A 1,115,655-nucleotide genomic window follows, 5' to 3' on the forward strand; every position below is an offset into this window, starting at 1 on the left:
GCCTACATTGTATCCAGTGTTGGAGTTGAGCTAGCAGGAGGTCTATTCAGGATAAGGAAACATTTGTTCCCTCACCCCATGTTGATCCCAAGCCTGCTCAATCTACACCAGCTATTTAGCTGGCGCAGAATTAAGTAGTCCCATGTTAGGCTATGAGGCCTAAGGGATTAGGATGCTAGGGATTAGAATGCCACAGAGGCCTGCTACGCCGTCACTTCCCCCTCCGGGGCCTGAACTGCCTCCTCCCTACCCTCCCCCTGCCCTAAAACTCCCTCCTGCCACCATCACCTGCCTGGCACAACACTTGCCCTACTGGCTGTTGGGTGGGATGCAGCACCTGCAGAACAGCACAGGCCTTTCCACCAGCACAGCTTATTCACTGAGTACCGAAAAGTGCTTTATGATGCTTTTACTACACCCAGTTCTGGCACTCCAGTCCCAGTGTTGGTGTTCCCCAACCATAAGATTAGGCTGTCAGGTTTTGAAGCACCTTGAATTGGAACTAAAGTTTTCTAAAAGCCAGTGCAGACTGAACAAAATCAGTGATATAATCTCCAAATAGAGCTCTCAGTAGCAGCCTAGCAGCAGCATTCGACACCAACTACACTGAACACTCTCCAAAGGCAGCCTTACCTAGAGGACTTTGCAGTATTCAAGCCAGGATGTGACCAAAGCATGTATTATTGCAATAAGACTTGATTTCACCAGAAAGGAACTATGTCTAATTTTAACCAAGATCCAAACTGCAGGGAGCTGGTACAAGACTACTGACATCAAGAGAACTTTGTGGATCTGCATCAAGCATAGATTTGACCTTAGTTACATAAAAGAGTACACTTGCCTTTTTATTTTTTTAAATCTGTTTTCACTTTCATGCTGCTATTTTCCTGTAAGTTGTTTGAGCTCTTGGAATATTCTATACCATAAGGGAACATTTATACAAAGAACTAATTATACAAAGAACTATTGATTCTTTCCAGTACTGTATATATCTTGGAGCAGTTGTCCTTAAATGATACATTAATATTGTACTCTCCATCTTGGTTCTTATGAAGTACCATCATTTTTTCTTTTTATTATTTCAGCATTTCTGTAGACTGCTAAGGACGCAATCCTAACCCCACTATCCAGTGCCAACATAAGGATAATGCAACTTCGAGGTAAGGGAACAAACATTGCCATACCTTGAGGAGGCCTCTGTGACTGCCCCCCAACTGCAGGATGCAGCACATGTGCCACTGGCACAGCTATGCCAGTGCTGGAAAGTGGGTTAGGATTGTGCCCTAAATGTATAAACTTGAAAAATAATTCAGCAAGAAATAATACAGAAGTGACTAGCAAGCTTTTATCTTTGAGGAATAAAAACATCATTTTTTGATGGAATGCAAGTGAACCTAGGAAATATATACAGAAAACAGGGCAAATATCACAACGTTGTGCATCTTCTAATGTTTAATCAGAGAAGTAGAAGGAATAAAAAGTATCATTATTCATTCTAAAATTAAAATTAGATTTCAACCAAGCCTGTGACCCAGCCCCAGTAATGTGCTGCTTTCAAAAGACATGTCAACCTTCAAAGAAAACTTTATGCCTTTGGTCCCTATTTATCCTGTTCTTACACAGCTGCTCTATACAACTGTCTTTGGGACTACTAAATTTCCTGAACAAGCATACACAGGACTGAGTAGCAAGCCGGAATACTTGGGCATAACCAGATGCACAGCCCCATTCTATACAACGCTTGGAATATTTGTTTATTATAAATATGCACATCTCACCTTTCCATTTTTGATAAATGCCTAACAGCCCAATCCTATCCACACTTTCCTGTGAGTAAGCCCCATTGATTCTAATGGGACTTACTTCTGAGTAGACATGCATAGGATTGGGCTGTAAGGTGACTAACCATTTATTTAAGAAAACCTAACAAATATTGAAAATATGATAAAAACAAATACCAATGAAACAAAAAAGCACAGATGAAAACTTATCTAGCAGTACTAAAATCATGAACATAACATAAGAACATATGAAGAGCCCCACTGGATCAGAATGCTATCACTAAATGCTAGAGGAAAGAATCCTCAGTGAAATCCACAAGTTCCATGAGTACCAGTAAATTCAGCCAAATTAGACCCCTCCCCCTAAGTACTGGTCAATGTTCACTTGCAAGAAAGGCTCCACTGAATTCAGAGCAGCTTCTGTAAGTGTGTATAGGAATGAGCTTAGATTAATTTTCACTGAAATAAATGAGAGATTCTTCCAGACAAATGTGTTTAGTACTGGTATAAGCAGAATATTATTTTAAGGCTCATTAAATTGCTGTGATTTCTTCCATGTTCTGCCCTCAAAGATCAATGACACAGAAGTGAAACTCAGAAGACTCGAATTGAAATTTGCTATCATAACCATGACAGGGTATGATGTGTACAGGAGGAAATTCTGTACACTGAATTTCAAGGGAAATTGCTTCAAGTGTGTTCAGAAACTAAGCTAATGCTGCTGACTTGAGAGACCAATCCTATTCATGACAACTCAGAAGCAAGTCCCATTGTAATCAGTTAGCCTTACTTCCAGGAAAGTGTGTATAGCAGTGTTTCTCAAACTGTGGGTTGGGACCCACTAGGTGAGTCATGAGCCAATTTTAGGTGGGTCTCCATTCATTTACACTTTTTATTTTTAATATATTAGACTTGATGCTACCATGGGATGTGACTGCATTTGGGAAAATGTTACAGGTCTGTACTTTAACAAGCTACTATGTATTGTCTTTTAACAATGATAGTAAATGGGGCTTACTCCTGGGTAAGTGTGGGTAGGATTGCAGCCTAGGATTTTTAAAAACATTCCTGCTTGATGTCACTTCTGGTCATGACATCACTTCCGGTGGGTCCTGACAGATTCTCATTCTAAAAAGTGGGTCCTGGTGCTAAATGTGTGAGAACCACTGGTGCACAGGATTGCAGCCTCAGAACCCCATAAGAACAGCCCCACTGGATCAGGCCATAGGCCCATCTAGTCCAGCTTCCTGTATCTCACAGCAGCCCACCAAATGCCCCAGGGAACACACCAGATAACAGGTGTTATCAGAGACCTGCATCCTGGTGCCCTCCCTTGCATCTAGCATTCTGACATAGCCCATTTCTAAAATCAGGAGGTTGCACATACACATCATGGCTTGTAACCCGTAATGGATTTTGTTCTCTGTTTTGTTGGATTTTGTTCTCTCAGTAAAGTGAATACAGGCTCTCTTCCATGGAGATGTGGCGACCAGAACTGGACTCCATGCTATGCATGTCTACTCAGAAGTAAGCCCCATTGTGATCAGTTAGGCTTACTCCCAAGAAAGTGCGTATAGAATCGCAGCCTCAGCACCCCATGTTATGCATGTCTCCTCAGAAGTAGGTCCCATTCTAGTCAGTGGGTCTCACTCCCAGGGAAGTGTGGAGAAGGCTGCAGCCTTGACAACAGCCCCAGGCAAGCAGAGAAGACAAGCGGCCCGCTCAGCCATTCGAGGCGGGTCTGCAGTGGAACGAGCGGAGGGGAGCCGGAGCACTCCCCGCCTGCCCAGCAGTTTCTGCAGCGCACGTGTCCCCGGTGACCCGCACAGCGCAGCAGAACGCGGCTGTTGTCAGCAAACGGGTGCGCGGAGGGTCAGCGCTGCTATGCGTGTCTCCTCAGAAGTAAGTCCCACTGCAGCCAGCGGGGCTTGCTCCCGGGAAAGCGCGCGCAGGAGCGGAGCCTCGACATCGACTCTGAGGAAAGGGATTCCGAGGGGGGTTCGCTGCGCCCGCGGGAAGCTCATCCGAAGGGCTGCGGGGCATACAAAGGGAGCCGGGAGGAGCGGTCGCGCGCGCGGCCAGGAGGTCCCGGCAGGGGTCGCCGCTGAGCCCTCCCCGTGGCGGCTTCCACCGCAGTTGGCGGAGGACCCCCTCCCCTCCCCCGCGCTACAACCCGCATGGAATGCAAAGGGAATGCAGACCAGGCGGTGGGCGCGGCTTGCTCCGCCCCGCCCTCGGCGTCCCCCTGCGTGCCTGCCGCGCCGCGCCCCCTCCCTCAGCGAGCCGGCGTCTCGAGCGAGCGGCTCGCGCTCCGCTCTCCGTGTTCCCGACCCCCCTTGTCGTCCTCCTCGCGGCGCCTCGAGTGGCGGTTGGCTCCTCCCCCCGGGCTAGCCCCTCTCCCCCCGGTTTCCCGCTGCGGTCGGGCTGGGCCGGGCAGCCGAGGGGCGAGTCAGTCAGTCGGAGGGTTGCCAAGGCAGGGACTGGCTGGCGCCCTGAAGGGACAAACGCCCCCTCTGGAGTCCTCCCCGCTCGCCGCCTCCTGAGAAACCCGACCGGCTTCTGAGGAGAGAAGAGCGCGCGGGGGGGAGGAGAGAATCGCCCCCCCCGGCCGTTGGGCAGCAAGATGAGGTGAGGAAGACCCGGCCCGAGGGGCTTTCACGGCTCCGCGTTGGAGGAGGGGGACGTGAGCGGGGCGCGCGCTGGGGGGCCTTGCCCGAGGTATGGGGCGGCTGGCGTCGGAAGGTGGGCGCGGAGGGAGGGGCTGGGTGTACAAAGGAGCCCTCAGGACAAGGGGAAGCCCCGAGGGGGTCCCTCCCGGGGAAAGTCTCTGCAGGCGGTTGCTGGAAGTGTCTGCTGATTTGGAGGGAAGAGCTGCGGCGAAAGGCGGGGGGCTTCTTCCACCTCCCCCCACGCGCCTGTTCTTTCTCCCCCCCCTTCTTGCGTTGAGTCCTCCGTGTCTTCTGGGGCATTCTCCTTCCACCCATCTTCAGTCGAAGTGGGGAAGTCCGTATCACCCCCCCCCCCCACACACACACAGGGGAGAGGAAAAGGGATTGCGCTGGTGGTGTGTCCGTGGGGATCGTAGCGTCTGATCTGGTGTGCAGTGCTTTTGTTGCAGGCGAGGTGTCGGTAAGGGGTTTTGGAGTCGGGTGTCCAGAAGGGGAGGGAGCTGGAATCACTTTGTTCCAAGGGGGCGTAAGTCACCGTAGTGTGGGGAGGAGAGAAGGTCATGGCCAGTCCACCTCTTGGGGCCAGTGGGCCCCCAAACCAGGCAGCACTTGGATGTGTGTGTGTGTGCAACCCCTTGGTGTTCAGTGCCGGTGTTTCGTCTGCCACCACTGCTGCCCTCTGAATGAGCTGGCAAGCCCCATTCCTTTGCCTTGAAAACAATAGCAGGGTGAGGGGACTGGCAAAAAGGAAGTGAGGTGGAGGACCTCCTCTCACTTCCCTTTTGCTGGTCTTCTTGCCATGGAAAGCTGGCTGGCCCCCTCCTCATTTCCTTTTTGCTGGTCTGTTTACCCTGTCACTCTTCAGATTGCCACAGGCTGACCAGGGCTGGCCTGCTTGTTGAGGGGAAATAGGTTGTAGAAGGTGGAAGTACTACTGCCAAAGGTTGGGGGGATGTCTCTGAAACAGATTGAGGAGGTAATGGTGCTTTATCATGAAGCATTGCCGCCAAGAGGGACTCTGGGTTAGAGAAAGGAGGCAGTAGTGGCAGATAAAACTTTACTGGGAAAATAGGATGGGGGGGCCTTTGGGCCAAAGCATGCTTTGCACATCTCGTGCTCCGCTCTCCGTGTTCCCAGAGTATTTTAAGAACATAAAAACAGCCCCACTGGATCAGGCCATAGGCCCATCTAGTCCAGCTTCCTGTAACTCACAGCGGCCCAACAAATGCCCCAGGGAGCACACCAGATAACAGGAGACCTGCATCCTGGTGCCCTCCCTTGCATCTGGCATTCTGACATAGCCCATTTCTAAAATCAGGAGGTTCCAAATACATATCATGGCTTGTAACCCATAATGGATTTTTCCTCCAGAAACTTGGTCCAAACCCCTTTTAAAGGCATCCAGGCCAGATGTCGTCACCACATCCTGTGGCAAGGAGTTCCACAGACTGACCACACGCTGAGTAAAGAAATATTTTCTTTTGTCTGAACTAACCCTCCCAACACTCAATTTTAGTGGATGTCCCTTGGTTCTGCTGTAATGTGAGAGTGTAAAGAGCATCTCTCTATCCACTTTATCCTTCCCATGCATAATTTTGTATGTCTCAATCATGTCCCCTCTCAGGCGTCTCTTTTCTAGACTGAAGAGGTCAAAATGCCGTAGCCTTTCCTCATAAGGAAGGTGCCCCAGCCCAGTAATCATCTTAGTTGCTCTCTTTTGCACCTTTTCCATTTTCACTATGTCCTTTTTGAGATGTGGTGACCAGAACTGGACACAATACTCCAGATGTGGCCTTACCATAGGTTTGTACAACGGCATTATAATATTAGTTGTTTTGTTCTCAATACCTTTTCTAATGATCCCAAGCATAGAACTGGCCTTCTTTACTGCCGCCGCACATTTGGTCGACACTTTCATCGACCTGTCCACCACCACCCCAAGATCTCTCTCCTGATCTGTCACAGACAGCTCAGAACCCATTAGCCTATATGTGAAGTTTGACTTTTTGCCGCAGTGTGCATGACTTTACACGTACTTACATTGAAACGCATCTGCCATTTTGTTGCCCATTCTGCCAGTCTGGAGAGATCCTTCTGGAGCTCCTCACAATCACGTCTGGTCTTCACCACTCAGAAAAGTTTGGTGTTGTCTGAAAACTTTGCCACCTCACTGCTCTCCCCTGTCTCCAGGTCATTTATGAAGAGGTTGAAGAGCACCAGTCCCAGGACAGATCCTTGGGGCACACCGCTTTTTACCTCTCTCCATTGGGAAAATTGCCCATTGACACTCTCTGTTTCCTGGTTTTCAGGAAACCAGGTCTCAATCCAGGAGAGGACCTGCCCTCTAACTCCCTGACTGTGGAGTTTTTTTCAGTAGCCTCTGTTGAGGGACCGTGTGGAACGCCTTCTGAAAGTCCAGATATATAATGTCCATGGGCTCTCCCACATCCACATGCCTGTTGACCTTTTCAAAGAATTCTAAAAGATTTGTGAAGCAAGACTTACCCTTACAGAAGCCATGCTGATTCTCCCTCAGCAAGGCCTGTTAGTCTATGTGTTTTGAGATTCTATCTTTGATGAGGCGTTCCACCACTTTACCCAGTATAGATGTTAGGTTGACCAGCCTATAGTTTCCCGAGTCCCCCTTCTTTCCCTTTTTAAAGATTGGTATGACATTTGCTATTCTCCAATCCCCTGGTACTGTGGCTGTTTTGAGGGACAAGTTGCATATTTTAGTCAAGAGATCAGCAACTTCATTCTTTAATTGCTTAATAACTCTTGGGTGGATGCCATCCGGGCCCGGAGACTTATTGAACTTTAATTTATCAATTAGTTCTGGAACAACTTAGGGGCCGTTCGGGCAGCAGTATCTGCCCGAGGTCTTCTGCCGTGAAGACAGATGCAAAGAACTCATTTAATTTCTCTGCCATCTCTAAGTCTCCTTTTATCTCCCCTTTCCCTCCCTCGCCATCCGTAGGGCCAACCGCTTCTCTGGAGGGTTTCCTGCTTCTAACATATTTGAAGAAGCTTTTATTATTCCCCTTAATGTTGCTGGCCATGCGTTCTTCATAGTCTCGCTTGGCCTCCCGTATCACCTTCTTACATTTCTTTTGCCACAGTTTATGTTCCTTTTTATTCTCTTCATTAGGGCAAGACTTCCATTTACGGAAGGAAGCTTCCTTGCCCTTTATGGCCTCTCTAACTTGGCTGGTTAGCCCTGCGGTCACCCTCCTGGACTTAGTGGAGCCCTTCTTCCTTTGCGTTATAGACTTCCGCTGGGCCTCTTTTACTGTTGTTTTAAGCAGCCTCCATGCACTCTGGAGAGATTGGACTCTTTTTACCTTCCCTTTCAACCTCCTTCTAACCAGCCTCCGCATTTGAGGGAAGTTGGCTCGTTGGAAGTCAAGCGTTTTTGTGAAAGATTTGACTGGTTTTCTTCCCCCAACGTGCATGTCAAATCGGGTCGCAGCATGATCACTGTTCCCCAACGGCTTCGTAACATTGACATCTCTAACCAGGTCCTGAGTACCGCACAATATTAAATCCAGAGTCACGTGGGCTCCATGACTAGCTGCTCTAAGGCACAGTCATTTAACATGTCAAGGAATCCGGTCTCCTTTTTGTGACCAGAACACAAATTGACCCAGTCTATATGAGGATAATTGAAGTCCCCCATGATTACAACCCTGTCCTTCCTTGTCACCTCCCTGATCTGTTTCCTCATTTCAAGGTCCCCTTCCGGTTTCTGATCTGGAGGACGATAGTACGCCCCCAGTATTACATCGCTCCTGAGGTCTGGTAATTTAACCCTCAGAGATTCTGTGGTGGAGTCGGACCTGCCTCCAATCTCTACTTTGCTGGATTCTATCCCTTCCTTAACGTAAACGTTCACCCCATCTCCAACACACCCCTCCCTGTCCCTCTTGTAGCGTTTATAGCCCTGGATTGTGGTATCCCACTGATTTTCCGCATTCCACCAGGTTTCCGTTATGCCCAGTATGTCAATGTTCTCCCTTATCACCAGACATTCCAGTTCTCCCATCTTTGCTCGGAGACTTTGGGTATTTGTATAAAAGCATTTGTACATGGAATGCCCCAGGATGGGCTGCTTATTAGCTCCTTTGTTTCTGTATCCGCTCACTGTGCCAAACCGTCTGTCACATCCCATCATGCTACCATTCCCAATTTTTTCTCCTATTCTGCCTTTACCTTGTTGTTCTCTAACCTCCCCATCTTCGTCCCATAGGGATGAGGAGTTCCGAACTGGATGCCCCTCGGCTCCTGTCGGCCTTCCCCCAGGGATCAGTTTAAGAGCTGCTCTGCCACCTTTTTAATGTTATGCGCCAGCAGTCTGGTTCCATTCTGGTTCAAGTGAAGCCCGTCCCTCTTGTACAGGCCCCGCTTGTCCCAAAACGTTCCCCAGTGCCTAACGAATCCAAACCCCTCCTCCCTACGCCACTGTCTCATCCATGCATTGAGAACCCTGATCTCCGCCTGCCTAGCTGGCTCTACGTGTAGAACAGGTAGCACTTCAGAGAACGCTACCTTTGAGGTCCTGGCTTTCAGCCTCCTACCTAATAGCCTAAATTTGGCCTCCAGGACCTCCCGGCTACACTTGCCCATGTCATTGGTGCCGACATGCACCACAACTGCTACCTCCTCCCCAGCACTGTCTACTAGCCTGTCTAGACGAGAAGTGATGTCCGCAACCATGCGGTGCTCACATCTGTCGCAAACCCCCCTCTCTGTTTCTAATAATCGATTCCCCCACTACAAGAAGCCCCTGACCACCTTCCCACCGAGGTGTATCCTGAGTGCATTCGGATAAGGGCCTGTCCCCTGGAGAAGGGGTCCCCTTTAGGGATTGTTTCCTTCTGCTCCAGGATGACATCCTCCTGCCCCAAGACTTTCCACCCGGGCAGCTGAGGAGCTGCATGCCTTAGATTGGGACGAAGCCTGATCATCTCCGGAAGTCTCCCCACTGTCCTTCTCTGCCTGCCTCTGCTTCTCCAGGTCGGCCACCAAGGCTTCAAGGGAGCAGATGCGTTCCCTGGGTCCCTGGAGCTCCTTGCACCAAGGACGCACCCATGACTTATGCCCCAGAGGCATATAGTCATATATGTTGCACTCGATGCAAAACACTGGATAGCCCCCACTGGATGGCCCCCACTGGATAGCCTCCTCATTTTAAGTTTGAGGGGAACTGTGGGGTGGCACCTTAGGCTTAGTCCTAGGCAACTAAAGGGCTTGGATCTGACCTGAGGAAGGGGGTTGGGAGGACTAGGCTATTTTGGGAGTCCTCCGTTTGTGTTTGAAAACAAGACATGGAATCACCTAGGTGTTTGTCACAGTTTCAGAATTCAAGCCAGAGAAGTGAAAAACCCTTTCTCTCTTTCTTCCCATCAAATCAGCTTGTGTTGCATTGTAGCCACCCCTGCTGGGTTTTTGTTTATGTAATTGATAAATAAGAAATCTTACACATAACAGCATAAAATGTTTATGTTTTTTAAAGGGGTTTCTTGTTTTGATGTCAGTATTGAAGAAGATATCCTCTCTCCTCCTCTGTGGCTAAACATTGAAGAAGGATACCTTTCATTTCAAAGCATTTTCTTTGTTATTTCTAAATTTTGTAGTCTGTCTCCGACTCTCTGCTTTGATGCAACATTTGGAAATGGGATTTAGTAGACTGAAAGCTGTTCATCAGACTTTAGGGAAGCCTATCCTTTGAGATTAAACTACAGGGTTGGGATCTATGGTATATACATTTCCCCTTCTCTTCCAAATATGTTGTGTGTGTTTTTCCTGTTTGTTAAAGATTAACAGTCGCCAAGCTCTTTAGAATATAATATAGAAGATTCACATTATATGGCCCACAAAAGAGTGACAAAATGTCAAGTGACTTGACTTCACCAAGAATTCAAATACTGTACTTTCTTTACTGAACTCCTTTCCACAGGAATATATTTTCAGTAGTAGGCTTTAGTATACAGCCTTAAAACTTCATCAGCTAAGTGTTCAAGAGCCATGAATGCTCTTGTGGTGCTTGCTTATAAATCTGGTTTTGTTTATAGAGTCATTCACTACGTGCACACTCATTCTCCCTGGTTTATTCCTCAAGTCTCCTGTCAATATTTTTTCCTTTAATGGAACCAGTTATGTGCCAGTATTGAGTGGGAGAATGGGAGAGTAGAGCCTATCCCATATCTTAACCTGAAAAGATTTGACAACCTTGAGATATGGATTGCATCCTAAGAGAAATCCTAAATCACATTAAAATTAATCATTAAAATTGAAATTAGTCATTACTAACTTTCTTAGGATGCCACATTTGCATCTTCTAAATAAATTGGAAATTAGTGTCCTGTTAGTTTCTCTGAAATTCTGTACATTTTAACCAAACTTTGCCATCATCTCATTCTTTGTCAAAACGTACTCAAAAGTGCATTTAAAATCTTATACTTAAGTTCAAGTACTGTGTGTTTGGTTGTGCATATTTCTTTGTGTTTAAAAGAGCCTACTGTTAATAGTGTAGTCTAGTGGTTCTCACACATTTAGCACTGGGACCCACTTTTTAGAATAAGAATCTGTCAGGTCCCACCGGAAGTGATGTCATGATGGTAAGTGACATGATCAAGCAGGAAATTTTTAACAATCCTAGGCTGCAATCCTACCCACTCTTACCCAAGAGTAAGTCCCATTTACTATCATTGTTAAAAGAATATACACAGCAGCTTTTTAAAAGTACAGACCTGTAACATTTTCCCAAATGCAGTCACATACCATGGTAGCATTGTCTAATATATTAAAAATAAAATTAATAAAATCTTTTCAATTTTATTGAAATGAATGGGGACCCACCTGAAATTAGTTTGTGACCCACTTAGTAGGTCCTGACCCACAGTTTGAGAAACATTGGTATAGTCTATTTAATTATTATTATTATTTATTGTTTTATTAATTTATACCCCGCCTTTTTGCCCAGTGGGCACACAAGGCAGCTTACACAGACTTTAAAAATACAACATTAAAAACAATCATTAAAAACAATTTACAATAATTAAAAAACCTAAGAACAAACAAACCCCATGGATTTTCATATAAAAAGCAAGAAGCAGAACGCCAGCCAGCCTGTCAACAATTAAAAGCTTTTTGAAATAAAAAGGTCTTCAGTCCACGCCGAAACGTTAGCAACGAGGGAGCAGTTCTCAGTTCTAAGGGGAGGGTATTCCACAGTTCGGGGGCCACCACTGAGAAGGCCCTCTTCCTGGCCGCCGCCCCTCTCACATCTCTTAGTGGCGGCACAGTCAAAAGGGCCCCCCCCCCCAGATTATCTAAGAGCACGGGCCGGATTGTAGGGAAGGAGGCGGTCCCTCAAATACCCCGGACCCGAGCCGTAAAGGGCTTTAAACGTCAAAACTAGCACCTTGAATTGGGCCCGGAACAGAACCAGCAGCCAGTGTAGCTGCTGGAGCAACGGCTCGACAGAGTCAAACCGACGTGCCCCAGCAACCACATGAGCAGCCGCATTCTGTACTAGTTGTAATTTCCGGACCGTCTTCAAAGGCAGCCCCACGTAGAGCACATTGCAATAATCTAATCTAGATGTCACTAGGGCGTGGGTTACTGTGGCGAATCAGTCGAAGCTGAGCAAAGGCTTCCCTGGCCACCGCCGCCACCTGGGACTCCAGGAGCAGCTGTGGATCCAGGAGAACCCCCAAGCTGCGGACCTGCTCCTTCAGAGGGAGTGCAACCCCATTCAGAGCAGGACGATAGTTTTATCTGTTTAATAGTCTATTTAATATATTTGTTTAATGAGCTGTATGAACACGTGGCAAAAATGTATGAACATGTGTCTAATGCTAATGTTGATAGGCTGCCATGTTTTTAACGTACAGCTTACTGTAGGGAGTGGCAACAGCAGGATCCGGTATCTTGTCTTGTGTGCCACTGAGATGCCAGAAGCTGGACTAGATGGGCCTTTGACCTGATCCAGCAAGACTCTTATGTTCATTGAGCCAGTCTCTGGCAAATTAACTCTAAAATTGCTATCTTATGGTGTTCATTTAAGCAGTTGCTTTAACATTTTTTTTTCTGGAGTTCATTGTAGATGCTGATAGAGATTTGCAACAATATATGCCATTATTGCTGCCTGTCTGGAGCAGATATTGCTTGAGATGTAACTTAAATGTTTCATGACATATCACAGATAGTATGAACATCTGTTTAAACCCTAATTAGTTATTGGTCTTCGTATGAATGTCTTCACTTAAAGTTGTCAAATATTCTTGGAAACTGCAACTTACAAGTGAAACGGCTTATAATGAAACCAATTTTACCGTAGACTGATTGATATATGTAAACAAGAGTTACATTCCTACTGCATTTTTCTGGTCACAAAGGCACCACCAAACTTCTAAATACGGATCCCAAACACTTTTAAATATTGAAATAAATGTGAGCTTCCAGGCCAGAGAAAGCTCATTCAGGCATGGGGAGAACATCCATACTCCACACAAGACAGTGACCCCAGCCAGGAATTGGTTTTTTCCCCTCATCAATTTTATAATGAAATAACTTTGAATAAAGCGACTTTAAATGATGACTTGTGTATGCATCTATTAAACTGTATCATGCAGCATAGGTGGCCTGTTTTTCCTGAAAGTAATGGAATTCTCACTTCTGTGCTCTGTTCAGTACAAATGCAGCTATTTCCAGTTCTCTGTTAAGATTGTGAGGGGTCAGTCTCACCCCAAGAAAAAGGGGTCAGAAGGATGTCTTTTTCAGTCTCCTCTCCTTGGTCTTCAATGGAAGGATTATGGAGATGACAGGCAAGTGGGAGAAAAGAGCATATAACCTCTTCCTTTCTTCTGGTCCTGAACAAGTGAAAAGAAGCCAAGTAGATGCTATGTACTTCCCAGGTTCCTCCTGCTAGGTTTGCTGTGCAATGGACTAGGGAGTGTGGTAATCTTTTCTTGATGAATGCTAAATGAAGTAATCTTGGGAAGGCCTTGCCTTCTTGTGTGGTAAACCATGAATCTAACACTTGAGTAGGGTTTACCAGAGGCATGAATATTTACAAACAATTAGGTGTGTTAGGTATGCAATCCATATGTTACTGGTGTGTTCTGTTGGAGCAATTATTGTTATTGCTTCATAATGACTAGATCTATCATTGATGGTATTCAGTCTTGATAATTTGGCTCTTGAATAGGAACAGGTGCTGCAAAGATGTGCGATACGTTTGTCATAAGTTTGTCAGATCTGAAGTGGGATAAGTTTATGTCAAATTTGAAGTAGGTGTAGACCAGTTTGTATGAATGACTGCTTTCTTACCTTTACAGTGCAATCCTGTCTTGTGCTAGAACAGGCAGGCCAGGAAGCCTGCACTATATCCAGTGCAAGACTGGAGCCAGAATTGGCTCAACTGAAGGCAAGGGGAAACTCTTCCCCTTACCCCCGGGTAAGCCACCACAGCGCTAATGGGTCTCCTTGGACCTGCGCCACCTCAGGATGTGGCACAAGTCAGAGGAGAACAGAGTGGCTTGGAGCAGCTCCGCGCTACTCGGGGAATGGGGTTGGGATCCAGCATAACTGCTGGGTTCTATCCCTGCTGCCTGCTCCCCACCTGCCCCTGGAACGCCCTGTGCTTGCCCTCTTGCTGCCCCAGAACGTGTCCCTCCCGTTTCTACCTGCATCTTCCCCACCTTCTCCAGATCCCTGCATCAGCCGAACTCAGCCGCAACCTTCCTTGTGCAAGCTGCCACGGAGGCTGCATCCAGCCTCTGTGCTCCAGCACACCTCTGTGCTGGCGCAGCCTGGTCCCAAGGAGGTGCAAACGTGCTTTACAGTATGTTTGTAACCCTCCTGAGCTGGTGCAAGGGATTTGCGCAGACCTAACACTAGGTTAGGATTGCCCCCGTAGTGAACAAATGGTGTGTAGAGGAGGGTTATTGCTAACTTCTCTGTAAGCTAAAATATTAGGAATAATTTAATTGAAGCAACACTGAGAAAATATAAGATCTTTACAGCAGCGCTTCATAAGGATATCTAGTTGCTGTATGTGAGAGAAATTGTGGTGTGGGTGTGCATGTGTGTGCGTGCATGCTTCTATTGTTCACTAAGTGGATTGCTTGAATATAGTAGGCCATCCAGAAATAGTTATACGTGGTGACCAGGGATTGTCATACCATTACCAGATTGAAGCACAGTGAACCTTCTCACATTTGAGCTGTGATTGTTTATGAAACTAATAAGACGTTTTACTCTTCTTCATTCTCTTGGTACTATATCCTGCTTCTTCTGTGAAATGAAGAGTTTTGGGGTGAAGTTTCTTTGCAATACTGTGGAAGTTTCATAGAATGGTAACTTAAAGTCTTTCCATGTTTCTTTTGGAAATAACAGACATCACTTGCACTATCACTTGCATAAGGTTTCTGAGATACGTTTTGAAGTATTCAGTACCTTATGTTAGTTTCAAGTGAAAATCTACACTTTACTACCTTGTGAATATGAACTCATTTATTGTGTCAATAGTGGAACATATCAAATTAAATCAAATCTTAGTGATGATTTGAATTTATTTTGTATATAAAAACATTAACAAATTTACCCCAGCAATAAGGGACACTTAATTTGTCAGTTTATGGGACAACTATACAGGTCACACCAATAGTGAGTGCCAGTAAACAAAGTACATGGCTGTATTGGCTTGCTTTGTTGCAATTTTTCTTTTTTTGCTTTATTAAATCAAAACTGCATTAAAGTTAGGTGGAAACATATAGATACAGGTTCTACATGACAATTTTAAAAAATTCTACAGAACTTCTGGGATTTTTGTTGTCCCAAACATTAGATTGTTCAGAACAAAGTTAAAAGATTCACTTTAAAAAAATCACAAAAAGCCCATTTTTGCTAATGTGCTCAACACAGCCACAAAACGATACCCCAAGTTTCTATTCAGGAGATATAGACTGTATTTAATGTAACTCAAAAAAGCCAAGTTTTTATACACAAAATAAATTTAAATCATCACTAAGATTTGATTTAATTTGATATGTTTCACTATTGGCACTATAAATGAGTTCATATTCACAAGGAAGTAAAGTGTGGATTTTTCACTCGCGGTTTTATCTCAGTGTGATGAGAAGGGCCTTTAATTTAAAGCAGAGGTGCCCAAACCCCAGCCCTGGGTCCACTGGCCTTCGAGGACTCCTAATCCGGCCCTCTGAGAGCCCCCAGTCTCCAATGAGCACTGGCCCTCTGGAGATGGACACAACTGATCTCAGCATGACGGCCAACTGTTCGACCTCTTGTGTAAGCTGTGGGACAAGGGTTCCCTCCACTGCTTGCGGTTTCACATCTGTGATGCAGCAGTGGCAGCAAAGGCCGACCTTGTTTTGTGCAAGGTCTTTTATAGGCCGTGAGCTGTTGCAAGACCATCATTCATTCATATAAGTTCCATCTCTAATGTACTCATTTATGTAAATTTATTCAAATTTGAAATGTAAATTAACTTTTCTTCCCCCTCGGTCCCAACACAGTGTCAGAGAGATGGTTTGGCCCTCATGCTAAAAATTTTGGACACCCCTGATTTAAAGAAAAAAGTCATTTAACATTAGCCTCATTAGTTTAGACTCTCTGTCAATTATTCTCTCTCCAGGCACTTAGAACAGCTTCACTCCGAAGCAAGTGTTTCCTCCCTCCCCCCCCCCCCCCGGCACATAAAGTAATGCAAGTGATTATCACCTCCTCTGCATTCTTTCTCTGTGCTGTGCTCCTGGTGAAGGGAGGGGTCCGCTGCCTTGGAATGAAGTCTTTCTAAGTGTTTGGAGAGAGAATGATTGATTGCCTGAGAATGATTGATTGCCTGTTGTGCATTACAAAGGTTAGCAAAGCTGTTTTTAAATAGTTGAACAAAGGGACATTGTTTTTTAAATGGATTTCCTTTTTTTAATAAAAATGTTTATTTATTTATTACAGATACAGGGCTGGAAAATGGGCTAGACTTAGGGATGGGTCTGCACAGGTTACACATCAGGATATTGGTCTTGGATTACAACATGCCTTCTTAAAAAAACGACTAGAAAGAGAGAAATTATTGATGCAAATTGTACCATATTTGTCATTATAATATTTACTAATTGGTCTAAACAGTCAATATTATTTATCTAAAATTATCTATCCAGTCATAAAAAGGTTTCCAATATATATTTATTTTACCTAGATCTCTCTCTTTCATTCTTTCTGTCAAGACATCCATTTTTGCTATTTCATAAATTTTATCTATTAATTTTTCTCTAATTGGAACATCTATATAAATGGATTTCCTTTAATGTGATTTTTGGTATCCACATGGGTGCTGGGAATGGGGACCCTCGTGGATACCTAGACTCCATGTGTAGTTTCTGTTATTTCAAATTTATCTGTTGCAAATGTAAATAAATGGCCCAATAGTTGGATTAAAAAAAACTATGGAATAATAAAGTGATTATTTCAACTTGTTGTTAGACATATCCTGAGAAATTTTTAGTGATTGAGCAGCTTTTTTATTGTGCTTGTTTTCAGTCACTGATCCATATCTGGCACTACATGATTGATGACAAAAAACTAGAGCAGTGTTTCTCAAACTGTGGGTCGGGACCCACTAGGTGGGTCACGAGCCAATTTCAGGTTGGTCCCCATTCATTTCAATAATGTATTTTCAATATATTAGACTTGATGCTACCATGGTCTGTGACGGTGTTTGGGGAAGTATTACAGAGCTATACTATTAACAGGCTACTATGTATATGCCTTTAACAATGACAGTCAATGGGACTTACTCCTGAGTAAGTGTGGGTAGGATAGCAGCCTAGGATTGTTAAAAGTTTTCCTGCTTGATGATGCCACTTCTGGTTATGCCATCACTTCCGGTGGGTCCTGACAGATTCTCAATCTAAAAAGTGGGTCACAGTGCTAAATGTGTGAGAACCACTGAACTAGAGCAATTAAACATGCCAGTGACTGCTCAGGGTGGGGTCCAGAAGGATTGTCAACAGTTTTGTGTGTTTTCAAAGCCCTTCGTGCCTGCTACCCCTCTCTCCTCAGAGCATTTTACTGTTGCAGCTGCTGCTTCTGCTCCATTCTCAGCACATCCTCCTGCTGCGCCAAGTCATCTCTTCTTTCAGTCTGCCTGTCTCAAAGCCGGAAGTAAATGCACAGCAGCAACCTCCAGCCCAGCATGGAGAACAAAAGAGGCAGGGAAGAAGGGAATTTACTGTTCCACTCACCTATGTCTTTCCCTGTGATGGGAAATGGCTGTAGTGGCAGTGGAAGCTGCTGCTAGCACCTCAAGATTAGATGCCAACATTTGTAAACTAGGATGTGAAACTATTCAACTCCAGTTTGTTTCTAATTTAGTTTGTGGTTAATAAACCACAGGTAAATAGTTTTGGTCTTGGATGAGTCATGTCATTGTAGATTAACAAACAGTTATTTTAATCTTGGAGCCTCCACACCAGAGGTGAATGAATTGTATGAATGGCTTTTAAGGCTCTAGTTTCTTTTGCCATGTGAGCTTGTTTATCAACTACTCAGGTGCATGTTGATTCATTTACATTTACTCTCCTGCATAAAGTGACATTTACTATCCAGTAAGTGTGTTTAGGATTGCACCGTAAGTGAATGAACTTCAAAATCAAATCCAAGTTTGCAGTTGTTGTTGGCAGGGAAAGTAATTTATCAGTTCAGGTATAATAGAAAGCATGGTTTGCTACACACAAGAACATGGTTGAGTGGAGGAAGAAGACACTGGCTTTGGGCTCATGCATGTGTCAAACAATGGTTTGGTGTGGTGTCTGAAATGTACCTGAGACAAAACTGTGGTAAAGGAAGCTTATTTGTGGTTTAATGTGGTGTCTGAATTTGTAGTTCTCCAGCTCTTCCCAATTGATGTAGATTCGCAAATATGGATTATGCCAACTGTGGATTAGCATGATATCTGAATTGACAAACCATAATTAGATCCAGGCTTCCTCCCTTGAAGGCTGTTGGGTAGTGGAGATTGGAGAACAGAAAAGGTATATAAACATATTAAATTGTGGTGTTAACATTGCTCCAAGCGCAAACCATAGTTTGGGTTCTGAACCAATTAGCAGAAATCATTGTTTGCTCTTATGTCTGAATTGACATAGCACTTGTTTGTAAGGTAATATAACAGATGAATACTATAGACCAGACACTTCTACATACATTAAACAGAAGGAAATGATGCACAAAATAGTATCCAAAAGTGGTTTTGGTATTGGGAAGATGCACTGTTTAGTTGAATCATTACCAGCTTTGCTTTCTAGGAGGTTCTCACCACTTGGTGCGCAATCCATAATATCAAACTGTATACCGCAGTGTTTCTCAAACTGTAGGTCAGGACCCACTAGGTGGGTCATGAGCCAATATCAGGTGGGTCCCCATTCATTTCAGTATTTTATTTTTAATATATTAGACTTGATGCTGCCATGATATGTGACTGCATTTGGGGAAATGTTACAGATCTGTACTTTTAACAAGCTACTTTGTATATTCTTTTAACAATGGTAGTAAATGGGATTTACTCCTGTGTGAGTAGGATTGTAGTTTAGGATTGTTCAAAATTTTCCTACTTGTTGATGTCACTTCCAGTGGGTCCTGGCAGATTCTCATTCTAAAAAGTGGGTCCCGGTGCTAAATGTGTGAGAACCACTGGTATACAGGATTGTGTCTGTTTTTTTAACAGACAAAGCAGTCTTAGGGCCCAATCCTGTCCAACTTTTCAGTGCTGATGCAGCCATGCCAACAGGGTGTGTGCTGCATCCTGCGGTGAGGGTGCAGTCATGGAGGCCTCCTTAGGTTAAGGCAGTGATTTTCAACCTTTTTTGTCTCACAGCACACTGACAAGGTACTAGAACTGTCAAGGCACACCATCAGTCTTTTGACAATTGACAAGGCATACCATGCTGTTGGTGGGGGGGACTCACATCCCCCAATGACCCTACTAATAAATGATCCTCCCCCAAACTCCCACTGCACACTTGCAGACCATTTGTGGCACACCAGTGTGCCATGTCAGAGTGGCTGAAAATGGCTGGGTTAAGGGAACAAATGTTCCCTTACCTTGGGGCTACACTGAGGCTGCATCAGCACTGGAAAGTTGGATAGGATTGGGTCCTTAGTGTCTTTACAACAGAAATCTGCTACCCTCAAAGTTGCCTGCTTTGCAACTTTATATAAGTTATATGAGTTATATAAGCAAATATAACTCATGCAAGCAACATAAGGTCTGTATGACGAGATTAGGGATTGTGTTCCTAATTAGTATAAAGCAGGGTTCAACAACTTTGCTCTGCATCTAGGAACAAGAAGTAGTTTAACTGGCTGCATATGGCTGTTCACTGGTGAGACAAGAGAAATCCCCCTCCTTCAGCCAGCCTCTTCAATGTGAAATGTTCCTGTTCTTGCCACTTCTGCTTGTCTTCTTGTGCAGTGTGGAACTCCTTGCCACAGGATGTGGTGACGGCATCTGGCCTGGACGCCTTTAAAAGGGGATTGGACACGTTTCTGGAGGAAAAATCCATTACGGGGTACAAGCCATGATAAGAACATAAGAACATAAGAACAGCCCCACTGGATCAGGCCATAGGCCCATCTAGTCCAGCTTCCTGTATCTCACAGCGGCCCACCAAATGCCCCAGGGAGCACACCAGATAACAAGACACCTCATCCTGGTGCTCTCCCCTACATCTGGCATTCTGACTTAACCCATTCCTAAAATCAGGAGGTTGCGCATACACATCGTGGCTTGTACCCCATAATGGATTTTTCCTCCAGAAACTTGTCCAATCCCCTTTTAAAGGCGTCTAGGCTAGACGCCAGCACCACATCCTGTGGCAAGGAGTTCCACAGACCGACCACGCGCTGAGTAAAGAAATATTTTCTTTTGTCTGTCCTAACCTGCCCAACACTCAATTTTAGTGGATGTCCCCTGGTTCTGGTATTATGTGAGAGTGTAAAGAGCATCTCCCTATCCACTCTGTCCATCCCCTGCATAATTTTGTATGTCTCAATCATGTCCCCCCTCAAGCGTCTCTTTTCTAGGCTGAAGAGGCCCAAACGCCGTAGCCTTTCCTCGTAAGGAAGGTGCCCCAGCCCCGTAATCATCTTAGTCGCTCTCTTTTGCACCTTTTCCATTTCCACTATGTCTTTTTTGAGATGCGGCGACCAGAACTGGACACAGTACTCCAGGTGTGGCCTTACCATCGATTTGTACAACGGCATTATAATACTAACCGTTTTGTTCTCAATACCCTTCCTAATGATCCCAAGCATAGAATTGGCCTTCTTCACTGCCACCGCACATTGGGTCGACACTTTCATCGACCTGTCCACCACCACCCCAAGATCTCTCTCCTGATCTGTCACAGACAGCTCAGAACCCATCAGCCTATATCTAAAGTTTTGATTTTTTGCCCCAATGTGCATGACTTTACACTTACTGACATTGAAGCGCATCTGCCATTTTGCTGCCCATTCTGCCAGTCTGGAGAGATCCTTCTGGAGCTCCTCACAATCACTTCTGGTCTTTACCACTCGGAAAAGTTTGGTGTCGTCTGCAAACTTAGCCACTTCACTGCTCAACCCTGTCTCCAGGTCATTTATGAAGAGGTTGAAAAGCACCGGTCCCAGGACAGATCCTTGGGGCACACCGCTTTTCACCTCTCTCCATTGTGAAAATTGCCCATTGACACCCACTCTCTGCTTCCTGGCCTCCAACCAGTTCTCAATCCACGAGAGGACCTGTCCTCTAATTCCCTGACTGTGGAGTTTTTTCAGTAGCCTTTGGTGAGGGACCGTGTCAAACGCCTTCTGAAAGTCCAGATATATAATGTCCACGGGTTCTCCCGCATCCACATGCCTGTTGACCTTTTCAAAGAATTCTATAAGGTTCGTGAGGCAAGACTTACCCTTACAGAAGCCATGCTGACTCTCCCTCAGCAAGGCCTGTTCGTCTATGTGTTTTGAGATCCTATCTTTGATGAGGCATTCCACCATCTTACCCGGTATGGATGTTAGGCTGACCGGCCTATAGTTTCCCGGGTCCCCCCTCTTTCCCTTTTTAAAAATAGGCGTGACATTTGCTATCCTCCAATCTTCTGGCACTGTGGCCGTTTTGAGGGACAAGTTGCATACCTTAGTCAAGAGATCTGCAACTTCATTCTTCAATTCCTTAATAACCCTTGGGTGTATGCCATCAGGGCCCGGTGACTTATTGATCTTTAATTTATCAATGAGGTCTGAAACATCTTCTCTTTTAACCTCTATCTGACTTAACTCCTCGGTTAGGAGGGGCCGTTCGGGCAGCGGTATCTGCCCGAGGTCTTCTGCCGTGAAGACAGATGCAAAGAACTCATTTAATTTCTCTGCCATCTCTAAGTCTCCTTTTATCTCCCCTTTCCCTCCCTCACCATCCAGAGGGCCAACCGCTTCTCTGGCGGGTTTCCTGCTTCTAACATATTTGAAGAAGCTTTTATTATTCCCCTTAATGTTGCTGGCCATGCGTTCCTCATAGTCTCGCTTGGCCTCCCCTATCACCTTCTTACATTTCTTTTGCCACAGTTTATGTTCCTTTTTATTCTCTTCATTAGGGCAAGACTTCTATTTACGGAAGGAAGCTTCCTTGCCCTTGCATGTCCTTGCACATGCACATGATGTGCATGTGCAACCTCTTGATTTTAGAAATGGGCTATGTCAGAAGGCCAGATGCAAGGGAGGGCACCAGGATGAGGTCTCTTGTTATCTGGTGTGTTCCCTGGGGCATTTGGTGGGCTGCTGTGAGATACAGGAAGCTGGACTAGATGGGCCTATGGCCTGATCCAGTGGGGCTGTTCTTATGTTCTTATGTTCAGTGGTCCCATGCAAGACTGCAGTGTTTTGTTTGAAAGCACCAACAACTGGAAGTTAAAGAGCATGCAAAATGTAACTCCTCACTACTGGTCCTGGACAGATTAGCAGCAAATCTGAAAAGTATCCTTGGCGCACAACACTTTGCTCAACACAACCTGGCAGACCTGGCTTCTCAGGTGCTCAGTTCCTCTGCCTGTGTCCTTGATAGCTACTGACTACCTGCTGTTGGTCTAAAGCAGTGTTTTCAAAACTGTGGGTCAGGACTCACTAGTGCAGTGGTTCTCAAACTTTTAGGGAGCTTTACTCCCTAAGTAAGTCTTTGCAGGGGAAGGGTGAGGGCAGCGAAACCATCTCCAGGATTGCATTGCTAAGGGGGGGTGAGAGGGCTGCTTTCACTTACTTTCACTTACTGCGGGCTGCTGCAGGCTCCAGGAAGTGTGGGGACCCCTGTGCAGCCCTCTGCAGAACTCTTCAAGGCTTAGAATCTTCAAATAATGTGATCACAAAGCACTTCCGGTTTCTAGCACCCTCTTCTTCCTCCCCTTAGTGATGTGATCCTGGGGATTGCATCACTGCTCTCACCTCTTCCCCCGCCCTGTAAAGGGGCTGGGGGACCTTTACACAAACTGGTGGGTCGTGACCCACCAGTTTGAGAAACATTGCACTAGTGGGTCGCAAACCAATCTCTGGTGGATTACAAAAGGTTTTTGAAATATTTTTTTTAAAAACTTTGCAAGCATCCTTGCCCAGTTTGCAGAAGAGAATCATTAGCTGTAATGCTAACTTGCGGTAAGAGGGTAATCTTCAGCCCCCCCCAATTAAAATGTCACATTTTCTTATTTTCTCTAGAGTGCTACAGATCATGTATGAACTCAGTTTCAGCCTTTTGTCTAGCCTGAAATCCCTAATGTCTTGCACTCTCTTAGGGAAAGTCTGGCAAATGTCCACACACACTATACATAAGTTCTCTAAAAGCCTCAGAAGCACAGGACCCCCCCCCCTTATTAGATAATAATTTATGTATTTAGTATTAATGAATAAAGTATTTCTTTCTAGATCTCCTTTTTAATCTAGTCAGTTGCAATAGATTTTCATTTTAAAAAGTGGGTCCCAATGCTAAAAAGTTTGGAATGCACTGGTCTAAAGACTTGAACTGAGGTAAAAGTATCTTGTTCTGCCAAACAAGAGTTGGACATGGTGGCCATCATTTGAGAGGAGTCAGGAACTGACAGTGGACAGGATGGACAGCATAGAAAGGAGTCCTGCAAAGCAAACATACACAGGTCTCTCCAGATTCCCCTGGTCCTTTTGAAGAGGCCAAGTACTGAAGTCAGAGAAGAATGATGGAGAGGGGTTTCAGAATGAATGGCTAGCACATTTAATCCCTTTTAATGTTGCAGGTAGTGACTCCACGCATGCACGCTGTCTGTAGGTTGTATGTTCGTGCTGGGGTGTTTATCTCCAAGTTTCAGGAAGTTCAATTGCACCTCAGGGAAGTTTTGCAAAATGGCATGGAGGCAAGAGGATGAGACAGTAGAGTGGATCTTGCAACTTCAGTCTGCTGCCTGAGGCAACTGATTCACCATGCCTTACAGAGAGGCCAAAATACAGACACTACTATGAAATTTCTAGGCGCCATGGCAACCTGGTGCCTAGGATTTGTTGAGCCCTGGAATAAAGGCTTTATTTAGTTGAAAACCAGCATGTTTAATTATTTTAGCAAGCAACTGATTAGTACATGTTTGTTCAGGAAATACATGGATTACAAAATGGGAGTTTGATTTAAATTCATTTTTCTTTTTAAATCAAGGAAGTTTTAATTACAGATTTAAAATCAGTCCACCCTGCAAGTAACTAACCATAGTAATCACAATGTTAATATTCACTTAACAGGTACTAAAATAGACAAAAGCTCCTGAGAGTAAACTTTTTAAATAATGATTCAAGGATTTATTAATAAATACCTACAGTTAGGGGTAGTTTGAAAACATAGTATGGGTGCAATCCAGTCAGTGGGATGTGCTGGCGCAAAGTGTAAAGCATTTTTGCGCCACCGTTCAAGGAGGGAGACTGGTGCATGGATGTGCTCTGGTCTCAGGAGGCTGATGCAAGCCCCACTCAGCCAGTGGAAGGGTAAGGCTGCACTAGTCGAGGCAGGTTGGCGTGGAGGCTTGGGGAGGGCAGGGTGGCCGGGCCACTGCCAAACACTTATGCTGGATCCAAACCCTGGTCCCGGTTGAGCTGGAACAACCCTGGGTTGCATGTATCTGAGCCACCTCCTGAGGTGGCGCAGATCTGCGTAGCCCTTTAGGGATGCTGTGGTTTTACACAGGTTAAGGGGAATGAATTCCCCTTGCCCTGGGCTGAACCACAGGCAGCCCCAAATCTGCATTGGATATGGGGCAGGCCATTCAGCCTCCCCGTTCCAGCATGGGTTAGGATTGGGCTGTAATTATTTTTATAGTATGGAATATGTTTTCAAGTTTTGTAGTACAGATTAAAATTTCATTCCAAAGTGCAGCTCCTGTGGAAAGGCTCTAATCTCTTGAAGTATCTTTGCAATATTTCTGAAAGTGATTTGAATATAATACCAGAGATTTAGAACGCTGAATTTGGAGGAAGGAAAATTGGTGTAGACTAGGAGCATAGGTGAGCAGCAGAGAAATTGTTCTGGGAGAAGAACAAAAGCAGTTAGTCAATGAATCCCTTTGAGCTCCATAAGAAAGAACTATGAGCACTTGTTTTGCATGCAGAAGGTCTTGAATTCACTCCCTGGCATTTAGTCCCTTTAAAAGAATCTTTGGTTGCACAACTGGGAAAGATCTCTGTCTTGAGTCTCTGGAGAGCTGCTTTTAATTGGGATTGATAAATTTGAGCTATGTGGGCCAAATATGTGGAGTTAGGAAGCAGTTTCTAATGCCCCTATTGTATATGTATATGTAAGATTGTTAGTTCTGAGATTGACAGGTGAACCCCTTTTTCTCTGTGCCCTGAGGATAACAGATGAGCCTATGTTTGGAATAAAAGTTGAAACACTCTGGGCAGTGGATCAAGAATGTTCCATTAATGTTTCTGATCTTAGTAGAATGCTCTTATTTTACCAAACTGTGCCCTTTCCTATCACATTTGTCCTAATGCCTCTTCATTACCAATCTAAGGTCTTCAAACAAGGAGGATATTTTTTAGGAATGAACACATCTATCTACATACCAGAATGGTCTGTACATAATGAGCCCTGGTCTTTGTTTTACTGAAAAAACTTGCAAAATAGTTTATACCAAGGTTTCTCATATAGTTGGTTGTGACCTGATTGTTGGTGGGTCCTGAAACTGACAAGCAGATAACTGAGAAGGAAAATGCATGGAGGTCTATGGAAAGTGAAAATGAGCCACATTGCGCTTTTACTTGCAAGCAGGCAACCATGCCATGGTCCATTGCAAAGGGCAGTCCGAGAGGAATCCAACACCCCCAGAATGATCCCAATCTGAATGAATGCAGCCCCCCAAAAGACTGGAGAAGGAAGTCCCTCCCACCAAGCTAAGAAATGTATTGAACCCTATGGAAAGCAAAATTAAACTGCAGTTACATTTACTTGTGAGTAAGCAAATGTGACTTGGCTTGTGCTGAGGTCAGGCGAAAGGGAATGCAAGGCCACTCAAATGGTCCTTATCTGGTAAACAAATACTCCAGAAGGCAACCTCTCCCCCCCCCCCCCCATAAGAAAGATAAAAACAAAGACTTGAACTGGTAAGGTTATTTTTTTTGGCTTGTGAAGAACAGTGAGTTCTGGTGCTAATAGATCTGGGAACCACTGTTTTATTGGAAAGGGTTGTTGTCTTTTCTAAACTCCTCTCCCCCCACCCCACCGACTGATTTCTCTCCTCATCACTTTGGGGTTTTAATGCTGTTTAGAGGAAAGCTTTGAATCTCAGTCTAGCCCAAACAAAAAGCATGTTGGATTTAAAGCTGATTTCATCCCAAATCACACTGAACTGGTTTAAATATAAGAACTTAAACTGAACTGGGCACTGGTAGGGTTGAAAATCTTACTGATTTTTTTGGGGTGGTGGTGGTCGTTTAAGGTTATTGTATGTAAGCTACAGAGAGAATTCATGTAGTGAAACAGGGCTGGCTTCCCCTCTCATTTGTTTTACTTTAATTATTTTAATTTGCTTGGTGATGTCACTTTCTGACATGGCTTCCAGTGGGTCCCAGACAGATTGTCATTCTAAAAAGTGGCTCCTGGTACTAAAACGTTTGAGAACATGGTGCTAAAAAGTTTGAGAATAAAGTTTGTATAAACTTTATACAAAAATAGAGGATATTTATTCCATTGTGTTTGGGAAGGGATCGCAGTTCAGCAATAGAGCATATGCTTTGAATGGGCAGGATCCCACGTTCTTTTCCTGGCTTCTTGTTAAAAATCTACTCTGGTAGCAGGTGCTGGTTAGGATCTCTGGCTGTGTATGAAACAGTTTTCACATGATTCAACAATTCTGAGGAAATTTGTTTTGGCCTCTTGACCCCCAGGAGCAGCTTTTCAGAGGGCTGTAGAAGGTTTCCTAGGAGGGAGAAGGCAAGGAAGGTGAAAGCTATGACTGCTGTTTGCATTACTTGGGATATAACCTTATAGTTGAAATCTTAAAAATCTGATTTTTAAATAACAGATTTGTTAGATTTTTAAGAAAACAAGTTTTATTCATTCCAATAGTATTGAGAAATAAAGCTGCTGCTATTGAAACGCCTGTTTGGGGGAGAGATGGTCCTTTCAGTAGCATCAGGTGCTTTGGTCAGAGTTTGCTTCTGGAATGATGACTTAGTACAGCAATCTGTACTTTATTAGCAAACACTGGTATCTACAAATGCCAACTACTGTGTGGTATCTGTATCAAATGTATCAGTACAAGGTAAAATCAAGCAAATCTGATGTGGATTAACTCTCAAATGCTATTTTTATCTGCTGTAGCCTGTGAATAAACAGTTTTCTCTTGTGTCTGATATATATGATGTATATGTTCTTATTTTAATTTCTTTAAGCTTGTTTAAAAGATGTGCTCAGAAATGAAGACTTTCTCAATGTATTTGAGTTAAGTTCAGAAGTGTTGATATAAAGTTGGACAGTAAATCTTGAATTATAGCCATCTGCTATCAACTTTTCAGACCAAGTCAGCAAGGAATGTACTAGTTTTCCACTTTTGATAATGTATTGACTAAAGCTGCAGTTCTATACACACTTGTGTCAACGGAACTTCTCAGTATATGTAGCAGGCTGGCAATGTACCCCTTTGACCTGAAAAATACTGGAATTATGATGACCCATTATTGTCTCATTTTAATTATTAAAACTTCCTTTTGTTACATCTAGTTTTGGAGATACAGCATAGCTTTGTCAATGGTTCAAGCAACTTTCTCATAAGGAGGTACGTGAGCAATGCCAACCATCTGTAACAGCTGCTTGTATTTATATCCTACCTTGTATTTATATCCCATCCCTCACCATGTGAATTCAGAGCTGCAGCTCCTATCATAGCTAACCGGCTGCTTTTGGCAAATGGGCACCTGTTAGTCCCACTTCTAAGCAGCACAAGTGTCAAGGAGTTAGTAGCTCCTACAGGTGGGTGTTGCACATGTCTCCTGCTGTCTCTAACTGGTGCACATCTGCCCAGGGCAAGAACCTCCCGTAGCAGGCTGCATGAGACAGGAGGCTGTCTGCTGGCACCTTGTGTGGCCTTGCCACATCCCGTAATGAACAGCCCATTGCTGAGAAGAGGAGATTCCCCTTGCAGCCAGGGCCATCCCACCTTTACCTTGCACCCCTAAAGGCCACAATTGCCACATCCTACCTCACCCCCACCCTGCCAGGCCCTGTAAAAGTGAAACAGATTGAGATCAGTCCTGCACATGGAAACAACATTCATAAATACTGTACAAAAAATTATGCTGAAGATAAAAAAATTCAATTTGAAAAGTCAGATTCTGCTGTTTTCTCTTGATTATGCATATTTGTTCTGATCCAATCATCGTCCCCCACAAAATTATTGTGTATAATTTCAGATAAGTATGAACTAACTTTGATATTTTTTTCCAAATTTTAAATACAGTAGAACCTCCAAAGTTGACCACCTCTCTATAATGACCACCTCCTTAAGTTGACCTGATTTTTACAGTATGGACAGACACTGCATGTACAATATTGACCACCTCCCTAAGTTGTACCTTGACCACTTCAACCATCTCACAGAGTATTAATTTACCCTCCTTAGGTTGCCCACTGTAGGCCTGTGTTTTGTCTGGTTTGTCCCATCTTGGAAAAGCAAGAAGCCACATGACAATCCCTCCCCTATGCCTGCTAGCACGTGTGCGAAAGGGTTTTTATAGGTAGGCATACTGCACATAGCCGACAGACCTGCGCCGGCTGTCGATTGTACCTGGACATGTACCAAGTTGTGAGGGACATGAGGCTGCTTGTGCATAGTGAAGCCACTGTCCTTTCACTTTGATTCCCATCACTAGTGCATTACTTTACACTTATATTGAAACACAACTGCTATTTTGCTGCCTATTCTCCCGGTTTGGAGAGATCCTTCTGGAGCACCTCACAATCCCTTCTGGTCTTCACCACTCAAAAAAGTTTAGTGTCATCCACAAACTTGTCCACCTCCCTGCTTATCCCTGTTTTCCAGGTCATTTATGAAGATGTTGAAAAGCACCAGTCCCAGGACAGATCCTTGAGGCACTCCACTTTCCACCTCTCTCCACTTTTTTTGTCAATTGCCCATTGACACCCACTCTCTGTTTCCTGGTCCTCAACCAGTTCCCAGTCCATGAGAGGACCTGACCTCTTATTCCTTGACTGTGGAGTTTTCTCAAGAGCTTTTAGTGAGGGACCGTATCAAACACCTTCTGGCAGTTAGTGAATCTGAGGAGACCCAGTGGAGGCCAGGCAGCCTAAGTAAAAAAGTGTTGTTGTTTTTTAGCTGTTGGTGCTATGTAACATGCTACATGCTATGGGCTGGCAAGGGATAGCATTGGTTTGCCTGTCTGCTATGAAACCAAGTATTTTTTTTACTTACAATTTTTTTTAAGCTTATGAATTTTCAGGGTTTTTTTTTAAACACTGATTGTGGGCTATTTATTCTCTGTCTCTTGATATAGATATACATGATGTAAATAGTAAGCATCACAAGAGGATCAATTCTCATTGATATTTGCAATAAAACTTTTAAAAAATCCAATCTAAATAATAACTTGGCCTTGCACTTGTTGTTCTGGGAGCTAAACATGATAATATTTAAATGCCTTTTTTCTCTTATGTTGACCACCTCCCTATGTTGACCAATTTCCTCCAGTCCCTTGGGTGGTAAACTTTAAGAGATTCTACTGTATGTCCATTTGTGAGGAAATTGATTTTAAATTGTATTTAAATTTTTTTAGAAATTGTTTAACCAGTTGTGTTGAATGTCATATGAAGGCCCATTAAAAGAGCTTTAAAATGAGACCCATCTCTGTATCTCAACTGGTATCTGATTTATAGTGAGTTAAGGTGTTGCTAGCACACTAAGTAAAATTTTGAAGCCCCTCCATCGTCAAGCGAGGCTTGATGCAGTGCGAAGCCTCCGCAGGCGAGGGGATACTCTGCTCCCCTCACCTCCGAAGGCTCATCTGAGCTTCCCAGAGGCAGTGCGTGCCTGCTCGCCGCCTTTGCAAAGCTCATACTGCCAGAATTGCACAAGAGATGCAACTTCCAGTTTCATGGAGGAAACCAGAATTGTATCTCTTGGGCGATTGGGGCATTCTGAGCCTCACAGAGGCAGCGAGCAGGCACGCTCTGCCTCTGGGAAGCTCAGTTGAGCATCTGGGGAGCTCTCCTTGCCCTCGGAGATTTGGGGCGTGCACCCTGTGACACCCACATGATTAATGGTGGTCGTTGGCATATGCAATGCAATATGCAATTGGCCAGAACATTGCTAAGGAACGCACAGCTGTACAAATAGTGTTTTGTATGCTTAAAGTCATAATTTAGATTTGATAATGAAATTATTGCATATGTTTCTTCTAATGCTTCCATTTTTTCTAAAAATTTCTAAAAACTGTATAAACTTGTGTGTGTCTTGGGGATAGCTATATCTTAAAACAGCGGTTCTCAAGGGTGAAATCCTAGCCTGAGAAAAAAGGTCACTACCCCCTTAAGGGATGTCACGACTTCATGATGACAGCAGTCCTGCTCTTGCTATTTTACTGCAAAAAAGTTTTTTAAAAAACTTACTGTGGGTTGCACTGCCCTCTGGAGGCCTGGTGTGACCTGTGGTAAGTTTTTTTTTTTTTTTAAAAAGCCCTTTTTGCACAGTATTATCACGGGAGTGCTGTTACTGCCCCTCCTCCTCCCATCAAGAACTTATGAGGTCCCAAACTTTCCCAGAGAGTTTGGGAACCTCTGCCTTAGAACCATTTGACATCAATATGTTTCACATAGGTTGTGAAATTATAGAAAAGGTGGTAGTTTGGGGTGAATGAGGGACATCAAAGAGCAGGCTGAGTTAACTACTGGCAGTGTATCACCAACTGCTTAGTGAGCTGCCGACTTTATCAAGGTTTATAAGTCCTAGTCAACATAACTGTTGTCTTCTATTGAACTGTAATATGGCAAATCAAAGAGGTTTCTATTTGCTGCAATAGACTGTTGCCATGCAACAATGTTACTTGGTGCACAATTTATTGGTTTCCCCCCCCTGCATGTTCATTTTATTATTCTAGAATCTAGATACAGTATTGTTGTATGCTTTACTTAAAGATAAATACTACCATTGGCTCTGTGTAAATGGTGGCATAGATTGTCTTTATTTTAACCGTACCTATAAAACCTAACCCAGTTCTAGGCACAACCTGTGCTCCTTGTAGTAATGCATATGTATTCTAGATTGTGGACTGGATTCTAATAACTACAGATGGAGTTCCACTAATGGAATGAGGCTTTCTTGTTCCCTTCTCTCCTCTGCTGTTTGCAATGTCCTCTGAAAAGCTGTTCCTGAAGGGCAGAGAACTCTCGGGAGCAGCATGTGATATGGTGAGAGTAGAGTTGGTAGAAATCACAAGTGTCCCTTGTGCAAGAGCCTTCCATTCATTCTGGAGTCCTTTTGTATCCAACCATCTAGCCTCCATCTAGATCAGGGGTGTCAAACATAAGGCCCAGGGGCCAGATGTGGCCCACAGGAGCTTTTCATCCGACCCTCAGGCACTTGGCTGCTGAATAGTTCTGAGGTGTTACTGCTGAAAGGGCAACCTGCATGAAAAGTGGGCTCTCCAATATTTGTTTATTTATTTTTGAGATTTATATCCCACCTTTCTATCCAATGAAGGCAGCTTGAAATATGACCAAGATTTACATTTTTTCTCTTCTGTCATTTGCAGCTATTGAGTTCCTAAGAGAGAAAAAGTGTTTATTTTTGGTTATGACCTGTTTAATGACATCACTTCCTGCCTAATGACATCACTTCTGGCCCTTAGCAGGCATCATGAATGCTCTTCAGCCCTCAGTATGAAACAAGTTTGATACCTCTGATTTAGATGTTTCCTCTAAAACAGGGGTCCACAAACTTTTTGGCCAGAGGGCCATATCAAATATCTGGCACGGTGTTGAGGGCCAAAAAAAAAATTAAATAAAATTTAAATAAATTGTGGTCTCATTCATTCAACCTCTCTGGCCCTCAGAACACCCTCCAGATGCAACCCGAGCACAGCTCTGGCTGTGTTTGGTCAAGTGGGCCAGAGGCTTTCAGGGAACAAGAGGCTGACTATGGGCCGGGTTGAGGCTTGCCACAGGCCACATCTGGCCCCTGGGCCGGGGTTTGGAGACCCCTGCTCTAAAACAGTGGTTCCCAACCTTTAGTTGCCTGAGGACCACTGAGACAAAAATCGGAATTGGCGTAGACCTTATGCAACCAGGGCCTCCAAGAGGAATTTTATCAGGGGGTACAATGTATGTTTTGTTCCCTTTCCTGGAGGGGAGGGGTGAAGAGTGGGATTGGCTGCAGGGTTGACAGAACAGGGGTGGAGAGAAACAGGGCAGGGGGAGAGTGGCAACAGCAGGAAGAGTCTTTGGTGCTCAGGTCTACCAACTTTCTCAGTGTAGAGCCCAGGTGTGCCTGCCCACATAGTGTCAGCAGCTAGATACGAAAAAGCAGACACACTCCTAAGTCCCTAAAATTTTTTAAATATAGAAAATCATTGCAGAAAATTAGATCATCATATTTAAGCTCACGCTAGAAAAGTGTCCTCTGTGTACCAAAATGTACTTCTAGAGCAGCTGTAGTCCCACAGCTGTGTCCTTGATACACTTCATGGTAAGCAGATCCATAAACCAAAACAACTACTGTAGTTTCCTCCCAGCTTTAACAGTGTTCAGGAGTGTCATGTATGCATTCCTTGACGCAGCGCACATGATACCAGCATATGACACAGACAGCAAGTCTAGGTGAGATTGGAAAAGATCCCTGAAAATTTCTGGGGGCCTTCCTTTGGCTACTGGGCCCCCTTTTTGATGCTGGGCCTGGGTACAAATTACCCCCTGTACCCCTACTTATGGGCCCTGCATGGAATCATCATCCCTTCACACAAAAAAAGAAATTGGTAATAGAGTAAATTTATTAGATTTATTATAGAGATTTGTGGGTTTCTGCTTTTGTTTCCAATGTCCCTCCTCCAGCAGATCCTCGGCACATCTCCTGATTCTTCTAGTTGGGGGAGGGGGTCTTCAAGCTTGGGCAGCCTGGGGAAGTCCAGGCTGCCCCTCCCCCTCAGGAAGTTCTGAACTCTGGCCTGCCTACCTGAGAGGGAGCAGCTACCCAGTCGGACTGACCCAGGCATGGAGACCACTGAGAAGGGGGATTCACAGTAAGTACAGATCTCCCCATTCTTTGCTCTCTGGTGGTCCATGAGGGAGCACGCTGGAAGTAATCAAAGATAGTCTTTTTTTCCCCCCCTTTGCTGCCACTTCTCAGGTCTCACGGACCACCTGTGGTCCCTGGACCACAGGTTGGGATCCAGTGCTCTAAAACCAGATGTTTTGCATCCCACATTGTACTTGGCACAATTTATAACCATGGAAAATGAACCATCCCAGAGAAACAAGATAGAGATCGAATTGCTGGGGGAGTGACTGCTGGATTGCTGGACATCTGAATGACTGGAGGTAGTATTTCTAGAAGGTTACAGACTGCCTCTCCTTTCCCTTATGTATGTCCATGCATGCTGCATTCTACATCTGAGGCGCTGCTCCAAATGCTGTTTCCTGGTGAAGTGAAACAGCCATCAACTAAGAGAGTGGTGTACTCTCTGTCACTGGTACCCAATTGAAGGTCTGCATAACAGTTTCTAAGAGTTGTGGGAAGCAACATTTTCTGTAAGCTACACAGCCAGAATTGGGGCCCTGCTGAACTTTCCTCTTGGTATTGTGAAGCCATCATCATCATATACCAACTCCCATGGTTTGATGGACAGAAAGAAAAGAAGTACCGTATATACTCACATATAAGTAAAAAAATTTAAGCCTAAAAATCATCCCCTAAAACCTTGCTTGACATATTAATCGGTTAACACCCATTTCTTACTGCAGATGCGTTTGTTCATCATTTAAAAAGTTGCATTTTTGCAACATTTTCAGGGAACCTCCAAACACGCAACTAGCATCAAAAAAGTGAAATCATAAGGTACATTTTCAGTCATTGACTTTATTTATTTTAGTCTTTATTTAACTCTCAGATACTATTATGAATTCACACTTGCCACCCATAGTGGGTGTTAGTACCAATTTGTAATAGTTTTGGTGTACCTTGTGATTTCACTTTTTTTACTCTTAAGTAAATTCATCTGTAGAGTTCTTAGGTAACAAATACCAGTAAGTTATTTGGTGTGTGAGAATGACTGCCACGTTTTCCAGGATCTAGCCTTGGGTAAGATTAGACAAAATTATCTAATTCAAAGAATTTCATAAATCATTTAAGTTTTTACACTTGTCATTGCAGGTCATTGCAGATTCCATGATTTTGGGCTCAAAACATGCCCTCAACTTGTAAGCAACATTGTATGCAAGTATATATGACATTTAGGGTTGGAGTCAAATGGTTTGGGGCATGTGGTGTGATGTGGAGGAAGAGTTGCCTGAAGTCTATCAGAAGCTAAGCAGGCACAGTCTGGGTTTTGTCTGGAGGAGAGACCAAGAAAGTCACTGATATTCTGATGTGGCCCTGTTGCTGTTTGCTGCAGTGGCAGAGTGGTCTGGAATGTTGAGAATGTTGGTGATAAGAACAATAACAGCTGGAAAATCCCCTGCCTGATAGTGGTTTGTTAGCTTGCCTGTGGAAAGCTTGGAGTGTTCCTAAGAGGAAGTTGGCTACACCATTGAAGGATAACGGCTGGCCTCTTGAAGGGATCTATATATAAAAACAACATTGTAAAGACCTTTATCGGGTCAAGGAAGTCTGCCTATGTAAACCACCTTAAGCAATATACAGAGTGTTCTGAGGAACTGGTTGAGGACCAGAAAACAGAGTGGGTGTCAATGGACGGTTTTCACAGCGTAGTGAGGTGAAAAGTGGTGTGCCCCAAGGATCTGTCCTGGGAGTGGTACTTTTCAACATATTTATAAATGACCTGGAGATAGGGTTAAGCAGTGAGGTGGCCAAGTTTGAGGACAACACCAAACTTTTTCAAGTGGTGAAGACCAGAAGAGATTGTGAGGAGCTCCAGAAGAATCTCTCCAAATTGGGAGAATGGGCAGCAAAATGGTAGATGCATAAGTAAGTGTAAAGTAATGCAGCTTGGGGCAAAGAATCAAACACATATAGGCTAATGGGGCGTGTGACAGATCAGGAGAGAGATCTTGGGGTGGTGGAGAACAGCTCAATGAAACTATCAACCCAATGTGCAGCAGCGAAGAAGGCCAATTCTACGCTTCGTATCATTTGAAAAGGTATTGAGATTAAGACAAGTACTATTATAATGCCATTGTACAAATTGATGGTAAGGCCACATCTGGAATATTGCATCCAGTTCTGCTTGCCTCATCTCAAAAAGGATATCATGGAAATGGAAAAGGGGCAAATGAGAGCAACCAAAATGATTACTGGGCTGGGGCACCTCCCTTATGAGGAAAGGCTACAGCGTTTGGGGCTCTTTAGAAAAAAGGCACCTGAGGGGGAACATGATTGTGACATACAAAATTATGCAGGGGATGGATAGAGTGGATAGATTCTCTTTTGCCTCTCACATAACACCAGAACCAGGGGACATCCACTAAAATGGAGTGTTGGGAGAATTAGGACAGACAAAAGAAAATATTTCTTTCTTCATCATGTAGTTGGTTTGTGGAATGCCACAGAATGTGGTGATGGCATCTGGCTTAGATGCCTTTAAAGGGGGTTGCACAAATTTCTGGAGGAAAAGTCCATCATAAGTTATAAACCATGATGTGTAATGTGCAGCCTCCTGATTTTAGAAGGCTACATCAGAATACCAGATGCAAGGATGCAGGTCTCTTGCTGTCTTGTGTACTCACTGAAGCATTTTGCAGGCCACTGTGAGACATAGGAAGCTGGACTAGATTTATTTATTTATTTATACATACATACATACATACAGGTATTTATATACCGCCTTTCTTTGGTCGTCAGATTTCTCCTCAGACTTTAATCCAAGGCAGTTTACATAGGCAGGCTGTTATAAACCCCCGTAGGGATTTTTACAATTGAATAGTTCTAGTCTTTCATAGAACTCCTCATTCCAGCTGGGTTCCTTCCCGGTCTGGCCTCTCTCTGGTACTTCACCTCCCACGCTCCACTTGACGGCAACTCCTCTCTGCCACTGAGGGTCAGCTCATCAGTATATCAGCGTGTCGTCAGTTCTCGGGTACTTCCGGTTGTTTCGAACTGGCAGCCTCAGATCTTCAGGCATACAAGGCGGCAGCTCTACCAACTGAGCCAGACCTCCTGTCTATGTCCTCCTGTCTATGCCATAGATGGGCCTATGGCCAATCCAGTGGGGCTGTTCTTATGAAGGAGGAGGAAAGTTTGAGTATAGATACAATAATAAACACTACTCTGTGTGATGACTCTGATAATCTGAAATTCTGACCTGTAGAAAACACAGTTGGCCCTCACTCTTTTTTCTGTGAATAGCTTTTGGAGATCTAGTTCTTTTTCAGGGCTTATGGGTGAGGGTTGCTGCTGCTGGATATTGTTGGTGTGAACATGCTTCTCTGCTGCTATTATAGTTCTGTTAGCTTTGGTTTTTTTGTATATATTGGTTCTCTTAGTCTTTGTATGATTTATTTTAAGAACCGCAAGATACTTCCTGCCATAGTTCGTGGTAAAAGCATGATATATGTTTTGTTTTTTTGAGGCAGGCTTGTAAGTGACTGTAAGCACTTGAAAGATGAAGGATGATACAGTTGAAGGATGACTCAGTTTATGTCTGTATGACCCATTAGGACTTCTTTGAATAGCAAGAGTATGTTTTGGCTCTTTACCTTTGTAATACCCCATTGGTTCCCAACCTTTAGGACCACTGAGGCATACACTGAAATTGTTGTGGACCACATGCAACTCCCTCCAACCCCACCACACAAAAAATACAATTCAGTTTGGTAGCCCATGGGGGAGTGCTCTGTGAGACACTGGAAATGTCAACTGCAGGGGGGTCCATTGACTGCCCTCTCTTGTGGCTCATGGGGAAGCATCTCAGAGAGTGAGCACTCCTCTACAGACTACCAGAAAGGGTGGAGAATGGACCCTCTCTCAGCTGGTACTTCAGCAAGTGCTGGACCACTAGAGGGGTTGGAGAATGGATTACCTACAGCCACATCCAATACTTCAGTGATCCATGAAGGAGCACTCACTTGGCAAGACACTGGAAATGGTCAAAGGTGATCATCTTTTTTTCCTGAGACCCTGCGGACCACTTCTCAGGGTCTCAAGGACCACAGGTTGGGAACCACTGTACATCCTGAGTGTATTTTTGGCCCATTTAACAGTCTTCTTGCTGTGCCTCAGGGATACTCAACCCTTTCTGAAGTGGACAGCACAGGGGAACATTAAAATAGTAACCATTCTGCAAAACTGTGAATGGAAATTTAGATATATTATTGAGCTTCAGCTACTGTAGTAATGTCATCTTTCCAAAGATGTTCAGATGACATTGGAATCTTTAACAACATGTTTTTAATTGATTATTGACCTTGTACTGAAGGGAAGGAATTGAAATGTCCTAATTCCTGTTTGAAGCAACCAAGGTAACAACATAGAAAACTGCTTTTTATTGTTCGCTTAAAACTACTTCGATTGCATAACTTCAGAACAGCTCAAGCTTACAGCTTGACTAGCTTACTTTTCACAACATGCCTTGCTTTGTAACAGGTTTAACTCACACTTTTGTAAATGTGGTGATCTGAGAATTTGTGAAGCATATTTCTATAAATCAACAATAACCCCCAAAAAGTTAAGACTTGAGCCCTAATACTTGGTTTACTTGTGGAGGAATTGATGAGTCTGACAATCTTAGTTTAAAGATAGAACTTTGTTTAAAAGCATGGAAAAAAACTGAAGGGGCAAGATAAGTTAAGCAAATCTCATTGGCTCCCCCTTTCCATCCTCCACGTTATCTTTACTATTTGCTTTTAAATACTTGCATGCTAATACATGATAAAACATGAGCTAAAAGAAAGTTAGCTGAAGTGAAATAGCTACACCACCTTTTAATTAAACTCTGCTTTTACGTCTGGAAGATCACAAGGCAGTACTAGTCTGTCTCTAATAAACTTTCTTTGATGTTAAATGCCAATCTTGGAGCATAGTTTTCAATTTCTAGGTGGAGACTTCATAATACTACTTGAACAAGTGATTTAGCAGCTTCTCAAAAACAATGGCAGCATTTCGCTTGAGGAGTTCCATTTTGTGAGTTCTGCTCTTTGAAGTAAATGTAACACTAGTTTAAAAGATGCATGTCAAGGAAGGCTGTAGAATCTGTTCTGGAGTTCATATCAATATATTTGAGAAAAGTGCAAATACTCCAGTTCTAGCACTATATTTTGGCTTACCTTCCAACAAAGATGTACTCTTGAGAGTTATTCTGTGTCTGTCAGTAGTAATCCAAGAAGGGATGTTTTGTTTCAGTTACCAGGAGTTGGAAAAGAAGTCCTTAACCTGGAGTGCACTCCTGTAATCGCAATGCTACGCACATAGGAGCTTGTACTTTCTGGTCTTTGTTCATATTGTAAAGAATCTTTTTGCTGATTCTAGAATTACATACTACTTTTACATTCTACTGTCCGTACAAAGCCTAGGACTGGCTGTCTGTGCAGTTCAAACACAAACTTCCACCAGTAAGTACATGAAGTGTTAAGGAAACGGTTCCTTTCAAACATCAAGTCTACATGGACCTCATCAGGTTTGGCAGTCTCTCTTGCATATTTAAAACTTGAGGTACGTCTCAGACTACGTATGTTTTGAAATTTTTACCAGTTCCCCTATTTGTATAAGAGACTGGATCAGCCCAAGGGCTCATCTAGTCCAGCTTCCTAAATCTCACAGTGGCCTACCAGATGCCTCAGGGAGCACAAGACAACATGATACCCATACCCATTCTGTTGCCACTCCCTTGCATCGGCATTTGGAGAAAGGCTACCTCTAAAACCCAGAGGTTGCATGTAGTAACCATGGTTTGTAACCTGTGGTGGATTTTTCCACCATAAATTTGTCCAGTTCCCTTTTAAAGGCATCTAAGCCATTACAATGTCCTGTGGCAAGTAGTTCCATGTATTAATTGCACACTGGGTAAAGAAATATTTTCTTTTGTCTGTTCCAATTCTCCTGCTTGACAATTTTAGTGAATGTCTCCTGGTTCTGATATTCTGCGAGAGGGAAAAGAACTTCCATCTATCCACTTGATCTACCCTATGCATAAAAGTCAATGCTCGGCATCTGTAGGTGTTCAGTTCCAAGAACCCTCACATATGCCAAAAACTGAATTCTGCACTCCCAACCTGTTTTCTGAGGCGTGGAGAGGTTGCATGCAGCCTTCCCATACCTCAGAATGCCTGCCGGGGCAGGCACTTCCAGTTTTTGTGAAAACTGAAAGTTCTGCTAGAGGGCTCCAGGGTCCTCCAGCTGCAATTTTGGAACCTGCGATGGGTCAAATCAGTGGGCTTGGAATCCGCAGATAAAGAGGACCCACTGTGATTTTATATATCTCAATCATGTTCCCCCTAAGGCACCTTCTTTCTGTATTATACTGCCCCAAATGTAGTAGCCATTACTTATTAGGGAGGTGCCCCAGCTCACTAATCATTTTTGTTGCTCTCTCCTGCACTTTTTCCAGTTTCACTATGTCCCTTTTGATATGTGGCAACGAGGATTCAACACAGTATTCCAGTTGTGGTCTTAGCATTGATTTGTACAGTGGCATGATATTGGCTGTTATATTCTCAATCACTTTTAATATTATCCCGAGCATGGAACTGGCCTTCTTCACTGCCACTGCACATTGGGTCGACGCTTTCACCAAGCTGCCCACCAGCACCTCAAGATCTCTGTCACAGACAGCTCAGAACCCATTAGTGCATATGTGAAATTTCAATTTTATTGCTTCAATTTGCATCACTTTACACTTAAAATGGAGTACTTCTGCTGTTTTGCTGCCCATTACCTCAAGTTAGAGGTACCCTTTTTTGCTCTTCACAATCCCATATGGACTTTGCTCCCTGGAAAAGTTGAGTGCTATCCGCTAACTTGTTCGACTCACTGCCTGTCTCCAAGTCCAGGTCATTTATTTACAAGTTGAAAAGGACGGATTCTAAGACCGATCCTTGGGGAGCACCATTTTCCACCTCTCTTCATTGTGAAAATTGCCCATTTACACTCCCCTTTCCCTCCTGTTTCTTGTTCTTCAACCAGTTCTTCAACCAGTTCCTTGGCTATGGAGTTATCTCAGGAGCCTTTGGTGAGGGACTGTGTCAAATGCCTTCTGAAAGTCCAAATATGCAATATTAACAGTTTCGTCTACATGCCTCTTGATCATTTCAAAGGATTCTAAAACTGTGGCTCTCAAACTGGTGGATCGCAACCCAATGGCCAGGGAAGCACTTATCCCTGTCTCTTTAAGGGGAAGGGAAAGGCAGCAACGTGATCCCCAGGATTGAGCTGCTGCCGAGTGGAGAAAGGGGATAAAAACACTTGCCTGAGGGAGTGCTGGCCTCTGTGGGGAGCCCTACAGAGGCCTCTGCAGGGCTCTCCAAGCCTCTGTAATAGTAAAATCCACAATAAAAAAAATCACTTGTGTTTTTTCAATCAGAAACAAAGTGGTTTTCAATTTTTTTTTTTACTGTTATAGAGGCTTGGGGAGCCCTGCAGAGGCATGTGCAGGGCTCCCCACACCTCCCAGAAGCCAGCACTCCCTCAGGTAAGTGTAAACCGCCCCTCCCCCTTGCAGCAGCATGATCCTGAATAACACGTTGCTGTCATATTCCCTCCCCCACAGGCACTTACCAATGCTCCCGACTCCATTGTAGGAGTTTGGAAAGCACTATTCTAAAAGATTCATGAGGCAAGATTTATGCTTAATGAAGCTGTGCTGACTCTCCTTCAGCAAATTTGTTCATATGTATCAAGATTTCATCCTTGATTTCATCCATTTTCATATAGACTGGGTCAATTTGTGTTCTGGTCACAAAAAGGAGACCAGATTTCTTGACATGTTAAATGACTGTGCCTTAGAGCAGCTAGTCATGGAGCCCACCAGAGGACAGGTGACTCTGGATTTAATATTGTGCGGTACTCAGGACGTGGTTAGAGATGTCAGTGTTATGGAGCCGTTGAGGAAGAGTGATCATGCTGTGATCCGTTTCGACATGCACGTCGGGGGAAGATTACTGGGCAAATCTCACAAAAACCCTTGACTTCCGACGAGCGGACTTCCCTCAAATGCGGAAGCTGGTTAAAAGGAGGTTGAAAGGGAAGGTAAAAAGAGTCCAATCTCTCCAGAGTGCATGGAGGCTGCTTAAAACAGTAATAGAGGCCCAGCGGAAGTGTATAACGCGAAGAAAAAAGGGCTCCACTAAGTCTAGGAGGGTGCCCGCAGGGCTAACCAGCCAAGTTAGAGAGGCCGTAAAGGGCAAGGAAGCTTCCTTCCGTAAATGAAAGTCTTGCCCTAATGAGGAGAATAAAAAGGAACATAAACTGTGGCAAAAGAAATGTAAGAAGGTGATACAGGAGGCCAAGAGGAGACTATGAAGAACGCATGGCCAGCAACATTAAGGAGAATAATAAAAGCTTCTTCAAATATGTTAGAAGCAGGAAACCCTCCAGAGAAGCGGTTGGCCCTCTGGATGGTGAGGGAGGGAAAAGGGAGATAAAAGGAGACTTAGAGATGGCAGAGAAATTAAATGAGTTCTTTGCATCTGTCTTCATGGCAGAAGACCTCGGGCAGATACTGCTGCCCGAACGGCCCCTCCTGACCAAGGAATTAAGTCAGATAGAGGTTGAAAGAGAAGATGTTTCAGACCTCATTGATAAATTAAAGTTCAATAAGTCACCGGGCCTGGATGGCATCCACCCAAGAGTTATTAAGCAATTAAAGAATGAAGTTGCTGATCTCTTGACTAAAATATGCAACTTGTTCCTCAAAACAGCGCCAGAGGATTGGAGACAGTGCCAGAGGATTGGAGGACAGCAAATGTCATACCAATCTTTAAAAAGGGGAAGGGGGACGGACGGAGCTGGGAAACTCTAGGCCGGTCAACCCAACATCTATACCAGGTAAGATGGTGGAATGCCTCATCAAAGATAGAATCTCAAAACACATGAAACTTTTAGAATTCTTTGTAAAGGTCAACAGGCATATAGATGCGGGAGAACCTGTGGACATTATATATCTGGACTTTCAGAAGGCGTTCCACACGGTCCCTCATCAAAGGTTACTGAAAAAACTCCACAGTCAGGGAATTAGAAAGCAGGTCCTCTCCTGGATTGAGACCTGGTTTCCTGAAGACCAGGAAACAGAGAGTGGGTGTCAATGGGCAATTTTCACAATGGAGAGAAGTGAAAAGCGGTGTGCCCCAAGAATCTGTCCTGGGACCAGTGCTTTTCAACCTCCTCATAAATGACCTGGAGACAGGGGTGAGCAGTGAGGTGGCAAAGTTTGCAGACAACACCAAACTTTTCTGAGTGGTGAAGACCAGACGTGATTGTGAGGAGCTCCAGAAGGATCTCTCCAAACTGGCAGAATGGGCAGCAAAATGGCAGATGCGTTTCAGTGTCAGTAAGTGTAAAGTCATGCACATTGGGGCAAAAAATCAAAACTTCACATATAGGCTAATAGGTTCTGAGCTGTCTGTGACAGATCAGGAGAGAGATCTTGGGGTGGTGGTAGACAGGTCGATGAAAGTGTCAACCCAATGTGCGGCGGCAGTAAAGAAGGCCAGTTCTATGCTTCGGATCATTAGAAAAGGTATTGAGAACAAAACAACTAATATTATAATGCCATTGTACAAACCTATGGTAAGGCCACATCTGGAGTATTGTGTCCTGTTCTGGTCACCACATCTCAGAGACATAGTGGAAATGGAAAAGGTGCAAAAGAGAGTGACTAAGATGATTACTGGGCTGGGGCACCTTCGTTATGAGGAAAAGCTATGGCGTTTAGGCCTCTTCAGCCTAGGAAAGAGATGCCTGAGGGGGGATATGATTGAGACATACAAAATTATTCATGGGAAGGATATAGTGGATAGAGAGGAGAGATGCTCTTTACAGTCTTGCATAACACCAGAACCAAGGGACATCCACTATAATTGAGTGTTGGCAGGTTAGGACAGACAAAAGAAAATATTTCTTTACTCAGCGTGTGGTCGGTCTGTGGAACTCCTTGCCGCAGGTTGTGGTGATGGCATCTGGCCTAGATGGACAAGTTTCTGGAGGAAAAATCCATTATGGGTTACAAGCCATGATGTGTATTTGCAGCCTCCTGATTTTAGAATTGGGCTGTCAGAATGCCAGATGCAAGGGAGGGCACCAGGATGCAGGTCTCTTGTTATCTGGTGTGCTCCCTGGGGCATTTGGTGAGCCGCTGTGAGATACAGGAAGCTGGACTAGATGGGCCTATGGCCTGATCCAGTGGGGCTGTTCTTATGTTCTTAAGATTAGACCATGGTACCTGGAACAGATGTTAGACTGACGAACCTGTAATTTCTTGGGTCCCTTCTCCCTCCTTTTTCTTAAAGATTGGTGTAATATTAGCTATCTTCCAGTCCTTTGGTACATTGGCTGTTTTAAGGTACAGATTGCATGTTTTAGTCAGAAGATCAGCTATTTCGTACTTAAATAACTTTGGATGGGTGCTGCCTGGATCTGGTGATGTACTAACCTCTATATAAATTATGAAATGTCTTCTCCTTTAACTTCTATTTCACTTATATCAGATTGTGTTTTTTCTTTTCCATTGCCACTTAATTTCTGAATTGCAGTGTAATTCTTCTTTAATTACTACTTCATTCTCATTTTTTGTTGAATGATGTTTTTCTCTCAACAAGGAAAAATGTGCATTGTAGGCTCAGATGTCTGCATCTAAGCATGATTGAACGCATTGGAAAAGGTACCTGGATGAGCTGAAGATGGCTTATATAAACGTGTATATATAAGTTAACTGAACTCATTGCTACTACTGAGATTTATGGTTTTTACTGTGCTTTAAATGCTGTTTCAGATTTGTACAATTTTAGCACAATTTTAGTTCCTCTTTGAATCTCACTGAAAGACAGTGCGTGCGCACGCGCGCACACACACACACAACTGAAAAAGAATAATCAATATCATACACAAGTATGTATGATTACTTTCCTGAGGCTATAGATAATGCTTTTGAATAGGAATGCAGTGTTACATAATTTCTGTACTTTAAACATAAACACGTTACAGAAAAAGGGCAGTTTCATTCTGTTTGCCTTATTCAGTCATTTCCTTAAGTATTTTATTCTAGGCAACATTTACACATGAACCCTGTTGAGTGCATATCTGATAATGGTGAAGATCAACTATCATGAAGTCATTGTGACAAAGTATTTTTCCTTTAACTTTATTTGTTCTTGGAGCTTAAAATTTAACAGTTGAATTGCATACTATAAGGTCTTCCTGGAACTACATTTCATGCAGAACTGCATACACTGATCCAATGGTATGGTTGTTCTCAGAGTTGCCATCTTTACCACTTCTTTTTCATGCTAGTCACAGGAATAGAAAGATCTAAGTCTGCTATGTGACTAATCTGCTGTCCTTTGTTTTAATTAGTGTGCCACTAAAATTGCTTCACTTTGCATAAACTTTCTGACAGAACTACTGAACATTTGTATTCTGAGTTCTTATATGATGATACAGTAATTGAGGAGCAGCAGTCATTTAGCAATTTCATGGTTGAAGTTTTTTCAACATAGACAATAGTCCATAATTACATGTAGATGTTTATATATTGTAGTGCTGGATATCAGTAAACCCACTTTCAGTGCAAAACATCTTGGTTAAGAAGTATTTTAGAATTAAAGTGCCTTTTGTTTAAGGAATAACTTTGAATATGTTGTTAATTTTTGCCGAGATGTAATTAGCAGTATTTATGTCTCTAATCTTGCAGCTGTACCACATGTACCACTTTCTGCCTGTTCAAGACATACTTTAGTATTCTGAACTCTTGTTCCTGTTATTTTATTGGTACTATTTGGTTCACATAATTGTTTGATAGTAAATCTGTAGCTTTCCTGACAGTTCTGAATTTTGTTAATGAGAATTTGCTTTATCTGTCTAGCAATTAGACAAGTAATACCGGTCACTTCTTTAAAACGTTCTTTCACATGGAGATAGGTACACATCATGTATGTTGTCTCAAATGAAAAATTTCGAAGACATGGAGGAACTAGACTATGGTTTTTGGAGAAGAGTGTGCTAGATCCAGAGCATTGCTTGTCAAGCCTGGCACCATTTCCTCTGTTGCCATTACCCATTTGTAACTTATTGAGCAGCATAATATGGCAAGAGTTTCTCAACATTTTTCTTCCCTTGTACCACTTCACATGGTCCACCTATTGGAAGTACCACCAGAAGTAGCATCATGACATCATTGCCATTTACTTCCAGGTTAGGAGACCAGACACAATGCAACAAACACTGTTGAGTGGCTCGGGGCAGACGGGAGGGCTTTTTCAAGTGTGCAAAAAAAGCACAGATCGGAGCTCTGCTTGCTGAACCAAGCCTCCTATTACTGCTTGTTGCATTGCATTGCATTGCTACTCTTTCTGCCAGGTGGTGGTGGCTTGGGGGTTCTGCGTGTACTGCTAGACATCACCTCAAGTACAACTGGTGGTATATCACTAGTTGAGAAATGCTGATATAAGCTGGTTTGTTTGTTTTTTTGCAACTTTTACCTTACCAGCTACTCAAGCCTCTGTTTCTACTCTTTTTACAATGGTGGGAGGACACCTTCTAGTGCAGTGGTTCTCAGATGTTTAGCACTGGGACCCACTTTTTTAGAATGAGAATCTGTCAGGACCCACTGGAAGTGACATCATCAAGCAGGAAAATTTTGAACAATCCTAGGCTGCAATCCTGCCCACATTTACCCAGGAGTAAGTCCCTTTTACTATCGTTGTTAAAAGCATGTTACTATCATGCATAGTAGCCTGTTAAAAGTACAGAGCTGTAACATTTCGCCAGATGCAGTCACATACCATGGTAGCATCAAGTCTAATATATTAAAATAAAATATTGAAATGAATGGGGACCCACCTGAAATTGGCTCGCGACCCACCTAATGAGTCCTGACCCACAGTTTGAGAAACACTATTCTAGTGATTTTGTTGAGCTCCATGTTCATTGTATCAGGACCATTCTGTTGGCCTTGCGCTCCTCTTCTCCTTGCCTTCAATAGGAGCTGAGGCATGCTTGCCTGTTCACAAGTAAATGTGCAATTGTGGTTTAGTTTTTCTTTCCATAGAGCTCAATACATTTCCTTTTCAGGTTGGGGGGGATTTTTTCTTGAGTGTTTTTGGAGGCCTATGTTCATGGGATCAGGATCATTCTGGTGGTGTTGCGTTCCTCTTGGCCTGTCCTTCGAAGTGGATGGAGGCATACTTGCCTGCTCATGAGTTGCCTACACTCCTGCAGCTCAGTTTTACTTTCCATAGGGCTCAATACATTTTCCTTCTCAGCCATCAGCTTGTCCGTTTCCATATCACAGCCCACCAACAATCAGGTTGTGACCCATAGTTTGGGAAACACTGAACTTGAGTGTTTGGAACATGAATTCCTTTATGGAAATCTTTGTATTTCTATGGTATTGCTGCCTCAGCAACCAAATCTGCAATATTTCATCTAATAGCTTGAAGTATATGCCCTGCAGCACTGGAGAAGTAAAGCACCTAGTCACCAAAATAGAGATTTGGGAGGCATAAGCGCCTACATAAAACTATTTCTTGCTTTGGGCTAAATCTTATGTTGTTTTCTCCAAGAACACCCTCTTAAATATGAAAGGCTTATCTTCACTCTGGATTTACTATAATATGTCAAATTTCTTATAGTGATAATGCTTATAACAAGCAATTCTTTTTCAGAGTGCTGCAGAGATTAATCAAAGCCTTAAAACTCTAGAAACTGCCCACTTGTGCTGTCACAGCCAACAAAGTACAGGTGTGCCCCCGTATCTGTGGGGCTTCCATTCCAGAACTCCACAGTGGTTAACTGAAACTGCGGATATGGGCAAACGGCACTCCTCCACCTTCCAGAGCCAAGGGGAACTCTGCTCCCCTCACCTCCAGAGGGTCATCTAAGCTCAGCAGAGGCTGTGAATGTCTGTCTGCAGTCTCTACCAGGCTCACACTGAGCCTGAGAGCAAAAAGTGACTTCTGATTTTTTTGGAAAACTGGAGGTGTCGTTTGTAATGTCTTTTAAAGCTTGTAAGATGGATGTCCATAGCTTCTGCTGGGCTCAGACGAGGCGAAGGGAGTGGAGTTCCCCTCGGCTCTGGAAAGGACATGTGTAGGGGCTACAAACCCGATCCATGGGTATGGGATCTGCAGATGCGGGGGGGGGGGGCTGTATTTTGTCCTCCATCTTTGCTATCAAATTTTCAAACTTCTGGTTGGAGTTTTCATTGTTAACCTCTGTAGCAGTATTTGCAGGATGATTGATAATGAATAGATTTAATGTTAGCAACGTATTACAATATATTCCGTTAAGATTAGCCCTTAATATGTACATGCAGGTTTAGCACAGGAATGTAGAAAGGTGCCTTATACTGAGTCAGACCAGTGGTCCATCAAATTCAGTATTGTTGATACTGACTGGCAGCAGCCATCTTAAGGTTTCAGTTGGGAGTTTTTCTCTGCCCTGTGTAAGGAATGGAATCTTCTGCATGCAAAGGTGATGCTCTTTTACTAAGCTGTGACCTCTCCCACATGATTATGTGCTTAAAAAAGCAAATGCAAACTTTAGATATAGGCTGATGGGTTCTGAGCTGTCTGTGACAGATCAGGAGAGAGATCTTGGGGTGGTGGTGGACAGGTCGATGAAAGTGTCGACCCAATGTGCGGCGGCAGTGAAGAAGGCCAATTCTATGCTTGGGATCATTAGGAAGGGTATTGAGAACAAAACGGCTAGTATTATAATGCTGTTGTACAAATCTATGGTAAGGCCACACCTGGAGTATTGTGTCCAGTTCTGGTCGCCGCATCTCAAAAAAGACATAGTGGAAATGGAAAAGGTGCAAAAGAGAGCGACTAAGATGATTACGGGGCTGGGGCACCTTCCTTATGAGGAAAGGCTACGGCGTTTGGGCCTCTTCAGCCTAGAAAAGAGGCGCCTGAGGAAGGACATGATTGAGACATACAAAATTATGCAGGGGATGGACAGAGTGGATAGGGAGATGCTCTTTACACTCTCACATAATACCAGAACCAGGGGACATCCACTAAAATTGAGTGTTGGGCGGGTTAGGACAGACTGTGGAACTCCTTACCACAGGATGTGGTGCTGGCGTCTAGCCTAGACGCCTTTAAAAGGGAATTGGACAAGTTTCTGGAGGAAAAATCCATTATGGGGTACAAGCCATGATGTGTATGTGCAACCTCCTGATTTTAGAAATGGGCTATGTCAGAATGCCAGATACAAGGGAGGGCACCAGGATGAGGTCTCTTGTTATCTGGTGTGCTCCCTGGGGCATTTGGTGGGCCGCTGTGAGATACAGGAAGCTGGACTAGATGGGCCTATGGCCTGATCCAGTGGGGCTGTTCTTATGTTCTTAATGTAGCCCCACAATAGGGCTACTCAGGTAAAAGTGTTCATGTTGGGTGCTGAGCCCGGCACGAACACTCCGGATGGACCCGCCTCCTTCCCTCTCCCTGGCATGCCTCCTCCCTGCCCTCTCCCTGCCTTCGCCTCCCCATCAAGCTTCCTCCCCGCCCTCTCTTCGCCCTCTGCCCGCCTCCCCCCTCCCTGGAACTCCTCCCCCCACCCTACATTCCTCACCACGGCTTGGCAGTCCGTTCGACCGCTGAGCAGCAGAGGCTGGGCGCCTGCCCGGCACTAACCCAGTGCCAGCTAGTGCTGGTCTAGCACTGCCCTGGTGTTAGGCTTTGGAAACATGCCATAATGTCAGCTGTGTATGTTGATCTTTTAATAATTGGTAAAGTTTCTCTGAATCTTAGATGTGCTTACTGTTATTGCCAACATTTATAGAATGGGTTCAGGGAGGAAAAGAATTGCAGCATAAGGCTAAGCTTTCAGCTGTATGTTTATTTTAGGGAACAGATACATTCTTTCAAGACTACTCTCTGACTTATTTAGAAATTAGGGCATTGCTTTCAAGCTTTGAAGGTCTTGAGAAATTTGTGTGAAATACCCGTTGCAGAATTACACATTTAATATGAAGATTTTAAGAATGTCAGACAGTGAACAGCAAATGATTAAAGTGTGGAATATTCCCTTGGCTGTGCTCCAGCTGCCTATAGCATGCATCATAGTTCATGTTTGAGACAAAGTGTATAGAAATTCTGCTCCTAAGAGATCACTGTAAACAATTTTTAGAGTGTGTTTATAGCAAGTTAGTGGAAATTCATTATGATAGCCATTTTTGTTTGTAGTGACTTCAGGATTCTGCCCAACATTAACAAGGTATACTTTAAAGATATGTTCAGAAGATACAGTCTATATGTGGTTTTTAAAATTTGTGTAAAACAAAGATGCATGAGTATACTATGATGCTTTTCTTTCCTGTCCCAGATGAATCCTTTGCTGGAGGCACTATTTTAAGGCAATTATATTTATTCTAACTTCTAATGAAGTCAGAGAGTAAGCTTTTGAACTATTATGTTAAAGGTATATATGTAAGTTTCTGATTTCTTTTTTTCATGCTGAATCGTCTGAAGTGGTAGAGAAGTTCATTTTTGATTTAACAAGTCTATATGCTTTTTTGCTAAAATGAGACTTTGAAGTAAAAATGTATTTACATATTGCTTTGTCATAATCTTGTAAAAAGAGAATAATGCAAATCTACATCAATATTTTGCATGGTAGATAACTGAGAACACTGGTTCAATTTTATGTCACTTTTATAGCTAAATCCAAATTAGTCTGATGTTTGACTAGCATAATAAATTATTATAAGTCCACAAAGCTTCAGTTCATATATTGTATTGTATTGGCTACCTTCAGTCTCGAAAGACTATGGTATCGCGCTCTGAAAGGTGGTTCTGGCACAGCGTCTAGTGTGGCTGAAAAGGCCAATCCGGGAGTGACAATCCCTTCCACACCAGGAGCAAGTGCAGTCTGTCCCTGGTCTGTCTCCCTGGCTATGGGCCTTCCTTCTTTGCCTCTTAGCCTCAGACTGTTGGCAAAGTGTCTCTTCAAACTGGGAAAGGCCATGCTGCACAGCCTGCCTCCAAGCGGGCCGCTCAGAGGCCAGGGTTTCCCACTTGTTGAGGTCCATCCCTAAGGCCTTCAGATCCCTCTTGCAGATGTCCTTGTATCGCAGCTGTGGTCTACCTGTAGGGCGCTTTCCTTGCACGAGTTCTCCATAGAGGAGATCCTTTGGGATCCGGCCATCATCCATTCTCACGACATGACCAAGCCAACGCAGGCGTCTCTGTTTCAGCAGTGAATACATGCTAGGGATTCCAGCACGTTCCTGGACTGTGTTGTTTGGAACTTTGTCCTGCCAGGTGATGCCAAGGATGCGTCGGAGGCAGCGCATGTGGAAAGCGCTCAGTTTCCTCTCCTGTTGTGAGCGAAGAGTCCATGACTCGCTGCAGTACAGAAGTGTACTCAGGACGCAAGCTCTGTAGACCTGGATCTTGGTATGTTCCGTCAGCTTCTTGTTGGACCAGACTCTCTTTGTGAGTCTGGAAAACGTGGTAGCTGCTTTACCGATGCGCTTGTTTAGCTCGGTATCGAGAGAATGAGTGTCGGAGATCGTTGAGCCAAGGTACACAAAGTCATGGACAACCTCCAGTTCATGCTCAGAGATTGTAATGCAGGGAGGTGAGTCCACATCCTGAACCATGACCTGTGTTTTCTTCAGGCTGATTGTCAGTCCAAAATCTTGGCAGGCCTTGCTAAAACGATCCATGAGCTGCTGGAGATCTTTGGCAGAGTGGGTAGTGACAGCTGCATCGTCGGCAAAGAGGAAGTCACGCAGACATTTCAGCTGGACTTTGGATTTTGCTCTCAGTCTGGAGAGGTTGAAGAGCTTTCCGTCTGATCTGGTCCGGAGATAGATGCCTTCTGTTGCAGTTCCAAAGGCCTGCTTCAGCAGGACAGCGAAGAAAATCCCAAACAAGGTTGGTGCAAGAACACAGCCCTGCTTCACTCCGCTTCGGATGTCAAAAGGGTCTGATGTGGAGCCATCGAAGACAACAGTGCCCTTCATGTCCTTGTGGAAAGATCTGATGATGCTGAGGAGCCTGGGTGGACATCCAATCTTGGGGAGAATCTTGAAGAGGCCGTCTCTGCTGACCAGGTCGAAAGCCTTTGTGAGATCTATGAAGGCTATAAAGAGTGGCTGTCGTTGTTCCCTGCATTTCTCCTGCAGTTGTCTAAGGGAGAATACCATATCAGTGGTGGACCTGTTGGCTCGGAATCCACACTGCGATTCTGGATAGGCGCTCTCTGCAAGTACCTGGAGCCTCTTTAGTACAACTCGGGCAAACAGCTTTCCTACAACGCTAAGGAGAGAGATGCCGCGGTAGTTGTTGCAGTTCATATAACAGTAGCATTAACTAAAGTGGTTGTTCACAAACTTTATACCATTGGGACCCATCTTTAAAAAGTGTTTCACTTTATCAGCCACTTAAGCCCGGGGGAGCCCTGCAGAAGGTCCCGCAGGGCTCCCCGCATCCCCAACAGGTTGCTGCAGGAACAGCTCCCTTAGCCCCTACCCCTGTCCCTTAAGGGGAAAGTGGCATGGGCTCTTTTTTCATTAAAAAGTGAATGTGGAGCGATCACGCTCCACTTCTGCAAAATCAGAAGTGGAGTGTGATCTCTGTGCTTTCACTTTTTAAGCTGTGGGGAACCCTGCAGACACTCATGTAGGGCTCCCTTCCCCCCCCAACAGGCTGCTGCAGGGACTGGTTAGTGCTCCCAGTCCTTGCAGCTCCCTTAGCAATGCTGCCTCCCCCCTGCCCCTGCAAGAACTTACTGCAGTTCATACTCTCCCTGAGAGTTTGAAAACTGCTGTCTTAAGGTAACATTAAAGGGAGAAATGGATGCTAAGTAATGAAATACACAGAAAATTAAACTTTTTGCTGTTAAATTCCAGAGTGTGTTAAAAGGATTTTTAGCAGAAGTTTTGTGTTTTGGATTTTCTAACAGACAAATTCAAACCTGTGCTTGTCGATTCAAATAATAAATTTTTCCGGATACCTTAGAGAGGTTTATTGTATTTATGCAAAATTAGTTAGATTCAATCTGCCATTTCCTACTGCCCAAAACTTTGCTATGTATCTCAACTTTAAATAACAATTGAACTAACTATGGTAAAGTAACTAATATTCTTTTCTGATCTAGATAGATTTCATGCTGTGTATTACCAGCAGGATTAACTTTGTGGGGTTATTGATTTTAATGTTTCCATTTATAGTATGCATCTTCTGAATAACCTCTAAGTGCCTTTGGATTAAATAACATAGCTGGCATATGTTTGTGGTCTCTAAAATCAGCCTGAACTAAAATAAGTTCCACTTCATACAAAGTATACTTGGGGACAAAAAATATAAGTAAACAGGTACAGTAATCTGTATTTTTGACATCAAAATTGATAATGGAACTGTAATGAAGGGGTATCTCTAATAAATCCCTACACTGCTGCATTTGATTGTGTTACTAATACCTTGGAGAAATTCTATGGTGGCCTACTGCAGTAAACCAATCAGTAACAAAGAAATGAACAGCTTGCTGCAAGGCTGCTTTTCATAACAAGGTTACAACTTGGAACATCTGAGTTACTACAGAGAAGCTTTCAGAAATCCAGGACACCCTATGACTTGTTTGAGTAATAAGACAGTGCCTTGTTTCTGTTCTACTTTTTAATATTTGCAAGTAATGCTGCTCTCAAGTTCTATGTAACATTTTAAAGGCAATACTTCATTATTTTTAAGTTCAAGTTCTCATGTACACAAACCTTTTTTGTTTCAATGCCTGCGTTAAAAGTTTTGTGTTTTGTGTTCCTAAATTTCTAAACTTTTATTTAATGCTCACAATTTTGCTGCAGATTGTTTTAGAGGTACAGTTAAATCAGGTGTGTTCAAATGGCCTGCATTTCAGTGTCCTTTTAAGAAGGGCATCAAATGACTGACATTATTCTCTTGTACATTAAACATTTCTTGAGGTAGAATTGAAAGGATTGTTGAATCTTAAAAAAAAAAAAAAAAAAAGCTAACCAAACAACTGGGAATCAAACACCACACACAGCCTAGTTTTTCTCAATAATGACATGTTTTTGCAGTTTCTTTAAGTGTAAATATACAGATACTATGTTTAATTTTTCCAGTCTTACTCATTTTTTTAATTCTTTTTCTTGGGTCCCATTTCAGTCACATTGTACTATGTGTGCTCTAGAAGGAGAGGGATAGAAATTCAAGTGATACTTGATCCCAAGTACTGTATATTGCATTCCAGTATTCATTTTTTTAAATACTATTGCTGGAATGCTGGAAAGCAATGTATTTACAAAACTGGTGATGAAAATAATATAGGGAGGTTGTCATTCTTTAATGATTTCTCAAAAGGAAAAGGCAAAAGAAAGTGCTTTTTCACAGTGAGCAGGCATGTTAAATATGTTATATTTGCAGTAGATGTTATGAAATAAAAATGAGGATTTTTGCCATAAAATATTGGGTATAAGCTAAGGGAAAATAACTATGAATTTAAATAGATTTAATGGTTTCATCAGCACACTAGCAGTCTTTAAAAGAATCTGGCTGAATCCAAGTGGAAATTTGTATATCATTCGGATTTGTCTTTATGGAATAAGTTCCAATACCTAAACCAGAATTTCTCAATCCACCTGGTGGGTCATGGCCCTGGTGTCCTTTGGGGCCTGGGTTGGGATCTCCCACCTGCCCTTGGGTCTGATTAGCTCCACATTGGAGCCTTCTGGATGCAATTGGAGGCCACACTGGGCCTCTTCAGGCTTTCAGGAACAGCTGAAAAGTCACTTCTGGTTTACTTCCGGGTTTGTAAAAGTCACTTCCAGTTTCTTCCAAAGGCCTGCGGAGGCCTGGGACCAGAGTAGGTGGGTCTCTGCATCCTCCACTTCAGAACAGGTGAGTTGCAGTGGGTGGAAGTTTGAGAACCCCTGATCTAAACCTTTCAGTCATGGATGTAGGTATTCTACCAACTGGCAGCTAGCTAGTGGTTCATAATAACACATGTGTGCATGTGGTCTCAGTTGTATATAAAGAGAACTGCATTTTGCATATTATTATATCACTTTTCAACAGAAAGGTTTGTTTGCCACCACAGAATTGGTGGTGGTTGTGGTATTTGGACCAGCTTTAATAACAAACTAACACAAATTTTGCTGTCTTAAAAGTTAGACCTATTCTTGGATATATTTTGGGATCATTAGGAAGCTGCTTGAACCATTCGCTAAAGAGGCTATGCTGTGTTTTAAACAACTAGACATGATAGGGCAAAATGCTGCATTTTTTTGGAATCAGCACCCCAAATTCAAATAAAACCACCATAAATGTTGAAATAAGTTTTTTTCTGACCCTCAGTTTTGCAAGTTTGTGTAATCCAAACCTGTGTGCATAAAGTTCATCAGAATCTATCGCCACATAGTAACCACCACCAATAATTGTCTTAAACCAGAAGGGCTTGCAGGCACCATTAAGATTACTGGTAAAGGCAAGGTTGGAGTTGAAGGCAGTTTAAAGTTGCAGATTCTTTCTAAACAACTGTAGACTGCCCTTGACCTCTGGACCCTGTATCTGTGGGTTTCCCTTATCTCTGTAACAGAGCAATTTGGCAAATTCAAGTTTTTGAGGCTTCATGGCTGCCCTTTTATATACAGTAACAGGAGCAAATCCCACTGAACAGAGTGGGACTTACTTCTGAGTAAAATGCTTTGGCTTACTCTGCAGCCAACAAGTTTTTGTTTTACTACTTTTCATGAGATCATGGATTCTCTGATTATATCAGTGGCACAGTAGAATATCCCCTCTTACCTTCAGTTCATTTCTCCCACACTCCCTTCTTGTTCTGTTGAATTGTTCTGTTCATAAATTTTTCTTTCCCATTTGTTTTTCTGAACTCAGTTAATGTCATTTCTTTCCTTCCACTTTTTGTTCCAGTTTGTCTGTTAGTCATTTCTTCTCTCTCTGACAAATGTTATCTCTTGGCACCTCTTTCTGAATTGTTTCTAATAATTGATAGAATGCATTATTTAAATCTCTTTTCTGCAATCATACTAAAATGAATTTAAATATTGTTCTGGCAGTGAAGCCAACCTCCCATTCCTCCCAGGAATGTTTGGGTTTAAATAAATAAAATAATGGTTGCTGCTATTATGGATCCGACATGAATAAAGTTGCCAATCATTGGCATTCTTTGAAGTGACTCATGAAAGAGACTGTAGAAGTTCACTGAATTTGGGGACATCCTCCAAATTAAGGGCAAAGAGACTGATTAAGAACAATGGGTTGAAGCAGCTTGGAAAGCAGCAGTTTTGTTAATGAACAGTTCAGCTTGCTCTTTTGAACCATTTGCTTGGTTCACAGCTTATTGGGGTGGGATAAAAGAAGAATAGAAGACAAATAACATAGGCTCAACTGAAGGTATTTTCAGGCTTGCTCATAGGTAGTAATGTGCAACTGCCTTTAACCTCATCCAAGCTGGCTAAATGAGAGGGGGAATGTATTTAAAGGCTGGCTCAGGTAAAGATGCTATAAATCTTTTAAAAAATAATTCTAAGAAGTAGGGGTGCTGCAAACCTTTTAAATTTAATGAGGAGTTGCCAGTGGTATAAACATGTATACAGATGCAGCAGTACTCCAACTCTCCCTTTGAATGAATGACCCTGCAGAGTGGATTTCAGACGGTACAGAGGGCTGCTCTATGGAGAAGGGAATGTGAGGGAGTGTGCTGTGGCACAGCAGGTTTGCTATAAATGGTCTGCAGGTGTGCTGCAAGAGTTTGGGAGAGGGTCATTTATTAGTAGGGCCATTGTGGGATGTGAGCCCCTTACCAGTAGCATTGTGTGTCTTTACAATTTTAGCACCTAGTCAGTGTGTCATGAGATGAAAAATGCTGATCTAGAGACTCTCTTTAGGTATCTAGAACTTCAGTTCATAATTGGAAAGGATTTCTTGTGGAAGTGTAGCCTCCTGCACATTGTTGGCTGAAAGAAAACTATCTCCTACTATGTAGTATTATCGTTGATCTCTCGTTCCTTTCAAGCTCATGTTTTGCTTGTTTTGCTCATGTTTTCAAGCTCATGGTAAACATTGCAACTGCTGATTGTCTGGAGACTTGATTAAATGGGTTCCCCTGTTTGTCGGGTTTAGGGACTGGAAGCTTGAACTTATAGCAAAATGATTTATAAAAAACTCGTAGGAAAAGTTGGAAAAGGTGAAACGTAGATTTGCTCATAGTTTGCAGCTGAAGCGTGAAGTGCTGAATGTGGTGAAAGACAAAAAGGCATCTCTTTTTTAGGTTTATCGAAATCCGCAGTGAACACAGTCTATGTATTGAACAAATTAAAGCAAGAGATCAAAACTTGGTTGACGATGATAAGCTTACAAAAGTTATATGTGGCAAACATAAAATTTTTGAAACATAAAATTTTTGAAAAACTTTTAGTGCAGTGGTTAGACCTGCATGGTAATTTTCAGTCTTTGTCTATCTATGATATTAACTCAGGAGAAGGCCCAAACACTTTTTGGGAATCTTAAGAATAAAACTGTTACCCTGCACGTGCCTGATCTTGTCTGATCTTGGAAGCTAAGCAGGGTCAGGCCTGGTTAGTACTTGGATGGGAGACCGCCTGGGAATACCGGGTGCTGTAGGCTTATACCATAGTCTTTCGAGACTGAAGGTTGACAACCAAGAATAAGACATTGGATGAGGGAGATGAGACTGAGTGTGATGCAGAGTGCAAAAGCAGTTATGGGTGATTTGAAGAATTGTTGATTTTACTGTTTTTAATGTTTTATTGTTATTTGTTAATTATGTTGTTACTGCTTTTAAATGTTGTAAGCCTCCTTCAGTGCTCTCATGGGGAGAAAGGCGGGTAAAAATTCATTAAATAAAGGGGATATTTTCCCCATAAGAAATAATATAAATAAAGGTTGGACTTTGAAGGAAATCTCCATCTGCTATTGGAGATAGACAGCAATACTGGATACAGAGGAGGGATGTGTTGCCAATACAGGTGTGCATCTCTTAACAGCCGTCTGCTTAATGATGGACCGCATATATGGCAGTGGTCAAAGCACAACAAAGAGGCTCTTAATGAAGCAGTCAGGTCTCCCATAGCCTGCAGCAGTGTTTGTTTACACAACAAAGAGGCTCTTAATGCAAAGAGACAATCCAGTAGCCTGTGCAGCCAGCTAGTGTCTGGCAGGGAGTGTCTGTTTACACAACAAAGACACTAGATTGGGCTGAATGTTTGCTTAACAACCTGATTACATAACAATAGGGATTTGATAATGTATCCCTGTCATTACGTAGCACACCTGTACTGTCATTGTATCTTCCAGTACACATGCCTACACACAATATTTCTGACCTGGTTCTGGCTGGCCCAGAATTTAACTAATTTCACTGTTGGCAACCAGCCAGGGGTGTCAAACCTGTTTTATACTGAGGGGTGAACAGCATTCATGATGCCTGCTGAGTGCTGGAAGTGATGTCATTAGGCAGGAAGTGATGTTGTTAAACACGTCATAACCAAAAATAAACACTTTTTCTCAGTTAGGAACTCATTAGCTGCAAATAACAGAAGAGAAAATACACAAATGTTGATCATTTTTCAAGATTTTGGAGAGAACAGTATGCAGACTTGATAGTTTGAAGCAGCATGGCACAGTGTGCTGCTACTTCTTAGCTTTGCTCGGAACGGTATTTTCTTCACTGAAGTCAGAAGTGGTGTCATGACCCCAGCATCGCAATCCCTTGTGCACCACTGGGCAATATCTCATGTACCACCATGGTATCACTTGTATACCACTGGTTGAAAAACGCTGCCTTATTCCTTAATATCATTTATTTGAATTATTGTTTTTAAAAGAGATTATTCTTTTTTTTGATAACAATGTGTGAACTAATAGGATGGACTGTGTGCATAAGTGTAAACATAACACTTCAATTTGCTTTTGTCTTAGAGTAGTTTTTACGTATTGCTAGAGGTGTTCTTAAACGTTTTACTTTATCACAGGTTTTGTTTTTTCCCCCAGGGAGGAAAAGTGCAATTATAAATTATAATTATAAATTATAATCACTTTGAAAGTGTATTATGTAGTGATATAGATGGTATAGTGTCAGCAGATGCAGCCACAGTCATTACCCATATAATCTCCCAGTCCAGCCCATTATTTTTTTTCATAGTTTTCCTAGTTTATTTTTTTCTCAGATTTTGGATTTTTCTTTTTTACAAAAATGAGAAGTTCTGAAAGTGTTGTTACGTGTTTTTATTTCGTTATCACTGAAAAAAATTACATATAGCATCTATTTTTAACATTTTGTTTTCCTTTTATTTACAGCGAACAGAGCATCTGTCAGGCACGAGCTGCCGTAATGGTTTATGATGATGCTAATAAGAAATGGGTATCAGCTGGTGGATCTACAGGATTCAGCAGAGTCCATATATATCATCATACAGGCAACAATACGTTTAGAGTAGTTGGCAGGAAGATTCAGGATCATCAGGTAAGTGACTTCTCAAAACAAAAGCAGTTAAAATTGTTCTTCGGCTACTTGTTAACAGAGTTTTGTTTCTCCATTTTTTAAAAACCCAGATGTGTAACATAGTGGCTGAGGATCTCAAGTCCTGCAAATCAGGACTTTTTGCACTTCATATCTCTGCCATGCTACCTCTCAGTATCAACTCTCCAACTGCAATATGGGATAGTACTTCATTTTACACCAGTGGTTCCCAAAGTTTTAAGCACTGGAACCCTCTTTTTAAAGTGACACACTTTTGGGACCCACTTTGCTTTGTGACAGTAAAAAATAAAGTTTCACCTTACTAGCTGCTCAAGCTTCTGTTTTTATCCTTTTTACTATGGTGGCGGGCTGCCTTCTGGAGAGTTTCAGTTCCATTGTTCATTGGATCTGGACCAGTCTGGTGGCCTTGCATTACCCTTCACCTAACATTTGATATGAGCCAAGGCATGTTTGCCTACTTGTAAGTAGACATGCATGTGTGGCTCAGTTTTCCCGTCCATAGGGCTCAATACATTTTCCTTTCAGTCATCAGCTTGTCAGTTTCATGACTCACCAACTATTGAGTTGCCATCCACAGTTTGGGAAACATTGCTTTACAGGATCGTCATAAGGTTTGCAACAGGACAATACATGCAAAGCACTTTACATACTCAAATCATTGTTCAAATTCTAAGAGGTATTCTCATAACAAGAAATGTAGTTCTAAATTTGGTCCTGTGGTGTTATCTGTTCCCAAATCCCTGACACTCTTAGAGGTACTTATTAAATCAATGCAGAAAAGAAGCCTGTGAAATTTGTTTATAAGTAGATGATGCAATTTACTGAATATGATATTGAAAGCCTTGGAGAGGTATAGAAAACAGATTTGGGTTGCCTTATGTCAGTGTTTCTTCAGTTGTGGGTCAGGACCCATTAGGTGGGTTGCCAGCCAATTTCAGGTGGTTCCCCATTCATTTCAATATTTTATTTTTAATCTATCAGACTTGATGTTATCATGGTATGTGACTGCATCTGGGCAAAAGTTACAGATCTATAGGTTTAACAGGCTACTATATATATGCTTTTAACAGTGATAGTAAATGGGACTAACACCTGGGTAAGTGTGGGTAGGATTGCAGCCTAGGATTGTTAATTTTCCTGCTTGATGATGTCATTTCTGGTCATGACATCACTTCCAGAGGGTCCTGACAGATTCTCATTCTAAAATGTGGGTTCCGGTGCTAAAAGTTTGAAAACCATTGCCTTATGTTATATAATCAATGCAAACAGAGTTAACTGCAATTGTAGTTTGAGATCCACGATTAAGTCAACAAAAATTATTTTCAGAGTCTACTGGACACCGCAACACTTGCATATGCTTGCATATGCTTGCATACGCAACAATCATATGCTTAAATGGTGCTCCAGACACATTACAAGGCCAATAGATTCTTTAATCAATCCCTTAGTATAAAAGGGATTAATTAAAGAATCTGTTGGCCTTGTAATGTGTCTGGAGCACCATTTAAGCATATGATGTGGTCTTGTACAGTGATTACAGGTGGGGCCTTGTTATCTGCAGAAGATCCGTTCTTGGCCCTTGGGAAACCTGAAGTACCTTTTTTTTTTTTTTTTTTTTTGCTGAAAAGGCCATTCTGAACACTGCAGAGGCCACACGGTTTGGTCTCCTGGAGAGCTCAGGGTGGGCCAAGTCTGGCTCAATGCAGGTCCAAGGGACCCATGTTGAGCCAGATCCGTGGATATGGAGGCCCCACCTGTAGTTCTTTTAGAGAAGGCATTATTAGTTGTATTTACTTCATATTACAACATACATTTATATTTGTTGATACCTGTGTTCTTTTGAACTGTCTATTTTTGTATAGATCAATCCAAAGATATTAATATTCTTTGTAATACTTATGCATGTCATTTATATTCTTTGTATGTCATTTATATTATGTATTTTTCCTTTTTTCTTTCCTTGCCTTTTCTTTTTTTTTGGTGTATGTGTAGATTTTTGTATTTTAGATTTTGTTTCTGTACACCTATTCACTAATAATGAAGGGGGAGGGGAAGAATTTTTTTTGGTAGCAGTCAAGCATTTATGGGTTTCTTAAATATTCTTACCACAGAGTTAATAACATCTAATATGCAGGAAGCTGTGAGGCCATCATCTCCTCCTTTACCTTCGCTAAAAATAACAAAACTTTAGTGTAAAGTAGATGCACCAGATTCATCTAGAAACCTGAGACTTCTTAGGTGGCTGCCTGATGATGTTGCAGGTTCTATGAAAAGGAGGGAAAAGATCTGATATTTGATCAGAATCCAACAATAAAAGTGTGAATTCAAAATATGAAGGTCCAAGAAAAGAGGAGAAAAATAAGCAGAAAAGAAAAGAGGAGAAAAATGAGCAACTTTTTTCTCTTCCTTTGAGGGGAGACACTTTAATTGTGTGGTGTTTCCGGTTAGTTGGAACATGTTCTTTTCTGTTACAGCCCCTGCCACACTGATTTAACTCCCTCTTAAGATAATTGTGGTCTGTTTGTACTGACACTGTGAAAAAGTTCTTTTCTAGGCCATTATTTGACTAGGATCATTTTTGCTATCAGGATTAATTAGCAAATGGGTGGAGATTTTTCTAGTTGGAAATATTAAAACAATATTATGCAACTGAGGGACTAATCCTAACCGTGTTTTCAGCACCGATGCAACAGCATTGGAGCCCCAAGGTAAGGGAACAAATGTGCTCTTACCATGAGGAGGCTGCAGGATGCAGTGCACACCCCATTGGCCTGACTGCATCACAACTGGAAGGTTGGATAGGATTGTACCCTAAGTTGGTTGTAGTTGGCAACTTTGCAGATATCATCAGGGAGTATATTACAAAATATTAGGTTCCCTGAAAAGGACTGCCGAAAGAAATTTCTTGAATTCTGTGGGAATAAGAGAGTGTATATGCCCACAAATGAAAATTCATATTGACTGACATCAATAACAAAGCATGCTTAGGTCATAACTCTATTTTTATCATTTGTTAGGTGGTAATAAATTGCGCCATTCCAAAAGGATTAAAGTACAATCAAGCAACGCAGACTTTTCATCAGTGGCGGGATGCTAGACAAGTGTATGGTCTCAACTTTGGCAGCAAAGAAGATGCCAATGTCTTTGCAAGTGCCATGATGCATGCCTTAGAAGTGTTAAATTCACAGGAGTCTGGTAAGAATTCTACCAATTTCCTGATTTATAGGTTGTTTCTGTTTTAACTTCAGTTTGTTTGTCTTTTCAAGTAGAAATAACAAATCTGTATTTTAACTTATGCTACTTCATTTTTTGATAGCAGTGAATCAGAATTATGTGATTATTTGAATCCTGGAAATGTACTTTAAAAATGAGATGTTCTTTGTGATCTCTTTGCAGTCAAACAGAAAGGTTTGCACATGCACAGACCCAACTAGAAACTTTTCAAGGCACCTGCTATTTTTGGTGCTCAGAAATACCAGAATTTTAAAATTCAATATAGAGCAAAGTGAAATAGCAGGTGTCTTTAAGAAGAAAGGAAGTGAACAAGTGGATGGAACAGGTGGGTGATGAGGTGATTAGGGATGGGTCCAGATCAGTTAGGGAGCTGATTAGCTGTGATTTCTTGGATCAGAAAAGCCTGGCTATAAATACCCTTGACTTGTCCTGACACTCAGATGGGAATGGGCTTTGCAGAAGTCAGATTACAATTGTCCAGGCTTAGGGTTCTATTGAACTTCTGCCAGGGATATTGTTTCAGTTGTTTGTCTGCACTTAGTTGAGCTTTAACATCCGTGCTCCTAGTTAGTTTTAGTATTTCTTAGTTCTCAAACTCTCAGGGAGAGTTTGAGACCCTGTAAGTTCTGGCAGTGGGGGAAGGCATGATCATGATCCTCAGGATCACATTGCTAAGGGGGCTGCAGGAACTGGAATGTATTCCAACAGTCCCTGCAGCAGCCTCCCAGGGCTGCAGGGAGCCCTGCGCGAGCATCTGCAGGGTTCCCCAGCCTGCTAAAAGTGAAAGCACAGCAATCATGCCCTGCCTCTGCAAAACCAGAAGTGGAGCTTGATCACTGTGCTTTCAATTTTAGAAGGCTTGGGGAGCCCTGCAGATGTTAACGCAGTGCTCCCCATACCCTCGGAGGCTGCTGCAGGGGACTGGTTAAGTACATCCCAGTCCCTGCAGCCCCCTTAGTGACGTGATCCTGGGGATCGCATCGCTGCCCCCGCCCCTTAAGTGGGCAGAGTCCAGGGCTCTCAGGCTGGGATGTCATGACGCCCCAGTTTGAAAAGCCCAATCTTAGGTGTTGGCTTAGTTTGACAATGCTCTACAGCAGTGGTTCTCAAACTTTTAGCACCAGGACCTACTTTTTAGAATAAGAATCTGTCAGGATCCACTGGAAGTGGAAGTCATGACCCAAAGTGACATCATCAACTGGAAGAGTTTTAACAATCCTAGGCTACAAACCTACCCACACTTACACAGGAGTAAGTCCCATTTACTATCATTGTTAGAAGCATATATACAGTAGCCTGTTAAAAGTACAGATTTGTTGTATTGGCAACCTTCAGTCTCGAAAGACTATGGTATCGCGCTCTGAAAGGTGGTTCTGGCACAGCATCTAGTGTGGCTGAAAAGGCCAATCCAGGAGTGACAATCCCTTCCACACTGGGAGCAAGTGCAGTCTGTCCCTGGTCTGTCTCCCTGGCTATGGGCCTTCCTTCTTTGCCTCTTAGCCTCAGACTCTTGGCAAAGTGTCTCTTCAAACTGGGAAAGGCCATGCTGCACAGCCTGCCTCCAAGCGGGCCGCTCAGAGGCCAGGGTTTCCCACTTGTTGAGGTCCATCCCTAAGGCCTTCAGATCCCTCTTGCAGATGTCCTTGTATCGCAGCAGTGGTCTACCTGTAGGGCGCTTTCCTTGCACGAGTTCTCCATAGAGGAGATCCTTTGGGATCCGGCCATCATCCATTCTCACAACATGACCGAGCCAACGCAGGCGTCTCTGTTTCAGCAGTGAATACATGCTAGGGATTCCAGCACGTTCCAGGACTGTGTTGTTTGGAACTTTGTCCTGCCAGGTGATGCCGAGGATGCGTCGGAGGCAGCGCATGTGGAAAGCGCTCAGTTTCCTCTCCTGTTGTGAGCGAAGAGTCCATGACTCGCTGCAGTACAGAAGTGTACTCAGGACGCAAGCTCTGTAGACCTGGATCTTGGTATGTTCCGTCAGCTTCTTGTTGGACCAGACTCTCTTTGTGAGTCTGGAAAACGTGGTAGCTGCTTTACCGATGCGCTTGTTTAGCTCGGTATCGAGAGAATGAGTGTCGGAGATCGTTGAGCCAAGGTACACAAAGTCATGGACAACCTCCAGTTCATGCTCAGAGATTGTAATGCAGGAAGGTGAGTCCACATCCTGAACCATGACCTGTGTTTTCTTCAGGCTGATTGTCAGTCCAAAATCTTGGCAGGCCTTGCTAAAACGATCCATGAGCTGCTGGAGATCTTTGGCAGAGTGGGTAGTGACAGCTGCATCGTCGGCAAAGAGGAAGTCACGCAGACATTTCAGCTGGACTTTGGATTTTGCTCTCAGTCTGGAGAGGTTGAAGAGCTTTCCGTCTGATCTGGTCCGGAGATAGATGCCTTCTGTTGCAGTTCCAAAGGCCTGCTTCAGCAGGACAGCGAAGAAAATCCCAAACAAGGTTGGTGCAAGAACACAGCCCTGCTTCACTCCGCTTCGGATGTCAAAAGGGTCTGATGTGGAGCCATCGAAGACAACAGTGCCTTTCATGTCCTTGTGGAAAGATCTGATGATGCTGAGGAGCCTGGGTGGACATCCAATCTTGGGGAGAATCTTGAAGAGGCCGTCTCTGCTGACCAGGTCGAAAGCCTTTGTGAGATCTATGAAGGCTATAAAGAGTGGCTGTCGTTGTTCCCTGCATTTCTCCTGCAGTTGTCTAAGGGAGAATACCATATCAGTGGTGGACCTGTTGGCTCGGAATCCACACTGCGATTCTGGATAGACGCTCTCTGCAAGTACCTGGAGCCTCTTTAGTACAACTCGGGCAAACAGCTTTCCTACAACGCTAAGGAGAGAGATGCCGCGGTAGTTGTTGCAGTCACCCCTGTCACCTTTGTTCTTGTACAGCGTGATGATGTTTGCATCCCTCATGTCTTGAGGTACTCCACCTTCTCTCCAGCAGAGACAAAGGATTTCATGCAGCTCAGTGACGATGATCTCTTTGCAGCATTTTAGGACTTCAGCAGGGATGCTGTCTTTTCCAGGTGCCTTGCCAAAGGCAAGGGAGTCCAGGGCCACGTGAAGTTCTTCTAGGGTTGGTTCACTGTCAAGCTCTTCCAGCACAGGCAGGCACTCAATGTTGTTCAGTGCTTCTTCGGTGACTACATTTTCTCTGGAATATAGCTCAGAGTAGTGCTGCACCCAGCGTTCCATCTGCTGCGCCCGATCCTGGATGACCTCGCCTGTGGCAGACTTCAGAGGGGCAATTTTCCTCTGTGTTGGACCTAGGGCCTGCTTGATACCATCATACATCCCCTTGATGTTGCCCGTGTCAGCTGCTATCTGTATCTCGGAACAGAACTGGAGCCAGTAGTCGTTAGCACATCTCCTGGCAGTCTGTTGGACTTTGCTGCGAGCAGTTCGGAGGACCTGCAGGTTGCGCTCACTGGGACAGGCCTTGTATGCTGCTTGAGCTCTCCTCTTTTCCTCAATGACTGGTGTCAACTCCTCAGAGTGGGCTTCAAACCAGTCTGCCGCCTTGTTGGTCTTCTTGCCGAATATGGACAAGGCGGTGTTGTAAACGGTATTCTTGAAATGTTCCCATCTGTTGGATGCGTTTGCGTCGGCCGGGCCTGGAAGAGATTCCTCAAGCGCTTGTGCAAATTCCTCCACTTTTCTCTGATCCCGGGTCTTGCTGGTATCAATGCGAGGTCTTCCTTCCTTTTTCGTGTGATACAGCCGCTTTGTTTGCAGTTTCACTCTGCTGCACACCAGGGAGTGGTCAGTGTCGCAGGCAGCACCATGATAACTGCGTGTGATCTTGATGCTGGGAAGGCTGGAGCGTCTGGTGAGGATCAGGTCGAGCTGGTGCCAGTGCTTTGATCTTGGATGTCTCCAAGAGACTCTATGTTGGGGCTTTGTGTTGAAGAATGTGTTGCTGACACAGAGACCGTGATGACAGCAAAACTCTAGCAGGCGTTGGCCATTTTCGTTCATCCTCCCAGTGCCAAACTGACCTAAGCAAGTGGGCCATGAACTGTTATCAGCACCAACTCTAGCATTGAAATCGCCGAGGATGAACAATGGCTCTTTTACAGGGATTTTCTTGACAGTGGTGGCCAGGTCATCATAGAATTTGTCTTTGGCTTCTGCTGGAGACGACAGAGTCGGTGCATAAGCACTGATGAGAGTGATAGGTCCTGCTGATGACTGGAGCTGCAGGGACAAAATTCTTTCACTTCCCACAGTAGGTGGGATGATGGATTTCAGCAGGGTATTTCTGACCGCAAAGCCAACGCCATGTTCCCTGGTTTCGTTTGGTGGTTTTCCCTGCCAGAAAAATGAGAAATGTAGATGGGACAGATTTGTAACATCTCCCCAAACGCAGTCACATACCTTGGTAGCATTAAGTGTAGTACATTAAAAATAAAATATTAAAATGATTGGAGACCCACCTGAAATTGGCTGGCATCCCACTTAGTGGGTCTTGACCCATAATAGAGAAACACTGTTCTACAGAGTATAGGTCGAAACCACACTATAGGTCGTTGGGTTAAAATTTAGACTTGGTGAATGTGTCTTTGAAACCCGAGAAATAAACCTCTCACTGCTCTTACTTCAATTTTCATCTTTATTCTCAATTTTAGTGTTAGTAATATGTTTTGTTTTTATTTTTTTTACAGTTATTTAGTGATTAGTGGGTTAGTGAGCTCTACTTTATGTGGCAAACAGGGATGCTTTTAAAAAGTGTTGTACTTATGGGCAATACTCTCAGCTGATGGTCCACAGCATTTGTCTCCTCTGTTTATGAACAAGATTCATTATGGATACCTGCATCCACTGTTAAAAAAATGTCTAAGCAAACAGAGAAGAGCAGGGAACTTTGCCTTAAGTCAGCATACTGGGAGTTTCTTCCACTGCAGCAATGTCTGTATTTTCTGCAAACGTGTCTCTTTCCCCACTATTGGCAGGGCTTTCTCAAGGTAGGAGAATCAGGTGGCATATAAAACTGTCTTCAGAAGGCTGTCTGGACTGAGGTAGTGCCTGCAGGGGTAATAAATCCACCTGGCACCAGGGAGCCTCTAAAAAAACACAAAATGTCATTCAGAGTCTGTCGAAAAGCCCTGATATTGACCCCTTCTACTTCTGTTCATGTTGACACATCATCCATAAAGGCTGTGGTCTCGGTGGTTTCCTCTGTCAGTAACCAGGCCCTGGACTGATCTTGCTTCCCTATAGAAATTGATTTCGATGGCACCATTGCTGAACTTTGCCCCTGGATTGGACATTATCATGGTTTGTACTATGTTTGAAGGGAAGATTGTTGAAACGTTGCAACATTCATCTTCTCTCATTGGCTGCAGGCTGATGATCCTCATGCTGATCTAGCATCATTACTGATCTCAAGGTAGAAACCCAGTTCACCACTAGGCTGTGGTTCTGATGACTGTACTGTTACCCAAGAGCCTCAATTCACTGATAGGTAGAGGTGGGAGGAAATGGTTTTATTAACAGTTTTCAGCATTTTCCAAAATTAGAAGATTAGAAAGTGGTGTTATGTGTTTTTATTTCATTATCACTGTTTTCTCCTCCCTCTACTGATAGAAATTTGGTTTTAGGATTTTCAGAGTATCTCCATTCCCCTTACCTGTAGCATCTAAGGTTATCACTGTGGAGTAGCCCTAGCCTAGCTTGATATGGCGACACATGTAATTATTGCTGTGGCTCCAGTCATTGTGTTCATCTGGCAGCATGTGGGCCAAGAGAACCACCATTGGCTACAGTATTTGTTCTCCATATTGGGATAACAGCAACAGTTCAGTCTCACACTATCCCCACTTTGACAATGACTCAATAGTGAGCATAGCTTTGGATTGCTGTTGGGACTGACAGTTAGCTCCAGTTCTGATCCTGCCTCACTAGAGTGAGGACGTTGTCTGGGGTTATTCTGCCTTACTGAGATCAAGTGGAAGTTTTTGAGTGGCAGGAATCTCTGGGCATAGACTCCTTCCCTATGGTCTTTAATCAAGGTTTGGGCCCTTAGCAGGGAGGAAGTCTTTGGTGCAGGCTCTGAGGGCAAATTGCTTCTGCGATTGGAGCTGCGCTGTGTTGTTGCATTGCCCAAGTCTGTCCGATAGGCAGCAAGGAGGTTGGGCCATTTTTAAGGCGTGAGAGCTTATCATGGTTGCTGATCTCCATTAAAGCTACAACTATCTGCAATGTCAACAGCAAAGGTAGCTCTACCAACATTGTCATTGCTGGTCTTTTTGGTATTGATGGTGATATCTACTATTCCTTCACCACTCCCCTTTCCTTCCTCTGAGTTGGCCATAGAGCCAGCTTTGTAGTCAGAAACATCTACCACTTATCATGCCTTGGCCACTGGATTATCAGGTGGAGAGCAGAAAGTTGGTTTCCCCGATTCTGAGAAAGTTGAATGCTCTGGTATGAGAGTTCAATACCATGTACCATTCTGCCATGAGTATTAAAATCATTCTTGCCTAGTGAGGTATCAGACTGTCCGAAAATGATTGCAAATTGTTAATTCCTTCCTGTTTTGAGGTTCCTAAAATGGAGAAATGAATCAGCACAGTGAAGCATCTCATAGAATGTTAATCTAAAATAGCCATTTTCAGTATTTTTACTTACAGCACACTGTCTATGGTTGTCATCTCTTGTGATGTCATTTGTGTTTCTAGGGCAGTTGTAGTAATAAATTGTCTAGCTCAGTGTTTCTCAAATGGTGGGTTGCGACCCACCAAGTGGGTCGCGATTCAATGTCCGATGGGTCACAAGAAGCAGCGTGCCGCCATCTTGGAAGATGGCAACTGTGTGAGCACTGCCATCTTGGAAGCTGGCAGAACCTTCCCACAGGCTCCAGAGTGGCTTGCGGGTGGAGGGAGTGAGAGCGGCAGGGGTGGGGTGATTGCTGCCTCAAGGTGCCAGGAGCCACAAGAGGGAAGGATCTGGAGCAACTAATGGGGAGGGAGAAGAGCAGCAGGCAGAAGGCAGGGGGAAGTAGGGAGCTGCACCCCCCAGCTCCAGGAGCTGCCGCCTGAACGGGAGGCTCCAGAATGGCTTGCGGGCAGGTGAGCAAGAGGACGGGAGAGTAGCAGAGGCAGGGGGCTGCTGACCCAAAGTGCTGGGAGCTTCTTCCAACTTCTGAGAGAAGAAGGCTCTGAAGCAGTTTGGGGGAGAAACAGAGAGCCATCACCACTGCCCCCAAGTGCCTGGAGCTGTGTGGCTGGGAGCTCCGATGAATTTGGGGTTAGCTTCACTCATTGCTTCCCACCCTGCTCAGTAGCTGCTCTTTTGGGGGGGAGGGGAGGTGAGAATTTAGAAAGGGATGAGTTGGGCTACAATCCTATCTACACTTTCCTGGGAGTAAGCCCCATTACCTATAAGGGGACTTACTTCTGAGTAGACATGCATAGGCTTGGACTCTCAGGCTGGAATCCTGTTCACACTTTCCTGGGAGTAAGCCCCATTGACTATAAGGGGACTTACTTCTGAGTAAACATGCATAGACTTGGGCTCTCAGGCTGGAATCCTATCCATGCTTTCCTGGGAGTAAGCTCCATTGACTATAATAGGACTTATTTCTGAGTAGACATGCTTAGGATTTGGCTCTTGATTCATTACAGCAGCCAGTAGTGTGGGATGCATGCAGCTCTGAGCTAGGCAGCAGCAGGTATGTGGAGGCAATCTTCCTGCCAACAATTAAGTAAGCACACAGATATTCATGAATGATGCATTAAAATGCACCCCCCCCCTTAAAAATAAAAGGAAGAAAGGAAGAAAATAAAACGTAAGATACTACTTCCTTGCCTCCGTCTTTTTCTCTTTCTGTCATTCCTCACCACAAATTGGGAAAGCTCATGTAATGGGAATAGGGACTTGGAATAGGAGGAGGGGTTGGAGGTTCCCTCCAGCCCTTTCCATCCCAGTTCCCACACCCTACATTTCAACAACACCTCTCCCTCACCCCATGCTCTCTACCTGTCATGTCAGAGGTACTGTGGTCTCTGGAAGAGTCCCCTGCACACATGGCTGTCCTCCATAGATTCTGAGCACGTGCTTATGCAACCACATAAGGGTACATGGGAGAACTACTGTTGTTCTCTGTGTGCACTTTTTTAAGGACTCTTTCAAGTTTGAATTAAATTAACCATCCTGGTCCTCTTAGTTGGAATATTTTCTCTTGTCACCTGCAGTTTATGAGTTCCTAGGTGAGAACAGTGATGTCACTTCCTGCTTGATGAGATCACTTCTGGCACTACCATCACAATGGTGTCACCTCCTGCTTGATGATGTCACTTCCAGCCATGACAATCACTTGCAGGTTAATGACATCACTTCCGGTGGGTCCCGGACAGATTGTCATTTTAAAAAATGGGTCCCATGCTGAAAAGCCTGAGAACCACTGGTCTAGCTGTTTAGAGGGACTGGCAATTTGTTAACTACAGGCAATTGCCCTGTAACAATTGAAACAGAGCTTCAGAATCCAGAAGAGTTTTTTTAGCAATTTTCAACTGCTGTGGTCTTAGCCATGGGTGACTAAATAGCAATCAGAAGGTATGTGTGGCTATATTCTGCCTCTCTTATCCCAGAAACTGACAAGGCTTGCCTGTTGTGTAATGTTTGAAGAAGTCCAAGGTAACATCAAGGGCATTCAGACTCCTTTCTGTGAAGACAAAGTTAAGATGAGGCCAACTCTATGAGCCCTACTCTGAAGGGTCATATAGTAGGCAATTTTCTTCAGGTCAGGGAACTGGACACAATCTTCTACTTCCAAAACTACTTCTGCTTCCAAAAACAACTTCTGAAGAATTGTGGGATTAACAAGCAGAGTCTGTGACTTCGTTCCTCCGCAGCCCCTCCATAATGTCTGCAACACCAGCCTCATTACCATTCCATTACCAGCTTCATCAGATGTCACTTTGAGAAAGTGGTGTTGAGACCAGATTTTTTTACTTAACCTGGTCTCAACACTCTGCACTGATTAAAACTTAAAGCTATCAATTTTCTTTCAGTACCCAATTTCAGGGGCAGAAAGAGCTCTGCACAAGTTGGACATTAAGCGAGCTGTTTTTCCTTCTGCATTCATAGAACTGTATCGTTCTGGGTAAACAGTCTGTTCTTTTGCTGCTGGAACTCTCAAGGGCAAAAATGTTCCTAGAGTGTCTGATCTCCTTGGCTTACCAGTTAACCAAAAAGAAGCCTCCGGTCTTCTTGAGAGCTTGCTCCACCAGACCAGTTTCATCCTCTGTCATGAGCCTGCAAGGTGGTCTTCTTCCAGAGCACTGTTGAGTAGCGATATGGTATACGCCATCTCTTTTTCAAGGATATAAGGTTGAGAGCTTCAGGTCAGATGACAGCATTCTGCATCTATTTTCAAGTCAGGGGGAAGCTACCTAGTCCCAATTACACATGATTGTACAGAGACCATGATAAAGGAATACAGGTTGTTTACGTGTATAGTTCTTCAAAAGGGCATCTGTGGAGGCACAAGACCTGTATGGCCACCCCGTCTGGTGGTCTGACTCCAACTGTAGGATGTTTCTTCAAATGCTACAGTTTGAACTTTGGGAGGTGGTCCTCAAAGTAACTGAGGGATTGGACATTCTTTCTGCCCTCAAGGCACATGGTATACATGGAGTTTCCCTTACTCAAAAACAGTAGCAGAACATTCAGCAAAGCTCTGGAAGCTTTGGCTATCAGCGCTGCATATGCAGAGAACTCCACTGTGAGAGCTCTTGAATAACTATAATTACGGTAAATGAGCTATCTTTTCTTTCTGCCTTGTTTCATACACATGAAGAGCTAACAAATCTGTTTTGTGGAGTTCAGTTAGCTTTATGCAGATTCTAAAATGAATAATTGATTTTATTAGGAACAGACTGCAGCAAGAACCCAAGCAGCATTTCCAGAATTTGTTGCTAATAAGCTACCAAGTGGAATGAAGTTGGAAACTGCTTAAGAAAAACAGTTATATTCAAGAATACATAGATGAAATTGCAGTTCCTCTTTAGGAGGAACCTGATCCTTGCTCATTAAAAATAATGGTAGTTTACTAGAATTCTAATAGTTCTCTGAAGGGTTTGTCAAGCTCCTGTTTCCAGAATAGTAGGATGTTGCTTGGCTTGCCAAAAGCTGAACAGTATCTCCATTTTAGTTTGTAGGTCTTTTGCTTTACTTTGTGTATTTTGGAAGATGAACAAAATGGAAATACTTACTCTGGTTACCATTTTTTATAGTTCATTAAGTCATTTTTACTTTATTATGGGCTAAGCTTTTGTAGTACACTCACTAGCCTTGTCACAATAAATTAATTAGCCTTTAAAATGCCATAACAGTGTGGTGTGCATTTGCAGCAGCAGAGGAACATAGCTATCTTCCTGAAATGTCCATGTGTCTAATTTCTGATTTTAAAAGGTGGGGATTTAAAAGTGTAAATGTATCTTTAAAAATGTATTGCTATATTCTTTATATTGTAATTCTACCTCACCTGTTTGGTAGAGCTTTGATTTGTGAAAAAATTTGGAATTTGTTTACCATAGTGCTTATTTGACACAATTAATACTTTTGTTTGGAGATAATTTTAAAAATAACAAATGTGAAAATTAGTGTTGCCTAAAGAGCAATCTTTGGATGAATTTAAAGTTTCTGTCTAGCTTGATGTCGACTGTAAAAGCAGCTTTCATTTGTGGGTAAAAAGTGTTGTACTCAGTCTGGGCATCTTGCTTTACTTACGTTGTGTTTTCCCCTCTAGTGGAATTATAATCTGTAGCTTTTCTTGAATGAATGTATTCACCGCAGTCACCCAAGTATAAGTCTATCTCACAGATAAGTTGAGGGCAGATTTTGTATGGAATTTTCTATGACCCACAAATAAGTCGGGGGTTAAACTTAGGGGGGTTGTCTGACTATAGTTTTGTCTGCTTTTATCCAAGGCCACATTTTGATAAATAATCTACCAGTAATTGCTACCTAAGAACTTACAGTCTCTCATTTATAAAAAAATATAGTAAAAGATCATAAGATACATTTTTATTCATTAACTTTTTAAATTCTAGTCTTCACAACCTTTTTGTAAACACTTTCAGAGTAAGTGCACTGTGAACATACCAGTAGAACCATTAATCATATTCTTCTTTAAGGTGTCTGGGAATGGTAGCATGATGGGATGTGATAGACGGTTTGGCACAGTGAGAGGATGCGGGGACAAAGGAGCTAATAAGCACCCCATCCTGGGGCATTCCATGCACAAATGCTTTTATGCAAATGCCTGAAGTCACCAAGCAAAGATGGGAGAACTGGAATGTCTGGTGACTAGGGAAAACTTTGACATACTGGGCATAACGGAAACCTGGTGGAATGCGGAGAATCAGTGGGATACCGCAATCCCGGGCTATAAACTCTACAGGAGGGACAGGGAGGGGCGTATTGGAGGTGGGGTGAACGTTTATGTTAAGGAAGGGATAGAATCCAGTAAAGTAGAGATTAAAGGCAGGTCCAACTCCACCATAGAATCTCCATGGGTTAAATTGCCAGGCCTGAGGAGCGATGTAATACCAGGGGCATACTATCGTCCTCCAGACCAGAAACCGGAAGGGGACCTTGAAATGAGGATCAGCGAGGTGGCATGGAAGGACAGGGTTGTAATCATGGGGGACTTCAGTTATCCTCATATAGACTGGGTCAATTTGTGTACTGGTCACGAAAAGGAGACCGGATTCCTTGACATTTTAAATGACTGTGCCTTAGAGCAGCTAGTCATGGAGCCCACCAGAGGACACGTGACTCTGGATTTAATATTGTGCGGTACTCAGGACCTGGTTAGAGATGTCAATGTTACGAAGCCGTTGGGGAACAGTGATCATGCTGCGACCCGATTTGACATGCACGTTGGGGGAAGAAAACCAGTCAAATCTTTCACAAAAACGCTTGACTTCCAACGAGCCAACTTCCCTCAAATGCGGAGGCTGGTTAGAAGGAGGTTGAAAGGGAAGGTAAAAAGAGTCCAATCTCTCCAGAGTGCATGGAGGCTGCTTAAAACAACAGTAAAAGAGGCCCAGCGGAAGTGTTTAACGCAAAGGAAGAAGGGCTCCACTAAGTCCAGGAGGGTGACCGCAGGGCTAACCAGTCAAGTTAGAAAGGCCATAAAGGGCGCTTCCTTCCGTAAATGGAAGCCTTGCCCTAATGAAGAGAATAAAAAGGAACAGAAACTGTGGCAAAAGAAATGTAAGAAGGTGATATGGGAGGCCAAGAGAGACTATGAGGAACACATGGCCAGCAGCATTAAGGGGAATAATAAAGGTTTCTTCAAATATGTTAGAAGCCGAAAACCCGCCAGAGAAGCGGTTTGCCCTCTGGATGGTGAGGGAGGGAAAAGGGAGATAAAAGGAGACTTAGAGATGGCAGAGAAATTAAATGAGTTCTTTGCATCTGTCTTGACGGCAGAAGACCTTAGGCAGATACTGCTGCCCGAACGGCCCCTCCTGACCAAGGAATTAAGTCTGATAGAGGTTGAAAGAGAAGATGTTTCAGACGTCATTGATAAATTAAAGATCAATAAGTCACCGGGCCCGGATGGCATCCACCCAAGAGTTATTAAGCAATTAAAGAATGAAGTTGCTGATCTCTTGACTAAAATATGCAAATTGTCCCTCAAAATGGCCACAGTGCCAGAGGATTGGAGGATAGCAAATGTCATACCAATCTTTAAAAAGGGAAAGGGGGGGACCCGGCAAACTCTAGGCCAGTCAACCTAACATCTAAGAACATAAGAACATAAGATGGTGGAATGCCTCATCAAAGACAGAATCTCAAAACACATGGACGAACAGGTCTTGCTGAGGGAGAATCAGCATGGCTTCTGTAAGGGTAAGTCTTGCCTCACAAACCTTTTAGAATTCTTTGTAAAGGTCAACAGGCATATGGATGCGGGAGAGCCCATGGACATTATATATCTGGACTTTCAGAAGGCGTTCGACAAGGTCCCTCACCAGAGGTTACTGAAAAAAACTCCACAGTCAGGGAATTAGAGGGCAGGTCCTCCCCTGGATTGAGACCTGGTTTCCTGAAAACCAGGAAACAGAGAGTGGGTGTCAATGGGCAATTTTCACAATGGAGAGCGGTGAAAAGCGGTGTGCCCCAAGGATCTGTCCTGGGACCGGTGCTTTTCAACCTCCTCATAAATGACCTGGTGACAGGGGTGAGCAGTGAGGTGGCAAAGTTTGCAGACGACACCAAACTTTTCTGAGTGGTGAAGACCAGACGTGATTGTGAGGAGCTCCAGAAGGATCTCTCCAGACTGGCAGAATGGGCAGCAAAATGGCAGATGCGTTTCAATGTAAGTAAGTGTAAAGTCATGCACATTGGGGCAAAAAATCAAAACTTCACATATAGGCTAATGGGTTCTGAGCTGTCTGTGACAGATCAGGAGAGAGATCTTGGGGTGGTGGTGGACAGGTCGATGAAAGTGTCGACCAAATGTGCGGCGGCAGTAAAGAAGGCCAGTTCTATGCTTGGGATCATTAGAAAAGGTATTGAGAACAAAACAGCTAATATTATAATGCCATTGTACAAATTGATGGTAAGGCCACACCTGGAGTATTGTGTCCAGTTCTGGTTGCCACATCTCAAAAAGGACATAGTGGAAATGGAAAAGGTGCAAAAGAGAGTGACTAAGATGATTACTGGGCTGGGGCACCTTCCTTATGAGGAAAGGCTACGGCATTTAGGCCTCTTCAGCCTAGAAAAGAGACACCTGAGGGGGGGACATGATTGAGACATACAAAATTATGCATGGGAAGGATAAAGTGGATAGGGAGATGCTCTTTACACTCTCACATAACACCAGAACCAGGGGACATCCACTAAAATTGAGTGTTGGCAGGTTAGGACAGACAAAAGAAAATATTTCTTTACTCAGCGTGTGGTCAGTCTGTGGAACTCCTTGCCACAGGTTGTGGTGACGGCATCTGGCCTGGATGCCTTTAAAAGGGGATTGGACAAGTTTCTGGAGGAAAAATCCATTATGGGTTACAAGCCATGATGTGTATGTGCAACCTCCTGGTTTTAGAAATGGGCTATGTCAGAATGCCAATGCAAGGGAGGGCACCAGGTTGCAGGTCTCTTGTTATTTAGTGTGATCCCTGGGGCATTTGTTGGGTCGCTGTGAGATACAGGAAGCTGGACTAGATGGGCCTATGGCTTGATCCAGTGGGGCTGTTCTTATGTTCTAATGTCTGTTGTGAAGTCAGAGACTCAACATACAACATATAACACATAGCTTGGACTGTGCAATTTAATTCACATTAGAGAGACAAGTGACAAGGAATTAACATGTGCAGGTACACATAATTGTAACCCTTTTTACGAATACCAAATTTCTCAGCCTTGGGGTGGGGGAAGGAGGGAGCCCAGATCAGTGCCAGGTGCCTATAAACCATCCCCTCCCCAAGGCTGGCACGTCTAGGTAAAAAATGTCTCTAAGCAATGCTGGGCATGATTGCAAAGGAGGCAGTGCTGGGACTTTTCAACAGTTGAAAGAGTCCAAGCCTATGCATGTCTATTTAGAACAGCACTTTTCAGCCAGTGTGATGTGGCACAATGGTTTGCCATGAGTGGTCCACATGTGTGCCATGGAATTGCATCCCCCTGCTGCACTTTGCCAGCAAGTTCAGGTGCCTACTGCTGCTGTGCAGCGCCAGCGATCTGCTCTTCCATCACCCTGATGTAATAGAAGGAAGGAAGGAGCTCAGAAGCAGCCTCAGCCAGCTCTGTCTGATGGAACAAGCGAGCAGCATGTGCCAGCGCAAATACATCTTTTGGCTGGGAAAGCAGGCCAACTTTGGAAGTTGTGTGACGTTTAAAAGCGACATGAAAGACCCAGAAGCAGGAATTGGTCAGATTGGCAGCAGGACCGTGGAAGTGGAGGCTGTGCTTGGTGCTCTGCCTTGCACCTTGGCAATTCTGAGCATAGATTTTGCCACATAAAAAACAATTGATAAGATGTTTGATACAATGCTTGTGTTCCAAAATCCAAAAGTTTCTGTCCATCCTGTAACTAGATTCAGTGACTTCAAGAGCAGATGCTGAACAAGAGAGAGGTGGCAAGAAATAGAGATGAATGACTTAAGAAATCTAGTTTAAAGCCAGTGACCTTATGCTGAATCAGACAATTGGTCCATCTACATCAGTCCTGCCTACATTGATCAGAAGTGGTTCTCTAGGATTTCAAACAGGAGTCTTTCCTAGTTCTACCTAGAGATGCCATGTATTGTATTTCAGTTAGTGCATCTATGGATTGTACCAAAAAAAGCAGTTTTTAATCTGAAGCATACAAAAGAATTGTGCCATATTACGGTGGGATGGTGATTAAAATGGTGCTAAATTCTGGCAAATGTGGTAGAGCTTCCACCATTTACAACTTATATAGACTTGAAGCTGGGGCTTCCTTTTCTAGTTTAGGAATTAAGATAATTATGACCCAACTTCTGGATTGTCACTGTTCTCCATACACTACATACTGACCAGAACAATTCAACCCCCTCATGAATCACCAGAATTTATAATAAAACTGGCATTACATAGCAGTAAAGATTTCATTGGTGTATAGCATATGTATACCTAGGAGTTCATTATTCGAGGTGCAGGAGCAGTCTTCATTGATAAATTGACCTCATTGATAAATTGATAAATTAAAGATCAATAAGTCACCGGGCCCTGATGGCATCCACCCAAGGGTTATTAAGGAATTGAAGAATGAAGTTGCAGATCTCTTGACTAAGGTATGCAACTTGTCCCTCAAAACGGCCACGGTGCCAGAAGATTGGAGGATAGCAAATGTCACGCCTATTTTTAAAAAGGGAAAGAGGGGGGACCCGGGAAACTATAGGCCGGTCAGCTTAACATCTATACCAGGTAAGATGGTGGAATGCCTCATCAAAGATAGGATCTCAAAACACATAGACGAACAGGCCTTGCTGAGGGAGAGTCAGCATGGCTTCTGTAAGGGTAAGTCTTGCCTCACGAACCTTATAGAATTCTTTGAAAAGGTCAACAGGCATGTGGATGCGGGAGAACCCGTGGACATTATATATCTGGACTTTCAGAAGGCGTTTGACACGGTCCCTCACCAAAGGCTACTGAAAAAACTCCACAATCAGGGAATTAGAGGACAGGTCCTCTCGTGGATTGAGAACTGGTTGGAGGCCAGGAAGCAGAGAGTGGGTGTCAATGGGCAATTTTCACAATGGAGAGAGGTGAAAAGCAGTGTGCCCCAAGGATCTGTCCTGGTACCGGTGCTTTTCAACCTCTTCATAAATGACCTGGAGACAGGGTTGAGCAGTGAAGTGGCTAAGTTTGCAGACGACACCAAACTTTTCCGAGTGATAAAGACCAGAAGTGATTGTGAGGAGCTCCAGAAGGATCTCTCCAGACTGGCAGAATGGGCAGCAAAATGGCAGATGCGCTTCAATGTCAGTAAGTGTAAAGTCATGCACATTGGGACAAAAAATCAAAACTTTAGATATAGGCTGATGGGTTCTGAGCTGTCTGTGACAGATCAGGAGAGAGATCTTGGGGTGGTGGTGGACAGGTTGATGAAAGTGTCGACCCAATGTGCGGCGGCAGTGAAGAAGGCCAATTCTATGCTTGGGATCATTAGGAAGGCTACTGAGAACAAAACGGCTAGTATTATAATGCCGTTGTACAAATCGATGGTAAGGCCACACCTGGAGTATTGTGTCCAGTTCTGGTTGCCGCCTCTCAAAAAAGACATAGTGGAAATGAAAAAGGTGCAAAAGAGAGCGACTAAGATGATTACGGGGCTGGGGCACCTTCCTTACGAGGAAAGGCTACAGCGTTTGGGCCTCTTCAGCCTAGAAAAGAGACGCTTGAGGGGGGACATGATTGAGACATACAAAATTATGCAGGGAATGGACAGAGTGGATAGGGAGATGCTCTTTACACTCTCACATAATACCAGAACCAGGGGACATCCACTAAAATTGAGTGTTGGGCGGGTTAGGACAGACAAAAGAAAATATTTCTTTACTCAGCGTGTGGTCGGTCTGTGGAACTCCTTGCCACAGGATGTGGTGCTGGCGTCTAGCCTAGACGCCTTTAAAAGGGGATTGGACGAGTTTCTGGAGGAAAAATCCATTATGGGGTACAAGCCATGATGTGTATGCGCAACCTCCTGCTTTTAGAAATGGGTTAAGTCAGAATGCCAGATGCAAGGGAGGGCACCAGGATGAGGTCCCTTGTTATCTGGTGTGCTCCCTGGGGCATTTGGTGGGCCGCTGTGAGATACAGGAAGCTGGGCTAGATGGGCCTATGGCCTGATCCAGTGGGGCTGTTCTTATGTTCCATCTCAAGCAATTTAGGGATCTAAACAAAGGAAACATAAGTCTATAAGAACAAACAAAAGAAAAATTGCTGAACATTTAAGATTTTTCAAATACAAAATTGCTTCAGCTGAGCAGCTTGTAAAATGAGTTGAAAATAAAGGGGACTATGTATCCCTTATTCTCAGTAAGAGCAAAAAATCTCCGTCTTTGAGAGTAAATTCCATTGAATCCAGTGTCATTTATTTCTGAAAGCATGCATGCGAATGAGCAGTAATGGACTTTATAATGCAGGATCTGACATTTTGCAACTGATGATCCATTTTGAACCGTTTTGAGTATATGCTAGAAAACAATTTTTCTGTAGTGTCTTTAACCAAAGATTGGTCATTTTTTTTGCTTTTACGTTGATGCACGTGAGACTATTTCAGAATAAAAACATGCAACCAGGAGATCAGGGCTTTCAACTGTGTGTAGTAGTGTATTTGAGGAAGGGATGACCACTAAGGGGTGGCTGCTTAGTGTGAGAAGAGTGTTACAAATATACATAACTACATGAATTTAGAATTTTATCAGAAAATTTTGGTTCATTTTGTATTGTACCAGTGATAGTTTTATGTTTCACTATATTGCTAAATTGTTCAGCCAAAAAGACTATACGTTATCATATGCATCCCATGTATTTGGCTTCACATAGGAATAATTGCATCTCTTACATTCTGTGCTTAGTCCCTTTATTCACAGATTTGGACCATCCTATGTAGAGTGCAATAGAAAATCATTTTTTTTTCTGCTGAATATAGCATACTCAGTGTTGATGGACTACTATACAAAGAATATTGTGCTTTGTTTTCTGTTGAATTCACCTGTGCTGAATCTTGAAAAAAATCTAAAGCAACATTAGTTGCAGTGCTTTTACGTGCTGCATAAGCCTTTGGTGTTAATTTAAGTAAATGATTATAAGTTGATTAGTTGCCTCTGATTTCACATGGCTTTTTTGTACAAAAGCTGAGTATAATTTTCATGTTTACCTAGGTCCAACATTACCTCGACAAAATGCACAACTTCCCCCACAAGTGCAAAATGGCCCATCACAAGAAGACTTGGAGATCCAGAGAAGGTAAGTATAATTTTATATAAAATAAAACCATTATGGTGGTGGTGGCGGCGACCATCATGTCTTAGAAATATTTTTATAATATACTTTTTTTTAAAAGTCACAAAGTGGTTTATATACCGTATTTTTCGCTCTATAAGACGCACTTTTTCCCCCCCAAAAAGTGGGGGGAAAAGTGTGTGCGTCTTATGGAGCGAAGACTGCAAAAAAAAAAAAAAAAAAAAAAAACTCCGCCCCTGGCCCCGCCCCTGGCCCGCTCTGCTTGGCTCGGCTTCCCAGGAAAGCGGGGGTGGGGTGGCAGTCTTGCTGAGCAAGCCCGCGTGTCTACTCAGAAGTAAGTCTCAGAGTCACTGGGGCTCACTCCCAGGAAAGCGGGGGTGGGATGGCAGACTCGCTTGGCAAGCCCAGGTGTCTACTCAGAAGTAAGTCTCAGACTCACTGGGGCTCACTCCCAGGAAAGCAAGGGTGGGGTGGCAGTCTTGCTGAGCAAGCCCCTAGAGCAGGGGTGCTCATTATGTCGATCCTCGAGCTACCAGTCCATCTCCAGGCGAAATGAGTCAATCGCGGGCTTCTCTCCTGTCCACGCATCCCTAGGAGTGAGCCCCTGGCAGGCTTGTGAGCCCAGGGAGCGAGCCTAGGGAGTGAGTCCAGGGAGCCCAGGGACTCTCCTCCCTGGGAGAGGAGGCGCTGGCAGGCTTTTCTCCCGTCCACTCATCCCTGGGAGTGAGCCCCATTGGCTCTACTGGGGCTGACTTACCTTTCCCCTGCTTTTGCACTGGTATGTATGGAGATCTGCACCCCCCCCCCACTTCCATCTGTTGGTTCTGTATGCAAGGGGTTTTGCAATGGTCTTGCTGTGATGCCTATACAGAGATCTTACCTGCCCCACACTTTTCCCCTGCTTTTGCACTGGTATGTATGGAGATCTGCCCCCCCCCCCACTTCCATCTGTTGGTTCTGTGTGCAAGGGGTTTTGCAATGGTCTTGCTGTGATGCCTATACAGAGATCTTACCTGCCCCACACTTTTCCCCTGCTTTTGCACTGCTATGTATGGAGATCTGCACCCCCCCCCCCACTTCCATCTGTTGGTTCTGTGTGCAAGGGGTTTTGCACTGGTCTTGCTGTGATGCCTATACAAAGATCTTACCTCCCCCACACCTTTCCCCTGTTTTTGCACTGGTCTGTATAGAGATCTGCTCCCCCCCCTTGTATTGGAATCCAGGAAGATCTGGTGGGGAGGTAGATGTGGTGTCAGCAGTGGCCCCTTTAAAGGTAAGGCCTGGGCATCCAGCAGAGAGTGCTGCACAGCTGCAGCCACTGGAAGGCAATAGGGCCCTCAGGGATATAAGGAATACCAGAGGCAGAAAGGGTTTGTGGGTTTTGAAGGAGTGCAGGTTGGAGGTAGGGGAGGAGACTGACTGGGTTTATTGAATTTGGAATCTGACTGTGGATTGTGACTGGACTTGGATACCCTGATGGATTTAACTGACCTACCTGGAACCTGACCTTGGACTGTAATTTGGCTTATTGGCTTTGGACTCTGATTTGGTAACTCTGAATGATGGGACTGATTTACTTGGCATCTGTGGACTGGAACTGGACTCATTTTTGCTTGCTGCACTGGTGAGTTGCCCAAGGGGGACTGATCAGCCTTAAGCGGGCACGAGGCCCAGTGGATTGGAATTTGGCAGAACATCATGGTAGCAGAAAGATAATGTGATCCCCTATTTGTGTGCACCTGCTTTTGTCAGCTTCATAAATTCTGACTCTAGCGATGATGAGTTCTTGGTGTTTCCAGAAAACTAGAGTGCTCAAACCTTTAAGTCTCTCCATTTGTTAATGACAGTGATAATGGTTCTTAATGCCACTGTTGACTGCTGTTCACTTTACATGGTTCAAATGTTGTTCTGTTATAGTTTTAAATATTTTATTACACTATTTGGTTCAGAATATTTTTTTTCCTTGTTTTTCTCCTCTAAAAACTAGGTGCGTCTTATGGTCAGGTGCGTCTTATGGAGCGAAAAATACGGTAGTTGGTTCCCTGTTCAAAAGGGCTCATAAACTAAAAGATGGAGAAGAAACTCGAGCAGATAACCTGTAGAAAAGATGCTGTGCTGAGTTGAATAGGAACAGTTGCTTTCTCCTTCCAAATTTGAGAGCCGTTGCTTTAAATGCTTCTTCGTCCATTTAGCAGGGATCCTCGTATGAAGTGCATACTTGGTTTTGTTGAAATATGAGACTTTCCATTGTGCATCAGGAGCTGCAGCATGTATTAGAATCTAGATCATTTGTGAGTTGTTCTCACACCTTTTAGAAGCCCTAGAGGCTGCTGCCTGATTTATAAATGTCAAGGGGTGTGGCTGTGATGATTAGGCAGCAGTGCTGCCACCAAGTAGCAGCTTGTTTAATCTTGCTTTCTTCTCGTTTCTTTTCTTGTTTCTTTTAAACAAGAAAGCTTGTTTAAAAAGCTTTCTTCTCGAGGCTTTTGGAATTGTTCCTTAAATTTTAAATATAATTTGACAAATTAACGGGGTGTCCAAACATTTTGGCAGGAGGGCCACATAATCTCTCTGTTGGGGGCTGGGGAAAAAATTAATTTACATTTCAAATTTGAATAAATTTAAATGTGAGTATATTAGAACTGGAACTTACATGAATGAATGAAGGTTTTGCAATAGCTCAAGGCATATAAAAGGCCTTGCACAAAGCAAGGCTGGCCTTTTCCTTTGCTGTCGCTGCTGCATCACAGACCTGAAACAACAAGCGGTGGAAGGAGCCTTCGTCCTGCAGCTCATGCAAGAGGTCAAAACAGTCACCCTCATGCTGAGAGCAGTTGCGCCAGGCCATTGCAGGCTCCAACAAGACTCTGAAGGGCCAGAGGCTTATTGGAGACTGAGAGCTCTCCACAGGCCGGATTTGGAGTCCTTGAGGACCACAAGTGGCCCCCAGGCTGGGCTTTGGGCACCCCTGATCTAGAATGTTAGTGAGGAAGAAATCGATACAGCAAGACTGAGGAATTTACACCCTGCCTTTCCAGTTAAAAATTAGACATATTTGAAATTAAAACACAACAAACTGGCTGTGATAGACCAACAGGCAACAAAATCTCAACTAAATACCAGGAGCAATGGCTTTAAAAAATGCAATTGTAAGACAGCAGTGAGGCAGCCCTCCTAACCTCAAAAGCTAATTGAAATAGAAATGTTTTTAAGCCTCATTAGAATTGCTCCACTGTTTGTTGGGGCTGATTGTAGATCCTCTGGAAGCATATGCCAGAGATGCGGTGCCACAACAGAAAAGGCCTATCTCTTGCCACCTTTCTTTTACTTCATGTTGCAGTGGGACTTTTAATAGAGCTCTATGAGGCATAAGGCTGTTGAGGCAGGGAGAGCTGAATTAAATCTGTTTCTGTTCCATCTTTAATTCTGAAACTTAAGCTTAAACTAGAGTAGCTATGGCAGTGATTGTTAAACTTTTTCACCTCATGGCACACTGAGAAGACACTAAAATTGTCAAGGCACACCATCAGTTTTTTGACAATTGACAAGGCACACCACATTGACAGCAGGGGCTCACATCCCCCAGTGGCCCTACAAATGATCCTCCCGAACTCTCGCAACACAACTGCAGACCATCCATGGCACATCAGTGTGCCACAGCATTTGAAAGCAAGGAATCATATTGCTCGTATTTGCAGTCTTTTCTGCTCTCAAATGTTATGAATACATAACACCCCACTTAGATTTGGAGTGAGTTTTTGTCACATGTTTATCTCCTGCTATTTCTGCTAATGCATTTTAGGAAAGGAAGGAATGACATGAAAATTAAAAGTGTAAAAGAAATCATTGACTTTTTTAGTTCTGATTAAGTTTGTGTAGTGTATTGAATTTTAATTCTGAGAATATTGTAACTGCATTAAAGTAGAGCATTAGTTCATACTATATTACTGAACAATTCATGATGTTAATATAGTATCGTAGCTAGAACTGATTCAAATGTTGTGAATGTCATTCAGTTGCTATATCTTACATCTGATGGTAAAACTCATTGAGTTAATGTCTATAAATAAAGTAGCTACTGCATGCATGTGCTTATAAAGAGGAGAACTCTAAGAATAAGTATACAGACTGCAGAGAAGATGAAAGTGTATAGGCCTCCCCTTGTCCTTCAGAGATATAATGGACCAAAAGTTGATCGGATTCTGTTGTAAGTACTTGATTTTATTTTCAAGGAAACAAATGACTATTAATCTGTTTCCACACAAGCGTCCTGGAAAGTTAGTGAATAGTCCTAAAATATCCAAACTGACTTTGAAAATAACTTCAGGGATTATTTGACCCTTTGTCTGAAGCATGTTAATTACTGGTGTCCTAACCAAAGCAAACTCCCTGGAAACATCAACAGCATCATTCTTCTTTCCTATTTTTCACAATGAGCTAACTTTCTATGTACTTGATATAGTAGGGGGTAATGTAAAAATATATATCTAGAGAGATGTTACTAATCCATGTTTTCTGAATTCTGAAAGTAAAGTTATGACTACTATGAACTTCTAATCTTCTACCCTTTCTGCAGTGAAGTTTGCTTTATAGAACTTGAGTGACATGATCTACTTTTAGTATTTGAATAACTTTAGATATAGGAAATTGACTTAATTCTTTATATTTTGAAGAGACTGATAAAGCTCAATAATTTATACTGTTAAACATCAATGTAAACCAAATGTGTAAGGAAAGGGCAAGGACACTTAAACAAAGTCAGTCTTGTAAATAGCTTAGGCTGTGATATGTAAAAATGCTTCCATGTGACCAAGCAAGGACACTTGTTTGTTAGAAGAGCAGTACTTTCAGGTCATTGTGACAAAAATGAGTTAAATGGTGGTTGAATCAACTTAAAAACTGTATGCTAACAACTTTTGTGGGCTTGTTTGCAAGGCTATCTTATTTTGAATGACTGTGATGTAGGCAATAGCAGGTACTATAGTAGTTCGTGTAGCTTCAGGTTTTAGAATGGTGTTCTCCTTTATTCCAGTAGGTAGGCAAGATTTATCCAGTATCTTGTGTCTTGTACAGTTACAGACCAATTTAAGGAAAAATTGGGAAAAAAATTTGCATTCTCAGTTTTGCTAGTAAGAAAAGATTAAGGATGTGAACCTCAAAGGCAGAGTGAAAGCAAATTAAAATGTCAGAGCTTTGAGACAATAAATGCTTTTGTTCTGTACTAAGATTTAGGTCACTTGGCTTTTGAGTTAGCTACATCAAGTTATTAAGCCAGCTTTCAATGTCCTGGGCTTTTGCATTATAGTGTGCATTGCCCCAGACTGCTACAGGTAGTCAACTTGGAGGCTGAGACAGTGGGTAGCATCTGGAATATTTTGCTCTGGAGCAGGGGTGCCCAAACCCCGGTCCGGGGCCGCTTGCGGAGACTTGCTGAAGCCCATGCTGGTCCGACTCAATTGCTCTTAGTGTGAAGGTGACTGTTCGACCTCTTTCATGAGCTGTGGGACGAGGGCTCCCTCCACTGCTTGCTGTTTCACATGTGTGATGCAGCAGTGGCAGTGAAGGAAAGGCCGGCTTTGCTTTGTACAAGGCCTTTTATAGGCCTTGAGGTATTGCAAGACCTACATTCATTCATATAAGTTCCATCTCTAATATATTCACTTATTTAAATTTATTCAAATTTGAAATGTAAATTCTTTTTTTCCCCACCACCCCCAACCTGACACAGTGTCAGAGAGATGATTTGGCCGTCCTACCAAAAAGTTTGGACACCCCTGCTCTGGAGGATCAGTATTACTGGAACACACCCAATACCTCTGCATTAACCAGAACTGTCTTGGAAATCTGTACTGTTTGTGGTACTTTACTAGGCCACTAAGTCATGCTTGAAAGTACAGATTGATTATTCCTGAGATTCCATTCCCAGAACTCACATGGATGGCAAAAAAAGGAATAAAGCAAATCAATTTAAAAAACAAAGTCCCTTTTTGCTCCTGTGATTTAAAAACAGCCTTGCTGACCTTTTGAAATGCATACAGAGGCAATCAGTCTCTCTCTAGGCACTTAGGCTTCACTAGGAGGCAGCAATCCCTCCCTTCACCAGGAGCCACAGTGAGGGGGAAAGAATGGGGGTGATAATCACTAGCATTTAGCCATCTTTCACGTGCTCAGGGGGAAGGGAGGGGTTTGCTTTGTGCCTGGAGAGAGAATGATTAGATGGATTGTCAGCTGGCTGTCCTCTCTCACATTCATGGCTTTTTTGGCTTGTTGGCAACCTTCAGTCTCTGAGAAACTATGGTATCGCACTCTGAATGGTGGTTCTGGAACAGCGTCTAGTGTGGCTGAAAAGGTCAATTCGGGAGTGACAATCCCTTCCACACCGGGAGCAAGTGCAGTCTGTCCCTGGTCTGTCTCCCTGGCTACAGGCCTTCCTTCTTTGCCTCTTTGCCTCAGTCTGTTGGCCAAGTGTCTCTTCAAACTGGGAAAGGCCATGCTGCACAGTCTGCCTCCAAGCAGGCCACTCAGAGGCCAGAGTTTCCCACCTGTTGAGGTTCACTCCTAAGGCCTTCAGATCCCTCTTGCAGATGTCCTTGTATCGCAGCTGTGGTCTACGCTTTCCTTGCACAAGTTCTCCATAGAGGAGATCCTTTGGGATCCGGCCATCATCCATTCTCACGACATGACCGAGCCAACGCAGGCGTCTCTGTTTCAGCAGTGCATACATGCTAGGGATTCCAGCTCATTCCAGGACTGTGTTTGGAACTTTGTCCTGCCAGATGATGTCGAGGATGCATCGGAGGAAGCGCATGTGGAAAGCGTTCAGTTTCCTCTCCTGTTGTGAGCGAAGAGTCCATGACTCGCTGCAGTACAGAAGTGTACTCAGGACGCAAGCTCTGTAGACCTGGATCTTGGTATGTTCCGTCAGCTTCTTGTTGGACCAGACTCTCTTTGTTAAAGGACTGTTTTCCTTTAATTTAAAGGATACTTCTCATCATGTTTAAATAGAAAAATCTGTGGATAATTAGGTTTTATCTGTAATCACTTGCATGACTGTCTCTCTACAACAATAAAAAGCAGATTTTTAAACTGTGATTTTAAAGCGATGCATTTTTCCCCTTCTCCAGGGATCAGCACATTCCTTCTCATTCCTTCTCATCACATTCCGATTTGATACATTCCTTGTCATCCTTCTCCTTTGAGTCCTAGTGATTCCAACAAGTCCAAAATCTTTGTTTTCTGGCTGAGAAGAAAACTTGCATCTTCCTCTCTGTCCAGTTGAATACCCAAGTAATAAGTGACATCTCCTAGCTCCTTAATTTCCACCTCTTTATTCAGGTGATTTACTATGTCCCTGTAGTCTTGTTCCCTCTCATAAAAACACAGCAAGTCATCTACATAAACCAAGAGCTATGTCCATTTTCTATCCTTTTGTTTTGTGTACAGACTCTGGTCTGCTGCACCTTGTGTGAAGTGTTGTTGTGTTAACAACTGGTCCAGTTTTTCATTCCAAACTTTGGCTGATTGCTTTAAGCCATACAGCCCCTTCTGAAGCTTGCATACAAGGTGAGCTTTCTCGCTGTCTGAAACCTGGTGGTTGTTTCATATAAAGCTCCTCTTTAATTTCTCCATGGAGAAATGCAGTTTTAACATTCAAATGGCGTACACACATTTTCCTTGAAGCAGCTATGCTCAGGAGCAGTCTTATAGTAGTGTGATTCACTATGGGTGCGAGAACCTCATCAAAATCTTCTCCATATATCTGGGAGTAACCTTTGGCTACTAGTCTTGCTTTGTAGCACTCTATTTGCCCTTTTGCATTTGTTTTTACCTTAAGGACCCATTTGCATTCTATCCCCTTTTTACTTGGTGGTAACTTGGTTAATTTCCATGTTCTGTTTTTGTGTAGTGCATCTTGTGCAGCTCTTTTCCACTTACTTGATTCATCTGCAGGCATTGCTTCCACTTCTTTCCAGGATTCTGGTTCATGTTCTGGCAACGACCTTGCGAGGTAGGTCAGTCTGAATCGTGAAGGTGGTATGCCTTTGTTCTCTCGGGATGAACATCTGGGTTCTGCTGGAACCTGCTCTGCTCCTGTGGTAACTTCTGGCTCCGACAATTCCTCTTCCCTAATAGTCTCCCCTTCTGCTGCTACACTGGTCTCAGACTCTGGCGATGAGGGTCATGGTATGCTGTTATGGTAAACTGGTACATACATGAGTTCCCCATCTGTCTGTGATAGACCACCAATGAACTTTTTACCCTTGTCAACTCTCTCATTCTCAGCAAAGTATAGACCATGCCTAGTGGTCACCTTCCCGGTGTACATGTCCATAACTTTGTAACCTTTTGTGCCTAGAGCATATCCTATGAAGAGACCTTCTTCAGCTCTGAGGTCTAGCTTGGACCCTTTCTCCTTTGGGACATGTATAGACTTTGCAGCCAAACACCCGAAGATGCTTCATGTCTGGTGCTCTGCCATGCCACAGCTCAAAAGGAGTTTTGCTGTCTAAAACACCCTTAGTGAGTAGTCTGTTTTGCAAATAGTTGGCTGTGACTGTTGCTTCACTCCAAAAAATTTTGGGTAGCTCTGCGTCAGTTAGCATGCATCTAGCCATTTCCAAGAGGCTTCTGTTTTTGCGTTCTGCAATGGCATTTTGTTGTGGAGTGTATGGGACAGTCAATTTATGTTTGATTCCTTGGCTTTCTGAAAGTGACTTTGTGTGCTGTGAGGTGTACTCACCACCATTATCCGTCTGTAACACGCCAGAATTCCTTCCAAATCTGTTCTTCACCATAGCTAGGTATTTTCTGAGCATCTCAGGAACTTCACTCTTCTCTCTTAGTAGATAAAGCACTGTATATCTCAAAAAATCATCCACAAATGTTAGCACATATCTATAGTTCCCTAGTGGGCATTGGACCAATTAAATCACTGTGTACAATATCCAAGACTTTGGCGCTGCGCTGTTCAGACCTCTTTGGAAAGGATGCACTGACTACCTTGGCTTTGATGCAGCATACACACCTGTCTGGATGGTTTTCACAGTGTTTTACCTTAATTCCCTTTGCAAGGTCCTTGTTTTGCAAGTCTAGGGCTGCGGTTGTGTCCCAGCCTGCGGTGCCACAAGTTCAGACAATCATTAGTACAAGTTTGTTTGGCATACATCAGCTGTTCTTCCTCCTGGTGCAAATCTAGAAAATAAACTCCAGCTTGCTCAAAGCCTTGAGCCATTAAAGAACCATCACTGTTTCTTGTTATGGTACAGCTGTCCTGCTGAAAGTCCTAAAGTGCTGCAAAGACATCATCGTCACTGAGCTGCATGAAATCCTCTGTCTCTGCTGGAGAGAAGGTGGAGTACCTCAAGACATGAGGGATGCAAACATCATCACGCTGTACAAGAACAAAGGTGACAGGGGTGACTGCAACAACTACCGTGGCGTCTCTCTCCTTAGCGTTATAGGAAAGTTGTTTGCCCGAGTTGCACTAAAGAGGCTCTAGGTACTTGCAGAGAGCGTTTATCCAGAATCACAGTGCGGATTCCGAGCCAACAGGTCCACCACTGATATGGTATTCTCCCTTAGACAACTGCAGGAGAAATGCAGGGAACAACAACAGCCACTCTTTATAGCCTTCATAGATCTCACGAAGGCTTTCGACCTGGTTAGCAGGGACGGCCTCCAAGATTCTCCCCAAGATTGGATGTCCACCCAGGCTCCTCAGCATCATCAGATCTTTCCACAAGGACATGAAGGGCACTGTTGTCTTCGATGGCTCCACATCAGACCCCTTTGACATCCGAAGCGGCGTGAAGCAGGGCTGTGCTCTTGCACCAACCTTGTTTGGGATCTTCTTCGCTGTCCTGCTGAAGCAGGCCTTTGGAACTACAACAGAAGGCATCTATCTCCGGACCAGATCAGATGGAAAGCTCTTCAACCTCTCCAGACTGAGAGCAAAGTCCAAAGTCCAGCTGAAATGTCTTCGTGACTTCCTCTTTGCCGACGATGCAGCTGTCACTACCTCTAGCATGTAAGGCAACTGAAGCTCAGTTAGTGATCTTAGAATGAGGCACTTAGCCTTCCCATCTGCCTGATCCCATTTTTCAATTGCAGCCCCTCCACTAGTTGGGCGCTCTTTGTTTAGAGCAGGTAAGGCTCCATATATTTGTATTTCTGCCTTCATTCTACAATACCAGTTGTGGAAAGTTTTGGGTTCAGCCTGACCATTGATTGGATAGCTAAGGCTTCCACATCTGATCCTTCTGCCATCTTTTACTTAGCAAGTAAGTTCAGCCTTACACAAATGAGTGGGGAGAGATCCCAAAAATCAAAAAGCAAAAAAAATATTCTTCCAAGGTATCTGGGCTTCTTAGTACACAGTCCTCTGGGTTTCTTAGTGCACGGTCCCTGGGTTTCTTAGTGCATGGTCCCTGGGTTTCTTAGTGCACAGTCCCTGGCCCATAACCTGTTGGAGGAAATTAAAAATAGTTTAATTTTTACTCTGGGGGAAGCAGAGTAGCTTAAGCAGCAAACCCCCCCTTTTGGGTATCACCCCAGGGAACCTTCCTCACCCGGCTGACTGCTAATCAATAAAAAAAGACAGAGGCAATGGCTTGTTAAAGTTGCCAAAAAGAAGTTATTTACTTACAGTTCCATTGAGTGTATATTTACAGCATCTGATTAGGATCAGAGGTTCAGCTATTACTAAGAGATAGCAAGGCCCTAGAGCTGCCTCGCCCTGCATGCCTTGTACTCAAGATGGCCTGGGCATCAGAGCCCTGGTGTGCACATCTTAACAGGTCAGAGGACAAGTGCAAGTGCTCAGAGGAGAAGGGAAGGATAAAGGGTTAGGGCAACACCCCACAAGGATCACTGAGAAAACAGGTTGAAAGGTAGAGAGGTGAAAAGCGGTGTGCCCCAAGGATCTGTCCTGGGACCGTGCTTTTCAACCTCTTCATAAATGACCTGGAGACAGGGGTCTGCAGTGAGGTGGCAAAGTTTGCAGACAACATCAAACTTTTCCGAGTGGTGAAGACCAGAAGTGATTGTGAGGAGCTCCAGAAGGATCTCTCCAAACTGGCAGAATGGGCAGCAAAATGGCAGATGCGTTTCAGTGTAAGTAAGTGTAAAGTCATGCACATTGGGGCAAAAAAAAAATCAAAACTTCACATATAAGCTAATGGGTTCTGAGCTGTTTGTGACAGATCAGAAGAGAGATCTTGGGGTGGTGGTGGACAGGTCGATGAAAGTGTCAATCCAATGTGCTGCGGCAGTAAAGAAGGCCAGTTCTATGCTTGGGATCATTAGAAAAGGTATTGAGAACAAAACAACTAATATTATAATGCCATTGTACAAACCTATGGTAAGGCCACACCTGGAGTATTGTGTCCAGTTCTGGTCACCACATCTCAAAAAGGACATGGTGGAAATGGAAAAGGTGCAAAAGAGAGTGACTAAGATGATTACTGGGCTGGGGCACCTTCCTTATGAGGAAAGGCTACGGCGTTTAGGCCTCTTCAGCCTAGAAAAGAGATGCCTGATGGGGGGGACATGACTGAGACTTACAAAATTATGCATGGGAAGGATAAAGTGGATAGAGAGATGCTCTTTACACTCTCACACAACACCAGAACCAGGGGACATCCACTATAATTGAGTGTTGGGAGGGTTAGGACAGACAAAAGAAAATATTTCTTTACTCAGTGTGTGGTCGGTCTGTGGAACTCCTTGCTGCAGGATGTGGTGATGACATCTGGATGCCTTTAAAAGGGGATTGGACAAGTTTCTGAAGGAAAAATCCATTATGGGTTACAAGCCATGATATGTATTTGCACCCTCCTGATGTTAGAAATGGGCTACGTCCGAATGCCAGATGCAAGTGAGGGCACCAGAATGCAGGTCTCTTGTTATCTGGTGTGCTCCCTAGGGCATTTGTTGGGCCGCTGTGAGATACAGGAAGCTGGACTAGATGGGCCTATGGCTTGATCCGGTGGGGCTGTTCTTATGTTCTTATGTCAGATTCACTGGGTCATAGCTTGACCCCTTCTGGACAGCATCCTGACCCCTCTGGATAGCAGACGGAGTTGCACCAACTCCAACATCACTGACTTTAAAATAAGCTGGGTGGCTGAAAAAGAGGGAGGCAGTGGTGTTGCTAGGTGGTGCAGGCCACACCGGGTGACGCACACGGGGTGGTGGTGGTGCTGTGCACTGGGGGGGTGACATGCTAAAATAGCGGTGGTTAGGAATAATACCATCATGTTACATACTGTTGAATATGGAATTTCCAGCAGACTGCAATGCAGAAAACCAGAGTGAAATATTTTCTTTCTATCAAAAGTTATGGCCAAAAAACCGGAGAACAAAAAATGCATGGAGCTCTATGGAAAGTGAAACGGAGCTGTATCATGCATTTACTTGCGAGTAGGTGAATGTGCCTTAGTCTGTCGGAAAGGGCAGGCTGAGAGGAATCCAAAGACACCAGAATAGTCCTGATCCAATGAATGCAGCTCCCAAAAACACCTGAGAAGGAAATTTCTCCCTCCAAGCAGATGAATGTATTGAGTCCTATGGAAAACTAAACTAAGCCTCATGGTTGCGTTTACTCGCAAGTAAGCAAATGTGCTTTGGCTGGTGGTCAGACCAAGCAAAGGGGAATGTGAAGCCACCAGAATGGTCCCAATCTGATGGAACTGGAGCTTTACAAATGCTCCAGAAGGGAGCCCCCCCCCCATTAAAAAGGATCAAAACAGAGGCTTCAGCTGATAAGGTGAACTTTTTGGAGACTTGCAAAGCCAGGTGGATCCTGACAGTGATCTGGTTTAAACAAGTTCTTAAATTGAAGTGGGCACTGGGTAGGGCTGAAAACCTTACTGATTTTGGAGGGGGTGCGTGTTATTGCAGGCAGGCTACAAAGGAAATTCACTTGGTGGAACAGGGCTGGCTTCTGTTTATTTAATTATTTGTTTTACTTTAGTTATTTATACTTATTATATAAATACTTATACTAATTTGCCTGATTATGTCAATTCCACCATGACATCACTTCTGGTGGGTCTTGGACAGGTTGTCATTCTAAAAAGTGGGTCCCACTGCTAAAAGTTTGCTGCAATACTGCTGCATTAAGGTGTTAGTAAGCTGACACCCTGGAGGGTGTGTGTGAAACCACTAGTGACTAAAATCACAGTTTGGAGGAATAATACCATCATGTTATATATCAATCAATGCGTCTTTTCATGCAGAATGTGTTCTGTCTTTGTTCTATCAGAAGGTACAACCAAAAAACCAGTGGGGACGGAGTGATGGTACATCACCATACCCACCACCTGTGGTGTTGGCCCGCACACTGCATGGCGGGTGACGCACTGGCAATCCCGCATTGAATGAGGTGAACCCTAGTGATGCCACTGGAGGGAGGTCATGAGCAAGCAGCTGCAGAAAGAGGAGAGCTACTGCTGCAAGTAGAGGAAGGGGTTATTGAAAATAGGAGAGGTGTATTAAAATGTTATCTGCCCTAGGTGTGAACTACAGTAGCTATGCCACTGCGCCTTGGGCATTTGCCTTATCAAGGAAAGGCAAGATATAATCTCTTTTATAAATAAATGCACAAGTGGATGATAGGCAACAACCTACATGATCTCTTCTGAATGTTTTTGCTGGAACCTAGAATCTTTTTTTTAGAAGCACCACTGAAAACATATTTACAGTTAATAGTATGAAGTGTAATGACCCAAGTCTTTGCCCCTGTTTCTTTCTTGAAGTGGAAGAAAATAACTGATCAGGAATCCTTCATTTTCTCTGGTTAGTGATGAACTCAAACTCTGACAATGGGTTGTATCCAAAGGTGTTTGTGCAAGGGAAATTTTTTTGCTGATTTCCTGTTCTGCTTCGGCTCCTTTATTACATGCCATCCTGTTCTAGAGAGTCTCCCAACCCTTGGGATCAGGAGGCTGCAGAGAGAAGGCTAGATATGTGATTTCCATTCTTGACCCCTACCTTGTGTGAACAAAACCTCTTCTGTATGCTTGACAATAGTAGGTTGTATCCTAAGATGTTATACATTCCATTTAAATAGAAACTATTGGTCCAGATTAATCTTCTGAGAATCCCTGTAAATTTTGCTCATTGCAAAGAATGTTAGGACATTTTGTAAGGTGGTTCAAGGAGGTGCGAGTCAGGCCACCTGAGCCTCACCTTTGTAAACTTAAGGGCCCAATCCTAACCTACTTTCCAGCACTGACGTAAGGGCAGTGTAGCTCCGAGGTAAGGGAACAAGCATTCTCTTAGTTTGAGGAGGCCTCCGTGAATGCCACCCAACTGCAGGGTTCAGCATATATCCCATATATGCCAGTGCTGGAAAGTTCGTTAGGGTTTGGGCCTAAGAGTCCAGTCCTGAGCATGTCTACTCAGATGTAAATTCTGCTATAGTCAGTGGGGCCTACTCCTGGGTAAGTGTGGATAAGATTGCAGCCTAAGGCTGCAGTCCAGTTCCCACTTTCTTATGAGTAAGCCCATTGACTATAATGGAATTGCACTTGACATGCATAGGATTGCACTGTAAATCCAGCACTTCCCTGAAGATGTATAATGCAGTGGAAAGTCAGTGTCAGTCAAGCCACATTTAAGGAAGGGTTCACCATTACTTGATTATTCAGAAACCTCCAGTAAGGTTCTAAAAAACAATTATCTAGAGCTCTTTTCCTTAGACTTCTGAGGGTTCATTGATCCTTTTGTTTATGCTTAGTAAATGTACCTTTCTATGTTTATAACATATTTTTGTATAAAGCATGGTGCTCAGAATATCATCAATTATATCTTTAATATAAATACAGTGCTTGTGATAATTACCTTGGTTAACTTTTAAATTTCGCTAGAGCGTATCAAGAGAATACTATTTAAATAACCCTAACTAGCTATTTTAATCCAGAAAACTAATTAAGATGTTAAATAAGTATTTTTTGGGGTGGGGGAATATTGTATCCTTTTTGCCCAGAAATCAGGCCAGGAATTCATTTTTATATTTTAAAAGAGAAAAATAGGTTACGATCCCAGAAATAGCCAAAGTGACTTGGGGGTGGAGGATTGAAAGGAAATGTAGCTTTAGCTTTAATTCCTTTTCTAGACTGCTTATCTTCAGAAAGGTCAGGCATTTTAATAGTATTGTATATATTCTGCTTGGTCAACTTTAACTCTGTGTTTCAACAAGACATTGAATGTAGGGCAGCCCAATTCTAACCTTCACTGGCACAGCTAGACTGCATGGCCTGTGCTGTATTCAGCTCAGGTTAGGAGGCAACTGAAGGTCTTCTCGGGGTAAGGGAATATTTTTCCCCTTACCCCATGCTGTGCTCCAGCTGGTCCTGTGGGGCTTCTTGGATCTTTGCTAAATCTGGGAAGCCTAGTGTAATGCTGGGTGGCCCAGGAAGGAGGCTAGGATATGGTGGAGGAGGTCTCCACCAATCCTGATCCCTCCCAGGCCTGGTCCACCCCTGTTCTTCCTTCCCCCACCTAGAAATTTCCTCTCCCTACCATCCTCTGCATGCGCCTGTACTGTTTGGCACCTGGCTTCTGCTGCAAGGAGGTAAGGGCTCTAGAATAAAAAAATCTTGTTCTGATGTACCTGGGGGTATAAAGCTACTATAAGTTCAAGTTAACGTTGATAGTTAACTTGTTGTTAGTATTCACAACCAAACTCCCCAGAAGCTCCTGTGCAAGTTCAAGTGATAACCTGCATTTGCCACTGGACATCCAAACCTTTCTGTCCAGATACAGAGGTGGAATGGAAAAGTCAGTTGGATCCCACTCCAGATCACCATCTTCACCAAAGAACTCTGTAAAGAACAGGTAGTGTTTTAGGTTAATGAGACCCCTAACCTCTGCAGGAGTAGAACATCAGTTAAAATGTTGACCCTCAAGAAAGTAGTAGTGGATGGTTTACTGGTGGAGTAGAGAATTCCCTATTGTCCTGTCTGTTATTCTGACCTCTAGAACTGGGAAATAGCCCAGGTTCTATTCTTGAAGCAATTGCTCCTGAGCATTCTCTCTCACTTAGAATAGAATAGAAAATTTGTCATTGTATCCATGTACACAAGTACAACGAAATTAGGTGCTTTTGCAAGGTAAAACAAGACAAGACCCACACAAAACAGCAATACAACAAAGTCAGGCAGACTACATATACAATCACCACATTGCTAAAACTCTATTGAACGTATCACTGTACCTCCGCATTTAATCTAGACACTGCACTGGGATAAAAACTGTTCTTTAATCTACTCGTTCTTGTTCTTATCACCCTATATCTTCTTCCTGATGGCAATAGTTCAAAAAACTGATAACCAGAATGCGAGGGATCTCTCAGAATTTTTAAGGTTTTTGACATACACCTTGTACTGTAAAGCTCCTCCAAAGAAGGGAGGGAACAGCCAGTAATCCTCTGAGCAGTGTTGATAACCCTCTGGAGTGCTTTTCTCTCCACCACTGCACAACTCACAAACCAAACACAGAGACAATAAGATAGAATGCTCTCTATGTAGCTGCGATAAAGAATTACCAACAATGTCTCAGACAGTTTTTGTCTGCTGAGGAGTCTCAGAAAGAACAATAGTTGTTGGGCCTTTTTGACAAGAGCCATGGTGTTTGCACTCCATGTCAAATCCTTCTTCATGATGATCCCCAGGAACTTAACCTCGTCCACCTGCTCTACACAAACGCCCTCTATGCACAAGGGCTGAATGTCAGATTTTCTTTTCCGATAGTCCACAATAAACTCCTTAGTCTTATTGATGTTAAAAATAAGGTTATTGTTTTTGCACCATAAAGATAACCGTTGTACCTCTTCACGATATGCAGACTCATCATTTTCAGGGATGAGCCCCACTAACGTGGTGTCATCCGCAAATTTAATGATCTTATTGCTGGGATAAATATTGGTGCAATCTGAACTTCGCAGTTCACTCTCTGGTTTTCTTGGGAAGTGGGGGCAAATGAAAGCAAGGGGACAATTTCCCCTCATTAGAGGGGAAAACCTTGTGTGAATCCTAGAGCCCATTGTAGTGCCTCCCCTGTAGCTGGCAAATTGTATCTGTTCATCACTGTTGTGGCTACATACCATAGATACTTGCCTACAGGGCAACAAATTTTTGCCAAGTAATCAAGCTGAAATTATCAACTCACCTTATCTCTGAGGTCCGATCAGAGGACAGAGCTTTTCAACTCTTTCCTGTCCTGAGTTTCCTTTCAAGCAGTTGCATTTCAAGTGGCAGGCACCACTTGATCATTAGAAACAATTCAGAGATCATTAGAGGGCTCTTTATTTCTGTGGTAACTTCCCTGGGAAATTCCAGCCAAAGTTAACCTTTTATTCTCCTCCAGAGAAAGAGCTCTCAAACTCTTTCCATTTCACAAATGCTGCTGCAGCCTGGTTCCTTTTTGCAAATGCTTGCATTTGGCAGAGGTCTGTTTTTTTTCAACACCAGGGTGTCATGTTCCTTTTCATTTGAAACAGAGTTCCAGACTACAATTCAGTGCACCATTACTTAAGAATAACACCCACGGAAAGCAGTTGGTCTACTTCTGAGTAAAAAGGGTTGCAACTATATGCGGCTGCACTTGATCATCTCTCTACTGTGAATTGCACACTCCCAGTTATGTATTATATGTTGTATATGTTGAGCTTCTGGCTTAGCACACCAGCCACCTTAAAGGTGGAATTGATTCATGGTTCTCCTGTAGTGGTTCTCAACCTTTTACACTTGCATATCCCTTGGCAGCCCATTTCCATAAATTGTACCCTTCATATTAGCAAAATGTTTGTAATTAATAATATAAGCCCTCATCTCCTCTATGAATGAATGAATGAATAAACCTTTATTAGGCATAGATAAATAAACCATAAAAACAAACATAATCAGTTCTAATCCCGTTTATCAAAAATTGAGTTATGTTACTAAATTACTAATAGTACATTTATAGTTCAACATAAAATATCAATTTTTTTGACAGATTACATTAAGAAGGCTTAGAAATCGCTAAAAGTAAAAATTTAGCACACTCCCTCTAGCACATCTGGTGAGCAGTCATTTAGGAGACGTTTCAGTTTTGCCTCATCCGAAAGACCATTCATTTTGCCAAGAAGTGCAGGCATGTGGCGGGATCTAGTGCGCCGAGGACATTAAAAAAGAATGTGTATGATTGATTCAATATTTCCCAAATTACAAGGGCAGAGTATCTTTATATGGTATTTGCCTATATCTGCCTTCTGTGACCTTGGATGGAAACACATTGAATCTTGCCAAGGAGATTGCACGACGTTCAGAAGTGTTGATCAAAATACTCAGATAAGGAGCCATTTTCCCATACTTACCTGTTGCAAGATCTTTACTTTAAAAACCAAAACCACCACCACCAAAAACTCTCCTGGATCTTACCCTGCTGCTTAGTTTCTAATACAGTGGTGCCTTGCAAGACGAAATTAATTCGTTCCGCAAGTCGTTTCGTATTGCGAAAATTTCATCTTGCGAAGCGCGGTTTCCCATAGGAATGCATTGAAATTTAATTAATGCGTTCCTATGGGCAAAAAAAGTCAGAACAAAGTCAAATTTGGTTTACAAAGTGTTTATTAAGTGTTCTTTAAAGGCATACATACTGTACAGAGGATTTCAAAAATTTCAAGCACAAAACTTTTTAATTTTAAAAATCCGTCCTGCGAAGCACGGCCATAGAAAAAATTCGTCTTGCAAAGCACAGCATAGAAAAATTCATCTTGCGAGTCACCAGAAAAAATCGCAAAAACGCTTTCGTTTTTGCTACTCTCTGTAGAAAAGAAACTTAAAATTGGCTGTCTGCTTAGATAAAATCTAGAAGAAGGTTCATGAGATAAGGGGGGAGAGCACATGTTACCTTGGAAAGAAAGCTACTGCTGCAAAGAAAAGAGAGGATCAGGGCAAAAACTGGAAGAGAAGCTGAACTGAAAATCTGAATTGCATATGAATTGCAAATTGTTTTAATTTGGAAACTGGGAACACGTTTTGGTTAGCTTTACTTAGATGCATTTATCCTTGGTTGTTTTCTATCCCTGTATGCTCTTGCAATTGTTTTGATGCAACTGTAAATCTGTGTCTTAGGTATAGACTTGCTCATTTCTAGTAGAAATTGTTTCCTGTTCATTTGCCTTGGTTTATTCCCTTCACCTTATAGCCAATCCCACTCTACCCCATACAGGTGAAGCAGCTGAGTTTTAAAGCAGTGTTCTTCAACCTTGGGATTGGACCTAATGGGGTTGCAAAGCCTCAGTTGTGGGTTTGTCATGGGAATGAAAAAGGTTGAAGACCACTGTGCTAGAATACTGTGCTAGATTACCCAGGCTAATACTGGTCCTGCTGGACCTCTCGGCGGCTTTTGATACCATCGACCATGGTATCCTTCTGGGCCGATTGGCCGAGTTGGGAGTTGGAGGCACTGTTTTGCGGTGGTTCCGCTCCTACTTGGAGGGTCGGTCCCAGATGGTGGTGCTGGGGGATGCCTGTTCGACACCCTGGCCCTTGAGGTGCGGGGTGCCGCAGGGTTCAATTCTGTCCCCCATGCTATTTAATATCTACATGAAACCGCTGGGAGAGGTCATCCGGGGGTTTGGAGTGAGGTGTCATCAATATGCTGATGACACCCAGCTCTATCTCTCCTTTCCTCCAGACTCCAGGGTGGCGGTTGAGGGCCTGGAGCGCTGTCTGGAAGCAGTGAGGATCTGGATGGGGGCTAACAAGCTGAAATTAAATCCGGATAAGACAGAGGCTCTCCTGGTTCGGAAATCCTCGATGCAGGTGCTGGATTATCGACTTGCTCTGAATGGGGTTGCACTCCCCCTGAAGGAGCAGGTTCGCAGCTTGGGGGTCCTCCTGGACTCGCAGCTGCTCCTGGATTCCCAGGTGGCGGCTGTGGCTAGGGGGGCCTTTGCTCAGCTTCGGCTGGTGCGCCAGCTGCGACCGTACTTGGATCGTGCAGACCTGGCCACGGTGATCCATGCCACGGTGACATCAAGGTTAGATTACTGTAACGCGCTCTATGTGGGGCTGCCCCTGAAGATGGTTCGGAAACTACAATTAGTACAGAATGCGGAGGCCCGTGTGGTCACCGGAGCCAGGCGGTTTGACTCTGTCAGCCCGCTTCTCCGGGGGCTACATTGGCTGCCCATTCGTTTCTGGGCCCAATTCAAGGTGCTGGTTTTGACCTTTAAAGCCCTATACTGCTCTGGGCCAGGATATCTTAGAGACCGCCTACTCCTGTACAATCCGGCTCGTCCTCTCAGGTCATCAGAGAAGGCCTTTTTGCAAGTGCCGCCACCCAAGGAGGTCCGGGGGGCGGCTGCAAGAAATAGGGCCTTCTCGGTAGTGGCACCAACATTATGGAACTCCCTTCCCCTTGACTTGAGAATGGCTCCCTCTCTTGAGAGTTTTCGGCGAGGCCTGAAAACACTGTTGTTTAAACAAGCCTTCTGATTTCTGGCCTTCTTAACTTTTTTATACATCTTTTAGTTTTACAGGATTGATTCCTCAGTGATCTGCTCTTTTACTCTTTTAATCTGACTACTGTTTTTATGGCCTCTGTAGTGTGTTTTTAAATGTTTTTATCTGCTATGTATTAATGTTTTTAAAATTTGTTTTTTTAATATGTTGTTAGCCGCCCTGGGTCCCGTTAGGGAGAAGGGCGGGATAAAAATAAAGTTTTATTATTATTATTATTATTAGAAGAAGACCACTAGGTAAAAGGGGTGGCATCTGGTAAACCCCTTCAGGTACCCGGCGATTGTGTCCCAGTCCTGCTCAGGTTCTTAGCAATTGTGCTAAAATAGCTTTCACTAGTGTCAGGCTTCATGGCAGCTTTTTTGTTCTTTCTAATAAGAATATTTCATTAAAATTCTGCTGGGAGGACATTACGGAGGTGGGTGGATAGGATTCTGGGAGGGGGGTAAGATCAACAGTGGGGCCCCCCAGTCTCATTATTTATTTATATATTGGGGTTGTAGCATGAAAAAGGTTGACGACCACTGTCTTAAAGTAGTGATTTTTCAAGGTTGCAAGCTGCTTGAATGAAAGCAGCCTTATAAAGATCTTCTGCTTGGTAGCAGTGTTGAAGATCTCATTAGGAAGAAGTCCAGAAGGGTACTAAGCGTGATTTTGCTCACTTTTCCTCTCACTCATAATGCAGGTTTTTGCTGGACTCTGATATTATCTTGCAGTGTTGCCCAAACTGTGGGTTGGGAGCCACCTGTGGGTCACAAGCCAATTTTGGGTAGGTTGCAAAAAGTTTTTGAAATATATTTTTTAAAATATCTTGTCCGGTTTTCAGAAAAAATTGTTAACTGGAATGCTAACATGTGGTATGAGGTAATCTTACCCCCAAGTTAAAATGTCACATTTTCTGATTTTCTCTAGAGTGCTTTAGATCACATGTAAACCCAGTTTCAGCCTCTTTTCTTGCCTGGAAATCCCTAACTGCACATCTTGCTCTCCAGTTCAACCTTCTGGGTACCCTAGAATGACTGTAAAGGTTTGGGGGAACAGTTCGTAGGGAGTTTCTAAGGATTCCATTTCTAGATAAAGTCTAGCAAATGTACACAAGCACACGTGCACTCTCTCTACATTAAGGTCTCTATAAGCTTTGGAAGCACAGGGTTCCAATTATTATTAATTAATAATACAGGCGTGCTCCAATATCTTCAGAGGTTTCGTTCTTGAACCCCCTGCGATTAACTGAAACTGTGAATACCATAGAATGCCCCTCTCCTGAGGTAAGGGGAGCTCAAACTGAACCTGACAGTTTAAAAAAATAAAAAGCTACTTCCAGTTTCTCCGGAAGTTTTGTTTAAAAGTGATATGTAAATATTCTTAATATATGGTTTGCTTTGTTGTCTGCACCTGGTTTCTATATAGACTGTGTTTTGTACAGATTGAAGTGTTTTGTCAAATGCCTTGTACATCTGTCAAAAATGGGGAGGTGAGATAAATTCTTAATACATAATCATAAAATAAAAAACAGACATTGTTAGTGTGATCCAGTAACCTGCAAATAGATTTCCACTAACAGGACAGCTTTCCTGCGTCTCATCCCCCACTCCCAGCGAAAACTATTCTTCGGGCACAGGGAACTCTCTGAAATGGTGATGCTAAATGGGGCTGCCCCAGAATATCTATGTCAGTCCATTGTACAAGTGTGGGTGCCTTCCGCCCACACTGAACTGTGAATTCAAGCCTATGTATTTTGTCACTTTTAGCATATGATTGATTTGTATGTTGTCCTTCAAATGAACTATGAATAGTAAACATAAGGGATTGGTTCATTTTATGTTAACAACTCTGTAAGAGAGGTTTAGGCTACATGACATAATCTGTAGCCCCATGAGGTTCACAACTGTGTAAGGATTCAAGTTCCTGTGTCTCTACTCTGAAGTCCAACATTCCTTGTTACTGGGTGCACGTTTTAGAAGCTAAATAATTTACTATATGGAACATTCACAGAGAGTTATTAACTTTAAAATAATAACTTTAAATAATAACTTTAAATAATTTAATAATAATTTTAAATAATTATTTAAACTAATAATTTTAATAACTTTATTTTAAAGTTATTAAAAATTTATTGTGAAACAGATCTGAATAATTCCCACCATTTAAAAAAGCAGAGAGAGTGAATGCACAGAAGCTGCACTATCAGAGTTTTCAGTTCATATTCCACCCACACTTTCTATTTTATTGGAGAAAGAATTTTATTGCATAAAGAAGCAGACAAGCAAAATCACATGTCCAATCATAGGAATGCTGTTCTCAAAACAAACTTTTGGAAAAGGCAGTGCTTTTATGTGCATGTATACACATGCACAGCTGTCTTTCAAATACACTTGCATTTTTTTTCTCCAGGAAAGAATTGTTATGCTCACCTGCTCCAAGAATCTGTCCATGCAGCAGGTGCACAGTTTATCATGGAGGTGGGGAGGATGGAGAGAGAAGCTAGGTGGGAGGGAGGATATACTTGCATGTGAGCTGTGCCTCCCTGACTGCTTGGGGGCAGAAATGCTGCTGGAAACTGCTTTTGGAGGAGGAAAAAGCCAAGTCGAGTTCAGGCACACACTCAGCAAGCATATGCTTCTCCAGCAGCCTTTCTCCCACTCTGCTTTTTTCCCTCCAAAGTTCAGCTGACTTGTCCAGGCATGCACAGAGCTGCCAGTACAGCACATAGGCTCTGTGGACAGTGGCAGTGTTTGCAGCATGAGAGTATCTGCTGCAGAGAAGCTGGTCAGTAGGAAGGTTCAGTTTGCCGACTCACTAACTGTGCCACTCAATGCAATAGTGTTAACTTCCGTCATCATATCATGATGATTGTGGCTCCGAGTAAGTTGAGGGTCATACTGTATTTGAATAACAGAAAATTAAGACTGTTGGGGGAATTAGAATCAAGATCACACAGATTAATAGGAAAACAAGATAAACTAGCCACTTGATATGAACCAGTGAAGAATGATGCTATAAATGAATAATGGTGTAAGCCTATGCTGCCCTCTGTCGATTTGTTATGAGACCAGAGAATCAGAGTTTGCTTCTCAAAGCTCTGTGCTTCAGTGAAACAGGGAGCATGTGAGTCATTACTGTGAGGTAACCAGTGATTCAAAGAGTATGTTACAATAAGTTTAATTTTCAATGGCTTGGAGTTAGGACTTGCTGTATCAGCAAGTAAGTGTGCGTGGTGGTGTATAACTATTTCTTCACTTTTGGTAACAACACAAAACTGTGCATTAACATTGCAGAAATGTTAAACCAGCATCTGACATATGTACCAAGGCAGAGAGCTTGGTATTAGTTGGTATTGGTATTACAACAAACTATGGATTAGTTTGTTCAGAAGTGGTAATTGCAACTTGTCACTCTAAACGGCCACGGTGTCAGTGGATTGGAGGATAGCAAATGTCACACGATTTTTTAAAAAAGGAAAGAGGGGAGACCCAGGAAACTATAGGCCGGTCAGCCTAACATCTATATCTGGCAAGATGGTGGAATGCCTCATCAAAGAGAGATCTTGGGGTGGTGGTGGACAGGTCGATGAAAGTATCGACCCAATATGTGGCGGCAGTGAAGAAGGCCAATTCCATGCTTGGGATCATTAGAAAAGATATTGAGAACAAAACAGCTAATATTATAATGCCGTTGTACAAATTGATGGTAAGGCCACACCTGGAGTATTGTGTCCAGTTCTGGTCACCACATCTCAAAAAGGACATGGTGGAAACGGAAAAGGTGCAAAAGAGAGTGACTAAGATGATGACTGGGCTGGAGCACCTCCTTATGAGGAAAGGCTATGGCGTTTGGGCCTCTTCAGCCTAGAAAAAAAACGCCTGAGGGGGGACATGATTGAGACATACAAAATTATGCATGGGAAGGATAGAGTAAATAGAGAGATGCTCTTTACGCTCTCACATAACACCAGAACCAGGGGACATCCACTAAAATTGAGTGTTTGGAGAGTTAGGACAGACAAAAGAAAATATTCCTTTACTCAGCGTGTGGTTGGTCTGTGGAACTCCTTGCCGCAGGATGTGGTGATGGCATCTGGCCTGGATGCCTTTAAAAGGGGATTTGACAAATTTCTGGAGGAAAAATCCCTTACAGGTTACAAGACATGATGTGTATGTGAACCTCCTGATTTTAGAAATAGGCTATGCCAGTTGCAAGGGAGGGCACCAGGATGCAGGTCTCTTGTCATCTGGTGTGCTCCCTGGGGCATTTGGTGGGCCGCTGTGAGATACAGGAAGCTGGACTAGATGGGCCTATGGCCTGATCCAGCAGGGCTGTTCTTATTAATTGGTGTAGAATGCCGCAGCCAGGATGGTTACTGGAGCTAGGCAGTGTGATTCTGTTGGACTGCTGCTTCAGAGATTACATTGCCTGCCCATTCTTTTCTGGAACCAATTCAGTATGCTGGTATTGACCTTTAAAGCCCTCCATGGTTTGGGTCCTGGTTGACTGTAGGACCACCTTCTCCTATACATTCCAGCCTGCCCTCTTAGGTCATCTGGGGAGACTTTCCTAAAAATGCCACCTTTGTCCCAAGTTAGAAGGATGGTGGGATGAGGACAAGCCTTTTCAGTAGCGATGCCATAATTATGAAAATTAATAAGAATTGAGAACTCCTATATTAATGAGAATTAAGAATTACCACTTCCTTCATGGCTTTTCAGCAAGGGCTTAAAAAGTTTCTGCTTTGTCTGGCACTTGATTGATAGGCTGGTGCCTGCCCTCTGTACCTCTGTAATATTGTGTGTTCTACTACTTCATTCTGGTCTAAGCAGGTGAATTCTAATGGTTTTGTCGTTATTTATTTTATTATTGTTTTTATATATTATATATTTTATTAATGGAACTTTCTTAACTGCTTTGAACATATGCTCTAGCATGAGAAAGGCTATAAATAAATTAGGAACTGATTGAAAACAAGAAAACAGAGGGTTGGTGTAAATGAGCCATTTTCACAATGGAGAGAGATGTAAAGTGATGTATCCCAAGGATCTGCCTTGGAATCTGTACTTTTCAATTTGTTCATAAATGATCTGGAGTTGGGGATAAGCAGCAAGGTTGCCATGTTTGCAGATACTAAACTTTTCCTAGTAATAAGACCAGAAAGGATTGGGAAGAGCTCCAGAAAGGCTCTCTAAACTGGTGGAATGGGCAGCAAAATGGCAGAATTGCTTCCCTGTAAATGTGATGCTCATTGGGGCAAGAAATTAAAATTTTACATATTCACTAATGCAGTGCTTTGCAAACATTTTAGAGGCCTTAGCTGCTGCCTGATTTATAAATACCAAGAGGTTTGGCTATAATAGTAATTGGACAGCAGTGCTCCCTCCAGGTACCAGCTTGTTTGATCCTTAATGCACATAGCCTAGTCTGCTATGTTTCATGAACCACCAAAAATTGGGTCATGACCCTACTGATGGGTTCCTGACTCACAGTTTGGGAACCACTGGGCTCTGAGCTGTCTGACAGATCAGGAAAGAGATCTTGGGTTGCTGGTGGACAGCTCAAGGGTGTTAACACAATGTGTGGTGGCTGTGAAGAAGGCCAATTCCATGCTCAGACTCATTAAAAACGAATTGAGTATAAAATGTGGCCTTTGTATTCTCAAAGTAGGAGATACATTTAAGGTGGTGATTTTCAGTCAGTGTGCCTTGGCACACTGGTGTGCTGCAAATAATCTGCAGGTGTGCCACAGGATTTGCAGGAGTGTCTTTTATTAGTAGGACCATTGGGGGATGCGAGCCCCCCCCACCAGCAGTGAAGAGCCCCAAATGCAGGGACAGTATCCAGCTGAGGAATCCTGCTCTTTGCGCTCGTGGCGCTGTCTGGCCAGGCAGAGCAGGAGGCAGAGGCAGGAGTGAGGAGCTGCAACTCCCTGGCTAACTGGGCTGCTCTCTTCTGGCAAGTGGGCAACATGCAGAAACCAAGTGCTTTCCTGGACTGAGGTAGCACCTCCTCCTTCCCCTCCCACCCCCCACTTTGGGAAACGTTTAAGCCCCAATGAATCAAAGTGGTGGTGGTAGCTGCTGTGTTTGCAGGTGTTTTCTGTTGCTCAGCAACAAATAGGCTTGGGGTGTTGCTCCTTCTCCTCCAAGGGTAGCTTGCCTGTTTCTCAGCCCTCACACTTAAGCTCTGCCCCGTAGCAACTTACTCCTCCCCCCGCATGTTTATGATTGTATGATCTAGCAAAAGGGGAGAAGCATGCCTGGATGCTTGTGTTTTTGAACAGGCGCTGCAGACAGTGGGAGGGTTGTATGAGAAGCTGCAGTTGAGGAAAGGACAGGAGGTAAAGAAAACTTGGTGTGGAGCCAGCAGCTTGCACTGTGCCCAAACCCTTGCAAGGCGGCTGTGGCTTGACTCCTCCACTGTGGAGGAGTGAACAAAATCTTCTTGGAACCAGACCCCAGTTTCAAAATGTGCACTAAACTGTTCCCATGAGAAATGGGTCCAAAACAATAACCTCAGCAGCTGCAACTGCCTGGTGTTTTGAGAATGGAATAAGAAAGATGCCATTCCTGAGTTTTCACCTCAAGTGCTCAAGGCTATGTTTACATTGTTCTTTACATGCATCGACTTAGCTTAATCTTTTTGACAGCTCTTTTCACAAGTGCCTTGGGAATATGCCTTGTTGTATCACTATATATGCCCATATGTTCAGCCATTGCTTTGCTCCCGAACCTTGTCTAGGACACAAGCAGGCTGCTTTAGCCCAGTGAATTGCCTGGAAATGCTTCTGTTAAGTTTCACATCTGGAAATGTTCCTGTAAGACCTTAGAAGCAAATGGAAATGTTCTTTAGGTTCTGTGCTCTTAGACCTTAGACCAGGGGTGTCCAAAGTTTTTGGCAGGAGGGCCACATCATCCCTCTGACACTGTGTCAGGGGCCGGGGGGAAATTTTTTTGATTTACATTTAAAATTTGAATAAATTTACATAAGTTTACATAAATGAATATATTAAAGATGAACTTATATGAATGAATGAATGTCTTGCAATAGCTCAAGGCCTATAAAAGGCCTTGCACAAAGCAAGACTGGCCTTTCCTTTGCTGCCGCTACTGCATCACAGACATGAAACAGCAAGCAGCGGAGGAAGCCCTCATTCCACAGCTCACGCGAAAGGTCAAACAGTTGCCCTCACACTGAGAGAAGTTGCATCGGGCCAGTGCGGGCACCAACAAATCTCCGGAGGGCCAGAGGTTCATTGGAGACTGGGGACTCTTTGAGGGCCGCATTGAGAGGCCTTGAGGGCCGCAAGTGGCCCCAGGGCCGGGGTTTGGGCATCCCTGCCTTAGACAAATAAAACTCCTTTATTGCAACCTTGGACTGGCTTACTGCTTCCTCGGAATCCAGAAGAACCTCCTCAAGCCCCTGGCCAGAGCTGGTTCAACCTGGGTCAAGCTGGTTTCTGGCTGGCTCCCTTCTGTGGTTCAAGAAATTTCTTCATATCCTGTCCTCTTCAAAACTTAGCTGCTGAATAAGCTGCCAAGGCCAGCCAGCAGTTGATAGCAGGCTGACTGGTTTATCATCTGGTGCTCTCTTAGCACTCTCTTAGCTCCTTCAGTTTACTAATGGTACTTATTACTGTTGTATAAATTATTTGCGTTATTTACTATTTAGAAATTATATTAATTTGATATATCCAATATATCTATTGGAGGCACTTGCTGTGTGGAATGAATCAGTTTTGTATCTCAACTAGAAATATGGCGACAAACAAAAAGCTTACATACTTTGGATTTAGGTTGTATTTGTGTTAATCAGTTTTGCAGAATATAATACACAGTTGAGTTATATGGATAAACTAGTATTGTAGGGTTTTTAACTGGGACAGGGTCGCATATTGACTCACTGTTTTAAATCCTAAAGGCCACGTTGGGGTTATGATTTCAATTCTTCATTTTAACACTTTTCTTGTTGTTTTAGGCAACTGCAGGAGCAGCAGCGACAAAAGGAGCTGGAAAGGGAGCGACTGGAACGGGAAAGACTGGAGCGGGAAAGACTAGAACAAGAGAGGCTGGAGAGAGAGAGACTAGAAAAGGAACGATTGGAACGAGAGCGACTAGAACAGGAGCAACTGGAGAGGGAGAGGCAAGAAAGAGAGCGGCAAGAGCGGCTAGAAAGAGAGAGGCAAGAGCGGGAAAGACAAGAGCGTGAAAGATTGGAATGGGAAAGGCAGGAAAGAGAGCACCAAGAACAGCTAGAAAGAGAACAATTGGAATGGGAAAGAGAGAGAAAACTGTCAAGTGCCGGTAAGAATTTCAGTACACTATTTCAAAATACTGGGCTTATTTGATGAGGTGATAAAAAGTAATAAAAAATTAAAATTACTTTTAATGTTGGTAAAATTGCTAGCAGATTTCCCAGGCACAGAAAGGTATTTGAGTTAGTGGTAAAACGTTATATAGCTCTGAAATATGACTTTGAGGGTGGTGGTGGTTATTGATGGTGGTGCATTGACCTTAAATATCTGCATTGTTTTACCATCTCAAGGAATGGTACATTTAAAAAACTATTGAGAAACAATAGGATAAATTACAGTTATATATGTTATAATTTAATAAGGTGATTTAGAGTTCTGTGCTAAACAATTGCTGATTCCAAGCTGAAGTCCTGCAGTGAGAGTCATCAGTATTTATAGGGGGATAAGAGGTCAAGGAAAATTGATTATACTCTATTGCCCTGCTTCTTTTCATTCTGGACTTCCAGCATGTGGGTGTGCCATCTTGGGATGGAATTGCTGTGCAGGCGCAATTCTGGCCACTGTGGTGGCTGGGGCACACCTAGAGGTAGTGCCCACATGCCTGCTTCCTCACCCCGCCTCCTGTGCACATCCTTCCCAGCCCTTAGAAGGCCTCTAGAGGGCCTTTAAATGTCACTTCCAGTTTTCGACCAAAAACTGGAAGTGACATTTAAAGGCTCTTCTGAGGCCTTAGATGGCCTCCTGAAGGCTGTGAAGACCATACATGGCCTCTCCTGCCCTCAGAATGCCTCCAAGGGGAGGCAGTAGGCGTGGGCGGCCCTTGGGTTGGCGTGGCTGGCATGATGATGGTGGTACTCCCAGTCATACCGCCCAGTATCAGTTGTGCCCATGGACCCCCCAGTTACGCCACTGCTCTTGTGACCTCTTGGCTAGGAGCGATATAGTTTTATGTTTGGTTCCACAGAAAGCCACATATCTGAGCTATGCCAATGAATTTTGTGTGGAAAATTCTGGGAATGCTATACTTTTTTTATTACAGAATCCATCTTAGTATTTTTCTCTTGGTATTTTTATCAGAATCTGGATAACCAATTGGGATTCATGGGATGTCAGGCTAGAAACTACAGTAATGATAACAAATTGCCCATTATCACTGAAGTCCAACTTGAATGTTTCTAAGCCTCTTGCAGGAGTGCTCGCTAAGCTTTATTTCCTGCCACCTCTTCTGATTGGCTAGAAATAATGGTCTCTGAAGTAGAAACCTCCTGGAGAATGTTCTGTTATCCAATCCATGTTGCACAGTTCCAGCCATACAGACTGTAAACCCTTTGCAAAGGAAATAAGCATATTAGATATATTTGACACTGAATTATGTCCCAAGAGAAGGTAGGGTGTGTGTGTGTACACACTGTCGCCTTGCAGTTTGGATACAAAATATTAACACATTCCAAAAAATCTGGTGGTTCAGTTTTGAAATGAGTTGGTTTCCACTATTCAATATTCCTGTTGCACTAATTCCAGTGCCAAAACTTGGATCTTCCTCTTATCCAACCTCTGTTTCTGATGTAGTGCTTAATTTCCCACACTTAGCTTCCTATCTTGCCCTCTTATGCTTATGTATCCCTCTTTTTTTGACTTTTCCCACTTCTTAGCCTCTTCCATCCTGTCCTGTAACCTAAGCAGCCACTTTTGTTTTGTATCTTGGACATTGTGTCTCCCTTTCCTTCAGGGGTTGGAAGATTGGGGTGTGGTATTTTATGCTATTTTCCCTTAAATTGGCTGCATTTGAAAAATGTTGCTTAGATCAAACAGTGTAAGTTCTTTATGAGTTCAGTCGTAAATATAAGTGCTAGGAATTTGAAAGCCACAGTCTCTTGCAATTCTGCTAGCTAACTTGGTAATTGAGAGAAAACTTTGACATTCACAGCAGCAAGTTGTCTGGGTAATTGCATGTCTGGCATGAGAATTTAATAATGCTACCAGGCAGACCTTGTTTGAAGAGCCTTGCTGAAACCTTTTAGCAGGCTGTGTGGACAATATTTTTGATGAGTCACTATGAAACTCCTTAAATACAAGATTGTACTTCCCCAGTCCAATATTTTAGTATTTATTTAAAAGCAGAGCTGTGAATTTTTTGAGAAGACCATAGCATAAATTGTAAATGTAATGAATTTGCATATTATGTTATTATATGTATGTGACCATTGTAGCAGGTACAATGTGGTAGAGCACCTGGCCAAAAGGTCTATAATACCAAACCCTTGGGATGCCAGATTATTTGTTTTCTTGTCTCAAGGATATGTGAGGGAAAAGCTGTGTCATCTCTATCTTGGGAGTGTGGTGGTGTCTGTTTTTTGTGTTCTTTCTGTTACCTGCTTCAGAGAAGCATATGGGATTTGCACTGAATGGGGTGTGGATGTTTTGGGGGTGAATGGCTCAGGAATGTGCACCCTTCTGTCTGTGAAATCTAGACCTTCAGCAATGATAGCAGGCATGCTGCAACATAATATAATGGAATATGTTGGCATTATCTTGTAGCTGTTTAAAAAGCTATTGTGTTGCACTATAGTAAAAATAAGCTTGCCTTGAAAAATAAGTTCTTGCAAGTTACTAGCCTGCCTGCTCTAGCGTGCCTATGTGAGTTGTATGTCTGGCATGAGCAGACTAAAAATCAAATTATCTGTTTGGTGGCAATTCTTCACATAGGCAGCCAAGCAAATAGCTTCGTTACAAGGTTAAAGTTGCTACTTGTCCATTGCTTTGCAGAATTCCTGTGTTTAATTAAAGAAGTAGAAGTAGAAAAAAAATCAAAATATAGAATGACTTGTTGCACAAATGAGCGAGTTAATTGTGCAACAATTTTCTAAATTCTCATGTTTCACATAGAATTCCAACTTGGGAATGTGGTGTCTACTTAATATGAAGAGTCAGTTTCATATAGTGAGGTTCACTAGTGCAAGAGAAATGTTAATATTGCGACAGTTGATTCCAATCAATCAATTGTTCTATTACCACTGAGAGCTTATTCTGTGGTTGATTTTTTTTTTTTTGCATTTCCAGTATGTGCTTGTAAATTCAGATATTGGTGCGCGTGCGCACGCACACACACACATGTGTGTGTATATATGTATGTGTGTGTGTGTGTGTGTGTATATATATTTATATATTTATATATTTATATATTTATATATTTATATATATAAAAAAATTGGAAGCATCTGTTGATACTATATAAATTCTCCTAACAGTAATTTACTTGTACCTAATCCTCTGGTACTAACTATAGTCTACATTTATAAATTTTATTTGAATGCTGGTTTTGTTGCTTCATTAGCTCCCTTTTTCTCTCTCCTCTTTTATCCTGCCTTTGCTGCTGCTTTCAATCTTCTGTCCAGCTCCATCTTACGACAACTCCCCATATAGCACTTCAATTCCTGAATACTCCAGTTGCCAGCCTCCTTCAGCACCTCTTCCTTCTTATGCTAAAACAATGTCAGACTCTACTCCGGATTATGCTATAGTCACTTCTGCCCAACCAGTTTCCTCTCCTCCTACACCACCACTAAGGCACTCAGCATCACGTTTTGCTACATCATTGGGCTCAGCCTTCCACCCTGTTCTTCCCCATTATGCCACAGTTCCTAGACCTGTGAACAAAAATTCTCGACCACCTTCACCAATGAACTCCCCAGCCCCTCTGCCTCCAAGTACCAAGACCACTACTTGGTCTGCTTCTAGTTTTGCACCTCTTCCCCCTTCTCCTCCTGTAATGATTAGTAGTCCCCCAGGCAAAGCCACAGGCCCAAAACCTGTTCTCCCAATTCCTGTTACTGCTCAATTATCCCAAATGTCACCATCCCCTACTGCACCTAATGGGCTTCCAGAACTGGCAAATTATCCAGCTCCTTCACCGCCTACCTCGGGTCCAACACCGCCACTACCACCTTCCTTCCAGCCTCTCTCACTCTGTGGACCTCAAACTTCCTCTCCAAGCTCCCCTAATGCCTCAACTCCCTCATCCAAGCCTAGTGTTCTCCCTTCTCCCTCTGCAGCTCCCCTTGCCTCTGTTGAGAACTCTCTAAACTCTGTGCTGGGAGACTCCTCTGCTTCTGAGCCAGTCTTGCAGGCAGCCTCTCAGCTGATTGAACCTCCGTCCCAGCAGGGTAAGGCTTTCTGTTATTGCTACTAATTAACTAATTAGGAATGCACTCAGAACTAACTTGCATCAGAAACTTGATTTATCCTGAAGAATTAACACTTTTGAAAGCTGCAATGATCTTAATACCCCCATCCACCCACCCCCAACAAAAGTTTGGCAAGTATGTTATGAAAGATTGTAGAACACTTAGCATGTTTCAGAGAATTTTGTCAATTGAGCATTTTCAGTTCAGTATTACTCAATAACTACCCCAGAACTCCTGCTGATATTTGATGGTTGTGATTCAATGTTTCTGCTATTCAGTGTACTTGAATTTAGTGTGTACGTGTGTCCAAATAGCTATGAATTGTTAAACTAAGGCTGCAATCCTAACCACAGTTTCCTGAGAGTAAGCTCCATTGAACAAAATAGGACTTACTTTTGAGTAGACCTGGTTAGGATTGTGCCCTAAGTCTAAAACCAGTTCAGTTAATCATTGCCAACTTCAGTAATATTTCTCTAAGCCTGAGATCCATTAAACGTAGCTGTTCCTCCAATCAACATTCACAGCTCAAGAGTGAGCAATCCCTCATTGACATGGTGTTCCACCAGTTTTGAGACAGATAGAAACCAGTTAAATTCACAGAGAAGGGTTGTTTCTCTGATGAGAAACGCTTATTCTGTGGTATCTTTAATCCATCAAATATATTAAAACACTTTTTAATCCAGACTTAGGTGAAAAACTACACCATCAACATACAAAAATCTTCTAACTCACTAACATATGCTTTATCAGTTCTGAAAAATATGCAGGCTTGAGATTTAGCTACATAAATACAGGTCTGTTCTAGGTGTGTCATGTTTATAATTTGCTTAAATTGGTTGAACTAAAGGACTTGAAAAATGAAGGTGGTATTTAGGTTTAAACTGAAGCACAGGTCATTTTGATGTTATGGTTCAGTTTGTGTACATAGATTTTGCGTGCATTTTTCACTTTGAACATTGTATCTGTCTTTGAGCAAAATAAGATTTTTTTTACATAGTGCAGAGACTGGCTACTATTGCACATGTTATCTTTAGCAGCAGTGCTTAATCTTAAATTGTGAGGATAGTTTCTTCAGGCTGAGTTTTTTTTGTGCTTTACTCTTGTATTATGACTAGGATGTATCTTTCTGTTATATGGGATAAATTTTCTATTGAAATAGAAATCTTATGGCATGTAGAATTTTTTCTTTAATGTAGTGTAAAATTGACTGCCTGCCAGTATTCACTTGTCACAATTTTTGTATTTTGATTTTGTGTGTGTTTTTATTAGGTGTTAACCAAGGACCACCTGCACCTCCACCCCCACCACCTCTCCCACCTGGCCCTATCCAGTCCCCGCCAGCAGTTCCACCTCCCCCAGGGCCACCTCCCCCACCCCCTCTTCCACCATCAGGGCCACCACCGCCGCCGCCACCTCCACCTCCTCCCCTTCCTAACCAAGTTCCTCCGCCACCTCCTGCCCCTCCACTTCCTGTCACTGGTTTTTCCATGGGGTCAGTGTATGAAGACTACCGCCCTTTAACGGGACTAGCAGCTGCCCTTGCTGGAGCCAAACTCAGAAAAGTATCACAAGTAAGTGTAATTTCCATTTTTTTAAAAAATTGTTTGTGTGTATGTGTGTGTATGTTTAAAGCTTTCATTTGTTTGCTAGAATATAGTCAGCTGGAAACTTCAATGATCAAAAGTATCTCTACAATGCTTATACAGCATTTTATCAGAATTAACTGGAATGTAAAATTCAAATGTAGCCCAATATCTGACTATGGTTTGTTGTCACCCAGATTAGTTCATATTTTACCTATTTTCTAGACCAGGGTGTCAAACCCATTTAATACAGAAGGCCAAAGTTAGCATACATGATGCCTACTGAGTCTGGAAGTGACCTGATTAAGCAGGCAGTGACATCATTAAGTAGATGATCGCCAGAAATAAGCACTTGTTCTTATATAGAAACTCATTAGGTGTAAATGACAGAAGAGAAAATGTTTCAAATCCTGTTCATGAGAAAGCCCAATTATCACACTGGGAGATCCCAGTTATAACGGGGGGGGGGGGGGAGGGAGATAAATTGCTTCTGAGAGCCGCATTTGGCCCACAGGCCTTATGTTTGCCATCCCTGTTCTAGATGAGTGCTTCTCAAAATTTTTAGCTTCAGGACACATCTAAAAAAAATTCACTTTACCAACCAACTGCTCAAGCCTCCATGGCTATAATGATATGACATAAAAAATAAACTCCTCTGACAGTTTAATTTCTACATGGTTCTGCTGTTGTACATTGTCAATTTTAGAATGAAGAGTCTCCTAATCCAAGTGGAGGAACAAGTTCTTCTTCACCTAAAACAGATACTGGCCGGGGAAACGGGCCCCTTCCCCTTGGTGGAAGTGGCTTAATGGAAGAAATGAGTGCACTGTTGGCCAGACGGTAATCCAGTAATTTGATTTTTACATAACCTTTTTTGTTTCAGTAAAAGTTTTAATGTTATTGATCCAAGGTGAATTGGCATATTGTGTACGACAAATGTTCATTTTCTTCAGTGTGAGGTATTTGGTGGGAAACTGCAGACATCTCAGCCCCCGGCATTTGTATCTGCATGCTGTGTTGTGTAAACAAGCTTGTAAATGTTACAGAAAAATGTATGAGACCCTTCTGTCAACTGGACTTGGTGTATCTTGATTACTGTAAACTTCCACTAACATAACAACAATTTAGGGCGCAGTCCTAACTTTCCAGCACCCAGGTAAGGGCAGTTCAGCTCTGAGGTAAGGGAACTAACATTCCCTTACCTTGAGGAGGCCTCCGTAATTGCCACCCAACTGCAGGATACAGCACATGTCCCATTGGCACAGCTGTGTCAGTGCTGGAAAGATGGTTAGGATTTGGGCCTTAATAATTTAATTCCATTTGTTTTTCATGGCCATCCAAGTATACTGCCAAGTACATGGCAATCCAAGTACATTTTTTTAAAGATTGGAATGAGTGTTAGCAAAGTCATTTATTGACAAGAGGTAAGCTTTATTAGTTGGAGTGACTGAGTGTATTTTTGTCCCCACCTGAAGGAGAAGAATTGCTGAGAAGGGATCATCTGAAGTGGAACAGAAAGAAGAGAAAAATGTAAGTTGATTGTGCATTGTGCGCAGTCTTACTTACATTGTGCAGTATAACAGCATTAAGGGTAAACTGTTCTAATTCTTGACATTAAGGTTTATAATTTGCCTTAAAAATATGATTTCAATGTTTGAAAGGATGTATACTTTGAAACACTCTGTATTTGATACGGTAGCTTGAAATATTAGGTCTTTGCTTCCATTTTGTTTCAGAAATTCCTGTGTAGCCCTCTTGACTGTCTTTAAATTTGTTAGCTTATAGTTGTAGCCAGAATTGCATGATCTATTGTGTATTTAATCTTGTTTAAATAGGAAGAATCAGAACCTTCTACTACGAAGCCTTCCTCAACGAGCACACCTGGTAAGTTTTATAAATTGTGATGGGGATGGCATTTTGTCATTCCTTTTAAATGCATGTTTAGTGTCCTAATGTAGTGATAATTACAGAGATTTTTCTCCAATGAAGTGTGGGATATTCCTTAAGATTCAATTTCCCCAAGATTTTATATAGTGATAATTTTAGCTCTATGCCTGGAGGAAAAAAATCATTTTTTCCAGGCATTTTAATTTGTGTACTTTGCGTGTGTGCTGCTGTTCTTGAATTCTAGAAAAGATTAAAAGTTACATTTAATTAAAACTTGACTTGGATTGTTTGTGACCTGCTGCTACATTATATTCATTGCTGCTTTTAGAAGTTTTTCTTTTACTTAATTTTCAGTTTATTATGTATGTATGAATTGAGTTTTCTGTAAACCACCTTCAACAGTTTTCAAGAGGTGAGATGTGAAGTGGTTAAATAAACCTTTGATGAGAACAACATTTTTCAATAAGCAACCTGAAAAATTTAAAATTTTAGCAAAGGTCTTGGGATTCAATTTTTTACATGCTAAACCAAGAGTAAGTACCACAAAAATAAATAAGACTTATTTCTAGACATGAATATAGTTGTATTGTCCTGTTCATTTCAGATTTCAGGTTGTTTCACATTTCAGGAAAGTACTACAGGTCCAGCCTATTTATACACGGATTTTATATACACGGATTTGACTCAACACGAATGGCCCCTGCAAATGAGAAGGAATGTGCTGATCCTTGGAGAAGGGGAAAAATGCATCCCTTTAAAATAAGTTTTAAAAACTGAATAGTCCTTTAACAATAGCCTTGTTAATGAGGGGGGGGGGCAACTGGCTGCAATCCATCAATCCTTCTCTCCCCAGTGGACCCCTCCCTTCCCCCTGAGCATGTGAAAGAAAGGTGATCACTTTGGGTAGGTGAAGGGAGGGGCTAGTTTAGAGGATGACTGATTGATGGATTGTCTTCTTAATAGCTCTTATCTTGGATCATAAAGGTCAGCAAAGCTGTTTTTAAAAGAAACTTTGTTTTTTAAATTGATTTGCTATAGTGCATTTTTTGCCATCCCATGAGGCTCAACCTGTATAGCTCAATGGAATTGCTTCTGCTTTGTATACCTGATTGCCAGGTTCAATACTCAGCAGCTTCAGAAACGTAGAGAAAATTCCTGCTTGAATCCATGGGGAGCCTCTGCCAACCTGAGTCAACAATACTGATCTGATGGACCAATGATCTGAGTTTACATAAGATAGCTTCCTGTATTCTTATTTCAGAAACATTGGAATCTAAATGGCAGGGTCTCACCTGAAAATTCTAGGACAGGGGTGCCCAAAACCCGACCCGGGGACCATTTGTGGCCCTCGGGGACTCCCAATCTGACCCACAGGGAGCCCCCAGTCTCCCATGAGCCTCTGGCCCTCCGGAGACTTGCTGGAGCCCGTGCTGGCCTGACGCAACTGCTCTCAGCATGAGGGTGACTGTTCGACCTCTCGTGTAAGCTGTGGGACAAGGACTTCCTCCATACCTTTTATATGGCTTGAGCTATTGCAGGACCTTTATTCATTCATACAAGTTCCATCTCTGATATATTCATTTATGTAAATTTATTCAAATTTGAAATGTGAATTAATTCTTTCTTCCTAGTCCCAGATGCATGGGCAGAGAGATGATGTGACCCTCCTGCCAAAATATTTGGACACCCCTGTTCTAGGGTATAGTAGGCCACTCACGGAAAAATGTCATCTCAGTATGTTGCGATGGTGCGAAAGGCAATTTAGGGTATAATTACCAATTAAACAGCAATATTTAAACATCATTTATTTAAATTTTTGGTGCATCTATCCTTGGATTACTATGTACAATTCTAGACGATCTTTAAATGATATTCTAGAGAGCCATAGAGCCCAAAGCCAAACCCCTGAGCCAAAACAGTCAGGGGATTAGATTATCTTCTTGATGAAGAAGGCTAACACTGGTTGAGAGAAGAGATGACTGAGGGGAAGCATAATAGAAATGTGTGATATTAATACTATGGAGAGAGAACAGGAGACAGTTCTCTCTCTTCTACAATACTAGTCTCTGGGACCATCTAAAACCCTGCTCACACTATCGACCTATCCCAGAACACCTTCTCAGGGCTTTCGCAGAGATCTTCCATATACTTGTGCATTCTGATACTAGTCTGCAAAGCGTCAATCTGCTCATGGTAGAAATTAGTGTTTCTTTCTGTTTCCATGAGTTTTTGTAGCATCTGAAATGGTGCTGGTCATAGAAAATACACCCCTCTGTATCTCAGAAATATTTAGTCATTCAGGTTAAGTAAATATTAACAGCCAGTGATTGTATCTCCTACAGAACTAACAAGAAAGCCTTGGGAAAGAACAAATGCAGTGAATGGAAGCAAGTCACCCATTATCTCAAGGTATTTGTCTCTTCTTGGCAATGGATAAACATGTTCTAGTTATTTATAGGTATCATGAAAATGCAAAAGGTTTTTATTTATAAAATTTATATTCTGTCTTTCTCAAAGTGGTTCACATTCAAAATACTGTGTCACATTCAAAATCAATACATGTTAAGTTGCCGAAACACAAAATTCAAGATTAATTTTAAAGGCAGTAAAAATTTAGGCACAAAACTAAAGGCAGTAAAACAAGTTAAATGCAATGAAAAGGCTGAAAAGCAAGAGAAACAAAGCAGTAGTAATTAAAGAAAGCCAGCTGAGATTTTATTTTAAGTCTTCAACCTTGTGAGGAGCTTTTGTAGGAAGAGGGCCAACTGCCACCACAGAGAAATTCTTTTTCACATTTTCACAAATCCCACCTCAGATAGCAAAGGGACCTGCAAAAGAGCATACATTAAGGGGGGGGGGCACAGGATCCAAGGATAACCAAATGTGCGGATAACAGATGTGCAGATACAGGGACCCACCTGTACTTATGATTAGGTTACACAAATCGTTCTCAAACATTTTAGCACCGGGACCCACATTTCAAAATGATATTCTATCAGGCCCCACCTAACTTTACAAAACTAAAAAAAGAAAAAAAATTCACTTTACTGTCTGCTCAAGCCTCTATTTTTATCCGTTTTACTATTGTGGGGGCACATTCTGGAGTGTATGTTAAGCTCCATGTTCATCGGATCAGAACCATTCTGGTGACCTTGCATTCCCCTTCGTCTGAGCTTTGATAGGAGCTGAGGCACGTTTGCCCACTCATAAGTAAATGTACATATGTGGCTCAGTATCACTTTCCAAAGGACTCCATACATTTTCCTAGTCAGCTTGGGGCGGGGGGATTTCCTTCTTGAGTGTTTTTGAGGACCTGCATTTATCAGATTGAGACCATTCTGGTGCTGTTGCATTCCATAGAACTCAATCCATTCTTCTTGTCAGCTATCAGCTTATCAGTTTCACTACCCAGCAGCAATCAGGTCATGACCCACTTGGTGGGTCACAACCCACAGTTTGGGAAAAACTGGGTTAAACTGAAAAATAACAAATGTTTGAATAAAATTCTTGAGAGCTGTATAAGAGGGAAAGACCAATTGCTGTTGAAGGATGTTTGAGAGGATGGCATAAAATAAGTAATGGCATAAAACAGCGTTTCTCAATGTTTGTCCCCTGCTGCACCACTTTGCATATTCCACCTATTGGAAGTATGAGTGGAAGCAACTGGTGATGATGTTACCAGTTACTTCTGGATTTGGAGGCCGGATGCGTTGCAACGAATACTGGTAAGAGGCTCAGAGTGAACTGGAGGGCTTTTTTGAGTGTGCATAAAGTGCATGCTGGAGCTTTTCCTATTGAGCCTCCTACTGCTGCTTGTCACATTGTGTTGCGGGTCTTGCTGCCAGATGGTGGGCGTCTGGGGGTTCCATGTGTATCACCAGACACCATTTCAGTTACTACTAATGGTAGGAGTATCACTGAAATGCTGCTGTAAAATGAAGTTATTAGCTAATTAGCTATCTGTTAACAGGAAAAATAAGAGACTTTAGAAACTCAGATAATACATATTACATCCTTTTTTGAGTATGTTGTAGCAGTGAGTGCAACACCAAATTGAGTCTTTGACACAAGAGTAATTGTGTTTGCATTTGTATGGTTGTGCACTTGATCAAAATTAAGCCAGTTGATAGCATTAAGCACAATGATTTTAGAGCACCTTTCTTTAATGTCATAACTTAAAATGTAAGTATATGTGTTGATCTTTAGAAAGAGAAAAAAGTACAATATGTACCTCTCATAAGAAGATAAGAACAGCCCCACTGGATCAGGCCATAGGCCCATCTAGTCCAGCTTCCTGTATCTCACAGCGGCCCACCAAATGCCCCAGGGAGCACACCAGATAACAAGAGACCTGCATCCTGGTGCCCTCCCTTGCATTGGCATTCTGACATAGCCCATTTCTAAAATCAGGAGGTTCACATACACATCATGCCTTGTACCCCATAATGGATTTTTCCTCCAGAAACTTGTCCAATCCCCTTTTAAAGGCGTCTAGGCTAGACGCCAGCACCACATCCTGCGGCAAGGAGTTCCACAGACCGACCACACGTTGAGTAAAGAAATATTTTCTTTTGTCTGTTGTAACCCTCCCAACACTCAATTCTAGTGGATGTCCCCTGGTTCTGGTGTTATGTGAGAGTGTAAAGAGCATCTCTCTATACACTTTATTCTACCCATGCATAATTTTGTATGTCTCAATCATGTCCCCCCTCAGGCGTCTCTCTTCTAGGCTGAAGAGGCCCAAAAGCCGTAGCCTTTCCTCATAAGGAAGGTGCCCCAGCCCAGTAATCATCTTAGTCGCTCTCTTTTGCACCTTTTCCATTTCCACTATGTCCTTTTTGAGATGTGGCGACCAGAACTGGACACAATACTCCAGGTGTGGCCTTACCATCGATTTTTATAATGGCATTGTAATATTAGCTGTTTTGTTGTCTCAGTAAAGTGAATACAGGCTCTCTTCCATGGAGCCTGTATTTCTTACTGCATGTTGAACCCCATGTAATAATTATGGGATCCTGGAGCAAAGGAAGCAGATGCAGAAATATTTCATCAAAACAGTAAATGAGTAACATGTATTCTTATTCCAAGTACTGTATGTCAGAAAACTAAACAAATTAGATGCATGTGCCATTTTGAGAAAAACGCCTTACTAGTCTTGTGTATAGCAACTTTGACATCGGCTTAAAACATGATTTTAGGGAAATATATAAACAGCTTATTATTATTCAAGTTGTGCTCTACTGAAGTTTGTGATAATCTGAATAGTATCTTTTGCCATAATTCACTTATGTCTGTGTACCCTGGGAAACAGATGTTAATACATTACTTGTATTTCCTGTGTAGGAGAATTCCAGAGATGCATTATCTTGGATACTGTAACCATTGATTGGTTATCCTTATTAAGATTTTACGTTAATTGTACACTAATGTAACATGTTATATAATGTAACAGTACTTTAATTACATCTATACACAAGAAGCCTCAAAATTCTTTGATATGATCATGTATTGCCTAAACCAGTAGCGTAGCTAAGGGGGTGCAGGGGGTAGCAGTTGCACTGGGCATCAAGCTTTAGGGGGGCAACAAGCTGAGCTTGACACTAATGACCAAAATTGTGAAAATCTTGGTATGTATGAATAATACCATCATGTTATATGTCATTGGAAAGGTGGTTTAATGCAGAATGCAATGAAACAAACTACATTGGAATATCTGTATTTTATCAAAAGTTATGGCTAACTAACCAGAAAATGAAAACACAATTGCCTTATGGAACAAAAACTGGATTTTCTTAACTCAAAACCAACCTGTGAGACTGATTGTTCTAAGAGCCAGTGACATATTATCTTGTTATTGACAGGTTGCAATGACGTTATCATGATACAGCATGAAACCAATAAGGTGTTAATATGAGTTAGTTCTGATTTCCATGTATCATAATACAGTTACCCCTGCTAGCTGGGTAAAAGGCACTTTTTCAAGTGGTGCTCCTCTTATATTTAGCAAGGAGAGAATAACCGTCCCTCTTCACCCCAACACAGTGTCTTGAACCTATCAGGGGCACACTTTTTATTTATTTTCTTTGATTTTGTCTGGGGGGGGGGGTGGCTACAAATCTTTGACCCCAGATAGCACATAGATGCCTTAGCTATGCCATTGAGTGGGGGGAGGCAGCAGAGCAATTAGGTGGCAAGCTGCTGGGGTGAGGAGGTGGGTTCCTCCCAATTTTCACTTTCTGAAAAACCCGGGCGTGACATCACTTCCGGGGCAACATTTTGAGCTTGGCACCAGGCTACATGATCATTAGCTACGCCACTGGCCTAAACTATGAATAATAACTTTACCAAATAACCAAATTCTACAATGAAAGAAAAACTGTTCCAAATGTTTAAAGATCATGCTTCCGTTTTTCATGATTTGACTGTCAAGCAAGGGTCTCCAAACTTTTCAGTACAAAAGCCACATCATATATTTTACAGATTTTTGCAGGCTAATAATAATAATATAATAATATACAGTATTTATATACCGCCTTTCTTGGTCTTTATTCAAGACTTTATTCAAGGCGGTTTACACAGGCAGGCTTATTAAATCCACGCAGGGATTTTTACAAATTGAAAGAAGGTTCTCTCTTTCAAGAACCACCACATTCAAGATGTTACGCTCCGATCTGGTTTAACATTCTGGCCTCCATCCTCCCACGCTCCGAGCAGATGGAACAGCTCAGCTGCAGCTTGCCAGCTGCTTCAAGGTCGCACGGTGCCGGTGGCCTCGAACTGCCGACCTTGTGGATGTTAATCTTCAGGCAAATGGAGGCTCTACCCTCTAGACCAGACCTCCTGCCTAAAAAAGTCAGTTTTATAAATGAATGAATGAAATTTAAATGAATACGTTTTACATGGATCTTTTTTGTAATCTGCATGATTTGGTTCAGATCAAAAGAGAAATGTGACAATTACAAAGAAACAGCACCATGCTTAAACTGAGAAGTTATATATAATGAGTAAAAATGTCAAACATTCGCAAATACTCTGTCAAAAAAACCTAGCTTCTGCAGTGTGGATAAGATCTTGTGGCAAGTCAGATGTGGTGTGGCCTTTGTGCCATAATTTGGAGACCCCTACTGTACAGGATAATCTCCTTGTATTCTGGATCATGCACAAGAATGCACTTAGGTGCACTTCAAAGTAGTCTGTGATTAGAGGAGGAAAATATTATGGGTTACATGTACCCTGATCACTAATGTAGGCATCCCTGGCCACAGACACCATATATTTCTAGGTGCAAGGCAAGGTCCAGAAGGACTCCTAGACACTGAATCTGTTATGATACAGTGAGAGGTAACCTTTGACAACAGAGAAGTTTATTATTCCCAAGAAACTGGAACTTTGTATTGTCGTCACTTTGTGGTAGTTGTACAGTATTGACAGGCAATAGTTGTATTAAAAGTTCCACTAATTGTGAAAAATACATAGGAATTAAAGCATACTAATTTATGTTCTTCTTTATAGACCAAAATCTGCATCCTCTGGGCAACCAAGCACCAATGGAGTACAGTCTGAAGGGCTAGACTATGACAGATTGAAACAGGTATATATTGAATTCTGCTCTGGTATTAATGGTTGGTTATTTTACATATGTGAATAATTCTAGTGAATAGAACTGTATTTTATTATTTACATACCATGTTCTTGCCAACCTAAGCAACATCAGAAATGATGTACAGCTTGATAAAGCCCATATAAAACTACAGGACAGCTCAAGAAAATATACACACACTTTATAGTGTCAAATTTATTAGGCTATAATTCACGCACATACTGTAATACTATAATTGACGCACTTACTGTTTATGGTGTACACAGAAGCAGTTGCTTGACCAGGGTAAGTAAGTAAGTAATACATTGGTCAATGAATTAGACCAAGTGCTCAAAATGTTCCCCACTCGTATCTATACACTGCTGACATAGATGATTAAGGGATCTGTAGACATCCAACAGTGCATGTGCTGACATAGTTCCATATATCTCCTCAGTTGCTTTCTTTAGATACTTGAGTGTTGCAGGATTTCTGTAGTGAAGTATGTATGAATTAGAGTTCATTAAAATGTGTGTACATTTTTGAGACATTCTGTATTTTAAAAAAATAAACTCACAGGTATACTTGGAATGCATCTTAAGTGCTTCTTTCCTCCAAGGTCTGGAGCCATCTGCAGCTGACTTGACTGCATTGGAGGGGGTGGTCAGACATAAAGGCCCCCTCCATAGGCCTGGTTGGGCCAAATCCTATTTGACTCCTTCCCTTCAAAAATTGCCTCATTCTCTGATCATGGATTTGTACCCATATTGAAAGGTCATAGAAATTCAACCAATAAACCTGCTAAAATGTTGCACTTTATCACACTGACAGGTTTTTTGTACACTCTCATCACCCTTGCGTGGTGTGTTGGTACTCATCAACTGGGAACAGACTTGCCAGATGTCTGTTGACACAATCCTGATAACAAACTTTCGTTCAGAGATGTTAATAGATGAAGACAGAAGTACATATTCACATGTTATTGATTCTTGTTTTATAAGCCCCTTTCAGAGTTTTTTAGTCAAAGCAGAGTAAAAGTCCTTTAACTGGTTTCCAGAAAGCATCAGCAGGAAAGGTATATTCCCCTTCCCCTTGGCTACCACCCCATGCCTTCACCAACAGTGGTCAAAATGACAACAGAAGTAGCTACATATGTTTTCCAAAGAGTGGATGCCACGACAGAGAAGGCAAGGTTCTGAGCCCTCACAGTCTTTAATTCTGTACAAGCCAGATCATGAAATGTTCCTCTCCTGTGAATCTAGGTTGCAGGGAAGGAGGTACTTTCTTAGATAGGCAGTTGACCCTAGATCTGAACAATAATGCTTCCTGTAGGCTGTCTTTTGGAAAGTAAGCTACAGCATTCTTCAGTTGGTAAAGCTTTTGAATGGTGTTCAAAATCAATAATCAGTATATGAGGTTACCAAAGTGTGTGTGATTGAAACTGGATCCTTATCAGAGAGAACCAGACATAGTTGGCTTAGGTGTATTAGATTTTAGGCATATACTTTTCCTTACCTTAGAATAGGATATATTCTTCATTGAAATTAAATTAAATTCTTTTAAATTAAAGATGTTTCAGAATGAATAGATGATATGCATGAAATCCCCTTACACAACAATGTTTGTTCTGATACCATAGGATATTTTAGATGAAATGAGAAAGGAATTAACAAAACTAAAAGAAGAACTAATTGATGGTAAGTATTTGAACATGTAATCTACTTTTGTGTTTTTAAGTATGGAATTGTAGGCATAAACTAGCATTTGGGAAAAATAAAATGTTCAGCTCTATCCTGCTTATCTTTAATCTTTCCCTATACCTCACACCTGTCCAACCCCAATTTCAAGAGATTAATGTGATCAAATAGATCAAAAGCATGACCTTAGAATCAGAAAGACTTTTTCATGTTCTACCACTGCTGTAGATTAGTTGCCTTGTCTTGGGCATTTCCCTACATTTTACAAATGGTAGTAAATATAAACAGCTGTGAAATTGACCAACCTCAAAAAGATAAGATTTAACTTTGAGATACCAGAGCTCCAAAACCAGCAATTCAGTTTGCCTTCAGTGCCTCTAGTAACATTGGTGTGGCATATGCATTGAATATACCGTTATTAGTTGATGAAAATTAGACAGTTATCCTTATGGACACAAGCAACACAAAATCCGCTATCAGTGCCTTTCCAAAGCATGACAAGATTCGCTTTTTGCTTTTAATTTCCATTACTGCAGTGTTTCCCAGGCTGTGGGTCAGGACCCACCAGTGGGTCGTAAGCTGATTTACATGGCTTCTGAAAAAATTTTTAAACAAAACATTTGCAAGTACCCCTGCCTGATTTGCAGAAGAAAATTGTTAACTGGAATTCTAATTTGTGGTGTGAAGTAATCTTCATACCCCCAAATTAAAATGTCACACTTTCCAATTTCCTTAGTAATTGGCTTGCTATAGATTACCTGTGAACCCAATCTCAACCTTTTGTCTGGTCTGAAAGTTTCTAACTGCACATCTTGCTGTCCAGTTCAACCTTCTGAGTACTTTGGAATGACTGTAAAGGTTTGGGGGAACAGTCCTTGAATTCCATTTCTAGGGAGAGTCTAGCAAATATCTATACATACACACTGTATGTAAGGTCTCTAGCAGCTTCGGGAGCAGAGTACTCCAATTATTAATAAATGTATTTTCCACAATAAATAAAACTATTTCTTTCTAGATCTTTTTTTTGTCTAGTACAGTGGTTCCCAATTGGTAGGTCGCAATCCACCAGGGAACCAGAGGGAAGCCATTCCCCCTTAAGGGGAGTGGTCAAGAAATGACTGTGGTGACAGCACCACACTGATTGCACCACTGCCACGATCAATGGGCTTTTTAACTCAGTTGGGGGTAGCTTAAGTCATTGTGAGGATACAAGGGGCTTGCAGCCCCCTCCAAGGGCCTCCCCCATGGCTCTCTTTTGCTATGATATCCCGCTTTGGTTTTGCAACCTGGGTCGCAATCACCAAAAAGACCCGTTTGGAGCAGCAGGGAGAGCCCCAGAGGGGGCTGCAAGCCCCCACACCCTCCTGATGGCTGGCGCTACTCCCAGCTAAGTTAAAAAAAAACAAAAAACACCTTTGACTACAGCGGTGGTGCAGTGCTGGCGCCTACACCCCCAGGACTTACCTGCATCCAAACTCCCCTGTGGGAGTTTGGGAACCACTGATCTACTGAGTCGTGATAGATTACTATTTTTAAAAGTGGGTCCGGGTGCTGAGAAGTTTGGGAAGCACTGCAATAATGAAAACCGCTCTGTAGTTTCTCTTGACTTGAGCTTTTCATAAGTTGTTAGAGGGAACATGGGTTTTAAAGCACATGGTAAATTTTAAAGCATTACATAAATAGTAATTCTTGAAAGATCCACCCTGCCCCAACTTATGTTCCCTGTTAAAGATCCATGCTGGTGCATGAATCCCTTCTTTTATTGCATGACATCATGACACCATCTCTGGATGCGATGATATTGCACATCATCATTTAATTCTAGGTTACCAAGCTCTATGTTGCATGGAGCAGAGCTTGGAGCTGTGTAGCCACACAGTTTAGCAGGAACAGTGGCCTTAATCTGTTTGCATACACTCTTTAGTTGCAACTCTACAGCTTTGTGCAGCATAGCCCAGCTACATTTTCACAGCCACCCCTTGCTCTTCCCCTGTCCTCCTTGTAAGTGCTAAGTACTCTATACTGTCCCTAAGGTGAGCAACCCAAAGCAATTTTGCTGAAGCAGCAGCTTTGGTCCTACGTGTCTTGTTAAAACTCTGGTCAGTATGTTCCCAAGAATGTGTTGCTCTCTTCCCAGAATTTTAGGAAGCATATTCCACAGTATGACATTTCATTTTTCGGTTTACTTTGTAATATTGTAATAATTGTGAGTCTCACTGTAATGTGATAGTATAGTTCAGTGGTTCCCAAACTGTGAGACTGCTCCAGGGGGCGGCATGAGGAACCTCCAGAGGTGTCACAGGATGCTTGCTGCCCCCAGAGCCACTTAGCAGCAGGAACACTAAGACCACAGAGGACCAAAAAGAATGGTGGTAAGAGGCTCCAGTGGGCAGAGTTCTGCGAGTACTATTTTCTGTACTTTTCCACTATCCTGAGCTGCTTACCACTGCTTTTCAGTTGCTCCACATACTTGAACCCAGAAGTAATGACAGTTGCAGGATAGTGTCATTGACATCACTTCTGGGTCTGAAGCGCCATGTTGGTTGCTGTGAGGGTGGTGAGGGCAGTGAGCAGCCAAAAATATTTGGGGACTGCTGGTATAGTGACTAAGCTACTGTTTCTAGACCAATTTTCTCAGAAGAGCAAACTACAGTTAGAATAATCTACTGTTTCCTGGTATTGTGGGTTTAACTTTTTCCCCCCTTTCAAATCAGCAATCAGGCAAGAACTGAACAAGTCGAATACAGCATAGAAAAACTAGGACTAAACCGTTGTGACCAGTGGTCTTGGTACAAAATCAACATTTTGTGAGCTGTTAGAAGAAAATGGAACACCCACTTCAAAGAAGGGGAGAGCAAGATTCTGAACTTTGCAGACATCACTGCTGTTGTCTGACTTTTGATCAGGGTGGAAAATAGTCTTAAGTTGAAGAAACGATTTATGCAGAAAATCCTATACCTGTCAGCCAAGATCACAGTGCATTGAAATGTTTTCATATCAAGATGAAGCTGCACATATTTCACAGTTCATTAAGACAAAAAGGAAGATAAAATTGGGAAGGCTTTTCAGAGAGGTTTTCGTAATGGAGGGTTTAGTACGTTATACTGTTGTATTGCAAATGTATCTCAGGTTAGTCTTCCTATCATATTTGGTATTTTTATGAGTAAAAGATCAAACATGACTTCGGTTCACAAAATGAAAAACAGATAGGAGTATTTGTTGTAAAACAATATTGGTTAATGAGAGATTTAGGATGTGATGGTATATTGAGTTGTGGAATCTTGTGATAGGAAGCCTCTCTCTAGTTAGCCTTCATGCAGTTTTGTAGAAAAAAATGCAAATGCTGTTCAGAATATAAAGATGTAGATGCCTTCCTAAATTGTAACGCTTTACCAAATCTAAAATTTCTCCAGAATACAAATCAATGGTCAAATGTAAATTGTTAGATTGTTATAGACTTACCATAGTTTTTTGAGCTTTTTAAGATTATGCATGTAGACATTTTTGTAATATAACACAACCATGGAGTTGGCTTTTTAATTTAAACATCCTTGCATGCCACAAATATTAAGTAGCCTTTTTACAGTAAGGCCTAGTTATTGCCCAGGCAAAACTTGGGAGGTGTAGGGTTGGGAATTAGGGGTGACTTTTTTATTTTAAAAAAATTTGTATTAATTAGTGCACTATTTTTCCTTATATTGCATGCATGTGTAATAATAAGGAAAATGTTGTGACTTATCAGTAACCATGTTAAATAGAACCAGGTACTTAATACTTTTTTGTATCACTTCTTTATTTGTATTTCAAACTTAGTAATGCTTCAGTAACTGTTCTGGAAACACCAGTCAGTTTCTTTCTTAGCTTTTTTAATGTGATCTAAAGGTTAAGCATCAAAATTATACTTAAAGTTGATTTTAAAAAGGCGAATGAAAGTAATGCAGAGTGTTATTTCCACAACAGTTACTTATACCTGTGTACTGAGGCAGGTTTTGTTTGCAGGGAGGGAGCAAAATAATGTTGGGGCTTGTGCAATTATGAGTTATGCTCTCAATCCTTTAAATGTGGGTTAAAGGATTAGGAGCAGGCTACAAGATCACTGGCTCATTTCCCTTAATCTCTCCCCAGGAGTTCCTCCTGCCGTTCCCCTGCTTGTCTTTTTAACTATCTTTAAGGTGTACTTAATTACCAGATCCAGAGTTAACTAGTATCTGAAACCAACTGCAAGTGCTATTAAAACCAGATCCCTGACTAGTTAAGCCTGGTACTGACCATTTGAGGTGAGGGAATATGACTTTACAGTCATGCTCCCATTTCCTTAATCCTGCCTTGGATCTTGGTCGGTACCAATCCAACATTGACAGATGGTCACAAGAGGGGAATAGCTTCAGTATAGTGGTGGCAGTAGTATACTTAGGAAGGTGGAATTCATTTGCTCAGATATTTTCATCTCCTACCCCCATCTAACAGCCCAGACCTATCAACACTCTCCTGGGAGTAAGCCCCATTGACTGTAATGGGATTTACTTCTGAGTAGACATGCATAGGATTGGGTTATAAGTGTCTAAACATTATTAAAATACCCCCATACTGACTTCTACAAGAGGTCAAGGATGAAATGCTACAGTTTGGCAATAGGTGACAAAATCTATACGATCTGTTGCATCTCAGATTCTCCAAGCTGCAAATAGCAACAGATTTACTTTATGAGCTGTGCTAACTTGAAAAAAAACGTGTGGCTTTGGACATGCATAATCAGTGCTGTAGTTAAATTACTCACCTCATCCAGTTTAGTTCACATGAAAGCTTTAACTAGCAGATTTTTCCAAGTGTTGGACCACCAAAGCAAATGTACAGCACTTATTGCTGCTTAGAGGTGTAAATGAGATCTTGTCTTTCCCCTCTTTCTGTAAGATTGAAGTATGGATTATAAAATATAACCCCAAGTCAGTAGTAACTTTTTAAAAAAGTGTTATCTACATCCATTAGTTTGAAGGCATTCAAATCTCAAGGTAAGCAAATAGAGTTGCTATTAAATTGAGGAGGCATTTTCATTTTTAAAAGGAATTTCTATTTAAACAGTGTAACCTTAAATGCTTACTCTTGCCAGAAATCATGTTTGATTTTGTTTGTAAAGAAAATTCAGAGATAGTTTAGCAGAATGTTATAGCGATAAGTGGTCCAAAGGTAAGAAAGTTAAATTACTAGATTGTGAACAAAGCTGGTTAATGCACTAAACATTTTGTGCCTTGGTCTAAAATTAACATGATTTCTGTGTAAAGGGAAAAAGAAACAGAGGTCTTTGTACTCTTTCTACATGCATAGTTATGTCATCCTGAATCGGACTGTACCAGAAAATTCTGCTTGAGTTAAACTGTAAATTCATGCTGTTGTTCTTGACAGCCATGCCATTTAATTGCCAGATATTCCTGTAATTAAAATGAGCTACGAGGGAGCATAGATTATTTTAATTACTGTTCTTAAAAAAAAAAAAAAAAGTTACGATGGTTCCTGTGCTTTTTGTACAGCGGATGCCTTAAGCTGAATATTGTTTAGGGGATCACTTTTAATTCCAGGAAGGTATTGCTTTCCTCAACACTGTGATCTGATCTGTGATAAATCTGTCCTATTCATACACAAGTGGCTAACAAGTCAATTGTAAACAAACTGAATGTACAAATCTTAGTGCTGGTGCTGAAATCTCTTCAGAGAGTTGTCATGAAACAAAGTTCATTGTTCAAGAAGTTTGCAAGCATCAAGTGTCAATCAAAACTGAAGATGAAACACTAATGAATGTTGAATTTTCATGCATTTAGTTTTACCTCCTTTTGAGTTTTTCAGTTTATTCTCTATTTTTACCATAATGTGTCATTTTAAAATTTCTTAAATGCTAACTTTGTTTTGTTTTGAGCAGATGAAATAAAATTGCAATATATACTTGCTGCTGCTATTGTTTGTGAAACTTGACTTGCTATTGAGTCGAAGCAAGTTTTAATGTCATTTGGAAAAAAAGTGATTCCTTTATTTGGTGTAATTGCTACTGCCCTTTTAGAAGATTATGAATTTAAAATGCTACCTCCATAGAGAATGTAACAGAGTATGTCCATCAGTGCTGAATTTTAAGAAAACGGTACTGCTTTTAATCTTGAAGTTGCTTTTGAGCTTTGATTTCTTGCTATACGGTTCCCCCATATCTTAGAATGTCTGTGAAGCTGTATAACCAAAGTTTCAGCTGAACACTGTAGTTTGTCCTGTTTTCTTTGTTAGAATCTTCACAATGACTTCCCTACTTTTACTCCATTATCTCCCCCTCCTTTTTCACTGACATTTCGTGGTGTTTAAAACAAGGCTAGTTCACTATGCTTGCTTTATCAAGCTTCACTGCAATCAGAACAATTTTGGAAACAGGGTTTTAGTTGGATTGCTTCCCATTTTCTAGATAAAAACCACAGAAATACAAAGTGTTTTATATGATTAGATACAATGGGTTATTTAACATCTGGGGAGAGAGCAAGTTGCAGACAACGGACTTGGAGGTGGAAGAGAGTGGCACTGGTTATTACAACATAGAGTAGTGGTATTCAAACTGGGGCGTCGCAACAGCCCAGCCTCTGGGTCCTGGCCTCTGCCCCCTTAAGGGGCGGGGGCAGACAGGGTGAAGGCAGTGGTGTGATCTTGCCCAAGCCTCCTGCAGCCTCCCAGGGTGCGGGAAGCCCTGCACCACCTTCGGCAGGGCTCCCCAGGTCAGGAAAAGTGAGAGCAGAGCGATTGCGCCCCACTCCGCAAAACCGGAAGCGGAGCACGTTCGCTCCACTTTCCCTTCTGACAGGGCTGCAGGGACTGGGCTGCACTCAACAGTCCCTGCAGCAGCCGTCCCTGTGTGTGGGGAGCCCTGCGTGAGCGGCTGCAGGGCGCCCCAGGTCAGGGAAAGGGAGAGTGGGGCAATTGCGTTCCGCTTTTGCGGAGGCAGAGCAGATCGCTCCACTCTCCCTTTCCCTGACCTGGGGTGTCCTGCAGGCGCTCACACAGGGCTCCCTGCACACAGGGATGGCTGCTGCAGGGACTGGTGAGTGCATCCCAGTCCCTGCAGCCCCCTGAGTGACACGATCCTGGGGATCGCGTTGCTGCCTTCCCCCTGCCCCCACTGCCGCCGCTGCCCCCCCCTGCCCCTGCAAAGACTTACTGCGGGTTTCAAACTCCCAGAGAGTTTGAAAACCGCAGACAGAGTATATAAGCAGAAGTCTCTGGGAAAGATAGCATTTGGACTTTGAATCATGCAGCCTAAGCTCCCTCTGGTGGGTTCAACTGGAATTTATGTGTTGGGAAACTAACACACACTTTGAAAACAGCTGTTTAAAATATTTTTGTACACATAAAGGAAGAAATAAAGAAGTAACTTGAAAGGGACATTTAAAATAACTGCACCCTAATTAAAGTTTGCCAGATATAAGGTATACATCTCCTTTGAGAGAGAATTCTTGTTACCAGAAGAGGGGGACAGAAAATCATCTTTTATAACTTAGAGCACTGCATATGAACTGCAACCATTCATTAGTATGTCATTTTGGAGAAAAATATGTGCCAAGGTGGCCAGTTTTCTCAAGACCAAATTCATTAACAAGCAAGCAGTTCCTGCTACTTTCTCCATCAGAAATTCTGCATACTTCTTCGTCACTGCCATTAGTTAACAGGAGTCCTTCCACAGTCATTACTGGCTTATTATCCCTTCCTCCCGGTATCTCCATCCAGGTTTCAACCAACTGCATTGCCTTGATGAGTGAGTTGTCCCATTCCTGCTACTGCCACACTCTTAGCTCAGTTCATGTGGTGGTGTGATGCAGGTTAGTGGTGGTAAGCATACTGTTGCGGACATCTGCTGACCCTAACATGGTTACAGTGGTTTGATACTTTTGGCAACTGTAAGGCTACCAGTGGTGCTTGTGCTGTAGCTGTTGTGCTATGCAGACCAAGTAGATCTTAAATATTTGCCTACAGCACATAGGGCAAAGTCCAACATTGCCATGACACTTTCAAGGGTAATGGTATAGCTGTTGGCAGCTGTGAACAAAGTGAATACCTTAATTTTATCCTCATCACTTGATGTCGCGCTTCATCTCATAAGGCAGAGGTAAATGCCTTGCTCTTTTAAATATTGTTTGTTTTTTCACGTAAGTGGAATCTTGTTGAAGTGTTCCACAAACCAACTCTTCATTGCATCAGGAAAGTATCTTCTGCCTAGGCAGTACAACCAAAATTGAGTTTAGTTTTTTTTTTAAGCCAGCATCATTGTGGTTGAGCTCTATACATTGTGGAGACAACATCTGATTTACAAAATAGGGGTTCAAAAAAGGGTACGGACCAACAGATTAGGAGGGTAGGATGGAGAATTGGACTTCAGAGTTGGGCTTGTTGCCCTGAGGCAAGAATTGATAGAGTTGATTGGGCTGTAAACCTTTTGACAGCGAAATTGAGAATTTGGAAAATTAAACCAAAAACCAAATATCCCATCACTTTTAAAGGAGTCCATATAGCACCACAGTTGTTTCTTAAACAACTTAATGGCCTGATATGCTAGACAGTCATGGTTTAAGAGATGGTGCAGTCCTATGCATGTCTACTCCAAAGTAAATGGGGCTTACTTCCAGGAATGTGTGTGTAGGATTGCAGCCTTGCCTGCTGCCATTAGTAAAGTTTGAAGAGTGTGTGAATGAAAACATTACTGTTTAAATGTATAGTGACCTTGTGCCATACAGCAGGCTGGCCATGCGAATATGAAAATACCTTTTCATGTGTGTTTCCAGATCCTCCACAGTTATACATTTTAAGTTCCATGACTAGTTCTTAAACATTCCTATATTAAGCAGTGAAATTCTTACTTTTATTTTGTGAATATTTATTTCGCAACAATGTGTTGTGTTCCAGGAAGATTGACTTGCTGCTCAGCTTTCCATTTGTAACACAAGCCGACCTAAGACTACAGCTATAAAAAACATGATACAATGGCTCACTGCATCTCATTATGTTGCTTAATAACATGAATTCTAGGCCTGCATGCATTTTCTTCTACAGCAACTGTGCACTATTATAAGTAATAATACATTAACATTTGTATAGCACTTTCTAAGTGTGTAAAGTGCTTCACATGTATTAACTTGATGTTCTTACAACAATCCTGTTAAGATGAATAAGTATTTTGCCCCCATATTGCAGCTGAGGAGTTGAGAATGAGGTGGCTTGCCTAAGGTCATGTAGTAAGAATTCATGGCAGAGGCAAGATTCAAACTGTGGACCTCCTGGTTCACAACTCAGTCTCCTAGTTACTGCACTGTACCGACTCTCTGGCTTAGTCTCTCTTAAAGTTACAAGCCATTAAGATAGGCCACTAACATATCCAAGTGAGGCTAAGCATAAACTCTTCATTAACTTTTATATTAAGTACCCAACTCAAGATTTAGATTTGATTAAAATGTTGTACGTAAAAATAGTTTTTGTAAAAACCAATTCCTGCTCCCCTTGCTGTATTCTTGTGTGTGTATGTGACATATATAGGCTGTTTCACTGAACTGTAGAATGTTCATCGATGATTCAAGTGCAGCTTTAATAGAAATTAAGTTCCCACCGTAGCATTAACTGGGGCATGTCTTTTGCCAAATTACAATACCACAGCCACAAAACAGAATGGAGGAAAGACTACAAACACAAGAGTGTGCTCTCTACAAAAAGTGCCTTAATCTGATTTAAACTGTATGAAATGCATGCTAACTTTCTGTAATCACTTCTAAACCTAATGTGCATGGCACTAATGTGTAAGTCTGCATAAATAATTATCACTGAAACTGGACTAGTTCTGTCTCTTGTTTCTTCATCGTGTTAATGATATTTTCTTTGCTGGTTTTTTAGATGGTTTCTTACTATGCCTCTTGGTATCCAGTTTCCTTATGAAATAAAGGTTAGTCTTATGTAAAGAATGAAGGTTGCTGTTATTGTTTACCTAACTGTGATGAACCATGTGTTTTGGTACATTGTAAAAAGGAACACAAGGACTTGGGAAAAACCTGGGGTTAATTGTAGATGCTAATTGTAGATGCTAGCTAAAGTCAGCTTCAGTTTACCGCTGATCCACAAATCAAATTTAGAAAAACACTGTGTGTATGTGTGTGTGTGGGGGGGGGGGGTATTCTAAACTGGTCCTGCAAAACTTGTGAGCTGCCAAGCACACCCCACCAGTGTAGCTATGGATGGTAATCCAGGCTTTTTAATGCCTAATTTGAACTACAAAAATAGGGAGGTCATCAAACAGCTGGCAGACCACAACACATGGCTGTGGGTCTACATTTGGATGGCCACAATGTTTGCCAGCCTGCTCAAAACCAAAACTTATCTCAGATGCTAGAATAAGCAGCACAACAGTTCCAAAGTACACTTAAATTGTTCACAAACATTTTGGAATTAAACAGTACATATAGGATCCTTCTTAAAGTTATTACATTGCTGCTGACCAGTCTCATGGTGGATGTTTACCATGTGTGTTAAACTTATTTACCAGGCACCCTGAATCCTTTGGGTCACTTCACACGCATGAAACATCCTATGTGTACACCTAAAAATAAAAAACTGAACATTCTTGTCACAAAACCTTTCCAGAGTCATTTCTAGAAGGAAAATGTCCTGAGGATCTGATGTGTAATCATCCTGTTTGAAAGAGTTAGACCCCCAATCATTAATCTGAATGGTTACTTTCTTCTTATTTTGAGCTAGCCAAAATTGCATTGCCAAAAAAGGGCTTTGTATTGCCTCATGGTGTGCTGTATTAAAAGAACTTAAATACAGCTAGACCAAGGAGTATTCAGAGTTCTGAAGCTTGGATGATTATTTTCCCCATTGGCACAAAGGAGCTGTGGCTTTTGACACCGAACAGCATTTCTCTTGAGAGAAATGTATCAGACTCTGTGCGTCTCTGTGAGACTCTGTATCAGGCACCCTACTGGATTAGGTAATTTGTATTTTTCAACATCTAAATAATAAACAGAATAAGCTTTGTTTAAAATATATCAGAGGAATCTTGGCAATTTTGCTTATTTATATTTTGAGACAAGACTGCAGAAACAACAGCAAGGGACTGGTATATGGTTATGTGGGTACATTTTGTCATCTCTGCAGCTTCAGATCTGTACATGAGTAACTGGAGGAACTATCACCAAATGCAAGATCTACACAGCTCTTAAAAGTAGGGGCAGTTTACTGAAAATCATTAGGTGGAAACAGAAGCCCATTTTCAAAATACGTTTGATTAGCTGCTGCTATTAGTGTTGGGAGATGGGGATGCAATAATTATGTCTTCTGGGAAAGCATAATTGCTCTATCCTTCATACAACCTCTCTGCACACAGCAGAACCAAACACTGATAAAACAGGTTAATTCACACCCTTTTGTATAACACTTCAGCTGCCTGCTCCACTGTCTTATGTGTTCCTCCAATGATTCTTGGGAGAAGGTTCTAACTCTTGGAAGAATGCCATTTATTGGGAGTGACAGGCCGCCCCCTATTTTTGAGATCCCATCCTATTCTTCAGGTCAGTAGTTCCTATAACCTGGACAGCTCAGAAGTTCTACACACATTCTTAGTACAGAGATGGCCATCTCTGTACTAGATTCACTTAATAGTTTCCTGTTATGTGTTATGCAAGTTTTTACAGCTAGGAATATCTTAATGACTGGCAAAAGGTGTGTGAATGGTGCCGTTTTTTTTTTAGAAATTTTAACCTTTAATTTATCTGAGAGCAAGTATTGGACCTTGCTGAATCACTTCCCCACTATCGATGCAAACCAACACGCATACTGAGAGCCCAGTCGTGGGCTCGGCACACTGGCTCACTGCTGGCGCGTACTGTTGCAAATGTACCATAAGGCACATTTGTGGACCCTGCCACCAGTGAAGCACCAGTGGTAGCCCAGCACTAGCTGGCACTGGGCTACCACTGGGCGGGCACCCAACCTCCACCACTCGGCAGGCGCACAGACCGCAATTTACACGCACTGTGAAATTCTTCATGAGTTTTGCTGGTAGTGATCAGGTGGCCATATCCTAATCACAGGCATCCTTGGGGTGGTTCCTGTGCCTATTTAGAAATTAGATAGTTGTTCATTATATAATTTTGTTGTTTATAATATTGAGAGGTAATAATATAATATAGAGAGGTGTTCTCTAAAGCAGGGGTATCAAGCATAAGGCCCGGGGGCCGGATGTGGCCCCAAAAAGCTTTTTATCCAGCCCTCAGGCTCTCAGCTGCTGAGGTGTTACAGATGAAATTGCAGCCCACATGAAAATTGGGCTTTCCCAAATCTTGAAGTATGATCAAGATTTGTGTACTTTCTTTTCTGTAGTCTGCAGTTAATGAGATTCTATATGAGAACAGGGTCTGATTTCTGGCCATTAGCTTCTTAATGATGTCACTTTCTGCTTAATGATATCACTTCTGGCCCTCAGCTGGAGCCCTGAATGCTAACTTTGGAGCTCTCTATGAAACAAGTTTGACACCCCTGCTCTAAAGAGAGGTGCTTTAGTTCTATGCAGCACAACAGCGACATCTAGTGGCCATTTAGGCAGGTTCTGTTTGTATTTTTCACTGCGTTAAGAGCCTGCATCTAGGAAACACTTTTTGTTTGCTAACTTGAAAGCTTTCACACTCCTTCCTTTTTAAACCAGGCGTACTTTCAAATATATTGAAGGATGACTGAGCAACAAAATATTTAATAGCCTTAATTTGTTGTGTTGTATAAATCTCACAGCATAATATACAAAGAGTTTGCAAGCCTGGACAGAAGATCTCCAGGGAAGGAGGATTTGTGAGAGATTTGTTGGCCATTCAATTGTGAATTAAAATTAACAATTATTTTAACTATAGACAGTTGTATGAAATAGCTGAAGGTAGTATCTCAGCTTGATTTTTTTTGCATTTAGTTTACAAATTGTTTGTTATGATTGAATTTTGAGAGGTCTGACTTCTATTCTTCAAGGCTAATCAGTCTTAAAATAGAAAGAAATAGAAGAACCTAAATACAGTACAAATTTAGGGCTAAGAGGATTGACTTGGAAGCAGAGAATGTAAATAGCCTAGCAGTTCTGATCTTTAAAGAGACATGATGGCAAAATGTGTATTGTTATCTGGTGTGCTCCCTGGGGCATTTGGTGGGCCGCTGTGAGATACAGGAAGCTGGACTAGATGGGCCTATGGCCTGATCCAGTGGGGCTGTTCTTATGTTCTTATGTAAGAAAGGAAACACATCCTATTCATATGGTTTGGTGTACAGAAATTAAAGCAATTTCTCCAAAGCCTCACAGTCCTTTAGATTAGAATAATGCCTGACCCTCCTGAGTCAGCAGGTCAACATGGCATTTCCCTCCCCCGACTTACTTCTATAGCAACAGCCATCCCTGAGTAGGCCTGATCTTAATTCAGGCCTCCTACTGTAAGCAAAAGGGACCAGTGAGAGTTACCTTAATGTTAATGGTAAGAGTCTCCTCTTAATGTTACTATGGGTGCTTGTTCCCCCTCTGCCCTGTCGCAGGACAGTTCCATATTGTAAGGGGATGGGAAGGACATACTCAAGGAGAAGAGGATATATCTATGAAGATGGAGGCAATAGTTGCTGCTGATTAAGATTTATTGGGGGGCTACACAAAGGGAAGCGGAAGGGGTGGTGTCATAGTGACTTACCAACAGTCTGGAGTACCTCCTGTCCTACAGTGCCTTAGATCTACCCCCACCTGGGGCCAAGATATGAACTTGTCCTTTGAGAGTAAGTGCTACCTGCTCAGGCAGGCAGGCATCCCAGTGGGGTTTGGTTCCGGGATGGAAGAGCTTGGTACAGGTCCCAGTTCCTAGAGTTTGATTGAGATTCCCTGGGTTTTCCTCTTGCTTCTCTGTCCACCCTCAGCCTCCTCTTTCCAATGCCCTTCCCTTCAAGCCTGCTCTACTTTCCCCTCACTTCTTTCTGGTCTCTGCTTCTTGGTCTCACCCAACTGCTGTGCTCCACTTCTCTTTTCCCCTTGCCCTTGTCTCTCCACTGCTCCTTTATTCCTGATGTGTCTTCACCTTCTCTTCTTCTGATCTCCTTGGACTCACTGTCTTACCTCCAGTAGCTCTGCCATTTTTTCCTTCTTTGCCCCCCCCCCCGTCCTCTCTCCCTCATGAAGTTCCCATTCCCCTGCTGCTGAAGGCTTGGAGCAGGACTGCCCTGCCAACCTGTTCCTGAGAGACATTCAGATTTGGCAGACATGTCAGCACTGAGTGGAAGCCTGAAGCCCCGTTCCACTGCTGCTGTGTCTCTGGAGCCCATGGCTTTCTCAAATGGTAGGTGTGATGTGTCCATTTAATTCAGGTATGGGCAGGATTGGCAGTTTTGTATCTTATTGTCACATTTGCAGACTCAAGCCACTACACTTTGTTCCTGCACACTTCAGCAGTCCTTTGTTTACACGTTGCCTGTATTGTGTTTTAATGTTGTCTTCAGTTAAGGACCCAAATTCCTACTTAATGGCCAGGATGCAAAGAATGATGTAACACATTCTCTACCCCAGTGATTTCTGTTTGTATTTTTCTTGAATCAGTAGCCCCTCCTGCCCGCCATATGGCAAACCATTTTCAAAACAGATGGGAGTAATAAAAAGCGGTTTGCAGTATAGTATGGAGGTTTGTTGTTAATGTTGTCTGTGCCCAAGTCCTTGGATGCACCCAGAGTAGCTCTTTGTAGCTGAAACAGTGGCATTGCTAGGGGGGTGCAGTTCCCACTGGATGACGTGCACAAGGGGAGTGAGTGACACCACTACTGGCCAAAATTTTTAAAATTTGCATTTTTGAATAATACCATCATGTTATATATCAATCAATGTGTAATTCCATGCAGAATGCAATGAAACAAACCACATTGAAATATCTGTGTTCTATCAAATGTTACAGCAGAAAATGAGTGGGAGTGGGGAGGAAGTCCTTCATGGGGGTGAAACACTGGCCTCCCGCACTGGGTGATGCAAACCCTAGTGATGTCACTGAGCTGAAATGCCTATGTAAACTGTGATTATCCAAAACCGTATTATGGATTATGGGAAACTGCATTTTTTTAACAGCAAGGTGGGGCAGAAAATGTTAAATTCTCTCCCCCACTCCAGTATTTATCACCCAACAAATTAGGTCATTTATATTGGAGTTACTGAAATCTGTGTGGGAAAAACTGTGACCAAATTCACTCATGTCTTAACATATAATAGTCTTGTCCAAAACTGCAGCCTTTCTAGGAGGAAGAATTTGGTTTATATTAAAAGTATTAAGAATATACCATCTTTCTGTAGCCAAAGATGGTACATTTTAAGTGGCATAACCAGGAGGGCAAGGGGTGCAAAGCCACAGGTGCTGCACTGAGGGGGCGGTGCTGTGACCCTCTGGGGTACACCAAGAAGCATGCTGAGAGTGGCTGCAGGAGTACGCCTTCCTCCTCTTTCTTTAAAGGAGAGGAGAGGGGGTGGCCCTCTGATCAGCGGGGAACCACACTGAGAGTGGCTGCGCTCCTGCAGCCACTCTCAGCGCAGTTCCCGGCCACATCTGAGGCTGCCCCCTCTCCTCCCCTTTAAAGAAAGAGGAGAAGGGGTGGCTCTCATAGTGGTGGGAAGTAGTGCATGCCTCCTCCGATTTCAGAAGGGATGTGCGCTGCTTTTCTGGCTCCAATGGAGCCTTTTGCTCCACTTCTAAGTGGTGCAAAAGACTCCATTGGAGTGCTTTGGGGCCACTGAAAGTGGCATCCAGGAGGCATGCACCTCCTGGAAGTGGTGCTTGCCTCTGTTCAGGGCACCACTTCCAGCTGCCCCAAAGTGCCCAATGGTGCCTTTCGTCCTGCTTAGAAAAGGTGAAAAAGGTTCCTTTGGAGCCTGGGCTGCCTCCTTCATTCCCCCTTTGTTTCCAAGGGGGAACAGAGGAGGCAGCTGCACTGAAGTAATTGCGGTGATTATGACATTACTGCAATTACTCCTGTGTCAGGGGTGGGGAGGCAGCAAAGGCAGAGGTGGCCCTGGGCAGGGAAAAGCCCAGAACCGCAAATGTGTGATTTGGACTCAGAAGCTATCACCACACTTACAGCCTTACAGCCCAATCCTGAGCTGCCCGGGGCACGGAGCTGCCAAAAATAGCTGCCTCCACATCCTTTGCATTCCGGACAGCTGCCGGCAGCTCCTTGGAGAAGGGGACGTTTGTCCAGGTAAAGAAAGTAGCCCTGCAATGGGGTTACTTGATTCACCACCAACCCAAAGGTCGGCGGTGAATCAAGAACCTCTGTGTTGTATGGTAAGCCCAACATGGAGGCTCTGGATCCAGTGGAGGTCCCGCCTCCCCTCTCCTCAGGACGCCTCCTCTCCGCCCTCTCCCTGCCTCCCCCCTCCCCAGAATGCCTTCTCCCCACCTTCCCTTACCTCTCTGCTGCTTGGTGGAGCCCTGGTGGCCGCCTGGTGGTAGGGCCCGCAGACGTGCCTTACGGCATGTTTGCGACAGTGCATGCCGGCGGTAAGCCAGCGTGCACTGTTCAGGATTGGGCCCTTAGTAGGGAACTAATATCTCAGGCATTGTCTGCTGCTGATCTCTATATAGCAAAGGTATAGGAGTGCACCATAATTTTTGTGATGAATGCCCTGTTTTTTTGCCTATTTTTCCTTATTTATGGACACTTCTAACTTCTCATAAATCCTGTGCAGGTTCAGCAGCTAAAAGCAGCTGGAACATCCTCCCACAACTGTATTTTGTGACAGTCAAGGGACTGTCTTTTGTTCCTTGTTTGAAATTCCATTACCAGCAAGCCATGTATATGTTTGTGGCTTTAGAAACATTCTTCCTTGTCTGGAATAGCCAGAGTGCTCAGAGCATATGACATCATCAAACCAAAGTTATTTAAGTTCAGGTAAAGAGTTACTTGAGTGAGTTCTGCCATGATATCTGATGCTGGTTCACAGAAGGCACACCCGTTCCAGTAAGTGTCAGAACCAGGATTCCTTGAACAATGTGAGTAGCTAGTGGTGGAGACTGTAATCTCAGCTAGATGTGTTAAGGAATTTCTTTTGCTTTTGTCTGCTTTCTTTCACTGCATGCCAAGCTATAATACATAATACATAATGTATTGTACATAATGTACATAATGTACATTATGTAATGTATAATATAATACATATAATACATAATGTATTGACTGGGACTGACATAATGTATTGACTGGGACTGACTGACTGTATTGACTAAGCCCCAACATAGAGTCTCTTGGAGACATCCAAGATCAAAGCACTGGCACCAGCTCGACCTGATCCTCACCAGACGCTCCAGCCTTCCCAGCATCAAGATCACACGCAGTTATCATGGTGCTGCCTGCGACACTGACCACTCCCTGGTGTGCAGCAGAGTGAAACTGCAAACAAAGCGACTGTATCACACTAAAAAGGAAGGAAGACCTCGCATTGATACCAGCAAGACCCGGGATCAGAGAAATGTGGAGGAATTTGCACAAGCGCTTGAGGAATCTCTTCCAGGCCCGGCCGACGCAAACGCATCCAACAGATGGGAACATTTCAAGAATACCGTTTACAACACCGCCTTGTCCATATTCGGCAAGAAGACCAACAAGGCGGCAGACTGGTTTGAAGCCCACTCTGAGGAGTTGACACCAGTCATTGAGGAAAAGAGGAGAGCTCAAGCAGCATACAAGGCCTGTCCCAGTGAGCGCAACCTGCAGGTCCTCCGAACTGCTCGCAGCAAAGTCCAACAGACTGCCAGGAGATGTGCTAGCGACTACTGGCTCCAGCTCTGTTCCGAGATACAGATAGCAGCTGACACGGGCAACATCAAGGGGATGTATGACGGTATCAAGCAGGCCCTAGGTCCAACACAGTGGAAAATTGCCCCTCCGAAGTCTGCCACAGGCGAAGTCATCCAGGATCGGGCGCAGCAGATGGAACGCTGGGTGCAGCACTACTCTGAGCTATATTCCAGAGAAAATGTAGTCACCGAAGAAGCACTGAACAACATTGAGTGCCTGCCTGTGCTGGAAGAGCTTGACAGTGAACCAACCCTAGAAGAACTTCACGTGGCCCTGGACTCCCTTGCCTTTGGCAAGGCACCTGGAAAAGACAGCATCCCTGCTGAAGTCCTAAAATGTTGCAAAGAGATCATCGTCACTGAGCTGCATGAAATCCTCTGTCGCTGCTGGAGAGAAGGTGGAGTACCTCAAGACATGAGGGATGCAAACATCATCACGCTGTACAAGAACAAAGGTGACTGCAACAACTACCGCGGCATCTCTCTCCTTAGCATTGTAGGAAAGCTGTTTGCCCGAGTTGTACTAAAGAGGCTCCAGGTACTTGCAGAGAGCGTCTATCCAGAATCGCAGTGTGGATTCCGAGCCAACAGGTCCATCACTGATATGGTATTCTCCCTTAGACAACTGCAGGAGAAATGCAGGGAACAACGACAGCCACTCTTTATAGCCTTCATAGATCTCACAAAGGCTTTCGACCTGGTCAGCAGAGACGGCCTCTTCAAGATTCTCCCCAAGATCAGATGTCCACCCAGGCTCCTCAGCATCATCAGATCTTTCCACAAGGACATGAAGGGCACTGTTGTCTTCGATGGCTCCACATCAGACCCTTTTGACATCCGAAGCGGAGTGAAGCAGGGCTGTGTTCTTGCACCAACCTTGTTTGGGATTTTCTTCGCTGTCCTGCTAAAGCAGGCCTTTGAAACTGCAACAGAAGGCATCTATCTCCAGACCAGATCAGACGGAAAGCTCTTCAACCTCTCCAGACTGAGAGCAAAATCCAAAGTCCAGCTGAAATGTCTGCGTGACTTCCTCTTTGCCGACGATGCAGCTGTCACTACCCACTCTGCCAAAGATCTCCAGCAGCTCATGGATCGTTTTAGCAAGGCCTGCCAAGATTTTGGACTGACAATCAGCCTGAAGAAAACACAGGTCATGGTTCAGGATGTGGACTCACCTCCCTGCATTACAATCTCTGCACATGAACTGGAGGTTGTCCATGACTTTGTGTACCTTGGCTCAACGATCTCCGACACTCTTTCTCTCGATACCGAGCTAAACAAGCGCATCGGTAAAGCAGCTACCACGTTTTCCAGACTCACAAAGAGAGTCTGGTCCAACAAGAAGCTGATGGAACATACCAAGATCCAGGTCTACAGAGCTTGCATCCTGAGTACACTTCTGTACTGCAGCGAGTCATGGACTCTTCGATCACAACAGGAGAGGAAACTGAGCGCTTTCCACATGCGCTGCCTCTGACGCATCCTCGGCATCACCTGGCAGGACAAAGTTCCAAACAACACAGTCCTGGAACGTGCTGGAATCCCTAGCATGTTTTCACTGCTGAAACAGAGACGCCTGCGTTGGCTTGGTCATGTTGTGAGAATGGATGATGGCCGGATCCCAAAGGATCTCCTCTATGGAGAACTCGTGCAAGGAAAGCGCCCTACAGGTAGACCACAGCTGCGATACAAGGACATCTGCAAGAGGGATCTGAAGGCCTTAGGGATGGACCTCAACAAGTGGGAAACCCTGGCCTCTGAGCGGCCCGCTTGGAGGCAGGCTGTGCAGCATGGCCTTTCCCAGTTTGAAGAGACACTTTGCCAACAGTCTGAGGCTAAGAGGCAAAGAAGGAAGGCCCATAGCCAGGGAGACAGACCAGGGACAGACTGCACTTGCTCCCGGTGTGGAAGGGATTGTCACTCCCGGATTGGCCTTTTCAGCCACACTAGACGCTGTGCCAGAACCACCTTTCAGAGCGCGATACTATAGTCTTTCGAGACTGAAGATTGCCAATACAATGACTGGGACTGAGGGCTATATTGTATTCATTTGATCAGACTTTTTCTTTGTGTCTATCCAGGCATTTCCTAACAGGCTACTTGTGCTTTTTCTACCCCCATTTTTTCCTGTGTGCTTTAATCCTTTCTTTTGTGTTTCTAATAAACTAGTTACCTTTTGACTATTTGCATGCGTAGTTCATGTTAATGGTAATTACTTGGTGGACATTAATGTGATTAATATGAATTCCCTGGGGTTTTACCCCAATTGTTCCTCTCTGCCTGGTCTCTGTAGGCTGGGATGGAGGCTGCATATAGAAACTACCTATTTCTCCCCTGTCCACGTGCTGCTCCTTTAAAGGGGAAGTGGAAAGCAGGAAGGGGTGCATGCATGCTAATCGCTACACACTACTCCTCTCAGTTAACCTGCCTTTTCCTGGTGCTTCTCTGACAATCCCAAAGATCAGGAAACAGCATGAATAAAGATGAAATATTTCTCTTGGCTTGGCAGCATGGAAAGTCTGTGTTAAATATATATTCTTGGAAAAATGAATCCTCAGAGGGTCCTCTTGAGTATTTTGTCAAAAGACTAGCAAGACTGTACCTTATTACTGTGCACTGTATATGGACAAACTCACTGCCTCTGAAGGGGGGAACTGAAATCATTAAAATGACTTTCTTTCTTTCTTTCTTTCTTTCTTTCTTTCTTTCTTTCTTTCTTTCTTTCTTTCTTTCTTTCTTTCTTAATATCTCTTGGCATTTGGAGCTCTTTCCTAGTTTTTTTTCTTCTGTTACTTTTGTCATCTATCATTGCAACAAACCAAAATGTTAAAAAAAATTAAGATAGTACCATTATTTCAGATGCTTTATAGTCTTAACATGATTAACATATCACTGTAGACAGTTATATTTTTCTTGTTTAAATTTATTTGTATTGCTTATAACATGCTCACTCTTACTAGACACTAATTAGACGAGTGGAGCCAAACTGTTGCTTTGTGAGAATGAGAATGTGCTTGAGAACACAACTCACACACCCCTGTGGCTGCCCATTGGAGGGGAGGAAAGTGGGTAGTGGTGGGTAGGCTGCCTCCAGGGAAGCTTGAACTCATTACTGATCTTCTCATTGAAGAATTCCTGACAAGCTTCCAAGGAACCACAGAATCCCCCAGAACACAGCCTCAAGCCATTGTTCTTGAAAATAATCTCTTTCCATATGGAGTTTGAATGGGAAATAATGCAGAAGCTCTGGAACACATTGCAGCTGGCTACCTAAGCATACAGATAACATGCCAGGTAACCTATGATTACAATGTGAAGTTATTTTCCAGATGTGGCTTAACTTCACTCTAGAATTGTTACCTTCTTTTTTTTCTTCTTTTAACAATGCATGTATATCCTATTTACTGGGTTCAGGTTTAAGTTCAGCTATTCTGATTGCTCTTAGAGTTATGGATGTTGCTGTATTAGCCTTATTTAAGAACAGGATATGTTGACACCAGCCATTCTCCGCATGATATTGAAAAAAGAATAAAGAGAAAAAACCAGATTCATGTATTGTGCCTCAAAGTAATCTCAATCTATCTTGAACCCTACCAGAGATGGAAGTGATGTTTCTGCAGACAAAACTGGGAAATCTAGTAAACTGGAAACTGCTCTGTTAGGGCCCAATCCAATTTTCCAGTGCATGTGCAGCCATGTCAATGAAGTGTGGTAGGGAGGCAGTCACAGAGGCCTCCTCAAGATATGGGTACATTTGTTCCCTTACCTTGGGGTTGCATTGCAGCTGCACTGGTGCTGGAAAGTTGAACAAGATTGGGCCCTTAGCCTCTGCAGCTTAGTGTGATGTCATGGAACATAATGTGAGAGCTATTACTGTTGAAGACCACCTGCCTGTTTAGGACTCTTGTTCCAGGCTTTGTGGCTAAAAGTAAGTATTAACCTCTGCATAGTATCCCTTGTGATTATAACTAGAGGAGATGCCACAGATGGAACCTGGTGGGAAACGAGCCAGGGGTCCATGCCAGAGATTACACCTATGCCTGGCCAACTCCTGAGTGGTGTCGGGGCAGTCCAGGTCAGGCACTAACCAAAGGCTTGTATCTATCAGAGGCCCCCCTACAGTAGCAGCAATGGTAGTGTTCAATGAGGCAGAAGGGGAAGCTCCTGTTCAGGGTTTTGCTCTGGGGCCTTCAACAAACGTGTCCTGGCAGTAACTGTAACCATCATCCACTTCAAGAAATTAAATCTGCACAACTGCACGAATCACCAGTTAAATCTGCATGACATTGCACATGAATAAAAACAAAACACATAAGAAAAAAATGTGTTTTGCTTTAATTTTGTGTATACCTATCACATCAGCAGGCAGGCACCACCTTGTGTTGGAAAGGAGGAATGTCTCCTCTGGGTAGTGCCTACCAATAACAGTTTAAAACCTGCTGCCCAATCTAGTGGCACCTTTTTAACCAATCCAAAATTTTGAATTACACTGACTGCGTATTGACTATACATTGCAGTCCTACTTGTCCTGTTAGACAAACCCCCAGATGATGTCTACACTTCAGAAAACATAGGACTAATAGGCACCTTATACTCTAGTCCAGTGTTTCTCAAACTGTGGGTCAGGACAAACCAGGTGGGTCATGAGCCAATTTCAGGTGGGTCCCCATTCATTTCAATATTTTGTTTTTTATATATTTGACTTGATGCTACCATGGTCTGTGACTGCATCTGGGGAAATATGACAAATCTGTACTATGAACAGGCTACTATGTATATGTTTTTAACAATGATTATAAATGGGACTTATTCCTGGGTAAGTGTGGGTAGGAATGCAGCCTAGGATTTTTAAAAATTTTCCTGCTTGATGATGTTACTTCCAGTCATGACATCACTTCCGGTGGGTCTTGACAGATTCTCATTCTAAAAAGTGGGTCCCTGTGCTAAAAATTTGAGAACCACTGCTCTAGCCTCATGGAACATTAGCTTCATGACCTCTTTTTCCACTCCACAGCATCCTTCCTAGAAGCAGATTTGCAAATGGATGGGGAAATTGGCAGGGAGGGGGAGTTTCTGCAACTTCCCCCTGAAACTCCATCATTTTCCAGAAACATGGAACTTCATGGTGGGGAAAGTGGCTGGTAATGGCTTCAGGAGAAAACATTCAGGAATCAGAGTAAGCACCCCTTTCCCCTGCTTCTCTACTGCAAATCACACCCTCTTGAGCATGCTTTGGGATGGAGGCAGAGCCATCAGGCGAACTTTATTCACGGCTTGAGTGAAACACATATCATAGTTTAACCTGTTAGTTAGAAATAAATAAGGCACGTCTGTATATTAGAACAAAGATAAGCATACTGCAATCATCTGCAGCACATTCCCTTTCCCAAATACACAAAGTACGTATTGGAAATCTGTGATGGTACTTCGGGGGTGGGGTGGGGGCATATCTATAGTCCAGGTGACATTGGTCAGAGGCAAGCAGTGGGAATGGGCAAGAAAGAGACTTGGGCGCAGTTGAATGAGATCATTGTATACACAATGATCTCCAGAGTGTGGGTGCTTTAAAAAAAGGAACTGTGAGAATATGCCAGTATTGTTAGAAGGAAAATCTGCCATAACCATTGCCTAATTCACAGCAGTATATTCCCTTACACTATATGTCTGATAGATTCCAGGTGGCTAGACACTGGGCTCTCTAAACTTCACCAGCTGCTTTCCATATTGCATTTTGGTCACCATCAGTTTTAAAAGCTGATTTTTGGACATTATCCAGAGCTTTTTCTGTCTAAGTCTGTATCTCTGCTGCAAGATCTTGATGCAGTTTTGTTCACTCTGTTTGCAGAGCTTTTGCTCTCATTATTTGCTCCTATTTCTGTTGTCCAGTATGGGGTCAGGAGCTGATAACTGGGCTCTGTCCATTTGATGCCTGGATCAGAGTTAGGTGTGATCTTCAGCCTCTTAGACTAAATTTTTAAAAAGTAACAGGTGGTGTGTTGCACACATTTATATTTGATGATTAAAACAACCTCTAGATTCCATGGCAAAATGCTTCTGAGTTACAGAAGAGCAATGATGGGAGAGAAGTATGCCTTTTTCTCCTACATGTAGGCTTCCTAAAGGTAGCTAGTGGGTCACAGGATGCTAAACTAGTAGGGCCTTTGGTCGGATTCCACAGGATTTCGTTAAATCCCAACAACTTTCTGCAAGTGTGCAATTGCTTCATAATCCAGCAAGAACAAATGAACCGGGGGGGGGGGGAAACTGTGTATATCATACCCCTTTTGGAGTACCGGTTGAGTCTCATTATTCACGAGGGTTCCATTCTCAGATCCAGGGCCTAGGAGAGGGGGATAAAGGGGGTAATTTGTACCCAGGCCTAGGTTCAAAAAGGGGGCCCAGGAGCCAAAGGAGGGGGCCCAGAAATTTCCTGGGAACTTACATTTTCCTATTCCACCCAAACTCACTGACTGCATGGAATGCTGTGCATGCAGTGACAGCTGCTGCCACAAGCCATATCTGCTGGGCCGAGGAATGCATACATGACATTCCTTAATACAGTATCAAATCTGGGAAGAAATTGTCCTGCTACAATAGTCCTTTGGCTAACCATGAAGGAGTGTATGGGAGCTCAGGGACACAGCTGTGGGACCACAGCTGCTGCAGAAGTAAATTTTGGTACACACAGGGAGGGCACCAGGATGCAGGTCTCTTGTTACCTGGTGTGCTCCCTGGGCATTTGGTGAGCCGCTGTGAGATACAGAAAGCTGGACTAGATGGGCCTATGGCCTGAACCAGTGGGGCTGTTCTTATGTTCTTAAGTGCGTGGAGAAAGAATGATTGATGGACTGTCAGTTGGCTGCCCTCTCATTAACAAGGCTCTTGTTACTGTTTTCCTTTAATTTAAGGGGCCCTTCTCATTGCATTGAGATAGAAAAATCTCACATGTGAAAAATCCATAGATAATTAGGTTATACTTGTAATCGCTTGCATGACTGTCTCTCTACAACAGTAAGAAAAGCAGTTTTTCAAACTGTGGTTTTAAAGGGATGCATTTTTTCCCTTCTCCAGGGATCAGCACATTCCTTCTCATTTGCAGTGGCAAATGCAGTTAATGTTGAGTCAAATCCATGTATAAAAAATCGGTGTATAACAAGGTTGGACCTGTATTGCAAACAAAGGGCAAGAGGAAGGAACAGATGGGAGTAGATCTACCCACAAAATACTTAATGGGTAAATATGAGACAACAGATCTGTGATGTACACATGTTGTTTTATAAGCTGAAAATTAGTTGAGCTAGACCAAGGGTGGCCACCCTTTCAACTTTAGGGCTCCTGGACTTTTATTTGTGTAGAAGAGGGAATTTCAGCAGGTGCAGCTTGTTATCTCACAGATGACTAGTTGCACCTGCTGAAATTCCCTCCTAAAGGAATGTCCAGGAGCCCTAAAGTTGAAAGGTCAGCACCTCTAAGCTAGAGTGAAAAACTGTACCAGCGGATCACTTCAGTTCCCAGCTGCGCATTGTACAGATAAAGCCAGTGAATGTGAACCTAACTTTAAAACTGCACCAAATGAAATGAATATAGATCAAAGTCCTGCATAAGAAGAAAAAGACTGCTGTTGTTGACTGTAAACATCCCAGAAGGGGTCTTTTATTCTGAAGCAAAGGGAGACTAAGGGCGCAATCCTATCCTGCGCTGGAACAGGCAAACTAAGAGGCTTGCACTTTATCCAGCACAGGACAGGGCCCAAGGTGGCTCAGCCAGAGGCAAGGGGAAGCTTTTCCCCTTACCCCTGGGTAAGGCACCTATGTCCCAATGGGTCTCCTTGGACTTGCGCCACCTCCTCAGGTGGCACAAGTCCGAGGACAGTGGAGTGGTTTGAAACTGCTCACTGGGAATCGGGGTTGGAATCTGACATAACTGCCAGAACCCCGCCCCACCTCCCACTCCCTACCTGCCCAACACAGGGTCTGCTCTCCCCCATGCTCCCCCCACCTAGGAACACAGGGGCAGGGGGGAGGCGGCAGGGGGAAGGCAGTGGTGCGATCGCCAGGATCACACCGCTCAGGGGGGCTGCAGGGGCTTGGGTACACTTACCAGAGCCTCCTGCAGCCTCCAGGGGGTGTGGGGAGCCCTGTACAGCTGTCCACAGGGCTCCCTGAAGCTTCACAAGTGGAAGTAGTGCAATTGCCACCTGAGGATCACACTGCTGCCTCCTGACTGCCCCCACCCCCTAAGGGGAAACAGGCCAGGGCCCACATGCTAGGGCATCGTGACACCCCAGTCTGAAAAGCCCTGTGCTATGTGGAAGCTGTGGTTGAAATGGCTAGGCTTGGGTGATACACACATACACATAGAGATTTAGGGTACAATACTATCCTCACTTACCTGGGAGTAAGCCCCTTGGATTGTAATGGGGCTTACTTCTGAGTAGACCTGGCTAGGTTTTGGCTTATAAAATGTGAAGGTGACTTATCTCCTTTTGGGTTGAACCACAAAACATACAGATACTCATGTAGATACTCATGTATAGTACATGAAATTTTTGCCAGTAATCAAGCTCCAATTATCACTTTGCCTTATCTCTGGGTCAACCAGAGGGCAGAGCCATTCAACTCTGAAAAGTTTTGTTTCTTGATAAGCTCAGGCAGGCACCTCATTAGTTGCTATAGTAACTTTCCTGTGAAATTCCAGCCAAAGCTAACCTTTTATTCTCCCCTTTTGCAAATGCTGCTGCAACCTGGTTCCTTTTTGCAAATGCTTGCATTGGGTAGAGGTCTGTTTTTTGAAACACCAGGGTGGGATCTTCCTTTCCATTTGAAGCAAAATCAATTGCTACAATTCAATGCACTATTACTTAAGAATAACACCCATGGAAAACAGTGGGTCTACTTCTGCCATTATTCCATTCTTTTTCAAGTACCCATAAAGGTCCTGTTGAGTGTCCCTGGGAGTATATGAACCACTGTTTTACTGGCGTGTTGTTTATAGTGCACTTACTCTGATAGTGTTTACAAAAAGGTGGTGAAGACCAGAATTTAAAAAGAATAAAAATGTATCTTAAGATCGTTTACTATGTTTTTAATAAATTAGAGACTACCGTTCTTAGGTAACAATTAGTGGTAGGTTATTTTTCAGAATCTGGACTCTGGTAAAATCAGACAAAACTATAGTCAGACACCCCCTAAGTTTAAACCCTGACTTATCCGAGGGTCATAGAAAATTCCATGATTTTTGGCTCAAAACCTGCCTTCGACTTACCTGTGGGGTTGACTTATAGGCGAGTATCTGCAGTATTTTGCTTTGAGAGCTGTTGAAAAAGGCATATGAAGTATGAATTGGGTAAGAGGCACTTCATATGAAGTATGAATTGGCATATGAATTGGGTAAGAGGCATTTTTTCAAGTGGGTGCTCCTTTTTTTAGCAGAGGGAGAGTAACTGGCCCACCTCACCCCAGCACTGTCTGTTCTAGTGGCTGTCTGCTGGTATTCATTTGCATCTTTTTAGATTGTGAGCCCTTTTGGGACAGGGAGCCATTAGTTGTTTGATTTTTCTCTGTAAACCGCTTTGTGAACTTTTAGTTGAAAAGCGGTATATAAATACTGTTAATAATAATAATAATAATAATATGAAGTATAGCTTTGGGGACAGCGTGGTGGCAAACCTGATGAGGCCCCAACCTGCTGCTGTTCCTTCTCTCACAGTTGTTGCTTGTTCCCTCAGTCACTCTTTTGGCTTGGAGGGGGTAAGGAAAAGAGCAGAGATGGCAGTTAGAAAGAAGATTGGCTAAAGCTGCTTCCTGCTGATCCACCACTACCTCTCTCCTGGCGAGAGGGTCACCAGGGACAGCTGAGGGCCAACAGAGCATGTGGCTCATACTGAGGGCCTGATAACCTCAAAGCATGACTGCCCAGGCAGACGCACAAACTCCACGCCATGGAACTGGATATCTGAATTTTCTTAAGGACATTTCATCTGTTAACAATGGCAATTTTCAATCACGGTTCCATAGCACATTGGTGTGCTATGAATGTCCAAAGGTGTGCAGCGGGAATTTGGGGTAGGGTCATTTATTAGTAGGTATATTGTGAACTTTCCATTGAAAAGCAGTATATAAATACTGTTAATAATAATAATATATTCATATTCTGTGACCTTTCCTAGAAAAAGAACACGCACAAGTTTTGACCTGTACCACTTTTTTGCCTCACCATCTAATTTCCAAGCCCAGGTGAAACTCTGGGTGGCTCAGCAGCACCAAGCTTCCTATCCAAACAGGGAGAGGTGGGGCTATTTAATATACACCAACCAAAATCTGGAAATGCATGAGTGGAAGACAAGCAGACCAATCAAAACCCCAAAAGAGGCATGGTTGTGGCTTTTTGGAAGCCATTAGTTACATTGGGATACTGAACAAAAATTGATTTAATTCTCTAAAGTTTGTCACTGATGAGTAAAAACATTGAATAGTATTTTCAACATTGACAAGTATTTCCTGTCACTTGATGTAGCTTCCTTGGACTGGGTGAGAGATCCATTAGAATTCAGTGCATACAAGTCATCAAAATTAACTGTTGCAGAAAAAGATGAGCTGACAGAAATCAGAAATAATACGGGACTGAAACTGAAATACTTATCAACACAATGATTAACATTTTTGGCTGCAATCCTAACCACACTTTCCTGAGAGTTAGCCCCATAGGACTTACTTCTGAGTAGACCTAGTTAGGATTGTGCCCTTAGTAATTGAACTTCAAACACAAGCCATTTCTGCCCAACACTGCATATATGCAACAGGGATCAAATGTGTACACAAGTGGGCTGGGGAGAAATAGGTTAATACTTGTTTTTAAAATGATAAAATATATCCTTTAAAAAACTGATGATGTGCCTTGACAATTTTAGTGCCTTGTCAGTGTACCATGAAGGCTGGAAAAGATTGAAAATTGATGTTATAAACCAGTGGTACCCAAACTGTGTGTTGGGACCCACTAGTGGGCCACAACCCAATTTTGGTTGAGTCATGAAACTGACAAGGAAAATGTATTGACTCCTATGGAAACCGAAATAGGGAAGTATGTGTTCATTTACTCATAAGTAGGTAACTTTGCCCTGGTCCACTTTGAAGGGCAGGTTGAGGAGAACACAACACCACCAAAATGGTCCTGATCTGATAAATGCAGGCTCCAACAAACTCTCAAGAAGGAAGTTTTACCCCTCCAAAGTGACAAAAAAATTGAGCCCTATAGAAAGTGAGCCACACATGCATGTTTACTCATGAACAGGCAGCCATGACTTGGCTGTTATCAAAGGCCAGGTGAAGAGGAATGCAAAGCCACCAGAATGGTCCTTATCTAATGAATGTGGAGCTCAACAAATACTCCAGAAAGTGGTCCCCCACCATAGTAAAAAGGATGAAAACCTGAGGCCTGAGTGGCTGGTAAAGTGAAACTTTTTAAAAAGTCCCATAAAGGTGAGGTGAATCCTGACAAAGTGATGTTTTAAAAAGTGGATCCAGGTCCTAAAATGTTGGGAACCACTGTTTTAAGCAGATATGCTGCAACTATGCCATGTATTCATATGTGTGAGAATACCTTGTTTTGACTGTATGTACACAGTGAGAGTAGTGAATGCTTCTGACTCCTCAATGTGTACCCATAATTTTATTTTTAAATACATTTATTGTTTTTGCTTATTATTTTGTGTGTGTGTGTGTGTGGTAATTTCACAATGTCTTCAGAATCCAATGTTTAAAAAAAACATGTTTTAGCTATTAGAGTGTGATCAAATGTTGTCGGGCACATGAGGATACGCCGTCTCCACCAGTTGCTTTTTGGTTTGGGAAAGAGATCAACCCTCCTGTTTCTGCTTTTGTTGCTTCTCTACCAGTGTGTGGTTAATTACTATGCAACAGTGTCCTTTCAACCGCTACCACTCACCATTCTTATGGGCATTTTGTGGCAACTTTTTCTTCGGTCTTCCTACAGTGGTAAGTTCCATCAGTTACAGTAACAATCAGATTAAGCAGCAGCTAAGAATATGCACTTCCTGTGCCACTATAGACCCTAAAGGAGGGTAGGCACAGCCTTGAGGCTATTGTTTGGTGGGTGAAACTAATGCTTCCTTCTTCTCAACAATGTGGTTTGTGTTAAGCTCATTCCGGATGTGAGCTAACGTGTATGATATAGATGTTGCATCCTAGTTTCTAGCATAAATGCAATTATGCTTACAGATGGCAGAACTCTGAAGAATGTATTCAGAAATGCAACAAAATACTGATTTTCTCTCATAAAGAAAATTTTTCTTTGGCAAATTGCAACATGTGCTAAGTAGTTGCTTATTGATGATATCCGTGATCTGTGTGAAAACAGATTTCTATCTGGGTATTCAAGCGAGGGTACGTTTTGCTGCACCAGTTTAGCAGCATCTTACTTTTTTGCTCTAGAAATTAAGTGACAGCACCGGAAACAGTTTTGAATGCCAGAACATTGCTGTGGAACCCGTGAAGAAATACTGAAGATAGAACTTCAGGGCATATGCAAACTGACTGTCCTTGGAAAAAAACATTACAAAGCCATACATCCTCTGAACTGGGGGAGAGGTTCCAGGGAGGCTGAGTTCCAATGTCTGTCTTTAAAAATGAAGCATTGGAAGTGTTTCTTATTAAGTATATAACCTCATGTCCGGCCTAAGTAACAACACCTCGTCTAAAGTATACTAAAAATGCAAATATACAAATAAACTAATGACATATTTGACCCTGGCTCTTGCCTCCTTGGGTGCAGGGTCAAAGCATGGATGCATGAGAAGGGGGAGACTTTCTCTAGGTCCAGAGGCCAAGTGTGGCCCAGTCTATGCTTCAAATCCACTGAGGAAAAAACAGAATTACAGGATCCCCCCTGTATCCGCAGGGATCCGTTCCAGGCACATCCCACGGATATGGAAACAGATGTGGGGGAACCCTATAGGTGCAATGCAATGCTCCTTCCCCTGTGCCCCCCATACCCTTTATCTTCCATTTTCTTCATTAACAAGCAGTCATGTTTCTTGCTTTTACAGACACTACAAGAGGAATGTGACATGCAGGCTGGCAATGTGCGTGCTAGGGGAGGAGACTAAGGGCAGAATCCTAACCAAGTTTCCAGCACTGGCATAGCTGTGCCATTGGGGCATGTGCTGCATCCTGCAGTTGGAGGGCAGTCACAGAGGGCTCCTCAAGGTAAGGCAAAGTTTGTTCCCTTACCTCGGAGTTGCACTGTCCTTATGTCAGTGCTGGAAAGTTGGTTAGGATTGTTAACAGGAAGCAAGACAGTTCATTCCTGCTTTTTGTTAGCATTCTAATTGTGACCCCCTAACATGCAGGTGGCCTACCTGCTTATTGTATTCCTCTTGTAGTATCTGTTAAAGTAAGAAACATTACTGCCTTTTAACTAAGAAAATAGAAGGTATTGGTCCTGGATTGGCTTATTAGTGGTCATCACTTGCTTAATGATATCACTTCTAGCCCTGAGCAGGCACCATAAATGCTATCCGGCACATTTGATTTCTGGAAGACAATAATGAGATTGTGAGATTGTGACAGGACTTTGGAGAGGAAGTGGTCCCTAAGTAAGGTTTAAAGCAAAGGTAGCAACTCATTTACAACTGGAATTTGGCCCAAAAGTTCAATTAAATCAGAGGGATGTTCTGGCAGGAGCTGAGATTGGGAAATGTTTTGTTTAGGTTTTGAATTCTTCAGTTCTGGGTGGTGTGCATTTGTGCAGTGCAAACAACTCTGTGATATTTTGGCAAACAAAAAACAACAATATGGAAGAACTGAACCTTTTAGCTTGAATAGGTTGTAAGAGCAATTTCAGTTAGTGGCTTGTGTCAGAAGAGGATATACATTTTGGGATCCATTCTGCTTGCTCCACTTGACAAACACCCCTGCAAAAGTCCTTTGTAGTCTTGCTGCTGCTTTTAGCAATGCTGCCAAGAGACCAAGAAGCAGAACCGACTGATCAGGAAATGATCTAAACCACAGCTCTGAAACAGATGTGTTCATGCCACATGAGAACAAGAGCTTAAATGAGAGCTTTCCTCTCATTTAGTACAGCTACAAAACACAAACACCCTCTCACTGATTTGTCAGACAGTAAAATGTTGACAAGAAAACAACTGGGTGGAAGATGCCATTTCTGATCATTGACGCAAGAACTATGCATCCTACCGTTTGGCTAATCAATACATGTGAAAGCCCACCTGTAAACTTTGACAAGCATTTAGTGCAATGTCCTGCCTTCTTGAGTGCTGAAATGTATCCAACAGTGCTGCTTTTGTCTCACAGGATTAAAGCTGCAATTCCGAACACGCTTACCTGGGTGTAAGCCCCTGTGGGACTTACTTCTGATTTACACATGCATAGGATTAGGTTATATTCATATGTATGCTATTCATATGTGCCTGAAATTTGGTTGCCCTGATTTATGCATGAAAGTTGATGATTTCAGGACAAAGTTATGAATATGTGAAAATGCAGATAGTGAATTCTGAGTTACCCAAATATTTTGTCAGCATTCACTGCGATATGCCTGGAAAGTGGAGAAGATCTCTCTCTTTTTGCACATTCGTGAATTTCATCTGGTATTGTCAACATTCACCTCCAGTTTGGACATTTGATGTAACTTATTTATGCTTGAAGGAGAGCAAATCAATGAGTGAGCCTCCTTTCATGAATGCAGCTCAGACACTAAGTTGACTTTGAGGTAACTGTAATATTAGTATGCATAATTTCTCCACTAGGCCAGTGGTTCTCGAACTTTTCCGGCTCAAGCCTCCCCTGATCCTTGCAGCCATTGGCCACGGCCCCCCATTACAACACCTCACCTCAGTTACCCCCAAAATGGGGATGAAGGTGTTATAATTATACACTAGAAACAAGGCTGCCAGCACTCTGAGGCTGCAATCCTAACTACACTTACCTGAGAGTAAGACCCATTGAACAAAATAGGACTTACTTCTGAGTAGACCTGGTTAGGATTGTGCCCTGAGTTTGTTAGCAGCACACCTGGAGGGTTTGGGAAAGGGGAGGGGGAGAGAAGTGATGAATTTTCTGGGGGAGGGGAAGACTTTGTTTTGTGTGTATCTGCTAATTGCAAACTGATGCAAACTGAGACCTAGAGACTGTTTGGCTGGAATCCTAACCCCACTTTCCTGGGAGTAAGTCTCATTGAACACAATAGGACTTACTTCTGAGTAGACCTAGCTAGGATTGTGCCTTTTGTCTTACAATAGCAGCCAACAGAGTAACCCTCCCCCCAAAAGGAGGCAGGAGGAAAGGGGGCATGGCTAAAAAGGAATGGGGATTTTTATTTTTAATCAATTTTTGGAGACAAAGCCATCAAGAGTGGCTTTTTTTTCCTTTTTGAAGGGGGAGGAAAAAGAGAAAGGTGAGGATTCTTGGTTAAACTGACACAGACCCCACGCCTATGTAGGTCTACTCAGAAGTAAGCCCCATTTGAGTCAATGGGGCTTACTCCCAGGAAAGTGTGGAAAGGATTGCAGCCACATACAGCAAGATTACAACTCACCCCAAAGTAGGTGGGGGCTGCTCACGCACATACACCCAACATGCAGATGCCACCCCCGTTCCCCCCAGGCAAGACGGAGGGATGCAGACTGGGGCATTTGGACACAGTCCCCCCCCACTAGGAGCAGGCTGGCTCCTTCCTTCCCAAGCAGCCTTGACCAATCCCAGGATGCCCAGGGTGTGGGACACACTGGGAAATGTAGTCTTTGGGGTGAGGTTGTACATGGAGAGAGATGCGGCACCTCTGCCTACCCAGCCAGCCTTCTCTCCCACCTCCCCCCACCATGTTTCACACGCCCTCCCAGCCTCAGGCTGCCCTACCCACCTCGTTCACAGCTGCAGAAAAGCAGCAAGTCAGGAGGCAGCAGAGCAGAGCAGCTGGTGGCCACCTCTCTCCCCCAGATGCTCTTTCGACGCCCCTGGAGGCTAGCCAAGCCTCCCTAGGGAGGCGGGACATATAGATTGAATACCTCAGCACTAGGCTAATGGATATTGGTTCTGTTGTCATCTATAGGCAGTGCCCTGCTGGAGTTGGCCTTAACTGCATTTTATTTAACAGACAGTACAGGAAGAGGGCAGAGATGGAAAGTGCAATTCAAGTCAGTGAAATCTGAAAGCTGCTTCTTAGACATTGCCAGCACGCTGGGTTTCTCTCCAGGCTCGTTCAGAACATACATGCTGTTTACCTGGTCTCACATGGTAAATGACATGCACACTCATGGAGCATGCACATCCTCCCCTCCTTTTCAAGAGAATTCAGACGTATTTGGGGCATTTTGTTTGTGTGAAGATTCAGCAGAGGAGCAGTTAAGGCAAACTCCCTCCCCCCACCCTGGGCATTCAAAGAAAATGCCATGATTTCTGCTAAATGCGAGAGAAGGGGCCAGGATATAAGTGGCTGTCAATTTTATTTATTCACCTGTCTCCCAAGTGTATGTGGAGGAATTAAAGGAAGAAATTCTGACTCAGGCTGCAGCTGTGGCAATTTTTGGACATTGCCCACATTTTGTGGCACCCCCTTCTTGCTATACTATCCACCACTTGCTATACTACTCAGTGGTGTCACTAGGATTCGCGTCACCCGGTGTGGGAGGCCTGCGCATCACCCCATGCAGTGGGAGGGGCAATGCCTCAGGTGGTGGGCGTGGTGATGTGCCATTGCCCCGCCCCAATGGTTTTTTGGCTGTACCTTTTGTTAGAACACAGATATTTCAATGTGGTGTGCTTCATTGCATTCTGCATGAAATTACGCATTGAATGATATATAACATGATGGTATTATTCCTCCAAATTCTGACTTTAGTGATTTTGAAAACATGTAGAGTCTCTCTCTCTCACACACACACCCCATGTCAACTTACTAACACCTTATTTCAGCAGTTCTCAAACTTTTAGCACTGGGACCCACTTTTTAGAATAACAGTCTGTCCAGGACCCATTGGAAGTGATGTCATGGCCAGAAGTGACATCATCAAGCAAATTTAAAATAAATAATTATAAAAAATTAAAATAAAAGAAATAATTAAATAAGGGGGAGCCGGTCCTGTTCAACCAAGTGAATCTACTCTGAAGTAAGTTCCATAGTGGTCAATGGGGCTTACTCTCAGGAAAGTGTGGGTAGGATTGCAGCCTGTGAGCCCAATCCTATGCATGAAGTAAGTCCCATAGTGGTCAATGGCGCTTACTCTGTAGTCTGCCTGCAATAACAAAACCCCCCCCCCCAAAAAAAAAGAATCAGTAAGATTTCCAGCCCTCTCAGTGCCCAGTTTAAAGTTCTTCTATTCAGGCATATCCATATAAAGACCCACCTGGCTTTGCAAGTGCAAAATAGAAAACATTTACCAGTTCAAGCCTTACCAGTTCAAGCCTCTTTCTTACCAGTTCAAGCCTCTTTTTTTGTCCTTTTTAGTGGGGGAGAGAGGCTGCCTTCTGGAACATATGTTGAGCTTCAGTTCCATCGGATTGGGAACATTCTGGTGTCCTCACTTTCCCCTTTGCCTGGCCTGACCACCAGCCAAGACTCGTCTGCCTACTCGTGAGTAAACACGACTGTGAGGCTGCTTTGCTTTCCATAGGACTGGGAGGGAGAGACCTCCTTCTGACCATTCTGATGTCCTTGGAGTCCTCTCAGCCTGCTCTGAGTCCTCTCAGTCATTGCCTGAACTAAGACAAGTTCTCCTACTCACGAGTAAACGCAGCCATGTGGCTTCTTTCTGGCTCAATAGACGCAGCTGGGAGGGAGGCAGGGACCTCCTTCTCGTGTTTTTGGGGGCCGTATTCATTGGATCGGGACCATTCTGGCATCATTGGATTCCTCTCAGCCTGCCCTTTCCGATGGACTATGGCAGTACACCTACTCGCGAGTAAATGCACGATACGGCTCACTTTCACTTTCCATAGGACTCCATGCATTTTTTCTTTCTGGTTTTTTGGTCATAACTTTTGAAGGAAATGAGCTATTTCAATTCTGTTTTTTGCATTGCATTCTGCTGGGAATTCCACATCCAACGGTGTATGGTACGATGGGGTAGCTCTGAAAGCCGTGAAGTTAGCATGTCCTCCCCCGGGTGCATCACCCCCGGTGCAACACCCGGTGCGGCCTGCACACCCCGCACCCCCCTAGCGATGCCAGTGATACTACTGGTTCCTGGGCAACAACTGGTCCCTGGGCAGCAACAAGACATCAGAGAGGGTGACAAGGGAGAAGGGAATGAAGATCTTTAAGTAAGATCCCCCAATCCCTCTTCCAAATGTCATTCTCAGATCTTCTTTTGCCTCTGGATAGGGCTGGTATAACTGATAGTCCAGTAAAATTCTTTTAGGCTGAATTTAACTCAGGGGCCGACAGTTGCTATCTTTATATAACTAAGGGCACAATCCTAACCCCTTATGTCAGTGCTTTCCAGCACTGACATAAGGACAATTCAGCTCCAAGGTAAGGGAACAAGCATTCCCTTACTTTAAGGTGGCCTTCATGAATGACACCCAACTGCAGGATGCAGCACATGTCCCATTGGCACCACTATGCCAGTGCTGGGAAGTACTGACATAAGGGGTTAGGATTGTGTCCTTTATGAGTGATAACTGCACATTTATAATAGAGAGAAATTGTCTAGAGAGACCCAAAGTCAATGTCATGCCCAAGATATTCTGAGGATTAACAGTTTCTGAAATCTTGCTCGCTGAAAGAAGCATTTCCTCATATCCTGGCTCAGGATACATAATTGATGTAATAATCTGAGGCTTGCTTCCTGAATGTAGGATGGTGTCTAACAACACAGTTCCTCTACTTTGTAATGGAGAAAGTTTTTGATTTGGCCGCATTGCAAGTTATGCTAAAATTACAGAAGATTTCAAGAATATTTGAGTTTGTTCTGCTTGCTGATATCAAGACAGTTTTTGGTTCTATTATATTTAGTGGTCAAAATGTTGTACTCTTTATTTTTTGTGACTAGTTCCGTTTTGTATAACTGATTTTGAGTAGCTGATGCTCTTTTTACTAGAGCAGTGCTTCTCAATCTTTTTGCCACTGCAACCCACTTTGTCAGCTGTGGTGGCTGTGTTGCACCCCAGAATACTTTCCAGCTTCTGGGTAGCACCTGCACTCAACCCACTTCATTGGCCATGTGATGTCTCAGAATGCCTCATAGCTTCTAGGTAGCACCAGTGCACGACCCACCAAAAATCGAGTTGCAACCCACTGTTTTAGAATCACTGTACTAGAACATTAGGTGATTGGATTTTCTTTCTTCCAATTACTGTTTATAAAAAAAGTATTATTCAGAATAGTGGTTTGCACAACCCACTCAGGAAGATAATAAAACTCAAAATAGTAACAATTAATTGCAGTTATTCAAAATCTAATTAAAACTTCTAAGTTTAATTTAGTCAACAAAATTGATGAACTTGATACAGAGATACTGCCTTTCAAAATCTGATAGTCATTTAGCAAAAATCTTGGATATCACATTTAAGGCGCAATCTTAACCACTTATGTCAGTGCTGGAAAGCACTGACATAAGGGCAACATAGCTCTGCGGTAAGGGAACAAACATTCCCTTACTTTGAGGAGGCCTCCATGAGTGACACCCAACTGCAGGATGCAGCACACATCCCATTGGCACTGCTATGTCAGTGCTGGAAAGCACTGACATAAGGGGTTTGGATTGCGCCCTTAGTCACTGTCCAGTAAATTCTTAATGTGATGGATGGGCTTGATGAAGTGCTTCCAGTTTCTCAGCGTCCAGGAAGTCAATTTGAAGTCACTTAGCTTGAGTCTTAAATCACCACGTTCAGTAATCTGGAGATGATTTTTTTTTTAATTTGAAGAGGAGTTGAATGATCACACTAAATTTGAGTGGTCCACCAAATATCTACAGCTCCTGCTGCTGTCTGGAGTGCAGGAATGTAGCAAAGATCATCTTGCAGCATCAATGTCTGAGGTTCAAATAGTGAACTTGAAGATGCAGAGCTACCAAAAAATGCTGACATCAGACCACAAAAACAGAGTGTACCAACTGCGTGCTGTTTTATTGTGACTTGCTCATATGAGCTGAGCAAAGGAGGCTACCACTCTCGATGCCTGTGAGGTCACATTGTTGTGTAATAATCCTGCTCAAATAAAAATCTTTTGTCTTGGTCATGTGGGCTAAATGTTTGATATCCCTGATGTAAGCAGATAGAAGCTTCTATCAGTGAGCTGCAGGATGCCTGACTTCCAAGCATCACTTTTATCAGCAATCTATCACACATGCCTGAGTTCTCTGCCTGGTGGCCTAACAGGCACCAGGCCAGTGTTCTAGCTTACAGGGGATGGTGCCATAATCCCGACACCTCCAGCAACCCTGTCACCCCCTTGTCTCTTAGTGCCCCCTTGCTGCACCCCCTCTTAGTACCTCGTAGGTAATCCCACCACCCCAGGGGAGGTGGCACCACCCACTTTGGGAACCGCTGTGTTACATGAACTGAAGATCAGTGGCGTTGCTAGTGGTGTGCGGCCCGCACTGGGTGATGCGCACAAGAGGTGGTGCACACTGGGAGAGGTGACACCACTAGTGACCAAAATCGCTAAAATCATGGTTTGTAGGAATAATACCATCATGTTATATACCATTTGATGTGTAATTTACAGTAGAATGCAATGAAATCAACTGCTTTGAAATATCTCTATTCTATCAAAAGGTATGACCAAAGAAAACCAGTGGGGTGGAATGATGGTACATCACCACACTCACCACCTGGGTTGTTGCCCCACCCACTGCATGGGAGGCGGTCCATCATGGGGGTGACGTGCTGGCCTCCTGCACTAGGTGATGCAAACCCTAATGACGCCATTGCCGAAGACACTATATACATGCAGAAGAGGACTGTTGGATTTAACCCCCAAATGTCTAGTTAAGATGATGAAATTTAAATGAAAAATATGGATAAGCAAGTGAGTATGAATGATAAAATAGAGAACAGTCTATTAATACGTTACTAGAAGGTGTAGAGGAGTCAGATGATAAAGCCAGGAAAAACAATCTGATTGTGCAGATGAGGCAAGGCCATGAAAGCCATAAGCCATTATGTTTATGGATGTTTATAGTTAAATTAGTTTAAAACAAACTGTTATGTTTATATGTTTAGCATTTCACAAACAAATATTAAGAAATAAGAAAAGTGTTTATATGTATAGCAATGCTTATATGTTTGGAAAAAAACATTTTTCTGGTCTTTGTCTGCAAAATTGCAAGTAGGCAGTTAATCAGTCTCAAGGAATGCCAAGGACAAGATAATGGTTCAGGCTTCAGAGCACTGTTTGTGAAAAGAAGCTGGATTTTCCATCTGTCAGGCTAATTGGTAGTATGATAAATGAACACTAAACTGAACAGATGAAAACACATAGGAAAAGGCTTTTTCCAGATTTAAACCTTTTGTTCCATTTTAAACCAAAATACAGTCTTAAATAAAGACTGGGAAGAGTTATAAACACCATAGCATCACAGAAGTGCCAAATAAACATGCCTGCATGCCAGTAGTTCTTTAATGCCTCAATAATTGTAGAGATTGTTTTTTTAAAAATGTAATCAACATATATAAAGGCACAGTAATGAGTTTTAGCTGTTAGAATAGTTTAATCAAAGCATGAAATACACAGAAAGAGGAAAGTTATTAAGTTTTACTTAAAAGCCACAAGTTTGAAAATGTAATTCAAATCTAACTTGAGAAGGCAGAAGTCTGGCAGAAGTTAATTAACAAGGAAACACTAGAACTCTTAAGAAAAGCATTCCAACTCTATAGACTCAAGGCCCCACCTGTCACTCTAATTGGAACTAGAGAAATATACAACTTAAAGTGAGATTAGATACAACATACAGAGAACTAAGGGGAGGCAGGAAGCAGGATGTACCTGCACCAATTAATCAAGAAGCTGATATCTCTTGGCATTTGCAATAATAAATTATTGCCAGAAGCGAGAAAACTAGAGGTTATACACAGGTTATACACAGGTTAGAGGCATTTTAATGGGGAAGAAGGCCTTGGCAGAGACAGTAAATCTGTTGCTAATTAAAATAGAGTTTTCCAAGATACAGACATCAGCAGAAACAGCTGGACAGGAACAAGATAATATGAGAAAGCCCCTAATTAGCAAACATTCCTGAGAACCTCTGTCAGAGCTAAAAGCTGACAGGAGAGGCTAGATTTAATTGAAATAAAGAAAGGTCTCTTAAAATCCTTATTTACAATAAGAAGTTAGTTTGTCTTGTATTAAATATCATTATACCTCTATGCATCACAATAACAAAGTCATATAAAGGGAATTAATAAAGGAAAGACCAAAAGGCTTAGTTTAACTCTGTCAAGGTCAGAAATAAGCAAAAAAATATCAAAAATCCAGTTCTGTAATAAATGAGTAAACAGTGTCACCTAGTGTTTGTTGGAAACAGTGTTTTTTATATGTCTCAATGAAAATTTTGACCATATTTAGAGTCTGTAACTTGAAACTAACCAATCAAATGCTTGTAAAGTGATCTCTAGCCAATTCTGAGAAAGCCCCATCTCTGATGTCACACATCTCTGATGTCACACATCAGCCAATGAAATGTAAGACTCCTCAAACAAAGGAGCCAGAATCCAATATAAGGGAGAGGCACACACTGGAAAATTGCTTTTCTCTGAGAGCTCTGAGAGTTCCCACATAGCTCTCATTGCTCTCTTCATTTTGGACAGGAGTCCCTGAGAAGCCCGTTGCTGGCAAAGAAATAAAGCTTGCAGATGATCACCACTCTCGCCTACTGAGTTTGCTTTTGAACTTTGCTTTGACCTTGCAACACAGAGAATATCTGAATATCCGTTTAGCCTGGAAAAGAAAGGGTCAGAGTGGATATGAGAGCGCTCTTCAAATACCGGAAGGGATGTCATATGTAAGAAGGAACACAACTGTTCTCCACTGCCTCTGAGTGCAGAACAATGTACAACAATGGGTACAAACTGCAAGAGAAGAGATTCTGCTTGGACATCAGGAAGAAATTATTGATGCTAAGGGTAGTTTGGTAGTGGAACAGATTGGTGGATTCTCCCTCACTGGAGATCTTCAAGCAGAAGCATGGCAGGCATTTACTAGAGATACTCTAGGAAGATTTCCTGCTACAGGCAGGGGGTTGGACTAGATGACCTTGTGGGTGCCTTCCAACTCTATGATTCTATGAAAATACTCTTTTTAGAGAAAGTTGGATAGAGAATGCTGGATTTTTTTTTAAACACTGAATATAGCAGATGCAAGGCTGTGTCTTGGCTTTATGGTTTGGGCTGCTGAAGTATATATTCTGGTTCAACTAAGCATCCATTTGATACATTAATTAAATCATATGATGATGGCTTTTTGTTGTTTTTTTTAGAATACAGGTAACACCTGCTGAAAATACCTGATCAAATTGTACATACAGTAATTCTTCTGTTCAGTTATCTAATCTTTCTTCTGAAGCCCTAAATAAAAGGAGGCAGTCAGAGTCTATTACCCTAACATTACAAGAGAAGTCAATTATCTATAGGTGGAGATTTGTTTGTTTGTTTGTTTGTTTGTTTGTTTCAAGAACCAAACCTGTTCTTTAGCAGGATTAGTGCTTGATCAGCTTGATGCTGAAGGAAAAAAGAGCTTGAAAGTGATGTTGCTTTGATTTCTTGATTATAAGTAAGTAGCATTAGAGTTGTGGGAATGCTTCACAAAACCTTTGAAATCATCTGTAATGTGAATGGGGACTTTTAATTGGTATTATGAATGTTAGCCCAAGATTAGCCATGTTCCTTAGCTTTAGTTTGCTGTGTCCTTTTTTATATACTGATAAAAAAAATCTGTTCTTTCAGTTCTTCATATAATGATGATTGCTACATCTGGCTTCTTTTAAAGGCTGTACCCGAATGAAGAAACAGCTCCATAAAAACACTTGTCCCAGATAGTGCCATTCAACAGAGTCTCTCACCTTTGAAAGTTTGATCTGACTGAAATGCCACAATGTTTAACTGCAGGCAAAATTGAGTTTCAGTGGAGAAAACATTAACATCTGTAGCTTGTAATACATATTTAATTAAAGGAGAAACTACTTTCCTTGGCTTCCTTCTAATTAAATTGAGACAGAGTGTAGTAATTATGGTAACTTGTCTACACAGAAAACACTCCTATTTCAACACAGCCAGAGGCTTCTGTGGAAGTTATGTGACAGTGGAGCATCTTAGGTAACCCCCACATCTTGTTGTATGAGTAAAACGATTTTACTCCTAGCTGCTGGTTCCTGGCATCCCTTGACCCCTGAGAGGCCTCCTATATGTGCATTTTCCTGATAGGACAAGATTGTGCACATGTTGCCCTATGTTCTCCATGGGATGGACAAGACATGACCTTTAGTTTACTAATTGCTTCACTATACATCCTACAACAAAACAAACATGTAAATCTAATGCAGGAGTTGAAGGGTGCATTTTCAGGGGAAAACTGACAGGCATGGGAAGAATTATGCACCTCTCTGCCCCTCATTCACAGTATTTCTGGCAATGACTGTTTGGGTATGCTCTGGAACTACTGCACATAACTGAATGGTAGAGCATATGCTTAGCGTGCAGAAGGTTCCATGTTTAATCTCTGGCATCTCCAATTATAAAGGGATTGTATGTATCAAGACAATTAAATATTTCTGCCTCAGTCTTTGAGTAAACTATAGGGCTAGATGCACCAATGGTCTGACTTTCTGGCAGTTGCATATGTGCTATCATCAACATAACCAGCTATAAATTGCTTATCTCTTCTGCCCAACGTTGCATATATGCAACAGAGACCAAATGTGTACACTTGTGGGGCAGGCATATTAATTGCAAAGGTATGCCCCTTTTGTATGTTTTTCTTTTTAAAAGCCAACATAACTTTTAAGGAAATCTGTAGACGTTTTACTGAACTTAGTTTACTTGCATTCATGCCTTTTACTTACTCTAAAGTATGTCCCACAGTATTTTCAGAAGTACCCCAATATAAGTACTATGTATGCATAGTACCGCAGTACACTAGCACTTGACATGAAATTCCTCTGAACGAAATAGGAATTATTTTCTTTGAATTTCTGCCTGCCACATCATTGTTAAAAGGCTTAGCAGAGTCTTGTTCAGTTGTTATACTGTATAAACGGGTTGGTCTGTCCTGACAAATGCTGTCCTGGGGAGACTGTCTCCTCATTTGATTTAATCTATGATAAACTTTGTTCCACACCTAGCTAACAGTGGATAATATTTATGTTTTTATTTAGAAATATTATATTCCACCTTTCCAGGTTTTTTTTAGAACTGCACAAGGTAGCTAACAATCTACAACAATTATAAAAATAGCATAAATTAAAACTCAATATAAAACCCAGCATATTTAAAGTGACGAATAAAAGAGCCATACAAAATAACATGAAAGCAGATTTTTAAAACGCATTAAAACGTAAAGGCAGACAGACCAATAGCAGTAATAAAACAACGGCAACCAAAGGAGGCCAAAGTGCCAAAAAATCATAAACTTCGTATACCTCAAATGACTAATAAAGAGAATAAAAAGACCACCTGGACACCAATGAATGATTTTCAGATCATGAGTGTGTATATGGAAGGAAAGGAGTAGAACTGTGCCTGCTGTCCCTGGCAGTATATATACCTACAGGACCTGTACACACATTTTATAATGTCAAATTTATTATGCTATAATTCATACATATACTGAACATGGTGTATACTGAACTTGCTGTAACATGGCAGTTGCTTGTCCCAGTTAAGTAATTAATAAATTAGTTAATGAATTAGACCAAGTGCTTGACATATTCCCCAGTGGCATCTATACACCACTAACATCATTGACTAAGGACACAATCCTAACCAACTTTCCAGCACTAACATAGCTGTGTCAATGTGGCATGCTCTGCATCCTGCAGTGGGGAGGCAGTCAAGGGGGCTTCCTTAAGGTAAGGTAAGGCCTCCTTAAGGCATGTTTGTTACCTTAACTTGGGGCTGCATTGCAGCTAGGTCAGTACTGGAAAGTTGGTTAGAATTGCGCCCTTAAGGAATCTGCAGATATCCACCAACATATGTGCTGGAATTGTTCTACACATCTCTTCAATTATTTCCCTTGAAGTTCGAGTGTTGCAGGTTTTCTGCCATGAAGTATGTATGAATCAGAGCTCATTAAAATATGTGTACTTTTCTGGAGATGCTCTGTATATGTAAAAAATCAGCCACACAGATTAATCCTTTGGTATGCTTTCAGATATCACCTAAGTAGGGGATTAGTGTCAGGGTTAGAGCTGGACAGCCAATTTCCTTTATGATCTGCTTTTGAAGTTATGCTTGTCTTGTGCCTGAAAGTAATAACTCTGCAAGGGCACCCAGTCTCTGTGATACATAGCTTCCTATCAGAAGGACCCATGTAACATGGCTTTTCTAACATGTAAAGCATTTGTACTGTTCTGAGTTGCAAGCTGAGCAGTGATGCATTTTAAGTTCCAGGAAAAATGAACAAAGATTCCATTTGTTGGGCCACTTCCTGCCCCATTCCACTCCCTTCATATTTTTTTTCCGTTGCTGACTAGATTTGGCCTTGATCACATTTTCATTGCTTATCTGATTAGTGAGGGTCACTGATTGACTCAACCTCTGGGAAGGCCCTCCCTTACCTGGAGAAGACCCCCAGCACATAGTCTGGCAGTGCATCTCAATCAGCAGGAGAGAGAAAGGATAGGATTGGACCATTAGACATGCTCAATATACATATAACAAATGCCCCTATAGAAAATATCAACAACAGAAGTCCAAGAAAAGTTTTATAAACTTGACAAATCATCATGGGTGTGTGTATCACAAATAACATAATCCCTACCAAAGAGAGAGAAATATACTGAATGTGGAGTGGGAAAAGGAAGAGATGTGAGATGGGGATGATTTTTATAAGATGTGACCTGAGCTGCTTCCACAACTAGAGTGAGCTTGAGCCATGTATTTTAAGAGAGAAGGACTGTGATACAGGCTCCACCAGGAGAAACAAATCAAGCAAGGGTACAGGTTGAGTCTAATTATTCCCGTGGGTTCCATTCCAAGCACTCACGTGGATGGCAAAAAATGCACTATAGCAAATCAATTTAAAAAACAAAGTTTCTTTGCTCTGGTGTTTGAAAAACAGCCTTGCTGACCTTCTGACTCTAAGATAAGAGTAATTAAGAAGACAATCCATTAATCAGTCCTCCTCCAACCGCTTCACTCAGCCGCTCCCTTCACCAATGCAAACAGAGGGAAGGGAGGGGCTGCTGGAGAGAGAAGGATTGATGGATTGTCAGCCAGCTGTCCTATTAAGGAGGCTGTTGTTAAAGGACTGTTCAGTTTTTTAAACTGATTTTAAAGGGATGCATTTTTCCCCTTCTCCAGGGATCAGCACATTCCTTCTCATTTGCAGGGGCCATTCCTGTTGAATCAAATCCGTGTATAAAAAATCTGTGTATAAACCTGTATTTTGAAGAGAGGAATCTGATCTAGACAGAAGGAAGAGCTATATGTGACCTTGGCTTCTTTTAGCTCCCATGTCTGCTGCATAAACTCTGTGTTTTGCACAGCTTTCCTAGCTCCTAATTTTTTTGGAAAGAGATGCATTGCTTGCTTCTAGTAATCTATTTCTTACACAATATCTTCCGTGTAAGGAAAAAAAAACAGGATTAGGGTTTAAAACATAATATACTATACTGTACACACTTCATAAAGAGTGGAGTGTATCATTTTGTGACATAAACATAATATTTTATGACTACAACATAATACTCCTTGGTCATTCTTATTTGAAAATACTGGGTTAAAAATCTCTAATTCACAGCAGAAAAATGTATTTGCTCAACACTTGCTGGACTGGAGCCAAGGTGAAGTTTTTTTATTGTTTTGGCTCACTGGCGGAAGGTGCGGCCTTCTTGATTTTGGCGAGAAGAAGCATTTTACACATATTTAATACTAAATATTTACTTTCCTTTCAGAAATATGATGGCTAACCTGGAAAGCAGGAGACTAATTGTTAAAAAAGACCACATGCAAACTTGATATAGAGAAGTTATTCTAAAATTTTAAAAAATGTTTTAAAGCTTTAGAATAGATTGTTGTGATTTAAAGTGTGCTTTGTGCTTGCCTTAGGGAGGGAATCAGGAAACACCTTAGCTTTATAGGCTAGGCCAGTTGAAGGAACAAAGCAAGTGTTTCATATTAACTGTTAGCATGCAATATTCTAATGTCTCTGAGCTTTTCCTTTGGCTTGGGCTCTAGAATGAGCCTTGCATACCGGAAATAATTTCTTTAGTTCATAAAAATGCTAATTCTGCTGTGCTTTGTGAGACGCTAATGATTTTGCATGCTTCCACAGAAAAATCATATCTGAAAGGTTAACAGGAAATCAATTGTATATGTTCACCCCAACTCAATGATTTAAAGCAGTGGTTCCCAAACTTTTTAGAGTCCCTAGAGCAGGGGTAGGCAACCTTAAACACTCAAAGAGCTATTTGGACCCGTTTTCCGGAGAAAAGAAAACCTTGGGAGCCACAAAACCCTTTTGACATCTAAAATGAAGATAACACTGCATATATAGTTTTTTTTTACCTTTATGCTATGTATAAAAAAAACTATAGTGTGTTGCATTTTTGAAATGAATGAACTGCTACAGAGTTCACTTGGTGCACTTCAGGCGCCATTTACCTTTAGCCCAAACCTTTTTATTGGGTGGCTTAAAGTTGAAAGCAACTGAGGCTGCAGTCCTATCCACAATTTCATGGGAGTAAGCCCCATTGGCTATAATGGGACTTACGTCTGAGCAGGCAGGCATAGGATTAGGCTCTTAGGCTACAATGAGAGCCACACTTTTCTGGGAGTGAGACCCATTGACTCCAATGGGGCTTACTTATGAGTGGGCATGCACAGGATTGGGCTCTGAGGTTTCAATCCTAGGCACACTTTCCTGGGAGTAAGCCCCACTGACTCCAATGGGACCAACTTCTGAGTAGGCATGCATAGGACTGGGCTCCAACCGAGCCTGCCAGGGGGCTTCTTGGTGGTGAGGGCAATCCCGTCCTCCTCCGCCCTTCTGCCAGGCCAGGCTGGAGGCATCTGTGGAGGCACAGAAGCCATTTTATGGTGGAACCAGCGAGGGGCAGAGAGGAGGCCCAGCGGGCGCCCACGCAGGGCCGGCCTCAGCAGCAGCGGTGGGCGGGCCTGGGTGGGGCGGGCAAGTGGCGCACCCCTAGGGGCATCGTGAGAACGTGTGCCGGGCCTGCTGGGTGTCTGAGCGGCGGAAGGGGCTGGCTGGCTGGCTGGCTGGCGGTGCCACTTCTGCCTCGGCTGGGCCACTCCATGCAAGGCCACTCACGGCTGATGAGTGTCCTGGGTGCACAGCGAGGGGTGGCAGGAGCGGGGCCATGAGGTAGTGCAACCACACCCGCCTCTGCCGCCATGAAGAGGCCGCCGCCCGCAAGCCGCCCCACCATACTGTCCACACTGCTGCCGCCCAAGGAGAGAGAGGCGCCAGGGAGGCGCTCTATCACCCCCTTTGCCACTTTCACCCAGCCTTCGGAGCCACAGCAGATGGCTGAAAGAGCCGCATGCTGCTCCGGAGCCGCGGGTTGCCGACCCTAGCCCTAGACTCCTAGAGGCTGCTGTCTGTGACTTATAAATGCTAAGGGATGTGGCTATAATGGTGATTGGGCAGCAGTGCTCCCCCTAAAGTAGAAGCTTTAACCTTTGATGCACATAACCTAATCTGCCCTGTCAGTTTTGCAAACCAACAAAAATTGGGTCATGATTCGCTGGTGGGCTGCGGACCCACAGTTTGGGAACAGTAGATTTAAAGTGATTGTGTAGTAATTATTAGCATACTACCATAGATACTTGCCTATAAGGCAAGAAATTTCTACCAATAAATCAAGCGTAGATTGACACCTTGTCTTATCTGTGGACCACTCAGGGGCCAGGGCTGTTCAGACATCTTGCCACAGCCAAGAGAAGACCAGACAAGCTTCAAAAGTACCTACGGAGGGTCTGTGAGGTGTCTGAGGAACATTTTGAGTGATTGCGGACAACTTACAAACATGCAGGTTTGTTTACATTTGTTGAAGCCCCGTTTTAGAGTCTTTTGATACTGCTTCTTAACTCCAAACCCAGGAGTGTCTCTTAAAGACAACTGTGAACAATATAAAAAGTTGTCTGGAAGTGACTGAAGCAGGGTGTTGTGCTGAGGTAAGCTGTTTCTGTTGCTTTATATTGGTGATGCATTCTGATATATTGGTGATTCTGATATATATATTGGTGATGTTCTGGATGGTTTTTAAAGCTGCAGATGCTTTTCTGCAGTTTCAAACCTGGATTTTTGTAAGCAATTCAATGCGATGTTCAATTCTGTTGCTTGGGGGAGGGGGAAATGGCACACAGTACTACATAAGCACCTTATTAATGTCTTCAGAAACAGTGGTGTGGCTCAGATTCCCCTCCCTTTTCAATCAGGCTCCAGGGCAAGCTGCAGCTCATCCTCACAAGCACCATTCCCCAAATTCTACTCCCAGCTTAACCAAGGTCATTCCATGATTTTTGGCTGAAAACCTGCCCTCAACTTATCTGTGAGATGTCTTATAGGCGAGTGTCTACGGTACTTAAAACTGAATTCTGTACACTAATATATCCAAAATATTGCATGACATTTTGTGTTCTATTGAAAACCTCTTTCACTCATCTATGAAAATTGAGAGGAGATATTCTGCATACTGACTGCCTCAGAATATTCTTTTAGATGAATACCGTAATCCTATGTATGTCTACTCAGATGTTAGTTCTCTTGAGTATCATGGCCCTTACTGCCAGGTAAGTGTGCATAGGATTCCACCCTAACAGAGTAATATAATATAATATACAGTATTTATATACCGCCTTTCTTGGTCTTTATTCAAGACTTTATTCAAGGCGGTTTACATAGGCAGGCTTATTAAATCCATGTAGGGATTTTTACAAATTGAAAGAAGGTTCTTTCTTTCAAGAACCACTACATTCAAGGTGTTACACTCCGATCTGGTTTAACATTCTGGCCTCCATCCTCCCACGCTCCGAGCAGATGGAACAGCTCAGCTGCAGCTTGTCAGCTGCTTCAAGGTTGCACGGTGCCGGTGGCCTCGAACTGGCGACCTTGTGGATGTTAATCTTCAGGCAAATGAAGGCTCTACCCTTTAGACCAGACCTCCTGCCCAATCAGGGCAGGGCAGAGTAATCAGGTCTACTGAGAATGGATGAGTCTCGATTGGGCTTACTCACAGGAAAATGTTAATCCTGATGTGGAAGGGATTGTCACTCCCGTATCAGCCTTTTCAACCACACTAGACGCTGTTCCAGAACCACCATTCAGAGCGCGATACCATAGTCTTTCGAGACTGAAGGTTGCCAACATGTAGCAACTGAGATTGAAAAGCTCAGTGAAACATATGTTGTTGTTCATCCATGAAGTGAGGAAAATATGAATGCTAAATTTCTCCGATGCTAAAAGAAATAAGGAAGAAATATGAGAACAAGTAGGAAAACTTAGAAAAATAAAATGATTTTTTAAAACCCTTAAATTTATTGAGAATCATTGAGGCAATAAAAAGGCAAAAAAGTTTTTTAGGAGGAAATGCAGACGCTGAGTCAAAAGGCACTTGGAGCTCAAGAATAATAATAATAATAATAATAATAATAAACAACTTTATTTCTATCCCACCCTTCTCCCTAAAGGGACCCAGGGTGGCTTACAACATATTAAAAACAGATTAAAACATAATTTAACAAACAGATAAAAACAAATTAAAAACACAATTAACAGAAACCATAAAAACAGTAGTCAGATAAAAGTCAGAATAAAAAAGAGCATAAAACAGCAGTTCATGGAGGAATCAGGCCTGTAAAAAGCAACTAAAAGATGTATAAAAGATGTTAAAAAGGCCATGAAGTCAGAAGGCTTGTTTAAACAGCAAGGTCTTCAGGCCTCGCCGAAAAGTCTCAAGAGAGGGAGCCATTCTCAAGTAAAGGGGAAGGGAGTTCCATAATGTTGGTGCCACTACTGAGAAGGCCCTGTTTCTTGCCGCCACCCCACATACCTCCCTAGGCGGCAGCACTTGTAAAAAGGCCTTCTCTGATGACCTGAGAGGATGAGCTGGATTGTACCGGAGTAGGTGAACATTCAAAGCCTTGCTGGCAGCTGTGCACAGGAAGGCAAACAAGAAGTGTTCCACTTCAAAGCGACACCCATTTTCAGCCCATCTCACATTTAGGTCTGCACCCTTAGTTATATTTCATGGCAAAGTATACAAGTACCTTACCATCAAACTCCACAGGTACCCAACTGTATAGACTAGTCTTCCTGATGTATCAAAATTTAGAATCCCCTAATCCAAACTTCTGCTGATTTCATAGTTTCATGAACTCAATATAGACTAACTCAGTGATGTAGCAAGTGGAGGGGCAGCCCTAGGTGCCAGGCCACAGGGGGTGCCACAAGAGGTTCCCCAAGATGGTGGCAGCAGGTGAACAATGTTTGTGGCCTATGACATAGGGTGCAATCTTGTGTGCAATTCCACCACTGCTGCCTCTAAGTTTTTCAGACATTTAGTGCCCCCCCTTTCTGTCTAAAAAAGAAGGGGTGGCAGCAGCTAGATCACATGCATGACTGTAATTGTGTTAATTAAAAATGAATACATACATTGATGGTCTATCCTCATTGGTGATCTTTCCAATGTGGCCCACACTCGCTCCATGTTTTTTGGTCTAGTGCGACTGTTGTCCAGTGCAGCAGTCCCTGATGTTTAAATGACCTGGAAAAGGTGTCTGACCAGCGCGTAGCCGGTCGGCCGCGGGTTCTTTTGACATGATATGGGATCCAGTGCGTGATTCTGGTGCTCCATCGGTCGTCTGTTCATCGGATGACATGTCCTGCCCATCTGTGCTTTGCAGAAGCCATGTACTTGAGCGGGTCATGGATCTTGAATTCTTGCCAGAGGTCTTGAATTCTGAGACCATGTTGCCATTACTTTTGGTGGTTCGTCCCGAGGAGGCATCTTTCAAGTGCCCGGTAGGCAGTTCACATGGCAGTAGCTATGGTCTTGTTATCGGCCCATGTTTCTGTGGCATAGCAAAAAGCCGGAAGCACTATGGAGTCAAACAGGTGGGCTCTCAGCTGCGGATCCTGGATCTGACTGGTGACTGGTAAAAATGAATACATTTAAAAAATAAAGAAATTGTTGTTAAGGAAACAAATAGTTAAAGGTTTGATTGATAAATCATATTTAAATAATTAATAAAAGTTTGGGTATCAGGAAAGCTGCAGCAAAGAGGTACCTTTTAAAGTGGAGCCCTCTTATTTTTAGCAGGGGGAGAGCAACTGTCCCTATGTACCCCGGCATGGCGTCTTTTCCAGTGGCTGTTGCCTTCTGTATTTTTTTTTTTTTTTAAAGATTGTGAGCCCTTTGGGACAGGGACAGGACAGGGAACAATTTTATTTATTTTACTATGTAGACCGCTTTGCAAACTACTCTTGTTGAAAAGTGGTACATAAATATACTTGACAATAATAGTAATAGTAGTAGATGACAAAGGGCACACCCATTCTGATTAAGGGCTGTATTTGCATTTGAAGTACAGGGGCTTATTAACACTCAGTACAATCCAAATCAGTGGTAAGTTTGTTGATCCATTCAATAGCTGTCTTGCCGACTTGAAAACATCTGGAAAATTATGTATGTGTCAGTGTGAATGGAACTTGTTTATTAGCACATATTAAACTACTTGGAACAATGTTTTTTTTTTAATTTCCAGTTAAACTTCACAAAGTACAAAATTATGAGTGAAGATTCAAGCTAAATCTATGTTTTCTAGCATAATGGTGCTAAGCTAGAACGTCCTTATGCCACCCCTTGCCATTTTCCACTTTATGTATTCTTCTGTGTAAATGTTTAATTATTTATCAGATTAAAATGAATAAAAATACTGATCAGATAAACAGTACATTCAATCTGCTGGTGAAGGGGGTTCATTTCAGAATGCAGCTTTCCTTATGTACATGGAAACTCCTTCTAGTAATGAAGCAAAAACTTGGATCTAACCTGATATCTATCTAAAAAGCATGGGAGCAGAAAATCATACTGGCAACGTTCAGGAGCTGGTGCAATTCCAGAAAGTAGCACAATGGAGCCATTGCTTGGGCCTTCAGAATTGGTAAAGGGCCAACCCACCATCATTACAGGACCTCCATTCCTACTTTGCTTTGGGGCATTCAAGTAGGGGCAATGTGAAAGAATTTTTAGTTGTATGCCTTTCCTCTTCCAGGTTAGGGGAAGCAACTGAAAGCACCTTCCCCGAGGATCCTCCAAAATAATAGAATACATCCAGGAAAAACCTTTTGGTGGAGCATTGCCAGAGGTTATTATGTAAACACCAAAGTGGAAGCACCACAAAACAGAAAGAAATGAAAAATCCGGAAAACTTTTATTATGATCTAGATTACAGAAACTTCGGTCCCAATGCATTCTGAGCTCTGGACTCAAGCCTTCCATTACCGAAGTCAGTAGTCACTTCTAGAAATATATTTCTCTAGAAATTATCATGCCTGTCTGGTTTTCCTTGTCCCTTGCTAAAGAGCTCAGTTCTCAAAATATGCCAGGATTTTTATTATCTGGATTAATAAATCAGGTTTTTGTATCCATTGGATTCTTCATATATCTGTCATGGTCATCCTGCCCCCTCCCACCTTGCTGAACTTGGAATCCCCCCCGTCCCTTTTGGTCCATGTCCTGGCATGCTTGACACTGGCGTGCCTGACCCAAAAGACACTGACTTGAGTCAAAATGGCTTGAGAATTTGGGGGGGGGGGGTGTTAGCAAAGGGCACCCATTAAGACTCAGGCACGAGTCAAGTTGTGGGGGGCAGAGACTTAGGACTTGAGTTTTGCTGCAGTGCCAAGTTCCCATCCCTGTCTGTAGATAAGCTCAGGTTAGTTGATAGTAAACACAGAAGCAGCTCTTCTATTGTTCTGCAGAGTTTTTTGGTCCCTGGTTGTTCAACCATAATCCGGAAACATCTTTCCTTTCATGCAAGGCTGCTTAGCTGTGATGCCACTATCAGATCAACTTCTTTTTTTGTAAAGCAAAGAAAACCTCAGAAATTCCATAGCCAGTGTTGCATCATTACTGTTGCATGTACAGTAATCTCTCAGGGTGGGGATGTGGTGTTTGAAAGTCACTGGTCTGCATTGTTCCATGGTGCTCAAGAAGAAATGATTACCAAATGCCTCACATGTATTGTGACCAAAATATGCAGTTATGCTATGTATTACATTAGTATCCAGCCCTTTCACAAGTCATGAAAAAGATCTTAATGAGTACTATCAAATATGTCTCGGGTTGTTTTTCACAGGAATTGAATTTAGCCTGCACAACTGATAATAATTTTTTGTTTCAGTAACAAATATGAAAGCACCAAGTATTATATTTCTAAAATAATACTATAATTTATTTTTTCATCCACAATATTACTGGGGTAATATTGGTAATATTGGGGTAATTACTGGAATGCATGTATACATTGTTTATTGCCTGCTGTGGCTCTTCTTTAATTCATAGCTCAGTTCTATGCTGGATACATACACTTTTTCAGAAACTGAAAAGTGGTATCCAATAGCTATTATTGACTGTGGTACACAGATACATGTTATCTATTCTATTGTAATCTCTATATTAGTGATTCCCAAATATTTTAGCATTACAACGCACACTGTATTGGAACCCACCTAGCTCTTTGTCGGCTATCAGCGTGTCAGTTTTGTGACCTACCAAAAATCAGGTTGTAACCCACTGGTGGGTCCCAACCCACAATTTGGGAACCACCACTATATAAATATGTTTTGCAGTGCTACAAAGACCTGCACAAACTGTTTGATCACAATGTAATGTGGGGAGATACTTCCCCAATAAATGTGTGCCATGGGCAACTTTATAGTTTCTGAAAATGATTGTCTATAGCAGATTTACCCATCCCTTGTGCGGCTTTTTAAAAGTGGGTTATGTGCTTTCCCCAATTGTATCCCTTACCAGCTTACATGATGTAGTGGCACCAACAGATCACATATTGCATCCTATAGTGGGTAGCTGACCAGACAGCTATGGAGAAGTAAGTAATTTTTTACTTACTTTACTTATCTCCCTGACAGCTTCCTGACTGCCAATGGGCTTCCTTGAACCTATGCCAGCTATTTACCTGGTATAAGTTCAAGGAGCCTCTGGAGGCAAGCTGGGCAGGGAAAAGGGGGTTAGTATCCCAACATGAGTGATTGCTGCCAAGATCCACCCCTCCTACTCTCAATCCATCCCTGCTCCTCTGCTGAACCATCCATAAATCCTCCCCCCACCCCAAACCATCCATAAACTTTACTTGCTCCAGTGTGGCCTGAGTGAATCATTGGTGCATACACAGGGCTTCCAGCTGTTTGCTGGAAGGCTTCTAGCTGTTTGTCCCACAGAGCACAACATTGCCACGCTTACCTACCTGTGTGGCCTTTTGCAGTGCAACCCCAGGACTTGTGGCAGCAGATTGCAAGATCACCACTGGACTGTAGATACTTGCCTGTAAGATGAGAAATTTCTGCCAATAAATCAATAAATCATCTCCTTGCCTCATCTGTGAGTCAGGGCTATTAAGGCACATCTCAGAAGCCAGAAGCCCACAGCAGAGGAAAAGGACAAAGCAGAGATCATTACAGGGCTGTTAGTCTCCAGGGCAATGAGGCTGCATGCTGCAGCCAAAGTTAACCTTTTCACTCCTCCTGGGAAAAAAGTAAACCAGGGCTCAAGGCTTCCTTTTAAATCAAGCAAGCCTCCTTCTCTTTGGCAGGATCACACCCAACCCTTCTGCACCCTCAGTCCGTTTGGCAGAGGTCTGGTTTTTAAAACACCAGGATGTAATCCTCATTTCCATCTGAAAGTCTAAGGCAGGGCTTTTCAAACTGGGGCGTCATGACGCCCCAGCCTGTGAGCCCTGGCCTCTGCCCCCTTAAGGGGCGGGGGTAGCCTGGAGGCAGGGAGGAGACAGTGCGTGATTCCCAGGATCGCGCAGCCCAGGGGGGCCGCAGGGGCTTGGGTGCACTTACCCAAGCCTCCTGCAGCCTCCCCAGGCTGCGGGGAGCCTGGCGCGACCTGCAGCAGGGCTCCCCGTAGCAGTGAAAGTAAATGCGGAGTGATTAGAGGAGGCGGGGTGCAATCGCTCTGCATTTACTTTCACTGCTGCGGGGAGCCCTGCTGCAGGTCGCGCCAGGCTCCCCGCAGCCTGGGGAGGCTGCAGGAGGCTTGGGTAAGTGCACCCAAGCCCCTGCAGCCCCCCTGGGGCTCCCCCCCATGCTGCCTCCCTCCCTGCCCACACAAGTACTTAGTGGCTCTCAAACTCTCCCAGAGAGTTTGAGAACCACTGGTCTAAGGTTACAGCTCAGTGCACCATAACTTAAGAATAACACAAATGGAAAGCAATGGGACTACTTCTAAGTAAATTGGATTGCAACTAAGTGTAGCTGCACTTGCTCATGCTTATTCCTTGTCTCTCTGCTGTGAATTGAATTGCACTCTCCCAGTTATGTGTTATATGTTGAGCCTCTGGTTTAACACACCAGGCACCTTAAAGAAGGATTTGATTAATCGTTTGATGTTGTTTACTGTGCACTTACTCTGAAAGTGTTTACAAAAAGGTTGTGAAGACCACAATTTAAAAAGCTAATGAATAAAAATGTATCTTATGATCTTTTACTGTATTTTTGATAAATTAGAGATTGTACAGTTCTCTGGTAACAATTACTGGTAGGTTATTTTGCAGGATCTGGCCTTGGGTAAAATCAGACAAAATTATAGTCACTCACCTAAGTTTAACCTGATCCGGCTTATCCAATGGTCATAGAAAATTCCATGATTTTTGCAGGAAAACCTGCCCTCAACTTATTTGTGAGCTTGACTTATACTTGAGTATCTGTGATAAGCCTAAAATAGGATTGAACTGTAAGAAGTTGCTTTTGGACACTATACCTTCTACTGTATCCCAAATATTGTTTAATAAACAGTGTCTGCCAAGCTTGATTTGATAATGTGCAAAGAAAGTTTTATGTCCCTTCCAGTTCATTCACTTGTCTACGTGTCAAAAATTTATCACCAACTATTTTCTATGTATTAAAAAAATCTGGGAATTTTGAGTAATTTCTTCAGATTAATGACCCCAACAATGTTCAGAAACAAGGATTCATATTCACATCAAAATGGTTGCCATTTTTATTGTAATTCATTTTAAGAGACACATTTGTTCCTTTGGATATGACTGCCCCAGCTGTGGCAAATTAGTAGTATTGTATATTAATTACATATATAGAACCAAATGGTACATGAGATTAGAAAATGGGTGCAGAAACTTCACTTTCCAGATGACTGAAGAGAATGTAGGCCAAGTGAGAAGCTAATCATCAAGTGACAGCATCTTACATTGCTTACCATGTGAATAAGAGTAAATGGCTTTAGTCCAACTCTTAAAAGATCAGTATTACACAAGTCCTTTCAGGTCATGACTAAAGACAGTGTGATAACAGTAAGTCTTGTTCATACCTCTTAAGTTATTACCAGTACTGTATATATTTTATATGCATATACACTACTAAAGTGCAAAGAACACCTCCTGGAATGTAACAGCAAATTAACCATTGGTTAAGATGGTAAAAACACTGTCAAAGCTTTAGTACTGTGTCAGTATTAAGAGAGACATGCCAGAGGAACCCTCTCAGGTGCAAGGTTTAGACTGTTTAATCTTTCTTCATTGTGCCTTTTAAGATGGTTAAAGTACATTGTGAATGAATATTTCAGTATTGGTTTGGTCATTCTGCCTTGTAAATAGGTGGGAGGAGATGGAGATTTTTTTTTTCTCAAGATCATATGTGGTTCTGTTTTGTATTGTGTGTCTCAGGTGTTAGGTTACTACGAGTTTCCAATACCTCTGGACACTAGATACTTGCCTAACCTCCTTTAAAGGCTCTCAGAGTTCAGTTTGTTGATACAATTTCTGAGTCACTCTATCCAGTCTGAAATGGATGCTCAAAGTAGTGCGCACAGTACAATATAATCAATCAGATCTACATTTAAAATTAAAAATGTACACAAAACAAAACAATGCAGGGACTAAAACAGCAGCAGCAGAGATCTTGTTTTCTGCCTACACAAGCACAGGCTGTGATCTGAGAAAACAAAACATTTTCAGTTGCCATCTCAAGGCACTTAAAGAGAAGGCTGATGGAATCCATTAACATGCAGTGAGGTCCAAGACTGGAGAGGCACAATGCGCAGAGCTCCTGGGTGACATCACGCTGCAATGCATTCTGGGGGCTATCTAGAAGCCTCATGACTATACAAGCACAGCAGAGACTGAGCTCTCAGTGCTGCAGTTTTAGTCTCTTGGAGAGACTACTAAAGCTTGCAGCAGCAACAGGTCAGCCTCCCCAGTAATTGCACAACCATTCAGAAACTGGGTGGAACATGTGCACAATCACAGGGGAGACTGACCTGAAAGGATAGTAACTATCAACACCTCTACTTCATCAGGATTCAGTTTTAGTTTGTTGGCTCTCATCCAGCTCATAATGGTGCCTAAACACCCATTCATTGAAGAAATTCAGCACTACTTTGTAGAAGAATACTTATGACGCCACTCATCAAAATTCAGTTTGCAAGTAGATCCTGAACTTCCTTCTCTACCTATAACAAAGCTATCTTTCAGTTATTCACCATAACAAATCTGGTGAAACATCAATGTCAAGAGATTGAGAACAAAATCCTATCCAACTTTCCATCCCTGGTATAGCCATGCCAATGGGGTGTGCACTGCATCCTGTGATGGGAGGGTAGTTATGGAGGCCTCCACAAAATAAGGGAACATTTGTTACCTCACCTAGGGGTGCACTGCAGCTGCACTGATGCTGGAAAGTAGGATAGGATTGAGCCCCAAGGGCCCAATCCTATCCAACCTTTCAGCACTAATGCCAATAGGGTGCATGCTGCATTTTGTGGTGGGAGGACAGTCGTGGAGGACTCCTCGAGGTAAGGGGACATTTGTTCCCTTACTTCAGGGCTGCACTGTAGCTGCATCAGTGGGCTGGGGCTTGACACATGGTAAGGGGAAAAATATCTCCTTACCCCGAGGTGACCTCCACCTTGCACCTAACGTGCGGTGGATACAGCAGAAGCCACTGTGGCATAGCTGTTCCAAAACAGGTTAGGATTGTCCAGTTAGGACTTCTCCATTTTGGATCTCACCTCTACCATTTCTCGCTAGATGGCCTTAGGCAAGCTACTTCCTCACAGCCTCAGCTGCAATAGGAGGATCATAATTCCAATTTGACATGTTGCGAGGACAACATCAAGAAAATGTACATAACATACTTTGCACACTCAAGAAACGCCATATAAATGCTATTATCCTCACCAGTTGCAAGCCTTGCCCTTCCTCTCTCTATAATTATGGAGAGCTTGGAACATTGCAGCAGGAATATTTTATTCCAGTAACGCTTGAGAAGGAAGCAGCATGGCAGTCCAGGAAAGGACCTCTTGAGAAACAACCTTGCAAACCTCTTGTTCTACTGTTGTATTCAGTTGCCCAGGAGTGCTGGTGTGCTTTTGCAGAGTTGAAAACATTAATCAAGCATTACAGGTAGTGGGATGGAGAAAACTTGCTTTTCATAAATTTTTCAACAGACAGCTGAGACCCAAGTACCCTTGGGCTTAGAAAACAACAATGGCAGCCTAAACACTAAATAGTTTTCAATAAATTATATTTAAAAAGAACACTGACTCAGATGAGTCTTGAGAACATAGTTTAGACTTTCCAAATTAATAACTACTGTTTTTGTTTGCTTTTTTCAAAGGTCTTTCTTCCATATTAAAATGTATGGAACTTCTAATGGACTTTAGCATGCATCTAAATACTCCATAAGTATCCTTCAGGGATCCAGAAAAAGTCAGAGAAGTATTGAAAGTAAAAGTGTGATTTTATTGAACTTCAGTAGCAACAAGAATTTTGAGTTAGGCCAACAGGATACTTTTTTTCTTTCATTGCTGCCAGAAGAAGTCTAGCTTGAATCCTGCATAGAACCTGGGTTGGAACTGCTCCAGATTCTGGCATTTTATACCTACTTGGCACAAGGTGGAATGGATGGAGAGTGGCCACTACTTGGCAATGGAGCACACATGCTTCGTATGTAGGAGTTCCCAGGTTCAGTCTCCAAGGAGGGCTAGGAAACACTTTGTTTGACACCCTGGAGAGCTCCTACAAGTCCTTCTAAACAACTCTGAGCAGAAAGGAACAATTGCCTAGCTCAGTAAAAGGCAGCTTTGTATGCTCTCAGAAAGATATCATAGCAAATAACCTTATCATGCTATGCAGGAATGGAAGGGTTGCACCAGTTTCCCTTTTGCAGCAATAAGCCATTATACAACCTGAAGTCTGTATAGTTACAGTGGAGAGAGGAAGTGTCACATGCAGCTCGAGATGATAGCTTGGATAGTGATTGGCTGTTTTCTTGTCACTTGTTTCCATATTATCTTGCATTCATGTTATGGATTTCAAGGCACAACCCTTCCCCACAAAACACACTGTGTCTATGTAAATGTTGCTTTGGCCACTAGTTTACAACTGTTTCTGTAGATAACAAATTGACAAGTTCAAAGAAAGCCAGAGCATATAAGCCCTCAGCAACAGCGGTTGTGTTTGATGCCTCTCTCAAACAGGTGGGGATTTCATGTCCCATTTACTATGTAAACCACTTTGTGAACTATATATGGTTGAAAAGCAGTATATCATCATCATCATAACATCATTATTATTAAAAAATATTTATATACCACTACAATAATAAACATTATTATTAACCTACATATTGCTGCTGAATGTTATTTTAATAGCTATATTAATATAAATTCATTATATAAATCATGAAAAAATTATGTTTTTTTCTTCTCACTATGTGCATTGCTTGCTTGTTACCTGTGGATGCCTATTTCTTAACTGCATCTGTTCTAGAAAGCACAGCACCATTTGCTTTTCTCAGAAACTAGATAGACTGCTTATACTAAGCAAAGTTTGAAAATAGTTAGGCCTAATATCCAACTAGACATAATTAATTCATAGCCCTTAAGTATACTGATTTGGGAATAAGGCCCACTGAAATTGATGCATACTGAATTGATGCATACTGAAATTGATGCACTGAATACTTCTGAGCAGGTGTGCATTGGCTTGTGCTGCATGTCCCACTGACAGCAATCAGATAGTTGAAACCACTTGCAGTTTCAATGGGCTTTAGCTATATTAGGGCACAATCCTAACCAGGTCTACTCAGAAGTAAGTCCTAGTTTGTTCAATGGGGCTTACTCTCAGGAAAGTGTGGTTAGGATTGCAGCCTAATTCATCTTTTGGAGTAGACTCTAGTCCACGAAGCTCATCCTACAATAAAATGTGTCAGTCTTTAATGTACTGCAACATACATTCTAACTTCTGGAAGCTGGATTAGGGTATTTCTAATTTGATATGATAATCTCTGTGGCAAAATGTGCAAATTCTTAACATCAAAGATCATGTAGGTAATGTCTCTAATGTATAATGTGATGTGTTTCAAACAGTAGCAGCTCATAATATGATCATGAGGTTTGGCTTACTTGCTTTCTTTTGCTTAATTTTTGTTTGTTTCTTCAAAGGCTGTGCATTCCTTTTTCTATCACTATAGTACCTACCTGTGAGGGTAAGTGTGTGGAAAATGCTGAACAACAGAAGCAGGGTGACCAGATGTCATAACTGCAAAAGAGGAGAAGGCACCCCAAAATGTAGGACATTCAAGAAATATGTAGGACATGACAAAAGAAAAGCTAAAAGCACTCATATATTGCCGTAACTCATATATTGATTTCATGTGGTTAATTTATACATTATATTACTTATTATTAAATTTAAAACTATACTACATATAATTTATTAATTAATTACAAGAAGGTTATGCAGTTCTTGCAGGGATCTGCTCACAGGGAACTGGAGGGCCTTTAAGTTATTTTCCAGGACATGAGGCTAAAAAAGAGGACATGTCCTGGAAAAAGAAGATGTCTGGTCATTCTGAACAGAGGGTTACTCCCTGTGGCCTGGCCTTGTAACAAAGCCTACCCCATGTTCATGACACAGAGATGGAATATTGTACTACAGTACTTGTGAAGCATCAGAATGAAATCTGGAAAGTTCAAATTCTACAATAAAATAAAGAATTTCAGAGTAGTTTGTACTGTATACTGTTTGCTATTGAACAAGATTTTTATGTCAAAGTCATGTGTTTGAATTGGAAAGATACTTATATGCTAGAAAAGTTATTAATTGGTAGATGCATATGTGCCTATGAACATATCTGATATTACAGAAAATAAACCATGTGCCTAACTCCAAGAACAGCCTAATAAGGTGCATGTGGGAAATGGGTTAAGTATAACATGATGCTGTCAAGGATTGAACCAACTCAGAATGGACATATTTGGACAATACTGCACTTCTGCGACCAAACCAACCCCACGTGTTTTAAAAGTTCACTCAGAGTATGTGCATGACCTGGCTCTTTCCCTTGCTTCCCAGGGAGTTTCCTTAATCACAAGGACAAGTATTATTATCTCTGCATGTAGAAGGCAATTCACACAAAATGCCCCCCCACACACACAATTGAAAAAAGTCTGTAAGAACTGAGGAAAGGGGCCAGAACAATGCATGCATGCCATAAAGACATCTGTCTTTAAATGCATGCAGCTGGTTTGGCAACAAAAGTATTTTCCAAAGCGGCTGAGTGTTTAAGAATTGCACAAAAGTAATAAACTGTACACAGTCTGTACTCTTACTTGGAACTAATGTAAATTGAAAACAGTGGAATGTACTTAATATATTTAGGATTGGGATGTAGTGCAAAATTCACAACCTCACTTTGCTTTTTCAGAATTGTGCCCTAAGCCTTTTATACACTACTGCAGCAGAACAAGACAGAACAGTTTTTTATGTCTCATTGCGTGTTTAATGATTTTGTGCAGTGCTCTGATTTTTTTTTTAATGAAAAATGGTTTAGAAATCAGGTAAGTAAGTGGAAAACCTGCAGCGTTGGTACAGCTTTCCTCATACTGTATTTGATATTCAACCAAGGGTGACTCTAGAAAAATTGATTTAAAGAAGCAGAAAACTGGCAAAGATCATTGTTGAGGAATCACAGATTTTGCTATAAATGCTGAGTTCTTTCTGTAGATATAATAAACAGTTGCTTTGCTGTCATAAATGCTGACATGGTAATGAAGCTGCAGTAATTAGTTTTCAGGTTTGGGGAAAGAAGTGGTTTGGTTTTAGGAAACCAAGTGGTGTGTTTTAAACTGCATGCAGCCAGGTGCAAGTGCTCCCCAACAAGAGGTTTTCTGTTTTTGGCGATAGATTACAGAAGGCCACAGGTGGCTTCCCAGGACCTCAAAAAGCCTCTACATGTTTCTTCTCTGACCACTGCTGACAGAAGCACAAGGGGATTATTTTACATTTCCATTCACTCCTAGCTGGATCCAAACTTTGTTGTGCCAATAAAGAGTGAAGTCAGAATTTCAGTGTTTCTGTGTTTCTTCTGCCAGTGTTTCTTCTAAGAGGTCCATGCAGTTGTGCAGACCCCTTCCATGGTTGCACGCTGCATCTCTGGATGTTCCATGAGTACATCATTGCTAGGCTTCCAGGAAAGGTGAGCTCCGAGCTGCATGAAGCTTGGTTTAGAGCTGTACAGGAGGAACACTGATCACTAGTTATATTTAATTTTAAAGACTAAACTTATTTAAGAATGATGGCTTTGTTTGCTACAACAAACTGGAGCTGAAACTACATTACTTACTCTCACTTATCTGAGAGTAACACCCCAATCTTGAAGAATGCGCACTACAGCATCGTCCCCTTCCCCTGAGTAAGGTAAGCAATGTAAGTTAAGCAATGGTCTACCCGACTCTGTACCAGCTATTTAGCTGGCGTAAAGATGCATGGGACTATGGATCTGGCAGAGCTTGCCCCCTCCCTTCCCCTGCCCTGAAACGCCTCTGTCCACACCCCCAATCACCTCTCCGCTGCCTGGTGCTCCATGCAAGCACCAGTCTGCTGGCCTCAGACCAGTGCTGGCCCAGCACAGGCTCACGCTGGGCTAACTCTGGTGCTGGGCTGGCACTAACAGTCATTTAATATAGTCCAGAGAACATGGTATCTATGATTGCTTTTATCACCAATAAAACTTGAGTTGAATGATTATTTTACCTGGCCAAGTTTAGCTCGGATGTCTGCAATTTTCTCTTTCCGTAAGCATGCCGTAAGCATGTCTTACGGCATGCTTTCAACAGTGTGCACTGGCAGTGAGCCGCTGTGCATTCTTCAAAATTGGGCCCTGAGTCCTGTTGAACACAGTGGGACTTACTTCTGAGTAAACAGGTGTGAGCTGTCAATGATGAACCAGGAACAAGATCTCCGGTTGTAGTAGATGGCTAAAAAAACAACACAACAACATAGCAGTGAAGAAAGCAAACTCCATCTTCCTAAGGATTATTAGGAAAAGAATTAAGAATGAGGGCCAAGTTCTTTCCCCTGCCAGCCCATAGCATGCAGCACCAGTATGAGAGAGCGCATGCATACTATGGCAGAGTTGTATGTTACCAGATGGCTCAGGAGAGGTAAATAAAATCATTTACTTACCTTCCTGTAGGCCACCTGGTCTCCAATGGGTCTTCATGGACCTACGCCAGCTATTTAGCTGTCATAAGTCCAAGGAGGGAGGGTGGTGTTTCAGGGCAGGGATAGGGGGATAGGATCTCGGTACATGCAGCTGCCCTGAAATCCCCTGGCCTGCTCCCTGCCCTAAACTGCCACAATCCTGCCCCAGGCTGCCCTGCCACTTACCTACCTGCTCTGGCAGGGCTTCTGCAAACTGCTTTCATGCATATGGGGCCACCATAAGCCCTGGATAGGCTTGGGCTGTAAGACTGCTGATGTTATAATGCCTGCTGACAAATCTATGGCGGGTCCACATTTGGAAAACTTGTTTAAAGTTTTGGTTGACACCTCAGGAACAATATTGTAAAGGTACCACTAGTTTAGATGGCTTTATACAAGGACTGGGCCAATTCAAGATGTATCAGTGGCTAGGTCATTATGGCTCTGTGCTATTCTCCAAGTTTAGTACTTGTTTAGTGGGGAGGCAGGTGAGGCAGAGCCTCCCCGCTGGAGTCCTTTGAAAAGCACCACTGCTGTGTGAGGTGCCCAAGCACCCACAACCCACGCGCAGAGCTTGGGCACTTCACATGGCGGTGGCGCTTTTCAAAGGACTCCAGCGGGGAGGCTCTGCCTCCCCCCCCACCGCACGTCCCTGGTGGATAAGTACCTCACAGGGTACCCACCTCACTGGGTGACAGCAGTGTTTTCAGAAGGCCTCCAGCGGGGAGGCTCTGCCTCACCTGCCTCCCCAGCCACCACACAGCCCTGCTGGTGGGCCACTGTGGGAAGCCTGAGCACGCACTGGGTTTAACGGCCAAGAAACACAGGAGTCTGGCAGTTGTGCAACCTTCCAACGACAGCAGCGGTGCCCATTCACGAGACCAGCCACTGTGCGGGCACCACAGCCTCCCTGGCCTTGCCCGTGCCTGGCCGCAGTGGAGAGGAGACCGTTATCTGCTAGGCCGCTCAACCAGGCACAGACTGGGCTGGGCTCCCCTCTCCGTCCCGGGCCAGCACAGACAGGGCGCTTTGGCGCGATCGGGTTCCCTCCGCGTCCCTCAGGCAAACTATGCGACCGGCTGAGGGGGAGGCCAACCTTGAGCGGAACTCTGGGCGCGAGGGGAGGAACGCACCACCACGTCGCAGCCAATCAGGGGCCGCCGGGAGGGATTCAAAAGCGGCGGTTTGGCCAATGGCGGCGGTTGGCGCCTTGCCGCTCGCCCCTCCCCCCCAGTGGGGGGAGGGGTCTGGCAACGCCGCTCGCCCTCCCTCCGAGTAGTAACCGTCGCTCGGGGCGATTGCTTCGTGCTGCCGCTTCGTTCTTACTCGCCCGGCCAAGGCTTGTCGCTACTCGGCGGAGACGACTCGTGCCGAGCCACGCGGGGGCGGCCGCGGCCAGGTGAGGCGCGTCGTGTGCGGGCTGGGACACACCCCTTGGGCGCCTTTCCCGGGAGGGAGGGCACGGGCAGTCGCGCCCTCCTCTTCCTCCCCCTCAGGCCCGGGCGCGGTTCACCGGCCTCTTCCTCCTGCCGTGGCTGGCCCGCTTCTCCTCGGGCTTCCCTCAGCCCCGTCGCGAGCCCCTCGGCGTCTCTCCCGCCCTGGACGGCCGCCTGAGTTTCCCCCTCGAGACCCTTTAACAGCCGGCCCTGAAAACCCCGCGCCGGCTGAGGGCGCTGCGGAGCCTGCGAGCTCGCCTTCTCCCTGCCTTCGGGAGGCGCTGCGGAGCCCACGAGGGGAGCGAAGCGCCTCCACTAGCAGCGGGACAATGTATAGCGGGACGGGCGGTGGGTGGGGAGGCAGACTCAGAGCCTCCCCGCTGGAGTCCCTCGAAAGGCGCTGCCATCCTGGGAGGCACCCGAGCACTCAACCCACGCGGGGAGCGTGCAGCGGGTGGGGAGGCAGGTGAGGCAGAGCCTCCCCACTGAAGTCTCTCGGAAAGCTCTGCCCCTTTCCGCGCGGGGGTTGTGGGTGCTTGGGTGGCTCACACGGCGGCGGCGCTTTTCAAAGGACTCCAGTGGGGAGGCTCTGCCCACCACCCGTCGCTGCCATACACAGGTTGGGAACTTCATAAGCATCCCTGTGGACGGCAGGAGTGGAGTGGGTCCCACTGAATTAAGTGGAGCTCACTTTTGAGCGAACATGTGCAGGAGCTGACTGGTGTCACGCACAGTTTACCTACCAGGTTTCATGTCCTACTTCATGGTCCTTGAAGATTTTCCAGAGGCATTTCTTTTCTTTCTTGTTTCTCAACTAATCAAAAGTGTTAAGTAGTTTTTAAGCAGTTACTTGAAAGATTAAAGCTATCTTGTATTTTTAAATAGTTGTTGCTAGAATTGTCTTAAGGCTGAGATGAATTTTTTAATTAAAATATTGCTTTTAATCAAAGGGATTTGTTTTGACATTTCTCCCTAGCTATTACATTGCTGAGGAATTATTTGATGTATTTAATAAGCTTGTGGGCTTCTCAGAGACAATTGGTGTGCGCTGGTGTGAAGCAGAATGCTGGACTTGATCATGCCTTTGGCCTGATCCTGCAAGGCTTTTCTGATCTTATAAGCAGGATGTGTATTTTGAGGATCAGTAACTGCCATTTCCTTTCGTGTATTCCTTCAGATAGCACTGTACAGTGGAGATGCAGAACAAGTCCATCTGACTTAAGACCTTTTTAGGTGTTACCCCTCCTGTGCAGAGGAAAGGCTTGAGAGACTTTTCAAGAATGCATGATAGCCCTGCTGATGTCAAACCACTTAGCCATGTTCTAACAGTGTTCAGTGTTTGCAGAGGGAAACTGATAAATGTGGGGGAAACTCTTGAGCATCATTGGTGAGATGAAGATTTAACTCATCTGTTCTGAAGAGCCTTTTATGCTCTTCCTTTGCATGGGGGAGGGAATACCAAATAAGATTCTTGTTAACAAGGACCAGTGTAGCATAAACTCCATTGTGACTTGATGGTATGTGTATTTCCAGTTTATAGTTACAGGGTGAAACTGGTATGAGAAGTTTATACCCATTATTTAAATCTTCAAAAGAACATCAGAATTAGATCTACTTTTGTATTGTTTTTTGCTGTGAATAACTGAAATTGTTCAAATGATTACTAAGTTCAGTACAAAAGTATTGTTTCACTTGCAAACTGTTTTTCTTCAGTAGTAAGAATTCTGAATCTGTAACATGGGGTTGATGAAACAGTCTTTTAAATAACGAGCTTAATAAAAACAGTTACACTCTTCACTTTGTGGTTGTTTTTTAACCAGTTGCAAAATTATGGGATGCTGTCCAAAGTAACAGAAGAATTACTCTGGATATCACCCCATAGCTTCTCCTGCTAAAACTGACTGATAGTATTTTGGAAGTACAGCAGAGATTTTTCTTAGTCTAAGACTAACAAATTTATGAATTGATTTTTTTTTGTAAGAAAGAACCTGTAAGTTCATCAGAACTTGATGTATTTTCTACAATAACTGATGTTACCATAAATTGATGGAATTACACTCAACTGTTGTTTTTAGATGCAGGAGACTAGGGGTTCAATCCTATGCAGTGTGGGCTGACTCACTGCTGGTGCACACTGTTGCAATTGTGCTGTAAGGCACGTTTGTGGCCCTCAGCGGCAGTGGAGCACTGGTGTTCCATTGATTGTGTGGACCGCTGAGCAGTGGAGTGGGGGGTGGCGGGGAGGAGGTGTTTTGGGACAGGGGAGGCAGATGGAGAGTGGGAAGGAGGCGTGCCGGGGGAGGCTCTTGATTCTATGGCGACCAAGGGTCGCCATTTTGGTCACCAAGGGTTGACCAAAAGCCCCATTGTGGTGCTACTTGCCTTACCCAGGGGAAGGGGACAAAAGTCCTCTTCTCCTGTGAAGCTGGCAGCGCTGCCTGTGGAATGTGCAGGGTGCAGCAGCAGCCATTTTCAGTGATGCTGCAGCCCTGGGCTCTGGGCAGCTTAGAATTGGGCTGTAGCACAGCTGCACCAGAAATTATTGGAGAAATTGGTTACTTAGTTGATTGGTGTAAGTTGAGTCATTCTTCATGTCTAAAACATGTGTTTTAAACCAACGCTGTGGAAGAGTGTACATTTGCTGTGGGTAGGCTGATACTGATCTTAATTTGGTAGTATGTTTAGGTAAAATGCTAAAGAAATAATTTGTGATAATAGTATATAAGAACATAAGAACAGCCCCACTGGATCAGGCCATAGGCCCATCTAGTTCAGCTTCCTGTATCTCACAGAGGCCCACCAAATACCCCAGGGAGCACACCAGATAACAAGAGACCTGCATCCTGGTGCCCTGCCTTGCATCTGGCATTCTGATACGTAGCCCATTTCTAAAATCAGGAGGTTTATCCTGAAATCAGGAGGTTGCACATACACATCATGGGTTGTAACCCGTAATGAATTTTTTCTCCAGAAACTTGTCGAATCCAAAGAGCATCTCTCTATCCACTTTATCCTTCCTGTGCATAATTTTGTATGTCTCAATCATGTCCCCCCCTCAGGCGCCACTTTTCTAGACTGAAGAGGCCCAAACGTCGTAGCCTTTCCTCATAAGGAAGGTGCCCCAGCCCAGTCGTCATCTTAGTCGCTCTCTTTTGCACCTTTTTTCTGTTTCCACTATGTGTTTTTTGAGATGTGGTGACCAGAACTGGACACAATACTCCAGGTGTGGCCTTACCATCAATTTGTACCACGGCATTATAATATTAGCCATTTTGTTCTCGATACCTTTTATAATGATCCCAAGCATAGAATTGGCTTTCTTCACCGCCGCCTCACATTGGGTCGACACTTTCATCGACCTGTCCACCACCACCCCAAGATCTCTCTCCTGATCTGTCACAGACAGCTCAGAACCCGTCAGTCTATATGTGAAGTTTTGATTTTTTGCCCCAAAAGTCATGTGCATGACTTTACACTTACTTACATTGAAACGCATCTACCATTTTGCTGCCCATTCTGCCAGTCTGGAGAGATCCTTCTGGAGCTCCTCACAATCCCTTCTGTTCTTCACCACTCAGAAAAGTTTGGTGTCTGCAAACTTACTAATTTGTTTAAAGAAATGCTTTATCTGTACTAGATGGATACATATCAAAATATTGCTTGTATTAAATACTGGTATAATGACATTTAGTTAAATGTCTTTCTGATTATCCACTCTTATTTAAATTACTGCTGAATCCATTCATTGGTCCATACATTCTTTCTGACAAAATCCTGTACATATTTATTCAACAGAAAGTCCCACTGAGTTCAATAGGCAGTATTCCTAGTTAAGAATAGATAGGATTGCAACATCACGTCTATTACTAATAAACATTTTTATACCGCTTTTCAAGAAAAATGTTCATAAAATGGTTTCTGTAGTAAAATAAATAAAAACATGGTTCCCTATCTTGAAGGGGTTACAAGATGCGAAGAGGAACAAGCAAACAGGAAAACAGGCTATACTGGGGTCAGTGAGTTGCTGTCCCCTGCTAAATACTATAAGATAGCATCCATTTTTAAAATACGAGTTCTTTGCGAATTCTTTGTGAAAGCATGAGTAAAAGTAAAGAATGTGTAGAATTGTAAAATACCTGGAAATTTTCAAGTCATGGAAATTTTAGGGAAAATTGAAATATATGCAATACTTATTTTTCAAGCAAGCCTACACTTATTTTGATGCTTCAGCAGCCTAAAATGCATTATTTATAATTCAAGTTAGCATATCAAGTTGTACTGTTTGATATATACAGTATAAGAAATGTAAATATAGAAAAATATGTATTTTATCTATACATAATTGCAAATATACCCTCAAGAGAGAAGCAAACCACTGCACCCTATGCTACCTATGTATTGGTTTGTGCCGGGACCACAGCACTGAGTCTCAAGTTGAGTCCTGAGTCTCCACCCCGTTGTATCAAGTTGCCCACAAATCATAATGGCAGCTGTCATGACTCATTCAGAACTGTTTATCAAGTCATTTTGACTTAAGTCCAAGTCTTTTTGAAAAGTAAGTCTAGCTGTGGAAGTGGCAAAACACACACGCATACACACACACACAAGTGAGCCTTGACTTGAGTCTTTTCAAGTCTTTTCATTGTTGGGGTAAAACTCCCGAGTTTTTGACACACTGCATGCGTCTGTATGAGTTGTGAAAAAAGTGTTTTTGTGACATGACTCTGAGTTGCGGCCCAGCCCTAACTTGTACTATATGAGAAGCAGGAAAAATAGAAAATTGAAACCACAGAGGTAATAGAAAGTGTATCATTTGGACAGAAATTGTTTCATATTGTTACAATCTTAAGGACTCAGCTAGCAGTTTGAATGCTCAGGTCCTGCCTCCTTACCCGTGGATTGGGGACCTGTGGTTTTAACTAACCTGTGGGGTCTGGGTAGAGGCCAGATCTATAGCCACTGAATGCAACTGGAGCTATGCTCTGGTTATATTTGGAGGGCCTTCTGTGGGCCTTACTTCTTACATACACATTTTCATATAATACAGTTCCTGACATTTATAGTGAGTAAAACCTTGTCTTAAAATGGTTTCTCATAGCAAATACTTTATCAGAATTGTTTTCAGTGTTCCCTAAAATTTCCCATTTTTCCATTGGAAGAACTGAAAATTGCTATGGGGTGGTGGTGGGAAAGAACAGGTTCTCCTCCCCCCCAGAATTTATTTCCAGTTCTTCCCACCACCTGGAAATTAGACTTTGTACGTTTGTCATTGAAATACAGGCGTGCCCCCGTATCCACAGAGGTTCTTTTTTGGAACACCCTGTGGTAAATGAAACCACAGATATGCGGGAATGCCCCCCCCACTCTCCTTAGGCTAAGGGAGCTGAGCTCACCTCCGGAAGGTCTTCTGAGCCCAGCAGAGGCTGCACCTGCCCACCTGTGGTTTCTGCTGGGCTAAGAATGATTACAGGCCAAAAGATGGCTGGTTTTCAGCCAAAACCTAAAGTAGTGTTTTTATGCCTTTAGAAGGCATTTGGTAGGCTGAGGAAGTCCCAGAGGGCATAAAAACGTCACTTCTGGTTTTTGACTGAAAACCAGAAGTAGCGTTTTTCAGCCTATAATTGTCATTCTGAGCCCAGCAAGGGCTGTGTGCAGACATGCACAGCCCCTGCTAGGCTCAGAAGACCTTCTGGAAGCGAGGGGAGAAGAGCTCCCCTCACTTCCAGAGAGCATTTGGGGGGGGCCCGCAGGCACAATCCACAGATAAATGAAACTGTAGATACAGTGCCCCCCCATAATCTACTTTGTTGGAAACTGTTACTTGATTTTTTCACATGATAATTTTTAATGTTTTATTTAAAGCACTTATTGGATATTATCCAGTTTTTCTTCCTTCAGAGCAAGAAATTTTAGATTTTATTAATTGATTTTTTTTATATTTTCAGAAGTATTTGTGGAGTGCAGTTCTCTGTGGAATTCTTTGCCACAAGATGTGGTAATGGTACCTGACCTAGATGCCTTTAAAAGAGGATTGGACAGATTTATGGAGGAAAAATCAGTCACAGGCATACAATCCATAATGGGTGTATGCAACCTCCTGGTTCTAGAAGTAGGCTATCACTGAATGCCAGATTCAAGGGAATACAGGATACAGGTATCTTGTCTTGTGTGTTGCCTGAGGCACCTGCTGGGCCACTGTGAGGTACTGGAAGCTGAACTAGATGGGCCTTTAGCCTGATCCAGCAGGGCTTTTCTTATGCTCTAATCTTTCTGTTTGTAGTTTGGAAAATTGGGAATGGAAAACTTGTAATCATGTTCCTAGTCTTCTACACCCCATGTGGTGTAAAGTGGGTGGAACTAGGAACAGGTATTCTTTTTCTCCCAGTGTGTTAACCTTTTATTGTCCTTCCATTTTCTTCATCCATGCAAACCAGTGAAGCAAATGTGCTCCATTTATTTGCATAGGGTAAGTGAAAAAGCTGGTGTTTGAGAAGTCCCTGATGGCCACATTTAAGAGAACTTTACTATGTAGATAAGGGATGCACAGGAACCTTGAGAAATGTAACCTGTCTTATAGAATCAGTTTTGCTTCCCTTAGTTCTCAGATGTCTTGCCCTATGAGAATCTTTAAATTGCTTTGCTTTGAAGGGGACATGGTAAAATTCTCAGAGAGAGAGAGAGAGAGGGAAATAATGTGTCTTGTTTAGAAAGGAATACAGTAACACAATGTAACTGACCAGGGGAGCAGGTATATGGTAGATTGGAATCTGATTGCAATGCAACACTCAAAACAGCACACTTAAATCCACAGATTTCTTTAGGATAACTGCATGAGTCTGTATTAACCCATTTCTGCCCAGCTCACAGGTGTACACATTTGATCCCTGTTGCATATATGCAACATTGGGTAGATATGGCTTAAGGTGTGTTTTGTCTTTTTCTTCTATTTTAGAGTTAGAATGTTCCAGAATCCATGGTGAGCATATGTCCTCCAGTTATAATAACATAATTTCCCAAAATTATGTCCCAAAGAGTTCCAAAGAGCTTTTGTTCATGTGGGCTTTACCTATCAATGTCTATCTTACTGTAATTTAACCCCCAGCTTAGGCATTAAAATTTTATTGGATTGGGGCTTACAGAACAAATGTTTTGGGAAGAGCAGGGTTACCTGTAAGCAGCGCTTACCTGTAAGGTACTTGCTTCCAAGTAAGCACAACTCAGCTTTTCATGAAGATCGCTCAGACCTCAAAGGATCCCTTTCACAGAACCAAGGCATTGAAGGAGGACAGGATTCTAGCAGTAGTGGGCTAGGGTCTGTAGATACTTGTGAGTGAAATAGTTGTTTTAATTGGTTCCTGCTCCATGAGGTAAGACCACACTAGTCTCGTTGCTGGGAAGTTTGTTTTCTTCTTGCGTTACTCATATAACTGGTGGTAGCTCCTGCCTGCTCTCTTTTTCAGTGCTCTTTCCGCAGCCACATGGACCTAGGGAAGAAGGCAAGAGCAGGAAACACAAAGCTAGTTCTTGCAAATATACTGCTTTCCACCCTACCCCTCGGCTGTACTCAAATGTAAGAGCTACTGGCAGGGCTTTTAGTTCTGTGTTTGTGGAGCCCCTGAAGGGGCCTTGTGGAGCCACATGGCTCTGCAGAGCACAATTTGAAAAATGCTCTTCTAGAGAATTGAATGCACTGCTTGCACATACCTTTCATTTTCACATATAGCTGGTAAGAGATTTGACTTGATTTCTGTTAATTAAGGCTGGAAAAACAGTCTCAGTTATGACTTGAATCTTCATACCTTCTAGACCAGGGGTCTTCCAATTTTTCAGTACGAGAGCCACATCATGTATCTGACACATTGTTCAGGGCCAGAAAATGATGAGTACAAGGAAAAATGATTTGCTGAGAGTTTGATTCACTGGTGTTCCTGGAAGGGGGTGGGAAATGCTAAGTTTCGTCAGGTGCCTGGCTGCTTCTGTAAAGCAGCCCCTCACCTTCAGTATCAGTCGCAGCTGCAAAAGCATTTTGCTAAGCAAAACTTAGCGTTTTTTGTCGTCCCCCAGAACTCCAGTGGCTTGACTATAGTAGGGGGTGGGGGTGGAAGGAGAAGGGGTGTCGAAGGCAAAATTGATTTGTACAGAAAGGTGGGGGAAATTGATTTTGAGAAAGAATTGAAAAAGCATGGATATATACTGTATTCAGCACCCAGAGATGCTGAATAGAATGGAATAATCTCATTCCGTTCCATTGAATTAGCACCTAAATGAGCTATACACCAACGCTAGGAGACCTGGAATATTTATTTATCTATTTACTTACAAGATTTTTATCCTGCTTTCTCTCCTCACCAAGGACTCAAAGCAGAATATACTTACTCAGCCACTAGAGGTGTTGAATGTAAAGCAATGTAATCAAATAATTTCATTCCATTGCATTACATTTTGCAACTATAGTGGCTGAATTTGGTATATACCCAAGCTGGGAGACCTTGAAGTGCATCTTTTGAACTATCTTTAGCCCTGAGAGGCTGGGGAAACTGCATGGGCCGGATAAAATCCCCCAGAGGGCTGGATGTGACCCACAGGGGTTTGGAGACCCCCTACTCTTGACCAGTGTTCTTCATCTTTGATATCAGGACCCTAGTGGGGTCACGAAGCCAGTTGTGGGGTTGCAGCAATTTAAGGGAATGATAAAGGTTGAAGACCTCTGAATGAGGGCACCACCATGTAAAGGGGAGGTACCTAATGTACCCCTTCAGGTACCAGGTGATTGTGTCCCAGTCTTGCTCACATTCTTAGCAATTGCGCTAAAATAGATTTCACTAGTACCAGGCTTCATGGTAATTTTTTCTGTTAAGAATATTTGGTCACAGTGAACAGTGCCCACAGTGAAGAAGGCACTGCAGGGGCGTGGAGTATGTGGAGACTTGGGTGGGGGTGGGCGAGTATGTTCTGAGAGGGGACGGGATCAACAGTGGGGTCCCCAGTCTCATTTTATTTTTATATTTATATATTGAGGTTGTAGCATGAAAAAGGTTTATGACGACTCCTGTAGACTGTGACCAACTTACTACAATATAATTTTCTGTTTTTCTTTTGAAGGTTGAAAAATGCCGAGCAGGAAATTTGCAGATGAAGAAGTAGTAATGGGCCGATGGCCTGGAAGTGTCCTGTATTATGAAGTGCAAGTAATTAATTATGATGACCGCACTCATCATTACACAGTAAAGTACAAAGATGGAACTGAACTTGAACTGAAAGAAAGTGATATGAGGGTAAGCAGTCTCAAAAGTGAGTAATTTTATTTGGAAGCGTTATTTAGCTTGCTTCTGAAGCATGTGGTCATTTCAATCATATACACTTGCTTTCATGTATGTTCAGGCAGTAGTAGGATCATGTGAGAGTTTGCAATGCTTCATGGATACAGCTAGAATATTCTTTTCAAAAAGTTTGTTGTGTGGGACACTCCCAACCATGGGAGAAAGCAGCTCTTAATCAGCTGAGGGGGGGAAGCCAGAGCCAGTGTGATGTGCCAATGTGATGTCCATGCCAAGCGAGAAAGCAGCTGATAACTGTCAGCTGAGAGAGGGAAGATAGGCAAGGGCCAGCATTTGAAGCTGAACTTCAGGCTGGAGGGAGATAGAATGGGAGTGGAAGGTCGATTGAGAAGGAGGATGGAAGACTGGTCAGGAAAGTAGGAGGAAGATGAACAGAAGGAACTAAGAGGAAGCTGGAGAAAACAGAAAGGTGATTTGGAGTGACTGAAGTGCAGACACAGATTGGTGGGAGGACTGGGACTGACTTAAGGGAGAACAGGCAGAGGGCATGACCAGTGCTATCTTACATAAGAACAGGGGTGTTCTTTGGAAGGAGGGCCACACCATCTCTCCAACACTGTGTTGGGGGCTGGGGAAAAAGAATTAATTTACATTTCAAATTTGAATAAGTTTACATAAATGAATATATTAGAGTTGGAACTTACATGAATGAATGAAGGTCTTGCAATAACTCAAGGCCCATAAAAGGCCTTGCACAAAGCACGGCCAGGCTTTCCTTTGCTGCACCGACTGCATCACAGATGTGAAACAACAAGCAGTGGAGGGAGCCCTTGTCCCACAGCTCACACGAGAGGTCGAACAGTTGGCTGTCACAATGAGACCAGTTGTGTAGGCTCCAGCAAGTCTCTGGAGGGCCAGAGGCTCTTTGGAGACCAGGGGTTCCCTGCAGGTCGGATTGGGAGTCCTCGAGGGCCGCAAGTGGCCCCAGGACCGGGGTTTGGGCACCCCTGCATAAGAACATAAGAACACTGGATCAATCAATAGGCCCATCTAGTCCAGCTTCCTGTATCTCACAGCGGCCCACCAAATGCCCCAGGGAGCACACCAGATAACAAGAGACCTGCATCCTGGTGCCAGCGGCCCACCAAATGCCCCAGGGAGCACACCAGATAACAAGAGACCTGCATCCTGGTGTCCTCCCTTGCATTGGCATTCTGACATAGCTCATTTCTAAAATCAGGAGGTTGCACATGGCTTGAAACCATAATGGATTTTTCCTCCAGAAACATGTCCAAATTCCCTTTTACCCTGCCAATTGGGTAAGAGGCACTTTTTCAAGTGGGTACTCCTTTTTTTAGCAGGGGGAGAGTAACTGGCCCACCTCACCCTAGCACTGTCTGTTTTAGTGGCTGTCTGCTGGTATTCTTTTTGCATCTTTTTAGATTGTGAGCCCTTTTGGGACAGGGAGCCATTTGGTTGTTTGATTTTTCTCTGTAAACCGCTTTGTGAACATTTAGTTGAAAAGCGGTATATAAATACTGTTAATATTATTGTTATTGTTATTGGCATCCAGGCCAGATGCCGTCACCACATCCTGTGGCAAGGAGTTCCACAGACTGACCACACGCTGAGTAAAGAAATATTTTCTTTTGTCTGTCCTAACCCTCCCAACACTCAATTTTAGTGGATGTCCCCTGGTTCTGGTGTTATGTGAGAGTGTAAAGAGCATCTCTCTATCCACTTTATCCTTCCCATGCATAATTTTGTAAGTCTCAGTCATGTCCCCCCCAGGCATCTCTTTTCTAGGCTGAAGAGGCCCAAACGCTGTAGCCTTTCCTCATAAGGAAGGTGCCCCAGCCCAGTAATCATCTTAGTTGCTCTCTTTTGCACCTTTTTTCCATTTCCACTATGTCCTTTTTGAGATGTGGTGACCAGAACTGGATAATACTCCAGGTGTGGCCTTACCATCAATTTGTACCATCTTGAACTCTTTAAAGGTCTTATGCTGGACTATTCCCTTGGCCAGTGGTTCTCAAACTCTCTGGTAGAGTTTGAGAGCCTGTAAGTCCTTGCTTGGGTGGGAGGAAGATAGCGGGGGTGGGGGGAAGGCAGCAATGTGATGCCCACTCATCCTCACCTGCAGCAGCCTCCCAGGGATTGGAGGAGCCCAGCACAAGGCTCTTCATACAGTGCAGACCCCTGCAGAATGTGATCGCGGCCATTTCCTGTTTCTTGATCGCATCTGTGCATTCCCCACCTCCCCACCCTTAAGGAGCAGAGCCCAGGGCGCTCAGGCTGGGGTTTTGCAATACTCCAGTTTGAGAACCACTGCCCTAGGCACTTGACTATTCCCAGAGCTTCCACCTGACTCTTTTCCTCAAGGCTATTGCAAGAGAGGGTGAAAAATACCAGCAGATAATTTGGAGGGCCTGCCTTTTTCTGTTGTACATCGTACAATAAATCTTAAATTGATTTTACCAGGAGTGATTTCTTGTTGTGACCCCACTCCACCCTGACCTCCCAGGAAACCTGGAAGTAGAGCCACCGCTCTAGGTGGAGGATGCAGAGATGACAGCATGCATGTAAACATTTTACTGTATTAATATCTGTATTAATATTAACTGTATTAATATAATGTGTTATCCTTTTTGAGAGATAAATTGCTGATATTTAGAAATACATGTATTTATTTTATAGGTACTTGACCTTTCTGATAGTTTTCTGAGATGATTTAAAGCTGTCCTTCAGTATCTGCAGAGGATTTGTTCCTAGACCCCCCACATTTACAGAAACCTGCAGATCAATCAATCAATCAATCAACAGTATTTATATACCGCTTTTCAACTAAAAGTTCACAAAGCGGTTTACAGAGAAAAATCACATAACTAAATCGCTTCCTGTCCCAAAAGGGCTCACAATCTAAAAAGATGCAAATGAATACCAGCAGACAGCCACTAGAACAGACAGTGCTGGGGTGAGGTGGGCCAGTTACTCTCCCCCTGCTAAAAAGAGGAGCACCCACTTGAAAAAGTGCCTCTTACCCAATTAGCAGATAATCAAAGGGCCATCAGAGGACCTTTAGATGCGACCAAAAGTGCCTTCTGGTCACGTCCAGAGGTGTTCTGGGGTGTGGGGAGGCCATGTGTGAGGAGTCCGATCTGAGAAACGCAGACCCACAGATGATGATAGACCTTTATAAGTTTACTATTTGAGTATGTTGTCAGACTAGCCAAGGTGAAGATAAATTGCACTAAGCTGCAATTTAATATACATTTACCTGTGAAAAAGCCCCATTGAATATAGTGGGATTTAACTTCTGAGTAATGTGTGTAGGATTGCATTGTAAGGCTCTTTGAAAGCTTGTTTTGATTCTTTTTCAACCACTGAAATTGGAGCCTGTCAATGCGTTCTTTGGGGACTGTCCTACCAGTCAGGAAACCTTGGATCATGTAACCTTGTATAGATTCCACTGATGCATTCTTGCTCACTGACAGTAAGTTCTGTCCTTAAATCAGCTAGGAATGGTTCTGTTAATGTGCAATCACTGGGACAATGAGACATGAGGTGGGTCAACTTAAATTTTTGGTTTCTTAGGAAAAAAAAAAATCAGTAAGAGTGCCAACAGCAAGCAATATGAAATGTTTATTTCATCCTAAAATGATGAAAAGTGATACAAATCACAGTAGAAATAGGTTTGATGGTTCCAGAGTACTCTTTCCTCACTTTTTGAAATCTGCAATCCTCTGTACATATCCTTGGGAGTAAGTTGCACTGAATTCAGTGCGAATTATTGCAGTGTAATGAATTTTGGCTTGGATTGCAAAGTATTTCTATAAGAATGCACCGCCATTTCTTCCAACATTGCATGAATGCAACATTAATTTTTCACATTAATTGGGTTTAACTCAAATAATTAGGGACATTTGTTGATCTGATCGCTGGCTTGTGCAGTTCATAGGGTCTACTTTTTACTTGATTTTTTTTAACTTTTAAAACTATTCTTTCAAATTAAAAAATTTAGGCAGAAGTTACTGTGTGTTTTTTTTTTTCCTTGCCTGGTTCTACACTCCCCCACTGCCCCATCAATAAAATTATAGTTGAAAATTGGGCATAGTTTTACCCTTTGTATGTTGGTTGTTTTGAAAACTTTCAGAGAAAGATAAATATCTGTAATCAGCTGTCAGTGATGGATACACATTAACAATGTTGGTTAACAGGAGTAGCCCAGCAAATCAAGATAAGGGTTTTTCCTATGGTTTTGTGTCTGCGCCTTTTGTGTTCTTGTGGTCCTAAAACATTCACAAGAGCAGTGCAGGCTCATTGCCACTGAATTGAACAGAAATAGTGCCTGGGCTTTTTTTTGTTTTGTTTTTGTGTCTTCCTTCAGGTAATGGCAGTTGCTGGAAGGATGAAATAACTAATTGCTTCAAGCCCTGAGGCTGTTCAGAACTCAGAGAACTGCTAATTGCCCGGCTATTATTATTATTATTAGTAGTAGTAGTAGTAGTATTTATATACTGCTTTTCAACAAAGTTCACAAAGCAGTTTTCAGAGAAAAATCAAATAACTAATAGCTCGAAATCTAAAAAAATGCAAGAGAATACCATCAGACAGCCACTAGAAAAGACACTACTGGGGTGAGGAGGGGTAATTACTCTCCCCCTGCTAAATAAGAGGGAGTACCTACTTGAAAAAAGTACCTCTTCGCATATACAGAGATAACTGCTTGAGTGTCTGTTCTTCTGGTGAATTCCCCCTCCCAAGTCAGTCATGGGCAGGTAAAGGCTGGATAACGTAACTAAGAGCACAATCCTGACTGTGCCGGCCCAGGAGGTTTGCAAATATGCCATAAAGCACATTTGCGCTGGGCTAACAGAGATGTTCGCCGGCCCGCAGAGGCCGAATCCCACTTCCGCATCAGCTTGGGCAGGGAGGGTTGTGTTGGCCTCATTCGGCCAATTTAAGGGTCTGGGAGGGTGGGGAGGAGGCGGAAGGGAGGCATTCTGGGGCTGGGTGGGTTGGCGGGAAGAGGGGAATCCCAGGGGAAGGTGGGAGATGGGGCTGAGACCCGGCTGTTATGCCAAATCCTAACCCCATTCCCAGAGCAGTGTGGAATGCCTGCAAGCCACTCCGCTCTCCTTGGACGCATGCCACCTCCGGAGGTGGCGCAAGTCTGAGGAGACACATTGTGTCTGTGGTGGCTTTTCTGGATGTAAGGGGAAGAGCTTCCCATTGCCTCCGGCTGAGCCACTTCAGGCTCCAGTCTTACGCTAGGTACAGCACAGGCCTCCTGGCATGTCTGTTCCAGTGCAAGATAGGATTGCGCTTCACGCCCCTCAATCTATTCACAAATTAGATAGCTGCCAATTGTTCTGCAAAGAGCTCCTGCTGTTTGGTAGGCTTCTAAAGGTTGTGGGTCTTAGGGTGCAATCCTAACTAACTTTCCAGCACTGACTTAGCTGCAGTGCAGCCCCAAAGGTAAGGTAACAAGCATGCCCTAACCTTGAGGAGGCCCCCTTGACTGCCTCCCCACTGCAGGATGCAGCGCATGCCACATTGGCACAGCTGTGTCAGTGCTGGAAAGTTGGTTAGGATTGCACCCTTAGTCTTTCAGTAAGCTAACAGCCCAATTCTGATATCCTATTTTCACATCCTTGTACAAATGGAACACTTTGTTCCAGATGCTCTGATGTCACTGAAATTTTTTTGGAAGGGATACATCTCATGGTTTATGCCCTGATACAGATACCAAAAGAAAACAATATGTTACATTATTTTCACACTGAGAGAGGGCAATGGGTTAAATATAATCTATTCGTTTTCATTACAAGACAGGTTTTTTAAAGGAATATGAAGATTTTGCTTCATATACACTTGCTTTCATGTATGTTCAGGCAGTAGTAGGATCATGTGAGAGTTTGCAGTGCTTCATGGATACAGCTAGAATATTCTTTTCAAAAAGTTTGTTGTGTGGGACACTCCCAACCATGGGAGAAAGCAGCTCTTAATCAGCTGAGGGGGGGGGGAAGCCAGAGCCAGTGTGATGTGCCAATGTGATGTCCATGCCAAGCGAGAAAGCAGCTGATAACTGTCAGCTGAGAGAGGGAAGATAGGCAAGGGCCAGCATTTGAAGCTGAACTTCAGGCTGGAGGGAGATAGAATGGGAGTGGAAGGTCGATTGAGAAGGAGGATGGAAGACTGGTCAGGAAAGTAGGAGGAAGATGAACAGAAGGAACTAAGAGGAAGCTGGAGAAAACAGAAAGGTGATTTGGAGTGACTGAAGTGCAGACACAGATTGGTGGGAGGACTGGGACTGACTTAAGGGAGAACAGACAGAGGGCATGACCAGTGCTATCTTACATAAGAACAGTTTTGATTTTTTGCCCCAAAAGTCATGTGCATGACTTTACACTTACTTACATTGAAACGCATCTACCATTTTGCTGCCCATTCTGCCAGTCTGGAGAGATCCTTCTGGAGCTCCTCACAATCCCTTCTGTTCTTCACCACTCAGAAAAGTTTGGTGTCTGCAAACTTACTAATTTGTTTAAAGAAATGTTTTATCTGTACTAGATGGATACATATCAAAATATTGCTTGTATTAAATACTGGTATAATGACATTTAGTTAAATGTCTTTCTGATTATCCACTCTTATTTAAATTACTGCTGAATCCATTCATTGGTCCATACATTCTTTCTGACAAAATCCTGTACATATTTATTCAACAGAAAGTCCCACTGAGTTCAATAGGCAGTATTCCTAGTTAAGAATAGATAGGATTGCAACATCACGTCTGTTACTAATAAACATTTTTATACCGCTTTTCAAGAAAAATGTTCATAAAATGGTTTCCGTAGTAAAATAAATAAAAACATGGTTCCCTATCTTGAAGGGGTTACAAGATGCGAAGAGGAACAAGCAAACAGGAAAACAGGCTATACTGGGGTCAGTGAGTTGCTGTCCCCTGCTAAATACTATAAGATAGCATCCATTTTTAAAATACGAGTTCTTTGCGAATTCTTTGTGAAAGCATGAGTAAAAGTAAAGAATGTGTAGAATTGTAAAATACCTGGAAATTTTCACTGACTTAGCTGCAGTGCAGCCCCAAAGGTAAGGTAACAAGCATGCCCTAACCTTGAGGAGGCCCCCTTGACTGCCTCCCCACTGCAGGATTCAGCGCATGCCACATTGGCACAACTGTGTCAGTGCTGGAAAGTTGGTTAGGATTGCACCCTTAGTCTTTCAGTAAGCTAACAGCCCAATTCTGATATCCTATTTTCACATCCTTGTACAAATGGAACACTTTGTTCCAGATGCTCTGATGTCACTGAAATTTTTTTGGAAGGGATACATCTCATGGTTTATGCCCTGATACAGATACCAAAAGAAAACAATATGTTACATTATTTTCACACTGAGAGAGGGCAATGGGTTAAATATAATCTATTCGTTTTCATTACAAGACAGGTTTTTTAAAGGAATATGAAGATTTTGCTTTGTAGAAATGAAACTAGTAAAAAATTGGGAGGAAGATAATGTGAAGCTTTAGAGGGATAGAGAAATTAGTAACTAGGTGGTAGTTATGAAATTTCACTCATAACTTATTTTATTTTATGCTTTCAGTCTGTATCATCCTTTCGATTTAGAAAAAGCAGCTCTTCCTCAGGTTCCCCATCAAGACGCAGTGGTAGCAGATCTAGATCAGGCTCTAGATCCCGTTCACCTGGACGACCAGCAAAACACAAGCGTCGTTCTTCCTCACAAAGCAGAGAGCCCAAAAATGATAAGAAAAATATGAGTGGAGAACCTTATTTGATTCCTTTGGTACTTATTTATTAAAAGTTTTTTAAAAATCTCTTCTATTTCATTTCTTATTCATGTTCTGGTTGGACATATGTCTAAACTCATGGAATACATTATTGGAATGAGAATGTCAATCTTTGTTTTATTGGTATAGTTCTATATATGCTTAATGCAGGTTGACATTATGGGAGCACAATTCCACAAATGTTGCGTGGGGGGGGGGGTTAATCCTATTTATCTTTAACCACTTACCCACAGGAATTGCCTTCTGCTGTTCTTTGCCCTTGAAAGTGGCCATTTGCTGTGAAGTTCAATGGATATTTTTATTTAGAAGTTTACGTCCACCCCCCTCCCCAATCTATAAAACCTTGTTCCTTTGTATGTCTGTGCCAGAGCTTCAGTTAATCATGCATCAAATTAGTGTACAGGTGTGTGCTGCTTAACAGCTGTTCGTTTAACTACAGACTGCATATATGACGGTGATCAAAGCACAAGGTGCTTTTAATGAGGCAATCGTGTCTCTCAGAGCCTTCAGCAGAGTGTCTGTTTACGCACCAGAGAGGCTCTTAATGCAAGAAGAGGCAATCTATTTCCAGCAGCCTGTGTAACCAGCTAATGTCTGGCAGGGAGTGTCTGTTTACACAATAAAGGCAATAGATTGGACCGAATGTTGAACTTATTGACCTAATCGCATAACAGGGATAGGAGAATGTATCCCCGTTGTTGAGTGGTGCACACCTGTATTTGTTGCAGAAAGTACAGCCTTGCCAGCTTATGGATGTCTTGTCTTGAGTTGTGGGTGGGTGCATCAATACTTCTCTGGTGGGCTATCCCTGGCAGATTCAGTCCTTGACATGTGGGTAGTGCCTCACTCTCAGACAGGCAGGTCAGTCTGAAAATCTTCCTGAGGGGAGTGGCTCTGCGGATTCCCCAAACTGACCTTGCCTCTAGGAGAGACAGGTTGGGTTTTTCAGTGCTGCTGGCCAGGTAGCCTTACCAGCTCTCATCAGTTCTTCAGCGGGGCAAACAGCCCCGGTCTTCTTTGCTGGAGTTTCCAGCATCTCATCCTTAGCAGCACTTAGCATAGTGCCGAGGTTTTGAAATTTGTACACTGACTTCTAGACATCTGGAACAGAACTGGTGCATTATGTTGGGGATTTAGTGTATTTGAACAGCTTTTTAAAAAAATCCCATCCCAATGGAAACATTCCATTGTTTTTTCCTCTGTTTAGAAACTGCATGAAAACAATACCAGCCAGTATAATGGGGAGCCAGATATCACAGAAGTGAACTATTCTTCTCACAACATTTTAGAGGTATGGAATGTGAAGAAAATATTGACAGAAATAAATGTCCTTGCTCAAAGTTAGGTTTTAAGAGAAGCAGCTCTGTGCTGCAGTTACTGTGTGATGTTGGATATAGATTTTTAAAGGATTTTTGTTATTTTGGCATTGAATGGGTAGATATTTATATCATTCTTGTACAAAATAACATTCTTTACAAAGTGCTTTACAAATAAAAACATAACGTGCTTTTGTTTGAAACATGTTTCAAAAATACTTGAAACATCAGAAATAAGACGCAAAAGCTGTGAGTGCTTAGTATTAAAACTTTTCATGTAAATAAGGCATATGTACTTGTATTATAAAGACACCAAAAAAGAGTTGCGATGCTTTTATTAATAAATGGGAAATGAATTCATACATTAAGAAATGGGTATAAACTGTTGTAAATGGGAATGCTGCAAGACTGATGAGTATTAGTTGAATTGAGGGATATATTAATTGCTGTTGCTATAAGGTTGTAAATTGCTCTTTCCTTCTCCCCTTAACTATTTGTGTTTAGCAACAAAGAATTGAGTCAGAGCTAGAGAAAGAGCGCATGTCAGAACAGTACGTCTTGCATCCAAGAAAGGAGGAGAAGAAAACGGAACAGATGACGGAACAGATGTATTCAGAAGAGAAAATTGTACTTATCCATATGTACTGTATTATAAGATACCAAAAAAGAGTTATGATGCTTCTTTTGTTCACGAAGAAAAGGTTGGAATGTATAATTAAGAAATGAGTATATACTGCCATATATGGGAATGACTGCAGGATTGACAGGGAGTAATAGTTGAATTTAGAGAGATATTGTCAGTTGCTGTTATAAGGTTGTAAATTGCTGCTCCCTTCTCCCCTTAACTATTTGTATTTAGCAACAAAGAATTGAGTCAGAGCTAGAGAAAGAGCGCATGTTGGAGTATGTCTTGCATCCAAGAAAGGAGAAGAAAACAGAACAGATGACAAAACAGATGTATTCAGAAGAGAGAATTTTTGAGACACCAAAACCTGTTGGAAAAATATGCATGAAGACAAAGGAACTAGAGTTTGGAGGAAAGATTGGTATGATAGTCTTCAAAATCATTAAGTGCTGTTGTACTTTGATCTAGTGTCTCTTATCCAGTGTGGTGCTCATAGTTTTACAAGAAGTTCTGTGTAGTCACTATTCGCCATTCATGTCTGTGGAGGTGAAAGCTCAGTACATATATTTGTTTGTGTGTACCAAGTTGCCATCTCCATGAAAGTCAGAGGCAGGTGGAAGGTTTCCTTTTGAGCAGTCAAATGTCAGCATACCAGAACAGTAATTTTTATGGGGCTTTAATAGCATCATCTTTTTTATAAAACCATGTTTTGGTTGTGTAGAGCCAGCTGCTAGATGTGCATGTCACCATTGTTTGGGCAAGCAGTTAATTATAGGCTAGTTTTGCTTTCTTCCAGTTATGTCAAAACCTGATGTTTTAGTCAGATAACCTTTTTTTTTCTACTGGTGCTATAATTGTATATGTATTCCTTGTGTTGCTCATTCAAATTGCATTTTTATAAAAATGAGCATAGAAATTTTAAATTTTTAAAATAATTGTGCATATATTATGAGGGTTATGAAGGAAAACAATTTAATACTCCTCAAAAGTTGCATACCATGCCAGTACTTCACTTCCCTGTAACCTCCACATGAATTGAGGCAATTGTATCCTGGAACAAGCTTTTGCCTCCCCTTCTCAAGAAAGTTGTCACCAGGGAGCTCAGCCAGCTTGAGTTTGTGTAAACAAAAGGCATGAGTCTTCTCCATCACAATGCACCTGCTCACACAGCAGCAAAGTTCTTGAGGAGGGGAGACCAAAGGTTGTCTCAGGGCACAAAAATTGCCTCAATTCAGATGGAGATTATGTGGAAGTGTAGTGTTTTACATACCATGCCAACACTACACTTCCACATAATCTCCACCTGAATTGAGGCAATTTTTGTACCCTGAGACAACCTTTGGTCTCCCCTCCTCAAGAACTTTGCTGCTGTGTGAGCAGGTGCATTGTGATGGAGAAGAATCATGTCTTTTGTTGGCATAATCATACATGGTATGTAACTTTTGAGCAGATCAGTTATAACATAATTATTCACAGATTTTTCTTATGGGGTTTTATCTCAAAGCAATGAGAAGGACCTTTAATTTAAAGGAAAAAAGTATTTTAACAATAACCTTGTTAGTGCGTTAGAGGACAACTGACAGACAATCCATCAGTCATTCTGTCTCCAGGCACATAGAACAGTCGCTCCCTTCCCCCTGAACACATGAAAGAATGCAAGTGATTATTATTACCTCCTCCAGTGAAGGGAGGTACCTGCCTTCCAGTGAAGCTCTTCTAAGCATCTGGAGAGAGAATGACTCTGCCTGAGGGTCTGCCTGATGCTACTGCATTACAAAGGTCAGCAAAACTACTTTTAAATTGCTAAGCAAAGGAACATTGTTTTTAAATGAATTTCCTGTAACACAATTTTTGGTATACACAATTGGTATACCAGTTGGAATATTTTTGGTATATATATTTGGTATACACAATTGGTATAACAATTGGAATACCAATTGGAACATTGTTTTTAAATAAATTTCCTGTAACACAATTATTGGTATACACAGTTTTTGGGTGCTGGGAATGGAACCCTCAACCTGTATTAAATTGTTTTCCTTCATTCTTTGTTTTTTTAAAATTGGAGGTAATTTTCCAAATAACCCTCATATAATAAAAGGCATAGTCCTCAGTTGTAGAAAATGGGTTTAAATGTTCACATATTAGGATTGTTAATTTGAGACTTTGTAACAAAATAATAACTTGAGAACCACTTTTCCATTTGAGTAACACTTGTTTTCTGTTTAGTTTTAACTTTTCAATTGTGTGTTTGTTTTCAGGTACCACCTTCTTCATATTTTTCCTGCCTGCAACTGTATTTTACTTGTTGTTAATGGGCAAACAGAAAGATCCCAGTCTTCTGAATTTCCCTCCACCACTCCCATCTTTTGAAAGTTTGTGGGAGATGAGAGTATTTGGTGTCTTCCTTCTTTGGTTCTTTCTCCAGGTCCTGTTTAATTTACTGCCTATAGGAAAGGTAAAACTTTTAGCAAGTAGAAATGTACATTTGTATGATGAATTTGCAAAAATACTTTCTCATTTTGAGTTTTGAATTTATATGCTTTCTTATTGACATGCTTCAAGGTAGTGAACATAAACTATGTTTTAAATAGTTAAAAATACATTAAAACAGAAGAACAGAGAGAAAAAAACATAATCATAAAACCAGCATAGCAACCATATTAACCTAATATCATCCCCCATGAGTAACCATTGACCCACCAAAAGCTACCTAGTCTACTGCATGTAAACAAGACATGCTGCAGTGGCTAAATTGCATATCTAATGATTGTAGGAAGATGCATAATCTCAGACTGCTTCACATGGGAGAAAACATGCAAATCAGGGAATTTGTTGAGATTAAAGAGTTTTCCCTCTTGATTCCCAGAAATGTAGAAACATGATTTTTAACTTTGCTGTTTTACTTTTAATTATCTGTCTTCTCCTGTATCAGTTTAAGAAGAGAGAATATTTTTGTTGTTGTTGTTATTAAGAATATTTGTATATCACATCAATAGTAGTTCACGAAGTGGCTTACATAGCAAAATAAATCAGTGATTCCCAAGGGGCTAAGTTATGCAGAAAATAATATATCTATTTCTTTAAGGTCGTATATGGAACACCCCTTGTGGATGGAACTAGACTGCAATACAGGATGAATGGTAACTTTTTAAAGTTTGGTTTTCCCTGGTAACCTGCTGATGGCCATGATATATTACAATAAAATATTATGATTTTAAGCATACAGATACCATGGCTCACTTCAGAAATCATGTAAAATTATGGCTGCAGTGATAACTTCAATCTTGGTTTTCACAAAAGCCAAACTGTGTTTGAGGTCTTTTTTTTTTCCTGTCTGCTTAAAATATTGTAGATGCTGTGGCCTCTGGATTTTCAGTTTAGACATCACACTAAAATATAGTTAAACTTCTTTAACTGTCCTTTGGCATTGTCTAAATTGAACTTTTAGCATAGGGAATGTATATGTTGTACGGACATGTTCTTAACTATGAACACGTGCCTGTATATTTGGAGCATACATTTAAGCATAACATTATGTCCATTTTTATTTTCACAGTTTAAACATCTGGGTTCAGCTTTCACTATTGCAGTAGTAGCCAAACTTGCTTAATTCCAAACTTACTTACTTAGAAATGGGCTATGTCAGAATGCCAGATACAAGGGAGAGCACCAGGATGCATGTCTCTTGTTGTCTTGTGTGCTCCCTGGGGCATTTGGTGGGCCACTGTGAGATACAGGAAGCTGGACTTGACAGGTCTGTGGTCTGATCCAGCAGGGCTGTTCTTATGTTCTTAATGCAAGAGCCACATACAACAAACTTCAGATGTTTAGGTGCTGCAATATTTAAGGATTTAAATTCTTAAATATATTTACACACTGTGAACTTACATTTTAATTTAGTGGACTTACTTAATCTAGTGGACTTACTTAAATGTAATTAAAATTACATTTTAATCTAGTGGACTCTCAGTTTATACCTGGTGAATATATCTGGTAAAGATTGAAAATTTTTTATTTACCTTTTATATTAACTGTGATGCAAAAGAAGGTCAGTCAGCATATTTCTGTGAGCTGCACATCATATGTCAAAGAGCAGCATGTGACTCATGAACTGCAGTTTGGCCACCCCTGTGTATTGTATCTATTTAATGTCTGAACCTCTAGCTTACTCAGATGCTCTAGCATCTTTCATATAGCTACTGTTGTTTGAATTCAAAACTTTGGAAGAGTATAAAACAGCTTCTGGTCTAAAAGACAGCAGAATGAGCTTAAATCTATATTATAGATATCTTTCTGTTCCCTTAGCCATACAATTTCCCATCTAGTGGTTTTAGTATTTTGCATTAATGTTGTCTCATGAGTACCTTTGATGCATATTCATTAAATTGCTAATTTCATGAGATTTTTCATTAAATAGTCCTGCGTCGTTGTGTGTCAAATCATCACACTTAATATTTTTCTATTTCACGTTCTTAGATTTTGATAAAACTTGTTGTACTTAATGATCTTATGTAATTATTGAGGAAATGCATTTTTAAAATTTTTGAACTCACAGAGGAAAAAAACATATTTATCAAAAAATGACATGGTAGTGAAACCTGATATTTTTTAAATTTTGAAAAAGAATCTCAAAATTAGTTCATGCTTAGGTATCCCCCCCAAAAAATTTTGGGATGGTGATTCAACCATAAGATATGAGAGTTAACACATATGTGTGATCAAGATAAAATAGTGGAATTGGAATTTTTGAGTTGAACTCAACAATCCACAAATTGAACTTAGTAATTTTTAAGTTCATCCTCCTAAAAAAGTTTTTGGGACAGTTACCCACAAGTATGAATTTTGAGATTTTTTTTTTCAAAATTTTAAGATTAAGGTTTTTGATAAAACTATTTTTAAAATATAAATTGAATTTTTTTAAAAGTTAAAAATTATTAAACACATTGCATTGTATATCATATGAAAGCTCATTAAAGGAGCTGTAAAATGAGACCACCCCACCTCTATATTGCAACCAGTATGTGTCCAAATTTCTGCTAATTAAAATATCACTAGCACACCATTTTTTGATAAAAATTTTGAAAATTTACATAGTGAACAAAGGCCGCTAAAAACTAGTATTTTTGCATTACGCCATAGGACAAATAAGCAAATTTTCATAAAAATTTAAGGGGGTCAGTCGGAAACAGTGTGCTGATTTGACATGGAATTAATTTCTTACATATTCACATTGTTGTGCATCTCCTGCACAGAAGATTGGCAGCCCAATCCTTAAAGGCAGCAGTGCCACTGGGTGCAGCGGAGACAAAGTGGCTACCGTGGGAGCAGCTAGAGGTCTCTTCAGGAGAAGAGGACTTTTGTCCCCTTTCCCAGGGAAAGCCCCAAGTCCCACAGTGGGGCTTCTCAAGACTGCGCCAGCTATTTTGCTGGTGCGGGCTTGATGAACTCTGTGTTGGCCTTCTGCCCAACACAGAGTTCAGGATCCAGTGGAGCAGAGCACCGTCTGTTCCTACCCCACCCCATTCCCTGCCTCCCACTGCCCCGATACTACTTACGATCGGGAGGTGCTAATGGAATGCTGCCTGGCCTTCCAAGTGGCACCAGCTGGTACTGGCCCAGCGCTGGTAGCCTCTCTTTTCTGCTGCACTTTTGCGACACCTTACAGCACTTTTCTGCACCTTAACATAAGAACATAACATAAGAACATAAGAACAGCCCCACTGGATCAGGCCATAGGCCCATCTAGTCCAGCTTCCTGTATCTCACAGCGGCCCACCAAATGCCCCAGGGAGCACACCAGATAACAAGAGACCTCATCCTGGTGCTCTCCCCTACATCTGGCATTCTGACTTAACCCATTCCTAAAATCAGGAGGTTGCGCATACACATCATGGCTTGTACCCCATAATGGATTTTTCCTCCAGAAACTCGTCCAATCCCCTTTTAAAGGCGTCTAGGCTAGACGCCAGCACCACATCCTGTGGCAAGGAGTTCCACAGACCGACCACGCGCTGAGTAAAGAAATATTTTCTTTTGTCTGTCCTAACCCGCCCAACACTCAATTTTAGTGGATGTCCCCTGGTTCTGGTATTATGTGAGAGTGTAAAGAGCATCTCCCTATCCACTCTGTCCATCCCCTGCATAATTTTGTATGTCTCAATCATGTCCCCCCTCAAGCGTCTCTTTTCTAGGCTGAAGAGGCCCAAACGCCGTAGCCTTTCCTCATAAGGAAGGTGCCCCAGCCCCGTAATCATCTTAGTCGCTCTCTTTTGCACCTTTTCCATTTCCACTATGTCTTTTTTGAGATGCGGCGACCAGAACTGGACACAATACTCCAGGTGTGGCCTTACCATCGATTTGTACAACGGCATTATAATGCTAACCGTTTTGTTCTCAATACCCTTCCTAATGATCCCAAGCATAGAATTGGCCTTCTTCACTGCCGCCGCACATTGGGTCGACACTTTCATCGACCTGTCCACCACCACCCCAAGATCTCTCTCCTGATCTGTCACAGACAGCTCAGAACCCATCAGCCTATATGTGAAGTTTTGATTTTTTGCCCCAATGTGCATGACTTTACACTTACTGACATTGAAGCGCATCTGCCATTTTGCTGCCCATTCTGCCAGTCTGGAGAGATCCTTCTGGAGCTCCTCACAATCACTTCTGGTCTTTACCACTCGGAAAAGTTTGGTGTCATCTGCAAACTTAGCCACTTCACTGCTCAACCCTGTCTCCAGGTCATTTATGAAGAGGTTGAAAAGCACCGGTCCCAGGACAGATCCTTGGGGCACACCGCTTTTCACCTCTCTCCATTGTGAAAATTGCCCATTGACACCCACTCTCTGCTTCCTGGCCTCCAACCAGTTCTCAATCCAGGAGAGGACCTGTCCTCTAATTCCCTGACTGTGGAGTTTTTTCAGTAACCTTTGGTGAGGGACCGTGTCAAACGCCTTCTGAAAGTCCAGATATATAATGTCCACGGGTTCTCCCACATCCACATGCCTGTTGACCTTTTCAAAGAATTCTATAAGGTATTCTATAAGTACCTTACAGCACTTTTGCGACACCCAGCGCTAGAGCTCACTGCAGGCGTGCTACTGTTTAGGATTGGGCTCAGTTTGTTCCTGAACTTTGATATGCATTGTTGTTGGCTGACACAACTTTGAACAAGTTCTTTTTATGGCAACTTTTGATAAGAACTCTATTTTTCTTGTCATGAACCTTGTGTTAATTTTTCTTTTCTTTTTTCTTTGAAGGATTCTATGCTTTTCTCTTAACAGCAGCAGCTGTAGGAATATCTCTGTATTTGGAAATAGAGCTTTGTTATTTGTATGACCATTTTCTGCAGTTTGCAGTTTGCGCTACCGTGTTCTCTGTGGTCTTCAGTATTTATCTTTATGCTCGTTCCCTAAAAGCACCTACACAGGAATTGTCTCTGGGGGGAAATTCTGGTAAGTTAATTGTTGTGGAAACATTTCCTACTTCTTGATTTTTGTCCTTTAATTAAAGCACTTTTATGTGTGGAAAAATACTGTCATTACAAACTATAGTATCTTCCCCCCATCACTTTCTTGGGTCTTTTGTTGGAATATTTTAAATGGGGTCATACCTCCTAATTTTTTTATTATTTGCCTTCATCATCCATGCCATTTACATAATTACAGATTAAATTAATATATGCCTTGGTGAAATGTTTTCCCACTAATGATGTGCTTCTGTAAGTTGCCAGTGATGAATATTTATAATGTAATGGAATTTATGCCTATTTGTCTAGTTCTAATTTTCATGCTGGCATGTTAAGAACCTGGGAGAACTTTGGTGCAAATCTGTCTGGCAGGAACTTATAAGAAATTATTTTCATGTTGCTTCTTTGGAACAGTCTGTAGAAATATTTATGTAGACTTAGATTTCAACATGGGGAACATTTCTCAGGAATAAAGTATTCTGAAATCTGCAGTTTTAGTATGGAACAAATACTTCTGCAGTTTTCAGCAGCAGGTAAAATTGTATCTGGAAAAGTAAATGACAAGGACAGATACAAAGGATTGCAATTATGGGGGCCCCATATCTGTGGATCCCATATCCACAGTTTCCATTATCTGCGGATGAGGGGCCATTATTTTACACATTGTTCTTGCTTTACTTATAGATCCTGAACAGAACGTGGTGATCAGACTTCCAGGAGACACGATAAAAGGAGAAATTTCCAGAACATTCACAGGAAGCAGCTTCCTGTTGACGTTCTGACAGTCTCTTCCTCTACCGTGCCTCTGAGTGCCATGAATATGGGAATTTGACAGTTGTGTGTCTGCTTAAATTTGGTGAACAGATGGCAAGTGCAAGCAGTAAATGTCCACTTACCTTCATAATTGTGCAAACAAGTTAGGTCTTACTTTAACTAACAGACAAAAAAATCACACTTAATTGTGACTTGAATAATATGGGAAATTGCTGTACAACAGGGGTGCTCAATAGGTGGATCGCGATCTACCGGTAGATCGCCAGGCAAAATGAGTAGATCGCGGAGTGCCGACTCCCCCCTTCAGGTGCCTCTGGGAGGAAACGCCGGGAGTAAGGCCCATTGTACTCAATGGGGCTTACTCCCAGATAAGTGTGGCTAGGATTGCAGCCTCACAGCCTAATCCAAGGCATGTCTACTCAGGAGTAAGTCCTGTTATACTCAGTGGGGCTCAAGGTACACCAACATACATTGTACACATAAATGTTATATGTTATGATGGCGCGAACATTGTAAAAAAAACTCTGGTAGATCTCCGGGCCTTGCTGGGTTTCAAAGTAGCTCTCGAGCCAAAAAAGTGTGAGCACCCCTGCTGTACAACCTATTTATGGTGACGGTTCCCCATTGTTATGTGTGCTGTCATTTTTTGCACTAGCTGAAATTTCCATATAGATCAGCTCCCTCCAAACCCTGACCCACGGGCCGGATCCAGGGTTTGCGTGAATCCCCGCCCCCGTGATCGGCACTTACTGCTCTGGCGTGCCGCAGCTTTTCATGTCTCCAGATTGGGATGACACAACACTCTGGGCGGTCATCTGTATTGTGCAATGCCCCAGCAGACATTGTGCCTGGAATTTTGGACAGACACGACTGCCCAGAGAGTCACGCTGTCCTGATCTGGGGGCATGAAGAGCTGCAGAACACTGGAACGGAACAGTTTGGAGATGGCTGATATAGATCACAACATGATGTATTTCAATATTACAGCAGAAGAAGTTTGTTAAAGGTGCACAGGTAATTAATTTTTGTAATGAAATTGTAAAAGTGCATAATTGTGCAAAAGGCAAAATTGTTGTTGGAGGCTAACTGTTTTTATTGTAGGAAACATCATTTATGACTTCTTTATGGGGCGTGAATTAAATCCTCGCATTGGTAATTTTGACCTAAAATACTTCTGTGAGTTACGACCAGGGCTAATTGGCTGGGTAAGTAAGAGTATATATCTGTTGTTCTACTTTCTTTAATTTTACTTGTTAAAGTGAACAACATGTTTCAGGCAACTTTGCAAAATATTTGTATACTGAAAGTGTTACTACTATTGTTCCAGCATTTGTAAATACATTGTTGAGATATTTAAAGTTCTCTGCTTATACATGTTTGAAACACTTTCTATGAGCTTGGAATCAGAGTGAAACACAAATGCCACATGAAAATGGAAGTGTAGTAGTTATTACTGTGTTGGGTCACTGTAGAATTGGAAGAATAAAAACTGACATTAATGTGCAATTTTAATTTTCTTAAAGGTGGTTGTTAACTTGGTAATGCTCTTGACTGAGATGAAAGTGCAACATCGGAATATGCCCTCTTTGGCCATGATTCTAGTGAATAGTTTCCAGCTCCTCTATGTGGTTGATGGTCTTTGGCTTGAGGTAATTCATACATCAGGATATTTATTGAAGTATACCATTCTTTAGATTAATAGACCATGTTTTATAGATTTACATGCAGTGTTTTACATGAATGTCCAAGCCCCTGTTGATCTCCTGTTTGTTTAACTAGATCAGTGGTCTTCAATTTTTTTGTGCCATGACCCCAATAAATAAAGTATGAGGCTGGGGACCTGCTATTGATTCTGCAGTCTCCTGGAACCTTATCCACTTGCCCTAGCCACCACCCATTCCCCACCCCCACAGGCCACAGTGGAGAAGGCTCTTTTTGAACTTAGCACAACCATTGTTGCTTGTCAAGATAATATATCATATTGATTTATCAGTGCTGGTTGCCTCAGAGTAACTAGAATGGTATGCAGCAAACAAAGTAACAGTGGAGCAAGGCTCAGCGACAATCCTATGTATGTAAGCAGTGTGTAAATGTACTCATATGTAAAATGTACTCATGTACAACCCCACCCATACTGCACCATGCCAACTCAACAGTATGACTTGGCATGATGCGGGGAACCAAAGTGGCCAACAACTTGCCACGACCCCACAAATTTAGCTTTGTGACTCCATTGGGGTCAAGACCCAAAGGCTGAAGAACACAACTAGATCATCCAAAGAGAGACCTGGAAAAAATTGGTTGGCATCAAAGCACCTATCTATAATTAGTCATTTATGAGTTCCGGAATTCAACATTTTCTGAGCTCTTAGCAGCTATGACATTGAAGCTAAGAAATTGAAATAAATGTAGCATTTCAGGGGTGGAAGTTATTATTTTATTACTAAAATGGTTTCCATGAAATGGTGCAATATTAGAGGTTTATTACATAATGAACATTCCAAGATGTCTAGTAATGTAGGTGTTACATTGTTGGGGGGAAGCAGCCTCTGACCTTGAAATGACACTATCCTAAGTTCTTAACACCCTTTAATTGCTGTGCTGTTTACATTGAGAGAGGAGTCGAAGTAAGAAAAGACAAAAGCACATATTCATTAGAGAAATAAGGCCCCTTTCTCTTCCTACATTCTGCATTCACCATGTGCAGTGATGCTGTGGGAAGCAGAACCACAAGCCTGGTGGATTTCACTGAACTATAACTCTCAAGCATGAGGAAAAAGTGTGTTTATGTTCTTGCTTTTTAGGCATCTGAGCAGGTCAGGGAGGGGAAAAAAGCTTTCTAAATAGCCTATGAAAATTACTGCCAAGCGCACCCTTCAGTTGAGACTAGGCAAGCTGAGGATATGGTCCTTTCCATCTGAATTGGATGATACACTGAGATTGTTCACTAGACTAGATTATTCTGTGTGACAGTTTTATATGGTAAAATCTAACTTATACACAGCATACGCATGCCCTGTCATAGCATGATTTCAGGGCCAGTATGTTGAAAGCACGTGTGCATATACACACAACTAGCAGTAAGCTGATGTGTCTGGAGATCAGCATTTGCCAGACCAGGGGTGTCAAACTTGTGTCATACTGAGGGGCCAGTTAGCACACATGCTGCGCTCTGAGGGCCAGAAGTAGCATCATTAAGCAGATGATGGTCAGAAAGAAGCACTTTGTTCTCACATAGAAATGCATTAGCTGCAAATGATGAAGAGAAAAAGTGCCAATCTTGTTCATATTTTGAAGATATGAGAAAGTCCAATTATCATGCTAAGAGAACCCAATTATAATGCGGGCCTGATTTGGCTTACAGGCCTTAGATTTGACACTCCTGGGCTAGACAGTTTCTCATATTGTTACAAACGGAAATAGTTGTTTAAACTGTTTCCTTTGTTGGGGTGGGGAGCGGGTTGCAAGTTACCCTACAGAGTTCAGTCATGCTGAACAATATGTGTTCCTATTATATCCTGACTAAAAAAAGTAATGTTGTGTTTACAGTGGGCCCTCTTTATCCATGGGGGTTTCATTTTGGAAACCCCTACAGATAACTAATTCTGTGGATGCTGGAGTTCCAGTGGGGGCAAGGTTGCAGCACTGCAATAACTTTGCTCAAGTTTCCACCAGGCCTGCAGCCAATGCCATGGGCCTTCCTGCCTCCTCGGAAGGCAGGAGTGACTTCCAGTTGCATCCTGGAGGTGTTTTGAGGGGCAGGGAGGCCTTGGGCCTCACTGAGGCTCAGAACACCTCCTGGACGCAACTGGAAGTCATGGGCTGGATGTTGCTTCTAGTTGTATCCCGTGGACCCTCTGAGGTGTGGGGAGGCATGGATGCTGAGCTCACTGATAAAGAGGATCCACTGTATATGCTTTGCTCTATCTCAGTGGTTCCCAAAGTCCTCCTTAGGGGGAGGGAACCACGTGAGTATTTGCTCAGGCAGGGGGATTGCAGCAGTGTGATCCCCAGGGGTTTTTTCCCCTTACATTCAGCCAGTGCAGGAGTCTGGGGGTCAGAGGAGCCATCTACTGGGCTCCTCAAGCCTTGGTAAACCTGAAAAATAGGAAAAAATGGGTACTTCCCGTTTCAAAACTGGAAGTGCCTGTTTTTTCCCCTTTTTTATAGACTTGCAGAGACTGGAGGAGCCCTGTGGAGGGCTCCCCGGACTCCAACACTGGGTAGAGGTAAGTGAAAACCTCGCTTTTTGGCAGTAGTGCAAACTTGGGGTTCATGTTTCTGCCTCCCCCCCCCTGCCCCTTAAAGGGACATAGGCCAGTGTTTCCCTGGCTGGTGGATCACAACCCACCATTTTGGGAACCACTGCTCTATCTTTTTAGTCCATTTTATCTTTGGAAAGTTTACAGTGGAGTGAAGGAAGGTGTCAGACTGCTCAGCACAATGGGTGATCAAGTCTATAGTCCAGAGTGAAAGAACCACCTAAGGATATACTTCGCTGGCACAAAATCACCAACACAGTTGTCCATAGCTCAGGGTCTATACAAAGTTGTCCATACAATGAAAATTTATTTTAGCTATTTATAGAATTTCTGTGTAAATATTAATTAAATAGATCTTTTTACTTTTTTTAGGAAACTATTTTGACAATTATGGACATCACCTATGAAGGGTTTGGATTCATGCTAGTGTTTGGAGACTTGGTGTGGGTTCCATTTCTCTATAGCTTACAAGCCTTGTATTTAGTGAATCATCCTAATGAGATTTCCTGGCCTACAGCTTCTGCAATTGTGGCTCTGAAAAGTAAGTGATGAGTTCTTAAATATAGGGCATATACTGGTCCAACCTTGCTATATACTGATTTTTTATACACCGATTTGACTCAACAGGAATGGTCAATGCAAATGAGAAAGAATGTGGTGATCCCTGGAGAAGGGGAAAAATGCACCCCTTTAAAATGCTTTTCTTTCTGTAGAGATTTTTATCTCAACATGATGAGAAGGGCCCTTTAAGTGAAAGGAAAACAGGCCTTTACAATAGTTGGAGAGGGCAGCCAGCTGACAATCCATCAGTCATTTTCTCTCCAAGAGAGAGGACCCCCTCCCTTCCCCCTGAATATGTGAAAGAAAGATAATCCTTTCTAAGTGCCTGGAGAGAGACAGATTGTTGGATTGTCCTCTTAATGACTATCTTAACATCACAAAGGTCAGCAAAGCTGTTTTTCAATCACTGGAGCAAGGGGTCTTTGTTTTTTAAATTGATTTGCTATAGTGTGATTTTTGCCATTCACATGAGTTCTGAGAATGGAACCCTCAGGAATAATGAGACTCAACCTGTATATGTTTATACATTATAACATTCTGGACATTCAGAGAGTGTATTTAATCAATGGAGTATTTTATTAGTTAAGAAAGCCCTTTCCTGCCTCAAATAAAACAAGTTAAAAATAAACCATTTAGTTACTGAGGGCCCAATCCTATCCAACTTTCCAGCACCAGTGCAGCTGCAATGCAATCCCAAGGTAAGGGAACAAATGTTTCCATATGTTGAGGAGGCCTCTTTGACTGCATCCCCAATACAGGAAGCAGTGCATACCCCATAGGAACAGCAGCACCAACAGTGGAAAAGTGGACAGGATTGGGCCCTCAATCAAGTAACGTATTTATAAGGGATGTTAATACAACATTCAGAAGGGATGATATAAACTGTGTGAGCACTAGTAAAACTTTTTTGGTTATTAAAAAAAATTATTTTAAAAAGTACAGATAATTCTAGAGCTCATTCCATTTCATGTTATGGTGTAGTGGTTTGGAAGTTGGACTTGGAAGACCCAGGTTCAAATTCCTGCATGACCTTGGGCCAGTCACACACACTCAGCCTCACCTACCTCACAGGGTTGTTGTGAGGACAAAAGGAAACTGTGTACACTACCCTGAGCTCCTTAGGAGAAGGGCAGTAGGAAAATGTAAGTAAATAAAGTGCTTGCCGTAACATACTCTTGGCCCTAATTGTGTACCAGTGTAATTGAGATAATTTTTATTCAGAATATGTATATACAGCTTTTTAAAACAAAAAATAGTTCTCAAAGCAGTTTAACATAGCAAAAAGAATTAGGAGCTGTTTGTCCCCAAAAGGCCTCACAGTCTAAAAAAAACCAGAAGGTGGAGGCAACAGAGATTCAACTCTTCTGCATTAAATAGGGATGTTTTCTTCCCTGCTTCATGAGAGCCACCACTGCAAAGATATATCTCTTTGTTCAGTTAGCAGAGATCAAATCATTTTAGGTTATTCTTAGTGGTACCATTATTTTGTGAGTCTATAGTGAGAGCATATGCAAAATGATGCACATGCAGAGTTTCTCTGCCCATTTTTCTTTCAGTGGTTGATTTCCCCCTTCTTTTTACTGCCTTCCATTTGAGGGAATAAAAAGGGAGAAAGAAAAACATTCTTGCAGCCCTAAGGATTGTGACTAGTGGTATCATGGGGAACTCTGACCTGCTGATAACCAAACTTTACAGTATTTTGTTCTATTACACCAGTGACTATAGAGCTAAAAAGCAGATTTGTCTATGAGAATGATTTTGTCCGTGTCATTTTTAATAAAGAAGATATTGGTATTTTCTACATGTGGTTAACATTTTCTTCTTTCTTTTATGAAGTGCTTGGATATTACATTTTCCGTAGCGCAAATTTGCAGAAACATGCATTTCGAAGGAATCCAAAAGATCCAAAATTAGCTCGTAAGTTCTATATAAACAGAGTAGCCTTATTTCAGTCATTTCTGTCCTTAAACATTGCAGATACTGTGTTCTAAGCACTGTAATATATATTTATGATTATCACAATACAGATTTGAAGGTCATACCCACTGCAACTGGAAAAAATCTCTTGGTCTCTGGCTGGTGGGGCTTGGTGCGTCATCCAAACTATTTAGGAGATCTCATCATGGCTTTGGCTTGGTCCCTTCCTTGTGGTAAGATCACAAAGCTTTCTATTACCTCTACTGTTCATTGTCTGTGTAGTGGTGGTTGCTGATTTGAGATAATAGACATAATTAAGATGGATTAGAATTCATGTGTAATAATGTGACACAGGACAGTGTCCTGCCTGTGCAAAATGATCAGGGGCCCAATCCTATCACATTTTCCACTTGCTGGTGCTGCTGTGCCAGTTGGGCGTGTGCTGCATCCTGCAGTGGAGGGGCAGTCATTGAAGCCTTCTCAAGGTATGGGAGCATGTGTTCCCTTACCTTGGGGGTGCGTTGCAGCTGCACCGGTGCTGGAAAGTAAGATAGGATTAGGCCCTAAATTATTTACCTTCCACAGGGCATGATGACAAGTCTTAAGTCATGCTTTGAAAATTCAAAGGGGGAAAAGCAGTTTAATTAACCCAGTTTAATTAAGCCATTTCTGTCCAGCCCACAAGTGTACACATTTGATCCCTATTGCATATATGCAACGTTGGGCAGAAATGGTTTAAAAAGTGAAGTTAAACAGGAGGAGAAAAGAGTTGATGCGAAATTGAGTTCTGTTGGAGCTGTGTGTAAGTGGAGTCGGGGTGGGGGGGCTCAGAGATTGTGTCTCAGAGAAGTCTCTAATTGTGTATTAGAGCAGGCTAGAGCAGGAATGCTTTTTAGTGAAGAAAATAATATCCTGTAATTCAGTTCTGGGTGATAGTACTCAAAAGGACAGACTGGGGTCCTGTCAAGTGCATACCCCTTGAGTGATAACACCAGCTACAACTGATTGCTTTAATAAAATAGAAAATTTAGTGGAATAAGTAAAAGTATACACTCTGAAATGCACATTCTGAATCAGTAGCTGTCTCGCAGCAGTTAGATGATAACAAGATGCTTTTGATACCATCGACTATGGTGTCCTTCTGGGCTGATTGGTCGAGTTGGGAGTTGGTGGCACCGTTTTGCTGTGGTTCTGCTCCTACTTGGATTTGCAGAGAACATACATCTAAGGAAAACACTATTGTAAGGTGAAGACCAAAGAGTGTATACTACATCGGTGTATTAATTCTGACTTGATAATATCTTTTGGTGTTATTACATTGCAAGCCATTGTTTCAGGATAGGTGGGAAAATAATGTTTTCTGTATTTTTACAGGTTTTAATCACATTTTACCACATTTCTATATCATATATTTTGTTATTTTACTTATTCATCGAGAAGCCCGTGATGAACACCAGTGTAAGAAAAAATATGGCTTAGCATGGGAAAAATACTGTCAACGTGTACCATATCGCATATTTCCATATATCTACTGAGCCCTCTTCAAAACTGGTAATGATACAAAGCTTCTGTCAAGTCTCCTTTGCAATAAGCCACATACCTCATACAATTGCACTTGGTATATATGTGAATTCTGCTGGATTGTCTTTTAAAAATTGTTCATAAAGTAGCCAACATCTTTACCACTAAGCGTTATTAGACAGTTTTTGTCATTTGTTTAACCATTTACTCGAGTTACATTGTGAGCCATTATTTGTTTCAATTTAGACAATTTTAAGTTAGACATAAGAAGCAGTAAACTAATTATATATAAAAAGCTTTTCAAGCAGTATGAATGCTTTGTGTTAACTTTCTGATTGATAACTTTCACTGTTTCCTCTGGAAGGCAGGAAAGATATGCCAGTTGCAGAGTTTAAGGCTCAAGATATAGTGAAGGATTACTTTTCAACATACTGCACTTCCCGAAACAGGGTAGTATTCACTCAGGTCTCTCATTCATGACTGGCTTTCTCAGGCTGATTGTCTTGTGCCTTTGGCACAAAGGGGTGAAGCTTCCAGGGGGCCAACGTATGTCTCTTTTCTACCCCTTTCTTCTTGGATACAAATGGGGTCTCATTTTAAGATGGATCAGTGGCTGTAGCATGCCTATTAGACCCTGTGTTTTTTAGTAATAGTATGTTGCATTTTGCAATGTGCTGTAAACAGTATAATGTTGTAAGAGGATTTTTTAAAAATCCTATGTAGCTCACCATTTTCTGAAAAGACCTCAGAAAACAAAGTGGTAAACAATGTAGTGCTTCATCCAATGAAATAGAAAGGTGTGACTTACTGTAGAAACTATGAAGCAAAATGGGTGGTTAGCTATTTTCAGTTGTTACAAAGCATTGCTTTGTACGATAGTACGTGTGTGTGTATGCACGCATATATGCATGCTATCGCTTTATATAATATAACCTTTAAAGATTTTGTTGTACAGTGTTTGAGTGTAAGATGCAATAGTTATTTTTTTTGAGGACTGGATGATTTTTTCCCCTACTAAAACCATTTCCAGTATTTTTGAAATGTTTTGTAAATTGATGTATGCTATAAAATTGATTTCAACAATTGAAGTATTCATTGAAATATTGTAATGATAAATGCACTATGAAAGTGTAGAAAAATTTTTCAACATTTTATGAATTGGCATTGCTACCTCTGTGTAGGTTACCTGCCTTTTTTATACTGTTGCAAATAGAAAAAAATGCTAATTTTCAAATTTTTATTTAAAGCAACTTTTAAACATAAATTTGTAATAAATTTGTAATGAAGTCAACCACTTTTGAACTAATGTATTTTTGTATATTTGAGTGTGTCATAGCTATTTACTACGGCTATGGAGCTTTACACTAATAGGCTTTAGCATCTATGAGTTGTATTTCTATAGTTTTTACCTAATTGTTTATGATTGAAAGTGGGATAATTGCTATTTTAATATATGAAATTAGGAGACAGATGTGTTTGAAATAATTTTGTATAGATTCAAACGAAAACCAATTTTTATAGCTAATGAATTATTCATGAAAAAGTACCTGCTTTAATTTGAATTCCTGTATGTTGCTTCTATGAATTTATTATCTTGTTAAAATGGTAATATTTTCAGTTTAATATGGATAAAATATTTCTAAAATCAATAGGGCACAGTTTGTGTGGAGAAATTCCCATAAGGAATAAGAGTCATGCTTGCCCAATTTTGTTGTGGGTGCATGTTCGAACACATCAGACCATTTTTGCTGAATAAAAGACCTTTTTAAATCTCCCAAATGCTTTCCCAGCCTGTTTGCTTGGTCCAATCAAGGCATATTACAAGGGCTATTCAGAAAGTAACCTTCATTTGGCTTTTGAAGAAACAAGAAAGAAGGAAAATGATTTTAAAGTGCATAAAAGTTACATACCATGCCAACACTACTTTTCCACATAATCTGCACCTGAACTGAGGCATTGGTAGTATAGTGGGACGAACTTCTGTATCCTCAAGCTTCTGTTCCTACCTGGGAGCTCAGCCAGCTTTCATTTATGTAAACAAAAGGGGTGATTCTTCTTCTTTACAATGCACATGCTCACACAGTTGCAGTGTTCTTTGAGGCGGGGATACAGAAGCTTGTCCCACAATACGACCAGTGACTCAATTCAGGTGCAGATTATGTGGAAAAGTGGTATTCGCTTGGTATGTAACTTTTGTGCACTATAAAATTGTTTTTCTTTATTCTTGTTTCTTTAAAAGCTAAACTGAGGTTATCATCTGAGTAGCCCTTGAATTTCATAACAACTTGGTATACTAAAAGGCAGGAAGGAAATGCTGGGTTCTGTTGTGCATTATAGTGTACTCAACACTTTATCTGAGCTGTTTTTAGTTACTGTTATACAGAATTATTTCTTGTGTAGTTAATAGTTGAATTGTGCAAGTGTGTGTGTGCCATAGCTGTTCCAGAAATGATTGATAACTTTTTCAGATTGCGTAATGCTTTTCTAAAACTTCCATACAGAGCTTCAAAATATCTTCGTAAATACTAAAGCAAAGAAAATATTCTGCTACATAACCAGTTTCAACATACTACTATTTTCAAATGATTTTTCAAAAAATCTCCTAAAATAAGTAAACTTAAGCATGTTCCCCTTGAACTATAGTTTCCAATATAAAGTGCGATTTGTCATGCATAGTTTTTTACATCTAGAATATATTCCTTAGATTGAACTCATAAAAATAACTTGTGTAATTAAAACTTTGTTTTAAAATGGTTTTGTACAGACTCTGTTATTTAATAGTAGCATTGTAGCCCTCTTTGAAAGATTTCTGACTTGTCAGTTGTCTTTCTTACAGCCATTTGTTACTGTCTTATGCAAGTAGCTCTGGTAGAGAATGCATCTGTGCCAGTAGTGGGTTAGGTAATTAAGGGTCCAATCCTGTACAGGATACAGGATCCTGCTGGCATACCGCTGGCGTACACTGTTGCACATGGGCCATAAGGCAGGTCTGCAGTCTTCAGCACTGGTCCAGTGCTGGTGGACCGCAGTTATGTAGACTGCCAGGCGGTGGAGAGGTAATTGGGGGTTTGGGGGGAGGCAGAGGGTGGGGAGGAGGCATGGTGGGGAGGGAGAGGGGCAGCAGGGAGACAGGACTGGTGGAGCTTTGCTCTGCCAGATCCTAAGCTGCCCACTGGCCCAACACAGAGGCTCTTAATTCTACACTGACCCTTGAGTTGCCATAGAACAAGTAGCCCCATTGCAGGGCTACTTGCCTTACCCAGGGGAAAGGGATGAAAGTCCCCTTCTTCAGAGGAGCCACCGGTGCTGCCTATGTTGCGTGTTGGATACAGTGGTAGCCATTTCTCAGGATTGGGCTATAAGGGCAGAATCCTAACTTGAGCTGGAACAGGCAGCCTCTGTCCAGCACAGGATAAGTGCTGACTAGAGGGCAAATTGGGGTAAGGGGTTATTTTTCACCTTGCCTTGTGTTGCACCTCAGTCACCTCTATGGGGCTACTCGGACCTGCACCCATGATTTCACAGGCGCAAATCCAAGCAACCTACGTAAGGCTGCATGCGCCAGGGAGGGGGATTGAGATTCAGGCCATGGCCAATCCCATCCTCTCCTGGGCCTGGTCTGCCTCCCAGTCTGCAGTGCCCCTGCTCCCAAAAGCCCCTCTGCACCTCTGTTCCATTTTCTCACCCCTTGCACTGGCCTACCTCGGCTGGCACAAACTCACTGGAGCAGGGTCTGGATTTGGCCTTTGGGAGCTGCACAGGCCCGCACTAGCTTCCCCAAATCACAGGGTGGCACAAATGTGCCTCATGGCATGTTTGTGATAGTCTGAGGCTGGTGTAGGGACCTGGGTCCGGATTATTCTGCCAGTAATCTAGTCCTGTTTGGAGGGTGACCCATTCCTGGGAGTCATCTAGACCTTCCTTCCATATGCTGAAAATGAAATCTACTCAGTTTTGACTTTAAAAATATATGGTTCTCTCACATATGTGACAAATATATCATTGTATCATAACCATAAAAGGGGAAATGCACCAGGCTAGTTTTCAGTTGGAAGCCTGTTGTATTTTCTCATAGGTTGGCTCTTACTCCAGAAGCAAACTAGAGAAAAGAGTTTTAGTAACATTGGGCATGTAGTAGTTGGAGAATAGAGCATTCATTAAGTCTTGGGAATTTCTACATAATGGGATATTGTGTATAGATTATGTTCACCCATGCCATAAAACGTTTTCATGTCTGCCCTTATCTTTTTTTCTAAGCCGGGGTGGGCAAACTTTTAACTTTAGGGTTCCTGGACCTTTAACAATTGCATAGGAGAATTTCAGCAGGTGTAACTTGTCATCTGTGTTCTAAGCTAAAGTTCATAAAATTATGAATGGAGGTAGAAAGGTTCTATAGAATTTGAAATTACTCAAATTGGTTTGGGCAGCAGATTCAGCAAATCCAAAATGTGTTGCTTTTCACAACACAATGGGCATTACCAGGAAGGTGGAGGCCTTGAAGCACGGGAGAAAGAAGAAGAATACACTGGGATTATATGCATAATACAATCATGGTTTATTGATGTATTGTCTTCCAAGGAAGTAAGTTGCTCATATCATCTGTGTGCAAAAAGGCGGGTACAAATTAATAAAATAATAATAATAATAATCTGAAACAGAAACAAACTGGATATCATTTGAAACAGAATGCTGCAGTAGACGGATCAGAAATACCTATTAAATGTTAAATTGGGTTGTGTCTGATATTATTTCATAGCACAGTGAAATACCTCACAGACTTCTGGTTTGGTTCTTTTAATTTCTCAGTCATCTGCTTGGCAGAGCAGTGCAACTCCTCTTGTTATCCAGTGGCTGGGAGGTATCAGAGTAGGTAGGTTGACTGTTGTTACAAAGTTAGTTGATAGTCCTGTAGAGGACAGTATGCCGGATCTTTCAGGTGTCCTATATAATGGACATTCATAAAGGAACTGGATTGTGTCCTCCTCTAGATTATCTTCACCCAAATACCTAATCTTTAATTGAAAAAAAAGTATTCTGTTGAATTAACACTTGTTATAATAGGGCCTACATTTTAAATATATGTTATACAGAATTAGTAAAGTGCACAGCCATTATTTACATAGGCAGCCACCATATATTCAGCTTCCTTTATTTTGCCATGGAGCAGGCTGGGATAGGGCAACTACAAAGATCAGGTCAGTTCTGTGCTCATTACTCCATGAAGCAAGTTGCAACAACATTTTGCCAAGTGTCTGACCTGAGTTATAGCCGTTTCCAGCAAATAAATAAAGTAGACATACTGCCCTTATTAGGCACAATATACACCATACACTAGACCAGGGGTGTCCAAGCATTTTGGCAGGAGGCCCACATCATCTCTTCGACACTGTTGGGGGCCAGGGAGGAAAAGAATTAATTTACATTTAAAATTTAAATAAATTTACATAAATGAATTTAGAGATGGACTATATGAATGAATGAAGGTCGTGCAGTAGCTCAAGGCTTTTCCTTCACTGACACATCACAAAAGTGAAACAGCAACTAGTGGAGTGAGCCCTCGTCCAACAGCTTATGTGAGAGGCAACTGTTTGACCCTCATGCTGAGAGCAGTTGCTTTGGGCCAGTGTGGGCTCCAGCAAGTCTCTGGAGGGCCAGAGGCTCATTGGAGATTGGGGGCTTTCTGTGGGCCGGATTGAGCGTTGCCAAGGGCTGCAAGTGGCCTCCAGGCTGGGGTTTGGGTGCCCCTGCATTAGACCAATGTTTCCAAAACAGTGGGTCTGGTTCCATTAGTGGGTCATGACCTGATTGTCTGTGGGCTCTGAAACTGAAGCTGAAAGCAGAAGAGGAAAAACAGCCTTTTCCCCACAGGTAGGACTGTTGCTTTACACTTTTTTGGTTGTCTCCTGCAATTGTTAAAGGGCAACTGAGAGCACAAGATTCTATGTGTGCAAGAGTTTTGTCTCATCTATGTACATAGCAGTTTGGCAGGTGCTGTCTAGTGCACCTAGCAGTTTCCAAACTTTAGCACCAGGACCCACTTTTAAAAACACTCTATCAGGACCCACCTAGCTTTATGAGGCTAAAAAAAGTCACTTTACCAACTTCTCAAGCCTGTTTTCATCCTTTTTACTATGGTGTTTGTTGAGCTCCATGTACATGCGATCAGGACCATTCTGGTGGCCTTACATTCCCCTTTGCCTTGCCTTCAATAAGAGCCAAGGCTTGTTTGCCTGCTCACAAGTAAATGGGCATGTGCTGCTCAATTTCACTTTCCATAGGGCTTAAGACATTTTTCAGAGCTTGTAATGCCCTATCTGCCTAGAAGTTAAAGCTGTATCTAGGAGGGTCATTTATCTCCTAGAACAGGGGTCTCCAAACCCCGTTTGGGGGCCAGATGCAGCCCGCAGAAACCTTCTATCTGGCCTGTGGCCAGCCTCTTGTCCCCTAAAAGCCTCTGGCCCACTCGACTGAACATGACCAGAGCTATGCTTCGATTGCATCTGGAGGGTGTTCTGAGGGCTGGAGAGGCTGAGTGAATGAGTCCACTCATTCATTCATCTAAGTTCCATCTCTAATTCATTTATTTAAATTTTATATTTAAATTTTTTTCCAGCCCTCAGCACTGCGCCAAATATTTCATGTGGCCCTCTGGTCAAAAAGTTTGGAGACCACTGTCCTAGAACAAAGTAAAGATCTGGATACTGGATGTAAAGCTCTTCAGTTGTCAGATGAGGAGTTAACCTTTAACTTCTGCTTAGCTACCCTTGAACAAGAAGTCTGTCATTAATCCAAAACTTTCTTTACAGAAGAAGTTATCTAATAATTGTTAATATCTGACAAATTAAGAACTAAGTAGTTTCACTGACTTGTGCATTTTCTGTTGCACACTGTCTTTTAACTACAGTATGTCCAAATATCTGCCATTGCTATAACAACCCAATAACAATGCATAAGACGCCAACATGACTTGCAATCTACATGTGTCACAATGGAAAGGGGTAATGTAGTGCACAAAGTAGCAAAATTATATCTTGAAGATCTAAATATCTCGTTTCAGATTTAAATTCAAGAGGATACAACCACAAGCGGCTTGTATAATTCCCATCATTATCTGCTATTCATCTTTCTGTGCATGTTACTTATTACCAACCCTAAACTCTTCTATATAATGAGGAATATAAAACTTCACCTCCTGTGGTAAAAAATGTATGTCTGGTAGTAGGCAAAATCTCCTTTGCAAATCTGGTTCTTCTAAAGCTTCTGTAGCAGAATTCCAGCATGCACCATCTAGGTATAAACCAAAGACTATAATCCCAGTTTGGACCAAAGAGGAGGCCTAAAAACAAGAAAAATGTAAATTAGCTTTGCTGAGCTTTTTATCCATACAGTTGTCTCTCAGCATCCATGGGAGTTTGGTTCCAGCGCCCACTGTATGGATACTGATATCGGAAGGTACTGAAGTCTGCTTTTAAAACTGCTTTGAAGTATTGAAATAAGTCAAAATGTCTCCACATTCGGGCTGCAAAATTGTTCTTTTTATAGGGCTGCAGGGCAGTCTTCTGCATTCCCAGAAGCAACTCCCACATCACACAACTACCTCCTGTGCCTGTGGCTTACCTCAGAATGGTACATTCTGGGTGAAGCAAGGGCTGGGGTCGTACAACCCGGAAATGGCTTCCAGAAGTTGGCTGCCCTTCCAAGTGGCTGCCCTGCAACCCAGAAAATGAAGAAATTTTGCAGCATGAAGATGAGAAAACTTATTTTGACACTTTTAAGCATTTTGAAAAGCAGCCTGTGCTATCCACAGTCATGCAAATCTGCAGATGCTGGATTCGCAGGTACCTGGGCAGACTGTAAATACATTTGTAGGCTGCCTGCTTCTACAAACCTTCAGAAACGTGTTTGGCAAGTTCATGTAATGATTGTTGGGGGGGGGATGGACTTTGACATGTCATAGTAATGGTGTAAGAAGACACTGGCTTTGAATTGGTAAAGAAAGGTAGGTCAACACTATGACTGGTAAACTCACATCATCAGAAAAGGTACTGTGACATAGCAATATTAGTTTGATATCAGCAATTGGTGAAGGAATGCAGAGCTGGGGTACCATCTATAAAGCCAAATATGTTGCCATAAACATGCAACTATTGTGGAGAGGGTAGCCTTTTAGAATGAAGCATTAACAAACTGGCAGTACAACATAATGGACTTGCCTCACATGTAAAGCATAGGCCACCGCTGAAGCAATATCAACATGTGCCCTTCCTAGTACCTGTGGAGTTAGACCTAGTTGAACACTAAAAGGTCTCAGAGTTATAAATTATAAAATTTATACTGCATGCACCTCATTCCTTAAGGGAAGGCTGCTAGTACAGGGGTGCAAGCTAGCTCTGATGATATTGTGAACTGGTAAGGACATGTAAAAGTCTTAGAGCTGAGATGCACATTATACGACCCCATCGTATGTAATGGTGTATAACCATCGCAGCTATTTCTAAGCAGATGTGCTCCAAAAGGGTCCCACCTGTACCTCAGAAGAAGCAGGGTGTGCTCTTCTCCATTTAATTTCAGACATGTGTTTCAGAGTCTAGCTACACTTTACATTAAATGCATATTTTGGCCTTGAAGGTTTTTCAGTGTAAATAAGTGGGTGGTGGGCTGAGACTATGGTATGGAATTGTGGTGAGTTAGAGTTCGCCTGCACCTGATGGCTAGTTGACCCAGAAGGAAAGGCCCATTGGCATTCAGAAGCTGTTCTCCCTGGGTAAATAGCAGCCAGAAGAGGGGCTCAGATCAGGATCACAGCAGAGAGGAAGAGTTTAATTCCCCCTCCCCCATGCCACAGCCCTAATCAATTCCTCTCACCTGCTAAAGAAAAACCCAAGCATCCCAGAATCAAATTATATATTTAATGTAATGTGGTCAGGCCCTCAGACACTTCAATTGTACAGGCAGCTCTCAATTTACCCAGGGGTTATGTTCCTGAAAAAAATCACACCTTATTTAGTGCTTTTCTCAGTAGACAAGGTAGTTTAAATAGACAGGCTGAACATAAATCTATTTTTCAATAGTCTTGGGATTGGTGAGAAAAATCTATGAAATTTTTACAAGTATTATTCCATGAGACAATCTCATAGAATGACTTTTCCCCTAATACAGTGATTCTAAACTGGGTTGGGACCCACTGGTGGGTCTTATAGCAGTCTATTCAAAAAACACATAACTGCTAATTGCCCTGCAAAGTGCTCAGGTCCTTGCAAACCGATCTCCGGCAGTTTGCAAGCATGTGAAAATATAGGGAGCTAAATATTTTAGCATCTTTTGGGGGTTATTATTACTTTTAAATAAATGATTCTTTTTAGATCTTTTTTTTAAGGTCTCATAAACCTAGGTGAGTCCTGATAGAGTGTCATTTAAAAAGTGGGTCCTAATGCTAAAAAGTTTGGGAATCACTGCCCTAACCTATACCAACCCCATTGTTTCCATTGGGAAAAGTTTCAATTAATATGTTTTAAATATAGGCAGGAAGGATGAGTTGTTGCCTGGGAAAGCTAAGAAGGATCAGGACTTGAGGACTTCTGGGTACAACACATGTGGACAGCCCACACCTTCAACAATAACTCTTATTTTCTTACCTTGAATGCTTTGTTTAATATGTTTTCTTTTCCTGTGACACCTCTAAAATCTTGTTCCTCAGTGCATGGAAGAACTTTGTGGACAAAAGTAAGTGAATCCACTGGTACATTATTCTGCCGAGCATAATTCTGAAGAATGGCGGTAAGGAATCCTATAGGAGCAACATATACATGTGCCATAGCACATGTTGAAATGAGTTGTGGAATTAGAAAGTGCAGAGCTCTTGGCACTGGGAACAGGTCCTCTAGTCTCTGGCATAGTTTAAAAACCACCTCTTTTGAAAATTTAACTAAACTTGGCCTTTAATTAGGTGGGGATGAGTTTAATCACCACAATGAAGAAATTGGCAGGCCTGAGGAGACAGGGATGGGGAAGGGCAAAATCCTCAGGGCCCAGGCTTCCAAGAGGTTCGAACCATGACAAACTGTACAGTACAAAACAAATTTATCACAAAATAAATTTGGGTACCTCAATCTCAGCCTATCCAGGGCTATGTCTCCACTACAGCTTTCAATGCACTTCTGTTACCCCAGTGCATTCTAGAGACTGTAGGAAGGGGGGGGGCAGTCCCAATCAGGCATTGTGCCCTGGGCCCAATGTCAGCTTTCAGTGGTCCTGGAAATTGGTAATACTTCCCACATCTGGCATCATTAGCCATTAACCCATTTTTGCCTGGCCCACAAGTGTATACATTTGATCCCTGTTGCAAATATGCAATGTTGATCGGAAATTAAAACAGTGAATTATAAAATATGCTGCATTAAAGGGTGGAACTAAACATTACATGAGACACATGGTGGTCACTGAAAACAAGACCTCCTGCACTTTTCTCCTACGTAATGTCTAGTAAGTAAAAGCATGACATGAAATTGTGTCTCCAAGTTCTCCCCTTCTTTCTAAACAGGAGAAGGGCTAATTGAAATGCCAGGCATAATTGTGCTGTATCATGCCTATTCTATATCAACCTCTCAGCTGCTCCTTCCTCTGTGGGCTTCAGATTAACAGTGTATCACATGTAGTTAGCCCCTTAGCAAAGGTATTTTCCTACCCTAGTACTGAAGATATTTTTAATAGGACGAACCATGGAATGAACCTGAGCAGGTCTGCAGGCAGAGCTTGTGCTCTACTACTGAGCTTGCAGGCTGACAAGGGGCTTTTGACAGTTGATAAAACAGCAGTCCCTCGTCCTGCATCACCTGCTGCTTTTGAATCCCCTCTGAGGCACACTAGCTATATTTTTCTCTCCACAGGCTAGGGTTATTATATTTAAACAAATGCAACTTTCAATACCTATTCATTTTTCTTCCAATATTCGGTATTAAAATAGTATTAGCCATTGGATTAATGGCTAATTAATCACTAGCCATTAACCCATTTTTGCCTGGCCCACAGGTGTATACATTTGATCCCTGTTGCAAATATGCAACGTTGATCGGAAATGGCTTATTAAACTAGTAATAATGAAACACAAAATAAATCTACTAACCTTTTAAAACCTGATAAAGTACAAATTAAGGAAAATTAAAACTAAATGGATCGTAGCCAACTGTTCATGAACTTCTGTACCTTGTGGAAAAAAGAAAACTGGAAGCCAAAAGCAATTGGGATGTCCTTTATTGTTGTCACGGAAAAACTCAGCATCTTCACTTGGTTTGGTATTCCTTGAAAGTGCCACCAAATAGTTAAATCTATTTCAAACACAGTGAACCTTTCAGAATACAGATTTTCTGAATAGCCAACTAACTCTGAAATGTGTTTTATCATCCTTAATGGCCAAATTAACTAATGAATAATATAAATCATTTTTACTGTCCAAAGTCTCAATTACTACAATAATATAACCATAAACAACTCCTTAACACAACAAGAATAACTCAGTTGAGGTTAACCTTTTTGTGTTCTCCTTCTGGGAGCACCTAGGTAGGTTTAAAGGGGCTCAGCTGAGCTATACTGGGCCTTCTGCCAATAAGCATGGCTGGTCTTTCTTAGGTCTTGTGTTTTGTTCAACTTCACCAGGCAATAGCCCAACTGGCAAGGCTGGAGATCAAATAGAGGTTCAGGTGTGTCTTGACCGCTCCAATGAGAAAGGCAAATGACCACCCTTAAACAATGTTAAGGCAGAGTATCAGGTAGCTCTAGGCTGTTATTCTGAGGCTAACAGAGTCAACCCGTGTATTGCACAGTACAACCCCACACTAGGGAGATGCTGAAAGTGAAGAGAAAACTGCAACATAAGTGTTTCTAGACAGGAAAATGTCAAGCTAGTCACGTCAGGATTGTCTGATTTTTGTATATTGTATGGAGTACAATATAATTTTGCACTCACCAATGAACATTAATGTTAAAAACACAAAATTTCTTACATTTAGTTCCAATTCTATGGAAGGGAAGGGTATTCTTGATCCTTCAAGTTTGGGAGATATAGTATAGCCTCATTGGTGAATGGTTCAAGCAGCTTCCTCATGAGGAAGCCATGGTGTAAGCTTCCTCATGAGGAAGCCGCTTGAACCATTCACTAAAGAGGCTATGCCATGTCTCCAAAACTAGACGTGATAGGGCAAAACGGAGGCCATTTTTGGAATCAGCACCCCAAATATACCCAGGATTTGGTGTAACATTTAAGGAAGCAAAATGTGTGTTGGCCTGTGTAATCAAGGCATAAGTGTTGGGACGTACTCCTGGGTAAGTGTGGGTAGGATTGCAGCCTAGGGTTGTTAAAAATTTTCCTACTTGATGATGTCACTACTGGTCATGACATCACTTCCGGTAGGTCCTGACAGATTCTCATTCTAGAAAGTGGGTCCCAGTGCTAAATGTGTGAGAACTACTGGCCTGTCCTATTACATTTTAGTCAATTTCACTTCATTACACTTCATAGATGCCATCTAGTGACGCATTCAGTCAGTAGATAGCATTCAACCAATAGACGCTATACTGCACTTAGTCACTAGATTACATTTCATTACACTCAGTCTCATCTACTGACTGAGGGCCTGATCCTATTCAACTTTCTAGTGCTGATCCAATTGTGCCAATTGGGTGTTTGCTGCATTGTGTAGTGGAGGAGAAGTCACGGAGGCCTCCTCAAGGTAAGGTAACATTTATTCCCTTATATTGGGGCTGCATTGCGGCTGGATTGGTAGGGGAAAGTTAGATAGGATTGGGCCATGAATACAGTATAATGTATATAAAATGTTATGGAGTGAAATGGACTAAAATGTAATACAGTATGCTGAATGTCCACATATCAGAATTGCTTAATGATGGGGATTGGAGAATGTATCCAATCATTAAGTGATGCACACCTGTATACACATGTACTTGGTGCTGGATGCTTGCCAAGAGAGCATGGACTAGGCCAGTAATGTGGCTATTTACTGAACCAGGCCTTCTCAAACTAAGGGGTGGGGCAAGGGGAAGTAGCGACGCAATCCCCAGGATCATGTCGCTAAGGGGGCTGAAGGGACTGGCATGCATTTACCAGTCCCCGCAGCAGCCTCCCAGGGGTGCAGGGAGCCCTGCGTGACCCTCCGTAGGACTCCCCAGCCTTCAAAAAGTGAAAGTGGAGTGATCGCGCTCCACTTCCGATTTTGCAGAGGCAGGGCACGATCATTCTTCTTTCACTTTCTGGAGGCTGAGAAGCCCTGTGGACGCTTGTGCAGGGCCCCTGCACTCCCAGGAGGCTGCTGCAGGTACTGGTAAGCAAATGTCAGTCCCTGCAGCCCCCTTAGCGACGTGATCCTGGGGGTCGTGTCGCTGCCTTCCCCCCGACCCCGCTGCCGTCCCTGCTCCCAGGCAATAACTTACTGTGGTCCTCAAACTCCCTGAGAGCTTGAGAACTGCAGTACTGGACTGATGGCAAGAGGTTTCAGTTACACAGGCCAAGAAGAGCACGCTTTTGGTGACCTGAGTAATCATCCCCAACCCCTTTCTATCACATTGTATCAAATGGAGCTCTGCTGGCTCCAGCATCCAAATATCCTGTTGTACCAGCAGATTGTTGACCTGTAATTACAACTACCTCCTCAAAGCTCCTGATATGGGGGAAAAAAAAACATGGCAAAACAAAAGAATGATTCCCCAAATCTAACAGTCCTCAGGAACTCCATGGTTAAACTCAATGGAGGCATGTTAACAAGACAATGGACATCCTGTTCCACCCATTGCATCCTCAACTTGGTGTGAAATACAAAGGCAGAAATAATCAAATTAAACCCCTTAATTAGCTCATCCCACAAAGGATCTCATAGGATTCTATGAAGGGAAAGTCTACAGAAACTCTGGGTACCAGCTTCCCTACCTCAAGTGGGTGAGGTAATTTTGCGGCCCTTGCCTGTAGCCCTTGGTTCAGGCTATAGACATCCATGCTCTATCCACAGCCTTTTGCCATGGTCTGAACTTCAGGAATGTTTCTCCTTCCATTTCTACTAATTTCCCCTTTTTCTCCCTTCCCTTTCCTTATACCCTAAAACCCTCTTCTTAATCCTAGGTTTCTCTGGGAAGCCCGTCTAATTTCCCTGCACCCCTTCTCACTATGCCCCCTTTCTCCTTCTAAGGACTTCTCTTTCTCCTCTTCTTTCCTTTCCTTTCCCAACAACTGCTTACACATAAGTTACAGTTACACATGAACCAAGTTATTTTTTCCCCCTGTAGAGCTACAGTGACTGACTGAGCAAGTTCACCTGGGCACTACATATTTGTGATTCCTCCTTTTCATCTGTTAAGTCAACACAACAACAACCCCCCTTTTTTTGCACATCCATGTCTCCTTCTTCCTTTTCCCACTGCATAGCATAGCTGTACCATTGGCCACTATACAGGATCCCTGCACACTAATTTGTTTTCCCTCATGGTACACAAATTTAAAAGCAGGCTGGTAACGAACTGGCCTAGAAAGATCCCCTAATCTAAACTGATGAGCAGAAGGAAAAAAATGCTAATGAGGCTAAAAAATGTGATAGCAAAAAGCATTTAAAAAGGAAAATGAAAAAATGACTCATAGTGTCAGGAGAAAAAGAAAAGTATGCTCTCCCTCTGTTCTCTACAAAGGTGCTATTACTCTCAATGTGTTGGTGGGGAGAGAGGAAACAAATAAACAAAATGAGCTCCAAAGATTAAGCTCAGCTCCTGCTGCTGTCACTAAATATAGCCAGTGTGAAAGGTAAGAAATCCCTCCTCAGTGGAGAAGTTAGTATGATGGCCCAAACTTCCATTCTGATGGGAGGGACAATCCCTAAAGGTTCAAGAATGTTCTCCTGCTTCCAAAGGAGAGCCATCAATTCAAATAAGAAATTATATTTTAAAAAATCTACCATGCTCAAACAACATACATGGCATGCCACATACATAGTCTTCAAATGGATTTCCATAGTAGCAACGAAAAACATTGCCATACAAAATGACTGCATTAGACTTTGCATTTGAAGGCTACTCTTTCTAAAGCAAGTTCCTAATATTTATACACCTTGCTATAATTTTATGTTACCTTGACTTCATACAGGTGACAACACGATTTGCCCAAATGGAAAAGAAATTCACTCGTATAATGAGGTCATCAATCCAGGATCCCAGAGATTTACAAGATTTATAAGAATGTTTCTGTTGCATAAAGGTGGACAAAGCACAATCTCACGTTAAAAAAAAATTTTAAGAATAAAGTATCTCTTCTGTTCTGCAGACTGCAGGAAGGCAGTTGTGTGCCAACATTGCAATGGCATATCCAGCTGGTTGGCAAAAAGAAAGCAGCTCTGATAGTATGGACGTATGTTAGACCGTGGGCACTTTTCACACAACTGCATTACACACAGGTCATTTGCTCAGAAGAGGTCTGAGTGCAAGCACTTATCCTGCAAACACTTGGGATAAAGGGGATTACACTTTTTGGGATCTTAAGGAGGACTTGTCCATAATTGTCTACTCTGTGCTAATCCCTCCTGTGACAAGAAGAGCTGAATTTTGTGACTTGTATAAATTAAGCAAATGTAATTCTACAATAGTTACTATTGACTGCCTAAATTCATTCTGCTTCTGCCTAGTCATGTGAAGAGACAAGAATCTATACAGGATATTGAAGCCCCACTTCATAAATATTATTCACCTTCTGACATCACTCTTAAATGAGGAAACTATCTCTTCTTAACATATCATATGCACTTTAAATTCTTCAATACTTAACCAACTAAGACTTTAGAATGCGCTAAATTACATAAAACCAAAATCTGTGCCTGAAAATTCTATATTTGGACAGACAACCTGATTTTGCATATTCAAAAGGGATTTCAGTATGAACTGAGGTCTTCTTAAAACAAATAACTGTTCTTTAGGATGTTTGAAATGTTACAGGATTCTACAGAAACAATTTACGTGCAACTCCAGTAATCTGGCATCTGATTGCCCAGCACTCCTACTTGTCTGGCACCAAAATATGCCAGCTGGCACAATTGCACTTGTCAGGCTACAGAAATTGCTTGGGAATGACCAAGCAGCTTAATTGTAAAGTAAATGCAATAAGTACTGTAGTGACTTTACATTCAAGCTGCTCAAGTTGCTGAGCAACTTGTATAGCCTGGCATAGCGGGGCCATTGCCAAGCGAGGTTACATAAGTTGCTCAAGGAACACCCAAGTGGCTTGTATGTAAAGTAAATGCAGTACACACAGTAGCTACACTATCACAATAGCAACAGGCAGACCAGATTAGGGATCAGGGAGGTCTGTACTGTATCACCCGATGGTCTGGCATTTTTGATAATCTGGCACCATCTAGAGCACTTTGCCCCCACCAGTGTGCCAGTTCACATATTGGAAGTACCACCAAAAGTAACTGGCAATGATGTCATTGTCAGTTACCACTGGATTGGGAGGCCAGATGCAACACAACAGACACAGTAAGAGGCTCAGGGTGGGTAGCAGGGCTTTTTCAAGTGTGTAAAAACCATGCAATGAAGCTTTGCCCACCGAGTCAAGCCTCCTACTGATGCTGTGGTCTCATTGCTTAGTGGCACGTGTCCGGGGTACCGCTTGTACCACCAGACTCCACCTCGTGTACCACCAAGTAGGACGCATACCGCTGGTTGAAAAATGCTGATCTAGAGCCCAATGGTGCCAGGTTATCAGAAGTCTCCAGTACATGTAACTGTTATGACAAGAGCTAAACATTAAAATAACTCCTCTTTAATTCTTCCCAAAGGTGAATTGCCTTTTCTCCCATTCTTTTCTAATAAAAAAATCTTCAATAAAAGTATATACTTTGAATCATGACCATAACATCAAAACAAATCACCAGCCTTGAAACATAGAAAATAAATATTTATTTCATGTTTTAAAGAAGTTTTGTGGCAGACAGTTCACCTACCTGCCACTGGTCGGGCACTTTGGCTTCCAATATTGAATTATAAAGCTCTTCCATTCCAGTGGTAAAGATAATCATACCTTTGGTGCCTTGTTGAAGTTCATGTAATGACTGAATTATTATGGACAATAAATGATTATACCGGTCAATTTCCTGATGCAAGATAGTTAGCAAAGTTGATTTGATAAAAGAATCAGGACCTAAGATGGAAAAAAAAAATCCACTGGTATCAATTTCTAGAGTTTTTAACCTTTATACTGAGGATGGCCCTACTGTTAAGCCATGTGAAGTGGCAGATTTTGGGTACTAGTAAAAGAGAAAAAGCTGCCAATTATTTATTATTATAGTTTTAGTTGAAGAAACAATATTTGAATCTTCTGCTTAGGCAGAAGATTGTCTTGGGTCACCCTGACTTAAGCAGAGACATTAATTCTCCTGATATTTTGCTAATATTCCTTTGAAATGACTCAAGACAAAATGTTTTGTATAAAAGTGAGTGGAGCAGTTGGTGTTTAGTTTGTATAGATGAATCATGCTAGAAGTACTAATTCAACAGAAATACAGTACCACATTTACACAAGTTTGTACAGCATCCTTATTCTCTTTTGAACTTTGATCTGCCTCCAATATACATGGTGGGAGGGGATATGCTCCTTGCTTGGTTCCATCCCCACACATATGATTGGACCATGGGATGGTGAAAGAGCAGTTGGGAGGATCCCTGAGGACTGCTAGGCAGCAGGACAGCCTCCCTTCATCCTTCTTGTTTGCACCAATTAGGCCATGTCTGGCAGGATAGCATGAGAGGAGGATTAGGGATCCAGTCTGCCCTCAAACAAGCAAAAGCGGTAGGTGGAGCAGTGATGCCTGTTCACATGGGTTGGCAGTGATGATGCTGGCTGAGCTACAAGGTGAGCTTGGGTTTGAAGCAAGGGTGGTTTCACCCAAAGAAGGACTTTGGCAGCATAGCTGTCTCCTTCAAGTTAAGTGCCTGCACTGGGGGTGGAGTCTTACAGACAGGAGCTGCTGCTTTTACCAATTACTATCTGGCAATCAATAAACATAGCTCTGATTTCTACCAAAATTTTTGTACCACATGGGTTTGCATTGGGGGGGGGGATACCCAGGCAAGTGCTCTTCTCAGGAGCCCAAATTCTCTGAGCTGACTCATAGCTTGCAATACTACACACACTTATCTGGGAGTAAACCATATTAAATATAGTGGAGCTTACTTCCATGTAAGCATATACACAATTTCATGGTTAGGTTTTTCTGTTCAAGTTATTCCAGCAATAGTAGATAACACACGTATTGCTGTACCACTAGTGACTGTTTTTTCACATACATGGAGATCATCTAACAGCATAACCCTTTGGAAAACTTTTTTTATTACTTTATTATTGAATTTATTCCACATTACATAACTATAATAATAATAATTAATGCACACAAACCAGTTGTATAGTTTGAAATTTCTTCGTACTGGATAACATAAAATTAGGATGAATCTTATGTAAAACACAGCCCTCACCTTTTGCAGTGTTCTCAAGAGCTGCCCAAACAGGTCCTGACCTCAAGCCTGCAAGTGTCTCTTTTTCACTGGTTGCCATTCTATCTCTAGGCATAAGTTCCATATCCTCAACTGTCAGTGGAAGCTTCATTAGAATGTCAGATATTATTTCCAGTACTATTGCATCTTGATCCTTCTCACCACTAGGGAAGAAAAGCAAGTATTGTAGAGCGAAAATTATCAATATAGCTGAAACAAGTTAATGGTTACCATTTCATATTTTGTTGCTCTTTATTTCTTGTGAAATAAATATCTTTTGATTATCTGAGTGGGGTTTTCTATACACGTGTGATGAAAGGAGGAAATGACGTAAATTTAAAAGCCAAATTGCATTATTCTCTCCTCCCACCTCTTTGACATTGATCTTCCAAATATGTGTGTGTATGCATGTGTGTCTTTTGGTAATAGGGCCATGGGGAGGCCTCAGCATTAATGTATAAAAAGCATTTTATTAAAAAACAAAATTCATGGATAGGGAAAGAGGGGGACTTATGACAAAATACAATCACCTCAAGGTCAAAAAGGCAAACAAATGCAAATGAAATACTTAATGCATCTAGCAGCCAGAAGCGTAATGCCCATGTGGAAAACGTAGCTTGTATCATGGGGGGGGGGGACTTGTGGGTGGGTGTAAGAGCGTGTGCTCCAATTGCTGCCCCACTCGAGATGCAATTGGAGTGCATGTGCCATCTCAGCAGCCGGTCAGATAAAATTGCCCGGCCAACTGCTGAGCGCGCCCTCATACTCCAACTGCTTCCTGACTGGGGAAGCAGTAGCAGCACATGGGGCCTCTCAGCAGCCAGTTGGGCTATTTCACCTGGCTGGTTGTGGAGTGAGTGCTTGCGCTCCAACTGCTTCCTCCTAATGATGTCATGACACTGCATGGTGTCATGATGTTACAACGTTGCCATGCGTGCCAAAAGCCCTCGGAACGCCTCTGCTAACAGTATATCCTTAACTAAAACTTAATTGAGGTAGGTTCCTCGTAATCCTTCACCTTCCAACAAAGGGACATTACTCCTTCAATCTCTGGCAAAAGAGCCTTCCCCAGCTATACTCAGCATGCTCCCTGTGACAGCCACAGCAAAGACACTAGAGCATCTTCAGTGAGTTGAATAAGCATTCATAGTGATGAAGGCCAGAAGTAAAGCAAGAAGTGACATCTTGCTCCATGTATGTGGAAACAGTGATGGTCAGAAATAAGCAATTTGTTCTCACGTAGGAACTCAGTTGCAAATGACAGAAAATATAAAAATCTTTTCTTTTCTTAGGACAGCCCAATTATCACGCTGGCTGCCCTTTCAGCTGTGCTGCTTCTGCCAAAGCTGCCAAAGCTGCTTTGCAGCTTCAGTGCTCTATGAAGTGATGCCTCGGCAGAGGCAGAGCTGCTGAAAGGACAGTCTGTGTATTAATTAGGCTCTCCCAGTACCTTGACAATGTCTCCCTCTCTCACACCTCTTGGTCTGTCCCTTTCCCCCAAAAGTTCCTTGCCTTCCAAGGCCTCTTTCCATCTCTCCTTCCCAGATCCTCAGCAGAAGTGGCACCACTGAAAGGGTGAGCCCAATTCCCAGCTGGGCTGGGAGAGCCCAATTATTGCGTGGGCCACATAAAGAATTTCTGCAGGCCTTAGGTTTGACATTTCTGGACTACATAATGCTTCATGTGTTTACATTGTCAAAGATAAGAATGTGGCCAGTTCAAGAGCAAGAATGGATGGTGGTGAAAAAACCATAAGAGACAAGTAGAAGAGCTGAGACATCACCTTGGAGAAAGGAGAGGGAGTATCCTTTATGAAATACTTTGGCTTAAGCATGCTTAACTCAGTGCTCAGTCCTAATAGTGTATTTGGACTATAATACAACAGAATAAGAAAACTCCAGTGACCTGGTGACAAGGGTGCTTGTGCTGATCCTTGGCTGGGTACTGATAATTGAATCAATAAATCTCTGTGCTTGAGATCTTAAGAATGCACTTGCTGCAGATTGATGCATTCCAAAGAGTTCTGGAGAATCAGTGTCTGGGAGAGATCGCAGATATGCTCTACAGTCCTGTAAGGTATTTTCTTCAGAGATAGGCCTATAAACCTACAAAACAATTACAGTACTAATTGTTTTCTCTGCTTAATAACAATAACAATAACAATAACAATAACAATAACAATAACAATAACAATAACAATAACAATAACAATAATACAGGTATTTCTATACAGCCTTTCTTGGTCCTCAGATTTCTCCTTAGACTTTATTCAAGGCGGTTTACATAGGCAGGCAAATTTCAATCCCCGTAGGGATTTTTATAATTTGAAAGAAGGTTTCTATCTTTCAAGAAATCACAACATTCAGATGTTTCTTTCTTGATCTGGTCGCACACTGAAGTGATGTTATAACAAAGTGGTGCTCAATCTGCCATCTTTTCTTTAGAGGTTGCTCAGTTTTCCGTGCCACGACCCACCTTGTCCTGATGCTCTTGGTGGTGCCAGCGGGGAGCCTGGAAGCCTTTTCTGGATCACACTGGGCAGGCAACACTCTATTGGCCAATGCGGGTCTCACATTGACCTACAGAAGCATCTGGAAGTAACTTCCAGTTTTCAGAGGCAAACCAAAAGTTCCCCCCCAAAACCCGAAGTTGCTTCTGAATTTAAAGGTAGACCAGAAATCACTTTCACAAATAGACCAAGGCAAGTTAAATAATCTCAAAGTCTGCTTTAAAGCTATCAAATATCCATAATTAAGATCTGAATGAGAAGAGTCTTTTCCTGAATGCTATTTATTCATTCATCAATTACAGGTCTGTGAAGGGCGCAGGTGTTTGGAAAGTGGAAAATTTCAGTGGATCATCTGATGCAAGCACCTATTAAGGCTGTCAGAAGTTCCAGATGACCATCTAAACCAGAGGTGTCAAACTTATTTCATACAGTGGGCTGAATAGCATTCATTACGCCTGCTGAGGGCCAAAAGTGATGTTATAAAGCAGGAAATGACATCATTTAGCAGGTCATGACCAGAAATAAGCTTAGGAACTCATTAACTAAGGGCGCAATCCTGGATACAGCACAGGAGGCTTGTGCTGTATCCAGTGCAGGATTGTGGCCAGAAGCGGTTCAGCCAGAGGTAAGGGAAAACTTTTCCCCTTACCCCTGGGTGAGAGCTGCTGGCCACAATGGGTCTCCTCGGACTTGCGCCACCTCTGGAGGTGGCACAAGTCTGAGACGAGCAGAGCGACTTGAAGCCACTCTGTTCTCCCCAGGAATGGGGGTTGTGATCCAGCATAACTGCCAGATCCCAGCCCAGTTGGCACAGGTGGGCCGACACAAGTGGGGAAGCCGGTGTGGAGGCTTATGTCAGTCTCTGCAGGCCGGCGCTCCTCCTGGCTTCCCCTTGAGGAGGCGCAGACATGCTTTGCGGCATGTTTGTAACCCTCCTAGGCTGGCCCAAGGGACTTAGGCCGGCATAGGGCGTAGTTTGGATTGTGCCCCAAATGACAGAAGAGAAAAAAAATGCAAATCTTGATTATATTTTCAAGATATGGGAGAGCCCTATTACCATGGGGGGCAGCACTTTTAGCAGTGACACCTCAACACAGCTCAGCGGCTTAGAGTAGCTGATGGTGGTTCTGGGAGAGCTCGAGGGTCAAATAAAGAGCTTCCAGGGGCCGTATCTGGCCAATGGGCCTTATGTTTGACATCCCTGATCTAAACCATTGCAGTTGTTATACGAAGTAGCAGAAGTAGCCTAGAGAAGTAGGAGAAGGTGGATAAGACACCTCTGACCACATATGGTCCTCAGTACTGATCCAAGAGAAACATGAGCAGAGAGGGAGAAAGGTGGTCTAGTGCACAGCATTGGCAAGAAGCATCTTACATCTCTGGCTTGCCTGAAATGCCACACTGAGGCAAGAACAAGTGGTGAAAGAAGAAGCACAAACTGTGTGAGATTGTGTACTCTGGTAAAATGTACCCATGCATTATCAACCTTTCTGCACTGTCTTGCCTTTTGACAGCACAGAGGGCAATGAACACTGTGTACCCCCTTTCCCTCTTCCAGTGCTGCCAAAGCCTCTCCCATGCCTGAGACAGCACATCAGTTTGCCACTCTTTTTTCTTCTGCATGTGCCAGTGTGTATAACCCCACAGATCTGGTTACCGTCATCCTTTGCTTTCTCCTTCATTACTGCCAGCCCATCCCACTCAGTCCTCAGCTTGGGGAGTGAGCACAGAGGAAGAATGTGTAGGGCAACAGAGAGAGTGACCTAGAGCATCTCATGAGAGATGGGAAAATTTCTTAGGAGATGGGCATCTCATATTCATACATCATGGAGTCTGAGTCAAGCCTCACTTCATGTTACATCAGAGATTTAAAATGTTCCTTTTTCAGGCATTAGTAGAAACTGGGGTAACAAACAACACAATGTGACAAAGAGCCCAATCCTTTAAGCCCATAGCGCTGGTGCTGATCTCCAGCACCAGTGTTATGCGTCATAACGCCATAAAGAATGAAGCACATTTATGGCACCCCAGGAGGAGGGCGCACAGGCACTCAGCCGGCACCAGTTGTCACTGGGCCCAGCACCAGAAGGATGCTGGCTGGCAGTGACACCGTTGGATGGCAGTGCGGCTATTCAGGGCAGGGGGAGGTGGGGGGAGGAACCAGCCCAGAAGGGGTAGTGGGACCGGCAGAGGTCTCGTCCACTGGATCCTATCCTTTGTGTTGGGATGAAAAACCTGACATGGAGGTTCTCAAGTCTGTGCTAACAAATAGCTGGCATAGTCAGGTAGCTCCATTGCAGGGCCTGCACCCTTTTTCGGGGGAAGGTGACAAATGTCCCCTTCCCTCAAGGAGATATCCAGGAGCCTCCATGGGGCCGTTTGATACAGCGGTCACCATTTTGGTGCTGCTACACTGGAGGAGCTGACGGACATAGGATTGGGCTGTAAATTTCAGTGGGTTATCTGATGAGGAAGCACTTTAAAAATCTTTTATACACAGATGTTCCAGAACCCTGTTCCGGAACCCTACACATTTACGTGAAACTTCAGATACAGGCAAATGCCTCCCCCCACCCTCTGGAGCCAAGGGGAGCTCTGTCCACAGGACTTATGTCTGTGGCCTGTCCAGTCTCAGAATGAGCCTGGCAGTAAAAAAAGTAACTTCCAGTTTCTCTGTGAAACCATGACTTTTTAGTGCCTTATAAGGCAGTCTTTCTCAAACTGTGGGTCAGGACCCACTAGGTGGGTCATGAGACAATTTCAGGTGGGTCTCCATTCATTTCAATATTTTCTTTTTAATATACTAGACTTGATGCTCTCATGGTATGTGACTGCATTTGGGGAAATGTTACAGACCTGTACTTTCAACAAGCTACTATGTAAATTCTTTTAACAATGATAGTCAATAGGACTTACTCCTGGGTAAATGAGGGTAGGATTTCATCCTAGGATGGTTAAAACTTTTCCTGCTTGATGACGTCACTTCCGGTCACGACCACTTCCGGTGAATCCTGACAGATTCTCATTCTAAAAAGTGGGTCCCGGTGTTAAATGGTTGAGAAATACTGTTATAAGGTATTAGGAGGTCCAGAGAAGCCATTATATATAATTATACAATTATATATAATACAATAATACAACTATATATAATACAAGTGTATAATACACTTGTATAATACAAGTGTATAATACAAACTATATATATATATATATATATATAAAATATAAGTGATTGAAAAGTATTGGAAAATAATGAAGAAATAATTGCTTTCCCTACCCCATCACTAGAATAAGCAAAATCCTCTTCAAGTACAGAAGGGTTGTAAAAATTGTTCAGAATGCAAAGCAAGCACCGTCGGTCCCAATTATCAGTAACACGACCTCCATATACTACTTCTCCAGTTAAATAACGTAGTGCTGTCCAAGGAATCTCCTCTTGATACTCAAGGAGCATCATCAGCATCTGAATGGAAATCTTACAAAGGAAAGGCTAAAATAAGGAAAGGTTCTGGCTACTTTAATATTCCTCCTGTGAAAAAGATTGGCTTGAGGTAAGAAATATTATACATATTTTTAAAAGTGTTAAATCCCTTACTGTTTTTATTAAGTTTTGTTAAAAATGTTGTGAAAGACCTGAACAAAGTGTTATTGCATTTGAGGCTCAAATTGGTTATGCAAATCTTAAACTATAACGAGGACCAGTTGACCTCACTGGGCAGTAAGCAAGGGCTTAAACCCCTCAGAAGGGCCCACTGCCAGCTCCCAATACCATCACTATGTCCACAGATTTCATGTGGTGCTGGCAGAGTGACTTACTTGGGGCCCACCCAAGTAGGAGAGTGTCATCTGGGGCAGTTTGTTTGAGGGCCCTCTAAAGCTACTTCTGACTAAAGAATGCATTGGGGAAAAAGTGTCGGAATAGGTAGTAATGTCAAAAAGATATTACATGAAAATTAGAGAAAGCAGAGAACATACAGATAAGTTTGTAGTCAATGTGTAAATTTGTGGAAAAATTATTTGCAGTCGTTGGCTGTAAGCTTTTCCATTAGTATGTAGCAACAAATGAATAAACTACAATCAGAGTTTCCTTTTTGGAAGTAAATTTTTTGGTTATATTGCAATGGATATTTTTATATAGGAAAGTATTACAAAAAATACTCCTGTACTATAGTTATGTCATCACAGTCACTTTTTATATGAACAGCTGGGATCCAATCAACTGCACAACCATGTTATGGCTTATATGACGTACATCCTTGATTTTATGTGAGCCAAGGCCAGGACCCCAAAGTATGACCCCTCCCCCCGGCTGGTGTCCATCCCCCCAAGACCGATGCCCTCTTTGCTTATCTGGGCACTCCAGAGCTTTGCATGGCATCCTGGAGCAATTGGAAAGTCTTCTGAGTCTCTGAAAGGCCCTTAAACAGTACTTCTGGAAAACCAGAAGTACTGTTTAAAGGACCCTCTGGAGGCTCAGAAGGCTTTCCGAGCGTTCCAAGACACCGTGCAACGCCTCATCATCTGGAACCACATGGCCCCCAGGCTCTAATGCCAGGGCCGCCACTGCCTAAGTTAGTTTAATTTTTTTTTTTCTGAGCCTGAATGAAGAATTTCTATGTGCAAATGCTGTGCCCACCAGCAAGGGCTGGCTTTAAGCCAAATGAACCAGTTGCTCCCAATTGGACTTCACGCTGGGGTAATCTACCCTAGTCTTGTATACCATTTTATATTAAAATGTGCTTAGATCCATTTGGTCCTTTAACTCACATGCACTTTTAAAGAACACATTTTGACTGCTTTCCATTCTACCATAGAAATATGAAGTTTTTAACACATTTTATTTGTATCTCTAAGATTCTACAGACCTTGGCTGTGAACCTGGGACCCCACAAAAAAAATGTTTCCAAATGGGCCCCACAGCTCCTAAGGCCAGTCCTGCCACCAGCTGTTCTGCTGGAGCTGCATATCAGAAATGTTTTAACTTTTCTTTGGTGGCAGAGTCTTACAAAATCCAACACAGCTCCAACTTTCATACCTATGGCATTATGGGGGGGGGGTATCACTATTAATAATCATGTTTAAACCAATGCTTCCCAAACAATTCTGGTCCAGTTTTAGCACTGGAACCCACTTAAAAAAACAAAACAATTTATCGCAATCCGCTGGCCCCAAAGAAAAGATATCTAGAAAGACTTTATTTATTAATAATAATAATTAATACATTATTAATAAATAATACAGAGGGTCCTGTGCTCCCAAGGCTGCTAGAGAACTTACTTAAAGTATGTGTGTGTAGACATTTGCTAGACTTTCCCCTAGAAATGCAGTTCAAGGACTGTTCCCCCAAACCTTTACAGTTATTCCAGGGTATCCAGAAGGCTGAAATGAAGAGCAAGATGCGCAGTTAGGGATCTGCAGGCCAGACAAAAGGCTGAAATTGGGTTCACATGTTATCTATTGAATACCAATTATTAGAGAAAATCAGAAAATGTGACATTTTAATTTGGGGGGGAGGTATGAAGATTACTGCATACCACAGGTTAGCATTCCAGTTAACAATTTTCTTCTGCAAACTGGACAAGGGTGCTGGCAACGTTTGTTTGTTTGTTTGTTTGTTTGTTTCAAAAACATTTCGCGACCAACCAAAAATGACCCACAGTTTGGAAAACATTGGTTTAAAACACCCCAAATTCCTTGTGATTCCCTCCCATAATAGTTAAGTTAAACAAAACACAGTCACTGTTCACAGGCTTCCACTTGAAAGTTAAAGACAAGACACAGTCAAGAGAAAAGGGAATGAAGTTCAGTAAAGAAAGGTGAAGATATATGCCTGAAGGAGATTGAATGTAATAACTGAGAGCCCAATCCTGAGCTGCCTGGGGTGCGCGGCTGTCGCAGTGCAGAAAATGGCTGCTGCAGCATTCTGCGTGCTTCGGACAGCTGATGGCTGCTCCTTTCGTCCCCTTCTCCCGGGTAAAGAGTGTAGCCCCCAAATGGGGCTACTCAATTCACTGCCAATGAAAAGGCCGGCAGTAAATCAAGAGCCTCCGTGTAGGGTGGCGAGCTCAACACGGAGGCTCTGGATCCAGTGAAGCATCGCTCCACTGGTCACGCCTCCCTCCCTCCCCTGACACGTCTTCCTCCGCCTCCCACTTCCCCATAACGTCTCCTCTCCACCCTCTCCCCGCCCTCTACCTGCCTCCCCCTCTCTGGCACGCCGAGCCCAAGATTGGGCTCTAAGATAGCCACATGTTAAATTGAAGGGCATTCCACTGTGGAGCTGCCAAGGGAATAGAGAGTGTCTTATCGCTGCCTTATTCTTGCAAATGCTGATTATATAGAGCAACAGGAACTCTGCCAGGCCACTCTTTTAAAAATGAGCATTATAAACATACATTATTTTAAGTTTCAATCAACATTTTATTTAAATTGCAAGACTTCCTCTTACCTCCAGATCAGAAGAGTTAAATTCATATGGAATGTTCCATCCTAAAGCTCTATATTTCTTTCTCTCATGGGCTACTGCATTGAAGAAGCACAGGCTAAACAGCAGTTTTTTCCATGATGGCCCACAGGTAGTCTTGTTGAAAATAGCTTCTGTTACTTCTCCAGTACCACTTAAGCCAAATGTTTGAAGCAATTTCCCCTTTATTCCTTGGGGAGGTTCTACTACGATCTTTAGAAAATAAGCAGATAATTTATGAAAAATAAATGTAGACTTTAGCAATAAATATATAACTTCTGTTGAATCACCAAGCTTATAAATATATTTCATATATGAAAGTTTCATTAAGACCATTGGGATTTACTTCCATAAGAACAGCCCTGCTGGATCAGGCCATAGGCCCATCTAGTCCAGCTTCCTGTATCTCACAGCGGCCCACCAAATGCCTCAGGGAGCACACAAGACAACAAGAGACCTGCATCCTGGTGCCTTCCCTTGCATCTAGCATTCTGACATAGCCCATTTCTAAAATCAGGAGGTTTCACATACACATCATGGCTTGTAACCCGTAATGGATTTTTCCTTCAGAAACATGTCCAATCCCCTCTTAAAGGCATCCAGGCCAGATGCCTTCACCACATCCTGTGGCAAGGAGTTCCACAGACCAACCACACGCTAAGTAAAGAAATATTTTTTTGTCTGTTCTAACTCTCTCAACACTCAATTTTAGTGGATGTCCCCTGGTTCTGGTGTTGTGTGAGAGGGTAAAGAGCATCTCTAGCCACTCTGTCCATCCCCTGCATAATTTTGTATGTCTCAATCATGTCCCCTCTTTTCTAGGCTGAAGAGGCCCAAACGCCGTAGCCTTTCCTCGTAAGGAAGGTGCCCCAGCCCAGTAATAATTTTAGTCGCTCTCTTTTGCACCTTTTCCATTTCCACTATATCCTTTTTGAGATGTGGTGACCAGAACTGGACACAATACTCCAGGTGTGGCCTTACCATCGATTTGTACAACAGCATTATAATATTAGCCGTTTTGTTCTCAATACCTTTTCTAATGATCCCAAGCATAGAATTGGCCTTCTTTACTGCCACCGCACATTGGGTTGACACTTTCATCGACCTGTCCACCATCATCCCAAGATCCCTCTCCTGATTTATTCTTCCAATAAATACAGAGGAAGTCAAGCATGCTCATGTCCCACTAAAATTAACAGGCAATATTGCAACTGCATGCTTTATTTATTTCATTTGTTGTTAGGATGCCCTTCTCATAAGTGCAAATCTGCTCAGGGTAACTGCTATTTCTTTATCAGAAGTCAGTGGGTGGGTCTAAATTATTCACATAAGCAGATTCTAGTATTGTGCATACATCATGAAATTTCAAAATATGGGACAAGCAGGATCAGCAGCCTTGTGCTTTGTGATCTGTGTTCTAGAGGATAAATTTTTATAAGTGGATGGACATTAATGTGCAAGAATAACAGGGAAATGTAGGATAAAATACATAAGGAATCCTGTGTATTAAATGAGAAAATTCCAGAAACCATCTCTGGATTGGAGAAGGTACATAAGGAAATTTTCACTCAGAAAAAAAAAAAGAAATACTATAAATAATTTTCTATTGCCTTTTCTAAGAGTGAAGAATGTGAAAGTAATTGAGCTAATTGCAATGCAAATAATTTATTAAAAATATCTGCTTTATTATAGAAACATTGATTTTATATTTTAAAACATAAGAACATAAGAACATAAGAACAGCCCCACTGGATCAGGCCATAGGCCCATCTAGTCCAGCTTCCTGTATCTCACAGTGGCCCACCAAATGGCCCAGGGAGCACACCAGATAACAAGAGACCTCATCCTGGTGCCCTCCCTTGCATCTGGCATTCTGACATAACCCATTTCTAAAATCAGGAGGTTGCGCATACACATCATGGCTTGTACCCCATAATGGATTTTTACTCCAGAAACTTGTCCAATCCCCTTTTAAAGGCGTCTAGGCTAGACGCCAGCACCACATCCTGTGGCAAGGAGTTCCACAGACCAACCACACGCTGAGTAAAGAAATATTTTCTTTTGTCTGTCCTAACCTGCCCAACACTCAATTTTAGTGGATGTCCCCTGGTTCTGGTATTATGTGAGAATGTAAAGAGCATCTCCCTATCCACTCTGTCCATCCCCTGCATAATTTTGTATGTCTCAATCATGTCCCCCCTCAGGCGTCTCTTTTCGAGGCTGAAGAGGCCCAAACGCCGTAGCCTTTCCTCATAAGGAAGGTGCCCCAGCCCCGTAATCATCTTAGTCGCTCTCTTTTGCACCTTTTCCATTTCCACTATGTCTTTTTTGAGATGCGGTGACCAGAACTGGACACAATACTCCAGGTGTGGCCTTACCATAGATTTGTACAACGGCATTATAATACTAGCCATTTTGTTCTCAATACCCTTCCTAATGATCCCAAGCATAGAATTGGCCTTCTTCACTGCCGCCGCACATTGGGTCGACACTTTCATCGACCTGTCCACCACCACCCCAAGATCTCTCTCCTGATCTGTCACAGACAGCTCAGAACCCATCAGCCTATATCTAAAGTTTTGATTTTTTGCCCCAATGTGCATGACTTTACACTTACTGACATTGAAGCGCATCTGCCATTTTGCTGCCCATTCTGCCAGTCTGGAGAGATCCTTCTGGAGCTCCTCACAATCACTTCTGGTCTTCACCACTTGGAAAAGTTTGGTGTCATCTGCAAACTTAGCCACTTCACTGCTCAACCCTGTCTCCGGGTCATTTATGAAGAGGTTGAAAAGCACCGGTCCCAGGACAGATCCTTGGGGCACACCGCTTTTCACCTCTCTCCATTGTGAAAATTGCCCATTGACACCCACTCTCTGCTTCCTGGCCTCCAACCAGTTCTCAATCCACGAGAGGACCTGTCCTCTAATTCCCTGACTGTGGAGTTTTTTCAGTAGTCTTTGGTGAGGGACCGTGTCAAACGCCTTCTGAAAGTCCAGATATATAATGTCCACGGGTTGTCCCGCATCCACATGCCTGTTGACCTTTTCAGAGAATTCTATAAGGTTCGTGAGGCAAGACTTACCCTTTCAGAAGCCATGCTGACTCTCCCTCAGCAAGGCCTGTTCGTCTATGTGTTTTGAGATCCTATCTTTGATGAGGCATTCCACCATCTTACCCGATATGGATGTTAGGCTGACCGGCCTATAGTTTCCCGGGTCCCCCCTCTTTCCCTTTTTAAAAATAGGCGTGACATTTGCTATCCTCCAATCTTCTGGCACCATGGCCGTTTTGAGGGACAAGTTGCATACCTTAGTCAAGAGGTCTGCAACTTCATTCTTCAATTCCTTAATAACTCTTGGGTGGATGCCATCAGGGCCCGGTGACTTATTGATCTTTAATTTATCAATGAGGTCTGAAACATCTTCTCTTTTAACCTCTATCTGACTTAACTCCTCGGTCAGGAGGGGCCGTTCGGGCAGCGGTATCTGCCCGAGGTCTTCTGCCATGAAGACAGATGCAAAGAACTCATTTAATTTCTCTGCCATCTCTAAGTCTCCTTTTATCTTCCCTTTCCCTCCCTCACCATCCAGAGGGCCAACCGCTTCTCTGGCGGGTTTCCTGCTTCTAACATATTTGAAGAAGCTTTTATTATTCCCCTTAATGTTGCTGGCCATGCGTTCCTCATAGTCTTGCTTGGCCTCCAGTATTACCTTCTTACATTTCTTTTGCCGCAGTTTATGTTCCTTTTTATTCTCCTCATTAGGGCAAGACTTCCATTTATGGAAGGAAGCTTCCTTGCCCTTCACAGCCTCTCTAACTTGGCTGGTTAGCCATGCGGGCACCCTCCTGGATTTAGTGGAACCCTTCTTTCTTTGCGGTATACACATCTGCTGGGCCTCTATTACTGTTGTTTTAAGCAGCCTCCATGCACTCTGGAGAGATTGGACTCTTTTTACCCTCCCTTTCAACCTCCTTCTAACCAGCCTCCTCATTTGAGGGAAGTCCGCCCATCGGAAGTCAAGGGTTTTTGTTAGAGATTTGCCTGGTATTCTTCCCCCAACGTGCATGTCAAAACGGATCGCAGCATGATCACTGTTCCCCAATGGCTCAGTAACATTTACATCTCTAACCAGGTCCTGCGTACCACACAATATTAAATCCAGAGTCACCTGTCCTCTGGTGGGCTCCGTGACTAGCTGATCTAAGCCACAGTCATTTAGCACATCAAGAAATCCGGTTTCCTTATCGTGACCAGAACACAAATTGACCCAGTCAATATGAGGATAATTGAAGTCCCCCATGATTACAACCCTGTCCCTCCTTGTCACCTCCCTGATCTGTTTCCTCATTTCAAGGTCCCCATCCGATTTCTGGTTTGGAGGACGATAGCACACCCCCAGTATTACATCGCTGCACAAGCCTGGTAATTTAACCCACAGAGATTCTACGGTGGAGTCGGACCCACCTTCAATCTCTACTTTGCTGAATTCTATCCCTTCCTTAACATAAACGGCCACCCCACCTCCAACATGCCCCTGCCTGTCCCTCCTGTAGAGTTTATAGCCCGGGATTGCGGTATCCCACTGATTCTCCGCATTCCACCAGGTTTCCGTTATGCCCACTATGTCAATATTTTCCCTTGTCACCAGACATTCCAGTTCTCCCACCTTTGCTCGTAGACTTCGGGCATTCTCATAAAAGCATTTGTACACGGAATGCCCCAGGATGCGCTGCTTATTCGCTCCTTTGTCCCCGCATCCTCTCATTGTGCCAAACCATCTATCACATCCCATCACACTACCTTTCCCAATTTCTTCTCCTACTCTGCCTTTGTCTTGTTGTTCTCTAACCTCCCCATCCTCATCCCATAGGGATGAGGAGTCCCGAACCGGATGCCCCTCAGCTCCTGTCGGCCTTCCCCCAGGGATCAGTTTAAAAGCTGCTCTGCCACCTTTTTAATGTTATGCGCCAGCAGTCTGGTTCCATTCTGGTTCAAGTGGAGCCCGTCCCTCTTGTACAGGCCCCGCTTGTCCCAAAAAGTTCCCCAGTGCCTAACGAATCTAAACCCCTCCTCCCTACACCACCGTCTCATCCACGCATTGAGACCCCTGATCTCCGCCTGCCTAGCTGGCCCTGCGCGTGGAACAGGTAGCACTTCAGAGAACGCTACCTTTGAGGTCCTGGCTTTCAGCTTCCTGCCTAAAAGCCTAAATTTGGCCTCCAGGACCTCCCAGCTACACTTGCCCACATCGTTGGTGCCGACATGCACCACAGCCGTGGTGGTTGAAAAGAGCTGGAGGTGTAAAATTTTGAATGAGGATGAACTCTGTACAACAAACTGAAATAATGTATAATGACATTATACTTTATATTATACAGGGTTTCTCAAACTGTGGCTTGGGACCCATTTGGTGGATTGCAACCCAATGTCCAGTGGGTCCTGGGTTGGGCTCTCCCACCCACCCACCCTCTTATCCAGTGGACTCCAACTTGGAGCCCTCTGGACACAACTGGAAGCTGCACTAGGCTTCTGCAAGCCTCAGAAGTCATCTGCAGACCTCCAGAAGCAGCCAGAAAAATATTTTTGGTTTACTTCTGGGCAAGTGAAAGTGAGTTCCAGTTGCTTCCAGTGGCCTGTGGAGCCCTGGTGCTGGAGAAGGAGGTGAGTCACAGTGCCCTCTGCCACAGAATAGGCAGGTTGTGGTGGGGAAAGTTTGAGAACCTGTGAAAAACAAAACATTCAAACTGAATAGGTTAGATGAATGTGCAGCAACTGCCTGGGATGAGCCAAATGTGATGACAAGTTATGGTTTAGTGTAACATTCTGAAACATGATCTTGTGCAGTTTGATTCTGCTTTCCTAAACAGGGCAACCAATAGTTTGCTAGTTTGGACAAAATGGCAAACTATAATTTATTTCAAACCAGGAAACAAGGGAGGGAAGCACTGGGAAGTCTGGAGGATGATGAGGAAGCATATAAAGTTTCTAGCAGATTCATTTTACATCTGATCCATTTCTCTGATTCTAGGCATTCTTCATATCTTACCTTCAGGCCATTCCGCAAGATAGGTACAGGAAAAGAAGGATCTGGTAGTGAACTTAACCACAGTCTAAACGTAGGGTCTGTATGTGTATCTGAGTGGGAAAATCTGTGGATAGAATCAGTTTTGGAACACCATTATAATCTGAAAACAGGATGCAAAATTGCAATGCACAAAGTTTAACATCACTTAGCCAGTGGTTCCCAAATGTTTTAGCATCAGGACTCACCTAAAAAAAATGTTTCACTTTACCAGTGAAACACTCAAGCCTCTGTAGCTATAATAGTGATTGGGCAGCAGTGCTCCCCGCAAGCAGCAGCTTGTTTAACCCTTGATGTGCATAGCTTAATCTACCTTGTCAGTTTTGTGAACCATCCAAAATTGGGTTATGACCCACTGGTTATGGCCATTGGGTTATGGCCCACTGGTGGGCCATGGACCCACAGTTTGGGAACCACTGATAGCCCAAGATTCATCTGAAAAAGAAATGTTTGATTCTTAGACCTTCCCCCACCATCTCTACAGGGAAAGTGAGATGTTAGCCTGTTGTCTTTAAAACTCAGAGAACAAGATGAGTGCAGCTGAGGAGGTCAGCAGAGCTTCCAGTATGGAAAGCAGAGCAAGCATCTAGATGAAACATTATCCCTGCTGGAGTACTGATGTTGCCACATGGGAGAATGTGACAGCAAAGACCAGTTTATGAAGATGGTGGTCAGGGTGGGTTTAAGTTGCCTCACAAAGATAGGCTATACCATTTTCTCCTCAAGGAGGAGGGAAATGGAATGGACAAATGGAATGGGCATGAAGTTTGTCTGTGCACCACCCAATGAACACTCGAGACAATAGATATGGGAGAATGGGCCACTTCACTTCACTTTCACTTAACAAAGTTACAGCAAAATGAGAAAGAGACACTGAGACCTGCAGCTCACATGGCAGCGAAGCACCTGTAGTGCGGGGGCTGGAACATCGAGAGGCACCAGAAACGCTTCTGTCCTTCAGGCCGGGCATCCACCGGATTCAAGCCTTGCCCCTATTCAGGTGGTGCAGCTTATCCTTGTCAACCTCATCAACCTTGTCAACCTCCTGTCAGTAGTTTTTGTACATCCATGTGCAAAGAGTGTGCCTGGCTCGGGTCCCCTTAAGGGCACTCAGGTCCTGCCCCGCTCTGGCTTCCCACCAATCTCCCGCACTGGGAGTGAGAAGGCGCAAGTGTCCCTGGGCTGGCCAGAAAAACCCGGATCCTGGGCTTGGCAGCTCATGATTGGCAGACTCACCATCCCTAAGTGTTCCTCCAAAGTGACAGAAATTCTGTCAGGGATTGAACTGGCTATGGTCAGCATCTCTACTCTAAAGAGTAGGTGAAGAAGAGGCAGCAGCCATGCTTACAGCTAGAGAGTTTCTCTGTGCCAAAACTGGCAGAAAAAGGAGTACAGGAAAACTCCACCTTGCAGAAGATGGGAAAGGAGGAGGACTCTCTTCGTGCTGTGTGGGAACATGCCTGAGACAACTCCCTAGGGCTTCCCAGAGGCCTAGCACAGGGGTGTAATGCAAGGCAAGAAAAATTGTTCTGCTAACTCCTGATCCAGAATACAGGCAAAACATCTTCCCAGGAGGCAAGAACTCCCTCCAATACCCAGTGTGTTGTCTTCTCTAGGATAAAAGAAAAAAGAATGTTAAACAAGAACATACTTTTTCTTTTTATTTATTTTAACAGAGTCTCTGAAGAGCTTCAAGAAACCCTGTCCTAGAGAAGATCACAGGCTGAATATTGGTAGGAGTTTTTGCCTACTGGAAAGATGCTTTCCCTGTCTTGTGGATCCAACCAGCAGGACCAAACTGAAAGCTGACTGCCCTACTTTCAAGGGGAGAACGATTTTTATAAAAATCCAGCAATATCTTGATAATACATAGCCAATTCAGGGCCCAGTCCTATCCAAGTTTCCAGCACCGGTGTAACTGCAATGCAGCCCCAAGGTAAGAAACAAATGCTCCCTTACCTTGAGGAGGCCTTTATGACTGCCTCCTCACCAGAGGATGCAGTGCACGCCCCATTGGCATAGCAGCACCGGCACTGGAAAATTGGATAGGATTGGGCCCTCAATAAAGAGCTGCATATGTGGATTTCTAAACATCAGATCAGGTATCTTTGAGGGACTATCAATATATTTTAAAGAGAGGATCACATGCACATTTTGTTCTCATAACATAATACATTAAAGTCAGCCAGCTCAGTATCTTACCCATCTGAAAACAAAACTCAGTAAATTAAACCACTTACGAATCAACAATTCTGCAAAGCCTGGGCATAAATGATGCTGCAAGGTGACAATTCTGGAGGAAAGCCCATTGTCCACTCAGTATCTGTGCTGAATAGATCAGATCTTCCGCTTTATTCCCTTGCCCACGGCCCAAAGAGATCATTCTAACATGCTGGGTATTTCCTTTTATTTCCTGGGCAAAGCGTAGGAGGAGAGCTGCAACATCCACTCCTGTATAAAAATGCAGGTTTATTTACCCATCCAGAAGCTTTTAATCATCAGATTTATTTAGAAATATTTTAACAAGTTGGGCCAATGAAACTTTGGGATCACATAATATTTTATATATAATGTATGTTACATTGCAAAAGAATTAACAAAGAGGCCTAACATCATGTGCTGTATTGCAGAATTAATGCCAGGGCAGGTCCATTCATGAGGCCAGCTGATGTGGGTTGCATTAGTAGCAGATTGTGAAGGGTCCAAGGGGGTAGTGGATTCAGGGTGCCTTTCACCTCAAGTCTGCTGCCACCACTATCTCCCTCCAATCTACCATTGATGTAAATCTGATTTTGGCTACAATCCTAACCACACTTTCCTGAGAGTAAGCCCCATTGAACAAATTAGGACTTACTTCTGAGTAGACCTGGTTAGGCTTGTGCCCATAATCTGTTTCCCACTCACTTGAGAGAGAAGGAGATCATTCTTTCTTGTGTTCAGCTGTCAAATCTGGAAGTGTGGAACTTCTGGTTTTGTTTTTAGAGACAATATCAACAAAGTGCATGAGGAACATGGAAAGGGTTTGGTATTTTTTTGAAGCACAGAGGTGGTGGACTGAAGGTGGCGCCAGTCAGCATTCGAGGTTATGCTACCCTGATTACCACAAAGATATAAAAACGGATTAATTTAACAGCCCAAATCTATCCCCCACAAAGGTCCAGCTGCACTGATGGAGTACATACTGTATCCAACAGTAGAGAGTCTGATAGAAGACCAACCAGAGGTAAGCAAAAACCATTTTTACCTCTGGGTAGGCCTCCTGGTGCTTATTCTTCTCAGACCTATGCCAACTATGCAGCTGGCATAAGTCTGAGAAGAGACAAGGGGTAGGGAGGGTTCAAAAACAAGGGACAGGTTCCTGCTGCCAGGATTCATCACTTCCAATCCGTTTTCTGCCCCTATGCCCTCCTCCCTCCAGGCCCTGAAATGTCCCTCCCCACCACTCTTACTTAGGTCAATGCAGTCTGGAGTCTGCAGCAGTGGAAGTGAGCAGCTGCAGCCTCTTTGCACTGTCAGCTCCAAATGGCCTGGCACTCATAAGAACATAAGAACAGCCCCACTGGATCAGGCCATAGGCCCATCTAGTCCAGCTTCCTGTATCTCACAGCGGCCCACCAAATGCCCCAGGGAGCACACCAGATAACAAGAGACCTCAACCTGGTGCCCTCCCTTGCATCTGGCATTCTGACATAACCCATTTCTAAAATCAGGAGGTTGCGCATACACATCATGGCTTGTACCCCGTAATGGATTTTCCCTCCAGAAACTTGTCCAATCCCCTTTTAAAGGCGTCCAGGCCAGACGCCATCACCACATCCTGTGGCAAGGAGTTCCACAGACCAACCACACGCTGAGTGAAGAAATATTTTCTCTTGTCTGTTCTAACTCTTCCAACACTCAATTTTAGTGGATGTCCCCTGGTTCTGGTATTATGTGAGAGTGTAAAGAGCGTCTCCCTATCCACTCTGTCCATCCCTTGCATAATTTTGTATGTCTCAATCATGTCCCCCCTCAGGCATCTCTTTTCTAGGCTGAAGAGGCCCAAACGCTGTAGCCTTTCCTCGTAAGGAAGGTGCCCCAGCCCCGTAATCATCTTAGTCGATTAAAAAAGATTTAATCATCTTTTAAAGATAGACGTGACATTTGCTATCCTCCAGTCTTCTGGCACCGTGGCCGTTTTGAGGGACAAGTTGCATATCTTAGTCAAGAGATCTGCAACTTCATTCTTCAATTCCTTAATAACTCTTGGGTGGATGCCATCAGGGCCCGGTGACTTATTGATCTTTAATTTATCAATGAGGTCTGAAACATCTTCTCTTTTAACCTCTATCTGACTTAACTCCGCGGTCAGGAGGGGCCGTTCGGGCAGTGGTATCTGCCCGAGGTCTTCTGCCGTGAAGATAGATGCAAGAACTCATTTAATTTCTCTGCCATCTCTAGGTCTCCTTTTATCTCCCCTTTCCCTCCCTCACCATCCAGAGGGCCAACCGCTTCTCTGGCAGGTTTCCTGCTTCTAACATATTTGAAGCAGCTTTTATTATTCCCCTTAATGCAGTTGGCCATGTGTTCCTCATAGTCTCGCTTGGCCTTCCATATCACCTTCTTACTTTTCTTTTGCCACAGTTTGTGTTCCTTTTTATTCTCCTCATTAGGGCAAGACTTCCATTTACGGAAGGAAGCTTCCTTGCCCTTCACAGCCTCTCTAACTTGGCTGGTTAGCCATGCGGGCACCCTCCTGGATTTAGTGAAACCCTTCTTTCTTTGTGGTATACACATCTGCTGGGCCTCTATTACTGTTGTTTTAAGCAGCCTCCATGCACTCTGGAGAGATTGGACTCTTTTTACCCTCCCTTTCAACCTCCTTCCAACCAGCCTCCTCATTTGAGGGAAGTCCGCCCATCGGAAGTCAAGGGTTTTTGTTAGAGATTTGCCTGGTATTCTTCCCCCAACGTGCATGTCAAAACGGATCGCAGCATGATCACTGTTCCCCAATGGCTTAGTAACATTTACATCTCTAACCAGGTCCTGTGTACCGCACAATATTAAATCCATCACTCACATGATGTTTGTGCCATTGCTGGGTCTTTTATAACAGTGTATTGTAAGATATGCTGTTGTAAAAGGCCCATAATATTGGGCTGTAAATGGTTTTGGGCGAAAGGGTAATTGGGCTCTCTTTTCTGTATTCCTTTGCTACAAGTTTCACACTGTTGTTCACAAGTAATAAATAATTAAGTATTAATATGGAAGTAACTGAGCAGAAGCATGGCATATCTGCAGTACAAAAAACTTATTCAAAATAGTATAGCCATTTAAGCTATTTAAGTTCTGCTGGCACAACACACTTTGCGACAGTTGCAAATGCAACACTGTCAGTGTGTGTGGCCTAGCTACCACAGCAAGTGGCAAGTGGACAGGTCCTTGCAAAGATGGACCACAAATGCCCATCAGAGCAGATAAGGCTGTTCAGAGGAAGGAGGCAGGGAGGAGTGAAATGTAGTCTGAGTGGGTGGAAGGGGGACGAGAGAGGGCGAGTTGGAAAAAGAAAGGGGATGGGTTCGGCAGCAGCGGTGCCCACCAAATTCTAATCCCCTTCCCCAGCCCAATCCGCCTTCACTGGTATCAATGTGGATTTGTGCCAGTGATATCACCGACACAGGTGCAAGTTAATCTACAGCGGCACTGGGGGCTTACCCTGGAGGAAAGGAACAAATGTTCCCTTCCCCCGAAGGGACCGCAACATGCCAAAACTACCTTGCAGGATACAGCAGACATCACATTGGCACCACGGCATCACTGAACAGGGAGTTGTGGTGGCCTGGACTGCCAGTAACTTTAGCTGTATCTGGGATCACATTGTTTATACCAATAGCAAGAAAAACATTAATGTAAAGAATAAGTCACAGATCAATTTTCACATACTTCACATCGATTTACCCATTGCTCACCTTGAGTATGGATGAGGATTAGTGGCGTTGTAGAATCCGATTCTTCATACACTTGTTTCAGATTATTTCCACCAGATGGGAGGTATTTGATTCCTAATTTCTCACTTACAAATTCTCGTATTGCATTGATTAAACTTCCTGATCGAAGAATTTTAATCTACCAAAAATGTAACAAGAAAGACATGATCCAGCAAAGTTAAGCATGCTTAATTCCCAGATTTCAATTTAAATATTAAACATATAAATCAGAGTCAGCCCAAAACCATCTGAGGCAACATGCCAAATGTTGTCCTCCCCACCTCATGATGTGCCAGCTTCTGCTTCTTCCACTCTCCAGTGTTCTAGGTCAGGGATCTCCAAACTTTTCAGTATGGGACACATCATATATTTTAAACATTTTTGTGGGATGAAAAAAATCAGTTTTATGAATTAATAAGTAAGTTTTACTTTACTTGGATCTTTTTTGTAATCAGTATTTAAAACAAAAAGATTCAGAACAAAAGAGAAATGTGACAACTACAAAGAAACAATACCATGCTTAAACTGAGAAATGATATATAATGAGTAAAAATGTCAAATTAGCAAAAGCTCTGACCAAAAAAATAAGTTGCTGGGAGCCAGATTAAATGTTGTGGTGGACCAGATGTGGCCCGCGGACCATAGAGCCCTGTTCTAGGTTAACATGCTCCTTCCCCCCTCCTTTTCTTCTCTGCCTCCCTTTATCTTTTCTATCAAGGGAACAGGAGAAGAGAAGCAGCAAAGGTAAGTAGACATACAGAGACAAGTGTCCCCCCATCCGTTGCCTGAGGTGACTGCTTCAGTTGGTCTCATGGATGGGCTCCAGCCTGATGCTAGCCATGCAGGGGCCTGAGTCAGAGCCCAATCCTGAGCTCTGCATGCCGGCTTACTGCCAGTGCACACTCTTGCAAACGGGCGAGCACTGGTGCTAGCACAGCGCTGGCCGGCACTGGGCTAGCACTAGGCACACGCCCAGCATCTACCGCTCAGCGGTCGCACGGACTGCCAAACAGTGGAGAGGTAAGTGGGGGTGGGGGGGAGGAGGCATGCCAGGGAAGTGAGAGGTGGGTGTGGAGGAAATGTTCCGGGGAGGTGGGAGGTGGAGAGAGGGTGGGGAGAGGCGTGTTGGTGGGGAGGGAGTCTCTGTGTTGGGCTCGTTGCCCAAAACGGAGGCTTTTACCTCACTGCTGACCTTTTGATCAGCAGTGAATTGAGCAGCCCCATTGCAAGGCTACTTTCTTTACCGGGGGAAGGGGAGGAAAGTCCCTTCTCCTGAGGTGCTTCCCACAGTTGCCTTGGGTGCATAGGATGCAGCGGCAACCATTTTCGGTGCCACTGCAGCCACGCGCCCTGGGCAGCTCAGGATTGGGCTCTCAGACTGGTGATCCCCACTTCAGACCCCCTGGCATGCAAACTGTACCTGAACTGCACCCCATGGGTTTTTTTCTTTGCCAGGTGAACAGAGCATCCCTGTATCCATCCTGCTTCTTTATCGCAGCAGTCAGGCAGTGAGCCCGACACAGAGACTCTGGATCTGGTGGAGCAAAGCTCCACCGGTCCTGCCTCCCTCCTGCTCCGCTCCCTCTCCTGGAGCGCCTCCTCCCCACACCCCCTCTGCCTCCCACCCAGAACACCTCCTTCCCCTTCCCCCCATGCCTCCACCTACCTCATTGCTGCTTGGCAGTCCACACAACCGAACGCTCGCCTGGCAGAAGCTCAGTGGTAGTCCAGTGCCAACTGATGCTGGGCTACTACCGGCAGAGCACCGGTGGTAGGCCTCGCAAATGTGCCTTAGGCACATTGGCGACAGTGTGTGCTGGCAGTGAACCGGCACACAGAGCTCAGGATTGGGCTCTAATTTCTCCCCATCACCATTTCAAGATGCTTTAATTTGCATGTAGCTTGGCACCCTTCACAGTTTTAAGAGTCCTTTGAAAGAGGGTTTGTTAAGATTAGAGACAGCATTTTCCCTCTGATTCTTCCTCCCCCAGTTTATTTATTTGGTTTGGAAAAGGTCACAGCCTTAAAAGTGTATAGCATCCTGGACAGAGGCAGGGCAATAGGTATATGTCTAATGGCACAACATTTTATTGCCACATGGCAGATATTGATAGGATTGTTTGTAAAACTAAATTTATATATACGGTTACTTCTGATTTTTGACCTTCTTTAAAATCACAAGCTGTCAGGTATTTTCAATTCATCTGCAAGCATGATGTTCCTCTAACAGTCTTTAATTTTGAACAAAAATACCCTTCAGTAAAAATGCTAAGATACTTTATTGAACTAACCAATATAAGCCTTTCAAATGAAGAAAGATTCTCCCATGGAAAATTTAAAGGTGCACAACTGTCATCATCACTCTCATCGTCTTTCAGCTCTTCAGATTGTGGCTCTATAGCAATATAAACAAAAACTCACAATGTTATTGCACAAAACAACAATACAAATATTGAAGTAAGTGTAACATTTATACAGCACAGATAAACTACATGGATTATTATAAATAGAGGCATAGGTTATTTAATGGTTTAAAGCTTTACGTTTTAGCACTTACTTGGCTCTGATAATGATACTGGGCTATAACTAGTACTAATCAGATAATATACATTCCGACTGCTTAGAAAAGCTTTCCATTGCTGAAAATTTGATGAGAGGGAATCACACAACAGACTGAATGCTGGAATGTGAGTACTCAAGTACTGGCATTGCTTCCACATCGTGTCAGTAATCCAGGGTTGAGGAGGAGTTTTCATAGATGCACTTGAACCTAATCAAATAATAATGTAATTTGTTTAATCAGGGCACACTGAAGGCTTGATTACACCCAATATTAAATATGTCCAACTGAATAAATATAACCATGTTCTATTTGGAGTTAAAACTGAAATGGTTTTATTTATCTCTAAATATTTACACCCCATATTTCCACTTCCCAAGAGACCCACAGTGCAGCTCACATTTAGTTTTAAACATACTTCCTCCCACTTCCACAACAGAGGAAGATGGTAGATTGCTGTGAAGGGCTAGGGGCACAGCCAGTTTTTAAAAGCAGTAGTAGTGATAGTAAGTTCTGTTGGTCACTTTTTATTCAGGTATTTAGACTATTAAATTAAGGGCACACTCCTAACCCTGAGGTTAGGCTGGCACAAATCACTTGTGTCACAGGGTGTCGCAAACGTGCCATAAGTGACTCAGGATGAGGGGAGGCCAGCGTAAGGAGTTGTGCTGGCCTCATCGCACTGGATCCGGGCCCAGTGGGGTAAGTTTGTGTTGGCTGAGCTTGGCCGATACAGGTGTCGGGGGGGGGGGAGACGTGAGGAGAATGAGAAGGCAGGGAGGAGGCATTTTGGGGAGGGAGAGAGTGGGTGGCGAGCGTTCCTGGGGGCAGGCGGGTGGAAGGCAGGAAGTGGGGCCAGGATCTGGTGGTTATGCCGGATCCTGACCCTGTTCCTGGGCAGCACAGAGTGGCCCCTGTTCACTCCATTCTTCTCGGGTCTGTGCCACCTCATCAGGTGGCGCAGAACTGAGTTCTCATTGGTGCCACACAAGGTAAGGAGAACAATTTCCCCTTGCCTCGGGTTGTGCCACTTCTGGCCCACTGGCTTGCCTGCTCCAGTGCAAGTTAGGATTTCGTTGCACAATTTTTAACAATTTTTAATTTTAAGTACAAGAGTACTTATTCTACTGTGTTTAATGTATGTCAAAGACATAACCCCACATCATCATGCAGAAGATCCAGAGCACAATCTTATCCTCGGCCAGTTCCTAGTGTGTAGCATCACTGGTGTGGCCTACTCTGCATACTATGACCTGGTAGGAGACCATGCCCTGGCAGAGAGGTAAATAAAAAATATTTTTACCTCCTCTGCCATGCCATGATCTCCAATGAGTCTACTCCAATCTGAGCCAGCCCTTTGCTTGGCACAAGTCCAAGCAGGCATGTTGAGGTCAGGAAGGGAGCATAGGATATTGGCAGTGCTGTTGCCCACGATATCTTTCCCCTTCCCAACTCCTTTCCACCCGCAACTGGCCCAGATTCCAACTCAATTCTTACCCTCCCAGCTCCAAGATTAACAAATATATATCTAAGGGCGCAATCCTACCCTGTGCTGGAACAGGCAAGCCACGAAGCTTGCGCTGTATCCAGCACGGGATAGGGGCCCAAATTGGCTCAGCCAGAAGCAAGGGGAAACTTTTCCGGGTAAGTCACCCTTGCCCCATGGGTCTCCTCAGATTTGCGCCACCTCCTGCGGTAACGCAAGTTTGAGGAGAGCAGAGTGGCTTGAAGCTCCTGCTCGCCAAACTGCTAGCCCCCCCGCCCACCCTCCCAGGGGCCACCCACTGCCCACCCACTGCCCACCCTCCCGCACCCAGGAATGCCTCACTCCCACCTCCTCCCTGTCCACCCCTGAACCTTGTGTCGGCCCACCTGGGCCAATGCAAGGCTCACTGCACAAGCTGCCACAGAGGCTGGATTCAGCCCCCATGGATCGGCATGGCTTACTCCTGAGGACGCGCAAATGTGCTTTAGGACACATTTGCGACCCTCCTGGGCCGGTGCAAGGGACTTGCACCAGCCAAAGTCCTCCTTTGAATTGCACACTAATTCATACAAAATTATAACAATTAACTGAAAAATGAATTAGCTTTTCTCACATTATTCTAATTTTTGGTTCCATGTCAAATTCTATTCTGAATTGTAATATTTAAAGGAAAAAAGAAGAAAGAAAGCTTACTTAGCAGTCAGGAGTTTATTTTTGTTGTTCTTTGTTTTGATAAAAATAAATAAAACTTAAATAAAAAAGAAAGTATTTTGTTTCAAAACCTATTTATTTTTAATTTCCATCTGTGTTAGTGAAAACTTAGTGAGTGTTGTGAAACATTCTGTGACAAATTCTCTGAATTTTATGCACGGCACTCATTCATTTGATAATGTCCATATATCTTTAAAAGAGTGACAAATAAATTTATTTATTTTATTTGAATGTGGCTTTGTTTACCAATATTCTCTTTTGTGTCCATAATTTGTTCCACCTTGCTTGAGTAGAGGAAGAATTTCCATTGATTCTCTGATATAAATCCAAGTTTGTTAGTAAGTTGATCATTGCCACAATTATTTTTCATGATTGCTGTACACAACAAGAAACCAAAGCACAGCTGATCTTCACTGAATAAGGCTGAAGTTACTGTCTGGAGAACAAGAACAACAGTAGTAGTAGTAGTAGTAGTAGTAACAACAACAACAACAACAACAACAACAAAATTACAAAAGGTTGCCTTACTAGGAACAGTGCATATACTCCGGTAATATCTGTAATGCAACATCATGAAGACAAAAAATAGCTACCTATCCTAGGTCCTTGGGAAGGACTCAGTAGGTGGACACAAACAAAATAATAATAATAATAATAATAATAATAATAATAATAATAATAATAATAATAATAATAATGAATTAGAAGTGCTAGACAGGAAGACCAGGAAGATAATGATGATAAATCATGCCCTATATCCATGCAGTGATGTAGGTAGACTTTATTTACCCAGGAGCATAGGTGGATAAGGGATGTACAAATTGTACAAGAAGAGAAAATGGCATTGCAAGAATATGTAAAGGATAGTGAAGAAGATGTCTTGAAGTTAGTTATTAAGAAAATATGCTAAGTACTGGGGACGCTGATACAATAAAAACAAAGCTGCAGATGAGTACAAGCACTATCAGTCAATTACAAAAGGCCGCCTTACTAGGAACAACACATATACTACAGCAATATTTGTTACGTAACAATATAAAAACAAATATAGCTGCCTATCCTAGGCCCTTGGGAAGGACTCGATAGGTGGATATATACAAAATCCAGTCAAAAGCAACATAACTGTGCGAAAATTGAAATAATAAGAATAAGAATATTTTTATAAGTACTGGGAACAATGATACAGTAACAACAAAGCTGGCTTATAAAAAGATCAAATGAACATCAGAAAAGAAAAATGGCAAAGTAAAGCGCTGTATAAAAAATACACAAATACATTGCAGGAAAGGCTGACAACAGCAAATCCTGGCACTGGCTAAGAACAGGTAGATTAAAGAAGGAGACAGAGGGATTAATTTTGGCTGTCCAAAACCAGGCACTAAGGATGAGTGTATAAAGAGCCAAAATTGAGAAAACATCTATGGATAGCAAATGTCCCTTGTGTAAATATGCTGATAAAACTGTGACCACCTAGTCAGCTGCTGCAAGAAGATCATGCGGACTGACTACAAAGAAAGACATGACAAGGTTGCAACAACAATTCACTGGAACTTGTGTAAAAAGTATAAACTGCCTGCAAGTAACAACTGGTGGAACCATAAAATTAAAGAAGTGGTAGAGAATGAAAAAGTCAAAGTGCTCTGGGATTTTAGAATATAGGTGGAGCCTATTTATTCATGTGAGTTCCGTTCCGTGACCTGGCGCAATTAAGAAAAAACGAGTTGTGCTAAATTGCATAGAGTTACGCAAATACGCTGCTGCCTCATGCTTGGGGCTGGAAGGAAACTAAGGCAGCTGTTATCAATCCCCTCCCCTCCTTCGCGTCCCCCTCCTGAGCTCCCTACTCAGTCCTCCCAGTTGCCAGCTGACCCCGCTTCTTTCACAGGTGGGATGCTGAGCTTTTAAGAGTCCAGTCCTATGCATTTCTACTCAGTAGTAAGACCCATTCTAGTCAATGGGGCTTACTCCCAGGAAAGTGTGGATCAGATTGTAGCCTAAATCTCTTGCTTTGGCTTGCTGGGAAGACTTGCTTGCTGGGCAGTTTTGTTTCCATAGGCTGGAGCATGGGGAGCCTGCACCATTTGTATTGGCAACCTTCAGTCTCAAAAGACTATGGTATCGCGCTCTGAAAGGTGGTTCTGGAACAGCGTCTAGTGTGGCTGAAAAGGCCAATCCGGGAGTGACAATCCCTTCCACACCGGGAGCAAGTGCAGTCTGTCCCTGGTCTGTCTCCCTGGCTATGGGCCTTCCTTCTTTGCCTCTTTGCCTCAGACTATTGGCCAAGTGTCTCTTCAAACTGGGAAAGGCCATGCTGCACAACCTGCCTCCAAGCGGGCCGCTCAGAGGCCAGGGTTTCCCACTTGTTGAGGTCCATCCCTAAGGCCTTCAGATCCCTCTTGCAGATGTCCTTGTATCACAGCTGTGGTCTACCTGTAGGGTGCTTTCCTTGCACGAGTTCTCCATAGAGGAGATCCTTTGGGATCCGGCCATCATCCATTCTCACGACATGACCGAGCCAACGCAGGCGTCTCTGTTTCAGCAGTGCATACATGCTAGGGATTCCAGCACGTTCCAGGACTGTGTTGTTGGGAGCCTTCACCATCTCAGTCTGAAGGGGGGGAATTGGGAAACACTCCCTGGGTTTTTTAAAGCAGTCCCCTCTGTTACTACCACACCTGTCCGTGTGTGTGTGTGTGTGTGTGTGTGTGGGTGTGGGTGTGTGTGTGTGAGTGAGCGTGCGCGCACTCCACCTTGCTGCATGTGTTCTGGTTACACAAGGTTTTCCACCCTCCCTTCCCCTCTTCAGCCTCTTTGCTGGCTCAGGCAGAGGCGTAGCTAAGTCATTTGACATTCAGGACCCATAAATTTTTGTCACCCCATATGACTTAATTAATTAATTAATTAATTAATTAATTAATTAATTAATTAATTAATTAATTAATTATCTTGTTTATTTAATTCACTTTTTATACCACCCTTCCTCTAAGCAGCTCAGGGTGGTGTGCATGGTGCCTCCCCTTATTTTGTCCTCACAACAACCCTGTGAGGTAGGTGAGACAGAGATAGTAATAGTCATGACATGGAATGAATAATAATAATGGCCAGAAAAATAAATGCAGTGTATATTTCCCCACAAGCAATGGATGAAATTCTGCATCAAATGGTAGATAACATGATGGTATTATTCCTAAAAGCCACGATTTCCAGAATTTTGGTCAATAGGGTGTCACCCCCCCTCGGATGTCTCATTGGCCTGTTTTGAGTTAAGGCAGTGGTTCTTGAACTTTTAACATTGGGACCTACTTTTTAGAATGACAATCTGTCCAGGACCCACCAGACGTGATGTCATGAGTGGAAGTGACATCATCAAGCAAAATAAAATAATTATAAATAATTAAATTAAAAAAAAACATAAATAAGGGGAAGCCAGCCCTGTTTCACCAAGTGAATTTTCTCTGTAGCCTGCCTGCAAGAAACCCCCCCCCCCAAATAAATCAATGACATTTTCAGCCCTCCCCAGTGCCCACCTTACCAGCTCAAGCCTCTGGTTTATTCTTTTGGGAGGGGGGTGTTGCTGCCTGCCACACACAAATAAATCAGTGAGATTTTCAGCCCTCCCCAGTGCCCACCTTACGAGCTCAAGCCTCTGGTTTATTCTGGGGGGGGGGTCTGCCTTATGGAGCATTTGTTGAGCTCCACTTTCATTAGATGGGGACCATGCAGCTGGCATTGCATTCCTCTTTGCCTGACTTGACCAGGAGCCAAGCCACATTTGCTTACTCACGAGTAAATGCGACCTTGTGGCTTACTTTCACTTTCCATAGGGCTCAATATACTCATCTGCTTGAAGGGAGGGACTTCGTTCTTGGGTGTTTTTTGGGGGCTGTTCATTGGATAGGAACCGTTCTGGTGTCATTGGATTCTTCTTGGCCTGCCCTTTCCAATGAACTATGGCAAGTTTGCCTACTTGCAAGTAAACGCACAATATGGCTCAGTTTCATTTTCCATAGGGTTCCATGCATTTTTTGGTTTCCGGTATAACTTTTGATGGAATGGAGATATTTCAATCCGGTTTTTTGTTACCTATCCTAGGTCCTTGGGAAGGACTCGATAGCTGGATACAGACAAAATCCAGTCAAAAACAAAGAGTTAGCAAAAATATAGATGCATTTATACAGAAGGCCATGAAACTGATAGTCGAAAATGAAAACTATAGTACAGTCAATATCAAGTACAGTCAATATCAAGTACAGTCAATATCAAGCAAGATTTTTTTCTGGTGATTCACTTCCACCATTATTGTTCGCCATTGCCATGATTCCACTATCAGTCATATTAAACAAAACAACGCTGGGTTATCAAATGGCCAACAAAATGCCGATATGTGGAAACTCACCAAAAATTAACCATTTGCTGTATATGGATGACTTACAGCCCAAACACAGGGCTGTGTTCTTGCACCAACCTTGTTTGGGATCTTCTTCGCTGTCCTGCTGAAGCAGGCCTTTGGAACTACAACAGAAGGCATCTATCTCTGGACCAGATCAGATGGAAAGCTCTTCAACCTCTCCAGACTGAGAGCAAAGTCCAAAGTCCAGCTGAAATGTCTGCGTGACTTCCTCTTTGCCGACGATGCAGCTATCACTACCCACTCTGCCAAAAATCTCCAGCAGCTCATGGATCGTTTTAGCAAGGCCTGCCAAGATTTTGGACTGACAATCAGCCTGAAGAAAACACAGGTCATGGTTCAGGATGTGGACTCACCTCCCTGCATTACAATCTCTGCACATGAACTGGAGGTTGTCCATGACTTTGTGTACCTTGGCTCAACGATCTCCGACACTCTTTCTCTCGATACCAAGCTAAACAAACGCATCGGTAAAGCAGCTACCACGTTTTCCAGACTCACAAAGAGAGTCTGGTCCAACAAGAAGCTGACGGAACATACCAAGATCCAGGTCTACAGAGCTTGCGTCCTGAGTACACTTCTGTATTGCAGCGAGTCATGGACTCTTCGCTCACAACAGGAGAGGAAACTGAATGCTTTCCACATGTGCTGCCTCCAACATATTCTCGGCATCACCTGGCAGGACAAAGTTCCAAACAACACAGTCCTGGAACGTGCTGGAATCCCTAGCATGTATGCACTACTGAAACAGAGACACCCGCGTTGGCTCAGTCATGTCGTGAGAATGGATGATGGCCGGATCCCAAAGGATCTCCTCTATGGAGAACTTGTGCAAGGAAAGCGCCCTACAGGTAGACCACAGCTGCGATACAAGGACATCTGCAAGAGGGATCTGAAGGCCTTAGGAGTGGACCTCAACAAGTGGGAAACCCTGGCCTCTGAGCGGCCCGCTTGGAGGCAGGCTGTGCAGCATGGCCTTTCCCAGTTTGAAGAGACACTTTGCCAACAGTCTGAGGCAAAGAGGCAAAGAAGGAAGGCCCATAGCCAGGGAGACAGACCAGGGACAGAGTGCACTTGCTCCCAGTGTGGAAGGGATTGTCATTCCCGAATCGGCCTTTTCAGCCACACTAGACGCTGTTCCAGAACCACCTTTCAGAGTGCGATACCATAGTCTTTCAAGACTGAAGGTTGCCAACTACTGCCCAATCCTGAGCTGCCGAGGGCACGCTGTTGGGGTGACGCCGAAAATGGCTGTCACTGCATCCTGTGTACTTTGGGCAGCCACCGGTGGCTCCTTGGGAGAAGGGGATTTTTGTCCCCTTCCCCTGGGTAAAGAGAGTAGCCCCACAATGGGGCTGCTCAATTCATCGCCAACCAAAAGGTTGGCAGTGAATCAAGAGCTTCTGGGTAGGACAGTGAGCCCAACATTAAGGCTCTGGATCTGGTGGAGGCTCCACTGGTCCCGCCTTCCTCCGTCCCTGCTCCCTCCCCCGGCACACCTCCCCAGCGCACCTTTCCGCAATGCCTCCTCCCCACCCTCTCCCTGCCTCCCCCTACACCCCCGCTTACCTATCCACTGCTCAGCGGTCCACGTGACCACTGAGCAGTGGAGGTCGGGCACCCGCCTGCACTGGGCTACCACCGGTGTTCACCCAGTGGTAGGGCCCGCAAACGTGCTTTATGGCAGATTTGCGATAGTGTGTGCCAGTGGTGAGCCGGTGCGCCGAGCCCAGGATTGGGCTCTTAAAGCTCTGTGGTAAGTCAGAAATAGAAATTCAGTCATTGACAGATTTGCGATAGTGTGTGCCAGTGGTGAGCCGGTGCGCGGAGCCCAGGATTGGGCTCTTAAAGCTCTGTGGTAAGTCAGAAATTGAAATTCAGTCATGTTCAAATATTTAGTACAGATATTTCAATGGAATTTGGTCTAGAAAAATGTGCCACACTAGCTATGAAGAAAGGTAAAATCACAGAAAGAGATGGCATTGCAATGCCAAATGATAAAGTTTAAGCAGAAAGAAGCCTATAAATATCTTGGCATTTTACAACTGGGTAACATCAAGCATGAAGTGAAAACCATTGTCAAAAAGGAATATACCCAGAGAATTAGAAAAATTTTGAAATTCAAAGTAAATGGTGGGAACACAGGGCCATCAACAGCTGGGCCATACCAGTTATAAGATATACTGCTAGAATAATTAATTGGACTCAAGTTGATTTGGATACTCTGGATTGGAAAACTCAGAAGCTTATGACAATATACTATGCTCATCCATGTAGCGATACAGACAGATTGTATTTGCCTTGAAAATCTGGCATCAGAGGGCTTTTGCAAGTAAAACAAACAGTGGAGGAAGAGAAATATGCATTGGCTGATTATGTAAAAGAGAATCAGGAACAAGCACTGGTTGAAGTAAAGAATACAGTGGCTCAAATGATCCATTGGAATTTATGTGGAAATTACAATATCAAAACAGTCAAGAATTGGCAAGAGCCTAAAACAGAAAAAGTTACAGAAAATGAGTGAAGATCTTGTGTGATTTTCAAATATAAACCGATAAAGTTTGATACACAATACACCAGACACCTCAGTAACAGACAAAAATAAAGTGACCATCATCGATATAGCAATACCTGGTGAAGGTAGAATTGTCAAAAAGGAACATAAAAAAATTAGTAAATATCAGGATTTAAAAAGAAATCCAAAGATTATGGCACAAACCAGCAGTGGTTATCCCAGTAGTAATTGGTACATTGGGTGCAGTTCCAAAAACGCTTGAACTGCATTTAAAACATCTGAATGTTGACAAAATTACTATTGGTCAATTTCAAAAAGCTACCCTGCTTGGTTTAGTACACATCATTTGCAAATATATTACGACGTCCTAGGCCCCTGGGTAGGGCCCGGCTAGTAATTAATACCAAGTCCAGCTAAAGAATAGGTAGCTGTGATATGAGAAATAATAATAATAATAATAATAATAATAATAATAATAATAATAATAAACAATAAACTAAACTTTGCAAAAGCTTACCAAAATGTTTTAAAAGTTACATTACATAGTAACCAAAAATAATTTCTGTAGTATTTTCAGATATAGGTACCTTATAAACATTGCTTGTTAATTTCTCTATTATAATATTAAGATGTTGTTTGAAGATGTCTGTTTCACTCCCAGTTTCTTTGCTGCTTTCTATGGCAGAAACGCTCTTCAACCTCCTAAGGGCTCGAACACCTCCAGTTATTGGAATAGTTGAAGCACTCCAAGATAAGTGTCTTCGTTTGTTCACATAGTCGATGGAATCTACAAACTTCTTTTGAAACCACTCCAGAGAAAACTGATATATATAGTTGATGTGAACAAGATCTGATAATACAAAGTAGAGCACCGCACCTCGAGTTGCAACAGGCAGATAGCTTTCCCGCATTTTTTTAATTGTAGCTTCTGTTAATGCTGATGCTTCAACACGTTTGAAAATCTCTACTGAGGTGATTTTTGTTTTCTGCAAATTGTCAATGAGATCTTTGTCATCTAGAATGTGTCCTAGAATTTAAAGAAGGTCTATTTCATTGGTAGCATTGGATAAGCTGTATAATCCACTATACATTTATGGAAAATTACTTGTAGCAACTGTTACCCTGCACATGCCCGATCTCGTCTGATCTCAGAAGCTAAACAGGGTCAGGCCTGGTTAGTACTTGGATGGGAGACCGCCTGGGAATACCAGGTGCTGTAGGCTTATACCATAGTCTTTCAAGACTGAAGGTTGCCAACTACTTGGTAACACAGCCTTGTTATTACAGGTGTGCATGAGCACCTGAGGTCTTATTCCACATATCAGCATTTAAACATGCAACTGTTATGATTTTGCTAAATATGAGGAGGAATTTATGGCTACTGCTGATCTACTTCTCTCCTGTGCTTGACCCTAGTAACATCTAGCAAAGGAATGTGTTATATGAGGTACCTGCATTCAGTGTTTTTCTGCCAATGGCTCTAAATCATTGGTTGCCACTTGGAGAGGGCAAAGAAACTCTGAATATGACTTTATATCACATATTTATTTAATCAGACATTACCAAGGAGAGATGTGGGCAAAATGTGAGTCATAAGTGTTCCCTCCAATTGAACCAAATATGAGATAATGAATACCAGGCCAGCCTTAGGCTAACTGGGCTGACTGGACCTAATTAGGCCCTGTGTCTGAGCAGGCTCCATGCTGAAGGGGCAGAGAACAGATTGCCCACAGCCACAGCTGGCATCTCACACTTCAGCAGGTAAGCCTCCATTTAGGCTGTTGTCATGAGGCCAGTTGTCATGAGGCCAGTGTGGCAAGTGGAGCTCTGTGGCTGGGGGGCCCTTCTGCCTGTCCCTACCTCTGATTGGTCCAAAATTGGAGCACTCTGAAAGCAGTTAGTGATGATGAAATGACATCATCATGCCACCACTCATCTACTTCCAGGAGTTGTGCCACTTGTCATGGTGAGCAGGAGGCTATGCAGTGGTGGAGGTGGAGTTCCACTCTCCACACCAGCCTCATGATACCTCTGCATGGAGGCTTACCTGCTGAAATGTGAGATGCAAACTGCCTGTCCCCTAGGGCCCTGCAGCTCCTAAGGCCAGTCCTGGTGAATACTTGCCTATGCTTTTTTAGTAGTATGGAAGACTTCAGAGACATATACCTACGTACATATGGTTCCCAGTACCCAGGATGGTTTAGTTGTTTGGGAGTTAGACCTGCAAGATCCAGGTTGAAATCCCCACTCAACCATGAAGCTTGACCTTGGAGGAAGGGTGGTATAAAAATGTGAAAAAATAATAAAATTGCCTACAGCTTATTTGGACAGAAACTGGAAATGGCTCCTCATGGTAGATGCCTATAGGCAGTTCCTGGTCAAAACCTGGGCTTTGAAAACAGCAAACATCCTCTAATAGTCCAGGGTGTTTCCTTGATGAGAGAGTTTCATGGATGGTGATGGAGCCTTCAAAAGTTGGCTCATTCTCCCCCCCCCCCGACAACCCTGCCAAGGATGTGTGGGGTCAGTGAAAAAGTCCAAAAACTTATTGTATGGAATGCAGCCCACTGTTTTAAGTTTTAAAGAAACAATAGTGCTGGGAGGCATCAGAAATAGGGTGAAAGAAGGGGACAGTGAATTTTCCCCATTGGGGTTCTAATCCTGATTGTACTTGCTCCCCCTCCGAACACTATTTTTTAAGCTGCTTCTGGCTTTCAACTATATTTGAATTAAGCATTAGGGGATTTGAACCCAGCTTTCTAATGTCCAAACACAGTACTCTAACTCTTGTGGCACACACTGAATGCACCATATTATAGCTGAGTAAACATTATCCTTGTTAGTTCATGAAAATAATACAATTCTTTGTATCTCATTGGGTAACACAGCTCTATTATTGGTTCAAACAAACTGATATCATTTCAAAGATTTCTATAACTGTTTATTTACCATCTGTTTTCTGCAAAAGACTAAGTGATTTTTGTTCTAGTTCACGAAGTGTTACCAGGTCAGCAGACATGCTTTCTAGCAACTCACAACGCTGTTGCTCAAGCTCAGGTTTTTCTTTATTTACAATAGCAGACAAAAGTTGATCTTGCAAACCTTGGAATGTCACAGTGAAATTTATCATTGTCACAATATTGCATATTGCTGGTAGAAAATGGGGGTTAGCTTTCTGTGTTGTCATGTATAGCCTGAGAGAAAAAAGAAACCACACTTCTATAAATAGTATAAAAAGGTATTAATGAAGCATATCATCATGAAATATTTATTAAACATATGGATATTTGTCATACAGGTTGAGCCTGTTTATCCACAGAGTTTTCATCCGCAGATCTGGCTCAACGCGGATCTGGCTCCCCCACACCCAGACATGGCTTAACCTCGACCCTCCAGAGGTGAGGGGAGCTGTGTTTTGAGCACTGGGGAAGCCATATGTGGCCTCCCCGATGCTCAGAATCCCTTCCAAGGTCTCTGGGAGGCCTTAGATGTTCATTGAGGTTTTGTGTCAAAGCCAGAAGTGACTTTTAAGGCCTTTAAAGGTCTTTGGAGGGCCGTGGAAACCTTCCCCAGCACTCCAAAGGCGCCTCAGGAGTGTTAAAGGTGCCTTAAACTGAGGGTTTTTCATTACCCGTGGGTTTTGGGTTTCGGTTTCTGGGAATGGAACCCTCATGGATAATGAGGGTCCACCTATATTTTGTCAAAGACAATGAAGAAAGTACTTCACTGCCACCATTGTAGAACTGACCAGTGTTCCCTCTAAGGCAGCCATTTTCAACCACTGTGCTGCCGGGGCACACTGGCATGCCGGGGATGATCTACAGGTGTGCCATGGGAGTTTGGGGAAAGATCATTTGTTAGTAGGGCCACTGGAGGATGCAAGCCCCTGCTGTCAGTGCGGTGTGCCTTGTCAACAGTAAAAAAACTGACGGTGTGCCTTAACAATTGTAGTGCCTTGTCAGTATGTCATGAGATGAAAAAGGTTTAAAAATAGTTGCTCTAAGGTATGTAATCCCCCAGAAAAGTTCCACACAACTTAGAGCCTGGCAACATGGATGTTTGGTGATGACATGATGACATCATTGCCAAACCTCTGGAGGCAGTCTAGTTATGAGTCTCAACCATTTTGAAGAGCAGGCCAAGAGAAATGCAACACCATTAGAATGGTCCCAATCCAAAGAATGCAGACTCCAAAAAACTCTTGAGAAGTCTCCCCACTAAGCTGACAAGGAAAATATATTTAACCCTATGGAAATTGAGCCACATATGTACATTTACTTGCAAATAGGTGAATGTGCCTCCGCCCTTATCAAGGCCAGGCGAAGGGAATGAAACACCACTATAATGGTCCCAATCCAATGAAAGTGGAACTCAACAAATGCACCAGAAGGGAGGGCCCCCCCACCATAGTGGAAAGGATAAAAACAGAAGCTTAAGCCACTGGTAAAGTGAAACTATTTTTTTTTTTAGTCTTGTAAAGCTAGGTAGGTTGCAATAGACTATCATTTTAAAAAGTGGGTCCTGGTGCTAAAACATTTGGGAACCACTGTTTTAGATCATTATTGGCCAAGTTTAAATTTATTATTCTTGGGCAAGGTGATGCAGCATGTAATGACATCACAACCTCAGTGATTCCTGGATGAAATTGATTGTTATGATCTTTTTCAACCTGGCCAGGTTCTGAGAGTCTTGGAACACAATCTTAATGTTGTGTTCAGCAGGCTAAGAGCCCAGTCCTGTGCTCGGCGACATGGCTAGCGCTGGGCTAGTGCGGGGCAGGCGCCCAGCCTCCGTGGCTCGGCAGTCTCCTGGACTGCTGAGCCATGGCACAGTAAGCGGGATGGGGAGGAGGCGTTCTAGGGAGGGGGGAGGCCAGCGGGGGTGGAGAGAGGGCGGGTTGAGGCGTGAGGCAGAGGCATGACGTGGGGAGGGGGGGCGGACGGGAGGCATGCCGGGAGGAGGGAGGGAGGTGGGTCCGTGGAGCTCTGCTCCACAGGATCCAAGGTACTTGTGGAGGGCTTGGTGCCCTACACGAGCACCTTTACTTTACCGCTGACAGTAAAGTGAGTAGCCCCATTGCGGGGCTGCTTACCTTACCCAGGAGAAGGGGATGAGAATCCCCTTCTCCTGAGATGCCTTCAGTGGTAGCCCGGGGTGTGCAGGATCTGGCGGCAGCCATTCTCTGTGCTGCCGAGGCTGGGCGCTCTGGGTAGCTCAGGATTGGGCTGTAAGTCACTTATGGTAGCTTGCGAGCGTTGTAAACGTGCCATAGGTCTGTGGAACTCCTTGCCACAGGATGTGATGATGGCGTCTGGCCTGGGCGCCTTTAAAAGGGGATTGGACAAGTTTCTGGAGGAAAAATCCATTACGGGTTACAAGCCATGATGTGTATGTGCAACCTCCTGATTTTAGAAATGGGCTATGACAGAATGCCAGATGCAAAGGAGGGCACCAGGATGAGGTCTCTTGTTATCTGGTGTGCTCCCTGGGGCATTTGGTGGGCCGCTGTGAGATACAGGAAGCTGGACTAGATGGGCCTATGGCCTGATCCAGTGGGGCTGTTCTTATGTTTGTGACAACTCCCGAATTTGGGAGGCTGGCGCAAAGCTGCATGCTGGCCTCCCTGTGCCATATCCAGGCCAGTGACAAGTGAGTATGAGTTGGCCTGAGGAGGCCAGTGCAGGGGGGGGGGTTGGGGAGAGTGGTAGGAAATGGGGGCTTTTCAGGGTGGGGGAGGGCGGACCTGGGAGGGGGGTGGGACCAGCCTCCTGTACTTAGGTTGAATCCTAACCCTCCTCTCAAGCAGCCCAATATTACACTGGGCTACTCAGATTTGCGTCAGTGATTTAGCTGGCGCAGATCCAAGTAACCCCATTGGGGTGGCTGGGGCATTACTTGGGGTAAGGGGATAAATATCCCCTTACTCCAAGTTGCACTTCAGCCACCTCCAACCCTGCACTGGATATGGCATAGGCCAGTTGGTCGGCCTATTCCAGAGCAGGATAGGTTTGGGCTGTTGGTGAATTACACGCTCTAGGAACTGGACAATGGGAGTGCATCTCTCTTGGACCGTTCAACAGTTTTTGATACCATGAATGATGGTACCATTCTGGACCATCTCACTGGGTTGTGGGGTACTATATTATGTGGATCTGACAGATTCTCAAATGGTAGGTTCCAAAAAAGTGACTTGTGAGATTCCTGTTCAGTATCTTGACCATTGGCTTATGGAATTCCTCAGAGTTCTGTTCTATCCTCCATGCTTTTTAACATGTACAAGAAGACACTGGGGGGGGGGGGAGGTCATCTGGAGATTTGGGATTGAATGTTATCAATATGCAGATGACATTTAGCTCTATCGTTTCATCTTTACCTGAGGAGGCTGTAGAGATCCTATATCAGTGTATGGAGTCAGTGTTGGCTTGGATTAAGGCTAATAAGCTAAAATTAAATCTGCATAAGACAAAGGTATTAGTGCAGAGAACTATGACTGAGAAATTGGGTTATAAACCTGTTCTGGATGGGGTTGTACTCCCCCTTGACGTACCAGGTTTGCAGTTTGGGAATGCTCTCAGATTCAGCCTTGCACCTGGATGTTCACATCTTGAATGTGACCAAGAACATCCTTTAACTGTGCCAGCTATGTTCTTTCTTGTTTCAATCAGGCCAGACTATGGCTACCCATATATTGGTGATGTCAATGTATGAATTACTGCAATGTATTCTACGTGGAGTTGGGTATCAAGACTGCTTGGAAAGTTCAATTAGTGTACAATGCAGCCACTAGCTGGTGTGAGGAGTCATGACTGTTATACTCCTATTATAACTTTTATCATCCGCGTTGACTTCCTGTATGTTGCTAAGCACAATTCAAAGTGCTGATGATGAAGCCCGTTCTGAACCTGGAGAACTGAAGGACAGTTTCTCTCTGCAAGAATCTGCCCATCCTGTGAGAATATCTTAGCAGGTTCTGGTGTGGTTGCACCTCCAGTATGTTAGCTTTGTGTTCTGAGGGAAGCAGAACCACAGCTTACAAGTTGGTTCAGGAAGCAGGTGTAGATTGCTGAGTCAGCAGAATCAGCAGGCACCTGGGACTGACACACCCTGGGTGTGACCAAGCCAGCACTGATTGGCTAAGCTGACTACATAAGGTTAGTCTGCTGGAGCTTCCAGTGCAGCAGTAAGGGAGTTGTTGGAGATAATTGAGGAACTGCTGCCAGTGACTAAGGAGGCTGGATACTGTATGTATATGTTATAACTTATGGACTGAACCTTTGACTGTGTATTGTTGGAAACTGATTTGGATTTGTTATACTTGGACTGACTGCTCTTCGTGTTGACTCTTGGACTGTTTACTGACAACTCTACTTGTGATATCCCTTGCTCAAATACATCTGCTGAAAGTATTCTGCTGCATTTGCTGTTTTTCTTGCAACCTGCTCACATTGGGACAAAGCAGGGACCAACACCAACCATCCCAAATTTACAAATTTAACCTTAACGCAGTAGAAATGCAACTGGCAGTTACCCATAAGAAAACTTCTTGGTATTTATACTGTACCTGGTCTCTGAAATACCCTGCTGTTGGAGTTAACATTTCCTGTCTTGCTGGCATTTCAGAGAGGGTGTGTGTGTGAAGACTTTTTTTGTTTAGCTTGGTCTTGTTTGATTTTGTTTTTTAATTATTGATGGTTTTAAGTCAATCAATTTGAGCTTTTCTGGGATTGGAAGGCAGGACATTAAATAGCTTAAATAAAGAAATTAAAGTAGTTACCTAAAGTCTTGGTTGTATTCATTTTCAGAATCTCCTAATTTGATGAATTCTTGTCCTCCTCTGCTGTAGATTTCCTTTCTTAAGATTGGTTTCATAATTGAATCCAATGTTTCCGTAACATCCTAAAAAGCATCAAACCAAATTTAATGCTACAATGACACTGGACAATACTCCCTGCTTCCCTGCATAGTTCCAACTGTAATGAGAGCTCTTTAGTAACTGCAATTAAACATTTTCATTGCACAGGCAATATGTTTGTCTGGTTCAGAGCACGAATGTCAAGATACTGATACTGTATCAATATAATCTACAGATACTGTGCTGCCTTTACACATTCCACTCTTTCTTGCAATTAATCTATCTTCCTTCTCTACTGTGGCCATCAAGAACTCATAGGAGAATAAGAAAGAACATGGATGAAAGGATCAATTAAAGAACACGGTAGAAGGTGTAGTAGCTGCCGCCATAATTTGGCACATAAGTGAATGTAAAAGGGTAGACAGGTGATGGCACCCTAGGCAACTAGAGCTGGTCGTGGCAGCAGAAGTAAGGGATCAGTATCAGATGACAATACTTCAATTGAATGAAAATGACTAGCAAAATTTATATGTATTCATATGATTGGCTGGTAGGAATTAAATACATTGGCTATCCTTTCCAGTCTAAAGTGTATTGCAGCTTATGGAAAAAAATAACACCATAACCAGTATATAAATAAATGCATCAAATGCATAAATGATAAGGCATTTCATTTGCAAACAAATGCATAAAAGATAAATGCAAACAAAGTTGATCATGACTAACATCTTCTAAATTCTAGTTGTGCTTAAAAAAAACCAGTCAAAAAGAGAACCAATCTGTCTCCCTAAATAAAACATAAAATTAATTACAAAGGTTTAAAAAGAATAAAGAAACTACATTATGCTAACAAATTAGCATATTAAATATTTAAATGATGTACATACTAAGTATATTTCAATGTACTGTTCAATGTACAGAAGAGGGAAATCAGCTTTAGAACTTTAAGCTGACACATATTAAGAAGATAAAATAGAATTAAACATTTTCAAAACTACCATACTCCTCTCTGGTTACATAGGGCAGGGGTGCCAAACATAATGCCTGCAGGCCAGATGTGGCCCATGCAAGCTCTTTAACCAGTTTGCAGGCTCTCTCAGCACCACCACTGCTCTCAGTTGCTGAGGTGGACTGAGGTGTCATAGCAAAAGTGCAGCCTGTATGATAATTGACCTGTCCCATATCTTGGAAACATGATCAAGATTTGGGTATTTTCTCTTTTGTCATTTGCAGCTGAGTTTCTAAATGACAAAGAAGTGCTTATTTCTGGTCATGACCTGCTTAATGACATCACCTTCTGCTTAATGACATCACTTCCAGCCCTCAGCAGGCATCATGAATGCTATTTGGCCCATTGCATGAAATGAGTCTGACACCCTTGACAGAGGCAAACAAAATTTATATTTACTCTTCCATGTTTCTCTGTTACTAAGTTGACAATAGCTAAGTGAGCAGAGTGAAAGCAAGGTAAAATACCTGCAACAGGACTGTTTCACCAACACGCATAGCATTTTCAAGTGTTCTTAAATAATTCAGATCTGTAACACGAATTTTTCGTAATTTGTCACCTGACATTTTACATAGCCATTTGTAAGCTTGTCTTTCTGGATCAATTAATAAAGGCCATCGTTGTCCATACTTAAAATGTATAGCATTTTCTGTGGAGTACTGATCAAGTGGCAAACTTGCACTTTGCCATTTACGGACCTATAAAACATTAATTTTTAATAAGCATAATAATACTATATACTACAAAACATAGTAATATATAAATACAGGCAAGCCCCAATATCTGTGGGGGTTCATTCTGGAACCCCCCCCTCCATAGTTAATTGAAACTGCAGATACCTGGGGACATCCCCCCCGCTCTCCAGAGGTGAGGGGACCTGAGCTTTCCTTGACACCAGAGGCTTTCTGAGGCCTACAGAGGCCATATGCAACCACCCACAGCGAAAATAATAATAATAATAAAAATAAAACCCACAACTTCCAGTTTTATGATAAAACTGGAAGTAATGTTTTTAATGCCATATAAGCCATTAGGAGGCCCGGAGAAGCCCCTTCAGGCTTATAAGGCATTTAAAACATCACTTCCTGTTTTACTGTAAAACTGGAAGCTCTTTTTGCCCCCCTTTCTGGCTATTCTGAGGCTCACAAAGGCCTCTGCAGGCCTCAGAAGTCCCTTTTGAGGCGAGGGGAATCCCTTGCAGGGGTGTGCAGGGGGTGTGGAAGGCCTACAGACTGGATCTGTGGTTAAGTGAATATGAAATATGCAGATAAGTGAATGTGAAATATGTTTAAGGGGCCTCCCTGTAAACATAAAAAGCACAAAAAGCATAAAAAGTGGTTAAGTGAATATGAAATATGTTTAAGGGGCCTCCCTGTAAACATAAAAAGCACAAGTCTTCATCTCTGAAAATTGTTCCAAAAAATAATACAATTGGCCTTTACCCAACAAACAAGCTAAATGTGTCGTGTAGGAACTAGAGACATAAGAAAAAAAAAAGGCTTTCTGAAAAGTCCATAATTTAAATTATTAAAAATGATGAGTCTCAGAGCCCAATCCTGAGCTTGTACCGCCAGTGCTCCGCTGGTGGTTAGTGAGGCTGTAAAGCACATTTGTGGTCCTCAACACCAGCCCAGCACCAGAGGAAGCTAATGCTGGTGGATTGCTGGTGCTCTGCTGCTCAACAGTCGCCTGAACCACGGGGCAGCAGAGAGGTAGGTGGGGGCGTGGGTGGAGGTGGGGGACGGAGTGGGTTGGGAGGGAGGCAGGACCAGTGGAGCTCCACATTGCCACACCCAGTGCCTCTGTGTTGGGCCATGGGCCCAACACAGAGACTCTTGATTCTGTGCCAGCCCAAGGGCTGCTGCAGAACTGAGTAGCCCCATTGCAGGGCTGCTTCCCTTACCCGGGAAGTCCCCTTCTCCCAAGGAGCCGGTGGCTGCTGCCCTGTTGCGCAGAGGATGCTATGGCAGCTGCTTCGGCACTATAGCAGTCCCAGCATAACGGGCAGCTCAAGACTGGGTGGTCATTCCCCCCACATGTATTACTACCTCATTTTGTTCTGTCATGCAGTTTATAAGTGAATAATTTGGCGATACTGGAATATTGCTTTCATTACAGAGTTTCAGACACTCAGTCACTAGCTGCTGACGATATCCTGCTGACAACATTCCACTGTAGGCAATACAAGCAGCTGAAATAAGGGTATCACCCACAATTCCTTGCAGTCTTTCATCAAATTTATTGAGAGATACTTTCCAACGTTCCTAGGATATCAAAATAATAGAAGCTATTCATTTACCTGGGGAAAGTGCAAGAGACAGATATACTCAGAGACATGAGTGGAGTCTGGGTTAAGCCTGCCCTTTTTGCCCTGGCGATCCAAGTGTCTAAGCCAGGGGGTGGGTGTTCCTTCAGCTACATTCCAAATGGCAGCCCATTTATTTTGTACCATACAAGTCAATGGGAGTATTTGAATATTGAACTAGTTTCTCCAACCCTATCCTTCAACTGCACTCCTAGGTCAGGGTTCCTTGACTACACTGTAGCATGTAGCAAAATGATAGGAATTGGTTTTCAGACAAATTATGTGTCAGGCCTTTGGCACCCCAGGCTCTGAATTGTTATAAGCCAGGATGTGGCAGGAGGGGCCTTGATGTCCAGGCCTGGTATAAAATGTACGTAAAGGAACAGCAGCTCTGTATGCTGATCAGCAATCAGCTGCACCTGTTACAGGTGGGAGTCATGTGACTTGGGAAGAGATGTGTGCAGAGTCAGGTAGGCTATGGTGGAGTGCTGCAATGCACCACTAGACAGCCAATCAGAGTGAGTCACAAGACTGTCTTGTGACTATGAGGTCGCCCTACTCTGATTGGCTGACCTCGGTATATATAGGGGCAAGAGCAGACTCAAATGTGGGTTGCTGTGGTGGAGTTTCTGTGTGACGCGCTGCTGGTTTGTGTACTGATTTTGGACTGCCTTCTGGTGACTGTGACCTGCTATATCCCTGACTTCTAGACCGTTTGACTGACTACTCTTCTGCCTGCTCCTTTTACCAATACATGCTTTTGCAATAAACAAGCCTGTGTCTGCTTCTTTGGCTCTGTTTGGGATCACCTGCTTCTTGTGCTGTCTTCCTACACTCCCAAGCCACTCTGCTATCTGGAAAGCAAGGGCTATCCTCTCCTGCTGACCTGTTAGTGGCAAGATAAGGGGTAGCAAGATGAGGGATAGCATGGCTGGGGCCACTATCCCAGTTCCATAATTGACAACTCTACCACAGTGTGGTGAGGCAAAACGTTTCTTATGATGCTTTGTTGTACTGGGAAGGAATGGACTTCCAGGTTTATATAAAGAGACCTTGCAAACAAATGGAAATTCTTTCCTTTTATGTCTGCAAAAACTGCATGGTTGAGTATGGGTAGGAAGTGGCTTATCTGCTTTAGCTCACTTTTAGTGAGTGGAAAGTAGATCAATGTGGTTCATGTCCATGATGGGCTGGAGGAAGGCCATGGCAGACTTGGGGCAAACTGCACCTAAAATCTGCCTCCCCCTCAACCCCCACCATGTCAACCTTCCACCTACAGCTATTGATGCAAACCACATCAAGTCTTGTCATGGCTGAGCTGACCATTGGCATGATAGGTATAGATATTTACCTAAAAAGATTGTTGGCATTGCTAAATTAATATGTTAGTTCTTAGTAGTTTTCACAAGAATATCCAAGGTGTAGGTGCTTAGAACACTATGAAGATTTTTAGAATTATGTAGTGCTTACTAGATGCAAATAACTGAAGTTGTACTTGAATAATTATTTGGCCTTACTGAGGTATCACAGGGAAAATGCACAGCTCCTTAAAGAACTATCCAGAAATCTTCAGTGAAAATTGTATTTGTGTATGAAAAATAGTATAACAGAAGTGTAGACTACATGCTATGATAAAGTCCTCCAAACAAAAAAGAAAGTTTAAAAATGTAATCAAAGAAGTCTAATATTAACTGACTCAAATACTACAGTAGAATAATAAAAATAAAAGGCAATACCATCTCATCCTTCAGAGCAGTGCTTAATACTGATGCACTATGTAAACGGCGTGTTGTCTGCTGTTGTCGAGCTGCTAGTACTTCTTGCTCAGCAATACTTTTACCGTACATGTCTTCTAGATTTTGCTGATGTTGTTCAATCTGAAAAGTTAGGCATTTGAAACATCTAATAAAAAAACCACATAGTAGCATTAAGCATAGCTATTATGTTTTCTTTAGAAAACATAGGGTCAAATTAGGGCCAAATAAGATATTATTGTGAACATGTAACATGGCCCTTTGCTTTTTGTTCTCGAAATAGTCTGCTGATGAGGGTCTAAACCACTGTGAATGGGAGGCTCTAGGTCAGTTATGATGAACCTTTTGGGCTCAGAATTTCAAAAATTCAGAAAATGCCTAACATGACCCTGCTGGTGTGACAGCCCTCCCCCCAAACAAAATAGAAACAATTCTTTACATATTCATTTATTTTAAAAATACAGTCCAATTATGTGTGGCGTTATGTATTATATAAAGAAATGTCAAATAATTACAAAAATGAAATACAAGTAAAACAAATTCAGTTGTTGTCAAGTGTTGGTGAACGCTGGTGTGTCACCTAAAACGACATGATGTGCCATCTTTGACACGCATGTCACAGGTTCGCCATCACTACTCTAGGTCTTCACTTCCACTACGGTGCCCTCCTGTGCACAATGTTTTTTTGCAAAATACCCTTCCATTGGCTGATAATGGAGGAATTTTTAAATTAAAAAGTAGTGCATGGAGAACTATGATTAGGGTGGGAACTAGGGTGGGGGCAAAGAGCAAAAGCCCCACAACTGAAGTTGTTGCTTCAATTGACTTGTGACATGCTGAAGTTGCCTTTAGACATGATTGTAAATGCACATTTAAGAGGTGTGCTTAAAACCAGAAGTAGAGAGTTAGAAAAAAGAGCTGCAGGGACAAAACCTTGATGGGGACTGTGGTGAGCAGAGATGAAGATGTTAATCTTTTGACCTTGTGCCATTTGGAGGAATTTTGGCGGTAAAATGGTACAAGAAGAAAGAGTTCACCACGTCCTTCTCACAGTCCTGATCTGGATTAATTTCCCCAATTGGTAATTTTTGTTTGTTTGTTATGTAAGAGGAACTTTCAATTGTCAACATGCCTCTTATAAGTACAGGTTGAGCCTCATTTTTTGCGTGGGTTCTGTTCCAAGCACTCAGGATGGCAAAAAATGCACTATAGCAAATCAATTTAAAAAACAAAGTTTCTTTGCTCCAGTGATTGAAAAACAGCCTTGCTGACCTTTGTGATGTAAGAGTCATTAAGAAGATAATCCATCAATCTGTCCTCCTCCAAGAGCTTACAAAAAGCTGAGAGCTTACGCTCAGCCCCTCCCTTCACCAATGCAAAGTAATCACCTTTCTTTCACTTGCTCAGGGGGAAGGAAGGGGTCGCCTGGAGAGAGGATTGATGGATTATCAGCCAGCAGCTGCCCCCCCATTAAGGAGGCTATTGTTAAAGGACTGTTCAGTTTTTTAAACTGATTTTAAAGGGATGCATTTTTCTTCTTCCCCAGGGATCAGCACATTCCTTCTCATTTGCAGTGCCCATTTGTGTTGCGTCAAATCTGTGTATAAAAAATCAATGTATAACCAGGCTGGACCTGTACATGTACATGATAATCAAATCTGATCCTTATAATTATATTACATGAGGCCCCTAGTGAGTACAGGACAGGAACATACTCACTTGACTTTAATACTACATGGTCCCAGACCATTCACTGGATCTACTCATAACAAACATAACTTTGTTTTACACTATATTTGTCTGCCATTTATTTTTTTATTTAAAATATGCACACACATATTCTCTGTCCTTCCCCTCCCACAGGGAACTTACAGCATCTTAAAAACCAAAATTGATAACATAATAAAAACATCAAAATACAAATCCAAAAAACTAGAAGAACAATAAACACAACATCAGAAAAACATCAGAAAATTTCCAGAGTTGGTAATTCGTTAGCAGCCTAATCCTATGTATGTCTACTCAGAAGTAAGTCCCTTTAGAGTCATTGGGTCTTACCCCCAGGAAAGTGTGGATATACTATATTATATCATTCCCTTTCTCTAAAAATTACAGTATCTTTACTGAGAAAAATAATTACAATTTTAAAATGAATATAAAGTGAAAATGATATGTTTAATTTACTACTCAAAGATGTGAATATTTTTTGGGAAAATACGTATGTTGGATCCTAGGAAATCCTCCTTTTTACACAGACCCAATTCCCAAGTTACCACACTTATTTCACATTCTGCAGGAGAAAGAGAACTTCTTCATTCTATTTCATTTGCAGTACATTCTATTTCAAAGAGTTCATTCTATTTCATTTGCAGGTCCCTGACATGATATTTTTAGGATGAAATCCTTTTCCTTGTCACTCCCTTCATTCCTGCTGAACCACTTTGTGAGGTCAGAGGATGGAAGGAGAACTTGCCCCCAAGCCTAGGACCAGACAGATTAATGGAAGAAAATATCACAATCAGAGGAGAGAATTTGCTATAGCTTAGCAGATAAAACAGAGAACTCTGCAGTAAAACAACACAAATTTAGCCAGATGTAGATTGTAAACAACTCTGTAAAAAAATGACAATCAGAATATTCTTACCAGGGCTAAACTTCTTTGTTTTTCAGCCAATTTTTTATGTGCACGTTTAAGTAATTCCTCAGCTTCTACTACTTTGGCTTGTTTTGGATCTACAAACTAGATAACAAGATATATTTACCATTGAAATGAATAAGGAAGGCTTACCTATTAATATTATTAATGAGGAGCCATTCTGAGCTCCTTAGGATAAAGGGATGTAATAAACATTATCTGTTTGTATGACGCTGAAAAAAACTCATGGATGTACACAGATATTTGTCTGTATATCCATTATGCAGATTCACATAAAGCACACAGTACTAAATATTTTCAGAGGGTTACGGTTGTGGCAGAAAAATCAATAAAGAACCTTATAACACCTTAAAGATGAACACACTTAGAGATACAAGATTCAAGAAACCTTTATTGGCATATTTAAAATCCAAGCAGTATAAAGACGAACACGCTTATTTCAGCATAGGTTTTCATGAACCTATGCATTCATGCATCAGATGCATAAAGTGTTATCTTCAGTTCCATATATACACATTGGGACAGATAAAGACAAGAGAGTTGTAGAAGGTGGAGGTATGGGACAGCACAGTCAATGGCCATTATGTAAAAGGTAAGTACAGTGATGTTTCACAATAGGCATAACAGACAGATGAAGCAATCTTTATAGTTATGCTATGTTAAATAACAGCCCAATCCTATTTGAATGCCATGCACAAGTGCAATGACCACCATATCCTAAGCCTACCCAGGCAACACAGGCATAACTAGAAACCTGGCACTTGGAGCACTGATATCACAATGTCACATGACATTGCAATGTCCAGGGATGGGAACCCGAGTCAGGTGACTCAAGTTTGAGTAGCGAAAATAAGTGTTTTTTGCTGATTTACGTACACTCAAGTCACGCACATAGAAGACTTGGCCAAACATTGGAGTCAAGGCACTTGGTCCCCATGCATGCAGACTCAAGTCTGTATGTGTCTGGCTGTGCTGTTTTCGCGATGTGAAAAACCTAATGGAGCCATCATTCAGACTGGGCAGTAGGGAAGTTCCAGCTAGGAGGCAGGGAAGGTTTAATATTTTCCTTTAGTATCAAGTAGGGAGTGAGCTCTCTTGCCCATTTCTAAATAACTGATGGTCACTGGACAAAGGATGGGGGTCTGATTTGTTTCTTTAGATGAGAGAGGGGAGGAGGAGCAGCCAAAGGGGTTCTTGCCTTAGGATTGGCTGGACAAGCCCAGGGAAAAAGGAGGTGGGGAAGCGGGCGGGGGGGGGGAGGTTAGTAGAGATCATACTTTACAATCACATGGCTGCTGTGAGCTCACTTGTTACTTGGTAGGAGAAAGCCCCACTGAATGACCATCTGCTGAGGGACTACTTCTGAGTACAGCTGCAAAGGATTGGGTCATTCTGGTAAGCCTTGCAGCTGCTGTGCGTGACCCTCCTCCCTTTCTGCTGCTTCTGCCCCCACTCTCTGGCAGTCTGTCCCACCCCTTCCTGCCCTGTTTACAGATGGGTTGGGGCAGCAGGGGAGTGTTTAAAGAGAACCCCCCCCACACACAAACACACCGGCAACAGTTCTTTTTCCCCTTGTCTGACATGTGTATCAAAAAGACTCACGACTCAAGTCTTTTCAAGTCACAAAATGCTCCAGATGTACTTGGAAAGTGCTCCCATTATGACTTGTTTTTTAGTTGAGTCGCGGGGGGGGGCAGCGACTCGTGATTCAACTCGAGTCAAGCCACATTGTATTTGCCCATCCCTGGTAATGTCACTTCCGGATTCTCCCTGGAGTAGGATGTGCTGGCAGCTTCATGTACCCATTCCTTCTCCTGTGGAGGAAAAGTAATGGGGGCATGGAGCCACCAGTGCCTCCTCCTCCAGGGAGAACCCAAAAGTGATTGCCTTATACATTGTTCCCCCGGGAATAGTGCCTGGGGCAAGTGCCCTTCAGGCTCCACTTACACCTCTGCATGCAATATCACACTAGTACAGCCCTCCCCAGTAACGCCAACAGTGTCCACAGACCCCAACACAGTATCAGTCACACATGTTCTCTGGATTGAGATATATATTCAGTGTTTTTGAGGGAGAGTGGCACCAACATGTTAAGAGACTGCTGGGAGATATGCATACACACAAACCTTACTGTGCTCCTTTTTACAAATGTGGAAGTGCAGGGCTTCCTATTTTTATTAAAGGTACCAAGTGAATTAAGAAGCCATGTGTGGAGCAAGCTAAGGAGGCAGATGATCTGTTTTTTACTTATTTTTAGCAGGTAGCAACCAAATCAATGTTGCTTATGTCTACAGTGGGATGAAGGGAGGTGGTGGTTGCCACAGATTCAAGGTGAAGGGCATCCTAAATTCACCAAGGCAGCTTACACCTTCAGTAGACAGACACAATGTAATAGTCAAATAAAACATTGCAACAAGCAGGTCAAATACAGCATAATAAATAGAAACCAACAGACAACATGAACAAAAACAAAAGTGACCAAAGCACAGAAGAGGAACTCATAGTCAAAGGAAAGCCAGACACCACAAAAAAGTCTTTACAGCCTGCTTAAAAGCAGACAGTGTAGGTGCCAGCTGGGGAGCTGCCAAGGAAAAGGCCCTGCCCTGTTTTCCCAACAGTCACATTGCAGTAGGTGATAGAGTGGGAAACAGAATGTCAGATGGTATATATAGTGTACGGGCCGCCTCAGAAGAGAAAATTGGTCTTTTGGGTATCAAACCATGCAGGGCTCTAAAGGCAATAACCAGCAGGCTGAATTGCATTCAAAAACATAGTGGAAGCCAGTGCAGCTGACAGAGCGTAAGGGTCATTTCCCACTCTCCCTGCATGCATTTCCCTCCCATTCCTCTGTTGTATCAATTGTAGAGTTGGAGTCTTTGGGGCAGGAATTTTTCATTCTATGTACCATGCCACATATATGATGGTGCTACAAAAAACAACAATATCCAAGACAATACAATGGTAGTGGTGTTTTCAAATTCTTCTAATAATGATAGGTGAAATACATTTGCAATACTGAACTGGAAGTGATGTCAACAGGAAGTGACATCACATTGGGCTTTTAAAAAAGTTGGGGAAAGTTGGGAAAACCTGCCTCTCTCCCCAGAAGCTCACCATGCAGTTGCTCTGCTGCTTCCCCCAGCCAGTGGCATAGCTAAGGCATCTATCTGTTACCTCAGGTCAAAGAAGATTTGTAGCTCCCCCTCCATGACAAAATCAATTTAATTAAGTAAATAAATAAAAAGTGTGCCCCTCATTGGTTTGAGACACTGTGCTGGAATGAAGTGGGATGGTTATTCTCCCCCTGCTCAATAAAAGAAGAGCACCACTTGAAGATTTGCATCTTTACCCAGTTAGCAGGGGTAACTGTATTATGATATATGGAAATGAGTGCTGACTCATATTAATACCTTATTGCAGTGGTTTTCACCCTTTCTAGCCTGGGACCCACTTCTGAGAATGACAATCTGCCTGGGGCCCACCGGAAGTGATGTCAGCAACCTTGAAGTGATGTCATAGCCAGAAACGACATCATCAAACAGGAAGTGACATCACTGTGATGTCAGAGCCAGAAGTGATGTAATCAAGCAGGAAGTTCCTGCCTAGAAACTCAAACTGTAAATGACAAGAGACAGTATTCCAGCTCAGAAGCTTCTTCCAATTCTCTCTGCCCTCGCTACCATTGCTATAAAGCAAAAAATAAAACATCTGGAACAAAATATTTGTGTATTTACTTACTACTGTTTTTATTTCTGTCTTTATTTACAAAATCTCAAGCTACTTCTTGTATTGCACTTGAAACTAACAAACATTGATGTGGCTATTGATACTGTGCACAGCATTAGCCACAAACAAGTGCACCCTACTCATGCACCTCAGTACAAGAAGTAGCTTGAGTTTTTGTAAATAAAGGAAATAAAAAAGTAGTATCCCCCTCAGAAGGAAGATAAGCAGGGACGCTTCCCCTCATCTCCCCCAAGTCCAAGTACATCTACTCAGAATTGACTCCCATTATTGGCAATGGGGCTTACTCCCAGTTAAGAGTAGACAATTGCAGCCTAAGAGAGAAGTAAGAAGAGGAGAAGGATGCACATCAGAGAAGCGGCTGGGGAAGCAGCACTCTCCCTGGGTGCTCCCCCCCCCCACATGCCAGGCTTGCCCTCCCTCCTTCACCCCCTCCTGGCTGCTATCTTGGCAGCCAGGCAACCAGGGATCCCCCCTCACCCCAGCAAAGATATAAAGAGAGGACATGCTAGTCAGGGCAGGAAAGGATCGCGGCTTCCAGACGATTTAAGAGAGGGAGAGAGGTCGTGATGCAGAGGATGAGAACGGCAGTGGGGTGATGGTGGCGGTGTTGCTGCTTTCAAGGCAGGGTCACAAGAGGGGAGATCACGCATGTCTGCCTCTACTCACCCAAGCCCTGTGTTCAGGTCTCCGCCTACACTCTCCAGTCCAGTCCAGCTGCGGGGGGGGGGGGGGGAGCTGCTCTGTCTTGCAACCCCAAGGCAGCCCATCCTGTAAAGGCAGCCAAGCTGACAAAGGTTGGTGGGGAGGAGCCTGGCTGGCTCGTCCACGTCTATCCCAGTCCTTCTTTACCTGCAATCCAAGCCTGCACTCCACGATTGGCCCCCCTGAGGGATGCCGCCAAGTACAGAGGGAGATCCAACTTGAAGGCAGAGGAACACTTTCTGGGGAAAAGTGACATGCTGCTTTCTTTGCACATGTGCAAGCCACTCTTAGTTACGTCTCAATGCCAGGAAGCTTAAGGCTTTGTCCACTTCCAAAATGGTGCCGCCTAGGTCTTTTGCCATCTTCCAAGATGGCTGCCGTCAGCTTCACACGACCCACCAGAAATTGGATCCCGACCCACAGTTTGAGAACCACTGCCTTATTGGTTCCATGCTGGATCATAATTACATGTCACTGCAACATGTCAATAACATAATAACATGTCAGTGCTCTCAGAACAATCAGTTTCATAGGTCAGTTTTGAGTTAAGAAAATCCACTTTTTGTTCCATAAGGTGTTTTCATTTTCTGGTTAACTGGCCATAACTTTAGGTAGAATCCAGATATTCCAATGCAGTTTGTTTCATTGCATTCTGCATTAAATTACCTTTCCAATGATATAGGATGATATTATTCATCATATCATCAATTTTCATATTCATCAATTTTCATATTCATCATATTCATCAATTTTCACAATTTTGGTCACTAGTGTCAAGCTCAGCTTATTGCCCCCCTAAAGCTTGATGCCCAATGCAACTGCTACCCCCTGCACCCCCTTAGCTATGCCACTGATTCCAGAACATCCTATGATCAAACACATTCCTTCAAAAACTTTTATTTTTGAGAAAAACAGTTTTAAAGTCATTAGCAAAAAATAGATTTTAACATACCTTTTTTACATTATGGTAGTGATCTAAAGCTAAAATCCACTGGCACATGGAACAACAGGCAACAGACACAAGCCCCACTTTTACTGGGTTAAAGTCAGGTGACCTCATGAATTTTTTCAATTGTACAAACACCTAAAATGAATAAAAATCCATATATAAAACAATTTACAAAAATTACCTATGTCTGATGGATTACTGTAGGTTTGTATTAACTCTTCAATGGACAATAAAGTCCTATTTGTAACAGTGGTGTTTTGAGGTATCCTTACCAACACAATGGCTTTTCTTTGGTTTAGTAAAGCCTATAGTAGACAGGTCCAATGAATGACCTAGGAACATGAGATACTGCAGCACTGCTGAAATTAAGTTAAATGTAGACCAGATGAGCCACTTGGATGGGGCTCATTGGGAACTTCATGTGCTAGAAGGATAAGAGTATAATATATTTGTTTTAAGCCATTTCTACCCAATGTTGCATATATGCAACAGGGACCAAATGTGTACACCTGTGGGTTGGGCAAAAATTAAGTACAGTAGACAACTGTTACTTATTGAGATACTATAATTCACGCATCCTTTCCCACCAAACAACCTTACATTTGGCTGCTGCAATCCCCACAATGGTGACTACAATTCAAGACTAGTTTGGTTTCAAACTGGGTGCAAAAACCTTTCCCTTTCCTGAATAGTGCTCATAAAGGGGGTTAGGAAGGAAATAATAAATGCTTGGTGAATGAGGAAGTCCATTCTGTGTATGATTTGAAGAAAGGGGATTCTTATGTTCCAATTCTATTCTTGCAATATGATTGCAGATCTCGTTATCATGCATGGAATGCCACTACATCACAGATGGCTTGCTGCCAATAGAGCAGTAGCTAGTAAGCCCCAAGCTGGCAGCTGTGGGCAGCAGACTGGCAATACAAGACTGGCCATGCTGGATAAACAAATATTTTTGTTTGTTCTAACTCTCCAGACACTCAGTTTTAGTGGACGTACTAAAGAACATCCCTCTAGCTACCCTCTGCATAATTTTGTATGTGTCAATCATGCCCCCCCCCCACTTAGGTGCCATTTATCTAAGAGCCGCAAACACTGTAGCTTTTCCTCATTCAGGAAGTGCCCCGGCCCAATAATCATTTTGGTCGCTCTCCTCTGCACCTCAGCGATCATATAACCCATTTCCAGACTGGTGGAGAACAATATAGATCCAAAGTGTACTGTGAAATCTGGGATAGGTTCATAATTGGTAGCTATATTGAAGGCTTCCAATATTACCAGATGGGTAACATCAGATCTAAAATAACCTTATCAACTGAGTCTGTTGAGTAATGAGGTAGCTGGAACAACAAAATAATCTCTAGAATCATTGTAATATCCAATCCTAGGTGCATACACTCAAACAACTGAATGTATTCAGGACCAGATACCTAGGAAACCCTAGTATATCCTATTAACACTATGCTATAATAAACTTGAGATGGGGTTACTATCAGTGTGCCCCTGTGAGTACAGGAAGAGTATGACATTCAGGCTACAAAAATAGGAGGTCCCTATAATTTGTAGCACAGAAGTCTCTGGTTGTTTAATTCAAAGATGTTTCTCAAAGATTATTTTAAAAACAAAACCAGCTATTCTCATATTCTGAGAAAATATTCAACTACCTTGGACAGTCAACCATTTTTACATGTGCTTTACTTTTCTAGTGAAGAAGCAGCAGCCTGATATAACTTGCATCAAAATTATGCTATGACCAATCGTATTGCTTAAGATTATCCATTGGAAGATTTCTAGGTGAAGAAACCATCCGCCATGCAGTGCACTCTTCCTTTACCTTTTCTGGCAGATTATCTTTGTCGAGATTTATTAACTTCTTAAGAAATCCAGGGTCAGCAAGAAGCAATTTTGCTGTTGCCCAGTTAGGCTTCTTTTGAAGGAGAACACAAACTGCATTCATGACAGTTAGGACAAGTGAAGGAGGGCGACTATACACTCTGCGTAATTCAGAAGAAAAAGTGTTTGGAAAATGAACTGTACAATACTTGTTACATTCAAAATCGCTTTTGCCAGGGAAGTGCAGCATAATTTTTTCCGCAAGCCTGTAACTGGACTTTTATCAGTCCAGATACACTTACATTACATTATTCAGTTGTTCAGGCCCCAAACCTAACCCCAACCACCAGCACCAATACAGTTGAGCCAAAAAAGCATGCTGTCTATGCTATGGTGGTGGTGAGGGGACCCAAAGGCAAACAGCAATATATCTAGCATAAGTCTGCATTGGCCTGCGTTGGCATGGGGGGGATAGGATATGGCGCGCACCGATGCCACTAACCCTGCACCCCTCCCAGGCCCAATCTGTCCACCCCTGCTTCTATCACCTGCTCTGTTCCACCCTCTCCCTGCCCTCTCCCCTCCTTTTTTCACCCTTGCACCGGACTCACCTGCTCTAGCAGGTGTCTCTAGCTGCGGGCGTCAGCGGGGTGTGCACTGGCAGAGTGCGCACACTGCTGGTGTAAGGTAAGCATAGGATTGGTTACCATGATGGTTGCCACTTCATTACAAAAGTGTACTGTGAGAAAATCAGAGATACATACAACCCTATTTATAGAAATAAAATGATCTTGGACTCTGGTGAAAGTATTTACCTCTTTTCCCTAGAAAATCTTTTAAAGTAAAAATTGAAAAATACCTCCATTAAAGTTGCCATAACCATTGTGAAAAATGTTTTCCCCAACATTTACAGATTATATATGAAAGGAAAAGATGCATGGAAAATTGCTTGAAACTATAGACTTTGGAAGATGTTGGAAGATGGGGCCAGTTTATTTGCTTTGCTATTTGCCCAAAACTATTTGATAATTGCAGAACAATCTTAATCAAAATCTTGATAAAGCTACTACAAACAGCAATAAATCACTGATGTGTAGTCAGAGGAGGCAGAGCCTCACCAGACCCAACAAGTAAAAAAACAAAGACTAAGGACCCAACAAGTAAAAAAGAAAAAGTTCTTTGCCTTTCTGCAGTCATAGCTCGCTTCCAGTGAAAAACAGGCAGGATACCAATGTCATCAGTCTCAGGGGAGGCAGCAAGCAGCATTGCCTCCAGCAGATTAGGCCTCCAAATTAAAAAAAAAAAAGCAGGGCAACTAACTTCCAAGAAAAAAACATTTAGGATACCTGCATCAGCAAGCTCTGGGGAGGCAGCAGGAAGAGTTGCCACCATTCTGTTAAAAAAAAAAAAAGGAATGAAAAAAGCAGGGAAACCAGCTCTCTAAAGCACAAGGACAGATAGCTTTTCAGTTTGCCTCAGAGGGTGTTGCTGAGCTCTCCCTTGTTCTGAGTGGGGGAAGGTGAGCTTTTTTTTATTTATGGGGAGGGGGAGAGAGTGAGTGTGTGTGTGTGTGTTTTTCAAGGAAGGTACTGAGAGAGACTGAGCATAAGGGAGGAGGGGGAGAATGTATGTATTCATGTTGCTGTGCCTCCTTAAGCCTGGACCTAACTGCATGTCACTCCAGTAAACTTACCTAAGTTCTGCAATGTGGTTTTTATCAAGTGCATCAAGAGCAGCAAGGGCTTTCTCTAAACTTGGCAATACAGCATCAAGCTCTTCTGTTGCTTGCTAAATAAAAAAAAAAAAAGATGAAGAGAATGCGATGCTTTCTTTATCAATATAAACCACAAATAAAGTTTTCTGGAATGCTTTTTTCCATATAACATGCCTTTTTGTTTGTATGGTGTGCAAAACTTTCTGCATTGTAGTGGTGATGGGGATGTACCAATATTTAGGATATTTGTGTTCCAAGTTATCTGCAGTTGAAACACACAAGCTGCAGGCAAAGGTCTTAATTTGGGATGGAATCTGAAACGATACTGGCTTCCACATTTATTTTACATAAGAAGTAATTTGTTTACTGTCTGACCTTAAAGAAGTATTTACTTTAGATGGAGTTTTCAGTGCACCTACCATTTTGCCAACAAGCTGCAAGTATCTAGTATGGTGCAATTAAAATGGAAGAACAACAAAAATAAGATGTACCTGGGCATAGTCTTCCACAATGTGTGTTTCTACAGCCATGTTTTCTTCATCCTCTTTAACAATAGTTCTAACTTGTTCTACTACTAATGAGTCTTTATGAAGCTTTTCCACAAGTTCCTGTATTTCCTGGAGGGGAAATATTTTATTAGTTAGAACATATTTATTGTAATGTCCATGATGCAATAATGGACAGTATTTTAGAAAGAGAATACATCTTCCATAAGCATGCTGTTGTGGGGACAGCCATTGGTACCAGAACATATCATATTTGAATCTAGGATGCATTTTTAGCCACTATGGTCATTAGTATGTCCATTGTCATGAATCTGTCTAAACCCCTTGAAACCCCTTGAAACCCCTAGCTGTCATCACCACTTGTTCCAATAAATGTTATGAGTTAGTCAGCATTCTGTGAAAAAATACTTTTTAAAAATATGTTGTTAATAAATGTCCTGTTTCAGCAAGACTCTGAGACTGTGAAGTACTAAGCATATCAACTAAATCCAGGAGCAGTTACCCCAGGTTCCAGAGAGCCAAGGCTGGTTTGGAGGAAAGTTGCATTAACAAGGGTCTGAGCAAAACTGAACATCAAATAACTGGTTCCCAAACTGTAGTCCACAAGTTGAGAAGTGATCCATGACGTTTCAGGAAAAAAAAAAGGAAAAAAAAAGATTGCCTTCTATCGCTTCCAGTGTCTTGCCAAGCAAGTGCTTGCCCACAAACTACCAAAGAGAGTGGAGAACGGACCGCCACAGCTGGCAACAAAAGTAGAAACCCACAAATCTTCTCTATAATAATAAATCTAATAAGTCTTCTTATTCTTATAAATCTAATTATTACACATTTAATTGCATTTTTTGTGTGCAAGGGTGGGGGTTGCATTTGGTCCATGAGGACTCCAGTTGTTGCCTCAGTGGCCTTTCCCATGCTAAAGCAAATGCCCAAGGAGGCTTACAAAGCTTTATAATGAAGTACAAAGTATCACAACATGTAAAAAGAAAAGCATCAAATAAAGCATTAAAACATTAATTTTAACACGATATAGTGAAATGTAAACCAAAATAGAACAAAATCTAACAAACATAATTGGGCCATTGGGGAACAAACCAGGAAAGCTGTCAAGTCACAGCTGTATTTCAAAGGCACAGAGGGAAATATCCACTCAGCAACCAAATGCCAGACGAAACAGGTATGTTTTGATCCCTTGCTGAAAAGCAGTGAGGGAGGGGTAGTTTTCACTTCCCCTGGAAGGGAATTCCATAGTTGTGGTACCACTACAGAGAAGGTTTGTCCCTGAGCTGCCACCCCCTCATTTGGGACAGAGGCAGCACTTGTAGAAGAGCCCCATTCAGATGACCTAAGAGGGTAGGCTGGAATGTATGGCAGTCTTTCAAATAGCTTGGACCCAGATTGTGTAGGACCTTAAAGGTTAGAACCTTGAATTGGGACCAAAAGCAAATGGGCAGCCAGTGTAGCTGCAGAAGCAGTGGTCCAGCTGAGTCATATCATCTAGCACCTGTAACCACTCAAGCCGCTACATTCTGAAGTAATTAAATAATTAATTTTATTATTAAATTTTCTTCCTATGGGAGGTCTGAAAGTTGTCATGTGGTAAATATTTTATTTCTGCTTAATTGAAAATGTGCAAGAGACACACCTAAACATGCATACTTCATGCTAGATCCTTGCCTGGATTACAAATGGCCAGACCAGTAACACAGCTAATGTAGGAACTAAGGCTTCTGTGGCCGGAGATGTCATCTAATGAGAAATTCATTTTCCAGGTTTCAAGGCCATGTTCACCTAGTCTAGATAGTAACCCGAAGCTTTGCCCTAAACTCTGTAGAAAACTATCAAGGGAATAAAGAAAAATACTACTATGGGTGCAATCCTAACCCCTTATGTCAGTGCTTTCCAGCACTGGCATAGCAGTGCCAACGGGACATGTGCTCCATCCTGCAGTTGGGTGTCACTCACAGAGGCCTCCTCAAAGTAAGGGAATGTTTGTTCCCTTACTTCAGAGCTGCATTGCCCTTATGTCAGTGCTGGGAAGCACTGACATAAGGGGTTAGGATTGCACCCTAAGTTAATACCTGAAAATCCTGAAACCTACTAAGAATATCATGCTCTACTGCATAAGACAAAAAACTAAGGCAAATATCCCTGCCAAAAGCTCAAAGGAACCCTAAGCATAGACAGTTGCAACCTGACTCCAGCAGAACCTACTCGCATCTAAATGACAGGACAAGAACAAGATTGTTTACAGTTAGGTTTTTCTTTATTCCCTTGATAATGCTCTAGAGCAGTAGTTCTCACACATTTAGCAACGGAACCCACTTTTTAGAATGAGCATCTGTCAGGACCCACCAAAAGTAATGTCATGACTGGAAGTGACATCATCAAGCAGGAAAAATTTTTAACAATCCTAGGCTGCGATCCTACCCACACTTACCAGGAGTAAGTTCTATTTACTGTCATTGTTAAAAGCATATACGTAGTAGCCTGTTAAAAGTACAGGTCTGTAACATTTCCCCAAATGCAGTCACATACCAAGGTAGCATCAAGTCTAATAGATTAAAAATAAAATATTGAAATTAATGGGGACCCACCTAGTGGGTCCTGACCCACAGTTTGAGAAACACTGCTCTAGAGTTTAGGATGAAACATCCTAACTCTATCACAGACCTCAGTGGTTTTCAAACCTTTTAGAGGTCCCAGAGGCTGCTGCCTGATTTATAATTGTCAAGGGGTGTGGTTATAATGGAGACTGGGTAGCAAAGCTGCTCCTCTCCAAGTAGCAGCTTGTTTAAACCTTGATGCATATAGCATAATCTGCCCTGTCATTTTTGCAAACCACCAAAAATTGGGTCACAACCCACTGGCCCTAGCCCCACCCCCAGACCAAATCCCACAACATGGGTCCATGTGGATGTATGCCAGCGAATTTGCTGGCATAGGTTGAGTAGACCGCTCTGCGCCGTAGAGGCCTAGCCCCTTACAAATGTTCCCTTGCTCAGGGAAGAACTGCACAACTGCCCCCTCCCCACACAGGGTGCATTAGTAGCCATTTTGGTGTTGTTGCATTGTCAGGGAGGAAAGCATAGGATTTGGCAGTTAATCTATTCACGGTTAATCTGTTCACAGGGAATCCTATAGCCAACTTTCACAAAACAATTAAGCCCTGAGGGAAGTATTTAGAAGGAAGAGAGGGGAGGAGACAGGAACTCTGTAGAAGGATAAAAGACAAAGCAAAGTCAGGGGAAACATGTAAAGAGAAGGGATGTAGGAAGATTAGATGTATGGATCCTTCATATGAGAAAAAAGGTAGGAATTTTTGTTCTAACATTCATCACATTGTAAACTTTTATTGTGCTAAACTGTTAGCAGGCACCACATAAGTCTCAATAAAATTTAGTTTATATGCTCTAAATTCTGACATGGAGCAGATGGGAGATTACCAAATATTCTGAAAACACAAAAGCAATTCTGAATTAAGATGTACCTTTGATTTTTTCTCTATTTGAGGACCAAGGTTAAGTAATTCTTCTTGCATGTCTGTAATGTGTGAGGTTGCTTCCAAGATTTTGGTCAGACCAGAATTATAGCAAGTCCTAAAATTATGATTAGGTCATGGTTAAAATCCAATTATAACATTGATGTTTCTGTTATATTTAATTAGTCTATGCCTCCTCGGCAAACTTCCTTCTATTAACTGCTAGCTACACACAAAGATCTTATAGAAAAAATACATATTCAGTGCAGATTATATCCACAGTGGGCTGGAGGGAGGGAGGTGGAAGGGAGAGCATTGCAATAGTTCAGAAGTTACATGTATATTTCTTACCTGTTGATCAGAATATTCTCCTCTGTTGATGTCAGGATGGTTGAAAAAGTGTTTATGAATTGCAAGTAACTGCTGGGAGTAATATAGTAGTGCCTTTTTGTTTCCTTCAAATACTTCTCAGTTATGATACATACATTTCTGTGGATGTTAACGCAGACATGAACTAACCTGTTTTTGAAATTCTGAAAAGAAATACAACAAAAGTGTTAGAGACTACATTCGTACCTTGTATATTTCTGTACCCATGTTTGTGATGAAACAGTTATTTTTCATATTCACTATTTTCCTCCTTGTAAGTTTTATCTGCTTTTACATTGAGTCCTGAATGTGTTTCATTGTGACTCATTGTGGGAGGATGCTCCCCACACTTGCTCCTGGCTAGAGAGCATTTCAAAGCGTCTGGTGTGGAGAAAGACCCAGTTATCAATCACTCTCAGGAATGTCTGAGCTAGGGAGAAGGGACAGATCAGGTATCAAGGTTTCTAAGCAACCAGTAGCCAATCTGATTCTGCACAGGGCAGATCAGAGTGATAGTGACAAAGGCAGAAACTGTGCAATGTGACTGCACATTAAAATGTTAATTACAGTTTACAATGTGATAATATGTAACAATACATTACCTCATTCACAAATGTGCATTGGTTGGTAAAATAGCTTTTTGCAACATGGCAAAGGGCTTCTTCAGGCCAGTCGTCATACCAGTCAACTGTACAGCAATTAATAATGGCAGGATATTTCCGGCAACGTTGACGAAAAACATGTCCTGCAGGACTTGTTGTGAAAACTATATGAAGATTTCTACGTACCCTCTGAAATAAAGATTTAATCCTGAATGAAAAGTTCACCAGTATGTGTCACTTAAAACAACAACAACCCAGCAATGAAATCTAGCCCTTCATTGCTTACTTTGAGATTTGGCAGAGGGAGGATGGTCTTCAGCCAGCGACATGCTATATTCGGAAGGGACTGATATAATCAGGCAGCTGTATCCAGGCTGCTGTAACTGTCTAACCAGAGACCCTCAAGTGGGTGTGATAAGGGAGGCAGCTGATCTCGCTAGTGTGATGGCAGGTAAGACCCTAGCAAGACACTCAGAGAGTCAAAGGAAGCTGAATGCCAAGCCCCCTCCTCATCTTATGCTAGAACATGTTCCTCTTTATTTCTGAAGAAAGGTGTGTGTGTGTGCCTCCACCTGTAATCGTCAGTCATCAACTTGAGTGTTTGCTGACTTTCCCCTAACCCATACTAATCCCACTGTTTTCTTTATGAAAGCTGGCTTTAATTTATGCATTTTCAATATTCATTAAATATGTGTGAACTTTCCAGGACTGTAACCCCACCATAAATTGAGAGCTGCCTGTACAGATGCTGTTACTTGTGTTATTCTATAAATCTTATCACTGTAAATCACCTTGAATATCTTATACAAATGTGGGTAATAATAAAAAGGCATTTAACTTCCCTATAAAATATATGCACATAGTTCTTAATTTATACAGTGTACTCATTTCCTATTTATCATTTAAAGTTTAAAAAGCAGGTCTGCTGTATATACTGAAAGCTTGAAAAAGAATTTCTGGTCATATAACAACAAATCATAGAATTAAAGAATGATATTCAAAAAAGCTATGCAGTCAGACAGCCAGCAGCAGGGTGGGGGCTATCCAGTGTTCTGCATCGAGTGCCACATGTATGATTATATGCCTCTGGGGCATAAGTCATGGGTGTGTCCTCGATGCAAGGAGCTCCAGGCTCTCAGGGAACGCGTCTGCTCCCTTGAAGCCTTGGTGGCCGACCTGGAGAAGCGCAGGCAGCCAGAGGAGGACCGTGGGGAGACTTCTGGGGACGATCAGGCTTCGTCCCAACCTCAGGCGTGCAGCTCCTCGGCTGCCCGGGTGGGAAGTCTCGGGACTGGAGGACGTCATCCTGGAGAGGAGGGAAACAATCCCCTAGGGGGGATCCCTTCTCCAGGGGATGGGCCCGTATCCGAGCGCACTCGGGATACTCCTCGGCGGGAGGGGGGTCGGGGGCTTCTTGTAGTGGGGGATTCGATTATTAGAAACATAGAGAGGGGGGTTTGCGACGGATGTGAGGACCGCATGGTGACTTGCCTGCCTGGTGCGAAGGTTGCGGACATCACTTCTCGTCTAGACAGGCTGGTAGACAGTGCTGGGGGAGAGGTAGCGGCTGTGGTGCATGTCGGTACCAACGATGTGGGCAAGTGTAGCTGGGAGGTCCTGGAGGCCAAATTTAGGCTTTTAGGCAGGAAGCTGAAAGCCAGGACCTCAAAGGTAGCGTTCTCTGAAGTGCTACCTGTTCCACGCGCAGGGCCAGCTAGGCAGGCGGAGATCAGGGGTCTCAATGCGTGGATGAGACGGTGGTGTAGGGAGGAGGGGTTTAGATTCGTTAGGCACTGGGGAACGTTTTGGGACAAGCGGGGCCTGTACAAGAGGGACGGGCTCCATTTGAACCAGAATGGAACCAGACTGCTGGCGCATAACATTAAAAAGGTGGCAGAGCAGCTTTTAAACTGATCCCTGGGGGAAGGCCAACAGGAGCCGAGGGGCATCCGGTTCGGGACTCCTCATGCCTATGGGATGAGGATGGGGAGGTTAGAGAACAACAAGACAAAGGCAGGGTAGGAGAAGAAATTGGGAAAGGTAGGGTGATGGGATGTGATAGACGGTTTGGCACAATGAGAGGATGCGGGGACAAAGGAGCGAATAAGCAGCCCATCCTGGGGCATTCCGTGTATAAATGCTTTTATGCGAATGCCCGAAGTCTACGAGCAAAGGTGGGAGAACTGGAATGTCTGGTGACAAGGGAAAATATTGACATAGTGGGCATAACGGAAACCTGGTGGAATGCGGAGAATCAGTGGGATACCGCAATCCCGGGCTATAAACTCTACAGGAGGGACAGGCAGGGGCGTGTTGGAGGTGGGGTGGCCCTTTATGTTAAGGAAGGGATAGAATCCAGCAAAGTAGAGATTGAAGGTGGGTCCGACTCCACCGTAGAATCTCTGTGGGTTAAATTACCAGGCTTGTGCAGCGATGTAATACTGGGGGCGTGCTATCGTCCTCCAGACCAGAAATCTGATGGGGACCTTGAAATGAGGAAACAGATCAGGGAGGTGACAAGGAGGGACAGGGTTGTAATCATGGGGGACTTCAATTATCCTCATATTGACTGGGTCAATTTGTGTTCTGGTCACGATAAGGAAACCGGATTTCTTGACGTGCTAAATGACTGTGGCTTAGATCAGCTAGTCACGGAGCCCACCAGAGGACAGGTGACTCTGGATTTAATTTTGTGCGGTACGCAGGACCTGGTTAGAGATGTAAACGTTACTGAGCCATTGGGGAACAGTGATCATGCTGCGATCCGTTTTGACGTGCACGTTGGGGGAAGAATACCAGGCAAATCTCTAACAAAAACCCTTGACTTCCGACGGGCGGACTTCCCTCAAATGAGGAGGCTGGTTAGAAGGAGGATGAAAGGGAGGGTAAAAAGAGTCCAGTCTCTCCAGAGTGCATGGAGGCTGCTTAAAACAACAGTAATAGAGGCCCAGCAGAGGTGTATACCGCAAAGAAAGAAGGGTTCCACTAAATCCAGGAGAGTGCCCGCATGGCTAACCAGCCAAGTTAGAGAGGCTGTGAAGGGCAAGGAAGCTTCCTTCCGTAAATGGAAGTCTTGCCCTAATGAAGAGAATAAAAAGGAACATAAACTGTGGCAAAAGAAATGTAAGAAGGTGATAGGGGAGGCCAAGCGAGACTATGAGGAACGCATGGCCAGCAACATTAAGGGGAATAATAAAAGCTTCTTCAAATATGTTAGAAGCAGGAAACCCGCCAGAGAAGCGGTTGGCCCTCTGGATGGTGAGGGAGGGAAAGGGGAGATAAAAGGAGACTTAGAGATGGCAGAGAAATTAAATGAGTTCTTTGCATCTGTCTTCACGGCTGAAGACCTCGGGCAGATACCGCTGCCCGAACGGCCCCTCCTAACCAAGGAGTTAAGTCAGATAGAGGTTAAAAGAGAAGATGTTTCAGACCTCATTGATAAATTAAAGATCAATAAGTCACCAGGCCCTGATGGCATCCACCCAAGGGTTATTAAGGAATTGAAGAATGAAGTTGCAGATCTCTTGACTAAGGTATGCAACTTGTCCCTCAAAACGGCCACGGTACCAGAAGATTGGAGGATAGCAAATGTCACGCCTATATTTAAAAAGGGAAAGAGGGGGGACCCGGGAAACTATAGGCCGGTCAGCCTAACATCCATACCGGGTAAGATGGTGGAATGCCTCATCAAAGATAGGATCTCAAAACACATAGACGAACAGGCCTTGCTGAGGGAGAGTCAGCATGGCTTCTGTAAGGGTAAGTCTTGCCTCACAAACCTTATAGAATTCTTTGAAAAGGTCAACAGGCATGTGGATGCGGGAGAACCCGTGGACATTATATATCTGGACTTTCAGAAGGCGTTTGACACGGTCCCTCACCAAAGGCTACTGAAAAAACTCCACAGTCAGGGAATTAGAGGACAGGTCCTCTCGTGGATTGAGAACTGGTTGGAGGCCAGGAAGCAGAGAGTGGGTGTCAATGGGCAATTTTCACAATGGAGAGAGGTGAAAAGCGGTGTGCCCCAAGGATCTGTCCTGGGACCGGTGCTTTTCAACCTCTTCATAAATGACCTGGAGACAGGGTTGAGCAGTGAAGTGGCTAAGTTTGCAGACGACACCAAACTTTTCAGAGTGGTAAAGACCAGAAGTGATTGTGAGGAACTCCAGAAGGATCTCTCCAGACTGGCAGAATGGGCAGCAAAATGGCAGATGCGCTTCAATGTCAGTAAGTGTAAAGTCATGCACATTGGGGCAAAAAATCAAAACTTTATATAGGCTGATGGGTTCTGAGCTGTCTGTGACAGATCAGGAGAAAGATCTTGGGGTGGTGGTGGACAGGTCGATGAAGGTGTCGACCCAATGTGCGGCGGCAGTGAAGAAGGCCAATTCTATGCTTGGGATCATTAGGAAGGGTATTGAGAACAAAACGGTTAGTATTATAATGCCGTTGTACAAATCGATGGTAAGGCCACACCTGGAGTATTGTGTCCAGTTCTGGTCGCCGCATCTCAAAAAAGACATAGTGGAAATGGAAAAGGTGCAAAAGAGAGCGACTAAGATGATTACGGGGCTGGGGCACCTTTCTTATGAGGAAAGGCTACGGCGTTTGGGCCTCTTCAGCCTAGAAAAGAGACGCTTGAGGGGGGACATGATTGAGACATACAAAATTATGCAGGGGATGGACAGAGTGGATAGAGAGATGCTCTTTACACTCTCACATAATACCAGAACCAGGGGACATCCACTAAAATTGAGTGTTGGGCGGGTTAGGACAGACAAAAGAAAATATTTCTTTACTCAGCGCGTGGTCGGTCTGTGGAACTCCTTGCCACAGGATGTGGTGCTGGTGTCTAGCCTAGATGCCTTTAAAAGGGGATTGGACAAGTTTCTGGAGGAAAAATCCATTATGGGGTACAAGCCATGATGTGTATGCGCAACCTCCTGATTTTAGGAATGGGTTAAGTCAGAATGCCAGATGTAGGGGAGAGCACCAGGATGAGGTCTCTTGTTATCTGGTGTGCTCCCTGGGGCATTTGGTGGGCCGCTGTGAGATACAGGAAGCTGGACTAGATGGGCCTATGGCCTGATCCAGTGGGGCTGTTCTTATGTTCTTATGTAGAGTTTTGAAGGAATCTTGGGGAACATCTCTTCCAACCCCCTGAACAGTAGAGATGACTACAGCATCCCTGGCAGGTAGCCTTGAAAACTGCCAATGAGGGAGAGCCAACAACTGCATAGACTATTCCAGTTAGGAAATTCTTCCTCATATTTAACCTAAAACGACTAACCTGAAGATTCAAACCATTGGTTCTAGCCTTGCCCTCAAGAACCACAAAATTACAGTTCATATTGGGTCTACCAAATTCAAGATCAAAAACATAGCTCAGAAAACTCTAGATCAGTGATGTTCAACTTTTTTTTATCTCATGACACATTGACAAGGTTCTAAAATTGTCAATGTAAGTGGTTCTCAAACTTTTTAGCACCAGGACCCACTTTTTATAATGACAATCTGTCGAGACCCACTAGAAGTGATGTCATTAGACTGGAAGGGATGTTATGGCTGGAAGGGACATCATCAAGCAGGAAAATTTTTAACATCTCCCACAAGACAAAATCAAATCAAATCGATTAAGTAAATAAAAAATTTACAATAAATGTTTAAAAATTTGTTCAAAGTAAAGAAGAACACTGCTAACCCTCTCAAGCAGTTGCTGATCTGTTTTTTTTTAATTCCCCAAATATTCCAAGGCTACAATCCTATTCACACTTACCAGTAAGCCACATTGACTATCTTTGTACAGTATATACATAATAGTCTATGAAAAAAACAGATCTGTAACATTTCCCCAAATGCAGTCACTTACCATGGTAACATCAAGACTAATATATTAAAATAAAATACACATTGAAATGAATGGGGACCCACTTGAAATTGCTTGTGACCCATCTGGTGGGTCCCAACCCACAGTTTGAGAAACGCTGGTCAAGCACACCATCAACTTTTAAAAGGTATATTTTATCATTTTAAAAATTATTAAGACTGTAGTTCAATAACTACAATTATAATCATTGTGTTGATGAGTGTTTCAGTCCTCTGCTGCTTCTGATTTCTGTCGGCTCATCTTCTTCTGCAACAGCTAATTCTGCTGACTTGCATGCATTGAACACAAATGGATCTCTCACCCAGTCCAAGGAAGATACACCAAGTGAAAGGAAATACTAATTAATGTTGAAAATACTTTCCAGTGTTTTTACTCAGTGGTGACAAACTTTGTAGAATTAGATTAACAAGATTTTTGTCCAGTCTTCCAATACAGCTGATTCCAGAAAGCCATAACCAGACCTTTTTTGAGTTTTGGATTGGTCTACTTGGCTGCCACTCATGCATTACCTGACTTTGGTTGTTGTGCAGTGGACCCTCATTATCTGTGGATTTGGGACCTATGCATTTGATTATCTGTGGGCCCTGAACCTGCTGGGTCGGCCCAACATGGAACCTCTGATGGTGATGGGAGCTGTGCTCCCATTGCCTCCAGAAGGTGTTCTGAGGTCTGTGGAGGCAGCGTGCCTCAGAACACATTCTAAGGCTTTTGGGACACCTTAGAAGGTCATTTCTGGTTTTAGGGGGGTAACCTGAAGTGATGCTTTAGGCCTTCAAAAGGCCTTTTGAGGTTTTTCCCCACATACCAGAAGGAATCTTCTAAGGCCTCCCGAAGATTAAATGAAGGACAGTTAAAGGTGCCAAGACCCACAGATTTCATTATGCATGAATTTCGGCATTCATGGGAGTTCCTGGAACAGAACCCCCAAGGATAACATGGAACAACTGTAACCCATTTCTGCCCAGCCCACAGGTGCACACATTTGATCCCGTTTGTATATATGCAACGCTGGGCAGAATTGGCTTAAATAGCTCCATCTCTCCTTGTTTGGGCAAGAAGGTAAGCATTGCTGAAACTGAAACCCAGTTTCACATGGAATCGGAAATAACATAGCAAGGCAAAAAAGTCACATGGGTCTAAACCTGTATGTGCTTCTCTGAGAGGTCACAGATGCCTACTAATATGCCTTCTAATAAATGACTCCCCAGACCATTCATGTGCCATGGTGTAACAGTTGAAAATCACTGCTCTTCTAGATCCTTGAAAAAAAGAAGTTAAGCATGCTTTAAAATGATCTCAAATATATTTAAAATTTTACCTGCAAGAAAAATGAGTGGATATCTTCTGCACTATTGGTGAACTTATTCTTTTCAGAAACTGAGGCTAGTGTTACAATAATGTTATCCAGTTCTTCCTTTTCAAATAAGTCGGGCACTTGTCCTGATTTCAGAATGCAACACAGGTCTTCTAAAAATAATTCCTAAGAAAAATGATACTGATTATAGCCATAATAAGGGCTAGCAAGTTTTTCAAACAACTAAGAATATATTTGCTATGAACCAACACAAAGTAAAGCATGGCTAAGCCTTGCTCTGCTGTATCCTATCCTCTGCGACGGGCTTCGCAGCCCTATACGGAAGCTCTCCAGTCTGTTTTGGTACCACTGTTTTGGTGCTGTTGCACCCAGTGGCGCGGTCGCCATTAGGCTTGGCCCGTATTAGTTCTGATACATGGAAAAGTGTCTTATTAGCTCTGATACATGGAAATGAGAAATGATTCATACTAACACCTTTTTGGTTCCCAGCTGTGTCATAATAATACCTCATCGGATCTCGAAACAATCAGTCTCATTGGCCAGTTTTGAGTTAAAGAAATCCTCCTTATGTTATGTAAGGCAGTTGTGTTTTCCTTTTCTAGTTATTTGGCTATAACTTTTGATACAATACTTTAAGCCAATAAAGGTTTTTGATTTGATTTGTTAGAATACAGGTATTTCAGTGTGGTTTGTTTTATTGCATTCTGCATTAAATCACCCATAGAATGATATATAACATGATGGTATTATTCAAAAATACTAAGATTTTCACAGCTTTGGCCAGTAGCGGTGTCACCCAGTGTGGTCTGCACCCCTGCACCCCCTAGTGACACCACTGGACAAAGTTCTTCACCAAGTCTCCTAAGTAAACATAGCAGCCATGAGATAAGAGGTCAGCTTCCCAAGATTAAAGAAGAGGAACTAGAAAATACAGTATTCATAAGGGAGAAAAATGGGGTCCTCAAAGATCTGTATTGGGAGAGCTGATGGCTCTTAACTTGTTCACATATGACTTGGAAGTTAGGGGTGAACAATGAAAAAGCCATTTTGCAGTTGGCACCAAATTATTCAACATTGAAAAAAATCAGAGCGACTGCAAAGAGTTCCAAATGAATAAACAAACAGCAAATGAGGTAGATATGCTGATGAAGTTATCTGAGCTTGGGTTCAGAGAAGGATTCTTGAAGCTTATAAAAACCCTCCCTAAAAAGGACTGGAAAATTTCCTGAGTTCTGAAAATCTTTCTGCACTGGAGACATTATCTATCCCCTCCCACTACATATGTCAACCCTCTCTACATATGTCTTGGAAGCTGCAGGAAATACAGCAGCAACAGCCGAATCCTTCATGCAGGATGGCGGGAAGGTTTTTTTTCCCCCCATACTTCCTGCCTGGTGCCATGGTATGCTCCTACATGCAGGAGAAGAGCGGTTGATCATGGTGTAATGGAGGTTTTTTCCTCCCCTCCACTCTGTTCTTCATTGTAGCTCTTGTTAAAGTAAAGACATGGTGGCCTTGGAATCTGGAGTCTTCTCAAGAGTTATTGCAATGCAGAGAGGAAAAAGGTATGTTTTAGCCTCTACTTGGCAGCATCACTATCTCTTTTCTCTTTTAGCATGGAGCAGGAGAAGCAAGACAGAAAAATAAAACTTTTCCTCTTCCCCCCATGTACAACTCTGCTGTTTCTGTTTTTTTCCTTTTGCCCTTCCAACACCACCACCACAGTTAAGGAAAGAGGGGACAGGGGAAAGATTTATTTGATCACCTTGAGTGGCTGGAACAGTTTCTCCCTCTCTGATTACTAGAACTTGGGGTCATTCAATTAAATTGATCAGCACTAGATTCAGAACAAACAAAAGGAAATGCTTCTTCATACAATGCATATATTGATGTATTAAATGCACTACCATGAGATTTGGTGATCACTATGAGCTTATGTGGCTTTAAAGTGGGGATAGACAAATGCATGAAATGTAGGCCCATCGGTGGCAATTAGCCATGATCGCTGTATGGAACTTCCATCTGCAAAGACAGCATGTCACTACATATCAATTACTGGGAAGAAACACAAGAAAGAGAGGCTAGTTTTGGGTTTTGACTTTTTAGAATCAAGAGTGTTGGTAATCTCACTAGCTGATATGTATCATGTTAGTGAACAACGAAAGGTTATCCTAAGCTTAGCACTGTCTAGTTTCTGCAATACAAACACAGTGAAGACTGCAATATCAGTGTCAACAGAATGTATTGTCACCTTCCTACACACTTCATGTTGTTGCATCCAACACATGCACAAAAATTCTAATAACACAGACAACAATGATTGTTAACACTCTTGATCCTGAAAAATCAAAATCACTTCCTGAATTATATGCATTCACTGGTTGTGATATTGCATCCAATATTAAAGGAAAAGGTTAAAGCAGCAGTTTTCAAAGTCTTGGGGAGAGTTTGAGCCACTCTAAGTTCTGGCGGGGGCAGGGGGGAGACAGCGGGGGTTGGGCAAGGCAGCAGCGTGATCCCCAGGATCGTGCCGCTCAGGGGGGCTGCAGGGGTTTGGCTGCATGTACCTGAGCCTCCTGCAGCCTCCCACAGGTGTGAGGAGTCCTGTGCGACCTTCTGCAGGGCTCCCTGCAGCTTCAGAAGTGAAAGTGGAGCAATCACACTCCACTTCTGCTTTAGCAGAGGCGGGGTGCAATTCCTCCGCTTTTGCTTCTAAAGCTGTGGGGAGCCCTGCAGAAGGTTGTGCAGGGCTCCCCGCACCCCTGGGAGGCTGCAGGAGGCTCAGGTATGTGCAGCCAAGCCCCTGCAGCCCCCCTGAGCAGCGCGATCCTGGGGATCACGCCGCTGCCTCCTCCCTGCCTCCAGGCTGCCCCCACCCCTTAAGGTGAAAGTGGCCAGGGCCCACAGGCTAGGGAGTTGTCACGCCCCAGTTTGGAAAGCCCTGGGTTAAAGGATGGTTTGGAATACTTGGCATATATTTTCTTATGTTATGTCTGTGTTTATATTTTCACCAATGAATTCCAAAAACTGGGCTGGCCTTAGGCGCTGCAGGGCCCAATGAAAAACATTTTTGTGGGGACCCCACTCCTACAGTCCCCCCTACTCACCAGGATGAGTGGCAGCAGCAAGGTACCCAACAGCAGTGTCACCGCCAGCTGCTGGATGGCCAATTTCAAGCCAATCAGGCACAAGGGCAAGAGGGCCATCAAGCAGCAATACCGCACTTGCCATGCTGTCCTTGTGATGCTTTGGCATGGAAAATTACATGCCAGAGCATCAAATACAGAATGAGGTGTTGGCTATGGCTACAGGTGCTCTGCGTGCCACCCCATTCCAGGACCTTCCAGGCATGGGGTTCAATCTGTCATATTGCCTTAAGGCTGGCCCAGCCCACAGACAGCTTTGCCAAATTAATGAAATATATGATTTTAAGATTTGACTGTTGTCCTGTTGGCACCAGGGTGGAGACTTCTGTAATAGAGGGAGTGATGAAAGAGTTCCACACCTAAAACATATAATAGATAGCTTACTTGAATTATGTCTGAATCTGTGATGAGAAGAACAGTCTTCTTGCCTTCCACACCTGCCTGCTTAAACACTTTTTTAAGGTCTTCTCTAAAATTTACATAGCTATAATTGCGTGAAATAGTCAACTTGAAGAGGTTGCATGCAGATAAATAGCAGGCTAAAGATGCACATGTTACTTTTCCATTTCCATCAAGACCAACCTGCAGAAGAAAATTCATCTAATTTGAGACCACAAATGTAAAGGACAACTAAATCAACAGGTTTTCAGGACATAGTGAATGTAGAGCAAAAACACATTAACGTTAAATAATTACAAATCAAGAAATGATAAGAACAAGCCAATAGATAGCCTGCCACTATGCTTTAGTCATCAGCCTATAGCCCTAAAACACAGCACCAATTTACCGTATTTTTCGCACCATAAGACGCACCTAACCATAAGACGCACCTAGTTTTTAGAGGAGGAAAACAGGAAAAAAAATATTCTGAACCAAATAGTGTAATAAAATATTTAATAAATTATAACAGAATAACATTTGAACCATGTAAAGTGAACAGCAGTCAACAGTGGCATTAAGAACCATTATCACTGTCATTAACAAATGGAGAGAGTACTCTAGGTCTGAGTACTCTAGTTTTCTGGAAACCCCAAGAACTCATCATCGCTAGAGTCAGAATTTATGAAGCTCATTTGCTCACAATCACTGATATCACTTTCTTCGCTGTCTTCATATAAGATACAGTCTTCACTTCCATCTAAGGCATTGCTAATGCCACATTTTTTGAATGATTGTACAACGATCTCCTCCTTTACTGAGTCCCATGATGTTTTCACCCATTCACAAACTTGAGTGATGGTGGGCCTCTTCATTCGTCCAGTAGATGTCAGATCATGATTATCAGCAGCCATCCATTTGTTCCACTCTTCTCTCATTAAGACCTTAAATGGCTTGTTGATGGAAACATCAAGAGGTTGCAACTGGCTGGTAAGACCTCCGGGAATTACAGCTAAATGAGTCTTTGAAGCATTTTTTTGTTGGTTCGCTAATATGTGCTCTAAACTGGTCAAGCACTAATAAGGCAGGTTTTTTCAGAAGTCTTCCAGGACGTTTGGACCACACCTTTTCAACCCATATTCTCATTCCATTTTCATCCATCCATCCTTTCTCATGTACATGTACAACAACTCCTCGCGGAATCACTTCTTTTGGAAATGTTTTCCTTTTGAAAATCAACATGGGTGGCAATTTGGTGCCATCGGCACAGCTGGACAACACAGCTGTGTAATGGGTCTTCTCATGCCCTGAAGTTTTCACAGTGATGGTTTTGGCACCCTTCAGATCTACAGTCCTATTAGATGGCACATCAAAGGTTAGCGGGACTTCATCCATATTCCCATTCTGGCCAATTTCAAAGCCATTTTTCTTCCTAGCATCAATAACAAATTTATGAAAGGACAGAATCTTAGATTCATATTCTTTTGGCATCTTTTGCGCAATTCTAGTTTTGGTCCGCATAGCAAGACCACATCGCCTCATAAATCTGTAGCACCATGATGGTGATCCTGTAAAATCCTGAATGCCTTTCTCTATAGAAATGCGTTTCACTTCAAATATGATCATTTTTGTCGAGACAGAGAAGCCATTATTCCGGTGACGTATGATCCATTCTTTCATGTCCACCTCCAACTGTGGCCACTTTGCAGCATGCCCACGGAAAGTGTGCTTACTGGTACTTTTATCTGCTTTTTGCAGCTGATCCTCCTGTTTCCTCCACTCTCTAATCATTTTTTCAGTTGGAGGAGGCCCAAAATGTCTCTCCGCTGCTCTGTTTCCATGCTCCTTAGCATATTTTACTACCGCTAGTTTAAAAGGAATTTTATACGCTAGCCTTTTCTGCTTTATCATCCTTGCACTGATAGAATGAGGTACTGTAGTATTTTTCTGCAAGAAATGACGGAACTGTCAGTATCATTTCTTCAATGTTTACCATTGAGCACTAACCATTTGCTTTAACTTTTTTGCTGCAGTCCTATACACAACTTTCCTAGGAGTAAAGCCCATTACACACAACGGGGCTTACTTCTGAGTAGACATGCACAAACTTGTGCTGTTCTGACGTGTGCCTGGGCTCCTGCAGGTGTAGGACACTCCCAGGAACATCCACTTCTCAGTGGGTTCGTGGGACTGGCCCCCAAGCACCGGGACCCCCAAGACCGCAGCCTTGATCGCTTCGGCCAAGTGGGATATCGCATCGTCCCCGCCCCATGAAAGAGCATCCGCACGCCACTAGAAGGATAATCCCCTTGATTCTTTCTAATTGGGTTGCAGGAGGGACAGGGCTCCATTTCAAAACAGGGATCTGAGTTCAGATTCTGCAGAGGCCCCTCCTGAGCCACCCTCCTTGAGTTCTGGACAGTCTCACGGTTTATCCCAGTTTGGGATGAGGCGATCACATTCAGAAGGGGCTTCCACAACATGGCCCCAATCCTGCACGAAGTGAGGATTGCTGATGTAGTGCCTGAAGAGCTTCCTCCTTCAACAGAAAACCTCATTGGAAGCAAATTTACATGGAGGTAAATTCCATACAAAGAAACCGAGACAATGTGTTTAGGACCAGGGCCTTAGTTCCAAGCAAGGTCTGAGTTAGCATCTGGCAACTGTGCCCTCGACACCTATACTTGGAAGTAAGTCTGTCTCCCCCCCCCTTCGATGGAAAGTGCTTCCCAATGAAGGCTCCTCTCCCATGTACACTTACTAGCAGTGAAGTCCTATCCCAGTCATTCAGATTTACTTCCGAGTAAGCGTTCTTAGGATCGCGTCTCGCGCCATCCTGCAATCCTATCCACACTCACCTATTGTAAGTCCTGTTGACTATAGTGGGGCCTGCTTCTGAGTAGACATACGTAGGATTGGGCTGTAAGACCGCTGCCATCACACACTCCGCGTTGGAATCCTATAGGAATGTTTACTCAGGAGTAAATTCCACTGTGTTCAGTGGGGCTTACTCCCTAGTAAGTGTTTCAGGCATCCAACATTAGGGTGTGATCCTATGCACCCTTTTGAGGGGGGGGAGTAAAGTCTATTGAATTTGGGAGAGGGTTTACTTTGGAGTAATAGTGCTTAGGTCAGACAACAGGCTGGACAAAGACCTGCCACTGGTTTCACCGACTCTCCCCCTTTCTCTCGAATAGGTTTTTTTTTCACAATTTCCTTTTGTCAGCTGCTTCGGCTCGGATCCCAAGCAGTGTCTACTCGCAAGTCAGTTCCCCAGAGATCCCTGAAGCCTTTGAGCACAATCCTCTGCTTGTCAGAAGCCCAACTTCAATGGGGCTTACTCTCAGGAAAGCGTGCACAGGATTGCAGCCTTGCCAACCAGCTCCTGTTCTTAGAATGACACCGTTGGTTGGCCTGTGGATCGGGACCATTGAACAACAGAGAAGGCTCCAGATCTCCGGCTCTACAGTTATTATTATTATTAAAGTCTGTGTGATCCACAGACTTGATGCCACACCAAGAAATGCAGTGTCACACTGTTTATCCCCCCACCTGGTTTATCCCCCCCAACAGTGTCACACTGTTTATCCCCCCCCCCCCAGTTTAGGAATGTCACTGTCAAAACTGCCAGGGTCCAGCTACACAACACCTAACGGATTCAGCCCAATATTATGCCTATCAACTCTGGCATAAGTCCCATTATAGTCAATGGGACTTACTCCCAGGTCAGCGTGGATAGGATTGCAACCTCCGGCTACAATCACATGCACACTTTCCTGGGAGCAAGCCCCACTGAACATAATGGGACTTCCTTTTGAGTAGACCTGCTGAGGATTGGGCTGTCAGGCTGCAATCCTACACCAGGGAGTAGGTCCCGTTTCACACAAGAGGACTTACTTCTGAGTAGCTGTGCACAGGCTCGAGCTTTTAGGCCATGGCCCCCGAGCGCCAGAAGGGCTCTGCACAGGAGAACGAGGGATCCCAGGGCAGTCGGGGAGGGGGCGGCCAACCCCCCTGAGGCTGCTGCCGTCCACCCCTCCCCACATACACCCACACACGTATAGCAAACTGGATGTGCGGAGAGCGCTTGGGAGGGCGCAAGCGAGGGAAATTTGAATCAGAAAGCGTGCAGGCAACGAGCGCAGCGCAGCGAGAGGCCCGCCTGTTCTGATGCCAGCGGAGGCGGACCTTCTGCTGGGTCGGCTGGTTCTGGAAGCGGCTTGCCCGCCAGCTCCACGCAGCTCCCAGGGAAGGAAGCGCTTTCCCGACAGCAGCAACCCGAGCGGGCGCGCACCTTCCTCGGAGCACAGCCCCGCCCTCGCGCTTTGCAACAAGCCCGGCCTGAGAGGCGCCCGAGCGAGCAGAACAGGGGCAGCTACGGAGGCGGCATCGCCTCCTCATGCTCCCACAGCTCGACGCCTCCACTCCCCGGTGGCGGGAGCGAGCAACAAACAGGAGCCTGGCTGGGCGCACGGAGCCGGGCTCGGAGCGGAGACACGCGAGCTGCCACCCCCGGGGAGTGGAGGCGTCGAGCTGTGGGAGCATGAGGAGGCCACGATCCCAGCTGCGCTTACCCGGGAGTAAGCCCCGCTGACGAGAACGGGGCTTACTTCCGAGTAGACGTGCCCAGGATGCGGCTGTGTCCCTGCTGAGACACGCGAGCCACCATCCCCGGGGACCAGCCGGTGCCCGACTGAGAGCCCAGTCTGCACCTCGGCCAGTCTTCTCGGAAGAAAGGTGCTCCTGGGACAGTGTGGGCAGGGCTGCAGCTGGAGGCGCTGGAGAGGACCCTGAGTGCCGCCTGGAGCCGCTTCCTCCCCAGTGGCGGCTGAGGGAGGCGCACTCCGTTCCCGCAACGGCGGAGGCCACGATCCCAGCTGCGCTTCCCGGGAGTAAGCCCTGCTGACGAGAACGGGTCTTACTTCCGAGTAGACGTGCCCAGGACGAGGCTCTGTCCCTGCTGAAGTGCGCCGAGGCGCCTACCTGGCCAGCAGCTCCTCTGCCCGCCCAGCTTCCTACCGTCTCTGGTCTCCTCGCTGCGCCATGCGCCGCAGTATTCGCTCCATAAGATGCACACACTTTTCCCGCCACTTTTTTGGGGGGGAAGTGCATCTTATGGAGCGAAAAATACGGTATGTGGTATCTATCAGGTGGTTCTAATTTTACTATGGAACCATTTTTCAAATTTTTCCCTTCTCTTTTATTTGTTAATGAACATTAAAAAATCAGAATAAAAAAGGGGAGGAAGAAAAGTGGGAAATACACATATGAGTAAAATACAAATGGATTACAAAACTTATTAATAAGCAACCTATAAACAATAATATGTAATATAGGCATAAGGCTACAATCCTATCCACACTTTCCTGGTGTAAGCCCCATTGATTATAATGGAACTTACTTCTGAGCAGACATGAATAGGATTGGGCTCTAAATCTCTAAGAAATGCATCCAAATTTCCAAAAATATATCCAAATATAGTTGCCTTCTATAAGCTAGAGCCTATAGGTTCAAATGTTCACAAAGTTAAAAGGTCCTCAGTCCACTGAAGAATAGTAAGGAGACATTTATCTTTCCATTGTTTCAATGTAAGTCCTTTGACTACAGTAAGGGCACAAAGAGCCCATTTCTGCTGACTGTGGATCCACTTGTGCGGATGTGGTTGTAGTTCAGTAGTAGAACACATGTTTTGCATAGAAAAAGTCCCAGATCGAATTCTTCTCATCCCCAGTTACTGCAAAGTAAGAACATTGTCTGAAACCCTACACTACCAGTCATCATAAACAATACGGAGCTAGCAAGAATGGTGGGGCAGTTGCCTGCCCTGAATTGCTCACCATCTAGCTATCAACGTAAGGAAGGCAAAATGGAAGTAGGGATAAATGGGAGCAAATATCACAGTATCATGTCATATCAGTTATATCAGTTACAGCACAATCCTAAGTGCCCTGAGAACATGCTGGTGCATGATATTGCAAACATGCCATAAAGCATGTTGCAACAGCACAGAAGATCAGTGCGCCGGCAGGAAGGCTTGCGCCAGCCCACTAACACCTGCGCAAGCAGAATATGCACTGGAGTACATAAGAGCTGCTCTGAGCAGTGTAGGGGTGAGGGGTGGTTGGGGGAGGGTGGGAGAGGAGGTGTAACAAGGAAGGGGACAGGGATGGGTGGAGTGGGTTCTGGGAGAGGGGCAGGATTGGCAGAAGCCATGTGCACCATATCCTATCACTCAGACTAGCATCAGTGATTTAGCTGGCACAGGTCTGAGTAAACCCATTGTGCAGGTTGGGGCTTTCTCCAGGACAAGGAGACAAATGTCCACTTACCTTGAGGAGACCTCCAGTCCGATCACTACCAGCAAATGATCACTATACAGCATGGCCATGGTGCTGGTTAGGACTGAGCTGCCCATCTTAGAACAAAATACAGGAATTAAGAGAGCTGCTAAATGTTGGGAACCTGGTGCAAAGTCCTGTACTGGCCCCTGTGGATGGGATTCCTCTGGATAATTTATTGGGTGCTACTACTCTTGCCAGTACTGAGGATTCAGGTACTGACGGAATCTTCAGGGACTGACCCAGTACTGAGGATCCAGCGACTGATCCCGATGGGCATGTGCCCTCAGCCAGTGCTTGACCTGGCTGACCCTATTGACAGCCCTTATGGTGGCTCTGGCCTTTGCTTTATGAAGCAAGAATGATAAGAAGATATTAGCAAGTGCTTAAATAATTTGATTTAAAATAAATGCAAATTTTGAACCTAACTCCAACTTGGATCTTATGTATCACAGAAAAATGAAAAGCAGATTTTTCTTACCATTGTCATGTGACCACCTGCTTGTCGAAAAATTCTAGCAGCCCTTGTTATATGCTGTATAGCCTCCTTAAAAAACACTATCGTACCCTAAAGAAATAAGGAACATAAATCCTGAATACATCTTTATAACACTAAAAACCTTATACTGTACATTTAGGTGCTAAACTATACTACCATTATTAATTATTCAAAAACAAAATTTGACTTTACTGATGAATGAAGAAATTACTGAAAATGGATGTACATTTAGAAGAACTTGTATCTCATGAAACTAGAAAGATCAAAGGAGTTTTGATCTATACATACAGAGTTAATTGTTCTTCTGCTTTAGCTTTTAATGCTTAAAACCAAAACTGTCTCTGGACAAGAAGTAACAACACATTACAAGACTATGTATGCACTATCATCACTCCTATTGTTTTGTAGAAGTGCAGCACAATCCTAATGCCCTGGAACAGGCAGGTCAGAGGGCCTGTGCTGTATCCAGCACAAAGTTCGGGTGCTTATTGGTTCAACCTGGGCCAAGAGGAATCGCTTCCTCCCACCCCAGGTAAAGCAGCAGCAGCCCCAATGGGGCTACTCAGATCTGCGCCACCTCCGGAGGTGGCACAAATCTGAGCATCCTAGGGCTGGCCCTGGTTTCTTCTCTTCCCCACCTCTGGAGTCTGTGTCCTTTTTTCCTTCTAGCAGGGTGCCTCTGGAAGGTGGGGGGAGTTCTTTAGTATCCATGTAAGATAAGCAGATGTCAAAACCGCCATAAGTATTGGAATCATGGAAGATCTGGTGAGGAGGTAGATGTGGTGTCAGCAGTGGCCCCTTTAAGGGTAAGGCCTGGGCATCCAGCAGAGTGTGCTGCACAGCTGCAGCCACTTGAAGGCAATAGGGCCCTCAGGGATATAACCTGAGGCAGGAAGGGGGTGTGGGTTGTAGAAGGAGTGCAGGTTGGATGAGACGAGACACCTGACCTGACTGACTGACTGGGCTTATTGACTTTGATTTGGATACTCTGACTGATTTGACTGACTTACTTTGGAATCTGACCTTGGACTGTGACTTGGCTTATTGACTTTGGACTCTGCCCTGGATACTCTGACTGATTTTGTGACTAATGGACTGCTGGAGACACTGCAGTTTGAAGTGTGGCTGCTGTGCCCAAGACCTGCTGATGACCCAGGGTCTGCTGTAGTGGTGGGAGGCTGCTGGCAGGAGAGAGGACCTCTGCAGGTTGAGCAGGCAAGCTACCTTGGAGGCGGGGTCCAGCAGGAGTGCAGGGCAGAACCAGGGTCATTTGTTGGGGGAAAGAAGGGGAGCTAACTTGCTTAAAGTGGGCATAATTCTCCAGGCAGAGAATGGCCTTGGAATCAGGCAAAACACCATAGAGGACCAGGCATCTGAAAACACAGGACAAGAATGTATGACAAAACTAACTAAAAGCTACAAGAGGGGGGCTACAATATAAAAATGGGACCTATAAGAGCATAAAGGTAAAAAAAAAACTATATATGCAGTGTTATCTTCATTTTAGATGTCAAAAGGATTTTGTGGCTCCCGAGGTTTTTTTTCCTCCAGAAAACGGGTCCAAATGGCTCTTTGAGTGTTTAAGGTTGCCGACCCCTGTAACCAGTAAGATCCTAACTACCTCCTTATAATCTGTCAATAACTTCTGAATTCTTAACTGATTGCTGACACTCTAAGGCAGCCATTTTCAACCACTGTTCTGTGGCACACTGGTGTGCTGTGAATCGTCCCCAGGTGTGCCGCGGGAATTTGGGAGAGGGTTATTTATCAATAGGACCATTAGGGTATGTGAGCCCCCATTGACAGCACAGTGTGCCTTGTCAATTGTCAAAAAGCTGATGGTGTGTCTTGACCATTTTAGTGCCTTGCTAGTGTGCCGCGAGATGAAAAATTTTGAAAATCACTTCTCTAAGCCAGGGGTGCCCAAACCCTGGCCCTGGGGCCACTTGTGGCACTTGAGGACTCCCAATGCAGCCCTCAGGGAACCCCCAGTCTCCATTGAGCCTCTGGCCCTCCAGAGATCTGCTGGAGCCCACACTGGCCCGACGCAACTGCTCTTAGCGTGAGGGTGACTGTTTGACCTCTTGCATGAGCTGTGGAATGAGGGCTTCCTCCACTGCTTGCTGTTTCACATCTGTGATGCAGTAGTGGCAGCAAAGAAAAGGCCAGCCTTGCTTTGTGCAAGGCCTTTTATAGACCTTGAGCTATTGCAAGACCTTCATTCATTCATATAAGTTCATCTTTAATATATAAATTTATGTAAACGTATGTAAATTTATTCAAATTTTAAATGTAAATTAATTTTTTCCCCCAGCCCCCAAACACAGTGTCAGAGAGATGATGTGGCCCTCCGGCCAAAAACTTTGGACACCCTGCTCTAAGGTGAAATCAAAATGAAACTAGTTTATCAAAAATCCAAAGGAAAAGGAATTAAAAAGAAAGGGGTAGAAAGTACAAGAAGCAGACAAGGAGCAGACTAAGGGAAAATGCCTATTTCAAATGCGTATTTCAGAAGCACACCCCCCCCCCAAATCCCTAATCAGATGAAGTTTGCAGGCTGCTTTGGAGTAAAAAAAGAGAAGAAATTAAATCTCTAAGGGCGCAATCCTAAATATTAGTTAGGACTGCTCAAGTCCCTAGCCTTGGAGGCAGGTAGGCTGGTGCAAGGGACTTGCACTGGCCTAACTGCGCCATTGCGGGCTCTGGGGAAGGTGAGTTTGCTCCAGCTGAGCTTGGCTGGCGCAGGGGTCTGGGGGGGTCATGGGGAGGACTGGCAGGGAGGAGACGTTTCAGGGTGGGGGAGTGGGGGCAGTGGGCAGGGAGTGGGAGGCGGGGCCAGGATCCGGCTGTTATGCCAGATCCTAACCCCATTCCCAGGCAGAATGGGCTGCTTGGATTTGTGCTACCTCAGAGGTGGCACAGATCTGAGTATTCCAATTGGGGCTTCAGTGGCTCTCCCCGGGATAAGGGGAAGTGATTCCACTTGCCCTGGGCTGATCCACTAAGCGCCCGAAACTTGCGCTGGATACAGCACGGCCCTGCTAACCTGCCTGTTTCCAGCACAAGTTAGGATTGTGCTGCACATGTGCCTAGCTAGAGATAGAGTCCTTTTGCTAACTAAATGGGTATGCAAATTGGCCTTCTGCAAATTGGCATTAGATTGTAGGGCAGACATGGCATTAGATTGTAGGGCAGACATGGCAGACATGGCAGCTGAGCATTCCTGAGCTTGAACTTCAGAAGCCTAGATTTTATGATGTCATAGATTTCTCTAACTGGATGAATGGAGCCCATCAAGCCAATTCATCCCACCCTTTACCTGACAGACAGGTTTGGCTGCACTGGTAAGTACGTGACAACATTAGTAGAAGACTTGGCTCTTCCAGACATGGAGAACTCTAATCTACATCCAGCACATAGCTGTCTGAGAATGTCAAACAAAGGGCAAAGACTGCATGTCCCAGCAGCTTTTGGGGTGCTGAATTGGCACAGAAACTTTGGAGGACAGAAATGTTCAAAAATACTGAAAAACAGGTAAGAAATAGGGGAGGGGGAAAATCGGCCATTTATCACAGGAGTACGCACTTCTTTTTAATGGAAGAATAAAAATAACTGAATTAATAAAACACAGTTCCTGTCTAACTGTTAGACATTTCAAACCGCTGTTAAGTTACCTGAGAATATATTGTCTGCATCTTAATGTAGCATTCTTCCAGGACGAAAAGAAGACGCTTTTGGTTAGTGACATTTTTATAGATTCTGTTTTCTGCAAGTACACTTGATTCCAGAAAATCCACGAATATGGGTGAATCCTCCAACAATTTCTCCTTTGTCCAAGAAATCTACAAAAATTCCATCACAAAATAACCACAGTATTTTACATACTAACAGAAGCAATCATTTCCTCTTCTATACAATTTTCTAAGGTCATCAGAGGGGGCTCTTCTGAGTGTGCTGTCACAAGGAATGGGAAATGGAATCACGCAACTCAAGTCTGAGTCACGAAAATCAGTGTTTTTAGCTCATGGGGACTTGAGTCACCTGCTCTGATGACCTGGGTATTGACTCAAGTCTGAGGCCACTTGACTTGGCACTGATTCCCCACACATGTGCACTGGAATCTGTCTGGGTGTGCTTGCTTACATTTTTGTGGCGTGAAAGACCTCATGAAGCCATCATTCAGACCGAGCGAGCAGCAGGGAAGTTCCAGCCAGGAGGCAGGGAAGGGTTAATGTTTTGCTTTTGCATTGGGCAGGAGGCTTGGCCATCTCTAAAGGAACCAATGATCATTGGATGAAGGATGGGCAATCTGGTTTTTTCTTTGGATGAGATAGGGCAGAAGGAGGAGCCCAAGGGGGTTCTTGCCTTGGAATTGAATGGGAAAGCCCAGGAAGGGGGAGGAAGTGGTTTGTAGTGATCACACTTACCAACAGGCTGGCTCCTGTGGGCTCCAGTAGCATAGCTTGAGGGGGCATAAAGCACTGAGTTTTGCATGGAGCCTCATGGCTAGCTGACCGGAATGGCTCTGAAGCGGGGACATGCAGTGCAGGGGTGGCAGGTGAGGCACCTATTATAGTTTATGGAAAAGCACCACAGCTGCCCCACCTGCTTACACCCAAAGAGGCTCTCCTTATACCCAGGAAAACAGGTGTAAGGAGAGCCTCCTTGGGTATAAGCAGGTGCGGCAACTGGTTGCAGTGTTTTTCCAAGCACAACAGAGTAGTTCTGCCTCACCTGCTGCCCCACACTGCATGACCCTGCTCTGAAGGGGAGGGGGCCGCTTGCACCCCTGTGGTGACATTCCATGCAACACATAGTGCTTTGCACCCCCTCTTGCTAAGCTACTAATGGGCTCCGTTGTTACTTGGGAGAAGGAAGCCTCATGGAATGACTGATGCAAATGGGATTACTTCTGAGTAGAGCTGCAAAGGATTGGGTCATCCTGGTAAGCCTCACAGCTGCTGTGTGTGACCTTCCTCCATCTTGCTGCTTCAGTCTCTGCTCTCATGTAGTTTCTCCCACCCCCTCCCATTTTGCTTACAGATAGGATGGGGATAGCAGGGGAGTGTTTAAAGAGAACACCGACATGTATATACACCCCAAGAGCAGCCCATTTTTTCCCATGGCTGGTTTTTTAAAGGGAACAATTTGAGACTTGAATCTTTTTAACTCGTGAAAACGCTCCAGGCAACTCGGAAAATCTGCCCATTATGACTGGTTTTTGAGTTGAGTTGCAGGTGGGGCGGAAACTCGTGACTCGACTCAAGTCAAGCCATGCCTGACTTGTCCCTCCCTGGCTGTCACTGGCTGAGGTGAGGTTGGCAGCTAAACAGGGTAAGGCCTTCTCTGTGGAAGTATCACAACTTTGGGACTCTTCCACATAGTTAAGATCTATGCCTCCTGACAAAGGCTTAAGGGCCCAGTCCTATAGTGGACCAGTGCTGGCACTGGGTGTCACAAACATGCTGTAAGGCATGTCTGTGACACCCAGAGAAGAATGAGCACCTGTGAGCCCAGCACTGAGCCCAGCGCTGAACAAATGACGCCTGGAGCAGTGGTGCGGGCCTTGGGGGCAGGGGGAAGACAGGGTGGAGGAGGGCAGGGGGAGGAACTGGGTGGGAGGGGGTGCGAATGGTGGAGCTCTGTGCTGTAAAATTCTCTGTGTTGAGCTGCAAAGACCGACATGGAGGTTCTCAAGTCTGTGCTGGCAAAATAGCCCACATAGACTTGAGAAGCCCCATTGTGGGGCTTGGGCTTTTCCCCAGGGGAAGGGGACAAAAGTCCTCTTTGCCTGAGGAGACCTCCGGCGGCCCCGGTGGTGCCACTGGATGCAGCAGTAATTTTTGTGCGACTGCAACGGACAGCATCACCAGGGATAGGATTGGGCTGCCTGAACGTTCTTTTTTGTTTAGCTTTCCTGTCTTAAATTTTTGGTTGTCTTTAGTTCCTGCTTAGCTTTTTGGGCTTTTCTATTATGAGATTGAACATTTGTCTGTCTGTCTGTCTGCCTGCCTGCTTCCCCAAAGCTCAAGGTGGCTTACAAAACTTAATACATAAAGCAGATCATAAAATTATAAAATAAACAGTTAAAATCTAGATCATTTAAAACCAGCGAAGCAAGTAACAAAACGCTAAAAACCCCATAGGTGGTGACAAGTAAAAAAGCAATATACAACAAGCTAAAAACATGTGAATACACTATAAAAACAGCACACACAAAAACCAACCAGGAGTATTCCATCCTTACCCACCCCCAAAACCTAAAGCTAAAATAAAATTGATTTTAGGCTTCACCAGAAACTCTCTATTGAAGATTTTAAATTTTCTGGTATCGAGTTTCATAAAAGTGATGCCACGCTTGAGAAGGCCCTGTTCCTTCCAGCTGCACCCCTCACTTTTCCCAGCAGCAGAACTCTCAACAGGACCCTCTCTGATGACCTAAGAGAGTGGGCAGGATATGAGAGTAGTCGGTCCCTCAGATACTGTGGTTCCAGGCCATATAGGACCTTAAAGGTAAGTACCAGCACCCTGAATTGGGCCCAGAAATGAATGGGCAGCCGGTGTAGCTGCTGAAGCAGCAGCTCAACTGAGTCAAGCCTTTGAGTCCCTGTGACCACATGGGCTGTCACATTCTGTACTAGCTACAATTTAGCTGGCTACAGACCATCTTCAAGGGCAACCCCACATAAAGTGTGTTATAGTAGTCTAAATGGGATATCACTAAGGCATGGATCCAGAAGCACTCCAAAGCTGCACACCTATTCTTTCAGTAGGAGTGCAACCCCATCCAAAACAGGTCGATAGTCACTCTATGTGCATCACAGGTTTCTGAACCAAGAGAACCTCTGTCTTGTCTGGATTTAATTTCAGTTTATTGGCCCTCATCCAGACCCCAACCACCTCCAGGCAGTGCTCCAAGTCCTCAACAGCTCCCCCTGGGATGCAATGAAAAAAACATATAGAGCTGAGTATCATCAGCATACTGATGACACCCTACTTCAAATCCCCTGATGACCTCTCCCACTACCTTTCTGCTGTCAGTTCCCAAGGAGGCTTAAAACAATGAACCTACAGTAACAATAAAATATAAAATAAAATAAAGAAGTGGTGAACGCATTTAGAACATGGAAAGCTCTGGTTCCATTTTACAGGTAAGGAACACTAAGGAAGTACAATAATTGATTAGCCCAAGATTAATCAATGAATTCACAAAGTACAGTATTCATTTTAAAATACCCAAATAAAACAAAATGATTTCCTTACATATACACTTACTTTAAAATAGTTCATGAGTTCATTTGAAAGGAATTGATAGAAAATCTCTCGTTCTAGAGGATCAACCAGACGATCGTGGAAAACCCGGGTTGATTCATGCACAAAGAATAATCCTGTAGTCTCCTTTGAGATAACAACAGACCTGTGGGCTTGAAGCAATCCTTGGAGTACCTGTTAACATTTTCATGAAAAACTGTAAGTTGAGTTCATGTGAATACTTTTCCATTTTCCAACTACAGGGAGACCATTTGAAGGAAATTTTAGACACACAGGTGACAGCTAAAGTGTTATCAGCTAAAGAGTTATCTTTAGCAAAAAATATTTTGTGCTGAAAGCATAGCTATACAAAAAACAAATATTCAGAATCATCTGGGTGTAAAGGAGTGGGCACCAACCATTGATGTCAACAGGGACCCCTTTCCACTCAACAATCATGTATTTGCATGGTGCTGACTGTCACTTCTTCTATCATCTAAGAACAGCCCCACTGGACCAGGCCATAGGCCCATCTAGTCCAGCCTCTTGTATCTCACGGTGGCCCACCAAATGCCTCAGGAATCTGAATGTAAGGGTGGAGATTCCTCTTTCACCTTTTGCCCCATTTATAGTTGCAAATGGAGTGGATAACAGGACTGGGGGTGGAATGAGCAGCTGATACAGAAATTTACTTTCACTGCAAAAGGAGTGTTAAAGATAACTGCCTTTCTCTGGCTGTGATCTGACAACCCTATGGGACATCAGCCTACATTGCCCCTTTCTCATATCTATAGAGCTTAGAACAGGCAAATGGGAATTCTTTTTTTCCTTTTTTTTTACTGGAATTTTGTTGAAAAGGCACTTTACATAAAAGGGAGCACTTTTGCTCAAGCAATAAACAGCCAGGGCTAAAAACAAAGTATGAATCCCAAACCTAGGTAATGTCTAACTATGTATTACACAGCAATGAGAAACCAACCATTTAAACTAGCAGTAATCAAATTTTTTTGATCCACAGTTCCCTTGATCTACTGGATGTTGGCTGTGGCTTATTAAGTTACTTTTTTGGAGGGGAGGTAGAGTAAACTTGGCCTCAGTAGTACTTCCATTTTCTATGAAAATAATTGAGATGAAGGGAGCTAGGCATGTTTGCTTGCTGTGCTAGAATGTGACACATGGCAGCAAGGCCACAGAATTTCCATCCTGGTAGTGTCTTGCTGACAAAGTCATCAAACTGCTGCTTCTGTTAGAGAGCAAGAGAGAGAAACGTACACTGTGGTTTCACTACAAAGGAAGGAGGGGAGGCATGCATGCAAAAATCATGTGCAAGCCTACAGTTAGAGGAAGAAGAAGCGCTTTGCTCCAGTTTGGGAATCATTGATTTATACTTGGTCATTTTTCTTGCAGGGGTGGAGCTAGATCAAGGAAAAGACTACACTATGAGTGAGAGATCAGGGCAACTCTACATGGAACTGAAAACTATCTTAATGACCACATTAATTACCAGGTTACTAGATCAATTTTTTATGTGTTCTAAGCAACCAAAAAAATGCTTAAGATAACTTTAAACATATAGTAAATCAAACACACCTTAAAAAGATCTTGCAGATTAAATGTGTAATGACATTTAGCTGGAGTTGGAAGCATTTTGTGATACATTCTATAGTACAGAGCAATAGAGGCACATGTTAAAAGGTCAGTGCACTTTTGAACTTCAACCAAGAATCTTTTGTTATAGAAGTATGTTCCCAGACACACCTATAAGAAAGAAAATGCATAACTTTTAAACACTTTCCACAAAATACTTTATTTAAATAACCAAATATATGCTAAATTATACAATACAGGTGGGCTCCATATCTGCGGATTATTCATCCGCAGGTCAGGCTCAACGCAGGTCCCTTTGGGCCTGTGCGGAGCCAGACTTGGCCCCACTTGAGCCTTCCAGAGGGGACTGGATCAAGCCTCATAATGCCTTATATGGTATAAAAATATCACTTCCGGTTTCCTTTGGGAAACTGGAAGTAGCATTTTTCAGCCAGAAACAGATTCTGAAACCTGCAGAGACAGTGGGCGTACATGTGCTGCCTCTGCAGGCTTCAGAAAGCCCTCTGGAAGTGACTGGAGTTGTGCTCCAGTTGCCTCCAGAGGGCTCAGATGGATCCGATCGTGGATTTAATTATCTGCAAAATTTGGCATCCACAGGGGGTCTGAGAACGGATCTTCCATGGATATTGAGGCCCCACCTGCACATTTATATTTTACGACTAAGGGCCCAGTCCTATCCAGCTTTCTAGTGCTGATTCAGCTGTGCCAATGGGGCATGTGCTAAATCCTGCAGTGGGGAGGCAGTCACAGAGACCTCCTCAAGGTAAAATAACAATTGTTCCCTTAACTTAGGACTGTATTGTGGCTGCATCAGCACTGTAAAGTTGGATGTGATTGGGCCCTAAGCCCACAATGATGTTTAAAACCTTTTTATGATAGGAGAATTTCTCACTATGAATTCCTATTCTTAGTGTATACTGGAGACAGGGTTGGCCCAAGACATTCTGCTGCCTGAGACAAAGGGTGAGATGGCACCTCGCATTACACAAAACTTGCAACATAAAAGTCAACTGTTTTTTCAACAACTCCTACTCAGGATTTTGCATTTTCTTCCTAGTTCTGAAGCACAAAGATAAACTGTCAACAAATGGGGTTTTTTTGTGATCTATCTTAAGACTTTTATTTCAAGGAAGAGTTGTAAAAGTCATTAACAGGCAAGAACTGAAGAATAGCTAGAACAAAATCAGCAACAATATTCTGAATTGTCATATAAATTGAGGATATTCTTGAGAGCTTCTTCTACATCCATAACCATTAATTTTGTCTTCACTGCAAACCAATGCATTATGGAAGTAATAATAGCATTTTGCAAGTGTCAGAGTCCAGAGTAGAACTGAATAGATCTTTGAAACTTCCATACCTAACATAATGTCTAAAATATGTTAGGTATGGATAAAGACATAATCATGGGAACTCTGTGATTGAAATGTGTGATTGACCCTCACCTCTATTAATTTATAGATAGGCTTCCCTCCTGAATAAACTAGAGTGACCCACCATTTGAGAAGCCATGGTGTGATTGGCCCCTTGGACCGGTCTCTGGAACTCCAGTCACCAGTTCAAGGATGAATGAAAATTCCTGGACAGCGGCAGGTTCAGATGTATTAACAGATGTACTGTTAATAATAATAATTCACCTGACAAAAAGCTCCTGGAGGACAACAACTTTTGCTATTGAATTCTGGAGTGGAAGGGACAAAGGGACCGCTATTGCCACTTATTTCTTTTCATTACTATCCTTTGTTTCAATGAGCACTGCCTCCAAGTATTAGCACTGGTAAAGACCTGGCCAACCTTACTTAGATTCTGGATCCACCTCCTAAGTCCTCAGCCAGATATTTCTTTTGGGCACATTTTAACACCATGGTCCTGGATTCCAGATGTGCAACATGAAAGTAGGAAACCACTAAAAAGGCCACTTTTTGTTGCAAACTTCTGGAGGCCATCCTTCACCAGCTTGGGAGTGGAGTCCATGTCTGACAGTTCTTAAATACACAGGTAGATGGCCCATATGAAAATGGAGTTGGTAACAGAAAATCTGAAGTCTGAAGCCAATCTCAAATGCTCTGCATAGAGCCCCTTCTGCACACAAATCATAGTCTATGATATGTAGGGAACAAGTGCGGTGGTTAATAGCACAACTCAATGGAACAGCATAAAGAAAGGGGGAGATGACATTAAAAGTGAAGCAAGATAACATATCTTGGGGGATAATAATACATCAGGGAGTGGGAATTAATAATAAAATGCAATATATTCAGCAATCGCTCACACAACTAAACCCTAAACATAGATTAAGGTTGAAATCCTATACACAGTTACCTGGGAGTAAGCTCCAATGAAATCAGTAGGGCTTACATTTGAGCAGGTATGCATAGGATTTTCAGATCTAGACTCATTCATATGTACATACAGCACTCACACAAAGGAGATGTCAGGAAAAGAGGTGTCCCAGAGAAGGCAGGCTGAGCAAGAGAAGCACCTGTTCCTTCTCTGCACTTCCCCTTTACTTGATCATTAGCTGAATGGGGGAGAACCTCTGTAGTTTGTATTCACGGTCACCATCCCAGGCTACAGGGACCAGGCAGGGAACATAAGAACAGCCCCACTGAATCAGCCCATAGGCCCATCTAGTTCAGCTTCCTGTATCTCACAGCGGCCCACCAAATGCCCCAGGGAGCACACCAGATAACAAGAGACCTCATCCTGGTGCCCTCCCTTGCATCTGGCATTCTGACATAACCCATTTCTAAAATCAGGAGGTTGCGCATACACATCACGGCTTGTACCCCGTAATGGATTTTCCAATCCCCTTTTAAAGGCATCTAGGCTAGATGCCATCACCACATCCTGTGGCAAGGAGTTCCACAGACCAACCACACGCTGAGTAAAGAAATATTTTCTTTTGTCTGTTCTAACTCTCCCAACACTCAATTTTAGTGGATGTCCCCTGGTTCTGGTGTTATGTGAGAGTGTAAAGAGCATCTCTCTATCCACTCTGTCCATCCCCTGCATAATTTTGTATGTCTCAATCATGTCCCCCCCCAGGCGTCTCTTTTCTAGGCTGAAGAGGCCCAAACGCTGTAGCTTTTTCTCATAAGGAAGGTGCCCCAGCCCCGTAATCATCTTAGTCGCTGTCTTTTGCACCTTTTCCATTTCCACTATGTCTTTTTTGAGATGCGGCAACCAGAACTGGACATAATACTCCAGGTGTGGCCTTACCATAGATTTGTACAACGGCATTATAATATTAGCTGTTTTGTTCTCCATACCCTTCCTAATGATCCCAAGCATAGAATTGGCCTTCTTCACTGCTGCCGCACATTGGGTCGACACTTTCATTGACCTGTCCACCACCACCCCAAGATCTCTCTCCTGATCTGTCACAGACAGCTCAGAACCCATCAGCCTATATCGAAAGTTTTGATTTTTTGCCCCAATGTGTATGACCTTACACTTACTGACATTGAAGCGCATCTGCCATTTTGTTGCCCATTCTGCCAGTTTGGAGAGATCCTTCTGGAGCTCCTCACAATCACTTCTGTTCTTCACCACTCGGAAAGGTTTGGTGTTGTCTGCAAACTTTGCAACTTCACTGCTCAACCCTGTCTCCAGGTCATTTATGAAGAGGTTGAAAAGCACCGGTCCCAGGACAGATCCTTGGGGCACACCGCTTTTCACTTCTCTCCATTGTGAAAATTGCCCATTAACACCCACTCTCTGTTTCCTGGCGTTCAACCAGTTCTCAATCCATGAGAGGACCTGTCCTCTAATTCCCTGACTGTGGAGTTTTTTCAGTAGCCTTTGGTGAGGGACCGTGTCGAACGCCTTCTGAAAGTCCAGATATATAATGTCTACAGGTTCTCCCGCATCAACATGCCTGTTGACCTTTTCAAAGAATTCTATAAGGTTCGTGAGGCAAGACGTACCCTTACAGAAGCCATGCTGATTCTCCCTCAGCAAGGCCTGTTCATCTGTGTGTTTTGAGATCCTATCTTTGATGAGGCATTCCACCATCTTACCCGGTATAGATGTTAGGCTGACCGGCTTATAGTTTCCCGGGTCCCCCCTCTTTCCCTTTTTAAAGATAGGCATGACATTTGCTATCCTCCAATCTTCTGGCACCGTGGCCGTTTTGAGGGACAAGTTGCATATCTTAGTCAAGAGATCAGCAACTTCATTCTTCAATTCCTTAATAACTCTTGGGTGGATGCCATCAGGGCCCGGTGACTTATTGATCTTTAATTTATCAATGAGGTCTGAAACATCTTCTCTTTTAACCTCTATCTGACTTAAGTCCTCGGTCAGGAGGGGCGGTTCGGGCAGCAGTATCTGCCCGAGGTCTTTTGCCGTGAAGACAGATGCAAAGAACTCATTTCTCTGCCATCTCTAAGTCTCCTTTTATCTCCCCTCCCTCACCATCCAGAGGGCCAATGGCTTCTCTGGCGGGTTTCCTGCTTCTAACATATTTGAAGAGGGGGCCATCTTGGAAAAAGCCCCTTCAAAGCACTGAACCCCTGGGATCCTTATTAAAAATTAGATCCACACCAGCCACAGCAGGGCAGCAAGATGTGACAACTACTGAATTACCCATAAGCATGGACTAGGCAGACAAAGGGTAAAAGTTTATTAAAAGTCCAAAAGAAATAGAATTAAATAAAATGGGGAAAATTTAAAATCCCCTTGCTCCCAGCAGCAGCACCACAATTGCTGCAACATCATCAGGGCCTACCTCTACCCCCACAAATACTTACCATGGTCCCAAAGCCTGAGTAGGACTATGGGAAATGCTGGTCTAGAACAACCTGAAGCTCAGCTGCCTGTGCTGATGCACTGTTGTGACAATGTTGTTTTGTAGATCATGCCCTTAAACTACAAAGTAGTCACTGAAGTAAAGTCTTTTTACTAACTGTGAAATCTGATCTGTTGGACCAATGCAACTATATATGAGGGTCGCCCAGAAAGTAATGCACCACATTTTTTTTCTTCAACAATTATTTATTGAACATAATGAAACTTACACACAAGAAAGAATGATGTTTCTTCTACACTCCCTATTTTTCCACGTAATCTCCGTCCAGTTCTATGGCCTTCCTCCAGCGAGACACAAGGGCATGTATGCCCTGTCGGTACCACTCCTTGTTCTGGTCACAAAGCCATTTCTGCACTGTGCGAATCACCTCTTCGTCATCCTCAAAATGTCTTCCGCGAATGGCATCCTTTAATGGCCCAAACAAGTGGAAGTCTGAGTGAGCTAGGTCAGGGCTGTAGGGTGGATGGGGTAACACAGTCCAACCCTGTTTAGTGATGTGTTCCGAAGTCCTCAAACTTGTGTGAGGCCGAGCATTATCATGTTGAATCAAACATTCACCTGGGTTGTTATGGCACTGAAGTCGCTGGAAGCGCTTCTTGAGTTTGGTTAATGTCTTCACATAAGCTTCAGAATTAATGGTGCTGCCTCTTGGCATCACATCAATGAGTATGACGCCCTCACAGTCCCAAAACACAGTGATCATGACCTTACCGGTGGAAGCAGTTGCTTTGAATTTTTTCTTCTGTGGAGACTGAGGATGACGCCATTCCATCGACTGTCGTTTTGTTTCGGGCTCAAAATGGTGAACCCAGGTTTCATCACCTGTCACAATCCTGGACAAGAATGCTTCCCCCTCATCTTCAAAACGTTTCAGCAACTCAGAAGAAATGTTTTTTCTGAGAGATTTGTGGTCCACCCTAAGACAGCGCGGAACCCATCGTGCACACACTTTTGAGTAATCAAGAGCACGGATGATTGCATCCACACTTCCTTTGCTGATTGACAGCTTCAGCGCCAACTGCCTAGTCGTTATGCGTCGGTCCTCGTGAATGAGCACATCAGCAAGCTGCGTCTTGTCAAGTGTGACAGCCGTGGATGGCCGCCCCGAACGCTGCAAATCTTGGAGCTCTGCCGAACTGCCTTCTAATGGCCTCGCCCTCTGTGCCCAGCGACTAACCGTACTTCTGTCGACTGCAGATTCTCCATAAACTGTACACAAACGTTTGTGAATGTTCCCAACAGTTTCTTTCTCCGCAGTGAGAAATTCAATGACGACACGCTGCTTGTAACGTACATCACTTACAGACGCCATTTCAAAACACTACTGCAGCTACGCTATCTGTCTAAAGAAACCAAAAATTTGTGTGCGCACTCCTGAGAATTCAAATAATGTATATCTAAAGTTTCGCATTCGTACCATTACTGTAGGCTGAGAAAAAAAATGTGGTGCATTACTTTCTGGGCGACCCTCGTATAAATGGCTTCTGATGCAGAATAGTCTGAAAGGGAAAAGCATTTAACTTCAATGCAGTGGTTCCCAAACTTGAGCTGTGGCTCCCTGGGGAAACCAGGCAGGAGAGCCACAGAATCCTCACAAAAAACCTACAATGTATAGGATTATGGCTCTAATGGGGAGCAATGGCCAATGGCCCAGTAAGTCAGGGGAGCTGCCTGAAAATGTTTGGGAACCACTGCTTTAATGCATAATTTTAAGTGTTAGTTTTTTATTAAAAATTATTCAGTGATTTCTGACATATCTATTACCTGGAAAACACGTTGCAAAGATTGTAAAGAAGCTGCAGGCAAAACTAGTGTGCAGAACTGTGTCAGAAGGCGGGGACTAATTTCATTTGCTCCGTCACTGAGAGGAGCACAAGTTGCAACCACAGCAATGTCCTGAATATGCTGTGAGGAAAACAAAAGGGAGAAAGTGTAAAAGTTGGAATCAAAATATTTAAAATATTGTTTTACTAGTCCAGGGGCAGTAAGCATATACGACAAATTCTATACATTTGGCTTATGTTCTCAATATTTGAAAATCCAACTTTTCAGATTAATGAAAAAAAGAACACATCTCCATGTTCCTATGTCAAATAATGTAACTTTGCTACAATCAAAATCAAACTGGAAACAGAATGGAGATTAATGGAAGAGCCAGATATAGATATAATATAGCATTTTCATAAACTTCCAATGAGGCACTCACAGAAATTTTGGAGGTCTGAGGGCTAACCTAGACGTGACAATAATATTTGTTTGACAACCCATTTGTTTAAACCCAAGCCTGCCCCAGTCACATATACAATGAGAAGAGGATGGAAAGGCTGATTTTTAAACAGGCTGTGTGGGGCAGGGGGGCTGAACTTCCCATGTGCACATCACTTATATTCCTGTATATATTTAACTATACAAAACTGATTTAACTATATTAAATAAAAGGAAATAGAAGAACAATTACACGAAATAAACAAGGTGTAGTGCAAATTGCACAAAGAAATAAACTGAAAACACAAATTAGATATATCAAGTTACATCCTAGCATCCTAAGCCAAAGATGCAGTTCCTTAACCAATAAGAACATAAGAACAACCCCACTGGATCAGGCCATAGGCCCATCTAGTCCAGCTTCCTGTATCTCACAGCGGCCCACCAAATGCCCCAGGGAGCACACCAGATAACAAGAGACCTCATCCTGGTGCTCTCCCTTGCATCTGGCATTCTGACAGCCCATTTCTAAAATCAGGAGGTTGCACATTTACATCATGGCTTGTAACCCATAATGGATTTTCCCTCCAGGAACTTGTCCACTCCCCTTTTCAAGGCATTCAGGCCAGATGCCATCACCACATCCTGTGGCAAGGAGTTCCACAGACCAACCACACGCTGAGTAAAGAAATATTTTTTTTTGTCTGTTCTAACTCTCCCAACACTCAATTTTACTGGATGTCCCCTGGTTCTGGTGTTGTGTGAGAGTGTAAAGAGCATCTCTCTATCCACTCTGTCTATCCTCTGCATAATTTTGTATGTCTCAATCATGTCCCCCCTCTGGTGCCTCTTTTCTAGGCTGAAGAGGCCCAAGCGCCATAGCCTTTTCTCATAAGGAAGGTGCCCCAGCCCAGTAATCGTTTTAGTCGCTCTCTTTTGCACCTTTTCCATTTACACTTTGTCTTTTTTGAGATGCGGCGACCAAAACTGGACACAATACTCCAGGTGTGGCCTTACCATCGATTTGTACAACGGCATTATAATATTAGCCGTTTTGTTCTCAATACCTTTTCTAATGATCCCAAGCATAGAATTGGCCTTCTTCACTGCCACTGCACAATGGGTCGACACTTTCATCGACCTGTCCACCACCACCCCAAAATCTCTCTCCTGATCTGTCACAGACAGCTCAAAACCCATCAGCCTATATCTAAAGTTTTTTTTTGCCCCAATGTGCATGACTTTACACTTACTGACACTGAAGCGCATCTGCCACTTTGTTGCCCATTCTGCCAGTCTGGAGAGATCCTTCTGGAGCTCCTAGCAATCACTTCTGGTTTTCACCACTCTGAAAAGTTTGGTGTCATCTGCAAACTTAGCCACCTCACTGCTCAACCCTGTCTCCAGGTCATTTATGAAGAGGTTGAAAAGCACCGGTCCCAGGACAGATCCTTGGGGCACACCGCTTTTCACTTCTCTCCATTGTGAAAAGTGCCCATTGACACCCACTCTCTGTTTCCTGGTCTTCAACCAGGTCTCAATCTAGGAGAGGACCTGTCCTCTAATTCCCTGACACTGGAGTTTTTTTAGTGGTGAGGGACCGTGTCGAACGCCTTCTGAAAGTCCAGATATATAATGTCTATGGGTTCTCCCGCATCCACATGCTTGTTGACCTTTTCAAAGAATTCTATAAGGTTTGTGAGGCAAGACTTACCCTTTAAAAAGCCATGCTGATTCTCCCTCAGCAAGACCTATTAGTCTATGTGTTTTGAGATTCTATCTTTGATGAGGCATTTCACCATCTTACCCGGTATAGATGTTAGGCTGACCGGCCTATAGTTTCCCGAGTCCCCCCTTTCCCTTTTTAAAAATCGGTGTGACATTTGCTATCCTCCAATCTTCTGGCACCGTGGCCGTTTTGAGGGACAAGTTGCATATCTTAGTCAAGAGATCAGCAACTTCATTCTTCTATTCCTTAATAACTCTTGGGTGGATGCCATCAGGGCCCGGTGACTTATTGATCTTTAATTTATCAATGAGGTCTGAAACATCTCTTTTAACCTCTATCTGACTTAATTCCTTTGCCAGGAGGGGCTGTTCGGGCAGCGGTATCTGCCTTAGGTCTTCTGCCATGAAGACAGATGCAAAGAACTCATTTAATTTCTCTGCCATCTCTAAGTCTCCTTTTATCTCCCCCTTCCCTCCCTTACCATCCAGAGGGCCAACTGCTTCTCTGGCAGACTTCCTGCTTCTAACATATTTGAAGAAGCTTTTATGATTCCCATTAATGCTGCTGGCCATGTGTTCCTCATAGTCTCGCTTGGCCTCCCATATCACCTTCTTACATTTCTTTTGCCACAGTTTATGTTCCTTTTTATTCTCCTCATTAGGGCAAGACTTCCATTTACGTAAGGAAGCCTTCTTGCCCTTTGTGGCCTCTCTAACTTGGCTCGTTAGCTGTGCGGGCACCCTCCTGGACTTAGTCGAGCCCTTTTTCCTTTGCGGTATACACTTCCGCTGGGGCTCTATTACTGTTGATTTGAGCAACCTCCATGCTCTCTGTAGAGACTGGACTCTTTTTACCTTCCCTTTCAACCTCCTTCTAACCAGCCTCCTCATTTGAGGGAAGTCTGCCCATTGGAAGTCAAGGGTTTTTGTGAGAGATTTGCCCGGTATTCTTTCCCCGACATGCATGTCAAAACGGATCACAGCATGATCACTGTTCCCCAATGGCTCAGTAACATTGACATCTCTAACCAGGTCCTGAGTACTGCACAATATTAAATCCAGAGTCACCTGTCCTCTGGTGGGCTCCATGACTAGCTGCTCTAAGGCACAGTCATTTAGCACGTCAAGGAATCCGGTCTCCTTTTCGTGATCAGAACACAAATTGACGCAGTCAATATGAGGATAATTGAAGTCCCCCATGATTACAACCCTGTCCCTCCTTGTCACCTCCCTGATCTGTTTCCTCATTTCAAGGTCCCCATCAGATTTCTGGTCTGGAGGACGATAGTACGCCACCAGTATTACATTGCTCCTCAGGCCTGGTAATTTAACCCACAGAGATTCTACGGTGGAGTCGGACCCGCCTTCAATCTCTACTTTGCTGGATTCTATCCCTTCCTTAACATAAACAGCCACCCCACCTCCAACATGCCCCTCCCTGTCTCTTGCGGTATCAGTGGGATACCGCAATCCCGGGCTATAAACTCTACAGAAGAGAGTTTATAGCCCGGGATTGCGGTATCCCACTGATTCTCTGCATTCCACCAGGTTTCCGTTATGCCCACTATATCAATGTTTTCCGTTGTCACCAGACATTCCAGTTCTCCCATCCTTGCTCATAGACTTCGGGCATTTGCATAAAAGCATTTGTACATGGAATGCCCCAGGATGGACTGCTTATTTGCTCCTTCATCCCTGAATCCTCTCATTGTGCCAAACCATCTATCACATTCCATCACGCTACCATTCCCAATTTCTTTTCCTACTCTGCCTTCGTCTTGTTGTTCTCTAACCTTCCTATCCTCGCCCCATAGGGATGAGGAGTCCCAAACCAGATGCCCCTTGGCTCAGTTTAAAAGCTGCTCTGCCACCTTTTTAATGTTATCTGCCAGCAGTCTGGTTCCATTCTGGTTCAAGTGAAGCCCGTCCCTCTTGTACAGGCCCCGCTTGTCCCAAAATGTTCCCCAGTGCCTAACAAATCTAAACCCCTCCTCCCTACAGCACCATCTCATCCATGCATTGAGACCCCTGATCTCCACCTGCCTAGCTGGCCCTGCGCGTGGAACAGGTAGCACTTCAGAGAACACTACCTTTGAGGCCCTGGCTTTCAGCTTCCTATCTAATAGCCTAAATTTGGCCTCCAGGACCTCCCAGCTACACTTGCCCATGTCGTTGGTGCCAACATGCACCACAACCACTACCTCCTCCCCAGCACTGTCTACCAGCCTGCATAGACAAGAAGTGATGTCCGCAACCTTCGCACAAGGCAGGCAAGTCGCCATGCGGTCCTCACATCCATCACAAACACCCCTCTCTATGTTTCTAATAATCGAATCCCCCACTACAAGAAGCCCCCGACCCCCCTCCCGCCGAGGAGTATCCTGAGTGCGTTTAGATACAGGCCCGTCCAATCTTGAATTCCCAGTACCTGCCTCATATTGAACCTCTGAACAAAAGCCCACGACATCATTAAAATCTATTGGTTTTATCAAACATGAAGATTTTTTTATTTTCATCATCCTCTTCTGCGTTGTTCCTTGAGGTCCCTTTGTTCCTCCTACCAAGTCCAGCACAAGCTGAACTGTCAGTTGAATCAGGGTTTAAATTTTCTGCCCTCCCTTTCCTTTTTATTCAAGTATATGTCAGCATGATCGCCATTATCATCATCATTGCCATCTCCACCTTCTTCCACACCTGCCTCATCTTCAAAACAAACTACATAAAAATAGTCTTGGAGAAAAATAAAGTCTCCTCCTCTCCCACTCATCCTGCCCAGCCTATTCTGAAAAAGCAGCAGGTGGCAGTGGTGACAAAGATGCCATGAATCTGTTCCCTATGGAACAGGGTCACAGCGGACCTCTATCTCCTCCTCTACCACTGTGAATTTTGGCAGTGGTACTGGAAGGGGTGCTGGAAGAGAAGAAGGTAACCTGCTGCTGCCCTGATCAAGATGGCAGCAGGGTGAAGCAGCCAGATGGCAGGTTAATAGTGGTAGGAAGAAAGCACAGGCTTAGCCCACCATTTGAAGCAGTCAATTTCCCCCAGCTTCATGAGTGGGCCAGCTGTGCTTTCTACCAGTAAATGTCAATCTCATTGCAACAATCTTCCTACACTTTTGCTCCAGTACTTGCTTAGGTCCTCAGAAGAGTAAAACCAGACATGTTAGTGTAATTTTTGAATATGCAGGCTTGCACAATTAGGCATGGCGTTCTTTGAGGGAGGATCTAGTTTCGCCTAAGAAGGAGAGCAGAGATTACCCCCTTGACAGCTATGTTTTAACAGATACCAGACAGTTCCTCAAAGTATGAAACCAAGATCAAACAAGAAATACTGGGAAAAAAAATTTCTATGGCACAAATGCATGAATATCGCAAGAGACTCTAAGTGATAAGGCCTATAATCACTTTGCAAAGACATCAACAAGAGAGTGTGCTATAGGTGAACAAAGGACTTGAGTTCTGAGCATGATGTGCGGGGTGTGCATGTGTGCACAAGTCATCGAGAGGAAAGCTTAAATCAAATGAATATCTCCAGTGGTGTTGCTAGGATTCGCGTTACCTGGTACAGGAGGCCAACACATCATTCCAATGATGGACCTCCTCCCATGCAGTGGGCAGGGCAACACCCTGGACCATGGATGTAGTGATGTACCATTCTCCTGCCCACCCCCGCTGAGGTTTTTGGCTATAACTTTTCATAGAATAAAGATACTTCAATGTGATTTGTTTCATTGCTTTCTGCATGAAATTACACATCAAACGATCTATAACATGATGATATTACTCCCACTCTGTTCAGTGATGGTGTTTGTTCCTGGCAAAGGAAAGGGCAGCAGCATCCTGAGCACGCCTACTCAGAAGTAAGTCCCATGGAAATCACTGAGCTTTACTTCCAGGTAAGACTTGGAGGCTGCCATCCTATAGTACACACTCAGCTGCTGGAAGTGAGTCTCATTCAACAGAATGGGGCTGACTTCTGGGAATGCTTGCAGGGCACTGCATGGTTGTGTTCCTGAATGCTCAGCTCCTTGCCGAAGTGACCCCCAGTCTCTGGAGGGAAAAGCTTCCTCCCGCTGGAAGGCTTTGGGGGGAGACACGCACACCCCTCCATGAGTGATGTAGTGGAAGGACAGTGAGCAGTGCGCACTGCAGTCCTGCCTGCAATCCTATCCACACTTACCTAGGAGTAAGCCCCATTCCCTATAATGGGACTTATTTCAGACATGCATAGGATTGGACTGTGTCTTGCCCAGAGCCACAAAGGCCCCCCTCATGTCCTTCCACCTCCTTCGGCCTCCAACCCCAAGCCTGCCAGAGAGCTGCAGTGCCCAGCACCATTCAGCCAGCCCCACCTCCAGGAAGAGCAACTGCCATTACCTGCCTGCCTGACTGCTGTGCCAACAGGGATGAGTGGGTGGTTGCTGTGCCGGTGGGGATGTACACATGGCTGGGTGGCCTGGTTGGAGATCCCCAGGCATATAAGCTCCTGCCAGGGAATGTGGTGGGCCAGTGCATGGTTCCAGCCAGGGTGAAGTGTCCAGAGCCACTGAGGGTTGGAGGGCTAGGATGGGGACTCCTGCCTCACTGCCTCTGCTGTGGTGGTCCTTCCCACCTTCCAGGCAGAACAATCACCCCTCTTTCCAGTGATAGGGAGGCGTGGTGAGGATGGGGGAAGAGGGAGGAAGGGGCTTCAGGGGGGCACTGTGAGGAACCCACGTGAAGGAGCAGCATGCCTGGGAGAAGGCGATTCCAGTTGGCCTAAGTGACTCTGGAGCTCATCACCTTGCGGCCAGTTGTGTTTCCTCCCATGTGCAGCAGGTGGGTGGCGTGTCACCCCATCCCAGTGCGTCACCTGGTGCGAGCCACACCACATGCACCACCCTAGTGATGTCACTGAACATCTCCCCAGGATGTAAACATATGAAAGAGGAAGAAAACGAAAGGCTTAAACTAAAAATACCCTGTTAACTGTGCAAAGAAGTATTTCTTTGAATTGTGCTCCTTGTATACTTAGCAGAGGAAATGTAACTGCCCTCTTCACCCCAGCACAATGTCTTTTAGTGGTTGATTGCTGGTATTCTTCTGCATCTTTTAGGTTGTAAGCCCTTTTGGGACAGGGAGTCATTTAATTATTTGATTTGGTCTGTGAATCACTTTGTGAACTTCTTTGTTGAAAATTTGTATATGCATATTCTTAAAAATATTTCCAAATAAATTTTTAAGTTTCCCATATAAATAGTGTATACTAACATATGATAAAAATCCTGGCCATATGTCTATGAAAACTATTTTGAACAAGGATCCTGTGCTCTAATATAAACGTATGTTGACAATTGAATCAAAATACTGTGTTCATATAACATAGGCCGCAATCCTAACCAACTTTCCAGCACTGACATAAGGGCAATGCAACTCCGAAGTAAGGGAACAAACATTCCCTGAACTTGAGGAGGTCTCCATGACTGCCCCCCTACTGCAGGATGCAGCACATGCCCCACTGGTGCAGCTATGCCAGTGCTGGAATGTTGGTTAGGACTGCGCCCACAGTAACATTAAGATTGCATTTTAAATATTCTACAAAGTAATAAAAATAATGAAGATAATCTGAAATCCATAGAGTACAGTACCTTCCAAGCAAGCTGTTTAGTATCATAAAATCCCCCCAAATCCAGAAACTGTCGAATTAGTTCTAGTGGTGGTTGAGCCCCATACTCCTCTGGTATTGGCATATTCAGGTCATCAATAAACAGTAACACCTTAGAATAAAAATATAACAAACCACATATGAAGTATATCATCACAAGGAATTAACAAAAATTATGGAATTTAAAACTACCACCCGTAGTACTTTTCTTATGGCACAATCCTGAGCAACATGTACACTGGCACAACATGTGCTGCACCAGTGCTTGCCATCACAAAAGTACTATAAAGCAGATTACAACGCCCTAGCAGTTGCCAGCACTTCAGCAAAGGACCACATACACCAGCAGAAGGAGCAGCGTGCACTGGAGAAAGTGAGTTCAGCACTGAGCAGCGCGGAGGCAGAACGGGGCAGAGAGAAGAGCAGTTTGGGCGCAGGATAGGGTGGGAACAGAGGCACTGGAATGCATTATGCATACATACATTTATGAACTTACAAATCATGACAACATATTCTAAGAATTTTTTTTATAGTTTTACCATCTCAAACATTATCATTTGTATATATAAAATATACAAATTTATTCACATGCCTTGTATTTCTTAGGGTGCAATCCTAACCCCTTATGTCAGTGCTTTCAAGCACCGACATAAGGGCAATGCAGCTCCCAGGTAAGGGAACAAACATACCCTTCTTTGAGGAGGCCTCCGTGAGTGACACCCAACTATAGGATGCAGCACATGTTCCATTGGCACCGCTATGCTAGTGCTGGAAAGCACTGACATAAGGGGTTAGGACTGAGCCCTTAGTCTCTTGGTTATTTACACAAGAATCTATTTTGCAACGGAATGAAATTTCTGCATATTTGGAAGACTTTGACATGGCACAGTCCTGGCTCAGCAACTGCTGCACCAGCCTAGGCTGAAGCAAACATGACATAAAGCACATTGCAACAGTATAGGAGTTAGTTGCACCAGCGGGAAGGCCTGTGCTGGCCCACCTGTGCCAGTGTAAGGAGGAACATGTGCCAGAGCAGGTAAGACCTGCTTTGAATAGCACAGGTGCAGGAGAAAGGCAGAGAAGAATGTAATAGGTGGAGGCAGGAGGGGATGGGTGGACTGGGTCCCAAGAGTGGGGTGGGATGGCGGTGGCCATGCATGCTGTACCCTCCCTGGGCTTGGAATCCCAACATAGCTCCACTTGAAATTGCATCAGCGATTTAGCGGGCGCAGGTCCCAGCAGACTCATTGCCATTGGTGTAGCAAGGGGGTCAGGGGCGCAACTGACCCTGGGGCACAACTAGGCAGGGTGCCTCTATAACCCTCCCCTGCTGCTGCCTTTTTTCCCCCTTTAGGCCCTTTTACCAGACCTTAGAAGGCCTTCTCAGGCCTCCTGAAGGCCTCAGAAAGCCTACTGGGGGGGGAGGGGAGGGAGACAGCACACAGCCTCTATAACTCTCTGAAGGTCTAAAAATGTCACTTACAATTTCAGGAGAAAACAGGAAGTGAAGTTTTCAGGCAGGGGGTGGCATTTTGCTGTCCTGGCCCTGGGTGACACAAGGGCCAGGATCACAACTGCTTATTGAACAGGCTGAGGCTTTCCCTGAGGCAAGGGGACAAATGTCCTCTTACCTCAAGAAAATCTCTAGCCTGTTCACTACCAGCATATGATGCAATGCAGACTTGCTGGCCCCACTGTATTGACACTGATTAGGATTGGGCTGTTATGCAAGTACACTTTTTACTTCCTCTACTTTCCAGAAACCTGCCTGCTTCCATTATATAGCAATTAAGTGTTCTGTTTTGGGGCTGGCAGTTAGCTGAGAATCTAAGTCTTTCAGTTCTATCACAGCAGAGGAAGGTTTCAAGAAAGTGGGGAAGAAAAAATTATTGCCCCTCTTCAGAAAACACCTATGCCCTGAGAGCCCCAAACAATGCTATAAATTTTCTGTTGCCTGTAATCCTAAACAGGAGTGTTCATTTCAGGGGCAAGAGCAGCAGTTCCCAAACTGTGTGCCATGACACCCCAGTGAAGAACAGGGGCACTGCCAGATTTTTCTGGAAGTTCTGGCTGCTTGCAGTACCTACAGTGTTGGAAATGTAGGGACACCCTAAAAGAATGAATGCGACTCTAAGGGCATCATAACCAGGATACGTTTGGGAACCACTGGGCTGGGGATACATCACATTTTGTTGTGGACTCTCCATTTGTCATACTTTATAACCAGTGGTTCATGGTACATTTCCCATTATATCCCCCCAAAAAGCTTCACCTGCTTAGATTGTGGAGCACCCAGGATATCTTTGCTTTTCAATATTAATTTCTGAAGTATCCAAGTCTGGGCTTTAGCAGCAGTTGTATGTGCACCAAACTGTAGTACAGAAACTATAGCACCTTTTGTGCCTTCTGAAGATGGCTCATCGAGATCAGATGCTGAACTTGGAGAGCTCATAGCTGAGACTTATACAAAATTAACAGTTAGAATTCTATAAAATCAATAAATATATCTCTCTTCATCTACTACTTGTGTGACACTACTGACACCATTGTCAATTTTATTTTAACTGTTCACTAATTAAAAGTATCAAGAGGTAAAATATGTGACTTTTTCATTTTCTTAACAAAGACAAGTTGCTTATTGGTGGCTGTTCATTATCTGAGTGATTATCTGGGTAGACACATAGGTGCTGTTTTGGATTAATCAAGTTAATAAATACTAATAGCATCTTCTTAATAGTAAGTGTACAACAGACATCTCTACTATATGGAGCATAGTCAAATAGCAAAGAACCCTATAATAGTTGTGTGACTGGTCACTCAAGAAGCAGTGTGTCACTACCGATCTACTTGTCTTGAATGTTCTTAGCCGTCCTGTGACTAATGATTAGTGTGTCCTCACAACCAGCTATTTCCTTGGTCAAATATCAGTGGCAATGGATACTCTTTTTAAGGCTAAAGTGATGTGACCAAATGAGAGATTGCAAACAAGTCTCTAACAGACAAACTTACAGCCCAGTCCTGAGCTGTCTGGCACATGGGGCTGCAGCAGCATTGAAAATGACTGCCACTGCATCCAGCGTGCCCCAGACAGCCAATGCCGCCTCCTTGGGAAAAGGGGATGAAAATCCCCTTCCCTCGGTAAAGCGAGTAGCCCCGCAATGGGGTTACTCAATTCTACGATGACCCAAGGATTGGCACTGAATTCAGAGCCTCCATGTCAGGCAGACATCCCAACATGGAGGTGCACGATCTCTCCTGCCCTGCTTCCTCCTCCCCGGCACGCCTTCTCCCTGCCCTCTCTCCACCTCCCCCCACCCTGGAACACCTCCTCCCCGCACCTACCTCTCTGCTGCCCTCTCTGGTTCACATGACCACCAAGTGGTGGAGCTCCGGTGCTCCACCGGTGCTAGAGCCCGCAAACATGCCTTATGGCACGTGTGCAACAATGCATGCTGGTGGTGAGCCGGCATGCACTGAATAGGATTGGGCCCTTAATCTATAACAAATTATTTAGGTTTTGTGCCAATGCTCTTTTCTCTGACTGATTTAATGTTTCTTTTTGGATAAGGATAATTGCTTATCTACAACTATATTTTGTTGCATAGTCACCTGTGCACACTCATAGTGGAGTTTTGCACATGTGCAGTGCTAACCTTAGAAGATTTCAGAGATTTCTTGAATATTCTGCCCCTGCTCTACAGTAGGAAAACCTGGGGCCCTCAGCTCAGGAAGAGCATCCAATCCTCAGTTCCTTTTCTCAGTCCCTCGGAGATAAATCATTCAAAGAGAGATCTAACAGTTGGAGCCAGGTGCGCAGATAGGTGTTTATGCAGATGACCATTAAAAGAACCATAGTTACAGGAAAACAATCTACCTTCCTTCTTTGTGCTTGTTGTAGTATGTGCCCCATACAGTAAGGCAATTCAGTGGCTGGATAAGGCAGGACTACCAGACTGCTGTTGTGTGTGCTAAATGTCAGACAATACCTGTCAGACAATGGGGCAAGGGCCAATCAAGGCAAAGTGCTGAGTCATTGCACAGAACAAGGAGAGATGGGAAAAGCTGATGCGATTCCTGCCCAGGATGATGCAATGACATTCCTCAGTGAGGAGATCATGGTGTTTCCCATTGGCTGACAGGAGTATAAACGTCCAACAAGCACACTCCACAGGTGTGGGTTGTAGGAGTGAGTTGCTGCACGAATCTCTGCTAGACTGACACCTGATTTGCTGACTACTTGGACTGTTTGCTGGACTGCCTCTGATTGCAGATTTCTGGAACTGCCTTCTACTTGTAAATACTGCCTGTAAATAGACTCTGGTGCTGGGACTTCCCTGGGTCTTGCCTCCTTTTTTTGGCATTCTCCCCTGTGCTCTGAGCACCACACGCTGCAGCTGCAGGTTTGCACTTCTGCTATCTCTCTGTTTTGTCCATTATCTCTAACAGAGAGATCTAACAGTTGGAGCCAGGTGTGCAGATAGGTGTTTATGCAGATGACCATTAAAAGAACCATAGTTACAGGAAAACAATCTACCTTCCTTCTTTGTGCTCTCTATACAGACACATGCAGTGGAATCAGTTAGCTTCCCCCCTTATCTGGAAGTGGGTACAGGACAAGCAGAAGTTGCTCTGCAGGACAGCAAACTCAAATGACAAACATGGAGACATGTCCAGGGCATAGTGCTTGATAATGGCTGATAATGTAGAACACATTGCTGCTCTAAGGCCTGACTTGCATTAGCCTCAAAGGGGGACAGAGAGGAGGCAATGCCCAAGTCGATACTTTCTCCTCCCTCACTGCCCCAGAGACCAACTGGGTGATCCTATGTGTTAAAAACCCTGGTCCCTGGAAACATCCCTGGTGCACTGGCCTCTGGTTTGAAAGCAGAAGGACAAAGTACTTCCAGGAGGAAACAGGTACTTCCTACTTCCTCCCTCTTTTTCTCCCCAAAGGCCAATTGAAATCTAGAGTTGGATTTTGACTCTAGATTTTTGATGCAGAAATCAAAAAGACAAAAATTGTTTGCTTAACAACAGAGATACGTTCTCCAAAACCGTTATATTGTTGTTATGTGAACCTAATTCTTCCTTTCTCTTGATGGAATGTCCCACTGGGAGGCTCTGGAAGCCTATTCTGGGTTGTGCCAGGCCTCTGACCCACTGTATTGGCTTCTGCAGGGCTCAGAATGGCCCGCAGAAGCTACTTCCAGTTTTGGGGAGCAAACTGGAAGTTGCTTCAGGAAATTGGAAGTAGCTTCCAAAAGCATCTGCAGCCATTCTGAGGCTGTAGGCAACCAAACAGTACAGAAATATAATAATTACAGTGCTATTTTATCTGAACCTCTATAGATTCACTTGAATTATTTGAATTGTGGTTTCAAATTGTGAAATTTGATTATTTGAAATGGCTCTCTCTTAGAGAGAGCCATTCTCTCTAGGAACAATTAAAAGTGTAACATTGTGCCTGAAAAGGCAACGTTTATAGTAGAAAATCGAATCCTAAAACTTTTCCATAATTTTATAAAAATCAGTAACATACGGAAGTCTTTAGCTGAAGGAGGAGTTCTCTGGTGGCTACGAATCATATCCGATTTGAGATACGTAAAATTCTTCAACAAACTAGAGAAGAGTACACACACAAATTAAAATCTAAAAGGTGTAACAAAGAATGAAAATAATTGCAGAATTACAGGCAGGCCCCTGTATCCGTGGATCCGGTATCCATGGTTTCAATTATCTGCAGATACAGGGGCTCTCACGCTTCCTGCGCAGCCATTCATATTATTTAAGGCTTACCTGAGCAAAAATGTTCTTGCTTTACTGGGTTGCTATAAGCCTAGAGGCTTATAGTGACATTCACACTATCTCCTGGCAGCCTAAATGCTGGAATAGATGTGATCAAAGGCTAACAGGAAGTGGAAGTTAATTCCTGTTAACCTCTGAGCACATCTTTTCAAGAATTCAGGCTGCTAGGAGATAACCTGCACTTTTCTATAAGCCTCTAGGCTTATAGCCTCTATAAAGCCTCTAGCCTCTAGGCTAGCCTCTAGCCTCCTGTAAAACAAGAACAGTATGAAAGGGCAAGCCTTTAAATAAAATTAACGGGTGTGCAGAAAGGCATGGGAGCGCAGAGATGGGGTTCCATTTATCTGTGGTTTCCACATCCACGGGGGTCTGTGGAACTGATCCACTACAGATATGGGAGCACACCTGTACTAAACAAAACTTTTAGCAGATTAATTATAATACTTATGACAAATATAAGCATAGTACATTGCTGTTTGTAGTTCACTAACACTGACAGCTAGTACAGGAAAAAATATATGCAGAGGCTCTGGATCCAGTGGAGCTAAGCTCCACCAGTCCTGCCTCCCTCCCCCCAACACGCCTTCTCCCTGCCCTTTCTCCACCTCCCTGTAATGCCTCCTCCCCACCTCCCCCACTTACCTCTTCACTGCTCAGTGGTCCCTGCGACCGCTGAGCGGTGGAGCTCTAGCGCCTGGACAGCACTGGGCTACCACCGGCACTTGCTTGGCAGTAGGGCCTGCAAACGTACCTTACAGCATGTTTGTGACAGTACACACCAGCAGTAGGCCGGCGCTCACTGTTCTGGATTGGGCCCTAAATCTCCCATGGTAAATTCTGAAGCAGATTCTCAAGCTCCTCTACTTTGGATGCATGGCATAGGTCACAGTGGTTCTCAGATGTTTAGTACCGGGACCTGCTTTTTTAGAATGAGAATCCGTCAGGACCCACCGGAAGTGATGTCATGAACGGAAGTGACATCATCAAGCAGGAAAATTTTTAACAATCCTAGGCTGCAATCCTGTCCACACTTACCCAGGAGTAAGTCCCATTGACTATCATTGTTAAAAGCATATACATAGTAGCCTGTTAGAAGTACAGGTCTGTAACATTTCCCCAGATGCAGTCACCTACCATGGTAGCATCAAGTCTAATATATTAAAATAAAATATTGAAATGAGTGGGGACCCACCTGAAATTGGCTTGCAACCCACCTAGTGGGTCCCGACCCACAGTTTGAGAAACACTGGACAGAAGAACAATAAGACCACAAACCAAAATAAGAATACTCATTTTCATGATCAGTCCTAAACTGGGTGGAACAAAAACTGGAAGCATATGATGAGAATAATTCTAAAAGCAATTTTACTGCTCAAATTCCCTCATTACTGCACCATCTATTTGCATTCAATGTAGAATTAACCAGCGATGTTTACCTATTTTTTTTAGTTGCACTGTAAAAAAAGACTTCTCCTAAAATTGTTCCAATTTTTATTTGTAATCCTCCTGGTTTCTGAAGTCTTCCAAGCATGTTCTGAATCATAGCTGTCTTGCCACTTCCAGAATCCGCTAAGAATTAACAAAACATAGAACACTAAAACAGAAGAAAAGGATTTGAACCAGTTACAATACTTTACAACAGTTCTAGTTGGCAACCTTCAGTCTCGAGAGACTATGGTATTGCGCTCTGAGTGGTGGTTCTGGAACAGTGTCTAGTGTAGCTGAAAAGGCCGATTTGGGAGTGACAATCCCTTCCACACTGGGAGCAAGTGCAGTCTGTCCCTGGTCTGTCTCCCTGGCTATGGGCCTTCCTTCTTTGCCTCTTTGTGGATGCCAACCTATATTCCCTCACAAAGTAATTCCATAGGTTTCTACAGCTGACAAAATTGTGCTGCATGCTCACTTTAGTGTTCAAAGTAAGGGAGGCAGCTCCGCCAAAGGGCACAGCTAAAGTAAAGGCGCTCATTTAAGTCACGCAGCCTCCACGAGCGCCAAGGATCCTGCGGAGCAGAGCTCCGCGGTTCCTCCTCCTGCCCGCCCCAGGCACACCTCTGGCACCCCCCCTCCCTGTGTCACGCTGGCCTCCCTGCCCCCTTCCCACATCATGGTGGACTCCCCCCTCCCCAGAACGCCCCTGTCCCCGCCCCGTTTGCCGTTCCGCAGCCCGGCGGTGGCAGGCACCACCAAGCTGCGGAATGCGCGCACCCACCAGGCAATGGCTCAGCGCCGGCCAGAGCTGAGCCACCTCCAGCAGGAGCCCAGTGGTAAGCCCCGCAAATGCGCCTTATGGCACATTTGCGACTGTGGTCCGTGCTGCGGAGGCGCAGTGCTGAGGGAGATTTTTAAGGTTTACCTGTATTGATATATCTTCTTATGTAAACCAATGTATCTGTTTAACTCAAGTAATGTGTATTGATCTCTAAGATTGGTTCTCGGGCCTACAACTATGGATACAGACTTTGGTTGTGCAGTTCTCTGCTTACGCAGATAAGAAGGAATATGTTTTTCAGCTTTTAGACTGTGGCTGGTAGCCAGGGACTTTTGCAAGGGAACATTCAGGATCATGTCAGACAGGACTAGGGCACAATGAGCCAAGTTTATGAGTTCTGGAAGTTTGGAAAGTCCCGAGAAGCCAAACTGCGTCATGGTTGTTATGGACAGTTGTTTTCCTACTGTTATAAAAATGATCACAAAAGGGGGAGGTACAAGGGGGTATGTTCTTGTCCTTGACAAGTCTGTTCAAGCCTGTTAGAAAATAAACCATCTGAAAGAGAGCAACTCTTGATTTTTTATTTCGGCTCCTAATTGGAAACAAAGAAATCCAAATTCTTTCTATCAGTTGGCACCCCAGATGGGACAACGCAGTGACAGTTGGCTTGGTGGGTGCCTCGCCTCTTGCTGGGTGCGCTTTGCGCGCACCTTCCCTTTTTTTTTTGGGAGGAGAAGCATGCCTAGAGGAGGCTGGGGCTATTCTGCTGAGACAGCTGTCGTGCAGTGACCTTCCCCTGGCTTAGGACGGACAGACTGTCTGATTTGGCTCCAAATTGCAAGATTCGGCATATGGAAGGGTGAGATGGTTGTGTCCTTTCTGTTGTTTGTTCTATGCTTTATGTTCTGTGTACTATCCTGTGTCCTGTGTGATGTGTCTATGCTGTCTTGTGGCTGTCTTTTGTTCTGATCCATGTGCTTATTCCTTGTGCCTTGTCTTAGGAGTGCCTGTCTGTCTAAATGGTTCGTGCAGGTCTAAATGGTTCTGTCTGTGTGCTTTTGCATTGATTTGACTAGTTGGCTTGAATAGCTGACTTGAATAGTTGACTGAAAGATCTTTGTCAGCTAGGGTGTTTAACAGGCTGTGAGGAAGGGAACTCACAGAGTCTATTTCAAGGGATTCTGGCAGAGTGCTGGCACTCTGGAATAGCCTGGCCGGGCAGGGAAAGTCTAGTTTTCCCAGGTATATAAATGAATGTTCCCGTGTGTTGATTTTCTGGACTTTTGTCCTGGTTTTCAACTGAAATGCTGTGAAATCTCCAGCCTGAGTTTGAAAAAAATAGGGAGTGGTTCAGCAAAGCTGAATAGTGCTAAGAATCTGGGCATTCGGCCAGTGCTTGGCGCTCTTCCCGGACTGCTTGTGCAGCAGAGTTTAAACTAGGGCTGCTTAGTGTCATTTTTGCGCATCCTGTCAGCTAACCGTGATTTTTAAATCTGTGTGGTGTGCTTGAGAATGAGAGAGAGAGACTGTGTGAATGAATGAAACTGAGTAAAAAGGGATTGTTCACCCCTACATTTTGGGCTTCTTACTTGTTGGTGAATCAGCTTGTTTTAAAATGGGCCAAACACCTAGCTGTGCCTCTGATGCTCCTCTTTCCCTGATTTTGAGGGACTGGGATAGTATCCCAGGAACAGTGGGGCTGTCTAAAAAATGCATGGTTACCCTATGCACGGTCACCTGGCCAAGTTTTACCTCTTCATTGCCAGAATCTGATCAGTGGCCAAGCTGTGGAACGTTCTCTGAGGAAAGGATGTATCGTTTACGGGACATATTGTTTTCTCAGAGGCCTGGCCAGGCAGATTATTTATTTGTATGGTTTAACTATAAACCTCCCGATGGGCAACGAGCCATACAGGCCATGTGTGTGGGAAAAAATAAATGTGAGGTATCCTCAAACAGTCCACCCCCTTATAAAGTTGATCCCACTTCCCAAGAGGATGATCAATATAACCCAGCCCTGTATCCATTTCATTTGTTGACTCCTAGGGGTCGAGCTGGAGCTGCTCCAGCGCCTCAGGTAGTGGCAACTGGAACTGGAGAAATAGGAGGGCAACCTCTAACCACATTGAGGGCTACAGTTTCTCAGGATCAATTGGCTAGTCCTGTCTTGTGTAGCCAGGGAAGGGAACAAGTTTTCCCTGGGTCACCTGATTTATCCTGGGGAACTGAGTCTAGTAATATTTGTCAGGCTTTGAACCTAGAGATCCCTTCTACTACCCATAGTAGGCAAAGCTGTGATCCTACTGTGCTTGAGACAAATCCAATTACTGATCATGATTTGTCTGTGGCTAGATCAGTCAATAAAATGGCAAAGATCTATGCTAGAGCACAAATTGAAGGTAAAGTGCCTTCAGGTGTAGAGTGGTCTTTCTCTCCAACAAGTACAACCAATAGACTTGACAGATTTCGGCCGCAAACATCCACCCCGGGGAACTTTATGGCTCCGCTGAGAGCCTATCCAGTTCCTACGGCTGATGGTCATGTGCTGGTATTTACCCATACACCTTTCACTACCTCTGACTTACTGAATTGGCAGCAGACAATACCACGTCTACGAGATAATCCAGATGTTGTGTATCAGAAGTTTAAAACCATTTTTGCTACTCATTCCCCGGTCTAGGCTGATGTTATGCAATTAATGGACCATCTTTTAACGGAAGATGAGAGACAAAGGGTTAAACTGAAAGCCATAGAATATATAAGGAGAAAGCCTGCTTCTCCTACTTGGATTTTGTTGGATTGGCCGCAGTACAATCCTGAATGGGATGTAAATAGTCCAGATGGAAAGTTGGCTTTGTCTAATTTTGTGGAAGCTGTTTTGGAAGGAATTAAAGCTGCAGGAGAAGTTACTCCAAACTGGAGTAAGATTACTGCCTGTGTGCAATGTTTTGATGAGCATCCTTCTGATTTTTGTACACAATTGACATGTGAGTTTAGGAAGCATGGAGCTCTGGATCCAGAATCAGAGCAAGGGCAGGAAGTATTAAAAACTGTGTATATGGCTCAATGTTCAGAAGATATTGCACGTCGCTTTAGGGAACATCCTGATGGCATGCAAGGAAAAAATCTACCTGAGATTGTAAGCATTGCCACCAGAGTGTTCAATGCAAGGGGGGATCTGAAGGATAAGCAGAAAAAAAAGGAAAAACAGGCTGAAATGAAAGAGCAGGTCTCTCTTCTTGCAGCTATGGTTGCAGCTGCCAGAGAAGGGGCAAAGGATTTTCAAAGTAGGAGATTTCAAGATGTTCCTTTCCAGAACAGAGGGGGAACTGGGAGAGGTCGTGGAAGGGGAAGGACCATAGGATTGGGCCCTCAGTCTGTCCTTATGAAAACTCGCAGGAGATTTGAGGATTGTCCCCAAATTTGGGACCTGGTGGCTCAGAGGATGGTGGGTGGACCAGATGTAAACCCACACTTTGCCAGCAAGGCACCAGTTGCTGCTCCCCACTGGGATTGTGATTGGGCATCTGGACAGGCATCTGGACTCTCTGAAATGGCGAGTCCAGAAGTATACAGTGAGGATAAATATACATTAAAAAAGGAAGGCGAATAAAAAAGATACGCAATGCAAAATGTACAGAGCTAAGCTCTAAATCAGGGGTGTCCAAACCCCGGCCCTGGAGCCACTCCCTTAGGGAGCCCCCAGTCTCCAATGAGCCTCTGGCCCTCTGGAGACTTGCTGGAGCCCGCGCTGGCCTGATGCAACTGCTCTCAGCTCTCAGTCAACTGTTCAACTTCTCACATGAGCTGTGTAACGAGGGCTCCCTCCACTGCTTGCTGTTTCACATCTGTGGTGCAGCAGCAACAGCAAAGGAAAGACTGGCCTTGCTTTGTGCAAGGCCTTTTATAGGCCTTGAGCTATGGCAAGACCTTCATTCATTCATGTAAGTTCATCTCTAATATATTCATTTATGTAAATTTATTCAAATTTGAAATGTAAATTAATTCTTTTTTTCCCGACCAGTACACAGTGTCAAAGATGTGGCCCTCCTGCCAAAAGGTTTGGACACCCCTGCTCTAAATGAAAGTGGTTGCTAGGTAGGTTAAGAGAAAATGATGAAATTCTCACAAAGAGGAGTGTGTTAACATGTAAATTGAACAAGGAAAAGAGGAGGAGTAAGTGTCTATGGGAAATAAGGAAAATTATGCACTTTTGCAACACTCTTGGGCTGTAAGAGACTTGCACTGGCCCAAGTCCCTGTTAGGATTGTGCCCTGAGTTGGGCCACTGGCCACTGCACAGGGTTGTAGCACACCAAGTAGATTTTCTCCATGTGTGCATGTTTAAAAGTACGCATACATGTGTGCATAAATATATCAGCAACCCCATCTTTTCCCAACACCACCATTTAGTGTATCCAAAATCTGCACGTGGACTCTGAACTAAAAAAAAAGCATAAATTGGTCAGTGTGTGGTATTATTTCCAGTATATCTTCCCGATACAATAAAAAGAAAAAAGGAATCCATCGCATGTTTCTGTCTTTTGGCAATTCTTCCAATCACCTTAATGTTACAACCGTCTTATACAGTGCAAAGTGATGCTGACCTAAATGACATTAATGAAATAGCAGGCATTATATTTGTATTTAAATGATGCCTAAAAGTAATATGGTTTTAAAAATGTAAACTGAATCCTAAACTATGATGTTTGGATTATTAAAGGATTAGTATTGAAGGATGATTTGGTGACAACTACCATAGAAATTTGCCTATAAGAAATTTCTGCCAATAAATCAAGTGTACATGATCTCCTCGTCTTATCTGTGGGTCACTCAGGGTCAGGGCTATTCAGGCAGCCAGGAGAAGTCCAGAGGAGAGCAAGAGGACAATGCAGAGATAATTAGAGAGCAATCAATCTCCATGGCAACAAGGTTGCAAGCTGCAGCCAAAGTTAACCTTTTCACTCCTCCTGAGAAAACAGGAAACCAGGGTTCAAGACTTCCATTTAAATCAGGGGTGTCCAAAGTTTTTGGCAGGAGGGCCACATTGTCTCTCTGACACTGTGTCGGCGGCCGGGGGGAAAAAAGAATTAATTTACATTTAAAATTTGAATAAATTTACATAAGTTTACATAAATGAATATATTAAAGATGAACTTATATGAACGAATGAAGGTCTTGCAATAGCTCAAGGCCTATAAAAGGCCTTGCACAAAGCAAGGCTGGCCTTTATTTTGCTGCTGCTACTGCATCACAGAGTGAAACAGCAAGCAGTGGAGGGAGCCCTCGTTACACAGCTCATGTGAGAAGTTGACAGTTGACTGAGAGCTGAGAGCAGTTGCATCAGGCCAGTGTGGGCTCCAGCAAGTCTCCAGAGGGCCAGAGGCTCATTGGAGACTGGGGGCTCCCTAAGGGCCACATTGAGAGGCCTCGAGGGCTGCGAGTGGCCCCAGGGCCGGGGTTTGGGCACCCCTGATTTAAATCAAGCAAGCCTCTTTCTCTTTGGCAGACCCTTCTGCAGCCTCATTCCATTTTGCAAATATATGACAGAAGTCTGGTTCTTTAAACACCAGGATGTAATCCTCTTTTCCATCTGAAACCAAGTCTGAGGTTTCAATTCAGTGTACCATTACTTAAGAATAACACCCACGGAAAGCAATGGGTCCACTTCCGAGTAAATTAAGTTGCAACTATGCATAGCAGCGCTTGCTCAAGGTCATTCTTTGTTGCTTGTCTCTCTGCTGTGAATTGAATTGCACACTCCCAGTTGTGTGTTATAAATTGTATCCTATATGTTGAGCCCAGGCACCTTAAAAAATAATTTGATTAATGGTTGTACTGGTATGTTATTTACAGTGCACTTACTCTGATAAAGTCTACAAAAAGTGTTCAAAGACCAAAATTTTAAAAGTTAATGAATAAAAATGTATCTTATGATCTTTTACTATATTTTTAATAAATCAGAGATTGTACAGATCTTGGTAACAATTACTGGTAGGTTATTTTTCAGGATCTTGCATCGGATTAAATCAGACAAAATTATAGTCTGAACCACCCTAAATTTAACCCCTGACTTGTCCAAGGGTCATAGGAAATTTAATGATTTTTTGGTCAAAGCCTGCCCTTGGCTTATCTGTGTGTTCAACTTATAGGCGGGTGCCTACGGTGCTTATACATTGACAATTGCAAGAACAATAATTGCTATCTTTTGAAATGAGTATGGCCTCCTGATAGTGACTGCAACTTGGAACTTCCTTTTTACAAGAATGGAAAGGTGAGGTATTAAATCTTTAAAACGAATAAATAAAATGGTTACTGAAAACATTGTATATCACATAGAGACAATTATAGAAACTCACCTATTATAGAAGAAGCCATTTGTGACAGATACATTTGTAGAATATCTGGTTTTATCTATCACATTCTGGAATGATAACTTTCAAGATAAAGTTTATTTTCTTTATTGTGATCTAACTATATGTTTAATTTGACAATTAGATTTGCATGATTTGTTATATGGTAATGTTATATATTTTATACAAATATATACCTTTCTATAAAAACCTGGAATCTGAATTCCATGCATGATCATTCATGCATGTATGACCATTCTGAGAAGATCTGCTCACAATAAGGTCTATTTATGAACTGGTTTCTGAATAGCACATTCAGAATAAGAATACTACAAAAATAACAAAATGTGCTTGTATGTTGCTTCAGCAATTAAATGAACATTATTCTTCAGCAGACAATGTTATTCTATTTTATGGTATCTAAGAATGAACTTACCTATCATTAGTACTGGATGTTTATTCAGCATGAGAAGACTTGTTAGAAAAGTGTATCGAACTGTATCAATATTAGGAATAAATGCAGAGATCTCTGTATTCTTTTCTTGTTTTCCTGTCATTTTATTATTAGAGATGGGTGAATCTGAAAGGTCAGAGGTCTCTAAATGTAAAATAAAAAATTAAATTATTTCATATTTGGGATATTTTGTTATCTCAAACTGTATAAGTATTACTTCTATAGTCTAAACAGGTAATCACAAAATTACATTATCTTAAATGTCATTGTGTCATTCCTGTTTCCTTATATTGGATATATCTATTATGTGTAAAATATTATGCATTTCCTTCCCAATTAAGGAAACAAACTGCTGTGCTATAGTTGCTCCCACACATACACATATGTATCTCCTACAACACATACAAATACAGGTGGGGCCTCGGTATCCATGGGGATCTGTTCTTGGACTCCTCGTAGACACTGAAAATTATGGATAATCAAATCCATGATTTTTGGCCCCATAAGCCCACTGAAGGGGACTGGGACTGTGCTCCAGTCCCCCTGGAGGGTTTTCTGAAGACCCAGAGGCAGTATGCATCTGTCCGCTGCCTCTACAGGCTTCAGAATGGCTTTTTCAACCAAAAAAATGCTACTTCCTGAGGGGAAGCCTGAGCCTCAGAATGCTTTATATGGTATAAAAAGGACACTTCCTGATTTTCTCAGGAAACTGGGTAGCATTTTTTTTCACTACTTGCCTAAACATCAAAATGCCTTATATGGAATAAAAATGGCACTTTCAGATTCTCTCGGGAAACTGGAAGTAACTTTTTTCACTACTTTCCCAGGCCTCAGAATGCCTTATATGGCACATAAAAGGTCACTTCCGATTTCCTTCGGGAAACTGGAAGTAGCATTTTTTCAGCCAAAATGACCATTGTGAAGCCAGCAGAGGAAGTGGGTGGAAAACCTTCTTGGGTGCTTGAGTGGAAGGCTGCCAGAAGAATGCTAAGCAGGAGCGGTCCTGGTTAAATTTTGGATAAAGCTGTTATCAGACAGCAGAGCCAGGAGGAGTTGCTGTTTACAGCTTGTCCTACCTGAAACTGCTCCTGCTGGAAGCTTGGAAGGCATACCTAGATGCCAGATGTGATGACCATGCCATGATGAATTCCATTTGGAAGAGAAGGGTTCTACAAGCTGCCCATAGAACAATTACTGTAAAAACTCATTTGTACTCTACTATGGAGCTTTGTAAGCTGCCTTAGGCATTTGCTTTGGCATGGGAAAGGCGGAATATAAATTTCTCAAATAAAATAAATAAGTAAGTAAATAAATAAAATGGAGAGAGACTACTAAAATGGGCAGAATGGATGTTTTCAACAGGGAAGAAAATGACATAGTTCTGCCTTCAGAGAAGGGGTAGTTATAGGGATCTAAACAAACACATTTCTGGACAAATAATAGTATCTGGAATGTATGCAGCCAGGAATTTCCTAGGTTTCATTGGTTAAGGTGTATCCTTCCAGAAGGGCACAAGATTTGACTGCACCCCAATCAAGATAGTTCCTGAAGGGATAAAGGCATGGCAGGGAATGTGCAGCACCCCTGATTGGGTCATTGGTGGGAGAAACACTGCAGGGAGGAAGTTTGAAAGAATGTCCAGCTGGTCTGACCACTGGGCAGTTAGGCAATTTATTACTCAGGAAGACAGGTGCTTGCAAATGGAATTATGCTAAAGAGAGGAGCCCAAATTTAGAGAAGTGTGAACACAGATACTAAGCAGTGATAAACCTTTTGATCAATGGACCTTAGCTAGCATGATTTTGATTAGGAAAAGTCATGCCTTATCCTTGGGTGGGTGGGGGGAGACCTGGCTTGGAATAGTTGCCAAGGAACTAAGATAGAGTTAGGAGAGACTGTGCACATTTGAAAAAAGGAGGTAATAATTGATTATACTGTGGTGGCAGAAGGAATATGGTAGATGACATTTGCTACACAAAACCTCCTGTGCAATTCCCATTGATATGGATAATTCTTTTCCTGTTTCGCATCAACTAAACATGCATTACTGAGAAGTCAAACTGATGACTGAACTGCATTGGCATAGCAACCACTCTTCCAGACTGAACTCTTGTACTAACCTCTTTTTAAACTAAAGATGAGTGATATAACCCCTGCTAACTGAGAAAGAGGCACTTTTAAAGTGGGTGCTCTTCTTTTATTTAGCGGGGGGAGAGTAACTGGTCCTCCTCACCCCAGCACTGTCTTTTCTAGTGGCTGTCTGCTGGTGCTCTTTTGCATCCTTTTAGATTGCGAGCCCTTTTGGGACAGGGAGCCATTAGTTGTTTGTTTTTCTCTGTAAACCGCTTTGTGAACTTTCTGTTGGAAAGCGGTATATAAATACTGTTAATAACAACAACAACAACAACTAAAGATGAGTGATACATGTGTTTTAGGACATTCAGGGCCCAATCCTATCTAACTTTCTTGCACCAATGCAGCTGCAATGCAGCTCTGAGGTAAGGGAACAAATGTTCCCTTACCTTGCGGAGGCCTCTGTGACTGCCCCCACACTGCAGAATGCAGCACACACCCTGTTGGCAGAGCTGCATCCATGTTGGAAGGTTGGATAGGATAGGGTCCTCTGTTGCTTATATTGTGTTTTCTGTTTATTTTAATGTTTTTGTCTCTGTTCTCTTGGTGCTCCTACCAGACCCTCTGCATTACCATACAACATTCACATTTTCAGCATGAACATTAGTTCATTAAATGAAGGGTTCACTGTAAATGTATCAACTCTTATTTATAAACACATTAAGAACTTCACAGCTAGTGGAAGAACATTGAAGATTCACAGCCCAATCCTGCACTCCCGTGGCATGCAGCTGCGGTGGCACAGAAAACGGCTGCTGCTGCATCCAGCATACCCACAGCAGCCGTGGGCAGCACTTGGGAGAAGGGGACTTTTGTCCCCTTCTCCCAAGTAAGGGAAGTAGCAGCATAATGGGGTTATGAACGCTCTGGAACCCCATAATAGGGTTACCTGCATCCCTTCCTTCCTGCTCCCTCTCCCTAGCACACCTCCTCCCTGCCCTATCCCCACCTCCCCCCTCCCTGGAATGCCTCCCCCCCTGCTTACCTTACCGTGCCATTACGGTCCGTGCGACCACTGAACGGTGGAGGCCAGGCACCAGCCCAGTGCTAGCCCAGCGCCAGGCTAGCACGGGCGCTTGTCCGGCAGTAAGCCTCGCAAACATGCCTTTTGGCACATTTGTGACAGTGTACGCTGGCAGTATGCTGGCGCACCGAGCCCAGGATTGGACTTTCACAGAGGTAACATCAAAAAGTAAAGAGTCCTTTGAAATGTGCTGGTCTGGTCTACTGCTACTCTACTAAGTAGTCTAAGAATATTACATAAAAGTTTGGTTGACTTGTTTATTTAAAAATTTTATATATTTATGCCTCTGAGTGTGCTCAAAGTTATAATTTTTATAATATGTTTATATTTTTATAATATAAAAAATTTTTTATAATATTTTATAATAACTTATAATTAAAAAAACCCAAATCATAAGAAAATATAAACTTTAGTACAGGTCGAACCTTGTTATACACAAATTTTTTATACCCGGATTTGACTCAACATGAATGGCCAATGCAAATGAGAAGGAATGTGCTGATTCTTGGAAAAGGGGAAAAATCTATCCCTTTAAAATCACAGTTTAAAAATTGCTTTTTACTGTTGTAGAGAGATAATCATGCAAGTGATTACAGGTATAACTTAATTATCCACAGATTTTTCTATCTCAACACAATGAGAAGTATCCTTTAAATTAAAGGAAAACAGTCATTTAACAATAGCCTCAGTAATGCAAGAGAGGGCAGCTGGTTGACAATCCATCAATCATTCTCTCTCCAGGCTTCACTCCTCCCTCCCCCCTTAGCACGTGAAAGAAGGCTAAATGGCAGTGATGATCACCTTCTCCATTCTTTCCCCCTAACTGCAGCTCCTGGTGAAGAGAGGGATTGCCGCCTCCTAGTGAAGCCTAAGCGCCTGGAGACAGACGGATTGCCTCTGTGTGCATTTCAAAAGTTCAGCAAGGCTGTTTTTAAATCACTGGAGAAAAAGGACTTTGTTCTTTAAATTGATTTGCTTTAGTGTGTTTTTTGCCATCCATGTGAGTTCTGGGAACGGAACTCTCACGAATAATGAGACACAATCTGTATATTGCTATTTAGTATATGCATTCAAGTCTTAAATTTATTAACCAAGTTCCATGAAAGTTAAAGTAGAAATACAACAGAATAGATTCTCAGTGGCTATTCTTACCCTTCTGAATAAGTCGTTGTGTACTAGGAACTAAGTCTTCCCATGGAACAAAATCTCCTGTTTGTAAATCCACAAAGTAATCAAAAACAGTTTTGTCTCCAGATGGAAACTGAATATCTGAAGATAAGAAAGCAGGAAATTTGTTCTATTATGTGTACACAATTTTTTTTAAAATCTAAATTCTGGTATAATGCACATATCTACTATGCAACAGATATTTTGACATATTTCTGTCAAAACCCACAGTAAAGCCCACAGAGTAACATATTAAAGTAAGGAAAACATTTTATGAGGTAAATTGCTTCAACTGTTAAGAGTGTATATGTATTCAAGTTTCAAGATCTTGTTCCATTGGTCAAAAGGGGTAATCTTATCAAGATATTAGTGGATTCACTTTTGAAATTTTGAAAATAGCCTTTTGGTGGCATCACACTCCCTCTTTGAGGGAAGAAGTTTCATATTCAGTAGGCTATTACAAGGTTTTGCTCTGCCCTACATACATACATGTCTATTGGATGGTACATAAAGCAGAGCCTCCCCTGGAGATTTCAACAGATGAGCAGATTTATATGGCAGAAGTTGGCCCTTAAGGTACTAAGGAAACAAACTATATGGTTTTAAACATAATTATTAGCACCTTGAATTGAACCTGAAAACAGATGGAAAGCCAGTGTAGTTCCTGCAAGATGGGAGTAATATGCTCCCCTTGTATTGCTTCCATTAGCAATCCCGCTGAAGCACTTTGCACCAGTTTCAGTTTCTAAGTACTTTTCAAGTACAATACATTGCAGTATGCTACAAATCAGGATGCTACCAGAGCTTGGATAACTATGGCCAGATCTGCTTTCCTGAAGAAAGAGTGCAGCTGGTGCATGAGCTGAAGTTGGGCCATGGTGCCCCTAGCCATGGTTGCCATATGGGTCTGTAGCAAAAACACTGGCGCCAAGAGGACCTCCAAGCTATATACTGAAACCAGCACATTACCATGAGCTATAAACTTGAAAGACAGTTCAGAAGGATACCATCACTGATGGTACTGAACACTGCTGAAAAGTCTAGAAGAACCAAAAGCCCAGAAGACACATTCCACCTGTCTAATTGCCAGTATAGGTTTTCAACCAAGGGGACCTAGGTAGAAACTGTCCTGAAATCAGGCCAGAAACAAAACCAAAATAAACAGTTTCATTCAAGATCTTTGGAGCTGAGTCACTACCATACACTCAATCACTTTGCCCAAAAAGAGGAGCCTGGAAATTGGTTAGTAGTTGCCAAGAGTGATCCAGAGAGCTTTTTGAGAAGAGGTTTGGCCACTGCTTTCTTCAAAACAGATGGAGCTTTGGCCTCTGTGAGAGATTTGTTCACAAAGCACCAAGGGATTTCTCTTCTGGAAGCTTTTATCAAGAGGGGGTGAGGACTGCAGGTAGTTAAACTATCACCCCCAAGGATTTTGTCCACATCCTCAGAATTCATAAAAGGAAAGGTAATCAACACAACAAGTCAGTGCTTGGGTCACATCTCCCAACACTATAAATAACTTGATGCTAAGAAAGTAGGTGCTAAGGAAGTAGGTCACATAAGATCACCAAGAGCTCCTCATTGGCCTCCCAGAGGGCAGTACGAAGTAAAACCTTGTTAGATGGATAGCATACCATGTGTATATTTGTGAAAAGAGTAAAGGCTTGAAACTTACTTGCAGGGGGTAGTTTTTCAAATAGCTCACGAACGAGGTAATTGAAATCACGTGTGAGATTGGCAAGGTCGTTCTGGGTGGTGTTTATACCAATTAATGTTTCACCCTCATGTTCATCTTCACGTTTTAAAACTCCTCCAACGGCCCAGGTAAATGCAAATATGAAAAGTTTCCCTAATAATGGAAGTAGTTTATTAGGGAACTTCTGCCAAAACCATGCCAGATCTTCACTGAAAATAATGAAAAAAAATATATTTAGTAACTAGCAACACTGTGTGTTCCTTTGCAGGTGGTCAGGATGCACATGTGATAACAAGATAATGTGCAGCTGTATTGGATCACTTGAAAAAGAGTTAATTGGTAGATGAATTCGTAGAATGATTTTAAAAGTTAGTCACAAGGTCTAGTAGTCAAATGACAATACATAGCATAACCCCAAACATTCCAAATGCTAATAAAACAAGAATTTGTTCTAACTTTCTGAAACTTGGTATGGACTATCAGCAACACAAACCAATATAGTAAGCCTGAGGTATTCAATCTGTGAGTCCTGCCTCCCTAAAGAGAAGACTGGCTGGGCAGGCAGGCAGAGGTGCTGCATCTCATCATGGAGCTCTCTCCTTGTGCAACCTCACCCCAAGGACTACATTTCCCAGTGTGACCCTCACCCTGGGATTGGTCAAGTCTGCTTGGGAAGGAAGGAACCAGAATGCTCCTAGTGGGGGGGGTGTCCAAATGCCCCAGCCTGTATCCCTCCATCTTGCCTGGGGGGAACAGGGGTGGCATCTGCATGTTGGGTGTGTGTGTGTATATGTGAGCAGCCCCCATCAACTTTCGGGTGAGTTGTAATCTTGTTGGTTGTGGCTACAATCCTTTCCACACTTTCCTGGGACTCAAATGGGGCTTACTTCTGAGTAGACCTACATAAGCATGGTGTCTGTGTCAGCTTAACTCAGGATCCTCACCTTTCTTTTTCCTCCCCCTTCAAAAAAGAAAAAAGTCACTCTTGATGGCTTTGTCTCCAAAAATTGATTAAAAATAAAAAATCCCTATTCCTTTTCAGCCATCCCTTTTTCCTCCTGCCTCCTTTTGGGGGGGGGGGGAGTACTCTGTTGGCTGCTATTGTAAGACAAAAAGCACAATCCTAGCTAGGTCTACTCAGAAGTAAGTCCTATTGTGTTCAATGGAACTCACTCCCAGGAAAGTGGGGTTAGGATTCCAGCCAAACAGTCTCTAGGTCTCAGTTTGCATCAGTTTGCAATTAGCAGATACACACAAAACAAAGTCTTCTCCTCCTGCAAATTCATCCTACCAAGCTGGTAATGGAAGCTGAGTCCCCCTCCCACTGTCTGAGCCAGATATCGTGTCTGGCAATTCAGGCAGTTCTCCTTCAGGCAATTCTTTGCCTTCTTGGGAAGCTTGTGCTCAGAAGCAGCTGGTTCTTCTGCCCCTACAAAAGTAGCACATGCCATGATGGAATTAGCTGCTGCTGCCCTGAGGGCCTGTGCAGACGCCTCAAAGTTTCTTTTAAGGGAGGTGACCACCCTCCAATCACAGGAGTCCTTAGGTCCCCCTCCCCCTCAGATGACAGGACCACCGCAGAAGAGATGGTTGTGATGGGACATCGACTGAGGGGACCCTGACATGCTGCACAGTCTTATAAGGCGGGGTGTATAACCTGTCAAAAATACTGGAGGTGTGCTTGGGGTGTATGGGATGATTATCCAAGCCACTGATTATCCAAGCCATGCTGGAAGGCCTCAGGGAAGGGTACCATCTCTGGCTTGGCTGGCCTCTGAGGAAAAAACAAAAATAGTTATGCCCAGCATGCAGCTCCACAAGCAGAGGGTTGCTGAACTGAGCCTGCTTAGAGGGCTTAGGCTCAAGGGCCTGGGAGGGTTTGGCCACAGCCTGGGAAAGATCTCTATGAGGAACAGTCTGGCCAACTATGAGACTCAGATTCCTCTTCATCTGCCCCTTCCCCAGACAACTCCCCTTCCTCCAGCTGGAGGGTGAAGGAGTGGAGCTAAGTTCCAGAGGCCATTCCTTCTTTTTGGACTTTGTATGCAAAGCCTCAGGTTTAGGCTTGGTTTTCCCCATTTACCCCTTGGGGAGTTTAGGGGGGAAGGGGATGAATCTGCTTCATCAGAGGAGAAAGAAGCCTATGTGTTTGCTGGAGTGTCTGCAGGGTCCCACAGGCCTCCTGCTGCAGTTGGGAAGCTATTGAGGCCTGTAGGCCTGAATTAAGGCCCATAGGTCCCAAATCCCCCAAATGGGCAGGAGGTCTGGTTTAGAGGGTAGAGCCTCTGTTTGCCTGAAGATAACATCCGCAGGTTGCCAGTTCGGGTCCACTGGCACCGTGAATGGTGAGACCTTGAAGCAGCTGATAAGCTGAGTCGAGTTATTCCACCTGCTCTTTGGTGTGAATGAAGAAGCGTCTTGGCTGCCCTCCATGTGAGAGATGAAGGAGCTGCTTGTCAGCTTGTGTGGGAGGAAACCAGAGGCCAGAATGTGATACCAGATCGAAAAGATCCATCTGAAATGTTGTGGTTCTTGAAAGATAGAACCTTTCTTCGATTGTAAAAATCCCTACGGGGATTTAGAACAACCTGCCCATGTAAACCACCTTGAATAAAGTCTGAGGAGAAATCTGACGACCAAGAAAGGCGGTATATAAATACATGTATTATTATTATTATTGTTATTATTATTATCATCCTCTGTGCCAAGCCCGTTCCTGGCTAAGGAGGGAGAAGAGTGGCCAAGGCAAGAGGGATGGTGAAAATGCCTGGCGGTGAGGGGGGGCAGGCGCTGCTTGGCATGCTTTAGTGATGTCCTGTAAACGCAATTCTAAAGCCCCCTCCACTGCCTCTTTGACCAATTTTGCCAGCTTAGGCGGCTTGTCCTTACTGCTTCTGGGTCTCAGCCCAGGTGGGGGAGTTAGACCCTGCCCCACTCCCTCTGCTGCTGACCCACTCTGTACCTGCATCCGTTATTATTATTATTATTATTATTATTATTATTATTATTATTATTATTATTAACAGTATTTATATACCGCTTTTCAACTAAAAGTTCACAAATCGGTTTACAGAGAAAAATCAAATAACTAAATGGCTCCCTGTCCCAAAAGGGGTCACAATCTAAAAAGATGCAAAATGAATACCAGCAGGCAGCCACTAGAACAGACAGTGCTGGGGTGAGGTGGGCCAGTTACTCTCCCCCTGCTGAAAAAAGGAGCACCCACTTGAAAAAGTGCCTCTTACCCAATTAGCAGGGGTTATCTTCCGTTAGGGGTGTCTTCCGTAATGACTGGAAGACACTGCGTAGGAACTGTGCTGGGCAGGAACTCTTCCACAGTGCTACACCTGTTGCGCCAAAATGGTGGGCCGCTCCGCTGCCACAGGAGGTGCGGTCGCAACCAGGTCCGGGGCTGACTGCTGCACCGGACCCTCGGGAGGCTCTGAGCAGTGGTGGCGTGCCCTTGGGGAAGTGCTTGACTGCACTCTCCTGGTAAGGCCACTCTGCCAAGAACTGCTGCTGCCAGTTTGTGGAACTGTGCTGGAGCGTCTACAGGGTCCCACAGGCCTCCTGCTTCAGTTGGGAAGCTATTGAGTCCAGGGCTGACCGCCGCTCCAGACCCTCAGGAGCCTCTGAGCCACAGCAGCATGCCCTTGGGGAAGTGCTTGACTGAACTCTCCAGGTAAGGCCTCACTCTGCCAACAATTGCTGCTGCTGGAGCTATTGAGGCCTGTAGGCCTAAACTGAGGTCTGTAGGCCCCAACCCTCCATGTAAGCCTATTCCTGGCTAAGGAGAGAGAGGAGTGGCGGAGGCAAGAGGTAAAGCAAAAATGCTGAAGAATTCTGAAGAATTCCAGAGGAGACTGCGGAGCTGGAAGAGCTCAGCTTCCACACAACCTGCTCTGTGCAAGGCAGAGCCAAGACTGGGGACTGGGAAGCCCTCCCCCTGGGAGAAGACCAAATCCATTTCGGCCCTGCTTCTTGCAATGGGTGGGACTACTCATAAGTGATGAATGCCGCCCTTCCCTCTTACAGAGAAATATGGCTTTGGCTGCAGTCCTAACCACACTTTCCTGAAAGTAAGCCCCATTGAACAAAATAGGACTTACTTCTGAGTAGACCTAGTTAGGATTGTGCTTATCAGGTTAAGTTGAGCAGAACATTCAGACAACTTCCATCTCAGACAGCAACAAAAAATAGTGAATTTTCCATCTACTTAAAAAAATTATGGTGCACCATACATAAAAGACTAGATAACAAATGGCCAAATTTTATCAAACCTTCCAGCACTGATAAAGCTGTGTCAATGATGTATCCACTGCATTCTGTGGGGGTGGGACAGTCAACAAGGCTTCCTCAAGCTCAGGGAACATTTGTTGGCTTATCTCAGGATGAGGCAAGGGCATAAAAGCCAGCCATTTATGTATATGTTTAAAATTAAACTTAGCAAACCTAACAAAACCTTTTCAGTTGTATGTGGATGAGAGACATGGAACTGCAGCTGGAGTCCTAACCCAAGAGATTGGTACATGGAAGAGGCCAGTAGCCTATCTGTTGAAGCAATTGGACAAACCATCAAGGGGATGGCCCCCTTGCTTGAGGGCAGTGGTAGCCACAGCTATGATTCTAGAAGAAGCTCAGAAATTGGCTCTTAGGCATCACATCACCATCTATGGACCCCACTGCATTGTTCCTGTCTAAAGGAAATGTATAACTTGTGCAAAAACAAACCCCAGATGTGTAAGAACAGGAACTCCTGGGAAATGGAAAGTAGGCTTTCACCAATGGACATCCTGTAAGTAGACTTTACTGAACCACCCCAAGTCCAAGGTTATAAGTACATGCTTGTGTGTGTAGACACCATAACAGGATGGCCCAAAGTCTGGCCTACTAAGACTGAAAAAGCCACAGAGGTTGTGAAGATGCTCCTGAGAGAAATCATACCACACTATGGCCTCCCAAGTGAAATCAACTCAGATAATGGACCTGCATTTGTGAGCAAAATAGTGGAAGCAGTGGCTAAAACACTAGGAATGTAGTGGAAATTACATGCAGCTTTCCATCCACAAAGTTCTGGAAAAGTGGAGAGAATGAATCAAACATTGAAAGCCAGTCTTACTAAGATGAAGCAGGAAACTGGGTTATCCTGGATCACTCTGTTGCCTATGGCCCTTGTCAAAGTACGTAACTCCCCCACACATAGTACTAAACTGACTCCTTTTGAAATGATGTATGGGAGACCACCTCCCATATAGAAAGGGATGGGTGAGAACACAATCCTTGGGAAAAGACAAATAGAAATAGCTCAGGGAACCATAGAAATGGGGAAACTCCTTAATGCCACCCACAGACACCTAGGGAGAATAGACCCCATTCCCCTCGTAGAGCCTGTGCACAGCTTCCAGGTTTGGGTTTGGGTCAAGGATTGGAGGGAGGAAGCTCTGAAACCTCAATGGATTGAACCCCACACTGTCTTGTTAACTTCTCCAACTGCACTGAAATGTTCAGGTGTTTGCCCCTGGGTACACCATATGCAAGCAAAACCAGTTGCAGCTGCAAGTACCTGGACTGTCAGTTGAGACAAAGACAACCCTGACGCTGAAAAGACATAAGACTCTGGCACACTTACAGCTGCTGACAAGCCCTGAACTGTTGCCCAGAAAAGACAAGATGCTGGAAAAGATGCCCAGCATCTGTTCCACTTGATGCTGAAAGAGAGACGCCAGAAGCAGAGATTATCAGTACCCTGCTCTGACCTCACCGGAAGCAGGTCAGTCTACACACGGTAGAAGCTTGAGGATCGTCTGGAGACTACACCCTATGCTTCAGTCATACCCGGAAGCTGACTGATCTATGCACGGGCTACATATGACATCCTTCAAGGGACCTTATCAACAACATTGGTCACCCTACCTTTGCTTTCAGAACTTTGTGACTCCTTTTACAGGAATAGCGCAACTTCAAGGAGAAGCCAGATTTTGTGAACATTACACAGGTCAGGTAATAAAGCATCCCACTCGGGATCATTTTCTAATCTGCAAAGGGTTGCAAATAGGACCTTGGGGACCCAAGGTACCTAAACCCTGGTGGTTCATCCGAATTTTGGGACCATTGGTGTATGAAGTCTATCACATAGACACTCATGCTAAAAAGGCTTTTTACGACCCATATTTGAGTGAAGACAAGGAGTGGAGTGAAGCTTTAGTAGGGCTCGAGCCAGATATTATGTTCCTTGCCATAGAGTGTGAGAAATGTGCAGGATTGCATGACGGGTCAAGTGAAGAGGAGGATTAATAGGAGGATTTAAACTGAGTACAAATTTTCATCCTGAATCAAATTAAGGGAAAGGAGTTTGTTAGTCTTAATAGCACCTCCTTACCATAAATGTTATATTGGCAATATATAATATTGGTTTTAGTAGGATTAAGTTTGCTTAGTATTCTATTGTACTTTCTTCACCACAAATTGATGGGATATAAAAGGCTAAATGAATCTTAAACACCAACAATTGTATGAAAAAGTTGCAGCCCCACTATTTGATATATCGATAGGGCATTGTTCCTTTGAACTTCGTTGGGAGGACTACATTTGCCCCTTTTAGCACATCAAAGTGTATGAAGATTTTGAAGGAAATTACTTGGTTTGTAAACAATTAGAAGGAAAAACGAAGTGGGTAAAGAAAATACTCATAGCTTCACCAAGTACAGGAGTCAAAGTTTACACAGTCTATCCTCCTTGTCTCAAAGAAGGAAGACAAGGAGCTTTGATTCCAGCTGACATTAGTCTTCTTGTCCTAATAAGAGAAGTTCTTGAAAAGGAGGACACTCTAATCCATTACCTAGTGTGCAACAGGTGTGAAAATGAGGGCGATGGAGCAGATAGCGATAAGGACGAGGACAATGCAGTCTTTACCTGGGAAGCTGACCATTCTTAATTGGCTATTATGTTGGATATTGTATAACCAGGCAGAGGCAGCAGGCCCCTCTTGTTCCCGGTGTCTGGTGTACCACACATTTGCGGACGACAGGTGCCTACAAGAACCAGTGCAAATCTGCTACGAGTTTGGGAGACAGTTTAGGATGGCCAAAAACAATTGGCCGTATGGGAGAAATTATGGATGCCCAAAAGGGGAATGGATTTGCGTCACCTACATAAATCAGTGGGGAACCAGCGATCAAAACATTAGGGACCTGGAAAGATTTAGGCCCCTAATGATGGAAGCCATAGTAAAAGCCCTAAGACCCAAAGAAAAGCCTAAGCCTAAATAACCCAAGGTCACTCCATATGTCTCCCTGTATCAAGAAGTAAAGAAGCAAGTGCTGCTTCCCCCTCCAGGGGAAAATGCTTTTGTTACCCTCACTGAGCAGATAGCCAAAGCCTTTAACATCACCAACTGTTTAGTGTGTGGAGGAACCCTTATGTCAGAGCAGTGGCCCTGGGATGGGGTAGCCATGAGCCCGGGAATGTTGTCCTCTTGGAATCACAAAGTCCAGAATCCAGAAGACAAGAAAGAGCGGTCCCCGTTGTGGAGATTGCGTACCACTGTAAAAGGGTTCGTATGCATCTCCAGAAAGCCCTATGCCCCAGAGTTCACTGAGCCCATAGGAAACATAGAGTGCAGATCCACACTAGTGGTTAATTCCACCTATGGTGTTCCCTACTGGGTTCCAGAAAGGAACCAATCAGACCCATGGGAAAACTTCACAGCCCTAGCCTATCTTTGGGACAACCCTGATAACATGTCCATCAAATGGGTAGCGCCAGAGGGGCTGTTCTGGTTGTGTGGAGAGACCGCTTACCTCCCTTACAAATGGACAGGTACCTGCACTGTAGGAACTATTAAGCCAGCTTTCTTCCTGCTGCCTAGAAACATGGAAGGAAAGCTAGAGGTGCCTGTCTACGAAGAGCAAGGAAGAGAAAAAAGAGACTTAGACCTGGGAGGAAAGCAAACATGGCTAGGAGATGAGTGGCCACCAGCCAGAATTATTGCCACTTATGGCCCTGCCACATGGGCAGCAGTTGGAACATGGCGATATCAAACTCCCACTTACATGATAAACAGAATCATCTGCCTGCAGGCTGTGGTGGAGCTCATAACCAACCAAACCGCCACCACCTTAGAACTCCTGGCCAAACAACAGACCCAAATTCGGACCGCAGTTTATCAAAACCACCTGGGTCTAGATTTTTTGCTTTCCCAAGAAGGAGGATTGTGCAAAAAGTTCAATTTGACCAACTGTTGCTTGGCCATCAAGGACTCTGGTCAGGCAGTCCTAGATATTGCCTCCAATATCCGGAAAGTAGCTCATGTCCCCATTCAAACATGGAAAGGAATAGGAGATGGGTGGTTTGGCTCTTGGTTCTCAAACCTTGGAGGGTTCCGAACCCTAATAATAAGTGTAGTAGTCAAGGAGTCATATTATTATTATTATTATTATTATTATTATTATTATTATTATTATTATTATTAATAAACTTTATTTATATGCCGCCCTTCTCCCCAAAGGGACCCAGGGCGGCTCACAACATATTAAAAACAGATTAAAAACATAATTTCACCACAAATAAAAACATATTAAAAACACATTAACATATACCCATAAAAACCATGGTCAGATAAAAAGTCAGATAAAAAGAGCAAAACGTAGCAAATCAGAGGAATCAGGCCTGTAAAAATACTAAAAAGATACAGAAAAGATGTTTAAAAAGGCCATGTACTCAGAAGGCTTCTTTAAACAAAAATGTCTTCAGGCCTCGCCGAAAAGTCTCAAGAGAGGGAGCCATTCTCAAGTCAAGGGGAAGGGAATTCCATAATGTTGGTGCCACTACTGAGAAGGCCCTATTTCTTGCCACCGCCCCACGTACCTCCTTAGGCGGCGGCACTTATAAAAGGCCTTCTCTGATGACCTAAGAGGACGAGCCGGATTGTACGGAAGTAGGCGATCTCTGAGATATCCTGGCCCAGAGCAGTATAGGGCTTTAAAGGTCAAAACCAGCACCTTGAATTGGGCCCGGAAACGAATGGGCAGCCAATGCAGCCCCCGGAGAAGTGGGCTGACAGAGTCAAACCGCCTAGCTCCAGTGACCACACGGGCCGCCGCATTCTGCACTAATTGCAGTTTCCGAACCGTCTTCAGGGGCAGCCCCACATAAAGCGCGTTACAATAACCTAACCTCGATGTCACCGTGGCATGGATCACGGTGGCCAGGTCTGCCCGATCCAAGTACGGCCACAGCTGGCGCACCAGCCGAAGCTGAGCGAAGGCCCCCCTAGCCACAGCCGCCACCTGGGAATCCAGGAGCAGCTGCGAATCCAGGTGGACCCCCAAGCTGCGGACCTGCTCCTTCAGAGGGAGTGCAACCCCATTCAGAGCAAGCCGATAGTCCCGTACCTGCATCGAGGATTTCCGAACCAGGAGAGCCTCTGTCTTATCCGGATTTAATTTCAGCTTATTAGCCCCCATCCAGATACTCACTGCTTCCAGACAGCGCTCCAGGCCCTCAACCGCCACCCTAGAGTCTGGAGGAAAGGAGAGATAGAGCTGGGTGTCATCAGCATATTGATGACACCCCACTCCAAACCCCCAAACTCATACTGGTCATCATACTTGTTTTGCCATGCCTATTGCCCATATGTATCCACTCGGTCCGTAATGCAATTGAAGCCGCTGTAGAAAAAAGAGCTACAGCCCAAATCATGGCCATATGGGAATATCGAAAACTAGCCCAGAATAAACTGAACTCACACAGAACAACAGGGACTGTGACACTTGGAATTGAGTAACAACATGACTCCCAAATATGAGATGGTTGAAACAAGTCTTTGTTATAATATTTTGCTTTATAGCTATAAGTATAATATGCTGTTGTTGTATTCAATGCTTGCCTGATTGTATTCAAGCTTATGCTCATGCTCAAACTGTAGTTCCACGGCAAAAGTATGAACTGATTAGATAAGATAGAAATGCAAGTCAGACTAGATTTCTCAAACCTTTGAATTCAGTCTGAAAGGGGGGATGAGGCAAGGCCATAAAAGCCAGCCATTTATGTGTATGTTTAAAATTAAATTTAGCAAGTGATTATGCTATGCAATTAAAATATATTATTAGTTTAGCAGTTAATGGGAAAATGTTTACTTATGCTAACAAACCAAATGTATACGAGCTTAATAGTGCTTAGCATGAACAAATATTGGCAATAAGGCAATTAAACAACTTATGCTTACATGTTTAAATTTAAAGCCAAGAGGCATTTCTCTGGTCTCAGTCTGATGTAGGAAGTGCTAACTGCTAACTGGCAGTTTTACTGAGATGGTAAAGGAATGTCTCTTTGGCGGCCTTCCAAGCAGATAACAACAAGGGAGTTTGGGAGTGACACACACTCCCTCCTGCTTGCTTTTACTAATCATTTATGCAAAAGTTAATGAACCAAATGTTTATGCTTTGTTTATGGATGTTTATAGTTAAATTAGTTTAAAACAAAATGTTATGTTTATATGTTATGGGCAGGAGGTCTGGTCTAGAGGGTAGAGCCTCCATTTGCCTGAAGATTAACATCCACAAGGTCGCCAGTTCGAGGCCACCGGCACCGTGCGACCTTGAAGCAGCTGGCAAGCTGCAGCTGAGCTGTTCCATCTGCTCGGAGCGTGGGAGGATGGAGGCCAGAATGTTAAACCAGATCGGAGTGTAACATCTTGAATGTGGTGGTTCTTGAAAGAGAGAACCTTCTTTCAATTTGTAAAAATCCCTGCGTGGATTTAATAAGCCTGCCTGTGTAAACCGCCTTGAATAAAGTCTTGAATAAAGACCAAGAAAGGCGGTATATAAATACTGTATATTATATATTATTATTATGTTTAGCATTTCACAAACAAATATTAAGAAATAAGAAAAGTGTTTATACGTATAGCAGTGCTTATATGTTTGGAAAATTTTTTCTGGTCTTTGTCTGCAAAATTGCAAGCAGGCAGTAAATCAGTCTCAAGGAATGTCAAGGACTAGATAAGGGTTCAGGCTTCAAAGCACTGTTTGTGAAAAGAAGCTGGATTTTCCATCTGTCAGGTTAACTGGTAGTATGAGAGATGATTTAAGCTTCTCTTGGAATCTAATTTACAGCTTGTATATTCATTATATCAAAGCATCAGATAAAGCATTGTCTCTGAATAGAGAGGCAAATTCCACCTTCAAGTTTGCTTTAACCAGAGAATTGAAACAGGGAGAAAAGCATTATTGCATTTTAAAACATTCAGGCTTTCCTTTTTAAACCAAAATACAGTCTTAAATAAAGACTGGGAAGAGTTATAAACACCATAGCAGCACAGAAGTGCCAAATAAATTACTAAATTAACATGCTTGCATGCCAATAGTTCTTTAATGCCTCAATAATTGTAGAGATTGTTTTTTAAAAATGTAATCAATATATATAAAGGCACAGTAATGAGTTTTAGCTGTTAAAATAGTTTGATTAAAGCATAAATACACAGAATAAGTGGAAATCATTAAATTAGGAAAAGCAAATGTCTGGCAGAAGTTAATTAACAAGGAGACACTAGAACTCTTATTTTAAGAAAAGCATTCCAACTCTGTAGACTCAAAGTGACAGATTTACAACTCAGAGACAGATTTACAACATACAGAGAACTAGGGAGGAGGCAGGAAGCAGGATACCTTGCACCAATTAATCAGGAAGCCGATTTCTCTTGGCACCAAGAAACATAAAATTAAGGGTTATACACAGGTTAGAAGCAGTTTTAATGAGAAGACAGTTTATTTTGTTTGACAGACAGAAGATAACAGAAATAACATCTATGAGAAAGCCCCTAATTAGCAAAACATTCCTGAGAGCCTCTTTCAGATCTAAAAGCTGGCAGGAGGGGCTAGATTTAATTGAAAAAAGAAAGGTCTCTTAAAATCCTTATTTACACTAAGGAGTTAGTTTGTATTAAATAGCATTATACCACTATGCATCACAATAACAAAGTCATATAAAGGGAATTAATAAAGGAAAGACCAAAAGGCTTAGTTTAACTCTGTCAAGGTCAGAAATAAGCACAAAACATACCAAAGCCAATAAATGAGTAAACAGTGCCATCTAGTGGTTGTTGGAAACAATGTCTCAAATGTACATTTTGACCATATTTAGAGTCTGTAACTTGAAACTAACCAATCAAATGTTTGTAAATTTATCTGTGACCAATCCTGAGAAAGCCCCCATCTCTGATATCACACATCAGCCAATGAAATGTAAGACTCCTCAAACAAAGGAGCCAGAATTGAATATAAGGGAGAGGCACACACTGGAAAATTGCTTTTCTCTGAGAGTTCCCACATAGCTCTCATTGCTCTCTTCATTTTGGACAGGAGTCCCTGAGAAGCCTGGCAATGAAATAAAGCTTGCAGACGATCACCACTCTTGCCTACTGAGTTTGCTTATGAACTTTACTCTTGACCTTGCAACAAGGGCTGCACCGTGGCTACATCAGTGCTGGAAAATTGGATAGCGTTGGGCTCAAAGTTAGGTATTTTGGCCTGTAAATATAGCTGTGTTAGCTTTCTTTTGGGGAAAAATAACTTTTAAATGACACAAGACTGGAAATCCAGTATTCTGGCTCACCTTTCCTCCATTATTGGTGGGAGCATTCCAGAGATTACAGTGGTAATGTATGAAAAATGACGAGGCTTGCTCCTGGTTGCTATTGATAAACTCAGTGAGCTTTGTAGCAGTCCATCATCTTGAGAAAAGCAAGCAGATCATAAAATAAGTCAAACTGGAGTTGAAATTCAGAAATGACTTACCGTTAATCATCAGTTTCTGAGACTCCCAGAGGGAAAACCAGAAGTTTTGGCATTGTGCCTTCCTTTAGTGAGTAGTTAGGGTCAAGTCACAAAGTTTTCTTCTTCAGGAGGAGGACCACCTTGCTCTCCCAGACCAAACTGAAAAAACAGAAGCTACCCCTCCACTCCATAATAACTGGGAAAGGGACACCTAATCACAACAAGCATCACAAACAAGTTAACTAAATCCATGCTGGCTAGACAAGAGGAGGAAAAGAAGAGAAGAACAGGATAGAGACAACCCCTCAGGTGTCCCCAACATCCTCCTTGATGTGTATGGTGAAGACACAGGTTTGAGCAGAAAATGTTTCTCATTAGATCCACTGGTGGAATTCTCAGAGCACAGGAAGTTATGGAAAGAAATATCCACTTCTCAGGAGACTCCCAAATCAGAATCTTGAGAATGTATAAAGAAGAATTCCATCCTGGGGTGGGAATCCAACACAAATCAGCTACATTGGGGAATAACTTTCTCAGAACCTGCCTACCAAAAGCTGCAACAACAGAAGAGAAAATACATCTTATAATGTCTGTTGAAAGAATGTGCAGAAGCCCAAGCAGCTGTTTTATAAATATCATCCAGGTGAAAACTGCACTTAATGCTGCCAGCATAATTACTCTTCTTGGAGAAGGGGCCATGATAAAAGCCAGTTGCTGGCTTCTTCCCGAGACTCTAAGCAAGCCAAAATTGTACACTCCAGAGATTGTGGCTATAGAGACCTTTATTCCTAAGGAACTGTCATGGAAAGACACAGGGATGGGCACTCGAGTTCTGACAACTCAACTTGAGTTGTGAAAAATATGCATGCATATTCATGTAGGAACTTGAGTCACTTGTGTCATTGACTTGGACCCTGACATGTGACAAGTCATATAGACACAAGTAACAAAGACTTGTGCTTTTTGTGCCTGCAACTCAGTTTTATGTCTGTGCGTGCTTACTATTTTTTCAATGCTTCAAGGTTGTGTGAAAGACCTGGTGGGGCAACCCGGAAGCTGGCATTCAAACCAACATGAGCAGCAGGTAGGAGGGTAGGTTGGTTCCAGGAAGTGGGGGCTGGGGGGTGGAAGAAGGTTGAACAAGGCTGGTGGGGGGGCAACCAGAAGAAGGTAGAGAGGCAGCCTGGGGGAGGGAGCTCTTGCCCATCTAGGAACAGACAATTGAACCAATGGGTGGCCTGATTTTATTTTCTGGACAAGGGAAGGGAGAAAGAGGAGCCTAGTGGAAGGGATTCTTGTGATAGGAATTAGTGGCTGGATACAAGCTCAGGGAGGGGACAAAGGAGGTGGGAAAACCAGGGTGAGGCACTTCCTTGAGATAGAGGAACACCTTCAGAATGGCAGGGGGTTGTTGCTAGGGCTTGTACGGAAGCCCCAGGTTTTTCTGCACTGCTACACTCACTCGAATAGCACCACAGATTTTGTTTACATAAATGAAATTAAAATGGTGGTTAAAGTGAAGGACTTCGACACATTATAGACTGTAGATGGGATGGGAACATCAGGGCAGTGTTAAATGAGAACCCCGACACGCACACACGCCCCACCAGCACCTGTGTTTTCTGCAGAGCAGCACCTGACTCATGCCTTGACTTGACCAAGCCTCTGGCTCCACAGACCTGCAGTTTAGCCATTGAGCCACCAGAGCTCTTAGGTTAAAAGTGTTTGGAACTAACACTTGATGCACTGATGGCCACCAGCTGGGCTCAAGACCTTATATATTTGTTCTGAACACTTTAACTACTGTATAGGCTTTCCTATAGCCCAATGGAGAGAGTTTCCTATAGCCCAATGGAGCACCTCCCCACCTAAAAAAAATGGGATGTTTCACTCCAGCTGTGGCAGGAGTGCTTTTGCTATCAGGGAGCTCACACGGGATGGACATGTGTGTGTGTGTGTGTGTGTGTGTGTGTGTGTGTGCGCGCGCGCGCGCGCGCGCGTGTATAAAAATGGTTTAAAAATAAATAAATAAATAAATAAATATTATTATTATTATTATTATTAACAGTATTTATATACCGCTTTTCAACTAAAAGTTCACAAAGCGGTTTACAGAGAAAAATCAAATAACTAATGGCTCCCTGTCCCAAAAGGGCTCACAATCTAAAAAGATGCAAAAAGAACACCAGCAGACAGCCACTCGAATAGACACTGCTGGGGTGAGGTGGGCCAGTTACTCTCCCCCTGCTAAATAAAAGAGGAGCACCCACTTGAAAAAGTGCCTCTTACCCAATTAGCAGGGGACTAATAAATAAATAAATAAATAAATAAATAAATAAATAAATAAATAAATAAATAAATAAATAAATAAATAAAAAGTTGTGAGTTCCTGCACCTATTTTTTTTACAAAAAAAGCACTGGACCCACCTAATCCTCTGCAGTGGGTAACATCACAATGCTTCCTATAGTGCCACAATACCTTCTTGGGAGCCCCCAGAGGGATGTTGAAAATAAGGATTATCAGAAGCCACACAGAAGCTGTATTCAATTCAATCTCTCTTACACATATATCACACAACATAAATAAGTGAACATTATTGTTAGACTGTATTTACTTACTGGGTTTTGATATGTCATTTTGATTCATCATGCGAATAAATGAACCAAGAATTCGGCAGAGATTCATTACAATTCCTATTTGATGTACAGGAAATGGTAGCAGTTTCTTATGTTCATTCAAAAAGTCTAGCCCTCTTTTTATACTTGATTGAAATAAACTTTGAAGGTACTCAACATCATTACTTGGTACTATTTCAGAAATGCCTTCTAACCATGTGTTGACATATGGCTCCCATCCAAGATCAACTGGATCCTACAAATAAAATAAGAACATAAGAACATAAGAACAGCCCCACTGGATCAGGCCATAGGCCCATCTAGTCCAGCTTCCTGTATCTCACAGCGGCCCACCAAATGCCCCAGGGAGCACACCAGATAATGAATTAACAGATGCTTAGAAGTTTATCCATTCCACATGTTGTGAGGGCACAGGAGAGGAATGGCTGGAGTGTGAGACTTGGGCAGAGCCAGGGCAAGCCCCGAGAGGGTTCCAGAACTTATAAGCCCTCAGGTCAGTGATGACAGGCTGGTCAGTGGTCTGTGAACCAAAATTAGGGGAGAGCTGGAAGAAGAAGCTGGATTTATTGCCCTAAGCTGGAGGTCAGACCCGCCCAAAAAGGCAAAGACCAACTGAAGACCAGGATAATATCTCAATCCCCTTCCTGGCCTTACTCTGTGGTCTTTCTAGGGTGCTCTTATAACTGAAGGCCAGAGGCAAGAAGGGTAGAGCCCCAATCCAATCTCACCATTGCCTGGGGCACTTCACCTCTATTGCTCTTGAAATTAATTACCTAATCACAAAGGTGCTATTACATATGTGCCCAGAAATTATTTGGGTCCCAAAAGCACTATGTTTAGCTTGCACAGTGTTGTGCGAGATCCGTCTACATATTGGCAAGTAGCTTCACAGTCTAATCCTACCCTGGGCTGGCCCAGAGTGCTGGCACACCCTCAGCTGCATACTAAGGGGTGGCTGGGACCAGGCAATTATGGAGAGCTAAGTAAAAAACGTTTTTACTTACCTACTCTGCTGCCTTTCCCTAAAGAGGCCTACTTGGATCTGTGCTACTTCTTTAGCTGGCATAAGCCTGAGTGGGTACAAGGGGGCATGGCAAACCCAGGCTGGGGGGCATGGGATATTGGTGGCACCACAGCCACTAGTATCTACACCTGGCCTGCCCTCAACATACCCCCAACCAATCCTGATCCCTGCCCCGATTCTTCTGGAAACACCCCTTCATTGGACTTACCTGTTCCAATGGGGGCTCAAGAGGAAATTGGCATGTGCCCAGGACCACCATCTAATTGTGCTGATGGCCCTGTAGTATGTGTGTGAAAGGGTGTCTTAGTTACAAGTTTGTACTGGACCACCAAAAAGGATAAATGTCTACCCTTTAAAAAAAAAAGGAACCTACCACATAAACCATTGCACATCTACTGACAGTAGCAGGACTGGCCTGAGAGAGGCTGTCCACTTCAAATATCATTCTGATTCCTGGTGATAAGAGAATTCTTTCACTGTTAGCAAGGCACAAAGTTCTAGTGTCATCTAGCACAGAATTCAAATTTTCTATCCAAACTGGGTCTACAGGCCCATCTAAAACAATCCATTGCCAGTCATTAATAACTCCATCTATTGGGGGGGAAAAGCATTAACTTTAGAATTTGCTAGTAACATGTGTAAAAAGAAAATGACAGTTTAATACATATTTAAAAACAACATTTTGTAGAAGATCAAACAATTCATTTCTTAATTCTAGAAAATACTTCCTAAAACCTCTTCTCTGGTTGTCTTTTTGGTAGTAATCAAGCCTGAGCTGCCCGGTGTGAGCACACCCCAGGCAGCCGCCACTGCCTCCTCGGGAAAAGGGAACTTTTGTCCCCTTCCCCTGGGTAAGGCAAGTAGCCCCGCAATGGGGCTACAGGTTGAGCCTCATTATTCACGTGGGTTCCATTCCAAGCACTCATGTGGATGGCAAAAAACAAACTATGGCAAATCAATTTTAAAAAAAGTTTCTTTGCTCCAGTGATTGAAAAACAGCCTTGCTGAAAGGCTGAAAAACAACCTTGCTGACCTTTTGACTCTTATCTTAGAGTCAATAAGAAGACAATCCATCAACCAGTCCTCCTCCAAGAGCTTAGAAAGCTTCACTCAGCCCCTCCCTTCACCAATGCAAAGCGATCAATTTAGCGATGCAAAGCGATTAAAGATCAATAAGTCACCGGGCCCTGATGGCATCCACCCTAGAGTTATTAAGGAATTGAAGAATGAAGTTGCTGATCTCTTGACTAAAATATGAAATTTGTCCCTCAAAATGGCCACAGTGCAAAAGGATTGGAGGATAGCAAATGTCATATCAATCTTTAAAAAGGGAAAGAGGGGGGACCCAGGAAACTATAGGCCGGTCAGCCTAACATCTATACTGGGTAAGATGGTGGAATGCCTCATCAAAGATAGAATCTCAAAACACAGACGAACAAGCCTTGCTAAGGGAGAATCAGCATGGCTTCTGTAAGGGTAAGTCTTGCCTCACGAACCTTTTAGAATTCTTTGAAAAGGTCAACAGGCATTTGGATGCGGGAGAACCTGTAGACATTATATATCTGGACTTTCAGAAGGCGTTCAATACAGTCCCTCACCAAAGGCTACTGAAAAAACTCCAGTGTCAGGGAATTAGAGGGCAGGTCCTCTCCTGGATTGAGATCTGGTTGAAGACCAGGAAACAGAGAGTGGGTGTCAATGGGCAATTTTCACAATGGAAAGAGGTGAAAAGCGGTGTGCCCCAAGGATCTGTCCTGAGACCGGTGCTCTTCAACCTCTTCATAAATGACCTGGAGACAGGGTTGAGCAGTGAGGTGGCTAAGTTTGCAGACGACACCAAACTCTTCTGAGTGGTGAAGACCAGAAGTGATTGTGAGGAGCTCCAGAAGGATTTCTCCAAACTGGCAGAATGGGCAGCAAAATGGCAGATGCGTTTTAATGTAAGTAAGTGTAAGGTCATGCACATTGGGGCAAAAATCAAAACTTCACATATAGGCTGATGGGTTCTGAGCTGTCTGTGACAGATCAGGAGAGAGATCTTGGGGTGGTGGTGGACAGGTCTATGGAAGTGTCGACTCAATGTGCGGCAGCAGTAAAGAAGGCCAATTCTATGCTTGGGATCTTTAGAAAAGGTATTGAGAACAAAACAACTAATATTATAATGCCGTTGTACAAATCGATGGTAAAGCCACACCTGGAGTATTGTGTCCAGTTCTGGTTGCCGCATCTCAAAAAGGATATAGTGGAAATTGAAAAGGTGCAAAAGAGGGCAACTAAGATGATTGCTGGGCTGGAGTACCTTCCTTATGAAGAGAGGCTATGGCATTTGGGCCTATTCAGCCTAGAAAAGACACGCCTGAGGGGGGACATGATTGAGACATACAAAATTATGCATGGGAAGGATAAAGTGGATAGAGAGACGCTCTTTACACTCTCACATAACACCAGAACCAGGGGACATTCACTAAAATTGACTGTTGGGAGGGTTAGGACAGACAAAAGAAAATATTTCTTTACTCAGCGTGTAGTCGGTCTGTGGAACTCCTTGCCACAGGATGTGGTGACGGCATCTGGTCTGGACGCCTTTAAAAGGGGATTGGACAAGTTTCTGGAGGAAAAATCCATTACGGGTTACAAGCCATGATATGTATGTGCAACCTCCTGATTTTAGAAATGGACTATGTCAGATGCAAGGGAGGGCACCAGGATGCAGGTCTCTTGTTATCAGGTGTGCTCCCTGGGGCATCTGGTGGGCTGCTGTGAGATACAGGAAGCTGGACTAGATGGGCCTATGGCCTGATCCAGTGGGGCTGTTCTTATTATCACCTTTCTTTCATGTGCTTAGGGGGAAGGGAGGGGTCTGCTGGAGACAGATTGATGGATTGTCAGCCAGCTGTCCTCTCTCTTTCTCTCATTAAGGAGGCTATTGTTAAAGGACTGTTCAGTTTTTTAAACTGATATTAAAGGGGTGCAATTTTTCCCCTTCTTCAGGGATTAACACATTCCTTCTCATTTGCAGTGGCCATTAGTGTTGAGTCAAATTCGTGTATAAAAATCCGTGTATAAATAGGCTGGACCTGTATAGCAAATCAATTTAAAAAACAAAGTTTCTTTGCTCCCATGATTTAAAAACATCACAGAGGTCAGTAAGGCTGTTAAGATAGAGTCATTAAGACGACAATCCAACAATCAGTCACTCTCAAGTTGCTTAGAAAGGCTTCACTCTGACCCCTCCCTTCACCAATGCAAAGTATCTTTCTTTCCCTGCTCAGGGGGAAGGGAGGGGTTGCCTGGAAAGAGAAGGATTGATGGATTGTCAGTCAGCTTTCCCCCCCCCCTCATTTAGGAGGTTGTTCAGTTTTTTAAACTGATTTTAAAGGGATGCATTTTTTCCCTTTCCAGGGATCAGTACATTCCTTCTCGTTTTCAGGGGCCATTCATGTTGGGTCAAATCTGTGTATAAAAAGTCTGTGTATAAATAGGCTGGACCTGTACTTGATTCTACAGCGACCCAAGGGTCGGCATAGAATTAAGAGCCTCCATGTTGGATGGGCAGCCTGACACGGAAGCTCAGGATCCGGTGAAGTGAAGCTCCACCAGTCCTGCCTCCTTCCCACCCACTCCCTCCCCCACCCGGCATGCCTGCTCCCTGCTCTCTCCTCACCCTCCCTCCGCCTCCCCTCACCCTGGAATGCCTCCTCTCCCCCTGCCCCCACCTACCTCTCTGTTGCCTGATGGTCTGCACAACTGACAAGCAGTGGAGCTCAGGAGCTCCACTGGCACTAGCCCAGTGCCAAACAGCACTGGGCTAGCACTGGCACTCCATTGGCACCAGGGCCTGCAAACATGCCATGCGGCAGTGTGAGCTGGTGCACACTACATAGAATTGGGCCCTAAGAAATTAAATTGTTGAAGAGCAGGTGGGTGAGTTAACATGGCAGGCTGAACTTTCCAGCTTGGGAAAGCACCAAGAGACCTAAACCCGGCTGCTGTTGACAGCTTGCAGCTGAGGACTTCCCTGGATGAAAGGGATAACAAGACATTCTACAACTCTTCGGAGGTTGCTCGTTTTGGAGGATGTCTCTAGCAAAGGATGGGCAACCCCTCTTTAGTTTGAGTGACAGAAGAGAAGGAGAGACATCTAGCTCGGGTCTTCAGTGGTGAGATAAAGCCTGACCCCTCGAAATTTATTACTTTCACTTTTGGCAACTTGTGGAGAAATACTGTAAGATTTATTAAAGTTGTTTAGACATTCAAGATAAGACTGCGAATTAAAGGAACATAAAACAATTTTAATGAGATTAGAAAGTTTTACTTATCGGTCAGAAGGAATGGAATGGAATGTGCAGCAAACATACTGACAAATAGATATGTTTTGAAAGTTTCTAATGCCCGAATGGTGTTCAAGTGTTTTATTAGGATGTTTTTCTACTGATTAATGACTTTTTATTGACTTTAACAATTTCGATATCTATGACATTTATATTTTACTTTTATGTGATACATCATAGCATATGAAATTCGAGCAAATGAACTTTAGAACGGAAGATCTTTATTTATTTTTTTAACCATAGAGTTTTTGAATTGTTTGAATTAGAAGTGACATCTGCTGGTGAAAACTAGAACGAAGAGACAATACTATGGAGTAAGTAAAAGAATAAACCAAACAGCCAAGATTACCAATACAGACTCCGAAGAGAGAACTTAGTGTGGAATTTCTGGAACACCTGTTTCAGCAGTTTCAGGTTAAAATTGAATTAAAAATAGACTCAGTTCAAAGCTTCAAAGTTCAAAGACTAAGCTCTTGTTCAAAGATTTGAAATTGGAATTGAGACAAGATATGGCTCAGCTAGAAGAATCAGTCAAACATATTAAACAAGAGACACAGGAGATCCAGAACAGAGACAATATCATGGATTGTAGAATGGAAATCTTGAGTTCAGAACAAGAGAAAATGTTGGATATCATATCTCGTTTGCATATCTCTGATGGAACAAGCAAATAAAGAAAAAATATTGAGATTAAGAAACGTATCAGAGAATTTCAGAGAAGCTGCAGAAGATTTGAGACAGCAAATGGAACAGGTCCTAGCTTGGTATTTACAAACAGATGAACAAATCAATGGCTCAGAAGTTGACCAGGTTTACAGACAACAAAGAACCTATTGGCTGGATACAGTTCAAAAGGCAAGAGACTTTATGCAGAAATTTAAAGAAGAACAGGAGGACTTAGGAGGACAAGAGGGAATATTAGAAGATGTACAACAGGACCAGTGTCAGGAGGAAGAGGTTTTGATGGATAATGAATAAACTTATAATTTTTATTAAAGACAAGTCAGAAAAAACTTTTATGGACAATTGGAAACCATTCATGGACTGCCTGCGCACTGAGGGGAAAATGGGCCAAATAATCTATGGATTTGATGAGTAGATAGAGGAATTAATTTTCATGTTTTTCTCATTTTTCTTTTTGTGCGGAAAATGTACTTTTTAATAAGTTACTCTAGACTGTTTAAGATTTGATAATTATTTGTATTATTTTGTAGTAGAATAAAGAAATGCAGTTCGATATATTAGGCCAAATAATCTATGGATTTGATGAGTAGATGGGGACTTCACCTTTATGTTTCTCTCATTTTTGCGTGTGTTAAAACATATTTTTTATTAAGTGTAGATTGTTTAAGATTGATAACTAATCTTTTGTATGATTTTGTAGTAGAACAAAGAAATGTAGTTTGAGATTTCCACACTTGCCACACAACTTGTAATGTCTTTTTTTATTTTTTTGTATTTGTATTTAATAAAATAAAAACATAAAAAAGAAATTAAATTGTTATAGTACCATTTTTCAAAGTTTTCCTATAATCCTTTCATCACAATATTTGGATTACTTATTTCATTGAATCATTCTTTAAATCAGCAACAGAAAATATTATGAATATTTATGACTAGCAATATATGTCTACTATATGCATTTGTACTTCTATGGCATACTTCAGATCCATACCAAGATCCAAGATCTTTGGAATTGATCCATACCAAGATGGTATGGATCTTGGTATGGATCTTGGTATGGATCCATAATTTCCTGGATCTTGGTATGAGCTGCTGGAGATTTCTATGGCATACCAAGACCTGGATCTTGGTATGTTCCGTCAGCTTCTTGTTGGACCAGACTCTCTTTGTGAGTCTGGAAAACGTGGTAGCTGCTTTACCGATGCGCTTGTTTAGCTCGGTATCGAGAGAAAGAGTGTCGGAGATTGTTGAGCCAAGGTACACAAAGTCATGGACAACCTCCAGTTCATGCTCAGAGATTGTAATGCAGGGAGGTGAGTCCACATCCTGAACCATGACCTGTGTTTTCTTCAGGCTGATTGTCAGTCCAAAATCTTGGCAGGCCTTGCTAAAACGATCCATGAGCTGCTGGAGATCTTTGGCAGAGTGGGTAGTGACAGCTGCATCGTCGGCAAAGAGGAAGTCACGCAGACATTTCAGCTGGACTTTGGACTTTGCTCTCAGTCTGGAGAGGTTGAAGAGCTTTCCGTCTGATCTGGTCCGGAGATAGATGCCTTCTGTTGCAGTTCCAAAGGCCTGCTTCAGCAGGACAGCGAAGAAAATCCCAAACAAGGTTGGTGCAAGAACACAGCCCTGCTTCACTCCGCTTCGGATGTCAAAAGGGTCTGATGTGGAGCCATCGAAGACAACAGTGCCCTTCATGTCCTTGTGGAAAGATCTGATGATGCTGAGGAGCCTGGGTGGACATCCAATCTTGGGGAGAATCTTGAAGAGGCCGTCTCTGCTGACCAGGTCGAAAGCCTTTGTGAGATCTTGGTATGGATCTTGGTATGGATCTTGGTATGGCAATCTTGGTATGGATCCATATCAAGATCCATACCAAGATCCAGGAAATTATGGAATTGGAAAGTGGATCTTGGCCAGTCTGGCCTCCTAGTTTCTGAGCCTTTAGCACTTTGCACTATAGCACATTTTCAACCAATGTGTCATGGCTGTGAATGGTCCGCAGGTGTGCCGTGGGAGTTTGGGGGGGGGTTCATTTATTTGTAGGGCCATTGGGGGATGTGAGCCCCCTACCAGCAGTATGGTGTGCCTTGACAGTTCTCAGTGTGCCATGAGATGGAAAAGGTTGAAAATTGCTGCTTTAGCGCATCTTGCAGTTGTGTGTTCTCTTCCTCATGCCTGCCTAGAACCACATCTTAATAAAATGACAAGGGTGTGTGATGCATGTAGTGTCTTGTGGAAAATGCCATTCTGATACTTTTCAGACCTAAATTTTCTGTAAAAAAAAATATTGTTCCAACAAGATGTAAAGGCATAACATTTTAAAAGTTTCATCTTTGAATACATCTATAAATGTATAAATTGTGGTACCTCTATTTATATTGAAGATAAGATTTTTTTATGTTCTTCTCACAGGAGACAAATAAGAAGAGTCCATTAAACAGGTGAAAGTTCTATCTAGTCTAGCTTCCTGTATCTCACTGGCCCATCAGATACCTCTGGGAGCACACAAGACAACAAGATAACTGTATTCTGTTGTCGCTTCCTTGCATCTGGCATTCAAGATATGCAACTTACGAGTTTCAGAGGTAGCCTATAGTCATGGTTTGTAACCTGTGATGGACTTTTCCTCCATAAATCTGCCCAATCCCCTTTTAAAGGTATCTAGACTTCTAGGTGCCACTACTACATCTGTGGTAAGGAGTTCCACAGATTTATTACTGTACATGCTGATCAAGACAGGTGTAGTTCAGAGGTGGAAGGGAACTCATTCTCTAGTTATATGAGTGCTGAGAAAACACTTTGCATGCTGTACTAGATTGTTGAACATAGTTATAGGCTTGGCTGATTTGTAAGAGACTAGTTTTGTGTCTAGTGGTTAGAGCAGAGAGTAAGAGAGAGAGAGAAATTTCATGCTGGCTATGAATTAATAGCCAGAGAGAGAGAGAGAGAGAGAGAGAGAGAGAGAGAGAGAGAGAGAGAGAGAGAGAGAAATCTCATGCTGGCTGGGGAAATAATTATTTTGGGAGGCCTTGGCCTCCCTACCTATAATGTGGGAATAAGAGTATTTGCCTGTTTTTCAAGTGCTGCTTTTCAGGATGGTTAAGGTAATGCATATAATGTTCTTGGAGCATTTTAAGAGAGCACCACACAAATATGAACAGTTATTGTTTTGTTTGAGGTGTGTTTGTGTTCCCACCACACAGAAAGGCTGAAATGATTTTTGGATTGTACATTAGATACAGAGTACTATTTGGGAAGTTGGGTTATAGATGTTGGGTGCAGAGATTGTGGAAGTAGGGTTGCTGAGCGTTTTGGTCTTGGGGTTATTGGCAAGGTCTTAGGCAATTATTGGCAAGGTATATTTGTGGTTGGGGAGAGGATGGTGCTAACATTGCTATAGCAGGGTTAGGTGGTGATATATACACATTTTAGTGTAGGTAGAACAATTTACAAGATGTAAAAGGCAGCACTCTCTGACTCAAAACTGAGATCTTTGCTGGAGTATTAGGTTTGTAGTAAAGTAACCTGGAAAGGATACAGAAAAGGTCTATAAAGATAATGAAGGATCCACTAAACAAATTGAGTGAAGAAGTAGGAACTGTTGGGCGGGAGGAAGATTATTGTTGGCCTTTAAAAATGTAGGAGAGGTGGGCAGGGGAAGCCAGGAAACAATTTGCTCACTTTCTCCACCTGAGAAGAAACCATGAATCTAAGCAGCAGAACTTAACCATACGAAAAATTCCCGTTACAAGAGCAATTGAGTAGACGATGGAATGGTTTTCTTTTCCGTGGAGGACTTTGAGGAAAGATTGAACAGGATCTATCAGAAATGCTTTAGATACTAATTATACAAGTTGGTGAATTTGGAGAAGAAGAAGAAGAATGTGCCAGAAGAAGGAGCACTTCGGCACGCTAGTGCGCACCGGCCCGTCGGCGCCCAAGCTCGGCGCCTTCGTGGCCCAGCTGCACCAGCACTTCAACTGGAGCACGCGCGCCGCCCTGCTCTACGTGGACCGCAAGACCGACGACCGGCCCTTCTACTTCACCATCGAGGGCGTCTACGAGGAGCTGCGCGAGGCCAACCTCACGGTGGAGTACCACATCTACGCGCCGCGCGGCGGCCCCGACGGGGAGGACGGCGACGGCCAGGACTCCGCCGTCCCCTTCATCAAGGCCAACGGGCGAGGTAACTACCCATCCGGGTAAATGGGACTCGTCAGCCTAGGAAGGCAGCTCATCTAAGAGAAGGAAACTCTGACCTCAAACCTCCACTGCCTTGTGGCTACATCCAGTTGTGGAAAAGGCTTCAGGAGTCAACCTCGAGGCAAAATCAGGAGCCGGAGTCCCTTAGGCAGTTCATGGCTGAACACAGTCACGTTCTGGCAACTCCTGCGACGCCGCTGGAACCAACCGTATTGGCTTCTGCCTTTCCATTGGACCATTCCAGCGACGTGGAGAGGGGGGATTTGCTGCATGGGTAATAGCCTATCCTCCATACCTTCTTTACCCAGGCTTCGCGCACTGGAGAGGACACTCCAACTTCGCCATACGGCGTCGGCACAACACGGGAAGCAGCAGTTTACCGGTTATAAGTCTTTGCTCGATTGGCGTAGAGCATGAGGCCAGGGGCTGCTTCCGACGGTGGGAGAGATCATTGCATCTCATTGGGCAGCTACCGCCCGCCTTAAGCTGGGCAGTCCCCAGCCAGTAAGGTGTTGCCTCGCCACGGTCCGTTAACCTCATGGGGTGCGTGGGGTTTAGGGTGAAAACCGACAAGCAGATCGACAACTCTGCACCATGCAACAGAAAACAAAAAGCTACTGCCCTAAAGCTGGGCACCTGGAACGTTAGGACAATGACACCTGGCTTCTCTGATGACCTGCAAGAAATAGACGACGCACGCAAAACAGCTGTCATCGACATGGAGCTGAGCAGACTGCAGATGGACATCGTCGCCCTTCAAGAGGCTAGGCTGCCAGATTCCGGATCCATCAAGTAGAGAAATTTCTCATTTTTCTGGCAGGGAAAACCACCAAACGAAACCAGGGAACATGGCGTTGGCTTTGTGGTCAGAAATACCCTGCTGAAATCCATCATCCCACCTACTGTGGGAAGTGAAAGAATTTTGTCCCTGCAGCTCCAGTCATCAGCAGGACCTGTCACTCTCATCAGTGCTTATGCACCGACTCTGTCGTCTCCAGCAGAAGCCAAAGACAAATTCTATGATGACCTGGCCACCACTGTCAAGAAAATCCCTGTAAAAGAGCCATTGTTCATCCTCGGTGATTTCAATGCTAGAGTTGGTGCTGATAACAGTTCATGGCCCACTTGCTTAGGTCAGTTTGGCACTGGGAGGATGAACGAAAATGGCCAACGCCTGCTAGAGTTTTGCTGTCATCACGGTCTCTGTGTCAGCAACACGTTCTTCAACACAAAGCCCCAACATAGAGTCTCTTGGAGACATCCAAGATCAAAGCACTGGCACCAGCTCGACCTGATCCTCACCAGACGCTCCAGCCTTCCCAGCATCAAGATCACACGCAGTTATCATGGTGCTGCCTGCGACACTGACCACTCCCTGGTGTGCACCAGAGTGAAACTGCAAACAAAGCGACTGTATCACACGAAAAAGGAAGGAAGACCTCGCATTGATACCAGCAAGACCCGGGATCAGAGAAAAGTGGAGGAATTTGCACAAGCGCTTGAGGAATCTCTTCCAGGCCCGGCCGACACAAACGCATCCAACAGATGGGAACATTTCAAGAATACCATTTACAACACCGCCTTGTCCATATTCGGCAAGAAGACCAACAAGGCGGCAGACTGGTTTGAAGCCCACTCTGAGGAGTTGACACCAGTCATTGAGGAAAAGAGGAGAGCTCAAGCAGCATACAAGGCCTGTCCCAGTGAGCGCAACCTGCAGGTCCTCCGAACTGCTCGCAGCAAAGTCCAACAGACTGCCAGGAGATGTGCTAACGACTACTGGCTCCAGCTCTGTTCCGAGATACAGATAGCAGCTGACACGGGCAACATCAAGGGGATGTATGATGGTATCAAGCAGGCCCTAGGTCCAACACAGAGGAAAATTGCCCCTCTGAAGTCTGCCACAGGCGAGGTCATCCAGGATCGGGCGCAGCAGATGGAACGCTGGGTGCAGCACTACTCTGAGCTATATTCCAGAGAAAATGTAGTCACCGAAGAAGCACTGAACAACATTGAGTGCCTGCCTGTGCTGGAAGAGCTTGACAGTGAACCAACCCTAGAAGAACTTCACGTGGCCCTGGACTCCCTTGTCTTTGGCAAGGCACCTGGAAAAGACAGCATCCCTGCTGAAGTCCTAAAATGCTGCAAAGAGATCATCGTCACTGAGCTGCATGAAATCCTCTGTCTCTGCTGGAGAGAAGGTGGAGTACCTCAAGACATGAGGGATGCAAACATCATCACGCTGTACAAGAACAAAGGTGACAGGGGTGACTGCAACAACTACCGCGGCATCTCTCTCCTTAGCGTTGTAGGAAAGCTGTTTGCCCGTGTTGTACTAAAGAGGCTCCAGGTACTTGCAGAGAGCGTCTATCCAGAATCGCAGTGTGGATTCCGAGCCAACAGGTCCACCACTGATATGGTATTCTCCCTTAGACAACTGCAGGAGAAATGCAGGGAACAACGACAGCCACTCTTTATAGTCTTCATAGATCTCACAAAGGCTTTCGACCTGGTCAGCAGAGACGGCCTCTTCAAGATTCTCCCCAAGATTGGATGTCCACCCAGGCTCCTCAGCATCATCAGATCTTTCCACAAGGACATGAAGGGCACTGTTGTCTTCGATGGCTCCACATCAGACCCTTTTGACATCCGAAGCGGAGTGAAGCAGGGCTGTGTTCTTGCACCAACCTTGTTTGGGATTTTCTTCGCTGTCCTGCTGAAGCAGGCCTTTGGAACTGCAACAGAAGGCATCTATCTCCGGACCAGATCAGACGGAAAGCTCTTCAACCTCTCCAGACTGAGAGCAAAGTCCAAAGTCCAGCTGAAATGTCTGCGTGACTTCCTCTTTGCCGACGATGCAGCTGTCACTACCCACTCTGCCATAGATCTCCAGCAGCTCATGGATCGTTTTAGCAAGGCCTGCCAAGATTTTGGACTGACAATCAGCCTGAAGAAAACACAGGTCATGGTTCAGGATGTGGACTCACCTCCCTGCATTACAATCTCTGAGCATGAACTGGAGGTTGTCCATGACTTTGTGTACCTTGGCTCAACAATCTCCGACACTCTTTCTCTCGATACCGAGCTAAACAAGCGCATCGGTAAAGCAGCTACCACGTTTTCCAGACTCACAAAGAGAGTCTGGTCCAACAAGAAGCTGACGGAACATACCAAGATCCAGGTCTACAGAGCTTGCGTCCTGAGTACACTTCTGTACTGCAGCGAGTCATGGACTCTTCGCTCACAACAGGAGAGGAAACTGAGCGCTTTCCACATGCGCTGCCTCCGACGCATCCTCGGCATCACCTGGCAGGACAAAGTTACAAACAACACAGTCCTGGAACGTGCTGGAATCCCTAGCATGTATTCACTGCTGAAACAGAGACGCCTGCGTTGGCTTGGTCATGTCGTGAGAATGGATGATGGCCGGATCCCAAAGGATCTCCTCTATGGAGAACTCGTGCAAGGAAAGCGCCCTACAGGTAGACCACAGCTGCGATACAAGGACATCTGCAAGAGGGATCTGAAGGCCTTAGCGATGGACCTCAACAAGTGGGAAACCCTGGCCTCTGAGCGGCCCGCTTGGAGGCAGGCTGTGCAGCATGGCCTTTCCCAGTTTGAAGAGACACTTTGCCAACAGTCTGAGGCTAAGAGGCAAAGAAGGAAGGCCCATAGCCAGGGAGACAGACCAGGGACAGACTGCACTTGCTCCCGGTGTGGAAGGGATTGTCACTCCCGGATTGGCCTTTTCAGCCACACTAGACACTGTGCCAGAACCACCTTTCAGAGCGCGATACCATAGTCTTTCGAGACTGATGGTTGCCAATACAAGGCATACTTCAATGGTAGGGGCCTGCATTGCTTATTGTTCCTGGCACTGTTCTGCAGCATTTTCTACTTCTGAATGCTGCTAACCTGAATGCTGCTAACCTTGAAGCTTGGTCCCAGATGGTGGTACTGGGGGACTCCTGCTTGGCACCCTGGCCTTTGAGGTATGGGGTGCCGCAGGGTTCTATATTGTCCCCCATGTTGTTTAATATCTACATGAAACCGCTGGGAGAGGTCATCCAGGGATTTGGAGTTGGGTGCCATCAGTATGCAGATGACACTCAGCTCTATCTCTCCTTTCCACCGGATTCCAGGGTGGCTGACTCTGTCCTGGAATGTTGCCTGGAGGCAGTTGGGATCTGGATGAGGCTGAACAAGCTGAGGTTAAATCATGACAAGACAGAGGTCCTCTTGGTTCAGAAATCCACAATGCGGGTGCTGAACTATCGCCCTGCTCTGAAGGGAGCAGGGAGGTCACACTCCCTCTGAAAGAGCAAGTTTGCAGCATGGGGGTTCTTCTGGACTCGCAGCTGCTCCTGGATGTCCAGGAGTCGGCTGTGGCCAGGAGCACTTTTGCCCAGCTTTGGCTGGTGCGCCAGCTGCAGCCTTTCCTGTCTCAAGCAGATCTGTGACCTTATAATGGCTGCTTTTACTAATCTATGTTTTTACTGTGCATTTTTATTGCTGACTGCTGTGTATTTTATATTGTTTTTTATTGTTTTTAAAATGTTTTTATCTGTATTTTATATTGTATTTTAATATACGGATTATTAGCTGCCTTGGGTGCCCATCAGGGAGAAAGGCGGAGCATAAATCAAGTAAATAAAATAATAAATAAATAAATAAGGGTGAATACCTCTCCCCCCACCCTCCAGAGGCAAGGGGAGCTCTGCTCCCCTTGACTTCCAAGGGTCCTGAGCCCAGCAGTGAAAAAGTCACTTCCAGTTTCCTCTGGGAAATACAATGTTTTTTCCACTGTTGGGCTCAGAGGACCCTCTGAGGAGAGGGAACCCTTGTCTCTGGAAGGGGTTCACGCAGGGCTGACCCAATCTGTAGATAAGTGGATCAGCAGAATACAGGATCCACAGATACAGCGCCCCCCCTGTAATACTACATAACTAGTAGTGTCACTAATTTAAAAACCTGTTGGCTGTCTAGTCATACATGCTATAAATTACTACTTTTATTCATGCTGAACAGTATCCATGCTGAACAATGTATAAACTCTCTGAAATCAATACAGTTATGGAATACAGTATTATATATTACGAATAAGGATATCAAAGCACTGATTTAAACAGTACAGGTCCAGCCTTCTAATACACTGATATTTATCCACGGATTAGATTCAACACTGATGCCCACTGCAGATAAGAAGGACCCTGCTGATCCCTGGAGAAGGGGTAAAAACGTCCCTTTACAATCCCCATTATAAAAACTACTTTTCTAGAGTCAGACTATTAGAGCTGCTATCTTGAGACTCACACTGAGAAAAGTGACCCTTTCCCCTTGCCCTAGCTCACGGAAAAATGGAATGAGGAAGTGTTTAATCTCTAGTCATGAGCCAGGGTGAAGGGAGGGGGTCACTTTTCTCAGAGTGAGTTCTCACTGACTCTTGTTTGTTTTGTTCAACATGTTTTTTCCCCAGAACCAAACCCCAGAGGATACTGAGGTCCCACCTGTCTGCTCAAATTTAAAAATAAAATATAATATTCAAATATTGCATAATTTGGACCTATCACTCTGAGATGAGATAGGAAAATATTTGCTAAATTTAGCATTAGGAGTATTTGTACTTACAAAAAGAATGTTCTGCTGATTGCTGGTTTTCATCAGTTATTATCAAAGTATCATTTAAGTTCACTGTGTTCATCTAAAAACAGAAATGAGATTAATTATAATGAAATCAGTCAACAAAGTAAATTATAGCTGCAATCCTGAACACATTATTAGAGTATGCCCCACTGAATTTAGAGCATGTACTTCTGAGCAAGCATCTTTAAAATTTTGCTGTAAGTTAATCACAGAATTTATGATTACTTAAAACAAATATGAAGCTTGTCCTTTTGTGTAGGAACAGGGTATCAGTAGAAAAAAATTTCCTCCTCACAGTGCCACAACAAAATACATTTAATTTTGTGATATATTCCAAGCAGGTTCCTGGCCATCACAGATACAGTGGAGATGGAAAAGGTGCAAAAGAGAGCAACCAAAATGATTACTGGGCTGGGACACCTTCCCTATGTGGATAGGCTACAGAGTTTGGGCCTCTTCAGTCTAGAAAAGAGGCGCCTGAGGGGGGACATGATTGAGACATACAAAACCATGCAGGGGATGGACAAAGTGGATAGAGAGACATTCTTTTCCCTTTGCCCCCCTGCCCATTCCAGAGAATATTTCTTTACCCAGCGTGTAATTAGTTTGTAGAACTCTTTGCCACAAGAAGTAGTGATGGCATCTTGCCTGGATACCTTTAAGAAGGGATTGGACAAATTTCTGGCGGAAAAGTTCATTACGGGTTACAAGTCATACTATGTATGTGCAAGCTCTTGGTTTTAGAGGCAGGCTGCCTTTGATTGCCAGATGCAGGGGAGGGCACCGGGATGCAGGTTCTGCCTGCTGTCTTTGTGTGCTCCCTGGGGCATTTGGTGGACCACTGTGAGATACAGGAAGGTGGACTAGATGGGCCTTTGGCCTGGTTCAGCAAGGCTCTTCTTATGTTCTTAGGCAGTCTCAAATTGTGTGCATGTGCAGTTCACAGAATCCTACAGCAATTTATATCAAGCACAGAAATGTTTCTTTAAAAAGAATGGGGGATGACGTGGAGATTCACTGCCAAGGATATCAGAGGAGGCTGCTAGGCCACTCTTGTGGAGTGTTTTTTTTCTTCTGATCTTGAAATATTTTGCTGTATTTTTTCCTCCACTGAAACCTTTCAGCCCTGCCTTTGCTGCTTAGAAATGACTTTGTACCCAACCCCTGCCCAAAAAACTAGGATTGGTAATCTCTTCTCCATTTTGATCTTCATAACAGTTCCTTCTCTCTGTCTCTCCTACAAGCATTCCTTTCCCTTGCAACCATCTAAAGCTCTGTACATGAATTCTTAATCTGAAAGTAAATGTGCCTTTTATTTATTAACTATATTTCTTTTTAAAAACTCAATCTTGTGATTACTAGACTGTTGAGAGACTTTGAGCTTGTTCTGTACTGCTCATCCATGTCAACAATCCAAAACTGTTAGACACTGCTAAAGTGAACCTCTCACTCTACAAGTACTGCTAATTCCCTCTAATTGGTTCAACACATGGACTCCTCTATACCCAAAACATTTCCCTGCACTCCTTTTCCTTGGACTCACCAAATTCTCCTGAGAAAAAAGCAAGACATTGAAATCAAGCAAGTCTTGTTCTCTTTAGAAGATCCTGCTGCACCTTAAAGAAGGATTTGATTCATGGTTTTCCTGCAGTGGTTCCCAACCTTTTTTCACTTGCATACCCTTGGCAGCCTATTTCCATAAATTGTATCCTTCATATTAGCAAAATGTTTGTAATTAATATGAATAATATAAACCCTCAACTCCTCTATATGAAAACCCATCCTTCATGTATTTATCAAATATCTTCTCTTTTTCTCTGTTTGAAGAACAGGACTATGCGTTTGTGCTGTTTTGCACCAGAAGTGTCCTGAGAAATTCTTGATTGATCACTTTCTATATTATGTTTTAGCTTTTTTATTGTGCTGGTTTTCAATCAATGATTCATACATGAATTGATGACCAAAAACTAGCTACTAGTGGGGCTTTCATAGCCAACTAGCTACCTCCCTTCCTGCCTTGCTGGCCCTACAAGGCATTCTGAAGCACTATCTGCCTTTTTCTGCCATTATTCCACTCTTTTTCAAGTACTCCTAAAGGTTCTGCTGAGTGCCCCTGGGGTACATGTATGTTGTTTCCAGTGCACTTACTCTGAAAATGTTCACAAAAAGGTTGTGAAGACCAGAATTTAAAAAGTTAAAGAATAAAAATTATCTTATGGTCTTTTACTAGTTGGCAACCTTCAGTCTTGAAAGACTATGGTATCGCGCTCTGAATGGTGGTTCTGGAACAGCGTCTAGTGTGGCTGAAAAGGCCGATTCGGGAGTGACAATCCCTTCCACACTGGGAGCAAGTGCAGTCTGTCCCTGGTCTGTCTCCCTGGCTATGGGCCTTCCTTCTTTGCCTCTTTGCCTCAGCCTGTTAGCCAAGTGTCTCTTCAAACTGGGAAAGGCCATGCTGCACAGCCTGCCTCCAAGCAGAATGCTCAGAGGCCAGGGTTTCCCACCTGTTGAGGTCCACTCCTAAGGCCTTTAGATCCCTCTTGCAGATGTCCTTGTATCGCAGCTGTGGTCTACCTGTAGGGCGCTTTCCTTGCACGAGTTCTCCATAGAGGAGATCCTCTGGGATCCGGCCATCATCCATTCTCACGACATGACCGAGCCAAAACAGGCGTCTGTTTCAGCAGTGCATACATGCTAGGGATTCCAGCTCATTCCAGGACTGTGTTGTTTGGAACTTTGTCCTGCCAGGTGATGCCGAGGATGCGTCGGAGGCAGCGCATGTGGAAAGTGTTCAGTTTCCCCTCCTGTTGTGAGCGAAGAGTCCATGACTCACTACATTACAGAAGTGTACTCAGGACGCAAGATCTGTAGACCTGGATCTTTTAATATATCTACTAAATTAGATACTGTACAGTCCTTAGGTAACAATTACTGATAGGTTATTTTTCAGAATCTGGCCTCAGGTAAAATCAGTCAAAACTATAGTCAGACACCCCCTAAGTTTAACCCTCAACTTATCCAAGGGTCATAGCAAATGCCATTTTCCCTCAAAGCCCACTCTCAACTTATCTGTGAGGCTGACTTGTGCTTGTCTGTGGTATTTTGTATATTTTTTAATAAACCTATAATCTTTTACTGGACATTATTTCTCCAGTCTCTTCTTTGAGGGAAGTTTCTGCGTTATGCTGCATTTAGTGGAACCAAGGCTTGCTCACCACCTTTGCCAGAGGATGTCAGCTTGTTCACCACAGTATGGGTGGAGACTGAAACTGCAGTTGCTTGGACAAGGTAGTGGTTTCTATATACTTGGTGGACGACTTAAGTACAAGAAGTAGATATGTTTATAAACTGAAAAGAAAAAGGAAAAAACCTCACAAAAACATATGGACTGAGCACGCTTAGTGACTCCTCGAGCACAGAATCTTGAGGTGTCCAATAGAAGAAACAACTAGGGTAGACGGTAGGAGTAGAGGAAATTGGTTAGCTTGAGTTGTTAACAGCTAATTCTATATCCTGGAGGTAGAGCATTTGGGTTGAGAGATGTTACATTTTGTTGCAGATCCTTCTTGCATAAACTAATAGCAAATGTAAAGTTGCTGAATGACTACTACACTGCAAGCAAAACGAGGCTCCCCCCCACCCAGAAAAGGTAGGGATTTCTACATATTCTGAGGACTGCCTAGGCACACAGAAGTATGTATATTTGTAAATTAAATGAAAACAAAAAGTAAAGGTGACCCTCGCTGAAACAACCTCATGCAGACTGATCATGCTCAATGGCCCTCGAAACCATAGATTGCTGAAGTAGTATTTTGAAGAATAGCAGCAGCAGAACGCAGGAGGTGGTGACGGCAATTGAACTACATGAGTCTTTAACTGTTGGTAGTGGGTCTTAGGGTTTGGGTCATGCAACATTGTTTCAGGATCTAGTTGTAATTATTGAAATACTGAACTCACAACATACAAGTCTTGCAATTCAGAATCCACACCAGTGCTGTGATCTTTCTTTTTGGGTTTTTTAGCAAAAATTTTGGCAAATGATCGAACTGCTGAGGCTAACAGACCATCTGACCACTCCATTGTACTAGGATCTGTCTGTCCAAAAAGTTCACCAAGAGTGACACACTTTGGGTTTATAACAAAGGTATCTACTTTGCCTCTTTTTGCAGAATTCTGAGAAGAAAAGAGAATTTTAAAATTAACATTTCAATAACATTTCAAGTTTCTTTTATAGCTGAACAAACATAAAAGGAAAAGCAATCAATTTTGACAGTGCTACTCTTTTTTAATTGCTTTGCTCTACTTATCAGAGACTGACCACCATTTACTAATAAATTTAAGATACAGCTATATTGTAAATTGTGAGGAGTCTAAAACCAACTACCCTGGCAAGACATTTTACTTTCCATGGCACAGGAAGCCCAATCCTAAATTTCCTGGCATCACATGGCACAGCGGCGCCAGGGAAGCAACCAGAGGTCTTCTCAGGGGAATGGGACAATCGACTGTGAATAAAGCTCCAGCCCCTGCAATGGGCTTCTTGATTCTGTGCCAGCTAAATCACTGGCGCAGACTTGAGAAACCCCATATTGTGGTGCTGAGCCCAATACAGGGAATAGGATCCAGTGGAGGAAGCCTCTGCCAATCCCACACCCCTCCTGGGCCAGATTTCCACCACCTAGCTATGTGACACCCTCATACAGTCCTGGATCAACAGACCTGGGGCATGGGTGTGCAGGGCCTGAATGAGAACTTTATCTGACGCATTCCTGGATCATTAGTAGAGAGCCTGACCCAGGCACTGACTATTATTGTTCTTTCCTTTTCTGGGTTAGATGTCTTTGAAGGACCAAAGAAACCTGTAGAGCTGAAAAGAGCCAAGGATAGCAAGTACCATCACAACTGCTGCAGGGGACACCTGAAGGCAATGCCAGAGAAGCTGAAATTGTGAACAAGGTTTTGGTCAGGGTACCCTCTCAGGTGACTGCAGACAGGGCTAATGCTGTGGAGATTTGTTCCAAGGAAAGGGTGCATAACATTACATTTTTTAAAAAGGAATGAGAACATGGGAATGGCATTGCTGGTTCATGCCAAAGGCCCATGTAGTTCAGCATTCTGTTTTCACACTCACCACTGGCGGCCCCGGGGGCGGGAGGTGGGGCTGGGATCCAAACCGCTCTGCTCTCCTCAAACTTGCACCACCTCAAGAGGTGGCACAAGTCTAAGGAGACCCATATGGGTCAGTAGCCCTTACCCAGGGGTAAGGGGAAAAGTTTCCCCTTGCCTCTGGCTGAGCCGCTTATGGCCACAATCTTGCGCTGGATACAGCACAAGCCTCCTGGCTTGCCTGTTCCAGTGCAGGATAGGATTGTGCCCTAAGTCATATCCTCCTCCTTCATACAACACCTCCCAAAAACGTGGGGAGTATGGAACAACTCTTATGCTTCTTCTCAGGGGCGCACTTCAAGAAAGGAGATACATTCTCAGGATAGAACACAAACTTTAAATAAAGATGCTCAAGTCCCAGTATGTCTAGTCTTCTTAGTACTACCAGGATTGGGTACTGCTCAATGTGGGGCAAGTCTGAAACACACTGAAGCTAAACTTCCCCTCTAGCAAAGACAATGGTGAGAGCTTGATCCTTCTATTTTGAATTTCACAGGCTACCATTTAAGGTTGCATAGACTGAAGTAGTTGAAACAATGGTTTAATTTATATAAATGGACGGTTTCATGCACATATCTCCCACCTCCTGCAAGATGAGGCTTAGCATGCTTTCAAATGCACTGCCTAACCTTCTTCACTTGACTGTTTACATCACAAGTACGCTTAAACAGGCATCCCCCTTCCCCCAGCCAACAAAGGTTTGCAGAGACTGTGGTCAGTAGCTAGTAGCTCAGACATAGAGCACATGCTGGGTATGCATAAAGTCCTAGATTCAAGGGCAAAGAAAAATTTCTGTCTGAAAGCCCAGAGAGCCACTGCCAGCCAATATCAACAAAACTGACCCAGGCATTTTCGTATACAAACAGCCAGGAATGTGCCAGAGGCACTTCCTGGATTCTCAAGTCAAGTCTCTTGTCCCGACCCCCTTGACTCAAGTTGCAAATGAGTTGAAATGGAGGGGTCTTTGCAACTTGTTCAGAGCTCTTTTTAGAATCACTCTGACTCGAGTTAGAGACTTTTCAAAAAGCAAGCCGAGCTGTGAGGCAGCCGTGGCTCTGCAAAAAACATGGAAGTGCTGGTGTGTGTGTGTGTGTGTGTGTGTGTGTGTGTGTGTGTGTGTGTGTGTGTGTGTGTGTGTGAGAGAGAGAGAGAGAGAGAGAGAGTTCTCACTCCCTGGATGTTCCCATCCCATCTGTAACATGGTGATATTCCTTCACTTCAACCACCCTTTTCATTTTATTGATGTAATAGCTCGGCTGTCATTTGAGTGTGCGCAGCAGTGAAGAAAGCAATTGGTTCCCTACGAAACCCCAACAATGACACCCCCCCCCCATTCACATCACGGCTCCCAACTCCACCCTCAGAGGGACTGCCAAGCATAGACTGACTTACAGGAAGGCGTCCAAGCTCAGCAAGGAGGGGATGGGTAGCGTGAGTGAGGGGTCAGAAGTGGCAGGAGGGAAAGAGGAAGAGTTGCCTGCAGCAGCTGGGAGGCTGACATTATGACCCAATCCTTTGTAGCTCTACTCAGAAGTCTGAGTCTCATTGTGGTCAATGGGGCTTCTTCCTGGGTAACTGTGGAGCTTACTAGTGAGTGGCCTGCACATTCATTCATTGCAGCCTAGCCTAGGGTGCATACGGGCACAGGCAGGGTGAAGAACTGGCATGGAATGGAGGCACACAGGCAGCCTGGGTGCAGGCAGACAGGAAGTGGACTGACCTAATCAGTGAAAATGGTAGACCCCACCTCAATGAGGTGGTAGTGAGTTGGTCAAAGTATTGGCAACAGCAACACAAGGAGACACCCGGTGTTCCCTCACATAACAATTTCCCCTTCACCCACACCTGCTGGAATGGTGGCATGCTGGCTCCCTGGGCTATCCAGGCATTTTGATATCACTGGAAGCATCTCCCCCTCTATTGGGCTTCTCCTCCCATTTCTCATTCAGAGAAAAAAAATCAAGCTAGACATTTGGCCAATTGATCATCCGTCCCTTCCAAGATGGGCAGGAGAGCTCGCTCTCCCCTTCTCTGTGTTGTCCCAGCCTTCTTTCGGTTCCTCCCCTCAACCTTGTGCAGCCGTCCTCCTTCCTCACCTCCACCCCCCCCCCCACCCAGCCCCTGCCTCCTGGAGAAAACCCACCCTCCTCTCAACAACTGTTGTTTTTGCGCTTTGAATGCAACTTCTGGATCACCCACAAGGTCTTTTTGGTTGCTATGGCAAAAAACAAGCAAGCAAGCACACAGAGACACACACAGCAGGGTGGGGTGAAACACTCAAGAAACTCGAGTGAACAAATGTTGACTCATTTTGGAGAAAAAGACATGGGTCAAGAATCACTTCCGGGTAAAAAACCACATGTAAATCAATTGAACACAAGTTGTGAAAAATGCGATTTTTCACAACTTGAGTCAGTCATCTGAATCTCAGCCCATCCCCACAAATAGCGGTCTTAAGAAAATAATTAACATGAAAACTCCTTACCTGAATAATACTTTCAAGTGTTGAACTACTTTCAAATTCCACTATTGGTAAGATCACCAAAGCTTTTTCTAAAATTGTTCGAATTGTAGTCTTCCCTCCACCTGTAGGGCCTACTAACATTATACCAACACGATTCTAAAAAAAGAAAAACCTAAGATCAGGCCTGGAATGTGAAGATTTCTTAAAACATTAACAGACCAATCTTAACTTATGCTCGAGCAGGTAGGCCAGCGGGCCTGAGCTGCACCTAGAGCAAGTTTGGGGTCAAAAGCAGTGCAACCCAAGGCAAGGGGGAAATTTTCTCCTTACCCCGTGTTGCACTGCAGCAGCCCCAATGAGTTTACTCAGATCTGAGCCACCTAATCAGGTGGTGCAGATTCGAGCAGAATAGTGCGGCCAGGGGCCACACCATGCTGCCCAGGATCAGGATTCAGCATAACCCAGGATTCAGCTCCCCACCCACCTCTGGGAACGCCAGCCACCCACCATCCCACGACCTGAAACGCCTCCTTTCCGCCCTCCCCAAGCCCCCCCCGACCCTTGTGTTGGCCAAGCTAGGCCAACACAAACTTACCCCGCCAGGCCTGAATCCGGCACAGGAAGGCAGCACAACACCTTGCACTGGCCTCCCCGACTCCTAAGTTGGTACAAATGTGCCTTATGGCACGTTTGCAATGCCTCCAGGTCAGCACAAGTGACTTGCGCTAGCCTGACCCAGGGGTTAGGATTGTTCCCTGTGTCTTTCTCAGAAAACACATATTAAAGCTCTTACAAAGTATTTTTTGTCAGATGAGCAGTCCAATACCATGGTGAAAGGCACTTTATGGCTGTTGCAAGAGCAACCTGCCATCAGGAGCAGCTGGGCCAAAGGACTAAGGTCCCACCTCCATAGGTCTTCAGCACCTGCACCAGGTGTCGTAAATGTAACATAAGGCACACTTATGGCACTGGGGGAGGAGGGAGCGCTGGGCCAATATCAGTAGGCACTGTGTCTCAGCGTTATGCGGATGGCCAGCCAGCGCTCTTCCAGGACTGGTCAATGGTTAGTATTTTCAGGGTAGGGAGAGGTGGGGAGTGGATGGAAGCGGGAAGACAGGCAGAAGGGAGGATTGGGCCGAGGAGGGGGGCAGAGATGGCAGCAGACTCTGCTGCCATACCCTATCCTCCCTCCTGGCCCAGGCAGCCCAACATGTGTCTACGCGGCTCTGAGCCCACTCAAATATGGGTGCAGAGCTAAGGAGACTCACTGCTGCCAGCTGCTGTCTACCCATGGTAAGGAAGCAAATACTCTCTTCCCCTGAGGAGGAGCTCTCCGGTGGTATCCTGATGCCCACAGGATCCCGTGGTTGCCATTTGGCACCACTGGAGCTGTGGGCATCGGGAACCATAGGACTGGGCTGTTAATTAGCAACAGGTGGGGAGAGCAGGAAAAAGTAGGAGACAGGGATACCACCTATATCCTATCCTCCTTCTGGGCTTCAGCATCTTCCTGGGTCCCTCAGACCTGGGCCTGCAATTTTGCTGGGGCAGGTTCAAGTAGGCTGGGTCCAAAACATGAGGCTTACCCCTGGGTAAGGGAACAAATGTTCCTTTTCCTGTAGACTCCAGGACTCCCCCCCCCCATGCAGTGTGCTTTCTCGTAACATGGCTGCATTGGGGGGGGAGGATAGATTATGGGCGTAAAAGTACCAATTTGCTTTTTTTCTTAATTCTTTTTATGCAACATCCACAATATCTCAATTGTACATGGAAATAATGGCTGTACTGTATAGTCTCTACAACATTTTATATCTAAACTCCATGCATTTCTAAACTCCAGAACACTTTTCTTGCAAGTTAATGCTTTGTCATACTTACCAGCATCTGATTGTAAAATTGTATAACTTTCTCTGTCTGACTTTCCCAGGGCTGCAAACATAAATGCTGTACTGCAAGAGATATTGCCTTCTAAGATTTAAAAAAAAAATAAATCCTATAGTTAGAATCACACTTTAAGAATGGGAAGTTAACATTACAGCTCATGCTCTATTGTCATTCCCTCTTAAAAAAGAAAATCTGGTATTCAGATTGCCTAAACTAAACATCATGACAAAGAAACAATGAGCTTTGTGGTTTTGCCCCACACAAACTAGCCAAATTAGTTAGATACTTAGGATGCCAAAAAAAAATCCCACAAAATTTAATTTGTAATTATTTCTGTTAAAATACAAGAATCCACAGTACTACAAAAATTCACATGAAATTTTGAAAACAAAAACATAGATGGTAAAATAAAATGCAACCCATAGGAAATTGAAATAGCCCTTTCTGTGCATCTGTCCCCCAAATACCATTCTCATTAGATAGGTGTTATATCTGTTTCATACTTGTGTAGAATTGTATTTATAAAGGACTGTTTTACTCAGATGTTGCTGCAAAGAAAAAACTTATATAAGAAGATTTACCATTGGTATTGTACATAATCAAGAAAATAAAAAAATGGAACAATTCAGGCATTACCCAAGCACCTCCCAGAAATCACATGACAGACACTTGGGTTAAAGGTCAATTATGCTGACTCCTGATGCTGACTCTAGTACCTATTATTTGTAGGTACTTTTAAATGAAACTACATTAACAAGGTTTTGTTTTATGGGTTTGTACTTTTAAATCTATAACTTTAAACATAACACTTGGGGCTACCATAATAATGAACTTGCAATTATGCTGAGAATAATATTCAACCTGTTGGTATAGAGATTCCAACTCCCCTCTCCTCCCTAACTACACACTATAGTTAGTTTATAGCTAGCTAGACACTACAGTAAGCTTATAATATGCTTATTGATGTATTCCCTAATCCCAAGTTTTGAGTCAAGTCTTAAGTTTCTACCCTCAAGTCAATTCTCAAGTCCTTGCTCAAATTCTTGAGTCAAGTCTAGACTCTCAAGTCACAAGTGTGTGCGTGCACATATGCATGCGCGTAAACACCCCCTGATGGTTAGCACCTCCAGGTGCCTGTTTCCCACCACCCAGCTGATTGGCAGCAATCAAAGTGCTGCAGGCAACCTGGAGCTATTGGCAGCATTATCACCTGGGCAAAGAGGGCAGGCACTTCCCACCTTTCCCAGGTGATTGTGCTTGTTTCCGGATCACCAGGTTGTCTTACAGTGCTATGTGGAAGCCCTGGTAAAGTCAGTCAACAAGAACACACACACACATACAGTGACTCAGATGTGAAAATGTCCAAGACCTGATTGGACCATTAAGTTCAACTTGGGGGCAAGTCACTTGACTTGAGTGATTTATCATTAACATAGTTAATATAAAATATTGTTCTATTATAATAGAAAAAGTATGCATACTTCTTTACCTCTATCTGTCTGGGCTTTACTTTAGGAACTTGTATTTCTGGGAACAGATCTGTCATAATGTCCTCAAATAGTGAAACATCGTCAGCAAGTAACTTTGGTAAATTAACTTCTTTCAACACACTGATTATGATGAAAGTTTCCTTCATTGCAGAAATTATTTCCTTTTTTTTGCTATACAAATTATAACAGAAATCTAATTATCTTCAACATTAGATGACTTACAAGTACTGTCATATTGTTGGCTTATTTAACATATATAGACACTAATCATTGTCTTTATTAATGCACTAAGTGCACAATCCAAGTCACCTTGAAGACAGGATGCTGCAGTCTTCGCAGCATCTCCTCCTGGCTTTGGGAAAGGCTCTGAACCTTCCCCCATGCTGGGCAGAGGCACTACAAAACCCACCCTCAGGGAGAACATTGTGACATTCTCTTCGAGGGTGGGACACTGCAAGCTGCCTAGCATCTATTCCCAGCTTCAAGAAAGGCTCCGAACCTTCCCCAAAGTCAGGAGAAGGCACACAAAGCTCTGCCCCAGGGAGAAGCTGGGGCAGACTTAATGACATTGTGAGATGTCATGACATCAATGCCCAGGTGCTTATGAAAGGCATGATGCCTCTGGGCATTCCTACTCACTGAGAGAGGGCAGGAATCAACTCTCAAACAGTGTGGGTAAGAAAGAATAGGAAAAATTTCTCAGTTATTTGTGTCAGGTACTTGCCTTATTTGTTGCTGGTAATTTAATTTCCATGCCATTCTTTTACACCCCCTCTTTTCCATTCAGGACAATTTGTTTTTTATGTGACACACTCTGACCCATTGTGAAAATATAACCATAAAAATATAAAACAAAATCCCTTTCTGTTTCTATTTTCCTTCAGTCCTTAAAATAAACTCCATCAATTTTTACTGATTAGCAGTCAGGGCTCAGTCCATTAGGGAGACAGTGGTGGTGTCAAATCTAGTTTTGCTATTGTTTGGTTTCAAAGGTGACTCCTTAGATTTTAGGAGTTCCTGAGTTATCCTGAGAGACAGACTTTTCCAAGGTGATATCGTTCTCTCTAGTAAATGTGGGAAATACTAACAATTCTCCATTAAACCCAGTCTGATAAATTACAGCGCAATCCTGAGCTCTCTGGGGAGCCCAGGCTTGGCGGCACCGAGGAGGGCTGCCGCCAAATCCAGTGCCTCCTGCACTACCGTGGGAGGCGCCTCGAGAGAAGGTGACGTTTGTCGCCTTCCCCCGAGTAAGGTAAGCTGCCCCACAGTGGGGCTACTCACTTTATCACCGCCCTTACCACGCAGCCCTACACAAGCGCCCTGGATCCTACTGAGCGCAGCTCCACAGATCCTCCCTCCCCCCAGCACACCTCCTGCCCACCCCCTGGCACACCTCCCTCCACCCTCTCTCCGGCCCCCCCACTGGCCTCCCCCTTCCCCGGAACGCTTCCTCCCCACCCCTGTCCCCATCTACTGTGCACCTGCTCAGTGGTCCAGGAGACCGCCAAACCACAGGAGCTGGACAACTGCCCAGTGCTAGCCCAGCACCGGCCGGCGCTGGGCTAGCACGGGCAGGAGCCCCACAAATGTGCCTTACGTCACGTTTGCAACTGTGCTTGGAGGCACAGAGCCATGCCGCCAAGCACAGGATTGGGCTCTTAGACTCTAAAGGTTAGAGCAATGTTTCTCAACCAGTGGTTGAGGTGGTGAAGTGAAACTTGAGGTGGTGTCGGGTGGTACACATGGGACCCTCAGACCCCTGCCACCTGGCAGCGAGACCAGCATTGCAATGCAACAAGCAGCATTGGGAGTTTCGGCTCAGTGGCAGAGCTCCAGCATGCACTTTTCACATGCTTGAAAAAGCCCTCCCAACTGCCCTGAGCCTCTTACCAGTGTTGGCTGCATGGCGTCTGGCCTCCCAATCCTGAAGTAACCGGCAATGACATCATTGCCAGTTACTTCCAGTGATATTTCCAGTAGGTAGACTGTGCAAAGTGGTATGGCAGGAGGCAAATGTTGAGAAACTCTGAGTTAGAGGGAGTGGGAAGTGGAGGGCAAAGGACAAAGGGTCATTGCTAGCCACTAGATATGTGCCCATCTGACACTCTGCATTTTCTTTCCTCCACCACTCATCAAATATAAAACAAATGGAATTGTCCTCAGATCTGTATTGGTGAACTTTTTGGAGCGCCACAGTAATGTATTGAAACAAATGTGCAACAAACATTGCTCCCTAAAATAGTACAAATGAAGACCACAAGATGAAATGTTGGGAGTTCCACGAGAAGATGTCATTGACTGCAAAGTGCACAGAAGTAATAACACTCATAATGCAATCCCTAATTAGTTGGAATCACATGGTTAAGAAGCCCTCTCAAGTTTGAAAAAAGAAATGGTGGTGGAGCAGTGGCTATAAGCAGATAAGGGCCCTTTCATCATCACTCCTGAAACAGAAACTTTCACATTAAAAAAATCAAAACTGACAAAAGTTTGAAGCAGCATTGCTTCTAAACTCTCCACAATATTTTTATACCTATACATTTAAACTGTCTTCAGATCTTACTTACTCTTTTTTTAACTCCTGCCTCTTCTGGCCGGCCCTTATTAATACAGTTTTTATGGCTCTCATGCCAAAATCATAGTGATCCTAAAGACATAAAAAAGGTTTTTCCTTGGATCTTCTTGCAAGTGTCCCTTTCTCCAGACAGCAGATCTGAAAAGCTTGGCTAAAAGGATTATCTTTCCTATTATTACCAGTTCATTACTTCCAGACTCGCTTTTTAAAAATTAACCCACAGCAAGTAAATATAAGCCAATCCTCTGTACATTCTACATATTAACTCTTCATCCCCTGAAAGCCAGTCTCAATGTGCTTTTCCTACGTAGTAATATCTTACAATTGTAGTTTTTTTTTCCTTACAATAAATGATCGCATTACCAGCAACTTTCCTTTTTGCTGCTTTTATTCTCTGTTAATACTCTTTTTCTCCCTGTGCTCTGATAAAGGTGCAAGAACACTCCCTGTGTGCTACACTTCTTATTCATGATCATATTCTGCAAATGGAGACTGAGGCATATCAGCAACCAACCTTGGATGTCACTGCTGTGTCTCAGACTAATTCCTAGAGAATAGCAACATTGCCATATAAAGCAGAACTGATAGCCTCACCTAACATCTTTCCCTAGTCTGAGATTAACTAGTTAACTTAAGCATCCCTTAGTGGAGCAGTTCCCAAACTTGTGCCTTGATGCCCTGGAGGGATCAAAACAGCTCAGAGAAGATGATGGCAGTGTGAACAAAACAAGAATTCCTCTTCTCAGTGGTTATGTGGCAGGGTCAGTGCTGGTCATATGGGGAAGCTCCTCCTCTCAAGCAGGTAGGTCAGCTGATCTTTATGAGGGACTCCCTAGATTCTGAAAGCCTCAATGGCCCTTCCCTGTATTCTAGCTGTGTTCAACCAATATCCATGGTTGCTGTATTGCCATGTTGCAGTATGCCACATCTGGGATGCTTCATGCACAGTGATAAGCATCTGTTAAGAACTGAGGGGGTTCTAGGGCCCTAAGGAGACCCAAGACAGGAGCCTAAACTCCCCTTTAGGTGACATGCCTGTCTGTCCATCCATCTGTCCTAAGGGTAGGAACACTGAATCTGCCATGGAATCACTGAGAATTCATGATAAGTCAAATCTTCCAGTTCTCCAGTGGTCCGTTGGTGCCTAAGCCGAACCTCTCAAAGGCAGGACTGCCTGAAGCAACAGGAACCAAACTTTGGAGGATGCGCCTGGTGAAGACAGTGTTCCTCATAGTGTAGGTATCTGTAGTGTTTGATGAAAATATGAAGGGAGCTCCAGGTAGCTGCCCTGTATACTGTCCATGTGGATGGGAAAGCCTGAATGCCAAAGTAGTAGTGGTACCTCTGAGTGAATGGGCAACGACTCCCTGTGGAGGATCAACCCTGTGTGTCCAGTATGCCTCTACCTCTCATATCCATCTAGAAATGGTGGAAAGAGATACCTTGTTGCCCTGTATAGGTGATCTGAAGGAGACAAATATGGCCTCATGTCATAAGGAGTGGGCCCAGGCACCCAATGCTTAATGAGTTGTTCTACTCCTGGTCCCAGTCCAAGAGCTTATGTGCCCAATTTAAGTCTTAGGTAGACTAGGCACTTAAGGGATCCATTTTCAGTTTAAATGTCAGGTCTACAGTTCTTACTTGCAGTTGTTCCATTCCTTGCAATCTCAAGGGGGCACAATATAACTCAAGACCACAAGGCACAGTTCCTAGCCAATTAAACTAAATTACAGAGTACCAAATTACATCTAAGGTGTGCCAGTCTCTCTCCAGAGTGAGTGGGGTTTGGACAGAAAGACAGAAGCATCCCCTCTGTGATGATCTGTGAATCATCAAGTTGACTTTGGATATGAATGAGGAACTTGGTAAAACTTCACAAGTGGTTTCACCTCTCCCTGCCATCCTGCAAATCAGCGCCAGAGCCCTACAAACTTCTTGGCTTTGAGATTAACACAACCACCTGGGCTCACAAAAGAGAGTGCCTCTGGCACAGGCTTTCTTCCTATATTTGAGGAACACAACCATCTGTGAGGTCTCCTCTCTTGAGCACAGAACATAAGAACAGCCCCACTGGATCAGCCCATAGGCCCATCTAGTCCAGCTTCCTGTATCTCACAGCGGCCCACCAAATGCCCCAGGGAGCACACCAGATAACAAGAGACCTCATCCTGGTGCCCTCCCTTGCATCTAGCATTCTGACATAACCCATTTCTAAAATCAGGAGGTTGCACATACACATAATGGCTTGTACCCGGTAATGGATTTTTCCTCCAGAAACTTGTTCAATCCCCTTTTAAAGGCGTCCAACCTAAATGCCATCACATCCTGTGGCAAGGAGTTCCACAGACCGACCACACGCTGAGTAAAGAAATATTTTCTTTTGTCTGTTCTAACTCTCCCAACACTCAGAACGAGAAAGTTTGGAAAGCTCCCAAGTTGGCTCTGTGCATACCCAGGGCTCCACTATGTGCAACAGCACATATATAATGAAGAATTAAAGTTTAATTACCTAGGAATGAGGATTCAGAGGATAAACCAAAGGCTAAATGAAAATGTTTATGAGGAGCATTCTTCTTCCTCCACATTACTCTGTTCGCTGTCTCTACTGTAGCTTCTTCTCCTGCTCCAGGTTCTTACCTTTCTCTAACCCAGGTGGTCTCCCTACTACCTTCTGCTGCTTCCCCCTCCTCCACTAAACAGGGTGGGAGAGGGAAAAGGCTATGGGCACAATCCTAACCAACTTTCCAGCACCGAGGTAAGGGCAATGCAAACTCTGAGGTAAGGGAACAAGCATTGCCTTACCTTGAGGAGGCCTCCAACTGCAGGATGCAGCACATGTCCCACTAGCACAGCTATGCCAGTGCTGGAAAGTTGGTTAGATTGTGCCCTATGCCTCATTAGGTTAGAAAGCAGCTTATTATAGCATAACCTTCCTGCATATGTGGCCACACTCAACCCAAAGCACTATGTTCCACAGTCAGCTTCCCCATCAATTATCTGGCTTCAAAAACTTAGTGCATGTTTTGCCAGATTCCACCTAGAGAATTATGCCCACTTAATGCTAATTAGCTTCCCTTCTTCCCCTAAGAATGACCCTAGTTCTGCCCTGCAGTACTGCTGGACCCCACTGCCACCTCACCTGTACAACCTGCAGAGGTCCTCCTTCCTCCCTTCTCCTGCCAGCAGCTCGTCCCACCACTACAGCAGCACATTGGTCCTCCACAGGTCTTGGGTGTGGCAGCCAAACACCAATCTCAGTGTCTCTAGCAATTTCTGCTCCAGTAGCCTCCAAAGTCCATTCACACATCAGTAGTTCCAATAGTCCATTAACCATTAGTTCCTCAATATGGTCTCATACTTTCCTCCTGCTACTACCCACACCAAACTCTCCCTTCATCAGGTGCTTTTATGCCTGAAGGCCCTTTTATCTTCAAGTGGCTGCCGCTGTGGAGCACACTACCTGCTGAATGCCCAGGCCTTAACCCTTAAAGGTGCCAGTGTTGACACCACATCCTATTTCCTCGAGGTATCTTGCGCATTTCCATTACAGTGCGTTCTTCATCACCTTCTCAAAGCCATTCCCCACCTACCCAGAGTGTAATATATTTGTTAAATTCTACCTGCCGAGACAGCTGCTTGCTGGAAAGTTCATAAAGATTGACAATCTTTCCTGAGAGTGATTTTGCTGATTTGAAACCTTCTGAATACAATGTTATTTCTGTAATTCGTTCATAGTCTGGTATCATCATTGAAACAGGACGAAACAATGATTTTACATTGTCTGGGAGTTCAACACGACCTTTGTACCTTAAAAGGAAAGAGAAAAGTCACTTAAGCTTCTTCTTGTGATTTGAAAGTAAGAACACAAGCAGTGAAATCTTATGTGTTTACTTGAGAGTAAATCCCATTGAATTAAGTGTTGTTTACTCCCAAATTAAGGGTGCAGCCTTAGAAGTGTTAATTTTAAAAGTGTTCTCTAACACTTAAAAGAGCTAACACTTCCAACAAATAAAAAAATTTACAACAAAGACACAATACTACACATGAAGAAAGGAAAACTGTCCTGCAGTACAGCTGTGGGAAATAATTATGGGAGTAACTACCATTATAGAAAATTGATGGGAAGCAAAAATTAAAAATAAGTACAAGTGAGAATGTATCTGTCCAATTTCCATAAACAATTCCTTTTGGCCCAGTTCTATCCTCCATTGCTGCTGCCAGAGGAACATGGTGGAATGTGCATTGCAAATGGTGATTCAGAAGTGTGTATAGTCGCACACTTCCAGACTGCTGCCAGAGACTACATGAGAGCCCCACATAGTGGTGCAATGAAGAAGGCCTGCTGATGGAGGGGAGTCAGTGGGGTGGCAAACAGGGGGAAGGTAGTAGGCGTGTTAGAGGTGGAAGGCTTTGGAACCCAGCACAGGTGACTTGCGCCAGATGCTATCTTCTCCAGTGACAGCTGACATACATTACACTCCTTGGACTTGGACCAGCATTTGGCAATTGGATTATGAGGGGTAAGGGAAAATATTTTCCCTTACCTCTTCCAAGTCTCCTGATTCCCACCACCACCACCACACCTTGTAGTGCAGCCAGTTTTTAAATTAGCTGCAAGTTATGGTGGGGAAAACCATAGGATTTGGATGTTAGGTAGAGAAGAAAAATTAATGCAAAATGCAGTTTATTACTGTGTCGAAGTGCTTTTGCTAATTCATGTTGTCTTATGCTGGGCAATAACAGCTACTGTTGTCACTCACCCAGGATTAAGGGTCAGAAAGATTGCGCAGAATTGTTTCAAACGAATTTCTTTCCCTTCTAGTAGAAATCTATGCCAAACAGATTACACAAAATGGACAGGATTATTATTAATGCATAATATAATATGTTAGTAGTTTTAATAACATATGACTAATATAAACAAATATACATTTTTATCACGATGTTAAAAACAAATTACCCTCCCCCCCCAGAAAACCCCTATCAAATAAAGTCTTGAAAACTTCAAGATATTGCCCCTAATGACTGTATAGCTGTAGTATGTACATACAAAGTATGTTTGGCAGGATGTGCTCTTACCTTCCCTATTTAACATAGGATATCTTGTAGTGGGGAACCCATCTACATACCTTAGAAGGAGGAACTTTCCATCAGATGTGATTTTAACTGTTATGTGATCCACTGGGATTTGTTTTGTATTTATTTTTTAATATTTTAGTATTGTTTTTAATAGTGTAAGCCATCTTGATTGCCCACTTCGGGAGAAAGGAGGGATATAAATTCTTTAAACTAACAAATAAAACAAACAAGAGTCTTCCACTTATGAAGTGGTTTTTTGTTTTTTACAAAACGAACACATCAGGCAAAGTTACACACATTTGCCAGTGACAGGTAGCCTGGCCCTAAATTATAACTACTTACAAAAGATCTGAATAATTTTAAAGAAATACCTGACACGAAGACTATCTTTAGCAGCTTTGATGGTCTGAATCTGTGAAGCGATTGCAGAGAGAACTTCTATATCAATTCGGTTGAATTCATCAAAACAACACCACGATCCAGACTGAACTATTCCATAGAAAAATTTTCCTATCACCTTAAAAAAAATATAGATATTTTTGTTAGACATTGACTTACTCAAACAGCCTAATTCATGAAAAATAGCAGTGATTTTGAAAATGAACCAATTTCATCAGATGCCAGGCAGGAAACAAAATATATTTTTCAGAGGATGCAATTCATTTATTGTTGAAATAAAACAGTGTCTGTTCCCCATGTTCTGTAAGCTTGATTCTCCATTTTATATATTTTAACTTGGCAAGTACAGTACACAGTAGGAAGATCTTTTGTCAGAGTTAAGCTGATACAGCAAAAAAGAAAACAGCTTGCTTCTGCTTTAGCTTTAAACTTGTTGTAGTATAGTCTATAATAGTGGTTCCCAAATTTCTCCTTGGAAATTTGGGAGCCACTAAGGGCGCAATCCTAACCCCTTATGTCAGTACTTTCCAGCACCGGCATAGCGGTGCCAATGGGACGTGTGCTACATCCTGCAGTTGGGTGTCACTCACAGAGGCCTCCTCTGTTTGTTCCCTTACCTCAGAGCTGCATTGCCCTTAAGTCAGTGCTGGAAAGCACTGACATAGGGGGTTAGGATTGCGCCCTAAGTCTTTGCGGGGGCAGGGAGAAAACAGCAACATGATCCCCAGAATGATACCACTGTCAGGGACAGTTTTATTTACCTCCGCCTGTGCTGTCCTCCAGGAAGTTCAGGGAGAAAAATGAAAAATAGCCATTTCCAGTTTTTGATTGTGAAACTGGAAGTAGTTTCTGATTGCTATTTTTAATTTTTCTAGGGCTTGGGGAGCCCTGCAGAGGTATCTGCAGGGCTCCCTGCATCCTCAGAGGCCAGCACAGGTGGAGTTGAAACAACCCCTCTGTCCCGGGCACAGATGTGTTCCTGGAGATCATGTCCCTGCCTTCCCCCCTCCTGTCCCTTAAGGGGCCAGGGACCAGTGCTTCCCAGGCTGGTGGGTCATGACCCACCAGTTTGGGAATCACTGGTCCATAAGGGTAAAGTCTATAAAGGCTGAAGGTTTCCTGGGGTAATTTGATGAATGTTATCTGTGTCAGCTTGACTTTATAGTTTTTCCTGCTTACTGATTTACTGAGCAATTTTCTGCTTTTACTAGAAAGCCTTGAGTTTTCTAGTGTGTAGTCAGAGAGATACTGAATCTTCTTCTTTGCTCTCCCTCCTGTGCACAGTATATTGGAAATGAAACCTCTTTAAATATGCATACTGGAAACAGTTTGTTACTTTTTCTTCATTGCTATCAATGTTCACATTCACTGATTTTATTTTTTAGGTTTTATTTTTATAAATCGATTTTAATACACTTTGCGGTGCTCTTATAGTTCCTGTCATTAGATCCCAAGACATCAACACTGACTTGACTGGTCATTCTTCCTGACCCTAGCTTGGCATGGCGTCACTCTCTGCAAGGCCTTGAGGAAATAGGGACACTCCCTTCCAGAGTCTTATTGAACACAATGGAACATACTTCTAAGGAAACATGCATAGGATGACGCTGCAAGTTCCTTTAATTTTATTTGGACTTGGTCACAACTATTTGGACTTCATGCCATTGAAATAAGGGAGAAAAAGAAAATATAATCTATATATCCAGCTGATTTTCACAATGAATACTCTTATTGAAAATATAGCAGCTCAATCATATCCTTCCCCGCTTGCTGGTGCAGCCATACTGAAAAGACACATATTGTATCCGGTGAAGTGGGAGGCTTCAGAAGGGGATTTAAATCCTTGTTACCCTCCATAAGCTACCCAATCCACAATCTGTCTCCTCTGACCTGTGCCAGCAATATCTCTGGCTCAAGTCTGAGGAGAGAAAGTGGCGGAGAGGCTGTTGCCAGAGGGAATAGGATCCAGTGTGCATTGGATCCTCCTGTCAGTGTAGTACTAAAGCTCTTTAGAACTGGGCAGAGAGCGAGGAAGTATGGTTGGTGGAAAGGCTGTGGGGGGGGGGCTGTGGCAGCGATGGCATACACTGGATTCTATCCTCTCCAGCTGCAGCCTTCCCACCCCAAATTCATTCCCTTTCCCCACCCAGGCTTTAGTACTACACTGACTAGAGTGGGAGAAATGCAGAAAAGATAGGACTATTAATGGCAGTGAAGCTCTATATTTTAGAGCCAAACTAGACATGTACATTGTCATGGATCGCCTCTGGTTGTTGGGCTTAGCTTTTGCTTTTTTAAGTAGGAAGCAGGATAAGAATTTTGGTGAAACTGTGCTGGAGGGTAGGGGGCCATCAGCACTTTTCTCTGCTGCCATTTTAATCCTTACTTGCAGCCTACTTTTAGTTTTTTTCATTGAAACCAAGTTTTTTAAACCTAAAAATAACATGCATAGGGGCTGCTATCAGGATCAGAACTGGGGCAGGGGAAAAAACTCTCCCATCCTGTTGCTGCTGCAGTTTCATCAAGATTCATAAGTTCTTCTTGCTATTTAAGCTATGAAAGCAATGAACAGAGGACACTGGGAAACCTTCTAGGTCCAAATTGAAGCTGCCAAATGTTCTACTGATCTGTCCTGGGGGAATATCTCAGAGATGGAGACAAAGATACAGTTGCCAGAGAAAGACTTTTATGTGCACCATTGTAAAGTCACTGACAGAATCACTGCAGATGAAGTGTACCCAGAAAACCATACTTCTCAACAATGACAATAAGCATAGGGAGTGCTGTTGGTGAACTGTATTTCAAAGATAAGTTTAGTTGCACTGCTAAAAATGCATAGACATTCGAAATACACTGTACCAAATAAAATTATATATCATACCTTATCATCCAAACCTTCTGAACAGTTGAAGACCAAACAGAGTTTTCCAAGAGCCTAATGATGAAAACAAAGCAGGTTTAGAGCAGAAGTTGCTAATAAATCTAAAACCTATAAATCTTGGTACAAAAAGGAAAGGGGAGAGAGAATTTAATATGAATATTTGTGATATAATACACAGAAAACTGGGAAGTAATTAATAAATATCAGCTTAAGAACATAAGAACAGCCCCACTGGATCAGGCCATAGGCCCATCTAGTCCAGCTTCCTGTATCTCACAGCAGCCCACCAAATGCCCCAGGGAGCACACCAGATAACAAGAGACCTGCATCCTGGTGCCCTCCCTTGCATCTGGCATTCTGACATAGCCCATTTCTAAAAATGGGCTCAAAAGAAAAAGAAAATAAAAGCTCAAAGAAAATTGGTATAAGATGTACAATGGTATTACACACCAATGAGGCTAAGAAAGATGTGTAGCACAGTTTCAGATGTGTATTGGTGATGCAACAAAGACAGGGAACCTGTGCGCACACCTAATGAAAATGTGAAAAGTACAATCTGTTGGAAGGAAACACTGGAGTTAAAGTGATTCTAAGAGATGAGATCCCAAAAAAACCTGAGCCAGTCTTTTTGCATTAATTCAATCAAATAATTGGGTCAGAGTGTAGATTAGTGCAGCGCAATCCTATCTTGCTCTGGCAGGCCAGGAGGCCTGCGCTGTATCCAGTGCATGATAGGGGCCCAAAGTGGCTCAGTTGGAGGTAAAGGGAAACTCTTCCCCTTACTCCCAGGTAAGCCAGCGCAGCCCCAATGGGTCTCCTTGGACTTGTGCCACGTCCGGAGGTGGCATAAGTTTGAAGAGAGTGGAATGGCTTGCAGCAGCTCCACACTGCTCGGGGAATGGGTTGGGATCTGGCATAACAGACAGTCCCAGCCCTGCCTCCTGCTCCCCACTCGACTGCCCCTGGGACTGCCCTCCTCCTGTCCTCCCTCCACCCCAGAAGGCCTCCCTTCCGCCTCCTCCCCACCCACCCCAGACCCTTCCATCGGTCAAGCTTGGCTGACACTACTGTTCCTGTCAAAGTCAGCGTGGAGACTGGATTCAGCCTCTGTGGGCCAGCATGTGTCCCTGCCAGCTGACTCTAGAGGAGGTGTAAACGTGCTTAACAGTACATTTGCGACCCTCCTGGGCCAGTGCAAGAGACTTGCGCTGCCCCAAGTTGCACTTAGGATTGTGCCCTTAGAATGTTAACTACTCCAAGGAAACTGGCTGCTATGGTGTGGAAAACAAATCAGCTTCAAGTAGTTGACATATGATTTGACGTTGTAGAACACACTGATGGAAGGTCAACACATTGAATCAGGTTTGCGATGGGAGATACTCTGCATCAGATTGCTTCAGAAGCGACTGGAATGCATTTGTTCAGTATTGGAATTGTGTTAACTCCAAATGAGAATTATAGGTTCCAAATGGAACCTATAATTTAAGAAATATCTTTCATCAAAGGACAGTAGATGATGAACACATAAGATTCTGAGATAATAGGAGATAATGACTTTTTAAAAATTTGGTTTCCATGGACTTTTCTTGATAGTTATTTGAATCTAGCTTCATTTACTTTTCTACATGTATCTTTTTCTATAATTTTTGTGTTAGTCTTCTTTTCTTCCTTGGGAGTAGCAACATTGTACAATACTGAATATGGACTGGGATGTTTTTCTATTTGCAGTTTCTTTTAAAAAAGAGCAGAAGCAGTTATTTAACCAGGAGCAATTTTAGTAAATTTTAAATGTGGCAGTAATTTCATATAATTTCAGTTCAGATTTTCTCTTTAAACTTTGACATTTTATGTAGATGGAACCTTCAAACTGAGCTGCTTCCTAACTCTTCTCTCTAGCTTCCTCTTTTGATCTCCAGCTTTGAACAGACTATGTCACACTCTTTTGATATTGCCTTCACCAAGAACTGTAATGAATTTCACTAGGCTACTATTGCAAACTTTTCTCTGGAATAAAATAGGTCAATGATAAATTGGCATTTGGAAATTATTGCTTACATTCTGATAGGCTATGAATAATTGTAAAAGCAAACAACCTTTCTGTTTAGAGTCTTAGGGCGCAATCCTAACCGCTTATGTCAGTGCTTTCAAGCACTGACATAAGGGCAATGCAACCTAACTGCAGGATGCAGCACACGTTCCATTGGCACCGCTATGCCAGTGTTGGAAACCACTGACATAAGGGGTTAGGATTGTGCCTTTAAGCAGGTTACCATTGCTGTGAATGGAAGGAGGCCTTGCAAAAGCTTCTGATGATGGAGCTACACTCAGACCAAACAGTATATGATCTGCTATATGTAACATATTCTAACACGGAGATAATCCAATATGTGTGAATCTGATAATATGTGATCCTGACCCAGCAAAATCCAAGAGGGGTAAATGATAATGAACTATCAGTCATTTGTGTACTGGAGTCTATGCACAAACATAGCAGTTTACAAGTTTTGTCCAATGCACAGGGGTGAGAGCAATCTCACTGCCACCCCAGGCCGTTCTAACAAATGTGAAAAGGTACTATTGCTATTTATACTACAACAGAATAATTTCAATTGGTTCCCTGTGCAGCCACAGCTAGTAGTTGGCAACCTTCCATCTCGAAAGACTATGGTATCGCGCTCTGAATGGTGGTTCTGGAACAGCATCTAGTGTGGCTGAAAAGGCCGATTCGGGAGTGACAATCCCTTCCACACTGGGAGCAAGTGCAGTCTGTCCCTGGTCTGTCTCCCTGGCTATGGGCCTTCCTTCTTTGCCTCTTTGCCTCAGTCTGTTGGCCAAGTGTCTCTTCAAACTAGGAAAGGCCATGCTGCACAGCCTGCTTCCAAGCGGGCCGCTCAGAGGCCAGGGTTTCCCACCTGTTGAGGTCCACTCCTAAGGCCTTTAGATCCCTCTTGCAGATGTCCTTGTATCGCAGCTGTGGTCTACCTGTAGGGCGCTTTCCTTACACGAGTTCTCCATAGAGGAGATCCTTTGGGATCCGGCCATCATCCATTCTCACTTCATGACCGAGCCAACGCAGGTGTCTCTGTTTCAGCAGTGCATACATGCTAGGGATTCCAGTTTGTTTCAGGACTGTGTTGTTTGGAACTTTGTCCTGCCAGGTGATGCCGAGGATGCGTCGGAGGCAGAGCATGTGGAAAGCGTTCAGTTTCCTCTCCTGTTGTGAGCGAAGAGTCCATGACTCATTGTAGTACAGAAGTCTACAGAAGCTGATAGCCACAGCCACAGCTATCAGGAAAGCAAGTCTGCTGATTTCATCATATAGCTGGTCAATAGTTTCAGGCGTCCCCCTGTATCCACAGGGGATCCATTCCAGCCCCCTGCCTGATACAGAAAGCATGGATGTGGGGGAATGCTATCTCCACACACACCCCACACCCAGGAAGTAAACATATTCCTTTTGACCTTCGATCGAGCATCTTCAAGCATTCAGGCTGCCTGTGTGTCGCTATAAGCTTGTATGCTTATAGTGACCTGTAAAAAGAAAAACATTTTCTTAACTGTTGTACTGAAAACCACAAGATCCCTTGAGGAGATAGGGTGTTGTGTCAACAGTTGTCCTTTGCTCTGGTAGGCAAGCATGAAGTTAACACCAGGGCCTTAGATTGCAGTGAGTGTGCTGCACAGCTGCAGCCAATTGGAAGCAATAAGGCCTTCGGGTATAAAAGCAGCACCTGGAGGAAGGAAAGGGGATGTGCAGAAGGAAGGAGATTGGAGAGACTGAGAGAGTAGAAGGAAGGAGCTTGGAAAAGAAGCCTGACTGATGAACTTGCTGACTGGCAGACTGATTAACAGACTGGCTGACGAACTACAGGACCTGCTGACTGACCAATGGACTAACTAATGGACTGGTGGATGGATGAACTGGTGAATGGACTTCTGAGGATTGCTGGAATGGTGACTGCTAGAGATGCTGGAGACTGGTGTGTGGCTGCCATGCCCAAGGTGGCAACCAAGGGCATGGTGCCACCTTGGCACCAAAGGCAAGGGCATGTTGCTGCAGTGGCTGGAGAAGCTGCTGGCAGGAGAAGGGAGGAAGGAGGACCTCTCCAGTTTGAACAGGTAAGCTACCCTAGTGATGGGGTCCAGCAGTGCAGATCTAGGACCATTGTGGGGGGAAAAAGGGGAACTAATTAACTTAAAGTGGACATAAGTTCTCTAGGTGAAGCTTGATCTGGGAATCTGGCAAAACAGCAGTAAGCCTTTAAACAATTAATGGGTATGGGGTTGGAGGGGGGCTGGATCTGCAGAGAAGTGAAACTGTGGATACTGGATCCATGGATACAGGGGTCTACCTGTAATTTAGTGATAATGAAATGGTAAAAATGTGTATAATATACACATAATTAACAATCCAAACATGGGCACCCTTAACTCACTGACATAAACTCAACTCTGAACTGGGTGGTGGGCAAAAACTTTATCTTATTCATTTTAACATGTTTCTACATGTATCAAATACGTCTGGTGTTCAATATACCAGACATTATAAACCATAAATATAACTCTGTCTTGTTCTCTATAAATGTATTAAAATACATGCTGTTAGATCTATACAGAATATTATTATATAAAAGTATGCAGAATATACTTTTCATTACAATTCAGATACAGAACTTACTTTTGATAAATCTTTGACAGTTTCTGTTTTTCCTGTACCTGCTGGACCAGCAAGACAGGCTCCCAGGTTCAATTGCAGAGCTCCAGTGATTGTTAACCAACATCTATCTGTGAGAGGGGTAATAACCAATCGTGGAGAGCAGCCCAAATATTCAAAACCATAATCAAAGGTAGCATAACCTTGAACAACCTTACAAACGCCAAGATCATGCCATCTGTAACGTAATTGCCTAAAATAAAAACATTTTTGTAAACAACATAATCCTTTAAGCAAGATAATTCCTATCATAGTTATTATATACTCGAATTTGTCAATATTAATAACATTCAATGAGGTGGGACTCAGAGTGTTCTTCTGGTACAACATGTGCCAGAGTAACAACCTGATGCTGTGCTGGCTTACCTGCCGGTGCTGCACCCCCAGTGCCAGTGGTGGATGTCACAAATGTGCCTTAAAGCACTTTTACACCACCAGATGAGTAAGCAAAGCTGGTGGGGTGGATTGTGCTGAGCCGTCAATGCTGCTTTAGGAGCCCCAGCTGTCGGTGGTAAGGAGGTAAGCGCTGAGCGGCATGAGGGCTTGGAGAGGGTGGAGGGAGGGAATGGGGGAGGCATTCAGGGGCAGAGGGAGGATGAAGGGAGGGCAGAATAGGGAAAGGGATGGCCTGGGAGGGGGTGGAACCAGTGGAGTCTTCTTCTGATGATTCATATAATCCCTCCCAGGTTCGGAAGCACAACAGGGGGCTTGTTGAGTCTGTGCCTGCTAGACAGAAGACCCAATGAGCAGGCTGGAGATTTACTCAGGGTAAGGGGATGAATGTCTCCTTCCCCTGGGGAGATCTTCAGTCTGCTTGTATCCCACACAGGATACAGTGGTGAGTGTTTAGTGCCCACTGCTCCTGTGTGGATAGGATTGGGCTCTAGGCCACCTTCCCCACCCTTTCCTCCCTAATGAAACTCCCTCAGTCACTGCTAAGGTTCAAGAGATCTTCTTTAATGGCATGGGATGCAATGCAGGAAACTGCAAAGGAAGGAGTGATACCCAGAAGACACAGGGGAATTGTTAGCAGAGGCACTGCATTACTCACACTTTCCAGCTGTACCCACCCCACTCCCCCACCCTGCCAAATTCTATGAGATTAATTGCAGGAGTTACATGAGGCAGAAAGGTGCTGGGTGTCCCATGAAATCACCCAATGAAGCTAATCAGTATGAGTACAGATCTCTTCTGCACTCCATCTTAAAAACAGTAATAAAATTCAACTTTGGTGGCTATTGTGCTATGACTAGCTCCTTCCTCCACATTTTTGCACAGCGTAATATCCAACCTGATGAAGAGTTCTAGAGAATTCAAAAGCTTCTTGGTCCTTAATAAAGTATTGCCAAATTTTGGCTACGTATTAAAGGTTGTTTCCAATTTACGTCCTGGTTTCATTCTGGACCTCTGTCTGGAAGTTAGAACCTATATAAGTTGGAATAGCACTACTGCATCTGTACAAAAACACAGGGCTGAATGGAACATACCTAAACAAAAGCGCCATAAATTGGAGTGTCCATAAATCATGTCTTACCTGTATTTATTTAGGTTTACCTAACATTGTCATTATCATCATAATCTTTTCTTGGTTTAATAGTTATTTCTTTTAGAAATAAGAAATTAAACAACATAATTTTAGACATTAACACTGGGATTATGGGTTAAAGTCACGCACCTTATCCATTCAAAATCTTCAAGTTTATAGATCTCATTGTCTATGAGTGTAGTTAGTATATCCCTGCAGTGAATGAACAAAGTAACTAATGCCTCCAATGTACTTTGCTTGTGATAGCGAAGAATATCTGATGCAATCTCTGCAAGTTGTTCTAGAAGGTTAATTAGTTGATCACGGTCTTTAATCATCTTCTTCCTTGGATTATTACTTAGAAAACTTGTTTCACATTCCACAGTAAACTTTAACTGACTCTACGAAAGAAAACACTGAATTAGCAGCATTAGCAACAATTTGCTTACTTGGAATCAAACTTAAATATTACACAGTAATATTTCTTAAATCCCTTACAACAGGTTGGAATTTTTATCAGCGGGATTTGGTACCCCTAGATTTAATTATCCATGGGTACCTAATCTGACATTTTTATGCCCTTATAAGGTATTCTGAGACCTGGGGAAGCCCTGCATTGCACATTGTTCAATTGCCTTTTCGGTAGGAAACTGCATATTATGAACAGATTTTTAATAAAGTATTGCTTACCACAAGTAGTACTGCTTGCCCTGGATGTGTGAAAAACCATTCCTTAAATTCCATTTGATTCCACTCTAAGATTCCAACTGCTATAAATCTACAAACATATTGTACTCTTAGAATAAAATAATGCAATCAAAACAAAATGATTATTACTGAGTTACTAAGCAGTTTTTACTATATTTGGAAATTCTTCAGGAGAAATTAAAGTTTACAAAAGACATGGAGCTATAGTTGTTCCTTGTATCATTTGCCCAAAACATCTTCCCCAAAACATCTAATTTAATATAACATGTCATATGACATTATTTTACTGTACTTTGCAAATTATTTTACTGTATTTTACTGTACATTGCCTTGAATTGGTCACCAATGATTCTAGGAAAAAAGTGCACAGGGAAAATGCCCTCACAGAAAAATTCCCACACTATCCCCCATTTAATGAGAATGAATAGGTGTTACCTATATTTGATATTACTGATATGAGTGAAATATTTCATATTAATAGGCAACAATGTGTGTTGTGATTTTATCAGGTATGAAGAAGTTATGCCAGATACCAGAGTAGAGACAGGACAAGAAAACTCACAAATAAAAAGAAGATACAATGTCTCATCTTCTTTTGATAGATGTTGACTGTAATTAAGGCAGGGGGAAAAGACTACAGTTCAATCATTGCACTCATACTGACTAGGAGAACTACGGGCCTGATCCGAGCAGATGTCAGCATCGGTACTGCAGCCTAGCATTGGAGCTGTGTCGTAAATGTGCTGTAAAGCATATTTGCAGCACAAAGTGGCATTTGTGGACAGGCCTGCACTGCCTTTCAGCACCATTGAAGGAGACCTTGTTGCAGGCAGCAAAAAGGTGAGTGCTGGGATGTGTGCAGGTACAGGAAAGATGGCAGGATGGCATGGGGAGGGAGGAAAGTGAGGAGGAACCAGCCTGGCAGGGAAAGGGAGGAGGAACCGGCCAGCAGAGGCCTCCTTCACCAGATCCTATGCCCCATGTCAGGCTTGGAAGCCCGACATGGGGTTTCTCAAGTCTTCACCAGCTACTTAAGTTGGCACAGACTCAAGCCATTTTGGAGGCTGGGATTTTACTCAGGGGAACAAATGTCCCCTTCCACTGAGAAGACCTACGGTGGCTCCCTGGCCCTGAAGGATACAGTGGTGGCCATTTTGGAGTTGGTGTAGCCTGCAAAGATAGGAAAGATAGGATTGGTATGAGGACTAGACATTTGCTTTTTTTGAAGTGAGATTCTGAGGTTTCTATACTTTTCATCCAAATCACATCCTGTAAATTGTTAGATTTTTTTCCCCCATTCTTGCATAAGATCAGAGGAAAAGCTCTTGACATAAGGCACAAAGGTCTTTTGCATTTTAAGTGATAAATTATTTATGGCATGATCCACTCAACTCATAGGCAAGTGCAGAGTGGATTCTCATAGGCTGTTTTCCTCACCATAGTATTTTGCTATAATGTATAGCAAAATTATTATTTAATTATACTGAATAAAATCACAACACACATTGTTGCATATGAATATCAAATCTGTTACTCATAAGATATCAATAATAATATAAAATACAGGTAATATCTATTCATTGTCATAAATGGGAGATGGTGTGGGCATTTTTCCATTTTCCACACTTTCCGTGTGGGCATTTTTACATGTGGGTAATTTTCCTGTGCGCATTTATGACAGTGGGGCTTTTTCTGTGAGTAATTTTCCTGTGAGCTTTCTTCCTATGTGCTTTTTTCCAGTTACCATCACCAACAGCTGATAGTGCAAGATGAAGGCAGTGCAAGACACAACAATGATTTGAAAAAAGGAGGTCAAAAGTTATTTCGTCTCTTGTAATGTCTATCTCCACTCTGATTTAATATAATTATATACAACCCATCAATATGGAATGTCCTTCCTCCACCAGGAAAACAGTTCAAAATTAAGAGTAATCAGTCATTTCAGAATACATGGGCAATCCAATTCTGTGCTGCCCAGCATTGGTGCTGCACTTGAGGAGGCACTTTCCTGCTGGTGGAAGAGACCCGGCGCCGGTAGAGAGGCCAGCACCAGTTGGTGCTGGGTCTCAGCAATGGAAGGATGCCCAGGAAGACCATCAAGTGGTATCCCTGCCAAGAAGTAAGGAGGCTTTTCAGGGCGCAAGGAGGGTGAGAGGAAGGCAGGGATGGGGTGAAACTGGGTGGTGGGAGAGAGGGCCGGAGGGCATATTGGGCCGGGAGGCGGGCCAGAACAGCAGCAGAGGCTTCTGCCGGATCCTGTCCCCCTTCTGCAGCCACAGAACCTGACATGCGTCCCCTCAACTCAAGGGCTGGCAGAAGAAAATATTTCTTTACCCAGCATGTAATTAGTTTGTGGAACTCCTTGCTACAGGATGTAGTGATGGCATCTTGCTTGGATGCCTTTAAGAGGGGATTGGACAAATTCCTGGAGGAAAAGTTCATTACAGGTTACAAGTCATAGTAGGTATGTGTAAGCTCTTGGTTTTAGAGGCAAGCTGCCTCTGATTGCCAGATGCAGGGGAGGGCACCAGGACGCAGGTTATGTTTGTTGTCTTGTGCTTCCTTGAGCATTTGGTGGGCCACTGTGAGATTCAGGAAGCTGGACTAGATGGGCCCTTGGCCTGATCCAGTAGGGCTCTTCTTATGTTCTTATGGCCAGCTACACTCAACACAAGGTAAGGGAACCAATGTTCCCTTACTCCAAGGAGGACCTTCAGCAGCTTCCCTGGCCCCACAGGATACAGTAGCAGCCATTTCAGTGCCACTGTACTGCTGGGTGCTGGGGAAGCTTAGGATTGGGCTGTAAATTCCCTACATAAGTATTGGTCCAGAACTCAAAATGTACATAGCTCACAACATCCAGCTCTTACTGGGCCAGCACTACCATGCCTCCTCAAAATCACCACTAATGGACATACTGCTCCTATGCAGAAGCACTAATGCAACTGTCCATAACTCAGACTTCTACAACCCAGGGAGCCAGTGTAATATAATTTTGTGGGAGAGACATTTGTGCAATGGGACTATAATTCAGTAGTATCCAGTTGGCATTTTCTAAGAAGAATGGTCTAAAGCTCCAGTTTGCAATCCTGACATCATGTCCACTGTTTCCTGATGCAGCAGTTCAAGATTTTTAGCTCAACAGAAGGTAAGGAGGTTTCTATAAAAGCCTGATCCATCATTAACTCATATAGCCTGCATCACCCTAAACTAGTGCTGGGCTGAACTAACTTCATACCAGCACTTTCACCAAAGTTTCAGTCTTTGGGATGAAGAGTTAACAGAATTTGAAACCTTGTCACTTTCATCTAGGGACCCATCAAAGTTGCAATAATTGTTGGGGCTCGAGTAGGCCGCTTGCCCATGGCAGTAGGAGCAGGGTTAATCATCCTTCAAACCAAAAGGTGCAGATTCTATGGGTGAGAGTAGAACCAGAAAATGCCTCCTTGCCATTTGCCTTCTGAAATTTCATTAGAAAAATAGCATTATTCCCTAGTGTATTTCTGGAAATAATGTTGCCCCTTCCCGTTCTCATAAGATCTTGCAGTTTTTCCCCAGGAATGCACTACGGCAGTGGTTGTCAAACTTTTTAGAGGTCCTAGAGGTCACTGCCTCATTTATAAATGCCAAGGGGTGTGGCTGTAATGGTGAATGGGCAGCAGTGCTCCACCCCCCAGGAGCAGCTTGTCTATCCCTTGATGCACATGGCCTTATCTACACTGTCAGTTTCACAAACCACCAAAAATTGGGTCACAACCTACTGGTGGGTCCTGGACCCACAAATTGAGAACTAATGTGCTAGGGGGTCCTGCTGCATTGCGACACAGTATAAATTCCCAGTGCATTCTGGGAAAGAAAATAGTAGCCAGCAGCAGTCAACTGCCAGGGAGATAGAAGGTGCATTTAGTTGGTGCTGCTGTTGTCTTTAATGTTCAATGAAAAATACTGATGCAGCCATCACAGAACAGTTTCCCAACCCAACTCCCAAAATTATCAACACTTTTGTGTGTCCTTTCCCCAAAAGTGATGAAACTCCACTCCAACTTTTGCAGTCCATAAAGTAGTGGCAGACATGCAGGGGGGTAGGGAGAGTTCCATCCCAGCACTATGATAAACAATGCTAACATTTAATTAGCAATAGTGAGACTATTTAAATTTAAGACAATATTGTGCTATTTCCTGTAGTAGACTGTGCCCGTTTTGTGTTCTAAATAAAATTAATTTTGGGGAAATTAGCTGTTGATTTTTTAAGAACTTAAGAGAGGTTGTATAGCATAGTGACTAAGAGATTGAACTACAAATCAGGAAGTTTCCAAGTCAAATCTCATTTCTGCAATGAACTCATTAGGTAGCCTTAGGGCCCAGTCCTATCCAACTTTCCAGCTCCAGTGCAGCTACACCAAGGGGGCGTTTGCTGAGGTTATTCTTGGCACCAATTCCCTCTGGGTTCCTACTCTCCTGACGTATTGGGATCCTCTGGGGCTGCTTCTGCCTACTGCTCATTCCCTTTGATTGGACATTCTCCCACACTGATAACCCGAGCACACCCCCATTCCCTCTCTGAATGGTCATTGCTGTTCCCTGCTGTTTACAAGCACATCGATAAATACTGAGTAAACAACTTTGTGGACTAGCACTAACATAATTAAATTCATCAAGAGTTATCCTAAATGGGCAGCCCAATCCTGAACTGCCCAGAGCTCCGGGACCTGGCGGCCCCATGGAGGGCTCCCACCGGATCCAACGCCTCCCGCGCTACTGTGGGAGGCTCCTCGGGAGAAGGAGACGTCTGTCCCCTTCCCCCGGGTAAGGGAAGCAGCCCCGCAATGGGGCTACTCACTTTAGCGGTCACTTCTAAAGTAAAGGCGCTCATGTAGGGCGCGCAGCCCTACCCGAGCGCCTTGGATCCTGCGGAGCTCAGCTCCGTGGACCCGCCTCTCTCCCTCCCCCTGACACACCTCCCCCACGCCCTCGGCCATGCCTCCCCCCCTCCCCGGAACACCTCCCCAATGCCCCCCGACCACACCCCCATCTCCCGTTCTGCAGCCTGGCGGTCATGGAGACCGCCGAGCCACAGAACCCAGGTGCCCACCGTGCACTGGCTCAGCACCGGCCGAAGCTGAGCTATCTCTGGCAGGAGCCTGGCGGTAAGCCCCGCAAATGTGCCTTACAGCATGTTTGCAACTGTGGTCCGCGCTGCGGAGGCGTGGCACGGAGCACAGGATCGGGTTCTTAATCAGTTAAGAAATTCATTGGCACCTTGTAGGTTCTCTACTACCTCCAAATTAATATTATTGGAATTAACTAAGCATAGATATTTGTTACAATGAACTTCCAAGTCATGCCCTGCACTATTTCATACAAAGAGAACTTGTCCAAAAGAAACAGGAAAAGTTGCTGCCCCCAATGCCAGTTTATATGAAAAATGAAGCAGGATTGTGTTAGAACTGAACAGATGATAACTCATAATAGAGTTATAATATAATAACTCTAAATCCTTATTCAAACCTATAAATGCAGTAAGATGATGAAGATTCCTCTTTTTAACTAAAAAAAACTATTAGAGACCATTTTAAAAAACCAATTTTGTAATAATGTCTTATGATGATACAGGTACTTACTTTCGTACTATATCACACATGGTGTTTTCAACATTTCCTAGCCACTGTTCAACAGGTCCTCGAATACGAACAGGCCTACAATATAGTATTTAAAATTCAGAACTTAAAAGAATAAGAGTATGTATCAATTTCCTTTTTAAAATACTGATATAATCATTCTGTCACTCCTTTTTCCAATCCAGCCTTCAAGGTTTCAAAAGATACTACTTACCCTTTTAACATTAAAAGCCCTCATCCAGTCTTTAACTTAAGGGGTGGGGGTATTCCACAGAGTTCTCACTCCAGAAACTTGTTCCTCCAGAGAGAGCTCCTAGCAGATGGTTCTCACAGTAATAATGAATCTGAAACATCCTTATCTGTTCTTATCAAAACACCCAATTATTCTAGGAATGCCTAGATGTGTCTCTGGCCAAGGGCAAATACCAGGATGGTATGGTGTTTGGGTCAGATTCAAAATCACTTTATCAAAATCTGAGGTTCTCAAACCAGACTCAAAAGGACAGGTTTTTTCTTGTCCAGCCCCTCCCCATCTACTTACATGGATAACGTACATGGACATTTCTAGTTGGTTGCACCTTGTCTGAAATAATCCTATCTGCCTGCAGAACACTGGCATAAGATGCTCTTAAGATAAAAACAGACTTCTGAGTTTCTAACTTCAGACACAGATCCTTCAAATTCAAAGCCCAGTCATATGCTAATTTGTTGTCCAAGCTCTCTTGTCCAACAGAATGCAAGAGTCAAACCTTCCCCCTTCTCCTGTCTACCAATCTACCACCATTCCCTACAGGCAAAGGCAAAGAAAGATATCCATTATCTGAGGACCAGGGTGGGTGATAGAAACCAATCTATTTTAGGACAAAAGAATGGTCTGGGATGAGGTCATCCCACAGAAGACTATGGGCCCAATCCTATCCAATTTTCCTGTGCTGGTGCAGCTGGGCCAATGGAGCATGCACTGCGTCTTGTGGTGGGGCAATAGTCACAGAGTCCTCCTTAAGATATGGGAACTTTTGTTCTCTTACCTTGGGGCTGTATTGTAGCTGCGCCGGTGCTGGAAAATTGGATAGGATTGGGCCCTATGTTAGTTTATGGTCAAGAACACTGTATGAGGTCTGGATAAAAACTTTCAAAGCACCACACCCCACTGGCACATTAATGCACCATTAATCAGAATGTAAAAAAAGATACTCAGGCTGCAATCCTAACCACACTTTCCTGAGAATAAGCTCCACTGAACAAAATAGGACTTACTTCTGAATCGACCTGGTTAGGATTGTGCCCTTAGAATCATTGTATTGACCTGAATTTTTTTTTTTTACTGTGGCCAGTAGAGAACTGGAACTTGTTCCCTTGGGTTGTTTTTTTCTAGACTTTTAGAATCACTCCATTTTGAGCACCAGGGATGCAAAGTTGACTGTTTCAGGGCTCCGGCACTAGTGCAACTTTAACCCTTCAGTGTCCTGTCCCCGTCCCTGTCCCCCCCATCCCCCCCCCAAATGAGAAATCCAATTTTGGCATGTTTTGAAGGGCCAGGGACTAGACTTTGTAATTCACTTTTACTTGAACTTCTCAACAACAGGTGAAACCTGTAATCAGCAATGCAACATAATTGCTAGTCCCCCGTCCCCCCCGAAATGAGAAATCCAATTTTGGCATGTTTTGAAGGGCCAGGGACTAGACTTTGTAATTCACTTTTACTTGAACTTCTCAACAACAGGTGAAACCTGTAATCAGCAATGCAACATAATGGCACACCTTTGGGAGTTAAGGTTATCAATTTCCTGAAATTTTGAAGCTTGGAAAAAACCAGTTTTTTTTCCTATTTTTCAGAAAAAAACAGAAATTTTTGAAAAAATTGAAAAATGCTACATTTGCACTTTTTTTTTCTTTTCCAGATTGAAAGTCATTCTGTTACTTTAGGAACACAAAATATGACTATGGACAATTTGACTTGGCATAAAATTATCACAATTAGCATATTAAAAAATAGTGTATCCAAACAATTATTGCAAACAGAATTTACTTTTTTTATAATATTTATTTGTAATTGCAACAAATGGAGCAACAACCTCCTGAACTGTTTACTAGTTTATGTGGAACAGACAAAAAACCTCCACAAAACAATTTTTAAAAATCCAGAAGTAACAATTCATATTTCCTCTCCACAGTATTAAATAAAAATAAAAAACCCATTCATAAAAAGAATTGAAGAGGGGGGAAGTGTATAGAGGGGAGTGGGACTAAGTTTCAATGAATGGGCATGAAATTTAATCAGAATCATTTTCTGAGCTGTAATTATCAGTTTCAGTCTCTGCTTCTGCAGCTCCTCTGTTGTGTCTGTCATTACCACAGTTATTATGGACTTTTAAAAACTAAAGGTTTGCCTGAATTGAAACAAGCTTCTCTACCCTTTCACATGTCAGTTTATTTCTTGATTTTAGTGTGTGTTTCCAAACATAGACCAGATTCTTTCACATGCTGCAGAAGTTGGAGGAATCTGAAGAAGGTGAGAAGCAAGAGGACTCAGAGGCTGTTGTGCAAAGACCTTGCCACCATGTTGCAGGAGGAATATGTTTGGCAGAATCCCAGATTTCATTCCTGGACCAAATCCCTGAAGATGCTCTATATTCTGCAACATTTGAAAGTACCTTCCCAACATCAAGTCCTAAATGTGATGCTTATTTTGTAATCCAGTCAAATGCAGTCACAGTGTTATCATCACTTATATTTCCACCTTTGAATCTTGGATCCAGCAGATTTGCAGCAGCATGAATTGGATGGCAACAAAATTCTTCCCTTTTTTAAATAAAATCTTTCACTTTACTGCTGCTAAGACTTTTGCTAAGTCTTGCAGAGCATGCCGGGGGGGGGCATGTGACCTTCGAATTATTCGAAGGTCAAAGGGCTAGCACTGGCGCTAGGGCCCACAAACGTGCCTTATGGCACATTTGCAACAGTGCGCGCCAGTTCACTACTGGCATGCACTGTATAGGATTGGGCTCTTAGGCCTATTCTTTCTTGTTGTAGTAAATAAGGCTGCAATCCTATAGGCTTTCCTGGGAGTAAGCTCTATTGATCAATGGGATCTACTTCTGGGTAGACAGACATAGGTGGCTGCCCACTCTAGGAAACAGCTGCCTCTCTTCAGGAAAGTACAGGGAGCACTAGGACATTTTCTTGCCCAAGGAATTATGTTATCAGTGCAGCACAAGAAAACTAATATTTTCAATACAGTGGTGCACTAGGATTGTCAATTCGTTTTATGAAGCAATCCAAATTATAATGAGATGCTGAATCACATAAATTAACATGCATACTCTCTCAGTATTCATGGGGAAAATTCCCTGGGTTGTGACAAGAAATTTTACATACTCTCATTCAAGTATATACATATCTTTTGCCCTAATAATTGTTTCATGCTGATGTACAGTCAAACACATATAAATTGTCCATTCCTAAATAGCCACTGGAACATCTAAAGCAGCAGTCTCCAAACCACGGGACCACTGCATTTAGAAAAAGTCTTCTCCATGCAGGGCAGCACTTTCCGTTCTGCACCACAGTGTCTTTTTTTTCCAGTCGATCGTCTCACAAATTTACACTGTGCAGCTGCTTCCACTGCCTATCCCCAGCAGACTCTACTCTCCCATTTCTGAGTGAAAGTGGCTGCCCGGTGTGAGCCTGTGAGAAGACTGGCTGATAAGATAAGATGCTGTGGCGCAGAACAGAAAACACTGTGCTGCGAGGGGAAGGTTTTTTCTAAATGCTGGATCTGGCCTGCGGGCCAGGTTTAGCCTTGTCTGATCTAAGAAACTATCTAGCCATAAATGATGCACACTAGATGAACAAAACTCACTATATTAAATTCCCTAAAACATCTATAACCACAGCAGATACTCGCCTATAAGTCGATCTCACAGATAAACAGAGGGCAGGTTTTGAGGCAAGAATCATAGAATTTTCTATGACCCTTGGATAAGTCTGGATCAAAAACTTAGGGGGTAACTGATAATAGTTGGTCTGATTTTACCCTAGGCCAGATTCTGAAAAATTACCTACCAGTAATTGTTACCTAAGAACTGACAGTCTCTAATTTATTAAAAATATAGTAAAAGATCGTAAGATTCATTTTTATTCATAAACTTTTAAATTCTGGTCTTCACCACCTTTTTGTAAACACTATCAGAGAGTAACTACACTGTAAACAACATACTAATAGAGCAATGGTTCCCAACCTAGGGTTCATGTACCCCCAGGGGCACTCAACAGGACCTTTAGGGGTACTAGAAAGAGAATGGAATAATGGCAGTGCTCCAGAATGCCTTGCAAGGCCAGCAAAGCAGGAAGGGAGGTAGCTAGTTGACTGTGAAAGCCCCACCAAAAGCTAATTTTTGGTGATCAATTCATGTATGAACCAGTGATTGAAAACCAGCACAGGAAAAAAAACTAAAACATAAAAAAGTGATCTATCACTCAGAATTTCTCAGGACACTTCTGGTGCAAAACAGTGCAAAGGCAGAGTCTTCTGCTCTTCAAACAGATAAAAAGAGAAAACACTGTGATAAATACATGAAGTCTGGGCTTTCATATAGAGGAGATGAGGGCTTGTATTATTTATTATTTATTGTATTTGTATTGTATTATTTATTATTATTATTACAAACATTTTGCATGAAGGGTACAATTTATGGAATGGGTTGCCAAGGAATATGCCAGTGAAAAAGGTTGGGAACCACTGCAGGAGATCCATGAATCAAATCCACCTTTAAGGTGTCTGGTGTGTTAAGCCAGAAGCTCTACATATAACATACAACTTAGAACACAACTGGGAGTGTGCAATTCAATTCACAGCAGAGACAAGCAACAGCAAATGGCTGCGAAAAAGTGCAGCTGCACATAGCTGAAACCTTATTTACTCAGAAGCAGATCCACTGCTTTCCCTGGGTGTTACTCGTAAATAAAGGTGCTCTGAATTGGAGTTTGTGAGACATTGGAGTTTGAATTGGAGTTTGTGAGCCCCCGTTCAATCAGGAAGGAAGGAGGGGGGAGGAGCCAGCCAGGAGTATAAAGCTAGGCAGGCCATCGCGTGAGGCTCTCTGCAGACGCGTGTGGCCTCTGGGACACCAAGTGCCTCTGGGAACTAAGTGCCAGGTAAGGCACAAGAGTTTAGCATCTGGGCGAGTTCAGCAGCAGGGCGAGGAGGCCAGGGCCCCATACGCTGCCCTTCCTCTTCCCTTGAGAAGCGGGCTGCTATCCAGTGTACGGTTTTTAAAAGGACCCATAAATAAAACAACAACAACAACAACAAAAAAGCTATGCAGTCAGACAGCCAGCAGCAGGGTGGGGGCTATCCAGTGTTCTGCATTGAGTGCCACATGTATGATTATATGCCTCTGGGGCATAAGTCATGGGTGTGTCCTCGGTGCAAGGAGCTCCAGGCTCTCAGGGAACACGTCCGCTCCCTTGAAGCCTTGGTGGCCGACCTGGAGAAGCGCAGGCAGCCAGAGGAGGACCGTGGGGAGACTTCCGGGGACGATCAGGCTTCGTCCCAACCTCAGGCGTGCAGCTCCTCGGCTGCCCGGGTGGGAAGTCTCGGGACTGGAGGACGTCATCCTGGAGAGGAGGGAAACAATCCCCTAGGGGGGATCCCTTCTCCAGGGGATGGGCCCGTATCCGAGCGCACTCGGGATACTCCTCGGCGGGAGGGGGGTCGGGGGCTTCTTGTAGTGGGGGATTCGATTATTAGAAACATAGAGAGGGGGGTTTGCGACGGATGTGAGGACCGCATGGTGACTTGCCTGCCTGGTGCGAAGGTTGCGGACATCACTTCTCGTCTAGACAGGCTAGTAGACAGTGCTGGGGGAGAGGTAGCGGCTGTGGTGCATGTCGGCACCAACGACGTGGGCAAGTGTAGCTGGGAGGTCCTGGAGGCCAAATTTAGGCTTTTAGGCAGGAAGCTGAAAGCCAGGACCTCAAAGGTAGCGTTCTCTGAAGTGCTACCTGTTCCACGCGCAGGGCCAGCTAGGCAGGCGGAGATCAGGGGTCTCAATGCGTGGATGAGACGGTGGTGTAGGGAGGAGGGGTTTAGATTCGTTAGGCACTGGGGAACGTTTTGGGACAAGCGGGGCCTGTACAAGAGGGACGGGCTCCATTTGAACCAGAATGGAACCAGACTGCTGGCGCATAACATTAAAAAGGTGGCAGAGCAGCTTTTAAACTGATCCCTGGGGGAAGGCCGACAGGAGCCGAGGGGCATCCGGTTCGGGACTCCTCATCCCTATGGGATGAGGATGGGGAGGTTAGAGAACAACAAGACAAAGGCAGGGTAGGAGAAGAAATTGGGAAAGGTAGGGTGATGGGATGTGATAGACGGTTTGGCACAATGAGAGGATGCGGGGACAAAGGAGCGAATAAGCAGCCCATCCTGGGGCATTCCGTGTATAAATGCTTTTATGCGAATGCCCGAAGTCTACGAGCAAAGGTGGGAGAACTGGAATGTCTGGTGACAAGGGAAAATATTGACATAGTGGGCATAACGGAAACCTGGTGGAATGCGGAGAATCAGTGGGATACCGCAATCCCGGGCTATAAACTCTACAGGAGGGACAGGCAGGGGCGTGTTGGAGGTGGGGTGGCCCTTTATGTTAAGGAAGGGATAGAATCCAGCAAAGTAGAGATTGAAGGTGGGTCCGACTCCACCGTAGAATCTCTGTGGGTTAAATTACCAGGCTTGTGCAGCAATGTAATACTGGGGGCGTGCTATCGTCCTCCAGACCAGAAATCTGATGGGGACCTTGAAATGAGGAAACAGATCAGGGAGGTGACAAGGAAGGACAGGGTTGTAATCATGGGGGACTTCAATTATCCTCATATTGACTGGGTCAATTTGTGTTCTGGTCATGATAAGGAAACCGGATTTCTTGACGTGCTAAATGACTGTGGCTTAGATCAGCTAGTCAAGGAGCCCACCAGAGGACAGGTGACTCTGGATTTAATTTTGTGCGGTACGCAGGACCTGGTTAGAGATGTAAACGTTACTGAGCCATTGGGGAACAGTGATCATGCTGCGATACGTTTTGACGTGCACGTTGGGGGAAGAATACCAGGCAAATCTCTAACAAAAACCCTTGACTTCCGACGGGCGGACTTCCCTCAAATGAGGAGGCTGGTTAGAAGGAGGTTGAAAGGGAGGGTAAAAAGAGTCCAGTCTCTCCAGAGTGCATGGAGGCTGCTTAAAACAACAGTAATAGAGGCCCAGCAGAGGTGTATACCGCAAAGAAAGAAGGGTTCCACTAAATCCAGGAGAGTGCCCGCATGGCTAACCAGCCAAGTTAGAGAGGCTGTGAAAGGCAAGGAAGCTTCCTTCCGTAAATGGAAGTCTTGCCCTGATGAAGAGAATAAAAAGGAACATAAACTGTGGCAAAAGAAATGTAAGAAGGTGATAGGGGAGGCCAAGCGAGACTATGAGGAACGCATGGCCAGCAACATTAAGGGGAATAATAAAAGCTTCTTCAAATATGTTAGAAGCAGGAAACCCGCCAGAGAAGCGGTTGGCCCTCTGGATGGTGAGGGAGGGAAAGGGGAGATAAAAGGAGACTTAGAGATGGCAGAGAAATTAAATGAGTTCTTTGCATCTGTCTTCACGGCAGAAGACCTCGGGCAGATACCGCTGCCCGAACGGCCCCTCCTAACCGAGGAGTTAAGTCAGATAGAGGTTAAAAGAGAAGATGTTTCAGACCTCATTGATAAATTAAAGATCAATAAGTCACCGGGCCCTGATGGCATACACCCAAGGGTTATTAAGGAATTGAAGAATGAAGTTGCAGATCTCTTGACTAAGGTATGCAACTTGTCCCTCAAAACGGCCACGGTACCAGAAGATTGGAGGATAGCAAATGTCACGCCTATTTTTAAAAAGGGAAAGAGGGGGGACCCGGGAAACTATAGGCCGGTCAGCCTAACATCCATACCGGGTAAGATGGTGGAATGCCTCATCAAAGATAGGATCTCAAAACACATAGATGAACAGGCCTTGCTGAGGGAGAGTCAGCATGGCTTCTGTAAGGGTAAGTCTTGCCTCACAAACCTTATAGAATTCTTTGAAAAGGTCAACAGGCATGTGGATGCGGGAGAACCCGTGGACATTATATATCTGGACTTTCAGAAGGCATTTGACACGGTCCCTCACCAAAGGCTACTGAAAAAACTCCACAGTCAGGGAATTAGAGGACAGGTCCTCTCATGGATTGAGAACTGGTTGGAGGCCAGGAAGCAGAGAGTGGGTGTCAATGGGCAATTTTCACAATGGAGAGAGGTGAAAAGCGGTGTGCCCCAAGGATCTGTCCTGGGACCGGTGCTTTTCAACCTCTTCATAAATGACCTGGAGACAGGGCTGAGCAGTGAAGTGGCTAAGTTTGCAGACGACACCAAACTTTTCCGAGTGGTGAAGACCAGAAGTGATTGTGAGGAGCTCCAGAAGGATCTCTCCAGACTGGCAGAATGGGCAGCAAAATGGCAGATGCGCTTCAATGTCAGTAAGTGTAAAGTCATGCACATTGGGGCAAAAAATCAAAACTTTAGATATAGGCTGATGGGTTCTGAGCTGTCTGTGACAGATCAGGAGAGAGATCTTGGGGTGGTGGTGGACAGGTCGATGAAAGTATCGACCCAATGTGCGGCGGCAGTGAAGAAGGCCAATTCTATGCTTGGGATCATTAGGAAGGGTATTGAGAACAAAACGGCTAATATTATAATGCCGTTGTACAAATCGATGGTAAGGCCACACCTGGAGTATTGTGTCCAGTTCTGGTCGCCGCATCTCAAAAAAGACATAGTGGAAATGGAAAAGGTGCAAAAGAGAGCGACTAAGCTGATTACGGGGCTGGGGCACCTTCCTTATGAGGAAAGGCTACGGCGTTTGGGCCTCTTCAGCCTAGAAAAGAGACGCTTGAGGGGGGACATGATTGAGACATACAAAATTATGCAGGGGATGGACAGAGTAGATAGGGAGATGCTCTTTACACTCTCACATAATACCAGAACCAGGGGACATCCACTAAAATTGAGTGTTGGGCGGGTTAGGACAGACAAAAGAAAATATTTCTTTACTCAGCGCGTGGTCGGTCTGTGGAACTCCTTGCCACAGGATGTGGTGCTGGCGTCTAGCCTAGACGCCTTTAAAAGGGGATTGGACGAGTTTCTGGAGGAAAAATCCATTATGGGGTACAAGCCATGATGTGTATGCGCAACCTCCTGATTTTAGGAATGGGTTAAGTCAGAATGCCAGATGTAGGGGAGAGCACCAGGATGAGGTCTCTTGTTATCTGGTGTGCTCCCTGGGGCATTTGGTGGGCCGCTGTGAGATACAGGAAGCTGGACTAGATGGGCCTATGGCCTGATCCAGTGGGGCTGTTCTTATGTTCTTATGTTCTTACATTTGATGGGAGTGTTTCCACTTTCAGGGAAGGTGCATCCTGCAGCTGGAACAAGCCCACCCTCTCCTGGTCTAAGGGCTGTTTCCTCCTCTTAATTTACAGCAGGATCAAGGCTGTCAGGGGGGTTTCACTCTTAAAGAAGTGGGGTGATTCTGGGGAGCCGGTTCAGCTCTGCTCTCTGTCTTGGGGGGATGTGCAAATGGAAACTGCTGTCTGCTGCTCTAATCAGTTTCCTGGTCAGTTTCCCTGATCATGGCTTGTAAATAGGGGGGAGAGAAAGAGGGACGGGGGAAGGGAAGGGGAGTACAGCGGGCAGAGGAGAAGGGGGAGAAAACAGTTCAACAGAGTGAAAGCTGGTGGAAGGAAGAGAGGGGCTGGGGCTGAAGGGCAGAGAGAAGCAGGCAGTGCAGGAGTGGGGGTGGAAGGGAGGGAGGGAGGGAGGCTGTATGGGGGCTCCCCTCCTCCCCCCTCTCGCTTGGAAGAAGCAGATGCAGAGCTGTAGACTCTGCATGAAGAAGCAGCCCTACTGTCTCTCTCCCCATCTTTAAGCTACAATCGTTTCCTGAGAGTAAGCCCCATTGACAATAATGGAACTTACTTCTGAGTAGGCATGCACAGGCTTGGGCTCAAAGACTGCCATCCTATGTGCACTTTCTTGGGAGTAAGTCCCATTGATAACACGCATGGGACCTCGCTCCAGGCTCCTTCTCCCTTGCTCCCCTTTCCTGTCCTTGCGAAGACTAGCGGGGGTGGAGGAGGAGGAAGTCAGAGCCGCAGAGACCAGGCTTGGGGAGCCTGAGCCTGCAGGACTGCAATGCACAGGAGCAGCGAGGAGGAGGGAGTGTCAGGAGAGCCGAGTAGCTCCGTCAGGCTCCCCGCTTGGCATGCTTCCTAAGCAGGTGGGGGAATGGGTGGCGTGTCACCCTCCCCAGCAGCACCACTGCTGCTCCGCAATGTGCCTGAAACAGCCCTGACTCCAAGTGGCCCCGCAGATAAAGCAAAGGGTTGATTCAGGAGCGATCTGTTGGGACAAATTTATCGCCTATAGGCGAGTATCTGCGGTATTTTTTATTGCATTATAACTGACACCTAAGAAATATAAAATTACTCTATATCGTACTTTGGCACAAGAAGAATCTCTCCTTCAGCAGACTTGATCATTAAAACCACTGGAGGTCTCTGTTCTTGGCAGCGTATATATAGCTTCCTTATATTTGCAAAACATTTCACAAGATGAGGCTGTAGAATAGATAAGAAGTAAAATATCATAAAAGTGAAGCCAGTAGTAGTATAAAATAAAATATGTACAATATATGTGATATTAAATATTACCTGCACAGCATCAGGATTTTTGCTTTCAGCTATTATGTCAAGAAGCTCAGCATTGCTGAGAAAATAAAACCTTGGGAAAATCATGCGTTTAACTTCAAGGTAGTCCTGTCCCCAAAATTAAAAGATAAACACTATTTGATTAAAAAATATAAAGTGAAACAAAGTTAAAATGCAGTATAATACAAAACTATAATATATCTTTCATTCCCCAGGATCAAGCTTTTCATTGACTCCAGTGTCTTCAGCTGCTTCCAGACCACTCATTTTTTAAACCATATCTACCTGCTTTAGACTTTGTTGAAACTGATGCAAGAACATACTATATATACTACCAATCTGAATAGAATGGAGTTCTGAACGAAAAGCCAGTGTTACTCTGTACCATATTTTTCATTTAAGAAACTATCCTGTTAATAGACTAGGAAGGGAATGCCCCCACCTCCACCAGGGAACTCAATGGTACAACACATGCTTTGCAACTAGAAGGTTCCAGAGGAGATTCCTGACACTTTCAAGTCAAGGAAAGGATTTTATCTGAAACCTTTGAAAACAGTTACCAGAAGACAATACTGAGCTAGATGGAACAATAACATAATTCTATGCTAATAGAAATCCCTGCACATAGCATTTAATTTGCTCCAAAGTTTGCATTATACAGTTATGTCCAAAGACCTCCCCTTTTCTCCCACTTTTTACCTGCACTGATCCACCAGGATTCACCTTTCCAATCCTCAGGAGCCTTATAATTACCCTGCTTTCTCAGTCAAAGTGTCTCTCTCTTCTGGATCCCATGGGATCCAGAAGATCAGAACTTCTGCTACCCATCTTTGTTCTGTGCTAAATACCACTTCGCTATATAACTATGGGTGCAATCCAAACCCGCACTGGAGCAGGCAAGCCAGGAGGCTTGTGCTGCATGCAATGCAGGTTTCTGGCCAGCAGCAGCGTAGCCAGAGGCAAGGGGAAGCTCTTTTCCTTACCCCTGGGTAAGGGCTGCTGGCCCCAATGGGTCTCCTTGGACCTGCGCCACCTCTGGAGGTGGTGCAAGTCCAAGGAGAGTGGAGAAGCTCGAAGCCGCTCCATTCTCCCCGGGGACAGGAGTTGGGATCTGACATAACCGCCGGGTCCTAGCCCAGCCTCCGGCTCCCCGCACACACCCCTGGGGCCACCCATCGCCCACCCTCCCCCCACCCAGAAACACCCCCTCCTACCTCCTCCCCACCCCCCACGCCTACCTTCGCTGCTTGTGTCTGTGCGGGTGCGCTGGCACAAGCGATGGGGAGGAAGCCGCTGCAGAGGCTTCTGCCAGCCTCCATGCATCAGCACATCTGGATGTGCCGATGCAGCTTCCTCCCATGGAGGGGCAAATGTGCTTTACAGCACATTTGCGACCCTCCAGGGGTTCCTATGCCAGCATAACTGCCAGTTAGGACTGTGCCCTATGACTCTCAGAGCTGAAATCAGTAAAGCTACCCAGAGCCACACAGTAAATCCAGTCCCAAAACTGGAATCAGACCCTGTAACACTTTGCAACAGGAGCTCTATAAATCCTAAAAGAGCCTCTCTACTGAGTAAAAGAGGTAACGGCATAATAATGGTATTATGCCACAGGCCTTGGCTAGTATAACAAAAAAAGCCTATGATTTGATTTGTCTACCAACTGAAATTTTTCTAACTACTCTCAGTAGAAACTTAGTACAAACGTATGACGCTTCTCTTGATAAACAGAGATGGGCAGTCCAATCCAGCAAAAATTGCACCAATGCAGCGGCTCCAGCGTGTCTTGTGCTACATCCCATGGGGGATTTAGCAGGGAGAAAGTCTCCTTGGGGTAAAGGGACATTCATTCCCTTGCCCCAGGGTAAGCCCCAGCCTGAACAATAGGTCTACTTGGATCCACACCAGCAGGGTGACCAGATGTCATAACTGAAAAAGAGGACAAGACACCCAAAGGGTATGATATGCAAGAAAAATGTAGAACATGACAAAATAAAAGTTAAAAACACATATTTATTTCATGTGTTTAAATTCATGATTTATTTCATGTGTTTTTTCATTATTTTATTCATCATGTTCTAATAATTTGTTGCTTGTTGTTTGATATATGTATTTTGTATATTGTGAATTTTGTATGATGATGCTGCATTTTGCCATACGATTAAATAAAAATGTGCTTAAACACTATACTACTTATTATTAGACTTAAAACTGTATTCATAAACTGTATTAGTAATTTTTTTAAACAACCACAATAAAAAACCAAAAACAGCATAAACCACCACCACCAAACTAAACAACCAAAATAATTCAGTGACAACCTTCCAGAATCATTACACCACCAGGCCCTGTAAAATTGATAATGGAGGAAGATACTCTTGTTTACAAGACCCTTCTGCACCCTAATGTGCGCACCCCTTCCTCTCTTCCTTACAACAATATAAAACAAGACACCAAGTCTGCATCATTTCAAGAAGCCAAAAATATACCATGAATTTGAGAGAGAAGTTGGATTAACTGGCCCACCTCATTCCAGCAGTGTCCTTTCAAGTGGTTGTCTGCTGGTGTTCTTTTGCATCTTTTTAGATTGTGAGCCCTTTTTGGACAGGGAGCCATTAATTATTTGATTTTTCTCTGTAAACCGCTTTGTGAACTTTTTTGTTGAAAAGCGGTATAACAACAACAACAGTATTTATATACCGCTTTTCAACAAAAAGTTCACAAAGCGGTTTACAGAGAAAATCAAATATCTAATGGCTCCCTGTCCCAAAAGGGCTCACAGTCTAAACAGATGCAAAGGAATACCAGCAGACAGCCACTAGAACAGACAGTGCTGGGGTGAGGTGGGCCAGTTACTCTCCCCCTGCTAAATAAAAGAGGAGCACCCACTTGAAAAAGTGCCTCTTACCCAGTTAGCAGGGGTCATATAAACACTGTTAATAATTAATAATAATTATCTGCTATCCAATTTTAGAGGGCAGAACAGGGGTACAACTTGCCCTATCAGTTCCACAGAGTCATGATTGATTTTTTTATGCTCTGCCTCCTATTAAACACTGCTCCCCCCCCCCACATCCCTGGCAGACACATCAGATCAAACTTCCAAGGAGCACCCCCAGGACCTGTTTAATTCACTCTACACAGAGACTCTCCCCCCTCCCATCCCTGCAACAAGTAAACTTCCAAGAGACACTCTTCCCCCCACAGGACCCTATCTCCACTCACTCAAAACACACATAGCGCTCGCTCTCTCTGCCACCACCACCACCCCTGCAACAAGCCAGCCCTACAGAGCAGCCCACTGTAAACATAGCAAGTGGTGGAGAGGCTGAGGCTGGTTTGTGTTTCCCATGAGACCAAAATCCCTTCTCAGGTAGCAAAGTTTAGCCCCTTGAAGTAAAACATTGGCATCAAAGAAGCACAGAGCTCTGGAAGGAGTGTAAAACACACAGAGAAAAAAATACAACCGTGATAGGAGTATTCAAAAATAAGAAGCAGAATTTGAAAGTGAACACAAGATGAGAGAGGAAGAGAAAGGAAGAAGACACCCAAATGTTAAAAACCAACATACAATCTCTCTCTCTCCCTCCCTCCATCCCTGGCAGAAGCACCAAGTCCTCTTCCCTCCTGTGCAGTCACCCCCAACTGACACCAGACTCAGCAGCAGCCTCCAGGACCCTGCAATGGGCATGCTTGCTGCCACTCAGCTCCCGAGGCAAAAATGGACACTCAACCACGTTCTACGCAAGCTCTTGTGCCCGCCTCTCCCGTGTCACGTGGCTATCAGGGTTAGCAACTAGCTGGGTTGCTGGGAAACAGGAGCTGAGCTGATTGGTGGAGGCTGCCTGCAGGGAGGGAAAGCTAAGCTCTCAGGGGAAAGAAGCTAAAATGGAGGACATTCAATCACGTTTGGAGGACGCCCGGCCAAGAGGCTGAAAACCCAGACAGGTCTGGGGAATCCTGGATGAATGGTCACCCTGCATGCTAGCTGAATCAAGTTCAAGTTGATCCATGTTGATAAATCAGACTCAGGAAGGGGGATAGGTTACAGTGTGCGATGGTGCTGCTGATGCCGCCCCCTCCTGGGTCCAGTCCTCCCACGTGCATCCCTGTCGCCATTCTCCCCGTCCCATTACACCACCTCCCTGCCCCTTGCCCTTCTGCCACCCCTGTACTGCTCAATTTATCTGTTCCAGCAGGTGCTGCTGTTTGCACCAGCAGGAAGACTCCGACCTTCCTGCCAGCTGGCCTGTTCTGTTGTAAAATGCTTTACAGTGCTCCACCTGTGCAACCCTTGGTTAGGATTGTGCCCTTGCGCATGTTACATTACGAAACCTTGCTACTGGATTAGACCTGAAAAGATCTAGATTCTTTTTCAAGAAATTTTAAGAAAAAGTTGCAGGTCAGTTTTAGCTCAGTAACTAGATTACACAATTCCCCATTGCCATCAAGAAACCTAGCAAAATGTACCTCAAGAGCCTTCAGTATTTTCTCCAGGTGAGCATTGTTAGCCTGCAACAGTTCAAGGACTCCCATGGCTGTCGTTGCCTTAAGAGCATTTGGATACTGTACTGTACGCTTCATTGTCTCTTTCCATTTGTTATCAACTTGAGCGAAAAGACTTGCTTCATTTGGAAGCTGTCTGTTTTAAAATCATAAATATACTTAGGAAACAATTTCTAATGCAGCATACTAGTGCTTCCCAAACTTTTTAGCATAAGGACCCACTCTTAAAAATAACTATCTGCTGTGACCCACTTCAGTACATTTATTATAAAAATTTTTACTTATTCATGCTTATATTAAGACCATCCCTCTTTACACATACCAAGATCTCTGATATAAGATATGGGAATGGGGAGGGGGGGAGACCAAGTCCCCCATGGAGGCAAGGTCTATCTCCCATTTCACCCAATGGGTAGACCTTACCTCTGCTTTGAGCTCTGGTGACAGAAAAGGGGAATGATTTGCTTTGCATGACCAGGAAGGAGTTCCAGGAGGTTGGATCAAAGTTTGGATTTCTACCTCTAGTACAGGGGTCTCCAAATTCTGGTTCAAGGAAGCCAGATGCAGCCCACAGTGAGCCTCTGGTCTCCCGTGAACCTCTGGCCTGCTCAACTGAATGTAACCAAAGGGTGCAACCAAGGGCCACGTGCAGCCACCCTAGTCCTCAGAATGCCTAAAAACATCCTAAAGGCTGAAGTCTTATCCACACTTATCCAGAAGTAAGCCCCACTGACTATAAAGCATTTATACAGTAGCCTGTTAAAAGTACAGTATTGTAACATTTCCCCAAATGCAGTCACATACCATGGTAGCATCAAGTGTAATATATTAAAAATAAAAAACACATCGAAATGAACGGGAACCCACCTGAAACTGGCTCGTGAACCACCTCGTTTGAGAAACATAGTTTGAGAAACACTGTGGACTAGATGACCTCTAAGGCCAGATGACTTCCAATTCTAACATTCTAAAATTCTCACACATTGTATAAAATGCTTTAAGAATGCTTTTAAAAGATATATGGACTGAAAGCATAATGGAAACACACAATATCCCTCAAGGAGATAAGGTGTTATGTGGTGTCAACAGTGGCCCCTTGCTCTGACAGGTCTGGGAAGCATGAGGTTAAAAACTTGGTTTTTAGCAGTGTGCTGCACAGCTGCAGCCACTAGAGGCAACAAGGTCTTCAAGGATAAAAGTAGCACCTGGAGAAGGGAGAGTGTGTGGGTGTAGAAGGAAGGAGCTTGGAAAGACTGAGAGAAGAAGAAGAAGAAGCAGCAGCAGCAGCAGCAGCTTGGATGAAAGAGGATGGGCAGGTGGACAGAACGGCAACTGTGGAAGACTGCTGGAACAGAGACTGCTGGAGACTAGTGTGTTCTTGCCATGCCCAAGAGCTGCTGAGAACCAAGGTGCTGCTGTGGTGGCCAGAGAAGCTGCTGGTGGGAAAGGGAAGGAAGGAGGACCTCTGCAGGTTGAACAAGTGAGCAATCCTAGTTGTGGGGCAGTACCCAGCAGTGCTTCCTGCAGAACTAGGTCTATTTTGAGTGAAGAGGGGAACTAATTAGCTTAAAGTGGGCATAAGTTCTCTAGGCCAAGTTTGAAAAGGAAATTTGGCAAAACAGACACATAAAAACATCACTTATCAACAATGTAGTGTAGTTGTCACTAATCCAAAGGGAGTGCCAAAAATAGCCTAAAACTGACAATACAGCTATACCTAAGTATACCTTTTTATCTCTTGAGAACGAAAGATTGGCTCAAGGTAAATCCAGTTCCTCTGACAAGTCAACCATTCCTCCAGAGTGCAAGAAAAGAGGTTCAGCTTACGATTCCAAGTATCCACAAGATTCTACCATACAAAAACAGAAAAATAATAACATCAAAGCAGTGCTAGTTAATTCTACCTTTTATGCCTGGCTAATGGATCTTAATCTAATTCTTGGGCATTCAAGTTGAGGTTTTCCAGATAAGTTCTATAGCTTAAATTGCACTTGTCTTCAAACTACAGTTTAAACTGCACTTTGGCGCACTGCACCACAGCAGTCACAGATTTGTAAAATGGGTGAAAATGTTGGGCTACTTTCTCTTCTTTGTATACCGCAGCTTTGAGGGAGTTATCAGGCAGCTGGATCCTCCTCTGATTCCTTAATGTTCTTTGCCATCTCCCTGCTTTGGAGCTCAGCTGACCCAACCACATTCTCCTTTTTGGTAACCTCCCTCAAAGGCCATATAAAGCCAAACATCTTGAGCAGACACAGAAATCCTGTGCAAGTCTCACAAGACAGGACTCACAAGGAGGAAGATAGTGGTGGCAATATTGCTGCAGCAACAGAATTGCTACTTATTTTCTCTTTGCTGCCCTTAGTGAGTGACTGCGATAATCCCTGAAACATCTCCTGGTCACAGCTCCCTTGTCTCAGAACCATCAGATCCCACAATATAAGCTTGGGGAACCACGCAGTGGGTCACACCTGAAATGCATGACCATCTTTTCTTAAAAGAAAGAGAAAAGGAAAAAAGTTGAGGGGGGAAAGGGAGAGGGATACTGAAAATTAAAACCAAATATTAAAAATTTCAAGCTGGTCCCATGCTGCAGGCTGGGGTTAAAGGTAGGTCCAGAATCTGAAAAGTTTGAATTGGTTATGCCCAAGCTATTTTAGATGGTCAAATGGGAAATAGCCATCTAGCATGATTGAGCACCTGAACATTCTCAAAAAAAAGTTTACCTTAATTGGTCCCACAAAACAAGAACCTTTAATTGTTGAAATTGTCACTTGAGAATCTTCTAACAGAGCCATAACATCCTCAGCAGATGAAATAATGTAAGTAGATGATATTTCAGTGTGATAGGGAGAAAAATGAAAGTCAATTGTTTGCCAAAGGTCAATTATTCTTTTCAGCATTACTTCAAGAGTTGTTTCATTGGTGGCTTTTATAGATATTTCATTTATTTCTTTCCCATACTGAGACACCTAAAGGTAAAAAAATAAGAAGCAGTAATATCTTCTAGTAGGAAAAACAAACAGGAGATAGAATCAATGTTTATAAACAACTGGTACATCTATCAAGGGAATGATTTTGAAAATTCAACTTTAGACTAAAGTACACCTTTGCAGGTTTCCTAGAGTGGTCTAGTTGCTCCCATCTCCATGGTTACCGGCTCCTAATAAAGTGCATTATTCCTCCTGTATGGTATATCACTGTACTTCCCCTAACTCTGTGGGCAGAACAATACATTTTACCAGGAGTATCATGGAAGTGAACACAGAGGCAGAGGGAACTGCTCTGTTCCAGATAACATATAAACGTAGATTGGTTGCTGATTCTTCATGGCTAGATCTCTGTTTTTGTAGAAACCCCCTTTCTCCCCCACCTTGATCTTGTGCTAACTGGATTCTAATTGGAATCCAAGCTGCTTTGAATGCCCATTAGAGAGGAAGCAAGCAAGCAAGCAAATAAATAAATAGTGTTGGCTTAAAGATGCAGCTACCCAGACATTGCATGTCCATAAGACATATACAAACCTCTTTGAAGTTGTGCTGTTTCCACAGGGAAGAATCACATAGTTACAAATAATAATCTGAAAAATACTAAGCCAAATCTTCTCTTCAAGGTTTATTTATTTATTTAAAAGACTTCTATATCGATTTTCTGGTGCTCAGAGTGGTGTATTACATAACAATTAAAGACACAGTTGATAAAAACTTTTTGAATAAAAATATTAAAATAAAACCATTAAAAACAATTAAAAATGATTCAAGAGCAGATTAAAAGATATAAAAACAGCAACTTAAAAGCAGTGACATAACTTAAAAGGGGTCCCTGGGAGGTCCCTACCTCCTCAAATATCAAGCAAAATAAGTTTTTAAACCCACCAGAAGACATAAAAAGAGGGGACTGTCCTCAAGGGTTTCTGGTAATCATTTCCAAATAGAAAAGGCCCTGCACCTTGCTGCCATTCCCTTAACTTCAGATGGCAGCAGTATCCTAAGCAAGACCCCAGGATATTTCCACACAAGCTGGTGCAATTATAGCCCCACTAGCATAGGAATCCACCTACTGATGGACCTGGACAGGATGAGGAAAGGTCTGCGCACACTCCTTCAGATGATGGACCCCCAAGGCCAAAAAAGTGCTACAACAATGACAAACATGGCATAGATAGGAGGACAATTATAGCAATTGTGGGGAAGGAACAAACACCATCAGCAAAGCATCCAAATAGGATATTGTAAATGCATTTCATAGCAAAATGAGCAAAATGTTTTTAAGAAATGGTGATTCAAAATGATAAATCATATAATTACATTAAGGTTCAGAATCTTATCCAGGCTTAGTTTTTTATCAGAGAAAGAAACTGACTGCTCAACAATATTCTGTATGACTTCCCAGTGCCTTCGCTGAAGACATGGATTCCTCAGAGATATAATGATAGGTAAGAACTCCTTAAAATCCAACAATGACTGCTTCAGAGCTGGTAAAATAGTATTTTCGGGCAAACCTTGAAAAATATAAAAATTTAATGGATACATTAAATGGATAATGTAAAATGCATAATGGATACAGCTTATCATATATAAAAGTTTTATTCAAACATACCCTACTAGAAAATTATTCCTTTTCAGTTTATATTTAGAGTATCTGCTTTGCATTAAAAGTATTCTATTGCCCCAATTACATCATTAATCAATTTACTTACACTCAAAGTGAAGTCTATATGATGTATTAATGTTCCACATTAACTACAACCAAGAGGCGCATTACAACTGGGTTCTATCTGACACACAAGAATGACTTGCGGGTGTTTAAAAAGTAGTTTGAAGTAGAGATAAGCAAGCATGCTCACCTTGGAACTGATCAGCATTCTTCCAAAAAAAATGCAGATCATTTTTCTGAGCCAAATCTAGGGTCAGAAGAATGCATTCCTCCACCCCCATCATTCCTTGTTGTTCACAAAAGTATTCTCTACCAATCCCACACACCACAAAATACCTTCCCCATTTTTTTGCCTTACTCACCAGTCAAGCATTGCAATTAATAGGAGCAGTAGTGATAAAGCAAGGGCGTGTCAGGACCTGCCTGTCTGGAACAGAGAGCTGCCTTACCTATCTGTTATCTATCTAGGCTACCAATTGGAACTCTTTGAACAGAAAGCACTATAAAAGGCTTCCTGTTTGGGCTACAAAGTCTCTTGGTCTCTGCTGCTTTTTCATCTGTGACTACTGACTTGAATCCTTGGTTTTGACTCCTCATTTGTTTCCAATTCCCAGCTTGCTTCTCAGTCCTAACTGCTGGCCTGGCTCTGACTTCTGGCCTGCCTCCCAGAACCAGATACTTGATTCTCCTATGATTGCTGTACATGGCCCAGCCCAAAGAGAGAGAGAATACCTCCATTCACCCCCTTCCAACTTCCCTAACCCTTTGTTAACTTATTGTTAACAAAGCTATCACTGAAAAGCTCAGGGGCCACGGAAGAGATGGTTCTTCCAAGGGCTGTAGAAGACCAAGAAGCCTTTCAAGTAGGCTTCTGAGCTCTGTTCTTTGAGCATGCTGCACATCAGGGCAGTGAAGAGGGACAGAATAAATCTCCTTTCTTCATCCCTTGCCTCATAATTTCTGTTCTAAACACTTATAGAAAAGAAAAGAAAAGGAATACTATTTTGGGTGTGAGGTTGGTAGGGAGGGCTTTTAAGGACAGTGAGGGCTGGTAGGAAATGTTAAAAATTAAGAATTCATTCAGTTAAGACTTTGATCTGAGCAGGAGAAGAACTGAAGGGCCCTGAAAGCTTGTCACTTGTGTTTCTTTTCTGATCAGTTCTTCTCTGATTTAGACTCAGGAGAACCTCACCAGCTACACTAGCTTGCAAATTGCATTGATAAGTAGACATATCTGAATGAAAGCCAAAATAGTTATTCATATTATACCATAACTTTATAATTTCTGGAGAATTATTTTGTTTCAATTAATTCATTATTCTAATTAGCAAGTAAATGTTTACCTTTTTCTAGAATATGCATGATCTGAATTAATCGGTTAACATCTCTTTGAATTAAATCCACATCAAGATTCCAAAAGATTGAATGTTTCCACTTAAAGAAAAGCTTGCCCCATTCTTCTTGTGAATCCCACAACAATTTACGCAAGGCGAGTTCACTTTCAATTTCTGACAGCTCAGCATTCACCCTCTGAGAATCTCCAGCTTGACTTCTATGTGACAGTTTTTCTAATGATGCTGATTTCATGTCAGTAACAGACGAGTCAAAAACAGCCTGGTAATTTCCATAATTTATAATTTTTTCACTAATAACTTCGGATTCTTCTATGAGGCTTTGGATCATTTCTTTAGCTGTCTTAGGCAACGTTTCACTTAGGAGGAGGACTGGGTTTCTCACCTAAGTATCAAAATACAGTGATAAACTAGTCATAATCACACAAAAAAACTCTGCTTACTTCTCTCACAAAATAAACAGCCCCAGCACAGATATGCCATGTATGAAACATGGGTGGGTGAAGTTTGTAACAGAGTAATGGAAGAACTCATGTTCACCTCTGCACAACTCTATAATATGCTTAAACAGTGGTCTATCACAAATTTCCATCTTATATTTAACAGAAACAGATTTGGTTAACTGCTATGCTTTATATCTAAGGCTGCAATCCTATACACACTTACCTGGGAGTAAGCCCCACTGAACACAATGAGAACTTACTTCCAAGTAGACATATACAGGACATGTATAAGATTGTGATGTAACAGAACCCCTCCCCATTACTTTTTTCCAACTATGCCTATATGCAACCTGAGATTGTTTGCACAACTAATTAGTCTGCAATGGGCTTCCTCTTTTACCACCCCCTTCCAAACTGAAAGGAAACTGCAGATATGGCTAACAGGGAAATTAAATGCATCTCTGCTTCGATTTCATCCTCTGCAACCACAGAGGTTAAAATGTTATGTTACTGTAACCTCAAAAATTATATAGAAATTTATGCAACCCTATGTCATTTTACAGGTATTCCCAACCCACAGTTTGAGAACTGCTGGAATAAGAGAGTTGGTCTATCTAGTTTGGTATTGCCTATGCTTATTAGGAGTGGCTTTCCAGGGTTTTCCCAGCTCTACCCAGAGATTCCAGGGATTGATCCTAATTCCTTAGAGCTTTGCTGATGCTTTTTCTAATTCTAATTCGGTAATTCTTTAAAGCTTTAGAGCTTTCTAAACTACTCCCTTGGAATCCCAACTTTCACTTTGAGAATGCCAGTAGTTACCTGGGAGTAAGCCTCAGTGAAAACATTGGGATATACATTGTAAATAATAAATTTGAGGACTCCTGGTGTGTAGGATTGTAACTTACTTTGTTTTTGTATTCCCTAATTTCAGTCTGCAGATTGTCCATATATTCTCCCAAGCCTTCACTGAATTTTATCATATTGTCATCTTTCATTTTTTCACAAATGAGGACAACTGATTGCAAATGCTGAAGTGTTCGCACAACAGTCTGATAGAGAGCAAGTTGCTCAAGTGAAAGAAAGATGTCATAGTCTTTTGCAATAAAGTAGAGCTCTGAAAGACTTTTATACTGAATCTTTAAATTGGGTATTTGTGAGGAAATTTCCCGGAGAAAAACCATATACTCAATAAATTCATCCACTGTTGTTTGTTCTCTGCTCAGCCTTGCTATTGCTGCCTGGATGACCTAAAAGCAATTAAATGATAATTAAACATTCTAATGTAGCCCAACATATATATATATATATACATATAATTATTCACAGGGTATGGTTTTCAAACTGTGGGTCAAGTCTCCCAGGACAGATATGCTGGGTTGTACAAGACACTTGAGGTAGGCCATGACACTTTCCTTCTAGAGCAGAAGTTTATCATTGTATCCTCCCGACTCCTACACCAATTGGAGAAAACTGCAGTGACATTGGGAATAAATGGAGATGTCTACTTACAGACTTAAAGTTTCTTCTTCCCTGACTGGCTGGTTTTAGGACCAAAATACACATTCTGTGAAGTGCATCATTGCCCCTAGCGTACTTGATTTTTGTTTCTTTTACCACCTATTCCTAAATAATCTAGATTGTGATCACAGCATGGGGAATGAGGCATCAACCCATCATAGTCTTGATTTGGATTGGGGCCCTATGGCTGCTATTTATCCTGAGAAGGAATTTCTCATGGCACCACTAAGTGGAGTGATGATCATGGCCCCAGTACCACCTGGGGCCAAGACTGAAGGCTGCCATCCCCGCCAACAACTGAACTGGTGCCACCCCCTGCCTCCTTTCCGGAGGCCCAGGAAGGCAGTGCACACCTTCTCTGACTGTCCAAAGGCCTCCCTGGCCTTCTAAGGGTTTAGAAACATAACTTCTGGTTTCCTCCATCAACCTAGAAGTGATTTTTTTTGGCCCTCCAAGGCCTTTGGAGGGTCGGGGAGGCAGCATGGCTTCCCTAGCCCTCAGAATACCTCTGGGTGAAAGGTCCTGGGTGGCAAGAGGGGGGCACTGTGGGGGGGGGTGGATGGCATCATGGCACTGCCCACCAGCCTGGCACCAGGGCATTTGTCCCCCTTGCCCCCCCAGGTATGCCATTAAGTGTTTTTCTCAGGTAAAATCTAAAAAAGGGGGGAGGGGGAGGGATACAGATGAGAAGAATGATTAGGGCTTGGGGGGGAAACCCTGCAATGGTATCAATGTAGATCCCCCCATGGCCCCTATTTAGAAAAAGAAACAAGCATGCCAGCTCTAACAGCATGCTTAATGTAATACATAGTTTGGCCCTCAAAGAATTCTCTATTGGGGGGCGGAGCCAACACTCAGCGAAGTAGCAGTGAACCTCGGAGGGCTCCCGGGGGGACTGCTAAATAGATGTGTTTTTCATGTGCTTCAACAACTCAGGCATGCTTTGTTGCCAAGAAGATGGTACGAAGAGCTGAGAGCTTGAACGGGGGAGTCTTTTGAAACTGGCAATTTCAAAGATTTCTCCCCGTTTGCTCTGTGCTGAATCACATTGTATCCTGGTTGCCATCTTGGAGACGATCTGGAAAGCTGAGAACTCCACCTCCCACAGCCTAGATACAACAACATGACAGCGAAAAAAGCTTTAAAAATGTGAGTAACCTTGGCTTAAAGGCTATAACAAGAACTACAATCAAGAGGTTGGAAGGAGGAAAAGATAACTTTAAGATTATTTACGTTGGGTGGTAGCCACCCAGAGGGGAAATGAGCAAATCTGGAGCTTAAGAAACCCCTGCTGGAGCAAATATAAGATTACTTTGCTTAATGGTATGCATCGAAAAGAAATGAACAATTATTTTTCAACGGCTTGAAATAAAATTTTCAATAAAATTTTACTTTCGCTTTCCTAGCAAGAAGCCTGGTCATTTAAAGGCATACTAACCTAATTTGACAGTGTTATTGACCTGGATTACTTATCCACACTTTTTGGAAGAAGGGATGCAAGATAAAGATTTGGATGACTCTTTAATTGTTTGACTGATTTGACATTGTTATTGACTGGACGTGGAATACTGACTTATCCCTTTTGGATACAAAATTGGAAATTAGCCCTACAAGAAGTGGTTGGATTTGATATTGACAAAAATGGCATTTAAAAATTCAAAGGATGTTAGTAAAAGCCAGTCCTTATTAATGGATTTCTTAATGGATTTTAGAAGTGAAATGGAGCAACAGGTCAGAGAATTATCTGAGCAAATGAAGCAAACAAAGTCCTCTCTGATAAGCATGCAGGAACAGATTACAAATAACAGACAAGAAAAAAGAATGGATCAAATGTCAGATGAAACTAAAGAAGTAGAGTATCCTGAAATGAGACAGGAGACGGAAAAAGCAACCGTCACTATAAGAATTAAGAGTTTTAAGGAAGAAAAAAGGGGAACGTTCAGGGAGCACACTGTCTCAAGAAGAAGAATAATTTTTGGATTAAACCTAAAAACAACAGAATGAAGAAAAAGAAAGGAAAAAAGAGAGGGGTTAAGAAATTTAAGAAGAAATGGAAGGAGTAGTAGGAGGAGCAAGAAGGAAAACACCAACAAGACAGAGAACAAAGCAAGCACTAAGACAAAGTTAAAATGGCTGAACAACAAGTAGAACTTTTTTTTTCTTTCGTAGATATTAATGGACCAAACTTTTTTTTAGAAATGAAGAGTATTCTATTAATTATATTAAATCAAAGTGGATGTAAATGGAAACTTGGAATACAAATATTGCAGAAACTAAAGTGTTAGTAAGATATAAAAGAGTTATTCTTTAAAAGAGAAGTTATATAAAATAATTTATAGATGGTATTTTTATTTTAGAAAAAATAGTAAAAGTGTACCCTGGGTCATCAAACAAATGTGGGATGAGTAAAGAATTGAGGGAATTTTTTATTATATGTGGTGGATAGGCAAAAAAGTAAAGAAATTTTGGAAAATTGTATACAACAGGTTATAAGAGATATTGAAGTGTGTATTACCATTTCAACTGGAGATATTCCTCTTAAATGTGACATTAGAAACTAAGAATTAGATAAGAAAAATTTTATTTTAAATATTAGTTTAGTGACAAGAAGGGAGTATAAATAAAAATTGAAACCTTTTTATGATTGGATAGATAATTTTAGAGAAAAAATATTGTTTAGTTTAATTATTAATTAGTAGATTAATAAATATGATTTTTGTATTGATGAATAATTTCGTTTGGACTAATGTAGCAGGCATTATAGACTTTTTCAGTGGCAGTGCCATAACAGTAGAATTATGACCCCTGGAAGATCCCTGTCTTATGCTTTTCAAACACCAACCCAAATTGTATTTTTGATCAGGCCTATTATTATATCTGTGAACCTATACTACTAAGTTTTTATATTCATTCATCCTAGTTATTTTATAATGCTTTTACTGAATTTTGCTATTGCTTTTATATTGGTTTTATTGTTGTACTTTGTATCTTTGATTGCTTCTACTGCTTTGTGTTTTATATAATTTAAACTATTTTTACCCCACCTTTACCCCTACCAATGGGGCACCCAAGAAGTTTACAATATAAATAGTAAAATGACAATAAAACAACAACATACAGCACTTACACAACAACATTCAAAAAAGAGCAGCATGTTGTTGCCACCCTGGCCTTAGTAAGGGGCAGCACACAAAGCAGATAATTTCAGGGGGCAAGCCAATACATGTGGAAGAATGCAATACCTCAGTTGCCCTGGTTCCAAGCCATAAAGAGCTTCCAAGGTCAAAACCAACACCCTGAATTGTGCCCAGAAACAAGCCAGCAACCAAGTGTAGTCAGTGGAGCAGCAGTACAAAAGAAACACTGAACCCCCATAACTATATGGGCTGCTGCATTTTGTACTAATTGCAACTTCTAGACTGCCCTCAAGGCAGCCCCACACCAAGCATGTTTTAGGTAAAAATTCTGATATCACCAGGGCATGGACTATCACTGTTATGTCTAGAACAACTTAGGTATTGCTGTAGCCAATGCACCAGCTAAAGCTGGGCAAAGGCTTCCCTGCCCACTATCACCTCCTGGCAATCCAGAAGCTACAGTGACTCCAGAAGAACCTCCAGAGCTGTGAACCTGACTTTGCAAAGGGATTGCCACCCCACCCAGAACAGGTGACTTTATGTTAACAGGCTTTTCGTAAACAGTAAAAGGGGCTTTCAGTGGTACATAACAAAGGACATATGGAAATCACAATGTCACAGAGGGCAGAATCCTAACCGGCACATAAGCCGGCATAAGTCCCCCGGGAGGGTCGCAAACGTGCCGTAAAACACGTTTGCGCCTCCGTGGGAGGAAGCCACGTCGGCGCATGTAGATGCACCGACACGCAGAGGCCTCCAGAAGCCTCCACAGTGGCTTTCTCGCCGCTGCTTGTGTCAGCATACCTGCGCTGACACAAGTGGCAAAGTAGGCATGGGGGGTGGGGAGGAGGCAGGAGGGGGGTTTCTGGGTGGGGGGAGGGCAGGCAATGGGCAGCCCTGGGGACAGGCATGCAGGGAGCTGGGGGCAGGCTGGGACCTGGCAGTTATGCCGTATCCCAACCCCCATCCCCACAGAGAATGGAGCAGCTTCAAGCCGCTCTCCTTGGACTTGCGCCACCTCCAGAGGTGGCGCAGGTCCAAGGAGAGCCATTGGGACAAACAGCCCTTATCCAGGGGTAAGGGGAAGAGCTTCCCCTTGCCCTGGCTGAACTGCTGCAGCCAACGAACCTGTATTGGATGCAGCGCAAGCCACCTGGCATGCCTGCTCCAGGGCAGGTTTGGTTTGCGCCCTAATTTTAGTAAATCTGCTATCTCACCAATTTAGAAAGTCAGAGATAGATCAGACAATCAATGTCCCTCAGTGTTCTAGAATCTGTGGGGTGTAATTCAATCTCAAGACTGACACTAGAGTTTTTTGGTGCATGATCACGTCCTGGGCCCTTTTGGTGTGCATGTGTTCTGTCACTCCAACTTCTCCCCCCCCCCCATGGTTTGGATCAACACTATTTGAGGCTGAGTGAAATCTGAGTCTTTGAGTCTCATGGCAGCATGGGTAGCGGTTAGGCCCTTCAGGGAGCATGGCATGTGCCTAGGTAGTCTTACCATCTGACACCACTGATTCAGTCCAATCCCACTGTCTCAGAGGGACTAGTATTGGTTAAGAGTGTTATGTAGTTTTTGCTTAATTAATTAGGTCCATGTTGCCATCTGAGACCCACCTCCATAATAGAGCCTTGCACATCTCTGTTCAGATCCCCCTTTAACTTAGCCCTCCATTCCTTTGCCTTCATGCACCCTGAATTCTCTATTTTTCCTCCTGTTTTCCTACTGCCGGGCTAATCTCCCCATTTACAGATGCACAAACATCCCCCTGCCCATATCCTATTTCCCTCCTTCTCTTTTCCCCTTGTTCCATGCATGTCGCTGTTCCAATCCTTTTTCAGGAAGTTGGGTTTTTTTCTGTAATTTACCTACCAACAATTATTTTGGTCTGGATTTTCCCTCTCTCTTCCTGTACATTAATAATACACAATAAATATTATGAGATGCACCTGTATCTCCAGGTCTCTCATCACTGTTGAATGCCAAGTTCCTTGGGGTGTGCCACAAGTGAAGCGCAAAAGGTCCCTGTGCATATCTGGTTCTCATATGAGCATGCTATTACATGTGTCTTAGGGCACATCTGGTAACTCAGAACACCACCAACTTGAAGTTGATGTGGGATACTAAGGGTCATATTACACATCACAATAAATCCATAATGCGGCCCTTTGGGGGTTTTTTTGGGGGGGGGGGAGTAAATATCATATAGGAGGGCCACAAAACAGGGGAAATGACTTTAAGATTTTGCTTGCACTACCATTTCCATCTCAACCACAGTCCCTGGTTGGTATACTATTTTTAATGGGGAAAAAGTTTCCATTGACTTTTAGATCAATTTACTGCAGTGATAGCTAGGGATTGGACTAGATAGCCTACAATGCTGCTTCCAACAATTCAGTTCTGCTCATTACACCCAAGTGCTGGTGCATCAAACAGAAGCATGGTCACTATTAATCTAATTCTGAACCATCATTCAAATTCTTGAAAACCTTGGAAAACAATATTCTGGTTGGCTGCCCATTCTGGACATCTCTTTGCCCATCCTGCCACTTTAGCATCCTGCAATAATTTGTTGAATCTCACCAATCTGGAAGATAACATTCACCAATTTGGAAGGAAATATATATTACAAATATTTTATTTATGTATTTAATAAATAAAAACAATATATTAAAACAATTCTCCTTCATCTATACTAGCAAAGTGCTCCCAACCAAGCAACTCCAAAACAGCCGTCACCATTTGGCAAGTTTCCTTAAGACATGTAGATTAGGGCTGGGACTATCCTGTGAGATCTACTTGAGTCCTCAATACCCCTGAGGTTAGGAGATGGGGGATGGATGACAAGGTTGCGTATAAGATACTCTTTTCATAATAATAATTTTATAGACCAGTGGTTCTCACACAGTTAGCACCGGGACCCACTTTTTAGAATAAGAATGTTAGGACCCACTGGAAGTGACATCATCAAGCAGGAAAATTTTTAACAATCCTAAACTGCAATCCTACCCACACTTACCCAGGAGTAAGTCTCATTGGCTATCATTGTTAAAAGAATATACATAGTAGCTTGTTAAAAGTACAGGTCTGCAACATTTCCCCAAATGCAGTCACATACCAAGGTAGCATTAAGTCTAATATATTAAAAATAAAATATTGAAATGAAGGGGAGCCCACCTGAAATTGGCTTGTGACCAATGTCCCGACCCACAGTTTGAGAAACACTGGTATACACTAGTATAGACAAAGTCATTTATAAATATATAAATATAATTATAAATATATAAATGTATAAACTTCTGCTCTGTCTTATAATCAGCACAGTTACACCATAGCATTTTCCCCCAATACTGGCAATAATGTTTCCCACATAATGTATGTTTATGCAGCTCTGTGAATGAAAAAAAAATTTGATACACTTACTTCTACAAGATAGACATTCTTTGCTTCTATAACTGCATAAAAGCATGAATGAATCACACTAAGCAGCTCTTCAAAATATGGTAGGCAGTCTGTTTGATAGTTAAAACTTTTGACTTTGAACATACGAATGCGTCTTTCAGTAATCATGCATACTATATCTGTTATATCAGATGTATAATTCTCCAAGATGTGTCTGAATTCATGTGTAGACATCTTTCTTTTTAGTACTGATATCTTATTAGTCATATTTTTGGCTTTATCTACCATAATGCAATATTTCATAAAGTCTCTGCTGTAACATTCTACTTGGGCCAATGAACAACTTTGAAGATTCAGAAGAGCCAGCATCTGCAGAGTTAAAGTTGCAACAAATAATATTTAAATTTTAAAATTGCTCTAATTCTGGAATGTTGAGGAATACATTGGGGAAAAAGGGAGGGGGAATAAAGTGGGAGACAGAGAAAGTTAGCCCACTCAAACCCCTAAAGACCTGAAATCTATACCCTGGATGGGTGGATTCCTATGGGGAAGAAAGGAAAATGCACATTATGGATTCAAGTGAGGAAGAAAGGAAATGCATCTCATGATGTTAATGAAAAATTCCACATGATGTACATGGGGAAGTTTCAGGACAACAGAAGGAAAAAAGAACACTTTTCCTTCACTCTCAGGAAACGTCTTTCCCACTACTACCTAGCATTCAAGGGCTCAGGTTTGGGGCTGGCTGCCACCCGTGAACCTGGGCACTTCATTGCTTGCAATGTATGATTCCTCATGAATTGCAAACAAGGCAGCAGGGCTCCTATTTCAGGCTGGCTGGAATGCTGAACAGGTTTATTACAGGATGGGGATACAGCGCAATTTTTGTTATGGATCTCCACTTCAACAATGAATGCTGTGGTATTGTGCCTATCAGCCAAGACATATATATGGAGGGGGGATCCCTGGCCAGGCCCACCATCATGGTTGCTTTTTTTAAAAAAACTACACCCTTGGCATCCAAATGTTATTCTTACACATACATTGCTTTGGTAAACAGGATCTGTTCCTAGAATGAGATCATAGTTTGGCCATCTTGCTAAATACTGTTCTCGTTCAGGATCAACATAAGTCTCATACGGCTGCATTACTTCATGTAAAGACTGAACAATGAAGATAGATAGTCGAGCATCTTGAGAAAATGGCACAACCTGATCTAATGAGAGATAATTCAAAAGTATATAAACATTTAGGAATTATAGAGTAATGCAGAACAAAACTTGTACAATCCATACAATTCCACAACTTGTCCTAGGCGCTTTAGCTATTTTAAATCAGCAAAAATCACTTTGGGAGCATAGATAACCAGGAATATTTATGACAATTACAGATATATTATTTCAGTTCATTTCTGTAAACGCCATTCACATGTTTGAAATTCCCCCCAACTCTTGGAGGCATATAAGTAGGGATGGAAACTCGAGTCCTGAAAACTATACTTGAGTGTATTTTCCATGATTTGTGACAACTTGAATCATAGATGTCACTGACTTGTGACAGTGACTTGGAAATGTCTCTTATATACTTGAGTCACAAAGACTTGCGATTTTTGTGCCTACTACTTGGTTTTCTGTTTATGCTTGCTTATTTTTTTTCTGCTGCTTCAGACCTTGTGGCCTGATCTGGAAGCCAGCATTCAGAAGTACTATAGCAGCAAAAGCAGTGGGAGAAGAGTAGGTGGTTCCAGGAGGAGGGGGCTGGGGTTGATGGGACAAGGAAAGTTGAACAAGGCTGGGGGAGAGGAACCAGAAGAAGGCAGGAGCAGCCGGAGAGAGGGGGCTCTTGGCCATCTCAGATCAGACGAATGGACAAACGATGGGTCGTCAGAATCACTGCATATGATTACTTCCCCCTCATATGCACATTACATGTGTTTTTAAAAAGCACTGCCCATAATAGCTAATCATTGGTTTCTAACCTGGGTTCCAGGTGAACCATGACAGCATCATCTTGTTCAATATTTCATAAATCAGTTCCAAAGAAATATTAATGAAGAAGCAATAATTACCGTCAGCTCATGGCTTAAAAGGACTACTTACCAAGAGTGTTTTCTAATCCATCCAAAATTCCTTTTAACTGTGTTGAAAACTCTCTTCTGTTAGGAACTAGATATATATCTGTGGAGAATTCTGAAGTTCTAGAAAAGGGGAACAATACATTTCCTTTGTGTTGGCAAAATTACTTCAGACTTCAGACAACCTATAGATGTGAATGGTATTTTCTATAAAGAAACTCTCTCTCTCTCTCTCTCTCTCTCTCACTCACACACACACACACACACACACACACACACACACACACACACACAAGATAAAACAACTATCCATTCACAACAAGAATAATCAGTGACTAGTGGGTGGCGAGCTGCAGGGCGGAGGAGGTGGATTCCTCCCAAGTTTCACTTTTTAAAAAGCCCAGGTGTGACATCACTTCCGGTTGTGACATCACTTCCAGGGCAACATCTTGAGCTTGACACAGGGCTACATGATCATTAGCTACGCCACTACTCAAAACACACCTGTTTCGTCTTGCATTTGGTTGCTGAGTGGATAATTGCCCTCTGTGCCTCTGAAATACTTTTGTGACATGATATTGCTTCCCTGGACTAATTTGTTCCCCATTGGCCCAATGATATTTGTTACATTTTGCTCAGTTTTGGTTTATGTTTCAATATGTAATGTTAAAATTAATGTTTTAATGCTTTGATATTTTTTTTTTCATGTTGTGATTCTTTGTAATTTATTATAAAACTTTGTAAGCCACTTTGGGCATTTGCTTCAGCATGAGAAAGGTGGGATATAAATTTCTTACATAAAATAAATAAAATTATACATACCTTTCATATTTTAGCTTTTTAGTACTAGAGTCAGAGGTTAATTGTGTGCCTAGAATAGAAAAAAGCACCACACTAAATTAAATGGCTTCTCCATTCTTATTTATATCTTATCATACCAGGCAACATTTTCTTGTAATTTTTCTTTTAATTAATATTTTAAAAACCACTAAATAAAATCTACTGAAGTCCCGTAATAGCAAACAACTGAAAATATAATTTTCAAAGCAACTGGGAGGAGGAGATCAGATCAGAACCCTCCCCCCACCACACACACATTGTTACTTGACCTAAACTGTACAGTCCCCGCAAGACTAACTCTATAGGGATAATTATTCAGGAATTTATATGGTAAACATAAGTGTTCTACCATGGGGTAAAGTGCAGCTTTAGGAAGATAGTCTAGGTCAGAAAAACAGTGCAGAAAACAAAAGGGCAATCTCCACCTTATCCTTTGCAGCATTTCTCTAATTCAATCCCTTCAGAAGGTGTTTCACATAGTCCCTCACCAAAGAGTCCTGAAAAAACTCTACAGTCAAGGACTAAGAGTTCTCTTATGGATTACAAACTGGTTGAAGACCAGGAACCAAAGAGGGTGTAAATGGGCAATGTTCACTTTGGAGAAAGGTAAAAAGCTGTATGTCTCAGGGATCAGTCTTGAGATCAGTGCTTTTCAATTTGTGCATAAATGACTGAAGTTGGGGGTAAACAGCAAGGTGGTTAAGTTTGTGGATGACTAAACTCTCCATGTGGTAATTGTGAAAAGTTACAGAAGGTTCATTCCAAACTCTTCACCTTGGTGGTGTCCCCTAGGTCATGCTAGGCCTAAACAGGCCTCAACAGTCTGCAAAAGTGATCGGAAGCTACTTCTGATTTTTGGAAGCAAACCAGAAGTAGTTTTCCAAAAATTGGAAGTAGCTTCTGGAGGCTTGTGCAGGTCATTCTAAGGCCCACGGAGGCCCAGTGTGACCTGGAGGAGGCCTCTAAGGCCTCCTAAGGACACCAACTACATCAAGGTGAAGAGTTTAAGGGCACAATCTTAACGATTGGTTAGGCTGGCGCAAGTCGCTTGCGCTGGCCCAGGAGGGTAGCAAACATGCTGTAAAGCATGTTTACACCTCCTTGTGCGTCGGCTGGGCCAGTGCAGGGATGTGCACCGGCCCATGTGATGCAGGCTGGTAAAAGCCAAACACAAACAAATGTTAACAGACCAAATGTTCAATGAAAGCAAATGTAATGCCATGCTCACACATTATAGTTTATATGTTTTGTTCAAATGTTTAAAAAGCCTATATGTGTTTAGCATGCCCACAAGCCAGCTAAATCCATCTCTGAGTCTGAAGAAGTCTGAAATTACAAGTGCAGGCTAATTAGCAGTTTTACTGAAATAGCAGAGGAATGTCTCCTCTGTTTTCCAAGCAGATAACTCAAGGGAGATTTTGGGGAGAAATACATTCCCTCCTGCTCTTTTATAGAGACAAAGTTGCCAGAGAGCACCCAAGTCATTTATGAGTGAATCAGTTTAGAACAAAATGTAATGCTTATATGGATTAAGAAATAGAAAATTATGTCTAGCAATGCTTAAACATATGAACTCCATTTCACCCTCTCTGAATAAGTTTAAAAAGTGCAGGCTAGCACAGGTCGTAAATCAGGAGATGTTTTATTGCTAGAGCATCAGATAAGAGGAGACTGGAATTACCAGCTGTCAGAGTGATGGATGAAGCTAGGCTGAACAGAGTAGGTTTATTTTAAAATACTCTTTCAAACTTGAATGCCAGCTTCTGAATAAAGAGCAATTTAGGGTTTAAATAAGCTTCCTTTAAAAACCAAAATGTGCATAGCTATTAGAAGTTTCATGTCAGAAGTCTTGTATATGCATTCTACCAAAAAGCAACATCATGGTGTGTGTGACTACATTTGGGAAAATGCTACAGATCCTGCTACTGACAAGCTACTGTGCACTCTTAATGTGTAATGAGAAGTGCCTAGAGTTGTAAATTAACAGAAGAAGGTATCTGGAAGCTGCTAAAACCACACACCAAAGGTTAATTTAAATGCCAAATAGAAGCTAGCATGTAGGTTAATGTAGAGTGGGATTAGCAATGTATAAGGAAGAGTGAATTTTAGCTGTTAAAAATAGTTAGATCAAAATGCACAGAGAGAGGAAAACTATTGAGGGGAGCTTGAAGTCACAAGTTTGAAAGTTATAATTCAGATACAACCCTGACAGAAGTAATCTGTCAAGCAGGCAGCTCACAGATATGGACCTTGAACAGGCAGATGCCTGAAGTGAATTAATTAGGAAGACTCTAGAGAAGTTACAGTTTACAGATAAGACCTTTATCTAAGCAAAAAGCACTTTCAACCCTATATCATGCCTGTCAACCAGATAAGAAACACCATACAGAGAATTAGGGAGTAATCAGAAAATTTATGTCTTTCCCCTGGCACCAAGGAGCAGATAGTTGGGTTCAGTAGAAGTTTAATGTAAAGGACAGTTTGTTTGACAGACAGAGATAGTGTTTGGTAGATACAAAACACCTACAAATCAGCTGGACAAGAACAGATAAGCAAGAGCATTCCTAAGAGTGTCTCCTGATCTGGAAAGTATCATTAGAAGCCCTGATTAACAAAGACATTCCAGAGAAACTCTGTCTGAACTCTTAAGTTAACAAAGAAAGCAGGATCTAACAAAGAGAAAGTCTCTTAAAAATCCTTGTTTGCAGGAAGAATTCAGTTTGTTTGGTATCAAATTAAGTTTATATACATACTGAGAATGATAGAAAACCAAAAGTTTAGTTTATAGAGAGTTTACATTGTTTGATAGAGAAGAATTCAAACTAGTCCTGTAATAAATGGGTAAACAGTGCCATCTAGTGGTTGTTGGAAATTGTAACTTGAGACTGACCAATCACATGCTTGTAATCTTGTAACCAATCTTAAGAAAGTTTCCATTTCTGATGTCATGAACCCCCAGCCAATGACAGTGAGATTTTTCAAACGAAGGAGCCAGAATCCTATATAAACCAAGGATTCACATTGAAACATTGCTATTCTCTGGAGGCACAGAGAGTTCCCACATAGCTCTCATTGCTCCCCACTTTGGACAAGGAGTCCCTGAGAGACCCGTTGCTGGCAACAAAATAAAAGCTTGCAGATGATCACCATTCTTGCCTACCAAGTTTGTTTTCAACTTTACTTTTAAAGTTTGTTTTTGAAGTTTGCTGCGGACTTTGCATTTCACCTTGCAACACATGGAGGCTGCATCTAGCCTCCACACTGACCGGGAGGAAAGGTTGCATCGGCAACAGGGAGGGAATGTTGCCTCCTGAGGTGGCGCAGGTCTGAGGAGACCCATTGGTGCTATGGTGGTTTACCCGGGGGTAAGGGGAAGAGTCTCTCCTTGCCTTTGGCTGAGCCAATTCTGACCCCAATCTTGCGCTGGATGCAGTGCAAGCTTCCTGGCCTACCTTTTCCAGCGCAAGATAGGATTGCATTGCACATTGCCTTACTGCAGTGCAGCAACAGACTGTCATATATGCGGTCTGTCATTGGTTGGAACATGACTAAGCGACCTGTATGGAGACCAAGGAAACCCTGAGGTTCCAGATTGACCACAAAATAAAGTTTAGTCAAAAGAATTGCTCAGTGTGAAGGCTTTTTACTGCCTGTAGATGAAGTGCTAGGTACACAGATTTAGGGCCCAATCCTATCCAACTTTCTAGCACCAGTGCAGCTGCAATGCAGCCCCGAGCAGGGCCTGGGGGGGGTAAAGAGGGTAATTTGTATCCAGGCCCAGGGTCAAAAGGAGGTGGCCCAGAAATTTCTGGGATCTGACATTTTCCCATCTGCTGGGGACACTACTGATGCCACATTGGTGGGTAGACCTGGACTCCAAAGACTTTTCCAGCTGTCTCTACCCTCCCCTCACCCTGCTTTGCCCCTCCTTGCCCCTATTCTGCTTGCCCATCACCACCCTCCCCCACTCTGTTTCACCCCTCCCCCTTTGCAAAGGTGCCCAAAAGAAACTTTGTACCCCCTGATAAAATTCCTCTCAGAGACCCTGTCCCTGAGGTAAAGGAACAAATGTTCCCATACCTTAAGGAGGCCTCTGTGACTGCCTCCCTACCACAAGATACAGTGCATGCCCCATTGGCACGGCTACACTGGCACTGGAAAATTGGATAGGATTGGGCCCTTAGTTCAGATACCAAAGTTTTGAGTTGTCTGTAGCAGAGTAGCTACATATAAAACCTGGAAGAATTACATCTTCACCAGTTCCCTAAGGAAATTTGAGGGATGAGTTAAAGTAAGGGATGATGACTGACAATCCCATAATTTGTCTTTTTTCAGGTTAATCATTTTCCCCTCCAAACTGACTATATTAGAAGCTGGTAGTGAAATTTAGAGGTGCTAAAGGGTATGGATTGCAATATATCATTATTTAGTCTGTAATGTTCTATATCAGGGGTGTCCAAACTTTTTGGCAGGAGGGCCCCACCATCTCTCTTTCACTGTGTTGGGGGATAAGAAAAAAAGAATTAATTTCCATTTCAAATTTACATAAAGTATTGGCAACCTTCAGTCTCGAAAGACTATGGTATCGCGCTCTGAAAGGTGGTTCTGGCACAGCGTCTAGTGTGGCTGAAAAGGCCAATCCGGGAGTGAATTGTAAATTTACAATTAAATATGAATATATTAGAGATAGAACTTATATGAATGAATGAATGGTCATGAAGTAGCTCAAGGCCTTACACAAAGCCAGGCCGGCCTCTCCTTCGCTGCCACTGCTGCATCACAGACATGAAACAGCACATAGTGAAGGGAGCCTTCATCCCTCAGCTCACGCGAGAGGTTGAACTTTCACCCTCACGCTGAGAGCAGCTGCGTCAGGCCAGCTCAGGCTCCAGCAAGTCTCTGGAGGGCCAGAGGCTTATTGGAGACTAGGGGCTCCCCATGGGCCTGATTAGGAGTCCCTGGGCCAGGGTTTGGGCACCACGTGGTGGGGTCCTCATCTTGATGGCCAGGGAGGTGCCATCGGGATCTGAGAATGAACCACAAGGGGGAGAACTTGGAGGGACGGGCTACCAAGGGGTTGTGAAGGGGTGGAGAGCTCAGAGATGCCAAGAGCTTCAAAAGGAGCTCTTCAGGTTGATGATGAGGGCTGGTAAAGGGCTGCCTGAGGGCCTGAAGGCCTTTCAGCTAGTGGCAGAAAGCACCAGTCAGGCCTGGAGAAGAATCACCCATGGCCAGTGGAGAAGGCTCCAGGAAAGTTTCAACTCCCTCATCATCTCAAACTCTGAGGCATATAGGGGTTCTGTCCATGGCACCTGCTGACAGCTCACAGGAATAAGTTTGGATCTCTGGGGAGCCAACCTCTCTCACAACTGCCCTCTCTGCTCCTGCTGGGAGGGAAGGCTTACAGCAGCATTAGACAGTTTAGCCATGATGCAACTTGAGAGACAGTACAAATAGCATAATAGCTCTAGACGTCAAACCCTTCACAGAGCCAACAGTTGGTGAAGTATCTGATGTGAACTTGTTATGTACCTGTTTTTATATAGACGTTAATTTTATTAAGCTTATCCAAACCCCTACTTTTTTCTTTACTGATGAATATGTGTAATATTTTCTGATTGTTCCTTACCTTTCCTCTTCTTGGCAGCCTGAAGTAAATTTTGAAAATCTTCATCTTTTCCTAAAACTTCTAATAGGGTTTCTGGTATGGAATCATCTGAGGTCACAAAGGATTCCGAACCATTTTCTTGGATTTGTTTTTCAACATACTCCTTTTCAAATGGTATTCTCAGACATATATCTATTTCAAATATTGGAGAATATTCTTCTTCTCTTGTCAGTTGCCTTTTTACATCAGCCAGTATCTAAATTTAAATAAAATAACTAAAATGGCTGACATTTTTATTAAGTGTGTTATCATTTGCATGCAGACAGCAGAACTGTATGTGTATAGCATTGAAAACTGTGTGAAAACCATATGAAAAATATTAAGCACAGTGGAGTTGCATACTACAACAGGATTAGTTTCTAAAGTTAGCATGTAATGAGTAAATTGTATATAAACAAAATTAGCCTTGACAATTCCTTAAATAGCTTGCATTTAGGGGCTGTGCCATGCCAAAAATACATACTGCATCTTTGACAACTAGAATTACATGATGGGAGGCACATGGGAACTAAGGCAAACTAAAGGCCCAATCCTATCCAAATTTCAAGCACTGGTGCAGCCGCAATGCAGCCCTGAGGAAATGGAACAAATGTTCCCTTACCTTGAGGAGGCCTCTGTGACTGCCTCCCCACCACAGGATACAGTGCACACCCCATTGGCACAGCTGCACTGGCAGTAGAAAATTGGGTAGGATTGGGCCCTAAGGGCTTATATCTATCAGCTCACACTCACTTTTGGGCATATGCCATTGAGTGGAACAACGGGCAAATCGCCCACACTATTTAAACTGTTTGCCAAGTGCATAGAGTTGAATTTGTGTAAGCTAAACATGTGTAAGATGCCACTCCACTGCATATCATTTTAAAACAAAGAATTCAAAAAAAAATTGACTATAGAGGGTTGGGAAAGAAAAAAGTGAACTATGACATTGTTACTCCATGTTTATGCTCGCTTCTTTGGTCCATGAATCAAATTTCTTGTGGAATATTTTAGTTTAAGAAAAAATATTCAAAAATAGTTGTTCTACCTTCAGAAAGTTATTCTGGTTCTACCTTCAGAAAGTTATTGAAACTGGTTCAAAACAAACAGAAGCGCTGGTCATTTCATCAGCTACAATGTGAAATCCTGCTTCATTTCACTGAATTTTAAGAATGAAAGAAAAGTCCAGCTGTTTCAGTTCAAAGGTGCTGTTCCCTAAGGGGTCCGCACTGATGCATGGACCCCTTCAGCAGCTGCATGGTGTTGCAACTCATTGCAATGTCACCTGTTCAGCCATGACATCAACAAATCATTGCCAAACTTCCAGGTTGTCGAGCTTCACTCTGTGCAGAACTCATCTGGGAGGTGCACAGCCACACCAGCACACACCTTAGTGGATCACTGGTCAATGACCAACTGGTCAATTGACCCACTGGTCAATGACCCATGTAGTTCAGCATCCTGCTTCCCACAATGGCTCCACTGCTGCCTCTAGGAAGCCCACAAGCAGGAAAGGAATATGTTTCTCCTGTCATAGATCTCTTGCAACTGGTATCAGAGGCATACCGCCATTGAACAACCAGCTAGGTCACAGTCATCATGACTACTAGCTATTGATAGACCTGCCATCTATGAATTTGTCCAATTCCCTTTTAAAGCAATCCAAGTAAGAGGCAACCATTGCATCCTGTAGCAATGAATTGCACAGACAAAGTATGTGCTATGTGAACTACCACATCCTTTTGTCTGTACTAAATCTCCCACCAATGTTTCTTTGGTTGTTCCCTGGTTCTAGTATTGTGAGAGAGGAAGAAAACTTTTTTCTATTCCATTCTCTACAGCAGCAATTTTCAACCAGTATGCCGTGGCACACTGGTGTGCCGCAAATGGTTCGCAAGTGTGCTGCGGGATTTTGGGGGTCGGTCATTTGTTAGGAGGGCTGTTAGGAGATGTAAGCCCTCCACCAAACAAAGCAGTGTGCCACCTTGTCAATTGTCCAAAAAACTGATGGTCTACCTTGACAATTTTAGGATCTTGTCAGTGTGCCATGAGATGAAAAACGTTGAAAATCACTGTTCTACAGCATGCATAATTTTGCTACAATCATGTCCCCACTTACCATTTTTCCAAATTCAAAAGCCCCAAACGCAACTACAAACATAGTAAAGGCTTTCATGGCTAGAAGAGTTTAAAACATAATTTAAATTGTTCCTTGAGTCTTTAAGCCACAGATTAAAACACAGTGATCTAGTCCTAACATTTCACTTTCAGCTATTGAAAGCATCTTCAGGAGGTTCCATGCACAGGGCCAGCTAGGCAGGCAGAGATGTGTGGATGAGACGGTGGTGTAGGGAGGAGGGTTTAGATTCGTTAGGCACTGGAGAACGTTTTGGAACAAGCAGGGCTTGTACAAGAGGCTTGAACCAGAATGGAACCAGACTGCTGGCGCATAATATTAAAAAGGTGGCAGAGCAGCTTTTAAACTGATCCCTGGGGGAAAACTGACAGGAGCCAAGGGACATCCAGTTCAGGACTTCTCATCCCTATGGAATGAGGATGGGGAGGTTAGAAAACAATAAGGCAGGGACAGAGTAGTAACAGGAATTGGGAGCAGAAACATGATGGAATGTGATAGCCCATCCAGCAAAATGAGAGACTGCAAGGATAAAGGAGAGAATAAGCAGCCCATCTTGGGGGACTTCGTATACAAGTGCTTTTATGCGAATGCCTGAAGCCTCTGAGCAAAGATGGGAGAGCTGGAATGTCTGGTGACTAGAGAAAACATTGACATAGTGGGCATAACGGAAACATGGTGGAATGCGGACAACCAGTGGGATACTGCAATCCCGGGCTATAAACTCTATAGGAGGGACAGAGAAGGGCATGTGGGTGGTGGGATGGCCATTTATGTTAAAGAAGGGGTGGAATCCAGCAAAGTAGAGATTGAAGGCAGGTCCGACTCCACCATAGAATGGCTGTGGGTTAAATTACCAGGTTCGAGGAGCAATGTAATACTGGAGGCATGCTATTGTCCTCCAGACCAGAAACCAGAAGGGGACCTTGAAATGAGGAAACAGATCAGGGAGGTGTCAAGGAAGGACAGGGTTGTAATCATGGGGGACTTCAATTACCCTCAGATTGACTGGATCAATTCGTGCTCTGGTCATGAAAGAGAAAATGGTTTTCTTGACATGCTAAATGACTGTGCTTTAGAGCAACTAATCATGGAGCCCACCAGAGGACAGGCGACTCTGGATTTAATATTGTGTGACACTCAGGACCTGGTTAGAGAGGTAAATGTTACTGAGCCATTAGGGAACAGTAACCATGCTGCAATTAGTTTTACCATGCATGTCAGGGGAAGAGTGCCAAACAAATCTAACACAAAAACCCTTCACTTCTGAAGGGCAGACTTCCCTCAAATGAGGAGGCTAGTTAGGAAGAAGTTGAAAGGGAAGGTAAAGAGGGTCCAGTCTCTCCAGAGTGTGTGGAAGCTGTTTAAAACAACAATAACAGAAGCCCAGCAGAAGTGTATAACACAAAAGGAAAAAGGGCTCCACTAAGTCCAGGAGGGTGCCTGCATGGCTAACAAATCAAGTTAGAGAGGCTGTGAAGGGCAAGGAAGCTTCCTTCCATAAATGGAAGTCTTGCCCTAATGAGGAGAATAAAAAGGAACATAAACAATGGTAAAAGAAATGTAAGAAGGAGATATGGGAGACCAAGAAAGACTATGCAGAGCACACGGCCAGAAACATTAAGGAGAATAATAAAAGCTTCTTCAAATATGTTAGAAGCAGGAAACCTGCCAGAGAAGCGGTTGGCCCTCTGGATGGTGAGGGAGGGAAAGAGGAGATAAAAGGAGACTTAGAGATGGCAGAGAAATTGAATGAGTTCTTTGCATCTGTCTTCACGGCAGAAGACCTCGGGCAGATACCGCTACCTGAACAGCCCCTCCTGACCAAGGAATTAAGTCGGATAGAGGTTAAGAGAGAAGATGTTTCAGACCTAATTGACAAATTAAAGATCAGTAAGTCACCAGACCCTGATGGCATCCACCCACGAGTTATTAAGGAATTGAAGAATGAAGTTGCTGATCTCTTGATTAAAATATGCAACTAGTTCCATGAAACGGCAACAGAGCCAGAAGATTGGAGGATAGCAAATGTCATACCAATCTTTAAAAAGGGAAGGAGAGAGGACCCAGGTAATTATAGGCCAGTCAGCCGAACGTCTGTTCCAGGTAAGATGGTGGAATGCCTCATCAAAGATAAAATCTTAAAACACACAGGCGAACGAGACTTGCTGAGGGAGAATCAGCATGGCTTCTGTAAGGGTAATTCTTGCCTCACAAACCTTTTAGAATTCTTTGAAAAGGTCTACAGGCATGTGGATGCGGGAGAACCCATGGACATTATATATCTGGACTTTCAGAAGGCGTTTGACATGGTCCCTCACCAAAGGCTGCTTAGAAAACTCCACAGGGAATTAGAAGGCAGGTCCTCTCCTGGATTAGGAACTGGTTGAGGTCCTGGAAGTAGAGAGTGGGTGTCAATGGGCAATTTTCACAATGGAGAGAGGTGGAAAGTGGAGTGCCCCAAGGATCTGTCCTGGGACCTGTACTTTTCCACCTGTACATAAATGATCTGGAGGCTGGACTAAGCAGCGAGATGGCCAAGTTTGCAGAAGACACCAAACTTTTCTGAGTAGTGAAGACCAGAAGAGATTGTGAAGAGCTCCAGAAGGATCTCTCCAAACTGGGAGACTAGACAGCAAAATGGCAGATGCGTTTCAATGTAAGTAAGTGTAAAGTCATGCACATTGGGGCAAAGAATCAAAACTACATATAGGCTAATGGGTTCTGAGCTGTCTGTGACAGATCAGGAGAGAGATCTTGGGGTCCTTGTGGACAGCTCAATGAAAGTGTCGACGCAATGTGTGGCAGCAGTGAAGCGGGCTAATTCCATGCTTGGGATCATTAGGAAAGGCATTGAGAATAAGACAGCTAAAATTGTAATGCTGTTGTACAAATCAGTGGTATTACACAACAATACACACCTGGAGTATTGTGTCCAGTTCTGGTCACCACATCTCAAAAAGGATATAGTGGAGATGGAAAAGGTGCAAAAGAGAGCAACCAAAATGATAACTGGGCTGGGCCACCTTCCCTATGAGAAAAGGCTATAGCCTCTTCAATCTAGAAAAGAGGCGCCTGAGGGGGAACATGATTGAGACATACAAAATCATGCAGGGGATGAACAGAGTGGATAGAGAGATGCTCTTTTCCCTCTCACATAACACCAGAACCAGGGGATATCCATGAAAGTTGAGTGTTGGCAGAGTTAGGGCACCTGCTAATTGGGTAAGAGGCACTTTTTCAAGTGGGTGCTCCTCTTTTTAGCAGCGGGAGAGTAACTGGCCCACCTCACCCCAGCGGTGTCTTTTCTAGTGGCTGTCTGCTGGTGTTCTTTTTGCATCTTTTTAGATTGTGAGCCCTTTTGGGAAAGGGAGCCATTAGTTATTTGATTTTTCTCTGTAAACCGCTTTGTGAACTTTTAGTTGAAAAGCGATATATAAATACTGTTAATAATAATAATAATAATTAATAATAGGGCAGACAGAAGAAAATATTTCTTTACCCAGTGTGTAATTAGTTTGTGGAACTCTTTGCCACAGGATGTAGTGATGGCGTCTGGCCTGGATGTCTTTAAGAGATGATTGGACAAATTTCTGGAGGAAAAGTTCATTATGGGTTACAAGTCATAGTAGATACGTGCAAGCTCTTGGTTTTAGAGGCAGGCTGCCTCTGATTGCCAGATGCAGGGGAGGGCACCGGGATGCAGGTTGTGTCTGTTGTCTTGTGTGCTCCCTGAAGCATTTGGTGGGCCACTGTGAGATACAGGAAGCTGGACTAGATGGGCCTTTGGCCTGATCCAGCAGGGCTCTTCTTATGTTCTTAGGTTACAAAGAATTTCTATCTTCTCATCTGTTAGCAATCCACTGTCTTAACTGCCAGCTCCGGTTTGAATTTGTAAAAGCATATTACTATTATTAACAGTATTTATATACCGTTTTTCAACAAAAAAGTTCACAAAGCAGTTTACAGAGAAAAATTAAACAACTAATGGCTAGATTGAAGTTCTCCTAAGTCACTTAACCACATGTTTAACCAAACCTGTGAGATGCTCCGCTTGGAGACTGAAGGTTACCTTTTCCCAGTTCAAGATGTCACAAGCTTCCTTATATAGATAATAGATATATATATCTTGTCCTGTCCCCCACTTGCAAGTTGATATGAGCTTTGGCAGATATCCCATCAGTCCTATTGAGAATGCATTTCCCCCTCACCACTTCTCTGAATTCTCAAAGTACTACAGTAGCTTGCTGGCACAGCTTCAGGCAACTGATACCCATCATGGCTTCCTCCCAAGACCTTAAGTCACTAATTCCTTCATATGAGCTTCCCAGCTGAAGAGGCTTGTATCCATGCCAATATTTCCATGGTCAGGGTTGACCAATCTGTTTCCTTGGGCCATTGGATGAAACCAGTCACCAGCTTGAAAACTGTTAGAAAGTCACATCTGAAGAGGGGCACAGCTCAAAATCTAATCTTGAAAGACAGAAAGATTGTCTGACGAGTACAGCTGTACACCAGGTTAGTGACCTGCACACCAGGTCACAGTAAACATTGGGTCAAATTCATGCTATCTGCAATAACCAATCCCTTTGCTAGGGGCAGCAGCCAAAAAAATCTTGGTCAGTCTTTTCTTTGACAGGAACATCCTGTGTTGCAGTGTTCAGATCAAAACTTAGATGTTCCAAAGTCTGAACTGGGGACAGAGAATTCTTGTCTCAGGTCACCACAAGCTCTTGAATTTACAGTCATTAGTCAGCTTGACATCAGACAAATACCTTTGATCCTTAAGTGGGTCTTTGTGAACCCCCTGGGGGCTGAAGTAAAAACAAAAGGAAACACTCTGTGTTGGAAGTGGAATTTGTTGTAACAGAAGTGCAATGTTTGCGGTTATTTTGAATCAGAACGTGTAGGTACACTTCGGGCAGGGTTGATGAATTCTAAAAAGTCTTGTTTGGTGAGACAGGCCATCATGGACCCGAGGGGTTCCATTCTGAAGTGTTTCTCCTCAAGAACTTGTTTAACTATTTCATTTTGAGACTGGAACACATATTGTCATTCCATTTTAGGACTAAGAAAAATACTGAATACAGGTGCAGCCTATTTATCCACTGATTTTTTATCTGTAGATTTGCCTCAACTCGAATGGGGTGGGAGAACCGAAAGTCTCACACACCTTTGCCTCCTTTGCCCTGCACTGTCGTCTCGATCCATTTCCAGGCAGCCCAAAACACTGCAAAAAGGCTCTGCCTCGCCCAGGCAGGGAAATAGCCCTGGAGCCCTGGAAGAGGTTCCCCTTGCAAAGGAACAATAAGACTCATGGAGCCCCTGAGCCAGCAAAGAGGCTGAAGAGGGGAAGGGGAGGGCCAAAAATCTATGTAGCCAGAACACGTGCAGCAAGGTGGAGCATTCTCTCTCTCTCTCTCTCTCACTCACACAGGGCAGGTGTGGTAGCAACAGAGGGGATTGCTTTAAAAAACCCAGGGAGTGTTTGCCAAATTCCCCCCTCCCATTGAGATGGTGCAGGCAATCACTGACACAAGCAAACCCCCCCCCCCCCCATGGTGCAGGCTATCACAGACACAAGCAAGCCTTCCCACCAAGTAAAGCATGAGATTTAGTCTACAATCCACTCCACACTTTCCTGGGAGTAAACCCCATTGACTACAATAGGACTTACTTCTGAGTGGAAATGCATAGGGCTGGACTCACATGGATCAGCATCCCATGTGAAAGAAGCCAGGCAGCTGGTAATGGGGAGGGCTGAGTACAGAGCAGAGGGGAGGGGATTGACAACAGCTGCCTTAGTTTCCTTCCATCCGGAAGTGTCAGGCTGCAGTGTATTTGCGTAACTCTATGGAATTTAGCACAACGAGTTTTTTGTTAATCGAGCAGAGTTACGGAACGGAACTAACATGGATAAATAGGCTCCACCTGTATACTGTGGAGAAGATGCATAAGGGATGTATAACCTAAATATCCAACACATGTAGGATGTTCTTCAAAAAGGCGTGATGTTTTGCTAAGTTCTGAAACTTCTGGGAAGCTGCAAACTTGTCTCTCAGTCATCTGGCAAATTCCAGGGAGTAATCGTGCATCACTGTTTCCAGCACGCACTGGTTCAACATGATTCTCTGCCAGATGCATGCAAACTAATAGCTCCTGACTGCTGCAGAGCCAGAAGCAGAGGTATCACTAGGGGGGTGCAACCTGTACCAAGCCTAGGGGGTGATGCACACGGGGGAGCGGGTGACACCACTAGTGACCAAAATTGTAAAATCACAGTTTATAGGAAAAATGCCATCATGTTATATACCACTCAATGTGCAATATACAGCTGAATGCAATGAAAAAATCCAGAGTGAAAAATATCCATTCTATCAATTATTATGGCCAAAAAACTAGAAAACTAAAATGCAACCGTCTTATGTAACAAAAAAGTACATTTCTTTAATTCAAAATGGACCAATGAGACTGATTGTTCGAACAGTCAATGAGATGTTATTACAACACCACATGGAACAAATAAGGTGTTAGTAAAGTGATACCCGGGGGGTGTGGCACCACTAGTGACCAAAATTGCTAAAATCGTGGTTTATAGCACAGGTCTCCAAACCTTGACCCAGGGGCCAGATGTGGCCCACGACAAGCCTCTATCCGGCCTGCAACAAGCTTCTGGCCCACGAACAAATGCGACCGGTGCTGAGCTCTGATTGCATTTGGAGGATGTTCTGAGGGCCGGTGAGCCCACACCTCAAAACACCTTCTAAAGGCCTAAAAAAAATTACTTCCTGGTTTTCCCAAACCAGGGAAAATGGTTTTTAGGTACTCAGATGTTTTTAGGCCCTCAGAAAGCCTTAGGCTTTCTATAAACCAGGGGTTTATAAGGCTTTCTGAGGGTCGGGGAGGCCTCCAGCGCCTTCAGAACATGCTCTGGAGGTTTCTTTTGATGTGCTGGTTCTGAGTTATTTACTTCTGTACATGTTAAGTAAGCTGCTTGTGGGGTGGGGGGATGGGAGTCCATTTGCGTGTGTGCTTTATTTCTGTGGTGTGTGTTGGTGCTTGGAGAAATCCTAGAACTTAGAGCTCATTCATTCATTTAAGTTCCATCTTTAATGTATTTATTTAAATTTTATATTTAAAATTTATTTTTCCAACCCTTGACGCTGTGCCAGATATTTGATGCAGCCCTCTGTCTGAAAAGTTTGGAGACCCCTAGTTTCTAGGAATAATGCCATAATGTTATATACCATTCAATGTGTGATTTATAACAGAATGAAATGAAACAGACCACTTTGGAATATCTCTATTCTATCAAAAGGTATGGTCAAAAAACCAGCAGGGGCAGGGTGATGGTACATTACCATGCCCACCACCCAGGTTGTTGCCCTGCACACTGCATGGGAGGAGGTCCATCATGGGGGTGACACACTGCCCTCCTGCACCAGGTGATGCAAACCCTATGATGCCACTGGCCAGAAGATGGCATGGGATCATGCCAAAGAGGACTTCTTTAATGTTTTTTGGGGGAAAGCCACTAAGAGAAGAGAAGGATGTCTAAGATGCACTTCTTTATGTAGTTGTTGCTGGGACCACTTAGACTTTTAGTCACAAAAATATGGTCTGGAACACTGTTTAAAGAGGCTGAAAGGACTGCTGGAGCTTGAATTTTTGTTCTTCACTTTTGACCAAAAGAAAAGATTTCTTCTTATTCTTGGTTTAAATCAGAACAGCACCCAGGGGTTTGCCAAAGAGTTTAATGCCAGAGGAGATCGTAGAATAAGCCATTCTGACCTGAGAATCTAGATGACCAGGCCAGATTTTCTATCAGGCCTTGCACTGGGCTAGCTGGAAGGGACCATGATTCAAGCTGAACAGCATCCAAACAGGAATCTGCCAGTGCTGTCCTCAGTTGCCTTGGACGTGAAATACAGGGCAACCAATTTTTCTGACCAGAAATAAACTGCTCTGGAAAGATAAAGTTAGCAATTGAGGCTATAAAGGTGGCTATTGGTTACTTGAAGGCTCTGCACAGTGTGGTCTTTACCTTTCATTGCATGGCTCTTTGGGGTCCCCTTTCCCATATTCAGGAATAATTATGAAAGACATCACAGTATCCACTGGAGCATCAACTGTTAAGACCTCAAGGATGTTCACAACATTAGATGGCCGGGTGTAACGCTTGTTTGCTAGCTAGATGATGAATATGGTGGGCTTTTGAAAGAAACACTTTACCTTTAACATCTTCTAAATAAGCTCAGGGGACTATGAGAGGTTTTGCTGGTCCCTAATAGAAAATTTATCCCCCTTCAGGGGCAATGGGCAGATGAGTCTCTATCAGTGTGATGTCCATTGGCCTGGGGCATCGGGGTGTCAAAAGAGGATTGCTGTGAAATGGCTGCCCTCTCCATGCATCGTCCCCACCCCTGGGACAGAGACACTAAGTGGTAACTGTCTTGCAGAAGCAATAATTGAGTAAGAGTCTTTACATTCATCAGAGGCTCCCTGTTACTTCACAGAGTCCTCCTAGCAGGCTAGCAGAAATATCTTCTTCCTTCATTTCTGGTTTGGTTACTCCTCTTTGCTACTGGAGTGACAGCTGGCCTGGGAGCGGATCACCTCAGAAAGAACCTGCTCATGGGAGACTACTGGCAGAGCTGATCCCTCCAGAGCAAACATGGGGTCTGGCCTCATAGCCCCTAAGGTTGTTCCACTGTGCTTGGCTCCATCTCCACAGCTAGGGAGGACTCCTGAGGCTCGTCTCCTATGGTCAGGGTCCCTTGAGAGCTGGTCCAGTGGGGCCCAGGGCCTTCTCATAACTCTGTGGGTTTAGATGGGAACTGTGGCTCAGCCTGGAGTGGGGTGGTTGATGGGGGCTTTCCAGTGCCAGCTGCTGATTCACGGACTCAGGGGTTGGCCACAGGGGCTAGCCTCCAGGGTTGGTGGCCCCACATTTGGGCAGCCCTGAGGTAGTTTCTGGGGGCCAGGGACTCTCCAGCCCCCCTCACAGGATAAGGAAACTGCAGGGCAAGGGCTGCAGGGTCTGCTGTGGTGGTACCACCTTTCCCACAGTCACTGCTGCCAGGAGCGCCCGCATCGGCCACCGAGTCCCATTTGAAGGTGGTGGCCACAGGGGTGACCCCTTCTGGCCATGTCATTGCCCCATCCTCTAGCAAGAACAGGCACAGTGTCATCAGCCAACTGATCGCCACAGTGCACCTGGGCCAGCTTGCCAGCTGCATGGCAGGATGACAGCTGTCTTCTCTGACAACTGCAAGATGTGGCACACTTTAAGTAAAAGAGTGGGAAACAGATTCAGTACAGAATGTGTCATATGTAAGAGCAACCAACTACAGAGCTTTTTCAGAGCATTCCATCTCTTCTTTAGTATCCAGATTCAAGTAGATATCCAATCTGCAGAGACAGTTATTAATCGGTGAACATCCTTCTATCGTTTTGAGGGTCTTCAACACTTTAGGGGGCTGTCTTGCTGCCATCCCTCCTCTGATCTTTGTGGAGATCTTGTCTCCTTGGGAAGAGTAGGGTGAGCATAGAGAGAAGGAAAAGGAGTTCCATAACAATGTGGGAGTGAGAGGCAAAACTGCCGGATTCAGATTTATGCCCCACATGCATTTAAGTCTGTCTCCACTCCTGGAATGGAATGTGCATAGGTCTCTTCTCCTTAGAATGCAATCCAGTCTTTTAGAAAAACAGCTCCCTTGAGTTCTTCACTAACAAGCATGAACTGGAGATATGTTCTATCCCTACTCAGATTTGGGAATGGATAGGGATAGATAAGGTACTCATCCTTCCACTGATCGAGAATACACCAGACTTTGGCACCAAACATTCATGTTGTGGGATTGTGCTCATCTGAGCTACTGGGCCAGCACTGAGGAGCACCGAGCAGACAAAACATATAAATTATGTATTTCTTGGTGGCTTTAGAAGTGGGCTACCTCAGAATGCTAGATGCAAGGGAGAGTATCAGGATGTAGGTCTCTTGTGTGCTCCCTGAGGTATCTGGTGGGCCACTGTGAGATAAGGAAGCTGGACTAGATGGGTCTTTGACCTGATCCAGTGGGCTCTTATTCTTATGGCTAGATCAGCCTTTCAAAAGTGTTGTGCAAAACTTTGATTTAGAAGGTAACCTACCTTATCTATATCACCAACAGTAATGATTTCATGTTGTGTTTCAGGTTCTCTTGAACGGCCTGATGATCCCTGATGTAACTGTAGAGAATTGCATGGAAATAACAACTGGCGCCTGCTGTTCAGATCTGTTGACGTAATGGTTCTCTCAACTGTGTTTTTATACAATCTGCATATGTGAAAAATTTCTAAGTTACATATGATTTTATGTATGGCAACCCATTTTAACTGCTTAATACTTTGTATTCCGCTTTTCTCCAAGGAGCCCAGGGCAGCGTACATAGATTTATCTCATTGTTATCTACCTTAAAACATTAAGAGCTCGATCCTATTGATTGGCACCACCAGTGCTGTGATTGCAGGGCCATAAAGTGTGTTAAAAGCACCATAAAGTGCTTTCCCCCACACAGTGAGTAAGCAGCATTGGTGGGAGGCTGTGCTGTCCCGCAGGTGCCTCTTCCCACCCAACAGCCACTGGTGGAGGTAAGGTTTATGTCCGGTGGTGTGGGGAGGGTGACAGGAGGGCATTCTTAAGATGGGGAGGGTGCATTTCAGGGAAGGGGAGGAAGGAACAGGGACAATTCAGGCCTAGGAGAGGGAGGGGACAGTGGAGCAGGCCTTCACCACATCCTAACACCCATCCCAGGACTGCTGGCATTACATAGGGCTTCTTGATTCTGCACCAGCTAAACAGTTGGCATAGACCTGAGTAGCCCCGTTGAACAGGATGGGGTGCTACAAAGGTACAAATGTTCCCTTATCCAAAGGAGACCGCCCGCCTGCTCGAATCCAACGCTGGATACAGCAAGGCCCTGGCAGTCAATATTGGAAATATTGCTTAACTACTTATTGGTACCTATCAATTTCAATTAATGAAACATATATTCACCACATCAAGAATTTGCTTTGAGGAAATATATATAATTTTTCAAAAAGGCACTTATGTTTGGTAAAGGAAAATGAACCAAACATTTTATTAGATAAAATATAAGGAAAGAAAAGTTAGAAAGACCAGTATAAAAAGAAATAAGTAACCTTATAAGTGTTTTATTCTTCTTCTCTTTTGAAGCAGTCATGCTATCAGAACCTTTAAATATCTCCAAAAGAAGATTTATAGCATTGTGAGCCAATTTGCGAAGTAACTCTTGAAAAATCTTGTCAACAAGCTGAAGAAATGTAGAAAACCGTTCCATAACATGCCGCCATGCAGCGATCTCAAAATATTTTGGTTTTTCTTTAACATCATTTGGTATCTGATGAAAAAGTTTTTCAGCTCCCTTCATTTTTGACACCTATTACATTTTATAAGAAAGAATAAAGTTGGTAAAATATGACCGAATATCTTTTATGACACTAATGTTTGCTATACTTGCTCTTCACCATTATGATTGCTTCCAGTGAATAAGTTTTCTTTCATGGGAGTGTATTTGCATCCTGTCATCTAGGATGTCAATCACATGCCCCTGCACATATTACATTTCAAACCCAAATGACACCTTTTAAAAGCAATACATAGCACACCAGGAAAGGGCTCTCAATCAGAAAACTACCTGCAGTGGGGGGGAGGTGTTAAAACCCTCATAGTTTTAGTTCATTTCATACACATTCATACTTTGGTAAAAACAATCAATCAATCAATCAATCAATCAATCAATCAATCAATAATACCTTTATTGGCATATAAGCAGGTAAACAAAATTACAACAGTCACTAAAAGGATAAACATGATGGGGAGGGGAGATGAGAAATGATTCAAGAGAAAAGGGAAGGTAAAAACACTCAAAAAACATCAAGGATGAAAAGCACATATTTGCATGCATATCTAGTCTGACTTTCAGAAAATTATGAGCAAAAACATGGCTGTGGACCCAATCCTATCCAATTTTCCAGTGCCGGTGCAGCTGTGCCAATGGGGCATGCACTGCATCCTGTGGTGGGGACGCAGACAAAGAGGCCTCCTTAAGGGATGGGAACATTTGTTCCCTTACCTTGGGGCTGCATTGCGGCTGCCTGGGCACCAGAAAATTGGATAGGATTGGGCCCTAAATCTGTACTGGTAAAGTGTAATGGCTTATAGAACGATTTCTTATTTTAGGTACTCCATCATCTCGTTTCTTTCCATTTCCCCCCTCCATCTCTCTTAAAAGTAATTTGAATGAAATATACATTGAAAAATGCAACTAACTCCCCAAAATGCCCTTTCTATTGTCATAAGATAAATATTTAATGCATCCAAAATGCATTCAAGAATTAGTTTATTAACTATAAAAGTAGAAAATAAAGGAAATTATTACCTGTAAGAAAGAGCTCTGAATTACTTCGATTACTTTCTTTTTAAAAGCATGTAGTTGAATAAGTGCTTGTTGATTCTGTTGAAACTGTTTTTCACAAAATTCATCCAAAGTGTATGTGTAAGATGTGTTGATCTAAAAAAGCAAAAAAAGAATGTAGCCAAAGAATCATGAAACTAATGCATGCTTCTGAGCCTTTGAATAATCTTGTTCACTGATTTTATAAATTTAACCTTTTTATTTTTACAATACTCTTGTAAAAGTATTGTAAATCTTTTTACAATTTTTTTAATTACAATTTTTTACAATTACAAATTTATTTTTTACTCTTCTCATGCTATCCATATATTCACTATACCGATTTTTTAGTTATATGTACTATGCCTATTAAGACCATACTTCTTTATCCATATCAAGAATTTTGTTTACACAGAGCAAGTATAGCACTCCAAAGCACTCTCCTTCTCATCTACTCTTCCTTTACTCTCGCAAGAGAAACCAAGGAGGACAGAGAGCACAAGGAGAGGCGCTATAATGGAGCACTGTGAGTATAGCCACAATATTAGATAAGGAAGAGAAGCCAACAGAACACCAAGAGGAAGAGGCGCTGCTGTCTACAGGATTCAGCCTAGCCAAAGATCTAGTGCACAGAAAAAATTTTCAGCCATGCAAGGTTTCCGACCTAACTGCACAGCAGCACAGCTTACAGGTAAGGCTGGTCTGAGAAAGAGCTAAATGAGACACAAATCTCTTCTTATGTTCTAAACAGTCAAGGGGAATAAATGGGAAATTTGTTATCGGTTAAATCAACAGATCTGTTCAATAAAGAGGGCAAGAGTGTGTTAGAAGGATTCACAAGAGCTCCCAGTATCTCCAATGCTGAATTAAAGTTACTCCCAACCCCCTGCCTCTGTGGTTTTGCATCCTCCCCAACTCCAAGAAGAAATTCAGGTTCAAGTTCCAGTCCATGCTCACATTTGTGCTGGCTTTCAAAGCATGGGCATTACATGCTCCTTTCGATCAGTCTTTGTGCTGTGTTTGCACAAGTTATTTTGAATATGGGTCATAAAGAACAGAAGATTAAAAAAACGCATGGAAAAATGGAAAAAAAACACATGGAAAACGCATGGAAAAATAAGAGAAGCATAATTAGTTTTTGGAATTCCTTATGGTATTACAGCCCAATCCTGAGCTGCCTGGAGCTCCCAGGCTCGGTGGCTCCGTGCAGGGCTCCCACCGGATCCTGCGCCTCCTGCGCTACCGCAGGAGGTACCTTGGGAGAAGGGAACATTTGTCCCCTTCCCCCGAGTAAGGGAAGCAGCCCTGCAATGGGACTATTCTCTTTAGCGGCGACCAAAAGGTTGGCGCTAAAGTAAAGGCACTCGTGTAGGGCATGCAACCCTGCATGAGCGCCTTGGATCCTTCGGAGCTCAGCTCCACAGATCCGCCTCTCTCCCTCCTCACGACACGCCTCCTGCCTGCCCCCTGGCATGCCTCCCCCCTCCCCGGAATGCCTCCCCCACGCCCCTGGCCATGCCCCCACCTCCCGTTCTATAGCCCAGCAGTCCAGGAGATCGCGGAGCCGCGGAACCTGGGCAACTGCCGCATGCTAGCCCAGCACCAGCCAGCGCTGGGCTAGCTCCGTTGGGAGCCCACTGGTGAGCCCACTGGTGAGCAAACGTGACTTACAGCACGTTTACAACTGTGGTCCACGGTGCGGAGCCGTGCCGCAGACCTCAGGATTGGGCTCTTAGGCATTTAGGGTGATTTTTGGGTGAACTTGGAACAGCTTTGGAACAAGTTAGAATTTTTGGAACAAGTTACAATAATTGCATTCATTCAAATTTTTGCTATGAGGAAAGTTTTCAGGAATGATTAAGTATGGATAACAAGGAAAGAGTATACTGTAAAAGTTATACCAAGGACAGAGTTCTATAATAAAATAGTGATATAGGATTACTGTATTATTAAGGACAGAACACAAGTTCACAATTATGTAACCCACTTTGTCACATACGCAATTCGTATTTTGAAGCAGATTTAAGTGTCCCAAACCAAATACCAAACTTTTACTGACATCAGTCAGAATCAAACCAGAACTATTGTTAACTCTGAACTCAAGCCAGAATGAAACCAGTGCATTTAATGGTTTAATTCTCATCAACAACAAATGGACACAGTACATTAATATATTCAATATTTTTACTGGCTTCCAGAGTTTGGTTAACTGCCACAAAACAACACATTATTTTATATTTAAATTGTATGATAAAGATTTTTTTCCCCTGTAGTTACCCTATTCATGTAAAATATTGCTTCTCCTCACTTTTATAAGCTGGATAGCTTTGTCTTCTTTTTTGTACCTTCCAGCGCCACTTGCATCTTCACACAATGATTGAATATAAAGCAAACAACTTTGTAATATCTCATCAGCAAAAAAGAGTTTATCATACATCACCATTCTGCAAAAAAAGAACAGTAGCTCCAGGTGTAAAATCTTACAAGTACTCTAAAATAATATATTTTAACTAGACACAAAGCCCAATATGGGTTTGAACACTGGTAAAATGAGCATTTCACCAGCAGTGACTGCCTTATGGCAGTCACAAACAGCCTCCAATAGCACATGGAGATGTGTGCTACCAGAGTGCCAACAAAGAAGCCGCAGCTGTTCCGTGCACAACAATGGCTTTGTCAGGACCTGACAACCTAGGTAAGTCAATGGAGAGGTGGGATAGGATGGAGTGGATGGAACAAGGTGGGAGGGAATAGGGGGAGGGAGTGGGCAGACCAGCTACAGGAAGTGACTGAGTTTGGAGGCAGCGGTGGCCACCGAATCCTAGCCCCCTTTCCAGACCTGATCCTATGGCCTGGGTCCATGGCAACCTGTGCCAGCAATTTTGCTAGTGCAGGTTCAAGTAGACCCCCCCCCCCAACTGTGGAGGCTTATCCCCAGGTAAGGGAACAAAAATGGGAATTTTACTTACCAGCCCTTTTACTGCAAGCCCTTATAGCCAACATCCTATCCCTCTATGACAGCCATTTTCAACCACTGTGCCATGGCACACTGGTGTGCCATGAATGGTCCCCAGGTGTGCTGCGGGAATTTGGGAGAGGGTCATTTATCAGTAGGACCATTGGGGGATGTGAGCCCCCATTGACAGCACAGTGTGCCTTGTCAATTGTCAAAAAGCTGATGGTGTGCCTTGACCATTTTAGTGCCTTGCCAGTGTGCCGCGAGATGAAAAAGGTTGAAAATCACTGCTCTATGAGGTAGGGCCAGACTGAAGAAACAGTCAGGATCATGCAGAGGAGAAGCTGTTAATAGTTGACCCTACCTCATGCTAGCATGGGATGGGCCTTTCCAAGATTTTTCAGAATGCCCTTCTTCTGCCAGGGAACATTTCTTTACCCAGAGGAGACCTCTGAGACTACCCCCTTGCAGGATACAGCACGAGCCATTTTGGTGGCTGTGTCAGTGGGGGGGGGGGGAGCATAGGATTGAGTTGACAGTCTCATTCATTTCACTAAGCTTATTACACCTTCACTTTAACCGTCATTGTCTGAATTTTAAAAACACATGATCTGCAAGACCAAAATACGTATAGACCAGATCTGTGCACACACTTAAACGAAAAGCCCATTTACTCCAGAGCTGCCCTAAGTTGCTACAATGGGCAGCCCAATCCTAAGCTTCCCTAGAATCCAGGGATGCAGTAGCACCAAAATGATGATCACTACATCCAATGGGGCCAGGGAAGCACCACCAGGTTTCCTCAGGGTAAGGGAACAAATGTTTCAGGTAGCCCGGCAGCCTCAATGGGTCTCCATGGATCTGCGCCTGCTACTGAGTGGGTGCAGATTTGAGGAGACCCGGGTCAGGTTTCCCAGCCCAGGAGGGAACTTAGGATATCGCAGCAAAGCCTGTCACTGTCTCTGCACCCCTCTCAGGCCTGCTGCTCCCCTCCCCCCACCATCCCCAACCAGTTCTGCCCCCTCCCCACCTCCCTTCCACCCCAAAATGTCCTGCTGCCAACTGGCAGTACAACATACCATTGGGGGCCCTCCCTGCATGTCCTTTGGTGCCATGGCCCCATGCTGACTGCCACTGGACCCAGTGCCAGAGGTTTGACTGTATCTCTGGCGCAAAAGTGCCTTATGGCATTTTTTGCAACAGTTGAGCCAGAGGCAGGCAGCTGGTGGAATGCCAGCTGCGGACTTAATAGCATTGGTCTCTTAGGCTGAATTACTATGCACACTTTCCTGGGAATAAGTTCCATTGAACACAATGAGAGTTACTTCTGAGTAGATATCTACTGTAGAATTTACCGTAGAATCTCTGTAGGTTAAATTACCAGGCCTGTGGAGCGATGTAATACTGGGGGCGTACTATCGTCCTCCAGACCAGAAATCAGAAGGGGACCTTGAAATCAGGAAACAGATCAGGGAGGTGACAAGGAGTGACAGGGTTGTAATCATGGGGGACTTCAATAACCCTCATATAGACTGGGTCAATTTGTATCCTGGTCACGAAAAGGAGACCGGATTCCTTGACATGCTAAATGACTGAGAGCAGGTAGTCATGGAGCCCAACAGAGCACAGGTGACTCTGGATTTAATATTGTGCGGTACACAGGACCTGGTTAGAGATGTCAGTGTTACAGAGCCAATGGGGAACAGTGATCATGCTGCAATCCGTTTCAACATGCACGTCGGGGGAAGAACACCAGGTAAATCTCTCACAAAAACCCTTGACTTCCGATGGGCGGACTTCCCTCAAATGAGCAGGCTGGTTAGAAGGAGGTTGAAAGGGAAGGTAAAAAGAGTCCAATCTCTCCAGAGTGCATGGAGGCTGCTTAAAACAACAGTAACAGAGGCCCAGCAGAGGTGTATACCACAAAGAAAGGAGGGTTCCACTAAATCCAGGAGGGTGCCCGCATGGCTAACGAGCCAAGTTAGAGAAGCTGTAAAGGGCAAGGAAGCTTCCTTCCGTAAATGGAAGTCTTGCCCTAATGAGGAGAATAAAAAGGAACATAAACTGTGGCAAAAGAAATGTAAGAAGGTGATACGGGAGGCCAAGCGAGACTATGAGGAACGCATGGCCAGCAACATTAAGGGGAATAATAAAAGCTTCTTCAAATATGTTAGAAGCAGGAAACCCGCCAGAGAAGCGGTTGGCCCTCTGAATGGTGAGGGAGGGAAAGGGGAGATAAAAGGAGACTTAGAGATGGCAGAGAAATTAAATAAGGTGGAATGCCTTATCAAAAATAGAATCTCAAAACACACAGACGAACAGGCCTTACTGAGGGAGAATCGGCATGGCTTCTGTAAGGTAAGTCTTGCCTCACGAACATTATAGAATTCTTTGAAAAGGTCAACAGGCATCTGGATGTGGGAGAATCCGTAGACCTTATATATCTGGACTTTCAGAAGGCGTTCGACACGGTCCCTCACCAAAGGCTACTAAAAAAGACTCCACAGTTAGGGAATTAGAGGACAGGTCCTCTCATGGATTGAGAACTGGCTGAAGACCAGGAAACAGAGAGTGGGTGTCAATGGGCAATTTTCACAATGGAGAGAAGTGAAAAGCGGTATGCCCCAAGGATCTGTCCTGGGACCGTGCTTTTCAACCTCTTCATAAATGACCTGGAGACAGGGTTGAGCAGTGAGGTGGCTAAGTTTGCAGATGACACCAAACTTTTCCGAGTGGTGAAGACCAGAAGTGATTGTGAGGAGCTTCAGAAGGATCTCTCCAGACTGGCAGAATGGGCAGCAAAATGGCAGATGCACTTCAATGTAAGTAAGTGTAAAGTCATGCACACTGGGACAAAAAATCAAAACTTCACATATCGGCTGATGGGTTCTGAGCTGTCTGTGACAGATCAGGAGAGAGATCTTGGGATGGTGGTGGACAGTTCGATGAAAGTGTCGACTCAATGTGTGGTGGCAGTAAAGAAGGCCAATTCTATGCTTGGGATCATTAGAAAAGGTATTGAGAACAAAACGGCTAAAATTATAATGCTGTTGTACAAATCAATGGTAAGGCCACACCTGGAGTATTGTGTCCAGTTCTGGTCGCCACATCTAAAAAAAGACATGGTGGAAATGGAAAAGGTGCAAAAGAGAGCAACTAAGTTGATTACTGGGCTGGGGCACTTTCCTTATGAGGAAAGGCTATAGCGTTTGGACCTCTTCAGCCTAGAAAAGAGGCACCTCACGGGCGACATGATTGAGACATACAAAATTATGCATGGGAAGGATAAAGTGGATAGGGAGAAGCTCTTTACACTCTCACATAGCACCAGAACCAGGGGACATCCACTAAAATTGAGTGTTGGGAGAGTTAGAACAGACAAAAGAAAATATTTCTTTACTCAGCATGTGGTTGGTCTGTGGAACTCCTTGCCACAGGATGTGGTGATGGCGTCTGGCCTGGACGTCTTTAAAAGGGGATTGGACAAGTTTCTGGAGGAAAAATCCATTACGGGTTACAAGCCATGATGTACATGTGCAACCTCCTGATTTTAGAAATGGGCTATGTCAGAATGCCAGATGCAAGGGAGGGCACCAGGATGAGGTCTCTTGTTATCTGGTGTGCTCCCTGGGGCATTTGGTGGGCTGCTGTGAGATACAGGAAGCTAGACTAGATGGGCCTATGGCCTGATCCAGTGGGGCTGTTCTTATGTTCTTATATGCACAGGATTGAGTTGTTGGTTTAATACCTGGTGTGTATGTGTTTAAAAGAACAGCTCCCAAGTTTACCATACAGCATAACATTATCTAACCACTGTACTCCCAGTAAAATTCTTCAAGGAGCCAACCCAAATTGGAAAGGATATACAAATTTCTGGGCTCCTTAAACATTTATTTTTCCAAAGATTTTTTTCCTCTGAAGAAAAAGATACTACATGATTTTTAATAACAACTTTTCATTTTTTGGTATCACATAAAAAGAAAGGGTTGCTCCTTACTTTTTTTCTGGCATTGAAAAATAAATATTTCTTTAATTCACATAGGTCGTTAAAATGCTTTCAGACAATCTGATATGCATCAGATAGAGACAAAAAAATGTGAATGCATAATCTCAACACAGTACAGCTTGACTTAAATGAGCTTGACTTAAGTGGACTCAACTGTATTAATATAAAAATTATATTTGTAGACAGATAGAAGTAACTAAATTTGGTTATTCCTGTGACCGTAACCATTTCAAAGAATTGAAGAGAGCACTATACCTTTTCTAAATCATACTATCCTACACTATATTATATCCTGTTCCCTATACCAGGGCTTTTCAAACTGGAGCGTCGTGACGCCCAGCCTGTGGGCCCCGGCCTCTGCCCCCTTAAGGGGTGGGGGCAGCCTGGCGGCAGTGAGGAGGCAGCGGCAGCTCAGGGGGCTGCAGGGGCATGGGAGCACTTACCCAAGCCTCCTGCAACCTCCCCAGGGTGCGGGGAGCCCGGTGCGAACCTTTGTTAGGGCTCCACGCAGCAGTGAAAGTGAAAGTGGAGCAATCACGCTCTACTTCCGCTTTAGTGGAGGTGGGGCGCGATCGCTCTGCTTTTACATTCACTGCTGCAGGGAGTTCTAACCAAGGCCTTCCACCCACCCCTGCTGCCTCCCCCAGGGTGCAGCATGCCTGCAAAGGTGAAACCAGCGATACTGAGGTTAAGCAAGCCTTGCTGGCTTCCGCTGCAATCTCCTAACTAGCTCACTCCAATACAAATAAGCTGTCTTTCTTTTAAAGAGACTCCAAAACATTTCCTTGCCTCAGTGAAAAAAAATTCATGGTTCTCTGCAACCTGCTGAAGGCAAGAGGTTGAACTAGAAAATTCAAAAGTAATTAGCTCTGAGCTGTGAGCCCAACCAGCCAATATCCTATCCCTCTGCAAGGTAGGGCCAAACTGGAGAAATGGTCAGCCCTGCCCAGAGGAGAAACTGTTAACAGTCAACCTACCTTGGAACTGTCACAAGGGGCTTCCCGAGTTTGTTAGGAATGCCCTTCCTCTGCCAGGGAATGACACTCTATAGGAATCAACTTTACAAGATGTTTTAAAAAAAGTTTCACTTTACCAGCTGCTCAAGCCTGTTTTTATCCTTTCCGCTATTTGGGGACACACACACACCACCTTCTAGCATTTGTTGAGCACTGTGTTCATCGGATCGGGACCATTCTGGTGGCCTTGTGTTTTCCTTCACCTGGACTTTGATAAGAGTCAAGGCACAGTTGCCTCTCCTTTCCCGCCCATGATATGTCCCCTTCACTGACTTACCAATGCTAGAGGCTTCAGGAAGGATGATGCTATGCAACTCACATGATTTACCATTTGCAGCAGTGGTGCAACAGCATGATGTAGAACACTGCATTTTGCAATGCCATAAATAAGGCTGTGCTGCCAGAACACAAGTTCTAGTAGCACAGCCAGACCATAGGATTGGACAATGAATACCATAGTAAAAATGGAATCTGGAGATTGCCCATTAAGAAGACGGCACTCCAACTCTGACATTCAAACACACACATGCATTTGCACATGTATTTTTGTGTTTGTGGGATTATGGAGAGGGCAAAGGGAGTTTCCTCCAATCCTTGCCTGCTCTGGCTCATGCAGGAGAATCAGGAGGTTTAATTATAGCTTTAAATTTTAAACCACTTAAAACTTCAGGCAAGAGAAATCATTTTAATGCTCCCCCATGTAACACACTCTCTGCAATTATAAAACTAAAATTTTTGGTTCTAGCGCAGCCATCTCTCTGTGAGGTTAGTTTTCTACCTGTAGAGAGCATTTTATATATAGACAGCATTCAAAGATGTGATCCTCCACATGCAGTTTGAAATGGACTAGTTCACTACCGCCTGAGGAATGTACCATCAAATTTCAATCTTAGTGGGCTGCATGTACAGACCAGGCCTCTCTGCATGTATATGGTGCAGGTGTGCATGCACATTCTCATGCATATGCATGCTTGAGTCTATAAGTATACTCATAGTAAAATAAGATAATGAATACAGGTTTATAACGAATGCACTCTCATACTCCTTTTCAACCACTGTGAATCATTATGGGTCTTCAAATGTTTTATTTAAAAAACTGGATCAACTGTTCACTTCAGACCGATAATAATAATATGAAACTAATATCTCTGAAAAAAATATAGAGAATAAGTTATGGAATCATTTTAAAGTTCTTTTTTGTTTACACTAATAGTTTTTCTTCACTTACTGGTTCTTCTGCATTTTTGATCTATTGACATTATATTTCCAATGAAGAAAGTATTTCTTTTTTCTGAAAAAGGGGGTGAGGACAACAAAAGGCCTTGTTAGAAAGATAGAAAAAGGCATAGAAGAACAAACAACCGAAAGATTACTGAATTGCAAATGTATCATACAACTTTTTGTGTCAAACAGTAAATATTTACAATTTTGAACATCATCATGCAGTTCATATTAAGCTTTCTAACAAAAGAAATAACATACACAATTAAAAGGTTTAAAAGTCAATAATAATTTTGTGCAAATAGTATATTAGACAGTGCACAAAATATAACACAGAAAAAGAATCTGTTCAGAGGGCTCAAACTTACTATGAGAAATAGGCAGCGTCATAGCTAGCTGGGTGCACGGGGTAGCTTCTTCAGGCTCCACCCCATAGTGTCATGTGAGGCCAATTGTGAGATCAGTCAAGATGGCAGCTGCATCCTCTTAGTGTAGAAAACACTGGCAGGCAAGGCTTTGCAATCTCACTGCTATCCTGTTCCTTCCAAAGGGGAAAGAGCAGTGAAACTGCACCTGCCATCCCGACCACCACCACCTCTAAGTGCTTCATTGACTTGCCACCACCTCTATTGTTTCTCTAAACCAGTGGTTTCACACATTTAGCACCGGGACCCACTTTTTAGAATGAGAATCTGTCAGGACCCACCAGAAGTGATGTCATGACCGGAACTGACATCATCAAGCAGGAAAATTTTTGACAATCCTAGGCTGCAATCCTACCCACACTTACCAGGAGTAAGTCTATTTACTATCATTGTTAAAAGAATATACATAGTAGCTTGTTAAAAGTATAGGCCTGTAACATTACCCCAAATGCAGTCACATACCAAGGTAGCATCAAGTCTAATATATTAAAAATAAAATATTGAAATGAATGGGGACCCACCTGAAATTGGCTTGTGACCCACCTAGTGGGTCCCAACCCACAGTTTGAGAAACACTGCTTTAAAAACTTAGAGGTGGCAGGTGCAATTTCACTCCCCAATGCCCATTCTTTCTCCTTTGGAACGTGTGTGGCAGCAGGCAGCAAGACTGTACCCCCACCACCACTGCCAGTTCTCGGTTTCTTCAGTTTCTTTGCTCAGACCAGCCACTGTTTCGCTATGCTCCAAGAGCAGAGTGCAGCAAAAAAGCAGCTGAGTTAGCAGCTGCTTACTAAGAAGTAATTGTGGTGAGGCCATCATGTCACCACCAATTACTTCCACATCTGCACAGTGGGGTGATGCCAGGAGTCACCACCCTGGGTGGCGGACAAGGCAGCTATGCTACTAGCAGTGCTTTTTTTTGTAAAATAGTAAAATAAGATAATGAATACAGGTTTATAACGAATGCACTCTCATACTCCTTTTCAACCACTGTGAATCATTATGGGTCTTCAAATGTTTTATTTAAAAAACTGGATCAACTGTTCACTTCAGACCGATAATAATAATATGAAACTAATATCTCTGAAAAAAATATAGAGAATAAGTTATGGAATCATTTTAAAGTTCTTTTTTGTTTACACTAATAATGCAGGAACTCACAACTTGTTAATCTTTTATTTATTTATTTATTTATTTATTTTCAAACCATTTTTTATTGGAGAAATAAAATATTTTTTATGTGCTTCCCCCCTAAAGATGAACTTACTTCTGAGTAGACATGCATAGGATTGGGCTGTCAATCTCCACATCCCCTTCCCCCTAGCTACTTTTTCTACACATGGGGAAAAATACTGTACAGGTGCACTTGTAGCGTGTAATATGTAGTGTGGCACTACTTCGAGGAGAGGAAGCAGTGAATGGATTCCGGAAAATGGCTTACATGAGTTCCATGTAGTAAAATTACTCTAAGCAACTGTGGGAGTAAGAACAAAAAAGGAATTCTTACATGAGAGGGGTCCTTAGGTGCACATAGAAACAGCTACATTTGCAAACAAGCGATTAAATATGGTTTAATTCAGGTATCAGAATACACTGTGTCTTTGGAAAGGTGCTTGGCATGCAATTATATGTTCTCTGCTGCCCTGAGCAGCTGCTTTGCATTGCTGGAGAGGAGCTGCAAACGCTGGCTGGCAGAGGGCATGCTTGTGGGGGAAGGATGAGGAGGATCTCTGGCAAGGCTGGACAGCACGTTGTACACATGTAGAATCCCTTTTCACCTGCCCTTAACATGTGAAAACAGGTGCAGATATATATCTCTGCCAGGATTAAGAGCCCAATCCTAGGTATGTCTACTCTGAAGTAAGTCTCGTTCTAGTCAATGGAGCTTACTCCCAGGAAAGTGCCTAGGATTGCAGCCTAAGAGTCCAATCCTGTGCATGTCTACTCAGAAGTAAGTTCCATTATAGTGAATGGGGCTTACTGTGGATAGGATGGCAGTATCAGGGCCCAATCCTGTGCCTGTCTACTCAGAAGTGAGTCCCATTAGAGTCAATGGGGCTTCCTCCCAGGAAAGTGTGGAGAGTACTGCAGCCGCAGAGCCAAAGCCTATGGCTGTCTACTCAGAAGTCAGTCCCATTAGAGGCAGTGGGGCTTTCTCCCAGGAAAGTGTGGAGAGGACTGCAGCCTCAGAGCCCCTCCTGTGCCTGTCTCCTCAGAAGTCAGTCCCAGTAGAGGCAGTGGGGCTTCCTCCCAGGAAAGTGTGGAGAGGACTGCAGTCTCAGAGCCCTTCCTCTGCCTGTCTACTCAGGCTGCAAGGCTATGACACTTTCCCGGGAGTAAGCTCCATTGAACACAATGGAACTTACTTCTGAGTAGACATGCATAGGCTTGGGCTCTCAGGCTGCAAGGCTATGCACCCTTTCCCAGGAGCAAGCCCCATTGAGCACAATGAGACTTACTTCTGAGTAGACACGCCTAGTCTCGTGTTGCAGATTGGCACGGGGGCTGCACCAGCCAGCTTCCTTCCCCTCCTCCTCCGCCAAGCCAGTACCTGGGCGTTCCGTGGGTGCCGCAGCCCGTATCCCTGGCTGGCTGGCTGGCTGTCCGTCCTCTTCCTTGGCATTGGCGTGTGTCCCCCACGCCCTCCACCAGCTTGGAAGCTGCGCAGGGAAGCAGAGGAACGGGGGGAGGAGAGGGGAGGCAGGCTGGGCTCAGGCAAGAGCTTGGAGATGGGGCAGGAGGGGGTTGTTGTGCGGTCAGGCAGGGGCCAGGCACCCGCCAACCCTGCACCCCCCAGGACCCACCCAGCAAATGCCTCTGTTTTGCTCCCCCCCTTCTGGAATGCCTCTGAAGGGGAGGGGCCCCTGCAAAAAGGTGCCGGAACTCTGTCCCGTCCCCCCCCACCCGTGTTCCATTAGAAAAAAAGCCCTGGCTACTAGTATTAGGAGGCTTTTTTATTTATAATACAATTATTTTTTATTTTATAATACAATCAGAATGTATGTACTTTACAGAATATTATAAGCATAAAACAGGTCTCTGCCCCAAGGAATTTACAATCTGAATTTCACCAGTAATTGAGATAACAGGGAATAGAGAGAGTAATGGAAGGAGCAAAAGAAAAGTAGAATTAATGTGAGCAAATGCGCTTGAGCTTCATTTCAGTTTGGAAATGTCCATATTAGACAGACATGGGACTGATTAGGAAGTAGCAAATACAAAAATGGGAGGATAGATGGCAGCAAAACTAGAGGCAAGTAAAACCATGACAATAATTCAGGAACAGCTTTATCAAAGAAAAGAGTTTTAATGAGAGAAGACAGATAAATGGTTTTTTTCTTTAGAAATTTCATTTCTAAACTGCTTTTGGACCCATCTAAGGAACCATCAAGATAGCTTACACAGATAGCTTTCTAAGCGCCTGGAGTGAGACTGATTGTTGGATTGTTGTCTTAATGACTCTATCTTAACATCACAAAGGACAGCAAGGCTGTTTTTAAATCACCTGAGCAAAGGTACTTTGTTTTTTAAATTGATTTGCTATAGTGCAATTTTTGCCATCCACATGAGTTCTGGGAACGGAATTTACATGAATAATGAGACTGAACCTGTATTTATAATTATTTATTTTCATTTGCTTGATGATGTCACTTCCAGACATGACATCACTTCTGGTGGGTCCCGGACAGATTGTAATTCTAAAAAGTGGGTCCCGGTGCTAAAAGTTTGAGAGCCACTACCTTAACTCAAAAAAAATAAATAAGACATCCTTGGGTGGGGAAGGAACACCCTAGTGATCAAAGTTGTGGAAATTGTGGCTTTTAGGAATAATAAAATTTAATATGTAATTTAATATAATTTAGATTAATTATGTTAAAATATAATTAATTTTAATATAATTTAGATAATTTAAATTTAAAATTTAATATAATAAAATAATAAAATAATTTCATCCATTGCTTGTGGAAAAATACTCACTGCATTTTCTGATCATTATTATTATTCATTTCATGTCATGACTATTACTATCTCTCAGTCTTACCTCTCTCACAGGATTGTTGGGAGGACAAAATAAGGGGAGGAACCATGCATACCACCCTGCTCCATAGAGCAGTGTTTCTCAAACTTTGGGTCGGAACCCACTAGGTGGATCACGAGCCAATTTCAGGTGGGTGCCAATTCATTTCAATATTTATTTTTAAGATATTAGACTTGATGTTACTATGGTATTTGACTGCATTTGGGGAAATGTTGCAGACCTGTACTTTTAACAGACTATGTATATTCTTTTACCAATGATAGTAAATAAACTTACTCCTGGGTAAGTGTGGGTAGGAATGCAGCCTAGGATTGTCAAAAATTTTCCTGCTTGATGATGTCATTTCCGGTTGTGACATCACTTCTGGTGGGTCCTGACAGATTCTCAATCTAAAAAGTGGGTTCTGGTGTTAAATGTGTGAGAACCACTGCCTTAGACGAAAAGTGGTTTAAAGATGTTTGATTGTTTGATTGATTGAGTCATGCAGGGGTGACAAAAATTTACGGGCCCTGGGTGTCAAATGACCTAGCTACGTCACTATCCTGCACATCCCCTGTGGTCATCAGAGAGGGCCCTTCTTAGGTACCTCTGTCATCTGAAGCCAGGGGGATGGTAGTAAGGTGTAGAGCCTTCTCGGTTTTGGCACCACAGCTCTGGAATCAGCTGCCAGAACATATTCTCTTCAGTATATGGTTTCCAGCAAGGTTTGAAGACCCATCTGTCTGGTCTGGACATTGGGGAGGGAGGCTTTCCTTAAGGACCCCTTGTACACTTTTATGCTGCTAATATTTTAATCTGATCTTTTATTGTTATCTTTTAAATTGTTTAATAGTTTTTATGGTTTTATTTTAATTGATTTTAATGTTTTGTCTTTATGTGTTTTTCTTTTGTACACCACTTTGTGTTTTTAGAAAAGTGGGATAAAAATCCAATAAAATAAATAGCCTCTGCCTTGTCTGGATTTAATTTCAGTTTATTAGCCCTCATCCAGGCCCCAACTGCTTCCAGGCAGTGCCCCAGAACTTCAACAGCCCTCTTGGAACATGGTGGAAAAGAGAGATAGAGCTGGGTGTCATCCGCATATTAGTGACACCCAACTCCATGCCCCCAGATGACCTCTCCCAGTGACTTCATGTAGATGTTAAATAACACAGGGGACAAGATACATCCTTGAGGCACCCCGCAAGTCAATGGCCAGGGAGCCAAACAGGTGTCCCCAGACTCACCATCTGGGTCTGGTCTGTCAGGAAGGGGCAGAACCATTGCATGACAGTGCCTCCAAGCCCCAACCTGATCTGCCAGTCCAGAAGGATACCATGGCTGTTAGTGTCAAAGGCTGTTAAGAGGTCCAGCAGGACCAATGGGGCAAACTCCCCCTGTCCAGTCCCTGGCATAGGTCATCAACCAAGACCATCTTTGTCCTCTGGCCCAGTCTGAAACCAGACTGAAAGGGTTCCAGATAATCCACTTCCTCCATAATTCCCTGGAGCCAAGACGCAAAACAGTTATGTGTTATATGTGGAGGCTCTGGCTTAACAAAACAGGCACCTTAAAGAATAATTTAATTAATGGTTCTACTGGTATGTTGTTTACAGTTCACTTACTGCGCAATCCTATCTTGCGCTGGAACAGGCAAGCAACGAGGCTTGCACTGTATCCAGCGTGAGATAGGGTGCCCAAGTGGCTCAGCCAGTAGTAAGGGGAAACTGTTCCCCTTACCCCCAGATAAGCCGCGGCAACCCCTATGGGTGTACTCAGACTTGCATCACCTCAGGAGATGGCACAAGTCTGAGGGGAGCAGAGCGACCTGAAGCTGCTCTGCACTGCTCGGAAATGGGGGTTGGGATTCTGCATAACAGGCACATTTCAACCCTGCCTCCCGCTCCCCGCCCCCGGGACCACGCTCCACCTGCCCTCCCCCACCCATACTTATAGTTAGGATTGCACCCTTTATCTCTGATACCACATGCATCAATCATAACCCATCAATAAATGTTCCTGAGCACTTGCAGCTATAACCCTGCCTCAAATACCCTACTCACACCAACCCAGTATAGATTGAGCACACTTTATTTACCACATACTCCCCTTCCTGCACAGATATTTTCCCTCTCCTCCAAGATAGCTGCCAACCGCAGCTCATGAGGAGGAAAGAGGAAAATAATTTCATTAGGTGTTCAGTCATCCACTGGAATTGACAGGCAAAGAAAGAACAGGAGTAGAAAAAGATGTACAATTGCTTTAAACTGTGTCCATAACTTTAATTTATACTACATTATCTCCTTTTGGGCCCAATCATATCCAACTTTTCAATGCTGATGCAGCTGTGCCAAGGGAATGTGCACTGAATCCTGTAGTGGGGGCAGATAGCTTGAAGTTGCCCTGCACTGCTTTGGGGAATGGGGTTGGGATCCAGCATAACTGCTGGGTTCCAGTTTTACCTCCCACTCCCCGCCCGCCCCCAGGGCCCCCCATCGCCCCCCTCCTCCCTGCCCACCCCAGAGATTTGTGTCAGCCCAGCTCGGCCGATGCAAGACTCGGTACTTCCATTGGCACAGAAGCTTAAGCCAGCCTTCACAGGCCAGCACGCCTTCACGTGCCAGCCTAGCCAACCCACAAAGAGGCATAAATATGCCTTACAGCACGTTCTGATTTTCCTGGGCCGTCGCAAGGGACTTGCGCCAGCCCAAGGCTGCCTCAGGATTGCGTCCTTTGATTCCTAAAATACACACTGGTTGACATTTAGTATTCTAAATATGATGTCATAGCAAATTAGAATTCTGATATAATTATTTTAAATATGATGTAATCTCTTACCTGAAATTAAAATACAGACTGTAACTACGCAATGCATAATAAAGTTGCCTGTCATATAACCACTCCATTACTGGTGTTATTTCTATTTCCTCTGTTCCAGACACTGAAGCAAACTGCAAAGGGGACGGAATTTCAAGAATTCAGAGATTTAACTACATCAGAGCCATTACGGAATTACTTTTATATTAAAATATTTCATGATAATAAATATCATTATTCTACATTACATATATGACAATTCACAATTATAGCATGCTCTCAAAAATTCTACCTCTGTAAGCCACATTAATATCAACTGAGAGTTTAAAGAGGATGCATTTCAAAATTAACAATAATAGCAGCAACAAGACAGAAGGTAGAAAACACAACAGAAACTGCTTGTTTTGGACCATGAAGTTCCTTATTCTTATCTATAGAGGGTGCTCATGAACTATAAAGGAAATGTAAGAATTGTATCATAGTGCTTTCAGACCTAACCACTGATGCTGTGTGCCTAGGATTTTGATTTTTTTAAATGATCTCGCAGTTATACCTTGCCTCTATACATATTGATTGATATTCAAGACCTCACTGAAATCTTCATTCATTTGATGATGATGTCATTACTCAACAAGCAATTAAGGCTTCTGTAGTAAACTCCTCAGTGTAGAAAGCATGCCTCCAGGTATTTTTTCTTGCTCTTCTGTAAGCTTCACAAAACATTTACACCTTCAAATTTTTTAAGTGCTTCTAGAGCAGGGGTGGCCATCCCACAGCACACTATGTTCCACTTTTTACGTAGAAAATCTTGAATGTGCCATTCTACCTTAATGTCGCTTTTAGCGATTACCATGATAGCTAAATAGAGCCTCCAAGTTCAAGGGCAGTATATCTCCGAGTGTCAGAAGGAAGACAGCAAGAAACAGGGGAGTGCTGTTGCCTATTTGGGGCTTTCCAAAGACACCTGGCTGACTGCTGATGAGGCCAGAAAGGTGTCCTGCCTGGACCTTTAGTCCAGCCCTTCAGGACTCATTCCAAAATCCATATAAATAGCATTCATTGCTCTTCTGAACTGCCTGACACTGAACTAGATGGGCCCTTGGCCTGATCCAGCGGGGCTCTTCTTATGTTCTTATGTTCCTAACAACTATAGACCAGAGTTATTAAACTGGGGCATTGTGATGCCCCAGCCTGACAGCCCTGGCTTCTGCCCCCTTAAGGGACAGGGGCAGGGGGAAGGCAGCAATGTGATCCCCAGTACAAGCGTCTGCCAGGCTCCCCAAAGTTCCAAAAGTGAAAGTGGAGCAATTGCGCTCCACTTCTGCAAAACCGGAAGTGAAGCGCGATCACTCCGCTTTCACTTTTAGAAGGCTGAGGAGCCATGCAGACGCTCGCGCAGGGCTCCCCGCACCCCCAACAGGCTGCTGCAGGGACTGGTGAGTACATCCCAGTCCCCGCAGCCCCCCTTAGCAATGCGATCCTGTCCCTGCCTTCCCCCTGCCCCTGCAAGGACTTACTGTGGTCCTCAAACTCCCTGAGAGTTTGAAAACTGCAGCAATAGACAAATAACCTGTCTACCAACAACATTTAAGTTGCTAACTGGGATAATAGCAAATGCAGTCCAGCAGCATCTTGTTAAGAACTGGCCCTTCCCATCTGAACAGAAAGGAAATTGCCTGAACACAAGGGGAACAAAAGACCTGCTATTAATTGATAAAATGATTCTGGAAAACTGCAAAAAGAGAAGAACAAATTTAAATGTAGCTTGGATAAGCCACATGATTGGAAACTGAAGTGCCTAGAAGTAACAGGCATCAGTAAAAATGTTAGACAATTTGTGCAAAGATCAATGGCAAAATGGAAGATGCATTTGATGCTGGTCAGTCGTGATAAGTTGGGTGAAGTTAACAACAGGAGAGGGATTTTTCAAGGCGACTCACTATCACCACTGTTGTTTGTCATCTTGTTAATTCCTCTAACAAGACTACTAAACAAAACAGATTTGGATCATCAAACATCCAAAACATCTCCTAAGCTTTCCCACTTCCTTTACATGGATGATCTAAAGTTATATGGAAAATCACCATCTGAAATAGAATTGCTATTAAACACCGTCAAAATATATAGCCGAGATACAGCAAAGGTGTTTGGATTAGACAAATGCACAGCCCTAACTATCAACAGGGAAAAAGTGGTGAGAACTGAAGGCATTGAGATGCCATATGGAAACAACATCAAGTGTTTGGAAGAAGATCACTACAAGTATTTAGGCATTCTTTAGGTGGAAACCATTAAACATGCAGAAGTTAAAAGGAAGATCAGTAATGAATATATTAGGAGGGTGAAGAAGATCTTGAAATCCAAACAATGCAGAAAACACCATCAGAGCAATAAACACATGGCAATTCCAGTCATAAGATACACATCTGGTGTAGCAGACTAGACCCAGGTTGAGTTAGAAGAGCTAGACAGGAAGACCAGGAAGGTAATGACAATGAATTATGCCCTACATCCATGCAGTGACACTGATAGACTCTATTTACCCAGGAGCATAGGTGGCCACGGAATGCTACAAGTGCACCAAATTGTACAAGAAGAGAAAAGGGTATTGCAAGAATATATAAAGGATAGTGAAGAAGATGCATTGAATGTGGTTTATCAAGAAAACACGCTGAATACTGGAGACGGTGACACAATAACAACAAAGCTGGCTTATAAAAAAGATCAAATGACGATCAGGAAAGAACAATGGCAAAGCAAAGCACTCCATGGCCAGTACATAAAAGACATTGCAGGAAATGTTGACAACAACAAAATTTGGCACTGGCTAAGAACAGGTAGACTGAAGGAGGAGACAGAGGGATTAATTTTGGCTGCCCAAGACCAGGCACTAAGAACAAATGCATATAGAGCCAAAACTGAAAGAACATCTATGGACAGCAAATGTCACCTGTGTAAAGATGCTAATGTAATGGTAGACCAACTGGTCAGCAAATGCAAAAAGATTGTGCAGACTGACCACAAAGAATGGCACGACAGAGTTGCAACAATAATTCACTGGAACATGTGTAAAAAGTATAAACTGCCTTCAAGCAACAACTAGTGGAGCCACAAAATTGAAAAAGTGGTAGAGAACGAAGAAGTCAAAGTGCTCTGGGATTTTAGAATACAAACTGACAAACATCTGCCACACAACACACCAGACATAACCATCATTGATAAGAAGAATAAGAAAGTCTGGGTAGTAGACACTGTAGTACCTGGTGACAGTAGAGTAGAAAATAAAGAACTGGAGAAAATCACCAAGTATAAAGTAGAAATTCAATGACTATGGCACAAGAAAGCAAGAGTAATCCCAAGTCATAGGGGCCTTGGGTGCTATCCCAAAACAGCTGGAAAAGTATTTGGACACCATCGGCTAAATAGCTGATGCAGAGTCGAAAAACCACATCGTGGGACCATTTCTCTTATCTGGGGGAAGGGAATGAATGTCCCCTTCTCCCAAGGAGCTGCTGCCAGCTGCCCGGTGCACTCAGAATGCCACAGCAACCCCACACACTAAGCAGCTCAGGATTGAGCTGTAAATTTCTTTCTTTAGTCCCATGCTAACAAGATAATTGCTACTATATACTTTTGTGTGTGTTAAAGAAGAAAGCATTATAAGATGGAGACCTTTTGGTATTCTATCATAAGTCCTTATGTACAGCATACTGCATCAGACTGATAATTAACACAGTTGGCTCCACAGATTGGGTAGCAATGTATTTAAATGGTTAATGCTTTGGCCTAGATTTCTGTATTGTGGCCCTGTGGAATCATAGCAAATTACACCTGTTCGTCTGCTCCGATGAGAACCTCTAGGGGACTAAAAATTTTGAATAGTTAACAGGTGAATTCATAATCTTCAGATGAAAGATCTTGACTGACTAGGGCAGCAATTTTCAACCAGCATGCTGCACCACACTGGTGTGCCATGAATGGTTTGCAGATATGCTACAGGAGTTTGGGGGAGGGTCGTCGCTACAGAGTACATGGAGGTTGCTCAAATCAACAGTAATAGAGGCCCAGCGGAAGTGTATACCGCAAAGGAAGAAGGGCTCGACTAAGTCCACAAGGGTGCCCGCATGGCTCACCAGCCAAGTTAGAGAAGCCGTAAAGGGCAAGGAAGCTTCCTTCCGTAAATGGAAGTCTTGCCCTAATGAGGAGAATAAAAAGGAACATAAACTGTGGCAAAAGAAATGTAAGAAGGTGATACGGGATGCCAAGAGAGACTGAGGAACACATGGCCAGCAGCATTAAGGGGAAGAATAAAAGCTTCTTCAAATATGTTAGAAGCAGGAATCCCGCCAGAGAAGCGGTTGGCCCTCTGGATGGTGAGGGACGGAAAGGGGAAATAAAAGGAGACTTAGAGATGGCAGAGAAATTGAATGAGTCCTTTGCATCTGTCTTCATGGCAGAAGACCTAAGGCAGATACCGCTGCCCGAACGGCCCCTCCTAACCAAGGAATTAAGTCAGATAAAGGTTAAAAGAGAAGATGTTTCAGACCTCATTGATAAATTAAAGAACAATAAGTCACCGGGCCCTGATGGCATACACCCACGAGTTATTAAGGAATAGAAGAATGAAGGTGCTGATCTCTTGACTAAAATATGAAACTTGTCCCTCAAAACAGCCATGGTGCCAGAGGATTGGAGGATAGCAAATGTCACATCGGTCTTTAAAAAGGGAAAGAGGGGGGACCCGGGAATCTATAGGTCAGTCAGCCTAACATCTATACCGGGTAAGATGGTGGAATGCCTCATTAAAGATAGAATCTCAAAACACATAGACGAACAAGCCTTGCTGAGGGAGAATCAGCATGGCTTCTGTAAGGGTAAGTCTTGCCTCATGAATTAGAATTAGAATTCTTTCAAAAGGTCAACAGGCATGTGGATGCCGTAGAACCCGTGGACATTATATATCTGAACTTTAAGAAGGCATTCAACACGGTCCCTCACCAAAGGCTACTGAAAAAACTCCAGTGTCAGGGAATTAGAGGGCAGGTCCTCTCATGGATTGAGACCTGGTTGAAGACCAGGAAACAGAGAGTGGGTGTCAATGGGCAATTTTCACAATGGAGAGAGGTGAAAAGTGGTGTGCCCCAAGGATCTGTCCTGGGACCAGAGCTTTTCAACCTCTTCATAAATGACCTGGAAACAGGGTTGAGCAATGAGGTGGCTAAGTTTGCAGACGACACCAAACTTTTCCGAGTGGTGAAGACCAGAAGTGATTGTGAGGAGCTCCAGAAGAATCTCTCCAAACTGGCAGAATGGGCAGCAAAATGGCAGATGCGTTTCAATGTAAATAAGTGTAAAGTCATGCACATTGGGGCAAAAAATCAAGACTTTTCATATAGGCTGATGGGTTCTGAGCTGTCCGTGACAGATCAGGAGAGAGATCTTGGGGTGGTGGTGGACATGTCAATGAAAGTGTCAACCCAATGTGCGGCGGCAGTAAGAAAGGCCAATTCTATGCTTGAGATCATTAGAAAAGGTATTGGGAACAAAATGACTAATATCATAATGCCATTGTACATATCTATGGTAAAGCCACACCTGGAGTATTGTGTCCAGTTCTGGTCGCTACATCTCAAAAAGGATATAGTGGAAATGGAAAAGGTGCAAAAAAGAGGAACTAAGATGATTACTGGGCTGGAGCACCTTCCTTATGAGGAAAGGCTACGGCGTTTGGGCCTCTTCAGCCTAGAAAAGAGACGCCTGAGGGGGGATATGATTGAGACATAAAAAATTATGCATGGAAAGGATAAGTGGATAGAGAGATGCTCTTTACACTCACATAACACCAGAACCAGGGGACATCCACTAAAAATGAGTGTTGGGAGAGTTAGAACAGACAAAAGAAAATATTTCTTTACTCAGTGTGTGGTTGGTCTGTGGAACTCCTTGCCACAGGATGTGGCGACAGCATCTGGCCTGGATGCCTTTAAAAGGGGATTGGACAAGTTTCTGGAGGAAAAACCCATTACGGGTTACATGCTATGATGTGTGTGTGCAGCCTCCTGATTTTAGAAATGGGCTATGTCCGATGCAAGGGAGGGAACCAGGATGAGGTCTCTTGTTATCTGGTGTGCTCCCTGGGGCATTTGGTGGGGCCGCTGTGAGATACAGGAAGCTGGACTAGATGGGCCTATGGCCTGATCCAGTGGGGCTGTTCTTATGTCATTTATTAGTAGAGTCATTGGGGGGTGTGAGCCCCACACCAGAACATGCTGTGCCTTGTCAATTGTCAAAAACCTGATGGTGTGCTTTGACAATTTTAGCCCTTCGTCAGTGTGCAATGAGGTGAAAAAGGTTAAAAATAATTGGTCTAGGGTCTCTTAACCCTTCTTCTTAAACTAGCCTACAGAAAGTTCATGATAAGACATGCTGCTATTATATGTACAGATTGTCAAAACTGAACCAATGTAGAAAGACATAGATAGAGGGAAGCAATCGTTTTCATTTCTGAGCTGAGAAAGCGAGTATGTTACCTTGGATACATATGAAGCTGTAACAGTCCAATATTCTTTACTTTGTCTAGCCAGATTTGCAGAGACTACTTGAAGGTCATATGGATCATAGTGTCCTTCAGGGTTACCCCTGCTTCTTATCAGACAATACACATACTCTCCATCATCGTATAGTAATGTACGTTTCTGATAACAGAGAATCGAAATGGTAATACATGAAATACAGATGTGTAAAGTTTAATTTTTTATATAAGTGTTATTCATTTTAGCAATCAGTCATATATAAGGCACAAACTTACCAGGCCCAGGGTCTGCTCCAGTAGAAGGAGGCCAGTGCGCATCCTTGCACCAGCCTCCCGAACTCACATGATGACACAACTGTGCTTTATGGCATGTTTGCGACAAACCTGGGTGGGCACAAGAGTCTTGCGCCAGCCCTGCACAACTTCAAGATTGCACCCTAAATATGTTATTAAGAGGTATGTTTAAGAAAGCAGAAAGCCCTTGGAAGTGGGGACAATCCAATCCTGTTCACAACTGCAATATAGCATTAATCTTTTCCCATGTACCATTTTCCTGCCAAAAATTGTTTCAGTAAAATAACTAATTGCCACAAATAAAGGGCCAACTTAAATAACCTTCTGGGGGTTATTTTCACTGGGAAAGCTATGCAGAAGGGGAAAGCCTTACCTCATCCTTCATAGTTCTGATCAAGATCATGTCCCTCTGCTGCTGCTTTTTGCTATGGAAGGGCACAATCCTAACCCCTTACATCAGTGCTTTCCAGCATTGGCATAGTGGTGCCAATGGGACGTGTGCTGCATCCAGCAGTTGGGTGTCACTCATGGAGGCCTCCTCAAAGTAAGGGAATGTTTGCTCCCTTACCTCAGAGCTGCATTGCCCTTATGTCAGTGCTGGAAAGGATAAGGGGTTAGGATTACACCCGAAGTCACATTGTGTTGAATAGCAGGATATAAATATTTTGTTTTCCAGTCTTAAGTATTCCTCTTAATAACACATATAACTTACCACATACCGCAGACACTCAAGTATAAGTCACTCACAGATAAGTTGAGGGCAGGTTTTGAGTCAAAAATCATGGAATTTTCTATGACCCTCAGATAAGTTGGAAGGGGGATAAATTTAGGAGATGTCTGACTATAATTTTGTCTGATTTTACCTGAGGCCTTGAAAAATAACCTACTAGTAATTGTAACCTAAGAACAATGCAGTCTCTAATTAATTAAAAATATAGTAAAAGATCATAAGATACATTTTTATTCATTAACTTTTTTAATTTTGTTCTTCACAACCTTTTTGTAATCTCTACCAGAGTAAGTGCACTGTCAACAAAATACTGGTAGAACCAATAACCAAATTCTTCTTTAAGGTGCCTGGTGCGTTAAGTCTCAGTCTCAACATATTACAGCTTATAACACATAACTGGGAGTGTGTAATTCAATTCACAGCAGAGAGACAAGCAACAAGGCATGAGTGTGAGAAAATGCAGCTACACATAGTTGCAACCATATTTACTCAGAAGTAGACCCACTGCTTTCTATGGGTGTTATTCTTAAGTAATGCTGCAATGAATTGTAGCCTCAGACTAAATTCAGATGGAAATGACGATTACATCCTAGTGTTTAAAAAATCCAGGATACAGGAGATACAGGAAGCTGGACTAATAATAATAATAATAATAACTTTATTTCTACCCCGCCTTTCTCCCCGAAGGGACTCAAGGCGGCTTACAACATATTAAAAAACAATTTAAAAAACAAATAAAAACATATTAACACATACTAAAAACAGCAGTCAGAGTAAAAAAAAATAGGTAAAAAAGAGCATAGAGCAGCAGCAAGTCATAAAAGAATCAGGCCTGTAAAAAAAATATTAAAAGATGTTAAAAAGATGTTAAAAGGCCAAGAACTCAGAAGGCCTGTTTAAACAGAAGGGTCTTCAGGCCTTGCCGAAAGGTCTCAAGAGAGGGAGCCATTCTTAAGTCAAGGGGAAGGGAGTTCCATAGCGTTGGTGCCACTACTGAGAAGGCCCTATTTCTTGCAGCCACCCCACGTACCTCCCTAGGCGGCGGCACTTGTAAGAAGGCCTTCTCTGATGACCTGAGAGGGCGAGCCGGATTGTACGGGAGCAGGCGATCTCTAAGATACCCTGGTCCAGAGCAGTATAGGGCTTTAAAGGTCAATACCAGCACCTTGAATTGGGCCCGGAAACGAATGGGCAGCCAGTGCAGCCGCTGGAGAAGCGGACTGACAGAGTCGAACCGCCTACCTCCAGTAACCACACGGGCCGCCGCATTCTGCACTAGTTGCAGTTTCCGAACCGTCTTCAAGGGCAGCCCCACATAGAGTGCGTTACAGTAATCTAATCTCGATGTCACCGAGGCATGGATCACCGTGGCCAGGTCTGCACGATCCAAGTACGGCCGCAGCTGGCGCACCAGCCGAAGCTGAGCGAAGGCCCCCCTTGCCACAGCCGCCACCTGGGAATCCAGGAGCAGCTGCGAGTCCAGGTGGACCCCCAAGCTGCGGACCTGCTCCTTCAGAGGGAGTGCAACCCCATTCAGGGCAAGCCGATAGTCCAGCACCTGCATCGAGGATTTCCTAACCAGGAGAGCCTCTGTCTTATCCAGATTTAATTTCAGCTTGTTAGCCCCCATCCAGATCCTCACTGCCTCCAGACAGCGCTCCAGGTCCTCAACCGCCACCCTGGAGTCTGGAGGAAAGGAGAGATAGAGCTGGGTGTCATCAGCATATTGACTAGATGGGCCTTTGGACTGATCCAGCGGGGCTCTTCTTATATTCTTATGTCCTTCACCATCCTGAGCAACTTCACAGACAGTTGATCTGCCTCAGTCATCATGACATGATCAAGTTGCAGTCAGTGCAAATCCTACTGATTAATTTGGCAATGAGATGGAGAGATACAAGAATGTGTATAGAAAAACACCCCTTCCATGTCACTAGAAAAACATTCTTTGTGGATTGGGGACCATGATCAGCTCAGTAACAAAGTTTTCCTGTACTTGGCATTATAATCATTAAAAATTAATGTAAACTGGCCACTGCTGTCAACAGGTCCTGCATTTATCCTAAATAATAAAATAAATGGACTTGAAGTGAAACAGAAAATACCTGAAGTGTGATCTTCTGAACTTTAGATAAATATGCTGGTTTAGCTACAAGTCTAAGTGGTGTTAATGATGTCTGCCACCCAAGTTTCTCTCTCAGTTGCAAAATATGAGATATCACATCATCATTTGCGGGCTCTGGAGAAGAACAGAAGAAAACACTGAGTGTTATTGTCAGTATTTTGCCAATGTTATAAATGTTCCCATAGAACACAGTCCAGTTGTTATATTTAACTGTCACACAAGACTTGTGGAAAAGCCCTCAAATTGTGAACACATTATGACAGCTAGGACAGTCTAGGGCAATATAATGATTTGTATCGTGGTCACCAAATTAAGAAAAGACCAGGAAATTAGGATGAGCACACAGCCTGCATATGAGAATATTATCACAATCAAAGAAAAAAGAACTTGTTCCACCCGCCCCCCCATCCCTGTTGCTGCCCTCCCCCTGCCTCTGTGAAACTTGGATTTACTTGGTCCAGCAGGTGCAGCTCCACACAACAGCAGGAAGACACTGGCCTTCCCAACAGCACTGTTAACTCTAGTGCTGTCGCAAAGCGCTTGGGGTCTGATGCATCAGCAGAGCATGCATTCCACTGGCACAGCCAATGGAGGATTCAGCCATCAGCTTTCTGAAGTCAGAAGCCTATTTGCAGTGGGGCAGAGCATGCTTTCAAGTGTTTTTTACCAAGTAAACTGTCATTTCTGGTTTAAAGCAAGTTACTTTTACAAAACAGACACTCCCAGTCTGAGGCAAATAAATTCTTTTTTGTGTTCGGGCCAACTTAAATCTGTGCTCAGTTAAACATTAATCAATTCTAATTGCCTCAAGGTACGTGGAACAACTGAGAGCAGATTTGGTCCATTAAGCATTGCAGTTTTTTATGGGCATTTTCAGTGAATTACATATTGTATAAATTATAACACTGGAATAGTGTTTTATTTTATTTTATTCTAGCTGGAGTATAAATAAAATATTCATTTTTCTTTTGATTGATCACAGCTATAAGTCATCAATGGATAAAACAAACACAAGGCAAACTGAACACTTTGCAAGTTGGACACTTCAGGAGCTTAACTGCCAACAATATTTCACTTTTGATGTACTCACCAGTTATGTCATAAGAAGGAGAAGACTTTTTTTGGACAAATCTTGGACTACAACCAGCTTGAAATTTCATGCATGTCCTTTTATGGCAACTTAACTGTGTATCAACAGTCTCAACTTCATTTTTTTCATCTGCACTTGTAAAAGAAAACCAATATAAGTACATAACCACTGTATAAGGGAAAACATATTTATTATCTAAAATAATTATTAATTATGTAAATGATTTATCTACATTATTCTCAATATTTATTGTTATTCTTCTAAATATTATCCATATTATACAGTGTCTTAAAAATGTATACACATTTTCATGTGCTCTAATTCATACATACTTCTTTGTAGAAAACTTGCAACTCTGGAACATCTGAGGGAAGCATTTGAAGAGATGAGGGGAACCATCCCAATGCATACCTTGGTATATGTCTGCAGATCCCTTATAGTCAATGATGTCAGCATAATACAGATGAAAATGCAGAACATTTTGAGCACTTGGTTGGTTGGTCGGTCAGACGGTCTGTCTGTCCAACTGACTGACCAGGTCAAGAAACTAATTCTATGTACACCATATGCAGTATGTGTGTGAATTATAGTGTTCTAATCTAGTAGATGTATAAATTGTAGCATAATACATTTGACACTATAAAGTGCGTGTACATTTTCTTGAGATGCCTTAAATATTTTACATAAGTTGTATTTTTACTCAGATGATACTGGTGACTCTCCCCCTCAAAAAAAAATTCAGGGGAAAAACAAAATAAATCCCAACTAAGGACAGGTGAACAGGGCACTTCCCTTCTGCATGCAATTGATCCCATACACAGAGCTAAGTAGATAAGTCTCTATGATAATCTGGCTACAAACAGATGAAGCTTGGAGAAGTCAACTCTACAAGCTTTGCAGCATATAAGCTTTTAACAGCCTCTGTGTTCACAGATGCTAGCTGCCATTCTGAGGCCTACTGAGGCCAATTGAGTGGTCTGGCGTCACCAGCCTGGCGTGACCTAGGAGATGCTGACAGAGGCTCCAGGTAGGTAATTGTGTGACACTCAAGAGTGGACCCCAGCATTCCCAGAATTTCTTATCTGGGGGGATCTGGAACCAAACTTCTACGGAAAAGGCAGTTTCATTGTATCTATCATTATGTCAGGTAGCATGTGTGTGGAGTAAAGGCCTACATGTTGCAGCTTAATGCAATGTGTGCGCTTGTCTCATTGCACCAATCTGCAATATGCCTTAGTTGGCAGTACCAAGTTTCACTGCTTGTAAGCAACTTCTGCCTCCACTGCAATGTAGTCCCTAAGTTCAACATTACTTGACTGCTTGAAATACTGCATTTTTTTGAAACCTCACAGATATGGGGGGGGGGGGGAGAGATAAACCATCCCTTACCTTTTGTGATCCCAGTACCCAGTGCAGAATTTTACTTCTCCTCCTCAATGGTGACTCAACTTGCATTTCTTTTACATTGTCCCATAGAACTATTATCCTACTAACTGAGCAAGAATTAATTTTTAACGTGGTGCTCCTCTAATATTTAGCAAGGGGAGAGCAATTGTCTGGATTCACCCTGCACAGCATCTTTTCCACTGGCTGTTTGCAGATGTTTCTTTTGTATCTTTTTAGACCAGGAGCCCTTTTGGGACAGGGAACCAATTATTTTATTTTGCTTCATAAAACTCTTTGTGAATGCTTCTAATTTCATATACAATATATATATATATATATATATATATATATATATATATATATATATATATATATATATATATATATATATATATATATATATATATAATTTATGTATAACCCTTCTTCCTCCACTTATGTGGATGCCCAGGGCACCAATGCATATATTATACACACAATCTGATTCTTCTTATATAATCTTTGCATAATTGTGGAATATACATTAGAGAAAGGTAAGAAACCACAATTAACCATTCAAAAATCCTTTTACTATACTAAGGTCCCAATCCTATCCAACTTTCCAGCATCCAGCCAGGTAAAGGAAGGTAAGGAAACAAATTTATTTTCCACATTTTTATACTGCCCTTCGTCCAAAGAGCTCAGGGCAGTGCACACAGTTTCTCCCTTCCTTTTGTCCTCACAAAAACCCTGTGAGGTAGGTGAGGCTGAGAGAAAGTGACTGGCCCAAGGTCACCCAGGAAGCTTCATGTTTGAAGGGGGATTTGTACCTAGATCTTCCAGGTCTAAGTCCACCTCCCAAACCACTACACCACCCTGGCTCTCTTACCTTGAGGGGGCCCCTGTGACCTCCCCCCCACCCCGCAAGATGCAGTGCAAGTGCCATTGGCACGGCTGCATCAGTGCTGGAAAAATGGGTAGGACTGAGCTTTTAGCCATTTAAGAATTCTTTGACTCTATTCCAAACCTAAACCTATTATACTTTCCTTCACTATCCATTAAATTGTCAGTTGATATACCAATAGCATGGCCAGATTCTTCATGAAAAGGAATAACAGAAAGTTCCCTTCTGCTCATATTTTTCAGCTCAGAGTTTTCCATGCTACTGCGTAGATTCCATTCAACCATTTCAGTAGGCTGAGAAACAATTGGCTTTGTTGCTATCTTAGGTATTCTTGAGAAACTAAAAATGAAAAGAAAAAAAATCTAAAGCCCATTCTACAAGATAACTTAGGGCACAATCTTAACCAGGTCTACTCAGAAGTAAGTCCTATTGTGTTCAATGGGACTTACTCCCAGGAAAGTGAGGTTAGGATTTCAGCCTTAATCACACAGAAGCAATGTTTACATGCCAGCTTTATCTGTCCACAAATATGCAGTACTGATATTAAAGATATTAAAACATGACATTAATTAAAGAGCTGCTTCTAAACCAGGAGTGTCAAACTCATTTTATACAGCAGGCCAAACAGCACTCATAGCACCTACTGAGGACTGGAAGTGATGTCGTTAAGCAGGTGATGACCAGAAATAAGCACTTTTTCTCACTTGGGAACTCATTAGCTACACATGAGAAAATATAAAGATCTGGTCATATTTTTCAGAATGTGCAAGAACCATTTATCATGTGGGCTGCTCTCAAACAACACTGCTTCTACTGAAGTATCACTTTGCAACTCAGCAGCTGAGAGGTGCTCTGCAAAGTGACTCCTCAGCAAAAGCAAGGAAAGGGTGGTTCACATGATAACAGGGCTCTCCCAGTGCCTCAGCAGCTTCTCCCTTTCTCACCCCTCTTGGTCTGCCTCTTCCCCCTTGCATTTCTTGCCTTCTGAGGTCTCCCTCAGTCTTTCCTTCCCAGAGCCTTGGCAGAAGTGGTGCTACTGAAAGGGTAGCTTTCATGATAATTGGGTTCTCCAAGCACCACCTTTTTAGCAGTGCAGCTTCTACTGATGCATCACTTTGCAGTTCAGCAACTTAGAGCAGCTGATGGTGGTGCTGGGAGAGCCCAATTATAACAGGGTCAGATAAAGAGCTTCCATGAGCCATATCCAGCCCACAGGCCTTATGTTTGACACCTAAACCAGGGGTGTCAAATTTGTTTCATACAGCAGGCTGAATAGCATTCATGTTGCCTGCTGAGGACTGGAGATTATGTCATTAAGCAGGAAGTGATATCATTAAGCAGGTCATGACCAGAAAAAAAGCACTTTTTTCTCACTTTGGCACTCATTAGCTGCAAATGACAGAAGAGAAAATATGCAAATCTTGGTCATATTTCAAGATAAGTGAGAGCCCAATTATCATGCTGGCAGCCCTTTCAGCAGTGCCACCTCAGCACTGCTCAGCAGCTGAGAGCTCAAGGACCAGATGAAAAGCTTCAGCAGGCCACATCCGGCCCCCCAGGCCTTATGTTTGACACCCTTGACCTAAACTGTACGGATTTTCAGTAAAATTAGAACTCAAAAACATATGGTTTCTAACCCTGTGTTTCCCTTATAAAGCTAACTTATGGGCAGGATGGGGCACTTATAGGACAGAGATGGTTGGCAGGAGAAGTACTTCATCCTTCTAACACCTACTAATTCTCCACCAAATAAAATTTTTTTTAATTTTTTTATCCTAAGTTGGTTTCCAAAACCAGAAGTCTGGCTAAAAAGAAACACAGTCAGGCAGGGGAGCACTTGTGGGAAACCAGTGAGCACAGAAAGAATTAAACATCTGTCCCTCACTCCCGACTCTAGTCTTCTACTCCACTGCAAACAGTTAAAAAATCATAGCACACAACCATCTTAATGCTGCATCTGTGATACATGAACACAAGTCGCTGTCCGTGAGCAAGACAATAATTTGTGTATGAATTTCCTGCAGCTACTATAAGTTCAATAGTTGTATAATTCATCACTCAAGAATAGCAATTAAGGCTCCATAGCTCAGTTCAGGCAACATACAAAACTGATTTGCTTGATCAGGAAGGAACTAGTTATTGTTTCCTATGATGTCTAAACACAAGATACTGTGTGGATTAACTGCTCCCTACAATCTAGAATGCAAACTAGGATCAAACCATGGCTTCCAATCCTTGTTTTTAAGATGTGCTGAAACCACAGCTTCACACAGTTCATACACCATGGTAAACTGCATTAACAAACCAGGGACCTTTGAATTCAGTAAGCTGAGTAAAAGGATTAGAGGTGATTCCAATTCAGTAGTATAGTTAAGGAGGGGCTGGGGGAGTAAATTGCCCCAAGTACCACAACTTGAGGAGTGCCAACACACACCCCCAATAGTTGACCTGAGGTGAAAAAAATGGCCTCCTGAGGCCCAGGAAAGTTGCACCAGAGGTGCCTTTCTAAGTGTAGTGAAAACCCAAAGTGGCCTTCTAAAGCCTCTAGAAGGCCTTCGGAGACACAGGGAGGCCATGCGTGGCCGCCCCATGCCCGAGACCACCTCCTGGATGCCCCCAGGGGTGTTCTGAGCATCTGGTGCCTGGAGGTGTGAGCACCTAAGGGGGTGTTAAAAATTTGGTGCCCCCAGATGCTAGCTACATCCCTTAGCTGTGCCACTGTTTCAATTCATAGTTTATAGAATTGGATGAATTGGGCCTACACCTCTAAACTTTATAAAACAACCCAGAAGCAATACAAAGTTAACTCACACATATTCAACATCCATCTGTTGTGGATCTGTTTTTACTTTGTGTTTTCTTGCAGAATGTGCTCTATAAACAGCGGTGCGGAGAGTAGCAGGAATCTCAGGTGGAAATAGCTGGAGAAGTAAACCCCATTAAAACATGCTTAGTATGTCAAAAATGGAATTGTCTGAAGCTGAGTACAACTTTGCCAATGTTATGTACTCTGATATTACAGCTGATCTGGCTTTACAGTAATTGAAGATGACCCACAGTATACTTAAGATTCTTGTTCTCTAGAGCAGTGATTTTCAATCTTTTTCAACTCATGGCACATTGACGAAGTGCTGAAATGGTCAAGGCACACCAACAGCTTATTGACAATTGACAAGGCACACCACAATGCCAGTGGAGGGCTCACATGGGCTTTACAAATAAATGACCCTCCCCCAAACTCCTGAAGCACACCTGTGGACCATTCACAGCCACCAATGTGCCATGGTGCAGTGGTTAAAAATTTCTATTCTAGAGTAAGTGCACACAGGCTAGTCAGTGTCAACCAAGTACAGTCAGTTCTCTTTAACTGAGCATTTGCTATCTGCAAATTCGCATATCCACGGGGATCATAATGGCCACCCACTTCTCACATCTTGTGCCTCTGTTCTCAGCTATCCATGAACTGAACCTCTCTGTTGGCTTCCTGAATGCAGCAGAGATGTTTGACACCCCTGAGCGAAGTCCTGGTGGCTGTGGGTGGTTGCCCTGACAGCACTGCAGCAATCGCGGTGTTACAGGGACCCAGGGGCTTTTTTACTTACCTGGGGGGGTAGGAGTGGCCTCCAGGAGGGCCCAGGAGGTTCACAGCCCCCTCTTTTGAGGATCCACATCAAAACTTGCACTGGATACAGCACATGCCAGTTAGCCTACCTGTTCCAGCACAGGTTAGGATTGGGCTGCCCATTGCTTACCACTGGTGCAAGTGAAAATGTTTCTTCTTTTTACATGATGCTATAAGCATGCACACAGATAGGGGGGCAGCTCATGTATTAGGCAAGAAGGTAGGCATATCTAGCTTTTGTTCTACTTCCTATTCGTTATTACTGATTGCTACTAAATAGATAACTAATGCAAAACATGAAGTTTAAAACACCATCACTTAATAAATGACAATGCTACATTAAAAATTATGGGTTCTCACAAGTGGACTCTCATCTTCCTTAGTGCTAGAAGCTTTCTCAGGTGTAATAAACTTTCCTTTCACCATATGTGGTACTTCTGTATCCTCTGGTCCAAGCTCGAGACGAGACACCCGTGGCTTTTGTCGTACTCTTGCCTTCCTGTTCATTTGAGCTTGATATCTTTGGTCCTAATGCCAAAAATGTTATTGGATATTTCACTCAAATACAGCAACTTAGAAAGACTCAGAAAAAGAATTAGAGTGCCTAGTACTAAGAGTGTATATATACTGGCTTCAATCCATAGATCACCAACATGGAAAAACAAATTTGTGAACTGGAGGATCTTTTTTTCTTCAGCAAGAACAAAGAAAATCAAGCTATATTCTGCAAAGCTGTTCTTTGCACAGAACTCTATTTTTTCATTAATACATGAAACTGCACACATAGCATTGACATTTGCTCATGAACTTCAGAAGAGCAGCTACTATGGACACAGAAGTAACCTGGTGGAAACATTAACATTAATGAAATGCTACACAAAGCATTTGTCACGGACATGGTGAGTTTTTTGGGGATTCCTCGAAATTAACATACTTGGAAATGAAGAGTTTGTCTTTATGTTAAAAAGGGCTAAAAGGGGGTATTGCCTCCAGTGAATTAGATATTACTATTATTTGGACTGACCCAGTGAAATTGCCTTCCCCCTTTGTCATTAGGGTAGAAAGGAAAGCATTTCTGGTTCAGAGGGCTGAGTGAGACTTGGTTTGGCTGTAGTGATATGGTTTGTGTCTTGTCAAGGTTAAGTTTGAGTTTCCTCAGACCCACTAAGTTAAACAATAGAAGGTGGATGGTTTCACCCCCTCCAACCATATCCCCATAACTATTCTTCCCTCTCTCCTGATTCATACGAGCAACAGGTGCATAGCAACTACCAGAAACCCATCTGAAAATGCAGACAAAGACAGACCCAGTCCCAGCAGCAGCGTTACAGAGAGCCTACTTCCTTACTGCATGAAAAAAGATACATCCCCCCCGCCCCCACACTGCCATGGAAAAGTGGGTTAGTTGTGAAATATTCTAAAGTGCCCACCCAGAAGTCAGTCTGAGCTGGCAATATACACTGAGAGTACAACCCAGATGGAGAGATCAGCCAGCGCAGGTCCCCTGTGCAGGCCCAGGAGAGTCACAAATGTGTCGTAAAGCACATTTGTGCCTCCAGAGCCAGTTGGGCTAATGCAGAGGCCTTGCCGGCTCCTGGATGCTGAATCCAGGCCCAGAGAGGATAGGTTTGTGCCCGGTCCGAGCAGGCCAGCATGCAGGGGTGGGAGAAGGGGATGCATAGGTGTGTTTTAGGACAAGAGAGGGCACACCAAGAGGCAGATCAGGCTGGGGCGGGTGGGACAGGCCACAGCAGCACAGGCTGAATCCTAACCCCTAGCCCAGGTCCAAGCAGCCTTACACAGGCTGCTTGGATTGGTGCCAGCAGAAAATATTCCCTTACTCGTACTTGCCATCCAGCCAGCACCTACCTTGCATTGGATACAGCGCAGGCCACTTGGCCTGGCTGTTCCAGCTCAAGTTAGGATTGGGTTGCCCGTGTGCAGAATATAATGCATCTGTGGTTGTCGAAAACAGATATGTAAACTTTGGTATTCAGTTTACCATGTATACAGTTTGCAAGCCAGCCTACTTTCAACATGGTACTGCTCAACCAGTTTGTTGTTGTTTTTTTAAACTCAGTTTTTTGAAATTGTCAGTTCTGGCACAGAAATTAGCATTCAAGCAAAGAAGAAAAAAAATGTGACTTGGCTGCAATCCTAGCCACACTTTCCTCAGAGTAAGCCACACTGAACACAATGGGACTTACTTCTGAGTAGCCATACCTAGGATTGTACTGTTAGCCATGTAATGTGCAGAAATCAAACTTGCTCAATTTATCCTTCTCACAACCGATATGCCCAAAATGATGGGGGGGGGGGGAGAGACAACACATTCTGTAAGCAAAGTTGTGTGTAAAAGTTTTAAAATACTTATTCACATTCTGTTATCAACATTTGGCTTTCTCATTAAGCCATCCTAGAACTGAAGCGGATAGTCCTTTAATTTTGCTGATGTGTTTTTAACATATGAAGGCAGCCAGAGATTCAGTAGGTAAAGTTTTTCTACACCTTTGTGTTCTACACAGGTGTGGGTAAACTTTCAACTTTAGGGATCCTGGACCTTTAACAATTGTGTAAGAGAGAAAATTTCAGCAGGTGCAGCTTGTCATCTGTAAGATGACAGCTTGTCATCTGTCATCTGTAAGATGACAAGCTGCACCTGCTGAAATGCCCTCTTCTATACAGTTGTTAAAGGTTCAGAATCCCTAAAGCTAAAAGTTTGCCCACCCCTGTTTTACAGAATAGCTGCCTCCCATTCAGCTTGCTGCATTCAGGTGTGGGAAGCCCTGCGAGGTGGTGGAGGGGTGCACCTAAGAGCCCCACTGGATCAGGCCAAAGGCTCATCTAGTCCAGCTTCCTGTGTCTCACAATGGCCCACCAGGTGCCTCAGGGGGCACACAAGAGAACTACATCCCGGTGCCCTCCCTCACATCTGCCATTCTGAGGTAACATACTGGGGTGAGAATGCTAGAGACAATGGCAAGTCCACAAAGAAAGACTCTCTCCTGCTTCTTCCACAGAACCATCTTTTTCTGCTTAATGTTTCACCATCCCCTTACTTACATGAATGGTGGAAAACAAACACACTCTCCCAAGCCTGTGCCTGTCTACTCAGAAGCAAGTCCCATTAGAGTGAATAGAGCTTACTCCCAGGGAAGTGTGGACAGCGTTGCAGCCTCATTTACTCACTCAGGCTGCAATCCTAGGCACACTTACCTGGGAGTAAGCCCCACTGACCATAACGGGGGTTTACTTCCAAGTAGACGTGCATAGGGTTGGGCTGTCAATCGCCTACTCCTTCCTCACAACTGACGGGGAAGGGGGACGCATCTGTGCCCACTCAGGAAGGAGGCAGGCTCCAGTCCCTGCGACGCTGCTGCCCCCCAGGCACGCCTGGGGTCTGCGTCCGTCTTCCTCTGGCGCAGCAGGCTAAGCAGCTCACCATGTTCCCCAAGGCGCACCAGCGGGTCCCACCCGCGCCTTGGACCGCCTTGGACCGTCAGCACGACCGTTACTCCAACCGTTAGAATGTGCTCCGTTGGCGGCCCCCCCCCATCACTCCGGGCGCCTCCCTCCCGCACTGGATTGGCTGCCCGACGGGGGCAGCAGCGCCACCTGTCCAGTCCCGTGCGGCTCTGTCCCAACAGCCCTGCGCCCCTCACCTGGAGGCGCGCCGTTTCAGAGCTCGAGGGAAGGGCGTCTGCGCTCCCGCCCTCGCCTCCCCTCAGTTTTGTAGCGTCTCAGAGACCCTCCGCTTGTTAATGGTGCTTGTAAAAGCACCGCGGCTGTGCGAGACCCCCAAGCACCCACAACCCGCATGCGGTGGGTGGGGAGGCTAGTGAGGCAGAGCCTCCTCACTGGAGTCCTTTGAGATGCCATATGAGGCGCCCGAGCACCCACCACCGCGCGTGCGGAGCATGTAGTGGATGGGGAGGCAGGTGGGGCACAGCCTCCCCACGGGAGCCCCTCGAAAAGCACCACCGCCGTGTGAGGCACGTACAACCCACGCGCGGAGCTCCAGCAGCTTATGCACTGCTGAAGTCTCCTCTCCAACGCTGCACAGCTGTATCTGTTTACTATCACTTTACTATTGTGTTGTGCTATGGGCCAAACAACATGTTACATTAAGCACATGGCTTCTTGCTTTTAAACAAAATACTCTAAGGGCACAATCCTAACCAACCAAATGCTACAGATCTGTACTTTTAACAGGCTACTATGTATATGCTTTTAATAATGATAGTAAATGGGAATTACTACTGGGTAAAAATGTGGGTAGGATTGCAGCCATGTCATGTCTGGTCATGACATTGCTTCCGGTGGGTCCCAACAGATTATCATTCTAAAAAGTGGGTCCCAATGCTAAACGTTTGAGAACCACTGCTCTACACAGCTCCCTGCAGCTCAGGATAGAGCAGTTTTTAACCCCACTCCCTTCCCCCCCCCCCATGGCACAGTCCCATTCTAGAACTCATCCACATAAGAACAACCCCACTGGATCAGGCCATAGGCCCATCTAGTCGAGCTTCCTGTATCTCACAGCGGCTCACCAAATGCCCCAAGGAGCACACCAGATAACAAGAGACCTCATCCTGGTGCCCTACCTTGCATCTGGCATTCTGACATAGCCCATTTCTAAAATCAGGAGGTTGCATATACACATCATGGCTTATAACCCGTGATGGATTTTTCCTCCAGAAACTTGTCCAATCCCCTTTTAAAGGCATCTAGGCCAGATGCCATCACCACTCCTGTGGCAAGGAGTTCCACAGACCAAACACACACTGAGTAAAGAAATATTTTCTTTTGTCTGTTCTAACTCTCCCAACACTCATTTTTAGTGGATGTCCCCTGGTTCTGGTGTTATGTGAGTGTAAAGAGCATCTCTCTATCCACTTTATCCTTCCCATGCATAATTTTGTATGTCTCAATCATGCCCCCCCCTCAGGCACCTCTTTTGTACGCTGAAGAGGCCCAAACGCCATAGCCTTTCCTCATAAGGAAGGTGCCCCAGCCCCGTAATCATCTTAGTCGCTCTCTTTTGCACCTTTTCAATTTCCACTATGTCCTTTTTGAGATGCAGTGACCAAAACTGGACACAATACTCCAGGTGTGGCCTTACCATTGATTTGTATTATGTATTGGCAACCTTCAGTCTCGAAAGACTATGGTATCGCGCTCTGAAAGGTGGTTCTGGCACAGCGTCTAGTGTGGCTGAAAAGGCCAATCCGGGAGTGACAATCCCTTCCACACCAGGAGCAAGTGCAGTCTGTCCCTGGTCTGTCTCCCTGGCTATGGGCCTTCCTTCTTTGCCTCTTAGCCTCAGACTGTTGGCAAAGTGTCTCTTCAAACTGGGAAAGGCCATGCTGCACAGCCTGCCTCCAAGCGGGCCGCTCAGAGGCCAGGGTTTCCCACTTGTTGAGGTCCATCCCTAAGGCCTTCAGATCCCTCTTGCAGATGTCCTTGTATCGCAGCTGTGGTCTGCCTGTAGGGCGCTTTCCTTGCACGAGTTCTCCATAGAGGAGATCCTTTGGGATCCGGCCATCATCCATTCTCACGACATGACCAAGCCAACGCAGGCGTCTCTGTTTCAGCAGTGAATACATGCTAGGGATTCCAGCACGTTCCAGGACTGTGTTGTTTGGAACTTTGTCCTGCCAGGTGATGCCGAGGATGCGTCGGAGGCAGCGCATGTGGAAAGCGCTCAGTTTCCTCTCCTGTTGTGAGCGAAGAGTCCATGACTCGCTGCAGTACAGAAGTGTACTCAGGACGCAAGCTCTGTAGACCTGGATCTTGGTATGTTCCGTCAGCTTCTTGTTGGACCAGACTCTCTTTGTGAGTCTGGAAAACGTGGTAGCTGCTTTACCGATGCGCTTGTTTAGCTCGGTATCGAGAGAATGAGTGTCGGAGATCGTTGAGCCAAGGTACACAAAGTCATGGACAACCTCCAGTTCATGCTCAGAGATTGTAATGCAGGGAGGTGAGTCCACATCCTGAACCATGACCTGTGTTTTCTTCAGGCTGATTGTCAGTCCAAAATCTTGGCAGGCCTTGCTAAAACGATCCATGAGCTGCTGGAGATCTTTGGCAGAGTGGGTAGTGACAGCTGCATCGTCGGCAAAGAGGAAGTCACGCAGACATTTCAGCTGGACTTTGGATTTTGCTCTCAGTCTGGAGAGGTTGAAGAGCTTTCCGTCTGATCTGGTCCGGAGATAGATGCCTTCTGTTGCAGTTCCAAAGGCCTGCTTCAGCAGGACAGCGAAGAAAATCCCAAACAAGGTTGGTGCAAGAACACAGCCCTGCTTCACTCCGCTTCGGATGTCAAAAGGGTCTGATGTGGAGCCATCGAAGACAACAGTGCCCTTCATGTCCTTGTGGAAAGATCTGATGATGCTGAGGAGCCTGGGTGGACATCCAATCTTGGGGAGAATCTTGAAGAGGCCGTCTCTGCTGACCAGGTCGAAAGCCTTTGTGAGATCTATGAAGGCTATAAAGAGTGGCTGTCGTTGTTCTCTGCATTTCTCCTGCAGTTGTCTAAGGGAGAATACCATATCAGTGGTGGACCTGTTGGCTCGGAATCCACACTGCGATTCTGGATAGACGCTCTCTGCAAGTACCTGGAGCCTCTTTAGTACAACTCGGGCAAACAGCTTTCCTACAACGCTAAGGAGAGAGATGCCGCGGTAGTTGTTGCAGTCACCCCTGTCACCTTTGTTCTTGTACAGCGTGATGATGTTTGCATCCCTCATGTCTTGAGGTACTCCACCTTCTCTCCAGCAGAGACATCGATTTGTACAACGGCATTATAATATTAGCCGTTTTATCCACCCCTACAGCTGCTATTTATCACAACAATGAAAAAAGTTAGGCATGAGGTAAGTTTGTACCCTTAATTCAGTGCTATTCAAACTGGGGTGTCGCAATGCCCCAGCCTGAGGGCCCTGGTCTCTGCCCCCTTAAGGGGCAGGGGCAGCCTAGAGGTAGGGGGAAGGCAATTGCGCGATCCCCAGGATCGCGCCGCTCAGGGGGCTGCAGGGGCTTGGGTGCACTTACCCAAGCCTCTTGCAGCCTCCCTGGGATGCGGGGAGGCCAGCACGACTTCTGGCAGGGCTCCCCGCAGCAGGGAAAATGGATGCAGAGCGATCGCGCGCCACTTCCGCTTTAGCGGGGGCGGGGCACGATTGCTCCGCATCCACTTTCCCTGCTGCTGGGAGCCCTGCCAGAAGTCGTGCGGGCTCCCCACACCCTGGGGAGGCTGCGGGAGGCTTAGGTAAGTGCACCCAAACCCCTGCAGCCCCCTGAGCTGGGGATCCTGGGGATCACGCCATTGCCTCCTCCCCCCCACCCCGCTGCCTCCTCCCCTCACCCCTGCAAAGACTTACTGCCTTAATTATTAACCAGCTTCTTCAAATGAAACTATATACTGTATAGTATATATATAGTATATACTATACTATATACTGTATACTATATACTGTATGATTGTTTTAAACTCCTTACTATATAGATAAGTGATTTTCAACCTTTTTCATCTCATGACATGTTGGGAAGGCACTAAAATGTTCAAGACACACCATCGTTTTTTTGACAACATCCCCCAATGGCCCTACTAATAAATAACCCTCTCCCAAATTCCCATGGCACACCTGGAGACCATTCATAGCACATCAGTGTGCCATGGCACAGTGGTTAAAATGCTTAGTATAGATGATAACTAGTGGCTTTTATCCATAATTAGAATAATCTAAAATGGTATATTTTAAGGGCATCTTATCTAAACTCCCAGATTCTGTTGAAAATCTGAAACAGTGTATAAAAAGTCAGCTCAGATCTGGTTAATCCATGCTTGGTTTATCCTCATGTGGGCATCCCAAAGATTTAAATAGTGACTAATCTTTGATTTGTTAATCTGAAATGCAAATATGAAATTTGCAAAGACATTTATTTTAATCGGGTCTGACTGGATGAATCAGGAACAAGTGTCACACCAGGGAACTGCTCACATAGTTAATATACCATCACAAGAGGGGAAAAAAGGGGAAAAAAAACCCGTTAACTACATACTGATGGGCACATATACTTCTTACTATTGACAGATTGACATACAAAACTGTTGTTAAAGCTAGTGAGAGGCACTATCATATGATCAAGAGAGTGAATGCCATTAACACACTTATAAATATGAAAGTAGTTAAGGTACAGATTTTAAACTTCTACCTAATATATAATAATATAAGTTACGCAAAGTTAATACTGTCAGTTTTGAAACTACAGTAATTATTTTCAGATGCTACTGCAGGTCAGCATCCTGAATGCAATGAGCTAAGACTGAAGTGTAGAACCACTGTGCTCTGCAGGGCTGCATTCACAACTAACATCCAGTCCAGCCCAGGCCTCAGCCATGAGGCACTATCCCAGCTTTCCATCTGTCCAACCCAGACCCCTTATAGCTTCTCCCAAACCTGCTCCTGGGACCTCTTCCTCCCTCCCTCCTTCCCTCCAAATTCACTAATGAATGCAACAGTTGTTGAACTACAGGGAAAATGTGGATGGATGGCAACATCACATGAATCACCCATAAAGAATATGTGAACAATGTGCCACTTTCCCTAACTAAACACTCTTTCTGAAAGTGCCTCAGAACCCAATCCTATCCAACTTTCCAGCACCGGGGCAGCCACAATGCAGCCTTGAGGTAAGGAACAAATGTTTCCATACCTTGAGGAGGCCTCTGTGACTGCCCCACCACCACAGGATGCAGCTCACACCCCATTGGCGCGGCTGTACTGGCATGGGAAAATTGGATAGCATTGGGCCCTGAGGGCTCAATCCTATGGAATTTTCCAGTGCTGGTGCAACTGTGCTAATGAGGCGCGCACTGCATCTAGTAGTGGGGCAGCAGTCACAGAGGCATCCTTAAGGTATGGGAACATTTGTTCCCTTACCATGGGGCTGCATTGTGGTTGCTGGAAAATTGGATAGGACTGGGCCCTCAGTTATTTCAGTGTGAAAGTTGGGCATATGCTTAACTTTCTCTGAGATTTGTAGCATTTAATAGTGCTTAATTTTGGCTATATCATGATATAATCCTCTTTTTGCATAGTAGTGTAACTGTGGAACAGAAGAGCACATTAATATGCTTTTGTATGAGAAAATAAATTCAAAACAGCAGTGTGACATAACTATTAACAACAATCCAGAGCAAAATATACTAAACAAGATTATCAGTGCTATTGCTAGAAAGACAATTAATTGGAATACACAAATGTGTGTCAACACATTCAGTCACCTGAAATCCCACAGGGAAATCATGTACCACATAAATCAATGGATTTGGACTTGCAAGAAATTTGTTCATTTCAGTAAGCACGAAAGAACTGAAGAAGGATGAGAGAAACGTCTACCATTATAAGCAGAATTAGTAGACTGGGTAACTGCAATATCACATGAATAAATGTTAGTATTCTCCCCATCACAACTGAACAAATTGTATGTTCATTTTTTAAAAAAATATCAGTACAGAAATGTCATTGTAACTAAGAATTCCCCAATTGAAGTCCTGTATAAGCAGGTGTCCAATTGCAGTAGCTTGCAAACAACCAAAAGCAGGAGTCATGCTACTGGTTTAAACTGGGCTTGAAATATTAGGAAGCTGAACTAGATGTGCCTTTGACCTGATCCAGTGGGGCTCTTCTTATGTCTAATTTGCAAAAAAGTGCCTAGGTAAACATAAGAACATAAGAACAGCCCCACTGGATCAGGCCATAGGCCCATCTAGTCCAGCTTCCTGTATCTCACAGCGGCCCACCAAATGCCCCAGGGAGCACACCAGATAACAAGAGACCTCATCCTGGTGCTCTGCCTTGCATCTGGCATTCTGACATAGCCCATTTCTAAAATCAGGAGGTTGCACATGCACATCATGGCTTGTAACCCATAATGGATTTTTCCTCCAGAAACTTGTCCAATCCCCTTTTAAAGGCGTCTAGGCTAGACACCAGCACCACATCCTGTGGCAAGGAGTTCCACAGACCGACCACATGCTGAGTAAAGAAATATTTTCTTTTGTCTGTCCTAACCCACCCAACACTCAATTTTAGTGGATGTCCCCTGGTTCTGGTATTATGTGAGGCTGTAAAGAGCATCTCCCTATCCACTCTGTCCATCCCCTGCATAATTTTGTATGTCTCAATCATGTCCCCCCTCAGGTGTCTCTTTTCTAGGCTGAAGAGGCCTAAACACCATAGACTTTCCTCATAAGGAAAGTGCCCCAGCCCCGTAATCATCTTAGTCGCTCTCTTTTGCACCTTTTCCATTTCCACTATGTCTTTTTTGAGATGCGGCGACCAGAACTGGACACAATACTCCAGGTGTGGCCTTACCATAGATTTGTACAACGGCATTATAATATTAGCCATTTTGTTCTCAATACCCTTCCTAATGATCCCAAGCATAGAATTGGCCTTCTTCACTGCCACCGCACATTGAGTCGACACTTTCATCGACCTGTCCACCACCACCCCAAGATCTTTCTCCTGATCTGTCACAGACAGCTCAGAACCCATCAGCCTATATCTAAAGTTTTTATTTTTTGCCCCAATGTGCATGACTTTACACTTACTGACATTGAAGCGCATCTGCCATTTTGCTGCCCATTCTGCCAGTCTGGAGAGATCCTTCTGGAGCTCCTCACAATCACTTCTGGTCTTCACCACTCGGAAAAGTTTGGTGTCGTCTGCAAACTTAGCCACCTCACTGCTCAACCCTGTCTCCAGGTCATTTATGAAGAGGTTGAAAAGCACCGGTACCAGGACAGATCCTTGGGGCACACCGCTTTTCACCTCTCTCCATTGTGAAAATTGCCCATTGACACCCACTCTCTGCTTCCTGGCCTCCAACCAGTTCTCAATCCATGAGAGGACCTGTCCTCTAATTCCCTGACTGTGGAGTTTTTTCAACAGCCTTTGGTGAGGGACCGTGTCGAACGCCTTCTGAAAGTCCATATATATAATGTCCACGGGTTCTCCCACATCCACATGCCTGTTGACCTTTTCAAAGAATTCTATAAGGTTCGTGAGGCAAGACTTACCCTTACAGAACCCATGCTGACTCTCCCTCAGCAAGGCCTGTTCGTCTATGTGTTTTGAGATCCTATCTTTGATGAGGCATTCCACCATCTTACCCGGTATGGATGTTAGGCTGACCGGCCTATAGTTTCCCGGGTCCCCCCTCTTTCCCTTTTTAAAGATAGGCGTGACATTTGCTATCCTCCAATCTTCTGGCACCGTGGCCGTTTTGAGGGACAAGTTGCATACCTAAGTCAAGAGATCTGCAACTTCATTCTTCAATTCCTTAATAACTCTTGGGTGGATGCCATCAGGGCCCGGTGACTTATTGATCTTTAATTTATCAATGAGGTCTGAAACATCTTCTCTTTTAACCTCTATCTGACTTAACTCCTTGGTTAGGAGGGGCCGTTCGGGCAGCGGTATCTGCCCGAGGTCTTCTGACGTGAAGACAGATGCAAAGAACTCATTTAATTTCTCTGCCATCTCTAAGTCTCCTTTTATCTCCCCTTTCCCTCCCTCACCATCCAGAGGGCCAACTGCTTCTCTGACGGGTTTCCTGCTTCTAACATATTTGAAGAAGCTTTTATTATTCCCCTTAATGTTGCTGGCCATGCGTTCCTCGTAGTCTCGCTTGGCCTCCCGTATCACCTTCTTACATTTCTTTGGCAAAGTTTATGTTCCTTTTTATTCTCCTCATTAGGGCAAGACTTCCATTTATGGAAGGAAGCTTCCTTGCCCTTCACAACCTCTCTAACTTGGATGGTTAGCCATGCGGGCACCCTCCTGGATTTAGTGGAACCCTTCTTTCTTTGCGGTATACACCTCTGCTGGGCCTCTATTACTGTTGTTTTAAGCAGCCTTCAAGCACTCTGGAGAGATTGGACTCTTTTTACCCTCCCTTTCAACCTCCTTCTAACCAGCCTCCTCTTTTGAGGGAAGTCCGCCCGTCAGAAGTCAAGGGTTTTTGTTAGAGATTTGCCTGGTATTCTTCCCCCAACGTGCATGTCAAAACGTATTGCAGCATGATCACTGTTCCCTAATGGCTCAGTAACATTTACATCTCTAACCAGGTCCTGCGTACCACACAATATTAAATCCAGAGTAAAAGGATGTCCTCTCTTTAAAGTGTTCTAAGCTAAAATCTGTAGACTACAATAACCAGTCAAATAGGAAAATATTTCAGTTAGATACAAGTGACAAGCAGTTACTACATGTGAGGTTATGCGTTAAGATGTTACTGAACAGTATATCCTGATCTAGTCTAGTTGCACTTTAAAAAATACATACGTGTGTGACTAGTGCAAAAATTGAATACACACAGGCCATTGAAAGCTATGCAGTTGGGACAAATAGAATTTACATTTAAATGCTAATTCATGTTCCTAGATTCCTAATCCAAGCATATACCACTCTTGGAGGCTGCTTACACTTGCAGAACTCCTTAACTGGATGTGCTAGGATCATAAAGTGAAAAACTATAAACTTCATTTTTTTCCTTTATAATAGAGCAAATTGAGCTGGTGTGCTCCTTATTAGTATATCTTTATAGTCTGTATTTTATTAAAGCTACCATTGTGTTATGAACAAGTTGATTTTTACATGAAAAAACAAAAGATGCTGCTTCTAAAAAAATTTAGCTGCTTCTATTATTAAATGAAAAATTAATGAAGTGGCAACAGCTGAGCATAGTTAAGACATCAGTATTTAACTATAATGCTATATCTGTGCATCATTCTGTCAGCAGCTTAAGGCACTGTATTACAAATATGCATTTAGATTTTCTCTCTTAATATACAAGCATAGCCTTGAAATCATTAACATTTTAATACCACAAAAATAGCACAGCACAGTTTTCTCCTCAGAGGATTATTTGTAATAAGGTTTATCTGGGCCAGATTCTCAGTTCCTGCTACCGTGCGCTCAGTGTAGGACCCAAGGAAGGATAAAACAGAGCAGCTCTGACACTCAGTTTCTCTGAAGCACTGACAGTGCTAATGTCCTTCTGACAGTAATTCAGTAGGCTCACCAGCAAACTGTAGAACATAAAGCAATGTTTATTTTTAAACATGCAGCCAAATCCTATACATGTTTGTTCAGAAATAATTTCTACTAAATTTAATGGAGATTTGATACAAACTCTAAGCAGGTGTAGCATTGCAATTCAGTGACCGCTTTGCTGGGCAGCTATCAGATGGAGAAATGAGATGGTGAGACCATCTCTGTCCATCTGGCCAGTACCAATTGTCACTTGGTCCCCTCCAAGAATTGTTCCCATAAGGGACCATTCCAGCTTGTTTTTGTATATGTAGCATACAGTATTTTACATGAAAATGCTTATTTTTCACTTTTTACTCCCATTCCTTCTTTTATGTGCATTCCATCTCCCCAGTGCTAGGAACACTGTCCTGTCCCCCAAAACACACACAAAAAAGCTATTTGCCTCCAAGAAAGCTATTCCTGCCCCTGTGATCTTCCACTAAGGGAGAAACTGGATATGGTAATTTCTTATATTATCAAGGATTAAATTATCATGTTTGCATCTTCCCTTAGTCAACACTATCTTTTTCACCTAAATAAAGGAAATATTGAATTTGTAAAAGTATACCACTGGAACTAAGAATTTGCTGAGTCAGCAATTTTGTAGAAACACAAGAGCAATTCACTGTGTTTAGGTCTGTCTGAAAATTTAGGCAAATGTCTCTTCAAAGTGCATTTGTACTCGTGGAAAGGGAAAATATGTCCATGCTCTGGAATAAGCTTTACTGCTTATTCCTATGAAGAACTATATATTGAAACCACAACTATCCTATCAGGATGAAATTTGGTTTGTAGAATCTCTTAGGTAATGGGCACAAATTCATAGGGTACATATAGGAGAAAGAGTGTGAAAGATGGAAGTCTGTATTCAGAGATAATGTTTTGAAAAGTACCACTGTCTGATACAAAACCTATGAATGAGAACTTCTGTTTATAATGCAAACAGCAATTATGTTCATGAGATTTGCTCAGGGAAGAGATGATTGTCTTCAGCTTCATTACTGGGATTTGAGAGGAAATGCAATGACATGGAGACAGTATAATATGTAGAGGGAACAACATTCTTGGAAAGATAGGAGTAACTCCCATTAGCTCCTGTTCTTCCTTTCAATAATTTTTTCTTCTCTAGAAACTATTAATTCTTGCCTTTGCCTTTACTCAAGGTCAGGGTATGCACCCAATAGCTTTAGCCACTGTAAGTTCACTCACTTTGCTCACTCTCTTGTGTATCACTCATTGTATATCACTCACTTTCTCCTGCCGGTCTCAAAGATGCAGCTGTTTCACTGCAAAGAACCACAGGATGTGTTTCCTCACTAGCACTGTTATTATATCCTTTCCTTTTAATGGGCATTCCACGTCGTTAATTTCTACATATAATCAAGCTCTCCCAATTTCCAGAGAGAGAGCAGTATTGAGGCAAATGGAGGATGCAGGGGGGAGGGGGAAGAGAGGGGATTGTGGGTACCTGGGAATTGGAGAGAGAGAGCAGTGTGACTAAACAGCCACCAGGTAGATGAGACTTGTCAGCCTGGGAAGGCAACTCATCTAAGAGAAGGAAAACTCTGATCCCAAACCTCCACTGCCTTGTGGCTACATCCAGTTATGGAAAAGGCTTCAGGAGTCAACCTCGAGGCAAAATCAGGAGCCGGAGTCCCTGAGGCAGTTCGTGGCTGTACACAGTCATGCTCTGGCAACTCCTGCGATGCTGCTGGAACCAACCGTATTGGCTTCTGCCTTTCCATTGGACCATTCCAGCGATGTGGAGAGGGAAGATTTGCTGCATGGGTAACAGCCTATCCTCCATACCTTCTTTACCCAGGCTTCGCGCACTGGAGAGGACACTCCAACTTCGCCATACGGCGTCGGCACAACACAGGAAGCAGCAGTTTACCGGTTATAAGTCTTCGCTCGATTGGTGTAGAGCGTGACGCCAGGGGCTGCCTCCGATGGTGGGAGAGATCATTGCATCTCTTTGGGCAGCTACTGCCCACCTTAAGCTGGGCAGTCCCCAGCCAGTAAGGTGTTGCCTCGCCACGGTCCATTAACCTCACGGGGTGCCTGGGGTTTAGGGTGAAAACCGACAAGCAAATCGACAACTCTGCACCATGCAACAGAAAACAGAAAACTCCTGCCCTAAAGCTGGGCACCTGGAACGTAAGGACAATGCAACTCACTTCTCTGATGACCTGCAAGAAATAGACGATGCACGCAAAACAGCTGTCATCGACATGGAGCTGAGCAGACTGCAGACGGACATCGTCGCCCTTCAAGAGACGAGGCTGCCAGATTCCGGATCTGTCAAGTAGAGAAATTTCTCATTTTTCTGGCAGGGAAAACCACCAAACGAAACCAGGGAACATGGTGTTGGCTTTGTGGTCAGAAATACCCTGCTGGAATCCATCATCCCACCTACTGTGGGAAGTGAAAGAATTTTGTCCCTGCAACTCCAGTCATCAGCAGGACCTGTCACTCTCATCAGTGCTTATGCACCGACTCTGTCGTCTCCAGCAGAAGCCAAAGACAAATTCTATGATGACCTGGCCACCACTATCAAGAAGATCCCCGTAAAAGAGCCATTGTTCATTCTCGGCAATTTCAATGCTAGAGTTGGTGCTGATAACAGTTCGTGGCCCACTTGCTTAGGTCAGTTCAGCACTGGAAAGATGAACGAAAATGGCCAACACCGGCTAGAGTCTTGCTGTCATCACGGTCTCTGTGTCAGCAACACGTTCTTCAACACGAAGCCCCAACATAGAGTCTCTTGGAGACACCCAAGATCAAAGCACTGGCACTAGCTTGACCTGATCCTCACCAGATGCTCCAGCCTTCCCAGCATCAAAATCACGCGCAGCTATCAGGGTGCTGCCTGTGACACTGACCACTCCCTGGTGTGCAGCAGAGTGAAACTGCAAACAAAGCGACTGTACCACACGAAAAAGGAAGACCTCACATTGATACCAGCAAAACCCGGGTTCAGAGAAAAGTGGAGGAATTTGCATGAGCGCTTGAGGAATCTCTTCCAGGCCCGGCCGACGCAAATGCATCCAACAGATGGGAACATTTCAAGAATACCGTTTACAACACCGCCTTGTCCATATGCCAACAAGGCGGCATACTGGTTTGAAGCCCACTCTGAGGAGTTGACACCAGTCATTGAGGAAAAGAGGAGAGCTCAAGCCGCATACAAGGCCTGTCCCAGTGAGCGCAACCTGCAGGTCCTCCGAGCTGCTCGCAGCAAAGTCCAGCAGACTGCCAGGAGATGTGCTAACGACTACTAGCTCCAGCTCTGCTCCCAGATACAGATAGCAGCTGACACGGGCAACATCAAGGGGATGTATGACGGTATCAAGCAGGCCCTAGGTCCAACACAGAAGAAAATTGCCCCTCTGCAGTCTGCCACAGGCGAGGTCATCCAGGATCGGGCACAGCAGTTGGAACGCTGGGTGCAGCACTACTCTGAGCTATATTCCAGAGAAAATGCAGTCACCGAAGAAGCGCTGAACAACATTGAGTGCCTGCCTGTGCTGGAGGAGCTTGACAGTTAACCAACCCTAGAAGAACTTCACGTGGCCCTGGACTCCCTTGCCTTTGGCAAGGCACCTGGAAAAGACAGCATCCCTGCTGAAGTCCTAAAGTGCTGCAAAGAGATCAAGGTCACTGAGCTGCATGAAATCCTCTGTCTCTGCTGGAGAGAAGGTGGAGTACCTCAAGACATGAGGGATGCAAACATCATCACGCTGTACAAGAACAAAGGCGACAGGGGTGACTGCAACAACTACCATGGCATCTCTCTCCTTAGTGTTGTAGGAAAGTTGTTTGCCCGAGTTGCACTAAAGAGGCTCCAGGTACTTGCAGAGAGCGTTTATCCTGAATCACAGTGCAGATTCCAAGCCAACAGGTCCACCACTGATATGGTATTCTCCCTTAGACAACTGCAGGAGAAATGCAGGGAACAACGACAGCCACTCTTTATAGCCTTCATAGATCTCACGAAAGCTTTCGACCTGGTCAGCAGGGACGGCCTCTTCAAGATCCTCCCCAAGATCGGATGTCCACCCAGGCTCCTCAGCATCATCAGATCTTTCCACAAGGACATGAAGGGCACTGTTGTCTTCGATGGCTCCACATCAGACCCCTTTGACATCCGAACCAGCGTAAAGCAGGGCTGTGTTCTTTCACCAACCTTGTTTGGGATTTTCTTTGCTGTCCTGCAGAAGCAGGCCTTTGGAACTGCAACACAAGGCATCTATCTCCAGACCAGATCAGACGGAAAGCTCTTCAACCTCTCCAGACTGAGAGCAAAGTCCAAAGTCCAGCTGAAATGTCTGCATGACTTCCTCTTTGCCGATGATGCAGCTGTCACTACCCACTCTGCCAAAGATCTCCAGCAGCTCATGGATCGTTTTAGCAAGGCCTGCCAAGATTTTGGACTGACAATCAGCCTGAAGAAAACACAGGTCATGGTTCAGGATGTGGACTCACCTCCCTGCATTACAATCTCTGCACATGAACTGGAGGTTGTCCATGACTTTGTGTACCTTGGCTCAACGATCTCCGACACTCTTTCTCTCGATACCGAGCTAAACAAACGCATCAGTAAAGCAGCTACCACGTTTTCCAGACTCACAAAGAGAGTCTGGTCCAACAAGAAGCTGACGGAACATACCAAGATCCAGGTCTACAGAGCTTGCGTCCTGAGTACACTTCTGTACTGCAGCGAGTCATGGACTCTTCACTCACAACAGGAGAGGAAACTGAATGCTTTCCACATGCGCTGCCTCCGACGTATTCTCGGCATCACCTGGCAGGACAAAGTTCCAAACAACACAGTCCTGGAACGTGCTGGAATCCCTAGCATGTATGCACTACTGAAACAGAGACACCTGCGTTGGCTCGGTCATGTCGTGAGAATGGATGATGGCCGGATCCCAAAAGATCTTCTCTATGGAGAACTCGTGCAAGGAAAGCGCCCTACAGGTAGACCACAGCTGCGATACAAGGACATCTGCAAGAGGGATCTGAAGGCCTTAGGAGTGGACCTCAACAGGTGGGAAACTCTGGCCTCTGAGCGGCCCGCTTGGAGGCAGGCTGTGCAGCATGGCCTTTCCCAGTTTGAAGAGACACTTGGCCAACAGTCTGAGGCAAAGAGGCAAAGAAGGAAGGCCCATAGCCAGGGAGACAGACCAGGGACAGACTGCACTTGCTCCCGGTGTGGAAGGGATTGTCACTCCCGAATCGGCCTTTTCAGCCACACTAGACGCTGTTCCAGAACCACCTTTCAGAGCGCGATACCATAGTCTTTCGAGACTGAAGGTTGCCAACTACTACTGATGTTCTTTGACAGGGGCATGCAAAAGCTTGTGCCACACTATGACAAGTGTGTCAGTTCGAGCAGTGATTACATTGAGAAGTAGTGTTGTATAGTAAGTACCTTTTGTGCATAATATAATTTTTCTTTCATTCTTGTTTTTTTTAACAGCCTACCAGAGGTTACTTTCTGAACCAGAAAGGTTTCTTTCTGAAGTAACCAGGAGGTTACTTTCTGAAACCTTGTACACGTAGAACCAGAATGATAGCATAGCAAAATTATCATCCCCATAACAGATAAAAATGCCCATGGCTAACACCTGTGCAGCACAATCCTAACCTGCCCTGCGCTGCATCCAAGGCAGGATTGGGGCTGAAAGCGGCTCTGTCTAGGGCAAGGAAAATCGCTTCCTCTTACCCCAGGTAAAGCCACAGCAGCCTCAATGGGGCTACTCAGATCTGCACCACATCAAGAAGTGGCACAAATCTAAGCAGCCCTGGGTTGTCCAGGACAGGATTAGGATCTGACATAACTGCCAGATCCTGGCCCCACATCCCACTCCCTGCCCGTCCGCCCCCGGAATGCCTGTCACCTGCCCTCCCTTTGCCCCGAAACGCCTCCTTTCCACCTCTCCCCACCTTCTCCATGCCCTCCCTAGAGCACTGTGTCAGCTGAGCTTCGTCGACACAACTCACCCTTTTGCTGGGGCCCACGTTGGCACAGCGAGGCCAGCGCAAGTCCGTGCGCCAACTTAACCCCACTTAGGTTTTCATGAAAGTGTTTTACAACGCAAGTGTTTTACGACAAAAGTGTTTTACGACTTTCGCAGCGACGATGGGCCAGCGCAAGGGACTTGCATCAGCCTATCTGCAAGTCAGGATTGTGCACTAGTCACTTAATAGGGACTTCTTTCACTCCCAAGCAATTATATTGCATAAGAATAATTAATAAAGGAATGCTCATGGCAATTGTGTCTTATATAAAATTACATTGGACTATTACTATACTATAGTCCTGTTATATAAGCCATAGGAAACAACAAGTACCTAAATAGTTTAAAATGGCATCATTTTGAAAACAACTGATACAAAGAAACATTTTAGTACAACAGGACAGGCTGCTGCCACTACCTCTTGGAATGATCACATGATGCTCAGTGATGCTAGGGGCTGTAATAATCGAGAAATATGTCAGTGTTTGGTTTTAAAATTAAAGGTTGGAGTAAAGACAGACAAGATAATAAATACATAATAAACAAAAATGTCAAACTTGCATCATTTAAAACTCTAGACATTTTACTGTTAAATGTCAGCACATAGTGAAAATGTTCTTTACCAACCCAATACAGATGTGATCACAAGGCTTGTTAATTGCCTCATTTGAAGTATACAAATAGTCAAGCCTTATACATAGGGGTGTTTTTTCAGTGATATTTTTTCCAAAATGTATTGATTAGAATAGCAAATTGTATTGGTATTTGTTTTTATCCAAATTCTTATTCAAAATTGAACAAACAGTGCAATAAAGCACAGTAAGCATTTCCATTGTGAACCCTGTATCATTTTAGACCTTTACCAAAAATATATACATACGTGTTCATTGGTTTTCCAAGCTTCTCAAGTGTGTAACACCATACAGACAAATCAAAAGCTTTTTTAAAAAATCATAGTATCCCCCTTTGCATACCAGAATGGTATAAAATGTACAAAAAATCCACAAAAAGTTATCAGGGCAAGGTGCAGTACAATACAGAAAAAATAAAATCAGAGAAAGGCTTCACTGAGCCTTGCTTAGTTTTCCAAGCTTCTCCTAAGTGTAGCACCACACAGACAAGCCCCAGAAAGGGTGTTTACAGAGAGTGGCTTGGGGCATTGGGGAGATCCAGATCAGAGCACATTCACCCAAGTCACATACAGATCAGTTTAGAACTCAAACATTTCACCTCTAGATTACAGTATAGTGCTGGTAACCTACCTGGGCATAACAGAATGATATAAAATTGGCAAAACACACACACACACACACACACACACACACACACAGAGACAGAGAGAGAGAGAGAGAGAGAGAGAGAGAGAGAGAGAAGTGGTGTTATTTTCTGAAATGAGTAGTTTTTTATCTTAATATTGTTTTATATCATGATTTGAATAGAAATTCTCATTTTACATTTTGTATTGGTCACCTAAAAAACACTCCTACTTATACAGTTAAGGATAAGAAGACATAGAGGCAAAGTTTAAAGGAACATGACTGCATTTGGGGAATTGTTGCAGATCTGTACTTTTAATGGACCACTATGTATATGCTTTAACAATGATAGTCAATGGCATTTACTCCTGGGTAAGTGTGGTTAGGATTGCAGCCTTTGGGATGTTTGGAGAATTTTTTTAAAAACAAATCAGCAACTGCTTGGGAGGGTTAGGAGGGCTCTTCTTTATTTTAAATACATTTTTAAACTTATACTTTTTGTAAATGTCTAATTTACTTAATTGATTTTATTTTGTTGTATGGAGTGTTTATAATGTTCCTGTTTCATTATGTCACTTCCAGCCATGACATCCCTTCCAGGTTAATGACATCACTTCAGTGAGTCCTGACAAATTATCATTCTAAACACTTGGTCCCAATGCTAAACATTTGAGAATCACTAATATAGGACTTGAAAGGTAATGACCAACACCTTGAATTACAACCAAAAATAGCCCAGCAGCTAGTATAATTGATATAATATCAGAATGATATTATCTTACTGCCTTGCACCAGTCAAGAATCGTGCAGCAGTAGTATACATCACTTGTAGTTCAAAGTCTACAAGGGCATACAGTTGTCTAACTTTAAGGTAACCAGTGAACAGGTAACCATAGCCAGGTCTGAATAGAAGAGGAAAGGGTGTAGTTGACACACCAGTCACCACCTGGATACTGAGGAGAAATGCTGGGTCCTAGAGCATCCACAAAGTTCGTCCTTCAAAGAGACTGTAACCTGATTAATAGCACCTCTGTCTTACCAGGATTTAATTTTATCCAGTTCATTCCTGAATCCAGGCAACAATCCAGAATTTCTAGGATAAATAATGCTCCTATTTGTATGTATCTAACCACTGTAATACAAATTTATTTGTTTGTTTGTTTGTTTGTTTGTTTGTTTGTTTGTTTGTTTGTTTATAGAATGCGTAAAAGACATTCAAAAACAATAAACACAATAAAACCTGGATCCTGTTTTTATGGCAGTGGTTCCCAAACAGTTTTGACTGTCAACTCCCTTGACCTACTGGGCCACTTGGCAACAGCTAGATGGTTAAAGCTACTATCCAATCCTACATTGTATAGGTCTACAGGTCTACAGAGCTTGCGTCCTGAGTACATTTCTGTACTGCAGCAAGTCATGGACTTTTTGCTCACAATAGGAGAGGAAACTGAACACTTTCCACATGCGCTGCCTCCGACGCGTCCTTGGCATCACCTGGCAGGACAAAGTTCCAAACAACACAGTCCTGGAACAAGCTGGAATCCCTAGCATGTATGCACTGCTGAAACAGAGATGCCTGCATTGGCTCGGTCATGTCGTGAGAATGGATGATGGCCGGATCCCAAAGGATCTCCTCTATGGAGAACTCGTGCAAGGAAAGCGCCCTACAGGTAGACCACAGCTGTGATACAAGGACATCTGCAAGAGGGATCTGAAGGCCTTAGGAGTGGACCTCAACAGGTGGGAAACCCTGGCCTCTGAGCGGCCCGCTTGGAAGCAGGCTGTGCAGCATGGCCTTTCCCAGTTTGAAGAGACACTTGCCCAACAGACTGAGGCAAAGAGGCAAAGAAGGAAGGCCCATAGCCAGGGAGACAGACCAGGGACCGACTGCACTTGCTCCCAGTGTGGAAGGGATTGTCACTCCCGAATTGGCCTTTTCAGCCACACTAGACGCTGTTCCAGAACCACCATTCAGAGCACGATACCATAGTCTTTCGAGACTAAAGGTTGCCAACTACTATTGTATAGGGTGGCAGGTTTTTCACAAGGTTTCTGCAGCTCCCCTGGCTGATTTCCATGGCTCCCTGGGGAGCCACAGCTCACAGTATGGGAACCACTACATTATGGTGTAATAGAAATGAACAAGATCCCTCGAGGAGATAGGGTGTGGTGTCAACAATGGCCCCTTGCTCTGGCAGGCAAGCATGGGGTTTACACCAGGGCCTTAGATTGCAGTGAGTGTGCTGCACAGCTGCAGCCTCTTGAAGGCAATAGGGTCCTCAGGGATAAAAGCAGCACCTGCAAGAAGGAAAAGGCATGTGGGTAGTAGTATGAAGAAAGCTTGGAGGAAGGAAGGGAAGTGAACTGATGGATTAATGGACTGAGAGTTCCTTCAGTGGCTGATGGACTAACTGACTAAAGGACAGATGGGTGAATAGACTTTGGAGACTGGTGTGTGGCTGCCATGTCTAAAACCTACTGAGGACCAAGGTGTTGCTGTAGTGGCTGGTGTAGCTGTTTTCAGGAGAGGGGAGGAAGGAGAACCTCTGAAGATTAAACATGTGAGGTGCCCTGGTGGTGGGGTCTAGCAGTGCTGAACTAGGGCCATTGTTGGGGAACAAAAGAGCTAATTAACTTAAAGTGGGAATAGCTTCTCTAAGTGAAGCTTGGACCCAGAATCTGGCAAAACATATGGAAATGTGAGTACCCCTTAAGAGAATTTCTTCCCTAGGATTAAGTGGAGTTCCAGTTAGGGACATCATATAAGGTGTGGTAAAGCTGTATGAGCTGGTTCCAATATATTTTTGAACATATCAAAGTTTGAGAAATAGAACTTATTCATTTATATTTCTTGGTGTAGTGCTGAAAAATGTGTTGAGTCACTTGGAATGTACTTCATGTTGATGCAGTATAAATAGCGTCACTACAGTTAGCTTGACATCCACATAGCATTGACATGCAATTAATTTTCCAACAAAGGGTTTTCACTAGATCCTGAAATAAAGTATCTCATTTATGCCTATTCATAAGGGCTTAAAGGGGTCCAAACATAGCAGTGATAAACAGCAAGAGTCTAAACTCAAATCATGATTCTACACAATAATTATAATTAACAGCCCAATCTAATCCTTCCCAGCGCCTGGAGAAACAGTAACACCAAAATGGCAGCCACTGTATCCAATGGGGTCACCTCAGAAGAAGCCCCAGGCCCCGCAATGGGGCTTCTCAAGTCTGCGCTGGCTGTTTTGCTGGCACAGTCATGAGAACTTCAGTGTCAAGCTTTCCAGCCCAACACAGAAGTAATGATCCCAGCAGAGGAGGCCTCCTCTGCTGGTCCCACACAGGCCAGTTCCTCCCCCACCCCTGCCCTGAAAGGCTTCATTGCCACCTGGCACTCTTACCTTGCTCCAGGCAGCCGCATGGTGTTCTTCATCCAGAGCTGGGCCCCGCACTGACTGGTCGTGGCCTGGCACCCACACTCCCTAGTCCAAGGGTGCCATAAGCATGCTTTACAGCACATTTATGACACCCAGCCCCAGCACTGGAGCTCATCGCTGGCTCTGAGGTCCAATCGTCTCTTCCACAGCAGTTTCACTTACTGGAGAAAATATTTATGGTTCTGATGCTAGTGTTTTATGATAAGTGCTAGTGTAATAACATAAACTACTTGACTCTCTAGTCTAGTTCTCCTTTCATTAGCACCTGCATCACAACCTACCACAGAACCATCATCCATGGCATTCTCTACCTTGAAAGCTTACCCGGAGGCCATTTTGGGGGGGGGAGTGAAAAAAGCAAAAAGCTTATGTTTTATATTCAGTAAAGGCAGGCAGAATATGGGTGACTGTCACTTAAAACAGTTAGGCATAGTCAGCTGTTGCAAGGTTCAGATAAACATTATACATTTCTAAGTTTAAAAAAAATTCTACATTATTATTCTACATTATTATTATTCTACATAATATTATTCTACATTATTCGAGTTGACATTTTGCCTTAAGTGCTTGCCAATGAAGTAAAATTAATCTAAAATAAACTGACAAGTCTACTGATGACCTTGCCATCTGCAAGGCATTATTTTAGCTTTGAAGTTTTCATTAAAGATGTAGCAGGAAGTACTGATGTGAGGCAGCTCTACAGATTTAACCAATGACTGTGTTTCAGCATTCCTGCAAGACTAATTTGGAATAGCAGGAGAGGAAAAGAAGTTGCACATTGGACATTAAGTTAATCAAGAAGAAAGATTAATGATACTGTACATTTATATTTTTAAAATGTGGGTTGCTTGCCATTCTCCTGACTTCATGGGTAGAGCTTGATTGGCACAAGGCACAGTGGGGTCTCTAGGGTTTGCGTCATCCAGTGCGGGATGCCAGTGCATCACCCCCCCCCATGCAGTGGGCAGGGCAACACCCCAGGTGATGGGCATGGTGATGTACCATCACTCCACTCCCACTGGTTTTTTAGCTGTACCTTTTGATAGAACAAAGATAGAACACATTCTGCATGAAATTATGCATTGATTGATATGTAACATGATGGTATTATTCTTCCAGATTGTGATTTTAGTGATTTTGGTCACTAGTGGTGTCACACACCCCCCCCAGGGTGTCAACTTACTAACACCTTATTGCAGCAGTTCTCAAACTTTTAGCACTGAGACCCACTTTCCAGAATGACATTCTGTCCAAGACCCACCAGAAGTGATGTCATGGTGGAAGTGACATAATCAGGAAAATTAAAATAAATAAGTATAAATAATTAAAGTAAAACAAATAATTAAATAAGCAGAAGCCAGCCCTGTTCCACCGTGAATTTCCTCTGTAGCCTGCCTGCAAAAACACCCCCTGCTCCAAAACCAGTAAGGTTTTCAGCCCTACCCAGTGCCCAGTTCAATTTAAGAACTTCTGTTTAAACCAGATGACTGTCAGGATCCACTTGGCTTTGCAAGTCTCAAAAAAGTTCACCTTATAAGCTGAAGCCTCTGCTTTGATCCTTTTTAGTGGGGGGGGGGGAAGGTTGCCTTCTGGAGCACTTGTTTAGCTCCAGGTGCATAGGATCAAGACCATTCTGGTAGCCTTGCATGCTCCTTCACCTGATCTTCCACACCAGCCAAGTCACAGTTGCTTACTCATGAGTAAACGCGACCATGAGACTTAGTTTCACTTTCCACAGGGCTCAATACATCCCTTTGCTTAGAGGGAGGGACTTCCTTCCTAGGTGTTTTTTGGGGCTGCATTCATTGGATCAGGACCATTCTGGTGTCATTGGATTCCTCTCAGCCTGCCCTTTCCGATGGCCTAAGGCAAGTTTGCCTACTTGCTAGTAAACACACAATACGGCTCACTTTCACTTTCCATAGGACTCCATGCATTTTTTGTTCTCCAGTTCTTTGGCCATAACTTTTGATAGAAATGAGATATTTCACTCCGGGTTTTTGCATTGCATTCTGCTGGAAATTCCACATCCTACGGTATATAACAGGATTGGGTTACTCCTAACCACCGTGATTTTAGTGTCGACCCCCCAGTGCGCGTCACCTGGTATGGCCTGCACCACCTGCACCTCCTAGCGACGCCACTGACAAGGAACATCCTTGGGAAAGGAACTATGCAGATATATGGTAATTGTTCACTTTGCAGGTCCTAATAGGACATAGCAATAAGGGAGAATAGGAGTCAGCCAACACAACTAAGCTGTCATACTGAGAATGTGGAGCCCAAACCAGACAGAGCAGTCATAACAGAACTGCTTCACTGCATGTCCAAATTGCACGCATTGTATAAACATGCAACTACTTTTTGAAGTTTTGCATTGGTGTAGTGGCCAGGCTTACAGTATCCAACAAGGCAAGGACAGGATACAGAATAATCCTGCAGGTTGCAGTGTAGTGAGCAGCAGGCATGTGAGGGACCACACATATTCCAAGAACGACTTCTTGCCCAGACTAAAGAGCAGCAGGTCCTGGGGTTTATATAGGAAGAAGTGGATGGTGGTTAGTTGCTTCTGAACACTGGTGTCTTGGTTAAGATAGATTTGCTTGGAGACTTCTGCTGGTTGACTCCAAGGGTTGATACTTAACCTCTCTGACTAGCTGTATTGGTACAGTTAGCCCGCTTGGATGGCTGACATACAGTACAATAGTTGGCAACCTTCAGTCTCGAAAGACTATGGTATCGCGCTCTGAATGGTGGTTCTGGAACAGCATCTAGTGTGGCTGAAAAGGCCGATTTGGGAGTGACAATCCCTACCACACTGGGAGCAAGTGCAGTCTGTCCCTGGTTTGTCTCCCTGGCTATGGGCCTTCCTTCTTTGCCTCAGTCTGTTGGCCAACTGCCTCTTCAAACTGGGAAAGGCCATGCTGCACAGCCTGCCTCCAAGCAGGCTGCTCAGAGGCCAGGGTTTCCCATTTGTTGAGGTCCACTCCTAAGGCCTTCAGATCCCTCTTGCAGATGTCCTTGTATCGCAGCTGTGGTCTACCTGTAGGGCGCTTTCCTTGCACAAGTTCTCCATAGAGGAGATCCTCTGGGATCCGGCCATCATCCATTCTCACAACATGACCGAGCCAACGCAGGCGTCTCTGTTTCAGCAGTGCATACATGCTAGGGATTCCAGCTTGTTCCAGGACTGTGTTATTTGGAACTTTGTCCGGCCAGGTGATGCCAAGGATGCGTCGGAGGCAGCGCATGTGGAAAGTGTTCAGTTTCCTCTCCTGTTGTGAGCGAAGAGTCCATGACTCGCTGCAGTACAGAAGTGTACTCAGGACACAAGCTCTGTAGACCTGGATCTTGGTATGTTCCGTCAGCTTCTTGTTGGACCAGACTCTCTTTGTGAGTCTGGAAAATGTGGTACCGTGTTTCCCCGATAATAAGACACTGTCTTATTATTTTTTTGGACAGAAAAACACCAGAAGGCTTATTTTCAGGGGAGGGCTTATTTTAATGAACATTGACAGCAATTTTAATAAACAGGTAAATGTGAACAAATCATGCCCCCTGAGTTCTTCTTTTATCCTCCATCATGTTCCCTGAGTGCTTATTTTATCCTCCATCATGCCCCCTGAGTGCTTATTTTATCCTCCATCATGCCCCCTGAGTTCTTCTTTTATCCTCCATCATGCCCCCTGAGTGCTTATTTTATCCTCCATCATGCCTCCTGAGTTCTTCTTTTATCCTCCATCATGCCCCTTTTATCCTCCATTATGCCTCCTGAGTTCTTCTTTTATCCTCCATCATGCCCCCTCACTCCCGCTTACATACCGGGTTTTTATGTTGTCCTGCCTCAGCTCTCCTCCGCGGCACTGCTCTCAATGGCGCCAGCAAGCAAATCACTGGGGAAGAACAGGATGACGCGCTCACTGCTGCAGCTCTGATTGGATGCAGCTCGGAGCGCGGCGTGCGTTTCACCCGGGGGGGGACGGTGCATACAGAGGGTACCGTAATGTAGCGTGTAGCGCAGGGGATCACCTTCACTACAGTAGCAATCTCAATAGGGCTTATTTTCGGGGGAGGGCTTATTTTAGAGGAATCTTACACAGTAAGGGGAGGGCTTATTTTTGGGATAGGTCTTATTATCGGGGAAACACGGTAGCTGCTTTACCGATGCGTTTGTTTAGCTCGTTTATTACATTTAAGTTCCATGCAAAAGCAGGTTCAGCACAGGTTACAGTAATGACACAATGGCTTCTGCACAGATTCTGCTCAACCTCACTGTCTGGCCATGTGATTTGGACTTAAGTATGCTATACTGGTTCCTAATGAAACTTGGCAGACAGAATTAAATAAAGACAGCATGTGCCCCACGTATGAAAAGTATGGGAAATGCTGGCTTGGTATTTATGAGAAGCAAAAGGCTAATGGCCATCTAGGAGGAGCTGCCATAACGAACCCCATTTCATTAATCTCAGAAATTCTCAGTAAATGAATTAGCTACTGCAAGTGTCTGCATTACTGGAACTATGTGTTTTGGTCATCAGTTCTGTTTATTGGCTTGTATAACATAAAAACAAATGAAATAGTTAATGATAAAGCAAATCCACAACACACCTTGTTCTTTAAACCTGAATTTTTTTAATGGCTTCAATTTTCTTCTTCAAAGGCAATGCACTCTGCAGGAGATAAAAGAATACAAAATCTTTTTCATAACCCTGCTTTGACCAATCTGTTCTTTTTTGTTAGCTGCCCTGAGTTTTCCCATTGAAAAATAAAAGTGAGATAGAAATAAATACAATAACTAAGGCTGCTGTCTTATACACACTTACTTGGGGGTGAATCCCATTGAAATCAATGGAACTTCTGAGCAAACATGCAAAAGCTTGTGCTGTAAATCAGTCAATCCAGTTTACTCCCACTGGCATCAGAGATATGCCGTCAGAGCAAATGGAATTTTTAATATAAGCCATCTCTCTTTCTGCCAAATAGTCATATACTTTTTCCGCTCCACTGGCTAGCTACCATAGATAGAGCCAAGTCTTCATGCTCATAAGAGGTAAATATTTCTGAACCTACTATAATAATTCAATTCTGTCCTACAGTCTCTTGGATACTAAATGTGAGCTTTATTTTGGGGCTATTAATACAGTTGTGAAGAAAGGGAAAGAAAAAAACAAGAGAACATGCAGAGATTGGGGCTATTAATACAGTTGTGAAGAAAGGGAAAGAAAAAAACAAGAGAACATGCAGAGATTAGTGTGGTGTTGCCTTCTGAACCTGCCACGTTCTCATCCTCCTTGCTCATCCTCCCTGCGCATCCTCCTTGTCTAAAACCACATTGGATGTCAGGTAGAAAACTTCATAGCAAGATGTGTCAGAACATGATTATTTGTCATACTAGAATGAATTATTCCAGCTGCAATTTATAAGGCGAGCTCTCTGTCATTAATGTAGATAAAACAGCTTCCTTTTGAACAGCTGAATAACAGAGGTATCTATGGACAGTTGGGATCTCTTTCTTTTACACCATGTTTGTTGAGAAAGTTTTGTAAGACACTGAACAAGATATTTGTCACAGGCCTTATGGCAATCAGCTGGAATGGTATCATTAACAACAGGCACCTTGCAATTCAATAGTCATTTAATGGCTTGTTCTGTTCAGTTTCAACCACAGAAGGTTCCTAAGCTGGGCGCAGATTTGCATCATACTGAGATAATTGCTATATAGTGTCACCTGCAAATCAGTCTCAAACCCCCCCCCCCTTTCCAAAGCAAAAACTTGTAGCAGCCATCAATACAGAGCAACACAAAGAGGGAGGGGGAGCAGCTAACAGAGACAGGAAAAGGCATGATTTAGAGGAAGTTAAGACTTACTGCTAGCCAGATCTTATCACTAACAGAACCTTTTTGCTGACAGGCTAATAAAGTGCCTTACTAACCGCAGGCCAGACACAGACAGATGGAAATAGAACAGCAAGCACAGCGAAACGGTCAGAAACAAGACTTCCCTTTGAGAAGGTGGGGGCAGGTGCAAAAGAGAGAGTGAAGGGGCGGGTGCATAAGAAGGACATTTTGGAAAGTAACCAAAGGAAACTTCCCCTTTTTAGGACGCTTTGTTTGAATGACAACTGAAATGCATAAAAAGGTATCACACCCCACTGGACCCCGGCTTCCTGAATTTGAGCAGGCAGCTCTCAGGGGCCCCAGGCAAGCCTCACTAACCAATAAACACCTTCCTAGCCTTCCACCTTCTAGTGTCTTGCTTATTCGGTCTCAGCAGCACTGGACAGAATCCACCCGTCAGACCAACTGGCTCTGCCCTTCCGGGCAGGGGTACAACAATAGCCTCATCACGCATGGACAAATCCTTTTTCAGAAAGTTTGAAAAACAATCCACCTGTCTTTATGTCAACAACTCCACAGCAAAGGTTGCCTTAAAGTTTATAACAGAAGCCAAACCATGGGACTGTGGGTCATCAACAGCCATAAACATATCATAAACTTTCATATTGTTTTCGTTTGTATGTGTCTCAGCGGCCATGTTATTCCACCAGATATATGTACATAACAATGGATATTGAACACTGCTTATAAAGCAACAGTTGAGCCAATCACATTCCCAGAGGACAGTCTCTTTCTATTGTTCATACAAGGGGGACAGGAAAAGTTGACACTCATTTATGAGAAATGCTACATAGATGGATTGAACCAATTTACTGCAGCTGGAGCCAGAAGCTATTTACAGGAACATAGTTCATTTTCTCTATACATTTTGCATTTGTGGAAAATCGTACAGCTGCCATCAAAACCCATTAACAAAGGCCTTACTTTCTAACTCTATTACTTTGGGCAAACATTTCCTAATTATAAAAACAAAAGCAATCCCTTATATTGTGTAAATTGAGCTAACATTTTATTTAATTACGTTCACAAAGCTGTCCAGCTCAAGCTGTAATTTATAGCCTGGTCCTACACATCTCTGCAAAAGAATATCTCACTTTGTTCAATAACACATACTTTCCAAGTATGAATTAGGTTGTAGCCTAAATGTTTTCCTCCCAGTCTTCCTGGTGAAATTTTAGTGATTCAAATGGGAATGTGAAATACCACATCTGCATTAGTATTCAGCATGTGTTGCATCACATTTTACTGTTGTCTGAAAGGTAGCATTTTATAGTCTTAGACAGATATGCATAAAACAACTCCATGGCAACAGTGTTTAATAATCATGAATAGGTGACAACTGATGAAAGAAAAAAGATATCAGACTGTGTTTGTCCAGTAGTAGTGCCTTGAAAATAACTTCTGTAGTTTCAGATCAGTTTATTTTGCAGCCAGCATTACCCGAGTCTTACAGGCCACCAAATCAAGATTTTAAGATCTGGAGTGCAATTTCAGCAAAATGACTCGGCAAATTTTTCCCAGAATATGTGGCTGCAGTTTAGGCAGCTTTCACACTTAAATAGAAAATGGTTATGAACATAATGTGTATACAAGAGGCATATATGGTAGAAACTTTAGAATAGATCACAGAGCAGTCCAAGCATTTTTTAAATGTCCATAGTATTATGCTCTATAACTGCATTCTCAAAGTGTGCTTCGGGGAACTCTGGGGCTCCTTGAGACCTCTTCAGGGGCTCCACAAGCACACCATAAGTGGCCACCATCTGCTCAGCGCTGCACCTCTCCGTGCATGCACTGGTGCTCTGGGGCTCCCCAAGACTACATACATGTACCAGCAAAGCTCCCTGAGTCTCCATTTAGGAGTGTAAAGGGCCACAGAGACTGAACACTTTGAGCCCCACTATATAACTTTACAACTGTGTGAGTCTCTGTACCTACAAGTGCTTATGTCAAAACATAACAAAAACCCTGTTGGATCCATCTAGTTCAGCATTCTGTTTCCCAAAGTGTCCCATCAGCTGCCTCTGGGAAGGCAACAAGCAGGAGAGAAATGCATGCTTCTCTCTCACCACTGCTTACCATTATTCACAGGCATGCTGCCATGGATTTGGAAATAGCGCTTAGCCACCATGACTAGGAGTCAATGATAGACCTAACCTTCATGAATATGTCCAATCTCCTTTTAAATCTATGTGGCAATGAATTTCACTGACTAATTCTGTGCTGTGTGATAACAGTAATAAATAGAATAGCATGTTACTCTGCTAAAAATGGGATCCTCCTAATTATTTAGCAGATGCGAATTGTTAATCAGTGCTGATAGAAAACAAAGTATAATGGTGCCATTTTCACTTATTCTTCATAGAGCAATTTTACAGATCTTCAGACCTATTGCCTGCTGTTTCTAATAGCATTTTAATGGCTCTTACTTCCTTGAGACCCGTTTTTGAACAGTGGGAGAGTGTAAAGATTTGGACCCTCCAATCCATTTATGAGGTCAGATACAGTAACACTGAGCTGGAGACTCAGCATGAAAGAAACTGCAGGGTATTCCTAGGGAGCACTAAAAACAGCAGGCAAACACATCCATTCCCCCAGCTACGCTGGTACACTCATCAATTAATTCATTACTCAAGACAAACCACCAACCAACTATATCAGAGGAACAGAAATTGAAGAGCAAAAGGTGGAGAAAAGCATTTCAAAATTGCTTTTGAAAAACAAAACCCAGCATTTATGAGTAAAATGTCATGTTGCATTTTTCTTTGCACAGGCATCATAACATGCCTCATTTCAAAATGTCTCTTTTACGCATATAAGAACGCCTAGAAAAGTGTCATGATAGCCTGAGAGTCATTTATAGCAACACACTACTCAGCCAAGATGTTGTAGGAGGAATGTACACATCAGATTCAGTTGTTTTATGTGTACTTCTTCTTGGACTAGATATTGAATGTGGCATGTTGAGTTAGTGAAGTGTGAAGTTTCATCCTAGTGCCAGACCAAAATGTGGTGGTGCAATTACAAGAGTTGCTAAAGCACAAGCTGTTCTTTCCTTTAATATTTATTCTGCTTATATGACAATTGAACAATTTTTCTTGTGGTATGTTTATATATTCATTTAGTTGATCCACATTCTGTAAAGCATGTAATGAGATTTTCTTTCTACCCATCACTCATCTTAATTCCCTTTTATAAATAGTACAATCTCTTGTGGTGGCTTTTGGGGCACTCACTCCCATATGTTCCCTCACCCTGATGGCTCCTCCCATTGTATCCTTTTCTTCCTATCACCTGTGCCATCTTCTCCCTTACAACACACTGAAGGAGAGCTTTTCATCTCAGTAAACATTCTGTTCATACAGGCCTGAGCCTAGCATCCACTTTGGTCTGAGCATGCTAGAACACATCTCCCTGCCTTTTTCTGGCCCTAGGTGGCAACGAAAGGAGCATGTGTTACACAGGCCTAACTGCCAAAATTCAAAATACAATAATTAAAATTATTTGAAATTGCTGGTTGTTTTCTGTGATGCTCTGAGTCTAAGAAAAAGAAGCTGTGAACATTTTTTTTAAATAGCAAACAATGATTCAGTTGTGTCTAGTTGGTGTTTTTCTGGCAACCTCTGTATACCCCAGACTTGAAAGAGCATTTGGATTGCAATCCTATACTCACTTACCTGGGAGTAAGGCCCATTGAATCCATTGGGGCTTCTGAGTAGACATTCAGAGAATTCATACTAAATTGATCTAACTCTGATGAGGCATAATAAGTATTACTATGGCTTTCATTAACCATAGTTACAACTTCTTGTATGGGCAGATTGTGACAGAATGCTGTTGATGGAAATCCACAGCAATAGCTTCTGATTCCCAAGGAAAAGTATGAGCTTGGTGGGGAAGGCCTAGTTGAATCATTATGTGATGTTGCAGTCAATGTCAAGAATGTTGCCACCTGTGAGCCCAGCCAGCTTTCACTTGTGTAATCAAAAGCGTGATTCTTCTCCATGACAATGCAATGTATTTAGGAGGGGAGACAAAAGCTGGTCCCATGATACAACCATTGCCTCAATTCAGGTGGAGATTACATGGAAGTGTAGTGCTGGCATGGTATATGACTTTTGAGCAGTATTAAATTGTTTTCCTTCATTCTTGTTTTTTTAAAAGCCAAATGGAGTTTACTTTCCCAATAGCCCTTATATATAGATGTGTAAAGCCAGCCACCAGTCTGGCCTAGTCAAGTGTATCTATTCACTGGTGTGTCTTCTCTGTCCTAAAGTGGAGGCTTGTAAGAGATGCAAACTCCTGAAATGATAGTTGAGAGTGTTCAAACTCTGTAGCCATAGGCAGCATGAATGACAAGTCAACCTTTTTCCTTTGATAAAGCCAACCTTTATCAGCAAAATATACAGTACAACATATATTTTAAAAAATCACAACATGTTTGATCGCTTGTCTTTATTTTGCCATGATTTCCTCATCATTTGGTATTAAAGGCTGATAGTTGCTGAAAATAGCAAAGCAGAGGCTGTGCCTGGTTTAGCAGTAGACTGATAGTTTGCACTTTTCTGAAGCCAGAGAGTGAGAAAATTAGAGACAGCTGCTGTACAAGAGCCAAGCATGGAGAAAAAATGACAGACAATATGAAATCAAAAGTGCATTTGAACTGGCAGCTTTGCTGTTAGCTACAGTTATTCCCTACCATTTATTTCATGACAGGGACCATCTCATTCTGTAACTTACCACAGAACACCAAAAGACTGAGATTTTGTGTCATGTAAATTATAATCAAAAATGCAATTTAGTTATCAGGGTGTGGAGTTGCATTATCAAATTTGTGTAAAAGGTGGAATCATTTTTCATCAGTAATCAGCAAGATTTTTCATAGTGCCTGTTAATTGAAAAATGAATTGTTCTCTAGACTGTGCTGATGTTCTCTACTGGTGTTGGAAGGTATCAAGGACTGTTAGTTATGGTATAGAATGCTTACCTGAAATGTAAAAACAGCATGGTTTTTGATCTCTCTCTCTCTCTCTGAATGTCCAAGCAAGTTCAACTTGAGTCTCACAAGCATTTGGCTGGGATTGGGCAGCCTGCCACAATCTGTTCTCTTAGAACAATATTGATACATTTGAATGAAGTCTTTGTCTTCAGAGCACAGAAAAAAAAAAATCTAGCAGTTTGAAATTCGGCTTGAAGTTCTAACATTGCTTTAACGTTCAGTTTGAAGACTTTTAGAGCACTAAGCTGTACACACACATGCTAGAAAGCACATATTCACACCAGCTCTCATAGAAGAACACTAGTAGGCTTAGCTTTTTCATATTCCTTGTTTTTCATTTTGAGATCAGTTTTGGGGTACACATAAGTGTGACTAACAAATAGTAATATTTTAAGTTGTAGTAGTCTAACAGCATTAGAGGTTTAAGATCAAAAGCTACTTCCAGGTTCACAGCAAAGCACTTCCGGATTAACACATTGCAAAGGTCAGATTCCCAGAGAAAATCATTTCACAGCAGTTTTTAGATGAACACACACACCGTGACGTCAATAGCAAGTATGTTGCATTTCACAGGTTGCCTTACGAAGGCCACAGAACATCATCCGATGGTTATGGATGAGGTTAGGTTTGTGTGCAGTGCCATTGGCTAACTGCTGGAGGTATACTATATATAACAGATGTATAAGATGGCCTATTATAAAACAACAGATGTTTTGAACCCACCAATGAATTGTCTCCAAAGTGTTTCAAGGAGGGAACCCCAGATTGTAATAAAAGTCAGCTAAAGGAGGCGTTACACGCTTCCGTTCTTCACACTTCCTATGCAAGCAGTCTCCTTTGAGGCTTCTCTTCTCCCCACTTCTGGTGCAAGCAGTTTCCTTACAGGTTTCTCTTCTTCACACTTCCTATGCTCACAGTCTCCTTTAGGGACGTGGATGGATTTACAATCTTTTGCTGATGGATTTACAATAAAAGCCTGGATTTGATTACTGTTGTCTACTGAGTTTGCTTTAGTACCTGGGATTACAGTGCAACATCTGAGATCTCTTGTAACATCTAGGATCCCTTGTAACATCTTGGTTTTTGCACCTTGCAACACTGGTGCAACAGCATCACACTATTTTAATGAAGTTTGTTTCCATTAAGGTAATCTTAAGGAAGATTGTTCAAGGGACAGTAGGCTTGATCACCACTTCATGCTCTTTAGTGGTTATTTACGCTATGCTGTGACATTTCCCTAAACAACTGATACACATAGCATGGTGCATCTCCAGATAGAATCTGTCTGCTTTATCCCCAGCAATGCCACATATTTCATTTGCCAGCTTAATTGATTATTTGTAACTGTAAAACTCTCCAAGATATTCAGCCTTCAAACTGTAGGAACCTAGAAGTTGGAGATGGCCATTTCAAATGTTAGTGCTTCATTAAGAGTAGATCTTGGCCAGTTAGTATCTCTACTCAAAGAAAACTTGAATTATTCAAAAGCTCATTTCCACTGGGTCAGAGCTGGATTAAGTCAATCAACACCTAATTATCTTACTTGAGGTCATGGAAACTATGTGAATTTATGAAGACCAGCACAATCATTATTCTCATGCAGTCTGTCCCATACGAACATGCACCTCCATACAAACAATTTAGCCTCAGAACTGGATAGCAAGATACCTTTATGAAAGTATTTTGCTATCCAGTTCTGGAACAATTTCTGGAACAATTGTAAACTTGTTATAAAGTATGCCTCTGGAACATAACAGCATACTCAGTGAGAACCCAAGTCTTACTTTTTAACCATCTTGTAGAACATCGCTTTTACTAAATAACCTCACTAGTGGTCTTAAAGTAAAGCCAGTTTGTTTTAAGTAAAATTAATCAATGTGTTCCCTCTGCATTCTTTGAACTGTTTACCTTAAAACAGTGGTATTCAAACTGGGGCATCGTGACGCCCAGCCTGAAGGCCCTGGCCTCTTTCCCTTCAAGAGGCGGGGCTGGGGAGGCAGCAACGCGATCCTGAGGATCTACCACTCAGGAGAGCTGCAGGGACTGGGATGCACTCACCAGTCCCTGCAGCAGCCATCCTGGGATGCAGGGAGGCCTGCGTGAGCGCCTGCAGAACTCTCCAGCTCGTTAAAAGTGAAAGTAGAGCGATTTGATGACTGTTTTAGGATATATTCTGACAGTATTCAAAAAGTACAGACTGGTACATTGTGCATGGACTCTGGTGAAAAGCCAGGATTGTACTGAGGGTGATTTAAGAAATCTAATCTAAACCTAAAACTAAAAAAAGAATGAAAACAACTTTGTCTCTGATATTATAGTGATTGGCTGATTAAGAATATAAAAGGAAATAGAATGGCAGCACAAGTGCTTGGAAATGTACTGCAATAAGAGGCATGGTCTGGGAAGAGTTTCTTCCATAGTCTTGGAATGCATGTTAAAATGGGGAACAAAATTCCCACATAAATAATTTATACTCTTCTATGAAGAAGACTTTTGTCTGACAACATAGTTGTATACACAGTAGTGCGTTTTTTTTTGTTTATAATGATCTCAGGTAAAGACATGAACATATAAAGGCCAAAACACAATATAGGAGAGCCGTGATTGGATCTCCAAAATTCTTTTTAAGTTTAAAATAAACAGGTATGGATGCTGTGCCTATACTTTTCTTCTCTGAGTCTAATAGAAGCTTAGAGGGGCAGTTTAGATCAGAGAAATAGCAGAGAGGAAAGGGTTGCACAACCCACCCACACACACTGCTTGTATTACAATAAAACCTGAACCCCCTGATGTAGTTGTTGATAGCTCAGATCTGATCATAATTCTCCCGCATCAAATATGGTTTGCCCTAATTCTAATAGAAATGTAAATTAACCTGAGTTCTCCCTCTTCATAACAGATAATGTGGTTCATAATAATGAACCACTGAGACCCATGTGACATTTCTTGCTGATAATACTGTTAATCTTTCTCACTTTTTTATTTCTTTAGTGTATTTCATATCTAGCACTTTGGGTCTCAAGGGAACTCACCCCCAAATATTAAAATCCAGTGGAAAACCAAGCCAGGTGCTCCATAGTGCGCATTGGAAGTTTTTGGGTGTTTTTGGGTGAGTTTTTGGGTGTTTTTGGGTGAGTTTTTGGGTGTTTTTGGGTGAGTTTTTGGGTGTTTTTGGGTGAGTTTTTGGGTGTTTTTGGGTGAGGCAAGACATCAACCTATCAACCAAATGCAAGATGAAACATATGTTTTAAGCCCTTGCCAAAAAGCCATGAGGGAGGGAGAGAGTAGTTCTTAATCCCCCCAGAATGGAATTAAATCCTTGTAGCACTACTACAGAGAAGGCTCACCCCTGTGCTGTTCATCCCTCTAACTTGGGATTGAGGTGGCACCTGAAAGAAAGTCCCCTCAGATAACTTAAGAGGGTGGGCTGGAATGTATGGGAGAAGGTAGTCCCTCAGATAACCTGTATCCAAACTGTGAGGGGCTTTAAACATCAAACCAGCATCTTGAATTGGGCCCAGAAACAAAAAGACAGCCAGTGCAGTTGCTGAAGCAATGGTCCAACAGAGTCAAACTGCCTAGCCCCAGTAACCGCCTGGGCAGCCACATTACGTACTAATTGCAGCTTCCGGACTGTCTTTGTAGGCAGCCCAACATAGAGCATGTTAGGGTAATCCAGTCTTGAAGTCACTACAGAGAAGTCACTCCAGAAGGATCTCTCCAAACTGGGAGACTGGGCAGAAAATGGCAGGTGCGTTTCAATGTAAGTAAGTGTAAAATCATGCACATTGGGGCAAAGAAGCAAAACTTTACGTATAGGCTAATGGGTTCTGAGCTGACTGACAGATCAGGGAAGAGATCTTGGAGTGCTTGTGGACAGCTCGATGAAAGTGTCAACCCAATGCGCAACAGCAGTGAAGAGGGCTAATTCCATGCTTGGGATCATTAGGAAAGGCATTGAGAATAAGACAGCTAATATTGTAATGCCGTTGTACAAATTGATGGTAAGGCCACACCTGGAGTATTGTGTCCAGTTTTGGTCACTGCATCTCAAAAAGGATATAGTGGAAATGGAAAAGGTGCAAAAGAGAGCAACCAAAATGATTACTGGGATGGGGCACCTCTCTTATGAGGAAAGGCTACGGCGTTCGGGCCTCTTCAATCTAGAAAAGAGGTGCCTGAGGGGGTACATGATTGAGACACACAAAATCAAGCAGGGGATGGACAGAATGGATAGAAACGCTCTTTTCCCTCTCGCATAACACCAGAACCAGGGACATCCACGAAAGTTGAGTGCTGGGAGAGTTAGGACAGACAGAAGAAAATATTTCTTTACCCAATGTGTAATTAGTTTGTGGAACTCTTTGCCACAAGAATGGCCACAAATGATGGCATCTTGCCTGGATGCCTTTAAGAGGCGATAGGACAAATTTCTGGAGAAGTTCATTATGGGTTACAAGTCATAGTAGGTATGTGCAAGCTCTTGGTTTTAGAGGCAGGTTGCCTCTGATTGCCAGATGCAGGGGAGGGCACCAGGACACAGGTTGTGTCTGTTGTCTTGTGCGCTCCCTGGGGCATTTGGTGGGCCACTGTGAGATATAGGAAGTTGGACTAGATGGGCCTTTGGCCTGGTCCAGTGGGGCTCTTCTTATGTTCTTACTTTATGTTCTTATGTTGGTTGAGGGTTTCAGGTTTATGAGGCTTTAAGGTTTATAGGCAGAATAAAAATCCCTCAAGACAATAAATAAATTAAAAATTGTCAGGTTTTCTTTGATCACCAAAATAGTGATTGGGCCAGGCAGGCCTCCCTTAGGAGGACATTCTAAACATAGATAATCCTATGTAATGGACTAATAGACTTATTTTTGCAGAAAGTCTATTTTTTAATTTTTAAAAAATATGACTTGCACCCTTTAATAAGAGGAAAGCATTAAGTGAATCTTATCCTTTCAGGCTCCGTTGGGAGAAGGTTCAAATTACACATTATGTTAAACATTTACAGTCCAATCCTGAACTGCCCGGAGTGCCTAGGCTCGGCAGCACTAAGAAGGGCTGCCACCAAACCATGCACCTCCTGTGCTACCGCTGGAGGCACCTCGGGAGAAGGGGAGTTCGTCCCCTTCCCCCTTCCCCCAAGTAAGGTAAGCAGCCCCGCAAAGGTCAGTGGTAAGGTAAAGGCGCTTGTGTAGGGCACACAGCCCAACGTGCTGTCGACCACAGGATTGGGCTCTGAGTTTTGTCCTGCATGTTTTAAAATTTAAATAGCGGGGGGGGGGGGGTGGAGTTAATAGTGCAGTAGCAGGGAACCTCGGAGGACTCCTGGGGGGAACTACTAAATAGATGTGTTTCCAGAGGACCTCAGCAATGAGGGACTCTTCATTGTCTAAGAAGAAGACATGAAGGCTGAGAGCTTGAACTCGGGGGATCTCTAGGGACAGTGGTCACAGAGGAAACCCCCAGATATTGCTCTATGCTGGATCACTTCGTACACCGGACACCATCTTCAGAGAAGATTCGGAGAAGACAGATTCAGATAGCTGGGTACGCCCCCCCCCCACGGCCTACATACAACAACATGACAGCGAAAAAAGGTTTAAACTGTGAGTAACCAGTTTATTAAAAGGTTATCAAGAGAACTGCAATCAAGAAGTTGGAAGGAGGGAAAGATAACTTTAAGATTATTTACATTGGCTGGTAGCCACCTAGAGGGGAAAAGAGCGAACCTGGATTTAAAGAAACCCTTGCTGGAGTATTTTTTTCTTTTTTGTAATAAGGGTGACTGGAAGAAAAGGTGAGAGATAAGACAAGATGAATAAGAGAAGATTAAAGATCACCCTGCTGAAATGGTATGCATGGAAAAGAAATAACTAACCTTTAATGGCTGAAATAACTTTTACTTTCACTTTCCTAGCAAGAAGGCTCGATTCAGGCCTGGTCATTTAAAGGCATACTAACTTAATTTGACAATGTTATTGAACTGGATTACTGATCCACCCCTTTTGGATATTAAAAATTAAGGATTACCTTGGACAAGAAGGGATGCAAGAAAATAAGACTTGAATGACTCTTTAATTGTTTGTCTGATTTGACATTGTTATTGACTGGAAGTGGAATATTTACTTACCCCTTTTGGATATAAAAATTGGAAATTAGCCTTACAAGAAGGTGAAACAAGATAATGAGTTGGTTGATTTTTTTTAATTGTTGGACCATAATATCTCTGTTTTTTTTACAGTCAGAGGTATATTGGCTTGATTTGATATTGATAAGAATGCCATTCAAAAATTTAAAGGATGTTAGTAAAAGCCAGTCCTTATTAATGGATTTGTTGTGGGATTTCAGAAGTGAAATGAAGTAACAGGTCAGAAAATAATCTGAACAAATGAAGCAAATAAACTCTTCCCTGACAACCATGCAGGAACAGATTACAAATAACAGACAAGAAAAAAGAATGGATCAAATGTCAGATGAAACTAAAGAATGGAGATTTTTGAAATGAGACAGGAGATAGAAAAAGCAACCGTTATTATCAGAATTAAGGAAGAAAAAAGAGGGAACTTTCAGAGAGCACATAGTTTCAAGAAGAAGAAGAATTTTTGAATTAAATCCAAAAAGAACAGAATGAAGAAAAAGAAAGAAGAAAAGAGAGGGATCAAGAAATACAAGAGAGTTAAGAAGAAAAAGAAGAAATGGAAGGAGCAGTGGAAGGAGCAAGAAGGAAAACACCAACAAGACAGAGAACAAAGAAAGTACTAAGACAGAAAGTGAAAATGGTTGAACAGAAGTGAAGAGTATTCCATTAATTATATCAAATCAAAGCAGATGTAAATATAAAAACAAATTTGGAACACAAATATTGCAATAATTAAAGTGGTATTAAGATAACTAAAAGGGTTATTTTTTAAAAGTGAAATTATATAAAATGTTTTATAGGTGGTATTTAATTCCAGAGAAAATAGTAAAAATGTATCCTGGGTCTTCAAACAAATGTTGGATAAGTAAAGAATTGAGGGAACTTTTTTATTATATGTGGTGGATATGCGAAAAAGCAAAGAAATATTGGAAAATGATATATAAACTGTTACAAGAGATATTGAAGTGTGTATTGCCATTCAAACTGGAAACATTCCTCTTAAATGCGACATCAGAAATTAAGAATCAGATAAGAAATATTTTATTCTAAATATTAGTTTAGCGGCAAGAATAGTGTACTCTCGTATAAGTAAAATTTGAAGCCTTTTTATGATTGGATAGATAATATTTTTATCTAAAATTGATTGTTTAGTTAAATTATAAATCAGTAGATTAACAAATATGATAATTTTTGTATTGATGAATAATTTTGTTTTTAGACATAATCATTTTTTTTTTATACTAAAAAATGCATGTTGTAATCGATGGCCAATACCCTCATGTGTAACCTGTGTAGTCCCAGCCCTAAGTCTAACCTATTTTCCTTACCTGTATCTGTAATAAATAAATAAACTTCGTTGCAAAAAAACAAAACAAAACAAATTTAAATAGCAGCTTAACATTTCCATTGCAGCTGATCCAAGAAAGTCAGAAAAACCATGGTATATGGTGAGATGGGCACTCATCTTCTTAGCCTTGCACTATAATCCTGATGAAAATGGTCTCCTGAAGGGAGCTGCCAATGGCACCTTCTCTTCCAATCAGATAGCTGCCTGGGAGGGAGATTTTCATCAAGACTGTGACACAGGAAAAGTTTAAATACTGCCTCTCCATGCACCACAGTCTCAATCCTGACCCTCCCCCCTCCCTGCTCAATGCTACTATTCAAGTTAAAAATAAATGTACCCAGCCAAACTACACATCTAATATAAAATGCTGTTTGGCTTAAAGAAAATTACTGATTGATGTCCTGTTATCAGAGGCTCATAATAAGGATTCCATGTTCCAGAAGTGAAACAATTAAGAAAATATGCAACCAATGTAATCAAAGAAGAACCCTCCCCCTTTTTGAAGGCCTGCGCCCTAGTACTGTAAAGTTAAAAAAAAAAAACATTTACATGCCAAATGGCTGTATATACAGAGAATATAAGACATTGCCATATTTCCATGTAAATGATGATGGTTCCATTGTAAATGAATTAGTTCCTCTGATCCTTGTAAGACTGTATAGCATTTTAGCTAAATTACTCTACAACATCCAGTCAATTAAAATGCTAATATTTGTATATCAGTTTATATCAGGGTCAGTTAACAGAGGAGCCTTTGTTCTTTGGTGTTTTATTGGTGTTTGCATAAAGTGGGGTGCATTGCCACCGATTAAATGAATACATGCCAAGTAGCCATAGTCAACTGCAGCTTTTATTATATATCCACTGACTATTTTCAGATTTTGGGATGTGCTTTACCCTTGAAGCTTTAAGCACCAAGCCCAGGATATCATCTAAAGTGTGAAGTGCTTTCAGTTTCCTGCAGTATGAGACTCTAGTTAACCAACATTGGCACATAACGTGCTAACTAGGATCAGAAAAGCCTTTGTTATAACTCATAGAAATTGGGGGCATGAAAGCTGAATCCTTCCAGAGTAGTTGTTTCATGAAGAAGACCGAACCAGAGATTGGAGGGGGGGGGGACTGAGGAGAAGGACAAGGTGAAGCAGGAAGGCTGATACTGGGGAAGAAAGGTGAAAGTGAAAGCCTTGAGAAGAAAGAGCAGAGAATGAGGCAAGTGGCTGGGAGAGGGAAAGCAAAAAAGAAAGTGAAGATTGGACAGGGTGATCAGATACAACGGAGGACACAGGGTCTACACCTTTAACCATTGTATAGAAGAGGGAATTTTGGCAGGTGTAGCTCAACATGGAAGGGTTTAAAGAGCTGCACCTGCCAAAATTCCCTCTTCTATAGACAATGGTTATAGGCCCTGTGTCCTCCATTGTATCTGGTCACCCTGCGGTTGAACAAGAAATTGGAGGAGGCAGCATTAGAGGCAAAATAAAAAGTGTTGACAGGCTGAGGTCGATTGTGTAGAGCTTGAGGAAGAGAGGGGATAGAGGGGAAGTACCAGAGAGGAAAGGACAAGACAAGCAGGGGGAATTGGCCAAGAGAATAATAAGAGATGGTGCTGTCAGCCAGGCAAAGGAAAGGGGAAATACCCCAGCACTGACTGTTTCTCTAACTGGGGACTTGGCCATGACACATCAATCCCATCCAGGGCAAAGAGCCAACCCTGCAGCAGACCATTGCCCCCTGATTGGCTGGATGTGGCTTCAAGGGATACTGTTCTCCTCCAAAGTCAGGTAGGCTGGCTGCTACCTAGAATGGACAGCTAGGTTCCACCTGATCTGGGAGAAGTTGTTCCTGAACTTTAGAGTGAGGGAACCCATCAGGTTGTGGTCATTACTTTGTGTTCTGTTGTATCAAACCCACCCCACCCCTTGGGAAATCAAAATAAGGACACAGCTAAATCACAACTATTTGTCTCCCCACCTTCTTTCTCCCCTGACTCAGCAACTCTTTCAATACAGCTTGGCACCTGGGGGAGAGTGTCTGAGAAAGCTTTTACCTTGGTCCACTCAAACCTTGGTGCACTGAATCAAGCCTTGGCCTACTGCCCCTCCCTAAGATTTTAAGAAGGACCCCCCCCCCAATGTTTCATAGGGCAAGTATATTCTACTTGATTTAAGAAATCCATCCAGCTTCTTTTTCCTGTCCCCCCCTCATGTGTTTGCTTCACTAGTCATGTGATCTACAGACAGAAGGGTTTATGTCATAACACAAAAGGACTCAGCTGAGCTACCCATTACATTACATTAATGCTTGGAGCTGCTTATTTTTTACTCTCTAAAGAGCAACCGCAGGGCTGGGGAGGGGAGCTGATTGGGATTCTGATGCCAATATGGGTGGAAGGATTTTTAACCCTTTCCTATCAACCCTGATTCAGAATGGCCCCAACCCCTACAGCTAATATTTACTGCCAAAGGGAAACACGTATTGGCGCCTATGAGGACTACACTACATTAGCATCCAATTAGTTGGATACTAATTTTCTAACTCTTAACATACAATGGGCTAAGTTAGGTTTCACTTGTCTTCCTGGGATTAATATTTTCATGCAATTAATATATTGCTGTATTGTTGCTGAATCTGAAATGTGAAAAGTCTTCAGAAGAGCATGCAAATGGAAATGAATACATTTCCAGCCCCCTATTACAAATTGCTCCTGTAGGTCAGACTTCAGCTGTCTGAGTTACTTTGTATACAAAGATTCTTTTTTGATACTTGAGAGATGAGGTCACTTGCTTGATCTAAATTAGTTATGCAAGGATCCATCCTGAAATAGATTTGCAAGCATATTAACATGCTCAGCTTAAATCTGAGAATTACTCTAATGCTATCACTCTGTATAAGCTAAGAGTTTTTCCTATCAGCTCCTGCACTGTCAAGAATGAGGAACTGTTATGATAGTGCAATGTCATGAATTATCATGTTAGGAATGCCATACTACTTTTGTCTGGAACTAGATATTAACCAAAAACTGGATCCTGAGCCTCCGTGTCGGACTATCTGCCCAACACGGAGGCTCTAAATTCTATGCTGACCCTCAGGTCATTGTAGAATTGAGTAGCCCCATTGTGGGGCTACTTGCTTTACCCTGGGGGATGAAAGTCCCCTTCCCCCGAGGAGGCAGCAGTGGCTGTCTGGGGCATGCCAGATGTAGCGGCAGTCACTTTCTGCACTGCTGCAGCCCTACAGGCTAGGCAGCTCAGGATTGGGCTGTCCATCACCAGTATATTGAGTGACATAGTGACAGATTGGCATCAAACAAATCTGATTTACTTGGCACAGGATTTGGCAGAGGGGTATGTTTTTTTAAGAGCATAAGTGTGTGATTGAGAACAACAGTTTTACATGATATTAACAAAGGCATTTCAGCCATCACAGAATTACTTGATGCCAGTATTTGATAGAACCCTTTTTGATTGCAACTCCTAGCTAACTTAGCGTAACTGATTTGCTCCACTTTTAAAGCAAAGGATGCTATTGTACCCATGTCAGCTCAAACTACATTGCACATAAACTTAGCTGGATTTTTTTCTCCTTCTTACCCTATGAATTTCAATAAAGTTAGATAATTCTGATTGCTGCCTGTCAACTCCTGCTCACTTTTAAGAATTACCACACAGCCAGAACTAAAATACTCCTACACAGCACACTGGAGCCCGTAAGTTGCTCTAGAACTATGAATTGCTTTGATTGCTAAGAAAACACCTCTTCTTTCATTCAGAATGCCAGAAACCTAAAGTGAACTTGAAGGAAGGCTTTCCATGCTAATCAGAATTTCCAGCTCTTTAAAGCCAGGATAATTCCATATTTCTGCTTTAGAAGCTTATGCCAGTGAGGGGAATATTTATGGGGTGACATGTGACACACTAACCTTTCAAAAACCTATTATTTTAAAGCTAGCCAATGTTTCTGCAATTGAATGTTGATGATTTCTAAGATTTATGACAGCTTTCCTAAGTTAATTTCAACATGTTTTACACATGGGGGTAGTACAGTCTTATTATCCAATTAGTATAAATAGGAAATGTAGAGGCACATCAGATGAAATAAGTTGATCAAGTGAAATTGGTTTCTTCTTATACCCATCCCAGAACACAAGAAAATGCAACATTTCTTTCACAGCAAAAGTCTGGTGCAGATGGTTCTCCTTCCCATTGTTGGCATTACATTTGCACTGAGGACAGCATTAACAATACCTAGCTTTAAACTGGGTTTTGCAAACAGAATTAGAAGCTGGGTTGCAAACCCTGGTGACAAATAAATATGGTTAGTATGGTTAATATCGGTGCAAATTCTAGAGGCACAGCTGTGCCAGTCTGCAGCAGCAAAGGGCACAATCCTAACCCACTTTCCAGCACCAACATAAGGGCAATGCAGCTCCGAGGTAAGAGAACAAACATTCCCTTACTTTGAGGAGGCCTCAATGAATGCCACCCAATGGCAGGATGCAGCACATGTCCCATTGGCACTGCTATGCCAGTGCTGGAAAGTGGGTTAGGATTTGGGCCATAGTCTCTTGTGAATTGACCTTAAAGAGCAGCACATTTATTAAGAATCAGCTTTCATGGGTTACAGTCTACTTCATCAGCTGCATGAATAGGACTATAGTTTACAAAAGCTACTGCTGCAATACATGTGTTCAGCCCAATCCGCTCTAAAATTGGGCTGCCAGATGGAGCAAGATAAGACAATGGGTCACTTCCACTGTTGTAAATGGCTGCTGATGGTGTGCACAGCATGCCATTGGTGGCCATTCTGTGTGTGCTGCCTCAAAAGGTGGCAGCACCATAGCTCCATCGCTGGGCCCCACCGGCAGCACTAGCACACACCAGATCCTATTCCCCCTCCCCATTCCAATGCTCCTTGCCCCTCTCCTCTCCTTGGATATATGCCACCAAATGTGGTATTGAATGTCTGACGAGACTCATAGGCAGACCCTGGGCTTACCTTGGGTAACCTCTCTCCTGCTGGATGCAGTGCACACCTTCTTGGCACAGCTGCATCAGGATTGGGCTCTTAATCTCTAACATGGCACAAGACTTTGTGTTCTTGTTGCTGTATATGTAATACTTTGTCACATTTAGTGTTCAAAGGGGAAAAAAATTGCATGTCAGCAAGAAAGCAGGAAAGAAACGAAGAGCTTGAGCCTGATACATGATCCTGATCACCTCCTAATCATAGCTAGGTTAGGGCCCAATCCTATCCAGTTTTCCAGTGCCAGTGCAGTCGTACCAATGGGGTAGGCGCTGCATCCTCTGGTGGGGAGACACACACAGAGCCCTCCTCAATATAAGGGAATGTTTGTTCCCTTACCTCAGGGCTGCATTGCAGCTGCATAGGTGCTGGAAAGTTGGATAGGACTGGGCCCTTAGTAATGTACTCTCACCTCATATACAACCAATATAAAATGAGGTCCTTAATTGGCTATAATGTAATGCAGTTTTACATTAACATGAGATTTAGAAATTCCACATAGACTTGGCATGATATATCAATTTCTGAACATGTATATTTTGATCATGCATTCTAACGATTTGCTGTAATCTCAGAGTATTTTGTCTGGCCTCAATAATTAAGAGGTTTAATAATTAAGAGGTTTAATTTTAAGAAATTAAGATCAGATTTCTACCCCCCCCCCCCAAAAAGCCACATAATAGAAGAACCATTAAACTCTTCCTGCTATCTTTTATCAGTATAGTTGGTTTACACAGCAGCATTTGGGATACTTCGGTTAAGAAGAAAACTTAAAGTCATGTAGTCATAAAGAAAGGAAATACTTTTTAAATATAAGAAAAGATGAATTCCTTACCTGGGAAATCTTGTTCTCTGTGGAGGAAGGGTGCATTCCTTAGTATGGGTTTGCCCTTGTGTTACTAGGCAGGGTCTAATCAAGTCACATGACCTCCTCCACACAGAGGGCTCTCATTTCCCAGACAGTATGTTGAATTTAAGAACCAATCCACAGTAACTCCTGAAAGGAAAATAAATCTCCAGGCGCAGTCAGAAGTAGAAACTAGGAAGAGCCTTGAGTCAAGTTAAATGGTGCATAGAATAAGAGAGGGGAATAGGGCCGGAAGTGATGTGGAAGTGATTTGGTTATGAGGGCAGGAACAACTCATAACCAAAAATAAGCACTTTTTCTCACTTAGGAATTCATTAATTGGATGCTAATTGGGCAAGAGGCACTTTTTCAAGTGGGTGCTCCTCTTTTTAGCAGGGGGAGAGTAACTGGCCCACCTCACCCCAGCGGTGTCTTTTCTAGTGGCTGTCTGCTGGTGTTCTTTTTGCATCTTTTTAGATTGTGAGCCCTTTTGGGACAGGGAGCCATTATTTGTTTGATTTTTCTCTGTAAACCACTTTGTGAACTTTTAGTTGAAAAGCGGTATATAAATACTGTTAATAATAATAATAATTAACTACAAATGACAGAACGGAAAACATGCAAATCTTTATCATATTTCAAGATATGGGAGAGCACAATTTTCGTGGGGGCTGCCCTGTTGATGGAAGGTGGCAGAATAACCAGGGTGACAGCAACCTGGGTAATATGTCATTCAAGTAAATAGCTTAAAAGCCACATTGCTAAAGCATGGAAACACAGAGAATAGTAAAAAGCTGAAGCAAAATTGTTAGTCTCAGAGAAGCTGCTCACAGAAGCTGTTTAGGCCTCCAAGAGCCAGGGCAAAATAATCTTTGCCCTAAATTGTAATTCACATATGGAGACATAGTATTCATTAGAAGTAGTTCTCAAGGAACCAAAAGGTTGCTTGATTTTAGAAAGGTCTTAAGAAAAGACAAGATGCTTTAGTTTGCAGAGAGGCTTCACAGGTGTTCAATGTTTGGACTAACACAAAGAAAAGGAACGCAGAAAAGATAAGATAGGCCGCTCATACCAGGCCATCCTAGTGAGGGATGAGTAAGTTCTGCCAAGAAAATATCTTATGAAGTTGGCCTTCACACCTGTCTTTGTGTTATACTGCTCTCTTTTAATGAGGATGGTAAGAAGACATGTCAAAAACACTCTTAATTGGAATGATGGATGTGAATAAGGTTCAACACTGGGTCAACACTGGGTCAATGGAATTGTAGCACCCCCTACTGGTTTTTGAAAACTTTGTAATTCAATATGTTTAAATGTCTGATTTTACCTTTTTTGGAAACCTGTAACTTGAAGCACACCTATCAGGTGTCTCTAATGTTATCTTTAGTCGATTAAGAGTTAGTCCCATCTATGATGCGAATTGTCAGCGAATGGAAAGTCCAGATTTCCAGACAAAGAACTCAGAAAAGTATAAAGGGTCCAGTTAACATTGACAATTGCTCTCATGCTTTGAGACATGAGATGCTTGCAACAAAATAAAGCCTGCAGACGATCACCCTTGAGTACTGAGTCTTGCTTTTTGAACCTTGCAACACTTTTAGCAGTAACACCTCAGCACTGCTCAGCAGTTGAGAGCCTGACGGCCGGATGAAAAGCTTCTGCGGGCCGCATCCAGCCCCCGGGCCTTATGTTTGACACCCCTGAATTAATGCATATGGATATTTTTCTGTTTAACCCCCTGGTTTTTTATTTATTTATGCCAATAAAGGTTTTTGACTTTACTTTCTCCTGGCCCCCAAAAATCCCAAAGAGAGATTGTCCCCAGTTTTAGGAGGTGGGTGGAATGCATCCTTCCTCCACAGAGAACAAGACTTCCCAGGTAAGGAATTCGTCTTTTCTCCAGTGGATGAAGGGTGCATTCCTTAGTATGGGATGTTCAAGAGCAGTACCCCCTCTGGGTGGGAGATAGGGATGTTCACTTAGGAATTAAGGACCCTTTTCGAGAATCCTTCTTCCAAAGGAGGCATCTGAAGAAGCAGCAGTATCAATCTGATAAAGTTTGGTGAAGATGTGGAGAGAAGTCCATGTCGCTGCTTTGCAACACACCTTGCAAAGGTAGCCTCACCTGAGGCTAACTGCGCCTCTGAGAGGTTGTGTTCACCCTCAGGAGGAAAGACCTCCAATGCTCTATATAGCACTTTATTATGCATCCCACTATCCAATTTGCTAAAATGGAGAAGACTTTCTTTCCTGTGGAGCTTCCCTGAAAGTCAATGAACAGAGCTTCAGACTTATGAAGCAGCTCGGTATGTTAGATATAAAAATTGAGTGCTCTTCTCACATCCAACCTGTGCCAGATTTTCTCTCGTGGATGGGTTGGGTTGTTGCAAAAGAAGGGAAGTCTGATTTCCTGCTCTCTATAAGATAAAGAGTTTACTTTGGGAATAAGTGTGGTCAGTACATAGCATTACCTTTTCTTTATGGAACACACAAAGGTCAGGAAGTATGGATAGGGCAGCCAATTCTGAAACTCTGAGAGCAGAAGTGATTTTGATCAGAAAGGAAACTTTGAAAATGATTTCTCTTATAGGAGTTTTGGCCAGGGGTTTGCAACGTGGGGCAGTGAGAACCTGCAAGACCCTGTTAAAGTCCCAGTAGGAATTCTCTTGACAGGAGGAGGATTCAGGAGAGTTATTGCCTCTCAGGAATCTCTTAACGTGTGGTTAACATGGGGAGATGAAATATTTTAGTTCCTAGACCCGCTCCTATGGAGCCCTGATAGGCTACTCAATAGATCCATTCCTAAGATCCCCTGAAAGGCTGCAGCCTGTCTGTGGTGTTAGTCCGCAGGCCCTTGTCCAAGTCATCTTATAAGAAGTCCAAGACTGTGGGCACACTGGGATTGGATGGTGAAAAAGCCATGTAGAGGTACCAGTATCTAAATATTTTCCAGATACCATAACTTTTGTAAGTGGAATGGTGTCTAGATGCCATTAAGGCAGGAATCAAGAGTAGCCAAGATGAGCTAGTCCTACCCTGTCAAACTCCACACAGTCAGGTGGAACTGCATAGGTTGTGGGTAAATGAGGGGCCCCTGGGAGAGGAGATCTTGATGGGGAGGAAATTTCCAAGGATCTCTGATGGATAACTTGAGAAAATCTGGGAACCAGGGTCCCCTCGGCCACCTCTGCGCTACTAGAATGACTTGTGCATGTAGTAGACAGATGACTTTGAGAACCAGAGGGAGAAGCGTAAAAGGGGAGGAGAAGGCATATAGAATGGGCCATTCAGTGTTTAGATAATCCATGCTTCTGCACCCTACTGATGATACCTTGAAAAGGATCACTAAGTTGGGCATTGTCGCTTGATGTGAACCGAAACAGGACTGGAGTGCTCAGATGAAGAGTCATGTCTTTGAAAGCCTGGGGTTAATAACCTCCACTCCGGCTCCCTGAGCCTCTGGAGGCTGAGCCAGTGCATCTCAGAGTACTGGACTCCTGCTAGGTGTTCTGCTTGTCAGGAGAGTAAATTTGTCTTGACCTAGCAGAAAAGGAGTGAGGCTTTTAGAGCTAGGCCTCAGGCCTTGGTTCCTCCTTGGTGATTTAAAAGCTTTGGCTGATACATTGTCTGTTCTGCCAAGTTTATGATGATCTTGTAGGGAGCTGTGGAAGACTCTGAGAGCTAGCTGAATGGCTTTCCATTTCCAGAACCTCCTGGGGTGTCCACTTGCCCTGAGTGAAAAGAAAAGACCTGCAGCGTTTTCTTTTTTCTACAGCACTCGGTATTCCCAGGCGGTCTCCCATTGAAGTACTAACCAAGCCTGACCCTGCTTAGCTTCGAGATCAGATGTTTTCAGGGTACTATGGCTGTAGATGCTGTGCATCCCATCCTAATAAGCTGGCTGTTATGGTTCTGTGTGGAACCTCCACACTCACCCCTTTCATGAGTCATTCCTTCTGCAACCATCAGTGGAAGCAGGGGTTGAAGCAGGGGAATTCTGATTTGTAAGTGAACACAGCTCTCTATTTGTGGCTGAAAGGGATGGAGGACTTTTTAAAGTCACCTTGTGTGAAACTGAGCCCAAGTTACTAGGTCCTGAAGAGAGACTAGTATTCCTAGCAGCAGAGAGTCTGGTCCAACAAGAAGCTGACGGAACATACCAAGATCCAGGTCTACAGAGCTTGCGTCCTGAGTACACTTCTGTACTGCAGCGAGTCATGGACTCTTCGCTCACAACAGGAGAGGAAACTGAACGCTTTCCACATTCGCTGCCTCCGACGCATTCTCGGCATCACCTGGCAGGACAAAGTTCCAAACAACACAGTCCTGGAACGTGCTGGAATTCCTAGCATGTACGCACTGCTGAAACAGAGACGCCTGCGTTGGCTCGGTCATGTTGTGAGAATGGATAATGGCCGGATCCCAAAGGATGTCCTCTATGGAGAACTCATGCAAGGAAAGTGCCCTACAGGTAGACCACAGCTGCAATACAAGGACATCTGCAATAGGGATCTTAGGAGTGGACCTCAACAGATGGGAAACCTTGGCCTCTGAGCGTCCCACTTGGAGGCAGGCTGTGCAGCATGGCCTCTCCCAGTTTGAAGAGTGACTTGGCCAACAGACTGGGGCAAAGAAGGAAGGCCCATAGCCAGGGAGACAGACCAGGGACAGACTGCACTTGCTCCCAGTGTGGAAGGGATTGTCACTCCCAAATTGGCCTTTTCAGCCACACTAGACGCTGTTCCAGAACTACCATTCATAGTCTTTCGGGACTGAAGGTTGCCAACGGGGGGGGGGGGGGATAACTGCAGCACATCCAAGGAGCTGGATGTGAGAACTACCGCAGATTCTCGTCTATAAGTTGACCCAAAGATAAGTCAAGGGCAGGTTTTGAGCCAAAAATCATGGAATTTTCTATGACCATCGGATAAGTCAGGGGTTAAACTTAGGGGGGTGTCTGACTATAATTTTGCCTGATTTTACCTGAGGCCAGATCCTGAAAAATAACCTACCACTAATTGTAATAGCACATGCGGTGAGAACCATACCACTATTCCACTATTTTATAATAATGAAATATAGTAGAAATGCTAAGCTGTCCACAAAAATATGGTTTTAATTTGAATCAGAATGTGAGATTGTACATCTACTCTTCATATTAAATTTTTAAAAATTATAGGCAATTATTTCTGATTCAGAAATGAGAGGTACTAGAATGAAGAGGCACAAACTAAAGACTGACTCACACAACCCAAAATCTACATTGTCTGCAGAACGAAATCAACTCATACCCAGATAGTCATACTGCTGCAATGGTGGGTTGACGCTCGTTTCCGCTGATGTATTTTGTTTTTCTGTGGGTAGTAATGTGAGTGAAAATATATTGTACTAGTCATTCCTGAGCATTTTTGAAGGAGGGATTGAGGTCCCATTGCTTCACTACCCAACAAAACTTTTAAAATGTCAGAATTCTGGGTATATTAAATTTGAAGTATATCAGCATATGAAGCTGCCTGATACTGAGTCAGACCATTGGTGTATGTTGTCTAGGTGGTTGACAGTTGCTCAAGTAAAGGTGCAAAGCAGAATGCCCTATCAGAGCTCAGCCATTGAGCTTCAGGCCTTTTGTGGGTTTCCCACTCAGAATTAGGACTCCACCAAGACCCACCACAGACACTTGCCTATAAGTCAACCCCCCCCCCCCCCGATAAGTTTTTGAGCCAGCAATCATGGAATTTTCTATGAGCCTCAGATAAGTCAGGGGTTAAACTTAGGGGGGGGGTGTCTGACTATAGTTTTGTCTGATCTTATCCAAGGCCAGATCCTGAAAAATAACCTACCACTAATTGTTACCTAAGAGCTGTAGTCTCTAATTTATTAAAAACATAATAAAAGAACATAAGATACATTTTGATTCTTTTTAAATTCTGGCCTTCACCACCTTTTTGTAAACACTATCAGAGTAAGTGCACTGTAAACAACATACCAGTAAAACAGTGGTTCCCAACCTGGTATTCATGTACTCCCAGGGACACTCAACAGGACCTTTAGGAGTACTTGAAAAAGAATGGAATAATGGCAGAAAAAGGCAGGTCATGCTCCAGAATGCCTTGCAAGGACCAGCAAGGCAGGAAGAAAGGTAGCTAGTTGGCTGTGAAAGCCCCACCAATAGCTAGTTTTTGGTCATCCATTCATCTATGAACCAGTGATTGAAAACCAGCACAGTAAAAAAGCTGAAACATAATATGGAAAGTGATAAATCACCCAGAATTTCTCAGCACACTTCTGGTGCAAAACAGTGCAAAGGCAGAGTCTTCTGTTCTTCAAACAGATAAAAAGAGAAAGTATGTGATGAATACATGAAGTCTGGGCTCTCATATAGAGGAGATGAGGGCTTGTATTATTAAGTACAAACATTTAGCTAATATGAGGGGTGTACAATTCATGGAAATGGGCTGCTAAGGGGTATGCGCAAAAAGGTTGGGAACCACTGCAAGAGAACCATGAATCAAATCCACCTTTAAGGTGTCTGGTGTGTGCCAGAAGCTCTACATACAACATACAACCCATAACACATAACTAAGAGTGTGCAATTCAATTCACAACAGAGAGATGCAGTTGCATATATTTGCAAACCTTTTTACTCAGAAGTAGACCCACTGCTTTCCATGGGTGTTATTCTTAAGTAAGGATACATTGAATTGTAGCCTGAATTGAATTTCTGATGGAAAGGAGGATCCCATCCTGGTGTTGAAAAATAAAAGACTTCTGCCAAATGCATTTGCAAAAAGGAACCAGGTTGCAGCAGCGAAAGGAAACAGAGGAGAATAAAAGATTAACCTTGGCTGGAATTTCCCCAGGAAAGTTACTATAGAACAGCCATTTTCAACCTTTTTCAGCTCCCAGCACACTGTCAAGGCACTAAAATTGTCAAGGCACACTCCCAGTTTTTTACTTACATTAAATTACTATATTACAATTAATTTTTAATAAATATAACTAATACAATTAAATCGTTACATGACAAAGGGCACAATCCTAACCAGGTCTACTCAGAAGTAAGTCCAAAGGGCTTACTCTCAGGAAAGTGTGGTTACGATGTGGTTAGGATTAGGTTAAGACTAGGGGGAGGTGCCTGTGGGACTTACTTCTGAGTAGACATGCCTAGGATTGGGCTTTTGGTTGCACTCTTTTTTCTCAAATACAGGAGCAGGCAATTGGCACTTCTCTCTCCTCCTCTCCCCCACCCCACCTTAGGCACATTCCCCTTAGGCAATGTCCTAGGCACATTCCAATGTCCTTAGGCACATTCCCCCCATCTCATAATTGCAGTTAGCACCTCTCCTACTGTCCCTCCCCTCACTGGTCCACACCTTCCAAAGGTCCAGAATCACTTGCCTCACATTCTCCCCCCCCCATTGCCTGCTCCTGTATTTCAGAAAAAAAGCCAAATTCTAGGCATGTCTACTCAGAAGTCCCATTATAGTCAATAGGGCTTACTCCCAGGAAAGTAGGGTTGGAGAGGAACCTGAGAGCCCAGCCCAGGCATGTCTACTCAGAAGTAAGTCCCATTATAGTCAATGGGGCTTACTCCCAGGAAAGTGTGGATAGGATTGTGGCCCAATGCCCCTCTTCTGAAAGGCAAAGTTGAGGCAGGGAGGGTCGATTTGGGGAGCTGCAGGCAACTGTGGCAAGGAAAAGGGACTTCAGTCAGCCCATTCTTAGGCTGGTAGCCTGAGCAGACTCATTGGCTTCGTACCTGCTTGCCTGCCCCTGGCTCCCTTGTTCTCACTCCACCCAGACCTCCTCCAGGCTTTTCTGGTTGCCCAGTCAGCAGGAGATGCTGTGGATCGGGTTGCAGCCATAATAGTCAACAGGGCTTACTCCCAAGTAAATGAGGATTGTGTTGCAGCCTTCCTCACAGCAGGAGATGCAAAGCTTCTCCTGGGCAGGGTTGCTGCCTGCTGCCTGCCCCCGAAGCCCTGCAGCGGGTGAAAACCACTGCTATAGAAACAAATGAGTCTGCTTTAGCAAGAACCGAAAACTGTTCAGAGTTGAAAGGTTCTGCCCTCTGGTTGACCCGGAGATAAGGTGAAGTGAGAATTGGAGCTTGATTACTTGGCAAAAATTTCAAGTACTATATATCTATGGTAATTTCAGGAGTCCCTTTAGCTTTAGACAACACTCCTGAAATGGTGCTGCCAGAAAGGATCTTGTATTGATGAGAACTCTGAGGTGTTCCAGGGTCTAGGAAGGAACAAGGGAACTCTTTGTATGGTTGATCACATATCCCAGGAATTCCAGGGATTTAATCATGGTCAGGACATTGTTCAAGACTTGAACCCTGGAGGGTGCTCTGAGTAGAAAATTGTCCAGGCAGGGGTAAACAAAGATCCCCTATTGGCGCAGATGAGCCACAACTGTCAGCAAGACCCTGGGGAATGATGTCAACCTGAGTGTGAATGCTCTGTATTGAAAGTGATGCCAGCGCAACAAAATCTGAGCTAATGCTTGTGGGCCCTCCTGATTAAATATGGAGGTAAGCCTCTGAAAGGTCTATGGAACAGAGGAAATCTGCCTTCCCCAGGGAAGCCAGAACTGATTTGATATTTTTCCTGTGGAATTTGTGGTAGACTATGAAACAGTTTAACCACTTGAGATCCAGAAAAGCTGTTTTTTAAACAAGGAAGAATACTGAGTAGACTCCAGAGTACACACATCGGAGTACACAGAAGGCCACCAGTGTGCAAACGTGAGGAGATTGCCCCCACCAGCACTGGGTCTTTGAGCGGCATGGCATCAGGTAGTTCTGTCCTTGTCCTGTTTAAAGGACTGGCTGGAAGATGGAAAGTTGGAGGACTTTGCTGTGTGGTGATGCAATATAAATTTGCTCAACTGAGCTCTAATTCAGGTTGTCCTTTGGGGCGAAAAGACCATCCTTGGCCTCAGAAGACTGATGCTGAGTGTCAACATTCTCTTTGCAATTAGTAGGCAATATTTTCCTATTATCCTTGTTTTTGACTGAAACATGATCAAGAACTTCGCCAAAGAGTTTATTGCTCATAAAGGGCAGGGCTGCAAGTCTGGCTTAGGATGCGGCATTTTCGTCCCAGTGCCTAAGTCAGATATTGTGCATGGCAACTAGGGAAGAGGTCATGGAACGTGCACTGACTTGAAGTGCATCAAGGGACACATCAGCCAAGAATGTTGATAGAGCTAGCTTTTTTAAAGTATCTGTCCCAGGCTTAGGGAGAGAAGAGTCAGCACCAGCTAGTTTTTCTGCCCTGCAATAAGTAGCCCTGGGCACAAATGAGGAGTTTTCAAACACTCTTTTAAGTGTCACTTCAACTCTCTTATTGCATGGGTCTTTAAGACCCTGTTCCCCCTCAGAAGGAATGATGGCATGGGATGATAAAGCAGCCACCGGTGCATCTACTTTGGAAATTTGCAGTGTCCAAAGCTTTCTGTGGTAAAGAATAAAGCTTACCAAACAATTTTGGTGTGTGCTTCTTTTGCGTAGGTACTGCTCACTCTGAGGCCATGACAGATTTAAAAGCATCAGAGAAGGGAACCTCTGCTGTCCTGCGAGGGCCCTGAGGAAACAAAAAACTTCACCCCCAGCTCTGTTAAGAGTGGCAGAAGAAGAGGTAGTAGGTTCAGTCTTGGGATTAAGGCTAAGAGCTCTGGTTGCCCTGGACACAATCTAAGGAAAGTGTCCACAGGAAAGAGCCTAAGTGGTTGCACACACTGGTGTCTTTTTTCCGGAGGGTTTGTCCTTCTCCCTTGAGGAGGAGACTGAGAAGCCTGACTCACCAAGCTGTCCACCTCCAGACCCCTTCAAGCTATGTTTCTGTGGGGGAGTCTTGCGCCTGGTGGACCTCATAAATGAGGAAGACTTAGTGCTTGGGGGATGATTCCTCTGCCTCCAAAGGGCAGGAGAGTGAGGAGTCCAAGGAAGGCTCAGGTTGTTTAGCTTTCTTACTCAGAGGTCCAGTGACCAAGGCTCCTGCACAGGTTCTGCTGCAGGGCCTAATTTTTCTGCCACAGCTTTGCCTACCAGGTTCTGGGTCTACAACATAGCATGGGCTTCCTGAGAGACGGGGATCCTCCCTAGAGAAATGGGTGCCTCCCCTGCTGAGCCTGAGAAGCCAAATTCTCCCCTCTCCTGGGGTAATGGAGGCTGAGCCTGCAGAGTCAACTGAGGCCATTATTAGCACTTACCTGAGGTAAAATGGGGGGGTTGGCGGCATCTACTAGTCCAAGACCGAGCATGCGAAAGGAAAATGGTGCCTGAGAGGTTCGCCTCAGAGGCCTGAGGTCAATTACTGAAGCTTGGGAGCGCTAGGCAGGATGGGCGCTCCATTAATAGAAGGTGCCTGCCTTGCTCCCAACGAGCAGAGCTCGAAGCTTGAAGAGGAGGCCTGTCAGCTCCTTCACTTCTGCCACAACAGCTGTGAGGCATGAAGTTTTGGGACCCGTTTAGGTCATGGCGGCACTTGGAGAATGAGGCAGTGGGCACCATGATTTCTCTGCACTGTCGCTGCCTTTGCCGCTTGACAGACTCGGGGAAGAATAATGCGGGGGAGTCGAGAAGCTCCCGGCACAAAAGTGCCTCATGAAAACATTTAAGCCCCCCACCGCCGAAGCGGGCCCCTTCACCACACTGGAGGGAGCACCACATTTTCCCTCCAGTGCCTTAAAGGACTGGCCCCCTCAAGGGGGGAGGAGGAGGAAAGAAGAAAAACAGTTGACTTCAGTGAAAAAAGAAGAGTGAAAAAGTTCCTCAAAATGAGGGAGCGAAATGACTTGCAACCTCTCGCCAGTGAGGCAAGGCCGAACTGGGAAATGTGTGGAGGAGGTCATGAGACTTGATTATACCCTGCCTAGCAACATAAGGGCAAAACCACACTAAGGAATGCACCCTTCTTCCACTGGACAACTTCATACTTGGATAGGGAGAAAGAGAGGAGTTCTACAGGCTTGCTATTTAGCTGGAAAGGAATCCTGGGAAGAAGAAGGAAGGAAAAATTCCTGAAATTATCAATTTGCATAACAAAGAGAGGTTTACTGAAAAACAAGAGGGGAAACCTTCACATCCTATCTGGCTAGCTCATTGTATTGTTCACATGCAGGATCCTTGTGTACATCATTGGTAGCTAATCCACTTGGTGTGTCCCCAAACAGCCCCCTTCCATTGCTGGTGCCTTCAAACAGGGATTTTTGGTTAAAAACTGCAAGTCCCTGTTTAAAGGCTCCGGGAGTGCCCCCCAGCAACTTGGAGCCTGGGGCAATTGCTCCCCAGCTCTCCCCTTAGCAGAGCCACTGGTTTACATCCAGCCAATCTCCACATCCAACATTATCGACATAACAGAAGGGGCATAAGGAGAAGATGCAAGACTTTTTGTTCAGGCATTAATAGGCAAGGTGCTTCTCTTTCAGATACCCTAGTAAAAATCTTTCGTCTAGCCCCTCCTGTCTTGTCCCAATTACACAAAATAATTAGTGCCCCCTCCAGCATTCAACTCCTTCACAACCCTATTAGGTCACATTCAAGTTCTTACTACTCAGAGTTGCATCTTATTGGACTCTTTTAACTCCGATTATCCAAATACAAAGTGTGTTGCATATCATATGAGTTGGGGGCTACAGCTTTTCCCTTCAACTGAAATGTGTTTGGAGAGCATCTTTTCTTGGTTACTGCTCATGTTCATTTTGAAGGCACATTTGAGGCTGATGCAGTATGTCTGCCTGTTGTACTTGATTGGAACCGGAGTCCAGAATCTTTCAGAAGGAGTCAATTCATCAACATTTGTCTCCATCAGACCTCATAAGGCCAGAGCCTGGACAGGCAAGTAGGAACTGAGCATGCTCAAAAGGATCATAAGAACAGCTCAAGAGGATCATAAGAACACCTAGTACCACATTTGCTGTCACTAAATAAAAGCTAAGTTGGCACATACAGGTTGGGCATCCCTTATCCGGAATTCCAAAATACAGAATATTCCAAAATACAGAACTTTTTTGAGCACCAACATGACTCATTTTTTACCTTTTTTGCCTGGGGAAATAAAATCACAAACTGTGATTTACGCACACAATTATTTAAAAATGTATAAAATTACCTTCAGCTATGTGTACAAAGTGTATATGAAACATAAATTTTGTTTTCAGACTTGGGCCCTATCCCCAAGATCTCTCATTATGTATATGCAAGTATTCTGAAATATAGAAAAATCCAATATCCAAAATGCTTCCGGTTCCAAGCACTTCAGATAAGGGATGCCCAACCTGTATTAGTAAGAATAAGCACCAAAAACTAACACATTTAACAGGAAAACTGAGTGCTCAGCTCTAATCACTTTACAGTGCAATCCTAAGCTGCACTTGCACAAGACCCTTGCACTGGCCCAGGAGGGTCGCAAACATGCCGTAAAGCATGTTTGCACCTCCTCACGAGCAAGCTGCGCTGGTGCGTGGACACTGAATCCAGCTTCTGTGGCAGCTTGCACAGTGACCCTTGCTTCAGCCCAGCTGGGTCGATGCAAGGCTCTGGGATGGGCAGGAGGAAGGTGTTCCTGGATGGGGGAGGGCAGGTAGTGGGCAGCCCCGGGGGCGGGTGGGCAGGAAACAGGAGACAGGGCTGGGATCCGGCAGTTATCCTGGCTTCCGGTACCCAGGGAGTTTGGAGCAGCTTCAAGTCACTCCGCTCTCCTCGGACTTGCACCACCTCCAGAGATGGCATGGGTCCAAGGAGACCCATATGGGCCAGGGCGCCTTATGCAGGGGTAAGGGGGAAAGTTCCCCCTTGCCTCTTGCTGAGCCACTTCTGGCCCCTATCCTGTGCTGGCTACTGCACAAGCTTCTTGGCTTGCCTGCTCCAGTGCAGGGTAGGATTGTGCCCTTAGTGGCTTCTGAAACCCAACAGTTTTACTGCTTTTTGATTATATAAAAAGAGGTCATCCCCTGGGGGCTGGGGATAAGAATAGGCCCTGTTTGGCTGTACTTGTCATAAGAGGCAACTAAACAGCCACCGGGTAGATGGGACTCGTCAGCCTGGGAAGGCAGCTCATCTGAGAGAAGGAAAACTCTGATCCCAAACCTCCACTGCCTTGTGGCTACATCCAGTTATGGAAAAGGCTTCAGGAGTCAACCTCGAGGCAAAATCAGGAGCCGGAGTCCCTGAGGCAGTTCGTGGCTGAACACAGTCACGTTCTGGCAACTGCTGCGATGCCGCCGGAACCAACTGTATTGGCTTCTGCCTTTCCATTGGACCATTTCAGCGTTGTGGAGAAGGGGGATTTGCTGCATGGGTAACAGTCTGTCCTCCATATCTACCTTACCCAGGCTTTGCACACTGGAGAGGACACTGTTCCGGAACCACTATTCAGAGCACGAGAGCATAGTCTTCCGAGACTGAAGGATGCCAACTGAACTGATAATAAGAGGTCTCTTCTTTCTTCTGTTGAGGAATGTAGTGGAATAGCGGAAGATCTGGCGAGGAGGTAGAGTGTGGGGTCCACAGTGCCCCTTGCTCTAAGTAAATGCAGGGTTAAAGCCCAGATGGTAGCTGGAGGGGTGCTGCACACCTGCAGCCACTAGAGGCTAAAGTGAACCTGGGAGCATATAAATAGCACCTGGAGGAGTGTAGGTAGGAGAGGAGACTGACTGGGCTTATGGACTTTGGAATCTGACCTTGGACTTTGACTTGGATACACTAACTGATTTGACTGACTTACCTGGAACCTGACCTTGGACTGTAACTTGGTTTATTGGCTCTGGACTCTGATTTGGCAACTCTCATTGATTGGACTGGTTTACTTGGAATCTGTGGACTGGAACTGGACTCTGACTTTTGCTTGCTGCACTTGTGAATCTAACAAGGGAAACTAATAAGTGGGCACAAGGCCCAGTGGATTGGGATTTGGCAGAACAAGGAACTTTTTCCCAGCAGTAACTTGTACTCTGGAAGAATATTTGCACTTAAGAGCAAGGCTACTCTTAACTAGAGTTTCTTTTTTAAAGAAAAGGACCAATTTTCTATGCAGGCACTCTGCACATGGTCCAAGACTCAGTCTAAGCAGACAGAACTTTTTGCAAACAAAAGTTGGCATCTTCATCTCAAATGTGGATTGCTGGGAACAGGCTGTGATACTCGCAAGTGTGACTGCAGCAGTTGGATATGTTTTTTAAAATTGTTTTTGTGTTTATATTTTACTACTAGCTGCCTTGGAACTTTTACTGAAAGGTGAGATTAAACAAAAAGGAAAACAAATATATCATATGTAATGGGGCGCAACCCCTCTTCTTTCCCCTTAGTCATCTAAGTGAATTTTCTCTTACCCAGATACAGGGGGAGCCTGTTTATCCATGGATTTTACATCTGCGGATCTGGCTCAACAGGGGTCCACCGGACCCACACTGAGCCAGAGTCAGCCCATCCGAAACCTCCGAAGGGGACCAGAGCAGCAATGCATCCACCTGCGGCCTCTGCAGGCTTCAGAATGGCTCCCAGAGTAGAAAAAAATGTGACTTTTTTATGCTTTTGTGACTTTTTTATGCCTTTTTTCAGCTCTAGGAGTCATTCTGAAGCCTGCAGAGGCTGCAAGCAGATACACATGGCCACTGCGGGCTTGAAAAAGCCCTCTGGAAGGAACAGAAGCAGAGCAGATTTGCCTAGCTGCAAGTTTTGGTATCTGCAGGGGTCCAAGAACGGATCCCTTGCAGATACCGAGGCCCCACCTGTATAGATCTACAAATAGGAATGGGATATTCCTGTCTGAATTATTTGTGTATAGTAAGTAGGAGCAAGAACAATGCAACCTAGGAAGTTCCCACTTTAAAGGAACATATATGAAGGGACTTACAATTTAATTGCTCTCTACTGCTTTATCTTACAGCCTAATCCTATACATGTTTACCCAGAAGCAAGTTCCACTGGCAAGTTCAGTGGCACTTACTGTCCCAGGTAAGACACAGGTAAATGTGTCTAAGTTTGTAACATTCTTTTTTATACGTAATATTGGCCTTTTAGTGTCACTGTTCCTTTGTTTTTCTACTGTGAGAAGAGGTGAGGTGGAGATGAAGCTTCATTACATGCAACTTCATGACTGATTTATATTCTTCCACTAAGCATGAAAAAACAAATATACCGAATGTCAAAAGAAATGGCAAATCATACACTTAATGTACATAAATACTTTGATATGTGGAATGCCATCTCAATTTAGTCACATATATATAATGCTTTGAATCCTATATATATAGGAAATCTTTCCACACCCAGCTGGGGGTAACTCATGAGGAAAAATGTATGTATATCATAGAAGTAGTCCCAGGTTTTCCTCCAAGGAACAAATAGTTTCATTGATGGATGATTTTAATCAGGAAATTTTTTAAAATTTGTTGAGTTATGAAATTCACATCCCTCCCTTTCCCATGAGTGACTTCAAAGCAGCTTACAACAACAAGAATAGTGCAGGGGGAAGGATAATACCTCCCTTCCCTAGCACCATGATTTTGACTGAACGCAGAATCAGCAGCCATTAATTTTTTTTAATTGTGGAAATTCTCACATATCATGTCTAGTTGTGCCTGAAAGGGAAGACTTCCTGAACAAAAAGCAGCATGACCAGTAACAAAACTGAGCTGTATCTTCTCAGTTCAACACAAATACAGTGAATCTTAACAAACTAGTCAAAATAGCCCTTGTCTTTTTGAAATGGTTGTGAAGCCAAGATTGTTTAACCTCATTAGAGGGATTTGAAATGTGAAGGACCCACTCTCTGAAAAGAGCAGATGATCTGCTCAGAATTAAATGTGGCTAAATGATAAGATGTTCCTTAGCAGCTGCGAAGCAGTAACTATGCTTGTCCTTTCTCAAATAAATGTGGTTAGCTAACAAGCGATCAGTGTAATTATATTGAATCTGGAAACAGAAAATGAGTAAAAGAAAATGTTAACTACTCTGTGCTGCCACTACTAAACAAATAAATCTATACATATTTATGTAACCCAGTCCATTGAAGCAAATTGTTAAATAGTAAGGGGATGCTGGGGGGGGGGGAAGACAAGGATAAATTTTATTTTTCTGAGTTTCAGTCTACAGATGGACACAAAGGGTGGCAGACAGCCAATGAACCTGCCATTTGCATTGACAGTGGTGACAAGGATCCTAAGATTTACTTGAAAGGCTCTTTAAAGGGAATGAGACCAGTTCAGGGAGAACAAGACTATCAATGGCTGCTAGTCATGGTAACTGCTTGGTGTATGCTAAATGAAGTATGCTACTTCCAGATTGAGAGGCAGTAGGACTCTGAATAGCAGTGGCAGGGGAACAACTCTTAGAAAGGGATGTGTCCTTATCTCCTGCTTGTTTTTTTCCTATGGACATCTGGTTAGCTGCTGTGGAAAGCAGGATGCTGGACTAGACAGAACTTTAATTGAGTCCAGAATGGCTCTCCTTAGGTGTATACAAGATTTGTGCCACAGCTCCCCCCCCCCCACATGCCATATCACTAATTTGCTTTTGAAAGAATCTATTTCAAAAGAGGTTTGTTGCATGTTAATGGGGGGCTGCTGTTCCAGAAACACAATCCCAAAGCAGCCCTTTATGTGTGAGGAATTAGTTGTTCTACTTTTAGATCCCAGTCAATGTGTTGTGCATACTTCTATCAACCATCTCAGTACAGAAAATCCATGAAGTGATAGGGGATGTTCTTTTTAAACCCCACATGAGGATGAAGTAATACAGGGGATAATGATGTGCTTTTTTTCTCACATGGTCCTTCCAGTTTTCAGAAAAGAACCATGAGAGAGAATAAGCCTGGTGGGGTTTTTTTTGGATGGGTGCACATGCACAAGTGCATGTGACCCTGACTCATCAGCAGTGAGTCAGGGGCAGTGTCGGGCAGCAGACCCAGATGGGCCATCCCTGCTGGCAGCAGTTATCACCAAGGAAAATATGGAATGATTCATTCTACCAGTTCAGACTTTGATTCATGCACACTTTATTCCTGTGCAAAAAATAGAATGCAATAATAATCAGAATGTTTTTGTAAATCAAAACTGAATAACTCACTAGAACAGTAATGTATGTAACTGAGATTGATATAAAGTTCAGTGAGGCACAGATGGAACTCTTCCACCTGTTCTTCTCTAGATGGAAATAACTTGTTTTTCAATTTCCTATTTCTATCTTCCAACACATATTTATAGAAAAAAAGTTGATGTTCAGTAAAAGACCTGGTGACATTTTTCTATACACAATGTGACATTTCCTCCTCTGACCCCATTTCTTCTTAACTTTCAATGACATACTAATTGTTTAGTGGAGAAAACAATATATTGAGTCAGAGCTAGAATTCAGAAGTATTACACTGGCTCTTCTGAATCACAGGGCCCAATCCTATCCAACTTTCTATAACCAATGTAGCCACAACACATCCCCAAGTTAAGGGAACAAACATTTCCTTATCTTGAGGTCTCCATGACTCCCCACTGCAGGATGCAGTGCACATCCCACTGGCATGGTTGCATCAGTGTTTGAAAGTTGGCTAGAACTGGGTCAAAATTCATACACGGAACATGTGATAAATGTTAAGTACATTCACCAAACAAACCTGTAGGACTTTTGAGTTCCTGATCCAAAGCCCACTGAATCCAAAAGAAATATTTTTTGAGATGCTGACCAGACACGGATCCTGATGCTGGCTTTGCACTCCTTTGCTTAAAAAAATAAAAAAAAGGGATTTTTATAAGAAAATGGGACCATAGTACTGGTTTGGTGCAAGACTGCATTTGGCAGGCTGTTAGGGTAATTATGCTGTCCTTTGCAGCATACTTATTAACCGGATGTGCAGAATAATAAAATTCCTGTAGTAGCCCTGACTCTATACTGCTCATAGTACAAAGTTGCTCAATTTCAGCACTATCTGACTTCATCATGTTGGGTTTTGCCTAGCCAGGGATATCTCATGCCATTGGTCCCTGGGGTTTGCGTTGGTTCTCCCTTAATCTGGCATGAAAGGAGATTTGCTGTTCTGTATTTGTACAGAAGTGCATCTGACATGCTCTTCACATTTATCTGTTATCCACTGTGTTGCAGAAAACCATTCAAAGTGGTTTACAGTACATGTGGCTAATTGTTTATATACAAAGGATTTTATTAGCTGCATTAATTTGCTATATTGGAAATCAAAGCAGTCAGAAAAGCAACATCCTTATTTAACATCAGTGCAATGATTGTGACTAAACATAGAACAGACTAAGGCAGAGAAACGGGGAGGGGGAGTCTCTTCAAGGGCCTTTATGAGCTTCAGAAAGGCGCCCAAAAGAGTTGGAAGCCATTTCTAGTTTTTGGCAGCCTTTCTGAGGCCCACGGAGGCTGCACGCGGAGGTCCTAGAAAGCAACTAGGAGGATCTCTGCACGGCCTCCACAGGCCTCAGAAGAGCCTCCGGAAGCGACCGGAGCACAGCAAATTATATTTACGGGGGGCGGGGGGGAAGAGCGTCCATTGTGTCAATCACAACCTATTCCCTGTCTTCTTCTATACACACACACTGGTATACACACACATTTATTTTGTTCCCTGTGGTTTAGTATTTGTAATGTGTAGTTCTTGCCCATTATTATTCAGATTTATAATTATTCACACAAAAAGGAATCTGTGCACCATTCACAATAGTATGATACTTTCAATTAATCATAGTCTTTATTTTACTTTAAAGAAAAAGGAAAGTGTTCCAATTATTATGTTTAACAAATGTTTTGGAGAACAGGCAGCAGAGAGTAGAAACAAATGAGCAGTTTTTCACAGTGGAGAAAAGTCAGAAGTGGATTGCTAAAGGTCTTGGTACTTTTTAACTTGTTCATAAATGATCCAGTGCTGCAACCTCTCTGATAGGACTACTTGCTAATTCATAGTATTAATTCTATAGCCTCTTGGCAAACAAGTAGGGGTTCAGACGCTAAATCTGACTCACAGATGACTAACAGCTGGTTCATCATTCATAGTATATGCCATTGCAGCATAATCCTATTCAAGTTTAGTTGGACAAAAACCTCAGTGGATACCAGCATGATGTCTCAGACTGCCTTCTCCCACTTGTATCTGTCCATGGCACATCCAAGGTTTTGCTCCAGGTCCTGCCTCTCAGTGAAGCACAATTGCCAAGAATGAGAGGCAGAGTCTTTTCAATAGTAGCAGCCAATCTTTGGAACTCCTTTCCCTGAGAGGCACAGATGGTTCAGTCCTTAAGCAGAGGTTCAAGGCTTATTTGTTTCAATTGGCCTTTTGCCTATATGGTTTGCTCATTTTAACAGCTGCTGCTGTTTGCTGCTGTTTGCTTTTATCTGATGTGGGTTTAGTTGTGGTATACTGATTTTATGCTCTGTTTTAATATTGCTTTTTATATATGATTATATTTTAGTTTATTGAAGTGTTTTAGCATTTGTGGTGAACAGTTGAACCATGACAGTTCATATAGGGGTGAAAGGAAAGGGTAGTAATTTCTTAATATTTTAAAAAACAGAAATTTGCATATGTACCCAAAAAGATAATCATTTATTACTATGTTCTAGCATATCCATTGAATATATAGGGGAAACAAATTGAACAGCCCCATTTAGATTTAATGAGATCACACAACGGAAGCCACACAACAAGGATAGCAGACTAAAGTAATATCTTCCAGTTTATACTGTAGGTTGTAGAATATTTGGTTACATCATTCCTTCATAAGCATCACTAGCATATTTCATCCAATTGGAGGATTATTATACCACAGGATGCTTACATAATTATGTCATCATATATAATGCACCAGTACTATTTTACTGTACCATGTGTGAACTGGTTCAGCATACCTGGGTCATGCTAATATAAACCACTGGAGAACCAACCACAAGAAGGGCAAAAATCTGGATGTTTTTCATATTTCTCCCATGTGTTTCAAGTGACAAGATGTGTATCTTCGTTCTCAAAGTCATATGAATCACAAGAGCAATGGGCCAAGTGTTTCTCAGCTTCTCTCCAGGAAGCACTAACAAGTTGGAAGCAACAGATCAGCAACTGTCCTTCTTGGCCACAATTTCTGTAGGAAGCCATCTTGCTTTCCAATCTCTCAGTGAGTGAGTTCAGAAATTATCTTCCTCCTGTGGAAAGTCTTCTCACAGATTTCCAGTCTGTGATAATGTAACAAAATTGTTTCTCCCAGAACATAAAATTAAATGTCTTCAAATGTGGCTACTTTTAACTTTATAAATAGTTGTTTATGTTTATGCTGGGAATTCAGAAATCCAGTGAAATACAGGAGGCGAGAGACAGAAAGAAGCATCAGCCACCTATTGCTTCAAGTTTCTGCAGATCTGCAGTCAACTGTTATTCCAAAGGAGTTTTTCTTTTACATCCTTTTACATCCTGTTTGATTGCTGGATTCAAAGCTGTCATCTCCTTACTATGCTTCATGTGTCAAGCATCACTGTAGGCTGGCTTGCCTTTATTCTGGACTCTGTTGTTTTCAGTCTTTAATGGTGATCTTTGAATTAGGAACTCACTAAAGCATAGATCATGCTGAATATAAAAGAAAAAGGTAAAATTTGAAAGAATCCCCTTGAAGCACACCAAACCACTTTTATTTTTCTAACACATTATGCCTGACTTAATGTTCCATTTCCTTTCTTGCTATATGTTTGCAGGACACTCCATTGCATCTACGTATTATATCCAAATTATGATAGATTTCACAAAGAGAGCTCGAAAGTCTTCAAGGCAATTTTTTTGTTGCCATTTCCCTATGGTATTCAAAGTTGTGCCTGAACTTCTCCTGGGTCTAAGAAATAAAACCTTTCTCCAACAGTGTTTTGATCTCTGAAATTCTGCCAGCAAGTCCCTGAAGTACACACAAAACTTATATTAAAATATTTCTGCTTTATTTTTTTTATTCCTGGGATGGAAGAAACTTCAAGATTAATGAGATACTCTTTTTTCGGAAAAGAGCCACATAGAATGTAATTGTGGAAATACTATTAAAACAGTAGGGTTCATTAAAAAAAACACTCTAATGAGAAAATATTGCTTTGTAGAATACTTCTAAGGAAACTCACTGAAGTGTCTTAGTAAGAGCCCAAAGGGACACGGTAGCAACATGTCTATGTGTTTGAACAGGATCTGTCTAAGTCACACAGAAAGTAGGAAGTGGGGTGTTATTTCAACAGCAAAAGGAGTATGGGTGAGAAGCAGAGCCTTCCCCACCTTTGGCTTTCCTTCTTGCAATCCCCCTTCCCAATCATTTTTCTCCCAGCCCAGCATAATTCTGGAATCAGAGCTTTACTAAGGATAAAATTGATTGGCAAGAGAGAGAAAACTGCAGGCCAGGATGGGGGGGGGGGTAAGTTTGCCACTCTATATCTACAGTTCCCATTTGCTTTTAAAACTGCACCACAACCCACTTTCTACATGACAGGCAGCCCAATTCTAACCAACTTTCCAGCGCCAATGTAACCCTGAGGTAAGGGGCACGAGTGTGCCCTTAAATGAGGAGGATTATGTGACTGCCCCCTATTGCAGAATGCATCACATGCTCTGTTGGCATGGTTGCACTGGTGCTGGAAAGTCGGTTAGGATTGGGTTTTGAGACATGTGTACACAGGAGGGATAAATATATACTTGAATGCGCACACCTCTATCATGTACAAGATGCAGGGCGACTGTATTGTTGTCATGCACTTATATAAAGTCTGGGAATCTCATCTAAAAAATAAATAAGTTGCAGCTACTGGACATATGCCTTATTTATTATTTGTGACTTTCAGCTACAGTAGCTGGAAATCCTTTATAGCTTTTATCCACCCATAATTACCATACTTCATCCTCAAAAGTCTATCATTTTGAAGAAGCACCAAGCTTACCAGTAAAGATAATAGAAGAATGACAGGAGATAGAAAGCTAATTTACACCAGGCCTCTCTTTGACAGTAAATCAAAGTATCTGCATTCATTACTGCAGGTGGGTCATATGCTAGTTCGGAACTGTCTGCGGGACAATGGAAATACCTGAAAGGAAAAAAAAACCACTTAGCGAAAATTTGCAGTATTCGGAGCAAAGTTAAACCAAGTCCCTTATCCTAATGAACCATGCTTGCCATCTTGGGTCAAACCAACAGGCATCATCAGAAAATGTACACATACTTTTTAGTTATTGAGAATTATAGAACATTTATTGTTCTATAATTCACATATATAGTGCATACAGTATACAGAGAAACAGTTGCTTGACCTAGTAGTTAATTAATTAGACCAGTGTTTCTCACTGTGGGCTGGGACCCACTAGGTGGGTCATGAGCCAATTTCAGGTGGGTCCCCATTTATTTCAATATTTTATTTTTAATATATTAGACTTGATGCCACCACGGTATGTGACTGCATTTGGGAACCTGTACAGACTTGTACTTTTAACAAGCTACTATGTATAATCTTTTAACAATGATAGCCAGAGGGACTTACTCCTGGGTAAGTGTGGGTAGGATTGCAGCCTAGGATTGTTAAAAATTTTCCTGCTTGATGATGTCACTTCCGGCAGGTCCTGACAGATTCTCATTCTAAAAAAGTGGGTCTGGGTGCTGAATGTGTGAGAACCTCTGAATTAGACCATGTGCTAAAAGCGTTCCCTTTGGCATATATACACAGCTGGTATCCTTGACTAAGGGATCTGCAGACATTCACCATCAGGATGGTTCCACACATTTCTTCAACTGCAGGTTTTGTACAATGAAGTATGCATTCATTAGAACTCATTAAAATGTGTGTACATTTTGAGTCACTCTGTAGTTCTCCTTCTTTGATTATTCTGCTACAAGAGTTCAAGTAAGTTGTTTTTCCTCCATAGAAGAATCCATATACGAATATTACACCAGAAGTAAAACACACATGCATCCAAGCTTCTGCAGTTATTGCGGAAAAAACGCACAAGCAGGATACTGGATTCTTGATCATGGATCTTTCCTGTGAAATTCATGTGGATTCTTAACACACACATGTTCTTCTTATAAATCAGTGGTTCCCAAACAGTTTAGAGGCCCTAGAGGTTGCTGCCCGATTTATAAATGCTAAGGGGTATGGCTATAATGGTGATTGGGCAACAGTGCTCCCCCCAATAGCAACTTGTTTAACCCTTGATGCACATAGTCTAATTTGCCCTGTCAGTTTTGTAACCCAAGATAAATTGGATCACGACCCACAGGTGGGTCCCAGACCTACAGTCTGGGAATCACTGTTAGAAGTGAAGGAAACCTCTTACATCAGAATTAGCTCATAGAGTGAATGAATTCACAGATGCTAACAGTGGGGTGGTTACTATTCGAAATGTAACTATGTGAAAAACTGTGTGGATGCATGTGTAATTCCAACAGTTCCCATTGAGTTCTTGCAGCTTCAACCCTAGCTTTGCAATTATTGCAATTATTGCAAAAAATTTAGCTGGCTCCTAAAAATTAATGTAGACGTTTCTCCTGAATTCACCTGCCCTGGAGCATTGCTGAACCACTGCAAAATTGATATATATTTTATTAGCAATGTTTGCCAGTTGATGTCCTATATTTTGTGGTGACAAGGTATTCCTTTTTTTCTTTCTTTGGTGAACTCAAATGACCAGATTTTCCTTACCTCACTTTGAATTTTGCAGTCCTGCAAGGAAATGCATTGTCTACAAGAGCCTCCAATGCACAATTACCTTCAGCAAGGAAGATCTGGGCAGATTATTATTTATTTTCCTTAAGCACTGATAGGCTGACTTTCTAATTGTTTTTCAAGGCGGCTTTACTATCAAAATAAAACCATACACAATTAAAAACAGGAACATCAATAAAAGTAATAATTTTAAAAGATTAAAAAGTATTAAAAGGCAATAGCTTAAAAAAAATCAAAACTTATAATCTACAAAAACTCACTGAAATAAAACAGACTTTGTAACCCATCTAGAGGCGAACAGCAAAGGGGCCAGAGCTTTTGGAAGTCTATTCCAGATCTTGGATACCAGAGGTAAAAAGGGCCTCACTTGGATAGCCATTCACCATAGTAGGAGAAACCTGAAGCAGGGTCTCAGGGAGGAACACAGTAGGCAGCCCAATTCTAAGATGCACTGATGCTGCATCCAGTGCAGCTCAGGAGGCAGCTGGAGGTCTCCAAGGGTTAAGGTGATACATTTCCTCCCACCCCAGGTAAAGCCCCAGCCACCCCATAGGATTTCTCAGATCTGTGCCAGCTATATCACTGGCACAAATCCAGAAAGCCCTGTGTAGGGCTGCCCAGCCTGGGAAGAGAGTTTGGATGCCGTGTGTGCTGCACCACCATTCCCAAGCCCCTCCTGGGCCTGATCCTCACCTCATTCCACCCTCCACCACCAAAAAATTCCCCCTCCCTGCCTCCAACATGCTTTCCCACCACCCTCTCCCATCCCCCATGCCATCCAGTGTGACCTTCCCAGCGATGTAGCCAGATGTGATTCTGCCGCATCAGCACAGGCCTTCACACCAGACCAGCTGGCTCATGAGTAGCCACAAACGTGCCTTGTGGCATGTTTGAAACACTCACGAATTTGAATCATACTGTTAGTCTTATAATGAAGAAGACAAGTTATTTTGGTCATAGCCCATTCAGGGCTTTAAAGAAAAAGAAAAAAAGCAACCTGAACTGCCATAAACAAATTCAGAATCAGTGAAATAAGACTGACATGTGATCTGATCAACTTGATCCAGTCAGAATAGGAGACAATGGCAGGTGCATTTGAACCAAATAAACCTTCTTCATACTGTCTTCAAGGGCAGTCCCACAACAGCACAGTACAGCAGTCTAATCACAGTACAGCAGTTTAATAATAAAACATTATCATCATCATCAAGAATATTTCTATACTGCTTTTCAACGAAAAGTAGCTCACAAGCGGTCCACAACAACAATTGAGGCCAAATCTGGTTTCTCAAAAAGTGACAGAGTTAAGAAAAGGAGATAAAAAGTGCTCCTAGCTACTGCTGCCACGTAGCCATTCAGAAGCAGGGCTAGATCCAGAGGTACTCCCAAACAGCAAACCTGCCAATTCAACACGAATGCAACTCCATTCAAAACAGCCTGGATAACTATTCCTTGTTCACCAGAACTGCCAACCAAAATTACCTCCATCTCGTCTGAATTAATCTTCAATTTGTCCACCCTTATCCAATTCAAAACTGCCACTGGTTCAGGACTTCCACAGCCTCCAAGATTAAAAGTAAAAATGAGAGATAAAACTGGATGTCATCCACATGTCCAAATGGCCTTTTTTCAGCGGTTTCATGGATGATGGAAACTTGGGGGACCCAAGACCACAGAGCAGGAGTAGCAGTCTCCCAACACAACATTCTGGGACATATAGACCAGAAATGCCTGGAGCCATCTCCAAACACTCCCTCCAAATCCCATGCTGGCTAAGCAGCCCAGAGGAATACAATAGCTGAAAGTATCAAAAGTTGCTGGGAGGTTCAGGAGAATCAACAGGGTCACACTCCCCCATGACCATTTCTTTTTTTTTCCTAGTAGAACTCCTCTGTCTTTAGCTGGTCTATAACAAAAATTTGCCAGGTACAGCATCTTTCATCACTGCATCTCCACTGAGGAAAAGATGCATCTACTGAATTTCTGCATGTCATACAGGTGATAAAGTCACAGAGCCCTAATTGGATGGAAGGGAGGAAAGAAGTAGCCAATCTAGGGAGCAAAGGGGCAATGAACTACAAGCAAGATTATGACTTACCTCCAGATGTGATAGAAAAGCAAAGGGATATTCAAGCCAAGCGTCAACCATTCTTGAGCACATAAAAACATTATACAGAAAAGGCTATGGATAGAATATTCTGGCAACACTAGCTGAAGAAAAAAGAAAAGAGAAAGGATTACACTGTAGTCTCCAACATGTTCTGCTTGGCTATATCTGGGCAGATCCAACATGCTTTCTGGATCTAATCCATGCTTATGCTGCCTTCCTTATACCAAGGATGGTTGTTAAGCCATCTGAAAAGGCCATGAGAAAATATTGAAATTCTTTTCTGTGGTGGGTGGGTGCATATGTGTGTGGTATGAATAATTATAAGTTTCAACAGTTACAGCTTCCTGTAGAAAAATTAGATAAAAGCCAAAGTTTAACACTATTTTCTTTCTAGGCAGAAATTAATCCGTTCTGAGAACTTGAAAAACACCAGAAAAGCATTAGCAGCTATCATGGTCATGGAACAAAATTTTAGCATGCTATAAAGTAATAAAACAGACTCCACTGAATGCATCAGGTACAAAGTTTTGTAGGTAGCCTACGAACAGGTTTGGTAGGGAGTGGGGAGTCTTTATCAAAGCCTGAAGAACTGCAAATAGATTCACAGAAAACAATATTCCACATTCTTTCCCTATGTTGTTCTTGAGGGGAAAAATTATGCTTGTAAACTTTGATGATTCCTCAACATCAGTGTGGTTATTTTTTGATATGTGCACCAGTGTTGGTTTTACATAGGGGGGGGGGGGGGAAGAGATAACACTGATACCATGTTTCTCTTGTCACAGCTTTCATCCCCTACTAAGGAGGAGAACTCAATGAAATTAACAAAGTTTCCCTCAAATTTGTCAATTTCACTGGACATCAGTGAAGTGGAAGACAGCAAAGAGAATGGCTGTGGTGTAGGTGGAGGAAACCTGGAACTGATTACAAATGATTAATTAAACAGTAATAAATCATATTGTGACACAATTGCATCCAAGTCTAGCTGCAGTTCATGGGGGTTGCTATCCATGTACAAAAATGGTACAAGCACAACCTGGAGGGTTGTTGTGATATTTAAAGAAGAAAAAGCTGCATAATTGGTAGAAAGCAGCAACCTGCACTAACCAAAGTGGGGAAAATTTCTTAAGTTGAAATTGCATTTATCTGTGATTAGACTAAACTGGTGGTCTGTGAATAGTGAAGATTCTAGTGAATAGACCACAAGCAAAAGATTGATTAAGAGCAGATTCATTCAAAGTCACATTGGCAAGAAATTGTTACACTTTAATTGTGAACCTTAATTGTGAACCAGTTTTGTTTTTGGTGTGGGGCTGATTCTATACCCAATTATGTCAAAATATAATTCCCCTGACAGTATACATTTTAGATTTAAAGTTTACATACTTTCTGTGACAAGGAACTGGGTCACTTGCCAAACACCAACCATCAATGTCTGGATAAACAATTATTGACCAGACTCAGCCCCACACACCACTGTTCTAAGTAGCAAATTCTGCAATATGTCACGTGGCCTTTGAATATAAGCCTCTATGCATCAGAAACAAATCATGAGAGCATGTTAGGAAGCATTTTTATAGCTCTGAAGAAGCCTCTTTCCCCAGGAAATCTAACAAAGTCCAAGTCTAAGAGCAAATTCACACACAGCCTAGGTTAATTTATTACAAATAATCCAGCTTCTCCCAAAGTTGCTCACAATTCATTAAAACAAAAGTAAAAAATAAAATTTATCAGCTCACACTAGTGATAAACTGTGGTTTACCAATCGCAAATACAAATTAGAGCACAATTCTAACTTAGAGCCCAAACGTATGGGCTCTGAGCGCTGGCTCTGGGTGCCATAAATGAGCTGTAAAGCATATTTACAGTACTCGGAGTGTAAGCAGCACTGGCCTAGCAGCCTGAACAAGGGAAGAGCTCTGGGCAGTGGTGAGGGCTTTCGGGGTGGGGGAGGGTGAGGCATGGGTGGAACCAGGGCAGGGAAGGGCCTATCCTCTGTGCTGGGCTGAAAAGCCCAACATGGAGCTTCTCAAGTCTGAGCCAGCAAATTAGCTGGTGCAGACATGAAAAGCCCCATTGCAAGGCCTGGGGCTTTCATCGGGGGAAGGGGCAAAAGTCGCCTTCCCCGAGGAGAACTTCGGCAGCCTAGGTGCTGCTGCTGGATACAGTAGTCAACATTGTTGCACCGCTGTACCCATCAGAGTTGCTAGGGATAGAACTGGAGTGTGTGCAATATACTGCAGGGGGGGCAGTCGCAGAGATCTCCTTGCAGTAAGGGAGTTTTCAAGTCTCTGCTGTCCCAATGGGTCTCCTCAGATCTGTGCCAGCTCTTTTGATGGTGCAAGTCCAATGACAGTAAGGGAGAGGGAAGAGAATGGGAACAGGGTCAGGATCCAGCACATGCCACTGTCACTGAGACCCACCCCTACATCTCCCATTCTATCTCCTGCCCTTCCTTACCCAGAAACCTCCCCATTCCTCTCCCTCCAACCCATTCTGCTCTCCCCACACTGCTCTCCACCTCTGCTGCTGGTTTACCTTCACTGCTGGAAGTAGCTGACAACAATACAATGTCTTTGGCACAAACACCATTTGCTGCAGCAGCTCTAAAATGGCTGCCAACAGTGTGCAGATATATGACAGCAGAACTATATGACAATATATGACAGCAATATATGACAGCAGAACTGTAGCCATTTATGACAGCAGAACTGTTTTCTGTGTAGTAAAGGGCAGCCTAATCCTAGTTAAGACTGGGCTGCCCATTGGGAATACAAGCTTAACCTATGTATTATCTCCCACCCACCCACCCACCCACACACTTTCCTCCTTACTTGTGTGCTGCCGTTCACCCTGACTTGTTTAGCCATTGCTCTGCAGCTTCTGCAAAGTCAGGAATTGTGGTTTGGCTTAAAAGCCAAGATGTGAAAGCACCTTCAAACTGTGGTTTCACATCCTGACTTTTAAAACAGAGCTAAGCCAGAGTTCTCAGGTTTTGCATGAACTATGGAACCATAATTTAATAAACCAGGACAGAAACATTTGCAGTGGGCGGCATGATTGCAAACCAGAGGTGGGCTTGATCGCTCTGCTTTCACTTTCCTGGGATCGCGTCACTGCCTTTCCCCCGCCCCCACAAGAACTTAGAGTGTTGCCCAAGAACCACTGTACTAAGGGATTTAAGAATAAAAAAATAACCTGTCATCAGTCCTCTGCATCACCTTACAGAAGTCTTCTATTGTGCAATACCAGGAAAATTTCCTGTTAGTGTTTCTTAACACTTTCCTGCTAGTGTTTCTTAAACTGTGGGTCGGGACCCACTAGGTAGATCGCGAGCCAATTTCAGGCGGGTTCCCATTCATTTCAATATTTTACTTTTAATAGACTTGATGCTACCATGATACATGATTGCATTTGGTGAAATGTTACAGATCTGTACTTTTAACAGGCTATTATGTGTATGCTCTTAACAATGATAGTAAATGGGACTTACTCCTGGGTAAGTGTGGGTAGGATTTCAGCCTAGAATTTAAAATTTTTCCTGCTTGATGATGTATCTTCCAGTCATGACATCACTTCTGGTGGGTCCTGACAGATTCTCATTCTAAAAAGTGGGTCCCAGTGCCAAATGTGTGAGAACCACTGGTCCATGTAATATAGCATTCCCATTTCCAATACAACTCATGTTTGTCATGCCCCAATCTGTACATTAATTTATTCTAGACCAGGGTAGCTAAACTACAGCTTGGGAGGCACATGTGGCTCTTTGACATATAATGTGACGCTCACAGAAATATGTTGCCTGAGTGCCTTTTTTGCATCATAATTAATATAAAAGGTTACAAGCTTTATCATTATTTACTGGGTATAAACTGAGAGTCCACTGGATTAAAATGTAAGTTTAATGTTCCTGGTGAGTAAATATATTTAAGAATCTGAATGCTTCTTAAAGATTGTAACTCTCAAAAATCTGTCTTGTGCCTCTCAAACATCTGAAGTTTATTGTTTGTGACTCTTGCACTGAGTACGTTTGGCCACCCCTAGTCTAGACAAAGTACTACTGAAATTTACAGTAACTTTCAAATTGACACACAAGGTGATGCCTAGAATATATGAACTGTCCTTTCTCTGATAAGAATTTGCTTTTATACATAATCCCATGATAATTTTATATAGTTAATCTAGCAAGCTCTTCAGCTGGTGTGCCAGCTCTCTAGTCCTTTCACTAGTCCCCAACATTAAGATATTTGTTTACATTTCTAGCCTGCCATTTTCTGAGGGCATGGGTGGGTGACAGCATTTTAAACACAGCTTAATATGATTTCTAAAATTAAATTTTTTTAAAGGCCCTCGTTTGAAATCAATTTGAGCCACCGCTAACATATTCCTAGTTTATACAACTTTAAATGTTCAGTTACTGCATTTGATAGATGCCCACTATTAAAAACACTTTTTAAAACCATAATTAATCTTCCCTGCTGGGAAGGGTGCAACTATACTATAAATCAATTCTGAAAAGAAAAGTCCAAGGGTGATAAATTAGTACCAATGCCTGGACCTCAAACTGAAACTATACCATGATTTATCATCAGTGAAAGACAAACATACTGGAGATGCTCTGACCCAAAAAAACGGACACAAAGCAGGACATGTCAATTATGGTGGCAGGCTCAGGTGTATTAATAGCACTTACAAAGCATTTCTGACTCAGAAAAACATTTTTAAAAAACAGAAAAAAGAATCTCATTACTATGCAACTATTGTATTGAGGTAATCATTTGGCAATTTTATGACACAAATTTGCTGCTACTGCCTATCACTTTTACATTGCTGAACTAGTGGTCATAAGAAGCAAAGTGCCCCTTGTTCACACTCCTTCCATTAACACCACTCTCTGCACAGGAGGAGAGAGCTGTACTCAACAGGACCCCCTTCCTCTCACAGAAAATTTTTTCCATGTGCAAACTCAGTGAATGAAAGGAACCCTGTTCATAGAGTGGTAAGCTGGATACAACCCCACATGTTTTGGCAAGATAGCTTTAGAGCACCAGAGGAAGATTCTTAAAAAGGATTTGATGTCCTGGCTTCTCTCAGCAAGTATAAATCTATGGATGGGTGGAGACTACAAACATCCTATTAAGAACATGCTTGAAAACTGAGGTCGTGTACCAATTTCCATGTTATGGGAAGGCTGTGTTCCTATTTGTTCACCACATCTCTCTGTGGACCACCATAATGTATGGAAAGCAGACACCTAAAACAACCACAGTAAATGCATGCTTCCTAGAAGAACTCAGATCATATTACAAATAGCTCCATGGCAATCTCTCATTCAGGGAGTGTTTCAACGGCAGAACTCAATCATGCTCTGAACAATCAAGACAGTTCTGGATATATGCGAGAGCAGCAATTCTGTACTTCAAAATAGCCTTGCTCTTGTCTCTTCTCTTCCCCAGAACCTCTTCATGACTGATGCACTAGTATACTTACGATCTTTGCCATCTGCTGGTTGGGTGCTTTTTCTATGTCATTCTTGGGAATCACATTTTTGGATTCATACCCAAGAGCACTTCACTGACTTTTTATATTTATAGCTCTTTCATACATTCAGTGAAGGAAATGCTGATGAGAACAGCCTTGCCAGAAGTTTCAATTTGTTCCCCACAGCATTTCAAACAATACCTCAATAGACAACAGGGGAGAGTGAAACACAATATATATTGCATTCTCCCAACACAAATTAGACAAGCAACTTCAGTAGAAAGGCTTGAAGGAAAGCACAGATGAATGTCACTTAGGAATGTTCTGACCAGCAATGGACCACATATGCAACAGCCATTGCTGGTCCCTATTCAACACCCCCCCCCCAAGCCTTCAAAGCTGAGGGGAGCTGTGCTCCCCTCTTCTCCAGAGGATTTTCTGAGCCCCGAAAGGCAGTGCATGTCTGCATGCTGCCTCTGCAAGGCTCAGACTGACCATTTTGACCAAAAATAGGCTTTGGCCATTTTGATCAAAAAGTGATGTTTCTCTGCCTAATAAGGCGTTTGAAGGCCTGGGGAAGTCACTTCCCTGGGCCTCCGAATGCCTTATAAGGCATAAAAAAAATCACTTCTGGTCTCCATTGGGAAACCAGATGTTGCGTTTCTTCGGTCAAAATGGTAATTCTGAGCCTTGCAGAAGCAGCACATGGATGTGCACTGCCTCTGCAGGTCTCAGAAAAGCCTCCGAAGGTGAGGGGAGCACAGTTTCCCTCAGCTTTGGAGGCTTCGCTTAATGTCAAGCCTCATTTGACGATTGGGGTGCGGGTACACAGCTCTGTCATTAATCGATGCACAGGTATATATGAATGCCTGACCAAGTGTCTTAATGCCAAGCAGAGCATAAGAACTACTCTCAGACTATGCGTGAACCACGGTTCAATTTCCTCAGCTATTTTTTCATCTGGCATTTTGACTCTTGCTTCTCACATATGGCATCACTGCAGGAGAACAAGCCAATTAGTGAACAACATTTAAGCCTTCATCATCTCTTTCCGGAAAGCAGGGAACATCTACAATACACCCCTGTAGAAATCTGTGATCTGCTGTGATTTGTTCTACATTATTGCCTACTAAAATGTGAACATTCATCAATTTTTTTTTTACAGGCTAGGAAGAAACCTATGGTTTTCAGAGCAAGGAAATAATTGAATTTCACTTTAGTTTCTCTCTTAGAGCTCAGCCATAGTTTGCCTGGGTTCATTGAGAAATATCAGCTGCTGAAGGAACACCTCTGTGAGGATAACAGCCAATTACCCTATTTAACAGCTATTAAGTAGTGCTAATTGCAAGCTGCAGACCACAAGCCGGATGGGTTTAGCGCAAACAAGGGGAAGCAAGAGAACCGGATGAGACACACAAGTAGCAGCACTTTCAAAATGCGTGCATTGAGTTGGAATAAGCACACAGCTGGGATGCATGCATTGTAGCATCTTCCTCCCTATCCTGCAAACCATAAAATGCTTGAGGAACACTGCATATGCAGTCACAAAACCTATTTACAACCACCACAGAAGACTGCCAAGTAACATACAAAATGCAGAATACTGTTATGATATTTGCCCCAGGCCTATAGTGAATTTACAGGCTGGATAAGGCAAGGCTAGGCCCTGATGTCTTGGCCTGCATACATACAGTGTAGCGCGGATGCATCATGGGATTAGCTGATGCAACACCATGTCACCAGACAATGAGTCATAGGATCACCAGATCGTAGCCCGCCTCTCATTGGCCAGTGCCAATATATATTGCAGCGTGTGCAAGCTGCTGTGTGGGAGATGTTATGTGGAGTGTCTGTGGGAAGCTACATCGGTGGAGTTGGTGATCGGAGAGTTGAGAAAAGTGCTGTTTTGCTTGCTGAGCTGCCTTTGTACTGTAAATATTGTACATACTTCAAGTAAAGGACATCTGGTGGTGGAGCACTGCCGTGTGCCTCTTTATTTACCAGGAGTATCTGCCTGACCTTGAGTCTCTGGAGCTGCGGTGTCGGCTGCGTACTGCAACATAAATGCCGTTTATGAGTAACAACACAGCTGGGATTCTTGGTGAAGAAAATGGAACCCTTCCCCACATATACAGGGTGAACCAAAAGTAGGTGAACAGTAGGTGGAATAGGGTGAAACGATGGTGTTCATTATAACTATGCTGTTTGTGTTATATTATATTAAATTTTATAACTAAATTTATTTAAATGTAATATTTTTTTTCTTTTCAGATAGTTCCGATAACCCATAATGGCAAATAATTTAAATACTGATGCAAGAAAATGTAATCATTTACTGTCCACTTACTTTTGGTTCACCCTGTATATATGCTCCAATCGTATCTATTTTTGCTGTTGGTTTTGATAAGGTACATACTTGTTTGTTATTTTTAGTGCATTTTAATTTGGATTGGATGCCACTTCTGGGGCTTGGCAGGCAAGTGTCTAAGAAATAATTATGGTGGGTATACCAAAAATTGGGCAGATTTTTGCAGAGTTATTGACAATGGTTTCAAGACCACATAGAACCAAATTCCAGTGTACGTTTGTTCTCTCATTAGGTTGTTTCAGTTAAATACATTTTTGCTTCACACATGCAGTATTTGCCTCTTAGCTATGTTGTCAAGATTGTATTGTGCAGCAGTAGTTCAGTATCCACAATGATTTTTGTTGTCTTCCAGGAAAGGTTTAAGGCACAGAACTAAACTTGCGCCTATATAATCCTTAACTACTCACATGTGACATACTTGAGAAAAGCCTGTTCTCCTGTGCCTTTTACTAAATATCAGCAAAGAGTGCCCTTTAAGAAATACTACCAGTGCCTCACATACCGCATATGTATAAGTAAAAAAATTCATGCCTAAAAATTGACCCTGAAAACCAGGTCAACTTACACATGGGTCAACAGTTAAAGAAGTGGGAGCTTCTGGGAAGCTTAGCAGCTGTCTGGTGAAGTGGGACTGGACTGAGAAGCAAGGCATGGGGGTGGAGAAAAAAGGAGTAATTTTACTTACTAGGTTACTTATGGTATCCAGAGGCAGTCATTTTAGCTTCTTCTCCAAACAGAAGGAAGTGAAGACGCTTATAGGAATTGTAGCCTGTCTGAGGGCTGCTGCCATGGAAGTGCAGCACTCCTCACAAAGCCTACAACCCCATAAGCACCTTCACCTCCTTCCTGTTTGGAGAAGAAGAAAAATGCCTCCTTTTGTTGTTCTTTTTGCTGCTGCCTCAGAACAATTCCTAGCAAGTCATTTTCAAAGAATTTCACGTACCCCTCAGTTTAACCCCCACCCTGGTAAAACAACAGCCAGGGCTGAAGACTCCCACTGAAATGAAGCCAGCATCCTTCTCTTTAGCAGGCTCTGCTGCAGCCTCTTTTCATTTTGCAAATGCTTGGCAGAGATCTGTTTGTTTAAACACCAGGATGTCATCCTCATTTCCATTTGAAACAAAGCCCTGGGCTACAATTCAGTGCACCAGTACTTAAGAATAGCACCCATGGAAAGCAATGGGTCTACTTCTGAGTAAATAGGGTTGCAACTATTTGTAGCTGCACTTGTTCACAGTCATTCCTTGTTGCTTATCTCTCCACTGTGCACATTCCTGTATATGTTTTATATCATGTGTAGAGCCTCTGGCTTACCAGACCAGGCACCTTAAAGAAGGTTTTAAATTAATGGTTCTACTGATATGTTGTTTACAGTGCTCTTAGTACTCTGAAAGTATTTACAAAAAGATTGTGAAGACCAGAATTTAAAAAGTTAAGGAATAAAAACGTATCTTATGATCTTTTATTAAATTTTTAATAAATTAGAGACTGTAGGTTACAATCACTGGTAGGTTATTTTTCATGACCTGGCCTCGGATTCAGACAAAATTACAGTCAGCCCCACACACACACACGCACACACACACAACCAAGTTTAACCCTGACTTATCTGAGGGTCATAGAAAATTCCATGATTTGGCTCAAAACCTGCCTTCAACTTATCTCTGAGATTGACTTATATGTGAGTATCTGCAGTATTTCACTTAGCAGGGGTGTGCAGGGAAGTGGAACAGCTACTTTAGAGAGCTGAACATATAAAACCACCTAATACTGATTCGGATCATTGGTTAATTCAGTTCAGAACTACCTCTACTGTCTTGCAATGGTTTTCCAGGATTTCAGTTAGGGGTCTTCCCCATACCTACTTGAAGATGTCAGAGATTAAACCTGGGTACTTTGTTTGTGCCTGTGTCCCAAACTGAGCATTATTTAGGAGTGTTGTAAAATTCTAAGAGAGATGCTTTTTGATCACGTAGACAAACGTCCCTCAAACTGTGGCTCAGGACCCACAAGGTGGATCACAAGGTAATTTCAGGTGGGTTCCCATTCAATTCAATGTGTATTTTATTTTCATTATTTACATTATTTCATTATTTTAGACGGTGCCACCATGCAATAAGGCATGCCTCCCCCTGCCCTCTCTCCACCCCCCGTTGGGCTGCCCTCTCCCTGCAATGCCTCCTCCCCACCCCTGTCCCTGCTTACTGTGCCGCGGATGGGCAGTTGGGAAGACTGCCGAGCCGCGGAAGCTGGGTGACCACCCTGCGCTAGCCCAGCACCGGCCAGCGCTGGGCTAGCACGGGCAGGAGCCCGGCAGTAAGGCTAGCAAACGTGCCTTACGGCACATTTGCGACAGTGCTTGACAGCACAGAGCTCTGCCACTGAGCACAGGATTGGGCTCTAAGTGTGCACAGGACTTTGAGATGTATGGGTTTGTTTTTTTTAACAGATCAGCAACTGCTTGGGAAGGTTAGGAGAGTTCTTTAGTCTAAATAATTTTAAACTTATTGTACTTTTAAAAATATTTGATTTGATTTTATCATAAAAATTTTCCTGCTTGATGATGTCACTTCCAGCCATGACATCACACCAGGTTAATGACATCACTTCCAATGGGTACCTACAGATTGTCATTCTTGAAAGCAAGTGCTAAAAGTTTAAGAACCACTCGCCGAAACAAAGTTGATTTGGATTAGAGTGGTTACGTTTATTTTATTGACATAGAGGTAACAAGAAATGGCTTTTACTTCTGCCCTCTTTTCATTGGGATGGCCTGGGCCACAACTTATATTACCCCCTTCATGGATCATATCCACCAGCAGTTTCAAAACTACAATATAGTTAGTATACAGCGCAGTACATACATCTCTATGTGTTAATTTTCTTGTTATTTTATTGTGATTTTAACTGCCTGAAAGTCCCACTGTGGATGGAAGTAGTTGCATGCCTACCATAGGGTGAGATGGAGCAAAAGCCCAAAGCGCCAGCCGCTAGGACCCTGCGGAAGCCTCTCTGAGGCTCCTGACGGGGGCGGAAACTGTGCTTCCAGTTTGCCGGAAGCACAGTTTATAGTGCTGGAAAACCTCACAGAGGTTTCTCCAGCGTGGGCTGCGGTTGCACAAGGCTCCGTTAGTCTCTGGTGAGTGGGGGGGCAGAAATCTGCGTGGAGAGGCTGCGATAGCCCGCCTGTTGCTAGTGGGGCTCTGTTTTTTTGTTTTTTTTAAAGATTGCAAGCTGTTTTGGACAGGGAGTCATTTAGTTATTTGATTTTCTCTGTAACTCATTTTGTGAACTTTTTTGTTGAAAAGCAGTATATATTCTTAACAACATAGGCTGCAATCCTATCACACTTTCCTAGGACTAAGGGTGCAATCCTAACCAATTTACAATCTTATGTTCTTAACTTCCAGCACCGAGGTAAGGGTAATGAAACTCTGAGGTAGGGGAACAAACATTGCCTTACCTTGAGGAGGCCTCCATGACTGCCCCTCAACTGCAGAATGCAGCACATGCCCCACTGGCATAGCTATGCCAGTGATGGAAAGTTGATTACGATTGCACCCTAAGTCTCATTGAATTCAATGATATTTACTTCTGAGTAGACACATCTAGGATTGCACTCTTTAGACAAAAGTTCTGCCTAGAAAGGTACTTGTTTCAGTGCAATATTTCATTTTGTCCAGGGGCAGCTGGAGGGACATTCAATGATAGACAGATAACCTTTGTTCAGTCTGGAATGAACACACCCCGATTCTAATAAGTTAACTTCTTTCATAGAACTAATTGGTTTATTCCTACTGCTCTGGTTGGTCAATTCACAGGACAAAACCTGGGGTCAGCCCCTTGAACTTATCTATAATCTATATTTTGTTTATAATCTATGAAGTTTATAATCTTGTCTATGAGCTCCTTGTCTATAATCAGGTGATTTGATGGGGCCAATGGTCATGTAGATGCCAAACACAGCAAAGTGCTAGCCATTTCCTACCTGACCTTTTGTCTTACATAGGCCAGGTCAGACTGTTTTGTGTTCCCAATACACAACCCAGCCAAATTGTTGCCATGGGTATGCAGATGAAAATGACCAGAATGGCAGAGCAGAATTCAAGCCAGTGCCATTTTACACAGACCCAGGGCATTTCCATTAGGTGAAGGGTTGTCATTCACCACAACTCACTACAACTCTCTCACTGGTTCTTCTAGGCCTGGCCTGTACAACACAAGGCAAATTGCAGCCCGTTCTTTATCTATACTCAGTTCCCTCAGGGAATTCCAAATACCCATTCCTTATGACCCTTGCTCATATCTTTGCAGGTCTCCAAGGCCCATCAAAAGTAGGAGCTGAAACAGGAGAATGTATCTATTGCTTGGCCTTTCCCTGAATTGAGATCAACAATTTTCAACCTTTTTCATCTCAGACATACTGACAAGGCACTAAAATTGTCAAAGCACACCACCAGTTTTTTGATAGTTGACAAGCACACTGCACTGAAAGCAGGGGCAGGCATCCCCCAGTGGCCCTCCTAACAAATGATCCGCCCCAAACTCCCGCAGCACACTTGCAGACCATCCGCAGTACACCAGTGTGCCACAGTATAGTGGTTGAAAATGGCTGATTTAGAGAAAAGTGTTAATGACAGTTTTTCCAGTCTACTATGGTCAGTAATTTGCCCACTTAAACCTTCGTCTCCTTCACTAATGGGAGAGAGAATTGCAGAGAGAATGAAAGCACTGCATGCTGTGGCCAAATTCAGCAAGAAATAGGATGCAGGAGAGACCATAAAAACAATAAAAATAGAAGCTGAAGCAAAAAAAGGGAGGGGGGAGGAAGCAAACTAAGAGATAGGAGGTAAAGATATTTATGGCTGTATGAAAAGAAGAAAACAAGACAGTCATGAAATGTAGATATACCCCATAGCACACATCCTTTCCTCTTTGTCTACAAGTCTGTCTGAATTCTGTTAATCCTTCCTCCTATTCTCTCTATGCTCCTTCTTGCTCTCTCTCTTTTCATGATACCATCACTGATGTTCCATTTATGACCTCCTTTTCTGACTCCTACTCACAGCTATCTCTGCAGCCACCCCCTTATACTCTTTGCACCATATTACAGACTCTTCTCTCTGCCCCATTTAACTGATCTGCACTTCATCTCTCATTTGCTCCTCAGTTTTTCTGCTTCCCCGTCCCCTTTGCTACATCAATTATTGTGAGGGATCCCTTTTTTGCTATTCCTCCCTCTTCGCACTGAATTCAAGTCAATGGGATGCTTTAAAATATGGAGATTTTAAATGAATTCAAGTCAATGGGATGCTTTAAAATATGGAGATTTTAAATGACCATAACAGACAAAAGGGGTAGATGTTTTCATGTCTAAGAACCACATCTGAAATTAATTCAACCTAAGAATTTTGGTCATAGTAAAGCTCCCTTTAAGGCATTTTTACAATGTTACCACCAAGATTAGCATTAATTAAAGACACACTTTCCTTCTGAAAATTATTGGTTTGAGATCCATCTCTTTGATGTCATCCTTAAAACTAATGCATGCAGCTTCTGAAAGCTCTGCATGACCAGAGGAGAACCAGCAGGTTCACCAAGAAATTAATGCAAGTATAGAATGAAACTAGGGCTGAAACACAACCTTAATACTGTGCTTTGTGGCCTACATGTTGGATTAACTTTTCAAATGTATGTAATTTACAATTATTTTATCTCTTTAGTTGTATAAAAAATTAGTCTCATCATCTGGAGAGACACAATTCTATAATTACATTATTCTTGTGCAAGGACATGGGATATTACAAATTTACTGCTGGCAGAGAACAGTCAGATTACTGCCATCCATTTCTGCCCTCTGTTGTCAGATAACACCATTGAATCTTTAAACCTGACAACTGTCCAGTCTCAAGCCAGAGGATTGGAATTATCTTTATTTCAAAATTCTAAAGGAAACAGGACAACACTCCTTACTAAATTCACAATGGACAAGAGTCCTGCTTATTTTAACAGAGACAACCTGTATTCTGCAAGGCAAATGGCTCTAAGATGGCATAGTTTAAAAAACAATAAAGATTAAATATTTTTGGAATTGTTTCGAGTTCTACAGGTATTCAGTTCTTAGACTTTTCAGCTCGGCTTGACTTTCATTGGAACAGTGGAGCGAGATAGCACTCTAGTTCAGTGATCAAACACATGCTTCGCACGCATAAGGTTCCAGGTTCAGTGCCAGGCATGGATAGGAAAGAACCCCACCCCATATCCTGCAAAGCTATCAGTAGCCAACCCAGGCAATAGGAACATCCCAATCCTCAGCTGGAGCAGCACTGGAGGCCTGCACGCTGCCCTGTCAATGGCCATTGCAAACATGCCATAAGGAACATTGCTGTGGCTGAGCAATGAGCAGTGCAGGCAGAGAGACCAGCGCCTCAGACAATGCTGGGCCTACATGCAGGTTAGATGAGGAGGAGGAGTGCTGGGCAGTAAGCATCTCGCTGAGTGGCAGGAATGCATTTTGGGAAAGGGGTAAACTGGGCAGGAGGAGGATGGCTCGGAGGGTTGTTTAAGCCCAGGAGGGGGTGGGGATGGCGGCAGAGGCCGCCAACAAATCCTAACACCCCCCCCCCAGCCTTGGTGCCCAAAACAAGTCTCCTCAGTTCTGCATCAGCTAAATAAAAACTGCAGCTCCAAGCAGACCATCAGGGCCACCAGAGCTCTACATAGGGTAAGGGAACTGATGTTCTCTTATCCCAAGGAGACCTCCAGCTGCTGCTCTGGTCCAGCAGGATACAGTGGCAACAGTTCTAGCACCACTGTACCATGCAGCACCAGGCAAACATATGATTAGTACCTTAGCTAGATGAACCAATAATCTGATAAAAACCCAATCCTGAGCTGCCCAGTGCGTGGGGTTGTAGTGGTACCAAAAATGGCTGCCACCACATCCTGCGTGCTCCAGGCAGCTGTCCCCTTCCCCTGGGTAAAGCAAGTAGCCATGCAATGGGGCTACTCGATTCTAGGTCAACTCGAAGGTTGGCGTAGACTCAACAGCCTCCGTGTCGGGTTGCCAACCCAACACAGAGGATCTGGATCCAGTGGAGCAAAGCTCCACCAGTTCCACCTTCCTCCCACCCCATTCCCTCCCCCGGAACACCTCCTCCCTGCCCTCTCCCCGCCTCCCCTCAACCTAGAACACCTCCTCTCCGCCTCCCCCCCATGTCTCCACCTATCTCTCTGCTGCTTGGTGGCCCATGTGACCACTGAGTGGTGGAGCTCGGACGCTCCACCTGCACTAGCCGAGCGCCGGGCTAGAACTGGTGCTAGGGCCCGCAAACATGCCTTACAACACATTTGCAACAGTGTGCACCAGTGGTGAGCCAGCGCACACTCTATAGAATTGGGTCCTAAGGCAGCTTCATACAACCAAATAAAACTATTTCTTATTAAACCAACAAATACCTAATAGGTCTGCTACCCAAAGTGCTCACCTTGTCTTATGTTACTGGTCCATAGCTTGCTTTATTTACAGTTATGACACTGATTTTGTTGTAGTAAATTTAGTTCCCTGCTTACATTATACAAAGGTTTTAATCAGTTTATTTTTCTTAACATCTTTATTTCAGCCGTTATATTTGGTTTTTTTTTAATTAATGTGAATGTTCAAAGTCTTTATAAATAGTTCAAAAAATGAGCAGTGCCCTGCAAAGAAGTACATTAAAATTTCAATGAAATACAATCTAATAATGAAATAGGTCTACAAAGAAAAAGCTAGAAGCCTGGCTTCTGCTAATACTGGATTCTTCCTGGTGATTTATGTAGCAGTCTTAACTCTTGATTCAGCCGCATCATTTATGATCAAATCATCTTTTTATATTACATTTTGCTTCACTGCTTAGGGACATTTCAACCAGACACAGATATGAAGACATATCTATCTAGGCATGGTGTGCTATGGAAAATGTATCTTCATAATAAATGGGTGTGGATTAGATTTTTTTTTTTTAATAGGAGAATGGAGGAATATCAAAGTGAGGTCATGCTAAAGCAAGATTGCTGCTATTGCTCTGACCAGCTTCAGGTCACTTCGTATGTTACTTTTCCCAACATCAAACACATTCTGCATCCCTCCTTTGCTAAATGAAACTCATTGTGGCGAGCAAGAGGATATCCCATTTTATCACTACAATAACTCTGAGAGAACAGTGAGGATGAGAGTGGGTGATTAGTCAAAAGATAGTCCAATGAGGTTCAGGGCTAAGTAAGAATTCAGACATAAGTCTTTCTAGGCCAAATTCAAAACTCTCTCCATTACAACACACTAGCACATCCATGTTTAATTAATTTCTAGTAACCACCATGTTGGAAATGGTATATGCCACATCATGTAGGGATAGCAGGGCCAATGACACTTTCATACTTTTCATCGTGGGTGCACACATCAGGAAGAAGACAGCTTTGTTAGCGATTACCTCCTGAGAGTAAGGTTGGCAGTGTCATTTTCTTTCTTTACCCCTGGTGAGAGCAGGGTGGAGATTAGAATAATGGCACATGAAACCAGCTGTGATAAGAGTTTGCCACTGGGATATTGTTAGTATTTATCTCTGAAGTAGTCATGGCATCTATTGGCTGCTGTTTCTGCATTTTTCATATTAGGCTTATGAATTTGTTAATGGCTTATGTGATCTTACCATAAAGCCCAATTATGCAATACGAATTTCTTGTGAGTACATATGTACAGGATTGTGCTGAGTATTTTTTAGACAATGGGAAGATACTATTTTTAATTGATTTTGTTCATATGCCTATTATTGAATTGTTAGTTCTGATATATTGTTATGATCTTCTAGTCAATATGTATTATTTATCATGTGATAAGTTACCAATCGTTCGTTATATTTTGAAGAAATGTTGGTACAGTGGACCCTCTATGGAAATCATTTCAGAGACATCACTATATTGTGAAAATATTATAATGTGAACCCAATAATGCATTTGGGAGGGGGGGGGATTTGTTCCAAGTTCTCAGAAGTTTCTGCTACAGAACTAAGCTATTTCCATCTCTAAACAGTGATTTAAAAGGTGCCTGCTGTGCTTTTTAGGGGCCATGGCTATCTGTTTTCCCAGTGTAGTAGTGACACAAATTACAAGGCTGTTCCTTCTGTTAGTATATACAGCCAGGATGTTAAAAGCAGCTATTGGCCAAGATGCTACCAAATGCATGTTTGCATCACTGATTGGCTTTTCGATCATTCATAGAGTCCTGCTGAAGGCAATTGCTAGCCCATTGTGAAGTGAATACCTTATTGCAGTGGTTCTCACACTTTTCGCATCGGGACCCACTTTTTAGAATGAGAATCTGTCAGGACCCACTGGAAGTGATGTCATTACCAGAACCGACATCATCAAGCAAGGAAATTTTTAACAATCCTAGGCTGTAATTCCACCCTCACTTACCCAGGAGTAAGTCCCATTGACTATCATTGTTAAAAGCTGTAATATTTGCCCAATGCAGTCACATACCATGGCAACATCAAGTCTAATATATTAAAAATAAAATATTGAAATGAATGGGGACCCACCTGAAATTGGTTCGTGACCCACCTAGTGGGTCCCGACCCACAGTTTGAGAAACACTGCCTTATTGTATAGTGAATCTTGTTTTACTACAGAGAGTCCATTGTAAAGTGATTTGATTGCAAAATGAACCCATTGGTAAGTGAGGGTCTGCTATAATGGATTATTGGTAGTCAATGCCTTGATATTATGAATGCTACTGTATCATTTATAAACTGTGGTTGAGATTAATTTCTGATTGGCTGACTTTATATCATTGGTATATTTTTGTTCCTTTTTATGCTAAGTGCTTTGTGGCACAGTATACACAGGAAGGCAATATATAAATAAAACTGACATTGATATACTTTATAACACATGACCACAAGGCAAAAGATACCTCCACCTTCATACATTACGAAGCAAACATTTTTTTCTGACATCAAGATTAATTCCTGTGTTGGAAACAGGAACATACAAAACACCCTGGACCAGCTCACAAAGGAAATGCCATGGATGATGCTTTGGTAAGCCGATTTCTCCATCTAAAGCCTCTCAAAAATACTTCATTTTCCCTCTCCTCTCCAGCCTTCCCCCATCCATTTAACAGAGAGGAAGCCTCTGTCAACCTTGCAACCACCCTGCTGTTTACATAAACAGCAAATTGCTCCATTTCTCCTCTGACAAGCAAGGGACACTTTACAGAAATAGTCTGAAAATAAATTATTCATGGAAAGAAGAAGGGGGGGTTTCCATGAACTAGCTAGAAGTTTTGGACTTAATGTATTTTTAGACTACCTGAAGTTTTATCTTCAGTGGTACTCTGCCACCAAAGGTCAGCCTGCTCATGAACTGTTATCACTACCTTTTCAGGATTGAATTTAAGGCTCAAAAGCAAATGTTGCATAAAATTGTAGGTTGTTGGGTGGTATCTTGAGAGACATCTGGTCCAACCTTGCAAATTAGCAGACCAATTCTACCTCATTGATTACAACCTGGGTAAATCTCTATCTGTCTTATTGAGGCAAGATGCTACAGCTGGATGTACTGGCTTCTATTTATTGTATTGTACCTTAGCTTTTCATCAGGACTATAGATACTCCACTCAAATACTGAAAAAGAACAGATCCTGGTGCTTCTTGCACAACACAGTTTCCCATGAATCTTAGTTCTCTTAATAGAAGTAAGGTTTGACATTCAGAGTTGTGAAGACAGACTTGAAAATATTTTTTTCAACGCTTATTAACTATAGGTTTTTCTCTACTAAAACCTCCAAAATGACATCTAATTATATAACACATTCAAATTACTTACCTAATTAACAGCCTAATACCATTTCCCACCAGATCACAGCATGCAGCGCTGCCAATAGAGCATGTGCTGCTTGCTATGGCGGTGGGCAACCAGATGGCCCAGAAGAAGTTAAAAAAAAATTTTTTTACTTACCTCTTGTAAGCCACCTAGCCATAAATGAGACTTCTCAGAACTACACCAGATATTTAGCTGGCCTGAGTTCAAGGAGCCTCAGGGGGCAGGTCAGGGTCAGGAATGGGAATTAGAATCCTGGCATGCACTGCTGCCATTGAGATCCATCCTCTCCTTCCCCAGAACCCCCCATGAACTGCCCCTTCACCTTACCTGCCCCAACATGGTGTCCAGAAGCCAGTGGAATGTGCATGGGGCCTCCGACCATTTGAGCTGATGGCCCCAAAGTACACGACGATACCATGGCTTTTGCGACACTGTCTAAATCTAAGACAGGGGTTGGCAACCTTAAACACTCAAAGACCCATTTGGACCCGTTTTCCAGAGGGAAAAAAACCTCAGGAGCCACAAAACCCTTTTGACATCTAAAATGAAGATAATACTACATATATAGTTGTTTTTTTTACCTTTATGCTCTTATAGGTCCCATTTTTATAATGTAGCCCCCTCTTGTAGCTTTTAGTTAGTTTTGTCATACATTCTTGTCCTGTGTTTTCAGACACCTGGTCCTCTATGGTGTTTTGCCCAATTCCAAGGCCATTCTCTGCCTGGAGAATTATGCCCACTTTAAGCAAATTAGCTCCCCTTCTTTCCCCAACAAATGACCCTGGTTCTGCCCTGTAGTCCTGCTGGACCCCACCTCCAGGGTAGCTCACCTGTTCAACCTGCAGAGGTCCTCTCTCCTGCCAGCAGCCTCCCACCACTATAGCAGCCCCTTGGTCCTCAGCAGGTGTTGGGCAAAGCAGCCACACACCAAACTCCAGTGTCTCCAGCAGTCCATTAGTCACAAAGTCAGTCAGAGTATCCAGGGGAGAGTCCAAAGTCAATAAGCCAAGTCACAGTCCAAGATCAGATTCCAAAGTCAGTCAGTCAAATCAGTCAGAATATCCAAGTCAAAGTCAATAAGCCCAGTCAGTCAGTCTCCTCTCCTACCTCCAACCTGCACTCCTTCTACAACCCACACCCCTTTCCTCAGGTGCCCTGAGGAATCCCTGAGGGCCCTATTGCCTTCAAGTGGCTGCAGCTGTGCAGCACACTCTGCTGGATGCCCAGGCCTTACCCTTAAAGGGGCCACTGCTGACACCACATCTACCTCCTCACCAGATCTTCCAGGCTTCCAATACATATGGTGGTTATGACATCTGCTTATCTTACATGGATACTAAAGAACTCCCCCCACCTTCCAGAGGCACGCTGCTGGAAGGAAAAAAGGACACAGACCTGCGCAGGCTCCCACTCACCCGTCCTTGCGCTTGGCCTTGAGCAGGCTCCAAGGCTGCCATCCCAGGCACCCTTTCCTGGGAGTAAGCTTCATCTGCTGTAATGGGGCTTACTACTGAGTAGACACATAGGATATCTCCTCTGTTGTGGAGGAAAAGCCTCTCCTTGCACTGAGTGGGGACCTGCTCAAGGAAAGGCGGGCTGCAAGGACTTGCAATGGCTGAGGAGGAGGGCAGCTCATGATTGGCTGGTGGTCAGCCAGTGAAGGGCCGTGAGCCATTCCAACAGAAAAAGCCAGGAGCCTGCTGGATGCTGATTGGCTGAGTCTGCTGGAGAGTTGGGGAAGGGAAAAACAGGGAGCTTAAGCCTGCAGAGCGGGCAAAATTGAAAAGGGAAACCAATGCGGGGCAGGTGGGAGTGAAGAGAGAGGAGGGCAGTGAGCTCAGGGGGTGGAGGAAAGCAGCCTGCCCTCCCAACACAGGTGCCTCCTGTTAACCCCTTTGCCACTTTCACCGGGAGGAGCCGCAGCAGACAGCTGAAAGAGCCACATGCGGCTCTAGAGCAGCAGGTTGCCGACCCCTGGTCTAAGAGGACTTACGGCAGCAGATTGTAAGATCTGCTAGCATAGGCCCCTATGAGCTTGGCTCTAAGACAACTAAAATCTGGTGAGTTGCGATAGGCTGGGGGTTGTCATCTTGGAAGATGGCAAATGAAGTGGGCCACACAATTTTGGAAGCTGACAAACCTGGGTGCCACCATTTTGAAAGGTTTCGGTCAGCCTAGAGAAACTTCAGGACTGCTGCGGGAGCTAACTTTCAGCGAAGTTGCAGTGAACTTTGGGGGTTCCCGAAGAGACTGCAAAATAGATATGTTTTCATGTGCCTAAACAACCAAGGCACGCTTCGGTGCCAGGAAGATGGTACAAAGAGCTGAGAGCTTGAACTGGGGGTCCTTAGAAACAGGCAATTTCAAGGATTTCTCTCTGTTTTGCTCTGTGCTGAAGCATATCTATCCCGGGCGACATCTTTGAGAAGCTCGGAGAGCTGAAAACCCGTCTTCCCACGGCCTAGATACAACAACATTGCAGCGAAAAAAGCTATTAAGAGTGAGTGAACTTGGCTCGTTAAAAAGTTTTACTGAGAGCTGTAAGTAAGAAGTCTGGAGGAGGAGGAGATAATTCAAGATTATTCACGATGGCCATTAGCCACCCAGGGGGAGAACAGGTGAATTGGTATTTCCCCTGCTGGAGTAAGTACAAGATTATATTTTTTTTAACGGTATGTACCGAAGAGAAATAAATAAGTAATCTTCAACAAAGGAAATAAAGTCTACCTTCATTTTCCCAGCAAAAAGCCTTTATTTAAGCCTGGACACTGCTGGTTTCGGTTTCGGTTTCTCAGCAAGAGGCTTGAATTTTTTTTTTCCCCTTTTGGTCATTTAAAGGCATACTAACCTAATTTGACTGTGGATTTGATTGACTTTTTTTGGATATAAAAATTTGGAAAGTAGCCCTGGATACAAAATTAGAAAGTAGCCCTGCAGGAAGTGGCTCGAGTTGGTGTTGATAAAAATGGCTTTTGAAAATCTAAAAGATGATCATGAAAGCCAAGCCTTGTTGGTGGACTTTCTGAAGGATTTTAGAAGAGAAATGGAGCAACAAGTGGTATTAAGATAAATATTTTATTAATTAGATTAAACTAAAGTGGATGAAAAGGGAATTTGGAATATAAGTATTGTGAAAATTAAAGTGGTAAATATATGAAATAAATTAGATGGAACTGCAATTTTGGAATATAAGTATTGTGTAAAATATAGTGGTATTAAGACAAATAAAAGGGTTATTTTATAAAAAAAGAAGGTAAATAAAATAAATTATAGATGTCAATTTATTTTGGAGAAAATATTAAACCTGTATTTTGGGTTAATAAATATGTGGTGGATGAGTGAAGTATAATATTATTGTAATTGGAGATATTTGTTTTGATATGATATTAGAAATTAAGAATCAGATAAGAGATTGTATTTTAGAGGTTAGTTTAGTGATAAGAAGAGTCTATAAGTAAAAATTTGAAGCCTTTTTTGATTGGATAGTTATGGAAAATGATGTATAACATGTTATAAGATATTGAAGGAGGTAATACCAAGGTAATTGGAGACTTCTTTTTTAGATGTCATATTAGAAATTAAGAATCAGATAAGAGATTTTATTTTAGAGACTAGTTTAGTGGTAAGAAGAGTGTATAAAAGTTTGAAGTGTTTTTTTTATGATGGGATAGATAAGGTTAGAGGAAAAATATGGAATGTTAAAGTATTAACCAGTTGGGTTAAAGAATATGATAATTTTTGTATTGATTATTAATTTTGTTTGGATTAATGTTTGTTGTAATCGATGGCCACCACCCTCGTGTGTAACCTATGTAGTCCTATCCCTAAGTCTATCCAATTTTCCTTACCTGTATCTGTAATAAATAAATAAAGCATTAAAAAAAAAAAAGAAACTTCAGGACTGCTGCTGGGCTGAGTGAATAAACAAGCTGGTGATCTGCAGGAGTGTGTGAAATGGGGTTGGGGACTTAAGTGAATTAAGCACGTTGGTGATCTGCAGGGGTATGTGAAATGGGCTGTAAGATTTGCAGTGATGGCAATGGTGGTGGTTGTCCAGGCAGCTGCCCTTTTAAAAAAAAAAAATCACAGAATGCCTCTTCGGACAGTGAGTACGTTACACTGTTCTCAGAGAGCATTTTGAGGAAAATTTCTTCCACTTCTTTCCCCCAGTTCTTCTCCTCTCCCCTCAGACTACTGCCAGATCCCATTTTCCAACCCCATTTTCCTCTGGGTTACCTTCTGATTTCCTATCCTGCTCCCCTCCTTGCTTACACCATTACACACCTCCTTTCCAAGCGGAAGAGCAAAGCCTTATTTCTACCTAGAGACCACCTGAAATTGTTTACCTTTGCTAACTGGGTAAGAGGCAGTTTTTCAAGTGGGTGTTCCTCTTTTATTTAGCAGAGGTAGAGTAACTGGCCCTCCTCACCCAGCAGTGTCTTTTCTAGTGGCTGTCTGCTGGTGTTTCTTTTGCACCTTTTTAGATTGTGAGCCCTTTTGAGACAGGGAGCCATCAGAATATATTTTATTTTCTCTGTAAACCGCTTTGTGAACTTTTAGTTGAAAAATCAGTATATAAATACTGTTACTAATAATAATAGTGCTGCGTGTGGGAAGATCCATCTGTTGATCTTAAGCAAGGAACGGTCTCTGAAATGCAAGGCAGAAATCTGTCCTTGGGCACTCCCTTGCTGGGCCCAGGGCATTTGCCCCATAGAATGAATGGGAGGTCTGCTACTGGGCAACCCTGCAGTCCAGGATATTATTTTATTAAGTCAAGGTTTTAAATAGGCTTTTTTTCTTACACTTTGCTATTGGAAAATGGCTGAGAAATAACCCAATAAAAGTGAATAAAATGCCATGAGATTCCCTTCATTACAGTCAACACCTGGGCCTCCACCATGTGGTGTTGACCTTATTAATGGAAGATGTTACTTCCTGCTGGATGACATCACTTCTGGCTCTGACATCACAATGAGGGTACTTCTCCTTGATGGTCACTTCTGACTGACAGCCACATCACTTCCACGTTGATGATATCACTTCTGGTGGGACCCAGACAGTTTGTAATTCTCAAAAGAGGGTACCATGCTAAAAAGTTTGAAAACCAGTGGTTTTCATTAATTTTGCTGCCCAACTGCAGAAGTAAGAAGAAAACGTTCTGGAGTTGTTCTTTTGGGCAGGTCTTTTTATAGCAAGCATAAGACAGCAAGATTCAAGGCAATAACTGTTCCAAAGCTAATCTATTAATTGATAAGTTAAGCAGTGGGACTTACTTCTGAGTAGACATGCATACGCTTGCACTGTTAGAACACTCCATCCAGTTCTGGGCAACACATTTTAAGAAGGACATTGATAAGCCTGAACAAGCTCTGAGAAGGGCAACAAGAATTGTGACTGGTATGAAAATCAAGTCCGATAAGAAATTAAAGACCTTGGCATGTTTAGCCTGAAGAAGAGGAGACTAACAGTGCAATCCTATGTGTGTCTACTCAGAAGTAAGTCCCATCGTGTTCAGTGGGACTTGTTTCAAGGGAAGTGTGTACAGGATTGCAGCCTTAGTGGAAATACGATAGCTGTCTTCAAGTACCTGAAGGGCTGTCCCTGCAGTAAAATGTGCTCTGTGGCACCTCAGAGCAGGACTACAACCAATGTGTTGAAACCACAGGGAAGCAGATTTAGGCTAAACATGAGGGAAAATGTCCTAATTGTAAGAGATGCCCAGCACGGAGAACAGTCTGCCTCATTCTACAGTGGACTCTCTCCCTCATTTAAGGTTTTCAAGCAGAGGCTGGATGGCCATCTGCCAGGGATGCTGTAGTCACATGCAAGGAGCTGCGGCTGGACCACATGACTTCCAAGGTCTCTTCCAACTCTAACATTCTATGATTCATACAAAATTACTCTTTTTAAAACTCCTGTTTACAGCCCCATTTCACACTCAGCACCTTCCCTCACACCCCTATACTACATTGTAATCTCCAAGGAGACCGTTGGCATGGATTGTCCACTAATCTTGTCATTAGCAGAGTCACAGATGTAAAAAGCCACCTACACAGCCAAGGAACTTGAACAGAAAAGTATTTCAGGGGAGAATACACTCCTCTCTCCTCCATACAAGTGCCTATTGTATACTCCTCTTATTACTGAGTTTATGTATGTGCAACACTTGAAAAGTGTTATATAAGTGTCAATTATTGACTACATTTCATTGTTCATGATATAAGAAAACCACCATAGATTATGCACGACTGATACACAGGAACATGTCAACTTTAAACATGCAACCAAGAACAACATTAGAACACATTACAGTTTTATGAAAGTGAACACCAAGCCCTTGGCAAGTCCTCCATGTTCTATTGTTTAATACCTGAACTTTTGTGTTCTCTCCAATGCAGTGTAAAAAAGCACCCTTTCTAATTTGCTTTTTTAAAAAGCTATCTGCTAGTCTGACAGTGGTAGAGTGAGAAAAAACTTACCATAAATGTTCTCAAGTCTTTTCTAGGACAAGCAAACACAAGCAGCAAAGTCTGTACTCAGAAGACACGATGGAAAATAAATAGGAAGCAAATAAGGAACATTTTTCTGGGCCATCATTAAGAGACTAGTTGTCTGGATTTTGGCCTTTACCTGAATCTGCAACACTCTAGGGAGATGCTCCATCTCATATTTCATCTAGGACCCTATTCTGCCAGGAGCTCAGCTGCTGAAAAATTGCAGTGCTGGGGTCACCTCATCGCCCCTCCAGCTTAACCACCGCAAAAAAACAGGCCAATCTGGATAAACCAATGCACCAAGTTAAAGAATCCAGCCGCTTGACTAAACCAGATGCACGTGACATAGCATCCCTTTCTGTTACATACACATGGAATGCAGCCAAATATTGTACCATCCAATAAGTACTAGTGTCACACTAATTTCTAGAACTGATTCTTTGGTTACAGCACATTCCACAATCTCATTTTATATATGACCTTACTTTTTATTATTTTTGTTTATTAAGCTATATACTATGGTATAAGCCAATTTCTTCTTTTGTTTCTCGGTTGTATTAAAAAATGTAAGGCTTATTTAAAGTGTTTTCACTGTCTGCCGACTTTCTGCTTTTAATTTAGAGCTATTTGCATATTTAGCAGCAAGTCGCTTAAATAGAAATGCAAAATATAGCCCTTTGTCTGCAACAATGTTTTCCCTGATCATACTATCCCCACATTGTCTCATAGGACTCTTAAGCTATTAAGAGACAAAATGAATGATTGCCTGAAAGAGTTGTGACACATTTTAACAGTGCTTGTAAGTCGTCATAATTCATATCTGCTCCCTCTGCAGACAGGTTCTTGCCACTAAGCACGGTGCTGGAGTAGCCTTCTACAGGTTTCCTGCTGCCCATCCAGTGAGTCAGCCTCAGCAGTGTCATGATCCAGAGGAGGTTTGAATAGAATGTTGCAAAAAGCCACTAACAAGAGTAAGGAAAGTGCACTCATTCCATCTTTGCTATAATCACTGTCATCGGAAGGGACTCATGTAGGGTCATTTTCTGTTCTCATTATGTTTTTTGTCACAAGGATAATTCATCAAAACTAATATAGTTGTGCTCTCTGTTCAGGAAAATTGCCAGAATGCATCTTCCTACTGCCAAAACTTCAAAAACTTTATTTCACCTGGTTGATAATTCAGATCTGATATGGAAGTGATGCTGGGAGTGGGGGGGGGGGGAGATGTACTCAAAAACAGTACTTACTTTCTATAGTCAGCTTCATATTTAAAGTGGTGTTAGCATAACCAGTATAGTGCCTAGTCCAGGGCCCATGGATCTTTGGTGTGCACATCCTGTCCAGTGCCTCCCCAGGGATCTCTGGTGTGCTTATGTTACTTGCATAGGTGAGGCAACATTGAACATCCCATAGGTACATTTTTCTTAGACATTTGGCATAATGTTTAAATTGGGTGACAGATCCTCTGTTTCATGCTCCTGACTGAAAGAGGAAAACCCATTCCTATTCACACAATAAGCTAGAAAAAAAATTGGGATATCAGGCCATCTATGCTTCAGGGAAGGATGCCTACAAAGGTTTTCACTGACAGTGCAAGTGCAGCGTTAGACAAGGCCTAGCTCTCACAGTAACTGCACATGGATTTTCTTTTCAGCCCTGTTTGTACTACTAGCACTGTGTCCCACTCTGGGAACTCTACTGTCCACAGCACCCAACCATGATACATTGAGTGCTAACTGCAGTCACTAATACTGAGAATTCAGGGGCTGGCCTGGCCAGGTGGGTCCTTGGATGTGGGTCCTCAAACAGTGCCTGGCCCACCTAACCTCTGATATGGCCCCTGGTCATTGGCCCTCAGAAGTACATGTCAAAAGCACTAGCTGCAATTTGACCCATCAACACAATTCTTTAAGCTATGTTTTTATTACATTTGAAAATGATACGTGGCAAAACTATTTGTTTGCTTTGACCATGAAAAAAACAAAAACCATCTCCATGGCAGCCCACCGCCATCAGCTAAAAACCACCCTATTTCAATAACGGCAACAAAATTACATATGCAGAAGGCTGAATTACTGAATGAAAACAGAACCTTCCATTGCTTATTTATTTTGAAACAGGTAGTGATAATCAAAATTATAATTTGCTACATGTGGGGGCTTCTCCAGGTTGGAGGACTCCTTCCTTGTTGTACTCATAGTACCACTGTGCTGAACCTCAACCATCCATCTTCTCCATCCACCTGGGAAAGATCTTGCTGCCTGGTTTGGAGAGCCTGCCCCTATTGCCTCAGCTTGGCTTAGAAATCCACCTACTGGCTTCAGGATTAGTTGAGTGGTTAGCGACTAGCTGGGTAGTACCACACTTCTCAATTGTCTGGGAGACACTGGTACAGGGCTCACTGGCCATACATGGGAGGAGCAGCCTCTCCCTCTGGTGGGTGCAAGGACGGGGGCAGCAACACTGCTCTCGGACACTACATTTGTTTTTAATCTAAAATCTCCCTCAAAAGGAGAGAAAATTCTGCTTATTACAAACAACCACCAAAACAGGTAACATAAGAACATCTAGGCCAACTGCCTGTATCTCAGTGGCCCACCAAATGCTTCAAGACAACACAACAAGACACAACCTGCATCCTGGTGCCTTCCCTTGCATCTGGCAATCTGAGGTAGCCTACCTCTATAACCAGGAGCTTGCACATACCTACTACGACTTATAACCCATGATGAACTTTTCCTCCAGAAATTTGTCCAATCCCCTCTTAAAGGCATCTAGGCATCTAGGCAAGATGCCATCACTACTTCCTGTGGCAAGTTGCACAGTCTTCCATGAGTTGCACTACTTCCATGAGTTGCACACACTAACATGAACCTTTAAAAGTTGGTCTGAACAGCCAAATGCTAAATTGTGATCTGAACTTCTGATGAAAACTTCAGGGGGTTTATCTCATGGGCAGAGTGCAGCTAAGCATGCAATCAGTAGTTGTCCGTCCCCCCCCCCCCAAAAAAAATGGATAAGACTTCTCTGTCTGAGCTGACGTTTGATACAGGTGTTTAATACAGAAGGGGGTTAACTTTCACATTTAGATAATTTGAAAAATTGTCTATCTATTTGTAAATGAACTGGTCATTCTAGTGTTTACAGACAGGGCTGGATTTGTATCTAAATAAGTAAATCACACCTGACATGGGGGGAAAGGGCAGTGGAGCTTCGGCCATCCAGGCAAATGATTCTAATGATACAAATATACCAGATTTCTCAAGCAAAAAACTTCCTCTGGAATGCAAGCATACAGTATAAGTTTTGCATTTCCTACTAAGCCCTTTCTAAATTAAGAAGTAGGTTGAACCAAGTCAGCCAGCAAAGACAATGATTTATAAAACTAATCAAGGGAGGACAGTATATTCTATTCATGGTTTTAAAACTAGCTCACTGCCCCTTTCTTTAAACTCTGTCTGTCCATTCAGCAGATCCCCAAAATGATGGGTTGCAATATTTTTGTGCATTACATTTATACCCCATCCTTCCTCCGAGGAATCCAAGACAGTATGTGCTTGGGCTTCCTATTTTTTATAAACAGGAAGTATGAAAAAGGAAGGGGGGAGAACAAAAGGGTCAGCACAAAAAATAAAATAAAATACCATATGCCAGAAAGAATAGAAATGTATTTTGCTTCATATACTCCCAAATTAAATCATTATTGCCATGCTATATAAATGCCCTCAAACATGACATACAAACAAATGAGCGATTTCATTGTTATGGGTAATCCCTCTTATTTTGTTGTTGCACTTTCAATATATTATATAGGTTAGTAAGTTGCACTCAAATAAGGCTGATTCAAGGACTAAAAACATCACTGATGCCGCAATCCTAACCAATGGGACGCGTGCTGTATCCTGCAGTTGGGTGGCACTCATGGAGGCCTCCTCAAAATAAGGGAATGCTTGTTCCCTTACCTTGGAGCTGCATTGGCCTTATGTCGCTGCTGGAAAGTGAGTTAGGATTGCACCCTAAAGCTATGGACCTGCCCCACAAAAGTCTATTGCTGTAAACACGTGAAACAGGCCTTATCGTGCTCTTCTGATGTCAATGGCAATATTACCACCCACCCCATTTTTTTGTATCATGGATTGAAACACCACACCCAAGGGCAGTCAAGGAGAAATTTTTCACTAGGCCAACAATTTAATGAAAGAGACCTACTAAACTGTTGAGCTTTAAATGGTTCTTCCAGAAGAACTTTTAAAAAAGAAGAAAGGCACACAAAATAGATAATTACCCAAGGCCATACAGAGACCAATATCATAATGAGGCTGGATACCTTTAGGGTTTGTTGAAAAGTGCACCTGCTCTAAATGCTTTCCTTTATTCATAAACTATTTTTGTGTTCTAATTGCTCCCAAAAGCTTTGCCACTAACCGTGAAAACCTCAGTATTGCTATGTAGACAAAAGCTACTGTTAGCAACTGTCTGCCATGAATACTGCCTTTCTGTTGAATTATCATGTTTCCCTTTCTTCCTGGAGTACAAATCCCAATTAAAAGAAGTGTCCCTGAAGACCTCTGGAAGAGAGGCTGCATTAACAAACAACTTAAGTGTATGAAAAGGACCCTGTTCTCTAGAGTATGTTACATGTGGGGGTATGTATGCAATTAGCCAAAAGGTGCCATTTCTGCTGTTAGCAAGGATGCTTAAGCTCAATAAAAATTAAATACCAGTGTGGGTAAGACGTCTCCAGGCAACGCACATATATTAATAAAATTTCCACTGTCTATTGTTTTGCATTACAAAAACTGGGACACAACTCGAAACTAGAAGACTGCTGAGTTGGCAGTAAAACAAAACTACTTCCAGGAGAGCAGTGAACTAATCTCTTGTAGCAAAAACAAGGTTCTGCATCAGCTTGAGACCTAACACATTTCCTGAGGCCTGGCCTTTCACAGGCAAAACCCTGCTTCACTGAGAATGAATGGACAGCTATAATGGTGGGTTTGAAAGATTTGGATGCTTATAATAACAAGGTATGCCTTTTATTTTAAATTATCATTATATGGCTATATCCTTAGATTGAAGATTAGGCACAAAGGCACTACAAAGCCTTATGTTAAACCTCCAAAAGTCATCCATTGCCTTCAAAAATGAGATTATTAAATTGAATTGGGTAATATTCTGAAAAGTTCATTTCTTTTTAGGATATTATTCACTGATGGAAGTCCTTTCTAATTAGCATCATTCCCTTTCATCAAAGGTCACCTCGGTTCCAATTTCAGCCCTGCCATTATCACCTTTCTGCTGAGGAAAACAGAGGAGGAACCTTAGGAAAGTTTGATGCTATTTCTAGCAGCATGAATGTGATGGCTCTGATCTCCTCAAGCATAACACAGCCAAGTGAAGTCAATTCTTACCTTTCTCAGAAGAAAGCAAATTCGTTCAATATTTCTCAACCGCTCTCTCTATCAAAGCAAAACAGAGGGAAGAAAGGGGTAGGCTTTTAGATACCTGTTACGAAAATACTTCCAAATATAATCAATTTGAGGTGGGTTCCAGCCGACTGTGGTAGAATTAGTAATAAATGGGTAGCAATAACATCTCATTTGTTTCAAGATCAGTGATCACCACTGGCATAATTTGCATGGCACCAGGCAAATGTCTTAGCAACAGAAATTCACTTCAAACCTAAGTAGATTCAACAACTTTAGTTAGAGTCCATTTTCACTCTTCCTCCTTCTATGGCACAAGAGGAGCCTAAATCTTAAACTGCCAAGTCTGAGAGATTCATGTCAGAAGCTGCCAGGTTTCCAGATTCCTGGCTTGACTGGCCTGTGAGGCAGGTCATCCCAATTACAGGCCGATACATCTCCCTAGAGCAGTGGTTCTTAAACTTTTTGGTCTCCAGAGGGCCAGACAATATGACTTAGCTGGACCACTGCTTCAATAGTGCCCATTTGCTTCTGGTCCCAATTCAAGGTGCTAGTTCTAACCTTTAAGGTCCTCCATTACCTGGGTCTAGACTATCTGAAAGACTATCCCCTTCCATACATTCCAGCCTGCCCTCTTAGGTCATCTGAGGGGAGTCTTCTACAAGTGCCGCCTTAGTCCCAAAATGAGAGGGGTGGCAGCTCAGGGGCAAGCCATCTCTGTAGTGGTGCCACAAGTATGGAATTCCCTCCCAGGGAAAAGAAGAACTACTTCCTCTCTCATGGCTTTCCAGCGAGGGCTCTAAACATACCTGTTTTGTCTAGCATTTGGCTGCTGAGTGGATATTTGCCCTCTATGCCTCTGAAATACGAGGGTCGCCTAGAAAGTAATGCACCACATTTTTTTTCTTCAACAATTATTTATTGAACACAATGAAACTTACACACAAGAAAGAATGATGTTTCTTCTACACTCCCTATTTTTCCATGTAATCTCCGTCCAGTTCTATGGCCTTCCTCCAGCGAGACACAAGGGCATGTATGCCCTGTTGGTACCACTCCTTGTTCTGGTCACGAAGCCATTTCTGCACTGTGTGAATCACCTCTTCGTCATCCTCAAAATGTCTTCCGCGAATGGCATCATTTAATGGCCCAAACAAGTAGAAGTCTGAGGGAGCTAGGTCAGGGCTGTAGGGTGGATGGGGTAACACAGTCCAACCCTGTTTAGTGATGTGTTCTGAAGTCCTCAAACTTGTGTGAGGCCGAGCGTTATCATGTTGAATCAAACATTCACCTGGGTTGTTATAGCGCCGAAGTCGCTGGAAGCGCTTCTTGAGTTTGGTTAATGTCTTCACATAAGCTTCAGAATTAATGGTGCTGCCTCTTGGCATCACATCAATGAGTATGACGCCCTCACAGTCCCAAAACACAGTGATCATGACCTTACCGGCGGAAGCAGTTGCTTTGAATTTTTTCTTCTGTGGAGATTGAGGATAACGCCATTCCATCGACTGTCATTTTGTTTTGGGCTCAAAATGGTGAACCCAGGTTTCATCACCTGTCACAATCCTGGACAAGAACGCTTCCCCCTCATCTTCAAAACGTTTCAGCAACTCACAAGAAATGTTTTTTCTGAGAGATTTGTGGTCCACCGTAAGACAGCGCGGAACCCATCGTGCACACACTTTTGAGTAATCAAGAGCACGGATGATTGCATCCACACTTCCTTTGCTGATTGACAGCTTCAGCGCCAACTGCCTAGTCGTTACGCGTCGGTCCTCGCGAATGAGGACATCAGCAAGCTGCGTCTTGTCAGGTGTGACAGCCGTGGATGGCCGTCCCGAACGCTGCAAAATCTTGGAGCTCTGCCGAACCGCCTTCTAATGGCCTCACCCTCTGTGCCCAGCAACTAACCATACTTCTGTCGACTGCAGATTCTCCATAAACTGTACACAAACGTTTGTGAATGTTCCCAACAGTTTCTTTCTCCGCAGTGAGAAATTCAATGACGACACGCTGCTTGTAACGTACATCACTTACAGGCGCCATTTCGAAACACTGCTGCAGCTACACTATCTGTCTGAAGAAACCAAAACTTTGTGTGCGCACTCCTGAAAATTCAAATAATGTATATCTAAAGTTTCGCATTCGTACCATTACTGTAGGCTGAGAAAAAAAAAATGTGGTGCATTACTTTCTGGACAACCCTCGTAGGAAGAGACTACTGCTGTTCATGGTTTACTAGAGGAAGAAGAATTCTATACCTTTATTGGTAGGTAGCAGCAAGGCAAGGGTACATCTGGATCAATACTATGCAGCTGCTGGATGGCTGGGCACACTCAACAAGCCACTGATCTTGTGGGTGTCATGATGATGAAGGCTATACGGAGATGAACTTTGTCCACCATGTGTGAGAATGTTCTATTCAGTTATCAGGTTTACCTAGGATTTGTACAACTGCCTTGTACATTATTTTTTAAAATGCTCAACTTAGAGCCCAATCCTATCCATATCTATTCAGAAGCAACTCCCACTGTAGCCAATGAGGCTTACTCCCAGGTAAGTGTGGATAGAATTGCAGCCTCAGTGTACTGGTTTTCAAAGCTGCAGTACCTTCTTCTTTCAGCTTCTATTTAGATATACATGTCTCTTATGCTTCTCATCCATGGAATATATCAGCTAATACATCAGAGTCAAATTCTTCCAGTTTATGAGCCAACAATCTTCCTCTCACATTGTGAAGAGTTCTAGCTGCTTCTCTAGGCAAGATGGTACATGAATAGATACCGCTTATCAGCCCCACTCAAAGAGGTCAGCACACATTGTCATGCAGCCTTGGAGAATAAGCTCTCTAGACAGAGCTTGACATTTTCAAAGAGGAGGAAATGATTCCCTAGAACTGCAGACTCACTGCAGACAGACATCAAGAGGAAGCTCAATCCCCCATTCATGTCTGGAAACAGCATAGTAGTTATGACAAGTTATCAAACAGGGCAATCATATTATGGAAATTTCTCAACGTAAGGCACCACTGGGTTGTTTCACAGTGCGGTTTCTCCATCCCATTTTTTAAAAACATATACAGTAGATACTCCCCTATAGTAGTAAATTTTTTGCCAAGTAATCAAGCTTCAATTATCACTTCAATCAGAAGTCAATCAGAGTCAGTCAGGGTCAATCAGAGGGCACAGCCTATTAACTCTGAAAAGTTTCCTTTCTCAAGCAGCAAGCGGGCACCAGGTCATTTGTTTCTACAGCAACTGGGAAATTCCAGCCAAAGTTAACCTTTTATTCTCCTTCATTCTGCTGCAGCCTGGTTCTGCTTTGCAAATGCTTGCAAAGCAGGTCTGTTTTTTCAACAGGTCTGTTTTTTGTGTGAATTGAATTGCACAGTTCCAGTTATGTGTTATATGTTGTATGTTGTATGTAGAGCTTCTAGCTTAACACACCAGACACCTTAAAGGTGGATTTGATTCATGGTTCTCTTGCAGTGGTTCCCAACCTTTTTGCGCATACCCCTTAGCAGCCCATTTCCATAAATTGTACACCCCTCATATTAGCTAAATGTTTGTAATTAATAATACAAGCCCTCATCTTCTCTATATGAGAGCCCAGACTTCATGTATTCATCACATACTTTCTCTTTTTATCTGTTTGAAGAACAGAAGACTCTGCCTTTGCACTGTTTTGCACCAGAAGTGTGCTGAGAAATTCTGGGTGATTGATCACTTTCCATATTATGTTTCAGCTTTTTTACTGTGCTGGTTTTCAATCACTGGTTCATAGATGAATGGATGACCAAAAACTAGCTATTGGTGGGGCTTTCACAGCCAACTAGCTACCTTTCTTCCTGCCTTGCTGGTCCTTGCAAGGCATTCTGGAGCATGACCTGCCTTTTTCTGCCATTATTCCATTCTTTTTCAAGTACCCCTAAAGGTCCTGTTGAGTGTCCCTAGGAGTACATGAATACCAGGTTGGGAACCACTGTTTTACTGGTATGTTGTTTACAGTGCACTTACTCTGATAGTGTTTACAAAAAGGTGGTGAAGACCAGAATTTAAAAAGAATCAAAATGTGTCTTATGATCTTTTACTATGTTTTTAATAAATTAGAGACTACAGCTCTTAGGTAACAATTAGTGGTAGGTTATTTTTCAGGATCTGGCCTCGGATAAAATCAGACAAAACTATAGTCAGACACCCCCTAAGTTTAACCCCTGACTTATCTGAGGCTCATAGAAAATTCCATGATTGCTGGCTCAAAAACTTATCAGGGGGTGGGGGGGGGGGTCGACATAGGCAAGTGTCTGTGGTGGGTCTTGGTGGAGTCCTAATTCTGAGTGGGAAACCCACAAAAGGCCTGAAGCTCAATGGCTCAATGGCTGAGCTTTGATAGGGCATTCTGCTTTGCACCTTTACTTGAGTAACTGTCAACCACCTAGATAACATACACCAATGGTCTGACTCAGTATCAGGCAGCTTCATATGCTGATATACCGTACTTCAAATTTAATATACCCAGAATTCTGACATTTTAAAAGTTTTGTTGGGTAGTGAAGCAATGGGACCTCAATCCCTCCTTCAAAAATGCTCAGGAATGACTAGCACAATATATTTTCACTCACATTACTACCCACAGAAAAACAAAATACATCAGCGGAAACGAGCGTCAACCCACCATTGCAGCAGTGTGACTATCTGGGTATGAGTTGATTTCGTTCTGCAGACAATGTAGATTTTGGGTTGTGTGAGTCAGTCTTTAGTTTGTGCCTCTTCATTCTAGTACCTCTCATTTCTGAATCAGAAATAATTGCCTATAATTTTTAAAAATTTAATATGAAGAGTAGATGTACAATCTCACATTCTGATTCAAATTAAAACCATATTTTTGTGGACAGCTTAGCATTTCTACAATATTTCATTATTATAAAATAGTGGAATGGTACTCACCGCATGTGCTGGGTTACACTGGTCTATGGGGCTCTTGAAGTCTGTCTTTAACTCATCAAATGCAATTATCTGCAAAAGAAATTTTTTTTCCAAACATAACTACAATTCTTGCAAATATAGATTTTCCTACCACTATTAAGAACAAAATTTATTCTTTTACTATGAAGAAAATGCATCCTGATTAACTTCCATAGTAATGATTCAGGTTACTTCCAAAACACCTTGCACTGGTGTGGTTTGAGCAAACTCAGTTCAGCAAAAAGGTGGGAATGGCTGGTTACTTCAACCTTCATGGCTGGAAACAGATGTAATGCTACAAAGCCATGGTTTGTGCTAACCATAGTTAAACTTCCAGACGATCACCTTCACTGTTTAAACTACTGTTTTTCTCTGGGATATGGGGGGGGGGGGTCCATATGTGCGTAGTTGAATTTGTGCAAGTCAACTACACATAAGACAAGGGACAACTGTATTTGAAGATGGGTGAATCGTTTCAGGTGAAAGCTACTAAATACAGGAATGAGCAGTAGCAGGCCTGTACACACAAAAACCTAACAAGGGAAGTGGTCCTCAAGAAGTAAGCAGAAGACCTGGACCAAGTTCCTGAATAAGGATCTATACACCCGAAAACAGCCATTATAGGGAACCCACTTGAACTGTTCCTTTAGCAACTGCCTCAACACAGCAGGCATTTATATGGACCGGCTCACTGGCTTTTGTTCATGCAACATGAACCTAAAAAAAAAACAAAAACATGATTTATGGCAGGATATAGGAAATCCTCTTAACTTTGCGGCAAGCCATTGCACGGGAATGGTTGTCACACAGAAACCACTACTAAGGTTGCAATCCTGTACACTCTATCCTGTCAAGAAGCCCCACTGAACTCAATGCAATTAACTTCTGAGTCAACATGCTTAGGATCACACTGCTAGGAGAGCAATTGAAAGTGGCTACTATCTGGTAGCTGTTTTGTTAGTACTGGCTCTACCTACCAAGCTTAACTAGAAAGGCACACACACTAATACAGAGGTAATAAATCCGTCAAAAGCTAAATAATTAAACCAAATTAAAGATGCCACCTTGTGGCAACATAGTTTTTGAAAACTAATAAGAATTGACATGATTAACTCAGATATCATTAATAAAGAGGCACTGCTCTTATCCTTTAATTCTTTCTGACAATGACTCAAGCACAGAGGGAAAAATAATCATTCTGGTAAAAAAAGAGACGTCACATGAATGCAAGTCATTCTCTATCAAAATATCACTGTTTCCTGAAAACAAATTTGAAAGCAGAAAAGCCCCATCTACATCTTTCAAATAAGCACTTCATATCAACTTTTAAAACACTTTGTTGCAGTCATCATGGCAGCACTCAGCCCTCCAAAAGAGTGGTGGGGTGAACCAAAGTGCATTGGACACAATGATATTTGGGCAGAATTTTAAAGCACGCAGCAACATTTCCCTGAAACAAATATATACTGTATTCTTTTTCTTCCTTTCTATAAATGCTGTAAGTGGCCATTGCGCTTGTTTTACATAGGCTTGCATGTAATGCATACTTTGTCCCCAATATTTCACCTTGATTTGCAGACACCCAGAACCTCTTCTCAGTCAGTCTACAGCACATTCAAACTCAAAAATTTCAAGAGCTGGTTCATGTAGAATGAGTTATGCTCTGCGCGCTAGTACAGTATTGCTTGTTTCACAAGCAACAATTATGAAGATATTTATAGACGTACATGCTCATTCAGACAATGACAGCTTTGAATACAAAAGGAGGCAGATGAGATAGAGACTTCAGCATACTTCCATTTGTCTAAAAACAGATAGGACTGAAAATTGTTTGGGTTTGTTCAAATAGAATAAATTGAGGACCTGGACTTCTGGGCTCTGAGAGGAATATCTTTGTGTTGAGGTTTGATCTTGTTGTTCAGCTCAAATGTTCTGAAAGCAAGATCATTTGCTTTGCCACAGTGGTCAAGACTTATCAATGCAATTTTGGCTGAACAAATTAACACTTTCAAAATAAGAAAGGAAAAATATGTGCAGAGTGGCACAATGGAATACCTAGAACTGCTGAGAACTAATTTAACTAAGGGGAATATTAACAGATGCTTTGGAACTAAAAGGTCTTTATGTAATAAATTACGGACATGAAAAACAAGCTCAGGTTAAAGAACAATGGCTGTCCTATTTATCCTGCAAAGAAGCAAAATAACTTCAATACGACTTCCTACCACCCAATAAACTACAAAGGAGGACAGCTGGAAGGACCACTTCAAGACAGATTAGAGTGTATATACCCATGCTGGTTCCATTTCCTGCAGAGACTGTCCACAAGGGTGCCAATTACTGCTGAACAGCATGATGCATATCTGTCCATTCTGAAAAGTTTACAAATTTGATGGCAATAAACTTCCTTCCATCTGATGTTTCATGATGAAAGATTTTCATCTGCACAAAGATGAGAGCCAAACCACTATGCAAAGCAGAACTAAACCATGGTAAGCTCTACATAAATGTAAATAGTTTGAATTTCTTACAATCAATGTTTCTATAGCATTCTTACCAAGCACTAAGACTTTGATTTGCTTTCACAAACCTAATGTTCACAGATTTAATGTATGGTTTTGCTTTTAAAATGTCTTCTAAAAGATATTATGCTCTTTAGCATTAAAAAATAAGCATATTTTGAATATTATCCCATAGTACAACTTCCCTGTATCTGTTCAAATAGTACCGGTTTTTGCTTTTTAAGAGCCTGTGGCTCAGTTATATAGGCTGCAATCTTATACATATTTATCTGAGTGTAAGTCCCATTGAATTTAATGGGACTTACTTCTGAGTAGGCATACATAGGCTTACAGCATTGATAACTGTTAGCTTCACACTCTCATCAGATGTTGCCTGTGAAATTATAGATTTTAACCTGGGTGGAAATGCCTCTTTTAAGATGCCGCCTGCCATCTGCAATTTTTAAAGGTTCTTGATACAAGTTTAAAATATGTTTTGACCAATCAGTATCACCTTTTCACAGCCCAATCCTATGCAAATCTGCTCAGAAGTGAGTCCCATTGATTTCAATGGGGACTACTCCCAGGTAAGCATGTATACGATTTGCAGCCTTAGGGCCTAATCCTATCCAACTTTCCAGCACATGTGCAGCTGCAATGCAGCCCCAAGGCAAGGGAACAAATGTTCTCTTACCTTTAAGAGGCCTCCATAACTACCAGTCCATCACAGGATGCAGTGCACATCCCATTGACACAGCTACACCAGGGCTGGAAAGTTGGATAGCATTTTGCCCTTAGGCTGCCATCCTACACTTACCAGGGAGTAAGCCCCATTGAACACAGTGGAACGTACTTTTGAGTAAAAATGCATGTAGGCATGTCCGGTTAATCAAAAGGTTCTTAACCCATTTCTGTCCAGCCAACAGCTGTACACATTGATCCCTGTTGCATATATGCAATGTTGGGCAGAAATGGCGTAAGCACGATTGTTACCAGATTACTCAATTAAACCCTGCAATCCTAACTTTTATTATTACTGTTAGTATAGAAATATAAAATATATAAATATAAAGTGTTATTTTATATTGATTTATTTATAGAATTTATATCCTGCCTTTCTACCCCACAAAGGGCACCCAAGGTGACTTACAAATAAAACAATACTAAAAACACTATATAATATTGATTGATTGATTGTATTCTCCACTTCAACTAACTTGGTGACTTACAAAAATATGACATTTTTAAAATGTGATGGCAGCATTGCAAAATCAAACAATATTAAAAATAGATAAATAAGCTAACATAAATGATAAAACCCAGCCACTTACCTATTTCAAGCCACATTTTCTTGTATACTTGGGAGAGGAACATCCAACCTCCTACCAAACCCAAAGTGGAAGCATTTCACTGTTACCCATTAATATAAGTAGGTGCCTCTATGCAATATAGTGCTAAAATGTCAACCTAAAACAGTGGTTCTCAAACTTTTAGCACTAGGACCCACTTTTTAGAATGAAAATCTGTCCAGGACCCACCAGAAGTTATGGCATTAACCTGGAAGTGATGTCATGGCCAGAAGTGACATCATCAAGAAGTGCTTTCCTGAGAATGCAGCAAGCACTGAAATTGTGTCATTTTTCCCTAGACAGGCTATAAATAATAAATTAAAATGAGTAATTAGAAATAATTAAAGTAAAACAAATAACTAAGGGCCCAATCCTATCCAACTTTTCCAGCACCAGTGCAACCACAATGCAGCCCTGAGGTAAGGGAACAAGTGTTCCCATATCTTGAGGAGGCCTCTGTGACTTTTTCCCCACCACAAGATGCAGTGCATGTCCCACTGGCACGGCTGCACCATCGCTGGAAAAGTTGGATAGGATTGGGCCTTCAGTAAGGGGAGATAAGATGCGGAAGCCATCCCTGTTCCACTAAGTGAATTCTCTTGATAGCCTGTCTGCAAAAACCTCAAACTCCCCCAACAAACACTGTAAGATTTTCAGCCCTACCCCAATGCACAGTTCAATTTAAGTTTTTATATTTAAGCCAGTTCAGTGTGATTTGGGATAAAATCAATTTTAAATCCAACATTTTTTAAAATTGAGATTCAAAGCTTCCCTCTAAACAGCATTAAAAACCCAGAATGATGAGAGGAAATGGGGGGAGGAAACTGTAAAAGACAGCAAACCTTTCCAATCAAGCAGTGATTCCAAACCTGTTAGAACTGTTGCAAGGTCGAAAGCAAACTCAGTAGGCAAGAGTGGTGATCGTCTGCAAGCTTTATTTCGTTGCCAGCAACGGGCTTCTCAGGGACTCCTTGTCCAAAGCAATGAGAGCCATGTGGGAGCTCTCAGAGCCCTCAGAGAGAGCCATTTTCCAGTCTGACCCTCCTGCTTATATTCTATTCTGGCTCCTTTGTTTGAGGAGTCTTACACTTCTCATTGGCTGGTGTGTGACATCAGAGATGGGGGCTTTCTCAGGGTTGGCCACAGATAACTTTACAAGCATTTGATTGGTTGGTTTCAAGTTACAAGTTCCAAATACAGTGATGCCTTGCAAGACGAATGCCTCGCGCAACGAAACTCGCAAGACGAAAGTGTTTTGCGATTTTTTTGGTGACTCGCAAGACGAATTTTTCTATGGCCGTGCTTCGCAAGACGAATTTTTTTGCTTTTTTTTTTTGGTTTGTTTGCAGTTTGCAGTGATGCCTCGCAAGACGAAATTTTCGCAATATGAAATGACTCGCGGAACAAATTAATTTCGTCTTGCGAGGCACCACTGTATAGCAAAAATGTACATTGAGACATATCTATCTTAAAGATTTCAAAAGCCACTAGGTGGCACTCTTTACTCAATTATTACAAAACTGGTTTTTTTTGGTATGTCTTGTGCTTATCTTTGTCCTTGGCAGAGCCACCAGTGCTATCACTCTAAATTCCTTTCTTTGTTCTTCCCAGACACCATGGGGCTCTGTGCCAACATTGTCTAAATCAAGTCCTCTGGCTTGCCTCTATTCCATGTTGTGATTCTCTATATGTGACCTGTTGCTGTGATGTATAGTGCTGTAAACACATATTTAATACAAGACAAACTAAACTCTTATTGTGAAAAAGATTGCTTTTTAAGAAACCTTTTCTTATTTAAAACAAATCTCATTTCCCTCTGTGTCAGCTTTTTAGCTCAGACAGAGGCTGTTCATGGACTTTCTCAGGAATGTTCCTGCTTATCTTCTGTCTAGCTGGTGTTTGCAGGTGTCTGTATCTAAGAAAATGCTATTTCTATTTGCTAACAGATAAAAAGTTGCATTGCTAAAACTTCCCCATTAAATGTTTTAAACCTGTGTATAACTTTTCAATTTTCCTACTTCTTGGTGCCAACTATATAACATTTTCCCTTGCTTTAATGTTGCAAAGTCTGGTTTTAAGAAACTACCCCCTATTTGCTCTCCCGTATGTTGTAGCCAAAAGCCTCCTTGAGATGCAACAAATTCTGCAAAGCTTGGAGTTTTCAAGATTGCAGAGATACAGGCTGAGACAGACCCTGATTAGAGCTGGAATGGCTTTTGCCAGACATCTGCCTGTCAAGGTTGCTTTTGAGTCACATCTGAGACTTAAGCATAATCAAAACCATTCTAACAGCTAAAACTCATTTTAAACTACTACATATTACCACTAACATTAATTTACACTTTTAAGCCACAATTATTAAAATATTGAAGAATACATACAAACATTGGCACTTCTATGATACTTTGTGGTCTTTTGACATGTAACTTTCTAAATAGCTCTTGTTGACCTGAAGCTTTGGTGTAAATAGCTCTTCCCAGTGCTTACTAGACTGTATTTTGGTTTAAAAGGGAAAGCCTGTCTGAATTATGTTCTAAAAATCCAAAAAGCCTTTTTCTCTCTGGTTTAAGGAAGCTTGAATGTTTTAAAATGCAAAAATCTCTTTTTCCCCCCATGTGTTTTCCTAGCAGGGAAGAAGCTGGGAGTCTGTTTCACTCCCTCATACTCCCTTTTTCATGAAATGTTCATTGTTTGGAACTCTTATCTTTGCTGGATGCTAAGCATTCCTTGCTATTTTTAGCCAAAACTGCCACTGTTTGCAATTTCAGCAAAAGCTGTCTGCCTGAAGCTTCAGAGCAAAATGGATTTTTGTAAATTTGTTTGTGAAATGTGCTAAGCACATAACCTTTTTAAACATTTGATTTGTTCTAAGCATACATTTTCCCTATAGCTGTAAACACCTATAGCATAGCATACGCACTTGCTTCATTAAGCTTGTAAACTTTGGCTTGTTAGCATAAGTGGCTTTCATGGCCTTGCCTCAGAACCAGAACCCACTTTTTAAAAATTACACACCATCAGTACCAACCTAGCAAGACTAGAAAAGAAAAAAAAGGTCTTACCAGTTCAAGTCTCTTTTTACTGCACTATGGTGGGGGGGGGCTGCCTTCTGTAGCACTTGTTGAGCTCCATGTGCATAGGATTAGGACCATTCTGGTAGCCTTGCACTCCCCTTTGACTGACCTTCCACAGGAGCCAAGGCACATTTGCTTACTTGTAAGTAAACACAAACGTGGCTTAGTTTTGCTTTCCATAGGGCTCAATACATTTGTTGGGTTGGAGGGCAAGACTTGCTTCTCAGGTGTTTTTGGGGGGCTGTGTTCATCTGATCAGGGCCATCCTAGTGGTGTTTGATTCCTCTCAGCTTGCCCTTCACAATGGACCAAGGTATGTTTCTCTACTCGCAACTAAACGCGCAGTATTGTTCAGTTTCACTTTCCATGGGGTTCAATGCATTTTGCTTATCTGCTATCTGCTTGTCAATCTTTGCACCCCACCAATAACACAGGCCTACAAAATTGAGGGTCAGAAAAGTTTTTCCCAAACTTTATGGTGGTTTGACATGAATTTGGGATGCCGATTCCAAAAATGGCATCCGTTTTGCCCTACCACGTCTAGTTCTAGAGATATAGTATAGCCTCATTAGTGAATGGTTCAAGCAGCTTCCTCATGAGGAAGCCATGGTGCAGGCGTCCTCTTGAGGAAGCTACTCGAGCCATTCACTAAAGAGGCTATGCCGTGTCTCCAAAACTAGACGTGATAGGGCAAAACGGATGCCATTTTTGGAATCGGCACCCCAAATATACCCAGGAATTGTTGTAACGTTTAAGGAAGCAAAATGTGTGTTGGCCTGTGTAATCAGATTGCAACCCACAGTTTGAGAAACCCTGACTGAAAACACACAGAAAAATGCAAGCATCCTACCTACAGCACAATCCTGAATATGTCTACTCAGAAATAAGTCTCACTGAATTCAATTGTATTTACTCACAGGATTATAGGATTGTATAGGATTGTAACCCTAGTGACTTGCCAAAAGATACCCAAGTCTGCAGTGGGCCTTCCCTATTCACAGGTTTGGCACTCACAGATTTGACTCAACACAGGTGCTGAGCCTGTGTCTGGAGGGCCTCAAGGACATCCCAGACATGACCGGAGGTGCCTTCTGGTCACATACAGGAGGTGTTCTAAGGTGAGAGAGGCTGCATGTGCCCTTCCTGTGCCTCAAAAGGCCTCCTGGATACTTCAGAGAGGCACATCAGGTTGTCAGCATGCCTTCCCATTGATTTAATTACCCATGGATACCCCATGGGGGGTTCAGGAACAGATCACTTCGGTAGTGTACAGACCACTGTGTATTTCACATTCTATTCAGTGCATCAAGCGATCTCAGACTTCTGATACAAAGCATGAGGCAACACTGCATTACAAAATTTCATTTTACAATGAAAGGTTGTTTGAGGAGGGTTGCCAAGTCATAAGAGATTCCCTTTAAGCTACAACTTTAGCCAGAAAAAAACACAGCAACCGTGACTTTTCCTGCACATTCCTTCCCTTGTCCTTTAATTTTCCTCTTCCCCTGCCTACTAGCTACAGCAAGCAGAGGAAGAAGGATGACAGAAAGAACATGCTGGAGAAGCAGTGGGTGCTGCATCTTCTGCATAATTGGTAGTTTTAAGGGGACAGAGAATCTCTTGATTGCGACCTGGCAACCCTAGGCAATTTGAAAGTGATGCATTACTCAGTTATTAGTTCCAACAAATAAAACCCACCAGTTGATTCAAACATGCATCTTCTATCTTTACTTATTACAGTTATTATTGCCTCGGCAAGAAAATTTTTCTTGGAATTTCATCTGAAGCCTGGAAGATAATGTCAAGTTATAGCCCAAGAGATAAGAAAAGGTACTCATTAGCTATCAACTTCATTCCACTGGAGACTCTAGCCAAAGTAAGGATGTTTGACACAGCTGTAATCTCTTTTCATGCATCAAAGTCTCATCACTGCTTGAATTTACATACAGCAGGTGCGATACTTAATCCTCTGAGATAGTCAGAAGTGAGCAATCACTCCATAATGTTCTACTTATATCAAAATTACACAGAGCTTTATGTCCATGAATCATTTTATACAAGCAGCCAAATGGGTTATTTTCCTGCAATTTGTTCTTTTCTTAAAGTGAGATTGAGCAGTTACCATTGTGTTTAGATCAGGTGTGCGGAAAGACAGAAGAAGGGAAGGGAAGGAAGACACGAGGCAGAAGAGATGAAAATTCAGGGACCTCCCATTTTATATGTGTTTGATTTAGACATGTTTTGGAAGAATGCATTTGTTTAATTGTTACCAAAATTTAGTTTATGCTTACAAATTTTAAAAATAAAGTAGTCAAACACAGTTAAAATTTTGTCTTTATTTATGTGTTTTAGATATGCACTGTTTTTAAAATAAACCCCAATGTAAAACAAGAGGCACCTACAGTTTTAAAAAAATTTAAAAGGGGAACCAAAATCCAAGTACTCTATGGAGTACTTGTTTTAAAACAATGTGATGTACTAAATATATCATGAGTTGTTTGAAAATGTTATTTTACTCAGAAGTAAGCCCATTGTTTTCAGTAAGAATTATCTGTGGGGGATACTAAGCTGATGGAACATACCAAGATCCAGGTCTACAGAGCTTGCGTCCCGAGTACACTTCTGTACTGCAGCGAGTCATGGACTCTTCACTCACAACAGGAGAGGAAACTGAATGCTTTCCACATGCGCTGCCTCCGACGTATTCTCGGCATCACCTGGCAGGACAAAGTTCCAAACAACACAGTCCTGGAACAAGCTGGAATCCCTAGCATGTATGCACTACTGAAACAGAGACGCCTGCGTTGGCTCGGTCATGTCATGAGAATGGATGATGGCCGGATCCCAAAGGATCTCCTCTATGGAGAACACGTGCAAGGAAAGGCCGACCTGGAGAAGCGCAGGCAGCCAGAGGAGGACCGTGGGGAAACTTCCGGGGACGATCAGGCTTCGTCCCAACCTCAGGCGTGCAGCTCCTCGGCTGCCCGGGTGGGAAGTCTCGGGACTGGAGGACGTCATCCTGGAGAGGAGGGAAACAATCCCCTAGGGGGGATCCCTTCTCCAGGGGATGGGCCCGTATCCGAGCGCACTCGGGATACTCCTCGGCGGGAGGGGGGTCGGGGGCTTCTTGTAGTGGGGGATTCGATTATTAGAAACATAGAGAGGGGGGTTTGCGACGGATGTGAGGACCGCATGGTGACTTGCCTGCCTGGTGCGAAGGTTGCGGACATCACTTCTCGTCTAGACAGGCTAGTAGACAGTGCTGGGGGAGAGGTAGCGGCTGTGGTGCATGTCGGCACCAACGACGTGGGCAAGTGTAGCTGGGAGGTCCTGGAGGCCAAATTTAGTCTTTTAGGCAGGAAGCTGAAAGCCAGGACCTCAAAGGTAGCGTTCTCTGAAGTGCTACCTGTTCCACGCGCAGGGCCAGCTAGGCAGGCGGAGATCAGGGGTCTCAATGCGTGGATGAGACGGTGGTGTAGGGAGGAGGGGTTTAGATTCGTTAGGCACTGGGGAACGTTTTGGGACAAGCGGGGCCTGTACAAGAGGGACGGGCTCCATTTGAACCAGAATGGAACCAGACTGCTGGCGCATAACATTAAAAAGGTGGCAGAGCAGCTTTTAAACTGATCCCTGGGGGAAGGCCGACAGGAGCCGAGGGGCATCCGGTTCGGGACTCCTCATCCCTATGGGATGAGGATGGGGAGGTTAGAGAACAACAAGACAAAGGCAGGGTAGGAGAAGAAATTGGGAAAGGTAGGGTGATGGGATGTGATAGACGGTTTGGCACAATGAGAGGATGCGGGGACAAAGGAGCGAATAAGCAGCCCATCCTGGGGCATTCCGTGTATAAATGCTTTTATGCGAATGCCCGAAGTCTACGAGCAAAGGTGGGAGAACTGGAATGTCTGGTGACAAGGGAAAATATTGACATAGTGGGCATAACGGAAACCTGGTGGAATGCGGAGAATCAGTGGGATACCGCAATCCCGGGCTATAAACTCTACAGGAGGGACAGGCAGGGGCGTGTTGGAGGTGGGATGGCCCTTTATGTTAAGGAAGGGATAGAATCCAGCAAAGTAGAGATTGAAGGTGGGTCCGACTCCACCGTAGAATCTCTGTGGGTTAAATTACCAGGCTTATGCAGCAATGTAATACTGGGGGCGTGCTATAGTCCTCCAGACCAGAAATCTGATGGGGACCTTGAAATGCGGAAACAGATCAGGGAGGTGACAAGGAAGGACAGGGTTGTAATCATGGGGGACTTCAATTATCCTCATATTGACTGGGTCAATTTGTGTTCTGGTCATGATAAGGAAACCGGATTTCTTGACGTGCTAAATGACTGTGGCTTAGATCAGCTAGTCAAGGAGCCCACCAGAGGACAGGTGACTCTGGATTTAATTTTGTGCGGTACGCAGGACCTGGTTAGAGATGTAAACATTACTGAGCCATTGGGGAACAGTGATCATGCTGCAATCCGTTTTGATGTGCACGTTGGGGGAAGAATACCAGGCAAATCTCTAACAAAAACCCTTGACTTCCGACGGGCAGACTTCCCTCAAATGAGGAGGCTGGTTAGAAGGAGGTTGAAAGGGAGGGTAAAAAGAGTCCAGTCTCTCCAGAGTGCATGGAGGCTGCTTAAAACAACAGTAATAGAGGCCCAGCAGAGGTGTATACCGCAAAGAAAGAAGGGTTCCACTAAATCCAGGAGAGTGCCCGCATGGCTAACCAGCCAAGTTAGAGAGGCTGTGAAGGGCAAGGAAGCTTCCTTCCGTAAATGGAAGTCTTGCCCTAATGAAGAGAATAAAAAGGAACATAAACTGTGGCAAAAGAAATGTAAGAAGGTGATAGGGGAGGCCAAGCGAGACTATGAGGAACGCATGGCCAGCAACATTAAGGGGAATAATAAAAGCTTCTTCAAATATGTTAGAAGCAGGAAACCCGCCAGAGAAGCGGTTGGCCCTCTGGATGGTGAGGGAGGGAAAGGGGAGATAAAAGGAGACTTAGAGATGGCAGAGAAATTAAATGAGTTCTTTGCATCTGTCTTCACGGCAGAAGACCTCGGGCAGATACCGCTGCCCGAACGGCCCCTCCTAACCGAGGAGTTAAGTCAGATAGAGGTTAAAAGAGAAGATGTTTCAGACCTCATTGATAAATTAAAGATCAATAAGTCACCGGGCCCTGATGGCATACACCCAAGGGTTATTAAGGAATTGAAGAATGAAGTTGCAGATCTCTTGACTAAGGTATGCAACTTGTCCCTCAAAACAGCCACGGTACCAGAAGATTGGAGGATAGCAAATGTCACGCCTATTTTTAAAAAGGGAAAGAGGGGGGACCCGGGAAACTATAGGCCGGTCAGCCTAACATCCATACCGGGTAAGATGGTGGAATGCCTCATCAAAGATAGGATCTCAAAACACATAGACGAACAGGCCTTGCTGAGGGAGAGTCAGCATGGCTTCTGTAAGGGTAAGTCTTGCCTCACAAACCTTATAGAATTCTTTGAAAAGGTCAACAGGCATGTGGATGCGGGAGAACCCGTGGACATTATATATCTGGACTTTCAGAAGGCGTTTGACACGGTCCCTCACCAAAGGCTACTGAAAAAACTGCACAGTCAGGGAATTAGAGGACAGGTCCTCTCGTGGATTGAGAACTGGTTGGAGGCCAGGAAGCAGAGAGTGGGTGTCAATGGGCAATTTTCACAATGGAGAGAGGTGAAAAGCGGTGTGCCCCAAGGATCTGTCCTGGGACCGGTGCTTTTCAACCTCTTCATAAATGACCTGGAGACAGGGTTGAGCAGTGAAGTGGCTAAGTTTGCAGACGACACCAAACTTTTCCGAGTGGTAAAGACCAGAAGTGATTGTGAGGGGCTCCAGAAGGATCTCTCCAGACTGGCAGAATGGGCAGCAAAATGGCAGATGCGCTTCAATGTCAGTAAGTGTAAAGTCATGCACATTGGGGCAAAAAATCAAAACTTTAGATATAGGCTGATGGGTTCTGAGCTGTCTGTGACAGATCAGGAGAGAGATCTTGGGGTGGTGGTGGACAGGTCGATGAAAGTGTCGACCCAATGTGCGGCGGCAGTGAAGAAGGCCAATTCTATGCTTGGGATCATTAGGAAGGGTATTGAGAACAAAACGGCTAATATTATAATGCCGTTGTACAAATCGATGGTAAGGCCACACCTGGAGTATTGTGTCCAGTTCTGGTCGCCGCATCTCAAAAAAGACATAGTGGAAATGGAAAAGGTGCAAAAGAGAGCGACTAAGATGATTACGGGGCTGGGGCACCTTCCTTATGAGGAAAGGCTACGGCGTTTGGGCCTCTTCAGCCTAGAAAAGAGACGCTTGAGGGGGGACATGATTGAGACATACAAAATTATGCAGGGGATGGACAGAGTGGATAGGGAGATGCTCTTTACACTCTCACATAATACCAGAACCAGGGGACATCCACTAAAATTGAGTGTTGGGTGGGTTAGGACAGACAACAGAAAATATTTCTTTACTCAGCGCGTGGTCAGTCTGTGGAACTCCTTGCCACAGGATGTGGTGCTGGCGTCTAGCCTAGACGCCTTTAAAAGGGGATTGGACAAGTTTCTGGAGGAAAAATCCATTATGGGGTACAAGCCATGATGTGTATGCGCAACCTCCTGATTTTAGGAATGGGTTAAGTCAGAATGCCAGATGTAGGGGAGAGCACCAGGACGAGGTCTCTTGTTATCTGGTGTGCTCCCTGGGGCATTTGGTGGGCCGCTGTGAGATACAGGAAGCTGGACTAGATGGGCCTATGGCCTGATCCAGTGGGGCTGTTCTTATGTTCTTATGAAAGCGCCCTACGGGTAGACCACAGCTGCGATACAAGGACATCTGCAAGAGGGATCTGAAGGCCTTAGGAGTGGACCTCAACAAGTGGGAAACCCTGACCTCTGAGCGGCCCGCTTGGAGGCAGGCTGTGCAACATGGCCTTTCCCAGTTTGAAGAGACACTTGGCCAACAGTCTGAGGCAAAGAGGCAAAGAAGGAAGGCCCATAGCCAGGGAGACAGGCCAGGGACAGACTGCACTTGCTCCCAGTGTGGAAGGGATTGTCACTCCCGAATCGGCCTTTTCAGCCACACTAGACGCTGTTCCAGAACCACCTTTCAGAGCGCAATACCATAGTCTTTCGAGACTGAAGGTTGCCAACTAACCTATCTGTGGGGGGGGGGGTACATTCCTGTCCTCCCCCACAGACACCAAAACCATGGATAAAAGGTAACCCTATAGTTAATGTGGGGCCAAGCACTCCTGTTTTTTTGCAGTCCATTATAGAACTGTAGAAGAGGAACACAAGGAACAGTCAGCCAGAATGCTAGAGGAGGAAGATGAAGATAATGCTAACAGGAAAGCTAGTGTTCCAGCTGTCGTCAAGTGTACCGGCTGACTGCTTCTTGCATTCTATAATGGACTGCAAAGAAAGAGACAGGAGTGCTTGGTGCCACAGTAAAGGAAAATAGATAAGTAATGGGCGCGTGGGGAGAGAGGACTGCGGATATGTGAATCTGCAGATATGGGAACTGTGGATACTTGGGGATACTAGTAACACCTTTTATTTCTTTTACTTGTAGGATTCTCCTTTCTAACACAGACATCGAAAATACTATGCAACTGAGGCTGTGTGAAGAAGCCAAAGACCATTTGCCAGAAAGAATGTAAAAACAGCTCCTTAATTCAAAATGTTCTGCTGATCTATTGTGGGGATTAGTAGTCGTAGTTGGCAACCTTCAGTCTCGAAAGACTATAATGAATAACATTAGCATGGGCCCAGCATCTCTGCTGAGGTCCTAAAGTGCTGCAAAGAGATCATCACCACTGAGCTGCATGAAATCTTCTGCCTCTGCTGGAGAGAAGGTAGAGTACCACAGGACATGAGGGATGCAAACATCCCTCATTTCTTGTCATGCTGTACAAGAACAAAGGCGACAGGGGTGACTGCAATAACTACCGCGGCATCTCTCTCCTTAGTGTTGTAGGAAAGCTGTTTGCACGAGTTGCACTAAAGAGGCTCCAGGTACTTGCAGAGAGCATCTATCCAGAACCACAGTGCGGATTCCAAGCTAACAGGTCCACTACTGATATGGTATTCTCCCTTAGACAACTGCAGGAGAAATGCAGGGAACAACGACAGCCACTCTTTATAGCCTTCATAGATCTCACGAAGGCTTTCGACCTGGTCAGCAGGGACAGCCTCTTGAAGACTCTCCCAAGACTAGATGTCCACCCAGGCTCCTCAGCATCATCAGGTCTTTCCACGAGGACATGAAGGGCACTGTTGTCTTTGATGGCTCCACATCAGACTCCTTTGACATCCGAAGCGGAGTGAAGCAGGGCTGTGTTCTCGTGCCAACCTTGTTTGGGATTTTCTTCGCTGTCCTGCTGAAGCATGCCTTTGGAACTGCAACAGAAGGCATCTATCTCCAGACCAGATCAGACGGAAAGCTCTTCAACTTCTCCAGACTGAGAGCAAAGTCCAGCTGAAATGTCTGCCTGTCTTCCTCTTTGCCGACAATGCAGCTGTCACCACCCACTCTGCCAAAGATCTTCAGCAGCTCATGAATCATTTTAGCAAGGCCTGCCAAGACTTTGGACTGACAATCAGCCTGGAGACAACACAGGTCATGGTTCAGGATGTGGACTCACCTCCCTACATTGCAAGCTCTGCGTACGAACTGGAGGTTGTCCATGACTTTGTGTACCTTGGCTCAACAATCTCTGACACACTTTCTCTTGATACCGAGCTAAACAAACGCATCGGTAAAGCAGCTACCACGTTTTCCAGACTTGCAAATAGAGTCTGTTCCAACAAGAAGCTGATGGAACATACCAAGATCCAGGTCTACAGAGCTTGTGTCTTGAGTACACTTCTGTACTGCAGCAAGTCATGGACTCTTCGCTCACAACAGGAGAGGAAACTGAACGCTTTCCACATGCGCTGCCTCTGATGTATCCTCAGTATCACCTGGCAGGACAAAGTTCCAAACAACTCAGTCCTGGAACAAGCTGGAATCCCTAGCATGTATGCACTGCTGAAACAGAAACACCTGCGTTGGCTTGGTGATGTCGTGAGAATGGGCGATGGCTGGATCCCAAAGGATCTCCTCTATGGAGAACTTGTGCAGGGAAAGCACCCTATGGGTAGACCACAGCTGCGATACAAGGATATCTGCAAAAGGGACTTGAAGGCCTTAGGAGTTGATCTCAACAGGTGGGAAACCTTGGCCTCTGAGCGTTCTGCTGGGAGGCAGGCTGTGCAGCATGGCCTTTCCCAGTTTGAAGAGACACTTGCCCAACAGACTGAGGCAAAAAGGCAAAGAAGGAAGGCCAGTAGCAAGGGAGACAGACCAGGGACACACTACATTTGCTCCCAGTGTGGAAGGGATTGTCACTCCCAAATTGGCCTTTTCAGTCACGCTAGATGCTGTTCCAGAACCACTATTCAGAGCGCGATACCATAGTCTTCTGGGACTGAAAGATGCCAATGAAGAGGGTCCAGTCTTTGGCCTGAGTAGTTACCGAGTAGTAGTAACTGAGTAGTTACTGTCCTATTACTGTGAAAGACATAAGAACAGCCCAACTGGATCAGGCCATAGGCCCATCTAGTCCAGCTTCCTGTATCTCACAGTGGTCCACCAAATGCCCCAGGGAGCACATTGCCAGTATTCACACATACATACAATTTATTAAGCTATTCTGTTTCTACAGGAAATGGATTTGCTGCAAACAAAATAATGATTACCAAATATGTTCAAAATAAAACTTCAATACTAACTATGATATAGCTATAGAACTGAACAAAATCACTGCCTAATGAACCCCTGCTAATTGCGTAAGAGGCACTTTTTCAAGTGGGTGCTCCTTTTTTTTTAGCAGGGGGAGAGTAACTGGCCCACCTCACCCCAGCACTGTCTGTTCTAGTGGCTGTCTGCTGGTATTCATTTGCATTTTTTTAGATTGTGAGCCCTTTTGGGACAGGGAGCCATTTAGTTATTTGATTTTTCTCTGTAAACCGCTTTGTGAACTTTTAGTTGAAAAGCGGTATATAAATACTGTTAATAATAATAAAAATAACTTTTCTGGAGCAAATTACTGTCGATACTCAATTATAAGTTGATCTCACAGATAAGTTGAAGGCAGGTTTTGAGCCAAAAATCTTGGAATTTTCTATGACCCTTGGATAAGTCCGGGATCAGTGGCGTAGCTAGCAGGGGACGGGAGGGCGGTCTGCCCCAGGTACCATTCTTGGGGGGGTGTAACACCACAAATGCCCCAACATCGCTAACATCACGAAGGTTAGGGTTAATACCGTTGAATGTGGAATTTCCATTGGAATGCAATGCAAAAAATATCTCCTTTCTATCAAAAGTTATAGCCAACAAACCGTAAACCAAAAAATGCATTGAACCCTATGAAAAAACTGAGCCATATCACGCGTTTACTCACGAGTAGGCGAACCTGCCATAGTTCATCAGAAAGGGCAGGCTGAGCGGAATCTAATGACACCAGAATGGTTCCTATCCAATGAAAGCAGCCCCCAAACAACACCCAAGAAGGAAGTCCCTCCCTCCAAGCAGATGAATGTATTGAGCCCTATGGAAAGTGAAAGTAAGCCACATGGTTGCGTTTACTCACGAGTAAGCAAAAGTGCCTCGGCTCCTGGTCAAGTCAGGCAAAGGGGAATGCAAGGCTAGCTGCATGGTCCCCATCTAATGAAAGTGGAGCTCAAAAAATGCTCCAGAAGGCAGCCCCCCGCCAAGAATAAACCAGAGGCTTGAGCTGGTAAGGTGGGCACTGGGGAGGGCTGAAAATCTCTGCTTTATTTGTGGGGGGTGTTATTGCAGGCAGCAACCCCCCCCCCAAAAAAGAATAAAACAGAGGCTTGAGCTGGTAAGGTGGGTACTGGGGAGGGATGAAAATCTTGCTTGGTGAAACAGGGCTGGCTTCCCCTTATTTATCTGTTTTTCTTTAACTTAATTATTTATAATTATTTTATTTTGCATGATGATGTCACTTCCAGCCATGACATCACTTCCGGTGGTTCCTGGACACACTGTCACTCTAAAAAGTGGATCCCAGTGTTAAAAGTTTGAGAACCACTGCCTTAACTCAAAACAGGCCAATGAGACATCCGGGGGGGGGGGGGGGTGACACACTAGTGACCATAGAATCTCTGTGGGTTAAATTACCAGGCTTGAGGAGTGATGTAATACTGGGGGTGTACTATCGTCTTCCGGACCAGAAACCGGAAGGGGACCTTGAAATGAAGAAACAGATCAGGGAGGTGACAAGGAGGGACAGGGTTGTAATCATGGGGGACTTCAATTATCCTCATATTGACTGGGTCAATTTGTGTTCTGGTCACGAAAAGGAGACCAGATTTCTTGACATGTTAAATGACTGTGCCTTAGAGCAGCTAGTCATGGAGCCCACCAGAGGACACGTGACTCTGGATTTAATATCGTGCGGTACTCAGGACCTGGTTAGAGATGTCAATGTTACTGAGCCGTTGGGGAACAGTGATCATGCTGCAATCCGTTTCGACATGCACGAAGAATACCGGGCAAATCTCTCACAAAAACCCTTGACTTCCGAAAAGCGGATTTCCCTCAAACAAGGCTGGTTAGAAGGAGGTTGAAAGGGAAGGCAAAAAGAGTCCAATCTCTCCAGAGTGCATGGAGGCTGCTTAAAACAACAATAATAGAGGCCCAGTGGAAGTGTATACAGCAAAGGAAGAAGGGCTCCACTAAGTCCAGGAGGGTGCCTGCATGGCTAACCAGCCAAGTTAGAGAGGCTGTAAAGGGAAAGGAATCTTCCTTCCGTAAATGGAAGGCTTGCCCTAATGAGGAGAATAAAAAGGAACATAAGCTGTGGTAAAAGAAATGTAAGAAGGTGATAAGGGAGGCCAAGAGAGACTATGAGGAATGCATGGCCAGCAACATTAAGGGGAATAATAAAAGCTTCTTCAAATATGTGAGAAGCAGGAAACCCGCCAGAGAAGCGGTTGGCCCTCTGGATGGTGAGGAAGGGAAAAGGCAGATAAAAGGAGACTTAGAGATGGCAGAGAAATTAAATAAGTTCTTTGCATCTGTCTTCACGGCAGAAGACCTTGGGCAAATACCGCTGCCCGAACGGCCCCTCTTGACCAAGGAATCAAGTCAGATAGAGGTTGAAAGAGAAGATGTTTCAGACCTCATTGATAAATTAAAGATCAATAAGTTACCAGGCCTAGATGGCATCTACCCAAGAGTTATTAAGGAATTGAAGAATGAAGTTGCTGATCTCTTGACTAAAATATGCAACTTGTCCCTCAAAACGGCCACAGTGCCAGAGGATTGGAGGATAGCAAATGTCATACCAATCTTTTAAAAGGGAAAGAGGGGGGACCCAGGAAACTATATGCCGGTCAGCCTAATATCTACACCGGGTAAGATGGTGGAATGCCTCATCAAAGACAGAATCTCAAAAACACATAGACAAACAGGCCTTGCTGAGGGAGAATCAGCATGGCTTCTGTAAGGGTAATTCTTGCCTCACAAACCTTTTAGAATTCTTTGAAAAGGTCAATGGGCATGTGGATGCGGGAGAACCCATAAACATTATATATCTGGACCTTCAGAAGGCGTTCAACACAGTCCCTCACCAAAGGCTACTGAAAAAACTCCACAGTCAGGGAATTAGAGGGCAGGTCCTCTCCTGGATTGAGACCTGGTTGAAGACCAGCAAACAGAGAGTGGGTGTCAATGGGCAACTTTCACAATGGAGAGAGGTGAAAAGCGGTGTGCCCCAAGAATCTGTCCTAGGACCGGTGCTCTTCAACCTCTTCATAAATGACCTGGAGACAGGGTTGAGCAGTGAGGTGGCTAAGTTTGCAGATGACACCAAACTTTTCTGAGTGGTGAAGTCTAGAAGTGATTGTGAGCAGCTCCAGAAGGATCTCTCCAGACTGGTAGAATGGGCAGCAAAATGGCAGATGCGTTTCAATGTAAGTAAGTGTAAGGTCATGCACATTGGGGCAAAAAATCAAAACTTCACATATAGGCTAATGAGTTCTGAGCTGTCTGTGACAGTTTAGGAGAGAGATCTTGGGGTGGTGGTGGGCAGGTCGATGAAAGTGTCCAGTTCTGGTCACCACATCTCAAAAAGGACATAGTGGAAATGGAAAAGGTGCAGAAGAGAGCGACTAAGATGATTACTGGGCTGGGGCACCTTCCTTATGAGGAAAGGCTATGGCGTTTGGGCCTCTTCAGCCTAGAAAAGAGATGCCTGAGGGGGACATGATTGAGACATACAAAATTATGCAGGGGATGGACAGAGTGGATAGAGAGATGCTCTTTACACTCTCACATAACACCAGAACCAGGGGACATCCACTAAAATTGAGTGTTGGGAGGGTTAGGACAGATAAAAGAAAATATTTCTTTACTCAGCGTGTGGTTGGTCTGTGGAACTCCTTGCCGCAGGATGTGGTGATGGCATCTAGCCTGGATGCCTTTAAAAGGGGATTGGACAAGTTTCTGGAGGAAATATCCATTATGGGTTACAAGCCATGATGTGTATGTGCAACCTCCTGATTTTAGAAATGGGCTATGTCAGAATGCCAGATGCAAGAGAGGGCACCAGAATGAGGTCTCTTGTTATCTGGTGTGCTCCCTGGGGCATTTGGTGGGCCACTGTGAGATATAGGAAGCTTGACTAGATGGGCCTATGGGCTGATCCAGTGGGGCTGTTCTTATGTTCAAATTTCTGGAATTCGTGGCTTTTAGGAATAATACCATCATGTTCTATACCATTTGATGCAGAATTTCATCCATTGCTTGTGGGGAAATATTCACTGCATTTATTTTTCTGGCTATTATTGTTATTCATTCCATGTCATGACTATTACTGTCTCTGTCTCACCTACCTTACAGGGTTGTTGTGAGAACAAAATAAGGGGAGGAACCATGTACACCACCCTGAGCTGCTTAGAGGAAGGGTGGTATAAAAAGTGAATTAATTAATTAAACAATATAATTAATAATAAATTAATAAATTAATCAATAATTAATTAAGTCATATGAGGTGACAACCCCTGGGGGCTGGGGGATAAGAATAGGCCCTCAGTTTCACTGTACTTGTCGTAAGAGGCAACTAAACAGCCACCGGGTAGATGGGACTCGTCAGCCTGGGAAGGCAGCTCATCTGAGAGAAGGAAAACTCTGATCCCAAACCTCCACTGCCTTGTGGCTACATCCAGTTATGGAAAAGCCTTCAGGAGTCAACCTCGAGGCAAAATTCGGAGCCGGAGTCCCTGAGGCAGTTCATGGCTGAACACAGTCACGTTCTGGCAACTCTTGCGAAGCTGCTGGAACCAACTGTATTGGCTTCTGCCATTGGACCATTTCAGCGACGTGGAGACGGGGGATTTGCTGCATGGGAAACAGTCTATCCTCCATATCTACTTTACCCAGGCTTCGCGCTCTGGAGAGGACACTGTTCCAGAACCACTATTCAGAGCGCAATACCATAGTCTTCCAAGACTGAAGGATGCCAGCAAGTATGGGGTGACAAAAATTTATGGGCCCCTGGTGTCAAATGACCCAGCTACGCCTCTGTCTGGTATAAAACTTAGGGGTGTGTGAAATTCTTTGAGAACGACTGACAGGAATTGTTATGTGAGAGCAGCAAAAAGCCAAAAAGAAAATAGAGGAGCCATTTTACCTTCTCTAAAAGGAAGGTGTTTATGGGGTTGTAGGCTTTGTGAGGAGTACAATACTGCACTTCCATAGTTCCAACCCTCATACAGACTACAATTCCTATAAGTGCCTTTATTTCTCTTCCTGTTTGGAGAAGAAGCTAAAATGGTTATGGTTTTAATGTTTGCTTTCTGTTGCTACCTCAGAACAATGACTGGTAAGTAAAATTGCTCCTTTCCCCCCCCATCTGGGTCTTACTTCTCGGTCCAGTCCCACCCCCACCTCACCAAACAGCTGCTCTTAGTAGCTGTGCTTACTGTAGTAACCCATGTATAAGTTGACCCGTGTTTTCAGATCAATTTCAAGGCATACATTTTTCAACATATACATAAGTATATATGGTAGTTCATACATTTTATTTATTTTTCAGGTTTTTACACTACCTTTCCTTCAATAAGTTCAAAGTTGTATACATGGTTCCTTCCCTCCTTTTTGTTCTCACAACAACCTTGTGAGATAGGCCAGGGGTTCTCAAACTATGTGTCGCAGATCTGCAGGGAGGTGCATAAATCAGTCAGGGATGTTGTGCAGCAATCATTATGCTGTACCCAGGCTATGAGGAAAAAGGCCGAATTGGTTTCGCAGTCAGCTCTAAAATACACCAAGTGGTGCCTCTCTTCACTACTACCTTGCTTAGTTTAGGGTCCTTCACAAGCTCATTAGTCAGGGAGGGCATGGCATGAGCACTTTTCATTTGCTGGAGGTTTAATGAAGCTTCAATTTACAAGAGGGTGGGCCATCTAAAGAGATGCTGCCAATATTCTCAAGGACACTAGCAAGAGGGAAGCTGCCATCAGGGAATGGAGAAAGCATCCCTACCAAACGCTATGGCACTGAGCTGTCTGGCTGTTACAATTCCTTGCCTTTCTTGTGAGATTACCTACTACCTGTCCAGTGCTCTGGATTATAATTATCAGACATAACTGCATCTCCATTACATACGAAGGCTGAAATCCTATATACAATTCTGTATGCAATCCTATATATATATTGAATGCAATGGGACTTACTTATGAACAGATGTGCAAAGGCTTGCACTGTTAGATCAATCTGGAAACTGAATTTGAATGATGCTGAAGCAAGTACAGAATATAAAATAATATGATTTGGTGGTAATCTTTAAATTGACAAGCATAATTTCAGTGAAAAGAAATGCTTCTTGACCTGCTACCATTTTGAAAAATTTCTCTTTTATTTAGGCAGCTGTTTTTGAGTACTGTATGATCACTCCAAGCCTTCAAGAATCAATAAGGGGAGGGGAGTCTCCTTGACACTCAACAAGATGAATATTCTCTGAGGAATATTTAAAGCCTGAGGCAGTATGTGTAAGATAGATTTTTTTTCTCATGTAATCACTCCTAGATGTCTAATTTGTTCTTCAAAGCTTTGGGCAGAAAAACACAACCCACATAACAGAATACAATTTTATCACATTCACAGGTAGGTTTTACAAAGATTCCCAAAAGTACTTAGGTGTACACTATAATGAGGGCCCAATCATATCTAAATTTCCAGCACTGGTGTAGCTGCAATGTAGCCCCGAGGTAAGGGACCAAACGTTCCCATACCTTGAGGAGGCCTCAGTGACTGCCTCCCCACCAAAAAATGTAGCACACACCCCACTGGCACCACTGCACCAGCCCTGGAAAATTGGTTAGAATTGGGTCCTGAGTCTGCAATGTGAAAAGGTTCCATCAGTGGAGGGCAGCCACAAAGCATGGCATTTGGGCAGCATGTCTCTTAGGCCCAAATCCTAACCAAATTCCCAGCACTGGCATAGCTATGCCAATGGGACGTGTGCTGCATCCTGCAGTTGAGTGGCACTCTCGGAGTCCTCCTCAAAGTAAGGAAATGCTTGTTCCCTTACCTCGAAGCTGCACTGCCCTTATGTCAGTGCTAGAAAGTGGGTCAGGATTGCGCCCTTACTGATCTTGCTGTCTGCGTTTGATGGATAGTGTCATTCATATATGCTAATACATGTTGTGACCACCTGCTTCTTTGCTGCAAAGCATTAACAGTTACTCTGCTAGCTGGATAAGAGGCACTTTTTCATGTGGGTGCTCCTTTTTTATTTAGCAGGGGGAGAGTAACTAGACCTCCTTACCCCTACAGTGTATTTTCTAGAGGCTGTCTGCTGATGTTCTTTTGCATCTTTTTAGAGTGTGAGCCCTTTGGGCACAGAGAACCATTAGTTATTTGATTTTCTCTGTAAACTGCTTTGTGAACTTTTATTTGAAAAGCGGTCTATAAATATTGTTAATAATAATAATAATAAAAGTAGGTAGTTTGGGCTTATGCTGTTCAGAACTTCAAACATTATAATCAGCACTTTCAATTGTACGTTATTATTTGTATTTACATCTTTCTTTTATGATAGAACTCAAGGCATGGAGTTTCCAAGCAGCCTCCCATCAGCACACAGACTAGAGCTAAACTTATTTTCAGCTAAGTTGCTGCATTATATATTTTCAGACTATGTCCTGAAACTATAATCAGCACCTACAGTTATTCCACATTACAGTAATGTAGCAGTTCTCAAACTCTCAGGAAGAATACTAAAGCAGCCTAGAACTCCACAGAACAAATATTATCACTCCATTGTACTTGTCTTTGAAACTTTGCTTTAGGGAAGGCTGCCAACAGAACTGACATACAGTCTAAAATATGGCGGAATAGATTTTTTTAAATAGACAAGAAAAGAACAAGCAGTATTGTACTCACCAAAAATAGTTCATTGTCTACACAGCACTGTTAAATTACTAGGGTGCAATAAGTTGTGGAGCTATGCAACAGAATTTAAGAACTACTGCATAAAGGTATAAAGTAGGTACCAGTCTCAAACCAGGCAATAATCCTTGATAAGACTTTTAACTATCCTATTATTCTGACCTATTGGGGAAACAAACCTCCATCCCCACCATGTGTGGACTGCATAGGGTTACCAGATACAAAGGGGACAGAGTGCCTATACCTTTAACCATTGTATAGAAGAGGGAATTTTGGCAGATGTAGCTCAAGGGTTTAAAAAGCTGCACCTGCCAAAATTCCCTTTTCTATACAATGGTTAAAGGTATAGACCAGCCATTTTCAACCACTGTGCCATGGCACACTGGTGTGCCACAAGTGGTCCACAGGTATGCCACAGGAATTTGGGGGAAGGTCACTTATTAGTAGGGCCAATGGGAGATATGAGCCCCCTACTGGCAGCATGGCATGCCTTGTCAATTGTCAAAAACCTAATGCTGTGCCTTGACCATTTTAGTGCTTTATCAGTGTGCCATGAGATGAAAAAGGTTGAAAATCACTGGTATAGATCCTCTGTCATCTGGTAACCCTAGGACTGCAGGTCTCTACTGCTCTTATTGAACATGGGCAAATCTGTTTGTGGGCAGTTTGCTTCTTGGCAATCCTAAGCATATCTATCTACTCAGAAGTAAGTCCCTTTAAACTAAATGGGAAATACTGTCTAGTACAGCCATTTTCAGCCACTGTGCCATGGCACACTGGTGTGCTGCAACTAGTCTGCAGATGTGCTGAAGAAGTTTGGGGGACGGTCATATATTAGTAGAGCTAATGGGGATATGAGCCCCTCACCAGTAGCATGGTGTGCTTTGTCAAATGTCAAAAAACTATTGGTGTGCCTTGACAATTTTAATGCCTTGTCAGTGTGCCATGAGATGAGAAAGGCTGAAAATGGCTGGTCTAGTAAGTGTGGAAGCCTTAGAGCCCGATCCTGTGGTTCGCACCACGCCTCCGTGGCGTGGACCACAGTCATAAATGTGCCATAAGGCACATTTGCAGGGCTTACCGTCAGGCTCCCGCCGGAGCTAGCCCAGCTCCGGCCGGAGCTGATCAAGCACCCAACGGGCGCCCGGTTTCCACAGCTTGGCGGTCTCCGGGAGATGGGGGTGTGGTCAGGGGCATGGGGGAGATGTTCCGGGGAGGGGCAGGCATGGCCGTGGCCGTGGGGGAGGCGTGTCGTGGGGAGGGGGAGAGTCGGATCCGCTAAGCCAAGCTCCGCAGGATCCAAGGTGCTCAGGCAGGGCTGCTCGCCCTACACGAGCGCCTTTACTTTAGCGGCGACCAAACAGTCGCCGCTAAAGTGAGTAGCCCCATTGCGGGGCTACTTTCCTTACTCGGGGGAAGGGGACGAACATCCTCTTCTTCCAAGGAGCCTCCCGCGGTAGCGCGGGAGGCACTGGATCTGGCGGGAGTCCTCCGTGGAGCCGCCAGGTCCCGCAGCTCCGGGCAGCTCAGGATTGGGCTGTTAGCCAGCTTCCAGAGACACAAGTATAGAACTTTAGCCTTAGCCAGCATTACAAACTCCACAAGCTGACTCAGCAACTGGTGAGGTAACCTAATGAGCCAATCATCTCTCCGTGACACTACAAAGCCTCAATGGCCTGTTCTTCAGCCTAAGCAGCTCTTTGCCTATCTTACATAATGCTGTTTGGGGTTCTAACTGCATTATCATATGAAATATTGCCCTGAGAGATTTCCTCTGCTTTCCATATCCTTCTTCTTGTAAATCCTTCCTTCAACCCAATGTTTATTGTAAATCCTTTCCCATCTCACCTTAGCCTCCTCTTCTTTGGGCTATCAGTGACTCTTTTACCTTTCCCTACTGATGCCTTCATCTATCCCTGTCAATTTCCCATATCTTTTCTGTCCTTCTAGTACAGTACTGTGTTGTCCACAATGCTTAGCAAACATTGGGTATTAAACAAATGTACTGCTGGGAGTTAAATCCCAGTTCTTTGATCAAACCAATCCAACAGCCATGGAACTTGCCTCATTTACCTCTTCTTAACCCGCATGGTGTCTCAAACTCCCTTTTCCACCTCCGTCTTCTGTTATAAACATGTTGCAATTCTGTTACTAGCTATGGCAGATGGAGCTCTGTTGATGAGAGAAAGGAGGCCTCCTTGATGTAATTGGCACTGAACCCCAAAACATCTGGAACAAAGCATCATATTGGTCTCTAATGTCCCACTACAGGCTTAGGGATCATAGAAATATGGGGAAGGGAACAGCTAGCTGAGCCTGCAAAAAAAGCCTTTGCCTCCATTATTGGCTACTTGGGTTAGGAAGCTTCCCAGAGTTTGCTCAAACAACTTCTGGGGCCTGTACAGCTTCTTTTCCCTTTTGAAGAATCACTGGTGTGACCCACTATCAGGCCCTGAAGACTTACGGATTCCCCTAGTGGGTATCTGTCTAGCTTTATAAGAATAGCAATTGGTGTCTAGGCCTTATACTAAAAATAGATAAGATTTTAAACCTACTTAATATAGCACAATCAACACTATGAGCCAATTTATAGGAGAAGAGTGAGTTTTCTCCCAAGAGTTGTCTAAAAATATTTGATTGGTGACCTATTTCCAAATCAAACTGACAGGAGTTTGCCCATCACTACTTCTGTTCAAGGGACTGAGCTGCTGGGTCACAGCAGACACAGAATGTTCATTATTATTCTAGGGTAATTTCAGAATGATGGTTTCTAGCTGGATAAAGTACACCCCTATTGTGGCCATTTGCTTGAACTTAGTTCATTAAACAGATTTCCCTAGATGGTCTTCACAAGTGATACTAAAGTTTTGTCTTTTTTACATTTGTAATTCTAATGCAAAACATTGCCTTAAGGCAGATGATAGTACCCCCCCCCCCCCCAGGGAGCTGAAAGAGGGAGCATTGCTCATATGGCCTGCATTCACTCAATTCTGGCCTCTGGTAAACAGAAATTTTCAGGATTTGCATTGTTTTTTAAAGCTGCCAAACCTGCTTGATGGAGACAAAATGTACATATACACCATGGAATGCAAAGCCTCTGAAACCAACCTAAGAACTATTTCCTATTTTCAGCTTTCACTAGCTCCAATGCAATGGGCCCAATTCACACAATTATACCTCTTAAATCCCACCATTTTCACTGTTATAATTCAGAGGAATAGATATGGTGTTCATAGGCAGACTCCCAGTTGAGCACAACCCAGATCTGCTTTGTTTCAGTAACAAACATAAGTCTCTGAGCATCACGTGTCAGCAACTAGTAGATCCAGATGGGGATGTTCAATCCCATCCATATTAAAAACCATATCAAGCCACTTCATCAGTGCCCAAATGAACATTACAAAGTGGACAAAGATGTACATTGGCATCTCCATGCAGGTTTCTTTTGATGAATCAAGGCATCTGTTATGTCTTCTGTGTAGAAAACAAATTCATTAATGGAGTGGAATGGAACTTTCTTTCATAATACTTTTTTCTATATAGCTGAGATCTTTTGCAACTCACCCCTCCTACACCCAATATGCTCCTGTTTAATTTTTTCATTTTCCTGTTACACTTGCGCTTGGTGGCATCAAATTCACCCTATGCATGCTAAAAGGAAAAAGATGCAAATAAACACGGTTATTTTCTCAACAGGAAGTACAAATATGAGTGAAGCATTAGAAATAACTGATCCATAGAAAGTTGGAAAACTGGAAAAATAAAGGACACTCACATCACAACTTTTAGCAAAGGGTAACAGATGGAGTAACAGAAGAATTGGGGGAGGGACCAAGAGGAAAAGAATTTGCTCAACAGGAAAAAGCAAAAATCTCAGAAAACGTATAAGCAAGAGAACCATAGATTTCCCTAGGCACAGCCAATTTGATTGCCTACCCCCTCATCCTATTATTTTATGCTACCAGTATACAAAAGTGCCCTTTGCCTTATAGGAAACTGCATAAAGTTAATTGTTTTTCAAAAATTCTTGAAGTATGATGGTGGGTTGCTCAACAATCTGCTATTTTAAAGTGCTTACCTAACAAAGTTTATCTGTCAAATGCCTGAGGATGTCTCCTCTATAATGATTAATTTCTCTCCACCACCTAAGGGCGCAATCCAAACCTGTGCTGGAGCAGGCAAGCCAGGAGGCTTGTGCTGCATCCAAAGCAGGTTTGTTGGCTGCAGTGGCTCAGTCAGAGGCAAGGGGAAACTCTTCCCCTTACCCCTGGAGCGGAGCAGCTTGAAGTCGCTCTGTACACCACCAGGTCCCAGCCCCGCCCCAGCTCCCCGCGTGCCGGCCCCCAGGGCCACCCATTGCCCGCCCTCCTCCCGCCCAGAAATGGGAAGCTTGGCAGCTTGAGTGCTCCAGTTCAAGGATGCCACCTAAGCCACAGTATCATCCTGTTTGAGCACTGAACAAGGGCCAATCCATATCCACGAGGCTCTATAAAAGCCTAGTCTCAGGGACTGCTCCTCAGACTGAGCAACTTGCTTCTGGTGTGGATACACTGCCTAAGTGCCTGGTTTCCAATTGTGTTGGGCCCTCTGGATTCCTGCATGACATGGTGTGGTAATGTACTTGCTTCTGGCCTTCCTGATCTTGCCCACTTGGGTTGACAGCCAGCTTCCCCTATTCCTGGAACCTTGATGGCCTGACTCTTCCTGAAGCCTGAAAACAGGATACTGACAAGATACAGTACTTCATTGCTTGAGAACTACCTACACAGAAATATCATATGGGGCAGCCATTTCTGAACAGCACCAGCCTACAGGTGGAGGATCACATCTGGCTGAGGAGCCTTTGCCCAGCTTACACTGGTATGCCAGATGCATGCTTTCAATCATCTTGATTATGGTTATGCACTGGTTACATCAAAGTTAGCCTACTGCAGCATGCTCTACATAGGGCTGTCTTTGAAGACTATTAGAAAACTACAACTAGTGCAGAATACTGCTACATGATTCTTGACTGGTACCAGGCAATATGATTATGTCATTCTATTACATCAATTACACTAGCTTCCAGTTCATTTCTGGGTGCAATTCTAGGTGCTTTTTGTTACTTTCAAAGCCTTAGGACCAGGTTACTTAAAGGACCACCTCCTCTCAAATGAAACAGTCCACCACTTGCAGTCTTTGGGAGGAGCCCTCTTCTGTGATCCACCACCAGGAGGAACTCAATTGGTAATGACAAGGGAGACAGTCTTCTCTGTAGTAGTATCTTGCATATGGAGCTCCCCATTGGTGGAGATTAGGACTGTTCTCCCTCTCCCTTGATTCTGATGGCAGCCGAAAGCCCATCAAGTGAAGCTGAATTTGAGGTTGTGTGTGTGTGTGTGTGTATACCTTGAACATCTCCTATTTAGAGGAGAAAGACAGAATAAAAATACTTTAAATCAGGGGTCTCCAAACATTTTGGCCAGAGGGCCGCATCAAATATCTGGTGTGGTGTAGATAAATAAAAAGGAGATGAAACTTAGATGAGTGAATAAATGAATGAATGGGCTCTTTCATTCAACCTCTCAGGCCCTCAGAACACCCTCCAGACACAATCAGAGCATAGTTCTGGTCATGTTCAGTTGAGTAGGCCAGAGGCTTTCAGGGGACAAGAGGTTGCCCGCGGACCGGAAAGAGGTTTGCTGCGGGCTGCATCTGGCCCCCGGGGTCGGGGTTTGGAGACCCCTGCCTTAAATGAATAAATACAATACCATGTACTTATGCTCTCTCTCTCTCTGTCTCTCCTATAGACAGCAGCTGCTATGGGATTAAAAGAGGACAAGCTGGCTATATCTGCACTTGTTTAAGCACCACCAACAGAAGATAGTACTGAGCAGTTTGTACCAGCTGGCAAACTGAGCCTGGCCTGTGCAGGCATTCTCCCTCTAAAGCTAGAGGACATGCTTAAGTTGAAGGCATGGTAGTGCTAGCAATAGAGACTAGTAATAGGCAGAACAGGGGGTGGTTGCCCACCCTAAATAATTATTTGTATGACTAGTGTCCAGTGTCACAATCTGACTTTAGCTTTTATAATTATTACACAGGCCAACACACATTTTGCTTCCTTAAACGTTACACCAATTCCTGGGTATATTTGGGGTGCCGATTCCAAAAATGGCATCCGTTTTGCCCTATCACGTCTAGTTTTGGAGACATGGCATAGCCTCTTTAGTGAATGGTTCAAGCAGCTTCCTCATGAGGAAATCTACACCACGGCTTCCTCATGAGGAAGCTGCTTGACCCATTCACTAACGAGGCTATACTATATCTCCAAAACTAGATGTGATAGGGCAAAACGGATGCCATTTTTGGAATCGGCACCCCAAATTCATATCAAACCACCATAAAGTTTGGGAAAAACTTCTCTGACCCTCAATTTTGTAGGCCTGTGTAATCAATTGCTGCATTATTTACTGCTGCCTCCATTGCATCCTGATGGCATCCACCCAAGAGTTATTAAGGAATTGAAAAATGAAGTTGCTGATCTCTTGACTAAAATATGCAACTTGTCCCTCAAAACGGCCACGGTGCCAGAAGATTGGAGGATAGCAAATGTCATGCCTATCTTTAAAAAGGGAAAGAGGGGGGACCCAGGAAACTATAGGCCAGTCAGCCTAACATCTATACCGGGTAAGATGGTGGAATGCCTCATCAGAATCTCAAAACACATAGACAAACAGGCCTTGCTGAGGGAGAATCAGCATGGCTTCTGTAAGGGTAAGTCTTTACTCAGTGTGTGGTTGGTCTGTGGAACTCCTTGCCACAGGATGTGGTGATGGTATCTGGCCTGGACGCCTTTAAAAGGGGATTGGACAAGTTTCTGGAGGAAAAATCCATTATGGGTTACAAGCTATGATGTGTATGTGCAACCTCCTGATTTTAGAAATGGGCTATGCCAGTTGCTAGGGAGGGCACCAGAATGAGGTCTCTTGTTATCTGGTGTGCTCCCTGGGGCATTTGGTGGGCCGCTGTGAGATACAGGAAGCTGGACTAGATGGGCCTATGGCCTGATCCAGTGGGGCTGTTCTTATGTTCTTATGACCATTAAGGGACTAGCTGTCTTATTCATTATTGTATTATTTTTGTCTTATACAATTACCTATTATATTGCTTTAACTAAAACATTAGCTATTTTAGATGCAAGTATGAGTGTGAGATGAGTGAAAACTGCTTATATTGGATTTGCTTTCAGAAGGCTGAACTAGGGAAAGTATAAGAGTGCAAAACATTCTCGGAACGATGATAACTTGGAACACAATGACCTGAACAGACTCAAAACAATATGAAAGAAGGACTTGCTTTGCTTTATAAGGAACAGTAAGGACCAAATTTATTTTAATATTGGACTGTTAATATGCAAGAAAACCCTACTTATGTGCAGACCTCCAGGAGGTGGAAGTAAGTGAGGGTTTGCTGGGTAAAAGGATGGGCATGAGGACAGTCAGAGGAGTTCTGCCCAATATAGGCAGCTTTCAAACTAGCAGTCTTGACATACACATCTGTGAAGTAGTGCAATTTGTAAATTAATACCAGAAGCCTAATTTACATGGGCAACTTTTGAAATAATGCAGTCAATCATTTCCTTGCAAAGCTACTCCAGAAGGCAAAATGACATTTTGTGACATTTGCCAGTTTTAAAATGGAATTATTTAGCAACAAAGAGCGCAATCCTACCCTGCGCTGGAACAGGCAAGCCAGAAGGTTTGCGCTGTACCCAGTGCAGGATAGGGACCCAAGGCGACTCAGCCAGAGGCTAGGGGAATCTTTTCCCCTTAACCCTGGGTAAGGTGCCCTTGCCCCATGGGTCTCCTCAGACTTGCGCCATCTCCTCAGGTGGTACAAATTCGAGGAGAGCAGAGCAGCTTGAAGCCGTTCCAATCTCCCCAGGAATGCGGGTTGGGATCCGGCATGACTACTGGATCCCAGCCCCACCTCCACACCTGCCTGCCCCCAGAGCCACCCACTTCCTGCCCTTCCCCCACATAGGCTGGGCCAACGCAACACTCACGGAAGAAGCCAGCGCAAAGGCTTGTGTCAGCCTCTGCAAGTTGACACACCTCTGAGCTCTGGCCTAGCTTCCTCCCAAGGTGCCTTAAGGCGCGTTTGCAACCCTCCTGGGTTGGCACAAGGGACTTGCACCAGCCCACAGGCACCTCAGGATTGTGCCCTAAATTAGCTAAATTAGCTGCTAATGAGCAACGCTATAAGAGGCTGACAGCTTCCAGTGGGAGGAGGAGTCTCCCCTAAAGACAGAAGATAAAAAATTGACGAAGAAAAAGTGTTCACATGGTTGCCACTTACTGCTTTCTCAGGGCCTAATCCTAAACTGGGTCGGCACTGGGTGTCACAAACATGCTGTAAGGCGCACACCCATGACACCCTGCACCAAGTCAGCACTGGCACCAGCACAGTGCCAGTCAGCACTGAGTCCAGGACCAGCCAGATGCCACCCAGAACTAGGTAAGAGCTCTGGGTGGTGATGAGGGCTTTGGAGGTGGGGGGAGGCATTCCAAAGTGGGGGGAGAGTGGGGTGGGGGAGAACTGGGGTGGGAGGGTGGTAGGATCAGGCTCAGGAGCTCTGCCAGATCCTGAACTCCATGTTGGGCCTTCCGCCCCGACACAGAGATTCTTGCATCTGTGCCGGCAAAATAGCCAGTGCGAACTTGGGAAGCCCTATTGCAGGGCTTGGAGCTTTCCACAGGGGAAAGGGACGAAAGTCCCCTTCCCACAAGGAGAACTCCAGCAGCTGCCACAGTGCCACAGGATACAGCAGTAGCCACTTTGGCGTCACTGCACCTGGCGGCAGGACCACCTTTAGGACTGGGCTGTCGGTTTCCTTACTGCCATCTTTGTTTTCATTGCTTAGTCAGTCATCAACATCAGTGGCCACTTTCACTGCCAGTAGTCTCAACCCTATCCCTACACCATCTTGGGCAAGCAGAAGTCACCAGTCATCAGTGTAAGTGTTCACTGACTTTTCCCCTAACCCACACCATATGTTCCTATAGGAAAAGTCATTGACAAATTTTAATATACACAATTTCCGAGAATGCAACCTCCACGTAAATTGAGAGCTGCCTGAACTTAGGGGGTTACCCCATCCCTTACCCTATTCCTAAATTGATGATAAAAGGTCTATAAAAACAGCAAGAAGATCTGAGCTGCAGAGAAGTATTACCATCAGCAACAATCAGGAAGGTGACAGTATACTGCCAGCTTCTCAGGCTTTCCACTGGACTGCTTTGAATTGAGTTATCACTCAACTTGTATGCAAGATAGTATGTGAGCACGCTTGTGGGGATTACTGAGAATGAAGCTGACTGCTACTTTTAGCTGTTTTAGACTGCAAGAATATAAAGACTTCACTTTTTTTATTCAAATGAATCATGCATGTTAACAAAGTTTAATAAAAGCAATTAACTGCTACCTTAAGTGTGGTTGCTATACTTCACCCCTAAAGATCCCTTTGACAACATTTTACCAAAAAATCTAAGAGGACATATTGCTCCATTTCGTAATACAGACACCTATGCTAAATGTGTAACCCTATGCAGAATTATATACACTTAAATCTATTTCAACAGGCTTAGGCATGCCTAACTCTGCATAAGACTGGGCTGCAATTGTGAAAGCCCTTAAGGATTGCCAGGGCCAAGGTCTAAAGGCAAGTGATAGAAGCACCATGCTAGCGCTAAGCAGTGTGAATCCTATCAGTGCCTGAGTGGGAGACCACCTACCAACCCTACCTATGCTGCCTTGAGTTTTTCTTTAAAAAAGGATGGGAAATAAATAACAAAAGAAGCAAGATGGTAAATAACAAAAGATGCAAAAGAAGCAAGATGGTAAAATTGTATCACTCACATCAGTGGAATGCAAGATGTCAGAAAAGGTATTTGCCTAGCCTGCTGTTTCAGTTCTCAATTTATCAGCACCAATACAGACGCACCAACAAGGTGACAGTTTGGCTTTGAAGCTGATACACTCTATTGCTTCCCCCCAAGTCACACACCACCCTCAATTCTTGAGTCATCTTAAGGACAAGTCAAAGTTAAAGAACATGTAATCTTGCTCCCTTGATGCCCATTTGTGTCTATTTTATGGTTGCGCTGTTATGTAAGTAAGTTATGCAGTATCAAAATCCGGCATAACTGATTGGCCCAGACTTATGGCTGGCCAATCGGGTGATGGATCAAAATCCTACAATCCAATTGGCCCTCTAGTTAAGGTTTCAATTGCACCAATCACAGGAAGTCTGGGCAGAGTTAAAGGCTATAAAAAGCCAGGGGTTTGCCTTGTATTTAGCTAGGTTCTGTTCTGAAGATGGAATAAACGTATTGAGCTGTTATCACTATGCCTTCCTTTATTCGCATGGGCCCCCTATATAACACTGGCGATGAGGAAGGGATTCTATTCCTCCATGCTGAACAACACTAGAACCAAGAGCTGATCCACTTAGAGCTGATTCACCTCTGGGGAATTGTCGCCCCAGACAAAGAAAGAAGACCGGCTTCCATACGTCTGTTGAGCTGCCACCATGACCACCCAAAGTCACATTGGGGAATTCGATCCAGCGTCCCCAGAACTATGGGACACTTACGCAGAACGTCTTGAGTTCTTCCCGGAGGCCAACGCAGTCAAAGATGCCGCCCTAAAGCGGGCCACCTTGCTCAGCGTCTGTGGCTCTGCCACTTTTGAAATTGCCCAGAATCTTGTGGCACCAGCAGAATTAAGGGATACCAGTTATAAGGATATCGTGGGCCTCCTACAGAATCACTTCTCGCCCCAGCCATCCGGTATTGCATGCTGCTATGCCTTCTACAAGCGAGATCAGGCTGCCAGTGAGTCTGTTCCAGCTTACGTGTGTCTGTGCTTCAACATCTTGCACGAAGATGTGAATTCCGAGACCTGGAAGAAATGCTTCTCAACCAGTTCATATGCGGCCTCCAGGACGAAAGGATTCAGAGGAAGCTCTTTGCAAAGGAAGAGCTGACCTTTCAAGAGGCTGTCAAGGAGGCGCTGGCATTTGAAAAAACAGAAGATGCAGCAAGGGAGATTCGTGCCTCTCGTAGCCCAGCCACAACTCGAAAAGCCAAGGCAGTCCACCATGAGGACATGGCCGCAGACCATTTGGAAGACGGGGAGGTGCTACAAATTAATTGAGGTATGTCAAGACGCAATGATCGCCAGGAACCACAAGCACCTAGACCCAGGGTCCGGCAGGCCTCTGATGTCTCCAGCCAGGGCCCTTGTGCCAGCTTTGGGGAACCACATGAACGTCAGAGTTGCCAGTTCCGTGATGTGACTTGTCGGGCCTGCGGAAAGAGGGGCCATATTGCCTGCGCTTGTCGCAGTAAGCCTTCTCAGAGCCAGAAAGTTCTTCAGGGGTCTGTAGGCCAGGAAGAGATCTACACTACTTCCAGAGTATACCCCATCCAGAGCGTCCGGTTGCCAACCAAGGTAAAGATACAGGTGACAGTAGAAATTCAAGGCTCTTCCTGCATAATGGAAGTGGACTCCGGATCAGCACTCTCTATTATTTCTACAGAGACTTTTCAGCACATTTGTCTCAATGGGCCCCAGCCTGAAGCCGATTGGACTTCTGCTTACGGATTTACAGGGTAACCATGTCCCTGTTCAGGGTGCGGGTAAGTTAAAGGTTCGTTATAAACACTTTGATGGGCTCCTGGATTTGGTGGTCGCTGAGGGACATCGCACCAGTCTCCTTGGCCTTGCATGGTTTGATCCTCTGGGCATCCAGGTGACTGGGGTCCAGAGTATCAGCAAGTTAGACTTTGATGCAGTCTGCCAAGAGTTTGCCCAGGTCTTTGAGGGGACCCTTGGCTGTTACACTGGCCCCCTGGTCTCTCTGCACCTGGATCCGCCTGTCACGCCCATCCACATGAAAGCACGGCAGGTTCCCTTTGCACTCAAGCCCAAGATAGACGAGGAACTGGATCACCTTGTGGCTCAAGGGGTCTTAGAGCCAGTGCCGCAAGCACTCTGGGAGACTCCAACTGTTACCCCTCTCAAGCCTAATGGGGATGTGAGGATCTGCGCGGATTACAAATGTACAAACAACAAGGCTCTCCAGCAGCATGTGTACCCAGTGCTGGTCATCAGCCATCTCCTCGCCTCCCTTGCAGGCTCCAAGGTTTTCAGAAAATTGGATTTAGCCCAGGCTTATCAGCAGTTGCCAGTGGATGATGACACAGCAGAGGCACAGATGATAGTTAGCCACTGGGGGGCCTTTAGGGTCAAGCGCTTACAGTTTGGCGTCTGTGTTGCACCAGGAATTTTTCAGGGCCTCATGGACACTCTCCTCAAAGGAATTCCTGGGTTCATTCCCTTCTTTGATGACGTGCTGATTGCCCAGGCATCGGATTCTGAATTCGCCAGTCGCCTTTGCGAGGTCCTTTGCCACTTCCAATCTGCAGGACTTAAGGTAAAGAAGGAGAAGTGCATCTTGGGAACCCCGAAAGTTGAGTTCCTGGGATACCTCATCGATGCTAATGGTATCCATCCTGCACCAGAAAAGGTTCGATCTATCGTGAATGCCCAACCTCCAACCTCCAAGCAGGAGTTACAGGCATTTTTAGGACTCCTGAACTTTTAACATTCCTTTTTGCCACATAAGGCTGCGTTAGCAGAGCCACTCCATCGCCTCCTGGACAAGAGGACCCCCTGAGTCTGGGGCCGCCGCGAGGATGCTGCCTTCCGAGAGGTAAAGAATTTACTCACTTCCAACTCCGTACTGGCTCACTTTGATGAGTCACTTCTTGTTGTCATTGCATGCGACACCTCTCCATACGGTATTGGTGCAGTCCTCAGCCACACACTCCCAGATGGAAGAGAGGCTCCAGTAGCCTATTATTCGTGCACCTTGTCTCCTGCTGAACGGAATTATGCACAGATAGACAAAGAGGCTCTGGCTGTAGTGGCGGGAGTCAAAAAATTCCATGACTATCTTTATGGTCGACGATTTTTGATACTGACGGACCATAAGCCTCTGCTGGGTCTTTTTGCCCCAGATAAGCAGACGCCACAGATTCTGTCTCCGCGCATCCTGCGTTGCTTCATATTCCTGGCAGCATATCAGTACTCCCTGAATTACAGGCCTGGCAAAGCAATGGGCCACGCAGATGCCCTCAGTCGCCTTCCGCTGCCTGCTCATCGACCCGATTTGGCTCCAGCACATGGCATCATGCTCCCAGAACTGCCGCTCCATGCATTGGATGTGGCTTCACACTCGGCCAAGGACCATATCCTTTCCCATGTTCTCAACTGGGTATGGAGGGGGTGGCCTACGGACCGCATGGACGCAGAGTTCACTGCATGTGTCTTCCGCCAGCACAAACTCTCAGCCCATAAGGGTTGCCTCCTCTGGGGAAGCCAGATCGTCATTCCGACTAAGCTCCGTCACCGGGTACTAGAAGCCCTACACGAAAACCATCCAGGCATTGTACGAATGGAGGCACTGGCCAGGAGCTATGCCTGGTGGCCCAGAATTGTTGCGGCCATCAAAGAATGGGTGAATCGATGCAACACCTGCCAGGATTCTTGGCCAGAAGCACCTAGAGCACCCATACAACAGTGGGAGTCCACTCGCACCCCGTGGTTCCAACTACATATAGACTTTGCAGGCCCCTTTCACGGCCAAAATTTCTTCATTCTAGTGGACTCCTACACCAAATGGCTAGAAGTTGTCCCAGTAGCAGCTATGACACCCCGGGCAGTCATCAAGGCTCTCGGCAAGATCTTTGTTACCCATGGCCTACCTGATACGATCATGTCTGATAACGCTGCCCAGTTCACATCAGCAGAATTCAAGGAGTTCATCGGCAGGTATTTGATCCACCATGTGACATCAGCTCCCTTCCATCCATCCACAAATGGTCAAGATGAACACATGGTGAGAATCACAAAAGAAGCACTCACCCGCATCATCCAGGGTGAGTGGGACCATCGGCTGGCAGCATTCCTTTTCAGCCTGCGAGTCACACCATGCACTGCCATAGGCTGCAGTCCAGCGGAACTTCTTATGGGGCAGCACCTGACAACGCGTCTTGACCAGCTGCACCCAGACAGGACTTTGGAAAGACCACCGACCTCCGAGATACGAGAGGGTGTGCGTGGGTTCAGCCCAAATGACCCAGTGTATGTATGGAACTATGTGAATGGTCCAGCGTGGATCCCAGCAATCGTTATTAGAATCACTGGCCACGTGTCATATGAGGTGGCCATTCCAGATGGCCAGAACCTCCGCCGTCATGTGGACCAGATGCGTCGCCGCCTGGCTGACTCAGCACCCAACATGCCGATTCCAATCCCCGGTGGAGAGCATCAGGTCTTGCCACAGTCTGGAGAGGCCATCAGTCCAGACGCAATAATGCAGGAACCGGAGATCTCCCTGGACTTATCTGAGCCACCAGATGTCAGTGCACCTATGGGGAGTCCCTCTGCCTCAGAGCTGACTGAGGAACCAGAGGTCCTGATACCAACGCCGCACCGTTCTTTGCGAATGCGGGTATGGCCCCGCCACTTACAGGACTATGTTGGTTAATCTTGAACTGTACTTTGGGGGAGGGGTGTTATGTATGTAAGTTATGCAGGATCGAAATCCTGCATAACTGATTGGCCCAGACTTATGGCTGGCCAATCAGGTGATGGATTGAAATCCTACAATCCAATTGGCCCTCTAGTTAAGGTTTCAATTGCACCAATCACAGGAAGTCTGGGCAGAGTTAAAGGCTATAAAAAGCCAGGGGTTTGCCTTGTATTTTGCTAGGTTCTGTTCTGAAGATGGAATAAACATATTGAGCTGTTATCACTATGCCTTCCTTTATTCGCACGGACCCACTATATAACAGCGCAATCACAGGGGAAGCCGAGCTGCTGCTGCTGCAACCTCTAGTTCAGGGACATCAAACTCGTTTCATACAGAGGGCCAAAGTTAGCATTTGTGGTGCCTGCTGAGGTCCAGAAGTTACATCAATAACAGGAAGTTGTTATTAAGCAGATGATGACCAGAAGTAAGCACTTTTTCCTCACAAAAACTCATTAGCTGCAAATGACAGAAAATGTGTAAAATATGTTCATATTTTCAAGATATGAGAGCGCCCAATTATCAAGCTAGGAGAGCCCAATTATAACGGGGGCCACATACATCGTTTCTGGGGCTGTATTTGGCCCACAAGCCTTATGTCTGACATCCCTGCTCTGGTTTTTGCAAGATGTTCTCCAAGACTGGCCAAGTCTCTCCAAGAGACTAGAGCTGCAGCAATGAGATTTCAGCCTCTGAGTGATTGCCCAGGCACTGGGCTTCCAGTTAGCCCCCAGAATGCCTTGTGGCATGCTGTCACCCAGGAGCACCATGTGCTGTGCCTGTTACAGTATGTGCCCCATACAGTAAGGCAATTTGGTGGCTGGATAAGGCAGGCCTACCAGACTGCTGCTGTGTGTAAGCAAATGTAAGCATACCTGTCAGACAATGGGGCAAGGACCAATCAGGGCAAAGTGCTGAGTCATTGCACAGAACAAGGAGAGACAGGGAAAGCTGATGCAATCCCCACCCAGGATGATGCAATGACATTCCTCAGTGATGAGGTCATGGCCTTTCCCATTGGCTGACAGGAGTATAAATGTCCAACAAGCACCCTCCACTGTGTGGGTTGTAGGAGTGAGTTGCTGCACAAATCTCTGCTGGACTGATGCCTGATTTGCTGCCTACTTGGACTGTTTGCTGGACTGCCTCTGCTTGCCAATTTCTGGAACTGCCGTCTACTTGTAAATACTGCCTGTAAATAGACTCTGGTGTTAGTACTTCCCTGGGTCTTGCTTCCTTTTTCTGGTGTTCTTCCCTGTGCTCTGAGCACCACACACTGCAGCTGCCGGTTTGCGCTTCTGCTATCTCTGTGTTTTGCCCATTATCTCTAACAGTGCCTCCTCAGCTTTGGACCTCACTGCACATCATTGCTTTAAATTTCTATTAAAGATGTAGCATACAATGACATTAGCTGAGGACCTATACTACTTAGGTAGCATTCTCAGGGATGGCTCAAGCTGATCTGCTACTTGAGCCCATTCCCAAATTCTGCTATCCATCCTCTTACCCCACTAGTTTGCAAGCACCATCACAATCTTTACCACCAATCTGCACCTCACCATCTGCTCCCACTCTACTGCTGCTCTTTGGAAGATGACTTGGTCAGGAAAATCCTAGGAGCTGAATACCTCTGTTCCTAGCATTCTCTCCACCAATCATTTTACAAGAAGGAGCAGTGAAGCTGGAGGAGAGGAGGAAAGCCCTCCACATCCCATAAGTACGAAAGAAGAGGAGGGAGCAGCTGGCTAGGCAGCAGGTCAGGGGAGGCAGCAGGTGGCCACAGGGTGCAGGGCATCCCCCGCCAGGTTTCTGCCTCCCCCAGACTGCCACCTGAGGTGAGAGGTTCAACCAGCCTCATAGCTGGGCTGCTCTTCAGTGTTCCTAACCTAGTAACATTAACACAGAGTTAAAGAAAAAATGACTTGAAAGTTAACATCAGATTTTACCAAATGACTCACAAAGAAGTCTGACATTTAAAATGGATAGGAAATTGAACTTCACAAGATCTGAACAGCTTCGTCCATAGAAAACAAAATCATATTGCACCCACTTGTACCATATCTATTGTCACTGAATCCTAAAGGGCAAGTTGTTCAAGTCATTCCTTAGAGTAAAAATAGAGCCTATACTTACTAAGTCCAAATTTAGTCATAATTTTCCCATTCAGCAGAGCCACTGAATACCTGCACAGTTGAGTATCAACAAAGTTTGTAAGATTTTATTACTTCAGGTATTTTTATTCCACTTTTTGACCCAAGCAGGTCCACAAGGCAGCATTCACAAAATTAAAAACATAATATCATCAGTAAACAATCAAGGAAAAGTATTCAGTAAATGCAGCAGAAGCAGCCAGGAGTTAATTAAACACAAATCCAAAATATCTCAAGCACCCTCTGAAATGCCATTTTTCATCTGATGTCTGAAAATTGAGAAGGAACAAAATAAGCATTCATGGGAAGTGAGTTTCATAACTGCAGTGCCACCACTGAGAAGACTCGGTCCGGGGTTATCCCTATTTACACTTCTCTTGGAGAACATGGAGAAGACCTCCTAAGATTACCTAAGCTAGTAGGTAGGTTCATATGGGATAAGATAATCACCATAAAACAACTGATAGACTAACCCTAACCTGCGCTTGAACAGGCAGGCCAACTTGCCTGTGCTCTATACAGTACAGGGTTTGCGGTGGACCCAGCACAACTCAGAGTAAGGGAACTTTCTTACCCCGAGTCATGCCCCAGCCACCTCAACAGGGCTACTCAGATCTGCACCAGCTAAATCACTGGTGCAGATCCAAGCAGCCCGATGTAAGGCCAGGCTGCTCGGGACAGGGGTTAGGATCCAGCCTAAGTGTTGGAGTCCAGTTCCACCCCCCTCTCAGACCAGGCCTGCCCACTAGCCCACCGACCACCTTGAAATGCCCTCCCCCCAACTTCCCCAAACCCCCATGCTGGCGGCCTGCTGACAGCACAAACTTACCTCTGCCAATGCTGGATCTGGCATGGGGTGACCAGTGTGCATCCTTACACTAGCCTCCCCGACTCCCACGGTGGTGCAAACGTGCTTGCACAAACATTCATGACACCTGGAAGTTGGTGCAACTAGAATTGCACTCTAAAGATGAGACAGCTACTTCATTTTCTGTTCACTGGTACCAGTGGTTGACATTGTAAAGATGAATGAATCATATTGAGACATGAATCAAACTTTACTTAAGAATTATAAAGGAATAATACACTGAAATCGGGAGCTTTGAAAGCTCCTAAAAAGAGAAGTTCCCCAAAAGATGTGTACACTAATTTTTTAGTTTTGCATACCAGGCAGTTGCTATGCCCTGGTTAATGTATGTTCAGCCATTCAGTAACAAAACCAAGACAACAAGAGCATCCACAGAAACAAAAACTAATGTAGCAATACCAACAGACCATTTTAAACTATTCCTGGAAACTCTGATGCCATCCACTAATCACAATGTTGTACACCATTGATGGCCCATCTTGCAAATTAGGGTCCGGAATCATGAAATAAGATACCTGCAAGGGTCCTGGGAAAGGTTCTGAGAAGATTCATCATTCTTTTTGTTCTTTTTGGTCCCTTCGGTTGTCACATGACTATTTTTTGTACAAAGTGCCCTGTCATCAAGGTTCCTATCACCAAAGTTTCCACCTGTGTGTTTCTAGTTCTCTAAACATGGGGTAAGAATAATGTATCCTCATGCTACACATCTTGATGTGTAAGATTTGAATGCTCTGATTGCTTCATACACATCTGGTGATATGGTGTGATTCAAGAGTTAGCTGGAATTGTGTTTCCTATTGTGGCTTTAGTAGCAGCGAAGGAGGCAATGGAAGGTAATTATTTGGGGTCCTCCACTGACTCCTATTTGAATGGCTTATGCTACCTATTTTTCAAGTGTAATATTATATACTGGGATGGAATTAAATCCTGAACGAGCATAGAATTCCACCTAACCTTCCTGCTCCCCTACCATGTGCTGGCAAAGTTGGGGGTATAGGGGTATCACAAAGTGTAGTATTTTTCTACTGATGTGCCATTGCGTGCCATCTATGCAAGATTCCACTCCCCATCCAGTGGACGTAACTTGAATATAGGAATCACTGTTAGATATTCTTATAGCATTGCCTTTAGTTACCTTTCCTTCTCTTTTGTCTGTTATTTGTCCTATGTCCAGTAGTCTTTGCCCTTCTATAGTACACTTTGCATACCTCACATACTTAAAGAGAAATACCAGAATAATTAAGGGACACCATAAAGGACAAATTGCAGGCGGAAACATTCACTTGCAAGTAGATTTACTTATGGATAGGCATATCAATTGCCTGCTGATGGTTGGTTGGCAACCTTCAGTCTCGAAAGACTATGGTATAAGCCTACAGCACCCGGTATTCCCAGGCGGTCTCCCATCCAAGTACTAACCAGGCCTGACAAGCACTGATGAATTGTGAATAGGTGCACAAGTTTTCTGTTTGAAAGACCATGCAGAAGTGATTACTGTAATTGCAAGTAAATCTTTCTTGTTTATTAGGAAATTGCATAACCTTTTTTTTTTAAAGTAACCTTTTCAGGATAAACATTCCAACAGTAAACAGATTTTACTGCCATCAAGACATACGTTCAGAAAATAGTGTTGGCTGGTGTTCAAGTCACATTACCAGAGTTCTCTGCAATAAGAGCACATGAGACTCCACAGGAAAATTAATGGTTCAGTGCTGATGAAGATTGAATGACTTTCAGAACATCTGGAGCTGCTTGTAAGCTGATGATGGTAACCTGCTAATGTTAAAGTTGCTTCCAAGATTAAGAACAGTCTTGCACATTATTATTTCCTAGACAGAGCTAATAAGGAGCAAACTATACATTATGATAATTGCATTAGAGGTTCAAATTTTTTCTACTTAAAAAAGCAGTCCTGGAGTGAGGCAGGACCTATACTGGGCTATGAGTGTGCAAACAGAACTGTTAACACTTTCCACCTGCAAAAATAATTCCCACTAAAAGTTGCTCCCCACCCAAGCTGCTATTTCCTTCCAAAACAGCTATTTGTAGTTGGTTATGAATTTGCACCCAGCACTTGTGGTAGTGAGTTGGCCTTAGTTATGTGTCCAAAAGTAATGTGTCTAGATCAAGGCCAGGTTGAAGCCTGTGAGCTAGACTCAAAATGTATTTTTTTTCCTGTCAGCTCCAATATCCCACCCCTCCCTTCATTGTTAGAAGTAAGCCCTGAATAGAAGCCATTATGCTGATACTTCCAGATGATGCTCAGAATGCTTGATCAATTCTTAAGATAACAGGAAACCCCAAGTCAAAAATAACGCAATGTGGTGCTCCAGTGAATGAATGGGCTCAACCAACCCCTTGATTTAATTTGTCCTTTCCATGGACAAGGACAGCACTAACAACCATGTGCACAGCCTTCCTGGGCCTCAAAAGGTTTGCCAGAGGTCTCAGAAAGGCACTTTTGGTGTTTGCTAAAACCAGAAGTGCCCTTCTAAGGCCTCTAAACAGCACCCCCAACACCCCTCAAGGCATGGTACTTGGGATAATTGACCGCTCTGGTCCCCCCTTAGATATACTACTGCTTTCTTCCTCCTCTATAGAAGAAAAGTTCCTACCCCTTGTTTCCCTCTCTTCTCCACTCTTAATATCAAGCTACTTTTAGATACTTCATGGGGTTGAAATAGACACACAGCTCATTCTAGATAGGATTATTGATTTACTACTGCTCATTTATTTTGCCTTTCTTTGTATTAATGCTTTGTAACGTATATTGCTAGTACTTCAGTTTCTTCTACCACATTTATTCTTATTCCTTCCATTATAAACAATTTCTAAATATACTGTGTACCATGATTTAAACCCTATAGATTCACTTTCTTTCCCCCTCTTTGTTAACAGTTACCCCTAGGTGCACCACAGCAAACAGTCAAAGATCCTCAATGCACTTCTTTGAGTACACATGTAGGGCCATTCCTAGGTGTCCCCAAGTGCGGCAACACTGGTAGAAGCAGATTGTCAATAATGAACCTACCTTATCAGCACAAACCTATGCATGTCTTTTCAAAAGTAGGTGCCAGAAGTAAGTTTAATGGGACTTACTCTCAGGTAAATGCTTACAAGCTTTCCTTAGACAGGCTTGAATGAGTTTACTTTCAAGATTCTTATGGTCCTAGAACAGTGATCTTCCAAATTTCCACTATACATAATATAGATACTGAGATTTATGTAGATTTTTATCACTGTTTGAAAAGGACTAAACCCCCGCACTGTCTAGGCACAACAGGTGGGGGAGCAAATTATAAATCCAATTAACCGTGAATTTATTTTTCTCATTGTAAGAATACAGGTTTTTAAGGATTAACATTTCCTTCTCCCACTTTGCAATTTTTAAAGGCAAAAAAAGATGTGTGGGAGTGATATGCTCTGGTATTCTTCTGTTTGAGGAATACAATTAACTCTCTGTGATTGTAATGGTTGTTATTCTTATAACCTATATACCACAGAATTCACACCAGAAACTTAAGGATCATTTAGACCCCGGGTAACTTTGTCATCCAGTTCCAGATGGCTATGAAATTATACCAACTGACATATAAGACAAGCAAGTAATGATTTTTAATAAGTCCTTCATATAACCTACAGTATAAAATTAGTTGTACTAGTGGAAGATATTGTATAAATGCTCAACAGGTTCCTGACAACTAAGCACTAATAAGCATTTGCAACATAAAAGCTTCTAAGTAGGAGGCTGAATAACCTACAAAGATAGTGCAGATAACCAGCATGACTACATTTTATGAATCAGAAATCATATGTTTTGAGACTAAGGGTCAAATGACACTTACATTAAAAATGCCATTGGCCCTGGCATGCATAACTTTTTCATGGAACAGCAGCCACTGCTTCCTATTGGCACCAACAGCAGCTTCCCTCTTGGGGTAAATTGTAGTTGTCAGGGGAAGATTCCAGGTTGTTCCCAAGGAGAGCGGAGGCTGAGTGGCCCCCACACCATGGTCTGAATCCAGATTTTATGTAAAGGCCAATAACATTTAACTAAGGGTCCAATCCTATCCAACTTTCCAGCACCGATGCATCTGTAATGCAGCCCCAAGATAAGCAAACAAATGTTTTAAAACAACACACTACTAGGACCTACCTATCATTACGAGATTTTTAAAAAACGTTTTACCTTACCAGGTGCTCAAGTCTCTATTTTTACCCTTTTTGCAATTGGGGGACACACCTTCTGGAACATTTGTTGAGATCCACATTCATCAGATCGAAACTATTCTGGTGGCCTTGTGTTCCCCTTCACCTGGCCTTTGATAGGAGCCAAGGCACAGTTGCCTACTAATGAGTAAACAAGCACATGTGGCTTGGTTTTGCTTTCCACGGGGCTCAATACATTTTCCTTGTTAGCTTGAAGTGAACAGCTTGAAGTGTTCTCAAGTGTTTTGGGGGGAACTGTGTTCATCAGATCAGGACCATTCTGGTGGCAGTGCATTCCTCTTGGCCCATCCTTCAAAGTCATAGTTTACTCATGAGTAAAAGCACACATGTGGCTCAGTTTCACTTTCCATAGGGCTCAATAAATTTTCCTTGTCAGTTATTAGCTGTCACTTTCATGATCCACCAACAATCAGGTCATGACCCACAGTTTGGGAAACACTGGCTCAGTATTGTCTATACCAGTGGTAGGCAACCTGTGGTCTATCAGGTTTCTATGTGTAGCCTGACATATTTTGCTACTGTTAACTATGCAGAGAGTTGCAGGGTTCCATGATTTTCCATCCAAATACTTCTGCTCCTACCACTATTATAAAATGACACACATGCAATGCAAGAGTACTTGAAATCCTGTGCATTATGATTGTACATAATTATTGTGTACTGTGTTGCCTACTTCTTCCTTGTTTGGTAACGTTCCTATTCTGATCCTATCACTGCCATGACCCAACTGATCATGATCAGATAAACTTCCCTGACCTGCTTCTGTAAATGCAGCTCCTATCCCAGCTATCCTTGACATTGTGGCAAAATATATGTGAATCAGTTGGAAAAGCTAAGGGCCAATTAACACATTATGCAGAGGCAAACCCTGATTTGCCACAGAATGTATGCTTAACAAGGAACTGCAACAAATCACAGCTTCCTGATTATTGTACCAATGTAAATAATGTCTTTGCGGCATTCATTTTATATTTTTAGATATGCCTTTAAATCATCTTACATATATACTTAAAAAGGTAATGTATGACATAGCCCTAATAATATCACTAAATGCTAGCAGCGTTTAGACTAGTATTTTAAAACTTTCTTAGTGCCTGCTATCTGCATAAGATGATTAGGCGTCTAGAAAAATTAGGGTAATTATAATTTTATTCCTTAACTGCTTAAGTATGAGAGACATTAGCACCAGCACTCCCACGATTCATTAATGATAAGTCAAATTTAGCAACAATTTTTCTTCCTTCAGATGTGTGTTTCATACACTTTATACAGCTACTTCCTCTCATCTTAAAAGGTGTGAAGAGATTCCAGTTAATAGGTTCATTCTTTTTTTTAATCTTTAGAATACAATTGATTCAATGAATCTCAAAGCAAATAGCAATTTTAAAGAGATTTGTATATTAAGCCATTTCTGCCCAACGTTGCATATTCGCAACAAGGATCAAATGTGTATACTTGTGGGCTGGGCAAAAACGAGTTAAGATGAAACTTCATCTATCATTGAAAAAACACTAGTGAAAATAGTTCCATAGCAACACACTTTAGGAACAATATAGTATCCAAGGAATCTGCAAATGAAACAGAAAGTTTTGGGTAATCATGCCTCATGCAACTTTAGTTGAATTTAAGCATGTGAGGGTATTGCAGCTATTGTCAGATTTTCAAAAATCCATCCTGCAACACAGGTTTGTGAGCTAATGACACAATCAAATGAAACATTGGTTGTGGAAAGAAAGACATAAGAATGAATTTGGTTGTCACTACTTATGCAAGAATGCATCTATTGTTTTGAATGTCTCTATTGTTTGCCACTGACAACAGTCTAGCTTGTTTCCATACTGCAGTTTCCCCAATGGCAAATTTTGCACAGTAGTGCTAACCTGGTTGTGAGGGTAAATCATAACAAATGGGTGCCAGTTAGGAGTTTTGTATTAAAGACAATCTTTAGACCATGTGACGTCCACAGATCCAGCTAGCTTCTGGATATGCGGTTTGAAGGAGCCTGGGGATAGACATGGTCCCCATATAGCATATGGGTGTCAAGAACTCTGAAAATGTGCACTTGGTACCTGTTTGAGATCTTACAGAATAAAACTCAAGGTCCAATTCTATCTTTTCCGCCACCAGTCAATGTAGTGATGTCAAAATGGTGAATGCTGCATCCTATGTTGGGTGGGTATTGCAGAGGACCAAAGGTACAATCATTTCCATATCTGGAGGTAAGCCTCCACAGCATGGAGGTGTCTACACAGACTTGCAACAATTATGTTGCTCGCACAGGTCCACAATGACCTATGCTGCAGGACTGGGCCCAGGAGGGGGTTCAGATATCAGCAGCACTGGTGCAGCTGATTCCACCCTTTCCTAGGACTCAATCTGCCCATCCCCCACCATCCCCTGCCCCGTTTTGCCCCCTCCCTGTCTCCGGCTACTCTCTACCACCTCTCCCAGTTATTTATCTAAGTCATCCAGCAGCAGGAGATGTGTTATTGCTGGAGGGAAGTTGCAACTACACTGCTGGCAGCATGCTAAGTCATGTACTTTGGGAGCTCCTTTTGCGACAAATGCTGACTGCTTGATGGCAGTCAGCATCATCACAACAGAGCACCTGACATCGCATGGAATGCTAAGATTAGGCTGTCATTTTTCAGTTTTAAAAAATGGAAAAAGAAAAACTTTACTTCTTAATTTCACATTTTTAGTTCATGAAATTTGTTTCATACATCCCATATTTCCTGTGAAAACTTAAGTCCTGAATTGATGACTGAGCCTTAATCAGATCAGGTCTTGAAGATGATCTGTATTTGTGGGAGACACACAAAAATTAGAAACTATTTCAAATCCTCATGCAGCGCAATCCTATCCTGCACTGGAACAGGCATGGCCCCCAATGGGTCTCCTCAGACTTGCGCCACCTCCAGAGGTGGCATAAGTCTGAGGAGAACAGAGCAGCTTCAAGTCGCTCCATGCTGCTCAGGGAACAGGGTTGGGATCCAGCATAACTTCCACTTCCAGGACCGCCCTCTGCCCGCCCTCCTCCTGCCCCGGAACTCCTCCGGGTGCAAAAGAGAGCAATCAAAATTATTACTGGGCTGGGGCACCTTCCCTATGGGGAAAGGCTACAACGTTTGGGCCTCTTCAGTCTTGAAAAGAGGCGCCTGAGGGGGACATGATTGAGACATACAAAATCATGCAGGAGATGGACAGAGTGGATAGAGAGATGCTCTTTTCCCTCTCACATAACACAAGAACCAGGGGACATTCACGAAAGTTGAGTGTTGGGGGAGTTAGGACAGACAGAAGAAAATATTTTTTTACCCAGTGTGTAATTAGTTTGTGGAACTCCTTGCCACAGGATGTGGTGATGGCATCTGGCCTAGATGCCTTTAAAAGGGGATTGGACATGTTTCTGGAGGAAAAATCCATTACAGGTTACAAGCCATGATGTGTATGTGAAACCTGCTGATTTTAGAAATGGGCTATGTCAGATGCAAGGGAGGGCACCAGGATGCAGGTCTCTTGTTATCTGGTGTGCTCCCTGGGGCATTTGGTGGGGTCGCTGTGAGATACAGGAAGCTGGACTAGATGGGCCTATGGCCTGATCCAGTGGGGCTCTTCTTATGTTCTTATGGCTCTTATGTTCTCCCTGCCCACCCCAGACCCCTGCACTGGCTGAGTTTGGCTGATGCAACCCTCCTTCCCCAAGTCAGTGTGGAGGCTGGATGTCCCTCCCCAGCTTTACTGCACATCTGCAACCCTCCTGGGCCAGTTTGCAATCAGGTCATGACCCACTCCTGGACTTGCGCTGGCCTAAATGAATGTTGGGATTGAGCCCTTAGGCTGCAATCCTAACCACACTTTCCTGAGAGTAAGCCCCATTGAGCAAAATAGGACTTACTTCTGAGTAGACCTGGTTAGGATTGTGCCCTCAGTTGATCAATTCAGTGGTGGGACTCTCCTTCACAGCAAGCAGGAGATGCAATTCTCACTGCTGTCCACCAGCGCTGACTTTGTTCCAATGAGCTCATCTCTAGGTCAGTTGTCTTCTTCTGACAGTGTAATTCCTCCCACCCTCTTATTTCTCAACAACTCACGCATAACATTCAGTACTAGCAACCGGATCCTAATCTTGCAGTAATTCAGTTCTGAGGTTTATATTCCCTGCCACTATAAAAGTATACAGTGGGCCCTTCTTAACCTTGGGGGTTTGGTTTCAGAACCCCCCACAGATGAGAAATTTCGCAGATGCTCAAGTCCACATATGCTCAGGGCCAACTGGAAGGGAAGAGGCAGGTTCACGTGGGGCAAGACCAACAGACTTTCTAAAATGGATCCGAGTGGCTGCTGCTATCCTGATCAGGAGGAGAAGGTCCATCTAGCAAGCACAGGCAAGAAAACAGAGTGCAAGGAGCTACCCACTGAGGGTGGCAGCACTGCCTCTGCCCCTGCAGCCACTGTCCTCCACTACACAAATGTAACAACTGCATAGAACAGCCCAGCTGAGTGCTCTTTACTTTCCCAGTGCCACTCCTGCAACCGCAGCCCTCTGTAAAGAGAAAGCAGTCGGCTCCACTTGTGCAGTGGAAGGCTGCGGCTTCAGAGACTGCCACCTCTCCTGCTGGTGGGCAGCTGCACACTCTCTGCCTGCCTGCCTGACAGGCCTTCTCATCCTCATCAAGATGGTGGCAGCCGCTCAGATCCATTTAAAATAGCCGCTAAGTCTCATGATGCATTTAAAAAAAGCTGGTGGGTGGCTGCAGAGGCAGGCGGGCAAATCTGAAGTTGGTCAAGTGTCCACTACCTTGCCTGGATTCACAATTCTTAGAGCCAAGAGATACCCAAAATTCCACAAAAACATCAGGTACAAGCAGCAGAAAGACACATACACCCTGGGGAATGCATGGGGGACACTGATGTACCCACTGGCACCAGGTCTGGCATCACTGAGAAATGGACAAGCCCCTTTCTTACTATCACCAAATGAGTAGCTGCTGCGGCATGGCCAGTATAAGCAGGGCATTGGGCATACAGTCAAGAGGTATGATCCTGCTCTTTCCTTATGTGTTTACGTGTGTGTGTGTGTGTGTGTGTGTGTGTGTGTGAGAGAGAGAGAGAGAGAGAGAGAGAGAGAGAGAGAGAGAGGAGGTGGGTCATCCACATAGCCCAAATTGATACAACAAAAGTAAATTCGATAATGGACTATGTTTACATGAATAAAGGCTATTGCTGTACTTCTGTACGAATTACTGAAGAGTAAATTACTCTTTACTCTTAAAATATCAGCACATGTAAACATTGGAAAATGCATGCAAAGGATAAAGAATAACTCACACGCATGCACACGCAGCAGGAAAAAGCATGCTAAGTACCCCTGTGGGGGTTATTCAGTAGTAATAAGCATTCCTTACATATACACTCTACACAAATGCACACGCACCCATGAATGGACAAAGAGATTTGATTCTTTTCCAAGCAGAACACTTATCTCCACTAACCCCACAGTGGACTGCATCAATTACATATGCAGGAACTATCCTAGAGCAATTCCTGCAGTGTTTCACAAATAGACACTGGAGTTAAATTCAGGTGTGCTTTTGTGTGTGTGTGTTTGTTTTGTGGCTGATGTCAGAACATTCTGGAGACTATAGCAGAGAGACTATTACCTCATTATGAGTTATTTTCTAAGAGTCCTTCAAAGAAGGAATGCATTTAGCACTTTAAAGAGGGACAAGCCAATCACTTTATTTTACTCTTCACTATACTTTCTCTTATAGTGTTTAGTGGAGATCAAGTAAATGTGTCATCAGGCAGTGGAGTGCTGCTTTCAGCAGCAAGATGCACTCGCATGGTCTCGCTTGCCCCTCCACCCCAAATGTCTGTCTCTGCGGTGCTTAGTGCCTCTTCTTTCCCTTTGCCTCCTGGTTTAATCATCACAGACGCCACAGTGGCATTTTCAAGCATTCAGTTGTTATAGTTACTTGTTTAATTGCAAGAAGAACTCTGGAGCTGATGGAGTCAGAGCTCACTTGTCCTTCAAATTCCCAAGCTGCTCTGTGGGTGCACATCTTTAAAGACTCATACATTGTAAAGAAGACATGCTGAAAGGGGCGTTGGTGGAGTCTGGTCATATTCCTCCGTTCTCACGTCCCAAGACTGGAAACTTTCAGTATAGGCTTTCATCCAAACCTGGCAATCTATGACTTGTGCAATTTGTAGACTGCCCACCAATACTTAAGGGCTTTTAAACCCTTTGTACCATTCTAACCAATTCTCTCTTCCTTGCCTCTCCTTTGCTACCTTGCTCCAACACAAAGCTGGTCCAAGACATTTTTAGTACTGGTGAAATATCTAAATCAATCTTCTCCAGACAGTAAAATATAATATTAATTTAAGCTTTAATGATGTCCAAAATCTGATGCCTCAGACAGCCTGCTTCACTCAGATTGCTGTACCAAAAACTACTAAAGCATGCTCAACTGCAATAGAGCATCCTCAGTAGCAGATACCAAAACCCTATACTCTTATGGAACTTTTTATTTCTTTATTACCTAAAGTTGTTGGGGAATATATGATGACTGTTTTGATTATGATCTGGAAACCCTCTCACCTGACCCAGGTTTGGGGGAGATTATTTCTTGATTCTGAAAAAGGTATCAATTCCTCAGAACATTTCATTCACTAAATCCTCCTAAAGGAAAGGGTTCTAGAGGTAGTAGCAGAACTGGGGGGGAGGAACTGTAAGTGCTGCCCAGCTCAGAAACTTGCTGTGTACGCTGCCCTTCTCCCTCACTCTTGGGGCCATTCTGAGGAGCAAAAGCAACACAAAGGCACCTCATCCACATTGTTTTCAACCCCCCCCCCCAAAGGCTCCAGGAGCAAGGGGGAGGGCAACTTACACAGCAAGTTCCTGAGCTGTGCAGCACTTACAAGACTGGCCCCCTCTTGCTCCACTACTATCTAGATGGGCATGAGGAAGGACCATAACTCACAGCGCAATCCTACTGATTGCTAGCACCAGCGCAAATGGGCCACAAAGCACGTTTACAATGACTCAAGAGTAGGCAGCACTGGTGGGAAGGCTTGCACCATCTCACCAGCACTGTATCCTGACTCCCAGCTGACAGCAGAGTAAGTAAGAGAACTGAGCAGCATAGGGGCTGGAGAAGAGTGGTAGGAGGAGGCATTTCTGGGTTGGGGGGGCAGAATGAGTACTGGGACAGGCCTAGGAGGGGTTCGGGATTCCTACCTTCCTACCATCCTCCCATATCCTACCTTCCTCCCAGGCCAAGAAGCCCTGCACAGGCTGGTGCAGGTCCAAGTAGCCCCACTGGACAGGCTGGAAGAATATCCCCTTATCCCAAGGAAGCCTCCAACCTGCTCCTAAGCTGTGCTGGATACAAGAGAGGCAATGAGATCCCACTGTGCTAGTGGAGGTTAGGATTGGGTTGTCAGTGGCAGAGCACATGCCTTGCATACAGAAGGTTCCAGGTACAATCTCCAAGTGAGATTCCAAAGGAATATTCCTGTCTGAAACTTAGAGAGTCACTGTTACTCAGTGTCAACATTACTGAGGTAGGTAGACCAATTGGTTTGACTTGGTATAAGGCAGTTCCCATGTAGAACACAAACACAGCCTCATAAATAACTGAGAACCACAGTGGTGACTTGGGGCCCAATCCTATCCAACTTCCCAGCACTGGTGCAGCTGCAATGCAGCCCTGAGGTAAGGGAACAAATGTTTCCATACATTGAGGAGGCCTCTGTGACTGCCTCCCCAAGACAGGAAGCAGTGCATACCTCATTAGCACAGCAGCACCGGCACTAGAAAATTGGATAGGATTGGGCCCTTGGTTGCCTATGTTGCAACAAATTTTTTTTTATTTCCTATAAAGTGGAGCCATCACTGGAACATCATATGGAAGTTTAATGAAGACAGAATCATACCATCATTGCCTAAGAGATATGACAATGATTCTTTTACTTGATACACTAGACCACCCATTTTCAACCTTTTCAGCTCAAGACACACTGTCAAGGCACTAAAATTGTCAAGGCACACTCCCAGTTTTTTTACTTACATTAAATTACTACATTACAATTAATTTTTAATTAATATAATTAATACAATTAAATCATTACATGACAAAGGGCACAATCCTAACCAGGTGTACTCAGAAGTAAGCCCTATTTTGTTCAATGGGGCTTACTCTCAGGAAGCCCCATTTTTCCAGACTCACATTTCCCACGTTTTCCAGACTCACAAAGAGAGTCTGGTCCAACAAGAAGCTGACAGAACATACCAAGATCCAGGTCCACAGAGCTTGTGTCCTGAGTACACTTCTGTAGTGCAGCGAGTCATGGACTCTTCGCTCACAACAGGAGAGGAAACTGAACGAATTCCACATGCGCTGCCTCCGACGCATCCTCGGCATCACCTGGCAGGACAAAGTTCCAAACAACACAGTCCTGGAACGAGCTGGAATCCCTAGCATGTATGCACTGCTGAAACAGAGACGCCTGCGTTGGCTCGGTCATGTTGTGAGAATGGATGATGGCCGGATCCCAAAGGATCTCCTCTATGGAGAACTCGTGCAAGGAAAGCGCCCTATAGGTAGACCACAGCTGCGATACAAGGACATCTGCAAGAGGGATCTGAAGGCCTTAGGAGTGGACCTCAACAGGTGGGAAACCCTGGCCTCTGAGCGGCCCGCCTGGAGGCAGGCTGTGCAGCATGGCCTTTCCCAGTTTGAAGAGACACTTGGCCAACAGTCTGAGGCAAAGAGACAAAGAAGGAAGGCCCATAGCCAGGGAGACAGACCAGGGACACACTACATTTGCTCCTAGTGTGGAAGGGATTGTCACTCCCGAATCGGCCTTTTCAGCCACGCTAGACACTGTTCCAGAACCACCATTCAGAGCGCGATACCATAGTCTTCCGAGACTGAAGGTTGCCAACAGGACTCTCAGGAAAATGTGGCTAGGATTGCGGCCAAAGACTAGGGGGGAATGTGCCTGTGGGACTTACTTCTGAGTAGACATGCCTAGGATTGGGCTTTTGGTTGCACTCTTTTTTCTCAAATACAGGAGCAGGCAATTGGCACTTCTCTCTCCTCCTCTCCCCCACCCCACCCCCTTCCTTAGGCACATTCCCCCCCATCTCATAATTGCAGTTAGCACCTCTCCTACTGTCTCTCCCCTCACTGGTCCACACCTTCCAAAGGTCCAGAATCACTTGCCTCACATTCTCCCCCCCCCCAATTGCCTGTCCCTGTATTTCCGAAAAAAGTGTGACCAAAAGCCCAATCCTAGGCATGTCTACTCAGAAGTGTCCCATTATAGTCAATGGGGCTTACTCCCAGGAAAGTGGGGCTAGGGGAGGATCCAGAGAGCCCAGCAGCCCAGGTGTGTCTACTCAGAAGTAAGTCCCATTGTAGTCAATGGGGCTTACTCCCAGGAAAGTGTGGATAGGAGTGTGGCCCAATACCTTTCCTCTAAAAGGCAAAGGCAAGGCAGGAGGGTCCCTTTGGCAACTGTGGCAAGGAAAAGGGCTTTTGTGGCTGCTGGCCTCAGCAAACTCACTGGCTTCCTACCTGCTTGCCTGCCCCCCCTCCCTAGTTCTCACTTACCCCGCCCAGACCTCCTCCAGGCTCCTCTGGCTGCCCAATCAGCACGCAGGACAAACAAGGGATCATATGCAATCCTAGGCATGTCTACTCAGAAGTAAGCCCCATAATAGTCAATGGGGCTTACTCCCAGGTAAATGAGGATCGGGTTGCAGCTTTCCTCTTGCTGAGCAGCAGGAGATGCAAAGCATGCTCCTTTTTCCACTGCTGCCGCATGAGGGTCAAAGCAGCTGCTTCTCAGAGGCTGCTACCTACATCCTCTGGCCCTGTGGCACACCTGAGGCTGCCTCATGGCACAGCGGTTGAAAACCACTGAACTAGACAAACCGACATAGCTTCTGTAACTATATTAATAAATTATTATTATATGTTATTTATCTAAAATAATAAATAATTGGTATTAAGAGCCATAAATCATTTAATTTATGGATGTATAAATAATTTATGGATCTAAATACTTGTGCATGTTCATAAGAGAGAGAGTCCCAATTCATTTAGGTACTTACAAGTTAAAACTAGCTCTTTGAGTTGTGCTGGGAAATTGACTGAGAGCCAGTGTAGTTTTAAAAGGGGTAAGATGTGTTTTGTTTCCTCAGTCTCAGTCAATAATCAAGCACCTGTATTTTGAACAGTTGGTCAGCACTGTGGCCAGTTCTGGGTGTCACATCTGAAAGATGCAGCCAAACTTTGAACAGGTTCAGAGAAGGGCAACAAAGAAGGTCAGGGGCAAGAAAAACAAGATCTATGTGAAAAGGTTGAGGGAACTTGGTACACTAAGCCTGGGAGAAGGCTGAAGGAAGGCATGATAGCAATCTTCAAATACCAGAAGGGCTGTCACAGGAAAATGGGCAAAGATTTGCTCTCCGCCGCCCCAGACAGTAGGCTTAGCTCTACTAAGCTTAAGGTGCTCAGTACATCACCTTATGGGAGATTTCACCAAGGGAGACTTTAAGGGAGGGGAGATTTTAGTTGCATATCAGAAAAAATTTCTTAACAGCAAGAGCTGTTCAAGAATAGAACAGATTAGCAATAAAAGCAGTGAGTTTTCCCTCACTAGAGGAATTCAAGTAAAGGCTCCATGGACACATTTTGGAAATGCTCTAGAGAGGATTGTTCAAGCAGGGGTTGGATTAGATCAGCATTTCTGAATGTGTGCTTCTAGGAGTCCTTGGGCTCCCTGAGATCCCTTCAGAGGCTCTACGATCTTCCCCCTGCATGGTATGATTGCCTGTCCCTCTTGCTCCCCTGTTCATGGATCTCCTTCTTCATTCCCCTCCTGTTCAGGTTCTTCACAGGTATTGAGGATTGGGCTGCATCACTCCATACATGTGCTGATGCTCTGGGACTCCCTGGGACTCCAGATACGTACGAGAGGGGGCTCCCTTCTCGGCATGCAAAGGGCTTCAGAGACCAATAAGTTTGAGAACTATTAAACTAGATGGCCTTAAAGGCTCCTTCTAATTCTATGATACTATGAACCATCACAATGGTTCCCAAACTTTTAGTACTGGGACCCACTTTTTAGAATGAGAATCTGTCAGGACCACCAGAAGTGATGTCATGACCGGAAGTGACATCATCAAGCAGGAAATTTTTTAACAATCCTAGGCTGCAATCCTACCCACACTTACCCAGGAGTAAGTCCCATTTACTATCCTTGTTAAAAAAAATATACATAGTAGCCTGTTAAAAATACAGATGTGTAACGTTTCTCCAAATGCAGTCACATATCAGGGTAGCATCAAGTCTAATATATTAAAAATAAAATTTTGAAATGAATGAGGGCCCACCTGAAATTGGTTCACAACCCACAGTTTGAGAAACACTGATCTACAGTATCTGAGCAGTCTTCAAAGGCACTCTTAAGTACAGTGCATTCTGATACTTCAAAAGGATATTACCATGCTGTTCGATACACATACATATTACATGGCTATACTATCTCTGTCTAGGAGGGGCTGCAGCTGGCACAACAGCTGTTGGAAGATTCTTTGTGGCATGGAAGCTGCATGGGTCTTCAAAGACAAAGCTGATGTAATAGCACTCTTAGACTACAGCCCCAATCCTTCAGGGCATGTGCAACCCATCCAGAATGGGCTGCACTCCACTTCCCAAGACAGAGAAACCATCCACAAACATGACTTCCATACATACAGAGCCTGTTTTGGTGCGACTGCATGCTAGGGTGGGGAAAATGAGAGGGCTGGACTCCAAATGTGTAAGTTCCCACATGCAGCTACATCACTTAGTTTCTCCTTGCTTGATAAGCAAACACTTAAGGACTGGCTACTGAGTGTGTGAACTGTCTCCACTGAAAAGAATTGTGGAGGGGATCTGAAAGCTCTAGCTGTGGCATTTGATCTGTGATGCTCATCCACACAAGTTCAACCCATCCATGAAACCAAGGAAAGCCGATACATCAGAAGGTGGGGGTGCTCTTCTCTATCCCCTCCTTCTTTGCATCCACTCTCTTTCTCCTTCCACTCCCTCAACTGGAAGAGGGTGACAGAGAGGACAAGGAAACATGGAGGGGAAAGAAGAGTTGAACTAAGACATTGGTTGAGGATGGGAGGAACAGAGACTAGTACATCCTTGGGTAAGGAGGGGCAGTATGTGGTGTGCTGCCTCAAGCATCAGAAGGTCTTTAGGCTGGCCCTACATTCCAGGGATGTGCAGTGGGTGGGGAGGCAGGTGAAGCAGAGTTTTCCCACTGGAGTCCTTCGGAAAGCACTGCCGCTGTGTGAGGCACCCAAGCTTGTGCATGGGTTGTGGGTGCTTGGGTGCCTCACATGGTGGCGGTGCTTCCCGAAGGACCCCAGGGAGGGGGAGACTGCCTCACCTGCCTCCCCAACCACTGCACATCCCTGTAGCACAATCATGCACACATGCACTTTACTCACCCAAGAGGAAGCCCCCACCAGCCCTACAAAAAGAGGTACTTATGGGAAAACTTGACTTACGTGCCAGATGGCGAAGAAGATGAGAGCGGCGCACAGCACCAGGGAGAGCATGTAGCAAAAGGCGGCAAATGTGAAGGCCATGTCGGGAGAAGAGCTCTCCTTGTGGAAGTGGCGCACAGGCACCGACCGACCCACCACGGGAAGCCAAACACCTTTGCAGGGATGCTGGTGGGTCAAGCTTCGTCCGTCACCGCCACTGAAAGGGGGTCCTGCTTCAGAAAACACCCCCAGCCCGGAAAATTGTCCCTGAAGCTGCGCAGATGTCAGCAGAGGCAGCCGCGCGCTGGCTGCGCCTGCCCAGCCGGGTAAGCAGCATGTGTAGGAGGAGCTGCGGCGAGAGCCCCCCAATCCTGGCTGCAGGCGAGAGCCGTCGAAGCTAAAGGGGGGCCGTGCCAGGTCACCGCGCCAGGAAGCCCAGAGCCAAGGTCCCCAAAGGGTGAGGAAGCGCCATCGGAAAGGGAAGCCTCCGCTCCGGTCTCCGCTGTGGGCAGCAAGAGGGTGCGCGAAGCGGAGCTCTGCTGGGACGAGGGAGCCGCGCTGCACAAGCGCCTCCTCCGACAGGACTTCCTTCGCCCCTCCGCCTCGCAGCCGCAGCCTGGCCGCTCCTCGACGGCACGTGGGGAAGGGCCGGGGTCCTCGCTCAGCCCAGCCGCTCTCGCTGGGGGGAGAGGCAGGTCGCCACTTGCTGCAGCCGCACACCGAGACCTCGGGCTTCCTGCGCGCGCGCGCGCGCTCTGCCTTGCCGAGCGGCGGCTCCAGCCTCACAAGCCCAGCCAGGCAAACTCGCCGGCAGAGAGGAGGCGCCGCGGACTCCTCCCAGTCCCACCTCCTGCACACGAAACTCAGTGCAGCCCCCCACCCCCGACACGTTCTCTCCAGTTCGCAGGAGCAAACCACGTGGCCCCGCATGCTGGAGGTGAAGCTGTCAGTCAGTCTGTCTTGCAAGCTGGACCAAATTGATCTCGTGGGGCTCTTTGAACTACACGCTGTTTCAGGCTGTCCGCCTTAAGTGCGCAGTTCGGACAACCTCCCCATTCATTCGCTTCCCAATCCATCTGGGGCTTTCTTCTCCGACTTCCTTGGAGGTGGGGAGGGGAAAACAGCCTGCATAAACTTGGGTAGAGTCAGTGTCGTCCTGTCAAATGTAACCAGCAAGATGCTTCCTCCTCAGCAGGCAAGAGGGGTTTCAAACCGTGCTTTGAAATTAAACTCTCTCAAACAGTATTTCTCAAACAGGTGGGTCGCAAGCCAATCTCAGGTGGGTCCTCATTCATTTCAATAGTTTATTTTTAATATCTTAGACTTGATGCTCCCATGCTAAGTGACTGCATTTGGGGGAATGTTACTGATCTGTACTTTAACAGGCTCCTATGTATAGTTTTTGTCAAGTGTGGGTAGGACTGCAGCCTAGGGTTATTAAAAATTTTCCTGCTTGAAGATGTCACTTCCAGCAATTACATCACTTATAGGTTATTGGGATCACTTCATGTGGGTCCCAACAGATTGTAATTCTAAAAAGTGGGTCCTGACACTAAAACTTTGAGAAACTCTGCTCTTAAAAAAATCTTCTTCCTGCTATTTAAAGGGAACTTTTACAACTAGAAAAGAAAAGAAAAATCTAGAGAAGGTCATGGAATGAAAGGTTCTGACTTGTAAAAGGAACCTGCTGTGTTTTTTTTCCTGGGCTTTTCCAGTAGTTTTGAAGTAAAATGTTTTCTCAAACACTGAGATACAGGAACCTGGACTAAATAGGCCTTTGGTCTGGTCCAGCCGGGCTTTTCTTACATTCTTATACAAAATATTTTCCTAGCTGCCTGCATATGCAACTGAATTCATGTGGCAAAGGATTCCACTCTTCCTGATTAAAGGGTGTGATTTTGTACCTGAAAACTGTTGATGTGAATACAGTACTAAGAAATGTACATTTCATTACACCACTCTGGGGTATGATCCTCTTGCTACAAAACACTATTCACAGCCCAATCCTATCCAGACTTCTGGGAGTAAGCCCCATAGACTCTAATGGGACTTACTTCTGAATGCACATGCTTAGGATTGGGCTGTTAGTATCACAGAAGTGCAGACCTGGAGAGAAGCCACATTGTTACAGACAACACAGAATTTTGCATTGATCTACTTGATCCACGTTCTCAACCAATTTGGTCATGTGAATTGACCCTCAGTCTTCCCAAGCTCCTGCTTCTTCCACCTGTTTAGCAAAAAAATCTGCACAACTCCAAATCATACCTATAGATTTAACTATACCTGATGCCTGTGCTTCATGCAATACCTTTATGACATAAAGATGTCAAAGAAGTCCTTATCCAAAAAGCATTAATTTGATTCAAAAGGCAGCACACTCAAAGCTGCTTAGACCCAGAGCCAGCCCATCCAGGAGACTAACTGAGGTAGTTGTCTCAGGCAGTAGATTGGCGAGGGGGCTGCCCATCACCATCCACCCAAATGCATCCACTGCTTCTGCTTCTACTTCTCTTCTTGGATTGGAAAAGGAAAAAAGAAGACAGAGGGGAAGAGGAAGTGTGAAGGAAAGTGGACAGCTAAAGCACCTCTTTCCTCCACACTTCCTCTTCTGCTCTGTCCCAGTCTTCTTTTTCTAGTCAGGAAGTGGGAGGGCATGGGGGTGGAGTGGTACATTTGGCACATCCACAATGCACTGCACCATGGTACTTTGCTATTGCTGCCCTGAATGGCTCCAATGCTGAGGGGGAGGGGCACTTACATGATGCATCATAGAGTGTGCCATACTTACCACTCCACCCCCCTCAGCTCAGTTTCTGGGAAGGCACATCATCTGGCACATTGCCAGGAAAGGGGGGAGGCACTTAGTTCACCGTGTCAGGTGACAGGAGGCCTTGGACTGGCCTTAAGACTGGCAAACTATTGCTGTCTTTTGCCCACAGAGGCCCAGCACAGCCCCCTGCTTCTGCTCCCTGATCTTTGCTCCATCTCACTCAGTATTGTTGACATTGACTGTGTTCTAGGCAAGAATTGTTCTGTGAGATGCCAGGGACTAAACCCTGGACTGTCTGCATTCAAAGCATGTGATATACCACTGAGCTATTACCCCATGAGCTATTACCACATGAGGAGGAGTACACAAAAATATTTTCAGCTATAGCTGTATGATGAGAAATATTTTCCACTGTAGCTATGAGGTGAAAAACAAATGCAATAGCTTTCTGATCTGGGGAGGACATGGTCAGCAACAAAAACATACATTTTCTAAAACAGACATTAATTTTTGCATTCCAAAAAGCCATGTTTAAAGACCACCAGAAAAAGTGAGGGTGGGTAACTAGTCAAGTCACTTCCTATTATTCACAAATCCTTTAACAAACATTATTCACAAATCCTCCACCTGTTTACGTATTTCCTAATCACCTTTTGTTAGAAAAGTATTTTTCTTTCTCGTTACTATGGTTATATCTTCGCTCTCCTTAAGTGGTCTGTGCTTACTTTCAATCATTTTCAGCACCAGCTTGAATCTGTAGCAAACAGATAGGAGTTCTGATTTAGAAACAAGAGGATAAGGGGGGGAAATGCTTTTCTTATCTGTTCTGCAGATCTAATTGATGTGTGATTCAGCTACAGATGTATTGTAAGACTGTTTTGACTGTGATTTAAATCTGGTACTGGTGTATGGTTCTGCAAGAGACCAAGAAAGAGAAAAAACAAAAACTAGATTAAACAAACAAACCTTCAGCATGTCATCCTCATGTATTTGTACATCAGAGCTCTTTTTATTCTATGTCAAGCTGACTATTCTGACATTCTCCCCCTTTGCTTCTTTCTTATTGAAAAGTGATGGAAAAAACACAGGTGTTATAAAGTACTGCCATTCAATAATACTACCGTCAGTCTCATTTTGGAGGGGGAATGGTATCTGGCAGTAACGGGTGGTCACTGGGTGATACAAGATTGCTGGCATTTTAGTTATAGGTTTTGTTTTGATTTTTTGCTACTTTTCGTTTGCTTCATTTTGCCTTTTGATCAAATTTTGCTTTATTGTTTTGTTCAGGCTTGTAAGTCACCTTGGGGTTGCCTTGTAGTAGATATAGCAAAATGTTTTGGCCCAAAGACCACATTGGTTATCCTGGCTTTGGTTATCTATGCCTTATGCCAATGCTATGCAAGTTTACTTGGAAGGTGTTTAGAATTGCCACCTAGGTCATACTTACAGCCCAATCCTATCCTTTCTCCCACCATAGCATGCAGCAGCACCAAAACAGGCTGCACTGAATACTATAGCCGGAGAGAAATCAGGAGGCTTGGGAAAGGCAATGGAAAATATCTTCCCTTACCCCTCCATAAGCCCCTCAATCACAGTGGGTCTCCTTGAACCTGCACCAGCTCTTTAGTTGGCACAAGGAGATACAGGGGGCATGTCAGCAGGCTCTGGAGGGGAAAGCATATAGCACGAGTCACCCACCATGGGTGCCAACCCCTCCTGCCTCTAGCACACCCTCTTTTCTCCGCATTCCACCAACCTCAGCAACTTACCAATGTTGGCAGGGCCTCTCCTTGCCGCTACTACATGCGGGGTCCTCCCCTCCATCTGTGGCCACATCCTGGAACGCACAGCTATGTGCACTTCTGGAATGGTATTCACAAAACTGTAAAGTGCACTCTACCACCAGAATGCTGGTTCCAGCAGCAGTTACACTGCATAAGATTGGGCCGTCATTTGGATTACAGTGATGTGCTTTACATAGGGCTGCCTTTGAAGACTTTGGAAGCTTCAACAATGCAGCTGTGAGAGTATTAAGAGGAGTGAGACATTATGCTCATATCATATTATAACTGTTTGTTTCAGCTGCTTTGATTGAGAATTTGCTTCTGAATGCAATTCAAGGTGCTGGTTATGACCTTTACAGCCCTTGCAACTTTCCACTTTTATCCTTGCTGCATTAAACGTTTTGATCTGTGTATTGTTGTTAATTGTATTAATTGTACTTCATTAATGTTAGTTTATATGTTTTACTGTAGTTCCCTTCTCTGACCAACCCCCCACCACAGCCACCCAGCAGATCGAACAACCCAAGCTGGGCAAGGGTCAAGCAGGCAGGTAGTTGGCCTCACACTGCAGAGGATCCTGTCCACATCTTCAGGCTGTATAAGCTGAAAAAAAGTCTCAAATAATAGGACCAACAGATGTCTGGGAGATCATGACAGGCCCACTTAATGTTAATAATGTTTAACAAGTTATACTTCAAACAATGTTTGGAATCCTCCTAGGATCAGAGGCAATTTGTTTTCGTCTCCTATAGACAAATCAAGTGCAGACATGATGTGAACTGTTTGAATTTTATGATTGTCCAAATAGGTACAACTTCCTTCTTCAAAGGCATACTCTTAAATAATCTAATTTTCTTGTCGTATGAAGGGGGGAGCTATTTTTAGTGAGCATGCATTTTTGCCTCATGGGGACAGTGTTTATTTGAATTCAGTGACAAGGCCACAAATTAATAAACTAGCCTGGAATGACTTGCTAGAAGCAGTGCTATTAATGATCATTCAGTACAGCACATTAACTAGGTTTTATTAACTGGGGCACGGCAATTGCAGACTATAATGGGCTTCACAGTTATGCCCGAATGTGCTGACTACACTTATAGTTCTTTGGTCTGTTTGTCCTTTTACATGTGAAGGCCCTTTTTGCCTACAAATATTGAAGTTAAATTTTTTATCAATAACAGTACATTTTAGACAGATATTGTTACAAAATGACAAAATAATAAGTCTTTGAAGAAACAGACACTGTAATTAGTACAGTATTGTATTACATTTCCTCCAGCACCTGAATATTTATCATCTGCAATAATATGAATTTTAAAAAACAGCAGATGGATTGTGGATAATCTACAAAAAACATTCTGTTCCGAACCACTCTAAAATAAAGATACATAGAACACAGATGAGATGTCCTCAGCATTGTATTGTAAACTGATTCTTCAAGTACACTTGCTATTGCTTTATCTTACAGCCAAATCCTGACCTGCACTAGAACAGACAGGCTAGAACACCTCAGCTCTAGAATAATAGCCCCTCTAGGGTGCTATTTGGATCTGTGCTAGTGAAATCACTGGTGCAAATCCAAGCAGCCCATGTAAGGTTGATCAGGCCGGAAATGGGGGTTAGGATATGTTCTGCACTGCTGAGGCCAATCCCACACCCCTTCCAGGCCCAATCCACCACCACAAGTTATTCCATATGTTTGTAGGGGCAGGAGGTCTGGTCTACAGGGTAGAGCCTCCGTTTGCCCGAAGATAACATCAGAAGGTCGCCAGTTTGAGAACACCAGCAGCTCCCTGAATGGCAAGACCTTGAAAGCAGCTGACAAGCCAACCTGAGTTATTCCATCTGCTCTTCGGTGTGAGTGAAGAAGAGTCTTGGCTGCCTTCCATGTGAGAGATGAAGGAGCTGCATGTCAGCCTGCATGGGAGGCACTGGAGGCCAGAAGTGAGATCAGACCAGGAAGATCCATCTGAAATGTTGTGTAGTTCTTGAAAGACAGAACCGTTTATGATTGTAAAATCCCCTTGAGGGATTTAGAAACGCCTGCCTATGTAAACCACCTTGAATAAAGTCAGAGGAGTAATCTGCTGACCAGAAAGGCGGTATATAAACACCTAGTTATTATTATTATTATATGCTACTACGCTGAAGCAATGATGTTAGGGCGGTGGCTTGGGGGCTGTGGGGTGTATGGCCTGCACCAGGTGACGCTCATGAGGGGTGACACCATTCCTGGCCCGGATTTTTAAAATCTTGGTATTTTCAAACAATACCATCATGTTATGTATCATTTCATGCAGAATGCAATGAAACAAACCACATTGAAATCTCTCTATTCTATCAAAAGTTATAACAAAAATGCCAGTGAGGCGGGGCAATGGTGCATCACCATACCCACCGCCTGTGGCACTGCCCTGCCCACTGCATGGGAGGAGCTCCATCATAGAGGTGACGCACTGGCCTCCTGCACTGTATGATGCAAACCCTAGTGACGCCACTGTGTCAGGGCAGTGTTCTGGGCAAGTACCCTACAACAATTGGGATGCAGGGAGTATGTGACTACCATTTCCATGGTTCGTGTCAGAATTAGCCACAATGTTAATCAGAGACCACTTTTGTGGCCCAATATTTGAGGGCCTACTACTTCCAGTGCCACAGCAGACCAGGAAACTACTCCAAAAATATGGTGGAAATGCGTATGCATCATCAGCAGACACCCTTATGTTACAGCCATCTTAATACAAGGTTGGCACCAAAGCCTATTCAAAAATGGTACCCATGCTGCGGGTACCACTGCCATCTTTGTTGAGGGACTTTTGAACAGTGACAACATTGGTGAATTGCAGGGCTATGCAGCCTGCCCATCCGAGGCTTGGGCCTTGACAAATTCTCCAACAATTCGTTTTCTAAGCTTCTGATACTATAGAAACAAGAACTCAATTCAAACTAACAGTCACAAGAGCTTAGACTACATTTTGTTTTCAGTGCCTGCAGAGAAGCACCACTTTCACTGAATAACTGCAAGCTACAACTTAGATTACGGGTAAAAATTTCTACAGCACAAGATGCAACCTTTAGAATAGCTTAGATGCTGGCACATCTCATTTAATAAAATTCACTTGCCAATAAAGTTGTTCTCTGGTTTAGTAGCACGGGTAACAAGCACATTAGAAGCAGGATATAAATCTGAGTTCTCATTTCTGGCACAGCAGCCTCCCATACAGAGTGCATTCTGAAATCCTGTGCAATACTAATATGCCTTTCCCTCTCCACAGTATGGCAAATAGATTTTGAAGCAGCCTGCCTTGAAAAAATTGGAAGCTTCTCTCATATCCATGATTGAAAGATCTATAAGGAAGAAGGCAGTAGATGCCCCTGTCTCAGTAGCATCACAAGGAGAGTGAGGTATGCACTTGGTGACACCCTTGCGGGGGTGACACCACTACTGGCCAAAATTGTGAAAATCTTGGCATTTTCAAATAATACCACCATGATATATATCATTTGATGGGTCATTTAATGCAGATTGCAATGAAACAAACTGTTGAAATATCTGTACACTATTCTATCAAACGTTATAGCCAAATAACTAGAAATGGAAAACACAACTGCCTTATGTAACAAAAAGTTGAGTTCTCTAACTCAAAACTGACCAATGAGGCTGATTGTTCTGAGAGCCAATGAGGTATTATGACACAGCAGGGAACCAAAAATGTGTTAGTATGAGAGTCAGCTCTCATTTGCATGTATCGGAGCTAACAATAGAACTAGGGCACAATTCTAAGCAGTTGCAGGGTCTGTGCTGAGATCCAGCACCAGCGCTGGGCTGGGCCTCAGTACCACTTTGTAGGCTGGCTGGCACTCCAAGAGAGCTGACCAGCAGTAAGTAGTATCAGGGTAGGGGAGGTGGGGGTGGAAGAGGGGGAGGGGCACGGAGGGGAGGAACCAGGGCAGCAGGGGGTGGGACTGGCAGAGCTCTGCTCTGATGGATCCTGAAGTTCCTGTCAGGTTGGAAGGCCCAACATGGAGTCTCTCAAGTCTGCACTGGCAAAATAGGATTGGTGGTTCCCTGCCATGCCTCCTCCCTGCCCCCCTGCCCTGGAACGCCTTCTCCCACCTTCCTCTGCTCCCACTCACCCCTCCGTGCCCGGTGGTTTGGGTGAGCCACAAGGTGGCAGTCTACAGGCCCAGCACTGGAGCTGGTCCAGCACTGGCTTGCACTGAGCTAGCTCTGGTACTGGGGTCTGCGGTAACTGTTACAGACATGCCTTATGGCATGTTTGTGACAGTGCACACTGGTGGTAAGCCAGCGAGCAGGGCTCTGGATTGGGTCACTAGGCCAGTGTTGGCAGCTTTATAGGACCAGGTAGAACCACACTGATCCTTTGAAGAACCAATAGCTATAATATCACCCTCTGGCCATTACCATGGTAGTGCTGAAGTGCAGCAGAGACCAGGCCTACAGCTCCCTTCTCTGGAAAAGTCCCTCAGTAGCATAAACTATGAGATGACAGGTGAGAGCGGTTGAGTCCTGACTTTGGGACTCCTGGCAACTTAAGCTGTGTTTCAAAACATAGTGAACATGTTGCCAAAATGAACAAAGGAAAGGGAATAGAATGGCCTTGCTTGGCCTGGCCAGTGTTGCTCCCATTCCGCACGTTGTTGTGACCCTGCTTCCTTGCTATCCAAGGACCAACTCAAAGTTGGAATGATTTGTAATTCAAATCAAACTCTGTGCTCTTATTGCACAGTTATAGAACAACTCTACTTGATCAGTAAGCCAACCAAACAGTTCTAATGGACTAAATTACTACAGTGACTTTTCCCCCCAACAACAAGTATTCATGAGCAAGCCATTAAAAACTGACTGAATGTGTAATGGCATTGAATCATTTATATAACAATTACAAATACATTTATTCAGAAAATTCACAGTGCAGCTCTGATGCACATATGGCATTACCAATCTTTGTTGTTGGATGAAAAGGTTAGAGTCTAAAAAAGAATGGCCTTGCGCTTGCATATCTTTCGGCATGTAATTAAGCATTGTTCTAAATTGATGCAAACAGCTGAAAGTTCAAAACTAACTAGTTTTCACCTTGTCGAGGAAAAGGAAGCAGACAACAGCTGCAGCCCCCAAATCTCTTTTCTAAGAATAAATGGTTTGATAACTGAGGCGAAAGTAAAATTAAAAAAGAAACACCTTTGAATTCAGCATTCTCAGCTTCAGTTCCAAAACCCAATTAAACCCTCTTCTTTAAATTTTAAAACAGCAGCCTTAAAATTATGATCATATTGTCACAATAAAATGAACAGGCTTGGCATTTCCCCCCAGTAACTAGATCTATGAAGTGATCATAATGATAGTTAATTACTATTTCAAATTTACATTTTAGTTGAGCGGATCCTTCTTCACATATTATTTGTCCTAATGTTGGTTAGTGGCTGACAATACAGAGAGGTTTGCTACTTTTTCCTTTGCTTTTGTTTTTTATGAGTCATTTAAGGGAGGTATGGTTTGTACCCCAAAGCAAGTTATGTACCACTACTTAAAAGTAATTGCCCAACCCACTGTAACTCCCCATGTGACAATGCAACAGCACCAACATCAGCATCTTGAGGCCTCCTCAGGTAAGGGAACATTTGTTCACTTGCCCTGGAGTAGTTATGCACGGGAAGGATAGAGTGGATAGAGAGATGCTCTTGACACTCTCACATAACACCAGAACCAGTGGACATCCACTAAAATTGAGTGTTGGGAGAGTTAGGACAGACAAAAGAAAATATTTCTTTACTCAGTGTGTGGTTGGTCTGTGGAACTCCTTGCTGCAGGATGTGGTGATGGCATCTGGCCTGGATGCCTTTAAAAGGGGATTGGACAAGTTTCCAGAGGAAAAATCCATTACGGGCTACAAGACATGATGTGTATGTGCAACCTCCTGATTTTAGAAATGGGCTATGTCTGATGCAAGGGAGGGCACCAGGATGCAGGTCTCTTGTTATCTGGTGTGCTCCCTGGGGCATTTGGTGGGGTCGCTGTGAGATACAGGAAGCTGAACTAGATGGGCCTATGGCCTGATCCAGCGGGGCTGTTCTTATGTTTTTAAGTCCTGGCTGCTGCCATGGGTCAGCTTGTACCTGCACCAGAGATAATGTTGGTGCAAGTCCCTGCTGACCCATAAAGGTGGATCAGTTCTGGGAAGGGGGTTAGGATTAGGCAAACCTGCCCAATTCCCAAGCCTGATCCTGATTCCACCCCATTTCCTCTCCATTCTGCCCAGTCCCTGCCCTGTTCCACCCCTTCCTGCCTCCTGACTCCTTTGCAGCCTTACCCGCACCAGTGGGCATCCATCAATCCATCTTCACATGGACCCAGACACTACCCCCCCCAGCAAGATACAGTGCATGATTCATTGGTATTGCTGCATGGACAGGGGTGTATTTAGTTAGCAGTAGGCTGTTACTTAATTGATTAATTAATTAGCTAACTAACAGCCCAATCCTATCGAAATCTGCTCCACAAATGCAGCCGTGCCACTGGAGTGCATGCTGTATCTTGCGAGCAGGTGCAGTCACACAGGACTCCTCCAGGTAAGGGAACATTTGTTCCCTTACCTACAGGTAAGCCACTGCTGTCCTGATGGGTCTACAGGGACTTGTGCATGTAATTTTGCTGGCAGAAGACTGAGTGGTCCCAGGTAGGTGAGATAGAAGCTGGAGGGTAGGATATCAGCGGCACTGTTACGTGAAAAGCCCCTTTTTCCTTTTAAGTTGTGATTTTATATCTGGTTACTAAAATATCATGTAGGCCAAACCTCAACATACAGGCCACAATCAAGTCAAGCCACAAGCACATGGAGTGCACAACCCCCACTTCCCTGTAGGTCAATGTATGCATTGTATTGTATTAAGAGCTATATGCAAAAGTGTCTCCTGATCCATTCACCATGTATGCAAAACAAGTCGGCATGCACCTTTGGAGGAAGAAATCTATTGTTCTATTGTTGTGATTCAATCACTCTTAAGTACCCTATGCAAACTGCCTCCAGGGGTTGGCCGAGTTCCCCCACATAGGAAGCCAGCATGGCTGATAGCTGACTTCCGATCATCCTTTTCTTGCATGCTCCACATGTCCCAGTGTGTGTAGTGAGCATGCGCATCCAGGAGGCCACATCTGGGTCATTCAGGTCATTCAGCAAAAACCCTTAAGAGAGAGCTCCGAGCATATGTTCTCTCTCTCTCCGGCTGCCCTTAAGGCAGAGGTCCTCCATAGGACTCTCCACCTTCCCCCCAACAGCTTCTCAGGACAGGTAACTATATCTTGTGTCTGGAACTCTCTCCCTTCTATCCTACCTATTTCTCCCCTTCTCTCCCCATCTTAGTTAGCAACTGGGTTATGCAGACCAGGGACCCCTAAAATCCTTCCCTACAACCTATCCTTTTCTAATTTCTTCAGATGCACCAAATACACGGCACATGCAACCACCATAAAGCTAGATACACAGGATCCAAGTACTAGGAACCAACAAACATATACTTACCATTTTCCATGTGCATTATGTTTACCTGTGTGTTTTTGTAATAAAAATATAATCGTTGATTGAAAGTTATCTTTCTCCCAGTCTCCTCTTTAAGCTAAACAAGGGATTATCTCTGCATTACACTGTCTTGTTATCTAGCCTGCGATCCTGAAGTTTCCAAAAGGGTAATATAATAATTCCCCTTAAAAACATAACAGCCCTTCTTGGTAACAGCACTGCTGCTGCCAATAACTGCCACCTTTCTGTTCTTGACACACACCCTTCTTCACCCTGGTCCCTGCTCTCTTGTGCCCATCCCCAACTCCTGTGCCAACTTATTGGTCCTAGGGCTCCTACGGAAGTCACCATCACCCAGCTGCCATCCTCACAGTTTGTGGCAGTGGTCAGGTTGCACTCCATGGCACGTTGTGTTTTGTGACCACTGTAAAGCACTCTGGTCTACAGGATTGGGTTCAAAATTGGTGACAATGCACCACTGGAATTACTGGCTAATGGATTTACAGACATTCATGAATCTGTGTGCTGGGATGATTCCATACATCTGTTCAATTGCTTCCCTTAGATGTTTGAGTGTTTCAGTAATCCTTCTGAGCATGCAAGGGGGTGCTTGCACTCTCACCTATCTATCTATTTTCTGGGAACCAGATCATGAGGGGCCATCACCATCTACACCAGGGGTGCCCAAACCCCGCCCCTGGGGCCACATGCGGCCCTCGAGACTTCTCAATGTGGCCCTCAGGGAGCCCCCAGTGTCCAATGAGCCTCTGGCCCTCTGGAGATTTGTTGGAGCCCGCACTGGCCTGACACAACTGCTCTCAGCATGAGGGCGAATGTCTGACCTCTCACATGAGCTGTGGGTTGAGGGCTCCCTCCACTGCTTGCTGTTTCATGTCTGTGATGCAGCAGAGGCAGCAAAGGAAAGGTCAGCCTTGTTTTGTGCAAGGCCTTTTATAGGCCTTGAGCTATTGCAAGACCTTCATTCATTCATATAAGTTCATCTTTAATATATTCATTTATGTAAACTTATGTACATTTATTCAAATTTTAAATGTAAATTAATTCTTTTTTTTCCCCAGCCCCTGACACAGTGTCAGAGAGATGATGTGGCCCTCCAGCCAAAAACTTTGGACACCCCTGATCTACACCATCATGCCTGCACCTGCACTGGCTTATAATAAATCAAGAGAAGAGTTTATCTACCTTAACTGGTTTTTATAGAGCTGTTCCATAGGGGCCATCTCATATGCCATTCTCTTCCACTGCACCACTGTTATATACTGTAGTTTCCTGAAGCCGTCACAAAGTGTTGTTGCTATTCAGAATTTTTAACACAGTGTTGATTGGAAGATCAATGAGATATAATTTCTGGAGAGATGAAAGTGATAGATATAATAACTATTCATTACCTGAATCAAGATAATGATACTTGCCAACTTGAAATGCGTGAATACTCCAAAAGATACCAGTGCCTGCAGAAATGTCACATGCATATATATATTTATATTATATATAATCTCTCTTTCTCTGTGTCTTTGTTATCTAATTTGCATACTATCTAAAACTGCATAAATATGGCGGTTGTTCTGGTTGGTCCATTTGTGTGAAAACAATCAATCTTTCATGATATTTTTCCATCAAGATTTCTCCACTAGAAATGTCCATTGTATAATGTTATGGCTTACTGGAACAGCACCAGTTATTAAAAAGTAAAACACAGAAGACTCCAATCTGCACCATATGACTAGATGCTGCACAATTAAGGAACTTTAGAAATTATTTTAAATATGAGCATTCCATGCATGATGTTAGAAACAAGAAGTCACCCTTTCCCTGAAATTTAAGAGCTCACAAGAACCTGTACAAGAATTCTCTTCATTTTACAAAGACTATATTTCAACAAAAATTTTGCAAAGCTACTTACATTGCCCCTTCCTATTAACCATCCCATACCCCACTTTATGAGATCATACACTCCACCAAACCATTAGTTTTATGTTTATTTCACGTTCTAAAGAGACAGTTTCTTAAAGCTGGCCATCTGTGTTAAAGAAGGGGTGGAATCCAGCAAAGTATTGAAGGCGGGTTTGACTCCACCATAGAATCGCTGTCAGTTAAATTATCAGGTTCGAGGAGTGATGTAATACTGGGGGCATGCTATCATCCTCCGGACCAGAAACCAGAAGGGGACCTTGAAATGAGGAAACAGATCAGGGAGGTGTCAAGGAGGGACAGGGTTGTACAAGTAATCATGGGGGACTTCAATTATCCTCACATCGACCGGGTCAATTTGTGCACTGGTAATGAAAGAGAGACCGGTTTTCTTGACATGCTAAATGACTGTGCTTTAGAGCAACTAGTCATGGAGCCCACCAGAGGACAGGTGACTCTGGATTTAATATTGTGTGGCACTCAGGACCAAGTTAGAGGTAAATGTTACTGAACCATTGGGGAACAGTGACCATGCTGCAATTAGTTTCACCATGCATGTTGGGGGAAGAATGCCAAACAAATCTCACACCTCTACAGATTTTTCCTTGCGGGTTTTGAACATGGGGTTGCAAAATTCATGTGGATCTTGATATCCATGAGTTTAGTGGATGAGATGGCATCCTGGACCATCCTCCTGGCAAGCCCTCCTTCACCACAGTTCCTATTCTTGTTGGTCCCAGCTTTAAAAAGGTCTGTTCTGGGGGAGAAAAGGGAGGTGGATAGACAAATAAAAGGCAGTCCTTTCCACTCCCTTGCATGTGGCAAGTAGGAGAGAAAGAAGCAGAAGCAGATCTAGTTTGAATTGTGGATCTGAGAACTGGCTCATGAGAGCTGTAGTAGTCTAGAAGTCAGACTCGGGAGATCCTGATTCAAATCCCCGCTCAGCCATGAAGCTTCCTGGGTGACCTTGGACCAGTCACTATATCTCAGCCTCACCTACCTCATAGGGTTGTTGTGAAGACCCAAGTGGAGAAGGTGCCACGCACACCACCTTGAGTGCCTTGAAGGGCGATATAAAAATGTGAAAGAAGCACAAGCAGTTTTGGCTCCCTTTCCCATGTAGAGAGTAGTTTCAATATAGGATGATGGTCGGGGGGGAAACAGTGGGGAGAGACTTTTTGGACATCTAGCAAGTGCCACCAGCAGCTGCACGGACTGCCGAGCTGCAGAGAGGAAAGGGGGAAGGGGATGAAAGTTGCCTTCTCCTGAGGTGCTGTCCGTGGCTGCCTGAGGTACGCAGGATGCAGCAGTAGCCGTTTTTTGTGCCGCCACAGCCACGCGGCTTTTCCACAATTCTCAGGAAACGCTTATAATAGGGTTTTAATGCAGTTTTCTAGGTCAATTAATCTCAAACTTTTCACACTGGGACCCACTTTTTAGAATGAGAATCTGTCAGGATTCACCAGAAGTGATGTCATGACTGGAACTGACATAATCAAGCAGGAAAATTTTTCACAATTCTAGGCTACGATCCTACCCACACATACCCAAGAGTTAGTTCCATTTACTATCACTGTTAAAAACACATACATATTAGCCTGTGAAAAGTACAAATCTATAACATTTCCCCAAATGCAATCACATACCATGATAGCATCAAGTCTAATATATAAAAAAAAAAATTGAAATGAATGGGAACCCACCTGAAATTGGCTCATGGCCCACCTCATGGGTTCCAACCCACAGTTTGAGAAACACTGATCTAGGTACTTCTGCATTCAGTGACTGATCCATAGTAGCTTCCAAACTATTAAACAGTAAATCAACAAAGTACAATTAGTACTATTTGGAGCATTACAGTCTTTATGTAATTGTTATAGCAAATTATTATGAATTGATAGTGTGTGTTCAGAACTTTTGTGGAACAAAACATTTCCACTTTTGCCATTTTGATCTTGTCATGTTTATGTTCCTGCTGATAGAACATTAAAATTGCTCTAGTTTTTTTTAATTAATTTGTGCTATCAGACAGAAAAAACAGAACAAAGATATTTAATAAATGAGGGTAGACTCATAAACGTCTCCTGCACAAGAGAACAGGAAAGAAAATGCAGGTTTGAGAATACTGGATGAGAACAACAGGAGAAGAGATAAACACACATGAAAAACAGAAACTGCTCTATACAAAGCTGTTTAAGGCATGGCATGGAGAATATTTATTAGTCGAGAAATCCTGAAGGATAAAACAAAAGAACATAACCTCAGAATGCCAGATGTCAGGGAGGGCACCAAGATGTAGGTCTTGTGTGCTCCCTGAGACATCTGGTGGGCCGCTGTGAGATACAGGAAGCTGAACGTAGATGGGCTTTTGGCCTGATCCAGTCAGGTTCTTCTTATGTTTTTATGTTCTTATTGAGAAATACTGGAGGTTAAAAGAACAGGCTGGAGTAATCTGAATGGAAAAGGCAGCAGGAGGGCAATCCTTACTTTCCAGATCTACAGTTCTAAAGAGGAAATTCCAGAGGAAAATGTTTTTTGTTCTTTAGGTGGCCATGGTCACACATAAAGCTGCTTAACACACTATCAACACTCTTTAAAGCTGGAGATAGATACAGAGCTTTTAGAAAGAGCTTATCATTTATTTAGGATAGTTTTACCCTTCCTTTCCAGCCCAATGGGCAGCTCAAAGTAGCTTACAATGTAGTTAAAAGAACGTACATAGTCAAAATATTTAAAAACAACACACACACAAAGTACAAATTACAACAGCTTAAGGAAAAAAATAAAAGATCTGCAGCAGCATCCACATCAACACAACTGGGAGCCAACACAACAACAGCTGAATAATCAAGAGTCACTGCTACTCATATGAGTTTGATTTGTCCCACTGTCACCTCTGGTTGAATAGGTTCTGTTTATTGCTTTGAAACAAAAAAAATCTGAAAAATGAACATTTGGCTTGCTAATGAGGTGTAGCAAGATGACAGTCTCAGACAGCGAATTGGCACAAGTGGCAGATTGGAGCCCTGCTTCTGCTCACCACTGTAACACTGTGCTTTCACTTTGGCAGCTGCCACTACTATAGCTTCTCCTTGTTCTTGTTCTTCCGCCCTAACTTTTGAAACACTAAGAGGACAAGGAATGGGGAGCAGAAGTGTACAAGATTAACCCACCAGGGTTGAAGAGAGGCAAATAATGTCTTTGGGGGTGAAAAAGCACTGCTGGGGATAGCAGTAGGGTTGGATGAAATAATGGTTATGGGGCTGCAATGGGCGAGCAGCAACACTGTTACGTGAAAATCCCCTTTTTCCTTAGTTGTGATTTTATATCTGGTTATGTACTATGGACTAAAGCATCATGCAGGTTAAACCTCAACACACAGGTCAGAATCAGGTCAAGTCACAAGTGTACACAACCTCCACTTCCCTGTGGTTATAGGCATCTTAAATCCACCTCCCTGATCTTACATTATAGGAAGAAGTCTGGCATAGTAAAGTGTCTCCTATTCATTGCATTGTTTTAACTCAATCACTGCTTAAGTACCGTATGCAAAATTTGAACTGTCTTCCTGGGTTGCCCATTCATGGTATTGTTTGAGTTCCCCCAGCTAGGAAGCCAGCCATTAGACCCCATTGAATTTTGCTGATAAGGGACATCCTGACTCCAAACACCCTGCTGGAGGTAGTAAGCAAGCTGCCGTCTGGCTCAGACAGCCAGAAAAACCCTTTTTAAGAGAGGGCTTCCTCACATGCTCTCTCTGGCTCCCCCTCCAAGGACACAACACATCTGTGTTGTGTCAGAGGGTCCTCCTCCCAGGAATCTCCCCCCCCCATCCAACTGCTCTACAGACAGGTAACTATCTCGCGTCTGGAACTTTTTCCCTTCTTTCCCCCCTTTTTTCTCCCCTTCTCTCCCCATCTTTAGTTAGCAACTGGTTTGGCACACCAGGGACCCCTAAAATCCTTCCCTGCAACCTTTTCCTTTTTCTAATTTCCTCGGATGCACCAAATACTTTTTTACATGCAACCACCATGAAAGCTAGGTACACTAGATTCAAGTACTAGAACCAAGAAACATATACTTACTCATTTTTCCATGTGCATTATGTTTACCTTTGTGCTTTTGTAATAAAGCTATAATCTTTTATTAAAAGTTATCTTTCTCCTAGTCTCCTCTTTAAGCTAAAGGGAATTTCTCTGCATTACGCCATCTTGTTATCCAGCCTGCGATCCTGAGGTTCCAAAAAGGATAGCGTAATAATTCCCCCTAAACAAAACAGCCCTTTTGGTAACAACACACCATGACACCTCAGGTGCCAGGTCTGGCAAAATCTGATCGACTAGTGATGAAAGCAGATGTGAGACACAAGCAAGAGCAAAGCTCAGGCATTTGGATTCAAGGACCTTGGGGACCTGACTGTCGGCCTAAGTGGGCCAGCAGCAAATGCATAGTTCAAAGTAGAAGGGGGCAATTTTGAGGGCAGCCGACAAAGATCAGAGGTGAGTGCATGATCAAAACCAGGCAGGGACCAGGATCCAAGACAACAACAAAGGATCAAAATGGCCAGAAGCAAGTGCCCCAGTCAAACGCTAGGCAAGGATTGAAGGCCGGCGAGGGAGCAGAAGCTTAGCCAGTATTGTTACACACCAGACAAGTTGCTCACCAGACAAGACTGCTTGGTCCTTGGGGCCACCTGACTAGATGTTCTGGCATCTTGATACTGTAGCCTACAGTGCACCTTAAAGACTTGCTGGAAAATGAGAGTGAGCATGTCATGAATAATGACCTCATTCATACCACCTCCAGCTCTCTGGAGAAAGAAAAACAAAAAATTATCCTTCCTCCCCACTTATGTGACTGTGCCAAAAAGGCTTGTGCTGCATCCTTGGGGGTGGAGGAAGGCTTGGGAAAGGTCAGGAAAAATACCTTTTAGTTTTCCATTTGCCAATGGGTCCCCTCAGACCTATGCCAGCTGTTGAACTGCAGCATCCAAGAAGAGAAAGGAGGCGAGGTGGGGGACAGCATACTGACAGAGATCACGCATGCCAGCACACATTGCCTCCTGCCTCCATCATGCCATTTTATGACAGCAGAAGTGTCTTCCACTGTCACAAACCACTCCATGCACAGGATTGGGCTGTAAGTCTTTGTTTTCAGAGATATTTCTGACATAAGCTTAAATCCAAATCCAAGGCAAGGCTAGTGGGACTTTTCCAATGTTTTTTGTTCTTGAAATGCTGATATCATCACCCCAACACCCTCCCCAAGATATCCCAAAGTGCTTTTCAAACTGTACTCCATTATACTGGGCCATGTTATTGATTTTATACTGAAAAAAGGGGTTGGCAGATATAAAGCACCAAAAGGCACATTTTACCGGGAGGTCCAGATAGGAAACTTAGCATGAAGGTTGTGTTCGAAAGTCAAAGATAAATTTATTTATGGAAAATGAATCTTTGTTACAGAGGATGGAAGTGTATCCTTCAACTAGTCTGTCTATATGCCTTCTTCTGAGGAAGGGAGATAGAGACCAAGAAGGAAGTAAGGCCAGAATAGCATGCTGGGTAACCAAGTACAGAAGAGAGAAAGAGAATCACCTTGTCCCCCTACCACTATCTACCTCAGCCTTTTCTACCTTTTCTACATATCTACCTTTTCATCTCATGGCACACTGACAAGTTGATAAAATTGCCAAGGTAATGGTCAGTATTTTGACCATTGACAAGGCACGCCATACTGCTGGTAAGGAGCTCAAATCCCCCAACTGCCCTAATAATAAATGACCCTCCTCAAACTCCTGCAGCACACCTGTGGACCATCAGCGGCACAGCAGTGTGCTACAGCACAGTGGTTGAAAATAGCTGATCTACCTAGTCTTGCTGCCCCCTGCTGGCACAGATAAAATGGTACTGCATTGTTGCATATTTCAATACCCCTTCTCAGCAGTGCAATGTCAAGTTCAACTCATCATGCAGAATTTAAATACAATCTGGATAATGGCTTGGTGAGCAATTCTGCTATCATGCCTTCTGTTGGACAGTAGATCATCTCAATAAGTCCTTCATTCTGTGCGTCTTACACATTAATACTCAGTGTTAATGTGCTTGGTTCTTTATCTCTGCCAACAAAGAGTTCCATTGATCATTCAATCTCAGATCACAGTTAGACAAACACCATTTATTAGCAGTTTTGCCATTTGCAGAGAAATATCTTGCAATGGCAATTGTAAGAAAGAGTTTTCTTCCAGTATGGATAAGAGCTAAGGTATCTGAAGTGGAAAATGTAAAAATCTCAATTTTCAACTTTCCAAGGAAGTCAAGCAAGTAGACCTTCAGCTGGTAGACTGCAATGACTAAATTATTTCAATTTGACGCTGACATAATGCCAGGACAATTTTTAATTTTCAGACATACTTAGCACCTACAGTTCCTGGTAAAACTAACAGATCTTCAGAAAAGAAGCCATGGAATGGAGACTTACAGAACATATTTGGATTAAAACTTAGGATATGCCTACTTTGCACAGGCTTTGGCCAGGTTCCTTAGATACTCTTAAGTAAGGCTGTTGGTTGCCTGATTAACAGATTGGGCTGCTCCACTGATGGAACTAGCATTCAACCAATGTTGGCTGCTGCAAAGCAGTTGTAAAGTGTGCTCTGGAAGCATGCGCTGCTGGAGTGGCAGTGGGAGGCTGGAGCTTTCCCACCTGCATCAGAGTGCTGGCCATCCACCAGAGCACTTAAGACAGAGTGGGAGACGAGAGGGATTGGGGGGAGGGCAGAATGCTTGGATTTGCACTGGCAAAATTGCTGGAACAAATCCAAGGAGGTCAGAAGAGGGTCCAAGCAAATTTAAATCCTCTTTCCCCTTCAAAGTTCCTGCTCCCCACCCCCCACTGGATGCAGTGCATGCCTTTTTGGTGTGGCTGCACCAGTGGGGGCGGGGAGATAGGATTGGGCTGTAATCTTACAGCTCAGTTCTAAGCTTTCTCAGCACCCAGCAGTACAGCAGCACTGAAATGGCCGCCACTGTATTCTGTGGGGCCAGGGAAGCTTCCAGAGGCCTCCTCGGAGTAAGGGAGCATTGCTTCCCTTACCCTTTGTAGAGCCCAAGCACCCATGATGGGTCTCCTTAGAGCTGCACTGGCTCTTGAACCAGGTGACCTATGTCAGTCTCAGTGGCTTGGGAGAGGGAAATAGGATTTGGTGACAGCTTTTACCGCCCCCCAGTCCCCACTCCCAGGCCCAATTTGCTCTCCAGCCTGCCATCCCTCCACCCTCCCTGGGAAGCTACCCCACCACCTGGCGAGGCTACTTACCTCCTGGCATCTTCCTGAGCATCCTGTCCTCCTGAGCATCCTGCCAGCGCTGAGGCCCAGCACCAGTTGGCACTAGCCTCTCTGCCAGCATTGGGTGTCTCCAGCCAGTGGGAAAGTGCCTTGTGGCACTTTTGCGACATCCAGTGCTGGCACTGCAGGTGCAGTATCAGCACTGGGCAGCATAGGATCGGGCAGTTAGTTGATTAACAGTATGGGTTTTAATTGATTGATTCACCTATTTAATTGGCACAAATTTGCATTTGAGAAAAAGCGGTTTTAAAGAAAAATCACATTTTCTTAGTTTGATCAGACTCCATCTAAGCAAAGGAAAAAGCCACTCTGTCATAAGAACATAAGAACAGCTCCACTGGATCAGGCCATAGGCCCATCTAGTCCAGCTTCCTGTATCTCACAGCGGCCCACCAAATGCCCCATGGAGCACACCAGATAACAAGAGACCTGCATCCTGGTGCCCTCCCTTGCATCTGGCATTCTGACATAGCCCATTTCTAAAATCAGGAGGTTGTACATGCACATCATGGCTTGCAACCCATAATGGATTTTTCCTCCAGAAACTAGTCCAATCCCCTTTTAAAGGCGTCCAGGCCAGATGCTGTCACCACATCCTGCGGCAAGGAGTTCCACAGACCAACCACATGCTGAGTAAAGAAATATTTTCTTTTGTCTGTTCTAACTCTCCCAACACTCAATTTTAGTGATGTCCCCTGGTTCTGGTGTTATATGAGAGTGTGAAGAGCATCTCCCTATCCACTCTGTCCATCCCTGCATAATTTTGTATGTCTCAATCATGTCCCCCCTCAGGCGTCTCTTTTCTAGGCTGAAGAGGCCCAAACGCCGTAACCTTTCCTCATAAGGAAGGTGCCCCAGCCCAGTAATCATCTTAGTTGCTCTCTTCTGCACCTTTTCCATTTCCACTATGTCTTTTTTGAGATGCAGTGACCAGAACTGAACACAATACTGCAGGTGTGGCCTTACCATAGATCTGTACAACAGCATTGTAATACTAGCCGTTTTGTTCTCAATAACTTTTGTAATGATCCCAAGCATAGAATTGGCCTTCTTTACTGCCGCCACACATTGAGTCGACACTTTCATCAACCTGTCCACCACCACCCCAAGATCTCTCTCCTGATCTGTCACAGACAGCTCAGAACCCATCAGCCTATATGTGAAGTTTTGATTTTTCGCCCCAATGTGCATGACTTTACACTTACTGACATTGAAGCGCATCTGCCATTTTTCTGCCCATTCTGCCAGTCTGGAGAGATCCTTCTGGAGCTCCTCACAATCACTTCTGGTCTTCACCACTCGGAAAAGTTTGGTGTCATCTGCAAACTTTGCCACCTCACTGCTCAACCCTGTCTCCAGGTCATTTATGAAGAGGTTGGAAAGCACCAGTCCCAGGACAGATCCTTGGGGCACACTGCTTTTCACTTCTCTCCATTGTGAAAATTGTCCATTGACACCCACTCTCTGTTTCCTGGCCTTCAACTATTCTCAATTCATGAGAGGACCTGTCCTCTAATTCCCTGACTGTGGAGTTTTTTCAGTAGCCTTTGGTGAGGGACCGTGTCGAACGTCTTCTAAAAGTCTAGGTATATAATGTCTACAGGTTCTTCCGCATGCACATGCCTGTTGACCTTTTCAAAGAATTCTATAAGGTTTGTGAGGCAAGAATTACCCTTACAGAAGCCATGCTGATTCTCCCTGTGTTTTGAGATTCTATCTTTGATGAGGCATTCCACCATCTTACCTGGTATAGATGTTAGGCTGACTGGCCTATAGTTTCCCGGGTCCCCCCTCTTTCCCTTTTTAAAGATAGGCGTGACATTTGCTATCCTCCAATCTTCTGGCATCGTGGCCGTTTTGAGGGACAAGTTGCATATCTTAGTCAAGAGATCTGCAACTTCATTCTTCAATTCCTTAATAACACTTGGGTGGATGCCATCAGGGCCTGGTGACTTATTGATCTTTAATTTATCGATTAGGTCTGAAACATCTTCTCTTTTAACCTCTATCTGACTTAATTCCTCAGTCAGGAGGGGCCGTTCGGGCAGTGGTATCTGCCCAAGGTCTTCTGCCGTGAAGACAGATGCAAAGAACTCATTTAATTTCTCTGCCATCTCTAAGTCTCCTTTTATCTCCCCTTTCCCTCCCTCACTATCCAGAGGGCCAACCGCTTCTCTGGCGTGTTTCCTGTTTCTAACATATTTGAAGAAGCTTTTATTATTCCCCTTAATGTTGTGGGCCATGTGTTCCTCATAGTCTTGCTTGGCCTCCCGTATCACTTTCTTACATTTCTTTTGCCACAGTTTATGTTCCTTTTTATTCTCCTCATTAGGGCAAGACTTCCATTTATGGAAGGAATCTTCCTTGCCCTTTACAGCCTCTCTAACTTGGCTCGTTAGCCATGCGGGCACCCTCCTGGTTTTAGTGGAACCCTTCTTTCTTTGCGGTATAAACCTCTGCTGGGCCTCTATTACTGTTGTTTTAAGCAGCCTCCATGCACTCTGGAGAGATTGGACTCTTTTTACCTTCCCTTTCAACCTCCTTCTAACCAGCCTTCTCATTTGAGGGAAGTCCGCCCGTTGGAAGTCAAGGGTTTTTGTGAGAATTTGCCTGGTATTCTTCCCCCAACGTGCATGTCAAAATGGATTGCAGCATGATCACTGTTCCCCAATGGCTCCATAACATTGACATCTCTAACAAGGTCCTGTGTACCGCACAATATTAAATCCAGAGTCACCTGTCCTCTGGTGGGCTCCATGACTAGTTGCTCTAAGGCACAGTCATTTAGCACGTCAAGGAATCCGGTCTCCTTTTCGTGACCAGAACACAAATTGACCCAGTCAATATGAGGATAATTGAAGTCCCCCATGATTACAACCCTGTCCCTCCTCGTCACCTCCCTGATCTGTTTCCTCATTTCAAGGTCCCCTTCTGGTTTCTGGTCCGGAGGACGATAGTACGCCCCCAGTATGACATCGCCCCACAGGCTTGGTAATTTAACCTACAGAGATTGTACGGTGGAGTCGGACCCGCCTTCAATCTCTACTTTGCTGGATTCTATCCCTTCCTTAACATAAAGGGCCACCCCACCTCCAACACGCCCCTGCCTGTCCCTCCTGTAGAGTTTATAGCCTGGGATTGCAGTATCACACTGATTCTCCGCATTCCACCAGGTTTCCGTTATGCCCACTATATGAATGTTTTCCCTAGTCACCAGACATTCCAGTCCTCCCATCTTTGCTCGGAGACTTCAGGCATTCGCATAAAAGCATTTGTACATGGAATGCGCCACGGTGGGCTGCTTATTCACTCCTTTGTCCCCGCATCCTCTCACTGTGCCAAACCATCTATCACATCCCATCATGCTGCCATTCCCAATTTCTTCTCCTACTCTGCCTTTGTCTTGTTGTTCTCTAACCTCCCCATCCTCATCCAATAGGGATGAGGAGTCCCGAACCGGATGCCCCTTGGCTCCTGTCAGCCTTCCCCCAGGGATCAGTTTAAAAGCTGCTATGCCACCTTTTTAATGTTATGCGCCAGCAGTCTGGTTCCATTCTGGTTCAAGTGAAGCCCGTCCCTTTTGTACAGGCCCCGCTTGTCCCAAAACGTTCCCCAGTGCCTAACAAATCTAAACCCCTCCTCCCTACACCACCGTCTCATCCACGCATTGAGACCCCTGATCTCTGTCTGCCTAGCTGTCTCACGTAGGAACAAATGTCTTGCTGAGGATAATGTACAACTGGTTTGAATCCCCCCTCAGCCATGAAGCTTCCTGGGTGACCTTGGGCCAGTCACTTTCTCTCAGCCTCACCTACCTCACAGGGTTGTTGTGAGGACAAAAGGAGGGCTCTGAGCTCTTTGGAGAAAGGGCGGTATAAAAATGTGAAAAATAAATAAATAAACTGTTACCCTGTACATGCCCGATCTTGTCTGATCTCGGAAGCTAAACAGGGTCAGGCCTGGTTAGTACTTGGATGGGAGACCTCCTGGGAATACTGGGTGCTGTATGCTTATACCATAGTCTTTCGAGACTGAAGGTTGCCAACCAACCAAATAAATAAATAAACTGCTATACTTTTTAAAAGTATACATATTCAAACTAATTCAAAATCTGTGGTATCATTAAACAGGAGCATTTTTAGTCACTCTTTTAAAAAAATCAAATAGATTAATTCCATTTAATGTATGCACACATCATTTCATCTTTACTTTTAAGTACTAGTATGTTCCTCTATGCCAGTCATTTTCAATCTTTTTCAGCTCAGGGCACACTGACAAGGTACTAAAATTGTCAAGGCACGCTCCCAGTTTTTTACTTACATTAAATTACTACATTACAATTAATTTTTAATTAATACAATTAAATCATTACATGACAAAGGGCACAATCCTAACCAGGTGTAACCAGAACTATGTCCTATTTTGTTCAATGGGGCTTACTCTCAGGAAAGTGTGGTTAGGATTGCAGCCAAAGACTCACAAGAAGTTTGGAGAGTATGACGTTTGGAGTATATGTGATCCTGGAAAGGAGGAAAAATGTTATTAAAGTGTAATGCCAGAAAGTGCTGGCAAAGAGAGGTCAGACTGAGCACATAGTGGGGTGAGGGGCAATGAAGACACATGAATGAAAGAAGTGCAGGATTCAGCTGGAGTGGGGGGAAGAATGTGAGGAAAGTGATTCTGGACCTTTGAAAGGTGCAGAGAAGTGAAGGGAGGGACAGTAAGAGAGGTGCTAACTTCGATTATGAGATTGGGGGAGGGGATGTGCCTGCGGGAGGGAGTGGGGTGGGGAGACGTGCCAATTGCCTGCTCCTGTATTTAAGAAAAAAGAGTGCGACCAAAAGCCCGTTCTAGGCATGTCTACTCAGAAGTAAGCCCCACTATAGTCAATGGGGCTTACTCCTAGGTAAGTGGCCCAACACCCTTCCCCTAAAAGGCAAAAGACAAGGCAGGGAGGGTCGCTTTGGGGAGTTGCAGACAACTGTGTCACCAGGACCTCCTCCAGGCTTCTCTGCCTGGACAATACCCAATCCTAGGTGTGTCTACTCAGAAGTAAGCCCATAATATTCAACGGGCTTACTTCCAGGTAAATGAGGATCCTCTCATTTGCAGCCTTCCTCTCACTCAGCAGCAGGAGGTGCAAAGCAGCTGGCTGCTCCTTTTTTGCTGGCTTCGATGGCTGCTGCTCTGTGCTCTTACTTCCTACTCATTTGGTGTATTTCTGATGGGCGTTCTTTAGCCAAGTATTTCTTCCTTGCAGAAGTCATCTTCATGAAAAATGCACGAAGTCAGATTTCTCCAGTGAGAAAAAAATATTTTGATTACAGGTATTTTAGCTTCTGCATTTCAATCTTAGATAACAGGAACATTTTGAGGGCATCATTTAACATGCATATTTTTAAAGCACTTTGTGGATTTGTCTAATTAAATCTAGCATTGGATAGAGCATAATTTTACACACACTTCTACAGTTTTGTATTCTTTATGATAGAAAAATGGAAGACAGAGCTTCCTTCATCTTATCTAGGTTCTTATTTTCCAGGTGTTCCATATTCAGAAGCTTCCTATCTGAATCTTTGTAGTATTGGTTCCATCTGCATGAATACCTGTAAAATTTTTACCTCAGACTGTCCTCAATGATTTAACATTAGAATGAAGAAGACTGGCTGTTTGAGAGTTTGTGTAGCAAAATGGTGCTCATTTTTCCCATGTGATCTGGTTAGGCAACATAGTGAGCTTTTATGTAGAAAACTGGTGAAAACATATTCCAAGAAGCAAACTAAATAGTATCCCATCATTCCATGTTTGCTCAACTCTGTTTGATGAATGGTTGCTGTAAAAAAATTCATTTAGAATTATGCAGATTTGGTGCCCCCTGCTGGCCTTTTTAACCACTGACGAGCTGACTAGAAGAGTGTTAAAAACTGAATAAAACACCAGTCTGAGATCAAAAAACACCTGGCACATAGGCACCAAATTGATGACACCCATTCCTCCTCCACCAAAACTGCCTCAAAGATACTTCGACCAAGACAATTCCCCTTGACTCTAAAAGGAAAAATTTCTAATGCAAAACTGACAGCCCCATCCTAACAATCACTCCCCCATCAATACAGTGGTGCTAAGATGGCAACCGCTGCATCCCATGTGGGGGGAGGGCAGTCCAGGAGGCCTTCGCTGGATAATGGAACAATTGTTACCCAGGAGTAAGCCTCCATGGTGTAAGTGGCTCTACTTAGACCTGCAACAGCTAAATAGCTGTCGCAGTCTGCATGCATCTGAGCCGCAGGATGTTATGATATCAATGGTGCTGGCGCTGCTGCCCCCTCCTGGGCTTTATCTGCCCCTCCCCAATCCCATTCCACTCTCCCACCACCCCTGCCAACGTACCTTCATTGGCAATAGGCAGGAGAAGCACCAATTTGGGCAGGAAAGCCAAGCCTTCCCACCACTGCTTCCAGCAGTATGCTGTGTAGTGCACTGACAGAGCTGGTTTTCTAATTGATACTGCTTTATGTTAGTCAGTACCAATGGAGTATCCTCACTGTGGACATGCAGTACGTATAAGTCTGAACCCTTAACTGCCTAATCTTATCCCCCACAATTGGCACCAATGCATCCGTACTGGTGGAGAGCATGTTGCATCCAGAGGTGGACGGGCCATCAGGAAACCTGCCAGAGGTATGAAAAAATATTTTTACTTACCTCAGCATAGGACCTGTAATGGCCTATGTGTCTCTTTCACTGGTCTAAGCCTGAGAAGAGAAAGGAGGCAGATTGGGCCCCCCAAAGTGGGGGATAAGATCTAGCATGTGTGTTTGCTGCTAAGATCCTTCCCCTTCAGCCTGCTGTCTGACCCCTGCTCTCCCCCCTCCCTGCTTCAGAATGCCCCCTACCCTTCCCCTCTTTACCACCAACTTACTGGTGCCTGCAGAGCCCCCTGGTGCTGCTGCCATGCCTCTCACCATTCGTGGCAGTGGCCTGGCAGCCCATGGCAGAGGCCTGGCTTTTGTACCGCCTAAAAGGGCCTTGTGCTGCTGGAATGCACAAGGCCTCAGTAGGATTGGGTCCTAAATATTGTTAATTTAAACTAAACATATTTGTATGTGATGGTTTGTATGTCACATATGTATATACTGTACAAACCATTATGCCCATTTCAAATATACATTCACTCTTTTCTTGCATTTGTTGCTTAGGGCAGAACTATGCATGAGAAAGAATATGAACTGTGGCTCTTCCCTTTCAAGTTTTCCTGTTCGCCTCCATAACATCTAGTTCAACTAACCCTACTCTGACCATTATAATGTATGGTTTTCCATCCTCTCTCCACATCATTGGCTGCCCCTGGTGAACAAATACATGTTGTAATGACATCAGGTTAGGGGAAAAATTGAATGAAATGTTGGGGGTTATTCGGTCCTAGGCTCCCATTTTTGGTAGTAGCACTATATTCTTCACTCCCCCTTACATGAACTAACATGTGGATAGAGTAGGATTGCACAAAGTGCCCCCACCCTGACTTAACATGTGATAATTTGAAAGTCTTTGCGCTCAAACAGGAACCCTGCTTTTTCAGGGGTCCCAGCTACATGGATAGAAACCTACTTAAATACAGTTGTATATGTTCAGGTTCAAGGCTGACCTTCAAACCTTCAAGTATGTAGATCAAAGTAGGGTTTGCCACTATGGCCCTACTTCTTCCATGCACATTCAGTATGCATAAAAGCTGTTTTCAGATATTTGAACATACCTCAATGAGCACGCATGGGGGGAACAGCATCCCAGTGATCAGTTTCTTCCCCTTCCTCCATATGTGTGTGTGAAAAGACGCCTGCACATATAGCAGCGCATGCAGAAGATTATCTCCACATGATTGGGAACCTGAGCCTTCCACATATACAGATGTATGTATGAAGCTGCTTAAATAGTTTTTAATGAATGAGCTTCAGAAGGGAGAGGGGCTGCTGCTGCCGTGATGTAGTGTATACATGTTCTTGATGTACACACACATCTTGATGTACACATGTTCACTGAGCCTTGTTTGTGGGTCTGAAAAGAACTAGGTGGAAGCTCTGAGAAAGGATTCTGTATGTGGTTTTGCTTTCATGCATATCAATATATTACCTTTTATTTTGAGTCTAATTTTTTTTAAAGGACCTTAGTTCTCTTTGATGTGGATGGAAATTTAATATTTTTAAGAGCCCAATCTTATCCATTCTCCCCCACTCCTACTGATGCAACAGCACCAAAAAAGCTAACTGCAGGGGGAGGGCAGTTGTGGAGAAGTAAACACACATAACACTGCTTTCTGCACTTTTCCTCCTTGGAGGAAAAAAAAATCTGGGAAAAAATAAAAGCCATTTAAGAAAACCTTTTCTTATAAGTAACACTGCATTAGCATATATGATGACTACTTGTGTTCATTTGCAGAAACACATTTCATATTTTTCTAGCACAAATTACTGTACATGCTTTTTAAAAACATATTTCCAATAATCACTTTTTTCAGGCACAGAGTCATCATTAAAAATATTTTATTTATTTAAGGAATTTATATCCCATCTTTTCACCCTGCTTAGGGGTCCTCAAGGCAGCTTGACAGTTGAAATGGTTCTTGTTGGAGTTGTATAACAGTTGAAATTGTTCTTAAATTAGCCATGTTCTGTACGCATCCACTAGGTGTCATAATTTCCAAAAGTACATTCGACATTGCTGAGACCTCACAGGCTCAAAGCATTTACAGAGGGAAGTTGTTTTTAATCTTCTCTGGGGTAGTCATGTGTAGATGCCTCTATAGTTTATTGTGTGCAAGATACTGTCTATTGATCCATTACAGATGTGTATCAAAAGATATATTTGCATTTGTATTTAGACATGGATGAGCTGTTTTGGGGATGGGTGGACAGATGATCATATGAAAAAGGCTGAAAATTCAGCATTCTGGCTCCCTGTTTTGAGGCATAACCTCTCCCATTCTAAAAATTCCCTATGGTGCTGTACATATCACAACTGACGCCTGTAACAGTGGCAGCAGTGACAAATGGAAAACCAGCTGCTCCTCTGTGAGTTGCTATAATTTTTCAACCTGGATGCCCTTGCTTCTCAGAGGTGAATAACAGATGAAACATAATTGGTGCAGCAGCAGTATTCAATAATAGTTTGGAGGTTCTCCTGGATTCAGTTTTGAGCCTGGATTCCTAGGTGTGACCATGCATACCTTTGCTCTGCCCCAGGTAGCATGCTAACTACACCTATTCCTGTATAGATCAGGTATGGCCATTGAGACACATGCCTTGATGACATCAAGTTAAACTATTGCAGTATGGTCTGCGTGGGGCTGAACTGGTCCATAATGCAGAAGTCTGTCGGCTGATGACAACAGACTATCAGAATCATATGACCCTACTATCTGCACTGGTTACCAGTGTGTTTCCAGGCAAAATGCAAGGTGCTGGTTTTGACTTCAAAGCCCTTAGTGTAAGCCCCGCCTTCTCCCATATGAACCTGCCAATTGGTGAATGCTCAGAGATACATCAGAAACAAGTAGTGTCATATGAGTGACAGCTTACAATCACCAAAGTTACTGGAGGTTCTCAGCATTCATAGGTGAAAGTTGACATTCACCCAGTTTGAAGTAGTAATTTTAAATCAGGATGGACCATCTGAACCTACCTCAAATTCTGTCACCCATGTTTTAACTCTGACAGCATGCATATGCTGTTATTGCACATACATCCTGCCAGTGTTGCACATGAATGATGGTGCACCACAAACCAGCATGCATCATCCTCCTAAGCAAACATAATCCTCGCCAATGTGAACCTCACAATATTCACTCTTCCTCTTCTGCTCTGCCACTGCTTTTCATAATAGTTCAGCTGGGAGAATCCTGGAAGTGGAACCTCTCTGCTTCCACTTTAAAGGAAGTAGTGGCAGAACAGGAGCAAAAGAAAGAGGTAAGTGCTCCCCTTTATTCAAGTGAGAAAGAACAGGATGGTGCAGCTACCCTGGCAACAAGCCGAGGAGATGGTGACCACAGGGCACGGGACAGCTCTCTGTCAGCTCTCTGCCTCCCCCAGCCTGCTGCCTGAGGAAGAGTTCAACCACATTCATGGTTGGGCCAGCCCTGACTGCAAGACACACACATAAAATTTGGTTTAATATACACAATCACACAGTGGCGTGTGGGTTTGCATCACCCGGTATGGGAGGCCAGCACATCACCCCCAAGGCGAACCTCCTCCCATGCAGTGGGCAGGACAGCGCCCTAGGCGGTGGGCATGGTAATGCACCAGCATCTTGTCCCCACTGGTTTTTTGGCTATAACTTTTGATATAATCGAGATATTTCCATGTTATTTCTTTCATTGAATTCTGCAAGAAATTACTCATCAAATAATGTACAACAGTGTTTCTCAAACTGTGGGTCAGGACCCACAAGGTGGGTCACAAGTCAATTTCAGATGGGTCCCTATTAAATATTTTATTTTTAATGTATTAGACTGGTATGTGACTGCCTTTGGGGAAATGCTACAGATCTGTACTTTTAACAGGCTACTAGGTATACGCTTTTAATAATGATAGTCATTCCTGGGTAAGTGTGGGCAGGATTGCAGCCTAGGATTGTGAAAAATTTTCCTGCTTGATTATGTCACTTCCTGTCATGACATAATCCCTTCCAGTGGGTCCTGACAGATTCTCATTCTAAAAAGTAGGTCCCAACACTAAAAGTTTGAGAACCCCTGATGTACAGTATGATATTATCAGAAAATACAAATATTTTCAAAATTTTGGCCAGTAGTGTGTCACTCCCCTGAGCCCATCACCTGGTGCAACCCACACCTCCCGCATCCCCTAGCAATGCCACTGCATACACACAAACACAACTTTCAGATGAGTAGCCAAGTTAGGCTAACCCTCCTTTCCAGAAGTCATTTTTTGATTAATTTTTTAAGCAGACCAGTATTTTATATTTTCATTTGGCCAGGCTGGTCCAAAACAATGCAGCCAGGAGCACAATTTTATGCCATGCATATGTCAGATAAGAACAAGCAAAATACACAAGAAGATAGTGGGTGGATTATGACGTTTAGTTGGCGATTTGTGTCATGATTCCTGGCACTGTTTTGCTTGCTGACTTGTTTTTTTTAACTCCCCCACAGATAATTTTTTTTCTTGTTCATCCTTCTGCTTTTTCCTACTTGCCCTCAATAAGATCATCCATTCTTCATGCCAGATATCATAACTTCTGCTAAATTCAATTATAATGAAATAAAAACATAATACCTAAAAATGCAATTTAATATCCAAAACTCTTATGTAGCGTTTGTCATTAAAATTTTGTAGTCTAAACTTGACTTTCTTGAATAAAGTCTTCTTTTAAGTTAAGTTTATGCAATGTGTGATTTAATGATGACTCTGTCTTGGCACAAGAAAGATTAGTTTGATTAATGATTATCCTCTCTCTCCTACAGGGAAGAACTTCCAGAAAGGTAGCCATGTTACCGTGCGACAACAAAATGAACAAGGAGCTGGTTCAGATAATCCATATTTTGTTGTATCATAAATATTCTTCCACCTCTCCTTTCATCCTTTCTACAATCCCCACTTATGAGGGCATCTTGTTTAATTAAAACACTGCTGCACATGTCAACCAAACCAGATAACTGTGATTTAATTGTGGTTTACAAACCAAGATATTTTCTGATTTGTAAAGCACAGCTCCTGGGTTTGGATGATACCAGGATATTTGCATCACAGTACAGTGTAAATAACATAGCTCTGTGTTGAAGTAGGAGGAGAGGAAAGGTAGAGGCGGGAAGGAGCAGGCTCAGTGCATATTCCCACCCTGTTCATGATCCAGCAATGAACTGGCTGAAGAGTCCTGTGGAAACTGAAAGATGGAATAACTGAATTACACATGCAGCACAGGCTATGTGGCACCCTGCTGAGGAATATTGCAGGTAGGAGGTCTCCTTGAGGTAAGGGAACATTTGTCCCCTTGCCCTGGGGTAAGCTTCTCCTGTCGGAATGGGTCAGTCTGGACCTGTACCAGTGATATTGTTGATACAAGTCTGTATTGATTCATGTTGCTGGATCACGCTGAAGAAGGGGGATAGGATATGGCACATGCCAGCGCTGCTGATCCTCTCCCCCTCTTTGGCCTGATCTGTTTCCCCATCACTGCACTCCCCATCCTGTTTGTGATGAAACCAGACCATACTCCTTTATGGCCGTGTAATCTCTTTATTGCCTTAAGGGTGATCAAGTGGCCATAAACCACTATGGTCACTTGGCACCCCGCGGGTCTCTCTAAGTCCAGTTGCCAAATAGCTCTTAAACCGCAGAGCTTCCAATCCTGGTAGCCAGGCCAAATTTGGGGAAACCCTCCCTTGAGTTGTACTCCAGCCTACGCCCCCTTGGGCTCAGCTTGATCTGTGGAGCAGGCTCCTACTACGGGGTCTCCAGGGTCCACCCCAGACACACTGGATTGCCTCCCACAACCAGTCCCTCCAACTTCTCCAGTCCAAATAATCCAGTCAGTTGTAATAAGTAGGATTTATTGAATAAATGTTTAAAGAATAGTTATACAGACAGCATTGCATCAGTCAAGGTTTTAGGAATTTAGAAAAGAGCACACCAATACAATACAACACCCAGCACTAATAAAACAATAACTAACTCCTAGCTCTAACTATCACTCACCAAAGTCTTAGCTTTCCAAAATCCAATCTAACCCATCTTGCTGCAGCCAAGTTGGGTCACCCTTGTCAGGACGGTCAAGGATCTCAGGCCCCCTCAGCCAGAGACAAAGCTAGAACAAAGGAAACTCTTTTCCCTCACCTTTATAGGTCGCCTGACCCATCCACCAATCAGAACTCAGTTCCAGCCAAACATTCTAGGGGTGAACGTGCCACAAGCCTCCTTACTCATGGTGGAATCCCCCCTCCCAACCTGAGACGTTCACAGCTGAACCCTGTTGTTAATCAAGTTGGCCTTGAAACCCGCTTGGTAAGATATCTGAGGGCCCTGTGAAGCGGCCTCCTCCACAGTTCTCCCAGGCCTGGTATGCACTAATTAAAAGTTGATTACAGCTGGGGCCTTGCACTTGGGCCTAATGACATGGCTACAAGCAGAAACTTTCCTTGTTCAGATATTACCTGGTCATTGATATTCCCTTTTTGTCACACTGTTCCCCTCTTCCTTGCTTTGCTGTGTGAATTTAAAGTCTGCATTGGGTCAAAATGTCATGATTCCTATGGAGTGCTAAACCACTGGGCTAGAATTTAACAGATTTGATTGCATTAATTTAGAACTAAATAAACTGGTATTTGATTAAACCATCCTTAGTCCTCCTGGTTCAAATCCCAGCATAGCTACCTTGAACAATTACTTTTATCTAGCTTGCTTCTTCATTTACAAACGAGAAATGATTATCCAAATCTAGTCACCCTGCAGAGGTGTGTATAGTCAAATGCTAGAGACTACTAAATTACAAAGGAGTCTTCTTGACACCACTGAAGCTATTCTCATTTATGTGTGGGGAAAATTAGAATCAAGCCCACATAGTTTTCTAGTTCCTTTCTTCTGTATTATGTATCATTTTTTATCTTCAACAACCCTTGTGGCATCTTGCTAAAAGCCCAATCCTACTGGGCATACAGTAGTAGATCTCCCAATCTGGCACTGTAAGTGCTAGTGTAGTGCCGCATAAGGTGAGCTCTTGTCCTGTGCTGCAGAGTTGCTGGCACAATTGGCAGAGGCCCCACACATGCACCAATGGCCCACCTTGCTGAGCTGAAGCAGGTAAGGTAGTGGTGAGAGTAGGTCTTGGACAGTTCAGGGGAGGATCTGAGCAGGGAGCAGGCATGCAGGGAGTTGATCTCGGCAGGGCATATTAGGATCCTATCCCTCTTTCCTGGCTCTGACCTGCTGCCCCAAGTCTCCTTGGACTAAACAGCTGGAGTAGGTCTAAGGAGACCTATTCGTGGTTATGCAGTTTACTGGGGGGTAAGTAAAAAATATATTAACTTGACTGTCCTGGGCTGTCTGGTCTCCCACCCCCACACCATAGGATGCAGTTTATGCTCTTTTGGTGCCTCTGCATCATGTAAACTGGTAGAGGATACAACTGGGGCCTAAACTGATTCCAAACCATGCTTACACAAGTATAACAGCCATTCACCTTTCTCACTCTTGCCTCTGTGCCACATACTGACTTGGTCCTGAGGTACTTCCAACCCTTACAAACAAATTTCTGGAGGTGCAGGGGGCTGGGGAAGGAAGAGGGGAAGGAGAATTGCTGAAGTGAAACACACACAACATACAGAGGTACAGAAAAAAAGAAAAATGTTAACAGGTCAAATATCCATGAAATCCAAGAGGTAGTAGTTTTATATTTTTTGTTGTCGTCTCCCCCCACACACCCAGAAAGGAGAGCTAGGATGCATTGTTATGTCAAAGCAGGTCAGTCAGCTTATAATTAGATCCAATTAAATCTTATGAGTTCCAATATTTACTGGCCCATGTGTCATGCAGAAGAATGAAGCATCCTTCCATATCTCTGAAATCATCTTTATCCAAAGGTAACTTTGTGTGTTGTCTTTCTATGCATCAGCTTTGATTCAGTGCAGATGTGACACAATTGTTCACTGAAACAGTCTTTATAAAAAGATCCATTATGAATTCCTGATTTCCCTGAGAAATTCACAGTACAGTACAGTATTTGTTGATTTTAAAATAACCCCAAAACCTGCCTAAAAGATTAACATCCCTCAAGCTGTTTCATGACACTGTTTGGAAGCCAGTGACACCACATCTGATCATTGTGAGAGTGACTAACAGCCTAGTCCTTCTCAAATCCCCCAACAATGCAGCTGAGCCAATGGAGCATGTGCTGTATATGTGGGAGAGGCACAGTAAGAAAGGTCTCCTTGGGGTAAGTGAATTTTTGTTTGCTTACACCAGCAAAAGCCCCCACTACCCCAGGAGTCTCCTTGGATGTACACCTGCTATTTAGCAGGCATAAGTGCAAGGTGTGTAATGGCAGTGGTAAAGGAGATGAACAGGGTTAGGATACTGATGCACGCGAATGCCACTAATACCACCCCCAGTCCACCTCCCCCCCAACCAGGACAACCCCTGTTCATCCTCCCCCTCCCCACCCCATTCCACCCCTGTCACCATCGCACTTACTTGTATTGGTCAGATAGCGTGCCTCCCACACTGCTGCCATTTAGGTAGCACACTCAAAATGTCTACACTGCCGGAGTCCATTTTAAAACAGCAAAACTTTGCTCTGCTGTCGTAAACTCTGTGCATACCAGCACAATCCCAGATAGGATTTGGGACATAGCGTTGCAATCCAATACACACTTTCCTGGGAGCCCTACTGAACACAATGGGACTGACCTCTGAATAGAAATGTATAGGATTGTACTGTATGACTATAAACCACACTTATACTACTCAGTGTCTAAGAACTGATTTTTATTTACACCAACAGTATCACCATTCATACTGACTTCAACCATACTGATTTGGGGCATATGCTCTTTAAGGTTGACAATTGTTTCTTTGGTAGTTTCTAGAAAGTGTTGTTCCCCCTACAAGTACAAAGGGCCAAATCTGAAAATCAACAAGTAGAATGGGAAAACCCTTCCTTCCTTTTGAGCATGCCACTTCAGGTAGCAACTCCTTTGTCATAGTATAACCGACTCCTTTCCGCCTCCATTTTCAGAATTTGATAACTAAATGACTTTGAACACCACAAAGCTATAACACAGGGGTGTCCAAAGTTTTTGGCAGGAGGGCCACATCGTCTCTCTGACACTGTGTCGGGGGCTGGGGGGAAAAAAGAATTAATTTGCATTTAAAATTTGAATAAATTTACATAAGTTTACATAAATGAATATATTAAAGATGAACATATGAATTAATGAAGGTCTTGCAATAGCTCAAGGCCTATAAAAGGCCTTGCACAAAGCAAGGCTGGTCTTTCCTTTACTGCCGCTACTGCATCACAGATGTGAAACAACAAGCAGTGGAGGGAGCCCTCATCCCACAGCTCATACAATAGGTCAAACAGTTGCCCTCATGCTGAGAGCAACTGTGTCAGGCCAGTGTGGACTCCAACAAATCTCCAGAGGGCCAGAGGCTCATTGGAGATTGGGGGCTCCCTAAGGGCCACACTGAGAGGCCTTGAGGGCCACGTGGCCTCAGGGCTGGGGTTTGGGCACCCCTGCTATAACAGAACATAACCTCCTTCCCATAGCTTTCATTATCAATAAACGATGGGTCTCAAATACAAGAACTCAGACACAATGCTTTGTTATAAGAGAAATTAGTAGCTAAGATGCTCATTGATACTCTGTGCTTGCTTCAGAGCCTGATCAACAGGATGAAGCAAGGCAGAAAGATTTTTTTTGACCAAAGCTTAAAGGAGGGCTGGTCATGATTCTGCTAGCCAGAAAAATGTCTTACTGCCATAGCCACCAATTGATCTCCATCTTTCCTCTTCTGGAGAGTGGGACAAGAGAAACATGGCAGTTGCTGAACAACCACAAATGACCTCCTGTTGCTTTTTCATTTGGTGATAACCGACACCACTGCGACACTCATATAACCACACTTCAAAAGTAATTAACCCAGCAATAAGTGCGCAATATTGTGATATCTCAAGCAGTTGGAGTGTACCGAAAAAGAATTCTACAACAAAAGTTCTACCTTGAGGGAGGATGTGCAGATTATGCAAAAATTAAAACAAATATACATTTAGTGCACAAATAATTTATCATGTGGAGAAAGATGAGAATAACCAATTCAACTATTTTTTCTGAGCTTAGAAGATAACTGAATATACTTAGAACATAATAAATTTGTGTGGGTGACAGAATGCCCTTATTAAAATGTTAAAGTCTAGGAACTGCTCTCACAAAATAATTTCAGTATTTTATGACATCATCAAGAACTTGTCAGACACACATAGGCGTAGTGTGTTTGGCTTCCTTCAAATGGATTGGCAGCTAGGAGTTAATTTTATCACCCTGTCAAATTCTGTTTCTAATATGTCACTCTCTGCTAATGAGCACATAAGTGGTGAATCTATTTTGCAGGCCTTTTTAGATATATATCAGCACTATATACCTACTGCATATCATCCAGTTATAAATCCTTAGGATCAAGAATGCCTAGCTTGCGACATACAGTTCTTGCAACATACAGCTCTTGCACTTATTAGATTCTGGGTGTAACATCAGCACCAATGGGACTGGTTATTTCAAACTTTACTCTAACTGGTGGTAAACATTTTAATATCCCAAGTTATTCCTCTGCTGACCTGAGAGTCACTATTACAAAGGAAGAAACTGCTGACTTAGAATTTATCAGGAAACTTGACCTTATTTGATTTGACTTAAAGAAAAATGAAGGCTTCTTTTCACACAATGTTGTGGAGTAACAGATCTCATGCATTTGTTTATTTAGAAGGTCCCCTCCCCAATCTATAATATGGAGTTACCACGGGCAGAAGATGGGTATTAATATTTTTATTACTAAAATATTGATTTTTTAATATTTAGAGTTCTGCAGTATTGTATGGGGCAGAACAGTCATTTCTCAGAGTTCCACTGCAACCCCTGAGAGGGGAAAGAAAGCTAAAGCTTTGAAGCACCATGCTCTCACCCCTAACAGGGCACTACTGCATGTGCACTCAGATAGTGACACTCTCCCTCACAAGCTATGAATATGCATTCTGAACCAGAGACCAGCAATTTGAGTTGCTGATGGTGCTGTCTATGTCTTGCTACACTCTTTGTTTCTCTTTGCTGTCCACAGGCTGCTTTCCAAACAAGGGAAGACACAGAATCCTTCACATGGTCAGTTGCGCAGATTACAAGGGAAGCCCCACTGGCGTCGCAAGTGGGGTGCGGGGGGTGCGGGCCGCACCAGGTGACGCGCTGTGGGGGGGTGACATGCCACACACCCCGCCCCCTGTGCGCTTACCAAGCACGTGATGCCACAGCCTCAAACCTGCAGCCGAGTTCCTACCCTTCTGAACTTGGCTGCAGCTAGATCTAACGTCATGCATGTGCGCAAGCCTCGCGCATGTGCACGACGCTAGAGGCACCTGCAACCAAGTTTGGAGGTGCCTGCGAGCCCCTCCAAACTCGGCTGCAGTTAGATCCAGCATTGTGCGCGTGCACGAGCCTCACACGTGCATGACGCTAGAGGCACCGCCCACTGCACAGAAGGAGGTCCATCATGGGGGTGACATGCTCGCCTCCCACACCGGGTGACACAAAGCCTAGTGACGCCACTGGGAAGCCCACAGAATGCCTGGCAGTAGTGACCAGTGTGATCCTAGCTGCTCTTCTGTGGGGTTGCTGATCTACTTATTCCAGACAGTCCTCTGTTGCCTTGCAAACTTCATGACAGGCAGTAAAATAACTGGTGTAGCAATACCTCACTGGCACCTCCTACTTTGCCATCTGTTGGATAACTTGCAGAGGGACAAGAGCCCTGCAAAGATACACCCCAGTTGTGTTTCTCTTTCAGATATTGTTCCATCTTTGAGGTTATGCAATAGAAATGTTCACTTGATTACCTAGTAAACCTATTGCTAAGTAAATGTAGCAGCACATATGATGAGCCTGCCCCACAATTAGGGAGATTTATAAGGAAAGTGGGGGAAACAAAATGAGGGAATAGGATGTACCTATGCTATGAGCATGTACATCATTTAATGCATGGGGCTGGTCAATTGGCATGTGTCCTCTGAACCAACCCTGGAAAAGGTTCTCCTGACCACTACTGTCATCTGATCATCTAGACAGGAGGGTCGAATCCAGGAGAACCTACAGTCTCTGAACCTGTTGATTCCCGGATCACAGCACTCTCTACTAACAATAGCTGTGTCTTGTCTGGAATAAGTTTCATTTCATTCACCTTCATCAAGGCCAAAATTGGCACCAGTTCAGAACTCCCACTGCTTTCCCTAGATTGGAAGATGGAAATGATACAGCTGGGTGTCATATGGATGACACTAATTCAGATCTCCAGAGGGACATGCACAGACATTTGATGTATATTTTAAACAGCACAGAAGCAAGATGACAAGACCCAGCATGACATCCTTGGACCTACCCACCAGAAAGGACCAAAGCTATCACACAATGGTTCCTCTCAAATACCACCTGAGGTAGGCAACCCAGAACAATACCATGGTTAGTAGTATTAAAAGCTATTGCAAGATCCAAGAGAATCCATGGAAATCACACTGTTTTCTTGCATAGGTCATTCGGCAGGCAACCTGGACAGACCAAAAAGAATTGGAAGGTATCAAAAAATGAGTTTTGTCCAAGAAAACCTGAATCTAGTTCAACATGATTTAACTAAGAAAAAGGTGTTGCTAGGAAACTGCCAAATATTATGTTTACTGTAGCAAAGTGCCTGTGCCTTGATCATATTATATTTTGATGTCTAATATATTTTCTCAAAGGTAGACAGGCCAAAAGTACCAGACAGTGTTCTGTCTCATAATGTATTGAAGTCTAGTTAGGTACTCTACACCCCTTACTGTTGCCATGTACAGGCAGCCATAATACAGCATACAGGCTTTGGGCACAATCCTACCCTGCACTGGAACAGGCAAGCCTGTATCCAGCACAGGGTAGGGACCCAAAGCAGCTCAGTCAGAGGCAAGGGGAAACTTTTCCCCTTACCGCTGGTTAAGGCGCCTTTGCCCCTATGGGTCTTCTCAGACTTGTGCCACCTCCTGAGGTGGCGCAAGTCTGAGGAGAACAGAGCAGAGCAGCTTCAAGTTACTCCAAACTCCCTAGCATAAGTACTGGATCCCAGAATAAGTGCTGGATCCCAGTCCTGCCTCCTGTTCCCCACCCACCCACTCCCGGGGCCGCCCACTGCCCACCCTCCTCCTGCCCAGGAACGCCTCCTTCCCGCCTCCTCCCCGCCCACCCCAGAGCCTTGCTTTGGCCCAGCCAGGACGACACAAGACTCACGGAGGAAGCCGGCGTGGAGGCTTGTGTCAGCCTCTGCAGGCCAGCACACCTCCATGCTCCCTGCTTACTCCTGAGGAGGCGCAAATGTGCTTTATGGCACATTTGCAACCCTCCTGGGCCAGCGCAAAGGACTTACGCCAGCCCAAGTGAAGGGCAGGATTGCACCCTTTATGTAGCACTGGAGACAGAGGTGTTTGTGAACTTAATATAAATGTATGGGTTATTGTTAGCAAGTGAAAATGAAACATGTGCTTGCTCACACTTGGCCTGTAGCCTTCAATTTTTTTTTTTTCTAGCAGAGTTTACTCTGGTTTCTGAAATGGAGGATGTGAATTAGAGCAGTGGTTCTCAAACATTTTAGCAACAGGATCCACTTTTTAGAATGACAGCCTGTTGGGACACGCCAAAAGTGATGTCATGGCCAGAAATGACATCATCAAGCAGGAAAATTTTTAACATCACCCATACAACCAAATCAAAGGATTACAATAAGTTTAAAATTTTATTTAAAATAAAGAACCCTCCTAACCCTCCCAAGCAGTTGCTGATTGGCTTAAAAAAATTCCCCAAACATCTCAAAAGCGGATTCACATTGGGGAATTCAATCCAGCGTCCCCAGAGCTATGGGACATTTACACAGAATGTCTTGAGTTCTTCCTGGAGGCCAATGCAGTTAAAGATGCCGCCCTAAAGGGAAGCCAGTCTTCTTTCTTTGTCTGGGGCAACAATTCCCCAATGGTGAATCAGCTCTGAGTGAATCAGCTCTTGGTTCTCGCGTTGTTCAGCATGGAGGAATATGATTCCACCTTCGTTGCCAGTGTTATATAGTGGGTCCATGAGATTAAAAGAAGGTATAGTGATAACAGCTCAATAAGTTTATTCCATCTTCAGAACAGAACCTAACTAAATACAAGGCAAACCCCTGGCTTTTTATAGCCTTTAACTCCGCCCAGACTTCCCATGATTGGTGCAATTGAAACCTTAATTAGAGGGCCAATCGGATGCTAGGATTTTGATCCATCACCCAATTGGGCAGAACTTAAATTAACTAGAGGGCCAATCGGATGGTAGGATTTTGATCCATCACCCCATTGGCCAGCCATAGGACTGGGCCAATCAGTTATGCAGGATTTTGATCCTGCATAACTTACATATATAACACACATTAAAGGGGCAATCCAAACCCGCGCTGGAGTAGGCAAGCCAGGAGGCTTGCGTTGCATCCAACGTGGGTTTCTGGCCAGCAGTAGCTCAGCCAGAGGCAAGGGGAAGCTCTTCCCCTTACCCCTGGGTAAGGGATGCTGGCCCCAATGTGTCTCCTTGGACCTGCACTACCTCTGGAGTGGCACAAGTCCAAGGAGAGCAAAGCAGCTTGAAGCTGCTCCATTCTCCCCGGGGATGGGGGTTGGAATCCGGCATAACCGCCAGGTCCCAGCCCCGCCTCCGCTCCCCGCGTGTATCCTCCCCCATTCAGAAACGCCACCCGCCACCTCCCTGCCCCCCACGGCTATCTTCGCTGCTTGTGTCGGCATAGGTGCGCTGGCACAAGCAGCATGGAGGAAGCCGCCGCAGAGGCTTCTGCTGGCCTCCATGCGTCGGCGCATCTAGATGCGCCGACGCAGCTTCCTCCCACGGAGGCACAAACGTGCTTTACGGCACATTTGTGACCCTCCCAGGGCTCCTATGCCAGCATAAGTGCTGGTTAGGATTGAATCAGGACCCACATGAAATTGGCTCATGACCAACCTAGTGGATCCCAACCCAAAGAGAAACACTGAATTAGAGGACAAAATAATAGTGCTGAATCTCCTGCTTTTTAGTCTTGTCCCTTTAGCAACAAGACTGCCCAATCCTATTGAAAGGAAGTATCAGCGGAACACGTGCTCTGCCAGTGCTGGCTGCTGCAAAAGTGCAGTAAAGTTATCTGCTGCCATGCAGGGAGCCAGCATGCAGGTGGGAAGGCCAAAGCCTTCCAGTATGCGTTGGCAGTGTGACGGGCCTGCTGGAGTGAGCCATTGGGGAACAGTGATCATGCTGCGATCCGTTTTGACGTGCGCGTTGGGGGAAGAATACCAGGCAAATCTCTAACAAAAACCCTTGACTTCCAACAGGCGGACTTCCCTCAAATGAGGAGGCTGGTTAGAAGGAGGTTGAAAGGGAAGGTAAAAAGAGTCCAATCTCTCCAGAGTACATGGAGGCTGCTTAAAACAACAGTAATAGAGGCCCAGCAGAGGTGTATACCACAAAGAAAGAAGGGTTCCACTAAATCCAGGAGGGTGCCCGCATGGCTAACCAGCCAAGTTAGAGAGGCTGTGAAGGGCAAGGAAGCTTCCTTCCATAAATGGAAGTCTTGCCCTAATGAGGAGAATAAAAAGGAACATAAACTGTGGCAAAAGAAATGTAAGAAGGTGATACTGGAGGCCAAGCGAGACTATGAGGAACGCATGGCCAGCAACATTAAGGGGAATAATAAAAGCATCTTCAAATATGTTAGAAGCAGGAAACCCGCCAGAGAAGCGGTTGGCCCTTTGGATGGTGAGGGAGGGAAAGGGGAGATAAAAGGAGACTTAGAGATGGCAGAGAAATTAAATGAGTTCTTTGCATCTGTCTTCACGGCAGAAGACCTCGGGCAGATACTGCTGCCCGAATGGCCCCTCCTGACCGAGGAGTTAAGTCAGATAGAGGTTAAAAGAGAAGATGTTTCAGACCTCATTGATAAATTAAAGATCAATAAGTCACCGAGCCCTGATGGCATCCACCCAAGGGTTATTAAGGAATTGAAGAATGAAGTTGCAGATCTCTTGACTAAGGTATGCAACTTGTCCCTCAAAACGGCCATGGTGCCAGAAGATTGGAGGATAGCAAATGTCACGCCTATTTTTAAAAAGGGAAAGAGGGGGGACCCGGGAAACTATAGGCCGGTCAGCCTAACATCCATACCGGGTAAGATGGTGGAATGCCTCATCAAAGATAGGATCTCAAAACACATAGACGAACAGGCCTTGCTGAGGGAGAGTCAGCATGGCTTCTGTAAGGGTAAGTCTTGCCTCACGAACCTTTTAGAATTCTTTGAAAAGGTCAACAGGCATGTGGATGCGGGACAACCCGTGGACATTATATATCTGGACTTTCAGAAGCCGTTTGACACGGTCCCTCACCAAAGGCTACTGAAAAAACTCCACAGTCAGGGAATTAGAGGACAGGTCCTCTCGTGGATTGAGAACTGGTTGGAGGCCAGGAAGCAGAGAGTGGGTGTCAATGGGCAATTTTCACAATGGAGAGAGGTGAAAAGCGGTGTGCCCCAAGGATCTGTCCTGGGACCGGTGCTTTTCAACCTCTTCATAAATGACCTGGAGACAGGGTTGAGCAGTGAAGTGGCTAAGTTTGCAGACGACACCAAACTTTTCCGAGTGGTAAAGACCAGAAGTGATTGTGAGGAGCTCCAGAAGGATCTCTCCAGACTGGCAGAATGGGCAGCAAAATGGCAGATGCGCTTCAATGTCAGTAAGTGTAAAGTCATGCACATTGGGGCAAAAAATCAAAACTTTAGATATAGGCTGATGGGTTCTGAGCTGTCTGTGACAGATCAGGAGAGAGATCTTGGGGTGGTGGTGGACAGGTCGATGAAAGTGTCGACCCAATGTGCGGTGGCAGTGAAGAAGGCCAATTCTATGCTTGGGATCATTAGGAAGGGTATTGAGAACAAAACGGCTAGTATTATAATGCCATTGTACAAATCGATGGTAAGGCCACACCTGGAGTATTGTGTCCAGTTCTGGTCGCCGCATCTCAAAAAAGACATAGTGGAAATGGAAAAGGTGCAAAAGAGAGCGACTAAGATGATTACGGGGCTGGGGCACCTTCCTTATGAGGAAAGGCTACGGCGTTTGGGCCTCTTCAGCCTAGAAAAGAGACGCTTGAGGGGGGACATGATTGAGACATACAAAATTATGCAGGGAATGGACAGAGTGGATAGGGAGATGCTCTTTACACTCTCACATAATACCAGAACCAGGGGACATCCACTAAAATTGAGTGTTGGGCGGGTTAGGACAGACAAAGGAAAATATTTCTTTACTCAGCGTGTGGTCGGTCTGTGGAACTCCTTGCCACAGGATGTGGTGCTGGTGTCTAGCCTAGACACCTTTAAAAGGGGATTGGACAAGTTTCTGGAGGAAAAATCCATTATGGGGTACAAGCCATGATGTGTATGCGCAACCTCCTGATTTTAGAAATGGGTTATGTCAGAATGGCAGATGCAAGGGAGGGCACCAGGATGAGGTCTCTTGTAATCTGGTGTGCTCCCTGGGGCATTTGGTGGGCCGCTGTGAGATACAGGAAGCTGAACTAGATGGGCCTATGGCCTGATCCAGTGGGGTTGTTCTTATGTTCTTATGAGTAGGTAAGCCTGGCATAGGGGGCAGAATGGAGGGGAGGGGAGGGAGAGGGTTGAGTGGGGCAGCGGAGGGCAGAAGGAATTGGGGTGGGGTGGGTCAGGCCCAGGAGGGGAGGCAGGTTCGGTGGTGGCACACATGCCTACCTGCTTCCCAGGCCTGATTCACCAGCATGGATCGTTGGACTTGTGCCAGTGATATCGCTGATGCAGGTCAGAGTTGACCTATAGTAGGTACTAGGGCTTATCCTGGTGCAAGGGGATGAATGTCCCCTTACCCTGAAGACCTCTAGCAGCCAAAAATTCCCCACAGTGCAGCCCGCCCCGGCACTGCTGTATTGCTATGCAGGGGATTTAGTTAGAATTAGGCTGTAAGATCCAGTTCAGTCATGCTACTTGTCCTACATGTATATGTATATATTTTTCAAAAGTGAATTTTTAATAAATGCTTTGGCTGAACATGCCACCAGTCCTCACAGAAGTAGCTTACGGCTCAATCCTATCCAACTTTTGAGCTCCAGTGTAGCTACAATGCAGACCTGTAGTAAGGGAACACATGTTTCCATACCCTGAGGAGACCTCAGTGACTGCCTCCTCAACACAGGAAGCAGTGCATATCCCATTGGCACAGCAGCACCACCACTGGACAAGTGGATAGAATTGGGCCCTTAATTGTTTGTTTTCTACAGTTTAGCACCAACAACATGCAAAAGTGCTACACAAGGCACATATGTCTTGTTCAATTAACATTAAATAGTGAACCTGTTTTCCTCAGTCAAATATTGGGAGAGTATACATAGGGCATGACGGTAGAGAACACTGCATCTCTGGCTTTATCTACATGAGCAGTTGTTCACACTGTGATACTTATCCATTTCTGAGCTTGTCATGCAAAACTGTACATCTCCTTCATAGGGTAAAAACATTTTGAAAGGATGATATAAACTGGATGTACCATTGACTCTGTTCCTGGACATGGCATTGTTCCTCCCTCTCATTTGCTATCAGAGTCTCTTTCCTTAATTTTATGGGTGGGACAAGGTGAAGTTGCATTATCATTGTAGACTAGCAAGCGATTAAAATGACATTACATTCAGTGTGGCAAGAATACATTCAAAAGTGGACACAGGCTAAGAGTACACTGCTAAGAGTCTCTCCCTCTCATTTCTCCACTATCTAGTCACCTTAGGACCCAATCCTATCCAACTTTCCAGCACCAGGGCAGCTGCAACATAGTCCTAAAGTAAAGGAACCAATGTTCCTATACCTTGAGGGGGCCTCCAAGACTGCCTCCCCAACACAGGAAGCAGTGTGTACCCCATAGACACAGCAGCACTGGCACTGGAAAATTGGATAGAATTGGGCTCTTAAGCTCCTCCAGCACTTCTAAATACTTCTTCACCTTCCTTGCCCATTTCCACTTCATTCCACAAGTGAGTTGGCTTACTTGGTAAACCTGCACAACCTAGTCCTTGTGCTAAGTGCTGGTCAGATAGAGCCAGCCCAGTAAACCTGGAGCCATGTTGTGTTGCCGTAAGTGGATCACCCGCTTCCACCCTGCGTTGGGGTTGCGGCCTGCTGGCTCCTCACACAGGGATCATATATTACTCAGCTCCTTTACCATGTATACTGGCAGTGGTGTAGCTAAGGGGGTGCAGGGGGTAGCAGTTGCACCGGGCATCAAGCTTTAGAGAGGCAACAAGCTGAGCTTGACACTAGTGACTAAAATTGTGAAAATCTTGGTATGTATGAATAATACTATCATGTTATAAATCACTGGAAAGGTAATTTAATGCAGAATGCAATGAAACAAACTGCATTAACATATCTTTATTTTATCAAAAGTTATGGCCAATTAACCAGTAAATGAAAACACAAGTGCCTTATGGAACAAAAAGTGGATTTTCATAACTCAAAACTGACTGTGAGACTGATTGTTCTGAGAGCCAATGACACGTTATTATGTTACTGACATGTTGCAATGACATGTTATTATGATACAGCATGGAACCAATAAGGTGTTAATGAGTCAGCTCTCATTTCCATGTATCATAATACAGTCACCCCTGCTAACTGGGTAAAGAGGTACTTTTTCAAGTGGTGCTCCTCTTATATTTAACAAGGGGTGAATAACCATATCTCTTCACTCCAGCACAGTCTCTCGATCCAATCAGGGGCACAGTTTTTATTTATTTACTTAATTAAATTTGATTTTGTCTTGGGAGGGCTACAAATCTTCTTTGACCCCAGTTAGCAGATAGATGCCTTAGCTATGCCACTGACTGGGAGAGGCTGCAGAGCAAGTGGGTGGTGAGCTGTTGGGGGGAGGAGATGGGTTTCCCCTAATTTTCATTTTTTTAAAAGCCCAGGCGTGACGTCACTTCCAGCTATGACATCACTTCCGGGGCATCATTTTGAGCTTGGCACCAGGCTACACGATCGTTAGCTACGCCACTGTATACTGACTGCCAATTTGTTTTCCATTTTAGTTCAAAGTATTGACCTTGAAAGATCTGAATGGTCTGGGATCAATGAACCTCAAGAATCCCTCATATGAAGCATACCTGAGCACTATATTTTGCCATTGAGGTCCTCCTCTTGGGAAGGTTGGCCTGGCCTCACTTGCTCACTTTTCAAGGTTTTATTCCAGTGGGCATTCTCTGGGCATTGTTTTTAATGTTAAAGTTAGAATGTTAACCAGACTGTGATAAGATCCACCTGGAATGCTGATAGTTCTTGAAAGATAGAACTCATTTGTTATTTGGAAAAGACTGCCTGTGTGAACTGCCTTGAATAAAGGAGCAATCTAATGACCAGAAAGGCAAGATCTGATAGCTACTGCTTCTGCTTCCTTAAATTTGCTACAAGTTTGATTGTTATTTTTCTGTAATGTTCTTGTTGTTTTGAAGGCTTTTTAATTGTTAGCCATCTTGATTGTTGCCTTTCTATAAAAGAAGTTAAATGTTAACATATAAATTTACATACCAATGATCACTCATGCCCTAGGGCTGGTTCAGAAGCAACCCAATCTATACCTAAAACTTGCCTCCAAACATCTGGTCTACACCACTTGTTACCTGAAGAAGTGATGCTTCCTTATAACATTTATGGTGACAGGTCACAGCTATTTTGAAGGCAATAACCTTTCATCATGCAGATGGCATGTAGTAGCTGTTTATTGCTACCCAATGACATTACACAGCATATAATGGCAGGAAGTGAGAAAGAATAGTGTAACCAGTTGAAGCTGGTGGTATTATGTAAGAAGCCTGCTATGATAATTACATTTAATAAAATGGGATAACACCCATGTCTTGCAAAAAGCAACACAGGATCTTTGTTGAAAAGCAGTACTATAATCCTATTTTGACTTCTCTTCAAATAAATGATAAAAACATACCAAATAAATGGCACCAAATACCAAATAAATGGTAAAAACTTCCCTAGTGTGGTTGAAAAACCACACATAAATTGTCAGGTTTCATATATAGTTGTATTACCACCTTGTAAACATGATCAGAGCCATAGGTGAACAGTGGTAGGTATATACAGAAATACATAGACTGAGATACACTGGAGAAAAAAACCAAGTCAACAGGATGAGAATTAAAGAAAACGAGACAAACACTCAGGGTCTTTCCAGACCACACTACAAATATGTGCAGTGATTTCTTAGTAACTTCCTGCTTAGGACCTATATTGTGGCACTCTCTAGATCAGGGGTGTCCAAAGATTTTGGCAGGAGGGCCACATCATCTCTCTGACACTGTGTCGGGGGGGGGGGGGGAAGAATTAATTTACATTTAAATTTGAATAAATTTACATAAGTTTACATAAATGTATTAAAGATGAACTTATGTGAATGAATGAAGGTCTTGAAATTGCTCAGGGCCTATAAAAGACCTTGTACAAAGCAAGGCTGGCCTTTCCTTTGCTGCAGCTACTGCATCACAGATGTGAAACAACAAGCAGTGGAGGGAGCCCTCATCCCACAGCTCACGCAAGAGGTCGAAGTCGCCCTCACGCTGAGAGCAGTTGTGTCGGGCCAGTGTGGGCTACAACAAATCTCTGGAGGGCCAGAGGCTCATTGGAGACTGGGGGCTCCCTGAGGGCTGCATTGAGAGGCTGCAAGGGCCGCAAGTGGCCCCAGGGCCAGGGTTTGGGTACCCCTGCTCTAGATCACAGTTTGGAAACTTCACTTTGTGTAGAACATGACTGTCTACTGATGAGCATTAGCCTAACCAGGGGCATTAGCATACAATAGTGATCAAGCTACAGTGGCTTCCTATTGCCACCTTGACATGACTGAAGTTACTCATTTTGACTTTGAAGGTCTTGAATGGCTTTGGCATTACAAAACTGTTCTCAGTTGCTGCCCTGCTACTTTAGCATATTTTTCTGGACAGCTGAGGCATTTCTTAATAAGCAGTTGCTAATTTGTTGTGTGGGAAACAAGGCTCCTTTTTCAAAGTTATTCAGGGTCCAATACCATCCAATTTTTCAGCGCTGATGCAGCTGTGCCAATCTGGTGTATGCTGCATCCTGCAGTGGGGGGGGGGGGCAGTTACAGAGGCCTCCTCAACGGAATATTTGTACCCATACCCTGAGGCTGCATCAGGGTAGGTACCCTGAGGGTAGGGTAGGTACCCTGAGGCTGCATCATAATTTGATAGGATTGGGCCCTCATTTGTTCAGGGGGGTTTACATTTCCACAGTGGTCAATCATACAACAATATTTTGTAGCTAGGAAAACACAATTCCTTCCCTAGTGCATCATTTGGCAGTGTTTAATACCACAAGGAAAATGTGACGTGTTACAAACATCTGTTGCAGCCATTTTCAAACACTGTGCCATGGCACATTGGTGTGCCACAAATGGTCTGCAGGTGTGCTGTGAGGGAGGGTTATTTATTATTAGGGCATTGGGAGATGTGAGCCCCCCACCAACAGCATGGTGTGCCTTGTCAATTGTCAAAAAACTGATGGTGTGCCTTGACAATTTTAGTAACTTGTCAGTGTGCCTTGAGATGAAAAGGGTTGAAAAGTACTGATCTATTGGATATAAACTTTGATGTCAAGGTTATGTCTGATTGTTTCTCCCCTCATGTCCACACCATTCTGAGGCTTTTAAAATATTTTGAATGCATTTTTTCCACCCTGGGATAATTTATCTAGTTGTTTTAGCTTGTGGTAAACACTGCTCGGGACATCCCATGCCCTACAGCAAATGGTATTTGATGTTAAAATTTTACTTACTGTATTATGCACAACTTTTTTTCAACATCAGACCCCATTTCCTTCTTTTAAAGTGTGAAAGGGCTATCATTCGCTATAGCAAGACTGTTCCCTTGGTATAGGCTTGCCTACTCTTCATCTGTTATACAGGAACCAACGAGGTAGGGGTACAACAAAACAAAAACTTTTCTATAAATGTTTTATATATAAATTTGTAAGCTGATTTGTTTGTGCAGAAACGTATGTGTCTGTGTGTGTGTGTTTAAATGCATTGTTTCTATCTTCTATATATATATATATAGGACTACCTAGTTAGCAACCTTCAGTCTCGAAAGACTATGGTATCGCGCTCTGAAAGGTGGTTCTGGAACAGCGTCTAGTGTGGCTGAAAAGGCCGATTCGGGAGTGACAATCCCTTCCACACTGGGAGCAAGTGCAGTCTGTCCCTGGTCTGTCTCCCTGGTTATGGGCCTTCCTTCTTTGCCTCTTTGCCTCAGACTGTTGGCCAAGTGTCTCTTCAAACTGGGAAAGGCCATGTTGCACAGCCTGCCTCCAAGTGGGCCGCTCAGAGGCCAGGGTTTCCCACTTGTTGAGGTCCACTCCTAAGGCCTTCAGATCCCTCTTGCAGATGTCCTTGTATCGCAGCTGTGGTCTACCTGTAGGGTGCTTTCCTTGCACGAGTTCTCCATAGAGGAGATCCTTTGGGATCCGGCCATCATCCATTCTCACAACATGACCGAGCCAACGCAGGCGTCTCTGTTTCAGCAGTGCATACATGCTAGGGATTCCAGCACGTTCCAAGACTGTGTTGTTTGGAACTTTGTCCTGCCAGGTGATGCCGAGAATACGTCGGAGGCAGCGCATGTGGAAAGCATTCAGTTTCCTCTCCTGTTGTGAGTGAAGAGTCCATGACTCGCTGCAGTACCGAAGTGTACTCAGAACGCAAGCTCTGTAGACCTGGATCTTGGTATGTTCCGTCAGCTTCTTGTTGGACCAGACTCTCTTTGTGAGAGTCATCTAAGAGAAGGAAAACTCTGATTCCAAACCTCCACTGCCTTGTGGCTACATCCAGTTGTGGAAAAGGCTTCAGGAGTCAATCTTGAGGCAAAATCAGGAGCCGGAGTCCCTCAGGCAGTTTGTGGCTGCACACAGTCACGTTCTGGTAACTCCTGCGACGCCGCTGGAACCAACCGTATTGGTTTCTGCCTTTCCATTGGATCATTCCAGCGACGTGGAGAGGGGGGATTTGCTGCATGGGTAACAGCCTATCCTCCATACCTTCTTTTACCCAGGCTTTGCGCACTGGAGAGGACACTCTTTCTCTCGATACCGAGCTAAACAAACGCATCGGTAAAGCAGCTATATAGGACTACTAGATGAATATTCCCAAGGTAGGACTACTAGATGAATACCAAGGTAGAAACAATGCATTTAAACACACACACGTATGTTTCCGCACAAACTAATCAGCTTACAAATTTGTGTCCACAACATTTTGATCTTAAGATATAATTTTTAAAATGTTTTTACAAACTAAAGAAGAAAAGACTTCAGGACTGGGGGCCCAATCCTATCCAACTTTCCAGCACTGGTGCAGCCAAAATGCAGCCCCAAGGTAAAGAAACACATGAGGAATATTTTGAGAAGGCCTCAGTGACTGCCTCTCCACCGCAAGATGCAGCGCACACCCCATTGGTACAATTGCACCAGCGTTGGAAAATTGGATAGAACTGGACCCTGAAACAACTACCAGAGTGGTAGCTATAGGGTGATCAGATGCCATAACCACAAAAGAGGACCAGACACCCCAAAATGTTGGACATCCAAGAAAAATGTAGGATGTGACAAAAGAAAAGCCAAAAACACTCGTTTTTACATGAAACACATGTAACACATGATTAATAATATATAATAATAATAATATACAGTATTTATATACCGCCTTTCTTGGTCTTTATTCAAGACTTTATTCAAGGCGGTTTACACAGGCAGGCTTATTAAATCCACGCAGGGATTTTTACAAATTGAAAGAAGGTTCTCTCTTTCAAGAACCACCACATTCAAGCTGTTACACTCCGATCTGGTTTAACATTCTGGCCTCCATCCTCCCACGCTCCGAGCAGATGGAACAGCTCAGCTGCAGCTTGTCAGCTGCTTCAAGGTCGCACGGTGCCGGTGGCCTCGAACTGGCGACCTTGTGGATGTTAATCTTCAGGCAAATGGAGGCTCTACCCTCTAGACCAGACCTCCTGCCCACATGATTTCATGTGGTTAAGTTAAACACTGTGGGCCCAATCCTATCCAACTTTCTAGCACCAGTGCAGACACAACACAGCCCGAAGGTAAGGGAACAAATGTTCCTTTACGTTGAGGAGGCCTCTGTGACTGCCGCCCCCCACACCAAAGGACACAGTGCACATCCCGCTGACACTGCTGCACCGGCCCTGGAAAGTTGGATAGGATTGGGCCCTATATTACTTATTATTAACTTTTAAAATACATGATGTATAATTTATTACATGTAATGCATTAGAACAGGGGTGCCCAAACCCTGGCCCGGGGGCCACTTGCGGCCCTCAGAGGCTCCCAATCTGGCCTGCAGGGAGCCCCCAGTCTCCAATGAGCCTCTGGCCCTCCAGGGATTTCCTGGAGCCCATGCTGGCCTGATGCAACTACTCTCAGCGTGAGGATGACTGTTCAACCTCTCACCAGAGCTGTGTGATGAGGGCTCCCTCCACTACTTGCTGTTTCACATCTGTGATGCAGCAGTGGCAGTGAAGGAAAGGCTGAACTTGCTTGTGCAAGGTCTTTTATAGGCCTTGAGCTACTGCAAGACCTTCATTCATTTGTATACCTTCCATCTCTAATATATTCATTTATGTAAATTTATTCAAATTTCAAATGTATATTAATTATTTTTTTCCCCCGGACCCCAACACAGTGTCAGAGAGATGACGTGGCCCTCCTGCCAAAATGTTTGGACACCCCTGTATTAGAAGAAGGCTCCGTGCTGCCTGCTGACAGAGAAAAGGAAGACGTTGAAGTTCTTTTCCAGGATGTGAGGCTAAAAAAGAGGACGTGTCCTGGAAAAAGGGGATGCCTGTCACCAGGTAGCTCTACCACGCAGTCCCCAGGGAGACGCCAAAGAGTCTTGTTGCCCCTTAAAAAGCGCTCAGTGAGGAAGTCAAGTGGGGGTTTTTACTACTGAGAGGGCAGCTTTCACTCCAAAGGGGCAGGAAGGAAGGAAGACCCACCAGGGACAGGGGTGGGTCGCAGGCCAAGCACAGCCCTGCCCGGCCCCCAAGGGCCTGCTTCTGGTCTCCAGCCCAGGTGGAACCCAGCCAGCCAACCAGCCGCCCGCCAGCCGCCCGGTCACACAGGCAGGTGTTGTGACCGAAGCCCCCGCGACGGGTCTGTGCCCACCCAGAGGGGGGTGCTGTGGAGACGGCCGGGCCCCGCTCGGGCGCCCCGCACCCCGAGCCACCCCAGGCAGCGGCGGAAGTGAGCGTAGGGGGCAGTATAGGAATTTCCTGTGACGTCCCGGCCCGGACTCCATTAGGCTGCAGCTAGGCGGAGGAGCCACAGACCCGGCAGCTGGCGGAGAGGACTGGACTGGGCTGGGCCGGGTGCCTGGGGCTGCCGGGCGGAGCCTCCGCGGGAGAGACCGTAGAGCGGGCGGCGGCCGTTGCTGCTGGCACCGGGAGAGGGAGAGGCCCCGCTCCGCACCTCCCCCCTCGCCCCCCCCCCTGCCTCCCCCCTCGCCCCCCCCGGCTTCCCACCACGGCCGCTCTCGGCGAGGAAACTCTGGCCTCCGCTTCCTCCTCCTCCGACTCGGACACCGGCGGAGCCTCCCCGCCACCGCGGAAGAAAGCGCGGGCCTCCCCGGCGGCGGCGGCGGCGGCGGCGGAGGGAGCAGGAGAGCCCGGGGCTTCCACAGGCAGAGCAGGCCTCACCGCGTCCCCGTCCCCCTCGCTCTCTGCCGGGCTCGCCCCCCCCGCTGCCAGCCCCCTCAGAGCCGGCGGCGGCGGCAGCAGCAGCAGCGCCATGCAGGCCAACGGGGCAGGAGGGGGGCAGCAGCAGCAACAGCCGCCGCCGCCGCAGGGTCCGGAGCTGGGCTGCCTCAGCGCCCAGAACGGCGAGGCCTCGTCGGGCTCCGCCGCCGGGGAGCAGCTGGCTCATGCCAACGGGCTGCTGCCCTCGGCCAACAGCGGCGGCGGAGGCTCCAGCGTCAACAACGGGGTCTCCGTCCCCGGGGGGTCCGCCGCCGAGATGGGGGGAGGCAGCGGCGTCGGCGTCTGTGGCAGCGCCCTGAAGAAGAAGAAGCGGCTTTCGCAGTCCGACGAGGACGTGATCCGGCTCATCGGGCAGCACCTGCACGGCCTGGGCCTAAAGTAAGTCGGCCTCATGTCTCCCTCCCGGTGTCCTTTGAAAAGCCCTGCTACTGTGTGAGGTGCCCAAGCGCCCACACGCATGGTGGACAGGCAGGTGAGGCAGAGCCTCTCCACCGGTGTCCTTCGAGAAGCAAGCGCAAGGGTTGTAGGTGCTTGGGCACCTCGCACAGCGGTGGTGCTTCTCGAAGGTCTGCCTCACCTGCCTCTCCACCCACTGCATGTCCCTGCTGTCAACACCTCCCAGTGAGAGGGCCAACACCAACAGTGAGAGGGTCAACAACCAGGAAGGTTTCAACACCTCCCACCTCCTTTTTTGTCCCCCAAGATCCCACACCCCTGTTGTTCTCATTCTCTGGGTCACCATGACACTCTCCTGGGGGAGAGCCAGCTTTTGGGGCAAGGAGGGGGTGTTTGTGGCACTCTCCTTGTCTAATGTCTATTATGGCAGCTGAAGCAAAGCCGGATGAAATCTGTACGTGAGGGAGAAGGGCATGAAATGAGTCCAGGGCGCTGCTGCTGCTGCTGCTGCTGGGAATAATAGCCCTGACAGACTTGTTTATTTTAGTTCACTGTTGTATGCCCAAGGGGGAGAAGCCAAGGGGAGAAGTCCATATTTCTCTGGTATCGGGGTGGGGGGAAAGAGGCAATTTGTGCCATAGATTATTTTGTCGCAGTTTAATATCTGGGGGAGATGGGGGTGGGAGGTTAATCCAGTAATTGAAAGGATGGAGGCAGTGTGATGAAGGGGCCTGTTTTTTTTTCAGGCCTAGTTCAGTGAACTTCCTACTGAGAGAACAGGTAGATCCTCTGTCATCTATGAGAGTATGGGAGCCCAGCAGCATATTATTAAATGTGGATCAATACAAAGATAGTACTGGTAAAACAGCATTATAAACACAATAGAGTATATCAATCCCTTTGTTTAGGTGGATCTAAAACATAAGTGGCTTTATATTTAAAGAGTAAATACCCACGAATAGGTAGCCTTGTGACTGTGAGGTCTCTTGATTTGGCTAGTTGTTTGGGTAGGTAGCCTGGTAAAATGTAGCTTGGGTATAACTATGTCTCATGTAATCTTTGAGTATACTGAGTGTACTTAAAAATTTAATGTCATATGCGTTGACCCTTCTGTAGCTTACAGCACTGCAGTACTTTGAGCTGAGTAATAGGCATGCAGCTGGGGTGGAGGAGGGTGAAAAGCAAATAAATACAGGACATCAGCAATTGGAATTAACAAAACAAACCTGACTTGATAAGTACAATGTAATAGCAGCTAGATGAATGTGAGAGAGATTTATATCCTCAGAAAATCAAGGCTCCCTGTATACTAGGAGAGCTTGTGTCATTGTGAGATTGAATAGGTTTTAATTAGTGTACATGATAAGTGCACCACTGACACAAAGCAAGTTTACAGTAGTAAGCGACAACTTGTGACTGTACCATAGTAAATGTGCTATCTTTATTTTATAAAGTATAGGTGGTGTTGCAGGTGTATACATCTGACTTATTTTATTAAATATCCAACCTATATGGCAACTGATATGAAGAAAATGTTGGTAGGTAATGTCACAGGGACCAGTGTGTCAACTGCCCAACTCCAGTAGAGAGAGAGTTGACAGACCCACCTTCTGAAGTACTTTAACAGCACAGTGTTATGTATGTTTACTCAGAAGTCTTACTGTATTAAATGATTTACTCCTAACTGCATAGGTTTGTAGCTTAAGTAGTCTTTCACATGAATAATTTGATGTTGCTAAAATGTTTTTAGACATGTTTTTTCTTTGACAAAATAGTTGAGTATTGAAACCTTTCTATTTAAGATAAGGATGCAGTTCATATATAACTTGTGAATCTGAGTACACAAGTTGGGACATGTCTACATAGCCATTCAAATTTTGTCTGTAAGCCACTTTGAACTTTTGGTTGAAAAGGTGTGTATAAATATCTTTAATAGTAATACTAAGCTGCCGTAGTTTATTATAAAATGTTCCAGGTTTTTAGTTTTTCTTAAAGTAAAAACAGTGTGTTTCAAATATTTTGGGCAATGGTTAAATGAATGGCTTTGCTGTAAGAATAAGATTGGTTTGCTACTTTCTAATATATATATGTATCTTATATATGTATATGTATATATATATATGTATATATATATATGTATCTCTTTCTTGCAGCCAGACTGTTGATCTTCTCATGCAAGAGTCAGGATGCCGTTTAGAACATCCTTCTGCTACCAAGTTCCGAAATCATGTCATGGAAGGAGAATGGGATAAGGTAATATTAAAGATGTGGGACTGTGCAATTATTGCTGGGGCTGCAATCTTTTAGAGTTACTTGGATATAAATCCATCGAACTTGGTGGGATTTAATTCTTAGTAAAATGGCAATAGCACTGAGGTATGAATTTTTTTTGTGGCACTTTTTATAATTCTTGGCTTACCTTTTTTTCTTTCTCCCTGCCCCTCCCATGTTTTAAAAAACTGTTTCTTATAGGCTGAGAATGACCTGAATGAACTTAAGCCTTTAGTGCACTCTCCTCATGCAATTGTGGTAAGAGTCTTTTGAATTGTTTCAGTTTGGAATAATTGTCATTGTTCCTGGTTTGAGTTGGGATATTCATGCTGCTAAGTACAGATGCCAACAATAATGTGAATTCAGTTTTGTGTCATTGGGTAATATTTGTAAATAAAAGCATAAAGCAGTGGTTTTCACACTCTCTGGGAGAGTTTGAGAGCCACTAAGTTCTTGCGTGGGCAGGAGGAGGGAGGCAGCAGGGGCGGGGGAAGGCAGTGGTGCGATCCCCAGGATTGCGTCTCTCAGGGGGGCTGCAGGGGCTTGGGTACCCGTAGGAGGTGCACGTGCCCCGCCTTCGCTAAAGTGGAAATGGAGTGCGATCACTCTGCATCTACTTTCACTGCTGCGGGGAGCCCTGCTGCATGTCGTGTCGGGCTCCCTGCACCCCCGGGAGGCTGCAGGGGCTTGGGTACGTGTACCCAAGCCCCTGCAGCCCCCCTGAGCGGCGTGATCCTGGAGATTGCGCCGCTGCCTCCTCCCTGCCTCCAGGCTGCCTCCGCCCCTTAAGGGTGCAGGGGCCAGGGCCCGCAGGCTGGGGCATCACAACGCCCCAGTTTGAAAAGCCCTGGCAGAAAGAATAATACTGGTGCTTAGTTCCATGAGTTTGAAGAATCCACTGCTGCAGCATTAATAGATTATGTCCTGTGACATACAAGAGATATAGAGCCAAAAAATGTGAGCAATTTCAGTTATATTCCAGATGTTTTTCCTTTTCTCTGTTCTTGAGTGAAGTAGGGGTGTGTGTGTTTAAATAATATGTTATCACTGTGGAATAGCTTACTTAAATAACAATGCAATGCCATACATGTTTACTCAAAAGTAAGTTCCACAGTGTTCAGTGGAGCTTATTCTCAGGCTAGGTGCATAGGATTGCAGTGACTTAGTGCAAACAATGCAGTTTGCTTTTCAGTTGACTTCTGCATTTGTACGGCTATGGAGAATTCAGGTCCTTATTTGTGGTTTTCTGTTTAAAACAGCAAGTCTTCTCTGAAACGCTATAGCTTTAATCTATCCATTGTAACCTAATACTTTGTAGCACTAATGATTTTGCCCTTCTACCCTTATGATTGTGAAAATGTTGTGTTAAAAAGAGCATGAAGTTCTTTCTTAACCTCTTCCCCACCTTCTGTTAAACTTTTGCATACATTCAATTGTACTGTCATTACAGTGGTGTGTTTTTCTCTTATTCAAGTGGAAAATATAATGGCACTACTTCTGAAGTGACTATAAAAACAGTGAAGAATCAGCTGATGTCTGCTTAAGCTTTCTTCTGGTTGATTTGTTGTCAAAAGAATATTTTCCTGTTCTCTTTTCCCTTCCCCACCCTCTGCCAGGCAGGAAGTGAAGTGTGGAAAAACAGATGTTTTGTTAAGCTTGCTTGCTGCCTGAAAGTAGCTGCATTTTGTTCTAATTGGGCCAAACCTTAACCATGTTTGAAACTTTCTCTCAAACAAGTAGATCTGTATTTGCTTCAGATTCTTACGACTGCTGATAGTCAAGTGTCTTGGATATTATACGAAATAGTGACTAATACTGTGTAAAGGCACATACATAGAGTTGTGTCCCAAGGAGTTCACACAAAGGGACTTCTAACTTCCTCCTCCTTACTGCAGCCTTCTCTGCCCATCTGCTCTTTAGGGTTGAAAGATGTTCCATTGCAAGAGGAGGAAATGGGAAAGGGTACCTTGTGTGAAGTGTCTTTCCACTTACGTTACCTTACGAATACTACCCATACACATTGTACCATCTCTGTAGAGATAAAGTATTGCAACTTATTTGCTGACATTTTCAATGGATGCTGTTAAGCACGCTGAACACTAAATGTCATTTTCTATTAATTGATGTAAAAGTTTTCATAAAGGTAGTTCAGTGTGGATTGGCATTTTTCAGATGCCTGCTTTGTAAGAAGAAAGAAGTAAGGAGATGGCACTTACATATGTAACGGCCAGAGAGCTTAGTTGTGATAAGCTAATATGTTGCTCTCTCTGTAAAACTATTGCAAATAGACTTAAAATCTTAATCCTGATTTTCTTTGCAATGGGTTTGGGTAAAATGAGTGAAAATTATTATTAACATTAAGGTTCACAAATTGTAGTGGACAATATTTCTACTGCCTAAAGCTTTTTGAGGATATCTGTAAATTTTATTTGGAGCTTTGATCTGAGGACATAGAGATGTATAATTGGAGACAGTTCAAAATAAAGTGGTGTTTAATTGGGAGACTCTTAAATGTGTTCCTGCTCTACTTAGAATAAAAATGGTTATTACTTAGAAGTAGTCTCCTAAACTGCTGTCTCAAAATATCAACACTGAGGGATATGAGACTTGAAATTATGTTTTCCTGAGCTGGCTATTCTAACAGTAGTTGTCTTTTTGGTGGAAAAATATTTCTGTAACTTGTACTTTTGGTTTTTATGAGGCATTGTGCAAGAAAGAAAAACAGCCTTGCAAGTATAGATTAAGGAAGGGTCTGGAAAAACCGTTCTGATGACCTGTCAACTATGGAAAACCTTAAATTGACTCCTTGGTGTTATAAGTCTAAGGACACTTTGCCTTTCAAAACTTTGTCTGAACTTGCTGTGTTATGGGGGAGGATATCAGCTGATATCAGGAATTCATTGGACCTAGATAGTCATTTCTGGAAAGCTCCTTTTAAATTAAGACATTGTATCCATGGAAGTAAAGTATGGTAATACTTTCTAAAATGCAGCTTCTTTTAGTGCTGATTTGTTTCAGCTCTCAGTCCTGGTGTGATTGACTGCTGTTGTGGCCAATGGGAGCAGTTCATTCTGAGACGCATGGGACCAATCAGTTCCAGTTTCCTGGCTTGTCTTTACTGATATCTCCATAAAGTATTTTCACACAGCACTTGACTGTGATTATGGATCTCCTGCATTATAGGCGGTATTGCTGTAGTGGAAGACTTCCTGATTACTACTTTGTTTGCCTTGCATGTAAGGCCATGTGAGAGATACTTCACCTAGCTTTTACATTTTGTTAGATTTTGGTCAAGCTAACATAAAATTGCATGTTATTTTGGAGATGAGCGGCTGTAGGGAGTTGACCTACTAAATTCAACAGCTTCAGCAAACATAGATACCGCAGATACTCACCTATAAGTTGATCTCACAGATAAGACGAGGCCAGGTTTTGAGCCCAAAATCATGGAATTTGCTATGACCCTCGGATAAGTCGGGGGTTTAACTTAGGGAAGTGTCTGACTATAATTTTGTCTGATTTTACCCGAGGCCAGATCCTGAAAAATAACCTCCCAGTAATTGTTACCTAAGAACTGTACAGTCACTAATTTATTAAAAACACAGTATATATACATAGTATGTATACATCTATACATACAAAGTATGTATACATACATACACTATTTTTAATACTGTTTTTGCTATAGTATGTATAGCATAGTACGTATAGCATAGTATGTATACATAGTATAGCAAAAACTATTAAAAATAGTCTCTAATTTATTAAAAACTTATCTTATAGATCATAAGATCCATTTTTATTCACTAATATTTTAAATTGTTCTCTCAACAACCATTTGTAAACACTATCAGAGTAAGGCCACAATCCCATCCACACTTTCCTGGGAGTAAGCCTCATTGACTTTTATTATTATTATTATTATTATTATTATTATTAATGGGACTTATTTCTGAGTAGACAAGCCTAGGATTGGGCTCTAAGTACACTGGAAACAGCATATCAGTAGAACCATTAATGAAATCCTCCTTTAAAGTGCCTGGTGCCTTAAGCCAAAGGCTCTACGTAGAATACACATCACACAACTGGGAGTGTGCAATTCAGTTCACAGTAGAGAGACAAGCAAAAAGAAGTGACTGAGCAAGTGCAGCTGCACATAGTTGCACCTGATTTACTTGGAAGTAGATCCTCTGTGGAGTAAGGGCAGCAGCGTCTCCGGGCCTCATGTGGAGGTCCTGGCTGGGGGATACTGCAGAAGCAAGCATGCTCTCCTAAAAGCTTACTACATAAGCAGCTGTTGCAAGTGCTTCCTAGCTCCTGCCAGCATGCAGCTAAGCTCTCTGGCTAAAATACCTGTTCCTGCAGAATAATTCTGCTTTAAATTCTACTCTCTGCTTTTCCTGTGTTTTTCATCTTTGCAAGGTCTCCAGGACTCTTCCAGTGTAAAGGACACACACAGAGAGAGACTGCTTCTCTCTCTCTCACAGATGCTTCCCCCCCCCCCCAACATACATAAATGCAGGGACTTTTCCCCTCCAGTCCAACTTCATTGGTGAGCATAGGGGGAAATGAGGTTAGCAAGGAGATTTGCAAAATGTTTTGCAAAGGAGAGACTGAAGTGTGACTGTATACAGTAAGGGGAGAGGTGGAGAGGAAAGCAAGAGGAGGGAATAGACTGGGAGCCCAATTCTAGGCATGCCTACTCAGAAGCAAGTCCCTTAATAGTCAGTGGGGCTTACTCCCATGAAAGTGAGGCTAGGATTGTAGCCTTAACTGTTTTAAGTGTGCTCTCTCTCTCTCTCTCTCTCTCTCTCTCTCTCACACACACACACACACACACACACACACACACACACACACACACACAAACTTTTCCTTTTATAAAAGTTAACTCTTCCTCTCCCCCCCAGTACAACTTCATCAGTGGTGAATGATTATGGGGAGAGGGGCTAGCAAGCCTCAGCTTCGCAACAGAGAGTTTAAAGTTTGGATTCAATAAGGGGGAGGGGGCAAAAACAAGAAGGAAAGAGGAGATGGAAACCCTTTCAGTGGCTTGAGAAACAAAGGTACAGCCTTCTGCAGGCTGCCTCTCTCTCTTTAAAAAATCACTCTCCCCCCTTCCCCACCCTGTCCAACTTCTTCTGTGGGGAGATGGGAAGGGGGTTAGCAAGTTGGGTTTTCCAATGGAGTGCTTGAAGTTTAAATACAGTAGGAAGGGGGGAAGGGAGGAAAGAGGAGATGGACTCACCTGTTTCAAATGACTGCTTCTCCCTTGCTCAGATGCCCCCTCCCACACACAGCTCATTGTCTCCTGCTCTGTCTTGGGTGCCACTCCAGAGATGCCTCCGTGGGCGCTGGTGCTGAACAAGGGGGGCTGCTGATGGCTGCAATTGCCCTGCAATTGATGGTGGCAATTGCCCTGCCCTGCCCTTGGAGCTTCTGCAGCTGGGCAACAGCCTGAAGGAGCACATGGAGCACACCCGCACCACACCCGCAGGCAGCTGCGAACGCTCAGCAGCACCCCAGCCTGCACAGCTTCCTCTCAGCAGAAGATCACTTGCTCCCTCCCACAATAGTGATTGGCTGGCTCACTCGCCTCCCCCCCCACTGCTTGCCTGCCCCTGAGATAAGGCAGGGCAATGATTCAGGCTGCTTTTCTGGGAAGAAATTTTTCGCCTTATAGGTGAGCATCTATGGTAACTTGAAAGGTTTCTTTGGATGATAATATAGTTGGTTATTTTAAGACACCATTTTGGTTCTGTGTTGTTGCCACCTTTTTGTCTGTACAGCTTTAACTGTAATGTGTGTATATTTTCTTTGTTTTGACAACTAAGTGTTGACAATAAATTGGAATGTAAACTGAAATAACATTGAGAAGCTTGTCTCTTCTGAATTTGGAAACATTCTAGGTGCTTAAAATTATTCATAGAACAGGTCTGAAATTTGAAATGGTTTTTGCAATCATGCCTAAAAAATACCAACTATATAATCCCTTGCAGATTCAGGAAAAGAGAGAGGACTGCATAATCAAATTCCTTTGAAAATTTTACTTTGAAGCTATATTTTTTTAATTAAGGCTGCAATCCTGTGTACATCTACTTGGAAGTAAATATCATGGACCTTGGTGTGACATCAGAATACACCTGCATAGGACTGAAGACAAAGGCAGAAACCAATAACTTTAAAACACGTTCAGTATTTCACAGAAAATTGCAAACAGAAGGTTGCGTACTACTTTGTATTGTCTGCTGTCAACTAATGTACCATCAAAAGTTAGCTTTAGCTCAGATTTTTTTTTTTTTAATGACAAAATGATTGTGATAGATCTTCAAGATGGGAATTCCACAACTGGGTTAGCTACAGAGAAGCCATCCACATGCAAACTGTGTTCTGATAGTGTGCAAAAAGTAATTTCTACAGGAGTGAACTTTCATCAGACTTCCAGGTATGTTGAGTTTAGGCCACTTACACAGTGCATCTATGCACTGCGCATATTTACTTGAGAGCAAATCTCTCTGACTTATGTGGGACTTTGTTTCAAATAATTGTGCACAAGATTACAGCCTTGAATGGCTGAACCACCTCCTTGAATTGTGCCAGTAGAGTTCATTCTAACACTTTTATTTGTATACATAAAAAGCATGAATGCATCAAAAATACATTGAAGCCCCAGCAATTATACAGTTATATTTATTGGACTTTAGGAAGTCAGTATGGATGATAAAGTACAAATTGTCATGTGCTTCCAGAGACCCAGTTTCATTAGGAGATGGGTTGTTAGTGTTCTGCATCAATCAAAGATTCTGAGCAGCCAGAATAATGTCTAGTTTGTAGTATCAGACTCAGAAGATCTGGATTCAAGTCACTTGTCAGCCATGTAGTTGAATGGATGTCCTTGGACCTCTCTCACCTAACCTGTTGTGTTGCGAGGATAAAAGGGGGAAGAGCCATGTACATCACCTTGAGCTCCTTGAGACAAGGGTGGTATATAAATAGGAAAAATAAATTAATCAGTAGTGCAACTGAGGTTACAAAGATATAAATAGTGGTCATTAAATTCACATCTAGAGATTCCGTACAGCTGTAGTGACTAATGGGTATATGGAGCCCCCAGATTCAGAATACTGTTGAATAGCAATAGCAAGAGAAGGTTGCTCATTTCAAGCCCTTCTTGTGGGTTTCCTACAGGTGTCTGCTTGGCTGTTTCAGAAAGAAGAATGCTGGAATAGATTAATCTTTTGGTCTCATTCAAAAGGACTCTCTCATTCACATTAGTTCAAAAAAAATGCAGTGATGGTTGAGCATGTACAATGATGATCCCAAACAGTGATGGTCATCCACTCAGTCTGACACCACAGCCTCTGAACTCTCCCTCTACCAGAAGTATGCTCCTTGCATGGCTTCATGAAATCTGGAAGTGCAGGAACCATGCATATGAAGAAGCTTCTTCATTTGTGAAGTCCCTGTATATTAAACTAGAAATCCCACTATTCAGATTTCAGAGTAAACCGTGCAAGGAGCATGGTAAGGAGGCAGAACAGCTGCTTTCTCCTCAATAAAAGCAAGCAGATCAATGTTCCTTGTGTCTGTGACAGACTGAGTTTGAAGGGCGCCCAGAATCCACCATCTTCCTGCCCCCCCCAATCTGCTGTGATGCAGACCATATCACCTTGTCTCATAGGATGGGCTTCCTTGATCCTAAAGCATACCCAGGCACTGGACCTAAGTGATCAAGAGAGACTGAATGCTATCCATGGGCACTATCTCAATTTTTTTTACTCCCTTCCTATCCCATTTGCAGGATTTGCCAACCATTTTTATTACGTTCTTGTATGGCAGGGCTTTTCAGAGTGGGGCGTTGCAACGCCCCAGCCTGTGGGCCCTGGCCTCTGCCCCATTAAGGGGTGGGAGGAGCCTGGAGGCAGGGAGGAAGCAGCGGTGCAATCCTCAGGATAGCACCGCTCAGGGGGCTGCAGGGGCTTGGGTGTGCTTACCCAAGCCTCCTGCAGCCCCCCCCAGGGTGTGGGGAGCCCGGCGCGACCTTTAGTGGAGGTGGGGCGTGATTGCTCAGCTTTTACTTTTACTTCCCCCCACCCCCGCAAGCACTTACAGTGGCTCAAACTCTCCAGGAGAGTTTGAAAACCACTGTTGTATGGGAATTCTGTTTATTTGGCTTGGTAGCAATCAGGTTTGTAAGAGCCCTGCTGGATCAGAGCAAGGTCTCATCCTGTTTCCAAACATGGCGAGCTTAAAAGCCGAGCATGAAGACAAATAGCTCTCCTGTGTTGTATGCTCCAGCATATGGTGTTCAAAGGTGTACTGCCATGATTGTGTTTTTAGTCTTGGACGGATGCTAAAGAGAGCAGTAGACTGCAGGACATGTGTGGAATACAATTTATATAATTGCCATGTTGATTAGTAAAATGTCATACATTGTTCGTTTGCCCAAGAACTTTAGCAGCTCAAGTCCGTAGGGAAGACATATGAGGGAATGACTAGTAACCTTCCATCACCAACCTCTAGGCTCTCTTCTTAAACAACAAAACCAAAAAAGGAGAACCACAGAATGCTCACCAAACCCCACAATCATGAGAGTTCTGTTCTCCCCATGGATCTTTAGACTTGGCTTATCATCAGGAAAGAAGGAAAAGAAGGGAAACCAACATAGCTGAGGAATAAAATAAGGAACCCCTAAAGTACTACACAAATTTTATTTGTATGCTTCAGCATTTCATGCTAGGCTTCTGTTCATAGACAAAGTTCATCTAAAACTGAGAAAAAAAGATTTCTAAAAGTGAGATAAATCCTATAGTTTTTCCAGTTTTGGCAGAGTGCATTGGTTGAAGCCTAACCTTGTTGCCATACACTCTGAAAAGTTGATTGGCAGGGTTAAAAAATGTGTTTATTTCAGGTTTTCTGCTGTTCAAATGAAGTGCTCAGGGTAGCTAAATTTATGGGCTCTTCATATTTATTTGATTAATGCACTTGCTTTATATGCTTGGAGAAATCCTGGACATTTGAGCTCCATTCATTATTCATTCATCTAAGTTCCATCTCTAATGTATATATTTAAATTTTATCTTTAATTTTTTTCTTGGCCCTCGACACTGCCAGATATTTGATGCGGCCCTTCGGCCGAAAAGTTTAGAGACCCCCGTTTTAGACCATTGTCAATATCACTGTAATATTTTGGGAATAATGAATGTGATTATTTCTGACCATTGAAAAATTAATTCTAGAAGGTATTGTGCCTTGCAGTAATACCAGTTAACATGTTATGGAAATGTTATGCACAAACTTGTAATCAAAATCTGTATTGTGCTTAGAGGCTTTTCAACACCAAGTTCAGGGATGTAGCAGGTTTGAGGAATACTGGGGACAAATTCTGAACTGCATTTCATTGGTATTAAAGTTGTTTAATTTTCTACCCAATCCTATCCAATTTTCCAGCAATGGTGCAGCTCTAGTTAAGGTAACATATATTTCCTTACCTTGAGGAGGCCTCTGTGACTGCCCCTTCCACCACAGGATGCAGTGCATTCCCCATTGGCATGGCTGCATTGGCGCTGGAAAGCAGGATAGGATTGGACCCTTTGTCCATTTATTCTTCTGCAGTCATGGTTTTTAAAGGGAGATTATTAGGCAGGCACAATTTTTCTGGATACTTGTCGTACCCCAGTCTTTTTTACTTTCTGTGCAGGATTTTTATTCTCTGTATTGTTGGGTATAATTATAAGTCTTATGGGAAAGGGGTGCACTATCAAATAATTACTGTCTATCCTTGTCCTCCCTCATCCCCTCAGTCTTTTTGGGAGTGTTAAGAACATTAGAACAGCCCCACTGGGTCAGGCCATAGACCCATCTAGTCCAGCTTCCTGTATCTCACAGCAGCCCACCAAATGCCCCAGGGAGCACACCAGATAATAAGAGACCTGCATCCTGGTGCCCTCCCTTGCATCTGGCATTCTGATATAGCCCATTTCTAAAATCAGAAGGTTTCACATACACCTCATGGTTTGTAATCTGTAATGGATTTTTCCTCCAGAAATTTGTCCAATCCCTTTTTAAAGGCATCTAGGCCAGATGCCATCACTACATCCTGTGGCAATGAGTTCCCCAGACCGACCACATGCTGTGTTCAATAACATGAGTTTGCATATTTTTTTATTCAAAAGTTCATGATTTAAAACTTCTATGAGTGACATACTTGTTTCAGCTGAGAGAAGTCTTGTCCTGACAGGCTTTCTATGGGCTGGGAGTGGACCCAGCATTTTTGACCTCCTTATTTTGTGAGGTCTTTTAACACCATGGTAAAATAGAAATGGCTAGAAGGACCCTAAGTAGTGCATATTTTAAAACTTGTACTTGTTTCAGCCTTGGTTTTATCGTTTGATCATATAAGTAATCCAAGACTGAAGTGTGTTGAAGCATAATCCTAACCAGGTCTACTCAGAAGTTAATCCTATTGTGTTCAATGGGACTTGCTCCCAGGAAAGTGAGGTTAGGATTGCAGCCTTAGAGGTTATATGAGGATAAATGATGCACCAACTTTTTGTAGGTACAGCATTTGAGCCTCCAAGATCTTTAGATGGAATGTAGAGGATGAGCAATTGTTTGTCTCTATTAGCAATTCTCTATCAAACTAGTAGTGCAGGATGAACTGCTAGTTTAAGTCTTTTGTATGCTAATAATTTATATCTGCACAGAGCATAACCATTATTTGTTTTTCTTAATCTTAATGTTCTATCCCACTACTAAAATTGTAGTTAAGGATTGGTCATGATCTACTGTGTGGTTTGAAGTGGATTTTTTTTCCAGTTTTGGTTAAAACTGCATTGAAAATTTTTTCCCACCACTCTAGCCTCTCTTCTTTCTAAATGACAAACTGGTCTCACAGGTGTCTCCATTCACACCACCCAGGGGCAACCTTGCAACTTTGGCAAGCTAAATCATGGTTTCATGGTACACGTGGAGTTTTAATGCAAGAGATAAAAAAACTGAACCATAGCTAAGCTTTACATCTGCACCAGTTATGCTTGACTGAAAACTTCTAAAATATAATTTTATTTTTAGTTCATACTTGTCAGCCAATAAAACAGGTATTAAACAGCTTATTTATTCTTCGTTTCTCATCATTTAGTTTTTTTACCACCTCTCTTCAGAACAGGTCCTTGCAATTTAAAATTATCTGTAAAAGTTCCTTTCAATTAAAAACTGTGATTCTTTTATGTGCTGTTTACACATTCATTCCTATCTCCAAACCTCTAATAAAAGAGATAATCGAATGAGTAGGAACGCATGATGAGAGAAAAGCAGGGAAAGAAAGATGAAAGGGTGTGGGTAGTAGAGGAAAAAAGAGAAAACACCAGATGATCCTCAAAGGCTGTTTTTGCAGTGTGTTTTTATTTTCTCCCAAATGTCAGTGAACAGATGAAGGGGGATATATTTGCATTCAGTTAAATGTATATATTTCAAGGCATACAAAACCAAATAACAGTGTTTATGAAACAAATTCTTGTAGAAAGTTGAAAGTGTAACTTAAATATGTGAATGGCACAAACTTTTTCTGATTTACATTTACAAAACTGCTGATAAACAGGCAGCATGTGGGCATGTGGAGGTCCTGAAAGTAAGCCATTTAGTGCACTTTTTTTTAATTCTTAAGGAAGAAATTTGTCTGTCTTGATCTAGGCTTTTGGATATTTTCCGAGGCTGTAAAACACTTTATATGTAAGCAATCTGGGTGGTTCTGCAGTAGATTGAAATTTTATATCTCTTTATTTTTCAATGACAACTGGTTATATAGCTCGGAAGAGCTGTTTGAGAAGGGTATCTGCTATACTCTCTAAATATAGCTATTCCTTGAATCAATGTAATTATTTTTCTGAGGATGTTTTAACACATCATCCCCATTGTAATTCTAAAAATATAGCATATGTGTTGTAGAATATTTTAAACATGTGTGATAAATTCTAAATCATACTTTCCCTGCATCATATAATCCAAACATAATACAGTATGTTAAATGGCCCCCGTTTTTTCTTTAGCCTTTGCTGAAAGTCATTGAACCAACATAAGCGGGCAAAGGAGTTGGTAGGTGATCAACTCTCACACAACTGTTTAACCAAGTTATTGTTGCAGTCATAGTTGCTGATTAAGACTTGGTTGAAGTTAGTTTATTTCAAATGCAAAATCCAATGCAATTATAGTATGTCATAGCTGTTTTTTAAAGGCTCAATCCTACCCAACTTTCCAATGCCAATACAGCTGCAATACAGCCCTGAGGTAAGGAAACAAGTGCTCCCTTACCTTGAGGAGAGCTTTGTGCCTGCCCCCCACTACAGGATGCAGCACATGCCCTGCTGGCATGGCTGCATCAGTGCTTGAAAGTTGGATAGGATTTGGCCCCTAGTCCCTCTTAAGGTTCAAGCATTCAATCACATAAGATTTTAAACTGTTATAGTGTTGAATAGTTACAAGTACAGGTATAACCTAATTATCCATGGATTTTTCACCCATGGTTTTATCTCAAGGTGATGAGAAAGGCCCTTTAAGGAAAAACATCTCTTTACTCAGCCTCGCTTACCATTGTAATGCAGGAGAGCAACAGCAGGCAAGCAATCAGTCAATCAATCCAACTCTCTCCAGGGGCTTAGAACAGCTTAGTTTTAGCTTGCTCTGAGGCAAGCAACTCCTCTCTTCCCCTTGGAATGCTTGCCTTGGAGTGAACCAAAACTAAGCTGTTGATTGTCTGCCTGCTGCTACTCTCCCACATTACAATGGTAAGTGAGGCTATTTTTAAACTGCTGAGTAAAGGGACTTTAGTTTTCTTTAAGACAAGTGATTTCATTTAATGCAGTTTTTGGCATCTGTGAGTTCTGGGAACATGAAATTAAGGACAGCTGTATTATTGTGTGTGATGTTTCTCCAAATTCATCCTGTGTGTGTGTTTCTCCAAACTAATATTCAGCTTACATAAACCAGAAGTCACATGGAGCCTGGGAGCCTATAGAAGTCACATGGATGCATGGGAGCCTATAGAGTGACTCAGGTGATGACATGAACTGCCTTGTCTCTCTGTAGGCTTTCCCACAAAATCTGGTTAGATGACTGTAAATTCAAATATTTGTATCAGATTTCCTGCTTTCTATTTGAATATATTTCTTAGAGAAATGTACATATAGATTGGTGGTTTTAACAAATTAAATATATTGGTTTACAACTAAATGACAGCCCAGTCCTGAATTGCCTGGGTCTCCCAGACCTGGCGGCTCCACAGATGGCTCCCATCGGATTCTGCACCTCCTGCGCTACCGCGGGAGGCTCCTTGGGAGAAAGGGACTTTCATCCCCTTCCCCCAAGTAAGGGAAGCAGCCCCACAACGGGGCTACCCACTTTAGCGGTGACCAAAAGGTCGGCACTAAAGTAAAAGTGCTCGTGTGGGGCGAGCAGCCCTGCACGAGCGCCTTGGATCCTTCGGAGCTCCGCTCCGTGGATCTGCCTCTCTCCCTCCCTGACACGCCTCCCCCCTCCCCGGAATGCCTCCCCCACGCCCCTGGCCACCCTCTGCCTCCTGTTCCACAGCCCAGCGGTCTGGGGGACCATGGAGCTGCGGAACCCGGGCGACCGCCACACGCTAGCCCAGTGCTAGCTGGTGCTGGGCTAGCTCCGGTAGGAGCCCAGTGGTGAGCCCCGCAAATGTGCCTTATGGTACATTTGTGACTGAGGTCCGCAGTGTGAAGCCATGCCGCGGACCTCAGGATTAGGCTCTGAAGCCCTTACGGTACTCTGGAGAATGTTCTAAAATTGTTGCTTACAAAACCTACTATGACTTTTGCCAAATTACCAAATCTGTAGCTATCTGAAGACAGAATAATTATTCTGAAATTAAAGATTTGGCTTTGGCTGTCTGTATACTGTATATGCAAGGACATTAGGCAAGAGCATTTACTTGATACCTAAAGTGTTCCAAGTTTTCTGGAATAAGGTCTGGTAGCTCAGTGTCTCTCCATGTAATAGAAAGGAAACATAATCTTTGGTTGACAGACTGTGACCTGATTAAAGAAATCTTAGTTGATAAATCAGTAATGGCTGACTGATTTTTTTTTTTAGGTAGTAATGTTTAGCTCATCAAAATAATTTTATTGGTTAAATGTACAATTCTAATCAGCAGTCCAAATATTCATAAACACTATATACATGCCCTATTGTTTAATCTCTTTAGATTGTTACATTCTTGAGGCAGAAGACCATTTTTTTCATTTATTTTATGTAGCTAATTTCTTTTTTGTGCTTTTTTTGGTTGAAAATTAGTATATAAAATAACATATACTACATTTGATCTCAGAATTCACATTTTTGTCTGTGATTTGATCTTTTCCTTAAACAGCTGACTCTTACTTGGCACATTTGATAGATGATCATAGATTTGATATTAAGAGATTATGACTATATTGACTTTAATTTGTGTGTTCATAATTTATTTTAAAATACAATTGAATTTAATTTCACCTGCCAGACACATAATTTGTCTAAATTTTCTCTCAGACTAAGCTTTATAATTAGAACCTTTGCTGTCTGTTAGCTCCTCCCCCTTCTGCAAAGACAAATAATGTCATAGAAGCAGTCTACAGTAAAAGCAAGTACAAAGCACTTCTGTTTTATAGGAGGTGCTTTGTGCCCGCTTTTATTGAATGTTCCAAGCTTTGGGAAGTGCTGTGAGGGGCTGCACAGGGCTTGCCGCACCTCCTGCAACCTCCAGCAGCCCTACCTACTTAAAAGTGAAAGGATCCTCCCTTCGCCCTCCCCATAGGGACACGATCCGGAGGTTTGCTTCCCTGCCTCTCCCCTTCCCCCATCCCTTAAAGGAATGGAGGAACCTTTACACAAACTGTTGGGTCGCGACTCACCAGTTTGAGAACCACTGTCTTAAATTATTAGGAGCGGGTGCATTAGAAATGGGCTCTTTATGAACGTGTTTGAATGTCACACTGAACTCCCCCCACCCCAATTGGGAACAGATTCTCCTTGATCACAGACTTGCAGAGGTGGTTATGATTACTAAACTGTGAGAAGAATTATGCACATGGTCAGAGGTTATTCATGATAACCATGGCATTGAAAATAGGTTCTTTAATACTGTAGACCTGGTAAACCCTTCTCTATCTATATACCTGGAGTAATGCCTTCTTCCAATTTTAAGGAAAGAAGTGGTTTGGTTTATGAGAAGCTTGATCAGGTGGGTGTATAAAAAAAACAAAGGACGAAACAGATATGGGCAGAAGCTAGTGTTCCTTTGCATTTTAAGAGCTTTAGGGTACAATCCTAACCCTTTATGTCAGTGCTTTTCAGCATTGACTTAAGGGCAATGCAGCTCTGAGGTAAGGGAACAAACATTCCCTTGCTTTGAGGAGGCCTCCGTGAGTGACATCCAACTGCAGGATTCAGCACGTATCCCAATTGGCACTGCTATGCCAGTGCTGGAAAGTACTGACATAAGGGGTTAGGATTGCATCCTCAGTTGCCCCTAAAAAAGCCTGGATTCAAGAACTAGTCATGTGGTTAAACCAGCCAGAATGTTAAACCAGATCGGAGTGTAACAGCTCGAATGTGGTCGTTCTTGAAAGAGAGAACCTTCTTTCAATTTGTAAAAATCCCTGCGTGGATTTAATAAGCCTGCCTATGTAAACCGCCTTGAATAAAGTCTTGAATAAAGACCAAGAAAGGCGGTATATAAATACTGTATATTATTATTATTATTATATTATGGCTTTTTAATAATAATAATAATAATAATAATAATAATAATAATACAGGTATTTCTATGCCGCCTTTCTTGGTCCTCAGATTTCTCCTTAGACTTTATTCAAAGTCTGTGTTGAATAGGCAGGCAGTTTACATAGGCAGGCAATTTTTAAATCCCTGTAGGGATTTTTACAATTTGAAAGAAGGTTTCTATCTTTCAAGAAACCACAACATTCAGGTGTTTCTTTCTTGATCTGGCCGCACATTCTGGCCTCCATCCTCCCACGCTCAGAGCAGATGGAATGGCTCGGCTAAGCTTTTCAGCTGCTTCAAGGTCGCACGATGCTGGCGACCTTCGGATGTTATCTTCAGGCAAATGGAGGCTCTACCCTCTAGACCAGACCTCCTGCCCTTTTTAATTACTAAGTGAAAGATGCTGGGGCTGAACATTGTCTGGAATTAATGCTCATGCCCTGTCACATGTAGAAAACAATTAGTGTTTCTTAGGGGAGGAGTAGTGCCATGAACATCTAAAGGTACCTTTCCTGATAATGCCTAGACAAGTCCTGGTATGAATAAGGAAGAGGTGTGTTAAAATGCAGTCCCACTAATTCCAAAAACCTTAGCTGCCATTGATGCAGAGTCTGGATACTAAGGTTTCAGAGAAAAGTGATTTTTTCCTTCAAAACTGGAGGATAAACTTACAATTTAAGCAAATAATAGGGTTGTTCATTTTTAACGTAACAGGCACATGAATTGATTTGGTGTGTATGGAGGACAAACCAAATATGTAAGATGACGTTACCTTGTTCTTTTTTTTAATGTAACCTTAAAAACACTTACTTAAAATGTTGCAATGTCATCATCAAGAGCTCCAGTGTAACAAAAATGTGGACTGAAAGGCTGATCCTGACCATTATATATGCCACCACAGCAAGTATAATAGTAGCTAGCTTTGCTTAAATATAAGGATATTTATAATTGGATGGTATTAGGATTCTTGGCAGATTTGAAGTCAAAATGAAGTTACTGTCTTAGCTTTATTTTTGGTGGCCAGTTGGGATTCAACTGGTGGCATTGTGGGGTGTGTGTGTGTGTGTGGAGCATTAGCAAATTGCACTCTTCCTTTTGTTTTATATTAGATTTCTAGACAGTTGGTTTGCTTCTTGATTTTTATGACTTTTATAAAATCATAGAATGATTTTATTCTAACACAAGCTTGTAACCCCTCATGTTGTAATATCTGTTGTGGTGTACTTACAGAAACAAAAAATGAGCAACAAAAAATTAGATGATTCTGATAATTTAAAAAGAGTGCATTCAGAAATTCTCAATAGAAGCAAAACCTACAGATGTATGTAGTTATCCCCTTTTTGTTTTTTAATATAATGATATCCTGTTCAGTATAGGGCGTCTGAAAGCAATTTTCACACACACATTTTTTAAAGCAACAGAACAATATGTAAAAATACTACCAGAGCAAAGCAGCACAACCAATGCAGTTAAAGCCCTATCAGAGTAAATTGTTAGACAATAGGAGAACACTGACAATGAAAGAGCTACATGAATCTCCTGTGACAAGGTCACAAGACCCTGTATTTTTATCACAAAGGTATAGAATGAATTCTATTTGCCAATTAGTTCCCATTTTAATTGGTAATTTCATCCCTGTCTAATCATACTTACACACGTGTCCTGAGTTGTCAACTCTGACGTACCTCAGTCTTTGAGGCAGGAGTTCCAAGTACATGTGTTGCTCATGCTTTTGGACAGTTATCTCTGATCAACCCCCCCCCCCCCGAAAATGTTTCTATTTTACCCTTTTTGCTTGCTCTTGTTCTTGTACTCCTTGAATCACATTTTCTTATATGATGTCCATCTGATGTTATCTCTTCCGCCTTCTTTGGATAGTTTTGATGTCCGTCCAGTTTAACTGTCATCTCTGGCTGCCTTATTTATTTTATTTGCAGAATTTATACCCTGCCTTTCCACTCCAGAAAAGAGCACTCAAGGCAGCCAACAAGTGAAATATAAAAACCATGAAAAAGTATAAAAATCAAACATTTAAAAACAACAAAAACGAAAGATTGGATCCCCCCCCCCCAAAAAAAGAAGAAAAGGACTCTAGAGAGAGGGAGCTGTTCTCAGCTCTAGGGGAAGGGAGTTCCACAAACAGGGAGCCACCACCGAGAAGGCCCTCTTTCTTGCCCCCATTCCCTTTACCTCCACTGGTGACGGCACATTCAGAAGGCACATTCTGATGACCTAAGAGGATGGGTCAGATTGTATGGAAGGTGGCGGTCCCTCAAACACCCTGGACCCGAGCCATGTAGGGCTTTAAAATGTCAAAACTAGCACTTTGAATTCAGCTTGGAAACGAACTGGCAGCCAGCATAGCTGCCAAAGCAGCGGCCCAACTGAGTCAAACCAACGAGCCCCAGCAACCACATGGGCAGCTGTGTTCTGCACTAATTGCAGTTTCCAGACCGTCTTCAGAGGAAGCCCCATGTAGAGCGCGTTGCAGTAGCCTGATCTGGACGTCACTAGGGCATGGGTCACTGTGGACAGGTCTGAACAACTCAGGTATGGTCGCAGCTGGTGAATCAGCTGAAGCTGAGCAAAGGCTCTTCTGGCCTGGCTGAGCAAAGGCTCCCCTGGGAATCCAGGAGCAGCTGCGGGTCCAGGATCACCCCCAAGCTGCGAACCTGCTCCTTCAGAGGGAGTGCAACCCCATTCAGGGCAGCTCCCAACAGCCTCCAGACAGTGGTCCAGAACTTTGACTGCCTCCTTGGAATCAGGAGGAAAGGAGAGAAAGAGCTAGGTGTCATCAGCATATTGGTGGCACCCTACCCCGAACCTCCAGATGACCTCTCCCAGCGGCTTCATGTATGAACAGCATGGGGGACAGAACGGAGCCTTGTGGCACCCCACAGCTAAGAGGCCAGGATGCCTAACAAGCATCTCCCAGCACCACCTTCTGGGATCTGTCAGCCAGGAAGGAGCTGAACCACTGCAGGACAGTGCCTCCAAGCCCCAACTCAGCCAACCGACCCAGAAGAACACCATGGTCAATGGTGTCGAAGGCCGCTGAGAGGTCCAGCAGGACTAACAGGAATGTACTCCCCCTGTCCATTCCCCAGAACAGGTCATCCACCAAGGCAACCAAGGCAGTCTCTGTCCCAAACCCCAGCCTGAAGCCAGACTGAAAAGGATCCAGATAATCAGCTTCATCCAAGACCCTCTGGAGCTGAGATGCCACCACCCGCTCAGTCACCTTGCCCAGAAATGGAGTATTAGAGACTGGCCGGAAGTAGGTAGGATCCAGGGAGGGTTTCTTCAGGAGGGGGCGAACCACCTCCTGCTTCAAGGTCGGTGGTAGTACTCCCTCCCTCAGAGAAGAATTCACCACCCTCCCTGTCCACTTGGCCAGCCCCCCCCCCCGGCGGATCTAATTAGCCATGCCGGACAAGGGTCGAGGGGGCAAAAAGATGGTCTCACACTCCAGAGAATCCTATCCACATCCTCAGGTTCCACAAGCTGGAAAGAATTCCACAAGATAGGATAGACAGATGCCCCAGGGACATCATTAGGTACTGCTAATGTGGCATCCAAGTCATGCCGGATCTGATCAACTTTGTCTGTGAAGTGCTTAGCAAATGCATCACAGCAAGCTTCCATGTGCTCCTCCCCATCAGTAGTGGGGGCGAGATGGAGTAGGCCATGAACCACACACGGAAGAGCTCAGCCGGATGGTTCTCCATAGATGTGATGGCGGCAGAAAAATATGCTTTTCGCTGCCGCCACTGCCCTAGAATAGGCTCTTAGATGGACTGGCCTCTTTGCGGTCAGATGCAGCACAAGTCTTTCGCCAACGTCGCTCTAGATGTCTGCACTGCCGCTTCATTGTTCGCAGCTCCCCAGAAAACCAAGGAGCTGCTTTTACTCTGCGGTTGGGCAGAGGCTGCTCAGGAGCAATCTCATCTACGGCCCTGGTCATCTCCCAGTTCCAGAGATCAGCCAGGGCTCCAGGTGAGTCGCCAGCTCTGGCAACAGGGAAGTCCCCCAGAGCCCTCAGGAATCCATCCGGATCCATCAACCTCCGAGGCAGATCATACAATGCGGCCCCCTGCCGCTGTGGAGGCAAGAGGCTGCGATGAGCCTAAATCTCACCAGGAAATGATCTGTCCATGACAAAGGAGTGATCTTAATCTCCTCCACACCCAGATCACCATCAACCTGCCCAGCAGTAAAAACCAGGTCCAGCATATGTCCCGCATCATGTGTTGGGACAGATATTCTCTGAGACAGACCCATGGTTGCCATGGTGGCCATGAAGTCCTGAGCCGCAACCATCCTGGGAGCCTCAGCATGGATGTTGATTACCTTGACAAAGTCTCTATAATTGCCCTGTAAGGTGCACAAACATTATTATCCCATAATAATATTTTTAGAGAGAGAGAATGACTTGCCTTGGGTTACCTAATGAGAATGAATAACAGGCAAGACTCAAACTGGGGAAGTCCCAATTCATAGCCTGGTCTCTTAGCCATTATGCTACACCAACTTCTGCTGGTGCATCCTACTTAGCCCAGTACAGTTGTTTGGACTGGCAGTAGCTCTCCAAGACAGAGAAAGAGGACTCTCAGCTAATGATACTCAGGAACTTTATACGTCCTGAACTAGCAGCACATGAACAGCATGCTCCTCCTGCTGAGCTATGACCTTCCCAAACATACCACTAGGTAGCTTGGCTAAGGGTATGGCTAAGTGGCACCTAAGCCATGCTGAACCAAGCACAGGAGAGGTCCCTCTTCAGCTGAAGCACTGCCCTCAACTGAATCCCTCCCTTCTCTGGTTCCATTGCTTACTTATCCTTATCCTCTCTTTCTCTGGTCAGTTTTGGTGCCATGGTGATATGTTACAGTTGATGACCAGAAAATGTATGAAGTTTGCTGCAAAGGCCAAACAAGGCCAATTTGCATTCTTGGAGCCTTACCCCTTGCTTAAAGGTGAAAATTCTCAATCTCAACCATGTCAAAAGCTCTCGGCCTGTCTTTAGTTATTTTCTTTGGTCGTCACACATATGTAACACAATCAAAAATCTGAAATGATCCATAACACCATCTGTGTTGTTTCCTCTGTAAGCGCCTCGGAGCATAGACTTATTTTCTTTTGGCATGTTTCTCTATAACACCATGTACAGTTATGGTGGTGTTAATAATAACACATTGCTGCCACTTGAGCTTTCAATACTCTGTGCCAAATATTCTTCTTTCCCTTCCCCCCATATTTGTATCCCTGAATGTGTTTATATTTGGTCATGGCTATTGATGGGAGTTCTAGGGATCAAAATGTATGAAGGTCACATTGTCACTGATAGCCCAGGTTAATTTGTTTCCCTTTAAGCACTACTGCTAAGTGAGCTCGAAATGGAGAAAGCTGATATTCTTTGCTTTCCTTGAAGAACAATTTGCAAAATGAATACTTCAAGTTAAGCCTGTTCCTGTAGTGTTGCAAAACAAGATTACAGCATCTGCTTAGACATATTACATGCTTAAGAGGTCTGTGTAAATCTAGTTTCTGGGCCATGTAAATCTAATTTATGGGTTGATCCTTCTCCTCTGGTATTCAGTGTTGTCACTGTATCTAGAATACTTCTTTTAAAATACTATGTGTGATTGCAAAGCTTCCACCCCAAGCTTGATAATTTATTATTGAATATGACTACTCCATAATGGAAATTGGAAGAAATTTGAGAGGATAATTTTGGGTTTCCCCAATGTATATTTTTTTCTTGACTTCTAGTAAGAGTATCTTAAGTCTTGTTAATGCTGAAAAACTATTGAACATGTTTCTGCATCATAAAAGCATGCATGTTTATCTTTCTGAAGGGCAAAGTGGAATGGTGTATACACTCTTGTTTAGGCTCAAATATTTTCTGAAATTTCAGTCAGCCCTTTCCCCCCACCTGACCTGCTGCTTTCTATCATGTCAGAGGATGAAGTTTTTGCTGCTGCAGCAAAAGTATCTAGAATATCTGGAGGATGGTAAGGTTTTGGAGGCACTTCAAGTTCTACGTTGTGAGTTGACACCATTGAAATACAACACAGAACGCATTCACATCCTCAGTGGGTAAGTGCCTTAATTTGAAATCAGAAGAAACATTTTTGAAGGACTTTCATAGATTTTAAGTCTCAGTATGAAATTTTATAATAAACTTCCTAATGTACTAATGCATCTTTGCGATGCTTAGCTCAGGTGTGCTGTACTTCTCTCGGCTCAACCATTCTCCTGCTGGAGTTATGGGAAATCTCCATTGCAGAAGCAGATAAAGCATAATCTTTTTTTTGCATTCTATCAAAGTGTTCACATTAGTCTTAAATTTAAATGAATGATAGTAAAATATTTTTATTGTTTCCATGGAACTTTGCAATTTAAATCAAATCTATTAATAGATTATGTGCACTGGCCTCCACTATCTTCATGTGTCTTATGGATTCAGGAAAATGGTATTTATCAAATTATAATATTATTATTATTATTAACAACTTTATTTTTACCCCGCCTTTCTCCCCGAAGGGACTCAAAGTGGCTAAATACTTGATTTAAATACTCAAGGCGATTCTCAAATACAGAGGATTTGAACTGCTCAGTTACTGATCAGAATGGAAATTTGCAATTTGGGAATATTCACACTTTGATACACTTGTATCCAAATTAAATTATTTTTAAAAGCAATTTTGGTATATGCCCTTGAATTTTTATGATCTCAGCTGTTGACTCCCCACCGATTATATAATGCCTCTGCATCCGCAGGAGTTCCGTTCCAATAATGAAATATGCAGAGTCAGGCACCCTGGAATCCTTTGAAAGCGACCAGAGCATCTGGAGGGTCTTCTGAGGGCTGGGGAAGCCTCCCTGACCCCACAGAAAGTCTTCTAAGCCTCTGGAAGGCCAAAAATTGCAACTTCTGGTTTTTGGCCAAAAATTTTGTGGTTTTTTTTGTTTGTTTGTTTGTTTTTTTTACCTTCCAAGGCCTTCTGATGGTCTGGGAGGCTTTAGAACACCCTCTGGATGCAACCAGAGTGCAGCTCCAGTTGTGTTAAGAGGAACCAGGCCCAGCTGAACCTGCAGATTTGGAACCTGTGGTTAAAGTGTGGGTTCCGAATCCGTGGATAATCTGTCTGGACCTGTATTCTTGAGAAATATCACATACGCTAATCATATCTGCCTCGTTCCTGAACAATTAATGCATTTGAGCTTTATTTAACAGGGATAATAGAAGCTAAAACTTGACGGTTTTTAAAAGTTATTTACACAGAACTTCAAAAGTTTTTATTATAAATACATTTGCTTATTTCTTTTCCCTTTCCTGTACCAGAAAAGATTGAATGGAAATTGGACAAATGTTGTTACAGTTAGAAGAGCTTGTCATTAAAAAAAAATAAAAGTATTTAATCCATATTTCTCTTTTCAATGCACAAACAGATATCTGATGTGTAGTCATGCAGAAGACCTGCGTGCTAAAGCAGAGTGGGAAGGGAAAGGAACAGCTTCCAGATCTAAACTTTTAGATAAGCTCCAAAGTAAGAAAACCCTAGTTTGTGTGTATTGTTTGCTAAAACCTCTGTCCAAATCTTCAGTACCTTTCACTCTAAAGCAGTGTTCATCCTGTGAGTTGGAACCCCAATGGGGTTGGAAGGCCTCATTTTGGGGTCCTGACAACTTTCCAAAGCCTGTGCAAGAGAGTGCTTGGATTGAATCCAATAAGGATTCTGCCTTATCAAAATTGAATTCTTGATATAATCCTGCACAGCCTCTTCATGCTGTCTTGCCCTGCAGCTCCTAAGGCCAGCCCTGCTCAGGGTTGTTGTGAAGGCACAAGAGGTCAGGGGAAACAAAGTATGTGGTGTGGGTGAGTCCGGTTCTGGGAGAGAGGTGAGATTGGTGGTGGGTCCCCAGTCTCATACTTGCACGGCATGAAAAAGGTTGGAAGACTGCTCCTCTAAAGAAATACATTCAGCGTGGTGTGAGTACTGTTGGCAGTAATGATGACCTTTTAATTCTGGATAATGAAGATTTACATTGCTTAAAGTACATTACTTAAGTAAAACTCAAGTTCTGTTGTTAGCTATCTTTTGCCACCATATCACTTGCTCCTAGTGAAGTACCATGGTTTTTTGTCTTTGCTTGTTCCTCAGGGTAGTTATACCCTTTCCTTAATATTTGTATTAGCATTAGTCTTGTACTGTTTTGTGCGAAAACAAAAGATGAGTTAATTGCAGTATAAAATGATTGTATTAATTCTCTAGTTATTGATAATTGTTAGCTTAAATTTAGATCTGATCCAGTCCAGCAAGAGAACAGTAGATTTCTTATGTTTTGCAGAAAACTTTTTGTGTTAATGATTTTAATGATTTTAATTTATTGAAGCGTACCTACCACCATCAGTGATGCTCCCCCCAAGACGTCTGCAGAATCTACTGCGTCAGGCCGTGGAGCTACAACGAGACCGGTGCCTCTACCACAATACCAAACTAGATAATAATCTAGACTCTGTATCGCTACTCATAGACCATGTTTGCAGTAGGTAAGATTACCTTAAACTATTGTTATTCTCTTGTGAGGAAGTTGTATGTTGTTTGAGTTGAAATTGAGCAGTATATCCCTATGTTTTGAAAGTAATTATAATAACTGAAATTAATAATAATGACTTGCATGATAGTAGTTGGCAACCTTCAGTCTCGAAAGACTATGGTATCGCGCTCTGAATGGTGGTTCTGGAACAGCGTCTAGTGTGGCTGAAAAGGCCAGTTTGGGAGTGACAATCCCTTCCACACTGGGAGCAAGTGCAGTGTGTCCCTGGTCTGTCTCCCTGGCTATGGGCCTTCCTTCTTTGCCTCAGACTGTTGGCCAAGTGTCTCTTCAAACTGGGAAAGGCCATGCTGCACAGCCTGCCTCCAAGTGGGCCGCTCAGAGGCCAGGGTTTCCCACCTGTTGAGGTCCACTCCTAAGGCCTTCAGATCCCTCTTGCAGATGTCCTTGTATTGCAGCTGTGGTTTACTTGCATGATAGTACTGTTACTAATGTCATAAGAGCAACCCTGCTGGATCAGGCTATAGGCCCATCTAGTCCAGCTTCCTGTATCTCATAGTGGCCCACCAAATGCCCCAGGGAGCACACACGACAACAAGAGACCTGCATCCTGGTGCCTGAACTTGCGTCTGACATTCTGAAGTAGCCCACTTCTAAAATCAGGAGGTTGCGCATTACACATCATGGTTTGTAACCAGAAATTTGTCCAACCCCCTTTTAAAGGCATCTATGCCAGATGCCATCACCACATCCTGTGGCAAAGTGTTCCACAGACCAACTACAAACTGAGTAAAGAAATATTTTCTTTTGTCCTAACTCTCCCAACACTCAACTTTAGTGGATGTTCCCTAGTTCAGGTATTGTATGAAAGGGGAAAAGAAAATCTCTCTATCCATCCCCTGCATAATTTTGTATGTCACAAACATGGCCCCCCACAGGCGCCTTTTTTCTAGACTGAAGAGCCCCAAATGCTGTATCCTTTCCTCATAAGGCAGGTGCCCCAGCCCAGTAATAATTTTGGTTTCTCTCATTTGCACCTTTTCCATTTCCACAATATCCTTTTTGAGATGTGGTGACCAGAACTAGATGCAGTACTCCAGGTGTGGCCTTGCCATCGATTCGTGCAACAGCTTTATAATAGCAAACCATATTGTCTTATTCTCAATACCTTTTCCAGCGATACCAAGCATAGAATTAACCTTCTTTGCCCCCACACATTGGGTTGACAGTTTCATTGAGCCGTCCACCAGCACCCCAAGATCTCTCTCCTGATCTCTCACAGACAGCTCAGAACCCATTAGCTTATGTGTGAAGTTACTTTACACTTACTTTAAACTGAAATACACCTGCCATTTTGCCCATTCTGCCAGTTTGGAGAAATCCTTCTGCAGTCCTTAACAATTGCTTCTGGTCTTTACCACTCGGAGAAGTTTGATGTCGTCTGCAAACTTAGCCACCTTGCTGCATGACCCTTTCTCCAGGTCATTTATGAACAGGTGGAAAAGCACCAGTCCCAGGACAGATCCTTGGGGCACACTGTTTTTCACCTCTCTCCATTGTGAAAATTGCCCATTGACACCCACTTTCTTTTTCCTGGTCTTCAACCAGCTCCCAATCCATGAGAGGACCTGCCCACTAATTCCCTGACTATGGAGTTTTTTCAGTAGCCTTTGGTGAGGGATCGTGTTAAATGCCTACTGAAAGTCCAGATATAAAATATCCACGGACTCTCCCACATCCACATGCCTTTTGACCTTTTCAAAGAATTCTAAAAGGTCTGTGAGATAAGACTTACCCTTACAGAAGCCATGCTGATTCTCACTCAGCAAGGCTTGTTGAGAATGTCCTTGAAAACAGTTCAGAAGTTGAAGTCAATGCAGAATGGAGTGGCTCTGTTTGTCATCGGGGCTCAGCATTCTGTGTCTGCCATGCCATTGCTCCAATGGCTTCATTGGCTGCCCATTCCTTTCTGAACCCAATTCAAGATGTTGGTGATGACCTTTAAAGCCCTGTATGGCATAGGACAGGGTACCACAAGGACTGCCTTCCCCCATATAATTCTACTCTTCTCCTATGATCGCACAGGCCTACAAAATTGAGGGTCAGAAAAGTTTTTCCCAAACTTTATGGTGTTTTGATATGAATTTCCAAAACTGGAAATTCCGATTCCAAAAATGGGTGCGGATTCCACAAATGGCATCCATTTTGCCCTATCATGTCTAGTTTGGGAGATATAGTATAGCCTCATTGGTGAATGGTTCAAGCAACTTCCTCATGAGGAAGCCATGGTGTAAGCTTCCTCATGAGGAAGCCGCTTGAACCATTCACTAAAGAGGCTATGCCGTGTCTCCAAAACTAGACGTGATAGGGCAAAACGGATGCCATTTTTTGAATCAGCACCCCAAATATACCCAGGAATTGGTGTAACGTTTAAGGAAGCAAAATGTGTGTTGGCCTGTGTCATTAGAGAGGGCCTTTCTTAGGATACTACCACCATCTGAAGCCAAGGAGGTGGCAGTAAGGTGCAGAGACTTCTCTGTTGTAGCACCACATCTTTGGAATCAATTACCAGAAGACTTGAGGACAGCCCTCTCATTATATAACTTCTTCTGGGATTTAAAAACCTATTTATTTCACTTGGCCTTTGAAGAAGGAGGAACCTCCTAGGGCCCCCTTTTTTGACTCTGGTTGCTGCTTTTATGTAATATTATATCTATTGTTACATTTTAATCTCCTCTTCTATCATTGTTTAATTTGTAATGATTTTATTTTAATGTCTTTTATTCAGATTTTCTTTTGAATGTTATGTTTCTGTGCTTTACACTGCTTTGAGTACTAGTGGTTTATAAATCTGTTAAATGTCCACACACACTTCAGATATCTGTACTAGTTCAATATTATACTAACTATTTCTATATTTTTATTTTTCAGGAAACAGTTCCCATGTTATACTCAACAGATACTTACAGAACACTGTAACGAAGTGTGGTTTTGTAAATTCTCAAATGATGGCACTAAACTAGCAACAGGATCAAAGGATACAACTGTTATTATATGGCAGGTTGATCCAGTAAGTGTATAAATCCATTTGGCTTAATGTTCTCCCTTGAATGAAAAATTAAGCATATCTAAGACACTCGGCTTTAATTTTTAGTCCACTGCATGTTTTTTTTTAAATGCTTTGGATATACTCTCTGCTCTGGTCTTTGCTCTCTGGTTCAATTGTCTGTTCTGATTTATTTTTATGGGAAGGCCTACTTAGGTAATAAAGTCTATTGGTTGGGACACCTTTTGCTTGGGTAGGTCTTTGTGGTCTAAAAAGTCAAAAGGAATTATTGCCATATTTGGGGTTGAGTTGAAATTCTCTCCCAGATAAGATTAGCTCCTGATCCTAGGTGAGATTGTTGCTCTTCCCGCATGCTGTGGCTGCCTACAGGCTTCTTCTGCTTTATAGGTGAAGTTGGTTTCTCTGTGTACCTCTCCTCTGCTTGTAAGAACATAAGAAGAATCTTGATGCATCAGACCGAGGACCCATCTAACCAACTTCCTGCATCTCACAGTGGCCCACCAGATGGCTCTGGAAGGACACTAGACAACAAGATATCTGTGTCCTTTTGTCACTACCTTGCACCTGTTATTTATGGAGATGCTTCCTCTAAAACCTGGAAGTTGCATGTAGTTCTCATGGCTTGTAACTTGTGTGTACTTTTCTTCCCTAAATCTTTCCAGTCCCTTTTTAAAGGGATCTAGGCCAGGTGCCATCACAAGATCCCATGACCTTCGTTCCACATAGTAATTACATGCTGGGTAAAAAAAATTCCTTTTGCCTGTTCTGACTCTCCTGACAATCAATTTTAGTGAATGTCTTCTGGTTCTGGTTTTGTGTGAGAGGGAAAGAATTTCTTTTTATCCACCCTATCCATCCCATGCATAATTACATGTGTCTCAGAGGTGCTTTCTTTCCATACTGAAGATCCTCAAATGTTTCCTCATAAGGAAGGTTCCCCTGCCCACTAGTTTATTTACTACATTTATATCCTGCCTTTCTCCCCGAAGGGACCCAAGGTGGCTTACAACAATAAATAAAAGAATACAAAAAACATGAGCACAATTAAAAACACAAAACGGGTTGAAAACACTCCCCCCCCCAAAATCTTAAAAACAGCAATCAGACACTAAAAAGAGCAACAGCAGCAATTTTATAAAAGCCCCCAGCCTGTGAACCAGATGTTAAAAGATGTTGAAAAGGCCAAGAACTAAGAAGGCTTGTCTAAAAAAGAAATGTCTCAGGCCTCACCAGAAAGTTTCAAGGGAGGGAGCAGTTCATAAATCAAGAGGGAGAGAATTCCATAGTGTTGGTACCACTACTGAGAAGGCCTTTTTTCTTGCGGCCGTCCCACATAGCTACTTGAGAAGTGGCATTGTAAAAGGGCCTTCTCTGATGACCTAAGGGGATGAGCCAGACTGTATGGAAGTAGGTGGTCTTTAAGATATCCTGGCCCTGAGCAGTATAGGGCTTTAAAGGTCGAAACCAGCACCTTGAATTGGACCTGAAAACAAATGGTCAGCCTGTGTAGCCACTGGAGAAGTGACCTGAGTCAAGCAGCCTACCTCCAGTAAATACATGGGCTGCCACATTCTGTACTAATTGCAGTTTCCAAACTGTCTTCAAGAGTAGCCCCACATAGAGCACGTTACAGTAATCTAACTTCAGTGTCACCGTGGCATGGATCACTGTGTCCAGGTCTGCATGATCCAAGTACGGCTGTAGCTGGTGCACCAGGCAAAGCGGAGCAAAGGCCCCCCCTGGCCACAACCACCACCACCTGGAAATCCAGGAGCAGCTGTAAGTCCAGGTAGACCCGCTAGCTGCAAACCTGCTCCTTCAGGGGGAGTGCAACCCCATTCAAAATGATACTCCAGCACCTGCATCAAAAATTTCCGAACTAGGAAATTCTGTCTTATCCGGATTTAATTTCAGATTGCTAGCCCTCATCCAGATCCCCACCATCTCCAGACAGTGTTCCAGGACCCCAACCACCACCCTTGAATATGGAGGAAAGGAGAAATAGAGCTGGGTGTCATCAGCATATTGATGGCACCCCACTCCAAATCCCCGGATGACCTCTCCCAGTGGTTTCATGTAGATCAGTGGTTCTCAAACTTCCTGGGAGACTTACTCCCGGGGTAAGTCTGGGCAGGGGCTGGGGTAGCAAAGCGATGCCCAGGATCATGTCCCTGCATGGAGGGGGCTATTTTTTAACTACCCATATATGCTCCTGGGGTCCAGGGGGTGCGGGGAGCCCAGCGCAGCACTTGCAGGGCTCTCTGCAGCTTTTAAACAGTGAAAGTTCCAAGCGCGATTAAACCGGAAGTGGAATTTCCGGTTTCGTTGCACTTGGAACGTTCACTGTTTAAAAGCCGCAGAGAGCCCTGCAAGTGCTGCGCTGGGCTCCCCGCACCCCCTGGACCCCAGGAGCATATATGGGTAGTTAAAAAATAGCCCCCTCCCCACAGGGTTGCAGTCCTGGGCATCGCTTTGCTGCTTTCCCCCTGCCCCTTAAAGGGAATGGGGCATCTTTACACAAGCTGGTGGGTCGCGATCCACAAGTTTGAGAACCACTGCTGTAGATGTTGTCATTTAACATTTTGGTCACTCTCCTCTGCACTTTTTTCCAGATCCACTGTACCCTTTTTGAGATGCTGTGACCTTAATTGAACGCAATACTTCAAATGTGGCCTTACCATTGCTTTGTACAATGGTCCGTTTTATCCTCAATATTGTCCATTTTATCCTTAATCCCCTTTTTAATGATCCTGTGCATGGAATTGGCTGCCTTCACAGCTGCCATGCACTGGGTTGACAGTTTCATCAAGTTTTGCACCAGCAATTGAAGGTGTGTTCCATGACAGACAGTTCAGAACCCATTAGCATTTATCTGATAATTTGATTTCTTGGCCCAATGTGTATCATTTTATACTTGCATTGAAGCACATCTGCCATTTTGCAACCCATTTCCACAGTTTAGACAGGGATCCTTCTGGAATGATTCACAATCTATTCTGGACTTCACCACCAAGAAAAGTTTAGTGTCACCTGCAGACTTGGCCACCTCATTGATTATCCTCAACTCCAGATAATTTATGAACACATTGAAAAGTATTAGTCCCAAGACCAGTTCTTGGATCATACTACTTTTCACCCCTCTCTTTTGTGTGAACACTGCCCATTTACACCCACTCCTTATCATGTTCTTCAACCAGTTCCTAATCCATAAGAGGACCTGCCCTCTTATTCCCTGACTGTGGGGTTTTCTCAGGAGTGTTTGGTGAAAGAGTGTGTCAAATGTCTTCTGAAAGTCCAAGTATATAACATCAATGGGTTTACCCACATCTACATGCCTTGTGACCTTTTCAAAAAAATTTAAGATTTGTGAGGCAAGACTTACAGAAGCTGTGCTAATTCTTCCTCAGCAAAGCTTGTATGTCTTGCAATTTTATCATTATCAGGTTTTCCACATCTTATATGGAAGAGATGTTAGGCTGACCAACCTGTAGTTTCCTGGGTCTCCGCTCCCTCCTTTTTAAAAGATTGCTGTGATATTACCTATACCATTTTAAGGGACAAGTTGCATATTTTAGTCGGAAGAACAGTAATTGCATGCTCAAGTTCCTTAAGAACTTTTGGGTGGATCCTAGGAGTGGTGACTTGTTAATCTTTAAACTGTAGATAAGTTCTGAAATGTCTTCTCTTTTAACCTCTGTTTGCCTTAATTCTTTTGTGGGATGCCCAAGCTCTTCTGCCTTGAAAATATTTGGAAGGAACTCATTTAATTTCTCTCCATTTTCCCCTCCCCCTATCCAATAGCCCAGCTGCTTCTCTAGCAAGTTTTCTGCTTCTAAGATATTTGAAAAAGCTTTCATGTTGAAAAAGCCAATTTTGCTGGCCATATGCTCCTCAAAGCCTTTTATATGACTCCTATATTGTTTTTTTTACATTTCTTTTGCCAGGAAAGGTGTTCTTCTTTCTACTCATTAGGGCTTCATTTCCAGAAGGAAGCCTTTTATAGCCTCTCTGACTCTGCTTGTTAGTCATGCAGGCACCCTTCTGGACTTAGCTGAGCCCTTCCTCTTTTGTGGTATACACTCCAGCTGGGCCTCTGTTGTTGCTTTTAAACAGCCTCTATGCCCTCTGGAGAGATTTGATCCTTTTAACGTTCCCTTTTAGCTTCTAACTAGTCTCCTCATTTGTGGGAGATCAGTTCTTTGGAAATTAAAGGTTTTCATATCAGTTTGGTTAGCAGTTTTCCTCTGACATTAGCCTCGAAATGGATCACAGCATGATAACTATTGCCCAGCAGTTCTGTAACATGTGCATCCCTCACCACATTCTGGGTACCACACAATATCAAATCCAGAGTCACCTGCCCTCTAGTTGTCTTCATGATTAGCTACTCTAAGATTCTAAGGCACAGTCATTTAGCGTATCAAGAAATCCGGTGTCCCTTTCATGAGTAGAGCATGAATTGACACAGTCAATGTGAGAATAGTTGAAATCCCCCGTGATCACAACAATGTCTCTCATGGATTCCTCCCTGATAGGTTTCCTCAAGGTCCCCTTCAGATTTTTACCCAGGAATGGGGGTTGTTTAGTATGCATACACTATTAAATCACTCCTTGAGCCTAATATTTAAATCTACAATGATTCTGTAGCAAAGTCAGACCCCCCCCCAGTCAGTTTCTAGTCTGCTAGATTCTACCCCTTCTTTGACATTGACAGTCACTCCACCTCCAACGTGCCTTTCCCTAAGGGCATATCACCAGAAGAAGGGAATTGTTTCCCTCTTCTCCAGGATGTTGTCTCCCATTCCAGCTTCTTTCCATGGCAGCTGAGGAGCTGTCATCCTGAGAGTGAAACAATGCGTACACATCCCTCTAAGTCTATGTTCTGCATTGTGTACCTTTATTTGGAATGATGTTGATGAATTATGCTGGTTCTTTTGGCTAGAAGACTGGACTAGATAGAAATTCCTAAATCTGAACTAAATTACCTCAGTTGAAGTGTTATGCATACTTGTGAGCAAATAGCACTGAATTTGCTTTGACGTACCTTTGAATAAACTTTCATAGGATTGTAGAGTTGGTGCTCTTAACTGTCAAGTGTCCAACAGTTTATCTTGAAAAACATCTAAAGAAGATTGTTCGGTTATCCTAGGGAATCTGTTCCATTGCAGAACTCTTCTTATACTCAACCTATAATCATAAACTTTTATGATATACCCCCTTGCCTTCATGATTTGGAGTCTATCCAACTTTCTATTTCTCTCCTTTCTCACATACTTTTATTCAAAAACTGTTTACCCTTTCCTTGATGTTTTCTCTGCATTCCTTCAGCATAATTGGATCAGTTGTTTTTCTGTTAATAATTGACTTTCCTGTCAGTAACTACGTTTAACAGAATATAAAAATTAGACACAATTCTAATTTTCATGAGGTTTCTTGCAACTTATGATTAACTTTTCAAAAACTATGCTACAACACTGCTACTGAAATTATCACAGTGATCATTGTTTAAATTCTTTGATATTCTAGGTCAGGGGTGCCCAAACCCTGGCGCCACATGCGGCCCTCGAGGCTTCTCAGTGTGGCCCTCGGGAAGCCCCCAGTCTCCAGTGAGCCTCTGGCCCTCTGGAGATTTACTGGAGCCTGCACTGGCCCGACGCAACTGCTCTCAGCGTGAGGGCGACTGTTTGACCTCTCACGTGAGCTGTGGGATGAGGGCTTCCTCCACTGCTTGCTGTTTCATGTCTGATGCAGCAGAGGCAGCAAAGGAAAGGCCAACCTTGCTTTGTGCAAGGCCTTTTATAGGCCTTGAGCTATTGCAAGACCTTCATTCATTCATATAAGTTCATCTTTAATATATTCATTTATGTAAAGTTATGCAAATTTATTCAAATTTTAAATGTAAATTAATTCTTCCCCCCCCCCCGGCCCCTGACACAGTGTCAGAGAGATGATGTGGCCCTCCAGCCAAAAACTTTGGACACCCCTGTTCTAGGTTACCCTTTCCTGAAATACAGCATAGTTCTGATGCAGTGGCATGCCTGAGGTTGCAAGGGGGACAAATGCCCTGGGCACCAGGCTTGGGGTGGTGGTACTGCTCCACCATCCACTCCCTCTATGATGCCCCCTGCGGCACTCAGTCAGTTGCTGATAGTATTGGCACTCCAATCTGAGGACCACCCCATGAGGACCTCCCTCCCCCCAGAGAAGTTCTGAGGGCTGATAACTGTCACTTCCAGTTTTCAGCTGAAAACCGGAAGTGACTTATTTTTGACCCTTAGAAGGCATTCTGAGTGCTGGAGAAGTTGCAGGCAGTTTCTGGTCCTCAGAACACCTCTGGGGGGAGACATTGGGCACAGGGGGGCAACACCTCTAAGTGTGGGGCAGCACTCCTGTAGGTGTGACCCCAGATCTGATGGACTTGAGAGCATTTTAAGGAACTTTTCTAGGATTGTAAGATGAGTTTCAGAGAAAATGCCCTACTGTTTAGTATTGAACATTTACATCTGAATAGTCTTTGGGATGGAGATTTTCAGAACTGTTACTGAACTGTTACCTCTACTTTTAAGCTTCAGTTTTTATATTATGAACTAATAAAATCTTATCATTCAGTATATAGTTCAACTTTTGGGCAGTTGAAGTTGGAACCTGCATCAAACAAAACTGCATTATATACTTGAAAATACTTTGAACCTTGTTAATATTCTGATCTAAATCTTAATTACAAAAATGTCAATTTTCTTGTTCTGTACTGCTTTGAGGCAATGTAACGGAAATCTTTCTTCCAAAAGGATTCTTCTCCCTTTGTAATTCTGCTAGTCAGACAACTTGAATTTGCCCCTTTGTTATGCCAGCGTCTAGCTACTGAAACTTGAAGGTCTGTACCTTAACTTTCATTAGTCTCTCTTTAGTTTGTTACACTGTCATGCTGTATGTGAAAGTGTCTTGATTTTCATGAGCTGCTTTCAGAGAAATCATTGACCTTGAATAAGGACGCAGACTTTGAGGTTTCTAGCTTACTTCTGGTTTTTGTGTTTGGCATGGTAAAGTATTTCAAGGCTATGTTCTATCAAGTAGGTAAAAAGTGAGTATGTGTTTCCACCCTAAGGCAAAGTAGAACTGAGCACTTCTGATCCATGATCTGTTGCTTTGGTAGGAGGCAGGAAAAGATAAGACTTCAAAAATACCTGCATGCCACATCTTACCAGCAATCCAAAAATATACTCTAGAAATACTCAGTTTGTAATATTTCCCCTTTAACAGGATACACACCAGCTAAAACTGCTCAAGACACTGGAAGGCCATGCATATGGTGTTTCCTACATCGCTTGGAGTCCAGATGACAACTACCTTGTTGCCTGTGGCCCAGATGACTGTTCTGAGCTTTGGCTCTGGAATGTACAAGTAAGGATTATTGCTATGAAAATTCAGCATTGGCATATTCATTTCACTTGCAGAGTCACATAAACTATAACCGGGGTACTTGGTATTTTTTTGAAGGAGAGCCCCTTGCTATATTATGCATCTTTATTACCAGTAATAACTCTGTGATGCCTTCACTTGCATTCAGTGTCACCAATTGCTAATAATCTTATGATTGTCCAGTGCTGTGTAATAAGAAGCTATAATAGGTTCCGTTTAAGGATTCTAGACCTTAGATTCAGCATAAAACCATTTTGATAATCTTGGAGAAAACATGTTAATCATCCCGTTTTTTAACCTAATGCAATGTCAACAAAAGCGAAGGAAGAAAAATCCAATTTTTGTTTTTAGTTTGAATCTGCTGTATCTTTTCCTCTTATGTATATTTTAATTTTAGTTTTTGCCTGTTTAGATTTTTTGCACTTTCCTTGTAGGTTATGCAAGGGTAATATATAGCGTATAAATGTTTAAAAAAATTGTTCAGAATAAAGCACTTTTTGGAGACAGGAGAAAGACTACAAGGTGGCTTACATTGGGAAAGATTTTAAAACAAAAATTGCTTAATTTCAGAGTTAAAGCAATTTCAAAGAATTCCAGGTTAAACAAGAAGAACAAGAACAGTATTTATATACCGCTTTTTAACAAAAAGTTCACAAAGCAGTTTACAGAGAAAATCAAATATCTAATGGCTCCCTGTCCCAAAAGGGCTCACAATCTTAAAAATCAGCTCTGTACTTTTAAAAAATGCTGCTCTATATTGCTGCCATCTGCACAGGTACTTGTCACTTAAAATATTGGGCCATGTATAAGCTTTGTGTATACCCTGGAGTTGTGAAACCTTTAACTGAAATCTCAGTTTTTAAATAGTGGCTATTTATTCATTGGGATCGAGGTTGGTGTCAGCAATGGATTAGAATGAGAGTCACCAGATTAAACAAAACTGAGATGTTAATGGTGATTGAGCAGGGCTTGTTGTAAATGGGGCCTGTTCATCATGCTGCTTATGAAAAATCATTTGGGAGCAGTGCTGGATCCAACTTCACTCTTTGAATCAGAACTTGCAACTATGACGTACTTTTTGGTAGCTTAAACTGGTTTCTGGGCTATGGGCAGATAATTTTCAGGGTGGACTGTTGTAGCATGTTAACACATGCTAAATGGGGTTTCCATGGATGATCGTTTGGCAATTTCAGTCAGGTCAAAATGTAGTCTCCCAGTAATTTTTGAGACTTGAAGGAAGTACAGTGGGCCCCCTATATCTGCGGATTCAGGACCTGCAGATTTCATTATCCGTGGGTTATCATCATCATCACAACCTTTATTGGCATATAACAAGTAACCAAAGTAAAACAACACAAAAATTATTACAATCAACGAAAGGATAAACATAATGAGGCAGGGAGGAGGAGGGAAATAATCCAGAAATAAAGGAGGAATAAAAAAAAAGTAAAAGGCAATTTTTAGGGAGGGGGGAAAATTTTAATAATTTGGGATAAAAAACTAGCAACTGCTATAGTAATGTTTACTTGATTATCACTAAGCAGAACAAAAAGGGGATCAATAAATGGACCGGCAGAATGACATAAAAAGGGCTCCAAATACAGCTTTCGGAGTGTACAGTGTGCTGGGCAATAGATCAGAATATGCTCAAGTGTGTCCGGTTTCAGATGACAAAAGGCGCATAATCTGAGGTTCCGAGAAATATGGGAAAATCTACCAATGTGATACGAAGAAAGGAAAATGTTGAAACGTGCAAGCATCTCTCTTCGAAGGGAGAGATTTATTAGGGTAACAAAATATTTAGATGACTGACCTGGTGAGGGACAGTGATCAAAAAAAGAGGAGAACATACTGGATTAAAATCAGCGGAAAGAGAGGCAAATTCAGCTTCCCAGAGCCTAGTTCGAATAAGCTTGTAAGCACTGTTAACATCAAGATCCGCTAAAGATTCCGAAGAAAGATCTAGGGAATTCAGTTTAGAGTCAATTTTTAGAAACCAGCTGGACAAAAAAGGGTCTCTTAGCAGGTCGTTAAGAAGGGAATCTGATGGAAGTGACAGATGGAAGCGGAGCCAGAATTTAAACGTTAAAGCCCATGCAGTAGTTGAAGGAAGGTGAACTCCTAACTCAAGAGTCAGCGTTGCTAACCTGATGGAGTTTGGGACTCCAAGAATCCTCCTAAAAAAAACAGCCGCAACTCGGTCCAGGGTACTGTTGGCTGCCGTAACCCATAAGGGAACTCCATATAATAGTTGGGACACAATCTTAGCTCTGAAGATCTGCAGAGCGGCTGGCACAAACTGGTTACCAGTACTATAATGAAACCGAGTGATCGCCTTGAGGTGGTGATGTGAGATGGCAATAGCTGACTTCCTATGGGGTGCCCATTATCCGTGGGTCCCTGAACCTGCAGGTTGGACCCACGTGGACCCCCCAGAGGCTACCAGAGCTATACTTTGGTCATGTCCGGAGGATGTTCTGAGGGTTGGGGAGGCCTCTGTTCTCCAGAGCAAACGGAACACAGCCCCCATCACCTGTAGAGGATTACAGGATCCCTTGAACTCATGGATTTCATTATCCGCGCGTTTCCTTATCTTCAGGGGCTTCTGTTCCAGAAGAGAACTGGGGCCATTCTGTTCCAGAACAGAAGTGTTCCATTCTGTTCCAGAACTCCCACAGTTAATGAGGGACGCCCTGTACTTCGCATTAGTGTTAAAACAAGTGCACTGGCTTGCAGTTTCTTTCTGAGTACAGTTAAAGGTACTGTTTTTGCCTTTTAGATCTCAGCCAGCGCAATCCTATCTTGCTCTGGAACAGGCAGGTCAGGAGGCCTGTGCTGTAGCCAGTGTAAGACTGGGGCCAGAAGTGGCTCAGCTGGAGGCAAGGGGAAACTCCTCCCCTCGGTAAGCCACCATGGCCCCAATGGATCTCCTCGGACTTGCACCACCTCAGGAGGTGGCACGATCCAAGGAGAATGGAGCAACTTTGAGCTGCTTCGCACTGCTCAGGGAATGGGGTTGGGACCCAGCATAACTGCTGGGTCCCAGCCCCACCTCCTGCCCTGGAATGCCCGCCCTCTGGAATGCCCACCCCAGACCCCTGTGTTGGCCAAGTTCAGCCAACACAACCCTCCTTCCCCAGGTAGGTGTGGAAGCTGGATGCAGCCTCCATGGGCCAGCACGCGTCCCTGCACTGGCCCAGCTGACTCCTGAGGCGCAAATGTGCTTTATGGCATGCGACTCTCCTGGGCCGGCGCAAGGGATTTGCGTCGGCCTAACAGGGAGTTAGGATTGTGCCCTAAATGACCTGAGCCCTAGGTACTTTTCCTTGCTGCTGCTGTCCTGGTATGACCATGTTTGAAGTCCTTTACTTCCAAGGACAAGGAGGACAACAGGGAGAGCTTTTTCTGCGCTAGCACACTGATTTTAGAACTCTTGAGACTAATTCTTAACCTTCTACCAGGACAATAATAACAATAATAATAATAACTTTATTTTTACCCCGCCTTTCTCCCCAAAGGGACTCAAGGCGGCTTACAACAGGTTAAAACAGATTAAAAACATAATTTAAAAACAGATGAAAGCATATTAACACATATCATAAAAACAGTAGTCAGTTAAAAAGTAGTAAAAAGGTAAAAAGTGCATAGAGCAGCAAGTCATAAAAGAATCAGGCCTGAAAAAATTAAAAGATGTTGAAAAGATGTTAAAAAGGCCGAGAACTCAGGCGGCTTGTTTAAACAGAAGGGTCTTTAGGCCTCGCTGGAAAGTCTGAAGAGAGGGAGCCATTCTTAAGCCATTCAAGGGGAAGGGAATTCCATAGCGTTGGTGCCACTACTGAGAAGGTCCTATTTCTAGCCACCTTCCCATGTACCTCCCTAGGCGGCGGCACTTGTAAAAAGGCCTTCTCTGATGACCTAAGAGGACGAGCCGGATTGTACGGAAGTAGGCGATCTCTAAGATACCCTGGCCCAGAGCAGTATAGGGCTTTAAAGGTCAAAACCAGCACCTTGAATTGGGCCCGGAAATGAATGGGCAGCCAATGTAGCTGCTGGAGAAGCGGACTGACAGAGTCAAACCGCCTACCTCCAGTAACCACATGGGCCGCCGCATTCTGCACTAATTGCAGTTTCCGAACCATCTTCAAGGGCAGCCCCACATAGAGCGCGTTACAATAATCTAACCTCGATGTCACCGTGGCATGGATCACCGTGGCCAGGTCTGCACGATCCAAGTACGGCTGCAGCTGGCGCACCAGCCGAAGCTGAGCAAAGGCCCCCCTAGCCACAGCCGCCACCTGGGAATCCAGGACAAGTGTTTTCCAGATCTTTGAAGGCTGGAGGGGATTGATATGTCACTAATCTTTGTTATTGTTTTACTGCTTGGGTATCGTTTGGTTTAATAGTTTTTAACTAACCTTTAAACTATCTAACTATTTAGCTAATCGTTTTTAACTGACTTGTAATGTTTTCTTTCTTGTAAGCTGTTTCTGGGAACCTTTTCAAGTAATGTAGTAAACAAATTAGTAATAAATATGAATAATTAAAAATACGCTTTTCCTAAACAAATTTTTAGTACATATTGAAGTCCATTTATTTAAAGTCTCAAAGTTTCCAAGGTTTAAACACTTATTTATTCTATTAGACGGGGGAGCTGAGGACAAAAATGAGCCAGTCTCATGAAGATAGTTTAACAAGCGTGGCCTGGAATCCAGATGGAAAACGTTTTGTGACAGGAGGGCAACGTGGACAGTTCTATCAGTGTGTAAGTATTGCTTTCATGTTCTCATGCTTCTTGTATACTTCTGTTTGCTATTGATCTTCAGTACAGAAGTGCATCGCTTAGCAACAGGGATGCAGCCCGGCACCCCTGTTGCCAAGCAAGGCTTGACAATGTTTTGAGCCTCTGAAGGCAAGGGGAGTCGTGCTTTCCTCGCCTCTGGAGGCTTTTCTGAACCTCATAGCAGTAGCGCGCTTTTCCTGGGAATCAGGAAGTCGTGTGTTTTTGGCCAAAATGGGCAGTCTGAGCTTCCTAGAGGCAGCATGAAGATACATGTTGCCTCTGCCCTGTGAGATACCAAAAAACCTCCAGAGGTGAGGGAACCACAGCTCCCCTTCCCCCGGCTTCAAAGTCTGGGGGGTGAAAAGGGACCAGTGGTGGCTATTGCATATGCAGGTTGTCACTGGTCAGAGCATTGCTAAGTGCCGCTCACCTGTACTATCCATTTGTAAAGTCCAGATTCCTGTATTACAATATGCTTTTTAAGGTTTTTCTCAGTAGAAAGCCAATTACAAGAGCTTTTCTGTTTGGAATTAACTGAAAAACTTTAAGCTGAAATCCTGTACACATTTATCTGGAACTAAGGGCGCAATCCTATCCAGCGCTGGAACAGGCAAGCCAAGAGGCTTGCCTGTATCCAGCACAGGATAGGGGTCAGAATCAGCTCAGCCAGAGGCAAGAGGAAACTTTTTCCTTTACCCCTGGGTAAAGTGCCCTGGCCCCTATGGCCCCTCTGGAGGTGGCACAAGTCAGAGGAGTGGCTTCAAGCCGCTCCAAACTCCCCGGGAACTCCAACTCTCCCTCCCTGCCTCTCCCTTCCCACCCACTCCCCCCCCACAGGGCTGCCCACCCTCCACCCTCCCCAGAATGCCCACCCTCCCACCCCCTCCCCATCCACCCCAGAGCCTTGCGTCGGCCCGGCTGGGCCAATGCAAGGCTTGCTACCTCTTGTGTCAGCCTCTGCACTCCGACCTTGCTGACTCCTGAGGAGTCTAGCTCTTTCTGGATTAGAGCTCATTTCACTAGATGCATGAATTGTTAGTTGGCACTTGTATATGTGCAAAGGGGGGAAAAGTGATAATTGCTAGGCTTATGAAATGCATGTATGTGACATGTTTTATGAAAGATTTGTCTTCCTCTGTTCGCCATGTCAGTACTCTGAGGCAAAGTCACCTGTGTTTATAGTCTTATAAACTCAGAATGTGTAAGCGTTTAACCTCCTAGGGTCCCTCTTCCCTTTATGCTGGGCCACAATATTATTTTTTCAGGTTGTCAGTTGCTTTTGAATATCAGGATAATTTTTCTGTTTCCTTCACTTTCCTGTTTAGGATTTAGATGGTAATCTCCTTGACTCCTGGGAAGGTGTGAGAGTGCAATGCCTGTGGTGCTTGAGTGATGGAAAGACTGTGTTGGCATCAGACACACACCAGCGAATTCGGGGCTATAATTTTGAAGACCTTACAGACAGGAACATGTAACTACATATTTTTTCTGTTCCATTAAATAGATGAATCTTGTTCTACTTTCCTAAAACATTGAGTTAGCGTATTTAATGTCCAGTTCATGGGCCAGTTGTAAAATGGAACTTTTCTTTAAAAAAGGCGGGGGGTGGGTGGGTTGAAAAATGACTGTTACGTACTAGTGTGGACATGGTGGATCTTCTGTGTCTGCAAAACCACAGTAATAAAGGATGGGGGGGGCAGCAGTTATACAATTGTGTAGAAATACTTGGCTTTGATTCAAAGTCATCACTCTAACAAGAATTTTGTATATTTTTTCAGAGTACAAGAAGATCATCCAATTATGTCATTTACTATTTCAAAAAATGGCCGGTTAGCTTTGTTAAACGTAGCAACTCAGGTAAGTATACAAAAAAAGTGGAATGTTGCTACTTTGAGAGGAGATTGCATGTGGCAGTGTTGCAAAAAGTCACTTGTCTGTGGCACAAATCTCTTCCAAGCTTATTGGTGATCTCTGGCTGTGCTTTCTTTCTCACTCTGGTAGAAGGGAAAGAAAGAGGTAAGAGCTCAGCTAGCTCTATTTCCCTGGTTCAGTAGTCACAGTGGGACTGGTTCACTATGCTTCCTTCTATCTATGGAAAGGGGAGTGGAGAAGAGAATGGCAAGCTTGCAGTCATTCATCAATAGTCTCCATTCTTCTGCTGTGGATACCAGGTACAGGCCCATCTTCTTGCTCCTCTTCCTTCCTGACTTAAAGCCTGTAGTTCTGGGAGAGAGGAGGGTGCAGCTGCAGTTAATGCTGCATAGCATTGCAGCACTTTTTGTGGCTATCTAACCCAGTATTTCACAGCCTTTTGAGGGAAGGGAGGAGCACCAAGAAGGAAGAAAGGAGAATTGTTGTGGAGTGCTAGGGGTATAGTTTCACAGCCCAAACCTGTCTAGTGCTGGTGCAATGTGGCTGCATGGTCTCCACTGCATCTAGCACTCATCAGGAACAGGCTGGAGGTCTCCTCAGGGTAAAGAGATATCGTTCCTCTTATGCACCAGCCTGCCCTATGGGGTTACTTGGATCTGCACCTGATAAATAGCAGGCGCAAGTCCAGCAACCCCATGTAAAACCAGAAGACCTGGGATGGGGATTATGATACGGCAGAGGCCTAATTAACCAATCTCACCCCCCTCCTCCTGGGCCTGATCCACCCTCCATTCCATCCTCCCAGAAATGTCCCCCTCCCCACCTCTGTTCTGCTGCCCCTCCGCCACCCAACCTACTCTTACCTCTGCCGGCGGCCGTCCACTGCATCCACATCAGTTGACCAGTGCTAGCGTCCTCACCGGCACTGCTTACTCCCCAGGTGCTGCAGACATGTTTTACGGCATATTTATGACACCTGCAGCTGGTGCAGCAGCCACTGTGCTGGCAGAAAGGCAACTTAGGATTGCACTGCCAGGCAAGTAAATTGGGGTTGGGTGACCAATCCTACCCTTCTGTGTTTATAAGACTGAATATGGAATTTATATATACAAGTATTAAATTGCAGTAAATGAGGCTAGTATGTATAAAGCATCCTTATTTCTGTATCACTCACAACTTTACAAGACAGAGTGACTTGCACAGCATCCAACTGTCTTGGTGGTTTAGATCCATTTTATAAATGGTAGGCTATTCATCTCTATGGCCAAACATCAATTGCTATTCTTGTCATACAAGAATGACAAGGTATGTCTTGTATATCTGAACTGTAATGGTCATCATTCCAATTTCTGATATTTTTAGGATCTAGTTATATAGGTTAATACTATTAGGTTTCCATATAATGGATCATAGCAACAAGTCATTCCCAGAAATAAAGGCATTAAGTCAGGGAGGAAAAGATCAGTGGAAGAACACAGTAGAATAGAAGCACAAGCCATTCTTAATGCATATACAATTGACTAACTTTTCTCTTTTAAATTTGTGTGTTTATCCAGTTTTGGTATGGCAAAACCAATTTACTTACTGTAAACATAACTTTCTTTAAATAAACTCCATTGTACTCTTTCTTCTCAGGGAGTTCATTTATGGGATTTGCAAGACAGAGTCTTAGTGAGAAAGTACCAAGGTGTTACACAAGGGTTTTACACCATTCATTCATGTTTTGGAGGCCATAATGAAGACTTCATCGCTAGTGGCAGTGAAGGTAACACTTGCTTTTTGCTTCAGTTTGTCTGCATATAGTTCATGCGCATGCTTTTTAATTAAGTGAATGTTGTCCTCACATCCATGTTTTATTTTGCCAAGTGAATTTTTTCCCCCTACAACAGTCCCATAAAAAGTAGCAAATTTGTTTGTAGAAAGCAAGGTTGTCTTACAAAGAATGGCTGGGTGGTTTGAAACATGGATGATAATTCTGTTTAATAACAGCTGTAGTTTTGGTAGGATGTATGTGACGTATAGGGATACTTTTGGTCAAATGACTCACTGATGAGTAACAGACTTTATTTGGTATAGGTTTGTTTTCCAAAGGTAGGTGTGGTTTTGTAATTCCAGATGAGTTCTGTCATCTCAAGCATAATTAATTGCAATGAGAGAAACAGGTCTCGTATCCTGTAGCAAATCCAGCATGTCCGGTAACTTTGATATATGCCTTGAGTATTTGCTGTGCAAAATGAGTAACTTGAAATAAACACTGCCTTCTTTTTGCATTGACTTAGTTGGGCAGTTGTCTTCTTGGGTAGCTTTTTCTAGGCATTAAAAGTGCTGATTCGCTCTTAAGTTCTTGCTCAGTATTGGTAGTAGTTCAGTGATTTAATACAGAGTAGGCAATAGTACTCCCATAGCTCAGAAACTTCAAGAGATGTTGGTCCAAAGAAGAGGGCAGTTGGGCTCTCTAAATAAAATGTCCTAAAGCAAAGTTTCATTTCTGCCTATAATCGGTTTCTTCACCTGAGAACAGCATCTGATATCTTGTGTGTTCAACACGTTGCCTTGTAAATATTTCTGTCAGGTTCTCATGCATGCCTTAACCCCTTCCCCTTCCAAACAGTTTCTGGCCCAGGGACCCAACTCTATTGACTCTTGGTGTGTCCGTTTATCTTTACATCACAAAAGGCAGCATGGACAACTCACGTAGTTACAGCCTACTGTTTGTTTTGACATGAATGTGAAGATTAATTTATCCAGGTCAACTTAGAACAGCTTTTTATTTTTTTCATTTTCAGTGTCTTAAAACTACCCAGCTGTAGTTGAAGCTGATGGCACCTTATTTAGATTCGGACTGCCTGAGGCTGTTGCCTCTTTTGCACTGAATTGTTGCAAATGTGGCTGCTGTGAAAGTCTCTATGTACAAAAAAAGTAACAGATTTAAATGTCATAACCTCTTAAATGTAAAGGTATGTTCTCAGCTAGGTAGGCTTTTCACCTACCAGCCCTAAACATTAAAGGGTCTCCCCTGGGAGTAAAGTAGACTTCTGACTCTTTGTATGTAAACATCATGTAAAAAGCTCTCATCTCCTGAGAGTAAGTTCTGTGACCTCGAGGTGACTACTACAATGTCTTGAGATGACACAGAGGGTGTGTTTAATGGTTAGCTTAAAATTGGGAGATTAAAAATGCAAATACAAGTTGATGTGCCTGCACTTTTTATGTTCTGGTAACTTTAATAGAATCTGATTTAGCTGGAAAGCAATTCCTCTATCAAATGGTGCTAGCAAGTAGGTCACAGCATGGCTTGTGAGGGTTGGGAAAAGTGTTTCAGTTCCAAGAGTACTCAAAACTGATGTAATGTCCTATATCTTTAATTGTTGTCTGAAGTTTAATTTAAGAGAGAGTGCTAATATGCATCATTCTTGTGTATCCTGAAATTCTTCTAGTAGTGACTTCTATCTGATCAACCACTGAATTAAAACAAACCACAATCTTTTTGCTATAGGGTATTAATATTTAGCAAACATCTTTTTGCTAGTCATTATGGCCTGTGCTATTCATTAGTGCAGATGGTTGCACATCTGACATGCAACTAGCCCTATAGGATTTACTGTTCTTTTGGATGCAGTTACTATGGTGATCAGTTTTCATGCCTGCACATTAACAATGGCATTGAGTTCCCCTCATGTCAACATTACTACTGTTCAGGTATTCGAGACCGGTTATCATGTAATAGCACCAACAGAATTGTAGGTGTACATTTAAATGGAATGCACCTTGGCAGTAAAACTTACTGCAAGCCTTTGAAATGGGTTGTTTGTGGTTCCAAAATACATGGATAACATTGCTTTGAAGGATTTGATATCTGTCTGAAGCAACTATAGGGCTGTTTGGATGTTCCTTACCTTTACATATGATGAGATCAGGAGTGAAACCTGGGCTTGGCTGCTTCCTTCACTGGATCCCCCCCCCCCCATCTTATCATGCATAGACAGTTGCCTCAAAGAGAAACCACAGCTATTTGAACATTAGATCTCCTGTAGCCCTGAATGCTAAATGATCAGAGAAAGGGGTTTCAGTGTTAGGGCCTAGATGAGATCATTCAAATAACTGTGAGATTTCCATGTTTGTGTTACCATTCCTGCTTATAGGTGGAGCCAGAAAAATAATAGAGCAGAAATGTATGAGCCCAGGACTTAGTCCCAATCTTGCCATATGATACGTGTATGTGTGTTGTGGTGAGCCACCTTTGGGGTTCAAATGAAGGCTATAATTTTGAAATAAATAAGGGAGAATTCTTAAAGGAGAACGTCTCACACGCACATTCATTCTATCTCCTATTTGGATTGTGTAGTCTTTTAAAAAAAAATATAATGCATTCCAGTTACCCTAAATATCTTCTTCTTGCATGGAAGGTTAGTACTTTCTATCAGTTTTGTATATGGGATACATAAGATCCAGGAAAATGTTCTTGGAGGTGTTGGATACAGTGTTCAAAAACTTAAGAAAAGCGTGCTGGACGTGTGTGCAAACAGTCAATACATAGATCAGTGGCACACTGTTTATAGATCATGTTTTAAATTTTAAGAGAGCTCTCATGTTTCTTCAAATCTGTCTGTTCTAGATCACAAAGTATATATTTGGCACAAACGTAGCGAGCTACCAATTGCAGAACTGACGGGGCACACACGTACAGTCAATTGTGTGAGCTGGAACCCACAGATTCCATCCATGATGGCCAGCGCCTCCGATGATGGCACTGTTAGAATATGGGGACCAGCACCTTTTGTAGACAACCAGGATATTGAAGGTAAATAAAATCTAATTTTTATGGAAGAGGGAACTTGAAAGATTGAATTGTGAACTGTGAGCCTCAATTACAAACATACAACAATTGGTAGGTGCAAATTGTATAGTATGAAAAGGGTCAGATTCTGCCCCCTTGTTATATAGTGGGTCTCGCGCATCAGTAGACTTGAATAAAAGTTCCATCATAGTTTATTCCTACTCCAAATGAGTTAAAATCACACACACACATACACAAATACCCCAGATATATATACAACTGCAACAAACCTACATCCCTCTTGATTGGACAGCCAATCACATATAACCTGTTGCTTTTCCCACAGGTGATAATACTCACATACATAACACCCCTATTGTAGCATCAGTATTCAAGAGCACTTTCCTTTGAGGATCTCAAGTTCCTTTGAAATTCCAAAAATGTGTGTGTTTTCCATCATACAATGCTTATACTTCCATTTCAGGAAGATCAAAATACAGTGGTGCCTCGCAAGACGAAATTAATTCGTTCTGCAAGTCGTTTCGTATTGCGAAAATTTCATCTTGCGAAGCGCGGTTTCCCATAGGAATGCATTGAAATTTAATTAATGCGTTCCTATGGGCAAAAAAAGTCAGAACAAAGTCAAATTTGGTTTACAAAGTGTTTATTAAGTGCTCTTTAAAGGCATACATACTGTACAGAGGATTTCAAAAATGTCAAGCACAAAACTTCAACTTTTTAATTTTAAAAATTCGTCTTGCGAAGCACGGCCATAGAAAAAATTCGTCTTGCAAAGCACGGCCATAGAAAAAATTCGTCTTGCGAGTCACCAGAAAAAATCGCAAAAACGCTTTCGTCTTGCGAGTTTTTCGGTGTGCAAGGCTTTCATCTTGTGAGGCACCACTGTAATTACAAAAGCACAAGCAGCAGATGGCCATGCTTTCAAAAGAATCAGTGTACAACTGTGCACATGTTTCTGTGTGTTCATGGAAAGGACAGTTATAGATGAATAAATATGGTGTGCTGATTTGAACTGCAAAATTTTAATCAGTTCTTAACATTATGGCTGTAAAATCTTTAGTGCCAATTGAGTGATCTGCAGTTCCATTTCAATGTAGAAAAACTTGTGCGTTAGGCTGGGATTATATCATCACTTGAGATGTCGGAGGACAGGGAAGTATTCTCAGGAGGTAGGACAACTTAAAGGACGGGAGCAGGGACAAAAAAGATGAAGGAAGGTGGCAAAGTAACCTAATGAACCTGAGAGAAACCTGAATGAAGGTTGAGAGAGAGAATTCAGGAAAAGCCAGAGGAGGTGGAGCACTGTAGGAAGGATATAGTTGTGGGGAGTGTCTGAAGGAAAGTTGGGAGGAACATTGTTCAACATGAGGAGGGAAGGGGACATGCTATGTGGGTGGGGAGTGAGAAGAATCAGGGAAGCTGGTCTAGAGAAGATGGCTTAAGGGGGCAGAGTAGGCAGTGACCCAAGAAACAGAGTCTTGGGCAAACAAAAGAGATGACAACATGGAGTTGAAGAAAGGACGAGCCAAGGAGAAAGTAAGACTGGGCCTAAAGACCACAATTGCTGTGCACTCCTGGCATGAAGGAAGTGGGCAAACAAGGGAGAAAGTAAAGGAACCCCATGGGGTTATTAAATGTGAATGTAAGCAATTCTTCCAGTTGCGACTTCTCATATTCACTGCAGCATTGTGACCTGGCAACTGTAGCAGGGTAATGGCTGCCCAAAAGTGGGGGAGCACTGAATTTCACAAATTTGAATCAAGCAAAAAACAGTCTGAAATGCAGCAGCATGATGTGTTGGGGGGAAGAGTACCTATCTGTTTTGCAAGAGGGTGTCATGAAGTCTTGGTCCTTATGTGTAAAGTTGATGGAGTGCATTCAGAGCTTTTCATATACCAACATCCTTGAACCATATGATGGGCAGCAGAATCTTGTTGAGAGAGAATAAAGGTGTTGGCATCCATTATTGATGGATTAATTGAAAACATTACTTTAGTGTGCTGAGGAAATGAAAGATAAATAGGATAGAAGCTGTTAATATTTCTCAGAATTTGTGTGCAAATATTTTCCAAGATCTCCTGCTTGGTGTGAAATGACAAGAAATAGGTTTAGTGCACCAAAAAGGAATATCCTTTTGAAACTGAGGCTGTTGTAGGTATTCTTGTACCTTGAAATGAAAGAGTATCTTGTTTGTTCTGTTAATGACAGCTGTATCAGTTACACAAGAAGAGACTTTGTATAGCTTAGGCAAACCAGGGCTTTAATTCTAGATTACTACTTGGATTTCAACTGGAACTCGCTGCCTTCCAAAATTGTTCCTAGTTCCAGCTTTGAAAAATTCTGCAAAATCCTAGTTGGGTACTGTTCAAACCAGAGGAAACATTTTTTAAACATGGCACGTGAAATTACCATCACAAATGAACACGATTCTAGCAAACAGTGTACACCTTTCATTCTTTATAAATACAAAATTTGTTCCTGAAAACAGCCCAAATAGTGAAAATCTGGATAACAAGTACAATTATTCCATTAATTTCAATGAGAAAAATGCCAGCTTGTTTCAAAGCCATTCCAAGTTCACCCCCAAACCACCCTAAATGCCTAATACCATAAGGAAAAAGTTGTGTGGCATGGTAAAATAGAATAAATAACATTTTAATAATATTATACAGCATCAAGAAAGTGTTGAAGTTGATAAACAAATAGCTTTCAAGCCCTGGACACAGAGCTGATATTGTAGCTTCTCAGCCTGGTTACCGTTAACAGGTTTCTTTCCTTATTTTGTTTGAGTGTGTCTTGTATGAACAGCAACATATTTGTATAGCATGAGTGAGGTTAACATGGATTATAAAAGTTTTTCTTAATACTTTTCTTTTTACATTCCATCTCTTTCCCCTTAGAGGAATGCAGTAGCATGGATAGTTGATGGTGAACTTGGAGCAGACGACTTCTGTTTAACTTAAATTTAGTCGTATTTTAAATGGCTTGGGATTTGGTGCAAACAAACATGATTGATAGCTGGACAGACATGCTCGTCATGAAAAAAGAACCATTTCTGAAGCCCGACTGGGGCCAAACATTTTACCACCTTGCTTCATAGTAAACAGTTGAGATGAAGCACGTCGTTAGAACGTTGTTGGACACCATGTTGAAGTAACCCCCCCATCGGTTGTGAAGAACTGTGCTACATTCAGGCTAACCATTGAACTCCGTATCTACATTTTTCCCTTCTGCCATTTTGTCAGGCAGACTACTGTTCTTGTTGCTCTTCTGTGTAATGAAGTTTAAATGCTTGTTTGGAAAACCTTTTATTTAACAGTTTAGAAGGCTTGATAGAGTGCTTTAGTCTGAAGAGTACATATTGGATAGGAAAGTATTTCCTTCTCTTGTTTCTCTGAATCTCTCCGCCTTATTTAGCTTGAGATCTTTGCAGCTTGGTTCATGGATTCTAGCCTTGCCCGTTGCGCAGTATATCTAAATCCAGATGTTAAACCAGTGAATGATAGGAAAAGCACTCTCAGTATCAACACTTGACAAAAGGTTTTGTACTTTTCACGTAGCTTGTTGCCCTATAAAGGGGTTAACAGCACAAATTTTTTTAAAAAGTAAATTATTTATAGCATTAAAGTGACTTCATTTGTATACATTTGGAATTTAAACCAGCTTAAAAAGTGTCATCTACAAGTTAATGCAGTATAACTGGTGCTCCTTTGGAGTGTTGTGTAAGACCATTTGGCTGGCAGGAGTTTTACACTGACTATATGAAGTATTATTTTAAAAAAGAAACTTTGTTTACCACCACAATAAAACAATTTGACAGCTTTCAGAATCGCCAACTAAACAATTACAATGTAATTTCTGAAGTTAATAAATGAAAATTCCAAATTGGCCTTAACTTGTGCAATGATTTTTTTAAAAAACCATAATAAAGAACTAAAATGAGAGCAGTACTTGTAGCATTATCTTCAAAAATTAGTGAGATGAGTGTCTCCTGTGAAATGCATTGTACAAGCGTTCCATATCGCACATTCTCTTTGGGATTTTTTTAGATGGTGTTGTCAATCTTCTGACATTAGGATTGAGTCCTTGACTTTCTGCGTGCAAAGGACACATAGTAATAAAAACTAGCCCAGTGCGTACCATATTTAGCAGCTGGTTTCAAACTAGGGTTATTTTTCCCCTCCTAATTAAAGGGTGAAAACGGCACTTAGGGCTATCCTTAAGTTTGAAAAGAGCAATGTAAACGCTTTCTTTTGAAATCAGAGATGGAAAGATGTATTTGACTTCAGGAGAGGAAAGATCCAGAATTTGAAGGAAACTTGCTTTGCTTGTGTTTGTGTGTGCGTGTCTTTTAATGCACAGATTCTGTGATGAGAGTTATGGCCACAGCACTAGTGTGAATCCCATAACTCTAAACTTGCTACAGTTTTCCTTTGGAGCTTTTTGATTTGATCACACACTCCTGATTGAATTTAAGTACCTCCAAATGAGAAAAGATATTCCAAGTTTATAGATAAATCATTAAACATAATGCTTTCTTCTTGTGTCTTATAATGGAGTTAGGAGCAGCAGAGAAATGTATACCCAAATTTTAGCTCATTTAAGCTGTTTCAGCTTAATTTGAGTAACTTTACTTTTATCCGTTCATGTATAATCTTTTAATTTGACATTAAGATTTCTTTTATTACTGGAGGGCTTTTAGAGTGTTATTTTTGAGCCTGTATAGTTTTTACTTTTGCAGATACTCCCATTCTGTATCTTAAGATTCTGCAGCTGTATTTTCAACATGTTGCCAAGTACTGCTTGCTAACTCAAAACTAGTTTAGGATTGGCAGTCAGGAGTGAAAAATCAAGTGTGAACTTGTTTAATTTGCACTCATTGAATAGCATGTAAAACTCAGTCTGGTGCTTGTAGTTGAGACTTCCTGTGCAGACTCCATATCACTGAATAAATTTGGAACCAGTTTTCTTTTGTTGGAATTGCATAACACTAGAAGGAAAACCAAATTAAGACTACCAAATGGCACATTAACTGCTCATGTTTTCCCCCTTTACTAAGAAAATTCTGGATTTAAAAAAAGGCACTTCAGAGTGTGGAGCTGAATGAGAAGCCTATGTTTTGAGAGAACCACTTCTAAATTTAGTTGTGTAATGCAGCCCTGTGCAGTGTAAAGCACTTCAGATGCGGTACCTTGCTTGTGCTGCCTGACACAGGCTCCCATCATGTAAGACAACACACTGAACTACAGACAATGAAAATCAAGTTTTGTTTTACAACCAGGTTAACTTACTGCACTGCTATGGTTTCTTGTAGATTCTAAAGAGGTGAGAGCAGCAGCTTAAACGTCTTCTAATGTTTTAATTGAAAATTACATATTGAAATTGAATTGAAAATTTCAATTATGGTAATTGGAAATCACCATAATTCTAAAACCCAGAATTAGACTGTTGTTGAAGGATAGGGGTATCTGCAACATTCACTTCCATACATTAGAAAATCATTTGTACTTCAGCCTGTAGAAGTTAGAACAGTGGTAAATTGCTGGCCATATTTTACCCTGATAGAGGAGGTGACACATGGAAAGGAGATACAGTAGTTGGCATTTTGTCATATATTTTTATGCCCAACAACTCCAAAATGTGCACACTGGCTATAAATCATTCACTACCTTGCCACAATGCTTATGAGCATATCAGGTAAGTCATTTTAGAGTAGGAGCACAGAGGAAATGGAACTTAATTATGCTGCCCTAAAATGCCTAGTAAACATGTTACTTAGTTCCCCCACTTAAGATTGTGGTAGTTTTGAAGTGAGAGTATAATAAAAGTCTTAATATGAAGTCACAGGTGAAAGACTATCTAATTTGCCAATCTCATTCTGGCTTTCAAAGGTACTGTATTGTGGAATGTAATCTAATACAAGGTGTTTAGTGCCATCTTAACTAAAAACTAAATCACCTGCCCCAAAGGAAAAATAATGACTTTTAAGTTGAAATGATTTTCACAAACCAGTCCTTGCTGGCAATAGGTATATTTGGGGAGGGAAGAAAAGCTCTTGAACATTTTTTGTTAAGTTTACAGCAGAAGAATGTCTAGTTCATAATTTTGGGGGTAGGAACAGAAAAGAAGGAACCAATTTGCAATGACTTTGGTGCCCTCTGTCAAAACCCCAAAGCACACAAGTTGCCTCAATTTGATTCATTTGAAACTGTTTAAACTGGAGTATCAGTCCTATATATAGTTAAAATGTATATTGCATTGGTTTAAGTCCATTTTCAGCTGCCATGGAACAAACGGCTAATTTGACAGTAAAATTTTGGAAACACTTTGACACTTTTTGAACAGGGTGGAATTAATTGGTTTGTGCAGTGTTGTCTGCAGTAGCTGCTCTAGTAGCTGGAACACAAACTAGAAACCCATTTCCTGTTGATTTCAGATTACCTGAATTCAGCGAAACGTGTGCGTGTGTGTGAGAATGTGTGTGCGTGAAACACAAGCAGTCATGGAACCAACTGTTTTAGGTACATGTCATGTTTTACTGCATACTCTAAGTCATGTTGAGTGTATGTGAAGTGTCCTGACTTTAAGATTTTGGTTAACACCAATATATTTTTATAAATTTGAAATTCAGTGTGCCCCATCTTAAGTGTTTCATTGTTTAGGATAAGTGTACTAGATTTAATTAACACTTCTTGGCACAGATGGAAAAAGTTATCGGCTCCTTGAAAACATATGAGGAAGAAATGGATCCTCAAAGCATGTGTGTACTTACAAACCAAGCTGTAGAGATCAAGAAAAGAACTCTTGTTGTTCTCAAATTTCTAAATTGTCAAGATTTATATGGAGTTGTGGTGGAACTAGTTAACACTTAGAGCTTTTGGTATGTAATGACTATTTGCTATGGACTGATATTAAATGTTTCAAAGGATTGCGTTCTTAAACTTTCTGGATTTTTGTTGTTCTCTTGGATTATATTAAGTAGTTTAAAATTTCTTTACTATATTAAAACATAACTTTGGGTCTCCATATTTATTTTCACTTGTTTTACTAATCTACAGAACACCTTAACTTCTTATTTTATAAATATATAGTATATGAAACATATCCTAAAATGTTCCGTTCAGATTACATTAATTCCTGACTTTTGCTTTTATTGGGGGTTTTAAAAAAAGATACACACTTTTCCATGTTGGTGCACAGCACTTATTTGTACTCCCTTTCTTTCCAATTCAATAAACAGAATGAATAACTGGACTTGAATAGTTCTTAGCTTTCTAAACTTCAGTGCTATGGCTGGCCTTTTTGGATTTCTATTTCACAGAACTAGAAAGGGACAGAGGTGCCAATTTAAGACCCTTACCATATTTACTAAATAAAAAAAGCTGCCTAATCTGTAGTAGTCACCAGGAGTTTGTGGCCCTGGCAAGTACATAATTAAGGCTACAGTCCTCCTATCTCTTTCCAGTGTTCAGTAAACTACAGCAAGCATGCATGACTTAATGTGCATTAAGTGCAAAGGAGCCCAAATATTGTGGGCTGCTCTGTGTTTCACAACCTCCCTCTTTTATAGTTCTAGACAGGCATCAAAACCAGGATGTTTACTAAGTTGCTAGAAGGCTTCTCTACATATGTGCTTGGCTACATTCAGTCTGGCAGCTTAAATGGTACTGGGCTAGGTTATAAACAGTCATCTTGCAACATGAGGGACTGTATATTACAGTAACAGTGTTTTCACTGATGCCACAATTGCCAAAACTGGTGGTCACTACTTTAAGGGCTACTTCAGATGCAACGGTTTGTAGCTAAGAGATGCCCAAGTACAAAAGACATGATCTATTCAGTGTGTTTAAACTGAACAGGGAAAACATCCAGCCTCAATTTCCTTACAAGTGACAAATACACATAGCTGCACTTAGTTTTTCAAGCACCTCTAACAAGTAATATAAGAAGCCATCATCACCATCACTGCACACTCTTGGTCAGGTGAGCAGTTTGCAGGCCATTCAGATATGTAATAAGCTAGCAAAACAAGATGAGTACTGAGAATGTGGCAAAAAGACACAGTTCTGCTATTTTACCAAACCTGAAAAAAGTTATCTGGTCGTAAAAAAAACCAGGCTTTGCCACAGATTGATTTTTACTTCATATGGAACTGTGTAATTAACTCTATTTTGAACCCTAGTTTGTAGCTCCACAGCACACAGATTTGATATCAGTTTTGAAATGCAGGTTGATTAGCATGGGGATGTGTTAATGGCTCCTTGATCAAACACACTAAGGCCCATTTAAAGTAGATCTCTTAATTGTAGGCCAAGTCTTCCTATCCACAGAATTTGGTCTTTCAGCAAACCCACACCACACAGACCAGTTTTGGTTGCAGCATTCTATTGCCTTAAAGAAATGGAAGAGAGCACGCCACAGCTGCTAAACAGATGAATACCCTGGGAGCACTTGCTGCTACAATCAATTATACTGCAATATGTACTGATGTACATGATGCCATATCTGCCTCTGTGACAGTCTTTTTAAAGCTGAGGGGTTAACTAGGGCTGTTAAATCCTTTCTACTGTTTTGTTTCCTTAGCTCCAGAAAAATTATTAGCATCTGAAGTATACCACAGTCCACTTAGATCTCCAGCCTACTGAGGTGACTCGTTTGCTTGCATAGACAGCAGTTTGAAGAGGAGAACTTAAGAGTTCCCATGTAGAAGCAAAGCAGCAACTTGAACCAGTTTCTATCCTAGCCCATAACCTTACTAGATAGGCTGTTTGTCCAAGAATTGTATTTGATAGCATGACACTGCCAGCTTGGTCATCTTGTAATTGACTAAGCCAGGCCCAGGGGCCAATGCAGCCAGTGGAAGCTTTTTATCCGGCTCTCAGGCTCTTAGCTGCTGAGTAGTGCTGAGACATAACTGCTGAAAGGGTCGTCCATGTGCTAATTGGGCTTTCCCATATCTTGAAATATAATATATTTCAAATGCACAAGAACACTTAAATAGAAAAGATGTCCATCATGAAAGATGTCCATTATGCCCAGAATTTTAGAATTAATGTGTATACTCTTAACATGTGTTCCAAGTTTTCTTTTTAGGTTTCAAATAACTAATACTAGTACAGGCAGCAGTTCTGATTTTTTAAAATACAAATAGTCTATAATTGTGCTTCCCACAAATCTTCCAATTTTTTAAAAAAATTCTATGAGCACTGCTCAATAACTTATGAAAATCTGTTTATAAAAAAGCTGAAAAAATTTACTTGCTCTTGGTCTTGAAGTGTCCTGTTCTTACTCTGTTCACTTCCCTCAAATGCCTTCTAGCTATATATACAGTCTTCATTAGGACTTTCTCATCGATTCAGTTCCTGTTCTCTAAATTAGTTGACTCCAGCGAGCCCTCAGCCAGCCTGGTAATCTTCCTTACATTTTCATACAGGCAGCCCTTTTTAAATCCAGAATTCAAAAGATAGGAATATAAAAGCTGTCATCTACCGAGTAAAACCATTGGACTCAATAGCCTACTATTGCCCACGCTAGTTGTCTGAAGCTCTCCAAAGCCTCAGACCTGTCTAAACTGGAGACACTAAGACCTAAATATAGAACTTTATGAATGCAAAGCACATATGCCATGACTAAGCTGCAATACCAGTCAAATGTGATTTGTGTGGTTAAGAAAGAGGTTAGAGCAGTGCCTCCAAACTTCTGAAAATAAAAAGGGCACTTCCTGTTTTCATTATAAAACCAGAAGTGCCATTTTAAAAATTATTTTCAGAAGTTTGGAGGCACAGGCAGCCCGGCAAAGGAGTCTGTAGGTTCCCTGGACCCCCCAGGAGGCCAGCCTCAGGTAAGACAAAAAAGCCCCCATAACCCCTAGCAGCAGCGCGATCACTGATCATGTTGCTGCCTTTGCCCTTCCACTGCCCCTTAAGGGGGCAGGGGCCAGGCTTCCCTGGCTGGGGTATAATGACTCCCAAGTTTGGGAAACTGAGCTAGAGTGTTAAGTATACGCAAAAATTTTTAAAAAGCACACATTCAGGAGCAGATCATGAACTATAATATTTGACTAACTAGCATATTAGACCTTCATAGATGCAAAGGCCAGTTCATGACTGTGTCTAACTGCAATTATTTTTGAATAAAAGAAATAAGAAATTAGTGGGTTATGTCTAATGCTCATATGGAACAACAATCATGGATCATTCATCACTGATAAGGCTTTCTCATATAGATATAAGCAAGTATATCTGTGAAAGTATTTTGATAGCCATAGCCTGGCCCTAACAGGGTAAAAAGCCTGTCTCACCAGCTAACTGGTTCTCCTTAGAAGAACTGTGCACACAGATCCAAGTCTGATCACAGCAGGAAGATGGGACTGATGTGGGAATAAATTAATGAATGGTTCCAAAAACTTAGCAACATGTTTTTTAAATAGTTTATATGTTAAAAAATACAGCAAAAATATTTTTTGTTCAAAGAGGAAAAAATATACTGCATGACAACACTGGTCTAGGTCAACTTGAAAGCTGCACCTGGTTCCACAACATTTCGATGAAGTGACAATTCAAAATTTGGCAAAATGCAACACCTCCATTTCAACTTCAGTCATTTATCAAAGCCAGGATCATACTGCAGAAAGAGTGAAAAAGCATATTATTCATGTGCATGCAAGGACAACTTCAAACAGATTACCCTACCCCCCTTCTGCAAATTGCATTTTTAGTGTATCAGCAATACAGAAGCCCCCTTCCCCCCATATCCACAGTGTCATATCACTGTAGAAGAAGGAATTCTCAACGAACATGTTTATCTAATGTGGATACCGACTAATCTGAGGGAGTATGGAAAAAGACACATCTCTTATAGAAAATTTCCAGTATCCTATAATATATAAAATCCAAAGGTCAACTCTAATCAGGCCAAAAGGCCCATCTAATCCAGCATCCTGCATCTCACAGTAGCCCACCTTCCATCTTCTAGGAAGGCCCTCAGAAGGACAGAAAGGCACCTGCTGTTGCTCCCCTGCAACTGGCATTCAGTTGTATGAAGCGCTGAAACCTAAAATGGTGTAAAATTTATATATGCTTGTAACATAAAGAGGTAATAAATGCACTTGGAATTCCTCTGTGCCTCAACTAGATGTACAAAACATCCTTTATACATAGAGAAAGTTAAGTGTAGAGTAGATTCAGACCTCTGTCTCAACTGCAGGGTGAAAATCTCATCACAAGCAATCATTTCCCAATAAAAGTCTTGAGAAGGCTTTCAAAGGGAAAGCCCAACACATGATGCAATTATAGTGACTATTCACAAGGTTGAGTGAATTCATCTTCCAATCCAGGGCTGCTTGAACCCCGGCCTGGGGGTTGGATCCAGCATTTGATCGGATCTGTCTGCCCAATAAGTGGACCTTTCAGTTCAGCCCAGGGGTCATGTGGAGTCATCCTTGTTTGGAGAACAGGGATGCTCTGGGCAGTCACACCTGCCCAGACATCCTGTTGTGCGGCCTTATGGTACGCCGGGAAGACAACGTGACTGCCCAGAGCGTGCCTGTCCTCCAAATGAGGAGGACTTTGCACAGCACCCAGGCAGAATGCTCAGATGCAATCTGGACGGGGACTGCATTCTGCGCACACAGCAGTTGCATGTTTAAGTGCCACCATTCTAATGGATAAAAAATAAGGAGCTATTAGCAAAAAAGCTAAGGAAGTTTAAGGAGTTGCGTCCTTGTTTCCTTTACTTGGGAATCAAGATATTGAGTTAAAATAACATTCAAGAAGCAACAGCAAAGGTTGACTGTCAGCTGTACAGTTTGGGGATGCGTTTTCAAAAGACAAGAGGTGCCTTTCTGGCTTGTTTTACATTAGATACATCCAAGCCTTGAATCCTATTCCTGGATGAGCTACAGTGTAACAAGAGGGTCAAATGATGTGCCAGTCTCCAATCTAAACCTAAATCCAGTTACAGGTCAAGACATTATTCGCGAGGGTTCCATTCCAAGAACTCATGTGGATGGCAAAAAACGCACTATAGCTAATCAATTTAAAAAACTGTGCTCTGGTGATTTAAAACAGCCTTGCTGACCTTTCGAAATGCACACAGAGGCAATCAGTCTGTCTCCAGGTGCTGGGGCTTAGGAGGCAACGATCCTGCTGGGAGCCCCAGCAAGGGGGAAAGAATTGAGGAGGTGATAATCGCTGCCATTTAGCCTTCTTTCACCTGCTCAGGGGGAAGGGAGGAGTGGAGCCTGCAGAGAGAATGATTACTGGATTGTCAGCCTGCTGCCCTCTCTGGCATTATTAAACAACTGTTTTCCTTTAACTCAAAGGGCCCTTCTCATCAGGTCTGAGACAGAAAAATCTGTGAATACTTAGGTTATACTTGTAATCACTTCACTACAACAGTAAAAAGCAGTTTTTAAAACTGATTTTAAAGGGATGCATTTTTCCCCTTCTCCAGGGAACAGCACGTTCCTTCTCATTTGCAGGGGCCATGTTGAGTCAAATCCATGTATAACAAGGCTGGACCTGTACTAACAAATGTTCCCAATTTGAAGATATTTTCTGGCCTCTTTCTAAACTGCAAGACTTACCTGTAGAGGTACATGAAGAAGCAAAGGAGGTGAAAGCCAAGTTTAATCATGGCCTCCTTCATGTGAGATTTTAGCTGTCCTCGATTATGGATCTCTGTGGGATCAAATACACCCATGTTTCCACTGGGAACCATAATGTACCTGAAAGATTTTAAGGGGAATGTGTTCTAGTGTTAATACTGCTCCAACTACAAGATGACACAATTCAATCTCAGTGTGCTGAGAATGTGAGCAATAGACAGGACCAAATGTGAGCAACAGACAGGTACAGCAGGGTGAAGGAAGTCAAGAATGGAGTCAGCCATATGAATTAGGTTACCTGGTAAGGCTTTGCAGAGATTGATTTTGTGGAGATAACAGGTTAAATGGCAGGGAAAGGGGATTTCATTGCAGAGAGATAAAAACCGACCAACATGGCCCAAGAAAAAGCACACAGGAGAATTAAACAAGAAAGATGAACAGGTGAGTCTGAACAGAGAGAACAGGAATAAGGGAGATATTCAGGGAAGAGGAATGACCACATAAATCTGATCTGGAGAACAAGAAGAGCATGCATATAGAGAAGGGTAGGATAATTGCAGGGAAAGAATCACAGAACCAGCAGCAATTATTCAACATTAGTTTTAAATAGAATATATATTTTTCAAAACAGTTCAACTGTCTCCCATTTCAAAATTTCAATATTTTCTGAAAAGCCTTATTCAATACTAAAAATGAAAACTTGGCACAACATGGGTTTTTTTTAGCTAGGAACCTGGGCATGCATCTACCAGACGCAAACTGTTTCTATAGCACACATGTCAGAGCCAGTTCAAATTATATTTCAGCCTGCTGACTCTTGTGCAGAGTCTATTCATAAGAGCAGTAAAACTTGGGGGGGGGGGGGGGAAGAGAATAACTCCTGTGACAGTGCAGTTTCACCCTCACTCCATACCATGCACTGATGGTCACATGATTAAAAAAAGGAGAAAGTAGGCAACACTCCAGGGAGTTGGGGAACTGGCAAAGCTGCTGTCTAGTGGCATGTTACCAATGCCCTATGATGCAATGCACAGACACAAATGAAGATGTGCATCAGTGTACAAAGTACTTGCACAGAAAAAAAGAAAAAGAACAGCTTGGGTATAACATCTAAATTTATCCTCTCCAGCTTTCTTCACTGGAATCATAAGCTTGTAGTTTTGCAGTCACACAGCTGACAATATAATCCAAAACAATGACTTTGAGGAGAGATGAAAGAATGAATAGGCTTTGCTTAAAAGGGTGCTTAATACTCAGCCCTTGATGACCAACCCAGTTGAATGTGTGAGATCACTACACTGAAAACAGCACTGAAGTTGTCATTTATGGTGTTAGATGTGCACTGGTTGATACACACAACACAAACCATTATTTGATGTTATTTAAAAAAAGAGCATACTGCACATGAGCCAGTCCTGTATTAATCCCATCCAGGATACTGGAGAAAACCTAGAAGTCTTATAACAGGTACTATACTGTCAATGGGATGAAATCATCAGGTTTACTTCTAAGGCAGATTACCACTGCAAATAGTATTGGTAGCAAGTATGTGCATCACCAAAGGATTCTCACATAATACCAATGATAAGGGAAAAGGGACAAGAAGGAAATAGCTGTATAACCACACAGGATTTGTTTTGTAATACTTTATGAGGCTCCCAATGTTCTTCCATCTAAGAAACTAATCGGGTTCACTCTTGTTTAGCTTCAGCAACACCACAGCCTCACTTCTCCTCAATTATTCATTGGGCCAAACCAACAGAACATGAATTTGGGATGAATAAATATCCCTGGGATGAGTATTAAATTATTTCTGCTTTTGAAATTAAACAATAGCTACTTTGTTTCTTTAGTATTTCAGTTACAAAAAGGCAAGTTTTAGACTTGTTTGGTCATGCCTATCAGAGACAGAGGGTTGACCTCAGCATGTCAACAGGTTGTGCCTCATTATCCACTGAGGTCTAGAATCCCAGTGGATAAAAAAATCAGTGGATACCAAATCAATGGAAAAATAGCTTTAAAGACCCACTTCCAGTTTTCTTGCTCCTCCTCTGTCATCCCAGAATGCAATGGTATAGAGCAGGGGTATCAAACATAAGGTCCAGGGCCACATGCGGCCCCCAGAAGCTATTTATCCGGCCCTCAGGCTCTCAGCTGCTGAGGTGTTACAGCTGAAATGGCAGTCCGCATGAAAATTGGGCTTTCCCACATTGTGAAATATGATCAAGATTTGCGTACTTTCTCTTCTGTCATTTGCAGTTAATGAGTTTCTATATGAGAACAAGGTCTGATTTCTGGCCATTAGCTGCTTAATGTCACTTTCTGCTCAATGAGATCACTTCCAGCCCTCAGCTGGAGTCCTGAGCACTAACTTCGGCCCTCTGTATGAAACAAGTTTGACACCCCTGGTATAGAGGCTATATCATATTCAGCCACTAGATGGAGAGAATAATGGAATCTATTAAATGAAATTACAGGTAGAGCCTGTTTATCTGCCAATTTTTCACTCACAGATCTGGCTCAACATGGGTACCCCAGACCTGTTTTGAGTGGGCTCTGCTCCACTTGAGCCCTCGGAAGGGGACCAGAATTTTGAATAAAGCCTCAGCACACATTTGGTTCTCAAGTCACAATGTTCTCAGTAAGTGTGATTTTAAACAAGAGTTTTAAAATTTGTTGACAAATGGTAGCCTCCAAAAGGAATGTATATGAGATGTTTATGCACATACACCCTGATGCGTGAAAAATATAAGTGAATTTACTTTTATTATTGTTAACCAACATGGATACTAGCGCAAAGCTCTGCACTAATAGAGGCTTCCAGTTCTTTCTATAAGAGAAAATATGGTGTACATATATATGCCAGCCCAGTGCACAGAAAGTACTGTCCTCATAAGAGGTATACAAATCAAATCTCTAATGGATCACAGCCTATCAGTTAGGCAGAAAGGGTTCAAAATATTTTTCTTCATATAGATACTCCCCAATCGGGAAAAAGCAAACTCATCACCCTGTTGCCAAATGCCCAAAGAACCATACCAAAAAACAAGTTGAAGTAAGCTCATAAAATTCATAATTTTTCTATTACTCTAGTTTCACATAAAAATGCTGTTGGTGCTGCATTGTGGGTAGACCTGCATTCCAATGCACCATCCACTGAAAGCAAAGGTAAATGATATCAGGATTTGTATGTGCATCTAATTTTTGCCTATTTCATCTGATTTCAATTTCCACAGGTACATCTCTTTAGAGGAGAGGCCATTGCTCAGTGCTGCAGCACATGTCCTACATGCAACAGGTCCCCTGGAATAGCCAAGTAAGGTCTGAGAAAGACCCCTGCTTGAAACTCTAGAGGGCTACTGCCATTAAGCACAAGATAGCACTGGGTTAGATACACCAAAAGTCTAGATTAGGTAGCTTTGTAAGGTCATACCAACAGGAGAAGAACCCTTCCTGTACTTAATATTATAAATCATATACATATATTATCAGAGTAGGGAAAGTGACATCAAGTACCCGAGAATTTGCCATTTCTACGGAGAACTGGCAAATTCCATAAAACCAGGAGCATGGCCAACTATTTAAGCAGGTTTGATATCAAACTCAAAAGAGATCAAACTGTTATCAGTGCTGGGCCACAACATATCGCTCATCTTCTGAAACAAGTTTAAGAAATACAATCGTGATTCTTTAGAAAAACCCAGAACCAGTCACCCCTTGCCCCTTACCTATATATATTCCAAGTTGCTACAGGTAAATTGAGAAGGAAGATGAACCAGTGCAGAGAAATAAGCATTAATACAGTGACAATGGTATGGCCAATCAATTCAGGAATCACCCACTGGAAGAGAGAAATGGTCAGAAAAAGACAAAAGTTTTTATACAACAGAATAAAAAGGTACCCACTGTGTTATGGGTATATAGCTCTTTTCAACAATTATCAGTGGAAGTCAGAATTGCCACTGAAAAATGTAAATCCTCAAGTCACATGTTTCAAAGCATTTTTTTTTATGTGCAGGGAATGAAAAATTATTAAAAACACCTACTGGGCAACCAAGACCTGCATGCCTGATTTTTTAAGCGCGAACAGCAGCTGTGCAGGGCCCCAACTTGGATCAAAACCAAAGAGTAATTCCATGGTCGTCCGAATCTGGCACATGTTCTCCTACAGTTGTTACCTTCCCTGGAGAAAAAAGTCTCCATAGGTGCAAAGTTTTTCCCTTCAGCAGCTGCCAGTGTTGGGGGTGGCAGTGGTGTGGACAGGTATGCAATCCAGTTTGAGAGTGGGGTAGAAAATAGCTAAAGCCCACTTTCCCCAAAGACCTAATCCAAATCAGGACCATGCACCACTCTTTACAATTAAAAAATCAAATACGCAGGCCCCTACAACGGGCATATTGCCTCATCTGACTCAGATGCAGTCAGCCTTTCTTCAAAGTATTTGGTTTATTTTGTAAAAATCAGTCCTGCACCTCTACTGAAGTTATGAAAAATTTGCTGGGCAGCATTAGTTGGTCTTTCCAGGACCTATCCAAGACCAGGCTTGCCTGTATTTTATGCAACTGCACAATATGACCACAGTAAAAAATGGCAGAATTGTAACATTTTTCCCAATGAAATAGTTAACACTCAAGAGAATCTCAGCTTTATTTTGAAGCTAAGCTTCCAACCCTTAAGGCATTACCTGGAGTAAGGGAGCATTTGCAAATGCTGGAGACTCCAGTGGTTGCTTCACTGTTCATAGGATTCTGCAGCCACCATTTCAGCACCACTGTTCCTCTGGGCACTAAGGAGCTTAGGACTGGGCTGTCCGGCTCTGGTGGTGCCCCAGAGAGAGGGGTTTTTTGTTTTTTTTTGCAAAGAGTAGAATTATTTTTTTTGTTTTCTTTTCTAAAAAATCTCCACACTCAACCAATATAATTGGAACGCCATACCAAAAAAGGCAGAATTCCACAATATATGTAATTTTGCCATTTGTTAGTAATGGATTCTCATCCTGAGCAAGTTACAAACAGGACGCTTCAAAACTTTTGAGCAGGGCTGGCAACCTGAAGCCTTGCACTGAGAGGCAAGATTGGGGGGCAGTATCCCACAGTAGACATCTTCCCACTGCCACTGACAGAGGCCTTCCAGTTAGCACTCTAGTCCCTTCCCACTCACTCAAAGCAAGAAGGAAAAGTATCTGGCAGCAGTGGTCCCCTCCTCTAAGAAGAAGGAGCAAGGAAAAAAACACTACCACTTCTCCATCTGCCCTCCCCACCCTGACCCCAGCTTCTTGAGAAAACAGACAAGTGGGTTGGGAGATGGAGAGGTAGAACCTCCCATCCCTTTGGCCCCTCTGGATACAAACTCCTCGATCTGCCCAGGTCTGTCTGAAATGACCCAGAAGAGCAGAGCATGCTTCACTAAGCCTAAGGCAACTGAAGATGAAAGCAAGGGAAAGGGGCAGGAGGCTCCACACCTTAGACTGCTCTCCATTCTACACGCCTTGGGCAGAGTTTAAAAAAAATGGGGGAGAGTGGGTTGGGGAGAAAGGTAACATTTTGTGTGGATGATTCGAGGTGGCATGAAAGCACCAGCAATGCCTGCTTTTGAGGGCAACTTGATTTTAGACACTACAAAACTAGGTGGAGAACTTCAGACTGGGGAGGGAAGGGAGGCAAGAAGCAAGCAGAGAAGAAATCCAATGAGGAAAAGGGGGGATGTGCTATGTGACACAAAGCTGGAAGTACAGACAGACTGTAGGAATGATACAATGAGGAGAAAAAGGAGAGAAGAGCTAAAATGGTGCAGAAGGCAAAGAACAGAAAGGAAAAAAACCTGAAAAGACGATAAAGCAAGCAGAATGTAGGAGAACTATGGGATATACAAGGGGAGAGAAGGAATGGGAAAAGGGTTGATTAGGAGGATTAGGGGAGAGCTTATGGGCAATGTTCCCTTTAATTTTTAAAAGGAACATGCTGAGCCCGCATGGAGCTGCATGGGGCAGCTCAGCAGCACCATGATGGAAGCTGTGCAGGGCTCTGATTCAAGCTGTGTGCCTGCACAGCTTAGAGGGGGTCCACTATTTGGCATCAGAGTCCCAACCAAGAAGGGGGAAGACTAAGAGAATCACACTCCACCCCCCCCCCCCATGACAAACAGTTGCCATTTAGTTCTTGAAAAACCCCTACAACAAGTTTACTTCCAGGAAAAGACATCTATCTCTCAATGGACACATATTTAAGTAATGAATAAACCTCAGATAACTATCCACATGCAAGGGATTCTTCTGTTTCAAATGAGTCCCCCCATCTTATTTCAATTTCAGCTGCCTTGGGCATTTGCTTCAGCATGGGAAAGGCGGAATATAAATTTCTTAAAATTATAAAAAAATAAATTTGTCTTTGCATCAGCACCACAAAGTTTTTAAGTTGTTAAATAGTGTCATTCTCTGGAAAGTGCTAGACAGGCGACATCTGACTGAAGAATTCACTTAAGCCTCTTCCATTATTAATATATGAAGATTTTCAATGCACACAGAGTATCTTTCAATACTTATCTCAACCACTGAGGAGATTCCTATGCTTATAGAAACTTCCTGGACACGGCCAACCAGTGAGCCTATGACTCTGATGAACCTTCTATCCAGGTAACCCATGTCTAATCTCACATTCAGTTCACTGGGCCACAACAACCCTAGTTCTAAGGAGATAGCAAGTACTGCAACACATAAGAATAATTCACAATCCTGGTATCTCATATTAAAAAAAGACAATTCTGTTGTTTCTAAGTCAACCGCTCAACATAATTTTTTCAATTTAAATAAAGATAAGAAAATGTAAGACTTACTTTATTTAATTTTGAGCAGCAAGATCTAGCGTTAATGTAGTCGCATTCCAAATCAGATAGTGTAATTATCTGAAGATCAAGATAAGGAATTAACAAGTTGCAATTTAACTCTCTAACATTTTTACACAAGACTTCAAAAGGCCTTATTACTGAGTAGGACATGTTTTGCTCCACAAGAAAAGGCTTCATGTAAGTATCTGTTTACAAGAACTATAGCATAGTGTCATTGCTGAGGGCTCACAGATACTCTGTGTGGCACACCATCCACAAATCACAGCAATTGCAACCACAGCACAAGCCTTCCCAAGCTTTGTTGCAACTACTCTAATCAGTCAAAGCAGTTGCAACTACAGTTGCTACACTGTATGCCTGGGGTTTGCTAGACTTTGGCTGCCAAAGCTGGGAGCAGTTGTCTCTGCATAAAACAGAGACAACTGGCAGTCTGCATTTAAAGGTTAATTGCTGCAAATATATAGCTACTTTATACTGAACAGTAAAAAAGATGCTGGCAATATAAGTATACAATCATAGACTGAGGGATTGCATTGAACCAAGAGCAGATACATCCTCTTTGCGCTGCTGCAACAAATGTTAGAACTTGTGTCATACACAGGTTGACATCAACAGCACCCTTTTACACAGCTAAATGTTAGAGATAAATATTCCACTTGCTACACTGAAGTAATGCAATGCAAAATTACAGTGACATGCAAAGTGACATGACCATTGTGCTTTGTGGATAAGAGCATGCACATCTAAAAGTCACACCATCTTATGCCTCAGAAAATGACTTATTAGGAAACACCAGTCATATACTACCCATATATTCATTAGCAGAACAACGTATGTGGAAGAAAGAAGCACCAAAAAAATCTTCTGAAATTTTTTTTTTAAATTTAGTTTCATGCAGGCTTGAACTGAAATATGTGGACATTTTGTGGGAAAATATGAAGTGCTTGAAATTTGGGGAACATCTGAAGAAAAAGGTTACAGGGTAAACCTGCACAGGTCTACTCAGAAGGAAGCCTCATTGAATGCAGTGAGATTTATTGCTTGGTAAGTCCCACTGAATTCAGTCGAGCTTCCAACAAAGTGCACGCACACACAGAGGATTGGACTGTTAGATTCCTTTTAAGGTTAGTCCCCACTCCTTCATACCATGACATGTCAAGACAAAAGTCATCTAAGAATCTTAGAAGTAAATACACCTGAAGCACTATCATCCCTGAAAAGACTCTTGAAGCTTATGTGCAGGTAAGTGCCCTTTGTATCCTAAGAAGTCATAAAACCAACAAAGTACTTATGCAAGCAGAAGGAATGATTAAATCACAATTTATGGTTGCGACCTTCAGCACCTTTGCCTGGAAGTAAATTTAATGAGATTTACTTCCAAAGATAAGTACCATATCTAGGATCAGGGTGCAACAGGCTTCATGTTGTGAATTCCACTAGAATAACTAAACACGTTCCTACCTCATAAGATAACAACAGTGAGTTTTCTTTCAATCCCATAATACAATTAACCAGGGGATGTGGAGGAGGAGGGTATTTCAGAACTTTCTTTTCAGTATAGTGAAGATTTTTCATTTCTAAAGATTCAGTTTCATAACAGTCACTTCACAACAAGCATTAAGTAAGCTTGGCAGCTTCATCATCATCACCATCATCATCAGTATTTACTTTTCAACAAAAAGTTCACAAAGTGATTTACAGACAAAGTCAAATAACTAAACGGCTCCCTGTCCTGTCCCAAAAGGGCTCACAATCTGAAAAGATGCAGAAGAATCACCAGCGACAGCAACTAGAAAAGACACTGTGCTGGGTGAAGAGGGACAGTTATTCTCCCCATGCTAGACACCACTTGGAAAAGTGTCTCTTGCCCAGTCTTCACAGCAGGGTCTTCACAGCTGCAACTGATGTTTTCCAGGCACTGATCCCGAGGAGGACATGGGTGTTTGACCAATTTGCAAACCAGGCAATAAAGCAAACCCAGAGCCACGCTTAGGAGTCCCTGGTCACCCCCACAGGAAGTGATCAGGGATCAGGGAGGGAACCTCTGGGCAACCAGAGGCCTCCAACCAAGAGCCAGGCACAGCCCTGCAGGCTGTCTCATGGCACTGGGTTCAAGAAGCCGGAAGAAGCAGTGCCACCCCCAGGCTGTCAGCAGAAGGGAGCACAGAGCCCCTCACAGGACGGGCACTGGGGGGGCCAGTTCCTCTTCTCTGCCTCCTTCCTGCTGCTTACTGGGCAGCCTCCACTTCCCGCCCTCCCCCGTATTTTGCTGGCTCCTCATTTAAGACATCCTATACTGGTCCTCAAAGCGGCTCCTGAGGCTGCAGTCCTTGCCACACTTACCTGGGAGTAAACCCCATTGACTGCAAAGGGACTTGCTTCCGAGCAGACAACCAGGGGCCGGGCTGGAGCACACTCCCCAAGCCAGGCTCCCCCCCTCTCCAGAGGCCCCCGCACCCTTCCCCCGCCGCCATTCCCAGGGCAGCCCCGCCAGCAGCGCCCGCCCGCCCACCGGCCGCCCCTCCCCCTCCGGGCCCTGCGCCCAAATCAACCGGAGGATACGAAATAAACGGAGAGGAAGATGAGGGCGCAGCAGTCGATGAGCGAGAAGATGAACACCACCGACTCCATCCCGGCCACCGTCGCCGCCACGCCACGCCCCTCCCCTCCAGCCCCTTCCTCGCTCCTCTCGCTTTCGGTTCCGAGGGCTCTCCCGGAAGCCGCCTACGGAAGGGGAACGCTTCCCGCACGGCACTGTGGGAGTTGTAGTCTTTCTATCGGGGCCTGTTCTGCCACTAAGAGGCGGAAGGCGCACCTTTCCCGAGAACGGGGGGCGGGTCGTGAGAGTGATTGACAGCGGCCGTGCCGGACGTTCAGGCGCTTCTGGGCAGCCTCGGAAGGGGCCTACCTCCTGGAGGGGAGGCGTTCGGCGTGCGGGGCTGCTGCCATGCGGAGCCGGAGAGGGACGCTCCCCGCCGGGGACTCCAGGCTGAAGCAGCGGGTCAAGCAGGTGCCGCTTTCTCTCTTCCCGGGCGGGCTGGGGGGCTGCGCCCATCCCGCGCAAGGGCTGCTCGGGTCTCGTCCTGGTCAGAGCCCCTTGGCTGGCTCCGCCCAGGCCCCGGCCAGCTCCTGAGTCCCACCGGCCCAGCAGGTGCCGGAGCCCACGCTTGTGCCTGGTTGCTCGGGAGCAAGACCCTCTGAGTCAGTGGGCTGCTCCCAGGAAAGGGCGGGTTGGGCTCTGTGTGTCTACTCAGGAGTAAGTCCATTGTGGTCAATGGGGCTTGCTCATAGGTAAGTGTGCACAAGACTGCAGCCTCAGGGAGCGCACCGGACCACAAGAGACCTGCATCCTGGTGCCCTCCTTGCACTGGCCTTCAGAGGCAGCCTGCCTCTGAAACCAGGAGGTTGCACATGGCAGTCATGGCTTGCAAGCCGTGATGGACTTTCCTCCTGGAATTTATTCCACCCTCCATTAAAGACAACCAGGCCAGACTCCATCACCACATCCTGTGGCAAGGAGTTCCACAGACTCATTTATTTGTCTGCTTGAAAGTAAAATCCGCTTGAAAGTGTGCGTGTGTTGGAGCTCTGCCCTGCTCAGCGCAAGTGTGCCAACTGGGAAATAAGCACCATGTAATTTCAGTGGGACTTACTCCCAGATAAGTGGGTATAGAAGTGCAACCTTAAAACACAATCCCCTCTACTTGTCTACTGAGAAGGAAATCCCTTTAAGTTCAGTGGGGCTTACTCTCAAGTAAGTGTGCATAGGAATGGTGCCTTAGGGCCCTATCCAATTTTCCAGTGCCCTACACTGCATCTTGTGGTGGTGGGGCAGTCACAGAGGCCTCCTCAAGGCAAGGAAACATTTATTCCCTTACCTCAGGGCTGCATTGCAGCTGCACCCATGCTGGAAAGTTGAATAGGATTGGGCCCTTAGTGTGTGTGTCCCAAATAAGTGTGTGCAGAATTGCGGACCTGCTTCTTGGTCCTGTCAAAGCAGTCAGATGTGTCTGATGTATAGCTTTGGTCTGTGAAATGTATACAGTGTTGTCAGCAGGAAAGTTGCATGCTGGTGGTGGAGGAAAGTACAACATCATGCTAAATTGTTGGGCTTCCTTTTAAAAAAAAAAAGCAGGAAAGACGGTTATCAAATTCCTTTCTATCTTTGCCAAGGTGGTTGTCAGTATTTTTTTTTTAAAGCATTGCATAGCATAAAAAGCTGAATTGTTTCAGGTTGTGATGGTTTTCTCAGATAATAGTTCTCAGCCATTTAGTTATTTGATTTTTCTCTGTAAACCGCTTTGTGAACTTTTAGTTGAAAAGCGGTATATAAATACTGTTAATAATAATAATAATAATACACTGATGTTTCACAAAGAGCTGATGATGAGAACTCCCTGTTTTGGATGTCCTGTCTCTTGCCTTCCCTCAAGGCGCACAAGTCTTTCAGTGGTCCTGGGAAGATGTGAGATACACATCTCTTGTATCCCTTGACTTCCGACCCTTGACTTCCGGAACCCTTGACTTCCGACGGGCGGACTTCCCTCAAATGAGGAGGCTGGTTAGAAGGAGGTTGAAAGGGAGGGTAAAAAGAGTCCAATCTCTCCAGAGTGCATGGAGGCTGCTTAAAACAACAGTAATAGAGGCCCAGCAGAGGTGTATACCGCAAAGAAAGAAGGTTTCCACTAAATCCAGGAGGGTGCCCGCATGGCTAACCAGCCAAGTTAGAGAGGCTGTGAAGGGCAAGGAAGCTTCCTTCCGTAAATGGAATTCTTGCCCTAATGAGGAGAATAAAAAGGAACATAAACTGTGGCAAAAGAAATGTAAGAAGGTGATACTGGAGGCCAAGCGAGACTATGAGGAACGCATGGCCGGCAACATTAAGGGGAATAATAAAAGCTTCTTCAAATATGTTAGAAGCAGGAAACCCGCCAGAGAAGCGGTTGGCCCTCTGGATGGTGAGGGAGGGAAAGGGGAAATAAAAGGAAACTTAGAGATGGCAGAGAAATTAAATGAGTTCTTTGCATCTGTCTTCATGGCAGAAGACCTCGGGCAGATACCGCTGCCCAAACGGCCCCTCCTAACCGAGGAGTTAAGTCAGATAGAGGTTAAAAGAGAAGATGTTTCAGACCTCATTGATAAATTAAAGATCAATAAGTCACCGGGCCCTGATGGCATCCACCCAAGGGTTATTAAGGAATTGAAGAATGAAGTTGCAGACCTCTTGACTAAGGTATGCAACTTGTCCCTCAAAACGGCCATGGTGCCAGAAGATTGGAGGATAGCAAATGTCACGCCTATTTTTAAAAAGGGAAAGAGGGGGGACCCGGGAAACTATAGGCCGGTCAGCCTAACATCCATACCGGGTAAGATGGTGGAATGCCTCATCAAAGATAGGATCTCAAAACACATAGATGAACAGGCCTTGCTGAGGGAGAGTCAGCATGGCTTCTGTAAGGGTAAGTCTTGCCTCACGAACCTTATAGAATTCTTTGAAAAGGTCAACAGGCATGTGGATGCGGGAGAACCCGTGAACATTATATATCTGAACTTTCAGAAGGTGTTTGACACGGTCCCTCACCAAAGGCTACTGAAAAAACTCCATAGTCAGGGAATTAGAGGGCAGGTCCTCTCATGGATTGAGAACTGGTTGAAGGCCAGGAAGCAGAGAGTGGGTGTCAATGGGCAATTTTCACAATGGAGAGAGGTGAAAAGCGGTGTGCCCCAAGGATCTGTCCTGGGACCGGTGCTTTTCAACCTCTTCATAAATGACCTGGAGACAGGGTTGAGCAGTGAAGTGGCTAAGTTTGCAGACGACACCAAACATTTCCGAGTGGTAAAGACCAGAAGTGATTGTGAGGAGCTCCAGAAGGATCTCTCCAGACTGGCAGAATGGGCAGCAAAATGGCAGATGCGCTTCAATGTCAGTAAGTGTAAAGTCATGCACATTGGGGCAAAAAATCAAAACTTTAGATATAGGCTGATGGGTTCTGAGCTGTCTGTGACAGATCAGGAGAGAGATCTTGGGATGGTGGTGGACAGGTCGATGAAAGTGTCGACCCAATGTGCGGCGGCAGTGAAGAAGGCCAATTCTATGCTTGGGATCATTAGGAAGGGTATTGAGAACAAAACGGCTAGTATTATAATGCCGTTGTACAAATCGATGGTAAGGCCACACCTGGAGTATTGTGTCCAGTTCTGGTCACCGCATCTCAAAAAAGACATAGTGGAAATGGAAAAGGTGCAAAAGAGAGCGACTAAGATGATTACGGGGCTGGGGCACCTTCCTTATGAGGAAAGGCTACGGCGTTTGGGCCTCTTCAGCCTAGAAAAGAGACGCCTGAGGGGGGACATGATTGAGACATACAAAATTATGCAGGGAATGGACAGAGTGGATAGGGAGATGCTCTTTACACTCTCACATAATACCAGAACCAGGGGACATCCACTAAAATTGAGTGTTGGGCGGGTTAGGACAGACAAAAGAAAATATTTCTTTACTCAGCGTTTGGTCAGTCTGTGGAACTCCTTGCCACAGGATGTGGTGCTGGCGTCTAGCCTAGACGCCTTTAAAAGGGGATTGGACAAGTTTCTGGAGGAAAAATCCATTATGGGGTACAAGCCATGATGTGTATGCGCAACCTCCTGATTTTAGAAATGGGTTATGTCAGAATGGCAGATGCAGGGGAGGGCACCAGGATGAGGTCTCTTGTTATCTGGTGTGCTCCCTGGGGCATTTGGTGGGCTGCTGTGAGATACAGGAAGCTGGACTAGATGGGCCTATGGCCTGATCCAGTGGGGCTGTTCTTATGTTCTTATGAAATAAGCTGTCCCAAGAGTTCCCTCTGACTTTGGATACTTCTCCAGGAGCTGGTGGTGGAAGCCTCGTGGCCTGCACACATACCTTGTCATTTTCAGAGTTGTGTTGCATGTGAGGTTTTGTATTTGGGAATCTGTCTCAAAATACAAAAAATAATTCTGCAAGTTTCTTTAAGGTTCTGCTGCCTTGCTGAAGGCAGATCTATACAGTGAAAGGCATGTATTGCACAACAGCATCTAGGTAGAAGAATTTACTAATTTATTGTGAAATAGACTTTGCTGTAACTATCCCTGTTGCTTTAATCTTAGTAGATTGCAGATAGATGGCAAATTACACTGGTGTGTCAGGATTTGTTCCTTTTTTGGTATTCTTGTTACATGTAAAAAACATTCAAAAGTGTTTTGGGGGAAAAATGGCAGCTATGGTGCTTACAAGGACTTAGATTGTAGCTTAAAGTTTTTATTGGCAAGTTGGAGCATCTACTCTCTTTTCAGGGAACCATTCTAGTCTGCCATTTTAATTGACTAGCTAGTGTGCCTGTAGAGAAGTGCTTCAACTTGCTGGGTCAAGAGGATCCAATATATCAATCTGTGTATGAGGAAGCAATCCAGCCTACTACTGGTGGGACATTTACCTCTAGTTCTTTGTGAAGGGAGAAGAAATCCTTCCCATCAATAGATATGCTTGCAAGGAAAGTCAAGAAATCTTCATGCTGAATAGTAGGTTGGAGACATTTCCCATTAGCACAGCATTTTCCAAACCTACCCAGCCTGTGATGCCCCCTTGCATGCTGCTCCTGGAAATGACTGGCGACAATGTAATTGCCAGTTACTTCTGGGTTTGGAGATGTGCAGGGTGCTACGAAAGGCAATAAGAGACTCAGGGCAGGCAAGCGGGTGGGCGAAAACTGCACACAGAAGCTCTGCCCACTGAGCCAAGCCTCCTATTGCTGTTTGCAGTGTTGCGTCATGGTCTTGCTGCAAGCCAGCAGAAGGCCCGCAAGGCCCTGGGCCATCATGGTGCACAGTTTGGGAGCCCTTGTGATGGGAAATCTGCCTTCAAGGAAGCATCTTGATCTGATTCTTTCAAGCTATTATTATTATTATTATTATTATTATTATTATTATTATAGTAATATAATAAGCAATGCAGTTACTTGTTCATGTTACAGACATATAGAAACAAGGAGGTGTAGTTTGCCTTTCCTTAAGCTTGATTTTTCACAAATGGCTTTTTACTTTTGCAAGAGCAAAAAAGATTATTGTGTAGTTGTGTTTTTTTTTCAAATGTTTTTATTGCAGTACTTGAACAGTAATAAATGTGGCCAATACGTCGATATTGGAACTTTAGCAGCTGATCTACAGAAAACATACAGGTGAGTAGAAGACTTACACCTTTGCTCTAAAAGAAGCACAATCAATGATTTAAAAAAAAAATAATTATGAGTTCTGAAAACAAGATATTAAGTGCAATCTTGACTATTAGCTTTTCAGGGTTTAAGAAATTCCATTTCCAGTATTGTGGTTTTATGATAATGTACCTCGGTTTCTCTTATTCTCATAGTGTTGTATAAGATGTGTCAGAAAAATAGGTTCAAGAGTTCACCAGTAACATACTAGAGAGCCAGTGTGGCAGACTGGTTAGAGTGCTGTACTTTTGACCAGAAAGATCTGAATTCAAATCCTCATTCAACTGCAAGGTTCATCAGATCACCTTGGGCCAGTCTCACTCGGCCTAACTAACCTAGCAAGGTAGATTCTCCCCCTGCTATCCATATGTTTGCTGTTTGGATCTTCGCTTATCTATACTGTGTATACAGGTGTCCCTCAGTATGCACGGGGAATATGTTTCTGCCCCCACTGCACAGATACCGGAAACTGCAAATAAAGGGGAGCCCTATCTCCATGCCCCCCGTGCCCTATACCTTTGTTCATTAGTTGTGCAAAATTTCTCTTGCTTTAACCAAACAAGCAGGCATGCAGCCTCTTGCAATTACTGTTTGTCTTTTGCTTTAACAGATAAACAAGCAGGCAGACAAAAAGGGAGAGAAAGCATTAACAGGAAACAGGAACGTAACACGTACTCTGACTTCCAGCCTGCTTCCTTTTATCCGTAGTTTTGGTATCTGTGGGGCACAGGAACGTATCCCTTGCAGATACAGGGGGGCACCTATAAAGTAATTTGGAAAATATTTTTATGAGCTGATCCTGACTTTTCCTGGGCATGAGAGTGGATACCTAAGTGGCTTAAGGCTAGTTTTCATCTTATTGTATATAGTACACTGAGAATGCAGTGTGTTTAAAGAAAGGTCTTCAGTGAGATTCTAATTTCTAAAATTGATTTTCAGTGCTGATTATGGACGAAGAAAAAGGAATGCCTTTAGAATACAGGTAGAGAAAGGTGAGTCTGTTAATATTGTACTTGAGGGTGAAGTCATTACTGCAAAAGTGGCCTATGAGTAGTCCAAATGTATCTTAGATACTCTTTCTCCCCCACTCCCCTGCCTCCGTAAAGTCAGGTTTTCTGTAGTTTGGACTGACTCTGATCTTTAGGCTATTAGTCAGAAACAAGTCCCTGCTAACTGGGCAAGAAACACTTTTTCAAGTGGAATTCCTCTTATGTTTAGCAGGGGGAGAGTAACTGCCCCTCTTCACCCAGCACAGTGTCTTTTCTAGTTTTTCTTGTGGCTGTTTGCTGGTGTTCTGTATTTTTTTAGATTGTGAGCCCTTTTGGGACAGGGAGCCATTTCATTATTCGACTTTGGTCCAAATCCTAACCAACTTTCCAGCACTGATATAGCTGTGCCAATGGGACATGTGCTGCATCCTGTAGTTGGGTTACAGTCACAGATGCCTCCTCGAGGTAAGGGAATATTTGTTCCCTTACCTTGGAGCTACATTGCCCTTATGTCAGTGCTGGAAAGTGGATTAGGATTGCATGCTTTGTCTGTAAACCGCTTTGTGAACTTTTTGTTGAAAAGCAGTATATAAGTACTGTTGTTATTAATAATAATAAATTCAACAAAGCTTAATTTCAAGTGTATATGAACAGGAATACTCTATCTGCAGTAGTTCTGGCTTTGGTTTTCCTGGATGTCATATGGGATCATGGGGTACATGATGCACATCTTTGAAATTAATACAAATGAAATAATGTGATTTCATTTGTATTTTGGCTTCCTTCTGTAGTTTTTGGGGTAATCAGCAATGAACCGAAGTCTGAGGATTTGGAAGCTATAGAGGATGAACATTTGGCAAAGAAAGCAAGACACAAAGGGGAGGATGAGTAAGTTGAAATTGCTGTGTTTCAAGAGTCGGACTGTACCAAAAGGATGTTTTGTAACTAATTAACCCTGTACATGTTGCATGCTCTCCAAACCCTGGTTAGGTTACTAGAAGCATTCCCCTTCTTCCACTTTAGAACAGGGGTGTCCAAACCTTTTGGCAGGAGGGCCACATCGTCAATCTGACACTTTGTCGGGTACTGGGAAAAAAGTTAATTTACATTAAAAGTTTGAATAAATTTACATAAATGAATACATTAGAGATGGAACTTATATGAATGAATGAGGGCACAGTCCTAACCAGGTCCACTCAGAAGCAAGTTCTATTGTGTTCAATGGGACTTACTCCCAGGAAAGTGAGGTTAGGTTTGCAGCCTGAAGGTCTTGCAGTAGCTCATGGCCTATAGAAGTCCTTGCACAAAGCAAGGCTGGCCTTTCCTTTGCTACCATTGCTGCATCACAGACGTAAAATGGCAAGCAGTGGAGGGAAGCCTTGTCCCACAGCTCGTACAAGAGGTCGAACAGTTGGCCATCACACCAAAAGCAGTTGCATTGGGCCAGCACGGGTTCCAGCAAGTCTCCTGAGGGCCAGCAAGTCTCCAGAGGAGACTGGGGGTTCTCAGCGGGCTGGATTGGGAGTCCTTGAGGACCGCAAGTGGCCCCAGGGCCAGGGTTTGGGCACCCCTGTTCTAGAATAAGCATCTCCTTCCCACCCCCATTTCAGAGCTTACTATAGTTAGCATTATGCTTTGACTAGTGTCCTGGCTAAAGGCAATTAGTACAAAACCACAGTTTGATTCTAACCATGGTTTCAACTTGAATTTTAATTATAGTTAATGAAAATGCCAGTGTAGTCATAATATTAAACACAGTTAAATCTGAAAGTGATGGGGAGTGTTCCAAATTGCCTAGCCATAATTGGGAAGTTATGCACCTTTATGTCTGTTTTGGGCCAATGTTAGAACTTGGGCACCTCAATCCTGAGCTTCCTGGTGCCTGCTAGAGCAGCAGTGCCAAAGCAGCTACTGCTGTTTCAAGTGGGTACTGGCAGTTGGAGATCTCCTCAGGGGAAGTCCCAAGCCCCACAGTGGGGCTGCCAAGTTCTCGCTGGCTGTTTTGTTGGCACAGACTAGAGTGACTCTTGTGTTGGGCCTTCTACCCCAACATGGAGTTCAGGATCTGATGGAGCAGAACTCTACCTGTCCATCCCCGGTTCCTTCCCCTGCCTCGTCCTTCTTCTGCCCTCCCTCTACCCCACCAGAGGCAGCATCGCTGCCTGGCAGTCACACCCCTGCCAGCTGCGCGTCTTCCTTCTGCCAGCGCTGGACCCAGTGCTCCTTACTACCTGGGTGCATTTGTGGCACCTAGTACTGGCACTAGGGTTCATTGCCAGTGCTGAGGGAGCTCCAGATTGGGCCCTTCATTTCCTGCTGGTCTGTATTGTGGCAGCATTGCATTATAGCAACATTGTACTCCTGTGCAGTTATGGGCACAAGTGTGCTTAGTCAGCTGAATTCTAAATTTCATCCCCTTTGTGCCAAACACAGGGCTATATATTTTAGTGCAGTGAAACCAAGTGGCAAGCAATTGGTGCATTCCACATCCCCATATCTACATGAAACTCTTTTCACTTCATCTGAGATACCACTGCAACTGTCAATAGTATAAGGAATTCCTGAGTTTTGTTCTTTGTGGATGGAACAGTGCAGAGAAGTCACCTTTTGCCCTGCCATTATTGCACTCCCATCCTGTGTTGTTCGGTTCAGTAGCATCCTTGTGTATCTTCTCTATGATTGGTCAGATGTGGTCATAACATTGTATTCAGTGCAGTATAAAGAAAACTAGGTCCTTCAGAAATGGTAAAATAGTCAAGCTGATAGCCAGTGGGTGGGGGAGGGGAGAGATGAATATATCAATCTGCAGTAAAATGTAGAACATGTTAAAAAGATGTCTCATCCATTCACACACTTTTGTACTGGAAAATAGCTGATGCTTGCCATTAGCCATCATTGCTGCAGCATTTGTTTGTAAGCCAGAGAAGCGCTTCCATTGTTGGAAGAGATTGTTGCACAAGCAGGAGTGCTATTCTGAGTGCTATACCAGAATTCCTCTTGTGATTTCATTGGGCTTTCAGTGGTATGCGGTCATATACTATTTGGTATATGGTATACCATTTGAGCTTGTTTTGCAATCCTGATTTCTGGAATTGGCATTCTAAGAACTGGTTCATTGTGGGGAAGAAGAAAGTACAGTATTTTTCAATTATATCTAATAGTAGTGACATTTTAAATAATTTTTTTAGAAAGCTCCTTTCTGTTTTTACAGTATTGTGTTCATTCAAGGAGAAATGCTTTATCAGTTATGACTTATTAGTTTTTTATACTATGTTGAAGTTTTTGTTTGTTAAACTCGCCCTCTTTTTCCCCTGAAGTGATTTAGAAAGCTGCATGGACTCCTCAGACACGGATGCCGAGCCCCCTGTGAGTCTTTCTGCATGTGACAATTTCAGTAAAATGCATTTAGTCTGTTATATGCATAGAGATGTTCCTGATTCTTCTAAAATCAAGTTTATAGAACAAATATAGATGAAAAACTTCAAACTATGTAATGACCAACCTTTTGGCCTCGTGAAATCCAAGATACAGGATAGTGTGGCTTATGACTTTTTACTTTCCTCTCTAGTAAAGTCAGGTTGCACATGCTAGACAGCATGATACACATACAGCTCCCACAGTCTGATTCCTTCAAGTGATTTATTCTAATCAGTCTTGCCAGGGAAATTGGAAGCAGTGCAGTATTGGGAAGGGAGGTGGGAGAGTAGATCCACCTGAATCTGCTATAGCTCATCCCATTGCCTTTCTGCCCCATCAAGATGTGTAGCAAACTTTTGCTGCCTGTTCTACTTGGGTGACCAACTTGCAGTATGAGTGACACATGTCATAGGATGTCATTTCAGTGGTACATAAGCAAATAAACCTCAGTTTATTTTCAGAAGTGTCATGGATAAAAACTGTACTGCTTTTACTTTGTTGACCGCTGTAGAGGCACACTATTTTGAAAGGTGATCAGCAGTCTTGTAACATTCATGCTGGCAAAGCTTTGGATGTGAAATGCTTTTTTACTGTTTTCTGTGTTTTATTCATAGTCTTCAGGCATACCATTAAAAAAACCCAAGTTTTTAAAAAAATGCATAAATGGAAGTGACCAAAGATGAGACTACCTTCTGTTGACTTTTCAGTAAATTTATTTTTCAGTCTTCAAATCACATGAACACCTCTTTGTTGACTTTATATCGAAGAGGAAATCCAGATTCTCTTCCAGCAACTCCTAAGAGCACACTGACAAAATCCAATGCTACTACACAAATGATGGAGCATGGATCAAATGTGTTTTCCTCTCAAGCGCCATCTGATACTAGGATTTCAGAAGGTGGATGGTTTATTGATAAAACCCCAGACAGAAAAGAAGACAACTTTTTTATTGATCTTTGTGCAGAAGAGGAGAGTGACAGTGGGAAACAGATAGCTGAGGTACTCTTGCTAGTTCAGTATTTACTTTCTTGGTTCTGTTGTATGCATAATTCTCATCTGTCCTATCTCAAAAGCTCAATCTATAATAATAAATTAAGGCATGCATCTGAAATGGATTAATATAGCTCTGTTACAAACATGGAACTCTTATATTGGTCTAATTTTGGCCACAAAACTTGAACTAGCTTTTTGTTTATAATCTGTTCAAGTATTTTAAAAAATTTATTGGAAATGAAAGCCATTTCTACAGTTTTTCCATATGAAGAAAAATACTCAGTTTTAACTGAAAGTATGTACAGTTCAAAGATATTTAGTAATGCAGTCCAAAGAGTGTTCTTAAAAGCCCTTTATATATTTGGTATATATACCAAAGCCCTGAATATATAAAGGTGTGTATTTGAAACCGATAATCTATATAAGTTATTAATATCACTAGCTATAGTCAGATATTTGATGGGCATCCAAGTTCATTTATATGAGAGTGGTGAGAATAGGCCATTATTATTGCAGTTTCAGGATTTGAGTTGAATGATTCAGTTTTTCCAATTTCTAAACCAAATACCAAAATCCAGGGCTTCAGAAATGAATTGTTTTGAAATGTGGTTGTGTTTGGATACATATTAGTGTTTACTGTAAATATGATGTAATAAACCACACTTTGGGTGTGGCCACCAGAATCTCAATATATTATTATAGCCTGGGTTCAGACTTCATACAAAAGAATGAATTATTTTGTTTAGTTCTAGTTTCTTTGATCATCCAAACAGGGCTCTTTAACTACCCATGACTTATTTTTGGTGCATAAGCCAGAATTATATCCTGTTTGAACCCATGATTTGAAGTCAGTTTGTTAAGAAAGATTTGTCTCTGTGGTTTTGAGTTGGGACTGTACCAAGAATCCTGGTTTAATAGTGGTTTATTTCAGCAGTTCTGGCCTCCTGACACTGGCATCTACAGAGACGCCAGCGAAGGTGAGCTGCAAAATAGAGGCTCTCTAAAAGCTGTTCTCCCTGGCACTTGTTGAACAGTTCTTGCTCACTTTGCCTGCCTAGCAATAGCTTCACATGCACATCTCCTTGCACTAAAGTACATAAGGTACAGTATTGTAGTGGGAATTTTGACATTCAGGAGCTCTCTCTAGCTACATCACACTCCTGTAGCCATGTCCTACAACCCCCAAAATTATGATAGATAAAGCAACTCACAAAATCTGCTACAACAATCATGTATAATTCCATATCAAAGTTCCCTGTCATTGTTAGCAATTGAAGCAGGGTTTTTTGTTTTCCCCTCAATCTAGGATTCCCTGTATAGGGTCCATGCTACTGCTCAGACCCCTCCCTCACTGCGTAGTGTTGCAACGCCACCTCCAGACATTTGGCAATGATGTCATCAAGTCATTGCTGAACTTTGTGGAGCTTGGCAGGAAGGTGTGCAATTGCTCGACCGCGCACCTTAGAGGGAACAATGGTTACAACCCCCAAATATTTATGTTTTAAGCCTCTTGCCCCAAGTTTTATTCTTATTAAAATCAATAGTGATAAGAGGGAAAGATCTCTAAGGAAAGTTGTTTAAAGCATTACAGAAAGTGCTTCTTCTAATATGTCTAATGTATTCATTGCAGGACATTGATAAATTGTTAACATTGTTTGGAATGGGGAGGAGAGTAGAACTAGGCTTTGTATTTCTTGGCTCTGCCAGGAACAGGAGATTCTGTCTGAAGAAGCTAATGATTGACTTCCAACACCTCTTCATTCTGGCTGGCTGCTGGACACCAAGCAGGTTTATGTTGACTCCATACTTGGACTTGAAACTCTGCCTGTATTATCCAAGGCTTTGGTTTATTTGTTATACTAATTGCATAAATGTGTTTGCCAACTCCAGAAAAGTAATTTATTTCCCCTTTGTGCTCTAGAACTCAAATGACGTTTCCTTTTTGGAAACTACAAGAAAGAGAACCAAGGGCAGGCGAGGTAAAAGAAGGAAAGAAGAATCTCAAGACATTGATGAAGAAATAGAAACTGCTTTGAGGAAGCAGAAAGGTAGGACCATTAAGATGATTTTTCTGCATTTTTACAGAGTCCTAAAATGGCAAAAGAGGAATAACGGCTCATCTGGCTGTTTTATTATAACTTCTTAAATATAATCCTTTCTTAAGAGTTTTCAGTAATTTCTGTATGGATGATAGGAATATCATAGAGCTGTGCCTGTGTTGTCTTAATGTTGCAATAATTTTGTCTTTTACCAAAGTTAAACAGAAAGGGATAGAACTGCGGACCTCTTCAGTAACATTTGAGGATGTAGGAGGAAACGATGAGACGCTAAAGGTAAGATTTAACTGAACCCTTGTGCCATACAATCCTAATCATATTCACTCAAAAGTAAGTTCCCTTAAGTAGAACTTCTTTTCTAGTCAATATGCATAGGATTACAGCTTTAACCAAATAAAAATCATCAAGAACAAAACAAGGTATGAATTCGGTGAAGGAGACATTCCTCTAAGTTAGTAACATAAACAGTTGTTTCATAATGCGGTTATTTAAAAAACTTTATTGATGATAAAACAGCACAGACTATCTGTACTTCAAAAGAAAAATGCCTGTGTCTGTTTAATCCCAATTATGCAGTAAAATTATTTATTATTATTATTATTATTATTATTATTATTATTATTATTATTATTATTATTATTATTAACAGTATTTACTGTAGATACTCTCCTATAGTATGAACAATTTTTGCCAAGTAATCAAGCTGAGATTGTTACCCAGTCTTCTCTCCGAGGTCGATCAGAGGGCAGAGCTTTTCAGCTCTGAAAAGTTGCCTTTCTTGCTCAAGCCTGCTCATTAGAAGCAATGCAGAGATCATTAGTTTCTGTAGTAACCTCCCTGGGAAATTCCAGCCAAAGTTTACCTTTTATTTGCCTCCTTCCATTATGCAAATGCTCCTGCAGCCTGGCCTGTTTTTGCAAATGCTTGCATTTGGCAGAGGTCTGTTGTTTAAATAAACACCAGGATGTCAATCCTCCTTTCCATTTGAAACTAAGTCCCAGGCTACAATTCAGTGCACCATTACTTAAGAATAACACCCATGGAGAGAGTGGGTCTACTTCTGAGTAAAAGGGGTTGCAGATATATGCAGCTGCACTTGCTCATCTCTCTGCTGTAAACTGAATTGCACACTCCCAGTTATGTGTTTTAAGTTATATGTTATATGTTATATGCAGAGCTTTGGGCTTAGCATACCAGATACCTTAAAGGTGGATTTGATTCATGGTTCTCCTGCAGTGGTTCCCAACCTTTTTCACTTGCATATCACTTGGCAGCCCATTTCCATAAATTGTACCCTTCATATCAGCAGAATGTTTTTAATTAATAATACAAGCCCTCATCTCTCTATGAAAACCCATACTTCATGTATTCATCATAGTGTTTTCTCTTTTTATCTGTTTGAAGAACAGAAGACTCTGCCTTTGCACTATTTTGCACCAGAAGTGTCCTGAGAAATTCTGGGTGATTGATCACTTTTCATATTATGCTTCAGCTTTTTTACTGTGCTGGTTTTCAATCACTGGTTCATAGATGAATTGATGACCAAAAACTAGCTATTAGTGGGGCTTTCACAGCCAACTTGCTACAACCAACTAGCTACCTCCCTTCCTGCCTTGCTGCCCTGCAAGGCATTCTGGATCATGACCTGCCTTTTTCTGCCATTATTCCATTCTTTTTCAAGTACCACTAAAGATTTTATTGAGTACCCCTGGGGGTACATGAACCCCAGGTTGGGAACCACTGTTTTACTGGTATGTTATTTACAGTGCACTTACTCTGATAGTGTTTACAAAAAGGTGGTGAAGACCAGAATTTAAAAAGCATAAAAATGTATCTTATGGTATTTTACTATGTTTTTAATAAATTAGAGACTGTACAGTTCTTAGGTAACAATTAGGTTATTTTTCAAGATCTGGCCTGGGTAAAATCAGACAAAACTATAATCAGACACCCCCCTAAGTTTAACCCCTGACTTATCCAAGGGTCATAGAAAATTCCATGATTTTGGCTCAAAACCTGCTCCTGACTTATCTGTAAGAATGACTCATAGGCGTCTGCGGTATATGTTGCTTTTTGACGAAAAGTTCATAAAGCAGTTTACAGAGAAAAATCAAATAACTAGTGGCTCCCTGTCCCAAAGGGGCTCACAGTCTAAAAAGATGCAAAAGAACACCAGCAGAGAGCCACTAGAAAAGACACTGCTGGGGTAAGAAGGGCCAGTTACTCTCCCTCTGCTAAATAAGAGGATCACCTACTTGAAAAAATGTCTTTTTCTGAGTAAAAGTAACTGAGTTCAACAGAACTACATTATTTTAGATAGTTCTCCTTATTGATTTGTATGCCAGTTTTCGATAGAAAAAGCACCAGCACCTAATATGATTTGCAGTACACACAAAGCTCCAACAAAAATAGAAGTTATTGGAAACAGAGTACAGCAAGGAGACATCAGTAATGGAATCAATTTTATCAGTATATAAATAATTAGAAACAATATTCTGATGTTAGCAAAAAAATGCTTATTTGAATTTTTCCTGAAATTGCCTGCATTTTGTACACCTGCTTTGAAGTTTTAAGGTTCAGAAAGTTGTTCAGTTTTAAATTAATACTAAGAGTTTGATCCAGAGAGCCACAAGTGGTGGTGTTGCTGCAGAATGAGACTTTCTCACTCTTTTCTTCATCCTGTCACCTTGAGCATCCCCCAAAATGCTGATTCTAAAGCACAGAAACCCTCGGGAATAACATAACATATAGCACAGGCTCTGCTAATGGTAGGGGGAGTCTACAGAACTCCCTTCCATTTGAGCGGAACATAAGAACAGCCCCACTGGATCAATGTAATATCTTCCTCACATGTAATATCTTCCTCACAAACCGTTGTTGAGATCTAGTAACTTGCTTTTGGGGTCCCAGCATTACAATCTGAAATACTTTCTCACTTTTGGTGAAGGCACACAGCCCTACTAATTTAGGTATGTAAAATAGAAGGTTATGCAGAATTTACTTGTCCACGCTTTTTATGTGCAAAGTGTCGACTGTTTCAAAGCAAATGGTTACAAAATGGTTACAGAACTAATTCTCAATGTAGGAGGTATGCAAGATGCTGATCCATATACGTCATCCTGAAGTGTACAACCATCTTGGAGCTGTTCCACCTCGAGGATTTCTCTTACATGGACCACCTGGGTGTGGAAAGACATTACTTGCTCAGGCCATTGCTGGGGTGAGATAACTGGCATATGTGTTTCCTTTCTGCATCTTATGTCCTATATAATCTAGAACAGTGGTTCTCAAACATTTAGCACTGGGACCCACTTTCTAGAAGGAGAATCTGTCGGGACCCACCAGAAGTGATGTCATGACTGGAAGTGACATCAAGCAGGATGATTTTAACAATCCTAGGCTGCAATCCTACCTACATTTACCCAGCAGTAAGTTCCATTTACTATCATTGTTAAAAGAATATACATAATAGCTTGTTAAAAGTGCACATCTGTAACATTTCCCCAAATGCAGTCACATATCATGGCAGCATCAAGTCTAATATATTAAAAATAAAATATTGAAATGAATGGGGACCCACCTGAAATTGGCTCACGACCCACCTAGTAGGTCCCGACCCAGTTTGAGAAACACTGATCTAAAATCCACAGATATCTTTGTATTTTTAAAATGCTTCCCAGAGTGCTCCCAGTAGACCTGGCATTCCAGATATATAGAGCATACCATACCCTTATTTTGATGCTGGTCATGTATTTATTGCTATAGCTGTCACTATACAGACTACTGGTTGAGTCTCATTCAGGAGGGTTCCATTTCCAGAAAGTGGATGGCAAAAATCTCCTTAAAGCAAGTACATTAAAAAAATAATGACCCTTTGCTAGGTGATTTGAAAATAGTCTTGCTTGCCTTTGTGTTGTAAGACGGTCATTAAGCGGACAATCCATCAATCAGTCTCTCTTCAGGTACTTAGAAAAGCCTCACTCAGAGCCAGTGATCCCTCCCTTCACCCAGAGGAAAGTAATTATCTTCCTTTGAGCAGTGCTCAGGGTGGGCTCTAAGTGCTAGGAGAAAGAATGATTGGTGGATTGTCATCCAGCTGCCCTGTCTCGAATTAAGGGGGCTATTGTTAAACAACTGTTTTCCTTTAAGTTAAAGGGCCCTTCTCATCCTGTTGAGATAGAAATATCCATGGATAATTAGGTTGTACCTGTAATGGCTTGCATGACTGTCTTTCTACAACAGTAAGAAAAGCAGTTTTTTAAAACTGATTTTAAAGGGAAGCATTTTTCCCCTTCTCCAGGGATCAGCACATTCCTTCTCATTTGCAGTGGCCATTCATGTTGAGTCAAAGCCCTGTGTAAAAAATGCATGTGTAACAAGGTTGGACTTGTACTTTAAATTTTGTTCCGGGGCAGCTTGATAACTATCAAGTGTAACTTAAAGTTCTGTGCATTGGTGTTAATCAATCCTTCATTACAGAGGCCTCCAATAACTCCTTAACCTCAGCAAGTGCTTCCTAACTATGACCTATTTTGTTTGTTTTTTAAGGAACTTGATCTTCCAATACTCAAAGTAGCTGCTACTGAGGTGGTTTCAGGAGTATCAGGTGAATCTGAACAGAAGCTGAGAGAGTTGTTTGAGCAAGCTCTGGTAAGAGCAGCAGAAAAAAGCATTTTGTTATCTCTTCACAGGGTTCATGGCAACTGAGTTCACATTAATGGCCCCAGAACACAACGTTATTTGATTCTTTATAGATTAGATGTCTCTTTGGGCATCCAAATGTGGGTGATCTTCTGTGATTATAAAAGCAGGGGAAAAGAGTGAACTTTTGTAGTTTTCCAAAGTCTGGTTGGCAACCTTCAGTCTTGAAAGACTATGGTATAAGCCTACAGCACCCGGTATTCCCAGGCGGTCTCCCATCCAAGTACTAACCAGGCCTGACCCTGCTTAGCTTCCAAGATCAGACAAGATCAGGCATCTGCAGGATAACAGTTGCTGAGCACCTAACATGCGTCCTTTCCCTGCCACATGTGTTGAAGAGCTGCCAACCATATAGCCCACTCCCAAAGAGGCCCCTTGTGGAAATTGAAAATCATTTGGTTTAGCACACAAGAGGTCACAGACACTATCTTGTCTATAGACTCACAGAGGACGGATGGAGAGGCAGAACATATACCCACATGTGCACCTGAGCTTGCAGTGAGATGTTGAGAATTATGAACGAATAGATAGCTCACCCACCATCACTGATAAAGTCATGAATAGATGAGTTATCTGACAGCCCAATCCTGCACTCCTGGCGCCCAGGGCTGCAGCGGCACTGAAAATGGCTGCCATGCTCCGCAGGCAGCGTCGGGAGCTCCTCGAGAGAAGGGGACTTTTGTCTTCTTCTGGGTAAGCCAAGTAGCCCCACAATGGGGCTATTCAATTCTACATCAACCCGTGGGTTGGCTTAGAATTTTGAGCCTCCATGTCAGGCCTGCGACCCAAAACAGAGGCTTAGGATCCGGTGGGCAATGTTCCACCAGTTCCACTCCCCTCCCACCCCACTCCCTCCTCACGGCATGCCTCCTCCCAGCCCTCTGCCTGCCACCCCCTGTATTGAGCCAGATCCGCGGATGTAAAATCCGCAGATAAACAGTCTCTACCTCTCTCTCTGTGTGTAAAATGTATTTTGTTTATTTGTAAAATCTTTACAATTAATATTCATGCACTTGTGTACAGTATCATGCATTTGTGTACCAAAACAAAGCAAAAAAGTGCAGTTGGTAGCATACTGTTCACCTTTATTCATCATCTGTCAAAAACTTTCTGGTAGGGCCAGCTAGGTGGTAGATTTCCTGTATGTAGGAGATTGTACTTTGTCATAATATTCTAAGTACATTGATGTCACAGTTCCATGTGAATTGATAGGATTGCTTGTATGTAGTTAAACTTGCTTTTTCGTGTGGTCAGACTTGACTTGCTTTTTATGCTTCCATCTCATAAGAACAGCCCCACTGGATCAGGCCATAGGCCCATCTAGTCTAGCTTCCTTTATCACACAGCGGCCCACCAAATGCCAGGGAGCACACCAGATAACAAGAGACCTGCATCCTGGTGCCCTCCCTTGCATTGACATTCTGACATAGCCCATTTCTAAGATCAGGAGGTTGCACATACACATCATGGCTTGTAACCCATAATGGATTTTTCCTCCAGAAGCTTGTCCAATCCCCTTTTAAAGGCATCCAGGCCGGATGCCGTCACCACATCCTGCGGCAAGGAGTTCCACAGGGTTTATCTCGGGGTTTAGAAAGAGCTTTCAATGCCATCACTACATCCTGCGGTAAGGAGTTCCACAGGGTTTATCTCAGGGTTTATGAAGAGCTTTCAGGTACACCTCACTGTGCTGCCGAGTTTATAATTTGTTCTTAGCTTCCTAATCTTTTCAGCAATAGTAAATACTAGCCAGAGGATATCGCATTCATCACCCGTAGGGTATCTGTTTTATTCTGTCTAAAAAAACAATCATGGGTTGAGTACAAGCTATTCTCAGCAATAGAGTGAACCCAGACAGAATCCAGATGGCTAGCCATATTTTTTACTTATGTGTAGCAGTGAAATCAACAAAGAGTTGTCTTCATGAACACCTGCTATAAATTCTACTTTATAGCAGGTGTACTCCTACCTGGCAGGCTGAAACAAAGGTAGTTGTAATGTTTAACTGTGGATGATAGATTGTGAAGTGCATTGTGGGCGAAAGCTGAAAGTCTTTCAATCTTTCAAATTATGCAGGGGATGGACAGAGTGGATAGGGAGATGCTCTTTACACTCTCACATAATACCAGAACCAGGGGACATCCACTAAAATTGAGTGTTGGGCGGGTTAGGACAGACAAAAGAAAATATTTCTTTACTCAGCGTGTGGTCGGTCTGTGGAACTCCTTGCCACAGGATGTGGTGCTGGCGTCTACCCTAGACACCTTTAAAAGGGGATTGGACAAGTTTCTGGAGGAAAAATCCATTACGGGGTACAAGCCATGATGTGTATGCGCAACCTCCTGATTTTAGAAATGGGTTATGTCAGAATGCCAGATGCAAGGGAGGGCACCAGGATGAGGTCTCTTGTTATCTGGTGTGCTCCCTGGGGCATTTGGTGGGCCGCTGTGAGATACAGGAAGCTGGACTCGATGGGCCTATGGCCTGATCCAGTGGGGCTGTTCTTATGTTCTTAATGTGTTGGTGGTTGTTTTCCTGGTTTTCTCTTGAGCCTTGAGTGGTGGGCTGATCCTCGCTTACAGGCAGCCTGCTATTCTGAAATGGCTGTTGACTCATAACAAGCTAAGTGACAGAGAGCTTGTTAGACCCTAACAGGTAACCTTCATTCCTCCTTGAACTCCAACTAACTCAACATAGTCATGTCGATTGTTTTAGCTCTTTGTGGTGTTGTGAGTTGTCATTGTATTTTTACATAATAATAGTCACTGATTTTGCCACCTCCATCCTATCCTCTTTGACCCTATCTCTCACAACTCTTTTTTGTTTCTCTATCCCTGTATACATTCTTGTCTACTGAAGACATTATTTCAAGAATCTGATGACAACTGGAAATGTATATGCTGAAAGAAAAGTGTCCTTTAAGGTGCTATAAGCCTCTTTCTTATGTTTGCTGCTACAGACTAACTGTGGCTGCCCCTCTGGATTCTGTCATATAAGATAAATCTGTCTAAGATAAAAATTTGTTATGTAACAAATATAAATATTTGCTGTGAACTGCTCATATTCAGCCCATGGTACAATCAGTGGTATTGTTTATGTATTCTCAACACTGAGAGCAAGAGTGTAACAAGAGCCCCTAATTATTCAGAAGTCCTGTTCTTACTTTTCAGCAAACCTGAGGCTGAAGGGACTTGGGAATGTGTTGTTTTGTTCATAGTGTGTGTTATTCAAAACTTTTAGAGGAAGTTGTCCTGTATGTGAATTTCTGTTGAAAAAGAGAACCTCTTTGAACATTGTTTAGACTCCAGGGTGCATGGTGTTTATCATGCACTTGCCCCTTGCAGCTCAGTATTGGAGTTCTTTTCTAATCTCCCCAGGTATAGAGGTGCTTTGGTACCTTGATAGGCTCCATCAGTGATCAGATCATCACTCTTGTAAATGCAGAGGCTAGTTGATCTATTGGATTATATTTTCTGTATTCTGACATAACAAAAGTCCTGCTGGATCAGTACAAAATCCTTCTAGTTCAGGATCATGAAAAAGTTAGTATGTAACAACATTAAGCAAAATGGGAAAAGGGGGTAGAAAAGTACCAAAAGCAAGTTGAAAAATGCCTGCACTTTGCTTAGACAAAAGTTACTTTGAGCAAATTGGATGCAGTAACTGATAACACTCCGCAGAGGGAGCTTGGTAGCTATTTAATAGCAAAGTAAAAGCCTCCTGCAGGTTAGTGTGGAGTGAAAGATGCAAACAAAACAGATTTGCTAAACATGTCTAGCTGGAAATACAGTTCCTACTGTAGACCTGGTAAAACACACCCGAGCGTGCTTGTGCTTGATCTCAAGAAACTAGTTGGACAGTGTCATAGGATTACCTAATTGGATGAACCACCTGGCCACTCCATTCCACCCCTTTACCTAGACAGGTCGGTTTGGTTGCCCAGTTGGGGGCATATGCCGCTCTTAGTAGGAGGCGTGGCTAGGAATTATTGTCTCTGAGCAAAGCCCAGACATAGAGAACAACTAATACGCAAGCACATAGCTGTTTGGGAATTTTCAGACTGAGGCAGCTGCTGGAGGGCAACCTTGAGGTTTAAGGTGCTAAGCAATCACAAATTTCTCTGGGAGATTAGAAGTGTCCCTAAATAAGCAAGAACAGCATCCCAAGGTGTGACATAATGTCAGCAGTCTTACCACATAGATTTGTATAAGGGCCATATAATATCAGCTGTCCTACCTCACAATCCCATAAATAAGTGGTAAGTCTTGGTGGGAGAGGGGCGAAGGTAGTGATGCGATCCCTAGGATCGCACCACTACTGGGGACAAAGGCAGGGGTTTACTTACAGTGAGCTCTGCAGGCCTCTGAGGGGTGTAGGGAGCCACCGCAGACGCCTCTGCAGGGTTCCCCAAGCCTCAGAATGTTTTAGAAACAAAAGTGATTGCAATCCATTTCTGGTTTTGTGATCAGAAACTGAAAAGGGCTTGCCATAGCTCCTTTTTTTGTTTTTTACCTTTCTGATGCTTGAAGAATCCTACAGAGGCATCTGCAGTGCTCCCCATAACTCCCGGAGGCTGACAGCTCACTGTAAGTAAACCCCCCTTTTGTCTCCTGCAGCAGCATGATCCTGGGGATCGTGCCTTTGTCTTCCCCAATGCCCTTCCCCTTAAGGGGGGCAGAGACAGGTCTTCTCAGGCTGCGGCGTTGCAGTGCCCCAGTTTGAGAAGCTCAACCATAAATGCTTACATTATCTTCAGTGGGGCTTTCTCTCAGGTAAGTACGTATAGGCTTGAACCTAAGGCTGCAACCTTAAATCCACTCAGTAAAGAATAAAACTTATTACTTCTGAGTAAAGAAGCATGGGATTATTCTGTTCTCAATTCCTTAATGACCCCTAGCATGCCAGGTTGGCAACCTTCAGTCTCGAAAGACTGTGGTATCGCGCTCTGAACGCTGGTTCTGGAACAGCGTCTAGTGTGGCTGAAAAGGCCGATTCGGGAGTGACAATCCCTTCCACACCGGGAGCAAGTTCAGTCTGTCCCTGGTCTGTCTCCCTGGCTATGTGCCTTCCTTCTTTGCCTCTTTGCCTCAGACTGTTGGCCAAGTGTCTCTTCAAACTGGGAAAGGCCATGTTGCACAGCCTGCCTCCAAGCGGGCCGCTCAGAGGCCAGGGTTTCCCACCTGTTGAGGTCCACTCCTAAGGCCTTCAGATCCCTCTTGCAGTTGTCCTTGTATCGCAGCTGTGGTGTACCTGTAGGGCGCTTTCCTTGCACAAGTTCTCCATAGAGGAGATCCTTTGGGATCTGGCCATCATCCATTCTCACGACATGACCGAGCCAACGCAGGCGTCTCTGTTTCAGCAGTGCATACATGCTAAGGATCCCCTGGAGGCTGGGGATAAGAATAGGCCCCTAGTTTGGCTGTACTTGTTGTAAGAGGCAACTAAACAGCCACCGGGTAGATGGGACTCGTCAGCCTGGGAAGGCAGCTCATCTGAGAGAAGGACAACTCTGATCCCAAACCTCCACTGCCTTGTGGCTACATCCAGTTATGGAAAAGGCTTCAGGAGTCAACCTTGAGGCAAAATCCGGAGCCGGAGTCCCTGAGGCAGTTCATGGCTGAACACAGTCATGTTCTGGCAACTCCTGCGACACCGCTGGAACCAACCGTATTGACCTCTGCCTTTCCATTGGACCATTTCAGCGACGTGGAGGGGGGGATTTGCTGCATGGGTAACAGCCTATCCTCCATACCTACTTTACCCAGGCTTCACACACTGGAGAGGACACTGTTCCAGAATCACCATTCAGAGCGTGACACCATAGTCTTCCGAGACTGAGGGATGCCAACAAAATACATGCTAAGGATTCCAACACGTTCCAGGACTGTGTTGTTTGGAACTTTGTCCTGCCAGGTGATGCCAAGAATGCGTCGGAGGCAGCGCATGTGGAAAGCGTTCAATCTGCCTCTTTCAGTGCTGCCATTTAATGCATTGTTTTCATTGAGCTATCCACTTTGATCCAAGAATCTGTTACATTGTTTGTAATCAATCACTCCAGTCTTGTCGGTATAATTACAAAATTGGGAAATGTTATGTCCTAACGTTCATCTCTTTATACTTAGTGACGCTGAAGCATATTTCCCATTTGGTTCCCTATTCACCCAGTTTGGTTCTTTTGGACTTTTCACTGTCTACTCTCATTTTAATCATTCTGAATACTTTGGTGCCATCTGCAGACTTTACCTCTCTACCATTCACCCCTAACTCCAGGCCATTTATGAACACACTGACAGCACTGGTTCCAAGACAGATCCCTGGGGGACCCCATTTCTTCTCTTTACTGTAAAAATTGCCCATTTATTCCTACTTTCATTGTTCTTTAACAAGGACCTGTTCTTTAACCAGGAGTCCATAAAAGAACCTGTCGTCTTATTTAATGACTATTTAGTTTACTCAGGAGCCTTTGGTGAGGGATTTTGTCAAACATTTTTTGCAAATCCAAGTATACCATGTCAACTTGATTTCACATGGCTATAGATGTACTCAAAGAACTCTAAAGTTAGTGAGAGAGAAAGTACCTTTGCAGAAACAATGCTGCCTCTCCTTCAGCAAGGCTTCTAAGAGAAGCTCAACAATTTTAAGTATTCTTTCCACCAGTTTATCTGGAACAGATGCTGAGCTCACCAGCCTGTAATGTCCTGGCTACTCCCTGGGTTCCTTTTAAAATATATGTTACTCTAGCTGTCTCTGGGGCAGAAGCTGATTTATAGGGCAGTTACATATTTTTGTTAGAAGACCAGCAATTTTACATTTGAGTTCTTTAAAACTCTTGGATGGATACTATCTGGACCTAGTGATTTGTAAATTTTTAATCTGCTCTAAAACCTGACACACATCCCATCTCTCTCTCTCTCTCTCTCTCTCTCATGTGTAGGTATTCTGTGCTTTTTCTCCTTTGGGTATGTATTCTCCCAGTGGCCCTATCTTAGTAGAGGCTCTGTGGAAAACCACTCTCCAGTGTAGACAGTCCTTGGGGGCTGTGCTTGTTAAATGATTACAAAGTGTTATTTCAAGTTCTAATGATTGGTGTTCATGGTACGTTCTACATGCATTTGTCTGAAATTGTAAAATGCAAAATCCACAATGTAGTTTTGTATTCATACAGGTTTTTTTCCATTTTAATTTCTAGGCCAATGCTCCATGTATTCTCTTTATAGATGAAATTGATGCTATCACGCCCAAGAGAGAAGTTGCCTCAAAAGACATGGAGCGAAGAATTGTAGCTCAACTTCTGACCTGCATGGATGGTTGGTTGTAAGAAATTAAGAATAGATTTGAGAATGTAATTGGAGATTAGTTGATTTACTTCTTCATGAAACTTCAGTTGGATAGCTTGCTAGTGCACTAACAACTTATTTCCAAGTAGGAAATCTCACGGGGGTGGTGCCTGTTGTGGCAACAGACACATAGAGTCTTGTGACACCTTAAAGATCAACATGTTTACTATGCTATGTGCTTAATCAGATTGCAGAGAATTATCTATACCCAGGTAGAGAGATAGGGAAGAACGTGTTCACAAAATGGTCAAGTGATGCAAGATGAAACAGTGGGTATACTGTAGTATTAAGCAAGCACAAAGATTTCTGAGAACCACAGAAAGTGGGTTAGCTGATTGACACCCACATTTAGGAAATGCCTTCTCCATTATGCATAAATTGTGTCCCAGGTATCTTTTTCTTCGTATATCTGAGTATAAATGGATGATTCACTATGGCAAAACTTCATGGGCAGCAAAATGGCAGATGCGCTTCAATGTCAGTAAGTGTAAAGTCATGCACATTGGGGCAAAAACTCAATGGGCAGCAAAATGGCAGATGCGCTTCAATGTCAGCAAGTGTAAAGTCATGCACATTGAGGCAAAAAAATCAAAACTTTAGATATAGGCTGATGGGTTCTGAGCTGTCTGTGGCAGATCAGGAGAGAGATCTTGGGGTGGTGGTGGACAGGTCGATGAAAGTGTCGACCCAATGTGCGGCGTCAGTGAAGAAGGCCAATTCTATGCTTGGGATCATTAGGAAGGGTATTGAGAACAAAACGGCTAGTATTATAATGCCGTTGTACAAATCGATGCTAAGGCCACACCTGGAGTATTGTGTCCAGTTCTGGTCGCCGCATCTCAAAAAAGACATAGTGGAAATGGAAAAGGTGCAAAAGAGAGCGACTAAGATGATTACGGGGCTGGGGCACCTTCCTTATGAGGAAAGGCTACGGCGTTTGGGCCTCTTCAGCCTAGAAAAGAGACGCTTGAGGGGGGACATGATTGAGACATACAAAATTATGCAGGGGATGGACAGAGTGGATAGGGAGATGCTCTTTACACTCTCACATAATACCAGAACCAGGGGACATCCACTAAAATTGAGTGTTGGGCGGGTTAGGACAGACAAAAGAAAATATTTCTTTACTCAGCGTGTGGTCGGTCTGTGGAACTCCTTGCCACAGGATGTGGTGCTGGCGTCTACCCTAGACACCTTTAAAAGGGGATTGGACAAGTTTCTGGAGGAAAAATCCATTACGGGGTACAAGCCATGATGTGTATGCGCAACCTCCTGATTTTAGAAATGGGTTATGTCAGAATGCCAGATGCAAGGGAGGGCACCAGGATGAGGTCTCTTGTTATCTGGTGTGCTCCCTGGGGCATTTGGTGGGCCGCTGTGAGATACAGGAAGCTGGACTCGATGGGCCTATGGCCTGATCCAGTGGGGCTGTTCTTATGTTCTTATGTTCATGCAAGCTTCTGATCTTGATCAGTAGTATCCATGTTGTTAGTTGTGTGACTGAAAGAGAGCAATAGCATTTGCATTGTTAAGCATTATAAGTAAATGCTGTTCAACCCTGAGCACAGCGGGTATGTTTTTAGGTTTTGCAAAAGTACCAGAAGTAGTGTTGTTGTCCTCCTTCATCCATTGTTTTGTTGTGTCTTTCCTTCATCTCTCAGACTTGAATAATTTGGCCACTGGTGCTCAAGTCCTTGTAATTGGAGCAACCAACAGACCAGACTCCCTGGACCCAGCCCTGAGACGTGCAGGAAGATTTGACCGAGAAATTTGTTTGGGGATTCCAGATGAAGCAGCCAGAGAGAAGTATGTTGCCTTTGTCTAAGGCTTTTGCTAAAGTGCTCAAATGTTTGCTTACCGACTGTTGAACCAAAATACTTCTCTTTCAGTAGTTGAAATAGGTGCATTAAACCAACCCAATCCTAACATGGCTACCCATGCTGTGATACAGTGGCACTGAAATAGCTGCCACTGCATCTCACTTGGGCAGGGAGGCAGCTGGAGTTCTCCTCGAAGTAAAGGAACATTTGTTTCCTTATCTTCTATCAAGCCCCAGTCTGCCCAATGGGGCTCCTCAGATCTGGACAGCTCAATCATTGGCGCAGAACCAGGTAACCCCAGGTAAGGCCTTCAGACCCGGAGACTGCAGTATACCCACTGTTTCATCTTGCTTAACCTTCCCACACCCCTCCCAGTCCAGAACCTCCCCCACCTAGCTTCACGTGCTCACAGTTGCACAGCACTCGCAAACAGAGAAGGAGAACAGCAAACACTAAGCATACAGTTAGTGTGACTTCACCTGAGACAAAGATAAGGAGAATTAGTGGGGAGTTGGTGGGTCTTTCGCAACTTTGGACCACAGACCAATGTAACTTTAAGACTGACTGGCCCTGCTGTTGGTAGTGAGAGGGGCATTCCCCAAAGGTTTCCTCTCCTCAGAACAGGAATGTCATGATGATCACATGATCTTTGCAATGATTTAACACAAAGGGATTTACTGATTTAACCCGCTGCATTCTTTATCACTTCTTGTCACCAGCTATCTAATAATGACTACCGTCAGTCTAATAACAAATGAACCTTCTGTGTGTTGGCTGTTAGTATTGGCACTGGACTCTATCACGCTGATGATTGCAAATGTTAATTATTTGGCAAAGTTGCTTCAGCTTAACATTCTCTTGGTTGTCACTGTCTGTCTTTGGAGCCTTGTTTATTCAGTGAACTGAATTTAACCAGCTACTGGTTCAACTTTTTTTTCCCCAAAAGTATTGAGAAGATGGGTTTGGTGGGTTGTTTTATTAAAGGAGACTAAAACTGTAACATTTTTCCTTCCTCCCCCCCCCCCCCCAGAATTCTGAAGACACTGTGTCGAAAACTTAGACTTGCAGAATCTTTTGACTTTGCTGACTTGGCTCATATGACCCCAGGCTACGTTGGTGCTGATCTGCTGGCGCTTTGCCGTGAGGCAGCAATGTGCACAGTCAACAGTGTCCTTGTTAAACGGGAAGAGGAGAAGCGTGAAACCCTAAGAGATGGAGAAGTAACATCTAGAGAAAACACAGAGAAGAATACAGAAGAGCTGCTCAAAAAAGATAATGCAGAGCCAGAGCTTCCCACCAAAGTATACAAGTCTATGGTTATAGTCTACTGAAACATTAAATATTACCCAGCATAAGAGAGTTTCCTTTCATAGGGCAAAAGCTGCAGGTAGCCTTGTCAGTTCATTAAAACCAATTCAAAAGCAGCGATAGCACAATACGGTTTAAAAAGTTGGGACCAACTAAACAGCAAGCAAGATTTTGAGTGTTTTTGTAGTTGGTTTGTTAACTGTATCCATTTTAGCCAAAAAATAACAGAATTCCCTGCATAGCTATGTTAGATTCTCAGGGAATGGGACTTCCTGAGAACCTACACGGGAATTTCAGTGCCACACTTCTGTCCCTGCTCCTGACCATACCCCTGATGGTGTGTTTTTTTCTTTGTTAATGAAAAGCAACTTTGGAGCGTATAATCTGAAGAGAGGCAGTGTGAGGGGATACTTACTGATTTCCCTTCTTTCCATTTGTCTGTTTTAACACCCTCTCCCAACACCCCTCCCACCCATGTAGTAGTACAACATATGGGATACCAATGGTTTTTCCCCTGAAAGGAAACAAGTGCTAGGAGGGCAATTTTAAGTAGGAAGGGAAAAGTGTTAATTTCCCTCTTCTGTCCATCACTCTTCCTGCTTTTGATCACAGCCTCTGAGGCTGCTTTTTCATTTTTGAAACTGTCAGGGGAAAGGATCATGCGGCTGAGTGCCCATGTACTTTGAGCCTCAGTCATTTGATTGGCTTGTCTGAGCTGATGAAGTGCTTAAGCTCAAGGTCCTCTCTCCCATTCTCTTCTGCTGCTTTATTTTTTTCCTTGAGGGTCCTTATACAGACAGAACTCAACGGGTATTTATACAATCACATGTTGTCCACTCAAATATGGGTGCTCAGTGTGACTTACAGGAAATACATAAAACAAAATATACAGCAATGATGTAAAACCAACATAGTAGTTCAAAAAGAAAATTTATGAATTAGCAGTGCAATGTGTGTTTAAATAATTTTTATATTGGTTCTTGATGCATGTTAGCATTGGGATGGCAAGAACTAGTGGAGCCACAGAACAAACAATGATGCAGACAAAAGACCGCTTCTAGAAGAGAACATGAGATGTTATGGGCATTGAAGAAGCATAGAAGCAATGACTGCCTATAATTCCTTTGCTATACACAGACTTGGGAAACTCAGGGACAGAATGTAAGGGAACGAATAGTCTCTATTAAAATGGGACCGTTCCTATCTTTGTGTAAGCTCCTGCAACTAGACAATCTGATATGAAAAATTAGGGGGAGTTTGAAAGTCGTGCAGTGGTGTATTGTAGCTAGTTCGAAGTTTCTGTAGCATATTTTCTCATTCCATATATAAACCTTAGAGCTTGTTCCCCTACCACCACCAATCTGACCTTTTTTCTTCCCATCCTGGGTTTTCCTCCTTTAGGATGAATTACAGAGTCTGCTTGAGTTGCTAAAAGAACCGGAACCCATAGGGGAGGATCGGTTGCAAAAACTGTGCATTGAAATGAATGACTTCATTGTTGCACTCTCTTCAGTGCAACCCTCTGCCAAGAGAGAAGGATTTGTCACGGTCCCCGATGTTACATGGGCAGATATTGGAGCCCTGGAAGACATTCGGGAGGAACTCACCATGGCAATTCTGGTAGGTGTAGACTTTTGTACAGAATCTTGTTTCATGCATGCAAGGCTGAACTACCTTGCAGATCTGTGGAATGATGGGCATTTTGTGCAGGGCATTTTATGCCCATTGAAAAGAAGAGAGCTGTATTCCTTGGTTTGGTCTTTGCAGTTCACAGCAAACTAGATCATTTGTAATAGTTTTATTTGAAATGGAGACTTACCAATTGAATGACATTCAGTTGTCATTCTCATTTGGGTAATGAATTGCCCAAACACCTTTCTTTTGGTGAAGTCTGCATGTAACTTGAGAATATTAGTGCAGGTGGAGGAAGCAGTATTAAGAGGAGACTACAGAGGACTCTAAGGAACTGTTTTTGTCCAAGTATTTCTCCATATTGTAAACAGCAAGAAATGATAAATCCAACATGCACAGAAGAAGTTCAAATAAAAATCAAGAATTAACATAGCAAAACTTAAACAAAAATGAATAGTAGAACAGTTACAGCAAAAGGTAGAGACAGCATTTATTTATCTGCCACCAGAGATGGAGAGTGTGGAGCAGGAATGGAAGGAATAAAGAAGTGCCTTGCTTATGTTGCAGGAGAACTATACTGAAAAAAGGAAAAATGGAAAAAGAAGGAAAAGGATTAGGCACACTGCATGGTGGTGTGAAGAGGTTAAAGAAGTAGTTATATGCTTCTTTTAAATATATAAATGTTGGATAAAATCAGGGAAAGAAGATAACATAACCTGCTGATTAAAATGAAGAGATACTAACAGGATAATTAAGAAAGCAAGGAGCACTTTGGAAAAGTATTGGTAAACAATGAAAGAGCAGCTTGCAGAATATTTTTTTTAAAGTATTCAAAAGTATACAGAAAAGAGAGGAGAGTAATAATCCCATTGAAATAATTAACAATAAGAACAGAAGACCATTAATAGAACCATCAGAAGTTATATAAAGATGGAGAGAATACTTTAAAGAACTCCTCAACCCTAGGAGAACATCGCAAAGCAGAACCAAAAACAAAACTAGTGCTAGAACCAGGAATATTGATCGAAGAAGTAGTAAGAGTTGTTAAACAGTCACCTAAACACAAAGCATGGATTACCAACGGAAATAATACAAGCAGCAGGAGAAAGTAGTATTAGATGGTTGCATAGGATATTTAATGCAGCTTGGATACAATTAACTGCACCGATGGATTGGCAACAAGCAATAATAATACCATTGTGGAAAAATAAAAGGAGCAAGTGAGAATGCACATAATACCAAGGCATCTCACTGTTGAGCCATTCAGGGAAAATGTATGCTAAGATAATAAAAGCAAGGATGAGGCCAGTTACAGAATTACAACTAGCAGAAGAACAGATGGGTTTTAGAAAAAACAGAAGTTGTCCAGATGCAATTTTTACACTTAAGCATCTAATAGAAAAAAAATAGAAGATAGCAAGAACCTTTTTATTGCATTTGTAGACCAAGAGAAAGCATTTGATAGAGTTGACAGGAAAGTGTTATGGCAAATATTGACCAAATATGGAATAAGTGATCACCTTATCACAGGGGTCTCCAAACGTTTTGGCCAGTGGGCCGCATCAAACATCTGGCTTGGTGTTGAGGGCTGGAAAAAAACTTTTAAATATAAAATTTAAATAAATACATTAGGGATGGAGCTTAGATGAATGAATGGGCTCAAATTCCCAGGATTTCTACACGCACCACTATAGAAATAAAACACACACTCAAATGGAGCCCCATTCCCCCCTCTCTAGCAGCTTATGAAAATAAACAGGAGTAAATACCTCAGAACCAGCACATAACAGGAAATCCCCAGAGTGTGATCTGAGGGCCAGGGAGGCCTCCCTGACTATCAGAAAGTCTTCTAAGGCATTCAGAGGGCACAAAAAGTTATTTCTGGTTTTTTGTGAAAACCAAGAAGTGATGTTTTTAGGCCTTTAGAAGGCATTCTGAGTGCTGGGAAGGCTGCTCTGGTTGTGTTTGGTCAAGTGGGCCAGAGGCTCTTAGGGGACCAGACGCTGACCGCAGGCTGGGTAGAGCCTAGCTGCGGGTTGCGTCTGGCCCCAGGTTGGGGTTTGGGGACCCCTGCCTTATCAGTTTATGCAAAGCTTATACAGCGACTGTAGAAGTGTCATTAGAACAAACTTGGGAACATCAGAACCTTTCACAGTAACATCTGGATTAAGGCTGGGATGTGTGCTATCACCATTGTTATTTATTACCTATTTAGACAGTATAAGCAAAAAAGCCAAGCCCAAGAATAGAAACAACATTAACAAATTGCTCTTTGCAGGTGATCAAGTATTGATAGTAGGTACAGCTAAGGAACTACCGCAACATCTTTGCGCTATGAGTCAAGAATGTAAGATAAATAATAGAAGAATTAGTAAAGAAAGTACCAAAATAATGGCATTTGGAAGAGAAAAGCACACTCTAAATATTGCAATAGAGAAAACAAGTATGAAACAAGTTTCAGAGTTTAAATATCTAGGAACAACATTTGCTGAAGAAGGTAAAATGGATGAAGAGATCAATATACGATATAGTAAGACAAACCAAGTATTGGGATAGTTAGCCGATTAGTACCAAGAAGCACCTCATCCAAAGTATATTCGTCCCCATTTTGTTACCATTGTCAAACATGGACACTTAAAATAAAACATAAGAGAAAGTTACAGCACAATCCTGTCTTGCGCTGGAACAAGCGCATCCAGCACAAGATAGGGCTCCAAAGCGGCTCAGCTGGAGGCAAGGGGAAACTCTTCCCCTTACGCCCAGGTAACCCACTGCAGCCCCAATGGGTCTCCTTGGACTTGCGCCACCTCCAGAGGTGGCATAAGTCTGAAGAGAATGAAGCGACTTAAAGCCACTCCGTGTTGCTCAGGTATGGGTTGGGATCCAGCATAACTGCCAGGTCCCAGCCCTGCCTCCCGTCCCCCAACTGCCCACTCCTGGGACCGCCCTCTGCCCACCCTGGAATGCCTCCCTCCTGCCTCCTCCCCGCCCACTCCAGAGCCTTGTGTCGGCCAAGCTCAGCTGACGCAAGGCTCCACCCCCAAGTTGGCACAGAGGCTGGATTCAGCCTCCGCAGGCCAGCACACGTCCCTGCTCCAGCCCAGCCGACTCTCGAGGAGGCACAAACATGCTTTATGGCACATCTCTGACCCTCCTGGGCCAGCATAAGGGATTTGCACCAGCCAAAGGGCAACTCTGGATTGCACCCTTAGTTACTACAGAAATGAGATGTTTGAGGAAAGCTGTTAGAGTAACCAGAAGGGATAAAATTAGGAAAGAGATAATAAGGAAAAGAATTGGAATAGAACCAATTATATACTATATACTAAGACAGAAGATAAAGTGGTTTGCTCACCTCGAGAGAATGTCATGGGATTCTATACTGTATAAGGCATATATTAATAGAGAAGAAGGGCAAAGAGCATGAGGCAGACCCAGAGGACAGTGGAGGGACATCAAAGATATATTGCAACAGCATCAAATAACATTGGAAGAGGCTGCTATAAGTGCAAGAACCAGAACTTTATATCTCCTTCGGCACCTGAAGTGGTAAAAGAGGAAATGAAGATTTCCCCATATACATCACCTGTACCACCTCTTTGTTTCCAGGTGCGCTCTACTATGTGTTGGGAAGGGGAATCAAAAAGATAATGGCCCAAAAAGAAGAAAAGAAGCTGAGTAGGATGAAAGGAAATTGAGAAGATTACCTACGGGGGGGGGAACGGGACATGGGCTAGAGAGAACTGGGGGTTATGTGGTAGTGGGAGCAGGAAAAAACAAGGAATAAGAACTGGAAAAGCGCCAAGATTCCTGGTACCCACCACCCTCCCAAACTTTTTGTCATATGCAGATTTGTCCCATAGAACTTCAGACCTCTCCCCATCTTAGCTGTGATGTCTTAGCTCCTTCAGCCATTTCTCGTAGGACTTGGTTGTTCGACCCGTCACTATATTAGTTGCTATCCTCTGAAAGTCCCAGCATATCGATATCCTTCTTAAGGTGTGATGCCCAAAACTGGACACAGTATTGCAAATGAGAACTGACTAGTGCAGTATAGAGTAGAACTATTTCTTCTTGTGACCTGGACTCTATGGCTTATTTTGGTTTGTTTTCAGCTTGTGGTCCATCAACCCAGGTGTACCCCAACCTGTTGTTATGCATCTGTGTTTTGTTCCTGTGAGCATGACTTTACTTTTGTCTCCACTGAACTTCATCTTGTAGGTGTGGGCCCAATTATTGAACCTATTGAGACCATTTTAGATCCTGATCTCAGGATGGTAACTATTTCATCTCCCCTCTCCCCAGCTTTGTCTCATCTGCACATTTGATCAGTATTCCCTCTATCCCTTCATCCAAGCCATTTTTTAAAATGTTGAACAGCACAGGGCCCAAAAATGGAGCTCAGTAGCATCTCCTTCCAGGTTAACTTGGAGCCATTTATTAGCACTTGTTGAGAATGGTTGTTGAATCAACCTTGAACCCATCTAACAATAATAGCATCTAGCCCACTTGTCGCCATTTTATCAACAAGAATATCATGGGAGGCTTTGTCAAATACATTGTTGAACTATAGGTAAACTAGATCCATGGCATTCCCACAGTGTAGACCAGAGGTGCTCTCCTGCCAAAAAGTTTGGACTCCCCTGGTGTAGACTAATCACAAGAGGTGGAAGAAAACTAATAACAGAAACACTGCTTTCTGCACATCTCATTTTTGTAGAGAAAAACAAAATCTGTGGAGAAACAGTTTTATTTGGTTTTTATTAATTATTTAATGGGAGTTGCCTGGGTAATGACTGTGGCCCTCAAGGACTTCCAATCTGGCCCACTGGGTAATGGGGACTCCCAGTGGGCCAGATTGGATGTCCTTGAGGGCCGCAATGATACTATACCATTTACCTAGTACACTTTTAAAGCTATTTATAATTTTAATGTAAATCTTGAATAAAGACACATTACACAAGTTTTTGTACTTCTAACTTTGGAAACCACTGAAATCCATGAAAAAGTAAAACAGTTTTCTCCCACCTCTACTAATCACTCTATCAGGGACAAAAAGAGATTAGACTGGAATGGGTTGTTCTTGACAGTCGGAAATTGCTGGCTATGTGACGATATCCCAACTCTGGCAGCCCAGGCAGTGTGTGGCAGGGAGTTGCATGCCAAGGGAAAGTCAAAGGGAGCTGATTGCCCATAACATTTGTCCTGCATTAAGCGAGATTCCTCCCAGACACGGGTCTGTATTCAGGATGAACCTCAGGGTACCCACGAAACGTGAGAGAGTCATAAGGGCTTGCACAGCCTCTGTTGCTGATAAAGAGCGGAGTGGATGCACGCACAGCTGAGAGTCCCACTGTTCAGCAGATTGTCTCAAACCCAGGGGAGCTGTGAGGAGGAGGATACAAGTGCAGATTCCAACTCCCTCTGCTCCTTTCAATGTGTCTGAGGTGCTAAGGGAAGTTGAAAGGCAATGGACATGAGGAGAGACTCGCACAAACTCAAGCCTGTAGCTCATAATTCTTCAGGAAATCCTCATCACTGACTGCGTTCTGTATGCCCTTCTCATTTTGATTGAGTGTGTTGAGGTATGCTGGGAGATTGATTTTTTGAGTGTTTTGCATCCTTGTTTTCTGTTGACTATCTTGAAACATGCAGTGACCTCATTTCTAGGCCATGATCATTCCAGTGCCTTTTATTGTTAGTTACTGTACATGAGAATAGTGAGTTCTACCTACCAAATCTTGTTTGAGTTCCAACATTATACAGGCCATTTTTTAAAAAAAGTTCTTAACATTACAAGTGCTACAGATCTTCATCTTTGTGTTTGTTTTAAAGTTTAGCTGACAGAGGCAGGCAAAATCAATTTGATTGTCTAGTTTTAACCTCTCTCCGGCAACTCTTCTGTTACAGGCACCTGTGCGGAATCCTGAGCAATTCAGGGCACTTGGACTCACAGCTCCATCTGGCATACTGCTTGCTGGCCCTCCTGGTTGTGGCAAAACATTACTTGCTAAAGTAAGTAAGTGAATAACCACAGTAACAATAACCAAGTGGCATGAAAATGAGTATTGGACATACTGTGAATATTCATTCTCTTCCATGGATGGAGGTTAGAGCCATAAGTAGGATTGTTTGTTTCAGAAGCAGAGCTATGCAAATAACTTTCTTTGATGTCCTTCAGTGGGAGAAACCTCTTCCAGTATTGAGATATAAAATCGCTCTTTAAATCTTGGAATCCAAAACACCATTAATTTTGAGAACAGTAAACTATAAACATAGTTATAAAGTTTTGCCTTCCCCCACTGCCCCACCCCCCAAAAAGAAACACATACAGGGAAGATAAGGCAGGAGGTCCACCCCAGGACACAAACTGTTTTGAATCTTTGACTCTTGGAGTCAGACATCTCCCAATCTGTAGATACAATCATTGGGTCAGTCTGGATAATCGTCATCCGCTAAGAAAGTTGCATTCACAATAAGTCCAATATTTCTTTTTCCTTCACTAGTGGAGGTTATCCAGGAGTGGGATGTAAAACAGCAGTGTGACCATCCCAGCTGGGTGTATCTCCTTGCAAAAAATTCTATGGAGGACTAGTTGTGGGAAGACCTGTCTAGTGACAGCAGCATCAGCAGAGTGAAGCCATCCAGTCTGTAATGCTGAACAAAAGGCAGATGCCCAAGTAGCTGCCCTCCATGTATCTAAAAGAGTTGTATTAATTTTGAAAATAGCAGAGGCCATGTTAGATAGGCAGTGAGGCCAGATGGGATCCAACAAGACTGCACCTCATACCAAGGAAGTGCAACTTTTATTTACCTAGCCAAAGTGTCCTTGAAATGTTTTCCCATAGTGGAAGGAGACAACCTTCTCCTTGGCTTAATGAAGTTCCTAAGTCCAGTTAGCATGTGTCTTCAAGGCTTTGCCTGCATTGAGAATGTATCATACCTATTCCTTAAGGCAGTGGTTCTCACACATTTAGCTCTGGGACCCACCAGGACAGAATGAGAATCTATCAGGACCCACCGGAAGTGATGTCATGACCGGAAGTGACATCGTCAAGTAGGAAAATTTTTAACTGTCCTAGGCTACAATCCTACCCACACTTACCCAGGAGTAAGTTTACTATCATTGTTAAAAGAATATACATAGTAGTTTGTTTAAAGTACAGGTCTATAACATTTCCCCAGATGCAGTCACATATCATGGTAGCATCAAGTCTAATATATTAAAAATAAAATATTGAAAAGAATGGGGACCCACCTGAAATGGTCTCGTGACCCACAGTTTGAGAAACACTGCCTTAAAGTGTTTAGTCAAGAAGGTAAATTTCTTTGTGGAATAACGCAATGCAGGTCTCAGCCCAACTTAAGTGAGATAAATAGTTTATTGTTCCTTCCTCACGGATTAGGAAGAGAAGTCTGAACTTGTTGCTGCTCAGAACAAACCCTTCAAACCAGGAAGCTTAAGGGATTATAACTCAATGGGTCTCTTAGTAACCCTGGACAGATCCCATGAAGAGTATTTGTGAACAGTTGGATGATTCAGCCAAGAAGCTCCTTTTCAGTGTGGTTGACTATGAATTGTTCTCGAGTAGACACTTCATTAGGTAACACAGTAGCCAGAGCTACTGCTTTGCATTTGAGAGGATTTGGACAAAGGGCTCGTGCCAGATCTCTGTGAAGAAATGGCCATGATTTCTGATTTTGGCCAAGGAAGGAATATGCTTTTCTTTCATCTGTACTATCTTTGGGATGCTTTCCAAAAAGATTCATATATACAGTTGTTGATTCCCTTCTAGTTTCTTGAAGACTCTACTTTTCCTTTTATTAGAGACAATATATTATAGACTCTGGGCTGTATTTTTCAGCCTCTGAGGGCCAAACTACATCTGTTAAATTCATCACTGCATATTTAGGGACTTATTTAAAAGTAAGAGTTGCACAGGGCTGCAGTTCAAATTAGGACCATAGCGCGGAGGTAGAGTTTATTCCTTTTGCACTTCTCCTGCTGAAGAGCTCCCCTCTTCCCCAAAGTGCCATTATAGCCTGTACATCTCTGGGAGGCTTATAATCTCCTTAAACTTGTGAACAACTGGTGCCTGGTGGAAAGGCTTGTCAGTGCTTGCTACTGATTTGGGTTTAACTGTATTTCAAGTGCCTAGACCTTTATATTCTTCAAGCATAGTATTTCCAAATTGGAAAGGATAAAAGATACATTTTTCTAAGTAAGATTATGACACAAACAAGGAAAATATATTTCACGCACTCATAAATCAGAGAAGGAATCAAACTGGATTAATTGTCTGTTTGTACATCACCCTGCGTTCCTTGGAGGAAGGGCAGAATAAAAATGTGAAAAATACATTTTCCTTTGTTAGGGAAGAATTTCTTAAGTCAAGATTTGAGACTTGGCTATCCTGAGGAGTATCTGACCGGGGCCTTTTATCCTAAAGAGTGTTTCCATTAGAGTCTGATTGAGGAAACAAGAAGGAAACCTAGATTTCATGTCTGAACTCCATCCACCCTCGTTCTCGGTATATTTCCAGAATAGATTCATCATTGCCTATGCATCCTCAGTCAGGGTATCTTTAAAATCACAATAGCTAGTGCAACTCAAGAGGTTTTCATGTCTGCTCCCTACAGAGAGAAGGTAAATAAATCTAATTCTGATAGATCTCATTATAATTAGCATTGGAGAAAAAAAGTTCCAGAGCATACACTGAATATAAACCAGAAAGTTGCAGGTAACACAAAATGTTCCCTTGTTTCATGTGGGCTGCTGACATATATTGAGTCTCAGAGGCCTAATTCTGTACCTCACCACAGGCTGAAGCACAGCAGTAGCACCTTCTTGGTGGTGAGTCCTGCTACTTGGAATTTTTTGCCCTGACTGTTTGGCTTCCTTCCTCCTTTCCATCAAATGCTAGCTGAAGATGCTGTTATGTTGCCATGGTTTTGGCCTTGATCATCATTCTGAGTTTGGTCCTCTTATGGGAACTTGTTTCAGGTTTTTCTGTTCATTTTTGGATCTTGTAGATTGGTGTGTTTTCTGTAGTGATTGTGTATTTTTAGGTCTGTATTTTTAACAATTAATTATTGGCCACCTTGAGTGGGAAGGCAGAGCAAAATTATTTTCATTCATTGGGTATGTCTTTCCCTTTTTCATAGGCAGTGGCAAATGAATCGGGGCTGAATTTCATTTCTGTAAAAGGCCCTGAACTATTGAATATGGTGAGTTCTGTCTGTAGTGGCTCTTTGCTATTGATTGAATTTTGGAAGAAATGAACAGATTCTGTCTGGAGTGGATAATCTAGACAACAATGTCTAATTAAAAACATGCATTTTAAAATAATACTTCTCATTGCTTGCTTGTCTGGAAAGGAAATGTCAGGTTAGAATTTGATAATTAAATTGTAACCCAATTCCATTGACCTCTATTAGTATGTTCATAAAACCAACAACAACAACTTCGCCATACGGCGTTGGCACAACACAGGAAGCAGCAGTTATAAGTCCTTGCTCGATTGGCGTAGAGCGTGACGCCAGGGGCTGCTTCCGATGGTGGGAGAGATCATTGCATCTCATTGGGCAGCTACCACTCACCTTAAGCTGGGCAGCTCCTAGCCAGTAAGGTGCTGCCTTGCCACAGTCCGTTAACCTCACAGGGCGCGTAGGGTTTAGGGTGAAAACCGACAAGCGGATCAACAACTCTGCACCAGGCAACAGAAAACAGAAAACTCCTGCCCTAAAGCTGGGCACCTGGAAAGTTAGGACAATGACACCTGGCTTCTCTGATGACCTGCAAAAAATAGACGACGCCAGCAAAACAGGTGTCATCGACATGGAGCTGAGCAGACTGCAGATGGATATCGTCGCCCTTCAAGAGATGAGGTTGCCAGATTCAGGATCTGTCAAGGAGAGAAATTTCTCATTTTTCTGGCAGGGAAAACCAAACGAAACCAGGGAACATGGCGTTGGCTTTGTGGTCAGAAATACCCTGCTGAAATCCATCATCCCACCTTCTGCAGGTAGTGAAAGAATTTTGTCCCTACAGCTCCACTCATCAGCAGGACTTGTCACTCTCATCAGTGCTTATGCACCAACTCTGTCATCTTCAGCAGAAGCTAAAGACAAATTCTATGATGACCTGGCCCATCAAGAAAACCCCCGAAAAAGAGCCATTGTTCATTTCAATGCTAGAGTTGGTACTGCTAGAGTTGGTACTGATCACAGTTCGTGGCCCACTTGCTCGTGGCCCACTTACTTAGGCCAGTTCAGCACTGGGAGGATGAACAAAAATGGCCAACGCCTGCTAAGCTTTGCTGTCATCACAGTCTCTGCGTCAGCAACACATTCTTCAACACAAAACCCCAACATAGAGTCTCTTGGAGACACCCAAGATTAAAGCACTGGCACCAGCTCGACTTGATTCTCACCAGACACTCCAGCCTTCCCAGCATCAAGATCACATGCAGTTATCAGGGTGCTGCCTGCGACACTGACCACTCCCTGGTGTGCAACAGAGTGAAACTGCAAACTAAGCAACTGTATCACACGAAAAAGGAAGACCTCACATTGACACCAGCAAGACCCGGGACCAGGAGAAAGTGGAGGAATTTGCATGAGTGCTTGAGGAATCTCTTCCAGGCCCGGCCGACGCAGATGCATCCAACAGATGGGAACATTTCAAGAATGCAATTTACAACACTGCCTTGTCCATATTCGGCAAGAAGACGAACAAGACAGCAGACTGATTTGAAGCCCACTCTGAGGAGTTGACACCAGTCATTGAGGAAAAGAGGAGAGCTCTAGCAGCATACAAGGCCTGTCCCAGTGAGCACAACCTGCAGGTCCTCCGAGCAGCAAAGTCCAGCAGACTGTCAGGAGATGTGCTAACGACTACTGGCTCCAACTCTGTTCCCAGATACAGATAGCAGCTGACACGGGCAACATCAAGTGGATGTATGACGGTATCAAGCAGGCCCTAGGTCCAACACAGAAGAAAATTGCCCCTCTGAAGTCTGCCACAGGTGAGATCACCCAGTACTGGGCGCAGCAGATAGAACGCTGGGTGCAGCACTACTCTGAGCTGTATTCCCGAGAAAATGCAGTAACTGAGGAAGCACTGAACAACATTGAGTGCCTGCCTGTGTTGGAGGAGCTTTACAGTGAACCAACCCTAGCAGAACTTCACATGGCCCTGGACTCCCTTGCCTTTGACAAGGCACCTGGAAAAGACAGCATCCCTGATGAAGTTCTAAAGTGCTGCAAAGAGATCATTGTCACTGAGCTGCATGAAATTCTCTGTCCCTGCTGGAGAGAAGGTGGAGTACCTCAAGACATGAGGGATGCAAACATCATCACACTGTACAAGAACAAAGGCGCGACAGGGGTGACTGCAATAAGTACCGCGGCATCTCTCTCCTTAGCGTTGTATGAAAGCTGTTTGCCCGAGTTGCACTGAAGAGGCTCCAGGTACTTGCAGAGAGTCTCTATCCAGAATCGCAGTGTGGCTTCCGAGCCAACAGGTCCACCACTGATATGGTATTCTCCCTTAGACAACTGCAGGAGAAATGCAGGGAACAATGACAGCCATTCTTTATAGCCTTCATAAATCTCACGAAGGCTTTCGACCTGGTCAGCAGAGATGGCCTCTTCAGGATTCTCCCCAAGATCGGATGTCCACCCAGACTCCTTAGCATCATCAGGTCTTTCCACGAGGACATGAAGGGCACTGTTGTCTTTGATGGCTCAACATCAGACCCCTTTGACATCCGAACCAGCGTAAAGCAGGGCTGTGTTCTCACACCGACCTTGTTTGGGATTTTCTTCGCTGTCCTGCTGAAGCAGGCCTTTGGAACTGCAACACAAGGCATCTATCTCTGGACCAGATCAGACGGAAAGCTCTTCAACCTCTGCAGACTGAGAGCAAAGTCCAGCTGAAATGTCTGCATGACTTCCTCTTTGCCAACGATGCAGCTGTCACTGCCCACTCTGCCAAAGATCTCCAGCAGCTCATGAACTGTTTCAGCAAGGCCTGCCAAGACTTTGGACTGACAATAAACCTGAAGAAAACACAGGTCATGGTTCAGGATGTGGACTCATCTCCCTGCATTACAATTTCTGCGCATGAACTGGAGGTTGTCCATGACTTTGTGTACCTTGGCTCAACGATCTCCGACACTCTTTCTCTCAATACTGAGCTAAACAGACACATCGGCAAAGCAGCTACCACGTTTTCCAGGCTTGCAAAGAGAGTCTGTTCCAACAAGAAGCTGATGGAACATACCAAGATCCAGGTCTATAGAGCTTGCGTCTTGAGTACACATCTGTACTGCAGCGAGTCATGGACTCTTCGCTCACAACAGGAGAGGAAACTGAACGCTTTCCACATGCGCTGCCTCCGACACATCCTCGTTATCACCTGGCAGGACAAAGTTCCAAACAACACAGTCCTGGAACAAGCTGGAATCCCCAGCGTGTATACACTGCTGAAACAGAGACGCTTGCGTTGGCTTGGTCATGTCGTGAGAATGGGCGATGGTTGGATCTCAAAGGATCTCCTCTATGGAGAACTCATGCAGGGAAAGCGCCCTACAGGTAGACCACAGCTGCGCTACAAGGATATCTGCAAGAGGGATCTGAAAGCCTTAGGAATGAACCTCAACAGATGGGAAACCTTGGCCTCTGAGCGTTCTGCTTGGACGCTTTATATGGATGCTTGGATGCTTTATATGTCTCAGTCATGTCTCCCCTCAGGTTTCTCTTTTCTAGGCCAACAGACTGAGGCAAAGAGGCATAGAAGGAAGGCCCTTAGCCAGGGAGACAGACCAGGGACAGACTGCACCTGCTCCCAGCATGGAAGGGATTGTCACTCTCAAATCGGCCTTTTCAGCCGCACTAAACACTGTGCCAGAACCACCATTCAGAGCGCAATACCGTAGTCTTTTGAGACTGAAGGTTGCCAACATATTAGTATATGGCATATTAGTATGTTGGCAACCATCATTGCCACCAGAAAATAAAAACAATGTGCATGTTTTAGTATGTAAATTATAGTTGTATGTTTTAATAACACAGTGTGTTTAATTTAAATTACAGGTGAAACCTGTTTATACCCTGGACCCACACTGAGCCAGACTTGGCTCAACCTGAACCCTTCAAAGGCAACCAGAGATGTGCTCCTGTCACCTCTGGAGGGCTTTCAAAAGCCTACAGAGGCTGTACACACCTGTTCGCAGCCTCTGGGGCCTTCAGAATGGCCCTTACAGGCAAAAAAAAACTACTTCCAGTTTCCCTCAGGAAACCAGAAGTGATCATTTTTATGCTTTTTAAGGCATTCTGAGGCCTGGGGAAACCTTCTGGGACTTTTTTTGCCCATAAGGGCCATTCTGAAGCCCATGGAGGCCATGGGTGGACGCACATGGCCTCTGCCAGCTTCAGAAAGCCCTCCAAAGGTGACTGGAGCGCAGCTCCAGCTCCAGTCACCTTCGGAGGGTTTAAGGGGTCAAAATCATGGATTTCATTATCTGTGGCTTTTCGTATCCATGGTGGGGAGGTCTGAGAACAATCAGATACCAAGGCCCCACCTGTACAGTAAATGAATTTAAAGAAAAGAGAGATTACTTTGATTAAATATTGCAAGAACATCGGAAGACTATCTGAAGAGTTGCAATTCCACATGCATATTGCTTTTGGTCTGTTTCGATGCAACTTCTCTATGGGGCTAGATTTATTCTACCTGATATGAGATTAGAAGAAAAGAGTACATCCAAGATGCACAATTTCATACTAGGTAGTTTCTTGAGGGCAAAGTAATCTCCAGTCTGGTCCCTTGGCATGCATCAGGCAATCAGGTGAATTTATCTGGGTAAGCAGAAAGATTCTACAGTAAATTTTCCTCTTCCCCTTCCCCTTCCCTGCTTCCTATTTCAGTATGTGGGGGAAAGTGAGCGTGCTGTACGCCAGGTTTTCCAGCGTGCAAGGAATTCTGCACCGTGTGTCATATTCTTTGATGAAGTTGATGCTTTGTGTCCTCGGAGATCAGATCGTGAGGTGAGCCTAAAAGTATTTCCACAAGTAAATTTACTCAGATGTAGTTGTAAATTGATTGATCCTAAATGAGCTTCTCTGCCTGCTCACTTCTTCTGCAGCTTTGCCAATCCCCTTTTAAAGGCATCCAGGCCAGATGCTGCCTCAGAGGCTTGCTCACTCCTCCATTGAACAAGGGTGGAGAAGCAGCAACAGGTGCAATAGACCTGCAAGGCAGACCTGGCTGCAGACTGGCACAGTTGAGGCCATAGGCTACAATATTGTTTTCTTAAGATTTTGTGATAGGATACCTTAGGCTACATCCTAAACATTTTTATCTGGAAGTACAGTGTATTGACTACAATGGAACTTACTTCTAAGTAAGTGCTTAGCACACTTAGGGCCCAATCCTAGAAGGTACTTGGGCTGGCGCAAGTCCCTTGCACTGGCCTGGGAGTGTTGCAAAAGTGCCGTAAAGCACTTTTGTGCCACTCTTTGGGGAGATAGGCTGGCGCACATACATGTGCCAACCTCCCTGAACCACCACGGGCCCCGGGGAGAAGGTTAGTTATGTCGGCCGGGCTTGGCCAACATGGGTCTAGGGGAGGCATGGGAAGGGCAGAGAGGAGGTGGGGGGAGGCAAGCAGGGGGCGCTCCAGGGGGAGGGGGACCAGGATCCAGCAGATATGCCGGATCCTGACCTTGTTCCTGGGCAGCATGGCACAGCTCCAGGCTGCTCGAATCTGTGCCACCTCATCAGGTGGCACAGAGCCAAGTAGACCTATTGGTGCTGCTGCAGCACAGCAAGGGATAGGGGGAAACTTTTCCCGTTGCCTCGGGCTGCGCTGCTTTTGGGTCCAAATTTGTGCTGGATGCAGTGCAGGTCTACCGACCTGCCTGCTTCCCATGCAAATTCAGATTGTGCCCTTAAGGTCTTAGAAACTTTTGTGTACCAGAACCTTTTTATCAGTTACATGAAGTCATAATCATTCATCCGTGACATGAGCAGGTAGCAATTGGGGGAGTGGCAAACAGGCACCCGCCACCTTCCTCCAGTTCACCACCAACAGAACCAGCTCCCTCACCTCACTCCTTCCTCTGCACAGGAAAAAAGCAGGAAATGCAAACTGTGACTTGCAGACCCCCAGCATGTTCCACACTTCCTGCTTTGTTTAAAGCACCCATGCAGAGGAAAGAGCAAGGTGAGAGGACATTGGGTTAAATTGCCACACCAAGGATTGGAACACATTGGTTCTGTCCTACTACCTCGCACCTTTCTCCATGTGGATTCTTGAAACAAAGCAAGAAATGCAGGGCGCTCCCAGCATGCTCCCCATTTCCTGCTTTATTTAAAGAGCCTGTGCAGAGGGAGGAGTGAGATGGGGGAATGCAAGACTGTTGTACTATCTCAGACAGCCCAACAGCTTTAGCCAGCCCTTCATGAAATTATCCTTGGTTGACACACGGGTATTTGTGTCTTAACACGAGGTGACGTTCTCTTTTTTGTTTCATCGAATGAATGTTTTTCCTCCCACAGTCAGGTGCTAGTGTTCGTGTAGTGAACCAGTTGCTAACAGAGATGGATGGCCTGGAATCTCGTTGTCAGGTTTTCATTATGGCAGCCACTAACAGACCAGGTAAGAACAATTGGAGCTCCTTGTGCAGGCTCATTGGGTGAGTCTTGATTTGTGGCAAATGCATATGTTTAGAAGCAGCAGCCTACACATGATGGTCTACAAGAGAGTGTGTTTTTTTCCTTACACCTGTCTTGAAAAATGTTTTGTGGGAAGCAACTCCTATTCCAAATGATTCAGGTGTTCTAAGCAACACCAACCAGTAGTCCTGTTTAGCAATACATTTAAACTTAACTAAAGGAGATTAAATATTTATTCCCTGTAGGAAGACAGGCAAAAGGATACTTTTAGTAGCAGAGAATGACCATTCATCTGCTGCACTGCAGAGGGTGCTTTACTCCAAAAACAGAATTTCTTCAAGTATCTTTTTTATAATAGGTTGTAACAAATAATACCTGGTGATTTCCAGTTATGTGCTCTCAACACTCCCCTTTGTGGATAATGCTCAGGCTACTTGCAACTTTGTAAAGTTGTCAGGTGGAGTGAATCGTATAATAAACACTTCCAAGCAAGCAATTTACTATATAAATCCATATCAAGGAATTTCACGTTCTGAATGTTTAGCAAGCATATTTGTCAAAAGGCTCTTCTCAGTGGAGAAAGGCATAAGAACAGCCCTGCTGGATCAGCCCAGATGTCACAGTTGCCCATGAAATGCCTCAGGCAGCACACAAAACAAGAGACCTGCATCCCGCATTCTGAGGTAACCCACTTCTAAAAGCAGGAGGTTGCACATACACATCACAGTTTGTAACCCGTGACGGACTTTTCATCCAGATATTTGTCCAGTCCCCTTTTAAAGGCATCTAGAACAGATGCCGTCACCACATCCTGTGGCAAGGAGTTCCACAGACTAATTACACACTGGGTAAAGAAATATTTTCTTTTTTCTGTCCCAACATTCTATTTTAGCAGATGCCTTCTTGCTGATGGTGCTGGATTTGCCATGTTTGCTCCAAGGCCTTAACTGTCCTTGAGTTTTTGTAATGTTATGTTTTTATTGCTGCTGTGTTACATTTTTATCTTTTTGGTTCTCTGCTTCAGCTTTTACATTCTAGAAGATCTTTTGTGGCTTGATATTGATTTGCTAGTCCTGTGCACAGCCATAAATATTTCTTATGAAAAAACGTATTTATAAATATTTTAAATATAAAATAAATAAAGCAAGCTGGGAGGCCAGAAGTGTCCATATAGGCCAGAACTCCTTGTAACCTGGCTTCCTTTGTCATGGCCTTCCTGAGGATTCTTAAAACAATCCCCTGGGCTGTCTCTGGGTCTGTCTCATGTTGTAATGAGTTTGAAAGGGTTTTCAGCACCCTGCCTTTGCAGTAAAAAACCAACTTAATTCATTTGTTTATATAGTTTATAGCTTAGTTTTCTAATGTTTGTTTTGTTGTTAACTGCCCTGAGTGCCTCTGCAGGTAAAAGCACAATAAGAATCTCTTAACAATATGTTCAAGCCCCTTTTGCCCTATCCCTTCTTTTGTTTGCCTTCTTTATCAAAGAGATAAAATAGCAGTGGTAAAGCCTTGGTGGACCTGATGTGCCTTCAGACTATCGCTTGAGCCTAACTCTTGTTCTTTGTTCCCGGTCCAATTGAACCTACAGGGTTCCCCACTGTTCATTTTGTCCACCTTTGGACCAACCTGTACAATGTTGAAAAAGAATGTTGCAGAAGTATTATGCTTCATGTGTTGGTTATCCTGCTTTGCTTGTCTTGTAACTGTAGGCATCACTCTGTACTGACCATATGTCAGATGATTAGAGTTTTTAACAAGAAAAACGTTATCATGGCCTCCAGGGCTTCCCCAGGCCTCCCAATGCCTTATAAGGCATTAATAAGGTCACTTCTGGTTTCTCTGTGGAGGTCATGTTTTTTCTCCTCCTGACCTCAGTAGGAGCTTGGCAGAGGCCGAGGACAGACATCCTCTGCTGAGTAAAGAAACCGGAACATAACCCCTACAGGTAAGGTGGCACCCCAGTACCTGCTGGAAAATTGCCTTGCCCCATTGCATTTGCTACCTGTAGCCAACTCATTGTCTGCAGAAGCACTGCCTATTTTGGGAAAGGAACAGAGACTGTAGCGCAGCCAATGCGACTGACAGATTCTTCCTTGTGCTGAGCCTAAGAAATGTTTTTTAACATCTAGAAAGGCACAAGTGAAAGTTGTGAAAGAAAGTTTTTTATTATAAGTGAAGAGTGAGTCAACAGCACACGTCACTTGTGTGCTAGATAAGAGTCACCAGGTGCCTATCAGTGATATAACTACTCTTTAGAGGTAACCTTGCAACTACCTAGAATAAACACAAGTATTAAGCACTTTAGTTTCCTCTTAGTAATAATAAATGAAGTTTCTGATAATATCACTATTTGCATTTTCCTTCATGTGCTTCCACTTTTGTATGCAGTATCTGAATAGATCTTTTGCCTAATCATTTTTCCATCAGATATTATAGATCCAGCTATCTTGCGCCCAGGAAGACTGGATAAAACACTCTATGTAGGTTTGCCACCACCTTTGGATCGCCTTGCCATTTTGAAGACTATTACTAAAGTAAGTGCTTTGAAATAGACTCTAAAATGCTCCATTTAACTTTTTGTAGTGGAAGACTTTGCCAAGCCAATTTAGTACCTTTCAGCCAGCCATGCTGGCTCTGAGATGTTTAAGCCATTTCTGTCCAGTGTTGCGTATACATAACAGGGAGCAAATGTGTACACCTGTGGGCTGGGCAGAAATGGGTTAACCCAAGAAACTTGGGTTGCTTGTTAGCTAAAAACTTGTTCCTTGTTAAGTTTTGCTCTAATAACTGATTTAATATTCCAAGTCTGATAGAGCGAAATTCAAAAGCTTTTGCTTGAGAATATGTAACTGTATATCCAGCTGACCATTAGGTAATAGTTGTGGTTCTATTTCTTCACTTCTTGCCTGTAATTATGTTTCCACTTTGTAATACAGCTGCTAAACATTTTTTAAATAGAAAAACTTGTTTGCCTGCTTTCTGGGAGAAGTCAGGATTTATTCATTTTAGAACTTAGAAACTGAAGGGGATTTACCTTGTCACTCTTAAATATCATGGAATATGATTTGAATTTATTGACCATGGGAAGATTGAGAGTGTAGGACCTACATGATGTTGAATAATTATGATAAGTGAATTTCAGAATAATTAGACAGAAAGTGATGGTTAGTGGCAGATAACAATATTGGAATGAGAAGAGTATCCTGGGTGCACCACTTTGTAGCACTGGCTTAGAATGTTGTGGTCTTTGATGGAATTTACTTGTTCTGTAACAACTAGTTATTTAAAAAAATTATATCCATTTCAGGTTTAAAAACCTCCCAAGTCATACAATAGTAAAACCAAGGCAAGTGAAACAGCAGAGTAGCAGTAGTTAAAATCAGAGAGAGAATTTTACAAAAGATGGGTGGAATAAAAAAATTGTGTGTTGGCCATTTAAAAGGGGCTGATGAGGTTGCACTAAATCTTTCCTGCAATAATCATTTGGTGCACATTCATCCATAGCTGCTGCTCCTCCTTGCCTGTGGCTGAATAACACTGCACAGTTTTCTTCTCTCAAGTGAGGTTGTAGAGTATTGTAGACCTTTGCCACTAGGAGAGGAGCCTGCAATGCATAAGATCAGAAAGAAAGAAATTCAGGTTCTGCCACAACATTTTTAATCATAAAGAAAGATTAATAGCAAACTATAGAATACACTCTGCAAAGTCCTTGCCATTTGTTTTAAAACAATTGAGGTGGCAATCCTGTGCACACTTACCTGGGTATAAACCCCACTGAGCAGAAGGGGACTTATTTCTGAGTAAACACCCATAGGATTGCACTGTTAGTGCACCTAGAAAAAGTGTTGGCACAATCCTATCCATTGCTTGTGCTATTGGAGCTCTCTCAGCTGGCACAAGTTGCTCCAAATGTGTTGTAAAAGTACATTGAGACAGCACACCTTTCAGCGACACCGGTGGGAAGGCTTGCACCATTCCGCTGGTGCCAGAGCGTGAAGTGGCATGGGCTGGAGCAGGTAGGCCAGTGTGGGAAGTGGGGCAGGGGCAGGGTGTTAAAGGGGCAGGGAAGGGCGGTGACAGGTTAGAAGAAGGTGGATTGGGTATGAATTCAAAACTGACCAAAAACGTTTCTTATTCAAATTAAGTTTCTAGTGCCTCCACATTTATTGTGGTCTGATTTTCTACTCTGAAAACACTGGTTACAGAAAAGGTTACAGAATGTTCTTTCCTGTTAATTTTATTTTGTAAACCCCTGGGTTCCTGCAGCACTGTTGCTGCAACACTGTTGAGACATTCTCCCTGCCCCAGTCCCTGCCCAGCCAGACTCAGCATGTTCCCAACATCCGAGTAGGACTGTGGCAACTGCTACTATAGGTTGAAAGCTATTCTTCAATCCTAGCTCAATGTATTGTGTTTGGTCCTCGTTTCTAAACAACTTCTCAATTTCTGTAGGGTGGAACCAGACCCCCACTGGATGTCGATGTGAATCTTGAAGAAATTGCTCATGATCCCCGTTGTAATTGTTATACGTGAGTTGCTTCCTCCTTGCTCTCTCCTTGTTGCTTCCTCTCATGAAGGAGTTGTCTGTTCTTATTTGCTTCTTTAAGATTTGACATTTTCACTATCACCCAAATGCACTTCATTTCACCATCAATAGGTGTTTGTGGAATTTTTATTTTATTTTTTCCCTTTAATAGTGAATAAAGTGATGCAAGAGATACAATCTTAATACATAATATTATCTATAAAGAAAAAAGTGAGAACACCACCATAAATAAGAGAAAAATAAAATATCTACATAGAAATATCTTAAAAAGTTTCCAAATATCAAGGAATTTATCAACACAAAATCGTCTTCTATATGCAATAGGTGTTTGTGGACTTGACAAGTAGTTTTATTTTTCCCTTCTTGGGAGTTCCCAAGTTCCCCTTCTTCCACTAGTTTCCAACACTAATGAAAAGTACTAAATTTACCCAAGATTTGGATATGTTAAAAAAAAAAAAAATGGACAGTAGAATCTTATGTTCTATAACAAATTACATGTGACAGTCTGCTGAGTTTCAGAAGCAGTTTTCTATATACTATCTAGAGCTGCTGTTTAAATGATTATAAGTCTACTTTTAAGAGAACTGAGAGCCCAATCCTGAGCTCCTGGGGTGTGCGGCTGCAGTGGCACCAAAAACGGCTGCTGCAGCATCCTGCACACCCGTGGCAGCTGCAGGCGGCACCTGGGGAGAAGGGGACTTTTGTCCCCTTCCTCCGGGTAAAGGGAGTAGCCCTGCAATGGGGCTACTCAATTCGCCGATGACCAAAAGGTCGGTGGTGAGATAAGAGCCTTCATGTCAGGCGCTGAGCCCGACGCAAAGGCTTGATGCTCCATCAGTCCTGCCTCCCTCCCCCCCCGGCATGCCGCCTCCCCCCACCCCACTTTCGCTCTGCAGTCCATGTGACCACGGAGCAGCAGAGGCTGGGCACCTGCCCGGCACTAGCCCAACACCAGCCAGAACTGGGCTAGCACAGGTGCTCACCCGGTGTTAGAGTGTGCGCCAGTGGTAAACTGGTATGTCGAGCTCAGAATTGGGCTCTTAATTATGTCTGTGTAATGTAATTCATCTAAAGCCTTGGTTTATTTTAAAATGAGTAAGTGACCAGTAAGCAAGAAGAATACGCATGACTTTTGAGTGCATCCTCAAATAGATTGCTCTTCCTGTTTACTTCAGAGAGAGTCTATTTATGTAAATTAACTGAGCTTAAAAGCTGTGGGAGGTGCAATCCTCTCCTGTTTACATTATATCTTGCTAGCTTCAGAGGCACAGGGCTACACTGAAGTCATTTCATGCATACATTTCATTGCATACAAGGGGGGGGAAGAAGAGACAAGATGGCTCACGTTTCAGTTGGTCTTCAGGGAGAGGCTGAGAAGATCAAAGATATCTCTCGCCACACTTTTGGAAGTTGCAGAGCAGCTTTTCCCAAGCAAGCAAGAGCAAAAATTAAACTAGTTCCCACTAGAAGGAAAGAGTAAAAAACAGTACAAACAGTAAAAAACAGAACAAACAGTGCAAACAAAAAACAGTACAAACAGTAAAAAACAGAACAAAGAAGTCTCCCATTAAGAAAATAAGATGGTCTGTGCCTTCACTTCTCCCTCTACTGTACCCACCACCAGCAAGAACTAGCACTTTTAGAGACTTTCTCCCAGGAAGGAGAGGGTGCTTCAGAGGCAGCTGCAGCAGAGCCTGCTGTCATGACAAGACTGCTACTGTTTTGAGGCCATGCCCTTGAGAGCAAGGTTATTCTGGGACCAGGCTGGCTACAGTTCCAGCCAGCTACTCCATACCATAAAGAGCTTGTCAAATTGCTCCAAGTTCTCCCAGAACAGTCCTCTGGGCATTTGCAGTAGCCTTCTTTGAGCAACTTAAGTAGATTAGGCGAGGAACCATCTAGCTACATTGCATTAAGGGTTCTTGAACTTTTCTGGCTGGAGGCTCCCCTGATCCTTGCGGCCATTGGCCATGGCTCCCCATTACATCACCTCACCTCAGTTCTCCCCAAAATGGGGGTGAAGGTGTTAATACACTAGAAACAAAAAAACAGCTGCCAGCACTCTGAGGCTGCAATCCTAACCACACTTACCTGAGAGTAAGCCCCATTTAACAAAATAGGACTTACCTCTGAGTAGATCTGGTTAGGATTGTGCCCTGAGTTTGTTAGCAGCATACCTGGAGGGTTTTGGAAAGGGGGGGAGGAGAGAAGTGATGAATTTGCTGGGGGAGGGGAAGATTTTGTTTTGTGTGTATCTGCTAATTGCAAACTGATGTGAAACTGAGACCCAGAGACTGTTTCACTGCAGTCCTAACCTCACTTTCCTGGGAGTAAGTCCCATTGAATACAGTAGGACTTACTTCTGAGTAGAACTAGCTAGGATTGTGCCTTTTGTCTTATAATAGCAGCCAACATGGGAAGTACCCCACCCCCCAAAAGGAGGCAAGAGGAAAAAGGGGGATGGCTGAAAAGGAATGGGGATTTTTATTTTTTAATCAATTTTTGGAGACAAAGCTTGACTCATCAGGAGCGACTTTTTTTCTTTTTTGAAGGGGGAGGAAAAAGAGAAAGGTGAAGATTCTTGGTTAAGCTGACACAGACCCCAGCCTATGTAGGCCTACTCAGAAGTAAGTCCCATTTGAGTCAATGGGGCTTACTCCCAGGAAAGTGTGGATAGGATTGCAGCCACACAGAGCAAGATTACAACTCACCCCCAAAGTAGATGGGGGCATGCTCACACACATTTACCCCAGCATGCAGATGCCACCCCTATTCCCCCCAGACAAGACAGAGAAATGTAGGCTGGGGCATTTGGACACCCCCCCCCCAAGAGCAGGCTGGATTCCCTTCTTCCCAAGCGGAGGAAGTGCTGTGCTGCCTGTACTTACTAGTGGAGCTCACTCTAGGTCAGACTTCCCTCCCCATTTGATGCCTGCCAGGAGTGTGCCCTGTGCTGATGAGATGCAGCATCTCAGCAACTGCCCAGCCAACCTTCTCTCAGTTTGGAGGGGAGGCTCCAGCACCTCCACCACCATGTTTCACACACCCACCCAGCTCGTTCACAGCCACAGAAAAGCAGCGAGTAGGGAGGCAGCACGTGCAGCTGAGCTGAGCAGCCACCTCTCTCCCTAAGATGCCTCACAATGCCCCTGGGGGCTAGCCACGCCTCTCTAGGGAGCCCAGATGCACAGATTGAATACCTCAGCATTAAGGAATTGCTTTACTTTCCTCAGTGCTAACTGACTCCAGCCAGCAGGCGAACTTCTCCAGATGTAACCTAGGAGCACAAGGCACCATATGTACCTCCAGTAGTATGGATCCAGTAATGCTTATCAGAAGGAGCTGGGCTGCTTCTCAGTGAACCCGGAACCACAGACCCCACCCAACCATTGCCTTGTGTAGATTTGAGTATCGGAGAATCCATGTCATAGAGAAAAAAGTGCCACAGAGTTCTCTCTGTGTTAGAAAAGTTTTGTATGTTAATTTTTTTAAAAGGTTAAGCATGCACATGTACATGCACAGCTTCCCCAGGCATTCAATAATTAACTGAACTTTTCTGTCATGTGCCCCCTAAGGGCTTTCACTGTCCTTTCATAGGCTCACAATTAACTCCTGTATTTATTCCAAGGGACGTAAGCTATTCTAAAGATGTGCATTTTCAGACTTACCTGCTCACCCTGATTGAACAATGGTGATTTGATTTCAGCCAAAGCCCTCTGCAGAAGGACATTTCAATGCAACTGCTCTTCTTCTGTTACTCTTGCGTTCTTTGCTGATGTGAGAAGCAGTGTCCTAAAATGATTCCTTGCCTTTCTATTTGACATCTTTGCAGGGGGGCAGATCTTTCAGCACTAGTACGAGAGGCATCTCTTTGTGCCCTGAGACAGGAAATGATGAGGCTGAATACCACAAGCATGAAAGGTAAGGAAGGAGAAGCTACAATATGGAGGGGGTTGGATCCAGAGATAGTTTGCTAAGGAGAAAGATGTTTCCATTTGTGTGTATCTTTTTCATAATGGTTGCTTACCTGTTATGATATCCAGCTGAGGGCAGCTTCTCATATTACATAATAAAATGGGTCCTCACACTTCCAGTTGACATTTGGAGAAGGATGTTCCCATGGCTTAGATCACATTGAAAACATACTCAGGAGTGTCAACCACTCTTGTGTGAAGGACTCCTGACTGGAGTATGCAGTGAAACTTGTTGTGTTGTTGTCTTTTGAACATGCATATCAAATAGTTTCTAGCAGGTTTAAAAAAGAGAAAGATAAAGAAAATCATCTTTAGCTTTCTTTTTGTTGTCTCTTTATTCTTTGCTAAATGGCAGGTGAGTAGTAACAGAAAGCAAGATCTTCTTAGAGTTGTCAGTGCATTTGTTGTTTGCTAGTAATCATTTGCCATCTAATTTCTAAGCAGTATTTATTGACTTACGGTGCAATCTTATGCCCACGTAGCACTGCCATCCCCCCTATGCTCATGGCATGTCCAAGCTTAAGTACATTCAGCACAAAGGAGAAGTGCAAAACAAAAGCCTGAACAACTCTGCAGAGGTGCAGCCCTCCCAGTATCTCAGTCAGCATCCATGGAAACCTGATAATGCTTAATTTCAAGAACAGTGGCCTTAGAAGCAGGCAGGTTCTCAGACTGCTAAATGTTTGTTTCATTTCTGGCACCATGTGTGTGCTCACTGAGGGCCCAATCCTAAACAGTTCATGCTGGCTCTTTGCCAGTGCGCACTGTTGCAGATGTGCTGTAAAGCACATTTGCAAGCCTCTAGCACTGGCCGAATGCTGGAGTTAGCCCAGCACCAGCCGGCACTAGGCTAGCACTGGTGTATAGCCACTGCTATATGGTTGCCTGAACCGCGGGATGGTGAAGTGGTTGGGGGGGAGGCAGGGAGGAGGCGTTCCGGGGAAGGGAGCGGGACAGGAGTAGGGCGGGACCAGTGGAACTGAGCTCCACCGGATCCTGAGTTCTGTGTTGGGCTGCACTGCCCAACATGAAACTTTCTGACTCTGCAGCAGCTCAAGATCTGCCGCAGAATCAAGTAGCCCCATTGAAAGGCTACTTTCCTTACCTAGGGGAAGAGGACAAGCTGCTGGCATCTGCCTGATTGCACTCAGGATGTCACAGCAGCCATTTTTGGCGCTGTGGCAGCTCAGCGCGCTGGGCAGTTTAGGACTGGGCTGTCCGTTACTCTCAGGAAGAAGCTTACATGGCTTTCTAGTGGTGCTTCTCAGAAAGCATATGGTGATAAGAATAGCCCCACTGGATCTGAACAGGCCATAGGCCCATCTAGTCCAGCTTCCTGTATCTCACAGTGGCCCACCAAATGCCCCAGGGAGCACACCACATAACAAGAGACCTGCATCCTGGTGCATCCCTTGCATCTGGCATTCTGACGTAGCCCATTTCTAAAATCAGGAGGTTGCACATACACATCATGACTTGTAACCTGTGATGGATTTTTCCTCCAGAAAAATGGATTTTTGCCTCCAGTTTGATACTCCTCAAACAACCTCAAGGTTGCTTACGCTGAACAATGTGGAAGATATTTTTTCTAGTCTAACAGCAAGGCCAGGCTATTCTTGTCAAGGAGGCATGTAAGCAAGTGCTCTGAGCCGAACAAATAACTGCAAGAGGTGGAGAGATCTGTATACTTGTTCAAATGATTATATCTCTTCATAAAATCCATCTGAATAGAGAGCATGTACCCCATAAATAATCCAGTGTACTGCCGAAAGCTTTGTTTGCATATCTTGGCTGTGGTAGAGAGATGGCTGGTGAAAGTTCTTTACTTAGCCTTATTGCATACATGTAAAATTACTGCCCTAGTATTAAACTGTGCATTCTTTCTCACATATTCAAGGTAACCACTTTAATATGATTGGTGAGGCTATTTGTTCTAATAACGGCCAATTGAGATCATCTCAGTTTGTTAACCATGAAAACAGCACTTAATAAAGCTACCTTTGTAGCAGTACTATGAGGTATAACCAACTGATGGCCATTCTAGACTAGTGTGGAAACTTGAGAAGGACCAATGCCTCAGAGCTATTTCTTGTCAGAATCGTCAACACAGGATTAGGTGAACCAGTGGTCTCACTTAATGTTCCAGTATGGGGGGATAAAAATACAGTAAATAAAGAAAAATAATGTAAGACAGCATTGTATGTTCAGCACTTATTTGTGTAGATCACTTCCAGGAGTGCCATCTGTGAAAACCTGTTCATGTGTGTAGTTTGTTCTTGATAGGTCAGAGGAAAAACTTTCTTTATCCCTTGTGGCTTGCAGTGTGATTTGGGCTTTTTTCTTCTTCTAGACACCTCTTCCCTTTATCAGTAATGAAACCATCTATGACAGTTATCTGAGGGAGAGGGTCTGTGCAATGAGCTTGTGATGTGTATCACAGGAATATAATTGCCGCCTTTGTTTGCAGTCTTTGTAGAAAAGCCAAGAATCAGTGGGCTATGGAAACTGAATTACTCTCACCCAGATGCTTTGTTTACACTAGGGGATATTCCTCCCCTAGTTGTATCTCTATGAAGAATTCAGTTTTCAGCAGCAGGGACTTGTGTGAAAAAACAAATGGTGCAATGTGGTCATTATTTTGTTATTGTCAAATATGGGAAAAGTTACTTTATGATATTAGTTTTCGAGTTGAAGTTAGCCGTTTTGCAAAATTACATTTAGATTAATGAATTCTCAGAAAATGGAAGTTGGAGAAGTGACCTTGTGGGTCACTTCCAACTCTATGACTCTGAAATGTTACAAGCTCCAGGTTCACTCTGCTCAGGCAGACTCTGGATGGACATTTTCAATGCATATCAAGTATAGTCTTTCGTGGTTTTACAGATTCTCCAGATTATGCTTGTGTTTTGCTGTACCCCTTCAACTGTCTGCTTCACAAATTATAGAAGAATTGTAATAGATGGTGCACCTTAAGTAGGAATGCAAATCTTCCTTTGTCACATCTGAAGAATTGTCATCCTTTGTGAGTAGCCAGTGTGAATTAGTTGGCTCTCAAAAGAATTAACTACTTCTCCCCATATAATACCCATATTGTTAGTGTTAATTCCACTCATGGAGTGTATTGGAAACAATCCTGGGATTCTTCACTTTTCATTTGGTTCAGCAAGGCAGATATGGGACACTGAGTTGCCCAACGAGTTGTGTGAAAAATAGGAGTGGGACTAATTTTCCAGTGTTATTTCTGATCCTAATCTTGCTTCAAAATCTATATGGATACCTACATTTGACTCAGTTAATCTCTTATCACTGAAATGGTATATTATTACCTTGTGGGCATGCAATCCAGTTTTCAGGGTGGTTATTTTGGTTGAATCACCATGAAGATGGGTGAGAATTAATGATGGGGTAAACCTATGAAAAATTCTATTTTGTTAAAAGGCAGGTGATGCTTTTACTATCTTCTTCCCTTTTAATTATTTTATTTTGTGAATTTAAACATGCCCTCTGCAGCATAGCATATTGGCCTCTGGCTAGTGTGGGCCTCCCTTTGCTTATTATTATACTGAGGAATCTTATTTAGCACATTCTATTATGTTATAGTCTCCACAGGAGGTATCAAGATTGCCAAAAAGCACTTTGAAGAAGCTTTTAAAAAAGTGAAATCTTCTGTTTCAAGAAAGGTAAGAAATACTGCAAGCATTCAGTTAATATAAGCCTAGAGAGATCAAGAACACTAAATGAATAGGAAGCAGCATGGGATTAAAGATGCCTGAAAACTTCATATGCAGTCAATCTGGACCCTGGCTGAAGATGGGTGTTAGTTCTTCTAAATCCTGGTCCCTTTACAGCTCTGAGCACAATGGCTATGTACATTCAAGCCACTCACTAATAGGCTTAATGTTGAAACCCTCCCTACCTTATCCCTTCCAGCTTGTCTTCGGATGAGTATGGCTAGTGTGAAATAATCTTTTGGGAAAGGAATGTCAGGCTTAGGTAAGCTATTTCTGTGGCACACCCAACATTCCTCTTTGGTTGCCAGGAAATAGTAGCATTACTGGGCAAGCTGCTTTACTAGATAATGAGATCCCTGGGAACAACTTTAAACCATTACTTAGCTGAACCATTACCATGTCTGGAAGATGGCAAATATATTAATGGAATCACATGGTCACAGTGTTAGCATTTGGTAATTACCAGTGTATAAAATTTCTCTGGGCACCATAAATTCATTTTGCTCCATATTGAGTAGGGTTGGTAGTTAGACCATAGGGTCGCTTTCCTTGATCTTTGAATTGTTTCATATTATCACTATTTTGTACTGGAAAATATTCCTATCTGATGCAAGAGGAAAACTCAAACCTTTGTAGGTGAACATTTTCCCAGACTAGGAATATAATGAATGGAGACTGGATTAAATTTAATGAAAACTCCAAACTTCCTGCATATTGAAACCTAGCATTTTGGCAAAGCTAGTACCTTTTTTCCTTACATTCCGATTTTCTAGATTCAGGGAGATGTTAACATGGGGAGCATTCAAATATGTAACTCCCTGGTTGCATTCTACAATTATGTAGTTTTAGAAGGACAGTAATGCATAATCTCTCTAAGCCAAACTTCTGACTTGAGTTTTTGCTAGATGGAAATTAGAAGCACACTAAGGAAAGAGGAAGGATTAATGCTGCAGGTGGCCTTGCTGCTCCAAGGAGCATAGAATGGCACCAGTGCCTCCCAACATGCAAGCTTAAGTTTTCAAGGCACACTTCAGCCCCTTTCATGGCACACCATTTGGAAAATGCTGATCTAAGCTTAAGCAGTCAGATGTAGTATCTTAGTACTGTGGGGTTTTAAATGTTCATTAAGTTTGCGTCTTTTTCTGGTTGTGATCTTTTGACTTAGCCTCTCAGTGTGTTGCTCTGTAATGAGGGTGTTATAAGAAGTATAAGAAAATTTCACAAAGTTTCTCTGCATGTGTTCCCTAAAGTCTAATGACTTCCCTGGGCTTCAGTGGTTGACCTTGGTTGAATGGAGATATACAGAGGAAGATGGGGACAGCTGGACTAGGTGGCAGCAACATAGCCTATCTCTGGCCTAGTATAAAATTTCTGACCTACTTTAAAGAAAAAAAAATGTTTTGCTCAATGACCCAACTTTAGCACAGCATAATTATAGTTAGAGTCTCATTCAGTACTATTGGTAACACAGTCAAGGACATTGTTTAACCTTTGAGAGAGAAAACTTGCTTTTGGGATTCCAATATGTTTTTAAGCCGAAAACAGTCTCTGGAAGCACAGCTGAGGATGATGTTCAGTATCTTTTGGCAAGGAGGCTGGCAAGGTGCCACGAACATCGCACTCCAATTTGTCTTGAAGAGTTTGGCCCCTGCCCAGCACCATTAGTTGTGACAAAGTTGCAATCTTGTACACACTAACCTGGGACTAATGTCCATTGAACAGGATGGGGCTTACTTCTGAGTGCATTTGTATAAGCTCAGGCTACATGTCTCATTAAAGCGAGTGGAGCAAGGTAGTCATGCCTAAGGCCTGTTGAAACTTGATGGTGACTAACCTGAGGTAGATTGTGGCATTTACCAAGACAAAGTACCACTCCACATTCAATAGCCTTCATCAGAATTCCAAATGGAATAGCATGTATTTGCCCTTGCAAGTGCAGCTGTTTTTGTCATCTCCCTCCCCCACACTCCTGCAATAAGTGGATGCAATAAGAACATCCACTTATTAAAGAAAATCTAGCTGAAACCTGAAGACTCTTGGCACAGCCTCCTGTTCAATAATTAAAACATGTCTGGAGTCGTATGTCTTGGAGCAGGGGAGGTCAGAGTATATGTCAGGATATACTGGATGACATCTACCCCCCCGGTAGATGGGTACCGGGTAGATGGGACTCGTCAGCCTAGGAAGGCAGCTCATCTAAGAGAGGGAAACTCTGACCTCAAACCTCCACTGCCTTGTGGCTACATCCAGTTCTGGAAAAGGCTTCAGGAGTCAACCTCGAGGCAAAATCAGGAGCCGGAGTCCCTGAGGCAGTTCATGGCTGAACACAGTCACGTTCTGGCAACTCCTGCGACGCCGCTGGAACCAACCGTATTGGCTTCTGCCTTTCCATTGGACCATTCCAGCGACGTGGAGAGGGGGGATTTGCTGCATGGGTAACAGCCTATCCTCCATACCTTCTTTACCCAGGCTTCGCGCACTGGAGAGGACACTCCAACTTCGCCATACGGCGTCGGCACAACACGGGAAGCAGCAGTTTACCGGTTATAAGTCTTTGCTCGATTGGCGTAGAGCATGACGCCAGGGGCTGCTTCCGACGGTGGGAGAGATCATTGCATCTCATTGGGCAGCTACCGCCCGCCTTAAGCTGGGCAGTCCCCAGCCAGTAAGGTGTTGCCTCGCCACGGTCCGTTAACCTCATGGGGTGCGTGGGGTTTAGGGTGAAAACCGACAAGCGGATCGACAACTCTGCACCATGCAACAGAAAACAGAAAACTACTGCCCTAAAGCTGGGCACCTGGAACGTTAGGACAATGACACCTGGCTTCTCTGATGACCTGCAAGAAATAGACGACGCACGCAAAACAGCTGTCATCGACATGGAGCTGAGCAGACTGCAGATGGACATCGTCGCCCTTCAAGAGACGAGGCTGCCAGATTCCGGATCTGTCAAGGAGAGAAATTTCTCATTTTTCTGGCAGGGAAAACCACCAAACGAAACCAGGGAACATGGCGTTGGCTTTGCGGTCAGAAATACCCTGCTGAAATCCATCATCCCACCTACTGTGGGAAGTGAAAGAATTTTGTCCCTGCAGCTCCAGTCATCAGCAGGACCTATCACTCTCATCAGTGCTTATGCACCGACTCTGTCGTCTCCAGCGGAAGCCAAAGACAAATTCTATGATGACCTGGCCACCACTGTCAAGAAAATCCCTGTAAAAGAGCCATTGTTCATCCTCGGCGATTTCAATGCTAGAGTTGGTGCTGATAACAGTTCATGGCCCACTTGCTTAGGTCAGTTTGGCACTGGGAGGATGAACGAAAATGGCCAACGCCTGCTAGAGTTTTGCTGTCATCACGGTCTCTGTGTCAGCAACACGTTCTTCAACACAAAGCCCCAACATAGAGTCTCTTGGAGACATCCAAGATCAAAGCACTGGCACCAGCTCGACCTGATCCTCACCAGACGCTCCAGCCTTCCCAGCATCAAGATCACACGCAGTTATCATGGTGCTGCCTGCGACACTGACCACTCCCTGGTGTGCAGCAGAGTGAAACTGCAAACAAAGCGACTGTATCACACGAAAAAGGAAGGAAGACCTCGCATTGATACCAGCAAGACCCGGGATCAGAGAAAAGTGGAGGAATTTGCATGAGCGCTTGAGGAATCTCTTCCAGGCCCGGCCGACGCAAACGCATCCAACAGATGGGAACATTTCAAGAATACCGTTTACAACACCGCCTTGTCCATATTCGGCAAGAAGACCAACAAGGCGGCAGACTGGTTTGAAGCCCACTCTGAGGAGTTGACACCAGTCATTGAGGAAAAGAGGAGAGCTCAAGCAGCATACAAGGTCTGTCCCAGTGAGCGCAACCTGCAGGTCCTCCGAATTGCTCGCAGCAAAGTCCAACAGACTGCCAGGAGATGTGCTAACGACTACTGGCTCCAGCTCTGTTCCAAGATACAGATAGCAGCTGACACGGGCAACATCAAGGGGATGTATGATGGTATCAAGCAGGCCCTAGGTCCAACACAGAAGAAAATTGCCCCTCTGAAGTCTGCCACAGGCGAGGTCATCCAGGATCGGGCGCAGCAGATGGAACGCTGGGTGCAGCACTACTCTGAGCTATATTCCAGAGAAAATGTAGTCACTGAAGAAGCACTGAACAACATTGAGTGCCTGCCTGTGCTGGAAGAGCTTGACAGTGAACCAACCCTAGAAGAACTTCACGTGGCCCTGGACTCCCTTGCCTTTGGCAAGGCACCTGGAAAAGACAGCATCCCTGCTGAAGTCCTAAAATGCTGCAAAGAGATCATCGTCACTGAGCTGCATGAAATCCTCTGTCTCTGCTGGAGAGAAGGTGGAGTACCTCAAGACATGAGGGATGCAAACATCATCACGCTGTACAAGAACAAAGGTGACAGGGGTGACTGCAACAACTACCGCGGCATCTCTCTCCTTAGCGTTGTAGGAAAGCTGTTTGCCCGAGTTGTACTAAAGAGGCTCCAGGTACTTGCAGAGAGTGTCTATCCAGAATCGCAGTGTGGATTCCGAGCCAACAGGTCCACCACTGATATGGTATTCTCCCTTAGACAACTGCAGGAGAAATGCAGGGAACAACGACAGCCACTCTTTATAGCCTTCATAGATCTCACAAAGGCTTTCGACCTGGTCAGCAGAGACGGCCTCTTCAAGATTCTCCCCAAGATTGGATGTCCACCCAGGCTCCTCAGCATCATCAGATCCTTCCACAAGGACATGAAGGGCACTGTTGTCTTCGATGGCTCCACATCAGACCCTTTTGACATCCGAAGCGGAGTGAAGCAGGGCTGTGTTCTTGCACCAACCCTGTTTGGGATTTTCTTCGCTGTCCTGCTGAAGCAGGCCTTTGGAACTGCAACAGAAGGCATCTATCTCCGGACCAGATCAGACGGAAAGCTCTTCAACCTCTCCAGACTGAGAGCAAAATCCAAAGTCCAGCTGAAATGTCTGCGTGACTTCCTCTTTGCCGACGATGCAGCTGTCACTACCCACTCTGCCAAAGATCTCCAGCAGCTCATGGATCGTTTTAGCAAGGCCTGCCAAGATTTTGGACTGACAATCAGCCTGAAGAAAACACAGGTCATGGTTCAGGATGTGGACTCACCTCCCTGCATTACAATCTCTGAGCATGAACTGGAGGTTGTCCATGACTTTGTGTACCTTGGCTCAACGATCTCCGACACTCATTCTCTCGATGCCGAGCTAAACAGGCGCATCGGTAAAGCAGCTACCACGTTTTCCAGACTCACAAAGAGAGTCTGGTCCAACAAGAAGCTGACGGAACATACCAAGATCCAGGTCTACAGAGCTTGCGTCCTGAGTACACTTCTGTACTGCAGCGAGTCATGGACTCTTCGCCCACAACAGGAGAGGAAACTGAGTGCTTTCCACATGCGCTGCCTCCGACGCATCCTCGGCATCACCTGGCAGGACAAAGTTCCAAACAACACAGTCCTGGAACGTGCTGGAATCCCTAGCATGTATTCACTGCTGAAACAGAGACGCCTGCGTTGGCTTGGTCATGTCGTGAGAATGGATGATGGCCGGATCCCAAAGGATCTCCTCTATGGAGAACTCGTGCAAGGAAAGCGCCCTACAGGTAGACCACAGCTGCGATACAAGGACATCTGCAAGAGGGATCTGAAGGCCTTAGGGGTGGACCTCAACAAGTGGGAAACCCTGGCCTCTGAGCGGCCCGCTTGGAGGCAGGCTGTGCAGCATGGCCTTTCCCAGTTTGAAGAGACACTTTGCCAACAGTCTGAGGCTAAGAGGCAAAGAAGGAAGGCCCATAGCCAGGGAGACAGACCAGGGACAGACTGCACTTGCTCCCGGTGTGGAAGGGATTGTCACTCCCGGATTGGCCTTTTCAGCCACACTAGACGCTGTGCCAGAACCACCTTTCAGAGCGCGATACCATAGTCTTTCGAGACTGAAGGTTGCCAATACAATACTGGATGACATGAAGGCTTCTAACTTGGTTAACAGTAACAACTGGCAGCTTAATTAGGCTGTTGAAATGAAGAAACCTTGGAGGGGGGAGTGTTCCCTAGCTGAAAAAAATGGAACTTGAAGCTTAAGAGCACCAATCCCACTAGCTCTTTCTTTTAAACATATAATTTTTTTTTAATCATCTGCTCTGGTTGACCCTTGTGCCAGTCACTTTTCTCAGCTCATCTTCTTTACCTGCAAAATACAATTTCAGAAAGAATTGCCCTTAAATATGAATGCAGAGGATGGGTGGAGACGTCACATATGGGTGGAGACGCTCTGCGAGGTCAGGTTAGCTTGGAAGTGATAGAACACATTTATCAACTGTTTTCATATAGTCAGTAAGTAGATGCTCTTTTGGAGGGCAGGGGGAGAATGAGAAAAACAGCCACATTTGCAATATCAAATACAGGCATATGTCGCTTAACTGTCTGCTTAACGATGGACGGCATATACAATGATGGTCAAAGCACAAGAGGCTCTTAATGAGACAATCAGGTCTCCCATAGCCTGTAGCAGTGTGTTTACACAGCAAAGAGGCTCTTAATACAGAGAAGAAGCAGTCTATCTCCAGTAGCCTGCACAGCCAGCTAGTGTCTGACAGGGAGTGTCTGTTTACACATCAAAGGCACAGGATTGGATTGAATGTTTGCTTAATTAACCTAACCACATAACAGGGATCGGAGATTGTATCCCCATCGTTAAGTGACGCAACCCATGTATGCTATTCCAGTCAGAATTCTGATAAAAGTTATCAAAGGTGGAGTTCTACTTTCATGTCTGGGGAAAGGCCACAATTCAATTAATTGGGTGCCTTGGACCCTAGACTTTTTGCAGCTCTGGCATCCAAGTATGGAGTTGTCTGTCATAATCCCTGATTTGAGATAACTACTATAGCCAGATATTTACCACCTAAACAGTGGGGTTGTTTCTCTTTAGTTTTTTTTTTATGGCAAAGTTAGTACAAAGCTAGCTTTTGAAAATGTTGTAAACTTATGTTTGTTTTCCTTCCCTCACTGGCATCATTAGGATCAAATGATGTATGAAGATCTGTGCCAGTCACTGAACAGGTGACAGTGGGATCACTCCTGTTGTTTTACTGACTACAAAGAGCTCACAGACTGTACCCCAGAAGTCATTCGTGAAAGAGAACTCTGATCCAGTTTCATTTTACACTTAATTCTTCATGTTTTATAGCACTCACCTTTAATTTGACTCCAATGTATCATATCAAGCTATCAGCTGGAAAGGGACTCCTTTTCAACAAAGCAAGACATTTGATGAATTTAATCAGTGTTTATAAAGTAACTGAGATGCATTTAATACTCTAATACACCATCAAGTGAACCCTTCATGTTTTTGTGGCTCTAGTCCCCATATCATGTATAAAGAAATTAAACAGCTAGAGTCAGTGGAAGCGATGTTGCCATAGGAGCCACAACTTTGCCACCTACAACTATCCTCCACCAGAGGGCAGATCCTTTCTGATGCTGAACACAACTGGGACTGTACAGCAGTACTCCATCAGAAAATACGTTGTCCATCCCTGGTCATGATGGGCTCCATGTAGCCACTTAAGCACTTTAAAGTTCCATAGATTTCAATGCAAGAATAAAGTAAGTTCTTCTGTCTTTTCCATTGACATTAACAGTGTGCAGAATGCTTAACCTTGAAGGCTCCATCTTTGTGCTCAGTTTCCACTAGCTGCTCCAAGTGTCCTCGTACTGTTCTGTCCTGTTACTTGTGGTGATTTATTGAGATGCTTTAGTTTTGCATTATGTTTTATGACTGAAATTAGCTAGTACTTTCTCAGTTTCACATTATAATTTGCCATTAATCTCAAAGATGTTTTAACAAACAGCAAATGATATGCTTTTTTAGAAGTCCAGACTGGGCCTCTTCAGACTGAAGGTGGTGACTTGCATGACTGAATGCTTCTCCAGACCCCCCCCTCCAAAAAGTGCCACATGTAGAAAATTCAACATGCCAATTTCTGTGTTGCCATTCCCAAAAGATGGACTTCATCACCTTTGCCTACAGTAGTACGGTCAAGCCAATGGTCTAGTACTGCATTTGCTGTTTATGGGGAGTGAGGTCAAAGTGAGATAGAAAGTGATGGAAAAAGGATTTTATATCCTTTGTGGGAAGCCTAAACTATATTTGAAGTCTGCATGCTTTCCTTAAAGACATGTTCCTTTCCTTGCAAGTTTACAGAATGGAATAAAGTTATTCAAAACTTTTTTATGGCACAGAATGCTTTGACACAAAATTGTGAGTGTTGATTTTCTCGGATCAGGGAAGATTCAGGTGAGAGGGCACTGAGGACTTTGTGGAGAGAAGAATTCTCACAAGAGAAAAGTTAAGCAAGTGGAATTGTAGTGATTGAAGGAGCAGCACTTCAGCTCAGCTTCCAGGTGTTTGCTTTGCCTCACCCTGTGGCTGTTCACTTTTTCAGTACAGGGAATATACATACAATAAATAACAGTAGCCTTCAATCCCCAGCCCATGGGCCAGAACCAGCATCCCCAGATTACTGTCTGGGAGCGGCAGTGGCAAAAGCTTCCTGTTCTGCGCTGCAGCCTCAGCTCTGCCCAGTCAATCTTTGTAGAACCAACCACTTGCAGAACCAACCACTGGGCAACCACTTGTCTGGAAATTATCACAGAGCCTGCTGGGACAACACGCAGTGAAAGTGGCTGCCTGGCATGAGTTTCTGCCTGGCATGAGATGGGCTGGGAAGAGGCTATGGCACAGAATGGAAAGCCTCCACTACCAACTGCACCTGGATTGCCCAGCAGGCCATTTGGAGACCACTGGTCTTTACAATTGTGTACAACCACCTTGTTCATGCACACGTACCAATACATAAGGATCACTTAATTAGTAACATAGGTGTTTTCCATACCCAAGAAGAAACAGCTGTTGTGTTAATACCCTGCTTGTAAACAGACATCTGACTGATCATTGTCCTCATAACATTTATTTAGCTAATCCAAAACTAGATTAAAACTAAATATACCCATGAGGTCTTATCTTTCAGTGGCTTAATTCAATAGCAACACCAGCACATAGCAAGCTGACCATTTTCTGTGAAGCTGGGGCATAAGGCTTCTACAGTGCTTCACTTGATGCTCAACAGAGGTGTGCATTCTAAAAGTAAAAACCGTACTCAAATTGCTAAATCCTGTCCAGTCTCTATGCTGTATAATTTAGGTCAAGACAAAACTTGGCCTCTATGAAATCACTGACACACATTGCTTTCAAATTAACAAGAATACTGAACTCTGAAAATACGTTTTTTTTCCCCCATAAGGTTATCTAAAATTTTGGCTTTTAACCAGAGCACTCTAGATACTTCTGTTATTTTAATGTGTATACAACAGAATATTCATGGCTATAGAGATACAACTCTTTGCATTTTGGTTATGGAATCAAACTTGAATCCAAGCCTGAATCTAAAAACTAGAGTTTTCAGTGAAAAAATTGAACCTGAGTTCTCTTGGTTGCCTTGAACCAGGACTGCACCTCTGAACACTACGTGTGGTAGTTGGTTCAGTAACAGGAATAACCAAGCACTTGGGGAAATTCTTTTGAAGACTGGGGAGAGCTATTTTCTCCATTTGTACTTGAAGAAACTCTAGTTAAACTCAAGAAACTGTGTGTGGCACAAAGGCACACCCTTTCCTCTTAAAGGGTGAAGTATTAGTGCCCTGGATCCAGAGGTGTCATCTATGACTAATACTCCTTGCATCTAACTCTGTCACTACTGTAGGCATGGCCAGTTTTTGTTTGCTTGGAATTGCTCATTTCAGCCTTTGCTGAAATAGTTCTGAATTTTTTAGAGATTTGAACTTTGGAAAGAGAAACAAATTATGCAAAGTATATGAACATGTTCTGGCTTATGGTCTTCTCTTCCTGCTCTCCCTCAGCCTTCGAAAATAGACTGCTCATCCTGCATCCAATGAGCATTCCTTCCTATCACAGATGGGCAAAAGAGCTTTCTTCCACCTCCCCCCTCCTATTCGGATGCATTAACCCTTTCCTGCCTCCAGGCTGGCATTCCCTGCTGTTCACCTGGTCAGAATGCTGGCCCCACAAGGTTTTTCACACCCAGTAAGCAAGCACACCCAGACACAGGCAGACTCAAGTCTCCATGCATAAGGACGAATGCCAAGTCAGGGGGCCCCGACTCTAGCCCTTCAGACTCTTCCATGTGATTCATGAGTCATCAAGTCACCCAAAATCATGCATTTTCATGACTCAAGTCCGACTCGCTGATTTGAGTTCCCAACCCTGCCTGAGAGTTCAACTATGTGAACTTAGGAACAAATATTAGGTACAGTACCAGGACACAGTAGACGCTGACTGGCCCTACAGCAACTATAGTCATACAATGAGCCTTAAGTGCAGTTGTCACACTACAGCTTGGCAATAAAAGAGAGCCAAAATTATTGATTAGGTTTGTTCTTCTACCGAGTTCTGTGACTTGAATGTGCCTGTTATTAGAGGCCTTATGTTATCGCCTTATACAGCAATTCCATTGCCACATGGCTGTTCTGAGCATTTGCTGTTTTCTCTAGTATGTACAAATGTATCACTGTACAATATTACACCAGTCTCTTAGTTCCTGTGCACTAGGGTGTGTCCACAACCATTCAACTGGATTCCCTGCCACTAGAAATAAGAACATAAGAACAGCCCCACTGGATCAGGCCATAGGCCCATCTTTGAAATGTTGAACTTCAAAGGGTTCAGAGGGTTTTTTGGTGTACTATAACTGAATCTGTGCTTAAATCACTTGTTTACCTTGAAACTTAACATTTTCAGGCAAAGTAGCAGCACTTCAAAATAAGTGATTCAAGCAGACACACACAGGAGTCTAGTGGGTGTTTTTTTTTAAAGGGAAAAAAGGTGATTTTCCAGTCACCATCTGAAAAGAAGCATATGAAACTGGTAGGCAAGTTAGAAGTGGCAGTCCTTGTGGGATTCCATTAAAGTCTTATCCACTCATTGGCTGCAGCAAGGGCTGTATGGAGGAGCCTTGCATTTCCTTAGCTGTATTGTTTCTTAGGGTATTTTCCTGGATTTTTAAAAAAATCACACAGAGCAACATGTTTTACTCATTCAATATACTTACAGTGAAAGCAAAACTGATTTGTCTGCATGAAGTGTTTTAAAACTAGTTAAACTATTAGAGTATCTGAACTTGAGTTAACATACTGATGAATCTGAACCCAACTACTTAACAGTTCAGCTACCTGCTTATTAGCATAACTTACTCTAGGACCAGGGCCAAAACATTTTCTTAAATCCAGAAACATGTTGATTTCTTAATTTTGAAAGAGCAAATAGAAGCTGCTATAATCGCAGAACACCAGTCAATGTTTCACCTGCCTACTAAAACAATACATCTGAACCTGGTTTGAAGTTTCTATCATGTCCTCTCTCCAGAAACCTTTACAGCAGAAAGATGGTGTCTATTAGTACAAGCAGTAGTTTAGCATATCTAAGGACACTGAGCATCAGTCAAGTTCCCCTATGAAGACAAAATGCTTTACAATATAGAATCAATGCCTACAATAATAGAATACCAACAAGCAAGCAGAACAATTAGAAATAATTTATTTTGTATGCATTTAATTTTGAAGTATGTGCTTGATCAGTCTCTACTTGCTTGGGGCATACATAAATGAGAGTACTAGTTCATTGCTTTTTTCAGGAGCACCCAAACATTAGTGGTTAGGCCAGTCTGATTTAAAGGGAAAGCCACAATTCTCATATACATAAAGCAACCTTGGGGAAGAATTAAGTTTTTGGGTCAAGATTAGATTTATGCAGAAGCAAGTGGCTGCCACTTGCCAGGCTACCTGTAGCAACAAAAATTAAAAGTGAACCTGTATTATACTGAAGGCATGCTTTGAAGAATATCCCCACATTCAGAATTGCTTAAAAAACCCATCTTTATTCAGCTGTGTATGTGTCTTACTACAACAACTGAACTGCTTCTTTTCAGAGAACACATACTCCACATTTGATGTTTTACACACTTTTTTATAAGCTTGCAGCCTTACATTTATTAGCTTCTAATCAGCTATTCTCAAACATGACAGCTAGCCTTCTAAACCTGATGCAGCTGTTGGCCACTGCTCTGCTCTACAGACCTAGGGAAAAGAATGCAAAGCTGTTTTCTAAAAGATAGTTGCTAGATACCAATTTCTATTTAACTACTAGAACTGCCCAATGGTTTTATACTGAACAGACCAACATCACCATAGTTTATACCTACACTGACCCTTGAATGCTACCCAAAGGGCCTCATTTTACCTAAAGTAGCAATTAAAGGAAAAAAGATGGCAACACTTATTTTAGCATTTGAATTAGCCAAGACATAGGGTGAGTTGCAAGCACACATTTTGTTCAGCTAGGAAGATTTACCTTTAAGCCCTCTTGCAGTTTTAACTAGAAGTTAGTTTTGAAGAAAAAGCTTTGCTAAAACATTCAGTAAAGAAAGCCAACAAACACTCCATTGTGGGCAGCAAGTTTACGCTACCAAGTGTTTAAAGAACAAAACAATATTCAAGTAGAAGACCTACCGAAACATGTTGTGTAGCATTAATACTAACATTATAAAACAGAACAGTGATTTTTAAACATTTCATTAAGCAGATGCAACAACTTCCAAGAAATGTTCATGTTCTAGCAATACTTTAATTCCTCAGATCTTGTTAGGGAATGTACCAAAATACTGATCTACACTGAAATATCAAGATACCAAGCGAATATGTTTATCAAATTATAATAGCTACAATAAAGTTATGTACTTGGTGTTTATGAAAGTAGGTTTTGTAGCTGCCACTTCACTCCTGTTTCACTTCACCCTTTAGGTGCCTTTTCATGCGTGAGTAGGGGCTGACAGTGTCATCCATAATAAAATCATAAAGCACTTTTATCCAGGAGTTATATTGTGGCAGGTCATCATAGTATTCAGATGCTATTTTCTTCACCTATAATAAAAAAGTTTGTTAGTTCATAATAATGAAGCTCATTTTCAGTTTATGAAGAAGTGGTACATGGATTTTTAGCATATATGAACAAGCTAAATGCTTAAACACTAACCTTTTTTTAAACCCAAGAGCACCAAAGCCACCAGTGGTTCTCAAACTCTCTGGGAGAGTTTTAGAGCCATGAAGTCTTTGCTGCAGGCAGCGGGAGTGGGGGGGAAGGCAGAAATGTGGTGCCCAGTATTTCGCCTCTGGTCTGGGTGCAGGGGCACACTGCCACTCATCGCTGCCTGCAGGAGCCTCCCAGGGGTTAGGGGAGCCCGGCTCCAGTCTCAACAGGGCTCCCCACACAGCAGAGTCCTCCAGAAGGCAATTGCAACCACTTCCTGTTTCTCAATCAAAAAACTGGAAGTGGTCGCAATTGCCTTCTGGAGGGCTCTGCACTGCGTGAAGAGTCCTGCTGAGGCTGGCGACGGGCTTCCCCAACCCCCAGGAGCATCCTGCAGGAGGCAGTGCACCCCTGCACCCCAATCAAAGGCATGATGCTCCCTGCCCCTTAAAAGAGAAGAGCCCAGTGCTTTAAGGCTGGGGAATCACGACGCCCGAGTTTGAAAACCACTGCCTTAAACTCCTACTATAGTTGCAAAGTTACAATGCCCAAATCAGATCTTGGAACAGAACCCACACAAATAATGAGGCTCAACCTGTATTTAGTCTTTATCCAGCAAGTAGCTGGCTATCTTGCATTCTTAAACAAGCAAGTCAGAGATTTTCTGCAGGATGAATCAATTAGTACATCACTACAGTACTTGCATTTGTTTCATAATGGATGAGGCTCAGAAGCAAACTGTCAGGGAAACATCCACAACCTCTGACTCCAGGAAAAATTGCACTCCCTTGGGCAAAGAGAGACAACCTCTGTTCACAGGAGTTAGGATATAACCCTGTATATCTGTCAACCTACATCAACACATCACACCATTTAAACTTAATAGCAGTAGCAAGTGTTATTCACTCCAGATGAGCAGCTACAGGTAACAGATAAAGCCACCTTTGGGCACATCACAGTGTGGGGAGGAAAGGTAGGATATAAATCCATAACAAACAGGTATGCACACTATGTACTTACCAGTGGAAGGTTTTTTCCAGGAACATTAGGAAAGTCATGGTGTTCATTATGGTAGCCAACATTGAATGAAAGCTTATTAAGTGGTCCATAATAGGAATAAGTTTCATGACCCTTTAAAAACATGTAGTGTTCTGCTATAAAGTGCCCTGAAATAGGATGCAAACCCAGCCCAAAGAGTGATCCTGCCATCAGGTAGAATAATGCTTTTCCTCCCCACAGATAGTATATCAGGGCATCAAAGAGCAACTGAATTGTAAAGTTGATTATTTCAAGATGAGAGACTGGCTTGGGATTGATACAGAGAGGCCGAAAAGCATAAAAAAGAGGCTGAAGAACAATCCAAATGAACTTTCTAAAACGGGTACAGAAAAACCATCCTTCAAAATCAGTAGGAATGTCCACATCAATTCCATCACCTCCAAGGTAACGATGATGATCCAAGTGGTATCTCTTGAAGGAGACAGAATATGGAAAGCCAAGTGTGAGATTGGCAAACATACCAAACCACCGATTCCACATTGCTTTAGAATTGCCAAAGGCTTCATTGTGAGAGATCTCATGAATGGCCAGAGTCATGGAGTGATCGATACAACTGCCAAATACACATGTCCAGAATATAACCCATTTCCATTCCAAGTCTTTAACTAGATAGAAAGCAACTAGCTGCACAACTGTCATGAGAATAACTATCCAAATCAAGTTGTAGTCTGGTTTCATCAAAGCTTTTATCTCTGGATATTTACCTGTTGAGAGAAAAGGATAAGTGAGAACTTCAAATATCCAGCTTTCAATTGACAATAGTTCTTTACACCCCTGAAATAGAAGGGCTGAAATAGGAGGAACACACCAATAGTTGCCCCCATGTTTGATTCAGTTTTACTTCTACAGAAGGACATCCGTAAGTTAAAGTGGATATTAAGTGCTGGAAATCTCCAATACATTCTTGAGGCTTTTACATTAGTTTAGAATTGTAAATTCTCCACCTCCAGCCATGCATGGCCTTTAAACTATTCAAGTAGAATCACTCCAGAAAGGCAGGATACAATTGAGTACATCACAGTATATAAGACAATACCCAAGTTCACATGGGATTAAGAGCAAACTGGCTGCTTAGTAAGTCAGGCACTTTTTGCTAGTAGAGCTTTATCACTGAGAATACTGATACCACTTTTCAACAAAAGTAATTCGCATCTCAAAACAGCTTACATAAAATACCTAAATGAATGGTTTGTCCTCAAAGTGCTCACCATCTTCAAAAAGATGCAAAATAGGTACCATGTTGAGGGACTGCTGCTCATCCAAGGTGACTAGATGTCATAACCACAAAACAGGGCACCCCAAAATGTAGGACATCAAGAAAAATGTAGGACATGACAATAAAATCTAAGAACACTCCTATATTTATTTCATGTGGTTATACACCATATTATTAAATTTAAAACTATATTACATATAACTTATTAATTACAAGAAGGCTATGTGCTGCCTGCAGGGGCCTGCTCACAGGGAAAAGGAGAAGATTTAAGTTTTTTCTTAGGACACAGAAGAGGACATCTGATCACCCTGTGCTCACCTTCCAATAAATACAAGAAGACGCTACAGGGGCCCTTGGTATCCACAGGGGATTGTTCCACAACTCCCCACAGATACCAAAATCCACAGGTAAGGAAATCCACGGGGGGAACATCAGGATGTTGCAGGGACTCACCTGGCAGCCACATCAGGCCCTCTGGAGATCATGCCGGCCTCCCAGCATGTTCAGAAGGCCTCCCACATGCAGCCGGAAGCCACTTTCAGTTTGTGTTTGCAACTTCCAGTTGCATCTGGGAGGCATTCTGAGCGATCAGGGCACTGAGCCACCAGGTTCATGGTAAAGTAGTGTGGCCATGAGCAGAGTCTGAGGCACCTGGAAGTGTGAGCTTGCCCATGATTTCCCCCCTGCAAGTGTCAGTCTACCTACACAGGCTGGGACAAAGTGAGAGAGCCAGGCCCAGCAGCGCCCACTGCTTGGGTGGAGTGCTTAGGCAGCCTAAGTCCCGCAGGCCTCCTTTCCATTCTGGCACTGCAGTGGCTCAGAACGACCTCGCTTTGTTTCGTGGTCACTTGGTCCAGCCAGGAGATCGAGGCAGAGCACCTCCCACGGAACTCGGGCGGGCCGCAGCTGCTTTGCGGAGAAGCTGCCGCCTGAGATGACGGCTGCGGCTCCTCACGGGGTAGAGCGAGTCCTGCCCCAAACTCCAGGCAGCTGAAGCAGACGCCCAGCGCAGCCCGCTGCTTCTGGGGGTTATTGCAGCGAAGTGCCCCGCGACGACAGGGTGCCTGGAGGCGCTCCTCCGCGGTGGGCAGGCAGGACCGCGCGCCCGGCTCTGCAGCTGGCCGCCGGCATCGCTCACGACTCGCAGAGCACGCGGTGCGCTTGGGGAAGGCGCTCGCTCTGCGGGCCGGGCCCCACTTGAGGCACGTCCTCCAGAATCCCGGCTCGCAAGGGCTCCGAAGGCCAGAAAAGCCAGGTCGGCGGGAAGCGCCTCCAAGAAGCTGCAGCGCCAACGGCGGGGTGGCTGGCCTGCCACAGCAGCGGGCAGGCAGCCGCCTTCCCGCCGGAGCGCGCTGCGACCCTGTGCCAGCTCTCCCGCGTCAGCGCCACTGAGGGCGGCGGGACTTGCTTCCGAGGATGCAGGCGCTGGCCTCCAAATGAAGGTGGGGGCGGGCGAGGAGGCTGCGAGACCGAGGGGGGGAGCGAGCGAGCGAGCGAGCGGGGCGGCAGCCAAGCCCTGCCTTCCTGTGGCGACTCCTCTCCGGCCGAGGCCTCCACGTCAGGCGCCTCAGCGGCGAAGACGCAGGCAGAGGGGGAGAGCGCGGGCTGAGGCAGCTGCCAGGCCGCCCAATAGGGCCGACGGGGCGCGCGCCTTCTCCGCCTCCCCCAGGAGAGGCGCGCGGGGTGGAAGGGAGACGGCTGCGCGGGGGGGGGAGCGCGGCACTCACGCAGGATCTCCTTGCGCCGGTCGGCGTGCGGCTGGTCCGAGTAGACCCACTCGAAGTCCTCTCGCGCCACGGTGTTCCCCATGGCCACGCGCGACGCAGCTGCTGCTTCTCCAAGCCGCTCGCTCGCTTTCGCTCCGCTCCCCGCAGGCCTATCCCGCTACCTCGCCTCCTTCGCGCGGGGGAAGGGCCACGCCCGCCTGGCCCACGCCCTATTGGCTCCACCGGCCGTGACGTCACGGAAACCGCTAAGCGGCCGCATGACGGGGGTGGGCGCTTCTTCGAGACGTTAACCCTTCGCCTCTCCTGCCTGCGCAGGCGTTGCGCGCGCCTCCCCCGACGACCCGGGTCTCGGAGGGGCGCTCGGCCAGGCGTGGCCTTCCTGGAAGTGAGTTCTTCTGAGTAGACAGGCATGAGGCTCACAGAGCGTCCCAGCGGGCACTGGCCACCCCACCCCGCCCTCGGCCTCGGCCTCGTCAGCCTCCTCCACAGTCCTCCCCTTGCGCTTGCTGCTGTGTCTTTTCTCAGCCTCGGCGGCGGCCCTGCCCCGAGGATATGCCCCGTGGCTGGTCAGGTGGACCCTGAAGGGAGGAGCCCTGCGGGCGCGGACTACTCTCTGCCCCGTTGTGCTCTTTTCTGTGCCACAGCGACACAATGGGGGTGTGGGAGACACCTGAGGAAGGGGCAGCAATGCAGAATCACGTTTCCCCCCCCCCCAACAAAACAATTTAAGCAAGCAGTAGACTGCAATGACTGGTCCCAAGGCTGTGTTTTTCAGACCCCAATGGGGTCACAAAGCCTCAGTTGTGGGGTTGTGGCAGCTGAGCAGGGCCAGGGCTACAGTCCTATCCACTCTTTCCTAGGAGTAAACTCCATGACCATAATGGAGTGTACTTCTGAGTAGACATGCATAACATGTCTAAGGGCCCAGTCCTATCCAGTTTTCCAGGACCAGTGCAGTTGTGCCAGTGGGGCATGCGCTGCATCCTGTGTCGGGAAGGCAGTCACAGAGGCCTCCTCAAGGCATGGGAACATTTGTTCCTTTACCTCAGGGCTGCATTGGGGCTGCACTGTGCTGGAGAGTTGGATAGGATTGGGCCCTAAAGCACCAACAGGTAAAGGAGGGAGGCACCTGATGTGCCCCTTCAGGTACCAGGCGATTGAGTCCCAGTCCTGCTCAGGTTCTTAGTAATTGTGTGAAAATAGCTTTCAGTAGTGTCAGGCTTCATGGTAACTTTTTCTGTTCTCTCTAATAAGAATATTTGGTCACAGTGAACAGTGCTGGGAGGGAATTGCAGGGGCGAGGAGGCGACAGGGGTGAGGGTGGGTGAATAGGGTCTGGAAGGGGACACGATCAACAGTGGAGACCCCAGACTCATGCTTTATTTATTTATTGGGGTCATGGCATGAACAAGGTTGAAGACCACTGTCCTAAGGTATCAAAAAAAGCAGACTATCACACAAAAACATTCCAGGCTATCAATAGTTTTCCAGAAAATGGACTCAAATGCCTGTTGTTGGCAACCTTCAATCTCGAAAGACTATGGTATCGCGCTCTGAAAGGTGGTTCTGGCACAGCGTCTAGTATGGCTGAAGAGGCCAATTCGGGAGTGACAATCCCTTCCACACCGGGAGCAAGTGCAGTCTGTCCCTGGTCTGTCTCCCTGGCTATGGGCCTTCCTTCTTTGCCTCTTTGCCTCAGACTATTGGCAAAGTGTCTCTTCAAACTGGGAAAGGCCATGCTGCACAGCCTGCCTCCAAGCGGACCGCTCAGAGGCCAGGGTTTCCCACCTGTTGAGGTCCACTCCTAAGGCCTTCAGATCCCTCTTGCATATGTCCTTGTATCGCAGCTGTGGTCTACCTGTAGGGCGCTTTCCTTGCACAAGTTCTCCATAGAGGAGATCCTTTGGGATCCGGCCATCATCCATTCTCACGACATGACCGAGCCAACGCAGGCGTCTCTGTTTCAGCAGTGCATACATGCTAGGGATTTCAGCACATTCCAGGACTGGGTTGTTTGGAACTTTGTCCTGCCAGGTGATGCTGAGAATGCGTCGGAGGCAGCGCATGTGGAAAGCGTTCAGTTTCCTCTCCTGTTGTGAGCGAAGAGTCCATGACTCGCTGCAGTACAGAAGTGTACTCAGGACTCAAGCTTCCATCAGCTTCTTGTTGGACCAGACTCTCTTTGTGAGTCTGGAAAACGTGGTAGCTGCTTTACCGAAGCATCTGCAAGAGGGATCTGAAGGCCTTAGGGATGGACCTCAACAAGTGGGAAACTCTGGCCTCTGAGCGGCCCGCTTGGAGGCAGGCTGTGCTGCATGGCCTTTCCCAGTTTGAAGAGACACTTTGCCAACAGTCTGAGGCAAAGAAGGAAGGCCCATAGCCAGGGAGACAGACCAGGGACAGACTGCACTTGCTCCCAGTGTGGAAGGGATTGTCACTCCTGGATTGGCCTTTTCAGCCATACTAGACGCTGTGCCAGAACCACCTTTCAGAGCGCGATACCATAGTCTTTCGAGACTGAAGGTTGCCAATCGGTATTGGTATCGAGAGAAAGAGTGTCGGAGATCGTTGAGCCAAGGTACACAAAGTCATGGACAACCTCCAGTTCATGTGCAGAGATTGTAATGCAGGGAGGTGAGTCCACATCCTGAACCATGACCTGTGTTTTCTTCAGGCTGATCATCAGTCCAAAATCCTGAACCATGACCTGTGTTTTCTTCAGGCTGATCGTCAGTCCAAAATGCCACCTTACAGGATAGGCAGACCAACCAAATTCACAAGTCTCGTTCTTGAACTGGGACTGACAAAGCAAGCCACAATCTTTCCCATTTCCACATTCTAATAGATAATTGGATTAGAGATTATGATTTTCTGGAAAGGGAGCCAAAAGCATCCCTCCAGCAAGGCTGAGATGTTCCAGACCCTTTTTCCTGGATAATATTTTTGTAAATTTGTTTTGCGCAATCTTGCACTGTTTCAACCTCTGTGTGTTCCAGCTTTCAGACACACATCTGAAACAGAACCAGAAAGGGCACAATCCTAACCCCTTATGTCAGCGCTTTCCAGCACTGGCATAGCAGTGCCTATGGGACATGTGCTGCATCCTGCAGTTGGGTGTCACTCACAGAGGCCTCCTCAAAGTAAGGGAATGTTTGTTCCCTTACCTCAGAGCTGCATTGCCCTTAAGTCAGTGCTGGAAAGGACTGACATGAGGGGTTAGGATTGCGCCCTAAGTAACTTGGGGACTTCGTGTATTGCAATGGATTCATGTCTAACATACTGTATCGTTTTCATATGTTTCTAGCATATCCCCCTTGCATCCATTTAATTTACCAAGGGCCTGTCTCATTTCAACTTTCGCACCATCCCAAAATTCTGTCTTCTGTGTAACTCCTGCATGTTTACTCGGACACAGGCCCCACTTAAGTCCCAGTGAGACTTACTTCCAAGCAAGTATGCATAGAACTGCAGATTCCCTAGTCAATTAATAATATTGTGATTTGTTGGAACATGAGTTAATGCCAATAAAGGTTTCTAAATCTAAATATTGTGAGTATTTTTGTTAGGCTTTCCATACAAAACCAAAGAGATGGATGTGGAGATGGATGTGGAGCAACTAGAGAATAGGATTGCCAACCCTCCCCCCCAAAAAAGAGCCTGTGCTTTTCACATTACAAAGAAGATTTTATTTTTTTCAAAAGAAGTTCTGCTCTGTCCATTTTGAAGATTCAGTTTAGCCATGTAGAAAGCAGTTTTTTTGCTTTTTTTATCCTGCCGTGTTAAAGACAGAAAATCTTTAGGTCCTGGTTATCTCATACCAACAGCACAATCTTATGCATGCCTATTCAGAAGTCAGCCCCACTGAATTCAGTAGGACTTAATCCCAGGTAAGCATGTATAGGATTGCAGTCTAGTTTTATTGAACATATTGTGAGGAACCAGGATGGCCTATTCAGTTAAGATCTTGGGTTGGGAAGAATGAAGTTGTGAAATGAAGAATGGGTTGTGAAATTGTTTTTGGAGTAAGTGAAGAACTAAATAACCACTTTTGTTTCCTTAAGGCAGTGGTTCTCACACATTTAGCACTGGGACCCACTTTTTAGCATGAGAATCTGTTAGGACCCACTGGAAGTGATGTCATGACGGGAAGTGACATCATCAAGCAGGAAAAATTTTTAACAGCCCTAGGCTGCAATCCTACCCAAACTTACCCAGGAGTTTGTCCCATTTACTCAGAGGTGTAGGTAGGTGATTTGACACCCGGGGCCCATAAAATTTTGTCACCCCATATGAGTTAATTAATTATTAATTATTGATTATATTGTTTAATTAATTAATTTGCTTTTTATACCACCCTTCCTCTAAGCACCTCAGGGTGGTGTAGATGGTTCCTCCCCTTCTTTTGTCCTCACAACAACCCTGTGAGGTAGGTGAGACAGAGATAGTAATAGTCATGACATGGAATGAATAATAATAATGGCCAGAAAAATAAATGCAGTGAATATTTCCCCACAAGCAATGGATGAAATTCTGCATCAAATGGTATATAACATGATGGTATTATTCCTAAAAGCCACGATTTCCAGAATTTTGGTCACTAGGGTGTCACTACCCCCCCCCCATGTCTCATTGGCCTGTTTTGAGTTAAGGCAGTGGTTCTCAAACTTTTAACAATGGAACCCACTTTTTAGAATGGCAATCTGTCCAGGACCCACCGGAAGTGATGTCATGGCTGGAAGTGACATCATGAAGCAAAATAAAACAATTATAAATAATTAAATTAAAGAAAAACAGATAAATAAGGGAAGTCAGCCCTGTTTCACCAAGTGAATTTTCTCTGTAGCCTGCCTGCAGTGACACCCCCCCCACACACACACACAGATAAAGCAGTGAGATTTTCAGCCCTCCCCAATGCCCACCTTACCAGCTCAAGCCTCTGGTTTATTCTTTGGGGGGGGGGGTCACTGCCTGCAATAACACCCCTCCCCCCCGATAAATAAAGCAGTGAGATTTTCGTCCCTCCCCAGTGCCCACCTTATCAGCTCAAGCCTCTGGTTTATTCAGGGGGGGGCTGCCTTCTGGAGCATTTGTTGAGCTCCACTTTCATCAGATGGGGACCATGCAGCTAGCCTTGCATTCCCCTTTGCCTGACTTGACCAGGACCCAAGGCACATTTGCTTACTCACGAGTAAATGCGACGATGTGGCTTACTTTCACTTTCCATAAGGCTCAATACATTCCTGTGCTTGGAGGGAGGGACTTCCTTCTTGGGTGTTTTTGGGGGGCTGCTTTCATTGGATAGGAACCATTCAGGTGGCATTGGATTCCTCTCAGCCTGCCCTTTCTGACTAAATATGGCAGGTTCACCTACTCGCAAGTAAACGTGCAATACGGCTCAGTTTCATTTTCCATTAGGTTTTATGCATTTTTTTGTTTCCCGTTTTTTGGCCATAACTTTTGATAGAAAGGAGATATTTCAATCCGGTTTGTTTGCATTGTATTCCGCTGGAAATTCTGCATCCAATGGTATATAGCATGATGGGGTTACTCCTAATCCTCGCGATGTTAGCAATGTTGGGGCATTTGTGGTGTTACACTCCCCCAAGGGTGGTACCCGGGGCGGAGCGCCCCCCGCCCCCGCTAGTTACGCCACTGCATTTACTATCATTGTTAAAAAAATATACATAGTAGTCTGTTAAAAGTACAACACTGTAACATTTCCCCAAATGCAGTCACATACCATGGTAGCATCAAGTCTAATATATTAAAAATAAAATATTGAAATGAATGGGGACCCACCTGAAATTGGCTCATGACCCACCTACTGGGTCCCGACCCACAGTTTGAGAAACATTGAGTCATAGACATTTGTTATTTTCATGCATATTGGATTAACATTATCTCTTTTCTATCCTCTACCAATGCAATCTACTTTCTACCAATGTATAACATTAAAAAGGTGGCAGAGCAGCTTTTAAACTGACCCCTTGGGGAAAGCCAACAGGAGCCGACCAGCATCTGGTTCAGGACTCCTCATCCCTATGGGACAAGGATGGGGAGGTTAGAGAACAACAAGGTAAAGACAGAGTAGGAGAAGAAATTGGGAATGGAAACATGATGGGATGTGATAGACTGCTTGGCACAATGAGAGGATGCAGGGATACTGTACTGTTGGCAACCTTCAGTCTCAAAAGACTATGGTATCGCGCTCTGAATGGTGGTTCTGGAACAGTGTCTAGTATGGCTGAAAAGGCCGATTCGGGAGTGACATTCCCTTCCACACCGGGAGCAAGTACAGTCAATCCCTGGTCTGTCTCCCTGGCTATGGGCCTTCCTTCTTTGCCTCTTTGCCTCAGTCTGTTGGCCAAGTATCTCTTCAAACTGGGAAAGGCCATGCTGCACAGCCTGTCTCCAAGCGGGCCGCTCAGAGGCCAGGGTTTCCCACCTGCTGAGGTCCACTCCTAAGGCCTTCAGATCCCTCTTGCAGATGTCCTTGTATCACAGCTGTGGTCTACCTGTAGGGCGCTTTCCTTGCACAAGTTCTCCATAGAGGAGATCCTTTGGGATCCGGCCATCATCCATTCTCATGACATGACCGAGCCAACACAGGCATCTCTGTTTCAGCAGTGCATACATGCTAGGGATTCCAGCACATTCCAGGACTGTGTTGTTTGGAACTTTGTCCTGCCAGGTGATGCTGAGAATGCGTCAGAGGCAGCGCATGTGGAAAGCGTTCAGTTTCCTCTCTTGTTGTGAGCGAAGCATCCACGACTCGCTGCAGTACAGAAGTGTATTCAGGACGCAGGCTCTGTAGACCTGGATCTTGGTATGTTCTGTCAGGTTCTTGTTGGACCAGACTCTCTTTGTGAGTCTGGAAAACGTGGTAGCTGCTTTACCGATGCATTTGTTTAGCTCGGTATCGAGAGAAAGAGTGTCGGAGATCGTTGAGCCAAGGTACACAAAGTCATGGACAACCTCCAGTTCATGCGCAGAGATTGTAATGCAGGGAGGTGAGTCCACATCCTGAACCATGACCTGTGTTTTCTTCAGGCTGATTGTCAGTCCAAAATCTTGGCAGGCCTTGCTAAAACGATCCATGAGCTGCTAGAGATCTTTGGCAGAGTGGGTAGTGACAGCTGCATCGTCGGCAAAGAGGAAGTCACGCAGACATTTCAGCTGGACTTTGGACTTTGCTCTCAGTCTGGAGAGGTTGAAAAGCTTTCCGTCTGATCTGGTCCAGAGATAGATGCCTTGTGTTGCAGTTCCAAAGGCCTGCTTCAGCAGGACAGCGATGAAAATCCCAAACAAGATTGGCGCAAGAACACAGCCCTGCTTCACTCCGCTTCGGATGTCAAAGGGGTCTGATGGGGAGCCATCAAAGACAACAGCGCCCTTCATGTCTTTGTGGAAAGATCTGATGATGCTGAGGAGCCTGGGTGGACATCCGATCTTGGGGAGAAACTTGGAGAGGCCGTCCCTGCTGACCAGGTCGAAAGCCTTTGTTAGATCTATGAAGGCTATAAAGAGTGGCTGTCATTGTTCCCTGCATTTCTCCTGGAGTTGTCTGAGGGAGAATACCATATCAGTGGTGGACCTGTTGGCTTAGAATCCGCACTGCGATTCTGGATAAACGCTCTCTGCAAGTACCTGGAACCTCTTTAGTGCAACTCGGGCAAATAGCTTTCCTACAACGCTAAGGAGAGAGATGCCACCGTAGTTGTTGCAGTCACCCCTGTCACCTTTGTTCTTGTACAGTGTGATGATATTTGCATCCCTCATGTCTTGAGGTACTCCACCTTCTCTCCAGCAGAGACAGAGGATTTCATGCAGCTCAGTGACAATGATCTATTTGCAGCACTTTAGGACTTCAGCAGGGATGCTGTCTTTTCCAGGTGCCTTGCCAAAGGCAAGGGAGTCCAGGGCTACATGAAGTTCTTCTAGGGTTGGTTCACTGTCAAGCTCCTCCAGCACAGGCAGGCACTCAGTGTTGTTCAGCGCTTCTTCGGTGACTACATTTTCTCTGGAATATAGCTCAGAGTAGTGCTGCACCCAGCATTCCATCTGCTGCACCCGATCCTGGATGACCTCACCTATGGCAGAGGGGCAATTTTCTTCTGTGTTGGACCTAGGGCCTGTTTGATACTTTCATACATCCCCTTGATGTTGCCCGTGTCAGCTGCTATCTGTATCTGGGAGCAGAGCTGGAGCCAGTAGTCGTTAGCACATCTCCTGGCATTCTGCTGGACTTTGCTGCGGGCAGCTTGGAGGACCTGCAGGTTGCGCTCACTGGGACAGGCCTTGTATGCTGCTTGAGTTCTCCTCTTTTCCTCAATGACTGGTGTCAACTCCTCAGAGTGGGCTTCAAACCAGTCTGCCGCCTTGTTGGTCTTCTTGCCAAATATGGACAAGGCGGTGTTGTAAACGGTATTCTTGAAATGTTCCCATCTGTTGGATGCGTTTGCGTCGGCCGGGCCTGGAAGAGATTCCTCAAGCACTCGTGCAAATTCACTTTTCTCTGATCCCGGGTCTTGCTGGTATTAATGTGAGGTCTTCCTTCCTTTTTTGTGTGATACAGTCGCTTAGTTTGCAGTTTCACTCTGCTGCACACCAGGGAGTGGTCAGTGTCGCAGGCAGCACCCTGATAGCTGTGTGTGATCTTGATGCTGGGAAGGCTGGAGCGTCTGGTGAGAATCAGGTCGAGCGTCTGGTGAGAATCAGGTCGAGAATCAGGTCGAGTATCTGGTGAGAATCAGGTCGAGCTGGTGCCAGTGCTTTGATCTTGGGATAAAGGAGCTAACAAGCAGCCCATCCTGGGGCATTCCATGTAGAAATGCTTTTATGCAAATGCCCGAAGTCTCCGAGCAAAGATGGGAGAACTGGAATGTTTCGTGACTAGAGAAAACTTTGATATAGTGGGCATAACAGAAACCTGGTGGAATGCGGAAAATCAGTGGGATACTGCAGTCCCGGGCTATAAACTATACAGGAGGGACAGGGAGGGGTGTGTTGGAGGTGGGGTGGCCATTTATGTTAAAGAAGGGATAGAATCCAGCAAAGTAGAGATTGAAGGCAGGTCCAACTCCACCATAGAATCTTTGTGGGTTAAAATATCAGGCTTGAGGAGCAATGTAATACTGGGGGCATGCTATCGTCCTCCGGACCAGAAACCAGAAGGGGAACATGAAATGAGGAAACGGATCAGGGAGGTGACAAGGAGGGACAGGGTTGTAATCATGGGGGACTTCAATTATCCTCACATCGACTGGGTCAATTTGTGTTCTGGTCATGAAAAGGAGACCAGATTTCTTGACATGTTAAATGACTGTGCCTTAGAGCAGCTAGTCATGGAGCCCAACAGAGGACAGGTGACTCTGGATTTAATATTGTACGGTACTCAGGACTTGGTTAGAGATGTCAATGTTACTGAGCCAGTGGGGAACAGTGATCTTGCTGCGATCCATTTCGACATGCACGTTGGGGGAAGAATACTGGGCAAATCTGTCACAAAACCTTTGACTTCCATGAATAGACTTCGTTAGAAGGAGACTGGTTAGAAGGAGGTTGAAAGGGAAGGAAAAAAATAGTTCAATCTCTCCAGAGTGCATGGAGACTGCTTAAAACAACAATAACAGAAGCCCAGCAGAAGTGTATGCTGCAAAGGAAGAAGGGTTTGACTAAGTCCAGGAGGGTGCCTGTATTGCAAACAAGCCAAGTTAGAGAGGCCGTAAAGGGCAAGGAAGCTTCCTTCCATAAATGGAAGTCTTGCCCTAATGAGGAGAATAAAAAGGAACATAAACTGTGGCAAAAGAAATGTAAGAAGGTGATACAGGAGGTGATACGGGAGGAACACATAGCCAACAACATTAAGGGGAATAATAAAAGCTTCTTCAAATACGTTACAAGCAGGAAACCCGCCAGAGAAGCATTTGGCCCTCTGGATGGGGAGGGAGGGAAAGGGGAGATAAAAGGAGACTTAGAGATGGCAGAGAAATTAAATGAGTTCTTTGCATCTGTCTTCATGGCAGAAGACATCGGACTGATACCACTGCCCGAACAGCCCCTCCTAACCAAGGAATTAAGTCAGATAGATGTTAAAAGAGAAGATGTTTCAGACCTCATTGATAAATTAAAGATCAATAAGTCACTGGGCCCTGATGGCATCCACCCAAGAGTTATTAAGGAATTGAAGAATGAAGTTGCTGATCTCTTGACTAAGATATGCAACTTGTCCCTCAAAACAGCCACGGTGCCAGAAGATTGGAGATCCTGTCCAAATGTCCAAATGTCACACCGATTTTTAAAAAAGGAAGGAGGGGGGACCCAGGAAACTATAGGCCAGTCAGCCTAACATCTATACCGGGTAAGATGGTGGAATGCCTCATCAGATAGAATCTCAAAACACATAGACGAACGAGCCTTGCTGAGGGAGAATCAGCAGGGCTTATGTAAGGATAAGTCTTGCCTCACGAACCTTTTATAATTCTTTGAAAAGCTCAACAGGCATGTGGATGCGGGAGAACCAGTGAACATTACATATCTGGACTTTCAGAAGGCGTTTGACCTGGTCCTTCACCAAAGGCTACTGAAAAAACTCCACAGTCAGGGAATTAGAGGGCAGGTCCTCTCATAGATTGAGAACTGGTTGAGGACCAGGAAACAGAGTGGGTTTCAATGGGCAATTTTCACAAAGGAGAGAGGTGAAAAGCGGTGTGCCCCAAGGATCTCACCTAAGACCAGTGCTCTTCAACCTCTTCATAAATGACCTGGAGACAGGGTTGAGCAGTGAGGTGGCTAAGTTTGCAGATGACACCAAATTTTTCCGAGTGGTGAAGACCAGAAGCGATTGTGAGGAGCTCCAGAAGCACCTCTCCAAACTGGCAGAATGGGCAGCAAACTGGTAGTTGCGTTTCAATGTAAACAACTGTAAATTAGTGCACATTGAGGCAAAATATCAAAACTTCACTTACAGGCTAATAGGTTCTGAGCTGTCTGTGACAGAACAGGAGACAGATCTTGGGGTGGTGGTGGACAGCTCGATGAAAGTGTCGACCCAATGGTGGCAGTGAAGAAGGCCAGTTCTATACTTGGGATCATTAGAAAAGAGATTGAGAACAAAACAGCTAATATTATAATGTTGTTGTACAAATCGATGGTAAGGCCACACCTGGAGTATTGTGTCCAGGTCTGGTCACCACATCTCAGAAAGGACATAGTGGAAGTGGAAAAGTTGCAAAAGAGAGCAACTAAGGGTACAATCCTAACTCCTTATGTCATTGCTTTCCAGCACTGGCATAGTAGTGCCAATGGGAAGTGTGCTGCATCTTGCAGTTGGGTGGCACTCACGGAGGCCTCCTCAAAGTAAGGGAATATTTGTTTCCTTATCTCAGAGCTACATTGCTACATAAGGGGTTAGGATTATGCCCTAAGGCTATGACGTTTGGGTCTCTTCAGCCCAGAAAAGAGGCGCCTGAGGGGGGACATGATTGAGACATACAAAATTATGCATGGGAAGGATAGAGTGGATAGAGAGATGCTCCTTACACTCTCACGTAACACCAGGACCAGGGGACATCCACTAAAATTGAGTGTTGGGAGAGTTAGGACAGACAAAATAAAATATTTCTTTACCCAGTGTGTGGTTGGTCAGTGGAACTCCTTGCCACAGGATGTGGTGATGGCATCTGGCCTAGGTGCCTTTAAAAGGGAATTGGACAAATTTCTTGAGGAAAAATCCATTATGGGTTACAAGCCATGATGCGCATGTACAACCTCCTGGTTTTAGAAATGGGTTATGTCAGAATGCCAGATGCAAGGGAGGGCACCAGAATGAGCTCTCTTGTTATCAGGTGTGCTCCCTGGGGCATTTGGTGGGCTGCTGTAAGATACAGGAAGCTGGACTAGATGGCCAATGGCCTGATCCAGTGCGGCTGTTCTTATGTTCTGTATTCTTTGCATGCACCTCTGGGTTCTGTGCACAACTGGCAGCCCGAGCCTATGCATGTCTACCCATTGTGTTCAATGAGATGTATTCCCAGGAAAGGGTGGATAGGACTGCAGCCTGAGAGCAAAATCCTGAGCTTGATGTGCCGGCTTATTGCAGGCGCGCACTGTCGCAAATGTGCTGTAAGCCAGTGCTGGGATAGTGCCCATGCTAACCCAGCACTGGCTGGCACCGGGCTAGCGCCAGGTAGGCACTCGGCCTCTGCTGCTCGGCGGTCGCATGGACCACCGAGCTACAGTAAGGAAAGCAGGGTGCGGGGGGAGGCAGGGAGGAGGCGTTCCAGGGAGGGGGGAGGCTGGTGCAGGGGGGGAGAAGGCGTGACGGGGAGGGCAGGAGGCATGCTGGGGGGAGGGAGCAGGGAGGGAAGGAGGTGGGTCCAGTGGAGCTCTGCTCCATCAGATCCTGTCCATTCATGTGGGGCTCAGCGCCCTACATGTTTACCTCATCACTGACCTTTTGGTCAGTGGTGAATTGAGTAGCCCCATTGCAGGGCTACTTTCCTTTCCTGCGAGAAGGGAATGAAAGTTCCCTTCTCCCAAGGTGCTGCCTGCTGTAGCCCGTGGTGCGCAGGATCCGGAGGCAGCCATTTTCTGTGCTGGCAAAGCTGCGTGCCACGGGAGCTCAGGATTGGGCTGTGAGTGTCCTACAGCGTCTTAATTCATATTCCAGTATTTTATAGGCAGCCACCTTCCCTGTTTTCATCCTGATCACAGATCATCAGTAAGGTCTCTTACAGTTTTCCCATGGAAAACTGGGAAATAGAGTGGCTGTCTATAAAATACTGGAGTTTGTGTGTGTGTGTGTGAGAGAGAGAGAGAGAGAGAGAGATCCTTTCCAGTTCCAGTCCACACTCTACTAATTCCATATTAAGATAACTGTAGAAAACCTAACTGTTGAAAAGGTCACGTAATGTACGAGTCATATATTTTCACCGTGAAACCTGAGTAGTGCTTTTTAAATACGAGTATATAAAATAAATTTACATTTTTAATGTAATGTAATGATGGTGATGAGCCAGCTTCTGCTACTCTCACTCCCTGGATTAGAAAAGGAAAAGGGAGAGGGAGTGGAACAATAGCGTACCTAGGTGGCAAATGCCCAGGCACCACAACTGCAGGGGTGGCAGCCCCAGCCTTGGCCCCCCTGCCACCCATTTTTAATTTTTTTTTAAGAGAGAAGACAGCAGCTCCACCAGCTTCTTTCCCTTAAAAAAAAACCCTTCATGATGAATGAGGGAGCGGCCCAGAATTGCACCCGGAGTGGCTGCGATTTGCAGCCACTTCAGGCATGATTCTGGTCCTCTGGTCCCCCCCCCCTTCTTTATAGAAGGAGAGAAAATATGCAGCCCAGAGTAGAATTGGGCTGGAACTTGCAGCCGCTCCCAGCTTGATTCCGTGTCACTCTGGGCTGTATCTTTCCTCTCCTTGGAGGAGAGGAAGAGAGCAGCCAAGAGGAGCATAGGGTTGTGCAAGGAGAGGCTTCAACTCCCAGTGCAGTTCTGAAAGTGATTGCAGTGACATGATGATGTCACCGCAATTATTTTCAGATCAGGGGTGGGGGTGGCAGCGTGGGAGGCAGCCTGGGACAGAGAAAAAGCCTCTGTCTTTGGAACAGAAGAAGTGTGGCGATCAGGAGAGTGGTGTGCCCATTAGAAAAGCTTCTTTCACACGTCTTCTTCTGCTCCATCCCCCTTTTATTTTCCAACCCAGCGATCAGGAGCAGCAGTGGAGGTGAGCAGGCAAGATGAAGGTGAGAGCTCTTGCCAATCTGGTACCTGAGATGACGACCTCATGAATGGGCTGCCCTGTATGTTTACATATAAATACCACTTTGTTTTGCAATATTATAGTCAGTTGCTTTCGTTTTTCCTTGAAACTGTGCAACATATCACAGAGAACTTGTATTGTTCTTTGACTCACAGATATATCCTTATGTCAATAGTCCCAAGTATACTTAAGTAGGATTAGAGAAAGAAGTTTTTTTCCACTTAAAGTCTCCAAATAATAGCTGAATACTGCGATAAACTGTGAATGAAACTACAGTGAAGACAAAGATATAAGTGCCAGATATAAGGCCATCATGTCATAAACTCATAAAAATAAACCAATAAAACAGAAGAATGTTACCTGGGGCATGCCAAACTTACTTTACAAATAGTGAAGGACTACCATGCATTTTAGACAGATAATCCATCCAGGCTCAACACAGCTCAGGCAACTATGGAAAGTTTTGCTATTTAGAAAACAGATCAAAGAAGATTTTTAAAAACAATCTATATTGGGTTTTTAAAAAATTATCCTTTACATTTAAAATATGTTGTAGTTTAATAAATAAAAATAAGATTATTCAATATACTAAAATACGTAATCATTACAGCAATGTATAGTTTCAGCAATTTAAGATGTCCTTTTCTCTAAGAAGAAAGAATCTCTTAAGCAGAGTCTCTTTTCTGCATCCACTTGCATTGTTTCCTGTTCTGGGTGCCAGCTCTGGCGGTGGGCAGGGTTGTTCTTTGGGTTCCGAGGAAGAAGCAAGCGTAGTCCAAGGTTGTCATGAAGGAACTTTATTTACCTGAAGTCTAAGAGCATCAGACTTACAGGAGCACCTCCAGGCATAAGACTTAACAGCATTTCCAGGCATAAGATTTACAGGAGTTTTCAAGCATAAGACTTGCCACATTTCTAGGCAATGCACTAGTCTGACACAGCCTTCAGCATGCATGGCCCAGGAGCAAAGCAATGGATGAATATATGGACTTATACAGACAAGAGTTTACTGCTAAAGCAGTACAACAAGACATATGTATTCCCATCACTTGGGCGAAGAGCTACAAGCAGGTGCAGCTAAGTTGATACAAGGGAAGAATAAATGTAGCTTGGAGCTTTTGGAATAAGCACTCAGGAATGCATCTTATCATCCTATTCTCAAAACACTGGGCAGCTGCAGTGGCTGAGGTCATTGTTTTAGGTCCATATTCTCCACATTCCATGGGAACACCTAGGGGAGAGCACCAGGATGAGGTCTCTTGTTATCTGGTGTGCTCCCTGGGGCATTTGGTGGGCCGCTGTGAGATACAGGAAGCTGGACTAGATGGGCCTATGGCCTGATCCAGTGGGGCTGTTCTTATGTTCTTATGTAACAATCCAGTGGGAAAGCAGATAATTCCCAGGGGATGAGAGATACACAGAAGATGGCTGACAAGCACATAAAATGGCTGTTAAGCAGGGAAGATATCTGCTTGGCCATACACCTGTTGTTTAGACAAGGCAAGGGTCCGTTGTAAAACATTTCATGTTATTTGAGTTTTAAGGAAATGAAGTATTATCATTTTATATGAAAACAATGTGTGTTTCTGTCATGCTAAACAAATTATTACATTATTGCAGATATGACATCATTTTTAGTGACCAAGTATATATGTCATTTTGGGGTTATAAGAAAAGCTGTTTTGTTCTGCATTTGAGAAAACTGACAATGTACAGACTAATATGCAATATGCATGGAGAGTCTCTGTTGCATATTGCCACTGTGAAATCTATGATAGGGTTTCATGCATGCCATTGACTCATTCCTTGACATATTCAACCTATAAGCACTTAATGTTATTCGTGGCTTATTGGACCTGGATTCAGCATTAGACACCACTACCTTAACTGGTGAAATTATGCCATAATAATATACGGAATAGAGTACGTGTACTGAAAATACATAAGGAAATATCAGTCAAGGAATTTTGCAGATTCATTTCATTGCAGAGCTAATGTATGTGCCTGGGATTAAGGTGTTTTAGGATATAGGCTGAAATTCTAAATACACTTATCTGGAATTAAGCTCCAATGAATAAAATGGGAATTACTTCTGAGTAAATCTGCAGAGAATTGTGCTGTAAGTCACCTTCTTTCCTACATTTCTAGCAGCAGCAATTTGCATAGATAATTAAAGGCCCAATCATATCTAAATTTCCAGCACAGTGGTGAGTCACATTTGTTCCCTTACTTTGGGGCTGCATTGGCACCTGGAAGTTGGATAGGATTGGGCCCTAAATATGCCCACATGTAGAACCTGTTTCTGCCCATAGACTGTGTGAATTGAATTGAATAAATAAGAGTCATCAGTTGGGATGATTTGGTACACCATCCACAGAGACCCTGCCTTGTTTGCTATAAATAGTGATATGGGCATTACCTGTCAAACACATTTTTAAACACAAATTGATGATCCTTTCCTCATTTTCAAAAAAATCCTTTATGCGACTGCAAAGTGGCTTCCATGTGATTGCATTTTCACATTTGATGAGTGACTCAAAACATTAAAGATATTTGCAAAATATTGAAGGACACAGCCACAAAGAAGTTATTGTGGAATCACTTAAATGACTTTTCAAAAATCAGAAAGTGGTATCCCCTAAAACAATATGATAAAATCGTGCAGTCTGATCCTAAGCATGTCTAAGTAAGTCTCATTGTACTCAATGGGGCTTGCTTCTGGGAAAGGGTGCATAGCCTTGCAGCCTGAGAGCCCAAGCCTATGCATGTCTACTCAGAAGTAAGTTCCATTGTGTTCAATGGGGCTTACTCCCGGGAAAGTGTCATAGCCTTGCAGCCTGAGTAGACAGGCAGAGGAAGGGCTCTCAGGCTGCAGTCCTCTTCACACTTTCCTGGGAGGAAGCATCACTGCCTCTACTGGGACTGACTTCTGAGGAGACAGCCATAGACTTGGGCTCTCAGGCTGCAGTCCTCTCCATACCTTCCTGGGAGGAAGCCCCATTGCCTCTAGTGGGACTGACTTCTGAGTAGACAGCCATAGGCTTTGGCTCTGAGGCTGCAGTCCTCTCCACACTTTCCTGGGAGGAAGCCCCATTGACTCTAATGGGACTGACTTCTGAGTAGACAGGCACAGGATTGGGCCCTGAGGCTGCCATCCTATCCACAATAAGCCCCATTCACTAAAGTGGACTTCTGAGTAGACATGCATAGGAATGGGCTCTTAGGCTGCAATCCTAGGCACTTTCCTGGGAGTAAGCTCAATTGACTAGAACAAGACTTACTTCAGAGTAGACATACCTAGGATTGGGCTCTTAATCCTGGCAGAGATATATATCTGCACCTGTTTTCACATGCTAAGGGCAGGTGAAAAGGGATTCTACGTGTGTACAACGTGCTGTCCAGCCTTGCCAGAGATCCTCCTCGTCCTTCCCCCACAAGCATGCCCTCCGCCAGCCAGCATTTGCAGCTTCTCTCCAGCAATGCACAGCAGCTGCTTAGGGCAGCAGAGAACATACAATTCTCTGTATGTTTGCCAAGCGCCTTCCCAAAGACACAGAGTGTTCTGATACCTGAATTAAACCATATTTAATCGCTTGTTTGCAAACGTAGCTGTTTCTGTGTGCACCTAAGGACCCCTCTCGTGTAAGAATTCCTTTTTTGTTCTTACTCCCGCAGCTGCTTAGAGTAATTTTACTACATGGAACTCATGTAAGCCATTTTCCGGAATCCATTCACTGCTTCCTCTCCTCGAAGTAGTGCCACACTACATACTACACACTACAAGTGCACCTGTACAGTATTTTTCCTGTACAGTGTAGAAAAAGTAGCTAGGGGGAAGGGGATGTGGAGATTGACAGCCCAACCCTATGCATGTCTGCTCAGAAGTAAGTTCATCTTTAGGGGGGAAGCACATAAAAAATATTTTATTTCTCCAATAAAAAATTGCTTAAAAATAAATAAATAAATAAATAAATAAATAAATAAAGATTAACAAGTTGTGAGTTCCTGCACTTTTTTTTACAAAAAAAGCACTGGTTAAATGTTTAGGCACTCTGTCCTCTATTGTATCTGGTCATTCTGCCTCAGTTTGGGTTCACAATGCTTGGGATTAGACAACATAATTTGTTCATTTTGCTTTTAGGGATGATTGCTTGTGGAGCCTTATCTGTTCTTTCTCATTTTACACCCTGTTACAGCTGAATGAGAAAGTAGGACTGTCACCAAAGGTCATGTTTTAGCTTAATAGATAGTGCAAGTTTTGGTCTCCAAGTCAAACACCAGGAAGGAGATTGATTTACTCTTTGGAGGGTGACTGGGTTCACAGGTGTCACTTGTAAAAAAACCCTTTTACATGCTGTCTTTGAGCTGAAAATCCCTTCCTCCACCTAGTCATCTTGAGAGCAAAAGGAAGGTGAAGCCCTTATGTATGCTCCTCACTGGAAGGACACAAAACAAGGCTTTATGCTGTTTTGCAAATACACATTTGTGAAATTGTAATCCCCTGCCACAAATTAGTAACCACTGTGTACTTATGACAGAGGAAATCATAATGTAGGAAAGGCTGAAAGATCAGAGAGCAATGATGATGATTCAGGATAGATCCTCATATCTACTAAACCTATGCTGATTTTTCAACAGATGAGACTTTGGCCTGGATAATTTTATTTATTTGTTACATCGTTCTTCTGAAGAACTCAGTGTGCATATTGCTATCCCTCTGTTCTTCCTTGCAATAACTCTGTGAAGATTAGCCTGAGAGATGGTGACTTGCCCAATATCCCCTAGTTTTACAGTTTACAGCTGAGAAGGAAATCAAATATGGGTTTCCCAGGTCCTCCTCTGATACACTAAGCCAGTGGCTGGCAACCTTCAGTCTCGAAAGACTATGGTATAAGCCTACAGCACCCGGTATTCCCAGGCGGTCTCCCATCCAAGTACTAACCAGGCCTGACTCTGCTTAGCTTCCAAGATCAGACAAGATTGGGCATGTGCAGGGTAACAGTTGGTTCTCACACATTTAGCACCAGGATCCACCAGGACAGAATGAGAATCTGTCAGGACCCACTGGAAATGATGTCATGACTGGCAGTGACAACACCAAGCAGGAAAATTTTTAATTATCCTAGGCTGCAATCCTACCCACACTTACCCAGGAGTAAGTCCCATTTACTATCGTTGTTAAAAGCATGTATAGCAGGGGTGCTCAAACTTTCAACTTTAGGGATGCTGGACCTTTAACAAGTGTATAGAAGAGAGAATTTCAGCAGGTGCAGCTTGTCATCTGTGGGATGACAAGTTGCACCTGCTGCAATTCTCTCTTCTATACACTTGTTAAAGGTCCAGCATCCCTAAAGTTGAAAGTTTGAGCACCCCTGATGTACAGAGTAGCCTGTTCAATGTATAGGTCTATAACATTTCCCCAAATGCAGTCACATACCATGGTAGCATCAAGTCTAATATATTAAAAATAAAATTTTGAAATGAATGGGGACCCACCTGAAATTGTCTCACAACCCACCTAGTGGGTCCCGACCCACAGTTTGAGAAACACTGCACTAAGCTTAACACCACACAAATTCTAAATGACACAGGGCCCAATCTTATCCAACTTTCCAGTGCCAATGCAGCCATGCCAATGGGGCATGTGCTGCATCCTGCAGTGGAGAGGCAGCCAGGGAGGCCTCCTCAAGGTAAGGGAACATTTGTTCCCTTACCTCAGGGCTGCATTGCAGCTTCATTGGTGCTGGAAGGTTGGATAGGATTGGGTCCACAAGCAGCAGAATGGGCTGGTAGAATAAATGCTACCAATACAAACTGGGTGGCTGGAAGAATGGCATTTTCAACTGTTTCTGCCCCTTTTTTTATAGAAAGGAGCTATAGAAGAGCTAGACATAATATAAAATGTTCTATGTTTTGTTAGGAAACAAAAGCCCTCTGTCCAAGGAAAAAGCTATCACTTCATTGTGCTGGAATCTGGCAGAAACTTTTTATGTGAGGGAGAATTCAAGCACTGTGTCCTAAATCTGCAATTTGAAGTGGTGCATGTCACTCAAGATTATTTTAGCTTTTCCTCCTGCTCAGGCTTGGCACAAGTCCACTGAGTGAAGGAAGCAGAGTCAAAGCATAGCAAATGAGATGAGCAACCAGAGTGATCCTAGAGCAAAGATGATTTTAGGGCTTCAGGGTGGCTGCTCCATGATGGTCAAGATGATTTACATAAAGCCCTACACTGATGCTGAGGTTGTTGGGGGTGTAACATGGGATGGAAGGAAGGAGACAATGACAGAGTGACTGTTTAGGCTGGAGAGCAGGACTGATGCTGTTTCCTCCAAGGGTTCCCCTGATCTACAAGTGAAAGCTTTTCTAGGAAGTTCTCTGCATCATCTCAGGGGCCTACAGGGGAACGTTTTCATTCATGGTGGGATAGGATAGGAGATAAGAGGTGACAATGGAGCACAAACCCTTTTCCTGATGAACTTTTTTCCCCCTAAGTGACAACCCTCTGTATGCATGAAACCGCAGCATGAGATCATTCTGGCGTAGGGTATCATCAGAGTAACATGCTGAAGACAGCCAGCTCCATCTCTCTTTGCCATCTCATTCTTGGGAATCTTGAAGTCCTGGAATGTTGGAATGCTGTCTGGAGGTGGTTGTGGACTGGATGAGGGCCAACAGACTGAGATTAAATCCGGGCAAGATGGACATCCTCTTGGTCAGGAAATCCACAATGGAAGTTTTCATGCAGATACCTCAATGCAGGTATCATCATCCACCCAGTGGCATTAGTAGGGCTGGTGTCATCCATTGTGGTAGCACATGGTGTGATCCCCATGGATCTCCTCCCATACCAAACCATACAGAATCTTTATATTGTTTTTTGTACTGATGTTACTTGTAAATAATAATTCCAATATTTAACTGAATGTAATGGCAATAGAGGTAACATAAACAACTGACAAAATGAAAATTACCTTTAAATTACAATGTCAAACACACAGCCTAAATGAGGCTGGTACTCAGTCAGGCTCACACAAGTGTTAACTACAACAGACCAAAGAATTGGCGCAGAGCTAGCTACCCACACTCAGACACAACCTTCGCTCTAGGTGAGATTAGCAAACCCTAATGCCAGGCTGCCCAGCATCACTTAACATGCCAGTGAAAAAGCACACAAAGAAAACAGAGAAAACACACAAAGACAACTTGCTGTTTCCCCCAACTTGTCACCTGATGCAAAGCTTTCAACATGCATTATGGGCAGGCTGCCTCTGCAGGGAGCATATTTGTTTATACATATTCAGGGCTGCATGCTACCCTGTACAGTCCTTATCCCTACCCTATTTCATTGTTTCTCATGGGGAGAAAACCCCTCTTTAAGTCCTATGTAGGGTATGAATGTGTGCACCGTCCCCATTACCCTGTTTACATTATTCTAATGGGGAAAATTCCACCTTATAAATCATTTCACTTAGTTCAAGCTTTTTGGTCCCTAGCCTTGACTTAGAAAGCGGATTGGCGATTTGTATTCAATTAGCATTCTGACATCTTTGGGTTGGCTTCTGAAAATAATCCATGTTAATTTTAATATATTGCTGTAAACTTTTGAAACATCCAGTTCATTAGGCCCCTCTTATTAAGAACATAAGAACAGCCCCACTGGATCAGGCCATAGGCCCACCTAATCTAGCTTCCTGTATCTCACAGCGGCCCACCAAATGCCCCAGGGAGCACACCAGATCACAAGAGACCTGCATCCTGGTGCCCTCCCTTGCATCTGGCATTCTGACATAGCCCATTTCTAAAAATCAGGAGGTTGCACATACACATCATGGCTTGTAAACCATGGTGGCTTTTTCCTCCAGAAATGTGTCCAATCCCCTTTTAAAGGCATCTAGGCCAGATGCCATCACCACATCCTGTGGCAAGGAGTTCCACAGACTAATTACTGCCGAGTAAAGAAATATTTTCTTTTGTCTGTCCTAACTCTCCCAACACTCAATTTTAGTAGATGTCCCCTGGTCCTTGTGTTATGTGAGAGTGTAAAGAGCATCTCTCTATCCACTTTATCCTTCCCTTGCATAATTTTGTATGTCTCGATCATTCTGTTCTTGGAGAGCTTTTACTCCAATACATGTAATAAGTTCCTTTTAGAATTAACATGAATGCCAAAGAGGACAGAGCTACAGTGTGACTGCTTGTCCTGTTGAAGTCAGTGGTTGTTAAGCAGGCCACGTGTGAGATCGCATGCAGTCCAGGGCTTGTTCCAAATACAGTACGTGACTCTTCTGAAGCCCATTTCTTCAGACTCTGCATATCAATGGCTTCTTTCACACTGTGTTCTCCTTCTGCATTTTTCTGCCTCCTTTGTTCCTCCATTCTGTTGGCCTGTTACAAAATAATCTGAGGGCCCAAATAGATCAAAGACATTCGCTAAGAAAAAATAAAGAGTCTTAACTTGCACTTTACAACAAAGTTAATAAATATATTGGCATAAACTTTAACACTTTGTTCAAAATTCATCTAACATTATTGTCAGTTGGTGCATATACACATACATGGGTACATAAATATTTTGCAAAACGTCAGGCCAAAGACCTTGAAATTCATACTGGTTAGAATAGTGACTCATTCGCAACAGGAATTTTCCACCTGTAGTGAAAAAGGAACTCACAGCTGCAATTGAATACAGATTTTAACAGAGATGGGATTCACTGATACATTCTAATTCAGTAATTTCATACTGGAGTCTCTCTTCAAAGTTTGTGCGTGTGTTTTGCAAGTTTGACACACCGAGTGAGCAACAGAGTACCCCCAGGGATTGAAATGTTCCTTCATGAATATTATCATTTGCTAACATCAGATCCATCCATTTAGTTCTCTTGCGCAAACAGAGTTGTTTTTGTCCTGTGTACGTGGTAGAAGGGCAAGCGGAAGCATATATCAGGTTGGACAAGTCCAGATATTGTTACAAGCAGTATTGTCAGTCTGCAACCATACTTCCTGAGTAATTCTGAGAACAATTAGCATCTGGGTCAATTACAGGAACTAGTGTTCATGGCTGTGAGGCTGCAATCCTATACCCACTTCCCTGGGAGTAAGTCCCATAGAATTCAGTGAGTCTTACTTCCAACTGACTTGTGCTGTGGGTTTAGGTACTCTGTGGTAGCTGCTGAGGGGTTGCCTTAGATTAAGGTACTACCTTTAAATAAAATAGGCCTACTGCCCAAGATCCTGCAAAAGATGAGCAGAATTGTCCAAAATGGCTTGTAAAATGTTGATTTGAGCAGTATTAGCTAGGAGCTGTGGGTGACAAGAGATATTTTGTCACTTTGTCTTCTTGGCCTGTGTAACCACAGGGTAACACTAAGAATCAAATTCACTTCTTTGACACTCATGGTTTAAACCACTAGGTATACCAGCAATAAAATTCCAAAACAACTAATGTTGTTCAATGAATTAAAAACAATGTTTTGTCTTACAATCGCTGTAGATGTCATCACAGTTGCGGACCTACCACAAGGTCCGATGAGGCAAAAGCCCCAGGCGCAAGGCGCCAGGACCCCGTAGAAGCCTCTCTGAGGCTCCTGATGGGGGCGGAAACTGCGCTTCTGGTTTCCCCAAACAACAATTAGGTACAAGCATGGCCTTGGCAATGTCTCTTCACCTCATTGTGTGGGCATTGCCATTTAAGATGTCTGGGAGGAAACCCTTCAGGTGCAAATCCTTGAGTGATCTTGCTCATATTTTCAAGATATGGGGGCACCCAATTATCATGCAGCCACCATTCTAGCAGCACCACTTCTGCTAAGGCATCACTTCACAGCTGAGAGGTGCTTTGTAAAGCCTCAGCAGAAGCAGTGCTCTCCCAGCACATCCACAGCTTCTCCCCCTTTTTAGTCTGCCTCCTCCCCAGTACTGTTGCTCACCTTCTAAGCCCTCATGCCGCCTTCCTCATAGCGTAGAAGCTGCGGTTGAAAGAGTGGCATTGGGAGACTCCATTTAATCATGTGGGCTACTCTTTCAGCAGCAATACCACTGTGACACCATAGGGCGGCCCTATAACCAGGCCCCCACTTGCTGCAGCAGCATCACTTCTGCCAATCCATCACTTTGCAGCTCAGCAGCTAAGAGCAGCTGATGGTGGTGCTGGGAAAACCCAAGTATTATGTGGGCTGGATAAGGAGCTTCTGTGGGCCACACGAGGCCCATGGGCCTTATGCTCCTGATCTAGCTAGTAGTTACAGCATGTAGCTGTTTAGCAGACAGTGAGTTTATAGTAGAAGGTGGTGTTTATAACTACCATATTGTTGCACTGGGTTTAAACAGTGCACTGGGTTTAAAAGTAAACAGACTGTGAGGCATGGTCATGGTCTAGGGCAGGGGTTTCCAAACTTTTTAGCCAGAGGGCCGCATCAAATATCTAGCACAATGTTGGGGGCTGGGAAAAAATTTAAATATAAAATTTATATGATTAAGAGATGGAACTTAGATGGGTGAAAGAATGAATGAATGAATGGGCTCTCTGGCCCTTAGAACATCCTCCAGACGCAACCAGAGCATAGTTCCAGTCATGTTTGGCCAAGTGGGCCAGAGGCTTTCAGGGGACAAGCGGCTGGCCACAGGCCGGATAGAAGCTTGCCGTGGGCCACATCTGGCCTCCAGGCCGGGTTTGAAGACCCCTGGTTTAGGGAGTTATGACTGTGGAGTGGAAGTTGTAGAAGTCCAGGTAGAATTTCTCAACAGGCCTCCTACCCCTGGGTGCAGATGACAATTCAGTCACTGGTGTATCTCTGGTAGAAGAGAGCCTTTTGAGCACAGCAGTCATGGAAGTCTTGTTCTAACTCAGCCATCAATGTGTTAGCACGAGTCCCCCTGTAATGACACTAACCTAATTATAGCAGCCCTTAAATATGATGTAATTGGAGCTGGCATAAATTCATGGGAAAATGTGCTCTATTACCATGAGGAACAGGATTCCCACGCTTTGTTCATTTGTTCTTAACTTGAGAAGTTACTGTACTGATAAGAGGAGATATACAAGGGTGTACCTAGCTGTGGAACAAGAACAAGTACATAAATATGTTCCTACTTTAAGCCATTTCTGTCCAGTGTTTCGTATATGCAATAGGACCAACTGCGTACGTGTGTGGGCTGGGCAATAATGGGTTTAATCTAATAAGCTTTGAAGAAGAATCTAATTACCATCTTCAGATCTCATTTTGCATCAGTCATTGCCATACACTTAAATTTAAAAAGACAGCTGCAAACCTGGAAGGTAACAACCAGATTTTTTATTACATGGTAGAAGTTTCCTGCAAGCATCAAGATAACTGAGCCCATGAGGCATGGTGTCTCAGCACTCCTGAAGTAGGAATTTTTTACCCCAGTGTGCATCATTTTCCCCTTGGCAACATTGAACTATATTTGTCATTTCGTTGCCCACTCAGATCCTTCTTCTGGAGTTCTTCACAATCTGGTTTGATTTTAATCACCCTGAATAGTTGGTTACCATCTGCAAACTTGGCCACCTCTGTGTACCAGGCTCCTGTGATGTACAGATTAATATTCCACAAATTCAGTAACCTGCTGTACCTTTTTTTTTCTTTGAATGGTGGGGTCTATATGGAACTAGGTAGAGTTAATTTTTGACAGACTTGGCTACTGAGGTAGGACTGGAAGCATCAACAGTCAAGCCCAGAAATTAAGGCTGATTTAGGTTCTTTGATCCTGGATAGTGTTGAAGATTCACAGTTGAAAAGTTGTGTGGTTTTGCTTTCTTTATGTAACTGAAGCATTGGTGCTTCTTTTGTTCATTTTATATAGCACAGAGAAGCTCCAGGATTGTGGTGACTACCAAATTATTTGGCAGTAGAGAGGAATATAATTACTGCTAGAGTTTTGCTAGGTATAAGTATTACTCTCAAATGGAGGCAGCTGAAATAAACAGTTATGTACCTATCGAAAATTGTCACTTTCCAATATCTTTCTGTAAAGAGGTATATCAAAGTCAAGTAAGTGACAGGCACCACTGGAAAGAAGTGCATTCATCCAATTACTGATGTTCTTCCACAAACACTAATGTGGGATTCAGTCACAGGACACGCCCTTATAGTAGCATGTGAAAAAGTCTTGCTTTAAATCTAAAGTGCCTCCTAGCTGAGGCTCCTGTCTATAGACAAATTCACACAACACAGTTTAGCAGGCACCATGTCATTTAAAAAAACACTAAATCCTAGAGAACAGTGGAAAGGATCCAACCCACCTGTCTTCCACACATGAAGTAGACTGGACTAGGAAAGGAATTATACCAAACATAGCAAGTTTCAGCACACACAGAAGTAATAGTTACTGCTGAAAAAACTTCATTGATTTTTACAGATCTGTAATGCTTCTATAAGTAATTGTGCCCAATATATTTTGCTGATTTGATACAAACTGAGCTCATTAAAATAAAGAACGTTCGAAATGAATGATTTAACAACTGTTGTATTATCCTTGAGGCAATTCAGTGTATACCCACTGCTAAGATACAATAGCCTGCTCCCATTTAAAAGAAAAAAAACAACACAGTAAAGCAGCTTTAAGATAGCAAAACAAGAATATAATTAAAAATTTAAACACTCCAAACTCTTGACATAAATTTGCAATGTTCTGTTTTATGAGAAACCTATTTCAAAATATGAATGAATGGACTTTGATTAACTTTTAAGAAAAAGCCCAGAATAGTCTAAGTTTGTTTCATCGTTGATGGACAAATGAAAATGAGTTATTAAGTGTCCATTTTAACCCAAGGTACTTTGCAAAACATTTAGTTCAGGAGTGGTCTTTTAACCTACCACTCAAATTCAATTTTCTGTTCCCAATTGAAATTGAAATTATGAAAAAGCCCAAGCAGCAACAGATTAAGAAAAAATGTAACAGTTCAGCAACAGAGCTACATCGTTTAAGAACATCAAATTAAAACCACAGACAGCAATATTTGTCTAAGGTTTCCCAAAAAAACCCACACACAACTGGGGGAAGGAGCCACTGTACAATACAACTTGGAGGCTGTTAAAGTGACAAATCCAGAGACTGTACAGTGCAAGACATGCTTTTCCAGTTACAAATTCAAAACAGGAGTGCAAAAGAAATTAAAGCTTTGTTGTCTGAAGTCAATTTACTTTTAGGATAAAGAACGCTAGAATAGAGTTATTACAGAGAGTTCCTTCCATGTAACAGTAAGGTTAAAACAGTAAGGTTAAAATAAACGGTTAGAATTTGAACCATGCCTTACCAAACCTGTGTACTGTAAGAATGAATAACTTTGTTCACCACTTAACAGTCTTAACCTCTGAACCAGTGTCAGTAGTGTATAATCAGAAACCCACAGACAAAGGAACCAAACCCTGAAGTCCTGCTTTATATAAGAGCACCTGCTATCTACAAGGCAGCAGAAGCAGCAAATAGGCTGGTTTATATACTCTCCTACACTAGTGTGATAAAATGGTCTCCTAAGCAAAGAAACAGCTGTACTGCAAGCAGAGGCAGAGTCATGGCTAAGAACCAAGAAAGTGCTCTATAAAAAGAGGAAGAGGCAATGATTTAACTGCCACTCCAGGCAAATGTTTTAGCAAGCTGACTAAGCAATGCATGCATCTATCCATGCGAAGATAAAAATATGGCTCCAGACACTTAGAAGAAGGGTATGCATTTGTGAAAAGCAGACTGAAGTCGCTTGCTTGTTAAGTTTACAAAAATATATATAGCCAATACTGTAGGCTTCATAAGTCATTTTTACTCATTATGTAGACTCCCATGTGTTACAAACTATGTGTTTCAGACATTCTAAACAAGGTCACTTGCAACCAAAAAAGTCAACAAGATGTTAAAAAGTGGATCTTTTCAAGTGAACAGGACACTGCTGTTTCATCAGTTTAATTTTCTAGTGAGTTAAGCCTGAATTTGTTTAAGATACTCATTCATGAGAACAGATGCGTCAAGGTTATACTTTAAAGTTATACTTTTAAGAGTTGTCTGCACGGAAAATAAAAATTAACTTTTTAGAACATGATAGCGCAGGTCTGGTTAGTACAGACCTATGGCAAATCATTGGCAAATCATTATGATCCTGTGCAGTAGGCCCACTCAGACAGAGACAGGGTCAGGCTGGGCAGGGAAGAAATGTCTCAGCAATGAGAAAGTTTTGTTCAAGTCTATGGTGCTCTGAAGAACAAGCAGCTTAAAATGACACCATGCTGTGAATTGCAGTATGCCGACACCCTATTTGGGCTACTATAGCAGTGCATTCTTCTGAAGGTGTCATTTATCCCCAAGTTATTTATTATTTCGAAGGCGTTTAGACTTCCTAAGTGAACCTATTGATTCAGCAGCCTTCTTCCGTTTCCTAGGAGACTCTTCACTTGGTGCTGACCCTGAGGAACTTCCAACTGCGCTTTCCATGACCTCTCGCAGTTTGCGTTCGAGCTCAGCCAGTCGAGCATTCTGCTCGCCTATGATCTGAGTCTGCTCAAGCAGTTTCTGGTCTTGGTCTTGGAGCTGCTTCTGCTGTTCTTGAACTTTGGTGCGAAGCTCTGAAATTTCACGCCTCAGCACAGTCACACCTGCACCATTGGTTTTAACTTGCTGCTGAAGTTTGGTGACCTCCTGTCTTGATGGATTTTGTTTGGAGAAGAGCTGCATTGTTGTTAAGGCTGCAGAAGGACCTGGAACTGCAAGAAGAGGGATTTAAGTTCTCCATCACACTTTGGCACAAAATTGAGCATCAAGATTTGTACAGTGAATATGAGCATGTAAATCTACAGCTGTTCTATAGAACATAATTGGAACACAAATTCCTATTAAGTTTCTACATTTCTCTGTCCCATACGAGGCAACCGACAAATTTCCACAGTCCTCTCTTCCTCCACAATACCATTTTTTAAAATCCATTGGTACAAAAGACATTAATAGAAAAATGCCTAGATAGAAGACATAGCTTCCAATTTAAAAATGTTGTTTTTTGTTTACTGAAGAGCTTTACAAAATAGTGCACTGAAGAAACTCCTAAGAGGAGACAGTCACAAAAGACAGACATAAGAATTTCTCACTGACTGCATAAGACCTCAGAGACAGTTGGACAAGGTACCTGGAGCTGCTGCTATAAGACGTCCTGATACATCTGATCCGGGCAACTTTCTTTTCAGAATTGGAACAATCTTCTCATCAAAATACTCCATTGCCATAGATGAAATGTCCCTTAACTCCTGAAGGACTTCATGGGCTCTCTGAGGAGCTTTGGTAGAGTTTACATACCTTAATACACGATAAATTTCATCAATTACCTAAAAAAAGGTTTTAAAAAATTGAGATGTGGCAACTGACAAGGTCTAGCATACTCTTCAACAGGGATACAATTGTTTTTTACAGCAACTTTTAAATGTTTTTAAAACTAACGACTTGAAATGACCTGGAACATAACTTAGGGGTGATTTACAGCTTTTTTAGTTTGCCAGCACAGCAGATCTGGACAGCCAGCCAAATTTAATCAATGTTTTCTAAATGTTTTCAGAAATTAAGTTTGCATACTTCATGATCAAAGTCCTGGCAACCAGGTAAGTCACACAGGAACAGCAGTTTCTGTAAACAAGGAACTGCAGGTTTCCTCACAAAAATGTTCAGATAACAGAGCCAGGCCTCAACAATACCTTATACTCCCATCATTGAGCACCTCAAAACAGCAACTTATTACATAACAATTTAACACTGCAACCTTCTTTTGTAATTTACCTTCCCAGGTATAAAGCAGCAGAGATTAGAATCCACATACTTCATGAACGTCATATTTAGAAGTGACAACCTTGTTTCTACAGCAGCAAGAATGTCTGCATGGCGAGCTAGTGAGTGATTTCTCCTTTCTGATTCCCGTCTAAAAAGAAATAAATTCAACAAAGTCATTTAGCAACACTGCAGAGATTAGTAATTAATAGAAAAAAATATATTGAAGCATGATAGAAGTGTGGACATTCTAAGTTTCAGTCACCATCAGGAACAAACATCATTAAGGCTCCTGGTCTTCATCAACAGGAGCCCAGGCACGCTTGCCTACTCACAAATAAAAGTGCATGTGTAGCTCCGTTTCACTTTCCATAGGGCTCAATACCATTTCCTTGTCGGCAGGGGAACAGGGATTTCCTTCTCAAGTGTTTTTTGGGCCTGCTTTCATCGGTCGGGATCATTCTGGTGGTTTGCATTTCTCTTGGGTTGCCCTTCTAAGCAAATTGAGGCATGACTGAAAACTCAATGCATTTTTCTTGTCAGCTATCAGCTCAGTTTCACGACCCACCAACAATCAGTTGTGATCCACTGCGGCGTCACAACCCACAGCTTGGGAAACACTGAGCTAAGAGATACTGAGTAGCCTAAAAGAATCCAGCAAACTTCATGACTGAATGGATATTTGAAAGCAAGACTCCCCTGCTCCTCCTAGTCTGACATGCTATCCATTATTCCACACTGGGTCTTCAATTTTGACTGCTATATTTGACTTAGCAAAAGACCTTCTGGTTAGAGGTTTAACTTCCCCAAATTTGCTTCTGCAAAAAATTGCATTATTCAAGTGAGAGAGGAATCCCCCCCTTTAAAATCAAAATGTATTAATAAAAATCCAGTGCTAATGGGACCAAGCTATTTAATGAAAGATGACAAATCACTACCCTTGAGAATACAGAATATGATTCAAAGTGATGAATACACTGAAGAGAACTACACTTCTGGGAGGAGCCATGACTCGATTGTAGCCATGACTCAACTGCAAGTTTTGCATGCAGAAGGTTCCTGGTTCAATTCCTGGCATCTCAGAAAAAAAATTCCTGCCTGAAACTATGGACAGCTACCGCCAGTCAATATACAGCAGGGATGGACAAATCTTGGCCCGTGGGCCATTTTCAACCCTCAGGAACCCCCAATCCGGCCTGCAGGGAGCCCCCAGTCTCCAATGAGGCTCTGGCCCATTGGGGATTGTTGGAGCCTGTGATGGCCCACGACTGCTGGTCACAAGTGCCAGACCTGAGCTTTGGGCTAAGTTAGAGCAAGGCCTTTTATAGTCTCCATGTGTTTTCTGCTTTTCCCCAGATATTATTTTAACCCCCCCTCCCATTGCCTCTGAACAACTTATGCCTCTTATGTGTTTCTGGCTTGGTTTGTATGTTTTCAATGTACAAGAGGTGTGTGCCAAACAGTTCACAGTTCTCATGTGGTTCTACATGACTGTATTACAGTTCTCATGTGAATTATAAATAAGCTCAGTAAAATGTATTCATTCATATAAATTATGTCTAATGTGTTCATTTATGTAAATTTATTCAAATTTGAAATGTAAATTAATTTTCCCCCCAGCCCACGACATAGTGTCAGAGAGATGACGTGGCCCTCCTGCCAAAATGTTTGCCCACCCGATACAGAGAATACTGAGCAAGACAGACCAACAGTCCAACTCAGTCTCAAGCTGCTTCCTATGTTCCTATACAGTTGCTTTTAGCAATGATCAATATCACTAGCACCCAGCTTGGAGCATCCAGAGATTCTTTCACAGAATATTGACACCATTTTTTCAAAGGCAGGCAAGACACACCTCATTAGCAATTAATCTAGCAAGGACAATCTTTGTGAACACTCACAGGCCTCCTCTTTGTATAGCTCCCTCCTTCCTAGTCAGGGCCCTAGATCATAGGCCTAAAGCTCAAAAGGTCCTTGGCTACAGAAACACACTCCAGTGCCTCTGAATGGAAGCAGGAATGCAATCTCCAAAGGCTCTACTTAACTGCAGGGGTTTCATTCCAGAGGCACCAGGATGCAGGTCTCTTGTCTCTGGGGCATTTGGTGGGCCACTGAGATACAGGAAGCTGGACTAGATGGGTCTATGGCCTAATCCAGCAGGGCTGTTCTTACTGTAGTAGCACTTGAGCGCAGATCCTTCTTGTTGAACTGAAGAACTGAATGTACTGACAATGAGCCTGCATGTTACAGAGAATTGTCCTGCTTCCTATTAGTTGCTCTCTAGCTTGCAGGCTGGTTGCCTGCATGTTCCGTTTTTCAGCTGAGTAAGAAGGACCTTCGGGGCAAGCGCTACTACAGTAAAACAAAGGTACAGTGATGCCTCGCAAGACGAAATTCATTCCGCGAGTCGTTTCATATTGCGAAAATTTCATCTTGCGAGGCATCACTGCAAACTGCAAACAAGCCAAAACAAAAAAAATGCAAAAAAATTTGTCTTGCGAAGCACGGCCATAGAAAAATTCATCTTGCGAGTCACCAAAAAAAATCGCAAAACGCTTTCGTCTTGTGAGTTTTTCGTTGCGCGAGGCATTCGTCTTGCGAGGCATCACTGTACTTGTAATGGGTGCAGGGGGCAGATCTGTGGATAAGTGAAACGGTGTATACCAGATCAGCAGGACTGCCTGTATTTGCAGCACTGAAAAAAAAAATCTGAAAAAGAATCCTTTTTCTAACATGTTTATCTAGTGTTTCCTGACTGGAGTTCAGATACAAATCCCTCTGTCATCTGCAGTAAAGTTGAGAAAGACCCTGGTCTGAAACCTTGGAATGGTGCTACCAGTCAGTGTAGACAACACTGAAACTAACAGTCTTAATAGAAAGTAGTTTCATCTGTGTGTATTCTTATATTTGAATTCTAGTAACTGCTGTCATGGAAGAATGCTGACTTTTAACTATTCAAGCTTTATTTGATCACTGTAAACAGCTATTTAGAATTTTATGATGCTACATAGAATTTTGTACACAGATGATATCATTTAAACTATGCCATCAAAACAGGCCAAGCTGAAGCACTTGAAAGTAAAATTGTTGAAACTGCTGCCATTTGATTTGAAGAGCAATTCTATTTCTAGCCTTTGATCAGAACTGGACTGTCAAGGGAGCTTACAAATGTAATAAAAATGTCACCTCAAACAAATGATAAAGACTACCATCTGCTGTCAGTTATGCTGCTCAAGATCCTGACTTTAGATATTTGTGATAAATATTGCATATAATAACTTCAGTATATATCTATTACAAGAAGAAGCAGAGGCTATTAGGTGCTACTGCAATTCATATGTAATCTTGCTCTCTCTGTCTTCCTATGATGCCACTGCTGGAGTCTCTTTGAAGGCAAAGTGGCAATGATCACTAGAGTGCCAATTACAAGCTTGCAGGGATGGGGATAAAAGCCCCATTTTCAAAGCTATTCTTGGTATGAACTGGCAAGCAGCAGTGAGAAGAAATACATGGGGGGCATACAGAGAGACTTTAGCACAGTCACAAAGCCTTCAAGCACAAGGCAATGGAGACACATTAACTTTAATGCTTTCGAAAGCATTTGCAGAAAGATTTTCCCCTTTAACACCCTGACAAACAGAAGATTATACAGCATATTACTTCCAATCTTGAGTTGTAGTAAGAAGCATACCTTGGAAGTTGAGCTTTAACCTGTTTCTGGCACAAGTTGTGATATCTTTCCACTTTCAGAAATCCCTGATTCAGCATTCTCTGGCAGACCAAGTCCATTCGCTTGCAAACCTAGGAAACACAAATAAAATACTTCAGATGCTGTTAAGAAGCTGCAGGTCTCTCTGGTGGTTAACTAGCTTCTGTATACCAGTGGAAGGCAATGCTGCAGAGTTCCAAATGTGGCTACTAACAGAGATCTACTCTTTGCAGTTTTTGACTAATTTGCTCCAGAGTTCAAATAATTTAACTGTAGTCCTCTCATCACTCAGTATTTTAAGATTGGCTGTAATTTATGTACAGCCTCAAGTGAAGATACTATTAGCTTCTTGCCAAAGTTCTTCAAATAACTAAGAATATACAGGTGCAGCCTATTTATCCATGGATTTTTTACCTGCGGATTTGTCTCAATGCAAATGGGGTGGGGGAACCGAAAGTTACACACACCTTTGCCCTGCACTGTCATCTTGCTCCATTTCCAGGCAGCCCAAAACACTACAAAAAGGCTCTGCCTTGCCCAGGGAGGGAATTAGCCCTGGAAGAGGTTCCCCTTGCAGAGGAACAGTAACACTCCTGGAGCCCCTGAGCCAGCAAAGAGGCTAAAGAGGGGAAGGGGGGGGCCAAAAATCTCTGTAGCCAGAACACGTGCAGCAAGGTGGAGCTCTCTCTCTCACTCATTCTCACTCACACAGGGGCAGGTGTGGTAGCAACAGAGGGGATTGCTTTAAAAAAAACAACCAGGGAGTGTTTGCCAAATTCCCCCTCCTACCATGGTGCAGGCAATCACTGACACAAGCAACCCCCCCCCCCCACTGAGATGGTGCAGGCTATCACACGCAAGCCTTCCCAGTAAGCAAAGCATGTGATTTAGCCAACAATCCTCTCCACACTTTCCTGGGAGTAAGCCCAATTGACTACAATGGGGCTTACTTCTAAGTAGAAAAGCATAGGACTGGACTCTTAAAAGATCAGCATCCCTACTGTGAAAGAAGCTGGGCAGCTGGCAACAGGGAGGGCTGAGTACGGAGGGGACTGATAACAGCTGCCTTAGTTTCCTTCCATCCGGAAGTGTCAGGCTGCAGCGTATTTGTGTAACTCTATGGAATTTAGTACAACACGTTTTTTTGTTAATCGTGCCGAGTCACTGAACGGAACTAACGCAGATAAATAGGTTCCACCTGTATAGAGAACACATTCTTCCAAAAATAAGGACACTATTACTTTTAATACTATGAGAGAATTGCAATTCATACACACAAATGTAAAAAACTTGATTCTAGCTGTCAGGTTAGAGTCTCCTTAGAGATAATCTTTCAGAGCCAATCCTTGTTAACAAGGGAGTGAAGCAGGGCTGCATTCTTGCTCCAACATTGTTCAACTTATTTCTAAATGACCTCAATACTCATCTTAAAGAGATCAATGCTCACAGCCCTAAATAAGGCCCCAATCATATCCTGCTCTTACTATACGCTGATGGTATGTTTTTACTGTAAACTTCGAGGGTAGGTCTGAAATGTTTGATAACTGGCTGTATTGACTACCTAAAGAAAAATGAGCTATTTCTAAATTTTGATAAATCTAAGATAGTAGTATTTGGCAAATCTCAGAAACTTCTCTATTGGTCTTTCAAAGGGAAGGTAATTGAACAGGTAAGATAGTTTAAATATTTAGGGATCTATTTCCATCATAAGCATTCTTGGGTGACGCATTGTAAAATGGCAGTAAATCTAGCCAAAGTTTCGACCCAAGCGATCTTGCATTTCCATTTCACCAGGGGTAACTCCTACATTCCTGCTGCACTGTTGGCCTTTAATGCAAAAACTATCTCCCAGCTCTTATATGGACGCCCCATCTGGTCATCAGCCTTCGACTGCACAATTGAGAGTGCAGGCGATGTTCTTACATAAGATACTAGGGGTGCCACGTTGTGTAGCCTATGCAACTCTTTGTTTGGAAGTTGGCCAACACAGAGTGGATTACCTGGCACGGCTTAGGACTTTTAGTTATTGGCTCAGAGTGTATCACCCGTCAGCTCAAGATAGCTTGATTTGGGGCCTCTCACCCGATTCTCTTCTATTTCCAGGCTTAGCTCTTTTGAGTAAGAAAATCTGTTCTATGGGGCTCTCCTTAGACTTGCTAGGTGCTCTAGACACAGAGAAGGCCTACAGAACCCTGAAACAAAGGTTCCTTGACATCGAGCAACAGGACCCTTATAGCAATGCCCACAAAACCTGCTCTCTAGTACATCTCCATCTTGCTATTCTATCTGGAAGGAGGTCTAAATATTTTGACTTCTTGGAATGCCCCCAAGAATGGAGGGCGTTTAACCTAGCGAGATGCAATGTCATCCCATCCAAGCAGTTATTTGGCAGATATAGAGGCATTCCAGCTGCAGTTTGCCCATGTAGGATGGGAAATTTAGAAACTCTTTCCCACATGTTAGTACACTGCACACTATACCAAGATCTTCACATATGCTACTTAGCACCAGTCTTGGCCACTATCGGGGATTGGGATGACCAGATCACAATTACATACATACTGGGTGGGGTTAATGAAGAGCTTTCTGGGGGGGGGGGGTGGCGGCCAAATATATTAAAATGATTATTAAGAGACATATTACTATGTTGGTCCCAAATAGCTGAAGTGATGCAGCAAGGCCTGGTTGAAGGTGTACTGTTTGATTTATGTTGCCCTCCAGCCAATTTTGTGCTTTACACTGTTTGTATTTTAAACATGCCAATAAAGGTTTCTTGTCTTGTAAAAAACTTGATTTGCTTTAACATAGCTTCCTTAATGCATTTGAACTTTATAGTGTTTGTCCTCACAAATTTGAGTATGGGTAAACACACAATAACTCCTATAAGTTCACCAATTATCACATGTGCAATTTTTGGAGCTGATCAAAAACACATAGAAACATAGCTAAGGAAAAACACATCAATGAGCATTTCTAATATTGTGTATAGAGATGTAAAATTTCCAGAAATTTTGAAACTCGGAAAAAAATCCAGTTTTTTTTCTGGTTCTTTTTTCCAGAAAAAATGGAAATTCTCAGAAAAATTAAAAAAATGCAACATTAGCACCTTTTTTTTCTTTTCCAGATTGCAAGTCATTTTAGGAACACAAAATATGGACAATTTGACTTGGCATAAAATTATCACAACTAGCATATTAAAATTATAGTGTGTCCAAACAATTATTACAAACTGAATTTACTTTTTAAATAATATTTATTTGTAATTGTAACAAATGGAGCAACAACCTCCTAAACTGTTTACTAGTTTATGTGGAACAGACAAGAAAACCTCCACAAAACAATTTTTAAAAATCCAAAAGTACAATTAGTCATATTTCCTCTCCACAGTATTAAATGGGCAGGAGGTCTGGTCTAGAGGGTAGAGCCTCCGTTTGCCTGAAGATAACATCCGCAGGTCGCCAGTTCGAGGCCACCGCCACCATGTGACCTTGAAGCAGCTGACAAGCTGAGCCGAGTTATTCCACCTGCTCTGAGCGTGGGAGGATGGAGGCCAGAATGTTCGACCAGATCAGAAAGAAACATCTGAATGTTGTGGTTTCTTGAAAGATAGAATCTTCTTTCAAATTGTAAAAATCCCTACGGGGATTTAATTTGCCTGCCTATGTAAACCGCCTTGAATAAAGTCTGAGGAGAAATCTGACAACCAAGAAAAGTGGTATATAAATACCTGTATTATTATTATTATTTATTATTATTATTAAATAAAATAAAAAACCCATTCTCATAAACAGAACTGAAGAGGGGGGGAGTGTATAGAAGGGAGTGGGACTAAGTTTCAATGAACGGGCATGAAATTTAATCAGAATCATTTTCTGAGCTGTAATTATCAGTTTCCGTCTCTGCTTCTGCAGCTCCTCAGTTGTGTCTGTCATTATCACAGTTATTATAGACTTCTAAAAACTGACGGTTTGCCTGGATTGAAACAAGCTTCGCTACCCTTTCACATGTCAGTTTATTTCTTGATTTTAGTGTGAGTGTTTCCAAACATAGACCATATTCTTTCACAGGCTGCAGAAGTTGGAGGAATCTGAGGCTGTGTTGTGCAAAGACCTTGCCACCATGTTGCAGGAGGAATATGTTTGGTAGAATCCCAGATTGCATTCCTCGACCAGATCCCTGAAGATGCTCTATATTCTGCAACATTTGAAAGTACCTTCCCAACCTCAAGTCCTAAAGGTGATGCTTGTTTTGTAAACCAGTCAAATGCAGTAACAGTGCTGTCATCACTTATATTTTCACCTTTGAATCTTGGATCCAGCAGATTTGCAGCAGCATGAATTGGATGGCAACAAAATTCTTCCGTTTTTTAAATAAAGTCTTTCACTTTACTTTCTTCTGTAGTTGTAGGTGGAGATATACTGAGATTGTAAAAAACAGTTGTTTCTATTTTGGTCATTAAATAAGGAATTTCTGACAAAAGTGCACTATCTGATTCAGATGCAGTGATTGCTGGAGCAATTGGCTTTAGAATCTTCAGGGAATTTTGCAGCTGAACCCAGAAGACATCCTGATCAAGAACAGTGTTTCTCACATTCTTGGGTACTTTAAGATCTTCAACTATTACTGTTTCTTGAAGAGTTTGTTTTTTAGTAAACTTTTAAAGGAGATCACCACTCCAGCCCACCGAGTTTGACTACAGAACTTCAGTGTCACTATTTTATTCTTCGCATTTTTTCTACTTGCTTCTTCTTGAAAACTGCAGCTACAATGAGTACCTTTTACATGTTTTATAACTTCTTTTACTCCCCTATAGATCATTTGAAGGGTGTCCAGTTTCATATCATTAAGAAGCAAGTTGAGCCCATGAGATGCACATCCTATTGCAGTAATATGTGGCTATTCACCATTATGATCTCCCATGCTGCTTTCATATTGCTGGCATTGTCAGTCAGCAAAGCAAATACTTTACCACTCCCAATTTCCTGTAGGGCTTCACATATTTTACAACTGATATACTCTGCAGTATGTCTGTTCTCTCCTGTTTCAATGCTTTTGTAAAAAACAGGTTGAGGTGTTGTTATAACAAAATTTATAATTCCTTCTCCTCTCACATTTGTCCATCCATCTGTAACTAGTGCAAGATACAGTGCTTCATTAATTTTTCCTTGCACAGAATCCATGACACGTTCATATTCCGACGCCAAAAGAGGCTTGCTCAAAGAATTCTCGGCAAATGGTTTGATGGTCTTAGTAACTTCAAAACATCCGGCCAGTACATATTTTCAGTTATTGAAAATGGTGTTCCAGAAGAATATATTGCTCTTGCAAGAGCTTGATCAATTTTCTCCTGGTCTTCAGGTGTCATCTTGTCTACAAATGAAGTTATTGAATAATTTTTGGATGCAGCTGTCTTCAGTATCTGTTTACTTGAAAATACTGCTGACGGGACAACTTTGTGTTGCTGCTGATGTTATAGATGGAGTAGAAAGAGGACTTCTTGAATGAGAATGTTGAGAAAAACTATGTGCATTTTCATCATTGTAGTCCTCTTCACTTAGATCCATGAAGGATTTTTTAATATCTACAGGACACTAGTTACATACAAGAATGTGTTTTGTCATCCTGGTAGCATTTGGAAATGCATATTTCATCTGACAATATTTGCAAATCACATTTTTCTACTCAGAAGAACTTGTAATGTGAAAATGCCTCCATATTCTAGATGTTGATCTCACCATTTTCCTGAGGGAAGTAGGAAAGAAAAATAATTTAATGGCTAGTTTGCAAGAAGACACTAATCTATGGTTGTGGGTGGGGGAAGTAAAGAACCAGATTAGGAGTAATTAAATCATTATTTACACAAAGGTTATAAAGATAAACTAATGAAGCTAAATGATTCAGTTTTCTGGAAACAGATAAATGTAAACTCTTACCTTTTTAAATTCAGTATATACTTTCAGGTCCTTTTTGTTGCTCTGTATTTTCTTCCAATGCTTTGAGGCCTTGTGATGAGGACATAACAGAACCAAACATACCCACCCACATGCAAACACAAAACTGAAACATTTTTCTTTTCTTGTGACAATGGCAGTGCCTTCTAAAGGAAGAAATGCATCTTGTTCTTGCATTGGAGAGTTCAGTTCGTAACCTCGGACTTGCTTGTCCTCAGTGCACAGAAATTAGAATAATCTGATACCATACATATTTTTTAGAAACGGTTTGGAAAAGATTTGAACATCTTGTCTTAAAATATTTTATTCATCATGTTAAAATAAAACATTCTATAATCAATTTTTTTCTTTTTTCAATTTTTCCAATTTTTGGAAAAAAACAAAAAAGTCTTCAGGAAAAAAACAGAAAAAACTGTTTTTTTTTTAATTTTTCTGGGTTTTTTTCTGGGCGTTCACAGCTCTACCATAGTCACCTGCATTGGGTTCACAATCAAAAGCACTGAGCGGGGAAAAGAGAAGAAGGGAACAGAGAAAAAGAAGGGAGAAAAAAAATATTCAAGCCACTGTGTGTGTGTGGGGGGGGGGGAATAAGTAGTTATATTAACAGGACTTCCAGGTTGTAAGTCTGTCAGGGATCTCTAAAGACAAACAGCTACCATTTCCTCCCAGTTCACCAATTTGAATTAATATGATTATGTTCTGCATTGTATTGTGACAAAGTAGTATTGTACTAACCACTGTTTAGTGGTTCTCCTTCAAAACTCCTTCAAAAGAGGAGCCACAACTAGAAGTGTTGTGATGATTGCAGAATCAGTAGCCTTTAAAGGAGTTGCCCCTCCCCACCCTTCCTTTGTCTCTGTCTCCAACTCCCCCAAAATTAGGTGATCTTAGGCAAGCTGCTCCCTCATAGCCTCACAATTTGGGGATAATACTTGCCTACCTTACAGGTGTTGTTATAATGGTTACTTCAAGATGAAAATACACAAGGATGCTAGCATTTGTGTTTTCTTTGAATGTGCACTATGGCATTCTGAGTTGCTGGCCACTTGCTGAATAATGTCCTCCCCTGCCTGAGAGAGACCACCTCTGCCAGAGAACGCTACCCAGAAAGTCTAATTTTTCCCCCTTCAGAATCATGGATCCATCACAACCTCCCCAAAAGAGAAACCAGAGTGGGGGGGGGGGGGAGAAGGGTGCTGCAAGTAGAAAGCAAGTTTTGCTTGGAGATTAACTGCACTTTTAAAAACCATTTTAAATTGAATATTTTTTATTATTGCATCCCCAACCTTAACAAAAATTTATTCAAGCCACTGTGTGTGTGTGTGTGTGGGGGGGGGGGGGAATAAGTAGTTATATTAACAGGACTTCCAGGTTGTAAGTCTGTCAGGGATCTCTAAAGACAAACAGCTACCATTTCCTCCCAGTTCACCAATTTGAATTAATATGATTATGTTCTGCATTGTATTGTGACAAAGTAGTATTGTACTAACCACTGTTTAATCTTTTAATCATTTATTTAATCATTATTTAATCAACTCCTCTAACTTCCCTATCTCCAACATGTAGGCAGAGTTTTCTGATGTGTTCTCTGATGCGCTTCAATGTCACTAAGTGTAAAGTCATGCACATTGGGGCAAACAAATCAAAACTTCACATATAGGCTAATGGGTTCTGTGACAGATCAAGAGAGATCATGGGGTGGTGGTGGACAGGTCGATGAAAGTGTCGACTCAATGTGCGGCGGCAGTAAAGAAGGCCAATTCTATGCTTGGGATCATTAGAAAAGGTATTGAGAACAAAATGGCTAATATTATAATGCCGTTGTACAAATCGATGCTAAGGCCCCACCTGGAGTATTGTGTTCAGTTCTGGTCGCCGCATCTCAAAAAAGACATAGTGGAAATGGAAAAGGTGCAAAAGAGAGCGACTAAGATGATTACGGGGCTGGGGCACCTTCCTTATGAGGAAAGGCTACGGCGTTTGGGCCTCTTCAGCCTAGAAAAGAGGCGCCTGAGGGGGGACTTGATTGAGACATACAAAATTATGCAGGGGATGGACAGAGTGGATAGGGAGATGCTCTTTACACTCTCACATAACACCAGAACCAGGGGACATCCGCTAAAATTGAGTGTTGGGAGAGTTAGGACAGACAAAAGAAAATATTTCTTTACTCAGCGTGTGGTTGGTCTGCAGAACTCCTTGCCACAGGATGTGGTGATGGCGTCTGGCCTGGGCACCTTTAAAAGGGGATTGGACAAGTTTCTAGAAGAAAAATCCATTATGGGTTACAAGCCATGATGTGCATGTACAACCTACTGATTTTAGAAATGGGCTATGTCAGAATGCCAGATGCAAGGGAGGGCACCAGGATGAGGTCTCGTTATCTGGTGTGCTCCCTGGGGCATTTGGTGGGCCGCTGTGAGATACAGGAAGCTGGACTAGATGGGCCTATGGCCTGATCCAGTGGGGCTGTTCTTATGTTCTTATGTACAACGTTCACAGCAAGTCATAGGAAGAGTCTGCCATCTAGTGACCAAGCTGAGTAGTGTAACCAGAGTCTGAAAAGGAGTTAATAGGGGAAACAAAACAGGATCTGTAAGGAGACCAATACAGCTGCTTATCATTACTTTATATAGCACCATTAAATGTGCATGGCATGCTCCAATACAAAGCACAGAATGAAAAGTCCCTGTCTTAAGGGATTTACAATCTAAAGTTTAAAATAGAAAAGACCGAGAAAGGGGATAGAACTGTGGTAAGATTAAACATTTGGATCAGGAACAAATACAAAAGCAGTCAAGTTTGCAGACTGAAACTCATGTTCTCAAGGATGCAAATCCTAGCAAAACTGAAGAGTCTCCAAGCGGTTCTTTAAAAGCTGGTTAGTTGGGCAACAAAATGGCAGATGAGACTGAATGTAAATATACATGCAAAGTAACAACAGAATGACTGAACCAGTGACATCATTTCATGTTTGGCAAGAGTGATCCAAGATTTATTTTAAGGCTCAAAAGCTCAATCTTGGATACATCTGTAATTAATATAGTCATGCATATGATATGCATATGTGTATGTATTTATATATACTGTATTTTAAATGTCACAGATCTATTATTTCTGAGGAATAGTCACTTTCTGTCTGAAAGTGCAGATTTCCTAAAGAGCATCTTGCTAAAGCCATCCAAGGAAAGATTTTGGGGTCATAGCCAAAAAAAACTCATTGAAAATATCAGTTGACTGGGCTGCAGCTGAAAGATAAAGCTAATTTTCTCAGAAAAGACACTGAAAATAAAACAGCATGCATCATAATGCTGTAATAGTAATTGTGGTACACCCACATTTGGACTGTTATGTGCAATTCTGGTTGCCCCATCAGAAAAGACCAAAGAAGGGCAACCAAAACAGAGTAATGGGCCAACTTCTCTGTAAATGTCATATATGTGTCTCCATAAGATGCTTTAATCAGCAGCAAAGCCAAACCTGTATTAGGGTCTGAACAGCTGTACACTATAGTAAGAACATAAGAACAGCCCCACTGGATCAGGCCATAGGCCCATCTAGTCCAGCTTCCTGTATCTCACAGCGGCCCACCAAATGCCCCAGGGAGCATACCAGATAACAAGAGACCTCATCCTGGTGCCCTCCCTTGCATCTGGCATTCTGACATAGCCCATTTCTAAAATCAGGAGGTTGCACATACACATCATGGCTTGTAACCCGTAATGGATTTTTCCTCCAGAAACTTGTGCAATCTCCTTTTAAAGGCATCCAGGCCAGACGCCATCACCACATCCTGTGGCAAGGAGTTCCACAGACCAACCAATAGTCTGCTTGAAAAGCAGATACTGTCCTGATGAAGCAGGTTGTAACCTATGAATTTCATCCACAAAACATGCCAAGTCTATAGGCCTATTAGACTTATAGTTGTTTTGGCTACCCTGCGAACAGCAGTAGTGGATATTTACTGGGGTGTGTGTATGAAGACATGTACAAATAGCACACAAAGAGTGAACAAGGAAACTATTCACTTCCTGAAAAACTGGGGATCATTCAATGAAACTAAACAATAGCAGCTACAGTTTAGTCAGAAAACATGTCTTCATTAATACAATACCCACCTACAGTTTATTTATTATGGTCATCCTTGGCAAAGAGGGCTTTAAAGAAAACAAAACAAAAACTAAAGTCATTGACAATGGGTATTTCTTATAACTAGACATGGAACCTCTAGTTCTGAGGCATTTCACTCTGATTAACAGGTGTCGAGGAAGACATGTTTCCCCAGGGCAGCAGTAAACCAAATGCTAAATACAGAGTGTTGGAATAAACAGCGCCTGGATCTTAAGCAGTAGCACAGTACATTTTCATGCTGTTACATCTAACTCTCTTCTTCCACCAATACACTTAAGCTCCATTTTAATACTGCACACATCTTCCACACATTCACTCCAGCTTTTCCTAACTGGCCATCCTTCCATTTTACCTTTCCTCCAACAACTTGCCTGGGCTTTGATCAGATTGTAAATCTATGCAGGGCCTTCTCTGTGGTTGCACCACATCTATGGAAAGAACTTTCAGAAGTTTTCAGAACAGTCTCCTCTTTATATAATTTCAGACAAGGTATAAAAACATATCTATTTTGCTTAACCTTTGAGGAAGGAAGACCCCCTGGATGATCTTTTTTTAGTCACCATTTGCCTAGCCTTTGAGAAAGGAAGATCCCCTTTCCCCTAAAAAAGGAGATCTTTTTTAGTCACCATTTGTGAGTTTTAATGCTGCTTTTATAGTTTTTACTTTTTATCCATTCTTATGATGTTGTTTTGATTTTAAAGTACCAGTTATGTTATGAATTGTATTTTATATAATGTTTTTAGTATTTTTAATTATGTTTTATGATGTTGTATGACATTCTGAGCAAAAAGGAAGGCACTAAAATCTTAAATAAATGTTTAATGTGCCAATTGTTCAAGTTCCAAAGGAGATTCCTGTTGCTCTTGACAGCTAATAGTCATACTAGCACAGCATGACAGTACACCCATTTTAAAAGGCTGAACCAAATGGTATTTAAGATCGGAGGTTGGTCTCTTCCCCATTAAGGCACATTGCTTTGTCCCAATACCCTCTTGCTTCTAGTTCTCCCCGAGGCCTGGATTTAAAGGGATTTCTTTAAAATCCCTGAGGTGATTTTAAAGAAAAACAATCAGTATTTTAATTCCTCAAATATCCTACTAGCAACAGTTACTCCCAAACTGGTATGTTTAGATATTTTTTTTCAGAAAGTAAGCCTAAAAAACAACTAAAACTCCTTTACTAGTTTCTCTTTAGCCAATTTTTGGTGCTGTCTTGATTAAAAGACAAAATAGATTTATTTATTTCTGGTCAGCACAACTGTACCACATATTAAATATTAAATATTATGTGCCCCACACTAGAACTGCAAACTCCACTAGAAAGCATGAAGACTGGAGAGGAAGCTGGTTCATTTTGAATCTATAAGACACTATTCTACTTCCACTAGTCAAGAGAGGATCTACGGAAGACCACATAATTTCTCTCCTGAAAAATACCTTCAGGAAACCAGAAAGTATTTCCAGAAACTGGAAGTTGCTTTTTTTTTTTTGGCTGAAATGGCCAAAAACAGTGGCCGCAGGCAGATGTGCACAGACTCTGAGGGTTTAACAAAGCCATCTGGGGGCAACCAGAGCACAGAGGGCTCAGGTTGGACCAAGTCTGGCTCAACATGGGTCCACAGGACCCATGCTGAGCCAGATCTGTGGTTACAAAATCAGCAGATGTGGAGACCCTGTACAGACCAGCACTGTACTTACTGCAGACACTTGCCTATAAGTTGACCTCACAGATAAGGCGGGCAGATTTTGAGCCAAAAATAATGGCATTTTCTATGACTCTCAGATAAGTCAGGGGCTAAACTTACGGGGATGTCTGACTATAGTTTTGTTTGATTTTACCTGAGGGCAGATTCTGAAAAATAACCTACCACTAATTGTTACCTAAGAACTGTACAGTCTATTAAAAATGATCATGACACATTTTTATTCTTCCACTTTTAAATTCTGGTCTTCACCATCTTTTTGTAAACACACTGTAAACATATCAGTAAAGAGTAAGTGCACTGTGAACATACCAGTAAAACGGCGGTTCCCAACCTGGGTTCATGTACCCCCAGGAGCACTCAACTCAAGGACCTTTAGGGGTACTTGAAAAAGAATGGAATAATGGCAGAAAAAGGCAGGTCGTGCTCCAGAATGCCTTGCAGGGCCAGCAAGGCAGGAAGGGAGGTTAGCTAGCCGGCTGTTAAAGCCCCACCAATAGCTAGTTTTTGGTCATCAATTCATCTATGAACCAGTGATTGAAAACCAGCACAGTAAAAAAGCTGAAACATAATATGAAAAGTGATCAACCACCCAGAATCTCTCAGCACACTTCTGGTGCAAAACAGTGCAAAAGCAGAGTCTTCTGTTCTTCAAACAGATAAAAAGAGAAAACACTGTGATGAATACATGAAGTATGGGTTTTCATAGATAGGAGATGGCTTGTATTATTAATTTAAAATATTCTGCTGATATGAAGGGTACAGTTTACGGAAATGGGCTGCCAAGTGCTTTTCAGCACTTACAGTTCTCAGGACTGAATTTCTGAACTTCGATGTATTTCTACATTAAAACTTACATTTAAGTTTCACTTAATGTTTGCCTCTTGTTTTTCTAAAAGACATTTCCACATGTACTTCCACATGTATTCCACATGTACTTCTTGTGACACATCACAAGAGCAACTACTCCGGGTACTTCAGTTACACCATCTAGTGCTAACCAGAAACATTTTATAAAAACAATCTGGAGCAACTCTGAAGTTATAGTGGCATGCTTCTCCTCAGTTGGCCTACAACAGCAAGCACAACAGGTTTCTCTTACAGAATACAAGAACTTTAGAAAAGACCTTCAGCTTACCACAGGTAGGAGCACTACAGGTATTTCACTAGCTAGCCAGAGGGGAAACATGTGAACAAAGTTCCAGTCCTCCATCCAGCAGCTGGAGCTGCACATGCAGAGCCATTACATCAAGGTCAAAATTACAGCTGATGAGCTGTCTAGGACCAGGGCTGGTTTCAGTCACCTTTGCTCTCCTGCCAAATACCTGCCTGGTGGGAGCTTAACTTTTCTAAAAGTCTTTCGGGCATGCAACCTTGTGCCTCATGTGCTCCTGTAGATTTAGATATTTGTGCTGTGAAGTCTGAACACACCTGAAAGTTCAGCACAGAGTGCAAGTTCAGTCTTCAGGATATTTCCAAACAGAGGTGTTTCAGGCATCAAGCATGCATTTCATTTAAGAACTATGTTCATAGCTACAAACAAACAAGCAGGAACAGCACGGCTAGCATAGTTGATAACTGTTGTGCCAAAATGGTACTGCACTTAATACTCTTTCCAAAAGTGACTCTTCCTCCATATAAATTTTGATGCTACTGGCACTGAAGAGAAAGCCATGTTAGGAAGTACTCTCAAGTCTTGGCTGTGCTCTTTCAGAACAGTCCTGGAGCCCACAAATGTTGGAACAACCTACTATTACTTCGAGTTTTCCAATGACTTAAGACAAAATTTGTCAACATGACACTGACAAAAGTCCGTGGAGATAATACTTTTTTCATGTGACCCTACATTTTTTTTCATGTGACAGTAACCTATCCATTTACATTTTCCATTTTCTAGTTTTCATAACCTTCTGGAATGTCAGTCTGGTCAAGCAGCTTTCTGGTGTACATCAAAAGATGTACACATTGCTGGGATCTAATCAACACGTGCACCAGCTTGGGTAGTTCTAGTAAGATTTTTGATTTTTTGTAAAACAGTAGGCCCTTACTTCATATCACAGACTGCTTTTGAAACTCTTCCCAGTGACATGTCATACCACACAATCTATAAGCACCCATAGGCAGATGAAATTAATTGCACACTTCTATGTATCCCAACTATATTCCAATTTCTTCATGGTTTGCTCAAAAGCAAACAGGGAAGAGGTTGGTTGGAGTGAGAAGAGTAATAATTATCAGGTTTTATTTTGTATTCAACTTTTTGATGAGCTCTCTGTTGTGCATGCTGTTGTGGATATTAAGATTAAAATCAGAACTCTGAACAGGGAACAGAACACCTGCTATCACTGTGCCATTTGCCTGATGACAAGCTGTTTAAAATTTGTAGTACAGCAGTTTACCCACAACTGGATATCTAGACTTTAATTTTTATTCTGCTTTCCTACCCAACAAAGCACTTGCTGTATCCAAGTCTGCCTATGGACAAATGGAACAAGCTGTTTTGCCCGATATCCAATCCAAGCTTCACTTAGAGAACTTATGCCCACTCTAAGCTAATTAGTACCCCTTTGTTCCCTAATAATGGCCCCAGTTCTCACCTGTAGCACTGCTGGACCCCACCACCAGGGTAGCTTGCCTGTTCAACCTGCAGAGGTCCTCCTGCCAGCAGCTTCTCCAGCCACTAAAGCAGCACCGTGGTCCTCAGCAGGTCTTGGGCATGGCAGCCACACACCAATCTCCAGTGTCTCCAGCAGTGCATTCATCTGTCTGCCCATTAGTCAGCTAGCCCATTGGTCAGTCAACAGGTCCAGTAATCCATCAGCTAGTCCATTAGTTCTACTGTCCATTAATCCATCAGTTTTGCTTGCTTGCTTCACTCTCCACTTTCCTCCTCCTACTACCCACATGCCTTTTGCTTCCTGCAGGTGCTGCTTTTAACCCTGAGGGCCTTTTTGCCTGCAAGTGGCTGCAGATGTGCAGCACATTCACTGCAATCTAGGAACCTTGTGTTAACCTCATGCTTGCCTGCCAAAGCAATGGGCCACTGTGGACATCACACCCTATCTCCTTGAGGGATCTTGTGCATTTGTTACACATGCAGACTTTGATAAAAGAAGGATGATGTTTGAAGCTTTGACAGAAGATGGGAACCCAAAATGATTATCTCAACTCAATCTTGACAACTAACAGTCTTATCCAATAAGGCAAAATACTGTACAGGGAGTAAAATAATGACCCATATAGAAATTGTATCATATGCATTATAATTGGAAACATGGAAAAATGGTGAGTTTAGGCATTATCTTCACAGAATCAGTTCTTTTGCCTTCAACATTATATTCCAAAAATGTGTTTCAATACAAGCATGACACATATCACACTATACTGTTCCCAAACTGTGAGCCATGGCTCCCCAAGGTGCCACGGAAACCAGCCAGGGGAGCTGCGGAATCCCCATGAAAAACACACTACCCAATACAATGTATAGGAATGCAGCCCTAATGGGGAGCCACAGCTAATGGCCCAGTAGGTCAAGGGAGCCACCAGACAAAAACCTTTGGGAACCACTGCCCTATATTCCTACACAACCTCTTCTTCTACATCAGGGGTGCCCAAACCCTGGCCCTGGGGCCACATGCAGCCCTTGAGGCTTCTCAATGTGGCCCTCAGGGAGCCCCCAGTCTCCAATGAGCCTCTGACCCTCCGGAGATTTGTTGCAGCCCGCACTAGCCCGATGCAACTGTTCTCAGCCTGAGGGCGACTGTTTGACCTCTCAAGTGAGCTGTGGGATGAGGGGTTCCTCCACTGCTTGCTGTTTCACATCTGTGATGCAGTAGCAGCAGCAAAGGAAAGGCCAGGCTTGCTTTGTGCAAGGCCTTTTATAGGCCTTGAGCTATTGCAAAACCTTCATTCATTCATATAAGTTCATCTTTAATATATTCATTTATGTAAACTTATGCAAATTTATTCAAATTTTAAATGTAAATTAATTCTTTTTCCCCCCAGCCCCCAACACAGTGTCAGAAAGATGATGTGACCCTCCAGCCAAAAGCTTTGAACACCCCTGCTCTACCTTAACAGGCAGATGACAAGAGAGGAAGTGCACTTAGTTAGAGACACATATAAGCTAGAAGGGGAAATGTACTGTACTGTTTGTACCATGTGCAAGTCATGTACTGTACTGTTCGTACAGTTTAAGATTCTATTTATTACTTGTATTTTAATGAACTTATTATAAAGATTGTTTATTGTATATTTGTGGGCTCTTTTTGAGTAGAAAAGTGACCTGCAAATTTTAAAATAAATACACAGACACATGACATGGAGTCACATCTCAGCTCCACTAAATGGACAAAAAGCATAAGTATTTGGCAACAAAACAAACTGGTTATCTATAGCCAGCTAGTAAAGATTATTACAGCTGGACCAAATGCCATGAAAATAGACTGGTTTTGATTATTTCCACTTTGAGGTGTTGAAACTGGAAGAAACCTGAACGGCAACCCTCGCTTCAATTGCTATGCATAAGGATAATGGGTAGAGTGTATTTGGTTGCTTAGCTACATCAGTTTGATGCCTGCAGTATATAAATGATTACATTAGCCATTAAAAAAAAAGGGCTTGTAGTATGCTGTACAAAGTCAACTAGATGCCCATTGTAACTATCTTATAATGCTTTAGTAGTTTATCCAATCTTGTTTTAAGCAGCACAGTGATTAAGTAGCCATCACAACAGTCTTTGGAAAAGTCTGTTTTTAACAATAAATTGAGTATCAAGTGACACCAATTCCAACAATAATATTTAAGGTAAGTAAGGCTCCAATCCTGAGCACATTTTCTTGAGATTATTCAGAAGAGAAGCGAGTTCTGTTCTGGGGCTTAAACAGGCATAGGAACAAACCACACATTAGAAAACCCTCTTTGAAAAATGAGGAGTGTGACAGAACCTGGGTATTAAATTCTTCTAGCTGCGAGTTTTATTTATTTAAAAGGTTTATATCTTGCCTTTCCCCCATAAGGCGCTCAAGGTAGAGTTCTAAGCAGTTGACACAATGATCTTCGGGGAACATTCCTCCTATAATACGTTGACAGGCCCTGCAGTGCTGCAGAGGAGACAGACAATTCAAACTGAAAGATGGTCAATATTCATTCTTAATGGCACACACTTCTACAGCTGTAAGTCAATTAACCTGTTCTCTTCCTTGAGCATAAAGCATAGCAAACCTACATGAAAAATACAGCAAAATTTTGTATATCATCAAATGCTATTCTCTAAACAGACATAGTTTTCCACTTCAAGTGTCTCCATATTTCTAAAGCAAAGTCACATTAATTTACAAAAAAGACTCACTACCTACAAAAAGGGTTTTTTCCCCAACACTATGATTTTTCAACAAGAAAAATATTGTTATACCAAGAAAGGTATAACATAACTCTCATCTCAAGCAGCCTTCATACAATATGTACAACAAGACCACACAACGTGTTTACGGGAGCTGCAAATATTTTTCCAATAACGTTTTGCTTTAATGCTGGCAATGTTCTCATGTTCATTCCACAGCTAACTAGCTTTGAGGCTAGACATAAACAAGACACAAGTTTGAGAATTATATCAGCCCTGGACTATTATTGCTTAATTTCATAAGCTCCCAAGTCCAAGCGACTGGCTTCAGCCTCCTAGATGTACTGCTCCTTTACGAGAAAGCCACTTTAATTTGTACAAAAAAGATACGTTTCTATTATTCCACTGCCATTTTTATGTTGTTCTCCTGTGTAATCTCTTTACCAAGATTAATTTAGAACATTTTGAGCACTGTTGCAATCATTATACATTTGGTCGCAACTCTTTGGAATATTAATAACACAAATTAGAAAATTACTATGAGACATTCCATACTTAAGAACACCACATGAAACACACACACACAGGCCTAATGCATACATTATTGGTGTATGCCTTGTGTCCTTCTATCATTATTAAAGAATACTTACATTTAACAAGTTAGTTCCCAAAGTGGCTTATACAGTAAAATAAAGGCACAATCCTAACCAGGCCTACTCAGAAGTTAGTCCTATTTTGTTCAATGGGGCTTACTCTCCGGAAAGTGTGATTAGGATTGCAGCCTAAATGTAATAGTTCCCTGTCTCCATGGGCTCACAATCTAAATATACAGAGGATACACTTAGCAACAGCCACTGGAAAAGGCAGCATGCTGGGATGAAGAGGGACATTTACTGTCCCCCTGCTGAATAGGAGTATAATGGAGGAAATTAACCCTGCATCAGAAATTTGATCCAAATGGAGGGCTCATTGTAGAGATGCTCCCAAAATGGGAAGAGGCCCAAAGATGCTGAAACATGCAGAAGGCAGCTGGGGAGACTGCAGGATAGCAAGAGGGTGAGGGTTATGTTCCACCCTGAGAGTCAATGGAAAGAGACCCTGTGGGGTCCAAAGAGACTTCCTCCAAGGAGGGTGGGCGCAGCCCCAGAGGGTTCTACTGCACACTCCTGAGGAAGGTGCAAGGGGAGAGCCCTGCCACAACGGGGCTGCCACACGTGGCCTTCATCCCTTCCTGCCCCGGGGATGCCTGCCTTCCCCCGGAATGGGAGTTTGGGGGCCTCCAAGGAAAGGGTCCGCAGAGGTCATGCAGCCCGCCCACCACCTCCCGGCTGGTCCTCCCGGCCCTTTCGCCTCAAGGGGCAGGCCAAGGAGCGTGACCCAGTGAGAGGACTCCGGAGGAGGACAGAGGCTGGGCGGGCAGGGGGTGGCCTCTGCCCCGCGGCGTCCCCGCCCAGCCCGGGTCGCCCACCTCCCCCCTCGCCGGCCCGGCTCTTCTCTTCCTCCCCCCGCCCCGGCCCTCACCAAGCGCAGCTGGCTGGTCTCGTCGTAGGACAGGAAGCCGAGGATGCTCTCGATGGCCACGATGGGCAGCCCCACCAGCGTGTTGCTCTGCGGGAGCTGCTCCAGGGCCTGCGCGTCCCCCCGGGGCTGGGGCTGGGGCTGCGGCGGGGGCGAGAGCCGCGCCGGGTCCATGGCGCCGCCTTCCCCCTCTGCCAGGAGCCGCTCAGCCGCCGCAGCTGCCGCCGCCATCTTGGGGCCTGTCCCCTTCCTCGGCTCCGGGAGGGGGCACTTCCTGTGGTGACGTCCCCGCCTCCTTCTCCCGCAAGGCGCTCCACGCGCGGGCTCCCTTCGCCTCAGGGGCCCCGCGGGCTGCGCCCTGGAGAGCTCCGTGCTGGGGCAGCCGAGCGCCCCCTGTGGGAGCCGGGCACTGCTCCAGAGCCCCTGGCCCGCACGCCCCCTGCCTTGCCTCTCCCTGTAGGAGCGCGTTCGCACGTGCACGGACCCCGCCACTCCACTCCTGTTCCTACACGTGACGTCTCACTTCACGACTGGGGCGCGCACAAACGAGCGTGTGAACTGTATTGAAAAGCACTGTGGCTGAGGCGACACGGCAGTGCGGAGTACATCTGTGGAGGTCTGTTCACACGGAGCCACTCAGTAGTAGCTTTGTTTGCATGTACCTGTACTGTAAGGCTGCAGTCCTATCCACAGTTACCTGGGAGTAAGCCCCATTGGCTATAATGGGACTTACTTTTGAGTAGACATGCATAGGGTCGGGCCCAATCCTATCCAACTTTCCAGCTCTGGTGCACCCACAATGCAACCCTGTGGTAAGGAAACACGTGTTCCCATCCCTTGAGAAGGCCCCAGTGAGTGCCCCTCCTCCAGAGGATGCAGCACACACCCCACTGGCACAACTGCACCAGCACTGGAAAATGGGGTAGGACGGGCCCCTAAGTCATTGCTTAACACAACAGTCATCAGGTGCTAAATAGGCATGTATGACCAGGCCCTTGGAGCACTGGTTTCCAACCTGTTGTCTGTGAACCACAGGTGGTCCACGAGACCCTGGGAAGTGACCTGCAAGGTCTCAGGGAAAAAAATAACCTTTGATCTCTTCCAGTGTCTTGAGCAAGCAATTTCCCACAGACCACCAAAGAAGGAGAAGGAACTGCCCGCCGCCATTCTCTGTGTGGGGGAGTGCTTGGGAGACCAACAGGCAGAGATCAGACCACCCACAGCTGCATGGTGGTCCACAACTATTCCAATTTTTGCCTCAGTGGTCCACAGGCTCTTAAAGATTGGGAACTGTTGCCCTAGAGAGTTTGACAGCACAATCCCACATAGGTCTTCTGAGAGAAAAGATCTACTGAGACCCAATCCGATGCTTGCCTACTCAAAAGTAAGCCTCATATAGTCAATGGGGCTTACTCCCAGGTAAGCATGGATAAGATTGGGGTCTGAGTTCACTAGGATTTCCTCACAGTCAAGTGTGCATAGGATTGCCCCTCAAAAACACTCTTATTTCACATATTCCAGTGCTAAACAAGAGATAAAGACAGTGTAACAAGAGATAAAGGGGCTGAGACCTATTCTGGCTAAATCTTGTATTACAACCCCTCAGTTTTCTCAGCAGCTATGCCAGTGTCATATGCCAGCAAACATGTCATAAAACACCATATGGTGTTTTGTGGAGGGAACCCCTACTAATTGGGTAAGGGGCACTTTTTCAAGTGGGTGCTCCTCTTTTTAGCAGGGGGAGAGTAACTGGCCCACCTCACCCCAGCAGTGTCTTTTCTAGTGGCTGTCTGCTGGTGTTCTTTTTGCACCTTTTTAGATTGTGAGCCCTTTTGGGACAGGGAGCCATTAGTTATTTGATTTTTCTCTGTAAACCGCTTTGTGAACTTTTAGTTGAAAAGTGGTATATAAATATAATAATAATAATAATAATAATGGATTCTTATGCCTGCCTCTCTAACACAGCTATAGGCCCAGTCCTATCCAACTTTCCAGTGCTGATGCAGCTGTGCCAATGGGGCGTGTGCTGCATCCTGCAGTGGGCAGGCAGTCATGGAGGCCTCCTCCAGGTAAGGGTACATTTGTTCCCTTACCTCGGGACTGCATTGCAACTGCATCAGCACTGGAAAGTTGGATAGGATTGGGCCCTAACTCATGTACACAGAGTCATCCCTAGGGAGTTATGGGGCTGCTTACAATTTATCAAGCCTAACCATGCTTTCTAGCATCTGAAGCAGTGCTTAAATTTTACAGCTCCATTTTTAAAGTTCATCACCACATCCCCAGTCACTTGTTCAACAACAGGCAGGCATGGACGGGTGTTGAAAACAAGATGATTCTGTCCTCAGCATCTTTTTATCTCGCCTGGTTTAAAGAAGTAGCCAACTGGTGGAAGGAGGTGATAAAAAGGTGTTTGTGTGATCCTGTTCTGATCTCTCTAGAACAGTGGATCTCACACATTGAGTACTGGGACCCACTTTTTAGAATGAGAATCTCTTGGGACCCACTGGAAGTGATGTCATGACTGGAAGGGACATCATCAAGCAGGAACATTTTTAACAATCCTAGGCTGCAATCCTACCCACTCTTACCCAGGAGTAAGTCCCATTTACTATCATTGTTTAAAGAATATACATAGTAGCTTGTTCAAAGTACAGGTCTGTAACATTTCCTCAAATGCAGGCATATACCATAGTAGCATCAAGTCTAATATATTAAAAATAAAATATTGAAATGAATGGGGACCAACCTGAAATTGGCTTGTGACCCACCAAGTGGGTCCCTACCCACAGTTTGAGAAACACTGCTCTAGAAGAAAATTAAAATATGATTGCTGCAGCCCCCCAACCAACAGTTGTGGCAGTAATACTGGAGGAATTGGTAGGGGACCACTGATGACCTGATCTTCCTCTCCAAATGTGGAACCTCCCCAAACACTAGGCCTGGGGCATTCACCCCAATTTGCCTTACCCAAGGGACTGCTTTGCCCCATACACAACACCATCATTTATTTTAAAATAGACTAATGAATATTTCTATTCACTATCAGCAAAACAGATTAAAGTCACCACTGTATACATTTATTTAGAAACTTTCCTACACTATGTAAACTGTGTATCGCTTGTTATCATCACATGAATAACACTGGAAGATAGTAGGTTGTTCCAAAGACTTAACCTATCTCTCTAAGGCCCATAGCTATGCATTTTTTTGTGTACTCATTAGTATACAGTATATATCTTTGGTTGGCAACCTTTAGTCTCGAAAGACTATGGTATAAGCCTACAGCACCCGGTATTCCCAAGCGGTCTCCCATCCAAGTACTAACCAGGCCTGACCCTGCTTAGCTTCCAAGATCAGACGAGATCAGGAATGTGCAGGGTAACAGTTGCTGCTCTGTTTACTAGAGAATGGATGATGGCCAGATCCCAAAGGATCTCCTCTATGGAGAACTCGTGCAAGGAAAGCGCCCTACAGGTAGACCACAGCTGTGATACAAGGACATCTGCAAGAGGGATCTGAAGGCCTTAGGAGTGGACCTCAACAAGTGGGAAACCCTGGCCTCTGAGCGGCCCGCTTGGAGGCAGGCTGTGCAGCATGGCCTTTCCCACTTTGAAGAGACACTTGGCCAACAGTCTGAGGCAAAGAAGGAAGGCCCATAGCCAGGGAGACAGACCAGGGACAGACTGCAATTGCTCCCAGTGTGGAAGGGATTGTCACTCCTGAATTGGTGTATTCAGCCACACTAGACGCTGTTCCAGAACCACTATTCAGAGCGCGATACCATAGTCTTTCGAGACTGAAGGTTGCCTACATATATATATCTTTGGAAAAAATTAGGCACAGCTGCACCGGCACTGGAAAATTGGATAGGATTGGGCCACATAAGCCATATGCACAGATTTACACAGGCCCCTCACATCCCCATGTTATTATTATTTAGAATATTTATATACCATTGTTCCACATGGAAGTTAACAAAGTGGTTTACACACCAAAAGAAATAAAAATAAATTTTACCTATCCCAAAGAGATTCATATTCTTTTAAAAAAAAAATTGCAGTAAGCATAAGGAAGTGAAGGCTGTGCCACATTGGAACTGCCTAGAGAGTATCAGCAGCGCACAAAGTTCTTGTGACACAATATGTTGTGAATTTACCTCAGAAATGTCAGCTGTGAACATCATTTGTATTACCCTCAGACCATGGCAACCAGCAAAGCTGGAACAGTTGAGTTTAATCTTATTTGTCTTTCTCTGAGGTTTCTGGTATAACCAGTTTTTAGACTATGAATTAACTGACTCCACAAAGGTCCTGATACCCAAGAGTTCCATCACTCACAGAATGGAAAGGTATGTGCAAGACACTAGCTGGCGACCTATTTAGGTTTATTATTTTCATGTACTATCTTCATGTATTATTTTCATGTACTGCAGTAGCATTTAAATAATTGAATGTGGAATCTCTACCATGTCCACAGTTAAATTGCTGGTGCAAGTCTGAACAGTCCTGTGTAGTACGAGTATATTCAGGCCCAGGAGGGAGGATAGGATACAGCGTATGCCTCCTGCACCAATCTCACCCCTTTCCTGGGCCTGATCTGCCCCCGTACTGCTCCCCCACCTGAAACACTCCCTCCTTTCCTCTGTTCTGCATTCTCCAATGCTCAGAACTTTTCTTACCTCTGCCAGTGGCTGCTTCTTTGGATGGAGTGTTGGCAGGCTGATACAGGCCTTTCCGCCTGCACTAGAGTAGTTTGCGACACTACAGTATAGACCTTTTTTCAACACTATAGAAGTCCCACTGTGTTCAATGGTACTTACTCCCAGGAGAGTGTCCTCAGGGGCCTGAATAGTCTTACTCAGATTAACCAGAAGCAGTTTTTAGATGCTCTTATTGCACCAAATGAAGTTTTCTGCCCTGGACCTTTCCATTGAGTTGTAAGTAATGAATAGTTGAGTTATTTGATTGACTCTTTCGGATGGCGCTGTTCTCTTTGTATCTGTTTGAGACTGAAAATCATAATTTGTGTTTGGAGACGCACATGTTTAATTCAGAATAGAATTGCGATTCCCAGACTAGTAGGTCACAACCTACCAGGAGAACCGGAAATGGGCCATTCCCCTTTAGGGGGAGTAGCCCAGGAATGGGTGCTGCGACAGTTGTCCTCTGTGAGCCTCCATGTGGCTGCCCTGAGTTCCAATCACTGATCGGAGCTCAGGGCAGTCATGTGGAGGCTCGCAGAGGGGGCTGCGAGCCTCCAGGATCCTCATGGAGGCTTCAGGAGCCCCCTCCTGAATTACACATGTACAACCAAAAGTATTGATTGTGTAAACTCACTTGTAAGAATGTGCAGGAATGCTATATTGTTGCACCTGTACCAGCAGGGGCAGTAAGGCTAACAACCTAGTAGTAGAAGGACCAGGTGCTCTTTTTTATTCTCTGGTAATGCATACAGAGGCTGTGTTCTTTTTTCAGTTTCTAGCATTAAAGAGCTGTTTTTCTAACCTTACATAAGAACATAAGAACAGCCCCACTGGATCAGGCCATAGGCCCATCTAGTCTAGCTTCCTGTATCTCACAGCGGCCCACCAAATGCCCCAGGGAGCACACCACATAACAAGAGACTTGCATCCTGGTGCCCTCCCTTGCATTGGCATTCTGACATAGCCCATTTCTAAAATCAGGAGGTTGCACATACATATCATGGCTTGTAACCCATAATGGATTTTTCCTCCAGAAACTTGTCCAATCTCCTTTTAAAGGCATCCAGGCCAGATGCCATCACCACATCCTGCGACAAGGAGTTCCACAGACCTTCTAGCATGCTCAAGTTGCATTTGTTTTTCAAATTCTAGCGCAGTGATTTTCAACCTTTTTCATCTCACGACACACCAGCAAGGCACTAAAATGGTCATGGCCCACCATCGGTTTTTTGACAATTGACAAGGCACACTGTGCTGTCACACCCCCAATGGCCCTGCTAATAAATGACCCAAATTCCTGTGGCTCACCTGAGGACCATTCGTGGCACACCAGAGTGCCATACCACAGTGGTTGAAAATGACTGTTCTAGGGTGCTAACCCCGCTAGCAATTTGAAATGCAAGCTCGGAGCTAGAAAAGACGGCAGTCTCCATGAATATGATTTCTGTGTCAGAAACATGGCAGTCTTCAGAGTGTATGGTAGCAACATGGCAACCCCCATGCAATTTATTTCAATGACAACACCATTTTGTCATTTTAAAAAAATGAGCCAGGCTGGAAGCATGCCAGCAGCGTGCTAGAAACATCACTTCTGCCTAATTTCTATCTAAAAAAGAATGCAGCCTCAGAGTGCTATTCTTACACCTTCCTTCTATACCCTCCCTCTCCTGAAAGAGAAGACATACAGTAGTTAAACCAGCTGGAGGATCCACTTCAATTTTTTCTGACAATTTCCATTTGTGAGTTTTCCTTTGATAAAATGATCTTTGACTTTTGAATATAACCGTCATGCAAAGTTTCCTTTAGGCAAATTAAAGCCACTCCTCAGCAGGCAATAGTGCACTGGAACTTACCAACTTTCTTGCCACCAGGACTAGTTTCTGGCCTGGATGCTGAAAAACTAGTCAGGTTGGGGTGGCAACTCATGGTAGCCAAGCCAACTCCCATATAATTTTATCTGGGCTTAGAGAACAAAGCAACCAGGTGACTGGGGTGGCTCAGCAGATCTGAGCCCTAGCACATATCTTCTCACAAATTATTTACTGAGTAAAGCAGGGGTGCTCAATAGGTGGATCGCGATCTACCAGTAGATCGCGAGGCAAAATGAGTAGATCGCGGAGTGCCGACCCCCCCCTTCAGGTGCCTCTGGGAGGAGACGCCGGGAGTAAGGCCCATTGTACTCAATGGGGCTTACTCCCAGGTAAGTGTGGCTAGGATTGCAGCCTCACAGCCTAATCCTAGGCATGTCTACTCAGGAATAAGTCCTGTTATACTCAGTGGGGCTCAAGGTACACCAACATACATTGTACACATAAATGTTATATGTTATGATGGCGCGAACATTGTAAAAAAAAAACTCTGGTAGATCTCCGGGCCTTGCTGGGTTTCAAAGTAGCTCTCGAAACAAAAAAGTGTGAGCACCCCTGGAGTAAAGGTTTTACTGAACATATCAGTAGTGTTATTTTAATAGTATTGAAACAAAAAGCTCCGTTTGCATGAGTACTGTCAGAATGTAGAACTCAAAACTAAGAGTAGCAAATCGGCTGTAATCGTATCTTGGCAAATATTTTGAAGGGAATTTGTGGGTGCTTCCATGCTGACTTTTGAAAATAATTATTGGGTTACCACTTGTAATCATTGCAATTAGAATCTACTAGTTTGCATCAAGGGTGTGGGGGTACTGAACAGGAAGGATCTAAGGTGTAAGAAAAAGGAAAGCATTTCCAAGGCCAAACCACATACATTGTGAGAGGTCCGTAATCAGATCTCTTTTGTTTAAATTGACAGCCCAATCCTATGGCATGTCTATTCAGAAGTTCCATTTTGTTCAGTGGGGCTTACTCCCAGAAAAGTGTGCATAGGATTGCCACCTAATGCAGTTAGGAATGAGAATGACTGAGCTGTAAAATGCAAGTTCCAGGCAGGCTTTATAGGTTTGGTGACTCTCATTTCAAGAAATGTAAGCAATGTCCATGCAACTCTAATTAGCCACCAGAAGGCACCATTTGTATTCATTTTTTTCAAACTCAAAAAGCAGTTTTGACCTCTATAGACGGCGTTCAAGAGTCCAGAATTAGAGCATCTTATAAGATACTCTTCGAACATCTTCTATAAGAGCCTACCTGGACATTAAGCTTCAGAGGCCTTTCTGGACCTTTCAGGCTTTTTCTAAAGTGTCATTAAGACAACAAGACCTCTACCAAGTGAGGTCCACCTTGTTCCCTCCCTGCTGCCTTTCTTGTGCTTTCCCAGAGGCTCTGTGGGGTGAAAATATGGCATACAAGTATTTTAAACAAAAGCCTTGTCACTAAAAAAAGATTCTTGCTGAAGTGTTGTACATAAAATATCTGTAAAAACCACTAGTGAGTGGTTTGTGGTGCTGCAGGAAGATTAATATGAATCACTGTGTTCATTCAGAAGCCAGGAACATTAATTACTTCACAAACAGAGAGGAAGCAAAGGAACACCCATATTGTATTTGAAAGCAACAAAGGCTCTTACAACGCCTTAAAGATTAAGAGTCACGTCAGAGTAAAACATTCATGAATGGAAGTATACTCCATGAACACAAACTCCCTCCAAGAGTAGAAGGAACATTCAGCTTGCACAAATGGTCCCCTTTCCACAGGATGATCTTTCTGTTTTTGGAAGCCTTACTCTGGATGTGATCCTAACATATTTATTATGGCATTTGTGAGAGCCCGGCGTATATAAACAATTATTCAGAATCTAAATTGCTTCTTTATTGTTATCATCATAATATAATGTATTCATACTCTGCTCTTTTTTCAATATGCTCAGATTCAGAATATCATATACAAGGTCACTCATCCAGATGCCAATCCACATTACCCTAGCTTTACCACTACTACAGGATCAGGTGCTTTCAGATGATTCATTTCAGTGCTGTTTCCCCAGGAAAGCCTGGAAGTATTGCTTGATATTTCAGTAGTTGGATTAAACACCATCTGCACTTCCAAAGGCTTTCATTTTGAAAAACCAGTAGTAAAGAACTAGTACAAATACACACCAGGAGTTAATGTTGGATTAGATTTTTTTCCAATTGAAAATGTACAATAATATGATGAAATATGGTAGAAGTCTTGTGTCTTTGTTGCTTACAGAACTGTTCAGCATACAACCTGTTACATTTTTACCCTGACCCTGCCTTCTTTCTATTTCTCCAGCATCAAAATTTAGATTGCAAGCTCCTTGAGAGCAAAAACCTGCGTTTTTTTTTGCTTACCAAACAAGTGCCACATATGTTGTTGGCATTGTAAAAATAAATATAATAATTTCATTGCTAAAAGTGATCAGAAATTGCTTTAAACTATAAAGATCCAAATATCCTATCCCTGGCAATATCTAGGTACAGCACGTTTCTCTCCCCGTGCATGGTTCCTTGTTCCCTCTTATATCAGTAGGTCAGCTAGTGTAGGGCAATAATAAGGCATGCTTTCTTCAGTGTTTCAGATTAAGGAAATAAAGGACTGGTTTGGCTGGCACTGGAGTGCTGCTGCTGGCAGTAGTGCCATGGGCACTACTTGGAACGTTCACTGTTTAGAAGCTGCGGGGAACCCTGCAAGCGCTCCACAGGGCTCCCCACACCCCCTGGACCCTGGGAGCAAGGACAGTGAGTTGAAAAATAGCCCCCCTTCCCCTGCAGGGGCGTGATCCTGGGGATCGCTTTGCTGCCCTGCCCCCTGCCCCGCCCCTTAAAGGGAACAGGGCATCGTTACACAAACTGGTGGGTTGCAACCCACCAGTTTGAGAACCACTGCACTAGGGATTCTGGAATGGAACCCTAGCAGATAACAAGATATGACCTGTACTTCCGGAAAACTGGAAGTACTGTTTAAATACTGGAAGGCAGCTTACAGTAAATTTAAATAAAAAGAAAGCAACATCCGTTAACATAGAAGCATCAATCAAAAAATACAAACAGTATCTTCCAATTTTACAAAGATATAATGGTTGTATAGTAAATGAATTATATAAACTAACCTTACAAAAGCAAAATAAAAGAAATTAATAGTACTGTAAAAAGGTAGGTTTTCAGCTGTCATCGGAATGATGGGACAGAAATAGCTGTCCTGATCTCCCCCAGTAAGAAGCACCACATGTGAGGTGGCACCACAGAGAAGGCTCTCTTCCTTGTCACCGCTGTTGCTCAAATCTCCTTTGGAGACTACTCCAAAGTCCAAGTCCCAAGCAAGAAGGAACTAGACATAGATGAGCATTAAAACTTTAGAGGACTTTATGTACCCAATCCAGGAAGATAAGGTAAGGACAGGGACAGGGAAGGAATGGATATTCACAACAAGGTAGGTTTGACAAGGTAAGCTTTCACTAACTCTCAACCCTCACCCTTTCCCCTCTATATTCACATCCTCCAGTTAGACCTGAGCGATATCAGAAGAACCTCACTGAGGCGAGGAATCAACACTGTCAAAGAGAGTCCCCTCTATATTTGCCTCCTTAAGAAGGACCTTGCTGAGGCAAGAACCAACACCTCAGAGCCCTGATCTCAAGAGAGCCTAGACTGCTGTGAGAGACAGGTTTTTATAGGCTGAGTTTGGACACAGCACACTAGAATTTTGCCCTCTCCTGCAAGTCCCTGCACACATCGCTCTAAAGCAGTCATTTTCAACCACTGTGCCGTGGGATCCTAGTGTGCCGCGGATGGTCTGCAAGCGTGCTGTGGGAGTTTGGGGGAGGATTATTTGTTAGCGGAGCCACTGTGGGATGCAAACTTCTGCCAGCAGTGCAGTGTGTCTTGACAATTGTCAGAAAACAGATGGTGTGCCTTGACAATTTGAGCACCTTGTCAGTGTGCCATGAGATGAAAAAGATTGAAAATTGCTGTTCTAAAGCTACAAATTTTCATCAGGTCCTACTCAATTTTGGCCCCTTTCTCTGCCCAGCAACTGGGAGAGTTCACTCAAACCTCAAATAATTTGTTTCAGTTTAGCTGTGAAGTGAAAAGAGGAAGCCTTCTGGCCAATCAGAGTGAGAGTAATCTTAACAGTAAAAATCCTCCCACAACACTACCAACTGAACTTCCAATGCCTGTGGAACATGTAGGAGGACCCCTCTAGAAGACTTCAAGGGGTGGGCTGTTTCATACAGGGGAAGGCAATCTTTTAGGTATTCTCATCCTAAGCCATTAAGGACTTTAAAGATAATGAACAGGTTAATTGAACCTGAAATTGGACCAGCAGTCAGTATACTGTAGTTGATGTAGTAGTGGAATGACATCATACCACACAGTGCCAGTTGAGAATCATGTGGCAGTTTTCTGCACCAGTCAGTTTCTGAATGGACATTAAGGTCAGTCCCATCTAAAGTACATAATAGTAGTGATGCAGTTCAGTAACTTTGAGGTAACAAAAGCCAAGTCTTATTGAGACAGGAAAGGACAGAGCACACCAGCTTAAGGTCTAATTTAATCTTGTTAGTCCTTGCCCAGGGGCTGCTGCGCTGCTCCCTGAACCCACCCCACAATTCTGCTTCTTTAGGAAGGGGTGGACCATTGCCTTTATAAGGCATGATGCAACCATAAGCTTTTATTAGCCAAGATGGGCAAGGATCAAGTGCATGAAGTTGGCAGCGCACTAAATGATATTATAGAAGGAAGTTCTGCCAAAGATGTGATATTTTGAAAGTAGCTATACAATAATCTAAATTTAAGATACATTAAATTTTATGAAATGTTTTAAATTAGTGACTAAAAAATAACAATGTTCTCTTTGCTTGTTCTAAAAATAAAATGTCAGTCACCTAAGTTTAGAGCAGTCAATGCTGCTTTTTACATTTATGTTACTATTCTTGCCATATGTATACTGATTAGAAATATATTTGCTGTTCTTATGTACAGTACTATTATTATATACACATGGAAGAGTTAATTGTAGTATTTTTGTCTGTGCCAGTGCATTGCTAAGAGACACTTCTAGGGCTTGGCCAATGAAAAACACCACTGATGACATAATGGTGTTGCTTTATGTTTCCTTGTCCTGTCAGTCAAAGAATACTGGAGTTTTCATAGGCTTACAGATTTCTAGAATCTAGATTCAGTGGAGCTGCTTTTAAACTTGAATTATTTTCTAACTTATTTGTGATTCCCTGATCAAGAAGCAAGTTTAATGTACGTTACAAGTGGCCATACAACTAAGTCATCATAAGATTCCTGTTTTGTGCAATTCCTTTCAGCTGGTGATGAGCTGTGAAGACATTTAGAGCCTAAAACTATGCATGTCTACTCAGAAGTAAGTCCCATTATAGTCAACGAGGCTTACTCCCAGGAAAATGTGGATAGGATTGTACCCTTATTCTCCTTATCTGGAACTGAAAACCAGTAAAGTTAGAGTTGGTAACTGTATACTTGCAATGGACACTGAACTGATTACTTTTGTTTATGTGATTGGGCTCAGACTTTTATTCCATATTTCTGCTTCATGCTTCAAAAGTATGGTTGTCCTTGACTTAGGTTACAATCCTATACAAATTTAATTGAGAGTAAGTCCCACTAAACACAATAGGACTTACTTCTGAGTAGACATGAATAGGATTGCATCACACTATTGTGTGTGTAATCATTTTTGTTATTGCCAATGGTTAAGAATAATAACATAAGACTAAATATTCTGCTTTGTGGTTTTTTGAAGTTAAATCTTATTCTATTTTATTATTGCTGTTGGCTGCTTTGCAGTGAGGCAAGGCCATGAAAGCCATAAGCCATTATATTTATGGGTGTTTATAGCCATTATGTTAAAACAAATAATGTTTAAGGAATAGGGAAAAAATGGCCATATGCTTAGCAGCTGAATAGGGAAAATGTTCAAATGTTTACAAAAATCCATTTTGCCCTCTCTCACTCTCAAGCAGTTTTAACAGGCTATAAATCAGGGGTGCCCAAACCCCGGCCCTGGGGCCACATGCGGGCCTCGAGGCCTCTCAATGCGGCCCTCAGGGAGCCCCCAGTCTCCAATGAGCCTCTGGCCCTCCAGAGATTTGTTGCAGACCGCACTGGCCCAGCACAACTGCTCTCAGTGTGAAGGCAACTTTTTGCATGAGCTGTGGGATGAGGGCTTCCTCCACTGCTTGCCATTTCATGTCTGTGATGCAGTAGTGGCAGCAAAGGAAAGGCCAGCCTTGCTTTGTGCAAGGCCTTTTATAGGCCTTGAGCTATTATAAGACCTTCATTCATTCATATAAGTTCATCTTTAATATATTCATTTATGTAAACTTATGTAAATTTATTCAAATTTTAAATGTAAATTAATTCTTTCTTTCCCTGGCCCCCAACACAGTGTCAGAGAGATGATGTGGCCCTCCTGCCAAAAACTTTGGACACCCCTGCTATAAATCAAGGAATGTTTCTTAACAAACTGTCAAAGCATCAGATAAGGTTCAAAAAAGGAGTGGTAGGCTGGAATTTGCATCAGAGGCTTACTTGCAAATGAAACTAAACAGACTTCCAGCCTCAGCCCTGCTTGGAAATAAGTATGACAAATGATTTAAGCTTCTCTTGGAAGCAGATTTACGCTTGTATATTCATTATACCAAAGCATCAGATAAAGCATTGTCTCTGAATTTTGAGAGGGAAATTCCATCTCAAGCACAATTAATTAGGACAAATGAAAACTAAAACAGAGGGGGGGCGGAGCTAACTTTCATCGAAGTTGCAGTGAACTTTGGGGGTTCCCGAAGAGACTGCGAAATAGATATGTTTTCATGTGCCTAAACAACTAAGGCACGCTTCGGTGCCAGGAAGACGGTACAAAGAGCTGAGAGCTTGAACGGGGGGTCCTTAGAAACAGGCAATTTCAAGGATTTCTCTCTGTTTTGCTCTGTGCTGAAGCATATCTATCCCGGGCGACATCTTTGAGAAGCTCGGAGAGCTGAAAACCCGTCCTCCCACGGCCTAGATACAACAACATTGCAGTGAAAAAAGCTATTAAGAGTGAGTGAACTTGGCTCGTTAAAAAGTTTTACTGAGAACTGTAAGTAAGAAGTCTGGAGGAGGAGGAGATAATTCAAGATTATTCACTCTGGCCATTAGCCACCCGGGGGGGGGGGGAATAGGTGAATTGGTATTTCCCCTGCTGGAGTAAGTATAAGTTTATATATTTTTTAATGGTATGTACCGAAGAGAAATAAATAAGTAATCTTCAACGAAGGAAATAAAGTCTACCTTCATTTTCCCAGCAAAAAGCCTTTATTTAAGCCTAGACACTGCTGGTTTCGGTTTTTCAGCAAGAGGCTTGAATTTTTTTCTTTTTTTTTGGTCATTTAAAGGCATACTAACCTAATTTGACTGTGGATTTGATTGACTTTTTTTGGATATAAAAATTTGGAAAGTAGCCCTAGATACAAAATTAGAAAGTAGCCCTGCAGGAAGTGGCTCAAGTTGGTGTTGATAAAAATGGCTTTTTAAAATCTAAAAGATGATCATGAAAGCCAGGCCTTGTTGGTGGACTTTCTGATGGATTTTAGAAGAGAAATGGAGCAACAAGTCAGAGAACTCTCTGAACAAATTGGGCAAATAAGCTCCTCCCTTGTAAACTTGCAGGAACAGCTTATAAACAATAGAGAAGAAAAAAGAATGGATCAGATGTCAGGTGAAGTTAAAGAAGTGGAGTATTTTGAAATGGGACAGGAGATGGAAGAAGCAATTGTTATAATAACTGGGAATCTTAAGGAAGAAAAAAGAGGAAATGTTCAGAGAGCAAGCTGTCTCAAGAAGAGGAAGAATTTATGGATTGAATTCAAGAATAACAGAATGAAAAAGAAGAGACGGGGGGGGGCTTAAGAAGAAAAAGAAGAAAAAGAAGAAGTGGAAGAACCAGTAGGAGGACTAAGAGGGAACACCAATAAGACAGAGTACAAAGTAAACAATAAGAAGAAGGGCGAAATGGCTGAATAATAAATAGAATTTTTTTTTTAAACATATTAAATTAAAATAGATGTAAATGAAAATTTGAAATATAAATATTGTGGAAATTAAGTGGTATTAAGATAAATATTTTATTAAGTAGATTAAACTAAAGTGGATGAAAAGGGAATTTGGAATATAAGTATTGTGAAAATTAAAGTGGTAAATATATGAAATAAATTAGATGGAACTGCAATTTTGGAATATAAGTATTGTGTAAAATATAGTGGTATTAAGACAAATAAAAGGGTTATTTTATAAAAAAGAAGGTAAATAAAATAAATTATAGATGTCAATTTATTTTGGAGAAAATATTAAACCTGTATTTTGGGTTAATAAATATGTGGTGGATGAGCGAAGTATAATATTATTGTAATTGGAGATATTTGTTTTTAGATGTGATATTAGAAATTAAGAATCAGATAAGAGATTGTATTTTAGAGGTTAGTTTAGTGGTAAGAAGAGTCTATAAGTAAAAATTTGAAGCCTTTTTTGATTGGATAGTTATGGAAAATGATGTATAACATAAGAGATATTGAAGGAGGTAATACCATGGTAATTGGAGACTTCTTTTTTAGATGTCATATTAGAAATTAAGAATCAGATAAGAAAGATTTTATTTTAGAGACCAGTTTAGTGGTAAGAAAAGTGTATAAGTAAAAGTTTGAAGTGTTTTTTTTATGATGGGATAGATAAGGTTAGAGGAAAAATATGGAATGTTAAAGTATTAACCAGTTGGGTTAAAGAATATGATAATTTTTGTATTGATTATTAATTTCGTTTGGATTAATGTTTGTTGTAATCGATGGCCACCACTCTCGTGTGTAACCTATGTAGCCCTAGCCCTAAGTCTATCCAATTTTCCTTACCTGTATCTGTAATAAATAAATAAAGCATTATATAAAAAAAAAGAAAAAAGAAAACTAAAACAGAGAATTAAAAGGAAAAGGGATTTTTGCATTCAAGCTTCCTTAAATCATGGCAAGAAAAAGCATTTTGGATTTCTAAAACTATTATTTTAGTATTATTATTATTATTATTATTATTATTATTAGTAGTAGTAGTAGTAGTAGTAGTAGTAAAATATTACTAATATTATATTAGTAATATTATATTAGTAAAATATTATTTTTATTTCTCTTTAAATCAAAATTACAGTCATGTACACATATATTGAAGGCTGGGAGGAGCCAATACAGCAAAGTTTCATGTCAAAGAGAGTATGATGCCTGCTTGCTTTTAATGTTTAATAGTTAATAGTTATAGAGTGTAACTAACACATGTATGTAGGGATGCAGCTTCAGAAGTGAATTTTTAGCAGTCAATAGTTTGATCAAAGCATAAATACACAAAATAATAAAAAGTTATTAAATTAGACCATTGAGGCTGCTTAAGTCTCAGATGTGTCTCAAAGTAACCTTGAGATGTAGCAAAGTTAATTAATAGAGTCTAACAAGGAGACTGGAATGTGGTATACTCCTCAGATAAGACTCTTATCTTGGGGCAGAAGCATTCCTAACTCTGTATCTCCCCTGCCTGATACTTTTAATTGGAACTAAGGAGTTACAATTCAGAGACAGATTTACAACTCAAAAGAGATTTAGTAGTCAGGAAGCAGGATGCATTTGTAACAATTAGAGATAGGAAAAGTCATATCACTTGGAGGTGACAGAACTAAAGGTTATATACAGGTAAGAGACACTTCAATGAGGAATAAGGCCTTGGCAAAGGCAGCAAATCTGTTGCTAATTAAAATAGAGTTTTCCAAGATACAGACATCAGCAGAAACAGCTGGACAGGAACAAGATAATATGGAAAAGCCCAAAAGACTGGGTTCTTAATTAATTGTATTTCACAATCCTTTTCCAGATGAGTGTGTTATTGTTCTGGAATGTGCAGTCATTATACAGTGGTTGCATGGAATCCAAGCAGCTTTCCTTCATAAACCATGCTGGTTTAAGGAGGCTCTAAATAGTTTTCCAGCAGGTGGTATTTGTGGACAAATTTGTTTCCCAGTACACAAACTGCAATTAGCAATTGAGGGGAAAATGCTATTTTTATGGCAGCTAGTGCTTCCCTTCCCAGTTGTGAATGCTATAGTAATTATGGTTGCATTAGTATCAAAGGCTGGTTCCCGTGACATCTTTAGTGATCATTGACAAACTCATCTCCTGTCTGTTTGTGTGGCTTTTAAATTCAGTGAAAACTTTTAAAATATATTTTTCATGTAAAAGATAAAGCAAGCCCTTCTGTTTTTGTCATGGTGCTGATGGAATCTTCTAAAATAAAAAACAAAACTGACCAACACTAGTGAAGTCTGCCCCGCTCCTCAACACTGCCCTTTAATTTGGTGAGCCTCTTCCACTGTGTTTATCTAGCTACTTCAATTATAAATTACAATGTTTACCTTTTGATATCAAGTGGCTCTCCATTCCTCCCTCTTTGTGCTGAAGCTCACATACATTAAAAGAGCAAAAACTATTAATAGTTTTGGGTCACAGCAACTAACCCTCACTGGGATAGTACTGCTTTAATACTGTGTTTAGGTACATCATGTGGTATTGCCTGATCTTCCCCATTTGGAAAGGCTGTATACCATACATTCCATAACATGTGTTGCCATAGCCATTAAAGGGCCCATTTTTCATATGGCTGGTGGAGACTGATGCCAGTGTCTGAGTGGGGGTTTGAATCTAGGTTCTTTTGAGTGAAACACTGAGCTTTTTTTTTTTTAACTTTTATCTCCTCATTAATTCTCTAACCAACATAAAGGTCAATCTCTGTTTTGGAAAAAATAATGTAAGAATTGGATGCAGCATTCTAAGAAGATAAACTTGCTCATGGTAATACAACCTTGTTATACGTGGTTTTTTTAGACAGAGATTTGACTCAACAGGAATGGCTACTGCAAATGAGAAGGAATGTGCTGATCCCTGGAGAAGGGGAAAAATGCATCCCTTTAAAATCACAGTTTAAAAAACTGCTTTTCCTACTATTGCAGAGAGATAGTCATACAAGTGATTATAGGTATAACCTAATTATTCACAGATTTTTCTATCTCAGGCCCTTTAAAGGAAAAGTTATTTAACAATAGCTTCTTTAATGCAGAGAGGATAGCTGGCTGCCAATCCATCAGTCATTCTCTCACCAGGCACTGATAACTCCAAGGCCAGCAACTCCGCCCTTCCCCCCCCCCAGCACTTTGCATTGGTGAAGCCTTTCTTAGCACCTGGAGAGAGACTGATTGATGGAATGTCTTCTTAATGACTCTAGCTTGCATCACAAAGGTCAGCAAGGCAGTTTTTAAATTGCCCAGCCAAGGGACTTTGTTTTTTAAATGGACTTGTTTTAATGCATTTTTTGCCATCCACTTGAGTTCTGGGAGGGGAACCCACAGGAATAATAAGACTCAACCTGTATGCTATTTTCTGTTTTGTTTATATTTTAAAGTCTTCTGTTCCTGTTTCCTTGCTTCTAATTTCATAGTAAATCGACTAACAAAATGATAGCATTCAAGGAACACAGATCAGAAGAGGGAGTCCAATCATATATGCAAACTGGATTCTGTTAGCCACAAATACCCAAACATGTGGCAAGCATATTTTGGGAACAGCCTACTTTAGAAAAATTATTTACAAAAATAATTGTATTTAAGAAAATGATTATATAGTTCTTACAAAAAGAGCAAATTCACCCTTCTCATAATCCCTTATTCAAAAATGGAAGTTTTCTTGTATCCTCAAATGTATAATTGTATGTTGTAAACAGAGGGATCTCTTCCACTAACCACCCCCATCCTCATCCTTTTGTCAACACTCTGAGTTTCAGGATAGGTCTCAAAGTTCCTTCTCACTTTGAGAGCATGTTTTCCATTTGTGCTTATTGCTGGTCAGCCTAGCTTGCTTGCATTGCAAACATGTCAAATTAATCAGTTGGATACTTTACCCTTTAATTTGTAATGGGAAACTGTTCAAAAAGATTATTGGTGGTACAGTGTATCAGGATTTGAGCATATGCTGAAGAAGCATTCTGATCACAGCTTTATCTGTCCATCCCTACCTTTAAATCTAAGCTAACTTCTACATAGAAAGCCAGCCAGGGTTGAAAGCAAGTCTGTACAATGGCCTTCTGAATCAGCCATTGGCCCCTGCTTGATTAGACCAGTTCAGTTGATTACTAGGGAACAGATGGTGTCCAGAGATGGTGTGTAGAGTCAAGGAAAAAAGAGACCAAGGAACAGACTGAAAAATATTTTGATGCTAAGGTATTTGATTGTCATCAGATACCTTTCTTTCGTTCCTTTTGACTGCTTCTCCATTTGGTGTCATGTGGTTTTTCTTTATGCTCCTAATGCAGTTATGACAGCAAGCAGGAGCAGCCAGGTATGCAAAATATTATGCAGTATTGGGGGGGGGGGGAAATGTCACCCACATTCATCACTAAGCTTAAGAGTACCAATACACTATTATGGGATTTTCAGCAAAGGTATAATTTACTTTTACCATTGAATACTATATCACCCTTCTGCACTATTCTGGGATTTTCCCCACACTGCTCACCTGGTGGCAGCTCTTCAGCAGGTTCCCTAAGGGCTCTTTCCTGTATCTGAAAGGGTGGTGTTGAATATCTGTGTCATTTATAAATTATACAAGTATTGGTTACCCTAATGCTGTTAAAAGTCATGGTTTAACATTATTAGCTGTTCAGATAGATGTATCTCACAGGAATGCCACTTTAGTTGCTTCTTAGCCAGATGCAGATGCCTAGCTGTGGGGGGAGGAAGAAAAAAAAGATATTTCCATACAAAACACTGGCAGAGCTATTTTGCCTCCAAGTCCACATTTGCCTTTGGCAGAGAATTGCTGTTCAAATAAAGGATTGCATGGACCATCCTGTAATTCTTCAAAACAGCTTTGGGTCAGTTGAGGTTATATATCCCCACTGCCATTATACTGTTCATCTGCTCACAGGATTTCATTATCATTTTTGACATGGTTTCAAATTGTTCTTGATATTCTTGTTGGTGGCTGCATAGATGAGTAGCACTGAGTATTGGCGTGCAAGACCCTCATGAGTTGTGCCAAAAGTCTGTAATGTCTGACTCAGTCTTCAAGCACACAACACATATTGTGAGATGATGTTTCTTTTCTTTCAAGGGGGAGTTTCTCATCAGCATTACAATTGGTTTTTTTTAAAGGAAGGATTTCACATTCTGAATTGTTACAAAACGTTGTGCTGCCTATTGGATACCTTGAAGCATAATTCTTTTCCCTAACACAACTAACTTGAACAAATGCTCCAGGATTTAAATTGTAATAACGTCCCAAAATGCCAATTGAAAAACCAAATCTGAAAGTCTTAGAAAATAAAAATAATTTTTCAGCCTAGAGTAACCAGAGGACTGGATTTTTGCATTCCTAGGTTAAAACTCAATATAATATTTGCAGGGAGGGAACCACAAGTCTGAATACCCAGTAAAAGACAAGACCATGTTGTAATGGAAGATCAGAAGATCATCAGGTGGATGATGTGGTGTTGACAGTGATCCCATGTTTTGACAGCTGTTTGACAGCTCTGGGAAGGGCAGGGCTGGCTCCACAGCTGTAATCAATCAAGGCCAATGGAGACTCTGATGGACACCTGAGCTTCATTTGACCTTGATGAGACTTTGAATGAGACTTTGAATGGACTGAAGAGATGGCTCAGCTGAGCCTAACTTGGACTTCTCACAGCTGAGCTGGATTTGGATTTAACAAGGGGCTGCAGGATAAAAGGCAGCTTCAGAAGGCGCAAAGGGCTGGCCAAGCAGGATGCTGACCCAGCCGGAAGCCGTACGCTGACCAAGAGGGCTACCTGACCCAGACCTACAGGAAGAGAGTGTTAGACTGCCAGGACCCTGCTGGAGGAGACACACTGCTGGAGAGAAGGAACTCTACTGCAGAAGACTGGACTGTGTTTTGGAGACGGATTGGACTTGGAGGCTTCAGATGTTACCCCCGGAGTTAAGTGGAGTTTTGGGGAGGGAAAGCCTCTGGACAAGGGGACTTGCAGGGAGTGGCTGTGTTTGTAGCAATAAATTCTTGTTATTTGCTATAGATAAGGAGTTCTGTGTTCATTCCATTGCACACTGCAGCTGTGCTTCTTGGAAAAGGAGGGTGTTAATTAGCCAAAAGCGGGCATTAAAAGGGAGTTGGGATATTTGGATGGGACAAATTGCCGTGGTCGGCAGGAGTCGAGAATTTGGCAGAACACATGTCACCACTTCAGTTCCATTCAACTTGTGCCAAAAGCAAGCAGTGAGCATTTGCAATGCAGAAAGGTGCCTAGAAAAAGCTTGCTCAACTAGTGAATTAAGCCACATCTTACAGAAGCAGGCCAGTCAAAACTGCACAACAAATACATACAAAAAACTTGGGTCACTAGCCAATGTAACTGACTGGAGACAGGGCAGGGAAGGGAAGGGGAAATGTCTTCCAGGCCTAAACATAGCAGTCAGTTCAGTCCTCAGCATGAATAACTCTCCACTAAGTCTTCCTGACATTTTATTGCATTGCAGATCTACACAACCTAACACAATGACTGTGAAAGGGGCAGTCTCTGATACTGTAAGGGGTGGGGGAGGATGGGCTACACAGCCACCAGACAGAAATAAGAATTGCAGGAGGTTAAATCAGTGCAGAAGAATGGCCCAAGACAGGCTATTGGAAGGGTAGGACTACAAAAAAAAAAAAAAGCTTCAGTTTCAGGGGGCCATTTTCCTCACTTTTTGGATAGGTGCTTTAGGTATTTCTTAGAACATGATATACGTAGTTAAAATGGAAAAAAGTAGGGTGTGGAGCTTATGGATTTAATTAAGTCTCCCACCTTTCCCTCCATAATTTAGGTATGGCTCCAGTATTGTAGGAAAATCTCTGTGGCCTGAGAAACTAAATACACAGTATTTGAGAGAGAGAGAGAGAGAGAGAATGAGAGGAACCATTTTTTCCAGTTGCTTCTTACATTACACTGAGTGTTTGAAATGCAGTATATTGCAAAAGCCTTAAGTGAAGTTGGGTGGGGATCATCATTCTGATAGCATTCATGATCACGAGTTCACTAAAACTACAAAGCCAAAAATACATGTATATCCCAAAGGCAAAATATTCCTTAGCATTTTCTCCAAGAAGCACTGAAATAAATCAACCCTGGCAAGAAAATTGCTCATAAATTTAGGTTGCAATCCTATACATGTTTACCTGGAAATAAATCCCATTGAATTCTTTAATACTTACCTCTGAGTAGACATGCATAGGGTTGTACTGTTAGAAAAGTCGAATTGTGCTGACATTTCAATTGTCTTTTGGATCAACAAGACTGAAATTGCAATTATTTTCCCAGCATTGCTACTGAAATCAAAGCAAGGTGAAGAATTTTGCCCTTGAGCTGTTAGTTAATTTTTATGTGTAGCTAGTATTGGGGTGGTAGGATTTACAATAAAGGCCCTGATGGTACTCATCAACAGTAACAGAATGACATCATGATAAATTTTTGAAATAACAATGCTAGTTAAGATTATATAGCATTGTTACTATTACAATATTTTTGTGTTCCTTTACCTGTGTAAGTGCTTACTGTGAGTGGTATTATGCATGTGTGCTCCTCTCTACTATTGCAGTACTCCTTTCATGGTTAAGCTTTGATATAGTGGTGACATCATATATAAACATTCGTGTATGAGGTGATATCAGTGATGTTTGCAAAATATGCAACTTTATATTGGGTAAAACCTAGAAAAAAGTTATACTGGGTACAACTCAGAAAAAAGGAACAATTCTGCAAGTTCAATGGACAGAGTGAAACAAAAAAATTATCAAAAAAGTGTAATAGCGTGTTCACATCTCCTCCTCCCAAAATGTCATTTTTTAAAAGTGTAAGTAAAGGTAAGTTAAATTACAAGGTATTAAACATAGTACAATAAAGATTATTTTTTTAAAAAAGTAGGGTAAAAACTCATAAATGATTCTAAACTATATTACGGAGATATTTAATCTCCGTAATCTCTGTTAGTGCAAATTTAATCTCTGTTAGTGTAAAACAGAGAAAAAAATACTGGTGTCAACGTAAAAGGGTCACTGGAAAGTTCGGAGCTGGATGTACAGCAAGCAGTGCAGTCAATCCTAAACCTAAATTCTATAGATGGTTAGAAGGAGATTTTGAGTGGGCTTTGCAACAGATACATTGGGGCAGGTACATTTTTTTTTCAGTTTTATGACAGCAATGAAAGTGTCTTCTGTGGTGCCAGTCCTACACCCTGCTTTGATCAATTTGAGGGTTTTAAATTATTTCTAACATTCTATTCTGGTGGAAGGCCATGCCCAGCCTTTTTGGGGGTAGGTTGTTGGGTGTGTTTTTATTTTTGAACAAAATAATATTTTTCTGCAGGAAGTATACACTATACTAATACTAGTATCCTTGAGTATACTAATGCCCCCACCTTATATGTGAGTGGCCCTGATTTACTTCTATAGTGATCAACACAAGGTCATCACATTTGCTGAGATGAAAAAAGGTGAGAAATCTGTCAGTAATGCAAGGAAGCATAAGAAAAGGTTTTCTCATAACCAAAAAAGGTGAGAAAATACAGCAAACGCAATGCTAAAGAAAAAAAGTTAAAGTGCCAAGCATTTGCAACAGGCCAAAGCACAATAATATAATGGTTGTGGCAAAAATAAAACTAAAAAAAAATCAAACCTGAAGAAAAGAACTCAAACTGTGTAATCATACAGACATTAAAGATAATTATGAAAACTTTGAACAATGAGGGTTGCTGAGGAAGTTATGGTGGCTTTCAGTCCATTCTGCATGTATATTTAAATAAAAGATAGGAAAGTGCCAGAAGAAGAGAAGGAGGTCATCCAAGGCTTGTGCACGTACATCTACTGTAGAAGCCCTGTAACAGAAATCAGAATTGTTATGGATAAGGCAGTAACAAAACACAAGCTGAATACACCCATATTCATTGAGCATAATTAATAATTAAAATATTTACATACTGCTTTTTAACAAAAAAAGTTCACAAAGCAACCTTTGTGTGTCAAAAAAATCCAGAGTGCTTTGGAGTGTCAAACACATAATACATTTTGCGATAGGTTAATGGAATACAAAAGCATCAACACTTACACAAACATTTCAGGTGTGAGAAAAATGCTGGTCATTACATAATACTGTATGCTGTTATAATGAGATCTTGGGGTGGTGGTGGACACCAATGAAAGTGTCGACCCAATGTGTGGTGGCAGTGAAGAAGGCCAATTCTATGCTTGGGATCATTAGAAAAGGTATTGAGAACAAAACGGCTAATATTATAATGCTGTTGTACAAATCGATGGTAAGGCCACACCTGGAGTATTGTGTCCAGTTCTGGTCACCACATCTCAAAAAGGACATAGTGGAAATGGAAAAGGTGCAAAAGAGAGCGACTAAGATGATTACTGGGCTGGGGCACCCTTATGAGGAAAGGCTATGGCATTTGGGCTTCTTCAGCCTAGAAAAGAGATGCCTGAGGGGGGACATGATTGAGACATACAAAATTATGCACAGGAAGGATAAAGTGGATAGAGAGATGCTCTTTACACTCTCACACAACACCAAAAACAGGGGACATCCACTAAAATTGAGTGTTGGGAGGGTTAGGACAGACAAAAGAAAATATTTCTTTACTCGGTGTGTGGTTGGTCTGTGGAATTCCTTGCCACAGGATGTGGTGACGGCATCTGGCCTGGATGCCTTTAAAAGGGGATTGGACAAGTTTCTGGAGGAAAAATCCATTATGGGTTACCAGCCATGATGTGTATGTGCAACCTCCTGATTTTAGAAATGGGCTATGTCAGAATGCCAGATGCAAGGGAGGGCACCAGGATGCAGGTCTCCTGTTATCTGGTGTGGTCCCTGGGGCATTTGGTGGGCCACTGTGAGATACAGGAACCTGGACTAGATGGGCCTATGGCCTGATCCAGTGGGGCTGTTCTTATGTTCTTAATGGAAAGGTTGCTTACTGTGTTTTCAGCAGTATGGCTAAGCTACCACTTACTAAAGATGCAGTCCTATTAACACTTGCCCAGGAGTGAACCCCATTGAACACATGGGAACTTAGGGCCAAATCCTATCTAGTTTTCCAGCCCTGGTGTAGTCATGCCAATGGGGTGTGCCCTGGTGAGAGGGTAATTAATGGAGGTCTCCACAAAGTAAGGAAACCTTTGTTCCCTCACCTAGGGGCTGCATTGCAGCTGCACTGGTACTGGAAAGCTGGATAGGTTTGGGCCCTTACTTCTGAGCAGACTGCCTAGGATTGTGCTATAAACCTCTTCGCTAGTGAGCATACTCTCACAGGAGCAAGTTATGTAGGATAGTATTTGCTAGTATAACAGAGCACTTTCTTTATTGTCTGCAAGAAGCAATCCAAAAATCCCACTTTGGGGAAGGAAAATATTGGTTTTTTGAACTCTGGGAAGAGTGTGTCATCATGACAGCAAACCACAATCGTGAAGAATAACCCATGTCAGTCAGACCACCTTATGCTTAAAATAAGAAATGTTCCCTTTAATTCATAGTTTTAAAAGTTGTGGTGGAGGGAAAGGAATCAGGAGCAGAGACAGGCGCCAAATACCACAGAGTGACACTGGCTCCCCACTCAGCCTTGTTCAACCTGTTATTAGTTTGTGGCCATCGAGCCACTTTGGGAGCTCCTTGCCTGCCCAGTTCTGCCTCTTTTGATGGCACCCCAGTAAGGCTACAGTCCTATCCACACTGACCTGGGAGTAAGCTCCTTTGACTCTGTTGGGACTTACTTCTAAGTAGACAGGCATAGCATTGGGCTGTAAGACTGCAATCCCCTCCACACTTACCTGGGAGTAAGCTACATTGACTCTATTGGGACTTACTTCTGAGTAGACAGGCATAGGATTGGGCTGTAAAACCAGAATCCCCTCCACACTTTCCTGGGAGTAAGCTCCATTGACTATAATGGGACTTACTTCTGAGTAGACAGGCACAGGATTGGGCTGTAAGATCGAAATTCCCTCCACACTTACCTGGGAGTAAGCTCCATTGACTATAATGGGACTTACTTCTGAGTAGACAGGCATAGGCTCGGGCTCTGAAGCTCTTGAGAGCGCTCAGGGGGCGGGTGACGGGCTGCTGCTCCCCCTTCCCCACGGCCGGGGGGCAGTTCTCCCAAGCCGGTGGTGGAGGCGGGAGGGAGGCGAGCAGCTGCCAGCCTCGCCTGAGCCGAGCCCAACCCGCCTCCTGGGGGCGGCGCCGGGGCTCGGAGACTCCTCCCTGCCGGGTCGGCGGGGGACAGTTTCGGAGGGCGGCGGCCGCCTGGTTTGTGGAGAGAGCGCGGCGGTCGGAGGAGACAAAGCTCGGAGCGGAGGAAGGCGCAGGCCTCGCGAGCCCCCACCGGCCTCCCCGAGAGCGGCGCTGCCGGCCGGGCCGCCTCCTGCAACAGGTTCCCAGGCCAGGCCGCCGCTCCGCCTCCCCAGGCCCCGGCCATTGGTCTCCTCCTCGGTTCCGGGAGGGGGGAGCCCGCGCCGCCCGCCTGCCTGCCTGCCTGCCTGCCTCGATGCGGTTCGGGGCCAAGATGATGCCGGTAAGCGGGAGGCGGGCGCAGGGAGCCAGGCCGGGAACGGTCCCTGGGGGGCTGGAGTCCCCTCGCCGCCTCCATCCCAGCGAAGTTGGCGGAGGAAAAGTTGGAGGCGGCAGCGGGAAGTCTCGGGCGGCGGGATGCCTGCCGGGGCTGGGGCTGCGCTCGCTGCCGCCTCGGCTCCGGGGTGGGGGAGCCGCCCTCGCGCTCTCTTGGCGGAGGCAGCGGCGCAGGCTGGAGCCCGGCGGGAGGCTCGGCTCATGGGGCTGCTGCGCGCCGGGCTTCGGGAGCCGGGCGGCGGCGGCTGCCGCGCTTTCTGGGTGTCCAGGCAGGAGGGGCTGCTCGGGTGGAAGTGCAGCCGCACCACCACCGCCGGGTCGGTTCTGCATGTCTACTCGGAAGAGTTAATGGGGCTTACTCCCAGGAAAGTGCAGATAGGCAAGCAGCCTTAGTTTCTGCACGAGTTTAGTTGCGAGAAGTCCACGAAGTACTTAAAGAGAGGATAATACTATGTACAGAACTCGGAGCCCAACCCTATTCCTGTCTACTCGGAAGTAAGTCCCATTAGAGTCAGTGGCACTTACTCCCAGGAACGCGTGAATAGGATTGTAGCCTTACAGCCCAATCTTAGGCATGCCTACTCAGAAGTCAGTCCCATTATAGTTAATGGAGCTTACTCCCAGGAAAGTGTGGCTGGGATTGCAGCCTCTGTTATTTCAGGAGCGTCCTCTTCTGCATGAATGTTGTAAATGGAAAGGCTTATGGCTCTGCAGCTTGATACATTAACAGAGGGAGAATGAAGCCTGGATTCTGTCAGTGCTAACTACATTCTATTATAAATACTGCTTTCAGCAGCAACGAAAAAACTCTGCAAAGTGATTTGCATAGCAAGAACAAGGCAGGAGTCCCCTGTCCTAAAAAGGCTTACAATCTAAAAAGATGTAGAAGAAATGCCTGCAGACAGCTACTAGAAGAGACTGACAGCCCGATCCTATGCATGTCTACTCGGAAGTGAGTCCCATTAGATTCAGTGGGACTTACTCCTAGGAAAGTGTGGATAGGATTGGGCTGTGAGCTGGTGAATCCTGCAGTTGCTTTGCCCTGTTAAATATGAGGACACCACTTTGCATCTTTGCTCAGTTAGCCTTTCCATGTTCCAGAGGTCAATCTCTTTTTTGTGGTTGTTGAAGTTATGGATAAGAAAAGTCTGATAGATTGTTACCTTGTCAGAGCAGAATGTATATTAATGGTTTTTAAGCAGAACTGTTTCAGAATTTTGCTTAACTATTTCTTTGTGTATTCAGAAGTACTACTTTAATTTCCAAGTAGATATTTAGGCACAATATGTCTTCACATTGCTTTCAAACAAAAGTGACTAACTGGAAACTATTCCATTTGTTGTTCAGGAAAACACTTTGGGGGGGCGGGATTCATGAAACTTGTGTCTTAAGTGTCACATGGAACAGCCTGATATGTTTGTGTTCTCTGTAACATGTCCTGGGCAATCATGATTGACCTATTGCACAAAGCAAACTGCTTTCAATTCAGATTTCATTGGTAACAATCAACACACAAATGTTCTGTCTGTTGGCATATCCTAACCTGTGTAGTGCCCCTTTATACTGCAGTTGAAGCTGGATAAAAGAATGACCCTTTGCTCAGCTGAAAGCAGGAAGATTCCAGTTATCTTAGGATACTGTTTGAGCTAATTTTAATATTATAGCTGAGCATTGGTAACTGAAATACAGTATCCAGGCTTATTTGGCGTTGGGCATATGTCAGTGTTTCCACCTAGTATTCTAATCTTTGAATATATTACTGGAATTTTGAAATTATTATTGCTTGTTCATAGAGCACCACAACTTTACAAAAAATTTATTATTTGTAAATATGGGGAGGATCAAAAGGCTTTCACCCAGCAAGTGTGTTTTGTGGCTGTATTTTCCTAGCACACAAACAGCTATGTTTGTCACTGGGAAAGTATACTTTTTCTCTTTCCCTTTTGAATGCTGCGTGGAACATGGTTGACAGCTAATTACACCACTTTCTGCCTGCCCCATTTTTGAAGACTATTTTGGTGTTTTGGAGGCAGTTTTGGTAAGTTTTGGGAAGTACTAGCAAAGCCACTGGTTTCCCTATAATTGTTTGATGCTCCCCCTTTCTTGTTAGGATTGGAGAGCATATCCTGGTGTGTGTGAGTGTGTGTGAAGAAATTATTTCTTGAAGAATGGCTGTTGTCCATCATGGGGTAGGACACTGCTCATTGGTTAGTGTCACTTGATTAACAAAACTCTGCTTTAATATTTTGAAAATGTTATACCTGGAAGGAGAGCAAGTGACTACCTTCAAGGCATGGTAAGGGTTGTAAAGGGAAAGTTGCCAGATTGCAAGAGTTGATTGATGTAGTGATTGGGAAAGGTTTTCTGTGTAAGGAGATACTAGCATTCTCAGAAAATACTTCCTGGTTGCAGGAAACCTAAAGGCTATGACATTTCTTATCCGAATAGAGATGAGCCTTATCTTTTTTTTTTTTAAAGTGCCAGTGTGTGATTGCCAAGTAGAATTAATCAAGGGAAATGTTTCTCACCGACATAATTACTGATAGAGCAATGAATACTGCAGATAAAGCGTTCAGATCTTTGAAAGAATTGACCTGCTTGGGAAGGGATAATAGCAGTGTGTGTTTAAAAGATTATTGCAGTTAAACTAAGGAAACATATTATCTGGCAATGAAACCACTGAAAAACACAGTTATTAACTAACCTTCTGTCTCTTGTATGGAGTCTGCCTGAAATAATTTAACTTGGATTTGTTACCCTTAAACTCTTACCAACCACATTTTGTGCATACAACTAGGTTAAGTGAGGATTGCTGTACATATATTTTCTACTCTGTCAATTAATATTTAGAGTGTAGTGCACTGGTTCTCAAATTCTCTGGGGGTGTGAGGACTGGGATAAGTCTTTTTGGGGTTGAAGTGGAAAGCAGCTATGCAATCCCCAGGATTGCTTCTGTGGGGGGATATAGGTACTTTTTTGTAACTCACTACAGTCCCTGCTGGTTTCAGGGTGACAGGGCTCCCTGTGCCTCTAAACACTGAAAAATGTGACCCATTTCTGGTTTTGTGATCACCCTGCAAAGAGCTCTGAGGTAGTCCCTGCACCCCCCTGGAAGCCAGCAGAGACTATGGTGAGTTACAAAAAAGCCCCCAAGTCTCCTGCCTTGATCATGTCACTTCCTTCCCCCTTTCTCCACCTCTTAAGGGGGCAACAGCAGTGGTTCTCAGGCTGGTGGATTGTGACCTACCAGTTTAAGAACCTGTTACTGGTTCTAATCTTTTTGCTAACTCAGCAGTAAATACAGAGCTGGTAGCTTGGATCAAGTAATCTCAATGAAGAGCATTGTGCCCTCTTATAGTTAGCAGGGAGAGAGCAATTGTCCTTCTTTACCCCAGCTTGGCTACTCTTCCAGTGGCTGTTGCTGGCATCTCTTCTGCGCCTCTTTTTTGACTGTGTGCCCTCTGGGAACAGGGAACTATTTGATTTATTTTGCTATGTAAACCTCTTTGGAAACTTTTTTGTTGAAAAGCTGTGTAAATATTCTTAATCATCATAATCTTATTGGTTATGCAGTTTCAGAAAGCGTCAAAAGTATCCCCAGGTTTGTTTGTTAACCCAAAATTAATATATTTATATATTAATATATATATTCTTTTCTATTTTGAGATAATCTTTTGTCATTAGTGGTGTAATTCAGAATTCTTTTATATCTTGCTTTTCAAGGAGGTCAGGACTGTGCATATGGTTGCTGTCCTGATGACATGACTGGGAGATCATTACTTGTAACAAAGACCACTATAGCAGTGGTGTCACTAGGATTTGTGTCACCTGGTGCAGGAGGCCTGCGCATCACCCCATGCAGTAGGCAGGGCAACACCCCAGGTGGTGGGCGTGCTGATGTACCATTGCCCTGCCCCCACTGGTTTTTTGGCAGTACCTTTTGATAGAACACAGATACTTCAATGTGGTTTGTTTCATTGCAGTCTGCATGAAATTACACGTAGATTGATATAACATGATAGTATTATTCCTCCAAATTCTGATTTTAGTGTTTTTGAAAACTTGTGGAGTCTCTCTCTCTCTCACACACATACACACACTCCATCGGATCGGGACCATTCTGGTGTCCTCACATTCTTTGCCTGGCCTGACAATCAGCCAAGGCACATCTGCCTATTCGTGAGTAAAAGCTACATGAGGCTGCTTCGCTTCCCATAGGGCTCCATACAATCGCAGCTGGGGGGAGGGACCTCCTCCTCAAATGTTTTTGGAGCTGCATTCTTTGGATCAGGACCATTCTGATGTTGGAGTCCTCTCAGTTGCCCTTTTGGACGGAGCAAAGCAAGGTTGCCTACTCGTGAGTAAATGCAGCCATGTGGCTTCCTTTCCCTTCCCATAGAGCTGGGAGGGGGAACCTCCTTCTCTGGTGTTTTTTTGGGGCTGCAGTCATTGGATCAGGATCATTCTGACGTTGTTGGAGTCCTCTCAGCTTGCCCTTTCTGACAGACTAAGGCAAGTGCGCCGACTCGTGAGTAAACGCAGCCACGTGGTTTTGCTTGCTTTCCATAGGGCTGAATAGGGACCTCCTTCTCGGGTGTTTTTTGGGGGCTGCATTTACTGAATCGGGACCATTCTGACGTTGTTGGAGTCCTCTCAGCCAGCCCTTTCGGATGGACTATGGCAAGTATGCCTACTCGCGAGTAAATGCGCGATACGGCTCACTTTCTTTCCATAGGGCTCCATGCATTGTTTCCTTCTGGTTTTTTGGCCATAACTTTTGAAGGAAAGGAGCTATCTCAATGGGGTTTTTTGCATTGTGTTCCACTGGTCATTCCGCATCCAACAGTTTATGGCACGACGTGGCAGCTCATAAAGGCATGATTTTAGCTCGTCACCCCCCAGGGCGTGTCACCCGGTGTGGCCCGCACCCCCCCTAGCAACACCACTACACTACAGGACTGGTTTAGGATTTGAATTTGTATTTTGAGTGAAGTTCAACGCTATCAACTCTACTATGTTTTATTTTTATTGTAACAAAATAACTTATACCATGCTGTTCATAGTAAGTGGTGAAATGTGCAGAGAAACGAAATTATGTTCACTTTGAAAAATAATGCAGTTAGCACTTCAGAGTGACTTTTCTGTTCTAAACTCTGTTCAGGCATTTTTATCGAAGCTACTTATTTAAGAGCATTAAGTGCATTGCCAGTGGCACCCTAACTTCATGATTGAGAAGCAGTGAATCATTTGCTATAACCTCTGTTATCTTCCTTGTACTGGAGAGAGTAGGGCAAACAAACAATTCAAATATTAAAAACCTTCAGTTTAAGTTAATTAGCATTCAGATGCTTGCAATTTTCCCTCATGTTCCCAAAGCATGGGAAATTATGGTGGCTGCCTCAATCTTTGTGTCATGTAAGAAGTAAGGATTTTGTACAGTCTTGTATATTATATGGACTTTATAAATTAGGTTCCATATACCTACACTTTGCCTTGGTCTTTCAACTTGACATTGGGTAGGGAGAAATTTGTCCAAGCAGAAACTTTGAAGATGAAGCTTTCCCAATCACTTGCAAAGAGTCCTGAGGAACAACTGCCTCATGCGTTTCTACAAAGCACAGTGCTTCCTCAAAATGCTCCTACCGCTAGTGTATAGTAAGTGTCCGGGCAGAAATTCTATAGGAACAGCCTCCACTATAACTTGTGGAGGAGATGCTTCTCCCCAGACCACCAGAGAGCATGGAGCAGTGTTTCTCAAACTGTGGGTCGGTACCCACTGGGTGGGTTGCAAGCCAATTTCAGGTGGGTCTCCATTCATTTCAATATTTTACTTTTAATATATTAGACTTGATGCTACCATGGTATGTGCATTTGGGGAAATGTTACAGACCTGTACTTTTAACAAGTACTGTGTATGTACTTTTAACAATGATGATCAATGGGACTTACTCCTGGGTAAGTGTGGGTAGGATTGCAGCCTAGGGTTGTTAAAACATTTTCCTGCTTGATGTCATCACTTCTGGTGGGTCTTGACAGATTCTCATTCTAAAAAGTGGGTCCTGGTGCTAATGTGTGAGAACCACTGGCATGGAGAACAGACTGCAGCTGCAGTTAGCAACAAATTTCTCTAGAAATAATCTAATAAAGCTTCTCTATTGCAAATTTAATTGTATTTTTTGTGTGCAGGGGTGGGGTGGGGGTTGCATGTGGTCCACACCAATTGCATTTTTACCTCAGTGGCCCTTGAGCTTCTGAAGGTTGGGAACCACTTTTCTAGAGGAAGCCCAGTGAAGTGTCTGAGGTGATACCACCTCCTCTGCACTTCGGCCCAAAGTGATATCAACAATTGGAGGAATTGGAGAGGGCTGGATCAACTTTCTAGCTTGTCTGTAAACGAAAGATGTTGGTCATTATCGTTTATTTTGTCTAAGTCTCTGTGAAGCTTGGTGATTCTGTATGCAGTACTGCAAAGATACATTTTTTTAATTACATGTAGGAAGAAAGAAAATTGAGAAAGTATCTCAAGCTGAAAATGGAAGGACAGCAAGGAATTCTGAGCAATAAGGGCAGTAGTGTCTGGTTATCACAACTGGAGTCAAACCAAGTAAAGGGGTTGAAGGTTTTTGTATTGGTTCACAGTCACCTTCAAAAGCACCCTGCTTTTTGGGTTTTGAGGGAGGAATATATTCCCATCCACCCCCAATATGCTGAGGCAACCAGGCAACATTCTTCATCCTTCTGCTCTGCGTTGCCTCCAGGCTGAGAGCCAAAAAAATCCATGCATTGCCATCTGTCTAAACCAGGGGTCTGGCAACCTTAAACATTCAAAGAGCCATTTGGACCCGTTTTCCAGAGAAAAGAAAACCTCGGGAGCCACAAAACCCCTTTGACATCTAAAATGAAGATAACACTGCATATATAGTTTTTTTTACCTTTATGCTATGTATAAAAAAACTATAGTGTGTTGCATTAAATTTAGAATTACATATAAAAAACGAAAGAGCTAAAATAAAATAAATTTAAATTAAATACTAATTTATTTTCCCAGGGCCTGCCCTAGCCAATTTGGTGCTATAGGCAAGATTTGGGCTGGTGCAGAAAATCCTGACCAACAGTAAATAGTCATCTTTGTGTCTTTTCCACAGTATTGTAAAAGAGGTACAATGAAATACAAAATCTAATGACAAGTATTTTTCAATACAATAAAGAGATTTACAGTTATTATTCCCCCTTTTATGTCCCAATTTATAATGCACACCCCTCTTGTATATGCAACTTTTATAATGTGTTCCCCTCTTACAGGTCCCATTTTTGTAATGTAGCCCCCTCTTGTAGGTCCCTTGTAGGTGCTGGGGCACCTTCCTTATGAGGAAAGGCTACGGCGTTTGGGCCTCTTCAGCATAGAAAAGAGGCGCCTGAGGGGGGACATGATTGAGACATACAAAATTATGCAGGGGATGGACAGAGTGGATAGGGAGATGCTCTTTACACTCTCACATAACACCAGAACCAGGGGACATCCTCTGCCTGTCTCCTTAGAAGTAAGTCCCAGTAGAGTCAACGGGGGCTCACTCCCAGGAAAGTGTGGAGAGTACAGCAGCCTCAGAGCCCCTCCTCTACCTGTCTACTCACAAGTCAGCCCCAGTAGAGTCAAGGGGGGCTCACTCCCAGGGATGTGTGGACAGGAGTGCAGCCTGCAAGCGGATCCTCTCCCTGCCTACTCACAAGTCAGCCCCAGTAGAGTCAACGGGGCTCACTCCCAGGCATGCGTGGACAGGAGAGCAGCTTGAGAGCAGATCCTCTCCCTGTCTACTCAGAAGTCAGCCCCAGGAGAGTCAATGGGGGCTCACTCCTAGGGATGTGTGGACAGGAGAGCAGCTTGAGAGCAGATCTTCTCCCTGTCTACTCAGAAGTCAGCCCCAGTAGTGCAGCCCAAGAGTGCCCCCCCCCACGCGGCTCTGGCTCTAACAAGGCGCCCTTTCCTGCGCTTCTCTGACCAGCCTCGCCTCATCCTCTCTGCCTCCACAAAATGGCCACGCTCCAGAACAGCGAGTGTCACCACTTTCACCAGGAGTCTCGAGCTGCAGGAGAGAGCTAAAAGAGCCGCATGCGGCTCTAGAGCCGCAGGTTGCCGACCCCAGGTCTAAACGGAGGTAGAAGTCAGGCTTGCTGGAGGAGTGATTGCAGGAACTACTGGTAGAATTTCTACTTGGGTGTTTACTTCTTTGGCATCCTTCAGTCTCAGAAGACTATGGTATCGCGCTCTGAATGGTGGTTCTGGAACAGAATGTCCTCTCCTGTGTGTGAAGCCTGGGTAAAGTAGGTATGGAGGATAGGATGTTACCCATGCAGCAAATCCCCCCCTCTCCATGTCACTGAAATGGTCCAGTGGAAAGGCAGAAGCCAATATGATTGGTTCTAGCGGCATTGCAGGAGTTGCCAGAATGTGACTGTGTTCAACCATGAACTGCCTCAGGGACTCCTGCTTTGGATTTTGCCTCGAGGTTGACTGCTGAAGGCTTTTCCATAACTAGCCACAAGGCAGTGGAGGTTTGGGATCAGAGTTTTCCTTCTCTCAGATGAGCTGCATTCCCAAGCTATCGAGTCCCATCTACCTGGTGGTGGTGTAGTTGCCTCTTACGACAAGTACAGCCAACCTGAGGGCCTATTCTTATCCCCCAGCCCCCAGGGGTGACACCTGGGATGTCAAGGCTTGCGCGTGAATTGGATTAAAGTGAGGGAGATGTACGCATAGTCAGCCTCACTCTCGCTTTCCAGATTCCATCTTGCTCCAATGGCAGGTCAAAAGTCGAGATGGTTGGAGATGGGCTGGGTGCAGTGGTTAACCAGGGCGTCTTTCGTGTCTTGCTGTGCTCTTAGCTTACCATGTTGCTTGCAGAAACCGCCTTCATGACCGTTGGTCCTATTCTAGTAGGTCTCATCCACTCAGTCTGCCAGAGTCTGTCTTCACATGCTTGGGATAGACAAGTCCCCAATCTCGCTGAAGGTCAATGACCCGATGGCTACCCTCAACCTGGTTTGGCCAGCCTGTTGAAGCTGTTGCCCAGGGTGTGGCCGCTGCGCATGCTACAGCTACTGGGAGCCATAGGTGAGAGCTGAGTGACAGGACCAAAGGTGGACAAGCTGCCCTACACCAGAGGTACTACCCCACCCCATACACCCCGGTATGTGTATATATGTATGTGCTTACTATAGCAATAGTAAGCTTCAAGGTCTTCAAATGGGGGACATACACAAGGACTCTCCAATAACTCTTTCTTTGGAGTCCTCAAGGATGAGTTAGTTTTCATCCCTTCCCTTTGTATTAGTTTATAGAAGTGGAACAGAAAGCAGGTAATGACATGCTTTTTGTCTTCTCTGGTGTTTCAGCCCTCTGAAAAGTGAATCTGGTCACTTCTCCTCAAAATTAATTTCAGTGTTATATGTGTTTACTGAGAAGCAAGGCCTACTGACTTCAAGTAGCTTACCCACAATTTAGTGTTTCAATCCTATGCACTTACCTGGGAAATAAGCTTCATTAACTTTTCTGAAATATATTTTAGTTAAATGTGCTTTGATTGCTGAAAGTAAGGAAGAGGCAGCATGGGAAATGGGAGCCCTTTTACTTCCAATAAAGCAGTTTGAAATGGCTGCTGCTGGATAAATGTCGAAGTCCCTACAACTTGGTCATTTCATAGGAGACTTTTTATGGACTTTGGGAGATGATAGAACTTTAATTCATGTTAATTCTGAACCAGTTCAAACCAAGTTAGAGAAGTGGTTTTGTTATTGTGAATGAAAGTGTAGTCAGGTGAGTTATTTCTCAAGGAAACTAGCCAGTGATTCTCAAACTTTTCAGAGGTACTAAAGGCACACTGCCTGATTTATAAATGCCTAGGGGTGTGGTTACAGTGGTGATTGTGTAGAAATCTCCTCCCCCAAGTAGCAGCTTGTTTAATCCTTGATGCATATAGCCTAATCTACCCTGTCATTTTTGAGAACCACCAAAAATGGAATTACTGAATATTGTAATCCACTGGTCCATTGTAGTCCACTGGTGGGTCCTGGGCCCACAGTTTGAGAACCACTGATCTAAACCAAAGTTGTGGAGATGGTGGATCATGAACAATAGGAACTCTGAATATTTCAAGAGGAATTGGCAAATGTTGTTAATTTTATGAATAAAAGAATTTTAACTCTGACTGCTTTCTGCTCAACAGGAGGCAGCCATGTTTGTTGAGAGCAGACAAAAAGATCTAAAAACTGTCAATCTTCTTCCTCCACCCTGAAACAAACATGCCCTGCATTAAATTCCAGTACAGTTGTCTGTTGGGAACAATGGGACTTTAAATGTCAGTTATTCTCAATATTTGTTGTATTTTATTCAGAAAAGGAAAAGCATCATCTAACCCTAAAACAAGCCTGGATTTTTGGACTTGCTTTAAGGGAAATGACTGCAAGATAGCAATATTTGGGAAAGAGTTGCAAATTCCAAGATTTTAAAAAAGTATTCAAATTGCTGTATCTTCCTCATTTTCTCAGTGGATCTCACAACATAGAGGGGTGGTGGATAGTGAGACATAGTTACTGACCCAAATTTGAGGCATGTTGGATGGATGGTTTAGATTTTATAATAGTAGAGTGCTGTTTTTCCACTTCACCTTAATATAGACAGTCCTGTATGATGATCTGGTGGTCAGCAAAGGATACGGTAGCAAAAGGCAAACAGACCTGCATCCATTCCCTAAACAATTGGTATTCCAAAAACCTTGACTGAATATAAAGAAATAATGCCTGAAGAGGTAAGAGTTAAACTAAAAAAGTAATTAAAAGTTATCTCGCTCTTCCATATGTTGCAGAAATGTGGGGGTGCGATTGCTGCATAGCAGCAATGAGAGGGTGAAACACTTTAAAAATAGTATAGCATTTTTGTATGTCTCATTTGCCTATTTTTATGTCATTATCTCAGGATTGCCTTACCTGTTACATTTTAGATAGGTTACAGAGCCATAGCAAAGGCATAATCACAAAAACTGCAAGAAAGTTTTTATTAGACAGCTGTGCACTTTCCCCTCTAAATTTCAGGTGTGATATGGATGCACATATTCTTTAAAAAAGACCCGCTTCAAATGTAACTGTTTAGTAACTTAGGCTGCAATTCTAACCCATTTTCCAGCACTGACATAAGGGCAATGCAGCTCCAAGGTAAGGGAACAAACATTCCCTTTGAGGAGGACTCCGTGAGTGCCATCCAACTGCAGCACACGTTCCACTTGCACAGCTATGCCAGTGCTGGAAAGTAGGTTAGGGTTGCGCCCTGAGTGCAGTGGGTCTGCCATATTATAATAAAATGTAATATGTACGAGTGTTTGCAAATGGTGTTTACTCAGACATAAACCTATTGTGTTCAGCAAGACTTGGACTGTAAACCTGTTTTACTCACCAGAAATAAACACCTCTATTAATGTGTGAAGCAGGTCTTAAAAATATAAACAATAGTAAATTCAGTTGTGGTTAGTGTCCTGGACAGGTCTATGTGAACTTCATATTCTGTAGCTGGAATATTATCAAGCTGTAGGACTGACAAGCTCAAAGGTAGCAGAGTTCTCCTTTAAGTTTTTATTAAAGGCTTTTTCATCAAAGAGTTTGTCTTGTGCTGTAAGCAGATCCATTTACTTTGGGCTGTTTGCAATATACAATTAGTATCACAGTTGGGCATCAGATTAGGTGCTGCAAATAATTAAATGTTAGATCTTTTGACATCTGTAGGAGTTTGTTCAAAGGACAAGAAATCAGAATTCTGGAGCTTTGAGTACATGTAAGTAATTTAATATGATGTTCGTCAGTCAACATGAAGGCAAGACACTGTGGGGAAAATACTTAAATGGATTTAATTTACACAGGAGGAGTGCGGCTTTTAATAGTGGAAAATGATGCATATCACTGTTGAATTCATATTTTGAATATAATGCTGCCTTGATTTATATTGTACTATCTTGCATACTGTTATGGGAAAAGGTAAGAACTTGGAAATGACTCATATGTAATGCAAAATTTCCAAGGACTTTAAAAATAACTTTTGAAGATTCAGCATGAGATTCTGTTGGGAGTTGGTGCTAGTTTCAAAATTTTCAAAACTGTGCCTTTGCATAGATAGGTTATTCAAGCACTTTTTGCCCCAAAGAGTCCGATACACTAAATAAGCTTTTAATATATTTGTCTCATCTTGGTAAGTTTTGTTAAAATATTGCATACTATACAAATTTTGTAGGTAAATGAAAAATATTACCAGTGTGTTTGAGAAATAAATGAAGTACTTTTTGTGCAACATGCAAGCAACAGGAAGACATCCTTGCCACAGGATATTGTAAGAGCTGGTATATAAATGTTTAAGGAAGGATTAGATAGTTAATATAGAGATATATGTTAATGAAGATTACTCATTGTGATTGCTAGCTATTCAGCATGAAATTTTTTTTAGTTTATTATCTGCCTTTCACTCATGAATCCTGAGTGAAGCTAACATGCAAAAGCATTAAAACCATCATAAAAACCTAATCAGAGGGAAACCCGTCAGTAGCAACTGCAGTTAATCACCATACGAACAAGAATATTTTTAGAGCCTTCTTTAAAACAGACAGAGTGGGAGTACCAAAAACCTTCTGCAAGGGGTTCCAAAGATGGGGGTGCAAGAGAGAAGGATAGTCCTTATGTATGCAATCTAATCTTAGCCAGTGATGGTGAGCAGAGCCTTTTCTGAATATCTTAAAGGGTTGGTCAACTTCTATGGCAGTATCTCTTACAATCCTGACATATTTGTGAACTCTTCTGTTGCTGCTGTGGAAAGATCGAAAATTAAGCTAGTTGGACTGTTGACCTGACCTACAGTGGTAGTTCTTAACATGTTCATGGTAGGTATAGTGAACCCTTGATTTAGTGGGCCTCTGAAATAATGAACTGTTTCTAAGATTCCAGAGGTCTGTTACACCCTACGTTCTGGAGTTCCCTTGGCAATGCCAAAGGAGCTCTGTAAGATAGTTAGGGTTGAAAAATGCTGGGGGCAGGTTTACCTGCTTTCCTGCACTGATATTGGAGTTGCCACTCCCCATTTTGATCTAGAGCAGGATTCTCAAAGAATGGAGATGCTTCCATTTCTACAGCCACTCTGGGAACGCAGAGTTCCTCAGAAAGTTAGTTCTACTTCCTAAAGCAGTCTCAGGAAAGGAAATACCTCTATTCCTAGAGACTGTGGTCCCTAACCCAATAAAAGCGCAAGGTTCTGCTGTGTTTGTAGTGACATGAGATACAACTTATTGTGTGTGTTAGTATCCTTCAGTCTCGGAAGACTATGGTATCGCGCTCTGAATAGTGGTTCTGGAACAGAGAGTCCTCTCCTGTGTGTGAAGCCTGGGTAAAGTAGGTATGGAGGATAGGCTGTCACCCATGCAGCAAATCCCCCCTCTCCATGTCGCTGAAATTGTCCAGTGGAAAGGCAGAAGCCAATATGGTTGGTTCCAGTGGCTTTGCAGGAGTTGCCAGAACGTGACTGTGTTCAGCCATGAACTGTCCCGTGGACTCCGGCTCCGGATTTTGCCTCGAGGTTGACACCTGAAGCCTTTTCCATAACTGGATGTAGTCCAAGGCAGTGGAGGTTTGGGATCAGAGTTTTCCTTCTCTCAGATGAGCTGCCTTCCCAGACTATCAAGTCCCATCTACTCGGTGGCTGTTTAGTCGCCTCTTACAACAAGTACAGCCAAACCGAGGGCCTAGTCTTATCCTCAGCCCCCAGGGGAACTTACTGTATGTAAGCTAGATAACCCAAGTAAGAGCCAAAATCTTGTGTGTGTGTGTGTGTGTGTGTGTGTGTGTGTGTAAATTCATCAGATGCCTACTTACTGTTTTGGATATGATGGCCTCTGTGCTTTTTATATTGTGTGATAAGTACAGAACTACTATCTGTATTGTGCCTTTTGAAGTGAAATGAAGAAGGATGAATTTGGATTGATTTCAGTAAATACTTTGCAGTAGGAGGAAACCAAAGTTATTCATGTTAAGTGATGTTCTTGTGAATGTCCTTAATCCATGAATATTGTGTACATTTCACTTTCTGTTTCTGTATGCAGAAAATGAATAGTTATGAGTAAATGTGACGAGTAACTAGACTTGCATCTTAATGCTACACTGATGGCAAATGAAATCTCAGACAAGATTTTTCTTGCTGTATGAATTCCTCATTGGGTTCTCATTAGTCACTTTCTATAGTCATTCATGGAATTCTTTCATGGGTGAGATAACAGGATAGAAACCAGTTAATGCTGTGTTAGTCACTTCATTAGCTTTTTCTATTTTTGAGAATTGCAGTTGATTCTAAATTACTCACACTGATATAACCACTTTGTTTTGCATTGTTTCCACCAAGTCATATTTTGAAATTCTCGAATAACAATGCTTACTTGAGATGGGATGACATAGCAGTAGCTTCCCCCATCCTCCCTCTATCATTTGTTTGGACTGAAGTATCAGGAATAATTCAGACGAGTTGTGTCAATTGGTTGTACATAACTCATCACTTTCAAATGGATAGATGAATACTAGTCTGTAACAGAACCGTATATATTCTGATAAGTACATAGCACAGCTGATTAGTGCCAAAGGCGTTTTGAGATCCCAAAAGCAGGTGTACGCCTTGGTGTTTGTAGCAAACATGGTAACTACAGTCCATTGTATTTGGAAGTTGCCAGAAATGTCAGTAAATATGGACTTCCCGCTATGTGATAAGAGAGAACCACCCACTTTTGCTTTTGCCCCCAATTTTCCCTTCTTACTTTTGCTGAAAGAATAGTTTTATGTAATTGATAAGCTTCACAGTGGTGATATTTTCCTTGAACTAAGTATGTTGCAGCTATTACACTGGTTCTGTCAATGTAGTTAGTCTAATACATAATTGTGTTGGGAACGTATGTTTTTATTGTGAAAGACCAACAGGGCAACTATTCTTGTAAAACACTTAACTGGGATTTGTGAAGGTAGCTGGCTGTTGATCTATTGTAACTTATTATAGGAAGCTTAATGGCATACCTAGAAACAGATGCTGATGTAAAACAATGATTTTTTCCTTCTCCCATTCTTCCATTTGAAACATTATTTTAGAATTCTCCTTATGATTCTGATAACTTTAGGATCAGTTGTGAATGCTTGGCATTGGAGGTGTAGGTTTCCTCCTCTGCCTTAATATTTCAAATTGGTGAGATTGGTATCTAAAGAAATTTGAATCGCTAATCTGTGTGGGTGCAAAGCAAATTGTTATGGGTGCTGTGAATCTGAGCTTTAGTTCTGGAGTTGTCAGCGGTTTTTGTTGATTCAAGGTGCCTACTGTGTTCAGGAGAAGAATACTTATGTATGATACTATAGGATTTTGCTTCTTAAATAACTTTCACTGTAGTTTTGGTAGCTTCTATCTGGAGGCTGGAGGCTACTATTTAAAACCAGTTCTGATTTTAAGTATTTCCCTATCTGTCCAATACTTGCCTTTCTTGAGAAGCCTGTCTCTTTGTGAGTGGATGAACTGAAAAATACTTGGAGCTTATGATATGTCTTCACTAGCATAACACATAGAAAGGGCCTATATTCTATGTTAGGCCTTGTAGTGTTCTGAGAGCTGTAAGTGTGAAACCTGTTCTTGAGGAAAAGAAACCAGAAGTAGTCTGGAAGATTCTGAAAAGAACCTGCTTTTAGCACAATGAATACTAATTCTACAAGCAGCTGCTGATGCAGAGCTGAAAGCTTTCTGCTTCCCTTCACTGAGCATCTTAAAGTAAGAGTTTTACTGGAACAGACAAAACATTCAGCATCTTGTTTTCAGACTAGCTATCCCAATGCTGCCTGCAGCAGGACCTGAAAGGCAGTATCAGTGCCCTACTGTTGCTCCCAGGGAACTATTGTCCGTATCTCTGATAATGGAAGTTCCATTATCCAGTATTGATAACTGGCACACTCACAAAGAACTAGGCCGCTTAACAGCTATTTTCCTTTAAAGTCCTGTAAGCTATTGGCTCTAACCACATTCCATTGCAACAGATGCATAACTAATTTAGGACTGACACAGTTCACTACCAATCACTGTCATTGGATGACTCTAAATTGTTGTGAGATAATAGGGTAGGAAGATGGAGTTTCTGCTTCTCCACACCATGCATTGCTTTATGCACAAGCTTGCAAAATCCCTGTGCAGTGCAGCTCTCAGTGGATGACATGATATCAATGTCAAATATCCTGCCCCGTTGAAGAAAAGGGTTGCAGACCCTAGCTTTACATTTAGGTATATTAAATCTCAGTTGTCATTCTCTGGTACAGTACTGTGGTCTTGTAATCTACTTTTGTGAATTGCATAGAATTCTGGTATAATGGAAAATGCTACCTAATGAACAAAGTAAACAATTTTATACCTATTAAGTTTCACTGGCTTTTTGGTTGATGCACCCTTCTTTCCAATGTAAGTTGTCTTGTGGCTACAGTGATAATAAGGGTAAATGGAGGAAGGAAATTCAAATCAAATGATTCAAAGCTCTGCAAAGCAAAGAGCTGGATTCAATGGAGTGTTTTGAGTCATGGTGTTTCAGGGTGCTTTGTTAAAACAGCAAAATGTTAGACTTACTCCTGTGGTTTTTTAATAACTCTTTGCCAAACCTTGGGAAATGAACCAGTGTATGCTGAGTTGTAAGATACTCTAATCAATAAGATTAACTTTAGCTATCTTGCATAATTAAGTTTGAAAGAATGTTGAGTTCTAGGATGGAAGCTTTATTTGTTGGAGGTTGCACATCTAGGACTTAGTTGTGCCACTGATTTCATGCAGCCTTAAGCTATACGCTTCGTGTTTTAAAATAAAGGATATATTTTTCTTAGTGATGTTTGGAAAACTGAGTGGTGAATTACTACATAAAAGAAGGGGAGCAGTTTACCTTAACACTGCTTTTTTCTTTGAAAACAGCACCCCAAACTTGTTCTTGTATTTAAGAACTGATTCTATCTTGAGCTGCCTGCCAATACATTTAGGACAATGGTTTTCAAACATTTTAGCATTGGGATCCACCTAAAACAAAGTTTGATTTTACCAGCTGCTCAAGACTCTGTGGCTATAATGGTGATTGGTTAGCAGTTCTCCCTCAAGCAGTAGGTTGTTTAACCCTTGATGCGCATAGTCTAATCAATACTTGTCAGTTTTGTGAACCACCAAAAATCAGGTTGTGACTCACTGGTGGGCCACAGACCCACAGTTTGGGAACTGCTGGTTCAGGGTTTCTTCTGTACTCAACTTACTGTAAACCCAGAGTGATAAAACCCCTATTGTACTTCTATACTTCTTGAAGGTAATATGCCTTTTAAAGACATTTTATAGCAGTTTAAATGTTTAACCCTAGTTAACTGCAGTCTCTTCTGTGTTGACCTTACAGAACTGCAGCCACGGGAGGGGGAGAAGAGAAGGGTTGCCTGTTTAGGCATGTTTTAGGCTTCCTTGAATTTTCAGTTCTTATTTCAAATAAATCTTTTGCCTTTTCATTTCAGAGATAAGGAAAAAATGTTCTATCAAAATTCTGTCCAGGTACTCAGTAATAAGTAAAACTGCACCTATCTTCCTGTGTTCTGGCCAAAGATACTAGGATGAGTGAAACACATTGGTGCACCTGAGAGTCTCTTCCCAGTATTTACTCAACTTACTAAATAAGCCTTCATTTAACTATAAATTTCCATAGAATCACAAAGTCATCTTAAATAAATCATAATCTTAATCAAATCATATCCATATAGCAAATGTTAATCAAATACATTATCAAATGTACAGCATTGTACTTTATTTGACCTATAACATTCTCTACAGCAATGGTTTTCAAATTTTTAGCACCGGGACCCACTTTTTAGATTGACAATGTGTTGGGACCGACTGGAAGTGATGTCATTAACCTGGAAGAGTTGTCATGGCCAGAAGTGACATCAATTGAGGCTTCAAGCATAAGCTGTGATCAGCCAAAGGTTCCATTACGCAGTACACTCTTGCTGTTATTTTGCATAGCTTGGAATTCAAACATTCCAACTCAGAAGTCAAAGCGGAACACATACTTGAATCCATATCCAAACACAGGCCCCTCTTTCCAGCATTCCATCTTCCCACCTATTCAGGGCAAAGCACCGTGCCTCTCTCTCATGGGAGCCCGCCCTGCCCAGCAGCTCTGTACCCTATATTTTCAGTGGCAGCTAAGCTAGATGCTATGTGACCCACCTGAAATTGGCTCATTCCACCTATTGGGTCCCAACTCACAGTTTTTGTGAAACCTAACTAACTGTTAATTTGGAATCCTTTCTCTTCCATGAAAGAAAGGTACTTTGTTTGCACAGGGGGTGGGGGAATAGGAGCTCTCCTTGCTATCTCCATATAATCCCAAAACTCTCAGATCACCCAGAACACGATTTTTAAAGGAACAAACACTTCAAGAGTAGTTTATTAGTGGGGCAGAGAGGGGACTATTGGGAAGAGAGCGTGGGGAAGTTTACTTCCATCTCTCCCTGATGATACAACCCCCATTCCATAGTGCATCTGACAGTTTTTAAAGACAAATGTATTAAAGCTTATTAAAATGCATTTTTATTTTAGGTATGCCTAATCTTTTGCAACAGTCTCAAAATTTAAATAACTACACATTAGATTACATATTTATGTTTTTGCTGTCTTCCATCTACTTAAAGTATTCTTCGTCATAAAACCTTGGCTGCTGACTTTCCTCTTAATCAGTTCTGAACACCTATGCTATAGTTTCCCTCCACATTAACTTCATGGGTTGGATCCTAAAGAGTCCTTTCACCAGAACAATGAAACTTTTGGATACAACTCTGTTCCTAGTGTTACACTGATTCCAGCTTCCCGCTCTCCTTTCTTTCTTTCATCCTTCTCCCATCTCTCCATTTCAAGGACTATTTCGTTCTTGCACATCTCTCTTTGTGTTTTTTCTATGATAATAGATGTCAAACCTTTTCAAAGGCCTCTGGTACCAAGACTTTCCTAGACACTCGCATGACCTGTTCTGTAATTTCTGCTACAGCTCTCTTATGGAGCTACATCATCCTATAACAAGCTCGGCCCTTTTTGTCTTTGTCCCAACTGCCCTTGAGTAAGAGATTGCAAAGAGAAGTGTTAAAGAGTAATGAACTTTTGCTACATCTTATTGCAGCGCCTTGTGTTATGGCGATTATGAAAAGTGCGATTATGAAAATGTACAATTGTGTACCTTGCAGTTGAAGATATCTGTATAGTGGTGTTTCACCCTGGGGTGACATATTTCTGTGTGGATTCCTACCTGGAGGTAGATAGGAGTGAGAGTCATTGTAAACCAATCCTTGAATGGACTGCATCAATTCTGTATTTCATATAGCACCTGTTGTGGTATTGATGCTTTATTTATTTAAAAGATTTATATCCTGCCTTTCCGAAGCAGATGCCCAGTGCGGCTTTATAAATGCTTAAAAGCAGAATGAGAGTTCTGAAAAAACAATGGCATAGCTTGATGATAATGATAGCTGCTCCATTAGGAAAAGAGTTACTTCATGTGTAAGGATTTGCGAGCATGTTCTGATGTACAGCATATGGTTTAAAGATCATATGCTGTACATCAGCCTACAGGTGCAGGCTTTCTTGCCTTTTCTCTGTGAATCTTTTTACCAATATGTGTTGACAAACTAAGAAGGAGAAAGAGCTGAAACCCTGTGCAGTGTTACTGGTGTCAGTAAACCAGCACCAGAGTGAGTACTGAGTAGGGCAGTTACCATTTGCTCTGCATGTTCCACTTTTCTTGCAAACTTTAGGTGATATTACTTTTTCATTACTTAAACAACCAGGTGGTACATCTGTAAAAATTGTAGTTGGGCTAGAATGTTATACTCTTACCTGAAGTTCAGAACTTGCCGTGCATATGAGCTCTGTTGGATAATATTTTCACATTGCAGTGTTCCAAGTGAAAGCTGTAACACTTAAACAACTTACTGTATGTCTGGGTAAGTTCATAAGAAATTTGTGCATGCCAGTAGCCAGGGCAGGAGGTCTGGTCTAGAGGGTAGAGCCTCCATTTGCCTGAAGATTAACATCCACAAGGTCGCCAGTTCGAGGCCACCGGCACCGTGCGACCTTGAAGCAGCTGGCAAGCTGCAGCTGAGCTGTTCCATCTGCTCGGAGCGTGGGAGGATGGAGGCCAGAATGTTAAACCAGATCGGAGTGTAACATCTTGAATGTGGTGGTTCTTGAAAGAGAGAACCTTCTTTCAATTTGTAAAAATCCCTGCGTGGATTTAATAAGCCTGCCTGTGTAAACCGCCTTGAATAAAGTCTTGAATAAAGACCAAGAAAGGCGGTATATAAATACTGTATATTATTATTATATTATAGCCCCCTAATAATTATGGTGCTGGCATGGAGAGGTTTTATGTAATCTCTCCCAATTATTTGTTTATCTATTTCAACTTTGCAATGTTAAACAGTTTATACGATGAACACCTCCATGTGGAAATTTGGTAAACCTTGAATGATTGGTAGTATTTGAACTAGCACTTGAATAGAAAGCACTGAATCTCCTTTCCGTAGCCTTCAACATATGTGTATTTCAAACAGTTGAATTTTTCATAATAGCATCTCGTAGAGTAGTTGGCAACCTTCAGTCTCGAAAGACTATGGTATCGCGCTCTGAAAGGTGGTTCTGGAACAGCGTCTAGTGTGGCTGAAAAGGCCGATTCGGGAGTGACAATCCCTTCCACACTGGGAGCAAGTGCAGTCTGTCCCTGGTCTGTCTCCCTGGCTATGGGCCTTCCTTCTTTGCCTCTTAGCCTCAGACTGTTGGCCAAGTGTCTCTTCAAACTGGGAAAGGCCATGTTGCACAGCCTGCCTCCAAGCGGGCCGCTCAGAGGCCAGGGTTTCCCACTTGTTGAGGTCCACTCCTAAGGCCTTCAGATTCCTCTTGCAGTTGTCCTTGTATCGCAGCTGTGGTCTACCTGTAGGGCGCTTTCCTTGCACGAGTTCTCCATAGAGGAGATCCTTTGGGATCCGGCCATCATCCATGACCGAGCCAACGCAGGCGTCTCTGTTTCAGTAGTGCATACATGCTAGGGATTCCAGCACGTTCCAGGACTGTGTTGTTTGGAACTTTGTCCTGCCAGGTGATGCCGAGAATACGTCGGAGGCAGCGCACGTGGAAAGCATTCAGTTTCCTCTCCTGTTGTGAGTGAAGAGTCCATGACTCGCTGCAGTACAGAAGTGTACTCAGGACACAAGCTCTGTAGACCTGGATCTTGATATGTTCCATCAGCTTCTTGTTGGACCAGACTCTCTTTGTGAGTCTGGAAAACGTGGTAGCTGCTTTACCGATGCGTTTGTTTAGCTCGGTATCGAGAGAAAGAGTGTCGGAGATTGTTGAGCCAAGGTACACAAAGTCATGGACAACCTCCAGTTCATGTGCAGAGATTGTAATGCAGGGAGGTGAGTCCACATCCTGAACCATGACCTGTGTTTTCTTCAGGCTGATTGTCAGTCCAAAATCTTGGCAGGCCTTGCTAAAACGATCCATGAGCTGCAGGAGATCTTTGGCAGAGTGGGTAGTGATAGCTGCATCGTCGGCAAAGAGGAAGTCACACAGACATTTCAGCTGGACTTTGGACTTTGCTCTCAGTCTGGAGAGGTTGAAGAGCTTTCCGTCTGATCTGGTCCTGAGATAGATGCCTTGTGTTGCAGTTCCAAAGGCCTGCTTCAGCAGGACAGCGAAGAAGATCCCAAACAAGGTTGGTGCAAGAACACAGCCCTGCTTCACTCCGCTTTGGATGTCAAAGGGGTCTGATGTGGAGCCATCGAAGACAACAGTGCCCTTCATGTCCTTGTGGAAGGATCTGATGATGCTGAGGAGCCTGGGTGGACATCCAATCTTGGGGAGAATCTTGAAGAGGCCATCCCTGCTAACCAGGTCGAAAGCCTTCGTGAGATCTATGAAGGCTATAAAGAGTGGCTGTCGTTGTTCCCTGCATTTCTCCTGCAGTTGTCTAAGGGAGAATACCATATCAGTGGTGGACCTATTGGCTCGGAATCCGCACTGTGATTCTGGATAAACGCTCTCTGCAAGTACCTGGAGCCTCTTTAGTGCAACTCGGGCAAATAGCTTTCCTACAACGCTAAGGAGAGAGATGCCACGGTAGTTGTTGCAGTCACCCCTGTCGCCTTGTTCTTGTACAGCGTGATGATGTTTGCATCCCTCATGTCTTGAGGTACTCCACCTTCTCTCCAGCAGAGACAAAGGATTTCATGCAACTCAGTGACGATGATCTCTTTGCAGCACTTTAGGACTTCAGCAGGGATGCTGTCTTTTCCAGGTGCCTTGCCAAAGGCAAGGGAGTCCAGGGCCACGTGAAGTTCTTCTAGGGTTGGTTCACTGTCAAGCTCCTCCAGCACAGGCAGGCACTCAGTGTTGTTCAGCGCTTCTTCGGTGACTACATTTTCTCTGGAATATAGCTCAGAGTAGTGCTGCACCCAGCGCTCCATCTGCTGCGCCCGATCCTGGATGACCTCGCCTGTTGCAGACTTCAGAGGGGCAATTTTCTTCTGTGTTGGACCTAGGGCCTGCTTGATACCATCATACATCCCCTTGATGTTGCCCGTGTCAGCTGCTATCTGTATCTGGGAGCAGAGTTGGAGCCAGTAGTCGTTAGCACATCTCCTGGCATTTTGCTGGACTTTGCTGTGAGCAGCTCGGAGGACCTGCAGGTTGCGCTCACTGGGACAGGCCTTGTATGCTGCTTGAGCTCTCCTCTTTTCCTCAATGACTGGTGTCAACTCCTCAGAGTGGGCTTCAAACCAGTCTGCCGTCTTGTTGGTCTTCTTGCCAAATATGGACAAGGCATTGTTGTAAACGGCATTCTTGAAATGTTCCCATCTGTTGGATGCGTTTGCATCGACTGGGCCTGGAAGAGATTCCTCAAGCGCTCGTGCAAATTCCTCCACATTTCTCTGATCCCGGGTCTTGCTCGTATCAATGCGAGGTCTTCCTTCCTTTTTTGTGTGATACAGTCGCTTTGTTCGCGGTTTCACTCTGCTGCACACCAGCGAGTGGTCGGTGTCGCAGGCAGCACCCTGATAGCTGCATGTGATCTTGATGCTGGGACGGCTGGAACGTCTGGTGAGAATCAGGTCGAGCTGGTGCCAGTGCTTTGATCTTGGGTGTCTCCAAGAGACTCTATGTTGGGGCTTCGTGTTGAAGAACGTGTTGCTGACGCAGAGACCGTGATGACAGCAAAACTCTAGCAGGCGTTGGCCATTTCCGTTCATCTTCCCAGTGCCGAACTGACCTAAGCAAGTGGGCCACGAACTGTTATCAGCACCAACTGTTGGTGCATCTTGTAGAACCTCTCTGAATACTGTGCAGTTCTGCTGGACTGTAGCCATTTACTGACCTTATAACACCACTTATAACTACCATGGCTGAGATGGCAGTGGAACCACAGGATCTGTTTTTAAGAAACATTTCAGTACAAAGTCAGTGTGTGGATCTCATGCAAGTAGTGAGACAGCCGAAGTTTAAGATTGCTGCATTTACAATCCCACTTTGCACAATTGTCATTTGGATGGGCTAAAACTTTAAAACAGCGGTTCTCAAACTTTTAGCACTGGGACCCACTTTTTAGAAGGAGAATCTGTCAGGACTCACCAGAAGTGGTCATGACTGGAAATGACATAATCAAGCAAGACAATTTTTAACAATCCTAGGCTGCGATCCTACACACACCTACCCAGGAGTAAGTACCATTTACTATCAGTTGAAAGCATATACATAGTAGCCTGTACACAGTACAGAGCTGTCACATTTCCCCAGATGCAGTCGCATACCATGTGATGATCAAGTCTAATATATTAAAAATAAAATACTGAAATTGGGGACCCACCTGAAATTGGTTCACAACCCACCCAGTGGATCCTAACCCACGGTTTGAGAAACACTGCTTTAAAGCATTGTGCAAACTGAAAAGTGGTGCATTAACAGAGCTTCATAGTAATTGCAGAAATTGTGCTTTGCTGACTTTGTTCTGTTTCAAAATAGTATTGATTTCTGAATGCTGACAATGTGCATTTTTGACAGCATATCAGGTATGCAGGTGAGTGTGGTGTCTCCTCTGAGTACAATCAGAAGAACTGCATCTGTGGGGGAGGGAAGGGTTTGGAATGACATAAATAATGCAGTCCAAATGCTGGTGGCAGGACTGTAATGAAATCTGCCTTTTTGTTTAGTGTGACCTCCCTATAAGATGGTTTATTGGTTGGCCCTGGAAAGCTGAATAGCCAAATCACAAAGGGTTGGACTTGAAAGGGGAAAGTAAAATAATATGACAAATGCAGGGTGCTTGGGTGGATAGTAGGTGCCTAATCACAGACATTATTGGATAAGATTTATGCTGTTTTGGCTTTTGATCCAGTTCTGGAACTGAAACTGCCTTTGGCTGCAATTCTGTGCACACTTACTGCCTGGTAAGCCCCATTGAACTGGGACATTATGTTCTGGTGGTTCTGCTCCTACCCAATTAATCAGTTCCAGAGGGTGGCGATGGAAGATCATTGTTCAGTCCCATGGTATTTATGCTATGGGAATTTGCAAGATTTTAATCCTCTGTGCTGTTAAATATCTGTATGAAATGTCTGGGGATGTTCAGTGTGCTTCTGAAACCTTGCTGAGTCTCCATTTTGCACCTGGCTTTGCCTCTTGCTTCTATTTTTGTACTTGGCTCTGGTTTGTGGACCTTGTGTTGTAATAAAAAAATCAAAGTAGACCCCACAAACCTGTGCCCACTACTATGCCTAGTACAATATGGATAAGAATGCAGAAATGCAGTCTTCTTATGTAGCCAGGTCTGTGGGCTGATGGCTCTAGTTCAGGAGTGCCTGAGTACTCAAATGAAGGTCTGGATTAAATATTTTACTTTTACCTGGGTATTTGTCTTGTTTTTGCAACACATCTTGTTCAAACTGTCTGTTTGGCTCCTTTCCCAGACCTGGGTGTTTCTGGCTTTTTGATTTCAAGCACAACTCCTTCAGAAAGCTTTATTTCAATAGACAGCTGGCCTCACCAGTTTGCTTGCTATATTTGTTTCTAGTTTGACTTGAGCATAATTGGTGCCATATGAATTGGTAGTTTTTCTAGATTCGTGTCCCTTTTTTGTTTATTTTTATAAAAGGAGAAAGGGACTTCAGTGCAAGTTAGTATTGCTCAGTTGGCACGTTCTGAGGACCTAAATGAAATGGTAGAAAACTTGTAAGAGAGGTGGTATCAAGTTGCTATAGCAGCTTCATTAGCAGGCATATTTCTGATGGCCTAAATAGAGATTTCTCTCTAAATCTATCTCTAAAGTTGTGATCTTGAAGTTGGTGTTAAGAGAATGAGGTGTAACCAAACCTTGCTGCTTTGCAGTTTCATTTCAAGTAGGAAGGCACTGCTGAGATCAGATTTGCGATTTGATCTTGGGAGGCTGACACTGATGTCTTAGATGTGAAACTGATTATGAGTAATTTAAAATAGCATAAATCAGAATGCCCATGTCTCTGACTGTAGTATATCATGGAGATATAATTTTTCTTTTGTTCTCCCGAGCTGTTTGGGGATGATGGTGTAGTGGGGGTTGTGTATGCATGTGAGTGATGGGGGAGCACTTTAATTTCAGAAGACAGGATATTTCTTACTATCAAAGATAGCATTAACAACTTATATAATGCAAGGAGATGGCTATGCCTTGGGGTGGTGTTAAAAGGCCAAGGATTTTATGTCCTGCTGTGGGACAAATAAAGGGGAAAAAGCTCCCGGTCTATTCAGTCCCAGAATAATTGCAACCATTATGCTGCACTTCCTACTGTACTCCACCTACTATGCATCATAACTTCCTTTCTCACAGTTGTGGCTGAATGCCAGAGCAGCTCAAATGGGACCCATCTGTGGTAACTGAGAAGGCAGGAACATATGCTGATCATAATGTAGGTAAATGCTAACTTTTCTATTCAGCTTGGTCTTAATATGGTAAGCAGCTAGCTATGAAATGATACAAAATATGTGTTTCTTTTTCATGGGCTAGTTTTGTATCACTTGCCTTAATTTGTAAATACTCATATAAAACTGTTGAATGCCCTGAATAACTGAGAGACTTACAGAATCTCTTCTGACTTGATCTATCTTTCTTACAGCAGAGAACTCCCCCAATTCCCCTTATTTAAAATTGAAAACTACTTATCAGCTAGCATGAAATGCTGTTTTATCAGAAGAATAAAACCCTGCTATTGTACAGTCTGGCTTTTGTCATTTAGAATGTTGTAGTTGGGTCAGCAGAAATAAGGGAAATGTTTTAGCTGTTTGAGGTCTGTGTGTGAATATGTTGCATCTGTGTTTTCTGGGATCAGGTATGATGAACAGTATGGAAAACGATTTAAATTCTTTTGTTTAGTAGAAACTCTGACTTTTGAAATATAACTTGGCTGCTACTGTTTATCTCCTCTTTCCCCCTGCCAACTTTCAAAGCTTTGTTTTTGCTTGGAAATATGAACAAACCTTTGTGACTTGTAAAAATTGGTTATTGCCTATGTTGTTTTTTAAAATACATGTATATAATGTTGTCTGAAGGAGGGTAGCTGTATAGAATCAAGATCTTGATCACTTTGATACTGGCTAACACTACCCCAGTATTAATATGTATCATATTTTGAGGGATTCTTTCTTTGTACCACATTGGGTCATCTTTAGAAGCTTTTTTTAAACTTGGCAATTAAATAAATTAGAGATTTAAACAAGTTAAACTGATGTGTGTGCACGCTATTCCCTGCAGCTATTTTCAGTAGTTTAATGTAGCACTAGCTTGAATTACTGATAGACTTCCAGAGTATGATTTGTATATCTTTCTGTTAGTGGGGTGTGGGATCTTTTTGTTGCATAGCTATTACCTCTGTATAGGTACTATGTACATATGTACTATGTTCAGTGTGTAACAAGTGTATGTGTTGTGATGCAGCCTTGTGAAAAATTACTTTTGTGTCTGTTTTTTCATTTGTGAAGGGATGATCTTGCTACAATTAAAGATGCTTTTGCTATAGGGGAGAATACCTTCCCATGATTATGCCATGATTTTTAACCTTGTTAATTCATCTTAACTCTGTATTGTAGGATTTTTGATACCTAAATAAAATGACTGGACCTTTTTCTTCTGGTGTCATGAAGAATTGTTCAAAATGTAAAGATTTTGCTTTGAACTGAAGGAGCATTCTGTTCTTTATTGCATAATATAGAATTTTATCTAGATCAGGGGTTCTTAACTTTAGGGATTATAGATCCCTAATGGATTGCCCAATGTGTCCCCATACCTCCTTTGCTAGACTGGCACCCAACAGGCCAGTCCTGTTGGGTACCAGTATGACTTCAGAAGATGCCAATACTAGGAAGTGGTTACCGGCCTCATTGCCTCAGTCCGTATTGATAATGGTGGTAGATTAGACTAACAATTTTTTCAGTTGTTCACGGGGAGAGTTCCATACTCTTGTCGTTTGGTTCCTGAGGGGTATAAATTCCCAAGGGGTATGGATACACCTAGTTAAGAATCCCTAGTATAATCCCTAAATTACAAGCACATTGGTGCAGTGACCTATCTTTTTGCTGTATGTAAAGCACCATCATTCTTGTTGATGGTGCTACATAAATACAGGAGATATGAACATGAGAATATAAGAGCCCTGCTGGATCAGGCCAAAGACCCATCTAGTTCAACTTCTTGTATCTCACAGTGGGCCACCAAATGCTTCAGGGCACACACAAGACAATAACATGATTCTTCAGTTATCTTGGTTTCAAGCCTCTTAGGTCTTTAATTCAGAGCAGCACTTCACACTAGCTGAAATTTCCAAATGAATGTCAAGGGTTCAGTCACTTACAGTTCACAGTAATCCAGTCTAAGATGAAACTGGAACATGTGAGACAGTGACCAAATTTTAACTGCTACAAACATGGGTGCAGTTGGCGCAACTAGTTGAGGCTGGGCAAAGGTGTACTTTGATATTCAGGAGCAACTCTAATCTATGAGACCAATCCTTCAAGGGGAGTTCAATCCCATTCAGAAAAGGTTAACCCTCTGTCAGCAGATGTTCTAACCAAGAGCACCTCTCTTGTCTGGTTTAAAGGTCAGTTTGTTGGCTCATATCCCATCTTATCACTGACCCCCAGACCACAGTCTCCCTAGACTGAGGTGATCTGGAGATGCAGAACTGATTGTCATCTGCATAGTGGTGACAACCAACCTAAACTTTTGGACAATATTCCCATATAGGTGAACATATAATTTAAGATTCTTACTGATGATAAAAATAAAGTGAACCAGAAGATGCCAAGATCGTTCCTAATGCTTTTGGTGTTGAGTGAGAGAGGAGAGCCTATACATCAAGATGGTATAGTTAACAGGGCAAAAATCTGTGTTTTTCTCACCAGCAACATTCCCTGTCACTAGAAACCATGGCTAATTTTAACTTCTTTGATTAGTATTTAATATTTAGTAAATGGTAGCATGAAAGACCCTTTGAAATTACTTTGGGCTTTAAAATACTGAAGAGAAGTGTGACCCTGGTCTTTGTTTACTCTGATACAACTTTGGGCTAAAAAGAGAGACATGGTTTTCACTTTATTTAGTAGCAGTTTTTCAGTTCTAATACTTGTACATGAGAGAATTATGCATTAGTACCTGTAGTAAAATTTTACCTATAATAGCCTGGCAACTCTTAAGGATCCTAGCATATTTCACACATACAGAAACTTTTTCACTAAGAAGCTAAAAGAAAAAATAAACTTAATATAGGATGTATCATGTTTTAAATTATACCTTCCTGTACTCACTTGTTTTTCCTGTTATACCCTTCTCTTCCGGCCCCTGGAGGTGTGTGAGAGCTCTGCTGTACAGAGGATGATATTCAGTAGTGATGCATAAGGGATGTAATAGGCACGTGTAGGTAGACAGGTGTCTGGTTCTGCTTGGTTACTGACAATGGTGAGAATCAGGAAAAGCACTAAGTTGCATCCATTAATTTTCACTTATTCTAGTTAAATCTTTAAGATTCAAACTTTCTTGCTGCTCTCTTTCCCTCCTCAAAACCTATTTACTGAATATTAATTACTCTGCCTGCCTTTATGACAAGACTCCTGTCTGTAGTAGGTACTTTGTTCAGCAAGACTCTTCTGTAATCTCTCTAATCTTCTAATCCTCTTGGCACAATGCAAGTAACCTCCTTTGTTAGTGATTGAATTATCTGCCACATTGTTTTTCTAGATGTGTGGTGTGGTGAACTAGCAATGATGGTGAATTTTACCAGTTTCTGATAGTTGGCATTTTAAATACTCCTCTGCTTCATTTTTTTTTTCACATGTTGACAGTAAATTTTGAGTCAGGAAAATGTCATTGAGCCCATTCCTAGGCTTTTCTGGTAAACCTGTAGACCAGTGGTTCCCAAACTTCTGGAGGGGAGGTGGGAACCATGTAAGTATTTGTGTGGGCAGGGAGCGGGGCAGCAATGGCACCACAGCAATCACAGTGCTGCTGCCACCAGGGGGCTTATTTGGGAGAAGAGTGGCCTCCTGCAGGGTCCTTAACAGCCCCCTCCAATGTCCTCTGGAGGCTTCTATAATCTCTGATCAGCAGCTATTTCCATTTTCACAAATGCTAAAGAGCATTTGCTTTGTTGGCTTCCAGTGCCTTCAACAAATGCAATTGAAAGTTTTCATGTATAACCCCGGTATACTACTGGGAATCTGAGTGTGGATGTGTGTGGGTCAACTAACCTGCCTTTTACTGTGGTAAGTCATTGCCCCACTAAAATAAATGTATAGTTATTGTTACTGCCTCTAAAATCATAATGAAGTGTCATGCCTTCCTTGCCAAACCATGGTTTGTGCTAGTTCTAACAGAACCCAAACGAAAGTTTGAGTTTCTGATGTTCAGCAAATGGTGGCTTGGAGCACCTTCTCTGCTCAGCATTCAAGTCTGCCATGAAAGGCCATTGTACCTGCAGAACAATGGCAATACCTATAACTTGTGAATTCAGAAATCATGCTTAACAATAGTGTAAATTGTGATTTCTAATTCTGGGTTGCCATTCAATAGGAAACTATGTTTTAGTGTGGTATCTATCTGAATTAAATCTGTCTGTAGTAGAGATGTAAAGGCCCGGAAAAAAACTGGAAAAATTCTGAAAAAAACCGTTTTTTTTCCTGGTTTTTTCCTGAAACTTTTTTGTTTTTTTCTGAAAAATTGAAAAAAGAAAAAAAATGTTTCATTTTAACATGATGAATAAAATATTTTATTATTTGAACAAGGTGTTCAAACGTTTTCCAAATCATTTCTAAAAAATATGTATGGTTTCAGACTATTCTAATTTCTGTGCACTGAGGACAAGCAAGTCCTAGGTTACAAACTGAACTCTCCAATTCAAGATGCATTTCTTCCTTTAGGAGGTGCTGCTATTGTCACAAGAAAAGAAAAAGGTTTCAGTTTTGATTTTGCAAGTGGGGAGGGGAGGAGGCATTCTGGGGAGGGGGGAGGCATGGGGAGGGCGGAGAGAGGGCAGGCAGGAGGCATGCCAGGGGGAGGGAGTGGGGAGGCAGGAGGCGGATCCGGTGGAGCTCAGCTCCACTGGATCCTGTCAATTTGTGTAGGACTCAGCGACCTACACCAGGGCTGTCCAAACATTTTGGCAGGAGGGCCACATCATCTCTCTGACACTGTGTCGGGGGCTGGGAAAAAGAATTAATTTACATTTAAAATTTGAATAAATTTACATAAATGAATATATTAGAGATGGAATTTATATTAATGATTGAAGGTCTTGCAATAGCGGAATCCTATAAAAGGCCTTGCACAAAGCAAGGCCAGCCTGTCCTTTGCTGCTGCTGCTGCATCACAGATGTGAAACAGCAAGCAGTGGAGGGAGCCCTCATCCCACAGCTCAAGCGAGAGGTCAAACGGCTGTCATGCTGAGAGCAGTTGCATCAGGCCAGCGCGGGCTCCAGCAAGTCTCTGGAGGGCCAGAGGCTCATTGGAGACTGGGGGCTCCCTGAGGGCCTGATTAGGAATCCTCAAGGGCCACGTGGCCCCAGGGCCGGGATTTGGGCACCCCTGCCCTACATGAACGCCTTTACTGCCGACCTTTTGGTCAGCAGTAAAGTGAGTAGCCCCATCACCAGGCTGCTTTCCTTAACCAGGCACCCTTCTCCCAAGGCACCGCCCACAGCAGGCTGAGGCATGCAGGATGCGGCTGCAGCCATTCTCTGTGCTGCTGCAGCCGCATGCCCCGGGGGCAGCTCCGGATTGGGCTGCCCAACTGATACTGATAATTACAGCTCAGAAAATGATTCTGATTAAATTTCATGCCCATTCATTGAAACTTAGTCCCACTCCTTTCTATAAACTTCCTCCCTCTTCAATTATTTGTATGGATGGGTTTTTTATTTTTATTTAATTCTGTGGAGAGGAAATATGAATTGTTACTTCTGGATTTTTAAAAATTGTTTTGTGGAGATTTTTTTGTCTGTTCCACATAAACTAGTAAACAGTTCAGGAGGTTGTTTCTCCATTTGTTACAATTACAAATACATATTATAAAAAAAGTAAATTCTGTTGGTGATAATTGGATACACTATTTTTTAATATGCTAGTTGTGATAATTTTATGCCAAGTCAAATTGTTCATAGTCATATTTTATGTTCTTAAAGTAACAGAATGACTTTCAATCTGGAAAAGAAAAAAAAGTGCTAATGTAGCATTTTTTAATTTTTCTGAAAATTTCCGTCCGTTCCCCCCCCCCCCCCCCAAAAAAAAAACGGGGAAAAAAACCTGGGTTTTTTCTGAGTTTCAACATTTCTGGAAATTTTACATCTCTAGTCTGTACTGGCAATTTAAAATTATTTTAAAATTGCAAGAGGTATGTTTTTCCTAGTCTATATATCTTGGGGTTTTGCTCTGTTGTCTGAGAAGGAGGCAGGATAAAGTGCCTAGGTTTGGAAACTCTGGTCATGTTTTGTTCGTGGTTGGTTAACTCCAGTTGAAGTTTTTATTGTTAACTTGACTAAAATTCATGATTCCGGCAATTACTGCAGAAACCAAGGTTCAAGATAGCTCCAGGAAGCAACTGAATACTTGTATGCTTAATTATTTAGTCATCTTTAGTTAGGTCATAGCTGGCTACAGTTTACCTAGCATTTCGAAACACCAAAAATGCATAACTGCTGCTGAAATCAGTGCATCTGAATGCGTGATTCAGTTGTGTTTTTGTACCCACGGAAGAAAAAGCCTTGTAACTTGTGAACCTTCGGAGCTGCAGATCAAGAATTACTTTGTGATTTTGTTGAGAGAGCTAGGTAAGGCAGAACTTAAATTTGGAGGGTAGTTGAGAGAAAAGGTTAATTTGAGTAGGTTTCAAGATGTGACCTAAGGAAAATGATGATGGAAATTAAAATTTGAGACCGAGTGGGCAGAGATGTGGTAAACTGCAAAGCTTTAAACGTTAGGAAGAACTGCTTGAATGTAGGGGTAACATTGGAACACAGTTGTATAGGGAAATTTATGAAACACGTATCCTTGAAAACTTTCAAGTAAAGTTAGGTGATGGGGTGGGGTGGGGAATGCTTTCAGTACACATGTTCCTGTTCCAGGAATGGAATTGTACTAGCTTCAGCTGTCTCTTAACACTAAAATTCAGTTCTTCCTGGTTGCCATTGTACTTGGATTCTGTGCATTTTGTAAAATGTCTGTTTGGTCTTGAAACACTTATAATTGGTGTAATTGTGCAATACATAGGGTTTGGACCTCTTAGATTGGTGTTAGCAGTTTTGTAGGTGGCCGGGGGTTAAGAGAACAAGATAGCCAGCAACATCCATATTGCTATTTACAGCTTTATATTTAAACAGATGGCTATTTGAATGTTGCCTATGGAGCTTGTAAGTTTTATTTCTGGAGGGGGGGAGGATGTCATAAAGACATGAAACTATTGTTTGTCTTACTAGTTCAGCTTAATTCTATGTACTTTTTTTTAGGGAATTGGAGATTCTGTTTGTAATTTGAGTAGAAAGTAGTGCTACTGCATACACCATACAGCCTCTGATGTATGCCAAAGAACCACCAATTTGTCTGCCAAAACCACAAACACTTGACCAACAGTGATAATTTCGTTTTGTGCATATTTACAGAAACTTAACCTTGGAGAAAAAGTAATCTTTGAATAGTCTAGGATTGTGGTAGTGTACATAACGTTTGTCACCAAAACATTGTATCCTACAACTTTCCTAACAGTGTCCTGCAACTTGGCTAACCATGTATGTTAACAACAATACCTTGGATCTGGTCTCTTTCAGATGTTTCTTACAGTGTACCTCAGCAACAATGAACAACACTTCACTGAGGTGCCAGTTACCCCAGAAACCACTTGCAGGGATATAGTGGATTTGTGCAAAGAGCCTGGTGAGACAGACTGCCATCTGGCTGAAGTGTGGTGTGGCTCAGGTATGCAAAATGTGATGTTTTTTCTTTGTCAGACACCCGAGTGTGTTTCCATAATTCAGTGCCGGAATCAACATCTTAATTTGTCTTAATATCCATAAAATAGTAGTCTGTGCTATTTTGTTTTAATTTCATTACTATAAAATGAATGGTAAATGTAGAATGTTTGGGTGATCCAATAGATAGCTGTTGGCTATCTTGGCTGCCTGGGTTGAAATGCTCTTCTGTCAGCAAATCAGGAATTCTTTACACAATACACTAACAGGGCTTTCCCTGCATCTTTAATGCAGATTTTAATTCTACCTGGGCTAAACTGTATATGTCTTACATTATTACTGTGCTGTTATTACATTAATTTTGTCTCACATTAACTACACTTATGTGCAGATTCCTCAAGAAAGACTTAAGTATGCTGTTAATTGCTGAGAGAGCACCTTGGCTCAGTGATCTTGGGCATGTTTCTCCTTTAAGTTCTGTAAAATGAAGATAGTTTTGTTTATATAAAGCATTTTGTGCATTTTAAGAGCGGATTATGTATGTCATTAGGAAGGGGCTAGGAGGAGACCTTTTTAGTTTAAGCAGGAGTTCCCAACAATGGCATATGTGGTGGTGCCTAGCTTTTGCACCTGTTGTTGCCTAGCCTCCAATTCTTGTGTTTAGTGGGCTTGTTTTGTGAAAGAAGGGTGTAAAGCAGCAGAGAGTGGTAGATAGAGTTTTTCTCTGCTCTTATCCATACTTCCCCTTTGGTTTCCTCTTCCCTTGAAGTTCAGGTGGCCACTGAGCCAAGGAGAACTGCTGCTTGTTCCCCCTTCAACTCAGGCCGCAATCCTAACCCCTTATGTCAGTGCTTTCCAGCACTGACATAAGGGCAATGCAGTTCTGAGGTCAGGGAACAAACATTCCCTTACTTTGAAGAGGCCTCTGTGAGTGCCACCCAACTGCTGGAAAGCACTTACATAAGGGTTTAGGATTGTACCCTAATTCGGCCTGCTGTGTGAAATCCCTGTTTTAAGGGGTTTCACATTCATTTCACACAGCAGGCCGAATAGCATTCATGATGCCTACTGGGGGTTGAAGTGTTGTCATTAAGCAGGAAGTGACATTCTTAAACAGGTGATGACCAGAAATAAGCCATTTTTCCTCACTTAGTACTCATTAGCTGCAAATGACAAAAAGGAAAATGTGCAAATCTTGATCATATTTTCAAGATGTGGACGAACTCAATTATCATCTGGGCCACACTTTCAGCAGTGACACTTCAGCGCAGCTCAGCAATTGACAGTGGAGCTGGGAGAGCCCAACTATCAGGCAGGCCAGATAGAGCTTACACAGGCCTTGGATTTGACACTCCTGCTCTAAAACCTTAAACAAATTACAGTTCTAATTATATGCATAGCTGTGATGATTCACATCACTTTACTGATAGCATCTTGGGTAAGGTAAGTGGGCATGCATCACCATGTATTCTGTATCAATTGTGAACTTGTTCAAGTACCTTATGAGCTCAATATTTGGCTTTGTTTGCCTTTATTACCTGCTTTAAACAGTTCTTCTCTGGCAGATTGAGCATGGTGGCATTGGCTCGCTGTGGTGGTCTGTCATGCTGACTGAGGTCAGCTTGTCATATTGGCACTGCAGAACCTGTTGAGACATGGATGCAGCTCTTCTGTTTCATTCAAATACTGTTTTTCTGATACCGTGATCCATAGGAGACAGCCTTAAATTTTGAAGCTTTATGATAAGTTTAAAGCAGGAGATATCTCTGTTCCCTGATAAACTCATCCTTTTCCATTCAGTGTTGTCTGTAGTAACGCCAGTCTCCTTATTCTTGATCTTTTTAAATTCAGTTCTGCCATGATTTCCAGAGCGTAAAAGGCATCCCCTTTATTTTTAATTAGTTTGCATTCTCAAAAAACCCACTATGAATCAGCTTGATGATCCTTTTGTAGACCCTCCTTTTCCAAATGATAGTACTTTTGCCCTGTTGTGATTTAGTAGATGAGCTATTTTAGCTGTCTAGACAAATAACAATTGAGGCTGCTTTTTCTGTAACAGTGACCTACTTGCTTATATTGTAAAACTAATCTCCTTTGACAACTCCAGAAATCTTTCTTCCTTAGATTGCTTCAATATGGCTGCAGATTGTTTTCTCCTAAAAGAAACCCCTTTTCTGTTCTTTTTTTACTTTAAATAAGAACATTTCAATGTTATAAAATACTCAGTTGTTCACAGAAGGTGAGCATTTGCATTGGACGTTGAAGCCTAAACACTGGCATAATGTGAGTCCAGGTTTGGGGTTTCGAAACGACATTAATTATCTGAATGCTGAACACGTTGGTCTTTATCTTATAATAAACCAGGTGTGCGTGTGTTTGTATGTTTTAAGTGTTCATCTCCCTAAACAAACAATTGCCCTTAACTCTGTGTTCCAGCTGTCATAACTCACTTGTCATAGCCCAGTATCTTTAATTTTATAGATCTCAGCCTATTGCTTCCTATCTCTGTACATCATCCAGTACTATAGGAAGCCTTATTTGCTAGCTCTGTTGGATGTTATAATACAGTTGATAGGTTGTAAGGAAAACTTCCTTGTATACATTTATGCTTTTTATACTTGTGGTCTAGTTCACAGACTCAAGCTAGGATTTGTGGATCAGGAATGAATGCTGTCTTCCCACCTCCATTGCTGTGCTCCCACCTCCATTTGTACTCCTGGCTGAATTGAAAACTTGCTGATTTGTTAGACTGCAGTTTCCCATGGCATCCGAACTGGATTGAGTATCCTTGTTTGTTTCCTAGTTTGAATGTCACTGGAAACTGTGAAATTTTTCAGGATTGTGGCTGATATGGTGGTACTGTACTTGATTTTGAATCATTAGCATATAGCGAGTGTGGAAACTAGGAATGCAAAGAATCTTTGGCCACTAGTCCTGACTAAGTCAGCTTTCAGACATCTCATTTTGTGAGGGGAAAAAAGGCTGTTTTTACTAAATACAGAAAGCCTGCTATATATGGGGGAGGGGTGTTCTACTGTTATGGGTTTCTTTGGCTCAACCCAGCTCTGCCAGCAATATGTGTTAAACTTAGTAGTTGAACAAAGAAGGAACTGTTGTTCACATGTGCCGATTAATGGAGGGAGATTCCCCTTCACACCTGACAGTGACACCCTAGTTTGCCAAACTGCACCCTAAGAACATAAGAACAGCCCCACTGGACCATAGTCTTTCTATATTATACTTATTTATGCCACACCTTTCAATGTTTGTATTTTCAGTGCTGCTACTAGAAATGGGAAGTATGCTGCTGCATCTCATGAATGGTGACTATGGTGTAGAAGTGAAGGCTTTTGCATCTGCATATGTTGGCTGGGATTAATTCCACAAGGAGGAATGCTGTATGGATGTCTCGGTATAGTTTGTGGCACTTTGCAGCAGCATAGTGAAATAGACATGACAGTTCAGTCTTGTGGATGCAGGGATTGGAACTCCTGTGCCTCATCAGGCTTGCTGCAGCGGAGGCTGGTGGGTGTGCATCTCTGCACCTACCCAGAATGATTTCACTGAGATGGGGCATCCCTGCAGGTGGGGGTGAAGTGGCAACAGCTCTTCTTTATTCAAGAGCTGGGGAATAATAGGGGAATATTTATTGGGGAATAATAGGCTGGCTGGAATAAGGAAAATGGAGAGTTCTAGGAGAGAGCTGCAGATGGCAAATTCCATGCTTGGGTGGTTGGGAAACAGATCAAAAATAAGTCTGCTGATATTGGAATGCCTCTATACAAATCTATGGTGCAACCACATTTGGAATACTGAGTATAGTTCTGGTTGCCACACCTCAAGAAGAATATTGTGAAGGGGCAAAAGACTGCAACCAAAATGATAAAAAGACTGAAACACCTTCCTTACTAGGTAAAGCTAGAATGTTTGGGGGTTTTTTACTTGGGGGGGGGGGAAGGCATTTTAAAAAAGAATGCGACTGAGACTTGTAAAACTATGCATGGTGTGCAGAGTGGATAGAGAGAAATTCCCCCCCCCCTTTCAGACTACTGGAACCAGGAACTGATTGGCAGGAGACTTAAGAATAGACTAAGGAGATACTTCATCACACAGCCCATAACACAGGCCAACACACATTTTGCTTCGTTACACCAATTCCTGGGTATGTTTGGGGTGCCTATGCCAAAAATGGCATCCGTTTTGCCCTATCACGTCTAGTTTTGGAGACACGGCATAGCCTCTTTAGTGAATGGTTCAAGCGGCTTCCTCATGAGGAAGCCTACACCATGGCTTCCTCATGAGGAAGCTGCTCGAACCATTCACTAATGAGGCTGTACTGTCAGGTCAGCAGGGGAGGATAGCCCTTGCTTTCCCGATGGCAGAATGGTACGGGAGCATAGGGAGATAGCAAAAGAAGCAGGCGATCCCAAACAGAGCCAAAGAAGCAGACACAGGCTTGTTTGTTGCAGAAGCATGTATTGGTAAATGAGCAGGCAGAAGAATAGTCAGTCAAACGGTCCAGAAGTCAGGGATACAGCAGGTCACAGTCACAAGAAGGCAGTCCAAAATCAGTACACAAACCAGCAGCATGGCACACAGAAACTCCACCACAACAACCACACCCAGGAGTCTGTGCTTGTCCCATATATACTGCGGCCAGCCAATCAGCGTAGGGCGACCTCATAGTCACAAAGTCTTGTGACCCACACTGATTGGCTGTCCAGTGGTGCATTGCACCATTCCTCCATAGCCTACATGACTCAGTACTCATCTCTCCCCAAGTCCCGTGACTCCCACCTGCAGCAGGCACAGTTGATTGCATCAGCTGTGCTGCCTTGCTGATTGCTTCACACCAGGCCCAGATATCAGCCTGGGATGTCAAAAATCTGACACATACTATATCTCCAAAACTAGACGTGATAGGGCAAAACGGATGCCATTTTTTGAATTGGCACCCCAAATTCATATCCAACCACCATAAAGTTTGGGAAAAACTTTTCTGACCCTCAGTTTTGTAGGCCTCTGTAATTAGTCTGTAGAATTCAGTTCCACAAGGTGTGGTGATGGCCACTAGATTGAATAACTTTGAAAGGGATTTGGGCAATTCATGGAAGATAGATCTGTCAGTAGCTACTAGTCATAATGGCTGTGCATTACTCTGGGTTTAGTGACAGTATACCTCTGAATATCACTTATAGAAAAGCAGTGGTGGGAGAGAGGTGTGCCGTTCTCTCCCAGTTGTAGGCTTCCCAGGTAAGCTGATGGGCCATTGTAAAATGAGATGCTGGACTAAATGGACCTTTTGCCTGATCCAGCAAGGACTGTTCTGTGGGCAAAGATTTCCCCTTCCACAGTCCAGTGGTGAGATCTTCCTCTGGAGGAATAGGGCTATGAGATGTCACTGACATCTGCCAGAACAATTAGGCAGCAGTACGCACTGAGAGCTTGGAGAGACTTAAAGGGCCATGTGCAATCAAGATTAATTTGGGAGTTATCCTGGTTCTTGAACTAGGGAACCTCAATTAGTTACCATAGCTTAGTATGCATAAATGGAACACGACATCCCATTTTGATTTTAAAATATCTTTTTCTGAGGAACTGGAATGGGAATGGATTCAGTGATCCCAGCACTTAGAAATTCATAATGGTAAAAGAGGGAAATGCCAAGAATAAATACAGTATAAGTATAGTTCTTCTAAGGTGTGAAATGATTCATGAAAACTATATCATTTTAAACAGGAGATTCACATGGATACATTAAACCAGAGGTTTTCAACTGTTGTGCTGTGGCATACCAGTGTGCCATGAATGGGCCTCATGTGTGATGTGGGGCCAGAGGAGATAGTCAGCAGCTGCTGGGGAGAAGCAGCTGCTTTAAGTCTTGCACTGCAGCATATTTAGAAGAAGTGGCCAGAAGCTGCTGCTTTTATGCTTCCTATGGGGAGTGGAAGGCTAATCCCCTCAAAGGGGCCTCAGACTGGGAAGGGGGAGGGATTTTAGCACCCAGGTTCTTCCACTTCTTCCTCTTATCTCTGCACTGGGTCATTGCTACTGAACCAGGCTTCTGCTCCATCAGCCACTACCCTGCTTTATCAAAAGTCTAATCACTGGCCCTCTGGAGTTTATATCCTCCTGGGCTCATTAGGGAGCCCCTCTCCCCTTCTGGTCGCTCAGCCACTAAAGGTGAGCCCTCCCTAGCCTGCGCCACCCTGCCTTCCTGGCCCATTGTCATCCCTCAGCTCTCTGTCCACAGTTCACCCTGTGGTGCCAGGAGAGAGCAAGTCCACCTCTGCGGCGTCCACCTCTGGAAACTATTGGTAGCGGAAACCTGTCAGCCCCATGGCATCCACTTCTGAGCCCTGCCCTTGCAGGTCTGATGGCATGGGGCCTGGGACGACTGTGAGCAGGGCTGGCAGCTCTGACTACTATCCAGGGCCACAACAGAAAGGCCAAGGCTTTGCCCAACCTTGTGCCCATTCCCAGCCTCTTCGGCGGGGGCGGGGGCACCACTCATCAGCAGCTGGAGAAGCTCAGAGGAGCACTGGGTGGGAACTACTCTGTTGGTGAGAGCCAGCCAGCCAGGTAAGAAGGAAGCAAGCAACAGGAATCCATCGGGAGCACCCACTGACTGGCTGGTTGAAAAGGTCCTTAGAGTCCCATTTCCTTGTCTTCCTGCAGTGCCCCAAAAGCTACCTTCCCTGCATTGACTCCACTGACATAGCACTTTCTGTCCCTTATTGCAGGGCTTTTCAAACTGGGGCATTGCGTTGCCCCAGCCTGTAGACCCTGGCCTCTACCCCCTTAAGGGGCGGGGGCAGCCTGGAAGCAGGGAGGAGGCAACGGTGCGATCCCCAGGATCGTGCTGCTCAGGGGGCTGCAGGGTCTTGGCTGCACTGACCTGAGACCTCTGCAGCCTCCTGGGGGTGCAGGAAGCTCTACGCAACTGTCTGCAGGGCTCCCCACAGCTTCAGAAGTGAAAGTGGAGCGATTGCGTTCCACTTCCATAAAATCAGAAGCGGAACGCGATTGCTCCACTTTCACTTTTGAAGTTGCGGGGAACCCTGCAGAAGGTCGGGTAGGGCTCCCTGCGCCCTTGGGAGGCTGCTGGAGGCTCAGGTCAGTGCAGCCAAGCACCTGCAGTCCTCCTGAGTGGTGTGATCCAGGGGATCATGCCGCTGCCTTCCCCCGGCCCCCGCTGCCTCCCCCCTGCCCCCACAAGCACTTATAGCAGTTTTCAAACTCCCAGAGAGTTTGAAAACCACAGCCTTATAGTAAGGGCATTATTTGAGCTCTCTTTGTCACATATACAAGCAGGTAATTGGCTAATTTCTCTCCTCCTTCACTTCATTCCCTCCCGCACACACAGCTCTTTTCTTCCCCCCATCCAAAAATCTTATATATGCAGTTAACACCTCCCTTCCTAGCTTGTCCTCGTTTTCCAAAAGTCTTGGAATCCTTTGCCTCGCATTCTCTGTCCTCCTCCCCTCTTTTCTCAGTTGGATCCCAAATCTTGTTTTGATCATGCTACCTCATTGCATCTCATTCCACATTTCTCCAGTACACCATGTGCTCGACCTCTTTGCCAATATATTCTGACACATCAGATAAAAATTTGACCACCTTACTTCCAAACATGTTTGCCTCCTTTCCAGAAACATATACTTCTCTCTTCCCTCTTCAGTTATAGAGTTCCTCAAGGTAACTTTATGAGAAAGATCTATTCAAGTTAGGAGAAGTTTGAGTTCAGCTTGTGGTGAATTTTCTAATTGGTATGTAATGATTTAATTGTACTTATTAATTGTAATGTAGTAATCTTAAAATAGAAAAACTGGGTGTACCATCATAAATGGTGGTGTACCTCTTCATAAATGACCTGGAGACAGGGTTGAGCAGTGAAGTGGCTAAGTTTGCAGATGACACCAAACTTTTCCGAGTGGTGAAGACCAGAAGTGACTGTGAGGAGCTCCAGAAGGATCTCTCCAGTCTGGCAGAATGGGCAGCAAAATGGCAGATGCGCTTCAATGTAAGTAAGTGTAAAGTCATACACATTGGGGCAAAAAATCAAAACTTTAGATATAGGCTGATGGGTTCTGAGCTGTCTGTGACAGATCAGGAGAGAGATCTTGGGGTGGTGGTGGACAGGTTGATGAAAGTGTCGACCCAATGTGCGGCGGCAGTGAAGAAGGCCAATTCTATGCTTGGGATCTTTAGGAAGGATATTGAGAACAAAACGGCTAGTATTATAATGCCGTTGTACAAATCAATGCTAAGGCCACACCTGGAGTATTGTGTCCAGTTCTGGTCGCCGCATCTCAAAAAAGACATGGTGGAAATTGAGAAAGTGCAGAAGAGAGCGACTAAGATGATTACGGGGCTGGGGCACCTTCCTTATGAGGAAAGGCTACGGCGTTTGGGCCTCTTCAGCCTAGAAAAGAGACGCTTGAGGGGGGACATGATTGAGACATACAGAATTATGCAGGGGATGGACAGAGTGGATAGGGAGATGCTCTTTACACTCTCACATAATACCAGAACCAGGGGACATCCACTAAAATTGAGTGTTGGGCAGGTTAGGACAGACAAAAGAAAATATTTCTTTACTCAGCGTGTGGTCGGTCTGTGGAACTCCTTGCCACAGGATGTGGTGCTGGTGTCTAGCCTAGATGCCTTTAAAAGGGGATTGGACAAGTTTCTGGAGGAAAAATCCATTATGGGGTACAAGCCATGATGTGTATGCACAACCTCCTGATTATAGAAATGGGTTATGTCAGAATGCCAGATGCAAGGGAGGGCACCAGGATGAGGTCTCTTGTTATCTGGTGTGCTCCCTGGGGCATTTGGTGGGCCGCTGTGAGGTACAGGAAGCTGGACTAGATGGGCCTATGGCCTGATCCAGTGGGGCTGTTCTTATGTTCTTATGTACCTTGTCGATTTTAGTGTCTTGTCAGTGTGCCTTGAGCTGAAAAAGATTGAAAGTCTCTACTCTAAACAAATGTTTGACATATCATGCAAAATAGCTGTCAGTGACTGATCATGTGCCAGTGAGACATGGAAACAAAAGTTGGTTTTTGCTCTAATATTGACAGCATGTGGAAGAAAATCTACTGAGTTTGTTCTGTTTTTCAGAACGTCCTGTGTCTGATAATGAGCGCATGTTGGATCTTCTGCAGCGCTATGGCGTTCAGAGAAGTGAGGTTCGTTTTTTTCTTCGCCATGAGCGGTCACCTAATCGGGAAACTGGTAAGTGGAGAATTATCCTTGCCCAAGTGTGTTGCTCACAAACCCAACTCAAAAACTAGAGAGAGGGCACACAGGATTGTCTTACAATCTGCTTGACATGATATGTCTCAGGCACTTTGCTTTATGGGTATGCCCCATTGCTCAGATGTAGCATAATGTAAAGATTGTGTGGCAGAATCTTGTTTCTTAATGTTTGAAATCTTTAACCAGAGAGATACCACCTCCCTCCGGCCCACAAAGAAACCTACCCATTCCACAGCACAATGAATATTTTTACTCTAGTTATATCATTGATTTCAGTGGGTTGGTGATTTACAGAAAATACTACTCCTTTTACTTGATTTTCTCAGTTTTTAAATATTTCAGACACTCCCTTAATAGAGGCTGCTGTGCTTGCATATTTCTTTTCTGCATACTGGGGCTCTGTATGATGTTTCCATACATTTAAGTCCTCAGCATTTTGAGAAACTGGATGTAAAAATTTTCTGCCCTTGAATCCTTTATTGCTGCATCCCTTCCTGCCTATTTTCTTTGAGCTCTCAGGGGACACCCCTTAGATTTCGCCAATACTTGACCTGTATGCTCTTCTTTCTTCTCCCCACAGCCTCCAAGCTCGTAAAGGAACATCTTATTTATTACAGTATTGTCAATATTGGGATTGTCATTGACATCAACTGGAACAGGGAGAGGAACCCCCAACTACTTTACTTACCTCTCTCCTTTGGCATCTAGTGCTGCTGCTGCTTCCTGTATGAGCCACAGAGGGAGTGCTGAGTTTCCAGCATTCCCCCTACTAGAGGCAGCTGCATCAGCAGCAGCACTGGGAGGAGGATGGGGAGGGCTTACTACTTTCTCTCAGTATCAAATGCCTCCTCCACAGTCTTTTCTGGTGAATGGAATGCTAGGAGAGCAACATTCCCTCTGCAACAATTAAAGGAAGTGTTTGTGGCACTAGGCACTGAAGGAGAGAAATAGAGGGAAGCAGGGAGAAGTTGGGGGTTTGTTCCTCTACCTTGGCATTGTGTGTCACTGTTGCCACTTTAATGGATTTAGAAGGAATGTTGGACTCTGTACCAGTGGTGGTTCTGAGCTCCATGGGAAATAAGTAAGCCTTCCCCATTCTCCCCTTGCAGGCTATAGTGCAGGAAGAGGGAGCTGGTCTGGAGTCCACAGAGGCAGCAGACTGGGGGAGGGGGGAGAAGCAGTGGAAGGGCATGAGGTACTCCTGCCAATTCTTTGTTGCCTTTAGTTTGCTGCCTGACACAAAGTTCTCAACTTGCCTTATGGAGGGGCTGCTCCTGAGAGGGCATACTAGTTTATGTGTGTTCAGGACTACATGCCACTCTCTGTGTATACCTGCCTTCTTCCGTTGTTTTTATGGGATAAAACTCCCTTCTTTAAATCCAGTGTAGGGCAGGGATGTTCATACAGTCCCTATTATTTCTTGTATATGTGGAGGAATAATGCAGACAAAAATTTAACTTCAAGTCATTTTGCTATCTAAAACTTTCCAGTCCCCTAACCCCAACTTATTAAGGGGACCCCCTGTAGTCAGGAAACTGTTTCTGCTGCAGTTTGGTTGACTAGGTTGTGTGTGTAAATTTTTGTCACAAATTCAGAATTGCTATAGTGTAATGAGGCTGTACAGTGAGAAGTATCTCTGTTGTACAGGTCAGTCTCCTTGATGATACCATAAAAGCTGGGTTTATGAAAAACATTTGCTTGGCCTGGTGCTATATTTCAGCACGTCTACTTCAATTTCATGAAATAGTAGTGTGGTGTTTCCTTTTTATTGTCCCCTGCATGTCAGACAAGGTTAATACATTTATTGCGCAGACTGCAGTTTAGCAGAACATGACAGGGCTGCAGTGGCTCTCACATTGATTTAGAAATGTTGTTGGATGACTTTGTACCCAGTCTAAAGCTGGAAATCACCTTGATTCTCAACCCACTGGCTTTGCAAAATTTATATTGAAATCAATCTGTAACCATTTTTATTTAATATTTTCTTTGTTTCACTTCTATCCTTCATAAAGGAGCTGGACTAAGATTACAGGATCCTAGTTCAAAGAGAAATGGTGTAAAAATGCCTGGGGAACGAAGAATAGAGAATGGAGTAAGTATTTAGGTTACTGCCTCTTCCGTGTGAGCAAGCAAATCATATTTCTGATGAATATTTATCTTTGCAGAGATCTTGCCATGCAATGAGAAATCCCTATGCTTTTACTATGGTTGTTTGTCCTTTTAAATGTGCCCTGTGTTAATTAGAAGTGTAGTCACAGAAAACGAGTATAAGGAATGTTCACTTTGTGGTAATATTTCTCTCTCTGTGTTGCTGCTTCCTTTTAAAAAAAATACTCTTAGGTAGAGTCCAGACTGAACAACTGCAAATTGGTTACAAAAGATAAAACACTCTTAGAAATCAGAAATTGTGTTCAACTGCCTGTATAGGAAAGATGCACTCTACTACTGTATTTCTCCATGAAGCAATGTACCAGAAGCTTCATGCTATAGGTTCCCTTATGGATAACATAAGGGAGCATGTTGTTTGAATAGTTAGTGCACAGTATGAAGTGTGAGGCCTCTTTAGAAATCTTAATAGTAGCAGAAAATTGTCTTTAGGGGCCTTGAAATGTTTAAACATGAAAGAGAGGAAATAGACTTGTGTCCAGAAAACATTCCCCTTGGAATGTTGTTTTCTTCTTCATGCTTGCCATAGTTGAGCATGGAAAAGAATTCCCCCCCCCCAAAAAAAAATAATAAGTAGACATTGTATGTGTATATTGTGCCTACCACCCAAGTTTCCACAGTGGGTGACTTGGCTATGTTGCAGGGGTATGATGTTTGCTCTTAGTTTATTGTACTCCATAGGCTAATATGTAGTGAGTTGATGCTTGGAGGATTATACCTTTGGCTTGGAGGCTAGATGTCAGTGACTTCTTTGTATCATCTGACTTGTTGATTGTACATTTGGGCTAGTATTAGTAATTTACCTTTCAATTTTTTACTCACGTTTATATAATCCCCCTTCCACCAGAAAGCTCTGAGTGGTTTACATGACTCTTCCCTCCTCATTTTATCCTTGCACAATCCTTTAAAGTAGGTGGCGGGACTGACAAAAGGTCACCCAGAATGATTAATGGTGGTGATTTAAATTTCACTTCCAAAGCTAGCTTGTTCTGTTGTCTTGTATCTGCAAAACATAAGGCAATACTTGTATCTTTTTTAATACTGAAGCTGAATGTTCCTCGGATGGATATGACTTTGGCTGAACTACAGGAAATGGCATCACGACAACAACAACAAATAGAGGCACAACAGCAAATGCTGGCTAACAAGGTTTGTTGAAATATTTTTTTATCAGAGGTCTCTGAATTTTAATAAAAACACAAACATTTTTTTTGAAAAATTTAGTTTTGTTATGCACTAAACATTAAGTGCTTGAGGCTTGGATTTCTTGTAATAGCTTATTTTGTTACCAGTGTGATGTTGTGGATTGAGAGCTAGGATTTTACCTGGGTATGGCCACCCATTGAGGTCAGTGGCATCACTAGGATTCGTGTCACCTGGTGCAGGAGGCCTGTGCATCACCCCATGTAGTGGGCGGGGCAATGCCCCAGGTAGGCGTGGTGATCTATCATCACGCCTCCCCACCGGTTTTTTGGCTGTACCTTTTGTTATAACACAGATATTTCAATGTGGTTTGTTTCATTGCATTCTGCATGAAAGTACGCATTGATTGATATATAACATGATGGTATTATTCTTCCAAATTCTGACTTTAGTGATTTTGAAAGCTTGTAGAGTCTCTCACACACACACCCTGTATCAACTTACTAACAACTTATTGCAGCAGTTCTCAGACTTTTAGCACTGGGACCCACTTTTTCAAATGACAGTCTGTCCAGGACCCATTGGAAGTGATGTCATGGCCAGAAGTGACATCATCAAGCAAATTAAAATAAATAATTATAAATTAAATTAAAATAAAATAATTAAATAAGGGGGGAGCCAGTTCTGTTCCACCAAGTGAATCAACTCTGAAGTAAGTCCTATTGTGGTCAGTGGGGCTTACCCTCAGGAAAGTGTGGGTAGGATTACAGCCTGTGAGCCCAAGCCTATGCATGTCTACTCTGAAGTAAGTCCCATAGTGGTCAATGGAGAGTACTCTGTAGTCTGCCTGCAGTAACAACCCCCCAAAAAGAATCATTGAGCTCTTCAGCCCTCCCAGTGCCCAATGTAAAGTTCTTCTATTTCAGGCACATCAGAATAAAGACCAACCTGGCTTCACAAGTGCAAAATAGGAAACTTTCCCCTTACCATTCAAGCCTCTTTTTTGTTCTTTTTAGGGGGGGGGGGGGAGGCTGTCTTCTGGTGCAGCTCAATCGGATCAGGACCCTTCTGGTGTCCTCGCATTCCCCTTTGCCTGGCCTGACCACCAGCCAAGGCACGTCTGCCTACTCGGGCACTGGGGTGCACTCATTGGCTGCCTACTCGTGAATAAACGCGACTGTGAGGTGGCTTTGCTTTCCATAGGGTTCCATAGACTGGGAGGGAGGCAGCTGGGAGAGAGGAACCTCCTTCTCCAGTCTTTTTGGGGGCTGCACTCATTGGATGAGGACCATTCTGACGTCCTTGGAGCCTTTCAGCCTGCCTCAACTAAGGCAAGTCCGCCTACTCATGAGTAAACACGGCCACATGGCTTCATTTCAGGCTCAGACTCGCAGCTGGGAGGGGGGATCTTCTCGGGTGTTTTTGGGGGGCTGCATTCATTGGATTGGGACCATTCTGGTGTTGTTGGATTCCTTTCAGCCTAACCTTTCCAGTGGACTATGGCAAGTACGCCTACTCGCGAGTAAACGTGCAATACGGCTGACTTTCACTTTCCATAGGCTCCATGCATTTTTCCTTCTGGTTTTTTGGCCATAACTTTTGAACGAAAGGAGCGGTTTCAGTTCTGTTTTTTGCACTGCACTCTGCTGGCCATTTCACATCCAACAGTGTATGGCATGATGTGGTAGCTCCTAACCCCGCGATGTTAGTGCGTTCTCCCCCCCCAGGGCACCTCACCCCCTAGCTGTCACCTGGTGCAGCCCACACGCCCCTAGTGATGCCAGTGATTGAAGTCATGGCAGAGCCTTAGGGTAGGACTCTAATTTGGGCATCATTTTGTGTGAAATGGTCTATCCATGACAATTTTTGGTAATACAGAAAGTAGTATAATGTACTGGCTTTTAAATTGTGTATCACCTGAGAACAACTGTAATGGTGAAGAAGCTACCCGGAAAGTTGACTTTCCCACCACTGTTGATGGCCAAACTACACATGGGCATCATGTGTAGTAATGCATAGTACATAATATGCACTGTTTCATTTGTTCTAGAAACCATTATAGTCAACACTGGCATACAACTATGATATGACTCTTTCAAAGTTTAAGGAGGTACTTGTGTTTGTCCACTTGTAGGAGCAGCGGTTAAAATTCCTAAAACAGCAGGATCAGCGGCAACAACAACAAGCTGCAGAACAGGAAAAACTCAAAAGATTAAAAGAAATTGCTGAGAATCAGGAAGCCAAGTTAAAGAAAGTAAGGGCCCTCAAAGGCCATGTGGAGCAGAAAAGGCTCAGTAATGGGAAACTAGGTAAGCTAGTCTTAAACAGAGACTGATTTGTAACCATTTTATTTTTAGTTGAAGTATTTGGGTGTTCCCATTTAGAATAACCATTTTAAATTCCAAAAAAGTGCAGATTTAATTCTCTTGATTTCTGTGCAGATATTGCATTTGCAAAGGCCAGCGGTTTTCAAACTCACATGGAGAATTTGCACCGCTGTAAATTCTTGGGGGGTAGGCAGCAACGCTATCCCCAGGATTGTGTCACTATCGGGGCTGCAGGGACTGGGGTGCACTCATTGGCTGCACCAGTCCCTGCAGCAGCTGTCCTGGGGTGCAGGAAGCCCTGCGCGAGCATCTGCAGGGCTCCTCAGCCTGCAGAAAGTGAAAGTGGAGTGATTGCGCTCCACTTCTGCAAAACTGGAAGTGCAGCACAGTCGCTCCACTTTCACTTCTGACGAGCTGGGGAACCCTGCAGGCGCTAGCGCAGGGCTCCCCGCACCCTAGGACAGCTGCTGCAGGGACTGGTGAGTGCACCCCAGTCACTGCAGCCCCGTTAGCGGTGTGATCCTGGGGATAGCAACGCTGCTTCCTCTCTGCCTTCTTGCTGCCCCCACCCCTTAAGGGGAAAGAGGCCAGGGTCCTCAGGTTGGGGAGTTACGATGCCCCAGTTTGAAAAACCCTGGTTTAGGCTATAGTTCTGTTCACACTTGGAAATAAGTTTCATTGAAAGCAGTGGGATTTGCCTCTAAGTAAATAGTGGGTCTAGCATGATGTTTTTCCTGTAGACTTAACTAGTTTAGACTGACGTTTCTTGACATTCTGTGGAAAACTAATTTATACTCTACAGCTTTGGTTCCAGTCTCTCTGTTTTTTTTTAATGTGTACATTTTGAAGAAGTGCAGACTTCTTTTTGTAGTCACACTTGTAAAGCATTTGTTCTGTATTTTGATAAACTGTTAGTGACCAAACAATCATGCAAGTCTCTTTGTTTTTGTTTTTTGTTTAATGAATAACTTGATCACTTGTCCTCTATGCATGGAGCTCAGCATTTTAATACGCTGGAAAAATTATCTGCCGTTGACCACATTTTACCCCTTTTGTGAACACCTACATTAAATGGGCTCTCCCTCACTGGAGATTTTCAAGCAGGGGCTGAATGGCCCTGTTAGGGATGCTGTAGTTGCCTGTTCTGCTCAGGGATTGTACTAGATCTGCGGTTTTCAAACTCTCAGAGAGTTTGAAACCCACAGTAAGTCTTTGCGGGGGCAGGGGGGAGGTGGCAGGCGGAAAAAACAGAAGCGGAGCGCGATCCCTCCACTCTCACTTTCCCTGACCTGGAGAGCCCTGCAGGCGCTCACGCCTAGCTCCCAGCACCCAGGGACAGCTGCTGCAGGGACTGGAGGGTGCACCCCAGTCCCTACAGCCCCCTCAGAAGGCAAAGTGGAGCGATTGCACTCTGCTTCTGGTGAGGTGCAATCGCCCCACTCTCACTTTTCCTGACCTGGGGAGCCCTGCTGAAGGTCGCGCAGGGCTTCCTGCACCCCTGGGAGGCTGCAGAATGCTTGGGCAAGTGTACCCAAGCCCCTGCAGTCCCCCTGAGCGGCGCGATCCTGGGGATCGCGCCGCTGCCTCCTCCCTGCCTACTGGCTGCCCCCGCCCCTTAAGGGGAAAGAGACCAGGATCCTCAGGCTGGGACATCACGATGCTCCAGTTTGAATATCACTGTACTAGATGATTCCCAAGGTCCCTTCTAATTCTAACCTTCTGTGGGTGAACTTTGTATGGCCTTTCAGTCCAATTTTGAGCATACACTTACTTCTGAAGTGGAGTCTGGAGAAGGCTTTGAGACTGAGTGGTGACCAAATAAGAGTGTTGAGCAGTGGTCAACTGCTATGAATCCTGGCTTGACATAATGTAATGTAAGAGGTGGATGTGCACCCCTTGTGCATCCAATTGATTAAGATGTAACTGCTGAAGAATAGAGTGCTCAGCCAGTGCCTTAATCCATAGAGAAGTGGACAAGCGTATGCTTCTGTTGGTATCATGCCTGTTTTTAGTTATTCTTGTTTGCAAGAATCCACCTTATGAGATTCTTAAGGCAGTGCAAGTTGTGGAGGGTAGTTCTTAAAAAGTGCATGGTCTGTAGAGCAAAAGATGCATATTGAATTGTAAGCTAAGTGTTCTCAAAAGATAGGGAAGAACTTTAGCCCATAGGCAGGAACTTACCAACAACCATCATGAGAAACAAAAACAAGGGCTATACCCAAGAACTTCAGAAAGTAGGGGAAAACCCAAAGAAAATAAATTTCCCCAGTAAGGTTCTAGCAAAAATTCATAGCCAGTTTTTGAAGATTCCGCTCATGCAGCGGTTAGAGCACTAAGTGGAAGGGTGCTTGCTTCACCTCTTCAGGTGGCTAACAACCCCTTTCTGAAGGGAGGGACAAATACTGGTTCCTGAATTCTAGCACTTTGGAGTTTTCTGAGGTGGTTCTGCACAGGAGCTGCTCCCATTAATGCACAGAGACAACAGTGAAGAAAATGTTTTAATGGTCCAGATGGTCTTTAAGAACTGTGATAAGGTTTCAGGATAACAGATATTGTATGTAAACATCTAGAATGGAACATTGAAAATGGATGCAGCTCCCTAATCTAGATTGTTCTTCTCTATCTATCCTCACACTCCTAAAACACAACAGACATCATTCAGCTGTGAATATATTTTATTTTTCTGGTCATATATTCATTTATGGCTCCTTTATACAACTGAGAAATTCCTTCAGTTAATTATGTTGTGGGTAAATCTCATCTGTCAAACTTGGCCAGGACTTAGAACATATGCAGAGCCTCCTCATTTCTCTCCTGTTCCTTCTTTTTAGCTACAGAATGGAGTACCTTCCTTAGCAAATCAGTGTCTTACATAGCCATGTTATTTGCCATTTCCCATCTATCAATGTTAGCCTAAGATAAAGAACAATTTAAAAATATGAAACGAATGTCTTAATAATGTCTTGCATCCAAATGCTTAGTTACAGATTGGTGTTTTCTTCCTGCATTGTACTTAGAGCTGCAGGGTGTTTGTCCCCTTAACAGCTGCCTTGGAAGCAACCCACATTTAGTCATTTCTCAGCTACAGCTATTGTATTCTCTCTTCCTCTTCAGTGGAGGAGATTGAGCAGATGAACAGTTTGTTCCAGCAAAAACAACGAGAACTGGTAGTGGCTGTGTCAAAGGTAGAAGAACTTACAAGGCAATTGGAGATGCTGAAGAATGGCCGGATTGATGGTTACCACGACAACCAGTCTGCTGTAGCTGAACTTGACCGTCTGTACAAGGAGCTTCAGGTAACAGATGTGCTCTGCAAATGGGTAGAACTGGCTAAAGGGGGCAGGTCATATGTTGACTTGTAAAGGAACTTGTTTCAGCCTCTTCCTGTAAGAGTGAGAATTGTACAATCTAGTAGTCAATATACTTGTTTTCACTATATTCTTCTTAATGTAAATATTTTAACTACTTGTCTGTCAAAGGACAAAGCCTAACTAAAAGTTGCTTGCAGGAATTTGCTTTAAAAATCTTTTGTCTTGCCATCTCTCCTGAAAGTGTTTTGTTTTGCACTCTTGATCCCCCTCCCCAATGCTTTCAGTTGAGGAACAAACTGAATCAGGAGCAGAATACCAAACTGCAGCAACAGAGGGACTGTTTAAACAAACGCAACTCAGAGGTGGCAGTTATGGATAAGCGTGTTAATGAGTTGAGGGAACGGCTGTGGAAGAAGAAGGCGGCATTGCAGCAGAAGGAGAATGTACCGGTGAGTGCCAAAAAAGCAAATCCTATTCTGCTGTTGAAGTATATTAAAAACTTGCTAGGTGGGAGATGGTTGACAGGCTTATATGTATCTGCCATATCTGTAGGTGGTGGCATTCCCTTGTAGCATAAAACCCACGTTAAATAATACATCAGCATTAACCTACTTAGTACAAAAAACCTACTTTTGTATCAGGGAGAGTGCTGCCCCCTGTACTTAAGAGAATGCAGCTAGATCATAAACATATTTTTGCTGTAGAAAGAGTTTACTTTGTGTGTGTTTTCCAGACACTATGTCTTGCAGTATTCAAACCTGTCATTCTTCTTTTTGTTTAGGTTTCTTCAGATGGGAATCAGCCACAACCAGTGATATCTACTCCAAGTCGAGTGGCAGCTGTTGGTCCTTACATCCAGTCATCCACCATGCCGCGCATTGCCTCAAGGAATGAACTCTTAGTCAAACCAGCCTTCCCAGATGGGACTTCAACCATACAAGCGTCTGATGGTCCATTGAAAACTCAGACTCTGCCAAATATGAGAGCCGGGGTTCTTTCGCAAACAAAAGTTCCTAGTGGTAACTATCAGCATTGTTTTGTGTTGGTGTTTTCTGTCGTTGCCAGGTGATCAGATTTGTTGCCTCATTTTGACATCCTAAATACAGTAGCCACCTGGCTTAATTTCTTTTGTTTGAAAGTGACAGGAATGTATCTTTTTCTCTCTGCTTTCACTAATTGGTTTAATTTGGTATGGTGTAGGATCTATTTAGAGATTTGTTTCACCTTATATAACAGACTGAAGAGTAAACTCTAGGTACGACAGTAATTTCTAAGACATATGCTCAACATTCTCTTTGCACATAATAATGAATAAATGTATTCATTCTGCTGTGTACGAAATTTTGTATTCAGTGTGCAAGAATGTTTATCAGCTTCTTTCTTCTCTTGATATCAAGAGCATTTTGAATAGAAGGAAGAAAATTAAGCAGCAGAAAAAGTAGAACAGAATTATTTCATTGTATATGTACTGCTTATAAGGGATATGCAAAATACTGATGCCTCCATATGTGGAACTGCCTGAAAATGTTGCCTGGTGTGTGGAGCTGTATTCTTTGTCATGCAATAAAATAATGCATTTTTTTTCTAGTGTAGAATGTTATGTAAATTGCACATTTTCACCTGGCTCCCACTCAGTAATGTGTGCAGCATTAAGTATTATGTGAAAGCAGCTCTTTGATTAATCCTGTGAAATTTGTGAATGTTAGGCTTGGGAAATTTAATTCACTCCCTGCTCAGCTATGAATTCACTTGCGTAGGCTTTTGTGAGTCAACATCTTAGTCTCTTTTTCCCATCTGGAAAAAGAAAACAATGATGACCACCCCCCACCCCAAGTAGTTATGAGGATGGTAGAAATCTAAGGATGTAAAATACTTCATAAAGGCTACACACAATATTCTTGGCCTTTTTGCTGTTTAGATACTGTAAATATTTGAGTTGTGATTTCCCTTGATTGTCTGAATTGGTACTAAGATGTGTGTTTATTTCAGTATCAGAAAGTAATTAAGCAGATGAATACCATGCTGCATTTCACTGATTTGTAACATCTACTTTTGCTCACCACTTATATGCATATTGAACAAATAGGATTTTCTGTTTCTGAATGATGGATTAAAAGTAACTCTGTAATTGCTTACATGTGAGTGTTTCCAGAAGTATGAATGTTCTTGCTTTTTGAAGCATCTACCACCACTTTTATTTATTAGAAAAATGCCAGTTAGAAATTTTACTGCTTGGAGTATACTCTCAGGAACTACTGGAAAAGGCATTAACCCAAATAGTTCAATTAGCTTTTCTTCTGTGGCCAAAGTTAGCAAATGGGTACAGTCTTTGAAATTTGTCAGGCAAATGTGGAGAGAGTAACCTTCTATGTTTAACTTCTGTGTAGCTGACCCTCCAGGACCAGGAACAAATCCAGATAAGAGTACCAGTCACCATTCAGGGCCAAAAGATGCTGAAATAAGGGTCTGCCTGCTGTCTGAAGTGATGGAACAAGGACCCTGTAGTGGTTCTCAAACTGGTGGGTTGCAGCCCACCAGTTCCTGTAAAGGATCCCCTGTCCCTTTAAGGGGCAGGGGAGGGGTCCAAGGCAGCAATGCGATCTCCAAGATTGTGTTGCTAACTGGGGTGGAAGGGGGTATGCTGTTACTTACAGGTGGCTGCAGGACATTGCAGGAGGTGTGGGGAGCCCTGTGCATTCTTCCACAGGGCTCCCCGATGCTTAGAATGTTGAAAAAATAAGGTACAAATTCTTTGTTAATTCATAAGGGAAGAAGCAGTCCATGCTATGCCCAGGTCCTAAACTGTGTAAAGCTTTCTTGCAGCTATTGAGAATGAGTTGTCCCGAGGCAGAATACTTAATGGTGAAAACACATCAGGAATCCTGCAAAGCCTTAAAATCAGCTAACATTTTTTGTCATACATAGTGGTTGCTTTATCACAGCAGAAACTGGTAGAGCAGCTTTCCTTTTGGCTGCCAAAATCAATTCTTTTCAAGTGCATAGCAGTGGAGAATAAGGCACTTTGAGATAACACTTTTAAAAATAACACGTATTCTGAAAGGGGAGAGGGTCTTGTTAAGAAGCCAATCCATAATTTTTTTTTCTGATTTCTACTACTTCTCTTCCTCTGCTCCAGGTACTGTAAATGCTGGTTCAAAACCCCCACTGGCTGTCAATGACTGGAATAATTCTAGTGTTGACAACTTTATCAACCAAGGCCTGACTTCCTTAATGACAAAAGCCAATGGTAACAATGAAGGGCAAGGTAAATTCTTATAGTAATGTTTAATTCATTAAGGACTGTTGAAGTGTTAAAAACAAAAAAAACTTGTGACCTTTTCTGCCTAGGTACCATCCCAAAATGAGAAATAGAAGTTCATGGGAGTGACCCTTTTAGTGTGGGACCCCACTTCTAGAAACTTTCGTGGCATGTTCAGTCTGCTTTGATACTTGTCTTCAGCCCAATGAACCATGTGTTAGTGGAACAGTTAACATCCCTTTCCTACAGTCATGACAGTTCACTGCTCATTTGGTTGTTTCTAGTTTGAGGGCAGTGTTACAACTTCTGAGTTTTCAACTGTGCAGCATGGGTGGATTTGTTTCTTGTTCCTGATAGTGGATACGGCTGATATTAATACATCTCCCCTCCTCCCACTCATCTGTCCGTCTCTTAGGAGAAAACTTTATTAACTTGTATGGCACCTGTTAGATGGAAAACTCAGCGTTTTGTAAATTGAAAAACAAATCATGTTGCTAAATTTTGTTTCTTCCCAATAATAAAATGTATCAATATAGGTTGAGCTTATTGCTTCTTGTTGGTGTGTGCTTGGTTAATAGCCATTGTCCCTATCCACTGTATCACAGTCACATTTCAGTGTGGTTGCCTCAAATACGAAGCTAATTTTTTTGACTGAGAACTTTTTCACAGGCATTTCAGATGTTCTAAATCTTTTCCCCCTTTAGCTGGTGATGGAGACACCTCTTTCAGAGAGAGAGAAAAAAAAGTCCGCCCCTTTTCCATGTTTGATACTGTTGAGCCCAGTGGAGGTACTGGAGTCCCTGCGACAGGTGCACTGAAGAAAAACCAGAGTAGTGAAGACCTCCTGCGTGATAGCCAGGTATTAAAAGAAATGTGCGGCTATGGTCTTACCTTGCTTTGTATGTGCAAAGTATGTTGTATGTGTATATATGTAGAGAGAGGTACCGGAGCCAGATATGTAGTGCTGTGATGCTGGAATTATTAATTTGGGCTAAATTCCTCATTGTCAGTGTGATTTACTGGACATGATATAGAACCTGGGATTCTGTTTTAGTTGAGCCAAGCACTCTGTTGGTGGTTTTGGCAAGTAGTGATCCTCATCTCAGTTCTCCCTCTGTAAAACTGTGAATGATGGCAGACTTCATTTGTAGATTGATTGCTCTTTGCGTGAATGAGATGATAGTTTCATTTGCCTTTATGGATATAGGAGGGAGTATAAATCTTCTATAAGGAGAATGTGCAAATGTGTGACATACCCTGCTTGAGTCTTAACATGGAGCTGCTTTATGATATCGGTTGCCACTTCATGTGGCGAATTGCCAAGTTGAGGTTTGAGAAACTAGAGGGATTGTTTTAGATCAGGGGTGCTCAATAGGTGGATCGCGATCTACCGGTAGATCACGAGGCAAAATGAGTAGATCGCGGAGCCCTGTCTCTCCAAACTGTTAATATGTCAGTTTCGTCTAGTGACTAGACGAAACTGACATATTTAGCTGACACTGAAACTGACACTTTAGCTGCTCTTCAGGCATGCAGCAAGAAAACTGACTAGACTCCAGCAGGGGCTCCATACATTAAAGGGGGTGTCTGTCAGACGCTTCCTTCCCCCCTGGTAGATCTCCGGGCCTTGCTGGGTTGCAAAGTAGCTCTCGAGCCAAAAAAGTGTGAGCACCCCTGTTTTAGATTTTTGGAGACCTTGGAATGTTGGCTTTTTAAGCTATACAATTGAGGATTTTTAATTGATACTACTGTCTCAGAATGCTCTTAGCATATTCATGTGACTTGAATATGCTAACAGACTTGATTGACTAGTCTAGCTTAGTTTTTAATTTTAATCAATAGCTATAAAAATTACTTTTCAATGTCTCGGCTATTGTTTTGTCTTGCAGACAGGAACTAAAAATGTGACAAAAGTACCACCACCTGTTCCTACCAAACCAAAACAGATTAACTTGCCTTACTTTGGTCAAGCCACTCAGCTGCCCTCCTCGGATATCAAATCTGATGGTAATGCCCAGAAGCTGCCTCTGACAGTTGCAGCCATGGGAGGCAAGCAGAAACAATCAGCCCAGCCAACATTACCTACATCTCAGCAGGTCCAGCAAAGAATCTCTGCATTGCCAAGTGGCCCTCCTCCTAATCCAGATCTGACTCTTCCCAAACAAGAAAGTCCTCCTGCAGCAGCTGTGAGACCTTTCACCCCTCAGCCAGCAAAAGAGGCCCCTCCTCCACCATTTCGAAAGCCACAGACTGTAGCTGCAAGTTCAATTTATAGCATGTACACAAAGCAGCAGACTCCTGGGAAGAACTTTCAACAGGCAGTGCAGACTGCACTGACAAGGGCACAAACCAAAGGGCCGCACTTTCCAAGTGGTGAGCATTTGTATGAGATTTAACTTTTTCAGACTATGACATGCATTGTGCTTGGTTTTGTTTCACCAGAGAAAACGTAATTCTGAAATGGTCTGGAGGTTGGGAAAGCATGTTCTACAGGGTAGGAAGTTGATAGGGGAAATAGTGAGCAGTTGGAGAAGCGGTATGTGTTAAAATGCCCTTCTCTAATATCAGTTTACCAATATATTGTGCTGCATTCAATTCTATGAAAGCCTTTTCTGATTCTCTTCTGGAGGATTTCTTTCCCAAACAGCTATAAAAATAAGACATTTCTAGTGGTTCCAGGGTGGCTCAGTCTTTTCATCTGGGATATACCCTATCAGTGCCCATTGAGGGTGGAAGTTATTCTGAAGCTCCTGTAGCTACCCACTGTGGGACCAACCTATCAAGGTAGCATCAGTGGAGGCACAAGAGAGCTAACCAGAGCCGGCACTGCTTAGTAGCTGGCACTCTAGTAGCTAGGAAGCCTGCCTTTGCAGCTCATTATTCCTGCTCAGGGCTGCTGTGGTGAGTTTCTTGCTCGTAGAGTGTCTTTCCTTGATCGACAGGTCCTGTGTGCCCTTGTATCTGGGACAACCCCCTAATGTTCTCTCACCTGGGATGGGTAAAGGCTGCTTATGCCAAAGTTGATCTTGAAGAGTTGCTGCTGGAATTAGTGTATGGTCATCTGTATGTCCTGCACCCCTGGGCGAGGGAGTGGAAGTGGATGAGGGTAATTGAAGCAGGGATTTAAGGCTGCCCTCTGGGAGTGAAGCTGTGGTGCACATGCTATAAGTACCACAGAGAAAAACCTGGGGTTGATGACAGACAGAATGGCCAAGCTCGATCCTGGCAGTACCTCCCTGGTAGATGAAGAGGAGGAATTCCCTGTGGGCCTCCCGGTTGGTACATGGACACATTTACATGAACCCCCACGCCAATTCACTGCAAGCCCTAAATAAGCATTAGTGCTAGTTATACATTGTTCCTGTTGTTCCCATTGCTAGTTAGCTGGAGTTCAGAACAGGCATTGCAGGAGTTAGTTCATGCTTGGTCATGGTAGTGAGGTCGAGCAGGAATGCCATAGCAGACCAGCTTGAATGCTGGGAATAAATTGCACTACTTTGTTGGGGGTCCCCACTTGTACCATATATTTCTATGAGCACCAATTTCTGGTTTATAAAGCTGCTTTTTGAGTGATCTAGACTTGCAAATGCCTTTTAGAAAATGTGGCTTAAAGTGCAGGAACAACATTTGGTCTCTTTCAATTCTTATGTTGCAAAAGTAATTCACACGTTTTCCTCCACTAATTTTTAAATTTTGTAATGAGGTTCACTAATTTTGATTTGCTACTGCTGTGGTTATGCTTTATGAACATAATCCAAAAGCTGGGTACACACACAGAAGAACTGTTCAAACAGCTGGCAGTTGTCCCATTGAAGTTTCCGGTTTAGGCACTTGCACTACTGAATGAGCGAACTGCTTCTCAGTTAAAATGTTAAAGAAATTGGCACTTCAATATTTTTCTCTGTTGGTATACCAAGAACCACCTCTGTAATCAAAAATCATTTGGGAGAAAGAGGAACCTTTAAAATAAAAAGTAGGATGGGAGTTGATCTCCTCTTGTCTCTTGCACCATTACGTTTTCCAAAAGTTAAATGAGAGGAATGGGGTGGGGAACTAATTGGTTTATTTTAGCATTTGTGTGAAAACTGCTGAGCTTCTGCAGGAGGGTCTCATTTTTATACAATGTTCTTGACAAGTTTCATGTTTGCTTGTTTTCTTTCCACCTTGTTTCTCAGTATATGGGAAACCAGTTATTGCTGGAGCTGGCCCTCCAAATCAACAGCAGCAGACAGAGAATATTTATTCAAGTACTCAAGGTAAACCAGCTAGTCCAGATCCTGAAATGGAAACCACAGCTTCAGCTGGTGAAAATAATGAAACGGAACGTATTCCTCGTCCGCTGAGCCCAACCAAGCTGTTGCCTTTCTTGTCAAATCCTTACAGAAATCAGAGTGATGCAGATTTGGAGGCCCTTCGTAAGAAATTATCTAATGCACCAAGGCCACTGAAGAAACGGAGCTCCATTACTGAGCCAGAGGGGCCTAATGGACCTAATATTCAGAAGCTTTTGTACCAGAGAACAACGCTGGCTGCTATGGAGACTATTTCAGCCCCATCATATCCATCAAAACAAAGCTCAGTGGCTGTTACTGAAAGCTCAGTGGAAGTCCCAAATCCTTACATGAACACAGAATCAGCTAAAGAAGTTATCTCAGCACCTCCTGAGCCAACTATTGCAGAAGAGGCAGAAAGCTTAAGTATAGATCAGAACACAGGATCTCTGCCTTCATTAGGGCTAGATAGTGTTCCTGAGGGGCCATCAGACAACAGCTCCCTTACTCAGTCTGAAATGGAGGAACCGAACCTAGACATGCCTTTGCCAATAGAAATGTACATGGAAGAATACCCTCCCTACCCACCACCTCCATACCCTTCAGGAGAACCAGAGAATTCGGGAGAGGACTTGTTCAGTATGCGACCTCCTGAAGTTACTGGGCAGTTTTCTTTACCACCTGTAAGTAAACACTGTCTAGCTCAGTATTATTTTAGCGCTCAAGTCCTATATCACAAGAGGTTAACTGTCTCAAATGGACAGAAGGGAGACAACAGAGGGAGGGAAGGAAGTGGAAGCATGACTAAATTGGGAATGAATAGCCTATTATATCTCAGTTATGTGTACTTAGGCTTGATTAAAATAGAATGTGGGGTAGGATCAAAGTTTTTTTTATGTCAAAGGTGAATTTTGAGGAAGAATTTAATGGAAATAAGAAATGGAATTACAAAGGTGATCTGTGAGGCAGTTAGAGGTATAAGAGACTGAAAGGATGGAGGAGTTTGAGAAAGCAGAAAAACTTTGGGCAACGGAAGGCAGTAGAGCTGGACAAGCCACTGTCCTTTGCAGGGTGTGTAGGAATATGTGAGCAGAAAGAGGATGGGAAGGATGGTAAAGGCCATGGAAGGCTTTAAAGGTAGAGTGAGAAGGATCTAACAATTGGTGGGAAGCTACTGTGCAGGGATTAAGGCAGAGTGTTGCATGATCAGAGTCATCATGAAAGAGGTGAATGATTATTTGCCCTCATTAAAGGGGTATGATATTACAAAAAGAAATGCATTCCTACGAAACCTGTGTTGAAATTGAGTATGCAGCCGTTCACTCTGCAAATCTGTAATTGTCCCCTTTTTAAATGATATGTGCTTTTTATGTTCACTGAAATTCTAACCATTGGGTTATTATGTTTAGTGTGCTGTTGATTCTAGAATGAAGAAGTTCTCATAGAGCCTTTTCTCTGTGAACTGATGTCATATTTGCAGTGAGTTCATAGGCCCCACATGATGCTTGGAGCCTACTGCTTCTCTTAACAAAGACACATTGTGCAGAATTATCTCTTACACTCAAATCTTTTATCTCTTAACCCTATTTTGCCTCCATCAGTTTGGAACCTGCTTTTCCATTCCTCCCAATAATTTTCTCTGCACTGTATGAAGCCCTCTGACAGATTTTGGGGGCAGTTCTAAATACTTGCACCATGTCTGAAGCACTCTATTAAGTATTTGTTTTAAAGCTCATACTAAAACAGATTGTTGATATGGACTGTATTAGCAGTACATTAAAAACTGTCACAGCCAAGATATGCAAGCTTTGGGACTTTTAAAAAATCAAAAATAACTACAGAAAGTAGGTTTTGTGAAGAATTCTTGTTTTCCTCCCATTGTGTGAATTTAGCAAAGGCCAACATGTTTACATTTGTTTTTTATTTGTCTTCTGTCAAAATTGATATATGCTGTGGAATAGTGTGTATTGCTGCCTCTCAGTAAGATGGAAGTATTGCTGTTGTAAAATGAGCTCTAAACAGTTGTCCTGGGTTGAGCATAACATCATAATCTGAGCTCCATTTTCTGCAACTGCAAAATGTTTGAAGTTGGCTACTATCGATGCCCTTTTTTCCAAGAGAACTACTTCCATGGTACTTGTTTCTGATCAAATATAGTAGAAGTATCACTACTAATATCTCTGCTTTATGTGATTTAAAACAATTTATATTATTATTGCTTTTGTAGAAAATTATTGTCCTATTTCCAGCATTTTCTTAATCGGTATCAGCAGGAGGTTGATTCTCCCCACCCCCGCAGATACCGTTATCAGTGGATGTTGGAATCACCCTTTTAAAACATTTTAAAACAGTAAAAATTAGTATGAAAATGACCTTTCCTCCCTTTGCACTGCAAAATCGCACCATTTGAGGGCTGTAGGGCAGTCTTCTGTGCTCCTGGAAGCCATTCTGGAGCGAACCAGGACCAAGGGAGGGGGGAGGTCACATGACCCAGAAGTTGCTTCAGTGAGCACAGAAGACTGCTCTGCAGCCCTGCAAACGACACAATTTTGTGGTGCAAAGGTAGAGAAGACTATTTTCTTACTGATTTTTTACTTTTGAACATAAAAATCCACGGATGCCAGACTGGTGGTTTAAGGCGAGTCCACTTCATACATTAGATTTTGTCCAGGATTATTTTATTACTCAGTTAAGTTCATAGATATTACTTGACTTTTTATATTCTTTATCTTTGGCCTTTTAGTTTTTACTTCCATCTGATGCCTTAGATGAGTGGGCAAATCATTAGCACAACCTTTTAAATGGGGAAAAAATAACCTTGGGGAAGACAGAAAATGGCTATTTCTTGTTAAAACCTTCCTGGTGACCAGAGTTCCCAGTTTCTGGTACAGCATCACTCATATCCTCAAAACTACAACTTCTCCTGATGTCCATAGAGGCCTGCACGTATCCAATAGTGCACTTAAACCTTCTTTTTGTTTTCCAGCCTCTGTTGCTTCTTGTCTCATTCTACTCTTGCCTTAATCTACTCAGCATCTTCCATCTTTTCCCGCTGCTTTGATGGCAAATTGTAGCTAGGACTATAGGAATACTTTTTGGAAGCTATTATTGTTAACCGTGGTTACATTTGGGGGGGATTTCCCTAGGTTGAAGTTGCAGTAATTTTTCCAAGCTTTTCTTGGGCAGCAAAAAACTTGATTTTAAGCGTTAATATGGTTGGTTGTACTAGTAAAGAACACTAGTTTCCTGCAGAGATAGAATTCTCTCAGTGATTGTCTCTCTGTAATACTTTTTACATTTTATCTATGCAGATATCCCTACAAACTTTTGTCTTGTTTTTCCTCCCCAGGGGAAGAGGACAAATTTGCGTAAAGTTGGGTCAGACAGAATTGCCCATGGAATGCGAGTGAAATTCAATCCCCTCGCATTGCTTCTAGATTCCTCTCTTGAGGGCGAATTTGACCTTGTTCAGCGAATCATTTATGAGGTATAAATTCTATGCTGTCAATAAGGGATAATTTAACACTTTGCATCTTTGTCTAAATTCTAATGTTGCATCTTTAGCTATTGGATTCCTGAGTATGGTCATATGCAAAGGAAGCATGAGTTCCATTTTCAAATAGTTTCAGATTGTATACAGTATATTCTTGTACCAACTGTTGGGTTGTATGCATGTTCAGAAGGCACTGCGGTTAATGGACACAGCATTTTCTTAGGACTTCCTGTCTTTTTCTTTTTGCTCCAAAGGTTGAAGATCCTAGCTTGCCCAATGATGAGGGCATCACTGCACTTCACAATGCTGTATGTGCTGGTCACACAGAGATAGTAAAATTTCTGGTGCAGTTTGGAGTAAATGTAAATGCTGCAGATAGTGATGGATGGTAAGGGTGACCTTTGTTTTCTAATTAACTCTTGTGCACGTTAAGCTGTTGGGTCTTTCTGACCTGGGTTTTATGCTGATGTGACATCCAATGCAACTCTTCCATTCTTGTCACAACTTCTGCCTGTGGCAGAATTCCTTTATGAACTTTTCATTTTTTAGAGGGAGGTTGGTAGTCTGAATAGCAAAAAGAATTTCTGGAACATCAATTTCCTACTGTCAGTCACTGTGTTAGTGGGATGGGGCGAGGAGATTACTGTGCAATACTGTTTAGACTAGAGAGAGAGTGAATAAATGACTCTCTTTGGTTACAGTTGAATTCTGTAGCACAAAAGAAGTTGGGTGCCCATGTTGGCTGTGCATAGTTGTTTGTTCTGTGGAAAACAACCGTGAAGTACAACTGTTGGCAGTAAGCAGGTTCAAGAATCCCCCCTCTCCCAGTAAATATCCTTTGGCATACCATTTGTTCATCTCCTCTTTTTAATAGTAATGCACACATCTTCACTTCTCTCAAGTCTTGGTGTGCATGAAAAAGCATTCAGAACATATCATTTTCCTTGTTCTTTGCTATTTGTAGGACACCACTGCATTGTGCAGCATCTTGCAATAATGTCCAAGTGTGCAAATTTCTAGTGGAATCGGGTGCTGCTGTATTTGCCATGACCTACAGTGACATGCAGACTGCAGCAGACAAATGCGAAGAAATGGAAGAAGGCTACACCCAGTGTTCCCAGTTTCTCTATGGTAAGTACAAAGAACTGGTTTTTCTAAAATAGCAGTTATAATGGAGATGCTACAGACTTGGTCCGGTACTTGTTAGACGGGAGAAATGAGTGCTGCTCATCAAATGTAGCAAAATATATATTTAAGGCACTGTCGAGGCGTAAATTCCTATGTATTTCTTTGTCTGATCAATGATTGGTGGCTACCCTGAATGTTTTAATTTTGTTTTTTGTTGGATTGTTTATGCCAATAAAGGTGGAATGAATGAATGAATAATGGAGATGCCTTTGTGTAGTTTTTGTCCTGTGTTTATGAGCTACAGAATAAAGATCTCCCTTCTTAAGTTTCCATAGATTGCAACATTTGCTGAATAATTATGCCAAGTTTATCATATTGTAATTTAGTGTACAGCCTCCTTAGCTTGAAAACTACTGAAAAACATTCTTTGCTCCTTTTCGTTTGTCACTTTCTTTCTGTAGAGCTGCTCAGACTTCCTTTGGGGGGCAACAGTTATTGGCCCCTTTCCTTTTAAGATTTATTGTCTCTTACTGAGGTTTTTACTGAGGTTTGTTAGAGGTTTTTTCTTTAAGATCTCTCTGCTTGGTTTTTGTTCATTTCCTGGCAAGGTTAAGGCAAGAATACTGATCCTAAAACTCCCCCCTCCCCATCAAAGTTATAGTGGTCTATTGATCAATGTAAAGTATTGATCATGAATGTGGCTTGGTATCTGTGCTGGAACAGGAGAGTTAAATAAGGTCTTACTCATTTAGATTGTGGTCACCTGCTCCCTTAGAGCAAAATTCATGATGATTCTGTAGAGCAGGGGTCTCCAAACTTTTTGGCCAAAGGGCCACATCAAATATCTGGTGTGGTGTGGAGGGCTGGGGAAAAAAATTTAAATATAAAATTTAAATAAATAAATTAGAGATGGAGCTTAGATGAGTGAATAAATGAATGAATGGACTAGTTCATTCAACCTCTATGGCCCTCAGAAAACCCTCCAGACACAATCAGAGCACAGTTCTGGTCATGCTCAGTTGAGCGGGCCAGAGGCTTTCAGGGGACAAGAGGTTGGCCACGGGCCTGAAAGAGGCTTGCTGCGGGCCACATCTGGCCCCCGTGCCGGGGTTTGGAGACCGCTGCTGTAGAGAATGGTATCTTGCTGCAAGTGTTTGTAGTTTGTGTTCTTGGTTTTACTTAGGTCAATCATCCACCAATGTCAGGATGTTCATCAGTATTGATTGGTTCTAACTTTGAACTGAGTCAGGTTATTTGTCCTTCTGTAATTTCAAATGCCTTTTAAGAAAAATGGGTTAGAACCAGAACTTGAACTGCATTTGATAGGAGCAGGACAAACTGCATGTAAACTAGAGATACTGGTGTATTTGATAGTTGCTTTACTGTTAGCATGCATTCCTGTATAATATAATCCTCTTTTAGTTGCAAAAAAGTGCAGTGCTGAAAAGATGCCTCAGCAAATCTCACTGAATTTAAATAAATCTTTCACTGAAGAACTAGCATTGTAATGTTCATCATATATTGATGATTTTTCCATTTTAAGTTCAGTATCCCCTCATGGATATTGGGGGGGGGGGGGTGAATTATGTATAAATTTTTTCTGTGTATATGTATGCTACTAGTATTTTGTAGTAACTAAAAACCGTTCTATGCCAATTTCTTTTGGTGTCATAATCCATACTGAGGTTGAATGGTGCAAAGAACCCACATACAATGAGAAATGTCCTGACTTATAAAGTTCAGGTACATAATGGAATAGAATAATGGACCGACAGTCACTTTCTCTCAGCCTTACCTACCTCAGGGTTGTTGTGAAGACAAAAGGAGGGGAGCAGCTGTGTACACCACCCTGAGCACTTTGGAGGAAGGGCAGTATAAAAATGTGAAAAATAAATAAAGAGGAGGAAGTTTTACTCAGGCCATCTTTGATAAGAAACCATTGAATTTAGAAGTGCACCCCATATTAGAGTTTCCAGAAAAACATGCAAGAATTTAGAACAGTTCCAACCTAGGTTTTATTTAGAATTCAAGCTCTGCACATATTAGACCTGATCTGGCAGCAGTGAGAGATTCTGGTAGTCCTGATTCTAAAAACTTGGTGCTACCCAAGTTGTCAGATATTCTGTAATGAATACTACTTTGTCTTTTGTGTGTCTTTTGTGTTAGTAGAAGTAATTTCCATACTGTTTGTGGGCTGCTTACATATATTATGATCTCATAATTGCTTGTTCCCAAAGTCTAACATGTTTATAATCCTTGCTTGCTGTGGCCTTTTCAGTGACCTTTAACGTGTTTTAATGTTCTCAGTTTTAATGCTCTCAGTTTTCATGCTAGTCAACATGAGGTACATTGGTTCTTGTATTGCATGTGGTGTAAGAGTGCTCTATCATGTGAACATCCTACGTAGTTGTCTCTCTTTCTATGGTAGGAGTCCAAGAGAAGATGGGAATAATGAACAAAGGAGTGGTCTATGCTCTCTGGGATTATGAAGCTCAGAATGATGATGAACTGTCTATGAAAGGAGGTGACTGCATGATGGTACTTCGCCGGGAAGATGAAGAAGAGATTGAGTGGTGGTGGGCACAGCTGAGTGACAAGGAAGGATATGTGCCTCGTAATCTACTTGGGGTAGGTCAAAGTAGCTTCCAACAAATTATTCACTGGAGACACATTTGTATAAATACTTGAATGACTGGTTTTAGCACACTCATATTCAAAGTTTTTTACTTTGCTGATACAAGATTAGATGTTTGGTGCTCCTAGAGATTGGGACATTCCACATAAATTTGGTCCATAGAAGAAAATGACATGCTTTCCAGCCACATAAATTTTGCTTCAAGTAACATTAGTCAAGCTTCTCTAGAATTCAAGGCAATTATTATTTGATGTGCTGTAAGGACTAGCAAAATGGCTTAAGTTTTCTTTTTCATTTCTGTAGTGTGTTTTAATCTCATCCTTCCTGTAGGAAGCTAGCACTGTGTACCTGATCTTAGACCAAGTGACCCCACATCACTCAGTAAGTTTTGTGATAGAGCATGGATTTGAACATAGTTCTGCTCAGTTAAGTTCACACTCTAGCCACTATACCACACTGTCTTTTTTGTGGTACCTCCTTCTTAACAGCCCTATAACAGTTGCTAGGGCCTAGAACAATTAATATTTAAAATAGAAAACAGCTTCATGAAAACTATTCTGTGGTAGTGCAGGTCTTGTGAAATTTCTCACTGTGTTTATAATGGAATGGAGCTGGTGAATATTGAGTACCTTGATCAGTCTCCCCAAATATATTCCTGAAGTATGTTTGATGGGAATGGGGCCATAGATCAGGTGGAGAGCATGTGCTTCACATGCAGAAAATTCCAGGGTCAATCCTTGGCATCTCCAAGTAAGGATGGTAGAGATTCCTGCCTGGAGAGCTGCTGCCAGTTAGTACAGTCAGTACTGGTGTAGATGGACCAATTCATTATGGCAGCTTCCTGTGTTATGAGGGAGCCACCTTATTGCTGAAAACTTCCAGAACAGAGTTGCAACTTCCCTTTTGAGGTGTATCACATTGTCATATGTATTCCATTTCTAAACTAGCTTTCTCCAACAGATCCAAGGAGGTAAATATGTCAACCGCTTGCTAGCAGTTGATCAGCTAAATATTTTTTGCATTAATTATAGACTGTTGTAAGACTATGTAGAATTGTGACAGTTCTTTCTCATGTCTGTCTGTGTCTCCCTGACTTTTTCAAAAAGTTCGCCATCACTGTAGGGGACAAAAGTTCAGCAACTTTGTCCGGCAGCCCTGAACAGTTATGTAATGAGAACCAAGCTGTGTAATGTAAAAAAATGCTTTTGATTCCTCTCTTCTCTGCTGTTTTCTGAGGCACTGTCAATGCAGGAATGGGGGCAGGTCTCTCTGAACCATCTTTTTCATAAGTGTAATTATAGGCCTCCAGACTTCAGTAAAACTGTAGCAGATGGACTTTGGCATCACTTTATTTCTAATTCCTTTCTTAGTTAATCTTTTTATGCATGCCTACTATCTCTGGCCGAGGAGGTAATCCTTCAGTGCTGGAAGTCGTAACATGTCGGTTTCAGCTGATTAATATTTGATGCCTGGCAGTACTACATCCTCGAATGGATAATCCATTTGCTCATAAACACAAACATTTTCTAAAGGCAGCTTTGAAGCCTGGAATCCTAGGTCTTTCGAAATTAGTTTTATAAATGGATTTCCTTCTCACCTTGGTTTTTGTCAGAAATAACCTTTGCTGCTTGTTTGTAATCAAAATGTATCCTTCATTAAACAGACACATCTTTCAAACCCTTAATATTCTCTGCAGTAGACTAAGGGAGATCCAACTCTTTGCTTCAGCCACACTTTGTAATAAGAACATGAGAAGAGCCTTGCTTGATGAGGCCAAAGGCCCATCTAGTCTAGCTTCTTATATCTCTCAATGGCCCACCAGGTACCTCAGGGAGTACTAAAGACAAAAAGATACACATATCCTGTTGCCACTCGCTTGCATGTGGCATACTGAGGTAGGCTACCTCTAAAACCTAGAGGTTGCAGATAGTTGTCATGGGTAGTAACTTGTGTGATGGATTTTTCCACCATGAATCTGTCCAATCCTCTTTTAAAGACATCTAGGCCAGGTGCCATCACCACATCCTGTGGCAAGGAGTTCCAGATGAATATTTATGCACAGAGAACATATTGGTTAGAATGTTGCTTTTTGTGTAGGATCATTGTGACAATGGTCTCCTAACCCATCTGGTCACCCATAAATCTCCCCCTTAGCTAATGTGTTCAACCCATAAAATCTCCTTGTTGAGTCAGTGGTTAGTGATCTTTGGCCATGGTATCAGGATTTGGAGATTATCCTGTGAGCTGCTTCTCTGAATAATACCAGGTCAGAGAAGCAAACACTGCATGAAGAATTGCCATGATCAGTGATGACTGCTGTGAAAGATTAAGGTTATTGAGGGCATAGAAGGCAGCAACTGTTACCCTGCACATGCCTGATCTTGTCTGATCTCGGAAGCTAAGCAGGGTCAGGCCTGGTTAGTACTTGGATGGGAGACTGCCTGGGAATACCGGGTGCTGTAGGCTTGTACCATAGTCTTTCGAGACTGAAGGTTGCCAACCAGAAGATGGCATCTTTTCATGTTTGTACAAAAATGTAACACTGTAGAAATAGATGAAAAGCCAGTGAAGCACATGGAAAATGTTAACGTGTTACCCATTAGAACATGGAACAGAGCTGACTGCAAGACTGTCATTGCCATACCATGTTCCTAGACTGAACTTTTTAGTGTTGGACAAATTCGTCAGCAGTGAAGGGAAAGTGCCAAGCTGCAGAACCCATGTTTCCCATAGGATCACTGCTGTTTTTAGGTCTTACAGCAGTGAGTAGAAGGATGGGCAGCTTGGCCCTTTATCCAGGTTATCTGCTTAAGGTGGCTTGTCAGCCAAATTCACTGGCTTTCATGATAGTGAGACTGTTAAAGGGAACACTAGTGCTATGTGTTACTGCCCTATCTTGATTCTTCTCTGTTGTGAGTCTTTTTACTATAGGTTATTTAACAGAGCAAGCCTTAAAATAGAAGCACAAAAGTGTGTGCATATGTACTTGGCAGGGCTTAGATTATTAAAAGCTGTTCTCCTTTATCAGCTTCCATACTGTGTGCTGAGAACTGCAATATAATTTAAATTTTATGTGTCAGCCATAGTTTATGTGTCAGCCATTTTCCTTTGCTATAGCTCAGTGGGGATTGCAGATGTGAGATCAACAACAACAACAACAGTATTTATATACCGCTTTTCAACAAAAAGTTCACAAAGCGGTTTACAGAGAAATCAAATAACTAAATGGCTCCCTGTCCCAAAAGGGCTCACAATCTAAAAAGATGCAAAGGAATACCAGCAGACAGCCACTAGAGCAGACAGTGCTGGGGTGAGGTGGGCCAGTTACTCTCCCCTTGCTAAATAAAGAGGAGCACCCACTTGAAAAAGTGCCTCTTACCCAGTTAGCAGGGGTTCACAAGAAACCTTAGTTATTCTCAACCTAGTGCTATGACATTTTTCGTTCCATGGAGGGAGAACCACAGAACACTGAATTAGCTTAGAGATGAATTTCAGCTGTATCTTACTGCTTTCAGTCACAGTGGAGCATTCAGTGAAACATTCTCTAGCTACGAGGTGTGTCCAGAAAGTAATGAGAATAATATTTTAAAAATTATTTTATTGAAAAATTACAATTGAACATTGTCTCTTTCAAAGTGTGCACCCTGTGAGTGTACACAATGATCCCAGTGATTTTTCTGTTCTTCATAGCATCCCTGGAAGTCTTCAAGTGGGATGGCATTCAGAGCCTGCGTAGTGGCTCTTTGGATGTTATCCACACTACCAAAATGGTGTCCTTTCAAACCATTCTACATCTTTGGGAATATGAAAATGTGTCAAGGAGCTAAGTTGGGGCTTCCCCATCCAAGTAGGATGGATGGGGAAGCAACGTGATGTGTTTTTCAGCCCAAAACTTTCTCACAGCCAAAGCACTGTGAGTCACGATTTCATGAACAATTGACTTGGGAATGCTGGATTCCTCTGCATTCATTCTGATAGTGAGCCATTGATCACGGTTGAGAACAGACCTCACTGCATCCACATTTTGTTTCTTTTTTGATGACGAGGGGCACCCTGATAGTTGTTCAATACCTTCTTGTCCTCCCTTGAAGGCCTTGTGCAGATGATAGTGCAGCTTCTCCATAAGCTTTCCTCACCATTTCCAAAGTTTCTGATGCACTTTTAGCCAATTTCACATGAAATTTTATCATGTACCGCTGTTCCAACTCACTTGCATTCTTCTTAATACGAGGCTCTTGAACAGGGTGTCACGAAAAAGAATGCCTCGACTGACAGGGCTGGAATGCAACTGATCAGTGTTCTAATGTATACCTGGCACCCTCTCCCAAGTGACCTAGGCCAGCTTCTCCCTTCACAGAGCTCTTCTTGCGTGTAGGAACTTCTTTCTCATTACTTTCTGGACACATCTTGTATGTTCATAATGGCACCTGAAATTCCTGTGTGGCTGGATGGCATTTAGCCCAAAGGAAAATAGTAGTTTCTCATAGCTAGTTTCTCCTCTGCAGACATACATCTAGAGGTTGAAGGATAAAAATCTCTTTCAGGTCTTCCTGGTCATGCTGGTAAAACACGTTAAACTATGTAAACATGACTGAAAGCCAAGATGCTAATTGCAGATCATCAAACTGCAAAATAGAGAGTGGGCTTCAGATAGTTGGGGAGAAACTGTAGCTTGGTGGTAGAGTACTTGCTTTGTGTGCAAAATCCCTGGCATCACAGGATAGGACTGGGAAAGACCCCTGGAGAGTGCTGCCAGTGGTAGACAATTCTGAGCTACCTGGACTGTTGGTCTAACTCCGGATAAGACTGCTTCATGTGTTCTAGTGCAAAGCAGAAATCTTTGGCACAGTACTCAGTTCCCAAGTATCATTCATATCTGCTTACATGTTTCATGAACTTACTCAAGTAGGTAGGTAAATGGTAGAATTATGCGACTAGAACTTTGTATTTGTGTTGTGTTCTGTTATGGTTTGGTTTTTGTTTTTTTTAAAGAAACAAGAGTTATATCCTTGTGACAGCAAAAACACTGGCAGGTATGTAGGTAGTTTCTGGTAAATCTCAGTAGCCAAATTCTAAGTATTTGTCAGTGGCACTGTGAGAATATAAAATACTAAGGCAGCTGAAAAGGACTAACATTGTGCCTAAGTTATTGCCAAGTAGATAAACTTCTGTGAAAGTGACTTGACAAAAGAGAGGTTTTTAAAAGGTGTGGGTAAAATTTACCTAAATGTCCTTGCTACTAGAAAGAGCCCCTGGGCTTTCAGCTGTTTTGGAAATACCATTCCTCTTATAACTAGAGCTGCATCCATTTACATCTCCATCTACAATCTCCTGCTAGAAAGACTTGCAATTGTGTCCTCTGTTGAATATTTCCCTCTTAAGGATGTATTCAGAATGTTTTAGGAGTTGCTCATTAAATTATAAATGCGCCTAATTGGTTTTTCCTGGGCTTGTGGGAGAGAAACATAAGAACAGCCCTGCTGGATCAGGCCATAGGGCCATCTAGTCCAGCCTCCTGTATCTCACAGTGGCCCACCAAATGCCCCAGGGACCACACCAGATAACAGGAGACCTGCATCCTGGTGCCCTCCCTTGCATCTGGCATTCTGACATAGCCCATTTCTAAAATCATAAAAAGAGTTACACATACACATCATGGCTTGTAACCCGTGATGGCTTTTTCCTCCATAACCTCCCCTCCTTTCTTCCATTGAACACTTGGGGGGAGGACAGAAAGCTGATTTTAACTGAATCGTTTTTCTTGCTGATTTAAATCATGATTACAATCAGTCCAAGCAGGTGGGATGATAAAACTGTACAGGCATACTTGGTGAATTGTGCCTAGTATTGCTTTGCTTTCTGGAATTACAATGGTCTGGACAGAAGTAATTGAGAGTGCAAATTAAAGCTTAAAGTCTTGTGTGTGTTCCTGTTTTATAAAGTTTTGGAGAACTTTTGTAGCTTTGTGTGCTGGAGACCACTGGTTTCACAACACTTTTCTTTTGCCCTGTCTAATCTGTTGTTGTGCCTTCCTATTAAGTTGAGCACAAAGTACTGCTTAGATAGCATGGAATTGTCAGGTATTACTTTTATCTTTCCCATTACCTACATTATTGCTTTTATCTTTCCCATTACCTACGTTATTGTCACAATTGCTACGTCCCTGTAAAATGCTATAGTTTACTGAAGTCTGGCAGCATTTTTTATGAACTAAATTTGTTTTTGTTGGCTCTGGGGATTACCATAGCAATATACTTGCTCTCCTAAAGATCAGTTACGTAATGAAATTGTAGGCACTAACACTGCTAAGATTCCTCTGTTTAACAATTCTTAAAACACATTGTGCATCTTGAAATTCTTATTTTAGACATTTTTTTCCCTTCCCAGCTCTATCCAAGAATTAAACCAAGGCAAAGAAGCTTGGCATGAAGACATTTGGAAGAAATTTTATGAAGTACTGGTTGCAGGATGAGTTTATCTTTGTTAGAGAAAAGAATGCATTGTGTTTGTGTTCACACCAATTCTGAAACTTTTTTCAATTACAATGTGATATGAAAGCAATGCAGAGTGTGCTTTGCAAACAGATGAAGGATAGATTGCATTCACAAATGGTGGAAGGTGCTCCCCAATGTAGAATGCTAATTTCAAGCAAATGAACTTGGCTCCATTTAGGCAAATTGGGCCTAATGGTCAATCACTGCCTGCTCTGCTCCTGTAGATGGTTTTCTTCTTTTTTTCTACGTAATGAACAGCAAAGGAGAATCCAATCATTGCTCTAGTCTAGACAGTTACTATTCTCCAGCGCCTTGCAGTACCTCCTTTTAGAAGCAGGGCCAGCGTTAGTCAGCTGAACCATTCATACCGAAAATAAAAACACATTCCATAGCAGAAGGTTTAAATAGCAGTGTTTAATATCATGAAAAGGACATGATGCAGCTTAACAATAAAACTTTTAAAAAATCAGTTCTTTGAGCAATAACTTTAAACTGCAGTAGCATTTTAGGATTCCAAAGTATTTGAAATATATGCTATATAATGTAGCTTTTAGTATTTTTGAAAAATGAACTTGTCTGGTGTCTTTTGTAACTTGAATATTAAATGTAGAAAACCTGTGTAGACTTCCTATTTCACAAATTTTGTTAACTATCTTTTATTAACTGTGATTAAAATTTTGCTTCAAAAATTACAATTTGTCAAGTTTAATAGTCAGCTGCAACTCTGCTTCTGTCATCGAGCTGTCCTCATATGCTGAACTGGGCACTTTAGTTTGTTACTGTCTTGCCAGCGTTTCCTGGTTATTAGATTTGGAAGAAGTTATCTTTGACCTCTGACTTGCTTCTATAAATTACATTGCACCTGATAGATGAGCTGTACCAATGTAGCCAAAATCAATTTGTTTATTGTTGGGGTTAGGCTTTCTGGGAGATGTTTGAAAAGGAACCTTCCTGTACCAAATTGTTTGTTTGTAAAGAAGCTATCTTATTTGTGAACCTTCAGCATATCTAGGAAACCATAACCATATAACCACAAATACTGTGGACCATAACCAGCTGTAACAATGGACCTACAAGTGTTGCAGACAATGCATAACAGTAGACAATTTGATACTATGATTCCAAGGAATTCATTCTCTTTTCTGCAGTTAGAACACTTCTGACTTAAGAGTTCTTATAAAAGTTATAAATTTTAATTCAGGAAATGCAGGTGTCTTGTCACTGGAGATAAGAACATATAGTATCATTAAATAATTTGCTACAAATGAAACATTTTTAGAATTGTGATACATTGCTGCCATTGGTGTCAAAGAGACTCAAGAGCAATGTCCTGCAGCAGCCTTGTGACATAATGATCATGTGTGGGATTGACTAATCTCTTGCTTTCCCTCAAGTTGATATTGACCACGTTTTGCAAATGAAATTGGTGAAGCAGCTGTTTCATTTATTTTGAGAACTGATAGTCTATCAGATGCAAATCAAGATATAAACTCCAAAAGGGTGGTGGAACCTGGATACATAATTTGAGTGGAAGTGGAAACGGTTGGTTCTGCAATGTGCTAAACCAGTGGTTCCCAAACTTCTTAGCAGTGGGACCCACTTTGTAAATTAACTCTTAAGTGGTTCCCAAACTCTTAGAGGGAGTTTGGGAACCAGTGTTTGCAGGAGAAGGAGGGGGTAGCAATGTGATCGCCACAATAGCACTGTTGCTGGGGGGGAAGGGTTTTTTAAACTTACCCGGGGGATTCTCTGAAGGACAGGGAGTCTGCAACCCCATTTGCAGGCCTCCCGGCACCTGAAAACTACTGTAAAATGCTAAAAAAAACCCCATTTCTAGTTTCACAACCAAAAACAAGTGGCTTTTTGTATTTTACAACAGTTAAGAGGTGTGGGGAGGCCTTGCAAAGGGGGTGACAGGCTCTCCAGAAAGCCACAGTGACCCTCAGGTAAGTTTTAATAAAACCCTTCCCCCCCCAGGCGGCTTGCAATGCTCCTGTTTGAGAACCTCTGCTCTATTGGGACCCTTTTAGCTTTACAGCACTTAAAAAAAACAAACCCTAAAAGGTTTCACTTTACCAGCTGCTCAAGCCTCTGGTTTTATCCTTTTTACTATTATGGGGGTGCTGCTTACTGGAGCACTTGTTGAGCACCATGTTCATCTGATCAGGGACCATTCTGGTGTCATTGTATTCCTCTTGGCCTACCCTTCGAAATGGACTGAGGCATGTTTGCCTACTCACAAGTAAACATGCACATGCAGCTCAGTTTCACTTTCCATAGGGCTCAATATATTTTCCTTGTTGGCTATCAGCTTGGCAGTTTCACAACACACCAACAATCAAGTTGCAACCCACCAGTAGGTCTTGACTCAGTTTAGGAAACACTGCTAAACATTAATGTGAGTGTGCCTTCAGCAGACTTGTTTGAGCAAGGGCCTTTAATCAAAGGTCAAGGTTGGAAGTGAAGTACATTGGATAACTTGTTATATTGTCTAGCATTGTAATGCATTTTCAGATTCTGTTCTTTAGAGTTGAACTTCTGCTAATTAAAGGCTGAATGAAATAATTGTGCACTATCTTCAGCAAGGTAGAAGATGCTACTCACCAGTTAAACAGCAATTATGAGCTTTAATTTTAAAAATACATTTCCTTATGGCAAATTTGGCACAGCTTAAGCAAATGGTATTGATTTATATAAAAAGTTAAAGATTGTATAATGACGCAACCAAGGATTAACACTGCATTTGTTCTGCTTTTTCAGTATTCTTCCTCATTCCTCAGTGTCTTTGTTCATAAATATACAAGGCACAGATTACTGCTGAAATGTGATTTTGGTTTTTTTGCATATTTCATATTAGTCTTTAAATTGATGTTCATGTTCCCAGGAGCAGTCTTCATCTGTGATATGTGTGCTCATATGATGGTAAAACACACCCACTGTGGAACAGAAGGAAAAACATAAATACCTGCTGCTTCTGAAATAAACTTGATAAAGCTTAGAAAATTTTTTAGCGATTCTTCAGACTAGCTCCAGAAGCTGCACTGCTCACTATAGAAAGAGGGTAGAGATGAGGAGGGAGGCTCCTCCTAGTCCAATTCCTAGCCAAGACTGTCTTAAAAGGAACTGTCTTCTAGAGGACAGAAAAGAGCCGCCCAGTGCCTAAGCCACTGGACACTGAATATGAGGTAAGTAAAGGCTAGACTAAACTTGATAAAGCTCAGGAAAATAGTTGAAATATGTTAATGCTTCCTAAAAGGAAGTTATCTGCCCACATAAGAAGTGTTTGAGGTAAAAGGGGGAAGTAAATACTATATAGAAGAAATTGGTGTTTCCAGCTCCAGCCCCTCAGTGTTCCCATTGTGGTTCATAAATAAGCAGGAAGTCTATTGCCACCAGCTCAATGCTTGCCTTTTGTTTGTGTTCATGTAGGAGCATTTGCATGTATACCTAGCTGGAGGGCCTCTGAGAGGAATTTTATCAGGGGGTACAAAGAGGGAAGGGTTGGAGGGGTGGGCAAAATGGGGGCACAACAGGCAGGGGCAAGTGGCAACAGCCGGAATAGTCTTTGGAGCCCAGGTCTACCAGTCTCCCCAGTGCAGAGCTCAGGTCTACCTACCTGCCCTGCATTGGCAGCTAGATTCAGTAATATGGAAAACCAAACACACTCCTAAGTCTCTCTAAAATCTTTCCAGCATAGAGATTAGCAGCATTGTATTTAGGCTCACACTAGAATGGAAAGTGTCCTCTGTACACCAAAACTGACCTCTGCAGCAGCTGCGGTCCTGCAGCTGTGTTGCTGACTTCCTCTACACTCCTTCATGGTAAGTGGATCCACAAGACAAAGAGCTATTGTAGGTCAGGTTCCTCACAGAGGTGACAGTGTTAAGGAATGTATGTATTCCTGGGCCTGGTGTGTATGGTTTTTGGCAATAGTGGCTGCCATGTGCCCATGGTAATGCTCCCAGCATGGAAAATGTAAGATCCCAGGAAATTTCTGGGCCCCTTCCTTTGGCTCCTGAGCCCTGGAACAAATTACCCCCTTTACTAGCTGCAGAAGAGCCATTGTGGTCACAGCAGTCAGGAACAATGGTGAACAATTTCCCTTGTGAATTTGAACGCAACTATGCAAGATGATGGTTGTAGTCCCCATGGTTACCAAAAACCATGGATGCTTGAGTCCTGGTAGGGGCAGAGTCATTGTGCTGCAATTACCTATTTGGAGATTGTGCCAGGCATGCAGCCTACTCCTCTGGCCTCCCCGTGCCTCAGAAGGATTCCCACATGCAACCAGAAGTTGTGGGTGCCAACCAGAAATTGCTTCCATTTGCATCTGTGAGGCTTTCTGAGGTGTAGGGAGGCATCTATGGGTGCTTAAATCTGCAGCTGTGAAGTTTGTTAATGACGAGGGCCCTATACTTACAAACAGAAGTAATTTTAGAGTGGGGGAGCAGCTGCTAACAATTCATATGTTCTTGTTTTCATATATGCTTTGGTGGAAGTTGTTCCTTCACCTGTCAAGTGGTATGTGAAGCAGTAATGCACAGACAATCTGTGGAGACTGCAATACTCCAGACCTCGTGTTAACAAAGATATGATCACAGGTGACATTTGTTCATGCTTCATGCATTGTTAGAAACCAACAAAAGTGGACTCAGGAAGTGCAGGAGGTATAGGAACAGCCCAAGAAATGATTTAGGGGGTACTGATCATGTGTTGGGGGATGGGATTGAATTCACTCCCACTTCTCTTCAAACAGGTGATCAGGTCAGACAGTGCTGATCAGCTAGGGGGGGCCCAAACCCATGCCCAGGGACCACTTGTAGCCCTCAGGGGCTCCCAATCCAGCCCATGGGGAGTCTCCAGTCTCCAATGAGCCTCTGGCCCTCCGGCAACTTGCTGAAGCCCTGCTGGCCCAACGCAACTGCTCTTAGTGTGAGGACGACTGTTCAACCTCTCACCTGAGCTGTGGGATGAGGGCTCCCTCCAGACTTGCTGTTTGACATCTATGATGCAGCAGTGGCAGCAAAGGAAAGGCTGGCCTTGCTTTCTGCAAGGCCTTTTATAGGCCTTGAGCTACTTCAAGACCTTAATTCACTCATATAAGTTCCATCTCTAATAAAGTCATTATGTAAATTTATTCACATTTTAATGTAAATTTTTTTTCCTGGCCCCTGACACAGTGTCAGAGAGATGATGTGGCCCTCCTGCAAAAATGTTTGGACACCCCTGATCTAGAGCAGGGGCCCACATTCCCCCACCCCACAAGCACAACTCTGGTTGTGTTTGGTCAACTGGGCTAGAGGCTCTTGGGATCAGAGGCTGGCTGCGGGCCGGATAGAGGCTTGTCTGGCCACATCTGGCCCCCGGGCTGGGTTTTGGAGACCCCTGATCTAGAGATAAGAGATCTCCACAGGCAGAGAGAGCTGCATGTTGTACTGGTATCTATAGGAAAGTTCTACCTTCTAGTCCAATTTTTTTCTAGATATAAATGCCCATCGGTGTGTTGTAAAAGCTGCTGCCCATTAAAACTATTTTATATTTCTGATGGGGATAGAGTTCATGAGCTGATCAATAAACAAACCCCATAAGCCTCTGGAGTAGCCAGATGTTTAGTAAAATGGTCCCTTAACTACATGTAGATGAATTGTCAGTAAGGGGATGGGAAGTTGATTCCCACATCAGTAAAGCTGGGCTGTTGTATCTTGACAGGTTTATTAACTTACTGTGACGAGGTTCATCTGTACTGTTCCTGTTTTCTCAGTATCCAATTTCTTAAATATCTCTGTGGAAGGGGGAGAAAAAGACAATATAAATAATGCTGCAATTATGACACCAAATAGAAGAACAGGAATGAAATGTTTCAGCATGAGAAAAAGCAGCAAATGCCTAATTTTTTTAAAAGCACCTTAAACTGAAGTGTCAGTATAATATAATATGCTAGGTAGTTGTACACATGCATTTAAGAAAAAACCATACAGTTTGCATGTGGAAGAGTAGAAACCTGACTTTGTTTCCTTTTCTTCTAGTCCAGATAAGAAATGCAGATGGTTGTCACTTCTTGAGAAGTGATTATTGGACTAACTTGACACTAGACACTTGACGGCCTTAGACACTTAGTGCTCTAGCAGCATCCAGCTGGAAATTTTCACACTAGATATGCCCAGAGATTAGCTGGGCCACTCTCCATGGTTTCTTGAGATACTCTCTTGAAAGTGAAGTGATCAGGGCATGACTTCTTCCCTTGTGGCCTGTATTTGCTGACACGAATGAAGCTGTGGGGGGGGGGGGAAGCCCAGGCTCTAGTGGCTTCCATGCTGCTAAAACAAACAGCACATGGGATCCTATAGTACCAGTAATTTGAGTAGTTGGATCATGGTCCACTCTAGTGGCACCAGCCATAGGGTGCTGCAGTACTAAGGAGAGTATTTCCATACAATCCAACTAATCACATGGGAAATCAGTTACAGGATGTTACAATAAAATTGTGGTGCTTCCTTCACAGAAAAGTGGGGGTTCTGTGGCAGTGACTGTGCTGTGTCTATGACTGTTTAAATAGAACTCAACATGCATTACTCACAACTCTGGTGTAATTGCAGCTTGAACATGCCTGTGAAAGAATCCTCTGACTGCTTTGATGTTGATAAATATCAATCAGATAACTACTGCCTGAACCAATTAGGTGAATTTGTGGAATTGGGAGAGGCCCTAAAGATTGCAGCAGTTGTACTAACATCCTATAACACGTGCTTGATAGATGATTGTTTACTAGACATGTTTATGAACTTGTTCCAGAAGGCATAGAAATCAACAGAAAAGCTTTTCCTACACCCTATACCAGGGGTGTCAAATGTAATGCCTGTGCAATTTTTCTGGCACCTGTTATAATTGGGCTCTCCCAGCTTGATGATTGGGCTCCTTCATATCTTCAAACTATGAACAAGATCAGAACATTTTCTCTTTTGTCATTTGCAGCCAATGAGTTTCAAGGTGAGAACAAAGTGCTCATTTCTGGCCATCATCTGCTTAATGATGTCACTTCCGGCCCTCAGCAGGTACTATGAATGCTAACTTCGGCTCTCTGTATGAAACAAGTTGGACATCCCTGCTCTATACATTCTATACAGTTGGGCCTTGGACTAGTTTGTGTAAAGGGGGGGTTGGTTAGTTCATTTTAAATGACTAGGTATTGGACAACTGCACTAGACTGAAGGAATTTAATGTGTAGACACTTACTGAACAAGGTTTCTAGTCGAATCAAGCACCTAACGAAGTTGTCAAAATCAATTATCAGCTCCTCATCAGCAAATCTGGCCACAATAACTTGGTGCAACTGGCAATCCAGTTTGAAACCTAAAACACAAAAGCAAATGGAATATTGGCTGACACGGTTGTATTCATAAGAACATAAGAACAACCCCACTGGATCAGGCCATAGGCCCATCTAGTCCAGCTTCCTGTATCTCACAACAGCCCACCAAATGCCCCAGGGAGCACACCAGATAACAAGAGACCTGCATCCTGGTGCCCTCCCTTGCATCTGACATAGCCCATTTCTAAAATCAGGAGGTTGCACATACACATCATGGCTTGTAACCCATAATGGATTTTTCCTCTAGAAACTTGACCAATCCCCTTGTAAAGGCATCTAGGCCAGATGCCGTCACCACATCCTGAGTAAAGAAATACTTTCTTTTGTCTGTCCTAACTCTCCCAACACTCAATTTTAGTGAATGTCCCCTGGTTCTGGTGTTATGTGGTGGTATTCTTGGATTGTGGCTGAACATGGGATCATGAAAAATGAAACCTCACATTCCTGAAAGAGGTTTATGTTTTTGATGCATTTTGGCATAGCATGAATAGGAAAACTTGGAACAAACACACAAGCTGGGTTGATTGGGGTTCTTGGCTTAGATGTATGTTTGTACATAGTACCACAATGTATGATTAGGATAGTCAGACTTGAGGCCTCACTTTCTGTGTTGACTCATTTTAAGAAGAAAAGGCTGGGGGGTTCCAAGCACACCTTTTATATATCTCAAGCCACATGTGAGCCACACCTTCAGTTCTTGGTGTGTGAAAGAGCACGCTAGTGCTGCTGAGGTACTAGTGCTGCTGATTTAATTTTGTGCGGTACGCAGGACCTGGTTAGAGATGTAAACGTTACTGAGCCATTGGGGAACAGTGATCATGCTGCGATCCGTTTTGACGTGCACGTTGGGGGAAGAATACCAGGCAAATCTCTAACAAAAACCCTTGACTTCCGACGGGCGGACTTCCCTCAAATGAGGAGGCTGGTTAGAAGGAGGTTGAAAGGGAGGGTAAAAAGAGTCCAGTCTCTCCAGAGTGCATGGAGGCTGCTTAAAACAACAGTAATAGAGGCCCAGCAGAGGTGTATACCACAAAGAAAGAAGGGTTCCACTAAATCCAGGAGAGTGCCCGCATGGCTAACCAGCCAAGTTAGAGAGGCTGTGAAGGGCAAGGAAGCTTCCTTACGTAAATGGAAGTCTTGCCCTAATGAAGAGAATAAAAAGGAACATAAACTGTGGCAAAAGAAATGTAAGAAGGTGATAGGGGAGGCCAAGCGAGACTATGAGGAACGCATGGCCAGCAACATTAAGGGGAATAATAAAAGCTTCTTCAAATATGTTAGAAGCAGGAAACCCGCCAGAGAAGCGGTTGGCCCTCTGGATGGTGAGGGAGGGAAAGGGGAGATAAAAGGAGACTTAGAGATGGCAGAGAAATTAAATGAGTTCTTTGCATCTGTCTTCACGGCAGAAGACCTCGGGCAGATACCGCTGCCCGAACAGCCCCTCCTAACTGAGGAGTTAAGTCAGATAGAGGTTAAAAGAGAAGATGTTTCAGACCTCATTGATAAATTAAAGATCAGTAAGTCACCGGGCCCTGATGGCATCCACCCAAGGGTTATTAAGGAATTGAAGAATGAAGTTGCAGATCTCTTGACTAAGGTATGCAACTTGTCCCTCAAAACGGCCACGGTACCAGAAGATTGGAGGATAGCAAATGTCACGCCTATTTTTAAAAAGGGAAAGAGGGGGGACCCGGGAAACTATAGGCCAGTCAGCCTAACATCTATACCGGGTAAGATGGTGGAATGCCTCATCAAAGATAGGATCTCAAAACACATAGACGAACAGGCCTTGCTGAGGGAGAGTCAGCATAGCTTCTGTAAGGGTAAGTCTTGCCTCACGAACCTTATAGAATTCTTTGAAAAGGTCAACAGGCATGTGGATGCGGGAGAACCTGTGGACATTATATATCTGGACTTTCAGAAGGCGTTTGACACAGTCCCTCACCAAAGGCTACTGCAAAAACTCCACAGTCAGGGAATTAGAGGACAGTTCCTCTCATGGATTGAGAACTGGTTGGAGGCCAGGAAGCAGAGAGTGGGTGTCAATGGGCAATTTTCACAATGGAGAGAGGTGAAAAGCGGTGTGCCCCAAGGATCTGTCCTGGGACCGGTGCTTTTCAACCTCTTCATAAATGACCTGGAGACAGGGTTGAGCAGTGAAGTGGCTAAGTTTGCAGACGACACCAAACTTTTCCGAGTGGTAAAGACCAGAAGTGATTGTGAGGAGCTCCAGAAGGATCTCTCCAGACTGGCAGAATGGGCAGCAAAATGGCAGATGCGCTTCAATGTCAGTAAGTGTAAAGTCATGCACATTGGGGCAAAAAATCAAAACTTTAGATATAGGCTGATGGGTTCTGAGCTGTCTGTGACAGATCAGGAGAGAGATCTTGGGGTGGTGGTGGACAGGTCGATGAAAGTGTCGACCCAATGTGCGGCAGCAGTGAAGAAGGCCAATTCTATGCTTGGGATCATTAGGAAGGGTATTGAGAACAAAACGGTTAGTATTATAATGCCGTTGTACAAATCAATGGTAAGGCCACACCTGGAGTATTGTGTCCAGTTCTGGTCGCCGCATCTCAAAAAAGACATAGTGGAAATGGAAAAGGTGCAAAAGAGAGCGACTAAGATGATTACGGGGCTGGGGCACCTTCCTTGTGAGGAAAGGCTACGGCGTTTGGGCCTCTTCAGCCTAGAAAAGAGACGCTTGAGGGGGGACATGATTGAGACATACAAAATTATGCAGGGGATGGACAGAGTGGATAGGGAGATGCTCTTTACACTCTCACATAATACCAGAACCAGGGGACATCCACTAAAATTGAGTGTTGGGCGGGTTAGGACAGACAAAAGAAAATATTTCTTTACTCAGCGCGTGGTTGGTCTGTGGAACTCCTTGCCACAGGATGTGGTGCTGGTGTCTAGCCTAGACGCCTTTAAAAGGGGATTGGACAAGTTTCTGGAGGAAAAATCCATTATGGGGTACAAGCCATGATGTGTATGCGCAACCTCCTGATTTTAGGAATGGGTTAAGTCAGAATGCCAGATGTAGGGGAGAGCACCAGGACGAGGTCTCTTGTTATCTGGTGTGCTCCCTGGGGCATTTGGTGGGCCGCTGTGAGATACAGGAAGCTGGACTAGATGGGCCTATGGCCTGATCCAGTGGGGCTGTTCTTATGTTCTTATGAGGTATAATACACTTTCACAAGCATGAGACAAGTTCATGGAGGCCATCAGTTTGTTCATTTTGCTGTTCTTCCAATGAACAGCCACCTCAGATACTCCTGCTGCTGGCTGAGCCATCTGAGAGGACATTTAAGATGGCCAGTTATCCCTTCTTACTACATCCTTCTCCTTTGGCAGCTTGACTGGTAGCCGTTCGTCTCAATTTGGGGGCATCTTATGACAATGGCAAGTAAAAATACACAAGGGACTGTCAAAACTAACTGGAAACCAACAGTTCCTAAAAGAAACATTCCTACAATCAGAATCAATGAACCCTAACATGTACAATTTCAATACTTTGAAATTTGAGCAAATTTGCTCAATAATTTGAGCAAAAAAAGCACAAAAGTGTCAGTCAGTTGCTAAAAGGCTACCCAAAAATGAGCAGAGGGTGGGGGACATGTCTCCAAATTCTCCTTGTCCTGAACACTCGGCTCTGAATGTGTGCCAGGACTTCGGCAAGCTCTATTATGATCTACTTTGAACAGGAATTGATGGATCATGCCCTTTGTTGCCAAGTTCCTTAAGGCAAGGACTTGTGTGTGAAAAGTTATGAGAGACTGCATAACTACATTTGACTGACCTGTGTCTGAAAACAAAATTTAATCAGGGTTGGAAACATCTTCTGAGACCATTGGCTCAAACTATTCCTTACTTCCTGCTTTCAATAACTGACATATCTTCTAGGAAGAAGTTTTCAAAGAAGTGAGCAACTGCCCTCCTAGCCTGGGGCGAATCTCACATTGGCTGCTTATTGCTGGGTACAATGCCCCACCCACCTGCTCTTGATGACTTAAATTATGATTCCACAGGAGGTACCTGCTGCTTCTAAGGCTTTCCGCATCTCATAGGAGTTCATGGTCCCAGAGCGATCCACATCCATGTCCCGGTAAATTTTCTGCAGAACCCAAAAGCCACTGTTTATAAGCTTGTCAGCAGTTCAGGGCAGAGAAATGTGTGTACAAAGCAATCTTTGTGCTTTTATTGAGAGGAATAGAACAAGCCTTAAAAATATTGGCTGTTCCTAAGACTTTATGTGATTTTTTTTTTTGCAGTTTTCCTTGTAATTATTTGAAAATCTGACATCAAGACATCAGAAAATACAAATGGTATATGGGAGGTAGGTGAAAAGAAGCATAGATCTGTGAAGCAAAGAGCTTCCTTCTGAATGGTAGTCAGAGAATATGGCTAATACAGCTAACACTGGTGTGCCTTCCTTGTTAGTAAACTGGCAAGCTGTAAAATGCCTCTGGCTGTTGTGCTATTTACAACAGTTGCCTTCTTCATCTTCCATGTAGGCAAAATGAGTCTGCATCGACCTGTTCAACAAGAAGGCAATCATAGTTCCATGGCTAGCATTTCTACAGGCATGGCTTTGTGTTCCTGAGCTACAATGTCTGTGCTGAGGTAATGCAGATTATGTACACAAGCAACATGAAGTTCTGTGACCTGTGTACCCCTCTGTAAAGAGGTTGCAATATTTTGCATAATCAACCCTGCTTCTCTTAGTTGTGGAATGTGCAGGAAGGCACATGGGATACTGAAATGGCACCTTCTTCCCACTGACCCTGCTACCTTTCCGGCATTTTACCCACATAGTCCAGTTGATTAGAAGAATGAGGCCTAGATGTGGGTTTAATTTTAAAAGCTGAGATTTTTCAGTTCAACACTGCCTTCATCGCTTGTTTCTGTATATTTATTGCATGGATTTGCAGCATACCCACCACCCTGGCTCTGTCATCCAAAGTGGCTCCTATTATTTTGTCCTTATTTTAATTCATAGCCAGAACTGAATAGAAAACCAGGAAAAAAGTCTACATTTGAAATTGGCAAGATCTCTCATTTAATGGCTGATGGGGATCAAGACACAGTTGGGTCTACCTAACTCCCACTACCATTTGTGGTCTTCACACATTTTAACATGCTTCTATTTACATTGAATTGTGTACAGAATACTTCATAGAATCAAAGTTGTTAAGGGACCCACAGGATCATCTAGTCCCCTGCAACAGCAGGAAATTGTAGAACAGAGGTGGCTAATCTTTCAACTTTAGAGTTCCTTGACCTTTAACAGTTGTGTAGATGAGGGAATTCTCAGATGACAATCTGCACCTGCTGAAATTCTCTCCTATACACAATTGTTAAAGGTCCAGGAGCCCTAAAGTTGAAAGGTTGGCCACCCCTGTTCCAAAGCAATGGTTCCTTAACATTTTAGCATCAGGACCCACTTTAAAAAAGTTTCACTTTATCATCTACTCAAGCATTTGTGGCTTTAATGGTGACTGGGTAGCAGTGCTTCCCCCAAGTAGCAGGTTGTTTAACCCTTGATGCACAGTCTAATAATCTGTTTTTTGTTTTTTTTTTTGGTGACCCACCAACAATAGGTCTGGACCCACAGTTTGGGAACTGCTGTTCTGGAGCATCTGGCATTTGCCATCACAGTATCTTGCTCTTTTAACAGTTTCCCTTGTGTGCATGTGTCCCCTGCCCATTCCTAAAAACTTCAGATTTGTTGAAGTAGGCAAAAGTCACACCTGTCATGCCACAATAGGTTTTAAAAATTAAAAAACCAAAACTTATTCCAATAGGTCCTCTCACCTGGTATTTTTGAATCTTTGTCCAAAGTACATGAAACTCCTTCAGTCCCAGTTTACCGCTTCCATCAGTCTGTTTGCATTAAGGAAATGGCCATTTTAAGTAGCAAATGTTCATCTTTTCCCTCAAATTCAGTATACTTGGACAAAGACTGTCAAAATGTTAATCATGTCTTTGTTCATAGTTCCCCTTGCATCCGGGCATCCTTTTTCCACCACCCCTAAGAAGCATCCCAAGTTGTTGCTAAAGATCCCCCAACCCTCAGCAGTAACTTTTCAGGAGCTCAGGAGCCTTGAGTAGGAAGGTAATTGGCTGTGCTGGCACATGTCATGCCACTGCTACCCCTAGAATGTTGTCCATTGTTGAAAATCAGTGTACTGTGGACTATACCAGTCTAATGTTTAAACCGGGTTCCTCCGCTCCTGACCTGGAAAGTGCTCTCTTTTACATTTTGCATAGCTAATAGCAGCAAGTAGTGGCTTTGTTGATGTTACCAAACTTCAGCTTCCCCACCCTTCACTAACACTGACCAGTTTGACATTGTGAAGAATGCTCTGCTCACTTTGGAGCCAGGGCCTAGGAGGGGGGGGGGGGAGCAGGTAATTTGAACCTGGGCCCAGGGTCAGAAAGGAGACCCATAAATTTCCTGGGATCTTCCCTTTTCTGTTCTCACCCAGACTTACCCATGGGGGAAGCTGAGAATGCCGGGCAGGCAGGTAGACCTGAGCTATGCATTGGAAGATTGGTAGACCTTGGCTCCAAAGACTATTCTGGTTTTTGCCACTTTTCCCCTGTTTTGCCCCTATTCTGCCCACCCCACTGCCACCCCCACTCGGTTTCAGCCTGGTCTCTTTGGGACAGGGCCCAAAAGAAACTTTGTACTTCTTGATAAAATTCCTCTCAGAGACCCTGCTTGGAGCAATAGGCTTGCTTGATTTTAGTCAAAAGCGAATTTGTTACAAATCTGCCTCTGAAACAGAAGGCTGCTCACACTACTTGCATTTTATAATGGATATGGGATGATGCATGTGTGCACTTCTTTTTGGGGGAGTAGCTGCCTGATTTCTGTACCTGCATCATGTCATTTGGGCCAGATAGCAATAATAGTGTATCTCATTGAGGGTGAATGTAGCAGTTAGACCTTTAAACTAGATCTCCATTCAGCTATGAACCTCACTTGGTGATCATGGCTCAGTCTCACATCCTCAACCTCACCTACCTCAAAGCATTGTTGTGAGGATGGAGGAGGGGAAGAGCAGGAGGAAGGATAAGGTGTACCTTGTAAGAAGGTTGTTATGCCCCTTTAACATTCACACAGTGCCTTCACTGTACATGGTCTTTAACAGGGGTACACTAGAAAAAAATAGGTCTGTGCTCCCGCAGATTGTGGGGAAAGGAGAGGAAAAAACTAATTCTGGAGGATGTGGGTAACACACTAGGCTTGGTAACAGGCAAGAATGGAAGATTCTCATGTTCAAAAGAAGCTCCCAATATAACAGGCCCTAAAGTGAGAAAATGTAGAGTCACCATAGAGCAGAAAAAGCTTCAGGTGGCTGGAAATGGCTGGCAGAGAGGGTAGAAACAACAGCTGAGACATAAAGCTAAAGAACAGCAAATCCACGAAGAGCTCTGCAGCCCAGTTTGTGGCTTTTTATATATACAGGCATATGTCCCTGCTGCTTATAAAAGAAGGGTGTGTAGATCCACATGTCAATGAACACAAAGCACATTCAGACCATTGGTCTATCTAGACTGCTACTGGCTGGTGAACAAATTCTGACAGTGACTTTGTATTGCCTCCACCAGAGATCTGTTCCGAGATTCCTTTCAGTGGTAGTGCTAGGCTAGTGCTAAGATCCTTTACTATCCAAAGCAGAGGCTCTCTACAGCCACTATAGTGCACCAGACTCTCAAGAATATTTCTGCATAGCAAGCATCCACAAAGTATGCCATGCTTTTAACATGTTTTTCAAAGACTCCTCACACTCATCTTGTTAAACTTTACCCCATTTCCACCAGTACCCTATTATTTCTGTCATAACACCACTATCCCCTTCTTGATATGAAAAGTTATAATTATCCAATAAGCAGAAAACATTTAGTCTAACAATATATGTAAGGATACATCTAATAAGTCCACCATGATTTTACATGTTTCAATGCTGAAGCCATCTGATTTGATGTCTTGGCCTGCAAAGGAAAACAGCAGATTTATTACATACAGGAAACATCCCTCCCCTCTCTCATTCTGATAGGTGGAAGAGAAACAGTGGAAAAAGAAAGTAATAATATTGAGCACAGTCTTGAACAATGGGAGCTGCCATTCTTCCCCTGCACATTCTTCACTAAAATTAATGGAAGATTTAAAGTGCCTGCTTTTACCTGGCCAGCTGGCAACCTTACTTATCAGACTTACATTTGCTTCCATCTGTTCTAAATTAGGGAACTGGTTAAATGCAGGACTAGCTACCTTTGAAGGGATGGGTGTTAAAACCAGTGTGGATATTATAGCTCATGGGCTGGAACTGCCACCAGAGATCCACTTTCTTCTTTTCAGTAGCCACTCTGTTTTATGCTCTCTCTTTTTCTTTCACTTACAGAATCAGCATATGCCCAAATTGGCAAGGCAGGCATGCTGGTGAAAAGATAAAAGGTCAGGACAAGAGAGATCCATGTTCTCCACCTGGCTGGATTTGAATTGCTGCAAATGGCCATATAAAAAGGTGATTCAAGCTTCCTAAGGAAACAGAGTGGAGCAAAATTTCCATAACAGTTAGACAAAAGATCAGAGGTTTTATCAACTGTGAGAAGTACTGAATACATTTACTGCAAGGCTAGAGATAAATCAAGGGTCTCATAGATTTACCAAAATGTATTTTGGTATTTTGGCTATCTTGATACCAAAATACATTTGAGTGTTTCTAGAACATCAGCTTTGTGAAGACTGAGCTCTGTTAACACATATATAAAAAATAGGCAAACAATACCATACTGCAGCATCTCAAGAGAAAAAAGAATCAGCTTTGTCTGGCACACTGATATCTGTAAAAATCAGAAGATTATTTTCTCTTTTTGGATTAGATGCCTGCTATCTAATGGGAATAGCATCCAGCACAGTGCCTAAGCAATTTTATGGCCAGTAAATAATCTTTTTTTTTTTAAGTCAGAGTTACAGACCTCCAAGAGACAAGCCCCAGCTCAAAGGCATGACACATCAGCTTCAACAGATTAAGTAGAATAATCTAGTGTGACAAACAGAACACCAGAGGTGGGGGGAGCACTACATAGAGCAGGCGCTGACAACTCTGGGTTCTCAAGCAACTGAGCCAAGTCCTACACTTGCAGGACTGAAATGCCACTTTAGTACTTTTATGTAGGCACTTCCACAAACTGTGCAAATACTTTTTGAACCTGGATTCTCAATGGCTCTCACTACTCCCTGCTGGCTCACACGTACAACTAAGAGATGTAGATGTAGATGGCCTGGGGGGAAAATGGGACTCAAATCTGTGGATCTTCTGCTCTACAGTACAGAAGTACAATTTGTACCTGTGGGTTGAGAATCCATCCGCAAAGTCTGTGGATACACTTTTTGTTTCCTGCAAAACTGTGGTTGTTCACAGCCAATTAGAGCTAAGTCTTTCTTCTTTTGCTAGTGAAGCAGAACTCCAAAAAAAGGGGGGGGAGGAGTACTTACGTTTTGCCAAAATTTTTCTCAAAATATTGCAAAGTTCAAAGGCTGAGATCTCAGCATCCTGTGAAAATTGAAGACAAATATAGCACAGAAAGAACAGTTTGCTTTGAATACAATACTATAGGGTAATTAGTATATTTCACCATGCAGAGATCTGCATTTGTATTTTGGAGTCCAGACATTCAACCAAAGATGGTGCAATTTTTGGATAGCTATGTACCTCACCTTGATAGAGAAAATGAAAGTAACTAAACCACTCACCTCTCCGGCTAATTGCCCAAATAGTTTCTTAAAACTTGGTTCAATTTCATCTTCAGTGACTTCTTTCTATGAATTAACGACAAAGGGAGGAAAATCAATCTCTACCCCAGAAATTGTCATAAATTTAAGCAAACGGATTTTTTTTCTTTTGCTTTTGAGACTTAAATTTTAATTTTCAGTGACTGGTGAATTATGTTCAGACTGAATAATGTATAAGCCCTCCAGTGAATCTTAAGCTGCTTCTCATATGCTGCAGTGTCAAGATTACAAACAGTTCAAGGGGGGAAAACCTGTTTTAAAAATTTGCTATAAAGTATGGAGAAGCCTTTCTATCCATTCTAGTGAGGGAAATGTGTGTACAGCAAGGGAGTGTTTCAGTATTTCACATTTTTTAAAGAAAACAAATGATACATTGCTAAAGCTAAGAAGATCTAGGTCTGGTCAATGCTTGTATGGATGATTGCGTGGAAACCTAATATGCCTCCGTGAGTTACATCATGGAAGGTCGATAGAACAGAAATGTAATAAAAAATAAAACCTCAATCATAGGATCAGGAAATAAAAGTACAAGAGTGAAGCCTTAACTGGGATAAGATTTATGGACATGCTTAGAGGGTTAGTGGGCCCAGTGTGTTAATTCCTTGAACATTTATTTCCACCTTCCTTAGAAACAGAGCCCACAACTCCACTGATTTTGAATCCTTCAAAAGAAGAAACAGTTTATAGGGATATGTAACACTGTCCAAGTTTTCTACGCAAAGGGAAATTCCTACATTCCTGCAGCCCTGCTTATCTTTAAAGCCAAAGTCGTGGCCCAATTATTCTATGGGATACCAATTTGGATTGCTGTTTTCAATAAGGAAATGGAAAGAGTACTTTCAATTTTTCTTTATCAGATTTTTGGCTTACCCATTATGTCCCTTACACCGCACTTTGGAACAACTCACTGATTCAGGATTTGCTTTCTGATTCTTGGACTTACTCTGGCTATATTTGCCTTTTTAGTAAGCTATGATCGATTGGTGTACCGGAGGACCTGGTGGGTAATGACTCTTTGATGTGGGCCAGAAAGATCATAATCTCTAGATTGAAAGATCTTGAATATCAGGGACTCCTTGCTGAGGCAAACAAAACCCACTCACCTTTGCATTTTCAGATTTTTCCCTCTTCTGGCCAGTGTTCTAGATTTTTATATATTTTAGATAATCCTTTACCTTGTCGTGCTTTTACGCTCGCCAGATGTAATGTGTTCCCTTTCCGGGAACTGGATCTGAAATTCAATAAAACTGCGCAACAGCAATTGACATGTTCCTGTCAGTTGGGATCCAGGGAGTCTCTAATCCACATAGTGCTCCACTGTCCACTTTACAACGAGTCTAGATCTATGTATCTGGACCTGCTTTTTGTCAATTACTTTGACTGTCACAATGAATTGAAATTACAGATATTACTTACAAATGAGAAAAGGGTAAAACCAATGGTGGACTTTTTATATGAGATTTTAACTAAACGTAAAATGGAGGGAAATTTTATTTGAATCTACATTTATTTTTGTTCTGATGACCTGCTTGAATGCAATCTTTTGTGTAAGTTGCTCAGGCAACTGCCAAGTTCTATGCCTAATAAAGGTCGTCTGTCTGTCTACTGTCCAAGATCTACAATAACCCTTGGGGAATGGGGGGATCCACACATGATGTGTTTGGTAATGGCAGTCTGGGAGCAGCGAGAATAATTTTCACATTAGGAAGCATACCTCTTCAATATCGGCTTCAATTTCATCGTCAATAACTCTAAAACAAATACAGGAATCAGCATTACAAGAAAGCAAATGTAGAGAAGCTTACACTGACATTTTTTAAAAAGATTGCTTGTTTTAAAAAGATTGAGAAAAAACAATAGTTACACCCTGATCCTGCCAAAGACATTGGGGCATACAACTAATGCAGTTATGTATTTGCTGTGGAAGGCTCATTTACAACCCATTACGTAGATGAATGTACAACCCTTTGGGAGGGCGTCAGTTGTGTACAGTCACACACAATACTGTGCACCAGATCTAGAAAAGCAAAAGACAGCAATCAATGGGCAGAGGCTTTTCTGCATACAAGGCTGCTGTAAGGGGAGCTCCATTTACAGAGCATGCCCACTGCTTCAGCAAAGATAATCCCTATCAGCTTGAAGGGGAACATGATTGGAAGCTGGGGTGTAGGGCTTGGTGCAGACAACAACAGACTCTGTTGTCTGGCTATACTAGAGGCATGGTCTGATAAGAGAAGGCAAACTGCAGGCTCACCCCCAGGTCACACTCCTTCATAGTGGGCTCAGAATCTAGTTGTGAATTTTGCTTTTCTGCACCTTTTTCAGCTGCAATGATAGCTTGATGGTCATAACAAGTGATCCCACTCTAATCTCCAGGTATTAAAATATACAATTAGGATAACACAATAGGACGATGCCTGACTGTCTGAGCCTCACAACACCCATCTCAACACTGCTCTCTCTGACAAGCCTGGCAACAGCAGTCCTTCGTGACTACAATAGTACCCTTTTCACCTTCACCATAGGCCTCAAGTATTCCAAACAGACAGGCTACAACAACAGGCAGAAACATGGGTCCCTGTGATTTCAGATTCATCTAGTCATCCAAGTTGTGGGGAGAAGAAAAGATGGGTGACTCAGCTACATACTGTGAATCAGCATTCTTTTCAGAGAAGACTCGGAGGCAGAAATCCCCATTCTTGTTGGGTTCAAAAGTGGATGGCACAATGATGTATTCCCCTGGCGGAAGCTTGAACCGGTTCAGCACCTCTCGGAGATTGATGAAAGTGTTTGATCGTTCTCTCGCTCGGTTTGTTAGAAAGTAGTTTTTGTTCAGGTGGATTTTTGTTTTGCCAGAAGACTTCATAGTAGGAAACAACAACATCAGCAGTATTATTTCAGTTGAGAGTAGAATCAAAGAGAGAATAAAATACTGAACCTCCTGAATGACTAGGTCAATGTATAGAAGCATTTCATGAGAAGGAAAATGCACTGCAGCATGGAATAAAGGTTCTAATAAGGCATATAAAAAGGATCATTCAACTTCACTTTACTAGACACATGAAGGGAGCCTCCAGAAAATTTGTCGCAGACTAGTAGCCAAATTCGTGTTCACATTGTGTGTGAGCTGAGCAGGGCCTCTGAGAGGAATTTTATCAAGGGGTACAAAGTTTCTTTTGAGCCTCCACCCAAGGGGGAGGGGAGTGGTAAAACAGAGTAGGGGTGGTGATGGGCATTGGCAGAACAGGAGCAGGGAGGGGGCAAAACAAAGCAAGGGATGGTGGCAACAGCCAGAAAAGTCTTTGGAGCCCAGGTCTACCAGGCTTCCCAATGCAGAACCCAGGTCTACCCACCCATGCGGCATCAGCAGCTAGATATGGTAATACGGAGAACCAAAAACAAGTAAGATCCCATGAAGTTTATGGACCCCCTGCTTTGGCTTCAGGGCTTCCTTTCCGACCCTGGGCCCAGGTACAAAATATCCCCTTTACCCCTCTCTCATGGGTCCAGGGGTGAGGGTTAACTTATCTGAACCATTTCCTGGAATTGCACAGAGAATGGAAAAGCAGGGTTGCTTGGGGGTGGGGAGGGAGTGGCTTAGATCCTGGGAATACTTGGTTCTGTGCCAGCAATTTAACTATTTAGCTCCATTGAGCAGGCTGAGGCTCTACAAATGTTCTCTTATCCCACAGAGACTTCCCGCCTGCTTAACTGCAGCACTGGGTGCAGCACTGGGTACAGCACAGGCCTGACAGCCCTGCTGCATCAGTGCTACATAGGATTAGACGGTGAAGAAACCGTGTGAGGAGCAAGCTAAAGGGCTGCTTTTCTTTTCCCAGTTGAGCAGAGGTGGCAGCAGCAGACCTGAGGCGACATTGGCTTTAAGCAGTGCTTATTTAATCATCAATAGGATGGCTTTCTTCCTCAGGATATTCTTGAGCTAGGAATACATGTTTCATTCCACAGAAAATGCACACTACACACCTGTGGAGGCACCTGCAAGAAAGCAAAAAGAACCAAAAATTACTTTTAATTACCTTCAATAGTCAAACTCTCATTTGCAGTTTCAATTTAACCGGCGCAATCCTCAACATGATCAATATCTATGGCATTCCTAATGGAAATAACAGTAACAAGTTATGTCAACTACTTGGTTGGTCCACTTATGACTTTGGGTTGAGTCATCTATACATGTTCTCTGCTTGATGCATTGTAGCCAATTCATGATCCAGTTCAACTGGAAAGTATTTGAACTGCCTTAAGAGATCTGAAAGTCCTACCTGCAGTGATTGAATTGTGACAGCTGATTCATACATGCAGGTCACTGCTTGATGCTACAGCTAAATGAGTGATAACACATGCTTGTGAACTGGCATTTTATGGAACAGGAGCACCAGACTTTTGTCCAACTAGTGAGATTTTGCAACCTATTTCTATATGTCATTCACTATCTCAGCATCATCTCCCAAAGTAGTTATTCATCCTCTTTATTCCATGCCTCAGTTCCTAGGGAGGGGGGAAACTTACCTCATAGATGGCAAAGCCAATAGTATGCATATCCTCTCCCATCTTCCTTTGCTTCCGGCGGTGCTTCTGAATTAGGCCAACGAGGAAGGTGCAACCTCTCTCAGGATCATCCAGATCCTCATCTTCTTCCTCAAGTTTAATCAAATACTGTGGGTTCATCCAAAAGGTATCTGGTAAAAGAAAGGATACAACTGAAACCATCTTTGGTTAACAGCCTTCTGTATACATCAATGATTTTAGCACTCATCCTGACTTGTAAAGATGCAATCCTTCTGAGTAACCATTTTACAGGCACTTAAATGTCTTTCTTTAAATAAAATTGGAGATTCCCCAAGCCTCCATGATTTCTGCACATTCATAGTTCCTTTTGAACCTCTGCATTTTTGTAAAGGTCAGATTCTATATGCTACAAGCTGTGAACCAATTACCAAAGTCCCCAAATCAGTGGATGCTTTTAGATACAGGTACGTAACCTAACTATGTCCACAGACAGACAGACAGACAGACAGACAAATCTAAAAGGAATAATTAAGAGCTCCAGAAGAATCTTTCCAATCTGGGGAAATGGGCGGCAAGGTGTGAACTGATGGTTTGAGCTGCCCATACTGCCCAAATAGCTAAGCAGGAGAATCTTGTGGTTGTGCTTTAGAATGGGAGACAAAATGCCAGAAAACCAGAGATAGTGAAATCTGTAGTTTTCCAACCCACTGGGACTCCAATCATGACCTTGTTCCACACACGGCCTTTACAGGTCTCAAAATGGCCTCCAGAGGTCCTGGAAAGGCACTTCTGGTTTTTGGCCAGTTTGGTTTTGGCATTTCCAGTTTTGAAGGCTTCAGGTTGGGCCAAATTTACAGTAAGTGTAAAGTGATGCACATTGGGCAAGAAATCATAATTTCGTATATATTATGCTGATGGGTTCTAAGCTATCTATGATGGATCAGGAGAAAGATCTTGAAGTACTGGTGGACAGATAGCTCAATGAAAGTGTTGACCCAGTGCAAAGAAGGGGACTTTGAAAAAGGGACTGAGAATTGAAAAAGGGACTGAGAATAAAGTGGCCAATATTGTGTCATTACATCAATTGACGGTGAGCCACTTCTGGAGTATTGTGTCCAGTTCTGCTCATCACATCTCAAAAAGGCCACTGAGAAAATGGTTGTAGGTTTGGTTTGCTCCTTCTCACTATGATCATCAAAATGCACCCCTAGAAAATCTAGTTACTGACCAATGCTTTACTACATCAAAACTTAGTGTCAGAATTGGGCAACAGTCTCAAGGTAAGTATAATCATTTCTTATTATAAAAGTAAACGGCACATCTATTAAACAAACCTTAAATGCTTAATCCTAAAAAGTGCTATAATCTTGTTGCAAAATGCATGTAGAACCATTGTTTTAGCTTGAAGGTGCCAACTGAATGAAATGAACATAGCCTTCAGTAAACAAAATGGTTAACATGCATCATGCTTTCAAGAGCTCTAATGGCTGTGATGCACTATCTACAAAGCAGGGAATTAATTAGGTAGACATACTTGGGTTGGCCCCAAACACAGAATTTAATAGGCCCTAGTATAAAATGGCATTATGTATGACTGTTGGGAAGATACAAGTGAGAAACCTTTAGCTGTGAATGAAAGAGAAGGCTGAAGTATAACATACCAGGGTAATTTCTGCAGCCACCTGCAGTGGATCCTTTTCTCCAGTTCCCATCCATTGTGGTCAGGCTCCACTTCTTGTACTTGTCCGAAGTCAATGTGTCTGGTGTCAAGTTGCAGATTTCAAGGCGGGAATAATGCCTCAGGAAATCACTGTATGCCATCCTATGGAAAAAGAAAGGCACACTCTGACTGACATGCTTCTTCCCTCCAACCTGAATTAAATAAATGGCAATGCTATGGGTGCCTTGAACCACTGTCTTGAATAAATGTAGGGCTGGATATGGGCAAAATAAGCTGGAATCAAATCCAGAAAAGACAGAGCTGTCCTCCTTGGATTGGTGTCCATGGGTTTTGTCAGTTCTAGCACTCATTCTAAATATCCAGGTTCACAGTTGGGGGTGCTCCTAGACCTGGCCTTACACCTGAGTGTCCAGGTGTTGGTTGTGGCCTGAGGGCCTTTACCCAGCTTTGGCTGATGTGCCAGCTGAACTTGTTCCTGGCTCACTCAGATCTGGCTTTGGTTGTCTATGCCTTCATCACCTCACCTAGATGATTGCAGTTTGCTTTACATGAGATGTCTTCAAAGATCAATACAGCTGGTACAAAACATTGCTGCAAGACTGTTGACAGGGGCAAGATATTAAGATCACATTATGCCTGCTGGTTGCTTTGGTTGCCAATTTTCTTCTGGTCATGAATGTTGAAAATCCTAAACGGCTTGAGACCAGGGGACCTGAAGGACATCTCCCCTCACATGAATCTGTCCATGCCCTAAGATCTGGGAGATGTGCAAGATCTCTTGCACATTCAACAACTGACTGATGTGAGCCTGGAAGAGATGTGTAGGAGGACCTTCTCAGTAGGGATCCCTTCCTTGCTCCCCTGGAAGGTTTGCTATGCCTTCACCCTATTCTCCTTTTGGTGCTCTTTAAAGATACATTTCTTTTGTCAGGATTTTTTCTGTTTGTGTTCAGTACAAGTGGTTTATTCTCTCATGCTGTTTTTAATATTTTTTTTATCCTGCTATATTATTATTGTATTTTAAATTATGTTGTGAGCTATTTTGTGCCTCTCCAATAATGAGGCAGGATATAAATCTTTTATAATGGAATAGGCTAGTATGCCTTTGCAATCTGTAGCATGAGTTGGGTAAATTACCTGTATACCTTAAGGACTGCCATTCTCTGGATTTTCCCTCCCAGATATTTCATTCTACGTATATATTCAAGGCTCTGCTCCAGATTCTTTCACCATCAGAAGTGGTGTCCAGAAAGAGCAGGGCCTCCTTGGTTGATGAATGCAGGTATGTCAATTTAATGTTGAAGCAGAAACAGTAGCATCCCTACCAGAACTCTCCATCTTCATGTCTCCTGGTTAGTCTCTCTCTCACTTTAGGATCAACATTATTCCAGCTAGGACAGCTAAAAGAGAGAGAGAGAGAGGCATTGTTATCTGAAAGCTAATTCCTAAAGCAACAGATTAGCCCTGTAGAATTTTGGACAACCCGTGTGACTTTAAAAATCCCCAGTTTAGGATACCCGAGTGAGTTGAGGTACTGAGGGCTCAATCCTATCCAACTTTCCAGCACCACTGTAGCTGCGATGCAGCCCCTAGGCAAGGGAACAAATGTTCCCTTACCTTGTGGAGGCCTCCATAACTACCCTCCCACCACAGGATTCAGCGCACACCCCATTGGCATGGCTACACCATGGCTGGAAAGTTGGATAGGATTTGGCCCTGAGTAAATTGAGACACTGAATAATAATGACAACCCCTACATCCACTCCAGTGTGCTCTTTCTGCATTGTGGAGGGTACAGTTATAATAATAATAATTATTATTAACAGTATTTATATACTGCTTTTTAACTAGAAGTTCACAAAGGGGTTTACAAAGAAAAATCAAATAACTAAATGGCTCCCTGTACCAAAAGGGCTCACAATCTAAAAAGATGCAAAAGAATACCAGCAGGCAGCCACTAAAACAGACACTGCTGGGGTGAGATGGGCCAGTTACTCTCCCCCTGCTAAAAAAAGGAGCACCCACTTGAAAAAGTGCCTCTTATCCAATTAGCAGGGGTTAATTGTCTTGATAAGTTGGGCAAGTGGCCTGGAAAACATGAAATCTAACGTAGACATAGAAAACATTTTGTATATGAAAGAACTGTGATCAGCTTTTGGCACTGCACCATAGAAAAGATATTGGCAGACTGAAAAAGATACAAAAGAGCTATGTGACTGATAAAAGGACTTGAGAGCAAAATGTATGATAATGATCCAGAGGGGCCAGGATGTTCAGCACCGAAAACAGCAGATTATGGGGGGCATGATGTCAGCGGGAAGAAAGGAAGTATTTGTTCACTCCGTCTGCAAGAGCAGGGCAAGGTGCGATGGTTTTAAATTACAGGGATAGAAATTTAGGTCAAATGCTAGGAAAAGGTTTCTAAATGTCAGATCAGTACAGTAGTGGAACAAGCTATCTATGAAGATTGTGGCAGGTTCTTCCTTGAAGGTCTTCAAGGGGAAAAAAATTAGAGAACCAGATTAGAATCCTGTGTCTGAGGGGAAGGGTATTCTACTCACAAGGAAAAGATCAAAAGCTAAAACACAGGTATAAAGTATGGTGCATTAGCTAGAGGGCTGGGTTTGGCCTGATGAACCCTGGTTCAAGCTCAGACTCAGCCATTAAACTCATTGGGAGGACAGAGCCTCTACATTTTACCTTAGCCTACTTCACTCAACTAGTGGTTCCCAAACTGTGCATTGGGACCCACTGGTGGACTGCAACCTGTTTATGGTGGATCTCCAAAGGGTGACTGAAAAATCAAAGAAATAAATGCCTCAAGCCCTGAGACTATTCAAAAACAGATACTGTAGCAGCTAATTAACCTGCAAAGAGTTCAGTCCATAGTTTGCAAGCATGTGTAAATAGAGGGAGATAAATGTTTGAAGGTCTCTTTTCTGGTTATTACTACTTATAAATAAAAATATTCTCTTTCTTTTTTTTAAAGTCTGGCAAACGTAGGTGGGTCCCAATAGAGTGTCATTTTTAAAAGGGGGTCCTGGTGCTAAAAAGTTTGGGAACCATTGCACTAGACTGTTGTGGTCAACCCACTGCTCTAAATTCTGGATAAAGAAAGACATCAAAACAAACATTTTAAAAAGAGAGACTAAAAAAAGGATCTCAGAAAAGGAACCCAAAAATGACTCACCAAATGAGGTTGTAACAAACAAACCAACAAACAAAAGCAAATGCCATTTAGGGATATATTTGAAGCTTTAACAGGATTCATTGTAATGACTGCCCAACAAGGGACTCTAAAATTGGGACTCTAAAATTGGCTATTCCACAAGGTGGCTAGCACAAGAATTTTTGTCACCCTTAGAAAATTAGACAGATTTCAAAGGTGACCTTTAAAAGCTTTTAGTCTCTCTGCTATGGGGCATGTGTGAAGGACAGAAACATAGTTTTAAAGGAACTTGAGTTAGGCTTTTTAATCTATTGATGGTCATTCAGGAAGTAGATTTACAACTGTATTTCAACAGTCAAGGTGGCAGGGTTTTTGGTAACCTTTTCACATTCTGTTGAAAGTGTGCGTTTAGTCTTCTGCTCATAATTTTTTTCCACACATTTTGGAAACTTTTCACATTTTAACCTCTTCATCCTATACGAGATCACCTCTTTGACACTATTAGCAGGTACACTCCTTTCTCCATGACTGCAACATCTCAGACATAATCATTCCTTTCACTGCACTACCTCTGTAGTGAAACAGAAGAGGAAAGTCTTGTCAGTTCAATGATGTATTTTCTTTTACTAAAGGGGATGTATGAACATCAGGACTGATGCACACAGTAATCCTTTAATTTTTAAAACACTGATAATGCACTAGTGAAATTAACAAAAAGCCCTGTCAGTTTCACTGGTCTCCTCATGGGCTGGAGCAGGGGTGCTCAAACCCCGGCCCGGGGGCCACTTGCGGCCCTCGAGGCCTCTCAATGTGGCCCTCAGGGAACCCCCAGTCTTCAATGAGCCTATGGCCCTCCGGAGATTTGTTGAAGCCCGCACTGGTCCAACGCAACTTCTCTCAGTGTGAGGGCGACTGTTTGACCTCTCGTGTGAGCTGTGGGATGAGAGCCCTCTCCACTGCTTGCTCTTTCACATCTGTGATGCAGCAGTGGCAGCAAAGGAAAGGCCAGCCTTGCTTTGTGCAAGGCCTTTTATAGGCATTAAGCTATTGCAAGACCCTCATTCATTCATATAAGTTCATCTTTAATATATTCATTTATGTAAACTTATGCAAATTTATTCAAATTTTAAATGTAAATTAATTCTTTTTTCCCCCCGGCCCCCGACACAGTGTCAGAGAGCTGATGTGGCCCTCCTGCCAAAAACTTTGGACACCCCTGGGCTGGAGGAATCAGTGGGAGTGAAATTGACACGATCTTTTCCAACCTTGTTATGTAAAGGAAATAGATCTGAAATGAGCAGGCAGATCAGGCAGAAGGAGGTGGTACAGAATACCAGACTGCCACCAATCACACCATCATGAACTGCATCCAAATTTCGTCATGAGGCAGTAAGGGCTAGCAACCACGGTACACAAGTGCAGTATGGTTGCTAGAGTGGCTTCAAGGAAGTTATGAAAGCACCTGCATCATAAAAAAACACCAAACTGACAATCCATGATGCAAAACGTTATGCCAAATGCAGTGCAAATACACAGTTCTGAACCTCACTTATCATTCCACTTTCCAGTCCATTCTACTTCCCCCCAAGGGTTTCGGATTCTGATCAGTTTCTGCATGGTGCCTCGGAAATTCACCTGGTGGGATAATAAAAGCAAAATCAAAGTTACTAACTGATAGTAATCCTGGTTAGATGGGATATATTTGAAATGCAAATCACAAGTTTAATAAAGCTGAAGTTTCGGTTTTTGCATCAAAAACTGCATTTCCAAGTAGTAGAATTTTTTTTTTATCAGATCTGCAATCAAATATGCAAAATATATAGGTTTTCCAGGTGTTTCATGCTATTTGGCCACTGCTGGTTATCTTCATGGATGATTTCTGTAAACAAAAGTGGTTTCTGATCTTTGAAACAAATACCAATGGAAGAAAATGTAAATCAGTTTAAAATGCTTGTTCCCTCTCTCTCTTTCTCACCCCTCCTCCAGCCTCTCACAGCTTTCTTGTGATGAAATCCTATTTTGCTGTGCATGATATGTGAATAATCCAACCCTGGGGGTATGGCTGACTGTGTGGGTCTTTCCCACCCAAAGGCACCCTGCCTGTGCGAACAGGACAAAATAGAAAACATGGTGTATGACAATGTCCTTTGTCTGAAGCATGCAGAGAAAAACGGCTTGAGCAGCTATTTTAACAATTAAACATATGGTTTGCAAAAGCCAAATATTTCTGGTTGTTCAGTGACAATTCATCATTTGCATTATGCTCAGTTGGGAAGCTTCCTTGCTCAATGACTCCAAAAATGAATCACAAAGATCCAGTTAATTCATACTTTGTAAGGAGAAATTGTATGCAGTATGTTTTATTTTAGTGTTTTGTTTTCCATGTGTTCTTGGTGAAGAAAAGCAAGTTGATATTTGGAAGTTTGGAGTATTTCCTTCCTCTTGATTCCCTATTGCATTCAATTTAGGACAATTATCACTGTTAAAAGTAAATTCTCAATACATTTTCAGATATCAATCAGAAGTTAGGATGCATGCTTTCTTGTATAAATCCATATACAGTGATGTGTACCTCATCATCTACTTCGAGTGGCTGAAAGATCAGACCTGATGGGATTCTTCTCAGGAGAACCTGTAAGCCCCATACAGACATGAGATAGCAAAGAACAGTGTCTGGGAGTGCACCAGTATGTCCCATCCAACTGTGGTCCACAGTGCTCCCCTCACTCTCCTTGGGGGCAGTGGTTGCCTCTACAGACAAATGCTGTGGTGTGTGTGTGGATGGGGTAGAGCTACCTACAGAGTGAATCAGCAAAAGGAATGGGGCTCACCGTTCAGCAACTTCCAAGTAAAGCCTAAGGGGGATCTTGAGCAAAATGTTTTCTTCCAGTTTCAGATCCCAGGTGTAAAATGAGAACAAGAACAATCTATCATGCAGGTTTTTTGTGGAGATGATTTTAAAAATTGCAAAAACCTCTAGGTGTTATATACTCTATGATGGCAATTGTTGGTACAGCCATAAAGGACAGCTGTAGCCCTTCATTTGTGGCATGGAATAGCTTCTCAGAACATCCTGGAGAGGTTACAGAGGCCAAATCCAGTTCTGCCTTATTTATTTTTCAACCAGACCAGCCTGCTTCCTCCTGACTGGTTCTACTGGGAAAAAAGTGGGGGTTTTGTGGCAGTGACTGTGCTGTGTTTATGACTATTTAAATAGAACTCAACATGCAAAACATGCATTATCCAGTTTTGTTTTATTTATTTTTCAACCAGACCAGCCTGCTTCCTCCTGACTGTTTCTACTGGGAAAAAAGTGGGGGTTCTGTGGCAGTGACTGTGCTGTGTTTATGACTGTTTACTGGGAAATGCCAAAGCCAAAACACCTGAATCCAGATGCAGTGAAAAGTCTGCCAATTCCTCATTATCCTGCCCAATCCTGAGATGACCTACCAGGGACTCAGATATGACAATGTTTAAATCCGAAAGGCAGGGATGCTGCCAGTGTAATTACTCTGGGTCTCTCCCAAAGGTAATTGAAGTGAGGAAAAAAAATCCCTGGGTTTATTGTCTCTCTCTCCCTTTTCCATCCTGCCATCATCTGCCCTTCATTGCACAGAGACATATTTTTCCAATGAAAGTGATCCATCATTTTCAACAGATAGCTGAGTGACAGCTGTGCATTGCAATGCATAGATATACACCATGTTCCTTCAGGACAAAAATAGGTGGTGACTTCCTACATTCCTGCCTGAGTGCTGCAATACTCTGTTGAGAGTACTAGAATGTGTCCCAGGCAAAATAGGTACTTTTCCTAGTGGAATAACCATCTTGGGAAGTCAGTCATGCTGGTCCTGCACTGGCCCGTACCAGACCTCCACTACAAGCTTCAAGGCTAAAGCTTCCCACAACTCACATCATCAGACATGATAAAACAGCAGCACATGTGATTTTAGTATGGTTGGATGTGCAAGTTAGAAGTTGCCGGACCTGCCTGCCCCTCATACCAGAAAATACCACTTACTAACCTTATGGGACTGTTGGAAGGACTAATATGCAAAGCACACTGCAGTGTATTATCTTACAGTAGTCCTTCTAGCAGTCCTTTCAATATTAATGTTTAGCATCTCACTGACACTGCAAAGCACTTTCTGCAAAGCATTTCTGTCAATGTTACAGAAATGCTAAAAATTAATATGATTCCTCTCCTAAATGCTAGTTTTCTTTGTACAGGAAGGGTTTTTTGTATGGAGCATTCAATCACATGGGCCTCCTTGGACATTGCCAAGTGGCACACAGGTTTACTACCCATCTGATGCTGGAGTAAACGAGTCCTATACTGTAAACATATTCGAAGACCTAGTCTTCTTTTTGTACTCTCAATTATATATGGTCTGGTTTGCTTTCTGAAGCCACCAGGATTGTTGCTGAATGCAGTCTTTGCCTTGCAAGAACCTCTGTCAAGGTGAACCACTTACACTTGACTTTTCCTTAAATGGCTTGGGACCTGAATACTTCAAGGACTGCCATCCTCTGGATGTTCCCTTCCAAATAATTTCATTCCTTATATCTGAGACACTGCTCCAGATTCTGTCATCATCTGAAATACTGTCCATAAGCAGCAGGGCCTCCTTGGTTGCAGCACAACTTTTTCAGAAAGTCCTACCAAGGGAGGCCTGCCTGGCTCATCCTGGTGGTTCCAGACACCTGTGAAGATGGTGAAGATGCCTATCTTCAGAATGGACTTTTATGTGGGGCAATCATTTTCTTTTGCCTCTCCTGTAATCTGGGGTTTTTATATTTCTTTTTAATTTTCTTTCTGCTCTGTTATTGCTTCCATGGCTTAGTATGTATTCCCTAGTGTGTTTTATGCTGGTGGTTTGTGTTTTACAGGCCAGTTTGTGTTTTACAGGCCTGCATTTTTTATTTTATTTTACAATTTTTAAATTGTGTTTGGATTTTGATGTGTAAGCCATTCTGGTTGCTTCTGCAGAACAGTGGGATATCAATTTAAAAATACATAATATAGTTCTTATAAGCACAAAAGCATCCCACAAAGTCAGAAGCTGACTAAACAAGGAATTTCCTGTTATTGGACTCACAGCAAGACATACTTAAATAAAAAAATCACAGTTGTACATTCCAAGATATTCTACAATTGTATTTTGTCCATAGTTTGTTACTTAAATATATCCTTCTACCACTTTGATTTCCTTCCAAATTCAGATTAGCCATTGATCATAGGGGTGTTTTGCATTTTTTTGGTAACATGAGATTTAGGATGCAATCCTAACCAATTTCCCAGCACTGACTTAGCCGCAATGCAGACCCAAGGTAAGGTAACAAACATGCCCTTACCTTGAGGAGGCCCCCTTGACTGCCTCCCCACTGCAGGATGCAGTACACACCACATTGGCACAGCTATGTCAGTGCTGGAAAGTTGGTTAAGATTGTGCCCTTTGTTTGTTTGAAAGGTGGTTACATGCATTTATTGTACTGTGTGTTACCTGTGGGAATTATGCTGTAGGAAGCTGGGAGAAATTCCAACTAAAGAAAGGCTTGTAGCTGTCATTAATATTTGAGGGTTCCCTGCAAGAGCACATGTTCAATAAGCAGGAGTTCAATAACTGGAAATGTGTATTGCAACCTGTTAACATACACTGTGTATTCCTCAGAATTCTGGTGCCTTGACAGGTGAAGCACTGCAATTCACAATTGTGCCACAAGAGGCCAGCACAGTTCAACATTTTAAGTATCAACTCACAGACAAAAGAGAAGTCATGCATAGGAAATATTATTGGTTCACCATGATATCATATCCTTAATGCCCCACATTTTTCCCTTTCCCAAGTCAGAGAGGTTACCTCTTCTGCACCGGTTACAGAGTATGCATGCCCTTTGACCAACTTCTGCGTTGTGACGGCCTCCGTCTCAGCAGCACTTGTGATCTGCAAACAAAGGTATTTAGTAGTGTTTTTTTTCTGAGAAGACAGCAGAAGCTTAGTTGCAGGATGCAACCAATATCCAAATTACATGTTGGCAATATAAAAATAACTTAAGCAATGTCTTTTAGCAGACCAAACCTTCTTGATGTAGGATGCTTCTCAGTGACACTGAACTCTGCATCAAGAAGGTAGCTAGTAGCAGTAATCAGATACAGCAACCATGAATCCTCTATATTCACCTTGTGCTGATAACTATTCACTGAGCTTTTACAGGACAGTGGTTTTCAACAGCATCCTGAAGAACTCTACCATATGGTTCCCTGGAAGCTCATTAGGAGTTCCTCAGTGATAAGTTTATGAATGGCAGACAAGCTTCGCCAAAAGACAGCTTGCCTACCATCTCCCCTGTCATGTGTAGCTTCAGGAAAGTGGTGGGATGTTCTAGGGTTCACCTGCAGTTTACACAAGGCAAGAGTGGCACACAACAGGCAGGGCAGGTACCATTAATGAACAGAAGCCTTAGAACCACCTGCCCCAGCATCAGCTGCAACACACTGGGGTTCCATGGTGAGCAAAGCAATGCATGAAGTGTTTCCAGAAGACACTGTGAAAACCATTATTCAAGGGACTTCTGCTTTAATAGTAATACCAGATACATTGCCACTAGAGATACAGCGGCTGGAGTATGCACAAAAGAGGTAAAGGTGCAAAGGCAATAATGCAACTGTAAGGCTGCAATCATAAAACACACTTACATGAGAATAAATCCCCTTGAACACAGTAGAACTTACTTCTGAGCAAACATGCACAGGATTATGCTGCAAAGAATGTTTCAAGCACAGTGGGAAAAAGATTCCCATTTACCCAACACATATCTCCAAGTAGTGAGAAAATGTATGTTTGAAAATATGCAGTGAGCACACACATAGGACCCACAATTCAGACACTTGTTTTCCTTCCAAACATTACAGTATTCACCATGGAGATAAGCATGGACAAAATAAAATGAGAGCATGCTCATCTCATAACATGTGATGCCCTTAGATCTCTCACTGATCAACCACCTTTCAAGCTTCACTGCACTACAAGAACTCAGCCTTGCATATCTCATCTGTCTCCTTCGTTTTCTAAATGGAAAGAGACTTGACACTTGGCTTAATCAAAACAAATCTCTCCTATTTAAAAGAGGCTGAATTTCAGCTAGCAGCATGGTGGAAAAGCAGAAGTATATGAAACCCAGACACCTTCTTTTATAGATCACAGTAGGGCCTACAGCTGGTAGGAATTTAGGAAAGAGGCAAGTGCTGTTGCTTCTAAATCCACACTTGGTAGGTCTTGATCACTTATACCAGCGGTTTTCAAACTCCGAAGGAGTTTGAGCCCCACAGCAAGTCCTTGCAAGGGAGGGGGAGAATCAGCGACGCGACTCCCAGGATCAAGTCGCTAAGGGGGCTGGAAGGCCTTGGCTGGAGTTACCAGAGCCTCCTGCAACCTCCCGGGGGTGCGGGAAGTCCTGTGCAAGTGCCTGCAGGGCTCCCCATATCTTCAAAAGTGAAAGCGCAGTGATCACGTTCCACCTCCACAAAACCAGAAGTGGAACGCAATCGCTGCACTTTCACTTTTAGAAAGCTGGGGAGCCCTGCAGATGCTTGCACAGGGCTCCCCACACCTCTGGGAGGCTGCAGGAGGCTCTGGTAAGTCCAGCCAAGACCCTGCAGCCCCCTTAGCAATGCGATCCTGGGGACTGCATCATTGCTTCCCCCTGCCTCCTTGCTGTCCCTGCCCCTAAGTGGGAAGAGGCCAGGGCCTTCAGGTTGGGCATCACGACGCACCAGTTTGAAAAGCCCTGAATTACACTGACCAGTGCTGGTCCCATATGCACACAACCACCATTTTTTCTGTATGCGATTTCTTAAAAAGTCATAGTCAGGAATTCTTGCTCACTTTTTTCTCTAGATTAGGCTCCAACATCTTGGATCTTGCAAAATCTCAGAAGGTTTGGGCACCACCATCTCATGAGATCCAAAATGGCATCACCCAGCTTAGCCAGGAAGAAGAGGCTGCAGGGGTGCCATGACCCAGGTAAATTTGGGAACCATGCACTAAGTGATCAATACAGTTGTTGCATATGTGGATTATTGGTCGGCTGCAACAGGGACATAGATTTTTCTTGGTAGGCTGAAAACAGGAAATCCAAGGAAGTACAAACTGCTGGGCAAACCTACTTAAAGTAACAGAATCTTTTATTACTGTGTCTTTGGCCTGGTTTGTCTTGCCTTGATTTGGAAATATTTGTGTTGTGAAGTGAATTTTAAACAACTGCTCCCAATCTCTAAAAATAAAAAGGACACTCACATCCCCTTAGAGAATTTGTCACAGCCTGCTACCATACTGATAATACTTAGCCTGTTCTTGTTTCTTCCAAATGTATTTTATCTGCTCAAGATTTGCATTCTTGGCCTCGAGTTCCTATCCTTAGGCCTTTTGCTTTCTCTGTCATATTTCTTTCAAAATAAATTATTTTGTCTTAAAAGGAATGGATTAATTTTTCAAGCCCTTTAAGCCACTGCTCAAGCTCCTTCCTGGAATTTCTGCCTTTCGTTTATAGAAATGACACACCAAGCTTTCAGTCATGCGTTAACAACATCTTTTTGGAAAGGAGCCCATTCATCAATCTAGTCTGAAATTCATACAATACCAAGGATCAATTTCTGCTACCATAAAGCATGGGGGCTTCTGATTCGCTCATGTTTAAGGATCTATTGGTAGTTTTTATCTGCAGATTGACAGCCCAATCCTATCCCCACTTATCTGGGAGTAAGCCCCATTGACACTAATGGGACTTCTGAATAGGTAGGCATAGGATTGGGCTGTTACAGAGTTAAACTGTGCCAACCAGCGATTCTGATGATGGGGTAGAGTGGAGGTGCTAGACTAAGGACAGGGCAGAATATATTTCAGGGTGAAATGACATGTAGTGGTGGTATCTCATGTTTCATGCAAAGAGCCCACTTTATGCTGAGGTCTTAATCCCATGAGCTGCTATGCAGAGGCAAGACTCACAGGGTCCAGCATTATAGTTCAAGTAGAGCTGTGGGGACAATAAGAACCTAAGAGCAGCTCTGCTGGATCAAACTAAAGGTTCAACCATCATCCTGTTTCATACTCTAACCCAACCAGTTGCTTCTGGGAAGTCCCCAATTACAGTGTGATGGCAGCATTTCCCACCTCCCAGCCCACCCATGTCCCCCAAGGACGAGAATTGCAGCTGTGGGGCTCCTCAGACTGTGGCCCAGCACAGGGGTCCTCCTCCCTCTCCATTCAGGTTTCCAGCTTCTCCAATGGCTGTGGAGACTGAACCCTCAGCCTTGCATCCTGCTGGCACTGACTAAACCTTTTTTACTGTGCCTGCCTTTTGGAGATGTGCGGCCCTGGCCACTTTCCTGCCCAGAGCCTGCCTCTCTGGTGTCCTTGTCACTCCAGCAACCAGGAGGACAGCCTTGGGAGAGGCACAAGTACCCCAATAATTGCAGGATCTGACTGTGGCCCACCTACTGGCTGCAGTGCTCACTGAGGGGTGAGTGAGTTGGTAACAGTGTGCTACTCATGTGATCGTAACACAGGGTTCAATGGTTATACACATGGGGTAGGACCTCCCAGGGGCTTGGTGAGAGGGACTGCAACACTGCTCCCAGACAGTAGCATATTGCCTTTGAAGATGGAGGCTCTCTCTCGCCATGGTGACTTATAGCTGCCAACACACCTACTCTCTGGTTGGCAACCTTCAGTCTCGAAAGACTATGGTATAAGCCTACAGCACCCGGTATTTCCAGGCGGTCTCCCATCCAAGTACTAACCAGGCCTGACTCTGCTTAGCTTCTGAGATCAGATGAGATCAGGCATGTGCAGGGTAAAGCAACCCTACCCTCTGTGATAGTGCTAATCCCCCTTCAACATCTAGATTAGCAGCCATTGCCACCACACTTGTGGCAGAATGCCATAACTTGATCAGACACTATGTGAAGGATCACTTTCTTTTATCTGTCCTGAATCCTCTGTCAATCTCTTCATTTGAACATACTCTGACACCTTTGCCCTGCTCAAGGGCATCCTCCCTGATCCTGTACAGCACAACAATTTGGTGCACTGAACCATGGAAATGCTGAGAATAGGGCCTGGCCTCCTTTTTGGCCTATAAGAGGCACTGAGTCTAGTCCAAAGCCACACCAACCACTCCTGACAGAAGTGTAAGGGTGGAGGTTCCAGCATTCCAGGGACAGATACTTTGCCCTAGCATGGATTTCCAGCCCTCTTGCTATCTGGTAGTTACTCATCCAGAAAATAGTGCCAACTGCTCAGTGTTTAGAAGTGAGTGCTGACTCACATCAATAGAACATCCAAGGAGAGAACCTTTTTGAAGAGCCTTCTGGATAATTTTGAAAAGGTTAGGTGGTGCTTTCTTCAGCTCATACCACTCCGCAATTCCACCGGTGAAGTCCTCAAAGCCCTCGGTGGTGCTTCCCCCAGAGAGTGCCTCATAGGATCCATTCAGCCTATAAATGAGGCAACCAAGACATTTTTATAGTTCAAGTGTCTTCTCAGCAGGACAGGCATAATCCTCTGGGGCAAACAGCAGCTCTGGGGGGAGGGCGGAGGCATTATAATTGGGAAAACAGCATGAAGAAGCTAAATCCCCCTGTCCTAGCCCCTTGGCCCCACATCTGTGCTCTCTTCTACAGGTGCTACTGCTCCTTTACAAAACAGTAGGACATATCCTGATCACAGATCATCTGCTTCATGTCTTGCTATGCCCCAGGTCTTTTTTTCCCTCTAATTTGGTCAGTTATAGTCAGTTTCTTCTGTTTGCAGACAAAGTTGCTGGACACTCTCAATTATATCTGCAGGTGTTAAAATGATAAGAACAGAAATATCTGTACAGGTGCACCCCTGTATCCATGGGGGTTCTATTCTGGATCCCCCTGTGGTTACATGAAACTGTGGATACTGAGAACACCCCACACCTGCCCTCTGAAGGGAGGGGAGCCATGCTCCCCTCACCTCCAGAGGGTATTCTAGGCCCCACAGAGGCCACACGCATCTGCCTGCGACCTCTGTGGGCCTCAGAATGACTTTTTAAAGAAAAAAGTGACTTCTGGTTTTTCGTCAAAACCGGAAATGCCTTTTTAATGCCTTATAAGGCCTCCGCTTTATAAGGGGGAACTCAGGGAGTGCTCATGGGGGTGCCTACGGATCTGACTCATGGATCTGACTCAGGAGGTCTGGTCTAGAGGGTAGAGCCTCCATTTGCCTGAAGATTAACATCCACAAGATCGCCAGTTCGAGGCCACCGGCACCGTGCGACCTTGAAGCAGCTGGCAAGCTGCAGCTGAGCTGTTCCATCTGCTTGGAGCGTGGGAGGATGGAGGCCAGAATGTTAAACCAGATCGGAGTGTAACACCTTGAATGTAGTGGTTCTTGAAAGAAAGAACCTTCTTTCAATTTGTAAAAATCCCTGCGTGGATTTAATAAGCCTGCCTATGTAAACCGCCTTGAATAAAGTCTTGAATAAAGACCAAGAAAGGCGGTATATAAATACTGTATATTATTATTATTATTATATTATAATTGAAACAGTGGATATGGGATCCATGGATATGGGGCCACCCCTGTATTATAGAAACTACTTTTCCAGTGTTCTCTAAATCCTACACCAGTTGTTACTTCCTAACTTGGGGCACATGGGTCAGATATTAGGAAGCAGACTTTTAAAATTATATTAAGTGGAATCATGTTCATGATGCCCTCCACTTACTTGGCATAGGCTTTCTCTAGCAGGGCGCTCCAGAACTCAGTTCCTTCTGCTGAGTGAACAAAGAGGAGTTCTCCATTTTTGGTGGGGAGCCGGTCATCCACAACAACATCCACCCACTCCCCATACTGCCAGAACTGAAAGGAAGAAAGTAAACGAGCCGGTCAATATTTAACAATGTGCACTGGAGTCTTCCTCTCGACAGTAGTTGAAAACAGGTGGCACTTTCTAGCGGTGAAGTAAATTTAGACATTTGTACGCTTTAATGAGTATTGAATATGTTTTGATACAGAGTTCTGACACTCAAAGGCTTGCCACCTTGTACATAGCTACTTCTTTGGCCATCTGGGGTGAAAATACCTTCAAGCAAACATGCAGGACGAAAGTTACCAATGGTAACACAGTCATCACATTTGGAAAATGTTTGTTTTTGTGGAGTTTTGTAAGTTGTATTTATTCATTTTAAAAATATAAACACTCCAGGCTGCTTGTATACTGTAGTTCTTGGCTCACTAAGGGCCCGATCCTTTCCAGCTTTCCAGTGCCAATGGAACATGTGCTACACCACGTAGTGGGGGAGGGCAATCGAGGCATCCTCAAGGTAAGGAAAAGTTGCTCCCTAAGTATGGGGCTGCATTGTGGCTGAACTGGCATAGGAAAGTTGGATAGGACTGGGCTCTTTGCGTAGATTTTTCACATTCTGGAAAAGCAGTGTGAAAAGTGATTGCACTAGTGTTTCAGACACCTACTGGCTGGTGTCCCTTACTCTGCTAACTAGGCAAAAAGGAACATTTTTCTGAGTGGTGCTCCTCTTATATTTTGTGGAGAAGAGTAACTGTTCTTTTCACTCCAGCACTGTGTCTTTTCTAGCTGCTGTTTGCTGGTGATTCTTCTGCATCTTTTAGATTGTGAGTCCTTTTGAGAGTCATTTAGTTATTTGATTTTCTCTGTATACAGCTCTGTGAACTTCTTTGTTGAAAAGTGGAATACAAATATTCATAATTATATAACACTGGGTTATATCCAATTTCCCCATCCCTCCCTCCCCGCAGCTGTCCCTCCAACAGCCATTCTAAAGGATTGGAGAGACTTTGGGAATGGGGTGGAATGAGGCGTGGAAAGTTGCAAGAGGAGGGGGAAAGAGACTTGTAACTGGTTAGGGGTCTCCTTGCACCTCATCCCACCTCTTTTCTGAGGGTCCCTCAACCTTTATGATCTGTTTTGGGGGCAACTTGGGACCTGCTGTGGGAAAGAAGGGATGAAGTCACACCACTGTGCAAGCATAAGTTAGAATAAAACCCAGTATCATCAGACACATCACATATCCCTTTGTGCCTATCCCGTTCCCAATTCTGAGTTCCCTGATATCTCCAGAAGCCCCCATTCCAGTTTCCACTGTAGTTGTGGATTCACTGTCTCTACTCTAGTTCTCAAATGTACACAATATAGAATTAAGATAGCAGCAGGCTGGTCTTTTCCTAGCACAGCAAGCCAGAAAGGCGAGATCCACCTCTTTCTGTTACATAGAAATGGGGATGTCACTTGATAGAAAATATTAAAGAGAAAGCTGTTTTGCCCACATGGGAAAAAATAACCTTTGCCAGGAAAAGTCCTCACTCAATGCATTCCTTCATATTGCATCAGAAAAAGGAAGAAGCCAGTGTCTGCAGTACCTGGAAGTGGAAGATTCCTGCATATCTGTCCTGGAAACTCTGGTCACTGGGAACAACTCTAGCCAAAACCTCTTCATTCAAAGTGAGAGACGCAATAGCTGCCAGGAGCCAGCAGTCTCCTGTGAAAAACAAAACAATCCCCCATTAGCCCTGTAAATAAAGGAAAGAAGAAATATGTACACTTTGGAGTCACATCGTTTTCAGTGAGAGAGGTTTAAGAAAGTGTGTAAGTCACCCACTGGAATCAATGGGGTGTGGAAACATCAAACTTTCTTTGGATCGTGCCCATCAATACTTAGGGCAGAATAATGGAGAAGTCCTCATCTACAAAATGGAATTAATACTCAGTTATTCCCAAGATAATAATTACTCTATAAGTATTCTTAGATACTCACAAGTAAAAATTCCAAATGTGATTTTGTTGGTTGTCAATATGGTCTTACAGAAACCGGCTTTGAGAATTAGATCCATCTCAATTATATTTAGAAACAAGGTCCTTCTTATTTGTGTGGAAATTCACCAATGCTTTTCTAGTCCAGCAGTTTTCCATCCTCACCCATTTGCCACCTTTGCCAGAGTCAGGGAAACTATGAAGACTGGCTCTGTTTTTCAGATGCATACCACTAAACTCAGGCTGGACATTTGCCAGAGTACACTCTGTCCATATGCCAGTTTCTCACTTTTGGTGCCACTACTACTAGGCTTCACTAAACAAAGACATAACCAAATACAATTTGCTAGTAGCAAAGGCAAATGAAAAATAATCCATGGAAAAATAGGTTTAATACCACTATTTCCAAAACCAGTAGACCTGACTTTACTGTAACTTTCTGAGTTGGATGCATACTTCTGAATCTTCTGTAGCAGTACAGCAGCTAGAGCTCTCCTGCTGTCCAAGAGGCTACGCAGGTCTCGAGGTGTATTGCCTGCAGGAACTCACAGCTGCTGCCTGTCACTGCCAAGGCCTGCCATGCACATTTAGTCACCAATACTAAGCAGCAACTATACAGAGGGATGGCGGCCTTAATTCATCTGGTGCAGGCAGTGTTCCTATGCCCATGTTGGCATGTGCTGCAATGAGCCAAAGAACCCCTTGGTTTATGGAAGTATAGTGTGCCTGCACCTGAACCATGCAAACTGCCCCTGGATCAGTAATTGTGGTGGTTGGTAAGCTCATGGCCCCTTCCAATCTGTCCAGCCATCATAAGAACATAAGAACAGCCCCACTGGATCAGGCCATAGGCCCATCTAGTCCAGCTTCCTGTATCTCACAGCGGCCCACCAAATGCCCCAGGGAGCACACCAGATAACAAGAGACCTCATCCTGGTGCCCTCCCTTGCATCTGGCATTCTGACATAACCCATTTCTAAAATCAGGAGGTTGCGCATACACATCATGGCTTGTACCCCATAATGGATTTTTCCTCCAGAAACTTGTCCAATCCCCTTTTAAAGGCGTCTAGGCTAGACGCCAGCACCACATCCTGTGGCAAGGAGTTCCACAGACCAACCACACGCTGAGTAAAGAAATATTTTCTTTTGTCTGTCCTAACCCGCCCAACACTCAATTTTAGTGGATGTCCCCTGGTTCTGGTATTATGTGAGAGTGTAAAGAGCATCTCCCTATCCACTCTGTCCATCCCCTGCATAATTTTGTATGTCTCAATCATGTCGCCCCTCAGGCATCTCTTTTCTAGGCTGAAGAGGCCCAAACGCCGTAGCCTTTCCTCATAAGGAAGGTGCCCCAGCCCCGTAATCATCTTAGTCGCTCTCTTTTGCACCTTTTCCATTTCCACTATGTCTTTTTTGAGATGCGGCGACCAGAACTGGACACAATACTCCAGGTGTGGCCTTACCATCGATTTGTACATCACTCTCTAGGGCAGCTAAAACCTTATTCTGCTCAGTCAAATATCACCCACTAAATGCTCTTCCTCTTTCCCACTCTGATGCTTGGATTTACCCTAGTGATACAAAAATTATCCCAATATAGCCTCCTTCTGCTTCGGCTCCCTAGCTTTGCAGGCAACACAAACTAGCTTTTCCTAATTTATTTCCAGTTGACCGAGTGAAACGGAGAGCAGGCACCAGTTACTAACCACTAGGCACTGCCCTCCATCAACCCTCCATCTATTCCTTACAGAAACCAACACCAGATTAAGCTCCAGCTTCCAATATGACTGTGGGTCCAATCCTATCCAACTTTTCAGTGCTGATGCAGCTGTGTCAAGAGTGTGTGCACTGCATCCTGTGGTAGCGGTGGAAGGCACATGGGCCTCTTCAAAGTAAGGGAACATTTTTCCCCTTACCTTGGGGCTTCACTGGAAAGCTGGATAGGACTGGGTCATGTATCTTTCACAAACGGCTATCTCTTCTGAAAATGATTAGAAATTCACAGCTCAACATGTTTCACTTAAAAACTGCTACTTTGATTCATGATTTTTCTTTCCCGGAGTGGTTCTACAAACTATAACAATAAATTCCATAGATCCCTTTCATATGCCAGCATGAGTGGAGGGTGATTACTCTGACATGGCATTTCTAGATCAGACTCTTCTGATTACGGTAAAGACAACGGCAGATCCATTAGCAATGCACAGAAGAAGATGCAGGAGCGAGAATATTTTAAAACAAAATCAATAGAGGCAATTCACAAAGCTCCAGAGCCTCCATCAGTACATGTATTAGGTTGTTCCAGCTCAGAGCCCACAGCGGGATAGGAAAAAAAATGTATTGTGAGCAGCAATGGTGCTGTCAAGCCCACCTCCTAAAAACGCTGCATCTGTACACAGCCTAAAAATGCAAGATAAAGATCCTCACCGCACAGGAACCAAATATTGCAGGAAAAAAGATTAAATTTTTATTATGCCATTTTTTAATGAGAAAATATACATCTGTTGCCAAAACCAGAGGGGAACCACCAGACTATTTAAAGTTCATCACTGTGGCGCCATAGCAACAATTGTTGAAAAATATACAGAAAACTGAGCACATTTCCTCTATGTAAAAGAGATTGTTTCCTGTCTTCTGCTAAAATGACTCACCATGTCCCATCTAGTGAGCTTTGTGGCCTTATACACAACTGTGCGACTGAACACCAACAACATACTGAATACATTTGCCCCTCCCACAAAAAACCAGAGTTACTAAACCTTCTATAAAGTTACTTAAAGAATAAACTTGAACCAAGATGGCCATGTTAACCAGTTGCAAAACAAAGATTTTTTGTAGCACCTTAAAGCTGACTCATTTACTGGAGCATAAGCTTTCATGGACTATAGTTCATTTCATCAGATGCAGGATGTGCTCTCTTGAGTTGGGCTCTCTGTGTGTGAAATGTCCATGAAATGCAGATGTTATCAGTGTTGTATGTGGGGAATTTATCTTTTAACTAGACTTCAAAGCATTCAGCACTCTTCCCCCTAAATACATCTTTCCTCCTATCAGTTGTTTCAGTCATGCATCATGTCTCTACACTGACTCCCTTCACCTTTCTAATGCATTCCACCTCTCTGCTGCTATCCATAAACAGATCTATTTGCATGTTTTCCTATTGAGTGATATCCCAGGTAGACATCTTATGCATGTCTACTCAGAAGTAAGTCCCACTACAGTCAATGGAGCATATTCCCAGGATTAAGAGGATTAAGCAGTCAGTGAATAGGATTGCAGCCAGAGTCACCTCATGACAGATGCTCATGTGGAAACCATTTTCTCCACATCCTATTTCTCACGCATCCCACTGTCAGAAGGGTACCTTTTGTAAGCCCATGCTGAACTACTTTCTCTTTTTTTCAAGTTTGGTTATGAAAACCAATTACTTTAGCCCTATTCAAATTTGATGCAAGTGTGGATTGTTCCCACACTTATTATAGCATGTCTAAGAGAACATAGGAAGCACTACCCCCCAAAATATGGAAAGTGCTAGATGCTCAGTGGTCTAAATCAGGGGTGTCCAAATATTTTGGCAGGAGGGCCACATCATCTCTCTGACACTGTGTCGGGGGCCAGGAAAAAAAAAAGAATTAATTCACATTTAAAATTTGAATAAATTTACGTAAGTGAAAATATTTGAGATGGAACTTATATGAATGAATGAAGGTCTTGCAGTAGCTCAAGGCCTATAAAAGGCCTGGCACAAAGCAAGGTCAGCCTTTCCTTCACTGCCACTGCTGCATCACAGACAAGAAATAGCAAGTAGTGGAAGGAGTCCTCATCACACAGCTCATGTGAGAGGTTGTCCTCACACTGAGAGCAGTTGCGTCGGGCAACTACGGGCTCCAGCAAGTCTCTGGAGGGCCAGAGCTTCATTGGAGACTGGGTGCTCCCCGTGGGCCAGACTGGGAGCCCCCGAGCGTCGCAAGTGGCCCCCGGGCCAGGGTTTGGGCACCCCTGGTCTAAATCATAGCAAGATTTTCTCTGGAAACAGCATTTGCCTTTTAGCAAACTCTCAGGGATAGTGGTGTGGTGGTGAAGCGACAAAGCACATTGGCAAGGGATGCTTGCTGGTGCAGTCTTGCTGGTGTTATAATTATGAATGCTGCCCATGATTACAGCATGTCTGTACAGAGCATTTGTCTTTGAGTACAGTCTGTGCTTCCTTATCTGCTGATTCAAGACTCATGTATTTGACCCACCCAATCAGGAGGCTGACCTATACCTCCCAGTTGTACCTGAAAGGTTCTGAGGCCTGATGAGGCCATGGGCAGCCTCCCCAAGCCTCAGAAAGCTTCTGAAGGCCTTCAGAAGGCCTTAGAAGCACACTTCCAGTTTTTGGATAAACTGGAAATGCGCTTCTAAGGTCTCGCAAGGGCCTTCAGAAGCTTGGAGAGGCAGTACCTGATTTGGCATTACCTGGGCATCTGTACCCAGTTCATTCAAATACATGCCAAAGAAGTGAATTCACATTAGGGAGCAATCCTAACCAACTTTCTAACACTGACTTACACAATGCAGCCCCAAGGTAAGATAACAAATATGCCCTTACCTTGAAGAGACCCCCTTGACCTCCTCCCCACTGCAGGTTGTAGTGCAAGCCACACTGGCACAGCTATGTCAGTGCTAGAAAGTTGGTTAGGATTGAGCCCTTAGTGAATGAAGCACTAACCAATTTGAAACATGGTTAATTCTTTCACAGCTGTTGAAAGGCACTCCAGTGCTGGGTCCGGGTGTGAAAAATTACATTAGCTCAACTCAATAAGCTTGTGACAGCATGCCATACATGCTGTATGTGACTTGTGACAGCATGCCATACATACTGAAGGTACACAGACACAACTAAGGTTGTGTTTTCAGGGTTGAGGCCTGCAGTTTCTGCTATTACAACAGCAAAAAGAAACTTTCAAGAAACATTGTTTATAGCAGAGAACAAAGGACACAATATTTGTGCTGGAGTATTATTTGTCTCAGGATGTAGCCTGACCAGATCACTGTATTCCTACCCTGAAGCACAAGCAGCATTCCAGTCATAGCACATGCAATTTGCATGACGAGTGACAGCATACCATGAAAAAGAGGGCTCTTGTTCAGAAGCTGCAGAGCAAGTAAAAGTCAAGTGCCGCAATCCAAGAATATCTCAGAAGTGTGGAGAGTGCATAGGACTCGAGTAGAGCAATCAAGGAAGAGGCAGAATTGCATTGGGCAAGAAGGGTTCAAAGCCCAGAATCAAGATGCAATGATAAAAGAACAAAAGAGAAATTCAGAGAACATTGTTATACTGCTTCAGATAGGGAAAGATGGATGATTCAAGTAACCAAGAGGCAGTTTGTAGTTCTCAGGAAGGTGAAAAAGAATTGAGAGCCACCATTCTCAGTATGAGAGACAGGACTTCCCCAGCAGTTGCCAAGGAACCAGCAAGCTCCTCCTAGACATGCACTCCCAGATTAGTTTATGGCAGTGGTTCTCAAACATTTCTCCAGTGCATGCATGGAGTTCCAGGGAGCCCCAGAGTACTAGCACATGCACGAATGCCAAGCCAGCAGATAAGGAGGGCCCACTGTACAGCTGAAAACAGTCAAATATTATTATTAGAAGCTAACATTTTGCATTTACGCAGTATACTACACTTCATATAATCATATTAGTAATCCTTACAACCACCCTATAGGTAAGCCAATATTATCCACATTTTGCACATAGGGCTGAGATAAAATGGCTCACTAAGGTCACTAGGTGGGAGAGACAAGAGAGCCCAATCCTATGCATGTCTACTCAGAAGTAAGTCTCATTAGAGTCAGTGGGGCTTACTCCCAGGAAAGTGTGAATAGGATTGGGCTGTGAACTGGGAAATTCACGATTTCCTTTTCACAGGGCAGTCTTATGGCCTTGCTACTTTGGTAGCGGTTGTACCACTCTTGCCCCAAGGTAATGTAGTTGCATTCCTATAATCTTCCTATAACAAAGCAGAAAGCGCAATACCATCAGAAACAAGAACTAATGTAGCAACACTAACAGTCAGTCCCACAGAGTTTTTGGCTAACAACTTTACTATCCACCAATTATGAATTCATTCACTGAACATGTTCCATGTTAGCCATGCATCAAAAGTACCAATCAATATGTGGTGACATTTATTGTCATGCAAGCAGATTCACTCTGCTGGTACATTTTTGTTGTTCACTTGGCAGGAGGTCTGGTCTAGAGGGGCAGGAGGTCTGGTCTAGAGGGTAGAGCCTCCGTCTGCCTGAAGATAACATCCACAAGGTCGCCAATTCGAGGCCACCGGCACCGTGCGACCTTGAAGCAGCTGGCAAGCTGAGCCGAGCTATCCCATCTGCTCTGAGCGTGGAAGGATGGAGGCCAGAATGTGAAACCAGATCAGAAAGAAACATCTGAATGTTGTGGTTCTTGAAAGATAGAACCTTCTTTCAATTGTAAAAATCCCTACGGGGATTTAAATAGCCTGCCTATGTAAACTGCCTTGAATAAAGTCTTGAATAAAGACCAAGAAAGGCGGTATATAAATACCTGTATTATTATTATTATTATTATTATGTAGCAATCCTGTCCTCATCAAGCCACTTTAACTCAAAGATAGCCTTGAACTGTCTGTCTATGAGGCCTTAATTCTATTGGAGTCTTGCGCTGCTGGAATGAGTATTCTGTAAAGCTTGCAGAATTAAAATACATTTATTTACCTCCTGCAGGCTGCCTGTTACCCAAACCACCACCACAGCATGCAATCTTTTTCATCTCACAGCACGCTGACAAGGCACACCATCAGTTTTTTGACAATTGACAAGGCACACCCATTGCCAGCAGAGGCTCTCGTCCCCCAGTGGCCCTACTAACAAATGACTTTCCCCCAAAGTCTCGCAGTACACCTGCAGATAATCTGCGGCACACCAGTGTGCCACAGCACAGTGGCTGAAAATGGCTGTGCTACACTACCAGCAGAATTCTATGCTTGTCTGCTCAAAAGTTAATTAAGGCAACTTAGGGTCCAGTCCTATTGGGCCACAGCGTCGGTGCTGAGTTCCAGTGCTAGGTGTTGTAAACGTGCCATAAGGCATGTTTACAGCACCCTTGGAGGAAGGAATGCCACCGCCAGGCTGGTGAGAGTCAGTGCTGGGCCTATCGTCAGAAAGACGCTTTACAGAGGAAGGCGAGACAGATGGATGGTGCTGTGGGCTTTCGGGGTGCGAGGAGGCATTCCAGGAAGGGAGAGAGTGGCGCAAGGGGAGGAACTGGCCCACGAGGGCAAAGTCTGCACCAGTAAAATAGCGTGGCCTGCGCCTTTACTCAGGGGAAGGGGATGAATGTCCTCTTCTCCTGAGGAGATCTCTGGCAGCTTCCCGGTGCCCACAAGATAGAGCACTTGTCATTTTGTGCCGCTGTTCCTCCAGGTGCCGGGAAGCTTAGGATTGGGCTGTTACTCCCAGGTAAGTGTGTATAGGATTGCAGTCTAAAGTAGTTGAAGATATTTCCTTTCACCCCATTATCATCTCTGACATATCAGACATAGCAGTAAAATGTACTCAGAATGTTTATAATTTTTAATCTAGAAAATGGATCCTCAGGCAGTAATGAAGAATGACAGAATTTATGAATATAACCACCACCATGCTGTATCAGGTCAAAAGCTCATCTAGTCTAGCATCCTGTTTCCCACAGTGACCAACAACCAGATGCTACTGGGAAGCCCACAAGCAGAACATAGACCATAGCCATTTCTCCCATAATTGATCTTCAGTGACTAGTATTCAGAGTAATACTGCCTGAATCTGGAAGTAACATAAAGCCATCATTTCTAGTGACAAGACTTGTCCTCCATAAATTTGCCAACCCCTTTTAAAGCCATCCAAGTGAGTGGCTATCACCACATCTTGTAGCAATGAATTCCAATTATATGCTGAATGAGAAGCACCTCCTTTTGTTTGTTTGCTTATTTATTTATTTACTTTATTTATGTCCTGCCTTTCTCCTCGAAGGGACCCAAGGCGGTTTGTTCTGAATCTCATGTCAATCAGTTTTATTGGATGACCCCTGGTTCTAGTGTTGTAAAGAGAGGGATAAAACCAACTCTACTTCATGCATAATTTTATATCTCAATTATGTCGTTTCTCCCCATTGCCTCTTTCCCCAAGTTAAAACATCCAAATGTTGCAACCTTTTTTCTAAGGCAGGCACTCCAACCTCCTGTTCATTTTGGTTGCCCTCTTTCATACTTTTTCAGCTCTAAAGGATTGTAAGAACATTGCTGAAGTCCAATAAAAAGTGCTGGCGGGAAGGGGGACAGAGGAAACAAGCAAATCAGATTAGTGGGAAAGGAAGTTGCTGGAAACGAAGAATTCTACCTTTCAGAGCCTCCCTCAACACCTCTCTAGTTGTAAGCTTTTACCTGTTCAGGTCTTTCAAAAATTCAACATAGCTGTCTAATCATGAATCCTGTCTAATCCTGTATGAATCCTTGGGAAACTGCTATCAGTCAGTATTGGGAGAGACAGACTAATGGTTTGACTGTATAAGGCAGCTCCATGTATTTACAAACCAATAATTTCGTAAAATAATTTTGCTTGGGTCTGGATTAATTACTGAGTCAAACTAGGGGATCCTAGAACCCTATCCTCTTCCCTATGCTTGAAATTTTTGTGATTCCCCACATCATGACTGCTTCTGTACTACTGTACAGCAAACAGCAGCTAAACTCAGAGAAATGAGAACATTTTAATATTAGTAACTTGCTCAGCCTACAGAACTGAACAACATGACGGACAAAGAGTATGGCCATATGGTCCAGCAGGTTGCAAGAAATAGCATCCTATAATCTGCACTATTTCAAACAGATGGTTTCCAAGAACAACACACATTTGTCCCTGTGTATTTATTTATCTTATTTTGGATCTGTTTGGTTCACATACATGGTTACCTTCTGCTACAGTATACTCAGTGATTAGCTATTTCATTGCTATCAATGCAACCCTATAAAGAGAGAGTTGTCGGTTAAACTAGCTTTGCAGAAATGGCTCGGCAGACACTTTATGACTGACAAGAAGACGTATCTGTGGCTAAAAGGGAAGAAATCAAAGCTTCCTTCAGAGGCAGTTCTACCTTTTCCTGACAAGACGGTTATTTAAATGTCTCCTGACAGTACAGATGTCCTTCAGCATCCACAGGGGTTCGGTTTTCTAAACCCCCCCCCCACAGATGCCAAAATTCACAGATAGTCAAATCTGCTATTAAAGATGTTTTTAAAAAATAAAGTAAAAAGTTCCTACTTTAGCACAGCAAACTGGGCCCACTGCAGGGTTTCAGAACAGTCTCTGACACTCCTGGAAGCCAGTTCTTGCTCACACTAAGACCTGTGACCCTCTCCTGGCCCAGGATCGCCCCAGAATGCATTGCAGATTCTGAATGACATATAGCTAAGCCAGTTCAAAGCATTTGAGCTGGTTACTGAACCATTTTTTAGAGTTAGCAACTGAAACAAAGAGAGTTAAAAATACCAATGAACCTGAGCCTGGAATGGAACCCTGATTTGATTTCCAGGTGTAAAGAGGATCTAATAGCAGATCTATGCATGCAGGTGTCTGTAGCAGCAAAGAGAAGAAAAATCTGTAAAGCCCTGAAAGTCTCATGCAGAAAAAAGCCTATTTCAACAGAGGCATAGGCAGCTAGGTGTAAGACTAACTATAAGTTAGTCTATAAGACTAACAGACTAATCCTATCTAACCCCCCCCCCCCCCCATGTCACTGTGCCACCAAAGTACATGCTGTATCTGGTGAGGTGGCAGTTCTGTAGACCTCCTCCGGTAAGGGTACATTTGTTCCCATGCCCAGGGATAAGGCTTCACTGGCCTGCTGGGTCCACTGAGACCTGCACTGGCAATGTTGCTGATGCAAGTCCAAGTGGATCCATGAAGCTGGATCAAGGACAGGAAGGGGGATATGGTATTGATGCTGCTGCTGCTGGTACTGCCACATTCCTGGCCTCAACACACAGCCCTCCCCATCCCGGTCTTGCCCCATTCCCCCTTCCATCCAGCCCGTTCTGCTCTCCGTGCAAACCTATTGGCATCAGGGTGTCTTCAGAGGCTGCTGGTACATGGCCCTCACCATGGCAGCCTGACTGAGTGGAGTGGTGTGTCACCTTTCACTGCAGCAGTAAAGCACACTGTATTACCAGAATGCGAGTTCTAGAAGAGCAACAGGCCCATAGGATTGGGCCCCAAGAAAGAAAACAAATTGTAACCTACGTATTAAAGACACTTTCAAAACCATAAAAAGTTGCTACATAAGAAATCATTAGTCCACTCTTGCTTGCAACTCTTCCCATCCCTCAAAATGAAGGGATTATGGGAATCCCTCAACAAGCCTATGGAAAGAAGTATTTCTTCCTGTATTTCCCACCTCTCAGATCAAATCAATGACTACAATGGGTTTTACAGTGGCACAGAATATGACTCAATTTAAAGCTGGGAACAATTTTTAATAAACTGCCAGAGAAGGGATACATTAAGTACATAGAGAGGAATATTTAAGCAATGCAGGCACCAAGATGAATCCCATAAAGAAGCATAACACAGTATACATCTTACCTAAAGCTCCTTGGCAGATATCAGTCCGGGTGGCCCCTCCAACAATAAACTGAGGATTTGAACAAAACTCCTGGCAAATAGAAAGAAGAAACTCATATGAGAGAGAGAGAGAGAGAGAGAGAGAGAGAGAGAGCACATTCGTTAAAGACACTGACATCCTAGCATAATTTCTGATAGTAACCTTGATATACCCAAGAAGGTGTGGATCATGTTCCCATGACAAAACATAAAGGCTGCAATCCTGCAGAGAATGAGGCTGCTTAACAGCCCAATCCTATGCATGACCACTCAGAAATCAATCCCTCTAACTCCAGTAGGACATTCAGCCCAATTCTATTCTGAGCCAGCCCAGAGTGTGCAGTGGCTCTGCCACAGCTTCTGCTGCTGGGAACAAGGCAGAGACAGAGAGGCAAGTAGAAAACCTTTTTACTTACCTACTTTGCCACTGTCTGATCCCCAATGGGCGTACTTGGCCATGCGCCAGCTCTTTGGCTGGCATCAATTTGAGGAGGCGTGTTGAGGCTGGGCCAGGGGCACAGAATATTGGCACCACCACTGCACCAATATCTGCCACCAGCCTGCCCTCGACACATCCCTGGCTGATCCCTGCACCAATCCTCTACTGGAATGCTCCCTCCAATGACCTAGCTGCTCTGGCAGGGGATTGGCATTGGCAAACAGAGGCTCTGGCCCGCATGCCATTGCAACAGCTGCTGCACCAACAACCTGGGCCTTGCACTCACAGATCACAAATCCTGTCAGCATAAGGCCTATATAGGACTTGGCCATTACTCCCAGGTAAGAGTATATATGATTGCAGCCTAAATCTCTTTGAAAATCAATATAATCTAAACAGACCAAGAGTTCTGAAGACTGCAGCCAAGAACAAGACTGTAGCTAATATGACAATTATATTTCCCAGTTGTGATAATCCTGATTATTGTCACACAAATTCTGTTCATGGTTTAATCCTCTGACTGACTTAAAGGATTTTAGTTACTACTGTTCATCAGATAATCCCCTCCCAATGATTTTCTCAATATGTGAACAGATTCTTAATTAGATGAAGAGGGCACACTCAAATCAGTACATCAAAAATGAGCAAAATAAATTATATTCATGGGTGTCATCCTTTTTCATGGAACACACAATGGCTTGGATCTAGAGAAAATAAATCATGTTGCTTGAGGAATGGGACTTTCCCATTCTTTCTTCCATCCCACAGCCCCCAGTACTGCCAAAAGGCTGACTCTGAGCATTGGGGGACCCGTATGGGAACAGTATGGGGCATAGTACCAGTATGGAGTATAGTGCCAGGGACTGTCAATGGAGGTGGGGGGAGAGAAGTGGTCAGAAATCCCATCCCATCTTGTGTGAGCAAAAGCATCATTCAACTTGCATAAATGCTTGCTGGCATCCAATTAAGCATCTTGAAATATTTATTTCAAATGGGATCTACAAAAAGCAAACAAAATCTGAAACATTTCTACCTACTGATCACAAACAAACTGACCCCAAGACATGCCGTGGTCTGCTTTTACCAGCAGTTTGACTTACAGAAATCCATATGAAACTTTTCACAGCATGGAGATAAGCACTATCAACTGGTAGATCACTATGGTGGCAATAAACACTCAGAGGCAGTGGCTCCAACTCTGCTCCATCCACACTCTTTTGAATTCTAAAGAGAGGCTCCTCCACAAACATGGAGGAGACTTTCTTCACATTTAATATGGGGGGGGCAGATCTTTCAGTCTGATCTAGCAAGGCTGCTCTTCTGTAGATTTTCCTCTCCTGTCATTTGACATTAAAGCACACCGTTCTTTTCCCTACTTTCTGGTTTAGCATGATCTATGCTGTTTTTCTGTTGCTTTTGTTACGTGCTTGATCTTCAAGCAGTCCAGACATCTTTACTAAGAGGAACACTCTATTTCCTTGATCTGAAGCAAAGCTTGCAACAGTTACAAACACTGTACCTGATTCCTTCAGGTCAATTCCTTGAATAAATAGAAGCCACCAGTTTCTGGGCGGCTGCTCCTTTTTGAAAGCACATATTGACTGAATTCTGGAGGTCTGCATACTACCATCAAGAATGTTTTTTTTGTTTTTGTTTTTGGCCTGGAACCATTTAAAACAGAGGTGTCAACCTCATTTCATATACAGGGCTGAAGTTAGCATTCATGGTGCCTGCTGAGGGTCGAAAGTGACAGAAATAAGCACTTTGTTCTCACACAGAAACTCATTCGCTGCACTCGACAGAAGATGTGCAACTCTTGTTCACATTTTCAAGATATGAGAGTCCAATTATCATGCCAGGAAAGTCCAATTTTAATAGGGGCCGGATAAATTGCTTCCAGGGGCCACATTCGGCCTGTGGGCCTTATCATTGACACCCCTTGTTTAAAAGATACTGGAGACCTTGAGCCAGAGAACACTTTTGTTCAAAAGAGGACTACATCATAAGTGAAACGAACTTGTCTTACTTTGTAAAGGATACAGAGGAGTATATCATTGTATTTAAATCTGATTCTGCAAATATGAATACTAATTGATACTCACTGATAATAAGGGAGGAGGAGCCAACAGTGGATGAACAGACATGAAGCTAAGGAATACTACATCCAGAACAGATGTATGTTACCCTCACCATGGGGATGTCATCACAAGCAGCCTCTACATAGCGACTTATCCCTGCACTAGCCATCACTGCACTAGTGTGAAACTCAAGATGGCTTACTTGGGGTTCCCCCATCCTGGCACTGACCAGACTAAGGCTTGCTTCACTTTGGCAACATGTGGCTGCAATATGTGCTTGCAGATAATTCCCTGGTTTTCCTATTTCGCCAATGGTTCATTGCTGATCATAGCTAATCATTGTTCTTACTTACAAATCCATTACAGAGCTTGCAGCTGCCTAGAAAAGAGTTGGAAGGGACCTTCAAGGTTATCCAGCCCACCCATCCAGTGCGGGCAACTGCTACAGCATCCCTGACAGATGACTATGCAGCCTCTGCTTGAAAACCTGCCATCAGGGGCAGTCCACTACTGTACAAGACAGACGGTTCCAGTGCCAGCCAGCTGTTACAGTTCAGCCATGCTTCTTGAATGTCCTAGCCTCGTTTCAACCTTTTGGTTCTTGTCCTGACCTCAGCAACCATTCCATTCGGGAACCATTCTTTGCTATTAAATCCAGTTTGGAATGTTCAGTAGCTATTCCAAAAGGGTGTCATTTCAGGTCAACCAGTGCCAAATGGATAGCAAGAATGCTTCAACACTTCCCATACAAAAATGGAGGGCAGATTGGCCTTACTAAACAGAGGCTCTCTCAAGAGAGCAGCAGAACCCAAACACATTGAGCAATTGGAAAAGCAATCTACATGGGGACCAATACCAAGATCTGGATGACACAGGAAAACAAGTTACCAGGAGTGTACAGCTTGCTCATGAATAAGGGCCACGTTAGAAATTTATTGCAGACTGGAAGGTTATTGCTAGTTTGAAGATGTACAGCTCAATTTTATGCACATTTCCAACAGGCCTGGTTCACTGGTGAGTATGCACAGCGTTCAAAGGGAAGAGTATTTATTATTAATAATAAAGAGTAGTTGTATACCACTTTTTCAACAAAATGTAGAGTACTGTATATTCGTAATACTCGGCCAGTGCCAAACAGCAGTTATTTTGTGGTGCACTGAACCCATTTCTGCCATGGGTGTACATGTTTGGTCCCTGTTACGTATATGCAACATTGGGCAGAAATGGCTTTAATCTGAATTTCTGATCTATACTTATAGAACTCTTGTGTTGAGCCAATACATTATATGACTTCAGATATTATGACTAAGTACAGCCCACAAAATATAGTATTTGTTCCACCCTAAAAAGTAAGCCTGAAAGCATCCGAGACACACAACTTTGGAATTCAAGTATTCAGCCTAATATTCACCTACTTCATTTCACTCCACCTTTGTGCCTTGGTGTTTTCAGACACAGAACATTTCTGAAATTCCTATAGCTTCCAAGCCTGAATTTTACACAAAAGGCAGGATAGTCACATTGACCTAGATCTATTCAAACCAACCTCTGAAACTATCAGTTCTGCTTAAGTCTCTCTTAATCACTACCACCTCTAATGGCTTTATTTGGACTGATGGGAAACTTCGCCCATTGACACTAATTGTTGCAAACTTTAGAATCTGTGTCCTGTAGAAGGACAAAAGCATTTGAAAAATCCGATGATGTTTTGTGAGAATTAATGTTGGAAAGACAATCTTAACTGGTCCATCAGTTTACAGGCCTAGATATCCTGACTCCACAGCATCCCGAGTACAGCAGTGAGTACCATTATCCTGCATTAGTCTGTACAGAATCAAGCAGGCATGCTTCCCAACCCCACCCTACTCTGCCTCCAACACAGAATTAACATTTTCTACAACTTAGTCACAACTCGAGTCCCACACACAAGATTACACCCTCGCACTCAGCAATATCTGTGACCCTCTGGTCCCACATAACCAATAATACAAAAAAGGGACAAAATATCCCAACCCTTCTAATGGTCTTAGGGCCCAATCCTATCCAATTTTCCAGTGCTGATGCAGCCATGCCAATGGGGCATGTGCTACATCCTGTGGTTGTGGAGCAGTCAGTAGCTTCCTTGAGGTAAGGGAACATTTGCTTCCCTACCTCTGGACTGCATTGCAGTTGAATCGGTGCTGGAAAACTGGATAAGACTGGGCCCTAAACTACTCCGTCTGTGGCATAAGGTGGCTAAAGGTTGGTAAGTGACTGAAGGCCCAATCCTACCCAACCTTCCAGTGCCAGTGCAACCACAAGGCAGCCCTGGGGAAAGGGAACAAATGTTTTCTTACCTCCATGACTGTTTCCCTATTGCAGGATGCAGCACCTGCCTCATTGGCATGGCTGCACCAGCACTAGAAAATTGAATAGGATTTGGCCCCGAGAGCCCAATCCTATGCACGTCTACTCAGAAGTCAGTTTATAGTCAACACAGCTTACTCGCAGATAAGTATGAATAGGATTGTAGCCTCATATCCCAAGCCCATGCCTGCCTACTCAGAAGTAAGTCCCATTAGAGACAATGGAAATCCAGGAAAGTGTGGATAGGATTGCAGTCCCAACTAAGCTCCACTGGGTGATCTTGAGTGCTGTATTAGTATCCGATGCCCCCTCCACAGGTTGCAGCCAACAAAATACAAAACTCCTTTTGAGTGGGGAATTCAGGGCTTCTGATCAACTGGGAGGAGCCCCCCCCCCCCGGCAGTTGTTTAAGGAAGAGCCTGGCTTTGCATTGGGGCTCAACTTTTTCCAGGCAGCCCTCCCCCCCCGTCGTCGTCGTCCTCCTCCTCCTCCTCCTCCTCCTCCTCCTCCATCCCTGAAGGACTGACATGGTTCCCCCCTGCCTGCCCGGGCTCCTGGTCTGCTGCCCTACCGTGGGTCTCTTCCAGACGATGCCCTTCGTCTTGTAGGAGTTGGGTCCCAGTTCGTTGTAGCCCAGCGAGGCGGCAGCCGCGGGGAAGGAGGCGTCTTGGAAGAGCCTGCCTGCCTCCAGGCACTCGCTCCTCAGCGCCTGGAAGTCCTGGCTCAAGTACTTGACCGCTTTCGCGTTGGAGCCCCAGCCCAGCGCCGTCGCCCTTTCCTTGGCTAACTTAGCGGCGATCCCAGACATCGTGGCCGCCTCCTGCGCCTGCTGCTGCTCAGTTCAAGGCGGGCAGAGCCAAGCGGGGCCGCTGGTGATTCATCGCTAAGGGGAAAATAACCTCGGCCTGCCTGGCCCGGGTGTGGCCAGGCAGCCCGGCCTTCCAGCCCCCGCCTGCGCCTAGTGCCCCCGCCAGCGGAAGCTGTGCCCAGGGCAGGTTCCCGGGCCGATGCCAAAGATCGGGGGGGGGGTCTGGAAGAGGGGGGCCAGGAGGTCCTTCCCCCCCCCGGCTGCTCTGCTCCGAATCGCCCCACCCTGGCAGCCTCGCGGAGAAGGGGCGCATATACAAGCACTAGTAGCTACACCGGGCTGTGGCAGGGTGACCAGGCGCCCTCTTTTTCCAGGGCATGTCCTCTTTTTTCGCCTTGCGTCTTGGAAAAAGAACTTAAATGTCCACCTTTCCCCTGTGAGCTGGCCCCTGCAGGGAGCACACAGCCTTCTTGTAATTAAGAAATTATATGTAATAAATTATATGCGTTATGGTTTTCAATTTAATAATAAGTAATATAGCGTTTGAGTTAACCACATGAAATCCATATATTAGTGTTTTTTAGCTTTTATTTAGTCATGTCCTACATTTTTTCTTATATGTCCTACATTTTGGGATGCATGATCCTCTTTTGTGCTTAAGACATCTGGTCACCCTTGGATGGGGTCACATTTGGATTTCAAAGCTTGCATGTGATTTTTAAACCACCTTTTCTCCCAAAGGCACTCAAAGTGGGTCATCACCATGCAATATTTAAGTACAATTAATATCAAACTATAAAACAAGGATATCCCCCAAGAATCTAGTGTAGTGATTCTGGAGTTGGACTTAAACCTGCAAGTTGTTCCAGGTTCAAATTCTCTCTCAGAAGCTTTCTGGGTGACCAGGATCTCTCAGCCTCACCAGGTGGTTGTGAGGACAAAAGGCTGTGAAGGGCAAGGAAGCTTCCTTCCATAAATGGAAGTCTTGCCCTAATGAGGAGAATAAAAAGGAACATAAACTGTGGCAAAAGAAATGTAAGAAGGTGATACTGGAGGCCAAGCAAGACTATGAGGAACGCATGGCCAGCAACATTAAGGGGAATAATAAAAGCTTCTTCAAATATGTTAGAAGCAGGAAACCCGCCAGAGAAGCGGTTGGCCCTCTGGATGGTGAGGGAGGGAAAGGGAAGATAAAAGGAGACTTAGAGATGGCAGAGAAATTAAATGAGTTCTTTGCATCTGTCTTCACGGCAGAAGACCTCGGGCAGATACCGCTGCCCGAACGGCCCCTCCTGACCGAGGTGTTAAGTCAGATAAAGGTTAAAAGAGAAGATGTTTCAGACCTCATTGATAAATTAAAGATCAATAAGTCACTGGGCCCTGATGGCATCCACCCAAGAGTTATTAAGGAATTGAAGAATGAAGTTGCAGACCTCTTGACTAAGGTATGCAACTTGTCCCTCAAAACGGCCATGGTGCCAGAAGATTGGAGGATAGCAAATGTCACGCCTATTTTTAAAAAGGGAAAGAGGGGGGACCCGGGAAACTATAGGCCGGTCAGCCTAACATCCATACCGGATAAGATGGTGGAATGCCTCATCAAAGATAGGATCTCAAAACACATAGACGAACAGGCCTTGCTGAGGGAGAGTCAGCATGGCTTCTGTAAGGGTAAGTCTTGCCTCACGAACCTTATAGAATTCTTTGAAAAGGTCAACAGGCATGTGGATGCGGGACAACCCGTGGACATTATATATCTGGACTTTCAGAAGGCGTTTGACACGGTCCCTCACCAAAGGCTACTGAAAAAACTCCACAGTCAGGGAATTAGATGACAGGTCCTCTCGTGGATTGAGAACTGGTTGGAGGCCAGGAAGCAGAGAGTGGGTGTCAAAGGGCAATTTTCACAATGGAAAGAGGTGAAAAGCGGTGTGCCCCAAGGATCTGTCCTGGGACCTGTGCTTTTCAACCTCTTCATAAATGATCTGGAGACAGGGTTGAGCAGTGAAGTGGCTAAGTTTGCAGACGACACCAAACTTTTCCGAGTGGTAAAGACCAGAAGTGATTGTGAGGAGCTCCAGAAGGATCTCTCCAGACTGGCAGAATGGGCAGCAAAATGGCAGATGCGCTTCAATGTCAGTAAGTGTAAAGTCATACACATTGGGGCAAAAAATCAAAACTTTAGATATAGGCTGATGGGTTCTGAGCTGTCTGTGACAGATCAGGAGAGAGATCTTGGGGTGGTGGACAGGTCGATGAAAGTGTCGACCCAATGTGCGGTGGCAGTGAAGAAGGCCAATTCTATGCTTGGGATCATTAGGAAGGGTATTGAGAACAAAACGGCTAGTATTATAATGCCGTTGTACAAATCGATGGTAAGGCCACACCTGGAGTATTGTGTCCAGTTCTGGTCGCCGCATCTCAAAAAAGACATAGTGGAAATGGAAAAGGTGCAAAAGAGAGCAACTAAGATGATTACGGGGCTGGGGCACCTTCCTTATGAGGAAAGGCTACGGCGTTTGGGCCTCTTCAGCCTAGAAAAGAGGCGCCTGAGGGGGGACATGATTGAGACATACAAAATTATGCAGGGGATGGACAGAGTGGATAGGGAGATGCTCTTTACACTCTCACATAATACCAGAACCAGGGGACATCCACTAAAATTGGGTGTTGGGTGGGTTAGGAGAGACAAAAGAAAATATTTCTTTACTCAGCGTGTGGTTGGTCTGTGGAACTCCTTGCCACAGGATGTGGTGCTGGCGTCTAGCCTAGACGCCTTTAAAAGGGGATTGGACAAGTTTCTGGAGGAAAAATCCATTATGGGGTACAAGCCATGATGTGTATGCGCAACCTCCTGATTTTAGAAATGGGTTATGTCAGAATGCCAGATGCAAGGGAGGGCACCAGGATACAGGTCTCCTGTTATCTGGTGTGCTCCCTGGGGCATTTGGTGGGCCGCTGTGAGATACAGGAAGCTGGACTAGATGGGCCTATGGCCTGATCCAGTGGGGCTGTTCTTATGTTCTTATGTTCTTAAGGAAAGAACTATGTGCACCACCTTGAGCTTTTCAGAAGAAGGGCACTATAAAAATGTACATAAATAAAAAATAAATATTAAAAACATGTAAATATTTAAAAATATAAAACATTAAAAAATAGGCTGTGGAAGACAGCACATAAAGTAGTTAATAAGAAAACACCAATAAACCCTGCAGGTGCTGGGGCTAAAGCTAAAATCACAAGGCTTGCTTTAAAAGGAATGTTTTTAGACCATACCTGGAAGGCTTCTAAAGCAGGAGCTGTTCTTAAACCAAAGGGGAGGGAATTTCAAAGTGTAGATGACACCACCAAGATGGATCTATTTCAAGTAACCACCTTCCTTACCTCCAATAGGTGACAACATGTCTAAAAGGGCTTTAAAGGTCAAGTTCAGCACCTTGAATTCAAGCTGGATGTGAACCAGCAGCCAGTGCAGCTGCTAAACCAAATGAGTCAAACCACTAACCTCCAGCAACCACCTGAGGGCCCAATCCTATCCAATTTTCCAGTGCTGGTGCAACAGTGCCAATGGGGTGGGCACTGCATCCCTGTGGTGGAAAGGCAGTCACAGAGGCCTCCTCAAGGTCTGGGAACATTTGTTTCCTTACCTCAGGGCTGCATTGGGGCTGCACCAGTGCTGGAAGGATGGATGGGATTGGGCCCGGAGTCACCTCATTCTGCACCAACTGCAGCTTCTGAACTATCTTCAAGGGTAGCCTCACATAGTGTGGAGTATAGTAGTCTAATCTTGGTGTCCCCATGAATGACAGTGACCAGATTCGACTGGTGCAGATATGGCAGTTAAAGCTGAGCAAAGGCCCCCCCCCCTTGCTGCAAGGAGAGGGCAGCACAGTGCAAAGATCTTAGAGGGCCCTGTCCCCTTGCCTCCAATGCCTGCATATTCCCAGCCAGACGCTTCTTCAAACAATCAGGCAATGTGGAGCATGAGGGGAGCACACTCTGCTGCCCATGTGCTCCACCTGGCTGTTTTTTTAGTCACTGAGCCAAACCAAGCAAGCAGCAGAGGTAAAGGTAAGGGAGTTGCTCCACCTCTACAGATAAGAAGGAGCCTGTGGACAGGTGGAGCAATTGTGTTTGGATCACCTTCATGAGAGGAGAGCAATCAGAAGATCCTCTTGATTGTAATTCAATAGAACAACTCCATCACTGTCCAATATTTCAGTCAAGACTCAGGAATACAGTTCTTTTTTCAACGTGCAGGTTGCACCTCTATTTTTGGAGCACATGGCATACAAACTGTCCATCAGTGATGCTGTTAAATGTGCTTCTCCCTGCCCCACTGCAGTTAATGGTGTCAACACTATTGAGATTATTGTGTGCATGTTGTTCTGCAGCTGTAATGGGCACTACTAAGACATCACTCATGTCAAGGTATGCAATCTTTCTCTTACTATGAACAGAGTCACTGTTAGAGTGTTGAACTTAAACTGGAGATCCAGGTTCAAATTCTCCTCTTGGCTTCAAAGCTTACTCAGTGACCTTGGGCCAGATGCTGTCTACTGTATCTCATGGGTTGATTGTGAAAACAAAAGGGATGCATCATGTATTTTGCCTAGAACTATTTGAAGGAGATGGGAGTAATAAGTAATATTAGATGGTATGAGAACTCTGATTGGGCCATTGTGCCCCAAGAGGTGTTCAAAGGTACATGTCTGTTATTCATACTTTCAATGTTTTCTTTTTTCCTGTGCAAGTAATCTGTCCACAAAAACCTAGCTCAGGGAATAGGCTATATTCACCCATATGTGACTTGTGCAACATAAGTTGATTCTATTACATACTGTGTTCTAGTAGCATCAGTGTTTTGAAAATGTGCTCTTGGAGGCAGGAGGATTCTTAGCATAAGTACTACAACTTGTTTGTTCCAGCCAGGGGTGAGTGCTCACTGAATTTAAATCCAAACATAAGCAGCCCTTAGGGGAAAACAGTGTGATACTGTTACATATGACACAATATCACATGTAACAATTTCCTGGGAGGGGAGAAGTATCAGGAGAAAAGGAGATATAGTACTTAATTCTTTCCCTATTTACCATTTCCTCACTCCAAGTCGCACTATAAAGTGATTTTTTTCCCCTCCACTTGGTTCAAATCACGACATGGAGAAAGTGTGGGGCTTGAAAGGCAGGGTTAACACTTTGCCTTCCCTGCCATGTTTCTGCTTTAAATTCTAAAAGTTTAATTTTAAATTTTAAATAAGAAAAAGGTACTTGTATATGTTCTGGCAAAGACTGGATGGAAATCTCTGCCTGTGGATTTCCTGTACTGAGCAGGGGTTGGACCTCCTCTGGTCATCTCCCCCATCTTTGTGATTCTACCTATATCATCTACCTTTTTAAAAAAAGGCATGATTAACATGGCCATTAATCCCAGTATTACATGGGCAGCCAGTTAAACCTGTGCCATTTGACTGGTGTCATTCATCTGACTATAATATTTAAAATTAACCCTTATAGAATAATTTGACTTTCTTTTTTGATATCTTTATTGTGAGATATTTTACCACACCTCTCTGTACTTACCACTGTCCCATTTGTGTTGTGTTTACTGCTCCCATACCCTGAGTGAGTCAGTGAAAACTTGCACAATCTTGATATGCACAGGCAAGCTATGTGGTTCTTTTGGAACCACAGACTACAAATTTTATATTTTTGGCAGAATCAGAAAATAGTCCTCTTTGTTTCACACTATATTTCCCCCCGTTTATAATGCTACTTTTGGGGGGCAGATTTTAGTGAGGTTGACATAAGTTGCCAGATGCAAGGGAATGGCAACAGGATACAGGTATCTTGTCCTGAGTGCTCCTTGAAGCAACTGGTTGCCCACTGTGAGATATTGGAAGCTGGACTAGATGGGCCCTTGGCCTGATCAGTTAGGGCTCTTCTTATGGCCTCATGATCTTAGCTAAATCTTATCTTTCTCAAAAGCATGTGCAAGGAAACAGGAATTCTGATTCAGGCCAAAAGGCAGTATTGTTCTTAATTTTATGGTCTTTCCAGATGAGTGTGTTACAATGCACAGGAATTTTGAAGTCATTACTCAGTGGCTATGAGAGATCCAAACTTCTTTCCTCCAACAGTACATGGAAAATGCATGTTTCCCGCAGCTGGTGATTCTGTCTCTGGAAAAATCAGTTGTCAAATCACACCTTGCTAAGGTTGCCACAGAATTCCACAAATACTTGGCAGTGAAACTCCTCCAGGTAAGAGAGAAAGGGGTAAGAGAAAGGTAAGAGAAAGGGAAGGTTGTGAGACCCACCATTGTTTTTCAACCCCTGCTTTAATTACAGTATTCATTCCCCCCCCCCCCACCGCATGCCTGCAGAACTGCCTTGCAGCTTTGCTAACATCAAACCCTGAAGTAGAGGAGAATAGAGAAATGATGTCTGTGCCCACGCCCTCTGGCAGTCTGAGCTGAACTCTGAGCTGTGGGAGGGAAGGGAGGGGTCATCCAATTCCAAAGCTATTTGTTGTACTCGGGTCTGTCATTTTTTCCTTTGGATTGAACCATTCTTGGCAATTTCAGCTGCCAGCTTTTCTCTAAACAGAGAGAGCCTCACTGTTCTGAAGCTGTGGTTGAACAAAGTTTAGAGAACAGTAACACTAATGAAAATCTGCAGTTTTACGAGGGGGAGAAAAGTGGCCTTTTCTTTAAAATAAATACATAATACAGTCCAAGAAAGTCAAACTCTTATGCTGCTGGCTTTCCAGAGGGCTGGCAACTATTTCCTCATAACTGTAGATTCCTTTGGAAAACAAGAATTATTGCTGATGTCACAGTCCCTCTTCTGCAACTGCACAGATGAGGCCAACTGGGTCATGTCACAGGCAAATCCCTTGGTGGAGTTTATTAGGAAAAGGATTGAAACTGAAATGATGAGAGCTCAGGCTTTATATAAATGGGTGGTGTGTTCAAATTTCAAATACCTACTATGTGCAGTTCTCATCATTTTGGTCTTGGAAAGGAACTGGAGCAGGTGTTTCAAAGGGCATTCAAAATGATTAAGTTGTAGGAGTACCTTCCATATAAGAAACAAATATTTTGGAGCTGCTTAGTTTAGTAAAAAAGAGAACCAGGTGAGAGGGGCATGAGAGATGTTCATAAAATGACTCATCATATGGTAAAAGCAGGGAGATTTTTCTTCCTATCCCATAATTCTCAAACTTGGAATAATCCAATTAAATAAATTGGTAGTAGATTCAGAACAAAGTACTTCACAGGATAAATAATTAACTTATCGAACAATTCTCTGCATATCTACCCATAAATAAAGCCCACTGTGTTCAATGGGACTTGCTCGCAGGAAAGTGTGTATAGGATTATAGCCATTTAGAATTCACTGACACAAGACATGGTGATGGTCATGGATGGCTTTGAGAAGGGACTTAGATATTCATAGAGGACAGGCATATCAGCAGCTATAAGCCATGATGCCTAAGATACTTCTGTCCTCAAAAGCAGTAGGCCACTGAATAGTTGTGGCTGGGTGCAGGATTATGGGAGAGGCCTATTAACCTGGGGCTTCCCAGAAGCACCTGGCTGGCTACTGTGGAAACAGGATGCTGAACTAGATAGACTCATCATTTTGTGGCCTGACTAATTTAAATATTTGCATTAATGTGATGCTGGGTGCATGCCAGGTAAGCTGGACTCAGAAAGTTTCATGCATTTTGCTTTGGCTGAGAGCGAGGAAACATCAGGTCCTCAGGCCTTTAGGGAAAAGACTAAACATTGGTTTGTCAGTGTAAATCTTGCCTGCTGCCCATTCTAGCTGGCTGGCTTAGGAGAAGACTTGTCTTTTGGGGGAAATCCCACAACTACCTATACCTTGCTTGCTCAGCATATGTGAACCTCTGACCAAGGCCTCATCCCAGGAGCCTCCTTACTTTGAGGCAAACAAAGTCATCAGTGAACATAGAAGAAGTGCCTTCAACTTTGGCTTCTTGTTCCAACTCCAGTATGAAGTCAATCAAGACTTGTATGGTAATTGAGGCACAAGCATCTCGAGCAATCAGGGAGTCATACCCTCCTTGTGCTGTTCAGGGTGCAGAACAATAAAGGGTTCCCATCTTCAATCAGGGACAGACCATCAAGAAATAAAAGAATAGAGCGTGATTTGCTCACTCAGTAGTAGATTCTCTTCTATCCTCTGGGACTTTGGACTATGAAGCAAATAACTGTGATTAAAAGCTGGGTCACAGATCCTTGTATTCCCCATTTGTTTAATTGCTGTTCACCGTTTGCCTGGATGCTGCTCCTACTGCTGCTCATGGATTGCTCAGATACTCATGAGTGCTACCTGAAGCAACCCTATGCCCTTCTCTATCCTATACCCAAGAACTATTGTGCCCGCTGGCACCCAGGAAAAGTATCTGAACACTCTCTTTTCTTTCCAGCCTTTGTCTATATGGTCAGTCCACATCTGACATACAACTAACTCACATGAATTCAAGTATACACTTCTGCCCCCCCCCCAAAAAAGACAGAGAAAACAGTGAAATAGTGCAAGTGACTGTGCCCACCATTCCACTTACTCTGTTTATGCCCTGGAGCGTCCCTGGAATGGAGAATAATAATAAATAATAAACTTTATTTGTATCCCGCCCTTCTCCCTGCAAGGGACCCAGGGCGGCTTACAACATGTAAAAACAATTTTAAAAAGCATGATTTAAAACAGATAAAAACATATTAAAAACACATTAACAGAGGCCATAAAAACAGTAGTCAGAATAAAGTCAGAATAAAAAGAGCAAAAAACAGCAAATCATAGAGGAATCCAGCCTGTCAAAAAGAAACTAAAAGATGTATAAAAGTGTTTTTAATACATGGAATCAGAAGGCTTGTTTAAAGAGCAGGGTCTTCAGGCCTCGCCAAAAAAACTCAAGAGAGGGAGCGATTCTCAAGTCAAGGGGAAGGGAGTTCCACAACGTTGGTGCCACTACTGAGAAGGCCCTATTTCTTGCTGCCGCCCCACGAACCTCCTTGGGCGGTGGCACTTGTAAAAAGGCCTTTTCTGATGACCTGAGAGGACAAGCCGGATTGTACGGAAGTAGGCGATCTCTAAGATAGCCTGGCCCAGAGCAGTATAGGGCTTTAAAGGTCAAAACCAGCACCTTGAATTGGGCCCGGAAACGAATGGGCAGCCAATGTAGTCCCCGGAGAAGCGGACTGACCGAGTCAAACCGCCTAGCTCCAGTGACCACACAGGCCGCCGCATTCTGCACTAATTGCAGTTTCCAAACCGTCTTCAGGGGCAGCCCCACATAAAGCATGTTACAATAATCTAACCTCGATGTCACCGTAGCATGGATCACCGTGGCCAGGTCTGCACGATCCAAGTACGGACGCAGCTGGCACACCTGCAGAAGCTGAGCTAAGGCCCCCCTAGCCACAGCCACAGAATGAAACTGATGCTCCCTCAGTTCCTGCAGGTCTATGTGTTTTTAATTCTTAAAGAGACAGTATGTATTTGTTGTCTTTAAGGGAGCTTCAACTATACTCGATTTTGGCTTTATGCACTGACTTTGAAATGCAATCCTCACATAAGAAGCAGGCTGACTGTACTTCCCCACACTTTTCCCTCAAGCACTTGCAAAAGAACTTTTTGTTCTGTGATTGTTTTATTATACTAAGTATGCTGGCTGCTCTTAGTTATTCATTTGCCTATATATTGTGCTTGCTTTATGTATTTTAGTGTTTTATGCAAATTTTTGAGATATCTTATATATATATTTATACTGTAAGTTGTTTTGATCTTTTTAGGAAAAGCAGAGTAGAAATATTTTAAATAAATGTATCCACCTTCCCCGGAAGCATCTTGAGTCCCTTGCCTTGCTTCCCTCCGTGGAAAGTAGCTAAAGCATCTGTCTAGCCCTCCTAGATTTTCACATCCTTTTATGCTTCCCCCCCCCCCAAGCTTTGAACCACCTTTGAACCTGGAGAACTTTGGACCACCTTTGAACCTGGAACCCCCCCCCCTTTGAACCAGGAGATTACTGTGTCTTGGCAACATAACCCTATAAGTTCCCTATAAGCTTCATCCCAGCAGATAAGATAGGTAGCATTTAGCAACTGACCATTCACCCAGAAACCCCTCTATCTTCTGTGTCTCAGAGGCAGTTAATATTGCTCTTTCATCCCTCTGTTGCTGTGAGTGTTTTGTGTTGGAATCTAGGACTCCTTGGTCTACCTTTAACTCATGAAGGGGCTTCCCTCTTAATCTCCTCCTGGAGATTAGCCACAGGCCTCCAATGAACAATTCCACTTAACCAGTCTGTCAAGGACTCAGAGAACAAGGATCAACACTTCCAAATGACCTCTATCACAGAGGCTGGGGACATCAGTTAAGAGTGATTCACCATGGGAGTAGAGACTATCTTCCCCACTGTAAAATCAAAATGAAGTGTGTTCATGGCTTGCCAAGGGACACACTTGCCTGTAGCTCTAGTTCAGGTTACACAGATGTTCTGCCAGATTGCTACTCCAAGGCTCACTTAGGGAACTTATGCCCACTCTAAGCTAATTAGCTCCCCTTTTGTTCCCCTAACAATGGCCCCAGTTCTCTACAGCAGCACTACTAGACTCCACCACCAGGGTAGCTTGCCTGTTTAAACTGCAGGGACCCAGTTCCTAAGGCAGCAGTCCTTCCCAGTATAGCAGCTCTCCAGCTCCCCACAGCCTGTTCGAGTAGTCCATTAGTCAGTCCTTTAGTCACAACTTCAGTCAGCGTATCCAGGGCTAAGCCAAGTCACAGGTCAGATTCCAAAGTCAGTCTTCTCTCCAACCCACACCCCCTTCCTGCCTCAGGTGCTTCTTATATCCCTGAGGACCCTATTGCCTTCAAGTGGCTGCAGCTGTGCAGCACACTCTGCTGGATGCCCAGGCCTTACCCTTAAAGGGGCCACTGCTGACACAACATCTACCTCCTCGCCAGATCTTCCGCAATTCCAATACAACAGAACAAAGACTCAGCTGCAACCAGTCTTGGGCTGGGGCTGGTCTAGGCCTGGGGCTAATCTCTAGGGAGAGATTCATGGGGAAGGCCCCTTAACATTAAAAGTAGACCAAGGAATCTGAAACTCCACCACGCTAACAACACTAGCAACAACAGAGGGAGGGATAGAAGATGCTGTCATAATTCTTCTCTTACTTTCCATTGACCCCTTTTCTTCTCCCATCCTCCTCCTGCTATTGTATAACTTGCCCATTCTTCAGTCCCTGTTCCCTCTGGGTAATCTCCCGGATTCCCCTATGATGCTAAGTAGTTTTTTGTGTTCATTGTATTGCATAATCCTTTTGGTTTCCCTTCCCAGTTATTGTATTCCTCATCATCATCACTGGCATCCTTCAGTCTCGGAAGACTATGGTATGAAAAGTGGTTCTGGAACAGTGTCTAGTGTGGCTAAAGAGGCCAATTCGGGAGTGACAATCCCTTCCACGCTGGGAGCAAATGTAGTCTGTCTCCCTGGCTGTGGGCCTTCCTTCTTTGCCTCTTTGCCTCAGTCTGTTGGGCAAGTGCCTCTTCAAACTGGGAGAGGCCATGCTGCACAGCCTGTCTCCAAGCGGGACACTCAGAGGCCAAGGTTTCCCATCTGTTGAGGTCCATTCCCAAGGCCTTCAGATCCCTGTTGCAGACGTCCTTGTATTGCAGCTGTGGTCTACTTGTCTACTTTTCCCTGCACAAGTTCTCCATAGAGGAGATCCTTTGGGATCCGGCCATCGCCCATTCTCATGACATGACCAAGCCAGTGCAGGCATCTCTGTTTCAGCAGTGCATACATGCTAGGGATTCCAGCTTGTTCCAGGACTGTGTTGTTTGGAACTTTGTCCTGCCAGGTGATACCAGAGGCAGCTGTTGTAGCTATAATCTTGCATTCCTCCTCAGTCCATGACATTCCTATGAGCTGTTCTACATGTCACTGTACTTGGTTCCTGCACACATAATAGACTTCCCACAAGTGCGCATGTTATATGTGTCTTAGAACACACTTGGCAACAATCTGATGTGGCAGGGTTTTTCATGCTTCCATTAGCAATCAATTGAAAATGGTGCTCCACACCCAAATTTACTCCCCACATAAAAGATGACATGATATAGTTCTATTATAACATTTTACCACCTGTAGACGTAAATGACTGTATATGCATACATTTTAAAAGTCAATAAGGGGCCTGGCCCCCACAACACTGTAGAGCAACCATTTTCAACCACTGTGCCGTAGCACATTGGTGTGCTGTGAGTGGTCCACAGAATGTGCCACAGGAATTTGGGGGAAGGTCATTTATTAGTAGGGCCAATGGGGGATGTGAGTCTTCCACTGGCTGTGTGGTATGTCTTCTCAGTTGCCAAAAACCTGATGGCATGCCTTGACAATTTTAGTGCCTTGTCAGTGTGCCATGAGATGAAAAAGGTTGAAAATCTCTGCTGTAGAGATTGTGCATAGTTCTGTACATGTGTTGAATGGCATTTGTGAGTACTGCTGCAGGAAAATGGGCTTTGTTACTACAGCTACCCTGAGTGCAGATTTGAACCTGGGATTTTTGCATCTAAATCCGACATTCTACTCCGCCCCTTGGTTTATCATCCATCCTTCTACATATCAGTTCAAATCTAAAAGTGAGAAGGCAGGTCAGCTTTCAGTCAGACCCACTTTCTCATGTAGAGGGTGTCTTGTTTTTGCAAAACTCCATTTATAGAAATGTTTCTTGGAGCATTTTGCTGTCCACAGTTGTCATGTTGCATGCACAGCCAGGCTTTGGAGTGCAGCAGGCAAAACAGAGGAGCTGCTGTTGATGGCTGGGCATGCTAATCTGTTCCCTGCATTCCCCTTTGTTCAGCCTCAACCCCAGGTTGCTAATTTGCTGCCATCACACTTTCCACTGCCTCTTCTCCTGAAGGCAGCTTCTTCCGCTCTGTGCAGTGATATTCTGCCAGAAATTGCTGAAGCACAACCGCTGCGTGCCAATTTAATATTATTTTGTACCAATGGGAAATGTATACCAATTGTTACATAGTTTGATGCTGACTCAGGGAGTCCTTGGAGCCAACCTTGGCTCATTCTCTTGCAAAGAGTGCATTTTAATATTCTGTGCTGCATACATGAATAATATTTAAGAGCCATCTGTCCTGTAACTGTATAGGGTGCATTCATATGGATCAACCTGGCATCAGCAGCCGGCTGGTGAATAGGTCTCTAATGCTATCTCTGCCATCCTGTGGGCTGGCTGTGCACTAGTCTTCTAGAGATTGTAATGAAAGAATTGCATGGGGACACCACATATTTTTGCTTCTCATTATGCCAAAGGACTATGGTATCAGATTTCACTAATTGAAAGCAAAATTATCTTGTTGAAGAATACTCCAGGAAAAAAGTATCTTCTGGAAGGAAGAGCCACAGGAGACCTGGACTGAAGTAAATCTAGGATCCGGATTAAATTGGGAGGGGGGGAAGTCTCAGTCCTTGCTTCTACATATTTAAGCCTGTGCCACAGGAGAGACTATGGCTCTGGTTAGCAATTACTTTGGCTAGCAAGTTAATTTAAGAATGGTAGTGTGTGGGGCTGGCCCTCCCACGAATTGCCTGCTCTGACCACCCCACCCATCTATCTCTCTTTTTGGGGAAGAGGCATTATATAGCGATAGAGCACCTGCCTTGCCTTCAGAAAGTTCCAGGCTTAATTCCTGGCATCTTCAAGAAGGGCTGAGAAAAGACCTCTGTCTGAAATCCCAGAGAGATGCTGCCAGCCAATGTTGCTGACAGTGCTGAGCTAGATGGATCAATGATCAATGATCTGATTCACTATATGGCAGCTTCTTTGTGTGTGTGTGTGTGTGTGTGTGTGTTCTGTATTGCTTGAGAAGGTTATGGAATTGTGAACCAATAAAGGAAGGAGCTCCATCCATATTACACGTTCAAGACCATGGTTACTAAAGGTTAAGCATGGTAGTCATTAACTTGAGCCAGAGTCCCCTGACAATTCCTAATTGACATGAAAATTTCCATCCCTTGTCAGATATGCCAAGCAGAGTATCCATCACTGGCAGAGAATGAATGATAATCACTTTCTGGCCCTTCCTGTTGCCTCTAGGTGGTGCTTGTGCATTAGTTTTCATGTTTAATTGTTACTCCTAGCAGCCTTATATGAGAATCAAGGTCAGAAGCTGCAATGCTAAGGACCACCTGGTACTTTCCTTACTCAGAGATAAATTTCCAGGTAAGGACACTGATAAACAAGTAAAGCCCAAGTGTTCGGTTTTCGGAGTACATGAACTGGGAAGCTGCTGTGGGCACTGGAAAAGCATTGTGTGTGAAATAGCTTTCTGAACAATAGATGTCTTGTTCAGGAGAGGAAGTGTACAGTGAGAAAACGGGCAACTACTATCTTTGGGAAACAGGAGAAATGACTGAACAAGAGGCAAGGGGAAAGTTTTGGCGATTGCCAAATGCTGAAAGGAAGTAAGTATGGATATAAACTAGGTGTAAGCATTTGTAGGCTCATCTGCTGTATTAAACCAAAGAAGGCCAAGTGTATGTGCAACCTCCTGATTTTAGAAATGGGCTATGTCAGAATGCCAGAGGCAAGGGAGGGCACCAGGATGAGGTCTCTTGTTATCTGGTGTGCTCCCTGGGGCATTTGCTGGGCTGCTGTGAGATACAGGAAGCTGGACTAGATGGGCCTATGGCCTGATCCAGTGGGGCTGTTCTTATGTTCTTATGATGTGGGAGCTTTGTGCAGTGATGGCCAGGTTGCTGGGAGTCCTCCACTTGGCCTCCAATGCACTTGTCACTTATTCCCCCCAATGATACAATAGGTGCTGCCGTTAGTGCTGATAGCAGGGGCACAACAAAGTAAGCAAAAATTGCAGGAGAGATTATGCGAAAGAAAAATCCAGAGCAAATACAGTAGAACCTCTTTAAGTTGACCACCCAAGGGACTGGAGGAAATTGGTCAATAGAGGGAGGTGGTCAACATAGGGGGAAAAAGGCATTTAAATATTATCATGTTTAGCTTCCAGGACAACAAATGCAATGCCAAGTTATTATTTAGATTGGATTTTTAAAAAGTTTTATTGTAAATATCAATGAGAATTGATCCTCTTGTGATGCTTACTATTTATATCATCTATATCTATATCAAGAGATGGAGAATAAACAGCCCACAAACAGTGTTTAAAAAAAACCCTGAAAATTCATAAGCTTAAAAAAAATTGTAAGTTAAAAAAGAATACTTGGTTTCATAGCAGACAGGCAGACCAATGCTATCCCTTGCCAGCCCATAGCATGTAGCATGTTACATCACTCCAACAGCTTAAAAAACAAACACTTTTTTACTTAGGCTGCCTGGCCTCCACTGGGTCTCTTCAGATTCACTAAATGCCAGAAGGTGTTTGATACGGTCCCTCACTAAAAGCTGTTGAGAAAACTCCACAGTCAGGGAATAAGGGGACAGGTCCTCTCATGGACTGGGAACTGGTTGAGGACCAGGAAACAGAGAGTGGGTGTCAATGGGCAATTGACAAAAAAAGTGGAGAGTGGTGGAAAGTGGAGTGCCTCAAGGATCTGACCTGGGACTGGTGATTTTCAACATCTTCATAAATGTCCTGGAAACAGGGATAAGCAGGGAGGTGGACAAGTTTGTGGGTGACACTAAACTTTTCTGAGTGGTGAAGACCAGAAGGGATTGTGAAGTGCTCCAGAAGGATCTCTCCAAACCGGGAGAATAGGCAGCAAAATAGCAGTTGTGTTTCAATATAAGTGTAAGGTAATGCACTGGTGATAGGAACCAAAGTGAAAGGATAGCGGCTTTACTACGCACAAGCAACCTCATGTCCCTCACAACTTGGTGCATGTCCAGGTACAATCGGCAGCTGGCGCAGGTCTGTCAGCTATGTGCAGTGTGCCCACCTATAAAAACCCTTTTGCACACGCACTCCCAGGCATAGGGGAGGGATTGTTGCGTGGTTTCTTGCTTTTCCAAGATGGGACAAACCAGACAAAACACAGGCCCACAGTATCGCACTCAGTGGGTAACTTATGCAGGGTAAATTACGAGCATACACTATGCACTCGTAATACACTGTGCAATGGTCAAAGTGGTCAAGATACAACTTAAGGAGGTGGTCAATATGGAGAGGTGGTCAACTTTGGAGGTTCTACTGTATATATAATTGGTACAGGTTGCAAATTCTGGTACAGAATTAGGTCTCTGCATGGATCCAAACTTTTGATTCTTTTCTGCAGTGCAAAGTGCATGCTGACCTGCACATAAAAAATCTGAACTAGGCAACACGTTCTTCAACACAAAGCCCCAACATAGAGTCTCTTGGAGACATCCAAGATCAAAGCACTGGCAACAGCTCGACCTGATCCTCACCAGACGCTCCAGCCTTCCCAGCATCAAGATCACACGCAGTTATCATGGTGCTGCCTGCGACACTGACCACTCCCTGGTGTGCAGCAGAGTGAAACTGCAAACAAAGCGACTGTATCACACGAAAAAGGAAGGAAGACCTCGCATTGATACCAGCAAGACCCGGGATCAGAGAAAAGTGGAGGAATTTGCACAAGCGCTTGAGGAATCTCTTCCAGGCCCGGCCGACGCAAACACATCCAACAGATGGGAACATTTCAAGAATACCGTTTACAACACCGCCTTGTCCATATTCGGCAAGAAGACCAACAAGGCGGCAGACTGGTTTGAAGCCCACTCTGAGGAGTTGACACCAGTCATTGAGGAAAAGAGGAGAGCTCAAGCAGCATACAAGGCCTGTCCCAGTGAGCGCAACCTGCATGTCTTCCGAACTGCTCGCAGCAAAGTCCAACAGACTGCCAGGAGATGTGCTAACGACTACTGGCTCCAGCTCTGTTCCGAGATACAGATAGCAGCTGACACGGGCAACATCAAGGGGATGTATGATGGTATCAAGCAGGCCCTAGGTCCAACATAGAGGAAAATTGCTCCTCTGAAGTCTGCCACAGGCGAGGTCATCCAGGATCGGGCGCAGCAGATGGAACGCTGGGTGCAGCACTACTCTGAGCTATATTCCAGAGAAAATGTAGTCACCGAAGAAGCACTGAACAACATTGAGTGCCTGCCTGTGTTGGAAGAGC

At 43.3% G+C, this 1,115,655-nt stretch overlaps 11 protein-coding genes, 1 long non-coding RNA gene and 6 pseudogenes across 25 annotated transcripts; 8 read left to right on the forward strand and 10 right to left on the reverse strand.

Moving 5' to 3' along the window:
* Positions 1 to 3,610: 3,610 nt before the first annotated feature.
* ENAH (ENAH actin regulator) lies at positions 3,611 to 188,781 on the forward strand. 11 transcript variants are annotated; one of them, XR_010793986.1, is made up of 16 exons: positions 4,067 to 4,409; positions 42,039 to 42,165; positions 58,641 to 58,806; positions 61,842 to 62,019; positions 80,449 to 80,533; positions 109,009 to 109,334; positions 112,681 to 113,448; positions 114,739 to 115,040; positions 115,759 to 115,892; positions 116,528 to 116,582; positions 116,888 to 116,936; positions 119,282 to 119,348; positions 124,452 to 124,530; positions 126,158 to 126,215; positions 174,113 to 174,242; positions 188,665 to 188,781. XR_010793986.1 is itself a non-coding variant. In XM_066618697.1 (15 exons), exons 1-14 carry the CDS (start codon positions 4,405 to 4,407, stop codon positions 136,157 to 136,159), a joined length of 2,319 nt encoding a protein of 772 aa, XP_066474794.1. In that variant the 5' UTR covers positions 4,067 to 4,404; the 3' UTR covers positions 136,160 to 136,161; positions 185,093 to 186,105. The 11 variants fall into 11 exon arrangements, 5 of the variants coding, with proteins under 5 accessions (XP_066474794.1, XP_066474793.1, XP_066474795.1 ...); XR_010793987.1 differs by lacking the exons at positions 4,067 to 4,409; positions 42,039 to 42,165 and adding an exon at positions 3,611 to 3,683; XR_010793984.1 differs by lacking the exon at positions 42,039 to 42,165.
* Positions 188,174 to 191,025, reverse strand: LOC136643427 (uncharacterized). The gene is made up of 3 exons (XR_010794032.1): positions 190,647 to 191,025; positions 189,671 to 189,737; positions 188,174 to 188,990 (listed from the first exon to the last, which is right to left on the reverse strand). It is a non-coding gene; the product is annotated as an uncharacterized lncRNA (long non-coding RNA).
* A 202-nt stretch (positions 191,026 to 191,227) lies between these two features.
* LBR (lamin B receptor) lies at positions 191,228 to 229,709 on the forward strand. 2 transcript variants are annotated; one of them, XM_066618702.1, is made up of 15 exons: positions 191,228 to 191,362; positions 200,502 to 200,674; positions 208,304 to 208,504; positions 209,716 to 209,799; positions 210,329 to 210,451; positions 210,684 to 210,870; positions 212,711 to 212,907; positions 213,538 to 213,592; positions 217,715 to 217,909; positions 219,799 to 219,902; positions 220,221 to 220,346; positions 223,332 to 223,500; positions 225,357 to 225,437; positions 225,548 to 225,670; positions 226,812 to 229,709. In XM_066618702.1, exons 2-15 carry the CDS (start codon positions 200,510 to 200,512, stop codon positions 226,970 to 226,972), a joined length of 1,971 nt encoding a protein of 656 aa, XP_066474799.1. In that variant the 5' UTR covers positions 191,228 to 191,362; positions 200,502 to 200,509; the 3' UTR covers positions 226,973 to 229,709. The 2 variants fall into 2 exon arrangements, with proteins under 2 accessions (XP_066474799.1, XP_066474800.1); XM_066618703.1 differs by lacking the exon at positions 191,228 to 191,362 and adding an exon at positions 198,344 to 198,969.
* A 2,051-nt stretch (positions 229,710 to 231,760) lies between these two features.
* Positions 231,761 to 515,463, reverse strand: DNAH14 (dynein axonemal heavy chain 14). The gene is given in 87 exon segments (XM_066623355.1): positions 231,761 to 231,951; positions 232,194 to 232,210; positions 234,143 to 234,294; positions 236,594 to 236,745; positions 238,161 to 238,282; positions 242,080 to 242,192; positions 243,947 to 244,143; positions 245,475 to 245,656; positions 247,398 to 247,597; positions 251,279 to 251,476; positions 254,450 to 254,677; positions 260,515 to 260,617; positions 262,791 to 263,001; positions 266,499 to 266,655; positions 268,808 to 268,909; positions 269,060 to 269,286; positions 271,520 to 271,796; positions 278,739 to 279,223; positions 281,146 to 281,390; positions 285,971 to 286,092; positions 287,525 to 287,755; positions 289,106 to 289,321; positions 291,099 to 291,239; positions 293,761 to 293,856; positions 299,174 to 299,305; positions 301,005 to 301,164; positions 302,697 to 302,791; positions 303,209 to 303,334; positions 306,711 to 306,819; positions 307,053 to 307,234; positions 307,673 to 307,861; positions 314,878 to 315,039; positions 318,405 to 318,602; positions 325,218 to 325,304; positions 328,910 to 329,077; positions 332,511 to 332,681; positions 334,077 to 334,244; positions 340,672 to 340,812; positions 348,467 to 348,595; positions 350,756 to 350,943; positions 354,023 to 354,102; positions 355,725 to 355,857; positions 363,286 to 363,447; positions 367,613 to 367,729; positions 369,303 to 369,532; positions 381,936 to 382,053; positions 384,717 to 384,969; positions 386,132 to 386,349; positions 400,611 to 400,683; positions 404,583 to 404,798; positions 408,277 to 408,411; positions 410,134 to 410,223; positions 411,629 to 411,822; positions 414,180 to 414,279; positions 417,828 to 418,014; positions 418,968 to 419,036; positions 419,658 to 419,803; positions 422,567 to 422,620; positions 427,245 to 427,473; positions 428,956 to 429,206; positions 429,496 to 429,583; positions 435,135 to 435,209; positions 445,692 to 445,810; positions 445,904 to 446,008; positions 450,371 to 450,542; positions 452,134 to 452,255; positions 453,133 to 453,378; positions 454,714 to 454,907; positions 456,406 to 456,799; positions 457,763 to 458,104; positions 464,939 to 465,286; positions 465,961 to 466,133; positions 467,017 to 467,114; positions 467,814 to 467,862; positions 473,461 to 473,695; positions 475,598 to 475,656; positions 480,356 to 480,426; positions 483,657 to 483,802; positions 484,618 to 484,897; positions 486,797 to 487,053; positions 488,056 to 488,187; positions 490,379 to 490,514; positions 497,277 to 497,339; positions 504,551 to 504,663; positions 511,060 to 511,224; positions 514,170 to 514,324; positions 515,301 to 515,463. Coding segments are annotated over 87 exon segments (14,325 nt in total).
* Positions 279,300 to 279,419, forward strand: LOC136638041 (5S ribosomal RNA; annotated as a pseudogene).
* Positions 515,464 to 573,029: 57,566 nt separating the features above from the next.
* Positions 573,030 to 573,137, reverse strand: LOC136637792 (5S ribosomal RNA; annotated as a pseudogene).
* A 16,668-nt stretch (positions 573,138 to 589,805) lies between these two features.
* Positions 589,806 to 689,636, reverse strand: CNIH3 (cornichon family AMPA receptor auxiliary protein 3). Of its 2 annotated transcripts, XM_066611674.1 has the most exons (6): positions 689,556 to 689,636; positions 630,638 to 630,706; positions 625,677 to 625,724; positions 595,045 to 595,157; positions 591,171 to 591,314; positions 589,806 to 589,833 (listed from the first exon to the last, which is right to left on the reverse strand). In XM_066611674.1, the coding sequence occupies exons 1-6, from the start codon at positions 689,634 to 689,636 to the stop codon at positions 589,806 to 589,808; spliced, it is 483 nt and encodes a 160-aa protein (XP_066467771.1). The 2 variants fall into 2 exon arrangements, with proteins under 2 accessions (XP_066467771.1, XP_066467772.1); XM_066611675.1 differs by lacking the exon at positions 625,677 to 625,724.
* A 25,161-nt stretch (positions 689,637 to 714,797) lies between these two features.
* On the forward strand, positions 714,798 to 714,919 carry LOC136637893 (5S ribosomal RNA; annotated as a pseudogene).
* Positions 714,920 to 744,126: 29,207 nt separating this feature from the next.
* On the forward strand, positions 744,127 to 800,452 carry WDR26 (WD repeat domain 26). Its single transcript, XM_066618704.1, has 14 exons — positions 744,127 to 744,947; positions 747,119 to 747,218; positions 747,438 to 747,494; positions 768,976 to 769,112; positions 770,469 to 770,566; positions 771,414 to 771,570; positions 774,507 to 774,645; positions 781,903 to 782,043; positions 786,704 to 786,823; positions 788,167 to 788,312; positions 788,620 to 788,698; positions 790,349 to 790,478; positions 793,329 to 793,514; positions 796,412 to 800,452. The coding sequence occupies exons 1-14, from the start codon at positions 744,601 to 744,603 to the stop codon at positions 796,435 to 796,437; spliced, it is 1,863 nt and encodes a 620-aa protein (XP_066474801.1). The 5' UTR covers positions 744,127 to 744,600; the 3' UTR covers positions 796,438 to 800,452.
* Positions 800,453 to 803,926: 3,474 nt separating this feature from the next.
* On the reverse strand, positions 803,927 to 815,645 carry CNIH4 (cornichon family member 4). Its single transcript, XM_066618705.1, has 5 exons — positions 815,524 to 815,645; positions 812,950 to 813,018; positions 809,847 to 809,959; positions 806,098 to 806,238; positions 803,927 to 804,134 (listed from the first exon to the last, which is right to left on the reverse strand). Exons 1-5 carry the CDS (start codon positions 815,590 to 815,592, stop codon positions 804,107 to 804,109), a joined length of 420 nt encoding a protein of 139 aa, XP_066474802.1. The 5' UTR covers positions 815,593 to 815,645; the 3' UTR covers positions 803,927 to 804,106.
* A 188-nt stretch (positions 815,646 to 815,833) lies between these two features.
* On the forward strand, positions 815,834 to 881,648 carry NVL (nuclear VCP like). 2 transcript variants are annotated; one of them, XM_066618706.1, is made up of 23 exons: positions 815,834 to 815,971; positions 821,083 to 821,156; positions 822,129 to 822,181; positions 822,970 to 823,066; positions 825,496 to 825,544; positions 826,319 to 826,594; positions 828,510 to 828,636; positions 828,845 to 828,921; positions 831,731 to 831,865; positions 833,194 to 833,295; positions 840,536 to 840,653; positions 842,345 to 842,489; positions 843,534 to 843,804; positions 845,213 to 845,431; positions 851,354 to 851,458; positions 854,609 to 854,671; positions 859,376 to 859,495; positions 861,009 to 861,108; positions 863,553 to 863,659; positions 865,578 to 865,654; positions 869,504 to 869,592; positions 873,246 to 873,325; positions 880,438 to 881,648. In XM_066618706.1, the coding sequence occupies exons 1-23, from the start codon at positions 815,909 to 815,911 to the stop codon at positions 880,480 to 880,482; spliced, it is 2,592 nt and encodes an 863-aa protein (XP_066474803.1). In that variant the 5' UTR covers positions 815,834 to 815,908; the 3' UTR covers positions 880,483 to 881,648. The 2 variants fall into 2 exon arrangements, with proteins under 2 accessions (XP_066474803.1, XP_066474804.1); XM_066618707.1 differs by having other exon boundaries at positions 815,889 to 815,971; positions 821,051 to 821,156.
* A 3,368-nt stretch (positions 881,649 to 885,016) lies between these two features.
* Positions 885,017 to 890,974, reverse strand: DEGS1 (delta 4-desaturase, sphingolipid 1). The gene is made up of 3 exons (XM_066618708.1): positions 890,521 to 890,974; positions 887,539 to 888,281; positions 885,017 to 886,412 (listed from the first exon to the last, which is right to left on the reverse strand). The coding sequence occupies exons 1-3, from the start codon at positions 890,600 to 890,602 to the stop codon at positions 886,266 to 886,268; spliced, it is 972 nt and encodes a 323-aa protein (XP_066474805.1). The 5' UTR covers positions 890,603 to 890,974; the 3' UTR covers positions 885,017 to 886,265.
* A 25,779-nt stretch (positions 890,975 to 916,753) lies between these two features.
* On the reverse strand, positions 916,754 to 942,638 carry FBXO28 (F-box protein 28). Its single transcript, XM_066611677.1, has 5 exons — positions 942,399 to 942,638; positions 923,735 to 923,844; positions 920,056 to 920,194; positions 919,415 to 919,610; positions 916,754 to 918,998 (listed from the first exon to the last, which is right to left on the reverse strand). The coding sequence occupies exons 1-5, from the start codon at positions 942,624 to 942,626 to the stop codon at positions 918,604 to 918,606; spliced, it is 1,068 nt and encodes a 355-aa protein (XP_066467774.1). The 5' UTR covers positions 942,627 to 942,638; the 3' UTR covers positions 916,754 to 918,603.
* A 3,036-nt stretch (positions 942,639 to 945,674) lies between these two features.
* On the reverse strand, positions 945,675 to 945,791 carry LOC136637736 (5S ribosomal RNA; annotated as a pseudogene).
* Positions 945,792 to 968,620: 22,829 nt separating this feature from the next.
* Positions 968,621 to 1,042,453, forward strand: TP53BP2 (tumor protein p53 binding protein 2). The gene is made up of 18 exons (XM_066618709.1): positions 968,621 to 968,663; positions 1,002,147 to 1,002,294; positions 1,011,414 to 1,011,527; positions 1,013,564 to 1,013,643; positions 1,014,765 to 1,014,866; positions 1,016,995 to 1,017,169; positions 1,020,302 to 1,020,483; positions 1,020,783 to 1,020,947; positions 1,021,280 to 1,021,517; positions 1,023,635 to 1,023,763; positions 1,024,462 to 1,024,616; positions 1,025,647 to 1,026,130; positions 1,027,933 to 1,028,711; positions 1,031,378 to 1,031,515; positions 1,031,776 to 1,031,909; positions 1,032,486 to 1,032,652; positions 1,035,078 to 1,035,277; positions 1,041,672 to 1,042,453. Exons 1-18 carry the CDS (start codon positions 968,637 to 968,639, stop codon positions 1,041,711 to 1,041,713), a joined length of 3,459 nt encoding a protein of 1,152 aa, XP_066474806.1. The 5' UTR covers positions 968,621 to 968,636; the 3' UTR covers positions 1,041,714 to 1,042,453.
* Positions 1,037,634 to 1,037,750, forward strand: LOC136637738 (5S ribosomal RNA; annotated as a pseudogene).
* On the reverse strand, positions 1,042,223 to 1,098,484 carry CAPN2 (calpain 2). Its single transcript, XM_066618710.1, has 21 exons — positions 1,098,248 to 1,098,484; positions 1,092,796 to 1,092,865; positions 1,081,760 to 1,081,878; positions 1,080,090 to 1,080,223; positions 1,078,662 to 1,078,830; positions 1,074,197 to 1,074,280; positions 1,069,885 to 1,069,970; positions 1,066,492 to 1,066,566; positions 1,065,147 to 1,065,307; positions 1,063,486 to 1,063,655; positions 1,062,943 to 1,062,954; positions 1,061,607 to 1,061,818; positions 1,060,673 to 1,060,709; positions 1,058,920 to 1,058,985; positions 1,058,662 to 1,058,719; positions 1,057,090 to 1,057,154; positions 1,054,968 to 1,055,036; positions 1,053,189 to 1,053,267; positions 1,049,012 to 1,049,128; positions 1,047,502 to 1,047,560; positions 1,042,223 to 1,044,714 (listed from the first exon to the last, which is right to left on the reverse strand). The coding sequence occupies exons 1-21, from the start codon at positions 1,098,482 to 1,098,484 to the stop codon at positions 1,044,691 to 1,044,693; spliced, it is 2,103 nt and encodes a 700-aa protein (XP_066474807.1). The 3' UTR covers positions 1,042,223 to 1,044,690.
* Positions 1,078,086 to 1,078,204, reverse strand: LOC136637073 (5S ribosomal RNA; annotated as a pseudogene).
* Positions 1,098,485 to 1,115,655: the final 17,171 nt, after the last annotated feature.

Source organism: Tiliqua scincoides, chromosome 1 (assembly GCF_035046505.1).
Source record: "Tiliqua scincoides isolate rTilSci1 chromosome 1, rTilSci1.hap2, whole genome shotgun sequence".
Classification (NCBI taxonomy): Eukaryota; Metazoa; Chordata; class Lepidosauria; order Squamata; family Scincidae; genus Tiliqua; species Tiliqua scincoides.

Coding starts and splice junctions, on each gene's coding strand:
- ENAH (XM_066618696.1), top strand. Junction 109,335..112,680: donor GAGAAAACTGTCAAGTGCCG/GTAAGAATTTCA, acceptor TCTTCTGTCCAG/CTCCATCTTACGACAACTCC. Junction 119,349..124,451: donor AAGTCACCCATTATCTCAAG/GTATTTGTCTCT, acceptor TCTTCTTTATAG/ACCAAAATCTGCATCCTCTG.
- LBR (XM_066618702.1), top strand. CDS start 200,510: ATGCCGAGCAGGAAATTTGCAGATGAAGAAGTAGTAATGGGCCGATGG. Junction 200,675..208,303: donor TGAAAGAAAGTGATATGAGG/GTAAGCAGTCTC, acceptor TTATGCTTTCAG/TCTGTATCATCCTTTCGATT. Junction 210,452..210,683: donor TGTATTCAGAAGAGAAAATT/GTACTTATCCAT, acceptor ATTTGTATTTAG/CAACAAAGAATTGAGTCAGA.
- CNIH3 (XM_066611674.1), bottom strand. CDS start 689,636: ATGGCCTTCACATTTGCCGCCTTTTGCTACATGCTCTCCCTGGTGCTG. Junction 625,725..630,637: donor AGTGTAACCCAGCACATGCG/GTGAGTACCATT, acceptor TTGCTTTGATAG/AGAGAGCGGTTGAGAAATAT. Junction 591,315..595,044: donor CTTTTCTATCACATCTGGAG/GTAAGTCATAAT, acceptor TTTTCCTTTCAG/GTATTTCCATTGTCCCGCAG.
- WDR26 (XM_066618704.1), top strand. CDS start 744,601: ATGCAGGCCAACGGGGCAGGAGGGGGGCAGCAGCAGCAACAGCCGCCG. Junction 771,571..774,506: donor ATAGACCATGTTTGCAGTAG/GTAAGATTACCT, acceptor TTTATTTTTCAG/GAAACAGTTCCCATGTTATA. Junction 774,646..781,902: donor TTATATGGCAGGTTGATCCA/GTAAGTGTATAA, acceptor CCCCTTTAACAG/GATACACACCAGCTAAAACT.
- CNIH4 (XM_066618705.1), bottom strand. CDS start 815,592: ATGGAGTCGGTGGTGTTCATCTTCTCGCTCATCGACTGCTGCGCCCTC. Junction 813,019..815,523: donor TCTTCCTCTCCGTTTATTTC/GTATCCTCCGGT, acceptor CTTGATCTTCAG/ATAATTACACTATCTGATTT. Junction 806,239..809,846: donor GCAACTTGGAATATATATAG/GTAAGGGGCAAG, acceptor AAAATCTTTCAG/GTACATTATGGTTCCCAGTG.
- NVL (XM_066618706.1), top strand. CDS start 815,909: ATGCGGAGCCGGAGAGGGACGCTCCCCGCCGGGGACTCCAGGCTGAAG. Junction 854,672..859,375: donor GCCCTGAACTATTGAATATG/GTGAGTTCTGTC, acceptor TTCCTATTTCAG/TATGTGGGGGAAAGTGAGCG. Junction 869,593..873,245: donor GAATACCACAAGCATGAAAG/GTAAGGAAGGAG, acceptor ATTATGTTATAG/TCTCCACAGGAGGTATCAAG.
- DEGS1 (XM_066618708.1), bottom strand. CDS start 890,602: ATGGGGAACACCGTGGCGCGAGAGGACTTCGAGTGGGTCTACTCGGAC. Junction 888,282..890,520: donor CCGGCGCAAGGAGATCCTGC/GTGAGTGCCGCG, acceptor TTCTCTCAACAG/GTAAATATCCAGAGATAAAA. Junction 886,413..887,538: donor CTGGAAAAAACCTTCCACTG/GTAAGTACATAG, acceptor TTTTTATTATAG/GTGAAGAAAATAGCATCTGA.
- FBXO28 (XM_066611677.1), bottom strand. CDS start 942,626: ATGGCGGCGGCAGCTGCGGCGGCTGAGCGGCTCCTGGCAGAGGGGGAA. Junction 923,845..942,398: donor AGACCAGCCAGCTGCGCTTG/GTGAGGGCCGGG, acceptor TGTGTTTCCTAG/GTTTGCAAGCGAATGGACTT. Junction 920,195..923,734: donor GTTAAAGCTCAACTTCCAAG/GTATGCTTCTTA, acceptor ATTTCTTTTTAG/ACGGGAATCAGAAAGGAGAA.
- TP53BP2 (XM_066618709.1), top strand. CDS start 968,637: ATGCGGTTCGGGGCCAAGATGATGCCG. Junction 1,013,644..1,014,764: donor AACGAAGAATAGAGAATGGA/GTAAGTATTTAG, acceptor TTAATACTGAAG/CTGAATGTTCCTCGGATGGA. Junction 1,032,653..1,035,077: donor GTGTTCCCAGTTTCTCTATG/GTAAGTACAAAG, acceptor TTTCTATGGTAG/GAGTCCAAGAGAAGATGGGA.
- CAPN2 (XM_066618710.1), bottom strand. CDS start 1,098,484: ATGTCTGGGATCGCCGCTAAGTTAGCCAAGGAAAGGGCGACGGCGCTG. Junction 1,080,224..1,081,759: donor CAGGAATCTTCCACTTCCAG/GTACTGCAGACA, acceptor TCTTCCTTTCAG/TTCTGGCAGTATGGGGAGTG. Junction 1,074,281..1,078,661: donor TCCTTGGATGTTCTATTGAT/GTGAGTCAGCAC, acceptor CTTTGTTTGCAG/ATCACAAGTGCTGCTGAGAC.